Source organism: Scyliorhinus torazame, chromosome 13 (genome assembly GCF_047496885.1).
Source record: "Scyliorhinus torazame isolate Kashiwa2021f chromosome 13, sScyTor2.1, whole genome shotgun sequence".
NCBI lineage: Eukaryota > Metazoa > Chordata > Chondrichthyes > Carcharhiniformes > Scyliorhinidae > Scyliorhinus > Scyliorhinus torazame.
This window is the reverse complement of record NC_092719.1, coordinates 158,868,635-160,022,067: the sequence shown is the minus strand read 5'-3', so window position 1 is coordinate 160,022,067 and position 1,153,433 is coordinate 158,868,635. Positions and strand designations below refer to the sequence as shown.

General features: G+C 47.6%; 3 protein-coding genes and 3 long non-coding RNA genes across 13 annotated transcripts in view; 4 read left to right on the top strand and 2 right to left on the bottom strand.

The window, feature by feature from the left end:
- Positions 1-373,644, bottom strand: part of LOC140387632 (prickle-like protein 2) — a 385,150-nt gene extending 11,506 nt beyond the window's left edge. The window contains exons 1-3 of the mRNA XM_072470826.1: positions 373,485-373,644; positions 357,913-357,998; positions 39,058-39,241 (exon numbers count right to left, since the gene is read on the bottom strand). Coding sequence (XP_072326927.1) covers positions 39,058-39,241; positions 357,913-357,998; positions 373,485-373,526 — 312 coding nt within the window. The 5' untranslated portion in view covers positions 373,527-373,644. The remainder of the gene's footprint in view (positions 1-39,057; positions 39,242-357,912; positions 357,999-373,484) is intronic.
- On the top strand, positions 225,017-225,825 carry LOC140387779 (mitochondrial tRNA-specific 2-thiouridylase 1-like). The gene has a single exon (XM_072470910.1). It carries the CDS (start codon positions 225,088-225,090, stop codon positions 225,823-225,825), a length of 738 nt encoding a protein of 245 aa, XP_072327011.1. The 5' UTR covers positions 225,017-225,087.
- Positions 373,645-458,172: 84,528 nt separating the features above from the next.
- adamts9 (ADAM metallopeptidase with thrombospondin type 1 motif, 9) lies at positions 458,173-947,882 on the bottom strand. 7 transcript variants are annotated; one of them, XR_011934150.1, is made up of 41 exons: positions 947,521-947,882; positions 946,984-947,336; positions 927,963-928,128; positions 883,248-883,519; positions 882,376-882,459; positions 882,157-882,281; positions 880,785-880,825; positions 880,109-880,214; positions 864,944-865,090; positions 864,418-864,559; positions 863,563-863,667; positions 835,790-835,938; positions 835,377-835,558; positions 835,141-835,277; positions 834,936-835,053; positions 832,858-832,953; positions 791,853-792,019; positions 791,620-791,749; positions 791,330-791,456; positions 789,141-789,351; positions 781,019-781,183; positions 765,746-765,910; positions 758,615-758,734; positions 758,234-758,341; positions 757,866-758,033; positions 741,243-741,521; positions 733,349-733,510; positions 726,582-726,758; positions 609,580-609,747; positions 562,273-562,443; positions 541,527-541,697; positions 530,127-530,327; positions 528,509-528,638; positions 528,279-528,373; positions 528,097-528,191; positions 527,860-527,993; positions 519,117-519,208; positions 514,230-514,334; positions 494,500-494,594; positions 483,710-483,777; positions 458,173-460,452 (listed from the first exon to the last, which is right to left on the bottom strand). XR_011934150.1 is itself a non-coding variant. In XM_072472332.1 (40 exons), the coding sequence occupies exons 1-39, from the start codon at positions 947,600-947,602 to the stop codon at positions 494,505-494,507; spliced, it is 5,736 nt and encodes a 1,911-aa protein (XP_072328433.1). In that variant the 5' UTR covers positions 947,603-947,882; the 3' UTR covers positions 458,173-460,449; positions 494,500-494,504. The 7 variants fall into 7 exon arrangements, 4 of the variants coding, with proteins under 4 accessions (XP_072328433.1, XP_072328432.1, XP_072328435.1 ...); XR_011934151.1 differs by having other exon boundaries at positions 458,173-460,449; XM_072472332.1 differs by lacking the exon at positions 483,710-483,777 and having other exon boundaries at positions 458,173-460,449.
- Positions 562,340-639,987, top strand: LOC140388335 (uncharacterized). 2 transcript variants are annotated; one of them, XR_011934155.1, is made up of 3 exons: positions 562,340-562,460; positions 627,217-627,359; positions 638,526-639,987. It is a non-coding gene; the product is annotated as an uncharacterized lncRNA (long non-coding RNA). The 2 variants fall into 2 exon arrangements; XR_011934154.1 differs by lacking the exon at positions 638,526-639,987 and adding an exon at positions 632,133-636,107.
- Positions 925,813-940,496, top strand: LOC140388336 (uncharacterized). Its single transcript, XR_011934156.1, has 3 exons — positions 925,813-925,871; positions 933,935-934,009; positions 940,353-940,496. It is a non-coding gene; the product is annotated as an uncharacterized lncRNA (long non-coding RNA).
- Positions 947,883-1,074,379: 126,497 nt separating the features above from the next.
- On the top strand, positions 1,074,380-1,084,357 carry LOC140388334 (uncharacterized). Its single transcript, XR_011934153.1, has 2 exons — positions 1,074,380-1,074,529; positions 1,083,592-1,084,357. It is a non-coding gene; the product is annotated as an uncharacterized lncRNA (long non-coding RNA).
- The last annotated feature ends 69,076 nt before the right edge of the window (positions 1,084,358-1,153,433 follow it).

Sequence of the window (1,153,433 nt, the reverse complement as noted above, 5' to 3'; positions counted from 1 at the left end):
CTGGCTATAATTAAATCAAGCTGCGCCAAACGAGGTAGCAATGTTTCTTCAACTGACATTTGTATGATTAAAGATGACGCACATTACAAGTCTTTCATTTACCACCCTCTGAAAGTGTTTACATAACCAATGTCAAATCTGAAGTTATACCTCACATGATTTATTGAGATTTTTCCCAACAGGTGGCATAATGGAATTATTATAAAAACTTATGATTACCTAGAAAATGATTTGTATCCCTGATTGACGTATATCCATTTAAGTCCACAGTTCACCTTCTGTATCCCTAGGGTTTTTCACTTGACACTGCTAGATTATGCAACACACATGAGCAATATCATGGCATTGTGAAGAAAATGGGTTGCTAAATGCAGAAGTGCAATAATGCAGTGATAATAGAAAATTCCACAGTTCGGAGAATGGTAACATGATTTTATAGCACACAGAAAAGAATGTTATGTTTTCTTTCAATGTGATAATTGGCATCTTGTAGAGTAGGTGTAAGAGATTCATGAGAGCACAAGAACAACTACATTGTGTAATTCAGATTGGAACCAATGATGGAGGGTGAAAAAAAAATCAGAATTGGAGTCTTCTAAAAGGGACTGAGGAACATTTTAAATTCTTTCATGGGATGTGGGTGTTTCTGGCATGCATGTGTTGCAGCTCCACCAGGTTGACACCTCATTTTAGGTACACCTGGTGCTGCTCTTGGTATGCTCCCTTGCAGTCTTCTTTGAACCAGGGTTAATCCCTTGGTTTATCAGCAATGATAGAACGAAAGGTATGCTGGATCGTGAGGTTACATATTGTGGTTGAATACAATTCCGCTGCTGCTGATGGTCTATGTCTCATTGATGCCCAGTTTTGAGATGCTAGATCTGTTTGAAATCTATCTCATTTCGCAAAATGTTAGTTCCACGACACATGATGGTGGGCATTCCTCAATGTGAAGCCAGGACTTTGTCTCCATTAGGACTATGCTGTGGTCACTCCTACACCTCTTGTGATACCAAGATCTCGACTGATGCCAGCCAGTCCGGCATTGGGGCGGTACTCCTGCAACGGGATGACACTGCATCATGGGCCCAGGTCGCCTATGCCTCGCGGGCCATGACCCCCACAGAACAGCGCTATGCGCAGATCGAGAAGGAATGCCTGGGTTTGTTAACCGGCATAGACAAGTTCCACGACTACGTGTATGGTCTCCCCCAGTTCACCGTGGAAACCGACCATCGCCCTCTGGTCAGCATCATACATAAGGACCTGAACGAGATGACACCTTGCCTCCAGCGCATCCTGCTCAAGCTCCGGAGGTACGACTTCCAACTGGTCTACAGCCCGGGAAAGGACCTCATCATTGCGGATGCCCTATCCAGAGCAGTGAGCACACCGCCCGATTCGGAGGGGTTCGTCTGTCAGGTCGAAGCGCAGGTGGCGTTCACATCGGCAAAGCTGCCAGCTGATGATTCAAGTCTGGCCCGTATTCGCCGGGAGACTGCGGCTGACCGCCTTCTACAACGTGTGATGCGCCACATGACGGTAGGGTGGCTCAAAGGACAGTGCCCACAATTCTACAATGTCCGAGACGACTTGGCCGTCATTGACGGTGTCCTCCTAAAGCTGGACCGGATTGTGATTCCGCACAGCATGCACAAGCTGGTCCTCGACCAACTACACAAAGGCCATCTGGGGGTTGAGAAGTGCAGACGGAGGGCCCGAGAAGCTGTATACTGGCCGGGCATCAGCGATGACATTGCCAAAATGGTGCTCAACTGCCCCACCTGCCAAAGGTTTCAGCCGGCGCAAGCCCCTGAGACGCTTCAGCCCCATGAGTTGGTGACGTCCCCCTGGGCGAAGGTGGGTGTGGACCTTTTTCATGCGCTTGGCAGGGACTACGTCATCATCATAGATTACTTATCGAATTATCCAGAGGTCATACGCCTGCACGATTTGACATCGTCCGCTGTCAGGTCATGCAAAGACACCTTCGATCGCCATGGCATTCCGCTTACTGTCATGTCGGACAATGGGCCCTGTTTTGCAAGCCAAGAATGGTCTTCTTTTGCTGCTTTGTATGGCTTCACACACGTGACATCCAGCCCTCTGCATCCCCAGTCAAATGGCAAGGCGGAAAAGGGCGTTCACATCGTCAAGCTGCTCCTCTGCAAGGCTGCTGATGCCGGATCGGATTTCTGCTTAGCCCTGCTGGCCTATCGCTCGGCCCCACTAGCCACTGGCCTCCCACCAGCCCAGTTGTTGATGAGTCGCGCCCTCATGACCACTGTGCCACCCATTCTACACCCAACTATGCTCCAGTACTGCAAAGGATGCAACAGCAGCGTGCTCAGCAGAAGATGGCACATGACACTCGGGCAACTGACCTTCCTGCCCTGGCGCCTGGAGACAACGTCCGCATCCACCTACCAGAGGGTGGCTGGTCGGCAACTGCCGAAGTTCTCCGACGCGTGGCTCCCCGCTCGTTCCTGGTTCGCATGCCTGATGGCTCCATTCGCAGGCGCAATCGCCGGGCTCTTCGCCTGCTTCCGCGCTCGCTACGTGATCATACACCGGTGCCACGCCCTCCTGTTGTTCCTGATGTCGACTTCGTGGAGCTTCCTGCCACCATGCCCATTCCTCTGTCGCCTGTGGCCAGGCCCATTCCTCAGCCGGTGGATCCTGACCCACCCTTGAGGCGGTCAACCCGAATTCATCGCCCACCTACTAGGCTGGACTTATGAGCCTGTTTGAACATTGAACTCACTGACGTATTATGCCACAATGTTAATATGTTTCTCTTTTTGTCGTTATAGGAGTTCGTTTTGATGCTTGATGTTTACACGTGTTTTGTTTATGGTACAACCTCGTTGCTATGTTGCACCTGACACCTTCCTATGTATATACTTTAGCCTCATGTACATGTTGTAGATATTGCACACCCACATTCAGCTGCACTCAGTACACATCTATATTTATTACCACATAGGCACATATTCTTGTAAAAAAGGGGGGGGATGTCATGATATTCAGATAAACATCATGGTGCAAACATACATACACTGATGGACAGATCAACAGATCAATCAATACACATACAACATCACAGCCAAGAGCATACACACTATAAAACGGGGACACTTCCCGCTCATTCCAGCAGGTGACAGCTCAGGGCACAGAGCTCACAGCAAGCCACTCAGACATTCACCATGTGCTGAGTGCTTCTCCAAGATAGTGTTAGGGCTAGGTCCACAGGTTACAGGGTAATGAACGAACCACAGTAACCAGTTTACAGATGTTGTTATTGTTAGTAATAAAACTGAGTTGTACCATCCGCAACCGTGTTGGTTCGTCTATGTAGCAGAGCACCCAACACGACACTGGCAAGAAGCTTGTTCATAGAGGACAGCTTCAAGAGCAGTCAGAATTTTTAAAGGAAAGATGGCAAAAGCTTTTCTGTGGCAATGAGGTTAGAAATTCTGCAGGACAGTTAAAGCATCATTTTGTTTAGGGCTATTAAGTTGGTCTACTATTGTGGACTAGCCTGAAGCTGTTTTATTTTGTTTTATTACTCAAAGATTTTAAAAAATAAATTTAGAGTATCCAATTATTTTTTTCCAATTGAGGGGCAATATAGCGTGGCCAATCCACCTAACCTGCACATCTTTGGGTTGTGGGGGTGAAACCCACGCAGACATGGGGAGAATGTGCATACTCCACACGGACAGCGACCCAGGGCCGGGATTCAAACCAGGGTCCTCAGCACCGCAGTCCCAGTGCTAACCACTGTGCCACATGCCGCCCTTTATTACTCAAAGATAAATAGTACGGAGTGAATTATGGGAATCTGGTCATCATGATTGTTCTTCATGTTTACTTTACTGTGAAACAAATAGCTTAATGACTTGTATCTGGCCTTGTCTCACCAAACAGTTGATTGGAACCTTGATTGAAGAAATAAAGCTACAAAAGCAATGAATATTGTTCGGCTCACAGAAGGGCACTATTATTAAATTGTAGGTTCTGTTATTGTACATATGGGAGTGTGAGTCAATTCCAACAAAGGCAAGATGTTCAGAAGGCTAAAGAGGGTGAATAATGAAACTGAGAAATTCTCAATGACAAATGCAAATTTGTAATAGGTACAAATGCTAAGGCAGGCACAATATACTGTATTAGAAGGGAAGGGGTTTTCTAGGAGAAGACTAGTAGTGTAATCTAGAGAGGTGGGGCACAATTCAATGGAAAGAAAATGTCCGGTTTTGGGCGTGTTTAGTGGAGTGTTTCTCGACAATGGCACTTGGTCGGTTTTTTGGGCCTCGGGGAGTTTCTCTCCGCCGAGGTCGCATTTGAGTCATTTCCTGCTGGAAAGGCACCTCGCAGATCAGAGTGCTATTCTGTCTGGCTTCTCCGATCCTTTCTCTCCACCCACCCTCTTCCCGCGTTTTCAACCCCCCACCCCCTCTCCCAACCTCGGGGAGACACCCAGGAACACTCCCTCAACCCACCTCCACCTGATAAGGCCCCCGGCCTGATCCCTGGCAGTGCCAACCTGACAATGCCACTCTGACAGTGTCAGGGTGGCACAACCAGGGTGTCCGGGTAGCACTGCCAGGGTGCCAGGCTGACAGTGCGCGGGTGCCACCCAGCCCTTTCCCCTGGCATCTCTAATGGCCTAGTATTCTTGGTTCCTAAAGAAGGGAGAATATGGGAAAAGAAAGCAGACGTGACATTAATCAAAATAAATTAAATAGAATATAAGAATGACATAAAGGGTGTTGCATAAGCTGAGTTTATTTTCTGAGAAATAAATAATAAGGAATTGTAATTGACATCGAGAGGTACAGACCACTGAACAATGGAATTTATACTTTCAAAGTGCTGGTTGTGACAAAATTAATAGAGTGCTTTGAAGAAAGAATGAAGTGCGTTCATTTAAAAAAAAAAATTCCAATTAAAGGGTAATTTAGCATGGCCAAATCACCTACCCTGCACATCTTTTGGTTTCTGGGGTTGAGAATATGCAAACTCCAAATGGACAGTGACCCGGAGCTAGGATCGAACCCGGGTACACTGTGCCGTGAAGCAGCAGTGCTAACCACTGTGCACCGTGCCGCCCACAATGAAGTGCATTCATAAAGGAAATTAAAAGAACTTCCCCCATGTGGATTTCAAAGGGCATTTTATAAAGTGCCACGTATCAGAGTCTTGATAAATTAAGGCATATGACCTTAAAGAGACACTGTACAGCAAGAAATTGGCTAAACAACAGGAAACAACATTTAACCATAAAAAATATATTTAGATATGTTTATGTTTCCCACAGTAGCAGAAAGGAAATTATTGGTAATGATGCAATAAGCCAGATGACAAATCCAAACTAATTAGTCATAAGTACAATTAAATCTCGAAGTTAATTACAAAAGAATATATTTACTCAATCAGAATTATCAAATTAGATGGCACGGTGGCCAGCACTGCTGCCTCACAGCGGCAGCGACTCGGGTTCAATTCCGACCTAGAGTGACCGTCTGTGTGGTGTTTGCACATTCTGCCTGTGTCTGTGTGGGTTTCCTCCAGGTGCTCTGGTTTCCTCCCAGTCCAAAGATGTGCAGGTTAGGTGGATTGGCTATGCTAAATTGTCCCTCGGTAGGTTTATGGGGATAGAGTGGAGGATTGAGCCGAGGAGGGTCGGTGCAGTATTGATGGGCCAAATGGCCTCCTTCTGCACTGTAGGGATTCTATGAAATCTGATAATACAGGACCTGATAAATACATAGTTGAATAATGTGTTATTTTACATCCATATCTGTATCTTTGGTGGTTCGTGAAAAAAAAGAAGAAATATTCATACAATTCTATAATACATGCATTTAGGCAATGCTTAACTGCTTCAAACTTTAGTTAGAAATGCTAGTTAGTTAAATCAAATCTTAGTTCAGTTTGTGGTTGTGACATTTTAGTTCCTTCTATGCCAGATTATTGTATTTTTCTCCTATTTTCATGGATTTCAGCTGTTCTTGGTCTGCAGCCAATATAACCAATTTCTTAAGACTTTCGTTGGCAGCTTATTTCTTTGGAATTGCCAAAATGTCACATCCTTGATCTATATGACATTCAACACCTCCTTTGCAATTCTCTCCTTGTCTCACTGACAAGGCTAACCTTTGTTGCCCATCCCCAATTGTCCATGAGAATGTTGTGGTGAGCGGTCTACTTGAACAACTGCAGTCTGGTGCAGGTACATCTGTGCTATTGGGAATGAAGCTCCAGGATTTTGATCCAGAGACATTGAAGGAATAGCGATATTAATTCTCAATAGATGTACTTTTAGTCACCAAAATCAGTTCACTGGCTAACACACAGTTGGGATTACAGTTCATATATATTCCTCATTACTGATGCATAATAATATCTGTACTTAATCAAATGAGCTGTAATACTGTTAATGATGACAGTAGAAGATGGTCACATTATAGAGAATGGCAAGTTCACTCATTTAAATTTTATCCTAGTTACCTGGTGAAATACAGAACACAAATGAAAAGTGGTGGGTTGGCAAGAGATGTTCAGACAAAGACTCCATGCCCATCATTAACATGACCCTTCATATAACAAGGACATAAGCAGAATCCAGAGGACATTTAATTTTCCAACTCTATCAAGAGGCAAACGATGTATAATATGAGAAGGAGCATAACAATTAGGGAAGCATAACAGGTGAAGATGGATACTGGGTTTATCCGAAGTTTACATTGTTGTGCCTTTTAAGGGTTGATAGTAAGAAAGCATGGGGCCAGATTGTCCTGTCCTGATGTGGGGCAAATTAGAGTTAGGGTTAGGGTTAGGGTGAGCATTAGGCGAGCATGTCCTGCATATGAAAGTTCCACTCTCATTTCCATCACTGGAAATTTTGAAAGGGGTGTTATACTGAGTGGGTTGCAAGCTGTATGCAGCAGTCCTGACATGACCAGGTCCACTGTGGGAGTGGGGATTTTAGAACACCTTAAGTGTAGATTAAGTCAGGCCAGCTTCTGAAGGCAACGTGGTCCATGCCAGCTCAGAGGTGCTGTGAACTGTGGGGAAACCCTAATCTGGAGTCGGAAACCTTTTTGACAGGTAATTTCAAAAGATGTTGGCATCTTTACATAGCGTCGGGCAGGTTCGGCGACAGGACAGGGTAATCTTACGAGAACAGCGAAATCGCGATTCATGTTGACATGAGCGTGTGATGCAATTGTACCCTCCCCCCATCAGCGATGGGGCGCGTTTCCAGATATTGAAAGTCGGCATCTTCATTTGAACTAATTAGCATATCATTATTAGGTCTCTAGGCCCAAATCACCCCCCCCCATGGCCAGAATAGGGCAGACGGTAACAGAATAGTGGCTAGCACTGTGGCTTCCCAGTGCCAGGGTGCCAGGTTCGATTCCCCGCTGGGTCACTGTCTGTGTCCCGGAGTCTGCACATTCTCCCCGTGTCTTCGTGGGTTTCCTCCGGGTGCTCCGGTTTCCTCCCACAGTCCAAAGATGTGCAGGTTATTGGCCATGCTTAATTGCCCTTATGTCCCAAAAAAGGTTAGGAGGGGTTATTGGGTTACGGGGATAGGGTGGAAGTGAGGTGCGAAAGTGAGGGCTTAAGTGGGTCGGGGCAGACTCGAAGGGCTGTACTAAATTGCCCTTAGTTTCCAAAAAGGTTAAGTAGGGTTACTGGGTTACAGGGATAGGGTGGAGGTGTGGGCTTGAGTAGGGTACTCTTTCCAAGGGCCTCCTTCAGCACTGTAAATTCTATGAATTTGAATTAATTGGCATATCATTAGCATATCGATATCTGGCATCTGCGCCCGAATTATCACCCCCACCCCTTCAAGAGAATCATCCACATCAGTGTGAAGGCAGAACGGTGTAAAACCGAGGTGGTTTCCCAAGGTGTAACCTGGTGAGCAGGTGCACATCCAGGGAGTTCAGGTGAGTGCATTGCTCAGGGGGGAAGAGGGTCATGCTCCTTAGTGCTGGGGCAGCTTTTAAAATGACACCCTTTGAGGGACTAAGTTTCTGCCGGGGTGGACAGATTGGAGCCATATGTCCTGGGATCATCCCCTTGCTCTTTTTTTCTAAGTGTGGGACTATACCCTGATTTCCTGGATAATTCAGCCCATAATGTAGCTCCATATGATGAGTTAAATATGTTTTTAATGCAATGATTGATGATAAGGATTTGTTTTTAAAAGGTGTACAACCATTAAATTGACGAGCATTGTGAAAGTAAAACAATCTTCAAATGTATTAGTGAATATTATCAAATGGTTAAAGTGCTCTTCTGGATTGAACAAGTGACATTCAGATTTGACGGTGTCATTTGTCCCCTGTGATTTAATCTTTTCATTGAATGACAGTTCAGATATTTGTTCTACTACATAAATCTTGAACAGATAGCTGAGCTCATTCAATTACTTCAAAAGCATTAATGTATTCAGCTCTGCAGGTTTTGTTTACACAGCCATACAATGGAATACCATATGAACACTTGGCTGCCAAACCTCACAAATGGATTCAGCTCAGCAAGGGTTGCTGATACAGTTGCTGAGTGGACTGAATGTTTGTTTATTTTGACAGCTCTATGATCACTTAAGAGGATAACGGTTTTAGAAGTGGCCTTTGACAGTTTCATGACTAATTAATAAGATAATGTATTTTTAAAGCGGATTTTGAATGACTGTTTATCTTAACCGATTTATGACCATCTCAAGGATGTCCCAGTGTTATTATAGGGCCCAAGAATTAGGGGGCCTCATACGCATCGACAAAACGGGGCTAGTGTCCAAGCCTAAGAGACAGGCTTTCTAACATACCCACCTTGAATCCACCTTCTTGAGTTCTACTTCAGGAGGTGGCGGCCCCAACTCCAGCCACCCCCAACACTGTGGAATGAAAATATGGTGAGCACGCACGGTCACTCAGGAGGCAAAATTGTGATGTCGGGAATTGGGTTGACTTCAGATTCTTACCTCAAAGAGGAAAACCTGACACATGAAGTTCATATTAAGAGGTGAAGAAGGGTAAATTTGATCTTGGTAATTAAAAGCCCATTAACTACACATTCATACCAGATAATATTATAGGAATCAAACTAAGTAACAGATGAAGGAGCAACAGTGCAACAACAAATATGGGCACATTACTAATAAATCAGATGGTGTTTATCACTGTGATATCGTTTATTTAGAATTCAAGAATGTCTTTGAGGAAGTACACCATATTGGGTTGGCACTCAGCGCCCCCTCCTCCCGGTTGGTGCCCATAGGGCCCTGGAGTTCCCCTTGGGACGGAGGGGCAGATGGTTCGGGCCCAGCTGCCCCTGCATCATCTGGCTCGGTCAGCCCTGGTGGTTCTTCATAGTCCGTACCATCGTGTTGATGCCCTCGGCGATGCTCCTCAGTGACTGGGCCACATCCCCCTGTGACCAGGCCATGCTCTGCAGTGCCACAACCATGCCCACCTGCGACTGGGACAAGCTCCGTAGCACCTCGGTCATTCTAATCTGAGAGCGGGACATGACCCGCAGAACCCCATCAAGGTTGGCCTGACACAGGGTGACATCCCCCAGTGAGGCAGACATACCGCCGAGACCCTCAAGCATAGCCGTCACTGATTGCGTGATGCCCTGGACACCTTCACTCATGGTGCCGACATCGTGCACCAAGCTCTCCATTGCGATCGACACCCTAGCAGTGTTGGCCTCGCATTGCCGGCGCCATCTCCTGCGCCTGTAGCCTCTGGGACTCCTCCAATAGGCAATGGATCTGCTGGATGGCCCTGACATCTCCCTCTGAATGTTCAGGTTGGTCCCTATCGTCTCCATCAGCTGGGTAACTCTGTTCCAGAGGCTCAACATTAGGTTGGGACCCAGCTGGATCCAGGGATCCAGCAGACCTCTGACTGCTGTCTTGCCTGGGGGTTCCTGTCTCCACCAGATGTGCATTAGCAGCAATGTGGTGCTCACCAGATTGTGCCCCAGAAGCCTGACCACTAACATTTCCCACCGAGATGTGTGTATCTGCACTGGTGAAGGGTGGCGATGACAGCTGTGCCGCGACTATAGCAGTTGCATCCTCGGAGCTCTCGTCTGAGGTGTTCTCCCCGGAGTCAGGAGAGGGCCTGGGATGGGCCGGCGCCGTCGGCTGCTGGACCTGTGGGAGAATGGACATGTGGTCAGTGGGAGGGATCGGTCAGTCAGTAAGGCAATCACTACTTACGTTTGAGAGGTCCTCCGGGCGGAGCTTGGTGGTCCCTCACCTCTGCGGGGTCCGCCAGTCTCCGCATTGGTGACCGCCCTGTCTTCGGCCGCACCAGTCACCTCATCAAAGGAGGTGAGGATTCTCAAGTCCAGCACCCCACCACTAGTCTGGGCCCTCTCCTCCGATTTTGGGAGAGCTTTTCCTGAGGGGACACAGCGAGGGTATTGCTACCCACATGAGCGGTTCACAGTTGTGGGGGTGGGTGTGAAGGTCCGGTTGGGGTAGATGGAGGGTTGAAGGGGTGGGTGGAGGGAGTGCTGAAGGGGGAGGAGAATGGAGGGAGGATTGGGGGTCACCTGGGTGGGATGCTCCCTTGGGGGGTTGGGGGCTGGGATTTTGGTGTCTACTCCCTCTGGCTGTCCGGTGTAGGTTGTTGACCTTCTTCCGACACTGGGGGCCAGTCCTCTTGGTCCACTGCCCAAGCTGACAGCTGCCGCCACCTCGGTCCCAGGCAAGCACTGGCTGCCTTGTGGCTCAGCCTCCGGGACACTTGGGAGTACAGGGCATTCCTCCTGATCTCCACTGCATCCAGGAGCCTCCCCAGATCAGCATCTCTGAATCTTGGGGCCGGTCTTCTCAGCACCATTGTTTCAAGCTGGATGGGGTTGGCTGAACAAGTGCACCCTAAGTGCTGCTTGACGTTGTTAGCGGGAGGCTGGTGATCGCTGTCCCGGTGAATCAGCTGGCGAGCCGGCATTTGGGGCAGGAAGCCCATGAGGCCTCGTTAAGTGGACCAATTAACATTGAATAGTGTTGCCGGCCTTATCGGTCCGAGCGCCGGGAAACTCACGGCAATTCCCGTTCACTACAGCACTTGGAAATCTTTCCGGAGAATCGCGTCCATAGCTTTGCAGAAAATCCAGATATATTATCATATTGGGATACTACACTATATTTTCTCAGATTCAATACCACTGGCCATTGCTGTAAACTGAGGGTGCTTTTTCATGTCCAATATCAAGTCAGATAATAAGATTGAAAAATCCTACCAGACAACTTCTACTCTGTATACCAGCCGCCTGCGGAATGTATAATGTGCCACTATATTGCAGGGTGAATATTCAACTCTTACCAGATTGGACAGACTTTGAACTAACAAGTGGTTTTATTTGCATGAAACAGATGAATGAACAGTAAACATTGTTAGAGAGTGAAATGTAAATAATAAAGATGTTACTTTCTTCCTAATTGAACAGATCTATTTTATATTGAGTAATGCAAACCCATTTGTTCCCCTCACATGGTAGACGATGGAATGGCCCATGGAAAACGTTTAAAGAAGAGCTATGTGAATGATGTTTTGGTTAACGAACCGTACTCACAAGATAGGCTTAAGAAACATTCAAAATAGCATAGATAGAGTTAACCTGATAGAAGTTTACTAAATGAAACACTGGATTAGGTACCTATTGATAGATTATTCCAGTTTCACAGTTTTGAGAAGGCAAGAGTTCAAATAAGTAAATAATCAAAGAAATAGACTGGTGTCAGGAAGTCCTTCCTTTCCCAGAGAGTAATGAGCTTCTGGCTGGTACAGTGGATGCGGATTCTCTGCATCTCTTCTAAAGGGAGATGGACCAGTTCTTAACTGGGCCTGTGATTGTGTTATATGGAACGTGAGTTAACAGAGAACAACTGGTCTACTTGATCTCCTGATCATCTTAGGAGCTGGAGAGCAATTTTACAGGCTATTTTTTTCTTCATTAGCCTCGGATTTTACTCTTTTGCCTCTCCAAGGAGATTGTATAGCTTGGGGCGCAGGAGTGGAGAGGGGCATGAAGTGTCCAATCATGATACTTCAGCCATCATGAGTGTTGGCAGACTGAGTGGACCAGCTGGTCTTTCCCTGCCTGTCATTTTTGTATGTTTTTACAGTCAGTGCTCTCTACGTTCTGATGGGATTACATGCGCAGGTGCAACTGAGGAAAACATTACACCACCCAACATCATGTGTCCATTAAGTGCTTGTTAGGTGAATTGGACATTCTGAATTCTCCCTCTGTGTACCCGAACTGGTGCCGGAGTTTGGAAACTAGGGGCTTTTCACAGTAACTTCATTGCAATGTTGATGTAAGCTTACTTGTGACACTAATAAGGATTATTATCAATCAATTGAATGGAAGCCCTTCATATCAATTGTAACTTTGCTTTCGCCAGAGTGGTGCTGTACCAGTGCGCTCATTGAAAACTGTGGACATCTTGCTCAATGTTTTTTTAAAATTAATTTAGAGTACCCAATTCATTTTTTTCCAATTATGGGGCAATTTAGTCCACCTACCTTGGCCATCTTTGGGTTGTGGGTGTGGAACCCACACAAACACAGGGAGAATGTGCAAACTCCACACGGACAGTGACACAGAGCCTGGGACCTCGGCGCCGTGAGACTGCAGTGCTACCACTGCGCCACCGTGCTGCCCTCTTCTTGCTAAATGTTGAGCAAAAGCAAGTCTATTATATCCCAAGGGGATCAACAGAAGTCCTTATTTTCATGTCTCCCATCCACCTTCCTTGTTTTTGCTGAGTAGAGTTCCACTCCTATGCCCTGTTCCACTTACAAGCCCTTACATTTTAATAGTAATATTGGCCCTGATAGGCTATTTCTGCTCCCCTGGCAGTTTTTAAATAGTTTCCTTGGTTGCTGGTTGCTTCACTGCCCTCACACAATTGCTCACTGTGAGCCAACGTCATTGGCTTTGGGCATTGCAACTCTGTTGCTTGTCTTCAGTGCTCGCGACAGCCTTTTGGCAACCAGAGGGAGTGCATCTTGACTCCCCAGAGAAGCCTCGATCTTTAATTTGGTTCATTCAGTAAAACCCAGTTCTTTATTTAATTAATATTGGAGGTATCCAAGTGCCTATTCAATTCATTAATCCCACAGCCTTAATTAATTTTGTCAACATTCCCCATAATTTGTTCAAATTATGCCCTCCCTCTCCCCAACATTTCCATTTATTTACAGTAAGCCCCCATTTCAAGTTGCCCCTCTTTAAGTTGTTTCTTTTTAACATCATTTTTGTTTTAGGTCTGCTTCCAGAGTTAAGTTGTGATTTCCGCTTTGGCATCTTTTTGCATCATTACCTTCTGCATCATAGAACATAACAGCGCAGTACAGGCCCTTCGGCCCTCGAAGTTGCGCCGATCTGTGAAACCACTCTAAAGCCCATCTACACTATTCTCTTATCATCCATATGTCTATCCAATGACCATTTGAATGCCCTTAGTGTTGGTGAGTCCACTACTGTTGCAGGCAGGGCATTCCATGCCCTTACGACTCTCTGAGTAAAGAACCTACCTCTGACATCTGTCTTATATCTATCCCTCAATTTAATGCTATGTCCCCTCATGCTAGACATCACCATCTGAGTAAAAAGGCTCTCACTGTCCACCCTATCCAATCCTCTGATCACCTTGTATGCCACAATTAAGTCACCTCTTAATCTTCTTCTCTCTAACAAAAACAGCCTCAAGTCCCTCAGCCTTTCCTCATAAGGTCTTTCCTCCATACCAGGCAACATTCTGGTAAATCACCTCTGCACCCTTTCCAATGCTTCCACATCCTTCCTATAATGCGGCGACCAGAATTGCACGCAATACTCCAAATGCGGCCGCACCAGAGTTTTGTACAGCTGCAACATGACCTCATGGCTCCGAAGCTCAATCCCTCTACCAATAAAAGCTAACACACCGTACACCTTCTTAACAACCCTCTCAACCTGGGTGACAACTTTCAGGGATCTATGTACATGGACACCGAGATCTCTCTGCTCATCCACACTGCCAAGAATCTTACCATTAGCCCAGTACTCTGTCTTCCTGTTATTCCTTCCAAAATGAATCACCTCACTCTTTTCTGCATTAAACTCCATTTGCCACCTCTCAGCCCAGCGCTGCAGCTTATCTATGTCCCTCTGTAACTTGTAACATCTTTCCGCACTGTCCACAACTCCACCGACTTTAGTGTCATCTGCAAACTTACTCACCCATCCTTCTACGCCCTCCTCCAGGTCATTTATAAAAATGACAAACAGCAGTGGCCCCAAAACAGATTCTTGTGGTACACCACTAGTAACTGGACTCCAGTCTGAACATTTCCCATCAACCACCGCCCTTTGTCTTCTTCCAGCGAGCCAATTTCTGATCCAAACTGCTAAATCACCCGGAATCCCATGCCTCCGTATTTTCTGCAGTAGCCTACCGTGGGGGACCTTATCAAATGCTTTACTGAAATCCATATGCACCACATCAACTGCTTTACCCTCATCCACCTGTTTGGTCACCTTCTCAAAGAACTCAATAAGGTTTGTGAGGCACGACCTACCCTTCACAAAACCATGTTGACTATCTCTAATCAAATTATTCCTTTCCAGATGATTATACATCCTATCTCTTATAAACCTTTCCAAGATTTTGCCCACAACAGAAATAAGGCTCATTGGTCTATAGTTACCGGGGTTGTCTCTACTCCCCTTCTTGAACAAGGGGACAACATTTGCTATCCTCCAGTCTTCTGGCACTATTCCTGTAAACAAAGATGACTTAAAGATCAAAGCCAAAGGCTCAGCAATCTCCTCCCTAGCTTCCCAGAGAATCCTACGATAAATCCCATCTGGCCCAGGGGACTTATCTATTTTCACCCTTTCCAGAATTGCTAACACCTCCTCCTTATGAACCTCAAGCCCTTCTAGTCTAGTAGCCTGAATCTCAGTATTCTCCTCGACAACATTGTCTTTTTCCTGTGTGAATACTGATGAAAAATATTCATTTAGTACCTCTCCTACCTCCTCGGACTCCAAGCACAACTTCCCACTATTGTCCTTGACTGGCCCTACTCTTACCCTAGTCATTCTTTTATTCCTGACATATCTATAGAAAGCTTTAGGGTTATCCTTGATCCTACCTGCCAAAGACTTCTCATGTCCCCTCCTGGCTCTTCTTAGCTCTCTCTTTAGGTCCTTCCTAGCTAACTTGTAACTCTCGAGCGCCCTAACTGAACCTTCATGTCTCATCTTTACATAAGCCTCCTTCTTCTTCTTGACAAGTGTTTCAACTGCTTTAGTAAACCACGGTTCCCTTGCTCGACCACTTCCTCCCTGCCTGACGGGTACATACTTATCAAGGGAACGCAGTAGCTGTTCATTGAACAAGCTCCACATTTCCATTGTGCCCATCCCTGCAGTTTTTCTCTCCATCCGATGCATCCTAAGTCTTAACGTAATCGAATTGTGGTCACTATCACCAAAGTGCTCACCTACCTCCAAATCTAACACCTGTCCTGGTTCATTGCCCAGTACCAAATCCAATATGGCCTCGCCTCTCGTTGGCCTATCTACATACTGTGTCAGGAAACCCTCCTGCACACATTGGACAAAAACGGACCCATCTAAAGTACTCGAACTATAGCGTTTCCAGTCAATATTTGGAAAGTTGAAGTCCCCCATAACAACTACCCTGTTGCTTTCGCTCCTATCCAGAATCATCTTTGCAATCCTTTCCTCTACATCTCTGGAACTTTTCAGAGGCCTATAGAAAACCTCTAACAGGGTAACCTCTCCTTTCCTGTTTCTAACCTCAGCCCATACTACCTCAGTAGACGAGTCCTCATCAAACGTCCTTTCTGCCACCGTAATATTGTCCTTGACTAACAATGCCACCCCTCCCCCTCTTTTACCACCTTCCCTGAGCTCACTGAAATATCTGAAGCCCGGAACCTGCAACAACCATTCCTGTCCCTAGTCTATCCCTGTCTCCGAAATGGCCACAACATCGAAGTCCCAGGTACCAACCCATGCAGCAAGTTCACCCACCTTATTCCGGATGCTCCTGGCATTGAAGAAGACACACTTTAAACCACCTTCCTGCCTGCTGGTACACTCCTGCAACTTTGAAACCTTACTCATGACCTCACTACTCTCAACCTCCTGTATACTGGAGCTACAATTCAGGTTCCCAAGCCCCTGCTGAACTAGTTTAAACCCTCCCGAAGAGCATTAGCAAATTTCCCCCCCCGGATATTTGCATCAGTATTCACCAAAGAGAAGGAATTGGTAGATGTTGAGTCTGGAGAAGGGGGTGTAGATAGCCTGGGTCACATTGTGATCCAAAAAGACGAGGTGTTGGATGTCTTAAAAAATATTAAGGTAGATAAGTCCCCAGGGCCTGATGGGATCTACCCCAGAATACTGAAGGAGGCTGGAGAGGAAATTGCTGAGGCCTTGACAGAAATCTTTGGATCCTCGCTGTCTTCAGGGGATGTCCCGGAGGACTGGAGAATAGCCAATGTTGTTCCTCTGTTTAAGAAGGGTAGCAAGGATAATCCCGGGAACTACAGGCCGGTGAGCCTTAGGTCAGTGGTAGGGAAATTACTGGAGAGAATTCTTCGAGACAGGATCTACTCCCATTTGGAAGCAAATGGACGTATTAGTGAGAGGGAGCACGGTTTTGTGAAGGGGAGGTCGTGTCTCACTAACTTGATAGAGTTTTTCGAGGAGGTCACTAAGATGATTGATGCAGGTAGGGCAGTAGATGTTGTCTATATGGACTTCAGTAAGGCCTTTGACAAGGTCCCTCATGGTAGACTAGTACAAAAGGTGAAGTCACACGGGATCAGGGGTGAACTGGCAAGGTGGATACAGAACTGGCTAGGCCATAGAAGGCAGAGGGTAGCAATGGAGGGATGCTTTTTTAATTGGAGGGCTGTGACCAGTGGTGTTCCACAGGGATCAGTGCTGGGACCTTTGCTGTTTGTAGTATATATAAATGATTTGGAGGAAAATGTAACTGGTCTGATTAGTAAGTTTGCAGACGACACAAAGGTTGGTGGAATTGCGGATAGCAATGAGGACTGTCTGAGGATACAGCAGGATTTAGATTGTCTGGAGACTTGGGCGGAGAGATGGCAGATGGAGTTTAATCCGGACAAATGTGAGGTAATGCATTTTGGAAGGGCTAATGCAGGTAGGGAATATACAGTGAATGGTAGAACCCTCAAGAGTATTGAAAGTCAAAGAGATCTAGGAGTACAGGTCCACAGGTCATTGAAATGGGCAACTCAGGTGGAGAAGGTAGTCAAGAAGGCATACGGCATGCTTGCCTTCATTGGCCGGGGCATTGAGTATAAGAATTGGCAAGTCATGTTGCAGCTGTATAGAACCTTAGTTAGGCCACACTTGGAGTATAGTGTTCAATTCTGGTCGCCACACTACCAGAAGGATGTGGAGGCTTTAGAGAGGGTGCAGAAGAGATTTACCAGAATGTTGCCTGGTATGGAGGGCATTAGCTATGAGGAGCGATTGAATAAACTCGGTTTGTTCTCACTGGAACGAAGGAGGTTGAGGGGCGACCTGATAGAGGTATACAAAATTATGAGGGGCATAGACAGAGTGGATAGTCAGAGGCTTTTCCCCAGGGTAGAGGGGTCAATTACTAGGGGGCATAGGTTTAAGGTGAGAGGGGCAAGGTTTAGAGTAGATGTACGAGGCAAGTTTTTTACGCAGAGGGTAGTGGGTGCCTGGAACTCACTACCGGAGGAGGTAGTGGAAGCAGGGACGATAGGGACATTTAAGGGGCATCTTGACAAATATATGAATAGGATGGGAATAGAAGGATACGGACCTAGGAAGTGTAGAAGATTGTAGTTTAGTCGGGCAGTATGGTCGGCACGGGCTTGGAGGGCCGAAGGGCCTGTTCCTGTGCTGTACATTTCTTTGTTCTTTGTTGATATTGGTACCCCTCTGGTCCAGGTGTAGACCATCCCGTTTGTAGAGGTCCCACCGACCCCAGAATGGGCCCAAATTATCCAGAAATCTGAAACCCTCCCTCCTGCACCATTCCTGCAGCCACGTGTTCAACTCCTTTCTCTCCCTATTCCACATCTCGCTATCACGTGGCACGGCTAACAACCCAGAGATAATAACTCTGTTTATCCTAGATCTAAGTTTCCACCCTAGCTCCCTGAATTCCTGCCTTACATCCCTATCCCTTTTTCTATATATGTCGTTGGTACCTATGTGGACCACGACTTGGGGCTGCTCCCCCTCCCCCTTAAGGATCCCGAAAACACGATCCGAGACATTACGCACCCTGGTACCTGTGAGGCAACACACCAACCGTGAGTCTCTCTCGTTCCCACAGAATGTCCTATCTATCCCCCTAACTATGGAGTCTCCAATGACTAATGCTCTACTCCACTCCCCCCTTCCCTTCTGAGCAACAGGGACAGACTCTGTGCCAGAGACTTGTACCCCATGGCTTAGCCCTGGTAAGTCCTCCCCCCCCAACAGTATCCAAAGTGGTATACTTGTTACTAAGGGGAACGACCGCAGGGGATCCCTGTACTGACTGCTTCCTCCCAGCCCCTCTCACCGTCACCCATCTATCTTTATTCTTCGGAGTAACTACATCCCTGAAGCTTCTATCTATGACCACCTCTGCCTCCTGAATGATCCAACATTCATCCAGCTCCAGCGCCCTAACACGGTTTCGGAGGAGCTGGAGATGGGTGCACTTCCCACAGATGAAATCAGCAGGGACACTGACGGCGTCCCTCACCTCAAACATTCCGCATGAGGAACATTGCACTACCTTCCCTGCCAACCCCTCTAGATAAAAAAAGAAAAAGAAAGAGCTTACCTGTTATTCACTACCCTGCTCAGCAAGCACTCACTCAGCAACCTCTGCGCCCTGAACGATAACACCTGAGGGAAAATAAAAGAAAAACTACTTACCAGTCACCAGCCAATCCCTTACCTGCAGGCTGTGACGTCACGGTTCAACTTCTTTTTACTTCTACCTGCCCTCGAGCCTTCCTCTTGATCTGTACAGCGGTTGTTTTTTTTTGGTTAGAGGAGGGGGTAGGGAGGGAAACACTGAAGAAGTGTTTCAGGTTTAAGTGTCACTTGACAACAGCTCCTCCACAAACCACCTTCAAGTTAGGGTGAGCACATGGATATGTGCAAATTTCCCCCGCAACAGCCAATCAGCAGCACCGCTCTACTGCCCTCTGCTGGATGCTTGTCTTCACTTGAACAGCTAGTGTCTCTTGCTCAGGTACTCCTTCAAGTTAGGGTGAGCACACGGACGTATGCAAATTTCCCCCGCAACAGCCAATCAGCAGCTCCGCTCTACTGCCCTCTGCTGGATGCTTGTCGTCTCTTGAACAGCTAGGATCTCTTGCTCAGGTACTCCTTCAAGTTAGGGTGAGCACATGGATGTATGCAAATTTCCCCTGCAACAGCCAATCAGCAGCTCTGCTCTACTGCCCTCTGTTGGATCATCATGAGTGCTGCACGTCATTGCCATTTGTTTTCATTTGTGAGCGTTATTACCAACCATCTTCATTTGCATTGTCATCATCGTTGCCCGTCATCTTTGCGCAGCACACATCATGACACATCATCACACACTGGCTCCTTCCAAGTAAAACTGGTCCTGATTGGTGCCATTGTTAAGGAGGTTGTTTGTACTGTTTGCAAGAATAACTTTGAACAAAACCGACAGGCATCCAAAGTCAAAGTTACTTTTTTCCAAGCAAAATGCTGGATTTAAATTTGGTTTAGCTTTTGGAGTTTCTGGACTGCTTGCAATGGGTGACACATTTAAAATGGGCCAGAAATGCCCAGTAAGTGGTGCCTGCTGCTGCAAAGAATGCAAGAAAAGCCATCAGCCTAATAGTGAAAATTGTTGCTTTAAAATGTCTTGAGGCTGTAGAATGAACAGTAAATATTGCTAAAGTGCTTGGGCTATCCCCTACATCAGTGAGAACAATCCATAGCAGCACTGACAAAATCAAACAAAGTGCGCAATATGTCACATCTTTAAGTGCTAGCAGGATGAGTCGGACTAGTAGCAGCATAGTGAGAACATGGATGGGGTTTCGGCAGTCTGGATTGAAGACCAAAATCAGCACCAGTTGTCTAAGTTTGATGGTCATGCAAGAAAAAGTCAAAAGCACGTATGAAGACTTGCAGAATGAGCAGGGTGAAAGTTCTCAGTCAGAAAGTTTCAATGCTCGTCGTGGATGGTTCAAGTATTTCAAGAAACGTTCCTATCTGAACAACATTAACATTTCCAGCGAAGTAGTTAGTGTTTTTTACAGAGGCAGTTAATGGATACCCTGTCCATTTAAACAGAGTTATTAAAAATGGTGGCTACACACCAAAACAAATTTTTAATGTTGATGAGAGAGGGTCTTTTTGGCAATGCATACCACAGATAATATACATTTAAAAAGAGGAGACGACGATGCCTGAATTTAAAGCTGCCAAAGAACGCCTGACTGTTCTGCTTGGTGGAAACGCTGCAGGAGATTTCAAGCTTAATATACCACGGGCATGGAGGGCATATTCCAAGGAACATCTGCATGTAATTTAATGTTCAAATAAGAAAGTCTAGATAATAGAGCACTCTTTCAAGAATGGTTCTCTGTGTGCCGTTCCTGCCTGGAGCCCTTCAAGATATTGCTCCTCTTGGATAATTGCTCAGGTCATCATGTCAGCCTTGAAGAATTGTCTGAACATGTAAAGGTGATGTCCTGCCACCCACCACAACTTCATTGCTACAGCCCATGAATCAGGGAGCAATTGCAGCATTCAAGTCTTACTGCCTGCACTGTGACCTCTCCCGACTCATCAAGGCAGCAGATGGTGAGAATGTGCTATCAGGCAAGGAATTTTGACATGGCTAAAGCATCAAGGGCAGCGACAATATCGTTGATTCATGAGATGAAGTAAAGCATTGTGTCTGAACGTTATGTAACATAAATTGTGGCCTGAGTGTGCCAGTAGCCAAGGTGAATCTCATGACACCATCCCTGATGGTCAGTGTGAAATTATAACCTTCGCGAGGGAGGCTGGGTTTGATGAAGTGGATGATGCTAACATGGTGGAATTGCTTGTATCCCACGGAGTGGAATTGTCCAATGAAGATTTAATGCAGCTACAGAGTCAAAAGGCTGATGAAGAAGACCATGGTTATACGCCACCACCTTAGGTTTTGTTAGCAAAGCGACTAAGAGCTTTCCAGCTCACAGAAGAAGCAGTAAAAATCATCATGGCAGGGACTGAAACAGAGAATGCAGTGCCAAAGTGAACAGGGGAATCAATGATTTAATTAACTACCACAGAGCAAGCTACCCAGAGAAGCAAAAGAAAACCATCCAACTGTCCTTGATTAAATGTTTTAATGATATTGACGATCCTGGCCCTTCGTCCCATTAAGTCCAGCACGACCTGGCTGTTGCATGCCGCCTTCAATTTAAAACCAAAATAGTTCCATCTTCAGTCATTGAGCTTCTCCGAAGAGGACCAGGATCTCAAAGCTAAAGGTCATGGCAGCAGGCAGACAGATCAAAGCACCAGTAGAAGTGCTTCAAAAAATCTTCCAAATCCAGTGGTAAGAAAGGCCTTCCAGTAAGGTCTTCCCCCAAGCCAACATGTTCAGCATCAAGGTCCTATATCATTCAACGCCATCTCAACTGAAATGCTTTAGGGATGTCCTCAAATCATTCCGGAAGAGATCAAACATTTGCCCAACCCATCGTGCCAGAGTGGAAGCAAGCTATCCCCAAACCGGAGGGACTGCCCGAGAAGAGAAAAAGACTGGTGAGTGCTATGTAATTCGAATTTACACAGGATTTCTCTTAATTTAGTGATTTAGTTTAGTTTGCAAGTTTTTTTCCACTAGAATGCACAGTACTGCACATATATGGTACAGTATTTCAACTTGTGAATTGTTTTTCCCCTGAGTGAAATGTCTGACAGAACCTAACTCCAGCTTTAACATTGACTCCAATGGGAACACATGTTTTGCACAAAGTTGTTAAACTTAAAAGTCATAATTTCCAGGAACGCAACCACAATTTAAAATGAGAACTTGGGCTGTATTTAGTGTTGTTCCTCTCATTCCACATGTTATGGCCCAGGGTTTCGAGAACCCCAAAGTGTATCATGGAGTTCACCTGACCCACAACTTTTACTAGATAGTGGTATGGGGAGCACACGGCCCACTCTACAGGTGTGGTACAGCAGAAATGGAAAAGTATTTTTTAAAGCAAAACAATGTTTATTCTATGAACTCAAGTTAACCTTTTTAAAACATACAGTGAACATCTTAGCAACCATTAATTCAAATACAACCCCCAAAGACTACAACACTAAGTAAACCTTTAAGCTTTCCTTTTAAACATTCATACGACTGAAAAACAAAACCTTTATCAGAAGTACATCAGGTTAAAGTCACTACTAAAAACATTTATAATTCTGAATTCACCAAATGATCAAGAGATAGTCTTTTGAGAGAAGAGAGAACAGCAGTACACCTGCGTGGTCTGGCTTCACTGAAAACAAAACTAAAACACACCCTGCAGCCTGCTCAAAAACGAAAGTAAAAAGCTGACAGACAGCCCAGCTCCACCCACTCTCTGACATCACCGCAGTAGTAAACACCCATTTCTTAAAGGTACTCTCACTAGATATTTATATACACACCCATTTGTAAACACCCATTTCTTAAAGGTACTCTCACATGACACACATAAGACTGTTAAATTCCCAAACAACTCATCTTCATTTAATTCATTTTTCTCACGTTAATTCGAACTATCCACTTATCTCTCTCTGTCCTTGATCCTCCTTCCCTTTGACCTCACCAGCTATACTCTTTTCACTCTTATTTGATCTCTTAAAATCTCCTGATTTCTTCTCTCCCCTATACTCTGCCCAATTCTCCCATCCCCTTCTTCTTTCCCTTGCCTATACTTTTCCCTCATCAGCTTCCCCTACCTAATCAATTATCCTTCTTTACATCTTTCCCCACCCTCCTAACCATTTATCCTTCTTTGCATCTTTCCCCACTCTCCTTTTCCCCAGTTCTGAGCGTATCCAATCCTCTCCGTACTTTGATTCACCTCCCCATTTCCTCTTCCATCCCTTTCCCCTGCTCTTCCCTCCTTAAAGTACTTGCGTCACAAGTTCAGACAATTAGCTACTATTCTTAAATCCAATCCTGATGATATCCATTGCTTGCTTTCAATTCTTTTTCCCAACCTGAATCCCACAGCATAACTTCAATGATCTTAGCCTGGCCCTGAGATATTCGACTCCTAACGTTTCACTTTCCTCACCCTACCAGTCTCCACTCTGCCCTAACCTGCTTTACGTATTCTCTCCTGACCCTGTACTTCCCCCTCTTTGCACAATGCAGTCCAATCGCAGCTCTAATACAACTATTCTCCACCTTTTAATCCTTCTTAACTTGAAAGCTGTATGTAACCTCCACTGCAAGAGTGATTTTTTTCTTTTGGATGGACTGTCAACTGAGTGCACTAGTTGCCCGCTTGTCCTGGTGGTGAGAAATAATAAACGGTTGAATAAAGCATCAGTGCTGAGGGACAGGTTATAGCATAAGAGTTCTATACACAAATGCACGGAGCGAGTGTGACGAATAAATAAGAAGCCTTACTAATTAGAAACATAATCAATTGGTGAGAGAGGATAAAATGGGGTGAAAGCGCCCTGTGGAGATCATGTGAGTAGAACTGAGGAATGGTAAAGGATCTAAAAGTGTAGTAGGTGTTGTGTATTGACCCCCTGGTAGCATCTCGGAAGTGTTAGATTATATAAATTAGGCAAGTGTGTTACAAAGGCACAGGCATGGAGGATTTTAATTTTAACATAAATTGGGAGAGGCAGTCAAGCACCTGTCAGTGAATTTCTGGAGTTTGTCAGCAATATGCCCTGGATGCAACATGGGGGACAAACAATATTGGATTTAACAATGAGAAATGAGCCGGATTTAATTAGCAACTTAATTGTGCGTGAACATTTATCAAATAGTGATCATAACATGATCAGGTTCAATGTAATGCTTGAAGGTGAAAAGCACAAATCAACCACTTGAATTTTAGACTTAGGTAAGGCGGATTTTAATGAGATGAGATAAAGTCTGTCACAGTGAACTGGAAAAATCTGCTGATGGGTAAAACACCTGAAGAACAGTGAAAGATGTTTAAATAAACATTTAACTCAATACAGAACCAGCTTACACCCCGAGAGGGAAAAGCTCCACTTTATAGAAAAAACAGTCATGGACAACTAAAGAGATAAGGGACAGCATAAAACTAAAAAAAAAGGGCTCACAAAAATGCAAACAAAAGCACAGATCATACCGAATGTAAAATATACAAAGACCAGCAGAGGGCCACAAAGCAGATTAGAAGTGCTCCGAAGAGGGATTATGTAAGGAAACTTACAAGGGACATCAAAAAAGATGAAGTTTTATAGTTACATAAAGGAAACACGTGTGGTCAGAAGCAATATAAGCCCACTAAAGACTGAAAGGAGGGATATCGTCAATGACAATGGGGAAATGGCAGACATATTGAATAATTACTTTGCCTCATTAATTACAATAGAAAAGGAGGATAGTTTGCTGGAAGTCCCGAGGGCATTAACAGTGGACCAGGGACAGGGACTAAATAAAATTAATGTAAATAAAACAACGATAATGAAGAAATTAGTGGAACTAAAGAGTGACAAATCCCCAGGACATGACGGTTTCCATCTGAGGGTGTTAAAGGAAGTAGGCGAGCACATTGTAGATGTCCTAACTATAATATTTCAGAGTTCCTTAGATACAGGATTGGAAAATTACTCATGTCATTCTGCTTTTCAAGAAGGGCGAAAGAGGAAAGCCAGGGAATTAGCCTCACATCTGCTGTTGGGGAAATTGTTGGGAGTCTATAATCAAGGATAGTGTAACAGAACATCTCGAAAAGTTTCAGTTAATCAGGAAGAGCCAGCATTGATTTATGATTGGTAAGTCATCCTTGACAAACCTCATTGAATTTGTTTGAAGAGTGACTAAGTTGGTGGACTGGGGAATGTCTATGGGTGTTATTTACATGGACTTCCAGAAGGCTTTTGATAAATTTCCATAAAAGAGACTGTTAACTAAGGTAGAAGCCCACAGAATTGAGGGCAAATTATTGACATAGCTGGGAAAGTGGTAGAGTGGCAAGCGACAGAAAGTAGGGATACTGAAAGGGGCAGGATATAAAAACATAGAAAATAGGAGCAGGAGGAGACCAGTTGGCCTTGGGGCTTTTCACAGTAACTTCATGAAATGAAAATCGCTTATTGTCACAAGTAGGCTTCAAATGAAGTTACTGTGAAAAGGCCCTAGTCGCCACATTTCGGCGCCTGTTCGGGGAGGCTGGTACGGGAATTGTGACAATAAAAGGTTATTATTGTTATTATTTTGAGCCTGCTCTGCCATTCATTATGATCATGGCTGATCATCCAACTCAATAGCCTAATCCTGCTTTCCCCCCATATCCTTCGATTCCCTTCACCCCAACTGCTTTTTGAAAACATACAATGTTTTGGCCTCATCTATTTCCTATCGTAAGGTATTCCACAGGCTCCCCACTCTCTGGGTGAAGAAATTTCTCCTCATCTCTGTGCTAAATGGTGTACCCTGTATCCTCAGACTGCGACCCCTGGTACTGGACACACCCACCATCGGGAACAGCCTTCCTGCATCAACCATGTCTAGTCCAGTTAGAATTTTACAGTTTCTATGAAATACCCGACTAGCGATGTCCCACTGTGTTAGGGCCTCAATTGTTCACATTATTCCTCAACGACTTGGATAATTGCATAGAAAGTCATATATCCAAAGTTGCTGATGACACAAAGTTAGTTGGCTTGTAGAAAGTTTAGATCAGAGTTTTTCAAAGTACGTGACCCGTAGATGGGTCACCGGTGGGTGTTGGGAGGGTCCTGCAGTGGTGCCAATCATGGGAGAAGCACCCAGCAGCCACTACCAGCATTTTTACTGAGAATAGCAGCTGCTACCACCTTTTAAATGAGAAGAAATTAGGCTGTGTAGTCTTCCAGCCAGAAGCGACAGCAGAGAGCAAATCACGTGCCCTGCACGTACACTCAATGCCAAGCCCCCCTATGTATGTGGTTTGGGCACAAAATCATGGGGGAGAGCTTCTTCCATTTTCTAGATGCTGGCAAGCAAGGCAAGAGGACTGTGAAGATGAATCATTTTCTTTCAAGTAAGTGACAGCCAGAGACACAAATAGGCTGTGCATTTACTGGCCAGGATCTCAAAACTGAATCTGCTGGAGAGTGTTGCTCAGGAAAGTCCAGAGCAGAACAGAGCAGTGCTAGTGTTAGGTCTGTACAGAGCTCCAGGGCTCTGGTTAACAGCCTACAAAGAAGAAACTTAAATTGGGAACAAACAATATAAAGGTGATTTCTTCCCATATGGTTTTGTCAACTGTGCCATAGCAAAGAAGAATGTAAAGCCCATGTGTGTTATATGCAGAGAAATATTGGCAAATGAAAGGAGAAGTTTCAGATTTCGAAAGAGAAGTTCTGAGTGAAAAATTCCTTTTGAAGTCGAGACCCCAAAGTCAGTTGTTAACTGTCAGCTGACTCCAATTGAAAAGACTCCGCTGCTATACCTTGCCTGTGACAGCACATTAAAAACACACCAAAAGCCCATGAGGCGGTCAGCATTCTGGAGTAGCATCTCCCAGGAGTATCCAGTGCTGAGTAAAACAAGCATTTTTTTGCTATTGCCCTTCATGACGACCTACATGTGCGAGGTTGGATTTCCCGTTCACACAAAGATGAAGACAGCACAAAGGGACAGGCTGAATTCTGCACCTGATATGCGCATTGCCCTCTTCTTTCTGTGAGTCTGATTGGAGTGAGATTGTGAGGACCAACCAAGCTCCCCTTTCACATTAAAGGTAAGCAAACGTGGCGTGTCATGAAGGTCGGTTGGCGTGGGTCATGAGAGTCAGCAAGTGTGGGGCCCGAAGGTCAGTCAGAGTGGGTTCTGAAGGTCGGACGTTTGGCAAAAATGCATCCCAGGAAAAAAAGTTTGAAAAACACTAATCTAGAGAACTATGCTGCAGCTTTACTAAATTCTGGTGAGAACCCACTGGAAGTACTGTGAGCAGATCTGGGCACTGCACCTTAGGAAGGCTATTTTGTCTTGGAGGGAGTGCAACCTAGGTTTACAAGAATAATACCTGAACTTCAGGGTTTAAGTTATGAAGAGGGATTATATAAATTAGGCCTGTTTTCTCTAGAATTTTAGAAGGTTAAGGGGTGATCTGATTGAAGTCTTCAAGATATTAACAGGAAAAGTCAGGGTAGATACAGATAAACTGTTTCCACTGGTTGGAGATTCTAGAACTAGAAGGTATAGTCTAAACATTAGGGCTAGACCATTCAGGATAAATGTCAGGAAGCACTTTTTAAAAAAAATTTAGAGTAGCCAATTCTTTTTCTTTTCCAATTAAGGGGCAATTTAGCATGGCCAATCCACCTACCCAGCACATCTTTGGGTTGTGGGGGCGAAACCCACCCAGACATGGGGAGAATGTGCAAACTCCACACGGACAGTGAGCCAGGGCCGGGATTCGAACCCAGGTCCTCAGCGCTGCAGTCCCAGTGCTAACCACTGCGCCACAAGCCACCCCGTTAGGAAGCAATTCTATACACGAAGGGTGGTAGAGGTTTGGAACTTACTTCCACAAATGGCAGTTGATGCTAGATCAGTTGTTAATTCTATATCTGAGATAGATAAATTTTTGTTAACCAAAGGTATTAAGGGATATTGGCTAAAGGCAGGTATATGAGTTAGACCACAGATCATCCATGATTTAATTGAATGGCGGTGCAGGCTCGAGAGGCTGAATAGCCTACTTCTGTTCCTATGAAGAGATATTTATAGCCATGAAAGGTCAGAAACCCATTACCATAGATTTACATCTCATTAGCGGGCTTTCCCATTGTTATTACCTCCCCATGTTACGAATCACCCCCTACCAAGCCGGTATGACATCTCCTCGGTGAGGGTTACAACAGGCTTGGGTATTTGGCGAACCATCGTCACCAGGGGCGCACAGGTAACTACAGCCCCTGGGGGAGGTGGCTTTTTTTTGAGGCCTGGGGGGTGGGGGATGTCCCATGTCCATGGGGGAGGTTGGCCATGGGGACTTCCTTTTTATTTATCTTTTGATCGGGGCACATTTAAAAACGGCACCCCGATCTCTCAGCAGCTGAGGTTGTAATCGGGGACACACCCCTTAACTTTTTTCCCTTAAGTGTTTGAAAATATGGCGAGAAGACCCGGCAAGGCAGCTGGCGGCTGCCCTTTACTCTTCCTGACTGAGGCAACACTTTGAAAAAGAATGAGAAAATTCCATCCACAGTGATAAACCACCAGTTGAAAAGCCTTTTCTGATGTTTCACCTTGTACTTTAGAAATGCAGGAACAGGGGGCGGCACGTGGCACAGTGGTTAGCACTGCTGCCTACGGCGTGAGGACCAGGGTTCGAATCCCGGCCCTGGCTCACTGTCCGTGTGGAGTATGCACATTCTCCCCATGTCTGCGTGGGTTTCACCCCCACAACCCAAAGATGTGCAGGTTAGGTGGATTGGCCTCACTAAATTGCCCCTTAATTGGAAAAAAAAATAATTGGGTACTCTAAATTTATAAAAAAAAGAAATGCAGGAACTAATCCAGGATAACCAATTTCTAATTCTTCAAGGAAAGTTGTGATTGACAATTTAAAAAATAAATTTAGAATATCTAATTTTTTTTCCCAATTAAGGAATAATTTAGAGTGACCAATCCACCTACCCTGCACATCTTTGGGTTGTGTGGATGAGAGGCACACAGACATGGGGAGAATGTGCAAACTCCACACAGACAGTGGCCCGAGGCCAGGATCAAACCTGGGTCCTCAGTGCCGTGAAGCAGCAGTGCTAACCATTGTGCCACCGTGTCACCCTCATGTTTGACAAATTTAATAGAATTTTAAAAGTGATAACAAATTGGTCAGGTAAAGGAAATGCACTTGATTTAGTGCATATGGATTTTCAGGAATCATGCACTAAGAGATCTCCCAAGGTAGAAATATTTAGCCATATGGTTGTTATGAGGAAAAAAATAATAGCATGGATAAAAAGTTGATTGATGGACAGAAAACAAATGCAAAAAAAGAACTGAACTTTAAAATATGTTCAGTAAAGGTCAAGTGGGCATTTGTGAAAATCACATTGTTTGGATTAAACAAGGGCAGGAGGGAGAGAGAAATTCTGACCCATGCCTATAGGCATGGATAGATTAGCAGACTAGGCAATTAGGTGTAAGATACCAATAAATCAGAGCAACAGTATTTTGGATTTTACAAAGAAGGATTATGTCAGAGGTAAGAATACACAATTTCACTTTCATGGTCCGACCATACTTATATACAATTCCGATTGCCACATTTCAGAAGCGTAATATTTGCATTTGAGAGTGGAAAAAAAGAGTAACAGAGCTTAATAGTCCGCTCTCTGGAATAGTGAAGTAAGGATCTCACAGGGTGCAAGAAGTACTAAATGTCATAGTATTAACTTAATTATTACTGAATTACACTTTCCATTAGTCAAATGGAAATTTTGCTAGGATGAGTCGGCTATTTGAGGGGGTGGAGGATAAGTGTAAGAGCTGTGGTCGCAGCTTGGCAAGTCATGTGCATATGTTCTGGACATGTCCTGAGCTGGTGAGATTCTGTGTCTACTTCTTCAGAACCATGTCGGTGATTTTGCAAATGGAATTGGAGCCTAGTCCCCTAGGGGCCATATTTGGGTTGTCAAACCTGCCAGAGCTACAGAAAGGTGCAGGGGTGGATGTCTTAACTTTTGCCTCACTGATTGCTCGCAGGCGGGTTCTGTTAAGAGTGGAGGTCAGCTTCTCCACCCAGTGCCTCAATATGCCTGGTGGATCTTTTGGTGTTTCTACACCTTGAGAAAATTAAGTACACCATAAGGGGTACAAACGATGGCAGCCATTCATTCTGTACTTTAAAGAGCTAGTCACCGTCAGATGTTGGGGGAGGGGGTTCTGGGGGCAGAGGGGTATTGTTCTCTCTTCGGGTTTGTTTTCTTGTTTTGTACTTATTGAAAAATGTCTAATAAAAATATATATATTTTTAATTGATCCATTTTCAAATCATGATTTTTATGTTCAAATCTTTCCATGAAAATCCTTCTACCTCACCAGAAGTTTTAAAAACTGCCTCTGATACCGTGCTCCGTTCTCCTTTGTCATGATTCACTTTGGCTCCAGCTTGGTCTGTATTTTTCCTGGAAAGCACTACAAAGAAACATATATTTCCTATGGCTGGGGAAGCAGTTATAGTTTGATATTGAGGTTAACAATCCATTCAACGGCTTCGGTTGATGCAGTGTGAATGGTTGAGATGCCACCAGGATTGGATTTCTCAAGGCAGGAGTTCAGTGTGTTTGCAATGGTCTGACTTTGGATGGCCATAGTCACAATTTGAGTTGTTCCTCACGTTCCACTTGTGGAGTAAGTGGCCATATTTTCTTTGGCCTGTCCTCAAGTGGTTCAGCATGTCCAGATTTTTCATGGACTGCTAAAACCTTGGACTTCACCATTCAGATCACTAAGACCATGTTAGAGTTGGTGATATTTGTGGTCAACCAGGAGGTGCATCATTCAGATGGTGCTGTCAGTTGTCAGTTTGTAGGTTCTGGACTGTTTTCTAGCAGGAGTTATGGGATTTCAGAAGGGTGCTAAAAGGAGTGTTTAATGTTCCGAATAGAAGTTTAGAACATTATTGTAGTTATGATGGCCATGAAAGACGCAGAGGATTATCAACAGATCTCCCCATGGGCTTTGTGGAATATGAATTCCTCTATTGCGTGAGCGGAGGTCGCCAAATAGGAGATGCATGGCAGGAGTATAAATCCCGCGGTTCCGGCCTGGGCCAACATCTCCATAGGTCCCCCGGATGGGACACAAGCATTGTATGCCGTGGCAGCGGCCATTTTTGTTACTTTAATAAAGATAATTATTATTAACAGATTGGCCTTGGTGAAGTTATTACATGCGTGATCCACCGGCCACATCTAGCTAGAACCAGGGCATGACGCGGCCGGGAGAAGCCTCCCCGGGATTCCCAATGGCAGTTACGCCTTGCGAGATCTAACCACTGTGGGTGGGACCTAGTCTACATGGCTAAGTGAGTTTAAGAACTCAGTTATCTCTGCTCGCGCTGAATCTAACGGCCATCTGGCATCTATCGGCCTCTAGCCAGGCGCCACTCAGTACTGGTCCCCACAAACGGGGACAGGCGGAACAGTACCTGGCACTCTCCGAGGTCTTTGGGCAGGGTTGCACCCTTGCACTGCTGTTGCCACCTGGGCACCTTGACACTGCCAGCATGGTACCTTGGTAGTGCCACCCTGGCAGTGTCAAGGTGCCAGACTGGCACTATGCCTGCCCTGGGATAGGAGTCAGTGGAGCCCTAGGGTGGGGTGCGGGAGGCTCGATGATGCCCTTATAGGCGACTTGGGATGTTGGGGGTTGCATTAGGGGGTCGAGAGATGCACTACATTGGCAACAAAGAGTAAGAAGAAGTTTTTCCAAACAGCCTTCAGAGTTGAACGCGAGCAGCTTCTCCGGTAAGAAACAAAATGCCTCTCTTCGGTAAACCCGAACCTTATGGCGTTAATGGAGAAGACTGGGCCCAATACATGGAGCACATGAGTTACTTCTTCCGGGCTAATAACATTGTGGGAGAAAATGATTCTGCTAACAGCATGTGGAGCTCCGATATTCAGCGTTATGAAAAAGCCTTACCTCCCCAGATGCCACGATTCAAAAATCTTTGACGAGCTAAAAGACCTAGTGTGAAATCACTATGACCCAAATTCCTCTATCATCCTCCAGAGATACAGGTTTACTACGGCGTGGAGAACTAGGGGGAACCAGTCACTGAATTTTTAACCAGGGTGCGGAAACTGGCAGAACATTGTGAATTCGGCCCAACCCTAACTGAGATGTTGCAAGACTGGTGTGCGGAATATAATGTTACAACTTAAATTCTTTTTACTGGCAGAGCCCAATCTGGATCTAAATAAAGCCATTTAGATAGCCCTATCCCTGGAGAATGCAGACGGGCCTTGTGTAAAAGTGCCAAATTCTCAGTTGAAGATGCCATGTGAATTGAGCACCACCACATTAGAGCTCAGTTGGTGTCCCCAGCCAGTCTAGCAAATTTCATGACAATCCTAAGGATGCATGGGAACCTGCTCTGGAAGAGTGCAGATGTCAGACGATAAGCACTGTAAAAGGCCACAACCAAGGCAAGACTATAGGAATTGGCAATACGCGTGCACTCAGGGAAGAAGCCAAGGCCAGCACAGGCTCGTACCATGAAGCTATGCCCACTGCCAGACAACGAGACAATGCAATTAAACTGTATCATCATGACAAAGGTCGCCCCAATAATGATAAAGTTGCCAGTAAATGGTCACCTACTGGAGATGGAGGTGGACAAATGTGGAAACATTTGATCGCCTCCAAACTGGTATCCAATCCTTGAGTTTGGAAGACACTAGAGCCAGATTTGCCACCTAATTGGAACCTTTTTGGATTAAGGGTACTGGAATGATCCCAATGACCTACGGACAGCAGTCAGCTGGGCTTCCACTTATCATTGTGCAAGGACAGGGACCATGTCTTATGGGGAGAGATTGGATCAAGCGGGTCAGACTGGAATGGCTAGAGATTTTCAGGCTGGGCGTTGGTGGACTGTGTGAAGTTATCAGCAAATACGCTAAAGTCTTCCAAGAGGGCCTTGGGAAAATAAGAGGAGCCAGAGCCAAATTCTATGTCGACGCGATGCTATGCCTAAGTATCATAGAGCAAGACTGATTCCATAGTCCCTGCTGGAGAAGGTGGAGATCGAGCTCGGGAATCTGGAAAGTCTAGGTATAATAGTACCCTTGCAATTCGTTGAGTGGGCGGTGCCTGCCATCCCCGTCCTTAAACCAGACAAATCGATCCACCTTTGCGGGGATTATAAATTTAAGGTCAACCAGGTTTCCAAATTGGATAGGTACCCCATGCTGTGAATAGAAGACCTATATGCCAAACTAGCAGGTGATGAGACGTTCACTAAGTTAGATATGAGCTGTGCTTATCTTCAACACGAATTTACCAGTCTTCCCACAAATACGTCACAATCAACATGTAGAAAGGCTTGCATGAGTATACTCGCTTGTCCTTTCGAGTCTTGTCAGCGTGCACCATATTCCAGCGGGTCATGGAGAACCTACTCCAAGGGTTAAGCAAATTGGTGGTGTACTTGGATGACGTTCTGATCACAGGGACTTCAGAACAAGAGTACCTGGCAAACCTATATGAGGTTTTGCGGCAATTTTCAAAAGCAGGGGTACACCTCAAAGGGGAGAAGGGTGTTTTTCTAGTGAGTGAAGTAACCTATTTGGGCTATCAGGTAGGTGGACCGAGAAGAACTACACCCAGTGGGGGACAAGGTCAGGTAGGGTCTTTAAGGAAGTGCCAACTCCAAGAAACACCACCGAATTGAAATCGTTCCTGGGATAAGTCAATTATTATGGGAAGTTTATCCCGAATTTGCCTTCCTTGCTGTTTCTGCTACACATACTGTGAAAGTACCAGAAATGGTCATGGGACGCGCCACAGATGGAGGCCTTCGAAGAAAATGACAGCCGTTGTCCGTCAATTTATTGGTTCATTTCAACCCAAAAAGGAACTCAACCTCATGTGCGATGTTTCTCCTTGCGGGGTTGGGGCAGTAGAGTCATACCTTTGGAAAGATGGAACAGAAAGACCCATTGCCTAAGCATCCAAGATCCCCTTGGATGCTGAATGGAGGTACTCACAAATCAAGAAGGAGGGCCTGGCAGTTGTGTTCGGTGTAAAACAAATTCACCAGTGCATCTATGGCAGGCGTTTTGTGATAGTGACTGACCACAAGTCCCAATATTGGGACATTTTCAGGAGGATATTGTCTCCACCCGAATGCAGAGTTGGACCTTGTTACATGCAGCTTATGAACATCAATTAGAGCATCGCCTTGGAACGCAAATAGCTAACATTAATGATAGAGGCACCTCCCACTGTCCACAAGCCTGGCTCCCTTGCCGGCATTGGAGGAGGTCATGATCGCCCCACATTTGTTAGAGACATTAACAGTGTCTGCAAAGCAAATCAAGACAAGGATATTAAAGGATCCAACACTATCAAAATTGAAGCACATGACCCTGAATGACGGAGTCCTCAGACGACATAAAACCTTATCTGACCAACAAGTTGAACTTAGTGTGTAGGACGGTTTCATTCTTTGGGGGTCCCGAATAGTCGTTCCCCGCCCTGATCGGGCCCAATCCTATTGTTGCTACATAATGGCCACACTGGGGTCTCTAAAACGAAACTTCTGGCCAGGAGCTATGTCTGGTGACCCGGGTGCACTTAAGACTTTGCCTGGCCTTTTCTGGGTTTTATGTTTCCGATCCTGGTCAACCTGGTTGTCGGTACACTGCATTATCTCCACGGCCTCCTATGCTATGATCGAGAAACTATGGCAGAGTTTCTGCATGCATGGCATACCAAAAGTCCTGGTTTCTGACAACTGCCTTCAGCAGTGGGGAGTTCCAGGCCTTCATGAAATCAAATGGCATCAGACAGATTAGACAGCCCCATGTCTCCCATCATTCAATGGACTGTCAGAACGGGACATGCAGACCGTTAAAATTAGCACGAAGAAGCAACCAACTGGCAGCATCCATGGAGACCATGTTGGCATGGATTTTATTCGATTATAGGACCACTCCTCATATTTCAACAGTAATCGCCCTGGTGCAACTGTTAACAGGTCAGTGGCTTTACACGAGATTAAGCCTATTCCCGAACCTGGTGGGGAGGGTGGAGTCCCAACAAGAGAATCAGAAAAGAATTATGGTTCTGTGAGATCCAAAAGAATGTTCAAGACAGGCCACCAAGTCTCTGTCAGGAACTTTGGAGATGGCTCCAGTTTGGTCCCTGGTGTCATACTGGAGAAAACAGGACCCGTATCCTACAAAGTGAAGGTCCAGGATAAGGTCTTGGGGAAACATGTGGACCACCTTAGAAATAGGACGTCCGTCCACAAACAAGACTCACTGGCCATAGATGTGGCCACTGCGAGTGCCGGGCTACCGCCCGTGTCAGTCTCTCCTGATAATTTTAGTAAAGCCTTTGACAAGGTCCCTCATGGCAGATTGGTGCAAAAGGTGAAGTCACACGGGATCAGAGGTGAGCTGGAAAGATGGATACAGAACTGGCCCGGTCATAGAAGACAGAGGGTAGCGATGGAAGGGTGCTTTTCTGAATGGAAGGCTGTGACGAGTGATGTTCCGCAGGGATCAGTGCTGGGACCTTTGTTGTTTGTAGTATATATAAATGATTTGGAGGAAAATGTAGCTGGTCTGATTAATAAGTTTGCAGACGACACAAAGATTGGTGGAGTTGCGGATAGTAAAGAGAATTGTCAGAGAATACAGCAGTGTATAGATCGGTTGGCGATTTGGGCGGAGAAATGCCAGATGGAGTTTAATCCGGACAAATGTGAGGTAATGCATTTTGGAAGGTCTAATACAGGTGGGAATTATACAATAAATAGCAAAACCCTTAGGAGTATTAACAAGCAGAGAGATCTGGGCGTACAGGTCCACAGATCACCAAAAGTGGCAATACAGGTGGATGAGGTAGTCAAGAAAGCATATGGCATACTTGCCTCCATCGGTCGGGGGGTTGGGGTATAAAAATTGGTAATTCATGCTGCAGCAGTACATAATCATAGTTAGGCCACATTTGGAATATTGCGAACAATTCTGGTCACCACACGAATAGAAGAATGTGGATGCTTTGGAGAGCGTATTGAAGAGGTTTACCAGGATGTTGCCTGGTCTGGAGAGTATTAGCTATGAGCAGAGGTTGGATAAACTCAGATTGTTTTCACTGGAAGGATGGAGGTTGAGGGGCCGTGCTGATAGAGGTTTACAAAATTATGAGTGGCATGGACAGAGCGGATAGTCGCTCCCCCCCCCAAAAGGTGGGAAGGTCAATAACTAGGGGACGTAGGTTTAAGGTGCGAGGGGGGAAAGTTTAGAGGAGATGTGCCAGGCAGGTTTTTTTTTGTTTTGTTTTTTTACACAGAGGGTGGTGAGTGCCTGGAACACGCTGCTGGGCAGGTGGTGGAAACAGATACGAAAGCAGAGTTTAAGAGGCATCTTGACGAATACATGAATAGAATGGGAGTATAGGACAGCACGTTAGCATGGTGGTTAGCACAATTGCTTCACAGCTCCAGGGTCCCAGGTTCGATTCCGGCTTGGGTCATTGTCTGTGCGGAGTCTGCACATCCTCCCCGTGTGTGCGTGGGTTTCCTACGGGTGCTCCGGTTTCCTCCCACAGTCTAAAGATGTGCAGGTTAGGTGGATTGGCCATGATAAATTGCCCTTAGTGTCCAAAATTGCCCCTAGTGTTGGGTGGGGTTACTGTGTTATGGGGATAGGGTGTAGGTGTTGACCTTGGGTAGGGTGCTCTTTCCAAGAGCCGGTGCAGACTCGATGGGCCGAATGGCCTCCTTCTGCACTGTAAATTCTATGATAATCTATGATATGGACCCCAGAAGTGCAGGAGGTTTTAGTTTAGGCAGATATCATGATTGGCGCAGGTCTTGGCGGGCCGAAGGGCCTGTTCCTGTGCTGTACTGTTCTTTGTTCTTTAATAACGAGGACTCAAGTTCTGAGATGGGAGCAGATGAACCAGGTGTCCTGACTGTAGCAGACACCGATGAGGAATCCGCATTTGTAACTCTTCAGTGCTACCTCCGGAAATGAAGATCACCGATCTAGTTCACACCTCCAGGTTCCGTTCCATCCTCAACGGACCTCAGACCGATTGCGAGGACGTTGCAGGGACCTCCTCACCACGAGAGTCCTGAGGAGGAAATCGGCTCAAGGGAGGAGGTATCTTATGATGACCACAGAGGACATGGGAGATCGTCAATGGATCTCCCCAAGGGCTTCATGGAATACATAGATACATAGAAGACAGGAGCAGGAGGAGGCCTTTTGGTCCTTTGAGCATGCTCCGCCATTCATCACGATCATGGCTGATCATCCAACTCAATAGCCTAATCCTTCTTTCTCCCCATAGCCTTTGATCCCATTCGCCTCAAGCGCTATATCCAGCTGCCTCTTGAATATATTCAAAGTTTTAGCATCATCTACTTCCTGTGGTAATGAATTCCACAGGCTCACCACTCTTTGTGTGAAGAAATGTCTCCTTATCTCTGTCCGAAATGGTTTTCCCTGAATCCTCAGGCTGTGACCCCTGGTTCTGGACACACCCATCATTGGTAACATCTCCCCTGCATCTACCCTGTCTAGTACTGTTAGAATTTTATAAGTCTCTATGAGATCCCCCCTCATTCTTCTGAACTCCAGCGAGAACAATCCTAACCTAGTCAATCTCTCCTCATATGACAGTCCTGCATCCCTGGAATCAGTCTGGTAAACCTCCGCTGCACTCCCTCGAGAGCAAGAACATCCTTCCTCAGAAAAGGAGACCAAAACTGCACACAATACTCCAAGTGTGACCTCACCAAGATTCTGTACAATTGCAGCAACACATCCCTGTTTCTATACTCAAAACCTCTTGCAATGAAGGCCAACATACCATTAGCCTTCTTTTCCGCCTGCTGCACCTGCATGCTTACCTTCAGCGAATAGTGCACAAGGACACCCAGGTCCCGCTGCACACACCCCTCTCCCAATTTACAACCATTCAGATAGTAATCTGTCTTCTTGTTTTTGCCTCCAAAATGAATAACCTCACACTTATCCAAATAATACTGCATCTGCCATTGGTTTGCCCACTCGCCCAACCTGATCATAAAATTTGCATTTATAGCAAAAACAATTCCACTCCATACTATCTATGCTATACCCCAACACAGGTTTTAAAGTCAATTTGCCATTCTGTTGGTTGAATGAGCTCAAAAGCTTTTCTTGTCTTTGATGCATTCTTGTAGCTCATGCTCCCAATTCATTGCTTTTGGCAATCTATTACAGAATAATTTAGTAAGCTTCAACCCATTACTGTAAAGCACCATGCTCAACAGAATGGCAAATACATTTTAAAAGATCTGTGAAACAGGACTTGATGGGCATGAAAGTTTGTGGGATTCTGCTTTAATTTTGGTGGAAGGAAGAACTTTGGAAATCTTGCAGTGTGAATGCTGGTAATTCACTATCATCACACTAATTGCTATGAAGGTTGGAGTTGTGTTAGCCATTAAAATATGAGTATTCAATGTGGATCTCAAAGCTGATATAAGCTTTACCAAAATTATCACTCATTCCTACAAAGTAGACTTCCTCTTTCATAAATCAGCTGCCAAGAGTAGACTATCTAATTACTGCCAAAGAGAAATAACCATCATAAAATAGAAAACAATAACAAGTATGCACAAGTGCCGTATCTGTATTTTAAAAAATGTATACTATATTTCTTAAGCATTTATTTAATTGATCCCCAGAAATTGGTTGGAAGTAATAGACTACTGAAGTGTATAGAATTTGGATGTTGTGCCCCTGTCTTCCCCGTACATTCTGGTGTGGAACTCAAGGCTGTGGTGAATCTTTCTAAATAGGGAGACTGACACCTTATTTCTGGAAAGTGGTATTCCATTAATGTGAATTTACAGAGAAATCAGACTGCCTTATATAAACTAAGCAAAGCAGATAACACTGTACCTGTTAAAAGAAATAGGTTTCCGCCTTATAGCAATTAAGCAAAATGCTGTAGAAAAGATTGAAATGGTAAATTTAGCAGTGAAATAGCAATACCTGTTCAGGCTTCAAACCAGGAGGAACCCAGGCATATTCCTCCAAAGCACAGCCAGAATCATCATCAGATGTGGAGTTCCTCTGAAAATCATACATAAGTTTGTTCACAGTCTTCTCCATTTCTAAAGGCATCACTGTCACTATGTGTTCTTCACGTGGGCACTTGCAGTGAAGACAGATCTTTCTGTGAAAAGTAAAATAGCCATTTGTAAGCTCACCGCAGTAGGGAAACTGCTGAAATGATCACTGTCAAGCTGCAAGCTTGGTTACTTAACTATAAACACATACTTGGCAACCAGCCTCTGGCAGTAGCCGACAGCATTCAAGTCAGTTTTATATTCTTGCGTGTGTGCCTTTTGTGGTTTATAGCCCTATACATGTTGCACAACCTAGGAAGGTCAGGGACTCTAAGGCTATAGTCAGGTTGTTAAAGCTGTCAGAGCTAAGCTGGTTCTGCTGTCAGGGAAACAGGCTGCCAGGAACAATCAATTCAATTAGCAAAACATCGAATAGCTAGTCTAACTACAAATGTGAAGTGACTTGCTATTGCAATGCATGAATCAAGTGAGAAAATCACAAAGGTTCTAATATTTCAAAACTGACACCCTGCTGGAATAGACATATTCAATGCTGCTCAATCTCAAAACTATGCTCTTCATGAATTAATTTAAACATTAAAAATAATCAGTTATTTGGCTTACTAATAAATACTTTATCAACTGATTTTGAATAAATTCAAGTACTTATGGTAGATGTGTCAAAGTTTAGGAAAGCAAACTGCGAGAGAAAAAAGTTTCCTGCTTCAATGCTGCCTTTATTAGATATCTTCATAGAAGGGAATAGTTTATCTTAGCTCATGGACTTTTGCCAGATTTTCCCAATTTCCTGCTATTCATTAGAACAAGAATGCATTTAGACCCAAACAGACAATGGGCATCTGGTTTGCATCCACTCAGCATGGGGACTCATTTTAGCACACAGTTCCTGCCTTTTGAAAAACAGAACCCTGTTAAAAAGTTTAATTATCAAAACTAATTAAAACCCTTAAAGTGCTGGTCACATCATCTGTTAGTGCTAACAGTACAGGGTTCTTATTTTTGGCAGGGTAAGGGTTAAGATGACAGTTGCTAAAGGAACGTTCTACAGCTGTGCAGGCATGAACATTTTAGATTGATTTCAAATTGTAGCAAGAATGTAAAATCAATTGCATATGGCAGTACTTCTTTGCAACAATTTTTTTTTAAGTACTAGATACAATGCTTTGAATGTACAGAGAATGAAATGAAAAACAATTTTGCATAGTTTTGGAAATATTTGTAAACAATGTTTAAAAACTGCATTTCAAAGCTAAAGAAAAATCAACAATGTATTTAACAAGTTATTTTAAAGCCCAGAAAGGCATCAAGTGCTTGAGTTAATTATGGTCTAATTGTGGCTAATAAAATATTAGCATGTGAGTTTGCACGTTCTCCCCGTGACTGCGTGGGTTTCCTCCGGGTGCTCCGGTTTCCTCCCACAGTCCAAAGGCGTGCAGGTTAGGTGGATTGGCCATGATAAATTGCCCTCAGTGACCAAAAAAGGTTAGGAAGGGTTATTGGGTTACGGGGATAGGGTGGAAGTGAAGGCTTAAATGGGTCAGTGCAGACTCGATGGGCTGAATGGCCTCCTTCTGCACTGTATGTTCTATGTTAAAACAATTCAGAATTTAGTGCATTCTATTTTATACAATACATTAAAGCATGCTATGAAATTATATAGTAATTGTTTCAGGTGCAAAATATATATCATGACTTCAAAGTCAAGTAAACCTTGCTATAATACAAAAATATTGGTCAGCAGCTGGAAGCTTCCAATGCAGTAGATATTTTGCAGACTGGGACCCCTGTTTTTCTACAAAAAGAGGAAAACATTTCTATCCCCTGAAAATGACAATACAATAGCACACAGCCATCAAATATACTGTTTATAGGAACATCCATTTTTAAAAGCAATTAAAAATTAACAGTCAGTTCCAATGTAAATAATCAAGCACTAAACCAGTAGATGCCCAAAACTTTGATTAGCTATAGAATGCTCAATTGTTGCTGACGGAAAATGTCAGAACGTAACAGGGAAGAATTCAACTGCACATTCAAGCTTCTCAAGTATGAATGCATACAGTAAATGAGCAAGCAAACGCATTTTGATAGGAAAGGACAGGCTCTGCGATAACAATGGTAGCAGTAAGCTTGGCATTGTTTCGTAGACAACAGGGTAATAATTAGGCATCATCACAACTATTTCTCAGATGGAAAATGGGGTGCTGGATTTTATGATTTGAGTAGAAAGTTGGGGTATGGGGGGGGGCGATCTTGGAGGTAGGATCTCCGATGGGCACAGGAGACTCGCAAAAGAGGCCCGATCCCCTCCATACATGCCCAACACTAACCCATGGAGCTAAAGTTGTTGGGATACCCACATGGCATTGGCCCCCCACTGCCATGAGTAAAATAGTAGTGGGGGTGGGATGAGATCCTTAAGTGGCCACTTATGGGTTGCAAATGGCCCAAGGCTGGACAGGCCACCAGACATCTCCATTGCCTCTGTAAAATCCCATACAAGTTTGGGTGACCAAATAGGTGGTGGGAAGGGTATTTGCTGGATGTTATGAGCCCCTTGCCTTCAAACCTGTCGATCGGGTGCATAAAACCCAGCCAGAGAAAGAAATTACAAATTTTGCAGGAAATGCTTTGCACCCTGAGAGTGCCTAAATATATCCACAGTTTTATTGGCTTGAATGATATTCAGGCATCCAAGGCAGCTATCTAAATTAGTCATCAACCTAATGTTGCTTTATCCATCTTGATGAAAAATTCTAACATATTATGGTCGCTCATCCCCAATGGGTCCCGCACAAATAGATTGTAAATGATTCCGTTCTCATTACACAATACCCAGTTTAGAATGGCTTGTTCTCTAGTTGTCTCCCAGGACTAGTGCAGAGGGGGTGGCGTTCACACACCGCCAATGTTCTTCAGGAGTCAGAGGAGGCTGATACATCAGAGTCTGCACCGTCTTTCTTGCAAACCTTCCATCAGTTGTCATGATACACCGTGTAAGTGCACGGTCAATTCCAGCCTCCCTTGACCCGTATTCGCAGCACAGGTGAAATTAGATTTTATTTAAAATACCGGAGGTCCTTGGTTGATCCCAATAAACTGTTTTCACCAGGTTTGTAACTTTAACACAAGTAACCTTTTATTATTTTTAGTATTATAATTAAACAGACAGAAAATGTAACTGGCAATCTAATTCACCTTTCCCAACCCTCCTTCCTAACTACCCCACTATAGACACATACACACAGACAAGTTCAGCTTTCGTTTTGATACTTCTTCCTTATAGGCTTGAGATGGTTTCCTCTGGCAAGGTTGGCTATCTTCTCTGCAGACTGAGCATCATTCCAAGTTCACAGCAGATGATCTGGCAGGCACCCGCTGTTTTCAGAAGAATAAAGCAGTTCTTTCACTTCAGTAAGCAGGCGAGTGAGAGCATTCCTCTCACTTCCAAGGTCTGAACGCTTCTGTCGCTTCTCTCAGAAAGCATTACGCAGGAACCAAGCACTGACCCTTATCAGGCAGAGCACTGTGCCTAGCCAACTCACCGGTTGCCACTTAACCAATCGAGTCAACTCCCTCCAAATCTAATTCCTATGATCCACTTGGTGCTGAGGAGTTTGACTTCTCCTTTCAAAAAACAAAACCTGGGAACATAGTGTCCTCACAAGCAGGCTGTTTCAATTGTGAGTCTTAGGCTTAAAGGCACATTCTGATTATGGATCCACAGGCCAAAATAGCATAAAAGAAATGGGAACAAAGGAAATAAATAGTAAGGCTTCTTATACAGTGCAGACATTTGCACCTCAATGGGTCCTTCTGTGCATATCAGAAATCATGGAACACAATGAAATGCTCATCATTTCAGAGCAGGATGAGACAGGGGAGGCAGAGTCTGTGGCCAGCCTCCTTGGAGGGCGGAAGACAGGAGGTCAGAGATGTAGAGCCTCGGGATTCATGAAACAGGCTTCTCTACCAGGACAATCAGAGTGAGAGATGTGTGTTCACGTCTTGAGAATTACCTGGCGCACTGCAGAATCACGGGATGAGAATGGATGAGTCAATTCATCTCATGTGCTTCACAATGACTCAGTATATTTCATAACAATATGTCCTTCATTGCTAGAGGGATGGAGTTTAAGACTAGGGAGGTTCTGCTGCAATTGTATAAGGTGTTAGTGAGGCCACACCTGGAGTATTGTGTTCAGTTTTGGTCTCCTTACTTGAGAAAGGACGTACTGGCACTGGAGGGTGTGCAGAGGAGATTCACTAGGTTAATCCCAGAGCTGAAGGGGTTGGATTACGAGGAGAGGTTGAGTAGACTGGGACTGTACTCGTTGGAATTTAGAAGGATGAGGGGGGATCTTATAGAAACATACAAGATTATGAAGGGAATAGATAGGATAGATGCGGGCAGGTTGTTTCCACTGGCGGGTGAAAGCAGAACTAGGGGGCACAGCCTCAAAATAAGGGAAAGTAGATTTAGGACGGAGTGTAGGAGGAACTTCTTCACCCAAAGGGTTGTGAATCTATGGAATTCCTTGCCCAGTGAAGCAGTAGAGGCTCCTTCATTAAATGTTTTTAAGATAAAGATAGATAGTGTTTTGAAGAATAAAGGGATTAAGGGTTATGGTATTCGGGCCGGAAAGTGGAACTGAGTCCACAAAAGATCAGCCATGATCTCATTGAATGGTGGAGCAGGCTCGAGGGGCCAGATGGCCTACTGCTGCTCCTAGTTCTTATGTTCTTATGTATATTGTAAGGAATCCAAAGAGTTAACAATATGATGTTAATACTTCTCACCACCAGATGGAGGTAAGGAGCAGTGATATAAATATCATGTGACTCCTGGGATTCTGGGAGAAAGTGTTTAGGCGTGCGATAGATTAGTTGCATAGTGTAGAGTTCTGTAGTTAGAGATATCGTACAATTTAATTTAATAACTTATACCTGGTTGACTTATTCGAATCTTATTAAAGTAGTTTAAATAAATTAGCTTTGTTCAGTAACATTGCTTAATGTTCTTTTTAAAATCTACATTCTCAAGACATCCTGATAAACACAACAGAGAACATCACATGGTAACAGGAGAGGTCACCAAGGTAGTTTAGTTAAATTTAGAGAGAGAAAAAAAATCTCAAAGAAAATAAAACTTGCAAAATTCAAAAAAAAAATCTCATCAAGACTCCTATCTAAATGATATCATGAAAGTAAGTTGCATCGAAGGAACATGCCCAGTTGAAGCTTCGTGGAAGGTCTGGAGACTCCAAAGCAATTCAGGACATCAGGTAACGTAGATGTGAACAGGAGGAATTTCAAACAACAGTTTGAACTCTACCTCTCAGCCTCAGACCTCGAAGTGGCCAATGATCAGCGAAAGATTGCATTCTTAACCTTGGCTGGTCCGCAAGCATTAGAATTGTATAACTTATTCCACTTTGAGAATGAAGGTGATAAAAAGAAATATATTGTCAAAGTTCGACAGACATTGTGAATCGTAGATTAATGGAACGCTTGAGTGTTATATTTTCCGAAAACGAGTCGAAAAGGCAGGTGAAATGATTGATTGTTTTGTAACAGATCTCAGGCTCAAAGCACAGACCTGTAATTTTTCGCTATTAACAGACTCCCTTCTGGGTGATAGATTGTATTCGGTGCAAAAAATGAAAAGCTGCGTGAAAGATTGTGGGCGGCACGGTAGCACAATGATTAGCACAGTTGTTTTGCAGTTCCAGGATCCCAGGTTCGATTCCCGGGTTGGGCCCTTGACTGTGCGGAGTCTGCACGTTCTTCCCGTGTCTATGTGGAAGCCGGGAGACTACGGCATTAAACTGGTTGTGTATATCTAGATGAGCCTAATGGTATGATCAGGATTGTGACTGATGCAGCGGGTCGGGTGATTCTCATGCTGTTGGGTGCCCAGCGTGAAACTTGTTTTGGGCCTCTCCGGCGATGCTCCCAGAGCAATGGGATCGGCGCCGGGTGGAAAAATCGCACCCTCAGTCTTTTGTTTTATGTCAGGGAACTGGCACATTGACCTGAAGGGTGGAGGTAAACATCGCCCTGCCTTCGTTCAAGCACTCTCATCAGAATAAAAATCCTGGCCTTAACCAATCAGATTGAATGATTGTGAAATTAACAGTGCAAGGACCATGAAGAAAGCTCAAATGGTAAATTCAATGTCAAGATACGAAGAGAGGCAACAAAGGATTGGATTCTGAGAGAGAAAAAAGAGACAATGAATTTTATATTTACAAAAATCTCTTTAAAAACTTAATTTTCTGTGTCAGACAGGCAGAAATGATAATTTTTGACATTGTTAATGGACTAGACTAGAAATGGCCACATTACATTATTTCTACAGTACAAATACAGGAACTTTAAGCCGTTTAATGCATTTGAATGGGAGACACCCTTTCTCATGAAATGAACAGTAGAGGGGTGCATCTTTGACAGCAACGTTTTGATTTTTGGGTTCAATTGTGTATTAATCATCGTCTGAAGTTGCAGTAGAATTTGCACTTAATAGGGAGAGCTATTAGCTTCACCATTATTTTGAAAACAAAATTTGGCTCTTATTTTTATTACAGTTTTCCAGTATTAATGTTTTTTTGTCTTTTTTTTGTATTGTTATTTACCTGTTAGACATTGTATGCAAGAAATGCTGCACCAGGGGCTGTTTAGCACAGAGCTAAATTGCTGGCTTTGAAGACCAAGGCAGGCCAGCAGCACGGTTCAATTCCCGTAACAGCCTCCCCGAACAGGCGCTGGAATGTGGCGACTAGGGGCTTTTCACAGTAACTTCATTGAAGCCTACTTGCGACAATAAGCGATTTTCATTTCATTTCACCAGAAAAATGTCAGCAAAATGTGGTAGGTACTTAAAGTAAAAAGAACCATGCGCAAATGTTATCAGGAAGAAGAATGCATTTCTGTGGGCCAAATAACCATGTTTCAATTAGTCGTTTGACAATTAATTGTCAGGCATTACTAGAAGTTTAAACAAGATACCTTGACTCTGATTGGTTAAGTAAGGCATTGCCCTTTTGAATGAATCAGCAAATGGCTTTATTTATTTTATTTGGCTGAAACAGGCACAATGTGTATACATGTTCTTTGCAGATACAAAACATGCAGTATTTTGGTTCACACGTGATGCTTTATATGGCAATTTGAAAGTGCTAATTAACAACCATGTGACATTATGTAGAATGTCTAGAATATAAAGGGTGAATGTAATATCATAAGTGACCACTAGATGGAGCTAGATGTAGAACTATATAAAGCGACTCTCAGGCCTCTGCAAGAGGGCTGGAGAGAGTGCAGAGGAGATATCTAGAGGGTGCAGAGTACGGCGACTTCCGGGTGCGGCTATGCGGAGCTGAGCCGCACGATTCGGCAGCTCCCGCTACCACGGACTTTCGGGCTCGCTAGAAGAGCCCCAACGGAACTTTTTTCGAGACTAACCCGTGGGGAAGGTAAGAGGGAGGTCCCCCTCCAACATTTATGAAACGGACTCAAAGCGTAACGGCCACAAAAGTGGCATTGGAGCAACGGGAAAAACCGGGGAAAAAAGACAAAATGGCGGCGGCCAGAGACAAAGTGGAGCTGCAGGAGTTGGAACAACGGGAAAAAATGGGGAAAAAAGACAAAATGGCGGCGGCCAGAGACAAAGTGGAGCTGCAGGTGTTTATTAAGCACTGCTTCGAGGAGCAGCGCGAGGAGATGCGTAAGGAAATGCTGGCGCCTATGCTTTCGGCAATCGAAGGACTAGGGATCACCCAGAAGGCCCACGAGGTTCAGATCCAGGAGGTACAAAAAAGAGTTGGTCAGAACGAGGACGAGATCTCGGTCCTGGTGGTGAGAGTGGAGCAGAACGAGGCGCTACACAGGAGGTGGGCGGGAAGACTCGAAGACCTGGAGAACAGGTCGAGGAGAAAGAATCTGCGGATCTTGGGACTCCCTGAAGGAGCGGAGGGGGCCGATGCCGGGGCGTACGCGAGCACGATGCTCGGGGCCATGATGGGCAAGGAGGCCCCTTTGAGGCCGCTGGAGTTGGACGGGGCACACCGGATGCTGGCGAGGAGGCATCGGGCAAATGAGCCGCCAAGGGCGATGGTGGTGAGGTTCCACCGGTTCACAGACAGAGAGTGGGTCCTGAAATGGGCCAAGAAGGAGCGGAGCAGTAAGTGGGACAATGCAGAGATCCGAATATACCCGGACTGGAGTACGGAGGTTGCAAAGCGGAGAGCGGGTTTCAACCAGGCCAAAGCGGTGTTGCACCGGAAAGAAGTGAAATTCGGAATGCTGCAGCCAGCGCGACTGTGGGTCACATACAAGGGCCAACACTACTACTTTGAAACGCCTGAAGAGGCGTGGACATTTATACAAACCGAAAAGTTGGACTCCAACTGAGGGTTTGTGAGGGTGGGGGGGATATTTGACATTTGATATTTGAGGTTTGATGTGTGATGGTTGTTGTATATAGGGGGTCAATCACAATCACGCGCAGGAAATGTTACATGGGCTGGGGGAGAGAGGGGGCGGAGCGGGCTTTGGAAAGCACGGGGTTTTTTGTCTTTCCCGCGTGTGGGAAGAAAGGTGGGAGGGGGATCTCCCACACGGCGGCGGCCAAGGTACTTAGGGGGTTTATGGATCAGATGGGGGGGGGAGTGGACCCATGGCGGTTTGCAAGGTCGCAGGCCAGGGAATTTTCTTTCTTTTCCCATGTACACAAAGCCTACTCCCGGATAGATATTTATGTTCTGGGCAGGGCGCTCATCGCGAGGGTGGAGGGGACGGAGTATTCGGCCATAGCCGTTTCGGACCATGCCCCGCACTGGGTGGAACTGGAGCTGGGAGAGGAGAGGGACCAACGCCCGCTGTGGCGGCTGGATGTGGGACTGCTGGCGGATGAGGTGGTGTGTGGGAAGGTGAGGGGGTGTATCAAAAGGTACTTGGAGGCCAACGACAACGGGGAGGTGCGGGTAGGGGTGGTATGGGAGGCGTTGAAGGCGGTGGTCAGGGGAGAGCTAATCTCCATTAGGGCTCATAGGGAGAGGACAGAGGGCATGGAAAAGGAGAGGTTAGTGGGGGAGATTTTGAGAGTGGACAGGAGATACGCAGAGGCCCCGGAGGAAAGATTACTTGGGGAAAGACGACGGCTCCAAACGGAGTTTGTCCTGTTGACCACAGGGAAGGCGGAGACACAGTGGAGGAAAGCGCAGGGGGCGACCTATGAGTATGGGGAAAAGGCCAGTCGGATGCTGGCACACCAGCTCCGTAAAAGGATGGCAGCGAGGGAAATAGGGGGAGTCAAAGATGGAAGGGGAGCCACGGTTCGGAGTGCGACGAAAATAAACAAGGTATTCAAGGCCTTCTATGAAGAGCTGTACAGATCTCAGCCCCCAGCGGGGGAAGAGGGTATGAGACGATTCCTAGACCAACTGAGATTCCCGAGGGTGGAGGAGCAAGAGGTGGCTGGTCTGGGGGCACCAATTGGGTTGGAGGAGCTGAGCAAGGGTTTGGGGAGCATGCAGGCGGGGAAGGCCCCGGGACCGGACGGGTTCCCAATGGAGTTCTACAGGAAGTACGTAGACCTGTTGGCCCCGTTACTAGTGAGGACCTTTAATGAGGCAAGAGAGGAGGGGACTCTACCTCCGACAGTGTCGGAAGCGACAATTTCTTTGATCCTAAAGCGGGACAAGGACCCACTGCAATGTGGATCGTACAGGCCGATCTCACTCCTTAATGTGGATGCAAAGTTGCTGGCAAAAGTGCTGGCCACGAGGATCGAGGACTGTGTCCCGGGGGTGATTCACGAGGACCAGACAGGATTTGTAAAGGGTAGGCAGCTAAACACCAATGTGCGGCGGCTCTTAAACGTGATAATGATGCCATCGGTGGAGGGAGAAGCGGAGATAGTGGCAGCTATGGACGCGGAGAAGGCCTTTGACCGAGTAGAGTGGGAGTACCTCTGGGAGGTGCTACGTAGGTTTGGGTTCGGGGGAGGGTTTATCAGTTGGGTTAAGCTCCTTTACAGAGCCCCGGTGGCGAGTGTAGTGACGAACCGGCGGAGGTCGGAGTACCTTTGACTGTACCAAGGGACGAGGCAGGGGTGCCCCCTATCCCCCCTGTTGTTCGCATTGGCGATCGAATCATTGGCCATGTCATTGAGGGAGTCTAATAAATGGAGGGGGGTGGTCCGAGGGGGAGAAAAGCATCGGTGTCGCTATATGCAGATGACCTGTTGCTGTATGTGGCGGATCCAATGGAGGGGATGGTGGAGGTCATGCAGACTCTAAGGGAGTTTGGGGAGTTTTCGGGCAATAAGCTCAATGTAGGGAAGAGTGAGCTCTTTGTATTACAGGCGGGGGACCAAGAAAGAGGGATAGGGGACCTACCGCTGAGGAGGGCGGAGGGGAGCCTTCGGTATCTGGGGATCCAGATAGCCAGGAGTTGGGGGGCCCTACATAAACTGAATCTGACGAGGTTGGCGGAGCAAATGGAGGAGGATTTTAAAAGATGGGACATGCTACCGCTCCCGCTGGGGTTTGTGTGGGCGAATAAGACCCCGAGGGTAAGGAGAGGGTTCCTGGAACGCAGTAGGGACCGAGGAGGGTTGGCGCTGCCAAACCTGGGGAGCTACTACTGGGCAGCAAATGTGGCGATGATCCGCAAGTGGGTTATGGAGGGAGAGGGGGCGGCATGGAAGAGGATGGAGATGGCGTCCTGCAAAGGAACGAGCCTTGGGGCGTTGGTGACGGCACCGTTGCCGCTCTCGCCAACAAAGTATACCACGAGCCCGGTGGTGGCGTCAACGCTAAGGATCTGGGGCCAGTGGAGACGGCACAGGGGTGTGGGAGCATCGGTGTGGTCCCCGATCAAGGGTAACCATCGGTTTGTCCCGGGGAAGATGGACGGGGAGTTCCAGAGCTGGCATCAGGCGGGGATCAGAAGAATGGGGGACCTGTTCATTGACAGAACGTTGGCGAGCCTAGGGGCACTGGAGGCGAAGTTTGAGTTACCCCCGGGAAATGCCTTTAGATATATGCAGGTGAGGGCTTTTGTGAGGCGACAGGTGAGGGAATTCCCGTTGCTCCCGGTACAAGAAATTCAAGACAGGGTGATCTCGGGTGCATGGGTCGGGGAGGGCAAGGTGTCGGCAATACACCAGGAGATGAAAGAAGCGCTGGTAGAAAAGTTGAAGGGTAAATGGGAGGATGAGCTGGGGGAGGAGATCGAGGAAGGTCTGTGGGCTGATGCCCTGGGTAGGGTTAATTCCTCCTCCTCGTGTGCCAGGCTCAGCCTAATACAATTTAAGGTGGTTCACAGAGCTCACTTGACGAGGGCGAGGTTGAGCAGGTTCTTTGGGGTAGAGGACAGATGTGGAAGGTGCTCAGGGAGCCCGGCGAACCATGTCCATATGCTTTGGTCATGCCCGGCACTGGAGGGGTTCTGGAGAGGAGTGGCGGGAGCAATATCTCAGGTGGTGAAAGTCCGGGCCAAGCCAAGCCAAGTCCAGGGAGGGGGGGGGGGGGGGGCTGTCTGGGGGGGGGGGGGGGGTGGATGAGCAAGAGATAACATGAAGAGCCGGGGAAATTGGCACGTACGGGAGAGAGCCAGTGTACAAAGCTATGTAAAGATACTATTTTGTCATGTATATATCTTGCTCCGCGCAATTTCTCGTTTCCTTTTTTTTGTTACGGGGGGGGTATTGTTTGTAAGGGAGAAAAATTGTGTTAAAAACTTTAATAAATGTCTTTTTTTTTAAAAAGAGTGCAGAGTACAGTTATGGATAGAATATAGAGACTAGTGTTAGTAGAGTGTAGACTGTAGATTACTCGATTATTGCTTGCTATAGGAGTAAGTGGTCGAGCTTTAATAAGTAGCGTAATAAATGTTAGCTTTGATATTCAACTTAGCTGGAGAGGGAGGGGGAGGATCCAGTTGTTGTGGTCCATGTGGTCAGGACCAGGGGCACAAAATGCACCACGAAATAGAAAGTGCATGTCAGAAAGGCAAGGTCACAGTGATCATGGGGGACTTCAATATGCAGGTGGACTGGGTAAATAATGCTGCCAGTGGACCCAAGGAAAGGGAATTCATTGAATGTTTACAGGAGGGCTTTTTGGAACAGCTTGTGATGGAGCCCACGAGGGAACAGGCCATTCTGGACTTAGTGTTATGTAATGAGCCAGACTTGATTAAAGATCTTAAAGTAAGGGAGCACTTAGGAGGCAGTGATCATAATATGGTAGAATTCAATCTCCAATTTGAAAGAAAGAAGGTAGAATCAGATGTAAAGGTGTTACAGTTAAATAAAGGTAACTACAGGGGCATGAGGGTGGAACGGACGAAAATCGACTGGGAGCAGAGCCTAGTGGGAAAGACAGTAGAACAGCAATGGCAGGAGTTTCTGGGAGTAATTGAGGACACAGTACAGAGGTTCATCCCAAAGAAAAGAAAGGTTATCAGAGGGGGGATTAGGCAGCCATGGCTGACAAAGGAAGTTAGGGAATGCATCAAAGCAAAAAAGAAAGCCTATAATGTGGCAAAGAGTCGTGGGAAGTCAGAAGATTGGGAAGACTACAAAAACAAACAGAGGATAACAAAGAGAGAAATAAGGAAAGAGAGGACCAAATATGAAGGTAGGCTAGCCAGTAACATTAGGAATGATAGTAAAAGTTTCTTTAAATACATTAAAAACAAACGGGAGGCAAAAGTTGACATTGGGACGCTCCAAAATGACGCTGGTAATTTTGTGATGGGAGACAAGGAAATAGCTGAGGAACTAAATAAGTACTTTGCGTCAGTCTTCACAGTAGAAGACATGAGTAATATCCCAACAATTCCGGAGAGTCAGGGGGCAGAGTTGAATATGGTAGCCATCACAAAGGAGAAAGTGCTAGAGAAACTAAGAGGTCTAAAAATTGATAAATCTCCGGGCCCAGATGGGCTACATCCTAGTGTTCTAAAGGAGATAGCTGAAGAAATAGTGGAGGCGTTAGTTATGATCTTTCAAAAGTCAATGGAGTCAGGGAAAGTCCCAGAGGATTGGAAAATCGCTGTTGTAACTCCCCTGTTCAAGAAGGGAACAAGGAAAAAGATGGAAAATTATAGGCCAATTAGCCTAACCTCGGTTGTTGGCAAGGTTCTAGAATCCATTGTTAAGGATGAGATTTCTAAATTCTTGGAAGTGCAGGGTCGGATTAGGACAAGTCAGCATGGATTTAGTAAGGGGAGGTCGTGCCTGACAAACCTGTTAGACTTCTTTGAAGAGATAACAAATAGGTTAGACCAAGGAGAGCCAATGGATGTTATCTATCTTGACTTCCAAAAGGCCTTTGATAAGGTGCCTCACGGGAGACTGCTGAGTAAAATAAGGGCCCATGGTATTCGAGGCAAGGTACTAACATGGATTGACGATTGGCTGTCAGGCAGAAGGCAGAGAGTTGGGATAAAAGGTTCTTTTTCGGAATGGCAACTGGTGACGAGTGGTGTCCCGCAGGGTTCAGTGTTGGGGCCACAGCTGTTCTCTTTATATATTAACGATCTAGATGACGGGACTGGGGCATTCTGGCTAAGTTTGCCGATGATACAAAGATAGGTGGAGGGGCAGGTAGTATGGAGGAGGTGGGGAGGCTGCAGAAAGATTTAGACAGTTTAGGAGAGTGGTCCAAGAAATGGCTGATGAAATTCAACGTGGGCAAGTGCGAGGTCTTGCACTTTGGAAAAAAGAATAGAGGCATGGACTATTTTCTAAACGGTGACAAAAGTCATAATGCTGAAGTGCAAAGGGACTTGGGAGTCCTAGTTCAGGATTCTCTAAAGGTAAACTTGCAGGTTGAGTCCATAATTAAGAAAGCAAATGCAATGTTGTCATTCATGTCAAGAGGCTTGGAATATAAAAGCAGGGATGTACTTCTGAAGCTTTATAAAGCATTAGTTAGGCCCCATTTAGAATACTGTGAGCAATTTTGGGCCCCACACCTCAGGAAGGACATACTGCCACTGGAGCGGGTCCAGCGGAGATTCACACGGATGATCCCAGGAATGGTAGGCCTAACATACGATGAACGTCTGAGGATCCTGGGATTATATTCATTGGAGTTTAGGAGGTTGAGGGGAGATCTAATAGAAACTTACAAGATAATGAATGGCTTAGATAGGGTGGATGTAGGGAAGTTGTTTCCATTAGCAGGGGAGACTAGGACCCGGGGGCACAGCCTTAGAATAAAAGGGAGTCACTTTAGAACAGAGATGAGGAGAAATTTCTTCAGCCAGAGAGTGGTGGGTCTGTGGAATTCATTGCCACAGAGGGCGGTGGAGGCCGGGACGTTGAGTGTCTTTAAGACAGAAGTTGATAAATTCTTGATTTCTCGAGGAATTAAGGGCTATGGAGAGAGAGCGGGTAAATGGAGTTGAAATCAGCCATGATTGAATGGTGGAGTGGACTCGATGGGCCGAATAGCCTTACTTCCGCTCCTATGTCTTATGGTCTTAGCTACTGCGGTCTTTGTGAACACTACGACATCCATTCTGATAATAAGAATCACAAAGAAAACCACAAACCATCTGTAGCATAATTTAAGGTCATGTTTTTAAGATGGCAAACTTATGAGTAGCAAAAAAAAATTATACTGGGTTAGTTATTATCCAACATTTTCAGGGTTAGCTAGCAATTTCATTATTCACTACATTAGCTGCTTTCTTCTACTCCACAACAGTTGAACACTTTTCAATAACCTGAGACCCCAAAATTAATTCATTCTATATAACACTTTTACTCAGTGAAGTAGTTTCAGAAACAGAAAGGTTTTGTTAATGAATGTTGAGATTCATTAATATTCTTCAACAAGCTTCTGCTTGTGCAGAAATTTTATGTGACTAGAAGCGAACAGAATTAAAATTGGGAGTTGTTGAATGAAAAGCATGTGAAGGACAGACCTGTTAACTTCTTGCTTCTAGTCATAATTCTGTCAAGCTATCACAGTGACTCTGATTTGAGTGAGTGGCAAATGGGGGAGTATGAAACTCACTCTGTGCAATAGGTAACAGGCCTGTAGTATGTTACCCCCTGGGCCACATTTACAATTTTGCAGGTAGTTTCACACATGATTCCCTGACACAATGGGAAATCTGCACACTCTAAAATCTTCAATTTCTGTTGCATAAGCCAGAAGCCTATTTAAAGAAGAATGTAGTTCTTAAAGAAAGGTTGCATTTACTTCTGGAAAGAAAATTACCTGTCACACTGGTGCAGGAGGAAACTGTATTCAAACAAGAGGTTCTCTGAAGCTTCCCTGGAGATTCAATAGGAACAGATCAGGATGAAGTACAAAGTCTCCTTCCAGACAGAGGGAGGAGGATTTCAAAACACAAGGTGTACCAGGCTTGAAATTTTCAACTCAAAGAACATGACCACCTGCACCTGGATGCAGTACAGGATGCACTTCAAAGAGCTCACAAGAGAACTAGGGTGAGTGCAGCTCACATCTCCATCTCTTGTAACACCACATGGCAACAGCCCTTTTCTCCTCCTCCAGCACCGAACAATTTCCTCCCCTTCATCACTCAGCAAAAGGGAACAGAAATAAAAAAGCAAAATACAATGAATGATGGAAATCAAAAATAACATTTTCTGTTTTCCTTACAGGGGAAAACTGTGCCACTTATCATTACAATATATACTCACCTTTTGCTTGCAGTATTCCTGTTTCACGTGGTAACCTTTGCATGATCATCAACTTCTCTCATCACTCCACCCTCAAACATTCTTTTCATTCAACCCATTTAATTCTATTTGCTTCTACTCAATATTTAATATTTTCCCAAACAGAAACACAGAAGCCCAAATACGTGGACTGCTTATAGATAGTGCAAAACACAAGGGAAAGGAGAAAGACTGGAGGACCAGCCAATACTACGTATCTCATCGAGCTGGAAAAGCAAATACTGGTGATGAATGACTTGCCAGAGATGTCAGAATAGAATATTTGAGGCCAGGGATTTCTATGAAAATGGTTTCTATAGCATCCACCTGTACTCAAAAAAATGCACAATTATGCATTAATTACATAAATGTGCATTACAATACACCCCATCCGCTCCTGTCCAAGCTATCAGCATCATGTTAATCCTTTTCTAGAGGCCCACTTTGGAAGCTACAGATGACAACACCTCAGGGGTGACTTCTTTTCAGGAGACACCATCATCAGCTGACTCATCCCCAAGCACCAGCAATGAAATTGGCACCCTATCTGTGTTAGAGATTTCCATATGGTAACATACTAAGGAGCAGCAGGAAATTATGGCAGGGCACAGACAGCTCACGAGGAAATAGAAACATTTATTAACTCTGTTGAGGAGGCAGAGATAAAAGTGTAGAGTAGACTGTGGCATGACATCTCATTGCACCAGTAGCCTGAAGTCTGTGCTGAAGAGATTTTTGCAGCTTTTGTGGAATTTGAATGGTTGTTATACAGGCTCTGGACTCAAATTCATTCTCTGCCTTGGGAGGAACAGATCCCATCTTGAAGAGATTGGTGGGACATTCACTTACTTGAACATTTTTTTCCTAGTCTGGGACATATACTATTCATTTGAATCTCACTAGTTGCCTCTGTTGTATGCCTCTGATCCTGCTCCATTGCTCACTGCTTCCATTCACTCAAGAAACAGAGCCAGGAGGCTGCCCATATCCAGAAAGACAGTGACAGAACTTACGCATTTTTATGGCAGTACCTGACATCCACTCTCACAGCTCACCAAACATTGCATGTGCCATTCAATATCTACACCTCTTTATAGGTTGCAGATCATGATAGCAACAATATTACTAAGTTTGTAATCATGCCTGCAAAAACTATGTTCATGATGCCCATTTTGGGTCCATGCCTGCTTTCCTGGCAGCTATCATAATGCCTGTACATACAAATTTGAATTAGCCTGAGTAGGCCACAGCCCCGAGAGCCTAAGATCATGGCTGATCTGATTTTAACCTGACTTCCTCATTCCTGCCTACCCCAGTAACTTTCACCCCTTTGCTTATCAATAATATATCTAGTTCTGCCTTAAATATATTCAACAAATCTGCTTCCACTGGCTTTTGAGAGTGAGAGTTCCAAAGACTCACGACCGTCTAAGAGAAAAGTTTCTCCTCATCTCTGTCTTAAATGATTTTAATCATTTTTAAACAGTGATCTCTAGTTCTAGATTCACCTGCAAGTCAAAACATCTTTTCACACCCACCCTGTCAAGACCCCTCAGGATCCTATATGTTTTGATCAGTCGCCTCTTATTCTTCTAAACTGCAGAGGATACAAATCCAGCTTGTCCAACCTTTCCTCATCAGCCAACCCTCCCATTCTAGGGATTAGTCTAGTAAGCCTTCTCTGAATCGCTTCCAATGCACTTACATCCTTCCTTAATTAGTCTAATAAACCTTCTCTGAACTGCTTCCAATTCATTTACATCCTTCTTTAAATAAGGAGACCAATACTGTACACAGTATGACTGATGTGGTCTCACCAGTGCACTGCAAAACTGAAGCATAACCTCCCTACATTTATATTCAATTCACTTCACAATAAACAATAACATTCTATTTGTTTTCCTCATTATCCGCTGTACCTGCATACTAACCTTTTATGATTCATGCACTAGAACATCCAGATAGCATTGCATCTCAGAGCTCTGAAATCTCTCATCATTTAGATAATACGCTTCCTTTTTATTCTTCCTGCTACAATGGACAATTTTACATTTTCCCACATTATACTCAATTTGCCAGACCTTTGCCCACTCACTTAACCTATCTCTATCCCTTCGTAGTCTCCTATGTCCTCGTTATGACTTACCTTGCTACTTATATTTGGGTCATCTGTAAATTTAGTAGCCATACCTTCAGTCATCCAAGTCATTTATATAAATTGTAAAAGGTTGAGGCTCCAGCACGGATCCCTATGGCACACCACTTATTAGATCTTGCCAACCAGAACATTGCCCATTTATGCCTACTCTCTTTTTCCTGTCGAAGCCAATTTTTTCACCATGCCAATATACTACCCTCTGCATCATGAACTTTTATTTTTCACAATAACCTTTGCTGCAACTATCAAATGCCTTCCGGAAATCTAAGTACAGTATCCACCAGTTCCCTTCTATCCACAGCACATGTTCAATAAGCAGCTAAACTTGATTTCCATCTCATATCATGCTGATTTTGTCTGGTTATCTTTAATTTTTCTAAGTGCCCGACTATAACGTCCTTAATAATAGCCTCCAGCATTTTCCTTTCAGAGATGTTCATTCAGCTAACTGGCCTGTAATTCCCGGCTTTCTGTCTCCCTGTCTTTTTGAACAAAGGAGGTACTTTCACTACTTTTCACTCTAATGGAACTTCCCTGAATCTAGGGAATTTTGGGAAATTAAAATCAATCTGTCAACTCACTCATTAGTCACTTCTTTTAAGACCCAAGGATGAAGTCCATCAGGACTTGCAGTTGCAACAATTTGCTAAGTGACACTTTCCTGGTGATTGTAATTTTCTTGAGTTCCTCCCTTGCATTTCCTTAATTATAGCTATTTCTAGGATGTTACTTACATCCTCCATGCTGATGCAAAATACCTATTAAATTCATTTGCCACGTCCTTATTTTCCAATATTAATTCCCCATATGCACTTATAGGACCAACATTCACTTTATTAATTCTTGTTTTTAAAAAATATCTATAGAAACTGCACCCATCTGTTTTTATATTTCTGCTAGCTTTCTCTCAATTTCTATTTTTTCCCTCACCAATCTTTTGGTCATTATTTGTTGTCTTTTATATTCTGTCCCATATTCTGACCTGCCACCAATCTTTGCACAATTATATGCTTTTTCTTGGATGTTATTAACTATTTTAGTTAACCATGGATGGTTGGTCCACCCTCCAAACATTTTCTTGTTGGAATGTATCTGTTCTGTTTATTCTGAAATATCCATTCAAATGTTTGCCACTGCATCTCTACTGACCTATCACTTAACCTAATTTGCCTGTTTACTTTAGCTAGCTCTGCTTTCATGCCTCACAATTGCCCTTTTTTAAGTTTAAGATATTATTCTTCTCTCCCTCAAACTGAATGTAAAGTCAATCGTATTATGATTGCTACTACCTAGAGGCGCATTCACTATGAGGTCAGCAAATTGTCTGATCTAATTGCACAATACCAGGTCTATTGTAGCCTGCTCTCTGGTTGGCTCCAGAATGTGCTGTTCTAAGAAACGATCTCGAAAACATCCCAGGAACTCCTCATCTAGGTTACCTTTGCCCATCTGATTTTTCCAGTCTATATAACTGAAGGTCAAAAGTCCTCCATGAGTATCATTGTACCTTTCCCACAAGCTCCCATTATCTTTTCCTTTATACTCTGTCTCACCGTGTGATTTCTGTTGACCTATGCACCACTTCCCCAAGTGACTTTCTGCCTTATTCATTTCTCATCTCCACCAAACTGCTTCCACATCTTGATTTCCTGAACTTAGGTCAATCCTCTCTGATGTGGTTACACCATCATCAATTAAAAAGCCGCCCTCCCCCTTTTCCTAGCTTTCTGTCCTTCTTAAATGCCATATATCCTTCAATATACAAGTTCCAATCTATCTCAACATGCAGCCATGTCTCTGTAATGTTTATTAGGTCGTATTTTTTTTTTGTGTTTCAGTTCATCTGTTTTGTTTTTAATACTTTGTGCATTCAGAAGCAGAGTGTTTAATGGTGTTCCTTTATTATTTTTATAACATCTAGCCTTGACTGCTGATTTACCTTTAGGTTTGTACTCTCCCTTCCTGCCACACTCTGTTTATAATTTCCAATATTAATACCTTTCTCTCTTGCCTTGTTTCTTTTCTACCATATCTGCCCAAATTTAATCCCTTGCCATGACTACTTTGTTTAAAACCCTCTCTACCTTCCTAATTATATGGCTCACTAGAACAACAGCCCCAGTGTGATTCAGGTGAAGAGCGTCTCAATGATACATACCCCACTTTTCCCAATTCTGATGCCAGTACCCCATGAACCGGAGCCCATTTCTCCCACACCAGATTTTGAACCACACATTCATTTCTCTCATGTTATTTGCCCTATGTCAATTTGCACATGGCTCAGGTAATAAACCTATACTGCGGAATTCTCTCGCGGCGGGTTTCTCTGCCCCGCTGGCAGTGCACCCATGCCCACTGGTTTCCCGATGGCATGGGGTGGCCACAATGGGAAATCTCATATGCCGGCTGCCGGAATGGAGGATCCCTCTGCTGGTTAGGGCATGCTGCACAGAAAAACACGGCTGGCGGACTGGAGAATCCCGCTCATAAACTTACTGCAGACATGTTCGCCCTGGATCACAATGGAATCCAGGAGCTCCTGTGTGCTACAGCCTTGACACATCACCTGCCCTGCCATCTTTAATGCATTTTAATGATCTACTTAATCTTATGTAATTATTTATTTTTCTTTTATGTACTTTATTAACCTTACCACAAGTTCCTCTACGATGTTAAACCATAGTAATGGAATAGACTGTAACCATTTGCAAGATACACACCAAACAGCTAGCTTCTTCTTTCTCAACCAATTAAATGCTTCTTTGTTGTGATGCCACTATTTGTTATTTGCACTCTTCTTTTGAACTCAGTGCGGGCCTGTTCCGAACAACTGACCGGTGTGCCTCTCCGACTCCCAGGTAAGTGAAGGCCCCGATCCTGGCTCTGATTTATATTCTCTCGCTCCGGGCTGGTTCCTCGCTAGTCCGCCACCTCTCCGTCTGCCAAATACGTCTTGATTCCCAGGTAATGTGCTGCAGTTCAATCTTTTGACCTCTCTCAGTATACCAAAGACTGACTAAGTGGGGACAAGTGCTAACCTATTTATACTTGGTTTTTGACACCTCAACAAAAACGACACTAGCTAATGAAAAGGTGATGCATAACCTGAGGCACTAGAGCAGTCATCGAACAGGGGTCCAATTAATGCTTTCGGCGCCTGGACAGAAATGGGGCTTTTTTTCAAGACAGTCAACAAATAGTCTCTGATGTTGTGGCCATCTGCTGCAATCTGCACAGCTTTGCCATGCAATGGAGACAGCTGATGGAGCCTGTATAACAAGTACACCTTGTGCTCTGATGAAGAATGTCCCAATAATAGGGAGGAAGCGGCAGAAACAAGAGGTTGGCAGCACCAGCTACAGAGTACATTGGAAAAAATACTTCAGCTGAACCACTTCCTCGCTCCCACAATTAATATTCCTTTTCTTCAGCTCTGTCAGTCCTCCACTCTACAGCAAAATACTTCCAACCATTGATCATCGTTGATATGGACCATACCTGCTCATCCAAGCTCAGTGACAATAACAGAATCACAATGCAGACAGTCATAGGGTATAATTGATTGCAATTTTAATGGCTGATATATTTGCCAAAAGCTATTTTCACCTATATTCAACTCATAATTATTTTCGTAAGTGACCTCTTGAATATTCTTGCACTTAGTTGTTTGGTAGTACAAAATTTGAGTACTGCTGAAAATAATTTTTCATCTTTTACTCTTCAGGATGGCTCACAATAATTTTACAACACTAGCTGGGTAACAACAATTATTCTGCATGAGAAGAGAGTGCAGATTGGTTATCAAGTGGATTCTGATTGTTGGAAGTGTCGCCATGGAGAATGCAGTATGGAACAGTTAACTGCCCAGCTTTGTTCCAATTCAAACCTGGAAGGCTGTCTGATTGGTCAAGGTATTGCCCTGGGGAAATGACGCAGGAATGAGTCTTCCCTAAGCTTTTGTTTAGTTGAAAAAAGGTGCAATTTGTGATCATGTTCCTTTTGCTTGCAAAGGACAGGGTACTGTATGTGAACATATGTGGCTTCCAGCACTGCAAGCCTGGCTGACAATCTTAAATTGGTTTTCAGTGTAATTCTTTGCACAAACAAGATTGTTTAGCAGGTGTTGTCCAATTTGTGCACTCCTAGTGGCTTCAGCTTGGGTGCCAGATGGCTGTTGATGCTCAGCCCGTAGTTGTCAATTTCAGAGCCTGGCTGCAGAATGCTGCCAAGGTAGCATGGCCCAGCTGGCTTCCTGGCATCATATAGGCACTGTTTGAAGGGGTGGTGAGAGAGCAGATGTGAGTCAACTACTAGAAAGGGTAAGAGAATGCATGGTGTCCAGGATGATGTTGTCAGGTTTAACAGAGCTTCCTCTCCATTAAGCATCTGGGTGCTGCTCTGTTCTCCCTCCTCAAATAGAAAATCTGGAACTCTTGGGTAAAAACCTTGGGCGGGATTCTCCACTCCCACGCCGAAGTGGCCGCGCCGTCGAGGTTCACGATGGCGCGGAACAGCCCCGGTCCCGACCGATTCAGGCCCTGACAATGGGCCAGGATCGGGGCCGCGTCACCTACACGCGCCAGGCCTTGTCGCCCGCGTAAAAGCGGCACCGCATAGATGACGCGGCCGACGCCACATAACGGGCGTCATCCGCGCATGCGCGGGTTGGCCGGCGCCAACCCACGCATGCGTGGTTGCCGTCTTCTCTAAGTCTGCCCTGCAAGAAGATGGGGGACGGATCTTGCGGGGCCGCGGAAGGAAGGAGGTCCTCCTTCAGAGAGGACGGCCCGACGATCGGTGGGCACCGATCGCGGGCCACCCCACATTCCAGGTAAAGCCCGTGCAGGATCCCCCCCTCGCCCCCCCCACAGGCCACCCCCCCCAGCGTTCACGCACCACCCACGACTGCAGCGACCAGGTGTGGACGGCGCCGGGGGGAACCCGCCGTTTTGGCCTGGCTGCTCGGCCCATCCGGGCCTCAGAATAGCGAGGGTGCCGGAGAATCGCCATTTTCGGTGCCTCCGGCGATTCTCCGGCCTGCGAAACTCGACCGGGCTGTTCCCGCCGCTTGGGAGAATCGCGGGAGGGCGTCGGACCGGCGTCCGGGGAAATATTGGCGTCCCAGGCGATTCTCCCTACCGGCGTGGGAGTGGAGAATCACGCCCCTTGTTTTTCTTTTGCAAACCTGCATTCAAATATTATTTTATCCAAAACGATTGTTGAAAATGAATTAATAAAGTGTACAGGGGTGGAGAAAAGATTAATCATTTGGAGTATTCTCTGAATATTTTTGTAAATGATGGAGAGCTGCAGGTTTTAGGAGCATGAAATTATGCATTTGAAGAAATATTTTTGTGAGAATTAAAAAAAAATTCCTATGCTAAAGAGAAGCATTTAAGCTTGTTCATCATAGTAAAGGTAGCATTAATCCATCTACACTCACCCGCAACTGGAACATGTAAAAATTGTCAATTGTGTCTTCAAACTGACACTTCAAACTAACATGACACATTAGACCAATCCATTTCTTTCTGCTGGTTTTAGTTCTTTCATGGAATGTGAGCATCGCTAACAAGGCTTGCATTTGTTGCCCATCCCTTTTGAGAAGGTGATGGTGGTGTGATTCACCTTCTCGAACTCCTGCAGTCAAAGTGGTGTAGGTACAGCCACAGTGCTGCTGTGTGGGGGGGGGGGGGGGGGGGGGAGAAGAGTTCCAGGTTTTTGACCAGTGTCAGTGAAGTCATGGCAATGTAGTTCCAAGACTAAAGGGTCTGTGGCTTGGAGGGGAACTTATGTCTTTCCATGTGTTTGCAGCCGCTGTCCTTCCATAATCCTTCAGTTGGGTGTCCATCAAGAACATCACAAAAACACCAACTCAAGTTGTTGCTGCGGCATGATCAGCCAAAAATCATCACCTGATTGAATAAAACAGCATCAAATGCCTGTATATTCTAATTTCCTCACTGATGACACAACCTCCTTCTTAATCTGCATGCTAACCAATATTTGTTCCCATTCTTCAGTAACTATCCCCTTTCCTTTCAAAAACTGCTGTTATCAACTTTCTCCTCAAAAATTACTTTGGCTATTCTGTCATTGCAAAACTTCTCTTTCATTTCCAAAGTCATTTTCTATTATTATATGGATGGCTTTAATCTCGATGCCGTTTTTATATTTGAAAGTTTCTGCATTTTTCAACTATTTAATATTTAATTATGTTTATGGAGAGAAAAATAGCTTACATTCGTACCAATTTAAATTCAAATCGGAAGTTATCCCAAAACCAGATGCTATTTGAAGTCAATAGGCTAATAACCATATTCACCATCTGTAATACCACTGTTTCATAAATTAGGAGACAAACTCGTAAAATCAAGATATATGGTATAAAAATCATAAGTTGATAGATTTTCAAACATAAGCCAATATAGATTTACAACTAGTTTACAAACTTCGATAGTAGCTTAATGAATCTCTAACAGATATTTACAAAAGCTATATTAATGCATCAGGAAATACTTCACAAAAGCCTTTTAAATAAAAATCTTGTTTTTCATTTATCATTATGTTCCCACCTTTAATGCCATATTTTCTTTTCAGAGGCAATGGGCCTGCAGCAAAAGGCACTGGGTGCAGAACGTGGCCCTCACAGTTGCTGGATGCCAGACTGGGATAGGAGAGGGTCTATCATATTAATGCATTTATATGTATCATCCTGTGAGGTAAGTTAATATATCTCTTTTATGCTTAAATGAATTGGGATGTAACTATTAGGTTTGAATGTCTTTAGTTAGTTATCAATGTATTTATACGTGTTATTTTTGAATTTACTTGTGTACATCTCTGCCTTGTTTCAAAATGTATTTGCTTGCATCTTTCTTATTTCAAATGACAGCTCAACTTTCACTGGTTTGGGGTCAACAGTGACTTGTACTAATAATACTGCCATCAAGAAGATGCATTCACTGGTGGCATCTTGTTCACTGGCTATCAGCACTGGGAAAGTGCCAGAGGCAGCCAAATTGGAGTCACAATCAGAAAACAAGCATGAAAGCCTGAACTGCTTCCCCCACCAAGGGCGCCCCACACTGAAAGAACCACTCAAACCTTTCCCAGACCCACTCATGCTGTGTTCAGGGAGATGGCATGGAGAGAGGGTTGGGAGTCAGGCACAACTTTGGTTCAGGACCCAGGCAGCTCCAGACATGCCTAGAAAGACCAATAAACTAAAAATCGAAAAATTAGAGCTCTTTTGTGAGATTACAATTCACCTCAATTTTACTTGCAAAATTTGAGACGGACAAAATTCTGTAAAAGGAAAAAGTGAAATAAAAGTCTAACAGTTTCGTAAAAGGAGTGCAAACGTTGGGAATTTGTGAGAGGCGGAATTCAGTGAAGTACAGAAAAGAGATGCTGCACCTCCAACACCTAGAGTGGTTCATGTCAGCTTGAGGCAGTTAAGCATGAAAATGTGTGTCTGGTGATTTAGTGCTTGAAGCAATTTTGTGTAGGAACAAAGACAAAAAAAACTAAGAAACTAAAAGGTAGATGTAAATAATCTAGACTAAGATATGGCAGAAAAGGTTGTGCATCTGGACTGCAATATGTGGGCGCCTGTGAACATCGAGACTGTCCCGAGTAAACAACTCAGCAGTCGATTTCTCCATCTTGAATCTCTTGCTCAAAATAATTGAGCTGGAGTGCAAGAAGGAGGTGATATGACACAAGGACAGAGAAGATGTATTTGGCTTCATACTTTGTTCACATCTCATAGAGAAGATGTGGAGATGCCGGCGTTGGACTGGGGTGGGCACAGTAAGAAGTCTTACAACACCAGGTTAAAGTCCAACAGGTTTTCTTTGAATCACTAGCTTTCGGAACACAGCTCCTTCATCAGGTGAGTTAAGAAGTGGGTCCCACAAACTCAGAGAGGCACAGGTTCAAAATAGCGTTGGTATGGCCAGTAGTGTGCAGACTAAGGGGAACCTTGGTGAGATGCAGAAGAAGAATCTGGGGGTGGGAGATATGTAATTGTGAGTGGGATATTAGAAGGGACGGCGGTAGTGTTGGTGAATGTGTATGCACCGAATTGGGATGATGTTGATTTTATGAGGGGGTTGCTGGCAGCAATCCCGGACTTGGCCACGCACCTTTTGATTATGGTAGGAGATTGTGTCCTAGAGCCGAGGGTAGATAGATGGAGCCCCAGGGAAATGGGTAGGGTGGGTTTATGGAGGAGATGGGTATGGTGGACCCATAGCTCTTCAAGAACCTAGGGGGAAGGGAGTATTCGTTTTTTCCGCATGTGTACAGGGTATATTCCAGAATTGACTTTTGAGCTGGGAGATTTTGGTCGGGGAGGGGGCAGAGTATGCGGGAATAGTAATCTCGGACTATGCGCCCCTCATTGGCTGGAGATTCGGCTTGGAACGGGACGGGAGCAGAGGCCGGGGTGGAGGCGCGGTTAGGGGTTGTTGGCAGATAGAGGGTTTTGGGATAAAGTGCAGGCTGTGATAAAAGATTATGCAGAATTGAATCAAGACAGGGAGGTGTCGGTGGCCACATCTTGGGAAGCGCTAAAAGCAATGGTCCGAGGGGAGATTATCTCGTTCAAGGCTCAAGCAGATAGGAAAAGGAGGGAGGAATATGAACAGCTAATGAGCGAGATAGTGGAGATAGATAGGGAGTACTCAAGGGTGCCCATGATGGAGGGATTGGCGAGGAGGAAAAAATTACAGGGCAATTTGATAGGCTGATAACGGGGAGGACGGTAGGACAGCTGCATAGGGCAAGAGGGGTGCAGTACGAATACGGGGAGAAGGCGAGTCAAATGTTAGTGCATCAGCTGCGGAGGCAGGCCGCTTCCAGGGAAATATGAAGATGCGGACTGCGTCGGAGTCGTGGAAGATAAACGAGGCATTCAGAGATTATTATAAAGGTTCTGTACAGGGCAGACCCGGGGGGGTGAATAGAGGGACATGGTACGGTTCTTAGACAAATTGGAGTTTCTACAATTGGAGGAAGAGATGAGGCAGGCGCTAGAGGAGCCCCAAGGACTGAGGGAAATATTGGACAGTATAAGTGGTGGATGAAGCCGGGGAAGGCCCAGGGGCCCGATGGCTACCCGGCTGAATTTTATAAGGAGTTCGCAACGGACCCAGCACCACATCTCTTGGAGGCGTTTAATGAGGCGTTGGGGAAAGGAGAACTGCCGGAGACGATGATGTAGGTAACGATCACATTAATCCCCAAAAAGGGGAAGGACCCGTTGGAATGTGGGTTGTATCGGCCCACATCACTGTTAAACAGAGGTGAAAGTGCTGGCTACGTTGGTGGTGGGAAGGATGAAAGGTTGTATCCCTGGGGTGGTTGCGGAGGACCAAACAGGCTTCGTAAAGGCAGGCAGCTTTCTCGTAATATAAAGAGGCTGTTAAATATGATTATGACCCCGTCGGGAGCTCAGGTGCTGGAGGTAGTGGTGTTCATGGGTGCGGAGAAGGCATTTGACTGGGTGGAATGGTGGTACCTGTTTGAGGTTCTGGGGAGGTTTGGGTTTGAGCCAAAGTTTGTGGCATGGGTGCGCCTGTTATATGTTGGACCGAGGGCTAGTGTGCGGACCAATAACAGGGGTTTACGGAACTTTGAACTACACAGGGGAACAAAGCAAGTGTGCCCGCCGTCTCCGCTGCTGTTTGCGCTGGTATAGAACCTCTGGCAATGGCTCTTATGGGTCAGCAGCGTGGCAAGGGTTTACAAGGAGATGAAGGGAGCATCGGGTGTCATTCTATGCTGATGACCTGCTGTTGTATGTTTCAGGCCCGCTTGAGAGCATGGAGAGCATCATGGGCTTGTTGGTGAAGTTTGGGGCGTTCTCGGGATATAAGTTAATATAAGTTAACTGTAGGGAAAAGCGAAGTGTTCCCAGTGAATGAGTTGGATCGGTGAGCCAATTTAGGAGGGATGCCATTTAAAGTGGCCAGAGACAGGTTTAGATACCTTGGGATTCAGGTAGCGAGGGAAAGGGCGATGCCTTACAAATGGAATTTCACAAAACTGATAGAGGAGGCTAGGGAGGATCTCAAGATGTGGGACACGCTGCACCTGACTTTGGCAGGGAGGGTCCAAGTGGTGAAGATGAACATTCTGCCAAGGTTTCTGTTCATATTCCAGACACTCCCGATCTTTATACCGAGGGCCTTCTTTCGGAAACTGGACACAGTTATTTCGGACTTTGTATGGGCAGGGAAGGTGCCAAGGATTAACAGGACCCTGTTAGAGAGGCAGAGGCAGCAGGAGGGTTGGCATTGCCGAATCTGCCATATTACTATTGGATGGAGAACATGGAGAAGGTGAGGCAATGTTGGGAAGGAGAGGGGGTAGAATGGGTTAGGATGGAGGAGGAATTCTGTAGGGGGTCCAGCTTAAGGGCTATTGGCAGCGTTGCCAATGGTGCCAAGCAGATACCCAAAGAGCCCGGTGGTGCAGTCCACAGTGGAGATCTGGAACCAGCTAAGGAGGCACTTTAGGATAGAGGGGATGTTGGTGTTAACACCTTTGTGCGAAAACCATGGTTTTGAGCTGGGGGGATAGTTGCCACGTAGAGGAAATTGAGGGAAGTGGGGCTGGTTAAGGTGAGGGATTTGTATCTGGAAGAAGGGTTTGCCAGTACAGATGAAATGAAGGAGAGGGTAGAGGTCCCGAGAGGAAGTGAGTTTCGGTACCTGCAGGGAAGGGAATTCACGCGGAAGGTTTGGAAAGATCATACATCATAGAATTTACAGTGCAGAAGGAGGCCATTCGGCCCATCGAGTCTGCACCGGCTCTTGGAAAGAGCACCCTACCCAAGATCAACACTTCCACCCTATCCCCATAACCCAGTAACCTCACCCAACACTAAGGGCAATTTTGGACACTAAGGGCAATTTATCATGGCCAATCCACCTAACCTGCACATCTTTGGACTATGGGAGGAAACCGGAGCACCCGGAGGAAACCCACGCACACACAGGGAGGATGTGCAGACTCCGCACAGACATTGACCCAAGTCGGAATCGAACCTGGGACCCTGGAGCTGTGAAGCAATTGTGCTATCCACAATGCTACCGTGCTGCCCTAAGAATTCCCAGGTTGCCTACCCTGCCGGAGCGCCTGTTGCTTCCAGATGTGGATGGGGAGGGCAGGATCGGAGACATATACAGGTGGCTGGGAGGGGACATAAACTGGGGAGTATGGTGTGAGGCACTACGAAGGGTAAATGCGATCTCCTCATGCGCAAGCATTTAAAAAAAAAAATGTTTTTTATTGGGTTTTTGAACATGGAGTTATGTACAGAGAATGAAATATAAAAAAACCTGATAGGATATTGTACACCAGCTCAAAAACAGCGCAACTCTGTACAGTTAGCAATATTACATTTAACAAATAAGTAGACACATTTGTGGGGGGGGGGGAAAGAGAGAGAGAGAAACTTGGGAGGTATATATACATTTGGTTGCCGGAGAAACAAATACAGTAGTTATGTCCAATACAGAGATGGCAATACGAGAATGGATCTGGTGTTGGTGTTGTTACTTGCTTCTCCTGGACGGTTTTCGCTGCAGTCGTTGTTGCGCGTCCACCTCCCCTTCAGATGTTCGTCCCATCTTTCTCCCGTATTTTCTTGCCCTCTGTTACTGTATTTGCCGAGTTTGTTATCATTTCCTGTGCTCTCATTCCGGCTTTCATTCCCTCGCCACCCTCCTCTCTCTGGTTCCCCTCTAATGTTCCCTGTCTCCTCCTTCTTCCCTCTTCTCCTGCCCCCCACTTCTCCTGTGGTTCACCTTTCTTTTCTCTTAGGTTTAGCTGCCCCCCCCCCCCCCCCCCCCCGGCACCCCCAACCAGGTCTTTCCCTCCATCTCACGTCTTGGCTACTTTCCCCTGATTCTTGACTACGTGGCTATTTGTTGGCCACAAACAGGTCCCGGAACAGTTGGGTGAATGGCTCCCACGTTCTGTGGAGGCCGTTGTCCGACCCTCGGATGGCGAATTTGATTTTCTCCATTTGGAGAGATTCTGAGAGGTTGGACAACCAGTCTGCAGCTTTGGGTGGTGCTGCTGACCGCCAGCCGAACAGGATTCTATGGCGGGCAATCAGGGAAGCAAAGGCAAGGGAGTCCGCCCTCCTCCCCCATAAATAGATCTGGCTGGTCTGACCCCGAAGACAGTCACTTTCGGGCATGGCTCACCCTCATCCCCACCACTTTGGACATTGCCTCAAAGAAGGCTGTCCAGTGCCCATCAAGTCTGGGGCAGGACCAGAACATGTAGGTGTGGTTGGCTGGGCCTCCTTGGCACCGCTCACATCTGTCCTCCACCTCCGGGAAGAACCTACTCATTCGAGTTCTTGTTAAGTGGGCTCTATTTATCACTTGTAGTTGCATCAGGTTGAGCCTTGCGCACATGGAGGTGGAGGTGACACTATGCAGTGCTTCCCTCCAGAGTCCCCACACTATTTCAATTCCCAGGTCTTCCTCCCATTTCTTTCTTGTTGCGCTTGTACGCAAGGCTGAGCATGATACAGTTCAATGCCATACACAGGGTACATATGATGCTGGCAAGAATGAGTGGGTTCTTTCTGGGGGTGGCAAACGAGTGTGAAAAGCGTGGGCGGGGACCAGCGTATCATATATGTTCTGGGGCTGCGAAAAGTTGGAGAGATCCTGGGCGGGAGTGTTAGTGGCATTAGCAAGGATAGTGGGGGAGGAGGTTGAGCTGGACCTTTTGGTAGCGAAGAAGGAGCTGGAGGGAAGGAAGGCCGATGTTGTGGCCTTTGCTCTCTGATTGCCTGGCAATGAATTTTAATGGAGTGGCGGCCATAACGCCACTGGTGTAGCAGCCTGGCTGAGTGGCTTATATGACTTTGTTTGGCTGGAAAAGATCAAATACGAGTTGAGGGGTTCAGCGGAGAATTTTGAGGCGGGGGGGGGGGGGGGGTTGTTCGTGACCATGTTTGAGGAGTTGTTCGTCGTGCCGGGGGGGGGGGGGGGGAAAGAGGGAGGGCAAAAAAGGGGAAAATTTGTACAAACTGTATAGTTGTGTATTGGGAAGTTTGTTTCCCGAATTGTTTATATTGTAACTTTTCATATACGTTTGGAACAAAATACATTAAAAAAAACAATCACAATGACTTCTCACTGGAAATGTTCCATTTGTTAAAACAATCAGACAATTGATGGTTTGTATCTACCTATTTGAGTTTGGAGATTTCCGTTTTCTCTAACATTTGTTTCAGACTCACAATATCAATTTTTAATCTCTTTTTACTCACACACTTAAGAGTCATACAGCAAAAGACTGGAGAGAAAGTCCTGTAAAGGGACGAGTTTAGAGGCGCTGGTGACGGCGCCGCTACCGATCTCACCTAAAAAGTTTACCACGAACCCGGTGGTGGCGGCAACATTGAATATCTGGGGACAGTGGAGGCGACAGAGAGGGGTGCGGGGAGCCCTGGTGGGGTCCCCAATCAGGAACAACCATAGGTTCGCCCCAGGAAGAATGGATGGAGGATTTCAGAGCTGGTTCCAGTTGGGAATTAGGAGGGTGGGAGATTTATTTATAGATGGGACTTTTGCGAGCTTGGGAGCATTGGAGGAAAAGTATAAGTTGCCCCGGGGAAATTTCTTGAGATATATGCAGGTGAGGGCATTTACTAGACAACAGGTGAGGGAATTTCCATTGCTCCCGACACAGGGGATACAGGACAGGGTGCTTTCAGGGGTGTGGGTCGGAGAGGGCAAGGTGTCAGAGATTTACCGAGAGATGAGGGAAGAAGGGGAGGAGTCAGTGGGCGAACTAAAAGGAAAGTGGGAAGAAGAACTAGGGGAGGAGATAGAGGAGGGTATGTGGGCTGATGCCCTAAGCAGGGTAAATTCCTCTTCCTCATGCGCCAGGCTTAGCCTGATTCAATTTAAGGTGCTACATAGAGCACACATAACGGGAGCAAGATTGAGCAGGTTCTTTGGAGTGGAGGACAAATGTGGGAGGTGTGGCGGGAGCCCGGCAAACCACGCACATATGTTTTGGGCATGCCCGGCACTGGAAGGGTATTGGAAGGGAGTGACGGGAGTGATTTCGCGGGTGGTGAAGGCCCGGGTCAAACCAGGCTGGGGGTTAGCTCTATTTGGAGTTGCGGAAGAGCCGGGAGTGCAGGAGGCGAAAGAGGCCGACGTTGTGGCCTTTGCGTCCCTAGTAGCCCGGCGCAGGATCCTACTCATGTGGAAGGAGGCGAAACCCCCCGGACTGGAGGCCTGGGTAAATGATATGGCGGGGTTCATTAAACTGGAGCAGATAAAGTTTGCCCTGAGAGGATCGGCTCAAGGGTTCACCAGGCGGTGGCAGCCATTTCTCGACTACCTAGGGGAACGTTAGAGGGAAGACAGATGACCAGCAGCAGCAACCCAGGGGGGGGGGGGGGGGTTTAGTTTAGGTCAAAGATAAAGGGGTTTTGTTACTTGTGTATTGTTTAAAATTTCTGTATTGTTATTGTTGCGTTTGCTTTGTAAGAGGGGAAAAATTGTTGTTTGGGAAAAAAATTTCAATAAAACATTTATAAAAAAAAAAAAAAAAAAAAAAAAAAAAAAAAAAAAAAAAGAGTCATACAGCACAAAAAGAAGCCCTGCGGCCCATTGCGCAGGCCATCAAGCACCTATCTATTCTCGTCCCATTTTCCGATACTTCATCCACAGCCTTGTATGCTACCGGTCAGCACAGTAGCACGTGGCTAGCACTGTGGCTTCACAGTGCCAGGGTCCTAGGTTCGATTCCCCGCTGGGTCACTGTCTGTGCGGAGTCTACACGTTCACCCAGTGTCTGGGTGGGTTTCCTCTGGGTGCTCCGGTTTCCTCCCACAGTCCAAAGACGCGCAGGTTAGGTGGATTGGCCATGCTAAATTGCCCTTAGTGTCCAAAAAGGTTAGGAGGGGTTATTGAGTTACGGGGATAGGGTGGAAGTGAGGGCTTAAGTGGGTCGGTGCAGACTCGATGGGCCGAATGGCCTCCTTCTGCACTGTATGTTCTATGGCATATGAAGTGCTCATCTAAGTGTTTCTTAAATGTTGTGAGGGCTCCTGCCACTACCACCCTTTCAGTCAATAAGTTCCAGACTCCTATCACCCTCTGGGTAAAAAAGGTTTTTCCTCAATTCCCCTCTCTACTGCCCCTTCTGTTAATTCTGTGCTCCCTGGTTATTGACCTTCTGCTAAGGGGAAAGGTTTCTTCTTATCTACCCAATCTATGTTCCTCATAATTTTGTACACCTCAATCAAGTCACTTTGTGGACTGCACATCATTCCAAAGGGAACATTTCTCTAAATAACATTCTATTGGTATGGTTTCTTTGGCACCTTCCAAATATAGCATTCCCCTTAATATCTTAGATAAAGAGAATGCCACGTCAAAAGCCTCACCAAGGGCAAGAATTTCAGCAGCTAGGGTACTTTTTATCATTCTCCATGTTTTCTCGGCTTCCCAAGCTAAGGGGCAATATTTCTCACCTTCTACCATAAGAAATATTATCAAACTGGTGTGCTTGAAAATCTATCATAAATGTTTGCATGAGATGTATCACTAAAAACAGTCAATTTTATATTCTTAGGGTGACCTATAGCTGGAAATTTCAGCACACATTTCTCCATCTTTTAATTTTTCAAATGTTTTGTTCGCCCATAAAATATCCTTGACGTTTGGATGTTTCATCACAGTACTCAGTTCTCAGACATCAAAACTTGCATCTGGTCTTGCCTGTGTGCCTAGCCACTGTAATTGTCCAATTAGACTTTGCAGATGCTCCGTCTCAGCTTTGGAAGCATCTGCATCTTTTTATGAGGACCTGACATGATTGACTGTGATAGGGTTAACAATATATTTAAAGGGCCCAGAAGGTGGACTCTCAATCTTATATTCTGTTCTAATACTGTCAATAACATTGGCATGGATTTTCCAGCCCCCCTGCGGCGTGTTTTCCGACAGCGAAGGTGGCTTGCCAATTGGCTGCTGTCAAGAGCTTGAATAAAGTAATCATTTAAGAATGGGATACAATAAAGATTAAAGAAGTTTTGATAAAATAGAGTTTGAAGAATGGGATGAAGAGGAATTGATAAACGTCCAGCATGGTAACAGTGGATAGCACTGTTGCTTCACAGCTCCAGGGTCCAGGTTCGATTCCCGGCTTGGGTCACTGTCTGTGTGGAGTGTGCATGTTCTCCCTGTGTCTGCGTGGATTTCCTCCGGGTACTCCGGTTTCTTCTCACAAGTCTTGAAAGAAGTGCTGTTAGGTAATTTGGACATTCTGAATTCTCTCTCTGTGCACGCAAACAGGCACTGGAATGTGGCGACCAATGGCTTTTCACAGTAACTTCATTGCAGTGTTAATGTAAGCCCATTTGTGACAATACAGATTATCATAAAGAAGTAGCTGGAAAACAGTTACAATCAGAACCACGCCCAGCTGGAAAACAGAATTCCCCCAGAAAACAGAATTCTAGGTCAAAAGAGGCTGATTTGAAAACCTCAGAGACAAACTATGCTGAAATGAAGAAGACTTCCTAAATGCAAAGATAATTCGTAGGTGGCAACTAATTGCTATATTCATCTCATAAAGAGTTATACTGTGTGGGATGATTGCTTTGGGACAAGGGACATTTCCCAGCATTCAGTAACGTAGATATATATGAATGGGGTTAGTTCCAGTATATAGTGTCTGTGAATGTAGCCATTATTGTAGTTAAGTATACCTTTGTTTTGTATTCCTTGTTATGTGTTTTGCTTGTTAATAAACCTTATTTTATTTGAGAGTTTGCAACAAGACTGGATCTTTTCCTCACTGGTTTGCATATCTATCCTCACATTATAGCAAATTGAAAATAACACACTCTTCAGAACTGGCATTCCAATACCCTCGTGTCTACATCAGCAGGGTTCTTCACACTGCTGGCCAGAGAGGGCAGCATGGTGGCACAGTGATTAGCACTGCTGCCTCACGGCGTCGAGGTCCCAGATTCCATTCCTGACTCTGGGTCACTGCCTGTGTGGAGTGCACATTCTCTCCGTGTTTGCGTGAGTTTCGCCCCCACAACCGAAAGATGTGCAGGGTAGGTGGATTAGCCATGCAAAATTGCCCCTTAATTGGAAAAAATTAATTGGCTATTCTAAATTTATTTTTTAAAAATACACTGCTGGCGGCATCTTCCATTTTTTGAAGTCTACGGCGTTTTGTATGTCTTTATCTCATTCTTCAAACGCCGAGCCACTAATCTAGCCTTGGCCACTCTACTATGCCATCCAGTCAGGCTGTGACTTCTGCTCGTCTGTTGAAGTGTTTCTTGTCATGATATACACCAGTATATCATGGTCCAGATACACACACACTGATGGACACACAGCGGGACCAATCAACACACACAACACCGCAGCCAATCACCAGTTAGAGCACACTCACTATATAGACAGAGGGCATCAGAGTTCCCACTCATTCGGGATGCAGCCTCTCAGTAAGACAGAGCTTACAGCGTACAGCTCAGATCTTCACCATGTGCTGAGTGCATAGTGTGGTTAGGACAGGCATAGGTCTTTCGTTTAATCTAACATCGTGTTAACCCACAGTGAAGGTATGTTCAACAGTTTCTAACTTAATAAAATAGTGTTGCACTATTTTAAGTGTTGGTGGCCTGTATGTGTTCCACGGATCCAGAGCACCCAACATATCATGATATCAGGAGTTGAGGGATATTAGAACTTCTTAGACATACCTGCAAGTGATCTGCCTTCCACCAGCATACAGTCATCCTGCAAAATGGACAGCGTCCGCCCGCCGCCGCCGCACCACCGGTAACCTGGGGGCCAACTGGAAGATATTCAAACAACACTTCCAGCTCTACCTGGAAGCCACAGACCGGGAAGATGCCTCGGACACCAAGAAGATCGGTCTCTTCTTATCCACGGCCGGTGAACATGCCATCCACATTTTCAATTCTCTCACCTTTGCTGATGATGAAAATAAATCAAAATTCAAGACGGTCCTCCTCAAGTTTGACACTCACTGCAACATCGCGGTGAATGAAAGTTTTAAGCGCTATATATTCCAACAGCGTTTACAGGGTAAGGATGAACCTTTCCAGTCCTTTCTCACCCACCTCCGCGTCCTTGCGCAGTCCTGTAATTACGGCCCACCTCCGACTCCATGATACGCGACCAGATCGTATTCGGTGTTCAGTCGGACCCCCTACGCCAGCAGCTCCTCAAGGTACAGCAGCTCACCCTAGCGACCGCCATTGAGACCTGCGTGCTACACGAACATGCCACTAGTCGGTATTCCCACATCCAAGCGGCTGAAACGGCGCGGCAAGGTTCCCACGAGGCAGAACTCCAGGGCCTCAGTCTGGATGAGGGTGGCCATTTTGCGCGGTTTTCACGGACCGCCGCGCTTGTGCGCACCAAACGAGGGGACGGCGACGTCGACGAATGTACTGCGCAGGCGCGCACCACGTACGGCCGCACCGCGCATGCGCGGTGGCGCAGCGAACGTACTGACGCTACAACGTGCAGCAACTGTGGCTCCGCCCACTTAAAGCGGCAATGCCCTGCCAAATCCCGACAATGCCTGAGATGTGGCAAACTTGGACACTATGCTGCTTTATGCAGATCAGCTCGGCCGGCCAATTCGCATCGCTCCGGCCAGACTCGCAGGAATGTCCGGGCCATTCAACCCACGTTCATCGAGTCCGATGCGGACCTACTACCCGATATTGACACCGAGGACCCGAAGACACCTTTTCGAATCGGTATCGTTACAAAAAACAGGGTGTCCCCGAAGCAAAGAATCCAGCCTCTATCGGTATACAGCATCGATCCAGACGATGAGTGGTGTGCCACCCTTACGGTCAACCGGTCCCAAATACGATTCCGCCTGGGCACTGGTGCCTCCGCCAATCTCATTGCGCGGTCTGACCTCCAAAGCCTTTGTGTCAAACCAGCCATCCTCCCATCAGCCTGCCAGCTATTAGATTATAATGGCAATGCCATTGCTGCCAGCGGCTCGTGTCAGCTCGAAGTGACGCACAAGTCACGCAAAGCCATCCTTCCCTTTGAAATCGTGGGCTCCTTGAAAGCCTGCCTGCTTGACGCGCAGGCATGCAAGCTGTTGAACCTAGTTCAGAGAGTTCACTCTCTCTCCTGCTGACGTGTCTGCCTTTCAGGACATCGACTTCAGGGCGCAGCTCAACGCCATTATCAACCAGTACCACGAAGTCTTCGAGGGCATGGGCACGCTCCCGTACACCTACAAGATTTTATTAAAACTGAATGCCACACCTGTGGTGCACGTACCTCGCACGTACGTCCCAGCACCCCTTAAGGACCGCCTTAAGCAGCAGCTGCAGGACCTCAAGGACCAAGGAGTGATTTCCAAAGTCACGGAACCGACCGACTGGGTCAGTTCCATGGTATGTGTAAAAAAGCCTTGCGCCGAATTGAGAATTTGCATTGATCCCAAGGATCTAAATTGCAATATCATGAGGAAGCATTATCCAATTCCCAAGCGCGAAGAGCTCACGTGAGATGGCTCGCGCCAAGCTCTTCACCAAACTCGACGCCTCAAAAGGATTCTGGCAAATCCAGCTCGATAAATCCAGCAGAAAACTTTGCACATTTAATACCCCCTTTGACAGATATTGTTACAACAGGATGCCGTTTGGGATCATATCTGCATCAGAAGTGTTCCATAGGATTATGGGACAAATGATGGAAAGCATTGAAGGCGTTCGCGTGTATGTCGATTACATAATCATTTGGTCCGCCACCCCGCAGGAGCATGTTAGTTGCCTCCAGTCCGTATTCAGACGTATACATGAGCATGGCCTCCGCCTCAACAGGGCCAAATGCTCTTTGTTCAGATGGAACTCAAGTTCCTTGGGGACCTCATCTTCCAATTGGGTGTGCAGCTGGATGCGGACAAGGTAGCTGCTATCACAGCTATGAAAACACCAGAGGACAAGAAGGCGGTCCACCGATTTCTCGGCATGGTCAATTTTTGAGGGAAATTTATCCCTAACCTCGCCTCTCATACCACGGCTCTCAGGAACACGACAGACTTCCAATGGCTCCCTGCCCATGAGCGCGAATGGAGAGAACTCAAAGCAAAACTTACCACGGCCCCGGTCTTGGCTTTCTTTGATCCAGCAAAGGAGACCAAAATTTTGACCGATGCCAGTCAATCCGGCATTGGGGCAGTGCTCCTTCAAAGTGATGAGGCCTCATCATGGACCCCCATTGCATATGCGTCACGTGCGATGATCCCCACGGAGCATCGCTACGCGCAGATAGAAAAGGAGTGCCTGGGCCTTCTGACTGGTGTGGTTAAGTTTCACGATTATGTCTACGGACTTCCTCAATTCACCGTCGAGACCGACCATCGCCCGCTGGTCAATATAATACAGAAAGACTTGAACGATATGACGCCTCGCCTGCAGCGTATTCTTCTCAAGCTCCGGCGATATGACTTCCAGCTGGTATACACCCCAGGCAAAGACCTCATCATTGCTGACGCTCTCTCCAGGGCAGTCAACACTCCATGTGACCCAGCGGGATTTGTCTGCCAGCTTGACGCCCATGTGGCATTCGCGGCCTCCAATCTACCTGCATCGGATGAACGCCTCGTCCAAATTCGCCACGAGACGGAGGCTGACCCCTTGCTACAGCGTGTCATGCGCCACCTAACTGACGGGTGGCTCAAGGGCCAATGCCCTCAGTTCTATAATATCAGAGATGATTTGGCAGTAGTAGACGGGGTTCTTCTAAAACTGGACCGCATAGCATGCGCCAACTTGTCCTGGAACGACTACACGAGGGCCACCTTGGCGTGGAAAAGTGCCGCCGACGGGCCCGAGAGACAGTGTACTGGCCCAGCATTAATGAGGATATAATCAACACAGTGCTCAACTGCCCCACTTGTCAGTGCTTCCAGCCGGCCCAACCACGTGAGACCCTGCAGCTCCATGAGTTTGTCACGTCACCATGGACCAAGGTGGGCATCGACCTGTTCCACGCACTGGGTAGAGACTATGTCCTGATCGTGGACTACTTTTCGAATTAGCCGGAGGTGATACGGTTGCACAACATCACCTCGTCTGCAGTCATTCATGCATGTAAAGAAACATTTGCTCGACACGGCATCCCGCTCACGGTTATGTCGGACAATGGCCCCTGCTTCGCCAGCCAGGAATGGTCCAACTTTGCCAGGCGGTACAATTTTGCTCATGTGATTCCAGTCCCCTGTACCCCCAATCCAACGGCAAAGCGGAGAAAGGAGTACATATAGTCAAACGGCTCCTATGCAAGGCTGCCGATGCTGGGTCCGATTTCCACCTTGCCTTGCTTGCCTATCGCTCCGCCCCGCTGTCCACTGGCCTGACGCCAGCCTAGTTACTCATGGGTCGTACCGCGAGGACGACGGTGCCGTCCATCCGTGTCCCAGATCTCAACCACATTCCGGTCCTTCGCCGGGTGCAGCTGTCTCATGCACAGCACAAAGCGGCTCATGACTCCCTTGCAGCTGGTTTCCCTGCTCTGGCTCCAGATGACAACGTCCGCGTCCATCTTCCGGATGGGGGCTGGTCTGCGACCGCTGTTGTCCTTCGGCAGGTGGCCCCCCGCTCGTTCCTGCTTCGTCTACCGGATGGCTCTATTGTGCGCCGCAATCGACGCGCCTTTCGTCTTGTTCCATGCTCCACTGTCGCCTCGCTCTCCTGCTGACCCTGCTACGGACTATGCAGAGCTCCCTGTCACTTTGCCTCTTCCTGACTCTGACGCAGTCCAGCCCGCTCCTGAACTGGCATCTCTCGACCCACCCTTGAGGCGGTCAATCAGAATTTGTCGCCCACCTCAAAGAACAAAGAACAAAGAAAAGTACAGCACAGGAACAGGCCCTTCGGCCCTCCAAGCCCGTGCCGACCATGCTGCCCCACTAAACTACAATCTTCTACACTTCCTGGGTCCGTATCCCTCTTTTCCCATCCTATTTATGTATTTGTCAAGATGCCACTTAAATGTCACTATAGTCTCTGCTTCCACCACCTCCTCCGGTAGCGAGTTCCAGGCACCCACTACCCTCTGTGTAAAAAAAACTTGCCTTGTACATCTACTCTAAACCTTGCCCCTCTCATCTTAAGCCTATGCCCCCTAGTAATTGACCCCTCTACCCTGGGGAAAAGCCTCTGACTATCCACTCTGTCTATGCCCCTCATAATTTTGTAGACCTCTATCAGGTCGCCTCTCAACCTCAGTCGTTCCAGTGAGAACAAACCGAGTTTATTCAACCGCTCCTCATAGCCAATGCCCTCCATACCAGGCAATATTCTGGTAAATCTCTTCTGCACCCTCTCTAAAGCCTCCACATCCTTCTGGTAGTGTGGCGACCAGAATTGAACACTATACTCCAAGTGTGGCCTAACTAAGGTTCTATACAGCTGCAACATGACTTGCCAATTCTTATACTCAATGCCCCGGCCAATGAAGGCAAACATGCCGTCTGCCTTCTTGACTACCTTCTCCACCTGTGTTGCCCCTTTCAGTGACCTGTGGACCTGTACACCTAGATCTCTCTGACTTTCAATACTCTTGAGGGTTCTCCCATTCACTGTATATTCCCTACCTGCATTAGACCTTCAAAAATGCATTACCTCACATTTGTCCAGATTAAACTCCATCTGCCATCTCTCCGCCCAAGTCTCCAAACAATCTAAATCCTGCTGTATCCTCTGACAGTCCTCATCGCTATCCGCAATTCCACCAACCTTTGTGTCGTCCGCAAACTTACTAATCAGACCAGTTACATTTTCCTCCAAATCATTTATATATACTACAAACAGCAAAGGTCCCAGCACTGATCCATGCGAAACACCACTAGTCACAGCCCTCCAATTAGAAAAGCATCCTTCCATTGCTACTCTCTGCCTTCTATGACCTAGACAGTTCTGTATCCACCTTGCCAGCTCACCCCTGATCCTGTGTGACTTCACCTTTTGTACCAGTCTACCATGAGGGACCTTGTCAAAGGCCTTACTGAAGTCCATATAGACAACACCATTTGAGAAATATTCTGTACTTTCTACCAAAGTGGATAACCTCACATTTCTCCACATTGTATTCCGGCTGTCAAATTATTGCCCACTCGCTTTGCCTCTCCAAATCTCCTTGAAGTGGAGCACGGGCAGTACGGTAGCACAAGTGATTAGCACTGTGGCTTCACAGCGCCAGGGTCCCAGGTTCGATTCCCCGCTGGGTCTCTGTCTGTGCGGAGTCTGCACGTTCACCCCATGTCTGTGTGGGTTTCCTCCGGGTGCTCCGGTTTCCTCCCACAGTCCAAAGACGTGCAGGTTAGGTTTATTGGCCATGATCAATTGCCCTTAGTGACCAAAAAAAGTTAGGAGGGGTTACAGGGATAGGGTGGAAGTGAGGGCTTAGGTGGGTCGGTGCAGACTCGATGGGCCGTATGGCCTCCTTCTGCACTGTATGTTCTATATTCTAGAAACCTAAACAAAGTGTTTTTGCATCCTCCTCATAGCTCACACTTCCAACCAGTTTTGTTTCACCGGCAAACTTGGAAATATTACATTTAAGCCCCACACCCAAATCATTGATATAGATTGTAAACAGCTGGGGCCCAAGCATTGATCCTTGCGGTACCCCATTAGTCACAGCCTGCCAACCTGAAAATGAGCCATTTATTCCTCCTGTAATTTTGTTTACCAAGCCTTACCAAAGCTCTCTGAAAATCTAAATACACCACATGAATCCCACTTATCTATTATGCTAGTTACATCATCAAAAACCTCGAACAGGTTTGTTAAACATGATTTCCCGTTCATAAATCCATGTTTTTTAAAATAAATTTAGAGTACCCAATTAATTTTTTTCCAATTAAGGGGCACTTTAGCATGGCCAATCCACCTAACCTGCACATCTTTGGGTTGTGGGGGTGAAACCCACACAGACATGGGGTGAATATGCAAACTCCACACGGACAGTGGCCCAGGGCCGGGATTCGAACATAGGTCCTCAGTACCGCAGTCCCAGTGCTAACCACTGCGCCACACGCTCCCCTTCTCATAAATCCATGTTGTCTCGTTTCAGTCCTACCAATATTTTCTAAGTATCTTGCTATCACCTTCATTATTATACATTCTCGCATTTTCCCTACTACTGATGTCAGGCTAACAGGTCTGTACTCCCCCATTTTCTCTCTCCCTCCTTTCTTAAATAGTGGGGTTACATTTGCCACCTTCCAATCTGCAGGAACCATGGCAGAGTCTACAGAAATTTGAAAGATAACCACAAATGCATCTACTATCACTGCAGCCACCTCTTTCAATACTCTGGAATGTAGATCATCCGGTCAAGGGTATTTCCTCCATGAAGACAGATACAGAGGGCGGGATTCACTGTTTCTGAGACTGTGTGTTGACACCAACGCAGAATCTGTGGACTTTTACGACAGAATAACTGCCGCCACACCTGGGCCGATTCCACCACTATTGAGGGGCTCGCATCAGTGCCGCGTGGAACACAATTGATTCCAATGAAAACCTGTGCGGGAGTCGCCGGGTCCGTGATTGACGCTCGGAAGGCTGACAAGCTGCAGCTGCATATACACATTACACTCCCCACATATACTTATAACAGCCAGTAAGATGGCACTGGTTGTGCTGGAGTGCGCCCATGCAGCTGATTGGTCGGCTGGGGCCAGGAGACACCTAGAGGGGTGGCCTGGGGGACACTTATATGACCTGTGGCACTAAGTTCAAAGTGGGCTGTTAGAGGTGTGTGCAGCTGCATGGCTGCCTTGCCGGCTGCGTCAATAGTGTTCCGTGCCCGTCTACCCCGACCCTACAGCCAGCCTCCTGGCCACACCCCACTACTCCCCACGGCCCTGGCAGAAGCTCCCTGGCCAGCGGCACAACTGTCAGCAAACTATGGCATGGGTGGGACACTTTCTGTACCCCATCTCTCTCCCTCAGCTACGGCCACGCCGGTTACACGATTTTTAAAAGCACAAGTGAAAGGCCCCGTCGGGAATTCGGCACGTCGGAGGCGGAGAATTGCGGAAGCCCTGGTCAGGCCCGCAAATGATATGCAAACGGTGTCTACTGCATTGACGTCATTGTCAAAAGGTGCTGGAGCATTGCAATTTGGCATCAAATCGGCGCCTGGCTCGATTTTGGCGTTGGAACCGATTCTCTGCCCAATCGCCTTTCCCGATTTTGGCGTCGCCAATGAAGAATCCCGCCCAGAGTATTGGTTTTGTTTCTCTGCTATTTCCCAAATCCCCATTATCAATTTTCCTAACACTTGCCATGGACTCTACAATGTGATTAAATTAGCAAAGGTTTTGTTAATCTTTTCCTTTTTACATATCTTTTACAGTCCATTTTTATGTTTCTCGCTAGTTTACTCACATATTCTAATTTGCCTTTCTTAATCTTTTCTTAGTCCTCATTTCCAGAATTCTAAAATGTTCTCAATCCTCATGCTTACTCTAGGAACGATATACTCGCCTTGGAAGGAGTGCAGCCTACGTTTACCAGAATAATACTCAGACTTGAATTTGGAGGAGAGATTGCATTAACTAGAAGTTTAAGGGGGGGATTTGATCGAAGTTTTCAAGATTATGAAGGTTAACAATAAGGTAGATGGAGAGAAATTATTTTGGCTATTTGAAGAATCTAGGACAACGTAGTCTAAAAAATAGAACTAGATCTTTCTGTTAAATTAGGAAATGCCTCCTCATACAAGGGTAGTTTGGAAATCTCTTCCCCAAACAGCAACTGATGCTAGATCAATCATTAATTTTAAATCGCAGATTGATAGATTTTTTTTTAGGAAACATTTTATTGAGGCATTTATAATTATAACATTTTAACATTCTAAATAACAGAACGGTCCAACACACAAAACCCCCACAGTAACATACCCAACTTGCCCCCAACTCATAGCTACTTATATATTAGATTCTCTGCCCGTATTCTCCACTTCCATGCCTCCCCTCACCACCCCCCCCCCCCCCCATTTCTCCCCCTTCTGCTGACGGTCAGTTTTCCTTAAAGAAGTCGATGAACGGCTGCATCTCCGAGCAAACCCCTGGAGTGAACCCCTTAAGGCAAACTTAATCTTCTCTAGCCTGAGAAACTCTGCCATGTCACTGACTCACACCCCTGACTTTGGAGGCTCCGAGTCCCTCCATCCCAGCAAAATCCTTCTCCAGGCCACCAGGGATGCAAAGGCCAAAACGCCGGCCTTTCTCCCCCCCCCCTGGGCTCCCAGATCTTCCGACACTCCAAATATTGCCACCTCTGGACTCGGCGTCACTCTCCCTTCCAGGACCTCTGACATGACATCTGCGAATCCCTGCCAAAATCCCCTCAGCTTCGGACACGCCCAAAACATATGTACATGATTCGCTGGAGTTCCCCCGCAGCTCCCACACCTGTCCTCCACCTGCTCAAAAAACCTACTCATCCAGGCCACAGTCATATGAGCCATGTGGACCACCTTGAACTGGATCAGGCTAAGCCTGGCACACGACAAGGATGCATTGATTCTTTTCAGGGCTTTCTCCCATAGCCCGCTTTCCAACTCCCCCCTCCAACTCGTCTTCCCACTTCCTCTTCACTTCCCCGATTGGGACCCCATCCCACTCCATCAATTCCTCATATATTTCCGAGACCCTCCCCTCCCAACCCGTTTTTGACATCACCTTATCCTGTAGTCCCTTTAGAAGGAGGCGAGGGAAGACAGAAGTTGATAAATTCTTGATTTCTCGAGGAATTAAGGGCTATGGAGAGCGGGTAAATGGAGTTGAAATCAGCCATGATTGAATGGTGGAGTGGACTCGATGGGCCGAATGGCCTTACTTCCGCTCCTATGTCTTATGGTCTTATGGAAGCTTGAAACCTGCCTCCGGACAACATCCCGTACCTGCAGGTACCGAAATCCGATACCACCCGGTAACTCAAACTTCTCCTCTAGCTCCTCTAGGCTCGGGAAAGCCTCCTCAATGAAGAGATTCCCAAATCTCTCAATCCTTGTCCGCTGCCACTTCCTAAAGACCCCATCCAGCCCCCCCGGAGCGAACCGGTGATTGTCACAGATTGGTGACCACACCGATGCCCCCTCCAGTCTCATATGCTACCTCCATTGCCCCCACGCTCTCAGGGCTGCCACTACCACTGGGCTTGTGGAGTACCGAGCCGGCGAGAACGTTAACAGAGCCTCCAGACTCGTGCCCTTACAAGATACCTCTACCCGCTCCCACACTGACCCCTCCCCCACTACCCACTTCCTGACCATCAAAATATTAGTCGCCCAGTAGTAATTAACAAAGTTCGGAAGAGCCAAGCCTCCTTCCCCGCTCAAGAAGGACCTTCTTCACCCTCGGTGCTTTCCCAGTCCATATAAAACCAGAGATCGCCGCGTTCATTTTCCTAAAAAATGTCTTGGAGATAAAGATTGGGAGACACTGAAACACAAATAGCAATCTCGGGAGGACTGTCGTTTTCACAGTCTGTACCCTCCCCGACAATGACAGCGGGAGCACGTCCCCTTTCATTTGCTCAATCACACTGTCCAAATTTAATTTATGAAGCTGCCCCCAGCCCCTTGCCACCTGAATACCCAGATACCTAAAACTCCTTCCCACCACTTTGAACGGCATGTCCCTCAGTCTCCTCTTCTGCCCTCTTTCCCGAATCGCAAAGACCTCGCTCTTGCTCATGTTTAGTTTGTAGCCTGAGAACCGGCCAAATTCCTCCATTATTCCCATAATTCCTGCAATCCCCCCCCCCCCCCCCCCCAACGAGTCCGTTACATACAGGAGAAAATTGTCCGCATAGAGCAAGACCCTATGCTCCATCCCCCTCTCACTGTCCCCCGCCAAATGTTCAATGCCCTCAGTGCCAATGCCAAAAGCTCTATGGCCAGGGCAAACAGTAGTGGGGAAAGTGGAAACCCCTGCCTTGCCCCCTACACAGACTAAAATACTCTGACCGGACCCGGTTGGTCCTTACATTCGCTACTGGTGCCTGATACAGCAACCGGACCCAATCCACGAATCCCTCCCCGAACCTTCCCAGGACAGGTACCTCCACTCCACCCGATCAAAGGCCTTTTCTGCATCCATGGCCACCACCACCTCGACCTTGCACCCCTCAATATCACATTTACGAGCCGTCTAATATTGGACATCAGATGTCGTCCCTTCACAAATCCCGTCAGGTCATCCCCAATTATCTCCGGGACACAATCCTCTATACACATGGCCAAGATCTTTGCCAGCAATTTAGCATCTACATTCAACAGGGAGATCGGTCTATACATCCCAGAACTCTCTGGATCTTTATCCTGCTTCAAAATAAGGGAGGTTGATTCCTGCGATAACATTAGAGGGGGCATTCCCAGCTCCTTGGACTCATTAAAAGCCTTTATCAGGAATGGCCCTAGCAACTGGAAAACTTTTTATAAAACTCAACCGGGTATCCGTCAGGTCCTGGGGCCTTACCCGATTGCATCGCCCCCAACCCGTCTATAACCACCCCAAGCCCAATTGGGGCTCCCAAACCCTCCATCAACTCCTAATCGATCCCCGGGAACTCCAGCCCCCCCCAGGAATCGCTTCAGACCCTCCTCCCCAGCTGGGGGTTCCGATTATACAATGTACTGTAAAACTCCCGAAACACATCATTCATTCCCGCCGGATCCAAAACCAACTTTCTTCCTGTATCTTTTACTTTCCCACTCTCTCTCACCACCTCCTGTTTGCTCAGCTGGTGCGCCAACATCCTGCTGGCTTTTTCCCCATATTCATACACCACCCGCTTCACCTTCCTCAGATGTCCCTCCGCCTTACCTGTGGACAGGAGCCCAAATTCCAGCTGCAGTCTCTGACGCTCCTTCAGAAGCCCGTCAGCCGGAGACTCCGCATACCTCCTGCCCACCTGTAAAATTTCACCGACCAGCCTGTCCAACTCAGCCCGCTCAGTTTTCTCCTTATGTGCCCGAATTGAGATGAGATCCCCCCTAATAACCACCTTCAATGCCTCCCACACCAGCCCTGCCAAAGCCTCACCTGTGTCATTGATCTTTATATATCCCCATATGGCCTCCCTCACCCGCTCGCACACCTCCTCCTCCGCTTACAGCCCCACATCAATCTTCCATTGCGGCCACTGGGCCTTTCCTTTATTGACTTGCAGGTCTACCCAGTGCGGGGTGTGGTCTGACACCACAATTGCTGAATATTCAGCATCCACCAGCTCGGTCAGCAGCGTTTTGTCCAACACAAAGAAGGCTATCCGGGAATTTACCTTGTGTACTTGGGAGTAGAATGAAAACTCCTTACTCTTTGACCTCCCAAATCTCCACGGATCCACCCCCACCATGCGCTCCATAAACCCCCACAGCTCCTTTGCCATAGCTGATACCTTCCCAGTCCTGGAACTCGACCCAGCCTTGGATCCAGGACCGTGTTAAAATACCCCCCATAATCAGTCGATATGAATCCAAATCTGGGATCTTCCCCAGCACCAGTCTGACAAACTCAGCACCGTCCAGTTTGGGGCATATATATTTACCAATACCATGACCATACCTTCCAACTTCCCACTAACCATAACATATCTACACCCCGGGTCCGCCTCTATCTTCCCCACCTTGAACGCCACCCGTTTATTGACCAGGATTGCCACACCCCTCGTTTTAAAATCTAATCCCGAATGAAGCACCTGCAGAACCCATCCCTTCCTCAACCTAATCTGATCCTCCACCTTCAAATGCGTCTCCTTCAACATGGCCACATCTGCCCTCAGTTGTCTCAAGTGCACGAACACACGGGCCCTTTTGACTGTCCCATTCAGTCCCCGAAAGTTCCACGTGACCCCCGCCCCCCCGCCGTTCAACCATAACCTCCCCTAGGCCAGTCTTCGGCCCAGGTCCTGCAGCTCCCCTGGCCCGCCCGTGGGCAACCACCGTCATCAACCCTCCTCCTCCTCCACTTTGAAAGTCCCCTCCCGGTCAGCAGTCTAGTCACCCCCCCACCCCCACACACACACACACATCAGACTTCACCTCACCCCCCACTTTGCTTCCGTGAACTAGCCCTCCCAGCGAGCCTGGCAACTCCCACCCATGGGGCCTAGCATCTCACTCCACACTGATACCCCTCCTCCCCCCCCCCCCCCTCCCGCTCTTAGTGCAAAGTCAAAACAAAGGCAAGAAGCAAAAATAAACAAACAATCCCTCCCAAGGTCCGAGCACAAAGGCCCACCCCCTCCTCCTGTTACAAATTACTATATACCAGCCTAACCCCAAACCAAACCAAAAAAGAGAGACCCCCGCACCCCCCCGGCGAGAAACAAGCAAAACCCCCAAAATAAGTCCAAACAACACAGATCCAAAGTTCAACAAAACATAGGTCAGTTCTCCTCAGTCAAAGTTCAAGATCCTCCTTCTCCTGTCAGTCTATTCTCCTTCATGAAGTCCGCTCCCAGGTCACCCATAGGTGGGCCGGGTACAGTAGTCCGAACTTTATGCGCTTTTTGTACAGGGCCGACTTGACCTTATGGAAGCTCGCCCTCCTCTTTGCGAGCTCTGCTCCCAGGTCTTGATACACTCGGATCTCAACATCCTCCCACGCTCATTGCCTCGTCTGCCTGGCCCACCTCATAATGTGTTCCTTGTCCAGGAACCGATGTAATTGCACAACCATTGCCCTCGGCGGCTCACCCCCCTGGGGCTTGCGCATCAGTGCCCTGTGGGTCTGATGCGCCTCCAGCGGTCGATCAAACGCACCTTCCCCAACAGCTTCTCCTACATCTTCCCCACATACGCACCAGCGTCCGATCCTTCGATTCCCTCCGGCAGGCCCACGACCCGAATGTTTTGCCTCCAAGCACGATTTTCCAGGTCCTCCACTTTCTCCAGCAGCCTCTTCTGCTAGTCACGCAGCATCCCAATCTCCGCTGCCATTGAGGTGGGCTGTCGTCCTGCTTCCCCACCAGCTCCTCCAACCTCTGGATCGCCTGACCCTGGGCCGCCAGTTTAGTCTCCACGCAGTCAACCACCGCCTTGATCGTGTCCACCGCCCAGGCCAGGTCCTCCGCACTCTCCTTCCATTGTTGGGTGAACGTCTCATTTAAGAAGCTCACCAACTGGTCCATTGACCACTAAGCTGACTGGGTCCGACCCTGTTCATCCGCCATCTCCACACGCATTGTCCACTCCTCACTCGCCATCACCGCCTAGTTCGTTCTTTTCCGATGACTTCTGGGCCGCGGCTCCATAAACTGGGGGTCTCTTTCTTCTGCTCTTGCTTCCATACCCTTTGATGGTGTCCTCTGGTTCTAGTTTCTCCTACAAGTGGAAACATCCTCTCCACGTCCACTCTATCCAAGCCTTGCAGTATCCTGTAGGTTTCAATAAGATCCCCCCTCATGCTTCTAAACTCCAACGAGTACAGACCCAGAGTCCTCAACCGTTCCGGTGGCCGCCACCGGAAGTCCAAATAGATTTTTATTAACAAATGGTGTGGAGGGATATTGAGCAAAGCTGGGTAAGTGAAGTTCATAGATCAACCACAACCTCACTGAATGGCAGAATAGACTATAAGGACGCTTCCTGTTCCTATGTCTTCAACACACACAGAATGACCCCTAAAGTGTGATGGTAGGAATTAGGAAATTGTTAAATGGCAGAAGTGTTTTGTGAAGGTGACAAATGGAAACATAACAAATAAAAGATGTAAAATGACAAAGACAATATACTAAGAGCTAAAGAGCTAAGTTAAGTAGAATGGGAAGTATGAAAAATTGGCAAGTGAAAGAGGATCCAGTAGCCCAAATAGCTGGTGGATAGAAAATGATCAGCCATTCCACCAGCAGAGAATTGTGATGAGAGGGTGAGAGTACAGAGGTGACATTGGGTGCAGTTGGTGTAGGGTGTGATGGCAAGGAGAAGGCATTTGCAATTCCTCATCCCAAGCATCAATTTGGTCCCCTCTACCATCCATGGAAACTGATTTCTCTCATTGTGCTTGCTCATTTTGTTGGGCCAATTTGAACAGTATGTGGAGCCAATTCAAACAGTTGTCATCTAATTTCAATACGAGTACATCTTTTAGCTCCTTATTTAATAAAATATCAATTAGTCACTCATAAATACGGCACAAACTTTAAGTCCATTTGTACTAAATAATAGTTTATTAATGTCACATTAATTGTACTAATAAAATGAAACTACAGAAGATACTAATTTTACTATTGTAGCCAGAACAGCAGCCAAATTGGCATACTTTCTATAGTTCGTTAGTTTCACAGTTCACTCCCCCTCACCAGGCATTTTAAACAGCAGGCTGCTTTGTGATAACCATTCAGATCACACCCATCTGTAAGACTATGGCGCACTGTGGTCATAGCTTACAGAGATTAAAGAGTCATCTTTTTTGACATACTTTGAGACAAATAAGCTTATACAATCTGCTTTCTGAAGGAAAATCTGCCCAGTGATGAACCAGCAGGACATATACACTTATGTTTTGTTTAAACAGTACACAGAACATGCCAAATTGTGATGAGTTATAAAGAGTGTGCGCTTTGATTCCTATCTTGCGCTCTTCTGATATCAAATGAAACCATGGGTTCAAACTCTTTGTATCAATTGCATAGCCCCTATTGGACATCAAATTTATTTTACTTTTCATGAGCTCTTAAGCATAACATTATAAGGCTTAAATATGCCATCCTTTACAGCTATGAGCTGAGCAACTGCGACAAAGTGCTTGGCCTTGCACTGTATGCATATTCTGAATGTTAAAAGCAGGTAGTGATGTCAACAAGTCAACGTCATTACATCAGTATAATGAGCAGCCTTTCTGTTTCCTCTACCTGGAAAAAGGCTACAACAAAACTACTCAATGATTCCAAGTGTTTGATAAATGCCCAAATGTTCTGATGGATACTGATTCCAACTTTCAAAAATAAATTCTGAACTGTGATCTGAACATATTGGGGACCAAGTCAACCACTTATGGCATTTTCCTGAAAATATTTTATATTCCTTTCCAAGCCAGAATTGTCCTTGCAAACTCTAAACAATATGCTCAGTGATAACCAAACAGAAATATAATCAGGCAAAATCAGTAATTAGTTTGAAATTCCAGTTCAATTTTTCACAAATGAGAATTTTGTTGCTTACTTCATTTCCATATGAATTTATTATAGTTTGTTTCCGTATGTATTTATTATAGTACGTGATACCAATTCTGCTGTGTTCCTAAATTCTATTCCTACAAACATTGCAGAATTCAAGTTCTCTGGTGAGATTAGAGGCTAATAAGAAAGAAGCTACAACAGGTGCCGGAATGTGGCGACTAGGGGCTTTTCACAGTAACTTCATTTGAAGGCTACTTGTGACAATAAGCGATTTTCATTTTCATTTCACAAATATCTAAAGATCAGAAAAATAGTCCAAATGATTTGGTGGAAGTAGTCCTGAAAAGTTTATATTTGCTTACACTTTCTGTGACAACGATATTTCCCCACCCCCAAAAGATCACTGTACTGAGCCAAAACAAAAATGCAACATGCATAAGATAACTTGCATAAGATAAAGATGCGTGGCATTAAGGGGAAAGTAGTAGCATGGATAGAGGATTGGTTAATTAATAGAAAGCAAAGAGTGGGGATTAATGGGTGTTTCTCTGGTTGGCAATCAGTAGCTAGTGGTGTCCCTCAGGGATCAGTGTTGGGCCCACAACTGTTCACAATTTACATAGATGATTTGGAGTTGGGGACCAAGGGCAATGTGTCCAAGTTTGCAGATGACACGAAGTTAAGTGGTAAAGCAAAAAGTGCAGAGGATACTGGAAGTCTGCAGAGGGATTTGGATAGGCTAAGTGAATGGGCTAGGGTCTGGCAGATGGAATACAATGTTGACAAATGTGAGGTTATCCATTTTGGTAGGAATAACAGCAAAAGGGATTATTATTTAAATGATAAAATATTAAAACATGCTGCTGTGCAGAGAGACCTGGGTGTGCTAGTGCATGAGTCGCAAAAAGCTGGTTTTCAGGTGCAGCAGGTGATTAAGAAGGCAAATGGAATGTTGTCCTTCATTGCTAGAGGGATGGAGTTTAAGACTAGGGAGGTTCTGCTGCAATTGTATAAGGTGTTAGTGAGGCCACACCTGGAGTATTGTGTTCAGTTTTGGTCTCCTTACTTGAGAAAGGACGTACTGGCACTGGAGGGTGTGCAGAGGAGATTCACTAGGTTAATCCCAGAGCTGAAGGGGTTGGATTATGAGGAGAGGTTGAGTAGACTGGGACTGTACTCGTTGGAATTTAGAAGGATGAGGGGGGATCTTATAGAAACATATAAGATTATGAAGGGAATAGATAGGATAGATGCGGGCAGGTTGTTTCCACTGGCGGGTGAAAGCAGAACTAGGGGGTATAGCCTCAAAATAAGGGGAAGTAGATTTAGGACTGAGTTTAGGAGGAACTTCTTCAACCAAAGGGTTGTGAATCTATGGAATTCCTTGCCCAGTGAAGCAGTAGAGGCTCCTTCATTAAATGTTTTTAAGATAAAGATAGATAGTTTTTTGAAGAATAAAGGGATTAAGGGTTATGGTGTTTGGGCCGGAAAGTGGAGCTGAGTCCACAAAAGATCAGCCATGATCTCATTGAATGGTGGAGCAGGCTCGAGGGGCCAGATGGCCTACTCCTGCTCCTAGTTCTTATGTTCTTATGTCTTACGAGCATGACATAAGAAATAGGAATTAGAGTAGGTAATTTGGTCCAATGAGACTGTTATGCTATTCAACAAGATCATGGCTGATATTGAACCTCATCTTCCTGGACTATCGCCATATCCCTTAATGCCCAAAGGTTCTTATACCTGCTTTGGATATACTCAATGATACAGTATCAGTTCTCTCGGGCAAATAATTCCAAAGATTCACAAACGTTTGATGGAAGAAATTTCTCCTCGTCTCAGTTCTAAATGATCCAAGATATTTCTGACCCTGTGTTCCAGATTCCCCAGCACAGGGAAACATTTTGTCAACATCTACTTTGTTAAGCCCTTTTCATTTTTTCCATGTTTCAATCGGATCATCTCTCATTCTTCTAAATTTCAGGGAATATAGGTCTAGTCTATTCAATCTCTCTTCATACAACAATCTCCTCATCCCAGGAACCAGACTAATGAAATAAAAGCAACATATTGCAGATGCTATATGAAATTAAAACAGAAAATGCTTGAAATACACAGCGGGTCTGGTAGAAACTGCAGAGAGAGAAACAGAGTTTAAAAAAATTAAATTAAGAGTACCCAATTCTATTTTTTTCAATTAAGGGGCCAATTAGCGTGGCCAATGGGGCTACCTTGCACATCTTTGGGTTTGTGGGGGTGAGACCCACGCAGACAGGGAGAGAATGTGCAAACTCCACGTGGACGGTGACCCGGGGCCGGGATCGAGCCCGGTCCTCAGTGCAATGAGGCAGCAGTGCTAACCACTGCGCCATCCGAGAGAAACAGAGTAAATGTTCTGAGTCGAATTTGCTTCTTCAGGACTGAAGGAGGGTAGAAATGTGATGAGTCATATGCTGCCAGGAGGCGGGTGGTGGAAAGAAGAACATAAGGGAAGGTCAGTCATAGGGTAGTGTGGGAGAGATCATGGAACAAAAGGTATAGTTGTAGCAAAGAGGCATTTCTCAAGAGTGTAAATGCCAAAGAAACATGAACAGTGATGTCCAAAAGCAAAAATATGAAAATATTTAAACTGGTGCAAAGCAAAATAAAGCAGAATCAAAATGGAGATGTGAGTACACATGGTAGACCTCTCAGGATGTTCTCTTTGACGTGCTGAAACATTGCAAAAGCTGATGACACTAAAAACACCAGTCTCGTGTATTTGTAGAGGCACCTGTAGGTATTAATGGTTATGTAACGCCCGGAATCGGCGTCCAGCTCCAGATGGAGAGAGGCATGGCTCATGTTGAGCTTGGAAAAGGAATGACCCCAAGCTAACTTCTATCCGTGGCATTGGGTACCTGTTCCGAAGGGAGGCCTTGTTGACTGTCAATTTATAATCATTGCTCAGGCTGAAGCTTGAACCCAAACACGGACTCGCACTTGCCATAGGGTTGCACTTAGCAGCAGATTGCTGGTGCAAAGACATAATGTGCAGAAATTGTGACAGAAAGGGTCACATTGCACGCACTTACTGGAAAAGGAAACAAGCATAAGGCAAAAGGTGCAGGAAGCAAGAGCTGAATAAAACAATCGGCAAGCTGAATCGAGTAAAAAGTGACTGTTGCACAAAAAGATGAGAAGGAACTCTATTCACAGTCCGAAGACAAACTATCATTAAATGTACTAGTTATTACTGGTGCAACAAACCAAAATTGGGTCACTCCATACCTGGAAGGTCAACTGGCGGTGGACACTGGGGCAGCTATCTCACTGGTGCTAAAGACTGTTTATCAAGAAAAGCTCCGACATATTGCACTGCAACCCTCTAATATAGTGCTAAAAGTCAACACTGGAGAAGTGGTTCCGTTGCGGGGCTATATTGATGTAACAGTGCAATGAAATGGACAGAGGACAGATTTGTCCTTGCACATTGTCAAAGGAAATTATCCGGCACTAATGGGAAGAACTTGGTTGGAAAGGATCAGATTAAATTGGATCAAGGTAAATCCCATGACAGATTCCGAATCATGCCTACTCAAAATATTTAAGAAACATGTCATTGTCTTCAGTTGTGAGCTGGGAAGCAGGAAGGATACCTCAGCAAAGCTGAAGATGAAGGAAGTCAGTGCCGTATGCAATCAGACCCAAGGTAAAGGCAGAATTAGAATGGCTGGTCAGAATGGGAGTCCTTGAAACCGTTAACATGAGTGATTGGGCTATGCCAATTGTACCAGTGATGAAAAAAGACGGATTTGTACTCATTTGTAGTGATTTTAAAGTCACTATTAATTTTCTCCTGTGTGCCGAGCAGCACCCTCTACCCCTGATTGATCATTTGCCTGCTGGGCTTGCTGGATGCCAACACTTCCGTAAAATCGACCTCAGTCAAACACATCTTCAAATAAATATGAATCACTATTCACAACAATTATTGATGATTGAGGCATACAAAGGGTTATTTCGATACAAAAGATTACCATTTCACATCAGTTCAATGGCAGTGTTGTTCCAACGAGCTATGGACCAAATCCTAGGCGGATTAGACGGATTCTAGTGTTAGCTGGATGACATCTTAGATACTGGGAAGAATGCGAAAGAACATCTCCGCAACATAGATGCCACACTCCAGAGATGAAAGATTGTGGATTAAGAGTTTGAAAAGACAAATGTGAATTTTTCCAATCTTCAATTGAATATCTGGTTCATGTCATCGACACCAAGGGACTGCCATAAGTCGCCTTCAAAAGTCAAAGCCATGACTGAGGCACCTGCATTTCAAAATGTTAATCAACTTCCACCTTTCTTAGGCTTAATAAATTACTGTGGAAGGTTTGTCCCATGTCTGGTAACTATTCTTAAACCCTTGCATAATCTACTGTGTCAAAATAAGAAAGTGGATATGTGGGGATCAATGTGAGAGAGCATTCATGCAAGCCAGAGAGGCACTACTCAAGTCAGAAGTCCTGACACATTTTGATCCAAATTTACCCCTACAACTGGCATGTGACGTATCACCTTGGGTGGTGGTTTCCCAAATAATGCCCACAGGTGAAGAGAAGCCAGTAGCCTTCGCATCGAGGACCATGAATAAAGCCGAAAGCAATTATGCGCAGATAAGGAAAGAAATCCTAGGAATTATTTTTGAATAAATCGGTTCTACCAATTCCTGCATGGGAGGAAATTCACTTTATTGACGGACAATGATTTTTGGACCTTATACTGGGTTTCCATTACTAGCATCGAGCAGAATGCAGAGGTGGGAATTGCACTTGTCAGTACACATATACTTGATCAAGTATCATCTCTCAAACCTTCATGGGAACACAGATGGACTCTTCCGACTACCCTTACCAAATAGTTTGTCAGTAAGTAGTTTGTGTGGAAACGTTTTTTTTACTTTGAGCAAGTAGATAACACTTCCGTAACCGCAGGATATGTGAAGAAGCATATCAGAAGTGATCCAATACTCCGCCCCACAACCCAAAGACGTGCAAGGTAGGTGAATTGGCCATGCTAAATTGCCCCTTAATTGGAAAAAATTAATTGGGTACTCTAAATTTATTTTTAAAAAGAAAAAAAAGTGATCCAATACTGTCAGAGGTTATGCGCATGGTGCTTCGAGGCAAGACTTCAGATGAAAACCCTGAATTAAAGCCCTGAGTTATCCGTACAAGCAAGGTTGTCTCCTCTGGGGAATGAGTGTCATCATTTCACCATTATTAAGAAAATGTGTATTAATTCAACTACACAAAGGCCACTGTGATATTGTAAGGATAATGGAGATAGCCAGGAGCTATTTCTGATGGCCAGGGCTAGATGCCGAAATTGAGGAGGAGGCAGGAATGTGTTTGTCTTCTGCACCTGTGGAAATTACCAGAAGAGACCTGGAAACGAGTACACATTCATTATGCTGGACAGCTGGAAGGCCGCATGTTTCTCATGTTGTCGCTGCTCACTCGAAATGGTCGAAATTGTTTTTTTAAATAAATTTAGAGTACCCAATTCATTTTTTCCAATTAAGGGGTAATTTAGTGTGTCCAATCCACCTACCCTGCACATCTTTGGGTTGTGTGGGGTGAAACCCACGGAAACATGGGAAGAATGTGCAAACTCCACACGGACAGTGACCCAGAGCCGGGAACGAACTTGGGACCTCAACGCCGTGAGACTGCAATGCTAACCACTGCACCACTGTGCTGCCCTCCAGAAATGGTCTAAAGTTACCATCATGAAGTCAACATCATCATAGAAAACAATTGAGAGACTGGATGAAATCTTCAGCAGATTCGATTACGCTGAACAACTGGTGAGCAATAATGGACCGCAGTTCAATCTCAGGTCTTCATAAACTACTTGAAGGAGAATTCAGTTCAACACATCTGATCCATTCCTTTCCACCTTGCCACAAATGAGCTCGCAGAATGTTTTGTACAGACGATGAAAACATTTGTTAAAGGTACCCAGAGAACAAGGTTAATTGTCTAAACGTTTGAGTGAATTCCTGCTCAAGTAGAGGAATACTGCGCATTAAGTAAGTTTCTCCCGTGTTACTAATACTTAAACGTCAATTATGCATCGCATTTTATTTTCTAAAACCACCCATGAGAAAATATGCTTTTGAGGAAAAGCAGCAGGATCAGATCATACAGTGGGAGAACAAGGCAAAATGTATTTTTGCCAGGGTCAAGATGTCCTGGCAAAAATCATACCACAAATGAAAAGTGGATTCCTGCCACCATTTTAGAACAGACAGGGGCTATCTCCAACACCATACAAACCCGAGTCGATGTAAAATGCAGAAGGCATGAGGGTTAACTTTTGGCGACAAGAAACAATTTGCGAAAGGCAGAACCGACAGGAATCCAGCTCTACTACACTAACAGAACCAATTGTGGAAAATTGCACCTTGATTGCCAGTCAAACACCGAGTCAACCTCTGATCACTACCTCAACTTTGGTTAAGGTAACCGCAATCAAGATGCGATTTTCCATAATTGGTTCAGTTGGTGTCAGTTGATACTCACACCAAACCAAAAACACCAGAGGTAGTACTAAAAAGTAGATGACTGAGGTTCGCTGACAACCATACAGAGAACGACGACCTCCAGAACATCTGATGTATTGACTATTAATGTTGATTGATTGTACATGTTGCAAATTGATTGTTAATGTTATGCTATTTATTGTGTCAGGGACCTTTGACTTAAAGGTGGACGAAATGTTGTGTATTCATAGTGTTTTCTCACAAGTAACCTTGTTGCTGAACAAGGGCACGTGAAGAGAATGATTGCGTGAACTCATCGGAGATGATGTCGGCAGGGAGGAGCTTCAGAACACCAAGTATAAAACTTACCTCAGAGATTCGCGGACCTAGTCGGCAGGGAGCACCGTTGCCGTGAACTCGGGGAGGGGGCGGGGGGGGAGCAGCTTGCGAACAGTAAGTAACGATAACTTACCTCAGAGATTCGCGGACCTAGTCGGCAGGGAGTAGCGTTGCCATGAACTTGGAGGGGGGGGGGGGGGGCAGCTTGGGAACAGTAAGTAAAGATAACTTACCTCAGAGATTCGCGTACCTAGTCGGCAGGGAGCAGCGTTGCTGTGAACTCCGGGGGGGGGGGGGGGGGGGGGGGGAGCAGCTTGGGAACAGTGAGTAAAAATAACATACCTGTTGTGTATTGGGGACTGGGGAACAAAAACTGAAACGTGACATCATAGTAAAGCTGTGACCTGATTGGCTGGTTGGGAATCTGTTCTGAGTTTGAAAAACTAGAGTATTAGTTTATTTAGCATTTAATATTTAAATTGGAGAAATCTAGCGCAAGGGGCCATACAGTTAATTTTTAACTTAAATTTAATAAGTATTTATTTTAACGTAATTGATTAATTAATACTAAATTTAATAAGTATTTATTTTGACAGAATTAATTAATTAGTGCTAGAAATGTCAGTCAACGGGGTATAGTGCTCTAACTGTCAGATGTGGGATGCCTGTGACGCTTCCAGCATTACAGATGACTACATTAACTACATCTGCAGAAAGTGCACCCAATGGCAACTCCTCACAGACCATGTGGTTTGGTTGAAGCAGCAGTTGGATGCATTTAGGAACATGCAGATAACGGAAAGCATCATAGACAGGAGATACAGAGATGTGGTCACACCAAAGGTGCAGGCAGACAGATGGGTGAAGGTTAGAAAGGGCAGGCAGACAGTGCAGGAATCCCCGTGGCTGTCCCCCTCTCTAATAAGTATACCATTTTGGATACTATTTGAGGGGGGGCTGGTCTATCGGAGAAAAACAACAGCAGCGGCCAAAGCAGGGCACCGCGGCTGGCTCGGTTGTTCAGCAGGGAGAGTCAAAGCGCAGAAGAGCAATAGTCATAAGGGACTCCATAGTCAGGGGCACAGATGGACGCATCTGTGGTTGTGAAAAAGACTCCAGGAAGGTGTGCTGCCTCCCTGATGCCAGGGTCCGGGATACCACTGAATGGCTGCAGGGCTTTCCAAATATTGACTGGAAACGCTATAGTTCGAGTACTTTAGATGGGTCTGTTTTTGTCCAATGTGTGCAGGAGGGTTTCCTGACACAGTATGTAGATAGGCCAACGAGAGGCGAGGCCATATTGGATTTGGTACTGGGTAATGAACCAGGACAGGTGTTAGATTTGGAGGTAGGTGAGCACTTTGGTGATAGTGACCACAATTCGATTAAGTTTACTTTAGTGATAGAAAGGGATAGGTATATACCGCAGGGCAAGAGTTATATCTGGGGGAAAGGCAATTATGATGCGATGAGGCAAGACTTAGGATGCATCGGATGGAGAGGAAAACTGCAGGGGACGGGCACAATGGAAATGTGGAGCTTGTTCAAGGAACAGCTACTGCATGTCCTTGATAAGCATGTACCTGTCAGGCAGGGAGGAAGTGGTCGAGCAAGAGAACCGTGGTTTACTAAAGCAGTCGAAACACTTGTCAAGAGGAAGAAGGAGGCTTATGTAAAGATGAGACATGAAGGTTCAGTTAGGGCGCTCGAGAGTTACAAGTTAGCTAGGAAGGACCTAAAGAGAGAGCTAAGAAGAGCCAGGAGGGGGACATGAGAAGTCTTTTAAAAAAACTTTTAAAATAATATTTTATTAAGGTATATGAAAATTTTTATAACATTAACAAAAACAATGACATCAACATGGCAAAATAAACATTTCCCCCCCAGCCCAATCTTTACACACCTCAACCATACAACAACAATCCGCCCGCAACCCCCCCCCCCCTTGGAATACTGCATCTGCTGTCATTTTTAATTTTCCCCGAGAAAATCGACGAACGGCTGTCAGCTCCAGGAGAACCCTAAAAGTGACCCTCTTAAGGCAAAATTGATTTTCTCAACACTGAGTAACCCAGCCATGTCACTAACTCGGGTCTCTACACTCAGGGGCTTCGAGTCCCTCTGCATTAATAATATCCGTCTCCGGGCTACCAGGGAGGCAAAGGCCAAGACGTCGGTCTCTTTCGCCCCCTGAACTCCCGGATCTTCCAACACTCCAAAGATTGCCACCTCCGGACTCGGCACTACCCGTGTCTTTAGCACCATGGACATTGCCTTAGCAAAACCCTGCCAAACCCTCAAGCTTCGGGCATGTGCAAAACATGTGGATATGATTTGCTGGGCTTCCCGCAAACCTATCCTCTACCCTGAAAAACTTGCTCATCCTAGCCACCGTCATGTGTGCCCGGTGGACTACCTTAAATTGTATCAGGCTGAGCATGGCACATGATGAGGATGTATTAACCCTGCATAGGGCATCCGCCCATAGACCCATCTCTATCTCTCCTCCTAGCTCATCCTCACACTTGCCCTTAAGCTCCGCCACAGGAGTTTCTTCCGCCTCCGAAACCTGCTGGTAAATATCCGATACCTTCCCCTCTCCCACCCAGGTACTGGAAACTACTCTATCCTGTATCCCCCGTGGCAGCAGCAGCGGAAAGGCCGGCACGTGTTTTCTCAGGAAGTCGCGCACCTGCAAATACCTAAAACCATTCCCTGCTGGCAATTTAAATTTATCCTCCAAGGCTTTCAAGCTGGGAAAGCTCCCATCTATAAATAGATCCCCAATCCTTCTAATTCTTGTCCTCTGCCAACTCCGGAACCCGCCATCTAGCCTACCCCGGTACAAACCTGTGGTTGTTATAAATCGGGGTCCAAATTGATGCTCCCTCCACTCTCTTATATCTCCTCCATTGCCCCCAGATCCTCAGAGTCGCCACTACCACCGGACTTGTGGAGTATCGGGCCGGCGAGAACGGCAGAGATGCTGTTACCAATGCTTCCAGACTGGTGTCTTTACATGACGCCGCTTCCATCCGCACCCATGCCAACCCCTCCCCCACTACCCACTTCCTAATCATAGCTAGCCGGCCAGTAGTAATTGCAGAAGTTCGGCAGCGCCAACCCACCCCCGACTGCGCTCCAGCAACACTTTCTTCACTCGCGGGGTTTTACTCGCCCACACAAAGCCCAAAATAATCTTATTCACCCGCTTGAAAAAGGCCTTAGGGATGAAGATGGGGAGGCACTGAAAGACAAACAGATATCTGGGGAGGACCGTCATTTTCACGGTCTGTACCCTCCCCGCCAGTGATAGCGGGAGCATGTCCTATCTCTTAAAGTCCCCTTCCACTTATTCTACCAGCCGGGATAGGTTTAACTTGTGTAGTACCTCCCATTTCCGGGCCACCTGGATTCCCAGATATCGAAAGCTCTTCCCTACTATTCGAAGTGGAAGCTCTCCCAGTCTCTTCTCCTGCCCTCTTGCCTGGATCGCAAACATCTCGCTTTTCCCCATGTTCAATTTATACCCCGAAAAATTGCCAAATTTCCCCAAGATTCGCATTACTTCCGCCATCCCCTCCAACGGGTCCGAAATGTACAAGAGCAGGTCATCTGCGTAGAGCGAGACCTGGTGCTCCACCGCCCCCACCCCCCGAACCAGCCCTTTCCAGTTTCTAGAGGCTCTTAACGCCATGGCCAATGGCTCTATGGCCAGAGCAAACAGTAAGGGGGAGCGGGGGCACCCTTGCCTCGACCCTCGGTTAACTTCAAAATACCCCGACCTCAGCCGGATCGTACGCACACTCGCTACTGGTGCCTGATAGAGCAACCGCACCCAGTCAATAAAGCCCTCACCAAACCCAAACCTTCCCAGCGCCTCCCAAAGGTAATTCCACTCCACCCGATCAAAAGCCTTCTCCGCATCCATCGCTACCACCATCTCCACCTCCTCTCCTTCTGGGGGCATCATAATAACATTTAGAAGCCTTCAAACATTGGCCTTGAGTTGCCTGCCCTTAACAAATCCCGTCTGGTCTTCCCCTATCACCCCCGGGACACAGTCCTCTATCCTTGTGGCCAGTATCTTAGCCAGCATTTTGGCATCCACATTCAGTAGAGAAATCGGCCTGTTTGACCCACATTGCTCCTGATCCTTCTCCCCTATCAAGATCAATGAAATCGAGACCTGCGACATTGTTGGGGGTGGGGGGGGGGGGGGGGGGTGGGAGGACTCCCTTCTCTCGCTTCATTAAATGTCCTCACCAGCAGTGGGCTCAATATTTCTGAAAACTTCTTATAGAATTCCACCGGGTAGCCGTCAGGCCCCGGGGCCTTGCCCGACTGCATGCCCTCCAGCCCCTTGATTATTTCCTCAATCTCAATTGGGGCTCCCAGCCCCTCCACCAGGTCCTCTTCCACCCTCTGGAACCTCAACTGATCCAGAAATTGCCTCATCCCCTCCACCCCAGCCGGGGGTTCTGACTCATATAATTTACTATAAAAGTCCTTAAACACCTCGTTCTCCCCCCCGCTGGGTCCAGGGCAGTAAAAAAAATATATTTTATTTAAAATTTTTGGCCAACCATAACAGTACATTGTGTATCTTTTACACAGTAATATAACAATATAAATAACAATGGCCAGTTTTTTTTAAACAAGAAATAAATAATATATAAACAACATCAAAATTAAAAAACTAAACTAAATGGCAACTGCCTTGTCCCAAATAAATACCCTCCAAAAATACAATTCAGCAGTCCAGTATACTATTACCTATAACAACAACCTATACATATTATACTTATACACTAATATCCCTGAGAGTCCTTCTGGTTCCTCCCCCCCCCCCCCCCCCCCCCCCCCCCCCCGGGTTGCTGCTGCTGTCTTCTTCTTTTCCATTCCCTCTATCTTTCTGTGAGGTATTCGACGAACGGTTGCCACTGCCTGGTGAACCCTTGAGCCGATCCCCTTAGGACGAACTTAATCCGTTCCAGCTTTATAAACCCTGCCATGTCATTTATCCAGGTCTCCACACCCGGGGGCTTGGCTTCCTTCCACATCAACAGTAGCCTGCGCCGGGCTACTAGGGACGCAAAGGCCAAAACATCAGCCTCTTTCGCCTCCTGCACTCCCGGCTCTTCTGCAACCCCGAATATAGCCAACCCCCAGCTTGGTTCGACCTGGACCCCCACCACCTTCGAAAGCACCTTTGTCACCCCCAGCCAAAACCCCTGTAGTGCCGGACATGACCAGAACATGTGGGTGTGATTCGCTGGGCTTCTCGAGCATCTCGCACACCTATCCTCTACTCCAAAAAATTTACTGAGCCTTGCTCCAGTCATATGCGCCCTGTGTAACACCTTAAATTGTATCAGGCTTAGCCTGGCACACGAGGACGATGAGTTTACCCTACTTAGGGCATCAGCCCACAGCCCCTCCTCAATCTCCTCCCCCAGCTCTTCTTCCCATTTCTCTTTCAGCTCATCTACCATAATCTCCCCCTCGTCCCTCATTTCCCTATATATGTCTGATACCTTACCGTCCCCCACCCATGTCTTTGAGATCACTCTGTCCTGCACCTCCTGCGTCGGGAGCTGCGGGAATTCCCTCACCTGTTGCCTCGCAAAAGCCCTCAGTTGCATATACCGGAATGCATTCCCCTGGGGCAACCCATATTTTTCGGTCAGCGCTCCCAGACTTGCAAACGTCCCATCTACAAACAGATCTCTCAATTGTGTTACTCCTGCTCTTTGCCATGTTCCAAATCCCCCATCCATTCTCCCCGGAGCAAACCTATGGTTATTTCTTATCGGGGACCACACCGAGGCTCCCGTCTTTCCCCTATGCCGTCTCCACTGCCCCCAAATTTTCAGAGTAGCCACCACCACCGGGCTTGTGGTGTATTTCTTTGGTGAGAACGGCAACGGCGCCGTCACCATAGCTTTTAGGCTAGTCCCCCTGCAGGACGCCCTCTCCAATCTCTTCCACGCCGCTCCCTCCTCTTCTCTCATCCACTTACATACCATTGAGATATTGGCGGCCCAGTAGTACTCACTTAGGCTCAGTAGTGCCAGCACCCCCCTATCCCTACTACGCTGCAAAAACCCCTTCCTCACTCTCGGGGTCTTCCCGGCCCACACAAAACTCATGATACTCTTCTCAATCCTTTTGAAAAAAGCCTTCGTGATCACCACCGGGAGGCACTGAAACACAAAGAGGAATCTCGGTAGGACCACCATTTTAACCGCCTGCACCCTCCCTGCCAGTGACAGGGATACCATGTCCCATCTCTTGAAGTCCTCCTCCATCTGTTCCACCAACCGCGTTAAATTTAACCAATGCAATGTACCCCAATTCTTGGCTATCTGGATCCCCAAGTAGCGAAAGTCCCTTGTTACCTTCCACAGCGGTAAGTCCTCTATTTCTCTGCTCTGCTCCCCTGGATGCACCACAAACAACTCACTTTTCCCCATGTTCAGTTTATAGCCTGAAAATTCTCCAAACTCCCCAAGTATCCGCATTATCTCTGGCATCCCCTCCGCCGGGTCCGCCACATACAACAACAAATCGTCCGCATACAGAGATACCCGGTGTTCTTCTCCTCCCCTGAGTACTCCCCTCCACTTCCTGGAACCCCTCAATGCTATTGCCAGGGGCTCTATCGCCAGTGCAAACAATAATGGGGACAGAGGACATCCCTGCCTCGTCCCTCTATGGAGCCGAAAATACGCAGACCCCCGTCCATTCGTGACCACGCTCGCCATCGGGGCCCTATACAGCAGCTGTACCCATCTAATATACTCATCTCCAAAGCCAAATCTCCTCAACACCTCCCACAAATAATCCCACTCCACTCTATCAAATGCTTTCTCGGCATCCATCGCCACCACTATCTCCGCTTCCCCCTCTGGTGGGGTCATCATCATTACCCCTAGCAGCCTCCGTATATTCGTATTCAGCTGTCTCCCCTTCACAAACCCAGTTTGGTCCTCATGGACCACCCCCGGGACACAATCCTCTATCCTCATTGCCATTACCTTGGCCAGAATCTTAGCGTCTACGTTCAGGAGGGAAATAGGCCTATAGGACCCGCATTGCAGCGGGTCTTTTTCCTTCTTTAGGAGAAGCGATATCGTTGCCTCTGACATAGTCGGGGGCAGCTGTCCCCTTTCCCTCGCCTCATTAAAGGTTCTCATCAGTAGCGGGGCGAGCAAGTCCACATATTTCCTGTAAAATTCAACTGGGAATCCATCCGGTCCCGGGGCCTTCCCCGCCTGCATGCTCCTAATTCCTTTCACTACTTCCTCCATTTCGATCTGTGCTCCCAGTCCCACCCTCTCCTGCACCTCCACGTTAGGAAATTCCAGCTGGTCCAGAAAACACATCATTCTCTCCTTCCCATCTAGGGGCTGAGCTTCATATAATCTTTCATAGAATGCCTTGAACACTCCATTCACTCTCTCCGCTCCCCGCTCCATCTCTCCCTCCTCATCCCTCACTCCCCCTATTTTCCTCGCTGCTCCCCTTTTCCTCAATTGGTGGGCCAGCAACCTGCTCGCCTTCTCCCCATATTCGTACTGTACACCCTGTGCCTTCCTCCACTGTGCCTCTGCAGTACCCGTTGTCAGCAAATCAAATTCTACGTGTAGCCTTTGCCTTTCCCTGTACAGTCCCTCCTCCGGTGCCTCCGCATATTGCCTGTCCACCCTCAGAAGTTCTTGCAGCAACCGCTCCCGTTCCCTACTCTCCTGCTTTCCTTTATGTGCCCTGATTGATATCAGCTCCCCTCTAACCACTGCCTTCAGCGCCTCCCAGACCACTCCCACCTGGACCTCCCCATTATCATTGAGTTCCAAGTACATTTCAATACACCCCCTCACCCTTAGACACCCCCCCTCATCCGCCATTAGTCCCATGTCCATTCTCCAGGGTGGACGCCGTTCTTTTTCCTCCCCTATCTCCAAGTCCACCCAGTGTGGAGCGTGATCCGAAATAGCTATCGCCGTATACTCCGTCCCCCTCACCTTCGGGATCAACGCCCTTCCCAAAACAAAAAAGTCTATTCGTGAATAAACTTTGTGGACATAGGAGAAAAACGAAAACTCCTTGCTCCTAGGTCTGCTAAATCTCCATGGGTCTACTCCTCCCATCTGCTCCATAAAGTCTTTAAGCTCCTTGGCTGCTGCCGGCCTCCTTCCAGTCCTGGACCTCGATCTGTCCAGCCCTGGTTCCAGCACCGTGTTAAAATATCCACCCATTACCAACTTCCCCACCTCTAGGTCCGGGATACGTCCTAACATGCGCCTCATAAAGTTGGCATCATCCCAGTTCGGGGCATATACGTTCACCAAGACCACCGCCTCCCCCTGTAATTTGCCACTAAGCATCACGTATCTGCCCCGACTATCCGCCACTATGGTCTTTGCCTCAAACATTACCCGCTTCCCCACTAGTATAGCCACCCCCCTGTTTTTCGCATCTAGCCCCGAATGAAACACCTGCCCCACCCATCCTTTGCGTAGTCTAACCTGGTCTATCAGTTTCAAATGCGTCTCCTGTAACATAAGAAACTTAAGGCAGATGTGGTTAAGGTGTGCGAGTACCCGTGCCCTCTTTATCAGCCCATTCAGCCCTCTCACATTCCACGTGATCAGCCGGGTTGGGGGGCTCTTTACCCCCCCCCCCTTGTTGATTAGCCATCCCCTTTTATCCAGCTCCTCACCCGGTTCCCACGCAGCTGTGTCCCCCCCAGGCGGTGCCCTCCCGCCCCGCCCACCCCACCCCATACCAGCTCCCCCTTCTCCCCAGCAGCAGCAACCCAGTAAATCCCCCCCCCCCCCACTAGATCCCCCACTAGCGTAGTTACACCCCCCATGTTGCTCCCAGAAGTCAGCAAACTCTGGCCGACCTCGGCTTCCCCCCGTGACCTCGGCTCGCACCGTGCGACGCCCCCTCCTTCCTGCTTCCCTATTCCCGCCATAATTATCATAGCGCGGGAACAAAGCCCGTGCTTCCCTTTTGGCCCCGCCCCCAATGGCCAACGCCCCCAGCTCCTCCACCTCCCTTCCTCCCTCCCCCACAACCTGTGGAAGAGAGAAAAGTTACCGGGTCGCAGGATTAACAACATAAAAATCATCTCTCCCCCCTTTTTCCCCCCTCTTCGCTCCCCATATTCGCCCCACCACTTTGTCTCAAACGTTCTTTTTTAATAACCCGCTTATTCCAATTTCTCTTCAACAATAAATGTCCACGCCTCATCCGCCGTTTCAAAGAAGTGGTGCTTCCCTTGATATGTGACCCACAGTCTTGCTGGCTGCAGCATTCTAAATTTAATCTTCTTTTTATGAAGCACCGCCTTGGCCCGATTAAAGCTCGCCCTCCTTCTCGCCACCTCCGCACTCCAGTCTTGATATACGCGGATCACCGCGTTCTCCCACCTACTGCTCCGAGTTTTCTTTGCCCATCTGAGGACCATCTCTCTGTCCTTAAAACGGAGGAATCTCACCACTATGGCTCTGGGAATTTCTCCTGCTCTCGGTCCTCGCGCCATCACTCGGTATGCTCCCTCCACCTCCAATGGACCCGTCGGGGCCTCCGCTCCCATTAACGAGTGCATCATCGTGCTCACATATGCCCCGACGTCCGCCCCTTCTGCACCTTCAGGAAGACCAAAAATCCTTAAATTCTTCCTCCTCGCATTATTCTCCAGCACCTCCAGCCTTTCCACACATAGTTTATGGTGTGCCTCGTGCATCTCCGTCTTCACCACCAGGCCGTATACCGTCCTCGTTCTCGGCAGCCTTTGCCTTCACGACCCGAAGCTCCCGCTCCTGGGTCTTTTGCTCATCTTTTAACCCTTCAATCGCCTGTAATATCGGGGCCAACAGCTCCTCCTTCATCTCCTTTTTAAGCTCTTCCACGCAGCGTTTCAAAAACTCGTGTTGTTCAGGGCCCCATATTAAACTGCCACCTTCCGACGCCATCTTGGTTTTTGCTTGCCTTCCTTGCCGCTGCTCTAAAGGATCCACCGCAATCCGGCCACTTTCCTCTCCTTTTTCCATCCGTATCCAGGGGGGATTCCCTTCTGGTTTACCGCACAGTACTTTTAGCCGTTAAAATTGCCGTTGGGGCTCTTATTAAGAGCCCAAAAGTCCGTTCCACCGGGAGCTGCCGAAACGTGCGACTTAGCTGGTCATCGCCGCACCCGGAAGTCCCACATGAGAAGTCTTTGGCAGGTAGGATCAAGGATAACCCTAAAGCTTTCTATAGATATGTCAGGAATAAAAGAATGACTAGGGTCAGTCAAGGACAGTAGTGGGGAGTTGTGCTTGGAGTCCGAGGAGATAGGAGAGGTATTAAATGAATATTTTTCATCAGTATTCATACAGGAAAAAGACAATGTAGTCGAGGAGAATACAGAGATTCAGGCTACTAGACTAGAAGGGCTTGAGGTTCATAAGGAGGAGGTGTCAGCAATTCTGGAGAGTGTGAAAATAGACAAGTCCCCTGGGCCGGATGGGATTTATCCTAGGATTCTCTGGGAAGCTAGGGAGGAGATTGCTGAGCCTTTGGCTTTGATCTTTAAGTCATCTTTGTCTACAGGAATAGTGCCAGAAGACTGGAGGATAGCAAATGTTGTCCACTTGTTCAAGAAGGGGAGTAGCGACAACCCCGGTAACTATAGACCAGTGAGTCTTACTTCTGTTGTGGGCAAAATCTTGGAAAGGTTTATAAGAGATAGGATGTATAATCATCTGGAAAGGAATAATTTGATTAGAGATAGTCAACACGGTTTTGTGAAGGGTAGGTCATGCCTCACAAACCTTATTGAGTTCTTTGAGAAGGTGACCAAACAGGTGGATGAGGGTAAAGCAGTTGATGTGGTGTATATGGATTTCAGTAAAGCCTTTGATAAGGTTCCCCATGGTAGGCTACTGCAGAAAATACGGAGGCATGGGATTCCGGGTGATTTAGCAGTTTGGATCAGAAATTGGCTAGCTGGAAGAAGACAAAGGGTGGTGGTTGATGGGAAATGTTCAGACTGGAGTCCAGTTACTAGTGGTGTACCACAAGGATCTGTTTTGGGGCCACTGCTGTTTGTCATTTTTATAAATGACCTGGAGGAGGGCGTAGAAGGATGGGTGAGTAAATTTGCAGATGACACTAAAGTCGGTGGAGTTGTGGACAGTGCGGAAGGATGTTACAAGTTACAGAGGGACATAGATAAGCTGCAGCGCTGGGCTGAGAGGTGGCAAATGGAGTTTAATGCAGAAAAGTGTGAGGTGATTCATTTTGGAATGAATAACAGGAAGACAGAGTACTGGGCTAATGGTAAGATTCTTGGCAGTGTGGATGAGCAGAGAGATCTCGCTGTCCATGTACATAGATCCCTGAAAGTTGCCACCCAGGTTGAGAGGGTTGTTAAGAAGGCGTACGGTGTGTTAGCTTTTATTGGTAGAGGGAATGAGTTTCGGAGCCATGAGGTCATGTTGCAGCTGTACAAAACTCTGGTGCGGCCGCATTTGGAGTATTGCATGCAATTCTGGTCGCCGCATTATCGGAAGGATGTGGAAGCATTGGAAAGGGTGCAGAGGACATTTACCAGAATGTTGCCTAGTATGGAGGGAAGATCTTATGAGGAAAGGCTGAGGGACTTGACGCTGTTTTCGTTAGAGAGAACATAAGAACTAGGAACAGGAGTAGGCCATCTGGCCCCTCGAGCCTGCTCCGCCATTTAATGAGATCATGGCTGATCTTTGTGGACTCAGCTCCACTCTCCGGCCCTTACACCATATACCCGAATCCCTTTATTCTTTAGAAAGGCATCTATCTTTTTCTTATAAACGTTTAAAGAAGGAGCCTCAACTGCTTCACTGGGCAAGGAATTCCAGAGATTCACAACCCTTTGGGTGAAGAAGTTCCTCCTACACTCCGTCCTAAATCTACCGCCCCTTATTTTGAGGCTATGCCCCCTAGTTCTGCTTTCCCCGACCAGTGGAAACAACCTGCCCGCATCTATCCTATCTATTCCCTTCATAATTTTATATGTCTCAGTAAGATCCCCCCGCATCCTTCTAAACTCCAATGAGTACAGTCCCAGTCTACTCAACCTCGCGTCATAATCTAATCCCCTCAACTCTGGGATCAACCTAGTGAATCTCCTCTGCACTCCCTCCAGTGCCAATATGTCCTTTCTCAGGTAAGGAGACCAAAACTGAACACAATACTCCAGATGCGGCCTCACCAACACCCTATACAATTGCAGCATAACCTCACTAGTCTTGAACTCCATCCCTCTAGCAATAAAAGAAGAAGGTTAAGAGGTGACTTAATTGAAGCATACAAGATGATCAGAGGATTGGATAGGGTGGACAGTGAGAGCCTTTTTCCTCGGATGGTGATGTCTAGCACGAGGGGACATAGCTTTAAATTGAGGGGAGATAGATATAGGAGAGATGTCAGAGGTAGGTTCTTTACTCGGAGAGTAGTAAGGGCGTGGAATGCCCTGCCTGCAGCAGTAGTGGACTCGCCAACACTATGGGCATTCAAATGGTCATTGGATAGACATATGGACGATAAGGGAATAGTGTAGATTGGCTTTAGAGTGGTTTCACAGGTCGGCGCAACATCGAGGGCCGAAGGGCCTGTACTGCGCTGTAATGTTCTATGTTCTATCCTGAAGAGGGAAGGTGAAAAGGTAGAGGTCATTGTACATGTTGGTACCAATGGCATAGGTAGAAAGAGGGATGCGGTCTTGCTTCAAGAATTCAGGGAGTTTTGCAATAGGCTAAAGAGCAGGACCTCTCGGGTTGTAATCTCTGGATTACTCCCAGTGCCACGTGCTAGTGAGTACAGGAATAGGAGAATAGCACAGATGAATGCATGGCTTAAGAGTTGGTGTAGGAGGGAGGGTTTTAGATTGCTGAACTACTGGGATCATTTTTGGGGAAGGTGGGACCTGTACAAGCGGGACGGTTTACATCTAAACCAGTGCGGGACTAACATCCATGTTGGCGGGTTTGCTGTCGCTGTTGGTAGAGTTTAAACTAATTTGGCAGGAGGAGGGGACGCAGACTGATAGCAGAATAAGCACACAGAAATGCAATCGTCACAGGGAATACAGTGGTAGTAAGTTTCAAGGAGTAAGAGAAGGCTGGATGACCTCTACTTTAATGCCAGGAGTATTAAAGGTAAAACGGATGATTTGAGGATGATGATTGACAGGTGTAATTATGATATAATAGCTGTCACAGAGACATGGTTGTGTGAGGGGCAGGTTTGGCAGCTCAAGATCTCGGGATATAGCATCCTCAGGGAAGACAGAGGAGGGGATAAAAGAGGAGGAGCCATTGCATTATTAGTTAAGGAGGCAGCTACTGCAGTGAGGAGAGATGATATCTTGGAGGGGGCATCAAATGAAGTTTTGTGGATAGAGCTTAGGAATAAAAAAGGGACAGCTACGTTGCTAGGTGTTTATTATAGACCACCAGATAGTCAGTGGGAAATTGAGGAGCAAATATGTGCGTAATTCATGGGGGGGGTAAAAATAATAAGAGGGTAATTAGGTGATTTCAACTTTCCCAAAATTAATTGGGGCAGCCATCATGTTAAGGGCTTAGATGTAGTAGAATTCTTAAAATGTATACAGGTGAACTTTTTAGCTCAATGCGTAGAGAATCCAACAAAATGCTGGACCTAATTCTGGCGAATGAAGCCGGACAGGTGGTTGATGTGATAGTGGGGGAGAGCATTTTAATGATAATGACCACAACATGGACAAAGAAATAGACAAGTTGCAAAAAAAGGTTTTGGATTTGGGAGGGGGGGGGGGGGGGGGGGGGGAAAGAGTAGAATTTAACAAAATAATGCAGGATCTGGCCACGGTAGACTGGAAAGAGTTACTTTTAAGGAAATCTACAGAAGAGCAGTGGAGGGTGTTCAATGATGAAATGGGGAGAGTACAGGTCCAATATGTTCCCTTTAGGGTAATGGGAAGGTGTAATAAATCCAGAGAACCATGGATGACTAGAGACATTCAGGATACGATGAGAAGGAAAACAGAGGCTGAACAAGTATAAGGGGAGAAGTTTGCAGAGGCTTTCGTGGAGTACAGCAATAAACTAGACACTCAATCCTCACTCTCACAAATCAGTTGACACAACATGATGGTTTGTGTGTAGTAGGCAAGGAAATGGCACAGGGTGCATTTAAGTGCTCTTTTGAGGTTAAAATTGAGGCACATTGTAAGGACCAAGCAGAAGGAGCTTTATTCTGTACCCGGTTTTGTTATTTTTGACTGCAGAGTAAATTATGTTGACACTGGGTATCTGGCTTTCACAATCAGGGGAACAAAAATAAAGAAACATCTTGATGCACAGCATCATTACGGCCTGAAATTTTGCCCATAGGGCGTGTGCGCTTGGTGGGCCTGAATGCTTTCCTGGCTGCTGTTGGCCCTGGAGCGCAATTTAACTCTGGCTGCCCAATTAACAGCCACCCAGCATGAAGGGTGCTTGGAATATGGCCGAGAGGGTGGGAGGAGAGCAACCGCGAGAAAAGGGAGGGAGGGGCGCTTCCAATGTGGTTCTTCACGAGGATAGCGCTGCAGAGTTGTCTCAGGGAGCTACTGAGCTCCGAAAAATAAATATCGATGATTCAATGTCACGGGCATCTAGATAGCACAATCATACACAGACCTCAGTCCCCAGACACATTTGTTAATTTTATTTGAGCCCTGACCATTCATCCTGTCCTGGATCGAGGTTGCTGGTGAAACGTTAAGGCAGTCTTGTCGATCGTAAAGGCAGATAGGCAATGTAAAATCCCAGTCAATTGGTGTTTAGTTAACTTAAATTGGCTTCTTGATTGTCAACGAGCGCACTTCCGATTCTCATGTTCACCTGCCAACGGAGATATTGTGCGAGGGCGTGATGACGTTGAGGCACACGCCTGGCACCTTGCACGATTTTGTGTGCTCCCAAGTTGAGCACGCACCTGAACCTCATACATAAAGCTCTGGCCTACTTTTCAAAATTTACCAGCAGCACTAAAAAACACACAATTCCTTCACAATGTTCGTATGTACACTCTACTCCTTTGAAGGGTGTTGTGGAATGCTGGAAGGATTGTGCAGGCTGATTTCAGCCACATGAACATTCCTTCTGTGGCAAAACAAGTCTTAGAGTGGGACTTGAACCTGGACACTTCCAGCTTCGCGGCAGGTATCTAATCAACTGAGCCACCTGGGCTTGATTTTGCAGGAATATTGAAGTGGTTTGATTTTTTATTCATTCATAGATGGGGGCTTTACTGGAAAGGCCAGCATTTATTGCCTATCCCTAATTCTCTTGAGAAGGTGTTGGTGGGCCATCTTGTTGGAACTGCTGCACTCCATGTGGCGTAGGTACATACAACATTCTGTTAGAGATTACCAGGATTTTGACCAAGCGACGATGAAGGAATGGTGATGTATTTCCAAGCCAGGATGATGTTGTGACTCAGAGGGGAGCTTGCAGGTTGTGATTCTTGGTGGTTGAGGTCAGGAATTTGAAAGGTGCTATGAAGGCGATTTGCTGCAATGCATCTTGCAGAGGCTACACCACTGCAGCCACGGTGTGTCTGTGGTGGAAGTGAATGTTTAAGATAGGATGGGGAGCCAATCAAATGGACCACTTTGGTCAGCATTGTATGTCACCTCATCTCTGGGAATTTAGCTCTTTGGATCATGCAGAACCCAAACTGAGCATTGGGAAGGCAACTGGTAAATAACTGCTACTTGATAGCACTGTCGATGACACCTTCCATAACTTTGCTAATGATCGAGCGCAGATTTATGGGGCACTAATTGGCTGGATTGGATTTGTCCTGTTCTTGGTGGATAGGACCTACCTGGATAGCTTTCTACAATGTTGGTTAGATGCCCATGTTGTACCTATATTGGAACAGCTTGGCTAGGCATGTGGCTAGTTCTGGAACACTACTTCAGCACGACAGCCAGTATGTTGTTGTTGGGGCCCATAGTCTTTGCTCTATCCAGTGCATTTAGCCATTTCTTGATGGAGTGAATTGAATTGGCTTAAGATTTTCATCCATGATGATGAAAACTTCAGGAGGAGGCCAAGATGAATCATCCATCATTTAATTAATCCAATTAAAAATGACTGAACCGTTCAAAGTTAAAATTACCTTTATTCTAACATTCTATTCACATCCCCATTACATTCTTTACTGTCACCCTTGTTCAACACACAAGAATCTACACATGCTAACAGGCCCCAGCAAGTTCTTTCTCACCAAATGCAACACTAAAGTTTCCTCAATGGTCAAATACAAATAATAAATAAATATTAAGATAAGTACAAACGGAAGGAGAAAAGATCAGTTGGTCCATCAGTCTACTTTTTTTTCTTCAAACAAAGTATCTATGATTTGTAATGGTACGATTGCTTCCGAAATTATGTATTCTGGAGTTGACATTTCTGGAATCGCAGAAAGACTAACTAGAGCGTGTCAAAGTATTTGGTTTTAAAATTTTTTCCAATTAAGGGGCAATTTAGCATGGCCAATCCACCTATCCTGCACATCTTTGGATCGTGGGGGTGAGACCCACGCAGACACGGGGAGAATGTGGAAACTCGACACGATCAGTGACCCGGGGCCGGGATTGAAACCAGGTCCTCAGCTCTGTGAGGCAGCAGTGCTAACCACTGCGCCACCATGCTGCCCGAGCGTGTCAAAGTATGTGATCAAAATTTGTACTTTTCCTTTACGTTTCAGTCTTGCATTGTCAATATCCACCTACTATCATAATTTCCTTCCACTAATAGTTTCTTGAGAAATGATTTTAGCCACTTTTTTCAAATGCTATATTCCAGTTCAACTAATAAATGCTTGTGCCTGTCAGATTTTCCTCTTATCTGGATGGATATTATGGGTTTGGCCAATATCAACTAGCTTTCCTTCAACAGCTGATCCGGGTCTGAGATGTCAATTATTTTGTGTTGGATCGATGTTCCTGGAAACATCAATTGCTGGTTTAGCACAGTGGGCTAAATAGCTGGCTTGTAAAGCAGACCAAGGCAGGCCAGCAGCGCGGGTTCAATTCCCGTACCAGCCTCCCCGAACAGGCGCCGGAATTTGGCGACTAGGGGCTTTTCACAGTAACTTCATTTGAAGCCTACTTGTGACAATAAGCCATTTTCATTTCATTTTCATTCATTTGCTTTGGTTATTGGATGATCCTGAGTATGATCCTCAATATCCCCAATAGAAAGAGATATCTAGTACTATCCTGAATTCTCTTCCCCTTCCATTACTCCTTAAACCAAATAGACAAAGAACAATACTTGTGCCTAAATAGCTTTTCTGTCAAAATCTAACACATTTGATGCAAACTGTCAAAAATAAAATGACAAGAATGAGCAAGCTTCAGTGCTACATTGTAAAGGTACACGTGTACTTTTTTTTGTGTGACCTATAATATTCTTTTCATTTTTAGATTATGAATGGACTTTATACAGCTCACATAAGATTTCACAGTCAGGATATTCAATCTTTCATAGTGTTGGAGATGTGGGGATCTGAAGGTTGCAAAACATCTTCTTCTGCAGGATTTGTCTAAATGCCCAGAATGTTTGAAAGAAACGATAAATTCCTTTAAAGATCTTAGAAAATTATTATTCCAGATAGGAAAAACAAATTTGTGGAACTAGGCCTTTTAAGGGCATATTAATGTTTCTTATCCTGTTGAAAATATGTGCATCCTGCTGTTATGGGAAGTTATCACATGAAGTGATTCTTATTGTAAATTCCTAATTAGGAGAATCAGTACTGTTGGGAAAATCAATGTTACAAATATGTAGCATCATGGCATTGTAAAGGTTTGACACTTTAAATGACAGTTTGATTCAGTGGTAGGATTCTCAACTCTTGAGTCTGAATGTTATGGGTTCAAGCACCAGCTAGGATTTCAGCACATAACCTAGATGGGCAATTTAAAGCAGCATTGTCAGAAGCACAATCTTTTAGATGAGGCAATAGCACTGGCTGCCTGTACAGGTGAATGTAAAAGATCTCATGGCACATTTTGATGAAGAGCAAGAGTCCTGGGCAAGCATCATCTATCAATCAACACCATTAAAATACTGTTTTTTGACCATTAGCTCATTGTTGTCTGTGGGATTGCCTACTGTGTTTGCCAGCAAAACAACATGACAATACAGTACAAAAGCAAAATATTGTGGATATCAGAAATATGAAATAAAAACACAAAAAGCTGGAAACACTATACTTGGCAGGTCAGACAGCATTTGTGGCAGATGAAACAGAGCTAATGTTTCATGTCAATGACCTTTCATTAGAATTGGGAAAAATTAGGAATGCAATAAGTTTTAAGCAAATTAAAGTGGGCATGTGGGATGAAGTCCGTAAAAGGACAGAAGACAGGGGAGATTGTTACAAAATTGTTGGTGGTGCAAGGCCAAGGGGAGTGGGAATGGGTCAAATAAAGAAGCAAAAGTGTCTAGAGAAGGTGTGAATGGCAGGATGTTGAACCGCTGCCGTCTCAAAGAAATAGCCAAAGAAAAATGATTTAAAGCCAAAACACGCAAAGAAAAATTAAACAGAAGGCAAAGAGATTACAGCCTGAAATTGTTTAACTTATTGTCAAGTCCAGAGGCTGCAAAATGCTTAATCAAAAGATGAGCTGCTGTTCCTCGAGCTGGCACTGGAACACTGCAGGTGGCCAGACATAGAGGGATCAGCATAAGAGCAAGGTGAAGAGTTATAAATGGCAGTTGATAGGAAGCTTGGGGTCACATTTGCGGACTGAACAGAGGTATTTTGCAAAGCACTAATCCAATCTGTGCTTAGTCGCCCTGATGTCAAGATTGCATTGCGAGCAGCAAATGCCTATATTATATGGATAGCACAATTGCTTCACAGCTCCAGGGTCCCAGATTCGATTCCGGCTTGGGTCACTGTCTGTGCGGAGTCTGCACATCCTCCCAGTGTGTGCGTGGGTTTCCTCCGGGTGCTCCGGTTTCCTCCCACAGTGCAAAGATGTGGTTAGGTGGATTGGCCATGATAAATTGCCCTTAGTGTCCAAAATTGCCCTTAGTGTTGGGTGGAGTTACTGGGTTATGGGGATAGGGTGGAGGTGTTGACCTTGGGTAGGGTACTCTTTCCAAGAGCCGGTGCAGACTCGATGGGCCGAATGGCCTCCTTCTGCACTGTAAATTCTATGATAAAAATCCCACCCGGCCCAGGGGACTTATCTATTTTCACACTTTCCAGAATTGCTAACACCTCCTCCTTATGAACCTCAATCCCGTCTAGTCTAGTAGCCTGTATCTCAGTATTCTCCTCGACAACATTGTCTTTTTCTTGTGTGAATACTGACAAAAAAATATTCATTTAGCGCCTCTCCTATCTCCTCGGACTACACGCACAACTTCCCACTACTGTCCTTGACTGGCCCTACTCTTACCAGAGTCATTCTTTTATTCCTGACATACCTATAGAAAGCTTTTGTGTTTTCCTTGATCCTACCTGCCAAAGACTTCTCATGTCCTCTCCTGGCTCTTCTTAGCTCTCTCTTCAGGTCCTTCCTGGCTAACATGTAACTCTCACGCGCACTAACTGAACCTTCACGTCTCATGTTTACATAAGCCGCCTCCTTCCTCTTGACAAGTGATTCAACTACTTTAGTAAACCACGGTTCCCTCGCTCGACCACTTCCTCCCTGCCTCACAGGTACATACATATCAAAGACACGCAGTAGCTCTTCCTTGACCAAGCTCCACATTTCAATTGTGCCCATCCCCTGTAGTTTCCTTCTCCATCCTATGCATCTAGGTCTTGCCTTATCGCATCATAATTGCCTTTCTCCCAGCTATAACTCTTGTCCTGCGGTATATGCCTATCATTTCCATCGCTAAAGTAAACGTAACCGAATTGTGGTCACTATCACCAAAGTGCTCACCTACCTCCAATTCTAATACCTGGCCTGGTTCATTACCCAATACCAAATCCAATGTGGCCTCGCCTACCCAATACCAAATCCAATGTGGCCTCGCCTCTTGTTGGCCTATCTACATACTGTGCCAGGAAACCCTCCTGCACACATTGGACAAAAACTGACCCATCTAAAGTACTCAAACTATAGCATTTCCAGTCAATATTTGGAAAGTTAAAGTCCCCCATAACAACTATCCTGTTACTTTCACTCCTATCCAGAATCATCTTTGCAATCCTTTCCTCTACATCTCTGGAACTTTTCAGAGGCCTATAGAAAACTCCCAACAGGGTGACCTCTCCTTTCCTGTTTCTAATCTCAGCCCATACTATCTCAGTAGATGAGTCCTCATCAAAAGTCCTTTCTGCCACCGTAATACTATCCTTGACTAACAATGTCACACCTCCCCCTCTTTTACCATCTTCCCTGAGCTTACTGAAACAACCATTCCTGTCCCTGCTCTATCCATGTCTCTGAAATGGCCACAACATCGAAGTCCCAGGTACCAACCCATGCTGCAAGTTCACCCACCTTATTCCGGATGCTCCTGGCGTTAAAGTAGACACACTTCAAACCGCCTTCCTGCCTGCCGGTAGGTACACTCCTGCGACCTTGAAACCTTATTCATGACCTCACTACTCTCAAACTCCTGTACATTGGAGCTACAATTCAGGTTCCCATCCCCCTGCTGAATTAGTTTAAACCCTCCCGAAAAGCATTAGCAAATTTCCCCTCCAGGATATTGGTACCCCTCTGGTTCAGGTGTAGACCATCCCGTTTGTCGAGGTCCCATCTACCCAGAATGAGCCCCAATTATCCAGGTATCTGAATCCCTCCCTCTTGCACCATCCCTGTAGCCACGTGTTCAACTGCTCTCTCCCTCCCTATTCCTCGTCTCGCTAGCACGGCACGGGTAACAACCCAGAGATAATAACTACTTCCTCAGAGAACTCCAATAGATTTGTCAGACATGACCTCCCTTGATGAAGCCGTGCTGATTCAGTCCTATTTTATCATGCACTTCCAAGTACTCCGCGATTTCATCTTAATAATGGACTCCAAAATCTTACCAATGAACAAAGCCAGGCTAACCGGCCTATAATTTCCCGTCTTCTGCCTCCTTGCCTTCTTAAACAGCGGGGTTAATAATAACAAAAAAAAGGGGTGGCAGAGAGAACCAACATCCCCTCACACCTCCTCCAAAGGTCAATGTCTTCCTTCTCCTGCCAGTCCATTGTCTCTCACAATCCAATGCCTCCTCCAGTGCTCCAAAATAATACTCGTGACCATTGTGGGTCACCCAGAGGCGGGTTGGGTACAGCATCCTGAACTTCACCCCCTTCTTAAATAGGTCATTCTGGACTTGGTTGAAACCTGCTCTCCTCTTGGTCAGTTCCGCACCCAGATCCTGGCATACCCGGAGCTCATTACCCTCCCAGCTCCATCTCCTCGTCTGCCTGGCCCACCTCAAGATCTTCTCCTTATCCAGGAATCGATGTAACCTCACCACCATCGCCCTCGGCGGCACATTCTCCTGCGGCTTCCTCATCAGCGCCCTTAGCGCCCGATCAACCTCCAGGGGCTGGTAGAAGGCCCCCTCTCCCAACAGCTTCTCCAGCATTTAGCCAGCATAAGAGCCTGCGTCCACACACTCTATGCCCTCTGGCATCCCCATAATTCTCAAATTCTGCCTCAGAGTGAGGTTTTCCAGATCCCCCACTTTCTCCTTGAGCCACATCTGGGTATCCCTGAACCCCAATTTACATGTGACCAGCCTGATCGGAGGCTCCTCTGCCTTCTGGATCACCTGGCTCTGGGTCTCCAGCCTCAGCTCCACACGGTCGATCCCCGCTTTCAGCGGGTCTACCACCTTCGCCAGGTCCTCCAGAGCTTCTCTCCTCTGCTGATTGAACTATTCATTCAAAAAGTCCACCAACTGCTCCGTCGACCATTGGGCTGGCAGGGCTGACCCCTTGCTCTCCGCCATCTTTCCCTGTGTGCACAAAGTGTTTCTTGCTCTTGCAGCTCCTTTCTTCTAAATCCACTTCTGGTCCACGAATCCATTCACGGGTCGAGTATAGTCTTCCTCCACCACTCCTTCACCCTTTTCCTTCAAAACACCCGCCCGGCAATCGGGGAAAAGGACCAAAAAGACAGCCTCGAGCGGGAGCTGTGAAATGTGCAACCACTCATACCATGGCCACCACCAGAAGTCGGTACCTATCACTTTTCTTATTCGTCTTGCTGTCTTTTTCTCTTGTTCTTGATTTCTCCTGTTCTGAATCCTTTCATAGGTTCCTATCCCCCTGCCATATTACTTTAAACACTCACCAACCATTATAGCAATTACTCCCACAGGATATCAGTCCTGGTCCTGGCCAGGTGTAAGCCATCTAGTTTGTACTGGTCCCACTTCCAGCAGAACCGGTCCCAATGGGGCAGCACCGTAGCACAAGTGGATAGCACTGTGGCTTCACAGCGCCAGTGTCCCAGGTTCAATTCCCCATTGGGTCATTGCCTGTGCGGAGTCTGCACGTTCTCCCAGTGTCTGCGTGGGTTTGCTCCGGGTGCTCCGGTGTCCTCCCACAGTCCAAAGACGTGTAGGTTAGGTGGATTGGCCATGATAAATTGCCCTTCGTGACCAAAAAGGTTAGATGGGGTTATTCGGTTACGGGGATAGGGCGGAAGTGAGGGTTTAAGTGGGTCGGCGCAGACTCAATAGGCTGAATGGCCTCCTTCTGCACTGTATGTTCTATGCCCCAGGAATCTGAAACCCTCACCCTCACACAATCCTATCTGCCACATATTCATGCTATGTATCCTGTTGTTTCTACTCTGACTAGCATGTGGCACTGGTAGTAATCCTGAGATAACTACCTTTGAAGTCTTACTTTACAACTTGCTTCCTAGCTCCGTATATTCTGCTTTTAGGACCTCAACCCTTTTTTTTTTAACCTTTGTCGTTTATTCCAATGTGTACCACGACAACTGGTTGATCAGCCTAGCATGTTTTTTTATGGAATCCTATTGAAAGTATGCAATACTGTAATAGAGGCATTGAAGAAGCAGTTTTAGTCCATAGATTCATCTTTTCCCTATCTCTGAAATCTCCTCCAGCCCTATAACCCTCAATGATATCTGCGCTCATTTAATTATGGTTTCCCCCCAATTTTAACTCTTCCATAATCGCTGGTTGGTTTTTCAGCTGTATAGGCCCAAACTCTGCAATTTCCTTCCTAAACCTCGCGACCTCTCTTTTTTCCGTATAAAGTTCTTTGGCCATCTGTCCTAATATTGTCTTATGTGGCGTAGTGTCAAACTTTGCTATGTAATGCTCCTATGAAACACTTTACATTGTCACATTACAGGCACTATGTAAATAAAATTGCTCTTCATAAGGCAGTGATTTATCTTGGTGCTGTAATCAGGTCTAGTGTTTCCCACCTCCCCTGCCCCACACTAATAACTGCCGAAGTCAGGTATATTCACTCTGCCTGCAGATGTGGGTCTGCCAAGTGAACACAGAGAACAGCATTGCACATGTAGTTTAACCTGCATTCGCCCACTGATCCAACTTCTCCCAAACTGCGCAGTTCACAGGATTCTTACTGGTGATGATGCTAGAGATAGAGAGAGTTAAAAGAAAAGGGCATAAAGACTCTGGAGAAACACATGGCTGAATTTTACTTAATGCACTAGGCGCTAGGAGGAATGGGCCTGAAAGTGACCATGGCTGTTGGGAGACTCACAATCTCATGACTATAAGTCAAATGGCAACTTGCCCCCATGGAGTGGGTTGACTGCCTGCCAACTTTCCAGTCTCAGTGAAAATCAGATGTGGGCAATTTGGACAAGTAAACTCATTGTTTTAGACTTTAACATCCCCCTATTCCACCCAAATCCATCCATTTGTCTAGGTAATTTCCTCCCACTTCACCCAAGGGTCAGCAAGAAACTGAAAACAAATAAGCAAAATATGGTTGAAATACTTAGCTTCACATCACTGAGTCTTTGAAGTAGATTTTGTATATTACAAAGAAAACATGGACACGTGGATCAAATGGATGCAACTATGATTGGATATCTTGGATGACAGGTGGCCAGGATATCCACATTACTAACACTTGCAGTGATTACGATCTTTCACGGTCCTCAATCCATTTTCTGTATCTGTCTGTTGTATTAACAATGGCATTTAACTTCTTGCCCGTTCCAATTTCATTGCCCTGGCTCCCCTCCAAAGGCTCAAGACTGGTAGTTTGACCTCCAGGTCAGGCCAAATTTGACCAGGTTTCTGCTATTCTAATGAACTCACGCTTTCTTCTATGTATTGCCAAACATCCCATATGTTCCAAATGTTTAATCTCGTTTTCCTCCTATCTTCCCCCTACATTTTCTTAAAAAAGCTCTCCCTTATGGTTAATACACTGTTTTTATCAAGTTATCTTCATGCCAAATAACAACGAATAGTCAATAAAGTGAAAAACTAACAAACCCCTTGCAATCTTGCATGTCACTTAATTTGAATCTGGAAATTTAAAGTTGTAACTCTCGAAAGGTAAATTTGTCTTGGAGTATTGAATCACACAATAGTTGGAGATAAGGAAGGTCTTTCAGTCTATTATGGATCATCAATCTAAAGAAATCCTAATCCTTCCCTCTCCCTGTAGCACCCAACTGTTTCTGAAATTAGTTCATTGTTTATTCGGAAAATTATTCCACACAAATATCTGTATTTCTTGTGAAGAATTCTCTAATATTAGTCCTAAAATTATATTTTACTGTCTGAATCAGTGCACCTTAGAGGCGCTATTGAACGGCCAAGCTGCGTCCGAAAAGCAGCTCGCCGATGCACAGCATGGCCAAGAAACGCCATGAGACCCTACTCCTGGCTTGCAATGCTTCGCGAGATCTAATGCGATCTCGCGAGACGTTGCAATATGAATCCTGCCCATTGCGATCGGGATCACTTTTTTTTTAAGCAAATCTGTACATTAAAGCAAGACAACCAGGGCTGGATTCTCCATTTTTTGGAGACTAAGTCCCCATGCCGGTGCGAAAATGGTGGAGGAAAACTGGCACAAAACGGCCACCGATTCCTTGTTCGGGGGGGGGGGGTGCTAGCAGCCAGGCACCATAGAGCTCCCAGCTCCAGCTGCTGATACAGTCCGGAGAGGTACTGGGTCCGTGGCCCCGTATGCGCACGGCGGCGGCCTGCAGCGGCCGTGCCGCACTTCATGGCGGGTGCCGCTCTCGGACCCCGCCCGCAAAATAGTCCCCCCTCCTCTCCCTTAGGCCGGCTCACGCCCCCCGGAACACCCCGCCCCACCACAGTGACCCCAGCCCCGAATATTTCCACCCCAATCAGCGGATCGGCTCTTCCCCAACTGTGACAACACTGGACTGAGTCTGCAGCCGCCATGCTGAGTTCCCGACGGGTGAGACCAAACACGACCCACGCCGTCGGGAACTCAGCCAGTCGGGGATGGAGCATCGCGGAGCGGGCCCTCAGTCAACGTACTGAGGCTGTGGATATGCCGCTTTTCAGGGGGCGGAAAAACGCGAAATCGCCAACCCCCCCGGTTTCGGTGTCATTGGGGATTCTCCACCCCGTTGCCGGACGCAATTTCGGAGACCGTGATAGTCTCCCTGTAATGTGCAGATTCCTGAGTTACCCAAGGCGTTGGATCAATGTTCTTCACCTCGGAGACCTCGGCCGAGTGCCATTCAGTGCTGGTCTCCATAAACGGGGACCAGATAGAATGGCACCACCTGGGTAGCACTGCCAAGGTGCCAAGCTGGCATTTTGTGCCTGGGTGCGATCGGCCTGGGTGTAGGCTGCATGGGTGTTAGGGGTCCCGGGACCCTCCCGTAGTGTGTTGGGGCTTGGGGGTCGCTTCGGGGACCCTGGAGATCAGGATGCTAGTGGATCTCTCATTACACTGAGGAGTTCCGACGAACGGAGCTCCTCAATGTACAAAACGGGGCTATGTGCGGCCTTGGCCGTGCATTCCCCATGGAGGCCCTTTATCTACGCGAGTCGCATTTTATAGAGTTTCTCGGTGCTGCGAACGCCAGGAAACTGGTGGCTAAATGCGCTCGTTATGAGACTTTATTCCCATTTAGTTAAATTGCGTCCTAGTTCCATGCCAGCAGTTGAATTTAAAGATGGTTGAGGTTAACTTTTTCTATACCTGTAACAAGCTAAATGAACAATTTCTGATACCTCAGGGGGACCTTTCCCATACCTTTTGGGGGGGGATGAAGGGGGGGGGGGCAGTGGGGTGATGCGGGGGGGGGGGGGGGGGGTGAGAAGGAGGAGGTGGCAGGTATATTCCTACTCCAGTTGCTTTGCCAAGGGCGAATTGGAGGAGCAGTCAGGAAGCTCCGTAGCTGAAGTGGAAAGCAACTGAAATACTTGAGGCGGTTAAGGCGGATTTTCCTGGTGTAATTCCTCTTTCCCAACAGGGAACAGGTCTCAATCTGTATCTCCCATCTAGCCATAAGGTGAGGCTATACTGGGAAGAACTGCCTCAATGAACCAAAGCTATGAAGATATGGCCAGGTTGCTTTGCAAAACACTCTTCTGTCAGAGTTGTCACTGCTTCAAAGTTGATTACCAACTGCCTCAAACGTAATTCACCTAAACAACACTTTATCCAATCACACCTGCACTTCTGTGCCACCAGCCTTCAGAGTGGCGCAGAAACAGATAATGAAGCTATATGGTCCATCTCTGCTGAGGGTCTAGGGCAATGAGCTTTTCATTGCAACATGCTCCAGCTGCACACCAGAAGCAGCATTCAGGGTGGAGGGGACGGTCACTGAGATGTAGGTGCGATGAGTCGAGGCCCCCAACAGACGACCAGCCATCTCAACTTGTGTGAAGAACCTCTCGAGGCTCAGCCTGCCCGTCACAGCAGGTCGTTGCTGATATTTTTATCTTCATGGTGCAAGACCACTACCAGTGGACCAGGCATTGTCGACAAGGTGCCTGTCACTGGAGGCCCATCACATGCATTCCACAATCTCATGATTCTGGCTCTTGCCGAATTGTATGATGTTTTCTCCTGTAAGGAGTGAAAGCAGGGCAGTGGGAATTTTGTTCCTTGTGTTCAGAGGAGTGAAGAACAACATCTATACATAGTGACAGTGAGGTATGGATGTGAGAGAGCAGTATGCTGAGGGTTGCTGTAAGTGTTGGCTGCTCAGATAGCCATGGGAGGTTCCTGCAGAGTGGGGAATTAGTGGAGTGTACGGTATGCTGGCATGAGAGGTGGTGTGCAGGAGAATCCTGTGCAAGTCAGAGTGTGGAGCTTGGTATCGGATCACGTTATGCCACCCACCCGATATCCTGAATCTTCCTGGTGCACTGATTGAATGTTGAGGGGCCACACAGCTTCTGCTCACTTCCTTAACCATTTCCATCCGTGCCTGCTAATGAAAAAAATGCCCTCTGCCTCCATCCCTCTCCCTGGCAACAGTCTGAAACTAAGCCAGTCTGTTCAGAGCCTTAGTGTCGTACTTGATCCCTAGCAGAGCTTCAGGCCTCACATTCATGCCATTCCAATTTATTGCGAAGATGGGATCTTGCCTCGGTGGTCTGCGCCCATGACCTCTTGGCTTGGGAGGATCTCCCTAATTAAAATGAACATATTGCCCAGATTGTCATACACTTTACAGATGCTGCCTATTCTGTTGTTGGCTAGGATCATTAAATAAGTTAATGGAATGATTAGTACATTTATTTGGAATCTCCAGTTATCAAGTTCTCGGCAGGGTGCGTGTCTGTGTGTGTTGGGTATCCCAAATATAAGGCTATACCAGCTAGCTTCTCACCTAAGATTCGATAGAGACTGGATCAAGATGGGATCGCTGTCCATCTCGCTTGACATAGAGGCAGAGCAATCAATTTTTCCTCTACAGGTCTTATTGTTTTATGGTGACATTAAGGTGGGCTCTACTCAGTGTGATAATCCTATTATTAATATTCAGGAAGATGGTTGGACAACTAGATGGGAGATCTAAACAGACTTCCGTTCGCTCTCCTATTCAGGATAGTCCAGACTTCCCAGCTGGTCAAATCGACTATGGATTCAATACCTAGAGGGATAGAAGCATTTGTACATTGGGAGACATGTTCAGAGATGCCTTCTTGTCTTCCTTTGACCACAGCGATCGTATGGTGGCTCTGGAGGCGGAGGTGGGGCTCCTCGGAGACCTTCTAAGACGTTGAGGGCAAAGGTTGAGGAGCAGCAAAATGCCTCGAGAAGACAGAACCTGCGAATAGTGGGCCTGCCTGAAGGCGTGGAAGGTGTGAGTGCCACGAGGTACGTCTTGAGGATGCTGGCGGGGCTGTGGCAGAAGGGGTGCTGGCTAAGGCACCTGGAGTGGACCGAGCGCATAGGTCTCGGAGGCAGAAGCCTAGAGCTGGGAAACCGCCGCGGGCGGTGATCGTGAGGCTCTATAAATTTGTGGAGAAAGAGAAAATTCTACAGTGGGCCAGGGAGAAGCGTAGCTGTGACTGGGAGGGAAGTAACGTCCAGATTTATCAGGACATTGGAGCAGAGTTGGCAAAACGGTGGGCAGGTTTCAATAAGGCCAAGGCAGTGCTGTACCGGCGGCAGATCAGGTTTAGGTTGCTCTACCCGGCCAAATTATGGGTGACATTCGGAGGCCGGGAGTATTATTTTGTGACCCTAGAAGCGGCTGAAGACTTCATTAAGGAGCATAAACTGGGGGAGAACTGACTGGACAATGCTTGGGAACCGGGGTGCTTGCACTATGTAATGGCATGTTTGAAGTGGGTGTAGGGATTGGGGGATTTTCGCCTTTTTTTGTGGGGGGTGGTGGTTTCTGTTCAATGTTGAGATTGTAAGGAGTTGTATGGGTGAAAAGTTTATGTGGGGATGGATGTTCACATCCCCCCTCCTGTTTTATGGGACTGTTTGTGTTTAACATTTGTTTGTTTGCTTTTGGAGAAGGCTGCCTGGAGTTCTGGAGAAGTCCTTGTTTGGGTGGGGGAGGGCAAGGTCAGCAGGGAGCCTTCTTCTTTGAGCTGAGCAGTGGGGGGGGGGGGGGGTCATTAGGATGTGCCTTTGGGCAGGGGCAGCTGCGCTAGCAGGTTATGCTGGTGAGTTGGTGGGGGAGAAGGCCACGAGGGGTGGCTGGGGGGGGGGGGGGGGGGGGGGGGGGGAGGTGAGAGATGACATGGTCAAGGGCGAAGAAAGGGGTAATCTGGGATAGGCTAGGTACAGAGTGGAATTAAAGGGGCAGGAGTTAAGTGGGGAAGATGACGGACGGTAGAGGGGATTGGAGGCGCAAGCCTCCGGTAAGAGTGGTAACATCCGGGGACTGAATGGGCCGGTTAAAAGGTCGCAGGTGTTTGCGCACCTCAGGAGCTTGAAAGTGGGGATGGTCTTTTTGCAGGGGGCACACCTCCGTGTGAAAGACCAGGTTAGGTTAAGGAAGGGGTGGGTTGGGCAGGTTTTTCAGTCGGGGTTTGATTCGAAATCGAGGGGGTGTGGTGATTTTAATGAGCAAAAAAATGGGATTTGTGAGTGCGAAGGAGGTGGGGGATCTGGGTGGGAGATATGTGATTGGGGTATTGGAAGGGGCACCGGTAGTGTTGGTAAATGTATGTGTATGCCCCAAATTGGGATGATGTGGGTTTTATGAGGGGGAATGCTGGCAGCAATCCTGGATTTGGCCACGTACCAGCTGATCATGGGAGGAGATTTTAACTGTGTCCTGGAGCCGAGAGTGGATAGATCGAACCCCAGGTCGATGGGTAGGGTACGAATGGCAAGGGAGCTGGGGGGGTTTATGGAGAGGATGGGTATGGTGGATCCATGGCGCTTTCAGAACCCGGGGGAAGGGAGTATTCCTTCTTTTCACACGTCTATAATGTGTATTCGAGGATTGATTACTTTGTAGTGAGTCGGGAGATTTTGGTTGGGGTGGAGGGGGCAGAGTGTGCGGGGATAGCTATCTCGGACCATGCACCCCACTGGCTGGATATTCGGTTCAGTACGGGACGAGAGCAGAGGCCGGAGGTTTGACTCGGGGTTGTTGGCGGATGGCGCAGTTGGAGATTAGGAATTATGTGGAGTTCAATCAGAATGGAGAGGTGTTGGCGGGCATTTTTTGGGAAGCACTGAAGGCAGTGGTCCGGGGAGAAATTCTCATTTACGGTTTGTGCAAATAAGGAAAGGAGGGCGGAACATGATTGTCTAGTGCGCGAGGTAGTGGAGGTGGAGAGGGAATATTCGAGGGTGTCCACTGTGGAGTGATTGGCGAGGAGGAAAAAGTTGCAGGGGCAATTTGACAGGCTGACAACGGGGAGGGCGTTAGGGCAACTGCGTAGGGCAAGAGGGGTGCAATATGAGTATGGGGAGAAGGCGAGCTGCATGCTGGCGCACCAGCTGCGGAGGCAGGCTGCGTCCAAGGAAATATTGAAGATCCGGACTGGGGCTGGGGATGTGGTGTCAGAGCCAGGGAAGATAAATGAGGCATTTAGAGAGTATTACCAGGGACTTTATGAGGCAGACCCAGGAGGAGAGGAGGGGGACATGGGGTGGTTTCTGGAATTTCCCCAGATCGGGGAAGCAAAGAGGCAGGCATTGGAGGAACCCCTGGGGCTGAAGGAGGTGCTGGATAGTATCAGGGGTATGAAGTCGGGCAAGGCCCCTGGGCCGGATGGGTACACGGCAGAATTTTGTAAGGGATTTGCAGCGGACCTGGCACCACATCTGTTGGGGGCGTTTAATGAAGCACTGGAGAAGGGGGAGTTGCCGGAGACGATGAAGCAGACAGTAATCACACTAATCCCCAAAAAAGGGAAGGATTAGGTGGAATGTGGGTCGTGTAGACCCATATCACTATTGAACACAGATGTGAAAGTATTGGCTAAGTTGTCGGCGGGGAGGATGGAGGATTGTGTCCCGGGGGTGGTTGCAGAAGATCAAACAGGCTTCGTGAAGGGCAGTCAGCTCACGAGGAATATAAGACGGCTGTTGAATGTGTTGATGAATCCGTTGAGAGCTCTGGTACCGGAGGTGGTGGTGTCCGTGGACGCGGAGAAAGCATTTGATCGGGTGGAGTGGCGGTACTTGTTCGAAGTTTTGGGAAGGTTTGGGTTCGGGCCGAGATTTGTGGCATGGGTGCGGTTGCTGTATGTGGCGCCAAGAGCGAGGGTGAGGACTAATGATATGAGCTCACAAAGCGCTGACTTACACAGGGGTACGAGGCAGGGGTGCCCGCTGTCGCCGCTGCTGTTTGTGTTGGCCATAGAGCCGTTGGCATTGGCTCTCAGGGGGTCGGGAGTGGCAGGGGATAATGAGGGGATAGAGGGAGCATCGGGTGTCGCTCTATGCAGATGACCTCGTGCTGTATGTTTCGGATCCATTGGAGAGTATGGGAAGGATTATGGGCCTGTTGGGAAGGTTTGGAGTGTTCTCGGGATACAAGCTGAATGTAGGGAAAAGCGAGGTATTCCCGGTGAATGAGCTGGCACAGCGGGCTAATTTAAGGGGGATGCCATTTAGGTTGGTGAGGGATAGGTTTAGGTACTTGGGGATTCAGGTAGCGAGGGAATGGACGGGGCTCCATAAGTGGAACTTAACGAAGCTGGTGGAGGAGGCCAGGGAGGATCTTAAGAGGTGGGATACACTGCACTTAACGTTGGCAGGGAGGGTCCAAGTGGTGAAAAGGAATATTCTGCCGAGATTCTAGTTTATCTTTCAGGCTCTCCCAATCTTTATACCAAAGGCATTTTTCGGAAAGTGGACACAATCATCTCTGACATTGTATTGGCAGAGAAGGTGCCGAGGGTAGGGAGGACCCTGCTACAGAGGCAGAGGCAGCAGGGGGGGTTGGCATTGCCAAACTTGCTTCATTATTATTGGGTGGTGAATGTGGACAAGGTGCGGCGGTGGTGGGAAGGAGTGGGTTCGGATGGAGGAGGAATCTTGTAAGGGGTCTAGTTTGAGGGCTATGGTGACGGCAGCATTGCCAATGGCTCCGAGTAGGCATTCAGGGAGCCCAGTGGTGCAGTCCATGGTGAAGATATGGAATCAGCTGAGGAGGCATTTTAGGGTGGAAGGGATGTCGGTGCTAACGGCGCTGTGCGAGAATCATGGGTTTGAGCTGGGGGGGATGGGAGTGGGGCTGGTCAAGGTGAGGGATTTGTATTTGGAGGAAGGGTTCGCCAGTCTGGAGGAGCTAAGGGAGAGGGTAGAGCTGCCGAAGGGTAGTGAGTTCAGGTATCTACAGGTTAGGGACTTTGCACGAAAGGTCTGGGTACCCTAGATTGCCGGTTTACACCCTGCTGGAGCGACTGCTGCTTCCGGATGTGGAAGGGGAGGGAAGAATTGGGGATATATACAAGTGGCTGGGGGAGCAGGGGGGCGAGGGGGTGGTGAAGATCAAGGAGAAATGGGAAGCGGAGTTGGGAATGGAGATCAATTGGGGAGTATGGAGGCACTGCAAAGGGTAAACGGGACCTCCTCTTGTGCAAGGATGAGCCTGATACAGTTCAAGGTGGTGCACAGGGTGCATATGACTTGGGCGAGAATTTTTCAGGGGGTAGCAGATGAATGTGAGAGGTGTGGGCGGGGGCCAGCGAATCATGGGCACATGTTTTGGGGTTGTAAACAATTGGGAAGATTCTGGGTGGGAGTGTTCGCGGTCTTAGCCAGGATAGTGGAGGAGGGAGTGGACCACCTGGACCCTTTTGGTGGCGATATTTGGGGTTTCAGAGAAACCGGAGCTCATGGAGAGGAGGAAGGCCGATGTCATGGCCTTCGCCTCTCTGATTGCACGGCGACGAATTTTGCTGGAGTGGCGGTCGCATTGCCACCGGGGGTAGCAGCATGGTTGGGTGACCTGTACGACTTCCTGCGGTTAGAGAAGATAAGATTTGAGTTAAGGGTAGCGAGCTTTGAACTTGGACTTGGTTCTGGTGTTGCTGCAATTGGAGATGGTCGTGACCAGGCACCAGATGCAAGAGAGGACGAACAGATGGCGAACTTTCTTCTTACACTTGGGGGTTTTCGCGCTCTTTTGGGCGGTCCTTCAGTTTGGGCCCCACTAATTGGGTGATCCCTGATCACTCCGTTCGATTCCTGACCAATAATGGGCGGGGATCTGGATGGCTGGACGTGTCCCAAACGTTCACTGACCCCGTTGTTTACGCGTCCCCTGAACAGGGAGTGGCACCAAAATGTCTGGGACTGTACCGGTCTCTCGAGTACCAGTCCTTTGTTCTGGTGGAGATGGGCCATCCAATGCTTATCGGCCCATCAAAATGCTAATTGTTCGGAGTTTCGATACCGTCTGGACTCATTGGTTGTAAATATACATTTTCAGGCTCTGAGCCTGCCTGAGTCTTGGCTTGTCCCTTTTACCCGCTAGGCTTTGCGAGTTTCTGTCCCTAGTTGTAAGTGGCCATCTCAGATGGCTACACAGTGCAGTGTAGTCACTGGGGGGGGGGGGGGGTCACAGTCATTGAGCAGCATCTTCGAGGGCAATGACACGATGGTGCGGACCATGGAATACCACCAAGGCTAGCAGAGGCAGATGATGCAGGGGCAGCTGGGCCTCAAACCAGCTGCCCCTCCATCCCAAGGTGAATCCCAGGGCCCTATGGGTACCAACCAAGTGGAGGGGGCGCTGAGTGCCAACCCAGGTCCGCCTATGGGGCGGCGATGGTGGCCACCAGCACTCCTGAGTTCCACCCTCCTAATGAGCCCTAGTCTTGGGGTCAGCACATGGGACAGGGCGGCATGGCTGTGCAAGTGCCCTCGACGAGTGAGCTGGGGCCCTCAAGTCCAGAGCCCCCAGAGGACGCCTGCCAGGGGTATCAAAGCCCACAGAACGAGGTAAGCAGCTGGCTGCCTCCAGCTCAGATGTGCATCCTGGGGAAACACCTAGACGTAGTGGTAGAGCAAAGAGGACCAGGCATGTTGAGCATCACTGAGGGCACTGGGGTGGGGGGAAGAGTGCAGCACTATTGGGAATGGGGTTTTGTACAGCACGCTAAACAACGTTTTGCACCGACATTATGATGCCTGTCACTTTCTTCCGCAATGCGGACTGACCCACGGTCCCTTTGCCTATCTCTCCAGGCAAACCCCCCTCCCCGTGGCACCCACCCACCCTCCAGCCATGGTCATATCCCAAGAGCTGTGTCCCATCCCCTGCGTGTTCGGATGTTGGCTGCTGCGTGTGTGGTGTTGACTCCCATTCAGTGTCCAGGCATTAAGGTGTGGTAGGAATGCTATGTCATGACTCCCACATGCTACATGGCCCGCCTACCCACAGAACCCACTTGGCATGCGTCAAGTGCTCACTTAACCACAATTGCTGATTGCCTTTAGCCTCGCAGCCAGAGGCCTCAGCAGCCGGTGGGGGTTATGGGTGATCGGTGGGGCAGACGGGCAGGGACAGGGGTTGCCCCCGTAATGGCGTTGGATCTAGGGATTGGCTTGGTGGTGCTACGAGCGATCAACTCCCAGTTGCCCACCAGCAGCCCCCCCCAACCCCTCATGGCGGCCCAACCCTGCGGAGGGTTCCCCACCAAGAGTATTTTGGACAACATAACATTTTGTAAGAAGTCAGAACAGCATCCATTTTGCATGCAATCATATTGAGCACTTTAAAATTATTCATAAGGATGGAATGCTCTCCCCATCTCTTCTACAAAGTATTAAAATTTGAACTATAATTCCCCTCCCAGATTATAACAATGCTTCACAGATAGGGCAGCCAAATTCATCCCAGATTTAGCACAGCTTTATTTTTTATCGATATCTCATGAAATGTGGAAGATTTCAATTTATTTGCTACACTTAAGGACCATCAACTGGAACTTTAGCAAATAGGACCATAGAATTCCTACAGTGTAGAAGGAGGCCATTTGGCCTATCAAGTCTGTACTGATCCTCTGAAAGAGCACCCTACATAGGCCCACTCCCTCACCCACGTAACGTCACCTAACCTACATATCCTTGGACGCTAAGGGGCAATTTAGCATGGCCAATTCACCTAACCTGGCCATCTTTGGACCGTGGGAGCAAACTCGGAGCACCAGGCAGACACGGGGAGAAAGTGCAAACTCCACACAGTCACCCAAAGCAAGAATTGAACCCGGGTCTCTGGAAGTGAGAGGCCACAGTGCTAATCACTCTGCCACCATTTGAATTCTAAGTGTGGTAGTGAGCGGGAATTGCCGAGAGCTTCCCGGCACTCGGCCGGCAACGCAATTCAATGTTAATTGGTCCACTATACGGGCCTCACAGGCTTTACGTCGCAAGTGAAGGTGTTGCTCTTATTAGCCTTAGTTTTATTAGCTCTAATTCTGTCACCTTTGCTCACGAGTCGCCAGGTATCTTTCTGATACCGCCACGTGGTTCAAGCTCCAGTAATGATTAATAATGCAGCACACCGCTTAGTAAAAGTTAAATCAACGATAATTTATTATATACAGCAATAAATACTTATACAATAATCCTACTTCTAGACTACTACCTACCACTAAAGGCCAATACTTAACTTTGGAGATGGCCCACCAGGTCAGGGAAACGAATGGTCTATCGAATTGGGTCTGGGCCTGCGGGATTCAAAGCTGGTACAAGTCGATAGTCAGGAGCGCCTATCTGGTAGCGATCGCTGGAGTAACACTTACAGTTTTCTTTGTCGAAGGGTCTCGAAGGTTCCGAGCAGGAAGAGAAGGGTCGATCTGAACTTGGCCCCTATTCTTATAGTTCCCAGGGGCTTCCCGCCTCTCGGGGCGGACCTCATACCTGGTTCCAAGTGATTGGACTTGGTCCCAATCACTTGGTTCGATATGCTCCAATAATAGGACGATTCCTTGATCGGGGGGTGGTCGTCTACCTTCCTTTGTGTCAGCCCCTGCTGGCGCCGACAGGTCTGGATCGGCTTTATGTTGCTAATGTGTAGCAATTGTTCCCGGGGATGGCTGCTTACTATGCAGATGGCTGGGTTGTTGTGATGTTGATGGCTGCAGGTATCGGTCTGGGCTGACTTCCCCAGAGCCGAATACACTGTTTTGCCAGCAGCTGTCCGTTTAAGTCCTGTTGGCTGATTTTCCCATCAGCCTCTTTCGTTCGCCATTTTAGATCGGGGTTTGACCATTCTAATCGGGAATCCGCCATTTTAGGTGGCTACAAAGGCTCGCCAGCGGATTCGCCGGAACCATGCCAGCCACCCCCCGCTAACAAAGTCGAGCAGCACTTCAGCTGCACTTGCTCAGCCAACCCCAGCCAGCTCACAACCATGGCGAGAAGGAGACTGGCCTCAAGATTTGGGGATGCTGATCTGGGGAGGCTCCAGGACACAATGGAGGCCGGGAGGGATGTCCTGTTCCCCATCCGAGGTTCCGGAGAGTCAGCCACAAGATAGTCAGTGCTGTCTAGGATGAGGTGGCGGCAGCTATCAGCTCGGGGAGTGTGACCAGGAGGATTGGCCTCCAGTGCCGGAAGAAGGTCAACGACCTACACCGGGCAGCACGGGCGAGTACACACCAACGCATCCACCCCCGAACTCCCCATGCGACCCCAGCTCTTCCTCCACCCCCCCTCCCTCCCTTCAACACCCCCCCAAATCCCTCCTCCATCCTCCCCCTCCCCCCCCCCAACGATGGTTAACAATGCCCTCTCTGTCTCTCCTCAGGAAAAGCAACTATTAATCTTCATGGTTCTTTCATGATATGCTTCTATTAATTGGCAAGGCTGCATGTTATAGTTTCCTAGTCCCATGCACAATAGAACCATAGAAAAGTTACAGCACAGAAATAAGTCATCCAGCTCATCGTGTCTGAGCTGGCCAAAACAAGAAACTAGCCGTTCATTTTAATACCTTTTTCCAGCACTTAGTCCGTAGCCTTGCAGGTTACAGTGCTTCAGATGCGGATCCAGGTACTTTTTAAATGAGCTGAACGTTGCAGTCTCAACCATCAACTTAGGCAGTGAGTTCCAAACCCCCACCACCCACTGGATGAGAAATCTTTCCTCATATCTCTTTTTCTTTTAATCCTTTTTCTGTGATGACTGGAAGATTTTAGGAATATTGGATTCTAAGTATTGGGCAATTTAAGGTTAAATTGTTCAAAAATAATTCTGTTTTGCAGGACCTGGGTGCTTTCAGCAGCTAGAAGGTGAAATTGACAAAGGAATGTATTTTTCAATCTGGGATAATGGACCATGGTTTGACTGGGAAAGTCCCTGGGGAGTTGATGTGCTTTGTAGCCTGCAGAAAAAAAAATGTTTTTTCGGCTTGGGGCGAGGAGGTAATTGCTGGGTGAAGCCAAGGAATGTAGAGAGACATTTTGAAATGCTCTAGAGGCAGATTTATTGAGAAATCTTTGGAAAGAGGAGCTGAATTCCGATCTGCCTGACACTGAGTTCACAGTTCTCCCACAGTAAGATAGATTAAGAGCTATATGTTTCTTTTCATGTTGTTTAATGGGAAATTGAGTAGTAGTGTTTAAGGGATCTTTGTCAGCTGCTCTTTTTGGATGTGAAGAAGTTTAAAGTTTAATATTGTACTCATATGCTGTTCCATATCCACAAGTTTGTTGACGATACGGCCATTGTGGGCCGGATCTCGAATAACGATGAGTCAGAATACAGGAGGGACATAGAGAACCTAGTGGAGTGGTGTAGCGACAACAATCTCTCCCTCAATGCCAACAAAACTAAAGAGCTGGTCATTGACTTCAGGAAGCAAAGTACTGTACACACCCCTGTCAGCATCAACGGGGCAGAGGTGGAGATGGTTAGCCGTTTCAAATTCCTAGGGGTGCACATCTCCAAAAATCGGTCCTGGTCCACCCACGTCGACGCTACCACCAAGAAAGCACAACAGCGCCTATACTTCCACAGGAAACCAAGGAAATTTGGCATGTTCACATTAACCCGTACCAACCTTTACAGATGCACCATAGAATGCATCCTACCTGGCTGCATCACAACCTGGTATGGCAACTGCTCGGCCCAGGACCGCAAGAAACTTCAGAGAGTCGTGAACACCACCCAGTCCATCACACAAACCTGCCTCCCATCCATTGACTTCATCTACACCTCCCGCTGCCTGGGGAAAGCGGGCAGCATAGGGGAAAGCGGGCAGCATAATCAAAGACCCCTCCCACCCGGCTTACTCACTCTTCCAACTTCTTCCATCGGGCAGGAGATACAGAAGTCTGAGAACACGCACGAACAGACTCAAAAACAGCTTCTTCCCCGCTGTTACCAGACTCCTAAATGACTCTCTTATGGACTGACCTCATTAACGCTACACCCTGTATGCTTCATCCGATGCCAGTGCTTATGTAGTTACATTGTATGCCTTGTGTTGCCCTATTATGTATTTTCTTTTATTCCCTTTTCTTCCCATGTACTTAATGATCTGTTGAGCTGCTCGCAGAAAAATACTTTTCACTGTACCTTGGTACACGTGACAATAAACAAATCCAATCCAATCCAAAATGCTTCAGTGTGATTTGGACAAGTTAAGTGAGTGGGAAAATGCATGGCAGATGCAGTGTGGATAAATGTGAGGTTATCCACTTTGGTTGCAAAAAATAGGAAGGCAGATTATTCTGTGAATGGCTACAGATTGAGAGAGGTGAATGTGCAACGAGGCCTGGGTGTCCTTGTACACAATTCACTAAAAGTAAGCATGCAGGTGCAGCAGGCTTTAAAGAAAGCAAATGGTATGCTGGCCATCATAGCGCGAGGATTCAAGTACAGGAGCAGGGATGTCTTGCTGCAATTATACAGGGCGTTGGGGAGACCACACCTGGAATATTGTGTACAGTTTTGGCCTCCTTATCTGAGGATGTTCTTGCTATAGAGGGAGTGCAGAGAAAGTTTACCAGATGGTTTCTGGGACGGAGGGACTGATGTATGAAGAGAGATTGAGTCAGTTAGGATTATATTTGGTGGAGTTTAGAAGGAGGAGGGGGGGATCTCATAGAAACGTATAAAATTCAAACAAAACTAGAAAGGGTGGATGGAGGAAGGATGTACCCGATGGTGGGGAGATCTAGAGCCAGGGGTCACAGTCTTATCATATGGGGTAAACCATTTCGGACTGAGATGAGGAGAAATGTCTTCATCCAGAGTGGTGAGCCTGTGGAATTCGCTACCACAGAAAGCAGTTGAGGCCAAAATATTGTATATTTTCAAGAATGAGTTTGATATAGCTATTAGGGCTAAAGGGATCAAAGGATATGGGGGGGGGGGGGAAATGAGAACAGGTTACTGAGTTGGATGATCAGCCATGATCATAATGAATGGCAGAGCAAGCTTGATGGGTTGAATGGCCTACTCCTGCTTCTATTTTCTATGCTTCTATCTAAGTTGGAGGATTCAGAGAATATTGTTAAACCAGGGAGTTGCAGGAATGGTCTCCAGCAGAAGCGGATTAGAGGAGCACAGTTAAGAAATCATTTGGGCAGCACGGTAGCATTGTGGATAGCGCAATAGTTTCACAGCTCCAGGGTCCCAGGTTCGATTCCGGCTTGGGTCACTGTCTGTGCGGAGTCTGCACATCTTCCCCGTGTGTGCGTGGGTTTCCTCTAGGTGCTCCGGTTTCCTCCCAGTCCAAAGATGTGCAGGTTAGGTGGATTGGCCATGATAAATTGCCCTTCGTGTCCAAAACTGCCCTTAGTGTTGGGTGGGGTTACTGGGTTATGGGGGTAGGGTGGTGGTGTTGACCTTGGGTGGGGTGCTCTTTCCACGAGCCGGTGCAGACTCAATGGGCCGAATGGCCTCCTTCTGCACTGTAAATTCTATGATAGTAATTGGGGGGAAATTGGGGAGCGTGGGTGCAGAGAAGCTGCTTTTAGGTTTTAAGAGGGCACTCTTGCTTGCTGGTCCATAATAAAACCCCCAAGATATATTTTTAAAAATCTATCTACAGGGGTCTCTTGCCAGCAAAGCCGATCGTGTCTCTTGAATACCATTTTTACACATTAATTAATTTGTTCTCTCCACTCTCTCCTGCGGCTTCTTTGGCACAAAGTCCCAAGCATCTATCATCTCTATCCTTGCCAAACGCTGATGGATGGCTGTTTCCCAGGATATTGACTTCAAAATTTCTGCTTATAAAGCATTGCCCGTCCTTCAGCACGATCTCCCAAAACCATCCCGCCTTCCCATTTTTCTCCCTTGTTTTAGAAGCCTCATTCAGACTCCTCCTTACAAAGTTCCATGAGCAATGGATGACAGGTACAGATCCTCAATCAAGCTAGTTCCTGGGCAGAGATCCTGCTGGGAAAAAGATGCATGTTGTGGAGATAAAAATGACAGCACGTATATCCAGTCACACTCCAACCCATCACTTGGAAAGCTTGTTTTATTTAGAGCAGAATGTTCAGAGGAGATTTGTTGGAGGTGCTTAAAATCTTGGTGCTCAAACCCATGAATGGTTTTGATGCAGCAAATAAGCAGAAAGAGTTTCCAATTGTTTCCAGGTTGGTAAGCAGAGGTCACAGATTTACAGTGATTGTCAGCAGATATCAGGAAACAATCATTTTATGTAAGAAGTTGTGATCTGGAATGCATTGCCCGAAAGAGAATTGGATGCATACTTCAAGGAAAAATAAATTACATGGCTGTGGAAAAAGAGCAGGGGAATGGGATTAATTGGATAGATGGACCAATAAGTCTGCAGAGGCACAATGGGCCAAATGGCCTAATTATGAGCTGTATCATTCTTCTATCACTACCGAGGCCTTAGGGAAAAATAGCTGTTGCATGCCGATGGCAGATCTATATATTTAAAGGACCGGTCCAGTGGGTGTCCTTGCTTCTGACAATGTAAAATTGTGGTTGCCCAGAGCAGACATGAAGTTGGTATGTCTTCTGCTTCATTTATTTAGTTCAGCAGTTGTTTTCTTATCTTAATATCTAATCTGGACTGATAAGCTACTCAAAAGATCATGCTTGTTCGGTAATTCTCTGCCACCTAACATGGAAGGAAAAAAATTAACATTTCTATTGCGCCTCATGATTTTAGAACACACTTCCGATTGCGGCTATGCGGAGCTAAGTCGCACATACGGCGGCTCCCGCAAAAATGGACTTTTGGGCTCTTTTCAGGGCCCCCAACGGCACTTTTTCGACGTTTCCCGGTGTGGGAAGGAGATTATAACAGCTCCCCAATAGTATATGGCTTCTACTAGGAGCGGGGCGACTAAAAAGGTGGTGGTGGACCCAAAGAAGGTGCGAGGGAAGAAGAACAAAATGGCGGCGGGCGGAGACCAGGCTGCGTGGATGCAGGGGGCGGAAGAGCAGCAGGAGGGTATCCAGCGCTGCTTCAGAGAGATTAAAGCGGATCTGCTGGAGCCGATGAAGGCCTCTATTGTTAAGCTGCTGGAGACACAGACGGCCCAGGGGGTGGCGATCCGCGAGGCTCGACAAAAGATCTCAGACAACGAGGACGAGATCTTAGGCCTGGCGGTAAAGGTGGAGGCGCACGAGGCGCTCCACAAAAAATAGCAGGAGCGGTTCGAGGAGATGGAGAATCGGTCGAGGCGGAAGAATCTGCGGATTCTGGGCCTCCCGGAGGGGGCCTATGTGGAAGGGCCGGACGTGGGGGCCTATGTGGTCACCATGTTGAACTCGCTGATGGGAGCGGGGTCCTTCCTAGGGCCCCTGGAGCTGAAAGGGGCCCATAGAGTGCTGGCGAGGAGGCCCAAGGCTAACGAGCCTCCGCGGGCGGTGCTGGTGAGGTTCCATCGGTTCGTCGATCGGGAGTGTGTGCTCAGGTGGGCCAAGAAGGAGAGGAGCAGCAGGTGGGAGAACGCGGAGGTTTGACTATACCAGGACTGGAGTGCGGAGGTGGCGAAGAGGAGGACCGGGTATAATCGAGCGAAGGCGATGCTGCACAGGAAGGGGGTGAAGTTTGGCATGTTGCAGCCGGCGCGACTGTGGGTCACCTACAAGGATCGGCACCATTATTTTGAGTCTCCGGAGGAGGCATGGGCCTTTGTTCAGGCCGAGAAGTTGGACACAGATTGAGGGTCGGGATGGGCGCATGGGGACTGTGGTTGAAATGTTTTGTTTTTTTGAGGGGGGGGGGGTCCTTTGCTTTGCTCCTGGTTTCTTTTTCTCTGTGTTTTTCTCTTTCGGGTTGGTGAGGGTGGTTGGGGCGGGTTGGGCACTGTTTTGGTTGGGTTGGTCGGGGGGGGCTCTTGGAGGGGGGTAGGTAAACGGAACAGGGGTGGTGGACGGCAGTGAGATGGGGCCCCGCGGGGGAGGCCCGAGTCGGGGGTGAGGGGACTGGACCTGTAAAAAGAGCTGCGTCAGAGGTAGCGGGGCCGGGTAGGTGGAAAGCTCAGGCTTTTTCCCGCGCTGAAGACTGGAGGGGGTGGGGCCGGGACGGGGAAGCGAGGGTTGTTCCCGCGTTTAGAATGGAAGGAGGAGGGGGAGAGCCTATGGATGGGGAACGGGAGAGGAGGGTGTGTCACACAATGGGAGGAGTCGAAGGAGAGGCGGGAGTGGCCGGGCTAAGCAGGAGTCAGCTGACTTGCGGAAGTGCAATGGGGGGAGTAAATCAGCTAGGATGGGAGCTAGCCAGGGGGGGTGGGAATAGAGTTGCTGCTGCAATGGTCAAGGGGGAGCTGGAGCGAGTGGGGGGGGGGGGGACCGTGACGGGGGTATGCTGCTGTGGGGAACGGGCTGGGTGTGGGGTGCGGACGCGTGGCTGGCCGAGGAGGGGCCATGGCTAGTCGGCGGGGGAGGGGCGGGTAAACCCCTGATCCGGCTGATAACCTGGAATGTAAGGGGACTGAATGGGCAGATTAAGCGCGCCCGTGTGTTCGCGCACCTGAAAGGGCTCAAGGCGGATGTGGTTATGCTCCAGGAGACACACCTGACGGTGGCAGACCAGTTAATATTGAGGAAAGGGTGGGTAGGTCAGGTGTTTCACTCGGGGCTGGATGCCAAAAATCGGGGGGTGGCCATCTTGGTGGGAAAGAAGGTGTCATTCGAGGTGTCGAGCATTGTGGCAGATAATGGCGGTAGGTACGTAATGGTAAGTGGTAAGTTGCAGGGAGAGAGGGCGGTACTGGTCAATGTGTATGCCCCGAATTGGGACGATGCGGGTTTTATGTGGCATATGTTCGCCCCAGGGAGAACAGGTGGCGGGTTTTCGGGGTGGCACAGGACAGGGATACGAAAGTTGGGGGACCTGTTTGTGGACGGGAAGTTTGCGAGCCTTGGTGAGCTGGAGGAGAAGTACAGGCTCCCCCCAGGGAACACCTTCAGGTATTTACAGGTAAGGGCGTTTGCCAGACGGCAGGTGGTGGAATTCCCGCGGCTACTGCCACACACAGTACAGGACAGGGTGCTCTCGGGGGGGTGGGTGGGAGTGGGGAAGATCTCGGAAACTTACCACGTGATGCAGGAGGAGGAGGAGGCCTCGGTGGTGGAGGTGAAAGGTAAGTGGGAGGAGGAGTTGGGAGAGGTGATTGAGGAAGGGATGTGGGCAGATGCCCTAGGGAGGGTGAACTCTTCCTCATCGTGCGCGAGGCTTAGCCTCATCCAGTTTAAGGTGCTGCACAGGGCACACATGACCGGGACAAAGATGAGCCGTTTTTTTTTGGGTGAGGACAGGTGTGTGAGGTGCTCAGGGAGCCCAGCAAATCACACCCATATGTTCTGGGCATGCCCAGCGCTGGAGGAATTTTGGAAGGGGGTAGCGAGGACGGTGTCGAGGGTGGTAGGATCCAGGGTCAAACCGGGCTGGGGGCTCGCAATGTTTGGGGTGGCAGAGGAGCCGGGAGTGCAGGAGGCGAAAGAGGCCGGTATTCTGGCCTTTTCGTCCCTGGTAGCCCGGCGAAGGATTCTTCTTCAGTGGAAGGATGCGAGGCCCCAAAGCGTGGAATCCTGGATCAGCGATATGGCGGGGTTCATTAAATTGGAGAGGGTGAAATCCGCCTTGAGAGGGTCGGTACAAGGGTTCTTTAAGCGGTGGCAACCGTTCTTGGACTTCCTGGCAGAACGGTAGACATTGGTCAATGGCAGCAGCAACTCGGGGGGGGGGTTACTTTATTTATTTTTTGTTATTTACACTGAAGGGTCTGAGGGGGTGTATATACCTGTTGTGTTAAGTCGGGGTGTTAATGTTAATTTATTATTTATGTACAGGGGGGAGTTGCTTTTCTAGACTGTGTTTTGTACTTAACCCTGTTGGGTTCTTTTTTCATTTTGTTATTGATATTTTATGAAAACCTTAAAAAAAACGATTTAGAAAAAAAAAAAAAGATTTTAGAACACCCAATTGATTGTGTTTGAAGTGTTGTCACTTGTTGGTCGGCACAGAGATTAAATATAACCTCCAACCTTTTACTAATGACTAAATTGAATAAATTCTCATTGTTGGCATTCTTCATAAATACCAACTTAAACAGGAAATAATTATTTCTTACCTCCCTTTGCATTTAGTGGTAATGTATTGGAACATATAATAGAACAGTTCAGATCCGTCTGGATAATAATGCTGCTCCTTAAATTTGCTCATAATGTTCCTTGTCCTGCTCTACCCGTAGCTATGGTTGGAAGTGGACTAATAACTGATGAATATACTTGAGCAAAAGGATGTAAAATTTTTGATGTCGGAAGGTGCTATATAAATGCACGTTCTTTATTTCTAATGTTCAGATGAAATTAGCCACTTGTTAATTAAATACAGATAACCCATAAACATAAATTAGTCTGTCAGAAGATAAATCTTTATGGGATGTAATGCAGCAAGACATTTGGGCAATCAGAAATGTTAAGTCTTAAATATGGTGACTCAATTCGGAGGACGCACTAGCAAATTACAATGGATCAATTACATTTGTCTCGGGAAATTAGCATTTTAGCAATGGGCCATTTTGTGCAGTAGCAAGGCATCTAATGACGCCATTAAGAGTTCATATTTGAGTTGTCCTTGCATTTAGGTTTTTAAATCCTTCGCATGGCAAGTTGCTAGCTGATATACATCACAATGAGGCCAACAGAGCATCTGGGACCTGGGTGAAAAGGGCAAGCAACTCTGTATCTCCTTAACCAATCAGGTTAAAAAACTGAAATGAGCAGCATAAGGACGGAGGAGGAGGTGTGAATTAGAATAAGTAAATTTAATGCAAATACAGCATCTTCATGAGATTCAAACACAATTCAGTTGTGAGGCTGGCAAGATGCTGTTTTTTTAAAAAAAGGTTATAGTGGATTGACTCAACATTTGACAGCAATGTTTGGGTATTTCAGTTTTACTGCAAATCAGTGACTTGCCTGAATGCTGTACCATTTGCACATAAGCACCATTAGCCTCAAAATCTGACAGCAAATTATGTTTAAAAGATTTCAAAAATAGTTATGAACAATGAATACATTGAATAGACTGATTAAAGCAACCATCAGTGATATCAGTCAATTATCCTTTTAGTAGATGTCAGTCGAGTTTTTTAGTTCTGGAGCCTAAGTGCTCCTGCTAGTGGAGAATAGGGAATGGACTTTCTGCTGGGAATAAGAGGAAGTGAAACTACTTAGCTCCTTTTGATGAGATGAGGAGTGTCAATCATAGCAAGTGTGTTTATAAACATGCGGTTAGCAGAAAAGCAGGGTACTTGAGATGCATTCAAGCGTGAAGGAAAAGGTAGATGAACAATCCACCAAGCACCAGTCTTTGGACTAATAAAATTGTCAATCACTGGCTAGTGAAATTTATTGCTGTGTGAAATTGAATGGGATTTTTCAATTCAAAAGCTGTCAAGGGATTTGTGTACTTGGCATTGGAGGAAGCCTTGTAATAGCTGCTGCTTTAAACACTGACTGAGGCAGTGGATATTCAGGAAGGGCAAGTGAAAATGCAGTGATCTTTCACTGTACTGCCTGGACTGCTTTTCAGCTATCAGGTAGGGGTGATTGATGGGGTCTTTGATGTGGGTCTCTAAAGGGGGGGGGGGAAAAGAGAAAATAATTGAGATTGGGTCACCCTCATGTGTGCGTGCTGGTGGTGGGGGGTGACCCGTTATTCCTTTGGAGGGGTTGGGAGGTTTCTCCTACTTGTCAGTGGGGGGCAGGATTTGCATTGTGGGGGGTGGGGAAGGGGGCCTTCTGATGGACTTGGGGAGGTGGGTGGGGAGCACCTCAGTTATGCACTGATCCCATTGACCCACTTCGGGTCCACCACATCAGGGTCATGCTAGGGCAAACTTGCACCAAAGTGGCTGGTGGATTTCCCACTGTGGGGGTCAGTGCACAACCCGTTTTCTGAGGATGCTCCATTCTCTGCCCGGTCGGGAATTCCGATCGCGGCTTTAGGTAATGGAGAATCCACCCCGTCGTCTCTGAGCATACATATTACATCTTAGGAAATGTCATTGTTGTTTGTCAAAGAAGGTCAGAGATGTAAACCTGATTAGGGATAAAAAAAGCTCAACTCGGATGTTATATGCCTCGTATAAAATTTACACCAATTGCTAAATTTTCATTTGGTTATTCTGCAGAGAAGCTATTTGAAATGTAGGGACTATGAAAATATATGTATTTTGTATTAATGCAAGTGATGTGGGCTTTGCTGGCTAGGCCAGCATTTATTACTCATCCCTAATTGCCCTTGAGAGTGTGGTGGTGAGCTTCCTTCTTGAAATGCTGCTGGCCATATGGTGCAGGTACACCCACAGTGCAGTCAGGGAGGGAGTTTCAGGATTTGACCCAGCGACAGCGAAAGAACAGCAGTATATTTCCATGTCAGGATGGTGAATGGCACGAGGGGAACTTCCAGGTGGTGGTGTTTCTATGTATCTGCTGCCCTGTACTTCCAGATGCTAGTGGTTGTGGGTTTGGAAGTTGCTGTTAAAGGAGCCATAGTGAGTTCTGCGGTGCAGCTTGTAGATGGTACATACTGCTGCAACTGTGCATCGATGGTGGAGGAGGTGAAGTTTTGTGTGCCAGTCAAGAGTGCTGCTTTGTCTTGGACAATGTCAAACTTCTTGTGTGTTGTTGGAGCTTCATTTGTCCAGGCAAGGGGAGAGTATTCCATCAAACTAGTGACTTTTGCTTTGTAGATTGTGGACAGGTTTTGGGGAATCAGGTGGTGAGATACTCGCCGCAGGATTCCTAGCCTTTGACCTGCTCTTGCAACCACAGTATTTATATGGCTAGTCCAGTTCAATTTGGTCATGGGTTACCACCAGGATAATGATAGTGGGGGATTCAGCGATGGTACTGCCACTGAATGTCAAGAAGCGCTGGTTAGATTCCCCTTGTTGAAGACAATCATTGCCTGGCACTTGTGTGGCATGAATGCTACTTGTCACATGTCAGACCAAGCCTGGATATTGTCCAGGTCTTGCTGCATTTGGATATGGACTGCTTCAATATCTGAGAAGTTGTGAATGGTGCTGTAATCGTCAGCAAGCATCTCCATTACTGACCTGATGATGAAAGGAAAGTCACTGATGAAGCACTGAAGATAGTTGGGCCTAGGACTTTACCTTGAGGAACGCCTGCAGGTGATGACCTGGAGCTGAGACGACTGACCTCCAACAACCAGAACCATCTTCGTTTGTGCTACGTAGGACTCCAACCAGTGGCGAGTTTTCCCCCTGATTTCCATTGACTCCAGTTTTGCGAGGGTATCCTTGATGTCACAGCAGCCTTGGGCCGTCATTTTATTATTGCTGGAATATTTTCAGAGCAGAAAGCCTTTGCAGTATCCAGTGCCTTCAACCGCTTCTTAACGACATATGGAGTGAATCGAATTGGCTGAAGACTGGCATGTGATGCTGGAGGTCTCCGGAGACCAAGATGGATCATCCATTCGGCAGTTGAAGATTGTTGCATAGAGGTGTTGGGCTCCTCCTTCATTTGTTGAGTGATTCCTCCAAGTGATGTTCAATATTGAGAAGTACTCTGAGGAGGGGGACAGGGATGGTGGACGGGGTGTTGTAATCAGCAGGAGATTTGCTTGCCAATGTTTGACCTGATGCTGCTATGAGAATTCATGAGGTCCAGAGTCGATGTTGAGGACTCTCAAGGAACTCCAGCAGTATACCACTGTGCCACTAGCTCTGCTGACTTTTTCCTGCTTGTGGGACAGGGCATACCCAGCAATGGTGATGTTAGTGTTTGGGGCATTGTCTGTAAGGTATGATTCTGTGAGTGCAACTATGTCAGGCTGTTGTTTGACCAGGCTGTGTGACAGCTCTCCTAATTTTGACACTTGCCCCAGATGTTAGTAAGGAGGACTTTGAAATGTTCACAGGGTTGAGTTTGCTGTTGTTGTTTTCGGTGCTTTTGTCGAGGTTGAGTGGTTCATCCGGTTTCATTCCTATTTCGCAGTTTGATACAACGGAGTGGCTTGCTAGGCCATTTCCAAGGGCATTTAAGAGTCAACCACATTTCTGTGGTCCGGAGACACAGACCAAGTAAGGACAGCAGATTTCCTTCCCTAAAGGATATTAGTGAACCAGATGGTGCTTTTACAACAATTGATATTGGTTTCATCCTTAAGACTTTCATTTCCAGATTTTTTTATTGAATTCAATTTCCACCGTGGTGGGATATGAACCTGGGTGCCCAGAGCATTACCCTGGGTCACTGGATTACTAGTCCAGTATGAATACACTACGCCTCCATCTCCCACAACACACACAATTAGTATGAAAAAAGTAACTTATGAGATTTAATATTGGTATTAATTTATTTTTCATGGCACTTTTCTTCCTTTCTCTCCTGAACAACAGCCTTGCTTCACAATTGAGCCCAAACCTGTCTTCATTTGATCCACACATGCAATTCCAGCATGGATTACTAGATAGCAACCAATACCCTATAACCCAAAGATGTCAAGGTCAAATCCATAATCACTACTGGACCATGGCTAGTTCAAAGCACATCAAGAATAAAAGCAGATGAGCTTTGAATCTCTGATGATCTAGCTTTGTTTGACTCAGGAACAGTAAAGAGATGGAAATGAAGATCTGATTGTTTTGATATTTCTAGTTCCCGCAAATTGCATTTTGCAATCAGAATATTCAGATTTTTATGAAAATGATCATAGTCATAGAATCCCTACAGTGCAGAAGGCCATTGAGTCTGCACCGATTCTTCGAATGAGCACTCTACCTAGGCCCACTGCCCCATCCATACCGCCCCATTCCCGTAATCTAACCTGCACAACCCTGGACATAAAGGGGAAATTTAGCATGGTCAAGCCACCTAACCTGCACATGTTTGGATTGTGGGAGGAAACTGGAGCACCCGAAGGAAACCCTTGCAGACATGGAGAGAAGATGCAACTCCACACAGACAGTCACCCAAGGCTGGAATAAAACCCGGATCCCTGGCCCTGTGAGGCAGCAGTGCCAACCACTGTGCCACTGTACCACCAGTAACCACTGTGCTGCCAGTAAAGGTACATTGATGGCACACACTATTATTGTAGCACAGATGTTTGAGGAAATTCTTTAGCATAAGTGACAAATGCCATTACGTACGATACTTCATGATCTTCTTGGACTTCTGCGCTGCTCCTCCATGATCTTCAATGAAAACTGCAAAGAGAATTAACCCTGTTCACAATAAAATCAGTGGCAACTGTCAATTACCCAAATTCATGCCACTTTTATCAGTTCGATCACTGTTGTCATTTAGATTTTGAAAGAAGTAATCTGTTAATTCCTGAAAACGTAGGGCTGGATTCTCCGGTCCCCCAGCACACCATTCCCTGGTGACGGGATTCACTATTCCCGCCACCTGTCAATGGGATTTCCCATTGAAGCCACCCCATGCCGCAGGGAAATCCGCGGACGGGGATGCGCTACCAGCAGGACCAGTGAATCGCAACGGCCGGAGAATTCAGACCCTGGTACTGGTGTTTTTTATACCCCATTGTTTCATCGGTATCTGTTTTAAAGAGTCAGTTTTATATAACCCCGGAAGGTGCATGCAAGAAATCTTCATGCTATTTCAAGTGAATACCACAAAGTACATTAAGTTTCTGCCTCCCTTTTAAATGTCAATTTGAACACAATATCAATTACAATTATGACAATTATAAAGGGATAGCTCCACAATATATTGGAGCATGAATGTAGCCTATAGTTTCCTTGCACATTCCCTTCCAGTTTTAGATTAATTTCATCAATTAAACTGGAGCTCTGGAGCTCCAAATTTATCAGTAACTTTATTAGCATGTATTTTTATTGGAAATAAAATGCTGTGAACCAAGCATTAGTTTTAGAAAGATATCATTAAGTAAATGCTAATAACTACACAGCTCTCAGGTTTCTTGTATCTGATTTTACTCCATTTAATTACATTTTCAATACCAACAGTATCACTGGAATTGATTGTTGGTAGGAAGTTCATTATATTTTGTATTGATTTATGAAGGAGTCTGGATGAAAGGTCGGGGAAGGTGTTTCCTTGAAGTCCTTGTGGAAATTGTTGTACAAAGCAATAGCGGACCAATAACCTGATGCCACAAAGTGTTGAAGCTCTTGCAATGAAATGAGAAAATATTGTCAGCGTATCAGAGCAATCATTGCTAAATATGATAAATTTATTGATAATTTCAAATAAAGTATCAATTGGAGTTTAGGAAAATGAACGGTGATCTTACTGAAACATACAAGATCCTGAGGGGACTAGACAGTACAGATGCTGAGAGGCTCTTTCCCCTTAAAGAGAGACACTAGGCCTGGGGACACAGTTTAAAAATAAGAGGTCTCCCATTTAAGATGGAGATGAAGAGTTTTCTTTCCCTCAGAGGGCCATTGGTCTGTGGAATTATTTTCCCCAGAGAGTAGTAGAGGCAGATCATTGAAAATTTTTAAGTTACATAGATTCTCTCTAAGTGCATAAGGAGTAGGCAGGCAAGTCGAGTTGAGGCCTCAATCAGATCAGCCATGATATCAAATGGCAGAGCAGGCTTGAGGGTCTGAATGGCCTATTCTTATTCTTAATTTGTATGTTTATATCGATGTATCTCTTTCATGTATAATGTCTTCTATGGCTTCAATAGCTTTGTTTCTTCAATAACCCGTTAAGAATAAAAATAAATTTGTTCTCTAAGATTACTGCCTTCTTAAACCAGGCCAATTTTATTGCAATGAACAAAAATAAATAAATTGCACAACAATGAAATCAACAACGATCAATCTTTCATCAAAGCAGCTCTAACCATCTATGAACATTATCAGTTAAATTGCCAATGGCTGAACTGTTTCAGATTCCTCACTATTCTCACAGCTGCATAGTCTATTTTGTTTGCAAATTTTGGCATGAACTTCCACTGAAGAAACAACAGTCTAACGTATAGCATTGGGGACTAATTTTGTTGCTCCAGGAAGTTGAGAGTTGTCCATCACTTACTATTCTGAAACAACGTGTATATCTGCTTTCTATTTGCATTCACATTCTCATCATTTTCAGAAAATCTAACAAACATCCACAGCAATTAATCAATTATTGGATGCCATTGTTTACAGAGGTGGAATAAGTTAAATTATGTTTTTATTACATGGCATTCTGAAATATTTGCTGTTGCTTTGGGGATTGCATTCTGTGATATCTTCCATTCATAATTAAGAACAAAGAACAATACAGCACAGGAACTGGTCCTTTGGCCCTCAAAGCCTGCACTCTCAACCATTTCTCTGTGAACACTACAAATTAGTGGTCTTGGTCAATACTAGTGTTATTGACTATTTATAGAAGGTCAAGTCAGTAAGAAAAATCTATATGATTATCCCAAATACTGGATGCATTTTAGAAGATGAAGGGATAACATTTCAACACCAAACAAAGTACAATGCCATTTCAGTAACTGCACCGCAAAATCTTTTCCTTCAAATTGTACGTTCAAAATCATGACTGGGCTGGACAGGGTAGATTGGCAGAAGGGTCAAGGGCAGAGGACTCCGATTTAAGGTGAATAACAAAAGAACCAAAGATGGCACAAGGAAAAACGTTATTACCTGGTTAATGATTAGGATCTCACATGAACTGCCAGAGTGCGTTTATTTTTATCCATTTATAGGATGTGAGCCTCGCTAGAAAGGCCAATATCGGTTTCCCATCCCGGATTGCCCTCAAGAAGATGGTTGTAAACCACCTTATTGAACTGCTGCTGTTCATGTGGTGTAGGTACATTTAAGAGTTCTGTTAGGAAATTAGTTACAGGTTTTTGGCCCAACGACAATAAAGGAATGGCAATATATTCCAAGTCAGGCTGGCATGTTTATGGGGAACTTGCAGACGGTCAGGTTCCCATGAGTCTGCTGCCCTTGTCCTTCAGGTCACAGGTGTGAAAGGTGACATGTTGCTGAACTCAAAGGTGCTGAGAACAAAGCTACTCAGTCGGCACCTTACAGCTAACCTGGCGACAACCAACGAGTCAGAGCCACAGAACGTCTACAGCGCCTGGTCCGCCTTAAAAGTCGTAAGACCATAAGGCATAGGAGCACAATTAGGCCACTCGGCCCATCGAGTCGGCTCTGCCATTCAATCATGGCTGATATTTTTCTCATCCTCATTCTTCTGCCTTCTCCCCATAACCTCTGATCCCCTTATTAATCAAGAATCTATCTATCTCGGTCTTAAAGACTCTGTGATTTGGCCTCCACAGCAAAGAGTCCCACAGATTCACCACCCTCTGGCTGAAGACATTCCTCCTCATCTCTGTTTCAAAGGATCGTCCCCTTAGTCTGAGATCGTGTCCTCTGGTTCTAGTTTTTCATACAAGTGGAAACATCCTCTCCACGTCCACTCTATCCAGGCCTCGAAGTATACTGTACGTTTCAATAGGATCCCCCCTCATCCTCCTAAACTCCAAAGAGTACAAACCCATAGTCCTCAACGTAGGACCACCGTAGCACCTGCGAGGAGACGCTTGGGCTCTCGACCAGGAAACACTAACGCTGGTTTGACAAGAGCGACCACGAGATCCAGGATCTCCTTGACCGCAAGTGCAGGGCATTCCGAACCGGCAGTTTCACCAAAACTCTAGTGAGAGGAAACAAGTCTACAGGCAACTGAAGGCCGGGGTGTAACAAAGAAATCGTGACCTAAAGAACAGATGGTGGGTGGAAAGAGTGCAGGAGACTCAGCAACTCGCCAACAACCATGATGTGCATGGCTTCTTCAGCACAATCAAGACCATCTACGGTCCCAGTACCCAGGGTCCCACCGCACAGAGTCAAAAACGGAGAGGCGGTCATCAAAGACAGAGAGGCAGTCAACGACCGAAGACTTCAAGGACCTCCTCAACCAAGACAGAGCCTTCGACACAAGCATCCTCGACACCCATCTCATAACACGCTACCGGCCACTAACTCAGCACAACCCCAGCTCACCGTGAGGTCAAAAGAGCCATCCGATCGCTGAAGAACAACAAGGCCTCTGGCCCAGATGGAATCCCCGCAGAAGTGGTAAAATGCAGCGGGGATGCACTCTTGACAATAATCCACAACCTCATCATTGGGCAGCATGGTAGCACAGTGGGTAGCTCTGTTGTTTCACAGCTCCAGGGTCCCAGGTTCGATTCCTGGCTTGAGTCCCTGTTTGTGCAGAGTCTGCATGTTCTCCCTGTGTTTGCGTGGGTTTCCTCCGGGTGCTCCGGTTTCCTCCCATAAGTCTCGAAAGATGTGCTGATAGGTAATTTGGACATTCTGAATTCTCTCTGTATATCCGAACAGGCACCGGAATGTGGCGATTCGGGGTTTTTCACAGTAACTTCATTGCAGTGTTAATGTATGCCTACTTGTGACAATAAAGATTATTATTCTTATTAAATCACCCTTTTCTGGAAGGGAGCATGCCGAATGATCTCAGAGACGCCTTAATTGCGACCATTTTTAAGAAAGGAGACAGATCCGACTGCGAAAATTACAGAGAGATATCCCTACTCTCCGCCACAGGAAAGCTCATCATGAGGATACTCCTCCTGGTGGCTGAAGCACTCCTCCCTGAGTCTCAGTGCGGCTTCCGCTCATCGAGGCTCAATGGACATGATCTTCCGCTTCCAATAAAAAAGGAAAAATGCAGGGAGTAGCATCAACCTCTGTATATGGCCATATTCATCTCACAAAGGCCTGCGACTCTTGTCAGCCATGAGGGATTGCGGAGCATCCGCCTCAAATTCGACTGCCTGCAAAAATCCATCGGCACTTTTCACCTATTCCACGATGACATGCAAACCGTGATCCTCACCAATGTAACCACCACAGACCCAATACGTGTGCAAACTGGGGTCAAACAGGGCTGCATCATCGCTCCAACGTTCTTCTCCATCTTCTCTGCAGCAATGTTCCATCCCGTCACCCTGATGCTCTCCACTGGAGTGGAGCTAATCTATCGGACAAGTGGGAAATTGACACCTCCAGGCCAGAACCCAACACCACCCAAATATCTGTCTTCCAGCTGCAGTATGCAGACAATGCTTGTGTGTGCACATTCAGAGGCCGAGCTACAAACCATCGTCGACGCAATCACCGAGGCATACGAGAGAATAAGCCTCAGACTAAACATCCTGAAAACAAAGATTATCTACAAGTCGGCCCCACCACACAAAGCTGCCCCCCAACCATCAAGATCCACTGTGAGCCCTTGGACAATGTGGATAATTTCCCATATCTCGGGAGCCTCCTCTTGTTGTGAGCAGACATTGACAATGGAATCCAGCATCGACTCCAACGCGCCGGTGCAGTCTTCGGACACCTGAGTAACAAGAGTATTCGAAGACCGAGACCTCAAACCCAGCACCACATTAATGGTTTACAGAGCAGCCATGAACCCCACCCTCCTGTATGCATCAGAAACATGGACAATGTACAGCAGACACTTCAAATCCTTGGAGAAATATCACCAACACTGCCTCTGCAAAATCCTGAAAATGCACTGGCGCACCAATGTGAGTGTCCTCTCCCAGGCCAATATCCGCAGCATCGAGGCACCGTTCGCGCTCGACCAGCTGCGATGGGTAGACCATATTGCATGCCTGACACAAGAAACCCAAAACACGTGCTCGTCTCTGAGCTCTGCAATGGCAAGCAATCATTAGGAAGGCAGAGGAATCGTGACAAGGACACTCTCAAAGCCGACCTAAATAAATGCAACATCCCCACTGACACGTGGGAATCGCTTCCCTTAAACACACAAGCTGGAGAAAAAGTATCCACAAAGGTGCCAATCACCTCGAGCGTCGTAGGGTGGAGCACGCCGAGGCCAAGCGTAAACAGCGGAAGGAGAGCATAGAATCCAGAGATTCCCACCCATCCACCTCATCAAGCACCACCTGCCAAACCTATGGCAGTGTCTGTGGATCCAGGATCGGACTTTTCAGCCACTGTAGAACCCATTTCCCCAGAGTGAAAGCAAGTCATCCTCAATACTGAAGGACTGCCTAAGAGTGAATGGTACTGTCTAAGGAGGTTTAGTGAGTTGAAGGAGTGCATCTTGCAGTTGGTGGAGTGAATGAGTGTTCAAAATGGGGGATGATCAATTGAGCTGATTTGGCCTGGATAGTGTCAATTTTGTTAAGTGTTGTTGGAACTGCATTCATCCAGGCAAGTGGCGAGTATTCCATCACACTCCTGACTTCTGCACTGTATATGGTTGACAGGCTTTGGAGAGGCAGGTGGTGAGTCATGTGCCACAGAATTGGCATCTTTGACCTGCCCGTTGCCACAGTAGCTATGTGGCTGGTCCAGTTACATTTCTAGTCAATGGTAACTGCCAGGATATTGATGGTGCGGGAGCCAACAATGTTAATGCCACTGAACATCATGTGGATATTATTAGTTTTTCTCTTGTTGGAGATGGTCATTGCCTGGCATGTGCATGGTATGAATGCTATTTGTCACTTAACATCTCAAGACTGAATGTTGTCCAGATCTTACTACACATGGGCAGGGTCGGTTTTAGTATCTGAAGGAATTGCACATGCAGATCGTTTAGTACTAATCATCATCGAACAACCCCACTTCTGACCTAATGATGAAGGGAAGGTCATCAATGGGCGGCACGGTTTCACAATGGTTAACACTGTTGCTTCACAGCTTCAGGGTCCCAGGTTCAATTCCCAGCTTGGGTCATTGTCTGTGCGGAGTCTGCACATTCTCCCCAGTGTCTGTGTGGGTTTCCTCGGTGTGCTCCGGGAGTTCACTCCCACAGTCCAAAGATGTGCAGGTTAGGTGGATTGGCCATGCTAAATTGCCCTTAGTGTTCAAAAAGGTTTGGTGGGGTTATGGGGATAGAGTGGAGATGTGGGCTTAAGTGAGGTGCTCTTTTCAATGGACGGTGCAGACTCGATGGACTGAATGGCCTCCGTCTGCACTGTAAATTCTATGAATATGGTGGAGGTAGATTCAATTGTGGGTCTCAAAAGGGAAATGAATAATTATCTGAGGAGAAAAAAAAATCACATGGCTACCAGAAAGGGCAGAGAATGGAACGAGCCAAGTTGGTCTTACAGAGAGCTGGCAGGAAAACAGCGAGCCTTGTTCGGTTTTGTAACCATTCTATGATTCGAACAGTCTTCCCCCTGCAAGCTGACAATATAGTGTAGGTTTAATCACCTTTCAGTTAAAAAATGCTGAAAATATTCACATGGCCAATTTTCTACAGCTGGCATGTTAAGCCATTTTGCATACTAATAGTCTGGAAAGTGACATGCTGCAAAAGTATTGGAACAATTTTGTCCAGTTCATTAAACAGCCCAGGTTTCCTCTGTTGAATTATCAATATCTGGATGCTTGGATATATTTCCTGTATACCTGGCAACGTTTCAGGTCAACAATCTTTTGCCCAAGCTGGACAAAGTTACAGATGTGAACACGTTTTAAGCAATTGTACAAACCGTGGAAGCGGCAAAAGAACTAAAGGGCAGGTCCTCTAGAACCATCTTTTGTTTCTTGTTTCATTACTATGTTCTTTTGTCTTAATTGCACCATCATTGCATTTGTAATTTGATCTATCATGCCTTCCACCCAATTAAAACCTTCCCTTTTGTTTACCCCAACCTCCTCACCCCTGTAATTGCTTAAAATCATTTCCATCTCAACATTTTCCAGTTCTGACAAAAGGCCATCAACCTGAAACGTTAACTGCTTTTCTCGCTCAACAGATGGCACATTTCCTGCTGAGAATTTCTGGAATTTTCAGTTTTTAATTTCAATTTTCCAGCATCGGCGGAAAATAGTTTTGAGAACAATATTTGTAGAAACACATCTGGAAACATAGATTTGGGAGCAGGAGTAGACCATTCTGCCCTTCGCGCCTGCTCCATGGCTAATCAGATTGTGGTCTTACTCCACTTTTATATTCCCTTCTGATGCACGATCAATGACCACGAAAGCGAGGTTGTAGTCCAACTGAAGGCTTTAATAAGCTAGATGTTTCCCCCAGCAGCTCAGGTACAGAATGAAGGCTGCTGGGGTGGCACGGGCTCTTATACCCTGCCTAGCAGGGCGGAGCTACCATACAGTTTGACCAATAGGAAGCATACAATTTCTACCAATGGTGTTCCAGCATTACCAGGTACCGTAATACCTCTACTACCACATTTAGCCCCTGTTAAAAAAAGAGTTCGGCGGGGGTGGTGGCCTGATAGTACAAACATGGCAACGTGGTAAATTAGTTATGGAGATACCGTAATACCTCCGTACAGCGTTTTGTAACTATTTACAATTCTAGTAACTATTTACAATTTAAAATGAAGCAATCAGTCGATCGGGGGCCCTGGTCGTCCTCTGTGATCTTCGGAGCTTCGGTGGTGACTCCGGTGGAGGCTCAGGCGTCTGTGACTCCGGGAGCGTGGCCTCGATCTCTGTGGCAGCTTCGACACCCATAGACGGCGCTGGTGGGGAAAGCGGTTGACCTGGGAAGGGAGCGCCTGCGGGGTGCGTCGGTGGGTGGGGGGGCCTAGACGGGGCTGGCGGAAGGACCGATCCTCCTGGGAGGTGCCCTGCTGGAGGGGAGGGTGGGACTGGTAGATAGGGTGTGCGTGGGGCTCTGGCGGGTGCCAGGTCTCGTAGGGAGACCTTATCTTGTCGGCCGTCGGGGTACGTCACGTAGGCATACTGGGGGTTAGCGTGGAGAAGATGGACCCTCTCGACCAACGGGTCCGACTTGCGCGCCCGCACGTGTTTTCGGAGCAGGATGGGTCCGGGAGCTGGCAGCCAGGTCGGGAGCGAGGTCCCAGAGGAGGACTTCCTGGGGAACACAAGGAGACGTTCGTGAGGTGTCTGGTTGGTTGTGGTACAAAGCAGTGACCGGATGGAGTGGAGGGCATCCGGGAGGACTTCCTGCCAGAGGGAGATTGGGAGATTCCTGGACCGTAGGGCCAGTAGGACGGTCTTCCAGACCGTTCCGTTCTCTCTCTCTACCTGTCCGTTACCCCGGGGGTTGTAACTGGTTGTCCTGCTCGAGGCGATGCACTTGCTGAGCAAGAATTGACGCAGTTCGTCGCTCATAAAGGAGGACCCCCTATCACTATGTATGTAGGCGGGGAAGCCGAACAGTGCAAAGATGCTATGGAGGGCCTTGATGCTCGGGGCAGGGGATGGCGAATGGGAACCGGGAGTACTCGTCAATCACGTTCAGGAAGTACGTGTTGCGGTCGGTGGAGGGGAGGGGGCCTTTGAAGTCCATGCTGAGGCGTTCAAAGGGACGGAAAGCCTTTATCAGGTGCGCTTTCTCTGGCCGGTAGAAGTGCGGTTTGCACTCTGCGCAGATTTGGCAGTCCCTGATGGCTGTCCTGACCTCCTCGATGGAGTAGGGCAGGTTGCGGGTCTGGATAAAGTGGAAAAAGTGAGTGACCCCCGGGTGGCAGAGGTCCTCGTGGAGGGCTCGGAGGCGGTCCACTTGTGCGGTGGCACATGTGCCGCGGGACATGGCGCCAGGAGGCTCGTTTAGCTTCCCGGGACGATACAAGATCTTGCAGTTGTAGGTTGAGAGTTCGATACTCCACCGCAAGATCTTATCGTTTTTTATCTTGCCCCGCTGTGCATTATCGAACATGAAAGCAACCGACTGTTGTTCTGTAAGGAGAGTGAATCTCCTGCCGGCCAGGTAATGCCTCCAATGTCACACAGCTTCTACTATGGCCTGGGCCTCCTTTTCGACTGAGGAGTGGCGGATTTCAGAAGCATGGAGGGTACGTGAGAAGACCACGGGCCTGCCCGCTTGCTTGAGGGTGGCCGCCAGAGCTACGTCAGACGTGTCGTCTCGACCTGGAAGGGGAAGGACTCGTCGATGGCGTGCATTGTGGCCTTTGCAATGTCCGTTTTGATGCGGCTGAAGGCCTGGCGGGCCTCTATCGACAGGGGAAAAGCTGTGGATTGGATCAGGGGACAGGCCTCGTCTGCATAGTTGGGGACCCACTGGGCGTAGTAACTGAAAAACCCTAGGCAGCGCTTCAGGGCCTTGGAGCAGTGAGGGAGGGGGAACTCCATAAGGGGGCGCATGCGCTCAGGGCCGGGGCCTATAAACTCCATTTCGCACTACGTAGCCGAGGATGGCAAGGCGGTCGGTCGGTGCTAAACACGCATTTATCCTTGTTGTATGTAAGGTTAAGGATCTTTGCGGTCTGGAGGAATTTTCGGAGGTTGGTGTCGTGATCCTGCTGATCGTGGCCGCAGATGGTGACATTATCGAGATACGAGAATGTTGCCCGTAAACCGTACCGGTCAACCATTCGGTCCATCTCGCGCTGGAAGACCGAGACCCCATTGGTGACACCGACGGGAACGCTTAAGAAGTGATACAGCCGCCCACCTGCCTCAAAGGCAGTGTATTTGCGGTCACTAATGCGGATGGGGAGCTGGTGGTAGGCGGACTTAAGACCCACTGTGGAGAAGACCTTGTAATGCGTGATCCTGTTTACCAGGTCGGATATAATTATAATCATAGAATTTAGTGGGGGAGAGGGTATGCATCCAGCTGCGTAAACCTGTTGATGGTCTGACTGTGTTTGATGACCATCCTATGCTTCGCCCCGGTCTTTAACACCACTCTTGAGCTCTCCAGGGACTGTTGCTGGCTTCAATGATTCATTCCCTCAGTAGCCTTTGGACCTCTGAACTAATAAAGATCCGGTCCTGGGCATTGTACCGTCTGCTCCTGGTGGCGACGGGTTTGCAATCCGGGGTGAGGTTCGCAAACAGAGAAGGCGGGTCGACCTTAAGGGCCGCAAGGCCGCAGACAGTGAGGGGGGGGGGGGGGGTATAGGGCCGCCGAATTTGAAAGTTAGACTTTGGAGATTACACTGGAAGTCTAACCCTAGGAGTGTGGCTGCGCAGAGGTGGGGAAGGACGTAGAGCTGGCAATTTTTAAACTCCCTTCCCTGGACTGTGAGGTTTGCTACACAAAACCCCTTTATCTCTACTGAGTGGGAACCGGAGGCCAGGGAGATTTTTTGATTAACGGGGTGGACGAGGAGAGAACAGCGCCTTACCATGTCGGGGTGTATGAAGCTCTCCGTGCTCCCAGAGTCGATTAGGCAGGACGTCTCGTCCCCGTTGATAAATACAGTTGTTGTAGCAGTTGAGTGTTCGAGGCCGGGACTAATCCAGAGTCACCGAGGCTAATCGCAGCAGTTGAGTGTTTTCTTCGGGCAGTGTGTGGTCAGCCGAGCTGGGGTCCTGGGCGTCCATCCAAGATGGCGGCTCCCATTTGTCGCACATGGCTGGGGGTGCACAAAATGGCGGCACCCATACATCTAACGTGGTGTCCGTGGGGCAAGATGGCGGCACGTGGCCCTGGAGTAGGAAGATGGCGGCGCTCGCTGGCCGCACGGGGACCGTGGAGAGGTTTGTGGTGGCGGTCCACATTCGCCGCTGGAGACCGCGGCAACCGCACAGGCCTGGCATACCACCACAAAATGGCCCTTTTTACCGCATCCCTTGCAGGTGGATGCGTGGGCCGGGCAGCGCTTGCGGGCGTGCTTGGCCTGCCCGCAAAAGTAGCAGCGGGGCCCCCCGGGGTTGCCAGGCCGCCTTGCAGCACAAGCTTGTGGGGGGGGATGTCTCAGGGTCGGCTGCGGAGGGGTTTCACGCTGCCCAGGGGGCTGCCGCGCGGTCGGGAACGTAAGCGCGGGCGTTTCTGGAGGCCACATCCAGGGAGCCTGCAAGGGCCAGTGCCTCCTTGAGACCTAGAGTGTCTTTTTCTAGCAATCGCTGGCGGATTTGGGAGAAAAGCATACCTGCCACGAAAGCGTCCCGGACCAAGAGTTCGGTGTGTTCGCTCGCCGAAACTTGCGGGCAGCTGCAGTTTCTCCCCAACACCAGGAGTGCATGGTAGAATTCTTCAAGCGATTCCCCAGGGATTTGTCGCCTCGTTGCTAGCAGATGTCGGGCGTAGACCTGGTTTACCGGGCGAATATAATGTCCTTTTAGCAGCTCTATTGCTGCATTGAAGTCTTCCGCTTCCTCGATGAGGGTGTAAATCTCCGGGCTCACCCTCGAGTGCAGGACTTGCTTTTTCTGTTCTCCCGTGGGTGTGTTTTCGGCCGTCCCAAGATATCCTTTAAAACACACCAGCCAGTGCTTGAAGATTGCCGTTGAGTTTTCCGCCTGGGGGCTGAGTTGCAGACACTCCGGCTTGATTCGGAGCTCCATCCTTTTAAATCTAGCTTATTAAATTGATGCATGATCAATGCCCACGAAAGCAAGGTTGTAGTGTAACTGAAGGCTTTAACAAGCTAGATGTTTCCCCCAGCAGCTCAGGTACAAAATGAAGGCTGCTGGGGCGGCACGGGCTCTTATACCCCGCCTAGCAGGGCGGAGTTACCATACAGCTTGACCAATATGAAGCATACAATTTCTACCAATGGTGTTCCAGCATTACCAGGTACCGTAATACCTCTACTACCACACCTTCCTCTTGCAATAAACACCAACATTCAATTTGCCTTCCTAGTCACTTGCTGCAGCTGCATACTAACCTTTTGTTATTTATGTACCATGGCACCCAGATCCTTCTGCACCACCAAGTTTTGCTACTCTGCTCCATTTGTTTAGTATATTGTTTTTCTGTTTTTCCTGCTGAAGTGGACAGGTTCACATTATATTCCATCTGCCAAAATCTTGTCCAAGCGTTTAACCTTTCTATATCCTTTGTAGACTCTTTACCTCCTCTTGACAACTTATTTCCCTACCCATGTTGGTGTCATCAGCAAATTTAGTTATGATACATTCAGTTCCTTCATTCAAAATTTGTTCTTCAATGAAGCCATTTAAAATATTTCTGCAAAAGTGGATTGTTTATACCAAATTGCCAGCTGTTCTGAATTATACATCAATATAAAACCATCAGATTGCTTTCTTCAGGACCATGAGGCAACTTAAAATTTGTAGCAAATAGAAAATCAATGGCAAAAACAGAAAATGCTGGACAATCTCAGCAGGTCTGACAGCATCTGTGGAGAGAGAACTGAGCTAACGTTTCTTGTCTGGATGACTCTTTGTCAAAGCTAGAAAATCAGTGAACTGCTTTAAAGTATATTTCTATTACTGTTTGTAACTATTCAAAATTATTAATACATTTCATTGTGGCACTAACTTAATTTATACTTAACATTTTACAAAAGATTTCTCTATAATGATTGTAATTTATATTTTCACTGTTAATTTTTTTAATGAAATAGAACCACTTAAGACTGCAATGCCGTTCCACAGCAAATCACAATTTGAAGTGCTAAGAAAATGTATTCAATTTAAATTGATGCCACGACACCCAATCACCTTAATAGCCAGATTTATCCATGGTCTAAACAACTTTATTTTGCAGGTTAAAATTGAGTCAGAGATATGCGAAGCATTATATACTGGCAGTTAATAAACAGTAATAGTTTGCTTCATATTCATCACAGCAAAACCAAAGCTCACCATAAAGGAGTATACTTAAGTATTCCAGAAATGGAAAGCTTTTTAAATTATACCATTAACATCATGGCACTACCCAACAAAGTCCTGTCAAGGTCATTCCCTTACATTAACACTTCCTGAATACTTGAACATTAATAAAATCCCTTCCTACATTGTGCTGTTAAAGTGATTATTTGCCACTGTAACAAGAAACCACACACTGAAAGATGAACTGGCTACCCAAGATAATATATTACACCATAAATCAAAGGATATATTATACAAACATTAAAGATGTAGCTGTTGGTGCGGCTCATCACAATTCAGGGTTCCACATGGCTACCTTAATAATTGATACAAAATCTAAGAAATAATGCTCATGTGTGGTAATTGTTTATGCAACTAAACTGTGCTGTGAGCAACATGGTTGTCGCTGCTACAGCATGGTGATGATTTCACCATATAATCAGAATATTTCAATGCTTTGGTATGGAATTTTCAAAGCTAATGTTGTTTTATGGTAAATTGTGTCATGCTTAATTTAAAAGAAAGCTGTATAATTTGCGCACACAAGTGACCTACCATGGCAGAATAAGAATACATTATTTAACTCTACAGCACAAATGCAAAACGTTTACAATTCCTATATTTACAAATATCTAAAGAAACTGGGTTAAAAAATGAAATATTAATTTAATTGAAATATTGAAACAATTAAAAGAAAACAAGATAACCTACAATCCGAAGAGTAACACTTACTCTAAATAAGGAAACATTACATCTAACATGAATAGATAGATACCATTGCTTCATTATGAAAAGCAAAAACAATTAAACACTTGGAACCATTATTAATCAAAATGTCAAATTGTACAATGAAAGCATAGCACCAAATAAAAGAGACAAACTAACTAAGGAAGACAAATGCATAACTACGCGAGTCAAAAACAGTGCCGGAATGATTACTGAATCACTTACAGTACTCAAAAGGTCTTTCTATTTTTCTCCATTTCTGTGAGCTGAGATATAGTCATTTGGGAATGGTAATCAGCTACATCTGTAACCATGTAGATTCTTGCAAATTCAGCTTTATCAAAGCTTAAACACAATATGAATGCAGAAGAAGAAATGCATTCCATCACATTAACAATACTCTTATTTTTCTTCTAGCTGTGCTAGCTTTAAATATTTTGGATTTGCATAACGTTTGTTTGGATCTCAGAATGTCTGCATCATCGGTGATGCAGTCCTTTGCACCAAATATATTTAAGAATGATTTGGAACATTCTGCTTTGCATCTGCGCCTTTATTTTCCTTTCAGCATGCTCCCCACAAGGCTATTAACATACCATCATACTTGCCTTATGTGTGAAAGGCAGACTTGCTAATTACTGTGCTGTGATTCTTACAAAACCAGAGAGCAACATTTTTTCTTCCTGCTGTAACCACTTCAGCATGTAAAATGACGGCCTGACAAAATTAGATACTTGAAGGGAATGAAGGGAAGAAAAATATTGCTACAGAAATTTGTATGCATTAACATAATTCACACTTTAGATTAAAATAATTCAAAAACTTGTTAGAATTAAGACAGTTTTATGCACTAACATCTTGAAATGTATAATACAATTGAACCAATGTACTGTTTCTGGGCATTTCTGTCTCCTTCAACCGTGCAAACAATTTTCTCCCCTCCTTTCCATGTGATTCCATGGACAGTGCTCACCCTCCCATCCCTCAGCCAAATTACCATCATGCACCTGTGATGCTTGACAGTAACCACAGGTTATTTGATTCCAAGGAATAGCATAACTAAGCCCAATGCTGTACTAACCTAACACCTAACACACACACACACACACATACACTTCCAGTAGGGTTGCTGGATGGCAATCAAGAGCAGAAACTGTGGCTAATTTTCCCTTCCCAAATCCAACGGTGTTGTGGTGGCCAATTTTAGCAACCCCCTGCTGCCCTAGGTGAGATCACCAACTCAACATTGACCAGAGATGAAGCATGGAACTGCTTGGTCTGCATAACTCGATTGTTTACTGGCTAAACTTGCCAAGGAAGTGACTCGCCAAGGCAGCACGGTAGCATTGTGGATAGCACAATTGCTTCACAGCTCCAGGGTCCCTGGTTCGATTCCGGCTTGGGTCACTGTCTGTGTGGAGTCTGCACATCCTCCCCGTGTGTGCGTGGGTTTCCTCCGGGTGCTCCGGTTTCCTCCCACAGTCCAAAGATGTGCAGGTTAGGTGGATTGGCCATGATAAATTGCCCTTAGTGTCCAAAATTACCCTTAGTGTTGGGTGGGGTTACTGGGTTATGGGGATAGGGTGGAGGTGGTGACCTTGGGTAGGGTGCTCTTTCCAAGAGCCGGTGCAGACTCGATGGGCCGAATGGCCTACTTCTGCACTGTAAATTCTATGATCTAAATTCTATGATCTAGTAAATTCAAATTAATATTTTTTCATTATTAAAGGAAGGAAGTGAACTACTGATAATCTTTATCACATAATGTAACATACATATGGTAAATAAGATTGGACAAACCACCGTTGTCATTCATCTTTCAAAAATCATAAGTACAAGCACTAAAACATGATCAGGTACAAATATATCTGTATATTTAACTGCACTATTTTGCACAGGTATACAGAGCTGTCAACCTTTCACAACAGAAATCATTTTTCCAGATACCAAAAATCAGCACCTTTATTGCACAAATATAAGACACAAATGGAAAATGCAAATCCAATGCTTTTACATACATGTACAGGGGCCTCGATGCAAGACCGCGCAAAGGGTCACATGCCACACATGCGGTGTATAGTGTGCGGGATGGAGATGAGAGGGGGCGGAGCCTCTGCGCGGGGCCCTGTCTTCCAGCAACCATCACCACGGAAATCAATCGAAGGGTTTCGGGAGGAATTCATTCACTGCGGCTTGCCAATCAACCAACTCCTCTTTCTACCTCCCCCACCCTACAAAGCCAGCCAGCCCTTTACAGGGAGCTGCCTCTTAATATTTTTTTTCTTCGCAAAAAAAACTCCTCTCACTTGAATACTCTCCTTCAGTGCGGTGTCAGGTTGAATTTGACCGAGGGCTGCAGTGGACTGCGTATTTCAACGCGAGAAATCATATTGCCGTATTCAAGCAGAGTTTTCGTATGAAATAGGGAAAATCCATGCTAGTTGGCAGTGCTGGATATAGAGAGCTACTTTAAAAAAAAATAAGATTCACTTTTAATGGAGTTTCATCATAACTGCTAACATGAACGAGCAATAATATTTTAAAATGAGTAGTTTTAAATTATATTTACATGGCTACTATTGCTATTTAAATAACGTCTAATGAGTTAAACTTTTGCTTGAATTTGACCGACTTTAACCATCTACGGCCGGAATTTATAGTTTTTATTGGTTGCAGATTCCTACTGAAGCCAGCCAGATCCATGCTGTCTCCTGAATCCAAATCAAAATGGCCACTGTTTCTAAACCTTAGAAATTATGCAAACAAGGGTCACGATTCAGCGGACTTGAATTAAAGTCTGCTGAACGGCACATTTAGCAAGCGCTGAGAAACATCTCGCTATTTAACGGCATTTTGCCTGTTTTTTTGGGCCTCGGGGAGATTCTCTCCGCCGAGGCCACACTTTAGAGGGATTTCTTAGGGAAGGCTCTTTGCAGATCGAGGTGCCATTTTGGCTGGTTGCCTGATCTCCTCCTCCTCCCTCCCCACCAACCTTGGGGAGGCACTGGGTTTTCCCTCCTCAACCTGGTAAACTTCCCCTCCCACTGTGAATACCAACCTGGCACCCAAGCAGTGCCAGGGTGGCAGTGCCAAGGTGCCCCAAGTGCCAGAAGTGGAGCCAGGGTGCCACCCTGCCCCAAAACATTTTTAATCACCTTTATTGTCACAAGTAGGCTTACATAAACACTGCAATGAAGTTACTGTGAAAAGCCTCTAGTCGCCACATTCTGGCGCCTGTTCGGGTACACAGAGGGAGAATTCAGAATGTCTAAATTACCTAATAGCACGTCTTTCGGGACATGTGGGAGGAAACCGGATCAGCCGGAGGAAACCCACGCAGACACGGGGAGAACGTGCAGACTCCGCACAGACAGTGACCCAAGCCAGGAATCGAACCTGGGACCTTGGCGCTGTGAAGCCATATCGTTAACCACTATGCTACCGTGCTGCCCACCATTTGCGTGGACAAGTACTAAACGGCACCCTGGCGCCATTGAGTCCTGCACGCTGGATGAATCCAAACCTGCGTAGCATTCAGATCTGAGTCACGCCCAGTGAGGGCGAGATCCAGATCGCGAGATTCCCTTTATCTCACGAGACATTGCGAGCATCGCAAAACTTGCAAGAAGCCTCTGGCAAGATTCAATAGCTTTGTTCTGACACAAAGTCAGGCGCTTTGAAGCCATTGAATCGCGCCCATATTAAAAAAAACATTTCTTCAAGGTAGTCCATTTTTAAACTGATCCAAATAAAACTTTAGCAGTCACATGAGCATGATGTTTTATAAAATAATTTCATCATTTGATGGAAATATCTGGTTAATAGTGATTAAGATGTGTTTTAAGCTATTTATCTAAACTATAGTAAAGATGATGACTACTGTAAGAAGCTGGTTCTGCTTCATAATTCTTACAAGCTTTTTTTGGCAGAAATGTAGAATATAGATTGCAACAAAATGCCTCCAAGCTGTAGCCACCTGGGTTGGCCAACTCCCGACGTAAAATGGAGAACAGCAAAGGCTGAAGGGAAATTCAGCCAACACAGGCAGAAACTAGCAGGTGCACGTTTACTGTGTATTAAACTCTGCAAAAGCCCAGACAGCATCGATACCAGCAACCATCTGCACAATAATGTAGCGGCCATCTACATACTAATGAGCGATCCCCGGGAACAATCGAAACATTCGAGATAAACAAGGCCAAGCCAGACTCCTCGGCGCCAGCATGAGCCAACACAAAAGAGGTTAACGGACACCTTAAGACCGCCCATCGATCAGGGAACAGCTCCAGTATTGGAGAAATCGAACCAAGCGATTGGAACAAAGTTCAATCACTTGAAACCAGGTACGGGGTCCGCCCCGAAAGGCAGGAAGCCCCTGTGGACTATAAAGTAAGGCCCCTCAAGTCATCCTTCTTGACAGGGTCACTCAGCAACGCGAACCAACCCTTGACAGTGACCTGTTCAGCTGCTGCCAAAAGACCGTAAGTCTTAAGTCAACGCTTGCTACGAGATAGGCGCTCCTAGCTACCAGTCCGTGCCAGCTTTTGAATCCCGCAGACTCAGAACCCGAACAAAAGGCCATTTGTTCCCCTGACCTGTGGGCCAGTCCAAAGCTAAGTATAGGCCTGTTATTTGTAGAAGTAGCTTAGAAAGTAGCGTTTATGCATGAGTAGATTTGACGGTGTGTAAATAAATGTGCTTTGGTTTGAATCTTACTAATTGGTGTATTGAGTTATTGATCATTACTTGAACCTCGTGGCGGTATCGTAAAGATACCTGGCGACTCGAGAGCAAAGGTTATAAAACAAGAGCCAATTGAACCAACCAAAAGTTAGCAACAAAGCTTAGCAAAGTCGATGGGTTGAATTTTATGCCTTAGTCATGGATGGGATATTTCTGGAAAATGCAGCAAGCCATTCAAAAGTCCACTGACTTTGGTGAAAATGGAAAATCCTATGGTCGGAATTCTCCCATCCCACATGTAGCCAGGAGTGGGAGTGAGAGTGGAAGATGGCAGGTGGGAGTGGAAAATCTAGCGTGAGCCAAAAGGTCATAAACCTGCCAGCGTAAAATCATGTTGCAATTCTCCCAATGGCAGGTCAGTCTTCCCGCTGGCTGGTGGCGTGTACACCACTTGCATCTCACGAGTACTTCTTAAAACATCTGGCCACCTCTATTCCACCAGGTCTTCCAATCATATGTGAAATTACGTGGGCCTAAAACCCAAGCTAGAATGGTATGCATAACAGACTTTGAAGTGAGTGTAACAAAGCCTTTCTGCCATAGTACTGTGCTTCTCCTGATGTGCTGTTCACCACTCTGCCAGAGAAGACCAGTTTCTGCCCTTCATCTCCAAGCCGCGCTGGTCTACATGGACAACACTGTGCTGTTGGACCCATCGACTCTCCTCTGTCACCGGCTCGGATCAGTACAGCACTTGGGGTTGGGGAGCGCAGGCATCTCCTTCAATCTTATCCGGACCACGGGACTCATGCAGCCACCGCAAAAGAGGTCGGACGTTCAACTGGGGGCAGCCTGACGAAGACGTGGGAGGGCAATGTAAAGGAGAAGGAGGGAGGCAGAGGGCTCACAATATCCTATGTTCCTATATAAATCAGGGATGCATAAAATCAATGAATTCAGTAGTTTAAATAAAAATATATTTTAAAATATTTCCTCACAAACATTACAATGCTAAATTCAATCATAGATTTCACATCTGCCAGAACAGAATGCTGCAATTTCCTGGAAACAAAATCTATTCACTAAGGAGTCAACTAAAACCTTAGAAGTAACAAGCACATTAATTCATTCCAAAATACAATCTAATTTTTTTTTACTGTAACTGACAGATATCTTCCAGAAAGTTCTAATGGCTACATTTCAAAATGGGTGCTGAAAGGTGTGTAACTCTGTGTGGTCTACCAACTGTGGAAATGAAAATCAGATTTCCACAGTTGCCACGTCATCAGCCAGCATAGCAGCAATTATTTCCCCATGAGATGCACATAAGTACTCTTCTGCCATATTCAGGCACTTTCATAGCACTAGCACTATAATTATGGTTTGTTGTACAGAGCTGAAGTAGCAAGAATGGGTTCTCTTTTATATGACAGCTAAGCTAAATTTGAAAAGATATTAAAGCTTGTTGCTAACGTCATGAAGTTAAAATTTAATACCAGCTTCTCAAATCACTCTTGAAACAAGAGGTATTAGACTTTAAGATGGCTGCTGTTATTTTAGGAGCTTTTTTGAAAATGGTGGTCAGATGCCAGGGAGATCAGGGAAGTGATTGCTTAGAATTCAAAATAGCGAGTATCAAAGCACCCCCCATTGTTTGTAATATGAATTAATCTGTTATTCTACACATGTAACAGATCAGTAGTATTTTAAAATCATATTTGTAACTTCAATTTTATGGCCAGTGCTCCTCCCAAATGACTGAGAAAGGACATCCAGCAGCCAAAAAAATTATTTTGGTCATTTCTGTTGGATTGTGATGCTGTCTTTGGAAAGTCACCTTCTAAAGTGGCTCATGCTTCACTCCAGATACCATCTCATTTGTGTGTATTTCTTTTTTTTTTTAAATTTAGAGTACCCAATTAATTTTTTCCAATTAAGGGTCAATTTAGCGTGGCCAATCCACCTACCCTGCACATCTTTGGGTTGTGAGGGCGAAACCCACGCAAACACGGGGAGAATGTGCAAACTCCACATGGACAGTGACCCAGAGCCGGGATCGAACCTGGGACTTCGGCGCCGTGAGGCAGCAGTGCTAACCACTGCGCCACTATGCTGTCCATTTGTGTGTATTTCTGCGGTGAAAGCTCGGAATGGCATTAACTGGCATCCACGGCAGCAGTATAACAGGTGAAATATCAGAAATGTGAATAAGACTAACAGCAAATGCATGTCTATCAAGGACAATTTAGGATTTTAATCAGAGGAATATTCTGTGTACTTATGATTTAGTGAGGTGTATTGCCTCACTTCCTTGTGGTATCACACATACCTGCCAACTAAACCAAAGAAACATTTACGTTGTAAGTGTAATAATAATAAAAATAATAATAATAATAATCTTTATTAGTGTCACAAGTAGGCTTACATTAACACTGTAATGAAGTTACGGTGAAAATCCCCTCGTCGCCCGTTCGGGTACACTGAGGGAGAATTCAGAATGTCCAATTCACCTAACAAGCACATCTTTCGGGACTTGTGGAAGGAAACTGGAGCACCTGAGGAAGCCCACGCAGACACGGGGATAACAGGCAGACTGTGCACAGTGACCCAAGCCGGGATTCGAACCCGAGTCCCTGGCGTTGTGAAGCAACAATGCTAACCACTGTGCTATCTACACAAATGTAGTTCTCTCTTCAGCAACTATACTCCATCAGGTAAAGAACTCGCCATTCTGGGACCCAAGTCAAAAACCACAAAAGCGAGACCTGAATCACAGTATTATAGGGTGCGATTTACTGGCTGCGTCCAGCCGTAATTGGGACCGGGAAGGCTCTTCTGGTTTCCTGACGGTTGTTTTGCTTTGCGAGATCATAAGAGACGTCTCGATCTAGATCCTGCCCAGAATGCGTGGGACCAGACTTGCAGAGTTAACTCTGCTGTGCCAGATCTACCCGGCCCCACAAGATATTGCCAGAATGCCAATGCTAAGGTGCACAGTTGGCATTTTTCCCATGCCAGGTGTCAGGCCTAGGTGTGCCCTATGAGGTGGAGTGCGGGGTGCTCAAGGACCCCCCAACAGATGAGTTGGGGTGCTAGGGGATGACCGAGGTCGCGTCGGGTGTTCGGAGATCGGGGCGCCATTTCCTGTACTGACAAGTAGGGCTTGTGCTGGGTACGATCCTTCTAATCCTGCCCAGTTTTCTTTTCCCGATAGATGGCACCCATAGAGTGGATTCCAGAACAGATATGACTAATGTCAGTTGTGAAAAACAGAGAAGCGCACAGGGAAGATTTCATCAAAATCAACGGAGGAACCTTACCAAATGTGGAACATTTCCCCTACGTGGGGAGCCAGCTCTCATCTAAGGCTGACATCAATGTGGAATTCCAACATTGTATCCAATCCGCAATCGCCTTTTTCAGATGCCGAAGCATGAGAGTCTTTGATGACCGCAACATCCATGCTGACACCAAGACCCTCGTGTACAAGGCAGTCATCCTCCCAACTCTTCTATACGGCTCAGAAACTTGGACTATATACAGATGCCACCTCAAGGCTCCGGAGAGGTAGCATCAACACTATCTGAGACAGATTCTCTGCATCAGCTAGTAGGATAAGTGTACAAACATCAGCATCGTTAAAGGAGCCAAAAGCACCAGCTTCGAGCCCATGATCATCCAAAATCAGCTCCACTGGGCCAGCAATGTGCTTATGATGACAGAGACCCGACTGCCAAAGCAAATCTTCTTCGTCCAGCTCAAGGAAGGCTCTTGAACAAGAGGAGAATAAAGGAAGCGCTTCAAAGACACCCTGAAGGCTTACCTCAAGAAATGCAATGTAGATGTCAATGCCTGTAAGATCCTTGTTCAGAACAGACCTATTTCAAAGAACCACTTGATTGAAGGGACACAACTCTTCGAGGACACCCAATGGCAAGAGGGGACCCAGAAAAGGAGCCTGCAAAAAGAATACCTGCGATCTGGAGTCTAAGGATTGATCCCATCTTCCGGAAACACCTGCCAAGTGTGTGGTCAAAGATGCGGCTCTAGGATTGGGCTCAGCAGCCATGCAAGGACCCACAGAACTGATCAGTAACACAAGAGTTTCTTAGGTGGACAATCATACTTGTTAGCGAGTGATCGCAAAGAAGGTTCTTTTGGATGACATGGCCTTGGATAAAATAAAACAAACTTTTGTGGTATTTTCCTTTTGTTTTGGTATGTGTTTTTTCTGTAATCATGGGATTTAAGAGTAACAAATACTGTTTTTTTCATTATAGCTAGTTGAAAAGAAGCATAAACAAAACAAAGTACTTTTTGAAACTGCTGTGTTAATAGTTAAATGAAAAACAAAAGAAAAATCACGAAATTATCCAATGTGTATCGCCAATCAACCATTCAGCACAACTGGATAAAGGCAGTGGCTTGCAACACATTGTTTGAGGCACTATAATAATGCTTAGCGACAATTGGCTTTCAGACACTAACGCTTACACTTAATGTGAGCATTGATAAAGACTTCAGATATAGTGAAGCCATTAATTATTCACTAACTAGGAATATACTATGCCAAATATATATTCATTTTTTTTTACAAATTGAAATGCAGATTTTTATCCATAGTGCTTCACAGAAGAGAAATAGAGCTATACAGCAAAAATTACTATTTTAGCAGTTAGAATGTTCCTTTAATTTTAATATCTATATTTATGTGACCCATTCTATATCAAATCAGGTGTTTTACACTGCAGATTGTGCAACTAGAAGACTACAGAAATTTCCAAAAATTTCTACCATCATGCTGTTTATATGATGAAAAATTGATTTAGAAAGGTACAATTTAATTAAAAACACACACAAACATAGACTGTTAGGATGTAATTATAGTTATCTAAATTGAAGTCGATTGTCTCAGGAGTCCTAAAACTTACAGCAGTGCATCTCTCACACTCTGTTCTCCCTTGTATGCTTCAAGGACATGTGCCTTCCAAGCCTACAATCAGAAAAACAGAACCCTGGCCTTAAGGCATCCTAGTTAATTAACTGAATATTATAAAAAGTGTTTTGCATTATTGAAAGGAACACAGCACAAATCAAAATATTTTACCATTCACTAGATGCAAAAGCCTTTCGGACTACTAACCAATTATTTTTGTCATACTGCCTCTTTTCAACCATAGAGAAGTTCAGACCTACATGAGTTAAATTACTGCTGAGACCAGTATCATCATATTTCTGAAGTCAAAACACTTGGTTGAACTCAGATGTCATAGCAGACAATGGCTGAAGGCAAAACAAGTCACGCTGCAGCAATAGTCTGATCACCCAAACCCTGTACAAATATGATTATTAAATATTATTAATGAAACTACTTTATGATGTTTTTGTTAGTTTCCTTATAGGTTGGGTGACATAATCAAGTCTGAATGATGCTGGCTTCTTGAACAACCAAAAATGCATGGCAATAAATGCTCGCCTTGAATAAATAAGACACAAACTATACTGAAAAACTGTCAATTAGCTTTTTTAATGTTACATTTCTAAAAGAAATTATGAACCAAACATTAAAAACAAAAATAATTTGGAAGCAAAATGTCTTGTAGCTTATGAGAAATTCTCAAGCACATATTGACCATTAATCTATTCCATGAATATAAACTACTGCCATTGGGTCGTAGAGGTATAAAGCATTTCTATGAGCAGTACATAACAAATCTACTACAGAAAGCATACTGGCCAGTGGCTATATAAATGGAATAAACAGGCCAATAATATATTTGCTAACTCTACTGGACATTCGGTCAGAACATCTGTTCACAAGCAATCAACTTTGCTTTTTGCAACAAGCTATCCTGGTAAATACTAACAAAAAGATAAAATTAAAACCAATTAAGATAGACCAATGTTAACATTAAAGCACTTTAATTAGTTCAGTTTACAGAACAAATAAAAATGCTGATTTTGTAGTGCTAATGTTCCTGCCCTCTTCAATATTAGCTCTCTAAAGTTTGACCTTGCTGACACCACTCATGCAGCATTTATTGTAAAACATAGAAAATTGCAGAGACTAAACAGTTAAAAAGATCATGAACAACAGAATATACAGGAGATTTTGTGAAACTTAGGAAAGTTTAACCTACTGCAATACCAGGTGTCAGAAGGTTCACCATTTGCATTCTGTCATTTCTCTTAAATCTTAACAACAGCTGAATTGACACACACAGCTCTGCTCAGAAGCTTAAATAAACCTCAGACTCCCACAGATTCAGCTTCCCGTTGGAGAGCCATGTTGACCCAAAAAAGAAAAAGGTTAGTTATGTCTAGAATGCCACACATATGCTTATCAAGCATGCTCATTTTTTGTAACTTAGGGATGAATATAAAAACTAGATGCATGCACCTACTTCTAATGAACATATAATAAGCACAGTAACTCCAAAAATTAATTTAAAAAAACAATCTGCTTCCATGGTGTGATCCAATTAGTTACACTGGCCCACTGCAAATGATGATCTAATTGGCATTATACAACACTGTAGCTGCAGTAATTTAATATATCCAAAGGCAAGCAGAAGCAGTAAAATTAAAAAGCAAGACAGAATACATCTTAATGGAAAGGATTTAAAAAATCAACTCCTACCTTACATTCTGCAGCACCACATTGCTTACGATCAAATAACTTCAGTAAAACTCCCAAGTATTACAGCTGCGAAACTCAGCATTTGAGGCAACAATGTAAATTATTCCCTGAACACAAGACCTAATTTTTTAAAAAAATGAAACACTTACCTTTAACTAGAATTGTTTCTGTGTCTATCTAATAACCACTGTAGCAGAAACAGAGAAGCGCTTTCAATGTCTTTTTAATAAGAAAAGTCTGGCTTCTACATTAAATAGAAACTGCTTGTCGAGGCCCTGTGGGGTACTCAGCAAGAGGTGGAGAAGCATTCTCACACAGACTGTGGAACTGCCATTTGCAGTAGCTTTGCTATTCAAGGACTGTGTAATAAAGAATGCCAGTCAGGTCACTTGGTCGGGGGCTTTCGCAGGCTTCCTTCGTCCGGTTTGACGAAACATCCAAGCTAACCTCAAGCCTATTGGCAAAAGTCAACAGTTAAGCCAAACCCACTGCTCCCAACTAGGACTGGTTTATGAGAGAACTCGATTCCTTCAGCTTAAAGGTCCTGGGCTCTGTATAAATCAACCAGCAATAACACAAATATCACTTATATTTTTTGCTAGAAGGATTAGAAATGTTGCGGTATTTCTTTCACATGTTTTTAATCCCACTAGTACTCTTTATTTTCATTTTTTAAATATTAAAACTGTATAAATTCTCTGCAGTGAGCACCTTTAATCCTGACAGCTGCACATAATTTACCAGTCCTAAATTCAAAGTGATCAGCTCTCCACATATGGTTCTAATTGTTGTAATACATCCTGCATGCAATATTGCTAACAGGCATATTTTTATTTCTACAGCAGATGAATGCAGTTCTTGCATTTTTGCTGATCTACTACAATACTAAACACAATAGCATGAAAAGGAGAGGAACTATCAGTAACTCTCCATATGGTTCAGTTTTAGAGATTTATTTGTTGTTGCTCAACACAAAATAGGTAATTCACTCTCCTTGCAAAGGGCAGAGGCATACTGTACTAAAGCTACTGTAGAAGTATATAATTATTAGATCACTGTGCAAAGAATAATTGACTATTTCCAAATGCAGTGTCCTTATTCTACTTAAAAAAACATAAATAGGTCATACAACCTTCATAATCTGGAAGCCACACAAGTTAGGTGAATTTCTACAAATGTTCAAAATAAAGAGAATAAAATAAGTCAAAAAAATTAAGAAACATAATGCTGTTTCATTATATCTATATCCATTTTGTCAAAGAAAGAACTTCCCTATAGATTCTGGGGGGTAATTTTAAACTAACCTGCCAGGTCATTGGACATGTAAATCAGGCATAATGTAAAACAAACATCAAACTGAAACCCCTCCCAATGTGCTAAGCAGGTTGTTAAAATTTGATCCCCCATGCATGGAAATTAAAATTTTCTACACTGGCTTGGCAAGACTCTATCGGGTAAGTGCATGGGCTGTGAGCAAAATGGCACTTCACGTCTCAAGTATCTACCACCCCACATCATTTGTAACTTCTTATACAGTAGGTGCCCTGCTTATCCATAATATGAAGAATGATATTGTCCCTGTGGAAATCAGATCTGTCATGAGATCACACTACTCACATGGATGGGCATCTAAGTCACCTGTGTATAGCTGGAGAAAATCCTTTGTTTTTAAAATTAGGATCCGGTGGGGTTCTGTTGAATTCTTAAAACAGACTGTAGCAGCTCAGCAAATGTGGATTATCCACCAAACAAAAAAAAAAATACCTGCCAGTAAATGAAGTACCCCAAAGTGGTAAGTTTGCTACTTTGCTTTGTGTTGCTATGATTAGAAATGCTTCTCTGGACTTCACATTACCTTTCCTCTCCTTGAACCTGTTTCACCAAACTTATAAGCAGTCATTGTCCCCCTGCTAGACTCATTTCCAACTCCGATGCATCAATCGGCAGCATGTGAACGAGGTCCAATAGCCTGGGCCTGCAGCAGCAGGAAGCAACTCACCTCACCATTAACTCAATTAAAAGAAGGACCATTCGCACTTGTTTTTAACATTCATAACTGGAGCTTGACAAATCTTCCTAAAGCTGTAACCCCTCTTCCATCTGCAAGTATTTATCAAGGGAACTGCAATTGTATGCAATCCACACAACACGTCTGGCTATCCCACTGGGCACCTCGCTATGTTTAGAGGTGGGGGAGCAGGATCCTGGAAACGTTCAGGGCAGATGATGGACATGGAACAAGGAAAGGACTTAGATTTAATTATGCCTTGCTGGAACTACTGCTGTGTGCAGTCAGGAGGAGGGAACATTCTATTCCCCATGATGCAAAGTAGAAACCTGCTGTGCTCACCAAAAAAGCATGGTTGGAGGGAGCTGAGGAGGAGAGCAGCAGGAATGATGTGCCCAGGTCTTGGATAAACGTAGAAAGCAGTTTAATGAGCTATCCGGGTCAAGAAAAGTGAGTATGTTGGCTGATTCAGATACATCCTATGCTTTAAGCCCCTCGTGCCTTTTATTCAATCCTGCTTGGTGTTCTCTATCACATTACTCTCCACCCAACTTGTAGTACTCAGACTTCAGTTTCGAAGCACTTGGGAGGGGAACTTGCAGGGGGTTTTCCAATGTGCCTGTTGCACTCATACCTCCAGATAGTAAAGGTCATGGCCCCCCTCCCCAAGGGTGTTGATGGTTTGGGATTCGGGAGTGGCAATGGCATTGAATCTCAAGGGAAATGGTTAGACTCTCTTGCTGGAGATGGTCATTGCCTGGCACTTATGTGCACAAATATTACTTGCCACTTGTCAGCCCAAGCCTGGATGTTGTCCCGGTCTTGTTGCAAGTGGGCACAGATTACTTAATTATGAGGATGTTACAAATGAAACTGAACACTGCAATCATCAGTGAACATGCCCACTTATACCCCATTGATGGGCCTATGATACTCTTACTCATGCAGTGATGTCCTGGGACTGAGATGATTGGCCTCCAGCAACCACAATCATCTTCCTTTGTGTTAGATATGATTCCAGACAATGAAGAGTTTTCCTATTTATTTCCACTGAATTCAATTTTACTCAGACTCCTTAATGGAGTCAAATGTAGCCCGAATATCAAGGACAGTTAGTCTCCCCTCACCTCTGAAATTCAGTTCTTTTGTCTATGTTTGGACCAAAGTTGTAAAGAGGTCTGGCAGAACCCAAACTGAGCATCACTGAGCAGATTTTTGATGAGTAAATAACACTTCATAGCACTGTTGCATCCACAATTTCTATCACTTTGCTCACGGTTGAGAGTAATCCACTGGAATGACAATGTTCCAGATTGGATTTGTCTCGTACTTTTGTGGACCAGGCAAACTGGGTAACTTTCTACATTGTTAGGTAGATACCAATGCTGCAGCTGTACTGAAACAGCTTGTCCAGGAGAACGGCTACTTCAGGAGCAAAGGTCTATAGCACCACAGCCACTCAGTCGTTTCTTGCTATCACGTTAAGTGAATTGAATTGGTTGAAGACTGGCATCGGTCATACTGGACCTTAGAAAGCAGCTGAAAATGATTCAAAAAACATAGTCTTGCCTTTTGCAACGGTGTGCTGGGCGCTGCCATCATTCAGGATGGATATATTCATGAACATCCACCTCCAGTTAGGTGTTAAATTGCCCAACACCCGAACACCATTCATGACTAGGCGGTGCTGCTCTGCAGAGCATTTATCTCAATCGTTGGTGTAGGATGGCTTAGCTCTATCTATAGTAATCTGTTTTTGCACATGCAAGTAGTCTTGTGTTGTAGCTTTTCTTAAGGGATGCTCTTCAATACTTCTCATTAAATCAGGGTTAGTCCCTTGGATTTCTGGTAAAGGGGGAATGAGGGTATGTCAGGCCTGGAGGTTACATATTGTGGAAGAGCACAATATTACTGTTGGTGCCCATTGCTCATGGATGCCCAGTTTTGAGCTGCTAGATTTGATCTGAGTCTATCCAATTTTGCACTTTGGTAGTGCCAAACAACACAACAGAGAGTGCCTTCAGTGTAAGGTGGCACAGTGGCACGCACCGCTGCATCAAAGAGCAGCACGGTGGCGCAGTGGGTTAGCCCTGTTGCCTTACGGCACCGAGGTCCCAGGTTCGATCCTGGCTCTAGGTCACTGTCCGTGTGGAGTTTGCACATTCTCCCCGTATTTGCGTGGGTTTCGCCCCCACAACCCAAAGATGTGCAGGCTAGATGGATTGGCCATGCTAAATTGCCCCTTAATTGGAAAGATTTGATTGGGTACTCTAAATTTATTTTTTAAAAAGCACTGCTGCGCCTCAGCTCCAGGGTCCTGGGTCCAATTCCACCTTGGGTGACTGTCTATGTGGAGTTTGCACTTTCTCCCCGTGTCTGCTTGGGTTTCCTCCAGGTGCTCCGGTTTCCTCCCAGAGTCACAAAGAAGTACAGATTAGGTAGACTGACCATGCTAAATTGCCCCTTAGTGTCCAAAAGGTTAGGTGGGGATACTGGGTTATGGGGATAGGGTGGAGGTATGGGTTTAAGTAGGGTACTGAATTGAAGGGCCGTGCAGGCTGGATGGGTCGAATTACCTCTGTAAATTCTATGATTCTATGATCTTAGCACAGACAGGATGGGTCTCCTACATTCTTTCATGGAAAGATTCATCTGTGGCAGACAGTTTGGGGAGGATGAGATCAGGTAGGCTTTTCCCACTTGTTGGTTCTCTTGCCACCTATCACAATACGAATCTGGGAAATACATCCTTAGGGCCCGGCTAGCTCATTCAGTAGTGGTGCTACTGAGCCATTCTTGGTGAGAACCATTCGGAGTACATTTTGTGCCCTTGTTACTCTCAGTGCTTCTTCCAAATGATTTCTACAAGAGTATTGGTTCACTTGTAGATGGAGGGTGGTAAGCGCTAATCAACAGGAAGTTTTCTTCCCCTTGTTTGACCTCATGCCGTGAGCCTTCATGGGGAGCCGGGTAAATGTTGAGAATTCCCAGGTCTCCTCCCTCCTGCCTATAAAACCATAAGACATAGAAGCAGAATTAGGCCACTCGGCCCATCGAATCTGCTCTGCCATTCAATCATGACTGATATTTTCCTCATCCCCATTCTCCTGCCTTCTCCCCATAACCCCTGATCCCCTTATTAATCAAGAACCTATCTATCTCTGTCTGAAAGACACTCAGTGATTTGGCCTCCACAGCCTCCTGCAGCAAGACTTCCACAGATTCACCACACTCTGGCTCAAGAAATTCCTCCTCATCTCGGTTTTAAAAGATCGTCCCTTTAGTCTGAGATTGTGTCCTCTCCTTCTAGGTTTCCTGCAAGTGGAAACATCCTCTCCACATCCATGCTTTCCAGGCCTCACAATATCTTGTAAGTTTCAATAAGATCCCCCCTCATCCTTCGAAACTCCAATGAGTACAGAACCAGAGTCCTCAACCATTACTCATACGACAAACTGTTCATTCCAGGAATCATTCTTGTGAACCTCATCTAGACTCTTTCCAAGGCCAGCACATCTTTCCTTAGATACGGGGCCCAAAACTGCTCACAATACTCCAAATGTGGTCTGACCAGAACCTTATTATGCCTCAGAAGTACATCCCTGGTCTTGTATTCTAGCCCTCTTGACATGAATGCTAACATTGCACATGCCTTCCTAACTGTCAACTGAACCTGCACGTTAACCTTAAGAGAATCGTGAACAAGGACTCCTGAGTTCCTTTGTGCTTCTGATTTCCAAAGCATTTCCCCATTTAGAAAATAGTCTATGCCTAAATCCCTTCTTCCAAGTGCACAACCTCAAACTTTTCACATTGTATATCATCTGCCACTTCATTGCCCACTCTCCTAGCCTATCCAAATCCTTCTGCAGCTCCCTTGCTTCCTCAATACTACATGTCCCTCTACAGATCTTTGTATCATCTGCACACTTAGCAACAGTGCCTTCAGTTCCTTCTTCCAGATCATTGATGTATATACCACTGTCCTGCCGACTCTGACCTGCCAGTGGGACATGACATACCCAGGGATAGAGAACTCTGCAACTCTGGCTATACATAGATACATATAAGATAGGAGTAGGAGGAGGCCTTTTGGCCCTTCGAGCCTGCTCTGCCATTTATCACGATCATGACTGGTCATCCAACTCAATAGCCTAATCCTTCTTTCTCTCCATAGCCTTTGATCCCATTCTCCCCAAGTGCTATATCTAGCTGCCTCTTGAATATATTCAATGTTTTAGCATCAACTACTTCCTGTGATAATGAATACCACAGGCTCACCACTCTTTGGGTGAAGAAATGTCTCCTCTTCTCTGTCCAAAATGGTTTACCCTTAATCCTCAGACTGTGACCCCTGGTTCTGGACACACCCATCATTGGTAACATCTTCCCTGCATCTACCCTGTCTATTCCTGTTAGAATTTTGAGTCTCGATGAGATCCCCCCTCATTCTTCTGAACTCCAGCGAGAACAATCCTAACCTAGTCAATCTCTCCTCGTATGATAGTAACGTCATCCCTGGAATCAATCTGGTAAACCTTTGCTGCACTCACTTGAGAACAAGAACATCCTTCATCAGAAAAGGAGACCAAAACTGCACAGAATATTCTAGGTGTGGCCTCACCAACGCCCTGTATAATTGCAGCAACACATCCCTGCTTCTGTACTCGAAACCTCTCGCAATGAAGGCCAACATACCATACACCTTTAACGCCTGCTGCACCTGCACGATTACCTTCAGTGACTGGTGCACAAGGACACCAAGGTACCGCTGCACACTCCCCTCTCCCAATTTACAACCATTCAGGTAATCTGCCTCCTGTTTTTGCTTCTATGGTTCTATGCATAACTATATCAGACTGTTGCTTGACTAGTCTGTGGGGCAGGTCTCACAAATTGAGAACGGGGAGAAAGTGCAAACTCCATGATGTACCATCAATGACAACAGGTGAGAGTCGGAAGAGTAAACTGTGGCTTTAATCAGCTAAAAGACACCTGCTGGCAGCCGGTCCCAGAATGAGGGCAGGGCTGGAGGTTAGCCACCTTTATACTTGAGCCTGAGGGGCGTAGCCACATGCAGAGCCAGCAGCGACACACCCAGACATGTAACAAACAATAAGAACAGCAAGTACAATAAGAACAGCAGTACAATATAACACAGTGGTTTCCAACATTCACCCCCTATTAAAAAAGAGTCCGGCGGGGGTGAAGTGGACGGGTTGACTTAGAGATCGCGTCTGTGGGGGGCTTTGACCTTCCGCTGTGATCGCCTCAGTCTCAGCTGTGGTGAGGACACTGGTGTCGGATGAAGTGTTGAGGCCTGCGTATCCAGGAGCGTGTCGTCTTCCGGATAAGTAGCAACGGAGGGAGACGGTGTAGCGTCGTGAGCAGCAACGAAGGGAGACAGTGTAGAGTCGGGGGTAGTGGTGATGGTCACTGGGGAACCAGCGGGTGCCAAGTCCCGAAGGGAGACTGTGTCCTCCCGCCCGTCATGGTGTGCCACATAGGCATATTGGGGGTTAGCATGGAGGAGAAGGACCCATGCGACCAGGGGATTTGAATTATGACTCCTCGCATGCTTCCGGAGGAGGACGGGCCCTGGAACTGTCAGCCAGGACGGGAGCGAGACCCCCGAGGTGGACTTCCTGGGGAAGACAAACATTCTCTCGTGAGGTGTCGCATTGGTGGCGGTACACAGGAGCGACCGGATGGAGTGGAGCGCATCGGAAAGGACCTCCTGCCAGCAGGAGACAGGGAAACTTCCAAACCTTAGGGCAAGAAGCACGGCCTTCCAGACTGTTGCGTTCTCCCTCTCCACCTGTCCGTTTCCACGGGGGTTGTAGCTGGTAGTCTTGCTTGAGGCGATGCCCTTGCTAAGCAGGAACTGACGCAGCTCATCACTCATGAAGGAGGAACCCTGATCGCTATGGATGTTAGTGGGGAAACTGAACAAGGTGAAGAGGCCGTGCAGGGCCTTGATGACTGTGGCAGAGGTCGTGTCAGGGCACGGGATGGCGAAAGGAAATCGTGAGTACTCATCAATGATGTTGAGAAAGTACACATTACGGTCAGTGGAGGGGAGGGGCCTTTTGAAATCGATGCTGAGGCGCTCAAAGGGGCGGGAGGCCTTTACCAGGTGTGCTCTGTCCGGCCGATAGAAGTGCGGTTTTCACTCCTCGCAGACCTGGCAGTCCCTGGTCATGGTCCTGACCTCCTCGATGGAGTAAGACAGGTTGCGGGCCTTGACAAAATGAAAAAACCAGGTGACCCCTGGGTGACAGAGGTCATTGTGGAGGGCCCGGAGTCGGTCTACTTGTGCGCTGGCACACGTACCGCGGGATAGGGCATCTGGGGGCTCATTGAGCTTCCCAGGTCGATACAAGATATCATAATTATAGGTGGAGAGTTCGATTTTCCACCTTAGGATCTTGTCATTCTTGATCTTGCCCCGCTGTGTGTTATTGAACATGAAGGCAACCGACCGTTGGTCAGTGAGGAGAGTGAATCGCCTGCCGGTCAGGTAATGCCTCCAAGGTCGCACAGCTTCTACAATGGCCTGGGCTTCCTATTCAACGGAGGAGTGTCGAAGATCGGAGCCCTGGAGGGTACGGGAGAAGAAAGCCACGGGCCTGCCCGCCTGGTTGAGGGTAGCGGCCAGAGCAAAGACAGATGCATCGCTCTCCACCTGGAACGGGATGGACTAGTCTACTGTGTGCATCGTGGCTTTGGCAATATCTGTTTTGATGCGGTTGAAGGCCAGGCGGGCCTCAGCCGTCAGGGGAAAAATGGTGGATTTAATGAGTGGGCGGGCCTTGTCCGCATAATTGGGGACCCACTGAGCATAATAGGAAAAGAAGCCCAGGCATCTCTTCAGGGCCTTGGGGCAGTGGGGGAGTGGAAGTTCCAGGAGGGGCGCATGCGGTCGGGATCGGGCCCAAGGACTCCGTTTTCCACAACGTAGCCAAGAATGGCTAGGCGGGTTGTGCGGAAAACGCATTTCCCCTTATTGTATGTGAGGTTAAGGAGCTTGGTGGTGTGGAGGAAATGTTGGAGGTTAGAGTCATGGTCCTGCTGGTCATGGCCGCAGATGGTAACATTATCCAGATACGGGAACGTGGCCCGCAGCCCGTACTGGTCAACCATTCGGTCCACCTCCCGTTGGAAGACAGAGACCCCATTGGTGACGCCGAAGGGGACCCTGAGGAAGTGGTAGAGGCGGCCATCTGCCTCGAAGGCAGTGTATTGGTGGTCCTCCGGGCGGATAGGGAGCTGGTGGTACGCGGACTTCAAGTTTACCGTGGAGAAGACTTGGTTCTGCGCAATCTCGTTGACCATGTCAGATATGTGGGGGAGAGGGTACGCATCGAGCTATGTGTACCGGTTGATGGTCTGACTGTAGTCGATGACCATCCTGTGCTTCTCCCCAGTTTGGACGACCACCACTTGGACTCGTACTAGCCTCTATGATCCCTTCCCGCAGGAGTCGCTGGAACTCCGACCTGATAAAGGCCTTGTCCCGAGCACTGTATCGTCTGCTCCTAGTGGCGACGGGCTTACAGTAAGTGAGGTTAGCAAAGAGCGGGGGTGGGGCGACCTTAAGGGTCGAGAGGCTACAGACGGTGAGAGGGGTCAGGGGTCCATCGAACTCCAAGGTAAGACTTTTGAGGTGGCACTGGAAATCTAGACCGAGTAGTAGGGCAGCGCAGAGTTGGGGGAGGACGTAGAGCTTGAAATTTTTGTACTCATCGCCCCATACTGTAAGGGGTGCGACACAGTACCCACGGACTTCCACGGGGTCGCGTGTAAAATTGGGAGGGAGCAGCGCCGTACTGTATCTGGGTGAATGAAACTCTGCGTGCTCCCGGAGTCGAAGAGGCAGGTCGTCTCGTGGCCGATGATCCGGACAGCCATCATGGATTTAGTGAGGTGATGTGGTCGAGACTGGTTGAGAGTGATGGAGGCGAGCTTCGGAAGGTGGGTGGGCTGATCAAGGGTAGCAGAGACAAGCGTACGATCTGGTTGGTGAGCAGGGGTTCCGGGAGGCGGCGGGGTGATTCCAAGATGGCGGCCTCAACGGGTCGCAAGTGGTGGGTGGCGTCGAAGATGGCGGCCCCCATGGGTCGCACGTGGCGGGTGGCGAAGATGTCGGCCCCCACAGACCACGCGTGGTGGATGGAGTGGAAGATGGGGGCGGTCCCCACGGGCTACACGTAGCGCTGCTGGGTTTAGAAACAGGTCATGCCTGGCAGACTTTAGAGAAGTGGCCCTTCTTTCCGCATCCGTTGCAGATCGCGCTCCTCGCTGGGCAGCGTTGTCTGGGGTGCTTTCCCTGGTCACAGAAGTAACATTTCGGGCCTCCGGAGTTGGCGGGTCGCTGCGCGGCACAGGCTTGCGGCACCCCTGGGTCGGGAGATGGCGGCGCCCATGACGTCCACGAGGGTGCCGCGTGGTCGGAGGTGTAGGCATTCATGTTATGGAAGGCCACTTCCAACAAGTCCGAGAGTTGTATTGTGTCTTGGAGGTCGAGTGTACCCCCTTCTAGTAGGCGCTGGCAGATGTAATTAGATTTTATGCCTGCGACATAGGCGTCCCCGATCAGCAATTCGGTGTGCTTGACAGCCGATACCGCCTTACAGCTGCAGTTCCGGCCGAGTACCCGCAGAAATTCAGCTTGCGATTCTCCAGGGTGCTGTTGCCTCGTGGCAAGGAGATGCCTAGCGTACACCTCGTTGACTTCCTTAACATACTGCCCCTTCAACAGCGTTATTGCATCCTCGTACGAGGTAGCGTCCCTGATAAGAAGGAAAACTTGCGGGCTCACCTGGGAGTTGAGGACTCGCGGCTTGTGGGTCTCAGCGACTGCGGCAGCGGAGGAATCAATGTAAGATTTGAAGCAACTTAGCCAGTGTTCAAACGTGGCAGTGGCGTCTGCTGCTTGGGGGTCCAGCTCCAGGCGATCAGACTTGAGCGATGGATCCATCTTAAAATTCTAGCTGATTAAATTGATGTACCATCAATGACGACAGAACGAGAGTCGGAATAGTAAACTGTGGCTTTAATCAGCTAAAAGATACCTGCTGGCAGCCGGTCCCAGAATGAGGGCAGGGCTGGAGGTTTGCCACCGTTATACTTGAGCCCGAGGGGCGGAGCCAGCAGGGACAAACCCAGACATGTAACAAACATTAAGAACAATAAGTAAGAACAGCAAGTACAAAATAATAGTGGTTTACCACACTCCACAAATGTTATTGAGGAGATTTGCAGTTTTGACTGAGCAGAGCATGCCTTTGTCATTTCTGGCACCTAATTCAATACTGGTTTATTTGTCCAGTTTTATTCTTATCTTCCATAATGAGTTGCCATGTTTTGCCCATTATTGCAACCATGTAGCCTGATCACCTTTTCAGTGAACTTCAGGATATAATTTTTAAAATTATCACTAACTTAATCACTTCTGGATATCTTCCCTCCACAACCTCCAAACTCATCATCACCCAAGCACAAAAAGCCCACTTCCACTAGGATTGCCTTGGGGGAGCCAGCGTTTCAGCATTGTCCTGCATCACAAAACTGATTTCTTACACTCATGACCCTATTTCGCCCCTTGTCCAGTTTCGAACCATAGAATTTCTACAGTGTAGAAGGAGGCCATTCAGCCCATGGGATCTGCACCGACCCTCTAAAGGAACACCCCACCTAGGCACACTCCACTGCCCTATCCCCGTCACCCCACCTAACCGGCACACTTTGGACACGAAGGAACAATTGAGAATGGCCAATCCATCTACCTGCACATCTTTAGTTTATGGGAGGAAACCGGAGCACCCGGAGAAAATCCACACAGTCACTGGGTGAAAGTTCAAACTCCACTTCAGCAGTGTCCTGGTCCTAAACCTTCTCCTTTTCACCATGGATGCCCAATATCTCTGCACTTCCAACCACCACCAAGATAGTTCTCAATTCTTCCTTCGATGCAGATCCAATCAGTCCCCATCTATCATCACCCTCCTACATCTGGCTGAACGGGTTCTCACATTTAACTGTTTCTCCTTTAACTACACTAATTTCGTCCCCCCCAAAAAAAGGTATTGCGAAGAGAAAGAGAAGGTATGGGTCCTAACTATATCTGCCTTTCTGTGGGATATGTAACATACAAAGAACAGAGAACATTATAGACAGTGTCATGAGAATGTCACTTTAAGAAATGTCTGTTTGCTCATGTTACTGCAGTGATGTCAGAGTGTGGGTGGATCTGAGCTCTGGTTTTCAGTTTCACTTTGTGAAAAGCTTGGGTGTGTCTGTGTTTTTTTTAGTTTCGTTTTCAGTGTTGGAGCTGAAGCCAGACAAAGGTGACTGAACAGGTAGACGAGGGTAGAGCAGTTGATGTGGTGTATATGGATTTCAGCAAAGCGTTTGATAAGGTTCCCCACGGTAGGCTATTGCAGAAAATACGGAGGCTGGGGATTGAGGGTGATTTAGAGATGTGGATCAGAAATTGGCTGGCTGAAAGAAGACTGAGGGTGGTCGTTGATGGGAAATGTTCAGAATGGAGTTCAGTTACAAGTGGAGTACCACCAGGATCTGTTCTGAGGCCGTTGCTGTTTGTCATTTTTATCAATGACCTAGAGGAAGGCGCAGAAGGGTGGGTGAGTAAATTTGCAGACGATACTAAAGTCGGTGGTGTTGTCGATAGTGTGGAAGGATGTAGCAGGTTACAGAGGGATATAGATAAGCTGCAGAGCTGGGCTGAGAGGTGGCAAATGGAGTTTAATGTAGAGAAGTGTGAGGTGATTCACTTTGGAAGGAATAACAGGAATGCGGAATATTTGGCTAATGGTAAAGTTCTTGGAAGTGTGGATGAGCAGAGGGATCTAGGTGTCCATGTACATAGATCCCTGAAAGTTGTCACCCAGGTTGATAGGGTTGTGAAGAAGGCCTATGGAGTGTTGGCCTTTATTGGTAGAGGGATTGAGTTCCGGAGTGAGGAGGTCATGTTGCAGCTGTACAGAACTCTGGTACGGCCGCATTTGGAGTATTGCGTACAGTTCTGGTCACCGCATTATAGGAAGGACGTGGAGGCTTTGGAGCGGGTGCAGAGGAGATTTACCAGGATGTTGCCTGGTATGGAGGGAAGATCTTCTGAGGAAAGGCTGATGGACTCGAGGTTGTTTTCGTTGGAGAGAAGAAGGTTAAGAGGAGGCATACAAAATGATCAGGGGGTTAGATAGGGTGGACAGTGAGAGCCTTCTCCCGCGGATGGAAATGGCTGGCACGAGGGGACATAGCTTTAAACTGAGGGGTAATAGATATAGGACAGAGGTCAGAGGTAGGTTCTTTACGCAAAGAGTAGTGAGGCCATGGAATGCCCTACCTGCTACAGTAGTGAACTCGCCTACATTGAGGGCATTTAAAAGTTTATTGGATAAACATATGGATGATAATGGCATAGTGTAGGTTAGATGGCTTTTGTTTCGGTGCAACATCGTGGGCTGAAGGGCCTGTACTGCGCTGTATCGTTCTATGTTCTATGTTCTAAAGCAGGTGCATTGTTGTTCTCTCTGCCATGAAAAGACTATCTCTTGATCATTTGTGAATTCAGAATTATAAATGTTTTCAGTAGTGAATGTAAACCTGATGTGCTTCTGTTAAAAGGTGTTTATTTTGTCTTCTTGATGTTGTTTGGGAAGTTATTAAGGATTACTTAGTGTTGTATTCTTTGGGGGTTGTATTTGAATTGATGGTTGCCAAAATGTTCACTGTATATTTTAAAAAGGTTAACTTGAGTTCATAGAATAAGCATTGTTTTGCTTTAAAAAATACTTTTCCATTTCTGCTGTACCACACCTGTAGAGTGGGCCGTGTGCTCCCCATACCACAATCTAGTAAAAGTTGTGGGTCAGGTGAACTCCATGATACACTCTGGGGTTCTCTAAACCCTGGCCAATAACAACAGGAACATGCGCTTTGGCCCACCAAGCCTGAGCCGATCCAGATTCCTTATTTAGACCAACTTCTTATTGCTTGAACGATCTGTATCCCTCCATTCCACGTCCAATCATGTGTCTATCAAGATACATCTTAAAGGTTGCTATCATGCCTGCCTCCACCACCTCCACTGGCAACGCGTTCCAGGCACCCCCATCCTCTGCGTGAAAAATATTCCCCGCATATTCCCCAAAACCTTCCCTCTCTCACCTTGAACCTGTGCCCCCTCGTAATTGAGTCTTCCACCCTGGGAAAAAGCTTCTGACTATTGAACCTGTCTATACCTCTAGTAATTTTGTCGACCTCAATCAGGTCTCCACTCAGCCTCCGTCTTTCCAACAAAATCAATCCGAGTTTAGTCAACCTCTCCTCATAGCGAACACCCTCCAAACCAGGCAACATCCTGGTAAACCTTCTTTGCACTCTCTCCAAAGCAGCTACTGCCTTCTGGTACTCTGGCGACCAGAACGGCATGCAATATTCCAAATATGGCCTAATTAAAGTTTTATACAAAAGTAATATGACCTGCCAACTCTTGTACTCAGTGCCCCAGCCGATGTGAAGGCAAGCATGAGGTATGCCCTTTTTAAAAAAAAAAATTAAAGTACCCAATTCTTTTTTTTTTTACAATTAAGGCGTGGTCAATTCACATACCCTGCACAATTTTTTGGGGTGAGACCCATGCAGACACGGGAGAACGTGCAAACTCCACACAGACAGTAAACCGGGGCCGTGATCGAGCCCAGGTCTTCGGCAGCGTGTGCCTTCTGACCACCTTATCCAACTGCATTCCCTCCATTTGTCCTAAGGGCTCTGCCATTTACTGTATAATTCACACCTGAATTTGATCTTCCAAAACATCACCTCACATTTGTCTGAACTCCACCTGGCATTTCTCTGCCCAACTCTCCAATTTATCTATATTCTGCTGTATTCTCTGATAGTCCCCTTCATTATCTGCAACTCCACCTATCTTGATGTCATCTGCAAACTTGCTAATTAGACCATCTACATTTTCCTCCAGATCATTTATTACATTGCAAAAACAGTGGCCCGAGTATTGATACCTGTGGAACACCACTAGTTACACATCTCCATTCTGAAAAACTCACTTTCACTGCTACTCTCTGCCTCCTGTTGCCAAGCCAGTTCTTTATCCATCTAGCTAGTGCACCCCAAATCCCATGTGACTTTACCTTTTGTACCAGTCTGTCATGAGGGACCTTGTCAAACGCCTTACTGAAGTCCATGTTGACGACATCCACTGCCTTTCCCTCATCAATTAATTTTGTCACCTTCTCAAAAAACTCGATCAAGTTGGTACGACTTGCACAAAACCATGGTGCCCATCAAGTCCATTTGTGCCCAAATGTGAATAAATCCTGTCCCTCAGTATTTTCTCCAAAAGCTTGTCCACCACTGATGTCAGGCTAACCGGCCTATAATTACCTGGATTATCCCTGCTTCCCTTCTTAAACAAAGGGACAACATTACCTATTCTCCAGTCCTCTGGAACCTCGCCTGTGCTCAAAGATGTTGCCAAGATATCTGTTAAGGCCCCAGCTATTTCCTCTGTTGCCTCCCAAAGTAACCTGGGATATATCCCATCCGACCCAGGGGACTTATCTACCTTAATACATTTTAAGATATCCAACACTTCCTCCTTTATTATGATGACATGTCCTAGAGTATTCACACACCCATCCCTAACCTCAACGTACATCATGTCCCTCTCCTTGGTGAATACCGATGCAAAGCACTCATTAAGGATCTCACCCGCTTCCTCTGACTCCAGGCATAACTTCCCTCCTTTGTCCTCAAATGGGCCTACTGTTTTGTCTATTTTTGGTTGCCTAGACCTTATGTATGCTTCCTTTTTCTTTTTGATTAGTCTCACAATTTTCCCCGTCATCCATGGTTTCCTAATCCTGCCATTTCTGTCCTTCATTTTTGCAGGAACATTCCTGTCCTACACTCCAATCAACTGGTTTTTAAAAGACTCCCACATTTCAAATGTGGATTTACCCTCAAAAAGCTGCTCCCAATCCACATTTTCTAGCTCTTGCCAAATTCGGTTGTAATTGGCTGTCCCCCAATTTAGCACCCTCACTCAAGGACCACTCTTGTCCTTGTCCATGAGTATTCGAAAATGTACGGAATTATGATCACTATTCCCAAAATGTTCCCCGACTGAAACTTTGTTCACTTGGCCGGGCTCATTCTCTAATACCAGGTCCAGTAAGGTCCCTTTCCTGGTTGGACTATCAGCATACTGTGTCAAAAAACCCTCCTGGACACAACTAACAAATTGCTCTCCATCCGAACCCCTGGCACTAAGGGAGTCCCAGTCAATATGGGGGAAATTAAAATCACCCCGCATAACAACCCTGCTATTTTCACATCTTTCGAGAATCTCACTACATATCTGTTCCTCTGTATCCCGCTGGCTGTTGGGAGGCCTATAGTACAACCCCAACATTGTGATTGCACCCTTCCTATTTGTGAGCTCTGTGGTGTTATGCATCACTGTAACTACACAAGGGGTTAATGCAAATACACTAAGACTAAGTAAACACTAGAGGGAGCACCAGAGACATCATGGCATGCAGACATGCAGCTAATGAACACATAGAATAGGACACGACCAATGGGCAGTCAAGATACCCAGAGGTGACACTACCACAAGGGACAACCCATATAAAAGGACAGGGCACACATGCTCTTTCTCGTTCCACAGGCGACACTCAGAGATGCGCAGGAGCTGATCAGAAGCATCACACCCACCGTATGGCTGAGAGCAGGCTGGTTAGTTCGATTGAGTTACTATAGCAAGATTAGCAGGAGAGTCAAACTCAAGGAGGAGAATTGTTAACTGTTCAGTAAATGTGTTAAACCTATCTCCAAGTCTGAACCTTCCTTTGTCAGAGCATACATGAAGAAGCATAACCCAACATGGTACCAGTAGTGCCATGTTGAGTCTATATAGTTCAACTCCAGATCTGTGACTGCGAGCAACAGCACCCAGGCAAGATGTTTGAGATTCCGGTTCCACAGCAGCTCAGGTACTACGGCAATCTCAGTGCAAACTGGCGTGCATTCAGGCAGAGATTTGAGATTTACCTGGTAGCGTCCAACCTAGATGGCAGGGCGGATGCAGAGAAAATAAAGCTTCTGCTCACCATTGCGGGTGAAAGTGCAGCAGAAATCTCCAAGACCTTCAAGTACTCCAAAGGGCAAGACAAGAGAGACTTCCAGACAGTCCTGGACAAGTTTTAAAAATACTGTGAGGAAAATACAAAAGAGATCGGTAAAAGAGGCGCCAATACTCACAACGAGGTGAAGGTAGGCCTGCAACAGCAGCAAACCCAGATTTTGATTGGCAGCCATCTTGCGAAAGGAGCCGCACATGCGCAGTACCCCAGAAGATGCGAACTGGCAAAACAGTGTTTTGCGCATGCGTGAGAAGCCGTGCAGGCGCAGTTGCGCATAGAACAGGAAGGTCCGTTTGCGCATGCGCGAGAAGCCACGCATGCGCAGTTATGCAAAGAGAGCACAGTAAAGGAAAAGTGATCTGCGCATGCGCAATCCATTCCTGCGCTCTACGTCACAAGCGTCATGACATCAGAGGCCACGGAAATGGGTAAATGCCCGAAAATAAGGATTTTTTTTTTTTTAAAAGCAGTAAAATACAATTCTTTCACCTGGAACGACAGCACAATGTCTGAATTTCGACCAGTAGCTGAAAGTAACCTCTGCAGAACCCTGCAACAAGCAGTTAGCACCGCCCAAAGAAATGATTTGGTCCTTGAAGACTATGACTCAGACGTTGCTTTCTTCTTTGGACATCGCGAGCACAATGACAGCTCCGACACAGAAAGTGATGATATGGTCCTTGAAGACTCCGACTCAGACGATGATTTCATCATTGGACGTGGCGACCTCAGTACCAAATCCAAACCGCAACGAGATGTGCTGTACAGTGAAGAATCCGACACAGACATGTACGAGTTCTTCGGATTTGAGGATCCTCAGCCCAGCACAGACGACATCCTAACCCAGAAGTACAGAATTCTGCTGTGTCCTGACGCCAAGAGACAGAGAGCGGCACAAGCCCACAGGGAGCGGCCTGACGCCAAGAGACAGAGAGAAGTACAAGCCCACAAGAGAGCGGCCTGACGCCAAACCAGTGGTCCACACACCACGAAGAGTGGTCCGCGCACCACAAAGAGTCCCCGACTCCGCACAGAAAACGTTGACAGACTCCACAGCGAGACCACTGCACGTCTCCACACAGAAAGACTCCACTGCACGACTCTGTTGAGAGCGCACAGATCGACTCCACAGCGAGACCACTGCATGACTCCACACAGGGAATGGTGCCAGACTCCACAGAGAGAGTGGCACAAAACTCCACAACGAGCTCGTTGACAGACTCCACGATGGAAGCAACGCAAGACTCCAGAGCGCAGTCCTTGCATGAACAAGACCATGAAGGTCTAGCAACCTTATTTAAGCAACCAGCAGCAGGCGATGCAAGTCTGCCACGCTCAAGTGCACAGCAAGACGACCATGACAGTCTACCACGCTCACGTGAACAACAAAAAGACTATGAGTCTATCCATATTATTTGAGCCACCAGAAGACTCTGACAGTCTACCCAGCTCAACTAACCGACAACAAGACACTTAAGGTCTACCCACTACCCACTGTGCGACAAGTGACAAAGGCTTCACAATTCCCATACAAGATGTGCAACATCTCAGCGAGACTGACAGACCTCAGCTAGTATGTACAGAGGCACTCGACAATCAAAGTGAGGTTACTAGTGACTCCAGTGACACCACGTTAATTCAAACTTCATCCACTCGAGCCTCTCCACAAGAAAATGCATTCCTGAACGTTTTGACTCCGGACGGGGAGCATCAAGACACCTCAGATGATTCAAGTGAACCTGAAATGACTCCGGAGGGGAGTGTCAAGAAACCAAAGCTGATTCAGGTGAACCAGAAAGAACTCCAGACGGGGAGCATCGACAAGTCAAAGATGATTCCAGTGAACTGGACATGACTCCAGATGGGGAGGGCCGAGGAATCAGAGACGGCATACTCAATGAAACAGCAGATGCCACAAAGGACACTGACACAAGTAACTTTGTGAAGGACTTGACTTCTCCACTCGGTGTGGTCATTGAGCGCAACAAACACAACAAATCTACGAAAACAACAACAAAGACAACAACAAGAAGCGTACCAAAGGCACCAGCGTCAACAACAAGCACGACAAAAACAACAACACTGGAACAACGACTGGTACAACTCTGCAAATGCAGGACAGTGTAACAGCACAGCTCCTAACACTGACAAGAGTACAGACATACCATGGCATGATAACGCATCTTACAAATTCACGTTTGCTGCACTACGAACAAGCAGACCAGCTTTCAAGGCAGATGACATACTGCATCACTATCGCATTCACAAGAAACAGTCCAGGTCGGACAACACAGATGACATACTGCATCGCTACCACAAGCATAGAAAAAAAGAGTCCAAATCAGACAGCGAAGTGATTTGACCATTTACACACCTCCTGAGAAAGCCAATCGACCATATAAATTCATGAACTTTGGACTCTTACATATTATTTGGTATTGCATAGTCATCACTGTCATCATGACTTGTACATGTCAGCACTTATCTACCTATTTTGTTCAATTTTCTTTAACACTGTACAGAAAATATGTAACATGAAAAAAGGGGGGATGTGGTGATACACAAGGGGTTAATGCAAATACACTAAGACTAAGTAAACACTCGAGGGAGCACCAGAGACATCATGGCATGCAGACATACAGCTAATGAACAGACAGAATAGGACACTACCAATGGGCAGTCAAGATACCCAGAGGTGACACTACCACAAGGGGGCAACACACATAAAAGGACAGGGCACACATGCTCTTTCTCTTTCCACAGGCGACACTCAGAGAAGCACAGGGGCAGATCAGAAGCATCAGACCCACCGCATGGCTTAGAGCAGGCTGGTTAGTTAGATTGAGTTACAAGAGCAAGAGAGTTGAACTCAAGTAGGAGAATTGCTAACTGTTCAATAAATGTGTTAAGCCTGTCTCCAAGTCTGAACCTTACCTTGTCAGAGCATATATCAAGGAAGCAGCTTATGCTACATGAAGAAGCATAACACAACAAGCTCTACCCACAATGCTTCACTGCAGGATCCCTCCAAGATGCCCCCTTCATCACCAGCTGCGACACACTCCCTAAAGGGTAATGCAGCTCCCCCACCCTTTCTGCTACCCCCTCTGTCTCATCTAAAACATCAATATCCAGGAACTTTAAGCTGCTAGTCCTGTCCCTTCTGTAATCGTGTCTCCGTAATAGCAACAATATCATAATTCCCCACATTAATCCAGGTGCTAAATTCATCCGTCTTACCTGTTACACTTGTTGCATTTAAACAAACTCACTTCAGTTCTCCAGACCCACTGAGTTCAGCGACCTCCCCCTGCTTGCTCTCCCTCTTAGCTACAGTTGCCTTAGTCTTAAGCTCTTCCCCATTCTCAACACTTGCTGCTCCGGTTCCTAACCCCCTGCCATTCTAGTTTAAATCCTCCCAAACCACATTAGGAAACCTCCCAGCCAAGATATTGGTGCCCCTCCAGTTTAGGTGCAACCCGTCGTTCTTGTACAGGTCCCACCTTCCCTGGAAGACATCCCAATGATCCACATATAGAAGCCCCCCCCCCCCCTCTACATCATGTCTTTAGCCACATGTTCAACTGTGGTATCTCTGTTCCCAGCCTCACCAGCACATGCCATGGGGAATAATCCTGAAATTACTACCTGAGAGGTTGCTTTTCAGCTGACTACCTAACTCTCTGTAATGTCTTTGCAGGACCTTGCTGCTCTTCCTACCTATGTCATTTATGGTCAATGACATCTGTCTGCCTCCTGTTTCAGGATGCCCTGTACCCGCTTAGAGACATCTATGACCTGGAACCAGGGTGGCAACACACCACCCTGCACAGGTCTCCCTCCTTCACCTTTTTATCCACTAAATTAATAACTGTATAGTGTATTGGTGCTGTTTTCTGCTCTCATCCAGAATTAGAAAATGTAATTAACTTTACTCCTAATTTACTTACACACTTCCTACGCTTTTCCATGGTCCATCTCGGATTCATCTTCTCTTCCTCGACTTCACTGATTCCATTGAGGCTTTCGGAGTCCACTGAATCCCACAGTTACCCTGACAATGCCTTTCATATGCTCTGCTTCCTATTAGGACTCTATTTCATTCTCCAGTTTCTCCATCTGTCATATTTGTTACGACAATGTTGCTTTCCACATTAGCTTTTCTGATATGTTCCTTTCTCCTCAATAAGGTTGGAGGGGAGGAACCAGACAAATCACAATCCAAAACAAGTTGTCAATGGCAAAAGAGGCGGAAGATACTCATATGGTATCAAAGGCTGCAATGGCAGATGAAGGCTGCAGCAGTAGGGAGACCCCCACTCGCCGAGGTTCCCTTGCACTGGAACTGGACCTACTGTCTGTCAAGGACCGTGTGTCTGCTCATGTGCAAAAGCATGCCCACATTAAAAGATGTCCTGCACCAGGTGTCTACCTAGAGGAAATCAACACACCGCTCACACAGACTAGCCCTGTGATGATCGGCGAGAGGTGACAGGGACAGCAGGGCCTTGAAATCTGGAAGTCCCTAGCTTCAGACCGACATCAAGGCAGGGTAATTTGATTCAGTCGTGGTGCTTTTGGAATAGGAACAGGACTGCGTTTTGGCAGCTTTCTTCACGACTGAGCAGTACTCTTCAGGATTCACTGTGCTAACCCTGCAAGGGGAAAGGGCGAGAAAAGGTGCCCTAAAAATAGCCCGTTCCATCCTTGTAGCTCGATGGCCAACAACAAGAATCCCTCAAAACATGGTGGGAAAAATAACTAACCTCATAAGCATCAAAACTATAAAAAGCTGAGGTTGTGGTTCAGTCTACAGCTGGGAAAAAATAAGAGGTGATTGCAGACTGCCGACTGTCTTACAATAAGGGTCATTTGACCTTTGTGGTCTCAAAGGTTACGATTGATAGAGAACAAAGAAGCAGATGCGTCCTGCTTATGCGACCCTTGGACAGATGATCTCAACATCAGGATCTATGAGCAGACAAGCTCATCAGCATTTTGAAGGACCAGCGGAAACAGTATAAAGGTGGGAGATGCAAAGTTGCTATATCGACAACCTAGGACGAACAGTTGAGGAGGAAGACCCTGAGTTCAGAACTCAGAGAAGACAAACCTAGCGGAGCGAACACTGGCCAGTTCATCACGCACGGTAATATCCAAGTCCAAGTCGCGAATCTTTTGACCTATCATAGATAAATGTTACGTAGAGTCGTATATGGCTAGACGGCAACTGGACGACTCCATCATGGAGGTTGAAAGAAGATACTGCGAGGCCCCGACCATAGGGCTTCTGGTGAAGAGGAAAAAGCTACAAATGGACTTCAATTTGGTATCCACCAGGAAGGCAGTGCACGGGGTACTTTTTATGAACACGGAGAGAAGGATAGCCGCCAGCTGGCACACCAGCTGAGAAAGCGGGCAGCCACAAGGGAAATAGCCCAGGTAAAGGACAGCAGAGGTGGACTGGTAGCCGAACCAAAAAATGTCAACAAAGCATTTGAGGCCTTCGACCGGAGACTGTACACCTGAGCCGCCCAACAGGGACTCGGGGATGAAAGGGTTCCTCGACGGACTGGACATGCCAGTCGTCGGGGATGATAGACGGGAGGGGGGGGGGGGGGGGGGGGGGAGCTGGAAGCCCCGATAGGGCTGGGAGAGAGCATGGAGAGTATCAACTCCTTGCAGGCTGGTAAGACACTGGAACCGGACGGGTTCCCAGCAAACTTCTTCAAATAATTTGCACCAGCTCTTGCCCCGCACCTACGCGAGATGTTCGCAGACTCGCTAGCTAGCAGCACCCTGCTTCCAACGTCAACACAGGCCACCATATCGCTGATATCCAAAAAAGACAAAGACCCGACAAAATGTGGATCAAATAGACCTATTTTGCTGCTTAACATAGATGCAAAGACACTTCCGGGTGCGGCGATGACCAGCTAAGTCGCACGTTTCGGCAGCTCCCGGTGGAACGGACTTTTGGGCTCTTAATAGGAGCCCCAACGGCAATTTTAACGGCTAAAAACACTGTGCGGTAAACCAGAAGGGAATCCCCCTGGACACGGATGGAAAAAGGAGAGGAAAGTGGCCGGATTGCGGTGGATCCTTTAGAGCAGCGGCAAGGAAGGCAAGCACAAACCAAGATGGCGTCGGAAGGTGGCAGTTTCATATGGGGCCCTGAACAACACGAGTTCTTGAAGCGCTGCGTGGAAAAACTTAAAAAGGAGATGAAGAAGGAGCTGTTGGCCCCGATATTACAGGCGATTGAAAGGCGAAAGGATGAGCAAAAGACCCAGGAGCAGGAGCTTCAGGTCGTGAAGGCAAAGGCTGCCGAGAACAATATACAAGGCCTGGTGGTGAAGATGGAGATAAACTAGGCACACCATAAAAGGTGTTTGGAAAGGCTGGAGGTGCTGGAGAATAATGCGAGGAGGAAGAATTTAAGGATTCTTGGTCTTCCCGAGGGTGCAGAGGGGGCGGACGTCGGGGCATATGTGAGCACGATGCTGCACTCGTTAATGGGATCAGAGGCCCCGACGGGTCCGTTGGAGGTGGAGGGAGCCTATCGAGTTATGGCGCGAAGACCGAGGGCTGGAGAAATTCCCCGAGCCATAGTGGTGAGATTTCTCCGATATAAGGACAGAGAGATGGTCCTCAGATGGGCAAAGAAAACTCGGAGCAGTAGGTGGGAGAACGCGATGATCCGCGTATATCAAGATTGGAGTGCGGAGGTGGCGAGAAGGAGGGCGAGCTTTAATCGGGCCAAGGCGGTGCTTCATAAAAGGAAGGTCAAATTTGGAATGCTGCAGCCGGCAAGACTGTGGGTCACACATCAAGGGAAACACCACTACTTTGAAACGGCAGATGAGGCATGGACATTTATTGTCGAAGAGAAATTGGAATAAGTGGGTTATAAAAAAGAGCGTTTGAGACAAAGTGGTGGGGTGAATATGGGGGGGAAGAGGGGGGAAAAGGGGGTAGAGATGATTTTTAAGTTGTTAATCCTGCGACCCTGTAACTTTTCTCTCTTCCCATTGTTATGGGGGAGGGAGGGAGGTGGAGGAGCTGGGGGCGTCGGCCATTGGGGGCGGGGTCAAAAGGGAAGCGCGGGCTGTGTTCCCGCGCTATGATAATTATGGCAGGAACAGGGAAGCAGGAAGGAGGGGGCGCGCACAGTGCGAGCCGAGGTCACGGGGGGGAAGCAGATGTCGGCCAGAGTTTGCTGACTTCTGGGAGCAACATGGGGGGTGCAATTATGCTAGTGAGGGATCGAGCGGGGGGGGGGGGGGTTAACTGGGTTGCTGCTGCTGGGGAGAAGGGGGAGCTGGTATGGGGTGGGGTGGGCGGGGCGGGGGGGGCGCCGCCTGGGGGGGACACAGCTACGTGGGAACCGGGTGAGGAGCTGGATTAAAAAAGGGGATGGCTAGTCGACAAGGGGGGGGGGGGGTAACGAGCCCCCCAACCCGGCTGATCACGTGGAATGTGAGAGGGCTGAACGGGCCGATAAAGAGGGCACGGGTACTCGCACACCTAAAGAAACTTAAGGCAGATGTGGTTATGCTGCAGGAGACGCATTTGAAACTGATAGACCAGGTCAGACTACGCAAAGGATGGGTGGGGCAGGTGTTTCATTCGGGGCTAGATGCAAAAAACAGGGGGGTGGCCATACTAGTGGGGAAGCGGGTAATGTTTGAGGCAAAGACCACAGTGGCGGATAGTGGGGGCAGATACGTGATGGTGAGTGGCAAATTACAAGGGGAGGCGGTGGTCTTAGTGAACGTATATGCCCCGAACTGGGATGATGCCAACTTTATGAGACGCATGCTAGGACGTATCCCGGACATAGAGGCGGGGAAGCTGGTAATGGGTGGAGATTTTAACACGGTGCTGGAACCAGGGCTGGACAGATCGAGGTCCAGGACCGGAAGGAGGCCGGCAGCAGCTAGGGTGCTTAAGGACTTTATGGAGCAGATGGGAGGAGTAGACCCCTGGAGATTTAGTAGACCTAGGAGCAAGGAGTTTTCGTTTTTCTCTTATGTCCACAAAGTTTATTCACGGATAGACTTTTTTGTTTTGGGAAGGGCGCTGATCCCGAAGGTGACGGGGACGGAATATACGGCTATAGCTATTTCGGATCACGCTCCACATTGGGTAGACTTGGAGATAGGGGAGGAAAAAGAACAGCGTCCACCCTGGAGAATGGACATGGGACTATTGGCGGACGAGGGGGTGTGCTGAAGGGTGAGGGGGTGTATTGAAAGGTACTTAGAACTCAATGATAATGGGGAGGTCCAGGTGGGAGTGGTCTGGGAGGCGCTGAAGGCAGTGGTTAGAGGGGAGCTGATATCAATTAGGGCACATAAAGGAAAGCAGGAGGGTAGGGAACGGGAGCGGTTGCTGAAAGAACTTCTGAGGGTGGACAGGCAATATGTGGAGGCACCGGAGGAGGGACTGTACAGGGAAAGGCAAAGGCTACATGTAGAATTTGATTTGCTGACTACGGGTAATGCGGAGGCACAGTGGAGGAAGGCACAGGGTATACAGTACGAATATGGGGAGAAGGCGAGCAGGTTGCTGGCCCACCAACTGAGGAAAAGGGGAGCAGCGAGGGAGATAGGTGGAGTGAGAGATGAGGAGGGAGAGATGGAGCGGGGAGCGGAGAGGGTGAATGGTGTGTTCAAGGCATTCTATGAAAGATTATATGAAGCTCAGCCCCCGGATGGGAAGGAGAGAATGATGTGTTTTCTGGACCAGCTGGAATTTCCTAAGGTGGAGGAGCAGGAGAGGGTGGGACTGGGAGCACAGATTGAAATGGAGGAAGTAGTGAAAGGAATTCGGAGCATGCAGGCGGGGAAGGCCCCGGGACCAGACGGATTCCCAGTTGAATTTTATAGGAAATATGTGGACTTGCTGGCCCCGCTACTGATGAGAACCTTTAATGAGGCGAGGGAAAGGGGGCAGCTGCCCCCGACTATGTCAGAGGCAACGATATCGCTCCTCCTAAAGAAGGAAAAAGACCCGCTGCAATGCGGGTCCTATAGGCCTATTTCCCTCCTGAACGTGGACGCTAAGATTCTGGCCAAAGTAATGGCAATGAGGATAGAGGATTGTGTCCCGGGGGTGGTCCATGAGGACCAAACTGGGTTTGTGAAGGGGAGACAGCTGAATACGAATATACGGAGGCTGCTAGGGGTAATGATGATGCCCCCACCAGAGGGGGAAGCGGAGATAGTGGTGGCGATGGATGCCGAGAAAGCATTTGATAGAGTGGAGTGGGATTATTTGTGGGAGGTGCTGAGGAGATTTGGCTTTGGAGATGGGTATATAAGATGGGTACAGCTGCTGTATAGGGCCCCGATGGCGAGCGTGGTCACGAATGGACGGGGGTCTGAATATTTTCGGCTCCATAGAGGGACGAGGCAGGGATGTCCTCTGTCCCCATTATTGTTTGCACTGGCGATTGAGCCCCTGGCAATAGCATTGAGGGGTTCCAGGAAGTGGAGGGGAGTACTCAGGGGAGGAGATGAACACCGGGTATCTCTGTATGCGGATGATTTGTTGTTATATGTGGCGGACCCGGTGGAGGGGATGCCAGAGATAATGCGGATACTTGGGGAGTTTGGAGATTTCTCAGGGTATAAATTGAACATGGCGAAAAGTGAGTTGTTTGTGGTGCATTCAGGGGAGCAGAGCAGAGAAATAGAGGACTTACTGTTGAGGAAGGAAACAAGGAACGTTCGGTACTTGGGGATCCAGATAGCCAAGAATTGGGGTACATTGCGGAGGCTAAATTTAACGCGGTTAGTGGAACAGATGGAGGAGGACTTTAAAAGATGGGACATGGTGTCCCTGTCACTGGTAGGGAGGGTGCAGGCGGTTAAAATGGTGGTCCTCCCGAGATTCCTTTTTGTGTTTCAGTGCCTCCCGGTGGTGGTCACGGAGGCTTTTTTCAAAAGAATTGAGAAGAGTATTATGAGTTTTGTGTGGGCCGGGAAGACCCCGAGAGTGAGGAGGGGATTTTTGCAGCGTAGTAGGGACAGGGGGAGCTGGCACTACCGAGCCTAAGTGAGTACTACTGGGCCGCCAATATCTCAATGGTGTGTAAGTGGATGGGAAAAGAGGAGGGAGCGGCGTGGAAGAGATTGGAGAGGGCGTCCTGCAGGGGGACTAGCCTACAAGCTATGGTGACGGCGCTGTTGCCGTTCTCACCGAAGAAATACACCACAAGCCCGGTGGTGGTGGCTACACTGAAAATCTGGGGGCAGTGGAGATGGCACAGGGGAAAGACGGGAGCCTCGGTGCGGTCCCCGATAAGAAATAACCATAGGTTTGTTCCGGGGAGAATGGATGGGGGATTTGGAGCAATGCAAAGAGCAGGGGTAACACAATTGAGAGATCTGTTCGTAGATGGGACGTTTGCGAGTCTGGGAGCGCTGACGGAAAAATATGGGTTGCCCCAAGGGAATGCATTTCGGTATATGCAACTGAGGGCTTTTGCGGGGCGGCAGGTGAGGGAATTCCCACAGCTCCCGACGCAGGAGGTGCAGGACAGAGTGATCTCAGAGACATGGGTGGGGGATGGTAAGGTGTCAGACATATATAGGGAAATGAGGGACGAGGGGGAGATCATGGTAGATGAGCTGAAAGGGAAATGGGAAGAAGAGCTGGGGGAGGAGATTGAGGAGGGGCTGTGGGCTGATGCCCTAAGTAGGGTAAACTCATCGTCCTCGTGTGCCAGGCTAAGCCTGATACAATTTAAGGTGTTACACAGGGCGCATATGACTGGAGCACGGCTCAGTAAATTTTTTGGATTTAAGGATAGGTGTGCGAGATGCTCGAGAAGCCCAGCGAATCATACCCACATGTTCTGGTCATGCCCGGCACTACAGGGGTTTTGGGTGGGGATGGCAAAGGTGCTTTCGAAGGTGGTGGGGGTACAGGTCGAACCAAGCTGGGGGTTGGCTGTATTCGGGGTTGCAGAAGAGCCGGGAGTGCAGGAGACGAGAGAGGCTGATGTTTTGGCCTTTGCGTCCCTAGTAGCCCGGTGCAGGATATTGTTAATGTGGAAGGAAGCCAAGCCCCCGCGTGTGGAGATCTGGATAAAGGACATGGCAGGGTTTATAAAATTGGAACGGATTAAGTTCGTTCTAAGGGGGTCGGCTCAAGGGTTCACCAGGCAGTGGCAACCGTTCGTCGAATACCTCACAGAAAGATAGAGGGAATGGAAAAGAAGAAGACAGCAGCAGCAACCCGGGGGCGGGGGGGGGGGGGGGGGGAAAGGGGGGAACTCAGAAGGACTCTCAGGGATGTTATTGTATATGTGTAGGTAGTTGGTATATGTAATTGTATATTGGATTGTTGGATTGTATTTTTGGAGAGTATTTATCTTGGACAAGGCAGTTGCCATTTAGTTTTATTTTTGATTTTGTTCATATATTATTTATTTACTTGTTTAAAACTGGCCATTGTTATTTATATTGTTTTATTGCTGTGTAAAGGAAACGCTATGTGCTGTTATGTTTGGCCAAAAAATCTTGAATAAAATATATTTTTAAAAAAACATAGATGCGAAAATACTTGCGAATGTCCTGGCCAAGAGACTGAAGAACTCCGTACCAGAGGTGGTCGCAGAGGACCAGACGGGCTTTGTCAAGGGTAGACAGCTAACTACGAACATCAGAGGCTGCTGAATGTGACACTGACCCCATCCGGGGAGAGAACACCAGAGGTGATCACCTCCCTGGATGCAGAAAAGGCCTTCGACAGAGTCAAATGTAAGTACCTCATCGAGGCACTGGAGCGGTTTGGGCTAGGGACAGGGTTCACCTCATGGGTGAAACTCCTGTGTAACTCCCCGAAGGCGAGCGTTCGGACCAACACCACCAGCTCGGAATACATCCAGTTCCACAGAGGCACCAGGTAGGAATGCCCACTATCCCCGCTCCTGTTCACCCTGGTAGTTGAATCCCTGGTGATCATCCTGCGAAACGCGAGAGACTGGAAGGGTATCTGAAGAGGAGGCAGACAGCACAGAGTCTCACTACGATCAGGATGAACGTACTGCCAAGGTTACTCTTCCTGTTAAGATCCATACCGACCATCATTCCCAAGGTCTTTTTTCCAAAAATAGATAAAATGATTAAGGTGTTTGTATGGTGGGGGGAGGGGGGGAAATTGCTAAAGGAATCCAGGAATCCCTAAGATAATACTGCAGAGGAGAAGAGGTATGGGAGGCCTTGCCCTCCCGAATTTGCAATACTACCCTTGGGCAGCCACAGCCGAGAGAATGAGGAGATGGGTAAGGGAACCGATCACAGAATGGGTGAGGTTGGAGGAGTCCTCCTGCACGGGAACAACCATCTGAGCCCTCGCCACAACAGCGCTTTCATCCCCGCCGGCAAAACACATCCAGCCCTGTGGTGGTAGCAACACGAAGAACCTGGAACCAGATGAGACAACACTTTGGTTTAACCGAGGTGTCCACCATGGCCCCGATCACAGGTTCCTACCAGCCATGCCAGAGGCCACCTTCAAGAGGTGGAGACAGCACAGGGGGCCGCTAGTGATCAGGGACTTCTACACAGGGGACAGGCTCGCGGCCAAGTCAAAAACTTTCTCTGCAAGGAGACGATGAGGTATCCTCATCGGGTGGAGCCGTACATGAGAGTGGCAGTCTTCCGGGCATCGGACCAGCCAGAATTTAATAAGGGGAAGAGGTCTGAAGCCCTTGCCGTTGCTTCCTTAATTATCCGCCGGAGAACCCTGCTCGGCTGGCGATCAGCAGCACCACCAACAGCTGCAGACTGGTTGGCCGACCTGTACCCCGATAAAACACAATGGTGGAGGAGCTACTGGGCACAGACAGTATGGAAAAAGGGAACTGTGGGGACATATACAGACAACGTTTAGAAAGGGCAAGAGCACCACTAGACGGAGCAAGACAGAAGTGGGAGGATGAACTAGGGTCGGAGGAAGGGTGGGGACTCTGGGGCGAAGCACTAAGTAGGACCAACTTCACCTCCTCCTGCGCATGGCTAAGCCTCATGCAGTTTAAAGTGGTGCACAGGGCACACCTACCAGAACCCGAATGAGCAGGTTCTTCCTGGAGGTGGAGGACAAGTGTGAACGGTGCCGGGGAGGCCCAGCCAACTATGTCCACATAGGCAGCACGGTAGCATTATGGATAGCCCAATTGCTTCACAGCTGCAGGGTCCCAGGTTCGATTCCGGCTTGGGTCTCTGTCTGTGCGGAGTCTGCCCATCCTCCCAGTGTGTGCGCCCGTGTGCTCCGGTTTCCTCCCACAGTCCAAAGATGTGCAGGTTAGGTGGATTGGCCATGATAAATTGCCCTTAGTGTCCAAAATTGCCCTTAGTGTTGGGTGGGGTTACTGGGTTATGGGGATAGGGTGGAGGTGTTGACCTTTGGTAGGGTACTCTTTCCAAGAGCCGGTGCAGACTCGATGGGCCGAATGGCCTCCTTCTGCACTGTAAATTCTATATGTAAACATGTTCTGGGCATTCCCAGGCTTGTCGGTTTTTGGACAGCCTTCTTCGAGGCAATGTCCAAGATTGTGGGGGTGAGGGTGGAGCTTCTTGTGGGGGTGAGGTTGGGCAGTCTTCCGGTATCGGACCAGCCAGAACTTAATAAGAGGAAGAGGTCTGAAGCCCTTGCCGTTGCTTCCTTAATTATCTGCCGGAGAATCCTGCTCGGCTGACGATCAGCAGCACCACCCCCAGCTGCAGACTGGCTGGCAGAACTGTAGGAATTTTTCCACCTGGAGGATTAAATACACAATCCGAGGGTCGGACGAGAGCTTCCACAATGCGTGGGAGCAATTCATCAGCCTATTCCAGGACCTGTTCGAAGCCAATAATGGATAGAAAGGGAGGGGGATGGGTGGATGTATAGGAACCACCAGGGCCACAGAAAGCAGACAGAAACAAGTGGGGAGGGGGGCAACCAGGTGGAGACCCAAGGAAATGCCAGGAGGGTACCCAGGAAGTGACCAACGCGGGGGCCAGAGGAAAGGGCCTGCGACAGGGCCCGAAAATAGTACGAAAGGGGTGGGGTGGGGGGGGAAACAGGGTGCCAAAAAAGAACAGCATGTAAATTGTAAATAATAACTGTTTCAATCATCTCCTGTACACTATACAGTGTATAAATGTAAACTTCAATAAAAATACTTATTAAAAAAGCTTGTTGTTAGCAGGAAACCAACAAACTGTTGTCAACTGCCCCAGCAGCCTCGGACACCCATACCTACAGTCACAGCCTCCGATGTCAGATCGGCCTTCTTGAAAGTGAACCCTCGGAAAGCAATGGGTCCTGACGGAGTCCCTGGTCGAGCACTCAGATCTTGTGCGGACCAACTGGCGGGTGTGTTCGTGGACATCTTCAACCTCTCCCTATTCCATTCCGAGGTCCCCACCTGCTTCAAGAAGGCCACCATCATACCGGTGCCAAAGAGGAACCAGGCAAGGTGCCTCAACTACTACCATCCAGTGGCATTTACATCTATCATTATGAAATGAAATGAAATGAAAATCGCTTATTGTCACAAGTGGGCTTCAAATGAAGTTACTGTGAAAAGCCCCTAGTCACCACATTCCGGCACCTGTTCGGCGAGGTTGGTACGGGAATTGAACCGTGCTGCTGGCCTGCCTTGGTCTGCTTTCAAAGCCAGCAATTTAGCCCTGTGCTAAACAGCCCCTTTATGAAGTGCTTCGAGAGATTGGTCAAATCCATACTCCCAGAACGTCCTGATCCACTTCAATTCGCAAGCCACCACAACCGGTCCACAACATATGCCATCTCGCTGGCCCTACACTCATCCCTGGAGCATCTTGACAACAAGGACTCCAACGTCAGACTCATATTCATTGACTACAGTTTCGCCTTGAACACCATAATCCCAGCCAAGCTCATATCAAAACTCTAAAACCTAGGACTCTGCTCCTCATTCAGCAACTAGATCTTCGACTTCCTGACCCATACGCCACAATCAGTAAGGATAAACAACACCTCCTCCACAATAGTCCTCAATACCGGTGACCCGCAAGGCTGCGTACTTAACCCCCTACTATATTCCCTATACACACACATTTTGTGTGGCAAAATTTGGCTCCAATTCCATCTGCAAGTTTGCTGGTGACACGACCGTAGTGGATCGGATCTCAAACAACAATGAGTCAGAGTACAAGAGGGAGATAGAGAACCTAGTGGCGTGGTGTAATGATAACAATCTCTCCGTCAATGTCAGTAAAACTAAGGAGCTGGTCATTGACTTCAGGAAGCGAAGTATCGTACACACCCCTTTCTGCACCAATAGTGCCGACGTGAAGATGGTTGATAGCTTCAAATTCCTAGCTGTGCACATCACCAACAATTTGTCCTGGTGCACCCATGTCAATGCTACAACTAAGAAAGCACAACAGTGCCTTTACTTCCTCAGGAACTAAGGAAATTTGGTATGCCCACATTGACTCTTACCAACTTTTACAGATGGACCATAGAAAGCATCCTTTCTGGCTGCAACACAGCCTGGTATGGCAACTGCACAGCCCAAGATTGTAAGAAACTACAGAGAGTCGTGAACACAGCCCAGTCCATCATGCAAACCTGCCTCCCATCCATTGACTCCGTGTACACATCCCGCTGCCTTGAGAAAGCGGGCAGCATAATCAAAGACCCCCCCACCCAGGTTACTCTCTCTTTCAATCTCTTCCATCAGACAGGAGATATAAAAGTCTGGGAACACACACTAATCAATTCAAAACCAGCTTCTTCTCCACTGTTACCAGACTCCTGAATGATCCTCTTATGGACTGAACTGATCTCTCCACGCATCTTCTCTACTGAGTAGCACTACACTTCGTATGCTTCACCTGATGTCTATGTCTATGTGTTTACATTGTGTATTTATCGTTTGTCCTACGTTTTTCATGTACGGAACAATCTGCCTGGATTGTACGCAAATCAATACTTTTCACTGTACCTCGGTACATGTGACAATAAAACTAAGGCAAATCAAAGAGCGCTGTAAGAGACAATTGAATACCTGCATGTTCACGTACTATGGTAATGAATAAAGAATCAATTGTATGAGATTTTATTTTGCGAGTCTTTGCCTGTTACGTCAGTTGACACCCTTGGGAGATCCGAAGGGTCAACAATCCCCAATTTGACTGGAAAACCACAAATAGCAGGCTCATCTACCAGTGGTCAGAAAATCAAAATTAAACTCAATTTCAGAACTTGGAATCTACAGAAACTCATGGGTAATGAGCAAAACAATCAACCAGAATTGAGAACTGCCTAGTTGCCCGTGACCTCAGGCACTTCATCATTGACGTCGCTGCCGTGCAAGAGCAGGCAAAGGGCAGCTGAGGGATGATGGCCATGGCTACACCTTCTTCTGGAGAGGAAAACACCTGGATGCATGGAATTGCATTTGCCATTCAGAACAAACTCGTCAACCAACTCTCGGAGCTCCCTGTCTGCATCAACGAGCGCCCCATGACGCTCCACCTACAAATTGCCAAGCACCAGCAGACAACATTCACGAGTGCCTACGCCCCAACCATTGATGCCAATGATGAGTCCAAAGAAGGCTTCAACTCCACTCTGGACATCATACTCTTCAACATTCTTAAGGATCATAAGATCATCTTCTTTGGGGATTTCAGTGCCAGAGTTAGAAAGGACTCCCAACTTTGGAAAGGAACCATCGAAAAGGAAGGAGTTGGGATTTGCAACTCCAACTGGGTTCTCCTGTTCACCAAATGTGTGCAACACCAGCTGGTCATCACTAACACACTGTCCCACCAAAAAGAAAAGTTCAAGACTTCTTGGAGACATCCACAATCAAAGCTTTGGCACATGATCAACTTTGTTATAGTCCGATCCAAAGATCAAAAGGATACTCTCATTACCAAAACGATGACCAGTGCAGGTGACTGCTGGACAGACCACTGGCTCATCTACACCTCTGTGTTGATCAAACTCCACCAGAAGCACCAGAAGATGAAGAAGCAGTTCAGAAAAAAGACCAATGTTGAGCAGCTTAAAGAACCAAGCATCTGAGTGAACATCTAAATGTCTTCTCCAAAATCCATTCTAATGAAGAGAAGAAAAACTGGAAAGAGCTGAAGTCAGCCATCATCACAAGCTATGAAGCTATGAAGAAACCAGCAGCTACAACACCAGGAATCACCAAGACTCATTAGATGGAAATGGCCACACCATCCAAGACCTCATTGACAGGAGGAGGAAAGCTCTCTGCGCCTGGCAAAACAACATAACCAGCAAGGCAAGAGCTCCTCAATCAGCCAAGGCAGAGGTACAAAAAATAACTAGGGAAATCAAGAACCAATGGTGGACCGAGGAGCTGCAACTCCTCACCGACATGCACTATAGCTTCTTCAGCGTCAGCAAGGCAATATATAGACCAACAAGGCTTCAAACCAGTGTAGAGTAAGGACAGAACTCTTGAGAGACAGAGGAAACATCAGTCTTCGATGGAGAGAACACTCCAAATAACCCCTAAACCATGGTACAATCATAGATGAGGACGTGTTTGAGGAAATTCCCCAACTTCCCATCAATGATGATCTTGGACTCCCAACAAGCGTGGACAAAGTCAAAGCTGCCATTATACATGTGAAGGATGGAAAAGCCGCAGGAGTGGACAGATTCCGGTGGAAACTTTCAATCTTAGAGGAGGAGAGATCACCTTTCATCTCCATCAGCTGCTTCTGACAATCTGGGACAGAGAAGAAATTCCTGCCGACCTGAGGGATGATGTGGAGATGCTGTCTCTGGATTGGGGTGGGCACAATAAGAGGTCTCACAACACCAAGTTATGTCCAACAGGTTTATTTGAAATCACAAGCTTTCGGACCTCGGGGATAACATAATTGCCACCATCTTCAAGAAAGGAGACAAAGTGGACTGTGGGAACTACAGAGGAATCTCCCTATTCTCCATCATCAGTTTTGTGTGTAGAGTCAAACAGAAAGTAACTTTATCTGCAACAAAATATGTACACAGCAGCAGTAGTTCACTACTTCCCTAATAGGATCCAAGCAGATTATAACAGCTGAGCAGATCATCACCCAAATCCTCAGTAGCTGTCTTCTACCTGTCTCTGAAGAAATCCTTCCGGAAAGCTAGTATGGCTTCCGACCGAACTGTGAACAATGGACATGATATTCATTGCTTGGCAACTTAAAGAGAAATGCCAGGAGCAACATCAACCACTCGACATGTCGTTCAACGATCTGACCAAGGCTTTTGACTCAATTAATCGGGAAGTACTGTCAAAGGCCGGCAGTCCAGAGAAATCCCTCCGACTCCTTCACAACAAGATGTTGGCGAAAGTCCTCACCAACGGTCGTATGACAGAAACACCATGCTGGCACAGTGGTTAGCACTGCTGCCTCACAGTGCTAGGGACACAGGTTCAATTCTGGCTTTGGGTGACTGTGTGGAGTTTGCAGTTCCTCCACGTATCTGCGTGGGTTTCCTCTGGGTGCTACGTTTTCCCCTCTGGGTGCTATGGTTTCCTCCCACAGTCTAAAGATGTGCAGGTTAGGAGGATTGGTCATGATAAACTGTCCCTTAGTGTCCAAAAAGCTATGTGGGGTTACTCGGTTATCGGAATAGGCGTGAGATTAAGTTAGGGTGCTCTTTCCAAGGGCTGGTGCAGACTTGATGGAACAAATAGCCTGCTTCTGTACTGTAAATTCTATGATTCAAGGTCAAGACTGGAGTCAAGCAGGGATGTGTCATCATCCCCACCCTTTTCTCCATCTTCATCGCCACCGTCCTTCACCTTGCCAAGAACATGCTTCCCTGTGGAGTGGACATTGTCTGCAGGATGGAAGAAAAACATTTTAACCTCAACTGGTTGAAATCCAAGAAAAAAAACACTGAGTTTGAGTATGCGGATGACATCGCCATCTCCACTCTCAGAAGAGAATCTCCAAGCCATGACTGACACATTGACGGAAGCATACTGAAGAATGAGTCTAGCCTCAACCTCAAGGAAATTCAAATCCTTTACCAACCCGCTCCAGGGCAAGAACGGTCTCTCCCTCCAGCCTGATTAATGGAGAAACTCTACAAAATGTGGAACATTTTTCCTACCTGGGTAGCCACCTCTCAATTAAGCCTTGATGCGATACGGAGATCCAACATTGTATCCAATCCACGAGCGCCTCCTTTGGACACCTAAAGTCATGGCTTATCAATCGCACAAGGACCCACAGAACCCATGACCAGTAACACAGAGCTTCTTAGGTGGACAATCATACTCATTAGCAAGTGATCGCTGACAAAGATGATACTTCATACACAAATGAGTCTAATGTTGGCTATTAACTGGGCAAAACCTGTACATCATAGCTCTGTCCTATTATTCTGAGACTTCAGTGATCTAACCAGTTATCCATAAGGTGGCCGTCCAAGGCAAAACCTTTTTACAGTTCCATTAAAAACAATTTTTTTTTAGAATACACAATTTTTTTCCAAGGCGCAATTTAGCGTGGCCAATCCACCTACTCTGCACATCTTTTGGGTTTCCGAGGCGAAACCCCCGCAGACACGGGGAGAATGTGGAAACTCCACAGAGTGCCCTGGGGTTGGGATTGAACCCAGGTCCTCAGTGCTGTAGGTAGCAGTGCTAACCACTGCACCACCATGCAGCCCTACAGTTTCATTTTTGTTGAGCCAGGAGGTTAAAGAGTGTTGTTAGTGTGTGCTCACCTACATTCTGGTTCAACCTGCCCTCTTTATCAATCAGCTAATATGACAAACAAGAGAAGTTAGTGTATGTTAAAATATTATGCAGGAACCTGATTGGAAGTAGATGCATTGCTACTCCTTTTTAGATCTTTCTGATATACAAGGTGTTTATTCTGGCAGGGTAATGTGAGAGCCATTCTCCTAGAACCTCCAACTTATATGGCAGTTTGATGGTTGAAAATGTTTATCTGTATTCCAGTCTTTATTGTACTGGCTAGCTTGTAATTCCAAGATCCGATTTCCAGATTCTTTCCCCCTCAGAACCTGAATTATGCCTCTCACTATCTACCATAATGCGTGACCGAGTTGAGCCACCTCTCTCAAACATCTGCACTATCTGCACTTTCTCTACTATTTCATTCATCCTTTAATTGGAAGGCAACAAATCGTCCTTATATTTAGGTTTGTGGAAGTGACTGACAACATTGCATCTTCCACTGCCACTGCACACCTAAACTTGACTCTTCTCCATTAAGCCAGCTTCTGAAATACAGTGACCTTGAACCGCTAAGTTTCCCATTACTTAATTCTGTTTGTTAATTTAGCCCTCTTACAAGACTGGCTGTACTTTTGTATAGCCAGCCTCAACAATATAATCAATGGACAGTTTTTAAACGAATGACAATACTTTTAATATTAACCATAATTTTGTTAAAACAATATTGATATAGACACTCATAAGCTTTTTGCATTATGAAAGAGGCAAAAACAGCAATATAAAGGCATTGCTATGGTTTTAGCTAGTCTCCTTTTTTTGTTTCCACAGCAACAGTGTTCTCTTGTGTTGTGCAGTTCTGCTTTTGAAAAGATGAGCCTGTTACATATCCTGCAACCGGCTACTGTACTGACCTGCTGCACACGGTTTAAAAACAAATTTGAATGGCTTATTTAAGAGGGTAACCAGAATCCATGAAAAGCTAAATTTTAACAGCCTTCTTCCTTGGCTGAACAGGGTATTTAATTAATCGATACATTCAATCTGGGGGGACGAATGGCTTTATTTTCGGTAGTGGTGAATATTGTAGAGACATGGGGAAATGGGGCTATCAGGCATAAAGCCAACAAAACTTGTTTGCAGATATAATTGCAATATAAATCACAATTTAATAAATTGTCTGAACCACCAGGTAAAGCTAAAACAATCGTGTCATTAAAGGAGTGGTGAAATATTCTTTGAAATTAGGTTGAGCATGTGAATCTTACCACATTCTACTGATTAAAAATGTTGTTTCCTCATATTTTTTTCCAACACATTTTGCAGAAGTATATGATGGAAACCACAATTCAGGCTAAAGCCCTTCAAGGTTTAACTTTTTGAAAAACTATTTCTACAGATATTTTAAAGTAATGGTATCTTGAATTCATCATAACCTCTGTACTGGCCCATCTCCAGTAAATATAACTGCATGAGTTAAAAAAGAGACCTAACAATAGATTGCACTATTTTAATTCTGATGAGTATTCTATCTGAAGAGTACGTATTTTTTTAGCATGTTAGATACAAACTGTTTCCTCTGCCAAATGCACTTCCGTTGAATATCAACAACCAGTAGAACATTTGATCTATTCAGACACCTATAACTTAGCAGAACAAACTTTACTTGAAAAACTGGGACAGTTTACACTCATATTTTTCCCATACAACAAAACATTCCTATAATGTTGCATTACCACAAGAGTTTAAACATTAGTTATTAGAAATAAATAGTTACTTTGCAGCACAGAACTTGCTGAAAAAAGAGGCATGACGTCGATTGAAGCTTTTCACCTCGTCTGCATCAGGACAGATGCAAGAAAACCTAATTTCGAAGGGAACAACAATTAATACTGCATAAGAAAAGGGTGCTGATTGGTTGGCAAGTGTACCATGATTGATTGAGGCACTGTCATGGACCAGGGAGCAGTTATTCCCCCAAGCTTCTATTTAAATACAAAAATAACAGGTCGAATCTGATCGGTAAAGGTACTGTCATGGGGAACTTTCCACTACAACTACAACACTAGCATCAAACTGGCAATGTGGAAAACTGGCCAGGTATATCCCTATCAGGGCAGCATGGTGGTGCAGTGGGTTAGCCCTGCTGCCTCACGGAGCAGAGGTCCCAGGTTCGATCCCGGCTCTGGGTCACTGTCCGTGTGGCGTTTGCACACTCTCCCAGTGTTTGCGTGGGTTTCGCCCCCACAACCCAAAGATGTGAAGGCTAAGTGGATTGGCCACACTAAATTGCCCCTTAATTGGAAAAAATTAATTGGGTATTCTAAATTAAAGAAAAAAGGTATGTCCTATCAACAAAAAACAGGACAAACCCAATGTAGCGATCAGTCTCTTGATCATCAGCAGGGGTCACAGACAGTGCTATCAAGCAGCACTTGCTCAAGAATAACTTGCTCAATGAAATCCAATCTGGGTTCTACCAGGGTCACTTACCACCTGATCTCATTACAGCCTGGTCCAAACATGGACAAAAGAGCTGAACTCCAAGTGAGGTGATAGTGACTGCCCTTAACATCTAGGCAATGTGTGACCATGTGTGACATAAAGGAATTCTAGTGATGATTTCTGGTGGTGGCCATGGAGTAAGCGGTCACACATTAGGTGACTCCCCCTCAAGGCGGATTTTTTCGGTCTTTTCCCCACCCGAAGGGTGAAGCATTTGAGTGAAAAAGGTGCAGGAGTACCTAGGGAAGGCTGGTGTGGCTGGTGGATGGATCCACAGACCAGGAGTGGGACAAGAAGAAAAGAGCTGCTGGAGCAGGAGAGTCTTCATGTTGCGCGACAGGCTAGGATGGCAGAGGGAAGGGGGCTGCTCTGCCCGCCCAGTGGTCAATGGAGCAGTTAATAGAGTTCCTTGATGGAAAGTTCTGCCAGCAGAAGAAAGAGACCCTGGAAGATCTGACCAAGGTGGTGGAACCGATTAAATCGGGGGTCCAGAGAGTGGATCAGAGGCTGGAGTCCCAGGGCCAGGGGATCCAGAAAGTGGAGGAGGTGGTGGGGAAGCACAAGGAGCAGTTGGCCTCATTGGTGGCTGCGGTGGGGGTGACGTGGGAGACCCAAAAGACGCTGAAGGAGAAGGTGAAGGATCTGGAGAATCGCTCCAGAAGACAAAATCTAAGGATCGTGAGGATGCCCAAGGCATCAAAAGCCAATATGCTGGAGAAGCTGAGGGGGGCTTTAACCCCTGGAGGTCGGCCGAGCGCACAGGGCGCTGAGAAGGAGGCGGCAGGCGGATGAACCTCCAAGGGTGATGGTGGCACAGTTACACCGCTTTCTGGACAAAGAGATTTTCCAGTTGGCGAGGCAGACGAGGAAATGCACCTGGGAAGGGAATGAGATGCAGGTGCACGAGGACCTGGGAGGAGAACTGGCGAAGAGGAGGGCAGGGTTTAACCGGGTCAAGGTTGCCGTATTCAAAAAGGGGGGGTGGTGAAGTTCGGAGTACTGTACACGGCCCGACTCTGGGTGATTTTCCAGAAGCGGGAGTACTATTTTGGCACACCAGAAGAGGCGATGGAGTTTATGAGGGACCATGGACTGGGAGGAGAGTGAGGACATTGAACTTTGTAGGAGTTTGTTCGTGTGTTTCTTTTTAAATAATTTATTTTCTTTAAAAAGTCTTTGATGGTGGTTTTTCAGTAGGGCTGGCTTTTCATGGGGGGTGGGGGGAAACAGCGAGAGTGAGTGCACCTTTTGTTGCTCTTTGGGGGGATGGTAAGGGGGAGGGAAGCTGGGGTGGTAGGGACGATGGAAGCCTTGGGCAGGCTAGTTTATGGGAGCAAAGTGTGGGGGGGGGGGGTTTATCAGGAGGTAGTCGCAGGGGAGGGGAGGGGGGAGAATGGGGTTGATGTTTTGTTTAGGGGTGGGGGAGGGAGAGTTGCTGACAAGGGTGAGGTTGATGTGTCACAGTTGGAAAAGGATTGATGACGGTGGACATCCGAAGGTGGCCCGGGAGGCTCGCATGGCATGGGCCGGGAGCTGGCCGAAAAAGTGTCATGGCTAATCCGCAGGGGATGGGGCGGGGAGCCTCCCGAGCAGGCTGGTCACGTGGAATTTAGGGGGCTGAATTGGCCGGTCACAGTCACGTGTGTTCGCACACTTGAGGAGACTGAAGGCAGATGTGGCCTTTTTGCAGGAGACACACTTAAAGATAGAGGACAAGACAAGGTTGAGGAAAGGATGGGGGGGGGGGGGGGGGGGGGGGGGGGCGGGGGCAGGTGTTCCACTCGGGACTGGACATGGAGGGGTGTGGCACTGTTGGTGAATAGGCGGTGGCGCTCGAGGCGGGGAACATTGTGGCAGATTCGGGCGGGGTTGTTCATGATGGTGAGTGGGAAGCTGGAGGGGTTGCCGGTGGTTTTGGTACACGTTTATGCCCCAAATTGGGATGATGTAGGTTTTATGAGGTGGGTGTTAGGGAAGATTCCAGACTTGGACTCGCACCTGCTTTTTATGGGGGAATTTTAATGCGGTTATAGAAGTGAGCTTGGACCGGTCAAGCGTAAGGTCAGTGAAGTGAAGGAGTTGAACGAGTTTATGGGGCACTTGGCGGGGACGTGGGGGGATACTGGACCCGTGGAGGTTTGGGAGGCCGAGGGTGAAAGAATTTTCATACTTCTCCCATGTGTACAGGGTATAATCCCGGATCGACTATTTTGTGCTAGACAAGGCGTTGTTGGCGGGGGAGGTTCACTCGGAGTATTTGGTGATGATGCGCCGCATTGGGTGGATTTGCGAGTGGACCGAGCGGGGGCCCAGCACTCGCAGTGGAGGCTGGTTGTTCGGGTTGTTGCCGGAGGTGGTGTGAGGGCTGCCATTCGGGGTATGTGGAGCTAAATGACACAGAGGAGGTCACAGCCGCGATGCTGTGGAATCTACTCAATGCAGTGGTTAGAAGGGAGTTTATTTCAATTTGGGCTCACAGGGAGAAAACAGAGCAGGAGGAGATGACAAGGCTGGATGATGTGATTCTGAGGATGGACTGGAGATATGCAAGGCCCCGGAGGCAGGGCTGTTCAAGGAGAGGCAGAGGCCTCTCCAGATGGAGTTTGGATAATGTCTATGGGAAAGGCGGTGGGGCAGTTAAGGATGGCCAGAGGGGCAGTGTATGAGTACGGGCAGAAGGCAAGCTGGATGCTGGCCCATCTGTTGAGGAAGCAAGAGGCGGCGAGGGAGATTGGAAAAGTAAAGGATGATAAGGATAGGGTGGTGTTGGACCCGGAGGGGGATGAATGGCGTGTTTGAGGCATTCTATAGAAGGCTATACGAGCTGGAACCCCCGAAGCCAGGGTGGGAGGGGATATGGCGGTTTTTGGACGGGCTGGAGTTCCCCAAAATAGAGGAAGAGCTGGTTCAGCGATTGGAGGCCCCAATTGGGTTGAGGGAGGTGATGGACAGTACAGGGGCGATGCAGGCAGGGAAGGCTCCGGATCCAGACGGGTTCCCAGTGGAATTTTCTAAAAGGTTTTGAGCGGACCTGGGACCACTGCTGGTGAGGGCATATAATGAGGTAAGGGAGAGGGGGGGGATCTTGCCCCGACACTGTCGCAGGCTTCCATCTCCCTGATTTTAAAAAAGGACAAGGATCCGAAGCAGTGCGGGTTGTACAGCCGATATCGTAGACACCAAGCTGTTGGTCAAGGTGTTGGCCTTGCGAATCGAGGACTGCGCCTCAGGGGTGATAGACAATGACCAAATAGGATTTGTGAAGGGGAAGCAGTTGATGGCGAATGTGAGAGGCTGCTGAATGTAATCATGATACCTTCGGAGGGGCAGGAGGTGGAAGAACTGGTGGCGATGGGCGTTGACCGGGTGGAGTGGCAGTATTTGTGGGAAGTGTGCTGTCTCCACAGCCACAAGACTCCTCAACGACTCCCGCTTGGACTGATCTGTTCCCTGTAAGAACATTATTCACGACGCCCCATGCTGCTCTTGCTCATGTATTTGCTTTGTTTGGCCCCTTGTTCCGCACTTTACCCAATCACCGTTTGTCGATGTACCATTTGTCAATGTTCTCTGCTGATTATTCTCTTTGTCTACTATGTATGTACTGCGTATGTTCCTTCGGCCGCAGAAAAAACTTTTCACTGTACTTCGGTACATGTGACAATAAATGAAATCGAATCAAATCAAAATCAAATCAAAGTGTTGGGGTGGTTTGGTTACCGGTTTGTGGACTGGCACCAGTTGTTCTACAAGGCTCCAGTCGCTAGCGCATGGAAAACAGAGTGAGTTTGGTGTATTTTGGGATGCATCGGGGGACGAGGCAGGGGTGTCCGCTTTCCCCGTTGGTCTTCGCTTTGGCAGTAGAACTGTTGGCAATGGCGCTTAGGGCATCAAGGGACTGGAGGGGGGGCGAGCTCAGGGTCTCACAGTATGCCGACGACCTGTTGTTGTATATCTCAGACCCATTGGGCAGTATCGGGGATATTATGAGGATTTTGGAGGAATTTGGCCGGTTCTCCGGGTACAAATTGAATATGGGAAAGAGCAAGGGTCACATTGAAATCCAAAAAGGTGTTGGGCGTCTTGCAAAATATCAAGGTAGGTAAGTCCCCAGGGCCTGATGAGATCTACCCCAGAATACTGAAGGAGCAAGAGAGGAAATTGCTGAGGCCTTGACAGAAATCTTTGGATCTTCACTGTCTTCAGGTGATGTCCCGGAGGACTGGAGAATAGCCAATGCTGTTCCTTTGTTTAAGAAGCGTAGCAAGGATAATCCAGGGAACTACAGGCCGGTGAGCCTTGTGTCAGTGGTAGGGAAATTACTGGAGAGAATTCTTCGAGACAGGATCTACTCCCATTTGGAAGCAAGTGGTCGTATTAGTGAGAGGCAGCACGGTTTTGTGAAGGGGAGGTCGTGTCTCAGTAACTTGATAAGAGTTTTTCGAGAAGGTCACAAAGATGATTGATGCAGGTAGGGCAGTGGATGTTGTCTATATGGACTTTAGTAAGGCCTTTGACAAGGTCCCTCATGGTAGACTAGTACAAAAGGTGAAGTCACACGGGATCAGGGGTGAGCTGGCAAGATGGATACAGAACTGGCTAGGTCATAGAAGGCAGAGAGTAGCAATGGAAGGGTGCTTTTTTGATTGGAGGGCTGTGACCAGTGGTGTTCCGCAGGGATCAGTGCTGGGATCTTTGCTGTTCGTAGTATATATAAATGATTTGGAGAAAAATGTAACTGGTCTGATTAGTAAGTTTGCGGACGACACAAAGGTTGGTGGAATTGCTGATAGCGATGAGGACTGTCAGAGGATACAGCAGGATTTAGATTGTTTGGAGACTTGGACGGTGAGATGGCAGATGGAATTTAATCATGACAAATGTGAGGTAATGCATTTTGGAAGGTCAAATGCAGGTAGGGAATATACAGTGAATGGTAGAACCCTCAAGAGTATCGACAGTCAGAGAGATCTTGGTGTATAGGTCCACAGGTCACTGAAAGGGGCAACACAGGTGGAGAAGGTAGTCAAAGAAGGCATCCGGCATGCTTGCCTTCATTGGCTGGGGCATTGAGTATAAAAATTGGAAAGTCACGTTGCAGCTGTATAGAACCTTAGTTAGGCCACACTTGGAGTATAGTGTTCAATTCTGGTCGCCACACTACCAGAAGGATGTGGAGGCTTTAGAGAGGGTGCAGAAGAGATTTACCAGAATATTGCCTGGTATGGAGGGCATTGGCTATGAGGAGCGGTTGAATAAACTCGGTTTGTTCTCACTGGAACGACAGAGGTTGAGAGGCGACCGGATAGAGGTCTACAAAATTATGAGGGGCATAGACAGAGTGGATAGTCAGAGACTTTTTCCCCAGGGTAGAAGGGTCAATTACTAGGGGGCACAGGTTTAAGGTGCGAGGGGCAAGGTTTAGAGGAGATGAACGAGCTAAGTTTTTTTACACAGAGGGTAATGGGTGCCTGGAACTCGCTGCCGGAGGAGAAAGTGGAAGCAGGGACGATAGTGACGTTTAAGGGGCATCTTGACAAATACGTGAATAGGATGGGAATAGAGGGATATGGATCCCGAAGTGTAGAAGATTTTTGTTTAGACGGGCAGCATGGTTGGCGCAGGCTTGGAGGGCCGAAAGGCCAGTTCCTGTGCTGTACTTTTCTTTGTTCAAGTTGTTCCCGATTGAGACAAGAGGCCAGGAGAGGAGGTTAGGAGGGCTGTCGTTCAAGATGGTGGGGGCGAGATTTAGATACTTGGGGATCCAGGTGACTCCCCGGCGGTGAGCAGCTGCACAAGTTGAACCTGGCTCAGCTGGTGGAACAGATGAAAGCGGATTTTAAGTGGCGGGATGGGTTGCTGTTGTCATTGGCGGGGCCGATGCAGACAGTAAAAATGACGGTGCTGCCAAGATTTATTTATTTAAAAAAAAATATTTTTGTTCTCCTTTTTCACATTTTCTCCCAAATGTACACCCAACCAATAAACAATTACCAGTAACGAATGTAATGTCAATCCCCATATCAATAACAGCGATCCCATCCTCCCACCAAATCCCAAACATTAGCCCGCATGTTAACATAAACAAATAACAAAAGGGAATCAGGAATCATCCATAGTCAACATTAACACATACAGTCCCTCTCCCCTAACCCAACCCTCCCAGCCCCACACCTAACGTTCGATGTAATCCAATTCTCGAAAGTGCATAATGAATAACGCCCAAGAATTGTAGAACCCCTCCATCCTTCCCCTCAGTTCAAATTTGACCTTTTCAAGCGTCAAGAATTCCAGCACATCCCCCCCGCCACGCCAGGGCACAGGGTGGAGGAGTTGATCTCCATCCTAACAGGATCCGCCTTCAGGCGACCAACGAGGCGAAGGCTACAACATCTGCCCCCACGCACGTTTCCAACCCCGGCTGGTCCGACACCCTGAATATGGCCTCCCGAGGGCCTGGGTCCAGTTTCACATTTATCACTTTAGAGATTACCCTAAAAACCTCCTTCCAGTAATCCTCCAGCTTTGGACAGGACCAAAACATATAAACGTGGTTTGCGGGGCCCTCCCCCCACACATGTTCACACACATCTTCTACCTCCTCAAAGAGCCGGCTCATCCTTGTCCTTGTAAGGTGCGCTCTATACACCACCTTGAGCTGTATCAGCCCCAACCTCGCGCACGAGGTGGAGCCGTTCACTCTCCGGAGCACCTCACATCAGAACCCCTCCTCCATACCCTCTCCCAACTCTTCCTCCCACTTTGCCTTAATCCCTTCCAGCGGCGCTTTCTCCTCCTCCAAAATAGCCCCGTAAACCGCCGATACTACCCCCTCCTCCAGTCCCCCGTCGTCAGCACCTCCTCCAGCAATGTGGAAGCCGGCTCTACTGGGAAACACTGTATGTCCTTTCTGGCAAAGTCACGGACCTAAATGTATCTAAATATTTCCCCCTGCTCCAGCCCATACTTTGTTCCCAATTCCTTCAATCCCGCAAACCAACCCCCAAGAAACAAATCTTTTAGTGTCCTAATTCCTTTCTCCTCCCATCTCAATCCCACTTCCCTGGCTCAAATCTATGGTCCCCCGAATCGGCATTTCCTGTGACCCTGCCCCCAATCCAATGTGCTGGCGAAACTGCCTCCAAATTCTCAACAAAGCTATTGCTACCGGACTCCCTGAGTATCTCCCCGGGGCTGTCGGGAGCGGGGCTGTCGGGAGCGGGGCTGTCGGGAGCGACGCTGTTGCTAGCCCCTTCAATCTCGACCCCCTACCCAAACTCTCCTCCATTCTGACCCATTGGGAGTCAACCCCTCTGACCCAGCTCTGTACCTTCTCCATTGGCCGCCCATTAATAATACATCAGGTTTGGAAGACCCAAACCCCTTGCCTGCCTTCCTCTCTGCAGCAGCACCTTTCTAATTCTGGCCACCTTCCCTCCCCATATGAACGAGGTAATCATCCCTTTAATCTCTCTAAAAAATGCCTTTGGCAGGAAAATTGGCAGGCATTGAAAAATAAATTGGAATCACAGCAGCACATTCATTTTAACCGCCTGTATCCGATCCGCCAGTGACAGTAGGAGACCATCCCACCTTGCCAGATCAGCTTTCACCCTCCCCCACCAAACTGGGAATGCTGTACCTACGGAGCCCGCCCCACTCCCGGGCAACCTGCACTCCTAGGTACCTAAAGTGAGCCCCTGCCCTACGGAATGGCAGCCCCCCGCACCCCCAGCCAAGACACCACAAAATACTCACTCTTGTCTAGATTTAGTTTGTACCCCGAGAAAGACCCAAACACTCTAAGCAGCTCCAATATTCCCCCTATCGACCCACTCGGTTCCGACACGTATAACAGCAAGTCATCGGCATATAAGGACACCCTATGCTCTATTCCCCCCCGCATTATCCCTTTCCATAACCCCAAACTTCTTAACATGATGGCCAATGGCTCAATCTCTAGTGCAAACAGCAGGGGGGACGGGGACGGGGACGGGGACGGGGGGGGCATGGTGGAGAGGAAAGTATTCTGAGCTGATGTCATTTGTGCAGACACTGGCCCTCAGCTCTTTATATAAGTCCACAAATCTGCGTCCAATTCCAAACCGCTCTAGAACTGCCATCAAGTACCCACATTCTACCCGGACAAACGCTTTCTTGGCAACCAATGCCACAACCACCTCAGTTTCCTTCCACTCCGCTGGTACCATAACCACGTTCAATACACTCCTATTGTTCCAAAAGAGCTGCCTCCCTCTCACAAACCCCGTCTGATCTTCACCTATTACCAACGGGTGGCACTCCTCTAGCCTACCTGCCAGTACCTTCGCCAATATCTTTGCGTCCACGGTTAAAAGTGATATGGGCCTATACGACCCACACTCCGTTGGATCCTTATCTTTCTTAAGTAACAGGGAAATCGATGCCTGCCGCAAAGTTTGTGGTAACACCCCCTTACCTATCGCCTCCTCAGAGACCCCCACCATCAGCGGCACCAGCTTATTTTTGCATTTTTTATAATATTCCACCGGAAACCCACCCGGCCCTGCCACCTTCCCGACTGCGTCCTCCCAATCGCATCTTTTATCTTCTGCTCCACTATCGCCCCCTCTAATGTAGCCCTGTCCCCATCCCCTAACCTCCGGTACTCCAGCCCATCTAGAAATTCCTGCATCTCCCGGCCTCCCTCAGGTGGCTCTGACCTGTACAACCAGTTTCTTAAAGACCTGGTTAATCTGATCTGGAGCTACCACCAACTTCCCTGCCCCGTACCTGGACAATTTCCCTTGCCGCAGCCTCCTACGGAGCTGACCTGCCAACATTTTCCCCGCCTTCTTTCCATGCTCCTAAACTGCCCCACTTGCTCACCTCAATAGGCGGACCGCCTTCCTGGTAGATAGTCAGTCAAAGCTCGCCTGGAGTTCCTTCCACTTTTCCCCCAATTGCGCTGGGTCCCTATCTTCTGCAACCCTCCTGTCTACCTCCAGCATCTCATCTATTACCCTCTGACGTTCCAAACTCTCCTCTTTGTCTAGCCTAGCCTTGAACGAGATCACCTCACCCCTCACCACTGCCTTTAAAGCCTTCCAGCCAACCGCCTTCGACACCTCACCCGTGCAGTTAAAACCTACATATTCCTTGATTACTTTTTCACTTTTGTCACAGAACCTTCGGTCCCCAACAGTCCCACTTCTAACTTCCACCCTGGTCTCTGTACTATCCCCTTCTCCAGTATCATATCCACCCAATGCGGAGTATGATCTGATATTACAATGCCGAGTACTCCGACCCTTTAACCACAGCCAGCAGCGCCTTCCCCACCATGAAATAGTCAATCCGCGAGTGCACCTTCTGGACCGCTGAGAAAAAAAAAAGAGTACTCCCGCTCCCTCAGGTGCAGAAGCCTCCAAGGGTCCACCCCTCCCATTTCCACCATTAGCCCAGCCAGCACCTTCGCCCCGCCCATGGGACCAGCGAGCGCAGTCGTGACCTGTCCAATCTTGGCTTCAGCACCAAGTTCCAGTGCCCCCCCCCCCCCACTATCAGTTCGTATGTGTCCAAGTCAGGGATGGCCCCACACACCTTCTTTGTGAGTCCACATCGTCTCGATTGGGGCCATATACACTTACCAGCGCCACTAGCCTCCGTCCAGCGCCCCTGTCACAATCACATACCTACCCCCCTGATCTGCAACCACCTTCTCCATCTGGAACCGTACCCTTTTGCTGACCATTACTGCTCCCCCTCGAGCCCTTCCGTCAAATCCAGAGTGAAACACCTGACTAACCCAGCCTTTTTTAGGTCTCACTTGATCCTTCACCCTCATAAATGTTGCAACAAAAAAAAAAAGGAACAAAAATGCCAATCAAACCAGACAAAAACTTAAACTCTATAACAATGTAAAGTCAAGTAAGTTAATACAGGTCAGTGAAAAGAAAGTTAAAACAATTATACATTTTCCAGCTCCCCAATCACAGTCCACGATCTCTCTTCCAGCTCGACTCCTCACTTCTGTCCCAAGCCTTCTGCCTTCATGAACGCTCCAGCTGCCTCCATTTGGCGTTGTACGTCACCCTCAGCTTTGCCGGGTATACCATACCAAATCACAGTCCCTTGTTGTACACTGCCGCCTTCACTCGGCTGAACGCCGCTCGTCTCTTTGCCAACTCCACCGTCAAGTCCTGGTACATCCGAACTCTAGCACTATCCCACTGCACCTCCCGCTTCTGCTTCGCCCAGTTTAACACCTTCTCCTTCATGTGGTATTTATGGAAGCAGGTAATTACTGCTCTTGGCGGCTCATTTATTTTGGGTTTCGGCCTTAACGACCAATGAGCTCGGTCCAGTTCATGCCAGGAGGGGTCTTCACCCTCCCCCATCAACTCCGCCAGCATCTTAGCAAAGTACTCAGTTGGCCTTGAGCCCTCTGCCCCTTCAGGCAAGCCCACAATTCTCAGATTTTGCTGCATCGAGCAGTTCTCCAAGTCCTCGAGCTTTGCTCGGAGTCCTCTGTTGTCCTCCACCACTCTCCGCAGTTCGTCTCCCATCAAGGTGAGCTGGTCGCTGTGCTGCGACACAGCCTCCTCCACTTCCTTCATCTTTTCACCTTGTCCTCTCACCTCGGCTGATGTCTTTCCACACTCACTGGGGCAATTGCCTCCTTCACCAATGATCTCAGTGCGACCGCCATCTCCTTCCTCAATGCCTCCATATGCCTCGCAAACTGCTTCTCCAGCTCCACAGCCATCACCTTGATCATCTTTTCCACTGTAAGTAGTGTGGCCCCACCACGTGATCTGGCATCAGCCATCTTGGCAGCACTTTTACTGGTCCTCTTCTTTGGCGAAGATCCCACGTTTCCTCCCTTCTTCACAGCTGTTTTTGGCATCCCTTAACCACATAGTATTTTTCTCCTTCTTTCTTCAATCTCAAGATAAATAAATAATTTTTTAAAATAATTAAAAAAAATTCAAAAACAAGCATTCATTTTCAGCAGGGGCCACCTGGTGTGCGCTGCTCCCCCTCTACATTTGTGCTGGATTCGGGCCTCGCCTCAGGCCACGCCCTTCCCCCACCGTTCACTTCGGGCTCGACGCCCCAGCTCCTCCGGTCACGGGGCTCCCCACCTTAATCCAAACTGGCCCGACCCGGCGCCTGTCCCTCAGGCCCCAACAGCCGAAGAAATCGCGACCGCGAAACCATAGGGAAACCCCCGGAAAACGCTGAAATGCCGCGGACCAGCGGGAGGCCCTCTCCAGCACAACCGCTCCGCTCGCACGCGTCCTTAACCAGAGTCTTAAGGACTGCCATGGTTTATGTTCATGTTTCAGAACAAGGGGGAAGTTGGATGCGAGGTTTTGCGGGTGGCGGCGAGCCTCCCTCCACCATCAATGCAGAGTCCATCACTGTGTACCATCTGTAAGATGCACTGGAGAAGCATCACCAAGGCTTCTTGGACAGCACCCTACACACCGACAACTGCTACCATCTAGAAGGGCAAAGGCTACAGATGCTTGGGAACACCATCACCTGGAAGTTCTCCTCCAAGCCACACCATTCTGACCTGGAAATATATCGCTGCTCCATCACTGACACTGGGTCAAAATCCTGGAATTCCTTCCCTGACAGCACTGGGTGTACACCACATGGCCTGCAGCGGTTTAAAAGGCAGTTCACCACCACCTTCTGAAAAGCAGTTACGGATGGGCAATAAATGCTGGCCTAGCCATCTCGCGTATAATAATAAAAATCATAGCATTTCACACTTATATATGGTCTAAAATGTGAAAAAACACCCTAAGGGAGTTGGAAGAAATGAATGGTTGCATGGCATGGTTAATGATGCTGTAATCATCCCATGGTGCTTCCTAGATTAAAATGGATGTCAAGCCGTTGTGCATCAAGTTTTGGAGATGTGAAAAAAACTTTAACAGCTTGTATAAAAGTTTTTTTTTTTTTCTTTGAGTGTCATACCCGATTCATGGACTCCACAAGTTTCAGTTTATAATATTAATGGAGAACATGTGGGTTGTCATTTAAATGCACACACCTTCTCACCTCACCTTCGATAAGTTATCCTGCTGTATAAAGTTCTAGAACCAGAAGCACAAAATCGAGTCCTATATCATTTAGACACTAATGTTTTCTGTACGCATATTGGTAGAGGCAGAAGGCATGGCATGGGTAATCAGGCAAACTCAACATGGTTTTGTGAAAGGGAAATTGTGTTTTAACCAATTTATTGAAATTCATTAAAGTAGTAACAGGCATTGTTAAAGAGGAACTGGTGGATGCACTGTACTTAGATTTTCAGAAGGTATTTTACAAGGTGCCAAATCAAAGGTTATTGCAAAAAAATAAAGACATGATGTAGGGAATAACATACTGGCATGGTTACAACATTGACTAACTAACAGGAAACAATTGGCATAAATGGGTAATTTTCTGGTTGGCAGGATATGTTAAGTGGTATGTCTCAGGTATGCCTCAACTCTTTACAATTCATATAAATGATTTGGATGAAGCGACAAATGGTATGGTTGCTAAAAATGCTAATGACACAAAGGTCACTTGGAAAGTAAGGAGGCTACGAAAGGATATAAATAGGTTAGGCAAGTGGGCAAAGATCTGGCAAATGCAGTATATGTGGGAAAATTAGCAGTTGCCCATGCTGGCAGAATGAATAAAAAAGCATATCATCTAAAGGTGGGAGATTGCAAAGCTCTGAGATGCAGAGGGATCTGGGTAACTTGGTACATGAATCGCAAAAGGTTAGTATGCAGGTACAGAAAGTAATCAGCAAATCTAATAGAATGTTATTGTTTATTGCAAGGGGAATTAAATACAAGAATATGGAGATTCAGTTCCAGTTACACAGGGCATAGGTGAGACCACATTTGGAGTACCGTGTACAGTACTGGTTTCCTTATTTAAGGAAATATGTAAACATGTTGGAAATAGTTCAGTGAAGGTTTACCAGATTATCCCCTGGAATAGGCGGGTTGTCTTATGAAGAAAGACTGGTCAGGCAAAGCTTGTATTCGCTGGAGTTTAGAAGAGAAGAGACAACCTGATTGAAAAATGAGATCCTGAAGGGACTTGACAGGGTGAATGTGGATGGGACGTTTCCTCTTTTGGGAGAATTTAGAACTAGGGGCTATGGTTTAAAAATTTAACCGATTTAAGACAGAGAAGAGGAAAACATTTCTCGGAGGATTGAGAGACTTTGCAATTCTCTTCAAGAGGTGGTTGAGGCAGAGTCTTTGAATATATTTAAGGCAGAAGTGGTTAATAAGGGGATCAGTGGTTATGGGGAGAAAGCAGGAAAATGGGGATGAGAAAAATACCAGCCATGATTGAATGGCGGAGCAGACTCGATCGGGCGAATGGCCTAATTATGCTCCTGTGTCTTATGGATAGATTCTTGATAAACAGGGCAGTGAAAGGTTATCAAGAGTAGGAAGGAATCCCTGTCCGGTGGGGTGGACAGCGCCGTGGCTGCGCTACTGCTGAGACGGAAAGGCTACCAAGTGACCGGCGTCTTCATGAAAAACCGGGACTTGTTAGATGAACATGGTGCTTGCATGAGTGATCAGGACTGTGAAGATGCGTATCGAGTCGGTAAGATGCTTGACATCCCTTTTCATCAAATTTCCTTTGTGAAAGAATATTGGCATGAGGTCTTCAGTAATTTGGTAAAGGAGTATGAAATGGGAAGGATTCCAAACCCTGATATCATGTGCAATAAAAATATTAAATTTAAATATCTGTTGCAGTTTGCTGTGGAAATGTTGGGGGCCGATGCAATGGCAACCGGTCATTATGCCAGAACATCACAGCATGAAGAAGAAGTTTTCCAAAATAAACCTACTGGAATAACTGAAGATAGTTATAATAACCACTGCAAAGATGCTGTGAAACTCTTACAGGCAGCTGACACGAAGAAAGACCAAACGTTCTTCCTGAGTCGGATCTCACAGCACGCCTTGCGACACACCATCTTTCCTCTTGGTGCATTGAGGAAAAATGTTGTAAAGGAATTGGCAGCTGAGGCAGGATTTCACCATGTGTTAAAAAGAAAAGAAAGTATGGGAATCTGTTCTATAAGTGAAAGAAATTTTGAAAACGTTATTCTTGTGTACCTAGAAACACGACCTGGAAGCTTTGTTTCTATAGAAGATGGAAAAGTTATGGGGATGCACAAAGATTGGTTCCTATTCACTTTGGGGCAACGAGCCAGGATAAGTGGTCAAAGAGATGCCTGGTTTGTAGTAGATAAATGAATGAAATTAAAATGAAAATCGCTTGTCACAAGTAGGCTTCAAATGAAGTTACTGTGAAAAGCCCCAGTCACCACATTCCGGCGCCTGTTCGGGGAGGCTGATACAGGAATTGAGCCGTGCTGCTGGCCTGCCTTCAAAGCCAGCGATTTAGCCCTGTGCTAAACAGCCCCTGATAAAGAGATAAATACGGGTGATGTGTTTGTGGTGCCAGGAGCTTCTCATCCAGCTTTGTACAGGAATTCACTCCAAATTGATCCAGTCCATTGGATTGCTCAGGATGCACCACTAGAACTGCTCAGAGACAAAGTGATGCAGTGTAGGTTTCGCTTCCAGCACCAGGTGTCACTTGTGCCGTGTCAGTTAATCTTCAATCCAGATGATACAGTTTGGGTGACTCTTGCTAACCCAGTCAGAGCAGCAACACCGGGTCAATTTGCCGTGCTCTATAAGGATCAAGAATGCCTCGGCAGTGGCAAAATTAAGGAGCTTGGCCCTTAGCAGGGGCTGTTTAGCACAGGGCTAAATCGCTGGCTTTGAAAGCAGACCAAGGCAGGCCAGCAGTACGGTTCAATTCCCGTAACAGCCTCCCCGAACAGGTGCTGGAATGTGGCGACTAGGGGCTTTTCACAGTAACTTCATTTGAAGCCTACTTGCGACAATAAGCGATTTTCATTTCATTTCATTCATTCATTCCATATACACCTGCAACAAGGAGAGGGAGCAGAATTGGCAAGACCAGAAGACTGACATAACCCGTTAAAGAACTCACCACAAAACCTTCAATTTGACACGACCAGATTAGGATAACTGATTGCATCTGTAAATATGCTGGAATCCAAATGCATCATAATCCCAGTGACACCATAAGAAAGTGACAGAGGAAGTGAACACTGCCTTCCTACTTCCCTTATATCTTAGTGATTATCCGGTAAGTCAGGGCAGAGGTCAACTGTGCAACCAGTTCATGGCTGTCAAGTTTAGAGCAGAATTTTTCCAGATTCTATCCCAAGATGTATCCCCAGTTACCAAAAGATGTACGGAATTCCAAGAAGATACATATTTTGGAATTTGTTTTCGCAATGCTTACAGTTACTGTAAATGATTTTCCATAGAAAATAAAGATATTTTAATTTAACTTAAAAAAAAAAGGGTAGGAAGGAATGTGAAGTGGAGGTTAAAATTAGGTCAGCCACAATCTTATCAAATGGCAGAGTAGGCCTGAGTGGCCTACTCCTGCTCCTAATTCATATGTTTGTTATGTTCTAAACATGTATTTTGTGCTGGCATTTACCTAGGAAGAGGACTTTGCCAAATCTATGGTAAACAAGAAAGTTGCTCGGATTCTGGACCGGATTTGATAAAATTGATAAAGAGGAGGTACAAGAGAAACTGGCATTACTTAAATTACATAAATCACTTATTCCAAATGAGATGTAACTCAGTTTGTTGAGAGCAGTAAGAGTGGAAATTGTGGCAGGGCTGGCCTTAAATCTTCCAACTTTTCATGAATATGGGATTGTGCCAGGGGACTGGGGAATTGCAATGTTTGTTCTCGATTAAAAACAGGGCAGAATGATGAACCTGGCAATTAGAGTCAGCTAGTTTAAAGTCAGTGATGGGAAAGCTTGGTCAGCCTCGATGACTGCTCAGCTCATGATGGTTCAATTTCCCTTCCTGAGACTGTGTTTCATGGGATTCACAAAGTTACCCCTCACGGGGTCAATTAAAACTCCATGAAGTAACCTAGCCATGCTGAGGTACTGGGCAGAGTTGCCAACCACCATCCCAGCAGGATTTACTTCCGAGCAATCAGCGAGGTGAAGGCAAGAACATCTGCCCGCTCCCGTCCGTAGTTCCGGAAAGTCCTATACCCCAAATATGGCTACTAGGGCACAGGGTTCCATCTCGATGTTCAGAATTGCCGACAGGGTGTGGAAATGGGAAACCCAAACACCCACCAATTTGGGCAGGACCAAAACATGTGTGCATGGTTAGCTGGCCCTCTCGAACAGCGCTCGCACCTGTCTCCAGCCCCCGCAAAGAAGGTTGTAAATGACCTAAACTGAAGATTGAGTGCTGTTCCTTCAGCTTGCGTTGGATTTCACTGGTACATTAGAGAAGGCCAAGGATAGAAATGTGAGCTCAGAGAGCAAGGTGGTGAATTGCAATGGAAAGCCACAGGAAAGTCAGGGTTCTGCTTGCAGACTGAGCAGAGGTGTTCTGCAAAGTGGTCACCCAGTCTGTGTTTGGTCTCTCCAATGTAGAGGAGACTGCACTGTGAGCAGAGAGTACAGTAAGCTAAATTAAAAAGTACAAGTTTCACCTTCTAGCCTTCAGAGCCTTCTAGCTCTGGTCAGGTGCGCCCCAAACACTACCTTAAGCTGTATCAAGCTCAGCCTCGCACACAAGGAGGTAGCATTCACCCTGCGAAAGGTCACTGCACACTTCATCCTCCCAACACCACCCGAGCACATCTTCCCACTTGGCTTTCACCCCCTCCATTAAGACCTCCACCAGAATCTGCCCATATATACCAGACGTACTACCCTCCTCCGACCCCGCACACGAAAGGATCCTTTCAATCAGGGAGGATGGTGGAACCTCTGGGAATGCTGGGAACATTTGTGTGACAAAATTTTGTACCTGAAGGTACCCAAACGAATCCAGGCCCAGGGCCCAAACTTCTCTTTCAATTCCTTCAGGCTGGCAAACCACACCTCCAGAAATAGATCACATACTCTCTCCAACCCCTTCTCCTTCCACACCAAATGTGGCATTCAACCTCGCTGCTCGAATGAGTGGTTAGCACAAATAGGGGTCAGCCTTGATACTGACCCCAGTTTAAAATGTTGACAGAGTTGCCTCCATAGTTTTGAAGTGGAGACAATCAATGGGTTTGATGGGTAACTTGCCGGTGCGTATGGAAGAGAAGTCATCACCAGTTCACTCAAACTGGACCCCTGCATGACCCAGATTCCATCTGCACCCAGGTAGACCACAGGTCCACACACCATCCCAACAACTTCTCTGCATTAGCAGCCCAGTAATAAAATATCAGGTTTGGCAGACACTACTTTGGGACAGGACCAGCCTCCCGACTGTCTAGAGGTGGTGTCAAGGCACCTTCCCATGCAACTGCAGGAGATATCCTTTTACCTCTACCATCCTCACTGTCCAAAGCCCGAAACACACTTTCCAGGTGAAACTTGTACTTTTAATTTAGCCTACTTGAGTCGCTGCTCACAGTGCAGTCTCTTCTACATTGGAGAGACCAAACACAGACTGGGTGACCACTTTGCAGAACACCTCTGCTCAGTCTGCAAGCAGAACCCTGACTTTCCTGTGGCTTTCATTGCAATTCACCACCTTGCTCTCTAAGCTCACATTTCTATCCTTGGCCTTCTCCAATGTTCCAGTGAAATCCAACGCAAACTGGAGGAAAAGCACTCAATCTTCTGTTTAGGTAATTTACAGCCTTCTGGACTCAATATTGAGTTCAACAATCTTGGACCATGAACTCTGTCCTCCATTTTATATTTGTACCCCCTACCGCGTTCTCATTTTTGCTTTTGGGCTGTACTGACCTTTAATCTGCTATTAACACTTACTCTGAACCAATGCTTTGTTCCTTCAGTACTACCATTACCACTCTCTTCGCATTTTATTGCATGTCATCTTTGTTATTTAATCTCTCCTATCCTTTAACCTATTCTTGACCTTTTATTTTGTTCCTCCTCCCCCTTTCCAACAGCATTAAATGCATCACATTTCGAATTCAATTTAAAGCAGTGTCACATTGGACTCAAAACATTAGCTCTATTTCTCTCTCCACAGGTGCTGCCAGAATTGCTCCAGCACTTCCAGTTCTTATAATTAGATATTTGTCACAGAATGCACTGCCTGGTAAAAGTTGAGGATCCATACAATCAAAGGGGAATTGGATAAATGCTTAAGGGAGAAAGAAATTCCAGGGATCGAGGAAAGAACTGGGGAAATATGCCTAACAGGTTGGTGGAATGGGTAGATACAAGGTAGATAAAATTCAACACAGAATTGTTTTGGTCAAAAGAATAAGGAAACACAATGCATATTAAATCATACTAAAAGGAAAGGGGGTTCAAGAAGAGAATGGAGGAAATTGGTTTTAAATCTTTGAAGAGAGAGAACAGGTTAACAAGCAGTTAATAAAGCATATGGAATCTCCAAGGAACTAAAGCCAGGAGGGTATGCTAAACCTTCATAAAACATTAGTTTGAGCCCAAATGGAGTGTCGTGTCCAATGCTGGGTACCACACTAGGATGTGAAGGCTTTGAAGACATTTATTAGAATGATCCCAGGGATGAACATTAATGGGGATAGGCTGGAGTTGTACTCCTTACGCAGTGAAGGCCATGGGGAGAGTCACTAGAGGTGTTTAAAACAATGAGGGGTTTAGATTAAATAAATACAGAAATTGTGTTCTAACAGCTGATCGGTTGACAACAGGGTAGAAATTTAAGGTGATTGGGCAAAGTACCAGAAGTGACATGCAGAAAGGTTTTCATATGACGAGTGTCAATACTTTGGAATATACTGCCTGATAGGGTAGCAGATTCAATAGCAGCCTTGAAAAGTGAAAAATAAAATGCAGGGATATGGGGAAAGTGCAGGAAATGGGACTAACTGGATTGTTTTTAAAAACATATATATAGTGCAGACTAAACTAACTGAATGGCCTGCTTTGGTGCTGTACCATTCTGTGATTCTTCCCGGGTAAGCAAAAATGATTCATATTCATTGATGCAAATTTAAAAAACTTTATAAGGTAACTGTGGTGGTATGTATTAGGGGTAGTACGGTACCCAGTGATGCAGAGACGCTATTGATGGACAGACACTGGGTCCTGATTGGATCTGCCACCTGCTGGCTCCACTCAGTAAGGCGGAGTATGAGAAGCCGGATTCTCCCAGCAGCCGCATTCTGTAACCGAGCTGCTGGAGAACAAGTCTGCGTGATAAAGCCATCGATTGACTTCATCTCTCTCGCCTCGTGAGTGATTGATTGTGCTACAATTTATTATGCACACTTTAAAGGACTATAGAGCTCCGGATCGCCCCGGAGTGTCTGCGAATCAGCCCCCATGCAGCAAACTCAGCGGCCACGTTTAAACACTGGCTAGCGTGCTTTGAGGGATACCTCCGAACGGCCCCCGGCAGACCTACAGAAGACCAGAAAATGCAGGTCCTGCATTCCAAGGTGAGTCCGGAGATCTACACGCTCATCGAAGACGCGGAGGATTTCCCAACGGCGCTCAGCATGCTGAGAGGGTTCTACATTCGGTCCGTAAATCAGGTCTACGCACGCCACCAACTTGCGATGAGACGGCAAATCCCCGGAGAATCGCTGGATGAGTTCTACATCGCGCTGCTAATATTGGGCAGGAGCTGCAACTGACAATCGGTGACAGCTAACGACCATAGGGAACTCCTAATCAGGGATGCTTTCGTAGCAGGTATGAACTCATCCCAAATTCACCAGCGACTGCTGGAGAGAGACTCACTGGGGCTCACGGAAGCACGGGCCCTTGCGGCCTCCCTCGATGCGGCCACGCAGAATGCCCGCGCTTGCGCTCCCGACCGCGCGGCAGCCCCTTGGGCTCCGTGGGCCCCCGCCGCGACCGACTCCCTGGCACCCCCCATCCCCCCCGCAAGCAAGCGCGGCCAGAGAACCAGACCACCCGGGGAGGCCCCGCTGCTATTTTTGCGGCCAGTCGAAACACCCCCGGCAGCGCTGCCCATCTGTAAAAGTTGCGGCAAGAAGGGACACTATTCAGCGGTGTGCCAGTCCCAGGGGATCGCCGCAATCTCCGGGGGAGAACTGGGACCACAGACTCAATCCCCCCAGCAATCCATGTGCGGCCAACGGGCCCCGCCATTTTGGGTCCCGGACTCCATGCGAGTGGGGATGGGCGCCGCCATCTTGTGACCCTCCGGCCACGTGCGATTCATGGGCGTGGCCATTTTGTCCGACCCCGACGTGTGATCCGTGGACGCCGCCATCTTGGCTGACAGCCAAGGACCCCAGCATGGATGGCTCCACGGGGCCTGAAGAAAACGCCCCGATGCAGCAACCGCGACTGGCTTCGGTGACCCTGGACCAGTCGTGGCCCCGGACGCTCCAAACAGCAACGACGACGGTGCTGGTTAGCGGGTACGAAACGCCATGTCTGATCGATTCTGGGAGCACGGAAAGTTTTATCCATCTGGATACAGTAAGACGCTGTTTTCTTTCAATCCACCCGAGTACCCAAAAGATTTTTCTGGCAGCGGGATCCCATTCCGTAGAAATCAAAGGGTTCTGCATCGCGAACCTAACGGTGCAGGGGAGAGACTTTAGGAATTACCGACTTTATGTCCTCCCCCATCTCTGCGCTCACACTCTCCTAGCGTTAGATTTTCAATGTAACCTTCAGAGTTTAACGTTCCAATTCGGCGGCCCTATACCCCCACTTACTATCTGCAGCCTCACGACCCTCAAGTTTGAACCGCCTTCCTTGTTTGCGAACCTCACCCCGGATTGCAAACCCGTCGCAACTAGGAGCAGACGGTATAGCGTCCAGGACCGAACATTTATCCAGTCTGAAGTCCAGCGGCTGCTGAAGGAAGGCATAATCCAGGCCAGCAATAGACCCTGGAGAGCTCAGGTGGTAGTAAAGACCGGGGAGAAGCAGAGGATGGCTGTAGACTATAGACAAACCATCAATAGGTACACGCAACTAGATGCATACCCTCTCCCCCGCATATCCGACATGGTCAATCGGATTGCACAGTACAAGGTCTTTTCCACCGTGGATCTTAAGTCCGCATATCATCAGCTCCCCATCTGCCCGAGCGACCGCAAGTACACTGCCTTTGAAGCAGACGGGCAGCTCTACCACTTTTTAAGGGTTCTATTCGGCGTCACTAACAGAGTCTCGGTCTTCCAACAGGAGATGGACCGAATGGTTGACCAGCACGATTTACGGGCCACGTTCCCGTACCTCGACAACATCACCATCTGCGGCCATGACCAGTAGGACCATTACGCCAAACTCCGCAAATTCCTCCAGACCGCTAACGCCCTGAACCTCACCTACACCAGGGAAAAATGCGTGTTTAGCACCGACCGTCAAGCCATCCTTGGCTACGTAGTGCGTAATGGACTGATAGGCCCCGACCCTGAATGCATGCGCCCCCTTATGGAGTTCCCCCTCCCTCACTGTTCCAAAGCCCTGAAACGCTGCCTGGGCTTCTTCTCTTATTACGCCCAGTGGGTCCCCAACTACGTGGACAAGGCCCGCCCGCTAATTCAGTCCACCGTCTTTCCCCTGTCGACAGAGGCCTGCCAGGCCTTCAGCTGCATCAAAGCGGATATCGCAAAGGCCACGATGCATGCAATCGACGAGTCCCTCCCCTTCCAAGTCGAGAGCGACGCATCCGATATAGCTCTGGCGGCCACTCTAAACCAAGCGGGCAGGCCCGTGGCCTTCTCAAGTACCCTCCATGCTTCCGAAATCCGCCACTCCTCAGTCGAAAAGGAGGCCCAGGCCATAGTAGATGCTGTGCGTCATTGGAGGCATTACCTGACACCAGTAGGAGATTCACTCTCCTCACTGACCAACGGTTGGTAGCCTTCATGTTCGATAATGCGCAGCAGGGCAAGATCAAGAACGACAAGATCTTGCGGTGGAGGATCGAACTCTCCACATATAATTATGAGATCTTGTAGCGTCCCGGAAAGCTGAACGAGCCGTCCAATGCCCTATCCGCACATGTGCCAACGCACAAGTGGACCGTCTCCAAGCCCTCCACGAGGACCTCTGCCACCCGGGGGTCACTCGGTTCCCCCACTTTGTGAAGACCCGCAGCCTCCACTACTCCGTCAAGGAGATCCGAACAGCCACCAGGAACTGCCAAATCTGCGCAGAGTGCAAGCCGCACTTTTTCAGGCCAGATAGAGCGCACCTGATAAAGGCTTACCCTCCCTTTGAGCGCCTCAGTCTGGACTTCAAAGGCCCCCTCCCCTCTACCAATCGCAACACATACTTCCTAAACGTGGTTGATAAATACTCCCTTTTCCCTTTCACCATCCCCTGCCCCAACATGACCGCGGCCACGGTCATTAAAGCCCTCTGCACCATCTTTACACTGTTCGGTTTCCCCGCCTACATCCATAGCGATAGGGGGTCCTCCTTCATGAGCGACGAACTGCGTCAATTCCTGCTCAGCAAGGGCATCGCCTCGAGCAGGACGACCAGTTACAACCCCCGGGGGAACGGTCAGGTAGAGAGGGAGAACGGTACGGTCTGGAAGACCGTCCTACTGGCCCTACGGCCCAGAAGTCTCCCAGTTTCCCGTTGGCAGGAAGTCCTCCCAGATGCCCTCCACTCCATCCAGTCGCTGCTGTGTACCACAACTAATCAAACGCCTCACGAGTGCCTCCTTGTCTTCCCTAGGATGTCCTCCTCCGGAACGTCACTTCCGACCTGGCTGGCAGCCCCAGGACCCACCTTGCTCCGAAAGCATGTGCGGGCGCACAAATCGGACCCGTTGGTCGAGAGGGTTCATCTCCTCCATGCAAACCCTCAATACACCTACGTGGCATACCCCGACGGCCGACAGGACACGGTCTCCCTGCAGGACCTGGCGCCCACCGGAGCTCCCCCACCCCCCCCAACACCAATCACCCCCTCCCTCCCGCCGGCGCACCCCACAGCGGCTCCCTTCCCGGGCGGATCGGTCCTCCTCCCATGCCCGCTCAGGAGTAGTGAAACAGGAACAAACATCGCAACGCTCCCAGAGACGACAGTGCCTGAGCCAGCGCCTGCATCACCACCGGAGCGGAGACGATCGGCAAGGACGACCAGGGCACCCACTCGACTCATTGAATCTGCGTGGCAAAGCAAGATCTGTAAATAATTCAGTAGCCCAGTAAAAGCGGCATTGTAAATAGTTAACCGTTGATATCGATGCGTAGCCACTATGTTAATGGAATCCCAGTACCGACTTTGTAAACCCCTACCACCATGCAACCCACCACCCCGCCGGGTTCTTTTTTAATAAGGGGTGAATGTGGTGGTATGTATTAGGGGTAGTACGGTACCCAGTGATGCCGAGAGGCTATTGATGGACAGACACTGTGTCCTGATTGGATCTGCCGCCTGCTGGCTCCACCCATTAAGGCGGAGTATACGAACCTGGGTTCTCCCAGCAGCCTCATTATGTAACCGAGCTGCTGGGGAACAAGTCTGCGTAATAAAGCCACCAATTGACTTCATCTCTTCTCGCCTCGTGAGTGATTGATTGTGCTACAGTAACATAGTAATAATTTCAGACTAGAGAATACATTTTGTCTCTTTAATCCACCTAACCATAGTGTTCCCACGGTTCATTTCCAAGAACTCTGATTTTCATCTGTTGAAAAGAAGCGGTCTAATTCCTTAATGAAACCTTTTAAGGTTTCTTGATCCACCAACGGTGCCTATATTCTGTTCTACATATTTATTAACTTTTAGTAAAATAATTTTCTTCTGAGTTTCCTATGTTCACCTTTATTTGCAAAAAATAGTCCAGTGGTCAAATTCTGTACGTAGTAGAAAGGTTAACTTGGATCTTTGTCTAAACCTTTCATAATTTTAAACATGTGTATGCATGTGATCCACAAACTCAAAAGTAAAAGTAAAAAGACACAGAGACAGACAGAAAGGAACCACAGAGCAAGGATAGAAACTAACAAATCTGTGATCCAAGTTTAAAACAGCTTTCCAATCCCCTTTCTGTGATGCAAAATGTTATTTTCCAAAGCACAATAGAATCAGATGGGATAGCAAGAGTACCCATGAAAACCAAAAGAAAACCATGCTGCTCTCATCAGATGCTTATTTGATTTAGCATCCACCAAGTAACAAAAGACAACCACACAGACGACAAAAGGAGACCTCCCATTTTCCCCTCTTTTGTATTTAAGGCAGGCCCATCTGGTAACGTGTCAGCTAAATACATACACCTCTCACAATAGGGCACTGCATTTTTGGAATTTGATAGCTTATACTGTTCTTTCATAGCGAGATTTGTACCCCTAGAACTTATGGCCAAACAGTGCCCTGCTGGATAGGTCATCCCTTGTAATCAATCACTTTATATCATCACTACTGACAGTTTACATACTAGTCTGCAACTTTTCACTTACATTAGTCAAAGCTAATCAATAAATGTAAAACGGGCATAGTGCAACAATGACAAGGTCAAAGAACTAAGTATTTCAGATTATTAGAGGAACAAACATTAAAATGGGTTAAAATGTAAATTCTCAAAAGGAACAGCAATGATTCCAGCTGCTAGTAGTCTGAATAATAATCATTTAACCTATGGTAATGAATGCCTACTGAATATGGCATGAATCTTTATCAGTCTTTCAAACTGTACTAGATCACAGAGCATGAACCATCAGATACCCATTCCATGAAAAAGAGCAATAATGGAGCTCATTGCTCCAATGTTTGGTACTGCATAGAATGAAGCTGGGTGACTAAATTATTTAATGCCACAAGAGTTGTCAAACACAAAGTAAATTTAGTTTAGTATGAGATGTCAAAAACCAAAAGTGTTGCCCCCGCCATTATCAAGTTAACCATTTTGGCACCAGTCTGCATTTTCAAAACACATTAATTACACAAAGAAACACTGAACAGAACACAACTGTGATGCACAGCTCATGAAAAAATGTTACTCCAAACCAATATTTTTAGGTTCTGAAACTGCATCACAAATGTAGATTCAGATTTAATTCCTATAATTTTGGATTTGGAATGGATTTGTTTATTGTCACGTTACAGGGGTGCAGTGAAGTTATTGGTTTGCATGCAGTTCAGTCAGATCATTCTGTACATGAAAAGAAAAAACATAATAGGGCAAACATAAAATACACAATGTAAATGCATAGACACAGGCATCGGGTGAAGCATACAGGAGAGTAGTACTACTCGGTAGAGAAGATGTGTGAAGAGATCAGATCAGTTCATCAGAGGGTCGTTTAGGCATCTTCGGGGAAGAAGCTGTTTCTGATGAGCTATTTTGAATTAGGGCATTGAACATGACAAATTCAACACATGCCTCAGTTATAATTTTTTCCTTTTTAGCCATCTTAACAACCCTCTCTTCCATAGTTACATCATCTTTCGCTCTTCCGCTCTCGGGTACTGTGACCTCTTAATTCCTTATCCCATGTTTCAACTTTCCTGCTCTCTTACTGCTGTCTCAGGCATGACAGCCACTTTAAAAAGCCGACAGCCTCCTTCTGTGCTTCACTTGACATCCTGCAAAAGGCCATATTAAACCTCCCAGCAGCAGTTCATAACAAAACATCTTCACTGCTTTCCTCCCTCAGCCTTTGCATCAAAAAATTCTCATCCTTAATTTCAACCCCAATTAATCATGCTCTCTCTTAGGCTCACTGCCCTCTTATCCTTCCTAAATCTCTCCTCTCCATTTAAAATCCCAACCCATAGTCACAATCTATTCCCCGCATGACCTTGCTAGTTCCATCATATCAACCACAGATAGTGGCCATTTCTGATCTCTTCATTGTGCTACTCACCACCTATACCCGCTTCTCTCTCCCCCCAGCCTCAACAAAAGTCTCCTGCAAATCACCTACAACCACACTTGCAAGATCCCGACTATCTAGCCTTTGGTTCTCTTCACATTTTGTAACTACTGATTTACTCTACCTCACCTCTACCTTTGATGCTCTAGTCCTCACCAAGGCTAATATTACTTTGTCTCACCTCAGCTATAGCTCTCACCTCTGCTGCCTTTAATCCAAGGGACATAGACCAGAAATAATATGACATACAACAAATTGGTTTAGCTATCCACAACCAAATTTCGCTGGGACTACTATAGAGTCCTGCGTTCTTCTGCTCACTACGCCTGGTTCATCCTCAAACGTGAAATTTAACCTCCAGCTTCTTTTCTCTACTGTAAATAATCTCAAGCCCCCTTTCTCTGACTCCTCCATCCTCATGGATGCTCATGGATTTCTTTGTCACTGAGATTAGCTGCCAATGCCACATCCCTTTCTTCCACTAGGCAACTGGGTCACGGTTCCTTTGAAGCTTCCCCCACCCTAACCACTAAACTCTCATCTATTTTAGTTTTTCTCCCATCTCTCCTCATGCCCTCTCTAAGCTCACCTTGTCCTTGAGACCCACTTCTTGCTACTTCCCACTGTACTGCTGACCACCCAACTGGTTTTCATATTAGCTGATAGAAAATAGGAGCAGGAGGAGGTCATTCGGACCTTCGGGCCTGCTCTGCCACTCATATGATCATGGCTGATCATCCATAGCCAAATCCCGCTTTCCCCCGCCCCCCCCCCCCCCCCCCCCCCATATCCTTTGATCCCCTTTTCCCCCAAGTGCTCTATCTAACTGCTCCTTGAAAACATACAATGTTTTGGCCTCAACTACTTCCTGTAGTAACAAATTCCACAGACCGGCCACTCTCTGGGTGAAGACATTTCTCCTCATCTTTGTCTAAGACTGTGACCCCTAGTTCTGGACACAACCACCATTGGGAACATCCTTCCTGCATGTACTCTGTCTTGTCTTGTTAGAATTTCATACGTTTCTATGAGATTCCCCCCTCATTCTTCTGAAATCCAGCGAATACAATCCAAACTGATTCATTTTCTCCTCATACATCAGTCCCGCCATCCCAGGAATCAGACTGGTAAACCTTTGCGGCACTCCCTCGAATGCAAGAACATCCCTTCCTATAAGGAGACCAAAACTGCACACAATGTTCCAGGTGTGGCCTCAATTTCAGCAAGACATCCCTGCTCCTGTACTCTAATTTCTTGTTATGAAGGCCAACATACCATTTGCATTCTTTATAGACTGCAGTACCTGCATGCTTACCTTCAATGACTGGTGTACGAGGACACACAGGTCTCGTTGCACATTTCCCTCTCCTAATTTATGGCCATTCAGATAATAGTCTGCCTTCTCGTTTTTGCTACCAAAGTGGGTAACCTTGCACTTCTCCAAATTATACTGCATCTGCGTCATTTGCCCACTCACTCAACTTGCCCAAATCACACTGAAGGATCTCTGCATCTTCCCACGCAACTTGGTGTCATCTGCAAACGTGGAGATATTACATATTCTTCCCTCATCTAAATCATTAATATATATTGTGAATAGCTGAGGTCCTAGCACCGATCCCTGCGGTACCTCACCAGTCCTATCACCGATCCCTGTGGTACCCCACTAATCACTGCTTGCCAATTTGAAAAAGACCTGTTAATTCCTAATCCATTGTACGCGGCTCGCCCCTGGCGTTCTTACGCTGGCCGGGGCGGGAGAATCTAGCCCTTTGTTTTCTGTCTACCAACCAGTTTTCTATCAATACACTAAACCTAATCCCATGCACTTTAATTTTACACACTAATCTCTTATGCAGGACTTTGTCAAAAGCCTTCTGAAAGTCCAAATATACCACATTCACTGCCTCCCCCTCGTCAACTCTACTAGTTACAACTTCGAATAATTCCAGTAGATTTGTCAAGCATGATTTCCCCTTCATAAATCCATGCTGACTCGGTCCAATCCTGCCACTAAGTGCTCTGTTATAAAATCTTTGATAATGGACTATTGATGTCAGGCTGACTGGTCTATAATTTCCTGTTTTCTCTCTACCTCCCTTTTAAAATAATGGAGTTACATTAGCTACCCTGTAATCTGCAGGAACGGTTCCAAAGTCTATAGGATCCTGGAACATGACCACCAAAGCATCCACTATTTCTAGAACCACTTTCTTAAATATTCTGGGATGTAGATCATCAGGCCGTGGGGATTTATCAGCCTTTTTCCCAACACCATTTCTCTACTAATATTTCTCTCCTTCAGTTCCTCCCTCTCACTAAACCCTGGGTTCCCCGACATTTCTGGTATCTGATTTGTGAAGACAGAACAAAGTATGTGTTTAGTTGCTCAGCCATTTCTTTGTCCCCTATTATACATTTCCGTTTCTGATTGTAACGGGACTACATTTGTCTTCACCAATCTTTTTCTCTTCACGTACCTATAGAAACTTTTACAGTCAGATTTTATGTTCCCTAAAGCTTACTCTTGTACTCTATTTTCCCCTTCGTAATAGGAACATAGGAATTAGGAAATAGGAGCTGAAATAGGCAATTCAACCCTTTAAGCCTGCTCCGCCATTTCAATCAGATTATGGCTGACCTCAAATTCACCTCCCGATCTGTTCCCCATATCCCTTTAACCTGTTTTTTGATCAGATGTATCTATCTCCTTCTTGAAACCATTTAATGACTGGGATTCTACCGTGCAATGGGGCAACGAGTTCCACAAATTCACTACCATCTGCGAGAAGTAGTTCCTCCTCATCTAAATCGACTGCTTCTCAACCTATATCCATGACCTTTCGTTCTAGATTGCCCCACAAGAGGGAATATTTGGTCTCTGTTTACTTTATCAATCCATTTTAGTATTTTATATACCTCAATCAGATTTCCCCCTCATCCTTCTAAACTCCAGCGCGAATAAGACCAAACTGTTCACTCTTTCCTCGTATGTCAACCATTTCATCCTCAGAATCAATCTGAACTACCTCCAATGCCACCACATCCTTCCTCAAATAAGGAGGTCAAAACTGGACATAATACTCTAGATGTGGTCTCACCAACACCCTATAGAATTGCGACACTTCTCTACTTTTATACTCCAGTCTTTTTGCAATGAATGCTAACATTCCACTGCCTTTTTAATGACATGCTGTACCTGCATACCGACGTTCTGCGATAATGAGTCCCTTGGTCCTTCTTTGCTGAATTCTAAACTGCTCCCAATCCTCAGAACTGAGTTAGCACGGCTTCATCAAGGGGAGGTCATGTCTGTCAAATCTGTTAGAATTCTTTGAGGAGGTAATAAGGAAGTTAGACAGAGGAGAACAGTGGACGTGATCTATTTAGATTTCCAGAAGGCCTTTGACAAGATGCCGTGTAGGAGGCTGTTAAATAAGTGAAGAGCCCATGGTATTAAGGGCAAGATACTGGTATGGATAGAAGATTGGCTGACTGACAGAAGGCAGACAGTGGAGATAAAAGTGGTCTTTTTCAGGATGGCAGCCAGTGACTAGTGGTGTACTCGGGGGTCGTTGTTGGGACCACAACTTTTCACAATATACATTAACGATCTGGAAGAAGGATCTGAGGTCACTGTTGCTAAATTTGCAGATGATACCAGATATGCCGAGGGACAGGTTGTATTGAGGAAGCAGGAGGGTTGCAGAAGGACTTGGGCAGGTTAGGAGGGTGGGCAAAGAAGTGGCAGTTGGAATACAATGTGGAAACGTGTGAGGTTATGTACTTTGGTCGGAAGAATCGAGCCATAGACTATTTTCTAAAAAGGGAAAAGACTGAGAAAGTCAGAGGCACAAAGGGACTTAACGAGCCCTAGTTCAAGATTCTCTTAAGGTTAACATGGAAGTTCAGTCAGCAGTTAGGAAGGCAAATGCAATGTTAGCATTCATGTTGAAAGGGCTAGAATACAAGAGCAGGGATGTACTCCCGAGGCAGTACAAGGCCGTGTTCAGACCCCATTTGGAGTATTGTGAGCAGTTTTGGGTCCCGTATCTAAGGAAGGATGTGCTGGCCTTGGAAAGGGTCCAGAGGAGGTTCACAAGAATGATCCCTGGAATGAAGAGCTTGTCATAAGGAGCAGTTGAGGACTCTGGGTCTGTACTCGTTGGAATTTAGAAGATGAGGGGGATCTTATTGAAACTTACAGGATAGAGAGGGGTCTGGATAGAGTGGACGTGGAGAGGATGTTTCCACTGTAGGAAAACTAGAACCCGAGGCCACAGCCTCAGACTGAACAGATGATCCATTGAAACTGAGATGAGAAGGAATTTCTTCAGCCAGAGGGTGGTGAATGTGTGGAACTCATTGTTGCAGAAGGCTGTGGAGGACAAATCATTGGGTGTCTTTAAGATAGGTTCTTGATTAATAAGGGGATCAGGGTTATGGGGAGAAGGCAGAAGATTCAGGATGAGAAACATATCAGCCATGATTGAATGGCGGACCAGACTCGATGAGCCAAATGGCCACATTCTGCTCCTATGTCTTATGGACCTGTTGTTTTTCTTGGCCAATTTGTATGCTTCTTTCTTGGATCTAATACCATCTCTAATTTCCTTTGTAAGCCATGGATTGGCCACCTTTCCTGTTTTAACTTTGTGCCAGATAGAAATAAACAATTGTTGCAGTTCTGCCATGCGCTCCTTGAATGTTTGCCATTGCCTATCCTCTATCATCCCTTTAAGTAACTATCCTCTGTTATCCCTTTAAGTAACGTTTCTCAATCTATAATAGCCAACTTTCGCCTCATGCCATCGTAGTTTGCTTTATTAAGATATTAGTGATTCTCTCTGCAGGTGCTGTCCCTCCTTAAAATTTGCTCTCGTCCTCACAAAGAAAACAACTGTTGACTCCCATTGTCCTTGCAAACTACTGAACTATCTCCAACCTCCCTTTTCCTCACCGAAGTCCTTCACCATGTTTCCACCCCCCCCCAAATCTATGTCCATCTTTCATGAAACTCCATGTTTGAATTCCTCCAGTCAGGTTTCCGCGACTGCCTTAGGACTGAAACAGCTCTTATCAAAGTCACAAATTACATCCTATGTGACAGCAATAAAGGCAATATATCTCCTTGTACTTTTGTGTTTGCATGGTTGGCAACACCACTCTCCGCCAATGCCTCTCCATTGTTATCCAACTAGTTGGTTCCATTCTTATCTGATCTTAGAGGGACTGGGAAAAAACAGTCAGTGCAGGGATCCCCTGCGGTCGTTCCCCTGAGAAACAAGTATACCGCTTTGGATACTTGTGGGGGGGACGACTTACCAGGGGTAAGCCATGGGGTACGGGCCTCTGGCACGAAGTCTGTCCCTGTTGCTCAGAAGGGAAGGGGGGAGAGGAGCAGAGCATTAGTAATTGGGGACTCTATAGTCAGGGGCACAGATAGGAGATTTTGTGGGAGCGTGAGAGACTCACGTTTGGTATGTTGCCTCCCAGGTGCAAGGGTACGTGATGTCTCGGATCGTGTTTTCCGGGTCCTTAGGGGGGAGGGGGAGCAGCCCCAAGTCGTGGTCCACATTGGCACCAACGACATAGGTAGGAAAGGGGACAAGGATGTCAGGCAGGCTTTCAGGGAGCTAGGATGGAAGCTCAGAACTAGAACAAACAGAGTTGTTATCTCTGGGTTGTTGCCCGTGCCACGTGATAGTGAGATGAGGAATAGGGAGAGAGAGCATTTAAACACGTGGCTACAGGGATGGTGCAGGCGGGAGGGTTTCAGATTTTTGGATAACTGGGGCTCTTTCTGGGGAAGGTGGGACCTCTACAGACAGGATGGTCTACATCTGAACCTGAGGGGCACAAATATCCTGGGGGGGAGATTTGTTAGTGCTCTTTGGGGGGGTTTAAACTAATGCAGCAGGGGCATGGGAACCTGGATTGTAGTTTTAGGGTAAGGGAGAATGAGAGTATAGAGGTCAGGAGCACAGATTTGACGTCGCAGGAGGGGGCCAGCGTTCAGGTAGGTGGTTTGAAGTGTGTCTACTTCAATGCCAGGAGTATACGAAACAAGGTAGGGGAACTGGCAGCGTGGGTTGGTACCTGGGACTTCGATGTTGTGGCCATTTCGGAGACATGGATAGAGCAGGGACAGGAATGGATGTTGCAGGTTCCGGGGTTTAGGTGTTTTAGTAAGCTCAGAGAAGGAGGCAAAAGAGGGGGAGGTGTGGCGCTGCTAGTCAAGAGCAGTATTACGGTGGCGGAGAGGATGCTAGATGGGGACTCTTCTTCCGAGGTAGTATTGGCTGAAGTTAGAAACAGGAAAGGAGAGGTCACCCTGTTGGGAGTTTTTTATAGGCCTCCTAATAGTTCTAGGGATGTAGAGGAAAGGATGGCGAAGATGATTCTGGATATGAGCGAAAGTAACAGGGTAGTTATTATGGGAGACTTTAACTTTCCAAATATTGACTGGAAAAGATATAGTTCGAGTACAATAGATGGGTCGTTTTTTGTACAGTGTGTGCAGGAGGGTTTCCTGAAACAATATGTTGACAGGCCAACAAGAGGCGAGGCCACGTTGGATTTGGTTTTGGGTAATGAACCAGGCCAGGTGTTGGATTTGGAGGTAGGAGAGCACTTTGGGGACAGTGACCACAATTCGGTGACGTTTACGTTAATGATGGAAAGGGATAAGTATACACCGCAGGGCAAGAGTTATAGCTGGGGGAAGGGCAATTATGATGCCATTAGACGTGACTTGGGGGGCATAAGGTGGAGAAGTAGGCTGCAAGTGTTGGGCACACTGGATAAGTGGGGCTTGTTCAAGGATCAGCTACTGCGTGTTCTTGATAAGTATGTACCGGTCAGACAGGGAGGAAGGCGTCGAGTGAGGGAACCGTGGTTTACCAGGGAAGTGGAATCTCTTGTTAAGAGGAAGAAGGAGGCCTATGTGAAGATGAAGTGTGAAGTTTCGGTTGGGGCGATGGATAGTTACAAGGTAGCGAGGAAGGATCTAAAGAGAGAGCTAAGACGAGCAAGGAGGGGACATGAGAAGTATTTGGCAGGAAGGATCAAGGAAAACCCAAAAGCTTTCTATAGGTATGTCAGGAATAAGCGAATGACTAGGGAAAGAGTAGGACCAGTCAAGGACAGGGATGGGAAATTGTGTGTGGAGTCTGAAGAGATAGGCGAGATACTAAATGAATATTTTTCGTCAGTATTCACTCAGGAAAAAGATAATGTTGTGGAGGAGAATGCTGAGCCCCAGGCTAATAGAATAGATGGCATTGAGGTACGTAGGGAAGAGGTGTTGGCAATTCTGGACAGGCTGAAAATAGATAAGTCCCCGGGACCTGATGGGATTTATCCTAGGATTCTATGGGAGGCCAGGGAAGAGATTGCTGGACCTTTGGCTTTGATTTTTATGTCATCATTGGCTACAGGAATAGTACCAGAGGACTGGAGGACAGCAAATGTGGTCCCTTTGTTCAAAAAGGGGAGCAGAGACAACCCCGGCAACTATAGACCGGTGAGCCTCACGTCTGTAGTGGGTAAAGTCTTGGAGGGGATTATAAGGGACAAGATTTATAATCATCTAGATAGGAATGATATGATCAGGGATAGTCAGCATGGCTTTGTGAAGGGTAGGTCATGCCTCACAAACCTTATTGAGTTCTTTGAGAAGGTGACTGAACAGGTAGACGAGGGTAGAGCAGTTGATGTGGTGTATATGGATTTCAGCAAAGCGTTTGATAAGGTTCCCCACGGTAGGCTATTGCAAAAAATACGGAGGCTGGGGATTAAGGGTGATTTAGAGATGTGGATCAGAAATTGGCTAGCTGAAAGAAGACAGAGGGTGGTGGTTGATGGGAAATGTTCAGAATGGAGTACAGTCACAAGTGGAGTACCACAAGGATCTGTTCTGGGGCCGTTGCTGTTTGTCATTTTTATCAATGACCTAGAGGAAGGCACAGAAGGGTGGGTGAGTAAATTTGCAGATGATACTAAAGTCGGTGGTGTTGTCGATAGTGTGGAAGGATGTAGCAGGTTACAGAGGGATATAGATAAGCTGCAGAGCTGGGCTGAGAGGTGGCAAATGGAGTTTAATGTAGAGAAGTGTGAGGTGATTCACTTTGGAAGGAATAACAGGAATGCGGAATATTTGGCTAATGGTAAAGTTCTTGAAAGTGTGGCTGAGCAGAGGGATCTAGGTGTCCATGTACATAGATCCCTGAAAGTTGCCACCCAGGTTGATAGGGTTGTGAAGAAGGCCTATGGAGTGTTGGCCTTTATTGGTAGAGGGATTGAGTTCCGGAGTCGGGAGGTCATGTTGCAGCTGTACAGAACTCTGGTCCGGCCGCATTTGGAGTATTGCGTACAGTTCTGGTCACCGCATTATAGGAAGGACGTGGAGGCTTTGGAGCGGGTGCAGAGGAGATTTACCAGGATGTTGCCTGGTATGGAGGGAAAATCTTATGAGGAAAGGCTGATGGACTTGAGGTTGTTTTCGTTGGAGAGAAGAAGGTTAAGAGGAGACTTAATAGAGGCATACAAAATGATCAGGGGGTTGGATAGGGTGGACAGTGAGAGCCTTCTCCCGCGGATGGATATGGCTGGCACGAGGGGACATAACTTTAAACTGAGGGGTAATAGATATAGGACAGAGGTCAGAGGTAGGTTCTTTACGCAAAGAGTAGTGAGGCCGTGGAATGCCCTACCTGCTACAGTAGTGAACTCGCCAACATTGAGGGCATTTAAAAGTTTATTGGATAAACATATGGATGATAATGGCATAGTGTAGGTTAGATGGCTTTTGTTTCGGTGCAACATCGTGGGCCGAAGGGCCTGTACTGCGCTGTATTGTTCTATGTTCTATGTTCTATGTTCTATTAGACAGAGCATCACTTGCAATAATTTCTCTTCCCGCTTCTGCACCACAAGCTCTGGTGACCCCAAGGATCTATCCTCAGGCTGGTTCTATTTCTCATCTACGTGCTGCCCTTTGCTGACATCATCCAAAAGCACAGCATCAGTTTGACATGTAAGCGGATGACATCCAGCTCCAACTGACCGTTACCTTTTTCGGACTTCTTCACTGTTGCTAAATGATCAGGCTGCTCATCATACATCTAGTGCCAGACAAGCAGAAAATTGCTCCAATTAAATATTGGGAAGACTGAAGCAGTTGTTTCCGGCCCCTTCCCAAATTCCTCTTCCTCAGCTACAGCTCCATCCCCTACCCTGGCAATTGTCCGAGACTGAACCAGAGACAAATAGGTCTATAAAATTAGCAGACAAATGCAAAAATAGTCAGAATTTTGTTTGCCAGGGAACCATAGCACTCTGTGCTCTATACTGAAATGCAAACGTTTCCAGGCCACTTCAAATAGGTAGAATTATTCGACTTCCGGAGAATAGAAACATTTGTTTATCATCTGCTACCATCAAGATTGTGGACCATGCAGTTTTCTAAAATAATCAAGTGATCTCAATATTCAATGTAGTCAATGCATGTAATACAGGGTGAGGTCCATCCTAAAAACAGAACATGACGTTGCTGGATTATTTACATGCATAGTGAAGCAAAGGACTATGGCAGCTTCCGTCGCAAACTATTTTCCAATGTGGTCCTATTTTAACCCACCACCATATTCAGAAAACCAATTCGGGAAGGGCAACAAAGGCTGGCCTTGCCAGTGACGCCTATATTAAAAAGAATTTAATGGTTAAGGTTTCATCAATTAATCAGTTTACCATTGTTGCGGAGTCCTTTCTCCCTGCAGACAGTCCGTCTCCATTGGCCAAAGCCTGCCTTCGAAATGTAAAGTTACCGCCTGCCCCCCCAAACCCACCCCCTGCACCCTGCCGGGGAGAGAACACCAGAGGTGACTATCTCCTTGGATGCAGAAAAGGCCTTTGACAGAGTCGAACAAAAGTATCTCCTTGAGGTACTGGAACGGTTTGGGCTAGGCGCGGTGCCTGGGTGAGACTCTTGTACAACCAACACCACCAGCTCTGAATACTTCCAGCCACAAAGAGGCACAAGGCAAGGATGCCCATTGTCCCCGCTGTTGCTTGCACTAGCAATCGAACCCCTGGAGGCAGCCCTGCGGGACCCAACAAGCTGGAAGGGCATCCAAAGAGGAGACAGAGAGCACAGAGTCTTCACTCTATGCGGATGACCGGCTCCTGTATGTCTTGAAACCACAGGAAGGACTGAAGGCAATCAAGCAGATCCTTAAAGAGTTCGGAATCTTCTCGGGTTATAAACTCAACCTGGGCAAAAGTGAGACATTCCCAGTGAACCCAAACAGGGGAGGGACAGAGCTGGAGGGCCGCTCAGTTAAAATAGATTCCGATATCTGGGGATCCAAATAGCCAGAGACAGGACACAGATCCAAAAGTGGATCCTGACTAGCCTGGTGGAGGAAGTTAAAAAGGACCTTCAAAGGTGGGGCACACTCCCACTCTCCCTGGCGGGGAAAGTGCAGACTATCAAAATGAACGTGCTGCCAAGGTTCCTCTTCCTGTTTAGATCCATACCGATCTTCATCCCAAGGCCTTCTTCAAAATGTAGACATCATAATCATGGCGTTTGTGTGGGGGTAAGAATCCAAGAGTTCTCAAACCAACACTGCAAAGGAGGAAAATCAAAGTTGGCCTGGCATTACCAAACCTGCAGTACTACAACAGGGTAGCAACAGTAGAAAGAATGAGGGGATGGGTACACAAACCCATTTCAGAGTGGGTGCGAATGGAGGAGGCCTCCTGCAAGGGGACGGTCTTCCGGGCCTTGGCTACAGTAGCACTCCCATCCCCCTTGGCAAAATACACAAAGCCCAATGGTAGCGGGTACACTGAAAACGTGGGCCCAATTAAGACAGCACTTTGGGCTGATGAGGATGTCCCCCATAGCCCCCATCTGCAGCAGCCACAGATTCCTCCCAGCCATGCTAGACACCACCATTAAGGAATGGAGATAGGTGGGGGGCACACTGACAGTTTGGGACTTTTACATAGGGCACAGACTAGCGCCACTGAACGAACTGACGGAGGAATGGGAACTGACGACAGGACAGGAAAGGAGACAGCTGCGAATAAAGCACTTCCTCCGCAAAGAGACAGTAGGGTACCCCCCTGGACCCCGTAAACCACACTACTAGAGGACCTGATGAATACAGACAGTAAAGAAGGGGGACTCTATGGGAAAATGTATGGACAGCTACTGGACAGAACCCGAACACCACTGGACGAGACGGAAATGGGAGGACGAACTGGGGACAGAAGTGGGGTGGGGACTCTGGAGTGAAGCACTGAGCAGGGTGAACTCCAGCTCCTCCTGTGCAAAGCTCAGCTTCATGCAGTTCAAAGTGGTGCATAGAGCACACCGAATGAGCAGGTTCTTCCCGGAGGTGGGGGACAAATGTGAATGGTGCCAGAGGAGCCCAGCCAACCACACCCACATGTTCTGGGCTTGCCCCAAACTTGCTGGGTTTTGGACAGCCTTCTCCGAGGCAATGTCCAAGGTTGTAGGGGTGAGGGTGAAGCCATGCCCAAATGTGGCAATCTTCAGGGTATCAGAGCAGCCAGAACTACACATGGGGAAGAGGGCCAATGCCGTAGTTTTCGTTTCCCTAATCGCACGCCGGAGAATCCTGCTCGGCTGGCGATCAGCAGCACCACCCACAGCTACGGACTGGCTGGCTGACCTTTTGGAATTTCTCCACCTGGAGAAGATTAAGTACACCATCCAAGGGTCGGAGGAAGGCTTCCTAAATGCATTGGGGCAGTTTGTCGGCCTGTTTCAGAACCTGTTCGAGGCCAGCAACAGGGAAGCAGGAAAGTTAGAAAGAAAAGAGCGAGGAAAAAAGAAAGACAAGGGGGGAATCAGAGGAACGCGCAACCTGGGGGAGGGGGGGGGCTGCACAAAAGAGTCAACGAGGGAGGGAGGGGGCAAACCCCCCACGACAGCCACAGAGGAAACACGGCCGAAGCTGGTGGAGGAAGAAAAGAGAGGGGGGGGGGCGGAAGAAGGGGGAAAACACCCCCCCCCCAGACCAACCAGAGAGGATACAAGGGGCGTGGACGGTGGGAAGGACCGCATGCCGAGCCGGATGGTGGCAGACTGTCTAAAGGAAAATTCAAGGGAAGGAAAAGACAACCTTTCTGTATTGTACAGTAAATGAACACCACCAGTAATGTACATTAGTGTTTATAATTCTTGAAAATAAGTTTCTTTGTATAATCGGTTTTGAATTTGATCCCTGCAAGCAAGGAACAAAGAAAAGTACAGCACAGGAACAGGCCTTTCAAGCCTGTGCCGACCATGCTGCCCGTCTAAACTAAAATGTTCTGCACTTCCTGGGTCCATATCCCTCTATTCCCACCCTATTCATGTATTTGTCAAGATGCCCCTTAAATGTCACTATCGTCCCTGCTGCCACCACCTCCTCTGGCAGCGAGTTCCAGGCACCCACTACTCTCTGTGTAATAAACTTGCCTTATACATCGCCTCTAAACCTTGCCCCTCACACCTTAAACCTATGCCCCCGAGTAATTGACCCCTCTACCCTGGGGAAAAGCCTCTGACAATCCACTCTGTCTATGCCCATCATAATTTTGTAGACCTCCATCAGGTCTCCCCTCAACCTCCTTCGTTCCAGTGAGATCAAATCGAGTTTATTCAACCGCTCCTCATAGCTAATGCCCTCCATACCAGGTAACATCCTGGTAAATCTCTTCTGCACCCTCTCTAAAGCCTCCACATCCTTCTGGTAGTGTGGCAACCAGAATTGAACACTATACTCCAAGTGTGGCCTAACTAAGGTTCTATACAGCTGCAACATGACTTGCCAATTCTTATACTCAATGCCCCAACCAATGAAGGCAAGCATTCCGTATGCCTTCTGGACTACCTACTCCACCTGTGTTGCCCCTTTCAGTGACCTGTGACATGTACACCTAGATCTCTCTGACTGTCAATACTCTTGAGGGTTCTCCCATTCACTGTATATTCCCTACCTGCATTAGATCTTCCAAAATGCATAACCTCACATTTACCCGGATTAAACGCCACCTGCCATCTCTCCGCCCAAGTCTTCAAACAATCTAAATCCTGCTGCATCCTCTGACAGTCCTCATCGCTATCCGCAATTCCACCAACCTTTGTGTCGTCTGCAAACTTACTAATCAGACCAGTTACATTTTCCTCCAAATCATTTATATATACTACGAACAGCAAAGGTCCCAGCACTGATCCCTGCGGAACACCACTAGTCACAGCCCTCCAATCAGAAAAGCACCCTTCCATTGCTACTCTCTGCCTTCTATGACCTAGCCAGTTCTGTATCCATCTTGCCAGCTCACCCCTGATCCCGTGTGACTTCACATTTTGTACCAGTCTGCCATGAGGGACCTTGTCAAAGGCCTTACTGAAGTCCATATAGGCAACATCCACTGTCCTACCTGCATCAATCATCTTTGAAACCTCTTCGAAAAAGTCTATCAAGTTAGTGAGACACGACCTCCCCTTCACAAAACCATGCTGCCTCTCACTAATACGTCCATTTGCTTCCAAATGGGAGTAGATCCTGTCTCGAAGAATTCTCTCCAGTAATTTCCCAACCGCTGACGCAAGGCTCACCGGCCTGTAGTTCCCTGGATTATCCTTGCTTTGGAGAGGGTGCTTCTTCAGGGAAAATTAGATTGTAACTGCTCTGAAAGCCAGGGAGCTTGTATGTGTCATGTCAGCAATAGCTTCAGGTATGTTATAGCCTTTAATCAGTATTAACGGTGTTATAAATTAGCCATGCTATATATATATATATATATATATATATATATATATATATTATAAAAATATTAGATAGAGAGGTCTTCGCTCCTCAATACTAGGAACTTCCAAATTGAATTTCAAAACCATTTATTTAGTCCATGACATATTCCTCTATGGAATAACCATGCATTGATGAAGTCTGACCATGCCTCATAGGGATTTAATAGATTATCTTTCTGATAAGTTCTATCCATGAAGCTTGATAGAATATCCAATATCAGTAGCTATCTGATTTGCATCCCGCTCACAAAATGCTTTGTTGTTGGTTTTACTTAGAAAACAACAATATCAAAGCCATACCTTATTCTCTCTTCAGGTCTGCCATATCCACTCTGTTTTTCCAAAGATCATTATGTTTGGATGCAGAATGCCTCAATGAGTAATCACACCATGAGCTTTCAGCTATTCACCACAAATATAATGCAAGTTACAAAGAAGAATACAATACAGGAACAGGCCCTTCGGCCCTCCAAGCCTGTACCGGTCATGATACCAACCTTGACCAAAACCCTCAGCACTTCCTTGTGCCGTATCCCTCGATATTCACGTGTTTGTCAAGATGCCTTTTGAACACCGTTAATGTATCTGCTTCCACAACCTCCCCTGGCAGCGCGTTCCAGGCACACACCACCCTCTTTATAAAAAAACCTGCCTCGCACATCTCCTCTAAACTTTGCCCCATGGACCTTAAACCTATGCCCCCTGGTGACTGACCCCTCCACCCTGGGAAAGAGTGCCTGCCCATCCATTCTATCCATGCCCCTCATAACCTTGTAGACCTCTATCAGGTCACCCATCAACGTCGTTCTAATGAAAACAGTCCGAGTCTATTCAGCCTCTCTGCATAGCTAACACCTACCAGACCAGGCAACACCCTGATAAACCTCCTCTGCACCCTCTCCAAAGCCTCCACATCCTTCTGGTAATGTGGCAACCAGAATTGTGCGCAATATTCCAAGTGCGGCCTTAACAAGGTTCTATACAACTGCAGCGTGACTTGCCAGTTTTTTTACTCGATGCCCCATCCAATGAAGGCAAGCATTCCATCTGCTTTCTTGACTACCTTGTCCACTTTTGTTGCCATTTTCAAAGATCTGTGGACCTGCACACCCAGATCTCCGACTTTCTATATTCTGAAGAGTTTTGCCATTTATGGTATATTTCCCCTTTATGTTTGACCTACCAAAATGCATTACCTCACATTTGTCTGGATTAAACTCCATATGCCATTTCTCTGCCCAAGTCTCCAACGTATCTATGTCCTGCTGTATCCTCTGACAATCCTTAACACTACCTGCCACTCCACCAACCTTGGTGTCATCCGCGAACTTACTAATCAGACCATCTACATTTTCCTCCGAATTGTTTATGTATACTACAGACAACAGAGGCCCTGCACAGATCCCTGTGGTACACCACTAGTCACAACCTTCCATTCAGAAAAACACCCTCCTACAACAACTATTGCCTTCTGTGACCGAGCCAGTTCTGTATCCATCTTACCACCTCAACTCTGATCCCGTGTGACTTCACCTTTTGTACCAGTCTGCCATGAGGCTTTACTGAAGCCCATTTAAACAACATCCACCGCCCTCCCCTCATCAATCATCTTTGTCACCTCCTCAAAAAACTTGATCAAGTTAGTGAGGCACGACCTCCCCTTCACAAAACCATGCTATCTATTGCTAATGAGTCCAAATGGGTATAAATGAGAATTTTTATCTGAATTTGGTTCCCTTAAGTTTCTATCTTTGGACAACCGCCCTCTTCTACAATGTTAATTCATTTTGAAGCCACATTGTGAAATGGGAAACCAGATGCTTGTAATCTTTTAACTTCGTGAAATGAAAATGAAAATCGCTTATTGTCACAAGAGGCTTCAAATGAAGTTACTGTGAAAAGCCCCCAGTCGCCACATTCCAGCACCTGTTCGGGGAGGGTGGTACGGGAATTGAACCGTGCTGCTGGCCTGCTTTAAAAGCCAGCTATTTAGCCCAGTGTGCTAAACCAGCCGCTAGATTCCAAGCTTTCCTCGCCTCCCCCTAAGGGGATAAGGTGATGTAAAAAAGGGGGTTGGGGAAGGGAGGGTTTCGGAGATATACAATGAGTTGATGGAGTGGGAAGAGGTCCCTATCGGGGAGGTGAAGTGGAAGTGAGAGGAGGAGTTGGGAGGGGAGTTGGAAGTCGGACTGTGGGAAAAGGCCTTGAAGAGAGTCAATTCATCCTCGTCTTGTGCCAGGCTTATCCTGATCCAGCTCAAGGTGGTTCATAGGGCTCATATGATTGTGGCAACAAAGAACAAAGAAATGTACAGCACAGGAACAGGCCCTTCGGCCCTCCAAGCCCATGCCGACCATGCTGCCCGACTAAACTACAATCTTCTACACTTCCTGGGTCCGTATCCCTCTATTCCCATCCTATTCATGTATTTGTCAAGATGCCCCTTAAATGTCACTATCGTCCCTGCTTCCACCACCTCCTCCGGTAGCGAGTTCCAGGCACCCACTACCCTCTGCGTAAAAAACTTGCCTCGTACATCTACTCTAAACCCATGCCCCCTAGTAATTGACCCCTCTACCCTGGGGAAAAGCCTCTGACTATCCACTCTGTCTATGCCCCTCATAATCTTGTAGACCTCTATCAGGTCTCCCCTCAACCTCCTTCGTTCCAGTGAGATCAAATCGAGTTTATTCAACAGCTCATGCCCTCCATACCAGGCAACATTCTGGTAAATCTCTTCTGCACCCTCTCTAAAGCCTCCACATCCTTCTGGTAGTGTGGCGACCAGAATTGAACACTATACTCCAAGTGTGGCCTAACTAAGGTTCTATACAGCTGCAACATGACTTGCCAATTCTTATACACAATGCCCCAGCCAATGAAGGCAAGCATGCCGTATGCCTTCTTGACTACCTTCTCCACCTGTGTTGCCCCTTTCAATGACCTGTGGACCTGTACTCCTAGATCTCTTTGACTTTCAATACTCTTGAGGGTTCTACCATTCACTGTATATTCCCTACCTGCATTAGACCTTCCAAAATGCATTACCTCACATTTGTCCGGATTAAACTCCATCTGCCATCTCTCCGCCCAAGTCTCCAAACAATCTAAATCCTGCTGTATCCTCTGACAGTCCTCATCGCTATCCGCAATTCCACCAACCTTTGCGTCGTCTGCAAACTTACTAATCAGACCAGTTACATTTTCCTCCAAATCATTTATACATACTACAAAGAGCAAAGGTCCCAGCACTGATCCCTGTGGAACACCACTGGTCACAGCCCTCCAATTAGAAAAGTATCCTTCCATTGCTACTCTCTGCCTTCTATGACCTAGCCAGTTCTGTATCCACCTTGCCAGCTCCCCCCTGATCCCGTGTGACTTCACCTTTTGTACTAGTCTACCATGAGGGACCTTGTCAAAGGCCTTACTGAAGTCCATATAGACAACATCCACTGCCCTACCTGCATCCATCATCTTAGTGACCTTTTCGAAAAACTCTATCAAGTTAGTGAGACACGACCTCCCCTTCACAAAACCATGCTGCCTCTCACTAATACGTCCATTTGCTTCCAAATGGGAGTAGATCCTGTCTCGAAGAATTCTCTCCAGTAATTTCCCTACCACTGAAGTAAGGCTCACCGGCCTGTAGTTCCCTGGATTATCCTTGCTACCCTTCTTAAACAGAGGAACAACATTGGCTATTCTCCAGTTCTCCGGGACATCCCCTGAAGACAGTGAGGATCCAAAGATTTCTGTCAAGGCCTCAGCAATTTCCTCTCCAGCCTCCTTCAGTATTCTGGGGTAGATCCCATCAGGCCCTGGGGACTTATCTACCTTAATATTTTTTAAGACACCCAATACCTCGTCTTTTTGGATCTCAATGTGACCCAGGCTATCTACACACTCTTCTCCAGACTCAACATCTAGCAATTTCTTCTCTTTGGTGAATACTGATGCAAAGTATTCATTTAGTACCTCGCCCATTTCCTCTGGCTCCACACATAGATTCCCTTGCCTATCCTTCAGTGGGCCAACCCTTTCCCTGGCTACCCTCTTGCTTTTTATGTACGTGTAAAAAGCCTTGGGATTTTCCTTAACCCTATTTGCCAATGACTTTTCGTGACCCCTTCTAGCCCTCCTGACTCCTTGCTTAAGTTCCTTCCTACTTTCCTTATATTCCACGCAGGCTTTGTCTGTTCCCAGTCTTTTAGCCCTGACAAATGCCTCCTTTTTCTTTTTGACGAGGCCTACAATATCTCTCGTTATCCAAGGTTCCCGAAAATTGCCGTATTTATCCTTCTTCCTCACAGGAACATGCCGGTCCTGAATTCCTTTCAACTGACACTTGAAACCCTCCCACATGTCAGATGTTGATTTGCCCTCAAACATCCGCCCCCAATCTATGTTCTTCAGTTCCCGCCTAATATTGTTATAATTAGCCTTCCCCCAATTTAGCACATTCATCCTAGGACCACTCTTATCCTTGTCCACCAGTACTTTAAAACTTACTGAATTGTGGTCACTGTTACCGAAATGCTCCCCTACTGAAACATCTACCACCTGGCCGGGCTCATTCCCCAATACCAGGTCCAGTACCACCCCTTCCCTAGTTGGACTGTCTACATATTGTTTTAAGAAGCCCTCCTGGATGCTCCTTACAAACTCCGCCCCGTCTAAGCCGCTGGCACTAAATGAGTCCCAGTCAATATTGGGGAAGTTGAAGTCTCCCATCACCACAACCCTGTTGTTTTTACTCTTTTCCAAAATCTGTCTACCTATCTGCTCCTCTATCTCCCGCTGGCTGTTGGGAGGCCTGTAGTAAACCCCCAACATTGTGACTGCACCCTTCTTATTCCTGATCTCTACCCATATAGCCTCACTGCCCTCTGAGGTGTCCTCTCGCAGTACAGCTGTGATATTCTCCCGAACCAGTAGCGCAACTCCGCCTCCCGTTTTACATCCCCCTCTATCCCTCCTGAAACATCTAAATCCTGGAACGTTTAGTTGCCAATCCTGCCCTTCCCTCAACCAGGTCTCTGTAATGGCAACAACATCATAGTTCCAAGTACTAATCCAAGCTCTAAGTTCATCTGCCTTACCCGTAATACTTCTTGCATTAAAACATATGCACTTCAGGCCACCAGACCCGCTGTGTTCAGCAACGTCTCCCTGTCTGCTCTGCCTCAGAGCCCCACTGTCCTTATTCCCTAGTTCTCCCTAAATGCTCTCACCTTCTGACCTATTGCTCCCGTGCCCACCCCCTGCCATACTAGTTTAAACCCTCCCGTGTGGCGCGGATGAGTAGGTTTTTTGAGGAACTGGTGGATAGGTGAGGGCAGTGTTGGGGTAACCCGGCAAACCATGTACACATTTTCTGGGCATGTCCGAAGTTGAGGGGATTCTGGCAGGGATTTGCGGTCGTCAGGTCAGAGGTCCTGGAAGGGAGGGTGACTTTGAATCCAGAAATGGCAATATTTGGGATATCGGAGGATCCGGGGGCCCGGGGGGAGGGCAGAAGCCGATGTTTTGACCTTTGCCTCCCTGGTGGCCCGGAGACAGATTTTGCTGGGATGGAGGGACTCGGAGCATCCACAGTCAAAAGTGTGGGTTAGTGACATGGCAGGTTTTCTCAGGCTGGAAAAGATTAAGTTCGCCTTTTGAGGTTTAATTCAGGGGTTTGCTCGGAGGTGGCAGTCGTTCATCGACTTTTTTAAGGAAAACTGAACGTCAGCAGAAAGAGAAAGGTGGGGGGGAAAGTGGGGGGCAGAAAAATGAGAGGCATGGCAGTGTAAAATAAGAGACAAGGAATCTAATATACGGGTAGTTAGGAGCTAGGGCGGGGGGGGGGGTAGTTGGTTATGTTATTGTAATATTGTTGCGAGTGTTGGGCCGCTATGCTGTTTAGAATGTTAATTTGTTAAACTGTGAAAATTACAAATGCTTCAATAAAATGTTTTCTAAAAAAAAAATGCTGCTGCCTCACGGCACCGAAGACCCGGATTTGATCCCGATCCTGGGTCACTGTCCATGTGGTGTTTGCTCATTCTCCCTGTGTTTGCATGGGTCTCGTCCCACATCCCAAAGATGAGCAAGGGTAGGTGGATTGGCCATGCTAAATTGCCCCTTAAGAAAAAAAGCTAGTAAAGACATAATGGGCCAAATGGCTTAGTGACTTTATATGATTCTATAAACCTTTGCTTCCTGAAATGAGCCTTTGTTATAACATTTGATAATTTGTCACATTCATAGCCATGGAGATGACCTTGGCTACAGGTCCACATTAATGCAACACGTGGCAGATCTGCTCTATTGCCTCTTTGGTGAAATGTACTCTTTTATGTTTCGGATCCGTTGCAGAGTATGGGAAGGATTATGGGCCTGTTGGGGAGGTTTGGAGGGTTCTCAGGATACAAGCTGAATGTAGGGAAAAGCGAGGTAGTCCTGGTGAATGAGCTGGCACAGCGGGCTAATTTAGGGGGGGATGCCATTTACGGTAGCAAGGGCTAGGTTTAGGTACTTGGGGATTCAGGTAGCGAAGGAATGGACGGGGCTCCATAAGTGGAACTTAACGAAGCTGGTGGAGGAGGCCAGGGAGGATCAAGAGGTGGGATACACTGCATTTAACGTTGGCGGGGAGGGTCCAAGTGGTGAAAATGAATATTCTGCCGAGGTTCTTGTTTATCTTTCAGGCTCTCCCGATCTTTATACCAAAGGCCTTTTTTCGGAAAGTGGATACAATCATCTCTGACTTTGTATGGGCGGGGAAGGTGCCGAGGGTAGGGAGGACCCTGCTACAGAGGCAGAGTCAGCAGGGGGGATTGGCGTCGCAAAATTGCTTAATTATTATTGGGCGGCGAATGTGGACAAGGTGCAGCGGTGATGGGAAGGAGAAGGGATAGAGTGGGTTAGGATGGAGGAGGAATCTTGTAAGGGGTCTAGTTTGAGGGCTATGGTGATGGCAGCATTGCCAATGGCTCCGAGTAGGTATTCAGGGAGCCCAATGATGCAGTGCACGGTGAAGATATGGAATCAGCTGAGGAGACATTTTAGGGTGGAAGGGATGTCGGTGCTAACGCCATGTGCGAGAATCATGGGGGGGGGGGGGGGGGGGGGGGGGGATGAATGATGGATAGTGTGTACAGGAGGTGGAGGGAAGTGGAGCTGGTCAAGGAGGGATTTGTATTTGGAGGAAGGGTTCGCCAGTCTGGAGGAGCTAAGGGAGAGGGTAGAGCTGCCGAGGGGTAGTGAGTTCAGGTATCTACAGGTTAGGGACTTTGCACAAAGGGTCTGGAAGGGGTTCCCTAGATTGCCGGGATACAACCTGCTGGAACGACTGCTGCTTCCTGATGTGGAAGGGGAGGTACGAATTGGGGATATATACAAGTGGCTGGGGGAGCAGGGAGGCGAGCGGGTGGTGAAGATAAAGGCGAAATGGGAAGTGGAGTTGGGAGTGGGGATCAATTGGAGAGTATGAAGTGAGGCACTGCGAAGGGTAAACGGGACCTCCTCTTGTGCAAGGATGAGCCTGATACAGTTCAAGGTGGTGCACAGGGTGCATATCACTCGGGCGAGAATGAGTGGGTTCTTTCAGGGGGTAGCAGATGAGTGTGAGAGGTGTGGGCGGGGGCCAGCAAATCATGCGCACATGTTTTGGGTTTGTGAAAAACCGGGAAGATTCTGGGCTCGAGTGTTCGCGGTCGCCAGGATAGTGGAGGAGGGTGTGGGCCCGGACCCTTTGGTGGCAATATTTGGGGTTTCAGAGAAGCCAGAGCTCATGGAGAGGAGGAAGGCCGATGTCTTGGCCTTCACCTCTCTGATTTTGCTGGAGTGGCGGTCGGCATCGCCACCGAAGGTAGCAGCATGGTTGGGTGACCTGTATGACTTCCTGCGGTTAGAGAAGATAAAGTATGAGTTAAGGGGCTCAGCAGGGGAGTTTTAGAAAAGGCGGGGGATGTTTGTGACCGTGTCTGAGGAGCTGTTTGTCGCAGGGGGGTGAGGGGGTGAAAAAGGAGAAAAATCTGTACAAACTGTACAGTTGATTGTTGGGAAGAAAGTTTCCCGGGGGGGCGTTTATTTGCTGTAACCTACTTTGATACAAGTTTGAATAAAATGCGTTTATAAAAAAAGAGAAATGTACTCTTTTGATTGTATACTTAATGAAGGCAATGCTGGGGAGGGTAGGGATGTTGGTATGTCTAGCCCTCTTAAATGCTGCATGACTTTCCTATGCACTTTGATAATGGCAAACAAGGAACATCAATCAGAAAAGCCATACTTTCGAGAAGGCCATGTGCGTTGTCTCCGGAATTTGGGAAAAGAGGATTTTGTCAACAATAAGTTACCTCTTTATGTAAACCAATGCTGATCAGGACCAGACTTTTTATTATGCGGTGCAGCTCTCTGCAACAAGTTATCAGTCAACGACTGTTAATGAAGATAGCCATTGGTAAAAACTGACACTTAACCATTCTAACAATAAACCAATATTTGTAGGTATCGGAAGAACTGGAAGAATGTGCTTAAGAAAGCTTGATACTTAATATTCAGAGAGGTTGTACTGAGACACAGGTCTTTAATGCGTTTTCCCAAACCACAGGCACACTCCACCTTGCCTGGAGCTTTCTTATCAGCGATACTCCTCGATATTCAAGTTGAAATCAGGATCTTGAAAGGACTGAAGATTGAATTCTATAGCACATTGTTAGCTTGGCTTCTTGATAATACTCTGCCCTCCAAGTCATCAAGCAATACTGGAGAATTTAAGCCCATAATTTAAGATGGCATTTAAGTGCTGTGCAAGTGCTGTATCAGAAGGTACCCGATTTCAATTTAGCATGATAAACTGAGGCCCTGTGTGCTGATTTTTGTAGATATAAACAATTCCACAGTATTATACAGAGAAGTTCTCCCAATGTTCTGTCCAAAGTTTATTCTTCAACCAACATCACTCAAAACAGATTAACTGATCATTTACTTGATTTGCATTTTGCAGGATAAACAGTAATAATTGAACTTCAAAAGTATATCGCGGATTGTGGAAGATCTAGACCACTTTGATCTGTCCTGTGGTTATAAGAGCAATTATATGAATCCAAATCTTTCTCTTTTGTTCTTCATATTTGGAAGTTTGAACTTTCATATCTTCAGCCTATTGAATCCACCAATCAGTGAGATTCATGGATGAGTTGGAGACTTTACATTAATAATCAGAAAACAGAATTGAGGAATGAAGCATCCAGGAAGGGGATATAGGATTCCATGCAGTTACAGCATGCTATCAGGAAGACAATTGGTCTTTATCTCAAGGAGATTGGAGGACACAAATAAAGAAGTCTTGTTACAATTGTACAAGATTTTGGTGAGACCACATTTGGAATACTGTGTCCAGTCTTGCTCTCCACATTTAGGAATAGATATACTTGCACTGGAGGCAGTACAGTGAAGTTTCACTAAATTGGTCCTTGAGATAAGGTGTTTGTCCTATGATGCGAGGCTGAGTAAATTGGGCTTATACTCTCTGGAGTTTAGAAGAATAAGAGGCAATCTCATTAAAACCTACAAATTTCTGAAGGGGCTGAGAGATTGTTTCCACTGGTCAGGGAATTTAAAACATGGAGAGACTGTCTCAGGAGAAGGGGCGATAGTTTAGGACTGTGATGAGGAGAAATTACTTCCCTCAAAAGGCAGTAAATCTTTGGAATCCTCTACCCCGGTAGGGGAGTGCATGCTCCATCGTTGGATATATACAAGGCTGGATTAGACAGATTTTTGGTCTCAGGGAATCAATGGATATGGGAAGCGGGCAGGAAAGTGAAGTTGATGCCCAAGATGAGTCACTGAATGGCAGAGAAGGCTCGGCAATCCAAATGGTCCATCCCTTCTCTTATTTCGTGGGTTCTTGAAGCTGATCCGAGAAGATATAGGGTTCAGAGACAGGAACAAGGATTTTGAAGTTAATTAAACCAGAGGGGTTCAATGGAGATCAATGACTACATGAGTGACAGATGAGTGGGATTTTATACATGTGCAGGATAGAATAAACGCGAATAGTTCTGGACAAGTTGCAGAATTGAAGACAGACAGCCAGCAAAGAGAATATTAAGAGTAGTTGAGTTTGGAGGTGACAAAGCAATGCACAAAAGATTTTAGCAGTCAATGGATGGAAATGGGGCACAGCAGGCACTGTTGTAGATGTGGGAAGCAAGAAATCCAGATGATGGATCAGATATGGAATTCAAAGCCCAGGTCAGAATTGACAAGGATGCCAAAACTGCTGAAGGTTGAGTGCAGCCCCAATGTGAGGCTGGAAATGGAGGGTATGGATTCAATGTCAAGGGAACAGAGTTTGTGGTGAGGTTGTAAAAATAATGGCACTGTCGGCATTGGGGGAGCTTACAGGTAAGTAAAACTTTTTCAAATCAAGTCCTAAAACTTATTCTAACTTAATTTCAAGCTATGTCCAGACAGGACCTTTCCCTTCTCTGCGGTATCAACTTCCTCAGTTTGCTAGAAATCTATTCAAGCACACTAAGATCATCACAACACACAAGTGCGAAGACAATTACAATGTTAACAACTGTAATAATAATAATCTTTATTGTCACAAGTAGGCTTACATTAATACTGCAATTAAGTTACTGTAAAAAGCCCCCAGTTGCCACATTCCAGCGTCTGTTCAGGTACACAGAGGGAGAATTCAGAATGTCCAAATTACCTAACAGCACGTCTTTTGGGATTTGTGGGAGGAAACCGGAGCACCCACAGCAAACCCACGCAGACACAGGGAGAACGTGCAGACTCCACACAGACAGTGACCCAAGCTGGGAATCGAACCTGGGACCCTGGAGCGGTGAAGCAACAGTGCTACCCACTGTGCTACCGTGGTGATAACTAGACATTGGATGCTCCACAAAGGCCACTAATGCATGGTGGATGAGGCAATAAAAGAATATAAGTACCATTCCTGCTGCTCGTCATACAGATGTTCCCTCAGCATCTCAAGGATAACTAAAATAGTGTAATATATGCATTTTGCAATTGCAAATGTACAATTGTTTAAGACACTGGCAGAATCAAACTTGGGTGACAGGGCAAAATTATTTTATCCTTGCTTTGTTAAGACTGAGATGAGGAGAAATTTTAGTCTTAATGCTCATCATCTACAGTATGGAGTGAAGAATCCTTTTCAACATTTGATATTGAATGGAATCTAATAAGACACAGGATTGCAAAAGCATATTAAAATAATTATCTACACAATTGTTTCTTCACAAGGCTTTCTATATTTAGTCGCATCATTGATTATATGATTCCTAGTTTTCTATATATCTGAACAGATGTCAGTATTGTATTCTAGCTTGACGGAAGTGATTTTTTTGTTACCAGTTACTGAGGCTTAGCACAGAGTATGCGTGTGAGAAATTCAGGTATCAACTTTGGTTGAAGTAACTCAGTGATGATTCCCATGTTAGTACCACTGACCTCTTGGCAATTTACTGATGCAAATAGTAGCATCTTTGCAACAAATTAATGACCCTTTACCCAAGGTCAATGTCTAACATTACACAAAGCCTTTGTTCAATTTACCAAAAATAGGTTAAAAAAAAGTAGGGGCAAGCTGATCAAAATACATAAAAAGCAATACTATGTTAGTTATAAAAATAATTATATTAATTCCATTTTGGAATCTTAAACGTGGAAGTTACCTCAAGGTCGTCTTGGTTTTAACTTAAATTCCATTTAAAAAAAATAAAACTTTAAAAAACTTTCATTCTTCTATCATTAACACACCTCCAATAAACATAATTTCCCAGAGAAAAGATGAGTTTGAGTAAATGAGAACATAAAGGAAGTTCAATGAACAAACAAATATTTTAAAATAGTTGATTCAAATGTAAGCCTCCATGTATTAACTACTTAAAACATTTCCTCTTCTTATACAATATCAAAGTGACAAATTACATAACATGACAAAATATAATTCCACAAGTCCAGTGCTGCTAGTTTCAGATTCATGAATCCAATGGTCTCATGGTTGGCTCCACCCTCCTCTTTATTTCTTCAACCAATTGTTCATTATTCTCCCCAAACTGCTTTCTGCACTGTACTTATTACACCTCATGTTTCCTATCATCTGAAAGACTTCTGCAGCATCTTCCACAATATCACAATGAACACCCAATGCCATGCCATGTCCATTTCCTTAAAGTCTGAAGGGACATCAGTTCATGCATATAAAACCTACACTTATATTTCCTGTCATACTTCAGTTTTCACACATTTTTTGATTCAAATGTTTATTACTGCACTGTGACAAACTGCACAGAAATGCCTCAGAAGCAAAATAAAAAGTGCCAGGACCCACCGGAGTGATAATCTACAATGTAGCTATCATATATAAAAATTAATAAAACGTTTTATCATAGAATTTACATTGCAGAGGGAGGCCATTTGGCCCATAGATTCTGCACCGGCCCTTGGAAAGAGCATCCCATATAAGCCCACACTTCCAACCTATTTTCGTAACCCAGTAACCACACCTAACCTTTTTGGACACGAAGGGCAATTTAACGTGGCCAATCCACCTAACCTGCACATCTTTGGACTGTGGGAGGAAACCGGAGGAAACCCATGCAGACACGGGGAGAATGTGCAGATTCCACGCAGACAGTGACCCAAGCCAGGAAGTGAACCTGGGACCCTAGAGCTGTGAAGCAACTGTGCCAACCACTGTGCTACCCACGGTATCTGAATCATTCATTTCCTATAATTACAGGAAGATCACATAACTCAATTGCCCACTTGCTTGGGTATGAGGTTTAAGATGGAATGGTTAAAATTTATGATGTATATTTCCAAGTTTAGATATTGGTTTGACACTTTGGTCTGAAACACTATCACCTACAAGCTGCTTAAATTATCCTTCTCACAATGTTCCTATCTTCCATTTCCCAAATCCTTAACACATTATATGCTTGTAATATGTTCAGACCCATTTGTAAGCCGACTCAAAACTCATGAAGGTCTGCAGGGTGACAACAAGAACAAGGATATAGAATTCTCCAGATATTGCTTTCCAACTACAAGTTCCTGTAAATATTAGCTTTCCTGCCAGGGATAGGAATACTGGTTTACACAGTTTGGAGAATTTTCACCAAGTCCTAACCTCTCCTTGGTAAACTGCAAACTTTAAACGTTCCACAAAACAGTAAAAACAGCATTATTGTACTTTTCAACTTCTCTGCAAAGGATTTGGCTTGAGCTTTCACAGGTGTTATTTCTTAATTTGAAGCAGCTATGATAAAGTTTCCTCCAAATCAACAAGTTCATTTTCAAAGCCAAAACTGTAACTGCACGAGCAAACTACCTGGTGTCACAAATTCTTTTGTCTGTCAAATGTTTTCCATTTGCCTATTCCAAGCATGATTACAACATATTCCACCGATGTCTGGAAACCGAAAAAAGGCATAACATTTTGAACAAAGTCAAGAAAAATGCACAGCTCCCTCAAAGGATTCAGCTGCAGCATTGCAGATTAAATTCAAAAAGAGACTGGAACATGGGATTAATTGTGTACAGGGATTTGCATTGTTCAGTAGTACTCAGAGACCTGAATATTTTCCTGCCAGATTTGCTGCATTATCGAAGCCCTGTCCATGATAATTTTTGTTGCCCAAACCTGAATTTGCAATGTTTTCTGAAACATTTGTCGACAGACACTCAAGTGTGGGAAGATAGCTGGAAAAAACAAGGACATTGCTCTACAACCTCACCATTGGTGGTCACATATCTTAAAATTAAAATATTACTTGGTCCACATGACTCACTCCTGGTGTTGAATCAACTTCTGTGGAATAGTATTTGGTATCTGACTCAATTCATGAATTGGTTTCCGAGAAGCTCTGCAATTATAGTGATGATGCCATCGTAGGTTGGTGGTTAAAAAGTTGATCTTCCCTGAGCCACAATATTGATAACATTTCAAATGTTCTTTGAGAAGCTCATCAAATTCACGGAGGTGTTCAAAGCAGGCTAAAAAATTACCTCTTCGAGCTGACAATGATGACTTATTATGTTCTGAGAGGTAGCACCAAAGAAGACTGTGTCAACATGATTCAGCACCTTCTACAAGAAGAACACTCCTTTTCAAACAGAGCCGATAATGCAGTCAATTTTCCCAGATATTTTACATCTTTGAACGAATGCACACATAGCTTTAATATGACCTTTGAAAGTTATATGACCAGCAATATCTCTTCCAACATTTCGCTAGCTAGAGTACCCACAGACGATTGCTTGTTTCCCTTTACTAGGGTCAGAGAATAATTTGTTTCTGAAAAGATTAATCAATTTCTTCTTTACATCATGCCATTTCTCTTCACTCTAAGAAATTAAGACTTATGAAAACTTGCAACTTGCTTTCGGCCTCCAACCTTCCTTTTCTCAAATTTTCCATATTGCCTATGGTTTCTATACTTTTTTAAAAATTTAGTGCAAATCATACCCAGTAGAACAGATTTGGGCCATAAGGCAATGCCTTCAGGATAGGTTCTTTCTCTCACTTCAACAAAAGAATCAACAACATCTGGTAGTTCCATTGTCAATTCAGAGTCCACTTCTTGTTCAACTTTTTCAGGCAATTTAGTATCTCCGGTAAGTCTAAGTCATCAGATAAATCACCTACACTTTTGGATGAGGATGAATGTGCAGTTTATGCACTGTTCAACACTTCAAACTTATTAAAGTAAAATGACAAACTGTCTTTTTTCCTAGCTTCGCCCTCTTAACTCACCTTCAATTTTCTGTGTTTTTGACTGCCAGATTGATGGTGCTTGCTTGATTTTAGGCCACTTATAAATTGTCTGAAAGAGCAGGCTCTTTTTGCAGTCAACCCCACGATTTTATCAGGTTAAAAAACTCTTCCCCCCCCACACCCTCCCATTCTCACCATATCATTCGCCTCGCTCACTTGTCGTGGCCGCTGCACCTGTCCCTCACCTTGGGCATAGTTGTGCACCTGTTGCTGGCCTGAGTCCGCTCCTCGTGGCTTGATTCGGGACAGCAGGTGAAAAACTGTTCACCTCGCCTGCTCAGCAGCTGACCTCGTGGCTCGATTTGACGGTCGCGCCTCGCTGTTGTTGGTTGGGTCCACCATTGCTGGTGCCCGTCGCAAACCTGCTCACTTTGCCTGCTCAGCAGCTGACATTGTGGCTTGATTCAACGATCTCGCCCCGCACGTCTGTTGCTAGCCTGCGTCCACCAGTGCCGGCGCATGGCACAAGCATGTTCAGTGCCTCATGAAATGATTTGAAAACCTAAGCAGCCTCTCCCTCGCTTTTCGTCATAGCCTTGCACACACGCAGTTCAAGTTAACCGTTCGTTACCAGGTTTTCCTCTCTTTCAGATTCACCAAAGTCTGTTTTCACTCTGTATTTGCATGTGATAGGAAATTAGTCTGTCAGCCTCCGATTGGATGTCCAGTGCACCAGTCCAGCACGGGGACTCCCTATTGGTCGGGACCCTGTGGCTGGCACAGTGTGTTTCATTGTAAATCTGTCTCGGATTGTAGTGAAAGGGAATGGATATCTTCGCTCAGTTTTTCTTTTTTTCAAAACATGATGCAGACTAGTTCGTGAAAAGTAGCACCCTCTGCTGTACCTCTAGAAAACAGCTTCACCGTTGTAACATACAGTGGCTAAATAGGAACATATTTTATTTACTTCATTTCAGTTTTGTCTTTCAATACAGAAGGGGAAGAAAATATTTGTTGACCATTCGCAATGAAATGGAAAATCATCCAATGTCGGCTTCAGTACAGAATAATTTGTAATAAGTATCTTACTAGTTAGTTACCGCCCAACAAGCACTCAAAAAAAAACACAAAAGGAAAAGTTTATGCAAATAATTACATATCACTAACAAATATCTGTTGAAAAATGTACCCTGAAATTTCATGATGGCATTTTTTTCAAGTGTTAGGCAATAAACATACATAGAAAATAGGAATAGGCCATTCGGCACTTTAAACCTGCTTGCCATTAGTTATGATCATGGCTGCTCATGAAATTCAATACCCTGATCCCGCCTTCCCCCATATCCATTGATCCCTTTAGCTCAAAGAGCTATATCTAATTCTTTCTTGAAATCACACAATGTTTTGGCCTCAACTACTTTCTGTGGTAGCAAATTCCACAGAGGTAAAAGAATTTCTCCTCAACTCAGTCCTAAATTTTCCCTTATTCTCAAAACTATGACCCCTAGTTCTGGACTCTCCTCACCATCAGGGTGGCACGGTAACAGTGGTTAGCACTGTTGCTTCACAGCTCCAGGATCCCAGGTTTGATTGCCAGCTTGGGTCACGGTCTGTGCAGAGTCAGCACGTTCTCCCCATGTCTGTGTGGATTTCCTCCGGGTGTTCCGGTTTCCTCCCACAGTCCAAAGATGTGCAGGTTAGGTGGATTGGCCATGCTAAATTGCCCCTTAGTCTTCGGGGTTACTGGGTTATGGGGATTGGGTAGAGGTGTGGGCTTAAGTAGGATGCTCTTTCCAAGGACCGGTGCAGACTCGATGGGCCGAATGGCCTCCTTCTGCACTGTACATTCTAAGATTCTATGATCAGGAACATGCTTTCTGAATTTACCCTGTCTAATCCTGTCTGAATTTTATAAGTTTTAATGAGATCCCTCTCACTCTTCTAAACAGCAATGAATATAATCCTAAACGACTTAATCTTTCCTAATATTACAGTTCTGTCATCCCAGGAATCAGCCTGGTAACCATTCGCTGCACTCCCTCTTAGCAAGAACATCCTTCCTCAGATAAGGACACCAAAATTGTACACAATACCCCAGGTGTGGCCTTACCAAAGCAGTGTATAATGGGCAACACATAGTGCCAGGGACCCGGATTCAATTCGGACCTCAGGTGACGGCCTGCGTGCAGTTTGCACATTCTCGCTGTGTCTGCCGGAGTTTCGTCCAGGTGCTCCAGTTCCTCCCACAGTCCAAAGATATGCAGGTTAGGTGGATTGGCCATGTTAAATTGCCGCTTAGTGCCCAAAGGTTAGGTGAGGTTACGGGGATACATAGAAAAACAAACGTTAAAAAAAACAGGAGCAGGAGGAAGCCATTCGGCCCTTCAAGCCCCTCCGCCATTCATTATGATCATAGATCATAGAATTTACAGTGCAGAAGGAGGCCATTCGGCCCATCGAGTCTGCACCGGCTCTTGAAAAGAGCACCCTACCAAAGGTCAACACCTCCACCCTATCCCCATAACCCAATAACCCCACCCAACACTAAGGGCAATCTTGGACACTAAGGGCAATTTATCATGGCCAATCCACCTAACCTGCACATCTTTGGACTGAGATCATGGCTGAGATACGGCAGAGAATTGGGCCTAGGTAGGGTGCTCTTTCGGAGGGTCGGTGCAAACCGGATGAGATGAATTGCCTTCTTCTGCACTGTAGGGATTCTATGAATGCAGTAAAACATCCCCATTGCTGTACTTAAATCCGCTCGTTGTGAAGGCCAACATACCATTTGCCTTTACTGCCTGCTGTACCTGCATGCTTACTTTCAGCGACTGATGCACGAGGGCACCAAGGTCTCACTGAGTAACCACCTCTCTCAAATTACACCCATTCAAGTAATAATATGCCTCCCTATTCTTGCTACCTAAATGGATAACCTCACATTTATCCACATTATACTGCATCTGCCATTCATTTGCCCACTGTCCAAATCACACAGAAGCATCTCCTCGCAGCTCACCCTTTCACCCAGCTTTGTATCATATGCAAATTTGGAGAATAATTGTGACGATTGGAGGATTTTGTAAATATTGGGACAAGTTAAGCGTTAAAAGCCTTGGGGTATAGTGTGTTCGGCTGCAATGGTCAAGTTTCTGAAAAGGATTCGGTTTTGTTTCTAGTAAATAGCAGGTAAAATTGACCAGAAGAATGTGGATTGACTGGGGTGTTAATGTGCTTTTGCAGCCTGCAGAGATAATGCGTTTTTCAGCTTGGAGTGATGAGGTTATTGCTGGGTGGAGTTAAGAACGGCAGCGAGGCAGTGAGTTTGGAGAAGCTTTGAGAGAGAGAGAGAGAGAGAGAGAGAGAGAGAGAGAGAGGCACACAGAGAGAGAGAGCAGTCTTGTCTGAAGACAAGGAAGAGGCTGAAACAACTTAGTTGAAGCAGCTCTTTGAAGATATTCAGTCAGAGTCTGAAGGGGATCCAACCAGAACCCAATCTGTTTTATAAAGCCAGTATTACTCTATGCCCTGCTAATTTTAAGATGGATTAAGAACTGTATGCTACTTTTGTGTTGTTTCATGGGAAATTGTATAGTTGTGTTAAGGGGTAATCAGAAGCTGTTCTTTTCTGGTGTGAAATTAAAAGTTTAATATTGTTTTCATGATAGCATTTTGTTTTGGAAACACAAAGCCCTATTTTTTCATGCAATCACTCCTGAAGTGCATCATTCTTTCCGCACAGTCTTAAATTAAACTAAAATATTGGGGTTTCAGTCCGGTATCCTAGCCACTGTTGCGCTCTGGAATGGGATCATAATATACTTTGTGTCCTCGTCCAAACCATTAATATATAATGTGAACAACTGGGGGCCTAGCACTGATCCTGTTGGTACCCCACTAGTCACTGCCTGCCATTTGGAAACTCCAACTCTTGCTTCCTGTATGCTAATCAGCTTTCTATCTATCCCAGGACACCATTCGCAATTCCATATGCTTTAACTTTACATAGCAGATTACTATGTGAAACCTAGGCTAAGGCCTTCTGAAAGTATAAATAAACCACATCCACTGGTTCTGCCTGGTCAACTCTACTGGTTACATTCTCAAAGAATTCCAGTAGATTTGTCAAGCATGATTTGCCTTTCGTAAATCCATGCTGACTTTGTCTTAATATAACACCACTTTCCATATGCTGTGCTATGAATCCTTGATAATGGACTCCAGCGATAACATTCAAGGTCGACTTCCGGTGATGGGGATGTGCTGAGCAGTTGCACACAAGGTGGCTCTCCTCCGAAGGACAAGAAAATAGGTACTTTTAGTCAAAATTAGCCTGGAAAAACTGGACTAAAACATCCCCTCACCCTCAACAACATGAAGACTGACAGAAATGCCAGGAAGTAACAGCTCCAAAGGCCGCAGAGAAACAAAAAAACAGCGGTAAAGGACAGTGAACGGCAACACCCGAGAGAGGGAGATCAGCGACCCTTAAGATGAGATCCCCCCCTCCCCGGAGGATGGTTAGAAGACTTTACTCACAAAGGAACTGAAGGAAGAAATAAAAGTCAAGATCAAGACGGCGGTCAAGGTGGTGGTGACGGAAGTGCTGGCCACCATGCAGGTTGCCCTTAACAAAGCGAAAAAGAGACTAGAGGCACAGGGAGATACAATTGAAGTACTAAAAGCCTCAACGGGCCAGAGCGACAGACTCATCGCCCTGGAGGCCAAAATAAAGAGGTTGGTGGTGACCCAGGGGAACCTGATGGGGAAGGTGGAGAACCAGGAGAACCAATGAAGGGGCCAAAGATGAGAATAGTGTGCCTGCCAGAAGGAACCAAGTGCAAGAACCCAACGGACTATGTGGCCAAGATGCTGGGAAACCTGGTGGGGAGGGACAGCTTCTCCAACCCACCTGAGATTGACAGGGCCCATATGTCGCTTCGGCTAAAACCCAAGATTGGGGGGCAGCTGAGAGTGATCATTGCAAGCTACACCGGTACTAGGACCAGAAAAGAATCCTATGTGGGGCCAGGCAAACAAAGACCTGCAGCTGGGGGGTGGGGGGCACAGGATCAGGGTGTACCAAGACATTGGGGACCTGGCAAAGGGCCAGGCAGAATTTAATCGGGTAAAGTCAACCCTGTACAGGAACATAATTACGTTTGGGATGCTGTACCCAACCAGACCTTGGGTAACATGCCGGTAACATGCCGGGGCAGGGTACATTACTTTATTACTCCTGCAGATGTGGACGAGTTTGTCCAAAAGAAGAGACTAGATAAACAACAGAGAAGGCAGCGATGAAGCAGACACCGGAGACACAGATAACATTAAAGGACAATTTGAGCAGAACTGTACCGCCTCGTTCTGAACCCGGGAACTAGTTCACAGAAAGAAGGGGGCGAGAGCAGCAGAGCGCAGGAGAGGGTGAGGAGGAGACAGAGGGGAAACCAAAACAGTAGGCGTAGGAGGTGGTCGGGCCGACCCCAGGAGGGGGACTACCTCACAAGCAGGAAAGCTAGCGCCAGGAGGTAAGAGTAGGGGGGGGGGGGGGGGGGTGAGGGTGGAGGACGCTGCGCATCTCCCATCAGGGAGAGAGTTCCTTGGGGGGGGGGGGGGGGAGGAACAACAGTAGGGAAGGGATGTAGCAGAAGGGGAGAGAAGCAAAACCACAGTGGGGAACAAAGAGTCAAGGGGTGGGTGGGAAGTGCTCTAGGCTGGCTACAACAGGCCACACGTGGCAACAAGGAACAAGATGGCACCACAAGCAGTCACTTTGCAAGGTCCCTAAAGAAAGTTAAACTCCGGAATGCAGGGGCTCACCCACATGGCATACACATAGTTGGTGGCCACATTGGGTGGCCCCTGGACAAAGGGAAACTCCGGAGCACAGGGGCCCGGCCTCATGGTGAGTAAGGACCACGGCTATTTTGGATGGCCCCGAACAAAGGGAAACCTTTGCAGGGGTGTATCCACAAGCTAAGTATGGTTGATCGCACAGGGCAGAAACCTCCCCATCGGAATAGTCACCGGGAACTTCAGGGCGTTAACGGCCAAGTGAAAAGATCCAAAGTCTTCACCCACGTGAAAAGTATGAAAGCCGCCATAGTCTTCCTCCAAGAGAGGCACCTGAGAGTGAAGGACCGACTGCAGGTAAGAAAGGGGTTGGTGGGACAGATGTACCATTCATACCACAGGACGAGAGCTAGGGGGGTAGCCATACTACTAAGAGGATGACATTTACTGAAATGAGGATGGTTACGGACCCAGGGGAATGGTACATCATGGGCAGCGGTGCCCTGGACGCGGCACCAGTGGTCCTGGTGAACGTGTACGTGGCTAACTGGGATGACATGGAATTTATAAAGAAGACGATACCGGAAATCCCCGACATAGACACCCACAGGCTAATCACAGGGGGAGAGGAGGGACTTTAACTGTGTACAGGACCCATGATCGACAAGACAAACCCCAAAACAACAAAAATAACAAACATGGCTAAAGAACTAGGAGCATTTATGGAGCAGATAGGGGCAGTGGACTCAGGAAGTTTATGCACACCCGGGAGAGGAGTTCTCATTTTTTTTCACAAGTACACAGGGTCAATACCCATATCGACTTCTTTGTGATGGGAAAATGGGTGCTTCCTGGGATAGTAAGAGTGAAATACTCCCCGATCGTAAACTCCAACCATGCTCCACACTACATAGTACTACTGGCGGAGAGGAAGAAGCTATAAATCGACTTCAACCTGGTATCCACCAGGAAAGCAGTGCACCAATTCCACCAGAAACGTGGGACCTTCTACGAACATGGAGAGAAAGCCAGCTGCCTGCTGGCTCACCAGCTGAGAAAGCAGGCAGCCATGAGGGAAATAGCGCAGGTGAAGGATTGTAAAGGCGGACCGGTAGCCGAAACAAAAAGCATTTGAGGCCGTCTACCCAGGGCTGCACACCGACGGGGACTCGGGGATGAAACAGTTCCTTGGTGGACTGGGCATGCCAGTCGTGGGGGAAGATAGGCGGAGGGGGCTGTCAGCACTGCTAGAACTGGGAGAGGTCATGGAGAGCATCAACTCCATGCAGGCGGGGAAGGCACCGGGACCAGATGGGTTCCCGGCAGACTTCTACAAAACATTTGCAGCACCTGCGGGGGATGCTTACAGACACACTAGCAAGAGGCACCTTGCCTCCAATGCTAGCACAAGCCACTATATTGCTGATGCCTAAGGAAGACAAAGACCCAACCAAATGCAGATCCTACAGATCCCCATTTCGCTGCTCAATGAGGATCGGAAAATACTGACAAAAATCCTTTCCAGGCAACTGGATAACTGCTTACCAGAGGTGGTCGCAGAAGATTAGATAGGTTTTGTCAAGAGTAGACAGCTAATAGCGAACATCAGGCGCCTGCTGAATATGATAATGAACCCATCCAGGGAGAGAACACCAGAGATGATATCTCCCTGGACACAGAAAAGGCCTTTGACAGAGTCAAGTGGAAACACCTTAAGAGGTTCTAGAGCGGTTTGAGCTGGGGACAGGGTTCACCTCATGGGTGAAACTCCTGTACAACGCCAAGATGGCGAACGCACAGACTAACATCACCAGCTCTGAATCCTACCAGTTGCACAGAGGCACAAGGTAGGGATGCACGCTCCTATTCGCCCTTGCAAGTGAGCCATTGGCGATTGTCCTCAGAGTGACAAAAAATTGGAAGGGAATCCAAAGAGGATCAGAGAGTACAAAGTTTCACTCTGCGGATGAACTGCTCCTCTACATCTTGGACCCGCAAAGCAGCATGGAAGGGGTCATAAAGCACCTGACAGAGTTTGGAGCCTTCTCTGGCTACAAGCTAAATCTGAGCAAGAGTGAAGTCTTCCTGGTGAACTCGAACGGGGGAGAGGCAGAGCTGGAGGGATTGCCAATCAAGCAAGCCCAACGCAAGATCCAAATTTCCCACGATTGGACATGGATCAACAAAGGGAGCCTGACCATCCTCGCTAGCCAAGCACCCAACAAGCCCAATGGTGGTAGCCACACCCCAAACCTGGAACTAAATGAGACGTCCTAAGTGTGGTGTTGGGTGCTCTGGTGCACAGGTGAGCCAACACAGTTGTATGTGGTACGTGGGATCCCAGCCACGAGGTGAGTACTGCCGCTTTTCTTACCTTTACTTGCCGATTGGATTGCGTTTTCTTCACAGTACTTGGAGAATTTGTCCAGGACTGCCTGGTAATCGTACCTTTGCTGCCTCCTGAAGAACCTGAACCTTGTGAATATTTCTCTTGCCCTTGCACCGGCGATGGTGAGGAGAAATTCAATTTTTTCGCTATCATCCAGGTCTTGGAGTTCAGCTGCCACCAGGAACAATTCGAACACTTGCCAGAATCGCCGCCAGTTTTCGCGGAGATCGCCGTAGCACTGGAGCAGCTGCGGAACCGGGAGCTCTATCATTTTGCCTGGGCACTGCTGGTTGTCTGTGTACACTGAGGTATGCCGGCAGGTATCGATCCACTCCTGTACCATGTGGTGTTGGGTGCTCTGGTGCACAGATGAGCCAACACAGTTGTATGTGGTACAACTCTATTTTATTTTAACTCTTATAATACAGTTCGTTCTGGATACTCTGCACGTGCTGTCTCCCTGAGTGTGTCGTGTAGCAGGTCTGTCCTGGTCCTCCTCTCCAGCTAATACTGACCACCAGGTGTCGTGTTTGTGCTTTTATATCTTTCTGTGATTGGTTGTGGTGGTGTATGTTCTGATTTGTCTGTTGGTGTGTCTATCATGATGTGTGTGTTTGAATATCATGACACTAAGCAAAATGTCCATTATTGCCCTGATCTGCGGCAACCACAGGTTCGCGCCAACCATGATGGATGCCACCTTTAAGAGGTGGTACAGGTGAAGAAATTGAGTTCTTTCTGTCCAGTCTGGTCTCAATCAAAATGCTGAGTTCGGATTTAGAAATTCCTTTCGTTTATTTCAAAGAGCTTACACTCCCTCTGATGAAGGCAGGAGACCCATGTCTCTTGAAACTCCCAGAGCGAGTGAGACAAAGGGAGGCAACACATGTGGTCTCATATACATTCATGCAGTATCAAGTTCCACATACACAAATACAAGATTCCGATAGGCCCTTTCCTTGACCTGGTCATATAATCTAACTGCCACTGATTCTGATAGGCTCATTAGACATTCCTTTCCTTCCTCTGGGCCTCTGCCTCCCAGCATCCTTTGTGGCATCCTTTGTGCAAAGAACCAGTCCCGATAGCCACCCCTCCCCCTCTCGCCATGCTTTGCCCATCTCTTTGTTCACTCCCTGCAACCCGAATTAATGTCCATAATGCACTATTCTAACTAGTCATCCCAGTCTAATGCTCTTTTCTTTAGTTCAATTCCTCACAGGGGTACGGCAACTCTTAGGGCCTTCTATACGGAGGACAGACTAGCGATGCTAGAGGAACTGACAGAAAAACTACAGCTACCCAACGGGAATGAACTGTAATATCATGTTCTACAGACTGGCCGAAGTGAAAGATGTACTACAGAACATGTAGTTTAAAATAATTTATTGTAGAACAAACCGAGTGATAAGATAACTAGGATAAACAAACTAACAACTAACACTAAACAACTCATGGAACTACTGCAAATACGTCTATCTCCCAACTCCCTGATCACAAGGTGACGTGATGAGTTTACAATGCAACCTCATGGTCGGAGGTCGTGCATAACATTATGTACAAACTTACATTATGCATATCATCACATGCGACACCTAGAGACACTCAATGTTAGAGGAACTACTGGACGTGGGCAATTTGGGTGGGGGGGGGGGGGAGAAACTGTGGGGACCTGTCCGGATGACTGCTAGAAGGGGCACGCTCCCCATTGGACAAGACACAGGAAAATGGGAGAAAGAACGAGTGATTGAAATAGGGTGGGGACAGTGAAGCACAGAACAGGGCCAACTCCACCTTCACACCATCACATGTGCAAGGCTAGCCTCATGCAACCGAAAGTGTTGAACAGAGTACACCTAAACAGAACCCGAATGAGCAGGTTCTTCTCAGAGGTGGAGGTCAAGTGTGAACAATGCCAGAGAAGCCCAGCCAACCACACCCACATGTTCTGGGCATGCCCCAGACTGGTTGGGTACTGGACAGCCTTCTTTGAAGCAATGTCCAAGGTTGTGGGGGTAAGGGTGAGCCAAGCCCGAAAGTGGCAATCTTCAGGATATCGGACCAGCCAGAACTATTTATGGTGAGGGGGCCGACGTCCTTGCCTTTGCCTCCCGAATCGCCTGCCAAAGAATCCTGCTTGGCTGCCGAACAGCAGCGACACCCAAAGCTTCAGACTGGCTGGCTGACCTGTCAGAACTTTTCCACATGGAGACAAACAAATTCACCATCGGAGGGTTGGAAGAGGGCTTCCACAAGACCTGGAAGCCATTCGCCAGCTTGTTCCAAGTCTTGTTTGAAGCCAATAGAGCAAACGGGGGAGGGGTGGGGGTCCATTCTAGCTGGCAAAAAAGCAGAACTGTTACACAACATAGGATTCTGCTGGGGCCGACACAATTAAACAAGAAAAACCCTGTGAAAATGCAGAACAAACCAAGACGCCAGGGGAGCACCTAAACAGTGGAGGGGGGAAAAGAGAGGAAAGGCGGGCCATTCCGACAAGGCGGGTGGGGGTGGATCTATTCCCAGTAAATGCATGATGATCTCTTTCTGTAAACTCTGTAAAAACTGCAAAAATCTCAATAAAAATATTTCTGTAAAATAGAGAATGGACTCTGGCAACTCCCCCCTCCTGATGTTAGGTTCACTGATCTGTAGTTCCCCGTTTTCTCTCTACCTCCCTTTTTGAGTAATGGGTTTCTGTTAGCTACCCTCCAATCTGTAGGAACCATTCCAGAGCCCAAAGAATTTTGGGAAATGACCACCAATAGATCTATTATTTCTTGGGTCACTTACTTAAGCACCCTCTGATGAAAATGATCAGACCCTGGAGATTTATCAGATTTTAATCCCATTAATTTCCCCAAACCATTTCTCTACTGGTACTGATTTCCTTCAGCTCACTAAAACTTGTGTTTCTCAGAACTACTAGTAAATTATTCATGGCTTCCTTTGTGAAGACAGGACCAAAGTACGAATTTAGTTCCTCAGTCATTTCTTTGTTCCCTGTTATGAATTCCCCCATTTTTGACTGGAAGCGCCCTACAATCGTTTTTGTCACTCTTTTACTCCTTTACGTACCTATAGAAACTTTTACAGTCAGTTTTTATGTTCCCTGCTAGCTTTCTTTCATATTGTATCTTCCCCTTCTTGATCAATCTCTTGGTCTGCCTTTGCTGAATTTTAAACTGCTCCCAATCCTCAGATTTATTGTTTTTCTTGCCAATATATAGGTTTCTTCTTTGAAGCTAATATTGTCTTATACAAGTGTTGGGTAATAAACTTCACTTATTCCCGGTCGAATTCTATAAAAAAATATATGGACCTGTTGGGCCCGCTGTTAGTTAGGACCTTCAATGAGGCAAGGGAGGGGGGGGGCTTTGCCCCCGACGATGTCCCGGGCACTGATCTCCTTGATCCTAAAGCGGGACAAGGATCCCCTGCAGTGTGGGTCTTAGAGACCGATTTCCTTGCTAAATGTAGATGCCAAGGTGCTGGCGAAGGTCTTAGCCACAAGAATTGAGGATTGTGTGCCGCAGATCATCCATGAAGCCCAGACGGGGTTTGTGAAGGGGAGGCAGTTGAACGCGAATGTGCGGAGGCTTTTGAACATTATCATGATGCCGGCAAGGGAGGGGGAGGCGGAGATAGTGGTGGCGATGGACGCTGAGAAAGCCTTCGATAGGGTAGAGTGGGAGGTGCTGAAGAGGTTCGGGTTTGGGGAGGGGTTTGTCAGGTGGGTTAGGCTGTTGTATGAGGTCCCAATGGCGAGTGTGGCCACAAACAGGAGGAGGTCCGAGTACTTTCGGTTGCACCGAGGGATGAGACAGGGGTGTCCCCTGTCCCCCCTGCTCTTCGCACTGGAGATTGAACCCCTGGCTATGGCACTGAGGGAGTCAAGGAACTGGAGGGGGTTGGTGCGGGGTGGGGAGGAGCATAGGGTGTCGCTTTATGCGGACGACCTGCTGCTGTATGTGGCGGACCCGGTGGGAGGAATGCAGGAGGTAATGAGGATTCTTAGAGAATTCGGGGAATTTTCGGGGTACAAGCTCAACATGGGGACGAGCGAGCTGTTCGTGTTTCATCCAGGGGACCAGGAGAGGGGGATTGGCGAGTTTCCACTAAAAAAGGCGGAGAGGAGCTTCAGGTATCTGGGAGTCCAGGTGGCCAGGAGCTGGTGGGCCCTGCATAGGCTTAATTTTACAAGGCTGGTGGAGCAAATGGAGGAGGAGTTCAAGAGGTGGGACGTGTTGCCGCTGTCCTTGGCGGGTAGGGTGCAGTCAATCAAAATGACGGTGCTCCCAAGGTTTTTGTTCCTGTTCCAGGGCCTCCCCGTGTTTATCCCGAAGGCTTTTTTCAGGCCGCTTAACAGGAGTATAATGGGGTTTGTGTGGGCGCGAGGGACTCCGAGGGTGAGAAGGGTGTTCCTGGAGCGGAGTAGAGATAGGGGGGGGGGGGGGGGGGAGTGGTGCTGCCCAACCTCTGTGGATACTACTGGGCCGCCAATGCGACGATGGTGCGCAAGTGGGTGATGGAGGGGGAGGGGGCCGCATGGAAGAGGCTGGAGACGGCATCTTGTGTGGGTACAAGTCTGGGGGCACTGGCAACGTCGCCGCTGCCGCTCCCTCCAAGGAGGTATACCACGAGCCCGGTGGTGGTGGCTGCCCTCAAAATTTGGGGGCAGTGGAGGCGGCACATGGGGGAAGTGGGGGCCTCGGCGGGGACCCCATTACGGGGGAACCACCGGTTCGCCCCAGGAAGAACAGGTGGAGGGTTTGCGGGGTGGCACAGGGCAGGGATACGAAAGTTGGGAGACCGGTTTGAGAACTGGAAGTTCGCAAACCTGGGTGAGCTGGAGGAGAAGTACGGGCTCCCCCCGGGGAACACCTTCAGGTACTTACAGGTAAGGGCGTTTGCCAGACGGCAGGTGGGGGTGGGTGGGAGTGGGGAAGATCTCGGAAACTTACCAGGTGATGCAGGAGGAGGAGGAGGCCTCGGTAAAAGGTAAGTGGGAGGAGGATTTGGGAGAGGAAATTGAGGAAGGGACATGGGCAGACGCCCTGGGGAGGGTGAACTCTTCCTCATCGTGCGCAAGGCTCAGCCTCATACAGTTTAAGGTGCTGCACAGGGCACACATGACCGGGACAAGGGTGAGTCGGTTTTTTGGGGGTGGGGACAGGTGTGTTAGGTGCTCAGGGCATGCCCAGCAAACCACACCCACATGTTCTGGGCATGCCCAGCGCTGGAGGAATTTTGGAAGGGCGTAGCAAGGACGGTGTCGAGGGTGGTAGGATCCAGGGTCAAGCCGGGCTGGGGGCTCGCAATATTTGGGGTGGCAGAGGAGCCGGGAGTGCAGGAGGCGAAAGAGGCCGGAATTCTGGCCTTTGCGTCCCTGGTAGCCCGCGAAGGATTCTTCTTCAGTGGAAGGATGCAAGGCCCCCAAGTGTGGAATCCTGGATCAACGATATGGTGGGGTTTATTAAGTTGGAGGGGGTGAAATTCGCCTTGAGAGGGTCGGTACAAGGGTTCTTTAGGCGGTGGCAATCGTTCTTAGACTTCCTGGCAGAACGGTAGACATGGGTCAATGGCAGCAGCAACTCGGGGGGGGGGGTCACTTAATTTTTTTTTGTTTTGTTATTTACACTGGAGGGTCTGAGGGGTTGTATATAGTAGTTGTATTAAATCGGGGTGTTAATGTTAATTTATTATTTATGTACGGGGAGGGGGGGGGGGGGAGGGGGGTATGGAGGGTTGTTTTTCGGGACTGGGTTTTGTACTTAACCCTGTTGGGTTCCTTTTTCATTTTGTTATTGATATTTTATGAAAACCTTTAATAAAAATTATTTAAAAAAAAAAATAAACCACTTGAATTTTGTTTAAAAATTGGTGAATCACTGTGCCCTTGCTCAGTGATCAGAGGCTTGCAAGAAGCCACTAAAACGTTTCCCAGCAAAACTAGAGATGCTTCCCTCCACAATATCATGCATTATCCGGTTTCTTCCTCCCCATCTTAAGAACGTCTTCATCACCCCTACTCCACTCCACCTTGCTCCCGCCATCCAAATATATAGCCACACCTGGTCTCTTTCCACTACTACAGTCAATCAGTAACATTGAAGTGAAGTGGTTTGCCTAACGCTTAAAAACAATGCCATCACAGAATTTCAGGGTACATCTTTCAGACAGATAATTGTTAGTGATGTGTAATTATTTTTATTAACTTGTATTTATGTTTTATTGAGAAGGAATATTGGTTATAGGGATGGAGGAGGTGACAGAGGTAGGGAAGTGCAAGTTCATGAAGAAATTTCAACACAAGGATGAATTGGAGGAAACAAAGGGCCGGGTTCACTGTGTATGTTGTAAGAGTCCTTCCTGTTTATTTATTTTGTCCCCGTTTCTTTTATATTATATTATATTATTTTGGCCCGTAGACCAATAATCAGAATGTGCCTTTAAACAGAAGACTTTAGGTTGAAGCAGCTTGCTTGTCAGGACACTGTGCTCCCAGGATTTGTTTTTACCCAGACTCCTCACCATCTAGTGCATTGGAAGTAGTCGGATCGATTGGTTGGCTGGCAACTGGTGAATTGTCCAGGCATAGTGTTCTGCCCGACAACGATCAGCGATTGGTTCCGGATTCTTTCTGAGAGAACTGGGCAGAAGCGCAAACCTTGGAAGTCAAAGGAATGCTCTCTCTCTCTCCTGCTTACTGAAGTGAATGCACTGCTTTATTGTTCTGAAATTAGTTGGTGCCCAGCCCACCCTTTGCTGCGAATTTGGAATGATTTTGAGTCTGCAGAACAGATAAACAACCTTGCCAGAGAAAACCATTTAAAGCCCAAAAGGAAGTAGTGTCAAAATGAAACTGAACTTCAGAAAACCACTAACTAGAAGTCATCCCAGTGCTTTCAAGACCTTCATCCTTTTATTTTTAATTAATATTTTCATTCCCTTTCCACCACTCTTTCCTCTCTGTGTTGTTTGTGTGTGTATAAGTGAGAGTTGTTAGGAAGGGGGGGGGGGGAGGGTGGTTGGAAAGGAGTATTAGAGGCATAGAATCACTACAGTGCAGAAGGAGGCCATTCAGCCCTTCGAATCCCCACCGAACCTTTTGAACACTAATGGGTCATTTATCATGGTCAATCCATCTTTTTTAAAAATAAATTTAAAGTACCCAAATTTTTTTCCCAATTAAGGGGCAATATAGTGTGGCCAATCCACCTACTCTGCACATATTTTGGGTTGTGGGAGTGAGGCCCACGCGGACATGGGGAGAATGTGCAAACTCCATAAGGGCAATAACCTGGGGCCAAGAACGAACCCGGGTCCTCGGCGCCGTGAGGCAGCAGTGCTAACCACTTTGCCACCATGCCGCCTATATGGCTAATCCATCTAACCTGCACATCTTTGGACTGTGGGTGGAAACCGGAGCAACGGTGGGAAACTGAAGTGACATCACAGAAAAGCTGTGGCCTGAGTGGCTGGTTGGGATTCTACTCTAAATTTAAAAAAATTGACCATTGGTAACTAATTAAACATAATTACTTAATTATAATTTAGAGGGATATCTAAGCCAGAGATCGGAGAGTACTATATTTAGCTTTCGCATTTCTATTAGAAATCTAGTGCTAGGAAACAGATAGTTAACAGTAACCTTGAAATTAAAAAAAAAAATATTCAAAAAAAAAATAAATTTTTTTTAATTTTAATTTAAATTAATTGACGCAATGTCAGTTAGAGGGGTGCTGTGCTCTGACTGTGAGATGTGGCAGGTCCGGGAGGCTTCCAGCGTCCCGGATGGCTTCATCTGCAGAAAGTGCACCCAACTGGAGCTCCTCACAGATCGCATGGTTCGGTTGGAGCAGCAATTGGATGCACTTAGGAGCATGCAGGTGGCGGAAAGCGTCATAGATCGCAGTTATGTAAATGTGGTCACACCCAAGGTGCAGACAGAGAAATGGGTGACCACCAGAAAGGGCAGGCAGTCAGTGCAGGAATCCCCTGTGGTTGTCGCCCTCTCGAACATATATACCCCTTTGGATACTGTCGGGGGGGATAGCCTATCAGGGGAAAACAGTAGTAGCCAGAGCAGTGGCACCACGGCTGGCTCTGATGTTCAGAAGGGAGGGTCAAAGCGCAGAAGAGTAATAGTAATAGGGGACTCTATAGTCAGGGGCACAGATAGGCGCTTCTGTGGAAGTGAAAGAGAATCCAGGATGGTATGTTGCCTCCCTGGTGCCAGGGTCCAGGATGTCTCCGAACGGGTAGAGGGCATCCTGAAGGGGGAGGGCAAACAGGCAGAGGTCGTTGTACATATTGGTACTAACGACATAGGCAGGAAGGGGCATGAGGTCCTGCAGCAGGAGTTCAGGGAGCTAGGCAGAAAGTTAAAAGACAGGACCTCGAGGGTTGTAATCTCGGGATTACTCCCTGTGCCACGTACCAGTGAGGCTAGAAATAGGAAGATAGAGCAGCTAAACAAGTGGCTAAACAGCTGGTGTAGGAGGGAGGGTTTCCATTATCTGGACCACTGGGAGCTCTTCCGGGGCAGGTGTGACCTGTATAAGAAGGACGGGTTGCATCTAAACCGGAGAGGCATAAATATCCTGGCCGCGAGGTTTGCTAGTGTCACACGGGAGGGTTTAAACTAGTATGGCAGGGGGGTGGGCACGGGAGCAATAGGTCAGAAGGTGAGAGCATTGAGGGAGAACTAGGGAATAGGGACAGTGTGGCTCTGAGGCAGAGCAGACAGGGAGAAGTTGCTGAACACAGCGGGTCTGGTGGCCTGAAGTGCATATGTTTTAATGCAAGAAGTATTACGGGTAAGGCAGATGAACTTAGAGATTGGATTAGTACTTGGAACTATGATGTTGTTGCCATTACAGAGACCTGGCTGAGGGAAGGGCAGGATTGGCAGCTAAACGTTCCAGGATTTAGATGTTTCAGGCGGGATAGAGGGGGATGTAAAAGGGGAGGCGGAGTTGCGCTACTGGTTCGGGAGACTATCACAGCTGTACTGCGAGAGGACACCTCAGAGGGCAGTGAGGCTATATGGGTAGAGATCAGGAATAAGAAGGGTGCAGTCACAATGTTGGGGGTTTACTACAGGCCTCCCAACAGCCAGCGGGAGATAGAGGAGCAGATAGGTAGACAGATTTTGGAAAAGAGTAAAAACAACAGGGTTGTGGTGACGGGAGACTTCAACTTCCCCAATATTGACTGGGACTCACTTAGTGCCAGCGGCTTAGACGGGGCAGAGTTTGTAAGGAGCATCCAGGAGGGCTTCTTAAAACAATATGTCGACGGGACTTCCGGGTGCGGCGATGACCAGCTGAGTCGCACGTTTCGGCAGCTCCCGGTGAAACGGACTTTTGGGCTCTTGATAGGAGCCCCAACGGCAATTGTGACGGCTAAAAACACTGTGCGGTAAACCAGAAGGGAATCCCCCCTGGATACGGATGAAAAAAGGAGGAGAAAGTGGCCGGATTGCAGTGGATCCTTTAGAACAGCGGCAAGGAAGGCAAGCAAAAACCAAGATGGCGTCGGAAGGTGGCAGTTTAACATGGGGCCCTGAACAACAAGAGTTCTTGAAATGCTGTGTGGAAGACCTCAAAAAGGAAATGAAGAAAGAGCTGTTGGCCCCGATACTACAGGCGATCGAAGGGCTAAAGGAGGAACAAAAGACCCAGGAGCGGGAGCTTCGGGTCGCGAAGGCAAAGGCAGCCGAGAATGAGGATGACATACAGGGCCTGGTGGTGAAGACGGAGACGCATGAGGCACATCAGAAACGATGTGTGGAAAGGTTGGAGGCACTGGAGAACAACGCAAGGAGGAACAACCTGAGGATTCTCGGTCTTGCTGAAGGTGCGGAGGGAGCGGACGTCGGGGCATATGTGAGCACGATGCTGCACTCGTTAATGGGAGCGGAGGCCCCGGCAGGTCCGTTGGAGGTGGACGGAGCATACCGAGTGATGGCGCGAGGACCGAGAGCAGGAGAAATTCCCAGAGCCATAGCGGTGAGGTTCCTCCGTTTTAAGGATAGAGAAATGGTCCTTAGATGGGCAAAGAAAACTCGGAGCAGTAAATGGGAGAACGCGGTGATCCGCGTTTATCAAGACTGGAGTGCGGAGGTGGCGAGAAGGAGGGCTTTAATCGGGCCAAGGCGGTGCTTCATAAAAAGAAGATAAAATTTGGAATGCTGCAACCGGCAAGACTGTGGGTCACATATCGAGGGAGGCACCACTACTTTGAGACGGCGGATGAAGAGTGGACTTTTATTGTGGAAGAAAAATTGGAATGAGCGGGTTATTAAAAAGAACGTTTGAACAAAGTGGTGGGGCGAATGTGGGGGGCGAAGAGGGGGGTTAAAAAGGGGGGAAAGAGGAGTTTTATGTACTAATCCTGCGAGGTGGTAACTTTTCTCTCTTCCACAGGTGGTGATGGGGGGAGGAGGGGAGGTGGAGGAGATGGGGCGGTGGCCATTGGGGGCGGGGCCAAGGGAGAAGCGCGGGCTTGGTTCCCGCGCTATGATAATCATGGCGGGAATAGAGAAGCAGGAAAGAGGGGGCATCGCACGGTGCGAGCCGAGGTCACGGGGGGGAAGCAGAGGTCGGCCAGAGTTTGCTGACTTCTGGGAGCAACATGGGGGGAGTAATTACGCTAGCGGGGGGGGGGGGGGGGGGGGGGGGGGGGGGAGCCGCCTGGGGGAGATACAGCTGCGTGGGAACCGGGTGAGGAGCTGGAAAAAGGGGATGGCTAATCGACAAGGGGGGGGGGGTAGGAAGCCCCCCAACCCGGCTGATCACGTGGAACGTGAGAGGGCTGAACGGGCCAATAAAGAGGGCACGGGTACTCACACACCTTAAGAAACTTAAGGCAGATGTGGTTATGTTACAGGAAACGCACCTGAAACTGATAGACAAGGTTAGGCTACGCAAAGGATGGGTGGGGCAGGTGTTCCATTCGGGGCTAGAAGCGAAAAACAGGGGGGTGGCTATATTAGTGAGGAAGCGGGTAATGTTCGAGGCAAAGACTATAGTGGCGGATAACGGGGGCAGATACGTGATGGTGAGTGGCAAACTACAGGGGGAGACGGTGGTTTTGGTAAACGTATATGCCCCGAACTGGGATGATGCCAATTTTATGAGGCGGATGCTAGGACGCATTCCGGACCTAGAGATGGGAAAGCTGATAATGGGGGGAGATTTTAATACGGTGTTGGAACCAGGGCTGGATAGGTCGAAGTCCAGGACTGGAAGGAGGCCGGCAGCAGCCAAGGTACTTAAAGATTTTATGGAGCAGATGGGAGGTGTAGACCCGTGGAGATTTAGCAGACCTAGGAGACCTATGAGTAAGGAGTTCTCCTATGTCCATAAAGTATACTCGCGAATAGACTTTTTTGTGCTGGGAAGGGCGTTGATCCCGAAGGTGAGGGGAACGGAATATACGGCTATAGCCATTTCGGATCACGCTCCACACTGGGTAGACTTGGAGATAGGGGAGGAAACAGGAGGGCGCCCACCCTGGAGAATGGACATGGGACTAATGGCAGATGAGGGGGTGTGTCTAAGGGTGCATTGAAAAGTACTTGGAACTCAATGATAATGGGGAGGTCCAGATGGGAGTGGTCTGGGAGGCGCTGAAGGCAGTGGTTAGAGGGGAGCTGATATCAATAAGGGCACATAAAGGGAAGCAGGAGAGTAAGGAACGGGAGCGGTTGCTGCAAGAACTTTTGAGGGTGGACAGACAATATGCGGAAGCACCGGAGGAGGGACTGTACAGGGAAAGGCAAAGGCTACATGTAGAATTTGACTTGCTGACTACGGGCACTGCAGAGGCACAATGGAGGAAGGCACAGGTTGTACAGTACGAATATGGGGAGAAGGCGAGCAGGTTGCTGGCACACCAATTGAGGAAAAGGGGAGCAGCGAGGGAAATAGGGGGAGTGAGGGATGAGGAAGGAGAGATGGAGCGGGGAGCGGAGAGAGTGAATGGAGTGTTCAAGACATTTTATAAAAAATTATATGAAGCTCAACCCCCGGATGGGAGGGAGAGAATGATGGGCTTCTTGGATCGGCTGGAATTTCCCAAGGTGGAAGAGCAGGAAAGGGTGGGACTGGGAGCACAGATCGAGGTAGAAGAAGTGGTGAAAGGAATTAGGAGCATGCAGGCGGGAAAGGCCCCGGGACCGGATGGATTCCCAGTCGAATTCTATAGAAAATATGTGGCTCGCCCCGGTATTGACGAGGACCTTTAATGAGGCAAAGGAAATGGGACAACTGCCCCCGACTATGTCTGAAGCAACGATATCGCTTCTCTTAAAGAAGGAAAAGGACCCGCTACAATGCGGGTCCTATAGACCTATTTCCCTCCTAAATGTAGATGCCAAGATCCTGGCCAAGGTAATGGCAATGAGAATAGAGGAATGTGTCCCGGGGGTGGTCCACGAGGACCAAACTGGGTTTGTGAAGGGGAGACAGCTGAACACGAATATACGGAGGCTGTTAGGGGTAATGATGATGGCCCCACCAGAGGGGGAAACGGAGATAGTAGTGGCGATGGATGCCGAGAAAGCATTTGATAGAGTGGAGTGGGATTATTTGTGGGAGGTGTTGAGGAGATTTGGTTTTGGAGAGGGGTATGTTAGATGGGTGCAGCTGTTGTATAGGGCCCCGATGGCGAGCGTGGTCACAAATGGACGGGGATCTGCATATTTTCGGCTCCATAGGAGGGACAAGGCAGGGATGCCCTCTGTCCCCATTATTGTTTGCTCTGGCGATTGAGCCCCTGGCGATAGCGTTGAGGGGTTCCAAGAAGTGGAGGGGAGTACTTAGGGGAGGAGAAGAGCACCGGGTATCTTTGTATGCGGACGATTTGCCACTATACGTGGCAGACCCGGCGGAGGGGATGCCAGAAATAATGCGGATACTTGGGGAGTTTGGGGATTTTTCAGGGTATAAATTGAACATGGGGAAAAGTGAGTTGTTTGTGGTGCATCCAGGGGAGCAGGGTAGAGAAATAGAGGACCTACCGTTGAGGAAGGTAACAAGGGACTTTCGTTACCTGGGGATCCAGATAGCCAAGAATTGGGGCACATTGCATAGGTTAAATTTAACGCGGTTGGTGGAACAAATGGAGGAGGATTTCAAGAGATGGGATATGGTATCCCTGTCACTGGCAGGGAGGGTGCAGGCGGTTAAGATGGTGGTCCTACCGAGATTCCTCTTTGTGTTTCAGTGCCTCCCGGTGGTGATCACGAAGGCTTTTTTTTAAAAAAAGGATTGAAAAGAGCATCATGGGTTTTGTGTGGGCCGGGAAGACCCCGAGAGTGAGGAAGGGATTCTTACAGCGTAGCAGGGATAGGGGGGTCTGGCACTACCGAGCCTAAGTGAGTAGTATTGGGCCGCTAATATTTCAATGGTGAGTAAGTGGATGGGAGAGGAGGAGGGAGCGGCGTGGAAGAGATTAGAGAGGGCGTCCTGTAGGGGGACGAGCCTACAGGCTATGGTGACAGCCCCATTGCCGTTCTCACCGAGGAACTACACCACAAGCCCGGTGGTGGTGGCTACACTGAAGATTTGGGGACAGTGGATACGGCATAGGGGAAAGACTGGAGCCTTGGGGGGGGGTCCCCGATAAGAAACAACCATAGGTTTGCCCCGGGGGGAATGGATGGGGGATATGGAATGTGGTAAAGAGCAGGAATAACGCAACTGAAAGATCTGTTTGTGGATGGGAAGTTCGCGAGTCTGGGAGTGCTGACCGAGAAATATGGGTTGCCCCAAGGGAATGCATTCAGGTATATGCAACTGAGGGTTTTTGCGAGGCAACAGGTGAGGGAATTCCCGCAGCTCCCGACACAAGAGGTGCAGGACAGAGTGATCTCAAAGACATGGGTGGGGGATGGTAAGGTGTCAGATATATATAGGGAAATGAGGGACGAAGGGGAGACTATGGTAGATGAACTAAAAGGGAAATGGGAAGAGCAGCTGGGGGAGGAGATTGAGGAGGGGCTGTGGGCAGATCCCCTAAGCAGGGTAAACTCGTCGTCCTCGTGTGCCAGGCTAAGCCTGATTCAGTTTAAGGTATTACACAGGGCGCATATGACTGGAGCACGGCTCAGTAAATTTTTTGGGGTGGAGGATAGGTGTGCGAGGTGCTCGAGAAGCCCAGCGAATCATACCCATATGTTTTGGTCATGCCCGGCACTACAGGGGTTTTGGTTGGGGGTGACAAAGGTGCTTTCAAAAGTAGTGGGGGTCCGGGTCAAACCAAGCTGGGGGTTGGCTATATTTGGGGTTGCACAAGAGCCGGGAGTGCAGGAGGCGAGAGAGGCCAATGTTTTGGCCTTTGCGTCCCTAGTAGCCCGGCGCAGGATATTATTAATGTGGAAAGAAGCCAAGCCCCCGGGGGTGGAGACCTGGATAAATGACATGGCAGGGTTTATAAAGCTAGAGCGGATTAAGTTCGTTCTAAGGGGGTCGGCTCAAGGGTTCACCAGGCGGTGGCAACCGTTCGTCGAATACCTCGCAGAAAGATAGATGGAATGGAAAAAAGAAGGCAGCAGCAGCAGCCCAGGATCGGGGGGGAGGGGGGGGGGGGGGGAGAAGAGGAGGAACCAGAAGGACTCTCAGGGTTGTTAATGTATACTGTATAATATGTATAGGTCGTTGCGACAGGCAATTATATATTGGACTGTTAAATTATATTTTTGGAGAGTGTTACTTGTGATAAGGCAGTTGCCAATTAGGGTTAGTTTTCATTTTTGTTATTTATTATTTATTCATTTTTGTTTATAAAATAGGTCATTGTTATTTGTGTTGTTATAATATTGTGTAAAGGATGCACAATGTACTGTGTTAGTTGACCAAAAATGTTCAATAAAATATTTATTAAAAAAAAACAATATGTCGACAGTCCAACTCGGGAAGGGGCAGTACAGGACCTGGTATTGGGGAATGAGCCCGGCCAGGTGGTAGATGTTTCAGTAGGGGAGCATTTCGGGAACAGTGACCACAATTCAGTAAGTTTTAAAGTACTGGTGGGCAAGGATAAGAGTGGTCCTAGGATGAATGTGCTAAATTGGGGGAAGGCTAATTATAACAATATTAGGCGGGAACTGAAGAACATAGATTGGGGGCGGATGTTTGAGGGCAAATCAACATCTGACATGTGGGAGGCTTTCAAGTGGCAGTTGAAAGGAATTCAGGACCGGTATGTTCCTGTGAGGAAGAAGGATAAATACGGCAATTTTCGGGAGCCTTGGATGACGAGAGATATTGTAGGCCTCGTCAAAAAGAAAAAGGAGGCATTTGTCAGGGCTAAAAGGCTGGGAACAGACGAAGCCTGCGAGGAATATAAGGAAAGTAGGAAGGAACTTAAGCAAGGAGTCAGGAGGGCTAGAAGGGGTCACGAAAAGTCATTGGCAAATAGGGTTAAGGAAAATCCCAAGGCTTTTTACACGTACATAAAAAGAAAGAGGGTAGCCAGGGAAAGGGTTGGCCCACTGAAGGATAGGCAAGGGAATCTATGTGTGGAGCCAGAGGAAATGGGCGAGGTACTAAATGAATACTTTGCATCAGTATTCACCAAAGAGAAGAAATTGGTAGATGTTGAGTCTGGAGAAGAGTGTGTAGATAGCCTGGGTCACATTGCGATCCAAAAAGACGAGGTGTTGGGTGTCTTAAAAAATATTAAGGTAGATAAGTCCCCAGGGCCTGATGGGATCTACCCCAGAATACTGAAGGAGGCTGGAGAGGAAATTGCTGAGGCCTTGACAGAAATCTTTGGATCCTCGCTGTCTTCAGGGGATGTCCCGGAGGACTGGAGAATAGCCAATGTTGTTCCTCTGTTTAAGAAGGGTAGCAAGGATAATCCCAGGAACTACAGGCCAGTGAGCCTTACTTCAGTGGTAGGGAAATTACTGGAGAGAATTCTTCGAGACAGGATCTACTCCCATTTGGAAGCAAATGGACGTATTAGTGAGAGGCAGCACGGTTTTGTGAAGGGGAGGTCATGTCTCACTAACTTGATAGAGTTTGTCGAGGCGGTCACTAAGATGATTGATGCAGGTAGGGCAGTGGATGTTGTCTATATGGACTTCAGTAAGGCCTTTGACAAGGTCCCTCATGGTAGACTAGTACAAAAGGCGAAGTCACACGGGATCAGGGGTGAGCTGGCAAGGTGGATACAGAACTGGCTAGGCCATAGAAGGCAGAGAGTAGCAATGGAAGGATGCTTTTCTCATTGGAGGGCTGTGACCAGTGGTGTTCCACAGGGATCAGTGCTGGGACCTTTGCTCTTTGTAGTATATATAAATGATTTGGAGGAAAATGTAACTGGTCTGATTAGTAAGTTTGCAGACGACACAAAGGTTGGTGGAATTGCGGATAGCAATGAGGACTGTCGGAGGATACAGCAGGATTTAGATTGTTTGGAGACTTGGGCGGAGAGATGGCAGATGCAATTTAATCCGGACAAATGTGAGGTAATGCATTTTGGAAGGTCTAATGCAGGTAGGGAATATACAGTGAATGGTAGAACCCTCAAGAGTATTGAAAGTGTAAGAGATCTAGGAGTACAGGTCCACAGGTCATTGAAAGGGGCAACACAGGTGGAGAAGGTAGTCAAGAAGGCATACGGCATGCTTGCCTTCATTGGCCGGGGCATTGAGTATAAGAATTGGCAAGTCATGTTGCAGCTGTATAGAACCTTAGTTAGGCCACACTTGGAGTATAGTGTTCAATTCTGGTCGCCACACTACCAGAAGGATGTGGAGGCTTTAGAGAGGGTGCAGAAGAGATTTACCAGAATGTTGCCTGGTATGGAGGGCATTAGATATGAGGAGCGGTTGAATAAACTCGGTTTGTTCTCACTGGAACGAAGGAGGTTGAGGGGAGACCTGATAAAGATATACAAAATTATGAGGGGCATAGACAGAGTGGATAGTCAGAGGCTTTTCCCCAGGGTAGAGGGGTCAATTACTAGGGGGCATAGGTTTAAGGTGAGAGGGGCAAGGTTTAGAGTAGATGTACGAGGCAAGTTTGTTACGCAGAGGGTAGTGGGTGCCTGGAACTCGCTACCGGAGGAGGTGGTGGAAGCAGGGACGATAGTGACATTTAAGGGGCATCTTGACAAATACATGAATAGGATGGGAATAGAGGGATACGGACCCAGGAAGTGTAGAAGATTGTAGTTTAGTCGGGCAGCATGGTCGGCACGGGCTTGGAGGGCCGAAGGGCCTGTTCCTGTGCTGTACATTTCTTTGTTCTTTGTTCTTGTTTGTTTGAAACCCACAAAGACACGGGGAAAACGTACAGACTCCACACAGACAGTGACCCAAAGCGGGAATTGAACTCGGGTCCCTCATACTGTAAGGCAGCAATGATAACCACTGTGCCACCATGCCTATTGGATAGTCAGTTACATTTTCTATCCGTTTAATTATAATACTGTACATAATAAATGGTTACTTGTGTTAAAAGTTACAAACCCAGTGACTGCAGTTTATTGGGCTCAACCAAGGGCTTCAGGCGCTGGATTCGTGACAATGTAATGATGGACAAACAGATGAGAGACTATTATGGAAAGAAGTTTGGATGCTCTGAACTGTGCGGAAGATGAACAAGGAGAAGTTGATCAGAAGATCATTGCATTCAGCAATTCTGGAAATTACAAAGGTGGTTGAGTTTTTGAGTAGTAGATGGGTTAAGATGAGAAACAGTTGGAGGGGTGGTGGCTGGTAATGGAGGGAATGGGTTTGGAAGCGCAGCCTCCTAAGTTTAAGTATGCTGTGAGAGGTGCAAACAGTCAGTTGCAACCTGAGACGGTGGCTGGGAGGGGTTCAGTGGCAAGGTTACATAGCATGTGAGGTGGGCTAAAGATGACAACTTTGATCTTCCTAATGTATAGTTGGATGAAATAGCCGCTCAGCAAAGACTGGTTTGCCGAAGAAGCAGCCTGACAGTAAAAAAAAAAAACATTGCAAGTTTAAAGGTGAAGGAGAGAAAATACTGGGCGTCACCATTTACATGTGGACACTGATCCTATTCCAGTGGATGGTGCTGCCTTGTATTAGCATGTAGACGATTCAGAGGGATTAGTGAAGCATAGATCCACAAGGGATTCAAGACACAATGGTGTACAAGTGAAGAGAGAAACTACTGCTTGGACCGTGGGTGTTGCAAGCAATGTTTTTTAAAAAAGAAATTCCTGCAGAAATGTTCAATTCATAGTTATTATACGACACCTAGATAGAAGCTGCCAAACGCCAGCTTGTCTAATCAGGAAAATTTAAAGATAATTTCACAAAATACCTAGAATAATAAAGGCTATGTTCCGATCTGCCATCATGTAAGTATTGTGCTCCATTCTATCTTTTCCTATCTAAAATCAATCTTCCTACAATTCTAGTTGGAAAAGGAATGCATTTATTTTTGAAAGCTTCAATTAAGTGAGTATATAAAGGATGCATATTGCAGTATCGTCTTTTAAAAACACAATTCAAGTCAGTGTTCAACAGCTGGCTATTAAACTTTATTGACAAGAGTCGAAATGGATCAATTTAGTTTTTTTGAATTAAAATTTGTTCAGTCAGATGCAGTTTGGATAATCAACCCAGTGATTTCAAATCTATTTTTTTTAGTGTACATTATAATACATTTTGCAAACAAATCCCAAATGTACAATATAAAACTGATAAGTTTGCTTCGGGCTATTTGTGAAATATAAACTACACTCTGATAAAGAATAGGTGTGAATTACCACAGAACCTAACTGGGTGCTTTTTGGTATTGAAGATTTACTTGTAAAAGTATTAAGTACAAAATGTATGTATTGAACAATGTGAAGTTCCATCATTTTGTATGACCCATTTCAGGATTCTAAGGCCATGAAATTAAATTGAATATTCACATCTCAGGGGTCATTATAATATGAAACTGTTTTGGCCACTATTTCAAAGTCTCCATTAAAATACCCATGGAAATTCAAATAAAGAAGCATGCTTATATCAATATTCATGTGCATAATGAGGAAACTATTCAGCATGTATTGCATTTCAATGTTATTGAAGCTAAAGCCAATGTCTGTATTAGCATCTTACATGCATTTTATTTTGCATTTGAAAACTACCACAGATGATATTGAGCAGGATTTACTGGCTGTTCACGTCAGCGGGATATGCCGATCCCTTGTCGGTGGGCAGGTTTCCGGGTGACATGGGATGCACTCACCAGGAAATCCCGTTGACAACGCTGGGGTCGGTAAATCCTGCTAGCGGGCCACCTCTGCCGCCAAAATGTACGTGGCGGGTTGGTCGGTAATTGTCTTATTTTAAACTTTAAACTCAAGCACTGGTACTTTCAGCCTATTTATTCCCCGAGTCATTTGACTCCATATTCCCAACGAACATCAATAATGCAAGAAATGACCGTGGGCTTGGTAGAACATCAGAAATTACCACGATAGCTAATAACAAATCTTAAAAGAAAAACTAAAAAGAAAATGTCAGATTGTAAGTATCACATCCTCATTTAGACTGCTTAATTATGAACTCATAAAATACCAAGTTTCATTAATTTTCTATGTCTTCTCCCCATTATCCAGCCAAGTATTGTGGTTCCTGAAACTTAAGATGTAATGTCAAAAAATTTAAATATCTTCAGTCTATAGCTAAGCAAGCACAATAACATACAAACATACAAATTAGGAAGACCACTCAGTCCTTCAGCCTGCTCTACCTTTTGTGCCAAAAGCAGGTTTTTTGATATATTGGAGGGCGGCATGGAGGCACAGTGGCTAGCACTGCTGCCACACAGCTCCAGGGTCCCAGGTTGACTGTCTGTGGGGAGTTTGCACTTTTACTCTTATGTCTGCGTGGGTTTCTTCCGGGTGCTCCGGTTTCCGTCCACAAGTCACAAAAGACGTGCTGTTAGGTGAATTGGACATTCTGCATTCTCCCTCAATGTACCCGATTTTCACAGTAACTTCTTTGCAGTGTTAATGTAAGCCTGCTTGCGACAACAATAAAGATTATTATTTTAATCACCATACCCGTTAAAACTTCATTCTTCCCAAAATGAAAAAAATTGTCATGGGAGTATCCCTTTAAGAAATGTTTTTGTCTCATCACATGGCTTCAGTGATGTCTGTGTGGGTGGAGCTGGGCTGTGGCTCGGAGTTTTACTTTCACTTTGAGTTTGACCTGGTTTTGTATTGCACAGGTTGAAAAGAAGTGTTTCTCTATCTTCAGTTTAAAAGCTGTTTCCAGATTACTTGATAACTTGAAAAGAAATAACTGTTTTCTGGAAGAAATTCAAACCTGCTGTTTTGGAAAGGAAACAAGAGCGTCCATACCAGGTCTTGAGTGCTGGGCCACACATTTGAAAAGGGTTTTCTGGTTTATGGAATCTTGTTATTAAATTTGAACAGCTTAATGGGGGTATTTATTAAGGGTAATACAAAGATTATTGTAGCTGTGTGGGGTATTTATGTTTGTAGTTGATAAAAATGCTGACTGTGTGATGTTTATAAAAATGTTAACTAAATTTGTAGAATAAAGCTCACTTTTGATTAAAAGTGCTCAAGGCCTCTGTTAAATAACACCTGAAAAGCAGGCCCTTGTGCTCCTCGTAACCAAAATCGATAAACAGTTGTAGGTTAGATGAACTCCATGACATACTTTGGAGTTTTCTAAACCCTGGCCCATACACCTCTAAATATTAACATGAACCACAAACTAAATATTAGTCACATAAAAAGGGGAAGTATGAAACAGCTACAAAGGTTCTAAATTTAAGCAAGATTAACTTCATTGGGATCAGACAAAGACTTTCCACACAATGAACTGGGCAAATCTCTTCATGGGTAAAATGACAGAAGATCAGCAGTAGGTGCTCAAAAATGAAATTGTGATAGAAAACAGTTTAAATCCCTGGAGGGCAAGGGCTCTTTCTACTTATCAAGAAAGACAGCCATGGCCAATTAGATGTCAGAGGCAAAACAAAACTAAAGAAAATGATACAAATAATTCCCATTCACCTCAAATAATTCCCATTCACCAGGAACATGCTAAGATAAAAGGAGCAAATGCTGACAGCAGACAGTAAGAGTACCAAAAAAAGGCATTGTGAGACATGTTATGGGCCAGGGTTTAAAGAACCCCAAAGTGTATCATGGAGTTCACCTGACCCACAACGTTTAATAAATTGTGGTATGGGGAGCACGCGGCCCACTCTACAGGTGTGGTACAGCAGAAATGGAAAACATATTTTTAAAGCAAAACAATGTTTATTCTATGAACTCAAGTTAACCTTTTTAAAACAGTGAACATCGTAGCAATCATTAATTCAAATACAACCCCCAAAGACAACACTAAGTAATTCTTTAAGCTTTCCTTTTAACATCCATAAGACTTAAAAACACAAATCTGTGTAGAGTTTGCACATTCTCCCCGTGTTTGCGTAGGTTTCATCCTCACAACCCAAAGATGTGCAGGGTCGGTGGATTGGCCATGCTAAACTGCCCCTTAATTGAAAAAAAAAAAATCAATTGGGCCCTTTACATTTTTTTTAATTTTTTTAATATAAAGTCACAAACTCAGCAGAGGGCAGTAGAGTGGAGCTGCTGATTGGCTGTTGTGGGGAAAATTTGCATCAGTGCATTGCAGTCACTGCATCCAGAAAGTGTACCTGAGCAAGACACCCTGGGTGTTCAAGTCAAGGCAAGCATCCAGCAGAGGCCAGTAGAGCAGAGCTGCTGATTGGCTGTTGCGGGGAACATTTGTATCAGTGCATTGCGGTCACCGTATCTTGAAGGTGGTTTGTGGAGGAGCTGTTGTCAAGTGTCAGTTAAACTCGAAACACTTCTTCAGTGTTTCCCTCCCTACCTCCTCCTCGAACCAAAAAAAAAGACAATCACTGTAAGGATCCCAGCCGAGTAAAGATCAAGAGGGATACTGTTGGGGGAGATGACTCACCAGGAGAAGGCAGTAGTAGCCAGGCTCATGGCACCGTGGCTGGCTCTTCTGCACAGAAGGGCGAGAAAAAGACTGGCAGGACTCTCGTAAGGGGAGAAGACAGGCATTTCTGTGGTCGAAAACGAGACTCCCAAATGGTATGTTGCTCCCAGGTGCACGGGTCAGGGATGTCTCAGATCGGCTGTAGGACATACTGAAGGGGGAGGGTGAATAGCCAGTTGTCGTGGTGCATATAGGCACCAACGATATAGGTAAAAAACGGGATGAGGTCCTACAATCAGAAATTAGGTAGTTAGGAGATAAGTTAAAAAGTAGGACCTCAAAGGTAGTAATCTCAGGATTGCTACCAGTGCCACGAGACAGTCAGAGTAGAAATTCAAGAATAGTCAGAATGAATACGCGGCTTGAGATGGTGCAGGAGGGAGGGGTTCAGATTTTTGGGACATTGGAACCGGTTCTGGGAGCAGTGGGACCATTACAAATCGGGTGGTCTACACCTGGGCAGGACTGGAACCAATGTCCTAGGGGGTGCTTTTGCTAACACTGTTGGGGAGGTTTTAAACTAATGAGGCAGGGGGATGGGAACAAGATTAGGGAGTTAGAGGTCAGTAAAGAGGCAACTAAAGCCAGTAAGGTACTAGATAATAAACTCAATGTGACTAAGGGGAAGAGTAGACAGGGAAGAGATGATGAACGCAAAGGGACAGGTGGTCTGAGGTGCATTTGTTTCAATGCGAGAAGTGTAGCAGGTAAGGCAGATGAATTTAGGGCTTGGATTAGCACCTGGGAATATGGTGTTATTGGTATTACTGAGACTTGCTTGAGGGAAGGGCAAGACTGGCAACTAAATATCCCAGGGTATTGATGCTTCAGGAGAGATAGAGAGGGATGTAAAAGGGGTGGAGGAGTTGCATTACTGGTCAGAGATGATATCACAGCTGTGATTAAGGAGGGCACGATGGAGGATTCGAGCACTGAGGCAATATGGGGAGAGCTAAGAAATAGGAAGGGTGCAGTTACATTGTTGGGACTTTACTACAGGCCTCTCAAAAGCGAGCGTGAAGCAGAGGTACAAATATGTAGACAGATTATAGAAAAATGTAGGAGCAATAGGGCGGTCGTGATGGGAGATTTTAACTTTCCCAACAGTGAATGGGACTCATGTAGTGTTGGAGGCGTAGATGGTGCAGAATTTGTAAGGAGCATTCAGGAGAGTTTTTAAGAGCAGTATGTAAATAGTCCAACTCGGGAAGGGGCCATACTGGACCTGGTATTGGGGAATGTTCTCGGCCAGGTGGTTGAAGTTTCAGTCGGTGATTACTTTGGGACTAGCGATCATAATTCCGTAAGTTTTAGAATACTCATGGACAAAGACGAGAGTGGTCCTAAAGGAAGAGTGCTAAATTGGGGAAAGGCCAAGTATAACAAAATTCGGCAGGAGCTAGGGAATGTGGATTGGGAGCAACTGTTTACGGGTAAATCCACATTTGAAATGTGGGAGTCTTTTAAGGAAAGGTTGATTAGAGTGCAGGACAGATATGTCCCTGTAAAAATGAGGGATAGAAATGGCAAGATTAGGGAACCATGGATGACGGGTGGTATTGTGAGACTAGCCAAGATGAAAAAGGAAGCATACATAAGATGTAGGCGACTTAAAACTGATGAAGCTTTGGAGGAATATCGGGAAAGTAGGACAAATCTCAAACGCGCAATAAAGAGGGCTAAAAGGGGTCATGAAATATCTTTGGCTAACTGGGTTAAGGAAAATCCCGAAGCCTTTTATTCGTATATAAGGAGCAAGAGGGTAACTAGAGAAAGGATTGGCCCACTCAAAGTCAAAAGAGGGAATTTATGCGTGGAGTCAGAGGAAATGGGTGAGATTCTTAATGAGTACTTTGCATCAGTATTCACCAAGGAGAGGGACATGACGGATGTTGAGGCTAGGGATGGATGTTTAAATACTCTAGGTCAAGTCGGCATAAGGAAGGGGGAGGTTTTGGGTATTCTAAAAGGCATTAAGGTGGACAAGTCCCCAGGTCCGGATGGGATCTATCCCAGGTTACTGAGGGAAGCAAGGGACGAAATAGCTGGGGCCTTAACAGATATCTTTTCAGCATCCTTGAGCACGGGTGAGGTCCCGGAGGACTGGAGAATTGCTAATGTTGTCCCTTTGTTTAAGAAGGGTAGCAGGGATAATCCAGGGAATTATAGACCTGTGAGATTGATGTCAGTGGTAGGCAAACTGTTGGCAAAGATACTGAGGGATAGGATCTATTCACATTTGGAAGAAGATAGACGGATCAGTGATAGGCAGCATGATTTTGTGCAGGGAAGGTCATGTCTTACAAACCTAATAGAATTCTTTGAGGAGGTGACAAAGTTAATTGATGAGGGAAGGGCTGTAGATGTCATATACATGGACTTCAGTAAGGTGTTTGATAAAGTTTCCCATAGCAGGTTGATGGAAAAAGTGAAGTTGTATGGGGATCAGGGTGTACTAGCTAGATGGATAAAGAACTGGCTGGGCAACAGGAGACAGAGAGTAGTAGAAGGGAGTGTCTCAAAATGGAGAAAGGTGACTAGTGGTGTTCCACAGGGATCCGTGCTCGGACCACTGTTGTTTGTGATATACATAAATGATCTGGACGAAGGTATAGTTATCATAGACGTTACAGTGCAGAAGGAGGCCATTCGGCCCATCAAGTCTGCACCGGCTCTTGGAAAGAGCATCCTACCCAAGCCCACACCTCCACCCGATCCCCATAACCCCACCCAACACTAAGGGCAATTTTGGACACTAAGGGCAATTTATCATGGCCAATCCACCTAACCTGCACATCTTTGGACTGTGGGAGGAAACCGGAGCACCCGGAGAAAACCCACGCACACGGGGAGAACGTGCAGACTCCGCACAGACAGTGACCCGAGCAGTGAATCGAACCAGAGACCCTGGAGCTGTGAAGCAATCATGCTAACCACTATGCTACCATGCTGCCCACGGTATAGGTGGTCTGATTAGCAAGTTTGCAGATGATACTAAGATTGGTGGAGTTGCAGGAGGACAGTCAGAGAATACAGCAATATATAGATAGATTGGAGAGTTGGGCAGAGAAATGGCAGATGGAGTTCAATCCAGGCAAATGCAAGGTGATGCAGTTTGGAAGATCTAATTCAAGAGCGGACTATATGGTCAATGGAAGAGTCCTGGAGAAAATTGATGTTCAGAGAGATCTGTGAGTTCAGGTCCATTGTACCCTGAACGTGGCAACGCAGGTCGACAGAGTGGTCAAGAAGGTATACTGCATGCTTTCCTTCATCGGACGGGGTATTGAGTACAAGAGTTGACAGGTCATGTTACAGTTGTATAGGACTTTGGGTGGGCCACATTTGGAATACTGCTTGCAGTTCTGGTCACCACATTACCAGAAGGATGTGGATGCTTTAGAGAGGGTGCAGAGGAGGTTCACCAGGATGTTACCTGGTATGGAGGGTGCTAGCTATGAAGAAAGGTCGAGTAGATTAGGATTGTTTTTGTTGGAAAGACGGAGGCTGAGGGGGGACCTGATTGAGGTCTACAAAATTATGAGAGGTACGGACAGAGTGGATAGCAACAAGCTTTTTCCAAGAGTGGGGGTGTCAATTACAAGGGGGTCACGATTTCAAGGTGAGAGGGTTAAAGTTTCAGGGAGATGTGCAGAGGGTGGTGGCTGCCTGGAACACTTTGCCAGCGGAGGTGGTAGAAGTGGGCACGATAGCATCATTTAAGATGCATCCAGACAGATATATGAACGGCAGGGAACAGAGGGAAGTAGATCCTTGGTAAATAGAAGACCGGTTTAGATAAAGGATCTGGATCGGCGCAGGCTGGGAAGGCCGAAAGGCCTGTTCCTGTGCTGTTATTTTCTTTGTTCTTTTTCCACAGGACCAGATGATTCCCAGAGCTTTAAAAGGAATAGGTCAGAAAATTACAAATGTCTTAAATATAATCCTCCAAAGTGCTCTCTATTTGGGAACTGTTTAGATTGGAAAACTGCACATGCCACATCACTATTTAAGAAAGTTAATGAGAGAAACAAGGGCTCACTGACCAGTCAGCCTAATATTGAATTGGATTTGTTTATTGTCACGTGTACCGAGATACCAAGTATTTTTCTGTGTGCAGCTCAAACAGATCACGTCGTAAAAGAAAAGAAACTACGTAAAAGGGCAACACAAGGTCCAAAATGTAAATACATAGACACGGGCATCGGGTGAAGCATACAGGAGTGTAGTATTAATCAGATCAGTCCTTAAGCGGGCAGTTTAGGAGTCTGGTAGCAGAGGGGAAGAAGCTGTTTTTGAATCTGTTTGTGCATGTTCTCAGACTTTTGAATCTCATGCCCGATGGAGGAAGTTGGAAGAGTGAGTAAGTTGGATGGGAAGGGTCTTTGATTATGCTGCCCACTTTTCCAAGTCAGCGAGATAGAGTCAATGGATGAGAGATGGGTTTGTGGGATGGACCGGGCAGTGGTCACGACTCTGTTTCTTGTGGTCTTTGGCCGAGCAGTTGCCATACCAGGCTATGATGCAGCCAGATAGGATGCCTTCTATGGTGCATCTGTAAACGTTGCTGAGAGTCAATCTGCACATTCCGAATTTCCTTAGTTTCCTGAGGAAGTATAGGCGCTGTTGTGTTTTCTTGGTCGTACATCAACATCGATGGAGCAGGACAGATGTTTGGTGATGTGCATACCTAGGAATTTGAAGCTGTCAACCATCTCCACCTCGGCCCCGTTGATGCAGACAGGTGTGTACAGTACTTTGCTTCCTGAAGTCAATGACCAGCTCTTTAGTTTTACTGGCATTGAGGGAGAGATTGCTGTCTTTACGCCACTCCACTAGGTTCTCTATTTCCCTCCTGTATTCTGATTCGTCAAGAAATTGCAAGAATCTATAATTAAGGATTGCTACACACCCTGAACATTTTAAGCTCATCAGAGAGCCAATATGGATTTGCAACGGGTAGGTCATGACTGGCAAACATGATGATGGTTTTAAAGACGCAGCTAAAGTAGTGAATAGAGGGCTGTCTATGGATGTTACTTGTATGGACCTCCAGAGGCATTTGATAAAATCCCTCAAAAGCTGAAGCACACGGTACTGAAGGCAAATTAGTAACCTGGTTAAGAAATTGGTTGAGTGGAAGGAGACGGTGAATAGAGATAATAGACAGGTTGGGTACACCATAGAATCATAGAATCATAGAAGTTTACAGCATGGAAACAGGCCCTTCGGCCCAACCAGTCCATGCCGCCCAGTTTTTACCATTAAGCTAGTCCCAGAATTGGCACCAATTGGCAGAATGCAACTCATTCTCCAACAAGGATTTGGGGCCTCAACTATTCACCGTATTTACTAACAACTTGGGTAATGGAACAGAAAGCCACGTAACCAAATTTGTCAATGACACAGATGGATGTTACTGTAAGCAGTATTGATGCAAGTATGAAATCACAGTGAGGTTAAATGATTGGGAAATAACTGTGACAAAATGGATTTCAATGTAGGAAAATGTGTTTGTTAATTGTGGATTTAAAACAGATAGATTGGAATACTTTCTAAATGACAAAAAGCTAGAAACATTGGAAGTCCTAAGAGATTTGGGGTCCAGGTACACAGATCATAAAAAGTGATGAACTGGTACCGAAAATATTCAAAAAGGTGAATGGAATACTGGCCTTTATATCTAGAGAAATAGAATATAAGGGGATAGAAATCATGCTTCAATTATACAAAACCTCAGTTAGGCCACAGTTCACAGAGCAGTTCTGAATATCACAACTTAGGAAGGATATATTGGCCTTAGGAGGAAGCATCTTGTAGATTTACTAGAATGATACATGGTGTGCGATTCAGCGGGCATGAAACAAAGTCCACTTTCAGGCACGTTTGGTGGGTTGTTTCTTGGCGGCTGCAACGTCGAGATTCATCCCACTATTCACCAGTATTTTGATGGTTTTTTGGGCCTCAGGGAGTTTCGCCTCTACCGAGGCTACACTTTAGGGAAGTCATTGAGACCGGCTGCTCTGATCTCTAAAGCGCCCCCCACCACCCCACCCTTCTCATGCATGGCCACTGAAAACCCCCACACCTCAAGCCCAAACCTTTTTAAAAACATTTTTTTTTGTTAGTTTTGCATTGTAACAACATTGCTAGAAAAAAAATAATAAAACGGAAGAAATAAACAGGCATGAATACATAGGAAACATATATACAGATACGAGGTATATTAACTTGGGCTCCCTATAGTCGGTTAGTACAAGCGTACTGTTTAACTATCCACATGTTGCCCCATGGTATTAAAACATACCAGGGGCATATTTGGGGGCACCAATGCATACCCTGTTGTTGTTTGCATTGGCCATATCCCTGTGTTTTTCTTTCCCTCATATTACGGGCCAGAGTTTAGAGAACCCCAAAGTGTATCATGGAGTTCACCTGACCCACAACTTTTAATAGATTTTGGTTATGGGGAGCACAAGGGCCCACTCTACAGGTATGATGCAACAGAGATCTAAAGTACTTTTAAAACAAAACAATGTTTATCATAGGAATCCAGTTAACATTTTATAAACACACAGTAAACATCTTAGCAACTATCAACTCAAATACTTCCCCCAAAGAATACAGTACTCTATAAGTAACCCTCATCTTTACGAGCAACATCCATAAGACAAATACCCTCTTTAACAAAGACTGCAGATTTAAAATCTCTACTGAGAGCAGTTATCACTTTTAAATTAGCAAGTGATCTGAAGACATTCTTTTCATGCAGAGAGAGATCAAAATTACACCTTGATTGGCTAGATGCAGCTCCAACTCTGAAAACAAAACCAAATACACACTGTAGCTGCCAGCTCAAAAACAAAAGTAAAAGCAGTCAGGCAGCCCAGCTCCACCATACTCTGACATCACTGCAGCTATTTGATAAACACCATGTCTTAAAGGTACTCTCACATTACACTCGTTATCCTTTAGTTCCTCTGCCCTACTTCCCTTGTACTCTGGGTGGTGTCTTCCCCACCTCCCAGCTCTCTCCCCCTTCCCTCCCTCCCCCTTATTGGTTGCTGGTCACACACAGGTCCTTGAACAGCTTGGTAAATTTCTTCCACATGTTGCGGAAGCATCTCTCTGATTGCGAATTTTATCTTTTCCAATTTGAGGAATTCTGCTAGGTTGAACAGCCAGTCTGCAGCATTGGGTGGCGCTCCTGATCTCCATCCCAGCAGGAGGCTGGCAATCATGGAGGCAAAGGCTAGGGCACCTGCCCCATTGCCCATAAAAAGCTCTGGCCCTTCCAATACCCCAACGACCATGGTGACATTGCACCCACATTGTAGTGGTGCCTGGGGTGATGCCACATGCCTCTGTGCAGCCTGAATCATTCAGAGCTGGTGTTTGTCCATATGGTCATGATGGGAGTACTGTACAGTAGCTTCACCCATAAGGTGAATTCTGGCCCAACCCAAACCATACCAGTACCTCCATTCGACTTTGTCAAAGGCTTCTCTGTATCGAGGGAGATGATCACTTCTGGTATCCCCTCCCCGGGTGGGGTCATGATCACATTCAGCAGGCACCTGATGTTCGCTGTTAGCTGTCTGCCCTTGACAAAGCTCGTTTGATCTTCTGCAACTACTTCCGAGACGCAACTCTGCAGTCACCGCACCAGGGCCTTCACCAGGACTTTGGCATCAGCGTTCAGGAGTGAGATTGGTCTGTGTGATCCGCACTCTGTCGGGTCTTTGCCTTTTTTAGAGATTCGCCGTGTGGGCATGTAGCCACTTAAAATGGCCAATTCCCGATTCAAAGTGGCGAACGGCAAAGGCTGATGGGAAAGTCAGCCAACAAGACAAAAACCAGCTGCTGCAGGTTGGCAGGTTTACCTCTGGAAAGGCCAGGCAATATCGATACCAGCAACCATCAGCAGAACAAAACAACAGCCATCTGCATACTAATGGGGCAGCACGGTAGCCTTGTGGATAGCACAATTGCTTCACAGCTCCAGGGTCCCAGGTTCGATTCCGGCTTGGGTCACTGTCTGTGCGGAGTCTGCATATCCTCCCCGTGTCTGCGTGGGTTTCCTCCGGGTGCTCCGGTTTCCTCCCACAGTCCAAAGATGTGCAGGTTAGGTGGATTGGCCATGATAAATTGTCCTTAGTGTCCAAAATTACCCTTAGTGTTGGGTGGGGTTACTGGGTTATGGGGATAGGGTGGAGGTGTTGACTTTGGGTAGGGTGCTCTTTCCAAGAGCTGGTGCAGACTCGATGGGCCGAATGGCCTCCTTCTGCACTGTAAATTCTATGACAATCTATGATAATGAGCAATCCCCGGGAACAGTAAGCAACATTTAGACACACAAAGCAAAACCAGACTCTTCGGCGCCAGCAGGAGCCTACACAAAAGGAGGTGAACGAGCACCTCAAGACCGCCCATCGATCAGGGAACCACTCCAGCATTGGAGAAAATCGAACCAAGCGATTGGGACAAAGTCCAATCACTTGGGACCAGGTATAGGGTCCGCCCCGAAAGGCGGGAAGCCCCTGGGGACTATAAGAATTGAGCCTCAAGTTCAAATCGCTCTCTCTTCACTCTTCAGCAGCTCCTCTTCAGCTCTTCTTCCTGCCCGGGTCACCCAGCAACAACGAACCAACATTGACTGTGACCGGAGCAGTGAAGATCAAACTCGTAAGTTTTAATTCAACGCTCACTACGAGATAGGCGCTCCTAGCTACCAATCTGTACCAACTTCGAATCCCGCAGGCTCAGAATCCGAACGAAAGGCCATTTGTTTCCCTGACCTGGTGGGCCAGTTCCAAGTTAAGTATAGGCCTGTTAGTTGTAGAAGTAGCTTAGATGTAGAATTTATGCATGAGTAGCGATTACTGTGTATAATAAATGTGCTTTAATTTAAACCTTACTAATCGGTGTATTGGATTATTGATCATGACTCGGACTTGAACCACGTGGCGGTATCATAAAGCTACCTGGCGACTCAAGAGCAAAGGTAATAAAACAGAGCAATTGAACCAAGGCAAAGTTAGCAACATTATTTGGCGACATCCTGACAGGACCCGATCTAGAAGTGGAAAACCACTCCGGGAGAACCCAGAATTTGAATTAGAGATCCAATTGGAAACAGAAAACCACAAGTGTTCAAGCAGTTCTGATCAATACTCATAATTCGGAAGTGTGTGTATGCATGCATAACTAACAGGGCGATAAGGTAAAACTGATAGATTTTTTGTTGCGACAAAACTGTCGGAAGTTTGTATATCGGAAAGTAGCGAAAGCTGTACCCGTATTTACAGCACCACCTTAATACCCCTGTCCCAAATTTGAACAGCATTCGGATTAAAAGCCCTGTCCCAAATTTGAAGAGCAGCATTCGGATAGGAAAGATGGAAATGCAGGCAATGCAGCGCCTAATGAACCCAGAGGAATTTGCGGTCGCAGCGACCAGCAGCAGTAGAGTGGGACAATGTCCCATTTGGGAGGAAGAGATCAGGAAATATCTCAAAGGGAAAGGATGGCCACTTTGGAATGAATTCTGTGACGACGAGGAATCAGGTCCCGGGAGTATAGGACATACTTGGTGGGAGAACCTGAGCGAGATCCACAAAAAGAGCTTAGCGAAAGCTCGCAAGCCGATGGCAATCGTGTCCTGTCTGGCACAATTGCGAGGCACAGAGGAGGTCGTTAGGATGCTCCAGAAAGAAGTTGAGGGTATACATCGAATGAGTAAGGTCAATGTAAGCGAGGTAGAAAAGGAGAATTTAGAATTGAGGAGGAAGTTGGCGGCAAAAGATGGAGAGGTGGATGACGCCAAAAGGGCTCACCAGTCTTGAGTGCCGCACTTAAGCAGCTTCCAGTCTCAATACGAAAAGGCCCATCAGGACACGCAACGTGCAGTCCGGGTACGAGAAGAAACAGAAAAACAGGTAGAGGCATTACAGAAACAGTGTAGTGACCTCAAGGCAGCATTAAGAGCACTCCATGCTGCCACCACAGAACAAAGACAAAGCACGCTAGATCACGCAAAGTGCCGGAAGCAGATTGCAGAGTTGCAATCGCTGCTTTCAGTTCAGAAAAGTTTCCAGGAAACCTTTGGAGAAAAATTAGAACAAATGGACCTGCACCCTTATCTCCCATGCCACAGAAACAGGACAGAAAGCCTGCGCGAGTTATGATCCCTCAGAGGAGGACCATAACGAGAAGTGGGTAGTGAAAAGATTGTCCCGCGCTTGCGAGCAATTTATACAGAGAAAACCCACTGTTAAGAATACCGAGGAAAAGCAGGCCGGCGCAGATATGCAGGCAGTAAAAACACACCACAACCCCGCATGGGTGAATGAGGGAAAGAACAGCCCCCCACCCAAGTCACAGGAGTGTTACAACTGCGGACAGTTGCGACACTTCGCAAGAGAATGCAATGCCCCTAAAAAGCCAGAGAGCCCAGCAGACGGTCACTCTGATTAAGAAAAAGACAGAGCCCATTCATAGCGTTAGCGCCCGTTCAGATCAGACGGACTTGACCGGAACGGACTGACTGTGTACGGGCTCCCCCAGTTGGGTCTGCGACACCCTTTGGGATAGGTCCGGACGACCGGTAGTTGCAGCAGAAATTCGGGGACAGCCCATCGAATTTCTCTGGGACAGAGGGTCCCGCACCACAATAAATTCCTCCACCATGTTTCAAAAAGACACGTGGCCCACTACAGCCACTATCACCCTCAGCAGCTTTACAGGCCACTCACAGCAGGGACACATCATAGCCCCTGTACCCATTCAAATTGGTACCATTACCGCCAAGCACCCCGTGGTTTTAGTTGACCTGCCCCACACAGCAGAACACATTCTGGGAATCGATTTCATGAATTCCCATAATCTTTCATTCGATCCAGTCAACCAGTGTGTCTGGAAGATGGCAAAATCTGCAAGAGCCCCCGCAACGCTCAACATAGGAGAATACGCGAACAAAATTAGCGCAGTAGGCACATTTTGGTTCAACCCAACCACGCTTACTACGGACAAGCAGGTTAGGGCAGTTCTGCAAAAGAACAGGGCAGCTTTCGTGACCCACAAGCACGACTGTGGACGGATGACTGGCTCCGTACAAGTAACAGGACCTGACCCTAGACCCCAAAAATAGTACGGATTTCCCCAAGAGGCAGAGGGAGAAATCTCCAAGGTAATAGAAAGCTTATTAGAGCAGGGCGTACTTAGATCAGTAGCCTCCACTAATAATGCCCCGATTTGGCCAGTGAGAAAGCCCGATGGATCATGGCGACTGACCATCGATTACCAGGAACTCAACAAAGTCACCCCCGCAGCAGCCCCCACAGTAGCAACAAGTCCCGAGACCATGCTCAAGCAGGGACTCAATTCCCGATTCTTTACGGTTTTGGACGTCAGTAATGGATTCTGGTCCATTCCATTGGCAAAGGCGTGCCAGTACAAATTTGCCTTCACCTTTAAAGCACAGCAGTACACGTGGACATGCCTGCCACAAGGCTTCCACAACTCCCGCTCCATTTTCCACCGACAGCTGGCAAATGGTTTCGCCAAATTCTCTCGCCCCAAATGTCTGGTTCAGTATGTAGACGACCTACTACTGCAGACAGACACCAAGGAAGAGCAGGCAGCAGGGTCCTTCTCGACAATGAGACATTGAACATCTCCCGCAGGTGCGGGGCCAGTGCTGCCACAAATAGAAGTCCACCGGGAATTCGTCTGGACACGGTGTCTTCCTCGACTGCAGGGAGTTGATGCACTCCATGACTTCCCCCAGTTCTACTGGTGCTTCCAGTCCCTGCCTCTTTTCCTCCCCCAAAGCTGGTATGTGCAGCCCGTCGAGAAACGGTTACATCTTCAAGTCCCCCTCTGGGGGCTCGGAGGTGTACAGCTCCTGGTAGAAGGTCGCAAAGGCCACATTGATCTTGTCTGGCTGCGAGACTAGCTTCCTGTTCTTCACCTGTGTTATCTCCCCCATGGCTGCCTGCTTTCTCAACTGGCGTGCCAGTAAGCAATTGGCCTCGTCTCCATGTTCGCAACAGGTCCCCCCACATTTGTATCTTTTTCCTCTCCGCCAGTAATTAGACTGTTGGGGCTGTGGAGTACTGCTGATCCACATCCAGTATGGAGTCGGTCAGCCGTTGCCTATCTGCCCTCTTCTTCCTGTGCCAGAGTACCCTGTATGCTATTATTTCACCACCTTATCACCACCTTCAGTGCCTCACAGAACATAGAGGGTGAGACCTCCCCATTCTGGTTGCAGGTTACATAGCCGTCAATGGCTTGTGATATTCTTTAGCAGAACGCCTCGTCGCTGAGGAGAGCTGAAGCTCGGCCCTTCCCCATCCTCACATCCACGTTCTATGGTGTGTGGTCGGAGATTACTATTGCAGAGTTATCCACCCCAACATCTGCCAGCACCGATTTACTCACAACAAAGAAATTGATACAGAAGTAGGCTTTGTGAACTCCTTCTCCCTCAGATGGTTGAACCTCCACGGGCCAGATCGAACCATCCACTCCAACCCTCCCTGGGTCTGTCACCACATTTGATGCTGTGAAGGCCATCCTTTTACTAAACAGTATGGCCAACCCCTCACCCTCGTACAATAACACGCTTCGCAAGTCTATCCTATCCAGCTCTTCCTCAGCCGGTCCTTCTCCACCTCTTGGAGGAAGACTATGTCGGTCCTCAAACCTTTTAGATGGGCGAAGACTCTGGATATTTTCACCAGGTCGTTGAGTCCCCCAATGTTCCCGGTGACTATCCTGTTAAGGTTTTCTGTCCCCACGCCCCCATTCCTGCAAGGTCAGCAATACTTACACATGGACACACGGAGAACAACCAGAACGGGAGGTCTCACCCTCCACGTTCTGGGAAGTGCTAAAGGCCGTACTATGAGGGGAAAACATCACTTTCAAAGTGTGAAGAGATGGGGAGGAAAGGATGGCTAGGCAGAAGCTGGTCGACTCCATACTGGAGGTAGACCGTAAATACTCCGAGGCCCCGACCGTAAAGCTCCTGGCGGAGAGGAAAGAGCTACAAAAGGAACTTTGATCTGTTCTCCACCAGGAAAGCAGTGCACCAACTCCGCCAGGCATGTGGGACACTATACGAACACGGAGACAAAGCCAGCCGCCTGTTGGCACACCAGCTGAGAAAGCAGGCAGCCACCAGAGAAATTGCACAAATCATGGATACCAGAGGCACACTAGAAACAGAACCAGAAAAGATCAACAAAACCTTCAAGGCCTTCTACCAAGGGCTGTACACCTCAGAGCCCCCAATGGGGGAGTTTGGGATGAAACGGTTCCTTGATGGACTGGACATACCATTCGTGGGGGAGGGCAAAAAACGTGGCCTGGAAGCACCACTAGTACTGGGAGAGATCATGGACAGCATTAGCTCCATGCAGGCGGGGAAGGCGCTGGGACCAGACGGGTTCCCGGCGGACTTCTACAAAACATTTGCGACAGCACTGACCCCGCACCTGCGGGAGATGTTCACAGACTCGCTAGCTAGGGGCACACTGCCACCCACACTAGCACAGGCCTCAATCTCGCTGATACCTAAGAAAGATAAAGACCCAAAAGAATGTGGGTCATACAGACCCATCTCACTGGTAGAACGCAGATAAGAACATAAGAACTAGGAGCAGGAGTAGGCCATCTGGCCCCTCGGGCCTGCTCCGCCATTCAATGAGATCATGGCTGATCTTTTGGGGACTCAGCTCCACTTTCTGGCCTGAACACCATAACCCTTAATCCCTGTATTGTTCAAAAAACTATCTATCTTTATCTTAAAAACATTGAATGAAGGAGCCTCTACTGCTTCCCTGGGCATGGAATTCCATAGATTCACAGCCCTTTGGGTGAAGAAGTTCCTCCGAAACTCAGTCCTAAATCTACTTCCCCTTATTTTGAGGCTATGCCCCCTAGTTCTGCTTTCACCCGCCAGTGGAAACAACCTGCCCGCATTATTCTATCTATTCCCTTCATAATTTTATATGTTTCTATAAGATCCCCCCTCATCCTTCTAAATTCCAACGAGTACAGTCCCAATCTACTCAACCTCTCCTCGTACGTAATCCAACCCCTTCAGCTCTGGGATTAATCTAGTGAATCTCCTCTGCACACCCTCCAGTGCCAGTACGTCCTTTCTCAAGTAAGGAGACCAAAACTGAACGCAATACTCCAGGTATGGCCTCACTAACACCTTATACAATTGCAGCATAACCTCCCTAGTCGTAAACGCCATCCCTCTAGCAATGAAGAACAAAATTCCATTTGCCTTCTTAATCACCTGTTGCACCTGTAAACCAAATTTTTGCGACTCATGCACTAGCACACCCAGGTCTCTCTGCACAGCAGAATGTTTTAATATTTAATCATTTAAATAATAATCCCTTTTGCTGTTGTTCCTACCAAAATGGATAACCTCACATTTGTCAACATTGTATTCCTTCTGTCAGACCCTAGCCCATTCACTTAGCCTATCCAGTATCCTCTGCACTTTTTGCTTTACCACTCATCTTAGTGGTGTCTGCAAACTTGGGACACATTGCCCTTGGTCCCCAACTCCAAATCATCTATGTAAATTGTGAACAGTTGTGGGCCCAACACTGATCCCTGAGGGACACCACTAGCTACTGATTGCCAACCAGAGAAATCCCCATTAATCCCCACTCTTTGCTTTCTATTAATTAACCAATCCTCTATCCATGATACTACTTTCCCCTTAATGCCATGCATCTTTATCTCATGCAGCAACCTTTTGTGTGGCACCTTGTCAAAGGCTTTCTGGAAATCCAGATATACCACATCCATTGGCTCCCCGTTATCTACCGCACTGGTAATGTCCTCAAAAAATTCCACTAAATTAGTTAGGCACGACCTGTCCTTTATGAACCCATTCTGCATCTGCCCAATAGGACAATTTCCATCCAGATGCCTCACTATTTCTTCCTTGATGATAGATTCCAGCATCTTCCCTACTAACGAAGTTAAGCTCACTGGCCTATAATTACCCGCTTTCTGCCTTCCTCCTTTTTTAAACAGTGGTGTCACGTTTGGTAATTTTCAATCCACCGGGACCACCCCAGAGTCTAGTGAATTTTGGTAAATTATCACTAGTGCATTTGCAATTTCCCTAGCCATCTCTTTTCGCACTCTGGGATGCATTCCATCAGGGCCAGGAGACTTGTCTGCCTTTAGCCCCATTAGCTTGCCCATCACTACCTCCTTAGTGATAACAATCCTCTCAAGGTCCTCACCTTCATAGCCTAATTTCTATCAGTCATTGGCATGTTATTTGTGTCTTCCACTGTGAAGACCGACCCAAAAAACCTGTTCAGTTGCTCAGCCATTTCCTCATCTCCCATTATTAAATCTCCCTTCTCATCCTCTAATGGACCTTAGCCACTCTTTTTTGTTTTATATATATTTGTAGAAACTTTTACTATCTGTTTTTATATTCTGAGCAAGTTTACTCTCATAATCTATCTTATTTATAGCTTTTTTAGTAGCTTTCTGTTGCCCCCTAAAGATTTCCCAGTCCTCTAGTCTCCCACTAATCTTTTCCACTTTGTATGCTTTTTCCTTCAGTTTGATACACACCCTTATTTCCTTAGATATCCATGGTCGATTTTCCCTCTTTCTACCATCCTTCCTTTTTGTTGGTATAAACCTTTGCTGAGCACTGTGAAAAATCGCTTGGAAGGTTCTCCACTGTTCCTCAACTGTTTCACCATAAAGTCTTTGCTCCCAGTCTACCTCAGCTAGTTCTTCTCTCATCCCATTGTAATCTCCTTTGTTTAAGCACAAAACACTAGTGTTTGATTTTACCTTCTCACCCTCCCATCTGTATTTTAAAACACCATATTGTGATCGCTCCTTCCGAGAGGATCCCTAACTATGAGATCATGAATCAATCCTGTTTGGATTGCCAAATGCCAAATATCCAGATGCCAAAATACTCGCCAAAATCCTAGCCAAAAGGCTAGAAGACTGCGTACCAGAGGTGGTTGCAGAAGACCAGGCGGGCTTTGTCAAAGGTAGACATCTTACCTCGAACATCAGGTGCTGGCTGAATGTGATAATGACTCCCTCTGGGGAGAGAATACCAGAGGTGATCGTCTCCAGAGACGCAGAAAAGGCCTTTGACAGGGTCGAATGGAAATACCTCAGAGGTACTGGAGCGGTTTGGGCTTGAAACAGGGTTCGCCTCCTGGATAAAACTCCAATACAACGCTCCCATGGCGAGCGTATGGACCAACCACACCAACTCCCTATTCTTCCAGCTGCACAGGGGCACCAGACAAGGATGCCCACTGTCCCCGCTGCTGTTCGCTCTGGTGATCGAGCCACTAGCCATTGCGCTCAGAGCAGCAAAAAGCTGGAGGGGGATCCGAAGGGGCGGCAGAGAGCACAGACTCTCACTCTATGCAGATGACCTGCTCCTCTTCATTTCGGACCCATAAAGCAGCATGGACAGAATCATCACGCTCCTGAAAGAGTTTGGCGCCGTCTCGGGCTACAAACTCAACACGAGCAAAAGAGACTGCCGTTTAAACAAGCTGACACAAATTCCGCTACCTGGGGATCCAAATAGCCCATGACTGGAAAGGGATCCACAAATGGAACCTCACCAGTCTGACAAAGGAAGTAAAAAAGGACCTGCAAAGATGGAACACGCTCCCACTCTCCCTCACGGGGAGAGTCCAGACGATCAAAATGAACATACTGTCCAGGTAACTCTTCCTATTCAGATCCATCCTGATCTACATTCCCAAGGCCTTTTTCAAAGCACTAGACAAACTAATCATGGCGTTCGTATGGGGGGGGGGGGGGGGAGAAAAGAATGCTAGGATCCCAAAGAAGGTCCTACAAAAAACAAAACCCAAGGGGGGGCTAACCCTCCCAAACTGATAATTCTACCAGTGGGTGGCAACGGCCGAGCGAATAAGGGGATGGATCAAGGAGCCAGAAGCCGAGAGGCCTCCTGCAAGGGGACTTGCCTCCGGGCCCTTGCCATGGCGGCACTCCCATCCATACCCAAAAAACACTCCAGCAGCCCGGTGATGATAGCCACCCTCCAGTCCTGGAACCAACTATGGCAGAAATTTGGCCTGACTAAAATGTCGGACAAAGCTCCCATCTGCAACAACCATAGGTTCACACCAGCGCCGACTGACGCCATCTTCAAAAAGTGGGGACAGGACGGAGCGACACTGACAGTCAGGGACCTATACACTGATGGTAGGTTCGCAACACTGGACTAATGGCAGACAAATTCCAGCTAGCCAGGGGGAACGAGCTAAGGTACCTGCAACTCAAAAATTTCCCACTAAAGGAGACAAGGACGTACCCACAACCGCCATGACAGACATTACTGGAAGAGTTACTGGACGCAAGCATCCTAGATAAAGGGAACTGTAGCGACATGTATGACCCACTGGTAGAAAGGGCTGACGCTGTACTGGATGCAACAAGAAAGAAATGGGAGGAAGACCTGGGGATTGAAATAGGGTGGGGACTCTGGAGCGAAGCACTGCATAGGATCAACTCCACCTCCACGTGCACAAGGCACAGCCTGACACAACTAAAAGTGGTACATAGAGCCCACTTAACAAGAGCCCACTTAACATTAACCCGTATGAGTAGGTTCTTCCCAGAGGTGGAGGATAGATGTGAACGATGCCAAAGAGGCCCAACCAACCACGCCCACATGTTCTGTTCTTGCCCCAGACTTGCGGGGTACTGGACAACCTTCTTCGAGGCAATGTCTAAAGTGGTGGGGTTGAGGGTGGAGCCATGACCGAAAGTCGCGGTCTTCAGGGTATCAGACCAGCCAGATCTATTCCTGGGGAGGAGGGCTGACGCCTTTGCCTCCCTGATCGCCCGCAGTAGAATCCTGTTCGGCTGGCGGTCAGCAGCACCACCCAAAGCTGCAGACTGGCTGTCCAACCTCTCAGAATCTCTCCAAATGGAGAAAATCAAATTCGCCATCAGAGGGTCAGATGATGGCTTCCACAGAACATGGGAGCCATTCACTCAATTGTTCCAGGACCGGTTTGTGGCCAACGAACAAGCAGAAGAATAGCCAGGTAGCAAAGAATCAGGGGAAAGTAGCCAAGGCATGAGAGGGAGAGATAGACCGGGAGAGGGCGGTGGGGGGACAGCTAAACCTAAGACGACAGAAAGGCGAACCACAGGAGGGGCTGGAGAAGGTGCAGCAGTGGGGAAGGGGGGGGGGGGGGAAGAGAAAGAGTGAAGAGACAGGGAGCAATAGGGAGGTGGGGGGGAGGGAAAGAGAGGCAGGGGAATGATAGCAGGAAGGAGGGCACGGGAAACGATAACAAACTTGGCATCTACAGGAACAGAGAGCAAGGAGAATCCAGGCGAAAGACGGGACAAACGGCTGAAGCGGAGGTGAACGCAAGACGACAGCGGCAGCAAACCCGTCCAGGAGAAGCAAGTGACAACACCAACACCAGAGCCATTCAGTATCGCCCTCTGCAATTGTTTCTCCGGCACCCAAATGTATGTCTATCTCCCCAGTCTCCCCACTTTCCCACCCCCCCCAAAAACAGATGCCTACTTATGTGTTGTAAATAATATTGCCAATTGTACAGAATTGCTGTTGAGCTGGTGCATAATACCTTACCAGCTATTTTATTTTATTTTTTATTTATTTTTTATTATTATATTTTCGTTTTGGTAGGTTTGTGTGTGCCCTTCACTTCTTTGTATATATTATTCTGTGTACATAATGGTAAATATATTTTGTTCAAAAACCCAATAAAAAACATTAAAAAAAAAAAAAAAACTTACACATGGACGTGCCCCTGCACGCCGGGGTTCCCGAGTTTCTGTTCCCCTCCCCCAGCCCTTGCAGGGTCAGCCATACTTACACATGGACGTGCCAGGGGGCCACTGGTGTCTACTTCGTTCCAGCTGCCCCCATGTGCAACTTGTAATCAGCGTTCTACTATCCCCCCATCTAATCCCCTCCCCCGTGCTCATCAGTCCTTGCCACTTCTTCCCTGTGCCTCCCCTCCACCTGCCGCCCTTTAACCCTCGTCTCTTCCCCCCCCCCCCCCCCCCCCCCCCCCCCCCCGCCCTAGCGCCAGGTGCTCCCTTCCGTGTACTGGTATACTCCCACTGAGAGCAGCTCTTTTTGTACTCTCCTCGTTTCATCCTCCCAAAGCCCCCCGCAGACACACCACACTGAGGTCATGAGGCAGTGTAGCACACCCTCACAACTCCCCCAACCCCAGCCCACAGCACCATCATAGGAACATGTATATTGAACACAATTAAAATTTGGACACATGTTCAATGTTTAAACTTTTCTTGAAGTATGCTCATCGTGAGCTTAACCAAATGCAAAACCAATTAAATACTCAAAAAAAACAATGAAGTTCTTCTAATTCCTAATAAATACTTCATAAGGCAGCATGCATGACCACATTAATTTTCACGGAAGCAAGACTATGTTTGAAATTTTTTTGTAATCTACAACAGTACACTGATTTAATGCAAAAGCTACAAGAGCCCATTCTGCTCCATTTCTCAAACTGCTGACTGGACCAGTCACTTGCTTTTTAATAAACTTTCGTTCTTTACAAAATAGGTACTGCTAATAAAACTTCTGACATGTCAATGTTACTAAATATGGTCTTAAAAATATTGAAAAATGTACCAGTAAAATACATAAAAGGTTACTGTTTTAAGTTCCGGTGTCATTTAAGTACAACCATGGTGTACCACAAGTAATTTAATCGTACAGCTCCCTAAAGTCCTGAACTTTATCAGCTTGTTACGGGTGGTATTGAAGAACACAAAGATCCCTTGTATTTTACTCTGGCTAATAGTATATACTCAACCCACTCTTTTCAATGAAGTATAAAACATGATCTCGGCTTAATGCCAGATTATTACCCTGATGAAATTCAAAATACCGTACATCTTTACACCTGCAAGGCCATGTAAATTTATATGGTTCTGTTACCCATAAAGGAAAGTGAACTTCAATAGAATCCAGAAACTAAAATGGTAAAATATGTAATGAAGAGAAAATGCTGTTTACTTGGGGAAAATATAGTTTGCAAGTCATTAAAAGGGCTTCCCATGTTCTCTGTATTATTCAATGTTTAAGATCACGTGGGAATTGCACTATATTTAAGATTTAACAAAGTGCAACTGAAATCTGAAAAAATATGGCCCAGATCTTCAGTGGAAACACATTTTGGATGCACTAATGTGCGATACCCTAGGCCTATATTTTCCTGCAATGGCAAGATTGGCAATGTGCACCACACATCTTGTTCTGGAGCACTGGTAGGTTTGATGAAGTCTTTGTAGTCTTTAGCAGGTTAACTGCATGTCTTTATTAATTACTGAACTATTTACGGTACAAGCTAAGAGCTTTCGCCATGCTTCGGAAACTGGCTCTGTTCAACACCACACTGGCCCTGGGTGCAGGCAATCCCAAATTAACCCCATTTTTAACAGACCCTTATACTACAATCTGTCTGGTGTGATGGCTATTGCCAGTATGCTCCAAATTTTGCTGATTTTCTAATTAGAATATGGTACTTTGAGCTGGAGTGACACCATTTACCATCCAGATCCCTGGGGAAGGCTTAAATGAATAGAAGTGTAACTTTTAAAAAAAATAACTGGAATATCTCTTAAGCTGCTGTGTATTGGAAGCTCCAGGTTTGACAGTTTCTCTGATATGTGCAATCGATGAATTCAGGCCACTCCAAGACATATTAGAAATGAGCAACTTAGGGATAAAATCATTATTGATTTTTATTTTCCTGAACTAATGCTACATAAAATGTGCTAAGCAAATTAATATCCATTTCTTTTAAACTTGTTGAAAAGTTGTGTTTGAATGAGCGTTAACTTGTGTTTCCTTCTCCACAGATGGTAATCCATCAGGTAAGAAAATTGCAGTGTAGAATACACATGTTTGTCACCTTTGTCACTTTAGTGAGGTTAAGCACTGTGGGGAAATAGAGGAGATCATATAAAATCTCAAACTACTAAGACTCTAAATATATGGCATGCCAATGTTAAAAATGAAAATCCCTGATGCATGTAGTTGTTTAATACTTGCAACATTTTTAGCAACTGGGTCACTTAGATCATTATCCATAAGTCTTAGTGTCAGAAGTATGAAAACTGGCTTCTGTTTTAATCCAGTTTAGACAAGAAGATGGTTTCCATCTGTTCCTTGTTAAGGGTCACAAAAGAAATGAGCTCTGCCAGCTTCAATTCAAGTAAAAGAGATCGCAAGGTGTAAAATGACTATGAATTCAACATTGATTGGCAGTAAATAACTGCAAGAGGCCAATTGAGACAGAATCCAGGTATATAAATGACTCACTGGTGCAATGGGATTGTGCTCTTCTCAGGGATACAGCTCATCTTCAAGGTAGTCAAGTGCATTCTGGCATTGTCCTCCCACAAGTTCATTTTGCACGCCAGAGGTCTGACTTAATGCCATTGATTTTGGTAAAGTTGGAGCTATGACAATTACTTTCCAACTCTTTCATGAAGGTGTGCAGAAGTTCCACAAAAATATAAAGTGGCATAATCATATGGAACAAATCACTCCATTAATTCTCCATTCATTTACACCTGGGTTCCTATGATGTAGATGTGCCTCCCCACCCTGTTATATCTTTACCACTTGTGCCACCCACACAATCATGTTGGCAGTGTGGTTCTCATCATCAAATCACAACTTTGACCCCTGCTTCTTTGGCAGGCGTCTCTCGTATAAAATCCTTTTGATCACCACCCAAATGCCATAAAAATGTCTCATCAAAGAAACTTCACTGCTTCCCTCGGTTTCTGCACTGAGAGGGTTTTAATCCTCAGTGGTCGCCATCTCTGTACTCCTGATCTCCCTGAATTGCAACCTCCTTATAAACTTTCCACCCATATTCATGGCCACACGTGAGCTTGCCATCTCAACTGGCTTCACTCACTTGTATCGCTCTCCACCCAGAACCCCTGCCAAACTGATTCTTGTACTCATCATGGAAAATAACTGTCTCCCAATTGACATACTGTAACTGCACTTTCAAAATCCTAACTACTTAGCCTTTGGCCCTCTATTCCACATGACACTACCAATCTACTCAACCATATTTTACCATTTATGCCCAAGCTTTTATTAAAACCATTACTTTCTCTTAGCCTAGATGCTGCCCCTGCTTTGGCCTTCATTGCTCCTCATGTTCGAGGGGCACAGAATTGAGGATGCTGTAGACAAATGTTTTAGCCATTTGTCACCCGATCCGACTGGTCTGGAAAGTGCTATTGGATCTTTGCTCTCATCTGCCAAAACTACTCAAATTATCCAGGATCATGTGGAAAGCAAAGCTAATACCCAACAACCTCTTTACCACAAACAATCTTCTAAAACCCATTAAAAGGATTGCATTCATACAAGTGACATTCATGATAAGCATTTTACAATTAAATGAAGCACTTTTGAAGTTAGTCACTGTTCTAATATGGAAGATACAAGAGCCAAACTGCACAGTGAGCTCCCACTAACAGCAAAATGATAATTACAAAATCATCTGTTCTATATTCAGAGATAAATATTGGCCAGCACACCAGAGATAAGATCCTGTTATTTTGTAAAATGGGTAATTATGTCCATCTGAAGGGGCAAGTGGGACCTTGGTTTAACACCTCATCCAAAAGTTGACACCTTCAACTATGTAGTACTCCTTCAATACTGCATTGTAATACCAGCCTTGATTTGTGTGATCAAGTCCTGGAGTAGAACTGGAATCAAAAACATTCTGACCCGAGAGGTGGAAGTGCTACTAACTGAGCCACAATCAACACACAACTGATCTATTGTTTCCTCTACCTTTACCTCCAATAAGTGTGAGGAGCTCATGGATGACACCAAGATAAAGCCCATCCGACCAGCTGCGTGTGCTGCTTCTCTTCCTTCCTCCAAAGCTCCCCTCTTCGGTCCTAACCCTAAACACTCATCTTTCTCTCTAGTTTTTCCTTTAGCGCCTCTCACACCTTTTCCAAACTCACATTGTCCATGACCTCTTGATCCTTTGATCCCCATATTAATAAACTGCTGATTCTCTTCCTCACTCCCATGTTAACAATATCAACTAATCATTCTCTCCCTTCCAAGTAGTGTCCCTTTCCATCCAATCTGTTATCATCACCCACTACTCAAAAAGCAACACATGATCACTGTCTTTGCAGCCCTCATCTCCATCCTACCTATCCTCTTCACAGTCCTCGAATGTGTTGGCACCTACCAAATTTACGTCCATCTTTCCTGAAACTCTATGCTCGAATCAGGCAGCATGGTGGCACAGTCCTCACAGCACCAGGAATCCAGGTTCAATTCCGGTCTTGGGTGACTGGCTGTGTGGAGGTTGCACATTCCCCGGTGTCTGCATGGGTTCCCTCTGGGTGCTGCAGTTTCCTCCCACAGTCCAAAGATATGCAGGTTAGGTGGATTGGCCATGCTAAACTGCCCCTTATGTCCCAAGATGTGCAGGTTAGGTGAGGTTATGGGGATAGGGTGGGGGAAATGAGCCTAAGTAGGGTAGTAGGGTGCTCTTTCGGATGGTTAGTGCAGATGCGATGGCTGAATGCTATGAATCCCTCCAAACCCTTCCACACCGCCTACATGCTCTTAAAGACACAATAACATCTTACGTAACCTTGGCAAAGACTATCCCCCCTTATCCTTCTCAGCCACTTGACAGCCTTTGGAACGGTCAATGACACCATCTCCCTCCAAATCGTCTTTGCTGTAGTCCTGCCAAGTGGGATTGCACCCACCTAGTTGCCATGCTTATATATTCAATTATAGTCAGAGGATCACTTTCAAGTGCTCCTCTTCCTACTTCCGCATCATATCTTTCCATATCTCCGAGGACCAAGGGACCATTGGCCGTCTGCATTTCCATCCCCCTTAGGAACATCTAAAAGCGTTGTCAGTTTCAGAATGTATGCTGGCTTTTTATATTCCTTTAAGCATTATGGGCATCGCTGGTTAGGCCAGCTTTTTTGCCCATCCCTAGTTGTCCTTCAGGTGGTGGTGAGTTGCCTTCTTGAACTGCTGCAGTCCCCAAGGTGTAGCCACTACCACAGTGCTGTTAGGGAGGGAGTTCCAAGATTTTGACCAAGTGACAGTGAAGGAATGGCGATATATTTGCAAGTTAGGGTGGTGGTGGGGTTCCCAAGTATCTGTTGCGCTCATCCTTCTAGATATTCATGGATTTGGAAGGTGCTGCCTAAGGAACCTTGGCGAGTTCATGCAGTGTATCTTGTAGATGGCACACACAGTTGCCACTGTTAGTCAGTGGTGGAGGGATTGAACGTTTATGGAAGGGTAGCAATCAAGTCAGCTGCTTTGTCCTGAATGGCGTTGAGCTTCTTGAATGCTGTTGGAGCTGTACTCAATTCAGATAAGTTGCAAGTGGAGAGTATTCCATTACACTCACTTGTGTCTTGCAGATGGCGGACAGGCTTTGGGGAGGTCAGGAGGAGAGTTACTCGCTGTAGGATTCCTAGCCTTTGACCTGATCTGGTAACCACAGTATTAATATGACTAAGCCAGTTCAGCTTCTGGTCAATGGTAACCCCTAGGATGTTGATTAGGAGAGATTCAGCGATGGTAACGCCATTGAATGTCAAGGGACGATGGTAAGATCCTCTCTTGTAGGAGATGGTCATTGCTGGCACAAATGTTACTTGCCACTTGTTGGCCCAAGCCTAGATATTGTCCAAGTCCTGCTGCATTTGGACATAGACTGCTTCATTATCTGACGAATCACGAACGGTGCTGAATATTGTGCAGTCATCTGTGAACATCCCCACATCTGACCTTATGATGGAAGGGAGGTCATTGTTGAAGTAGCGGAAGATGGTTGCGCCTAGGATACTACCTTGAGGAACTCCTGCAGTGATGTCCTGGAGTGGAGGTGATGGACCTACTACTACCACAACTATCTTCCTTTGTGCCAGGTATGCTTCCAACCAGCGTAGTGTTTTCCCCCCGATTCCCATTGATTCAGTTTTGATGGGGCTCTTTCATGCTATACTCGGTCAAATGCTGCCTTGATGCCAAGGGCAGTCAATCTCACCTCGTCTCTTGACATTCAGCTCTTTTGCCCATGCTTGAACCAAGACTGCAATGAGGTCAGGAGCTGAGTGACCCTGACAGAACCTAAACTGAGCATCCATGAGCAGGTTATTGCTGAGTGAGTGCCGCTTGATAGCAATGTTGATGACTAGCACGGTAGCACAAGTGGATAGCACTGTGGCTTCACAGCGCCAGGGTCCCAGGTTCGATTCCCCGCTGGATCACTGTCTGTGCAGAGTCTGCACATTCTCCCCGTGCCCTTAGTGACCAAAAAAAGGTTAGAAGCGGTTATTGGGTTATGGGGATTGGGTGGAAGAGAGGGCTTAAGTGGGTCGGTGCAGACTCGATGGGCCGAATGGCCTCCTTCTGCACTGTAGACTGATAGGGTGGTAATTGGCTGGATTGGATTTGTCCTGTTTATTCTGTACAGGGCACACCTGAGCAACTTTCCACATTGCCAAGCTGTACTGGAGCACAAGTCTTCAGGTCAATTGCCGGAATAGTGTCAGGGTCCATAGTCTTTGCAGTAGTGGTTAGCACTGCTGCCTCACAGCACCAGGGACTTAGTTCCATTCTGACCCAGGTGCCTGTCTGCGTGGAGTTTACACATTCTCCACGTGTCTGCGTGGGTTTCCCCCGGGTGCTCCGGTTCCCACCCACAGTCCAAAGATATGCAGGTTAGGTGGATTGGCAATGCTACCTTGCCCCTTACCGTCCAAAGGTTGGGTGGGGTTACAGGGAAAGAGTGAGGGAGTGGGGATAGGTAGGGTGCTCTTTGAAGGGTCTGTGTAGATTTGATGGGCCAAATGGCCTCCTTCTGCACTGTAGGGATTCTATCCAGTGCCTTCAGTCATTTCTTGATATTATGTGGAGTGAATCATATTGGCTGAAGACTGACATCTGTGATGCTGGGGACCTCCGGAGGAGACAGAGATGGATTATCCACTTGGCACTTCTGGCTGAAGTTTGTTGCGAATGCTTCAGCCTCGTCTTTTTCACAGATGTGCTGGGCTCCTTCATTGAGGATGCAGTGAGTTGTTTGATTGTTCACCACCATTCATGGCTGGATGTGGAAGGACTATAGAGCTTAGATCTGATGCATTCACTGTGGAATTGCTTAGCTCGATTGTTGCTAATGCGGTTAGGCACATAAGTTGTCCTGTATTGTAGCTTCACCAGGTTGACACCTCATTTTTAGGTATGCCTGGTGTTGCTCCTGGTATGCTCTCCTGCACTCTTCATTGAACAAGGGTTGATCTCCTGGCTTGGTGGTGGGCCATGAGGACAATTCACCTGCTACTGAAGGCTTACAGCATCTCATGGATGCCCAGTCTTGAGTTGCTAGATTAGTTCAAAGTCTATCCCATTTAGCAGGTAGTGCCACACAACACAATGGACGGTATCGTCAATGTTAAAATGGGACTTTTCTCTCCAGAAGGACTGCGGTGGACACTTCCACCGATACTGTCATGGACAGTTGCATCTGCAGCAGGCAGGTTAGAGAGGATGAGGTCAAGTATTTCCCTCTTGTTGTTTCCCTCACCAACTGCTGCAGTCCCAGTCTAGCAACTATGTCCTTTTGGACCTGGCCATCTCGATCTGTGGTGGTACTACCGAGCCACTCTTGGTGATCGACATTGAAGTACCCCACCCAGAGTATCTTCTGTTGACTCCTAGCCCACTCCACTCTCTCTAAATTGTCAGACTGTTTGTCCAACATCCAGGACTGGATGAGCATACATGTCCTGCAAATAAATATTAGGATATCCGAAGGCTTTATCTTCCCTTCTTGCCACAAACCCCATTTCTAGCCACCAGTTGCTTCCCTCTTCTTGCTAACTGATTGAGGCTGAACCAAGGTTTCCAATCCTGGTATCATATTTAATTCTGCAATGAGTTTGTAACATCATCACCAAGACTACTTTCGCCATCTCTGTAACAGTGTCCAACTATGTCCATTCTTGAGCTCTGCTGTTGAAATCTGTTGTAAGATGTTGGTTACAGTGCAGTAGGTCTGAACTATTTACAAATATACAGTAAAGGGCCCAAGGTACATGCTAGGAGTGGTCTCCATTCTTACTGCAACAACTCTTGACTGACCCTGGGTGCGTGTCATATGCTCGCTTGTACCACGTTTGGATAGTACTGTACTTAGTCCCACAGTCACACCATGTGCGCCATGCCCTTTTACTACACCTACAAGTCTTTATCCAATGTATTTTAAGTGATTATAGTTTACCTCATGTCTTACATTGTTATTACTATCATACATTTACATTATTACCTTATTACTCTCCCATTGTCCACTCCCACCTTCAAATTCTTGAAGTCAGAGGTTCAGATGGTCTGGAGGTCTTATAGTCATTCCATAATATTATTTCTACTGTTGGAGAAGGGATAGGCTCTGGTGCTGCTGGTTCTTCCTGCAAGCTTGGAGGTTTTCCTAGCACCTAGGTACGTTTTCATCCTTTCCTCCATTTTTGTGTTGAACCACACTTAAGTCGATTTGGCTGTTGCGGTGGTACGCAGTTGCTCCTCTATAACTCTTTTGTTGCAGGGTGAAGGATCATTGTATTCATCGCTTTGTTGTTTATTTCATTTCTTCAGCCATGGGCATATCCTCTGTGGCAGAAGATGAGCCCTCCTCTAATGAGAAGTGGTATGCTCACCTCTGCATTTCACTGTTGGCAATGGACAGTTGTTACCAGGTTCAGCAACTTTTGTGGCTTTGGCCTGCTGACTCAGAGTTGCAGTTGTTTGGTGGTTGTTGTCCTTCAGTACCGTCGACAGAGCTGGAGGCTCATTGGACTCGTGGTTGCTCTTTTACATCCTCCACTGGAGGCATCGTGGTTGCCTCCTGGGTGATTGGCTGGTCTGACCATTGTAGGCTTTCCAACACCTGTAATGAAAATGGACAAGCCTACTCTGCAAAGAGAGACGATTGTTTCCATCTCTCTCAAATCCCTTGCACCTCCAAAAATCTGTATTCTGTTCCTGTATTCTGTAACATCCAAGATATCTGCACCCCTTCAATTCTGGCATGGCGTAGCCACCCCCCACCCTATAATTTTAAATCACTATTCTTTGACATTTGTGCTTTCAAGTGCCAAAGCACTAAAGCTCTTCAATTCCTTCCACAAACATCACCGCCAATCTTCCTCTTTTTCCTCCTTTAAAGCACTCCCTTAAAACCCCACTTCTTTGACTAAGCTTTTGGTCACATGCCCTAATAGCTCATATGGCCGTGTGTCAAATTTTGATTTGTAACACCTACAAAGCCTATTAGGTCATTTTACCGTGTTAAAAGAGCTAGGGAAATAATAGTTGTTGTTGCATATCCCCAGGAAAATCAGGGCCATAAATGTAGTTTTGTTATGTGCCAGAATCAAATTTTGATGTCTGGTAGCTTACTGCTGCATCATATAACAGGGAACTATAGTATAGTGTATGCACAAAAGAGGGAAAGCTTCATACAACACTCCCTCCCCTTTAAGGGATTTTGAATTAAAACAAGTTGGACAAATTCCTACCTTCTAGGATGTATTGGATGATGATTCCCCTTCCCAAAAACCAATTGATCAGCTGTTATCAGCTGAGCAAATTCAGATTACACGACCTGTAAAGCAAGTTACAATAGTCTTTCTAGATCTTGGTGCATAAATACTTGAGAAAATAAAATGCAGTATCAGCTAATTCCACAGTCCAGAATTAGGAGTCTCTATGGGAAGGCAAATACATTTATGGAAGAGGGCCCTGTTATGAATGCAGTCTGCTGTAAATCCTTTCTCCCATTGTTCCTTAAGTGGTCTGGTTTCCTGAGCAGTTTACAGAATTTGATTCCCATTTCACTGGTTCTGATAGTGTAGTAGCAGTGCAGTAGCAGTCCCCTGGAGGATAATAATGAAACTTTCTAATGATCTACATTGTCTAAAGCACAAACAGTATTTTAAACACTCCAAAGCAGGCGGAGATAATATTATTGGTACTGTTTGATTGGTTTATAAGCTGCTTATTCCACATACAGAGCAGAGTATGATAAATGCACCAGTTCAATTATGTTTCTGTACCATTAACAAAATATCAATTCTTGGGGATTCTTACTTCATGTGATATAGGCCTGTATTTTGTTTTGGTACCGACACAAAAACTGTCAACATTTTCTATCACTATACTACTGAAACTGTCAGCATTTTCTATCATTACTGGCCTGAAGCGACTTCCGGTGGTGGCCATGGAGTAAGCGTTCGCACATTTGATGGCTCCTGCTCAAGGCGGTATTTTTTTTGTCTTTTCCCTGCCCAAAAGGTGAAGTTTTTTTAATGGCAAGAGGTGCAGGAGTGCCAGTAGAAGCAGTGGTTAGCACTGTTGCCTCACGGCACATAGGACCGAGGTTCGATCCCGGCTCTGGGTCACTGTCTGTGTGAAGTCTGTATATTCTCCCCGTATTTTTGTGTGGATTTCGCCCCCAAAACCAAAAAAAATGTGCAGGGTAGGTGGATTGGCCACACTAAATTGCCCCTTAATTGGAAAAGACGAATTGGGTACTCTGATGTGGCTGGTTGGTAGATGCACAAACTAGGAGTGGGCCGAGAAGAAAAGAGCTGCTGGAACAGGAGAGTCTTCGTGGTACGCCATAGGATAAGATGGCGGAGGGCAAGGGGGCTGTTCTGTCCACCCAGTGGTCAACGGAGCAGATAGTGGAGTTTTTGAATGCAAAGTTTAGCCAGCAGAGCAAGGAGGCCTGGGAAGACCTAACCAAAGTGGTGGAACTGATCAAATTGGGGATCAGGAGAGTGGAACAGGGGCTGGAGTCCCATTGCCGGGCAATCCAGAAAGTGGAGGTGGCGGTGGGGGAACACGGGGACCAGTTGGCCTTTTGGTGGCCAAGGTGGGGGTTATGCAGGAGACCCAAAACAGGCTGAAGGAGGATCTGGAGAATTGCTCCAGAAGACAAACTTGAGGATGATGGGATGCTAGAAGGCATAGCAGGTGCAGAGGCCGGCACGTACATGGACAAAAGTGGCCTTTAACTGGCCCCTGGAGGTTGATCGAGGAGGTCACAAGCAGGCGAGTAGCAGAGGATGATCATGATGCTGTTGCACCGCTTTCTGGATAAGGAGAAGATCTTTCGTTGGGTGAGGCAGACGAAGAAGTGCACATGGGAAAGGATCAAGCTGCGGATGTACCAGGAATTGGGTGCAGAACTGGCAAAGAGGGGGACCGGGTTTAATTGGGTCAAGGCTGCCCTCTTTAAGAAGGGGTTGAAGTTCAGTGGGCTGCATCCGACCCACCTCTGGGTGACTTTCCAGAAGCACGAGTACTATTTCGGCACGCCAGAAGAGGTGATGGAATTTATGAGGGACAATGGACTGAGAGGAGAATGAGGATATTGAACTTGGAATTTGTGAGAGTGTTGGTTTGTTTTCTGAAAAATTGTTCCCTTTGATGTATTTCTTTTGTTCTGCTGGTGGGGTTTCTGGAGGACAGGCCTTTCATGGGGGAACATGGAGGGTGAGTGCACCTTTTGCTGCTTTTTGGATGAGTGTGGACGGGGGGGGGGGGGGGGGGATATGGGTGGTAGGGAGGTTGGAGGCCTTGGGCGAGGGCCAGCATGCTAGCTGGGCGGACTAATTAATGGGAGTGCAGGAGGGGGTTGTCAGGAGCTAGGCGCTGGGGAGGGGGATGGGAAAGATATTTTGTTTAAGAGTCGGGTGGAGGGGGGGGGGGGATATGGGTGGTAGGGAGGTTGGAGGCCTTGGGCGAGGGCCAGCATGCTAGCTGGGCGGACTAATTAATGGGAGTGCAGGAGGGGGTTGTCAGGAGCTAGGCGCTGGGGAGGGGGATGGGAAAGATATTTTGTTTAAGAGTCGGGTGGAGGGGGGGGGGGGGAAGAAGGATTTCTGACAAGGGTGTGGTTGGCATAGTGCAGTTGGAAAAGGATTGATGACAGTGGTCATCTGAGGGTGGGCCTGGAGGGTCGTGTGACATGAGCCGGGGGCTGGCCCAAAAAGGGGTATGGCTGATTGGCAGCGGACGGGAGTCCTCAACCAGGTTGGTCACATGGAACATGAGGGGGCTGAATGGGCTGGTCAAACGGTCATATGTTTTCGCGCACCCGATGAGTCTGAAGGCAAATATGGCCTTTTTGCAGGAGACGCACTTAAAGGGAGGGGACCAGTCATGATTGAGGAAAGGATGGGTGAGGCAGTTGTTCCATTTGGGACTGGATATGAAGATGGGGGGGGTTGGTGGCGTTGCTGAATAAACGGGTGATGTTTGATGTGGGGAACATTGTGGCAGATTCCGGGGGGGTGGAGGAGTTCGTAATGGTGAGTTGAAAGTTGGTTGCCGGTGGTCCTGGTAAATGTTTATGTCCCAAATTGGGATGATGTTGACTTCATGAGGCGGGTGTTGGGGGAGATCCCCGACTTGGACTCACACCGGTTGATTTGGGGGGGGGGGGGGGGAAATTTTAATATTGTTGTAGAACTGACCTTACCGAGTCCTGAGTCGGCAAAGGAGTCGGCAGTGGCAAATGAGCTGAAGGGGTTTATGGAGCACATTGGGGCGGGTTAAGAACTGTGGCAGATCGGGCAAGGCCCCGGGGCCGGACTGGTACCCAGTGGAGTTTTATTAAATGTTTTCAGGAGTGCCGGGTCCCTTGCTGGTCGGGGCGTTTAATGAGGCTTGGGAGCGAGGGGTTCGCCCTCCGATGATATCACAGGTCTCGATCTCTCTCTTCCTGAAGCGGGATAAAGACCCAGGACAATGTGGGTCATATAGGCCAATCTCCCTTCTAAATGTAGACGCCATGCTGCTGGCCAAGATCTTGGCCTCGAGGGTAGAGGATTGTGTGCCAGAGGTGATAGGGGTGGACCAGACGGGGTTTGTGAAGGGGAGGCATTTAACGGCAAACATTAGAAGGCTGCTAAATGTGATCATGATGACCTCCGAGGGAAGGGAGTTGGAGGTGGTGGTCGCCATGGATGCGGAGAAGGCCTTTGATCGGGTGGAATGGGAGTATTTGTGGGATGTCCTGGGGCGGTTTGGGTTTGGGCAGGGTTTTGTGGACTGGGTCCGGTTGCTGTACCAGGCACCGGTGGCGAGTGTGCGGATGAACCAAGTGAGCTTGGATTATTTTAGGCTTCACTGGGGGACGAGGCAGGGTTGTCGACTCTCCCCACTGTTTTTTGCCTTGTTCATAGACCCACTGGCAATGGCGCTGAGAGCATCAAAGGACTGGCAGGGAATTGTCTGGGGGAGGGGGGGGGGGGTGAAGCACAGGGTCTCGCTATATGCGGACAACCTATTTTTGTATATTTTTGACCCGCTTTTGGGGGGGGGGGGGGAATTGGCAATATTATAGGGATCCTATGGGGAATTCAGCTGGTTTTCAGGGTATAAATTGAATATGGGTAAAAGTGAGGTTCTTTGCAATTCAGGCAAGGGGGCAAGAGAGGAGACTGGGGGGGGTGGGGTGCCGTTCAAGGTGGTGGGAGGGAACTTTAGGTATTTGGGTGTCCAGGTGGCGCAGGAGTGGGAGCAGCTACACAAGTTGAATTGGCTCGGTTAGTGGAGCAGATGAAAGAGGACTTTAGAAGGCGGGATATGCTCCCACTGTCACTGGTGGGGAGGGTGCAGACGGTAAAATGGCAGTTCTCCTGAGGTTTTTGTTTATTTTTCAGTGCCTGCCTATTTTTATCCCGAAGGCTTTGTGTAGGCGGGTAAATCCCCGCGGGTAAAGAAGGTGCTGCTGGAGCAGGGCCGAGGGGAAGGGGATGCTGGCCCTACCGAATTTCAGGAACTACTACTGGGTGGCGAATATAGCAATGATCAGGAAGTGGGTAGTGGGGATGGGGTTGGTGTGGGAGTGGATGGAGGCGGCCTCATGCAGGGGCACAAGTTTAGGGGCATTGGTAACGGCATCTCTGCTGTTCTTGCCGGCTCGGTACTCCACAAGCCTGGTGGCAGTGGCGGCCTTGAGGGTGTGGGACAGTGGCAGAAGCACACTGGTGTGGAGGGGGTGTCGGTATAGGCACCTATTTGTAGCAACCATCAGTTTGTTCCGAGGGGGCTGGATGTGGGGCTTCGGAGGTGGCAGCGAGCAAGGATCGAGCGGCTTGGGGACCTGTTTATTGATGGCAGCTTGTCGTGCTTGGAGGATCTGGAGGAGGAGTTTGAGCTGCCCGGGGGAATGGGTCCCGGTACCTGCAGGCAAGGGGCTTTGTGCGGTGGCAAGTCTCAACCTTCCCGTACCAACCGCCCCAGGGGGACAGGACAAGGTAGTGTCGAAAACAGGAGTTGGAGAGGGGAAGGTCTCGGAAATTTATAAAGAACTCATGGAATGGGAGGGAACCCCGATAGGGGAGGTGAAGCGAAAATGGGAGGTAGAATTGGGCGAGGAATTAGTGGCGGGATTGTGGGAAGATGCCCAGAGTACGGTTAATGCGTCCTCGTCATGTGCCAGGCTTAGCCTGATACAATTCAAGGTGGCTCACAAGGCGCATATGACTGTGGCCCGTATGAGCAGATAGAGGCGGCGTCTTGTCGGGGAATGAGCTTAAAGGCGTTAACAGCGCCTCGGTCATTCTCGCCGGCCAGACACTCCCATGAGCCTGGTGGTAATGTCGGCTTTAAGGGTGTGGGGGCAGTGGAGGCAGCATTTGGGATTGGAAGGTGCCTTGATCTGTGACAACCAGAGGTTTGCACCAGGGGGACTGTATTCGAGGTTTTGGGGATGGTGGCAGGCAGGGATTGAACGATTCGGTAATATGTTTATAGTGGGCAGATTTGTGAAGTTGGAGGACCTGGCGGAAGAATATGAGCTGCCTAGGGGGAATGGTTTTAGGTTCCTGCAGGTCCGGGATTTTGTGAGCAGTGTAATGCCATCTTTTCCTGGGCTACTGCCCCTGGGGTTGCAAAATAAGCTACTGTCGAAGGAGATACGGGAGGGGAAGGTGAATGAGATCTACAAGAAGCTGATGGATTGGGAGGGGGCCCTGGTGGGGGATATAAAGCACAAGTGGAAGGAGGAGTTAGATGGGGAGGTGGAGGCCGAGACGCGAGCTGAGGCCCTGCAGAGGGTGAATGCGTCTTGTGCTAGGCAAAGCCTCATTTAGTTTAAGGTAATACACAGAGCACATACGACGGTGACATGGATGAGTAGGTTTTTTGAGGGGGTAGAGGATATGTGTGGGCGACGTGCGGGGAGGCCATGAATCCCGTCCACACATTTTGGGCATGTCCAAAGCTGAAGGGGTTTGTGGACGTGATGGCCGGGGTGCTGGGGTTGAAGGTGACACTGAACCCAGAGGTAGCGATATTTGCGGTGTTGGAAGACCCAAGAGTTCAGGGGGTGAGAGGTGCCGATATCTTGGTCTTTGTCTCCCAAATAGCCCGGAGACGGATCTTGCTTGGATGGAAGGACTCAGAGCCGCCGAAAGTGGGGGTGTTGGTGAGCAACCTGGTGGAATTCCTAAGGCTGGAGAAGTTTGTCCTGAGGGGGTCGGTTGATTGGTTAGTTCGCTCAGTGGTGAAAGCCATTCATTGACTTCTTTGAGGAGGATTAAGGGGTCAGCAAAGGGCGGTTGGGGGGTGGATGTGGGTTATTTATAATGTTGCATGATTTTTCTTCTGCTTTTGTTTGTTTCTATGAAAATGCCTGAATGAAATATTTTTTTTTAAATTCCTCGACTGAAGCTTCTGGAGTTTGAACATGTGCAGAAATTCAGAAGTTCCTACCAGTGATTCTACACTCCTCCAAGAGGATTGGCTGTTGATGTCCCCCGAGAGTGTAATTTTGAAATAGAAAATTCACAAACGCTTGCACTTTTACACAAAACCCTTGAAAGAGTTACCCTAAATCATAAAATGCAAGCCCACCGCTTATTTCCGCCCCCCCAAAAAAATCATGTTTTTACAGATACCCCTTTTTCAGCCACCACAAGCATGTTTGATTTGCCAATACCAAAAGTGCTTGCTGCCCTAAAAATTGGGGATGAAAACATAAAAGGGTAAAAGTTTACTTCAATAGAACACAGCAAAAGTGAAAGTAGAAAGAAGCAAACCTTCCCAGTACTAGGTTACATGATCCGGAACCTCTGTAGGTATATTTACAGATGCCAAATGAATAAATTACACTGCATTCAAAACTGGTAAATTATGTGTGCATTTTAAAGCAGCTCTACTGACGTGGTGTCCGGTCACTCAGGGCTGGAAGCTGATTGAGATCCAGACGGCTTGGCGAGTGGCAAGGTTTTTAGAGTGGAGGGGGGAATTACTGTTGGCCAACTATTACATAGTACTCACCTAGAATATATTAAAGTTCCATAGAATCAGTCACAAGGCAGGCTTAAATTAAATGATGTTACTTCAAGATATAGATGGGCTGTTCAACTAAACATGCCCCCAGAACAGCTTTGGACAAAAAAACCTCAAAATGGCAGAGCTTATAATGCCAAAAATGGAAAGCCTAAAATCAAAATTACAACAGAAAAGGGAAGGAAGAAAAGTTCTGGAAAATACTGTCAGCAATCTTGTGATGTAAATGGTATATAAAGTAATTTAAAGATTACCTTAAAATTGGCATATTACTAGTATACCAACACAAGATTAAAATTACCTTGTACTGGCTTGAATACTGCCATTTTACATGTTGGTTACACACCCTCTTGGAGATCCATTTAAAAAGGAACATTCTGCAATACATTTCCTAGAAACCAAAGCACCATCTCCCATGAATTTACCTTTTGTGAATGACTGTATGCTTCAACAGCTCCCATGAATGCTGCAAATGTGAGCACATTCAGAAAAGTTCTTCTTTTGAGAAAGGGAACTAAGAATTCAGGTTTTATCTGTTGTTGAAAATGTAGTGCAAGATAAACTATCTGAAGTGTGTAACTGAGCCCCTTTCATTGACACAGATTACACAAGAAAATTGAAATGCAGGTCAACATAGTTGAAGAACTACAGCTGAATGGTAGGACATCAACATAAAACTGTGAACAAAATCGGAATATAAAATGCAACTTGGACCTGATCGAAATACGGAAAGTAATTGACTATTCAGAAAGATCTAGTTCAATTAAAAAGTATTTGGCAAACCCAGGTTGATTAAATACTAAATACAGACTTCCGGGTGCGGCGATGACCAGCTGAGTCGCACGTTTCGGCAGCTCCCTGTGAAACGGACTTTTGGGCTCTTGATAGGAGCCCCAACGGCAATTTTAACGGCTGAAAACACCGTGCGGTAAACCAGAAGGGTGTTCCCCCTGGACACGGATGGAAAAAGGAGAGGAAAGTGGCCGGATTGCAGCGGATCCTTTGGAACAACGGCAAGGAAGGCAAGCAGAAACCAAGATGGCGTCGGAAGGTGGCAGTTTCATATGGGGCCCCGAACAACAAGAGTTTTTGAAACGCTGCGTGGAGGAGATAAAAAAGGAAATGAAGAAAGAGTTGTTGGCCCCGATATTACAGGCGATTGAAGGGCTGAAAGAGGAACAAAAGACCCAGGAGCAGGAGCTTCGGGTCGTGAAGGCGAAAGCAGCTGAGAATGAAAACGATATACAGGGCCTGGTGGTGAAGTCGGAGATACAGGAGGCACACCAGAAACGATCTGTGGAGAGGTTGGAGGCACTGGAAAATAACGCAAGGAGGAACAACTTGAGGATTCTTGGCCTTCCTGAAGGTGTGGAGGGGGCGGACGTCGGGGCATATGTGAGCACGATGCTGCACTCGTTAATGGGAGTGGAGGCCCCGACGGGTCCGTTGGAGGTGGAGGGAGCATACCGAGTTATGGTGCGAGGACCGAGAGCAGGAGAAGCTCCCAGAGCCATAGTGGTGAGATTTCTCCGTTTTAAGGATAGAGAAATGGTCCTTAGATGGGCGAAGAAAACTCGGTGTAGTAAATGGGAGAACGCGGTGATCCGCGTCTATCAAGATTGGAGTGCGGAGGTGGCGAGAAGGAGGGCGAGCTTTAATCGGGCCAAAGCGGTACTTCACAAAAAAAAGATAAAGTTTGGAATGCTGCAACCGGCAAGACTGTGGGTCACATATCAAGGGAGGCACCACTACTTTGAGACGGCGGATGAAGCGTGGACTTTTATTGTAGAAGAAAAATTGGAATGATTGGACTACGAAAATGAACGTTTGGACAAAGTGGTGGGACGAGTGGGGGGGGGGGGCGAAGAGGGATTGTATTGTATGATTAATCCTGCGGTATGGTAACTTTTCTTTCTCCCACAGGTGGTGATGGGGGGAGGTGGGGAGGGAGAGGAGATGGGGCGTTGGCCATGGGAGGCGGGGCCGAGGGAGAGGCGCGGGCTTGGTTCCCGCGCTATGATAATTATGGCGGGAATAGAGAAGCAGGAAGGAGGGGGCACCGCACGGGGCGAGCCGTGATCACGGGGGGAAGCCGAGGTCAGCCAGAGTTTGCTGACTTCTGGGAGCAACATGGGGGGAGTAATTACGCTAGCGGGGGGTCTAGCGGGGGGGGGGGGAGGGGGGAATTACTGGGTTGCTGCTGCTGGGGAAAGGGGGGAGTGGGTGCGGGAAAGGATGGGCGGGGGGGCACCGTCTGGGAGAAATACAGCCGCGTGGGAACTGGGCGAGAAGCTGGAAAAAGATGATGGCTAACCGGCAAGGGGGGGGGGGGGGAAGCCCCCCAACTCGGCTGATCACGTGGAACGTGAGGGGACTTAACGGGCCGATAAAGAGGGCACGAGTACTCGCACACCTTAAGAAACTTAAAGCAGATGTGGTCATGTTACAGGAAACGCACCTGAAACTGATAGATCAGGTTAGGTTGCGCAAAGGATGGGTAGGGCAGGTGTTCCATTCGGGGCTGGATGCGAAAAACAGGGGGGTGGCTATATTAGTGGGGAAGCGGGTAATGTTCGAGGCAAAGACTATAGTGGCGGATAACGGGGGCAGATACGTGATGGTGAGTGGCAAATTACAGGGAGAGATGGTGGTGTTGGTAAACGTGTATGCCCCGAATTGGGACGATGCCAATTTTATGAGGCGAATGCTAGGACGCATCCCAGACCTAGAGACCGGAAAGCTGATAATGGGGGGAGACTTTAACACGGTGTTGGAACCAAGGCTGGATAGGTCGAAGTCCAGGACTGGTAGGAGGCCGGCAGCAGCCAAGGTGCTTAAGGATTTTATGGAGCAGATGGGAGGGGTGGACCCGTGGAGATTCAGTAGACCTAGGAGTAAGGAGTTCTCGTTTTTCTCCTATGTCCATAAAGTCTATTCACGCATAGACTTTTTTGTGTTGGGTAGGGCATTGATCCCGAGGGTGAGGGGAACGGAATATACGGCTATAGCCATTTCGGATCATGCCCCACACTGGGTAGACTTGGAGATAGGGGAGGAAACAAGAGGGCGTCCACCCTGGAGAATGGATATGGGACTAATGGCGGATGAGGGGGTGTGCTTAAGGGTGAGGGGATGCATTGAAAAGTACTTGGAACTCAATGACAATGGGGAGGTTCAGGTGGGAGTGGTCTGGGAGGCATTGAAGGCGGTGGTTAGGGGGGAGCTGATATCAATAAGGACACATAAAGGGAAGCAGGAGAGTAAGGAACGGGAGCGGTTGTTGCAAGAACTTTTGAGGGTGGACAGACAGTATGCGGAAGCACCGGAGGAGGGACTGTATAGGGAAAGGCAAAGGCTGCATGTGGAATTTGACTTGCTGACCACAGGCACTGCAGAGGCACAATGGAGGAAGGCGCAGGGTGTACAGTATGAATATGGAGAGAAGGCGAGCAGATTGCTGGCACACCAATTGAGGAAAAGGGGAGCAGCGAGGGAAATAGGGGGGGTGAGAGACGAAGATGGAGAGACGGAGCGGGGAGCGGAGAGAGTGAATGAAGTGTTCAAGACATTTTATAAAAAATTGTATGAAGCTCAACCCCCGGATGGGAGGGAGAGAATGATGGAGTTTTTGGATCGGCTGGAAATTCCCAAGGTGGAAGAGCAGGAAAGGATGGGATTGGGAGCACAGATCACGGTAGAAGAAGTGGTGAAAGGAATTAGGAACATGCAGACGGGAAAGGCCCCGGGACCGGACGGATTCCCAGTTGAATTTTACAGAAAATATTTGGACTTGCTCGCCCCGCTACTGACGAGGACCTTCAACGAGGCAAAGGAAAGGGGACAACTGCCCCCGACTATGTCAGAAGCAACGATATCGCTTCTTTTAAAGAAGGAAAAGGATCCGCTACAATGCGGGTCCTACAGACCAATCTCCCTCCTCAATGTAGATGCCAAGGTCTTGGCCAAGGTAATGGCAATGAGAATAGAGGAATGTGTCCCGGGGGTGGTTCATGAAGACCAAACTGGGTTTGTGAAGGGGAGACAGCTGAACACGAACATACGGAGGTTGTTAGGCGTAATGATGATGGCCCCACCAGAGGGTGAAACGGAGATAGTAGTGGCGATGGATGCCGAGAAAGCATTTGATAGAGTGGAGTGGGATTATCTGTGGGAGGTGTTGAGGAGATTTGGGTTCGGAGAGGGGTATGTTAGATGGGTGCAGCTGTTGTATAGGGCCCCAGTGGCGAGTGTGGTCACGAATGGACGGGGATCGGCATATTTTCGGCTCCACAGAGGGACAAGGCAGGGATGTCCTCTGTCCCCATTACTGTTTGCACTGGCGATTGAGCCCCTGGCGATAGCGCTGAGAGGTTCCAAGGGATGGAGGGGAATACTTAGGGGAGGAGAAGAACACCGGGTATCTTTATATGCGGATGATCTGCTACTATATGTGGCGGATCCAGCGGAGGGGATGCCAGAAATAATGCGGATACTTGGGGAGTTTGGGGATTTTTCAGGGTATAAATTGAACATGGGAAAGAGTGAGCTGTTTGTGGTGCATCCAGGGGAGCAGAGTAGAGAAATAGAAGACCTACCGTTGAGGAAGGTAACAAGAGACTTTCGTTACCTGGGGATCCAGATAGCTAAGAATTGGGGCACATTGCACAGGCTAAATTTGACGCGGTTGGTGGAACAGATGGAGGAAGATTTCAAGAGATGGGACATGGTAGCATTGTCAATGGCAGGGAGGGTGCAGGCAGTTAAGATGGTGGTCCTCCCGAGATTCCTTTTTGTGTTTCAGTGTCTCCCGGTGGTGATCACGAAGGCTTTTTTCAAAAGGATAGAAAAGAGTATTATGGGTTTTGTTTGGGCCGGGAAGACTCCGAGAGTGAGGAAGGGATTCTTACAGCGTAGTAGGGATAGGGGGGGGCTGGCACTACCGAGCCTAAGTGAGTATTATTGGGCCGCTAATATTTCAATGGTGAGTAAGTGGATGGGAGAGGAGGAAGGAGCGGCGTGGAAGAGATTAGAGAGGGCGTCCTGTAGGGGGACCAGCCTGCAGGCTATGGTGACAGCCCCATTGCCGTTCTCACCAAGGAACTATACCACGAGTCCGGTGGTGGTAGCTACACTGAAGATTTGGGGACAGTGGAGACGACATAGGGGAAAGACCGGAGCACTGGGGGGGTCCCCGATAAGAAACAACCATAGGTTTGCCCCGGGGGGAATGGATGGGGGATATGGAATGTGGCAAAGAGCAGGTATAACGCAATTGAAAGATCTATTTGTGGATGGGAAGTTTGCGAGTCTGGGAGCGCTGACCGAGAAATATGGGTTGCCCCAAGGGAATGCATTCAGGTACATGCAATTGAGGGCTTTTGCGAGGCAGCAGGTGAGGGAATTCCCGCAGCTCCCGACACAAGAGGTGCAGGACAGAGTCATCTCAAAGAAATGGGTGGGGGACGGTAAGGTGTCGGATATATATAGGGAATTGAGAGACGAAGGGGAGACTATGATGGACGAACTAAAAGGGAAATGGGAAGAAGAGCTAGGGGAGGAGATTGAGGAGGGGATGTGGGCAGATGCCCTAAACAGGGTAAACTCGTCGTCCTCGTGCGCCAGGCTAAGCCTGATTCAGTTTAAGGTATTACACAGGGCACATATGACTGGAACACGGCTCAGTAAATTTTTTGGGGTGGAGGATAGGTGTGCGAGGTGCTCGAGAAGCCCAGCGAATCATACCCATATGTTTTGGTCATGCCCGGCACTACAGGGGTTTTGGATGGGGGTGACAAAGGTGCTTTCGAAAGTAGTAGGAGTCCAGGTCGAACCAAGCTGGGGGTTGGCTATATTTGGGGTTGCACAAGAGCCGGGAGTGCAGGAGGCGAAAGAGGCCGATGTTTTGGCCTTTGCGTCCCTAGTAGCCCGGCGCAGAATATTGCTAATGTGGAAAGAAGCCAAGCCCCCGGGGGTGGAGACCTGGATAAATGATATGGCGGGGTTCATAAAGTTAGAGCGGATTAAGTTCGTCCTAAGGGGGTCGGCTCAAGGGTTTACAAGGCGGTGGCAACCGTTCGTCGAATATCTTGCGGAAAGATAGATAGGGGAGAACAAAGAAGGCAGCAGCAGCAGCCCAGAACTTGGGGGGTGGGGGGTGGGGGGGGGGGGGGGGGGTGGCCTGAGACAAGGCAGTTGCCAATTAGGGCTAGTTTTTATTTTTGTTATTTAATATTTATTTATTTGTTGTTGTTTTCTTTTGTTCTTGTTTAAATAAAAAAGGTCATTATTATCTGTATTGTTATAATGTTGTGTAAAGGATGCACAATGTACTGTGTTGGTTGACCAAAAATTTTCAATAAAATATTATTTAAAAAAAAAAAATACTAAATACACAATATACTTTGTGCTTAAATGCAATATTAAATCAAAAGTTTGATGTGAGGTTGAGGGGGATTGTCATGTCATATTTCCATGCCTTCACTGATGAAATGAAAGAGGGTCTCTTCAATGTAAGCAATGATTTTGAAGAGTTCAGAATTGCCAACAGAAATCTCAATTTACTTTCTCCATTCAAAAAAAATCCCAGGATGTTGTACAGTACACCCTTTTAGAAAATACAGCATTAATACACCAAACCATTATGTTTGGGAAAAACCCAAGCAGTTGTACATTTGAAGTACTGAAGGCAATAAAGATGAAAAAATACTAGCTGAATCATAAAACAAGTTAAAGTTAAAAGGGCTCTATTCCAAAAACAGATCACAGAAATTAATACTTTGTATATTTGCTATTCAGGATCTTTCTCCAACAAATTCAGGCTCTTTGTTAAAGTGAAGTTTTCAGGCACAGGGAGGATTCAAGGTATTGCTAAAGGAGCCTTGAACCCCATTTTGCATGCTGCATGAGAGCTTACCCACATAAAAAAATGTTCTTCACTGGAGAACAGCTTTATTCCATAATTAACATTCTCATTTGTCACCTTTCAGTACCCCAAATTTGCATATTCATACCAATTGTGTTGATGTAAGGGAAAAGCTGTACGTTCTTTCCTGTCAGCTGAAGCCCTTGTCGTTTGTCGATAAGGAATGATCTCTTAAAGACTATCATATTGTTTAAAAAAAGACTACTTTCATTTGATGTTTAGAAAGTGGTCAAGTCCTGAATTTACCAGTTTCACTACAGAAAGCATAATACAGAATTTCACATTCATCTTTCCATATTTCTTTACTGTTGGTGCTAGTAAGAAATATCATTGATGTTTAGCTTCATGGTTTCGTCTCAAATGTGGAAGAAAATACTCTTGCCTTACAAAGATTAACCATTTAAAAGGCATTGTAAAGAATTGTGGCAATTCCTATCAATTTCCTTTTTTTTCTGTAGCAGTGCTGCCTATATTTTTAGCATGTTAAATGTTGCAATGATTTTTGGAAAGACATTATTCATACTAGATTATCTTAAGATAGCCAAGCTTCCATGGATCAATTCCCAACCTTTTTACTTCTGAGGCCCTTCTGTGTTACAAAATTCCATGGTTCCCCCTTAACGCAACAATTTGAAATGTATAAGAATTAGTTATACAATTAAACATATATTATTGGTTTAATTACTTACTGTGATTCTAAATAGGTCTAACATTTTAGTGTTTGAAAATACAACAGTACCGTCCATAGCCAGTTTAAAAATAAATCTTCTGATCGGAGAGCACTCAGGAAATCAAATCATAACAGCAGATTACTGCGGATTCTGGAATCTGAAACCAAAGAGAAAATGCTGGAAAATCTCAGTAGGTCTGGCAGCATTCTGTAGGGAGAGAAAAGAGCTAACATTTTGAGTGCAGATGATCCTTTGTCAAAGTTTTGACAAAGAGTCACCTGGACTCGAAACGTTAGTTCTTTTCTCTCCTTACAGATGCTGCCAGACCTGCTGAGACTTTCCAGCATTTTCTCTTTGGCTGGAAATCAAATCCCTTGCAAGCATAGCTAAGTTTTTTTGGCAATGCTTTTCTGCCCAAGACATTACAGTCTTGCTCTCATGACAGAAAGCGCAGGGATCGTGGGAGCTCCTATGTTGCCAATGTTTCAGAGTTCTTACAGTGCAGAAGAAGGAGGCAATTCGGTCCAATGAGTCTGCACTAACTCTCTGAAAGAGCACCCTACCATCCTCCCTTGCCCACAAGGGGCAATTTAGCATGGCCAATCCACATAATCTCACATTTTTGGACTGTGGGAGGAAGCCGGAGCACCCGGAGGAAACCATACAGGCACCGGAGATTGTGCAAACTCCACACAGTCACCCAAGGTCGGAATCGAACCCGGGTCCCTGGCGATCTGATGCAGCATATCCCAAGCACCAGAATGACTACAGCACCTGTTTGTTCCCAGTATACCTACCTGTCACATCATAAAATGATGCGTTTGATTGTGAAATATTACTTTCTATCAAGGGAAGGTTGGACCTTTCAGAACAACACCCCTCCCAATTTTCTATTTAGGTTCAATTTTCTTTGCACCAGGACCATTTAAACCTAAAACCAGTTATGCTATTTTCATCTTAATTTAATTTCACATAAAACATCTACTTGGTGGGCTATTTTTAATCCTCTCCACTACCAGCCACAGCAGGAGGAAGCTGGCGATGCCGCCGCAGTGCTGCTTCCCCTCCTAATAACTAACAACCAGGAAGACACGAGTTACCAATAGTGAGGGAAGAAGACACAGAGCAGGCTCAACATCAAAAGCACACTGTGAACAGAAATCCAGGCTAAAGCTGTGTCACTGTTGCCGGAAGAGCAGATAGCCTGGATCCATCGAGTGGTGCCTTGACAACTGGTGCAGGTGTTGTCGATTTATCTCTACTACCTGGTCTTTTCTGTGGCTCTGTTCCAATTAGGGCAAACAGTGGATTTGCCTTCTTTCTATATTGTCTATGTCCGATTGCTTAGAGTCGCCAGGTATCGAACGATACCACCACAAGTTTTAACCGGCTATCGATCAAAGAGCCAAACACCAGTTAGTTAGTTCAAGGTCAAGGGTACTTTATTTACAGACAATCAATCATGCAACATAATCACTACTAATTAACTACACCTATTACGAAGACAACCTGTACTTAACTTCGGGCACCCGGTTTAGGTCAGGAAACAGTGGCCGCTGTTCAATTCTGGATCTCTTGGGTTTGAAGGGGTAACTGCTGCTCAACTGGGCTCAAACATCTGGTAGTGGGCGTTGAACTCAAACTTGCTTCTGGTGTTGCTGCAGTTGGTGATGGCCGTGACCGGGGTACCAAGGCCAAAAGAGAGCGAACATATGGCGAACGCTTCCTTTATACTTGGGGGCTTTTGCGCTCTTTTGGGCGGTCCTTCGATTTGGGCCTAAATTGGGTGATCCCGGATCACTCCGTTCGATTCCTTAACGAATAAGTGGGCGGGGATCTGGATGACTGGGCGTGTCTCAAGCGGTCATTGACCCCGTTGTTTGCGTTTCCCTTGGATAGGGAGTGGCGCCGAAATGTCTGGGACTGTCCCGGTTGCTGGAGTACCAGTCCTTTGTGTTGGGGGAGGTGGGCCATCACCTGCTAATCAGCCTGATTAACATGCTAATGGTACGGGGTTTCGATACCGTTTGTACTTTGCTGACAGATATACATTTCAGGCTCTGAGCCTGCCTGACGCTTGGCTTGTCCATTTTACCCATCAGTCTTTGGGAGTTGCTCTGTACTTAGTTGGAAGTGGCCATCCCAGATGGCTACACAGGGATGGTGACAGTTCTCCCTCCCTCCTCCACTGTGAACTCACTGAATCCTCTCATAGACCTCTGGCTGAGAACCACCGGCACAGTTGGTAGCACTCTTGCCTTGGAGTCAGAAGTTTGTTGTTGTGTATTCATGGTATTTCTAGTTTTTCCTCACTAGCAGCCTTGCAATGGAACAGGGGCACGTTAAGAGACATCACTGGCCCTTTGCACAAGCAAACGGGCAGTGTAATATAGCAGCCTATAGTGTAGACATCTTTTAAGAAAGTTCTTTGTTTGAACCTCCGAAGCCTGCAGGCTTGATCTTAGAACCACCACATAAACTGACGAAGTAGGCAAAGTGTTTGCAGGCACCTAAAAATAAAAGAAATAATTAAAATTGTCGCTACATGAAAGCTGGCGACAGGAGAGCCAAACAGCGGTTGCAGCTGCAGCCTTTGGTGGAACTGTAAGATAGGAGGAATCCAAAGCAAACAACCTTGAAAAGTTCGCCATGTGCTCTGCCAGAAACGATCTGCAGCAGCACCGAGAGCACAGTGAAGAGCAAGTACCCTGCAACAACAAATTTAGAGCTGTGGTTTGTAAAACATGAAAACAGGTGGAGGTCAGGTTTGCCATGTTTTGGCGAGAAAGCAAGGTCGTGCTAAAGATTTGTTGCACATCAGTACACAGGTAGGTCCTTCTATAGAGACAAATGGCAGGATTTTTTGTGCCATGGGACCATTTCATGAGAATGCAGAGCAATGGAACTCATACAGAGACATTTGACTATTTTGTTCAAGCGCAGAAGATAGTAGCAGACATAAAAGTCCCAACTTTCCTGAGTATAAGGGGGCGAAGAGAAAACTTTTAACACGAGTCTGGTACAGCCTGAAAAGCCGGGCACGAAAAGCTGCAATGAAATAGTGGAAATATTGCAGGGCCACCATTCAGTGAAATCTTTAGTCATCACAGCAAAGTTTAGGTTTCCAAGAAGAAGATGAATCGATTGCACAGTCTGTAGCTACCCTGAAAAGACTGGCTGAATGCTGTGAATTTGTGGGGGGGGGGGGGGGGTGAATTTATACCAGAGATAATTTGTCCATGGTTTAAGGAGCAAAGCTATTCAAAAGCAGCTGTTAACCAAAAGCAACCCGGCCGTAATGCATTGGAAGTTGCTGTACTGTATCATTGGAATTAGCAGCTAAAGAAAGCTCAACAGTTGAGTTTGAGCACAAGAATTCATAAAATAGGCCAAAACTCGAACAGACACAAACTCTCACTTGCCATAGGTGTGTAAATACCAGGCCTCTGATTGTTGATGCAAAAGCAACAAGTGCAGGAATTGTGACAGAAAGGGCCACATTGAATGTGCTTGTTAGAAAAAGAAACGAACTTCAGGCAAAAGTTGCAAAAAGAGCCGAATAAATCAAATGGGAATAAATAAAGGAAAATGCGCCCACCTGGCACAAAAAGGATGCGAGAGGAAACTCTATTCACAGTCCCAAGATCAACTGTCATTAAATAAAAGGTGCCTGCTATTGCTGGCGAAACAAACTGGCGGGTCCACCAGTCGCGTTTTCCTGCACCGAGCGCCCTGCCGGCAGCGGGATTGTCCGTTCCCACAGCTGGCCAACGGGGTTTCCAATTTTGACCATCCCACGCTGTCAGGAAATCCACAGGTGTGGGTGTGCTGTCGGCGGACCAGAGGATCCCGCCAACGGAGAATTCCGCTGACTGTTATTGGATGCTAGAGAAGAGAAGGGGCATGGGAACCTCGATTGTAGTTTTAGGGTAAGGGAGAATGAGAGTATAGAGGTCAGGAGCACAGATTTGACGTCGCAGGAGGGGGCCAGTGTTCAGGTAGGTGGTTTGAAGTGTGTCTACTTCAATGCCAGGAGTATACGAAACAAGGTAGGGGAACTGGCAGCATGGGTTGGTACCTGGGACTTCGATGTTGTGGCCATTTCAGAGACATGGATAGAGCAGGGACAGGAATGGATGTCGCAGGTTCCGGGGTTTAGGTGTTTTAGTAAGCTCAGAGAAGGAGGCAAAAGAGGGGGAGGTGTGGCGCTGCTAGTCAAGAGCAGTATTACGGTGGCGGAGAGGATGCTAGATGGGGACTCTTCTTCCGAGGTAGTATGGGCTGAAGTTAGAAACAGGAAAGGAGAGGTCACCCTGTTGGGAGTTTTTTTTAATAGGCCTCCTAATAGTTCTAGGGATGTAGAGGAAAGGATGGCGAAGATGATTCTGGATAAGAGCGAAAGTAACAGGGTAGTTATTATGGGAGACTTTAACTTTCCAAATATTGACTGGAAAAGATATAGTTCGAGTACAATAGATGGGTCGTTTTTTGTACAGTGTGTGCAGGAGGGTTTCCTGAAACAATATGTTGACAGGCCAACAAGAGGCGAGGCCACGTTGGATTTGGTTTTGGGTAATGAACCAGGCCAGGTGTTGGATTTGGAGGTAGGAGAGCACTTTGGGGACAGTGACCACAATTCGGTGACGTTTACGTCAATGATGGAAAGGGATAAGTATACACCGCAGGGCAAGAGTTATAGCTGGGGGAAGGGCAATTATGATGCCATTAGACGTGACTTGGGGGGGATAAGGTGGAGAAGTAGGCTGCAAGTGTTGGGCACACTGGATAAGTGGGGCTTGTTCAAGGATCAGCTACTGCGTGTTCTTGATAAGTATGTACCGGTCAGGCAGGCAGGAAGGCGTCGAGCGAGGGAACTGTGGTTTACCAAGGAAGTGGAATCTCTTGTTAAGAGGAAGAAGGAGGCCTATGTGAAGATGAGGTGTGACGTTTCAGTTGGGCCGATGGATAGTTACAAGGTAGCGAGGAAGGATCTAAAGAGAGAGCTAAGACGAGCAAGGAGGGGACATGAGAAGTATTTGGCAGGAAGGATCAAGGAAAACCCAAAAGCTTTCTATAGGTATGTCAGGAATAAGCGAATGACTAGGGAAAGAGTAGGACCAGTCAAGGACAGGGATGGGAAATTGTGTGTGGAGTCTGAAGAGATAGGCGAGATACTAAATGAATATTTTTCGTCAGTATTCACTCAGGAAAAAGATAATGTTGTGGAGGAGAATGCTGAGCCCCAGGCTAATAGAATAGATGGCATTGAGGTACGTAGGGAAGAGGTGTTGGCAATTCTGGACAGGCTGAAAATAGATAAGTCCCCGGGACCTGATGGGATTTATCCTAGGATTCTCTGGGAGGCCAGGGAAGAGATTGCTGGAACTTTGGCTTTGATTTTTATGTCATCATTGGCTACAGGAATAGTGCCAGAGGACTGGAGGACAGCAAATGTGGTCCCTTTGTTCAAAAAGGGGAGCAGAGACAACCCCGGCAACTATAGACCAGTGAGCCTCACGTCTGTAGTGGGTAAAGTCTTGGAGGGGATTATAAGAGACAAGATTTATAATCATCTAGATAGGAATAATATGATCAGGGATAGTCAGCATGGCTTTGTGAAGGGTAGGTCATGCCTCACAAACCTTATTGAGTTCTTTGAGAAGGTGACTGAACAGGTAGATGAGGGTAGAGCAGTTGATGTGGTGTATATGGATTTCAGCAAAGCGTTTGATAAGGTTCCCCACGGTAGGCTGTTGCAGAAAATACGGAGGCTGGGGATTGAGGATGATTTAGAGATGTGGATCAGAAATTGGCTAGCTGAAAGAAGACAGAAGGTGGTGGTTGATGGGAAATGTTCAGAATGGAGTACAGTCACAAGTGGAGTACCACAAGGATCTGTTCTGGGGCCGTTGCTGTTTGTCATTGTTATTAATGACCTAGAGGAAGGCGCAGAAGGGTGGGTGAGTAAATTTGCAGACGAACTAAAGTCGGTGGTGTTGTCGATAGTGTGGAAGGATGTAGCAGGTTACAGAGGGATATAGATAAGCTACAGAGCTGGGCTGAGAGGTGGCAAATGGAGTTTAATGTAGAGAAGTGTGAGGTGATTCACTTTGGAAGGAATAACAGGAATGCGGAATATTTGGCTAATGGTAAAGTTCTTGAAAGTGTGGATGAGCAGAGGGATCTAGGTGTCCATGTACATAGATCCCTGAAAGTTGCCACCCAGGTTGATAGGGTTGTGAAGAAGGCCTATGGAGTGTTGGCCTTTATTGGTAGAGGGATTGAGTTCCGGAGTCGGGAGGTCATGTTGCAGCTGTACAGAACTCTGGTACGGCCGCATTTGGAGTATTGCGTACAGTTCTGGTCACCGCATTATAGGAAGGACGTGGAGGCTTTGGAGCGGGTGCAGAGGAGATTTACCAGGATGTTGCCTGGTATGGAGGGAAGATCTTCTGAGGAAAGGCTGATGGACTTGAGGTTGTTTTCGTTGGAGAGAAGAAGGTTAAGAGGAGACTTAATAGAGGCATACAAAATGATCAGGGGGTTAGATAGGGTGGACAGTGAGAGCCTTCTCCCGCGGATGGAAATGGCTGGCACGAGGGGACATAGCTTTAAACTGAGGGGTAATAGATATAGGACAGAGGTCAGAGGTAGGTTCTTTACGCAAAGAGTAGTGAGGCCGTGGAATGCCCTACCTGCTACAGTAGTGAACTTGCCAACATTGAGGGCATTTAAAAGTTTATTGGATAAACATATGGATGATAATGGCATAGTGTAGGTTAGATGGCTTTTGTTTCGGTGCAACATCGTGGGCCGAAGGGCCTGTACTGCGCTGTATTGTTCTATGTTCTATAAGATGGAGGTGGACACTGGGGCAGCTGTCTTGTTGCTCATCAAGAAAAGCTGTGACATATTGCTCTGAAGAAAGTGTTAAAACTCTATACTGGAAAAGTGGTTCCATTGAGAGACTGTTCTGATGCAACAGTGTAATAAGTTGAACAGACGTTAGTTTTATCCTTGCACATACGCAAAAAGAAATTATCCAGCACTAATGGGAAGAACTTGGCTGGAAAAGGTCAGATTTAATTGGGCAGAAGTAAATCTCATGACAGATTCCGAATCAGGCCTCCCCAAAACCTTTAAGAAACATGTCTTTGACCAGGGTTGGAGGCACCTTCGGGGCTGGAGAAGATGGAGTGCATCAGTTCCATTCAATCGGGGAAGGCACCGGAACTGGGCGGCTTTCCGATGGAATTTTATAAGCAGTTTGCAGCGTCACTGGCACCTCATTTATTGGGAATGTAAAATGACTCTGTCACGGGAGGGGGGGAATTGCCGGCTACGCTGGTGCAAATGTCGATCTCCCTGATCCCGAAGAAAGACAAAGATCCGGTGGAGTGTGGGTCTTATAGGTCCATAGCTTTACTGAACACCAATGTTAAGGTTTTAGCCAAGGTCTTGGCGAAGCAGCTGGAGGATTGTTTGCTGGAGCTGGTACCGAATACCAGACTGGCTTTAAGGGGCGACAGCTGTTGGCCAATATCAGGTGACTCTTGAATGTGGTCATATCCCCATCGAGGGGGAAGGTGCCTGACGTAATCATCACTATGGATGCAGAGAAGGCTTTCGAACGGGTGGAGTGGAGGTACCTCAGAGGTTCTGGGACGATTAGGATTTGGGCCAACATTCACCTCCCGAGTGAGACGGTTATAAACTGCTCCCACGGTAACTGTCAGGACTAATACGGTGAGCTCAAGATATTTCCGGTTGTACAGGGCACAAGACAGGGATGTCCATTGTCCCTGTTGCTGTTTGCGCTAGCAATTAAACCATTGGCCATTGCACTTAGGTCGTCGAAAGAATGGGCAGGTATTGAAAGAGGGGCTAAGGAGGATAGACGACCTGTAGTTGTGCATCTCGGACCTTATGAAATGAAAATGAAAATCGCTTATTGTCACAAGTAGGCTTCAAATGAATTTACTGTGAAAAGCCCCTAGTCGCCACATTCCGGCGCCTGTTCGGGGAGGCTGGTACGGGAATTGAACCGTGCTGCTGGCTGCTTTCAAAGCCAGCTCTTTAGCCCTGTGCTAAACAGCCCTCATGTATGGGGAAGATAATGGGGCTGTTAAGGAAGTTTGGATGCTTCTCAAGGTACAAACTTAACATGACCAAGAAAAAAGTATTTCCAGTAAACCCTTCTCTTAGGAGAGGAGATTTGAGAATGCTGCCGTTCAAGCTGGCCAAGATGAAATTCAGATATCTAGAGATTCAGGTGGCTTATGATTGGGCCTTGCTGCTCAAATTGAACGTGGCCAGTCTGGTGAAGGCGTGAAAGAGGACTTGAAGAGGTGGGTTGCCATCCCGCTTTCTTTGGCAGGAAGAGTACTGACAATCAAAATTAACCTTCTGCCGAGATTACTATTTGTGTTCCAGTCGCTCCCGATCTTCCTCGCCAAATCTTTTTTCTTTAGGGTGGACAAGTTAATCTCGGCTTTTGTGTAGGCAGGTAAGACACTATGTAGAGGAGATGGAGTTCGGGAGGGCTGCCTTTACCAAATTTAATGTTCTACTACTGGGTGGCAAATATTGAGATGGTGCAACAGTGGTAGGGCGGCGGGAGTCAGGTGGAGGCAAATGGAAGAGGTCTCTTGTGTTGAATCATGTTTAAGGGGTCACTGCCCTTATTCAGAACGAACCCGGTAGTGGTGACACATGAAACTCTGGAATCAGTTTAGGTAGCATTTTAGATTGGGAGGTATGTCGTATTGCCGGCAATTTGCAGAAACCATAGATTTGCACCGTCTGGGATAGATGCAACCGACCGGATTTGGAAGAGGGAGGAAGTTCGAGAGGATTAGGGATTTATTTGTAGAGGGTAGGTTCCCCGAAGGAAAGCTAGTTTACATGTATGCAGGTGCAGGACTTTGTTCGCAAAGAACTCTTTTCTTTCCCCCAGTTGCCAAGTCACACATTGATGTATCCATGTTATCTTGTGAGGAGTTGGGGAAAGGGAGGATCGTGGATATATAGGGGTGATTTCTAGAGGTGGGGAAGGCTCCGTTAGAAGAGTTAACGGGGAAGTGGGAAGAATAATTGGGCGTTAAAGATGGAATTTATAGATGTCCATCACAAGAGCGGACATGAGTGGATTCTTCCCCGAGATGGTGGATAGGTATGAGACCTGCTTAAGTGGGCCAGCGAACCATTCGCATATGTTTTGGTCCTGCCCAAAATTGGTTGGGTTCTAGGCCTCGGTCTTTGAGATCATGTCGGTAATAATGGGGATGAGGTTGGAGACATGCTGTGCCCGTTGGTGCCGATTTTTGGGGTGTCAGATTTGCCAGAGCTTTAAGAAGAGAAGGGGGCCGATGCCTTGGTCTTCACCTCTCTGGATGCCCAGCAACGAATCCTGCTTGGGTGGAAGTCGCCAGTGCCACCTAGGGCCTCGGCATGGTTGGGGGAGGCGGCAGGATTTCTGCAGTTGGGAAAAATCAAACATGCCCTTAGGATGTTGGAAGGAGAGTTTTACTCAAGATGTTCATCGCTGTCCTTAAGGATCTGTTTGCTGCCAACAATCATCAAGCTGTGCCAACAGATGACCTAGACCTGAGAGAACTTGATACCCATCAAACCAATTGGGAAAAGCGGTACCTCAGTTGAGAACCAAACACCGAGACAACATTAGAACAATACTCGACTGGTTAAGACGACCACAGACGACATGCAAACCAAGCCAAAAACACCAGAGGCTGCAGCAAACACAAAGTCTGATGCCTGAGGATTGCCAACAACCACACAGAATGATGACCTCTGAAACATCTGATGTATTGACTGGTTTTGGTGATTGATTGTTAATATTATATGTTTATTGTGCCAAGGACCTTTGACTAAGTGGGGGGGGGAAGAGAGAAATGTTGTGTATTCATTGTTTTTCTAATGTTTCCTCACTTGCAGTCTTGCACTGGAACGCGCACATTAAGAGACTGATCACATGACATCAGCAATTTCTGCAGGAAAATGGGCAGTCTAGCACGGCAGCCTGTCGTGTTAACATCTTATAATAATGCTTTCTTTGTTTGTTTGTACCTATGAGACCTGCAAACTTCATCTTACAACCACCATAGCTGTGGGTTTGAGACCCATTCCAGAGATTTGTGGACACAAATCTAGCTGACACACCAGTGTAGTAATGAAGGAATGCTGTATTGGCTTCAGGGCCATCCTTCAGGCGAGATATTAACTGATGCCCCATCTTCTGTCAGATTAATGTAAATGATGCGATGGAACTATATCTGAGAAGAGCAGGGGAGATATCCCTGGTGTCCTCAAATCAACATCATTAAAATAGATAATCTGGTCATTATCATATTATTGTTTGCGGCATTTTGCTGCGTGCCAACTGGCTGCTATTACAATCCCAGACCAGACCCAACAGTGGCTAGGATACTGGATGGAAACCCTAATATGTTAGTTTATTTTGTAAGATTGTGCGAAAGAATACATCACTCCAGGAGCAATTTCACACAATAAAAATAGCGATTTGGTATTTTTAAACAAAACTTTATTTACACAGTATTAAACTATTTAACTTCGCTGCCGAAAATAGCTTACAATTACCCCTTAAACAATACTACTAAATATAGTAAATATAATACCCTTAATTACTATCTCTATTCCCAATTAAACAACAAGAAAGGAACAACATACAGCTCTCAATCCATCCTACATCCAAATGGTACAGAGTAATATTTGCTTCCCAGAACAGATTTGGCTCATGTTAGAACTCCTGCAGACTCTGGCTGGATGTCTTCAAAAAGCCGGATCAGCTTCCCCTTGTCCTCAGCCAAGTCTGAACTGCTTTAAATACTATTAATACTTCTTATTGTCTTTGTGATAGTCAGACCAGAACTCAACACAAAATCTTTCTCAAAATGTCCGAATACCTTCGCTCCACCCAGCAATGACACCATCTCGCCAAGCTGCAAACAAATTAATTCTCCAGGCTGAAAACACATCACCTCCCGAGGAACTCTCCCAAGTGTCACACGGGAGGGTTTAAACTAGTATGGCAGGGGGGTGGGCATGGGAGCAATAGGTCAGAAAGTGAGAGCATTTAGGGAGAACTAGGGAATAAGGACAGTGGGGCTCTGAGGCAGAGCAGACAGGGAGAAGTTGCTGAACACAGCGGGTCTGGTGGCCTGAAGTGCATATGTTTTAATGCAAGAAGTATTACGGGTAAGGCAGATGAACTTAGAGCTTGGATTAGTACTTGGAACTATGATGTTGTTGCCATTAGAGACCTGGTTGAGGGAAGGACAGGATTGGCAGCTAAACGTTCCAGGATTTAGATGTTTCAGGCGGGATAGAGGGGGATGTAAAAGGGGTGGCGGAGTTGCACTACTGGTTAGGGAGAATATCACAGCTGGACTGCGGGAGGACACCTCAGAGGGCAGTGAGGCTATATGGGTAGAGATCAGGAATAAGAAGGGTGCAGTCACAATGTTGGGGGTTTACTACAGGCCTCCCAACAGCCAGCGGGAGATAGAGGAGCAGATAGGTAGACAGATTTTGGAAAAGAGTAAAAACAACAGGGTTGTGGTGATGGGAGACTTCAACTTCCCCAATATTGACTGGGACTCACTTAGTGCCAGGGGCTTAGACGGGGCGGAGTTTGTAAGGAGCATCCAGGAGGGCTTCTTAAAACAATATGTAGACAGTCCAACTAGGGAAGGGGCGGTACTGGACCTGGTATTGGGGAATGAGCCCGGCCAGGTGGTAGATGGTTCAGTAGGGGAGCATTTCGGGAACAGTGACCACAATTCAGTACGTTTTAAAGTGCTGGTGGACAAGGATAAGAGTGGTCCTAGGATGAATGTGCTAAATTGGGGGAAGGCTAATTATAACAATATTAGGCGGGAACTGAAGAACATAGATTGGGGGCGGGTGTTTGAGGGCAAATCAACATCTGACATGTGGGAGGGTTTCAAGTGTCAGTTGAAAGGAATTCAGGACTGGCATGTTCCTGTGAGGAAGAAGGATAAATACGGCAATTTTCGGGAACCTTGGATAACGAGAGATATTGTAGGCCTCATCAAAAAGAAAAAGGAGGCATTTGTCAGGGCTAAAAGGCTGGGAACAGACAAAGCCTGTGTGGAATATAAGGAAAGTAGGAAGGAACTTAAGCAAGGAGTCAGGAGGGCTAGAAGGGGTCACGAAAAGTCATTGGCAATAGGGTTAAGGAAAATCCCAAGGCTTTTGACACGTACATAAAAAGCAAGAGGGTAGCCAGGGAAAGGGTTGGCCCACTGAAGGATAGGCAAGGGAATCTATGTGTGGAGCCAGAGGAAATGGGCGAGGTACTAAATGAATACTTTGCATCAGTATTCACCAAAGAGAAGAAATTGGTAGATTTGGAGTCTGGAGAAGGGTGTGTAGATAGCCTGGGTCACATTGAGATCCAAAAAGACGAGGTGTTGGGTGTCTTAAAAAATATTAAGGTAGATAAGACCCCAGGGCCTGATGGGATCTACCCCAGAATACTGAAGGAGGCTGGAGAGGAAATTGCTGAGGCCTTGACAGAAATCTTTGGATCCTCACTGTCGTCAGGTGATGTCCCGGAGGACTGGAGAATAGCCAATGTTGTTCCTCTGTTTAAGAAGGGTAGCAAGGATAATCCAGGGAACTACAGGCCGGTGAGCCTTACTTCAGTGGTAGGGAAATTACTGGAGAGAATTCTTCGAGACAGGATCTACTCCCATTTGGAAGCAAATGGACGTATTAGTGAGAGGCAGCATGGTTTTGTGAAGGGGAGGTCGTGTCTCACTAACTTGATAGAGTTTTCCGAGGAGGTCACTAAGATGATTGATGCAGGTAAGGCAGTGGATGTTGTCTATATGGACTTTAGTAAGGCCTTTGACAAGGTCCCTCATGGTAGACTAGTACAAAAGGTGAAGTCACACGGGATCAGGGGTGAGCTGGCAAGATGGATACAGAACTGGCTAGGTCATAGAAGGCAGAGAGTAGCAATGAAAGGATGCTTTTCTAATTGGATGGCTGTGACCAGTGGTGTTCCACAGGGATCAGAGCTGGGACCTTTGCTCTTTGTAGTATATATAAATGATTTGGAGGAAAATGTAACTGGTCTGATTAGTAAGTTTGCAGACGACACAAAGGTTGGTGGAATTGCGGATAGCAATGAGGACTGTCAGAGGATACAGCAGGATGTAGATTGTTTGGAGACTTGGGCGGAGAGATGGCAGATGGAGTTTAATCCGGACAAATGTGAGGTAATGCATTTTGGAAGGTCTAATGCAGGTAGGGAATATACAGTGAATGGTAGAACCCTCAAGAGTATTAAAAGTCAAAGAGATCTAGGAGTACAGGTCCACAGGTCACTGAAAGGGGCAACACAGGTGGAGAAGGTAGTCAAGAAGGCATATGGCATGCTTGCCTTCATTGGCCGGGGCATTGAGTATAAGAATTGGCAAGTCATGTTGCAGCTGTATAGAACCTTAGTTAGGCCACACTTGGAGTATAGTGTTCAATTCTGGTCACCACACTACCAGAAGGATGTGGAGGCTTTAGAGAGGGTGCAGAAGAGATTTACCAGAATGTTGCCTGGTATGGAGGGCATTAGCTATGAGGAGCGGTTGAATAAACTCGGTTTGTTCTCACTGGAACGAAGGAGGTTGAGGGGCGATCTGATAGAGGTCTACAAAATTATGAGTGGCATAGACAGAGTGGATAGTCAGAGGCTTTTCCCTGGGGTAGAGGGGTCAATTATTAGTGGGCATAGGTTTAAGGTGAGAGGGGCAAGGTTTAGAGTAGATGTACGAGGCAAGTTTTTTTACGCAGAGGGTAGCGGGTGCCTGGAACTCGCTGCCGGAGGAGGTGGTGGAAGCAGGGACGATAGTGACATTTAAGGGGCATCTTGACAAATACATGAATAGGATGAGAATAGAGGGATACGGACCCAGGAAGTGTAGAAGATTGTAGTTTAGTCGGGCAGCATGGTCGGCACGGGCTTGGAGGGCCGAAGGGCCTGTTCCTGTGCTGTACATTTCTTTGTTCTTTGTTGTCAAACAACAGCGCATTAGCCCAGGCTCTTACTCTGGTCAATTTCACCTCTGACTCCTAAAAGCTTTCTGGTCTTGCAAAACAAGATTATTTTAAAAGCATGACTATCTGCAGTCAAACACACACACTATCCCATGCTTTTAATGCTTAAATTTTTGAATGTTTATAATCCAATATATCTAAAATCCTGAACTTGTCACACTGCTGTGTTTCCTACATTACAACAGTGACTACAGATTGGCTGTAAAGTGCTTTAGGACGTCCTGAGATAATAAAAGATGCTATATAAATGCAATTTTGTTGTAAACAATATACATTTAATGCAGAATTCTAAATTTCTGCTAAGAGAAAAAAAATGTTTTCTTCAAATAAATTAGTACATGCTATTTTTTAAATAAATGACTGGGATGGAGATTAAAACTTACATTCAATCAAATTTGACATTTAAAAAAAATGATAAACCACAGAAACAAAGATAGATTTTTAAATAGACAAGTACCTGATACATCAACCTGCAGATGTAACAGGACATCTACTTATGTGATGCCGTAACCTTCCAATTGAACATGGCTATCAGCAGAAATTACCTAGGTTTGATTTCAATGTGCTGTTATAGTGATTCAACGGCAATGGGAAATATAAAAATAAAATATAAAAACTAGAATAGTTCACACTTGCGAGTAAAGCTGCATTTCCTCATTCAAACAACATCTGAAAAGGCTAAAGTAATATAAAACACAGATACATTGAAATGCTTTGTACTGTGACCATGTTCTGTGTACTCTTGGCGTGGTTCCTGGCTTCTGGTATGCGTGACCAATCCTCCCTCGACAGACTGCAGTATTACTCTGACATTTGCTTTAAATTGGTTTATTAAGACTATATACACAATATATTTCACTCCTGCATTCAGTATGTTCCATCCTCTAGACTCTAGCACAGGGCTGCTTACGTCAATAATGCATTATTGTCTACATCACTCATTAGCATATCTATTCTGTTAACTCATTGCAGTATACCTCCTTCTCCACCTCCACAACCTCCCTTCCAAGTATTCAATCAACTTCAATGTGTTTTAATTAATCACATTGCATTTCTGTAATTCCCTTTTACTACTACAGATTCTACCCCACTTTATTCTTACTCCTCCGCTCCACCAACCTGCCCCCCCCCCCCACCCAAGTCACTGTTGAGGGATTCAGTATCTCACCATATTCTCAGCCCTTAGGGTAGATGACTTATGAGTATTGTTTTTTTCCCTAGAGAATATCACCATCAGCGAAATACGAGACAGCAACTTTGCAGGACTGCTGGTAATTGGAGGGTAGATTTCAAGACTCGTGAACTATAAAAGGATAATAACCCTGTCAACGAAAGATTGATCCAAGAGAACATGGAAAGGACATCAACCCTTGAACTCTTGGGAGAACAAAAATTCAGGACTTCGAAGCATTCAGGAAAGACGAAAGATGAATTATTTTCAACACCATTGAAGACTCTCACAGCTACATCATTTACTGCAGCATCAATGATGAAAAAGGCATTGAAAATATGAGATTTTATTGAATCTAGATGAGAAAAACAAGTTTCTGTCGGAATCACAGGATTTCCTGAAGACTTTTTGGACAGACAGTAGACATTGTGTAGACAGTAGTAACAATTCCAGACATTTATATGTGTGAGGCTGTTCCACCGTGGGCACTGGGAGAACTTGAGGACAATACAAGACAACATCATGTTCTACAATGGGATGTTGGACTGTCCTGGTGACTAGGTTGTTTCTTTGCATCACAATGTAAATATCAAAATGTACGCCCTTTCGCCCATTTTGGCAGGCTTTTATGGGTTTGTGGCACCACTGCCCATGGAACTACCCAGTTAACAAGTCATCTAGAGCCTTGGAGTTGTGACAAATTATAACCCAATTTATGCCAGAGTTCAGCCTGTCTCACATATTGAGCTGCTTGATCTAAAGTGGAGTTCTGTGGCAGACAAAAATGTGCTTCAAAGGCTTTGAGTACAGTGCTGAAGTCAGTAGAGGATTCCTCCACCCCTCCTTAGGAGAATGTTGTCCACTACTGGACCCACAGTATAAAGAAACAAACTGACTTGGTGCTTCTGCACCTAAATGTGAAGGCCCAGTGCTGCTCGATACGGAGGATGTAGGACTGGCACACTGCTGTCTCACAGCTCCAGAGACCCCAGTTCAACTCCGGCCTTGGGTGACTGTGTGGAGTTTGCACATTTCCCCGTGTCTGCGTGGGTTTCCTCTGGGTCCTCAGGTTTCTTCCCACAGTCCCAGGATGTGCAGGTTAGGTGGGGATGTGGGCCTAGGTAGATTACTCTTTCGGAGGGCACTCTAAATTTATTTTTAAAAAGGTACAGTAAATAGATCCACCCAAGATGGCCACCCTGCCAGGTCAAAAGAGTGGACAAGGGAAAATCAACAGATACCATCATAAACAACTCCCACCCCCAGCGCCATTGCCCTTGAATACAATCATGCCCAAGTACAAATACAAATAGGAGCAAGGCAAACAAAAACTAACATCTACATCTAACAAACCCAAACAAAACAAGAACTCCAAGCTCATCATCTAAACAACTACTATAATGAGCTGCAGCAAACGCTTCAAAACCGCTCCTGTTAGCGAACTCTCAGGTTAGCAGGAAGGGTCCCGACTGGAGATAAAGAATAATTGTTATAAACAACAAAATACCAAGGCCCCATATAACTTGCGCTCTAAAAGGAGGCTGTATATTATCAGAACCCCACATAGTTTTTGTTTAAGTTGGAGTTTTGCACCATAAGAATTTAACCCCAATCAGAAGAAAATACAAGAACAAGCAAAAAATGCCAACAATGTAACAATCCAACATGCCGTAGACAGAACCGAAAACTCAAATTACACCATGCCCAACTATTGTTATTTATTGAAAGAATTTGCTTCTCCTGGCACGTTGAAAGATAGTTCCTTCCAAAGTTAATCTGAGCTGGGGAGACCAAACTAACCAGACTCCACTTTTATACAGGGCGACCTGGACTCCATTGAACACAGCCTTGTTCGTTGCCAGCTCCGCACCCATGTCTTGATAAAACGTGATAGAGTCATGGTGTTCACTCACCCATCTCAGAACTCTCTCATTTCCCCTGAAGCTGTGAAACCTAACTTACAGCGCACAGTGGATCTTCAGGACAAAGCCTCAGCCAGAGTGTACGATGGGCTCGATCCAACTCAGGTAGGGATGGCAATCCATCTTCATCCACCATCTTACCAAACATGCCTGAGAAGAACTCCATGGGTGCTGATCTTTCCTTCGGCAGCCCCACAATTCAAATATTTTGCCTCCTATTTCTACGTCATTTGTCTTGGCCTTCAACGATTTATTCACTTCAACCAATGAAGACACCTCCAATTCCAGCGTGGCAATCTGATCACTGTGACAGGGCCACTTCATATCTTTAAACGTGGTCCCTAGGTTTCCATGGTCTGATTGGTCTTCCCCAGAGCCAGTCGAATGGGGGACAAAGTCACTTCAATTGATTTCCCGAGCTCCTCCAGCACAATACATCGGTGCTTTCTGAAGTCCTTCGACAAGGTACTAGAAAGCATCTCGGCCGTTAGCGGAGTGGAGTGACACCAGAAACTGACTCCGCCATTTTACCATTTTGCCAATGAGCTTTGAGAGGCCTCAGACTCCGTCGACAAGCTTCTGCTCTCAACTGTCTTTTCCTTCGGGGTGACATGGTGGTTAGCATTGCTGCCTCACAGTGTTGAGGACCCAGGTTCGAGCAAGGCCCTTGGTCACTGTCCGGATGGAGTATGCACATTCTTCCCGTGTCTGCGTGGGTCTCACTCCCACAAGCCAAAGATGTGCAGGGTAGGTGGATTGGCCACGCTAAATTGCCCCATAACTAGAAAAAATAAAATTGGGTACTCTAAATGTTTTAATTTTGAAAAAATTTATTTTCCTCGACTTCTTTGGGCACTTTAGTCATACAAGATCTTTGTTACACTAATTCTGTGGGTTTGTGACTAAACACTCTGTGGTACTAAGAAAAGGGGTTGTGGGAGCCACCATGTGCACGTCTTCCCTCTACATTCCACCACCGAAGTACGTTTCTAAAGGGTTAAACCCATTCTGCACAATTCCATTTCTCGAGTTCCATGCCTTGTAATCAAAGAGCCAACCACCTATATACACTCCTTTATCTCACGAAACAGAACACCCAAAGGTATTTCCTCACAATAAATTTAGTTCTAGTATAATGAGAAAAGAACAACATTGATGCACCTTAATACATGCATCCAAGGTTGGACAAAAATAGCGGAAAATTAGAAGTATTCAGATTTTTAGACGATTTTAGTTTATATCATCATTTGTTCTAACAAAAAAAAAAATCAGTATTAGAATTGTATTATAAAAGACAGCGGAGATACACAATTATACAAATATAATGAATCTGCTGCTTATTTACAAATAATTGTTCAAAAGGACCAAAAATGTTAATACCTCCAATTATGTAATGTTAACCCAGGACACTGGTCTCCACATACATTACAAGGTTGTCCTTTCTCCGGGTCATCCAGTGCAGAGAGCTGTAAAGTACAATGTATTAATATAGCTTGTGATAAGTTTTTCAACACATTAAAAAAAGTTTAAAAACACAAAACGTTAACAGAAACGTTCAACAGCAAAGAAGTGCCTTTAATTGTGTGGAATACTCTTTGCAGTTAAGTTCCATAATCTTCAGGTGGTCACAACCATCATCTATATCACAAAGTGACTGCACTTCAAAATTACTTGATCAGTTGCCAAGTGCTTTGAACAATCCTGAGGTTGCAATCCTGAAGTGCGACATATATATGTACATAGATGATTTGGAGTTGGGGACCAAGTGCAATGTGTCCACGTTCGCAGACGACACGAAGATGAGTGGTAAAGCAAAAAGTGCAGAGGATACTGGAAGTCTGCAGAAGGATTTGGATAGGTTAAGTGAATGGGCTAGGGTCTGGCAGATGGAATACAATGTTGACAAATGTGAGGTTATCCATTTTGGTAGGAAGAACAGCAAAAGGGATTATTATTTAAATGATAAATTATTAAAACATGCTGCTGTGCAGAGGGACCTGGGTGTGCTAGTGCATGAGTCGCAAAAAAGTTGATTTCCAGGTGCAACAGGTGATTAAGGCAGCTAATGGAGTTTTGTTCTTCATTGCTAGAGGGATGGAATTTAAGACTAGGGAGGTTATGCTGCAACAGTATAAGGTGTAGTGAGGCCACACCTGGAGTATTGTGTTCAGTGTTGGTCGCTTTACCTGAGAAAGGACATACTGGCGCTGGAGGGTATGCAGAGGAGATTCACTAGGTTAATCCCAGAGCTGAGGGGTTTGGATTACAAGGAGAGGTTGAGTAGACTGGGACTGTACTCATTGGAATTTAGAAGGATGCGGGGGGATCTTATAGAAATATATAAAATTATGAAGGGAATAGATAGGATAGATGTGGGCAGGTGGTTTCCACTGGCGAGTGAAAGCAGAACTTGGGGGCATAGCCTCAAAATAAGGGGAAGTAGATTTAGGACTGAGCTTAGAAGGAATTTCTTCACCCAAAGAGTTGTGAATCTGTGGAATTCCCTGCCCAGTGAAGCAGTTGAGGCTCCTTTATTAAATGTTTTCAAGATAAAGATAGATAGTTTTTTGAAGAATAAAGAAATAAAGGGTTATGGTGTTCGGGCTGGAGAGTGAGCTGAGTCCACAAAAGATCAGCCATGATCTCATTGAATGGCGGAGCAGGCTCGAAGGGCCAGATGGCCTACTCCTAGTTCTTTTGTTCGTATAATCTTTTAACCCAATCCTCCTTAGATACAGGGGTGGGGCCAAAGAACTGGAAGATTGTAAGCATTACACTCTTACTAAAAACAAAAGAATTCAAGGATAAATCCAGCAAATATAGACCAGTCAGTTTAACCCTCAATGGTGGGAAAGCTTTAAAAAAAAAAGAAACAAAGAAAAGTACAGCACAGGAACAGGCCCTTCAACCCTCCAAGCCTGCACCGACCATGCTGCCCGTCTAACCTAAAACCTTCTACACTTCTGTGGTCCATATCACTCCATTCCCATTCTATTCAGGTGTATTTGTCAAGAAACCCCATAAACATCACGATCGTACCTGCTTCCACCACCTCCTCCGCCAGCGGGTTCCAGGCACTCACTACCCTCGGTCTAAAAAAACATCCCTCACACACCTCCTCTAAACTTTGCCCCTCACACCGTAAACCTATGTCCCCTAGTAACTGACTCTTCCACCCTGGGAAAAAGCTTCTGACAATCCACTCTGTCCATTCCCCTCATAATTTTGTAGATTTCTATCAGGTTGCCCAAAACCTCCGTCATTCCAGTGAGAACAAACCAAGTTTATCCAATCGCGTTTCATAGCTAATGACCTCTGTAACAGCAGAGCTGCCAACCTTTCACAGCAGAAATCAGTATTCCAGACACCAAAAATCAGTATTTTGGCAGTAAAATCGGTATTTTCACTTCAAAGAAAAAATGCCCACCAATCTGAAGTACAGCTTTACACCTTTATTGCGTAAATCTAAAACACAAATGGAAAATGCAAATCCAATGCTTTACATAAATGTACAGGCACCTCAATGCGAGACCGCGTGAAAGTTCACATGACACGCATGCGCTGGATAGTGTGCGGGGAGGAGATGAGAGGGGCAGGGCCTCTGCGCAGGGCCCTGTCTTCCAGCAGCCGTCGCCAAGGAAACCAATCGAGGCGTTTTGGGAGGAATGCATTCACTGCATCTTGCCAATCAGGTCCTCTTCCCACCTCCCCCCTCCGACCCCACAAAGCCAGCCAGCCCTTTACAGGTAGTTGCCTCTTAATATTTTTTTCTTCCCTCCCAAAAAAAACTCCTCTCACTTAAATACTCTCCTTTAGTGCGGTGTCAAGTTAGATTTGACTTGATGGCTGCAGTGGATTGCATACTTCAATGCGAGAAATCGTATTGTGTATTCAAGCAGATTTTCCGTATGAAATTCGGAAAATCCGTGCTAGTTGGCAGTGCTGTAACAGGCAACATTCCAGTAAACCTCTTCTATACCCTCTCCAAAGCCTCCACATCCTTCTGGCAGTGTGGCGACCAGAATTGAACTATATTCCAAGTCTGGCCTAACTAAGGTGCGAAACAGCTACAGCATGACTTGCCAATTTTTATACTCAATGCCCCGGCCGATGAAGGCAAGCATGCTGTATGCCTTCTTCATAGAATCCTTACAAGACAGTAGGTGGTCATTCCGCCCATTGAGTCTGCACTGGCCCTTGGAAAGAGCACCCCATGCCTCCACCCTACCCCCGTAACCCAGCCTAACCTTTTGGCACTAAGGGACAATTTAGCATGGCCAATCCACCTAACATAGATACATAGAACATACAGTGCAGGAGGCCATTCGGCCCATCGAGTCTGCACCAACCCACTTAAGCTCTCCCTTCCACCCTCTCCCCATTACCCAATAACCCCTCCTAAACTTTTTGGACGCTAAGGGCAATTTAGCATGGCCAATCCACCTACCCTGCACGTCTTTGGGCTGTGGGAGGAAACCGGAGCACCCTGAGGAAACCCACAAAGACACGGGGAGAATGTGCAAACTCCACACAGTGATCCAAGGCTGGAACTGAACCCGAATCCCTGGCACTAAAATCGATCCCTGGTCCCTGGAGTTGTGAGGCAGAACTGGTAACCACTGTGTCACCCTTCTTGACTACCTTCCCCCCTGCATTGCCACTTTCAGTGGCCTGTGAACCTGTACACGCAGATCCCTCTGCCTGTCAACACCCTTAAGGGTCCTGCCATTTACAGTATATATCCTGCTGTATCCTCTAAAAATCCTCATCACCATCCGCAATTCCACCAACTTTTGTGTCGTCCACAAACTCACTAATCAGATCAGTTACATTTTCCTCCAAATCATTTATATATACTACAAACAGCAAAGGTCCCAGCACTGATCCCTGCAGAACACCACAAGACACAGCCTTCCATTCAGAAAAGCACCCTTCCACTGGTACCCTCTGTCTTCTATAACCGAGGCAGTTCTGTATCCATCTTGCCAGCTCACTTCTGATCCAGTGCAACTTCACCTTCAGTGTCAGTCTGCCATGAGGGACCTTGTCAAAGGCCTTACTGAAGCCCATGATGACAACATCTACTGCCCCACCTTCATCAATCATCTTCGTCACTTCCTCAAAAAACTCGATCAAGTTAGTGAGACACAACCTCCCCTTCACAAAATCATGCTGCCTCTCGGAAATACACAAATTTGCTTACAAATGGAGTAAATCCTGTCTCGAAGAATCCTCTCCAATAATTTGCCTACCACTGACGTTAGGCTCATCGGCCTGTAATTTCCTGGATTATCCTTACTACCCTCTTTAAATAAAGAAACAACATTGGCTATTCTCCAGTCCTCTGGGACCTCACCTGTCACCAGTGTGGATACAAACGTTTCTGTCAATGCCTCAGCAATTTCCTCCCTTGCCTCCCTCAGTATTCTGGGGTAGATTCCATCAGGCCCTGGGGTCTTATCTATCTTACTTTTTTCTAGACGCCCAACATGTCCTCCTTTTTGATCTCAATGTGGCCCAGACTCATCATCCACCAAGTCCTTCTTTTTGGTGAATACTGATGCAAATTCAGTACCTCATTCATTTCCTCTTGTTCCACGCATAGATCCCCTCCCCTGTCCTCGAGTTAGCCAACCCTTTCCCTAGCAACCTCTTGCTCTTTATATATGTGAAAAAAGCCTTGGGATTTTCTTTAATTAGGTTTGCCAAGGGTCCTTTCATGGGCCATTTTAGCCCTCCTGCTTCCTTGCTTAAGTTCCTTCCTACTTTCCTTATATTCCTATTGGGTAGCACAAGTGGATAGCATGGTGGCTTCACAGCGCCAGGGTCTCAGGTTCAATTCCCCACTGGGTGACTGTCTGTGTGGAGTCTGCACGTTCTGTCCGGTTAGGTGGATTGGCCATGATAAATTGCCCTTACTGACCAAAAAGGCTTGGAGGGGTTACTGGGATAGGGTGGAAGTGAGGGCTTAAGTGGTTCGGTGCAGACTTGATGGTCCCAATGGCCTCCTTCTGCACTGTATGTTCTATGTTCCTCACGGGCTTAGTCTGTTCCCAGCCTTCTAGCCCTTACAGATGCTTCATTTATCTTTTTTTGGACCAGGCACAAAATATCTCTGGTTATCTAAGGTTCATGAAACTTGTCATACTTATCCTTCTTCCTCACAGGAACATGCCGGTCTTGAATTCCTATCAACTGACATTTGAAAGCCTTCCACATGCCAGATGTTGATTTGCCCTGAAAATATACGCCCCAATCGAGATTCTTCAGTTCATGCTGAATATTATTATAATTAGCCTTTGTCCCTATGGCAGGACGGTGGCACAGTGGTTAGCACTGCTGCCTCACGGCGCCGAGGTCCAGGTTCGATCCCGGCTCTGGGTCACTATCTATGTGGAGTTTGCACATTCTCCCTGGGTTTCGCCCCCACAACCCAAAGATGCACAGGGTAGGTGGATTGGCCACAACAAATTGCCCCTTAATTGGAAAAAATGAATAGGGTACTCTAAATTTAAAAAAAAGCTTTCCCCCAATTTAGTACCTTCGCCCAAGTCTATCTTATTTTTATCCAATGGTACGGTAAACTTACGGAATTATGGTCACAGTTCCCAAAATGCTTCCCTACTGAAACTTCGACCACTTGGCCGGGCTCATTCCCCAAGACCAGATCCCTTACCCAGTTGGACTATCCACATATTGTTTCAAGAAACCCTCCTGAATGCTCCTTACAAGCTCCACCCCATCCAAGTCCCTTGCACAAGCGAGTCCCAGTCAATATGGGGGAAGCTAAAATTATCCTTCACAATAATCCTTTTCCTTTTACACCTTTACAATATTTGCTTCTTTTCTTCCGCTGGCTGTTGCAAGACTTACAGTAAACCCCAACATTGTGACTTGACTTTTCCTATTCCTGAGCTCTACCCATATTGTCTCACTGCATGAGCCCTCTGAGGTGTCCTCCCGCAGTACAGCTGTGATATTCTCCTTAACCAGTAGTGCAACTCTCCTCCCCTTTTACATCCCCCTCTATCCCACCTGAAACATCTAAATCCTGGAACGTTTAGCTGCCAATCCTGTCCCTCCCTAAACCAAGTCTCTGTAATGGCAATGACATAATAGTTCCAATTACTAATCCAAGCTCATCTGCCTTACCTGTTATACTTCTCGCATTGAAACAAATGCACTTCAGACCACCAGTCACGCTATGTTTTGCAACATCCCCGTCTGCTCTTCCTCGGTGTCTTATTGGCCCTATTCTCTAGTTCCCCCATAGTTATTTCACCTTCTTACCTATTGCTCCAGTCCCCTGCCACACGAATTTGAACCCTCCCATGTGACACTAGCAAACCTCATGACCAGGATATTTATGCCCCCCGCAGTTTAGATGCAACCCACCCTTTATGTAGGTCCCACCTGCCCCAGAAGAGGTCTCAATGGTCCAGATATCCGAAATCCTCCCTCCTACACCAGCTGTTTAGCCACGTGTTTAGCTGTACTATCTTCCTATTTCTAGCCTTACTGGCACGTGGCACAATGGGTAATCCCAAGATTACAACCCGAGAGGTTCTATTTTTTTTTAAACGTTCCACCCAACTCCCTGAACTCCTGCTGCAGGGATCTTGTCACCCTCTTGCTTATGTAGTTCAGACCAATATGTACCATGACCTCTGGCTGTTCACCCTCTCCCCTTCAGAATGCCCCCTGCCCATTCAGAGGCATCCTGGAGACTGGCACCAGGGAGGCAACATACCTGGAGTCTCTTTCATGTCCACAGAAGCATCTATTTGTGCCCCTGACTATAAAGCACCCCCTATAACTATTTCCCTTCTGCACTTTGTCCCTCCCTGCTCAACAACAGAGCCACTTTAGAAAGGATGCGGAAAAGACTTAAAGGAATGTTTCCAAGAATTTGGAGTTCAGATACTTGAATGTAGATATATATGGATTGGAGAAGCTGGAGCTGCGTTTCTCAAAATCACGAGGATGCTAAACTGAGTAGATAGAGAGAAGAGAAAGTGTTCCATTGGCAGAAGAGACAAGAACCAGAGAACACCAATTTAAGATGAATGGCAAAAGAGCCAAATAGGAAATGAGAAAAAAAAAATTTCAAACGCAGCAAGTGGTTAGGATAAGGAATGCACTGCCTGACAGTGTGGGAGATGCAGACTCTATTGTGGTTTTCAAAACAAACTGGATAATAACTAAACTAAAGAGATAAAAAAATTTCAGAGCTACTTGCAGCTGAAGAAACTTCTGAATTTCATATTTCAGAGTTCAAGCGGCAGCTGGTGTCACTTAGCACACCCCGGAAGGCTAAGAGCCATGTGGATAGCACGTTCAGTGAGACAGTCACACTGCAGTTTAGGAACATGGAGGCTGAAAGGAAATGGGTGACCACCAGGCGGTACAGCAGAACCAGGAAGGTAACGGAGGAAGAGTAGTAGTGATAGGGGATTTGGTAGTTAGGGGAACAGATGGAATTTCTGTGGCCTTGGATGTGATTCCAGGATGATATGTTGCCTACCTAGTGTCAGAGTTTAGGGTGTCATGGAGCAGGACGTTCTTCTAGGGGTGAACAGAGGTCATGGTCTACATTGACTTTAGTAGAAAAGGGGATGATGCCTGTTAGCAGATTTTGAGGAATTAGGAATGAGTGAAAAGCAGGACCTCTAAAGCAGGAATTGCAGGGTTACTGTGCTTAGAAATAGAAGAACTCAAACTGAAAGATCTGCAGGGTAGGTAGGTTAGCCACATTAAATTGCCCCTTAATTGGGGAAAAGAGAATTGAAGAAGAGGATTCTGGGAAAAGTCAACTCAGTCCCCTCGACTGTACTGTGGGTAGCCGAAGAACCCCTCCAGTGACAAACAAGAGGAAGATCATCGTCCAATAGAGACGGCAGAAGAGAATTCTGGGAGAACTCAACTTAGTGATCTCAACTATAGTGTGGGTAGCTGAAGAACTGGCTCCTTCATGTGCAAGAAGTGTCCATCTGCAGCTCCTTTTAGACTGCTTGATTAACTCACTTTGCAACTGCGGATAAACTCATTTTGGAGCATCCACGATGCTGAGGAAGTCGTAGGTAGCACATTTAGCGAGTTGGTCACACCGCAGATAAAGAGTACGGAGGGAAATAGGAAATGGGTGACCACCAGACAGAGGAAGAGTAGGAAGACAGTGCAGGGGTCCCCAGCGGTTATCTCCCTCCAAAACAGGTATACTGTTTTTGGATATTGTTGGGGGAAATGGCTCACCAGGGGAAGGCAGCAGTAGCCAGGTTCATGGCATTGTGGCTTGCTCTGCTGCGCAGGAGGGCAAGAAAAAGAGTGGTAGGGCTGTAATGATAGGGGATTCGATTGTAAATGGAGTAGACAGGCGTTTCTGTGGACGCAAACGAGACTCCAGCAAGACACGTTGCCTCCCGGGTGCAAGGGTCCTGGATGTCTCAGAGCGGCTGCAGGACATTCTAAGGGGGGAGGGTGAACAGCCAGCTGTCGTGGTGCATATAGGAACCAACGATAAAAGGTACAAAAAAGGGATGAGGTCCTACATGCTGAACGTAGGGAGTTAGGAGATAAATTAAAAAGTAGAACCTCAAAAGGTGGCAATCTCGGGTTTGCTACCAGTGCCACGTGCTGGTCAGAGTAGGAATGACAGGATAGACCGGATGTATGCGTGGCTTGCGAGATGGTGCAGGAGGGAGGGATTCAGATTTTTGGGACATTGGAACCAGTTCTGGGAGAGATGGGACCATTACAAATCGGACGGGCTACACCTGGGCAGGACTGGAACCAATGTCCTCAGGGGGTTGTTTGCTAGCGCTGTTGGGGAGGGTTTAAACTAATGTGGCAGGGGGATGAGAACCTATGCAGGAAGTCAGAGGGTAGTAAAGAGGGGACAGAAACAAAAGCTAGTAAGGAGCAAAGTGCAGGCAGAGAAACATATTGAACTGCCTAGTATGGGGGGGGGGGGGGGGGGGGGGGGGGGGGAAAGAGGGAGGGGAGATGGTGAGGAACCAGAGCAGTAGGTCAGCGGGAGAAGTAACTGAGCGAGGGCTGCAGACTAAGGCCAATAAGATTAAGAGGAAGAGCAGGCAGGGAGTGGTTGTTCAACGCAGCATGGCTGGTGGGCTGAAGTGCATTAGTTTCAAAGCAAGGAGTATTTCAGGTGACACAGATGAACTTAAGAGCTTGGATTAGTACGTGGAATTATGATGTTGTTGCTATTACAGAAACGTGGTTGAAATAGGGACAGGATTGGCAACTACAAATTCCAGGATTTAGATGCTTCAGACAGGATAGAAGGGGATGCAAAAGGGCTGGGGGAGTTGCATTATTGGTTAAGGAGGATATCACAGCTGTGCTGAGGGAGGACACCTTGGAGAGTTCAGGCAGCAAGGCAATATGGGTGGAGCTCAGGAATAGGAAGGGTGCTGTCACAATGTTGGGGGTTTACTACAGTCCTAACAGCCAGCGGGTGATAGAGAAGCAGATATGCAGACAGATCTTTGAAAGATGCATAAACAATAGGGTTGGTGTGGTGGGTGATTTTAACATTCCCTATATTGACTCGGACAACTTACTGCTAGATGCATGGATGGAGCAGAATTTGTAAGGAGCGTCCACGCGGGTTTCTTGAAACAATATGTAAATAGCCCAACTCAAGTAGGGGCCATATTAGGCCTGGTGCTGGGGAATGAATGAGCCCAGCCAGGTGATCGAAGTTTCAGGAGATCATTTTGGGAACAGTGATCATAATTCTAAGTATTAAGCTGCTTATGGATAAGGCCAAGAGTGGTCCCCAGGTGAAGGTGCTAGACTGGGGGAAGGCTAATTACAACAGCATTAGGCAGGATCTGGAGAGTGATGACTGGGCAAGGCTGTTTGAGGGAGACTTTCAAATGTTAGTTCATTAGAATGTACCTGTGAGGACGAAAGATAAGGGTGGCAAGTATAGGGAATCCTGGTAGACGGGTACAAAAGGAGAAGTCACGTGGGATCAGAGGAGAGCTGGCAAGTTGGATACAGAACTGGCTTGGATACAGAAGACAGAGGGTAGCAGTAGAAGGGTGATTTTCTGAATGGAAGGCTGTGACTATTTATTCTATGAACTCAAGTTAACCTTTTTAAAACAAAGTGAACATCTTAGCAACCAGTAAATCAGATACACCCCCAAAGAATACAACACTAAGTAACCTGTATGTTGTCCTTTTACACCCAAAAGACTTACAAACCTTTAAACAGAAGCACATCAGAGTTTAGATTCAATACTGAAAACATTTATAATTCTGAATTCACCAAATGATTAAGAGATGGTCCTTCATGGCAGAGAACAGCAGTAGAGCTGCGTTGTCTGACTTCAGCTGCAACACTGAAAAACCAAACCAAAAAGGCAGACACACCCAAGCTTTTCTCAAAGTGAAACTAAAAAGCAGAACTCAGTTCCACTCACACTCTGACATCACTGCAGTAACATGAGCAGCCAAACATTTCTTAAAGCGACTTTCTCATGACACTCTGCTATTGAACGCTAGCACATCATAGGCCTTCTTCACAGCTCTATCCACTTGAGCGGCAACTTGCAAAGATCTATGAATAGGCCCCAAGATCTCTCTGCTCCTGCACATTGCCAAGAACCCTACCGTTAACCCTGTATTCCGCATTCATATTTGTCCTTCCAAAATGGACCACCTCATACTATTCAGGGTTAAACTCCATCTGCCACTTCTCAGCCCAGCTCTGCATCCTATCTATGTCTCTTTGCAGCTGACAACAGCCCTCCTCACTATCCACAACTCCACCAATCTTCGTATCATCTGAAAATTTACTGACCCACCTTTCAACTCCCTCATCCAAGTCATTAATGACAAACTCACAATGAAAATCACAAACAGCAGAGGACCAGAACTGATCCCTATTCTCATGGGGAGGTTAGTGCTGTTGGGAAGGTTTTAAACCAGTTTGGCAGAGGGATGGGAACCTGTGGGCAGATACAAATAGGGCTAATTTAGAGCAGGGAACGTGAGACAGAAAATTAGCAAGTGACCCTGAAAGACAGAACAAAGGTCAAAAAGTGTACAGCGCAAGAGGTTGGCGGTGTTAAAAGTTATATATGAAAATGCGAGGAAAGCTGATAAGCTGAAAGCACAGACAGACACATGGGGCAACATGATCTCAATGTTATCATGGAAAGTTAGCTAAAGAAGGTCAAAAATGACAGCTCAACATTCCTGGATATGCATTTTTCAGGCAAGATAGAGAGGTGGATAAAAACAGTTGAGGGTGTAAAGTTACGGTATCAATTACAGCTGTGAGGAATCATCAAATTAGGGTTGAGCTTAGAAATAAAACAGGGTAGCCATATTGCTGGGTGTGTACTATAGACCCCAAAACAGTGAGAGGGAAATAGAAAAGCAAATATGTAGGCAAATTTATGAGTGCAAAAACAAGGAGGGCAACAATAGTTCAGGACTTCAACTACTCTAACATGAACTGCAATTCGAACATCAGGCAAGGCACAGAGGGAACAAAATTCTTGAACTGCATCCAAGAGAGCATTTTTAGCCAGCACATAACAAGCCCAATGAGAGGGGATGCAATTTTAGATGTAGTCCTGGAAAATGAAGTGGGCAAGTGGACTGGATACAGCTACTTGAGGGAAAACATATTAGTGGAAGGCATTCAAAAGCAAGATTCTACGGGCACAATGTAGACATGTCCCCACAAAGAAAAAGGGCAGTACTGCCAATACAGAGCCTCTGGTTAGCTAGAAGCATGCAGGATAAGATAAAGCAGAAAAAGAAAGCTTATGACAAGTAACAAAACAAACTTAATACTGTAGAACGCCTCGGAGTACTGAAAGTGCAGGGGTGAAGTAAAATAGGAAATCAGGAAAGCAAAGAGGGAGGATATGAAATAATATTGACAGGTAAAATCAAGGAAAATCCAAATCTGATTTTTTAGTACATTAAGAGCAAGAGGATAACCAAGGGCCTATCAGAGATTCACAAAGTAACTTATGCTTGGATGCAGAAGATGTGGGCGGGGTTGAGTAGAGGGATGATGCAGACATCTTAGTTAAAGAGAAGATTGGGGAAATATTAGATAAAATCATCATAATTAGGGAAGTACTGGAAGAACTGTCATCCTTGAAGGTGGATAAATCACCAGGGTCAAATAAACAATATCTCAGGCTGTTGAAGGAAGCCATGGAGGAAATAGTGGATGCTCTGAGGGTCATTTTCCAATCCTCACTAGATATAAGCGAGGTACCAGAGGATTGGAGGTCTGTGAACTTGTACCATTATTTTTTTTAAAAGGGCGCAAGGGATAGGTCAATTAATTCAAGCTGGTGAGTCTGACTTTGTGGTGGGCAAATTATTAGAACTAATTTTGAGAGAGGATAAACTGCCACTTCGAAAGGTATGGTTTAATCAGGGATAGTCAGCATGGTTTTGCTAGGGGTCGGTTGTGTCTTACTAACTTAATCAATTTTGTTGAGGGTCATGCAGTGGATGTTGTCTATATGGATTTTAGGAAGGCATTTGCTAAGGTCCCACATGGCAGACTGGTCAGAAAAGTAAAAGCCCATGGAATACAGGAAAATGTGGTGAGTTGATCTAAAATTGGTTCAGTGACAGGAAACAAACGATAATGGTATATGGATGTTTTGACAAATGGAAAGTGGTTTCCAGTGGCATTCCACAGGATTGGGTCCCTTGTTACTCGTGTAGTGATTTGGACTTGTATGTGGGAGGCATGATTAGGAAATTTGCAGATGACACAAAAATTGGCTGTGATTGTGAAGAGGACAGCTGTAGACTCCAGAATGACATCAATGATTTGGTTGAGTGGGCGTAAAAGAGGCAATTGGAATTCAACTAGAGAAGTGAGAGGTAATACATTTGGGGAGAGCAAACATAGCTAGGGATTACACAATAAACAGGAGGATATTGAGAGGGGTAGCGGAAGTGAGAGACCTTGGGAGTGAATGTCCACAAGTCCCTGAAGGTGTCAGGACAGGTGGATAAGGTTGTAAAGAAAGCATACGGAATGCTTTCCTTTCTTGGATATAGACTACAAAAGCAGGGATGCAATGATGGAACTGTCTCAAATGCTCGTTAGGCCAAAGCTGGAATTTTGGGCACAGCTCCAGTCGCAGGATGGACGGAATTGCTCCGGAGGACAGAGGAGATTTTGCAAGACTGTTGCCAGGGCTTGAAAATTGCAGCCTTACGGAAAGACTGGATTAATTAGGGATGTTTTGAGATGTACAAAATGTCAAGGCACCTGGATAGGATAGACAGAAAGACCCGTTTCCTCTACATGAGAGGTCATTACCAAATGGCACAGATTTAAGGTGATTGGCAGAAAGTTTGAGGGGAAATAAGGAAGAACTTCTTCACCCAAAAGGGCAATGAGTGTCTGGAATTCACTGCCTGGTTTGCTGGAGAAAGCGAAAACCATTGAGTACTTTAAAAAAGGTACTTGGATCTGCACCGGCAGTGCTGAAATCTGCAAGGCTACGGACCAGATACTGGAAGGGGGGATTTGAATGGGTGGCTATTCTTGGTTGGCTGTCACAGACATGATGGGATGAATGACCTCTTTCTGTGCCATAACATTTCTAGAGAGGAAGGATGAGAGGGTGGAACTAGCATTTGTTATTGCAGATGGGCCAAATGCCTCCTTGTGCTGTCACCATTCTGTTATAAATTCAAGTACTTTCTTAAACTAAAATGGACTGGAGGTGAACGAACAGCCTTACCATGCTGACAGTGTTGCAAATATCTAGTTCATGGTTCATGTGTTTAGTGTAATGTGGTGGTATGTATTAGGGGTTGTACGGTACCTGTGAAGCCGAGAGGCTATTGGCTGACAGGTCCCGGGTCCTGGTTGGATCTGCCGCCTGCTGGCTCCGCCCAGAAGGCGGAGTATAAGAGCTCAAGTTCTCCCAGCAGCCGCATTCTGTAACTGAGCTGCTGGGGAACAAATCTTGCTTAATAAAGCCTCGATTGACTTAATCACTTCTCGACTTGAGTGAGTTATTGTTGCGCTACATGTATAACCGTTAGTTTTTGGAATAATAAAATGGGGATAAATGCAATTAAAGCAAAGCTTGGGTTCTATTACACTTGATTAGGGTCATGTGGTGATGGATTCTGTGCTTTCAAAGTCTGTATTTTCTTTGAGACAGACCCTATCTGAAAACAAAAAACTGAAAAGGGGAAACACAAAATGGAAATTTAGAAAGGAAAATCTGGGTATAAGCTATTGTGTTAACTTCAATCAGATTTGCTTTGTTTAATTTGTTCTATTTATAATAATGTCTGTGCTTCATTTCAAATTTGTGAATGGGGGTTCTACCAGTGAGTGATATTTTCAGATTTATGTTTAAATGTTAACAGTCCCTAACTAAATGATAATAATGTGATCTAGGAATATATCCTTTGCAAAATTACTTAGACCAGCCCTGTCCCCATAAAGGGAACAGTATAAAATGGGAGGAAATTTACTTATTTCATGAGGTGTGGGGATCAAAATCATGGTGTCTTTGAAACGCAGAACTAATTTTAAATGGAAATGATTATTAAAAATCCTGCAATCAATAAAGCAAAATTTATCAAGCATAAAAGTTCAAATGAGTTCAGATAAATTTTAGCTGCTCAAAAAATAACATTTATCTAAGATTTTCACCATATAGCGCAAGTTTATCAAGGACACCTATTTAGACTTCAAAGCAAACAAAAAGGACACCAGCCGGGACAAATTAATTTGAAAAGAATAAATGAAAGAAAAAAATACTTATTTTAGCTCTCAAAGCAATATATTTAGGAAAAATATTAGCTTTTTCCAAAAATGTAACAATTGCTCTTACCATCCGTTTGGATAGGTATATCTGTCCTTTAGAAATGGGATATTTTTAACTGCGTTAGTTATGATATAATTTTAGTTAAGCAAAATTGAAGTACAGGTCCGTTTCACTGTTAAGGTTTCGGTTATTATCGTCTTGAATTTAAATTCCTGTTTTTAAATTAGGATTATTTAAATCTTTTTCCTCACTTTTGATACATGTTGACTAATAATCCTCTTCGAAGTTTCAAAGACTCCATCTTGAAAGGCTAATTAGATTAATGAATGTAAATGACTTGAAGAGAAAATGGATTTTACCACTCAAGGCAAGATCTGATCGGCATATATCGAAACAGGTTTTACTTCTTAGCGAACAGAAACTTTTATTTTATCCGAAAAGAAAATCACCAGTTTTCCAATATGCAAGAGGGCCTTTAATGTTGAAAATTCCGACTTCAATGTCTTATGCCTTAAATGAAGTGACCGCATGTTTTTAAAAATAAACATTTCCCTTTCCCAAGCTCACAGCAAGAGCGCAAACAATTTAACAAAAATAATGTAATCACATCTCAAAAATACAATTTGCACGTACTGTGCACGCAATAGGATCTCTTTCCGCTTCCCAGACATCTTAATGGGATCGTTCCAATCCACAATTGAAGCAGTCTCCGACAGCCGAATCTGATTGACATACTGTACAATCCCTAAAGCAACTGCCAGTTCTTCGAACTGGACTCGCATTTCATGCCTATTAACCCAGTACACAAAACAAAAGCAGACTAGTGAAAGGTGAGTACATGAAAGGTTGATACCAAGGCGTTAAAACTTGTAAGCGCGAGCAGAAGGGAAAGGTAGAGTAGCAGGTTTGAATAGCCTCTCTTTTTGCAGTCTAATATTGTTCCGTACTTTTCAAAAAAGCGAATCTATCACAGCAGCGACGACTTTGTACTAAAACTGGACGATTTCCTAATCCTTGTGGGATATTTCGGTAATGTCCGCTATGGGGGATGGGCAGCTCATCGTATCCCTGGAATACACCAACGCGCAAGGTGGTCACCCGAATACATAACAACGCAGCCTGACCCAACAGGCTCACTACTCACCCATCTGCTCGAGTTTCGCTTTTTCGAGCTACGACCAAACATGTCAAAGTAGGTCAGTGCCGCTTAGTCGGAGAGCAGTTAGAACCGATTCCAAACGGAGAAATGAGCTGACTCCCGAATTACAGCTCCTGAGAGAGGCGCTCGAGCTCCCACCGACTCCCGACAATATTGTGAATGGAAATTCTCCGTCTTCCGGCCACTCACCCCGCCCCTATTCACTAGCTGGAGCACTTTAATTTTAGATTTGGTGTTGCACTTTGCTCTTAAAAAAACACACGCGGGATTCAGCTTTTCTTTTTAATCTCTGCAAATCAATTCGAGGTAACGGGCAACTGATTTTCTCGATACACACACAACAGGAGGTAGACAACTGCTCTTCAAATGAACCAGATAAGGGAGTGAGAGATAACACCCATGTCCAGTCAAGAGCCAAGGCTGAAAAGGCCGGGAAGTATTTTTCGCATAACTCTTGTTTTTAAGGTTGCAAGACGAAATAAACGATCATGGGGTTCAGTTTTGAGGTCCTGAGAAAATGAATTCGAACAGGAGCCCGACAGTGTTTACAATAAGAATATACAACATAGGAAAGTTTTGGGAAACACAAGATTGTTGAAAGGGAATCATCTGCCAAATGACAAAAATTTCTGATTTCCTCCCAGAAACAGAGGCACTACAGCAAATAGTTATAGCAGAAGGAACAGCAGCGGCAATTACAGAACTTGTGGGTAGATTTGAAAGAACACAATCAACAATTGAAACATTCGTGGGAGAATACAGGTGCTCATTTATGGCCCCCATCCCCATTATTCTATCAAAGTCGGGAGGGCGGAGGTGCTTCCTGAGAGCACATGCGTTTCAAGGAATCAGCGTTGTTTGGAGGGTAAATGCCCGGCAGTAAAGGAAACCAAGCCTGTTTGAGGTGTCTTCAGCAATTAAATAAATATATTAAATAAAATGAATTCAATTTCAAGATAGCAAAATTAACAATGTGAAAATGGATTGAAAGTGAAGCCAAACACGTCAGGGTCGACAATGAATAGCAACTTTTTAAACAGACATCTCCTTGGAGAAAATTTCTACTCGGTGATCAGGCATTTGTTGTGTAAACGCTGCTGTAACCGTTTTGATTTCGAAATACAATTCGCTGCACATTGCCTGGTACCCCTATTGGTTGCATATTGCAAGTTGCACAGATCCTTAACACCGCTCCCATTAACCACTTCATTCTTTATAAATGTGATGTCCGCCTGCTGATTTAGAAAATATTTACACGAACAACAGCCGGACCAAAAGTCAATAATCACGTGTTTCGGTCGTCAGACATATTGCACTATAGGACATGACACTGATAAAAGGCAAGATTAAAACAATAGCGATAGTTCGAAACTGTCAGCCCCATCTTTTGATAGCAATTAGTTTGTTTGCAGAAATTATTTACATGTTTATTGGGGCCGAATAAGCTTAATTAGACCATAAGCAGCCAAGGGTAAATTCAGTGGAAATTCTATTGGAAATCTACCTTTTGTTCGATAAATGATAGTTACGCAAGGTGACTTGTTTGTAAACTATTGGGAGTGAACAGACCCCTCTTTCAAATAACGTGTAGTTTCAAATGCCGGCATATGCTTTAAGAAATGCAGAGTTTGCAGTTGTAAACCATTACAATTACTGACACCGGTTCCTTTCTTACTTTCAATTTCATTGTATTAGTTGCTAGGCGACCGAAAAAGATTTATAGACACCTATTGTCAGTTTTACTGGAGGTTTCTCGCCCCAGTGCCAGCAAACTCGATCAAAAACTAAAATGTTTAAAACGACATTTAATTATTCTAAAATATAACTAAGTTGATGAAAATTCACATCGAATCACCCAAGATGAATGTCCGTAATACACACACTGTGTTAATATGTGCACTAAGAGTTCCTTCATTACCTGGTTATTAAACTTTTCCACCCCTCTCTCAGCTGTGCTGTGCGCCATTCCATAGCACAGCAGATGGCTACTTCTAAGAGATGTTTTACAAAAGGTAGCTTCAAATTTCCGAAATGTATTATTCATACACCCCTTTACCGTTCTTCAGTAGTTTATTATAACATTACTGTTGCGATTGTTTTGTTTAGTGAATTGTTCTCCAAATAATGAACTTATCTGCATTGCTTGTTTATGTATGCATCCTCTTGGGTAAATCATACTCTGCAGTAAATTCCTGTGGCTCGAAAATAGTTACCCCCAAATCTAGTTACGTTATACAAAGTTGCATTTATGTAACATTTTAAATGACGAAAATACATTAAATTGTTTGATACTGCGGTCGATCAGATGTTATCAGACTTGGAGGAGGGCCCGACCAAACGTAAGGGTAAAGTAGATTTTGAGGAGGTGAACGGATTGTGAGAGAGAAAACACTTGAACAATTGTCTCTTGAGATCGCTAGAGCATAGCTAACCCGACCAATGGCTGCCTTTTATTTATATGATACACCGCACAAAAACAAGCCATTGGGGTCCAACCTAATATCTGTTCCCTTTCTCCCTCAAATGCATGTCCAGGTTCCCCTTAGCCTTTTTTTGGTCAAATATATCAAACCTGTCAATCCTTTCCTGGTGTGCATGTGCTACTGATATCATCCTCTTAAATCTTCTCTGCATCTTTGTTATACCACAACCAGAATTGTGCGCACAACTCCAAGTGTGGTCGAGCCAAGGTTTGATATAGGTTTAGCATAACCTTCCATTTCCAATTCTGTCCCTGGGTACGAATACAAGGGTTTGTAAATGGTTGTTTCAAACTGTCTCCTTGAATTCAAAATAAAATGGAATAGTGAGATAAGCATCCAATCTTGTACATGTGACTAGGTTGTCATGGGGACAAGGGCCCAGGTCGAGCCTTATTGAAAGCAAGGTGCCATTTCTTTTAACATGGGAGTCAAAGGAAAATGTAGCTGGCCTTACTGCTGCCAGACTGATGTGTCCCAGAGAGTGACACAGGAAGACAGCAGCTATTGTGAATAGCTGAGGAAAAAAGGTTGTTCTTTGACTTAGCCGCTGGGCATGCTGCTGGTGGGAGCACGTTCTCTAATCAAAAAGATGGGACCTTTGGAGGTTTAAAGGCACAAAAATATGCCATGGCACAGCCAGGGTAAAGGGAGTGGACCTTGCTGCTGGAAGTCAGTTCAGGGATTCTCAGAAGAGGGAGGTAATCAACCGTCCACAGACACTGGACAAAATAACTCCGTGTAACAGGTCAAAATGGCCCTGCAGGAAGCTAGGAGTAACCGTAGGCTGGTTTATATAAAGACTAAAATTCAGTGGAGAGTGTGGTGTAATGTATAAAGATGACATTGGGTTTTTAATCATGTTAACGGCACTATAATTCCTGTAGTTTAATGTATTAGTTGCTTATTATGTTTTTGTTTGTTACAGTAAAAGTCTTAATGTGACATCTTCCGTGATCCTTTGAATCTCAATAATGGTTCATGGTGTAGGGGATGCATATTAGTACAAATAAAGGATTGGCTAGCTAACAGGAAGCAGAGTAGGAATAAAAGGGTATTTTTGGGTTGGCAAGCTGTAACTAGTGGAATATCACAGGGATAAATGCTGGGGCGTCAACTAGTTACAATCGATATCAATGAATTGGTTAAAGGGACCGAACATATGGTAGCTAAATTTGCCTGTGACACCAACACAGTTGTTGAGGAGGTAAAGAGTCTACAAAAGGATATAGATCAGTCAAGTAAGTGGGCAAAAATTTGGCAAATGGAATATATGGTGTGAATCCGTACAAGCCGGTTAAATCACAGAAGAGGCCAAAATCGGGAGTCACGCTGAGCGCTGATCAGTTTCCGATCTCACCGGCCTCTTGGCGAGATCCAGAACTCGCCATGGTGTGGCGAGAAACCAATAATCACCAATTAAAACCAATCTCCATTTAATTAATGGGAAGGACCCCCTATTGAACAGCCTCCCGTAATCTAACTGGCCAGCGGTCACCCTTTAGCACACATATTTAAAAATGTGAATCTAGCACAATGGCTGCTGCGGGGATCGGAGTAGCCATCTTCAAAATCCGGCAATCAAAACCCCGGTCATGGGGCTGAGCACTCGCAGGTCCATCTGCTGCCTGTCATCCCACCAAACACAACCAGTAGAGCCCTGACCAGGGTAATATGGTTCAGGCTACTAACTCCCACTGCCCATGGCAGCCTGTGGCTGCACAGCTGAAGGCTATTGCCAATAGGGAATTGGCAATGTTAATTACGTGAGCATTCCACAGCTCCCCCCTGTGTACATGTGCCATGTTGCAGGAGAGTTTTACAGCCTAGCATCACAATCAGACTGTGAGGCCTGAACACTGAAGGCATCAACACCACAGAAGCAGCAGCCAACAATTAAACACCCAGGAGCTGGTCTTCAGCACCAGCGGATAGGTGTGTGAATCGGGAAGGGAACCTGTGCCGGTCTAAGTAATGTTCCCGGCGGAGGTCTGAGGTCCGGTGCCTAGGGGCCCCTACTGTGGCAGGGATGCGTATGCGGGGCGGGATCCACCCAGCACAATCGGCTCGTTGGATGGCACAGAGATTGGCAGGGTGTAAGCAATTGTCCTTCTCTCGTCCTCTCCAATTCTTTACAGGTATTATATTATTGATGAGATTGGGGACCCTGCGGTGCCAGACGCTAGAGAAGACGGCAGCAGCAGTGTTGACAAGAGATTTGAGGCGGCAACCTATGAGCAGAGGCCTGCCACACACCCCGAAAGACCCAACTGCCCAGCAGGCCAGGGAAGGACCCAGAGGGAGAAGCCGGTTACTGCCCAAGGACTGCTGGTCGTTCGAGGCGATGTTGGACAGCATGTGCCACAGGAGACTCCATCTCAACAAGGGGACGGTACGCCCCCTGTGCCATATTCTTGCATACATGGTACCACGTGGAGGAGGATACCAGCTTCTGGTGGCCGTCAAGGGCACCACAGCCCTGAACCTTTATGCCTCAGGTTCATTCCAGAGTTTGAGCAGGGACTTGTGGGACATAGCCCCACCAACAGCCCACAAGTGCATTTGTGAGGTCATAGATTCTGTTTGCCTGGGCATCGGACTTGACATGGACCAGGCACATCAAGATGCCCGGGCAGAAGAATTCTCCGCCATCGCCGGGGTGCCCCAGATCCGGGGTGGTAATAGATGACACACATGTCGCCTTGCAAACACCGGACAATCCAGTAACGCCTTTCATTAACCGGATGGGGTTCCACTCCCTGAACGTTCAACTCCGCCACCTCAAGATCATGCACATGTGTGCACGCTTCCCAGGGAGTATGTACTACAGCTACCCGGTGAAGCCCTGGCTAATGATGTCAGTACGGAGGCTGGAGACCGATTCGGAGATACGATAGAATGAGGCCGATGTGACCACTTGGACTGTCATTGGGCAGTGCATTGGACTGTTGAAAATGCAATTCCAATGCTTCGACCACTCTGATGGTGCTCTGTACAACCCCCAGAGGGCCGCCCGCTTTGTGGTGGTCTGTTGTACCCTCTGAAGACCAGGGATGCCCTCAGCCTCGCCTGCTTCTCATATGACGTAGCTTCATCTATCATCTCCCCCCTCCCTGCACACGTTTCCCCCCAACTCCCCACTCTAAACGCCCTCCCAGGGTCTGTGTAACATCATTCCAGGGTGATGAGCCTGTGTCGGCAGTCAGCGGGTCAATATGCGAGACAGAAGGGTGAACATAATCCGTTGTGAGTCGAGATCTGGCGCTCCACATCTATGCAGTAGTCTTTCTCCGATCTTGTCGACTGACGGGGTGCTCACACCCATCACCTGCAGATGGTATGCCTCGGGGCGAGGGGGGCAGATCCTGGATACCAGGGTACTGGGCCAGAGGAAGGTGGAGGGCAACAGGGGGAGGGAGGCGCAGGTTGGCCTGCAATGCAGAATAACATGACAGAGGTTTTACATGTCTCTGGTGTAACGCGTTTTAATGCTGTGCAATGGTGACCCTAACTACCGATTGTGTCACCACCCCCGTCCCAAGTAACCCTCTATCTGCTTATACCTCCATTCTCTGCAGCTGGTCTATGTGTATCCCCAAGATGCATATCAGAGGCGCCATGTGGCCTTTGATGCCCTAGGCGGGTGTCCTCTGGAGAGCCTGGGGCCAAAGGGCCCCGGCTGACTTGCCACCCTGTTCCACCCGCTGACCTTGAGATGCGCCATTGTCAGGAGGAGGGGGTTTTCGGGAGAGGTGGTAATCGCCGCCGTCTCCCTGAAGGGAGGCTCCGGATTAGCCTCCAGAGCTCCCTCCTCCCAGTCAGGGCCCAATGGGCCCTGGGGGTAACCTTGGGACGGAGAGGCGGCTGTAGTGAAATTCAGAGGCCTATGCTTTATACGGCTCTTCCAACCTTGGCAACTTGCCATTGTCTGCACCATGGTGTCAAAGCCCTCAGTGAGGCCCCTCTCTGACTGGGCCATGCTCTGCAGTGCTTCGTGAATGTCCACCTGCGTCTGGGGCACGTTCCTCAGCTATTGGGACATGTTCTGGAGCACCTCGGCATACTCACCCGAGGCTGGGCCAGCTCTGGAGTGCCTCGGTAAGGTCCACCTGAGACTGGGACACATTCCTCAGTGACTGGGACATCCACCCGGGAGCCTCGGCAATGCCCACCTGAGACTGGGATGTGCTCCACAGTGCCTGGTGTTATGGGCCAAGGAGAACCCCAAAGTGTATCATGGAGTTCACCTGACCCACAACTTTTATTAGATTGTGGTATGGGGAGCACAGTGCCCACTCTACAGGTGTGGTACAGCAGAAATGGAAAAGTATTTTTTAAAGCAAAACAATGTTTATTCTATGAACTCAAGTTAACCTTTTTAAAACATACAGTGAACATCTTAGCAACCATTAATTCAAATACAACCCCCAAAGACTATAACACTAAGTAATCCTTTAAGCTTTCTTTTTAACATCCATACGACTTAAAACACATCAGGTTAAAGTCACTACTGTTATTAGTTTTAAATCACCAGAATCGATTTACAATCTTTAGATTACAGAGAGAGATTCATACACCTTCTGGCTGTGACTGCAGCTATCCAGCTCTGAAAATGAAACTAAAACACACCCTGCAGCAAACAGCCTAAAACGAAAGTAAAAAGCTGACAAGACAGCCCAGCTCGACCCACTCTGACATCACTGCACTAGTAAACACCCATTTCTTAAAGGTATTCTCACTACAGATATTTATATACACACCCATTTATAAACACCCATTTCTTAAAGGTACTCTCACATGACACTTGCAAGGTTCACCTGCGTCAGAGACACATCCACCAGTGACCGGGACATGCTGTCTAGGCCCTGAGCCATGGCCGTCACTGATTGGGCGGCACGGTAGCACTGTGGTTAGCACAGTTGCTTCACAGCTTTGATTCCCGGCTTGGGTCACTGTCTGTGCGGAGTCTGCAGGTTCTCTTCGTGTCTGTATGGGCTTCCTCCGGGTGCTCCGGTTTCCTCCACAGTCCAAAGATGTGCAGGTTAGGGGGATTGGCCATGCTAAATTGCTCCTAGTATCCAAAAAAGGGTAGTTGGGGTTACGGGGATAGGGAGGAGGTGTGGGCTTGGGTAGGGTGCTCTTTCCAAAGGCCGGTGCAGACTCGATGAGCCGCATGGCCTCCTTCTGCACTGTAAATTCTATGATCTATGTCGTGGACACCACCACGCATGCTGCTGAAGTTGTGCTCCAGACTTTCTACTGTGTTCTTGGTGCCCCGCATTGCCAGCGTCATCCCCTGCACCTGTAGCCTTTGGGACTCCTTCAATCAGCTATGGACCTGCTGGAGTGCCACTGACAACCCCTCTGCATCTCACGGCCGAACCCCAGCATCTGCATCAGCTCCAGGGTAACCTGGTCCAGATGCTCGACATCGGACCGGGAACTAGCGGGGTCCTGGGATGAAGCAGACTGCTGTCTCCCCTGGATGCTTCTGTCTTCACCTGTTGTGTATTAGCAACTGTGTGGTGCTCACTAGATTGTGCCCCAGAAGCCTGTCCACTACTACCGTCCACCGGGGGGGGGGGGGGGGGGGGGTTGTCTCTGCACTGATGGAGGGTGGGAATGGCAGCTGTGACGCCTCAATGGTGGCATCCTCGGAGGTGTTCTCTCGGAAGGGGGGGAGTGGGGGCACCCCAGGTGGGCCGGCACCATCAGGGAGAATGGATATGTGGTCAGCGGGAGGGAACGATCATTATGCCTGGCATGAACAACACGTGCGACAGATAATCAGGGTGGGGGCCAGTGGATACTCACCTCTGCGGAATAGGGCAAACTGGACGTTGGTGACTGCTTTGTTAGACACTAGCGGCGGTCTCACTGGGTTGTCAATCGGAAAGCACCTGGCAATTCTCACTCGTTACCACACTTGGAAACATTTCCATTAGATCACGCCATTATGTGGGAAAATGTTAACCTGCTCACTTTGGCAGGAAGAACAGAAAACCTGAATATAATTTAAATGGAAAGATTGCAGAACCCAATAGTACAGAGGGATCTGTGTCCTGGCATGTGAATGACAAGCTGTTGGTATGCTGATAAAGCAAGTGATTAGGAAGGCAAATGGGTGCTGGAATTTAATCCAAGAGGGATGCAATATAAACATAGGGATGTTTTACTGCAGTTTTGTAGGGCCTTGCAAAGAACACACCTGGAGTAGTGTGTACAGTTTTGGTCTCTTTACCCAAGAAGGTCATTGCATTAGAGGCGGTCAGAGAAGGTTCACTCAACTCCTTTTTATGGGATGAAAGGCTGTGAGGAAAGGTTGAACAGATTGGGCCTATATTATTATTATTATTATTATTAGAGTTAAGAATCAGAGGTGATCGGCAGCACAGTGGCGCAGTGGTTAGCACTGCTGCCTCACAGCACTGAGGACCCGGGTTCGATCCCCGTCCCGGGTCACTGTCCGGGTGGAGTTTGCACATTCTCCCGTGTCTGTGTGGGTCTCACCCCCACAACCCAAAGATGTGTAGGGTAGGTGAATTGGCCAAGCTAAATTGCCACTCAACTGGAATAAAAATTGGGTTCTCTAAATTTATTAAAAAATAGAAGAGGTGATCATATTGAAACACAAGATGCTGAGTGGAGTGAAATTGGATGATCCTCGATTGGGGTGGGTATTTTCTCTTCTAGTAATAGAGACTACAACTAGTTTAAAAACAAGAGGTATTATGGTGGAGAAGGATGATTCTTTCCCCCAGAATTTCCAGTCCAACGACCTGCAAGTTAGGTGGATTGGCTATGCTAATTTGCTCCATTGTGTCCAAAAGGCCAGGTTGGGTTACGGGGTTAGGATGGGAGCGTGGGTCTCGGTAGGGTGCTCTATTGCAGTCATTTTCAAAATTGGGGTCGCGGGCGGGCGTCGGAAGGGTCACAGAGCCATCCATCACGGTGTTCCCGTGTTTTAAAAAGGTCAGCTACGACCGACTTTAAAAATGATGGCTGCGACCTGCTTTCAGAATCCTGCGCATACGTGCCCGCTCATCAGTGCACAGGGAGAAACACCTCCTCCTCCTCCTGACATCAGCACGCTGACCCAGGAGAAGATTTTTAAAAATTCAATGCAGTCTTCCTGCCTGAAGCGACGATAGAGAACAGGTCACGTGCCTCGAACACCGACGTCACGTGCTCTGGCCATGATTGTGATTCCTCCATTTTGTCAGCAGCAAACAAGCAACAGGACTGTAAAATTTAAAATGGATCATTTTGTAATAAGGAAGAGAGGGCCAAAGACACAAACAGGCCAGGATCTCACAACTAAACCTGGAGAGTGGCTCAGGAGAATTCACAGCAGGCCAAAGCAGTGCTGGTGAGCTCCAGGACCTCTTTTGAACAACCCATACAGAACTGTAACATTGAATGGCAAAGCAAGTGAGATCGTGAGTACCAAACAGGCTCACCTGTTGCATTAAAGGTAAGCGAAAATGGTGGGTCACGGCGGTTGGCTGGTATGTGCCCCAAGGTTGGCAAAAATGGGTTTCCAGAAAAAACGTTTGAAAAACATTGCTCTTCCGAAGGGTTGGTGCTGATTCAATAGGCTGATTGACCTTCTGCAGCATAGGATTTTATGATTATGAAGTATTTTCTTCCTCAGAAATCATTGGAGGCTAAGTCATTGAATTTATTCAAGGCTGAAGCTATATTTTTGTGAGATAAGAGAGTCGAGGGTTATGAGGGGAGAGGGGGCAGACAGGAAAGTGAAGTTAAGACCACAATCAGATCAGCCATGATCTTATCGAATGGTGGAGTGGACTGGTGACTCCTGCTTCTAAGGCCAATGTTCCTATGAGTCGTTCACTGGGAATTCAATTTAAGTTATCAGTCTCCAGGGAGATCAAAGCATCCTCTAGAAATAAAATCTTGTGCTTTATTTGCTTTTCTAAATAAATGTTGTAGAGAAACTGTAAACGAAAATAATCAAATTTACTGAATGACCTCCATGGGAAAAAAAACAAGGGCATGATCTAACAAAAACGTTTCTAAGTGTCATTTGTGACCGGATTTGCTGGGAGTTTCCTCCCAGCTCCGTCACAAGTTCCCCACCACTGTTGGGCTCTGGGGAGTTTCTCACCAGGCTAGCCCACACTTTGAATTATTTTCACCACTGGGAGCTGAACTCACTGACCAGACCGGCTCCTTTGAAAGGGTGCCCTGATCTCTAAGTGGGTTTGAGGGACCCCACCAACAAGCAATGTCACCCCCCCACACACATACGGTCACTAATCACCCCCCGCCGCCCCCCCCCCCCCCCCCACCCCAGGTGATGACACCCTGCTTTGGGATCGCTGAAGGCCTCCCCTTTTCAGGCCTTCCCACACACCCCTTCGCACCCCCCCCCCCCCAACCAACCTTCAGAGGGCTCTTCAGACCCGCGCTGCATACTCCCTCACCCTCTTTTCATTGGCATAGTCCCCCTCAGGCCCTAACCGTTGGCCGTGCCACCTGGCAGTGTTCCTGCCAGCTTGGTAATGCTAGGGTGGCGGTTCCAAGATGCCAGTCTGGCAGTGCCAAGGTGCCTACGTTCCAGGGAGGGGGCCAGGGGGCAACCCTACCCTGCCCTGGACCACCCAGCGGCCTCCAATGACTTGAGACCCCCCGCCCTTAGATGCTGTTTGGCCTGGTTTGTGTGGACCAGTACTGAATGGAGCATCGCTGGGGTCTCCCTGGGGATGCCGGTAGATGCTGGGAGCTGGATAAATCCAGATTTTAAACCTACTTAGTCGTGCAAGGCTTGCTCCCGCCCATTGTGGGCAGGATCCTGATTGCGACGCCTCGCAAGACCAGGGTAGATTTTACGAGGTGTACTCGTTGTTTGGGAAGTGAGGGGAAGCATCTCCCAGCATCTAAAGGTCACATCGTGCTCCGATTCCAGAACGAGGCCGGTAGATCACGCCCCAAAATTCCAGTGTTTGTAGTTTTTACTTTAACACAAATCAGAACCAACACAAATTAAGTAAAAAGGTAAATTTCACTTTAGTTGATGTATAATATATATCTTAGACAAGCATTCGCATCACACCCGCACTAATGTTGCATCACATTGTTCTACAATATGATGGTCTTTATTCACACAGGGTATGGCAGGAGTCCAATCCGATAACAGCGTTCACCTTTGAGTAAAGGTTATGATTATCTGCAAGGCACATTTTATGAACGTTCTCTTCCCTCAGGTCACAATAGTACTGATGGTGTAGCTTTCCAGAGTTTCTTTACAACTTACATCCCGCTTCATGGCCTGGCCACTTCTGGGAAAACATCCAGCTCTTTAGTGTCTCCAAGCAATTCATAAATGGGTTTTAGACCTTTTTAGCCACCACCAAAAGCTCCCGTCTCTTTTTCTGCCATCAGGAAACAGATCTCTTCTTGCGAGTGATTTGATTATTCTCCACACAGGAATTCAGAGTTCCTCTTTGTCTCGGTTGGCCTTCTCTTTGTGTCTGCATCTGTGTGTTGATCACCTTCACCCTCCAGCTCCTATCCTTCGTATCTGCCAGCCGCATAATTTCTTTCTTAACTTCCTATTGGCACTGCTGCCAGGTCACGGGTGGCCAGGTTACATGGCACAGTATTTATTAGTCAAGAAAATTACAATTGGGACGACTTCCGGTTGCGGTGATGCACTGCTAAGCCGCACATTTCGGCAGCTCCCGTTCTAACGGACTTTTGGGCTCTTATCGGGAGCCCCAACGGAATTTTTTTTCGACCTAACCCAGTGTGGGGTGACGAAGGAATGAGACCCCCGGGTGTGTATGGAAAGGAGCGGCGGTAGTGGCCAGACTGCGAAGGATCCTTTGGAGCAGCGGCAGAGAAGAGAAGGGAGAAGCAAGATGGCGGCGGATGGAGCCCAGATGGTATGGGGCCCGGACCAGCAGGTGTTTCTCCAACGTTGTGTGGAGCAGCTTAAGAAAGAGGTGCTGGCGCCGATGCTACTGGCAATCGAGGGACTGAAGGAAACACAAACGGTCCAGGCGATGGAGCTTCGTGGAGTGAAGGCAAAGGCAGCCGAGAATGAAGATGAGATACAGGGCCTGGTGGTAAAAACGGAGACACACGAGGCACTACACAAGAGGTGCATAGAAAGGCTGGAAGCCCTGGAGAACAGCTCGAGGAGGAAAAACCTACGGATTCTAGGTCTCCCCGAAGGAGCAGAGGGAGCTGATGTTGGGGCTTATGTGAGCACGATGCTCCACACACTAATGGGAGCTGAGGCCCCCTGGAAGTGGAGGGAGCGTACCGGGTCCTCGTGAGAAGACCAAAGGCAGGTGAAACACCAAGAGCAAGAGTGGTGAAGTTCCATCGCTACATGGACAGAGAGATGGTCCTGAGCTGGGCCAAGAAGGCACGGAGTAGCAAATGGGAGAATGCGGTGATACGGGTGTATCAGGACTGGAGTGCGGAGGTGGCGAGAAGGAGGGCGAGCTTTAACTGGGCCAAGGCGGTGCTCCATAGGAAGAAAATAAAATTTGGGATGCTGCAGCCGGCACGATTGTGGGTCACGCATCAGGGCAAGCACCACTACTTCGAGACGGCGGATGAGGCATGGACATTCATCCAAGAAGAGAAACTGGACTAGATTTGAGAGTTTGATGTTTGGAGAGAAGCAGCGAGGTGGTGGTACAGGAATGTAAAGTGGGGAAAGGGGAGGGCTATTGTACAGCAATGTTGGACGGGGAATTGCTCTCCCCCCGATGGGGGGACACAAAGAAAAGTGGGCGCCGGTGGAAAAAGGGACAAGGAAGGGGAATGAGGGAACTGCGCCATAGGGGGCGGGGCCGAGAGGAAAGCACGGGTATTTTCCCGCGCTATGGAAATTATAGCGGGAAAACGGGCGCAGGAAGGAAGGGAGCCCCACATGCAGGGAGGTCAAAGAGTGAACGGGGGAAGCCGAGGTCAGCCAGAGTTAGCTGACTTCCGGAAGCAATATGGGGGGAGTAACCAAGCTAGAGGGGGATCTAGCGGGGGGGGGGGGATTAACTGGGTTGCTGCTGCTGAGTGCAAGGGGGAGCTGGTAAGAGATGAGGTGACCGGGGCGGGAAGGCGCTGCCTGGGGGACAGACGGGTGCGCGGGACCTGGATGGGGAGTTGGCCTAAAAAAGGGAATGGCCCCCCAATCCGGCTGATCACCTGGAATGTGAGAGGCTTAAATGGGCCGATTAAGAGGGCACGGGTGTTTGCGCACTTAAAGAGACTGAAGGCGGACGTAGTCATGCTCCAGGAGACGCACCTGAAGGTGGCGGATCAGGTTAGATGAAGAAAAGGATGGGTGGGACAGGTATTCCACTCAGGGTTGGACGCGAAAAACAGAGGGGTGGCAATATTGGTGGGGAAACGTGTATCATTCGAGGCTAAGAACATAGTGTGGACAGTGGGGGCAGATATGTGATGGCGAGTGGCAGACTGCAGGGAGAGGCGGTTGTGCTGGTGAATGTATATGCCCCGAACTGGGATGACGCGGGATTCATGAAGCGAATGCTGGGACGTATCCCGGACCTGGAGGTGGGAAGCTTGGTAATGGGGGGGATTTTAACACGGTGCTGGATCCAGGGCTAGACCGGTCCAGATCCAGGACCGGGAGAAGACCGGCAGCGGCCAAGGTGCTTAAGGGATTTATGGAACAAATGGGGGGAGTGGATCCATGGAGATTCGCCAGGCCGATGGCTAAAGAGTTCACTTTCTTCTCCCACGTCCATAAGGTATACTCCCGGATAGACTTTTTCGTTTTGGGAAGGGCACTGATCCCGAAAGTGGCAGGAACGGAGTACTCGGCCATAGCCATTTCAGACCACGCCCCGCATTGGGTGGATTTGGAACTAGGAGAGGAAAGGGAGCAGTGCCCACTCTGGCGACTAGATATGGGACTACTGGCGGACGAGGGGGTCTGCGGAAGGGTGAGGGGGTGTATTGAGTGATACCTGGAGGTCAACGACGATGGGGAGGTTGGGGGTAGTATGGGAAGCGCTGAAGGCGGTGGTTAGAGGAGAGCTGATCTCCATCAGAGCCCACAAGGGGAAACAAGAGGGCAAAGAAAGAGAGAGATTAGTGGGGGAAATTTTGAGGGTGGATAAAAAAATATGCGGAGGCCCCAGACGAAGGGCTATACAGAGAAAGACGAAGACTACAGATGGAGTTTGACCTGCTGACCACGGGAAAGGCAGAGGCACAGTGGAGGAAGGCACAGGGGATGCAATATGAGTATGGGGAAAAGGCGAGCCGGCAGTTGGCCCACCAACTTAGGAAGAGGATGGCGGCGAGAGAGATCAGGGGAGTTAGGGACGAAACGGGAAATATGGAGCAGAGAGCAGGGAAAGTGAACGAGGTGTTCCAAGACCTTTTATGAGAGGCTATATAAGTCCCAACCCCCGGGGGGAAAAGAAGGAATGTTACACTTTCTGGACCAGCTAAGGTTCCCGAAGGTGAAGGGGCAGGAGGTGGCAGGTCTGGGGGCGCCAATCGAGGTGGATGAGGTGATTAAAGGACTGGGGAACATGCAGACAGGGAAGGCCCCGGGACCAGACGGGTTTCCGGTGGAATTCTACAGGAAGTATATGGATCTGTTGGCCCCGCTCTTGGTGAGAACCTTTAATGAGGCTAAGGAAAGGGGGATGCTACCCCCGACAATGTCGGAGGCGACGATATCGCTAATCCTGAAACGAGATAAAGACCCGCTGCAATGCGGGTCATACAGGCCTATCTCACTCCTAAATGTAGATGCCAAACTGCTGGCAAAAGTGATGGCAACAAGGATAGAGGATTGCGTCCCAGGGGTGGTGCATGACGACCAGACAGGGTTTGTAATGGGGAGACAACTGAATGTTAATGTACGAAGATTGCTGGGGGTGATGATGATGCCCCCAACGGAGGGGGAGGCAGAGGTAGTGGCGGTGATGGATGCAGAGAAGGCATTCGATAGGGTGGAGTGGGACTATCTGTGGGAGGTGCTGAAGAGGTTTGGGTTCGGTGAGGGGTTTATTAGATGGGTCAGACTCTTATATGGGGCCCCGGTGGCAAGCGTAGTCACGAACCGGCAAAGATCGGGGTATTTTCGGCTACATAGGGGTACAAGACAAGGGTGTCCCCTGTCCCCGTTGGCAATTGAACCACTGGCCATAGCACTGAGGGATTCTAAGAAGTGGAGGGGGGTGCTTAGAGGGGGAGAGGAGCACCGAGTGTCCCTCTACGCAGATGATCTACTGCTATACGTTGTGGACCCGGTAGAGGGGATGCCAGAAGTAATGCAGATACTTAGGGAGTTTGGATAGTTCTCGGGATACAAACTAAATATGGGGAAGAGCGAGCTTTTTGTAATGCACCCCGGGGAACAGGGAAGGGGGATAGATGCTCTGCCGCTGAGGAGAGTGGAAAGGAACTTCCGATATCTGGGGATCCAGCTGGCCAGGAACTGGGGAACCCTGCATAGACTTAACCTGACGCGACTGGTGGAGCAGATGGAGGAGGACTTTGAGAGGTGGGATATGGTGCCGCTATCGCTGGCGGGCAGAGTGCAGGCAGTTAAAATAATGGTCCTCCCGAGGTTTCGTTTTGTGTTTCAGTTCCTCCCCATTCTGATCACAAAGGCCTTTTTTTAAAAAATAGACAGGAGCATTACGAGCTTTGTGTGGGCAGGAAAGACCCCGAGAGTAAAGAGGGGGTTCCTGCAGCGCAGTAGGGACAGAGGGGGACTGGCGCTGCCGAGTTTGAGCGACTACTACTGGGCCGCCAATGTGTCGATGGTCTGTAGGTGGATGAGGGAGGAAGAGGGAGCAGCGTGGAAGAAGCTGGAGATGGCGTCCTGTAAGGGAACGAGCCTAAAAGCACTGGTGACGGCGCCGCTGCCGTTCTCCCCGAAAAGGTACACCACAAACCCAGTGGTGGTGGCAACCTTGAGGATCTGGGGGCAGTGGAGGCGACACAGGGGAGTGACGGGTGCCTCTGTGTGGTCCCCGATAAGGACTAACCACAGGTTTGTCCCAGGGAGGATGGATGGGGGGTTCCAGTGTTGGCAACGAGCAGGGATTAGGAAGCTGAGGGACCTGTTTATAGACGCGACGTTTGGAAGTCTGGGAGCGCTAGAAGAAAAACATAAGTTGCCCCCGGGGAACGCCTTCCGGTATATGCAAGTGAGGACATTTGCGAGGCAACAGGTGAGGGAATTTCCGCAGCTCTCGACACAGGGGGATCCAAGATAGAGTGATTTCTGGGGTATGGGTCAGAGAGGGCAAAGTGTCCGAAATATACCGGGAGATGGGGACGAGGGGGAGGCGATGATAGAGGAGCTGAAGGGAAACTGGGAAGAAGAGCTGGGGGAAGAGATTGAGAAGGGGCTGTGGGCTGATGCCCTAAGTAGGGTAAATTCCTCGTCCTCGTGTGCCAGGCTTAGCCTGATTCAATTAAAGGTTCTACATAGAGCACATATGACGGGAGCAAGACTGAGCAGGTTTTTCGGGGTGGAGGACAGGTGTGGGAGGTACTCGGGAAGCTCGGCGAACCACACACACATGTTCTGGTCGTGTCCGGCACTGCATGAGTTCTGGGGGGGCGTGGCAAGGGTAATTTCAAAGGTGGTGAAGGTCCGGGTCAAGCCAGGCTGGGGGTTAGCTATATTTGGGGTTGCGGAAGAACCGGGAGTGCAGGAGGCGAAAGAGGCCGATATTTTGGCCTTTGCGTCTCCAGTAGCCCGGCGTAGGATTCTACTCATGTGGAAGGAAGCGAAAGCCCCAGGCGTGGTGGCCTGGATAAACGACATGGCAGGGTTCATAAGATTGGAACGAATAAAATTTGCGTTGAGAGGATCGGCTCAGGGGTTCTCCAGGCGGTGGCAACCGTTCCTTGACTATCTCGCGGAACGATAATGTAAAGATAGAAATGACAGCAGCAGCAACCCAGGGGGGAGGGGGGGAGCACTATTTTGTGTTTTTGCTATTTGTTTTTAAAAAAAATTTTTAGTTGTTGTTGTTAGTTCACTATATTATTTAAATAATGTTATTTACCAGTTAATGTATAATCCCTTGTTGAGTTGTAAAAACGGAAAAAGTTTTGTTTGAAAAATTTTAATAAAATATATTTTTTTTAAAAAGAAAATTACAATTGATGCAAACTCTTTAAAGTCCTTTTCAAACATTTAAAAATAATTAGATTCCACAGACCTTTTAAAGAAATTATGAATTTTCCTTGTGCTGCTTCTGGGAAAATGGTACATATGGCCACATTAAGCTGTGGCACTTTTAATGATTGATCTATTTATACTCCAAGATCCATTTCGTTCCTCTGCTCCACGATTTCCCTATTTTTATTCTCAAAATGTTCTACCTCACATTTATCAGTGTTGAGCTTCATTTGTCTTCCAGTAATTTGTTGGAATCCTCAGTACTGAACATCTCCCCTGCCTCCACCCCAAATTTGGTATTATCTTCAAATTTAGAAATTGTGCTTTTGATTCCGAAGTCCAAATCATTAATGTAAATTCTAATCAGCAGTGGGCCCAGCTCTGATCTTTGTGGAACACCACCCTCACCTGCCACTCTGAATAACTCGCCTTTATTCCCACACTGATCTGGCCTGAAGCCAGCTAGCAATCCATTCGGCCATTTGAAACTTGACGCCACATTCTCTGACCTCATTCTTTTTTTGGTCTTTTGAAAATCTAGATAAAAGACACCTTCCACATCATCTTTCTTCAATTCTTCATCACCCCATCAAAAATTTCAAAAAGGCTGGTCAAGTAAGATTTTCCCTTTTGAAATCCATGTTGACTATTAATTTTCATTTCTATATGTTCTTCGGTTTTCTCATCTGAAGATTCCATTCTTTTCCTCCACTGTTGTTTAGATGATTCTTTTATAATTCCATCGACATGTTCTGTGCCCCTTCTTAAATATAGAAATTACATACCCACCAGTCTTGTCTAATGAATTGTTTTTTTTTGTAGAAAACATTTTATTGAGGCATTTATACTTTTAACATTTTTGCATTTTAAAGAGATCCATGACACGCAAAACCCCTACAATAACATACCCAACTTCCCCCAGCCCTAAATCCTAACTACCCATACATTAGATTCCCTGCCCTTATTCTTCACTTCCATGCCCCCCCCCCCCCCCCCGCCACCGCCCACCGCTGACGGTCAATTTTCCTTGAAGAAGTCGATGAATGTCTGCCACCTCCGAGCGAACCCCCGTAATGAACCCTTCGGGCGAACTTAATCTTCTCTAGCCGAAGAAACCCTGCCATGTCACTGACTCAAATGCCCAACTGTGAGGTAGTACATTTTGAGAATAAAAATAGGGAAATCGTGGAGCAGAGGAACAAAATGGATCTTGGCGTATAAATAGATCAATCATTAAAAGTGCCACAGCTTAATGTGGCCATATGTACCATTTTCCCAGAAGCAGCACAAGGAAAAAGGTCTGTGGAATCTAATTATTTTTAAATGTTTGAAAAGGACTTTCAAGAGTTTGCATCAATTGTAATTTTCTTGACTAATAAATACTGTGCCATGTACCCTGGCCACCCTTGACCTGGCAGCAGTGCCAATAGGGAGTTAAGAAAGAAACTATGCGGATGGCAGACATGAAGGATAGGAGCTGGAGGGTGAAGGTGATCAGCACACAGATGCAGACACAAAGAGAAAGCCAACCAAGCCAAAGAGGAACTCTGAATTCCTGTGAGGAGAATAATCAAATCACTCGCAAGAAGAGGTCTGTTTTCTGATGGCAGAAAAAGAGACGGGAGCTTTTGGTGGTGGCTAAAAAGGTCTAAAACCCATTTATGAATTGCTTGGGGACACTAAAGAGCTGGGTGTTTTCCCAGAAGTGGCCAGGCCATGAAGCGGGGTGTAAGCTGTAAAGAAACTCTGGAAAGCTACACCATCAGTACTATTGTGACCTGAGGGAAGAGAAATTTCATGCATTGACTCTCCTCAGGGCCGCCTTCTCCCATAAGCCGACTACCAACTCTCCTCCCAGCTCTTACTCCCACTTCATCTTCACCTCCCCAATTGGGACCCCTTCCCACTCCAACAGTTCCTTATATATTTCCGAGACCCTCCCCTCTCCAACCCCTGTTTTAGACATCACCTTGTCCTATAGTCCCCTTAGTGGGAGGCAAGGGAAGCTCGGGACCAGCCTCCAGACAAAATCCCATACCTGCAGGTACTGGAACCCGCTCCCACCCAGGAACTCAAACTCCTCCTCTAGCTCCTCTGGGCTCGGGAAACCCTTCCCAATGAAGAGATCCCCAAAACTCTCAATCCCTGCCCGCAGCCAGCTCCTGAAGCCCCCATCCAGCCCCCCTGGAGCGAACCGGTGATTATCACAGATCAGTGACCACACCGACACCCCCTTCAGTCTTAAGTGCTGCCTCCATTGCCCCCACACTCTCAGGCCTGCCATTACCACTTGGTCTGAGGAGTACCGAGCTGGCAAGAATGGCAGAGGTGTAATTAACAAAGCCTTCAGGCTCGTGCCCCTGCACGATGCCGCCTCCAATCACTCCCACACCGACCCCTCCCCCACTACCCATTGATATATTGGCCGCCCAGTAGTAATTAATAAAGTTCGGAAGGGCCAAGCCCCCCTCCCCATTCAAGAAAGACCTTCTTCACCCTTGGGGCTTTCCCAGCCCATATAAAACCCAAGATCGCCACATTAATCTTCCTAAAAAAGGCCTTGGGGATGAAGATTGGAAGACACTGAAACACGAACAGCAATCTCGGGAGGACTGTCATTTTCCCAGTCTGTACCCTCCCCGCCAATGACAGTCTAATGAATTATTAATAATTTTTGTATTCATTCATTCGAGGGTTGTAGGCTTCACTAGCTAGACCAGGATTTATTGCCCATCCCTAAAAATACTGATAAGGCTGACACGTTCGCACAATCTTCAGCGAGATATGTTGAGTGGATAATCTATCGTGGATCAGCTTTTCCATTACAGCTACAACACTGGCAATGTGGAAAATTGCCCATTTATGTCCTCTACACAAAAAGGACAAATCCAAACCAGCCAGTCAATTACCGCCTCTTCAGCCTACTGTTGATCATCAGTAAAGCGACAGAAGGGGTTTTCAACAGGTGGTGATGTTGTCATGTATCTGCTGCCCTTATCTTTCGAGATGGTACCATCCCTGGGTTTTAAGGAGCCTTAGTGAATTCCTGCAGTGCATCTTGTAGATGGTACACAGGGTTGCTGTACATCGGTGGTGGAGTGTGTGAAATTTTGTGGGTGGAGTGTGTGAAATTTTGTGGGTGGGGTGCCATTCAAGTGGGCTGCTTTATCCTCGATGGTGTCAAGCTAGAGTGCTGTTGGAGCTGCACTCATCCAGACAAAAGGAGTGTATTCCATCACACACCTGACCTTTGCCTTGTGGATGGTGGACAGGCTTTGGGGAGTCAGGAGTCGAGTTGCTCATTGCAGGATTCCTGGCTCCGACCTGCTCTTGTAATCACAATATTTATATAGCTAGTCCAGTTCAGTTTCTGGTCAATGGTACCTTCAGAATGTTGATAATTTCAGCAATGGTAATGCCATTGAATATCAAGGGAGATAATTCTCTCTTGTTGGAGATGGTCATTGCCTGGCACAAATATTACTTGCCACTTGTCAGCACAAGCCTTAATATTGACCAGGTCTTGCTGCATTTGGACATGGACTGCTTCAGTCTAAACAAGTAAGGCCTCTACTATCAAGTTCCGAAGAAGTCATATTGGATTTGGAACATAACTCTTTCTTTCTTCACAAATGCTGCCAGATCTGCTGGGTTTTTCCAGCACGTTTTCATTTCAGATTCCAGCATCTGCAGTGTTTTGTTCTTATTTTAATGTTTAACCCCCTAGTACATAGCTTGTTCTTTCCTTTTAGCTGATTTTTTTCTACACTCTGTTGAACATCATTTTTAATGTTTCCCACTGTTGTTCTAACTCGTTTGCCAAAATAGTTGCTTATTTTATTTGCTACAAGTTCTATTCGCATCCTTCCAAAATTAGATTTTCTCAAATTTATTAGCTTGGTCTCATCATACTTATTTTCTCCCTTCATTATCGCAAGAGAAAAACTTCCCCTGGAGTTAAAAAGGAATCCTGTATGTACTCTAGGAATTTCATTCCAATGCCCATTTACCTACCTCTTCTGTCCAATTAATATCAGGGTAGCTGAAATCCGATTACTATTTTCACTTAATTTGCATATTTTTCCCACCTCTCTTCGCTATTAGGCAGTTTGCAAACTATACCTATTAACGTGATGCACTTCGTATGTTGGAAACCTCGAGTGGTGTATGAAGTTACTATGTGTTTGGGAAGAGAAGATATGGGGCGGGATTCTCCACTCCCGCGCCAAAGTGGCCGCACCGTCGAGGTTCACGACGGCGCGAACCGACCCCGATCCCGACCAATTCAGGCCCTGACAATGGGCTAGGATCGGGGCCGCGTCATCTACAGGCGCCAGGCCTCGTCACCCGCGTAAAGACGGCGCCGCATAACTGGCGTCATCCGCGCATGCGCGGGTTGGCCGGTGCCAACCCGCGCGTGCGTGGTTGCCGTCCTCTCTAAGTCCGCCCCGCAAGAAGATGGCGGATGGATCTTGCGGGGCCGCGGAAGGAGGTCTATCAACTCCATGCCACATTTAAGGTAACCCCCGGTGCAGGATCCCCCCCCCCCACCCGCAGGCCGCCCCCCCAGCGTCACGCACCGTTCACGACGGCAGCGACCAGGTGTGGACGGCGCCGGGGGGAACCCGCCGTTTTGGCCTGGCCGCTCGGCCCACCCGGGCCTGAGAATAGCGGGGGTGCCGGAGAATCGCCATTTTGGGTGTCTCCGGCGATTCTGCGGCCCGCGGAACTCGATGGGGGCCATTCCCGCCGCTTGGGAGAATCGCGGGAGGGCGTCGGACCGGCGTCCCGGGAAATTTTGGCGGCCCAGGCGATTCTCCCAACCAGCGCGGGAGTGGAGAATCTCGCCCATTGAGTGGGATTATATGGACAATATGTTCATAATTTGGCCAACTATACAATAAGACAGTGGAAGGTACAGAAATAGTGGAAGCTACAGAAATAGAATTCCAGAGTGTAGCAGGCAAAATGATGCAAGACATAAGGTGCAGGAACAGAAGTAGGTCACTCAGACCATAGAGTGCTCCACCATTCAACGAGATCACGACTGATCGGATATAATCCTCAACTCCTTTCCCGCTTTATCCCCAGACCTTGGTTTCCCTTATGGACTAAAAATCTATCTATCTCAGCCTTGAACATACTTAACAACCCAACCTCTACTGCCCTCAGTGGTAAAGAATTCCACAGATTCACTCCCCTCAGAGAACAAATTCCTCCTCATCTCGGTCTTAAATGGATGACCCCTTACTCTATGAAGTATAGTACGAAGTCTTACAACACCAGGTTAAAGTCCAACAGGTTTGTTTCGATGTCACTAGCTTTCAGAGCGCTGCTCCTTCCTCAGATTCACCTGAGGAAGGAGCAGCGCTCCGAAAGCTAGTGACATCGAAACAAACCTGTTGGACTTTAACCTGGTGTTGTAAGACTTCGTACTGTGCTCACCCCAGTCTAACGCCGGCATCTCCACATCTATGATGTATGCCCTCTGGTCCTAGACTCTCCCATGAGGTAACATTCTCTCAGCATCTAACCAAGCTGCCGAGAATCCTATAAATCTCTAAGGTCACCTCAGTCTTCTAAAGGCTCAATCTATTCAATCTCTCATAAGAAAACCCCTCCATACCCAGAATCAATCTAGTGAACCATCTCTGGACTGCATCCAATGCCAGTAAATCTTTCCTTAGATAAGAGGACCAAAACCAGGTGTGGTCTAACTAGTGTCTTGTATAGTTTTAGCACGACTTCCCTATTTTTATACTCAATTTCCTTTGAAATAAAGGCCAACATTCCATTTGCCTTCTCAATTACCTACTGAACTTGCATGGTAGCCTTTTGTGATTTATACACGAGGACCCCAAAATCCCTCGGTGTTCCAGTTCCCAACAGCTTATCTCATTAATTGGCCTTTTGTGTGGTATCTTATTGCATGCTTTTTGGAAATCCAAGTATATTACTTGGTTCCCTTTCATCTACCCTACCCTTTGCCACCTAAAAGAGTTCTAATAAATTTGTTGGGCATGATTTCCTCTTCATGATGCCATGCTGACTCTGCTAGATTCTATTATGCATTTCTAAATGCTCTGCTATTACATCCTTTATAATGGACTGTTAACTTCTTGTTAAGCTAACTGGCCAATAGGTATTTGTCCACCTCATTTTTTGAATAAGGATGTTACATTGGCAGTTTCTTAATTCTCTGGGATTTTTCCAGAACATAAGGATTCTTAGAAGATTACCACAGTGCATCCACGATTTCTGTAGCTACTTCTTTTAATATCCTGGGATGCAACCCATCAGGTCCAGGGGACATATCAGCCTTCAGTCCCATTAGTTTCCCTCGTACTTTTTCCCTAGCTATTGTATTTATTTCCTCCCCACTTTTACCCCCTGATTATTTATTTTTGGAATGTTTTTAGTGTCTTCCACCGTGAAGACTCACCCAAAGTGTTTGTTTAGCTCCTCTGCCATTTTCTGTTTCTCCATTTTCATTCCTCAGTCTCATTCTGCTTCTTAGTGAAGGAGGGAGAAAATATTGCAGATTGGAGTCACAGAAATTATTGTGTGAGCAAAATGTAAGCCAACAAAAATTTGTTGAAGCAAGATGGAGCAAGGCCATAGAAGCATTTACAAGGACAAGTGAAGAAAATGATTTTTAAACCAATACATATTCACAACAGTATTTAAAGTAAACTAGGGGGGTGGGTGCAGGCAACTTGACCCTCAAAGTTCACAAAACACAGTGGAAAATAGAACTATAGTGTGAGAAATCAGAGAAAAGTAATCTCCACAAGTGGGAGATGGAATTTGTGAGGAACTGCTCCTTCTCAATGATGAGAGCCCAGCATATCAGTGCAAAAGATAAGGCAGGCGCATTTGCAACAGTCTTCAGCCAGAAGTGACAAATGGATGATCCATTGCGATCTCCTCCAGAGGTCCCCAGCATCACAGATGTCAGTCTTCAGCCAATTTGATTTACTCCATGTGATATCAAGAAACCGCTGAAGGCACTGTACACTGCAAAGGCTATGGACCCTGACAATATTACTGAAGACTTGTGCTCCAGAACTTACCATATCCCTAAGCCAAGCTGTTTCAGTACACTCACAACACTGACATCTACCTGGCAACGTGGGAAATTGCCCAGGTACATTCTGTACACAAGCTCACTCATCCAGAAATTCCCTCCTTAACTGTCACTACATCCAATTGCCTCTTAAATTATTCTCAGATTGTTGAATTACTGTCCGACCTGCCAATCCATTTCATATGTCAATCATTCTTTACTCAAAAACTTCTTGGTATCTATCAGAGCTACATTTGCTTTTTATTTATTTCTCATTTCAGGTTCAGTTTGAAGTAGTTTATTGTCTTACGACTCTCCAAGTTCGCATTTCAGTCACTTCCCTTCAATGTTAAAATGCCCAAGGTTTTTCTAGTTATTCAGCCCTGTGACAAGGGACCCGTCCCTGAATTAAAAGTTTAACGATGACCATGAAACCATTGTTGATTGTGGTAAAAACGCATCTAAATCACTAATGTTCTTTGGGAAGGGATTTTCTGTCCTCACCTGGTCGAGCCGACAAATCTAGCCCACAGCAATGTGGTTCACTCTTAAATGGCCTTTGAAATGGCCTATCAAGGCACTCAGTTTTAATAACTGCTGCAAAGTCAGTAAAAAGGAATGAAACCAAAGGACCACCTGGTCTTAACCTAAGCACCGGAAACACCACAAACTCAGCCCTGTCAACATTTCAAAGTCCTCCTTACTAATATAGAACATAGAACATAGAAAATACAGCACAGAACAGGCCCTTCGGCCCACGATGTTGTGCCGAACCTTTGTCCTAGATTAATCATAGATTATCATTGAAATGTCTGGGGGCTTGTGCCAGAATTGGGAGATCTAATAGACTAGTCAAACTGCAGCCTGACATTGTCTGTAAGGTATGATTCTGTGAGAATGGCAATGTCTCAGACACCACCATCATTGGTTATGCTCTGACCCACCAGCAGGAAAGACCCAGCATAGGTGGCAGTACAATGGGATACAGTCAGGAGGAAGCTGCCCTGGGAGTCTTCAATATCGACTCGGGAACCGGTGAAGTCGCATGGCATCAGGTCAAACATGGGCCTGGTAATCGTCAGCTGCTTACCATGTAACCATTTCTCTCCCTCCCCCCCCCACCAACCCGCAATAGCTGATGAATCAGTGCGCCTCCATTTTGAACACAAGTTGGAGGAAGCACTGAGTTTGGCAAGGATAAAGAATGTACTCTGAGTGGGGAACTTAAATGTCCATCACCAAGTGCGATTCGGTAGCACCATCACTGAATGAGCTGGTCAAGTACTAAAGAACAGACTGGGTCTAAGGCAGGTGATAAGGGAACCAAGAGGAAAAACATACTTGACCTCATCATCTGCCTGTTGTTGGTGCATCTGTCCATGACTGTGTCAGTACAAGTGACCACCGCACAGTCCTGTGGAGACAAAGTCTCCCATCTCACATTGAGGAAATCATCCATTGTTGTGTGGTACTATCACCATGCTAAATTAGATAGATTTTGAACAGATGTAGCAACTCAAAACTGTGCATCCATGAGGTGCTGTATCAGCAGGCGCAGAAACGGACTCAACCACAATCTGTAACCTCATGGACCATCATATCCCTCACTTTACCATTACCACCAAGCCAGGGGATCACCTTTGGTTCAAAGAAGAGTGCAGGAGAGCATATCAGGAGTAACACCAGCAAACCTAAAAATGAGGTGTCAACCTGGTGAAGCTACACCACAGGACTGAACAGTGTTGGACAATTAACAACTGACAGGAGGAGATTCAACAAATATCCCCAACCTCAATGATGAAGGAGCCCAGCTCATCAGTGCAAAAGAGAAGGCTGACGTATTTGAATCAATCTTCAGCCAGAAGTACCAAGTGGATGATCCATCTTGGCATCTTCCGGAGGAAGAAGTTGAAGAAAGTCATATTCAAACTGCAGAGTGCTCTGTCAAAATAACAAAACTTCTTTTAAATCTCTGGATGAGGACATTGCTGGCAAGGCCAGCATTTATTGCGCATTACAGATGCCAGTCTTCAGCCAATTTGATTCACTCCACGTGATATCAAGAAACAACTGAAGGCACTGGATACTGCAAAAGCTATGGGCCTTGACAATATTCCAGCAATAATGTTGAAGACCTGTGCTCCAAAACATGTCACGCCCATCACGGCACAAGTCAGGAGAGCGATGGAATACTCTCCACTTCCCTGGAAGAATGCAGCACCAACAGCACTCAAGTTGTTCAATATCATCCAGGACAAAGAAGCCCACTTGACTGGCACTCCTTCCACAAATATATACTCCCTCCATCACCAAACAGTGGCAGCAGTGTTTGCCATCTACAAGATGCAACACACAAGCTCTCCTAGGTTCCCTGTGCAGTACCTTCCAAACCCACGACTGCCACCATCTAGGACAAGGGCAGCAGAAACATAGGAACACCACCACTTGGAAGCTCCTCTCCAACACACACACTATCTCGACTTGGGAATATATGGCCATTCCTTTACTGTCGCTGGGTCAAAATCCTTGAACTCCCTCCCCAACAGCTCTCTGGATGTAACTACAGTACATCCTGCTGTTCAGTGGATTGCAGCGGTTCAAGAAGGCAGCTCACCACCACCTTCTCAAGATTAAATAGGGATGGGCAATAAATGATGCCCTAGCTGGTCATGGGAGGGGACTTTAATACAGTTATTGATCCCGGCCTGGATCGGTCACGCTCGAAAACGGGCAGGGTTCCAGCAATGGCAAAGGAATTGAAAGGGTTCATGGAGCAGATGGGGGGAGGGAGTGGATCCATGGAGATTTAGGCAGCAGAGTGTGAAGGAGTTCTCCTTCTACCCCCACGTGCATAAGGTATACTCTCAGATCGATTTCTTTATTTTGGGTCGGGCCTTGCTGGCAGGGGTGGTGGACGAGGGGTACTCGGTGATCACAATCTTAGACCATGCTCCACACTGGGTTGGCCTGCAGGTTAGTAAAGACAGCAATCAGCACCTGCAATGGAGGTTAGATGTAGGGCTGTTGGCGGACGAAGCGGTGTGCGAGAGGCTGAGGAAATGCATACAAAATTAGTTGCAGGTAAATGATAAGTCTCAGCAGTGGTGGTCTGGGAAGCGCTGAAGGCAGTGGTGAGAGGAGAGCTGATCTTGATCCAGGCTCACAGGGACAGGACAGACAGGGCAGAGACGGACCGACTGGTAAAAGAGATTCCACAAGTCGACTGGAGGTGCGGAGACTCCAGAGATAGGGCTTTTTATTTTAAAAATAAATTATTTTTATTCAGATTTTTATCAAAACATAATTTTTGCATAACCATTAACAACATTTAACACAAGGTAAACCTTAACATTATATACAGAGTCCGGTTGCGGCTATGCGGAGCTAAGCCGCACGATTCGGCAGCTCCCGCTAATTCGGACTTTCGGGCTCATTGGAGGAGCCCCAACGGAATTTTTTTTGACGACAACCCGTGGGGAAGTGAAGAGAGAGGTCCCCTTCCAACTTTTATGGACCGGACCAGAAGTGTAACGGCCAAAAAAGCGGCATTGGAGCAGCGGGAGAAGCAACGGAAAAAAATCAAAATGGCGGTGGCCGGGGACAAAGCGGAGTGCGGGCCGGAGCTGCAGGAATTCATCAAGCGCTGCTTCGAGGGTATCCGAAGGCCCATGAGGTGAAGATCCAGGGGGTACAGAAAAGAGTCAGTGAGAATGAGGACGAGCTCTTGGGCCTGGCGGTGAGAGTGGAGCGGCACGAGGCGCTACACAAGAGGTGGGCGGGAAGACTCGAAGACCTGGAGAACAGGTCGAGGAGAAAGAATCTGCAGATCCTGCGTCTCCCAGAAGGAGTGGAGGGGGCTGATGCCATGGCATACGCGGGCACGATGATCGGGGCGATGATGGGTGCGGAGGCCCCTTAGAGGTTGCTGGAGCTGGACGGGGCACACCGGCTGCTGGCGAGGAAGCCCAAGCCAAATGAGCCGCCAAGGGCGATGGTGATGAGATTTCACCGGTTCACAGACAGAGAGAGGGTCCTGAAACGGGCCAAGAAGGAGCGGAGCAGCAAGTGGGACAACGCAGAGATCCGAATATACCCGGACTGGAGCACGGAGGTTGCAAAGCGGAGAGCGGGTTTCAACCGGGCCAAAGCGGTGCTGCACCGGAAAGGAGTGAAATTTGGAATGCTGCAGCCAGCGCGATTGTGGGTCACATACAAGGACCAACATTACTACTTCGAAACGCCTGAAGAGACGTGGACCTTCATACAAACTGAAAAGTTGGACTCTAACTGAGAGTTTGTGAGGGTTGATGTGTGATGGTTGTTGTATATACGGGGTCAATCACACGCAGGAAATGCTACATGGGCTGGGGGAGAGAGACAAGGCCGCGACAGGAGCTGCACCAGAGGGGGCGGGGCAGGCTTTGGAAAGCGCGGGGTTTTTTCCCACGCGCGGGAAGAAAGACGGGAAGGGGAACGTAGGAATGCATATTGATTGGGAGACTCCCACGGGGGGGGGGGGGGGGGGTCAAAGGGACGGCGGGGGAAGCCGGGGTCAGCAGGCGTCAGCTGACTTACGGGAGTGATGTGGGGGAGCAAAAAAGCTAGACAGGGGTCTAGCGGGGGGGTGGGTGGGGGGGGTGGGGGGTTGCTGCAGCATTGGCCGAAAGAGATGGGGACACAGAAGAGGTGGTCGGGACTGAGGTCCCCCGGCTGGGGGACTGGAGGGCGAGGGAGACGCGGACACGGGACTGGCCCAGAAAAGGAGATGGCTAGTCGGCCGGGGACGGGGGGGGGGACGGGGGGGGGGTGAGAGCCCCTCCAATCCGGCTGATAACGTGGAACGTGAGGGGCCTGAATGGGCTGGTGAAGAGGGCTCGAGAGTTCGCGCACTTGAAGGGACTGAAGGCAGACGTGGCTATGCTCCAAGAGACACACCTGAAGGTGGCGGACCAGGTCAGGTTAAGAAGGGGATGGGTAGGACAGGTATTTCACTTGGGACTGGACGTGAATAGAGGGGTGGCAATATTGGTGGGAAAGCATGTGTCATTTGAGGCCAAGACTATCGTAGTGGATAATGGAGGGAGATATGTGATGGTGAGCGGTAGGTTGCAAGGGACGTGGGTGGTGTTGGTAAATGTATACGCCCCGAACTGAGATGATGCTGGGTTCATGAAGCGCATGTTGGGGCGCATTCCGGACCTGGAGGTAGGAGGCCTGATAATGGGAGGGGACTTCAATACAGTGCTGGACCCAGCACTGGACCGCTCCAGATCAAGGACTGGAAAGAGGCTGGCGGCGGCCAAGGTGCTTAGGGGGTTTATGGATCAGATGGGGGGAGTGGACCCATGGAGGTTTGCAAGACTGCAGGCCAGGGAATTTTCTTTCTTCTCCCACGTGCACAAAGCCTACTCCCGGATTGATTTTTTTGTTCTGGGCAGGGCGTTCATCCCGAGGGTGGAGGGGACGGAGTATTCGGCCATAGCCGTTTCGGACCACGCCCCGCTCTGGGTGGAACTGGGGTTGGGAGAGGAGAGGGACCAACGCCCGCTGTGGCGGCTGGATGTGGGACTGCTGGCAGATGAGGTGGTGTGTGGGAAGATGAGGGGGTGTATCGAAAGGTACTTGGAGGCCAACGACAACGGGGAGGTGCGAGTGGGGGTGGTATGGGAGGCGTTGAAGGCGGTGAACAGGGGAGAGCTAATCTCCATCGGGGCTCTTAGGGAGAAGACAGAGGGCATGGAAAGGGAGAGGTTAGTGGGGGAGATTTTGAGAGTGGACAGGAGATACACAGAGGCCCCGGAGGAAAGATTACTTGGGGAAAGACGACGGCTCCAGACGGAGTTTGACCTGTTGACCACAGGGAAGGCGGAGGCACAGTGGAGGAAGGCGCAGGGGGCGACCTAGGAGTATGGGGAGAAGGCTAGTCGAATGCTGGCACACCAGCTCCGTAAGAGGACGGCAGCGAGGGAAATAGGGGGAATCAAAGATGGAAAGGGAGCCACGGTTCGGAGTGCGACGAAAATAAACGAGGTATTCAAGGCCTTCTATGAAGAGCTGTACAGATCCCAGCCCCCAGCGGGGGAAGAGGGGATGGGGCAATTTCTAGACCAACTGAGATTCCCGAGGGTGGAGGAGCAAGAGGTGGCTGGTTTGGGGGCACCAATTGGGTTGGAGGAGTATGCAGGCGGGGAAGGCCCCGGGGCCGGACGGGTTCCCGGTGGAGTTCTACAGAAAGTACGTAGACCTGTTGGCCCCGCTACTAGTGCGAACCTTTAACGAGGCAAGAGAGGAGGGGATCCTGCCCCCGAAAATGTCGGAAGCAACAATTTCTTTGATCCTAAAGCAGGACAAGGATCCACTGCAATGTGGATCGTACAGGCCGATATCGCTCCTCAATGTGGACGCTAAGTTGTTGGCAAAAGTGCTGGCCACGAGGATTGAGGACTGTGTCCCTGAGGTGATCCATGAGGACCAGGGATTCGTAAAGGGCAGGCAAATAAACACTAACGTGCGGCGGCTCTTAAACGTGATAATGATGCCATCGGTGGAGGGAGAAGCGGAGATAGTGGCAGCTATGGACGCGGAAAAGGCCTTTGACCGAGTGGAGTGGGAGTACCTCTGGGAGGTGCTGCGTAGGTTTGGGTTCGGGGGAGGGTTTATCAGCTGGGTTAAGCTCCTTTACAGAGCCCCGGTGGCAAGTGTAGTGACGAACCGGCGGAGGTCGGAGTACTTTCGGCTGTACCGAGGAACGAGGCAGGGGTGCCCCCTGTCCCCCCTGTTGTTTGCATTGGCGATCGAACCCTTGGCCATGCCATTGAGGGAGTCTAATAAATGGAGGGGGGTGGTTCGAGGTGGAGAAGAGCATCGGGTGTCACTCTATGCGGATGACCTGTTGATGTACGTGGCGGATCCAATGGAGGGGATGGTGGAGGTCATGCAGACTCTAAGGGAGTTTGGGGAGTTTTCGGGCTATAAGCTCAATGTAGGGAAGAGTGAGCTCTTTGTATTGCAGGCAGGGGACCAAGAAAGAGGGATAGGGGACCTACCGCTGAGGAGGGCAGCGGGGAGTTTTTGGTATCTGGGGATCCAGATAGCCAGGAGTTGGGGGGCCCTACATAAACTGAATCTGACGAGGTTGGTGGACCAAATGGAGGAGGACTTCAAAAGATGGGACATGTTACCGCTCTCGCTGGCGGGTAAAGTGCAGTCGGTCAAAATGGTGGTCCTTCCGAGGTTTCTGTTTGTGTTTCAGTGCCTTCCCATCGTGATCACCAAGGGCTTTTTTAAGAGAGCAGGCAGGAGCATTATGGGGTTTGTGTGGGCGAATAAGACCCCGAGGGTAAGGAGGGGGTTCCTGGAACGCAGTAGGGACCGAGGAGGGTTGGCGCTACCAAACCTAGGGAGCTACTACTGGGCAACAAATGTGGCGATGATCCGCAAGTGGGTTTTGGAGGGAGAGGGGGCGGCATGGAAGAGGATGGAGCTGGCGCCCTGTAAAGGAACGAGCCTGGGGGCGTTGGTGATGGCACCGCTGCCGTTCTCGCCGTCAAAGTATACCATGAGCGCGGTGGTGGCGGCAACGTTAAGGATCTGGGGCCAGTGGAGACGGCACAGGGGTGCAGTGGGAGGCTCGGTGTAGTCCCCGATCAGGGGTAGCCACCGGTTTGTCCCGGGGAAGATGGACGGGGGGTTCCAGAGCTGGCATCGGGCGGGGATTAGAAGAATGGGGGGACCTGTTCATTGACGGGACATTTGCGAGCCTAGGGGCACTGGAGGCGAAGTTTGAGTTACCCCCGGGAAATGCCTTTAGATATATGCAGGTGAGGGCTTTTGTGAGGCGACAGGTCAGGGAATTCCTGTTGCTCCCGGCACAAGAAATTCAAAACAGGGTGATCGCGGGTGTATGGGTCGGAGAGGGCAAGGTGTCGGCAATACACCAGGAGAAGAAAGAAGAGGGGGAAGCGCTAGTAGAAGAGTTGAAGGGTAAATGGGAGGAGGAGCTGGGGGAGGAGATCGAGGAAGGTCTGTGGGCTGATGCCTTAGGTAGGGTTAATTCCTCCTCCTCGTGTGCCAGGCTCAGCCTGATACAATTTAAGGTGGCTCACAGAGCTCACTTGACGGGGGCGAGGTTGAGCAGGTTCTTTGGGGTAGAGGACAGATGTGGAAGGTGCTCAGGGAGCCCTGCGAACCATGTCCATATGTTTTGGTCATGCCCGGCATTGGAGGGGTTCTGGAGAGGAGTGGCGGGAGCAATATCTCAGGTGGTGAAAGTCCGGGTCAAGCCAAGCTGGGGGCTAGCAATATTTGGAGTAGTGGACGAGCCGGGAGTGCAGGAGGCGAAAGAGGCCGGCATTCTGGCCTTTGCGTCCCTAGTAGCCCGGCGAAGGATCTTGCTAACGTGGAAGGAGGCGAAGCCCGCTAGCGTGGAGGCCTGGATAAACGACATGGCTGGGTTCATAAAGCTGGAGAGGATTAAGTTTGCCTTGAAAGGGTCTGCGCAGGGGTTCTACAGGCGGTGGCAACCGTTCCTAGACTACCTCGCGGAGCGTTAGAGGAAGGTCGGTCAGCAGCAGCAGCAGCAACCCGGGTGGGGGGGGGGGGGGGGGCGGCATCCTGGGAAGGGGGGGTGGATGAGCAGGAGATAACATGAAGGGCTGGGGAAACTGGCACGTGCGGGAGAGAGCCAGTGTATAAAGCTATGTAAATATACCATTTTGTCATGTATATATCTTGCTCAGTGCGATCTCGTTATTTTGTTACGGGGGGGGGGGGGGGGGGGGTTATTGTTTGTAAGGGAGAAAAATTGTGTTGTTAAAAAACTTTAATAAATATATATTTTAAAAAAAAACATGATATACAGAAAAAACAACAAGAATATGCAACATTCCCCCCCCTCCCCCCAGAGTTGCTGCTGCTGCTGACATTTAGTGCTCTCCTAGAAAGTCGAAGAACGGCTGCCACCTCCGAGAGAACCTCGTCATAGACCCTCTCAAGGCAAACTTTATTTTCTCGAGACTGAGAAACCCAGCCATGTCACCAATCCAGGTCTCCACACTCGGGGGCTTCGAGTCCCTCCACATTAAAAGGATCCGTCTCCGGGCTACCAGGGAGGCAAAGGCCAATATGTCGGCCTCTTTCGCTTCCTGAACTCCCGGATCGTCTGACACACCAAAGATCGCTATCTCTGGACTCGGCACCACCCGCGTGTCTAAGATCTTGGACATTCGCTGCCAGAATCCCTTAAGAGCCAGACATGCCCAGGACATATGGACATGGTCTGCTGGGCTTCCCGCACATCTATCCTCAACCCCAAAGAACTTGCTCATTCTGGTTGCCGTCATGTGTGCCCGGTGGACCACCTTAAACTGGATTAAGCTAAGCCTGGCACATGATGAGGAGGAATTAACCCTGTTTAGGGCATCCAGCTCCTCGCCTAGCTCCTCCTCCCATTTGCCCTTAAGTTCCCCCACTGGGGCTTCCTCAGCCTCCTGTAGTTCCTGATAGATGTCCGACACCTCCCCTACCCAGGTACCGGAGACCACCCTATCTTGTATCCTGCGTGGGGGTAGCAACGGAAATGTCACCACCTGTTTCTTAAGAAAGGCGCGTACCTGAAGGTATCCGAAGGCATTTCCAGGGGGCAAATTGAATTTCTCCTCCAGCGCTTTCAAGCTGGGAAAGGTCCCATCTATGAACAGGTCCCCCATCCTTTTAATACCTGCCCTATGCCAGCTTTGAAACCCTCAGTCTACTTGCCCGGGACAAATCTGTGATTGTTGCGTATCGGGGTCCAAACTGAGGCTCCCTCCACCCCCCCCCGGTGTCTTCTCCACTGACCCCAGATCCTTAATGCCGCCGCCACCACCGGACCTGAGGAGTAGAGCACCGGCGAAAACGCCAGAGGTGCCGTTACAAGTGCCTCTAAGCTGGTGCCTTTGCATGAGGACTTCTCTAGCCGCTCCCACGTCGACCCCTCCCCCAGTACCCATTTCCTAATCATGGCTATATTAGCCGCTCAATAGTAGCTGCAAAAATTCGGCAGCGCCAGCTCCCCCCCCCCCCCCCCCCCCGTAGTCGCTGTTACCTCTCCCGTAACATTAGTTTCCAAGTGGTTTTGAATGTTCCTCTTTATCCGCCCACAACCCTCGTCATCCACCAGCAGTCCCACATCTAGCCTCCATAATGGCGATGTCCCCTCTCTTCACCAAGTCGCAAATCCACCCAATGCGGAGCATGATAGACTGCAATGGCCGAGTATTCCATCCCCTCCACCCTTGGGATTAACGCCCTGCTCACAACAAAGAAATCTATACAGGAATACACTTTGTAGACGTGGGAGAAAAAAGGAGAACTCCTTCGCCCTCGGCCGAGCGAACGTCCATGGGTCTAGCCCCCCACCTGTTCCAAGAAACCCCTCAGTTCCTTAGCCGCCACTGGTCGTTTTCCCGACCTGGGCTTTGACCGGTCCAATACAGGGTCAATGACTGTATTGAAATCACCCCCTTGATCAAATTGTGTGAGCCTAAGTCCGGAATTTTACCCAGCATGCATCTCATGAATTCCACGTCATCCCAGTTCGGGGCGTAGACGTTCACTAGCACCACCCAGGTCTCCTGCAGCTTCCCACTAACCATTAAGTATCTGCCCCCTTTATCAGCCACAATACTCCCTGCCGCGAATGCCATCCGTTTACTGCCCAGAATTGCTACCCCTCTGGTCTTTGAATCCAGCCCCGAATGGAACACCTGGCCCACCCACCCCTTTCTCAATCTTGTTTGATCTGCGAGTTTTAGGTGCGTCTCCTGTAGCATGGCTACGTCTGCCTTTAACCCCTTGAAGTGAGAGAACACTCGAGCCCTCTTGACCGGTCCATTCAGACCCCTCACATTCCACGTGATCAGCCTGGATGGGGGTTAACCACCCCCCTCCCCCCCCGCTGCTGACTAGCCATCCCTCTTCTTCGGCCAGCCACGAGCCCGCGTCCCCCGCTTACTCGAGCCCTCCCATTGGAGCCCCCCCCCCGACTCTCCATCTGTTCCCCCAAGTTGGCTCCTTTTCTGTCAACAAAGTGGCATCCCGCCTCCCCACCCCCCCTCCAACAGCCCCACGATCCCAATCCCCCAAGTCAAGCATCAGCTTAACACCAACTCTCCCACCATTACGCTTCCGTGAGTCAGCTGACCCATGCTCATCCCGGATGCTCCCGCCTCGGTCTCCAATCATCCTGTTGCCTCGTTATTCGGGCCCCTCCCTTCCTCTGAAAAGCCCACCTTTAGAACATAGAACATAGAACAATACAGCGCAGTACAGGCCCTTCGGCCCACGATGTTGCACCGAAACAAAAGCCATCTAACCTACACTATGCCATTATCATCCATATGTTTATCCAATAAACTTTTAAATGCCCTTTACTGCCTTAACAGCTCCCAAAGAACATTTCCCCCACCCCCCTCCCAGCGAAACAAACAACAAACCCTGGGCGCTAACCCAGCCCCACAAAAGAAACGGCTCCAGATGCCTGAAGAGAAGAGCTAAATATAGGGCCCCTCTCCTCCCTCTGTGGCCGAACTCCACAAAAGCAGAGAGCATGGCCAGAGAAACAGGGATCAACATAACATAGCTCCCTCCAGCTATCAAACAGTTAACATCCCCACCAGAGCATTTCGGCCCAGTGTGGCTGTCCTTTAGCTCGAGTCCAACTGTTCCTGCTTGATAAATGTCCACGCTGTGATGGTATGTATTAGGGGTAGTACGGTACCTGTGAAGCCGAGAGGCTATTGGCTGACAGGTCCCGGGTCCTGGTTGGATCTGCTGCCTGCTGGCTCCGCCCAGAAGGCGGAATACAAGAGCTCGAGTTCTCCCAGCAGCCGCATTCTGTAACTGAGCTGCTGGGGAACAAGTCTTGCTCAATAAAGCCCCGATTGACTTCATCACTTCGCGACTTGAGTGAGTAATTGTTGCGCTACAATTTATTAAGCAAGCTTAAAAAGACTATGGAGCTCCGGATCGCCCCGGAGTGTCTGCGAATCAGCCTCCATGCAGCAAACTCGGCGGCCGTGTTTAAACACTGGCTAGCATGCTTCGAAGGTTACCTTTGAATGGCCACCGGCCGGACCACGGAAGATCAGAAAATGCAGGTCCTGCATACCAGGGTGAGCCCGGAGATCTACACGCTCCTCGAAGACGCGGAGGATTTCGCGACGGCGCTGGTCATGCTGAAAGGAGTCTACATTCGGCCCATAAACCAGGTCTACGCACGCCACCAACTCGCGACAAGACGGCAAATCACCGGAGAATCGCTCGAGTTCTACAGCGCGCTGTTGATTTTGGGAAGGAACTGCAACTGCCCGTCGGTGAGCGCAAACGAGCACACGGAGCTCCTGATCAGGGATGCTTTTGTGGCAGGTATGACTTCTTCTCAAATTCGCCAAAGACTGTTAGAAAGAGACTCATTAGGACTCAGAGGCACGGGCCCTTGCGGCCTGACAAAATGCCTGCGCCTACGGCCCTGACCGCGCGGCAGCCCCTTGGGCTCCGTGGACCCCCGTTGCGACCGACTCCCCGGCACCCCGGCACCCCCCCGGAAGCCTGCGCGGCTAGAGCACCAGACCATCCCGGTGGGCCCCGCTGCTATTTTTGCGGGCAGGCAAAACACCCCCGGCAGCGCTGCCCGGCCCGCTCAGCTATTTGTAAAAGCTGCGGCAAAAAGGGGCATTACGCAGCGGTGTGCCAGTCCCGGGGGGTCGCCGCAATCTCCGGGGGAGAACGGGGACAGCAGACTCAATCCCCCCAGCGCTCCATGTGCGGCCCGCAGGCGCCGTCATTTTGGGCCCCGGACACCACGCGGGGAGGTCTTGTGACCCCCCCGACCGGGTGCGATCCATGGAGGCCGCCATCTTGGCTGATAGCCAAGGACCCCAGTATAGATGGCTCCACGGGGTCGTACGAAAGCGCCACGGTGCAGCAACCAAGACTGGCATGGGTAACCCTGGACCAATCGCGGCCCCGGACGCTCCAAACGACAACGGTGCTGGTCAACGGGTGCGAGACGCCATGCCTAATCGACTCTGGGAGCTCGGAAAGTTTTATCCACCCGGATACGGTAAGACTCTGTTTTCTCTCTATTCGTCCGAGCACCCAAAAAGGTTTTCTGGCAGCGGGATCCCATTCCGTAGAGATCAAAGGGTTCTGCATCGCGAAACTAACGGTGCAAGGGAGGGAGTTTAAGAATTATAGGCTTTATGTCCTTCTCCAACTCTGCGCTCCCACTCTCTTGGGGTTAGATTTCCAGTATAGCCCCCAGAGCCTAACGTTCCAATTCGGCGGCCCAATACCCCCACTCACTATCTGTAGCCTCGCGACCCTCAAGGTTGAACCGCACTTCCTTGTTTGCAAACCTCATCCCGGATTGCAAACCCGTCGCCACTAGGAGCACACGATAGAGCGCCCAGTATCGGATGTTTATCCGGTCTGAAGTCCAGCGGCTGCTGATGGAAGGCATAATCCAGGCCAGCAATAGTTCCTGGAGAGCCCAGGTGGTAGTTGTGAAGACCAGGGAAAAGCAGAGGATGGTCGTAGACTATAGTCAGACCATCAATAGGTACACGCAGCTCGATGCATACCCTCTCCCCCGCATATCGAACATGGTCAATCGGATTGCACAGTACAAGGTCTTTTCCACAGTGGACCTCAAGTCCGCATACCACCAGCTCCCCATCCGCCCGAATGACTGCAAGTACACGGCCTTAGAGGCAGACGGGCGGCTCTACCACTTCTTAAGGGTCCCATTCGGCGTCACGAACGGAGTCTCGGTCTTCCAACGGGAGATGGACCGAATGGTTGACCAGCACGGGTTGCGGGCCACGTTCCCATACCTCGACAATGTAACCATCTGCGGCCATGACCAGCAGGACCACGACGCCAACCTCTGCAAAGTCCTCCAGACCGCTAAAGCCCTGAACCTCACCTATAACGAGGAAAAATGCGTTTTTAGCACCAACCGTCTGGCCATCCTGGAATACGTAGTGCGCAATGGCGTGATAGGCCCCGACCCCGAACGCATGCGCCCCTTTATGGAATTTCCCCTCCCCCACTGCTCCAAAGCCCTGAAACGCTGCCTGGGCTTCTTTTCGTATTATGCCCAGTGGGTTCCCCAGTACGCAGACAAGGCCCGCCCATTAATCCAGTCCACAACCTTCCCCCTGTCGACAGAGGCCCGCCAGGCCTTCAGCCGCATCAAAGCGGATATCGCAAAGGCCACGATGCACGCAATCGACGAGTCCTTCCCCTTCCAGGTCGAGAGCGACGCATCCGATGGAGCTCTGGCGGCCACTCTCAACCAAGCGGGCAGACCAGTGGCCTTTTTCTCCCGGACCCTCCACGCCTCAGAAATCCGCCACTCCTCAGTGGAAAAGGAAGCCCAAGCCATAGTGGAAGCTGTGCGACTTTGGAGGGATTACCTGGCCGGCAGGAGATTCACTCTCCTCACTGACCAACGGTTGGTAGCCTTTATGTTCGATAATGCACAGCGGGGCAAAATCAAGAATGACAAGATCTTGAGGTGGAGGATTGAGCTCTCCACCTATAACGATGAGATCTTGTATCGTCCCGGAAAGCTGAACGAGCCGTCCGATGCCCTATCCCATGGCACATGTGCCAACGCACAAGTAGACCGCCTCCAAGCCCTCCACGAGGACCTCTGCCACCCGGGGGTCACTCATTTCTACCATTTTGTGAAGTCCCGCAACTTCCCCTACTCTGTTGAGGAGGTCCGTACAGCCACCAGGAACTGCCAAATCTGCGTAGAGTGCAAACTGCACTTTTTCAGGCCAGATAGAGCGCACCTGATAAAGGCTTCCCGTCCCTTTGAACGCCTCAGTTTGGATTTCAAAGGTCCCCTCCCCTTCACCGGCCACAACGCATACTTCCTGAATGTGGTGAACGAGTACTCCAGTTTCCCCTTCGCCATCCCCTGCCCCGCCATGACAGCGGCCACAGTCATTAAAGCCCTCGGCACCATCTTTACACTATTCGGTTTCCCCGCGTACATCCATAGCGACAGGGTGTCCTCCTTCATGAGCGACGAGCTGCATCAGTTCCTGCTTAGCAAGGGCCTTGCCTCGAGCAGGACGACCAGCTACAACCCCCGGGGGAACGGTCAGGTAGAGAGGGCGAACGGTACGGTCTGGAAGACCGTCCAACTGGCCCTACGGTCCAGAAATCTCCCAGTTTCCCGGTGGCAGGAAGTCCTCCCGGATGCCCTGCACTCCATCCGGTCGCTGCTGTGTACCACCACTAACCAAACGCCTCACGAGCGCCTCCTTGTCTTCCCTCGGAAGTCCTCCTCCGGAGCGTCGCTGCCGACCTGGCTGGCAGCCCCAGGACCCATCTTGCTCCGAAAACATGTGCGGGCGCACAAATCGGACCCGTTGGTCGAGAGGGTTCACCTTCTCCACGCAAACCCCGACGGCCGATAGGACACGGTCTCCCTACGGGACCTGGTGCCTGCCAGAAACACACACACACACTCACAACACCGATCACTCCCTCCCTGCCACCGGCGCACCCCACAACCGCTCCCTTCCCGGGTGGATCGGTCCTCCTCCCGTGCCCGCCCAGGAGTAAAGAAACATGGACCAACAGCGCAACGCTCCCAGAGACAACAGTGCCTGAGCCAGCACCTGCACCACCACCGGGGCTGAGGCGATCGACAAGGACGACCAGGGCACCCGCTCGACTCGTGGAATCCGCGTGACACACAAAAAAAAACAACTTGTAAATAATTCTGACAACCTGTACATAGTTAACTGTTGGGCTAAATGCATAGCCACTGTATGAAATTAGTTCCAGGACCAGCCTTGTAAACCCCTACCACCATGCGAACCACCACCCCGCTGGGTTCTTTTTTTAACAAGGGGTGAATGTGGTGGTATGTATTAGGGGTAGTACGGTACCTGTGAAGCCGAGAGGCTATTGGCTGACAGGTCCCGGGTCCTGGTTGGATCTTCCGCCTGCTGGCTCCGCCCAGAAGGTGGAGTACAAGAGCTCGAGTTCTCCCAGCAGCCGCATTCTGTAACTGAGCTGCTGGGGAACAAGTCTTGCTTAATAAAGCCTCGATTGACTTCATCACTTCTTGACTTGAATGAGTAATTGTTGCGCTACACATGCCTCGTCCGGTGTATCAAAGCAGTGGTGACGATCTTGATACGTGACCCAAAGCCTCGCCGGATGCAGCAGTCCGAACTTCACCCCTTTTGTTGTGGAGGGCCGCCTTAGCACAGTTGAATCCAGCGTGCCTCTTGGCCAGTTCTGCTCCCAGGTTCTGGTAAATGCGAATTACGCTGTTCTCCCACCTGCTGCTCCGCTCCTTTTTAGCCCATCACAGGACACGTTCCTTGTCTAAGAAGCGGTGAAACCGTACCACCATAGCCCTCGGCGGTTCGTTTGTTTTGGGCTTTCTTGCAAGGACTCTGTGCGCCCCATCCAGTTCCAGAGGCCGAGGAAATGCTCCTGTACCCATCAGGGTCCCCAGCAACGTGGTCACAAATACACTCGCATCCGACCCCTCCGCACGGCCCAGAATTCGCAGGTTTTGCCTCCTGGACCGGTTTTCAAGGTCTTCCAACCTCTCCTGCCATCTCTTATGCAAGGCGCCATGTGCCTCCACCCTGACGGCCACACCAAGTATCTCGTCTTCATTATCAGAGACCTTTTTCTCGATCTCCTTCTCCTGCATCTTCTGAGTCTCAACCATCTTCTCCATTGAGGCCTTCGTCAGGGCCAGCATCTCCGTTTTCTGGTCAGCAAAACAACTTCTAAGGAATTCCTGCTGTTCCCGCGAACACTGGGCCCACTCTGCCTGATCCGAGCCGGCTGCCATTTTATCTTCCCGCGCCCGTTCCAACTGCTTCTCGGTGCTCGTTTGTTTCGCCGTCCTGCTCCTGGTCCCCTCCATACACTGATGCAGGGAGCCTTCTATCGTTGTTTGCCTGCCGAGTTTCGTCGAGGAGGAGCCGCTAAAGCTCCTTAAAAGGGCCCGTTAGTGGCGGGAGCTGACGATTACGCGAACTACCCGCGCATGGCCGCCACCGGAAGTCCAGGGATAGGGCTTTTAAGGGAATGGCGGAGGCTACAGGCGGAGTTCGGCTTGTTAACCACAGGGAGGGCAGTGGAACAGCTCAGTAAGCCGAGGGGGGTGATCTACGAGCATGGTGAGAAGGTGAGAAGGCTAGCAGGATGCTTGCACAGCAGCTCAGAAAGGGGGAGGCAGCTAGAGAAATGGGGAAAGTTATTGGCGGGGATGGGAACTTGGTTGGGAATTCGGCAGGGGTGAGTAAGGCGTTTAGGGATTTCTACAGCAGGCTGTATAGGACAGAACCCCTTACGGGGCCGGAGGGGATGAGGCACGTCCTGGAGGGGCTGACTTTCCTGAAGGTGGATGGGGAGCTGGTAGAAGGACTGGGGAAGAGATAGTGGAGGGCTTGAAGGCCATGCAGTCGGGTAAGGCCCCGGGACCAGACGGGTACCCAGCGGAGTTCTATAAAAAGTTCTCCGGGATTTTGGGACGGGTGCTGATGAAAGTGTTTAATGAGGCAAGGGAAAGAGGGGTTCGGCCCCAGACGATGTCACAGGCCACGATTTTGCTTATCCTGAAACGGGACAAGAACCCGGAGCTATGTGGGTCCTACAGGCCGATATCCCTGTTGAATGGTTGAATGTAGGCGCCAAACTGTTGGCCAAAATTTTCATCCTCCAGGATTGAGGATTGTGTACCGAATTGTGGAGGATCAGACGGGGTTCGTTAAGGGCAGGCAGCTGGTGGCCAATGTAAGAAAGCTGTAAAATGTGATCATGATGCCCCCGGAAAGTGGGGAGGTGGAGGGAGTGGTCACAATGGATGCGGAAAAAGCTTTTGACCGGGTTGAATGGGATTATTTATGGGAGGCTCTGGGGCGGTTCGGATTTGGGAGGGGCTTTATTGACTGGGTCAGGTTGCTATCCCAGGCTCCTGTGGCGAGTGTACGGGCGAACAGGGCGACTTCGGACTATTTTAGACTGCACCGGGGGACAAGACAGGGATGCCCCCTCTCTCCACTGATGTTTGCGCTGGCTATAGAGCCGCTGGCGATTGCTCGGAGAGCCTAGGGGCTGGAGCGCAGAGTCTCGCTTTATGCGGATGACCTGCTCCTGTATGTTTCAGATCCAATTGAGGGGATGGAAGAAATCGTGGGTATTTTAGGGGAATTTGGCCGGTTCTCGGGGTACAAGCTTAATATGGGGAAGAGCGAGATGTTTGCGGTCCAGGCGATGGGCCTGGGGAAGCGACTGGGGGAACTGCCGTTTAGATTGGTAGGGGACAGTTACAGGTACCTAGGTATTCAAGTAGCGCGGGATTGGGACTTGCTACATAAATTGAACTTGGCCGGTTGGTGGATCAGATGAAAGATGAACTTGGCCCGGTTGGTGGATCAGATGAAAGATGATTTCCTGAGATGGGATGCACTCCCGTTGTCTCTAGCTGGGAGAGTCCAAACGGTGAAAAGGACAGTCCTCCCGAGATTCCGGTTTGTATTTCAATGTCTCCCCATCTTTATTCCACGGTCCTTTTTTAAGCGGGTCAATAAAGTTATTGCGGGCTTAGTGTGTGGGGGGGCGGGGGGGGGGGAGTGAAGAGGGTAATGCTTGAGCGGAGTCGGGGAGAGGGTGGGCTGGCGCTGCTGAACTTTAGCAATTATTACTGGACGGCTAACATAGCCATGATTAAGAAGTGGCTGGGGGGGGGGTCGGCATGGGTGCATAGGGAGGTGGCTTCATGCAAGGGCACAAGTCTGGGGGCGCTGGTAACTGCGCCTCTGCCGTTCCCGCCGGCGCAGTACTCCACCAGCCCCGTGGTGGTGGCGGCCCTGAGAGTCTGGGGGCAATGGAGGAGATATGTGGGAGCAATGGCAGCATCGGTCTGGTCCCCAATCTGCGATAATCGCCGGGTTTGCCCCGGAGAGTATGGATGGGGGTTCCGAATATGGCGGAGAGCGGGGATTGAGAGGATGGGGGACTTGTTTATAGAGGGGACCTTTCCGAGTCTGAGGGCACTGGAGGAGAAATTTGCATTGGTGAGGGGAAACAAATTTAGATATCTACAGGTGCGGGACTTTCTGCGTAGACAGGTATCAACCTTCCCGCTCCTACCGCTAAGAGGGATTCAGGACAGGGTAGTTTCCAGAGGGTGGGTAGGAGAAGGGAGCGTCTCGGACATTTACAAGGAACTTATGGGATCAGAGGAGACGCAGACCGAGGAGCTGAAGCGAAAGTGGGAGGAGCTGGGGGGAGAGATAGAGGAGGGCCTTTGGGCGGACGCATTGAGTAGAATCAATGCGACTGCAACTTATGCTAGGCTCAGCCTGATTCAATTCAAGGTCGTTCACCGGGTCCACATGACAGTGGCCCGGATGAGCAGATTCTTTGGGGTGGAAGACAGGTGTGCAAAATGTGTGGGAGGACCAGCGAACAATGTCCACATGTTCTGGGCATGTCCAAAGCTTAGGGGATTTTCATAGAATTTACAGCGCAGAAGGCGCCATTCGGCCCATTGAGTCTGCACCGGCTCTTGGAAAGAGCACCCTACCCAAGCCCACACCTTCAGCCTACCCCCATAACCCAGTAACCCCACCCAACACTAAGGGCAATTTTGGACACTAAGGGCAATTTAGCATGGCCAATCGACCTAACCTGCACATCTTTGGACTGTGGGAGGAAACCGGAGCACCCGGAGGAAACCCATGCACACACAGGGAGAATGTGCAGACTCCACACAGACAGTGACCCAAGCCGGGAATCGAACTTGGGACCCTGGAGCTGTGAAGCAATTGTGCTAACCACAATGCTACTGTGCTGCCCATTTTGGCAGGGGTTTGCTGATGTCATGTCCAAGGTATTAAAAATAAGGGTGGCATTGAGTTCAGAGATAGTGATTTTCGGGGTGTCACAGGATCCGAGAATCCAGGAGGAGAAAGAGGCATATGTTCTTGCCTTTGCTTCCCTGGTAGCCCGGAGACGGATACTTAGCTTGGAGGGACTCAGGGCCCCCGAAGTCGGAGACCTGGCTATCGAACATGGCTAGCTTTCTCTGTTTGGAGAAAATCAAGTTTGCCTTGAGAGGGTCACTGTTAGGGTTCACCCGGAGGTAGCAACCATTCATTGACTTCTTCGCGGAAAATTAATCATCAGCGGGGGGGGGGGGGGGGGGGGGAAGAGGAGAGAGAGGAGGCTGGGTTAGTGTAGATTAGGGGGTTAATTAATGGTGGGACCTGTGGGGGAGGGAGGTGGTATTTGCACTATGTTTCTCTTCTCATGTACATTGTTTATACTGCTGCTGTTACAATGCCAAATAAATACCTCAATAAAATGTTTATTAAAAAAAAAATTTACGCAGCAACAACGTGCTCAGATCTCAGCTTGGGGCCACTTTACAGCCTTGTCCAAACATGGGCAAAAGAGCAAGAGCTGAATACAGAGGCAGCGTGAGAGTAATTGTTGTTGCTGTTAACATCGTAACTCATTAGATCCTGAACTACTCCACATCTGCAAGCAGCAAGACAGAGACAACATGCAGCCTTGGACTGCTAACTGGCAAATAACATTTGCACCACACAAGTGCCAGGCAATGACAATTCTAATGTGAGAGAGAATCTAACGGTCTGCCTTTGACATTCAATAACATTACCATTGCTGAATCCTCCACCTTCAACATCCTGAGGGTTACCATCGGACAGACACAGAACTGGACCAGTTATTTAAATACAGTGGCTACAAAAGTAGGTCAGAGGCTGGGAATTAGGCAGCAAGTAACTCGACTCCCCACTCCCAAAGGTCTGTCCACCATCTACCAGGTGCAAATCAGGAATGTGATAGAATACTCACCATTTGCCAGGTTGGGTGCAGCTCAAGGAACTCAATCCAAGCTGTCCAGAAGATATCATCCAAGACAAACCAGTTCATTTGACCAGCATCCATCCAGCACCAGCTCACAGTGGCAGCAGTGTGTACCATCCACAAGATTCAACAACTCACCAAGGCTTCTATGATAGCACCTTCCAAACCCATGTCCTCCACCATCTAAAAGGATGAGGCGAGCAGATGCAAGGGAACACCATCACCTGGAAGTTCCCCTCCAAGTCACTCACCATACGAACTTGGAACTACAAGGGAACACCATCGCCTGGAAGTTCCCCTCCAAGTCACTCACCATACGAACTTGGAACTATATCGTACATAATCACCACCTTTTCAAGGACAGTTAAGAGATGTGTAATAAATGCTGGCCTTGCCAGCAATGTTCTCATCCAGAAATCACATTTTTTTTTGATAGAGCACTGTGCTATTTGAATATGACCGTCTCTAACTTCTTGTTTCGACTGTGAAACTCAACATTCCAATGCTTTGCTTATTAGAGTCATAGATGTTTACAGCATGGAAACAGGCCCTTCGGCCCAGCTTGTCCATGCCGCCCAGTTTCTATCACTAAGCTGGTCCCACTTGCCCGCATTTGGCCCATATCCCCCTATACCCAACATGCCCATGTAACTGTAACTGTTTTTTAAAGGAAAAAATTGTACCCGCCTCTACCACTGCCTCCGGCAGCTCGTTCCAGATGCTCACCAACCTCTGTGATAAAACTTCCCCTCGGTTTTCTTTTGTATCGCTCCCCTCTCACCTTAAACCTACGCCCTCTAGTTCTAGACTTCTCTGTCTTTGGGAAAATATGTTGACTTATCTATGCTCCTCGTTATTTTATAGACCTCGAAAAGTTCACTCCTAAGCCTTCTAAGCTACAGGGAAAAAAGTCCCAGCCTATCCAGCCTCTCCTTATTACTCAGATCATCAAGTCCTGATAGCATCCTCGTAAATCTTTTCTGCACTCTTTCTATAACAATATCCTTCCTATAATAGGGTGACCAGAACTGAACACAGTATTCCATGTGTGGTCTTACCAATGTCTTGTACAACTTCAACAAGACGTCCCAACTCCTGTATTCAATATTCTGACCAATAGAACCTAGCATGACAAATGCCTTCTTCACCACCCTGACCACTTGCAACTCCACCTTCGAGGAGCTATGAACATGTATCCCATGATCTCTTTTTCTGTAACTCTCTCAACTCCCTACCATTAACCGAGTAGGTCCTGTCCTGATTTGATCTACCAAAATGCATCACCTCACATTTATCCAAATTAAACTCCATCTGCCATTCATCGGCCCACTGGCCTAATTGGTCAACATAAATTTACCAAAACCCTTAATTTACTAAAATCACTTAATATTTAGCTTTTCATCTTAATTCATGGTTATCCTTTTTCATGTACTATAATGCCCAAGTTTCATCCGCAGTTAATTTATCCAACAACATATTTAATCCATTTAAGGAGGGAGATAGATAAGCATACAAAGGGTGAAGGGATGTTATGCTGATAGATGTGGAAGGGCCTGTAAATTCCTCAGAATTCTCTAGAGTGCTCTGAAAGATGGAAGACCACGTCTAGCAAAGAGAAGGGCAAATTTGAAGAACTGGCTAAAGTAGATGAGACACGTTATGACCGAGAATAGACTCGACTGTTTTCATTAGAACGTAGGTTGAGGGGCAACCTGATAGAGGTCTACAATATCATGAGGGGCATGGATAGAGTGGATGGGCAGGCATTCCTTCCCAGGATGGAGGGGTCAGTCATTAGGGGACATAAAATAATATTTAAGGTCCGTGGGGCAAAATTTAGAGGAGAGGTGCAAGGCAGGTTTTGAATTTTTAAAAAAATATACACAGAGGGTGGTGAGTGCCTGGAACACACTGCCAGGAGAGGGTGTGGAAGCAGATACATTAACAGCGTTCAAAAGGCATCTCATGGATGGGTATAGAGGAATACAGCTCTAGGAAGTGCTGAGGGTTTTGGCCAAGGATGGTATCATGCCCGGTACAGGCTTGGAGGTTCCGAAGGGCACGTTCCTGTGCTGTATTCTTCTTTGTACTTTGATGGCATCAGGCTCTTGGTGAGCATAAAAAGATTACCAGGAACTAGCTAGTCTGAATGCTAGGTTTCTGTGCATTATATTCAATGTAATATTTTGGTCATCTCAGATTCAAATGCGGCTCCGAGTTAGGACATTACTTTGAATTTTACCAGTTTTCTTTACTGCAAATTGCAAATAGTATGGGTTAGAAATTTGAACTCTGGGTTTTGGAACATAATCACCATACCTATACTTCATTACAAGCAAATAGGTTGCAATCAATTGGAAAAAGGTGAATTTAAGTTCTATTTGCCACAATAAAATGTGAAACAATGAAAATGAAAACTACATTTGAACTTTGCAGCATCTGCATTTGAAAGTACAATAATGTCTTTACATTCATTCTTGGGTGACTGTCTGGAGTTTGCACGTTCTCAGTGTCTGCGTGGGATTCCTCCAGGTGCTCCAGTTTCCTCTCGTAATCCAAAAATGTGCAGATTACTGGCCAGGCTAAATTGCCCCAGAGTGTCCTAAAGGTTAGGTGGGGTTCCGGGGATAGGGTGGGATATTGGGAATAGGCAGGATGCTCTTTCAGAGGGTGGCCAAATGGCCTCATTTTGCACTAGAGATTCTTCTAGGATTACAAACTCGGAGTCAAAATAGCGGCATACGAAAACGCATAGATGCCACTGGTATGATTGCTATGTGCCATCATTGTAAGAGCTCCTCGGGGTAGTGTCCTAGGGCCAATCATCTTCAGCTGCTTCATAAATGACCTTCCCTCCATCATAAGATGGAGATATTGGCAGAGGATGCACATGTTCAGCACCATTCACAACTCCTCAGATAATGAAGTAGGCTGTGTCCATATGCAGCATTCAGGCTTGGGGTAATATGTGGCAATTAACATTCACGCCGCACAAGTGGCAGGCAATGACCATCTCCAACAAAAGAACCATCTCCCCTAGTCAACTGCATTACAATCTCCGAATCCCTCACTATCAACATATTGGGGCTACCACTGACTAGCAACTGAACTAAACCAGTCATATTAATACAGTGGCTACAATAGCAGGTCAGAGGGGAGGAATTCTGTGGAATGTAACTCACTTCCCGACTCCCCAAACCAGTGCAGCTCCAAAAACACTCAAGAAGCTTGACACCATCCACGACAAAGCAGCCCACTTGCTAGGCACCCCATTCACCACCAAAAACATTCATTCTCTCCACCATCGAGACACAGTAGCAGCAGTGAACACCTGCTACGAGATGCACTGCAGCAACAGAAACTCACCAAGGCCACTTCTATAGCACCTCCCAAACCCACAATCTCTACCACATAAGGGTAGCAGATGCATCGGAACACTACGACCTGCAAGAACCTCTTCAAGAGGACTTCCAATGGAGACATGTAGGTGGAGGTCGCACGTTGACTTTGGATTTCGGCGGGAGCGGTGCGCAAGGGCCTTCTGGGAGGTAAGTTTTTACTTTAAAAACCCTTACCTTTGCAGGAGCAGCACTTTGGATTTCGGCGGGAGCAGTGTGCAAGGGCCTTCTGGGAGTTAAGTTTTTACTTTAAAAACCCTTACCTTTGCAGGAGCAGCACTTTGGATTTCAGCGGGAGCGGTGCGCAAGGGCCTTTTGGGCGGTAAGTTTTTACTTTAAAAACCCTTACCTTTGCAGGAGTAACACGTTGGATTTCGGCGGGAGTGGAGCGCAAGTGCCTTCTGGGAGGTACGTTTTTACTTTAAAAACCCTTACCTCTGCAGGAGCAGCACTTTGGATTTCGGCGGGAGCGGTGCGCAAGGGCCTTCTGGGAGGTAAGTTTTTACTTTAAAAACCCTTACCTTTGCAGAAGCAGCACTTTGGATTTCAGCGGGAGCGGTGCGCAAGGGCCTTTTGGGCGGTAAGTTTTTACTTTAAAAACCCTTACCTTTGCAGGAGTAACACGTTGGATTTCGGCGGGAGCGGAGCGCAAGTGCCTTCTGGGAGGTACGTTTTTACTTTAAAAACCCTTACCTTTGCAGAAGCAGCACTTTGGATTTCAGCGGGAGCGGTGCGCAAGGGCCTTTTGGGCGGTAAGTTTTTACTTTAAAAACCCTTACCTTTGCAGGAGTAACACGTTGGATTTCGGCGGGAGCGGAGCGCAAGTGCCTTCTGGGAGGTACGTTTTTACTTTAAAAACCCTTACCTCTGCAGGAGCAGCACTTTGGATTTCGGCGGGAGCGGTGCGCAAGGGCCTTCTGGGAGGTAAGTTTTTACTTTAAAAACCCTTACCTTTGCAGAAGCAGCACTTTGGATTTCGGCGGGAGCGGTGCGCAAGGGCCTTTTGGGAGGTAAGTTTTTACTTTAAAAACACTTACCTGGTCCCGTTTCTGTTCTTCTTTTTGGTTTTATTTATTTTTTAATATAAGGCGGGAACCGGAAGTTCAACCCGCGGACTTCTGGGAAGGCCCCCCCCCCCCCCCAACCAATAAATTCTGGTGGAGGAAACCCGAGACATTACATGTGTAGTGTCTCCCACCCACCCTCCTCCTCTAACCTAATAATAAGACACATTGGTGTGAGGTAAGTGCCATATTATTATAATATTTTTTAATATATTTTTAAAATTTATTTATTAACCAGATCTTGGTTGGAGGTTAGAGGGATGGCAGGGAAGGTAGTGCAATGTTCCTCCTGCAGGATGTTTTAGGTGAGGGATGCCGTTAGTGACCCTGCTGATTTTACCTGCAGGAAGTGCAGCCATCTCCAGCTCCTCCAAGACCGAGTTAGGGAACTGGAGCTGGATGAACTTTGGATCATTCGGTAGGCAGAGGGGGTCATAGATAGCAGCTTCAGGGAATTAGTTACACCAAAGATTGGAGATAGATGGGTAACTGTAAGACGGACTGGGAAGAAGCAGTCAGTGCAGGGATCCCGTGCGGTCGTTCCCCTGAGGAACAAGTATACCGCTTTGGATACTTGTGGAGGGGGGTACTTACCAGGGGTAAGCCATGGGGTACAGGCCTCTGGCACGGAGATTGTCCCTGTTGCTCAGAAGGGAAGGGGGGAGAGGAGCAGAGCATTAGTAATTGGGGACTCGATAGTCAGGGGCACAGATAGGAGATTTTGTGGGAGCGAGAGAGACTCACGTTTGGTATGTTGTCTCCCAGGTGCAAGGGTACGTGATGTCTCGGATCGTGTTTTCCGGGTCCTTAAGGGGGAGGGGGAGCAGCCCCAAGTCGTTGTCCACATTGGCACTAACGACATAGGTAGGAAAGGGGACAAGGATGTCAGGCAGGCTTTCAGGGAGCTAGGATGGAAGCTCAGAACGAGAACAAACAGAGTTGTTATCTCTGGGTTGTTGCCCGTGCCACGTGATAATGAGATGCGGAATAGGGAGAGGGAGAGAGCAATTAAACACGTGGCTACAGGGATGGTGCAGGCGGGAGGGATTCAGATTTCTGGATAACTGGGGCTCTTTCTGGGGAAGGTGGGACCTCTACAGACAGGATGATCTACATCTGAACCTGGGGGGCACCAATATCCTGGGGGGGAGATTTGTTAGTGCTCTTTGGGGGGGTTTAAACTAATACAGCAGGGGCATGGGAACCTGGATTGTAGTTTTAGGGTAAGAGAGATTGAGAGTATAGAGGTCAGGAGCACAGAATTGATGTCGCAGGAGGGGGCCAGTGTTCAGGTAGGTGGTTTGAAGTGTGTCTACTTCAATGCCAGGAGTATACGAAATAAGGTAGGGGAACTGGCAGCATGGGTTGGTACTTGGGACTTCGATGTTGTGGCCATTTTGGAGACATGGATAGAGCAGGGACAGGAATGATTGTTGCAGGTTCCGGGGTTTAGGTGTTTTAGTAAGCTCAGAGAAGGAGGCAAAAGAGGGGGAGGTGTGGCGCTGCTAGTCAAAAACAGTATTACGGTGGCGGAGAGGATGCTAGATGGGGACTCTTCTTCCGAGGTAGTATGGGCTGAGGTTAGAAACAGGAAAGGAGAGGTCACCCTGTTGGGAGTTTTCTATCGGCCTCCAAATAGTTCTAGGGATGTAGAGGAAAGGATGGCGAAGATGATTCTGGATAAGAGCGAAAGTAACAGGGTAGTTATTATGGGAGACTTTAACTTTCCAAATATTGACTGGAAATGATATAGTTCGAGTACATTAGACGGGTCGTTTTTTGTACAATGTGTGCAGGAGGGTTTCCTGATACAATATGTTGACAGGCCAACAAGAGGAGAGGCCACATTGGATTTGATTTTGGGTAATGAACCAGGCCAGGTGTTAGATTTGGAGGTAGGTGAGCACTTTGGGGACAGTGACCACAATTCGGTGACGTTTACGTTAGTGATGGAAAGGGATAAGTATACCCCGCAGGGCAAGAGTTATAGCTGGGGGAAGGGCAATTATGATGCCATTAGACATGACTTGGGGGGGATAGGTTGGAGAAGTAGGCTGCAAGTGTTGGGCACACTGGACAAGTGGGGCTTGTTCAAGGAACAGCTACTGCGGGTTCTTGATAAGTACGTACCGGTCAGGCAGGGAGGAAGGCGTCGAGCGAGGGAACCGTGGTTTACCAAAGAAGTGGAATCTCTTGTTAAGAGGAAGAAGGAGGCCTATGTGAAGATGAGGAGTGAAGTTTCAGTTGGGGCGCTTGATAGTTACAAGGTAGCGAGGAAGGATCTAAAGAGAGAGCTAAGACGAGCAAGGAGGGGACATGAGAAGTATTTGGCAGGTAGGATCAAGGAAAACCCAAAAGCTTTCTATAGGTATGTCAGGAATAAAAGAATGACTAGGGTAAGATTAGGGCCAGTCAAGGACAGGGATGGGAAGTTGTGTGTGGAGTCTGAAGAGATAGGCGAGATACTAAATGAATATTTTTCATCAGTATTCACTCAGGAAAAAGATAATGTTGTGGAGGAGAATGCTGAGACCCAGGCTATTAGAATAGATGGCATTGAGGTACGTAGGGAAGAGGCGTTGGCAATTCTGGACAGGCTGAAAATAGATAAGTCCCTGGGGCCTGATGGGATTTATCCTAGGATTCTCTGGGAAGCCAGGGAAGAGATTGCTGGGCCTTTGGCTTTGATTTTTATGTCATCATTGGCTACAGGAATAGTGCCAGAGGACTGGAGGATAGCAAATGTGGTCCCTTTGTTCAAGAAGGGGAGTAGAGACAACCCGGGCAACTATAGACCGGTGAGCCTCACGTCTGTTGTGGGTAAGGTCTTGGAGGGGATGATGAGACAAGATTTATAATCATCTAGATAGGAATAATATTAGGGATGGTCAGCATGGCTTCGTGAAGGGTAGGTCATGCCTCACAAACCTTATCAAGTTCTTTGAGAAGGTGACTGAACAGGTAGACGAGGGTAGAGCAGTTGATGTGGTGTATATGGATTTCAGTAAAGCATTTGATAAGGTTCCCCACGGTAGGCTATTGCAGAAAATACAGAGGCTGGGGATTGAGGGTGATTTAGAGATGTCGATCAGAAATTGGCTAGCTGAAAGACAGAGGGTGGTGGTTGATGGGAAATGTTCAGAATGGAGTTCAGTTACAAGTGGCGTACCACAAGGATCTGTTCTGGGGCCGTTGCTGTTTGTCATTTTTATCAATGACCTAGAGGAGGGCGCAGAAGGGTGGGTGAGTAAATTTGCCGATGACACTAAAGTCGGTGGTGTTGTCGACAGTGCGGAAGGATGTAGCAAGTTACAGAGGGACATAGATAAGCTGCAGAGCTGGGCTGAGAGGTGGCAAATGGAGTTTAATGTAGAGAAGTGTGAGGTGATTCACTTTGGAAGGAATAACAGGAATGCGGAATATTTGGCTAATGGTAAAGTTCTTGGAAGTGTGGATGAGCAGAGGGATCTAGGTGTCCATGTACATAGATCCCTGAAAGTTGCCACCCAGGTTGATAGGGTTGTGAAGAAGGCCTATGGAGTGTTGGCCTTTATTGGTAGAGGGATTGAGTTCCGGAGCCAGGAGGTCATGTTGCAGCTGTACAAAACTCTGGTACGGCCGCATTTGGAGTATTGCGTACAGTTCTGGTCACCGCATTATAGGAAGGACGTGGAGGCTTTGGAGCGGGTGCAGAGGAGATTTACCAGGATGTTGCCTGGTATGGAGGGAAAATCTTATGAGGAAAGGCTGATGGACTTGAGGTTGTTTGCATTGGAGAGAAGGTTAAGAGGAGACTTAATAGAGGCATACAAAATAATCAGGGGGTTAGATAGGGTGGACAGGGAGAGCCTTCTCCCGCGGATGGAAATGGCTAGCACGAGGGGGACATAGCCTTAAACTGAGGGGTAATAGATATAGGACAGAGGTCAGAGGTAGGTTCTTTACGCAAAGCGTGGTGAGGCCGTGGAATGCCCTACCTGCAACAGTAGTGAACTCGCCAACATTGTGGGCATTTAAAAGTTTATTGGATAGGCATATGGATGATAATGGCATCGTGTAGGTTAGATGGCTTTTGTTCTTTGACTTCCCATGTCGGTGCAACATTGTGGGCCGAAGGGCCTGTACTGCGCTGTATTGTTCTATGTTCTATGTTGGGTAGCTCCTGCTAGAACTTTCATTTTTTGGCCCAGGTTTTGGGAAGAATTTTATATGATTGATTATTAGAAAAGTTGCAGCAACCAAAGGATGCGGAAATCCCAGAAAAATAATCCGGGAAGTGTGCAAGCGATAGCCCGCCGGTGAGTTCAGTTGGAGGAAAGATGGCGGGAGCAAGCTCGCTGGGTGAGACAACACCCATAACAGTGGCTAAACTGGCTGAAGTGATGGAAGGGGAGTGTGAGTGGCTATTTTCCAAGTACTTCAACAGGCATCGAAAGGAGATGATGGCCTCGCTCAAGTAGTGGTGGATGAGATTCTTGTCCCGATAAAGGAGGCTGTGGCAAAGACATTGATGGAGGTGCAGTAGCAAGGAGAGGTGTTGAAGAGGGTGGAGGTGACAGTCAGAGCACAGAGACCAGTTCACCTCATTGGGTGAGGAGCTGCAGAGGGTGGTGGAGGGGGGAGAACAGGTCTCAAGGGCAAAATCTAAGGATTGTTGGACTGCCTGAAGGGATGGAGGGCCAGAGGCCAATGGAGTATTTTGCAGAGATCTTCGCCAAGTTGTTGGGAGGAGGAGGAGGACCCCTCCTTCTAGGCCCACCAGTCACTCCGGCGGGAACTAAAAGCGAAAGAACCACCACGAGTTCTGATAGTCTGCTTTCACAGTTATCAGGTGAAGGAAAAGGTGTTAAGATAGGCAAAGCTGAATGGAGAGGCCAGGTGGGAAGGCAGTGGTATTTGTATATTCCAGGATCTCACGGGGAAGTTGGCGGCGAAGGCGGTGTTGTATAAAATCAACTTGAGGTTTGGGGTGGTCAACCCGGCAAAGCAGAGGGTCACACAACTCCAGGGTCTACTACTTTAAGATGGTGGAGGAGGCATTCGTGAAGGTTGAAGGGCTGGATTGGGTTTGGACTTTTGTTTGTTGTTATCTTTTTATCAGGTTGTGTTCAGGAGGGGATGGTTTGGGGAACTTTGGGGTAATTTGTTGGGATGTGTTTCTTCTTGGTTTGAGGGGTTATTGTATTGGGGGTTTGGAAGATAATAATAATAATCTTTGTCACAAGTAAGCTTGCATTAACACTGCATTGAAGTTACTGTGAAAAGTCCCGAGTCACCACATTCCAATGCCTGTTCGGATGCACAGAGGGAGAATTCAGAACGTCCAAATTATGTAACAGCACATCTTTCGGGACTTGTGGGAGGAAATCGATGCAGACACAGGGAGAACGTGCAGACTCCGCACAGACAATAACCCAAGCCGGGAATCAAAACTGGGACCCTGGTGCTGTGAAGCAACAGTGCTAACCACTGTGCTACAGTCCGTCCATGGGTTTGGGGGGCCTTTGTGTTGGTTTTCTTATTGATATTGAGGGTTCTGGAGGGGCCATCTCACTAGCAAACGTGTTGGGTAGTGAACGGGAGTGAGGTAGGGGGAGGGGTCATGGTCTTTGAAATCTGTATGGGCTGTTTTAGACGGGCCTGGCGGTTCGAATGGGGAGATAATACTGGGAGAAGTGGCTTCGAGAGGAAACGGCTGGGGGAGGGGGCACTTCTGGGAAGGGAGGGCAAGGGGGCTAACTGTGACTAGGGGTCGGGCAGGGCCAAGAGTAGCGATTATGACTGTTAAGAGGGGTGGAGGGGTTGAGTGGCTCCTGGTCTGTCTGGTAACGTGGAACGTGCTAGGGCTGGGGGAACCAATGAAGCAGGCTAGAGTTTTCTCGCATTTGAAGAGCTTGAAAGCCAACGTGGTGCTGTTGGAAGAGATCCATCTGAGGGTGAAGGCCAGGGTAGGTAGGAGAGCGAGGTTTCAGATGGAGAAGGTGGGAAGATGGTGGCTGACCAGGGATAGAGGGGAAATGCTCCACACTTGGTGGATGTAATCCTTCATAGAGACCGGCACGGAGGTTGGATGTGGGGCTGTTGGGAGATCCAAACCTTTGTGCAAAGATGATTGAGGGTTATATGGGGTTGAATTGGAATGGGGAAAAATGTTGTACAAAAGTTGATTTGGAGCCGCTGGAGGATGAGTCAGATGAGGGTAGGGGCATGTTGGAGTGTCCTAGAGGAGAGGGCAGGGCTGAAAGAGCCAGTGGGGATGGAAGAAGTGCGGGTGTTGATAGGGAGGAAGCAGATGAGTAAGGCATCGTGGCCGGATGGTTTCCAGTGGGGTTTTATAAAACCTTTTGGAGAAGCTGGCGCCGCTGTTGGTGGAAATGTTTGACGATTTAGTGACTGAGGAGGGGGGGGGGGGGGGGGGGGGGGAGGGGGGAATGCTGCCAGAGACGATGGGTCAGGCATCCATTTAGTTGCTGCTAAAGAAGGACAAAAGGATGAGGACCCATTGAAGTGTGGTTGTATTGGCTAATATCTCTGCTGAATGTCGATGCCAAGACTTTTGATAAGGTGCTGCCGCTTAGGTCGGAGGAGTGCCTCCCGAAGATGATTGGGGAGGATCAGATGGGGTTCCTAAAGGACAGGCCGATGTTGTCGAACGTGCACCATCTGTTGAATGTGGTGCCTTCTCCGGCAGAATGGAGGGAATCGGAGGCGGTGGCGGAATGCGGAGAAGGAGTTTGATTGCATGGAGTGGAGCTATTTATTTGCAGTGTTGGAGAGATTTGGGATTGGGTCCAAGTTTGTGGTATGGGTTAAATTGCTGTGTAGAGAACTGAAGGAGTGTGCGCACGAATAAGGTGAATTCGGGGTACTTTCTGTTACATTGGGGAACGGGATAAGGGTGCCCCATGTTCCACCTTACGTTTGCACTGGTAATAAAGCCCTTGGCCATAGTGCTGATGTGCTCGGATCAAGGAAGAGGATAGTAAAGGGGGGGGGGGGGGGGGAAAGAGAGAGAGTCTGGAGTATAGGTTGTTTCTGTATGCTGATGGTCTTTGTTGTATATCTCCAACCTGGGCTCTTTGGTTGGGGGATATAATGGGACTGCTTAGGAGATAGATTTGTGGCTTTTTCAGGCTGTACGTTAAATATGGGAAAGTGAGTGTTTTGTCACACCTTCTCCAGGGGCGGGGGTAGGTTTATGGGGGTTGCCATTCGGGTGTCAACTACCTACTTTAGGTACTTGAGAGGGCAGATGGCTTGGGATTGGGCCCGACTCAGTAAGTTGAATTTTGCCAGCCTGGTGAACAGGGTGAAGGCAGATTTATTGAGATAGGACAGTCTTCCACTATGGTTGGTAGGCAGGATGCAGGTAATTAAGATGAACATTCTGCCGCGGTTTTTATTTTTATTTCAGTGCCTACCGGTCTTTTTTCCGAAAACGTTTTTTATGTGCGTGGAATGGTTGATTTTGTCATTTGTGTGGGCATGTAAGGTGATAAAGGATTAGGAGAACGGTGCTTCAGGGAGAGCGCGACAGTTAGGGGGCCTGGCCATTCTGAACCTATTGGGCAGCGAACACTGAGAAGGTGCGGGGCTGGAGCAGGGAGCCGGAGGCTTTGTGGGTGAGGATGGAGGCAAGGTCTTGTAAGGGGTCGGGGTTGCTGGCAATGGCACCAGTCCACTTTGCCCCAGGAAAATATTCAGGGATTCTAGTGGTGGTGGCCACGTTGAAACTACGGAGGCAATTTCGGCAGCACTTTAGGTTAGGGGCAGGGTCGAAGGTGATGCAAATCCGGGTTTGAGCCAGCGAGGTTGGATGCTAGGTTTCAGGGACGGGAGGAGCGAGGGGTGATGGAAATGAAGGGCCTATTTCTAGAAGGGCGGTTTGCAAATTTGGAGGAGTTTGGGGAGAAGTTTGGGATCCCGGGGAGAGGGTCCCAGGTTATTTGCAGATGTGGGATTTTGCAAAAAAGGTTCACACGACTTTTCCTGTGGCACCAACCTCCTCGTTGGAGAGTAGCTGTCGGTGATAGGCTGGAGGGGAGGGTCATCTCAGCGATCTGTGGGAGGATTTATGAGGATATGGTGTCTCTGGAGAGGGTTATGGCCAAATGGGAGGAGGAGCTGGGGATGGCGCTGGAGGAGGGTTTCTGGTGTGAGGTGCTCCAGAGGGTGAATGCCTCAGCCTCACGTGCAAGGCTGAGGTTGATACAGCTGGTACATAGAGCGCACCTGAAGAAGTCGAGGATGAGTCAGTTGTGGGAAGGCATGGAGGATACTTGAGTGGTGTGGGAGGGGCCCTGCCTTGTTGGTTCTGATCCTTCACCAAGTTGGAGAAGTTTTGGAAGTCGTTCTTCACCATGACGACGGTCTTTCATGTGGATTTGCAGCCCAGTCCCCTGGGGGCTATACTTGGGGTGTCGGACTTGCCGGAGCTGCAGACAGGAGCGGCAATTTTAGCCTTCACCTCACTGATTGTTCAGACGGGTCCTGTTGGGGTGGCGGTCAGTTGCTCCACCCTGTGCCTCGGTGTGGCAAGGGGATCTAATGGAGTTTTTGTATCTGAAAAAGGTGAAATTTGTTTTGGGGGTGGGGTTGAGTCAGGGGTTCATTTGTACTACAATTCAAGGAGCTGGTTACCATCAGCTGTTAAGGGGGAGGGGGAGTTTGCTTGCAGTTACTGGGGATTGATGCTGTTTTTTCTTTGCTATGATGCATGTTTTAAAATGTTAAAATATCAAAAACGAAATATTTTTCAAAAAAGAGATCCTCTTCAAGCCACACACCATCCTGAAGGAACTACGTCGCCATTCCTTCAACGTCACTGGGTCAAGGACCTGGACCTTCTTTCCTGGCAACACTGGGGTGTTCTGGCAATACATGGACTGCAGTGGTTCAAGGTGTTGTATACCACCACCTTCTCGGGGGCAATACAGAGACAATCTTTATTGACACAAGTAGGGTTACATTAACACTGCAATGAAGTTACCGTGAAAAGCCCCTAGTCGCCACATTCCGCCACCTGTTTGGGTACACGGAGGGAGAATTCAGAATGTCCAAATTACCTTACAGCATACCTTTTGTGACTTGTGAGAGGAAACCTGAGGAAACTCACGCAAACACGGGTGAATGTGCAGACTCCGCACAAACAGTGACACAAGCCAAGAATTGAACCTGGGACCCTGGCACTGTGAAGCAACAGTGCTAACCACTGTTGTACCGTGCGCCCACATAGTTGAACTTGATCCTCTTCATTCAAAATTTACACCCATGTCAAAACTGTGTAGAACATTATAAATTCCCAATCTCTCGTACCCTCTCCAACCTCCATTTCCATTCTATTTTTGCTGAAGATATACACTTATGTTGCCCAAATACCATTTTTCATATATCAGTGCTGTATTTTCATTTTGTTCTCATGCCATATTCAATTTGGAGTAGTTGTCTGGATTTATCTTTACTACAACGTTTACAATCTTATAACCTTTTGAGCTCAAATTTCAGTGATCCTTCCTTCAAGGATGATGGGTCCAAATTCATTTGCATTATAACTGACTTATACTATGGTTGGCCAAATCATTAATGGATTGTACAATCAATTTTTTAAAATATATTTAATTCAGGGGTACGTACAAGAACTGCAAGGGTCATGAAAAACCACTAGAACATTATCCAGGCACATGCAGGATGATTCAAAATGGCTTGAAGGCAACTGGGCTGGCAGCAACAACACTTCATTGTCTATTAATCTTTAACCAAAGTGAAAAAACAGCTGCCCCACAATACAATTGTGTTGATCTAACAATCAAATGTCTGCAACTCAAATCTTCAAACCTACTTTGAAAATTGCACAATACATTTTTGCCAAGTACAGTGCAAAATTAGCGAAGTTGGTGCATCTTACAACCAAGCCCAAAATAAACTAGGAATAATTGAGATTGTCTGAGTCAAATTTCCCCCATAAATCAGTCATGTAGAAAGAACAAGGTCAGGAATTAACAGGTTAATTACGGGGTACTAGAAAAATTAAACTAGATTTTTATTCATAGAAAATCAGAACTATTGCAAATTTCCTCATTTCCAAAAGTATCAGTGTGAACCATCAAGAACAGAAAAAATATTCAACGAGTAAGAGGGGTTGCTGAAAAGTATGCAGTGAGTGAAACCCTGCTTGACAGTTTCTGAAGCTTCTGAAATCTGAACCAGAAAACAAAGGCAAATAAATCATTTAAGGCATGAAAGTCGATGATTAGTGAGCATGGTTACAACTGCACTAAAAAGTGCCGGTTCCAAGAGTGTCAATAAAGGACAGCTGATACAAAAAAGGCCATATATATATTTATTTATATATTAAGTGGATAAGTGTGAGGTCATGCATTTTGGTCAGAAAAATGGGAAGGCAACCTATTACCTAAATAGGGACTTTGGGGTCCCAGTTGCAGAGGAGTCTGGGGGTCCCCAGTTCATGAGTCACAGAAAACTAGCATGTAGGTACAGCAGATAATAACCGCACCTGGAGTATTGTGCACAGGTTTGGCCTCCTTATTTGAGGAAAGATGTAGTGGCATTGGTGGCAGTTCAGAGACGGTTCACTAGGTTGATTCTAGAGAGGGGGTTTTCGTATGAAGAGAGATTGAATAGTTTAGGCCTATACTCCCTAGAGTTTAGAAGAATGAGGGGAGGTCAAATTGAGGTGTACAAGATGCTAAAAGGTATGGATAAAGTAAGCGTGCAGCAGATGCTTCCTCTTGTTGGACATTCTAGAACAAAAGGTCATAGTATTAGGATAAGCGGGAGCAAATTTAAAACAGAGTTGAGGGGAAACTCTTCTTCCAAATTGTTGTGAATCTGTGGAATTTGCTACCCCAGATTACTGTGGATGCTGGGACAGAGGGTAAATTTTAGGAGGAGTAAGAAAGATTTCTAATTGGTAATGGGTCGAAGGGTTATGGAGAACGGGCAGGATGGTGGAGTTAAGGTCAGGATGAGATCAGCCATGATCGAGTGACGGAGTAGACTCGATGGGCCAAATGACCTAATTCTGCTCCTATATTTATGAACTTTCTGAACCCATGAGCAAAGTGCCAGGAAAAGAGCAGCAGGTACCTGGGAACACCACCACTTGGAGGTTCCCCTCCTAGTAACTCACCATCCTGACTTAAAAATGTATCGTCCTTCCTTCACCGTCACTGGGTCACAATCCTAGAATTCCTGCCCCATTAGCATTGTGAGTGTACTTAGACCTCAGGGACTGCAGCGGTTCAAGAAGGATGCTGACCACAACATTCTGAAGGGCAATTAGCGATGGGCAATAAATGATGGCCTAGCCAACAATGCCCACATTTCATAAATGAATAATGTAAACAGAGTTAACATTCAAGTCCATATGACTCTTCTTCAGAACTGAAGTGAGAAATGTGTTGCGTTATATGTTATATATTAGATGGGATGGATCAGCTGGAACAGAGTAATAAAGGACTGTAGATTTTATCAATTTAGGAGCTAGCAAAATGTCAGAACAAGTGACAAATGGCCCAATGGGGGAGGGTTAATAATAATAATAATCATCACTTGTCACAAGTAGGCTTCAATGAAGTTACTGTGAAAAGCCCCGAGTCAACACATTCTGGCGCGTGTTCAGGAAGGCCGGTACGGGAATTGAACCTGCGCTGCTGCCTTATTCTGCATTATAAACCAGCTGTTTAGCCCACTGTGCTAAACCAGCCCCTGATGAGAGGGAGAGGGGGCCGTTGTATTGGAACAAAAAACGTTTTGGGTCTATAAATGGAGTTTAATAACTTCAGACTGAACCTTCTCCATTTTAAACTTAAAACATATATATCCCAAATATATTTTGTCCTAATGAAAAAACCTCCCTCACCCATATGCCAGTTGTCACTTGTTCTGATGTTTTCCTACATCTTTGTTGCAATCTCTCTTAGCTCCCATTAATTACTGACATTCTATTCTGTTCCACCCCCTCTTGTACAGTAATTAATCCAACACATTTCTCCCTCTCTTCAGCTCTGAAGAGGAACCATATGGACTCAAAACATTAACTCGGTTTTCTCTGCTCTCCCTACAGGTACTGCCAGACCTGCTCAGTTTTTCCAGCATTCTCTGTTCCCTTCAGTATCTTGTGTGTTTCTGTTATATATCAGATAATGCATTCCTGCTGGTGAAGCACCACAATATGTAGTGATCGTCAGCAATGTGTTTGCACAGACTTTAGGCATTTCACCATCGTGATTGTATGAACAACACCCTCAATAAACTTCTCACCGTGTGGGGACTTTGGGTGTGACGGCATAGAACATAGAGAACATAGAACATTACAGCGCAGTACAGGCCCTTCGGCCCTCAATGTTGCGCCGAACTGTGAAACCACTCTAAAGCCCATCTACACTATTCCCTTATCGTCCATATGTCTATCCAATGACCATTTGAATGCCCTTAGTGTTGGCGAGTCCACTACTGTTGCAGGCAGGGCATTCCACACCCTTACTACTCTCTGAGTAAAGAACCTACCTCTGACATCTGTCTTATATCTATCTCCCCTCAATTTAAAGTTATGTCCCCTCGTGCTAGACATCACCATCCGAGGAAAAAGGCTCTCACTGTCCACCCTATCCAATCCTCTGATCATCTTGTATGCCTCAATTAAGTCACCTCTTAACCTTCTTCTCTCTAACGAAAACAGCCTGAAGTCCCTCAGCCTTTCCTCATAAGATCTTCCCTCCATACCAGGCAACATTCTGGTAAATCTCCTCTGCACCCTTTCCAATGCTTCCACATCCTTCCTATAATGCGGCGACCAGAATTGCAAGCAATACTCCAAATGCTGCCGCACCAGAGTTTTGTACAGCTGCAACATGACCTCATGGCTCCGAAACTCAATCCCTCGACCAATAAAAGCTAACACACTGTACGCCTTCTTAAAAACCCTCTCAATCTGGGTGGCAACTTTCAGGGATCTATGTACATGGACACCGAGATCTCTCTGCTCATCCACACTGCCAAGAATCTTACCATTAGCCCAGTACTCTGTCTTCCTGTTATTCCTTCCAAAATGAATCACCTCACACTTTTCTGCATTAAACTCCATTTGCCACCTCTCAGCCCAGCGCCGCAGCTTATCTATGTCCCTCTGTAACTTGTAACATCCTTCCGCACTGTCCACAACTCCACCGACTTTAGTGTAATCTGCAAATGTACTCGCCCATCCTTCTACGCCCTCCTCCAGGTCATTTATAAAAATGACAAACAGCAGTGGCCCAAAAACTGATCCTTGTGGTACACCACTAGTAACTGGACTCCAGTCTGAACATTTCCCATCAACCACCACCCTTTGTCTTCTTCCAGCTCGCCAATTTCTGATGCAAACTGCTAAATCACCCTGAATCCCATGCCTCCGTATTTTCTGCAGTAGCCTACCGTGGGGAACCTTATCAAACGGTTTACTGAAATCCATATACACCACATCAACTGCTTTACCCTCATCCACCTGTTTGGTCACCTTCTCAAAGAACTCAATAAGGTTTGTGAGGCACGACCAACCCTTCACAAAACCATGTTGACTATCTCTAATCAAATTATTTCTTTCCAGATGATTATACATCCTATCTCTTGAAAACCTTTCCAAGATTTTGCCCACAACAGAAGTAAGGCTCACTGGTCTATAGTTACCAGGGTTGTCTCTACTCCCCTTCTTGAACAAGGGGACAACATTTGCTATCCTCCAGTCTTCTGGCACTATTCCTGTAGACAAAGATGACTGAAAGATCAAAACCAAAGGCTCAGCAACCTCCTCCCCAGCTTCCCAGAGAATCCTAGGATAAATCCCATCCGGCCCAGGGGACTTATCTATTTGCACACTTTCCAGAATTGCTAACACCTCCTCCTTATGAACCTCAAGCCCTCTAGTCTAGTAGCCTGAATCTCAGTATTCTCCTCGACAACATTGTCTTTTTCCTGAGTGAATACTGACAAAAAATATTCATTTAGCACCTCTCCTATCTCCTCAGACTCCAAGCACAACTTCCCACTACTGTCCTTGACTGGCCCTACTCTTACCCTAGTCATTCTTTTATTCCTGACATATCTATAGAAAGCTTTAGGGTTATCCTTGATCCTACCTGCCAAAGACTTCTCATGTCCCCTACTGGCTCTTCTTAGTTCTCCCTTTAGGTCCTTCCTAGCTAACTTGTAACTCTCGAGCGCCCTTCATGTCTCATCTTTATATAAGCCTCCTTCTTCCTCTTGACAAGTGTTTTGACTGCTTTAGTAAACCACGGTTCCCTTGCTCGACCACTTCCTCCCTGCCTGACAGGTACATACTTATCAAGGACACGCAGTAGCTGTTCCTTGAACAAGCTCCACATTTCCATTGTGCCCATCCCCTGTAGTTTTCCTCTCCATCCGATGCATCCCAAGTCTTGCCTCATCGCATCATAATTGCCTTTCCCCCAGATATAAATCTTGCCGTACGGTATATACCTATCCCTTGCCATCACTAAAGTAAATGTAATGGAATTGTGGTCACTATCACCAAAGTGCTCACCTACCTCCAAATTTAACACCTGTCCTGGTTCATTACCCAGTACCAAATCCAATATGGCCTCGCCTCTCGTTGGCCTATCTACATACTGTGTCAGGAAACCCTCCTGCACACTTTGGACAAAAACAGACCCATCTAAAGTACTCGAACTATAGCGTTTCCAGTCAATATTTGGAAAGTTAAAGTCCCCCATAACAACTACGCTGTTGCTTTCGCTCCTATCCAGAATCATCTTTGCAATCCTTTCCTCTACATCTCTGGAACTTTTCGGAGGCCTATAGAAAACCCCCAACAGGGTGACCTCTCCTTTCCGGTTTCTAACCTCAGCCCATACTACTTCAGTAGACGAGTCCTCATCAAACGTCCTTTCTGCCACCGTAATACTGTCCTTGACTAACAATGCCACCCCTCCCCCTCTTTTACCACCTTCCCTGAGCTTACTGAAATATCTAAACCCCGGCACCTGCAACAACCATTCCTGTCCCTGCTCTATCCATGTCTCCGAAATGGCCACAACATCGAAGTCCCAGGTACCAAACAATGCCGCAAGTTCACCCCCTTATTCCACATGCTCCTAGCATTGAAGAAGACACACTTTAAACCACCTGCCGGTACACTCCTGCAACTTTGAAATCTTACTCATGACCTCATGACTCTCAACCTCCTGTATACTGGAGCTACAATTCAGGTTCCCAATCCCCTGAACTAGTTTAAACCCTCCTGAAGAGCATTAGCAAATTTCCCCCCCAGGATATTGGTACCCCTCTGGTCCAGGTGTAGACCATCCCATTTGTAGAGGTCCCACCGACCCCAGAATGAGCCCCAATTATCCAAAAATCTGAAACCCTCCCTCCTGTACCATCCCTGTAGCCACGTGTTCAACTCCTCTCTCTCGTCTCGCTATCACGTGGCACGGGTAACAACCCAGAGATAATAACTCTGTTTATCCTAGATCTAAGTTTCCACCCTAGCTCCCCGAATTCCTGCCTTACATCCCTATCCCTTTTCCTACCTATGTCTTTGGTACCTATGTGGACCACGACTTGGGGCTGCTCCCCGTGATATGGTACGAATTAAGTAATGGCATGATGGGAAAACTGGTCAAAAGGTTTGATGCAATACCAGAAAGACTGAAACTACTCATTCCAGCTCCCCAGGCAAAGAATGCTGCCCTAACCATTTCAGACTGTAAGACTGATAAGGCCAACTTTGCATAACTTGAAGTCTGAAAACACCATTCCAAAACACCGGACCTTGGCAACTCCTGATTAAACTAACTCGTCATAACCCAGGGCCGTAGGAATTTAAAACAAAGATAGATTCAGGAAGAAACAAGTCTATTCTGACCTTTCAATATTCCCTCCGAGGACTAAATAATGGTATGAGTGATATGACCAAACATGGTCTGGTCATTGCTTCCGTTTGTATTTCCGATCAAACTTCTGACCATACTGTTATCACATAATCTTGATAAAGATAATGTATAAATATTGACAATTCTCCGCGAAAGCGCGGAACTTGTGACAGACTGAGCAGTTTTGTTGACTGCCCTCTGACTTCAAGTTTCAGTCATTACTGCAAGCAGTTGTTTTTGAAAATAAAGCTTGTTATTCGGTCTTAACGAGTGTGTTGAATTTTTCTACCACAGAAGCAAGAAAATATTGACTATGACACCCTCCCCCTTAAGGATCCCGAAAACACGATCCGAGACATCACGCACCCTGGCACCTGGGAGGCAACACACCAACCGCGAGTCTTTCTCGTTCCCACAGAATCTCCTATCTATCCCCCCTAACTATGGAGTCTCCAATGACTAATGCTCTACTCCTCTCCCCCTTTCACTTCTGAGCAACAGGGACAGACTCTGTGCCAGAGACCTGTACCCAATGGCTTACCCCTGCTAAGTTTCCCCCCCCCCCCCCCCCCCAACAGTATCCAAAGCGGTATGCTTGTTACTAAGGGGAACAACCACAGGGGATCCCTGTACTGACTGCTTCCTCCCAGCCCCTCTCACCGTCACCCATCTACCTTTCTTCTTTGGAGTAACTACATCCCTGAAGCTTCTATCTATGACCACCTCTGCCTCCCGAATGATCCGAAGTTCATCCAGTTCCAGCTCCAGTTCCCCAACGCGGTTTCTGAGGAGCTGGAGATGGGTGCACTTCCCTCAGATGAAATCAGCAGGGACACTGACGGCGTCCCTCACCTCAAACATTCTGCAGGAGGAACATTGCACTACCTTCCCTGCCATCCCCTATCGATAAAAAAAGAAAAAGAGCTTACCTGTTATTCACTCCCCTTCTCAACAAGCACTCACTCAGCAATCTCTGCGCCCCGCACGATAACACCAGAGGGAAAATAAAATAAAAACTACTTACCAGTCACCAGCCAGTCCCTTACCTGCAGGCTGTGATGTCACGGTTCAACTTCTTTCGACTTCTACCTGCCCTCAAGCCTTCCTCTTGATCTTTACAGTGGTTGGTTTTTTTGTTGGTTAGAGGAGGGGTAAGGGAGGGAAACACTGAAGACGTGTTTCGGGTTCAAGTGTCACTTGACAACAGCTCCTCCACAAACCACCGTCAAGTTAGGGTGAGCACATGGACGTATGCAAATTTCCCTTGCAACAGCCAATCAGCAGCTCTGCTCTACTGCCCTCTGCTGGATGCTTGTCTTCACTTGAACAGCTGGGGTCTCTTGCTCAGGTACACCTTAAGTTAGGGTGAGCACACGGACATATGCAAATTTCCCCCGCAACAGCCAATCAGCAGCTCCGCTCTACTGCCCTCTGCTGTATCAAGTAGTAGCAGCTGCATCTCAGATGGCTTCCACTCTGGCTCCGCCACTTTGAGCTTATCTGCCCAATCAGAGGAATTTTAAAAAACGGACTTTCCCAGCAGTGAAACTGACCACAAAGAGTGCAATGTTAAAATTGACATCGAAGGGGGGGGGGGGGGGTGAAATTGCAGATGTTGCACCTGAGCAATGAGGCAAAGATGGCAGAGAAAGCGGCCATGCCCATCACCCTCGACAAGATGGCGGGGTGGTATCCAGGGAATTAGAGAAATTTGGTTAAGAAATTAATGAGCGTTTCAAGAAACACTGTCAGGAATTGAAGGCTTCATTTAAAGCCACGGTGGAGGAAGCTTTGGCCCCAGTAAGGGAGCAGCTGAGCAAAACAATTAAAGTAGTAGGCGCGCAGGCAGAGAAATTGAAAAATATGGAGGAGGCCTTATCCCAGCAGAAAAACCATCTTGCATCCTTGGACACGGAAATGGCAATCATTGAGATAGAAACAAGGGCTTTAAGGCTTTGCTGGATGATTTAGAAAATAGGTTGAGGCAAATGAACCCGAGGCTGGTAGGTCTACCTGAGGGAGTTGAGGGCACATGGCCGATCAAATACTTTGCTGCAGTTTTCCCAATTGGTGAGCAGCTGCGCCGGAGTTAGACTGGGCACACAGGGTCGCCTTAAGGCAGAAACTACGACCAAATGAGCTACTTCAAGCAGTGATCACTCAGTTTCATAGTTTTCAGAGAAAGGAGTGGGTCCTGGAATGGGCCAAGAAAGCCCGGAACATCAACTGGGATGGAACATGATAAAGATTTACCAGGACATTGGCATGGATCTGGCGAAACGGAGGGCAGCCTTAAATAAGGTGAGGAGGGTCCTGTATAATTGAAGAAAATTATTTGGTGTTTTGCACCCAGCGAAATAAAGGGTCACGTTTGATTCAAAAGGTTTCTATTTTGAAACTCCCGAACAGGTAGAGGACTTTATCAAAGACCATGGTCTAGATACGCCTCGAGGGATTCAGGTGGGCGGTTGGGATGTTAATATTTACTGTTTTTATTGTTCATGTTGTTAAGGTGCTGAGTTGGGTTCATGGTGGAGGTATTTGGATGGGGTCGTTTCCTCTGTTTTGGGCGGTTTTCTTAAAGGTTTTCCTTCTTTGTGGACTTAATAGTTGCTGGGATACTGGGCGGATGGGTGTATCCTTCCTCAATTCAAGGCCTTGTTTATTATGGGTTGGAAAGAGGATCGGGAGGAGAAACATGCTTGGGGCAGATATGAAGACGATGGTTAAGGAATAGGTAGGACCTGGGGTGGGGTGGTCACCTTACTAGCACTAGAAAGTTAGCTAGTTCACGGAAATCAAGTGGGAGATGGGGCTACAACTTTGGTTAAGCTCGATGGGTCTAGAACATGGGGGGGGGGGTTGGAAGAGATGATACGCATTCTGTTGACTCGGGGAGATGATGGAGGTGGGAGAAACTGAGTGACCGGTTATATTTTTCTGCTCCACAATTTAGGTGGGATAGGTCGTCATCTTCGATGGGCCTGCGAATCATCAGTGAAGCAATGACATTTTGCGATGGTAATGACTGACTTGAGTCTGGAGGTAGGGGTGTTATGCGATCCTCTACAAGGGTGGTCGCTTTGAATGTGCGGGGTCTGGGGGCCCAATCAAAAGCCAAGCGCTAGTGACAGAGATGAAGAAATCGGAGTGCTCATTTAAAGAACTTGGGAGCCAATGTGACATTCCTCCAGGAGACCCACATGCGCAAGCGAGATCAGGCACGGCTTTGGAAGACATGGGTGAGCCAAGTTTTCTATTTGGGATTTGACAGCATGGCTCGGGGTTGGCAATCCTTCTTAATTAAAGGGTCCGGTTTCATTCGGAGAAGGTACTATCAGATGCGGGAGAGATGTAGGTGATTGTAAAAGGGGTGTTGGTGAATGTTTACACCCAGAGTTGGGATGGTACAATGTTCATGATACGGCTGCTGGCAAGGATACTGGATCGATACACTCATAAACTTATTATGGGAGGAGACATGAATTATGTGCTAGACCCAAGGGTCGATTGTTCTAGGCCAAGTTGCTGGCCCCAAAGGGTATGGCAAAGACATTAATTGCTACATTAATTGCTTTTATGGAAGCAAAGGGAGAGACAGACCCTTCCCATCAGTGTCGTATGAACCCAATTGACCTCCAGGGGCCTGTCGAAGGCCCCCTCCCTCATTAGCTGCTCCAACATATTGGCTACATCAGGGCCTCTGTCCGCTCCCTCAGTGCCCTCTGGCACCCCACTATTCTCAAATTTTGCCTCTGGGAGCGGTTCCCCAAATCCTCCATTTCCTCCTTGAGCCACTTCTGGGTCTCCCTCAACATCTCAATTTGGGCCGGCAATGGGATCAGCTGCTCCTCGAGCTCCCTCACCACCTCCTCCACCTTCTGGATCGCCTGGCTCCAGGTCTCCAGCCTCAGCTCCAGACGGTCGATCCCCACTCTCAGCAGGTATACCACTTTCACCAGGTCCTCCGGAGCTTCCCTCCTCTGCTGACTGATCTTTTCATTCAGAAAGTCCACCAACTTCTCTGTCGACCATTGGGCTAGTGGGCCGACCCCTTGCTCTCTGCCATCTTTCCCTGTGTCATACAAAGGGTTTCTTGCTCTTGCAGCTCCTTTCTTCTAAACCCACTTAAGGTCCACGAATCCACCCACCAACCTCACCAGTGGAGTATAACTTTCTTCCACCACCTAAACACCTTTTTCCTCCAAAACATTCACCCGGCAACCAGGGAAAAGGACCAAAACAACCGCGTCGAGCGAGAGCTGCCAAATGTGGAAACCACTCACTCCATGGCTGCCACCGGAAGTCAGCAGTTAACCATCTTGACTGTAACAGCACCTCTTAATAAACCTCTCGTGTTTCACAAGAATCCAGTATGTGGACACCTGCATACCTTTTCTCTTTGCGGCAACAAAGAAATATAACAGTTTCAGAGGCACGCTGTGAGCTTGCGATCAGCAAGAGACCAACAGATCTCCCACGTCTGCAATACAAGGATGGAGTCAATGAGTGGGAAAGGGAAGTCCTGGCCACAGACAAGCATGGAAAAAGCACAGCATAAAAGAAATGACCAGATGGTGAAAAAGAAAGCAAGCTGAAAGGGGGAAAAATAATCAGTAAACCTCAGACTAATGCTATTCATGTGTGCCAGCTGCAGAAGGAGCTGCCACGCATGAATTGACCTCTACAGCCAAAACAGAATGCCCAGTCCAGAAGTAACATACATCCTGGGCACAGTCCATTGTCTCCCAAGATGGATAGATGCCAGGCATCATGGAGATTATCTCATTCTTCTAAACTCCAAGGAGTTAGGTGAATTTCCTCAGCCTCATCTTAGAAAAAAAATTGAACTTTGCAGCAGGAGTAGGCCATTGAGCCCTCACACCTACTCTGTCATTCAATAAGATCATGGCTGATCTGGTTGTGGTCTCAACTCCACTTTGCAGTCTGATCGCCGTAACCCTCGACTCCCTTGCCTATCAAAAATCAATCTAACTCTGCCTTGAGTAAATTCCATGACCCAGCCTTCACTGCTTTCTGGGGAAGAATTCCACATACTATCAACCCTTGAGGAGAAAAACAATTCTCCTCACCTCTGCCTTAAACGGTAAACCTCTTTTTCTTAAACTATGTTCTCCGGCTCTAGTCTGTCGTTACCCTATCAAATTCCTTCAGGATCTTCTATGCTTCAATAAAATCACCTCTCATTCATCTAAACTCCAACGGGTATCAGCATAACCTTTCCAACATTTCTTAAGAGAACCCCTCATCCCAAGGACAAATCGAGTGAACCTTTTCTGAATTGTTTCTAATGAAATGATATCTTTTTTCAAATGACACCAAAACAGTCCACAGTATTCCAGATGTGATCCCACCAAGACTGCACAATTCCAGTAAAACTTCCCTCTTTGCGGGAGGGTCATTGTGGTTTAAAGATGACAAATCTGGCCTTAGAAACTGGAACTAAGTCAACTCTCTAAGCCAGGTGGATCTGCAGTACTCCAGATCGCTGCTGATAACTGAAAGCTATCCTGGTTCATTAACGCAGCCCATCACCTACAGATGGGATTCTTATCATTTGGCTCCAGTTAACTCCACCACCAAATGCCACCATTATTACGGAGGATGATCCTCGCTCAAAAGGGGGGGGGGGGGGGGGGGTAGAATATTGGTAACCATTTCCTAAGAGAATATGCACTTCACTATAAGAAAGCATAAATACTAATCTGAATTTCTGGTTAGATGAGCTTGGAGACTTTTACACATACGGTTACGTTTCTGTGTGTCAGTCACCCAAGTAAACAACCCTGGCCTCTACATGCCCCTCACAAGGGGGGGGGGGGGGAAGAGAGAGAATGTGTTAATTCCTACTCTTCATAAATCACTTCAAATTCATACCTGGCACCAAAGTGAGATCTTCTACACCGGCACAACCGGGACATCTCGTTTAAAATCAATATAGTACATTTCAAAGCATTCTGTCTTTAAAGCGGGCAGCGATAGGGTTCTGGTTGGCGAAGCAGGCAGTCCACCCACTCCCACCTACTTGCAAACCTGCTGAATCCTTAAATATGATGTCTGTGGAAATAGCTCCCATTTCATTTTAAAAACGTAAAAGTAAAAATCGTGTTTTACTCCATGAAAAAACGAAACATTTGATTCGGACATGCAGCGTGGGTGTTTTAAATGGATTTGGTGGGTTGGGGGGGGGGGGGGGTCAGACCCTTGCGGGCAGGTTTTCTTACACCAGGCGGGTGATGTTTCAGCAGCTGCACCGTCTCTCCCCCCATCCCGGGGGCCGGTGTCAGTGAGCGGGCGATGTGACACCGCGGGGGAGGAGGAGGAGGGGTGGGTTTGCAGGTACACACACACATCCCTCCGAGGCTGCACCAGCAATGTGACCGTCACCCGAACCAGACATCGAGCACAAACCTGAAAACTGTCCAGTTTGGCAACAGTCGGTCAGCGAAAAATCAAACCTTGTTTGTTGCTGTTGTCCTCCAAAGGGGAAACGGGGGAGCTTCTGTCTGGATGGACCGGCCTCTCTCCGCGAGGGACACCACACCAACCTTCCCCCCACCCCCCCAAAAAAACTGTGGGCCACCGGCGAAAGGAAGGGAAGAGACAGCGAGAGGCAGACACGAATATAACACACAAGGAGCGAATGCCGTTAGCCGACGAGCCGCGACCTACCTGCGGGCGCGGCGCGAGCTGAAGGACAGCGCGCGGCCGGGAGCGAGGGCAGGGGGCGCGGGAGAGGGAGGCACGCGCTCGCGCCACGTGCCGTCCCCGCGCGTCACACGGAGCGGCACCTGGGGCAGCGCTGCACTCCCCCGTTACATAACCTGCGGCATCCCGCACAACAGCTGCATCCGTCAGTCAGCCCGCCCATGCATCCACTCCCACAGAGACGGCACTGCCATGCAGACTCCATCATGGCAAAGATGGATCCCCCCCTCTTACTCCATTTACCTGCGCACACCCGTTCAGCACATTTTGCGCTGCAGGCGGGTGGCGTGTCGGCACTGCGGAGCATCTTCAAGAAGCCACGCCATCGTCAGCGCATTGCTTTCGGCGTCCCTGGAAGCCCGGCGCTATGGAAACCGGCTTCGTCCGTGACGGCAGCAACACTCCTCCCTTGCTCGCACATCCGATTTGAGGCAAATTGTTTCGAACGGTCTCACCTTCCCGAGTGATTGAGCAACAATTGGTGCTGCGCTGCTCTCCCCACGGCCATGTGCGATAAGGCAATGAATGGCTTTGTGGAACAGGTGCCTGGCCAGCAAGATGGAAACTGACTCCTTAAAAAAAATTGAACTGTGAGGATGTGCACTTTTTTTTATTTTCCAACTGAAAATAATGGAAATTTGAATGTGCCCATAAAATTGACCCTCACTCGGGTATTATGTATTGGTCCAGTGTTGGCGCCCCTTGTTTATTTTGCAATTGGTGACAGAAGTCATAAGAATGTCGTTGTTTAACGAGGCAGCTGTCACCGTTGCCTTTTTGAAGCAACATGGCAAAGTACAGCATAAATTAACAGACTGAAATGTGTGCATTGAACAGATCATAAAACGGGTTAAGGTTATTTCACGCAAGATGCAGATAGATGCAAGCAAAGTATTTGACTGTTTGACTAAGACAGTTCCTTCCCATTAGGTACCTGGAACCGGTGCCTGAAGAAAGGTGGACCGAACCCTGTGCTTGGAGTGACTTCCAAAAACAGAACAGACGATGTTTACTTCAGTACTTATTTCAGCAATTGAAACTAACGAGACTGAGTGGGCATATGAAATTAACCCTGCCTCGATTACTAATCGCTGGAAGTAACGTGGTACGAAAAGCGAAATAGCTATTTTTGAAATTACATATGAAAGTGAATCTAATCATTTACAAGAACAGTACACCATAAGTGTGTTAGTTTATGAATTACTGAATTAATAAGCAAACAATCTTAAAAGCAAATTACTGCGGATGCTGGAATCTGAAACAAAAGTTGAAAATACTGGACAACCTCAGCAGGTCTGACAGCATCTGTAGAGAGAGAAGGGAGCTAACGTTTCGAGTCTGGATGATTTTGTCAAATTTAAAATATATTTGTGTACTGTACCAGAGAGAAAAGCCTCTTTGTATGTTTAATATACTGTTTTCATAGCTATAACCAAGATACTACAGTGAAGAAAAAAACCCAGTCTCCATATCAAATCAGTAATATAAATTAGACAACTCCATGATAAAATTTAAGTGGGCTGCCTACGGCGCTGTCCATGTGGAGTTTGCACATTCTCCTCGTGTCTGCGTGGGTTTTACCCCCACAACCCAAGGATGTGCATGGAAGGTGGATTGGACATGCTAAATTGCCCCTTTTAGGAAAAAATAATAATTGGGTACTCTAAATTTATTTTTAAAATTGATAAAACTTAAGCTAAAAGCAAATTACCGTGGATGCTGAAATCTGAGGCAAAAACAGAAAATGCTGGACAATCTCAGCAGGTCTGACAGCATCTGTGGAGAGTGTATGGCTAACGTTTCAAGTCTGGATGACTCTTTGTCAAAACTTATGTTTAGATATACCTTAATGCAATATGGACTTATGGAGTATAAGTTCGAAATTGGCCTCAAATGAAATGGAGAATCGACGATTTAGTACAAAATTGAAGTCACATGAACTTTTCTTTCCCGTCAATACATATAGAACTACATAAGATCCCTTGCTAACCTTCATGTCTGGACAAGTCATTAACACATTTGAAAGTATCAGGACCTATCTTTGAGAAGTCATTAAATGCAACAGACCTTTCCTCTGGTTAATGGCTGACCGTCTTCAAATAATGAAATAAATTATTTTCACAATACTACCTACAGGTTTTTCAGCTTTGGCATTGAAATCCAGAGAATGGGTTTGAAAAAACCCTATGATGGCATGTGAATAGGTGAAACATGGATCCCATTGTTTGATAAAGGCTTAGCTGTCAGGTCAGAAACTATTTCTGAGGGCAATGAACAGAAACACTTTGGTCACATGACTAAAACTAGGTTTGTGGCAAGGGTATTTAATATTTGGAGCAGCAAAAGGAGAAATATCTGGACCAGTGAAGGAACACCACCTGGTGTATAATTCATCAATAGACACTGAGATTGGCCTTGACTCCTCCATTTGAGGAACTGAATCAGAGCGTTGCTACAGGGCTTTTATTGGAATTCAGAGTGAAATTAGGGAGAACTGCTACTGTAGGCAATAAACTACAATGCACATGTCTTCCTAAACCTCCAGAATCTATTCTTCAGTGGACCAAAACAGAATTACTAGTCTGCAATGTTTCAAGACATCATCTTGGAGAAAAAGAAAATGTGACAGAAACCACAATAGCACAGTGGTTAGCACCGTTGCTTCACAGTGCCCGGGTTCGATTCCCGGCTTGAGTCACTATCTGTGCGGAGTCTGCAGCTTCTCCTCGTGTCTGCGTGGGTTTCCTCCGGGCTTTCAAGTTTCCTCCCACAAGTTCCAAAGGACGTGCTTGTTAGGTGAATTGGAAATTCTGAAGTCTCCTTCAGTGTACCCGAACAGGCGACGGAGTGTGGCGACTAGGGGATTTTCACAGTAACCTCATTGCAGTGCTAACGTAAGTCTACTTGTGAAACTAATAAAGATTATCATTAGGATTATTATGTGAACTTTTAAAACCCGAGCGCATGCAACCTTTTGTAATCACCATCTTTTCCTGAATGTGTATGTGTCTGAGGGAGTGGGTGTGGTTGCAAATACATTCGTGTGTTGAATAAGAAACATTCAGAATTTTAAAAACATATTAGATATTATAATGGAACACTCAATTGACAGACCTTTTAAGAAACTATATTATCATTGGCTAAGAGAAAGATAAATTGCCATAGAATGCATAGCTAAAGTGCTAGTGACTATAGTAGTTAACACATTCTATTATGATGTGTAAAATTCAGTTTGAAGGACTAGACTACAAAATATATCCTTGACTATGTTTGTTCTTCATGATACGAACTGGCCGAGATAGTACACATATCTCTGCCAATTTCAATATAATAAACTACATGATCCTTCCTACTATAGGGTCCATTCCAAGTACATTTATTGTGTTTTAAGAAATACAGTCTCAAACTGCTTCTCTCTGTGAGTTCATGCATTACGACATAGAAGGTCTGGGGCAATCATGAATGATCTGCTTTTATGCTTGAGTATGTGAAATTATTAAAGCCTATTGCATGGAAAAATCAAATGGCATAACTAATTTGTATACTTTTGGACATAACTCAAGGCAGCCAAATATAAGATTTGGACTTATCAGATAGTCCAACACACCTTTTGAGAGATAGGAAGTAAGGTTTCACATTCGTTTAATACTACCAGATGGTAGATCTTCCTTCAGAAATAAATTCATGGTTACATAATCCTGATTTATGTATCCAACATTAAACGTTCCAACAATCATTAACAGTTAATTAAAACATATTTCCCTAACAAGTTCAATCACGGATTTAGCAGACATTATCCACAGACAGATTTCTCTGGCATATCCATTGTTTTTGGGCAGATACTCTCTTACGCTTCAAAGATGTTCAGAAATGAAACTTTGTGACTACTAAGTTTAGTGTATATACTTGTGATTATAGATTTGCAAATGGTGATGACAAATGTAGAAATAGAGTCAGCTTCCATATGTATGAGAGTGACATTCAGCTCTACTCCTTAATCTCCTCTCTAAATCCTGCACTGCCAGATTGTTTGTTTGATATCTGTCATGGGAGTGTCCCTTTAAGAAATGTTTTTGTCTTATCACATGGCTTCAGTGATGTCATTGTGTGGGTGGAGCTGAGCTGTGGCTCTGGGAGTTGGTTTTACTTTTGCTTTGGGTTTGGAGCTGGTTTGTGGCTCTGAGTTTTTACTTTCTTTTTTTTTGGCTGCTGTAGACTCAGACAGAGAAGTCTTTTGGCCTGTCTCTCTATTTTCAATTTCAAAGAGTTATTCCAAGGAAGAAACCCAATTATTATAGTTACCTACTGTTTTGGTAAAAAGGTTTTTTTGGTTTATGGGGTCTTGTTATTGAATTGGAACAGTTAAGGGGGATTTCATTAAGGGTTATATGTAGATTACTGTAGCTGTGTGGGGTTTTTATGTTTGTAGTTGATAATAGTTCTTACTGTGTGTGTTTATACAAATGTTAACTGGTTTTTTGCTTGATTTTTGGATAAAAAGTGTCTAAGAACTCTGTTGAATAACACCTGAAAGGCAGGCTCTTGTGCTCATCATAACCAAAACCAATAAACAGTTATAGATCAGATGAACTCCATAATATACTTGGTGTTTTTTAAACCCTGGCCCGTAACACATCCAGTCATGCATGAGCCACAATTTTCTCCAACTAACTATTGGAAATACCAAAGACATTGGGTGCAGTTTTCCCACCGCTTTGCACTCAGTGGCTGTCCCATTGCACTCGGAGCCTTGCAGGATAGGCCCAAAACAGTGTGTAAAACTGCGTGCGAGTCACCCGACCTGCGGCGCCCTGCGCCAACTGGATCCAGGTTATTATATTTAAATGAGCCATTATACTAATTTAAATATGCACATCTGGGTTCTCCGTCTCCTGGGAGTCACTGGTTGCACTCACCCGGGCACCAATTAATATTGCTCTCCACAAGCGGAGACCAGGTGTGATGGCCATTTGAGGCAATTGGAGCCCCCCGGGTGGTCAGGGACAGGGAAGCAAAATGCCCTGGCGCTCCCTCTGGCATATGGGCAGGGGCAGTGTCTGGGTGCCAGATTGGCACTGCCAAGGGTTGGGGCAATGACCATGAAAGGAGGGTATGAACGGTGTAGTTGTGAAGAGGGGGTATGAAGGGGTGTCATGAACGTTTGGGGGTGAAAGGGGGGTCCCGATAGGGTATGGCCCATGCCAAGGTTCACATTGTCAATGGTGTGGGATGTGAGGGGACCCTCAAGCTCACTTATAGATCGGGGCCCCAAGGTTAAAATGGTGCCCTGATCTCTGGAGAGCTAGCTTAGCCAACAAATTTAGTTCCCCCCTGCAGAAAATTTGTTCCAAGTGTGGGCTTGACCGGTGAGAGACTCCCCAAGCTTGGGTGAATACAGGCCTGGATCTCACCCAGAAAGCTGCCAGGAAACACCCCACCAAACCCATCCAAAATGACACTTAGAGCGGGATTTTCCGGCCACTCCCACCCAGGGACCAGAGAATTCCGCCTGAGGTCAATAGACTTCTCCATTGCCTGCGTCACGCCCGTGGTGATCTTGTGGTGGGCGAGGTGGAATAATCCAGCCCACAGTCACTTTAGGGGAGAATTGCGCCCATTGCCTTTAACACCCACCACAAACTCAGTCTCGTCACTGATTCCACCTATCATTCTGCCCACTATTTCAGGCTTAAACACACTGTTTAAAATCTCAAGATCCTATTTGATCTCAAGATAGGTGGAAGCACATCTCCTGCAGTGGCATGCTCTATCCATTGGTACTTAAGAATTGCATTGTCATATGTTTGGGCTATTGAGATGACTGCCTGTTTCCAGTGGATTCTCCCAAAAAATTTCTAAGTTCATTTGTGAGGTTTTCAGGGAGTTTCCCGTTGGCTCTGCCGGCTAGTTCCCCACTTCAATGACACTTAGGGCGCAATCTTCCTAAAAGGGAACAAAGTCTCCGAGCGAGTACATTTAGCCGTGAGTTTCCCGGCACTCACAGTGCCGCGAAATACATGGCTATTTGACGTGACTCGCTTTGAATGAGGATCCTGAATGGGAAACGTGCGGCCGAGGCCACACATAACCCCGTTTTTTACAATGAGGAGCTCCACTCGCCGGAATTCCCCGTTGTAGTGAGAGATCAGGACGCCATTTCTAAATGACATCCCGATCTCCGAGACCCCGAAAAGAATCCCCTACCTCCCCCCCCCCCCCTCCCCCCCAGCCCAAACACAATATGGGAGGGTCCGTCGGTCCCAACCTACACCCACAGCAGGCAACCCCAGCCCGATCATGCAGCCGCAAAAATGCCAGCTTGGCAGTGCCAATCTGGTACCCTGACAATGCCACTCAGGTGCATCGGCAGTGCCAAGCTGGCACCCAGGTGGAACTGCCAGGGTACCCAGGTGGCTCCAGCAGTGTCAGGGCACCACCCTGCCCAAAGGACATGCAGCTAGGGGCCTCCAATCCCCTTGGAGACCCCCACGAGTGCCGTTCCGTCTGGTCCCCGTTTGTGGGGACCAGTACCAAACGGTGCACGCCCAAGGTTCCCGAGGGGAAGGGATTCAATCCCAAAGCCTCAGTTACCTCAGGAATCTGCACATTAGAGTATGGCTTACTGGCTTAATAAAACGTACTCCCACCCATTGTGGGCGGGAACCCTCTTGCAACGTCTTGTGAGATTGCATTGAATACCGTGAGGCGTTACGAGCCATGTAGATCCCGGGAGCGGGGTCTCCCGGCTTTCAACGGCCATGCTGCGTCGCGGCGAGATGCTTTTCCAGTGCAGCATGGCCGAAAGATCACACCGTTAGTCATTTTTTGGGCCCTGGGGAGTTTCTCACCGGTTTAGCCCACACTAGGGTGTGGTGTTGTAGCGAGCGGGAATTGCCGTGAGCTTCCAGCCACTCGGCCCAGTGAGGCTGGCAACACCATTCAATTGGTCCACTTAAAAAGGCCTCACGGGCTTCTTGCCACAAATGAAGGCTCGCCAGCTGATTCACCAGCACCGCTCTTGCACCCCACACTAACAAGGTCGCGTGGCACTTAAGTAGCACTTGCTCAGCCAACCCCATCCAGCTTGCAACAATGGCACCGCAGAAACCAGTCCCAAGAATCGGGGTCGCTAAACTGGGGAGGCTGCTAGATGCAGCGGAGGCCAGGAGGTATGTCCTTTTCCCCCGAGGGTCCAGGAGGGTTAGCCAAACGAGGTGGTAGTGACTGTGAGCACTGGGAGTGTCACCCAGAGGACTGGCCTCCGGTGCAGGAAGAAGGTCAATGACCTAAACCGGGCAGCACGAGGGAGTCGACACCATAGGCCCCCACCTTCACCTACCCCCCCCCCCCCCCCGGATATTTCTGCCCCACGGAGCATCTGCCCCCCCTCCCACTTCAACCCCCCCCACCCCATCCTTTACCCTCACCAATCCCAAAACCCCTTCTTCAACCCCCCCCCCCCCCGGACTATAAACTACGTGTGTGGCTAATCATGCCCTCAGTGTCTCCTCAGGAAAAGCTCTTCCACAGTTGCCGGGAGAGGACACAGACTGGCGGTGGCTTGCTGAACTTAAGAACCCCCACCACCTTCAAGGAGCGTGTCCTGGAGGTGACTGCTGTGGCCGAGACAGAGAGGTTACCAACGCGGAGGCTGGCGGATGCCGCAGAGGTGAGGAACCACCAGGCTCCACCCAGAGGACATGTCAAACGTGAGTTGTTATTGCCTTACTGACTGACCCATTCCTCCCACTGACTACATGTCCATTCTCCCACAGGTCCTCCAGCCGACGGCACAGGCCCATTCCAGGCGGCACCCTCTCCAGGAGACCACTTCGGAGGAGAGCTCCGAGGAAGACCATCACAATAGTTGCGGCACAGCTGTCATCCGTATCCTCCACCAGTGCAGATACATGCACCTCGGTGGGAAATGTTAGTGGACAGGCTTCTGAGGCACAATCTGGTGAGCACCACACTGCTGCGGATGTACATCAGGTGGAGGCAGGAACCCCAGGCGAGACAGCAGTCGGGTGGCTGTTGGATCCCAGGACCAAGCTGGGTCCCAGCTTGATGCTGAACCTGTGGAACAGAGTTACTCGGAGCTGATGGAGATGTTAGGGAATGCCCAGGACATTCAGAGGGAGATGTCAGCGATACTCCAGCAGGTCCATAGCCGATTGGAGGAGTCCCAGAGACTACGGTGCAGGACATGACAGCGGCAATGCGTGGCACCGAGACCAACACTGCTGGGGTGGCGACCGCAGTGGAGAGCCTGGTGCACAATGTCGGCACCATTAGTGAAGGTGTCAAAAGTGTAGCGCAGTCGAAGACGGCCATGGCTGAGGGTCTTGACAGAATGTCCGCCACGTTGGGGGATGTGACCCAGTACCAGGCTGATCTTGATGAGGTTCTGTGGGACATGTCCCACTCTCAGATGGGCATAGCCGAGGCGCTGCAGAGCTTGTCCCAGTCGCAGGTGGGCATTGCCATGGCGCTGCAGTGCATGTCCCAGTCACCAAAGAACATCACCGAGGGCATTGACATGATGGTACAGACCATGGGGAACCAACAAGGTTTCAAACCAGCTGCCCCTCCATCCCAAGGTGAACCCTAGGGCCCTGTGGGTACCAACCAGGAGGAGGCGGCGCTGAGTGCCAACCCAGATCCTTCCCATGGAGTGGGGATGGTGGTCATCAGCTCCCCACATTCCACCCCTCTGAAGAGGCCACATCTCGCAGCCAGCACAAGGGACAGGGCGGCACGGATGTGCATGTGCCACCGACAAGTGAGCCTGGGCCCTCTGGCCTCAGAGCCCCCAGAGGACATCGCCAGGGGCATCGAACGCCACAGGATGAGGTAAGCAGCTGGCTGCCTTCACCTCTGATGTGCACCCTGGAGATACACCTAGACATAGTGGTAGAGCTAGGAGGGCAAAGCACATAGAGGATCACTGAGGGCACCGGGAGAGAAGCGGGGAGAGGGTAGCTAGGGGGTGGGGGAGGGGGCAGCATCATCGGGAAGGTAGGGAATTGACAAACACAATAAACACCTTAGTGCACAACCAGTATGATGCCACTGTCACTTTCGTTCACAATGCTAGGCTGACCTCTGAACCCTTGGCCCATCTCTCCAGGAACCTCCCCCTCCCCGTGGCTCCCACCCATCCTCCTGTTAAGGAATGGGTTAAGAAACATTCCAATTAGATGTCTCATTGATCCAATAATTGACACTGATATGTAAAGAGGTTACAGGTAGCCTTTGGGGCATGTGATATGATGATAGAGTTTGGTGCAGATTGTGTTCAAGGAAAAATAAAGGTGTTTGGGAAAAGGAGCAGAGCTCTTGACTCTTTACTCAACAGCAGCCAGAGGCTAACACCTCCGGCCATGAACATGTCCCCGGAGCCGTATCCCATCCCTTGGGTTTTCAGATGTTGGCTGTTGCGTGAGTGGTGTTTGCCTCCTGCAATGTTCAAGCACAGTGTCCTGGCATCAAGGTGTGATTGCGATGCTGGTCGATGATTCCCACATGCTACATGGCCTGCCCACCTACAGGAATCCACCAATCCATCTGGGTTGTGTGAAGTGCTCACTTAACTACGATTGCCAATTCCCTATTAGTGATAGCCTTCAGCCACGTGGCCAGAGGTTTCTGCAATCAGTGGGGTTTATGGGTCGTTGGTAGGGCAGACGAGCAGATACAAGGGTTTCCCCAGGAACAGATCCACATGATCCAGGGGTTGGCATGGTGGTGCCGCGAGCGGTTGCCCCCCCAGCACCCCCCCACCCTCCCATGGCGGCCCACCTCTGTGGGGTGTCCCCCACCCCCACCGAGCACTGGGATGGCAAGCCTAGCACTCCTGGGCTCTTTGCCTGTGAGCAAAGATGGCTACTCGGCTCCCCCACAGAAGCTGTTCCGCCAGGTTTACGTTTTTCAAAAGGCATATTAATCGGCGCCACCGTGAGTACTTGCTAGGGAGGGCTGCTGAATCACAGGAGGATATTGGTTATGGGGTCGCTCTCATTAATTGCATGGAAGCGGGGCTTAAGTGGTGATAATTGGTTTCTCGGCACACTATAGCGAGAGCCCGGTTTTGCATACGCGAGCAGGCCGGTTGCGTCGCAAGCTGTTTGGCCCCTGGTGCGGTTTTCATTTTTGGCCTCCCGCTACTCACCAGCCTCGTTTTGCTTGAGTGAGAGTGTAGCGAGGCCGTAGAAGCGCGTCCTTAGAATTAATTTTAGCACTGGGGAGCTGAATTCAGAAATCGGGCCGTCGCTTTGAAAGGGTGCCACAATCTCTAAGTGATCTTGTGGGTCCTGCACACCCCCACCCATGGGCAATGCCACCGCCACACACATGGGCATTACCCCCCCCCAAGTGAGGGGACCCCGCTATCAGGCACCCCTTCGCCCACTTACAGGCCCCTCCCCTTCCAGGACCCCCACACGTCTCCTCCCAACCTCCCAGAGGCCCCTACTTAACTGCTCTGCACACCCCCACCCTTTAAACCTCCCCCACCCTCCTTTCATGGGCATGGCCCTCCTTGGGCCCTGACCATTGGCAGTGGCACCTGGGCATCCTTGTACTGCCACCCTGGCATCACTCCTGCCAACTTAGCAGTGCCACCTGGGCATCTTGGCAGTGCCAGGGTGGCAGTGCCAAGATACCAGCTGGGCGGTGCCAAGGTGCCCGCATTCCAGGGGGAAGGCCAGGGGACCACCATACACTGACCCTGACCATCCAGGGGTCTCTTATGGCCTGGGGAACCCCCCTGGGTGCCGTTCCACCTGGTCCACGTTTGTGTGGATGTAGCCCGGCTGCGGCCTCACTGGGGAGGCCGGTGGATCCCTGGTGAGCTCGCCAAAATTGGTTTAAGACCAGCTTTGGCGAGTGCCATTTGGTCACGCTCCTTGTTGGCGTGTTTCTGACTCAGATGCCTCGCGGAATTTGGGTGGATCCCGCGAGACATGAGGAGCTGGTTTAGCACAGTAAGCTAAACAGCCGGCTTGTAATGCAGAACAAGGCTAGCAGCGCGGGTTCAATTCCCGTACCGGTATCCCTGAACAGGCGCCGGAATGTGGCGACTCGGGGCTTTTCACAGTAACTTCATTGAAGCCTACTTGTGACAATAAACGATTATTATTATTACGTGAAGACTGCAGGGCAACCTGCGAGAAGCCTCTCCCGGCATGCACCGGCCACATGGCGCTCGAGAGAGTGCGCAACGTGGCTGGTAGATCGCGCTCAATGGCTCGGGTGCCCTAGAATCATAGAATTCTACAGTGCAGAAGGAGGCCATTCAGCGCACTGAGTATGCACCGATTCTCTGAAAGAGCTACCTAGGTCCACTCACCAGTAACCCCACCTAACCTTTGAACAATAAAGGACAATTTACCATAGCCAATCCACCCAACCTGCACATCATTGGACTGTGGGAGGAAACGATAGCACCCAGAGGAAACCCACGCAGACACGGGAAGAAAGTGCAAAGGCCACACTGACAGTTACCTGAAACCGGAATTGAACCCATGTCCATGGCGCTGTGAGGCAGCAGTGCTAACCACTGTGCCACCGTGCCGTGTGTCATCAGAAATGGAGTACTAAATGCTCTCTATTTCAATGTGCTGGTGCCCAATTTCATCCAAAAGCAGGGAAGCGAATCGTCACTTCTTGATTCTTGAGATTTGTGAATGAAACATTATTGCATGGGTTGCTTTGTAATTTCCTTCAAAGAGCATGCAAGCCATAGGTCTCCACAGTTGTTTGTGTATTGTGACCTAAATACTAGGCTGTATGTTTTCATTACTGAAATGCATCACCTTTTTGGTACCTTTTGAACAAAATTATTTTTGGGTAAAGCTAATTAACATTGCTTTTACAAAAATGTGAAACTTCATAACATATAGCAAAATAATTTATTTGTTATAGAGTGAACAATTTTTAAGTTACCAGTGCATATTTTAATACTTGTCATAAATACATTTAAACTATGAATAACATCTTTAATAATGTAACATTGGTCTACTATACTGTAGTGCACGGTGTAACACTACTAAATAGTGACATCAATTTTTTCTTTGTAGTAACAATGAGTACAACTGGTGGAATTTCTAAATGAATTTAAAACACCTATGATTAATATTAACTTAGCAGATATTCTGTACTAAATGGCTGAACTGCATAGATCTTGAATATTGTTATAGGTGCTATACATCCAAGACTTATTGCATACCACAAAGTTAAGATATGCCTGTGCATTGAAGTTTAGGCACATAGTGCAAGATTTGCCCTGGATTTCATGCAAAAACTTCAGAATTTCCCTTTCACATAAAGTAATACTTGTAAGCAGAGTTTTGGCTTTAAGGAATACGTTAACAAAACACTTTGCAAATATGGTAGCTAGAAAAACTAAACAAATCTGTGGTATTGCAAGTTAACAATTATGTGTAGTTTACAATAATAGTTTTCTGTACTTAATTTAAATTTTGGTAAGAAAAATAAATCAAACCTACTCAGATTTTGAAACTACTATACTCAGACCATGAAACAAGTACAATTAGATGAAGTTAGTGTAGCGATTAAAAAGGTCATTTACCCAGCTAATAAACCCAGATATGTATTCATGTAATACATTTATAAATTCATTTTGATGTTCTGTTCTTTAATGGTATTTATTTGTCATTGCACAGCATTGCCTTAATGCTGACTGACTGTTTTACACTCATGTTAGTATAATGCTTTGCTGGTGCATTTTTAACAAATCAAATCCTTAAAAAATACACAGCTGCAATTTGTCAATTAATTTGATATACAGTATTACTAAGCATAACATGCCTTAACAACCTGCATTTTGCAATAGATTTTTTGGGAGTATTTTCAGAGTTCAGTTTCACAGAATCTTAAACTGCATAATTTTTATTGCTACAACATAAAATGTATAATCACAATTTTAAAGTTACCTGCATCTGATTTACTTCAGCTCAATCCTTATGCAATGTTGCTTTGAATGATGTAACAGTGTACAGGTTGTACCTATTAATCATTTAATATGTATGCTTACATAACAGAGTAGAACACACTGGCAAACTAAGTAAATTTAGCAGCATGTTTACAGAATTAATGTGTTGACCATACTCCCAGTATATCTTAAACCTATACTTGCTTGCACCATGAATAGCACCATAAACACTTTTATGCCCTTAAAACATCAATGCGGTTTCCAACATTCCCTTTTTTCTCCAACAACTTAGAAAGATGCTGTATCTCTTATAAAAACAATTCACCATCAGCAATTTCACAAAAAAAATCTTATTACATACTGTGTTGGGTGTTTTGTAGCTCTATATTTAGCAATTGTATTTGCTATTTTAATTAACAAGTGGTTTTTTATTTTAACTTTTAACATATCCTAATATAAGTGAATCAGCCTGTTTACCATTACATCTCATGTAAATTAAGGTGCATCATGATGGTCAGAGTATGCAATAATATTTGGCATACCATTACCAGCAGCAGCACTTTAATGTACAAAATGGGTCACTATTACTGTGGAATAAGTTTTTTTATTATACTCCCAATTTTTGTCCCCCTTATGTCACACTGACCTTATAGAATCTAGTTCTTTCTATTTACCACTTTGCTCCCAGTGTACTCATTTTGGTTAATAAGGCCTAATGAAGGTTAACCAGTGCAATAACATACAACTGCAAATACCCATATATTTACATAACCCTTACCAAAATTACTTATAATGTGATAACAGTACATTTTCATCTGTTTCCTGATTAAAAGTGCAGAGGTAAATTCCAAGATAAAAACACTCATAATATAGTACATAGCACCACCATTTAAAAATGGCTTTTCAGCTGGTTTTTGGTTTTTCAGATGTGTAATGATAAGTAAACAATTCAAAAACACAGTGTCAATAAAATGTCCTTATCTTACAAAACTACATATTGTGTACTATATGTGCAAACAGTGCTTTACACTGTTGGGAGTCTTACGTTTGTAGATAAAACATAGAAGCATCCTTTCACAAAACATTTTAAGAGAAATAAATATAAACATGGAACATAAATACAATTTATACATCAAAATGTCCAGATTTATCTACAGACATATATCACAGAGGTATGTATGAATTTGCCCTTCATCTTGTTCCAGCTTGTCTCATGTAACGTTTCACCTCTTCAATAATCCACGCACCATGAACACCTACTAAAAACGATAAATGATCTCTCAGTCAAAGCATTAAGTTAACAAAACTTCAAAACCAACATTTGCTAAAATACTGTAATGAAAAGAAAATTAACAGTCTGCACTTTAAAAATAATTAAAATGTGTTAACAGAAAATCTGCACTGATATTACAAATACAGATTTTTCCGGGACATTAAGGTTTTCAAAATTATCGACAAAATAGACTATTTAATAGACAAATTTGTTTAGAAAAAAATAATGCTCATCAAAGTGATACACCTCAAACTGTTAGAAAAAAGATGGAAAATATATGGTGCACACAATAGCAAAATTGAACAAAGGGTGGGATTTTCCAGCCCTTACCACCGGTGGGATCTTCTGGTCCTGCCCAAAATTCCGGCCAAAATTGTTTTGGGTCACTGAAGTGGGAATTGTATTTCTGCATTAGTGTTCTTGCAGTAATTCTCACATTTCTAATGAAGATGTTTTCACAAACATTCATTTTAAAGGGCAAGTTCTCAGGATGCATAAAGCTTTCAGAACTTGTGCTGAAATATTTCACTTCTCTATTTCAATCCCTTCATCACATTTTGTGATCTTAGCGCATTTGTCCTAGACAGCCTATTTTCTCGATATTTTCTAATCAAGAGAAAGAAAAATACTAACTGTTCATTGAAGTCTAATCCATTTACAAAATTTCAGTGACTCATAATTTAGAATTACATGGTTTATCGAATATCATTTTATTACAGGGGCTGAGGAAACAGTCCATTACATTGTAAATGCAATGATGATCCTGTAATATTCAAGATGGGCCTGGTTAACTCAATTGTCTAAATCATATTGGTGCCAATATAATCCACAGATAGAATCCATAGAATCACTACAGTGCAGAAAGAGGGCATTTGGCCCATCGAGTCTGCACTGACCCTCCAAAAGAACACACTACCTCGGCCGACGTCCCCTCCCTATCCATGTAAGCCCGCATTGATCATGGCCAATGCATCAAACCTGCACATTTTGTGACTTTGGGTGGAAACGAAGCCCCCGGAGGAAACCCACGCAGACACAGGAAGGACATGCAAACACCACACAAACAATCACCCAAGGCCAGAATTGAACCCGGGTCCCCAGCGCTGTGAGACAACAGTGCTAACCACTGTGCCATGGTGTCACTGGGGTTCGATCCCTGTTTCATCTGAGGGAATAATAATAATCGTTATTGTCACAAGTAGGCATATACAGGGCCTGCCTCCTTATCCTACCTGTACTAAAAAATGCAGCACTTTGCTGAACAATTGCCAAGGAGCTGCCTTTGGGCAGAGAACTCAAGATGAAGAATACCTCTTAAAGAACTAACAAGCTACTCTTCACCAGTATAAATGCAAATTAATAAACAAATTGATCAAATGATTTGCACGTGTAATATAAAATGTGTCCTTCTACAGTAAATGACAGTGCAATAAATAAGTGGACAAGTGAACTTATTTACTCATGAGAAATATTGTGTAAACTGACTAGCGATAAAGCTATCTTAGGTCTAGTATTGTGTATGAAGAAGGGTTAATTAGTAATGTCATAGTGGAAATAGTGATCGTAATATCAATGAATTCCACGTTAAGTTTGAAAGTGAGATACTCCAATTGCAAACAAGAATCTTAAACTTTATTCAAAATCTTTCAATAATTTTTACAAACCACCACAAAAGAAAATATAATGCAAAGGGAACAAAACAATAGGCCAACGAAAACAACTTAACCCTCTAACAAATTAACAATTTAACAAACAAAACAAAACAAGGTGGGGCATTTGCCCCTTACAAATAAAATGAAATCAACCCCCCCTCCCCCCCCCTCTGGATTGCTGCTGCTGCTGACCTCCATCTAATGTTCCGCGAGAAAGTCAAGGAACGGTTGCCACCACCCGGAGAGCCCCTGCAAGGACCCTCGCAAGGCAAACTTCAACTTCGCCAACCTGAGAAACCCCGCCATGTCACTGACCCAAGCCTCTACGCTTGGGGCTTCGCGTCCCTCCACATTAACAAGAGCCTTCTCCGGGCTACCAAGGAGGCAAAGGCCAGAACTCTGGCCTCTTTCGACTCCTGCACTCCCGGATCATCCGATACCCCAAATATCGCTATCCCCCAGCCCGGTTTTACCTGAGTGTCCAAGACCTTGGACATAGCCTTTGCAAAGCCTTTCCAAAATTCCGTAAGTGCCGAACATATGGGCATGGTTCGCTGGGCTCCCTGAACATCTCACACACCTGTCCTCTACCCCAAAGAACTTACTCATTCTCGCCCATGTCATATGCGCCCGGTGCACCACTTTAAACTGAATCAGGCTCAGCCTGGCGCAAGATGAGGAGGAACTGTCAGCCCACAGCCCCTCATCCAGCTCCTCACCCAGCTCCTCCTCCCACTTGCCCTTCAGCTCCGCCACTGAGGCCTCCTCCGCCTCCTGCAGCTCCTGGTATATGTCCGATACTTTGCCATCCCCCACTCACACGCCCGAGACAATCCTGTCCTGTATCCTCCGGGCAGGTAGCAGCGGGAATGCCCCCACCTGCTTTTTCTCGCCCGAACCTGCATGTACCTAAAAGTGTTCCTCGGGGGCAACCCAAATTTCTCCCCTAGCGCCCTCAGACTGGCAAAAGTCCCATCGATAAACAAGTCCCCCATCCTTTTGATTCCCACCTGTGCCAGCTTAGGAACCTACCGTCTATCCTACCTGGAACGAACCTGTGGTTGTTCCGTATCGGGGTCCAGACTGAGGCCCTACCTTCCCCCCATGCCGTCTCCACTGTCCCCAAATCCCTAGTGTTGCCACCATCACTGGGCTCGAGGTATACCGTTTCGGCGGAAGCGGCAACGGTGCCGTCACCAGTGCCCCCAGGCTAGTATCTGTACAGGACGCCACTTCCAACCGTTTCCACGCCGCCCCCTCTCCCTCCATTACCCATTTCTGAATCATAGACACATTCGCTGCCCAATAATAGCTGCACAGGTTCGGCAGCGCCAACCCCCCCCCCCCCCCTTCCGACTGCGCTCCAAAAACAGTCTCTTAACCCGCGGGGTCTTATTTGCCCACACAAATCCTGTAATACTCCTATTTACCCACTTGAAAAAGGACTTGGGGATGAGAATGGGCAGGCCCTGGAAGACAAACAAGAACCTAGGGAGGACCATCATCTTTACAGACTGCACCCTGCCCGCCAGGGAGAGTGGCAGCATGTCCCACTTCCTAAAATCCTCCTTCATCTGATCCACCGGCCGCGCTAAATTGAGCTTGTGCAAGACCCCCCAGCTCTTGGCCACCTGGATGCCCAAGTACCAAAAGCTCCTCGCCACCATCTTGAGCGGCAGCTCTCCCAACCTCTTTTCCTGGCCCCTCGCATGCACCACAAAAGGCTCGCTTTTCCCCACATTTAGCTTGTATCCCGAGAAGTCTCCAAAATCCCTAAGTATCCGCATGACCTCCCCCATCCCCTCCACCGGATCTGCAATGTACAGAAGCAGGTCATCCGCATACAGTGAAACATGGTGCTCCCCCCCCCCCCCCCCCCCCCGAACCAACCCCCTCCAGTTTCTGGACTCCCTCAACGCCATGGCCAGCGTCTCAATCGCCAGGGCAAACAGCAGGGGGGACAAGGGACACCCCTGCTTCATTCCACAATATTGTCTAAAGTACCCCGACTGCCGCCGGTTCGTCGAAACACTCGCTACCAGGACCTGATACAACAATTTGACCCACCCTACGAATTCCTCCCCAAGCCCAAATCTGCCTAACACCTCCCACAGGTACTCCCACTCCACCCGGTCAAAGGCTTTCTCTGCGTCCATTGCTACCACTTCTGCGTCCCCACCCTCCGAGGGCATCATGATCACATTCAGAAGCCTCCGCACATTCGTATTCAGCAGCCTGCCCTTCACAAACCCCGTCTGATCCTCATGAATCACTCCCAGGACACAGTCCTCAATTCTAGTGGCCAAGATCTTGGCCACCAGCTTGGCATCCACATTAAGGAGCGAAATCGGCCTATAGGAGCCGCATTGCAGTGGGTCCTTATCACACTTGAGGATAAGCAAGATCAGAGCCTGCGACATCGTTGGGGGAAGGATTCCCTTTTCCTTAGCCTTGTTAAAAGTTCTCAACAGCAACAGGCCCAACAGCTCCGAGTATTTCCTGTAGAACTCTACGGGAAACCCATCCGGCCCCGGAGCCTTGCCCGCCTGCATACTCCCCAACCCCTTAATTAGTTCCTCCATCTCAATCGGGGCCCCCAATCCCTCTACCCGCCCTTCCTCCACCTTTGGAAACCTCAGCTGGTCCAGGAACTGCCTCATCCCCTCCCCTCACTCCGGGGGTTCCGACTCGTATAATTTACCATAAATGTCCTTAAAGACCTTGTTTATCTTAGCTGAGCTCAGCATCATGTTCCCCCCCCGCCATCTCTAATTCCCCCAATCTCCCTAGCCGCCTCCCTCTTCTGCAGTTGATGCGCCAGCATCCGACTTGCCTTCTCCCATACTCATACACTGCTCCCTGTACCTTCCTCAACTGGGCCTCAGCCTTCCCCATGGTTAGCAAGTCAAACTCCGTTTGAAGACTCCGGCGCTCCTTCAACAAACCCTCAAAGAACAAAGAAATGTACAGCACAGGAATAGGCCCTTCGGCCCTCCTAGCCCGTGCCGACCATGCTGCCCGACTAAACTACAATCTTCTACACTTCCTGGGTCCGTATCCCTCTATTCCCATCCTATTCATGTATTTGTCAAGATGCCCCTTAATTGTCACTATCGTCCCTGCTTCCACCACCTCCTCCGGTAGCGTGTTCCAGGCACACACTACCCTCTGCGTAAAAAACTTGCCTCGTACATCGACTCTAAACCTTGCCCCTGTCACCTTAAACCTATGCCCCCTAGTAATTGACCCCTCTACCCTGGGGAAAAGCCTCTGACTATCCACTCTGTCTATGCCCCTCATAATTTTGTAGACCTCTATCAGGTCTCCCCTCAACCTCCTTCGTTCCAGTGAGAACAAACCGAGTTTATTCAACCGCTCCTCATAGCTAATGCCCTCCATACCAGGCAACATTCTGGTAAATCTCTTCTGCACCCTCTCTAAAGCCTCCACATCCTTCTGGTAGTGTGGCGACCAGAATTGAACACTATACTCCAAGTGTGGCCTAACTAAGATTCTATACAGCTGCAACATGACTTGCCAATTCTTATACTCAATGCCACGGCCAATGAAGGCAAGCATGCCTTCTTGACTACCTTCTCCACTTGTGTTGCCCCTTTCAATGACCTGTGGACCTGTACTCCTAGATCTCTTTGACTTTCAATACTCTTGAGGGTTCTACCATTCACTGTATATTCCCTACCTGCATTAGACCTTCCAAAATGCATTACCTCACATTTGTCCGGAATAAACTCCATCTGCCATCTCTCCGCCCAAGTCTCCAAACAATCTAAATCCTGCTGTATCCTCTGACAGTCCTCATCGCTATCCGCAATTCCACCAATCTTTGTGTCGTCTGCAAACTTACTAATCAGACCAGTTACATTTTCCTCCAAATCATTTATATATACTACAAAGAGCAAAGGTCCCAGCACTGATCCCTGTGGAACACCACTGGTCACAGCCCTCCAATTAGAAAAGCATCCTTCCATTGCTACTCTCTGCCTTCTATGACCTAGCCAGTTCTGTATCCACCTTGCCAGCTCACCCCTGATCCCGTGTGACTTCACCTTTTGTACTAGTCTACCATGAGGGACCTTGTCAAAGGCCTTACTGAAGTCCATATAGACAACATCCACTGCCCTACCTGCATCAATCATCTTAGTGACCTCCTCGAAAAACTCTATCAAGTTAGTGAGACACGACCTTCCCTTCACAAAACCGTGCTGCCTCTCACTAATACGTCCATTTGCTTCCAAATGGGAGTAGATCCTGTCTCGAAGAATTCTCTCCAGTAATTTCCCTACCACTGAAGTAAGGCTCACCAGCCTGTAGTTCCCGGGATTATCCTTGCAACCCTTCTTAAACAGAGGAACAACATTGGCTATTCTCCAGTCCTCCGGGACATCCCCTGAAGACAGTGAGGATCCAAAGATTTCTGTCAAAGCCTCAGCAATTTCCTCTCCAGCCTCCTTCAGTATTCTGGGGTAGATCCCATCAGGCCCTGGGGACTTATCTACCGTAATATTTTTTAAGACACCCAACACCTCGTCTTTTTGGATCTCAATGTGACCCAGGCTATCTACACACCCTTCTCCAGACTCAACATCTACCAATTTCTTCTCTTTGGTGAATACTGATGCAAAGTATTCATTTAGTACCTCGCCCATTTCCTCTGGCTCCACACATAGATTCCCTTGCCTATCCTTCAGTGGGCCAACCCTTTCCCTGGCTACCCTCTTGCTTTTTATGTACGTGTAAAAAGCCTTGGGATTTTCCTTAACCCTATTTGCCAATGACGTTTCATGACCCCTTCTAGCCCTCCTGACTCCTTGCTTAAGTTCCTTCCTACTTTCCTTATATTCCACGCAGGCTTCGTCTGTTCCCAGCCTTTTAGCCCTGACAAATGCCTCCTTTTTCTTTTTGACGAGGCCTACAATATCTCTCGTTATCCAAGGTTCCCGAAAATTGCCGTATTTATCCTTCTTCCTCACAGGAACATGCCGGTCCTGAATTCCTTTCAACTGCCACTTGAAAGCCTCCCACATGTCAGATGTTGATTTGCCCTCAAACATCCGCCCCCAATCTATGTTCTTCAGTTCCTGCCTAATATTGTTATAATTAGCCTTCCCCCAATTTAGCACATTCATCCTAGGACCACTCTTATCCTTGTCCACCAGTACTTTAAAACTTACTGAATTGTGGTCACTGTTCCCGAAATGCTCCCCTACTGAAACATCTACCACCTGGCCGGGCTCATTCCCCAATACCAGGTCCAGTACCGCCCCTTCCCTAGTTGGACTGTCTACATATTGTTTTAAGAAGCCCTCCTGGATGCTCCTTACAAACTCCACCCCGTCTAAGCCCCTGGCACTAAGTGAGTCCCAGTCAATATTGGGGAAGTTGAAATCTCCCATCACCACAACCCTGTTGATTTTACTCTTTTCCAAAATCTGTCTACCTATCTGCTCCTCTATCTCCCGCTGGCTGTTGGGAGGCCTGTAGTAAACCCCCAACATTGTGACTGCACCCTTCTTATTCCTGATCTCTACCCATATAGCCTCACTGCCCTCTGAGGTGTCCTCCCGCAGTACAGCTGTGATATTCTCCCGAACCAGTAGCGCAACTCCGCCTCCGCTTTTACATCCCCCTCTATCCCGCCTGAAACATCTAAATCCTGGAACGTTTAGCTGCCAATCATGCCCTTCCCTCAACCAGGTCTCTGTAATGGCAACAACATCATAGTTCCAAGTACTAATCCAAGCTCTAAGTTCATCTGCCTTACCCATAATACTTTTTTTTTTTAATAAATATTTTATTGAAAATTTTTGGTCAACCAACACAGTACATTGTGCATCCTTTACACAACATTATAACAATACAGATAATAATGACCTTTTTTATATAAACAAAAAACAACAAATAAATAAATATTAAATAACAAAAATGAAAACTAGCCCTAATTGGCAACTGCCTTGTCACAGGCTATACCCCCCCCACCCCCCCCCCCCCCCCCATCCCTCCCCCCCCCCCCCAAGTCCTGGGCTGCTGCTGCTGCCTTCTTTTTTCCCCCATCTATCTTTCCGCAAGATATTCGACGAACGGTTGCCACCGCCTGGTGAACCCTTGAGCCGACCCCCTTAGGACGAACTTAATCCGCTCTAGCTTTATGAACCCCGCCATATCATTTATCCAGGTCTCCACCCCCGGGGGCTTGGCTTCTTTCCACATTAGCAATATCCTGCGCCGGGCTACTAGGGACGCAAAGGCCAAAACATCGGCCTCTCTCGCCTCCTGCACTCCCGGCTCTTGTGCAACCCCAAATATAGCCAACCCCCAGCTTGGTTCAACCCGGACTCCTACTACTTTTGAAAGCGCCTTTGTCACCCCCACCCAAAACCCCTGTAGTGCCGGGCATGACCAAAACATATGGGTATGATTCGCTGGGCTTCTCGAGCACCTCGCACACCTATCCTCCACCCCAAAAAATTTACTGAGCCGTGTTCCAGTCATATGTGCCCTGTGTAATACCTTAAACTGAATCAGGCTTAGCCTGGCGCACGAGGACGACGAGTTTACCCTGTTTAGGGCATCTGCCCACAGCCCCTCCTCGATCTCCTCCCCTAGCTCTTCTTCCCATTTCCCTTTTAGTTCGTCCACCATAGTCTCCCCTTCGTCCCTCATTTCCCTATATATATCCGACACCTTACCATCCCCCACCCATTTCTTTGAGATGACTCTGTCCTGCACCTCTTGTGTCGGGAGCTGCGGGAATTCCCTCACCTGTTGCCTCGCAAAAGCCCTCAATTGCATGTACCTGAATGCATTCCCTTGGGGCAACCCATATTTCTCGGTCAGCGCTCCCAGACTTGCGAACTTCCCGTCCACAAATAGATCTTTCAGTTGCGTTATTCCTGCTCTTTGCCACATTCCATATCCCCCATCCATTCCCCCCGGGGCAAACCTATGGTTGTTTCTTATCGGGGACCCCCCCAATGCTCCGGTCTTTCCCCTATGTCGTCTCCACTGTCCCCAAATCTTCAGTGTAGCTACCACCACCGGGCTCGTGGTGTAGTTCCTCGGTGAGAACGACAATGGGGCTGTCACCATAGCCTGCAGGCTGGTCCCCCTACAGGACGCCCTCTCTAATCTCTTCCACGCCGCTCCCTCCTCCTCTCCCATCCACTTACTCACCATTGAAATATTAGCGGCCCAATAATACTCACTTAGGCTCGGTAATGCCAGCCCCCCCCTATCCCTACTACGCTGTAAGAATCCCTTCCTCACTCTCGGAGTCTTCCCGGCCCAAACAAAACCCATGATGCTCTTTTCTATCCTTTTAAAAAAAGCCTTCGTGATCACCACCGGGAGGCACTGAAACACAAAGAGGAATCTCGGGAGGACCACCATCTTAACCGCCTGCACCCTCCCTGCCATTGACAGTGCTACCATATCCCATCTCTTGAAATCTTCCTCCATCTGTTCCACCAACCGCGTTAAATTTAGCCTGTGCAATGTGCCCCAATTCTTAGCTATATGGATCCCCAGGTAACGAAAGTCTCTTGTTACCTTCCTCAACGGTAGGTCTTCTATTTCTCTACTCTGCTCCCCTGGATGCACCACAAACAGCTCACTCTTCCCCATGTTCAATTTATACCCTGAAAAATCCCCAAACTCCCCAAGTATCCGCATTATTTCTGGCATCCCCTCCGCCGGATCCGCCACATATAGTAGGAGATCATCCGCATATAAAGATACCCGGTGTTCTTCTCCTCCCCTAAGTATTCCCCTCCATCTCTTGGAACCTCTCAGCGCTATCGCCAGGGGCTCAATCGCCAGTGCAAACAGTAATGGGGACAGAGGACATCCCTGCCTTGTCCCTCTATGGAGCCGAAAATATGCCGATCCCCGTCCATTCGTGACCACACTCGCCACTGGGGCCCTATACAACAGCTGCACCCATCTAACATACCCCTCTCCAAAACCAAATCTCCTCAACACCTCCCACAGATAATCCCATTCCACTCTATCAAATGCTTTCTCGGCATCTATCGCCACTACTATCTCCGTTTCACCCTCTGGTGGGGCCATCATCATTACCCCTAACAGCCTCCGTATATTCGTGTTCAGCTGTCTCCCCTTCACAAACCCAGTTTGGTCCTCGTGAACCACCCCCGGGACACATTCCTCTATTCTCATTGCCATTACCTTGGCCAGGACCTTGGCATCCACATTTAGGAGGGAAATTGGTCTGTAGGACCCGCATTGTAGCGGATCCTTTTCCTTCTTTAAGAGAAGCGATATCGTTGCTTCAGACATAGTCGGGGGCAGCTGTCCCCTTTCCCTCGCCTCATTAAAGGTCCTCGTCAGTACCGGGGCGAGCAAGTCCAAATACTTTCTGTAAAATTCAACTGGGAATCCGTCCGGTCCCGGGGCCTTTCCCGTCTGCATGTTCCTAATTCCTTTCACCACTTCTTCTACCGTAATCTGTGCTCCCAGTCCCACCCTTTCCTGCTCTTCCACCTTGGGAATTTCCAGCCGATCCAAAAAATCCATCATTCTCTCCCTCCCATCCGGGGGTTGAGCTTCATACAATTTTTTATAAAATGTCTTGAACACTTCATTCACTCTCTCCGCCCCCCGCTCCATCTCTCCTTCCTCATCCCTCACTCCCCCTATTTCCCTCGCTGCTCCCCTTTTCCTCAATTGGTGTGCCAGCAATCTGCTCGCCTTCTCCCCATATTCATACTGTACACCCTGCGCCTTCCTCCATTGTGCCTCTGCAGTGCCTGTAGTCAGCAAGTCAAATTCCACATGCAGCCTTTGCCTTTCCCTGTACAGTCCCTCCTCCGGTGCTTCCGCATATTGTCTGTCCACCCTCAAAAGTTCTTGCAGCAACCGCTCCCGTTCCTTACTCTCCTGCTTCCCTTTATTTGCCCTTATTGATATCAGCTCCCCCCTAACCACCGCCTTCAACGCCTCCCAGACCACTCCCACCTGAACCTCCCCATTGTCATTGAGTTCCAAGTACTTTTCAATACATCCCCTCACCCTTAGGCACATCCCCTCATCCGCCATTAGTCCCATGTCCATTCTCCAGGGTGGGCGCCCTCCTGTTTCCTCCCCTATCTCCAAGTCTACCCAGTGTGGGGCATGATCCGAAATGGCTATAGCCGTATATTCCGTTCCCCTCACCTTCGGGATCAATGCCCTACCCAACACAAAAAAGTCTATGCGCGAATAGACTTTATGGACATAGGAGAAAAACGAGAACTCCTTACTCCTAGGTCTACTGAATCTCCACGGGTCCACACCTCCCATCTGCTCCATAAAATCCTTAAGCACCTTGGCTGCTGCCGGCCTCCTACCAGTCCTGGACTTCGACCTATCCAGCCTTGGTTCCAACACCGTGTTAAAGTCTCCCCCCATTATCAGCTTTCCCGTCTCTAGGTCCGGGATGCGTCCTAGCATCCGCCTCATAAAGTTGGCATCATCCCAGTTCGGGGCATACACGTTTACCAAAACCACCATCTCTCCCTGTAATTTGCCACTCACCATCACGTATCTGCCCCCGTTATCCACCACTATAGTCTTTGCCTCGAACATTACCCGCTTCCCCACTAATATAGCCACCCCCCTGTTTTTCGCATCCAGCCCCGAATGGAACACCTGCCCCACCCATCCTTTACGCAGCCTAACCTGGTCTATCAGTTTCAGGTGCGTTTCCTGTAACATAACCACATCTGCTTTAAGTTTCTTAAGGTGTGCGAGTACTCGTGCCCTCTTTATCGGCCCGTTGAGCCCTCTCACGTTCCACGTGATCAGCCGAGTTGGGGGGCTTCCCACCCCCCCCCCCCCCCCCCTTGCCGGTTAGCCATCATCTTTTTCCAGCTTCTCACCCAGTTCCCACGCAGCTGTATCACCCCCAGGCGGTGACCCCCCGCCCATCCTCTCCCGTACCCACTCCCCCCTTTCCCCAGCAGCAGCAACCCAGTAATTCTCCCTCCCACCCCCCCCGCTAGACCCCCCGCTAGCGTAATTACTCCCCCCATGTTGCTCCCAGAAGTCAGCAAACTCTGGCTGACCTCGGCTTCCCCCCGTGACCACGGCTCGCACCGTGCGACGCCCCCTCCTTCCTGCTTCTCTATTCCCGCCATAATTATCATAGCGCGGGAACCAAGCCCGCGCCTCTCCCTCGGCCCCGCCTCCCATGGCCAACGCCCCATCTCCTCTCCCTCCCCACCTCCCCCCATCACCACCTGTGGGAGAAAGAAAAGTTACCATACCGCAGGATTAGAACATAAAACCCCTCTTCGCCCCCCCCATTCGCCCCACCACTTTGTCCAAATGTTCTTTTTCATACTCCACTCATTCCAGTTTTTCTTCTACAATAAAAGTCCACGCTTCATCCGCCGTCTCAAAGTAGTGGTGCCTCCCTTGATATGTGACCCACAGTCTTGCCGGTTGCAGCATTCCAAATTTCATCTTCCTTTTGTGAAGTACCGCCTTGGCCCGATTAAAGCTCGCCCTCCTTCTCGCCACCTCCGCACTCCAGTCTTGATAAACGCGGATCACCGCGTTCTCCCATTTACTGCACCGAGTTTTCTTCGCCCATCTAAGGACCATTTCTCTATCCTTAAAACGGAGGAATCTCACCACTATGGCTCTGGGAGTTTCTCCTGCTCTCGATCCTCGCACCATAACTCGGTACGCTCCCTCCACCTCCAACGGACCCGTCGGGGCCTCCGCTCCCATTAACGAATGCAGCATCGTGCTCACATATGCCCCGACGTCCGCCCCCTCCACACCTTCAGGAAGGCCAAGAATCCTCAGGTTGTTCCTCCTTGCGTTGTTTTCCAGTGCCTCCAACCTCTCCACACATCGTTTCTGGTGTGCCTCCTGTATCTCCGACTTCACCACCAGGCCCTGTATATCATTCTCATTCTCGGCTGCTTTCGCCTTCACGACCCGAAGCTCCTGCTCCTGGGTCTTTTGTTCCTCCTTTAGCCCTTCGATCGCCTGTAGTATCGGGGCCAACAACTCTTTCTTCATTTCCTTTTTTATCTCCTCCACGCAGCATTTCAAGAACTCTTGTTGTTCAGGGCCCCATATGAAACTGCCACCTTCCGACGCCATCTTGGTTTTTGCTTGCCTTCCTTGCCGTTGTTCCAAAGGATCCGCTGCAATCCGGCCACTTTCCTCTCCTTTTTCCATCCGTGTCCAGGGGGAACACCCTCCTGGTTTACCGCACGGTGTTTTTAGCCGTTAAAATTGCCGTTGGGGCTCCTATCAAGAGCCCAAAAGTCCGTTTCACAGGGAGCTGCCGAAACGTGCGACTCAGCTGGTCATCGCCGCACCCGGAAGTCACCCATAATACTTCTTGCATTAAAACATATGCACTTCAGGCCACCAGACCCGCTGTGTTCAGCAACTTCTCCCTGTCTGCTCTGCCTCAGAGCCCCACTGTCCCTATTCCCTAGTTCCTCCTCAATGCTCTCACCTTCTGACCTATTGCTCCCGTGCCCACCCCCCTGCCATACTCGTTTAAACCCTCCCGTGTGACACTAGCAAACCTCGCGGCCAGGATATTTATGCCTCTCCGGTTTAGATGCAACCCGTCCTTATATAGGTCATACCTGCCCTGGAAGAGCTCCCAGTGGTCCAGATAACGGAAACCCTCCCTCCTACACCAGCTGTTTAGCCACGTGTTTAGCTGCTCTATCTTCCTATTTCTAGCCTCACTGGCACAGGGAGTAATCCCGAGATTACAACCCTCGAGGTCCTGTCTTTTAACTTTCTGCCTATCTCCCTGAACTCCTGCTGCAGGACCTCATGCCCCTTCCTGCCTATGTCGTTAGTACTAATATGTACAACGACCTCTGCCTGTTTGCCCTCCCCCTTCAGGATGCCCTCTACCCGTTCGGAGACATCCTGGACCCTGGCACCAGGGAGGCAACATACCATCCTGGAGTCTCTTTCACGTCCACAGAAGCACCTATCTGTGCCCCTGACTATAGAGTCCCCTATTACTATTACTCTTCTGCGCTTTGACCCTCCCTTCTGAACATCAGAGCCAGCCGTGGTGCCACTGCTCTGGCTGCTGCTGTTTTCCCCTGATAGGCTATCCCCCCGACAGTATCCAAAGGGGTATACCTGTTCGAGAGGGGGACAACCACAGGGGATTCCTGCACTGACTGCCTGCCCTTTCTGGTGATCACCCATTTCTCTGCCTGCACCTTGGGTGTGACCACATTTACATAACTGCGATCTATGACGCTTTCCGCCACCTGCATGCTCCTAAGTGCATCCAGTTGCTGCTCCAACCGAACCATGCGGTCTGTGAGGAGCTCCAGTTGGGTGCACTTTCTGCAGATGAAGCCATCCGGGACGCTGGAAGCCTCCCGGACCTGCCACATCTCACAGTCAGAGCACTTCACCCCTCTAACTGACATTGCGTCAATTAATTAAAATTAAAATTTAATATATTTTTTTTAAATTTCAAAGTTACTGTTAACTATCTGTTTCCTAGCACTAGATTTCTAATAGAAATGCGAAAGCTAAATATAGTACTCTCCGATCTCTGGCTTAGATATCCCTCTAAATTATAATTAAGTAATTATGTTTAATTAGTTACCAATGCTTAATTTTTTTAATTTAGTGTAGATTCCCAACCAACCACTCAGGCCACAGCTTTTCTGTGATGTCACTTCAGTTTCCCCCCGACACACACAATTTGAAAAAGGTATAAAAGTAAAAATGAGTAAAAATCACTTACTTACCTTCTTACCCTCTGAGTGTCTTAGATGTTCTCAGGTTCTCTCCCTGACAGAGACTGCTCCTCCTCCTCCGAACGGCTCCCGCCTCGGGGGATTCTGCATACCTCCTATCCACCCTCAGTATCTCCCCCACCAACCTCTCCCTCTCCATCCTCTCCCTCTTCTCCCTGTGGGCCCTGATTGAGATTAGCTCCCCCCTGACCACTACCTCCAGCGCCTCCCAGACCACACTCACCGAAACCTCCCCATTATCATTGGCCTCCACATATCTTTGGATGCACCTCCGGACCCGCCCACAGACCTCCTCGTCCGCCAGTAGTCCCACGTCCATTCGCCACAGCGGGCGTTGGCCTCTCTCCTCCCCATCCTCATCTCCACCCAGTACGGGGCATGGTCCAAGATCGCAATGGCCGAATACTCCGCTCCCTCCACTCTCGGAATTAGCGCCCATCTTACCACGAAAAAATCTATCCGCGAGTAAGCCTTGTGTACATGGGAGAAGAAGGAAAACTCCTTCGCCCTTGGCCTGGCAAATCTCCATGGATCTACTCCCCCCATCTGGTCCATGAACCCTCTCAGGACCTTGGCCGCTGCCGGCCTCTTACCCGACCGAGACCGAGACTGATCCAATGTCGGGTCCAGGACCGTATTAAGTCTCCTCCCATTACCAAACTACATGACTCCAGATCCGGAATCCGGCTCAGCATCCGCTTCATGAACCCTGCATCGTCCCAGTTTGGAGCATACGCATTCACTAGCACCACCCGGGCCCCCTGCAGCCTGCCACCCACCATAACATAACAACCCCCCTTATCTGCCACAATACCCATCGCCTCAAATGCCACCCGCTTACTCACCAAGATTGCGACCCCCCCTGTTCTTCGCATCCAGCCCTGAGTGAAAAACCTGTCCCACCCATCCCTTCCTCAGCCTGGTTTGATCCTCAATCTTCAGGTGTGTTTACTGCAGCATGCCTACGTCTGCCTTTAGCCCCTTTAAGTGCGAAAACAACCGGACCCTCTTGACCGGCCCATTCAGACCTCTCACGTTCCACGTGATCAGCCGGATCGGGGGGCTACCCCCCCCCCCCCACCACCACCACCACCCTGCCAACTAGCCATCTCCTTTTTTAAGCCAGCCACGTGCCCGCGCCACCCGCACCCTCCAGCCCCCAAGCGGAGGCTCCCCGCCCCAACTCTCCCTCTTACCATCAATTCCACCTCAGTCAGCACAGCAGCAACCCAGTCCTCCCCCCAACCCCCCCTCCCCCGGCCAAGCAACTGCTTAACCCCCCCTGCACCCCCCATTGCACTCCCGTAAGTCAGCTGACTCATGGTGACCCCGGCCGCTCCCGCCTCTACCTCCATTCCCCATCCAAATCCCCATTCCCCCCCAACCTAAGTGGGGTAGAGAAAGTCCCCCCCCCCCACACCCCGTATGAACCGATGCGGACATCGAACACAGTACCGTCCCCTGCTTCAGGTACCGCCCCCACCATTTCGCGGGAAAAACCGCGCTCCCTGCCTGGGCTGACCCCACCCCCTATGACGCAGCTCCTCTCAACTGCGACCTCACACAAATCCCCGAGGGCCCCGGGCCACGGGGCCACACATACACAAGAAAACGTGGGGAAATCCTCACCCAAACACCGCCCATCCCCCTCACCAACAACCCCCATAACATATTGCAATCCATTAACTCGAGTCCAACTTCTCATTCTTGATGAAAGTCCACGCCTCATCCGGCATATCAAAATAATGGTGTCGGTCCTGGTATGTGACCCACAGCCTTGCCGGCTGTAGCAACCTGAACTTCAACCCCTTCCCGTGGAGGACCGCCTTGGCCCGATTGAATCCTGCACAGTTCTTGGCCAGCTCTGCACTCCAGTCCTGATAAATCCGGAATTCGGTGTTCTCCCACCTGCTGCTCCGCTCCTTCTTCACCCATCGCAGGACACCCTCCCTGTCGGTGAAGCAGTGGAACCTTACCACCATAGCCCTCGGCGGCTCATTCGCCCTCGGGCTCCTTGCCAAGACTCTGTGCGCCCCATCCAGCTCCAGGGGCCTCGGGAAGGTCCCCGCTGCCATCAGCGTACTCAGCATCCTGGTCACATACGCCCCAGCATCCGACCCCTCCACGCCTTCAGGGAGACCCAGAATCCGCAGGTTCTGCCTCCTCGACCTATTCTCCAGGTCCTCTAGCTTCTCCTGCCATTTTTTGTCCAGCGCCTCGTGCGCTTCCACTCTGACCGCCAGGCCCAGAATCTCGTCCTCATTATCAGAGGCCTTCTGCTGCACCTCCTTGATCGCCGTCCCCTGCATCTTGGGTCTCCACCAGCCTTTCAATCGACGCCTTCATAGGGGCCAACATCTCCGCCTTTAAATCAGCAAAGCAGCTTCTTAAAAACCCCTGCTGCTCCCGGGCCCACTGGGCCCACGCTGCCTGATCCCCGCCCGCTGCCATCTTGTTTTTTCGTGCCCGTTCTCCTCTCTTCTCTAAAGCCACTTTTTTCACCGCTCCACTCCTGGTCCAATCCATACAGTGCTGGGGGACCCTCACTGTTTCCTTCCCACACCGGGAATCATCATCCAAATGCCGCTGGAGCTCCTTAAAAGGGCCCAAAAGTCCATTATCAGCGGGAGCTGCCGACCGTGCAACCTACCTAGGCATAGCCGCAACCGGAAGCCCAAGAATCTTAAACTTAAAGAAAGCCGATTACATATGTATGAGGGGAAAACTGGCTACGATTACTTGTGTAATAGACTAAAAGTACGGAGGTAAATGAACAGAGGAAGACATTGAAAGAAAGAATTCAAAATCTGCAACAAAAATATATTCCATTGTGAAACAAAAACTCAGTGAGAAAATCCCAGCTGTGGCTTACTCAGGAAGTTAGGGGTAGTATTAGATTAAAAGAAGAGGATTACAATGTTGAAAAAGACAGTAACAACTCTGAGGATTGGGAGTGTTTTAGAAACCAGAAAGGGCCACCAAAAAGTTAATAAAAAATGAAAAAATAGAATGAGAGTAAACTAACCAGAAATATAAAAAACAATGGTAAGGTTGTAAGTATATAAACAGAAAGAGAGTACCAAAATAAACGGTGGCTCATGAGACACAGAGACAGGAGATACTATCATGAGGAACAGAGGAAATGGTAGAGGCATTGAACAAATATTTTGTGTGTGCCTTCATAGTAGAACAAACAAGTTTCATACCAGAAGTCGATGGTAACCTAGGGGCTGAAGAAAGTGAGGCAATCAATGACATTAATATCAGCAGAGAAAAAAATTTGGTGAAACTTAAGCGACTCTGCATCCTCGAGTTCTGAAAGAGATAGTTACAGAGATAGTGGATGTTCAGGAGGTTGATTTTCCAAAATTTCTTAGATTCGGGAATGATCCATTTAGATTGGAAGTTGGCAAATGTTACACCACAATAGGAAACAGTGACCCATAGGCCAGTCAGCCTGGCATTAATTGTTGGGAAAATGCTGGAATTTATTATTAAGGAAGCCTTAACAATTCACTCAAAAACATAGTCTGATTCGAATAAGCCCGCATGGTTTTACTTAAGGACAATTCTATTTGACAAGTTTATCAGAGTTTTTTGAAGATGCAACTAGTAGGGTAGGTAAAGGGGAACCAGCAGATGTAGTACACCTGGATTTCCAAAATGCATTTGATAATGGGCAACACAAAATATTAATAGGCAAAACAAGGGCTCATGAAGTTGGGGGTAATATTTTAGCATGGATAGAGGATTGGTTAATGGGTCGAAAGCAGAAAGTGGGCATAAATGGGACAGCAACTGTATAGTGGAGTGCCACAAGAATCAGTGCTGGGGCCTCAGCTATTTACAATCTATATTAATGACTTAGATGAAAATACAGAGCGTAATGTATGAAAGTCTGACAATGTTACCAAGGTAGGTGGGATGGTAAGCTGTGGGATGGACACAGAGACGCTACAATGAAATATAGAAAGTTAAGTGAGGGAGCAACAAGATGGCAGATGGAATATAATGCAGGGACAAGTGAAGTTATTCATCTTGGGCTGAGAATGGGAAAAGCAGAATTGTTTTTAAAAGTGTGAAACTTGTAAGTGGTGATGTTCAAAGAAACTTGGCTATGCTTGTACTTGGGGTTTAGAAGAATGCGAGGTGACCTCATTGAAACCTACAAAATTCTGAAGGGGCTTGGTAGGCTAGACACTGAGGGATTGTTTCCGCTGGTCGGGAGTTTAAAACATGGGGGCATAGTCTCAGGATCAGTGGCTGATCATTTAGGATTGAGATCAGGAGAAATTGCTTCCCTCAAAGGGAGCTGAATCTCTGGAATTCTCTGCACTAGTAGACTATGGATGTTCCATTGTTGACTACATTTAAGGCTGGGATAGGCAGACATTTGTTTTGTCAGGGAAATAAGGGATATGGGGAGCAGGCAGGAAAATTTAATTCAAGCCCAAGATCAGCCATGATTGTAATGAATGGCGGAGCAGGCTGGATGAGCCATATCATCTACTCCTATGCCTATTTTTTATGTTCATGATAAGAACCTGCTGCTTTCATGAAGCAAGAAGAATCCAGTTGCAGGTGAGATGAAGCGGAAGAGTACCACTTGGCAGACTTTCAAGTGTGAACATCTATACTCAAGAAAGTTCAACACAAACACAAACATTGCACAAGAATTTGACACTGACATTGCTGAGGAAGAACAAGGTGAATCAAAGCATGTGTACAACCCTGCAATTGATTCCATCCCGTCTCTTACCACTGTCTCAGGCTGAAGTAAACTGAGCATAAACTTGTTGTACTATTCAACTTCAAAGTGGAGTTCCAACCTACTAATATCTCCAACTCAAAGTCCGCCTATTTCTAATGTTGCAATTCTGCCTGTCTCTCTCAGCCCATCTGCTGCTGGAATTTAGGTCCATGCCTTTGTCATCTCTTGACTTTCCATTGATTTCCTGGTTAGGCTTTTATTCTCCACCTTCTGCAAACCTCTTGGAATACTGGGCTGAATTTTCCTACCTTTACAATGGCGGAACCATTTTCAAGTCAAGAATCCAATCACCGCAGCAATGGGAATGCCAGTACGATCTTCCAGGAGGCATCCAATTAAAAGCATGCTTCAGGATGACTTCTTGCCCAAGGGGTGGAAATCCTGACTCCAACCTATTAATGGCCAATTGACCATCAAGTGACAATGGGAAACCATTCTTCCCCGGCTGAGCAGACTGACTTATTAGTTTGCGGTGGTGACACCATCCCATAAAATATAGTCCATACTAGCTCCCAGTTTGCCAAAGTCTCCAATTGAAAATTGTCATCCATGTGTCTAAATCCTTCCATGGCTTTGCTTGTCTCTATTTTTAAAATCTCCTCCATCCCGACAACCCTTCCTCCAAACTCACTGTTCCTCTGACAGTGATCCGTTGTGGATTTGCATTGCATTCCACTCTGCCATTTTCCCCACCATCAAACTTATGTTATATTCCGTCTTTAAGTCCTTCCTTGCACACAAAAATTAAAGTTTGAAGCCATGAAACAAGTACAACTTATTTACGAAAATGAAGTTGCAGGATATTTTCAACTTTTGAATATGAATCATTCTATTGCCATACATTTGCACTAAAATGTACAGAAACCACACTTCATGTCTCCGTGAGGAGAAATGTAAAAAAATACTCAAAGGAATTATATTAAGACAGCAGGAAAATGACTTTGGATACTGTTGCACCCCAACATTTGGTACAAACTATCAGCTTGTTCAAGCTGCTGTATAACCTGGAACTTTGGCCTGGATTTTAACCTGAAGACGAGCTCTGTATGGAGTACCTGTGGTGTGGGTGTGGACGTAAGAACTAGGAGAAGGAGTAGGCCATCTGGCCCCTTGGGCCTGCTCCGCCATTCAATGAGATCATGGCTGATCTTTTGTGGACTCAGCTCCATTTTCCAGCCCGAACACCATAACCCTTAATACCTTTATTCTTCAAAAAACTATCTATCTTTATCTTAAAAACATTTAATGAAGGAGCCTCAACTGCTTCCTTGGGCAAGGAATTCCATAGATTCACAACCCTTTGGGTGAAGAAGTTCCTCCTAAACTCAGTCCTAAATCTACTTCCCCTTATTTTGAGGCTATGCCCCCTAGTTCTGCTTTCACCCGCCAGTGGAAACAACCTGCCCGCATCTATCCTATCTATTCCCTTCATAATTTTATATGTTTCTATAAGATCCCCCCTCATCCTTCTAAATTCCATCGAGTACAGTCCCAGTTTACACAACCTCTCCTCGTAATCCAAACCCTTCAGCTCTGGGATTAACCTAGTGAATCTCCTCTGCACACCCTCCAGCGCCAGTACGTCCTTTCTCAGGTAAGGAGACCAAAACTGAACACAATACTCCAGGTGTGGCCTCACTAACACCTTGTACAATTGCAGCATAACCTCCCTAGTCTTAAATTCCATCCTTCTAGCAATGAAGGACAAAATTCCATTTGCCTTCTTAATCACCTGTTGCACCTGTAAACCAACTTTTTGAAACTCATGCACTAGCACACCCAGGTCTCTCTGCACAGCAGCATGTTTTAATATTTTATCATTTAAAAAAGAATCCCTTTTGCTGTTGTTCCTACCAAAATGGATAACCTCACATTTGTCAACATTGTATTCCATCTGCCAGACCCTAGCCCATTCACTTAATCTATCCAAATCCCTCTGCAGACTTCCAGTATGCTCTGCACTTTTTGCTTTACTACTCATCTTAGTGTCGTCTGCAAACTTGGACACATTGCCCTTGGTCCCCAACTCCAAATCATCTATGTAAATTGTGAACAATTGTGGGCCCAACACTGATCCCTGAGGGACACCGCCAGCTACTGTTTGCCAACCAGAGAAACACCCATTAATCCCCACTCTTTGCTTTCTATTAATTAACCAATCCTCTATCCATGCTACTACTTTACCCTTAATGCCACGCATCTTTATCTTATGGTGTGGTTGTTGCAAGGTTGGAAAACCCAGAAGAATTAGTTTCCCAAATGTTATGCCCAATTAAAATGCAGGGTACCTTTAAGTGGGATTCCTGCCCACAGGCTGGAAGTATTTGATGCTGCATATCTACTTCACAGGGCCGAAACCCACAAGACCGAGCATATGTTTGTGGAAGCGAGGGTGATTCTCATCGCTAGTGGTGGGTGAAGAGTGGGTCGTGTAGAATACTGATTGCAGGGGTGGGGGTTGAGGGCGGGGTGGGGGTTCTGGATTGGGAGGGAAGTAGGACGGTGGGAGCCTGAGAAATTGCGATTGGTGGTTCGACAATAGGGTGAAGAGTAGTTGGTGGTTGGTGGAAGTCAGGTACAGGTCGGGAGATGATTGGGGATTGGGGGTAGAGTACTAGATTGGATTGAGGATTGGCTGACTGACAGAAAGCAGAGGGTCGGGATAAATGGGTCCTTCTCTGGCTGGCGAACTGTAACTAGTGGGGTGCCGCAAGGATCAGTCCTCGGACCTTTACTGTTTATAATCTATATAAATGATCTGCAAGCAGGGACAGAGTGTAACATAGCAAAATTTGCAGATGATACTAAAATAGATGGGAAAACAGGCAGTGAAGAGGAGATACAGGCAGATATAGATAGGCTAGCAGAATGGGACAAAATTTGGCAGTTGGAGTTTAATGTGGATAAGTGTGAAATTATCCATTTTGACCGAAAAAATAGAAAGGCAAATTATTATCTAAACGGAAAGCAGATTCAAAATGCGTCTGGGTAGAGGGATCTGGGTGTCTTTGTTCATGAATCGCAGAAAGTCAGTATGCAGGTACAGCATGTAATAAAAAAGGCAAATGGAATGTTAGCATTTATTGCAAAAGGACTGGAGTAAAAAAGTGGAGAAGTGTTGTTGCAATTGTATAGGGTGTTGGTGAGACCACATCTGGAGTATTGTGTCCAGTTTTGGTCTCCTTATTTGAGGTAATGTGGTGGCTTGGAGGCAGCTCAGAGGCGGTTCTTCAGATTGATTCCGGGAATTAAAGCATTGACGTTTAAGGAGAGATTCAATAGTTTGGGCTTGTACTCGCTGGAGCTTAGAAGAATGAGGGGGGATCTGATGGAGGTATATAAAACACTAAGAAGGATTAATAAAGTAAACGTAGACCAAATGTTCCCCCTTGTGGGGCAATATAGAATGAGAGGTCACAGACATAGATTGAGAGGTGCTAGATACAAAACTGAAATGAGGAGGAAATATTTATAACAATAATAATAATAATCGCTTATTGTCACAAGTAGGCTTCAATGAAGTTACTGTGAAAAGCCCCTCGTCGCCACATTCCGGCGCCTGTTCGGGAAGGCTGGAATGGGAATTGAACCCGCACTGCTGGTCTTGTTCTGCATTACAAGCCAGCTGTCTTAGCCCACTGTGCTACTTCTCGCAGAAGGTTGTGAATTTGTGGAACTCGCTGCCCCACTCGGTGGAGTCTGAATCATAAAATGATTTCAAGAAGGAGGTAGATATATTTCTGATCTTAAAAACGGGTTAAAGGGATATGGGGAACAGGCAGGGAGGTGGATTTGAGACCAGGAATAGATCAGTCATGATCTGATTGAATGGCGGAGCAGGCTTGAAGGGGTGAATTGCTTACTTCTTTTCCTAATTCGTATGTTCCTATGATAGTCGGGGTCGGAAGCAGACAGATTGAGGGGTTTTGTTTGGGAGTGGCGGGGGGGGGGGGGGTAAACTGGGTAGTGTGTTGACCCAGAGGAAACACTTCTACTCCTCCTGGTGCTGCACAGTGGTACTGTCAAGCTGCTTACCTCGTGGATTCAGCCCCTTCGCCGCCTTTAAGCTGCCAAATTTCCCGAGGCCTGGGAAACCTGGCTGCCTGTGGTTAAAAATGGAATGATTGTTAAAATGAAGACTGCAGCCTTGCTATAATATTTAAACGACCAACCCTCTTCCCGTGAGTGGATTGGCCATCTGTCCCTCATCCCACCTCTGTTAAAATTGGAAGAGGGTGCATTGGGTTCCTATTTCAGATTTTCTGTGATGTATTTTTATCTCTGACACAACCTCAATTCACCCATTTTTGGGAGTTAAAATTAAACCCTCATGTCAGTTGCTTTTTTGCATGGGATGCTGTCATAAATGTAATGACTCCCCTTAGCACTGGTATTAGCAGCAGTAAGACATCTGCCCAGATGATGATAGAATTTATAGAATCCCTACAGAGCAGAAGGAGGCCATTTGGTCCATCGAGTTTGTACCAATCCTCTGAATGAGCACTCTACCTATGCCCATTCCCCTGGCCTATCCCTGTCACCCTGCAGATTGATCATGGCCAATCCACTTAATCTGCACATCTATGGACAGTGGGAGAAAACAGGAGAACCGAGGTGAAACCCAGGCAGACATGGGGAGAACGTGCAAACTCCACACAGTCACCCAAGGCCAGAATCAAACCCGGGTCCCTGGCACAGTAAGGCAGCAGTGCCTTCCACTGTGCCACAGTGCTATCCTAAATGTAAATGTCATCACAGTCCCAGAGGAAGATTCAGAAGGCTGAGCCTTCAGGAATGATCTCAGCTGATACCGGACTTGAACCTGCGCTGTTGGCAACGCTCTGCATCACCAACCAGCCATCTAGCCAATTGAGTTAATCGACCCCTGGCGGAGCAATATTAAGAATAGCATAGGGTTTTGGTGGAAGTTTGTACATTTAGCATACAAGATTAGGGAAATTCAGGCACAGTGATCTTTTATGCTGAAAATTGACATTACAGCGTGTTTACAATATTATGTTGATATAAGGTTTTGCAATTCCAGGTTGTATCGTCTTGTCTGTCCAACTCCCTTTTCGAGACCCTAAAACCAAAACATTCAACCAGACCTTTGGTCACCTTTCTAATATTTCCTTTTTTAGCCTTAGCATCCATATTTTGATCACTCCTTTGTAGAGCACTGTGACATGTTATTCAATGTCTACGGTACTATATAAATGCAACAGGAGGCACTGTTTTCCCAGGAAGGCAACAGAAGGCCCTTATATTGGATCACAGCAGCTTGGGTGGAGGACGCAGCGTAAGTTATCAACTGTGGGGGCCTGCCAAAGAAAGACCCAGCAGTGGAGGAAGAGTGTGAATGATCTGTTGTACTCCAGCAGAGTAAATGGAACTACCTACTCATTGCAAAGCGACACTCATTAGAGCATCAGGCAGTCTAAGTGTACGAGTGCATAGGGATGTCACACAAGAATTTGGGTTGAGTACAAAACAGCAGATGGGACATCTGTGCTGAATGTGTACCAGCTGCTCCTTGCTCTCAATCTTATATCAGTTGCAGGACATCCTTCTTCTTCATCACTTATAGGGGAGGAATCAGCAGCTGCCAAAAGCATGCATGCTTCTGAATGTCTCATGCAACCATTGGGAAGACAATAAATCCTTCTGTCTTTCTGCAAGATAAAAGTGCTCACAATGAGCTAGAGAAGGCCAAGACCTGAGGTGGCATTCTGGATATTAGTGTCCTCTTATGAGGCGCGGGTTGCCAAGATAGCCCGGCAGGAGCACGACTGTGCCTGTGTTGAAGGTGAGATAAGATCCCTCAGGAAGCCAGTGAAGATATCAACAGTCTGCAATTGTCACCTGTGCCTACAGGGGAACACATTACTTTAATAGAGGAGGTTCTTAGGTATTCACTAAATCTTTCTTTTCTCCATTCAAGGTACCAGCAAAAAAAGAGGGAGGCTAATAATGGAGACCAGCCACAGCTCCCTCTCCAACCATGTCTGAGAATAATGCCTCAAAAGATGCAGTATCACAGCATTCACCTGCATCCTCCACCAGCACCGATACAGTCACATGGATGAGTGCACGGTCTAGAGTAGGTTCCTGGCCACTATCTGGTGGGCACATCACTCACATGTGTCATGCGAGAGTGCCTTTAAAAACTGGATGTTTAAGCAATGTACCTTGAAGAAAACAGTGATGTCATAGAGTGGGTGGAGCTCAGCTCAGGTCAGCCATTTTGCAGGTTTTTAGTTTCAGTTTAAAAGCAGTGTCTGTGTGTTTCCAGAGAGCTGCAAGTTTTGCAGTTTGGTTTTGCTGAGAGCAGCTAAAAGTGTCTGGCTGGTTTTGCTGAGAGCAGTTTAAAAGTAGAAAGCCAGTTTGCGACAGTCTCTGCCATTCTACAGAAAAAATATATATCCTTTAACCTGATGTGATTCTGTTTAAAGGTGTTAAGTCTCTTGGAAGTTTGAAGGAACATTTTCAGGAATTATTTACTGTTGCAATACTTTCGGAGTTATCTTTGAAGTAAGGGGTGTTAAGAGATCCAATGTTTATTTAAGATGTTAAGTTGAGTTCATGGAACAAACAGTGTTTTGTGTTTAAAAACCCACATGTCCATAATTGTAATCCCACACCTAGGGAAAAAGCCGTGTGCTCGGAAAGGCAACAAATCCATTAAAGGGAGAGGTTGGTTGAACTCCATGATACATTTTGGGGTTCTGAAAAGCTTCGCCCATAACACATGGGTCCACAGCTCACGGAGAAAGCGACAGCAAAGGTCTTGGATGATGGACTTCCGGTGGCGGCCATGGTGCAAATAGTCGCAGACAGGGCAGCTCCTGCTTGAAGGCATAGAAAAGAGCCCTTCTTACCCAAAATCGGGTGTAACTTCGATGGAAAAGTATAACTGAAGGTCGGAGGAGAAGTTTCCCCCCAGGAGTGGTATGTCTGCTGGTTATCAAACCTGGCAGAAAAAGGTGAAAGACCTGGCCAAGGAGTTGGAAGGGACCTGTGGCACAGCAGCCAGTGGAAGGATGGCTGAGGGGGAAAGGCTTGTGCAAGTAGCAAAGCCCCAAATTGGACAGTTGATGGCCTTCATCAAGGAAGAGTTCCACCAGCAGAGGAAGGAGATGCAGCAGGATTGCTGGAAGGCCATCGAAGGGGCTGTGGCACCCCTGAAGGGATCGATGGAGAGGGTGAAGAAATGTTTGGATGCACAGGGATTGCAGATCCGAGAGATTGAGAGGGTGATGTCAGACCACAGTGACCGGGTAGTGGCATTGGAGGCAGAGGGGGGGCTCTTAGGAGACCTTTGCAAGACGTTGAGAGCAAAGGTGGAGGAGCAGGAAAATAGGTCGAAGGCAGAATCTGCGGATAGTGGGCTTGCCTGAAGGAGTGGAAGGTCCGAGTGCCACGAGATACGCTTCGAGGATGCTGGTGGGCTGGTGACGGAGGGGGTGCTGGACAAGACCCCTGAGGTGGACAGCCTAGAGCAGGGGAGCCGTCGCTGATGGTCATCATGACGTTCCACAGGTTTGTGGAGAAAGAGACGATTCTGCAGTGGGCCGGGGAGAAACGCAACTGCGAATGGGAGGGGAACAATGTCAGCGACATTGGAGCTGAGCTGGCAAAACAGCATGCGAGGTTCAACATGGCCAAGGCGGTGCTGTATCGACAGCGGGGCGAGGGAGGTTGATGCGATGAGGCAAGTTTGTAGAAGAAACAGGGTCAGGAGTGGAGAAAGGGTGCCATCTTGGATGGGCCAGATACAGGCTGAAATTAATGGGGGTAGAGCTGAAAGGTGAGGATAATGGACGGTAGAGGGGAATGAAGGTATACGGATGTTCACGAGGGCTCAATGCACCAGTGAAGAGATCGCGGGTCTTTGCGCACCTAAGGAGTTTAAAAGCGGATGTGGTCTTTCTGCAGGAGACGCACCTCCGAGTGAAGGACCAGGTTAGGCTGAGGAAGGGATGGGTGGGTCAGGTTTTCCACTTGGAGTTTGATTCAAAGTCGCAGGGGGTGGCAATTTTGATGAGTAAGAAAACGGGGTGTGTGAGCGCAAAGGAAGTGAGGGACCCAGGTGGGTGATATGTGATGGTGAGTGGAGTATTAGAAGGGACGCCGGTGGTATTGGTAAATGTGTATACGCTGAATTGGGACAACATAGGTTTTATGAGGGGATTGCTGGCAGCGATCCTGGACTTGGCCACGCACCAGTTGATTATGGGAGGAGATTTTAGTTGTGTCTTAGAGCTGAGAGTAGACAGGTCGAGCCCCAGGTCAATGGGTAGAATACGAATAGCAAAGGAGCTGGGCGGGTTTATGGAAAAGATGGGTATGGCGGACCTGTGCCGCTTCAAGAACGCAGGGGTCCTTTTTCTCACGTGTATATGGTGTATTCAAAAATTGACTTTTTTGTGGTGAGCCGGGAGTTTTTGGTTGGGGTGGAGGGGTAGAATACGCGGAGATAGTAATCTCGGACAATGCGCCCATGGGCTGGAGATTCGGCTTAGATCAGGACAGGAGTAGGGGCCAGGGTGGAGGCTCGATTTGGGGTTGTTGGCAGATAGAGGGTTTTGTGATGAAATGCGGGCTGTGATTAAAAATTATGTAGAATTGAACCAAAACAGGGAGGTGTCAGTGGCCACAATTTGGGAAGCACTAAAAGCGGTGGTCCAAGGGGAGATTATCTCATTCAAGGCACATGCGGATAGGGAAAGGAGGGAAGAATATGAATAGTTAATGAATGAAATAGTGGAGGTATATAGGGAGTACTCGAGGGTGCCCACCAGGGAGGGATGGGCGAGGAGGAAAAAATTATAGGGGCAATTTGATAGGTTGACAACGTAGAGGTCGGTAGGACAGCTGCGAGGGGCAAAAGGGGTGCAGTACGAATACGGGGAGAAGGCGAGTCGAATGTTAGCACGTCAGCAACAGAGGCAGGCTGTGTCCAGGGAAAAATTGAAGATACAGACTGGGCCAGGGGATGTGGTGTCGAAGCCAGGGAAGATAAACGAGGTGTTTAGGGTTTACTATAAGGAGCTGTACAGGGTGGACCCAGGGGGTGAAGAGGGGGACAGGGGACGGTTCTTAGACGAACTGGAGTTTCCACAGTTGGAAGAAAAGAAGCAGGCACTAGAGGAGCCCCTGGGCTGAGGGAGGTATTGGATTGTTTAAGAGGTATGAAGTTGGGGCCCAATGGTTACCCGGCGGAAATCTATAAGGAGTTCGCGATAGACCTGACACCACATGTCTTGGGGAGTTTAATGAGGCTTTGGAGAAGGGGGAGCTACCAGAGATGATGATGCAAGCAACGATCATATTAATACTGAAAAAGGGGAAGGACCCATTGGAATGTGGGTCGTATAGGTCCATATCGCTGTTAAATACAGATGTGAAAGTACTGGCTAAGTTGGTGGTGGGAAGGATGGAAGGTTGTGTCCCAGGGGTGGTTGTGAAGGACCAAACAGGCTTCGTAAAGGGCAGGCAGCTTTCTAGTAATATAAGGAGGCTATTAAAGGTGATTATGACACTGTCGAGAGCCCAGGTGCCGGAGGTAGTGGCGTCCATAGACGCGGAGAAGGCATTCGACTGGGTGGAGTGGCGGTACTTATTTGAGGTCCTGGAAAGGTTCGGGTTTGGGACGATGTTTGTGGTATGGGTGCGCCTGTTAGGTGTGGCACCGATGGCGAGTGTGCAGTTCATGGAACTTTAAACTGCACAGTGGAACAAGGCAGGGGTGCCCCCTGTCGCCGCTGCTATTTGCACGGGTATACAGCCTCTGGCAATGGCTCGTAGAGGGTCAGCAGAGTGGCGATGGATTACAAGGGGACGGAGGGAGCATCAGGTGTAGCTGTATGCAGACAACCTACTATTGTATGTTTCAGACCTGCTGGAGAGCATGAAGAGGTCCATGGGCCTGTTGGTGAAGTTTGGGGCGTTCTCAGGATATAAGTTAAATGTAGGGAAAAGCAAAGTGTTCCCGGTGAAAGTGTATGGTGGGAGACCTAGAACTGACACTGAGTCACTGCAGGTGAGTCCACTACACAGGGCAGTGGGTGGACTCCAAAGTAACTTAGAAACCTTTCAACATGGTAAAGATGTAAAGATACGTGGGTTTCCTATGGATCAGTGGCGACTGGGGAGCAAAACATGAACCTTGCTGGTCAATCTGCACGAAGTAGTTATGTCGAGGCATTAAATGATGTATCTGGTTCTGTCTGAAAGAGCTCTCTGCCAGATAGGACCCTCTTTGGGAGCCGGTGTGAGGGTGACATGAACACATCCCTGCCTGAGGTTAGATCTGATATTGCTTCCAACTTGCCATGCACATGGACTTTGTGAGGGCATGGATAACATTACAATTCACAGGAGAACAGAGTGCTGTTCAGGGTCTGATGTATGCATTTAGCGCCAGGGCTCTATATTAGCACAGTTTGGCATGTGCAAAGGATCAAACCACCAGCAGGGAAGATGTTAAACACTGTAATTTAATATAGCTCTCAAAAATCAAGTTATATTAGAGCTAAGTATATTGTCTGTAACGAAAAAGGAGCTGGGGTCTGCCAGCCTGCAGAAGATAGAAAACCAAATAGTAACGGAAATATCTTGGTAGCTTACTCTGCCTGGAATCTGTTGGCTATCAGATTGTCACAGGCCTGTCTACAGCGCCATACCCCTCAAATGGCCTCTGTATGTGATTTGGCGACATGTTGGCCGGCATCAGCTCCATCCCCTTCCCCATCCTCATAGTCAGCAGAGACATCGCTGTCCTCCATGTCAACTTCAGCAACAAGGTTGAGCACAAGGTTGTGCAGCTTGTAGCACACAATGATCTATGGCTAGTATTGGAGAGCCCCACTTGAGTGGTCTAAACATCTGAACCTCATCTTTAGAAAGCCTATTTTGTTCCCAAGGAGCCAGCTCCGCAATCAAAGACCGCAAGGTCTTTCAAAAACATGTGGCAACTGGGAATGGGTCAGAATGTCTGCATCGTGAGAGCTCCCTGGCCACTGAGCACAAATGTGCAGAATTTGCCTTCTGTGATCAGATAACAGCTTCATTTTCAAAGAGTGGAAATATTTCCTATTGAGGAATGTGGTTGGCTGTTGCGAGGGATCCCGCGAGGCTACATATATGCAGTCAATAGCCACTTGCACTTGTGGGAAACCTGGGATTACTGTAAACCCCAATGCTTTTGCAGCCTGACTTTCAGAATTCAAGTGGAATTAGACAGATTGATGCATTCTTCTCAAAAGGGCATCTGTCACCCATTAGATGCACTTGTGTCGCTGACTGGATAGTGCCACATCGGTCCCCAGTGGAGCTCTGGAAGGAACCACTGGCGAAGAAATTAAAAGCAGCAGTGACCTTTAATGCCACATCATGGGATTGCCTCCAAGTCCTTGTGGCCGCAGGTCACTGTGGAGAAGTTGCCAGATGTGTGCAACCGCATTCTGGGACATTCTAAGGCTCCTCTGGCTTTGCCTATCACTCATCTTTAGATAGCTGCCTGTGATGTACCCATGGTTGGGTCAATGCTTGCTGTTACAGTGGACCCTGGTCATCAGCAACTTGATTATCCTGAGGCCTCTTGATGCTCAGGACTTTGCTCCTTATGGCCCTGTGCCAGAAGGGTCCTCTGGATGAGAGCCCAGAACCTGCATTACTAAGGCCTCAGTGGGTCTGTGAACAAATTGAAGTAATAAACCTAGTGAACATGATCTTTACAAGTTTACCTCCATCTCAGAACCACCAAGCCAGTGCTAAAGCCTGTTCCTGGTTCCCATCTTGATGTGGCCTCATTCCTGGGATGAGGGACTTATAAAGAAAGGTTGAACAGGTTGAACCTACATCCATTGGAGTTTAGAAGAATAAGAGGTGATCTTACTGAAATATAAGATCCTGGTGGATTTGATAGGGTAAATACTGGGAAGATGTTTGCACTTGTTGTAGAGATTAAAAGCAAGGTCACAATTTAAGAATAAGGTGTCTATTGTTTAAGACGGAGGAGAGGAGAATCTTTTTCTTTCAAAGGATCATTACTATGCAGAATTATCTTCCTCAGAAGGCAGTGGAGCCTGGGCCTTTGAATTTATTCAAGGCAGAGTTAGATAGATTCCTGATAGACAAGGGAGTCAAGGGTTATGGGAGAAGATGGCAAAGAAGAGTTGAGAATACAACCAGATCAGCCATAATCTTTTTGAAGGGCTGAATGGCTTTCTCCTGCTCCTATGTTCCTATTCCCATCCCACCTCTTCCAGTTAAAGGACATCCTGGAGGACTAGAGAACACTGTTCCTCTCATTCACACATGACTGAGCAAATTACGTCCCCCTGTCCGCTGAGCTTCGCACTGCTGGCAGAACCGCAAGGTCCCGCCCAACATGCTATACATCTCTCCTAAATTGTAGATACGGACACTAATGAGACTAACGTTTCACAAAAGGATTTAAAAGGTGTTTGGATTATTCAGAGGACGAAAGACCTCGCTCATATTTTTCCCAGGGAATTGATTCTATTGTGATAGACCAATTGCATATTGTAGCTTATTTTCCAAATGATTAACATCTTATCTGTCCTCCGGGTCCTTGGTTAGCTCTCACATTGCGAGGGAAGTGGAAAAGGTCGCAGCTTTCGTGACATGAAAGCCACTTGACTGTTATTCACTTCCATCATCACTTAGTGATATTTTAAAACCATTACATTGATCAAACTTATCAACTCTAGATTTAGCTTACAATTAAATACTCGCCTTTCAATCACATCCCTCAGCTACTTCAGCATGATTTTCTTATGATTGGTCTTTAATGACCCCCAATTTGACTTTTATTTTGTTTTAATAGTGTTTGTTATTTGCGTTTGGTGGATAGGAATGCTAAATAAGTTTTCCAACTGAGTACTCACAGCAAAGAGTTTCATGTTTTGGGATACAAAACAGGATTTAGAGCTTGTAGGTTTGGACACCCAATGGACATGATAGATGACCACTTTCCATTAGGATTAGCCATTAGAAAACTATGGGATGGGATTTCATTTCTGGGGTCAGGAGCCCAAAGTCACGTTCATTTCTAGGTTGCAAACCTGATCTGCTTTGCAACGCAGATGTGTTGCTATTTTAATTAGAAATCCACTTAATTAGCAGTGTCGCATGCACATTCCAAATGACAGCAGCGGGTGTGGGAAGAAGGTGAGGCGCAAGAAGCAATGGGCCCGACATAAATGGAGAGCAGTAGCTATTGTTATGGTCGCCATTCACCTGGAAGGAATGAAGGAAAGAGCTGAGCAGATGGCAGTTGGGTCGCGAGGGCTGCCTCTGTTTTTCTGACACCTGACTAGATGTGCTTCTAGAAGGGGTGATTTTATGGAGAAACATCCTTTTCCTTGCCAGAAGCACGAGAATACCTGTGACGGAGACCAAAAAGGTATAGCTGGAGGTGGCCCATGAAGTCACCAGCAGAGGAGTGGTGAGGAGGAAATGATTCCAGTGCAGAAAATGTTTCAATGACTTGCTCACGTTTGACAAGGCAAGTTCAAAGATAGACCCTGATGGCATTCCTCCTGGTCAGCAGTGACTAGAATGCAAAGAAGAAGGGCATGTTGAGGCAACAAAGCACTCTACTGACCACAGCAGCATTGATGACCCATAAGCATAGTTTGTTATGGTTATATTAATGGACTATAGGCTGTGGCAAAGATTGCGAATGAAAAGCTACATGCGGTAAGACAGGGAAGCATTTTCCTTCAGCTTACTGGCCAAATGGAAGAATAATGCTCGGCACACAGAGAGAGAGGGAAGTTTGGGTGGTGTGGTCTCACAGCTCATGGCACTAACACATTGAAGATGCAAGTCATGTGGGAAATGGAAACGTTTGGAGTGGATCTTAACGCGAACGGGTCTTCACACTGAAAATTTGACAGAAGGAGGCACACAGATCCATTCCCCTCCTTCCAGCTGCAGTTATTCAAAGAAATGGGATTGGCATGTTGACGCCACTCCCTGCCCGAAATGTCATCAGCTATGCAGTTAGTTACAGTATACCTGCAGGAAACAGACACGTTAACTACTTCCCTTAGATATAAATTATTAGCTCCATTTTTTAAAAAACAATTTACCTTTCAGTTGCTTTTTTTTCTGCTGATGATACGGTTCCTGGGATTTAGGACATAGATAATGGAAAGCTACACTGGTAGCTGGAATTCCTGCCCTGCCGGACATTTGGTAGTGGAGCTGAGTGCGAAGAATTTCAGTTTCCAAAAGAAAAGGACTTTGGCCAATATTTTGCCTTATTTACTAGCTCTTCTATTGGTGGCACAATGGTATTGTCACTGGACTCGTAATCCAGCAACCCAGGGAATGCGGGTTCAAATCCCACCATGGTTCATTGTGAAATTTGAATTCAATGCAAATCTGGAATTAAAACTCTAATGGTGACCATGAATCATTGTTGAATGTCGAAAAGTCCCAGTTGGTTCACTAATGTCCTTTAGGGAAGGAGATCTGCCGTCCTTACCTGGTTTGGCCTACATGTAACTCCAGATCCATTGCAGGGTGGTTGACTTTCAAAAGTTCTCTAAAATGTCGGGTAGTTAGGATGGGCAACAAATGCTGGCCCAGCCAGTGATGCCCACATCCCGTGAATGAATTTAAAACAAAATTTGAGAAGAAAACATTATGAGACATTAACATTAATGGAATAAAGTATTGGTGTTTGAGGTTGTGATTATATAACATTACTGGCCGGGGACTCGCAGTTGTGGGATACGCGTCAACAATAATCACATTAAATTTGAGAAATTACTTAAAAAAATAAATACCTGAGCTAAAGCAATTGTACATGTAGTCCTGTTCCTGAATATGGGATGCATTTGCCACAATAACCTCCACATTTCCCAGTCACTTTGGCGCCATTCTGTGGATGGAATGGAATTTACATCATTGTGACTGATGAATAATAAATTAATCCACTGATGTCTAAAGAAGTTAATACATTTCTTTAAATCTACAGTATGAAACAGCTTGCCAATATAACTGCTTTCTCCAATATATACAGATGATATTGATTTTAATAATGCTTGGGAGATTACTTCATATGTAATCGACCTAAAATATAACATACAGAGGTACCTGTCAGTTTCAATGAAAATGATCATGTGACATTCTTCGACCACCCATTTGATGAATGCCACATTTGGTTTGTGCATACTGATAAGAAAATACATAATAATTTAGGAATGTGAACAAAGATACCAATGAAGTATCCACTTAAAAAATATCATCATCTGATCTTAAGAACATACGAATGAGTCAAAACCAGGGAGCTGGATTCTCCGTGACTCCACGCTGAAACTGCGAAACGCGATTGGCCGGAGAATCGGCTCCGACACAGAAATCGAGCTTGATGCCGGTTTTGCTCCGATTCGGAATTCTCCAACCACCCAACTCAACGAAATCGTGGTACCCGCAGCGCGGCCCGGAAGTACAGTACGCATCTCATTATCTGCCCTGACGACCGATTCTCTGGGGCCTCAGCGATTCTGTGCCTCAGATGGGTGGATTTCCCGACGGCATGTTTCCAACCACCTTTCAAAAATCGTGAGGCCGGCATGCTGGCTGAGGCAGCTGCGAGAGGATGTAGGAGGTGGCATGGGGGGGGACGGCGAGCTCCCGTATCGGTCGCCAGCCATGCTTTCGGTGGGGGGAGGGGGCCCTGCCAGGGCTGGGGATGGGGAAGGGGGTGGGGGGAAAGAGGCCGAGCAGCCAGGGAGCTCCCGACAGGACAGGGCTGTGCCCACGCACCGAGCGCCAATCCGGTGGCCATCTTGTTGGCCACCCACCCCGTCCCTGGGTGGACGCCAAGAAAACGTCCGTAAGGCCAGCTCCCTCCCCACTCCCCGGCCACCCCACTCAACCAGCGACACCCACCGGGGGACCACCCAGGGCCACACCAACGGCAGCACCCAGGGCCACACTGATGGCAGCCCCCAGTGAGGGCAGTGCCATCAAACGGTGGCCCTGGCTGTTGGGATGGGCGCCAGGACCATGAGCAGTGATGAGGCCGGGGTGCGGGGTTGGGGGACATGTGTGGTTGCGGCGCGCGGTGACAACCGGGTCCACCATGTAGCCCATGGTACCTGGTTGTGCACAGGGGTATGCGCCATGATAACATGTTTTCACTCACCCCCTGCAGATAATCATGTTTGGTCAGCAACCAATGATGTTGGCTGTCATGGCGGCGGCCCCTGCACTGCATGCAGCCCTGTGGCAGCGTGAGCGGTCCAGAGAGGAGGCGCAGGCTGCAGCAGAGGAGCGGGCTGCAGAGGGGCAGGTGCCAGCCAATCAGGCTGGAGGGCCGGCCTCCCAACAGGATGAGGAGGAGGTGGTGCCAAGGAGGTGCCGGATGAGGGCACACCTATACCACAACCACATGTCTTTTGAGGAACTCCTGGATCGGGCATGCAGGAGGAGACTGCGGATGAGCCAGGAGACAGTTAGACACATCTGCCACATGGTGGCACACCTGACACAGCGTGGGAATGGGGGAGGACACTCACTACAGGTGGCCCTCAACTTCTATGCGACAGGGTCTTTCCAGTCGGTGAGTGGGGACCTGCCCGGGATTTCACAGTCATCAGCATGTGACCACCAGATGAGGATCCTGCACGTCTGCGCCCGGTACCTGGGCAGTGTACATGATTCGTTCATTTTGGTACAATCTGTGATCCCTGACATATTTGAGGGACCCCCCCCCACCCGACTGCGGGGCTGGTTGCTGGTTGACAGGGGTTACCCGTTGTGGTCGTGGCTGATGACGCCTATACGGAGGCCACAGACCGATGCGGAGACCAGCTACAATGATGCCCATTGTGTGACCAGGGGTGTGGTTGAGAGGTGTTTCGGGGTGCTGAAGATGCGCTTCAGGTGCCTGGACTGCTCTGGAGTGGCCCTCAGTACGTGGCAAGGAGGGTTGGACGCATCGTTGTGGTCTGCTGCATCCTCCACAATATAGCCCAGCAGAGGTGGATGAGGAGCAAGGGCATGCTTCGTCAGACGAGGGAGAGGGGGACAATGAGTGGGACATGGGGACTGGCCAGGCATGGGAGGCCGCACAACAGTACTGCCAGGGCCAACGAGCACGGGACACATTAATCGACAAATCTTTCACCAACTAGGGGGGAGGGCGGTTGCTGGGCAGGGGCACCGACACCACAATACCACACCCCCTCATCACCGAACACTCTCACCTCCCACCACCGAACACCCTCACCACCCACAACCAACCACCTTCAACCCCCACACCACCAAACCACCCACATGCGCACTCCCCTCCGTTATATATACTTGCGGCACAACGAGCTGCGGGCACTGGCTTGGCAGTGACAGCGGGTCTGGTCCATGGGACGGAGGATGATGACAGCCCACTCTGCGATGAGCTCCATGATCCACATCATTAGACAATGTCTGACTCATGCCCACAGTATCACCTTCCACCTGGGTGATCACTGCATGTGAGCTGGCCCGTTCATCACAGGGTCCTATTGAATCCCTGGGGACGGAGTGATGGGGACTCGGAGGTGGGGGGGGGGGGAAGAGAGGGGCTGCACGGCCCACCCACTGGGCCTCACTCGTCCACCACCCCACACTCCCAGCGGCCATTATTGACCGCCCTACCCCCACACCCATCAGACAGAGCACAGAGGCAGGTATCAACGGTGTGAACATGAGTTTATTGTGAACAATAATATACAGTCTGTGCCCTAGCCCCTATATCTAAGCTGTGACCTGCCACCGTGCCAACTTAATTGGTGTCTAACTTTCTGGCCTTACGGGCCCTAACACTACACCTAAGTGGTTCCCCAGACAGTAGAGCAGGAGTGGAGGCAGACTGCAGTGACTCCTGCCCTGTGATGAGGGTCCCCGTTGGCGCATGGCTCCTGGGGTGGCTCGACCTGGATTTGTTGCTGCCCTGTTCTGCCTGATGCCCACCAGATGCACCAGGGACAAGAGGTGCTCGGAGTCCGAGGTGCTGTGATGTTCTGGGTCCTCCCATGCAGGAGTCACCAGCACGCGCCCCAGCACCCCGTCCTCCCTTGGGGTGCACAATGGCCCCCGGGCTTCTCCATGGGATGGGAGTGCGAGTGGAGCCATCCCACCCAGGTCCCCCCGACACCTGGCCCTACCAGTCCTGGATGCCCGCTCTGGTATTGACAAGGACTGAACGTTAGCGACAATAGGGCACTGGGAGTGGGCCACCTCCCTCAGGGACTGGACCACCTCCCTCTGTGTCTGTGCGACACCGGCCAGCACCTGGGCAATGCCGCCGATGCTCTCACCAATGGCCTGCTGTGACTGGGCCATCACCTGGGCAATGCCGCCGATGCTCTCACCAATGGCCTGCTGTGACTGGGCCATCACCTGGGCAATGCCACCAATGCTCTCAGACATGGCCTGCTGTGACTGGGCCATACTGAGGATCGCTGCTGCAACCTCCAGGTGGCTCCGACAGATGGTTGCCTGTGAGTGGGCAGCTCTGTCCTGGGCGCCGGCTCCCACCTGCACAGAATGCCCCACGCCTTGCACACGTTGACCCATGTCCGACACCATCACCCTCATCGCGGACGCCACCCATGCGGTTTCGGCCTGGGTGGCATGCATGACCGGCACAACTCCCTGCTCCTGTATTCAAATGGACTCCACACCTGAGTCTGCAGGTGCTGGAGGCCGGCTGTCATCTCGTCCTCTAGTACCTTGGTCTTTGACTGCATTTCCATTGTGGGTGGGACTGGATCTTCCAGAAGCCCGGGACTCGTCTGGGCGTCAGCTGGTTGCTGGGTCCGCCCTGCCCTCCTACCGTCCGGCCCCTCAGCTGCTCCTCCACCTCCACCTGCAGTACCGGAACAGCTGTGTGGTGCGCACCAGTGCTGTGATATTCCGGGACCTCCCATGCAGGAGTCACCAGCATGCGCCCCAGCACCCCGTCCTCCCTCGGGGTGCACAATGGCCCCCGGGCTTCTCCATGGGATGGGAGTGCGAGTGGAGCCATCCCACCCAGGTCCCCCTGACACCTGGTGCTGCCAGTCCTGGATGCCCGCTCTGGTATTGACAAGGATTGAACGTTAGTGACAATAGGGCACTGGGAGTGGCTCCTTCAGGGACTGGACCACCTCCCTCTGTCATGATATACAGACACACACATAATGATATACAGACAAGCAGCTAATGGACACAGAGAACAGGACATGACCAATAAGCAGGCAGGACACTCAGGGGTGGGATCTGACTATAAAAGACACGAGGCACTCATACTCCACTTCTTTCCACTGATGAACATCTAAAGAGTCAGTCAAGGGTGTTGTTACAATCTCACACCTCCACCACGTGGCTAAGAGCTAGTCTGGTTCAGTCAGACAGAGTAACCGCACTTAAGTTAGCAGAGAGTCGAACTCACAGAGAACTGTGGAAAATGTGCTATTAGTTCAATAAACCTGATTGAACTAACTTCAAGGTCTGGAGTATCTTTCTGATCTAAGCTGCATTCAGTTGCAGCCAGTGTTAGACCAGTGTACCTAACACGACATGTCCCAGAAGCCTCTTCACTAATTTGCCCAACCGAGGTGGCAGTTTCTGAGATGGTGGACAGTGTAGGAGATAACTATGATGGAAAGTCAGTGTCCTCCTTCGACCCGAACTCCGGGCCCATCTGGGTCGTGGTGTCCTGGATTGTCTCAGGCAGAGGGCTGGTGTTCCAGCTGTTCAACCTGTTGGTGCTCGGATGTGTGGGGGGCACTGGCCCTGGCACTCGCTGGGGGCAGGGGGCCCCGGATTGCCGGGCCCATCCCCGGCTGGTCCTGTAAGACAGCCGGAAGGGAGTGAGGCGTGAGGTGGTGAGGGCTGGGGTAAGGGTGTGAGGAGTGTGGGCTGAGGGGTGTGGGGTGAGGGTATGGGGTATGGGGTGAGGGGTGGCTGGGGTGTGGGGTGAGGGGGAGGTTGGGGTGTGTGGTGAGGGAGGTTAGGGTGAGGGGGGGTGAGGGCTGAGGGTGAGGGCGGCGTGGGGGGGGGCACACATTTGTCGTGAGGACCCCCAACCAGTCAGGGGGGGTCTTACTTTGTGGCGCATCGCCAACCTCCCTCTCCTCTGGTACACCGACAATGTTTAGTGCCCTCTGCTCGGGCATGGTGAGGGAACGCACGGCTGGTGGTCCCCCTCCGGTCTTATCCCACTCCCGGTGGTTGTGTGCAGCCTTGTTCTGGGAGGGCAAACACAAACAGCAAGTGTTACACGGCCCGACGCATGCAGCCCAGGGGTTGGGTATCTGATGACATCAGTGGCCAGGGCACCCTAGTGTGTGTGGGGGGTAGGGGGGGTTAGTGCCAGGGGCACAGCGCTGAGTATACACCCTGGCTGCCCTGAGGAGGTCGCGCAGTTTTTTTCTGCACTGGTCTCCTTTCTGGGCCACCACCCCGACGGCGCTGACGCCGGATCCCACCTCCGTCCAGGCATGGCGAACTATGGTGCCTGCTGACCTCTGTCCCGGCCCGGGGTACAGTATCAGCCTCCTCTCCTCCTCCGAGTCAAGGAGGGTCTCCAGTTTGGCTTCCCGGAACGTGGCGCTGCTCTCCTTGTGGCCATGTTGGCTGCGACGCTTGTGCGTGTGAGGAGGAGAATGGTTTATGTGCAGCTGTGGCGGGGCGTCAATCACGGACCTGGTGAATCGGCCGCCAGTCCGTTAACAGCGTGTTGTGTTTCCTGATACGCCCGTGCTAGCCCCTTTGCAGTCTGTGAATAGCTTCACCTGTGGACCCGATCATGCTGTCGTGAAACTCCACCGTTTTCACGATAGCGTCAACACTTAGGGTGGGATTCTCCGACCCCCCGTCGGGTCGGAGAATCGTCGGGGGGCGGCGTGAATCATGCCCCGCCGCTTCAATGCTGCCCGAGATATTCTCCGGCAGCCAAAACTTCACGCTGATGGGAATCACGCCGCGCGCCTCACAGAATAGCGAGGGCCGGCGCGATGCTATGGGCCCCGGGGCTGTGCCAATTCTCCGAGCCGGATGGGCTGAAGACCCGCCGGCGTGACCACAGGTCACACTGGCGTAAATCAAACAACCTTTTTTATGGTGGTTGACGCCGGTCAACGCGGAGGTAGCGGTCGGGGTAGGGCGGCCGCCGGAGAAGTGATAGCACGGCCGTAGGTCGGGGAGGGGGGGGTCACGGGTGCCAGTGGAGGGTGCGTGCCGGTGATCGTGCTTGGTGCCGGGAGTGGGGGGGTGAGTGCCGGGGGGGGAGGGTGAGTGCCGGGGGGAGGAGGGGGAGTGCCGGGGAGGGGGAGTGTCGGGGAGAGGGGCCTGGGGAGGGTGAGTGCCGGGAGGGTGAGTGCCGGGGAGGGTGAGTGCCGGGGAGCGGGGGGCTGGGGAGGGGGAGGGTTGGGGAGAGGGAGTGCCGGGGGGGGGGGGGGTGGGGGGTGGGCTGCCTGGCCAGGTGGCAACAGTCACGACCATGCAGCCCATGGCACCTGGCTGCGGAGGGGGGTATGTACAATGATGATATGTCGTCTAACCCCCATCCCCTGCAAACCGTAATGTTTGGGCATCACCCAGCGATGTTGGCCGCCGTGGAGGGGGCCGCAATTCTACATGTTGCCCTGGGGGACCTGGAGCAGGAGCGTGCCAGGGAGGTGGCGGAGGCTGCCGCAGAGGAGAATGCCGCAGAGAGGCAGGTGGCAGCCGCCCAGACTGGAGGGCCCCCCACCCGACAGGACGAAGAGGAGGAGGAGGAGGTGCCACGGCGCCGGAGACGCCCGATGAGGCCCCTTGTGTACTGGCGCCGCACGTCGTACCAGGACCTCACGGACCGGGCATGCAGGAGGCGACTCAGGATGAGCAGGGAAACCGTCGTTCATATCTGCCACCTGATGACACACCTGGCACCGCGTGGCACTGGGGGAGGACACCCTCTCCCGGTGGCCGTCACTTACCTTCCGGGAGCTGAGAGGAGCGGACCTGCGCGGGACACTGCTGCAGGGGAGAGGATAAAGGATGTGCCAGGCTCGAGGCCTTCACTTACCTTCCGGGAGCAGAGAGGAGTGGACCTTCGCGGGACACTGCTGCGGGGGAGAGGATAAAGGCAGTGCCAGGCTCAGGGCTGAGCAGAGAGGAGCGGACCTGCACGGGACACCGCTGCAGGGGAGAGGATAAAGGCAGTGCCAGGCTCAGGGCTGAGCAGAGAGGAGTGGAGTCTATTTCAAATTGAAAAAAAAACGGTAAAGTGACGTCACAGGAGACTGTAACCTGATTGCCTGAACGGCAGACTGGGCTAAATTTGAATATTTGTGGAGCTACTAGTTTTAATTTGATTTAAATTGCTATTTTTAAGTTGATTTGAATTACTATTTTTAAAAATTTGACTTAGATTACTATTTTTAGGTTGATTTGAATTACTATTTTTTAATTTTTAAATCTCACTTAATTAACTATTTTGGGTTGTTTTAAATTACTATTTTTAAGTTGAGTTAAATAAGTTTTAAAATTTTAATTAAAATTTAAATAACTATTGAATTTGTTGTCAGATCAAGCAAGATAAATACTCAAGGATAAAGCTAATTAAGTAGTATACAGGAGATTGGATATAATCTGACACAAAAACATCTTTCTGAAGTTTAATTTCAAAAATTTAATTTAAAGGAATAAATCACGGCAGGACAGCTCCAAGGCGTGGTCTGCTCCTCTTGCTCCATGTTGCAGACAGGAAGGGAATGGGTGACCACTAGACAGAGCAAGAGGTAGTGCAGGAGTCTCCTGTGGCCATTCCCCTGCAGAACAGATATACCGCGTTGGATACTGTTGAGGGGAATGGCCTCTCAGGGGAAAACAGCAACAACCAAACTTGTGGCACCGCGGTTGGTTTTGCTGCAGAGGGCAGGGGTGATAAGTGTGACAGTGCAATAGTTATAGGGGATTTAATTGTAAGGGGGAATAGACAGGCTTTTCTGTGGCCGCAAACAAGACTCCAGGATGGTATGTTGCCTCCCTGGTGCTAGGGTCAAGGATGTCGCGGAGCGGATACAGGACATTCTGGAGGGGGAGGGTGAACAGCCAGTGGTCATGGTACACATCGATACAAACGACATAGGTAAAAAAAAGTGATGAAGTCCTAAAAGCAGAATACAGGAAGCTAGGAAGGAAGTTAAGAAATCGGACCTCAAAGGTAGTGATCTCAGGATTACTACCGGTGCCACGTGCTAGTCAGAGTAGAAATGACAGGATATATAGGATGAATATGTGGCTGAATGGATGGTGTCAGGGGGAGGGTTTCAGATTCTTGGGGCATTGGGACCGGTTCTGGGGGAGGTGGGACCTGTACAAACTGGATGGGTTACACCTGGGCAGGACTGGAACTGATGTCCTAGGGGGGCTATTTGCTAGAGCGGTTAGGGAGTGTTTAAACTAATGAGGCAGGGGGATGGGAAACAATGCAGGAAGTCGGAAGGTTGTAAAACAAGGGCAGAAACAAAAGGCAGTAAGGGGGCAAGTGTAAGGCAGAGAAGCCATTGTCAAAAATCAAAAATAGCGACAGTACAAGGTATAGTGACTGAGGGGAGCTCAGTGAATAGGCCCAGTAATGCTAAAAGGAATAAAACGGGAAGTAAAAACATAAATGTAAAGCGACACGGCAGGTTGTTACATGAAGATATGGGTTCAACAACAAGGAAAATTAGGAGAAAGGTTAAGAGGAAAAATAACTTAGGAGAGGTTACTGACCAAGGTGTTAAGATTCAAAACAGAGGTATAAAAGCCAACATAAGTGTACTTTACCTGAATGCTCGTAGTATTCGGAATAAGGTAAATGAGTTGATGGCGCAAATCATCGTGAATGACTATGATTTAGTGGCCATTACTGAAACATGGTTAAAGGATGGTCACGACTGGGAGTTAAATATCCAAGGGTATCAAACTATTCGGAAGGACAGTGTGGATGGTAAAGGAGGTGGTGTAGCTCTGTTATTGAAGGATGACATCCGGGCAATAGTAAGGGATGACGTCGGTGCTATGGAGGATAAGGTTGAATCCATTTGGGTGGAAATCAGGAATAGTAAGGCGAAAAAGTCACTGATAGGAGTAGTCTATAGGCCACCAAATAGTAACATTATGGTGAGGCAGGCAATAAACAAAGAAATAACTGATGCATGTAGAAATGGTACAGCAGTTGTCATGGAGGATTTTAATCTACATGTCGATTGGTTTAACTAGGTCGGTCAAGACAGCCTTGAGTAGGAGTTTATAGAATGTATCCGCAATAGTTTCCTAGAACAGTATGTAATGGAACATACGAGGGAACAAGCGGTCCTAGATCTGGTCCTGTGTAATGAGACAGGATTGATTAACGATCTCATAGTTAGGGATCCTCTCGGAAGGAGCAATCATAATATGGTGGAATTTAAAGTACAGATGGAGGGTGAGAAGTTAAAATCAAACACTAGTGTTTTGTGCTTAAACAAAGGAGATTACAATGGGATGAGAGAAGAGCTAGCTAAGGTAGACTGGAAGCAAAGACTTTATGGTGAAACAGTTGAGGAACAGTGGAGAACCTTCCAAGCGATTTTTCACAGTGCTCAGCAAAGGTTTATACCAACAAAAAGGAAGGACGGTAGAAAGAGGAAAAATCGACCGTGGATATCTAAGGAAATAAGGGAGAGTATCAAATTGAAGGAAAAAGCATACAAAGTGGCAAAGATTAGTGGGAGACTAGAGGACTGGGAAATCTTTAGGGGGCAACAGAAAGCTACTAAAAAAGCTATAAAGAAGAGTAAGATAGATTATGAGAGTAAACTTGCTCAGAATATAAAAACAGACAGTAAAAGTTTCTATAAATATATAAAACAAACAAACAGTTGCTAAGGTAAATATTGGTCCTTTAGAGGATGAGAAGGGAGATTTAATAATGGGAGATGAGGAAATGGCTGAGGAACTGAACAGGTTTTTTGGGTCGGTCTTCACAGTGGAAGACACAAATAACATGCCAGTGACTGATGGAAATGAGGCTATGACAGCTGAGGACCTTGAGATGATTGTTATCATTAAGGAAGTAGTGATGGGCAAGCTAATGGGGCTAAAGGTAGACAAGTCTCCTGGCCCTGATGGAATGCATCCCAGAGTGCTAAAAGAGATGGCTCGAGAAATTGCAAATGCACTAGTGATAATTGACCAAAATTCACTAGACTCTGGGGTGGTCCCGGCAGATTGGAAATTAGCAAACGTGACACCACTGTTTAAAAAAGGAGGTAGGTAGAAAGTGGGTAATTATAGGCCAGTTAGCTTGATTTCGGTAGTAGGGAAGATGCTGGAATCTATCATCAAGGAAGAAATAGCGAGGCATCTGGATGGAAATTGTCCCATTGGGCAGACGCAGCATGGGTTCATAAAGGGCAGGTCGTGCCTAACTAATTTAGTAGAATTTTTTGAGGACATTACCGGTGCGGTAGATAACGGGGAGCCAACGGATGTGGTATATCTGGATTTCCAGAAAGCTTTTGACAAGGTGCCACACAAATGATTGCTGCATAAGATAAAGATGCATGGCATTAAGCGTAAAGTAGTAGCATGGATAGAGGATTGGTTAATTAATAGAAAGCAAAGAGTGGGGATTAATGGGTGTTTCTCTGGTTGGCAATCAGTAGCTAGTGGTGTCCCTCAGGGATCAGTGTTGGGCCCACAATTGTTCGCAATTTACATAGCTGATTTGGAGTTGGGGACCAAGTGCAATGTGACCAAGTTTGCAGACGACACTAAGATGAGTGGTAAAGCAAAAAGTGCAGACGATACCGGAAGTCTGCAGAGGGATTTGGATAGGTTAGGTGAATGGGCTAGGGTCTGGCCAATGGAATACAATGTTGACAAATGTGAGGTTATCCATTTTGTTAGGAATAATAGCAAAAGGGATTATTATTTAAATGATAAAATCTTAAAATATGCTGCTGTGCAGAGAGACCTGGGTGTGCTAGTGCATGAGTCGCAAAAGGTTGGTTTACAGGTGTAACAGGTGATTAAGAAGGCAAATGGAGTTTTGTCCTTCATTGCTAGAGGGATGGAGTTTAAGACTAGGGAGGTTATGCTACAATTGTATAAGGTGTTAGTGAGGCCACACCTGGAGTATTGTGTTCAGTATTGGTCTCCTTACCTGAGAAAGGACGTACTGGCGCTGGAGGGTGTGCAGAGGAGATTCACTGGGTTGATCCCAGAGCGTAAGGGGTTGGATTACGAGGAGAGGTTGAGTAGACTGGGACCGTACTCGTTGGAATTTAGAAGGATGCGAGGGGATCTTATAGAAACATATAAAATTATGAAGGGAATAGATAGAATAGATGCGAGCAGGTTGTTTCCACTGGCGGGTGAAAACAGAACTAGGGGGCATAGCCTCAAAATAAGGGGAAGTAGATTTAGGACTGAGCTTAGGAGGAATTTCTTCACCCAAAGGGTTGTGAATCTATGGAATTCCTTGCCCATGAAGCAGTTGAGGCTCCTTCAGTAAATGTTTTTAAGATAAAGATAGATAGTTTTTTGAAGAATAAAGGGATAAAGGGTTATGGTGTTCGGGCCGGAAAGTGGAGCTGAGTCCAAAAAAGATCAGCCATGATCTCATTGAATGGCGGAGTAGGCTCGAGGGGCCACATGGCCTACTCCTGCTCCTAGTTCTTATGTTCTTAAGGTTACGGTGGCCCTGAACTTCTATGCGATGGGGTCATTCCAGTCGCCGAGTGGGGACCTGTCCGGCATCTCGCAGGAATCGGTGCACCTGTGCATCCGTGCAGTGACGGATGCCCTGCATGCCATCGCGGACTGCTACATCCAGTTCCCTGTGGACCGAGCCAGCCAGGATGCCCGGGCAGCAGGCTTCGCTGCCATGGCCAGGATGCCCATGGTCCAGGGGGCGATCGATGGGATGCATGTCGCCATGCGGCCACCAGCTGATAACATGGCTGTGTTTAGGAATAGGAAGGGGACCTACTCCATGAACATTCAGGTGGTCTGCGACCACCGCATGAGAATCCTGCACGTCTGCGCCCGGTACCCGGGCAGTGTACATGACTCGTTTGTATTAGCGCAATCGTTCATCCCCACAATGTTCGAGGGACGCCACTCCTGGCTGAGGGGCTGGTTGCTGGGCGACAGGGGTTACCCGTTGCGGTCGTGGCTGATGACGCCTCTACGGAGGCCACAGACTGACACGGAGAACTGCTACAACCAATGCCCATGCAGCGACCAGGGGTGTGGTCGAGAGGTGCTTTGGGCTGCTGAAGATGTGCTTCAGGTGCCTGGACTGCTCTGGAGGGGCCCTCCAATATCCTTCAGATAGAACTGGCCGCATTGTTGTGGTCTGCTGCGTCCTGCACAACATAGCCCAGCAGAGGGGCGATGTGCTGGAGGCAGAGGAGGGGGATGAGGAGGGGGAGGGGGAGGAGCAACACGACGAAGGGCAGGCCTCCCCAGATGAGGAGGATGGGGGCAATGGACAGGATAGACGGACTGGACATGGACGGGAGGCTGCCCATCGTTACCGGCTGGGCCAGCGGGCACGGGACGGGTTGATAGCCGCCTGGTTCACAGACTAGGGGGGGGGGTGGGAATCGCCGGGTATGGGCAGACAGCACAGTATGGCACCAGCCTACCACCCTCACCCGACCCACCCACCACCAACCATCCTCACATCACCCGCATGCACACCACCCCTCCATTGCACATCCACCTGCGGCACACTGGGCAGGGCTCACACGGTCTCCAGTGGAAGCGTGTCTATTGCAGGCCATGGAGGATGATGACAACCCGCTCTGCGATGAGCTCCGGGCTCTACATCATTAGACAATGTCTGACTCATGGCCACAGTACCACCCTCCACCCGCACCATCCCTGCTTGCAGCCATGACACTGCAACGCACGGTCCCGTCGTCTGCCTGGGAGGATGGCGAGGGCGACCTGGGGGGGGAGGGCGGCACACTCATCTGAGGCCGACGTCCTATCACCCCTCACACACACACTGGCACTCACCTCACACCACACCCCCGCACACATCGGACAGAGCACAGACGTAGGGTCCCCTTTGGCGGCCGTTTCCTGGGGCTGCCCGGCCTGGATATGCTAGGCCGCGGCTCGGGCGACTGGGATGGCGAGCTGCCAGCCTGTCCAGCCCCTTGCCCACCAGCTGCACCTGGGACGGAAGGGGGGGGGTCTGAGGTGTCGCGGTGTTCCGGGTCTCCCCTGCAGGAGGACCCGGAACGGGCCCCAGCACCTCCTCCTCCCTCGGTGTGCCCGATGGCGCTGCCAGTCCTGGAGGCCCGTCCTGGTATCAACAAGGGTCTGCAAGTTGACAGCCATGGTGCTCAGGGAGTTGGTCATCCCTGTCTGTGTCTGGGCGACGCCGGCCAGCACCTGGGCAATGGCACCGATGCCCTCAGTGATGGCATGCTGAGACTGGCCCATGGCCTGCTGAGACTGGGCCACGGCATTGAGCGACTCTGCGATCTGCTGCTGGCTCTGACTCATGGCTTCCTGCGAGAGGCCAGCCATGTCCTGGGCCACAGACGCCACCTGCACGGAAAGCCCCAGGTCTTGCATACTGCTCCCCATGTCTGACACCATCGCCCCCATTGCCTCCACCGCGGACGCCACCCGTGTGGTGTCGGGCTGGATGGCACGCATGACCGGCACCACTCCCAGTTCCTGGACGCGGTGGACTCCTCCACCTGCGTCTGCAGCTGACGCAAGACGGCCGTCACCCCCTTCGGTCGTCCCAGGGTCCGAGACTGCATCAGGTCTATGGGTGGGTGTGGTAACTCCAGGAACCCGGGACCCATCTGGGCGGCAGATGGTTGCTTGCGCTGGGCTGCCCTCCGACCGTCCAGCCCCTCGGCTGCTCCTACCTCCACCTGCTATACCGGGACGGCTGTGTTGTGCGCACCAGTTAATGTACCAGAGGCCTCATCGCTCAAGTGCCCAACCGAGGTGAGAGTCTCTGCGATGCTGGAGGGTGTAGGCGATAGCAGTGGCGTAATGTCGAGGTCCTCATCGGACCCGAAGTCCGGGGTCCCTTGGAGTGGTGTTTCCTGTCCATCCATCCCCTGTGGGTGGGTGTCCTGGGGGTTGTGCCCTGTGTGTGGGTGTCCTGTGTGTGGGTGTCCTGTGTGTCAGTGTCCTGTGTGTCAGTGTCCTGTGTGTCAGTGTCCTGTGTGTGGGTGTCCTGTGTGTCAGTGTCCTGTGTGTCAGTGTCCTGTGTGTGGGTGTCCTGTGTGTCAGTGTCCTGTGTGTCAGTGTCCTGTGTGTCAGTGTCCTGTGTGTGGGTGTCCTGTGTGTCAGTGTCCTGTGTGTCAGTGTCCTGTGTGTCAGTGTCCTGGGTGGGTGTGTCCTGGGTGGGTGTGTCCTGGGTGGGTATGTCCTGGGTGGGTGTGTCCTGTATGTGGGTCTCCTGTGTACTTGTGTCGTGTGTGTCAGTGTCCTGGGTCGACGGGACGGGGGCCTGTTGCTGTGGCTGCCCTCCTCGTCGCTCGGTGTGGCCCACCGACGTCGCCGCACTGGCACTAGATGGGGGCGGCGTACCCTGACGCTCCGGGTCTATCCCTGGCTCGTGGGCGCCCTGGTACTGGGTGGGGGCGTCGTATGTCTGAAGCTCTGGGTCTATCCCTGCCTCGTGGGCGCCCTGGCACTGGGTGGGGGCGTTGTATGCCCGACGGCCGGGTCTATCCCTGCCTCGTGGGTGCCCTGGCACGTCCTGGGGACGGTCAGCATCCGCAGGGAATGGTGGGTCGACGTTTGGTCCTGCAATACACAATACAGCATGCATGGTTAGACACGCAGACGAGGATGGGGGAAGGGGGAAAGGGGGGATGGGGGATGGGGGGATGGGGGAAGGGGTGATGGGGAAGGGGGATGGGGAAAGGGGGGATGGGAAAAGGGGTGACGGGGGGATGGGGAAGGGGGAATGGGGGATGGGGGAAGGGAGGCTGGGGAAAGGGGGGATGGGGAAAGGGGGATGGGGAAAGGGGGGATGGGGAAGGGGGGGTGGGGGAAGGGGGGGTGGGGAATGGGGGGATGGGTGAAGAGGGAAAGGGGTGAAGGCGGGATTTGGGAAGGGGGGATTTGGGAAGGGGGTTGAGGGAAGGGTGTAAGGGGAATGGGAAAGTGGAATGGGGGAAGGGAGGAAAGGGGGGCAGGCAGTGGGGGGTCTCACTTGGTGGTGGGCCCCCGACCTCTGCATCCGCAACCTCCCGGTCCTCGGGTCCGCCTGCAAGGTCCAGGGACCTCTCTTCATGAACGGTGAGGGGGGTGCACTTCAGGTGGACCCCCTCCGGTCCTCTCACGCTCCCGGTCCGGGGTACAGGGACTCCCTCCTCTGCTCCACTGCGTCTAGGAGCGCCTCGATGTCACGCTCCTGGAACCTCGGCGCTGCGTGGTGGGCGGCCATTTTGCCGGGTCTCCGGTCTCTTGTGCTGCGATGTCGCGTGGCGTCAATGACGGCGCACGCGTCAGTGACGGGTGACGCCATTGCGAATGGCGTCACGCCGCTGCTAGCCCTTCCGGGTCAGAGGTTTTCTGGGGCGACATTCTCCGACCCCCCCGCCAGGTCAGAGAATCGCCGGGGGCTGGCGTGAATCTCGCCCCCGCCGGTTGCCGAAGTCTCCGGGACCGGATATTCGGCGGGGGGCGGGAATGGCGCCGCGCCGGTTGCCGGGCCCCCCCGCTCGATTCTCTGGCCCGGATGGGCCGAAGTCCCGCCGATAAATTGCCTGTCCCGCCGGCGTAAATTAAATCACCTACCTTACCGGCGGGACAAGGCGATGTGGGTGGACTCCGGGGTCCTGGGGGGGGGGCGCGGGGCGATCTGGCCCCGGGGGGTGCCCCCACGGTGGCCTGGCCCACGATCGGGGCCCACCAATCCGCGGGCGGGCCTGTGCCGTGGGGGCACTCTTTCCCTTCCGCCTCCGCCACGGTCTCCACCATGGCGGAGGCGGAAGAGACTCCATCCACTGCGCATGCGTGGGAAACTGTCAGCGGCCGCTGACGCTCCCGCGCATGCGCCGCCCCGAGATGTCATTTCCGCGCCAGCTGGCGGGGCAACAAAGGCAGTTTCAGCCAGCTGGCGGGGCGGAAATTCCTCCGGCGTCGGCCTAGCCCCTCAATGTTGGGGCTCGGCCCCCAAAGATGCGGAGCATTCCGCACCTTTGGGGCGGCGCGATGCCCGTCTGATTGACGCCGTTGTGGGCGCCAGTCGGCGGACATCGCGCCGTTTTGGGAGAATTTTGCCCCTGATGTTCCGGTTGGCTCGACGCCGGAGTGGTTCGCGGCGTTTTTGACTCCAGCGTCGGGCCATCTCGCCGATCCTGGAGAATCCCGCCCTTAGTCTCAAGAATGGAGAATTCAGCCCTGGATCTTTCAAACCGTACAGCCCACTTTGCTATTTTTTTTTTCTTCTTCTCACTTCCATCACATCAAACAGTTCTATTTCTCACAGAATTATGAATTCCACTCTTTCTATTTTGAAAGCTTCTCTTCCCATGGGCAAGGGTGCTCCTGCAGTTCCATTTTTTATATTCTTTTGAAATTATAATGGCTTTCCTATTACAGAGCTGCCTACATTGAAATCAATTTGCCACAGATTTTCACATTCACCTAATCTATCGACTTCCCTTTGCAATTACACACTTTCATTTATGCTGCTCATAATACCAAATTTTGTGTGATAGGCAAATTTGGAAATGTGGCTTTCTATCCCATTATCTAAGTCATTAATGAATACAGTGAATAACTGAGGCTGCAACACAGATCCTTGTGGGACAGGATTGATCACATTCGAAGAATTAGATTGTTGCCCATTATCCCTACTTTCCGTCTCCCTCCACGCAGTCAATTTCTAAACATGGTCAATAATTTGTTTTCAATTCCATGTAATTGAACCTGAGCTAACAGTCTTTTATGAGGAACTTTACCACAAACCTTCTGGATGATTATATAAATGATATCCATGAACATCCCACCTTTCGAAAATGTCAACTGGGTTTGTCAGGTTGGACAAAACCTTCACAAATTTGTGATGGTTATTTCTGATCAGCTGAAAATGTTCAAGGTGTTCCATCATCATGACCTTATTAAAGATTCTTGCAATTTCTGTTAATATGCGAGACTGACTGGTCTATAATTCACTGGTTTCCTCTGTCATTTTCGTAAATAGTCGAGTGATAAGGTACAATCTTTTGTATGTACATTTTGTTGAGTTCCTGGGCTGAATTTTCATCTGTGTAGGAAGGTGCATTTCAGTGTACGAATGGCGACACTTTGGTTTATTTTGAAGAAATGTGATTTTCCACCGCAAAATGGTGTCCCGATCTCTTGCTACACTGAGACGTTCCGGCGAGGGGATTCCCCACTGAGGCTCCCAATCTACCCAGATTAGCAGCTGGAAACACCCGGCTAATCTCGCGCACTACGGGACTCTGTCCCCATTCGAGCAGATCACACCCATGGCTTATTGTTTGGTTACAAACTTAAAAGGCACTAAAGCATTACAATCTCTTCTCCTTGAGTTTTTTGGTCCAGTGTCAATGATACTGAGCTGGAAATCACAGTTTTCTTAGTTTGCTAGAGGTTTAATGATTCTTTGATGATTTCAAAATATTTATTTTTCCAATTGCTATTACATAGCTCCTGAGAACTGTACAAAATGCATACTGGGTGAGTGGCTACAGAGGATATATGAGGGACGTGAAGTGGCATAGGGTGGGAGCGGGATAGATGAGGGGAGGAGTGTGAAATTATAAAGGGAAGTCGATAGATGTGAGAACTGAGATGGACTTTCTCATTGGTCCTCCTCTGCACCCTACACCTTATTACAGTTCACAAAATGCAAGTGCACTGCAAATCCCACTGGTATGAAACATCAAAAATCCCTCTTACAATCAAATATAATATGGGTGTGCATTTTGTGAGCTGCAGAAGTTCAGGTCATGTTTTTCCAAGCCCAGGTGAAAATATGGCACCCTATCCCTGATTCATTAATAGTTACCTTGGGATGTTCACCCCTTCCTCTATTTTAAATATTGATGCAAAGTAATTATTTGGCATGTTATCATTTCCTTATTTTTGACAACATTACTGTTATCCATTTTCAAGTGGCCCACCTTGCTTCTGACCACCAGCTTCTTCCTAATTTAGTTGTTAAAAGAAATTGCTGATTTTATATCACATGTTAGATTCTTTTCATACCCTTTTTCCACTTTGCTACACACGATCCAGGGGTTGGCATGGTGGTGCCGCCCCCCACCTGCACCTACTCCCCCACCCTCCCATGGCGGCCCACCCATGTGCGGAAGGTCCACACCCCCAGCCGAGGGTCCCCCACCCCCCGCCGAGCACTGGGGTGGCCAAGCCCAGTTCTCCCAGGCTCTTTGAGCAAAGATGGCTACTCACGTCCTCGGCTCCCCACAGATGCTCTTCTGTCAAGTTTATGGTTTTAAAAAAGAGTATTAATCGGCACCAGCGTGATCACTCACTGGGGGGGCTGATAAATGATGGGAGTCCGTTGGGGTGGCTCCCATTGTATGGAAATAGGGCTTAAGTGATGATAATTGGTTTCTCGCCACGCTACAGCGAGATCTCGATTTCGCATACAGGAGCAGGGCAGTTGCATCAAAAACTGGCCCCTGGCATGGTCCTCGTTTTCTGCCTCTCCCGCTATTCATCAGCCTCATTTTGCTCGAGCGAAACCAAAAGTGTCAGAAGATCTGGAGAGCAACGTGCCAGCTTTCACTCAGAACCTCACACTTGGCCATTTTTAGGGAAAATTCCATCCATATTTTCCATCTCTCACATCATGTGGTGCATCTGTATTGTATGATCGCCATGGATCTACTATTCATCTGTATTAGAACATCTAAAGCTTTATGTAGTACTTAACCTATGGCCTGATGATTGCCTATCTGCATTTGAGTTTTCAAGGAATTATCTACCTGAACTCCTGAATCTCTCTGCTCATCGATATCCCTCAGAGTGGTCCCATTCAGCGTGCCCTCTCACTCAATGTACCTCTTAATTTTTGTTTTCAGAGTGCGGGAGTGATTTATTTAAGTATGCTGCCCTTTTAAATGTTTTTGAATGGCCGAGTTTGCCTGCTGTCCAATGAGGCATTAGCATATAAAAAATAGCATTACGGGTGTGATGGAGCTGAGGCATGGGCTCGGGACATAGAATTCATCCGGATGTTGGATTGTTGACCCTACTTTGAAATCTTGACCACACTCTTTGGATAAAATGGAAGAGCTTATAAAATGAGTTTACTAATTTATACGAGAAGATTACTAGCCATGTTTATTATCACAACCAACATTACTGGAACATATATCATACAGAAAAGTAGTTGTACGCAGGTTAAATGTCATCTGGTATAAACTATGTACCGGTTAACATCTCACTTAGGTACAACTAGCTTTTCATCAAATAGCATTAACCTAAGTAAAATTACTTCTTGACAAATAATATTTAACCACATTTTCCATTACATTCTTACCAGCAACCACTGTATTTCTACAACTGCATAATTTCCCTGTGAAATCCACCTTGTTGATTCAGACACTCGGAGTCCTGTTCCAGAGAGATTAATGCTAAATTGACCCTGAAAGATAATGCCACATTGATTGGAGTTTAATAAATTCACATTAGACCATTCGATTTTGCAAAAGCATAAAATAAAGTTAGTCTATTCTAAGCCAATGGACGTTTGATTTCAACAAGTCCCCAGTGTCAACATACAAAATATTATTTCAGCCCACCTGAAAATAGAAATAAGACATTGTCGATAAAAATGAACAAAAAATCTTCAGATTAATATAGTCTTTCTCATTTTATTATTTTGCCATGAATGTATTAGTGGATAATGGTAATAAATTGTGTTGCGTTTATGAGTAAAAATTTAATATTTTGTGTTTGTATCGTTAGCTATTGGCTGGAATTCTCCAGCCATTTGCTGGCAGCGACTTCCCTGGTCACACCAGCAGCACACTCCTGCCTGCCACTTTCACAGCAGCATGGGGTGGCTTATTCCCATTGACAGTGAAGGAGCAGAGAGTCCTGCCACCAGCCGGATGGCGCGCCGCCTCCCGCAACCGAGAAACACGAGGCTGGGAAGCCAGAGAATCCTGCTCATTATTTTATCTAGATACAGCACATCTAATTTTACATAGCCCAGTGAGTATGTATTTAAATACTATGCAGCAATTTTGGATCTGTGTCTCAATATAGTTATCATTAATTAAGGAATCCAAGATAATAAAGTGTGAGTTTCATAATTTGCATTGATTATATTTGTAATTTTGGACACATGGGAGGTACTCAACTGCACTGTTTCAGAACTATCTGCAGAGGGCACTGCTGTTGTGCCTGCAAATAGTAAAATATGGTTTAGATAAATATTGTCAACTAATACCTGCAAGTTAAGATTTATGTACCTGCAGCACGACACAATCTCTTACTTTAAAGTAACATAATAAACCGACCACCTTTCATAAATCAAATAAATATTGGCCCTGAAATGATCACGATGGGAAATTTAAAAAATAAACAAATTTAGAGTACTCAATTCTTTTTTTCCAATTAAGGGGCAATTTATTGTGGCCAATTCATCTACCGTGCACATAGTTTTCATAGAATTTACAGTGCAGAAGGAGGCCATTCGGCCCATCGAGTCTGCACCGGCTCTTGGAAAGAGCGCCCTACCCAAGGTCAACACCTCCACCCTAATCCCCATAACCCAGTAACCCCACCCAACACGACATCAGGATTTCTGGCTGCCATTTGAGGGTTAGAGGCCCTGATTGAATTTTCACATCATGAGGTTGGGACACATCTTTGAGTTGTGGGGGTGAGACCCACGCAGACACAGGGAAAATGTACAAAGTCCACCTGGACAGTGACCTGGGGCCGGGATCGAATCGGGTCCTCGGTGGTGTGAGACAGCAGTACTAACCACTGCACCAACGTGCCGCTCCTACATGCAGTCATTTTAATCGATTAAGTTATTTTAATTTAATCTTGTACTGTGCAATTGGAATTTACAGATAATTTCGCTCATTCTGATTATGTTAAAAGTATTACCCAGTGAATGTACTAGTCTGGCTAAATCATGCAAATTTATCATTTATATATTGTTAAAGCTTCCTGTTATTACTGACCAATTTCTTCAAAATAGGAATCCAAGGTATGGCAGGCAAAACCATAATACTGCAATATAACGTTCACAAATGATACTGCCTAAACTGGTGGGTTGAGAGAAAATGTTTGAAAATAAATTTATGATATAAAATTTGTGAGGTGATGTAATTTACATTTTGATAAGCCAAAACAAATTTCCAAAAATGAATGACAGCTATTGGGATATATTCAGCATCTGGCAGTGAAAGGTTTTACTTACATATTTATGAGAACAGTTATGTTTTAATAATACTAATACTATTATTAATAATTTTTATGTAGTGGTTTGAAAATGCAACATTATTGGAATTATTCATAAATACATCACCGGCTAGTGTAGTGGTTATTTTGCTGGGGTCTTGAACCAATAAACCAGAGTGGCTAATGGCAAATCCTCACAGAGCAATTTGAAAATTACACTTCAATTTATAAAATCCGTGAGCGGTAAATATCAGTGCAAGTCACCACGAGGCTCTTGAATGGTCACAAAAATGCAAGTGCTTCAATAATATCCTTTAGAATAGGATGCCAGGTGATGAAACAAGCTACTGAGTTTTATGAACCAACTACAAGTTGTAGGTAGCCCACTGCCACCTTCCCCCCAACAAAGCTAATTCTGCCCCCCCCCCCCCCCGCACAGGAATATCGGGTCACCCCCCCACCCCCACAGCATGCACGCATGAGGATGGCCCACTGAATTCCCCCAGCCCCTCCATCAGACCCCCATCAAAGCAGCTGAGTGGTTTCTGCTGTGAAAAAAGGGAGCAAAACCACATTGTTCCTGTGATGTGGTTTGGAGCTGTCAATCATAGCAAGAGTGTTTATAAACATTGTGATTAGCATCAAAGCAGCATTATGGAGATCCATTCAAGCATGACTGGAAAGATGTATAAACAATTAATAAAACTGTCAATCACTGGCTAGTGAAATGTATTGCTGTGTGAAATTGAATGGAAGATTTGCATTTCTGAAGCTGTCAGGGTTCAAGTGTTCTAGGCTTGCCTCTAGCACTTGTAACAGCTGCTGCTTTCCAGACGTGTGTCTGAGGCAGTAGATGTTAGGAAAGGGTAAATGAAAAGGCAGTGAATTTTTACTGGACTGCTTTCAGATTTCTGGTAGGGGAGACTGATGGAAGGGTCTGATTGGGTTCTCTGATAGGGGTGACTGATGGGGGGACTGTTGGGGGTGACTGATGGGACTGCTGGCAGGAGATCAGAGCATAGCACCAGGTTTGGTGCCCGGTGCCAATCCTGTTTTTCAGGCAGCCCATCATTCTCCGCCCGATCAGGAATCACGATACCGGCATCGGGGATTGGGGTATCCATCCCCAAATTTCTTATGTAGAACATGAAGAAAATTATTTCATCTGTTGTCGGTCATTTTACACTTCAATATGTGTTTTAGTGTGGGTAGGTTTATATATTTAATATATATATATCGGGTCAATACAAGTTCAACAATGCAGCAGTATTCTTTAGAAAGTATTTTGCTCGATTTACAGTTCTCTTTTTGATTTGTTTCCAAGTTGTCACTATAAATTATTAATGCTTATTCTCTCTGCATATTACAGTTTCATACACTGACATCTTGTTTATAATGGATAAGCAGCACTTCATCTCCCAAAATTATAGCCCTGTAATTGATACCCTTATGACATAACATGCAGATTAATTTTCTATAATTTAGGAAATTCCACTTCAATCACAGCAACACTTTAAATATGTAGTCAAATCACTCACAAAAATATGCAAGTAGTAGATGGAAAATAAAGACACCTCGGCAAAATTCTCCTCCTCGCGACCCTGCACACCCAAACAATGATCGGACAGAGAATTGGGTGTCCAGCGAAAATCGAAGTCCGCACCCTGCGTTGATGTCGATAATGACGTTTGCAGCTCACGCCACCGGTGGTATGTACAACCGGCATTTGCATACATTTAAGTGTGATTAGTGAGTTGGACACAATATGCTCCGCCCTTCCGCGATGCTCCGCCCAGGTGAATATGTCACAGGCGTGAACTACTACAAGCATTTATAAACGTGGATTGGGCGCCATGGCTGTGGAGCGGGGGGGGGGGAAACTACAAAAACACTGAAAAACGATTAAAAACTGCCAGGCTTGCCTGTCAGGGGGATGGCTGACTGGGCTGGGGGCAGTAGTAGGTAGTGACTTGACGCTATGTCCGTGGACTTGGGGGTTCCCCCTCAGGATCAGGGTGGCTTGGCTCAGACCGCCATTGCTGCGATCTGTCTTTTAAACGCGCCCCTTTGGTGCTACTTACAGGCTCCTGGCTGCTCACACTGCTGAGTGCTGCCTGTGTCCTTTAAATGCCTAGAAGGCCTCTGGTCATCTGGGAGCCCACCCAAGCTGCCCCTCTGGACACCCTCATACCCCAGTTGTATCATCAAGGCTCAAGCTCAGTGCGGAGCCCACCAGGTGTTGGCCCTCCTCAGAAGCGCTGCCCCACTGCAGAGGGAACAGGAGATCAGCAGGGGTCATCCCACCCAAAGGTCACTTGCACCACAGCCTATGGAACACTCCCTGGCTCTCTGCCCCTCTTAGGGAATAGGACACTCCAGTGACCCCCAGACCCCCCCCCCCCCCCCTTCACTAGCTGTGTCCTCCTTGTCAGACTGGCAGTGTTGACTGCCTTTGCCATCACCTCCCAGGCAGCTTTCGGAAGGCTTGAATCTGTCCATGCTGGGAAAGAGGGTGCCCCTCCACTTAAAAACAGCTCCAGCTGCCAGGCCCTTTGGCACTAACTCTGGTCCCAGCGGTTAGAATGCCCGCAGGACCGGGAATTGCTCTGTAAGGGGCACTGCCAGGGTGCCAGGTTGGCACTGCCAGGATGCCAAGCTGGCATTTTGCGCGCAGTGGCAAACAGCCCAAGGCCACACATTTCCCGCTGAGACCCCCCTATCTAACCCGGGTGCTGTTTTATAGCGTTGTATTTCTCCACGCTGTGACACCAGGAAACACGTGGCTAAACAGGCTCGCTATGGGACTTTGTTTCCATTTAGTTAAATCCCGCCCATAATGTCCCAAATGGAGAATTTCACCCCTCATTAATCCTAGATTGTATGTCTGGATAGTACAAGATTTTTGCGTTCATACTATAATGCACGTTAAATACCAGCAATTAGCTTTTTCAATGTACACATTTTGACCTTTTATAATATCACCATATTGAGTAACTAGGTAAGTCACCTGTGGACATCTGGCAGCACTATAACAGTCTCCAGCTGTGGCAAATGGAACTGATCGGCCTTCAAGTGTCTGTGCAAAGTACAAGTCTGTTGCTATAAAGATGAAAATGGGTGAGTTGTTGAAAAAATGCATAATAGTCAAGGTGAAGAGACATCATACAATAATAACATAGATTATTATAATTTTGAATAACATGTACAATATCTATACAAGCTTAAATTACATTTTTCAAGTTACCAAATGCTATTTATCTTTTCTGTCTTAGATGAATGATAGATGATTAATCTGCCAGTGATAGGAGCTGGATGCAACACAAGCAGTGGGATTATTTAAAGTGAGCAAAAGTTAGTTAAAAAGCTGTTTTTGTGCTTTCCAGCAGTTTCAAAAGATGTCACCCACAGAATTACTTTTACCACCACATGATAGCACCGAACCAGACAGACCAGAAAATTCCCAGGAATTAATACCCGAGTCTCTAATGACTTGTGTTGGTCTCAGTTGGTGGAACATGGCATAATTGACTTCAGAATCTTTGAGCTGCATTGAATCATACGCCTGATCATGTTGCAAATCCATTTGTATTTAAATGGTGGGCGAGCAATAAATGGGCTCAGAAAAATGACTCCCCATGGCTGAGTAACCTGTCAACACTACATGCTCAGGGCGGCATGGCGGCGCAGTGGTTAGCACTGCTGCCTTCAGCTGCTGAGATCCCGGGTTCGATCTTGGCCCTGGGTCACTGCCCGTGTGGAGTTTGCTTATTCTCCCTGTGTCTGCGTGGGCCTCATCCCCACAAACCCAAAGATGTGCAGGGTAGGTGGATTGACCACACTAAATTGCCCCTCAATTGGGAAAAAAAATTGGATACTCTAAATTCTTTTTAAAAATTAAAAACACTGTACGTGCTCTTCCACAAAGATCTTGCAGTTTATGGAATTTCACTGTAGGTTGCATCAGTACTTTCAGGAGAGATATATTAACCATCCCTTAAAGCCTAAATGACCCTGATTCAGGCAAATGGGCTGGGGTTATGGCAGGGTGAGTGTATCAAACTCACTTTCAATTTAAGAAGGTCATGTTTATAATAATCTTTATTATTGTCACAAACAATAACACTGCAATGATGTTACTGTGAAAATCCCCTCGTTGCCACACTCCGTCGCCTGTTCGGGTACACTGAGGGAGAATTCAGAATGTCCAAATTACCGAACAACACGCCTTTCAGGACTTGTGGTAGGAAACCGGAGCACCCGGACGAAATCCATGCAGACACAGAGAGAACGTGCAGAGTCCGCACAGACAGTGACCCAAGCCGGGAATTGAACCTGAGCCCCTGGTGCTCTGAAGCAGTAGTGTTAACCACTGCGCTACCAAGGCACTTTTCCTCCAAGGCTGTCAGTTGGGAGTGGGGGGGAATGAGGGATCACAAGTAAACTCAATCCTATGCTTCCATTCATATCCATATTTGCAGGCCTTGAATATTGAATAGAAGCAATATTGACTGATATTTTGTCCTCCATAGCTCAGAGTCACACTGGCAATTGCCACGGACATCAGCTTACTCAGCAAAAAGCAGCATTAAAACATATGTCTTTTGCACTCTCTGGGTTAGTACTAAACCAGATGCCAAATGCATTTGTCCAGGAATTGGGATAGGTTGGATGAAGAGCTTACATTTTTGGTGTAAACATTTTTGAAGATACTTGTCTCATCACTAGGTGACATATAAAATGAACCGTGTGCAAGACTGTGCTGAATGTGCAATCACTAAATTGGAGTGCTGGTAGGAGAATCTTCTAAAGAGTCAGCACACCTATGCTTTCAACATGCTGATGTCCAAACCCTCTCTAAAGCATAATCCTTTCAAACAAGATTCTGAACTGGAACCTCAGCTGTCACAAGGCTGTGTTCAGTTTTCAAACTTTCAACTGACTGAAAATTTTGCAACTTGAAATGAGCCAGGACAAATTACTTAAAAATGCCAGGCAACCTTGCAAGATGAGGGTGAAAAAAACAAACAAGACATCCTTGGGGAAGGGAGGGACATTTCCGATACTTCAAAGGTCCATCAAAACTCGCCACTGTCTAAGGAAGAGACATTAAAATGCAAAGTGCTGATTTATGAATCAATGGTTGCCACAAATGGACCCACCCCAAACCTCTTAGAAATACACAATGGATGAAGTATAACAAGCCAGACTCCATTTACTAGAGAGAGATTGCAATAAAGACTTCAGCAGAAGAGCAGGTTGAAAGCTCTGTTTCTCTCTTTTGAAACAAGTATATTACTCAAGTTCAGAAGGCAATTTTGCTAGAAATAAAGCAGAGAATCAAGATTTTGTAATAATTTTGTAATAATTAGGGCAGGACGGTAGCTCAAGTGATTAGCACTGTGGCTTCACAGCGCCAGGGTCCCAAGTTCGATTCCCTGCTGGGTCACTGTCTGTGCGGAGTCTGCACGTTCTCCCTGTGTCTGCGTGGATTTCCTCCGGGTGCTCCAGTTTCCTCCCACAGTCCAAAGACGTGCAGGTTAGGTGGATTGGCCATGCTAAATTGCCCTTAGTGTCCAAAAAGGTTAGGTAGGGTTACTAGGTTACAAGGTTAGGGTGGAGGTATGGGCTTAAGTAGGGTGCTCTTTCCAGGGCCGGTGCAGACTCGATGGGCTCAATGGCCTCCTTCTGCACTGTCAATTCCAAGATATCCTTAATTTATGCATGAAATTCTCACCCGAGTCTTGCAGAACACATCAACCTGCATAAAAAGCAATAGCTTTAAAATCGCAGCTTGGCATGAATGGAATGGGAAATAGGAATTTTCCATTTTAACCGCTCATCCACAAAGCTCTTGCCCAGCGGGAGGAATTCAAATTCCCACCACTTATGCAAACTGTTAATGGATTATGGTAATTATTTTCCTTTTAGAGCTACAGTTATTATTCCATGAACAGGATACCTTCTGTGGACAGTGGAGTTTAAATCTCTGCAACCAATGCGATTGAGCCTTAAATCAGTGCACCAGCCAGCCAGCCATACTCCCTCAATACTTACTTGGGTTATGGTTCCATTTAGGTAATGAACCTCAGATCACATCTGAGCAGTGGTAACTCTCTGGAGCATGAGAAACTTGATGAGCTCATTTAACTGTCTGCAAGAGACAAGTGGGCCATCATCCAACAAGTTCTGGCATAATGGGCCAGCTCCAAGCTAGGCTAAGGCAATGCTGGGTGTTATGCTAAAAATGCCGCATGAGAGAAAGAGACAGAGAACAGGGTAATCAAAGCAGTTAGAACTGTCAACAGTGAATAAATGTATTCCTGGAGGTTTTATCTACGCTCCAGCCCTGCATTAGCTAGCATATTCATCCTTCTGAAGTCCTGCCTTCCTGTGCCAATGGAAAGCAAAAAGACTCATCACCCAACTGGATGGTTCCTGACTGTCAGCCCAACAACCTTTCTCCCCATCATTTTCAATATGTTCACATCTTGTAAAGAGATGGGGGAAAAAAAATCTTCAGGGTTGCACACATACAGCAGTGTCCAGGAGATTGATCTTCAATTCCTGGAGACTCCAGGCAATTCCTGGAGGTTTTTGCAGCCTTAAGAGCAAGAGAAAGCAGGTAGGCAAGGAAAGGTTGGGGGAATGTGGAGCAGGCAGGTGGGCAGAGATATTGATTGCCTCAATATCTCGGGAATTGCATGGTCAGGTGAGAAGAGACAAATGTGTAGTATCTCAGTTTTTCTACCCTGTAGAGACTAAACCGGGAATTCAGTTTCAGCCTCAGCTGCCCCAGCAGAGGGCAGTAGAGCAGAGCTGCTGATTGGCTGTTGCAAGGGAAATTTGCATACCTCCGTTGTGGTCACCCTAACTTGAAGGTGTACCTGAGCTAGAGACCCTAGCTGTTCGAGTGAAGACAAGCATCCAGCAGAAGGCAGTAGAGCAGAGCTGCTGATTGGCTGTTGCAAGGGAAATTTGCATACCTCCATTGTGGTCACCCTAACATGAAGTTGGTTTGTGGAGGAGCTGTTGTCAAGTGACACTTAAACCCGAAACACTTCTTCAGTGTTTCCCTCCCCACCTACTCCTCTAACCAAAAAATAAATAAACGCTGTAAAGATCAAGAGGAAGGCTCGAGGTCAGGTAGAAGTAGAAAGAAGTTGAACCGTGACGCCACAGCCTGCAGGTAAGGGATTGGCTGGTGACTGGTAAGTAGTTTTTCTTTTATATTCCCTCAGGTGTTATCGTGCAGGGCGCAAAGGTTGCTGAGTGAGTGCTTGCTGAGAAGGGGAGTGAATAACAGGTAAGCTCTTTCTTTCTTTTTCTTTTTTTTATCTAGAGGGGATGGCAGGGAAGGTAGTGCAATGGTCCTCCTGCAGAATGTTTGAGGTGAGGGACGCCGACAGTGTCCCTGCTGATTTCATCTGTGGGAAGTGCACCCATCTCCAGCTCTTCAGAAACCGCGCTAGGGAACTGGAGCTGGATGAACTTCGGATTATTCGGGAGGCAGAGGTGGTCATAGATAGAAGCTTCAGGGATGTAGTTACTCCGAAGAATAAAGATAGATGGGTGACGGTGCGAGGGGCTGGGAGGAAGCAGTCAGTACAGGGATCCCCTGTGGTCGTTCCCCTTAGTAACAAGTATACCGCTTTGGATATTGTTGGGAGGGGGGACTTACCAGGGGTAAGCCATGGGGTGCAGGTCTCTGGCACAGAGTCTGTCCCTGTTGCTCAGAAGGGAAGAGGGGAGAGGAGTAGAGCATTAGTCATTGGAGACTACATAGTTAGGGGGATAGATAAGAGATTCTGTGGGAACGAGAGAAACTCGCGGTTGGTGTGTTGCCTCCCAGGTACCAGGGTGCGTGATGTCTCGGATCGTGTTTTCGGGATCCTTAAGGGGGAGGGGGAGCAGCCCCAAGTCGTGGTCCACATAGGTACCAATGACATAGGTAGGAAAAGGGATAGGGATGTAAGGCAGGAATTCAGGGAGCTAGGGTGGAAACTTAGATCTAGGACAAACAGAGTTATTATCTCTGGGTTGTTACCCGTGCCACGTGATAGCAAGACGAGGAATAGGGAAAGAGAGGTGTTGAACGCATGGCTACAGGGATGGTGCAGGAGGGAGGGTTTCAGATTTCTGGATAACTGGGGCTCATTCTGGGGCCGGTGGGACCTCTACAGACGGGATGGTCTACACCTGGACCAGAGGGGTCCAATATCCTGGGGGGAAATTTGCTAATGCTCTTCGGGAGGGTTTAAACTAGTTCAGCTTCGGAACCTGAATTGTAGCTCCAGTATACAGGAGGTTGAGAGTAGTGAGGTCATGAGTAAGGTTTTAAAGTTGCAGGAGTGTACCGGCAGGCAGGAAGGTGGTTTAAAGTGCGTCTTCTTCAATGCCAGGAGCATCCGGAATAAGGTGGGTGAACTTGCGGCATGGGTTGGGACCTGGGACATTGATGTTGTGGCCATTTCGGAGACATGGATAGAGCAGGGACAGGAATGGTTGTTGCAGGTGCCGGGATTTAGATATTTCAGTAAGCTCAGGGAAAGTGGTAAAAGAGGGGGAGGGGTGGCATTGTTAGTCAAGGACAGTATTACGGTGGCAGAAAGAACGTTTGATGAGGACTTGTCGATTGAGGTAGTATGGGCTGAGGTTAGAAACAGGAAAGGAGAGATCACCCTGTTAGGGGTTTTCTATAGGTCTCCGAAAATTTCCAGAGATGTAGAGGAAAGGATTGGAAAGATGATTCTGATAGGAGCGAAAGCAACAGGGTAGTTGTTATGGGAGACTTTAACGTTCCAAATATTGACTGGAAACGCTATAGTTCGAGTACTTTAGATGGGCCCGTTTTTGTCCAATGTGTGCAGGAGGGTTTCCTGACACAGTATGTAGATAGGCCAACGAGAGGCGAGGCCATATTGGATTTGGTACTGGGTAATGAACCAGGACAGGTGTTAGATTTGGAGGTAGGTGAGCACTTTGGTGATAATGACCACAATTCGATTACGTTTACTTTAGTGATGGAAAGGGGTAGGTATACAACGCAGGGCAAGAGTTATATCTGGGGGAAAGGCAATTATGATGCGGTGAGGCAAGACTTAGGATGCATCAGATGGAGAGGAAAACTGCAGGGGATGGGCACAATGGAAATGTGGAACTTGTTCAAGGAACAGCTACTGCATGTCCTTGATAAGTATGTACCTGTCAGGCAGGGAGGAAGTGGTCGAGCAAGGGAACCGTGGTTTACGGAGTCGAAACAATTGTCAATAGGAAGAAGGAGGCTTATGTAAAGATGAGACATGAAGGTTCAGTAAGGGTGCTCGAGAGTTACAAGTTAGCTAGGAAGGACCTAAAGAGAGAGCTACGAAGAGCCAGGAGGGGACATGGGAAGTCTTTGGCAGGTTGGATCAAGGATAACCCTAAAGCTTTCTATAGATATGTCAGGAATAAAAGAATGACGAGGGTAAGAGTAGGGCCAGTCAAGGACAGTAGTGGGAAGTTGTGCTTGGAGTCCGAGGAGATAGGAGAGGTGCTAAATGAATATTTTTCATCAGTATTCACACAGGAAAAAGACAATGTTGTCGAGGAGAATACTGAGATTCAGGCTACTAGACTAGAAGGGCTTGTGGTTCATAAGGAGGAGGTGTTATCAATTCTGGAAAGGGTGAAAATAGATAAGTCCCCTGGGCCGGATAGGATTTATCCTAGGATTCTTTGGGAAGCTAGGAAGGAGATTGCTGAGCCTATAAGGTTTATAAGAGATAGGGTGTATAATCATCTGGAAAGAAATAATTTGATTAGACATAGTCAACACGGTTTCGTGAAGGGTAGGTCGTGCCTCACAAACCTTATTGAGTTCTTTGAGAAGGTGACCAAACAGGTGGATGAGGGTAAAGCAATTGATGTGGTGTATATGGATTTCAGTAAAGCGTTTGATATGGTTCCCCACGGTAGGCTACTGCAGAAAATACGGAAGCATGGGATTCAGGGAGATTTAGCAGTTTGGATCAGAAATTGGCTAGCTGGAAGAAGACAAAGGGTGCTGGTTGATGAGAAGTGTTCAGACTGGAGTCCAGTTACTAGTGGTGTACCACAAGGATCTGTTTTGGGGCCACTGCTGTTTGTCATTTTTATAAATGACCTGGAGGAGGACGTAGAAGGATGGGTGAGTAAATTTGCAGATTATACTAAAGTCGGTGGAGTTGTGGACAGTGCGGAAGGATGTTACAAGTTACAGAGGGGACATAGATAAGCTGCAGAGCTGGGCTGAGAGGTGGCAAATGGAGTTTAATGCAGAAAAGTGTGAGGTGATTCATTTTGGAAGGAATAACAGGAAGACAGAGTACTGGGCTAATGGTAAGATTCTTGGCAGTGTGGATGAGCAGAGAGATCTCGGTGTCCATGTACATAGATCCCTGAAAGTTGCCACTCAGGTTGCCAGGGTTGTTAAGAAGGCGTACGGTGTGTTAGCTTTTATTGGTAGAGGGATTGAGTTTCGGAGCCATGAGGTCATGTTGCAACTGTACAAAACTCTGGTGCGGCCGCATTTGGAGCATTGCGTGCAATTCTGGTCGCCGCATTATAGGAAGGATGTGGAAGCATTGGAAAGGGTGCAGAGGAGATTTACCAGAATGTTGCCTGGTATGGAGGGAAGATCTTATGAGGAAAGGCTGAGGGACTTGAGGCTGTTTTCGTTAGAGAGAAGAAGGTTAAGAGATGACTTAATTGAGGCATACAAGATGATCAGAGGATTGTATAGGGTGGACAGTGAGAGCCCTTTTCCTCGGATGGTGATGTCTAGCATGAGGGGACATAGCTTTAAATTGAGGGGAGATAGATATAAGACAGATGTCAGAGGTAGGTTCTTTACTCAGAGAGTAGTAAGGGTGTGGAATGCCCTGCCTGCAACAGTAGTGGACTCGCCAACACTAAGGGTATTCAAATGGTCATTGGATAGACATATGGACGTTAAGGGAATAGTGTAGATGGGCTTTAGAGTGGTTTCACAGGTCGGCACAACATCGAGGGCCGAAGGGCCTGTACTGCACTGTAATGTACTGTTTTCTATGTTCAGCTCAATTCGTGTTCCTACCGCAAAGTTAGACTCAAACTTGGTTCTACTCCAGATATCAATAATGCTGCAGTTTTGAGAAATGTCCTTGCTGGGGGCAGCCTGAGATTGCTGCAGTACATTTTACGCTATCTGCATACATTACAAAGCCATCATCCATTATATTTCCTCGTTATGTTACAACATCAAACAAATTATTTGAAAATATTGTTCCTGGCTCTACTCCTCCTAGCATGACAAGGATAGAACAACTGAGTTCCCTGGGCCTCTCTTGGCCCTGGTTTCCAGCCCTTAGCTTTGCCTGTTCAGCCCATTGGTAAAAATAACAATTTGCTCCTGATTATGTTATTGGAGCCCATACAACATTTAAGGAAGGAACTGGCTAAGGAACTGAGGGGCAATCCTGCTTACTCAGAAGAACAGGTTAAAATTGAAAACAGTGAGAAGGGAACAGGATGTTGGCCTTTAAGTTTCCGGATTAATTTTAACTTCCAGCCCAGTATCTGTTGGGCACGCAGGATTAACATTTCCCATAAAGTAAAACAAAGTGTAACTGAATATATTCTTTTTCAATTATCCATTTAGTTCCTTGTTTGCTTTCTATGTTTAGTTTGTGAGAGCGATGAAAATTTATCAATGTGGTTAAATAAAACGCAACAGTAAGGAAGATGTTACTCACTTATTACTTGCAAACTGTTGATGTCCAGTCTCACTTTGCTGAATGTAGAAAACCCTGCAGCAAGATAATCTCTTCTGCACTGACAGTCATCTCTTCTACTTCCATTATATGGACATTCAGCAGGATTATGCAGCCTAAATCAAATAAAATGTTGAATGCATATTTCAAAGATGTTCCAAAATTATTATTTGTATAGTGAACACAATGTTAACACAATCATATTTTGCCTTTCTATACCTGTAACCATAAACCTCTGAGAAATTTTCTGCATCACCACTTGCCAGTGTAATATACTCTCTTGGGCTATCTGACAGCATACCAGCACAATATATCTGCAATGAGAAATATGCATTGATGCAAGAATGGAATAAATTAAATAGAAAATCTGCTTTTCTTGTTAAAATAATTAAACAATGTACCTTCACTTGCTTCCCTTGAATGTTAAGAACGTGATCACCATCTTCCATGAACCCTTTCAATCTCTGCACATCTCTACAGCTTTCTGGAAATTTACCTACATGAAAATATGTTGTTCATTAGAATTTAGTAAATGTACTTTTCAACAATCAGAAACAGACTCGGTTAACAGAAAACAGATGCCGATATTTTATAGTGATGTGAAAATGGACTGAATAATCAAAACGCTTACATTTTCCGCTCTGGCACGCTCTCCTTTCTTCTGGCTTAATGTCCAAACTACACAAGTTGCTTAACTGCCCATCATTTGTTAAACAGTGTACTGAGCGTTGCATGACTCCTATTCCACAAGTCACTGAACACTTGCAAGAAAATTAAAAGAAAGGAAATTAAATAGCACTAAATGTAAATCACTGTCAATCGTACTGTCAAACCAGTACTTTCATGTTGCAGAACATGCACGGACATATCGATCTGATTATTACTTTGAATTTAAAGTAACATCTAATACTGTCACCATAAATTATACTTTAAGTCAAATGGCATTTTATCATTGTCATATCAAGATATGGGAAAGGAAACCATTTGACAAGAAATGTAACTGCAAAGTAGCTTACCTTCACAAAACTTCTTTGACAAAATTCATGTTGATAATGAAAGCAATGTTTTAAAACTAAATTTAGAGTACCCAACTCTTTCTTTTCCAATTAAGGGGCAATTCAGTATGGCCAATCCACCTACCCTGCACATCCTTTTGGGTTGTGGGGGTGAGACCCACGCAGACACTGGGAGAATGCTCCACACGGCCAGTGACCCGGGGCCAAGATTGAACCCGGATCCTCGGCGCTGTGAGGCAGCAGTACTAACCACTGCGCCACCTTGCTGCCCTGGATAATGAAAGCAATCGAGAGAGATTTTCTGTATAAAACATTGGTTCAGCCACAGCTAGAGTATTGTGTGCAGTTTTGGAATCCACATTACAGGAGGGACATGATAGTATTGGAAAGAGTGCAAAGGAGATTTACTAGGGTGTTGCCTGGGCTGGAGAGTTTTAGTTATGAAGAGAGATTGGATAGACTTGGGTTGTTTCACCTGGAGCAGAGGAGACTGAGGGGGGGGGGGGCATGATTGAGATGTATAAAATTATGCGGGGCAGAGATAGAGTAGACAGGAAGAAACTTTTCCCCTTGTGGAGGGATCAATGAACAAGGGGCATACATTTAAGGTAAGGGGTTGGAAGCTGAGAGGGGATGTGAGGAAAAACATTTTCACTCAGAGGGTGGTGGGAGTTGGAACTCTCTGCATGAAAGCAGAGGCCCTCAAAACATTTAAGCAGCATTTAGATGTGCACTTGCGATCCCAGTACATAAAAGGCTATGGGCCTTGTGCTGGAAAATAGGTTCAGAATACTGATGTGGTTGTTTTTGACTGGTGCAGACACGGTGTCCCGAAGGGCCTTTTCTGTGCTTTGGGACTCTGTGACTAAATTTGATTGAGAAAATGTATTGGAGACATGGAAATGTTACTCTAAATGGAAACTCTTCATCTATAGATTATGATTGTTCTTCCGTGTTAGTATCTAACAACAGTTATGGTGGGAGAAATTCTCTTATTGGGCTGCAGAAAAATGTAACTAGGTTATATAGTATCAGTAGAATTTACTGCCTTGCTAGATACATTCTGAGTAAACCCCACATGCCCTCATTGTGATTCAAAGAACTTATGTAAAATTCTGACACAAAGCATGAAGGCAACAAGGTTATAAGACTGTTAAATATGCATCAAATTAAATACAATGCAATTTCTCAGGTTTACAGCGTGTGTCCTGAAAAGTTTTGAAATGAACTTACACTTCCCCAATTTCCAACCCTCCATGAGGCAGTAATATGACATTCGCCAAGAGAGCAGGCACGGATGTTTGGCGGTTGCGTCCCAGGGCAGTTAGTTGTTATCTGATGATAGTAGCCGTATTCATAGAGGTCCTTACCATTATAAACCTCACTGCAGGAAACAAGTCTTTGTTGGTATCCATTTCCACAAGTAACTGAGCACTGGAAATAAAGCCAAATTGTTAATCTGACTTTCTTTTCGTACATAATGATCTCAAAAATGCTAGAAATGACTGGTTAATTCTGTTACAATCTCATACCACAAAGCTTTTGTATGGCACTGTAAGTCTGGTTTGGAAATAATAGTTAAAGAATATAGCATAGTGTCAGAACACCTTGGTTTTTCAATGCATTACTTTATCATGTGGCAGGATATGATTTCATGTTTGCTGATTTGTTCATGTTAAGTCCCTAATCGGGATCTTATTGTTGAGGTGATTCTCTCCAATACTCCAATATATAGCAAGACTTATTAGAAGGCTGGTTCACTCACAAGAATTTTACAGAAAGAGTATTAATTAAAATAAGCACTATGTGCAAACCATGTTGTGGAGTGGAAACATGTAAGTCCATAACTCATGTCTGTTATATTTGAAATGTACTTTTATATTACTGTTTACTGAGCTCCAATGTGAGAATGTTGTGAATTGCTGATATATTTAAGTCTTTGCTATAATGGACTGTTAAACATCAAAGCAATGTGAGAAAATGTGTTTAAATAAACTAGGCAAGAACTTCCAGTGGCAGCATGTAGGTGGAAGTCGCACGTTGGGTGGCTCCTGCTCGAGGCTCTGGTTTTTGGAGTTTAATGCCCGGTTCCGGTGGCAGTTTTTAGATAAGCTGGTGCAGGAAGACATAAGGAAGGAGGGGAATGTCGAAGACCCAGAAGAAAGCTGCTGGGAAGAAGGGGCCGAGTGAAAGTTTGCCCTTAAGTGAACAGGCCAGCCCGGCAGCAGGAAAGATGGCTGAGGTCGGGTCGCTGCGTGGGGCTGCGCCTTCACAGTAGAGACTTTGACCGAGGTGATGGCTGGAGAGTTTGGGCGGCAGTTCGCCAAGCACATGGACGTGCTGCGTAAGGAGATGCTGGCAGCGATGAAGGAGCAGGTGGAGGAGGCGATGGCCCTGGTGAAGGTGACGGTGTTGAAGACATCAGTCGAGGTACGCGAGCAAGGAGAGAAGTTGAAGGGGGTGGAGGAAGCTCTGTCACAACATAGTGACCAGTTCACCCCGATGGGTGGAGCTGCGGAGGGTGGTGGAAGCCACCAAAGGACTCAGCCAAGGTGGAGTACCTGGAGAACAGGTTGGGGCGGCAGGATTTAAGAATTGTGGGTTTGCCCAAGGGGGTGGAGGGCCCATGGCCGACTGAGTACTTCGCAAAGATGTGACCGGGAGTTGTTGGGGGAGGGGAAAGAACCCTCCTGGTACGAACTGGACACAGCTCATCGGTCACTCAGGCCCAAGAAAAAGATAAATGAGCTGCCAAGGGCAGTCATAATTTGTTTCCACAAACTCCATGTCAAAGAGAAGGTCTTGAATTGGGCAAAGAAAAGGTATGAGGTGCAGTGAGGTGCAGTGGGAAGGAGCTGGTATTCATATCTCCCAGGACGTAACTGTTGGGCAGGTGGGGGGATGGAATCGATACTGGGAGAGGTGTTTTCAAGAGGAAGTGGACGGGGGGATTCTGGGAAGGGGGAGGGGTTCAACAGCAACAAAGGGATGGGGCAGGTCAGGTCCAGTGGGCAGGACCTGGGGTGATGATGATGGTGGATAAGAGGGGCAGGTGAGAGACCCCCAGTCAGATTAGTAACGTGGAATGTGAGGGGGTTGGGGGGACCAGTGAAGAGGTTGAGGTGTTTACACATTAAAGAGTCTAAAGCTGACGTGGTGATGCTGCAGGAGACCCATCTAAGGGTGAAGGTTCAGGTGAGGCTGCGGATGGGCTGGGTAAGTCAGGTTTTCCATTTGGGGTTCGATAGCGTGGCTCGGAGGGTAGCGGTCCTGGTGGGCAAGAGGGTGTGGTTTCAGATGGAGAAGGTGGTGGCGGACCAGGGGGTAAGTACGTTAATGGGAAGGGGGCGTTCGAGGGGAGCTTGGTGGCGCTGGTGAGTGTATATGGCCCCAACTGGGATGATGCAGGGTTTGCGCAGAGGGTGCTGGGTGCCATCCCAGATTTGGGCACCTACGAGTTGATAGTGGGGGGGGGGGGATGGGGAAATTGGAATATGGTGCATGAGTCGAGGATGGACAGTTCTCAGCCGCGCTCGCTGGCCCAGTTGTTGGGCTGGAGGTGGGGGGGGGGGGGGGGGGGGGGGGGGGGCGAAGACGTTGACTGGGCTCATAAGGGTCATGGGAGAAGTGGACCCGTGGAGATTCCTGCACTCGAGGGAGCGGGAGTGTGCGTTTTTCTCCCCGGTACATAAAGTTTAGTCGAGAATAGTCTTTTTTATGGTGGGAAAGGCGTTATTGGCCATGGTCAAAAGGTCGGAGTCTTCAGCGATATTGATTTTGGACCATGCGCTGCATTGGGTCGATATGGTTCTGGAGAACGGTGTGGCCGGGGTGCAGAATGAATGTGGGGTTGTTACGGGACGGGAGTTTTTGCGATAAGATTGGGAAGCTGATCGAGGAATATGTGGGATTTAATTGCACGGGGGAAGTTTTGCAGTTGGTGGTCTGGGCGGCTCTGAAGGCAGTAGTAAGGGGGGGAGGTGATCGATCTCACTTAAGGCTAAGGTGGACAAGGAAGAGAGAGGCACACCAACAATTGATAAAGGAGATGTTGGAGGTGGCTAGGAGGTATGGGGGGGACCTGGGTCCGGCACCTTTGGCTAAGAGGAAGGAGCTTCAGGCAACGCTTGACCAGTTGTCCACAGGGAAGATGGTGTGCCAGTTGAGAAGGGTGAGGGGGGCAGAATATGCACATGAGAGGAAGGCTGTTGGCTGGTCAGCACCGAGGGAGGTGGCAGCAAGGGAGATAGTTCAGGTGCGGGTTACGATGGGGAAGCTATGGTGGCCTCAATAGGTCAGAGCCACTGGGAGAGGAGCAAGAGATGAGGGAGTTCCTGGATGGGTTGGAGTACCCGAGGTTTGGGGGAGGGGGGGGGAGACAGGGCAGAGCTGAAGGGGTGGTGGGGGAACAGGAGGCAAAGGAGGCAATTGGGAGGATGCAGTCAGGGAAGGCGGCAGGACCGGATAGGTTCTAAGACGTTTAAGGACAGGTTGGCACCACTGATGGTTGAGGATACGATAGGTAGGGGGGGTCTTGCCACAGACGTCGGGGCAGGCTTCAATTTCTCTGTTGTTAAAGAAGGACAAGGACCCGGTGGAGTGTGGGTCGAATAGGCAAATATCCCTGATGAATGTAGATACCAAGATATTGGCAAAGGTGCTGGCGGCAAGGTTGGAGAGGTGTCTTCCGAAGGTGATAGGAGAAGATCAGACAGGGTTCGTGAAGGGAAGGCAGCTGTTTTCGAATGTGAGAAGGCTGTTAAATGTGATCATTTTGCCGGCGGAGGATCAGGAGATGGAGTTGGCGATGGCATTGGATGCAGAAAAGACATTTGATCGGGTAGAGTGGGGTTATTTGAGGGCGGTCATAGAACAAATCGGGCCGAGATTCATGGTGTGGGTACGGCTGCTGTATAGAGAGCCGGTGGCGAGTTTTCAAACTATTGATATGAATTCAGGGTACTTTGCTCTGCACCGGGCTACAAGGCAGGGGTGTCCTATGTCCCCCCTGTTGTCTGCGAATTGCTGGGTCTGTGGTCGTGCACGCGCACTGCGGCGGCCTGCAACGGCCGTGCGGACCCGGACAACAAAATAGTGCCCCCCTTTGGCTGGCTTGCGTGCCCCGGACCACACCCCCACAGTGCCCCCAGCCCTAATAAAGTCCCCCATGCCCGAGGATCGACCCTCCCCCAACTGTGGCGGCGATGGACTGAGTCCGCAGCCGCCACGCCGATTTCCCGACGGGTGAGACCATGAGTGACCCACGCCATCGGGAACTCGGCCAATCAAGGGCGGAGCATCAAGGGGACGGGTCTCAGGCAATGTCTGGAGGCCATCGATACGTGGTGCTTTGGAGTGGGCGGAGCATCATGAAAGCGGCACCGCCCCTAACTTGGTCAGGAACTCTGATTCCCTGGCCAATCGCCGATCGCAGTTTCGGCGTCAGCGACCAGAGAATCCAGTCCCAGACTTTCCCTTTCCCGACATTATTTTGAACCTGGCTCCAAGCAAAGGGGGCGGGATTCTCCACTCCCGCGCCGAAATGCCCACGCCGTCGTGAACGCCGTCGAGGTTCACGACGGCGCGAAACGGCTCCGATCCCGAACGATTCAGGCCCCGTCAATGGGCTAGGATCGGGGCCGCGTCATCTCCATGCGCCAGGCCTCGTCGCCGCGTAAAGGTGGCGCCGCATAGATGACGCGGCCGGCGCCGCATAACTGGCGTCACCCGCGCATGTGTGGTTGCCGTCCTCTCTGAGTCCGCCCCGCAAGAAGATGGCGGACGGATCTTGCGGGGCCGCGGAAGGAAGGAGGTCCTCCTTCAGAGAGGACGGGCCGACGATTGGTGGGCACCGATCGCGGGCCATCCCACATTTGAGGTATCCCCCGATGCAGGATCCCCCCTCGCCCCCCCCGCAGGCCGCCCCCCCCAGCATTCGGGCGCTGTTCCCGACGGCAGCGACCAGGTGTGGATGGCGCCAGGGGGAACCCGTCGTTTTGGCCTGGCCGCTCGGCCCATCCGGGCCTGAGAATAGCGGGGGTGCCGGAGAATCGCCATTTTGGGTGTCTCCGGCGATTCTCCGGCCTGCGGCCCGCGGTATTCGACCGGGCCATTCCCGCCGCTTGGGAGAATCGAGGGAGGTCGTCGGACCAGCGTCCCGGGAAATTTTGGCGGCCCAGGCGATTCTCCCAACCGGCGCGGGAGTGGAGAATCTCGCCCAGGGTATCTCCAGGTTCAGTAACAATTATGTCAATCAGTAAGGTAAGCAGCCAATCAGATTGACGTATTCCTACAAACAGCAAACTAGGAAGTATATATCACTGAATTCCTTCACTTTTAATTTTTAAACTTTACAGATAAATGATTGGGCACACATATGGCTTTAAAGTAGAAGCTAAATATATCCAACCAAACATGAAAACACTATTTAACAAATGTGGAATTTACCATAATGAAGACATTTGACATCCAATAAATATAAAATTATTCCTTCAGTACTAAAGAGGGTATTTAGTAGTAATTTGAGCATCTGTTACACCCAGTTACACCCAATTCAACAAGTATTATTTTTTCAAGTGTTTTCACAGTGGTGAAGAACATAAAAATGAGGGACTTCTGGTGGTGACCATGGAGTGAGTGGTCGCACATTTGGTGGCTCCCGCTCAAGGCAGATTTTCTTTTGTCTTTTCCCGCCCAAAGGGCAAAGTATTTGAGGGCAAAAGGTATAGGAGTGCCTGGGGAAGCTTTTACTCCTCTGGTGAGTCTGGTGCATGGATCAGCGGACGAGGAGCGCCACGAGAAAGAAAGTGCTGTTAGAGCAGGAGAGTTTTCGTGGTGTGCCACTCGGAAAGATGGCAGAGGGCAAGAGGGCTGCGCTGCCCGGCCCTTGGTCAATGGAGCATTTAGTGGAGTTCCTGAATGATAAGTTTTGGCAGCAGAGGAAATAGAGACCTGGAAGACCTGGCCAAGGTGGTGGAACCACTGGAATCGAGTGAGTTGAGCAGAGACTGGAGTCCCAGGGCCCGGCGATCCAGAAAGTGGAGGCGGCGGTAGGGGAGCACGAGGAGCAGTGGCCTCATTGGTGGCTGAGATGGGAGTGATGCGGGAGAGCTAGGAAAAGCTGAGGGAGAAGGTGGAGGATTTGGATAATCACTCCTGAGGGCAAAACCTGAACATTGTCGGGTTGTTTGAAGGCATTGAAAGTGCAGAGGCTGAGGTATATGTGGCAAAGATATTGGAGATGTTGATGGGGAAGGGGGCCTTTGATCGGCCCCTAGAGGTGAACCGGGTGCACAGGGCGCTGAGGAGGAGGCTGCAGGCAGCTGAGTAACCAAGGGCGATGGTGGTGCGGTTGCACTGCTTTCTGGACAAACAGAAAATCCTTCGATGGGCGAGGCCGACCAGGAAGGGAATGAGCTGTGGATGTACCAGGACTTGGATGCGGAGCTGGCGAAGAGGAGGGCCGGGTTTAACCGGATTAAGGCTGTCCTCTTCAAAAAGGGGGTGAAGTTTGGGGTACTGTACCCGGCCTGCTTGTGGGTGACTTTCCAGAAGCGAGAGTTTTATTTTGACACGCCAGAGAAGGCGATGGAATTTTTGAGGGACAATTAACTGGGATGAGTATGAGGACATTGAACTTTGGAGAATTTAGTGTGCTCTTGGAAGTGTTTGGTGGTAGATTTTCGGGAGCAGGTTTTGATGGGGGAGCAACGATGGTGAATGTGCCTTTTGTTACTCTTGAGGGATAGATGGTTGGGTCGGTTAGGGGTGCGGAGGGGAATTGGAAGAAGTTAGATGGTTAAAGGCATTGGGCAGGGGCCACCATGGGTGGGCTAGTTAACAAGAGTGAAGTGGGGTGTTGCCAGGAGAAAGGCGTGGAGGAAGGGCAGGGATTTGTTTTTTTGTTTTGTGTGTGTGTGTGGGGGGTGGGGGGGGGGGGGGGGGGGGGAGGGTTGTGGTTGGTGTGGCGCAGTTTGGAAGAGATCGAAGATGGTGGACATCTGATGCGGGTCAGGGCCTGTCTCCAAAAGGGGTATGGCTAATCGGCAGGGGAAGGGGGAAGGGAGCCCCGTGACCAGACTGGTCACGTGGAACTTGAGAGGGTTGAATGGGCTGGTTAAACGGTCGCGTGTGTTCATGCATCTGAGGGGTTTGAAGGCAGAGATGTCTATTTGGTAGGAGATGCAACTGAAGATAGGGGACCAGACAAGGCTGAGAAAGAGATTTGTGGGGCAGGTATTCCACTCGAGGCTGGATATGAAGACAAGGGGGTGACGGTGCTGGTTAATAAGCGGGTTGTGTTTGAGGTGGGGAGCATTGTGGCCAATACGGGGGCGGGAGATATTTCATGGTTAGTGGAAAGTTGGAGGGGATGATGGTGGTTATGGTAAACCCTTACGCCCCAAATTGGGTTGGCGCGGATTTTAGGAGGTGGGTGTTAGGGAGGATTCCTGACTTGGACTCACATCGGTTGATTATGGGGGAGGATTTTAATATGGTCATAGTTGCGAGCTTGGACTGGTCGAGTCCCAAGTCGTCAAGGGTGTCGGCAGTGGCGAAGGAGCTGTGGGAGTTTATGGAACGCATGGGGTGGGGCTGGACCCATGGAAGTTTGGGAGGCCGAGGGGGAAGAGTTTTCATACCTCTCCCATGTGCACCGGGGGTACTCCTGGATTAATTTTTCGTAATGGACACGACACGGTTGGCGGGTGTGGTTGGCTCGGAGTATTCGGGGATTGTGATTTCCGACCACACACCGCACTGGGTGGATTTGCGCGTGGCCGGGGGGGGGGGGGGGGAGGGGGGGAGGGGGAAAGGAGGAGCCCAGTGCCCGGGGGGGGGAGCCCAGTGCCCGCAGTAGAGGCTGGTGTGGGGTTGTTGGCGGATGAGGAGGTATACGAGCGGGTTCAGGCTGCCATTCAGGTATACGTGGAGCTAAATGATATGGGAGAGGTCACGGCCACCATGCGGTGGGGGTACTCATGGCGGTAGTCATGTGGGAGTTCATATCAATTCGGGAGCATAGGGAGAAAATGGTGCAGGAGGAGAGGGCAAGACTGGTGAATGAGGTTTTGAGGTTGGACAGGGGATACTTGGGAGGTCCCGGAGGCAGGACTGTTAAAGGGGAGGCAGAGGCTTCAGATGGAATTTGGGCTAGTTTCTATGGGTTTTGTGAGGGCCACGAAGAATCCAGCACGAGTTTTAAGGATACAAAGTAATAACATTTATTTACAATAACCTATATATATAACAGTAGCAGTAATTTCCCTTGCTACATACTCCTTCCTGCCGGTTCCTGAACTGGCCAGCTTTATTTATACTAGGAGTTTACTAATGGTTTCTCCGCCCCCCTCATTGGGGAAGCCTATACTCCCACAGGATTGTGGGATTGTCATTAGTCCCCAGCCAATGGTAAGTAGGCAGGTTATAACATCGGGGAAGGCATTGGGACAGTCACAGAGGGCCAGAGGGACAGTGTATGAATACGGGGAGAAGGCGAGCCGGGTGTGTGCCCATCGGTTGAGGAAGCAGGAGGCGGCGAGAGAGATTGGAAGACTTAGGAATGTTAAGGGCAAGGTGATGATGGACCCAGAGCGGGTGAATGGGGTGTTTGAGGTGTTCTATAGAAGGTTATACATGTCGGAGTTCCCAGCTGGGGAGGATGAAATGTGGCGGTTCTTGGATGGGTTAGAGTTTGCCAAAGTAGAGGAGGGGCTGGTTCAGGGACTATGGGCCCCAATTGAGCTGTGGGAGGTGATGGAGAGTATGGGGTCGCTGCAGGCAGGGAAGGCCCCAGAGCGGGACGGGTTCCTGGTAAAGTTCTATAAAAGGTTTGGGGCGGACCTGGGGCCACTGCTGGTGAGGGCGTATAATGAAGCAAGGGAGAGGGGGGAACCGTGTACCCCCCTACATTACCACATGCTTCTGTCCCCCTGATTTTAAACAAGTATAAGGATCCGGACCAGTGCAGGTTGTATCACCCAATCTCATTACGTGGACGCCAAGCTGTTGGTGAAGATGTTGGCTTGGCGAATCGAGGACTGTATGCCAGGGGTGATAGGCAAAGATCAAACTGGGTTTGTGAAAGGGAGGTAGTTGTCAGCGAATGTGAGGTAGTTGTCGGTAATTGTGAGGAGGCTACTCAATGTAATCATGAAGCCACTGGAGTTTTAGAAGGTAGAGGTAGTAGGGGTGACGGACACAGAGGAAAAGTGGTTGATCGGGTGGAGTGGGTGTATTTGCTGGAGGTGCTGGGGCAGTTCGGGTTTGTGGACTGGATCGGCTACTATATAAGGCACTGGTCGCAAGCATGCGGATGAACTGAGTGAGTTTGGGTACTTCGGGCTGCATTGTAGGATGAGGCAGGGGTGCCCGCTCTCCCCGTCGCTTTTCGTCTTGCCGATAGAGCCGCAGGCAATCGCTTAGGGCATCGAGCGACTGGAGAGGGAGCGTCGCACACAGGCTCTCATTCTATGCTGTCGACCTGATATATTCTGGACCCAGTGGACAATATCGTCGGCATCATGGGGATCTTGGGGGAGTTTGGCAGGTTCTCGGGTTACAAATTGAATATGGGGAAAAGTGAGGTGTTCCCGAGTGAGACTAGAGGGTAGGAAAGGAGGCTAGAGGAATTGCCGTTTAGGGTGGTGGGGGCGAGTTTTAGATATTTGGGTATCCAGGTGGCACGGAGCTGGGCACAGTTGCACAAGCTGAGGCTGGCTTGGTTGGTGGAGCAGATGAAGGTGGATTTTAAGAGGTGGGATGTGCTGCCGCTGTCGCTGGCAGGGTCGGGTGTAGACAGTAAAATGACGGTGTCACCAAGTGTTAAAGGTTTCTGTTTGTGTTTCAGAATCTCCCAATCTTCATCCCAAGTCATTCTTTAAGAAGGCCAATCCGCTGATCTCTGGATTTGTGTGGGCAGGGAAGACTCCGCATGTTAGGAGGGCTTTCTTGGAAAGGGGGCGAGGTGGGGCTGCTGGTGTTGCTGAATATGCTGAGTTACTACTGGGTGGCGAATATTGCTATGGTTAGGAAATGGGCTGTGGGGGAGTGTTGGCATGGAGGCGGTATCGTGTAGGGGTATGTGTTTAAGGGCTTTGTTGTTGGCGCCTCAACCGTTCTCGACGGCTAGGTACTCCGTGAGCCCAGTGGTGATGTCGGCCCCAAGGGTGGCAGCAGCATCTTGAGCTGGAGGGTGGCTTAGTGTGGGCACCGATCTGTGATAACCCCCAACTCCCCCTCCCCCAACACCCCTCATGCCCTGTTGCAGTGTCGGATTCTGTCTGGGTCGCTGCCCTGACTAAGCCCCCAAATACCACTCTCCTGGATAATGGGGGAGGGCAGTGAAGCGTGAAAGCCTATATGCCCACCAGTCTGCCATCCCAATGGCTTTGTTGAGAAATCTGGAGTGGCGCTACTGCAGATGGGCTTTCACAGTAGCACTCACCTCAAAGTTTAAAGTGAAGTGAGGGCCACCAGCTGTGTGCCACTTATATCCAAACATGTTTCAGACTACTCTACTTTTCCACCGACTTGGGAGGTGCTACGTTATTCTGGCAAGTCATGTTTTTAAAGAGCATTCATGAGATGGTAATGCATGCAAATGGGGTTGCCGCAATGGATCAGTGGGAAACTCAACCTGCTATCAGCTCACCATGATAGTGGTGGGGGTAAAATTCCAAATTCTATTCCCGACTTTTGGCCTCTCTCCAAATTTACCGTCTCCACCTGCCAAAAAACACGCTTGAGGGGAAAATTCCGCCCAATGCCTTTCATGATTTGATGGTAATTTTAACTCTCAGTGATCGTATAACCAAAGAAATATAAAATTGGCTTCTCATCAACTTCATTGAAAGGTGATTTTGGCAGGACTTACAAGGGGAGTGGGATCTGGTATTCCCCATTTTACATTGTCACTGAAAAAAAATTCCTGTTTTTCTATAATGTGATGCCCAAAACTACATAAAGTAAGAAAGGAATATTTAAAAATATATATTTTAAGTACCCAATTCATTTTTTCCAATTAAGGGGCAATTTAGAGTGGCCAATCCACCTAGCCTGCACATCTTTGGGTTGTGGGGGCAAAACCCACGCAAACACGGGGAGAATGTGCAAACTCCACACGGACAATGACCCAGAGCCGGGATCGAACCTGAAACCTCGGCGCCATGAGGCAGCAATGCTAACCACTGCGCCACCATGCTGCACAAGAAAGGAATATTTCCTGACCCAAAAATCAACCAGGCCCAAGGCAGCAGAAGAGCTAAACCACAGCAATGTAAATAAGAGCAGACTGAAAGAGGCTGGGAAAATGGAGCAAGAATTCTCCGAATCGAAACTTCAGTAAAAACGGAGGATCTGTTAAAATGCTACCTATACAGGTTGAAAAATAAATACAGATACATTGATTTGACATCGGATTCCAGTAGCAAATGTAATACTTTATCAACATTCTAGTGGTAACATTAATTTTAACACTAACCCTTGAAACTTAGTGTATTTTTCATAAAACTTTAAAAGCAGTTGATTTTTTAGATATCTGATGTATCAGTAAATACTGCATTTAAGCCCAACTAGGATCAGATGTTTCTTGCTAGTTTTGCAAGTGATGAATTAATTAAAATGTTCTTCTACCTCAGACCACTCTCCTGTAATCCATATGTATTCACACGGTTGAGTATTGCACTGCTCCATATTTAATGGCTTTTTCCTCGCATCACATTCGATACTATATACTTCTTCAGAATTCTGATTGATACAAGTTACTTTACGATTCCTCGTTCCAGTACCACAGGTCTTACTGCACTGTAAAGGCGACAAATGAATAAAAATATTATTCTGTCATATCAGCAGATTTTCAAATCTAACTAGAAACAAGAACACTGAGGAGTCACCTGATGGCGTTCTTTAAGCTTATTGCTAGGGGACAAACAGAGAACATGTTCCTATTTGTAAGCAGGAGCAGAACTAGCGGCCATGAATATAAGATGGTCATAATAAATCCGATAGAAAATTCAAGAAAATCTTCCTAACCCAGAGAGTGGTAAGAATATGGAACTTGCTACCGCAAGGAATATTTGCGGTGATTAACACATATGCATTTAAGGAAGAAGCTGGTTGAAGCATATGAAAGAAAAAGGATCCAAAGGATTTGTTGATGGCGCTGGATAAAGAAGGGTGGGAGGACCTTTGTGTGGCGTATAACCGCTTGCATGGTTGGATCAAAGGGCCTGTTTCTATGCGGTAAATACTATATAATAATTTTTTTGACTTGATGTGATACTAAAATTAACAGGACCGGTCCTCCTAGTTCTATTGTATATTTGAGGAATACCGCCAACCCCTGCAATAATTACCTGAGGGCCACTGCAGGCGAAGTAGACCACGTTAAATTGATCCCTTAGCATTGGCAAGCTGCTGGAGGTGCATTTACTAACATAAGGCCCGTGCACCAATTTCAGGAATCATTGAGTAGACTTCCATTGGCATATGCACAGCACATTTTTCCCTGTTTGTGCCCAGGAAAGGCAGGAACCAATTTAACGACCAATTAGTGTATTTTGGATATTTACCTCAAATGTTATGAAAGCAAAAAATAGTTAGCTTAATGTTTTCAGAACCAAGTAGCAGATACTGGGTTAAAATTGTTATCCACTTGAATATAAAATGAGTTCAAAGCAGTTGGAACATCTGTATCTAGTCTGTGCAAGCTTTGGTCCCACTGCCAAATGAATGGGGCCCATTTTTTTAAAGTAGCCTACCCATTTTGACTGTTTTTTAAAAAGCCTTTCCACACCTGCTAATGTTACTATAGGATCAACGAGGCCATTACAAATCCTGAGAGGCCTCTTGCAAGATTTGTGATGCTTGGAACACCTCGCGAGATCTAACAAGATATCTCAAGATGTCGTGATCTGGATCTCACCCTCGCTGAACTAGAACTAGATTTACATATATAAGTGAGCCATTCGGCTCATTTAAATATGTTGGCGCCCAGTTTTCCCGGGGCCCAGGAATGAACGCCCGTGCCTGGGAGACCTCATCATGACACCATTTAGCACTGGTCCACACAAACGTAGACCAGGCATAACGGTACCTGGGGTGGTCTCCTAGGCCATTGGAGGCCCCCTTGTGGTCGGGTTCTGAACAGTGTGGTACCCTGGCGCTTGCGCTGCCAACCGGGCATCTTGGCACTGCTAGTCCAAGCTGACCGGGGCACTGCCAGGGTGCAAAGCTGGCAGTGCCAAGGTGCCCTGGTGCCAGGTTGCCCATGCTAGGGATAGGCCCCGGGGGTGCCCTGACCTTAAGATGTGGGGTATGGGGGGGCTCAAGGACCCCCTCAGAGGTCAGTTGGGGCAGTGGTGGGGGATCCAGAGGCTACGATGGGGTGTCAGAGGGGGTGGGAAATCACTTCCTGCACCGACAAGCTGAGCTTGCGAGGTAAATGCAGCCTCGGCAGGCGTTCCTGACCGAGGCCAAAAAAAACAACAGTGTCCTTTTGAAAGCAGGGTCGTTCTATACACGCCCAAAACGGGACAATGTTTCTTGTACGTTAAATTGCACCCGAGGTCAGGTGGCAGGTGTTAAATTTGGCTTGATTCCTGCAGGGCGGCGGGATACGCGAACGTGCATGACCTTCCACTTTTCAGCTCACGAATTGTGCATCCATTCAGAAACTCAATGAATCTCATGGCAGGGCAGTCAGGAAGGGGTTGCGTGGAGCAGGAAGCCTCCCCATAGTTACTTTATGGGGTCAAATGTCCTGGCACCATATTTAAAGGGCACCTGGAAACACATACACTCTGCAGGCAAGGAGCCCCACACTATTACAGAGTCCTTGCGATTGCAGCTCATACTGGAGAAGTTGGCAGGTGAGTAACAACTTCCTGGAACATGATAGGGCACCTCCAGTATTGCGTTTTGCTCATCTCTAGTTAAGAGCACCACCGGTGATATGCCCATGGTCCAGCCAATGCTTCCATTACAGTGGTCTACGGTCACTAGTATTTTGACTTTCGAGAGGCCCTACTGCTTCTTGCTGCTCAAGCCCTTCTTCCCCCTGGCTCTGAGCCAACCGGCGATGGGCCCTTCATCTCCTCATCTGGATGAGAGCCATTACCGAGGCAGAGTTGCCTGCAGCCTGCATCATCGATGCCTCAGTGGGTGTTTGAAGGAATTGAAGTGATACATTTAATCAGCAGATTGTTTACAGGTTTCCATCCATCTCAAAGCCATCAGGCCAGTGCTAAGCCCTTCACCTGGCCTTGGGTATAGACATGGCATCCTCACATCACCTCTTCCAGGTATAGGACATCCTGGAGGCCAGAGATGGTTGTTCCTCCCTTTCATACATTAATACAAATGAAGGCACTGCTCTTTGACCGGGGTGATGAGAGCCATGTGCAAAAAGTCTCACGCAGACACTTTTCTGTTTGTCTCAACTACCCTTGAGGCTCTCTAGAAAGACCATTGGCTTGGCAGCAGAGAAATTGGCATGGCCATTCACCCAGGCGCATGGAGGTTTGGAGTCACAAGTTCGCTGCCGTCCACCAGCCATGCCCCCTGCAAGCATTTCACCTCCTTCCCTCCCTGCCTCTGACTGCAAATGGCACAGAATGAGCAGCAGTCCCAAACCTTGTTGTGATCTTGCTGTTATGAGATCCATTAGTTAGGAACAAACCTATTGCAAAATATGTTTCACCATAGAGAGGAGAACATAACTGAGCATTTTTGACATCCAACTGCCTCATAATTATTAGGGTGGCCCTATAGTCTACAACTTGTGCTGACCTTGAACTCCAGTTGCCCCAAAAAGATTTTCCTCCCACCTCGAGGGATCTCACTGACTAACTACGTGGTCAAGGACAGCTTGGAAAAATGATGCACCTCACTTTTGGAACTTGTTGCACCAACCCTCCAGCTCCCACCGATTAGCAAAGACCCAACCAATATCGCCATTCCTCTTTCATCTGTCACCCTTGAACCTCCACCTGTAACCCTGGATGCTATCACAATCCACCCCCACATGCCTTGCCTCCCGTCAGAGCCTATACCCATTACTCTCCCCATTCACACACTGACCCTGCCCTGTCTTGTTATCCAGGCCACCTGAATTGTCTCCATGCGTGACCCACCCGATGAGACCTTCACCCACCAGACTCTCACCCTGGACCTGCCACCCCACTGCATCCGACACCCCCTCTCTGACTGTAACTGTTCCCGCCCATAAACAGTACCCTGAATTCAGAGGACCTCACCGTTAACACTACTGATCTCACCATCTAAGTCTCTTCCCCACCCCAGCCCTTCCCTGGATAGTCCCCTTTCACCTTCCTTTGACACACTTCGCACACTTCCCAGACATTACCCCCACCCTTCTCTGGACATTCCCCACTCCCCTATAAACCTACCTTCCATATCCAGCCTTTTCTTCATCCTTCGACCCTACCATCTCACCCCCTCATCCCAATCATGTGTTTGCTAATGGCATTTGGGTGAGGATATATGAGGTCCCCAAGAAGGAGACAAAGACATCAACATTGACGGACCTCAAAGTCATTGATGAAGTGAAGCTCGCCAGGGGCACGCTACTTACATATAGTCGGTAAATAGACTGGTCTATATTCTCGCTAGTGGAGTATTTAATTTGGGGAGGAGCATAATTTTGGCAAGTTGGTCTTTAAATTAGTATTAATGATATGCAAATTGATGCAAATATGGTTCCCGACATACATCAGCAGGACACTAGACCCACCATTAACTCGTCATCATAGTTCGGACAACAAAATTCCAAACTAATTTCCCACCGGCAGGGAACTGACTTTTTCAGTCATGCCAAATTTAGTGCCCTTGTTCACCATGATTCCCGCTGCTAGGGGAGTGGACTATTCCACCCACAGAGACTTAATGGTTTAACTCACAGCCCAAGATGGCTATCCCCAAGTTTATTACTATATATTCCGTATTCCAATTCATTTGAGTGGAATCTCTTTGAAAAGCACTTCAATGGCAATGACTTCAGGGGAGTGCAAAGATCACATATTCTCATTAGTAAGGCACCTATGGCAATCACCAGAGGTATTCAACATTTAGATTGTGATTAAGATAATCACTTTGACAATGGAACCTGGCTAAATTAGCTTCCTGAAATGAACTAATCAAGTCACCTTGGAATACACAGACAAAAAATGGTATTTTCCAGCCCATCCTGCTGCCAGGATCTTCTGGTCCTGACAAAGTCAAACCCCACTGCAGTTCCCTGGTGCCGGGACAGATGAGCTAAGCAATGGCCATTGACTTCGGCAGGGCCGGAAGATCCCACTGGTTACCAATGGTGAGCCTTCTCTGCCATTGGAAAACCTGCAGTGAGACCATCAAATGCAGCTTGAGGTCATCTGAGTTATCAAACTACAGACTGTATACACTTTTAATGGACTCTCATTTGACCAACCTATCCCTCCCCACTTTGTGTATTTGTGTTTGCATGAACTTTGTGTGTCTCTGTGTTCATGTGTATGTGTGTGTGTGAGGGCAGCACAGTGGCGCAGTGGGTTGGCCCTGCTGCTTCACAGTGTCAAGGCCCCAGGTTCGATCCCGGCTCTGGGTCACTGTCCGTGTGGAGTTTGCACATTCTCCCAGTGTTTGCGTGGGTTTCGACCCCACAACCCAAAGATGTGCAGGGTAGGTGGATTGGCCAGGCTAAATTGCCCCTTAATTGGAAAAAATTAATTGGGTACTCTCAATTTACTTTTTAAAAATGTATGTGTGTGTGCATTTGTATGCATGTGTGCGTGAAGTATTTTATTCTTTTTACTTAGATCGGTTTGTCAAGCTCAAGAAAACCTGTCCTATTGGTTCCCTTATGATTCAGCTAAGAGTGTGGGGCCCGAGACTTGCACCAGCCCACATCCTTAATCTGCGCTGAATTGGGTGCATTGGCAATCTTGGAATTATGTCCTGCTCATCATTTTTAAAGGTCCGTGGAGACTCACTGACTCCGTGAAAATCCAGCACATTGAGATCCTTGAATGATTACCAATCAAACATAGGTGTTTGAAACTATTGGAGCTACGAAGAGCAGGATTACACTTCTGTCCCCATGCGAGTCACAACCGATCCGCCCATTGTCTGTGCCAACCAATACCACCCTTCCTCCAGAATATTATCTGAGGACTGCTTCCCACAAAGCAGGTGGCTCAAGGGCCAAGTTGTCTATGGTGATAAAAACATTGCCAACATCTCACCCAGAGTATGTACAAGAGGCCCAAGGAACCAATTTCTCTTAATCAGTAGGCCTCTTGCTACCCCCACTGTGTTTGAGCTCTGAGTTCAAATATTTTAAATGGTGTCATCGGCAATAAGCTCTTCATTAAACAAGCAATTACATCCCCCTTAACTTACAGCACCTGTAACAAATTAATCAGAACTCTTGCAGACAGATTGAAATAGAATCCACAATTTTTAACTCTTTATTTATCTGGATTAAAATGTATTTTCATCCATCTGTCACAATAATGTATAGTGAAAACTGCTTTCTCTTTTGCTTTTATTTTCAGGATTGTAAAATTTTTAGACATTGGGCCTTGCAAAAGTTCTAGAGTAATATTTTATTTTACTTACACAGCACTATCTTGGCTCAAATGTTAATAATAAAGAAATGTGATACAAAAGATGTATACTGAATGTATTATTAGGTTTCTTTTTAAATGTAATAGGACCTTTTCTTACTTTGTTCAATGTAGTGTTGTCCCGGGCTTATGAGGTACAAAATGTACTTATTTTCAATGTACCATGACATAATTTATCAAATTCTTGTGTATTTAAATAGATCTGTGTTCTTCAAAGTGCTAACAAATGTCTGCATAGTATGTAAAGTAAATCACCAATGAGTAACTCTCATTAATGAGCACGCCGTGCCGCTGAACTCTATTTTGTGCAACTCTGAATGATGAAAGAAATTCAGTTTAGATAAAAGCTGTGTAGAACTAATCTAGAGTAATTGATGTGCAGTCAGTGGGGTGCAAAAGGGGCCTACAGCAATCCAAATGAGTAAGCAGAAGAAAATTGAGTACAATCTATAAGCACAAGGCACATTTCTTTGTGATTGCAAATAACTAATTTTTACAGAAACTAATTTAGTGGTAAAATATTGCTAGTTAGCTGATTCATTCATGTTCATGCTCCTCCAAGCATTGTAGCTGTTAAAATTGGCTCATGAAAATGAGCAAGAATCACAGATATTTGCATTTAAAGGCCAGTGATGAAATACTTGTGTAAAACTACCCAGAGGTATTTACAGGAAAGTGAGTAGTGAACTCTAGGTCATGCCTGGCATTAGTCAGGCATGGAAGAGTTCGCTGATGCACAGAATAAATGGATTAGGCATTTTCAGGTACCAACTAGTGCGGCAGAAGATGAGGATGTTCCAGGAGTTCAGACGTTAAGGAGGTACACTTGAAGAACAAACCATACTGTTAGAAGAACCAATCTGTCTATCATTGATACACTGTGGCTACAGTATGTATGGCCTACAATGTGTACTGCACAACTCACCAAGGTTATTTATCAACAGTTCCCTCTCCAGCATCAAGACCAGCAAGAGATGTAATGGCATTGGGACACCAACACCTCCACGTTCCCTTCCAAGTTACACACAATTCCGACTTGAAACATTTTTTCATCATTGGACTGATATTCTGGAACTCCCTACCTAACAGCATTGTGAAAGTAATATCCTCACAAGGGTGGTTCAAAAAAGTCCAACAGTGACTTCTCAACGAAACAAGTGATGGATAATAAATTTGCTCATGCTGGTGTCACTCACATCCAGAGAATAAATAAAGTAATTTAAATAGGATGAACTTTAATAAAATTGGAATGGATAGGAAAAACAAACCAGCCAAACTAAAAGAGGAATAATCCCCAGGTCCATAGATTATTCTCCCACACATACACAAGGAAAATAGGCAGGAGAAGGCAGAGGCACTTGTTTTATTTAAACGTTTCATAGTCAGAGGATTGAGCGACTGTTAATGTTTTAATATACAAAAAGGGAGACAGAACTAAACCTGGGAACCAAGGACAAGTCAGTTTAAAAGCAATGGGAGGAAAGTAGAATCTATACAAAAGAAATGATAGAACAGCATCTAGAGACTAGAAGTATAGGGCACGATCCAATGGCCTTGTTGCGCCCGACTTGGTGTCAGGAGAAAGCCATTGAGTCTCGTGAGAAGCCTCTCCCGAGATTCGCAACACTCAAAATCTCTCGCGAGATTTTAGGGAGTCGTGTGAGATGTCGCAATTTTGCCTAAGGAACCTTGGTGTGTTTCTTGCTCCAATGTGTTTTGGGAAATGCTGTTACTGGAAAGTTCCTCAAGGGGAGAGGCTGAGAGCATGTAACCTGGTGATGCTCGACACCTGGGGCTGGGTGGGAGTGCGAAAGGTGGCGGTTGGGCAGTGGAGGGTGGCCATTTTGAACTGCGATGCAAAATCTCTCTCTTCAGCCGTAGGATTGTGAATCTTTGAGATTCCCAAGGCTGGGGAGCCGTGGATGTTCCTTAACCGACCGTGTTCAAGATGGAGATTTATAAATCACCGAGGGACCCTGGGGGGAGGAGCAAAGAGTGTGGAAGGTGCATTTGAGTGCAAGATCGGCCACCAATGTTCTGATCGTTGGGGGGCACGGTAGTACAGTGGTTAGCACAGTTGCTTCACAGCTCAAGGGTCCCAGGTTCGATTCCCGGCTTGGGTCACTGTCTGTGCGGAGTCTACACGCTCTCCCCGTGTCTGCGTGGCTTTCCTCCGGGTGCTCCGGTTTCCTCCCACAGTCTGAAGACGTGCACGGTTAGGTGAATTGGTCATGCTAAATAGCCCTTAGTGACCAAAAAGGTTAGGTGGGGTTAAAGGGTTACGGGGATAGGGTGGAGGTGTGGGCTTAGGTAGCGTGCTGTTTTCAAGAGCTGGTGCAGACTTGATGGGCCGAATGACCTCCTTCTGTACTGTAAATTCTATGATTCTATGCTCTCGCTGGGCGAGATCCAGATATGCACATTTAAATGAGCCAATATTCTCATTTACATATTAATTCACCGGATTCTCCCAGGGTCCGAGATTCACTGACTGCGCCTGGGAGACCTCACCAGGGAACCTTTTGGCGGGGGGTCCTACACATTCCTACTGAATGTGCCAGTAGTGTTTATGCATAAAATGACATAAGTGCGGCCTCGATGGGGCACTCCTGGCCGTGGCCAAAATAGACAGCAAAGTGTTGTTGGATAGCAGGGCGTTTATTGGCACTAATGTGCCGGAACGAGAAATGTTTTGGTTGAATCGCACCCATATTTTAAAAAGAAAATAGCAAATATGGAGTCCAAAATTCACCCTTAATTAACCTGATAGAAATCTAGTAACAAGTAATGGATAGAACAGCAAGAGTAATGCAATAGATGTCATGTATTTGTGCCTTCAAAAAGTCTCCGGTAGGTTCATGACCTGTCAGCTGAATGGCTGAGTGAATAGGAAATTGGCTCGAAAATGGAAAGAAGAGAGTACAAATAATGTATAGTAATTCAGATCAGAGGACAGTAGAAAGTCATGTTCCACAGAATCAGTGCTGTGACTATTATTACTCATAATTTATGTAATTGATTTGGACCTTGAAACCCAGTAATAGAATTTGCAGATGATACCAAACTATAGCTACGAAAAATGCAACATGATTCATGGCAACATTAGAAAAATTGTAGACTAGACAATTGAGCGGCAAGTTAACTTTAACACATCTAAATGGCACATTATGCACTTTGGTAAGAAAAATATTACATATGCTTCAGAATATAAGAAACTGAATTGGGTAGACGTTTGACTGATGAACAAATAATTAAAAACAGCTACGCAGGTCTGAAAAGCAATTTAAAATGCTAAGAAACTAATGAAATTAATTTCCAGGGGTGTAGAATTCACATAGATTGGGTGCAATTTTCCCCTCTATGGAGGTCATCCCCCCCCTCCTCCCCCTCGAAGATCGGGATCCTGTCTGGCAACCTCTTATCTCCATAAGCAGAAGGGGAACACCCCCTCCACCCCAACCTTGCAAATATCAGGGTGACTTGAACCCTCATCGGGATATTCCATAGTCTCCTCACAGGCATCAACCCCCTCCACCCCTTCACAGGCATTGGGGTGCCCCAGGTCACTGGCATTGCTCTTCCTCCCCTAACTAGCACATGCTCCCCAAACCCACACATAAGGGGAGCCCCCTAAAATGGGACTCCCTAGTGGGCCCATCCTTGGCATTGCCACCCTGGCACTGCCAGGGTATCAGGTGGAAGTGCCAGGGAACTTCCTGGATATGTCCCACACCACCCAGGGGCTATACTTCACTGTGCACCCCCAGCATAATCACCCTGACTGGTTTTCGGCTTTGAAAACCAGTAGTGATTCGCACTGGTGTGATGTGACACCACCGGGAGAGGGATGATACATCGTTGGCGGACACTACGATGTCAAGCTCGGTAAGTATATTATAATATATTAACATTGATGGAAATCAGATTATGTCACCATCAGAGGATGGGGAAGACCTCAAACTGAGATCTCACCAGCACAAATTCCATTTTTGTCCGCTTGTGCGATTTCGTGGCCATTAGAGGATTTGTGCCCGGAACTAACGGGGCCTCTAGTTCGTGGCCATTGACGTTATGCTAAACCCTGGTCGGACTATGCTTGGGAATACTGTTTTATTATACAAAACATGTAAAAATACTGGAACAAGTACAAAAACGATTATATGAATGGAGCCAGAATTGAAAGGTATCGGGAAGGATTGAACAGATTCTGACTGTTGACCTGAGAAAAGAGAATACCTAGAGGTGAGCTGATGGAGGTCTTTAAAATTTCAAATGGGTTGGACAGGGTATCTGGGACAATTCAAAATTAGTGGGAATAAATACACCATAGTTATTAATAAATCTTAACTGTTAATGCCAGGTCACTGTCTTATCTTTCGTCAAAGAAGAATATTTCCCAGATAAATTATTATAAGATTGTCAGCAAATATTATAGAATTATTATTCTACTCATGCATAGCTTTACTGTACATTATTAATACCTTACCTTCTGATCGTTATTACATACTTCAATAAAGAACTATATTGAAAAATCACCTACCTTTTCTTAAATAAAATACAGAAAAGTCAAATAAATGTACAATTGCAACATAAGATGGTACATTTGTACCAAGAAAAATAAAATTAAGCAGAAATTTAAAAATCCCTTTCAGTATTGTGAGTTTATAGAATTAAAAGCAATTTGAAAAGAAAAACAAAACTTGCAATTTTTACAGCTTTTACATTGTAAAATGTTCCAATGCATTATTGGAGTTTTAGCAATTTGATGCCAAGTCACAAGAGGTGATATTTGGGTTGATGGCCAAATGCTTTTTTAAAGAGATAGGTTTTACAGAATGCCTTAAAAGAGGAAAGATGTGTGGAAGGGAGAAAATTCCAGAACTTAGGGGCTAGGGCAGCTGAAGGTATGGCCGCTGTTAAAGTGATGATGCTCAAAAATACGAGAATTGGAGAAGCACTATTATTGCAGAGGTTTGTATGATTGAAGGAGTTTGCAGAGTGATATGCCATCAATGAACACAAGAAGAGTGGTGAATGTAACTGAGGCTTTAATACACTAAACAGAAAGCCTCCTGGCCTCTGATCCCGAACTGGATCAGAGACGGAGACCACCTTTATACATGAGCCCGAGGGGAGGAGCCACATGCGGAGTCAGCAGGGCCAAGCCCAGGCATGTAACAATACAATACAATATAATACAGTGGTTTACCACATTCACCCCCTGTTAAAAAAGAGTCCGGCGGGGGTGAAGTGGGCTTAAGGATCAAGTCTGTCGGGGGCCTTGACCTTCTCGCATGATCGCCTCAGTCCCGGCTGTGGTGTTGGCACCGGTGTTAAGACCTGCGCGTCAGGGAGTGTGTTGTCCTCTTCTTCACCCAGTTGTTGAGTCGGTGGGGTGGGAGGGGGGGGGGGTGGGGGTGGCGGGCGGTGTATGGGCAGGGGTGGTGGTGATGGTCGCCGGTGGGCCTGCGGGTGCTAGTTCTTGAGGTAGGTGGGTAGAGGTGTGGGAAGACAGTGTAGGGTCGGGGTGGTGGTGACGGTCGCTGGGGAATCTGCAGGTGCCAAATCCTGAATGGAGACTGTGTCCTGTCGCCCGTCCTGATGTGCCACATAGGCATATTGTGGATTGGCATGGAGGAGCAGGATCTTCTTGACGAGGGGATCTGATTTATGGCTCCTCGCATGCTTCCGGAGGAGGATGGGCCCTGGGACTGTCAGCCAGGACGGGAGCGAGACCCCGGAGGTGGACTTCCTGGGGAAGGCAAACATACGCTCGTGAGGAGTCTCGTTGGTGGCAGTGCACAGGAGCGACCGGATGGAGTGGAGCGCATCGGGAAGGACCTCCTGCCAGCAGGAGACAGGGAGACATCTAGACCGTAGGGCCAGGAGGACGGCCTTCCAGACCGTCTTGTTATCCCTCTCCACCTGTCCATTGCCCCGGGGGTTGTAGCTGGTCGTCCTGATGGAGACGATGCCCTTGTTGAGCAGGAACTGACGCAACCCGTCAGGAGGAACCCATATCACTATGGATGTAGGTGGGGAAGCCGAACAAGGCAAAAAGACTGCAGGGACTTGATGATGGTGGCAGAGGTCATGTCAGGGCATGGGATGGCAAAGGGGGCTCTTGAGTACTCGTCAACAATGTTGAGGAAGTACACGTTATGATTAGTGGAGGGGAGGGGCCCTTTCAAATCAATGCTGAGGCGCTCAAAGGGGCGAGAGGCCTTTACCAGGTGCGCTCTGTCTGGCCGATAGAAGTGCAGTTTGCACTCTGCGCAGAACTGGCAGTCCCTGGTCACGGTCCTGACCTCCTCGATGGAGTAAGGCAGGCTGTGAGCCTTGATAAAGTGAAAAAAACAGGTGACCCCCGAGTGACAGAGGTCATTGTGGCGGGCCCGGAGTCGGTCAACTTGTGCGCTGGCACATGTACCGCGGGATAGGGCACCTGGGGGCTCATTGAGCTTCCCAGGTCGATACAAGATATCATAGTTGTAGGTGGTGAGCTCGATCCTCCACCTCAGACTCTTGTCATTCTTGATCTTGCCCCGCTGTGTGTTATTGACCATGAAGGCAACCGACCATTGGTCAGTGAGGAGAGTGAATCGCCTGCTCGCCAGGTAATTCCTCCAATGTCGCACAGCTTCTACAATGGCTTGGGCTTTCTTTTCAACAGAGGAGGGTCGAATTTCGTAGGCGTGGAGGGTACGGGAGAAGAAAGCCACGGGCCTGCTCGCCTGGTTGAGGGTAGCGGCCACCGCAAAATCCGACGCATCGCTTTCCACCTGGAACGGGATGGACTCGTCCACAGCGTGCATCGTGGCTTTGGCAATATCTGCCTTGATGCGGCTGAAGGCCAGGCGGGCCTCAGCCGTCAGGGGAAAAACGGTGGATTTAATAAGCGGACGGGCCTCGGCCGCATAATTGGGGACCCCATGGGTATAATAAGAGAAGAACCCCAGGCATCTCTTCAGGGCCTTGGGGCAGTGGGGGAGGGGTAGTTCCAGGAGGGGGCGCATGCGGTCGGGGTCGGGCCCTAGGACTCCGTTTTCCACAATGTAGCCAACGTTGGCTAGGCGGGTTGTGCGGAAAACGCATTTTTCCTTATTGTAAGTGAGGTTCAGGAGTTTGGAGGTGTGGAGGGAGTGCCAGAGGTTTTCGTCATGGTCCTGCTAGTCATGGCCGCAGATGGTGACATTATCTAAGTACGGGAACGTAGCCTGCAGCCCGTACTGGTCAACCATTCGGTCCATTTTCCGTTGGAAGATCAAGACCCCATTGGTGACACCGAAGGGAACCCCGAGGAAGTGGTAGAGGCAGCCATCTGCTTCAAAGGCAGTGTATTGGCAGTCCTCCGGGCTGATAGGGAGCTGGTGGTGTGCGGACTTCAAGTCAACTGTGGAGAAGACTCGATACTGCGCAATCTGATGGACCATGTCGGATATGCGGGGGAGGGGGTAGGCATCGAACTGCGTGTACCGATTGATGGTCTGACTGTAGTCGATGACCATCTGGTGCTTCTTCCCAGTCCTGACGACCACTGCTTGGGCTCTCCAGGGGCTGTTACTAGCCTCAATGATCTCCTCTCGTAGGAGTTGCTGGACCTCCGACCTGATAAATGCCCTATCCTGGGCACTGTATCGCCTGCACCTAGTAGCGACGGGCTTACAGTCCGGGGTGGGGTTAGCGAAGAGCGAGGGTGGGGCGACCTTAAGGGTCGCGAGGCTCCAGACAGTGAGGGAGGGGGCAGGGGTCCGCCGAACGTTAAAGTAAGGCTTTGGAGGTGGCACTGGAAGTCGAGCCCCAGTAATAGGGCAGCGCAGAGATGGGGAAGGACGTAGAGTTTGAAGTTAGTGTACTCTACGCCTTGTACAGTAAGGGTCGCAACACAGTACCCCCTGATTTCTACTGCATGTGATCTGAAAGCCAGGGAGATTTTCTGGGTCGCGGGTAAGATTGGGAGGGAGCAGCGCCTTACCGTATCTGGGTGTATGAAGCTGTCTGTGCTCCCGGAGTCGAAAAGGCAGGCCGTCCCGTGCCCGTTGATCCGGACGGTCATCGTCGATTTTGTGAGGTGATGAGGCCGGGACTGGTCGAGCGTGATGGAGGCGAGCTTCGGAAGGTGATGGGTAGGCCGGTCAGAGGTAGCGGTGGCCAGCGTACGATCGGGTGAGCAGGGCTCCCGGGAGGCTGCGTAGTTGTCCCAAGATGCAGCCCTCATGGATCACGGGTGGCATCCGAGGTGGCGTCAAAGATGGCGGCTCCCGTGGGTCGCGCGTGACGGGTGAAGTACAAAATGGCGTTAAAGATGGCGGCCCCCATGGGTCGCACGTGGCAGCCGAAATCGAAGATGGCAGCCCCCATGGGTCGCACGTGGCGGCCGAAATCGAAGATGGCGGCGCCCACGGGTCGCACATGGCGGATGGCGCAGCAGCTGGGGGCAGCCCCAACAGGCAGCAGGCAACGCCCCTGGGCCTAGAAGCTTTAGGGAGAGATCGGGCCTGGCAGCCTTTCGCAAAGTGGCCCTTTCTCCCACACCCGTTGCAAGTTACGTTTCGTGCAGGGCAGCGTTGTCGGGGATGGTTACTCTGGCCGCAAAAGTAGCACTTGGGGCTTCCGGCATTGGCGGGCTGCTGTGCGGCACAAGCGGTCAGAGGTGTAGGCCGCGCGGTCAGAGGTGTAGGCCTCCATGTTCTGGTAGGCCACCTCCAACGTGTTTGAGAGCTGCACTGTCTCTGGGAGGCCGAGTGTACCCCCTTCTAGCAATCGCTGGTGGATGTAGCTCGATTTCATGCCTGCGACAAAGGCATCCCTGATCAACAGCTCCGCGTGTTGCGTAGCTGATACCGCCTGGCAATCACAGCTCCGGCAGAGTACCCACACGGCACGCAGGAATTCTGTTAGTGAGTCCCCAGGGCGCTGTCGTCTCGTGGCAAGAAGGTGCCTAGCGTACACCTCGTTCACAGGCTTAATATAGTGTCCCTTCAGCAGCATTATCGCCTCCGTATACGAGGGGGCGTCCCTGATGAGAAGAAAGACTTGCGGGCTCACCCGTGCGTGGAGGATCTGCTTCTTTTGGAGGTTGGTGAAGTCTTCGGTGAAGGATCCGAGGTACGCTTCGAAGCAGCTTAGCCAGTGCTCGAAAGTTGAAGTGGCGTCGGCTGCCTGTGGGTCCAGCTCCAGGCGATCAGGCTTGAGTGATGAATTCATATTAGATGTTTAGTGTATTAAATTGATACGCCATCAATGAACACACGACGAATGGTGAACATAACTGAGGCTTTAATACCCTAAACAGAAAGCCTCCTGGCCTCTGATCCCGAACTGGATCAGAGGCGGAGGCCAGCCAGCTTGATACATGAGCCCGAGGGGAGGAGCCACAGGCGGAGCCAGCAGGGACAAGCCCAGGCATGTAACAATACAATACAATACAGTGGTTTACCACACAGAGATAAGGGGCGCAATTCTCCCATCGGGAGACTAAGTGCCGACGCCGGAGTGAAAACCGGAGTGTTTCACTCCGGCGTCGGATGCCGTTGCCAGCCCCTTATTCTCCCGCCCCCGGGGGGCTAGGAGCAGCGCCACGTCATTTACGCATGATGGAGCTTGGCACTGCGTAAAAGTGGCACCGCGTAAATGACATGGCCAGCACCGCATAAATGACGTAATCCATGCATGCGCAGGTTGACCGGCGCCAACCCGCGCATGCATGGTTGCTGTCCTCCCCACGGCTGCCCCGCAACAAGATGTCGGATGGATCTTGCGGGGCAGCGGAGGAAAGGAGGTCCTCCTTCAGAGAGGCCGGCCCGCCGATCGGTGGGCACCGATCACGGGCCAGACCCCTTTTGAGTACCCCCCCCCGGTGCAGGAACCCCCGTCCCCTCCCACAGACCGCCCCCCCAGCGTTCCCGCCCTGTTCCCGCTGGCAGCGACCAGGTGTGGACGGCGCCGGTGGGAACCCGTCGTATTGGGCAGGTCGCTCTGCCCATCCGGGCCGGAGAATCGCCGCTCACCCGTTACAAACAGCGAACGGCGATTCTCCGAACGGCCAGCTGTGATTCTCGCGCAGTGATTCTCCCACCCGGCGTGGGGCGGGGGGGGGGGAGAATTCCGCCCAAGGAGGGCCAAGCAACCGAGGGATTGGAAAACAGGGATGAGAACTTTAAAACTGAAACGTTGCTCAATCAAAAGTAATGTAAGTCAGGGAGCACAGAGAATATGAGTGAACAAGGCTTGGTGCGAGTTATGGATGAACTCAAGTTTATGGGGGATGCAAGATAACCAATAATACATAACAAAGGCACTGATGGGAGTTTCAGCAGGAGATGAGCTGGAGCATGAGCAGAGCTGAGCAATGTTAAGGGTTGGCAGTAGGTGATCCGAGTGATTGCGGGAATAGTTGGTCGGAAGCTCATCTCGGGGCCAAATATGATATGAAAGTTGCGAACAATCTAGTTCATTATCAGACAGTTTCCAGGGAGTGGAATGGAGTCAGTGGCCGGGGAACAGAATTTACAATGGGCAACGGAAGACAATGGCTTCAGTTTTCGCAAAAGTGATTGAGAGGAAATTTCTGCCATCCTGTATTGATAGAGACAGTACAGGGGTTGGGAGAAGTTATGCCGAGATAGACGGGGTTACCTCAGTCCACAGAGAGGGTGGATTTAATTCCCCTCCCCCTTGTGAATGAGCTGGGAATGAAATGAAAATCGCTTATTGTCACAAGTAGGCTTCAAATGAAGTTACTATGAAAAGCCCCTAGTCGCCACATTCCGGTGCCTGTTCGGGGAGGCTGGTACGGGAATTGAACCATGCTGCTGGCCTGCCTCGGTCTGCTTTCAAAGGCAACGATTTAGGCCTGTGCTAAACCAGCCCCTCGGGTTGGGGAGGGCAGCAGATTCGAAGCAGAATGGCAGAGGGGGTGGAGTACCCGTCACCGCCCTGACTTTCCCCTGATTAAGTCATGGCTGGGGAAAGATGAGATGGCCTTCCAGTCTGATGGCTAATTGAGGTCCATAGTGGCCATTAATTGGGTTTACGCTACGTGGGAACGTAACCCAGTAAATGCCGGTAGCCTCACTCCGGGCTCTGGTGGGGCCCTCCTGATCAGGCACCCTGTGGCCCATGGAGTAATCCCCAGTGGCAAGGGCACATACCAGCATGAGGGTCCCTCTGCTGAAACCCTTCCTCACATTCCGTCCTTGGCTAGCCCCAGCGAGCCCTACCAACCTACTCTCACTCCGGGAAAGCTGACTGCTTTGGGACCTGCTGTATTTTCAGCAGTGGCCTCTACTCTTGACAAGGACTGAAGAGACTCATACAATCATAGAAGTCCTACAATGCAGAAGGAGGACATTCATCCCATCGGGTCTGCACCGACCCTCTGAAGAGCACCTTACCTAGACCCAATCCCATGCCCCACCTAATACTTGAACACTGAGGAGCAATTTAGCTTGGCCAATCCAACTAACTTGCACATGGAAGGAAACTGGAGCACCTGGAGGAATCCCACGCAGACACAAGATTGAACCTGAGTCCGTGATGCTGTGAGGCAGTAGTGCTAACTACTGTGCCACCGTGCCGCCCTAAAGAGTCCTGAAGAGCTGCTGGCCCTTCATTTGTTTGGAAGATTTGGAGACAGAACCTCTGCCCTTGGTACAGACCTACAATAAGCGGCAGTTAACTACCTGACCACCATTAAGTTTCATTAGAGCACGGAAAACGGTTGCTTTGATATTTCCCCCCGCTTACCGGCCAGTGGACAGGGTGACCACCGCCATTAAATTCACTACATGGAACCCAACATGTTTTCACACTCTTTCATCTTTTGCTTTCCATCTGGATATGCTTTTCTTCTATAAAGAGCAGTAATTTTAATGCAGAATTAACATAAAAATTGAATCTTGTTTTCATAAATTTCATTAGTTTGTATCGATTTGTTCCTTTTATGCAAATATTTGTTTGTCTGCTGGCACTTAGATAAAAATCTGAACCATTAAAATGGTATTTAATATTAGGATTTTGTTCAAAATATAAGAGATGAGACACATTTCGATACCATCTTTCTAGATTTTTAAAAAGGTTTCCTGCAATCTTTTTGCTTTTAAAGGTTTTTATTTTTCCTTAAAAACCTGAGGCTCATCAGTTGCTGGTGTTCTTTAAGAAACTGTAAGTATGGTCAAATTAAAAACAGACTGAGGATCACATTGCATGTCAGGCTACTCTGACCTTGGTGCCATTTTGTAAAATTTTTAAAGTACAGCCCTATACATCATTTCCTTACAGATTCAGCATGAACCTGCAGGAAAATTGTTATGCCATGGTTTAAGCCCCGCTTGGCGCCCTTTTTATTCTCCAAAAATATTGGTTGTATGCAAAATGGGCTTTTAACTTTTTTTACTTATTCACTTTATAGTTAATAACCTTTAGACAGGAATGCAATTTATTCAAACAAATAGGGCATAAATACAACAATTCATTAAAAAATTTTGCTATACGCATATTTCACATCTGCAGTAGATTAATACAAATTTCTCGCAAAAAAAAGATTAAATTGTGGCCATGGCTGTTTTAAGACTTTCCTTGGAAATATGCCTGTGAAATGTTACAAATGTAGAGAGCATGGACGAATTTGCTTGCAGCCTGGAATTCTTAAATAAAGCAATGTGACATCCAACATAACCTACCACAATTGATTCCAGGTGCTGGAAGCGAAAATAGAATGAGGGAGAGAATTGGGGGAGATAAAAGCTCATTTAAAAAATAAAGACAAAGGGCACGACTTAGCTAAAGGGGAACAAAGTCCCATAGCGAACTTATTCAGCCACGTGTTTTCTGACGCTCGCAGTTAAATCGGGGGCCTCAGCGGGGAACACGTGACCGAGGCTGCACATAGCCCCATTTTCTGCACTGAAGAGCTCCGTTCACCGGAACTTATTGGTGTCCCAGTCTCTGGAGTTCCCGACACAACCCCTGACACCCCCCCAAATACCTGCGCAGGGCAGCCCAGGCCTGATCGCTGCCACATGAAAAATGTCATCTTGACACCTTAGCGGTGCCAACCTGGTACCCTGTCAGTGGCACCTGGGCACCCTGGTAGTGCCAGGCTGGCACCCAAGTGGCACTGTCAGGGTACCAGTGCCAGGTGGCACGAGCAGTGCCACAGTGCCATCCTGCCCAGAGGACAAGCACCTGGGGGCCTCCGATCTCCTGGGAGACCCCCACGAGTGCCATTCCATCTGTTCTTCATTTGTGGAGCCACATTGCTTTTCAGGCGCAACGTGGCCATTCGATCACGCCAAAAATGAGCTTTTATCAAACAATGGACTTTAGATTTCTTTGTGACCTATTTTGAGATGAATTGCAATTTTTTATATGGTGTTAATAATTATGGAGGCGATTTAATGGAAATGAAACAGAGTCCCTTGTTGCGTGCATTTCGCAGGATGTTTCCCTGAGCTGGTGGCGCCATGAACGGCCCTGCTATAAATGGGACCCTGCTTCATTTCCAGATATCAGCAGAGACTGGTCCGCCGATGCTGTACTTAGTCCCATTTCCTGCACTAACAAGCTCCACTCACCAATGCAGGAAGAGATTGGGGCTCCATTTACAAATAGCACCCTGATTGCTAGACCGCCCCCCCCCCCCCCCCCCCCCACCACCGCGGCCTCCGGACTGCCCCAATGCCCCAACTCACTAACAAGGGGTTCATCAAGCTGCCCATACCTCACCGCATAAGGGCAGGGCACCTCCGGGCCCGATCCCTGGCACGGATATGATGTCACCTGAGCACTGACACCTGGGCACCCATAGCACTGCCAGGATGGCACCCAGGTGGCACTGTCAGGGTACCCGGGTACCACCCTGCCCAAAGCCCAACCATCCAGGAGCCCCCAATCGCCAGGGAGTAACTCCCCACCCCTCCAAGTACCAGTACAGCTGGTCCATATTTGTGGAAACCAGTGCTAAACAGGGCCTGCTCAGGGTCTCCGAGGCAAGGCTGTTAGGTCCTGGGTGCTGGATAGATCCGGCGTAGATATATTAAACTGAAACTAACTGCTCACCTGAATATGCAAATCTGGGTCCTGACCTCAATGGGATCCAGATCAAGTCGTCTTGTGAGATCTCGCGAGGCATGATGAGGCAAGTAAATCTCCCGAGAGGCCTCTCACGAGATTTATTGACCTCGTCATGACCTGAGTCGCGCGTGGTGTGGCTGATAGATCTCGTCCGATAAATGTAAATGAGATTCTCAAATCACCTTCACAGTGTAACACACTTTTCTGGAAAACAGTTCTTATTGAAGTTTTTTCCTCACTGTCATTCATGTTAGTCAGTTGTACAGTTTGAAATCTTAAAGTAAATTGGTTTTAAATAGGTAAGTATAGGTAATCTGGTATTTTATATTTAGAATCTACCAAGATAGTATGGAACTGTAATACTGAGAAATGTTAGGTTGAATTAGTGTTTCAAGCTGAAAGATATGTGAATCTTTGTTCCTTCACTTAAATAAATGAACTTCAAAGTGAAATAGAATTGGATTTATCCTAATTTCTATGTGGCAGGGATTTTCTTTCCCCTAACTTTTCAGCTCCTTGGCCATATGTCAAACATTCTCCGAACCACATGAAGCCAGCCATCTGATTCTAGTTTACAAATCACACCTCAAGTAAGAGTGGTGCATGCCAGGAAGAGTGCCTTTCTCTTGTGTATTCTGAACAGTGCTTTTGCTGTCTGCTGCAGCTGTTGTACTTACTTTTTGCCATTCTTCGACATGCCAGCTATAATGCAAACATTCTCCAGTTTGACAGTGCTGAACTGAAGCAGGTTTCGTAGATTGACTGCAGTGAGAATCTTCAATGCTCTGGTTTGCGATCTGGCAGAAAACGTTGCGTTGCTGAATTCCACTTCCACATAAGGCTGAGCACTGCAGGATTTGTAATGGTAAGTGTTGGTATGAAACCTATTGTACCTTAATGCAAACTTAATTGAAGCTTTCCTTAATAAATAGTCTATATAATGCACCTTCATAAACTAAAAATTGCTGATTCTTCACTATTAATATGGTACATTTGGTCTACTGAAGCATACTATATTACTATTCTCACTGTAACATTTGAATGCGACAATAGTCTCTGGAAGACAGAACAAGTCTGAGAAAATTCAGCACTAATGACAAATATAAATAATATTATGGAAAGTCTGTCATTGATAACGTAATCATACTTTATCTTGTTCTGGTACGAATGTCTAAGTAACTATATAATCTCAAATTACATACTAATATTTAATGCAGCATTATTCATTTGTCTTTATGAAGTCTATTTTTAAAAGCAGTGCTCTAAGTATGGTTCGACCAGGTCCTACACAGCCTTTTTGCCCTTTTTCGGAACTCTTGGCTCTTGGGCAGAGTAAAACTCAATTTGTTAAAATCAGCAAAGCAAACTTCTGTGACGTTAACCATGAACCGCAAAATGAATTAAATTAATAAACACTCGAATAACTTACATCAATAGTTTAAGAGCACTTACTTAAATTACTTCAGCAACTTGCAATCACTGCTGTAATTTATATCAGTTAGGAATCTGGGAACTCTGCCCGGTACATGGGGGGAGGGTAAAAGTGCTTTTTGGTCTTTTTCCCAGGGCAGCGAAAACATTTCTGAAGTAAGAGTCTGATAAGTCACATAAAACTTATCTGGCCTACAACTTAGTTTGAACAATTAAAATTCAAGTTATTCTGAAATGTTGAAAGTGGAACACGTTAGGTTTTCTGATTTGCTTTAAAATTATGTCATGCGCTGTGGACTTTACCTATCAAAGTACCAATGAAATTTTGAATTTAATGATAGATTAGCTTTACCAGTAATTTTTCTCGAATCTGGAGGAACACATTTGTCGATGTCAAAAGTGCAAGTAGCATGAATTTCTTTGGAAAGGTTAAAACAGGATGTTTAAAAAGTGTAACTAGTATATGATACTGATGTGCTCCAAACTGTAATTTAAAAGAGAAAGGCCATTTAATTTCAAACTCTTATCCAGCTATGCACATGTCAAGTTGTATTTTCCTCTTTCTCAAATAATGGGTGAAATACTAATGCTCCATTGTAATTTGCAACCTGCTATAAAAAAATCCTGGGAATTTTGCAACATGCATTTCCTGAGAATACATTTTCATTAGGCATTCAAGAAACAACAAAAATCACTTTGAATCTCCAATAGCATCTGGGACTGGATTTTATGGCCCCTGCACGGTATATTTTTGGGAAGGGAGCACATAAAATATGACGAGTGGATAGCCCACCCCCTTCCTGCCAACCTACTTCCCACCCACTTCCAAGGTGGTTCCTAGAATATGGAGGATGTGTATTAATGGTCACTTTAGGACTTTAATCTGCCTCCACTGCTATAATAAGTTAGGCGGTTGGAGACAGGTGAGTGTTTGCATGGGAAGGAAAAGGGTGGCACATCCTTTGGGGGTATCTTGTGTGCATAAGGAGCATCCCCTAAGATTTTACCCCCTCCCCCACTCACTCTGTGCCTCCTCACCTGGGGTCTAAAGCTCTCCAACCTCCTGCCCACCAGAATGCCAATCCCTTTCCACCCGAAAAGCCTGGGACTTACCTGGGTCCAGGTGCCATCGGTCTTCTTTGTTGGACTGTTTACAGTCCCAGTAACACCCGCTGCTGAGTTCCGGTACTGCTGGGACTACAAAAGCTGCTGCGCAATCAAACCAAGTGTGAGACTTGTTTCCACTGAGGAACAGAAGTCCCACTCTCAGGTAGTTAAGGCCACCCGAAGCATGTTACTGTTGCGGTGCAGCCTTATTTAAAGTTGGTCAGTGTGACTGATTTTTCTAAGAGAAATAGCCACCCCTCCCTTATAATTCAGAATCTTGGGCGAAATTCTCCGTCATTGGCGCAAAAAACGGCGCAAATCCGACTTGCGTCACGCCGCAAAAATCGTCACGAAGTCTCCGGCCCGAAATGGGCTAGCAGCAACGTGACGGGATCCGCGCTTGCTCACGTGGTTCACGCCGTGCAGCGTCATACACGCCTCACGGCGTGACGGCTCATAAGGACGCGCTGCTCCCCCCCACCCGACCGGAACACCCGACCGGAACACCCAACCGGATGGCCGGCCGCCGCTCAGCCCCGAGGTTCCAGTCACGGGATGTGGAGGTGCTCCTGGACGCAGTGGAGCAAAGGAGGGAGGCCCTGTATCCCGGGCACGGCCGCAGAGTTGCCCCACGCCACAGTCGGCGTCTGTGGAGGGAGGTGGCAGAGGCCGTCACCGCTGCAGCCCTGACACCACGGACAGGCACCCAGTGCCACAAGAAGGTGAACGACCTCGTCAGAGCAGGCAGGGTGAGCCTCCCCCCACTGCCCGATATCCATATCCCCCATATCCCCCCTCCCCCATATCCCCCTCCCCCATATCCCCCATATCCCCCTCCCCCATTTCCCCCCTCCCCCATATCCCCCCTCCCCATATCCCCCCTCCCCCATATCCCCCCTCCCCATATCCCCCCTCCCCCATATCCCCCGTATCCCCCCACCCCACATCCCCCCCATATCCCCCCTCCCCCATATCTCCCCTCCCCCATATCCCCCCTCCCCATATCCCCCCTCCCCATATCCCCCATCCCCCATATCCACCCTCCCCATATCCCCCCTCCCCCATATCCCCACTCCCCAAAATCCCCCCTCCCCCATATCCCCCCTCCCCATATCCTCCATATCCTCCCTCCCCCATGTCCCCCCTTTCCATATCCCCCTCCCCATATCCCCCCTCCCCCATATCCCCCATATCCCCCCTCCCCCATATCCCCCCCTCCCCCATATCCCCCCTCCCCATATCCCCAAGTGAATCCAGCCCTAACCTTAACCTCTGCAATACACGCGCAACCAATTGTGTGCATTCATATACCTGATTAACACTGGTGCCTCTTACCCCTGCCCCCCCCCACCCCCCCCCCCCCGCCACAGGAGAAGCGCGCACACAACAATAGGGAGCATGTGAGGACTGAAGGAGGCCCCGCTGATGAGAGGCCACTGACCGAACACGAGGAAAGGGCCCTGGAACTGGCTGGCGGACCTGAGGACCGGGAGGTTGCTGATGCAGAGGTCGGGGGCGTACTAGCAAGTGAGCCACCGACAGCCCGTCCCCATAACCCCCGTCCCCTATATCCCCCTCCCCCATATCACCTGATCACTGTCTGCGTGTCTAACCATGCATGCTTCATTGTGTATCGCAGGAGCAAACATCGAGGCACCCATCCCCGCAGATGCAGACCGCCCGCAGGATGCCCCTCGGAGGCCACGGGAGACGGAGAGACCCGGACCCTCCGGCATGCGACGCCCGCAGGATGCCCCTCGCACACCACGGGAGACGGAGAGACCCGGACCCTCCGGCATGCGACGCCCGCAGCATGCCCCTCGCACACCACGGGAGACGGAGAGACCCGGACCCTCCGGCATGCGACGCCCGCAGCATGCCCCTCGCACACCACGGGAGACGGAGAGACCCGGAACCTCCGGCATGCGACGCCCGCAGGATGCCCCTCGCACACCACAGGAGACGGAGAGACCCAGACCCTCCGGCATGCGACGCCCGCAGGATGCCCCTCGCACACCACGGGAGACGGAGAGACCCGGACCCTCCGGCATGCGACGCCCGCAGGATGTCCCTCGGAGACCACGGGAGACAGAGAGACCTGGAGACAGGGAGACGACGCCCCCGTCACGTGCGGGTGCGACGACGCAGGCGTGTGCCACCCAGCGACGAGAGGGGCAGCCACAGGCCCCCGTCACAGCCGAGCCAGGACACCCCTACCCAGGACACCTCTACCCAGGACACCCCTACCCGGGACACCCCTACCCGGGACAGCACTACCCAGGAAGACAAAATACCGGACAGTGACACAGAGTGGATGGGTGTAGACGAACCCCCACCCCAAAGTGCCATGGACTCAGAGTGGGACGAAGAGCACGACACAATGCCACTGCTGTCACCAACACCCTCCACCATCGCAGAAACACTCACCTCGGTTGGGCACTTTAGTGATGAGGCGTCTGGTACACTCACTGGTGCGCACAACACAGCCGTCCCGGTACAGCAGGTGGAGGTAGGAGCAGCAGAGGGGCCAGGCGGTCGGAGGGCAGCCCAGCCCAAGCGAACATCTGCCGCCCAGATGGATCCCGGGTTCCTGGAGTTACCACACCCACCCATAGATCCGATGCAACCACCGACCCGGAGACGAGCGAAGAGGGTGACGGCCGGCTTGCGGCGGCTGCAGTCGCAGGTGGAGGAGTCCACCCGCGTCCAGGAGCTGGGAGTGGTGCCGGTCATACGTGCCACCCAGGCCGACACTGCACGGGTGGCGTCCGCGGTGGAGGCAATGGGTGCGACGGTGTCAGACATGGGGAACGGTTTGCGAGGCCTGGGGCTTTCCATGCAGGCGGCGTCTGTGGCCCAGGACATGGCTGCCCTCTCACAGGAGGCCATGAGCCAGTGCCAGCGCCAGATGGCAGAGGCGCTCAATGCCATGGCCCAGTCTCTGCAGGCCATGGCCCAGTCTCAGCAGGCCATAGCCCAGTCTCAGCAGGCCATAGCCCAGTCTCAGCAGGCCATAGCCCAGTCTCTGCAGGCCATCGCTGAGGGCATTGGTGCCATTGGCCATGTGCGAGCCGGCGTCGCACAGTCACAGACAGGGTTTGCCAATCCCCTGGGCTCCATGGCTGCAAACCTGCAGACCCCTGTCAATACCAGCACGGGCCTCCAGGACTGGCAGCGCCAGATGTCGGGGGGGCGTCGGATGGCCAGTCCGTTCGCATCCCCCACCCATGTAGAGGCCTGGGGGCCATCGGGCACCCCGAGGGAGGAGGAGGTGGTGTGGTCCGTCCCGGGTCCCCCTGTAGGGGAGGTCCTGGAACACCGCGACACCTCGGACTCCCCCCCTTCCGCCCCAGGTGCATCGGGTGGGCAACGGGCAGGACAGGCTGGCAGCTCGCCATCCCAGTCGCCCGGGCCGCAGCCTGACCCATCTAGGCCAGGACGCCCCAGGAAACGGCCACCAAAGGGATCCCGTGTCAGAGGGCAGGAATCACAGGAGTCCACCTCCAGTTCTGCTGTACCGTCTGGGGAACCACGTAGACGTAGTCAAAGGGCCCGTAAGGCCAAACAATTAGACACTGAGTAAGTTGGCACGGGTGCAGGGCACAGGTGAGTTTTAGGGGCGAAGGCACGTGCATGAACTCCTTTGGTTATTAAAGTCAATGTTACACCTACAGAAGCTGCCTTTGTGCTCTGTCCAAAGCGTGCGGGGGTGTCATGTACGTTGAGCGCAAGTGTGTGTGTGTGAGGGGTGGTCTTACCTCAGCCCCAGGTGAGTCTGCCCCTTCCCCCTGGGCCGCCATCAACATCCCCCCGGGCAGAGGACGGGACTGTGCGCTGCAGTGTCACAGCCGCATGCAGGGATGGTCCGGGTGGATGGTGGTACTGTGGCCATGGGTCAGACATAGTCCAACGATGTGGAGCCAGGAGCTCATCGCAGGGTGGGTTGTCATCATCCTCCATGGCCTGCAATAGACACGCGTCCACCCGCAACTGTGTGAGCCCGGCCGTTGTGCCGCAGGTGGATCGGCAATGGGGGGGGTGGTGTGCATGCGGGTGGGGTGGGTGGGGTTGGGGAGGGGGGTGAGGGTGCTGGGTGGGTGGATGGGTGGGGGGTGTGGGTGGTCGGCTGTTGCCATGGTGTGCGGTCTGTGGCCGTACTACCCGATTCCACGCCCATCTAGTCAGTGAAGCGGGCGGCTATCAGCCTGTCACGTGCCCGCTGGGCCAGCCGGTAACGGTGGACAGCCACCCGCCTGTGTCTACCCCGTCTGCCCTGACCATTGCCCCCATCCCTCTCATCTGGGGAGGACTGCACCTCTTCCTGCTGCTCCTCCACTCCGCCCTCCTCTGCCTGCGGCACATTGCCCCTCTGCTGGGCTATGTTGTGCAGGACGCAGCACACCACAATGATGCGGCCGACCCTATCTGACCGATACTGGAGGGCGCCCCCAGAGAGGTCCAGGCACCTGAAACTCATCTTCAGCACGCCAAAGCACCTCTCTATCACTCCCCTTGTCGCTACATGGGCATCATTGTAGCGGTTCTCCACCTCATTGCATGGCCTCCGTATAGGCGTCATCAGCCACGATCGCAATGGGTAGCCCCTGTTGCCCAGCAACCAGCCCCTCAGCCGGGGATGGCGTCCCTCGTACATGCCGGTGATGGATGACCGCAACAACACGTATGAGTCGTGTACACTGCCCGAGTAACGGGTGCAGACGTGCAGGATCATCATGCGGTGGTCGCAGACCACCTGTATGTTCATCGAATAGGTCCCCTTCCTATTGGTGAACACGGCCCTGTTATCTGTAGGTGGCCGCAAGACGACGTGCATCCCATCAATCGCGCCCTGGACCATGGGGAACCCGGCCATGGCAGAGAAGCCCACGGCCCGGGCATCTTGGCTGGCCCGGTCCACAGGGAAGCGGATGTAGCGGTGCGCCATGGCATATAGGGCGTCTGTCACTGCCCGGATGCACCGGTGCACCGATGTCTGCGATATGCCGGACAGGTCCCCACTCGGTGCCTGGAATGACCCCGTTGCATAAAAGTTCAGGGCCACCGTAACCTTGACGGACATGGGGAGAGGGTGTCCCCCGCCAGTGCCACGCGGTGACAGGTGTGCCAGCAGGTGGCAGATGTGTGCCACGGTTTCCCGCCTCATCCGGAGTCTCCTCCTGCATTCCCGGTCCGTGAGGTCCTGGTATGACTGCCGGGGCCGGTACACACGGGGCGCCCTCGGGTGCCTCCATTGCCGTGGGGCCGCGACGTCCTCCTCCCCCTCCTCGTCCTGTCGGTCAGGTGTCCCTCCAGCCTGGGCGGCTGCCGCCTGCCCCTCTGCGGCAGCCTGCGCCGCCTCTCTGGCATGCTCCTCCTCCTCCTCATCCAGGGCAACATAGACATTAGCGGCTGCCGCCACGGCGGCCTACATCGCTGGATGATCGGAAAACATGACGGCCTGGTTGCGGGGGGGGGGGAGAACGACGACATGTCATCATTGCCCATACCCCCTCCTCCCCCAGCCAGGTGGCATGGACCGCATGGGTCCTACTGTTGGAGGCTGGCACCTGGCCAGGTGGACGAACTCACTTGCCCTCGCACCCCCCCCTCCCCGGCACGGACCCCATCCTCCTCCCAGCATGGGCCCCCCATCCTCCCCCCCGACACGGACCCCATCCTCCTCCCCGGCATGGACCCCCCCATCCTCCTCCCCGGCACGGACCCCCCCAACCTGCTCCCCGGCACAGGCCCCCCCCATCCTCCTCCCCGGCACGGGCCCCCCCCCATCCCCCTCCCCGGCCCTCCCCGGCACGGACCCCCCCATCCTCCTCCCCGGCACGGACCCCCCCTCCCGGCACTCCCCACGGAGCCCAGCCCACTCTAACCACTCCCCAGGCCGTCACCCACCTCCACGCTGGTCGGCGTAAACCTGGAGCACAGGTTGACGCCGATTAAAAGGAGGTTTGATTTACGTCGACGTGATGACTTCGGCCCATCCGGACGGGAGAATATCGGCAGGCCCAAAATCGGCTGCCTTGCGCCCACCCGTGCCATTCTCCGACGTCAGCGGCGCCATTATCGCCCCGCCGACTTTTCTCCCTTCGGAGAATTCGGCAACCGGCGGGGGCGGGATTCACGGCGGCCAACGGCCATTCTCCGACCCACTGGGGGGTCGGAGAATGACGCCCCTTGTTTCCACGTTGGAATGTTCATTTATCCAACTGTAGAACTATTTGGTGCGAGGGGAGAATGGTTTTGGTGACATTTGGGAAAATCTCAGTTTACCAGTATGACCTTAGATGGCCTCATTCATCCCTTTACAATTCATTTTTTAGAAGCAAGGTTATCAAGGTATTATGGAACACAGGCATACAATTGGAGTTAAAGTACCTATTTGCCATGACCTAAGGAATTGCAGAACAACCTTGACATGCTGAATGGCTTATAGTCGTTTCTGGGCTCCCCGTACCTGTATACTTGTATCAAGGGTTCTGCTGTGCCATGATAAGGCTAGTGTATATTCAGGCATTACACGGAATGCAGATACATTCAGAACATATGTTAATATTTAATGCTAAATGTTCTGAGTGAAAATTGCCTGTGCAAAGGTATCTCAGCCATCAGCAACACATAGCTGAAAAACGTGGTCACTGTGATTTTCTGATACATGCACTTTGATCCATGTCAATTTATGTACTTAGGCAGGATGAGGAAAGTGAAATATCTCAGTGTGTTGGTTGTCATAGAAACTGTCATGGAAAGTGAAAAATTGCAAGTAATTTGATTTCAAGAAATGTGAAAAAGGAAATAAAAGGCAAATAAACAATCCTAGGTTAGCACCCTACATAAAACGCTCAACTGTGTATTAACAAGAAAATGATGACTTCCGGGTGTGGCGATGACCAGCTAAGTCGCACGTTTCGGCTGCTCCCGGTGGAACGGACTTTTGGGCTCTTAATAAGAGCCCCAACGGCAATTTTAACGGCTAAAAGCACTGTGCGGTAAACCAGAAGGGAATCCCCCCTGGATACGGATGGAAAAAGGAGAGGAAAGTGGCCGGATTGCGGTGGATCCTTTAGAGCAGCGGCAAGGAAGGCAAGCAAAAACCAAGATGGCGTTGGAAGGTGGCAGTTTAATATGGGGCCCTGAACAACACGAGTTTTTGAAACGCTGCGTGGAAGAGCTTAGAAAGGAGATGAAGAAGGAGCTGTTGGCCCCGATATTACAGGCGATCGAAGGGCTAAAGGATGAGCAAAAGACCCAGGAGCGGGAGCTTCGTGTCGTGAAGGCAAAGGCTGCCGGGAACGAGGACGATATACAGGGCCTGGTGGTGAAGACGGAGATGCACGAGGCACACCATAAACGATGTGTGGAAAGATTGGAGATGCTGGAGAATAACGCGAGGAGGAATAATTGAAGGATTCTTGGTCTTCCTGAAGGTGTAGAAGGAGCAGACGTCGGGGCATATGTGAGCACGATGCTGCACTCGTTAATGGGAGCGGAGGCCCCGGCGGGTCCGCTGGAGGTGGAGGGAGCATACCGAGTGATGGCGCGAGGACCGAGAGCAGGAGAAATTCATAGAGCCATAGTGGTGAGATTCCTCCGTTTTAAGGACAAAGAGATGGTCCTTAGATGGGCAAAGAAAACTCGGAGCAGTAGGTGGGAGAACGCGGTGATCCGCGTATATCAAGACTGGAGTGCGGAGGTGGCGAGAAGGAGGGCGCGCTTTAATCGGGCCAAGGCGGTGCTCCACAAAAAGAAGATAAAATTTGGAATGCTACAACCGGCAAGACTGTGGGTCACATATCGAGGGAGGCACCACTACTTTGAGACGGCGGATGAGGCGTGGACTTTTTTGTGGAAGAAAAACTGGAATAAGCGGGTTACTAAAAAAGAACGTTTGAAACAAAGTGGTGGGACGAGTATGGGGGGCGAAGAGGGGGGAAAAAGGGGGGGAAAGATGAGTCTTATGTTATTAATCCTGCGATGTGGTAACTTTTCTCTCTTCCACAGGTGGTGGTGGAGGGAGGAAGGGAGGTGGAGGAGATGGGGCGTTGGCCATGGGGGGCGGGGCCAAAAGGGAAGCGCGGGCTTTGTTCCCGCGCTATGATAATCATGGCGGGAATAGGGAAGCAGGAAGGAGGGGACGTCGCACGGTGCGAGCCGAGGTCACGGGGGGAAGCCGAGGTCGGCCAGAGTTTGCTGACTTCTGGGAGCAACAAGTTACTGGGTTGCTGCTGCTGGGGAGAGGGGGGAGCCGGAATGGGTTGGGGTGGGCGGGGGGGCGCCGCCTGGGGGGGCACAGCTGCGTGGGAACCGGGTGAGGAGCTGGAAAAAGGGGATGGCTAATAGACAAGGGGGGGGGGGGGTAAAAAGCCCCCCAACCCGGTTGATCACGTGAAATGTGAGAGGGCTGAACGGGCCGATAAAGAGGGCACGAGTACTCGCACACCTTAAGAAACTTAAGGCAGACGTGGTTATGTTACAAGAGACGCACTTGAAACTTATAGACCAGGTTAGACTACGCAAAGGATGGGTGGGGCAGGTGTTTCATTCGGGGCTAGATGCGAAAAACAGGGGGGTGGCAATACTAGTGGGGAAGCGGGTTATGTTTGAGGCAAAAACCATAGTGGCGGATAGCGGGGGCAGATACGTGATGGTGAGTGGCAAATTACAGGGGGAGGCGGTGGTCTTGGTAAACGTATATGCCCCGAACTGGGATGATGCCAATTTTATGAGGCGCATGCTAGGACGCATCCCGGACCTAGAGGTGGGAAAGTTGGTAATGGGGGGAGATTTTAATACGGTGCTGGAGCCAGGGCTGGATAGGTCGTAGTCCAGGACTGGAAGGAGGCCGGCTGTAGCCAAGGTGCTTAAAGATTTTATGGAGCAGATGGGAGGAGTAGACTCGTGGAGATTTAGCAGACATAGGAGTAAGGAGTTTTCGTTTTTCTCCCATGTCCACAAAGTTTATTCGCGAATAGACTTTTTTGTCTTGGGAAGGGCGTTGATCCCGAAGGTGAGGGGGACGGAGTATACGGCTATAGCCATTTCGGATCACGCTCCACATTGGGTAGACTTGGAGATAGGGGAGGAAACAGAAGGGCGTCCACCCTGGAGAATGGACATGGGACTAATGGCAGATGAAGGGGTGTGTCTAAGGGTGAGGCGGTGCATTGAAAAATACTTGGAACTCAATGATAACGGGGAGGTCAAGGTGGGAGTGGTCTGGGAGGCACTGAAGGCAGTGGTTAGAGGGGAGCTGATATCAATAAGGGCACATAAAGGAAAGCAGGAGAGTAGGGAACGGGAGCGGTTGCTGCAAGAACTTCTGAGGGTGGACAGGCAATATGCGGAGGCACCGGAGGAGGGACTGTACAGGGAAAGGCAAAGGTTACACGTAGAATTTGACTTGCTGACAACGGGTACTGCAGAAGCACAGTGGAGGAAGGCACAGGGTGTACAGTATGAGTATGGGGAGAAGGCGAGCAGGTTGCTGGCCCATCAATTGAGGAAAAGGGGAGCAGCGAGGGAAATAGAGGGAGTGAGGGATGAGGAAGGAGAGATGGAGCGGGGAGCGGAGAGAGTGAATGGAGTGTTCAAGGCATTCTATAAAAGATTATACGAAGCTCGGCCCCCGGATGGGAAGGAGAGAATGATGAGCTTCCTGGACCGGCTGGAATTTCCTAAGGTGGAGGAGCAGGAGAGGGTGGGACTGGGAGCACAGATCGAGATAGAGGAAGTAGTGAAAGGAATTAGGAGTATGCAGGCGGGGAAGGCTCCGGGACCGGATGGATTTCCAGTCGAATTTTATAGGAAATATGTGGACTTGCTTGCCCCGATACTGATGAGAACCTTTAATGAGGCGAAGGAAAGGGGACAGCTGCCCCCGACTATGTCGGAGGCAACGATATCGCTTCTCCTAAAGAAGGAAAAAGACCCGCTGCAATGCGGGTCCTATAGACCTATTTCCCTCCTAAATGTAGACGCCAAGATTCTGGCCAAGGTAATGGCAATGAGGATAGAGGATTGTGTCCCGGGAGTAGTCCATGAGGACCAAACTGGGTTTGTGAAGGGGAGACAGCTGAATACGAATATACGGAGGCTGCTAGGGGTAATGATGATGCCCCCACCAGAGGGGGAAGCGGAGATAGTGGTGGCGATGGATGCCGAGAAAGCATTTGATAGAATGGAGTGGGATTATTTGTGGGAGGTGTTGAGGAGATTTGGCTTTGGAGATGAGTATATTAGATGGGTACAGCTGCTGTATAGGGCCCCGATGGCGAGCGTGGTCACGAATGGACGGGGGTCTGCGTATTTTCGGCTCCATAGAGGGACGAGGCAGGGATGTCCTCTGTCCCCATTATTGTTTGCACTTGGGATTGAGCCCCTGGCAATAGCATTGAGGGGTTCCAGGAAGTGGAGGGGAGTACTCAGGGGAGGAGAGGAACACCGGGTATCTCTTTCCACGGACGATTTATTGGTGTATGTGGCGGACCCGGCGGAGGGGATGCCAGAGATAATGCGGATACTTGGGGAGTTTGGAGAATTTTCAGGATATAAGCTGAACATGGGGAAAAGTGAGTTGTTTGTGGTGCATCCAGGGGAGCAGAGCAGAGAAATAGAGGACTTACCGCTGAGGAAGGTAACAAGGGACTTTCGCTACTTGGGGATCCAGATAGCCAAGAATTGGGGTACATTGCATAGGTTAAACTTAACGCGGTTGGTGGAACAGATGGAGGACTTCAAGAGATGGGACATGGTATCCCTGTCACTGGCAGGGAGGGTACAAGCGGTTAAAATGGTGGTCCTCCCGAGATTCCTCTTTGTGTTTCAGTGCCTCCCGGTGGTGATCACGAAGGATTTTTTCAAAAGGATTGAGAAGAGTATCATGAGTTTTGTGTGGGCCGGGAAGACCCCGAGAGTGAGGAAGGGATTTTTGCAGCGTAGTAGGGATAGGGGGGGGCTGGCGCTACCGAGCCTGAGTGAGTACTACTGGGCCGCCAACATCTCAATGGTATGTAAGTGGATGGGAGAAGAGGAGGGAGCGGCGTGGAAGAGATTGGAGAGGGCGTCCTGCAGGGGGACTAGCCTACAAGCTATGGTGACGGCGTCGTTGCCGTTCTCACCGAAGAAATACACCATAAGCCCGGTGGTGGTGGCTACTCTGAAAATCCGGGGGCAGTGGAGACGGCATAGGGGTAAGACGGGAGCCTCGGTGTGGTCCCCGATAAGAAATAACCATAGGTTTGCTCCGGGGAGAATGGATGGGGGATTTGGAACATGGCAAAGAGCAGGAGTAACACAATTGAGAGATCTGTTTGTAGATGGGACGTTTGCAAGTCTGGGAGCGCTGACCGAAAAATACGGGTTGCCCCAAGGGAATGCATTCCGGTATATGCAACTGAGGGCTTTTGCGAGGCAACAGGTGAGGGAATTCCCGCAGCTCCCGACGCAGGAGGTGCAGGACAGAGTGATGTCAAAGACATGGGTGGGGGACGGTAAGGTATCAGACATATATAGGGAAATGAGGGACGAGGGGGAGATTATGGTCGATGAGCTGAAAGGGAAATGGGAAGAGGAGCTGGGGGAGGAGATTGAGGAGGGGCTGTGGGCTGATGCCCTAAGTAGGGTAACCTCATCGTCCTCGTGTGCCAGGCTAAGCCTGATACAATTTAAGGTGTTACACATGGCGCATATGACTGGAGCACGGCTCAGTAAATCTTTTGGAGTAGAGGATAGGTGTGCGAGATGCTCGAGAAGCCCAGCGAATCACACCCACATGTTCTGGTCATGTCCGGCACTACAGGGGTTTTGGGTGGGGGTGACAAAGGTGCTTTCGAAGGTGGTGGGGGTCCAGGTCGAACCAAGCTGGGGGTTGGCTATATTCGGGGTTACAGAAGAGCCGGGAGTGCAGGATGCGAAAGAGGCTGATGTTTTGGCCTTTGCGTCCCTAGTAGCCCGGCGCAGGATACTGTTGATGTGGAATGAAGCCAAGCCTCCGGGTGTGGAGACCTGGATAAATGACACGGCAGGGTTTATAAAGCTGGAACGGATTAAGTTCGTCCTAAGGGGATCGGCTCAAGGGTTCACCAGGCGGTGGCAACCGTTCGTCGAATACCTCACAGAAAGAGAGAGGGAATGGAAAAGAAGAAGACAGCAGCAGCAACCCAGGGGGGGGGGGGGGGGGGGGGGGGGGGGAGGAACCAGAGGGATTCTCAGGGATGTTAATATATAAGTATATAAGTATAATATGTATAGGTTGTTGTTATAGATAATTGTATATTGGACGGTTAAAACATATTTTTGGAGAATATTTATCTGGGACAAGGCAGTTGCCATTTAGTTTTGTTTTTGTTTTTGTTTATATATTATTTATTTCTTGTTTATAAAACTGGCCATTGTTATTTATATTGTGATATTACTGTGTAAAGGATACATAAAGAAAATGACAAAATAGATTTTGAAAACCTATTAAGTCCATAATATATTGTAAAGCTAATGTTGCAAGGCTCCATTAACAGACATAATGCCCATAATTTCCTGAATCTCGTGCAGGACTTACACCAAGGGAGTAAAACTTACACCTTTTGCTGTTCCTTCAAATTCATTGTCCCGACAATTCTCGCGGCGGGTGAGATCAAGAGATTTAGGCCCACATTTTACACTGGTTTCTGCACCACTCTTGATACAACCGTGCGACAAAATTTCCTGCAGTGCTCATTTGCTTGTGGTGGAACATAGAAACCAGTGTTAAAGGTGTGCAAATGCTGTGCCATTTATCGGATAATGACAAGTGGCGGATATGTTCTGCTATGGTGCCTCACCCTCAGGGCACTTTGCTCGGCTATTAACTCTTCCTCTTCATCATTATAATAAAAGCAGCATTCCAGGTCAACAAAGTAACTAAAATTGCTAAAAGAACACTGGGATTTGTTTCAAGCAGTTTAGAATTCAAAAATAGTGAAATGTTGTTAAGCTTGTGTGGAGCTACACATAAGAATACTGCATATAGTTCTGGTTTCCATACAATAGAAAGGACATGGAAGCACTGAGAAAACGTGAAAAAACTTAACACGGATCATCCCAGAAATATTACAGCTATTGGGAAAGATTGACCATGTTGTGGCTTTGTACTTCAGAAAAGAGAAAACCTGCAGAGGTGATGGACCTGATAAAGGTCTTTAAAATTATGAATAGATTGTACAGGGTAGATGTGGAAAGATTGCTGGGATTGGGATTTCATGGGGTCCCAGCGAGTAGGCTGGGAGGCAGAGGAAATGGGGACAAGAAGTAAAGTTGTGGGGTAGCGGGTGTGGTGTGCCCATTACAGTCCCACCACAGCTGACATTTTTACAGTGACAGGGAAGATGGCGCATAGCCTGGCTGATTTTCGGCTAAAGGCCCTTAAGCGACTATTTCAGGATCACATGGGCTTCTTCCCACTGACACTGGTGGGTCGATATTTTGCCATGTGGAGAGACCTCCAGGCAAACCCTGGTGGCATCCTTGTGGATTTGGGAGAGGCAGCACCTGATCAGGCAACTTGTAGCTCACAGAAGGGCCCTTGAGCGGTAAGAGCCACCTTCCAGAATAGATCTTCCTACAACGATCCTCCTCATTGCAATGAAAATGGCTAATCTCCTTCATGTCCTTAAATTTCAGCTACATGGTTATCAGGTGACTTCAGATCATACTCCACTTAAATCTTGGGCAGAATATATACACCAGCATGTCACTTATGTAAATCAAGGAAACCCACATGATCTCTTACATGAGGGATAGAACTATGTAAATAAGAAAGAGAGAAAGTTCAGTGGGTGTATCTTTGGAGTGGTGCAAACAGTCAAGGAAATTTGTGCATCATGATGTTTTGGCAGAAAACTTGAGACAATCAGTTACACGCAAATGTTCAGGGAAGAAAATGGATTAACACTGCTTCTAAGCTGTAGTTAAGGTGTTACTGTCCAGGAAATCCATGGCCAATGAAATACGTATGGTGTGGAGTGAACAATAACCAGTGATATTCTTAACACTGTCTTAATAATGCCTAAAATGTTGTTACATTTAGACTGTAATGCTTGTTGTGATTGCAAAGAAAATACTAGAAAAACAGGTTCACTATATCAGGGTTGATATTAAGCACCCCACAAAGGAGGGAATCGATACGGGTGTTGCTGCGTAAAAATTAATAATCAGGAAACATGTTCTCAACCCACCGTCTTTACATGGCAAGTTGCGTGGCATGAATGTGCCCCCTCTTGGATAGGCAGAAAGCCTCACGCAATATTTAAATAGGATTGCCACAGTGCACTTGGAAGCCCAATTTCAATTTTACAACTACTGGTCGGCTTTCTGAGGGCTCGAGAAATCTGCCACTCAATTGGAGACGGATGCAGCTGGCTCCAGCAGATTCTTGCATCCTAGAGAACCCTGTGTGGGCCAGGATAAGCAGCAGTGTTTTCCCTGGTCCACCCTTTGTGGAAGTGTTTCCTAATTTCACTGCACGTTTTTAATTTTTTTTAAATTTCAGAGGCCTTGATACCTGTGGGAAGTGAATGGGGGTGACTGTTATGGATGCAAAACCTGAAAATATGGAAATGGCAGAGATCCACAGCAACTGAAAAAAAGGCACACCTCTATTTGCATAGACATAGAACATACAGTACAGGAGGCCATTCGGCCCATCGAGTCTGCCCCGACCCACTTAAGCCCTCACTTCCACCCTATCCCTGTAACCCAATAACCCCTCCTAACCTTTTTGGTCACGAAGAGCAATTGATCATGGCCAATCCACCTAACCTGCACGTTTTGGACTGTGGGAGGAAACCGGAGCACCCGGAGGAAACCCACGCAGACACGGGGAGAACGTGCAGACTCCGCACAGTGACCCAGTGTGGAATCGAACCTGGGACCCTGGGTCTGTGACGCCACAGTGCTATACACTTGTGCTACCGTGCTGCTGCGAATTAGACCATGGCGACTGCTGAAGAATCAACAGTAGATCAAGCTTGACTCCTGATTTACCATGACTAGTTTCCAAGGGGAAACTAAAACAGATATTCGGCCCAATGTTTACATATGTAAGGGACCTAATGCACACATGAATCCTGTGCATATTCTTTACCATGTACCAAACATGCTTATTTCATAAATGATTTGTAATCAGAGGGTATGATTTATTATATCATAGCCTTTTCTCACAAGGCAATCAGTTTTTCAAAATGAAACACCAGGGGCGGGATTCTCACGGCGGGACCTGAATTGTCGGCTGTCTAGCGGGGTCCTCGGGGGGGTGCAGGGGGATCCGGCCCCAGTGGGGCCCCATGGTGGCCTGGCCCGCGATCAGGGCCCACCGATCTGCAGGCGGGCCTGTGCCGTGGGGGCACTCCTTCTGTCCGCGCCGGCCTCTGTAGGGCTCCGACATGGTCGGCGCAGAGAAGAACCCCCCTCTGCAGGAACCGCCAGAACACGCCGGCGGTTGGTGCGGCGCCAACCTCTCCGGCGCTGGCCTAGGCCCCGGAAGTGCGGAGGATTCCGCAACTTCCTGGTGGCCCAACGCCGGAGTGGTTCGCGCCATTCTTGGCGCCGGGGTCGGGCCATCGCGCCAAGTGCGGGAGAATTCCGCCCCAGTTTCTAATGCAAGGTTTGCACTAATATATGGAAAGAGCATGGGCGGATTCTCCCAGCCCTGGGCCGGGCCGGAGGATCCCCGCGACCGGGCTACGCCGCCCCGATGCCAGCAAGCGATTCTCCGCAGAGCGGTGGTTGGCGCGGTGCTGGTCACAGGCTGGCTTCTCTGGCAGGGGGCCTCCTTTCCTACGTGCTGGCCCCTGTAGCCCTGTGTCATGTTGTGTCGGGGTCGGTGCGTTGAAGGAGGCCACTGCGCATACGTGCGTTGGCGCCGGCGCCACTGCGCATGCGCGGATCCTGCGGCGCACAGTTCGCGCCGGGATCAGCAGCTGGAGCTGCGTGAACCACTCCAGCGCCATGCTGGCTCCTATAGTCCTGGCAGCGGCCCATTCACGACGGCGTTTACGCCGGCGTGGACACTCTGCTAGCGGGATTAGAGAATCCTGCCCCATGTTCTTATGTCAGAACAAGATGTTCTAACTTAGTTCCAATTTAAACTGGTACTTGCAATTTCTGTTTCTTTAGAAGGCAAACTGTTTCCAATTTAGTGGGGTCACTTGAACCACCCTATACTCCGTAGTCATGTAGTGTACACATCTCACGTCTGTCACTGTAGTCTTTTCTGTGCTTTATACTTGGGATACACATTTCCTGAGAGCTAACCACAAAAAAGCGTCCCAGAATATACGATGCTGATTTCACAATTGATTTAATGTTAGTATTATGTGCATTCATACAGAATATTTTTAGAAAATTAGGCCCCATATCTGTGGTAGCATAGCCTCTTTAAGGCATGATCCTTTCACGGGCCACTTGACCGGCCCAGAGCCTATGGGGACGGAGCACATGAACTTTAACTTGTCAGGTGTTTAGGCGCTGACCTGGCTTTTGGGAGTTTGGTCAGAGTTAGCCTGGGAGTCAAGGGGACTAGATCTTTGTAGTCGTTGTTCTGATCTAAATATAATGTTCTTAGTTAAATAAATCACCGTTGTGATTTGGCACTGCCTTGTCACTTGCCTAGCAACACAACACTATCTCATGGTCGTTTTTTTGTCAAACCAGTTACAATGTTGCCTGGTAGAGAGAGCAAGGGCCTCGTCATAAGTTCTTGTTATGGTGGGTTCCAGGTTTGACCAGGTGCTATGGGCACAATGTAGTTCTGGGTGGCTGGATTTGGAGAGGTTGGCAGTGAGGCAGTGCCTGTGAAGAACCACCTCAGTGGAATCTTTGAGGCCTTGAGTGTTCATTTTATTGCAGGATTGCTTTTGTCTCCCTCGCTGTTTACGGGCCAGGCTGGAGATCATAGATCAGATAAGGGAGTGATTGGTCGAGCCAATCACTGTCAGTACTTGTCATGACACACGTGATGTGGACATCTCTGTGACATAATGAAGCATTTGCCAGTGCTTGGACTGGGGTGTTGCCATGAGGTCTGTGCTTGTCTAGCTGTTGAAAAAGAGTGTTCGGTCATGCCCTATACATTTAATCAGGAGGGATACTTAGAGGCTGTTTTGCCTATTCCTTCCTTGTCTATCGCATCTATCCAGAGATTCGCGCCTTCCTGACTCTGGCATTGAAGTCTTCAGAGGATCTGTTTGTCCCCTGCTGGAACCTTGGGCTAGGGGCTGCTCTAAGTCAGTGTAGAACCCTTCTTTGGTCTTGTCTGTTGTATCAAGTGTAGAAGCTGTGCGCTGATGACAGTAGCATGCTTATTCCTTGTTAGGGTGAGCTGTTCAGTCAAGATGCCCTCATTTATCCAAGAGGGGAGTCGCTGAGGCAAGCTCTTGTTGGCAAAGCTCACTCCACAGAGGTGTCATTCCTCTTCTGGAAGGCCCTTACAAGAAAATGTGTACCTGCTGTCCTTTTCCTCTCTTACATACCATGCCCCACTTAGGGTGGAATTGATAATTTCCAGGTCCCCAAACTCCCATGTTCCTATGATGGCAGTGCGGTGGACAGGTCTGCCACTGTTGGGGTTACCCTGAACGTCCTGATGTTCCAGGTCCCAAACTTCATTTTGACAAGTGGAGAATGGCTGTGTGTGATTTTTTTAAAGTGGGGGGTGATTATTGCACCCCAAATACCACATGGTCTTGGCAGAACGTGGCCCACCCAGAAGGAAAAAACAGTAAATCAGCAGAATAAGAGTCCTAGTTCAAGCTGTTTTTTCCTTCTGGGTCCTATGGCAAGAGGTTTGCAAGATGATTGGTGGCTGGGCTCGGCCATGATGCATTAGCATGTTCTGTGCATGATCATGTGCAGCTGCATATGTTCCTGTGGCCAAGAACACACTGAAGGTGAAAACCAGTTGAACCAGTAACCTGATGCAGGCTCCAGTAGAAGATAGTAGTCTCTCACTCAATGCAGTGGTGGGGGAAGGGCAGTAGACTGACCGGAGATACTTTGTAGGAGACATATTTTAGATCTTATGGTATAGCCAGTATGGTCCACAGCATTAAGTGCCTTCTTGAGGAGTGTAAGTGCAAAGCTATCGTTGACTAGAAAATTCACCATGGCTCAAGTGAAAAGTAATGGTTTTGTCGAAGCCAGAGTAGAGCATAAAAACTGACACAAAGAACAAATGGTGGGTAGAAAGAGTGCAGGAAATCCAACAACAACACAGCCATCAATGTACTGAACCGTTTCTTCAGTGCTGTCAAGGTGATCTGTGGCCTCAGCACTCAAGGGCCCGCCCCTCTTAGAGCCAAGCATGGGGCGAATATCACAGAGAGCCAGAGAGTGCTCACTGGAGAGAACATTTTGACAAACTCCTCAATCAGGACTCTGTCTTCAGTTTGAATGTTGTCAATATTCAGTCTGACTCAGTTCTGACACTTTTCCGATCCAGAGAGAGGTCAAAAAATTTAAGCTATTTGACAGTTAAAAACAATGCCTCTGGAGCAGATAGAATCATTGCTGAAATTGTGAAACAGTATACACTCCTAATATGGATGCTCAACCACATATCCCATACCTGCGAAACAGAGGACATGGCAGAGAATCTCAGTAAGGTTGTGATCATGACCATATTCAAGAATGGAGACATCCAACTGTAATAACTACATAGGAGTATCCCTGCCGTCCACCACAGGAAAGGTCATAGCAAGGATCCTCCTCTCAGTGGCTGAGGAATTCCCCCCAGAGTCACCATGTAGTTTTTAAACTCAGCAGAGGCACCTCAGACATGGACCTAGAATCTCTGCCACCCGCTGTTGGTAGCGGGGTCCCCGACACAGTGGAAAATTGAAAAATTGGGATCGGGGTAGGTGCCGGGCGCCACTCCAATCACGATGCTCTACCCGCCCCACCCCCCACTCCACCCCCACCTGCTGCCGACATTCAATCACATGTTTGAGTGATTGGAATGCACTTAGTGATTGGAATGCACTTACCACTCTTTGATGTGGTTGCTGTTTGGAAACATTGGGGTTTCAGTCACTCACCCATGAAGGGAGATGCAGCTGTTTTGTGGAAGTTGGCAATCACAGCCCACTACTAAAAATGAATGAATGTCTTGTATCTAATGGATCTGAGAAGTTGAAACACGGGTCACAGCTGTTCTCTTTCTAGGAGTGGACACATGGGGCCTCCAGGTAACTGTTACAATTGTAATATCTGTCACTGTCTCTGTCTGGACAGCTCTCTAGCTTTCTGGGAGCGTCCCTCTAGTTAGGGGGTCTCGGTGGGAGAGAGTTTTTTCTTTATTGGTCTTCATGATAATGATGAAGAAGAAAATACAGACCAGCACACTCTCATTTCCAGTTGCTTCCTGTGAAACTGTTTTCCTCTGTCCTGACAAACTCCAACTCACTATCTATGGCACTTTTTTTTCACTCCAACAGACTAGCCTAACAATTTCACCGTGAAGAATTAAATAGTGAGGAATTGGTACAATTCATTGAGCAAGAGGGATATGGAAGAGTGGAAAGTAGGAACATATGTATCCTTCATAGCTGAGGTTGAAGAGATGGTTACCAATTACTTTGAAGTTGTGAGGTCCAGAGCCCATGGGCATTCATCTGAAAAGGCGAGCTGGAGCAATGTGATGCCTATTTACAGACTCTGAACAATCTCCCAAGGAAGTGAAGCAAATGTCAGGTGTAACTGTTGCTTAAAATGTTAGTTGTGGCTCAGTGGTTGCACTCACACCATCAAGTTAGAAGGTCATGAGTTCAAGTCACACTCCAGAGACTTGAGCATAAAATCCAGGATGGTATCTCAATGCAGTACCAAAGATATGCATTACTGTTGGTAGCGCCATCTTTCAGATGAGATATTAAATCAAGCCCTCTCAATTGGATGGGAAAGCTTATTTTACAGAATAGCACTGGAGTTCTCTCTGGTATCCATCTCAATATTTAGCCCTTAACCAGTGCCACTACAAACAGATGATCTGGCCATCAACACACTGCATTTTGTGGGGCCTTGTTATATACAAATGGTTGCCATGATTCGCTACAGTGAAACCATTTTAAAAATAATTAAAAGCCATAAGATGCTTTGGATGTCTGGATGTGTGAAAGACTCAACTTCTTTGTTTTGTTGTTGTGCCTAATTTGCAGCAACATCAAAGAACCTTTGTCATCCTTTTAAGGCACCAATAACACGGTGGCAATTGGAATGAAATCCACATCAGATCGCCAACAGAGATGCAACCAGGGATCAGTCAAGGAAATACAGATTTCAGCTTTGGAGGAAACAAAGGACAGTTAAGCAGGGTAGCATAGATCACAGCTTCTAGAGCAATACAACTGCCGTGTCTCAGTGTTATCATGGTTTGAAAGCAGCCCTCAAATCACATATCCCAGTGGGGTAATAGATCAAGGCTTAATGAAAAGGCAAAGCTCGGCTCCAACTGCCTGCCATTTCTCAAGACAGCAGCACATGCCTCTCCCTACCAATCAACGTTGCTTCATAACAGCTGTGTGAAAGAGACCCAGGCAACAGAGTCAATCCTCTTTTCCCTTCCTTCACTCATGTTTCTAACTCCCCACAATGGCATTTAAAGAAATAATAATTTACGGGAGGTGGGCATCACTGGTTAGACCAACATTTACTGCCCATTCCTAATTGCCCTTGGGAAGGTTGTGCTGGTTGAATGCTTGAAAGCTGACACCGTGGGATCTGATCTGTGGTCACCAATCTGATTCCATAATTTTAAAATGGGAAAGGGACTTGGGAGTCCTAGTCCAGGATTCTCTCAAGGTAAACTTGCAGGTTGAGTCCGTAATTAAGAAAGCAAATGCAATGTTGTCATTTATCCCAAGAGGCTTGGAATATAAAAGCAGGGATGTACTTCTGAAGCTTTATAAAGCATTAGTTAGGCCCCATTTAGAATACTGTGAGCAATTTTGGGCCCCACACCTCAGGAAGGACATACTGGCACTGGAGCGGGTCCAGCGGAGATTCACACGGATGATCCCAGGAATGGTAGGCGTAACATACGATGAACATCTGAGGATCCTGGGATTATATTCATTGGAGTTTAGGAGGTTGAGGGGAGATCTAATAGAAACTTACAAGATAATGAATGGCTTAGATAGGGTGGACGTAGGGAAGTTGTTTCCATTAGCAGGGGAGACTAGGACCCGTGGGCACAGCCTTAGAATAAAAGGGAGTCACTTTAGAACAGAGATGAGGAGAAATTTCTTCAGCCAGAGAGTGGTGGGTCTGTGAAATTCATTGCCACAGAGGGCGGTGGAGGCCGGGACGTTGAGTGTCTTTAAGACAGAAGTTGATAAATTCTTGATTTCTCGAGGAATTAAGGGCTATGGAGAGAGAGCGGGTAAATGGAGTTGAAATCAGCCATGATTGAATGGTGGAGTGGACTCGATGGGCCGAATGGCCTTACTTCCGCTCCTATGTCTTATGGTCTTATAGTCTTCCCCAGTAGCATTGTGTCCATTCTTATGAATGCTCTAATAAATTAGAGCTGCCAGCTCTCTGTTATTTTTGCCAGCACTGTTGTTGTTTAAAAAAGGTTGGAAAATAAGTGTTTTCATTGCAGTGAATGTGCCCATATTCTGTCACACAAATTATATTAGCAGATTTCCTGAGTGTTTCCAGCTTTAAGTTTTTATTTCAGATTTCCAGCAACTGCAGTATTTTATTTCTCTTTTTTGAGCTGATTGATAAAATAGCTCGAGGCAACATGAGGGAAAACTTCTTCTGGCAATGAGTGTTTGGAATTGGAATACTACCCCATATGGTTGTGGATAAAGATTCATTCATCATAATCATGTGTCCTCTTTAGATCCTTGGCGAATACATGAGAGTCATCTAACCTGGACTTTTTGCTGTGGTTTTTACTATGGGCAGGGCAAGGAGGCAGGCCTCAAGTCTACACAGGTCAAGGCCCATGCTGTTGGCATCATTCTGAATCACATCCTAGCTGTCTAGACAACTGAACTAACTGGCTCCCAGAGAGAGATTCAATAGGAGCTTTCACAAGAGAATTGAATAAGTAGTTGATTGAGCAAGAATAGTCATGACTGAGGGAATCGCAGAGGAAATAACAGACTGGATTGCTTTTTGAAAGAGATGACACCAGCACTTATCGGCTAAATAGCCTTCTGTGCTGTATTATTCTATGATTCGATGATATTACGAACAATTGTCTGCACCCCGTGGAAGCTTCAACTGTAGCAGCTGGAATGCAGCACAGTCCCTTAAGTACAGTTTTTCACATTCCAGTGAATGAATCACCGATTTCAGGATGAAATCTGAATGGACAATTTTGTGCATTCTTTAGCAGTTATAGGCGACCTGCGGTGCAGTGGTTAGTGCTGCTGCCTCACGGCGCCGAAGACCTGGGTTCGATCTCAGCCCCGGGTCACTGTCCGTGTGGTGTTTGCCCTTTCTCCCCGCGTCTGGGTGGGTCTCAACCCAAAGATGCGCAGGGTAGGCGGATTGGCCACATTAAATCGGTCCTTATTTGAAAAAAAATTGGGCACTTTAAATTTAAAAAATCTTCAGCTGTTATATCGGTAAGTTAATTAGCCACAATTCATGAGAGACCATAGGCATCTCTCTGTTAGAGAGAGACAAGTAGTTAAATAGTTTGAGGGACACCATTCATATCAAGCACAGGGCAAGATAAGAAAGCAGGCATTCACAAAGTACAACAACTGATACGAGGATTGAACCTGTGCCATTGGTATCCTACTGCAATACACTGCAGCCACATAGCCAATTGAGCAAACCAGACTTCAACCTCAAAATAGATGGGGTGGGATTCTCCACCCCGCCACACCAGTTTTCTGGCGCGGCGTGCTCCCGCCGGCAGTGGGATTCTCTGTCCTGCCAGCCAGCCAGTGGAGTTTCCCATTGTGGGCAGCCCTCACCGTCAGGAAATCGGCAGGCGTGGGTGTGCTGCCGGCGCAATGGAGAATCCCACCAGCGGAGAATCCAGCCCATGGACTTGGGATTACTTGAAATTTATATCATACCCAATAATTAATTGTCAACAGCACCAATTTAGATTTCTATCCTCATCTTTCTGCAACATTCTCCTGCCCCATAAAGTGGTCCACACCCCTGCCCCAGTGCTCCTCTGACTCTGGCTGTTTGTTAAACCCCCACACCCAATATTCCCCTTGCTGGTCATGTTTCCATAGCTTCAAAAATGCGTACATCTGTAACTGCAAAAATTGCACTTCTGTATCAAGATAGTAAATTTATAATAATATCGGGTTCATTTAGTATGTTTCTCTTTAATATAACTGATGAAGTATTGGGTATAGCTGCAGTTTAAGTCATAAACACTTCATGTTCCACTGCACTCCCATTGGAATACATTTTTTACATATCACACACAAAATTATTGGGCTTCAGTTTTCATAGAAAAACAAACTAAATTACAAAATGTTATAATTATCCCAAAGTACTAATAACAATCTTAAAATCCAACATAATAAATAAATAATATAATATTGAATAATACATTCAAGTCACCTTGAAGCAATAGCCTGCATTCAGGACTGTGTTTTCTGTTGTACTATGTTTATTTCATTATCAGTTTTAAGGAGGTGTTTCCACTTTAGTACAATAGTTATCAATTTAGTACAATACTTACCAAAATGAAACTTTAATATTTAAATATTAATAGCTGAATTTGAAATTCAAAATGTATCAGATTCTAAATTCACACACAATCAGATTGTTATTAGAAGCTTCAGTACGCTTTATAGGAACAGCTAAATGCCAAAGATTTTCAAGAAATGTCAACAATGGGCTGGATTCTCTGGTCTCCCAGCCCCGTGTTTCTCGACAGCGTGCCGTTCACTGGCGGCAGAATTCTCTATTCCCGCCGCTTGTCAATTGGATTTCCGATTGAAGCCACCCCATGCCGCCGGGAAACCCATGGGCGGAAGTGCGATACCGGTGGGAACAGATAATCCCAAAGGCCAGAGAAATCCGGCCATTATCTAATTAGTATTTTTCTTAATGTTCTGTCTTTGGCTTCTGCTCTCCTGATGGTCGTGAGCCTTGCTGCATATGGTTTCAAAGGTACTGGTGCCACTTTGTTATCTTGTTCAATTACTCACAGTTGAGGCATGAGCCCAGACAATGAATGTTGGTCAGCAGTATAACCATGGAAGGCATCATAATTAAGCTCATCTTTATATACAAACAAATACACTCCCAGCAAAGTCACTTGGCAATGATCAGGAGAAAGAATCCTTATTTTCTGTTTCCTTGATCAGAGGCTCCAAGGTCAAATGTTTCTTTCACATGGTATGAGGTCACTCACGTAGGCGGTTATTGTATTTACGATTTTGGCAGGTTTCTATTGTCAATGAGTTCCACTGAATTTTATAGCTTTCAATACCAGTGAATCTTCAAAGAAGGTATTAGGAGGAAGGCAGAGAGAAGAAATAATGAAAGCTGCTTGTGCACATTGCACTTCCAGAAATCTGGAATCAAATAACTATTTGTTTGTGAGAGATTAGGAAAGGAAGTTGCCTGTTGCTTTCTTCTAATGAAATCCTACACGGACATAGATAAGGGAATAGTCATAACATCCCAACCAGAGGCACTTTTGGTAATTCAACCAAAGTGATAATGATATATAGTTTAAATTAAAACCATTGGTTATTGATGAAGTTAATGCTCCTCTAATGAACAACACTTCTGAGAAACATGAGCATATTGTGAATTTAATTAGAGTTTAAGAAACAGTAGCGTACCAAATTCTTACAATCTTAATTACAGCAGCAAAGCAATTCTTATCAGAAGTCCATGTCAAAAAATTTGAGCTGCTTTACACATGTAATGACACATCCACTGGGATCAAGAAAAACATTTGCTCTGTTTATAAAGAGGTGGCATTAAAAAATTCTACTTCCTGGCCCTGAAAAAAAATCAATGGGCTGCATTCCAGATAGTTAACCGGATATGTGCTTGCAGTTTTGGGCCTGATAAAGTTTGTGGGTATGTACAGTGGCCAAGAGCCCTATGAACACATGTTGCACCCAGGCTTAACCCTGAAGACTTCTTGCAGTCATTCCTTTGACCTCCCATGTAAAGAAACAGCTCCAAATGTGTTTTATTGTTACCTAACCTTTGGGATTCAGGCTGCTCCTTTGCTTGGTTGGCATAATTGGGCCCACTTTTGTTTTCTGGAAGTAGATATACCTAATCTCAGGTGACATATTGCCCCTAAACCACCACCAATACTAATATTATGCTGATCTTTTATGGGCAGAATGGTGGCAACTTGCAATACAATAAACCCTAACTTGGCAGTGTTGAGAGGTTGGAAAAAAGCTTTATCACAGTTTTGCCTTTTACAAGAGCTGCCACTTTCCCAACAAGCTCAGGACTCAGCGTTTTATGGTACTTGGCAATTTGTAAATGATTCCGCTGGACTCATGCAGCAGGCTGTGGAAATGGAGAGGAAATTTGAAAAACTTAAGTATTTTTAACAAAATACCAGTTGATTTCATGTAGCATTGGGCGGGATTCTCCGCTCCCGCGTCGGTTGAGAGAATCGCCTGGGTCGCCAAAATTTCCCGCAACGCCGGTCCGACGCCCTCCTGCGATTCTCCCAAGCGGCGAGAACGGCCCCGTCGAGTTCCGCACTGCGCAGGCCGGAGAACCGCCCAAGACACACAAAATGGCGATTCTCCGGCACCCCTGCTATTCTCAGGCCCGGATGGGCCGAGTGGCCAGTCCAAAACGGTGAGTTCCCCCCGGCGCCGTCCACACCTGGTTGCTGCCGGCGGGAACAGCACGGGAATGCTGGAGGGGCGGCCTGCGGGAGGGGGAGGGGGGGGGCCTCAAATGGGGTCTGACCCGCGATCGGTGCCCACCGATCGTCGGGCCGTCCTCTCAGAAGGAGGACCTCCTTTCTTCCGCAGCCCCGCAAGATCCGTCTGACATCTACTTGCGGGGCAGACTCGGAGAGGACGGCAACCACGCATGCGCGGGTTGGCGCCGGCCAACCCGCGCGTGCGCGGGTGACGGCAGTTATGCGGCGCCGGCCGCGTCATGTATGCGGTGCATTTACGTGGCAACAAGGCCTGGCGCGTGTAAATGACGCGGCCCCGCTCCTAGCCGATTATCGGGCCCTGAATCGGTCGGGATAGGGGCCGTTTCGCGCCGTCGTGAACCTCGACGGCGTTCACGACGGCATGGGCACTTCGGCACGGGAGCGGAGAATCGCGCCCATTGCATATGGTCCATAGAAACGGCTGGATTTTAAGTTCCTAAAATGCTGGGAGCTTGGGCTGGGGAACAAGAGGGAGATGCCCGGTGGTGAAACAAAGAAACTAGAGATGGAAGTTATCAATGAGGTCAGATGCAGCAGCTTGGTGCCATGCACATGGAATTATTGCCGAACCTATGCAAAGCAGGACAGGTGAGTCCCTTTGTGCATCATCACAACCTATCAGGCCTTCTTCAGCAAAGTAGTCTACATGCTAACCTATCTTACAGGTACATTCATCCCTCTGTGCACTTCTTCATATCCCCATCTTTTCATCCACCAGATGGGAATAGCACACAAGCTCATCTTTATGTAGTTCCATGCCTAAGTTTCAAAGTCACCCTCATTAGATGCTTTTGATATATTCAGAACCAGGGAGCAAAAGAAAACCAGAGTTGGCCCTCCAGTCATTTCTCAACTGACAACTGCAGAGGAGGAGATACTAGACATCACTGGAGGCTTGGCATGCTTGGATGGCAGTGATGGGGATATGGGAGCTGCCCAGCGAACTGGAGACAGAATTAAATATCAGACAACGACATGGAATTCAACACTGACTCATATGGACTTGATGTCAGCAAGTGGGTGGAATATGATCATGTGCATGATTATCAGTTAAAACATTCTTATCTAGTCAGTGTGAATTCATGTCTTTAATCTCCCACAGTCATCAAGCATCCTGCAACAGGCAATCTAAGAGGTTGGGGATGATTTTGCAGATGAAGTCACTCACTCCAAGGGCCATACAGACCATGCACCAGTTCAGATATTCACAATTTGGTGGAACCAGCAAGGAAGATAGTTGGGTTTTCACCTGTGGCTTACAAATCACAGTTGAGCAAAAAGAGATGGTGGAGGAGGACCAGCAGTGGAGAATCAGTGTTAGAGTCTGTATTGGCAATCATAGGTCACTCTAATCTCTGCCTAGCTGGTTGCAGATGCAATATCTTGGGGCCATCAATGAACAGAATACTTTGGACTAGTATCTAAGAATGTGGGTGTACCAGCAGAAATTCCAGCAGCACTTTCATGCTTGTAAAAAGATTGGAGAATTTTATCTCAAGTATGTGGCGGCATGATGGCCTTTGCTTTGATGTCTTCATTCATGGAAAGAGTGGCAAGCTGCATTGAGCATCAAAACGTGGCAATCAAACAAGTGCTTGCAAGCCTTTACCTGTGCACGCTATGACTGCCACCTTAAATAGCTACCCTAGCTTTGGCCGTTCATTATCTGAAGCAAAGTGTCCTCCAGCTCACTGCTACCATTGAAGTGCAGGTGGGTCATCAGAGGGATGATGGTGAAAGGAGACATGGAAGTGGTGACTTGGCTCAAAGTGCTTCCACTTCTCATTCATTGCATGCCCCCCCTCCCATAGTCACATTTTGTCTCATGTCCCAATGGTGGAGTCTTCCCTTGCACAGATGCAGGTGGACAGTCTTCAGTGGGACACTCAAGGGCTCCAACTTCAGAGTGTATTGGCCAAGAGTACCTCAGCAGCCAGAGAAGGGATCTGATGAATCTGCTTCTATCTCTGCTGAAGCCACCGGGTTACATAGGGAAGTGTTCGGAAAAGGAAAATGTAAATGTTAGATTGGTAAGTCTCTGGCTTAGTTTTGACCTTTATAGATATTGGATGAAATCTAACGGCCATGCCCAAACCGGGGTGCGACGCGGCTGGTAAATCTCAGAAAAGGTCTTTCAGGAGATTTACCTGGCTTGCCACGCCTTGCGAGATCTAATGGGATCTTGCGAGATGTCATGATCTGTGGACGGGATCCAGATCTGGCTAATCTGCATATTAAAGCATTCCAGTAAGCAGTACTTTGATATGCACTCGCTGGAGTTTCCCAAGATGTGGGATCTAATACTCGCGCCTCGGAGGCCCTGAGTGAGCATTGGTTTGCAGAGGGCAGTAGAGCGGAGCTGCTGATTGGCTGTTGCAAGGGAAATTTGCATACCTGCGTTGCGGTCACCCTAACCTGAAGGTGGTTTGTGGCGGAGCTGTTGTCAAGTGACACTTAAACCCGAAACACTTCTTCAGTGTTTCCCTCCCTACCCCCTTCTCTAACCAAAAAAAACAACCGCTGTAAAGATCAAGAGGAAGGCTCGAGGGCAGGTAGACGTTGAACCGTGATGTCACAGCCTGCAGGTAAGGGATTGGCTGGTGACTGGTAAGTAGTTTTTCTTCAGGTGTTATCGTGTAGGGCGCAGAGGTTGCTGAGTGAGTGCTTGCTGAGAAGGGGAATGAATAACAGGTAAGCTCTGTCTTTCTTCTTTTTTTTATCTAGAGGGGATGCAGGGAAGGTAGTGCAATGTTCCTCCTGCAGCATGTTTGAGGTGAGGGACGCCGACAGTGTCCCTGCTGATTTCATCTGTGGGAAGTGCACCCATCTCCAGCTCCTTAGCAACCGCGTTAGGGAACTGGAGCTGGAGCTGGATGAACTTTGGATCATTCGGGAGGCAGAGGTGGTCATAGATAGAAGCTTCATTGTACTCGGAAGAATAAAGATAGATGGGTGACGGTGAGAGGGGCTGGGATGAAGCAGTCAGTACAGGGATCCCCTGTGGTCGTTCCCCTTAGTAACAAGTATACCGCTTTGTATACTGTTGGGGGGACAACTTACCAGGGGTAAGCCATGGGGTGCAGGTCTCTGGCACAGAGTCTGTCCCTGTTGCTCAGAAGGGAAGGGGGAGAGGAGTAGAGCATTAGTCATTGGAGACTCCATAGTTAGGGGGATAGATAGGAGATTCTGTGGGAATGAGAGAGACTCGCGGTTGGTGTGTTGCCTCCCAGGTGCCAGGGTGCGTGATGTCTCGGATCGTGTTTTCGGGATCCTTAAGGGGGAGGGGGAGCAGCCCCAAGTCGTGGTCCACATAGGTACCAACGACATAGGTAGGAAAAGGGATAGGGATGTAAGGCAGGAATTCAGGGAGCTAGGGTGGAAACTTAGATCTAGGACAAACAGAGTTATTATCTCTGGGTTGTTACCTGTGCCACGTGATAGCGAGATGAGGAATAGGGAAAGAGAGGAGTTGAACACGTGGCTACAGGGATGGTGCAGGAGGGAAGGTTTCCGATTTCTGGATAATTGGGGCTCATTCTGGGGTCGGTGGGACCTCTACAAATGGGATGGTCTACACCTGGACCAGAGGGGTACCAATATCCTGGGGGGGAAATTTGCTCATGCTCTTTGGGAGGGTTTAAACTAGTTCAGCAGGGGCTTGGGAACCTGAATTGTAGCTCCAGTATACAGGAGGTTGAGAGTAGTGAGGTCATGAGTAAGGTTTCAAAGTTGCAGGAGTGTACCGGCTGGCAGGAAGGTGGTTTAAAGTGTGTCTTCTTCAATGCCAGGAGCATCCAGAATAAGGTGGGTGAACTTGCAGCATGGGTTGGTACCTGGGACTTCGATGTTGTGGCCATTTCGGAGACATGGATAGAGCAGGGACAGGAATGGTTGTTGCAGGTGCCGGGGTTTAGATATTTCAGTAAGCTCAGGGAAGGTGGTAAAAGAGGGGGAGCGGTGGCATTGTTAGTCAAGGACAGTATTACAGTGGCAGAAAGGACGTTTGATGAGGACTCGTCTACTGAGGTAGTATGGGCTGAGGTTAGAAACAGGAAAGGAGAGGTCACCCTGTTTTTCTATATGCCTCTGAAAAGTTCCAGAGATGTAGCGGAAAGGATTGCAAAGATGATTCTGGATAGGAGCGAAAGCAACAGGGTAGTTGTTATGGGGGACTTTAACTTTCCAAATATTGACTGGAAACGCTATAGTTCGAGTACTTTAGATGGGTCCGTTTTTGTCCAATGTGTGCAGGAGGGTTTCCTGACACAGTATGTAGATAGGCCAATGAGAGGCGAGGCTGTATTGGATTTGGTACTGGGTAATGAACCAGGACAGGTGTTAGATTTGGAGGTAGATGAGCACTTTGGTGATAGTGACCACAATTCGATTACGTTTACTTTAGTGATGGAAAGGGATAGGTATATACCGCAGGGCAAGACTTATATCTGGGGGAAAGGCAATTATGATGCAATGAGGCAAGACTTAGGATGCATCGGATGGAGAGGAAAACTGCAGGGGATGGGCACAATGGAAATGTGGAGCTTGTTAAGGAGCAGCTACTGCGTGTCCTTGACAAGTATGTACCTGTCAGGCAGGGAGGAAGTGGTCGAGCAAGGGAGCCGTGGTTTACTAAAGCAGTCGAAACACTTGTCAAGAGGAAGAAGGAAGCTTACCTAAAGATGAGACATGAAGGTTCAGTTAGGGCGCTTGAGAGTTACAAGTTAGCTAGGAAGGACATAAAGAGAGAGCTAAGAAGAGCCAGGAGGGGACATGAGAAGTCTTTGGCAGGTAGGATCAAGGATAACCCTAAAGCTTTCTATAGATATGTCAGGAATAAAAGAATGACTAGGGTAAGAGTAGGGCCAGTCAAGGACAGTAGTGGGAAGTTGTGCTTGGAGTCCGAGGAGATAGGAGAGGTGCTAAACGAATATTTTTCATCAGTATTCACACAGGAAAAAGACAATGTTGTCGACGTGAATACTGAGATTCAGGCTACTAGACTAGAGGGGCTTGAGGTTCATAAGGAGGAGGTGTTAACAATTCTGGAAAGTGTGAAAATAGATAAATCCCCTGGGCAGGATGGGATTTATTCTAGGATTCTCTGGGAAGCTAGGGAGGAGATTGCTGAGCCTTTGGCTTTGATCTTTAAGTCATCTTTGTCTACAGGAATAGTGCCAGAAGACTGGAGGATAGCAAATGTTGTCCCCTTGTTCAAGAAGGGGAGTAGAGACAACCCCGGTAACTATAGACCAGTGAGCCTTACTTCTGTTGTGGGCAAAATCTTGGAAAGGTTTATCAGAGATAGGGTGCATAATCATCTGGAAAGGAATAATTTGATTAGAGATAGTTTTGTGAAGGGTAGGTCGTGCCTCACAAACCTTATTGAGTTCTTTGAGAAGGTGACCAAATAGGTGGATGAGGGTAAAGCAGTCGGTGTGGTGTATATGGATTTCAGTAAAGCATTTGATAAGGTTCCCCACGGTAGGCTACTGCAGAAAATACGGAAGCATGGGATTCAGGGAGATTTAGCAGTTTGGATCAGAAATTGGCTAGCTGGAAGAAGACAAAGGGTGGTGGTTGATGGGAAGTGTTCAGACTGGAGTCCAGTTACTAGTGGTGTACCACAAGGATCTGTTTTGAGTCCACTGCTGTTTGTCATTTTTATAAATGACCTGGAGGAGGGCGTAGAAGGATGGGTGAGTAAATTTGCAGATGACACTAAAGTCGGTGGCGTTGTGGACAGTGCGGAAGGATGTTACAAGTTACAGAGGGACATAGATAAGCTGCAGCGCTGGGCTGAGAGGTGGCAAATGGAGTTTAATGCAGAAAAGTGTGAGGTGATTCATTTTGGAAGGAATAACAGGAAGACAGAGTACTGGGCTAATGGTAAGATTCTTGGCAGTGTGGATGAGCAGAGAGATCTCGGTGTCCATGTACATAGATCCCTGAAAGTTGCCACTCAGGTTGAGAGGGTTGTTAAGAAGGCGTACAGTGTATTAGCTTTTATTGGTAGAGGGATTGAGTTTCGGAGCTATGAGGTCATGTTGCAGCTGTACAAAACTCTGGTGCGGCCGCATTTGGAGTATTGCATGCAATTCCTGTCGCCGCATTATAGGAAGGATGTGGAAGCATTGGAAAGGGTGCAGAGGAGATTTACCAGAATGTTGCCTGGTATGGAGGGAAGATCTTATGAGGAAAGGCTGAGGGACTTGAGGCTGTTTTCGTTAGAGAGAAGATGGTTAAGAGGTGATTTAATTGAAGCATACAAGATGATCAGAGGATTGGATAGGGTGGACAGTGAGAGCCTTTTTCCTCGGATGGTGATGTCTAGCACGAGGGGACATAGCTTTAAATTGAGGGGTGATAGATATAAGACAGATGTCAGAGGTAGGTTCTTTACTCAGAGAGTAGTAAGGGCGTGGAATGCCCTGCCTGCAACAGTAGTGGACTCGCCAACACTAAGGGCATTCAAATGGTCATTGGATAGACATATGGACGATAAGGGAATAGTGTAGATGGGCTTTAGAGTGGTTTCACAGGTCGGCGCAACATCGAGGGCCGAAGGGCCTGTACTGCGCTGTAATGTTCTTTGTTCTATGGTCTCCACAAATGGGAACCAGGTGTATGGGCACTTTGCGGGCCCCCCCCAGGGTTCGAAGGCCTCTGGGTTGTTGGGCTCTGGGCAGGATTGCACCCTGGCACCCCTGATGCCAACCTGGTGCCCTGGCACTGCCAACCTGGTTCTCCAACATTGCCACCTGGGTGCCATCTTGTTATTTCCAGAATGCCCAGGTGGCACTGCTAGGCTGGCAGGGGTGGGGCCATGTTGGTAATGCCAAGGTGCCTGGGTGGCATTTTGCCCACACCGGGGATTGGTCCCAGGGGTGCCCTGCCCTATTTGTGTGCTGTGGGGAGCTCGATGACCCCTCTATGGACGAGTTGAGGCGTTGGAAGGGGGTTCTCATTGGGGGGTCTCAAGACCCGATCTCTTCCTGCACCGGTGACTGAAATGAAACAGAATCTCATTAGACTTGGTTTTAGTCGCTACAAGTGCCTGGAAACACCAGCTAAACATGCTCAACACGGGACTCTGTGTCATTTCTGTTAAATCGCGCCCATCATCTCTTTCCATCACCTTCCTGTCTTACATATTTTTATTCACTGATTGGGAGGGGACATTTTCACTTGTGATGAACGGAATGACATGTTGCATCATGTTCCGCCTCCTCCTTCTCAGACTTTTCTGGAGAAGCTAAGTACCCTGAACCTTGTTCTGCCCACAGATCCAAATCTTGTTGCTGAGCAACATTAGGCAGGGCATAGGACACCACCACCAGTGTAGAGACCATGGCTGGCAGAGGCGAGCTTACACTTTTGGAGGGCCCCATGCTCTCCCTCCTTGCGTGGGTCCCACATCATGCCCTGCCCGCTGGTGACATGGCAACCTGCCCCAATGTTGAGCCCCTTCCCCAATAATGTTAAGTCCCGCCCCAATGACATTGAGACCTGCCACAATGATGGCGAGCCCCATCCAGAAAACATCAATTTTCTCCTGACCCCACCCACCCTCAGTTCTCATAATGCAAGGCACATAAACACGTCCGGTGTCTGCCCAGCCAAGCCCAGCCCTCTCAGCTCTGGTCGAGTCGCCACGCTCCCGCTGGCCGCTGCTCCCCAATTTCCAGAGACATGACCCTGGCCTATTATTCTTTGCACATCCCAACTGCTGCTCTGCTCACCTCTCAGCTCTTGCTTGGGTGACCAGACCTCGAGCCTCGACACACGTGTTCTGCTGGATATCTGGCCTCTGCTCTCTCTCTCCCTTGCTGCCCAGTCCGGTTGTTGCCAGCCCTCTCACTCTCAGCTCTGCCTAACTGGCTTCTGGTGTAGTTGCAATGCTCCCACTGCTCCCCGATTCCCTGAGATACACCGCCGGCGCTTGCCTGGCCTTCTTTGCACCTCCCGACTGCTGATCTGCTTACCTCTCATCTCTTGCTCGGGTGGCTGTGCCGAGAGCCTCGATGACCATGTGTGCTCCTTGCAGGCTGCTGCTGATTATGTAGCCTGGTGGCCTCTGTTCTTTATGGTTGGTTGCCCGCTCGCTCTGGCTTGGAGGTACAGAATTGCCCCACTTCTCCCCTTAGCCAGCACTCATTGGCGACCTGGGGTCCTTTACCTGCCACATGCATGTAGCCAATGACACCCTGCACCACTGGAAAGCCAGCCATAGCTACAAACCCAGTGCCTGCTTATTCTGACTGGCATCATCTCAAAGAGATAACTACCTGCCCTTGTAAATCACTGATTGCAAAATCTTGTAACTGTCTCTGGTGCAGTCCAGGAAGGACCTGGAGGCAAAGAATTTGAAGATTGTTGGAGGTAAATTGTGGCCATCAGGTCCACTTTGCAGCAAGTCTTGTTTCAGAAGGCAGCAAATGTCTGACACTACCTGACCTGAGCCCCTGACCCTTCTGAGATGGTTGTGCTCTGACATATCAAGGGAGCTTATTCCCTGCCTGTAGAACCTGTGTGCTGGGTATTGCCTTGTCTTAACAATAGAACCTGCAACTCTTTACCCAATCCCTTAAGAGTAATTGGTGCCTTCATATCATTGTAGAAACTCTTTTGTTGCAGCAAACGATATTTTGCTTTGTCTGGCAGTTAAGATCAAGTACAGCGACTACATAATGACAGTCCCCCATTAGTGCCACACCAGAATGGATTACTTTTTTGTGCCAAAGTCGATCCTGCACTTGGTATCCTCCTGTTCTATGGGTATTATTATAATCTCAGACCGTGCTCCAGCCTCCCTGGAATTCTTGCTCGAGTGGTCACCCCTACTGCCCCCCACCGGTCTAGATCATGGCACTACTTATTTCATGAAAGAGCATGAGTTCTTCCTCTCACTTAACCCGACTCCTGATGTCTCCCCTTCCATTTTATGGGAAGCATGTAAGGCCGAGCTAGACGTCTGAATATCTCTTATATGACCAAGAAAAGAGAATGACCAGCACCAGCTGAGAGCCTGTTTGGTGGAAAAAGAGGGCAGGTATTAGACGGTTCCTAACAGGCAATTATTGAAGGAGATTAATGCAGCAAGGGCAGCTCTTAATTACTTATTGACTCAACAAGCTGAGAGAAGCTTAAAGTTTGCAGGTCGAAGTTGTGAGAGTTTTGAAATAAACCGAGTAAGTATTAGGCCTGCTTTACTAAGAAGTAGATTATTTTTCTATCCCACTGTGCTTTGCCGGGAGAAGAGAGGGTGATGAGGGGAGAAGAGATTAATGGGACATTTAAGGATTTTTATGTGGTGTTATATAAACTGGACCAGGCTATGGATGCGAGAGCAGGTATGGATTATTTTCTCTTTCCTTGGGCTTCCGTAGGCTTCAGTGGGCCAACTGGTTGGCATGGTAGCACAGTGGTTAGCACTGTTGCTTCACAGCAGCAGAGATCCGGGTTCGATTCCAGGCTTGGGTCACTGTCTGTGCGGAGACTGCACATTCCCCCCGTGTCTGTGTGAGTTTCCTCCGGGTGCTACAGTTTCCTCCCACAAGTCCCGAAAGGCGTGCTTGTTAGGTGAATTGGACATTCTGAATTCTCCCTCAGTGTATCCGAACAGGTGCCGGAATATGGCGACTAGGGGCTTTTCACAGTAACTTCACTGCAGTATTAATGTAAGCCTACTTGTGACAATAATAAAGATTATACGTCTCATTCTCAATGCCCATGATCAATGGAAATGAAATGGCTGCAGGTATTAAGAAACATTAGCTGGGTAAGGATCCAGAACCGGATGGTTTTGGGTGCGAGTTCTATAGGGAGTGTAAAAATCTGTTGTTGGAACAGTTGGTGGGTATGTTTCGCCATTCCTTTGACTGGGATGAATGGAATTATTTGGTGTAAACATTACGGAGATTCAGGTTGGGAGAGAATTACGATGAGTGAATTCAAGGCCTGCTTTACTAAGAAGAAAGTTGCTGTTGTTCGCGTTGGCTATTGAGCCACTGGCAGAGGCTTTTGGAAAAGATCCCTAATATCAGGACTAGAATGTGGGGGGTGGCAGCACAAGATCAGGCTTTATGTGGATGATGTGGTGCTGTTTGTGTTGAACCCAGTATCCTCAGTTCCCGCTATTATCGATGTGCTGATAGATTTAGTGCCTCCTCCAGTTATAAGACCAACTTTACTAAATCTGAGACAAAGCCAGTGGGTGAGTTGAGAGGTAAACCTCCTCCTCTTGCCAATTTCCCTTTTAGATGGTCCTTCTTGGGATTTAAGTTTCTGGGGCTTCAATTGCTTTATATGGCAGATATGCGTGGCCAATTTCCTTCAGCTGATTGTGCCCATTAGATGGATTTAGCTTGTTGGTCAGCCCTGCCGGTTTCTTGGCTGGGAAGGATCACCCTGATAAAAATGAATGTGTTGACTAAATCATTGAATCCCCTGCAGATGCTGTCTATACTACTGTCAGCTAGAGTTATTAAGGAAATCAATGGAATGATTGCTTCATTCATCAAGTTTGTTAAGTTCACCTGGCCTCTCACCTAAGGTTGAAGGAATTGGGTTAGGAAGGACCCTTCATCTATTTGGCTCAATATTGAAGCTGTTTACCCTCTACAGGTCTCGTTTTTCAATGACGACTTTAAGGCAGGTTCAGTTAAGTGTGATAATCCTATTATTATTAACACTCTTAAAGCATGGTGATTAGTCCATCGATTAGAAGGGAGACCCAAACTGATTTCCATTCTCTCTCCTATTCAGGGCAGTCCAGACTTTCCACCTGATCATGTGTTCATCACTTGAAAGAATAGAGACATTTATAGGTTGGGGAAACCTGTTCAGAGCTGTTTCCTTGACATCCTTTGAGCAATAATTTGACATCCTGAGAACTCCTTTATCCTTAATAAGACAACTTTGTGTCTTGACTCCTCAATTTCTCAGGTGGAAAGAATTCTAAATTCTATGGAGCCTAAACAATTAATTAGGAAGTCCAATGACACTTTATGTTCTAAATCCTGCATTAGCAGATTGGATGCTTTGTAGCCTTGGGGAAAAGGATTTGGCAAACAATATTGACAAGAAATATATGGGACTATGCAGGTAAAATTTCAGTTTGTAATAAAATGAAGGAGACCTAGTTTAAGACACTACATTGTCTCTTATTCTTAGACACAGGTTTGATCCTGCTATATCCACGATGTGCCTAAAGTGCCTGGTGGTCGAGGGTGCTTATATGCGCTGCTTATGGACTTGTGTTAAGATTTAATCCTATTGGGCTGGAGAGGATTTTTGATAGAGCCTTAGAATCTAATCCTGTGTTCCTGATTCTGGGTCTTCCTCTGGATCTTCCAGATGGGAGAATTACTGATTCCAACAAAAAAAGGCTATACAATATCCTGACTTTCGCAGCTTGTAGGAATATTCTATGCTCCTCGATTAGTAACAATTTTCCCTCAATTCAAAACTGGCATGAGCTAATTATGGAATGTATCCCGATGGAATTTTAACTTCTGTGACCTGCTCTAAGTCTGCTGCATTCCATAAAGTTTGGGACCCGTATCTTAAATTCATAGGCTCCACTTTGACTGACTTATTTCTGTTGGGATTTCCATGAGCTAATTCAATTCAATTCATTTCACTTCACTTTGCTAGTCTTGATATTGCACCACAAAAAGGCATGTGTCCTGAATGGAAGTGTTCTTCCTTTTCCCCATTCTATTTGTTAAGCCATTGTTGAATGAATCCATTACATAACTGAGAGACGCTGGCTCCTTAAGCATACTATCCTGAATTTATTCCGTCATATTTGTTCCTTTGTTTGAGACAACATTGTTCTGCACCTTTTTGCACTGATATTTTTTGTTACATTGTTATGTTTATTGGTAAATATATGAAAAGACCTAATAAAAAAAATAAGGGCCTCCGGTCGCTAAACAATGCCTGCATGTTAGAATCATAGAATCCCTACAGTGCAGAAGGAGGCCATTCAGCCCATCGAGCCTGCACCAACTTCCTGAAAGAGCACCCCAACCACTCCCCATAACCCCATCTAACCTTTGGATATCTTTGGACTGTGAGAGGAAAACGTGAACAGGCAGAGGAAACCCACATAGACACGGAGAATGTGTAAACTCCACACAGGTGGTCACCCAAGGTAGGAATCAAACCAGGGTCCATAGCGCTGTGAGGCCGCAGTGCTAACCACTATGCCACCACACTTTTGCTAGCCTATTTATTGTTCACGCCGAAGACCTCTCTAAGCACAATAGAATCACAGTTGAAATTGAAACCGAACTTCCGGTGACGGCGGGCGGGAGGCAGCCGCACATTGGAGGGCTCCCGTTCGGGAACGGCATTTTCGGGGAGTAACGCCCGGTCCTAGGGCCAGCGATGGCAGTAAAAGTCAGGAGATAGTGCAAGGCGAAGAAGGATGTCGAAAAACACCAAAAAACGGCCGGGAAAAAAGCGGCTGAAAGTCCGTTGGAGAGGGGAAAGGTCACCGCAGGGTCAACAAAGAAAATGGAGGCTGGAGCACCAGGGGAGGCCGCAGTGCATACGGCTGAAGAACTAACTAAGGTGATGGCTGCGGAATTCCAAAAGCAGTTGGCGCAGATTGAGAAATGTATAGAGATGGTGAGGAAGGAGATGAGGGAGGTTTTGAATGTGCTGGTGGAGGAGGCGGTTTCCCCGGTGAAGACGGCGGTGGCGAGCGCAGTGGCGGAGGTGCGAGAGCAAGGGGAGGTGCTGAAGGAAGTGGAGGAGATGGTATTGCAGCACGGTGATCAACTTGCCTCGATGGGGAAGGAGATGTGGAAGGTGATGGACACGAACAAGAATCTGCGAGGAAAAATGGAAGATCTGGAAAACAGATCCAGGCGACAGAATTTGAGGGTCGTGGGCTGCCCGAAGGAGTTGAAGGACCGAAGCCAACTGAGTATTTTGCCGCGATGCTGGCAAAACTACTGGGGGAGGGGGAGGACCCCTCCCGATATGAACTGGATCGGGCTCCTCGGTCGTGGAGGCCTGTACCAAAGGCGAGTGAGCCGCCAAGGGCAGTGACTCTGTGCTTCCGTAGGTACAGTGTGAAGGAGAAGGTCCTGAGCTGGGCCAAGCAGAAGCGGGTGGTGCACTGGGCTGGAGCTGGTATACGTGTATACCAGGACTTTACGGTGGAGCTGGCGAGGAGGCGTGTTGCCTTCAACCGGGTGAAGAGGGCACTGTACATTGGCAAGGTGCAGTGCGGCATTGTATATCCAGCGAAGCTGAGGGTGACTTACAAGCTCAGGGACTTTTATTTTGGAACGACGGAAGCAGCGGAGGAGTTTGCGAAGGCAGAAGGACTGTGGCAGAACTGACAAATTGAGGAATGGTCATGTGCCGATGTAACCTCATGACTGTATTTTCTTCTTTTTTTTTGTATCACTGCGCGTGGGTGTAGAGGCTAAAGGAGCCAATGTTGCATATATTTGGACAAGGGAAGGGATGGGACTTTCACTCGAAATGAGAGTTCTTTGGGGTGTAGGTGGATATGCGGGGTTTGTGTGCTAAAGGGGGATCTTAGGGCTTTCCTAGGGCCGGGCATGGGGGAAAGGGACCCGGGCGGGGGCCTCCACGCTGGCTGGTTTAAGCCGGCCAGTGAACGGGAGTGAAGTGGGGGGAGGGGCTGCGGCCATCGGAGCCTGACAGAACAGGGTCCGAGTGGTCTAGCCGGGGTGGAAAGTTGGGGGGAGGGAACCGAGGCTGGGGGAGGGAACCGAGGTTGGGAGGAGGAATTTTACAAGAGGCAGTGGACGGGAGGAGCTGGAGACTTTGGGGGGGTGGGTGGGGGTGGTGGAGAGCCGTGTAGATTAAGGGTGACTACGGGTAATCCCTGATTCCTTTTTGTCATTTGTTTATGTAAACATGCGGGTTGAGGTTTGGGGGTTGGTGGGCGGATGGGATCGTTGTTATTATGGGGATTGACATATCTTGTTGATTATTGTTTATTGTTGATGGGTGTAAATGTGGGAGAAAACGTGAAAAAGGAGAATTTAAAAAAATAAAAAAATAATAATAATAATAATTTAAACCAATCCCCACACATACAAACACCTTTGTACAGCATGAATCAAACTATAGGTTTTACCCTTCCAGGTACAGAAACATTAAATTAAACCCACTTAAAACTATACCTTGTTTCTAATGTTTACCAATACAAATATAAATCCCTTAAAACTACTTTTGTTTTCCTAAAAATTGATAAACCAGAAAATGATGATTATGTGCACAACGGGACAAAGAGCAGTAAATATGGATCTCACACTGTCAATCACTTGGAAAACACTGATGCATCACACCATCTGACGTGTTTGCCAAGATTCAAATTATCTGCACTAAGAAAGATGGCAACTGCTTGTTATCAGCCAGCATTGACACGGGGGCAAGTGCCAAAATACTACCCCTGCAAATTTTGAAAGACATGTATCCACAGACATGGAAGGCCATAGCGAGACCTACTACTTTCAGTTTACGACAATTCCTGGACTGCCAGTACAAATAATGATCCTGGGTGCCACGTAGTGGAGACTGAAGGCCCGGTGATTGTCGGTCTATCGGCATACCATGACCTCACACCAGTGACAATTAATGGAATCAGTCAGACCTCACACGGCAGATCAGCCTCAGAAATGATGCCAATCGCCTCTGTTCATGACCTAACATCAAAATATCTTGAATTTTTCAAAACAATTGACAGTTTCAACGGAGCTATAATATTACACTTGTAGGAGAATGCAAGCCCGCCAATTGATTTTACACACTGCAAATGCCACCAGCTACAAGAAGAAATGGTGAAAGATTCTCCAAGACAAAAGCTGTGGAAATCCATAATTGAAGGATGGCCTGATTCAATTCAGCAAGTCCACACACATGGAAGAGCATTTTGGCCTTATCAGGACAAGCTAGGCATTTCCTGCGGAGTCATTTTTAAAGGCAGACAGGCCACCGTACCGGAAGTTTTGCAACCTGATATTCTTCTACAACTTCATCATTCACACATGAGCACAAATCGGATGTGAACATTTGCAAGGGAGACAGCCTATTGGCTGGCTATGAACAATGACATTGAAGTCATCATCCAGTAATGTGATGCATGTCAAGGAATCAATACAAAGAACCACTGATTCCACATGAAGTTCCGACCCATTGTTGGTCCAAAATCACATCAGAACTATGTTCATGATCGAGATTTCACCGTCATCGCTGACTAGTTACCAAGTACCCCATTATTCGACAATTGCACGATATGTCAAGCACAACTGTCACACACACTCAATGCAATTTTCAGTTTATTTGGTGTACCTAGAGACATCATAGGGGGCGGATAAGGGTTAGCAATTTATTGGCAAGCCATTTCATGATGTGTGTAAGAAGTGGAATGTAGATATCGATCCCACTACTTCTCCTCGTTATCTTAGATCTAACGGTCGAGCTGAACAAATGATTCGTATAGTAAATCCCTAATTCTCAAATGTAGACAGACCAAGCAAGATGTACACATTGCAAAGTTACACCTGAGAGCGACATCTTTAAGTACATCTATTCCTTCACCCACAGAGGTCATATTTGGCAGACCAGTGCTTACCAATGTATCTACTCTTACCCATTCTACACTCTCAGAAACTGGAGAGCAACTTTTAAAACTGCAAGAGAAGATGACCAACGTGCACAATAAAAAGATAGGTGCAGAATTGCAAAGTTTACAGTTGGGTCAACAAGATCACATTCAGGATCCTACAGACGAAAAGTGGCAACCAGCTGAGGTGACAAAGATTTTTTTATTTTTTTCATAGAATTTACAGTGCAGAAGGAGGCCATTCGGCCCATCGAGTCTGCACTGGCTCTTGGAAAGACGCCCTACCCAAGGTCAACACCTCCACCCTATCCCCATAACCCAGTAAACCCCACCCAATACTAAGGGCAATTTTGGACACTAAGGCAATTTACCATGGCCAATCCATCTAACCTGCACATCTTTGGACTGTGGGAGGAAACCAGAGCACCCGGAGGAAACCCACGCACACACTGGGAGGATGTGCAGACTCCGCACAGACAGAGACCCAAGCCGGAATCGAACCTGGGACCCTGGCGCTGTGAAGCAATTGTGCTATCCACAATGCTACCGTGCTGCCCTTCGGAACCAAGTTCCTATGAAATCATGACACACAAAAGGTGCAAGGATGAGGCATTAACGAGGGCAAATCTGATCCAATCAAGCTCCTCAACTACCATTTAGTCCTATTGCACTGAGGATAGGGTCCCAAATGCAATATCCAAGAATGACAACCCCACAGAGCATTGTGAGCAATTAAAGAAACCTCCAGACAAGGTTATCATTACAAGATCTGGGCATACCTGCAGATTACCTCTAAGCTTTAGAGACTCGTAGGTTTGTCAGTCCTACACACTTATGTTTTGGTAACTAAATATGAACATGTATTGCAAATAGTTATACTTCTTTGGAAGGGGGGGGTGGAGAAATTTTTTGAAAATGAAAGGGTGCTGTGCTATTATGCCTTTAAAGAACTGCAGCATGATATCACTTGAAGTATGTCATCCAACCCAGTTTTAGTTTCACTTTTGCTTTTAAGCAGAGCATACACCAAGACATCTCGGCTTTTTAAAAATTCATTTACGGGATGTGGGTATCACTGGTTAGACCAGCATTTATTGTCCATCCATAGTTGTCCATAAGAAGGTGGTGGTGAGTTGCCTTCTTGAATCGCTGCAGTCCTGAGGTGTAGGTGCACCCACTGTGCTGTTCAGGAGGGAGTTCTAGGATGTTGCCCCGGCGACAGTGAAGGAATGGTGATATATTTCCAAGTCAGGATGGTGAGTGACTTGGAGGGGAACCTCCAGGTGGTGGGGGTCCAAGGTATCTGCTGCTCTTGTCCTTCTAGATGGTAGTGGCCATGGGTTTGGAAAGTGCTGTCTAAGATACCTTGGTGAGATCTTGCAGACGGTACACATGGCTGCCATTGTTCATCGGTGGTGGAGGGTTTGAATGTTTGTGGAAGGGGGAGTAATCAAGCAGGCTCCTTTGTCCTGGATGGTGTTGAGCTTCTTGAGTGTTGTTGGATCTGCACTCATCCAGGCACTTGACTTGTGCCTTATAGATGGTGGACAGGCTTTGGGGGGTCAGGAGGTGAGTTACTCGCCATAGGATTCCTAGCCTTCGACCTTCCCCTGGTAGCCACACTATTAATATGGCTAGTCCAGTTTGATTTCTGATCAATGGTAATCATGTTGATTGTGGGGGAATTCAGCAATGGTAATGCCATTGAATGTCAAGGGGCAGTGGTTAGATCCTATCTTGTAGGAGATGGTCATTGTCAGGCACTTGTGTGGTGTGAATGTAACTTGCCACTTGTCAGCCCAAGCCTGGATATTGTCCAGTTCTTGCTGCATTTGGACATGGACTGCTTCATTATCTGAGGAGTCGCGAGTGGTGCTGAACATTGTGTAGGCATCTGCAAACATCCCCACTTCTGACCTTATGATGGAAGGGGGGTCATTGATGAAGCAGCTGAAGATGGTTGGGCCTAGGACACTACTCATTGGAACTCCTGCAGTGATATCCTGGAGTTGAGATGATTGACCACCAACCACCACAACCATCTTCCTTTGTGCCAGGTATGACTCTAATCAATGGAGAGTTTCCCCCCAATTCCCATTGACTCCAGTTGAGCTCGGGCTCCTTGATGCCATACTCGGTCAAATGCTGCCTTGATGTCAAGGGCAGTCGCTCTCACCTTACCTCTGGCATTCCGCTCTTTTGCCCACATTTGAGCCAAGGCTGTAATGAGGTCAGGAGCTGAGTGACTCTGGCGGAACCCAAACTGAGCATCCGTGAGCAGGTTATTGCTGAGCAAGTGCTACTTGATAGCACTGTTGATGACTCCTTCCATCACTTTACTGATGATGGAGAGTAGACTGAAAGGGCGGTTGGATTTGTCCTGTTGCTTGTGTACAGTACAGGGCACACCTGGGCAATTTTCCACATAGCTGGGTAGATGCCAGTGTTCTAGCTATACTGGAACAGCTTGGCTAGGGGTGCGGCCGGTTCTGGAGCATAAGCCTTCAGTACTATTGCCAGGATATTGTCAGGGCCCATTGTACAGAAGACTGACATCTGTGCTGCTGGGAACCTCTGGAGGAGACCGAGATGGATCGGTCCTCCGACTCAGCACTTCTGGCTGAAGATTGTTGCCAATGCCTCAGCCTTGTCTTTTGCACATATGTGCTGGGCTCCTCCATCATTGAGGATGCAGATATCTGTGGAGCCTCCTCCTCCAGTGCTGCTGGTGCCTTCAAGTTTCATATACATGTACATCTGTTCTCATATGCTTAGTTCTAATAAGTGAATCCACATTGTGTTTACCCAATCTTTTTGAGTGGTTGGTGCCTTTATATCATTATAAATGCACAATAAGTGGCACCAATACTAATCTGTTAGATCAGAGCTGCAAAGTACAGACAGATGAACAAACCTCCAAAGTTGCCAGTGGTGCCTCTGCTAGCAAAGTCTTTCACACAAGAAGGCACACATGTAAGCTGTCAGTACTTGTTGGCATACTTTGCTATTATGTCTTCAGTTTCTTTCTTTTTCATCTTGCTTTCATTGGTGAGTTCCAGGAAGCCCAGAAAACCCATGGACCCAGTTAAGTGGCAAAATCTGTATTAATATTGCCGTGTTTGACTGATTAACATATTGAAATTGATGACCCATCTTTTGCGCAGGGCTTGCTCAAATGCAGCCCAATGCACTGCAGTTAAATGGGGAAGTTGATGGTTTGGAGCCAAATTTTCTGCATGCCTTTCCCCATTTTAACCCCACATTCCCAAATTCACATGCTCTAGCATATTACATTTTGACTCCGAGTTTAATCTTTAGGCCATAATTAGACCAGGGTGCAGAAATGGAATTCAGTACCGATTGTAAAGTTATACATTCTGTCTTTATTTCTTTGATTTTACTTCATGATCTATAGTTAAACACCATAACTTATGGGAATTTAAGAAGAAACAGTGTTGGTTGTAGCACAAGAGTTTCTGCAGTTCAGCTTGAGGGTTTAGAAAGAAAACTAAGGCAATACAGCACTATTAGTGCCAGGAGAGTGTCAATACAGTGTGAACAATTTGCATTGGCAATTTGACGCCACCTTTGGTCTACCTCGCCCAGCAAGAGAGTCTGTGAGGCCTGGGAGAAAGTTGAAGAATTTTAGGTACGGATTGTGCTGACAATTTTTAAATTTGCGTTTCCCCAACCTCATGATGTGAAACTTCAATCAGGGCCTCTAACCCTCAAATGGCAGCCAGAAATCCTGATGTCTCACTATCCTGTCTAGCGTTGGAACAGTCGGGCGGTGATGAGCAAAATCATCTTATTTTCTCAAAAAGACAGACTGCAGCTTGGTGTATACTTTTGTTATAAGTAAGGAAAGAAACCCAACTGCTAAAACAATAAATTCTGTAATTTTCAGTAAGTTTTATACTTCACCTGTGCCCAGTCTCCCGTTTTCCATTTAGGACATCTACCTCCTCGGCATCGTTTATGTGTTTTAGGCCTTTCCAGATGTTTACAATTCTCTTCCTCCACTTCCTTTCCATCTTTAGTCATGCAGTAAACAGTGCGATACTTACTTCCTTTCCCACAGGAAATGGAGCACTGAAAATAAAGTAATTAAAGAAGTTATTTTTTTTTGTTCTTGTTCACTTATCTTTACAGTTTTAAGAGGAGATTTTCTTGGGCCTGCTCTTGGCACCATAGATTATTTAGGTGCAGTGAACATCAGGTGGGTCAGAGAGTGCACTGTAAAGGAACAAACTCAATTTTCCTCCCTGAATGGATGAAAATGAGTCACGTACATGTCTTTCGAACTACCTCTAACCTGTTCAATATTTCAATATTCAATGCATACAGGGAATCAAGTGTAGCAGATGCAGACCCAGCTTTGAGGTCATGAAAGGTATAATGCTCTTTCTCTTCCCTCTATACCTCCCCTCCCTTTCTTCCTTCCAGTTTTCTTTATTCCTCCTACAACTGTGCAAAATTACTGTGCCCTAATGCATAATTAATGTCTACACTAAGATACAAGATGATTCATTTTCTTAATGCAGCTAAGTATGAAATGAGGATAGACTTTCAAATCTCTCAAAGAAAACAAATGCATTTTACAGCAATCTTTCAGGAAAATAAGAGGGAAGGTTATGTATTCCATCCATTTGGATCAGTATAGGGGAAAAGATGACATTAAGTATCTACATAAAAGAAAATAACACTTATTTAGCCCTCACTTTTTGAAGCTACCAACGTTAACCTTTTACAGTAGGTTCACTGAACTACCAAGTGTCTGAGTACTTCTGAAGTACAGACATCTGACAACCCCACTTTGAGTTCAGATTAGGCATTACTGAAAGATCAAAGGAGGAGTGAAATGATGACAAATATTTAACATGGCAAGTATTCAGAGTACAACACATTGCATAGTAGGATGATTAAACTGTTCCATTTTAGCATTTTCAATACACAGAATTGCATTGAATAAGCAGACAGAAACATGCCGTTCAGCGTAACTAATATGTTTGTATTTATACCCCACACAAACCTTACATTCTACCTATGTCATCTCAGCCTTTTAGCATATTTTTCTATTCCTGTTTCTCTCATGTGCCATCCTGTTTCCTTCTGAAAGTGTCTAAACCAAATGCCTCAACCACGTCTTCCAATAGTAAGTTCATGTTCTAATGAGCTTGCAACAGACTGTTGGAAATTCGGGATTAAAATGTTTCCAGTCTTGCAGAAATCATGGTTTCACACATTTCAAAACTGCATGAGCTGAAAACCTGAAGAGTTACAAATTGATGTAGTGCTTTAATTGGAGGGCATGGTGTGCTTTGGCATGGTCAGACATGAGTTCCAGAGATTTTACACACTTGAGTTCCTCATTTGAGCAATAAAGTAATTGTCTGAGAACAAGGATGAAGACGCTTTCCCCAAAGGATGGAGAATTGAAGGACTATAGAATGTATCCTACTGACATATTCAGACTGTCAAAGGTTAGGTAAGTTGTTTGATCTCAGTGGGGTAGCATGAAGTTTAAGTAGGTTATACGAAAAAGCTACTGACTGAAAAACAATCAGAATAGGAGAAACTATACCAAGTGATGTCCTCCCATTCCTCAGCAAAAAAACTATATGAGATCTAGAATATTTAATTAATTCCCTTGGTTACGCTGAGTTAGCAGCTCTCTGTTCTTAAGGTAGGAAGAGATTTTTACTATTTCTTTATCCCAGGTGAAAATCAAGTTTGTACATCAAAAACTGGTTAAGAAGAAAATATTTTTACTAAAGAGCAGAAAAAAATAAACCAACATCCCTTTCAAAACATTGTAAACATTCTGAGACCGAGTATGGCATCAAGGAGCCCTAGCTAAACTGGAGTCAATGGGAATCAGGGAGAAAACCTCCATTTGTTGGAGTCGCAGCTGGCACAAAGGAAGACGGTTGTGGTGGTTGGCGGTCAATCATCTCAGTTGCAGAACATCACTGCAGGAGCATCTCAGGGTAGTGTCCTAGGGCCTAGACTCAACTATCTTCAGCTGCTTCATCAATGACCTTCCTTCCAACAAATGGTCAGAATTGGGATGTTTGATGATGACTGCACAATGTTCAGCAGCATTCATGACTCCTCACATACTGAAGCAGTCCATGCCCAAATGCAGCAGAACCCGGACAATATCCGGGCCTGGCAAGTAGCATTCGTGTCACACATGTGCCGGGCAATGACCATGTCCAACAAGAGAGAATCTACCCATCATCCCTTGACATTTAATGGCATTACCATTGCTGAATTCCACACTAACACCCCAGGGTTACCATTGACCAGACACTGACCTCGACTAGCCACATAAATACTGCGGCTACAAGATCAGGTCAGAAGATAGAAATCTTTCAGCGAGTAACTCACCTCCTGATTCCTCAAAGACCCCCCCACCCCTCCATCATCTACAAGACCCAAGTCAGGAGTGTAATAGAATACTCTCCACCTGCCTGGATGAGTGCAGCTCCAACAACACTCAAGAAGCTAGACACCATCCAGGACACAACAGCCCACTGGATTGGTATCACTTCCGTGAACATTCATTCCCTCCACCACTAATGAACAGTGACAGCAGTGTGTACCATCTAGAATATGCACTGCAAGAATTCATCAAGGCTCCTTAGGCAGCACCTTCCAAACCCACTACCGCTACCATCTAGAAGGACAAGAGCAGCAGATACCTGGGAACACCACCACCTGAATTTCCCCTCCAAGTCATTCACATCCTGACTTGGAAATATATCGCTGTTCCTTCACTGTTGCTTGGTCAAATTCCTGGATCTTCCTCCCAAACAACACAACGGGTGTACCGGCACCACATGGACTGCAGCGGTTCAAGGAGGCAGCTCACCATCATCTTATCAACCGTAAGGGATGGACAATAAATACTGGCTGAGCTAGCGATGCCCACAATCCTGTAAATGAATTAAAGAAAAGACTCTACAAGTGGAAAATATCAACCAACATCAACAGGTGTACCATTTGGCTTGCTGGAGGACCAAGTAAAATCCAATTATAGTTGACATTGGCGTGCTAATGTCAAAATGCATTGCTGGAGACATTCATGTATCTGCATTTAAAGCGACAAGATCCTTCACAGGTTTGCAAGTCTGACCTCCCTGATTTGCTGATGCGACCTCAGTGATCTACTGCATGCATGTGCAGATCCGGGAAAATTATTGCATTAATGAGCAGAGCCACTGTATTGGTGAGCCACACCTATAAATGTGAGTATAACTAGTAAGAAACAAATCCTGTACATATTAATTTTCCAAGCACAATGAAACAATGCAGAGGAGCTGGGCAGGAGGGGTGTCCAACGTCTTGCTTCATTCTCTGGGTTGTTTGTTGGCTGTGAGCCAGGGCAGGGTGTCCAAAGGATATGGGGCTGGATTCTCTGCACCCTGACGCCGAAATTGCTTCGGTGCCGGGGCGGAGAATCCAGTTTCGTGCATGGAATTCGGACTGGCGGCGGTTCCTCAATTCCCCGGCCCCCGAAAAGCGCCGGGTATCCAACACTTTCGGCCATTGCTTGAGGCTCGCCCTGCTATTCTCCGACCGTCTGAAGTCCCAACGGCGTATTTCTAAACTGGTCCTGCCGCTCGGGATACTCGTGAGGCAGCTGCGGACTCAGTCCACAGCCGCCATGGGCATGCGTGGCCTCTGACCCGGAAGTGTGGGGGGCCATATCTGCAGCTGGAACTGCGAGCTCCACGCCAGCTGCCTGCTAGCCCCCTGCAGGGCTGTGAATCTGTGGCCTTTTGATGCCAGATTTTCTGATGTAGAAGACCATAGCTTTCATGATGGCATGGGGACATAGTCCCCGAAACGGAGAATCCAACCCATGGAGTTTAGCCCCAATCTGGCTCTGGAGAGATGACTTCATACAAATAAGTTCTAGTAAGTTGAAATCCAACTCTCTGAGTAGCTCAATGAAGATAATTTTTAAATAAATGTCACATTATGATTTCTCTTCACTTTGAGTTGCGGCCTGTGCGGCCTATCCAGCTTTGGACCAGAGCTCAATTATTGACAAGGCTGCTGAAAGTATCTGTGAGCTGAATGTCTGGTGCAGTTTTTCCACTTGCCATCCATATTTTATGATGTGAAGCTCTTATTTATTAATGCCAAGGTTTTTGATCAATTTTCACCAGCTACAATGTGAACAGTAATAATAATAATGTTTATTTATTATTGTCACAAGTAGGCTCACATTAACGCTGCAATGAAATTACTGTGAAAGTCCCTCAGTTGCCACACTCCAGCATCTGTTCGGGTACACTGAGGGAGAATTCAGAATGTCCAAATTACCTAACAGCACGTCTCTGGGGACTTGTGGGAGGAAACAGGAGCACCCAGAGGAAACCCACGCAGACACTGGGAGAATGTGCAGACTCCGCACATACAGTGTCCCAAGCCGGGAATCTAATCTGGGACCGGGCGCTGTGAAGCAACCGTGCCAACCACTGTGCTACTGTGCCACGGGATGACTCATGTCATGAGCCTTCTGCCATTACTTCATTATACGCCATGGGATGGATTATCTGTTTCTGAGACTAAGTGCTGACGCTGGTGTGGGAACAATGGTGTTTTACGACAGCACAAACGGCGCAACAGCTGCACCGATCCAGCAAATCTAAATAAGCTAGCACCATCGCAACGTGGAACGCAACTGGTTCCATGCAAAATGGTGCCAGATTCGTCGGATCCGTGATTGCCGCACGTGAGGTTCACGCGCCGCAGCCGCACTTAAACGATCCATTCCCCCACACACCGTTCCAGTCAACAGGATGGCTGGAAGGAGAGCAGTGCCACGGTTTAGGGACGCTGAACTGGACACCCTCCTGGACACCGTGGAGGGGAGGCGGATGACCCTGTACCCTGGCCCGGGAGGAAGGCCGCCAGGTGCTGCTGTTTTCCGTGCCTGGGTGCAGGTGGCAGACACGGTTAGCGGCATGGGCAATGCCGCTTGGACTGGCATACAGTGCCGGAAGAAACTGCACGACCTCCTCAGGGCGGCCAGGGTGAGTTGGCAGCGCTGTGCCCCTGGCACTAACACCGCCGCCTCCCACACACCCATAACCCAGCCCCTCCCCCCCCCCCCCCGGGGCACGACTGAACCCCCACGCTGCCCCACATGCCAGTCGCAATGACCAGGTGCCCTGACCACTGATGCCATCATCTACCCAATCCCTGGGCTGCATGTGTCAGAACGTCTAACACTGTCGCTGTTTGTGTGCCCCACCCCCCATCTCTCCCCCAGGCCATGGCCGTGCACAACCGCCGGGAGCGGGAGAATAACGGAGGGGGACCACCAGACCTGCAGCCCCTCACCATGCCTGAGCAGAGGGCACTGGATGTGGTCGGAGGCCCGGAGGAAAGGGAGGGCGCCGAAGTGGAGGTCGGCGGCAGGCGAGCAAGTGAGACCCTGCTTAGTAGCGAATCCCCATGACACATGTGCCGCCCCCCCCTCCCCCTCACCCTTACTCCCCCATGCTTCCCCAGGCCCGCTCTCTAACCATACACGTCGTCTTGTGTCTTACAGGACCTGCCGGAGATGGGGCCGGTCCATCCGGAGACCCCCAGCCAGTGCCAGAGCCAGTGCCTCCCAGACCGTAAACACTAATGGGGAGAGCAGCCCAAACACCAGCCCTCTGCCCGAGACTGGACACCCCAGAGCCCGGGTCGGAGGATGACACTGACTTTCCGTCACGGCTGTCTCCAACACCCTCCACCACCTCAGAGACTATCACCTCGGTTGAGCACATTAGTGAAGAGGCTCCTGGGATACTATCTGGTGTGGACCACACATCGTATCTGGTACAGCAGGTGGAGGTAGGAGCAGCTGAGGGGACGGACGGTCAGAGGGCAGGGCAGCCCCAGATACTAGTGCCATCCAGGTGGGTCCCGGGTTGCTGGAATATTCAGTCCCAGCCATAGTGCTGGTGCAGTCAGAGGCCCAGGGACTACAGGAGGGGATGACGGCAGGCATCCAGCACCTGCAGGCGCAGGTAGAGGAGTACATCCATGTGCAGGAGGAGGGGTGGTGCTGGTCATGTGCCACCCGGGCTGAAACCGCACGGGTGCCATCCGCGGTGGAGGCAATGGGGGCAACGGTGTCGGATGTGCGTCAGTGTGCGCAAGGCTTGGGGCACTCGGCGCAGGCGCGGGCCGAGGCCCAGGACAGGGCTGCCCTCTCACAGGCAGCCATGTGCCAGAGCCACCTGGACATTGCAGTGCCGCACCTCAGCGAGGCCCAGTTACAGCAGGCCATGGCTGAGAACATCGGCGGCATTGCCCAGGCGCTGGCCGGCATGGTGCAGACTCTGGGCGGGGTAGCCCAGTCCCAGAAGGACGTGGCCCAGTCCCAGAAGGACGTGGCCCAGTCCCAGAAGGACGTGGCCCAGTCCCAGAAGGATGTGGCCCAGTCCCGGAGGCAGGTGGCCCAGTCCCGGAGGCAGGTGGCCCAGTCCCGGAGGCAGGTGGCCCAGTCCCGGAGGCAGGTGGCCCAGTCCCGGAGGGAGGTGGCCCAGTCCCGGAGGGAGGTGGCCCAGTCCCGGAGGGAGGTGGCCCAGTCCCGGAGGGAGGTGGCCCAGTCCCGGAGGGAGGTGGCCCAGTCCCGGAGGGAGGTGGCCCAGTCCCAGAGGGAGGTGGCACACACCCAGAGGGAGGTGGCACACACCCAGAGGGAGGTGGCCCAGTCACTAGGGCACAGACTGTATATATTTCCGCACAATAAACAGCTGTTAACACCGTTATAACCTGCCTCGGTGCTCTGTCCGATGGCTGTGGGTGTTGGCCGGTTGGTTCTGGCAGGGGGGTGGTGGACGAGTGCAGGCCCATGGGTGGACCGTGTCATGAAGGGGGTGTGCATGCGGGTGGTTTGGTGGTGTGGGAGGTGAGGGGTTGTGGGTCTGGGATGGTGATATCAGAGTCCCTGGCCAGCAAACCCCTTCCCACTCTAGTCAGTGAACTGTGTCGTGATGAGGGCGCCCCGTGCGCGCTGGCCCTGGCAATGCTGTCGTGCGGCCTCCCGTGCCTGCCTGGGCCCCATGTCCCACTCATCGTCCACCTCACCTTCATCCTCCTCGTTGGACGAGGCCTGCCCTTGCTCCTCATCAACCTCATCCAGCACATCGCCCCTCTGGTGGGCTATATTGTGGAGGGCGCAGTAGGCCACCACGATGTGGGCGACTCTCCTAGCCTAGTATTAGAGAACCCCTCCAGAATGGTCCAGGCACCTGAAGCACATCTTTAGGATGCCGAAGCACCGCTTGACAACACCCCTGGTTGCTGTAAGGGCGTTGTTGTATCGAATCGCCGCGTCGGTCTGTGGCATCCGGATAGGCGTCATCAGCCACAACCGCAACGGGTAACCGCAGCCAACCCAGCAGCCGGGGAGGGTGCCCCTCAAACATGTCGGGGATCACCAAATGTGCCAATATGAATGAGTCGTGCACGCTGCCTGGATATCGTGTGCAGACGTGCCTGATGCGCATCTGTTGATCGTAGACCAGCTGGATGTTCATGGAGTGGAACCCCTTTCTGTTGGTGTGTAGCAGCCTGTTATCCGCAGGTGCCCGTCGGGCAACATGCATCCCATCGATCACCCTTTGGACCCGAGACATCCCGGCGACAACAGCAGACCCCGCTGCCCAGGCATCCTGGTGGGCGCGGTCCACATGGAACAGGTGTACCTCTCCGCATGTGCAAATAGAGCGTCCGTGATGGCACGGGTACACCTGTGCACCGAGGCCTACGAGATCCCGGACAGGTCACCACTCAGCGACTGGATCGACCCCTTTGCATAAGTGTTCAGGGCAACCGTCACCTTGACAAACACTGGGAGCGGGTGTCCTCCTCTATCCCTGCAGTGCCAGGTGTGCCATCATCTGGCAGATGTGTCTCACAGACCCTCTGCTCATTCACAGTCTCCGGCTGCATGCTCAGACCGGCGGGTCCTCAAATGACATGTGGGCCCCTCGGCAGCCCGCTGCTCTGCTGCAGCTTTCCCCTCCTCCCTGAGCCAGCCCCGCTCGCGTGGCCACAGGGTATCTCGCAGGGTATCAGCCATCACCACGACGGCCAGCATCGCGGGTTGATGTCCGAATGCCATTCCCTGCAGGTGGTGAAAGGCCAACATGTTAGCATGGTGCATACTCCCGTGCCCATCCAGGTTCCATGGGCCGCATGGCAGCGGTTGGCACTGCGGGCCCCGCCCATGCATGCCTCCCCCCCCCCCCCCCCCCCCGGAACCCTGCCCCGTCGGTATCCTGCCCCATCAGTGCACCCAGGCCTGGCGTCAATCCCTGCTGCCAGGGGCACTGTTGGCTGACACTGCACTCACTGAGGGCTGGGTGTGGCGCTGAGTGGTCTCCCAGTGGGTGGCTGCCGGTTAGGTGGGGTGCTCGGGGGTGCGGGGCGGGGTAACGCGGTTTGACAGGGGGTGGGAGGCGCGCACCCATATGGCCGGTGTCACTGTGTAGAACCAGGAGCCAGGGTGTGTGGCCAGTGGGTGTTCAGCAAGACGGCGGTTGCTGCCTGGGCACCGCCCCAGTCCCGTGGAGGGGGCACCGCCCCAGTCCCGTGGGGGTGGGCACCCCGGCTGCTTGGCCTGCTCTCCCCCTCACCTCCCCGTACCTCCACCGGTGTCCGGCCCAGCTGCCCACACCATTTCCTACCACCTCTCACTCGCTCAGCAGCCAGGCGCCAGATTCCCGATTTTTATACACACAAGTGAACCACGCCATCGGGAACTCGGCCCATCTGAGGCGGTGAATCGCGGACGCCCCCGGAACATCGGGTGCCAGGCCCGTTAATGATATGCCTACTGTACTTTTAGTCCGCGTGGCGAGTGGTGCATTTATGCCATTTTCGTGTTGCTGGAGCATACCGATTTGGCGTCAAGCCGGCGCCTACCGCGATTTCGGCGCCAGAAGCTGTTCTCCGCCCAATCGCGTTTCATGATTTCGGCGTCGGCAAACGGAGAATCCCGCCCCCTGTTTGGCTTTGGAACAGCAGCAGGAACTGTAAGTATCCTTGAACAGTCTCCTCCATTTACAATGTTACAATTCGAATTGCCAATATAATACCCTAATTCCTAATGTTTGCCTTTATTTGTAATCAAAAGACTACATATACAACACAGAATATAAACTTTAAATGTGCAGATTTCCTGACAATTAAAATAAATGATGCATTCATAAACTACATTTTTAAATTGTCAGTGTAATATCCTCTTTCTCCATCAAGGGAAACTCTTAAGGATAGGTTTCATTCAGAAATGTCTTTTCTCTAAAGACCTCACATTCCAAATGCTAATTAATCAAGGCCATTGCCATTACTCCAGGGAGGATACATAAAAGGCAAGACAAGTGAACAAAGAAACAAAGACATACTCGAGCTGCATGCTGAGAATTTTTTTTACAGGATTGAGATTTGCAACGAGTCTTGCTTGAGTAAAGTGGATAAAAGGTAGGCAAATGTATTTTCTACTTCAGCACAGTGATGGATGATCCGTAGCACTTTAAGTCAGAGGAAGTTATAAGCTGAGCCACAAGGTCATTACAAGTCGGCCAAGCATGATTCTTGGGTAAAGTGTAAATAAAAAGAATAATTTCAAGCAGCACGCAGATTACATATTGTAACCAAATGATACTCCTGCAGTCCTGAATTTCACTGGATATATATGTTCAATTGCATTCTGAAACGGCTAAGACCGTATTAATGAAAATTGAATTCATGCTTTAGGTAATGTTAATGAAATGTTAATGTCTCCAAGTCTACACTTTATTGATATTTGTTAGCAGAGTAAACTAGGACCAAGTGTAGAGATTATAAAAGATATGAAAATCCATGTGGTAGATTATGGTGTATAAATATTATTTCCGATTACTTTAGTTACTTAACCAATGGGCAGCACGATAGCACAGTGGTTAGCACTGTTGCTTCACAGCACCAGGGTCCCAGGTTCGATTCCCTGCTTGGGTCACTGTCTGTGCAGAGTCTGCACATCCTCCCCAAGTCTGCATGGGTTCCTCCGGGTGCTCTGGTTTTCTCCCACAAGTCCCGAAAGACGTGCTTGTTAGGTGAATTGGACATTCTGAATTCTCCCTCTGTGTACCCGAACAGGCACCGTAGTGTGACAAGGGGCTTTTCACAGCAACGTCATTGCAGTGTTAAAGTAAGTCTACTTGTGACAATAATAAAGATTATTATTAATTGTTTATGTTCAAAAGATACTATTATAAAATATAATAAAAGTCACTGACATAACTTGTATATACCATGGTATACTGATTTAAAACAGCATATGATTCCAAAATTTAATTGAGACATTACCAACTCTATTCATTTTTTGTTTTCCATAAATTAAACTAGTTATCATGGCACAAGTTACATTAGGCGTATTCATGATGAATATTTTACTTTATGCATGATGACTACTGTTGGTAAAGAAACAAATTCTGAAAACATCTGCTGTCAATGACAAGTGAAGACCCATATTAGCAATAAGATAGAACTGAACCAGAAAAGATAAAATACAAAGCATTATTTTCATGTTTGACACTATGAACAACACGGAGCTCTCTACTTTAGTTTGAAAATGATTAGATGATCAAATTATCTTCAATGAATAAGCATCATAAGGAAACAACAGGACAAAAATCAATAATATATATTTGAAATACTGTAAGAATAATATGACTCCGAGAACTCTGCACACAGTTCTTCCTCTCTATGAAGCCAATATAAATCTTGCTTTTTGGTAAAATGTATTCTTGCTGATGTTAACCCTGTGATAGGAACTACATTAATATATCCATAGGGTGATTTTTACTTTGACAATGATAGTTCAAAAAGGTGACATGTTATTGTATGAAAAAGTTGGAAGAAAAAAAAGGTGACATGTTATTGTATGAAAAAGTTGGAAGAAAAGATTGAAGGAAATGCACAGTAGCATTGTGGATAGCACAATTGCTTCACAGCTCCAGGGTCCCAGGTTCGATTCCGGCTTGGGTCACTGTCTGTGCGGAGTCTGCACATCCTCCCCGTGTGTGCGTGGGTTTCCTCCGGGTGCTCCGGTTTCCTCCCACAGTCCAAAGATGTGCAGTTAGGTGGATTGGCCATGATAAATTGCCCTTAGTGTCCAAAATTACCCTTAGTGTGGGTGGGGTTACTGAGTTATGGGGATAGGGTGGAGGTGTTGACCTTGGGTAGGGTGCTCTTTCCAAGAGCTGGTGCAGACTCGATGGGCCGAATGGCCTCCTTCTGCACTGTAAATTCTATGAAAAAACAATATGATTATCAGATAATAAGCTGTACCCTGGACTACCAGCAAAAGAAAAACAGAGAGAATTGAACATTACTCTGTCTTTGCTTCAGATATTGTACAAGAGATAACTAATCAAAATATGTGATAAAATAAGTACCCCTCCAAAACACATCAGGCAGGCCTGTAAATTGCCCAGCAGGTCACCTGACCTTTTCCGCTGGAGGCTACTCAAACATAGACATCAAGGTACATCACTGGTTGTCAAAGCCTGACTGTAATTTTCAAATACTAATGGCTGGCGCATGTCCTGTGCACACTCCAGGTGACGAGTGGCTCAACCAGGGGTCTTTAAGGAACCTCTAGATAGCCTTTAAAAATGAAGACCTTTTATATTTTTGGGGGGCCAGAAGGAGCAGGACTCTCCTCTGTGCACTCATGACCAGGTCATACAAAGCTTCCCACCCCATACCCCTCTGCCCCCACCCATCCCCACACACCCCTAACCCCTCACACTTCATGTCTGAACTGCCAACAATCTCCGCATGGAAGCTGCCTAATTTCCCTGCCCTTCCACAACTGGATAAGTTGTACCAGAGCACCCCGTTTAGAAACAGCAGTTTCATTTAAATGGGGTTTGAATTTAAAAATGGTTCAGATCATTCAACGGTGGTTTTTAAGAGGGCAACACGGACATGCCAGTAACTTTGCGCTGATTTTATGAGGAAGTTGAAGATAACCCTTGAACGAGCCAGTGAAGAAATCTTGGGTCTTTGCGCACCTAGGAAGTTTGAAGGCGGGGGTGGTATTTTTGCAGACAACGCACCTCCGGGTGAGGGATCAGATTAGGCTGAGAAAGGGATGGGTAGGTCAGGTATTTCATTTGGGGTTTGACTCAAAGTCGCAGGGGGTGGCCATTCTGTTGAGTAAAAAGAGGGGGTTTGTAAATTCCAAGGAAGTTCAGGACCCAGGTGGGAGATACATGATGGTGAGCGACGCCCCTAAATTAGCTCCCCGACCCACCTCCTTCACCGGGAACACCTCGCTTTTGCCCATGTTCAATTTATAACCCGAGAAAGCCCGGAAACCTCTATAATAAGCTCATAATCCTCCCGATACTCTCCAGCGGGCCTGACACATATAACAGCAGGTCATCTGCATACAGAGACACCCGGCACTCCCTATTCCAAATCCTAATCCCCTGCCACTCTGCTGACCCCCTAAGGGCCATCGCCAAGGGCTCTATCACTAGCACAAACAGCAGCGGAGACAGCAGACACCCCTGCCTCGTTCCCCAATGCAACTTGAAACTCCGTGAACTCATCTCATTGGTCCATACAGTCGCTACCAGAGCCAGGTACAGCAGACGCACCCATGCCACCAGTTTTGGCACAAACCCGAACCTTCACAGGACCTCGAACAGCTACCGCCACTCCACCCAATCAAATGCCTTCTCCGTGTCCATTAACACCACTACCTCCGGTGCCCGTCCTCTCAACGGGGTCACAATCACATTCAATAGTTGGCTTATATTACTCGAGAGTTGCCTGTCCTTCAAAAGCCCATTTGGGCCTGTATGATCCACATTCTAGCGGGTCCTTCCCTTTCTTTGGAATTAGCGTAATCATTGCCTATGTCATTGCCTCCGGCAGCTCCCCCTTCTCCAGCACCTCGCTAAACACCCCCAGTAGGTGTGATGCCAGCTCTGCCATAAAATCCTTAGAAAGTTCTGCCAGGTAACCGTCCGGCCCCAGGGCCTTTCCTGACTTCATCCCTCTTATGCTTTCCCTTAACTTCTCTCAGCCTTAAAGGCTCCTCTAGAGCCTGTTTCCTCTCCTCAACCAACCATGGGAATTCCAGCTGATAGAAAAACTGCCCCATATCACTTTCCTCACTCCACGGATTGGCCCTGTACAATTCCTCATGGTCCATGAACGCTCATTTATCTTTTCCGGCTCCAATACTACCTCCCCCTTCCCTGTTCGTCCCCTCAAGATTTCTCTGGACACGGCCTGTCTCCATCGCTGGTGGGCTAGCATGTGGCTCTCCTTCTCTCCATAGCCATACTGCACCCCCCTCGCCCTCCGTAGCTGTCCAACAGCCCTTTCCATAATCAACCTATCGAACTGCCCCTGTAACTTCTTTTTGAAGGTTGGGGGCCTTCGAATACTCCCTGTCCACCTCAACGATCTCGCCCAATAATCATTCCTCTCTCCTTTTCCTATCTATGTGTGCCTTGAGCGAGATAATCTCCTCTGAACCACCACCTTCAATACCTCCCAGAATGTGGCCGCCGATACCTTCCCATTTTGGTTCAACTTCACCTTAATCACTGATCGCACCTTATCGCAGAACCCCTGTCCGCTAATGGCCCCGGGTCTAACCTCCATCCCGGCCTCTGCTCCCGCCCCGAGCTAAGTCGAACCTCCAGCCTGTGTGGCGCATGGTCCGAGATTACAATCCCCGCGTACTCGACCCCCACCAAAACCCCACGGCTCACCACAAAAAAATTGATTCTGTAGTATATCTTGTGCGCTTTGGCGGGGAGGGTCCAAGTGGTGAAAATGAATGTCCTGCCAAGGTTCCTGTTTGTATTCCAGATGCTCCCAATTTTTATTCCGAAGACCTTTTTCCGGGAGCTGGACGCAGTTATTTCGAAGTTTATATGGGTGGGGAAGGTGCCAAGGGTAAAGAGGGCCTATTATAGAGGCAGAGGCAGAGAGGGGGTTGGCGTTATCGAACCTGCTGCACTATAACTGGGCAGTGAATGTGAAGAAAGTGAGGCGATGGTGGGGAGGAGAGGGGTTGGAATGGGTTAGGACGGAGGAAGAGTCTTGCAGGGGGTCCAGCCTGAGAGCCATGTTGATGGCGCCGCTACTGTTGGCACCGAGGAGATATACGGAGAGTCTGGTTGTGCAGTCCACGATTAGAGTGTGGAACAAGCTGAGGAGACACTTTAGGATGGAGGGGATGTCGGTGCTAATACCACTGTGTAAGAACCATGGGTTTAAACCAGGGGAGACGGATGGTATGTACAGGAGGTGGAGAGAGGTGGGGTTGGTGAGGGCAAGGGATTCATATTTGGAGGAGAGATTTTGCAACTCTAGAAGAGCTGCAGGTGAAAGTAGAGCTCCCGAAGGGAAGCAAATTTAAGTATTTACAAGTGAGGGACTCTGTACGGAAGGCGTGGGAAGGGTTTTTGCTTCCGGATGTGGAAGGGGAGGTTAGGATTGCGGACATATACAGCTGGCTGGGAAGAAGGGCGGATCACAAGTGATGAGGATCAAGGATAAATGGGAGGAGGGGTTGGGGAGTGTGGAGTGAGGCGATGCGCAGGGTGAATTCAGCCTCTTCTTGTGCGAGCATGAGTTTGATTCAGTTTAAGGTGGGTGGATGAGTGAGTTCTTTCAAGGGGTGGCAGACGAGTGTGACAAGTTTGGGCAAGGACCAGCAAATTATGTGTATATGTTCTGGAAGTTTGAGACGTTAGAGAGATACTGGGTGGGTGTGCTCGGGATGCTAGCAAAGATTGTGGGGGCAGAGGTCGGGTCCTATGGTGGCAAGTTTTAGGATCTCAGAAATGCCGGCGCTGATGGAGGGAGGAAGACCGATGTCGTGGCCTCCGCCTCTCTGGTTGCCGAGCGAAGAATTTTGCTGGAATGGTGGCCGACAATGTCACCGGGGTGGCGGCCTGGCTAGGGGACCTCCTCTGGTTGGAGAAGATAAAGTTTGAATTGAGGGGTTCAGCAGAGGGCTTTGAGACATGGTGGAAATGTTTGTGACCACATTTGAGGAATTGTTTGTCGCGGGGGGAGGGGGTGAAAAAGGGTAAAATTTGTATAGACTGTAAAATTATGAGTTGGGGAGAATGTTCCCCAGATTGTTTATGTTTTTGTATTTTTGAATATGTTTGGAATAAAATACATTTTGTTTAAAGTGTCATAATGTATATTAATATTTTGCCATGTGTTTTTCCTTTTCGTTTACTTTAATAGATATTTTTTATTCATTGTTTACACAATGACTGGATTGGTTCTTCACTAGGATGTACATAGTTTCTCACATCATTCCAAACAAAAATACATCACTGAGACCCAGTGCTTCGAGTTCTCCTTTGGGGCTTTGAGCCATTCACGTAGGTAACATCAATAGGGTTCTTAACACTCACCTACAGTAATTCCCAAGGAGACAAATCCCAGGGATCTGTCCACAGATTTGTTTTAAGCGGAGCTTCATGATAGCTGAGAAGGCCCCATTCCCACATTAACGCAGCTCCAGGCGAACAGATACATCTACAAACACAGTCATGTCAAAAGCAACAGATTCAACAGATTTCATGCTAAATGAAAACACAGTAAAGCAGTAAATGTGTGAAAAAGTCTTTATTCAATTTATTCACACCATATAATGACCCGAATTTGTAAAAGGCTGAGGTTTGCATTGAAAAACATTAGGCGTTAGCTCCAAGAAACTCGGTAGTGCCTCGTCTTGAATCAGTCCAGCCATCCATTGCTGCAGGTCAGCTCCATGTGGCCCAGCTTCTTTGCCAGGGTGACTTCCCTTTCTTGTAAGATTGGACTAGTATAGGAATGCTCTCTGCTAGGGCTGTCTTGAACCATGGCAGCAGAGTTTCTTCAACATCGGGATAGACAGCCGTTCTCATCCTCTTCCTTGCTGCAGAGAACTGCCTTGCTGCTTGTTGAACTGCTCTAAGATGTTCGACATGTGTCTCATTATGGTGGATAAACTCGTTTATGGAATCTCCCACTCCTTCATAAGGTTTACTTTCTGCTTCACACATGGTATTCTCCTTGCTGCATCAACTTCACCTTCTCGGCGATCAACAACACTGTAATCTGTTCACAAGTTTAGTCATACTCGTAGATTTTGCATTCACAGGGAGATCCTGATGTCAGATGGTGGCTTTCCCAGCACTCCATGACATTGCAATCTTAGAATCATCAAAGAATTCATAGAATCATAGAATCTACAGTGCAGAAGGAGGCTCATCGAGTCTGCACTGGCCCTTGGAAAGAGCACCCTGCTTAAGCTCACAGCTCCACCCTATTCCCGTAACCCATAAAGGGCAGCAAGGTAGCATAGTGGTTAGCACAGTTGCTTCACAGCTTCATGGTCCCAGATTCGATTCCCGGCTGGGTCACCGTCTGTGTGGAGTCTGCACATTCTCCCAGTGTCTGCGTGGGTTTCCCCCGGGTGCTCCGGTTTCCTCTCGCAGCCCAAAGATGTGCGTGTTATGTAGATTGGCCATGCTAAATTACCCTTTGTGTCCAAAAAATGTTAAGTGGGGGGACTGGGTTACGGGGATAGGGTAGACATGTGGGCATCAGTAGAGTGCTCTTTGTAAGGGCCGGTGCAGACTCGATGGGCCAAATGGCCTCCTTCTGCACTGTAAATTCTATGATTCTATAACCCCACCTAACCTTTTAGACACTAAGGGGCAATTTATCATGACCAATCCAGCTAACCTGCACATCTTTGGACTGTGGGAGGAAACCGGAGCACCCGGAGGAAACCCACGCAGACACTGGGAGGAAGTGCAAACTCCAGACAGTCACCCAAGGTCGGAATTGAACCTGGGTCCCTGGAGCAATGAGGCAGCAGTGCTAACTACTCTGCCACCGTGCCCCTTTTTCCAGAAGCTGGGCGCAGTTATTTCGCAGTTTCTTGTGTCATCTAACTCTGCTCTGATTGGTCAGCACAGTCATAAAAACAAGATTAGACCAGTTTGGCTACTTCAGAGTTCCAATCTAGAAATTCGACTTATCACCGGCACTGTTCTATAGGATTGGATATTCTGCTGGCGGGGATGGTTGACAACTTTGACACAACCCAAGAATTTTGTGCCGTGCGAGTTTGAGTCATTGCGATTTCACTGTAATTGTGAAGAATCCCATTACTCCACTGTGGAACATTTTCCCCAGCTTTTTCACGGTGTTAACATCCAGCACCTCAATACTCAGTGCTCTTTAAAGCACAACTTACATGTAACAAAAAGAAAACATGTATAATGGATCTGACTATATTGACACAATTTGACACAGTGCTAGATCCGATGGGAAGAAATCTTTGAATGCTTTGAGTCTGTGAAGATACAGGACCAGCCATAACTTGTGTTTGATCATTTGCAGGGTAAATATTATTTGGAATAGTTTAACTGTGCATAAGTGCAAAATGATGCACTACACAAGCGGAATAAGCATTGTTGTACACTCAACATAAGACGCCACCTTCTCTTTTCATAGAGCAAAGAGCTCCGTGGACCATCGGCTACAACGCAAAAGCACCATGCTATCGTCACCATCCTTGCTAGGAGCAGGCACTTCTATCATCAAAAGTGTAGACATTGATAGAAATGAGTGGACACAAGGTGATGCATCAACCACAGGTAAGGAAGTAGTCGTGATAATCAATTAGATTCTGTTATTCACATTTACATCTCTTTAATATCTTTTGCTCCTTTATCTATTCCCTTATCATTTAATTTTCCTTGTAGCATCATCCCTTTTGTCATTTAATGTCTCTTACTTTCCACTCTATTGTAAATCTTCCCTTTTGTTTTTCCCCCTCAATCTCTAGTCCTGCCCCTTGTCATGTCTCTCTACTTGCTTAAAAACTACCATATCCCTAAATTTCCTCAGAAGTGATTACTTGGGGCTGGTTTAGCACAGTGGGCTAAACAGCTGGCTTGTAATGCAGATCAATGCCAGCAGGGCGAGTTCAATTCCCGTTCCGGCCTCCCCGAACAGGCACCAGAATGTGGCGACTGGGGACTTTTCACAGTAACTTCATTGAACCCTACTTGTGACAATAATTTATTATTATTATTACTTGCAAGGCAAATCAGTCATCCTCTGCATTTGTGCACCCTTATGAGGCTAAGCCCAAAGATGTCCCACCCCATCCACTGGAGCCTTGCATACACCCCTCATTTGCACCTGCATGTGCCTTCTAATTCATTCTGAAACCAGATGGTAGGAAACCAGAATTATAACTAGATTTATTTATAAGTTGCAACATTACAAATGCACAAATGTCAGTCTCCTCCCTCACCAACACCAGTGTCCCAGAGGTTTCTCTTTATATGTGCTCAAAATATGTACTCATTTAATGCCTTCGAACTTAATAATAAAATAAGCATAATATGAACAGATTCCCCTTTAGCTTTAAATCAAAACGTCATCACAATCAATTTCAAAACAAACTGAAGAAAAGTGTAAAAGAAAAAATAAATTCCCATATTCTGTCCATCACTTCATAATATACAACACCCCGCTTCTAGGTCCACCAAAAGCCTCTTTTTAAAGCATTCCATTTTGTAAAGCAATCTGACAATTGATGACTTGAGTCACCCCAGTTTTTCTTGGGGATTTATTTTCCTTCCAGCATCTCTAGGCAAGGCCAACTTCATTCAGTCATGCCACATTCTTTTGTTAAATGAAAGTCATCATAGTTCCAGAGGACCGATCTTAAGCAAGAGCTGGTTGGTGGTGATGTAACCTGAGGGTCACCACACTTTAGGCAAGGGGCAGGGTTGAGAAGGCAGGGCCTTCATGGTAACCTCAGCCAGTATGAGAATTGAGCCCACACTGTTTGCATTGCTCCATACACAAACCAGCCAACTGAGCTAACCGACTCCTATTGATCAAATGTATATTATCGCACGGGGATTGATTATCTATATAAAATTAAATGGACAAACTATTTTCAAAATACCCCTTGTATAGAATTTTTACCAGAGACCCCATCAGGCTCCCCTTCAGAGAACTCCCATATCAGAGACCGTCCCTATCATCAGAGGTTGCCTGGTGCCTGGGTCTTTTATTTTAATTTCCCTTCATGCCTGAATGCATCTCAAGTAACCTGCTGTGAACCTAACCACTATAAAGATCTAGCCAAGCTTTACAGCTCCTGACCACATCAAAAGAAGTTAAGCATTGTCTGCTGAAAAAAGGAGATGAAGCCACTAGATGCTTATAAACATTGTGGTTAGGTTCTCCAGTTGCAGGGGTCGGGGGGGGGGGGTCTGATGGGAGTCTCTGGTGTGGGTGGGTCTCTGGTGTGGTAGGGCCTCCGGGGGCGTCTCTGGTGGGGGAGTCTCTGGTGGGGGATCTCTAGTGTGTGGGGGGTCTCTGATGTGGGGGGGTCTCTGATGTGGGGGGGTCTCTGATGTGGGGGTCTGATGGGTGGGTCTGATGGGGAGGTCTGATGGGGGGTGCTGGGGATGACTTGCATTGTGGAGGAGAGTGGGGGGGGGGCTCCAATGGACAGATACCCAAGAAATATATATCCTAGCATGCTTAAAACACAAAGGCATGAGGCACAGCGGGACTTTCATTATTACCATTCCTAGATATTAACAGTTTAGGAATTCAGTTTGCTACTATTGCATCCCAACAGTGCAGAAGGTCATTCAGCCCATTGGGCCTGCACCGACCCTCTGAAAGAGCACTCCACCTCGGACCATTCCCTGTAACTCCACCTAACCTGCACATCTTTGAACTGTGGGAGGAAACTGGTGCGCCGGGAGGAAACCCATACAGGCACGAGGAGAAAATGCAAACTCCACACAGACAGTCACCCAAGGCTGGAATTGAACGTAGGTCCCTGGCGCTGTGAGGCAGCAGTGCTAACCACTGTGCCGGCACCATGCTGCCCCATGTTTACTGACTGCTACTTAGCCAACTGGATCACTTAATTCACAAATTTATCGACTAATACCTGTTTAGTGCATGCCTCTGTAAATGTTATTTACATCAACTGTTTTTTTAAATCCTCGTCTATATGTGCCAACTTGTTTTGATATGGATCTAAAACTGTTTGTGCACTGGATTAAATTGACCCTCTTCAAATGACGTTATTTGGAATATTATGTTGCAAAAATGTTTTGGGGGCAAAATTTAATAACCCCTGGAAACGAGTCCAGTTTTGTTATGTGTGATTAAACTGTTTCTGATGAGGAGGTGTGCCAACTTTGCACTGCCGGCAAATTTATCGGATTGTTGTGTGCAGCAGACCTTTATTGAATGGCTGTCTCGCTCAGCAGGACACCAAAGGCCGACAACACGTAAAAGCTAGCCGGCACTATCTAAAGCTGGCCTGCACTGCTGAAAAGCATGGTGCATTCTGGCTGGAGCAGGTACTGAAACTGTTATGGAGCAGTGCCTAAGAAGGAAGAAGAATTAATTAAGGTGAAATATGGAAGACAACATGCTCTGAAATGTTCTAATGTTCTACACCTTGGTGCAGAAAGTGGAGAGATGCGATCCATAGGAGACATGGAGGCTCTCCAGTCAAACTTTACAAAGACAGCCAGGTTAAATGCTCTGCTGGCCAATGCTGGGGGCCCAGCGGATGTGGATGCAGTGCTGCAAAATGTTAATTGACCTTATGTGAGTAATCAAGATCACTTCTGTATCTTCAAATGCCAGATCTCACCACTAGCCTCACACTCAACACAATGCACCACTGAAGAGTGTTTACATCTATTAGTTACACTTCAGATACTGAAGCAGTAACTTACTTGCATACAGCCAGACCTGGACAACATTCAGGCTTAGGCTGATAAATGACAAGTAACATTTGCACCGCAAAGTGCCAGGCAATGACCACCTCCAATGACCATCTCTCTTTGCCATTTAATGGCATAGCCATCACTGAATCCACCACTATCAACATCCTGGGGGTTACCATTGATCAAGATGGTTAGAAGAGAAGGTCAGAGGCTGGAAATCCTGCAGCAGATACCTCCTGACTCACCAGAGCTAGCTCAATCTACCAGCCTGGATTATAATGGAATACTCCTCATTTGCTTTCATGAGGGCATCTCTAACAGGACCCAAGAAACTTGACACTGGGAGTTTCTCAGGACAAAGCAGCTGGGGACTCAGCTATTTACAATCGACATTAATGACTTAACCAAAGAGACCGCAAACAATGTATCTCGGTTTTCTGACGATACAAAATAAAATGGGAATGTAAGCTATGAGAAGGACACAGAGGGTGAAAAAGTATATGGGACTGGATTTTCCATGCAACTGACCCAGTGTTTTGCGGTGACATGGCCACCTGCCATTGGCCGGCGGCAGCACCTTCTCGTCCCGCCTTTATCAACGGGATTTCCCGTTGAATGCACCCGTCGCTACATGGAAACTGGTGGCAGGTGTGCGTTGTCAGCGTGACCAGAAGATCCTGCCTGTGTGAACGGCCGGAAGGTTGGGCAAGTTAAATGAGTAGGCAACCAGGTGGCAGATGGAGTACAATGGGGGAAGCAGTGAGTCATTTTGGTCATAAGAATAGAAAAGCAGGATATTATTTTAAGTTCTGAAACTCGTAAACACGGATGTTCAAAGATTCAAAGTGCATAAAGTTAGCATGCAGATACAGCAAGCAATTAAGAAGACAATTGTCATGTTGCAGTAAGTAATTAGGAAGACAATTGACATGTTGGTCTTTACTGCAAGCGGATTGGAGTGCAGGAATAAAGAAGTCTTGCTGCAATTGTACAGGACTTTGGTGAGACCCTACCTGAAATGCTGTGTGCAGCTTTGGTCTTCATATTTAAGGATATACTTGCTTTCGAACCAGTACAACAAAGATTCACTAGATTGGTCCTGGAATGAGAGGGTTGTCCTATGATGAGAGGCTGTTTAATTGGAGTTTAGAAGAATGAGTGGTGATCTCATTGAAACATACAAGATTCTGAAGGGGGTTGATAGGGCAGAACATCTCGAGGTTGCACCCCCGGCTGGGGAATCTAGAATGGAGGCACAGTCTGAGGATAAGGATAAGATCATTTAGGAGTGAGATAAGGAGAGATTTCTTCACTCAAAGGGTTGTGAATTTTTGGAATTCTTTATCCCAGCGGGTTGTTGCAGCTCTATTGTGGAATATATTTTAAGCGGGAGTAGACAGATTTTTGGGCTCTCAGGGAATCAGGAGATACGGAGAACGGGTGAAAAGTGGAGTTGAAGCCGAGAATCAGCCATGATCATATTAAATGGCGGAACAGGTCTGGCAGGCTCCTATTTAGCTTGTTCTTCTTGCATTGCTCCAGGCCTTACAGCCACATCTTTCAGATTGCACTCACTACCAGGTATCCAACCATGACAGCCAAACAGCTTGTACAATTCTCCCTGACACAAATCATTATATTTTGCAGGACAAGGTGGCACACAGCAGGAGGCGCCAGTTACTAACCAGAGGAGAACAGGCACGGTTACATTTCCTGATACTAATGGAGAGGACGATGCTACCCATTATTTGGACAGTGATTGCAGAGGCTGTGTCCAGTTGCGGGACTGACACGATCAAAACGATGGCAATTACGTTCTAACAGATAGCATGTGTACATTTTACTGGGATCAATTGTGATACCAATTTGCACAGTGGTTGAGTGAGTTTGAGTTTTTAAAATTTGTTTCGAATTTTTAAGTTATTGGGAAAAATGAGAGGAAAGAAGGTAATTTTACACTTAAAATGAGGCTGACTCTATGCAGCAGGCATGAGTAAGATTTCAACTTTAATTGCAGCCACACAAACCCATATCTATGCTTTAATTAAGTTTTATTTTTCTTCAGCAGCTAGATATAAAAATGCTGCCACACACACAATCCCTCTAATCAGCGTTCTGCTTCTCACACCGTACTGAAACAACCCTAAGCAAAGTCAAGTACAATAATCTCTTACGACTATGATGTATTCTCTCCGCACTTCGCCTCAGCCTCTTTTCAGCCCTCAACACAGTTGACCATGTCATCCTCTTCAGAAATTCCTCTACTGTTACCCAGCTTGGTGCGATGGTCTAGGATTTAAATTCTAGGTACTGCATCGCTACCAGTGGCTTCCCTTTTCACCCCTAACTGTTACTTTGTAGTCTCCGGAACATAATAATAATAATAGCTTATTGGCACAAGTAGACTTCAATGAAGTTACTGTGAAAAGCCACTAGTCGCCACATTCCGGTGCCTGTTCGGGGAGGCCGGTATGGGAATTGAACCCGCGTTGCTGCCTTGTTCTGCATTACAAGACAGCTATTTAGCCCACTGTGCATAACCAGCCATTCATTGGACCCCTTCTCTTCCTTATCTGCATGTATCCCTTTAGTGACGTCACTCAAAACATGAGGCTGGATTTTACCAGCCTCTGGACACAGGTTGGGGGCCTGAGGCCTCCTAAAATGGTGATGGAAGGCACCAAGAAGGCAGCACAATGTCTGTCCGCTGATACAGGATAAAATTACAGGCAGAAACCTCAGTGGCATAGCTGCCCACCAGACACCCAATAAAGCCACTTAAGTGCTCACTTAAGGGCCACTTCCCATCTTGCCACTTGCAGGCTTCCAGCGAGTTGTCAATAAGGGGAACATGGCTGATGCATGGCCCAAAAAGGGGCTCCCGAGTGTCAATGGCTGCTGCCATGGCCTCGTCACTATGGCTGGAGGGGCATAACCACAATCACATGACACATAAATAAACAACTTGTATCAAAGGCATCACGGCATGGAGGTGTCCTCTTCTGCTTCCTTCAACATCACCAGTGGTCTCAATTGGGCCCTGGTGTCAGAAGTGGCCTCTCACATGGCCACTTCTGGTAAAATACTGCCCCGTGTCCTTTTGTCCACCTAGACGGCTTTAATAATAATAATATTATAATTTTTATTATTGTCACAAGTAGGCTTACATTAACACTGCAATGAAGTTACTGTGAAAATCCCCTATGCATGCTGATGACACCCAGATCTATCTGTCTGTCAATTCTCGTGAGCCATCCATTTCCTTTGTGCTATTGGGCTGATTGTTCAACATTCAGTCTTGGATGAATTTCATTCTGCTCCACCTAAACATTCACGGAGCTGAAACTAGTACCTTCACAAAATTTGCACCTTTGCCAATATCTCAGATAAATTCAGATTGTTTATAATTTCACTTTTCTTATCCTATCCATTTGTGTTTCTGGCACTGTACCCTCTCCGCCTTACAACTGTCTCCTACCAGCCTCACAACGTTGCCTACATCTACCCCATCTCAGTGTGAAACTCTTATCTATACCTTTATCATAATTAGATAACAAATCCATAATTTGTTGCTGGAAAAAGATGTGTCAGCAAAATCTTTCATCTAGTACTCGAGGACAAACGCTAGAAAACCAAATTTCACAGGCTATAAGTTAAATATGGGAAAGAGTGAGATGTTCGTGATCCAGGCACGTGGGCAGGAAAGGAGACTGAAGGAGCTACTTTTTTTGAAGTGGTTGGGAGGAATTTTAGGTATCTGGGAATTCAAGTGGCCAAGGATTGGGGGCAGATTCACAAGCTAAATTTGGGCAAAGCAGTGGATCAAATGAAAAGGGATTTTCGTAGATGGGACATGCTCCCACTGACACTGGCGGGGAGGGCTGATGGTGAAGGTGACGGTCCTTCCGAGACTGCTTTTCTTTTTTCAATGTCTCCCGATTTTTGTCCCAAAGGCTTTTTTCAGAAATATGAATGTGGCGATATCGAGGTTTATATGGTCGAGTAAAACCCCGAGAGTAAAGAAGACACTCCTGGAACGGACCCGTGGGAAATGGGGCTTGGCTCTCCCGAACTTTATTAACTATTACTGGGCTGCCACCATATCGATGGTCAGGAAGTGGGTAGTGGGGGAGGGGTCGGTCTGGGAGCGGATGGAGGCAGCATCCTGCAAAGGTACAAGTCTGTAGGCTTGACTGACGGCACCCCTGCCGTTCTCGCCGGCTCGGTACTCCACAAGTCCTGTGTTGGTGGCAGTCCTGAGGGTGTGGGGACAATGGAGGCAGCATATGAGACTGGAGGGGGCGTCAGTGTGGTCACCGATCTGTGACAATCACCGGTTTGTCCCAGGGGGGCTGGATGGGGGCTTTAATATATGGCAGGGATTCAGAGGTTTGGGGATCTATTTATCCAGGAGAGCTTTCCGACCTTGGAGACATTAGTGGAGGAGTTTGATTTGCCGGGTGGGAGCGGGTTTCGGTACCTTCAAGTGCGGGGCTTTGTACGGAGACAGGTCCCAAGCTTTCCTCGCCTCCCCCTGAGGGGACTACAGGTTAAAGTGCTGTCAAAAGCAGGGGTTGGAGTTGGGAAGGTTTCGGACATATACAGTGAATTGTTAGAGTGGGAAGGGGCCCCTATCAGAGAGATGAAGAGGAAGTGGGAAGAGGAGCTAGGAGCAGAGCTGGAAACTGAACTGTGGGGAAAAAGCCTTGAAAGGGTAAATGCAGCCTCGCCCTGTGCTAGACTCAGCTTGATTCAGTTCAAGGTAGTCTACAGAGCCCACATAACGGTAGCCCGGATGAGTAGGTTCTTCGAGGAGGTGGAGGTCAGATGTGGGCGGTGTGGGGGTAGCCCGGCCAACCATGTTCATATGTTTTGGGCATGTCCGAAACTGAGGGAATTCTGGCAGGGATTTTCAGCTGTTATGTCGGAAGTCCTGCAAGGTAGGGTAACTCCGAGTCCAGAATTAGCAATATTTGGGGTGTCGGAGTATCCGGGGGCAAAGGGGGAGAGGGAGGCCAATATCCTGGCCTTCTCCTCCCTGGTAGCCTGGAGACGGATCGTGCTGAGATGGAGGGACTCGGAGCCCCCGAAATCAGGAGTGTGGGTCAGCGATATGGTTGGGTTTCTCAGTCTGGACAAAATCAAGTTCGCTCTGAGTGGATCAATACAGGGATTCGCCTGGAGTTGGCAGCCGTTCATCGATTTCTTTAACAAAAATTGAACGTCAGCAGTAAGGGGGGAAAGGGAAAAAGGGGAGGGGGGGGAGGAAAACAGGAGGCATGGTAATGTTAAATAAGGACAGGGTACTCAGTATGTTAAGTAATTGGTTAAGAGACATTGCAATTAGTTGTCTCATTTATGTTAAGTATCCATTAATTGACACTGATATGTAAAGGGGCTTCAGGTGGCCTCTGTCAGGTGGTGTGTTGTCAAGGGTTTTGTGCAGAGACTGTGGAAGTGAATTAAATGGTGTTTGGTGAAAAGGAACAAGAACTTTAGACTTCATTTCTCAGCAACTAAAACGTATAACACAGTATACGGTAATTGGGGATAGGCCGTGGTTTTTTGTTTGTTGTCATTTTAGGGGGTATTTTGTGCGTCGACCCGCGCAGTTGTTTTAGAAATGTCAACATGTTAAATTGTGAAATTACAAATGCTTCAATAAAATATTTTCTAAAAAATAGAAAATCAAATTTAAAATGATTACAACAATTTATGCGACAGGAGAAAAAGGTGCTGATTGGTTGGCAAGTTAACTCTGATTGGCCGAGATGTTGTCATGGGGCAAGTAACAGGGAACAATGTGTGTGCAGAAGATATATTTATGTACTTGTGATTTTCCATCAGTAAAAAAGGTAATATGTAGTGAAATATAGTGGCAGAGTGGTTAGCACTGCTGACTTACAATGCCAGTGATACGAGCTCAATTTCAGCCTTGGGTGACCGTAAGTGTGGAGTTTGCATGTTCTCCCTCTGTCTGAGTAGGTTTCCTCTGGATGCTCTGGTTTCCCCCCACAGCCCAAAGATGTGCAGGTTAGGTTGATTGGCCATGCTAAAATTGCCCCGTAGTGTTCAATGATATGCAGGTTTGATGGATTGGCCATGATCAATGCGAGGGTTATGGGAATTGAGCGGGGGAGTGGGCCTGGATAGGGTGCTCTTTTGGAGGGTCGCTGCAGACTCAATGGGCCAAATGGCCTCCTTCTGCACTGTAGGGATTCTATGGACATTTTGGAGCAGCTTGTAAAACATCCTCAAGTTAGAAAAATGCTGATATTTTAGGTTTGCTGTTAGCATTTATAGAGTCATACGGTTAAAACAGCACAGAAACAGAATCTTCAGCCCATGTTCTTGCCAGCCATCAAGCAACTATTTACTCTAATCCCATTTTCCAGCACTTGGTCCATAGGCTTGTATGCTGTGGCATTTCAAGTGCTCATCCAAATACTTCTTCAATGTTGTGAGGGTTCCCGCCTCTACCACAATTTCAGGCAGCGAGTTCCAGATTCCGGCCATCATCTTGGTGAAAAAGTTTTTCCTCACATCCCCTCTAAATCTTGTGCTCCTTACCTTAAATCTATGCTCCTCTGGTTATTGACCCCCTCAGCTAAGGGGAAAATTGAATTCCTATCTATGCCCCTCATAATTTTGTACACCTCAATCAGGTCTCTCGTTTGCCTTCACTGCTCCAAGGACAACAACCCCAGCCTATCCAGTCTCTCTTGATAGCTGAAACACTCCAGCCTAGGCACCATCCTGGTGAATATCCTTTGCACCCTCTCTAGTGCAATCGTTTCCTTCCTAGTATGTGACAACCAGAACTTCACACAGTACTCTAGCTGTGGCCTAACCAATGTTTTATACAGCTCTTTCATAACCTCCCTACTCTTATATTCTATGCCTTGGCTAATAAAGGCATGTATTCCATAAGCTTTCTTTACCACATTATCTACTTGTCCTGCTGTCTTCGGAGACCTAGGGACATGCATACCAAAGTCACTCTGATCCTCTGTATTTCCTCGGGTTCAATCATTCATTGTGTATTCCCTTGCCTTGTTCGTCCTCACAAAATGTATTACCTCACAATTTTAAATTTTAAATTCCTTTTGCTACTCTTCTTCCCATCTCGCTAGCCAATCTATATTGTCCTGTAATCCAGGCCTTTCCTCCCCACTATTTACCACACCACCAATTTTTGTATCATCTGCGAATTTACTGATCACACCTCCTAGATTCAATGTACACTACAAACAGCAATGGACCCAGCACCGATCCCTACGGAACACCACCGGACAGGCTTCCAGTCACAAAAACAACCTTCGACCATCACCCTCTGTTTCCTGCCACTAAGCCAATTTTGGATCGAATTTGCCAATTGCCCTGGATCACATGGGTTCTTACTTTCTTGATCAGTCTCCCATGCAAGACCGTGACAAAAGCCTTCCTGACGACTATGTAGACCACATCAACTGAACTACCCTCATCTACACACCTAGTCACCTCCTCGAAAAATGTAATCAAATTTGTTTCAGTATTTTCTGTATAATTCAGTATTTACTATCTTAAAAGTTCTATTAAATCCCCTTACTTTTTCTGTGCAAATAAAAGATGTTCCTTCTTTAAGCCTTTCTCACAACTTTAATCTATCAGTTCTGGTATTATTCTTGTCATTTTCACTATACTCTAGTATCTTTTAATGGAATGAGCAGAACTGTCTGTAATGCTTCAAGAGTCACCTAATCAATGTCTTGTATAATTACAACAACATTTTCTGGTTTTTGTATTCAATAATTCATTAAGAAAGAACAAGTGGAAGAAACTGTTAAAACTTCCCGTTAAAGCATAAATACAGTGAAGCAATGCATGAACTGACCAACTGAAGTACACAGTTAGATCAGCAGAGGGCTCTACATTCTGCAATGGTCTGCACATTTATTGTGCTAATTCAACTGAACTGCTTTTATTCTGACTCCTGCTAAAATTTATGTGCTTTTTTTGTTCTTTATAATGCATGTTTTGTGTTTTATTTTCAATATAAAGGCTCAGATTTCACAGTCAGTGGTGAAGTGACAGAATGATCTCTGATGGTGAAGAAAGCTGCCCCCAAAGATCTAGTGAGCTCCGTGACATGGAATTCCCCTTTCCGAACAATAGATTAAATCTGGATCCAAGTCAAGGCGATCTCCATGCATCCAACAATAACAATGGCAAGAAGCAGGGTAAGCAGCCAATCAGAGTGATGTATTCTGACACTCAAGAAGCTCGACACCATCCAGGACAAAACAGCCTACTTAATTATTCCCCCTTCCACAAACATTCAAACCCTCCACCACCGACGAACAGTGGCAAACATGCCATCTACAAGATGCACTGCAGGAACTAGCCAAGGTTCCTTAGGCAGCACCTCCCATACCCAGGCCGGACCACTGCCAAACAGAAGGAGAAGAGCAGCAGATGCCTGGGAAACCCGCCACCTGGAGGTTGCCCTCCAAGTCAGTCACCACCCTGACTTGGAAACATATCGCCAATCCTTCATTGTCGCTGGGTCAAAATCCGGGAACTGCCTTACTAACAGCACAGTGGGTGTACCTCCACCTCAAGGACTGCAGCAGCTCAAGAAGGCAACTCACCACCACCTTCTAAAGGACAACTAGGGATGGGCAATAAATGCTGGCCTAACCAGCGGCACCCAAATTGGCCACCAGCGGGATGGCATGGCTCACTCATCCCGCTGTCAGGGAACCTGCAGCAGGGGTCAGCTTCAGCAGGATTGGAAGATCCCACGGGGCGGGAAGGGCTGTAAAGTCATGTCCAAGGGGTTAAAATTCACTTTTCCATTTTCAAATGAAAATGTCCATAGAGTGAAATAAACGATTGGGATTAAGGTAACAGATGAAGTATAATAAAGATAAAAAAATAACTACTATTTTTTTAAAATTGAATTGTTTCATTAATGGGAAAAAAATAATTCCACAAATTTAAATGATTTTTTTCAGGCCTACCAAGGCTGTTCAGCACTAATTATCAACCTAATGCATTGTTATTATTATAAAAACCCAATTTTAGCTCATTCAACAAGGTGCAACTTTTTCAAGGAGTTTACAGGAAGACTAAGTGTAAAAGGGCAATTGTTATCAGTTCAGTGATCTCTATTTGACTGCAGTCTGTGGGCGATTTCAGCATTACACCCTCTGGAGACGCAGAATCACTGACAGTAACCTTGGATCTCCACAATTAACTCTGCATGTGTTGACTCCAGAAGCTGTTGCCAGTTTCACAGGAGTAACAATGTTAATTCTGAAGCTTCACTGTTCAAATGATCACACAATCCAGGCCATCATTTGTGACATTCAGAAATGCATGATCAGCTAACATATTGTCACTAGGAGAAGAGGTAAGTCTATCTCTTTCTTGCCCCCTGATGCTGGATAATTTCCAGGGACAAGGTTGAATAATGCATTTTTGATGGACTGCTGGCTGGAGTATTGGAGAATGGATGTGCTAGACCTACTGCAGTGTATTTTGGTTGACAGTTTTTGGGTCTGCTTGAAAATTTGGTTTTTCAAATTTGTGATCAGATGCAGCTTGCAAAAACAAAGGAGACCCTCTAAATTTAAAATAAATTGCAGCAACCCTGCATGCTAAAATATGTACATTCTGAATATGTTAATGTGTATTCTAACAGCCCCATCAATTCCAACAGGAAATCACATTCATAACAGGGACTCCAGTTGATTTTCAATATTTGAGGAATTGTGAATGGTAGTGAACACAATGCAATCATCAGGGAACATTCCCACTTCTAACCTTATGTTGGTGGGAAGAACACTGATGAAGCAGCCAAAGATGGTTGGGCCTAGGGCACAACCATGAGGACCCATGCAATGATATCCTGGGATTAAGATGACTGGCCCCCAAAATCACAACCCTCTTCCTCAGTGCTAGGTATGATTTTGACCAATGGGAAGTTTTCCCCCTGATTCATTTGACTTCAGTTTTCCGAGGGCTCCTTGATGCTGCACTTGGTGAACTGCTGTCTTGACGTCACGGGAAATCACTCTCCCTTCACATCTGAATTTCAGCACTTTTATCCATGTTTGACCAAGGCTGTAATGAGGCATGGAGTCAAGTGGCCCTACCAGAACCAAAAGTGAGTATTGATGAGCAGATTAATGCTGAGTAAGTGCCACTTGTTAGCACTGTCAATGATTTAGAGACTGATGAGATAGTAACTGGCACTTGTCCTGTTTTTTGTGGATAGGACATACCAGGGCAGTGGGTTCCATCGTGTTGGGTAAATGCCACTGTTGAATCTGTTGGCTGGGGGGGGGGGGGGGGGGGGGGTGCAGCATCACAATTCAGTCTCTAGTTTCAATCAAACTTATTTGGAAAAGCAAAGCTCGTAGAATGGGGAGAATCTAGCTACTCTTAAGCACCTGTTGGACAGATTGCATGTTGGGAATTTCTTCAAACTGCAGATATTGAATGCAAAGATGTAGCTACAAGCTCTTCAACGACTGGAGGCAAAAATATGCCGATGAAGCCAAGGGTTTTGAAACAGACTGAGGGCTTGAAGTACAAGGAGAAGCAAACACAATTCAATGGAGAAATTTCATTACATCAACGTGAAATCTGTCATTTGATTTTTCTTTGTTTGTTTAAACCCTTATTTTAGATGTCAAAATGTCAGCTACTGAGGGGAAAAGAGGCCAATTTGTTTTTCATAAAATCATTTTGAATTATTTGATTCCTTTCATCAACAACATGATAAACAACTATTCACACAAAGTAGTACAATTAAAAGTGATTCATAGAGAATTTCAACAGTAAATATTTACATAAAAGTGGGACAAATATCATGGTGAAAGGAAATAGCATTTTTGGACAAGTTCCTTCATACACAAGATGATTAATATTTATAAATTATTTTATGCCTATGAGGACAAGAAATATTTCAACAGACACTAGCTACATTAATAGCCTGAGAAATGCCCCCTACCCTCCAAGATGCAGTTGCAGGTGCAGATTCACAAAGTTTAAAAAGCAGGAAGTAGAAAGAAAGAAGGGTGCCAGGAGCAAATGGAATCCTAGGTTTATGAAAGACAAGGCTGCAATTATGAATCTCTACAAGATCTTGATTTGGCTGCAGTTGGTAGTATTGTGTGCAATTTTGAGTACGCTATTATAAACAGGATGCAGAGGCGTGGAAAAGTTGCAATGTAGATTCACTGGGACAGTTTACGAGATAGGAAACATAGTTATCGTGAGAGACTTGAACTCACCAGACGAGGCGGTAAATGTGACTTAAAATATGAAAGGGTTTGGTGCTAACTTTTGGTTGGCTCTTAAATGTTGCTCGATGTGTCTTTACTTAATTTGCTCTGTTTCTGTAACCTTTGCTTTAGAGTCATCTGGTATCTTTATACCACCACGAGGTTCAAGTTCAAGTGCTGATCAATAACTCAATACACCAGTTAGTAAGATTCAAATCAAAACACATTTATTACACACAGTCAATCGCTACTCATGCATAAAACTCTACTTACTAGACTATCTCTAACACTAAAAGGCCTACACTTAGCTTTGGAACTGGCCCACCAGGTCAGGGGAACAAATGGCCTTTCATTCGATTCTGAGTCTGCAGGATTCAAAGCTGGTATAGACTGGTAGCTAGGAGCGCCTATCTCGTAGCGTGCGTTGACTGGAGACTTACTTGGTTGGTGCAGCGGCTAGGCAGGTCACTGTCAAGGGTTGTTTCGAGCTGCTGAGTGACCCTGCCAAGAAGGACGAATTGAACTTGGGAACTCTACTTTATAGTCCCCAGGGGCTTCGCGCCCTTTGGGGCGGACCCCGTATCTGATTCCAAGTGATTGGACTACGTTCTGATCACTTGGATCGATTTCTCCAATACTGGAGCTGTTCCCTGATTGATGGGTGGTTTCTAAGTGTCCGTTGGCCTTCCTTTGTCTTGGCTCCCGCTGGCGCCGAGGCGTCCGGCTTGGCCTTATTTACCTTAAATGTTTCCAATTGTTCCCGGGGATCGCTCATTAATATGCAGATGGCTGTTAGTTTCAGTGCTGTCTGGGTTTCTGCAAGTTCTAATACACAGGAAACTTTGCACCTGCTTGTTTTTCCTGGCTTGACTGAATTTCCCTGTATTCTATGCGGATCTCCATTTTAAGTCGGGAAGTGGCCAACCCAGGTGGCTACACATCCTCCTTGTGATCCTTCACTCGAAGCATGAAGGATCACATAACTGCGTTGTCTTCACTCCCTGGCCCAGCGAGCACTCTTCCATTGCCTCTACACTGACCATAACTATGTAAGAAATTTTTAACTGACAATTCTAAGTGGCACTATGTCACAACAGGGACATGCAGTACAACATATAAAAAAACGATACCTCTAACTATCTTCCATAAACTACACTCACTTAAACATCCAATCATACTAACTTCCCAACAATACAAAAATAATAGCAGCAGTCACATTTCCCTCTGGCTTGGCGGTGAAGCTCAGAGTTGTACAATTTCTCAGTTGTCTTTATTCACAAATGACGCCGAACGAATGTCCTTTATTGTAGATCAAGGGGTTCGGGGGCCTGGTGAAAACCGAAGATAGGGGATCTTATCCTGTATACCGGGGTGCGAGAGGGGCAGGCACTCCTTCGCCATTTTCTCATGCGGATAGTCTGCACGATGCTGCAGAATATCGCCAATGCTAAAAGGGATTCAATTACATATGAAAGGGAGTACCACGTTATAAACATATCACACCATGATGGTGTGGTGTTACTTGTCACTGGGCTCTGGGTGCTATGGGGAAGTGAATCATTGACGGCCGGGGGGGGGGGGTTGGGGTCAGGGGGTTCGCGTTCCCGCGTAACCGAATACAAATTATAATGGTAACGAAAAACATGTATGATGTCTTCATTGTTCTCTTCTCTCGTCTCTTCTCTTCCTTTTCGTCTCTTCTCTCTTCCTGGAGTTTCTGGAATTCTGTGGATCAAGCATAGTTTCTGTTACTATCTTGTTTAATATCGTGTACGTTAGCATGTCTGTCGTTTAGTGCCAATTTCCCTTTATAATTGGTCACCATGTGTCACTCCCTCATTTTTATTATTTTTTTAAAACCGAAAATTTGGACTATACTGCGGTACTGCGAGCCGTCTCGCAGCCTGTGTGATTTACCATCCCAGTGTTTGAGGATGTAAATAACATAGGGAAGCAACCTTAAGGGTTGCCAAAACCAAACAAAAGAATTTTGAATGTAACGAGCCAAAATGGGGTGCGTATGGGCCGCGGCGGGTAAGATTTGGATGGAATCCCCGGGTAGGATGGTGATCAATGCCGTATGTGCTCTACCCGAGCGTAGCTGACCAGAGGGGGGGGTCCTCAGGCAGGGCGGGGACCTTTGCCGTTTCTCCACTGCCTGAGCAACCGGCAAGAAAGGGTAAGAATGTGGTCGTCGTGGGTGGCTGCCTCTCGAATTAGGAGAGCAACTATGAGTCGCGTTCTGTCAACAGACTAGTTCCTCTGAACTATTGTCTGGGACAAACTTGTGCCTTTACAATTTTCTGTCGACAGACTAGTTCCTCTGAACTATTGTCTGGAACAACTTGTCCGGGGGGGGCGTTAAAGGAGTGGCGATGTGGGGCCGTGAAAACATTCGAGTTTACACACAACACTTAACGATAACATTAACGAACAAACATTCAACAAACATGCTGCAGGTTCCATCAGAAAGGACATTGTTTCTCCCAAGCGGTTCCTTTAAAACATCAGCTGGACACCTCAGTTATCAGTTGCGAACAGGGTCGCAAAGGGGTTCTCGTCTTGGGAGTCAGACTCAATGTCGTCATCTTCTCTCGGATGCCATACTCTTGAAGCTGCATGGTGTGGCTTAGGGTCCATCTCGTCGTTTTGGACGAGCCTGTACGAATTTTTACGGTGCCAAATAGTTGTGTCTAATTCTGTGGAGATGGAGTCGGGGTCGTCATCGTAGGGCGGTGGTCTTTAGTGAGGTTTGTTAAGGAATGTGATCAGGAAGGGATCACTCGAATCGTGTTCAGATTCGCTGGGTGTGGGGCCTGTTGCATGGGGATAGTAGGGAGGCGTGCTGTGGCTATTGTCTGTGTCACAGTCGCTGCTGCTGCTGTCTGTGGGTGTTCCGGGGCGGAGTCTAGAGGTCGGGGGTGGAGTCGAGGTCGAGTCCGTGGGTGGGGTGGGCGTGTTGGGGGAGGGTAGGGATACGTTGGCTGTGGGCGGGGCGTGGTCTGCTGCATTGAGCATGACGTGGTGTGCGTGGTTAGACTGCGAGCCATATGCCTTGAGCTGGCTAATATGAAACCATGCGGTCTTCCCGTTGGGGTATTTAACCTTATAAATGGAGGGGCTTACTTTGTCCGCAACGGAGTACGGACCCGAATACTTCGGTGACAGGAATGTGCTGGGGTTGTAAATGGAGAGCATGACCTGCTGTCCTACATCAAACTCAGTCGCATGCACTGTCTTGTCGAAACAGGCCTTGCTCTGTTTCTTCCTGGTGCCTAATTTTACTGCGGCTGCTAGCTGAGCCGATTTTACATTCTGTACTAATTGTTTCACTGCGTTCTCGTGTGTGAGGGCCGTCACTTTGGGGCTGGTCAAGTCAAGTCCTAATAAAAATTCTGTGCTTTTCATGGGGCGTCCGGTCATGAGAGTGTGTGGGGTGTATCCTGTGGATGTTGAAACAGTGTTACGCAAAAGCATTAGTGCAAAAGGGAGGACTGAATCCCAAGTGGTGCTGTTTTGTTGGACCATTTTCCTGAGGGTTGCTTTTAGGGTCCGATTCATTCGCTGCACGCTACCACTTGACTGGGGGTGGTATGCTTTATGGAATTTTTGGGTAATGCCAAATATCGTGAGGACGTTCTTCATGACACGTCCCATAGAATGGGAACCTTGGTCGGATTCAATGCTGCTGGGGAGTCCCCATCTCGTAAAGATGTTGGTGGGTTAAAATCTTAGCGGTAGTCTTTGCCGTGTTAGTTCTAGATGGGAATGCTTCTACCCATTTCGTAAACGTGTCTATCACAACTAACACATACTTGTGACCATTCCTGCTAGGGGGCAATGGTCCTATAAAATCAATCTGGAGGTTAGTCCAGGGGCCATTAATGGGACGGGTGTGGCTAAGCTGAGCTTTCCTCGCATATCTGTCCGGATTGTTTTGGGCACAGATAAGGCAATTTTCAACATAGTGCGTGACGTCTTCCTTTAAATTCTGCCACCAACAGAGCTGCCTGAGGTGGGCTGTAGTGGGGTCAATTCCCTGATGCCCATGACTATCATGGAACAAACAAATAAGCTGATTCCTGTCCTGTTCAGGAACCACATAAAGGGTGTCTTTTAGGACCACCCCGCCATGTGTGGTCAGTGCATTTTTAAACCTATCGTATGGGGCTGGAAATTTTCCTTTTAAAATCTCCCTGAGATTACTATCTTGCTTCTGGGCCTGCACTAAATCTTCGATATTTGTCTGTGAGACCTGAACTGCATTCACTGGAGAGCTTTCGGGGGGGTTCCAAAAATATCCATGTCTGGAACCTGCTTTAGCCAGTGCGTCGGCTTTTACATTTCCAGGTGGGGAGGAACGGTGGTGACTTCGTACTTTAATAATGCCAAATATCCTGTCCTGTGCTTTGTCCAAAATGTGACGGAGCGATGGGGCTGAAGGGAGGGGTTTTCCATCCGCGGAAACAAATCCTATTGCTTTCCACAGGGGTAGGAATTCTGTGAGGCTGTAACAGACACAGAGGCTGTCCGCGTATATGTCTGCTGGGCTGGGGAAGGAATCTGGGTGATCTATAATTTATGGACTGGCTGCTAGTTCTGCCGTCTGCGCGCCTAAGTGTCCTGGCAGTTTTAACGAGATTTCTTCTAGGGCGCGACCCTGCGCGTCCTCAACATAGATGCCGCATCCTGTAATGTGCTTCCCGTTTAATATAGTGGAAGAACCATCCACATATATTCTCAAGGGTGCGCACGTGTCTGTGTGCTGGGGGCTCTGGGGTGAACTACCTATCTTTTTGGGTGGTGTTTTCGCGATAAAGGGGCCTGTGTTGTGGTGCGGTGAGATGATTTCACATTCGTGAGGGGTGCCTGGGTACTGAAGGTTGTCGGCTAGGAATGTGTGGGTCTTGGTCCTTTTAGCAGTGATGTCCCGTCCCTGCAAAAGAAGGGTCCATCTGGCTGCTCTGATCTGGCTTACTGTACCGTCCTTAAGTCGTCCGTCTAGTAAAAGTTGGGTGGGGTGTGTTCCGTGAGGATTGTGATAGGGTTTAGTCCGGTGATATATGAAAAGTATTGAACTGTCCAGAAAACTGCGAGCAGGCGCTTTTCACAGGCCGAAAATCCCTGCTCCACAGGATCTAAAGCTCTGGAGGCGTAAGCCATGGGCCTTAACTGTTTGTGCCGTTCCTGGAGGAGCACGGCCGAAAGGGTACGATCTGTGCTAGCTATCTCTATAGCATAGGGGGAAAGCGGGTCTGAAACCTGTAATGCGGGGGCTGCAATGAGTGCGTGTTTTAGAACATCTACAGCATCCGTGTATTGCGGAAGCCATTCCCAAGGGGCTCCTTTCTTTAGGAGTTCCGAGAGGGGTGCTGCTTTGGTGACGAAACCGTCAATATGGTTTCGGCAGTAGCTAACCAGTCCTAAAAACGACCGGAGGGCGGAAACATTCTGGGGAAGGGGTAATTTGACAATAGAGTCAATTCTTTTATGCTCGATCTCGCGTTTACCGTGCGTGATAATCGTTCCCAAATATACCACCTTGTTATCCAAAATTTGGGCCTCCTTGGGGTTCACTTTACATCCAATTTGCTGAAGGAGTTCGGACAGAAGCGTGATGTGCTCTGCCTTGGTGTCTGTCTGCAGTAATAGGTCGTCTACATAGTGGACCAGACATTCGGGGCGAGAAAATTTTGATAAACCATTGGCCAACTGTCGGTAAAAAATGGAGGGGGAGTTGTGGAATCCTTGTGGAAGGCATGTCCATGTGTACTGCCGACCTTTAAAAGTGAAGGCAAATTTGTACTGGCACGCTTTTGCCAATGGAATGGACCAGAATCTGTTACTAATGTCCGAAACCGTAAAATATCATGAGTTGAGTCCCTGTTTGAGCATGGTCTCGGGACTTGTGGCTACCGTGGGGGCTGCTGCGGGGGTGACTTTGTTGAGTTCCCGGTAATCGATGGTCAGTGGCCATGATCCATCAGGTTTTCTCATTGCCCAAATCGGGGCATTATTAGTAGAGGCTACTGATCTAAGTACGCCTTGTTCTAATAAGCTATCGATAACTTTTGAGATTTCTCCCTCTGCCTCTTGGGGAAATCCAAATTGCTTCTGGCGTCTAGGGTCAGGTCCTGTTATTTGAACCAAACCAACCATCCTGCCGCAGTCATGTTTATGACTTGCAAATGCGGTCCTCTTCTTCTGGAGAACTGCCCTAATCTGTTTGTCTGCGCCAATCGTGGTCAGGTCAAACCAAAAATCGCCGACTGCACTAATCTTATTAGCATACTCACCTACTGTGAGCGTTGCGGGGGCTCTTGCTGACTTTGTCATTTTCCAGACACATTGATTTACTGGATCAAATGAAAGGTTGTGAGAGTTCATGAAATCAATGCCCAAAATGTCTTCTGCTGTGTGGTCCAGATCGACCAAAACTATGGGGTGTTTTGTCGTAATGTTGCCAATTTGAATGGATACAGGGGATGTGATGTGTCCCTGCTGTGAGTGGCCTGTGAAGCCGCTGAGGGTGATTGTGGCTGTAGTGGGCCACGTGTCTTTTTGGAACATGGTGGAGGAATTAATTGTGGTGCGGGATCCTCCTGTGTCCCAGAGAAATTCGATGGGCTGTCCCCGTATTTTCGCTGCAACGACTGGTCGGCCGGACCTATCCCAAAGGGTGTCGCAGACCCAGCTGGAGGAGCCTGAACACCGTCAGTCAGTTCCGTTCATGTCTGTCTGGTCAGAACGGGTGCCTACATTATGTATGGGCTTTGTCCTGTTCTTATTCAGAGTGCCTGCCTGCTGGGCTCTCTGTGGCTTTTGTGGGGCATTGCACTCTCGTGCAAAGTGACCTAATTGTCCACAGTTGTAACAGTTCTGTGGCGGGTTGTTCCTGCCTTCGTTCACCCATGCGGGTTTCTGGTGCGCTTTAACTGCTTGGATATCTGCCTCTGCCTGCTATTCTTCGGGTTTTCTAATCGTGGGTTTGTTGTGGACAACCTTTTTAAAACCCACTTTTCGTTGTGCGCTTCTTCCGAGGGGTCATAATTAGTACAAGCTTTTTGTTCTGCCTCTGTGGCATGGGAGATAAGGATGCGGGTCCATTTGGCCATGTTGTCTGGGGACAAATGGGCGCAGTCTAAGTTTCCGAAAACGGCTGTAAAATGGATCCACAGGTGTCCAGCAAACGCTGTGGGGTGCTCTGTTTTCTTCTGCCTGCACTTATTCAGGCCTTCTACTGGGTCACCTCTGTTATAACCGATCGCATCAAGGATCGCCGTGTGCATCTCTGCAAGGGTGCCTCCTCCTACATTCTGTGGGTCGGGAAGGGCTGCTGCAACAGAAGGGTCTAAGCTTAAAACTGTAAGCTTCACTTGCTCACGCTCATCCAGGCCGTACATGGTTGCCTGCTGTTTCACTCTAGCAAAGAAGTGGTGGGGGTCTGAAGTGGGGAGGAACGGTGTGATCTTTTTGCACGCGTCCTGTAATTGGGTCATGGTTAAGGGGGTGGTGTAAAGGAATTCCGCGTCTCCGTCCGATGTGACTGTGCAGTGGGTAGTTACTGGATTCATGGGTGCCTGATCTATCTGCTCTGTGGGGGGTTGGGGTGCTTTTCTCCTTTGGGGAATTCCTTGCGCACATGTTCCCTGTACATATCTATGTGCGGTTTTGTTTAGTTCTTGCCAATCAGGGCCGTCTTCTTCATCTAATTGGGATCCAAAGGTGCTTTGAAACCCATTTTGCACTGAAAGCAAAGACTGCAGTTCCGCAATCTGCTTCCGGCATTTTGCATGATCCACTGAGCTATGTCTGTGCTCCGTGGTGGCAGCATGGAGTGCTCTTAACGCTGCTTTTGGATCACTGCACTGCCTTTGCAATGCCTCTACCTGTTTCTCTGTCTCTTCTCTTACCAGGACTGCACGTTGCGTGTCCTGATAGGCCTTATCGTATTGGGTTTGGAAGCTGCTCAGATGTGCTAGACAAGACTGGTGTGCCCTCTTGTCATCACCCACCTCTCCGTCCTTTCCTGCCAACTTCCTTCTCAAGTCGATCTCACTAACATCGACCTTGCTCATTCAATGTCTCTCTTCTATCTCTTTGCGGAGCGTCCGAACGACCTCCTCTGTGCCTCACAATTGTGCCAGACAGGACACGATTGCCATCGGCTTGCGAGCTTTCCCTAAGCTCTTCTTGTGGATCTCTGACAGGTTCTCCCACCAAGTATGTCCTATACTCCCGGGTCCTGTTTCCTCATTATCACAGAATTCACTCCAAAGGGGCCATTCTTTCCCTTTGAGATATTTTCTGTCCTAAACTGCTGCTGGTCGCTGCGACCACAAATTCTTGAGGGTTCATGAGGCGTTCCATTGCTTTCATTGCCAGTTTTCCTTTCTGAATGCTCTCTTTTAAAATTTGGAACGAGGGGTACTAAGGCGGTGCTGTTAACACGGGTATGGCGTTCGCTATTTTCCGGAATACAAATACACGACAGTTTTTCGCAACAAAAATCTATCAGTTTTACCTTGTAGCCCTGTTAGTTACGCATGCATTAACACACTTCCAAATTATGAGGATTGATCAGAACTGCTTGAACACTTGTGAATGTTTCTGTTCCCAATTGGATTCTAATTCAAATTTTGGGTTCTCCCAGAGTGTTTAGGCCACTTCTAAGTCGGGTCCCGTCAGAGTTCGCCAGTAATTGTTGCTAACTTTTGGTTGGCTCTTAAATGTTGCTCGTTGTGTCTTTACTTAATTTGCTCTGTTTCTGTAACCTTTGCTCTAGAGTCGCCAGGTATCTTTATGATACCACCACGAGGTTCAAGTTCAAGTGCTGATCAATATACCAGTTAGTAAGATTCAAATCAAAACACATTTATTATACACAGTCAATCACTACTCATGCATAAAACTCTACTTACTAGACTATCTCTAACACTAAAAGGGCTATACTTAGCTTTGGAACTGGCCCACCAGGTCAGGGGAACAAATGGCCTTTCATTCGATTCTGAGTCTGCAGGATTCAAAGCTGGTATAGACTGGTAGCTAGGAGCGCCTATCTCGTAGCGTGCGTTGACTGGAGACTTACTTGGTTGGTGCAGCGGCTAGGCAGATCACTGTCAAGGGTTGTTTCGAGCTGCTGAGTGACCCTGCCAAGAAGGACAAATTGAACTTGGGGACTCTACTTTATAGTCCCCAGGGGCTTTGCGCCGGTCGGGGTGGACCCCGTATCTGGTTCCAAGTGATTGGACTGCGTTCTGATCACTTGGATCGATTTCTCCAATGCTGGAGCTGTTCCCTGATCGCTGGGCGGTCCCTGTGTGTCCGTTGGCCTTCCTTTGACTTGGCTCCTGCTGGCGCCGAGGCGTCCGGCTTGGCCTTATTTACCTTAAATGTTTCCAATTGTTCCCGGGGATCGCTCATTAATATGCAGATGGCTGTTGGTTTCAGTGCTGTCTGGGTTTCTGCAAGTTCTAATACACAGGAAACTTTGCACCTGCTAGTTTTTCCTGGCTTGACTGAATTTCCCTGCATTCTTTGCGGATCTCCATTTTAAGTCGGGAAGTGGCCAACCCAGGTGGCTACAGGTTTGAGAGGTAACTAACGAAAGGTAATTTCTATTCATCAGTGAATTGGTAAACAGGGGGCATACATTAAGAATCAGCACTGGCAAAATACAATGGGAAGGTCAGAAGATCTTTTTCAAGCAAAAGATAATTAGAATATAGAATATTTCATCTTAAATGGCTATTATGTCAAGTTAATCACAAGATTTCAGAGGCAATTGAATAAAAGCTTGAATAAAATAAAGTTCGGGGAAATTGGATTAAAATAGATTCAATAACGTGGAACTGGCATTTGTACTAAAAATTTCCATGATTCTATCTTAACACCTCACTTTGTATCTTTTAACCATAGGGTATACAGACTTCAGCAATCATTAAAGCTTTGTTTCCTTTACACATAGACCAAATAATAATTGTCATGAATTTTGAACCCAACAATATTTTATTTTTAGACACCATTGAATTTGATCCATTATATTTACTATAAAAAGGAAAAGGTTGCCAACGAAGTGTAATATCTTTTGGAGAAATTGAATTTTAGGCAAGGAGACTATGATATTTAGGCTGGCCCAAATACAAGAAACACTTTTTCCACAAAGCATGACGAAATCTTAATGTGGAAAACTGGCCTGAACATCAAAAACTAATCTGAAGAGATAAACATTAGAATTTGAGACAAAATGCAGACACTGTACGTAGAACATAGGACATACAGTGCAGAAGGAGGCCATTCAGCCCATCGAGTCTGCACCGACCCACTTAAGCCCTCACTTCCACCCTATCCCCGTAACCCAATAATCCCTCCTAACCTTTTTGGTCACTAAGGGCAATTTAGCATGGCCAATACACCTAAACTGCACGTCTTTGGACTGTGGGAGGAAACCGGAGCTCCCGGAGGAAATCCATGCAGACATGGGGAGAACGTGCAGACTTCGCACATTCAGTAACCCAGCGGGGAATCGAACCTGGGACCCTGGCGCTGTGAAACCACAGTGCTATCCACTTGTGCTACTGTGCTGCCCTGTGTAAATGAAACAGGAGTGGAAAGCTTCCACATATTTTGACAGTGGGTTCAACTTGATCTTTACTATTTTTAATCTGTCTCCATAGAATCATTAACCAATTCCAAACTTCTTGTCCAAGTGTTCAGCGAATAAATCATGTTCGGATGGTTCATGTATCTAAAAGTATATCTAATTAGAGATGACTCCTGGAAGTCACTGGGAGAGGGAATTTTTCATTTTTATCTGCACATTTGTAAATGTCCTCACAGTGTCGTGTCTGATAGAAGAATCAGCAATCTTAACAGTGACAGCAGAATAGGTTTAAGATGCAGAAATAAAGGCATTGTTTTCAAAATCTGTGCTATTCTCCCATTCATTATGTGAAATTAGTTCCAATAGAGAAATTTCCTATAAGGAAATGTTTGATATAAAGGGGTGCTTCATGGGAACTTGTACCTCAATAATATCAAAGGAGATTGGTTATTTGCTTACCGCTAGTCTTTTCGGCAGATGTCTGACAAGTAATTTTATAGGATTTTATAAAACAAGTAAGGAAATGGAGAAAAGTAACTCAAGAACAGTAGAGGAGACAACAATAGAGGGGTCATGGGTTCAAATTTGATATCTAAATTGTTTTAACAGAATAACCCAGCATCTTATTCATTTTGTTTGCTACCTCTTCATATTTAGAATCACAGAATTATAGAATGGTTACAGAACAGAAGGCAGACTCTCCGCAAGAATAACTCAACTCATCTTACTCCCCTACCTTTTTCCTCTAGCCCTGCAAATCTTTTCTATTCAGATAATAATTCACTTTCTTTCTGACAGCCATGATTGAATCTACCTCCACCACAGTCTCAGGCTGTACCCTCCAGACCACTCACTGCATATAAATATTTTTCATGTCACCTCTGATTCATTTGCAATTCACCTTAAATCAGTGTCACTTGCTCTCGACCCTTCCACTAATGCGAACAATTTCTCCTGATCTACTCTGTCCAGATCCTTCATGATTTTGAACACCTCAATCTACTCTCAAATTTCTCTTTGTTAAGGAGAACAGCCCCAGTTACTTCAATTGATACATGTAACTGAACCGTCTTCTCCTGGAAGCAATCTGGTAGATCTTTTCTGCACTCTCTATTACCTTCACAACTTTACTAATGTGCGGTGCCCAGAATTGGACACTATATTCTAGTCGAGGCTGAACCATTGTTTTACAAACATTCACTCTAACTTGCTTGCTTTTGTACCCTATGCCTCTAAATATAAAGCCCAGAATCCTGTATTCATTATTAATCACTTTCCCAATCTGCCCTGCCACCTTAAACAATTTGTGCACATATACCCGCAGGTTCCTCTGCTATTGTGTACCTTTCAGACCATAAGATACAGGAGCAGAATTAGGCCATTCAGCCCATTGTGTCTGCTCCACCATTCGATCATGGTTGACATGATCCTCATCCCATTCTCCTGCCTTCTCGCCACAACCCCTGATCTCCTTATTAACCAAGAACACCAGATTTGTGCTTGAAGTGCTGTTACCTACAGGGCTACAGACCAAGAGCTGGAAGGTGGAGTTAGACAGAATAGTTCGTTCTTTGAACATAAGAAAATTAGAACTAGGAGCAGGAGTAGGCAATTTAGCATCTCAAGCCTGCTCCGCCATTCAATACGATCATGGCTTTAGAATTGTACTCTTTATTTTATTTTGTCTCTCCCAAGTATATTGCGGAATAGGTTACCAGGCAAAATTATTGAAAAGCATGATAATAATGAGTTGAACAAACTTTGTTCCTGGTGAGAAAAGTGGATTGAGTTTTACTAAATAGGTGGGTGATTAAGTGTTGGGCCTAATGCTTTCTCTCTATTCTGTAAAATGCTATTTTGTGATATAATGCAATATATGCTTGGCAGTATACTCTATTTAGTTAGGAACATCCTGGAAAAAAATTGCAGTCTGTTGTGGCATTAAAACAATGAACAACTCATAAGGTGCTTAGCTTAAAAAAAGTCACTTACCCATTTTCTCAATTTTGTCCGGAATTCTCTGGCCGTCGTGATTTTCTTTTCCTACTGGCAGCGCACCCCTGCCTGCAGGTTTCCAGGCGGCGTGGGATGGCCTCAATGGGAAATCCCACTGACAAGCAACGGGAAAAGAGAATCCTGCACCAGCGGATGGCATGCCACCATTGAGAACATGCAGCTGAGTGTTCAGAGAATCCCGCACTTTATTTCCTCTGCCCTTTGGTCATTTTTGCATCATGCGGCATTGCCCTGACAAGATCGAAAAGCAGCCTACTCTCAGGCAGTTGACGCTATATTAAGTACTTATATAGGTCAAAGATAATCTACAGTATTCTGGATAATAAATTATTTCTTTAATATTCTTATCGCAGTGATGTATCTTTGCATGGTTGAAGCCTAAAATATAAAGGTCTGCATTTTCTTATTTTTGAGCAAAGTTCATAACAAGACCAACATTTACTGTCATCACTAATTGCCCTTGAGAAGGTGCTGGTTAGTTGCCTTCTTGAATACAACTGAATGATTTGCTAGGCCATAATAGAGGGCAGTTAAGAGTCAACCAAATTCATGTTGGTCTGGAGTCACGTATTTGCTCGACTCCGTAAAGACATCAGGTTGTTATGGCCATTAGAGATTTTAAGATAGCTATGTTTCAAACTGTCTCTTTAATCAAGATAAAACAGAGTAATGAAATTGGACATGTGACCTGTTACCAATTCTGCCTGATAAACTTGTGTGGCCTAGTTTACATGAGAGGGAGAGGAAGAAAAGAGCAAGAGAAAGACATAGGAAAACAATAGCTGTTGTGGAAAGCAGGGGAAAAGATTGCCAGGCAAAATGCTGGTGGTAGCTTATCCTTTGGTTGAAGAGACGGAATCTGCAGAGATTTAGAAACATTGGAAGATTCAGCCCAATATGACTGAAAAATGGAATCACCTGAGTGGGCCTTGCTGCTGGAATTTGGTCCAGGGATTCCCAGGAGACTGAGGAAAATTATTTTTGACTTTCAACTCAGTGAAACAGGGAGAAGTCTTTGGAAGCTGGGAGCAACTTTGGTCTGGTTCCTGTAAAGGCAACAATTCTGCTGAGGATGTGGCGTCCCATATAAAAGTGAAATGGAGCTATCGGCCATGTTATGAAATTAATAACGGATATCTTTTTTGAAGTTTTGAGTATTAGTAGCCGAGTAAGTAACTGAAATTGTGTTGTGCGATCCCTTTAAATCGGTCACTGGGAATCCAGATCTCCTTTTAAAAGTTAATTGGTTTCCACAGGGATTGGAACAATGTTTCCTTGCCTAAAGGACATGAGTGAACAAGATGGGATTTTACATCAATCCGCTAGTTTCATTGTCAACATTATTGATGCAAGATTTTTAATTCCAGATTTATTTAACTAACTACATTTTAACTTCCAGCTGCAATGGTGGGATTTGAATCTTGTTTTCAGATTATTAATCTCTGGGCTGGATTCACCTACCCTGCCCGCTGCAAGAATGCCACGGGCGAGCAGCGTAGAATGGAAAAACCCATTGACCTCGGGCGGGATTCTCCGGTCACCGGGCGAACGCGGCTGGAGAATCCCGCCCACTGTCTCCAAATTATTACTCCAGTAACATAAACACTTTGGATTGTTCTCTTAATTTTAACGACTTAAATTGCATCTGTAAATAATTTTGGTGTGAATTACTTCGTTAAAAGTACTTTGTTGTAAGCCAAATTCGTAAGGTGTGCAGAAAACAATGTTGCAGAAGTTGATACATATAAAATCAAACAGTTTCAGCTAGATCAGTTTTCTAAGATGCATATTTACTTTCATTGCCCAGACATAGGCGACATTGCTATCTCACAGCGTCAGGGACCCAGGTTCGATTCTGGCCATGGGTGACTGTCTGTGTGGAGTTTGCACACTCTTCCCATGTCTGCGTAGGTTTCCTCCGGGTGCTCTGGTTTCCTCCCACAATCCAAAGTTGTGCAGGTTAGGTGGACAGACTATGTTAAATTACCCTTATGTTCAAAGATGTATAGGTTAGGTTGATTGGCAATGCTAAATTATCCTTAGTGTCCAAAGATGTGTAGGTTAGGTGGGGTTATGGGAATAGGGGGCAGGATTCTACGATATTGAGGCCAAGTGTTTGCGCCGTTGTCACGACGGCACGAACAGGGCCCGGGCACGACCTATTCTGGCCCCCATAGGGGGCCAGCACGGCGCTGGAGCGGTTCACGCCGCTCCAGCCTCCTTATGCGGCACCAAATGGGCGCCGCGCCAAGCCGCGCATGCGCAGTTGGGCCAGCTCAATCCTGCACACGCGCAGTTGGGCCAGCTCAATCCTGCCCATGCGCAGTTGGGCCAGCTCAATCCTGCGCATGCGCGGGGAACTTCTTGCGCGCGCTGGCCCCGACCCAACATGGAGTCGGTGTTCAGGGGCTGGCTGTGCCGGAAAGTCGGCCCCATCGGAGGGCCCCCCCCGGTGAAGGAGCCCCCCCACCGGACGCCCCCCCCCCCGAGCATTCCCGCAGAGTTCCCGCCGGCAGCGACCAGGGGTGAACGGCGCTGGTGGGACTCTGTTGCATCGGGGCGGGCGCTCGGCCCATCCGGGCTGGAGAATCGGCGGCCCCGCCAATTCCAGCGGCCCGCGGCCGGCGCCGCGCCAAACGCGCCGGCGCATGTGGCGCTGATTCTCCGCACCTCGGAGAGTCGCGCGCCGGCGTCGTGGCACGGTTGCACCGATTCTCCGGCCCGGCGCAGGGCTCGGAGAATCACCCCCAGGGTGTGGGAGAGGGCCTCGGTTGGGTGCTCTTTTATAGGGTCGGTGCGGACTCAATGGGCCGATTGGCCTCCTTCTTCACTGTAGGAATTTTATGAACTAGTCTATTTAAATGTTGTAAATCACAAAACAAATATAGATTCTGATTACATATTTGCAATTACCCTGTACAATGCCTTCTTCAGAACTCATGTCCCCAATACAATACTGCTTAACCTGTGTTTCAAAGATTACTATAAAAGGTAATGCCAAATGATCACATCTATTCAACCTCAAGTGAAGTTAATTTAAAAATAAAATGGTGGAATCTTTCACATAGGTTCCAGCCCTCCCACAAAATTGGGATGTAGCAATCATTCATGTCAAAACATATTTTAAAAATTTAAGTGACAGATATCCGGTATATTTTTCTTCTACCAATATTGGACATGTCATGGAAATTATTTTAGCAAGAAACCAAATAAAAAATTATGCATTTCCCATTTGGAATATCGCGATCTTTTGTTTTCCTCACACAGCAGCAAGTTGGGAGTGTCTAGAACTTGCTGACTCTGAAGTTTCTTCCTCCCCACGCACATGGAAGGCAGCATTATTAATAGGAAGGCTGCCCTCTTGTGAACTTTCACATCATTATTTTATTATTTCAGTTGTGAATTTCAAGCTATCGGTGCAAATGTAGGAATAAACTCAATATTACTCATTTTGCAAGTCTATTCATCATAAATAAAAAGTGCATGTGATGTGACATTCTTGATGAGAGGCAGGTTGAAAATGGCCTCTCGATCGGATAAATACAGTTAATCGCTTGCAAAATCTATTTTAAAATTGATTTGTAAATTACTGAAGTGTTTTTTAAAATTCGCTCATGGGATGTGGCCATCACTGGCTTGGCCAACATTTGTTACCCAGCCCTAATTGCCCTTGAGAAGGTGATGGTGAGCAACATTCTTGAACTGCTGTTGTCCATGTAGTGTAGGTATACCAACAGTGCTGTTATGAAGGGAGTTCCAGGACTTTGATCCAGCAACAGTGAGGGAACGGCGATACAGTTCCAAGCCCGAATGTTGTGTGACATGGAGGGGAACCTGTAGTGCTTATATTTAAGCTAATTTCATAGCACAAATTCTGCCTATTCCCACATGTTAATTAAATTCCAATGAAAAGTTCACAATTATACGTATAAACTAAAATCACATTTTTTCCAAGCAAGTATGCATGAATGATACCAAAAGCAGTAACGGCATATTCTATATTAATGAAAAAGTTTAAGAAATCTTATGTGACCAATCAAATGGATAAAGCATAGCGATTAGTCCCATTTCTCCAAATGTAGGAATTTAGTAATTTGCAATTCCAGAAATGTTTATTGTGCCATATTTTTGCTTAATTACATCAAAAAATACTTTTATCCTCCAATTGCTGGCAGACTTGTCACCACACTGTTAAGATTTCAGCAGATTTGAACACAAACAATAAACATGTATTTGACATGTTAATCACACGTGTGTATACAAGATAAATCTGAAGATTCCTGATTTAAAATTTTAAATTTAAAATCAGAAATATCAAGTTAGCATTATTTGTTTCTTTAATCTTTAAAATGAAGAAGATATTTCAATACATTTTATTTATCGGGGTTGTTAGGGGTAAAGAGTATTTCTCCGGGGTACTTGCATTTTTATGGATTTTTAATTTACAAGGGACGGGATTTACCTACCCGCACTGTCGCGTGTCTTTCGGTGGCAGAGATCTACCGCCAGCAGGATCTACCTACCCCGCCATTGTCAATGGGACTTCCCAGTGACAGCACCCTTCATTGCCGGGACACTCATGCGCCGGTGTGGGACCGGAATTTCCCGCCAGCGCAAACAGCCGGTAAATCCGCCCAAGGGAGTCGAGGTTAATGGAATGCAGGCAGAAAAGTGGAGTTAAGGCCATGATCAGGTCAATCATGATCTTATTGAGCAGGCTCGAGGGGCCAAATGGCCTACTCCTGCTCCTATTTCTTTTGCTTTTAAGTTTTATGTTCAATATATTTAGAAGAAATCCTTAAGAAGCAGAGCAAATAGCTATGGTAAATTATAAATACCGTTTCTCCTGGCATTCCACAGATTCTCTGCTGAATTTGCAATGGGAAATTAGGAGGATAATGCAGAAATTCTCTGTCTATGTGTCCAATTAAAACTGTACAAATTTACAAGATATTTAACCATGAAAACAATTAGCATAGAGTAATTCATCCATCCAGAAAGACATTACTGTGGCCTCATCACACATTCAATTATTTCTCAAATGATCCCAGATGTTTTGGTTCCACTACTCTTACCTAGAAGTCTATTCCAAATGTTAAATTCTAACTTCCTAACATCAGTCTTAACTTTATATTTTGTACTTTGAACAGCTTTTATCTCATCTTAACCCAAATCTAATTTGTAGCGGTAAATGAGATTGCTTTTTCTGTTCCCTTAACAGTAAGATTATGGGCGCGATTCTCCGGCCTCGTTGCGCTCTTGCTCAAGTGAAACGAGGCCAGTGAATAGTGAGAGAGGCCGAAAACGAGAACTGTGCCGGGCACCAAACCGTTTACGATGCAACCGGCCCGCTCAAGTAGGCAAAATCGGGATCCCGCTGTAGCGTGGTGAGAAACCAAACTTAAGCCCTATTTCCATACAATTAACAGGTACCACCCAATATCCAACGGCCTCCCATCATTTATTGGCCTCCCCAGCAAGTGGTCATGCCCATTAATACTCCTTTTTAAAAATATGAACCTGGGGGAAGGACTTCTGCGGGGAGCCGAAAAGGTGAGTAGCCATCTTTGCTTATGAGCAAAGAGACCTGGGGCACTGGGCTTGTCGCCCCAGTGTTCAGCAGGGGTTGGAGGGCCCCCACGGTTGAGAGTGGAGGCACCCTCCGCAGGGGTGGGCCGCCTTGGGAAGGGGGGTGGGCTGACATATGTGCGAAGTTCCACCATGCCAACATCTGGATCGTGTATACCCATTCCGGAGGCAAACCTAGCCCTGCCTGTCTGCCCCACCGACCATCCATAAACCCCCCCCCCCCCCCCCACCCCCCGGTCTGGAGGCCTATGTAGCATGTGGGAGTCATTGCCTAGCATCCCAATATGACCGTGATGCCTGGACACTGCTTGAACACTGCGGGAGGTAACACCACGAACAGCAGCAGCCAACATCCGAACACCCAGGGGATGGAACACAGTTCCGGGGACCTGTCCATGGCAGGAATGTGGGTGAGTGCAACTGGGAGGGGTCCAGTGCCCGGTTCAGATGAAGTTATGTGCGGGTGTCTGGGGTCCGTTGATGGGGGCCCGCTGCGGTCGGGACTCCGTGGGCAGGACGTTCCGGGTTGGGGGGGGAGGAATCAATGGGGGAATGGAGGGTCCCGGGGTGGGACCCACCGCTATTTGACAGTCTAACGCCCTCTCCCAATTCCTTACAGATATTGAACACTATGAACGGTATTTTGGACCACGCAGAACAGGCCGTAGTAGACTTCTGGGCTTCCCGTCTTAAACTATACCACTCCACCCAGCCCCACATTCCTCCCTTAGATACCCGGTTACATGATTTGGTGGTATTATGCCTTCCTTACAATTAGAAATATTAGTCATTTCAGAATTTTATTTAGCGCAAACTGGAGACACTGGTTAAAGGGAGACCAGGTCAATCGAACTGACAGGTTATATTATTTTTTTTAAAAAACAGATTATTTTTTGGTGAGTGTCTGCTTGAACAAATACAATTTTTAATACCTTTATACATAGACGATAAATGATGTGTGAAATATGACATCTACCCCAAAGGATTAACTGAATTATGTCCAATACCACAAGTAGAATATAGTCAATGTCATAAAAATTCTCATGACGCACTTTGCTTTTACTGTACATTTAAAACTAACTGGGAAAATTGGATTTGGTGAAGTGGTAACATTTGAGTTTATTAGTGCACTATGCTCATTTCTGGTTTGGTCCCAAAGCAGCTTTAGGCAATGGGAATGCTGATGACGCAATTCTTTTGCAAGCTTTATGTGAACTAGCTGTGTGGTGATACATGAAACATAAACATTGTTCTTTTGGTCAATTATATGAAACCTAACTTCAATTAAGCAAAGAACATATCCATTGACCATTTTATCCATTCACACTTTTTAAAAAAAAATATATACTTTTATTAAGAATTTTTAAACAATATTTTCAACCATATAAACAACCCCCCGCCGTGTGGCAAGACATTAACATGGCCAGTCAATACGATACATAACTTTGTACATAGGATTCTTCCCGTACATGTCAGTTTCCGGATCATTCATGTATTTTCTTGCTCAAATGCCCCTCAGAGGAACCCCCCCTTCCCCCTCCCTCCCTCCTCCTCCTCCCCCCCACCCCCCACCCCCCCACGAACGATGTCCCCCCCTCCCCCTCTCCTGCTGCTGCTGCTGTCCGACCCTCATCTAACGCTCCGCGAGATGGTCTAGGAACGGTTGCCACCGCCTGTAGAACCCCTGCACAGACCCTCTCAAGGCAAACTTTATCCTCTCCAACTTGATAAACCCAGCCATATAGTTTATCCAGGCCTCCACGCTGGGGGGCTTCGCCTCCTTCCACATTAGCAAGATCCTTTGCCGGGCTTCTGGGGATGCAAAGGCCAGTATGCCGGCCTCTTTCGCCTCCTGCACTCCCGGCTCGTCCACTACTCCAAATAGTGCTAGCCCCCAGCTTGGCTTGACCCGGACTTTCACCACCTTAGATACGATTCCCGCAACTCCCCTCCAGAACCCCTCCAGTGCCGGGCATGACCAAAACATATGGACATGGTTCGCCGGACTTCCTGAGCACCTCCCGCATCTGTCCTCCACGCCAAAGAACCTACTCAGCCTCGCCCCCGTCATATGCGCTCTATGAACCACCTTAAATTGTATCAGGCTAAGCCTGGCACACGAGGAAGAGGAATTAACCCTACTTAGGGCATCAGCCCACAGCCCCTCCTCAATCTCCTCCCCCAACTCCTCTCCCCATTTACCCTTCAGCTCCTCTACCAAAGCCTCCCCCTCTTCTTTCATCTCCTGGTATATCGCCGACACCTTGCCCTCCCCGACTCATACGCCCGAAATCACCCTCTCTTGAATACCCTGTGCCGGGAGTAGCGGAAATTCCCTCACCAGTCGCCTCACAAACGCCCTCACTTGCATGTATCTGAAAGCGTTTCCCGGGGTAGCCCAAATTTCTCCTCCAGCGCCCTTAAGCTCGCAAACGTCCCGTCAATGAACAGGTCCTCCATTCTTCTGATCCCTGCCCGATGCCAGCTCTGGAACCCCCCGTCCATCTTTCCTGGGACAAACTGATGGTTGTCTCTAATCGGGGACCATACCGAGGCTCCCGTCGCACCCCTGTGCCGTCTCCACTGCCCCCAGATCTTTAGCGTTGCCACCACCACCGGGCTCGTGGTGTACCTTGTCGGCGAGAGCGGTAGCGGTGCCGTCACCAGCGCCCCCAGGCTCATTCCTTTGCAGGACGCCATCTCCAGCCTCTTCCACGCTGCCCCCTCTCCCTCCATCACCCATTTACGGATCATTGCCACGTTGGCTGCCCAATAGTAACCACCCAAATTCGGCTGCGCCAGCCCTCCTCTATCCCTGCTATGCTCCAGGAACCCCCTCCTTACCCTCGGGGTCTTACTCGCCCACACAAATCCCATAATGCTCCTACTTACCCTCTTAAAGAAGGCCTTAGTAATCACAATTGGGAGGCATTTGAATACAAAAAGAAACCTCGGGAGGGCCACCATTTTAACCAACTGTACCCTACCCTCCAGCGAGAGTGGCAGCATGTCCTACCTTTTAAAGTCCTCCTCCATCTGTTCCACCAGCCGCGTCAAATTAAGCTTGTGCAGTGCCCCCCAGCTCCTAGCTACCTGAATCCCCAAGTATCGAAAGCTCCCTTCCGCCCTCCTCAATGGTAGGTCGTCTATCCCTCTTCCCTGGTCCCCCGGGTGGATCACAAAGAGCTCGCTCTTTCCGATATTGAGCTTATAGCCCGAAAAGTCTCCAAAGTCCCGTAGGATCTGCATTACCTCAACCATCCCCTCCACTGGATCCGCCACGTACAGCAACAGGTCGTCTGCGTACAGCGACATTCAATGTTCCTCTCCCCCTTGAACCACCCCCTTCCATTTCCCCGACTCCCTTAACGCCATGGCCAAAGGTTCAATTGCTAATGCAAACAGCAGAGGGGACAGGGGGCACCCCTGCCTCGTCCCTCGATACAACCGGAGATACTCTGACCTCAGCCGGTTCGTGACCACACTCGCCACCGGGGCTTTATACAGGAGCTTAACCCAACTGATAAACCCTCCCCCGAACCCTAACCTCCTCAACACTTCCCAGAGATACTCCCACTCTACACGATCAAAGGCCTTCTCCGCATCCATAGCTGTCACTATCTCCGCTTCTCCCTCCACCGATGGCATCATTATCACATTTAGGAGCCTTCGCACATTAGTATTTAACTGTCTACCCTTTACGAATCCTGTCTGGTCCTCGTGAATCACCCCCGGGACACAGTCCTCAATCCTCGTGGCCAACATTTTTGCCAGCAACTTAGCATCCACGTTAATCCATTCACACTTTAACCAGCAATTCATCACCTTAAGGCAAAAACGTGTTGAGAAAATATCCTCTTGAAGAATTTAATAATTGTTCACAGCTGCTTAAAAAAAATACAACCTGAAATTATTTCTAATTCCAAAACTGAACTACAAATTTGAATTGTATTTTCAAATAAATTCTGTATACCCATTTATTCTACTGAAAGCATAAGAAAGCAAACATACATATGGAGAAATGTATGTTAGAAATTGACTGATGTTGCATAACATAGGCCACAACAATAGCCTAAAGGACATCTGACCCAATGCTGGGTCAAATCATTTTTTTAGACATCCATGGTAGTTATTTAAAACGAGTGTGAGACTTCTTATATGGTTAAACGAGAAGGCTAATGGGCCTACAATGGAAAACTGGATACTGTTGTGCCAATGAACTCCAGATTCTTAGTAGCTTAAGCAGTAGACACCACCAAAACATTATTATTGTTGGAGGCAAAGACCTCACTCTATTTTTCAAAGTATATTGTCAAAGCTAATTTCGACATATTTTTAAAGACTGGATAATGGCTTTAAAATGACTGAAGTCATGGCCGGCTTTGACTCAAACAAAATGAATTTTCTGGCATTCAAAGCAGTTGCCACCTCGTTATCTCTGAAGAGATGAAACTGACCTGATGACTGTAGAGACCAAAGGGAACTGCCATTTACCTTTCTAAGGCCAGTCCTGGTCAATGGAGACCACATGCCTGATAGGAAAAAGGACCACGAAATCTCTTTTGAAATTATTAATGATTGAAACACTATCTCAATAATCAAGACGCAGTGTTAGGAAACCGGACCAGATACCAATTTTTGTTAGGCTACCAGCCGAGAAACCCCCCAAAATTTGCAATTTGTAAAACAGTGAGACAAGGATACTTCACCCCAGGAGTGATGACTCTGACCAACGTTTTAGGTTAAAACAAACTTTAATTTAAACACAGAATTAACCACATTAATATAAAAGAAATATCTTGGCAATTAACAGTTAAACAGCTCTTAAATAAAAGGAAAAACTTATACGCTACACCTGCCATTATATATATTCTAACACTGCAACCCAATACAGTTCAAAATCCACTTGTAAATAAAGTTAACAACCAGGGTTACTTGCTATTCCCTGTTCAGAACTTTGTAAAGAGACCCTTTAAGGCACAACCTGGAAATCCTTCTGTTTTCATAGATTTCATAGAACTTACAGTGCAGAAGGAGGTCATTCGGCCATCTTGGAAAGAGCACCCCATTTAACATGACTCCACCCTATCCTTGTAACCCAGTAACCTCAACTAAGCTTTTTGGACACAAAGGGCAATTTATCATGGCCAATCCACCTAACCTGCACATCTTTGGATTGTGGGAGGAAACGGGAGCACCCGGCGGAAACCCATGCAGACACGGGGAGAACGTGCAGACTCCACACAGACAGTGATCCAAGCCAGGAATTGAACCTGGAATCCTGGAGCTGTGACAAAATCCTATGGCAAAACTGCTAAAACCACAGACATACCTGGATCCTTCCATTAATTACATAATCTGTATCTCACTAAGATGGTCCATGACCTGTTTAGCTAGGACTAAACACCATTCCTCATTAATTATCTACACACCAGTAACCTTTTTTCTATAAACAATATTCCACTGGCCATCTCTCTGTAAACAAGTAAATAGTTAAAATCAATGGTCGCCTCACCTTTACAACTCCTACATCACAGCTTTAAAAGACATATCAGCTGCATGTATTTGAATCCAGGGTTTTTAAAAACATTACTGCAACAAAATATTATATAACAATTTCCTACATTCATCACAACAGGAATATACATCCTTTGTCCAAACCAAAGTGAAGTTGTGGGAGTCATATCACATGACTGTTACAATCCTAGCTGATATTACTGCTGGACAAGTCAGATTCCAGGACTGAACCTGGCTTGATAGATCCTAATGTTTTTTTTGTTTGGAAATGGTGAGGGTGACTACTGTACAGAGTCACAGGAGTCTGCTGATGCACTTTTAACAAAATAACAAAACATTTATTAAACAGAAGAAAAGTGTATTACATTCCTTCACCCATAACTATACCTTTACAGATGCATCAGGATAATACAAGTTACACAATCCAGCTCATACAAAATGTTCACATTAAGTACAGTCCATGTACTAATAGGTGACCTGTGGTCAGACACGCAATACTGTGAAACCAAGTGACAGCTGCCACCCAAACAGATGCTATGGATCTCTAATCAACTGCCCCCCCCCAGACCCTTATTGCACTGTGGGCCAACAGGTATCATTGAACTTTGCCTTTCCCCAGAGGATTTCCAATCTCAACACTCAAGTACTCACTTTGTAATCTTCTTCCAAATTACACTTTCTCTCCCATGTCTTCAACAAGGATCCACCTCCAGAATTTCAATCTGTCCTTCCGGTGTTCTCTCCCCCAGATTGACATATGAATTCAAGCTTCGCTTTCCACATGCTCTCTGAGATTTTCAGCCAAACCAACGGAACACCACTGCTTCATAGGCCCAAGGAGTAATCAACCTTTGGTTATCTCTTCAGATCTTTTGGCTTCTTGCAAGCCCACTTTGTTCCAGGTCTGCTCCCTGTAGCTCTGTCTTTTAACTTGGGGCCTTTTCCTCTGCTCCTTAATCTTAACTTCTCTGAACAGGGCCATTTGCAGATTCATGTGTTTTGCCTTAAATTAGAGGTCTTTTTGGGTCCCCCTATCTTCTGTTATTTTGGGAAATCTGGGCTGGGATTCTCCGAGCCTCCATGCCGAATTTGCGCTCGGCGTGGGGGCGGAGAATGGAGTATCAGACCCGCGATCAGGTCCGACGCCGGGACACGAACCGCCGCCGACCGGAGAATCGGCGACAGATGCGCACAGTTGACGCGGCGCCGGTCGGGGGCCGTTGAAAGAGGCCCCCGTGGCGATTCTCCGCGGTGGACCGGCCGCATTCCCACCGGCGTGGTTCACGTATGGTTCCACCCAGTGGGGGCTTGGCGTCGCGGCTGCGATGGTCGTCCTGGTGGGGGGATCAGTCTCCGGGAGGGGCCACTACGACGGCCAGGCTCGCGATCGGGGGCCAACGATCGGCGGGCGCGTATGATCTGGGGGGGGGGGGTCTACCTTCTTCCATGCCAGCCTGCTGTGTGGGTCCGCCATGTTGCACGGGGCCAGAGTTGAAGCGGCCGCTGCGCGTATGCGCGAACCAGCGGCCAGCAGTGCAGGGCCGCGTATCGGCAGCCGGAGCTGCGTGGAGCACTCCGGTGCCGTACTGGCCCCTGTGGGGCACGGAATCGCTGGGCTAAAAGGCCCGTTGACGTCGGCGTGAAACACTCCTGTGTTTACGCCGGTGTCAACACTTAGCTGCCGTTTTGAAGAATCCCGGCCCTGATTTCTGAAGTTCCCATCCTGTCTGTTCCAGCTGTTTGTGAAAAATGTTTTTTTCTTTTGGGTCACCTTGGGCTGGTTTCTCTGGTCGCCTACAGCAATATCGCGGTTGGCGACGGGCCGGAGAATCCGAGCTCCCGACCAAAACGGGGGCCGCGCCGCTTCTGCGATGCTCTGCCCCCTCCAAAGCGGCACACTCAGAGAGTAAGCCGTGCCACGTATCGACGGCCTCAGGACATCGCCTGAGGCCCGCCCCCTGATGCTCCGCCCCCGACTGGGAACCAGGGTGTTGGCTGCGGATTCGGTCCAGCGCCGCCACAGTCGGGGGAAGGCTGATCTGCAGGCAGTGGCGGATATTATTCGGAGCCGGGGCTCGCGAGCCGGCCGAAGGGGGCACTATTTTGTGGGCCGGGTCCACGAGCGGCTGCTGCTGTGCACATGTGTGGCCACCAATTCTCTGGGGGGGAATCGACAGTTTTCATGGCATAAAATGTCACCGTTCCCACACCAGCGTGGGGGCATAGCCCCAGAATCGGAGAATACAGCCCCTTGTATCTGTCGGTCTTTCTCTCTCTGATTCCCTATCGCTAGGCAACAGCATAGTTTTTTTCTACCGTAAGAATTGTAAAACCTCATAGGAAATGCTACATAAACAAACCCACAGATGTGCAGACATCACTTTAAAATGAAACAGAAACTCAGCCTCCCTCTTTCTTGATGCACAAATATAGAAATATAAATTAAATTTAATCTTAAGGCTAAAACTTACGATTAAAACTATAGCAGATTCCTAACACCCACAAATACAACTTCTGAGTTTTGTTCCAGATTTGAATGGCTGTACAGCACCCCCACCCCCAATCTGCATTGTTTCTACCGAAACGTCTGTACCATCACCTACATGGCTAACCTGCCTCTGCGTGTCTATCTCATTGTAGAAGTCACCTCTACGGGTCAGCCTCAGCGGAGACTTTTGATCAGGACTCATGTGAAACAATCATTCATTTCGCTGTGGTCTTTTCCCTGCAACTCTTTCTTTTATTTATCCCTTGGTTACTGTGTGAATGAAAAGAAAGCCACATTGCTGTCATTGTCTCGCTTTTGAGTGTCTGCAAATAAACTAACCCTCTGATTTTACCCTATCTCGAATTTACTTTGGGGTTATTAATAGAGAATTGATCATGCCAAAATGGAGGCATTGGGATCAATATGCTAGCACTTATATAGGGGGACACCAGAAACAAAATTCCTTTCTACTTATGGACAGGTGGCGAGAGGAGAAATCAGGGCTGTTTAAATTGACCCCCCTCCTGTCCATAACATTGGGCATGATCTAATGTCTGCGTTGCTTCTGAAAGTCAGCACGGCATGGCTGTTAGACGGCAGGAGATCCCTCTTCCGGGATCCAGCCGGCTTGCCATGCCTCACAAGATCTAATGCAATCTCGCGAGACGTCGCAATCTGAATCTCGCCCATTGCAAATCTGCATCATGGAATTAGACAGCTAGTCTCACTCTAATATGCTCTCCCATGATCTACCCAAGGCGTTGGATCTACCTCCTATGCCTTGGAGACCTCAGGTGAGTGCCGTTCAATGTTGGTCTCCACAAATGAGGGCCAGATGGAATGGCACTTGTGGTGGTCATCCAGGAGATTGGTGCCCCCTCAGTGCTTGCACTCTGGACAGGGGTGGCACCCTTGTACTGCTGGTGTCATCTAGGCACTCTGGCACTGCCCAGCCTGCCAGTGTGGCAGTGCCAAGTTTCCCAGGTGACACTAGCAGCACTGTCAGGCTGCCAGTGCCAAGATGCCAAACTAGCAGTTTTCCCATGTTGGGGTTCGGGCCCTGTGTGGTGGGGTGCGTGCCCTCGAGGACTCTCTTATCGGTGAGTTGGGGCTTTGGGGGTTCGGTGGTGGTGTCAGCGGGTCGAGAGATCGGGACACCACCTTCTCCTGCACTGAGGAGTTCTGACAAGGGGAGCTCCTCAGTTGAGGTAACAGAGCTAAGTACGGCCTCGGCGGGACATTCCCCACTGAGGCCCCGAATAGAACCAGAGTCCTGGTAGATAGCGTGATGTTTCTCGGCGCTCCGAGCTCTGGGAAACACCTGGCTAAACACGTTTGTTACAGGACTCTGTTCCCATTTGGTTAGATTGCGCCCATTATTTTAAAACAAATTTTTAAAAATCATTGCTTCGTGAACCACACCTGCTCCCACAGCTTCACATTACGATGATCACTATTGTTCGCTGTCCCAAGGATTTACTTTCTTGCCATCACCAGAGGGGCAATTGGCCTGAATTCATCTTTTTTTAAATTAGTGACTTTCCTGTAGAGATGCAACATGTGCTGGCAGCTCACCCAGATGATCTTGGGGCAGCACGATAGCATTGTGGATAGCGCAATTGCTTCACAGCTCCAGGGTCCCAGGTTCGATTCCGGCTTGGGTCACTGTCTGTGCGGAGTCTGCACATCCTCCCCGTGTGTGCGTGGATTTCCTCCGGGTGCTCCGGTTTCCTCCCACAATCCAAAGATGTGCAGGTTAGGTGGATTGGCCATGATAAATTGCCCTTTGTGTCCAAACTTGCCCGTAGTGTTGGGTGGGGTTACTGGGTTATGGGGATTGGGTGGAGGTGTTGACTTGGGTAGGATGCTCTTTCCAAGAACCGGTGCAGACTCGATGGGCCGAATGGCCTCCTTCTGCACTGTAAATTCTATGATAATCTTAATGAGGCCTGAGGCCCAACTTCACGGTGGGCTCTTGGTTCATGGTTTGGGAATGTGTTGTAAGTGTGACACTGGTTATACATCCCAAAATGGGTCACAACCAATCTCTAGAACCTTAATTATAGAGAACCTAAATGGTTGTTTTTAACTTCTGCTAACCATATGGAATTATTCCATGGTCAAAAGGTAACCAACCAAAAATCAAATTCTTTGTTTAAACCAACCACTTAAAACTCTTTTAAACATGTTTCAGGAAATCAATCAATCATATGAGTTCTCATATTGAATGACAAATTTATTTTTATTTCTATATATTCATTTTGACAAAATCCAGCAATAAGATTACTGAAAAAGCCCAATCGATTTTCAGCTACCAAAACAGTACATCAATCTTACTAAATCTGACAGTATGTGTCCTCCAGTTCCCCCAGGCTTGTTACTGGGCCCTTGCTCCTCAATTGAACTCATCATTGTTTGCCTTTTTTCCTTAAGATCAGGCTAAAACATGGAATAAAGAATACCACACTTTTCTTTCAACTTTTAATTCAATATTTTTTACCTGGTTGGAATAATTGTCATTCATTTCTGCTCTTTAGAAACTGATATGTCTCTTTTTTATACCTGTGCATTTTACACGACTTTTAAAATTTTGTAAATGGGCTGCCTGTAGGTGCACAATGCAAACCTACTTACCTCTAATTTTTTTTAATGCTTTTGTTTTGTTGCAATATTCAATGACACATCAGAAGGGATTCCTTTCTTACAAGGATGACTTTACAGTTCCCTCAGAACCTGGCAACCAATTGACGAGTCTGCCAGGTGAGTGCCAAGAAGATTATAAGCTGAATTTTAATGTTCCAATCCACTCACAGCAGAGGAGAATGGAAGGGTGCCGGATGATTTAAGAATGGGTTTTTCTGTGGCTTTCATATTGAACCATGATATTCGTATCCCACTTCTGGCTTTCCTGTCCAGTTGGAGAGAGTGGGCAGGATGAGGACTTGTACCTTTCTGTTGAAGCTTCAGTATTGAAAGAGAACGGAACCATTGCCCATTTGGAAGTGAAAGACAGAAACTGAAGTAATGGGAATCTCAATGAGGAAGGCCTCCCAATGAATCTCTGAGGCAGCCCTGGACATCATTCTGCAGATGCAAGGACACAATAGACATTTTGTTCCAGTGTGGAGGAGGAAGAAGCTTGCTTTAAAAAGCAAGCAGGTGTGGCTGAAGTGAGTAAGGTGAGCAGCATGAGTGTGATCCCACATTCAGATATAAAGGGTGAGTGGCATGTCACATTTAGAGCAAACCCACCCACCCTCACAAATTTTACCAGCATTCTCCTGCATAGCAGTCATCAAACCAACACATCTTGAAGGTCTATCCATTGCCTGCTCTCAAGGTATGTCCACACATACCCATTTGACCAGCCACCACTGACACTCACCCTCAGTTTATCACCATCATGTCGTTCAGTACCCTCCACAAATGTTGTCATTCCATCCTCATGACTCATTCCATTTCTCACTTTTATGACTCTTCTTTCTCTCCTTACAGGAGAAGAAACTGCGGAACATCAGGGAGAGCAGAGACCCGGGGCTGATCAGTCCAGTAATAACCATCCTGACCATTATGAAGGATGAGGCACTCGAGTTAAGCAGTCTCTGCTAACAATGGAGAGATGGGAGTTGTCGAGCTATCTGGTGACAGAATTACATATCATACAACCACATGGTGCACAACTCCTTCCCATAATGACTTGATGTCAGCAGCATCTGAAATACGATGATCTACGAATGATGACTATGTACCCATCCACTTTGTAATTTCTAATTCATGTCTTCCATCCATCCTTTAAGTGTCATTCAAGAGACAATGGCAGTGGCAGAGGAGGATGAAGACTCCTCAGGATAGGTTTCACACTCGGAGAAAGCACCATCTCTTGACATAAACTTCACCGGCTCAGATGCATACACCTTGGGAGGATCTCCAAGTTAGTTAGTGGTGTTGTCACATGATGAACCATACACCACAAGTAAGCAGGATAGGTGTTGAAGACAGGGACAGCTGTGGGCAGTCCCTGTTGGAGGGTGAAGATGCTGGGCCTTGTGGGTTGTGGAAGTGGTGGATTATTCTGGAGCAGCAGCAGAAAATATGCGATATTCTGTCAACATTTCCAGAAACACTGCGCACCCTTGGAGATACATTAGAGGAGTTCATCTCTAGCACGAGTGACATGATGTCTGAGGCCTTTGTGTTGAGGCCCTGCCACATAGAGAGAGTAGTTATCTAAATGAGCAATGGACTCAACAAGAAAATGATGGCATATTGGACCTGACCAAGACAGCCTTTCCCAGAGACCTCGGGCGGGATTCTTCCACAACTGGCTGGATGGCCCGATGCCGGCGCCAAGAGCAGCGCAAACCACTCCGGCGCTGGGCCGACCGGAAGGTGTGAAATTCTCTGCACTTCCGGGGCTAGGCCGGCGCCGGAGGGATTGGCGCCACGCCAACCGGTGGCGAAGGGCCGGCGTGAGTTGGCTCATGCGCAGAACCGCCGGCGTGGTTTCGCGCATGTGCAGACTAGCCGGTGTATTCCTGCGCATGCGCAGGGGAGTTCTTCTCCACACCGGCCATGGTGGAGCCCTACATAGGCCTTCGTGCAAGGAAAGAGTGCCCCCACGGCACAGGCCCGCCTGCAGATCGGTGGGCCCCGATCGCGGGCCAGGCCACCGTGGGGGTCCCCCCTGGGGCCGGATCCCCCCCACCTCCTTGTGGGGGTGAGACCCACTCAGACATGTGAGAATATGCAAACACCACATGGACAGTTACCTGGGGCCGGGATCGAACCTGGATCCTCGACGCCATGAGGCAGCAGTGCTAACCACTGTGTCACCATGCTGCGCCTTTTATTCTGTATTCTGCACTACAAATACTATTGGGGACTATAAAAAGTAAACTCCCATTAATGTTTTCTGTTCTTTTTGTTTCTTAGCTCCTCCCAATCTGATTGAATTTACTGATTTTTCTGAGCTCAGATCCGTATTCTCTACTATCTTTATCCCATTCTTTGTTATCAATGCTACCCTGCTTCTTTTCCATTTTGTCTATCTGTCCTAAAAGTCAAGTATCCTGGAATATTTAGTTTAAAACCCAGGTCACTTCGCAACAACATCCGCAGCATAACGTCTATTAGATCCAACCCATGGAAAGGTGCTATTAATTAATCGAATTTGTTACAAATGCTTCATCTATTCAGATATATTGCCTTTAACTTTAATTTTTATCTAATTTTCCCTGACATCACGGGCATGATTCTCCGAAATGGAGACCTGGGGCGTCATTCTCCGACCCCCCGCCGGGTCGGAGAATGGCCGTTGGCCGCCGTGAATCCCGCCCCCGCCCCCGCTGAAGTCTCCGCTCCCGGAGATTGGGCGGGGGCGGGAATCCGGCCGCGCCGGTTGGCGGGACCCCCCGCTGGATTCTCCGGCCCGGATGGGCCGAAGACCCGCCCAGGAATTGCCTGTCCCGCCGGCGTAAATCAAACCTGGTATTTACCGTCGGGACCAGGCGGCGTGTGCGGGCTCCGGGGTCCTGGGGGGCGCGGGGCGATCTGACCTCGGGGGGTGCCCCCACGGTGGCCTGGCCCGCGATCGGGGCCCACCGATCCGCGGGCGGGCCTGTGCCGTGGGGGCACTCTTTCCCTTCCGCCTCCGCCACGGCCTCCACCATGGCGGAGGCGGAAGAGACTCTCCCCACTGCGCATGCGCGGGAAACTGACAGCGGCCGCTGACGCTCCCGCGCATGCGCTGGGAAACTGACAGCGGCCGCTGACGCTCCCGCGCATGCGCCGCATTTCCGCGCCAGCTGGCGGGGCAACAAACGCCATTTCTGCCAGCTGGCGGGGTGGAAATCCCTCCGGCGTCGGCCTAGCCCCTCAATGTTGGGGCTAGGCCGCCAAAGATGCGGAGACTTCCGCACCTTTTTGCCGGCGCAATGCCCGTCTGATTGGCGCCGGCTTTGGCGCCAGTCGGCGGGTATCCCGCCGTTGGGGGAGAATTTCGCCCTAGGTGTTCACGCCGTCGTGAACGTTGTCGCGTTTCACGATGGTGCGAAACGGGGACAACCGATTCTGGCCCCCACAGCGGGCCAGCACGGCACTGGAGCGGTTCACGCCGTTCCAGCCTCCCTTCCCGGCGCCAAATGGCGGCGCACCAACCTGCACATGCGTGGGGGACTTCTTCAGCGCGCCGGCCCCAACGCAACATGGCGTGGGGAATCAGGGGCCGGCCGCGCAACAAAGTAGGCCCGGGGGGGGAGAGGCCGGCCCGCCGATTGGTGGGCCCCGATCACGGGCCAGACCCCATCGGAGGCCCCCTCCCCTCCCACAGGCTGCACCCTGGCCCTTCGTGCAGAGTTTGCACCGGCAGCGACCAAGAGTGAATGGGGCCGGCGGGACTCTGCCGTTTCCGCGCGGCCGCTCGGCCCATCGGGGCCGGAGAGTCGACGGCTGCGGACAGCGGCTCGCGCCCGGCGCCATACCTAACATGCCGGCGCAAATGGCGCCGATTCTCCGCACCTTGGAGAATCGCGCACCGGCGTCGGGGCGGCGTGGCGCAGATGCGCCGATTCTCCGGCGCGGGGCTGGGAGAATCACGCCCACATTTCTCTCTGATGTCACATTAACTTTGTTACTTTTTCTGTCCCTTCTTGGGCAAATCTGCTTATTTTTTTACCCAAAATACTGCTCTGCTCCAGATCCTTGACCGTTCCTTGCTGCTTTGTACCCTTTCCTGAATCTTCCAAACCCCACCTCCTATCCTGAATCTTCCGAACCCCACCTCCTTTACTGAATCTTCCGAACCCCACCTCCTTTCCTGAATCTTCCGAACCCCACCTCCTTTCCTGAATCTACCGAACCCCACCTCCTTTCCTGAATCTTCCGAACCCCACCTCCTTTTCTGAATCTTCCGAACCCCACCTCCTTTCCTGAATCTTCCGAACCCCACCTCCTTTCCTGAATCTTCCGAACCCCACCTCCTTTCCTGAATCTTCCGAACCCCACCTCCTTTCCTGAATCTTCCGAACCCCACCTCCTTTCCTGAATCTTCCGAACCCCACCTCCTTTCCTGAATCTTCAGAACCCCACCTCCTTTCCTGAATCTTCCGAACCCCACCTCCTTTCCGGAATCTTCCGAACCCCACCTCCTTTCCTGAATCTTCCGAACCCCACCTCCTTTTCTGAATCTTCCGAACCCCACCTCCTTTCCTGAATCTTCCGAACCCCACCTCCTTTTCTGAATCTTCCGAACCCCACCTCCTTTTCTGAATCTTCCAAACCCCACCTCTAATAGTTTAAGTCCTGATCAAGGTCCCCGGTTATGTCACGAGGAATGGTTGCAGCTCAGGCCAGTTTAATTGGAGCCCATCCAAATGTAACAACTCCGTCCTTCTCTTGTACTGGAACCAATAGCCCATGAAGCAAACCCCCGCTTTCCATACCACAGTTTCAGGCATGCACAGAACAAAGGCAAAGAAATTCACGTCTGCAATGACCCAACTGATTGGCACTACATAGCGTCCACCTGGAAAAAGGGCCTCTTCCACGAAGCTGTTCATGGCAGCAATGCCCTGACAAGAAAGTCTGAGAGTCCTGTTTAGTCCTTTCCAGAAAATTGATCCTCTGTCAGTAAACCCTGTGTTGGCCGTACCTCAAGCTGGAGCTGTGAGTTTACCCTGTTTCCTGTGGAGTGGTCGAGAAGGCAGCTACTGCTGCTGGTGTTGGTGCTACTCCTCTTGTCCTTCACTGGGGGTCCAAGGCAGAGCGCCATTAGCTGCTCCCATGGTGCTGAGAAGGCTGGCAACTGAGAAGTGTAGGTGAGAGATAGACAAAAAAATCCAAGATAGCAGGGATGACCTCCAAAAACTTGCAAATCACCTCTGAAGAAGTGAAAGCAGTCTCCAAAACAAATCCTGTGAGCAAAAGCCTTTCGCTTTTATAAAGAAGCAGCTGTCAGGTCTTAGTATTTTAAAGGTTTCCCAGCCTGCTGGTTGCCGAGACCCATAAATCCCCCTTGTCCACTCACCTTGTTCAACATTTTTTTTTCAAAAAATACTTTATTCATAACATTTGTAAAAAAAATACAGCACAAAATATTTCAAATTGAGTATTACAGCAAAGTCAATTTCTCCACACAGCAGGTTCCATTCTGAGGTACCTCAATACAATTGCAATGCTCTTGATATTCGCAATGTACATTCCATGTCAGGCATACAGCCAAAGGTGCTCTGCACAGTTGGCGTATTTCAGGCAGCTCAGGAAGCCGATGTGCTGGCCAGAAAAAGGTTAAAGATGCAGTTAACGTTTAGCATATGCTAATCGCAGACCCACCTGCCTGACAGGGTTTCCCGGGAGCTAAAAGACACACAAGCATTAAATGCAGAGGTTGGTGGGTTCCTGTCATCTTCCCGGTGCCAGCAAATGTTTGCTTCTTTAAGTTCGGCACACACATCGAAACTCAGCCACCCCGGCTGGTTGTGATTCCCTCCTATAAGTTAGGAGTACAGTACAGCCAAGGGGGAGAGAAGGTGGATAATTGACATCAATTATATAACCCTGCAAACATAGTAAGGTTTTCAAAGGTGCTTTGGCTAAAACACTGGCTTCAGATTGACTGAAAAAGGAAAATCTCAAATGCTGTGGCTGAGATTTAAGCACAAGAAAAAGGACAACATTTTCTTTAAAGAATGAAGCACATTTCACTTGTACACCTGATATCTTACCACCTTTGATCCTGACTTAATCAAAGGAATACACAGGTGGATTATGCTCAATCACAGAAATATCAAGTTCCTCCAATGCTTTAGCTGAGACAACGTAAGGGATGGAACGAGTGATATTCAAACAAATGTTGGATAAGGTTAAAATAGTCTTTTTTAAACAACCCCTCTTCCTGCTATCATATTATACAGTGGAGAATTTAAGAATTCCAACTTAGTGAGCTGCTGTCTTCATACTAGAAAGATCTTGGATTTATATAGCAACTTTCGTGACCTCAAGATAATCCAAAGCATTTTACAGCCAATGAAGTACTTTTGAAGTGCAGTCACTGTTGTAGTGTAGAGTAATGGGCAGTCTACTTGTGCAAAGCAAACCTGCACAAACAGAAATCTATCAATGATCAGTTTTAGTGAAGTTGACTGGGGATAAACATTGGCCGGCACACTGGGCGAACTCCCCTGTTCTTCTTCAAATACTACCATGTGACCTTTACAATCGCCTGTGATGGCAGATGGAAACTTTGTTTAATATTTTTTTGAGCACTAATTTTCCTACCTTTTGTCTCATTGAAAGGCAGTGTCGCTGATAACGTGGCACTTGAAATTAGATCCACAGCCTTCTGACTCAGCGGAATCTAGAGTCCTACTGTTGAGTCAAGGGCCGAGATTTGTGTGGAATCTGACCGTCAGAAATGGTGGTTGGGATTCAGATACATAGTCCTGCCCTCATTTCCAACAGATTCCATTTTCGCTGGCAGGGGAAAGGAGGTGGGGTGGGCATGACTCACATATGAGGAAAATCCAAAGTCAGCAGGCCCTTTCGATCTCAGTGATCAGTTCAAACCCACTCTATTGTTTTGTGCAGCAAGAGCCTTAACCTGCAATGTGGCTGTTACAAATTGTTGATGTAAATGTTCTTGAAGGGCTGATAGGGTCTATAGAATTGTGATGCTGTGCAGTTCTTTAAATCTCCAGCCCTTTAAAAATTAAAAAAAGAACCTGTCTGTGCCAGAGAGAGGTAAAACACTGCTGATCTAGCAGTAGCAAGAGTTGCTTGTTCATATTACCCTGAGGACTCTTCATGGGAGGTTTGGCTATTTTCCATAAGCTATAATTATCTCAGCAGGGGGTGGGAGTGTTAGGCTTTAAATTCAGAGTTTGGGTAACAGCTCAGAAGTTATGAAAGGATAAACTGTCTTTGATGTGGGGTTATAAATAGAACATTGTTTGTTTTTCTAAGGGATTAACACTTAAGGAGATTATAATGATTTGAATGGACTTTTATGAATGGAAGTGTTTTTTTCTATTATAATGAAGGCTTTAACAGATGTTTATAACTTTGTTTTATTTAATCTTAATGTGGCTGTGAGGTCTGCGCATGGTGGAGACTGGATGAGTTGGCATGGAGGGCGTAAGGGCCAATGGTGGTGGATGGGTTGGCATGGCTTAGCATTAAGTTAACATGGAGGGTATGAGGGACCATTAGGGGAAGACAGGAGCATGGGAAGGCATGAAGGTTATGATGGGCCTTGGGGGTGGATTGGTGTATAATTTGGCAATGATTGAGCATGGGTGGGTAAGGGGTATGATGGTTGAAGAAGAGAATATCTAAATACAGAAGCAAACAACTGGGACAAATTCTCAGAAAACCGAGGTGGGGCTTTTAAACAATTCACTTTGGTAGTCCCACTCCAATCTGCTTCCAGTGCTTGATCCAATTCCATCCCGCTACCACCACTGCCCCGCACCCCAGAGTGAATATCATGCTATTCAGGGGAGCTTCTCCCAATTTGGGTGCTACAAACCTGGAAATTTCCCAACTCGAGTGTCCCACCTGAGGAATGAAACTGAACTGAATGACTGCTGTGTGCTGCCAGTGCTAATTATGCTCTTCATTGGCTGCACACAAGAGCTAAAGATAGATGTTCATAACTTGCCAGCACCAGTTCAAGTTAACCTGCTTTGCTGAAAGTAGCTCACACCCGAGATGCACTGAAACAATTATAGAAAGCACCAAACACTTGTAGGATTATACAATGCAAATCAACCAGCAATTAACATACAAGTAGTTGATAATTTCTTTAAACAATGTTGGTGGGGGGGGGGGTGCCTTCCTGCTGCTGAGCCTGTGTTCAGCTGTGTGAGGCTAAGAGTGGGCATTAGCATAGCTTTGAGCTAAAATAACGTAAATTTAAATAAGTGCTCTTTGAACTCAAGGAGAGCTGTCCATTACTTCCTGTCCTTAAACTGAATGCTTGGTCCTTGCCTGAAATATTCGGCTAGACATAAAAGTCAATTCTGTGGTTATTGCATTCCAAATCTGGCTGATTATTTTCCATGTGCGATCTGGCTTTTAACTCCACGTGTATCACAACAAAAAGAGAAGCCACGGCACATGATCAATCACAATTCTTCAGATGTTGGTATTACAGATTGGTAAAATGGAGGTGAAATTCAGCTTCAGCAGCATGTAACTCAGAAGGTAGTGAATACCCGCTTATTATACAATCCATCCCAATTCTCTTGACTTATGGTCAAAGATAAATTCTACCCCCACACTGTCAAACAGAAGTTTCAAAGATCAAATTGGTCATTTATAATTTGCATGACAGCTGGAGCAAAGGTCTTGGTGCTTGTGGTATAAGTCCAGCAACCAGGAATATGCTGTTGACACAAAGAATCAGGACTGATCCCCACTGGGGCTCGGGAGTGCCCCCAATATGCCAATCCATGGCATCTGCAAAATCTTTTCCCCCAAATTAGGGTTTCCATGCCATTCCATGGACTGTCGGGATATGCGCTGCAACTGAGTGGCTGGTGGACTTAATCTCTCAGACAGGTCCCACATCTCTGAGATTGGAGCGCCATATTTAATGGGCGCTCCGATCTCCATTAGCTGCTGCAATCCCCATCTTGTTTTGCAGGCAGGACACCACTCCTCCCTAATCGCTGGCAAGGCCCCCCACCCCCCACACCACCACTCAAAACCCCCCACACCCCCCCATTCAACTCTCCCTCACTCTCCCAGACTCCACCTTCAGCACCCCCTCATTCTCCTACCTCGTCCCCCAGACCACCCCTTCAGCCCCCCTCAGTCCTCCACCTCACCTCCCCTCCCCCACCCCCTCCCCCCCCGCCCAGATGCCCCTTCAGTCCCCCATTCTTCCATCTTCAGGTTGGCATTGCCTCACCCCTTGGCAATGCCAACCTGACACCTTGCAGTGAATAGTGTGGTGAGGTGGTGTACCTTCCCAACTATTGCTGCCAGAGTGCCAAGGGGGTCCTTCATAGGGAGTGGCGGTCAAGGTGGCTAGTCCTGAGCTGGAGGGACTCAAGCTGGGGGGGGGGTGGGTTCCATGGGATGGGGCTCCTTTGGCCACCCTCCACATCTGCAGACTTTAAAACCCATTAAACAGTCACTCAGTATTTGAAAGTTACCGTTTTCCCATAATGACGTGCAAATGTGCTCATCTGTACCCCTAGAATATTTAGACAGTCACTCATTAATTCATAAATACACATCCCTAATAATAAAGTGAAAATGTTCTCATCTGCACATCCAAACCGTTTAAAAACTCTTGTCAGTATGTCAAGCTTAAAGCAAAAACAGAAAATACTGGACAATCTCATGAGGTCTGGCAGCATCTGTTGAGAGAAAAGGGCGCTAACGTTTTAGGTCTGGATGACTCTTTGTCAAAGCTTTGACAAAGATATCCAGCTGATACAAAATCTTATCCTTTTACTTTCATCCTTATTTTACACCCTTCTTTTCCCTCTGTGTTTGTCTGTCTTGTATGTGTGTATGAAGGGTGGGGAGAGTTAAAGGGGGGCATTGGGAATTAGATAATAGTTAACCAGTTGTGTTTGCTACATAGTTAATTATAGTTTGTATTCATAAAAATTATTTTGTGTTTAAATTTACAAACATGGTGACTGTAGTTATTGGCAACCATAGGCCAAAAACTTTGGATATTTTCAAAGAATTAATTTGTTAATTTCAATTGTGTTGCGACTCCAGGTCAAGTGACGCGAGAATTGACCGCACACTCGCCCAGGGTGTCTTAACATAATTTGGGGGCTGGATCTTTGAAACGGTTGACAGCGATGTTTGGATTAAAGTATAAATTAAATAAAGGCACCAAGTTTGTAGTAATATAACAGGATGGCTCTGGAGGCTGCTAAGGTTTTTCTTCAGGTGGACAACTTACCTTTGGTGTATTTAAAAGGGCTTTGAAAAGACAAACTAATTGAATTAGCAAGTGAATTCAAATTAGAAATGCTGGCTAAAGCTAGGAAGGTAGAGCTAATTGAAGCTATTGCTCAGCATTTAGATTTGAAAGAAATGCCAGAAACACAGCCTGGGTCATGACAAGAATCAGCACAATTAGCTAAATTACAATTACAAATGAAACAATTAGAGATACAGCAAAAAGAACAAGTTTTTCAAATGGAAATTAAAATGAGAAGGTTTGAATTAAGAGAGAAAGGACAAAGCAAATGAGAGAAAGGACAAAGCAGTATAGAGGGAGGAAAAGCAAAAGAGAGAGAGTTCCAGCTTGAGGCACTGGAAATTATAAAGGAGTTGCCAGGAGGTGGAAGGGAGTTTAACCCCAGAATGGAACCTAGTTTAAGCTTACACAGATCCTGCCAAAGTTTGAAAAAAAGGAAGTCGAAATGCTTTTTAGAGCAATTGAGAAAATAGCAACCTAAATGGAATGACCAAAAAAGTGGATATTACCCATGCAAAGTACATCGATGGGGTCGGCACAGGAAGTTTAGGCTTCCCTGTCAGAGGGGGTGTCTAAGGAATATGACAAGGTAAAAAGGCTATTCTGGATGCGTATGAATTAGTTTTTGAGGCATTTGGGCAAAAGTTTCAGAATTAAAGGAGACGACCGGGACAGACGGATGCTGAATTTGAAAGTTAAACAGAACAATTTTGATAGATGGGTAGTAGCATTGGGAGTTGAAACGGTCTATGTGGTTCTGAGAGAGGTCTCTCTCTTAAGAAGAATTTAAGAATTCACTACCTTCTGTAATAAGAACCCATGTTGAAGACCAAACAGTGATGACCGCTAGACAAGCAGCAATAATAGCTGACGATTATGAGCTGATCCATAAATTTAAACCTTCGTTTAAACCACTCGGAGAATCCGAGCAAGATATTAGTGATTGGGATAAGTGAAGATTATAACCCAGTTCCGTAGTATAAAGTACAATTGGAGTGTGATTTAGTCTCAGGTCCAGTAGTTGAAAGAGTGGTTAAGAAGTTACCTGTGGACGAAGTAGACTATTGGGGAATGTTTAACCAGGAGTGAACATTATAGCTTCACCCATGATTACAGAGAATCCGAGGGAAAATAAGGAGAAAAATTACAGGAACAATTTACAGATATTTTTCCATCATGTGTGGTTACCAGGGCAACGGCTAAACAAAGTTCACCACCAGAGATTAAATTCACACTATAATCAGATGGTGGAGTAGCTGAAACTATCCTTGAGAATGTGGATGATTCCGAGGAAGTGTTTGGAATGATTTCATTAATTGAGGCTCAGGAAGCAGATCCATAGATTAACACAGTCAGCTCTCAAATAAGTTGAGGTGGAGAGGGTTCCAGAATGCTATTACATTAAAAATGGAGTACTGATGATGAAGTGGAAACATCCTTATAGACCTGCGGATAAGGAATGGACGGTTCTTCACCAGATACTGGTACCACCTAAATAGCATAGGGAAGTGTCATGGATAGCATATGAGATACCAATGGCAGGACAGGTGGGAATTCAGAAAACCCAAGCATCAGTCAACAGGCATTTTCCCTGGCCAGGATTGCATAAGAATGTAGTGCAATTCTGAAGAAGCTGTCATACCTGTCATAGATACATAGAAGATAGGAGCAGGAGGTTTTCCTTTTGGCTCTTCAAGCCTGCTCAGCCACTCATCACAATTATGACTGATCATCCAACTCAATAGCCTAATCCGGCTTTATACCCATAGCCATTGATCCCATTTTCCCCAAGCGCTATGTCCAGCCACCTCTTGAATATATTCAAAGCTTTAGCATCAACTACTTCCTGTGGTAATGAATTCCACAGGCTCACCACTCTTTGTGTGAAGAAATGTCTCCTTATCTCTGTCTGAAATGGTTTACCCTGAATCCTCAGGCTGTGACCCCTGGTTCTGGACTCGCCCACTATCGGGAACATCTTCACTGCATCTACCCTGTTTAGTCCTGTTAGAATTGTGTAAGTCTCTATGAGATCCCCCCTCATTCTTCTGAACTCCAGCGAGAACAATCCTCAATCCGAGAATTTCTCCTCATATGACAGTCCCACCATCCCTGGAATCGGTCTGGTAAACCTTTGCTGCACTCCTTCGAGAGCAAGAACATCCTTCCTCAGAGAAGGAGACCAAAACTGCACACAATACTCCAAGTGTGGCCTCACCAAGGCACTGTACAATTGCAGCAACACATCCCTGCTTCTATACTCGAAACCTCTTGCAATAAAGGCCAACATACCATAAGCCTTATTTACTGCCTGCTGCACCTGCATGCTTACCTTCAGCGAATGGTGCACAAAGACACCCAGGTCCCACTGCACACTCCCCTCTCCCAATTTACAACCATTCAGGTAGTAATCTGCCTTCCTGTTTTTGCTTCCAAAACAAATAACCTCACACTTATCCAAATTATACTGCATCTGCCAGTGGTTTGCCCACTCACCCAACCTGTCCAGATCTTGTTGTAGGATCCCTGCATCCTCGTCACAATTCACCCTCCCACCTAATTTGGTATCATCTGCAAACTTTGATATGTTACAGTTTGTCCCCTCATCAAATCATTAATATATATTGTGAATAGCTGGGGTCCCAGCACCGATCCCTGTGGTACCCCACTGGTCACTGCCTGCCAATTTGAAAAGGACCCATTAATCCCTACTCTTTGTTTCCTCTCTGCCAACCAGTTTTCTATCCACCTCAATACATTTCCCCAATCCCATACGCTTTAATTTTGCACAATAATCTCTTAAGCGGGACTTTGTCAAACGCCTTCTGAAAGTCCAAATATACCACATCGACTGGCTCCCCCTTGTCGACTGTACTGGTTACCTCTTCAAAGAATTCCAACAGATTTATCAAGCATGATTTTCCCTTCATAAATCCATGCTGACTCTGACTGATCCTGCCACTGCTTACTAAATGTGCCGCTATAAAGTCCTTGATAATGGATCCAAGCATTTTCCCCACTACCGATGTTAGGCTTACTGGTCTATAATTCTCTGCTTTGGCTCTACCTCCCTTTTTGAATATCGGAGTGACGTGAGCTATCCTCCAATCTGCAGGGACAGTTCCAGAGTCTGTAGAATCCCGAAAGATGACCACCAATGCATCCACTATTTCCAGAGCCACCTCCTTAAGCACTCTGGGATGCAGATTGTCAGGCCCTGGGGATTTATCTGCCTTCAATCCCATCAGTTTTCCCAGCACCATTTCTCTATTAATGTTGATCTCCCTCAGTTCTTCCCTCTCACGAAACCTTTCATTCTCCAACATTTCTGGGATCTGATTTGTGTCCTCATTTGTGAAGATAGAACCAAAGTATGTATTCAATTGCTCAGCCATTTCTTTGTCCCTTATTATGCATTCCCCTGTTTCTGTCTGTAGTGGGCCTACATTTCTCTTTACCAATCTCTTTCTCTTCACATATCTGTAGAAACTCTTAGTGTCAGTCTTTATGTTCCCTGCAAGCTTCCTTTCGTACTGTACTTTCCCTTTCTTAATCAATCCCTTCGTCCTTCTTTGCTGAATTCTAAACTGCTCCCCATCCTCAGACCTGTTATTTTTCTTGGCCAATCTGTATGCTTCTTCCTTGTATTGGATACTATTTCTAATTTTCTTCCCTCTTACCCCCTTTGCTTTTGTGCCAGACTGGAATGAACAGTTGCTGGAGTTCCTTCATGCGTTCCTTGAATGTTTGCCATTGTCTATCCACTGTCATCCCTTTAAGTAACTCTCCCCAATCTATCAAGGCCAACTCAGGCCTCATATCTTCATAATTCCCTTTATTAAGATTCACCACCCTGGTCTTCAAATCAACGACTTCACTCTCCATCTTGATAAAAAATTCTATCATATTATGGTCGCTCATCCCCAAGGGGTCTCGTACAGCCAGACTGGCAATGATTCCCTTCTCATTACACAGTACCCAGTCTAAGATGGCCTGCTCTCTAGTTGGTTCCTCCACATATTGGTCAAGAAAACCATCCCATACACACTCCAGGAATTCTTCCTCTACGGCATTGTGGCTAATTTGATTTGCCCAATCTATGTGAAGATTAAAATCACCCATGATCGCCGATATTTCCTTATTACATGCATCTCTAATTTCTTGTCTAATGCCATTCCCAACCCCACCAGTGCAGTTTGGGGGTCTACATATGACACCCACTAATGTTTTTTGTCCCTTGGTATTTCTCAACTCTACTAATACAGATTCCACATTGTCAGAGCTAATATCCTTTCTCACTATTGTGTTAGTTTCCTATTTAACCAGCAGTGCCACGCCACCACCTTTTCTTTTATGCCTTTTCTTTTCAGGTCATGGGTAAACCACAACATGTGATTAGACCAGGATTTCAAACCCATAGCAGTGTTTGAAGAACCATTAATTCAGGTATTCGTAGATTGCATAGGATTATTGCCTAAAACAAAGGCAGAGCATCAGTACATTCGTACAATCATGGATATGACCACCTGATTTCTGGAAGCTATACCTTTGAGAACATTTACAGTTAAGGCAGTGGTCGAAACATTGATGCAGTTTTTCACACGTTATGGCCTACCCTTAGAAGTACTATCTGACCAGGGTTCTAACTTCATGTCTAAAATGTTCCAGGACATAATTTGTAATTTAGGTATCAAACAATTAAAATCAACTGCTTATCATCCACAAACTCAGGGAGCTAGGAGAGATATCATCAGTCTCTCAAAACCATGATGAGGGCCTATCGCCATTAATATCCAAGGGATTGGGACAAGGGATTGGATTTTTCACTGTTTGCCAATTGAGATTCTCCAAACGAATTTACTGGGTTTAGCCCATTTGAATTGGTTTATGTCCATGAAATACGTGGTCCATTAAAATTGATGAAAGAGAAGTTTCTAAAACAACAAGACAAATGCTCAATGTTGGATTACGAGTCCATGTTCCTGGAAAGACTCACAGGAGTTTGTCAGGTAGCCTGAGTGCAATTAGAGGCAAAGTTTACCTATTTAGAAGAAAAGAGAAAATATCTAATAAAGATAATGAAAAAATATAGGCAGATTTGTCGGGATACACAAGGGTGCACTACATAAACTAGTCATGATGTAGATATAGGAAACTCTCGAACCAATAAAGGAACATCTGTCTCAACTGAACCCATGGAGACTGGCTCAGTTCGAGACTGGAATATAGTGCATGTTGGATATGTTACGGAAACAAGCAAAATCGCTATGTTCCTCAGAACCGTAGAGTTGGGAGATTGAGGGCCACATTAGTGGGCGAACCGGTGCTGGTCGCCCCATATTTTTCCAGACATTTCAAAATGGCCACGGATGCCAGCGACCTGGTGGTGGGGGCAGTGCTACTTCAAGACGCAGGAATAGAGAGGCCAGTGGGATATTTTTTTTTAAAAGCTAAGTCCGTGCCAAAGAAAGCATTCTATCTTTGAAAGGGTAGCCTTAGCATTGCTACTAGCCCGTCAGCACTTTGAAGTATATGTCCGGCGTGACAATAAGCAAAGCTTTGTTTATACAGGCCATAATCCGCTTGCATTTATAGAAAAGCTTAAGACCTGGAATGCAAGATTGTTCCATTGGAGTTTATTATTACCACAGTTTAATGTTAAAACTCTACACACCCCGGAAGTGATAATATGTTAGCGGATGCTTTGTCGCTGACAAGGGCTGACAAGTTACTGGGAAGGGAATTTATATAATAAAAATGGATGAATGGATATATATTTGTAATTTATGTCTTGCTTATCTCATAATAATGAAACGTCCATGCCCTGTCATTTCATTCCTTTTAAGGAGGGAGGTATTCAAGGGCCCTTCTTGTTGATCCCCTGATTTCCCATTTCTTTTACTTTGCTGTCATCATTTTGATCCATGGATATTTAATGGACATATACTTTTACGTCGAGCAGAGGAAGTGAAGAACTGAAAAATTACAAAATAGTACACTGTGCTATTGGAAATATAGCTTTTGAACAGCAGAACTCAGACTTTTTGACATAGCAAGTGACAATCAGACCCTGGATGCTGAGTGGAGCAGCTGTGGGTGTCTGTCTCGACCTGTCTCTCCAGAAATGCTGCATATCTGCTGTTTCTGAACATGCACAGAACCTGGATGAATCTGCAATGAAAACCATTACAGACTGAAAACAAAAACCTCCAGTAAAGGTCTATATTGAAGAAAGGTGTTCGGGAAGATGTCCATCTGGAACAAATACTCTTATCCTTTTACTTTCATCATTATTTTACACCCCTCGTTCCCCTCTGTGTTTGTCTGTCTTATGTGTATGTAGGGGGGGTGGGGCAAGTTAAAGAAGAGATTGGGGTTAGGAATTAGATAATAGTTAATCAGTTGTATTTGCTGCATATTTATAGTTATTGTTATAAATAAAAATTCATTGTTTAAATTTGCAAATCTGGTGACTGTAGTTATTGGGCAGCCATAGTCCAAAGACTTTGGATATTTTCCAAGAGTTATTTGTTAATTTCAATTGTGTTTCGACTCCAAGTCAAGTTGGGCTGGAATTAACCTCGCACCAGCCCAGGGTGTCGTAACATCAGTAAGTTGGCGGGGTCCCATCCGCCACATTCTCATCTATTTCAATGCCCCTGGCACCAAATTTGCCTCAGGAGATGGCACTGACTCCTGCCATTATCTCTTTATCTATCTCTCTACAGATGCTGCCTGACCTTCTACATATTTCCAGCATTTTCTGTTTTTATTTTATATTGCACATCTGACCATACTCTATTTCCACAAGATGATCAGAAACACCTAGCAATAACAATTAGGAATTTAGCACCTCTATTTTGACATTGCAAACTGGTCAATTTTGAACAGTTATTTTGCTTCTTCAAAGAGCAAGGAGTAGCTTTTCGTTTTGTGTGGATATTTTCTTAAATCCAGTAAGGTCAAACCTAACAGCAACTTATATGGTGTGATTTGATAATGGGAAATATCTGTCATAACACACAAACCATTAATGTTGGATTTCAACAACTGTCCGCCAACAAGTATTTAACTTACATTTTTTAGATGCACCATTTGGACTATAGAATCAAATCTCTTATTGCAAAGGAACACGTATTGTGGTTGTTGGAGGCCTATCAACTTAGCTCCAGGATATCACTGTAGGAGTTACTCAATAATAATAATAATCGCTTATTGTCACAAGTAGGCTTAATGAAGTTACTGTGAAAAGCCCCTTTCAAAGTAGTGTCCTCAGTCCAATCATCTTCAGCAGCTTCATCAATAACCATCCAACATAAGATCTTAAGTGGGGATGTTCGGTGATGATTACACAGTGTTTGCACTATTTGCAACTCTTTAGATACTGAAGTAGTCCCTGCCTGCATGCAGCAAGACCTGGACAATATTCATATTTGGGCTGGTAAGGTGGCAAGTAAAATTCACACTCCACAAGTGGCAATCAATGATCATCTCCAAGAAAAGAGAATCTAACCATCACCCCTTGCTATTCAATAGCATCACACCCTGAGGCTTACCACTGATCAGAAACGTAAATGAACCAGCCATATAAATACTTAAAGCTTTGACAAAGGGTCATCAGGACTCAAAACATTAGCTCTTTTCTCTCCCTACAGATGTTGCCAGACCTGAGATTTTCCAGCCTTTTCTCTTTGGTTTCAGATTACAGCATCCGCAGTAATTGGCTTTTATATAAATACTGTGGTTACACTGTAGGTAAAATGCTGTAAAGGAGCCTTGGCGAGTTGCTGTAGTCCATCTTGTAGATGGTAGGCCCTGCTGCCACTGTGTGCGGGTGGTAAAGAGACTGAATATTTTAAGGTATTGGGAAGGGGTGTCAATCAACCAGGCAGTGGTTCAAGAAGGCACTCACCACCACCTTCTCCAGCGTAATTAGGGATGTTTAATAAATGCTGGCCTCGCCAGCATGCTTTCATCCAATGAGCAAATAAAATAAGTTCCTAGAACATCCTAGAATGATCATATGCAGAAAATACCAAGGCTCAGAAAAACACCCAGAATATTTGTGTGTATTAATTTTATACAATAGAATGCCACACATTTAGGGAATTATTTTAAAATCAGAAGTACACAGCAAATATTGGAAAAGACAGCACTGCGAAGAACAAATAATGTATAGAGGGAAAAACCATAACAATATTGTACCCCATCACTCCCCAAAACCCTTTACCAAGGTGTATAATATGGAATGGATGCTGCATTAAACCTCCCTGCATAATTCCGACAATCATGCCTAAGTGCCATGTTGGAAAAGATCTTGCCAAATCATCAATTTAGCACTTTTAAAAAAATCACTCTCAAGCATTGGAAATACGATAATGTGGATAGAAGAAACATGTCCAAACCAAACAGTGTAATGAATGGCTTTTGATTATCCATGTAGACAAACAAATTCACAGGCTAAACATTTGAGGAAAATCCAGAGGCAAGGACCCTAAATGTCCAGACAAACAAAACATTGACAATATTGGTAATAAAAGATCAATCTGAACTGTGTCTTTTACATTTAAATATGAGTGGTCTTATTTTTTGTAATTTTTGACATATTATAGTTAAATCTCTTTTCCAATATTAAACACACAATACAAAAAGGGTCCAATAAAAGACCCAAATAATATTTGAGCACTATTCATCCATATTGTATCATTCCCACAGAAGCCATATTTAAAGATACATGCTAAGAGAATGTGGGTTATTTCCAAATTGTTCTCTGGCATTGCCAGTTAAATCCAGCTCAGTCTTGTTACAACATTTTTGGAAAGTAGTCTCTTGAGAGATATCCTGTATTGTGACATAGGAAGCAATCAATCAGCCAAATGGGACAAATCTTGATGCAAAAGGACATCTCAGAACTTTAGCTTAGGTTTCAACTTTTGTTTTGAGTAGTAGATTGGTGAACGTGGGACGGCTGATAATGGCACAATAAGGGAAGCAGGATTGAGATCTGAGTGAAGAGAGCAAAGCTATTGGTTCTTAACCATTTAGATCAAAGGGTTGTGAAAATAACAGCAGAGGGACTGAGAAGGAAGTGTAAATTGAAATGGGTGAATTCAATATCAAACCAGGTACAGAAGGCTAGAGATGGAGAGAAAGATTGGGTTAAGATAGAAACAGAAAAAAAAGAGACAGAAAAGTAAAAAAATAAATCTGACATTTTAAAATCCCTCGGCAGCTACTAAAACCTGAAGGAATAACACTTGAATTAGCTAATGACCAGTATCAAAAAGATTGACTGGCAATAGTTAACAGCTATCATGTTGTTAAAAGGGCACTTACACTGTAATTGACAGGTTTGTTTCGATGTCACTAGCTTTCGGAGCGCTGCTCCTTCCTCAGGTGAATGAAGAGGTCTGTTCCAGAAACACATATATAGACAAATTCAAAGATGCCAAACAATGCTAGGAATGCGAGCATTAGCAGGTGATTAAATCTTTACAGATCCAGAGATGGGGTAACCCCAGGTTAGAGAGGTGTGAATTGTCTCAAGCCAGGACAGTTGGTAGGATTTCGCAGGCCAGATGGTGGGGGATGAATGTAATGTGACATGAATCCCAGGTCCCGGTTGAGGCCGCACTCATGTGTGCGGAACTTGGCTATAAGTTTCTGCTCGGCGATTCTGCGTTGTCGCGGGTCCTGGAGGCCGCCTTGGAGAACGCTTACCCGGAGATCAGAGGCTGAATGCCCTTGACTGCTGAAGTGTTCCCCGACTGGAAGGGAACATTCCTGCCTGGTGATTGTTGCGCGATGTCCGTTCATTCGTTGTCGCAGCGTCTGCATGGTCTCGCCAATGTACCACGCTTCGGGACATCCTTTCCTGCAGCGTATGAGGTAGACAACGTTGGCCGAGTCGCACAAGTATGTACCGCGTACCTGGTGGGTGGTGTTCTCACGTGTAATAGTGGTATCCGTGTCGATGATCTGGCACGTCTTGCAGAGATTACCATGACAGGGTTGTGTGGTGTCGTGGTCACTGTTCTGAAGACTGGGTAGTTTGCTGCAAACAATGGTTCGTTTGAGGTTGCGCGGTTGTTTGAAGGCAAGTAGTGGGGGTGTGGGGATGACCTTGGCAAGATGTTCATCGTCATCAATGACGTGTTGAAGGCTGTGAAGAAGATGACGTAGATTCTCCGCTCCGGGGAAGTACTGGACGACGAAGGGTATTCTGTCGGTAGTGTCCCATGTTTGTCTTCTGAGGAGGTCGGTCCGGTTTTTCGCTGTGGCACGTTGGAACTGTCGATCGATGAGTCGAGTGCCATATCCCGTTCGTACGAGGGCATCTTTCAACGTCTGTAGATGTCTGTTACGCTCCTCCTCGTCTGAGCAGATCCTGTGTATACGGAGCGCTTGTCCATAGGGGATGGCTTCTTTAATGTGTTTAGGGTGGAAGCTGGAGAAGTGGAGCATCATGAGGTTATCCGTGGGTTTGCGGTAAAGCGAAGTGCTGAGGTGACCGTCCTTGATGGAGACGAGTGTGTCCAAGAATGCAACTGATTTTGGAGAGTAGTCGATGGTGAGTCTGATGGTTGGATGGAACTTATTAATGTCATTGTGTAGTCGTTTCAGTGATTCTTCGCCGTGGGTCCAAAGGATAAAAATATCATCGATGTATCTGGTGTATAACATCGGTTGAAGGTCCTGTGCGGTGAGTAGGTCCTGTTCAAACTTGTGCATGAAGATGTTGGCGTATTGGGGTGCGAATTTGGTCCCCATGGCTGTTCCGTGTGTCTGAATGAAGAACTTGTTGTCGAAGGTGAAGACGTTGTGATCCAGAATGAAGCGGATGAGTTGCAGAATGAGTAGAGAACAGACATCTACAGACATTGAAAGTTGCCCTCATACGAACGGGATATGGCACTCGACTCATCGATCGACAGTTCCAACGTGCCACAGCGAAAAACCGGACCGACCTCCCCAGAAGACAAACATGGGACACTACCGACAGAATACCCTTCGTCGTCCAGTACTTCCCCGGAGCGGAGAATCTACGTCATCTTCTTCACAGCCGTCAACACGTCATTGATGACGATGAACATCTTGCCAAGGTCATCCCCACACCCCCACTACTTGCCTTCAAACAACCGCGCAACCTCAAACGAACCATTGTTTGCAGCAAACTACCCAGTCTTCAGAACAGTGACCACGACACCACACAACCCTGTCATGGTAATCTCTGCAAGACGTGCCAGATCATCGACACGGATACCACTATTACACGTGAGAACACCACCCACCAGGTACGCGGTACATACTTGTGCGACTCGGCCAACGTTGTCTACCTCATACGCTGCAGGAAAGGATGTCCCGAAGCGTGGTACATTGGCGAGACCATGCAGACGCTGCGACAACGAATGAACGGACATCGCGCAACAATCACCAGGCAGGAATGTTCCCTTCCAGTCGGGGAACACTTCAGCAGTCAAGGGCATTCAGCCTCTGATCTCCGGGTAAGCGTTCTCCAAGGCGGCCTCCAGGACCCGCGACAACGCAGAATCGCCGAGCAGAAACTTATAGCCAAGTTCCGCACACATGAGTGCGGCCTCAACCGGGACCTGGGATTCATGTCACATTACATTCATCCCCCACCATCTGGCCTGCGAAATCCTACCAACTGTCCTGGCTTGAGACAATTCACACCTCTTTAACCAAGGGTTACCCCATCTCTGGATCTGTAAAGATTTAATCACCTGCTAATGCTCGCATTCCTAGCATTGTTTGGCATCTTTGAATTTGTCTATATATGTGTTTCTGGAACAGACCTCTTCATTCACCTGAGGAAGGAGCAGCGCTCCGAAAGCTAGTGACATCGAAACAAACCTGTTGGACTGTAACCTGGTGTTGTAAGACTTCGTACTGTGCTCACCCCAGTCCAACGCCGGCATCTCCACATCACTGGAATTGACAAGAGTTAACTTTCACTACGGTGTAAATAAGCAACTACATGCTATTTAATGCAACCTAATGGCGAGACAGGCAATGAGACACTGTTCTCGCAAGGCTGAAGGCTGAGTGGCAAAATTCTGACAGTAATTTCAGAATTTTTGAGTTTAACCATGCACCACCCTTCTGTTGTTGCTGCACCATCTATGTATAAATAATTACATCCTCAGTTTCAATCTGGGCTGGTAGTTTCGATACAAGAATACTCAAAGGGAAAATTTCTAAGAGTCTTAATTATCTTGGCACACAAATATATTAAGTGAAACAAGCTCACTCACTTTACAAAGCATTAGCCTCGGCTCAGTGACAGTACTTGTCTCAGAGTCAGATGGTTATGAGTTCAAGTCCCACTCCAGAGACTTGAGTACATTAATCCAGGCTAATACTTCAGTCCAGCACTGAGAAAGTGCTGCACTACTAGAGGTTCCGCTTTTGTATGAGACACAAGACTGTTTTATACAAGACTGTTTGAAGGCCACTTCTGCCCTCTCAGGTTTATGTGGAAGATCACTTTGAAGGAAGGCAAAAGAGTTTTCCATGTCTAGTCAACATCTATTCCTCAATCAACATCACAAAAAGAATTGGTTGTTTTTTTGCTGGGATCTTGCGGTGTGCAAATGACTAATGCGTTTCACGAATTACAACAGCCATTGCACTTCAAAAAGTACCTAAGTTGATTTAAAACACTTTGGAACATCGTGAGGTTGTGAAAGGTGCTAAAAATAATGTTATTTCCTCTTTCCTTTATTGGCTACTGCTACAGATTAATGATAGTTAGGAACTCAAAAGTCTATGCAGCACATTTCAAAACCCAACAGGAGTCATGAAAGGAGATCTGGGGCGAAATTCTCCGGAAACGGCGCGATGTCCGCCGACTGTCGCCCAAAACGGCGCAAATCAGTCGGGCATCGCGCCGCCCCAAAGGTGCGGAATGCTCCGCATCTTTGGGGGCTGAGCCCCAACCTTAAGGGGCTAGGCCCGCGCCGGACGAATTTCCGCCCCGCCAGCTGGCGGAAAAGGCCTTTGGTGCCCCGCCAGCTGGCGCGGAAATTACATCTCCGGGCGGCGCATGCGCGGGAGCGTCAGCGGCCGCTGACGGCATTCCCGCGCATGCGCAGTGGAGGGAGCGCAAGGGAAAGAGTGCCCCCACGGCACAGGCCCGCCCACGGATCGGTGGGCCCCGATCGCGGGACAGGCCACCGTGGGGGCACCCCCAGGGCCAGATCGCCCCGCGCCCCCCCCCAGGACCCTGGAGCCCGCCCGCGCCGCCTTGTCCTGCCGGTAAGGTAGGTGGTTTAATCTACACCGGCGGGACAGGCATTTTAGCGGCGGGACTTCGGCCTATCCGGGCCGGAGAATCGCGCGGGGGGGGGGGCCGCCAACCGGTGCGGCGTGATTCCCGCCCCCGCCGAATATCCGGTGGTGGAGAATTCGGCAACCAGCGGGGGCGGGATTCACGCCAGCCCCCGGCGATTCTCTGACCCGGCGGGGGGGTCGGAGAATCTCGCCCCTGATTTTCCAGATCCATTTCATAAATGGGAAAATCTGGAGACGTTGCACCAAAGATTCTCCATCCAAAGGAAGATAAAAAATAAATTAAACAACTGCATACAAGCAGCATAATTTTGAAGATGAGAATGGATAAAGTGTTCATTGTTGGGAGTGCCTACCCTGATTGAATATCAGGTTATGACTTAATGATATTTGACTGTTTATTTGATTGAATTGTGCTCATATTTTGAAGTCAATGATCTGAGCACATAGCTTAAATTAAATCATCCTTTTTGGTAGATCCATACCACTGGAGGAATAAGCGGCTCAGGAAGAAGAACATAGAACATAGAACATTACAGCGCAGTACAGGCCCTTCGGCCCTCAATGTTGCGCCGACCTGTGAAACCACTCTAAAGCCCATCTACACTATTCCCTTATCGTCCATATGTCTATCCAATGACCATTTGAATGCCCTTAGTGTTGACGAGTCCACTACTGTTGCAGGCAGGGCATTCCATGCCCTTACTACTCTCTGAGTAAAGAACCTGGGTGAAATTCTCCCCCAACGGCGCGATGTCCGCCGACTGGCGCCAAAACCAGCGCCAATCAGACGGGCATCGTGCCGGCCCAAAGGTGCGGAATGCTCCGCATCTTTGGGGGCCGAGCCCCAACATTGAGGGGCTAGGCCGGCGCCGGAGGGATTTCCGCCCCGCCAGCTGGCAGAAATGGCGTTTGTTGCCCCGCCAGCTGGCGGAAATGGCGTTTGTTGCCCCGCCAGCTGGCGCGGAAATGCGGCGCATGCGCGGGAGCGTCAGCGGCCGCCGACAGTTTCCCGCGCATGCGCAGTGGGGAGAGTCTCTTCCGCCTCCGCCATGGTGGAGGCCGTGGCGGAGGCGGAAGGGAAAGAGTGCCCCCATGGCACAGGCCCGCCCGCGGATCGGTGGGCCCCGATCGTGGGCCAGGCCACCGTGGGGGCACCCCCCGGGGTCAGATCGCCCCGCGCCCCACCGGGACCCCGGAGCCCGCCCACGCCGCCTGGTCCCGCCGGTAAATACCAGCTTTGATTTACGCCGGCGGGGCAGGCAATTTCTGGGCGGGACTTCGGCCCATCCGGGCCGGAGAATTGAGTGGGGGGTCCCGCCAACCGGCACGGCCCGATTTCCGCCCCCGCCCAATCTCCGGTACCGGAGACTTCGGCGGGGGCGGGATTCACGGTGGCAAACGGCCATTCTCCGACCCGGCGTGGGGTCGGAGAATGACGCCCCCTACCTCTGACATCTGTCTTATATCTATCTCCCCTCAATTTAAAGCTATGTCCCCTCGTGCTAGACATCACCATCCGAGGAAAAAGGCTCTCACCGTCCACCCTATCCAATCCTCTGATCATCTTGTATGCCTCAATTAAGTCACCTCTTAACCTTCTTCTCTCTAACGAAAACAGCCTCAAGTCCCTCAGCCTTTCCTCATAAGATCTTCCCTCCATACCAGGCAACATTCTGGTAAATCTCCTCTGCACCCTTTCCAATGCTTCCACATCCGTCCTATAATGCGGCGACCAGAATTGCACGCAATACTCCAAATGCGGCCGCACCAGAGTTTTGTACAGCTGCAACATGACCTCATGGCTCCGAAACTCAATCCCTCTACCAATAAAAGCTAACACACCGTACGCCTTCTTAACAACCCTGGCAACCTGAGTGGCAACTTTCAGGGATCTATGTACATGGACACCGAGATCTCTCTGCTCATCCACACTGCCAAGAATCTTACCATTAGCCCAGTACTCTGTCTTCCTGTTATTTCTTCCAAAATGTATTAACTCACACTTTTCTGCATTAAACTCCATTTGCCACCTCTCAGCCCAGCATTGCAGTTTATCTATGTCCCTCTGTAACTTGTAACATCCTTCCGCACTGTCCACAACTCCACCGACTTTAGTGTCATCTGCAAATTTACTCACCCATCCTTCTGCGCCCTCCTCCAGGTCATTTATAAAAATGACAGACAGCTGTGGCCCCAAAACCGATCCTTGTGGTACACCACTAGTAACTGGACTCCAGTCTGAACATTTCCCATCAACCATCACCCTTTGTCTTCTTCCAGCTAATCAATTTCTGATCCAAACTGCTAAATCTCCCTGAATCCTATGCTTCTGTATTTTCTGCAGTAGCCTACCGTGGGGAACCTTATCAAACGCTTTACTGAAATCCATATACACCACATCAACTGCTTTACCCTCATCCACCTGTTTGGTCACCTTCTCAAAGAACTCAATAAGGTTTGTGAGGCACGACCTACCCTTCACAAAAGGAGTGACTCTTTTATTATTCTTTTTATTCAACTCTCCTCAGTGTGTCTCCTTATGTTTAATCATTTTATTTGATCTTTTGAAATTTCCCTTTAAACAAAAGGGAAAAAGTTACAACCTCGTGGTTTAATGGTAGCCAATAAAGATTTGGTAGAATGTTCAGTGGGAGGGTATTACTACAGAAAACAGAATCATAGAAAGCCTGAGGGAAACAAAGGGGTGAAATTTACTGTGTCATAGTAACGGTGTATCTATAAAAATGAAAATCACTTACTGTCACAAGTAGGCTTCAAATGAAGTTACTGTGAAAAGCCCCTAGTCACCACATTCCGGCGCCTGTTCGGGGAGGCTGGTACGGGAATTGAACTGTGCTGCTGGCCTGCCATGGTCTGCTTTAAAAGCCAGCTCTTTAGCCCTGTGCTAAACCAGCCCCATATTTATGACCGTTATAATGCTGCGGGAATTCCAGGGAATTATGGATCGTGCAGATCCAGGGGATTGGAATAGGTGTAAAGAACACCATAGGAGATCAGAAAAGATAGTAAGAGTTTCACAAAGGGAGTACAAAATAAAACTTGTGAAGGATATCTAGATTAACAAAAAAAGGTTGTTACAATAGAACAAAAACAGTAGACGGGGTAATCGGGCTCTTTAAAAAAAGAGATGCAGGTAACACTATAAATCAAAAGAAAATTGTAGACATGATGAAAAATTGCTTTATGATAGTCTTCACAGTAGAGAAAGAACAATATTCCTTATATTTCATAGACATTAGTAATGAATTAAGGACTGGATCTCAATAAGTTACTGTGTGCAAGGGAAGAGTATTGTACAGAATAATCCCATTAAAGACTGATAAGTGCCGAACAACTGAAATGGCAATGCTTTAGCTATGATCTTCTAAAGTTTCCTCAATTCAGGAATTCAGTTGTGGGGAAGTTATTGGAATCTATAATTAAAGAAATACTATTTTTAAAATCTGTGGAGTCTTTGTGTCAGAATGGAGAAATTTGGCATCCCACATGTTTAAAATTAACATGTCTGCTGAAGGTCTGGTGGTGCAATGGGTTGTGTCCCTGCCTCCGAGTCAGAATTACTGGGATCGAACTCCAGCCCCAGGACTTGATAGCCAAGGTACGAGTGTGTTCATAAAATAGCCAAACAAATTGATTGTCAATCTGTAAATCCATCCAATATATGCCTATGTTAGATGGTAAGGAAGGGAGTTTCCTGGTCAGCAATGCTTCTTGTGGAGTAACACCCCTTAAGCAATAGCCTCTGGTGACAGGTTAGTGACCTGTTCCAGTAAAAATTAGCTACAGAAACAATGTAAGCATGTGCCGCGTGAGAATTAACAAGAACAACATGTTTAGCAGCAATTATGAAGTTAGTACGCAGTTAAAAATACACTTACAACTCATTCGGTAAGGTGCAACTTTTTCAGAAGCTTTAACAGCAAGAATAACAATGTAAAAGTGAACTTTTCATCAAATCCTTGGGATAGATATGAAGAACAGCACAGGAGAGCAGAAAAGATAGTGAGAATTTGATAAAAGGAATAAAGAAATAAACTTTTGAGGATATAATAGTTAACATTAAAGATTTTTACAATTATGTTAGAGTAGACAAGGGTAATTTGGGCTCAGATTGCACTCTGGGTAAATCTCAATAATGCACCCCTGGAGAAGTGTAGAACCACTGACAGAAACCTGAAGAATTCTTCGTTATTCTGCACATCTTTTTTTGATAGACCTTAAATAAATTAACTTCTAAAAAAGTTACATACTGGGTGTGATTCAGTGGCTGTGTCTTTCTCGCCGCTACAGTGACCGAGAAGCACCCCACTAAACGCTCCTTTCAACAGACTTTTAACTTGAGTCCACTGAATCGCAGAAACAGTGTAGAACCCCTGACAGAAACCTAAAGAATTCTGCGTTATTCTGCACAGTTTGTTTTTGACAGACCTTCAAAAAATCTGGGAATGATTCAGCAGCTGTGTCTCGCCAGACTGGGTGTTGGGTCAAGGCTGCTGAATCTCGTGAGAGGCCTTGATCGAGATTTGTGACACTCAAAATATCTCAAGATATTCAATGGAATCTCGCGACGCGTCGCGATCTGGATCCCGCTCCCGCTGGGCGAGATCCAGGAGCACATATTTAAATGAACCATTAGGAAATTACTTAAAGAGTGGCCTCAATGGGGAGTTCCACGTTGTGGCAAAAACAAAACGGCAAATAAACTGGCAAAGTGCCATTGAATAGCGAATTGTTCTCGCCATTATGGTGGTCGAGAAACACCTGCCAAACGTGCCTTTCAGCAGACTTTAACTTGAGTCCACTGAATTGCATCAGCATGAAAGGAGAAACTATTGAATCTAATCCTGATTTTTTTTTAGAAGGTGGTAGTGATTGTGGTAGCGTCACTAGATTAGTAATCCGGAGATCCAGGGTAATGCTCTGGGGACCTGGGTTCAAATCCCGCCATGGCAGATAGGATTTGAATTCAATGAAAATTTGAAATTTATTATACGATTGTCATAAAAACCCATCTGCTTCACTAATAGCCTTCAGGGATGGAAATCTGCTGTCCTTACCTGGTCTGGCCTACATGTGACTCCACATCCACAGCAACATGGTTGACTCTTAAATGCATCTGAAATGGCCTAGCAAGCCACTCAGTTATATCAAACAGTTAGAAAGCCTATAATGAATGAAGATAAGACAGACCACTTGGCATTGAATTCGGAAATGAAAAGGGCCAACTGAGCCCTGTCGACCCTGCAAAGTCCTCCTTTTGGGCTTGTACCAAAATTGGCGAAGTTATCCCCAAACTAGTCAAGCAGTCATACTCACAGAATCATACATTACAGATAATTTCCCAGACACGACGATCGCCAATCCTAGGTATGTCCTGCCCCACTGGCAGAGATGGTGGCACAATGGCTTATAGTCGGGAGGCAGTTGCCCAGGAGTCCTTAACATCAACTCCAGAACAAAGGACAAAGAAAAGTACAGCACAGGAACAGGCCCTTCAGCCCTCCAAGCCTGCGCCGACCGTGCTGCCCGTCTAAACTAAAATCTTCCACACTTCTGGGTTCCGTATCCCTCTATTCTCATCCTATTCATGTATTTGTCAAGACGCCCCTTAAATGTCGCTATCGTCCCTGCTTCCACCACCTCCTCCGGTAGTGAGTTGCAGGCACCCACTACCCTCTGTGTAAAAAACATGCCTCGTACATCTCCTCTAAACCTTGCCCCTCGCACCTTAAACCTATGCCCCCTGGTAATTGACCCCTCTACCCTGGGAAAAAGCCTCTGACTATCTACTCTGTCTATGCCCCTCATAATTTTGTAGACCTCTATCAGGTCGCCTCTCAACCTCTGTCATTCCAGTGAGAACAAACCAAATTTATTCAACCTCTCCTCTTAGCTAATGCCCTCCATACCAGGCAACATCCTGGTAAATCTCTTCTGCACCCTCGCCAAAGCCTCCACATCCTTCTGGTAGTGTGGTGACCAGAATTGAACACTCCAAGTGTGGCCTAACTGAGATTCTATACAGCTGCAACATGACTTGCCAATTTTCATACTCAATGTCTCGACCAATGAAGGCAAGCATGCTGTATATGCCTTCTTGACTACCTTCTCCACCTGTGTTGCCACTTTCAGTGACCTGTGGACCTGTGCACCTAGATCTCTGTGACTGTCAATACTCTTGAGGGTTCTACCATTCACTGTATAGAACCCAGCAAATCTCATGGCATTAAGTAACACATCGGCAAGGAAACACCTGTTGATTACAATAATATAATAATAATAGCTTATTGTCACAAGTAGGTTTCAATGAAGTTACTGTGAAAAGCCCCTAGTCGCCACATTCCGGCACCTGTTCGGGGAGGCCGGTACAGGAATGGAACCCGCGCTGCTGGCATTGTTCTGCATTACAAACCACCTGTTTAGCCCACTGTGCTAAACCAGCCCATACATGCCGTACACCATCCCCGCCCCCCTCAGCTGATGAGTTAATACTCCTCTACGTTGAACACCACTTGGAGAAAGCATTGAGGGTGGCAAGGGCAGGGAATGTTGCACCACTACTGGCTGAGCTGGCCGAGTCCTAAAGGACATTGCTGCTAGGCTGAGTCTATGGCAGGTGGTGAGGGAATCAACAAGAGGGAAAAACAAACTTGACCTTATCCTCACGATGTATCTGTCCATTTCAGTATTGATAGGAGTGACCACCGCACAGTCCTTGTGGAGAGAAAGTCCCGTCTTCACATTGAGGATACTGTCCATCATGTCGTGTGGCACTACCACCGTGCTAAATGGGATAGATTTTGAACAGATTTAGCAACTCAAGACTGGGCATCCATGAAGCGTGGTGGGTCATCAGCAGCAGCAAAATTGTTCTCAGCCACAATCTGCAACCTCATGGCCCAGCATATCCCCCGCTCTGCCGTAACCACCAAGCCAGGGGATCAACACTGGTTCAATGAAGAGTGCAGGAGAGCATGTCAGGGGCAGCACCAGGCATACCAAAAAATTAGGGTGGCGATCCTCCAAGCCCCGCGCCGGGCCGGAGAATACGCCGCAACCGCACCACGGCGCCGGCGCGCGATTCTCCGAGGTACGGAGAATCGGCGCAATTTGCGGCGGCGCGTTTGGCGCGGCGTCGGCCGCGGGCTGCTGGGATCGGCGGGGCCGCCGATTCTCCGCCCCGGATGGGCCGAGTAGCCACGCCGATACAACAGAGTCCCGCCGGCGCCGTTCACCCCTGGTCGCTGCCAGCGGGAACTCTGCGTGAATGGTCGGGGGGGGGGGGGGGGGGGGCCTGTGGGGGGGGGGGGGGGTGCTCCTTCACCGGGGGGGGGCCTCCAATGGGGTCTGGCCCACGATCAGAGCCCACCGATTGGCGGGTAGCTTCTCCCCCCGGGCCTACTTTCTGGCATGGCCGGCCCCTGAACACCGACGCCATGTTGAGTAGGGGCCAGCGTGCTAAAGAAGTCCTCCACGCATGCGCAGGTTGGCGTGGCGCCAGGCCGCTGGAGCGGCGTGAACTGCTCCAGCGCCGTGCTGGACCCCTGTGGGGGCCAGAATTGGTCGTACCCGGGCCCGGTTCGCGCCATCGTGAAACGCGACAGCGTTCACAACGGCGCGAACACTTGGGCTCCATATTGGAGAATCTATCCCCAAGATGTCAACATGGTGACGCTACAGTACATGCATGCTTTTTCCATGCCAAAAAGCATAAGCAGCAACTGATAGACAGAGCTCAGTCATCTCATGACCAGCGGTTCAGATCTAAGCTCTGCAGTCCTGCCACATCCAGTAATGAATGGTGGTGGACAATTACGGAACTCACTGGAGGAAGAGGCTCCACAAATATCCCCAAAATCAATGATGGGGGAGCCCCAGCCCATCAGTGCAAAGAAAAATGCTGAAGCAGTCATAATAATCTTCAGCCAGAAGGGGTGGCACGGTGGCACAGTGGTTAGCACTGCTGCCTCACAGATTCTGGCCTCAGGTGACTGTGTGGAGTTTGCACTTTCTCCCCATGGCTGCGTGGGTTTCCTCCGGGTGCTCCAGTTTCCTCCTGCAGTCCAAAGATGTGAAGGTTAGGTGGATTGGCCATGCTAAATTGCCGCTTAGTGTCCAAAAGGTTAGATGGGACAACAGTGTTAGGGTGGAGGCGTGGGCTTAAGTGGGGTGCTCTTTCCAAGGCCAGTGCAGACGCGATGGGCCGAATGCCCTCCTTCTTCACTGTAAATTCTCAAAAAAAAAGAAGTGTCAAGTGGATGATCCATCTTGGCCTCCTCAGGAAGTCCCAACATGCCAGTCTTCAGCTAATTTGGTTCACTCCACGTGATATCAAGAAACAGCTAAAGGCACTGGATACAGCAGAGGCTATGGGCTCGGACAATATTCTGGCAATAGAACTGAAGATTTCTGCTCCAGAACTTGGCTTGACCCTCACCAAGCTGTTCCAATATAGCTGCAACACTGGCATCTACCTGGCAATGTGGAAAATTGCCCAGATATGCCCTGTAGACAAGAAACAGGACCAATACAATCCAAGCAATTACTGCCCCATAGTCTACTCTCAATCATCAGTAAAATGATGGAAGAGGTCATCAACAGTGCAATCAAGTTTAGCAATTGTTTAGCAATAACCTGTTCACTAACACTCAGTTTAACGTCCACCAGGTTCACTCAGCACCTGACCTCATTACGGCCTTGATTAAAACATGGATTTAAAGCCGAACTCCAGAGCTGAGGCGAGAGTGACTACCCTTGACAGCAAGGCAGCATTTGACCAAGGATGACGTCAAGGACCCCAGAAAAACTGCAGTCAATGGGAATTTAGTCATACACTAGCACAAAACCAGGTGATTCTAATTGATAGAGATGAATGATCTCAGTCCCAGGATATCACTGCAGGAATTCCTCAGGGTAGTGTCTTAGGCCCAGCCATCTTCAACATCAATGGCCTTCCTTCCATCATGCTGCCGACGTCCCCCGCGGTCCCCACCCTAGCTGTGTTGGCCTCGGTGCCACGCACTGCCGGTGCCATCTCCTGCACCATAGCCTCTGGTACCCCGTTAATTGGCTATGGGCCTGCTAGAGGGTGGCTGATATCCCTTGCTGAACCTCTCCGCCGCACCCTAAACCTGATCCAGTGGCTCAACATTTAAGTGGGACACAGCTAGGTCCAGGGATCCAGCAGACCTCTGACTGCTGGTTCGCCTGGGCATCCCTACCTCCACAAATGTGTGGTGCTCAGCAGAATGTGCTCCAGGAGCCTGTCCACTACTTTCACCCACCGAGGTGTGTGTGACTCTGCACTGAGGGTGGGGATGACAGCTGTGCCACGAATACATTTGTGGTGTCCTCACAGCTCCCTTCTGAGGTGTTCTGATGGAAGGTGGGGTGGTGGTGGGGACGGGTGGGGGGGGGGAGAGAGAACCATCCCAGATGGCCCAGCACCGTGAATGGACATGTGGGCAGTGGGAGGGATGAATCATTTTCTGTGGTATTAACAACTCACATGTGACGGGTCATCTGGGTGGGGGCCGGTGGATCTTCATCTGTGCGCCGACCTCCAACCTCTACATCATTGACAGATCTGTCCACAGCCATGCCGCAATCTCTAGGGCCCGTTCCCCCGTAGGGGGTGAGGATTTTGATGCCCAGCACCCCGGCGCCCGTCTGGGCCCTCTACCCTCTGTGAGGGTCAACCTCTCCTGCAGGTATACAGAGTGGGCATTGTGAGCTGCAGGCGTCGTTCATTGTGGTTGTGACTGGGGTGGTGGGGAGTATGGGGAGACGGGGGTATGGGGGAGTCAGGGGGGTATGTGGGGTTGGGTGGTATGAGGATGGGCGGTGTGGGCTGCACTGCTGGACATGGGTGGGCTGAGGCATGGAACGGTGTTAGGCGGGGGCGGTGCCAGCCACATTCTGGGGGGAGGGGGGGGTCAGGGATCCGGAGCCAACCCACCCATGTTGCCCCATTGAGGTTGATGATCTTCTTATGGCACGGGTGCCGGCCCTCCTGGTGACGATCCCCGAGCTGACGGCTGCTGCCACTGTCTCCCAGGTGGCACTGCCCTGTGGCTGACCCTCTGAGACCCTCGGGGGAACAGGGCATCCCATCTGGTCTCTACCACGTCCAACAATCTGCCCAGGTCGGCATCCCTGAATCATGGGGCTCGTCTCCTCGGTGGCATAGCTGCGAGCTGAGTGTGGTTGGCTGTACAGGATCGGTTTAAGTGCTGCTATCCCTTGTTACTATGAGGCTGGTGAGTGTGGTCCCGGTGAATCAGTCGGCGGGACTATCATATGCGGCGTCAAGCCCATGGGGCCTCGATAAGTGGACCAATTAATGGTTTGTAGCGGTGACGGACTCGGCGGTCTGTGTGTCGAGAAGCTCGCGGCAATTTCTGCTTGCGACCACACTTTTGGTTAAATCACATCCATAGGATGGGATTTTCTGCCCATTCGCGCTGTTGGGATCTTATGGTGCCACTGACAGCACCTGCCATGGGAGCATTCAATGGAATACCCAGTTGATAGCAGAAGATCCCACTGCTGGAAAGCTGCCCTCCGCAGCTGTAGAACACACCCCGGAGAGGGAGGAATATTCCGCCCTTGGGAAGAAAACCATTGTGCAGTTTCAGGAAAAAGGTCCCTTAAAGGAACTTTACCAAATGAAGTAAAACACAAAATTAATGAAAATGTCCTATATTTTACTTGTGCTCCAATCCTGTTCAATTGTTGTTTACACATTATCACAGATCTAAATACCTACCTGGAATATATGGTACAGGAATGGGCCATTTGACCCAAACAGTCCATCTTGGTGTTTATGGTCCACTAGAGCCTCCACCCCTCTTTACTCATCACAATAAATTAGACACTCAGCATAACTTTAAATGATCATTTTGATATTATTTAAATCATAGAATTAGAATTTACAGTGCAGAAGAAGGCCATTCGGCCCATCATGTCTGCACCGGCCCTTAGAAAGAGCACCCCAATTAAGCCCTCCACCCTATCCCAGTAACCCAGTAACCCCACCCAACCTTTTTGGACACTAAGGGCAATTTATCATGGCCAATCCACCTAACCTGTGCATCTTTGGACTGTGGGAGGAAACCGGAGCACCCGAAGGAAACCCACACAGATACGGGGAGAACGTGCAGACTCCGCATAGACAGTGACCCAAGCCGGAATTGAACCTGGGACCCTGGAGCTATGAAGCAGCTGTGCTAACCACTGTGCTACCGTGCTGCCCATAAGTCAGACATTCTACACTGTCAAAATGGGAACAATGATTTGTTGCTAATTACAAATTACTTTCAGTGTAAAATTATTTTTTTAAATATTATTATTGAATATCTTTTAATGAATACAGTACAATAAAATAAAACAACCCCCCCCCCCCCCCCAACAGCTGTCATTGACTAGCTCTTTAAAGAACAGAATGAAAGGCCACCATCTTTTATAAAACCCCTCAATTTGGGCCCCTGAATGTGTACTAATTTTCTCACGATGCAAAAACTCCATAAGATTTCCCAGCCATACCGAGGCATTGGGTGAAGAAGCTGACCTCCACTCCAACAGCACCCGCTTGCGAGCAATCAGCGAGGCGAAGGCTAAGACATCCGCCCCCGCACCCGTCTGCAGCTCCAGCAGGTCTGACATGCCAAATATGGCCACCAGGGGACCGGGCTTCAATTCCATCTGTAGAATGGCCGACATGGTGCTGGAGAAGGAAACCCAAAATCTCCAGCTCAGGACATGGCCAGAACATATGCACATTATTCGCTAGGCCCCTCCCACAATGCTCATACTTATCTTCCACCCCCTCAAACAACCGACTCATCCTAGTCATAGTTAAGTGCGCCCGATGCACCACCTTCAACTGTATCAGCCCCAACCTCACAACACGATGAAGATGCGTTCACCCTACGCAAGGCCTCACACCACACACCCCATATCTAATTCCACTCAACTCCTCCTCCCACTTGGCCTTAGTCCCCACAAGGGATGCAGTATCCTCCGCCATTATCCTCCCGTAAATTTCCAAGGTGCTCCCCTCTTCCATATACAATTATAATGTAAAAGGACCTTAGCATGAATTAAGCATCTGCAATATATGACACAGTAATGTAGTGAGGTTTTTTGATATGGGCTAAAGTTGCGAGAAATGTGCTATTGTTAAATTGTGGAGTTCCGCGTGAATACACAAGCATTGTAAGGTTCTTCTTTAGCTCTCACATTTAACAAGACAAAATGTATTCTTGTGTTTCCATTCCATTTAGGTTTCCTGCTCTGTTAATTGGTTTCATGTACTGTTTAGCAATGTATATGAGCACTAAATAAGAGCACTGAAAAAAACATGTTGTGTTCTGCTCCTGCAGCACAGAGAAGGTTCACAGAGAAGCCTTCACCATGCTTATGTCTTCCATTGAGATTTACTGAAGGGGACCTCTGCATGAACAATGAAATTGTGATCTGGAAGCCGCTGCTCAAAATTAATGGAAAGCTTTGTATTCTTCTTTTTTGTTCACTGAAAATCCCATTTCAGTAGTAGGCAGCAAAACTGTGGCGGTTACACAATGCAATATACTTCTGTCATCGATATCCCACTGCGCATGAAACGACCAATGATTTTTGTGAGGTACTGCCTGCCACGAACACTTTTGATAGATAAGCGAGATGACTAAGCAACAGCAATAAGTGGGATGACTCATAAGATTGGAGAAAGCAAACATTTAGTTTGTTCGTCAACACCAGGCCAAACCGTTTGTCTCAGGAAACTCGAAGATGACCAGAGCAAACTGCTGTCATTGGTATAACTACAAGTGCACACAAATTTATACTTCTCAAACTTAAATAATGAACTTAACAGTATTTGAATTCCAAAAAAGGGCTAATAAGATGACTTTGAATATTTATTTGCTCCTTGCCTATAGATTTAATAATCATCAACATTAGGAAATCATAATAAAGCCAGGTTGATAATTGCTTCTAACAAATCAGTGATTGGGACTGGGAAATTTTCATAAATTTAATCCAAAGTAATTCATACACAACAAAAAATTCTGTTCATTTAGTAGAGAAATATACAATGTTTTGGATGATTACATTTTCTTTTTCAACCCTAATGTTTTAATTGGTTTGTTTATTCAATTCTTGTGATATATTGAAGATAACATGTTTAATTATGAAAGTTTTAAGGAATTGGAAAATGCAAGTTTATTTTCATTAAACCTCCAGTGTAGATCTGACTTCACTTAATTTTTTTCTTGGGGTCATACTATAATCAGGACTACTCATTTGGACAAAAGGATCAGATGTCCTCATACATTCAGATGGATGGTAATTAAATCAAGTGCAGTAAACTACAAGTAATTATAAGTTGATGGGAATTGAGAGAAAATAGCCATTCTTGTTTTTGATGTCTCAGTGCTGTTTTCTCTCTGTCTCTCCTCTTGTGCTTCAGTCTATCTTTCTTCTGCATCTTAACTTGTCTTATTTCTCTTCAGACTCTTTTATTGCCACAATACAGGTTCAAATTTAAAGGTGCACCATTCTGTGCCCCATGTCTCCTGAAAAGTGTCCAGCCGGAAATTAAGTTCAGCCATCTTTCAATCATCTGGAATGGCTGCCAAAAACTGGAAACATCCTTGTACATACTAATGAGGGATATTAGACCAATATAAGGATCCTTATCAGAGACTGTGCTGTCTTGAATGAAGCAGACATCAGGCTGTGTTTTTGGAACATAGATGTGATTGTTGCTGAAATGGTAAGCGAGGGTGGCATGGTGGCACAGTGGTTAGCACTGCTGCCTCACGGCACCAGGGACCCGGGTTTGAACCCAGATCCTTGTCTGTGTGAAGTTTGCACATTCTCCCTCTGCATGTATGGGTCTCACCCCCACAACCTAAATATGTGCAGGGTAGGTGAATTGGCCATATCTTTTTATTAAAACAGCAAAAAAATATATACAAGGCCAAATGGTACAAACACCAATTTTGTGTTGGAGAAACAGGATACCCTCCCCTCAGTACCAATGTACGGGGAGGCGGGTAGGATACTCTGATTATTAAAACAGCTCATAACACAGTTGTACTAAAAACACAAACGGTACACGCACTAAACCGTGCGCTGGAGAGACCAAGGGCGAGATTCTCCGACCCCCCGCCGGCTCGGAGAATCGCCGGGTGCTGGCGTGAATCCCGCCCCCGCCGGGTGTGAATTCTCCGGCACCGGATATTCGGCGGGGCGGGAATCGTGCTGCGCCGGTTGGCAGGGACCCCCGCGATTCTCTGGCCCGGATGGGCCGAAGTCCCGCCGCTAAAAATGCCTGTCTCGCCGGCGTAGATTAAACCACCTACCTTACCGGCGGGACAAGGCAGTGCGGGCGGACTCCGGGGTCCTGGGGGGGGGGGGGGGGGGCGCGGGGCGATCTGGCCCCGGGGGGTGCCGCCACGGTGGCCTGGCCCGCGATCAGGGCCCACCGATCCACGGGCGGGCCTGTGCCGTGGGGGCACTCTTTCCCTTCCGCCTCCGCCACGGTTTCCACCATGGCGGAGGCGGAAGAGACTCCCTCCACTGCGCATGCGCGGGAATGCCGTCAGCGGCCACTAACGCTCCCGCGCATGCGCCGCCCGGAGATGCCATTTCCGCGCCAGCTGGCGGGGCACCAAAGGCCTTTTCCGCCAGCTGGCGGGGCGGAAATTCGTCCGGCGCGGGCCTAGCCCCTTAAGGTTGGGGCTCGCCCCCCCAAAGATGCGGAGCATTCCGCACCTTTGGGGCGGCGCGATACCCGACTGATTTGCACCGTTTTGGACGCCAGTCGGCGGACATCGCGCTGATACCGGAGAATTTCGCCCCAGATACCCTCACCTCTGTACCAACAGAACGGAAAGGAAGGGGTGGTGGTGGGGAGAGAGGGAAAACTAGAGTGGTGGGGTGGGAGGGAGTCGGGTGTTGGTGGAGGGGGGGGGCAATAGAACACTGCCTGAAACATCTACGGAGGAAGAAAAACAAAAGAATCTTTTATTACGATGTGCCAGATTCCGGGAATCTCCCAGAGCGGGTGAGGGGGCCATGCCACATTTCTCCTTAATTGGAAAAAAAAAATGAAATGGTAAGCAATTCTGTGGGAATGAGGGGAAGCAGGAGCGCCCCTCCTTGCTCACAGTCCTTCCATGGCTTTCATTCCATTGCCCTCCTTCCTCCTGTGATGTATCCGAGGACTGATGCCAATGAGGCAGGCCGTCTGGAATTGCTAGGTAGGTGGAGTTGCAGATAGTGAAGGGGACTGCCAAAGAATAAAGCAAAATATAGCTAGATTGGAGAATTGAGTAGAAAAATGGCAGATGGAGTTCAATCCGGATAAATGCGAGGTGATGCATTTTGGAAGATCAAATTCAGGTGCGAATTATACAGTAAATGGTAGAACCCTTAGAAGCAATGACATAGAACATAGAACATACAAAAATACAGCACAGAACAGGCCCTTCGGCACACGATGTTGTGCCGAACCTTTGTCCTAGGTTAATCATAGATTATCATTGAATTTACAGTGCAGAAGGAGGCCATTCGGCCCATTGAGTCTGCACCGGCTCTTGGAAAGAGCACCCGACCCAAAGTCAACACCTCCACCCAACACTAAGGGCAATTTTGGACACTAAGGACAATTTATCATGGCCAATCCACCTAACCTGCACATCTTTGGACTGTGGGAGGAAACCGGAGCACCCGGAGGAAACCCACGCAGACACGGGGAGGATGTGCAGACTCCGCACAGACAGTGACCCAAGACGGATTCGAACCTGGGACCCTGGAGCTGTGAAGCAATTGTGCTATCCACAATGCTACCGTGCTGCCCTTAAGAACAAATAAATCTACACTATATCATTTTACCGTGATCCATGTACCTATTCAATAGCTGCTTGAAGGTCCCTAATGTTTCCAACTCAACTACTTCCACAGGCAGTGCATTCCATGCCCCCACTACTCTCTGGGTAAAGAACCTACCTCTGACATCCCCCCTATATCTTCCACCATTCTCCTTAAATTTATGTCCCCTTGTAATGGTTTATTCCACCCGGGGAAAAAGTCTATGACTGTCTACTCTATCTATTCCCCTGATCATCTTATAAACCTCTATCAAGTCGCCCCTCATCCTTCTCTGTTCTAATGAGAAAAGGCCTAGCACCCTCAACCTTTTCTCGTAAGACCTACTCTCCATTCCAGGCAACATCCTGGTAAATCTCCTTTCCAGCTTTTCCAAAGCTTCCACATCCTTCCTAAAATGAGGCGACCAGAACTGTACACAGTACTCCAAATGTGGCCTTACCAAAGTTTTGTACAGCTGCATCATCACCTCACGGCTCTTAAATTCAATCCCTCTGTTAATGAACGCTAGCACACCATAGGCCTTCTTCACAGCTCTATCCACAAACAGCGGGATCTGGGCCTTCAGGTCCATAGATACATGAAAGTGGTAATGCAGGTGGATAAGGTGGTCAAGAGAGAATACAGTATGCTTGCCTTCATCGGACAGGGCATTGAGTACAAGAGTTGAAAGTCATGTTGCAGTTGCATAAAACCTTAGTTAGGCCACATTTGGAATATTGCGTGCAGTTCTGGTCGCCACAGTACCAGAAGGCAGTGGTGCTTTGGAGAGAGCGCAAAGAAGGTTTGCCAGGATGTTGCCTGGTCTGGAGGGTGTTAGCTATGAGGAGAGACTGAATAAACTTGGATTGTTTTTGTTGGAAAGACGGAGGCCGAGGGGAGACCCGATGCCTACAAAATTACGAGAGGTATAGACAGGGTGAATAGTCAGAAGCTTTTTCCCAGGGTGGAAGACTCAATTACGAGGGGGCACAGGTTCAAGGTGAGAGGGGTAAAGGTTAGTGGAGATGTGTGGGGAACGTTTTTCACGCAGAGGGTGGTGGGTGTCTGGAACGCGTTGCCAGTGGAGGTGGTGGAGGCACGATAGCAATGTTGATAGACACATGAACGGGTGGGGAATGGAGGGATACAGATCATTTGGGTAATAAGTAGTAGGTCTAAATAAGGAATCTGGATCAGCGCAGACTTGGTGGGCTGACGGGCGTGTTCCTGTGCTGTAATGTGCTTTGTATGTTACAAATATCCCACAGAAAGACAGGCATAGCTCGGACCCATACCTTCACTTTCTCTTAGCAATACGCTTATTTGAACGAAATGAGTGTAGTTAAAGGAGAAATAGTAAAATATGAGAACAAGTTCAGCCAAGTGTAGGAGGGTGGGGGATAGGGACTGATTGGATCTGCATTGAAAGAAGAATTGAGAACTATCTTGATGAGGGTTGGAAGTGCAAAGATATTGGACATCCATGGTGAAAAGGAGAAGATTAGGACCAGGACACTGCTGAAGTGAAGGAGGGTATTACGGATATAGGTGGACGGCAGGGACTTTCTCCCAATGTCTGCGTGGGTTTCCTCCGGGTGCTCCGGTTTCCTCCCACAGTCGAAACATGTGCAGGATAGGTGGATTGGCCATGCTAAATTGTTCCTTAGTATCCAAAGTGTGCCGGTTAGGTGGAGTGAAGGGGATAGGGCAGAGGATTGGGCCTAGGTGGGGTATTCTTTCAGAGGGTCGGTGCAGACTCCATGGGCCGAATGGCCTACCTCTGCACTGTGGGAATACTATGGTTCTATGAGCGAGGAGGCGTTATCACCGGGAACATCGGAAAGATCTTCCTCACAAAATCCCGCACCTGCATATGCCGAAAAGTATAGGACCATGAGATCCCAAACTTCTCAGTCAACTCCAAATTCGCAAATCGCCCCTCCAAAAACAAATCCCTCATTCCTCCCATCCTCGTCCTTCCAGTCCCGGAACCTAACATCTAATCTAGCCGGTTCAAACAGGTGATTTGCACAGATCGGCCCCACCCAACTGCCGACCGCTCTGAAGCACCATTTTCTGAATTTAGGGTATCTTGCCCGCCCAAATAAACAATGTATCAACCACTCCACTCCCAGAAAAATGCTTTCGGCAAAAACACTGTCAGGCATTGGATAAAAGTAGAAACCATGATAAAATATTAATCATTACCGATTGAATCCAGCCTGCCAATGATAGAGGGAGGCTATCCCTCGTCCGCCATGATCATACCCACCAGGCTCATGGAAGTTCAACTTACGGAGCCGGACCCAATCTCCGGCCACCTGCACTCACAGATACCTAAAATGGGAGGTCGCCATACAAAATAGCAACCCCAAAATCCGCACCTTTTCTAGGAGGAGAAACGGAAAAGCACTCTCTCTTCTCCAAGTTCAGTTTATATCCCGAGAATGCCCCAAATTGAGTGAACAGCCCCATTATATCCCCCACCGTGAGGGCCGGGTCTGAGAAATATGAACGGTCATCGGCATATGGAGAAACCCTATGCTCCCCCTCCCCCTCATTAGCCCCCTCCACTTATCCAACTGTGTCAGTGCGATGGCCAAAGGCTCTATCATTCGCGCAAACAGGAGGGGGAACATAGGACACCCCTGCCTCGTTCTCCTATTCAACTGGAAGTATCCTGAATGCAGATCGTTTGTACAGACACTCACCTTGGGCTCCCTATAAAACAACTTAATCCACGACACAAAACTTGGACCCTATCCCAAATTGTTCCAACACCGCAAACAAGTAACTACACCCCATCCTATCAAAGGCCCTTCTCCGCATCCAGCGCCACAATAACCTCCTGGTTCCTCCTTCCCGACGGGGGAAGCACCATGTTCAACAAACACTGCACAGTCGAGGACGACCGCCTACCCATTACAAACCCTGTCTGGTCCTCCCCAACCACCTGCGGAAGACACTCCTCCAACCTGAGCTCAAGAATCTTGACATCCACATTTAGCAGAGATATCGTCTGATTCGACGCGCATTCTACCAGGTCCTTATCTTTCTTCAATAGAAGTGAAATGTATGCCTGCCTCATGGTCTCCGGGAGAGCTCCCCCACTTGCCACCACATCCTCAAACATCTCCAGCAATAGCGGTACTAGCCGGTCTGCAAACTTCTTAAAAGTTCCACTGGAAACCCATCTGGCCCCGATGCCTTGCCTGTCTACATTTTCCTTATGGCCATCCAAATCTCTTCAATCCCCAATGGCTCCTCCAACCCCTCCCTATCCTCCACCGTAGGGCAGTCCAATCCATCCAAACACTTCACCATCTCGGACTCATCCCCCAGCGGTTCCGACCAGTATAGCTTTTGATAAAATTCCTCAAATGCCTTATTCACCTTCTCCCAAGCAGACACTAAACCCCCTAAGCTGGCCAGCCAACAAGCGCCTGGCCTTCTCCCCATATTTGTAAATTGCTCCTTTTGCCCACCTCAATTGGCGCACCGCTTTACCCGTGGACAACAGATCGAACTGTGTCTCCAATACCGTCCTACTGGTCAGAAGCTCTGGGCTGGTATCTTCCAAATACTTGCAATAAACCTCCAAAATTTTATTGATCAGTCTCTGGTGCTCATCCCTTGCCTCCTTCTCAACCTGCACTTTATGTGAGATTATCTCACCTCTCTTAACCACTTTCAAAGTCTCTCACATCACTGACAGGGAGACTTCCCCATTTTAGTAAACTTCACATACTCATTAATCACCCTCGACATCTTCACGCAGAACCACAAGTCCGCTAGCAACCCCACATCCAAACTCCATGCCGGCTGCTAGATCAGCCCTCTCTCCAATACTACATTCACTGGGGGCATGATCAGAAATGACGATCACCGAGTACGCCATCCTCCTTACCCCTACCAACAAGGACCTCCCCATAATGAAAAAACTAAATCCAAGAATATACGTTATGCACCAGAGAGAAGAAAGAATATTCTCTTCCCCTCGGATTTAGAAACCTCCACGGGTCTAGTCCTCCCATCTCCATCATAAACGCCAACAACACGTTCGCATCTCCTCAAGGGGCCAAAGACCTTGGCTTAGAACGATCCACCTCGGGTTCAAGACCGTATTCAAGTCCCCTCCGTCCAGAATCAACTGGTGTGTGTCCATATTGGGGATGGCCGCTAACATCTTCTTCATGAACCCTACATAATCCTAATTAGGGCCACACATGCTAACCAATACCACCGATCTTCCCTCCAATGTACCTGTAACTATCATGGCAGCACGGTAGCATTGTGGTTAGCACAATTGCTTCACAGATCCAGGGTCCCAGGTTCGATTCTCGGCTTGGGTCACTGTCTGTGCGGAGTCTGCATGTTCTCCCCGTGTGTGCATGGGTTTCCTCCAGGTGCTCCGGTTTCCTCCCACAGTCCAAAGATTGCGGGTTAGGTGGATTGGCCATGCTAAATTGTCCTTAGTGTCCAAAATTGCCCTTAGTGTTGGGTGGGGTTACTGGGTAATGGGGATAGGGTGGAGGTGTGGACTTGGGAAGGGTGCTCTTTCCAAGAGCCGGTGCAGACTCGATGGGCCAAAGGGCCTCCTTCTGCACTGTAAATTCTATAATTCTATGGATCTGCCTCCTTGATCTGCCACCGACCATCTTCTCCACCCGAAAGTGCACTCTCTTGTTAATCAGCTACACCCCAGGCCTTACTAACAAAGCCCGAGTGAAACATTTGACTAGCCTAGCCCTTGCAAAGCCTTACCTGGTCTTTCACATCAACCCTCAAGCCCTTCACGTGAGTGAAAACTCTCGCCCGCTTTACCGACCCTCTCAATCCCCGCACATTCCACATTACTATCCGAACTGGGGGCATCTCACCCCGTCCTTGCATAATGTGCCATGTCCATTGCGAAGGATAAAATATCTCCTCAGTTTATATACTGTGCCGTCTGTGGTGCTCACCAGAAGAAAGTTACATCCTTTATGAAGAAAGCTTTGTAATGCCGTATCACTGATTCGACAGCAATATGTCGGAGAAGAAGTATTATGTCTTGATTTCCAAGAAAAAGTTTTGCCGTTACTAAACAGAAGATTAGATCTCTTTGATTTGGTGGATGGTTTGTCCCGGAAGTGTCATATGGATCAAGTACAAGAACTGTATTGATGTACTGCTTTTGGATGTGCTATTACCAAATTATAACATTAAGAACATGAGAACTAGGAGCAGGAGTAGGCCATCTGGCCCCTCGAGCCTGCTCCACCATTCAATGAGATCATGGCTGATCTTTTGTGGACTCGGCTCCACTTTCCGGCCCGAACACCATAACCCTTAATCCCTTTCTTCTTCAAAAAACTATCTATCTTTATCTTAAAAACATTTAATGAAGGAGCCTCTACTGCTTCACTGGGCAAGGAATTCCATAGATTCACAACCCTTTGGGTGAAGAAGTTCCTCCTAAACTCAGTCCTAAGTCCACTTCCCCTTATTTTTAGGCTATGCCCCCTAGTTCTGCTTTCACCCGCCAGTGGAAACAACCTGCCCGCATCTATCCTATCTATTCCCTTCATAATCTTATATGTTTCTATAAGATCCCCCCTCATCCTTCTAAATTCCAACGAGTACAGTCCCAGTCTACTCAACCTCTCCTCGTAATCCAACCCCTTCAGCTCTGGGATTAACCGAGTGAATCTCCTCTGTACACCCTCCAGTGCCAGTACGTCCTTTCTCAAGTAAGGAGACCAAAACTGAACACAATACTCCAGGTGTGGCCTCACTAACACCTTATACAATTGCAGCAGAACCTCCCTAGTCTTAAACTTCATCCCTCTAGCAATGAAGGACAAAATTCCATTTGCCTTCTTAATCACCTGTTGCACCTGAAAACCAACTTTCTGCGACTCATGCACTAGCACACCCAGGTCTCTCTGCACAACAGCATGTTTTAATATTTTATCATTTAAATAATAATCCCTTTTGCTGTTATTCCTACCAAAATGGATAACCTCACATTTGTCAACATTGTATTCCATCTGCCAGACCCTAGCCCATTCACTTAGTTTATCCAAATCCCTCTGCAGACTTCCAGTATCCTCTGCACTTTTTGCTTTACCACTTATCTTAGTGTCGTCTTCAAACTTGGACACATTGCCCTTGGTCCCCAACTCCAAATCATCTATGTAAATTGTGAACAGTTGTGGGCCCAACACTGATCCCTGAGGGACACCACTAGCTACTGATTGCCAACCAGAGAAACACCCATTAATCTCCACTCTTTGCTTTCTATTAATTAACCAATCCTCTATCCATGCTACTACTTTCCCCTTAATGCCATGCATCTTTATCTTATGCAACAACCTTTTGTGTGGCACCTTGTCAAAGGCTTTCTGGAAATCCAGATATACCACATCCATTGGCTCCCCGTTATCTACCGCACTGTTAATGTCCTCAAAAAATTCCACTAAATTAGTTAGGCACGACCTGCCCTTTATGAACCCATGCTGCGTCTGTCCAATGGGACAATTTCCATCCAGATGCCTCGCTATTTCTTCCTTGATGATAGTTTCCAGCATCTTCCCTACTACCGAAGTTAAGCTCACTGGCCTATAATTACCCGCTTTCTGCCTACCTCCTTTTTTAAACAGTGGTGTCACGTTTGCTAATTTCCAATCCGCCAGGGCCACCCCAGAGTCTAATGAATTTTGGTAAATTATCACTAGTGCATTTGCAATTTCCCTAGCCATCTCTTTTAGCACTCTGGGATGCATTCCATCAGGTCCAGGAGACTTGTCTACCTTTAGCCCCATTAGCTTGCCCATCACTACCTCCTTGGTGATATCCATCCTCTCAAGGTCCTCACCTGTCATAGCCTCATTTCCATCAGTCACTGGCATGTTATTTGTGTATTCCACTGTGAAGACCGACCCAAAAAACCTGTTCAGTTCCTCAGCCATTTCCTCATCTCCCATTATTAAATCTCCCTTCTCATCCTCTAAAGGACCAATATTTACCTTAGCCACTCTTTTTTGTTTTATGTATTTGTAGAAACTTTTACTATCTGTTTTTATATTCTGAGCAAGTTTACTCTCATAATCTATCTTACTCTTCTTTATAGCTTTTTTAGTAGCTTTCTGTTGCCCCCTAAAGATTTCCCAGTCCTCTAGTCTCCCACTGATCTTTGCTACTTTGTATGTTTTTTCCTTCAATTTGATACTCTCCCTTATTTCCTTCGATATCCACGGTCGATTTTCCCTCTTTTTACCGTCCTTCCTTTTTGTTGGTATAAACCTTTGCTGGGCACTGTGAAAAATCACTTGGAAGGTTCTCCACTGTTTCACCATAAAGTATTTGCTCCCAGTCTACCTTAGCTAGTTCTTCTCTCATCCCATTGTAATCTCCTTTGTTTAAGCACAAAACACTAGTGCTTGATTTTACCTTCTCACCCTCCATCTGTATTTTAAATTCCACCATATTGTGATCGCTCCTTCCGAGAGGATCCCTAACTATGAGATCCTGAATCAATCCTGTCTCATTACACAGGACCAGATCTAGGACCGCTTGTTCCCTCGTAGGTTCCATTACATGCTGTTCGAGGAAACTATCGCGGATACATTCTATAAACTCCTCCTCAAGGCTGCCTTGACCGACCTGGTTAAACCAATCAACATGTAGATTAAAATCACCCATGATAACTGCTGTACCATTTCTACATGCATCTGTTATTTCTTTGTTTATTGCCTGCCCCACCATAATGTTACTATTCGGTGACCTATAGATTACTCCTATCAGTGACTTTTTCGCCTTACTATTCCTGATTTCCAGCCAAATGGATTCAACCTTATCCTCTATAGCACCGATGTCATCCCTTACTGTTGCCCGGATGTCAGCCTTAAATAACAGAGCTACACCACCTCCCTTACCATCCACTCTGTCCTTCCGAAAAGTTTGATACCCTCGGATATTTAACTCCCAGTCGTGACCATCCTTTAACCATGTTTCAGTAATGGCCACTAAGTCATAGTCATTCACAATGATTTGCGCCATCAACTCATTTACCTTATTCCGAATACTACGAGCATTCAGATAAAGTACACTTATGTTGGCTTTTTTACCTCTGTTCTTAATCTTAACACCTCGATCAGTAACCTCTCCCAAGTTATATTTCCTCTTAACCTTTCTCCTAATTTTCCTTGTCGTCGAGCCCATATCTTCCTGTAACAACCTGCCGCGTCGCTTACCATTAATGTTTTCACTTCCCGTTTTATTTCTTTTAGTATTCCTGGTCCTATTCACTGAGCTCCCCTCAGTCACTGTACCTTGTACTGTCGCCCTTTTTGATTTTTGACTATGGCTTCTCTGCCTTACACTTTCCCCCTTACTGCCTTTTATTTCTGTCCCTGTTTTACTACCTTCCAACTTCCTGCATCGGTTCCCATCCCCCTGCCACATTAGTTTAAACTCTCCCCAACAGCTCTAGCAAACACCCCCCCCTAGGACATCGGTTCCAGTCCTGCCCAGGTGCAGACCGTCCGGTTTGTACTGGTCCCACCTCCCCCAGAACCGGTTCCAATGTCCCACAAATTTGAATCCCTCCCTCTTGCACCATCTCTCGAGCCACGTATTCAGCCTCTCTATCCTGACATTCCTACTCTGACTAGCTCGTGGCACTGGTAGCAATCCTGAGATTACTACCTTTGAGGTCCTACTTTTTAGTTTAACTCCTCGCTCCCTAAATTCAGCTTGTAGGACCTCGTCCCGTTTTTTTTACCTATATCGTTGGTGCCTATGTGCACCACGACAGCTGGCTGTTCACCCTCCCCCCCCCAGAATGTCCTGCAGCCGCTCCGAGACATCCTTGACCCTTGCACCAGGGAGGCAACATACCATCCTGGAGTCTCGATTGCGTCCGCAGAACCGCCTGTCTATTCCCCTTACAATTGAGTCCCCTATCACTATAGCCCTGCCATTCTTCTTCCTGCCCAGCTGCGCAGCATAGCCAGCCACGGTGCCATGACCCTGGCTGCTGCTGCCTTCCCCTGGTGAGCCATCTCCCTCAACAGTATCCAAAGCGGTATATCTGTTTTGCAGGGAGATGACCGCAGAGGACACCTGCACTGCCTTCCTACTCTTGCTCTGTCTTTTGGTCACCCATTTACTATCTCCCTCAGTACCTTTCACCTGCGGTGTGACCAACTCGCTAAACGTGCTATCCACGACGTCCTCAGCATCGCGGACGCTCCAAAGTGAGTCCATCCGCAGCTCCAGAGCTGTCAAGCGGTCTAACAGGAGCTGCAACTGGACACACTTCTTGCACGTGAAGGAGCCAGGGACAGTGGACGTGTCCCTGAGCTCCCACATCGCACACGAGGAGCATGACACGGGTCTGAGATCTCCTGCCATGTCTTAAACCTTCGGTTAACTTCAACAATTTCAATTTCCCCCCAAAAAGATTTAAATAAATAAATAAACAATGAAGAAAAAAATAAATAAATATACCAATGAAAAGAAACAAAAAAACAGAAACACTACTTACCAGTCACAAAAAGCACTTCCTCCCCACCCAGTTTTGAATTCCCACCTCGATTCAAATTCCCAAACTCACTCTTAGCTGTGTCTCACTCCTGGCTCTGTCTTCTCTCTGGCTCACTGGGAGAACTCCCTGGGAGTGAGTTTACAAGTGGCTCTTTTTAAACTGTCCTGAATTGACTCCCCTCCCCCACCTGCTTTTAGATCAAAGTAGATTAAAGTGACTGACACTTAACTGCCAACCAGTTATGTGAGTGGGTGGGGCAGCCCTTGTTAACCTACACTGCACAATACTAGCTTAATATAAATTAATTTAAACTCCTGAAATTTAAAAGGAGCTGCCTTCCTGATTCAATTCAATTCAATTCCCACCTCGATTCAAATTCCCAAACTCACTCTTAGCTGTGTCTCACTCCTGGCTCTGTCTTCTCTCTGGCTCACTGGGAGAACTCACTGAGATGTGATTTACATCGAATGGGCTAGATTCTCCATTGTCGGAATGCTCCATTTTGCCGGCAGCCCGAGGATTTCCTGACGGCGTGGGACTGTCCCACAATGGGAAACCCCATTGACCAGCCAGCGAAACGGAGCATCCCGCCGGCGTACTGAAACAGAAATCTGGTGCGGCGGGACGGAAAATCCAATCCAATGGCTTTTCATAAGGAAGCAGCTGTTACATTTCCTCTAAAACTGCAGATGTTCCATCTATTCCATGCACCCCAAACCAGAATATTAGTACTCCATACGCCGATGTGAAATCTCCAAGATGGTCTATGAAGAAAGGTGTGAAACCTGATGATGTTAAAGTCTGAGAAGTTATTTCTATTATTCCATTTACTGTCCTCAGCTCACCCACTGGAAAACCTACAAGAAAATATCTCCAAAGTTGAAGAAAACCTTCCAATGCTTGGATTTAAAAATAGTTGTGTGAAGTGGTTTTCATTATGTTCTTGGCTTGGCAAATCCATCTTTCCTGCATATTACAGGGAGCGTGTCATGCTTTATTGTGTTTCTTATTTTACTGTCTGCCTTAATTGCTGAATTTCCTTTTTTGTTACTGTTTGTAGATTCACTCTTGAAAATGGTTATTATCACATTGAAATCCCAAAGGGTGAAGGTAATTTGTTATTTACCTCTCATGCTGAATGTTATATCCAGAGGAAATTGGCAGAGTTTGAAATAAGAGTAGCTAGAAGAGTAGCCATTTAACTAAATGTTTATTGGACAAACCATCACAAACAGCAAGAAATTAAACGACCAATTAATGTTTTTGCTTAAAGCAAGAATCTTGACCAGTGCAAGATCTCCCTGCTCTTCATTAAATGTGTCTTGGGATAGTCAATGCCCATCTGACTCATAAGACTAGGCAAACAGGCCCTCAGTTTAATTTCTCAAACAAAGCAACTGCAATAATGCTGCACTAGTTCAAAATCGCACTACATTGTTATATTAAGATCATGTGCTCAAAAGCAGGAATGCAAACTAATGTATAAATAATACAGAATATGATGCATTGGAGAGGAATTATTTGTTCAAAATAATTTGCAATTCCTGTTGACTACCGTATAACTGCCAGAGGTAACTGAAACCTCTTTTTTTTTTAAATTTAGAGTAACCCCAATTCATTTTTTCCAATTAAGGGGCAATTTAGCGTGGCCAATCCACCTACCGTGCCCAGCTTTGGGATGTGGGGGTGAAACCCACGCAAACACGGGAGAATGTGCAAACTCCACATGGACAGTGACCCAGAGCTGGGATCGAACCTGGGACCTTGGTGGCATGAGGCAGCAGTGCTAATCACTTCGCCACCGTGTTGCCCAACTGAAACCTGTTAGCGTGAGTATTGATCCCACACAGGTTTCTAAGATATCACATGGGGGGGTGATCACACAAGAGCTTATTCATATTACATGAGAACAGGCAGTTTGACTTGTTGTTACAGAATTGGGATCCCACTGCTCTGATACCGAACAAACTCTCCAACATGGGAATTTCACACATAATTTAATGGCTTTGATGTTGATTTATAAAATGTAAGCGAGTGTCCGAAGGATCTTAAATTCTAGTTCCTTTGTTACAAATACAACAACTTGTATTTTTACAGAAGTTTCTAAGCATAAAAATATTAGGGGGTGCACCAGGAAGAGGGGCAGTCAGATAAAAATCAATCCCTAATTTCTGAAAAGAGCAGTGCAGAATGGCAATAGAACTTTGCTCCAAATTCAAGACTACATTTACGTTGGGACCGCTGAAGAGAGATTCCCTATGGCAACTTTAGTAAGCATTATTCTGTAGAAATGGTATTTATGAAGTTTTGTATCTCTGCCAAAATTGAATCTTAATCCCAATAACTACTGTACCTATTAATAAGTAATGCTCTAGGCAGCACAGTGGTTAGCACTGTTGCCTCATGGCACCGAGGACCCGGGTTCGATCCCGGCCCCAGATCACTGTCCGTGTGGAGTTTGCACATTCTCCCAGTTTCTGTGTGGGTCTCACCCCCACAACCCAAAAATGTGCAGGGTAGGTGGATTGGCCACATTAAATTGTCCCTTAATTGAAAAACAAAATTATTTGGGCACTTTAAATTTATATTAAAAAATGAACAAGTAATGCTTTTTATGTTTATTCTTCATCATTATTTAGAATAACTTTTAAAGTAATGATATTTTGTGGGTTTAGCTCTCAATACTCAGGACTAAATGCATGTTTAGTGAATTCTTAATTTTATTTAATAGAAAATAGATAGCTAAAGGACTCAGAATGGGTTCATTTAAATGGATAGACATTCAGACAGGCCCAAATGCAGGTGTGTGAACCTCTCTAGGTGCTTCCCTTCTACTTGCTGAGCAAGAGCAGGAAATACACTGAGATATGTCTGCCTCCATATTTCTCAAATGTTCCTCTTTCTCATTAATTCTAAGATAAACAGAAAATTGCTTTTTTTAAAAATTGATTGATTTCTTGGATATATTTTGCAAAGAATAGTTAAAATATTAAAGCCACATCATGGCTTCCACTTTTAGCATATGGATTCTACAACAAACGGCCCAAGAATTACTTGTATTAAGTCTACGACATGAACAACAAACATCAGGGTACATTTTTATCTTTGTTGTATAGGGGAAATCCAATATGGTCCACCAGATTGTCACTCGGATGGTGAAGATGAAAATGTACCTCATTGGGTCTACAATAGGTTTCATACAAATAGGACCACTCCAAAGCACAGCAGAAAACAAACTCACAGCACAATTTCCTCAGCAATTTTGACAGAATATTACGGCTTCACATTTAAGTGTGCTCATATTAGCCAAAGATTTGGAAAACATTTTTAAGGGTGTTAATAATGATCTGCAAGGGCTCAAAAACAAATGGACTATTTACTATGTGCTGTAATTAGCAATTTGGATCATAGTAAATACTAAATATGGAAAGTTGCTTGAATTTGTAATTAAAACACCACTTTGATTTATTGAAAGCACCCATTTATTTTGTGGTTCACATAAAACCCTTCCACAGTAAGTCAATCCCCAAATAAAAAACAAAAACAGATTGCTGTGGCACTAAGAACACAATTATGCAATGCTTGCAATGTCTTACTAACAATGATACTGCACCCTTTAAAGAGCCATAAAACTATCAATATATGACAGTGCATTGTTCCTGTTTCAGTGTTTGGCATCAAATTTTAAATGAAGTATTGTACAAATAAATAATAATATCTCAAATGTATATCAAAATAGTCCAATTGTAATACGATGAAGAGCCACCAAAACGTCATCCACAGACAGTACGGGAAACTGCCATCGTGTTTCATGGAAATTGGATAATATTTTAAAATTTTCTAAAGCTACGATGAAATGGATAATGCCACATTTGACAGAACTTGGAACATTGAGATACAAAATACTCTCCATAATTCATTGTTTGAATATGTACATATGCTTTGAAAACTATTCATGATAACTTGTAACAATGTATTATGTGAAATCAATGTCCATCAAAAGTCCAACCAAAGTCTTCAGCCACATCACTGATGTGTTCATTCGCATTCAACTCACTACTTAAATATATTTCTCCCAAAAAGGTGGCACAGTATTGCACCAAATGTATTTTAAGAAGGGGTTGGGCAACAATAATTGAGCCAAGCAAGTATCACTAGATAGCTGTAAAAGAGTAAATATGTCTGTAGCGTAATTGCAACCCTTTATTTATATCCGCAATGTCAGCTGTTTCACTTTCAATTTGATTAAAATTTATATCCTAAATGACAAATAAAATCTATTTGTGTGGCAATTGTATTATACAAAGTAAAAGTTATTTAAGAAAATCCATTAAGGAAATTAACATTTTCACACTCATCTTGCATCGGCCAAAAGTTTTCAAAACTAGATTTGGATTTTCAGTGATATTTCTTCAGGAGTGGATGAACAAATAGATTTTTTTTTGCACTTAGGATTAAATTTACACTGTAAAACATAGTTTAATATTTAGGTTTAATATAAACCTGTTAACTGTACACAACTCTTTTGTACATATTATTAAAGCAAATATATAGAAGATACATTTCTGTGGATGTTGGCAATTTAGCACCAGAATTCTCTCAAAAGAAAAAAACATAATAAAACATTTCATCTGCTTCGAATTTGTCACAATAATAATATTTACTGTGCACCATAAAATATTTTCACATTTTAAATGTGAGCAAATACTTCATTAATAAATTAAGCTCTTTAGCAATATGTACATTATTCTTTAGTATTGTAAATGCTTTAATTGCCAGGGTATCTAATGTATAAAAGCAGTTAACCAAGACAAATAATGTTGATAATACTTTTAACCCAAATTTATAAACTATGAAGACAGTAAAACACTAGAATATGATTAATAATGTCTCTGACCCATATATTTATTGAGGGAGAATCTTACGGAAGAGAGCCAAAATGATGCAATAAAATGTAAATATCGCTGCAAACTAACACTATCCAGCATGTAAATAGTTAGCACAATCATTTTACGACAGAAGGAGTTTCTCCTTTTTAGCACCTGTATGTTATTCGTTAACGTGCATTTTACAGTAAAGGAGTTGTTTAATATGTGTGCATTGCTAACAGGGGTCATGGCTCACCAGCAGCAGAAACTCAAAATTACCCCCCACCCCACCCATCAAGTGTTTTGTCACTTTTGTAATTCCACAAATTTAATTTCTTACATTAACAAGGGTTTCTATTCCACTAAAGATAGAGGTGTCTGATCATAGCAAGGCAATTTATGGGTTTGGCTAGAATTAAACAGAATCCAATCTACTGAGGCCATAAATCAGCATTGGTGAGTTTGTGCTTCGATATGCAAGTTAAAAAAAATATCCACCTTACCCACAAACAAAAGGCTCATATTTTCCACTATGCATGGTAAGGTGCATGGGCATATTTACAGTTTATCTATGTTTACCTGTATTTTGAATGCAACGTCCCTATGATTTTTCAGATGTATATGTGCAAATTGCCATTATGTTCTGATTTATTATTTGCTGGTATGTGCAGGCAATTTAAATAGTTTATGCAAAATACCAAGGAAACCACATAAGCTCTGTGTCCATAATTTTTCCCCAAACTCAACAAATGTCACATTGTTCAGACCTGAGGGTAACCTAGAAACTATGAAGACAGGATATGGGATCAAGAAAAAAATAAGTCTACACTCAAATGAGTACATGTATTTGCAACTTTGGATTACAAAACAAAAATGTAATTGCCTAAGCACAGTCACTTACCTGCTGTGGACATTCTTACCTGTGCACACATCATATTAACCAGTTACAAATTTTAATGACAGCATTAATAGTGCTGTACAACAGATCACAATTTTAGATGTAAACATATTGAGGAGCACTGCACATATTTATGTTCTCAAATAAGCACCTGAAAATATTAAGGCGAAGCTATGCCCAAGAATTGTATCAGAAAATTCCCTTATTAAAATGCTGTTTTTATGATATTGAGGTGATAAGTTGGTGTTCAAGTACAGAATGAGTAGTGACATATGATCAAATCTAATGGTCCTTCCTAACCTGACTGTTTCTTTGCAAAGAAACTGGAGGGTGATAAAAGGAAAATCACCTGAATGGTCTAGTGGCAATTCCAAATTACCTTCTTAATTATTGAATTGATGGATTATTTTTTATAGATACAAAGATAGTACTAACTGACCAATCTGGCAACAAGACGCCTATTCAATAGCTTGGTCAGAGTTCGAGGAAAGATTTGCAAGTTACTGTAGGGCAATATACCTTTGGAGGGATATGTAGAGTTCAAAATATATGGCATACATTGAATATTATTCTAGTCTTTGGTAAAAAGCTTTGGATCCAGGTTAAAGTGTAGGGATGCACTTAAGTAACTGGGGGTAAAATTCAATTTTGCCAGAGTGGATCAGCTGTCTGTTCTCCCCCCTGCAAATTTGCATTTCCATTTAAATCAATCTACCTCCACCATTTTGCTCCTCTCCTAAAATTGATTTTCACCCCACAGATTGGTGACAGGGTTATAGACAAACAAGCCTGACATACCCCAACATAAACCTAATACTCCCTGTTCAACAACAGGACATGAGTAAAATGCCTGCATACTAATGAGAGCCTTAAGACTAAATATAGTAACATAAAAGCTCCCAGATTGTTCTTCTCTTTATAAAAAAGATATTTTTGCACCAACTATCTGTGATTTGAGGTACATAACTGTGTACTGTATATTACTGGCCTTCATGGTATTAACAGCAGCATGGATTCAATTAGGAAATAATAAATGTAAACTCACAAAAAGGTGAACATTTACAAAACTATACCCTGGCATTAAGCAGAACTGTTATAAACTGACATATCCACAGAATGATGAACTATGTTATATAAATAGAATGATTATCGTACCGAGCTCCAACGGCCTCTGTGCCAGGCATCATCAGTAGGGCAAGCTCGAGTATTGCATTGTTCACGATCAGGAGGTTTGTCAAGAATTTCACAGTTCTGATCACTTAGTCTTTGACCATTCGGAAGCTGACAAATAACTAGTCTTGTTCTTGCTCCGCCACCACACAGCTGGGTGCACTATAAATTTAACACCAACACCACATCCATTAAATAGTGATAATTTTGCATGAAAAAAGGACAGAAAAAGTGAGCTGAAAGAGTTGTGTTCAGAAACTGAAGGAAGCATTTTGGAAATATCAAGAATTGGAAGTAAAGTAAGAGATTAAAGGATCAGGTATGCTTTTCTATTATAAAGATTGTCATTTTAATGTATATGGAACATCATCTAACTTTTAATTTCTGGCCAATTTATTAATAGAAATATTCCCAAGTCCATTAATAAACCATTCTCTGCAGAGCTACCTCATGGCGCCGAGGTCCCAGGTTCGATCCCGGCTCTGGGTCACTGTCCGTGTGGAGTTTGCACATTCTCCCCGTGTTTGCGTGGGTTTCGCCCCCACAACCCAAAGATGTGCAGGCTAGGCGGATTGGCCACGCTAAATTTCCCCATATTAGGAAAAAATGAATTGGGTACTCTAAATTAAAAAAAATAAATAAACCATTCTCTCTCAGACCCGGTAGGTGCCTGATGTGTGATGAGAAAACAGAGAACAGCTTTTTCAGAGTTGGTCAAAGTCGTTTTAAGATACTGAATGGGCATATCACTTCATTTCGCTGAATGTAGTATTCATAATACGGCATATAGAATATCAATCTAGTGCTTGATAAGTGCCTTTCTATTTTATGACCTTTCCTTTGCTACTAAGATTGAGTAATTAATGAACTCATAGAACAATCATTTATGTGACAATTCATGCAAGAATGATCGATGGAAAAACAGCTATTATCAGCTGTTAAATCTTCTCATTATCACACATGCAGATATACAGTAGGGAGCTAAAATATTGTTTATATCTTACTTCCAAGAATGACCAATGCAAATAGCAATTTAGTAACAGGAGCATGCTATTCAGTGCCTCAAGTCTGATCTGCCATTCAGTTATATCATGGCAGATCAACTCAATTTGCCAACCTTTCATTCAAATCCTTTGTTCAATAAGGACACGGGGAGTCCACAACGAGTAAGAATAAGGAACTTTGCTTTATTTACAGTTACGTTATATACAACTCCTGGTAGATCCCTACCAGGTCTCTCACATTCAGTTAAGTAGCTGAATGGAGTTGCCCCACTCCTCAGAGGGAGAGCCTGTACTCCGTGAGAACCATGGGGACGATAATCATTCCCACCCCATACGTCCCGTGCGGGATATAACACTTCAATAACATCCACCCCAACAATAAAAAAAAATCGACTGATCTCAACCGTAAAAATTTTAAATCGACCCACAGATTTCTAAGAGGGAGAATGCTTTAGGTTTCCTCTGCTCCTCACACAAAAACACTTTTAATTTTAAGGACTGTGCCCTCTTCTCTTTGATTCCTCACTGAGGAAATTGTTTCTTTGCATTCACCCAATTAAATCACTCCTTTAAATCACTGCTCAACCGTCTAACTCAAGGCAAATACAAAACAAGTTTATGCGCATGATATCATTCTGGTGAATCTATACTGTAGCCACTCAAGGGCAAATAGACATTTCCTGAGGTCTGGTGTCTAAAACTGAACTCAGTACTCTGGATTGGATCTCACTAAGGTTCTGTACAATTGAAGCATAACTTCCTCATAATTGAATCCCTTGAGACAAAGGTGAGTACTCGATTAGTCATTTTTGATTATGTTCTGTACCTGTGTTCCAGATTTTACTGATTTGTGTACATGGAATCCTTTGCGGTCAATTAGTATTCTCAAGACGGAGATCGACAAGTTTTTATTAGTAAGGGTAACAGGGTATCAAAGATAGGTAAATTGAATTGAAGTACAGATTAATTATGGTCGGACTGAATGGTGGAAAAGACTAGAGGTGATGAATAGACTTCTGTTATTCCCCTCTTTTTGTTCCCACCTTGACGAGCCAATACCGTCCTGAAGCTGGCGGCAGGCAGTATTTTAATGTACGTAGATTGTGTTCCAATGATACTAGAGCTCAATTATAGTATTAACATGAGGCCTCAGCAGAGGAGCAGCGATGACATTTTTGTTGTACCAAGGCTGCTGGAGCTGCATTGAGAGCCAATAGTGATCCAAAAGTTAAGTGTTCAACTTCCAATTAAAATTTATTTGTGGGCCAGGAGAAGCAGGAGTGTCCCCAGGATCAGTGTTGGGACCCTTGCTCTTCTTGATGTATATTAGTAACCTAGACTGTGATTTCCAAATTTGCGACTGATACGAAGATTAGAAGCAGTTTCAACTGTGAGGAAGATAATCTTAACTTCCAGACAGACATGTTGGTGGATTGGGCAAACAAGTGGCAGATAAAGTTCAATGCAGAGAATTGGCGAGGTGATTCATTTTGGCAGGAAGAATGTGGAGGAACAGCATAAATAAAGGTAGAAATGTTTAAGGAAGTGCAGGAACAAAGGGTATTTGGTGTATATTGTCATTGAAGGTGGCAGGGCATGTTGAGGAGTTAATAAAGCATATGTTATCCTCGGGTTTATTAATAGGGGCTTTGAGTACAAGAGTAACGAGGTCATGTTGAACTTGTATAGGACATTAGTTAGGCCTCAACTGTAGTTAGGTCTCATCTGGAGTACTGCGTCCCATTATGGGTGCTATACTTGAGGAAGGATGTGAAGAAATCAAAAGATTTACAAGAATGATTCCAGGGATAAACAAGTGTGGCTATGAGGATATATTAGAGAGGTTGGGTTTGTTTACCTTGAGATGGAAAAGCCTGAGAGGAGACTTCAAGATCCTGAGGGGTATGGACTGGGTAAATAGTGAGAAACCATTCCATCTCAAGAGAGCATCAAGAACTAAAGGGCATAGATTCAAAATAATGGGCAAAAAAAGTAGAAGTGATGTGATGGAAAACTTTTCACTCAGAGGGTGGTTGGAGCTTGGAATTAACTTGTGTGGTGGAGGAAGTTTCAATTGAGATATTAAAATGGGAATATGGATTGCTATCATATACAAAGAATATGCAAGGTGATGGGAATAAGGCTGGGAATTGGGATGAGGTGGAGTATTCTTTCAGGGAGCCAGTGCAGAGTTGATGGGCCAAATGGCTTCCTCCTGCACTGTGAAGATCCTGAGATTCTGTTCTTATACATCTCAAGAAAGAACCAATGGGCTTCCCCTGCCCTACGCCTCAGCCCTTCTTTCCCATCTGCAATGCCTAGCAAACCTTCGTCTTGAACAGGGCTTAGGAGAGCTAGGAGGGGGCATGAGAAGTCCTTGGTGGGTAGGATCAAGGAAAACCCCAAGGCTTTTTACACTTTTGTGAGGAATAAAAGAATGACCAAGGTGAAGTTAGGGCCGGTCAAGGACAGCAGTGGGAACGTGTGCATGAACTCTGAAGATATAGGAGAGGTCCTAAATGAATACTTTTCTTCAGTGTTCACAAAGGAGAGGGGCCATGTTGTTGAGGAGGATAGTGCGATACAGGATGGTAGGCTGGAGGAGGTAGATATTCGGAAGGAAGATGTGTTAGAAATTTTGAGAAGCCTGAGGATAGATAAGTCCCCTGGGCCTGAAAGGATATATCCTAGGAAACTTTGGGAGGCAAGGGATGAGATTGCAGAGCCTTTGGCTTTGATCTTTATGTCCTCACTGTCTACAGGAATAGTGCCAGAAGACTGAAGAGAGGCGAATGTTGTCCCCTTGTTCAAGAAAGGGAATAGGTATAACCCTGGGAATTATAGGCTGGTTAGTCTCACTTCGGTCATAGGTAAATTATTGGAAAGTGTCCTGAGGAATAGGATTTATGATCATTTGGAAAGATACAGCTTAATCCAGGATAGTCAGCACAGATTTGTGAGGGGTAAGTCTTGCCTCACAAGTTTGATTGTATTCTTTGAGGAGGTAACTAAGTACACAGATGAAGGTAGAGCAGTTGATGTCGTATACATGGATTTTAGTAAGGTGTTTGATAAGGTGCCCCACGGTCGGCTCATGTAGTAAGTAAGGAGGCATGGCATAGAGGGAAATTTGGCCGATTGGATCAGTAACTGGCTATTACATAGAAGACAGAGCGTGGTGGTAGATAGTATATTTCCATCCTGGAACCCAGTCACCAGCGGTGTACCACAGGGATCAGTGCTGGGTCCTCTGCTATTTGTGATTTTTATCAATGACTTGGATGATGGAGTTGAAGGTTGGGTTAGTAAATTTGCTGATGACACCAAGATTGGTGGAGTAGTGGATAATGTGGAGGGCTGTTGTAGGCTGCAAAGAGACATTGATAGGATGCAGAGCTGGGCTGAAAAGTGGCAGATGGAGTTTAACCCTGATAAGTGTGAGGTGATTCATTTTGGAAGGACAAATTTGAATGCAGATTACAGGGTTAACGGCAGGTTTTTGAAGAATGTGGAGGAGCAGAAAGATCTCGGAGTTCATGTCCATAGATCTCTGAAAGTTGCCACCCAAGTGGATAGAGCCATGAAGAAAGCCTATAGTGTGTTACCATTTAGTAACAGGGGGATTGAGTTTAAGAGCCGTGAGGTTATGCTGCAACAGTACAAGACCTTGGTTAGACCACATTTGGAGTATTGTGTGCAGTTCTGGTCACCTCATTATAGGAAGGATGTGGAAGCATTGGAAAGGGTGCAAAGGAGATTTACCAGGATGCTGCCTGGATTGGAGGGTAGGTCTTATGAGGAAAGGTTGAGGGAGCTAGGGCTTTTCTCATTGGAGCGAAGGAGGATGAGAGGTGACTTAATTAAGGTGTATAAGATGATGAGAGGGATAGATAGAGTGGACGTTCAGCGACTTTTTCTTTGGGTGGATGTAGCTGTTACAAGGGGGCATAACTGTAAAGTAATGGTGGAAGATATAGGAGGGATGTTAGAGGTAGGTTCTTTTACTCAGAGAGTGGTTGGGTTGTGGAACGCACTCCCAGCTATTGTAGTGGAGTCGGACACTTTAGGAACTTTCAAGCGGTTATTGGAGAGGCATATGGAGTGCACTAGAATGATTGGGAGTAGGTTGATTTGATCTTAGTTTCAGACTAGTTCGGCACAACATCGTGGGCCGAAGGGCCTGAACTATGCTGTACAGTTCTATGTTTTATGTTCTAGTTACCTTTGTCCTGATGACCATTCCCTCTGGTTCCTAGGCTACTCGCTTGCCTGTGTTCCAAGACAGGACTTAAAATCATTTCCAATGCACAGTAATACCAACATACTGGGCGGGATTTTCCCCTACCCAGCGGGGCGGGGGGTCCCGGCGTGATGGAGTGGCAGGAACCACTCCGGCGTCGGGCCGCCCCAAAAGGTGCGGATCCGCACCTTTAGGGGCCAAAACCTCACCTTGAGGGGCCAAACCCTCACCTTGAGGGGCTAGGCCCGTGCCGGAACGGTTTCTGCTCCACCGGCTGTCGGGAAAGGCCTTTGGCGCCATGCCAGCCTGGGCCGAAAGGTCTTCATCGGGTGACGCGGGTCTGCGCATGCACGGGAGCATCAGCGGTTGCTGACGTCATCCCCGCGCATGCGCAGGGGAGGGGGTCTCTTCCGCCTCTGCCATATTGAAGACAATGGCGAAGGCGGAAAAAAAAGAGTGCCCCCATGGCACAGACCCGCCCGCGGATCGGTGGGCCCCGATCGCGGGCCAGGCCACCTAGGGGGCACCCACCGGGATCAGATCGCCCCGCGCCCCCGCAGGACCCCGGATCCCGCCCATGCCGCCTTGTCCCACCGTTCAAAAGGTGGTTTCATCCACGCTGGCGGGACAGGCATTCCAGCAGCGGGACTTTGGCCCATCGCGGGCCGGAGAATCGGCGGGGGTGGGCCCGCTGACCAGCGCCACGCGATTCCCGCCCCCGCCGAATCTCTGGTGGCGGAGACTTCGGGACACGGTGGGGGCGGGTTTCATGCCAGCCCCCAGCGATTCTACGACCCGTCGGGGGGGTCGGAGAATCCCGCCCACTGTTTCTCGTTCATGTTGGACTGGGAAAGTACTTCATTGTCAAAATGTGCTGAAAGGGGATGGAAAATCCTATTGGCCTCAATAATCTTGTGGAAATAATGTTTCCTGATTTTTTTCTGGTTTGTTCAATTTGCAAATATAATTGAATGCACTGCCCTCTCTTGAACATAGCCCATTTAAAAGGTAGGACAGCATATAATAGCTTTTAATTCCTTACTTTAATACTGGGATTAAACTGCAATTATGCAATGGCAATTTCATTTGCAGTACTTACTCTGCAACTCTATAGCAGGATATAATAGGCAAGTTGCACCTCCACTTCTTACAAAATCTGCGTTTTCTTAATAAGCCAAATATCATGGGCGGAATTCTCTGATAATGGGACTTTCCTGGAGAAAGTCCAGAGTGATTCTCCATTTTGCAGGGGGGCTAGCAGGGCCCCGGATTGCTCCTCACAGCACCGGTTGCCGATACGGGGCCCTGCACCGCGGACCAGCTCCGACAATATAGGCCCGCCCCCCAGATCCCGGGAACGGCGTCGGACCCGATTGCGGGTCTGATGCCCATTCGCCGCCACCGCGCTGAGCGCAATTGCGATGCGGAGGCTCGGAGAATCCCGGCCCATGATTCTAAAAACGCCAATGAGTAAAGGACAAGAAAACTAATAGAAGAAGAAATATTACCTCTCCCCAGTTGCCATAAATCCACTGAGGACAAGGACCAGATTCACAGGACCTCATTTCAAGAGGCTTAGCCTGTTCAGCACAGTTATAGGTTTCATATCCATCTTCATCTTGGCAAACCACAACACGCCGTTGGAACCCTCCAGCACATGTACTAGAACACTACAAAAGGAACAAAACAGGAATTGAAACAATGTTGAACCAATCAAATAACAGCAGGTTTATTCTATGTCTCCATAACAGTGGTGGCTCAGTTGTTAACACAATGGCCTTTGTGGCATAAGGTTCTGATTCAGCACTCCAGGACTGAGTACAAAAATCAAGGCTGATATTCCAGAGCAGCACTGAAAGAGTGCTGTACTGTCAGAGATGTCGTCTTTCGGTTGGGATGTTAAACTGAGGTTTATCGTGTCATCCGAATCACAGGCCAATCTGTCTGCTCAAGTGCACATAAAAGATCCCATGGCACAATTTTGAAGAAGAATAGAGGAATTACCTCTGTCCTGGCCAATATATATCCCTCAATTAACATCACAAAAATAAATTATCTGGTCATTATCATAACGGTGTCACATTTCCTACTTTCCAACAGAGACTGCACTTGAAAAAGAAATTAATTGGCTATAAAGCACTTTGAGACATCTGTGTATAGTGCTGCATACATATAAATCTTCCTTTAAGTATAATAATAATCGCTTAGTGTCACAAGTAGGCTTCAATGAAGTTACTGTGAAAAGCCCCTAGTCGCCACATTCCGGCGCCTGTTCGTGGAGGCTGTTACGGGAATTGAACCCGCGCTGCTGCCTTGTTCTGAATTACAAGCCATCTGTTTAGCCCACTGTGCTAAACCAGCCCCGAAGTAGCTCAATGACACATTTTGTTTGAGAATGCTCTTAAGTGTCTTGGGAGATTTTTGCTGTCCCAATGAGGTGATATAAATCCAAATTTTGAATGCTGTTCATAAAACTGAGCCTAACAATCAGCCTTATTTCTGGATAGGAAGCCTGTCATTGACAAAAACTGCACTGTGGAAATCAAAAACCTCAACATGCAGTGAGACCCAGATGTTTGTCCAAAACTCTACCCCTGGCTCCTTGACCTCTCTTAATAGAACAACAAAGAACAAAGAAAAGTACAGCACAGGAACAGGCCCTTCAGCCCTCCAAGCCTGTGCCGGCCATGCTGCCCGTCTAAACTAAAATCTTCTACACTTCCTGGGTCCGTATCCCTCTATTCCCATCCTATTCATGTATTTGTCAAGCTGCCCCTTGAATGTCACTATCGTCCCTGCTTCGACCACCTCCTCCGGCAGCGAGTTCTTTGCATATCTTTGTTGGTTGCATGACAGGTGTTGAAATGAGAGGTTTATTATAGATTAAATATGGTTTAAATATCAAATAAAGAGTCATGAATAATGCAATTCAGACTGAGACCCGATAACTGAAAACAATGCAGCAGTTATCCTGCAATAAAGCAAATAATACCAGAAAATATTTGGAACAGTGACAAGGGGCGGGATTCTCCAATAATGGGGCTATGCCCCCACGTGTATTCCCGCGCATGCGTGGGGTTTCCCTTCTCCGCGCCAGCCACCGGGCAATATGACGGAGCCCTACAGGTGCCCGGCCAGAAGTAAAATTGGCTCCCACGGAACCAGCCCGCCCGCCGATCGGTAGGCTCTGATCGCGGGCCAGGCCACCGTGAGGGCCTCCCCTCGGGGTTGGATCCCGCCCCCCCTCCTGCACGGCCGCAGCAGAGTCACCTTCCAGGTCCCGCCGTGTGGGACCTGAGTAACCCACGCCGGCGGGACTCGGCCAAAATCGGCGGCCACTCGGCCCATCAGGGCCTGGAGAATCGCCGGGGGGGGGGGGCACTGTCAACGGCCCCCGACCGGTGCCACGCCGGGTTGGAGAATCCCGACCATGAAGCTTGTTCAAAAGAATGGGACTTGAAGAGGTTTCTAAAGGGCAGAGAGAGAGATGTATGTGGGGATTCTCCATCCTCGGACACCTGGAGTGCTTCCCCGCTGGGATGAAAAAAATCGAGTGTTGGGGGAAAATCGGGATCAAAAGCCAAGAATGGATGGCAGCTAATGGATCTGTGGGAACCAGAGGCAGGCACAGCTGCTCTTCTTCCAGGAATGGACACGCGGAGCTGCAAACTAAATATTACAGCTATCATGCTTCTCACTGCCCCTGTCTGGACTGCTCTTTAGTTCCCATACGGGGGGGAGCTGTGGAGAGTCCCCTATTTCAGGGGCCCCTGTGAGGGGTCCCCTAAAACAGGTATCCGGACTTGAGGATGGGGAGGGGAGCTGCTGTGCGGAGAGGGCTGATTTGCAGTGTGGGGGATGCGGGTTTGCAGTGTGGGGGATGAGGGGGTGGCCGGCCATGGGACCTCTCTATTGGGCTGCCCACTCAAGATGCAAGCCTGATTGCAGAATTCCCAGGGAGTCCCTCGTGTTCTTCCCCATGTATAAATTTGGGTGGTGTGGAACACTGAATTGCATCCTGCTTTATGACCGCAAGGTGATTGAAAAACTGGTGAAATTTAGCTCCAGCGGGAGAACGTAGGGCGGGACTCTCCGATCTTGAGGCTAAGTCTGGATGAAGTGTCTTTTGTAAGGATATTCTGTGGACCGAGGGGACTGAAGCTCAGGTTGGGTGTGTAAAATCAGCAGACTAGAAGATGCTGACCCTGAGACAAAGTCTGCAAGACATCTTGGTGACAGCACTAAATATCTTGCATCCATTACTGGTAAAAAGAGGCCAAAAAAGAAATCATCCTTAGAGTAAGGCAGATTGTGAGGTTAAAGCCTACAGAATTAGGGGACGTCTAGAATCTTTAGAGGCCAATAACCAATCGACCTTTAACTAAAACGGGAAGATAGTGCCTTAGTTAGCCTTGGCTAGGGCCCAGAAAGGGTACTTATCCTTAATTTCAGATTGCAACTGAAAGGGAAAACCAGGAACAGAACTTAGAATTCCGAAAAATGGCAATTAGAATAATCCTCTTGTTCTGAAACACGGTCAAGAGAGTTGAAACAATGAAACAAGAGTGGAAAAGAAATTAACAGAGGCAAAAAAACTCCTGCATAAGTGAAACTTTATCAGCATGGAGGGGTCTCAATTTTTGTTAAGAGTAACTAAAACCCCACTGAATAGAGGTCCAAGATCTCAGTGGATAAGTGTGTGTGTGTTTAATAAGGATTTGTGAAACCCTACAAAGTAGAGATCCAAGATCTGAGTGGATGAATGAATGTGTGTATGTCTAATAAGGAATTGTGAATTTCCTTTGGTGTTTGTATTTTTAAAAATTTGTTGTATTTTGCAAAACCGAGTTTCACATCAATTAGAAGTTAGAAATGGCAGGTAGAAATGTGATTAGTATTATGAGGTAAATCAGTATGTTCAGAGCTAAATTAGTCTTAGAATAAACAGATAAAGAGTTTGTACTGGCCAGCAGTCAGCTGCTTGCAGGCTTTGAAACTGAGTGTTGAAATTGACACTGCATAGCTCCGTAGGGTCCTAGTGCCCGATGATCACAAGATTCACCATCAAAAATAATGATGTTTAGAATGTTAAATACACTGAAGAAGGAGCTTTAGAGAATGAAGATATTGGACCAAAAGTTAGATAAGAGAATTACTAGCAGTATAAGGAAATGAGAATCTGATGGCAGGGAAAGATTTAATAAAAATAGATGCAGGGAAGATTAAGATATTAAAACAATTGATAATACAAAGGAAGTTTGGGTGAAGCTACCAACTAAAACTGCAGGAAAAATAATCAGTGAAGCTGTAAAAAGTAAAGATAAGATTGTTCAGAATCTGGGTAAACATACAGTTGAATTAGAGAAGAATGGTGTCTGGAGCAAAATAAATTATATCACGATTAAAACACATGACCCAATTGGTGGGAAGACAGTGAATTAAAACCTGTTAGCAGCATTGATTGGACAGGTGATAAAGTTAAAATGTCATGTTTGGAACTTACCTTCATAAAAATCCATCCGTAATTAAAATAAAGTAATTAAAATAAATGCAGTAGCAATATCAGGAATGTATCAGAGTAAGGTTTCGACAGATTGGATCAGAGTGAGCAAAAGAGGAGGAGTTTGAGATTCTTCGAATCTCACTCAGGGGTGCAATGACAGAAGGTGGAGGCTTTAATTGTATGAAGGACATAAAAGATAAGGAAAATAAACCAGTTCAAAAAAAAAAGGAAACAAATGGTAGCAAAAGAAATCTGGAAGTCCTGGAGAGGGCACTTCTGGAATCCAAACGAAGATAGAAAGTACAAATTAAAGAATAAGGCCCTCTCCACCCTTGACCTGTTCATTTGATTTTTCAGATGGAAAAAATAAATAACAGACAAAGCAGTTCACAAGAAGGAAGAGAACTACACCCAGAGAAGAATGTTTTAGACAGGATTGGGGGGGAAACAATGATACAATTGGCTACATATTTGAGGGAATTAAATGACAAGAGCCCGGAGGAAAACTTTACGGGTTAGAAACAAATCAAAATATCAATTTATTACTGAGCAGTGAAACATCCGGTCAGATATCTCTAATTGGACATCAGCTGATGGATGATCTGAGGTCTCCATGGGGTAGGTACTACGCGATGGAGTTATTAAGGGTCCCGGCAGACAGCAGCGGCTGACGAGGAACCCCAATATGATAAAAGACAATAGTTTAAGAATTTTTGTAGCTTGATGCCACGGTGGGAAAATTATTAACAATGCAGCAAACAATATTGCATTGAAGAGCTGTAATAGTTATTAAAGAAGAAATGTCATGTAAATTGGTATGGACTGTTATGTATAGTAATGGGGGTATGTGTGCCGTTCGAGAATTTGATCAGCATTTCTAAACTGTGTGAATGTTTTAATAGAGGGGGTATAGTGGTAGTTTAGAGTGTTGTCTTGATTTAACTGCATAGAACATCACAAATAATATTGATGTTGTTAACACGCTATACTTAGTATGTAATGACCATTGGTTCCAAAGCCACGAAGGGATGTGTCGATATTGTACTTTATTTTTAGTATTGAAATTGTGAAAACAGTTGCAAATGTGTAAAGTTGTAACACACGGTCTATTTGTGTGGTTAGGTAACAAGTAATGTGTTAAGATAAGACTTAATTTTTTTTTTTTTACCATTCCAATGAGAAACGGAAAGCAATTTGGATGACAGAAAAATGAGACACTAAACAGCCAGTGATGGACAAAAGACCTTTTTGGTTACTGATGGACTGAGTTGTGTGCTGTTTCTAAGGGACATGAGGAAGCTTCTACGGTGCTGCTACCCCAAGGAAGTAAAATGCTTTGGAGGTAGTGGAACACGGATATAGCTATTGTGTTACCTTCCTGAGCAACTGCAGCTATGGTTCACGGTAATTGGACTTGAGGAACGAACGGTAAAAAAACACTGGTCTGTGATATGGATACATTTACGAATTGATTTCGGTGCACAATTTAAAATCACAAAACATGTACATACAAATGAGAAAGATCGGGGATAAATGTTAGTCAGTACAATTAGATGGGGGGATAATTGACCAAATGATATAGTTATGTTTCAAATGTCAAGACGGGGTGTTATTGAAAATATGGAAAGATGTGTCATTTGAAACATGGAAGTCTGGCAATATCTGGTCTGAGAGAAACATAAGAGGATACAGGGAAATATCCCACAAAGGGCTAACAGCAGCTGCCAGGGAAGGATTGTAAAATGCAGATAGAAGACAAACAGGATTTTGAATGAAGCCAAAAACAATGGCTCACACCTTCATTGAAAGTAACTATCTTAGTAAGGATCTGGAAAAGAATGGATGAGGTTCAGTTGAATTTGGTGATAATTCTAGGTGTCAAAATTTGCTCATACCAGGTAAATTAAAGAAAACTGGAGACTATCAGTCTACGAGAAACATAATTCAAAGCCAAAATCAAAATTATGAGCTGAGGACACAATTGGAAAATAAAACTATAGAAATGGCAGGAATTAAAAGTAACACCTCTTGAAACCAAAGCATTGTGAATATCACAAAGGAAACAATGTAATCAGATCTATGAGATGAAGTCATGTCAAAATGAATACTTAGTTGGATTAGAAGGTTTAGATCAAAGATACTTTTTACAATCAAAGAAAATAAGAGTTACTTTACAATAATGTCATAAAAACTTAACTGTTAGAAAGCGAATATAAACCTCGAGACCAGGGCAACGAGAACCAGAACTCAGAGGGAGAGAGAGAGAAGCAGAGAAGGAACAAGCAGATAGAGTCAGATTACAGTCAGCTCAGTCATGGGAAAGAGACAGGGCAAAGCAGCCGAGCTAAAATAGCTAAATTCATCTAAGGAAGACTAGAATTTAAAGAGTAGGCAGAGTCAGCTCAGAGACAGCTCTCATAGTTTGGTACATGGGAAAGATAGGACACAGCAACCGAGCTCATCAGTGAATACATCTAAAGAAGACCAGATTTGAAAAAGAAGATTGATTGTCAAGTTGGGCCTGAAGGTCCCTTCAACCAACCAGAAGGATCCAGAAGCAAGATCTTTTTACTTTTCTGTAAAGACAGTGATTGCATCTTTTAAAAAGAGGAAAATATATATAATAAAATAACTTAAAAGGTTTAACCTGAAACAGTGGCTATTAGTCTACTTTACTTACTTAGCAATGTGGGACCCAGGATCGATGCTACTAAGTGGTAAGTTCGGTGAAGGTATGGGTTATACCGGGGAATAACTTGAAAATATAGTTTGACCTGAATAGCACCACTGAAGCCTGTATCGGAGTCGGGGAGTGAGAATCCCTGATCACCATTTAGAATGTCGGCCCTTTTTGGTACAGGGGGACTTCTAGGAATAGTGGTGAGTTTTCAAAAACAATGTGCATGGCGACGACCTGCAGCGGTCGCACCGTAAAACATGGCGTCGGTCATTCGCGGACCCGGCCGGCCAAATAGTGTCCCCCTGGACACCCCCTCGCCAGCCCCTGGCCACCCTCCACCAGTCTCCCCAGTACTCGCCGAAGCCACTCCCTGCCAGCAGCACGGCTCTCCCCCCCGCCCCCCCCCCCGCGAGTGTGGCGGTGCTGAACACTGTCCGTACCCGCCACGCCGCGTTTATGAAAACCAAGACGCGAGCCACGCGGACGGGAACTCAGCCCATCGGGGGAGGGCCACAAAGCGACACGCTGATGTCGTTGCAATGGCATGCGCCTTGATGATTGATGCTGATTTGGAGGGAGCGGAGCATTCAGAAAACGCTCCGACCCCGATTCGGTCATAAACGGGGATTTTCCGCCCGATCGCCGAATACAATTTCGGCGTCGGGCAACGAAGAATCCCGCCCATAGTCTCCCAAACGGAGAATTCTGCCCATAGAGGAGGAGCGGTTAATGGAGGGAGGTTCAAAGAGTGGAACTGCAATGATTCAACTGTCAGTCACCAGTAGGATGGTGAAGGAAGGGGAAACACAGAATTGAGCAGAAAGCTGGAGATAATTGAAAATATACTGCGACGTAAGGCTGTTATAGATGCGAACAAGGGTTTAGAATTGAATGCAGTGGCATTAGGTAACCAGTGTATGCCTGTTAAGGACCAGGAATGGGGCTAGTTTGGAGGATAATACAGAAGACCTTTGAACAAATTGTAGTTAATGAAATGTGGAGAATCGGAGGCTTAAGAGTATGGGTTCCGCTGGCACCTAAGAATATGGGTGTGGAAGTTGATAAAGGTTGACATTAAGGGAAGAAGTGAAAAGCTGAAAAATCAGTGAAAAGGTAACATGTGCATTCTGGTAAGAATATAATTGCGAACTGTGTATGTGATTATATTACAATTAGTGCAAAAAATTCAAACAATCAATGTTAGCCAACAGTCTCTTACCGCTCCCCAAGGTCCAGTTCTCCACTGACTGCCTCCAGGGAGTTGGGTGCGATCTGAGTCACCATGTGTTGGCGGGATCTTAATCCGAGGAAATTGGTGATCATTCTGTCCCGATCGATCATATCCATGATGTCGCGGAGTGCAAGATGGCATTGCACACTCTTGTTCAGTTAGAGGCTGATCATCAAGGTCACACTCACTCTCACTCACAATCTGGTTCTTGTAGTTAATGCAACTCACATGCCGCGTTGCTTTACCTTGTCCGCAGGTCACAGAGCACTGCAGTGGAAAATTAGAAAGAGAAAAGCTTATCTCTTTACAGAAACTGTAAAATCAATAGGCAACATCTTATATTAGGCATTGTGGGGGTGAATGAGCCTAAATCTACCAACTGAGTGCAGGAAAAGCTTCCAAGTCTGAAGTCACAAGAAATTCAAACAGATTGAATAAGTTCAGCTGTAGGTCAGCCAGAAGACAGGAGAATAGAAAAGGAGCACAAATTGGTATTTTTCATTCATAAATGTATAATTACATACAAATCTGTTCAGAATTCTCAACGTGACATATCGCCCCGGACTTCCCCAGTCTGGCAGTCAGACTTATCGGCGCTTAAAGTGTAAAGCACCTGTCTCGCTTGATCTTCCCGAATCAGGTCAGGTGAGACTAAAGAAGCAAAGCGCGTCACAGTTCTAGCAATTAAGTGCAAAAGGACAAAAGGATGACATGCCCCCCTTTCACAGAACTAGCTGCCGTAAAGCAGGTGAGTTCAAAGGTGCCATTGAAAGGGGGAAGGTAAGTGTCTAAGGTAAGTAAATGGGATGTGGGTTTGGGGGTTCAGATATTGGGTGGGGCGAAGGGATTCAGACATAGGGGGTGGAATTCTCCCATACCGTGCCATATGGGAGAATCGCCGTTTGCGCCATTTTTTCCTGCGGTGCCAGTCCGACGCCGTTCCGCCATTCTCCCAAACGGCGAGAACGGCTTCATCGAAGTCGGCGCCGCGCCTGCCGGAGAATCGCCCGAGGTACTAAGTATGGCGATTCTCCGGGCCCCCCACTATTCAGCGGCCCGGATGGGCCGAAGTCCCGACGGCGTGAACCCAGATCACGCCATCGCCGTTCACCCCTGGTAAATAAATTTGTCAGCCAGTCGTGCCGGCTGACAATGTGGAGGAAGGAGGTGAGTGCCCGGCCTCACCGTAGGCAACAGGGAGTGGCCGGTGCTGGGGGGCGGTGGGAGGGTTCTTGGAGAAGGATGCCGGTGCAGAAAGGAGGAGAGGGTGGAGGAATGAGGAGGGGTGGAGGAATGAGTAGGGGTGGAGGAAGGAGGACGGGGTGGAGGAATGAGGAGGGGGTGGAGGAATGAGGAGGGGGTGGGGGAAATTATGCCGCAGTGTTGTTGGGGGGGGCGGGCAAGGTTACCCGTGGACGCGACATGCCAGCTGGCCTGCCATGGCAGGACGGGAATTGCCCTTGGTGTTGGGTGGAGGTGTTGAGTTTGGGTAGGGTGCTCTTTCCAAGAGCCGATGCAGACTCAAAGGGCCGAATGGCCTCCTTCTGCACTGTAAATTCAATGATAATCTATGGTTAATCTAGGACAAAGGTTCGGCACAACATCGTGGGCCGAAGGGCCTGTTCTGTGCTGTATTTTCTATGTTCTATGTTCTATGTTCCAAGTGCAGTTCATGGTGATGGGCCGAGGCAAGTGGCGCCGCAATGAGGAGGGACGGGGGTAAGTGGGCGGTGGACGGATACTGTGGGCAGGGCGAAGTTTGCATGTGAGTCTGCAGCGGAACCAGGCAGCCGGGGGAACCCATGTATCCCATGCGCCCTGGCTGTCGAGGTGTCAAAGCGCCATCGTTAAACATGTTGTTGTCTCTCCTTCCCAACCCCCCCCCCCTTCGTCATGTTTGCTCACCAGCCAGCTGTTTGCTGCCGTGGTGGGTGCGGCTGCCCTGCAGGTAGCCATATGGCGCCGCCGCCGAAGGCGGCTCAGAGCAGCTGCTGGAGCGGCGGCTGCAGCTGAGGGACTGGCTGCAGAGGGCCCAGTGCGAGCTGCTCATGCTGCAGGCCGTCCCGCCCGACAGGTGCATGAGGAGGCAGAGGGTGACAATGACACCCACATCGTCGGGCATGCGGAGGACGAAGATTCAGATCCTGATGGGGCACAGGGGGAGGAGCAGGTGGTGGTACCAAGGTGCCGGAGGCACCCCATGCGGTCTCGAGTGTACCGGGACCACATGTCGTTCCAGGAGCTTCCGGATACGGCATGCAGGAGGAGACTCCGATTGAGTCGGGAGGCTGTGGCACATATATGCCATCTCATGACGCACCTGGCACCACGTGGAACAGGGGGGAGGACATGCTATCCCGGTGACCTTCACGGTCATGGTTGCCCTCAATTTCTTCGCCACGGGGTCCTTCCAGGCGCGTTCGGGGACCTGTCTGGAATCTCGCAGGTATCCATCTCTTTTATTCAGTGTTATATCCTTCTGCAGGTACATCCGGGCCGTCACTGACGCCCTGTTTGACATCGCCGACAGATACATAAATTTTCCAGAGGACCGCGCACACCAGGCTGAACGGGCAACGGGATTCGCCTCAGTGGCCGGGATGCCGATGGTCTAGGAGGTGATTGATGGGGTACACGTCGGCATGCGTCCATCCTCGGATAACAGGGTCGTTCTCCTGAACAGGAAGGGGAACTACTCGATGAACATTCAGGTGGTCTGCGACCATCGCATGAAGATAATGCACGTGTGCACCCAGTACCCTGGCAGCGTGCATGATGCTTTTCATACTGGCTCATTCTTTCATCCCTGCTATTTTCGAGGGACACCCGCCCCCCGGCTGAGGGGCTGGTTGCTGGGCGACAGGGGTTACCCATTGCGGTCGTGGCTGATGATGCCTACACGGAGGCCACAGCCCAACGCGTAGACCCGCTATAATGAGGCCCATGCAGCGATCAGGGGTGTTGTGGAGAGGTGCTTTGGCCTCCTGAAGATAAAATTCCGGTGCCTGGACCGCTCTGGAGGGGCCCCGCAGTACCACCCCAACAGGGTCGGGCGCATAGTTGTGGTCTGCTGTGTGTTGCACAACATTGCCCAACAGAGGGGCGATGTCCTGGAGGAGGATGCACAAGGTGAGCCCGATGAGGGTGTCACCTCTGCACGAGGAGGAGGAGTGCACAGACACAACCTGGGGGCGGGATACGGCCGGGAGACTGCACGACGACACCGGCTAGGAGAGCAAGCACGCGAGACGTTGATCGCCGCACGTTTCACTAACTAGGGGGAGGGCATCGCTGAGCAAGGCACTTGCACCACGGATCGCACACAACCGCACCACCCAGCAACCCCCACTTCCCACTCCATTCAACAACCCTACCGCCCACACCACCACTTTCACACCACCTTACACCTGTGGCACATTGTGAATGTTTTAACACAGTTGCTTGTGTCAGCAGGTGTGATCAGTGCCATGTTGAATGATGACAACCTGCTCTGCGATGAGCTGTGAGCTCCGGATCGCTAGACAATGTCTGATTCATGGCCATATCTGAACCTTCCACCTCGGTGGTACCTGTATACGGACAATCCACCACATGGCCATGTGGGGCAGCTGGGCGTTGGTGTGCTGAGGGCGACGGGGAGTTTGGGGGCGGGGGGGGGGGGGGGGGGGGGGGGGGGGGAAGAAACACACACCCGGCCTCACCGTTGTACAGAGCTTTGACCCCTAGTGTCACTCGGTCCCCCTCACGACCCCTCAGGCACTGGACATAGCACAGAGGCATCTAGGTTTGGTGTAACAGTGACTTTAATCGTGACATTCACATACAAGTGCCCTAGCCCCTACAACTAAGCTGTGCACTGCACCCGTGCCAACTTACTACGTGTCTAACTTCTTGGCCTTACGGGCCCTACCACTACGTCTTGGTGTTTCCCCAGATGGTACAGCAGGAGCGGAGGCGGACTGCTCAGACTCCTGCCCTGCGGCATTGGTCCCCTTCGGCGCGCGTTTCCTGGGGCGACCCGGCTTGCATGGGCCAGGCTGCTCGGCGGGCGTGCTGGATGGCGTGGTGCCACCCTGCTCTGTCCGCTGCCCACCAGATGCACCAGGGACGGAAAGGGGGGAGTCCGAGTGTTCCGGGACCTCCCTTGCTGGAGTAACCGGGACGGGCACCAGAACCTCTTCCTCCCTCGGGGAGCCCGGTGGCCCCCGGGCCTCACAATGGGACGGTGGTGCCCGTGGAGACATGCGCCATGGCACCACCGACACTGGGTGCTGCCAGTCCTGGAGGCCCCCTGTGGAATCGACCAGGGTCTGAACGTTCCCAGCAATGGAGCTCAGGGAGTGCGACATCCCCGTCAGGGACAGCGCTACCTCCCGCTGGGATTCTGCGACACCATCCAGCACGTGGGCAAGGCCACCAATGCTCTTAGCGATGGCCTGCTGGGACCGGGCATGGCCTGCTGAGACTGGGCCAGACCCCGGAGCGCGGCGGAAATGTCCAGCAGGGCTGATTTGGGGAAGTGGTGTGGATGGGCCGGGGGGAGGGGTGTCAGGGAACAATAGGTGAGAGACTGGAGAACAGGTCTCGCCGGCAGAATTTAAGAATCGTTGGCCTCCCGGAGGGGGCCGAGGGGCTGGATGCTGCCGTGTAAGTTGCAGATGTTTTCCAGAAGCTGCTGGGGAACGAGGTGCCCCTCGCCCGCCGGAGGTGGACAGGACACATAGAGCGCAGGTGAGGCAGCCGCGGCGAGGGGGTCCCTCACGAGGGATGGTGGTCCGGTTCCACAGGTTCCGGGATAAGGAGCGGGTTCTGCAATGGGCCAAGAGCACGCGGAGCTGCAACTGGGACAACAGCACCCTGCGCGTTTACCAAGACCTGAGCGCAGAGGTGACCAGAAGGAAGGCAGGCGACAGGCAAGTTAAAGAGATTTTATATAAGAAGCAGGTGAAATTTGGGCTGCTCTATCCGGTGCGACTGTGGGTTACGCACGAGGGCCAGCACCATTATTTTGAGGAACCCGAGGAGGCGATGGACTTTGCAAAGAGGCAAGGGCTGGACCCGAGCTGAGGACTCTTGGACTCGTGTTGGAACTTTTAATTCTTTCTCTCTTGTTTCTGAGAGCTGCCTGCATGTTTTTCATGCTTTTGTATCTTGGTTTTTATGTGTTTTTTGTCTTTTTTTCTCTTCATGTCTCTTTTTTGCTTTTGTGTTTGAGTTTTGTTAGTAAAAGAGAATAGCTAGAATGGTTTGGATATGGGGGGTGTTTTTTGGGGAACTTTTGCGATCTCTTTCAACGGAAGCCAGGTGGGGGTGTCCATTTAGTTAGTTTATGGCAGGGGTTAGGTTATAGGGTGGTGTTTGGGGGTGGGGTGGGGGGGGTGGGGGGGGGGGGGGGGGTGGGAGTAGGTCTGCTGGCGATGTTGGAAATTGGGCATGGTAACAGTGAGGAGGTCAGGGGTGGAGGCAGCCAGGAGGCGGGCCAGAGGAAACGCGACACATGGCTTGGGGGCTGGCCAAAGAAAGGAGATGGCTGATCGGCAAAGGGAGGTTGCGAGGTGCCCCCCCGACCAGGCTGATCACCTGGAATGTTAGAGGGCTAAACGGGCCAGTCATGAGAGCGCATGTGTTCACGCATTTACGTGTTTTGAAGGCGGACGTAGTCATGTTACAGGAGGCTCATCTGCAAGTGGCTGACCAGGTCAGATTAAGGAAGGGCTGGATTAGTCAGGTCTTCCATTCGGAGATCGACACTAAGACCAGGGGGGTTGCGATCTTGATCTACAAGCGGGTCCAATTTGAGGTTGAGGGCACAGTTGTGGGCGGGGGTGGCAGATTTGTTAAGGTTAGGGGTAAGCTCGAGGGGGTGAGAGTAGTCCTGATCAACGTATATGCCCCTAATTGGGATGACGTAGATTTTGTTAAGTGGTTGCTGGGGAAGATCCCTGACTTGGACTCACGCAAACTGATCATGGGTGGGGACTTTAACGCAGTTCTTGATCCTGGCCTGGATCGGTCGTGTTCAAAAACGGGTAGGGTGCCAGCGATGGCAAAGGAACTGAGAGGATTCATGAAGCAAATGGGTGGAGCTGACCCATGGAGATCTAGTTGGCCGTCGGCGAAGGAGTTTTTGTTCTATTCCCACGTCCACAAGGTGTATTCCCGAATCGATTTCTCTATCATGAGCAGGGACTTGCTGACAGGGATGACGGGTGCAGAATATTCGGCAATTACCAACTCGGACCATGCTCCGCACTGTGTTGATCTGCAGATTTGCAAAGATAGCTTTCAGCGCCCACAATGGAGGCTGGAAGTTGGGCTGCTGGTGGACGAGGCGGTGTGTGAGAGGCTGAGGAAATGCAGAATTATCTGCAGGTAAATGATACCGGAGAAGTCTCAGCAGCGGTGCTCTGGGAGGCGCTGAAGGCAGTGGTGAGAGGGAGCTGATCTCAATCCGGGCTCATAGGGGCAGAACAGGGCAGAAACGGACCGACTGGTTAAGGAAATTTTACGGACGGACAGGAGCTATGCGGAGTCCCCCGAGGCCCGAGCTACTTAGGAAACAACAGAGGCTGCAGACTGAGTTTGGGGTGTTGTCTACTGGGAAGGCCATAAAGCAGCTTAGAAGGGCAAAGGACGCAATATACGAGCATGGGGAGAAGGCCAGCAGAATGCTTGCACAACAACTAAAGAGAGAAGCGGCTAGGGAAATGGGAAAGGTAGTCGACGGGGAGGGAAACCTGGTGGGGGACCCGATAGGACTGAACAAGGTGTTTAGGGACTTCTATAGCAAGCTGTACACCTCGGAACTCCCCACGGGACCAGAGGGGATGAGGCGCTTTTTGGACGGACTGACCTTCCCAAGAGTAGGTAGGGGGTTAGTAGATGGGTTGAGGACCGAAGAATTACTGGGGGGCCTGAAGGTCATGCAGTCGGGTAAAGCCCCGGGGCCGGACGGATACCTGGTGGAGTTTTATAAAAGGTTCTCCGAGATAGTGGGGCCGGTGCTGGTCAGGGTGTTCAACGAGGCAAGAGACAGAGGGGTCTTACCCCCGACGATGTCGCAGGCCACTATCTCGCTTATACTGAAACGGGATAAAGACCCGGAGGCCTGTGGGTCCTATAGGCCAATCTCTTTGATTAACGCAGACGCTAAGTTACTGGCCAAGATCTTGGCGTCTAGAATTGAGGACTGTGTACCGGACGTGATTGCGGAGGACCAAACCGGGTTCGTAAAGGGCAGGCAACTGGTGGCCAATCTAAGGAGGTTGCTCAATGTGATTATGATGCCCCCCGGAGAGCAGGGAAGCAGAGGTAGTGGTAGCAATGGATGCCGAAAAGGCTTTCGACGGGGTTGAGTGGGACTATTTATGGGAGGTGCAGGGACGTTTTGGGTTCGGGGTGGGATTCATTGACTGGGTTAAGCTGCTATATCAGGCCCCAGAGGCTAGTGTGAGGACGAACAGGACGACATTGGACTACTTCAGACTGCACCAGAGGACTAGACAGGGTTGCCCTCTCTCCCCACTGCTGTTTGCACTGGCTATAGAGCCGCTGGCAATTGCTCTGAGAGCTTCAAGGGACTGGAAAGGGCTGGTCCGGGGGGGATTGGAACATAAAGTCTCGTTATACGCGGACGACCTGCTGTTGAGGGCAGCACGGTAGCATTGTGGATAGCACAATTGCTTCACAGCGCCAGGGTCCCAGGTTCGATTCCCGGCTTGGGTCACTGTCTGTGCGGAGTCTGCACATTCTCCCCGTGTGTGCGTGGGTTTCCTCCGGGTGCTCCGGATTCCTCCCACAGTCCAAAGATGTGCGGGTTAGGTGGATTGGCCATGCTAAATTGCCCATAGTGTCCAAAATTGCCCTTAGTGTTGGGTGGGGTTATTGGGTTATGGGGATTAGGTGGGGTTATTGGGTTATGGGGATAGGGTGGAGGTGTGGACCTTGGGTAGGGTGCTCTTTCCAAGAGCCGGTGCAGACTCGATGGGCCGAATGGGCTCCTTCTGCACTGTAAATTCTATGTATACGTGTCAGACTCAATGGCGGGGATGGACGGAATCATGGAAACCCTGAGGGAATTTGGTCGGTTCTCAGGATATAAATTGAACATGGCAAAGAGCGAGATATGGGTAGTGCAGGCGAGAGGTCAGGAGAGTAGGCTGAGGGGGCTGCCGTTCAGGCTGGTAGGGGAAAGCTTCAGATATTTACGGATACAAGTAGCGCGAGACTGGGGTAAGTTGCATAAGCTAAACTTGTCCCGGTTGGTGGAACAAGTGAGGGACGAGTGCCGGAGATGGGATGCGCTCCCGCTGTCATTGGCGGGGAGAGTGCAGACGGTGAAGATGTCGATTCTCCCGAGATTCTTGTTCATATTTCAGTGTCTCCCCATTTTCATTCCGCGGTCCTTCTTTAAGAGGCTAGATAAAATTATCCTGGGGTTTGTTTGGCTGGGAAAGTCCCCACGGGTGAGGAAGGCGATGCTCGAGAGGAACCGAGGGAATGGGGGTGCTGGCTTTGCCGAACTTTAGCAATTACTACTGGACAGATAACATAGCGATGATAAGGAAATGGATGGTGGGTACGGGGTCGGTTTGGGAGCGGATGGAGGCTGCTTCGTGCAGGGGCACCAGTTTGGCAGCCTTGGTTACGGTGACTCTGCCGCTCCCGCCGGCACAATACTCAACCAGCCCGATAGTGGTTGTGGCTCTACGGACCTGGGGCCAGTGGAGGAGGAATATAGGGGAAGTGAGAGCATCGATTTGGTCCCCAATCTGTGGTAACCACCAATTTGCCCCAGGGAATATGGACGGTAGGCTCCAATTATGGCGGAGGGCGGGGATTGCGAGGTGTGGTGGTATGTATTAGGGGTAATACGGTACACCATGAATGCCGAGGAGCTATTGGAGGCCAAATTCTGGGTCCCGATTGGATCTGCCGCCTACTGGGCTCCACCCAGATAGGCGGGGTATAAGAACCCGTTTTACACCCCGCAGCTACATTCTGTGACTGAGCTGCTGGGGAACAAGTCTGAACATGTCTGCTCAATAAAGCCTCGATTGAAGTTCTCTCCGTCTCGCCTCGTGTGTGATCGATGGTGCTACATTTTATTGAGCAGACTTAAAAAGGAATATGGAGCTCCGGATCGCACCGGAGTGCCTGCGAATCGGCCCCCAAGCAGCTAACGCAACATCGGCGTTTAAGCACTGGCTGGCGTGCTTTGAGGGGTACCTCCGAACGGCCCCGGCAGACCAACAGAAGACCAGAAGATGCAGGTCCTGCATTCCAGGGTGAATCCCGAAATCTACTCACTCATCGAGGGCGCGGAAGAATTCCCAGCGGCGATCAACTTGCTGAAGGAGATCTACATTAGGCCCGTCAACCAGGTCTACGCACGCTACCAGCTCGCGACGAGACGACAAATCCCCGGGGAATCGCTAGACGAATTCTTCAATGCTCTAACGAACCTGGGACGAAACTGCAACTGCCCAGCGGTCACGGCGAACGAACATACGGACCTCCTGATCAGAGACGCTTACGTAGCAGGTTTGGCATTGTCGCAAATTCGCCAGAGACTTTTAGAGAAAGACCCTCTTGGACTCTCAGAGGTACGGGCCCTTGCAGCCTCCCTCGACGTGGCCTCCCAAAACGCCCGCGCCTATGCCCCCGACCGCGCTGCAGCCCCTTGGGCTCCATGGACCCCCGCCGCGACCGATCCCCCGGCACCCCCCACGCCTCCGCAAGCGTGCGCAGCCAGAATCCCAGACCACCTGGGGGGACCCCGCTGTTATTTTTGCGGGCAGCCAAAACACCCCCGCCTGCGCTGCCCGGCCCGCTCGGCCACCTGCAAAAGCTGCGGTAAAAAGGGGCACTACGCAGCGGTGTGCCAGTTCCGCTGGGTCGCCGCTATCTCTGGGGAACAAACGGGACCACGGACTCAACCCCCCCAGCGACCCACGGGCGGCCAATGGGCGCCGCCATTTTGGGCACCGGACACCACGAGGGAGGGACGGGCGCCGCCATCTTACTACCCACGGGCCGCTTGTGATCCACGGGAGTGGCGATTTTGTCCACCCCCGGCCACGTGCGACCCATGGGAGCGGCCATTTTGTCCACCCCCGACCGCGTGCGATCCATGGACGCTGCCATCTTGGCTGACAGGCAAGGACCCCAGCGTGGACGCTGCACACTGCCTGAAGACAACGATCTGATGCACCAACCACGTTTGGCATCGGTGACCCTCGACCAGTCGCGGCCCCGGACGCTCCAGATGACAACGACAAAGGTGCTGGTGAATGGGCACGAGACACCGTGTTTGATCGACTCGGGGAGCACGGAGAGTTTTATTCACCCGGACACGGTAAGACGCTGTTCCCTTGTAATTCGGCCAAGCACCCAAAAAGTTTTCCTGGCGGCGGGGTCCCACTCCGTTGCAATCAAAGGGTTCTGCATCGCTTTTAGAGTTCAAAAATTACCGGCTTATGTCCCTCCCCACCTCTGCGCTCCCACCCTCCTGGGGTTGGACTTCCAATGCAACCTCCAGAGCTTAACATTCAAATTTGGCGGCCCTATACCCCCACTGACAATCTGCAGCCTCGCGACACTCAAGGTCGAACCGCCCTCCTTGTTTGCGAACCTCACCCCGGATTGCAAACCCATCGCCACTAGGAGCAGACGGTACAGCACCCAGGACCGGACGTTTATCAGGTCCGAATTCCAGCGGCTGCTGAAGGAAGGCATAATCCAGGCCAGCAATAGCCCCTGGAGAGCCCAGGTAGTAGTAGTGAAGACAGGGGAGAAGCAAAGGATGGTCGTAGACTACAGTCAGACCATCAACAGGTACACGCAGCTAGATGCATACCCTCTTCCCCGCATATCCGACATGGTCAATCGGATTGCACAGTACAAGGTCTTCTCCACCGTGGACCTTAAGTCCGCCTACCACCAGCTCCCCATTGGCCCCGGTGACCGCAAGTACACTGCCTTCAAAGCAGACGGGCGGCTATACCACTTCTTAAGGGTTCCATTCGGCGTCACGAACGGAGTCTCGGTCTTCCAACGGGAGATGGACCGAATGGTCGACCAGCACGGTTTACGGGCCACGTTCCCGTACCTCGACAACGTCACCATCTGCAGCCACGACCAGCAGGACCACAACGCCAACCTCCGCAAATTCCTCCAGACCGCTAACGCCCTCAACCTCACCTACAACGAGGAAAAATGCGTGTTTAGCACCGACCGTCTAGCCATCCTTGGCTTCGTAGTGGGTAATGGAGTGATAGGCCGCGACCCCGAACACATGCGCCCCCTCATGGAGTTCCCTCTCCCCCACTGTGCCAAAGCCCTGAAACGCTGCCTGGGCTTCTTTTCTTATTACGCCCAGTGGGTTCCTCAATACGCAGACAAGGCCCGCCCACTAATCCAGTCCACTACTTTTCCCCTGTCGACAGAGGCCCGCCAGGCCTTCAGCCGCATCAAAGCGGATATCGCAAAGGCCACGATGCGCGCCATCGACGAGTCCCTCCCCTTCCAAGTCGAGAGCGACGCGTCCGACGTAGCTCTGGCGGCAACGCTCAACCAAGCGGGCAGACCCGTGGCTTTTTTCTCCTGGACCCTCCACGCTCCAGAAATTCGCCACTCCTCAGTAGAAAAGGAGGCCCAAGCCATAGTGGAAGCTGTGCGACATTGGAGGCATTACCTGGCCGGTAGGAGATTCACTCTCCTCACTGACCAACGGTCGGTAGCCTTCATGTTCGATAATGCACAACGGGGCAAGATAAAAAACGACAAGATCCTGCGGTGGAGGATCGAACTCTCCACCTACAACTATGAGATCTTGTACCGTCCCGGAAAGCTGAACGAGCCGTCTGATGCCCTATCTCGCGGCACTTGTGCCAACGCACAAGTAGACCGTCTCCAAGCCCTCCACGAGGACCTCTGCCACCCGGGGTTCACTCGTTTCTACCATTTCATAAAGGCCCGCAACCTCCCGTACTCCGTCGAGGAGGTCCGTACAGTCACCAGGAACTGCCAAATCTGCGCAGAATGCAAACCGCATTTTTTCAGGTCAGATAGAGCGCACCTGATAAAGGCTTCCCGTCCCTTTGAACGCCTCAGTTTGGACTTCAAAGGCCCCCTCCCCTCCACCGATCGCAACACGTACTTTCTTAACGTCGTTGACGAATACTCCCGTTTCCCCTTTGCCACCCCCTGCCCCGACATGACCGCGGCCACGGTCATTAAAGCCCTATGCACCATCTTTACACTGTTCGGTTTACCCGCCTACATCCATAGCGATAGGGGGTCCTCCTTCATGAGTGACTGCGTCAATTCCTGCTCAGTAAGGGCATAGCCTCGAGCAGGACGACCAGCTACAACCCCCGGGGGAACGGGCAGGTAGAGAGGGAGAATGGAATGGTCTGGAAGACCGTCCTACTGGCCCTACGGTCTAGGAGTCTCCCAACTTCCCACTGGCAGGAAGTACTCCTGGATGCCCTTCATTCTATCCGGTCCCTGCTGTGCACCACCACGAACCAAACACCGCACGAGCGCCTCCTTGTCTTCCCTAGGAGGTCCGCTTCTGGAACGTCACTTCCGACCTGGCTGGCAGCCCCGGGACCCATTCTGCTCCGGAAACATGTGCGGGCGCACAAATCAGACCCACTGGTGGAGAAGGTACATCTACTCCACGCAAACCCGCAGTACGCCTACATGGCGTACCCAGACGGCCGACAGGACACGGTCTCTCTGCGGGACCTGCACCCGCCGGAGCTCCCCACACCCCCCCAACACCAATCACCACCCCCTCACTCCCGCCGGTGCACCCCACAGCCACCCCCTTCCCGGGGGGATCGGTTCTCCTCCCAGACCCGTCCAGGAGTAAGGAAACAGAAGGGGACAGCGCGATGCTCCCAGAGTCGACCGGACCCAAGCCAGCACCACCACCACCACCCGGGCTGAGACGATCGGAAAGGGCGACCAGAGCACCATCTCGACTCATCGAATCGACTTAAGATGTATATAATTCAGTGGCCCAGTAAAGCGGCATTGTTGTAAATAGTTAACACTGCTAATCGGGTAAAATAAGAATAATTCAGTGGCCCAGTAAAAGCGGCATGATTGTATATAGTTCAATGGTTAAGGTACCGACCCTGTAAACCCCTACCACCATAGCACCCACCACCCCGCCGGGTTCTTTTTTAACAAGGGGAGAATGTGGTGGTATGTATTAGGGGTAATACGGTACACCATGAATGCCGAGGCGCTATTGGTGGACAGATGCTGAGTCCTGATTGGATCTGCCGCCTACTGGGCTCCACCCAGATAGGCGGGGTATAAGAACCTGTTTAACTCCCCGCAGCTGCATTCTGTGACTGAGCTGCTGGGGAACAAGTCTGAACAAGTCTGCTCAATAAAGCCTCGATTGAAGTTCTCTCCGTCTCGCCTCGTGTGTGATCGATGGTGCTACACGAGGATGGGCGATCTCTTCCTGGAAGGGAGCTTCCCGAGCATGAGGGTGTTGGAGGAGAAGTTCGGGCTGGCGAGAGGGAATGATTTCAGGTACTTGCAGGTGTGGGATTTTGTTCGCAGATTGGTACCATCCTTCCCACGCCTCCCACCAAGGGGGATCCAGGACAGGGTTGTTTTCAGAGGAGAGGTGGGAGAGGGGAGCGTCTCCGACATTTATAAAGAAGTAATGGGAACAGAGGAGGCACAGACCGAAGAACTGAAGCTTAAGTGGGAGGAGGAGCTCGGGGGGTGGGGGGTGGAGATAGAGGATGGCATATGGGCAGACGCTTTGAGTAGAGTAAACATAACCGCAACATGTGCCAGGCTCAGTCTGATCCAGTTCAAGGTCGTACATCGGGCCCACATGACGGTGGCCCGGATGAGCAAATTCTTTGGGCTGGAGGACAAATGTGCTGGATGTGCCGGACGACCAGCGAACCATGTACACATGTTCTGGGCGTGTCCTAAACTAAGGGGGTACTGGCAGGGATTCGTGGACGTCATGTCCCGGGTATTGAAAGCTCGGGTAGCAATGAATCCTGAGGTGGCAATTTGGGGGTTTCGGAGGACCCGGGAGTCCAGGAGTAGAAAGCGGCCGACGTCTTGGCCTTTGCTTCCCTGGTAGCACGGCGACGAATACTATTGGCATGGAGGGACTCAAAGCCCCCGAAGTCTGAAGTATGGCTTTTGGACATGGCGAGCTTTCTCAGGCTGGAGAAAATTAAGTTTGCCTTGAGAGGATCGCTGTCAGGGTTCGCCCGGAGGTGGCAGCCATGCGTTGACTTCTCGCAGAGAATGAATCGTCAGCAGGGGAGGGGGAGGGGGGTTAGGGTAGCGTAGAGTAGGGGGTTGCGTAGGCAGGTTCTTGCGAGAGGAGAGCCGATGCTTGCATTATGTCTTATTTGCTTTTTGTACACTACGGTATAATGTTGCTGTTTTATATGCCAAAAATACCTCAATAAAATTGTTTATTAAAAAAACATTATGACTGGGTGGGGGAGACTGGGCACCACGCCATGGCAGCTCTCAGGGAGTGTGTTGCCCATGTGGTTTGGGTACAACGTGGTGTCCCCAACCCCCCCACCCACCCCTGCGTGGTCAGGGGGAGGGGGCCCGCGAGTCGTGGTGGGGGAGGGGGGGGGAGGGAGGGGGGGGTGTGGCCCAGGGGAACCCTCGGGGTACTTACCCTGGCAGCCCTCGTGAGGTCGTGGAGCTTCTTTCGGCACTGGTCTCCAGACCGGGGGGTGTGCCCCACAGCGCTAACCGCGGTGCCCACCTCGCGCTAGCCACGCCTCACAGTGCTGGATGGTTGCCGGTGCCCATGTCTTGGTCACATGATGGCCCTGCGCTCGTCTACAGCGTCTCGAGATCACTGTCCCGGAACCTGGGAGCGGCACGGCGGGGCTCAGCCACCTCGATCGTTCGGGTCCTGTGCGCGGATCGCGCACTTCAAATGACGCGGCGGGGCGTCAGCCGGGCGTCACGCGATGATGCCGCCGCTCTGGCGCCACGCCCACCGCGTTTCTCGCGGCCTCGCTGCTGGCCCCCTTTCGGGGCCTGAATCGATCGAGCCCGCGGCCGTTTCGATTCACGACCGCGCGGACACTCTGCCTCATTATCGGAGAATCCCGCCCACGGTGGGGGAATCTGGATTTTGGGGGGTGTTGGGTATCGTTTGGTTTGGGGGGGGGTGGGTGCAGTGGTCGGGCCGGTGTGGGGCAGGGAATCCCACGGAGGTGGGGAATACCATGGGGATGTGGGGGGGTCCCCTGTGGGTTAGGGGTGTACAGTGCATGGCACGGTCTGGGTGTTTAAAATAGTTACTCTGAAGCTAGAAGTTCTTTTTCCCTCCTAACACTTTCAGAGTAACTATTAGGATACCACTGGTAGGGCCATCAAAAATTAGCAATTTAAATCGCTTTGTCGGATGGTTCCCAGCCCAGCACAATTGTCCGGGGAAGTGAGCCCCTTCTGGACAATTGCCAGGTAAACCCTACCAAACAAGTTTTCCCAGGGTACCTTTGGAGTACCCTTTCAAATCTAACACTGGGGAGTCAGGAAGTTATCGCCTGATTTTTAAAGTAGAGTCCATGAATTCTTTTAAGAGGGAATTTACAGCTTCTTGAGAAAAGAGGAATTATATTCTCATGTCTCAGAGAACAAACATCAGCACAGGCTCGAGACGTCAAACAGCTTGATTCTGTGCCGTCTATTCTTCTTTGATTTCATATTTGTTTTCATGTGTTCAAAAGAGCTATTGACTGGGCATCTGTGCTGGTATTTTTGCCAATCTGATATCTTCATTGCTGAACTTCCAGGTTACATTTGCAAAGTGTAAATAAGTATGTGTGTTGCTTGTGGGCAATTGGAATGAACTCAGTGTGTGATGGAGATTTAAATTTGTATGAATTTGCCAAGAAATAGTGAGACACTTCTGCTCTGCACCGCATTGCCAAATTGTAACAATAAAAATAAAATAATTGAAGTTCAAGTTTCAGAAATTCAAATTAGAAAAATAGAACAGTGAAACTAAGGGAACAAATGACCACTCAGCGCACACAAAGCATTCTTGAAACAAGCACAGTTATTGCATTGTTTTCCAACAGCAGGCAAGTCGGCCGGAATTCTCCAGCCGTTCGCTGCCGGCGTACCCCTGCCTGCGGGTTTCTTGATTCGTGGGCGGCATCAATGTGAACTTCCGTCGACTGCGGCAGGAAAAGAGAATCCCGCAGCCGGTGAACAATGCACCGTCTCCTTTCGCCGAGAAACACGTGGCTGGGAGGCCGGAGAACACAGTCCATCGTTTCATTATTGGTGTGCGGAGGCTCGGAGCAACACATTTAAAGTTGTCAGTACCGAAGTTAATGCATTCTCAATGTCAGTTGAAAGTGTACAGGGATAAGTGAAAATATTCAATTGTGCAGTGTTCCTTTTTGCCACTTATTTGCTGTAGCACGAATTGAAATATGTGGTTCGAAATTGAAATCTAAATTAAACATAGTTCATTTTAACAAGGCCACACACGCACTGAATATGTTGCTTCATGTACTGTAACTGAAACGTTAATGTGGATTTACAGCTTTGATATAATTCAGTATTTCAAACCTGTGTCCACTCATGGGTCTTCCAACGTCCACATGGGATGACAACACACTCATTTCTCGATGGTGGCTTTGAAAGATGTGAGCACGCTGATTCATCAGCCACACCACCTTGGAGATCTCGACAGCTAACATAACGTTCCTTCGTACCTTTTCCACAGGTGGCAGAACACTGTTGAGTAGGAATGGTTATGAGTTACTGAAAAGTGCAGGTTACATTGATTTTGTAATTTTATACTGATGCAAAATAAGGAGTAATTATTAATTCACCATCTGCATCATAAATTACTCAATGCTGTCCGATTAATAATTATTTCTTATGTCATTTGATGACTATTATTTAATATCAATATTAAAATTATATCTGTGTACAGGAGTCCAGGATCCAAATCTCCATTCCGTTCCATAGGTCATGTGATTGGGTATTCGTTCATCCCGTCTGCCCGGGTGGGTATCAGAACAAGAAGCTAATTCGCAATCCTACAATATAAAACATATGGTTGAAAACAAATCAATATTTTCAGGTCCTAAAAACATTTTAAGAAACTGCAAGAACTTGACCAATAATGAAAAGAAGCTCGAATTCGGAGAACCTGATCACATGCTTCAGGAACACACTTCAAATACAGCATATGTCTTTGGGCCTTATGGGACGAAGTGCAGAGGCCAGTTTATCCATCACAAGATATCAAAAACATCAATGGAAGTGAAAGACCAGTTAATTGCTGGTTTGAAGATGTTCATGATAATTACCTGAGTGTCTGTAGGTCTGGTAGCAGCATTACATTCATTATCATTGACAATAGTGCCATATGAGCCTGCAATACATCTTACTGCCCGCATTTGATAGCCTGTCCCACACGTAGCTGTGCACTGTAAAATGGAAATGTTGTTAATTCTTCAAGTCACAATAAAAAGATAACTACCATTTAATGTTATTATTTAAAAATAAAATACTATCTATGTTAGAGAATAAAAGGTATGGGCTGGATTTTTATTCCCGGGTTCCAAGTCTTCCCCCAGGACGAAGGGGATGTCAGGAAATGGATGTTGCTGCAATGGAACTCCGAGGGAGATTTTGGAGAAGACGGCCTCTTGCCAGGAGCCCAGACCAATTAAGGAGGCTGGGTGGGTTCCCCAGCTGGGAGAGCCAGAATGGCGAGGCTCTGGGAAGCAGTTAGCCCCACTGGAAGAGGCGAGGGCTGTGATGTTGGAGAAAAGAGAGGGTGCTTTAAGATGGAGGTGCCCTGTGAAAACAGTAGAAAGCTCAAAAATAAAATGTGATTAGAACAGCTACATCAGCATTGTGGAGGGGCAAGCTGCTTCCAGGAGGCCACCTCTGTCCACCTGACAGACTTTGGCCTCAGCACATACGCTGACTGGACAATTCCAGACAGTGTATGAAAAGTGCCTTCAATAGGCTCTTTAATTGGTCTAATCAGCTACCTGTCACTGGCAGTGTAGATGTCACCATGCCCCAGAAGCAGCATCCCTCAAAATAGGCCAGACATGGGGAACATGCTAACAGGCCAGCACACCGGCTGGTAATGTAAAATTGCCGACCTGCCTGCTTCCAAACCTACCAGCTTCATTGAATGAACATTCAGTTCTATGTGTTTATCTATCTCAATTTGCAATCTTCCATTCCTTTTCCTACTGCACTAGCAAAGACAGAGCAGCAGAATCTCCCAGAATAGTGATCTAGCCTGGTACATAGAGAAAGGAAGAGAGACAAAAGGGCAATTATCACCTTCATTGTCTGGTCGACTGGAATGAAAACTAGGTGCATTCTACAAAGGACGGGCTCTGCCAACTCATTGTCTAGTTGGTGGAGGCAAACGTTCATCACAATAAATCGAAAAAATAAAATGGGTGCGACTCAGCGGACTTAAAACGAAGTCCGCTGTCGGGCACGTTGCAACAGTACTTTGCCATTTCTTTTGGCCTCGGGCATATGTCTTCTCAGAGGCCACATTTAAGAGTTTTCCTGCTGGCGAGAGTGATCTTGCCAGCAGGAACAGTTGTTTGAATATTGGGATGCCATTTTTTTTCTTATGAATTTAGAGTACCCAATTATTATTTTTTTCCAATTAAGGAGCAATTTAGTGTGGCCAATCCACCTAATATTTGGGTTGTGGGGGTGAAACCCATGCAGACATGGGGAGAATGTGCAAACTCCACATGGACGGGATGCCATTTTGATCAGCAGCCCCAATCCTCTCCCCCACCCCCAGCTTCTGTCCCCCTCCCAATCTTGTTGAGGCCCTGGTAACCCTTCTCACTACCCCCCTAATTGGCAAGGTTCCCCTGGGCCCAATCCTAGCAATGCCAACCTAGCACTTGGGCATCTTGGCACTGCAAGACTGGCACCTTTCAGTGCCAGGGTGGCACTGCCAGGGTGTCTGGGTGGCATGCCAAGTGTCAGGCTGGAAGTGCCAAGGTGCCCAGGTGCCAGGGGAATTCCAGGGTACCACCCTGGTCTGTCCTCAACCATCCGGGGGTCTCCATGGCCTGACAGACCCCCAGCGTGCCACGACACCAGGTCCACGTTTGTGTGGACCAGTATTAAACTACGCCCCGGCGAGGTCTCCCAGAAGCAGCTGTTGAGTCCTGGGGTGCCGGGTGAATCTGGCATTCGGGTATTTAAATGAGAAATTAGACTCATTTAAAAATTCAGGGGCATCATTCTCCGACCCCCCGCCGGGTCGGAGAATGGCCGTTGGCCGCCGTGAATCCCGCCCTCGCCCCCGCCGAAGTCTCCGCTCCCGGAGATTGGGCGGGGGCGGGAATCGGGCCGCGCCGGTTGGCGGGACCCCCCGCTGGATTCTCCGGCCCGGATGGGCCGAAGTCCCGCCCAGGAATTGCCTGTCCCGCCGACGTAAATCAAACCTGGTATTTACCGGCGGGACCAGGCGGCGTGGGCGGGCTCCGGGGTCCTGGGGGGGGGGCGCGGGGTGATCTGACCCCGGGGGGTGCCCCCACGGTGGCCTGACACGCGATTGGGGCCTACCGATCCGCGGGCGGGCCTGTGCCGTGGGGGCACTCTTTCCCTTCCGCCTCCGCTACGGCCTCCACCATGGCGGAGGCGGAAGAGACTCTCCCCACTGCGCATGCGCGGGAAACTGACAGCGGCCGCTGACGCTCCCGCGCATGCGCTGGGAAACTGACAGCGGCCGCTGACGCTCCCGCGCATGTGCTGCATTTCCGCGCCAGCTGGCGGGGAAACAAACGCCATTTCCGCCAGCTGGCGGGGCAGAAATCCCTCCGGCGTCGGCCTAGCCCCTCAATGTTGGGGCTATGCCGCCAAAGATGCGGAGCCTTCCGCACCTTTGGGCCGGCGCGATGCCCGTCTGATTGGCGCCGGCTTTGGCGCCAGTCGGCGGACATCCCGCCGTTGGGGGAGAATTTCGCCCCAGATCTGGGTCTCGCCCAGCGAGGGCGTGATCCAGATTGCGCAGTGCGGAGCGAGTCGAGTGATTCGCAATCAGCCTGGCACGGAGCCTGATTTGGGGCATTCCTGTGATTCACCCATTGTGCCTGGATCCGCGCCGGGCGCAACGGGGTAGCTAAATCGCGCCCAATATCTGAACATAAATAACCGAAAAAGGGGGAAGGCTGAATACATCAGATTTAATTTATCTAAAGATTAAGAGAGATAATTAAGAAAGATGAAAGTGAAAAGTTTAGAAGGAAAACATACGAGCTTGCGGAATAACCCTTTAGTTCTGTGATTTCGAAGCACATCTTATTTCAGAAGGTTTTGGATTAATCAACGCACTAAAACATTAAACAGCTTACTTACCAAAAAAAACCCTATATTTCCACAGTACCTCCAATGTAATGAATATTTTCAGAACATTGTCAGAATATTGTGTCCAATGTTAGTCTTAAATTACAATCTACCTTTGAAAAACTGCTAAATATATTAATTTCTTTCTACCTGATCACTTCTGACTGACTTCAAGGGCATGTTGATAAAGGGCCAGTTCAATGGTTCGTATATATGGTTCATTTATTGCCTTCAAACAATTACATTTTCGTTGGTTGGAAATCATGACATGTGACTTCAAAATAAATCTATGTCACAAGTCTAGTTATAGAACTTTTGAACTTTTGCACGTAACCTCACAGGACTTGCAAACAAAAAGGCCATTTCACATTTCATGATTTACTGTTGATCTAAAATATGAAGTAGTGTGGAAATAAGTACTTAATATAGTTCATGGTCAGAACAAATTATCCTTTTTTTTACTTTGTAATGCTTCTCAGTTTAGTTATCCTACATGATCCATATAACGTACAAAATAATTGTGATATTACTGGAAGAGGATACAAAGATCTCGACTTCAAGATTACAAATTTCTGTTTTTATGTCATTTTAGGCGTCTTTCAATTACCTCATCTTGCCCGAATTGGAGTCAGACACGATGGTTGAATCCCAGGAGAGGCCAAAATCGGCCTTTGCGCTGGGCGAAAAACCTGGGCAAGATCCAGAAATGCACATTTAAGTAAGCCATTAGGCTCATTTAAATATGCGTCCGGTGGATTTACTGGAACCCGGGATTTAACCGGGCGCCGTTCATTACTGGTTCTCATAAAATGGCACCTTCGGGGGTCTCATAGGTGATCTGAGGCCCTGGGTAGTTGGGGACAGGGCAGAGTAGCACTCTGGCACTCCTAGCAGTGCACCTTGATATTGCCAGAATCGTAGGGCAACTGCCAGGGTGCCAGGTGGGAACTGCCAGGGTGCCTCGGTGCCAGGTTGGCAATGCCAGGGGGCACCTTGCCCATAAGAGCAGGGTGAGGGAGGGTTCTAGGGCCCCAGGAAAGGTTGGGGGGGGGGGGGTGGGGGTCCTAAACGCCGAGTGGGTGGGTGTCGCTGAGAGGTGGAGTGGATCTGGAGACTGGGGTAGCCTTCCAAAATGGCGCCCCGATCTACGAGGAGCCAGTCCTGCTTGCGAGCTCAGCTCTCCAGCACAGGACGGCTGCCTGAGTGGGGCCTCGATGGGGAGAAACTCTCTAGGGCCAAAATACATAGCAAAGTCCAGTTGAATAGCAGGTTTAATCTCGGTGCTGCAGCTGCCGAGAAACACCTCGCCAAACGAGCCTGAAACAGCATTTCAACTTGTTTTTGTTGAATCGTGTCGACTGTTTTTTTTGTGTCCACTGTTTTTTTAAAACAATGTAATTTGGCATAATGTCATATAAACATGAATATGCATATAGTTGGTCCTCAGTTTAAAAAAAACAATTTACAGGATGTGGGCGTCGTTGGATGGGCAGTATTTATTGCCCATCCCTCGTTGTCCTTCAGGTGGTGGTAAGTTGCTTTCTTGAACCACTGCATTCCGAGGTGTAGGCACGCTGATAATACTGTTAGGGAGGGAGTTCCAGGATTTTAACCCAGCGACAGTGAATGCCAAAGGTGAGGTGAGAATGACTGCCCTTGACAGCAACGCAACATTTGATTGGGTATGGCATCAAGGAGCCCCAGCAAAATTCTCCTCTGGTTGGAGTCATACCTCGGTCAAAGGAGGATGGTTGTGGCGGTTGGAGGTCAATCATCTCAGCTCCAGGGCAACACTGCAAGTTTCCAAGTCAGGGTGGTGAGTGACTTGGAGGGGAACCTCCAGGTGCTGGGGTTCCCAGGTGTCTGCTGCTCTTGTCCTTCTAGATGGTAGTGTTCGTGGGTTTGGAAGGTGCTGTCTAAGGAACCTTGGTGAGTTACTGCAGTGCATCTTGTAGATGATACACACGGCTGCCACCGTTCGTCGGTAGTGGAGGGAGTGAATGTTTATGGAAGGGGTCCCAAACAAGCAGGCCGTTTTGTCCTGGAAGGTGTCGAGCTTCTTGAGTGTTGCTGGAGCTGCACACATCCAGGCAAGTGGAGAGTATGCCATTACACTCCTGACTTGTGCCTTTTAGATGGTGGACAGGCTTTGGAGGGGTCAGGAGGTGAGTTACTCGCCGTAGGATTCCTAGTCATTGACCTGTTCTGGTAGTCACAGTATTAATATGGCTTGTCCAGTTCAGTTTCTGATCAATGGTAAGCCACAAATGTTGACTGTGGGAGATTCAGCAATGGTAATGCCATTGAATGTTAAGGCACACTGGTTAAATCCTCTCTTGGAAGAAATGGTCATTGCCTGGCACTTGAATGGTGCAAATGTAACCTGCCACTTGTCAGCGTAAGCCTGGATATTGTACAGGTCTTGCTGCATTTGGACATGGACTGCTTCATTATCTGAGGGGTCCAGAATGGTGCTGAACATTGTGCAGTATCCCCACTTCTGACCTTATGAAGGAGCAGCTGAAGATGGTGGGGCCTACGATACTAACCTGCAGTGTTGCCCTGGAGCTGAGATGATTGACCTCTAATCGCCACAACCATCCTCCTTTGGGCGAGGAATGACTTCAACCAGAGGAGAATTTTGCTGGGGCTCCTTGATGCCATACCCAGTCAAATGCTGTGTTGCTGTCAAGAGCAGTCATTCTCACCTCACCTTTGACATTCAGCTCTTTTGTCCAATTAAAGGCCTGCAGCATGATTCAGGGCTCTTAAGTTAAAGACCTTACTATTCAACGGCACTCTGCCTTATTTTGGCCGCGGCGAGTAACTCCCCATCGAGGTCATTCTAAGTCATTTCCTGCACGACTCGCCGATCGGGGTGCCATTTCGAAAGCAGCCTCAGCCTCCCCACGCACCCGCCACGGCCTCAGGACCCCTCCACTTCACCAAACATACCTCTACCAGGGTCCTGGAGAGAGATGACGGACATGATTTAGCAGAAACATTTCTGAGTGCCATTTTGGGCACAATTGGAGGGGTATTTCTCAATGGCTGGGTTGGCGAGATCATGGCCCATATTTAACGGCACATACTGCTGAAAATGAGCCCCCACGAACCTCTCGCCATTACTGGCTGTATTGCAATCTGATCCACCAGACTCGCGCCGCAGTTTCTCGCCGCTAACAAGGGAGAGCGGCTTTCAAACGCTCCCTCACCACTCACCCTCAGTAAACACACAAGCATGGCAGCATGCAGGCCTGCTTCTCGCTTTGGTGATGCTGGCCTGGCCAGGCTTCTTAACGCTGATGTGAGACGGGGTGTCCTGTTCTCCCAAGGGGTCGGAGGACCAACAGCAGGGGCAGCAATACCACCTGGGAGGCAGTTGCAGCGGCTGTCAGTTCAGGTAGCACGACAAGTTGGACTGCCGTCCCATGTCGGAAGATGACCAACGACCATAGTATAAACCAAGAAATAATGAGGGCTGGTGAGAAGGGCACAACAGTAATCATGGCTGATTTTAATATGCATGTTGACTGGGTTAATCAAATTGGCAAGGGTAGCCTCAAGGGAGATTTCAAAGAGTGCATGAGAGCAATATGTTATGGTGCCAACCAGGGAGCAGACTATTTTAGATTTAGCATTATGTAGTGATGAAGGGTTGATAAATAGGGCCTCACCGGGTCGGCCGTCGGGAAGCACCCGGCACTTCTCGTTCGCTACCGCGCTTAGTGCTTCTCCCATTAGATCATGCCATAGGTGGCTCAAGTGGAGAACATTGGTGCAAAATTGATGGTACATTTCTGGACTATGATTCTTTTATAAACATGCTTATGCAAATATGCTTTTGTTAAAAGTGCATTGAGTTGGCATTTTGAGCTTGTAAGAGTCACCCTCAAGCAAGGCATTGTGACACTCAACCATAAATTAATCAATTATCCTGTTTTTTGAATCATTTTTTCCAGTCATTTAATTCTCCATCTGCTGTATATTCTGCAGATGCCTTACCCTTCCACATTCAACAAAAATAGATGGTGAATGAATACATTTCAGGCCATGAATACTAACAAAATAAAATAACAACATTTAAGTTTTACCTGTCCCCATGGCCCAACTTGCCATGCTGCGCATTCCTGCTGTTGACATGCATGGGCTGATGCTGGCTTTGTTGCAGAGTTACAAAATCCATTATCTAATTGCTCTTCCCCAACTTGGCACCATGTTTGACGATGTTTGTATCCCTTCCCACAAGTCACTAAGCACTGTAATTGACATCAAGTTAAAGAAATATATATTTTCTCACTTAAATACATTTTAACATTGGAATATACAAGTAAATGAACATGCTTTACATGAATTTTCTGTAGTTGAATGATTTTCTATCACAAGCAATGCACTTAACAAATGATATAAACTCTGTTGCATAGTTCCAAGACAATGCTAAAAACTGCTCAATAATTTGCTGAAATTCTTTTGTACTTTAAATGCACTGCCATACAATAAAGATTACATATCAATCTTCAAGCAACAGATGATAACAAACATGAAGAAATCTGTATTCCTGTTGGCTTTTTTAATGGATTAATTATAGATCAATAAAAATGGCTTCATTTCATATAGTAACTACAACACATAATCTACAGCATTAGAAAATAGATAAACTACAAAACTGGTGTTATATCGAAGGAAACCTTCCTCCAAATGTAAATAAAGGCAAACATTTTGATAGACAAGGAAAATGTACTAAAACAATCAAAGCTTATTAGTTTGTCTGAGTCAGACAATCCACTATCTAAAATATTTTTTGAATTAAGGTTACTAATATACTAAAATATTTTTCAGTTATGGCTCAGTGGACAATATATTCTTGCCTCTTGAGTCAGAAGGTTTTGGGTTCAAGTCCAACTCTAGGACTTGAGCATAACAATCTTAGGCTGAAATTCCAATGCTGTACTGCGGAAGTGCTGCATTGTCGGAGGTATCATTTCTTTGGGCTGAGATGTTCAACCAGAATCTTGGGCGGTATTCACCCTCCCCCCGCCGGGTGCGAGAATCGCCGGGGCGCCGCGCGAATCGCACCGTGCCGCCCCGACCCCCGCACGCGATTCTACCCCCCTCCCGAAACCAGCGGCGCAAGAATCGCGCCGGGCCGCTCGGAGAATCGTCGCAAGCGGCAATTCTTCGGCCCGGATGGGCCGAGCGGCCGGCAAGAAAAATGACAGTCCCGCCGGCGCCGTTCTAACCTGTTGGGCGGCAGGACCTGGGGCTCCAAGGGCCGGGAGCGGCCTGGGGGGGGGGGGGGGGGGGTCCCAACCCGAGGGAGGCACTCCAGAGTGGCCTGGTACGCAATCGGGACCAACCGATCGGCGGGCCTCCTTTCTTCCGCCGGCGAGCCTGGATCCACCCGCCATGTTTGTGCAGGGCGGCCTGGGAGAGGACGGCCCAACTGCGCATGCGCGGGACCCAAGGCGCCGTGTCTTTTGTGCGGTGCTGGGTCTCTGATGCCGCGCCGAGGCCCCGCCCCCGTAAACCGCGCGACTCTCCTGCTAGCCCCACAGAGGGGGGAGAATAGGGGTCTGGAACAGGCGGCGATGCCGGAGTAAAATACTCCAGTTTTTACTCCGGCGTCAGCACTTAAGACTCCCGTTGGGAGAATCCCGCTCCTTATCTGCCCCCTCCGATGAAGAGCAGTTAGGTTATATCTGGTGTCCTGGCCGATATTCATCCCTCAATTAAAAACACAAAACCAGGGGCGAAATTCTCCGTTATCGGCGGAAAGTCCGCCGATCGGCGCAAAAAACGGCGCAAATCCGACTTGCGTCACGTCGGAAAAATGGGTCGATAGTCTCCGGCCCGAAATGGGCTAGCAGCGACGTAACGGGATCCGCGCTTGCGGAGTGGTTCACGCCGTGCAGCGTCATACGCGCCGCACGGCGTGACGGCTCATAAGGCCGCGCTGCTCCCCCCCACCCGACCAGAACATCCGACCGCAACACCCGACTGGATGGCTGGCCGTCGCTCAGCCCCGAGGTTCGAGTCACGGGATGTGGAGGCGCTCCTGGACGCGGTGGAGCAGAGGAGGGATGCCCTGTATCCTGGGCACGGCCGCAGAGTTGCCCCACGCCACAGCCGGTGCCGGTCTGTGGAGGGAAGTGGCAGAGGCCGTCACCGCTGTGGCCCTGACACCACGGACAGGCACCCAGTGCCACAAGAAGGTGAACGACCTCATCAGAGCAGGCAGGGTGAGCCTCCCCATATCCCCCCTCCCCCATATCCCCCCCTCCCCCATATCCCCCCTCCCCCATATCCCCCCTCCCCCATATCCCCCATATCCCCCCTCCCCCATATCCCCCCTCCCCCATATCCCCCCCTCTCCCATATCCCCCATATCCCCCCATATTCCCCCTCCCCCATATCCCCCCATATCCCCCCTCCCCCATATCCCCCCTCCCCATATCCCCCCTCCCCCAAATCCCCCCTCCCCCATATCCCCCTCCCCCATATCCCCCCTCCCCCATATCACCCCTCCCCCATATCCCCCATATCCCCAAGTGAATCCAGCCCTAACCTTAACCTCTGCAATGCACGCGCAACCGATGGCGTGCATTCATATACCTGCCTAACAGTGTTGCCTTTTACCCCTGCCACCCCGCCCCCCCCACAGGAGAAGCGCGCACACAACAATAGGGAGCATGTGAGGACTGGAGGAGGCCCCGCTGATGAGAGGCCACTGACCGAACACGAGGAAAGGGCCCTGGAACTGGCTGGCGGACCTGACGACCGGGAGGTTGCTGATGCAGAGGTCGGGGGCGTAGTAGCAAGTGAGCCACCGACAGCCCGTCCCCATATCCCCCCTCCCCTATATCCCCCTCCCCGTATCACTTGATCACTGCCTGATGTCTAACCATGCATGCTTCATTGTGTATCGCAGGACCAAACGTCCAGGCACCCATCCCCGCAGATGCAGACGGCCCGCAGGATGCCCCTCGGAGGCCACGGGAGCCGGAGAGACCCGCACCCTCCAGCATGCGACGCCCGCAGGATGCCCCTCGGAGGCCACGGGAGACCGAGAGACCCGCACCCTCCAGCATGCGACGCCCGCAGGATGCCCCTCGGAGGCCACGGGAGACGGAGAGACCCGCACCCTCCAGCATGCGACGCCCGCAGGATGCCCCTCGGAGGCCACGGGAGACGGAGAGACCCGCACCCTCCAGCATGCGACGCCCGCAGGATGCCCCTCGGAGACCACGGGAGACGGAGAGACCTGGAGCAACAGGGAGACGACACCCCCGTCACGTGCGGGAGCGACCACCCAGCGACGAGGGGGGCAGCCACAGGCCCCCGTCACATCCGAGCCAGAACACCACTACCCAGGACACCACTACCCGGGACACCACTCCCCGGGATAGCACTACCCGGGACAGCACTGCCCGGGACAGCACTGCCCAGGACACCCCTACCCGGGACACCACGACCCAGGAAGACGAAATACCGGACAGTGACTCAGAGTGGATGGGTGGAGACGAACCCCCACCCCAAAGTGCCATGGACTCAGAGTGGGGCGAAGAGCACGACACAACGCCACTGCTGTCACCAACACCCTCCACCATCGCAGAAACACTCACCACGGTTGGGCACAACACAGCCGTCCCGGTACAGCAGGTGGAGGTAGGAGCAGCAGAGGGGCCGGGCGGTCGGAGGGCAGCCCAGCCCAAGCGAACATCTGCCGCCCAGATGGATCCCGGGTTCCTGCAGTTACCACACCCACCCATAGATCCGATGCAACCACCGACCCGGAGACGAGCGAAGAGGGTGACGGGCGGCTTGCGGCGGCTGCAGTCGCAGGTGGAGGAGTCCACCCGCGTCCAGGAGCTGGGAGTGGTGCCGGTCATGCGTGCCACCCAGGCCGACACCGCACGGGTGGCGTCCGCGGTGGAGGCAATGGGTGCGACGGTGTCAGACATGGGGAACGGTTTGCGAGGCCTGGGGCTTTCCGTGCAGGTGGCATCTGTGGCCCAGGACATGGCTGCCCTCTCACAGGAGGCCATGAGCCAGTGCCAGCGCCAGATGGCAGAGGCGCTCAACGCCATAGCCCAGTCTCAGCAGGCCATGGCCCAGTCTCTGCAGGCCATAGCCCAGACTCAGCAGGCCATGGCCCAGTCTCAGCAGGCCATGGCCCAGTCTCAGCAGGACATGGCCCAGTCTCTGCAGGCCATCGCTGAGGGCATCGGCGCCAGTGGCCATGTGCGAGCCGGCGTCGCACTGTCACAGACAGGGTTTGCCAACCCCCTGGGCTCCATGGCTGCAAACCTGCAGACCCCTGTCGATACCAGCACGGGCCTCCAGGACTGGCAGCGCCAGATTTCGGGGGGGCGTCGGATGGCCAGTCCGTTCGCATCCCCCACCCATGTAGAGGACTGGGGGCCATCGGGCACCCCGAGGGAGGAGGAGGTGGTGTGGTCCGTCCCGGCTCCCCCTGTAGGGGAGGTTCCGGTACACCGCGACACCTCGGACTCCCCCCCTTCCGTCCCAGGTGCATCGGGTGGGCAACGGGCAGGACAGGCTGGCAGCTCGCCATCCCAGTCGCCCGGGCCGCAGCCTGGCCCATCTAGGCCAGGACGCCCCAGGAAATGGCCGCCAAAGGGATCCAGTGTCAGAGGGCAGGAATCACAGGAGTCCACCTCCAGTTCTGCTGTACCGTCTGGGGAACCACGTAGACGTAGTCAAAGGGCCCGTAAGGCCAAACAATTAGACACTGAGTAAGTTGGCACGGTTGCAGGGCACAGATGAGTTTTAGGGGCTAGGGCACGTGCATGAACACCTTTGGTTATTAAAGTCAATGTTACAACTACAGAAGCTGCCTTTGTGCTCTGTCCAAAGTGTGCGGGGGTGTCATGTACGTTGAGCGCAAGTGTGTGTGTGAGGGGTGGTCTTACCTCAGCCCCAGGTGAGTCTGCCCCCTTCCCCCTGGGCCGCCATCAACATCCCCCGGGCAGAGGACGGGACCGTGCGCTGCAGTGTCACCGCCGCATGCAGGGATGGTCCGGGTGGATGATGGTACTGTGGCCATGGGTCAGACATAGTCCAACGATGTAGAGCCAGAAGCTCACCGCAGGGCGGGTTGTCATCATCCTCCATGGCCTGCGATAGACACGCGTCCACCCGCAACTGTGTGAGCCCGGCCCGTTGTGCCGCAGGTGGATCGGCAATGGGGGGGGGTGGTGTGCATGCGGGTGGGGTGGGTGATGTTGGGGAGGGGGGTGAGGGTGCTGGGTGGGTGGGGGGTGTGGGTGGTCGGCTGTTGCCATGGTGTGCGGTCTGTGGCCATACTACCCGATTCCCACGCCCATCTAGTCAGTGAAGCGGGTGTCTATCAGTCTGTCCCGTGCCCGCTGGGCCAGCCGGTAACGGTGGACAGCCACCCGCCTGTGTCTACCCCGTCTGCCCTGACCATTACCCCCATCCCCCTCATCTGGGGAGGACTGCGCCTCTTCCTGCTGCTCCTCCACTCCGCCCTCCTCTGCCTGCGGCACATCGCCCCTCTGCTGGGCTATGTTGTGCAGGACGCAGCACACCACAATGATGCAGCCGACCCTATCTGACCGATACTGGAGGGCGCCCCCAGCGAGGTCCAGGCACCTGAAACGCATCTTCAGCACGCCAAAGCACCTCTCTATCACTCCCCTTGTCGCTACATGGGCATCATTGTAGCGGTTCTCCGCCTCATTGCGTGGCCTCCGTATAGGCGTCATCAGCCACGATCGCAATGGGTAGCCCCTGTCGCCCAGCAACCAGCCCCTCAGCCGGGGATGGCGTCCCTCGTACATGCCGGAGATGGATGACCGCGACAACACGTAGGAGTCGTGTACACTGCCTGGGTGACGGGCGCAGACGTGCAGGATCATCATGCGGTGGTCGCAGACCACCTGTACGTTCATCGAATAGGTCCCCTTCCTATTGGTGAACACGGCTCTGTTATCTGCAGGTGGCCGCACGGCGACGTGCCCTGGACCATGGGGAACCCAGCCACGGCAGAGAAGCCCACGGCCCGGGCATCTTGGCTGGCCCGGTCCACGGGGAAGCGGATGTAGCGGTGCACCATGGCATATAGGGCATCTGTCACTGCCCAGATGCACCGGTACACCGATGTCTGCGATATGCCGGACAGGTCCCCACTCGGTGCCTGGAATGACCCCGTTGAATAAAAGTTCAGGGCCACCGTAACCTTGACGGACACGGGGAGAGGGTGTCTCCCGCCAGTGCCACGCGGTGACAGGTGTGCCAGCAGGTGGCAGATGTGTGCCACGGTTTCCCGGCTCATCCGGAGTCTCCTCCTGCATTCCCGGTCCGTGAGGGCCTGGTATGACTGCCGGGGCCGGTACACACGGGACGCCCTCGGGTGCCTCCGTTGCCGTGGGGCTGCGACGTCCTCCTCCCCCTCCTCGTCCTGTCGGTCAGGTGTCCCTCCAGCCTGGGCGGCTGCCGCCTGTCCCTCTGCGGCAGCCTGCGGCAGCCTGCGCCGCCTCTCTGGCACGCTCCTCCTCCTCCTCCTCCTCCTCATCCAGGGCAACATAGACATGAGCGGCTGCCGCCACGGCGGCCAACATCGCTGGATGATCTGAAAACATGACGGCCTGGTGGGGGGAGGGGAACGGCGACATGTCATCATTGCCCATATCCTCTCCTCCCCCCAGCCAGGTGGCATGGACCGCATGGGTCCAACTGTTGGAGGCTGGCACCTGGCCAGGTGGACCAACTCACTTGCCCTCGCATCCCCCCTCCCCGGAACGCACCTCCCTGCCCCCCTCCCCGGCACGGACCCCACCCCCAACCTCCACCCCGGCACGGACCCCCCCCCAACCTCCACCCCGGCACGGACCCCCCCCCCCCCCAACCTCCACCCCGGCATGGACCCCCCCCCCCAACCTCCACCCCGGCACGGACCCCCCCCCAACCTCCACCCCGGCACGGACCCCACCTCCACCAACCTCCACCCCGGCACGGACCCCCCCCCCCCCAACCTCCACCCCGGCACAGACCCCCCCCCCCCAACCTCCACCCCAGCACGGACCCCCCCACCCCCAACCTCCACCCCGGCACGGACACCCCCCAACCTCCACCCCGGCACGGACAACCCCCAACCTCCACCCCGGCACGGACCCCCCACCCCCCTCCCCAGCACGGACCCCCCCCCAACCTCCACCCCGGCATGGACCCCCCCCCAACCTCCACCCCGGCACGGACCCCCCCCACCCAACCTCCACCCCGGCACGAACCCCCCCCCAACCTCCACCCCGGCACGGACCCCCCCCAACCTCCACCCCGGCACGGACCCCCCCCCCAACCTCCACCTCGGCACGGACCCCCCCCCCAACCTCCACCCCGGCACGGACCCCCCCCATCCCCCTCCCCGGCACGGACCCCCCTCCATCCCCCTCCCCGGCACGGACCCCCTCCCGGCACTCCCCCGGAGCCCAGCCTACTCTAACCGCCCCCCCCCCCCCACCGCACACACACACACACAACCCGAGACACACCTCTCCTCACGCATTCAGACTGCGGCCACGCCATCGCCTGCCCCGAGCCAACCCCCCAGGCCGTCACTCACCTCCACGCTGGTCGGCATGAGCCTGGAGCACAGGGTCACGCCGATGAAAAGGAGGTTTAATTTACGTCGACGTGAACGGTCATCACGTCGACGGGACTTCGGCCCATCCGGAGGGGAGAATATCGGCAGGCCGAAAATCGGCTGCCTTGCGCAGACCCGTGACATTCTTCGACGGCAGCGGCGACATTAACGCCCCGCCGACTTTTCTCCCTTCGGAGACGTCGGCAACCGGCGGGGGCGGGATTCACGGTGGCCAACGGCCATTCTCCGACCCTCTGGGGGGGTTGGAGAATGACGCCCCAGTTATCTGGGGCGAGATTCTCCGACCCCCCCGCCGGGTCGGAGAATCACCGGGGGCTGGCGTGAATCCCGCCCCTGCCAGTTGGCGAAGTCTCCGGCACCGGATATTCGGCGGGGGCGGGAATCGCGCCGCGCCGGTTGGCGGGCCCCCCCGCGCGATTCTCCGGCCCGGATCGGCTGAAGTCCTGCCGCTAAAATGCCTGTCCCGCCGGTGTAAATTAAACCGCCTACCTTACCGACGGGACAAGGCGGCACGGGCGGGCTCCCGGGGTCCTGGAGGGGGCGCGGGGCGATCTGGCCCCGGGGGGTGCCCCCACGGTGGCCTGGCCCGCGATCGGGGCCCACCGATCCGCGGGCGGGCCTGTGCCGTGGGGGCACTGTTTCCCTTCCGCCTCCGCCACGGTCTCCACCATGGCGGAGGCAGAAGAGACTCCCTCCACTGTGCATGCGTGGGAAGCTGTCAGCGGCGGCTAACGCTCCCGTGCATGTGCCGCCCGGAGATGTCATTTCCGCGCCAGCTGGCGGGGCACCAAAGGCCTTTTCCGCCAGCTGGCGGGGCAGAAATTCGTCCAGCGCCGACCTAGCCCCTTAAGGTTGGGGCTCGGCCCCCAAAGATGCGGAGCATTCTGCACCTTTGGGGCGGCGCGATGCCCGTCTGATTTGCGCCGTTTTGGGCGCCAGTCGGCGGACATCGCACCGTTTCCGGAGAATTTCGCCCCTGGTCTTTATCGTCTTGCTGTTTGGAGGAGTTTGCTGTGCACAAACTGGCGGTCACATTTCCTACAACAGAGGCTATACTTCAAAACGACTTTATTAGCTGAAAAGTGGAAAATCCAGGGGGCTTGAAAGACATTTTTCACGCCTGTTCAGCGCAGGTGCAAATCCCCTTCTGACCGGAAACTCTCGTGAGATGTCTATAATGTGATTTGCGATTTGAGATCTCAGAATGAGATTTTCCCTGCCCCCTACCGGCAACATAATCAGGTTCACACCCATTGAGGGCGTGCACATGATTACTATTAATTTAAATATATTTTAATATTAAAAATTGGCTTAACGTGGATTGTTCTCGGAATGTCAGACGTGTGCACCCGTCGGCATGACAACGCCGGCGGGAATCATTAATGGTCTCCAAAAACAGAGACGAGACATGATGACCACACCGAGGGCTCAGAGGCTGTTGGAGCCCCCGGCTGGTCAGGAACATGGCAGGGCAGTGCCAAGGTATGGGCCTGAAGGTCACCCCCTCACATAGGCGGAGGGAGCACCAATGCCCCGAAGACTGGGGATTTGGGGAGGGGAAGGGGGGAAGAGTGTGACCTCCCCTTGTCGCCCGTCGAATCTCTGTGGAGCCTGGCTTGCCGGCATCTTTTGGCCCTGTCCCTCACAATTAAAGTGATAGGCAGAGAAATCAAGGGCCAGAATCAAACAGGACCACAGTGAGAAAAGCCTTCAGGCTTTGTACCTTAAGCACGGAACATTCGCAATGAAGTGGATGAATTAATCGCGCAAATAGATGTAAACGGGTATGATATGGTCAACATTACGGAGACATGGCTGCAGGGTGACCAGGGATGGGAATTGAATATCGAGGGGTATTCAGTATTTAGGAAGGACAGGCAATAAGGAATAGACGGTGGAGTTGCATTGCTGGTTAAAGGGGAAATGAAGGCAATAGTGAGGAGGGATATTGGCTCCGATGATGTGGAGGGATGGGTAGGGATGACAAACACTAAGAAGCAAAAATGTTAGTGGGTTGTATATAGACCCTCAAACTGCAGCGGTGATTTTGGAAATGGCATTAAACAAGAAATTAGAGATGTATGTGAAAAAGGAACATCTGTAATTATGGTTGAATTTAATCTGCATATAGATTGGGCAAATAAAAGTAGTCACAATACCGTAGAGGAAGAATTCCTCGAGTGTATACTTGTAGTGTATACGGGATGGTGTGAGGTGGAGTGCAGCCCCCCCCCCCCCCCCCCCCCTCCCGCCTTGAGGACCCCCTTATAGGTGAGTTGGAGTTTGGGGGGGTCCGGGGGTTGCGTCGGGGCTTCTAGAGATCGGGGTGCCATTTAAAAATGCCATTCCGATCTCCTCCTGCACTGAGGAGTTATGGCGAGCGGAGCTCCTCAGTGTAGGGAACGGTACTATGTGCGGCCTCAGTGGGGCATTCCCCACTGAGGCCCTAGATTGCAACAGAGTCTCTTCCAATAGCATGGTCTTTCTCGGCACTGTGAGCACCGGGAAACACCCGGCTAAACGCACTCGACAGGGGACTCTGTTGCAATTTAGAGACAAATGGGTATGATTAGGTGGGGATCACTGAAACATAGTTGCAGGAGGACTGGGACTGGGAGCTCAATATCCAAGGGTACTCAATATCCCAAAAGGATAGGCAGGATGGAACAGGAGGTGGAGTTGCTTTATTGGTTATAGATGACATCAAGGCTGTATTAAGAAATGATATTGGCACTAAAGGCCAAGATGTTGAATCAAATTAGGTGTAAATAAAAAACAAGGGAGAAACTCCTTAGTAGGAGTAATTTACAGTCCCCCAAGCAATACTTCCAAAGTGGTGCATAATATAAATCAAGAAATAATGAGGGCTTGTGACAAGGGTACAACGGTAATCCTGGGTGATTTTAACATGCATATTGACTGGATTAATCAAATTGGCAAGGCAGCTTCGAGGGAGATTTCATAGAGTGCATGAGGGATTGTTTCTTAGAACAATATGTTATGGAGCCAACAGGGAGCAGGCTATTTTAGATTTAGTATTATGTAACGAAGAAGGGTTGATAAATGGACTTGTCATTAAGGAGCCTTTTGGAAGGAGTGATCATAGCATGTTAGAATTTCAATTTGAGCGAAAGAGATCAGAGTGCCATTGTAGAGTTTTAGCTTTGGGCAGAGGTAATTCACAGGCCTGGGGAAAGAGTTTTGGCCTAAGCAGACTGGGTACAGATAATTGAGGGTTGGACAGTTGAGGAACAATGGTGGATTTTCAGGGAGATATTAAACACCTCTCAAGTATGTTCCTGAGATGAAGAGGAATTGTAAAAGGGAGAAATACGTTCCATGGCTAAACAAGGAAGTCAAGGAGGACATAAAGGCAAAAGCTAGGGCATACCATAATGCAAACACCAGTGGTAAGTTGGAGGATTGGGAGAACTTTAGGGGTCAGCAAAAAGCTACTAGTAATAGAATCAAAAACGTTATTAATAATAATAATAATAATAATCGCAAGATGACCTATGAAAGGAAATTAGCAGAAAACATGAACACTGATACCAAGAGCTTCTATAAGTATACAAAGAGGAAGAGAATAGCTAAAGTAAATGTTGGCCTTTTAGAGGACGATACTGGTGAGGTAATAATGGGGAACACAGAGATGGCGAAAGCACTGAACCAATATTTTGCCTCTGTCTTCCCTGTGGAGGATAATAAAAAAATTCCAAGAACTGCAGTTAATGCAGAGGAGCTTAGTGCAATAACCACCACCAGGGAGAAGGTATTGAATAAACTAATTGGACTAAAGGCAGATTTGTCTCCGGGACTTGATGGCTTGCATCCTAGGGTATTGAAGGAGGTGATGCATTGGTTATGATATTTCAAAGTTCCCTGGATTCTGGAAAGGTCCCGGTGGATTGGGAACACACTAAGGTAACTCTCCTATTCAACAAGGGAGAGGGGCAAAAAGTAGGAAACTATAGATCGGTTAGCTTGAACTCAGTGGTGGGGAAGTTGCTGGAATCAATCATTAAGGAAGAGATGACTATATATTTGCAAAGACAAAGCTCAGTCCACCATTGTCAGCATGGTTTTATGAAGGGTAAGTCATGCTTGAAAAACTTGCTTGAGTTCTTTGAGGATGTAACCAGCAAAGTGGATAATGGGGAACCTGTGGATGTGCTATATCAACACTTCCAGAAGGCGTTTGACAAGGTGCTGCATAAAAGCTTGATCCAGAAGGTGAGATTGCAGGGGTTGGGGGTAGAGTATTAGATTTGATTGAGGATTGGCTGACTGACTGAAAGCAGAGGGTTGGGTTAAATGGGTCCTTCTCTGGCTGGCGAACTGTAACTAGTGGGGTGCCGCAAGGATCAGTCCCCGGACCTTTACTGTTTATAATCTATATAAATGATCTGCAAGCAGGGACAGAGTGTAACATAGCAAAATTTGCAAATGATACTATCATAAGTGAGAAAGCAGGCAGCAAAGACGGATAGAGATAGGCTTGGAGATTGGGCCAAAATTTGGCAGATGGAGTTAAATGTGGTTAAGTGTGAGGTTATATTGATATGTTTATGTCTTGCTATGCGACTTTTCTTTTCTCTTTTTTGTTACGGGAGGGGGGGGGGTTTGAATGGTTGAAAATTTTTGTTGAAAAATTCTGAATAAACATATTTAAAATTTTTAAAAAGTGTGAGGTTATCCATTTTAGCCGGAAAAATAGGCAAGCAAATTATTATGTAAATGGTAAGCAGATTCAAAATGCGTCTGGGCAGAGGGATCTGCGTGTCTTTGTTCATGAATCGTAGAAAGTCAGTGTGCAGGTATAAAATGCAACAAGAAAGGCAAGTGGAATGTTAGTGTTTATTGCAAAAGGACTGGAGTATAAAAGTAGAGAAGTATTGTTGAAATTGGTGCAACACCAAAGGTGTTGGTGAGACCACATCTGGAGTAGAGTGTCCAGTTTCTGTCTCCAAATTTGAGGAAGGATACAGTGACATTGGAAGCAGTTCAAATTGATTCTGGGGATGAAGGGGTTGACATATGAATAGAGATTTCACAGTTTGGGCTTGTACTCGCTGGAGTTTAGAAAAATGAGAGGGGATCTGATCGAGGTATATAGAATTTAGTGTGAAGGAGGCCATTCGGCCCATCGAGTCTTCACCGGCCCTTGGAAAGAGCACCCCACTTAAGCCCACACCTCCATCCTATCCCCCGAACCCCATAACCTAGTAGCCCCACCCAACCCTTTTTTTTGGACACTAAGGGCAATTTATCATGGCCAATCCACCTAACCTGCACATCTTTGGTCTGTGGGAGGAAACCGGAGCACCCGGAGGAAACCCACGCAGATACAGGGAGAACGTGCAGACTCTGCACAGACAGTGACCCAAGCCGGGAATCGATCCTGGGACCATGGAGGTGTGAAGCAACAATGCTAACCACTGTGCTGCCCTCGGTGTATAGAATATTAAAAGGGATTGATAAAGTAAATGTAGACCAAATGTTCCCCCTTGAGTGGAAATCTAGAACAAGGGGTCACAGGTATAGGTTGATAGGCGGCAGATTTAAACATGAGATGAGGAGGCATGGCTTCTCGCAGAGGGTGGTGAATTTGTGGAATTCACTGTCTCATAGTGCAGTGGGGTCCGAATCATTAAATGGGTTCAAGAGGGAGATAGATATATTTCTGATTTTTAAAAAAGGGTTAAAGGGATATGGGGAACAGGCAGGGAGGTGGTTTTGAGACCAGGAAGAGATCAGCCATGATCTGATTGAATGGCAGGGCAGGCTCAAAGGGCTGAATTGTCTACTTTTGCTCCTAATTCCTATGTTCCTAATTCGGTTGGGTCGGGCCCTTTGCCTTTTTTGGGAAAATACCACGCAAAGTATTTCTTTTCATTTAAATTAACATTGCATTATTTTCCTACTTCTTCAATAACATGACAATTATCTCCTGCAACCTTAGAAAAATTGGTGCTATAATTTTTGAATTGTAGTGTCTGTTGATTGTTATTTTTAATCAGATAATGTGCTATCAGCAGTAGATGGCAGCACTTCATACCAAAGCATACCACCAATATAAAAGAGCTGACTCTGTCTCTTGTCTTTATAGGAGGATGCATGCTGCGACTGGCGCGATCTCGCTCATGTGCACTAGCTTCTTTCTCCGCGCCGGCCACGACGCAACAAGGTGGACAGCTACAGGGGCCGGCGCAAGGTAAAAGAGGCCCCCACCAGGAGAAGCCGGCCCGATCGCGGGCCAGGCCACGGTGGAGGCCCCCCCCCCGGGTCGGATCCCCCCTCCTCCCAACAGGCCGCCCCCCCGCAGGATTGATGCCGAGGTCCTGCCAGGTAAGACCACATGTGAACGGTGCCGGCAGGACTCGGGCCATCTCGGCGGCCACTCGGCCCATCCCGCGCGGAGAATCGCCGGGGGGGGAGGGGGGGCGCGTAGAGCGCGGTCACCGGAGAATCGGCGGACTGGCGTTGAAGCGGCGTCACGTGAATTGCGCCCGGCCCGGTGATTCTCCGACCCGGCCCCGGGGTCAGCGAATCCCGCCCATGGTTTTGCAAAATGCATCAAAAAGAATCTTGTCACTTGCATGCCACTTGATCTTAAGATCTTAAATAAAATATTGGCAGTCGAGTCAAAGATGGAACTGGAGACCAGGATATTGTTGTTCTGATACTCACAATTGTTCCCACCCACTGATTAGGACAACCTAAGATGAGACTTTCTGGCTGGAGGTCTTGCAGCAATTATTGTTCCTTGTCCTGCTTTCCAGCACAACAAAGACCTCTGCTGGCAATTCACATGGATCAAATAAAATGGGACGGTCATGATATTCACAGATACTGCGGTCAGGGGCAGGTGTGGGCATTTTCCTCATGCCCTTTGAAGGAGGTTTACAAACAGTGGAGGGGTTGAGGGGGAGGGGTATGGGGTTGTAAATCAGGAAAAGCGCCTCCTCTTGCTTTTCCCCCAAAGTGACTTTATTGGCACCGTGCCTGGTAGTGATGGGAAGCAACTCTGTTTGAGTCCCAATAACTCCCAGGAGGCGAATGCACAGCGGGAGGTAAGACATGCAAAGTGACATGCAATCTGAACTTTAAATGGAGAAAATGGCATGCCAGAGGTCATCCATGGAAGAGGCTTGCCATTGCAGTAGTATCTCATTCCGGTGGCTGCTATGGCTAGTGATTGGCCTGCTGACTCTTTCAGGCTCATCTCTTATCCAATTCACTCTGCACCACTTTTGTGCCATTCACCTTAACAGTACTCTTATTGCAGCCAAAAAGGTAGCTGTTGGAGTCCCTTTAAACCATGTGTACTAATTCAGCCTCTCGCCTCCTCAATCTGCCCACCATCCCCAATTGCCAGTGATTCCAGAGGAAGGTTCTTAATTGGACGTCTTCTGGAAATTTGAACTGAGAGGCAGCCACTCTCCGGGTTATGGACCCAGCAAATAGCTGCCTCCCTCTTAAAAGCTAAGGTGGCAAAATTCAACCCACCATTTTCTTAGCAGGTGCAGCACACTTCAAGTATGCTGTGTACCAGCAGGGGGCCCCAAAGGAAAATAAATCCTTCATAATGTGACTGGCTAAGTGCGCACATTGTGACTCTAATTAATAAATCAGGTTGGACCAAAATGTTAAAAAGATGTACAATATGTGACCATCTTTAATTTTTCAAATGAAAAGATTAAGAGTAAAATTAACTAACCTCTGACCATTCACCTGTTTTCCACACAGGACATGTATATTCATTGCATCGCTGGGCAATCATCTTTTCTTGCTGACTGCATTTACTATCTCCAAGGACAGTCCCCACAGAATTGACGCAAACAGCATTCCGTCTTCTTGAACCACCACCACAGCTCTTTGAACACTGTAAACGAAGAAATAGATATTGGATTACATTCAAACAATGTGCATTAAAATAAACCGATTCCATACGATCATAATACAATTTATGCAGTTCGTATAAATGACAAAACTACTGCCTGGTGCTCATATAGTCCCGGTATAATTGGGTATTTTACAATCCCACGCAAAGGATGCACTGGTCATGAAATTGGACTCCATCCCTGCCTACAATTTCCACCAGAGAAGGTTACAGGTGGTTTTGCTGGACGACCTCAAGAGGCTCTTGGGCCTTGTGGGCTTCACTTTAGCTGGTCAGCAGCAGTGTAAACTGGCTAACTGGTTCTTCAGGCAAGGATCTTGGCAGAGTGGCAGTAATGGGAGCATGAATGCAGTTCCTTGCACAATGGATCCACTGACCAGGGTGACATCTCAGCAATCCTAGTTATTTGCGGACTGCTCTGAAAGTCCTAATGCCCCTTTGAGTACTCGTATCAATAGCCTTGATGGCAGCAGGTTGCGCCTGCTTGGCAGCAAGTTAGGCTTATACAGCAACCCAACATCACGCTCATGATTTCAGTTTGAGCTTCCACTGAGGGCTGAAGGATAGGCTGGCTTCTCCCTGCGCTGCGACTTCGGCTACCGCAGCACCACTGAGTCCACAATTGCTGTCATGGAGTTGGCCACCACTCCCATGCTGGAAAGTATAAGCGCCAAGCTCTGCATAAAACTCTCTGCCAAATTGGAAACTACTCCTCCAAGCTCCTTGATAGTGACTAGAAGCTCTGTGGCAGGCCTCCCAAAGTACTAAGTATCACTGTGTACATGTTCATCAGCATTTTACTGTGCACTGTGCCAACAAAGTCCTCACCTGATCCCTCTGTGGCAGAACCTACGTGACCTGGCCCTCCAGTAAGCTGGCATACAAACTACCCTTTCCTCCTGGGTCTGGCTCGGCCCATTTATGCCCAGTGACTCATCACACCTGGATCCCAACTCTATACTAGCCTCTAAACATTGTGCATTGCTAGACTTTGCACTGGTGGTTGCAAGTGTCAGATCAGGTGATGGTATTTCTTCAACAGAGGTCTGGTGTAGCTCTCACCCTTCATGACGAGCCCGCACTGGTGGCTCAGATGGGAGTTCTTGAGTATCTGAAAACAATCATGTGGATGGGTAGGGTTAGGGTTGCGGTAAGGGAAGATGGGCGGAAGGGAAAGGAAGAGGTTTATGGTTAGACCATCTGAAGTTTGCAGTTCACATCAGATAAAAGGTTAAGTGTGAAGAGAGATTTCAGAAGATGTATAAGGCAGGGTAGAAATGTACCATTGTCTTGGAGGTTCTCAGTGAAATTAGGTGCACTGGACTCTGTCACAGCTGGTCCTATGATGCGAAGCCCCACCTCCTTCAGAGAGCCTGTTTGACGCAGATTTGCCTGCCCCCACTCGTTTTCTGTTACTCTTTGTGATTTAAGGCCATCTTATTCAGCAACAGAAGGAAGAATGTCAATGAATGTGCTGCTTTGGCAAGAGTCTGAGGGCAATATTGAATCTCTGAATGTTAACCGAGAGTCCTGATTGCTGATGCCATTGATGGGACAATGATGCATTGAGCAGTGTGAAAGGGTGGTTGTGTGGTGGATGTGATATAGCATTTGAAGATGCATTTGCTGACATTGTGTGAGTTCATTTAACTTCTTCCAGCGCTGCAGCTAGGTCATCATGGTCAGATTCCAGAATTGACCTCCCTGGCCGCCAGTTTCCATTCCCATGTGGGTATGCCTGGAGAACATCCTGCCCCATCCATCCCTCCCCACTCTCCTTTCCAGCTGCCCAAGTAAAGCCTTTGGTGCCAAAACCTAAGAGTCCTCTCTCGGTTCTGTTGTTCCATTTGCTGTCCTTTACCTTCCAGCCATGTCTTCCTGAAACTGTTGCAGCAACTTCCGTTTCATGAATGCATGTCCCATTTAAGAGGGGTGGGCTAACTTTAAGAGGTTCGGTCGAGGTGTACCTCCCCCCAGCCACTCACATTGTTCAGTCCCCTGTTGAGCGAGCAGTCAATCAGCAGTGCAGTTTGCACTGGGCTGTATGCTCCAATCATTGAAATAAGTAGGCAGCGTGAAATTTGTCTCTGGTAATCACGATCCCCATGTGCCAAAATGGGCCTTATCCAATCTCCCCCATAATGTGTGTGAGGGAAATGCAAAGGGAGAACAAAAAGCATACATTAACAATATGCATGATTTTTAGACAAATAATTATTTTGACAAAAAGCCAACCGTATCTTCTACAACACCTGCGTGAAAAGACGGGCAGTTGTACATAGAAACCTGTACCTTATGCCCAAATTCCTGCAACTTTACTTTTGAATTAATACTCGTTCCATTTAAATTTCACAGGAAAACTGCTGCAAAAGATATTTTAAGATCTGAGCTCTGAGTGTAAGGTGTGCGGAGAAAGTCAGCTCGGGGTAATTTCTACTTATGATATATTTTCTGATTGGGTAGTTTTGGGCCGGAATTCTCTGTTCATTGGCATTCGCTGATCCCGCTGGCAGCACACACCCGCCCATTGGCTTCCCAACAGCGTGGGGCAGCCTCAGTGCGAAAACCCATTGACAAGCGGTGGAAAGAGAGAATCTCACCGCCAGCGAACGGCACACTGCCGCGAAACATGCGGCTGGGGGAACCGGAGAACCCCACCCCTGGCGTGGGATATCCTATACTCAGATCAGAAAATTGAGGCTTTGCAATCCATGATTTTCCGTGCATAATTTTTCAGTGAGTTGGCATGTCAGGAGCTCATCACTTGCTCTACAGTATCAGTTACTTGGATGTCGGGTAAAATACACAGCATCAAGTCCCAACAAACTGTTTAACAGATAAACAACCTGTTTTCAAAACAAAGCCAGGCTAAAGAAGCCGCTTCAAAAATAGATTGAAACTTACTCAGGGTCTTAGTTTATCAAAATAACCAAGGGTGCGATCTATCGGCTTCGCCGCGCCCGACTCGGGACACGACAAGGCCGGTAAATCTCACGAAAGGCCTCTTGTGAGATTTACCAGCTATGTCACAACAATTTGTCATGATCTGAATCCCGTCCATTGTGGTCAGGATCCATATTTGCATATTCAAGTGAGCAGTTAGTTTCACTTGACTATGTCTACGCCGGATCTACCCAGGACCGAATGGCCTCCCCTTGGACACCCCGACTGGGCGCTGTTTGGCACTGTTTTCCACACATGTGGACCAGCTATACTGGCACTTGAGGAAGTCTCCTAGGCGATGGGGGGCCCCTGATGGTGGTCAGGCTCTGGGCAGGGTTGGACCCTAGAACCCCAATGCTGCTGGGCATCTTGGCACTGCCACCCAGGCAACCTGGCAGTGTTGCCCAGTTGCACTACCAGGCTGGCAGCGCCAAGGTGTTCTTGTGGCATCTCGCCCGCGCCGTGGATCAGGCCCAGGGAATGCCCTGTCCTTGAGATGGGATGCGGGAAGGGCTGTAGGACCCCTAATCCATAAGTGAGGCATTGGGGAAGGGTCCAGAAGCTGAGGTGGGTGGTCTAGAGATTGGGGCTCCATTTTAAAATGGTGTCTGATCTCTTCCTGCACTGATGAGCAGAGCTCGTTAGTGTAGGAAATGCTACTAAATGGGGTCTCAGCAAGGCATTCCTCGCCGAGGTGCGAAAATTAAACAGAGTCCCATTTAATAGCGGGGTCATTCTCAGTGCTGCCAGGAAACACCCGGCTAAACGCATCTGACATGGGACTCTGTATTATTTCCATTAAATCACGCCCTACGACTATAGATTAACAGCATAGCATCATAAATATATTACACATCTGTGTGTAGAAGTACAGTTATCTCAACACAAGCACAGATTAAAATTCACACTTGGCTTGAACAAATTAATTTTTTTGATGGAGCCATAACTTCATTAAAAAATATTCAATAAGTTTTCCTTCAAGTAATTGATGTGTTATGTACTGTTATCTGGGATAACAGGCTGCAACTCGATGCAGCTTTGACCAAAAGATACTCCACACTTTGAAGTAACTTCAATGTGGTTTATTGAACCATTAGCACAGTTCTCTATGAGTTCGACTCTCCTGCTAAACTTGCTATAGTAACTCAGTCTAACTAACCAGTCTGCTCTAAGCCACGTGGTGGGTGTGATGCTTCTGATCTGCCCCTGTTCTTCTCTCTCAGTGTCGCCTGTATAAAGAGACAGAGCATGTGTTCCCTGTCCTTGTATATGGGTTGTGTAATGCCCCCTTGTGGTAGTGTCACCTCTGGGTGTTTTGGCTGCCCATTGGTCGTGTCCTATTCTATGTGTTCATTAGCTGTATGTCTGCATGTCATGATATCTCCGGTGCTCCCTGTAGTGTTTACTTAGTTGTAGTGTATTTATATTAACCCCTTGTGTATTTACAGTGCTGCATATCACCACATCCTCCCTTTATCATGTTACATATGTTCTGTACTTTGTTGAAGAAAATTGAACAAAATAGGTAGATAAGTGATGACATGTACAAGTCATGATGACAGTGATGATTATACAAAACCAAATAATATTTATGAGTCCAAAGTTCATGAATTTATATGGTCGAGTGGCCTTCTTGTGCTGTTATGGAAGTGTTGATCTTGATGTTGTCATTCCCTTGTGAACGCCATCAGTGTCCCTGTGCTTAAGGAACCAAGAAGTCATCAGGAGGTGTGCAAATGGGCAAATCACTTCGTTGTCTGATTTGGACTCTTTTTTTTTATGTTTGTGGTAGCGATGCAGTATGTCATCTGCCTTGAAAGCAGGTTTGCGTGTTCGTAGTGGAGCAAACGTGAATTGGCGAGATTCGTTGTCATGCCATGGTATGTTTGCACTCCCGCCATTGTTCTGAGCTGGGCTGTTACAGTGTCCTGCATTTGCAGAGTTGTACCATGTCGTACCAGTCGTTGTTCCAGTGTTGTTGGTTTTGTCGTGCTAGTTGCGCTCAATGACCATCCCGAGTGGAGAATTCGAGTCCTTCACAAAGTTACTTGTTTCAGTGTCCTTTGTGGCATCTGCTGTTGCATTGAGCGTTTCGTCTTTGATTCCTCGGCGCTCCCCATCTGGAATCATGTCCGGTTCACTGGAATCATCTCTGGCTTGTCGATGCTCCCCATCTGGAGCCCTTTCTGGTTCACCTGAATCACCTTTGGTTTCTTGATGCTCCCCGTCTAGAGTCATTTCAGGTTCTTGTGGAGAGGTTTGAGTAGATTATCATAGAATTTACAGTGCAGAAGGAGGCCATTCGGCCCATCGATTCTGCACCGGCTCTTGGAAAGAGCACCCTACCCAAGGTCAACACCACCACCCTATCCCCATAACCCAGTAACCCCACCCAACACTAAGGGCAATTTTGGACACTAAGGGCAATTTATCATGGCCAATCCACCTAACCTGCACATCTTTGGACTGTGGAAGGAAACCAGAGCACCCGAAGAAAACCCACGCACACACGGGGAGGATGTGCAGACTCCGCACAGACAGTGACCCAAGCCGGAATCGAACCTGGGACCCTGGAGCTGTGAAGCAATTGTGCTATCCACAATGCTACCGTGCTGCCCAGTAGATGAGGTTTGAATTAACGTGGTGTCACTGGAGTCACTAGTAGCCTCACTTGGATTGTCAAGTGCCTCTGTACATACTAGCTGAGATCTGCCAGTCTCGCTGAGATGTCGCACATCTTGTATGGGAATTGTGAAGCCTATGTCACTTGTCACACATACAGTAGGTAGACCTTCAGTGTCTTCTTGTCAGTTAGATGAGCTGGGTAGGCTGTCAGAGACTTCTTCTGGTGGCTCAAATAATCTGGGTAGACTGTCATAGTCTTTGTTGTTCACGTGAGCGTGGTAGACTGTCATAGTCATCTTGCTGTGCACTGGAGCATGGCAGACGTGCATTGTCTGCTGCTGGTTGCTCAGATAAGATTGCTAGACCTTCATGGTCTTGTTCATGCAAGGACTGCTCTCTGGAGTCTTGCGTTGCTTCCATCGTGGAGTCTGTCAACGAGCTCGCTTTGGAGGCTTGTATGGAGTCTGGCATCGTTCCCTGTGTGGAGTCATGCAGTAGTCTCGCTGTGGAGTCGATCTGTGCGCTCTCAATGGAGTTGTGCAGTGGTCTCGCTGTGGAGTCTGTCTTCGCTTTCTGGTCGGGGATCCTTTGTGGTGCGTGGACCACTCTCTCACTCTCTGTGAGGAGTCGGGGACTCTGTGGTGCGTGGACCACTCCCTTGGTGTCAGGCCGCTCTCTGTGGGCTTGTACCACTCTCTGTCTTTTCGCGTCAGGCCTCAGCAGAATCCTGTACTCATGGGTCGGGATGTCGTCTATGCTGGGCTGAGGATCCTCAAATCCGAAGAGCTTGTCCATGACTGTGTCGGATTTGATACTGAGGTCACCATGTCCAATGATGGAATCATCATCTGAGTTGTAGTCTTCAAGGACTAAATCATCTCTTAGGGCGGTGCTGTTTGTTGCAGGGTTCTGCGGAGATTACTTTCAGCTACTGGTCGAAGTTCAGGCATTGTGCTGTCGTTCCAGGTGAAAGAATCGTGTTCTGTGGCTTTCAATTATTTTTCACTATTTTCGGACATTTCCCCTTTAAGTGGGCGTTGTCTGGGGCCTCTGACGTCATGACGCTTGTGACGTAGAGCGTAGGAATGGATTGCGCATGCGCAGGTCACTTTTCCTTTACTGTGCACGCTTTGCGCAACTGTGCATGCGCGGTTTCTCACGCATGCGCAAAACACTGTTTTGCCGGTTAGTGTCTTCTGGGGAACTGCGCATGTGCGGCTCCTTGCGAAAGATGGCTGCCAATCAAAACTGCCATTTGCCTCTGCTGCAACCCTACCTTTGCCTCGTGGTGAGTATAGTCTCCAGTTTTACCTATTTTGTTTTGTGTTTAACTCGCAACAGTATTCAAACTTGTCCAGGACTGTCTGGAAGTCTCTCTTGTCCTGCTCTTTGGAATACTTGAAGGAGTTGAAGATTTCTGTTTCACTTTCACCCGCAATGGTGAGTAGAAGATCTATCTTCTAAGCATCGGCCACACCATCTAGGTCGGATGCTACCATGTAAATCTCAAATCTCTGCTTGAATGCACGCCAGTTGGCACTGAGATTGCTGTGGTACCTGAGCTGCTGAGGAACCGGAATCTTGATCATCTTGCCTGGGTGCTGTTGCTGGTAGTCACGGATCTTGCTGAGATTATATAGATTCAACAGGCACTACTGGTACTATGTGTTATGTATTCTGGGATAACAAAGGCTGCAACTCGATGCAGCTTTGACCTAAAGATACTCCACACTTTGAAGTAAGTTCAATGTGACTTATTGAACCATTAATACAGTTCTCTATGAGTACGACTCTCCTGCTAATCTTGCAATAGTAACTCAGTCGAACTAACCAGTCTGCGCTAAGCCACGTGGTGGGTGTGATGCTTCTGATCTGCCCCTGTCCTTCTCCCTCAGTGTCGCCTGTGGAGACAGAGCATGTGTGCCCTGTCCTTTTATATGGGTTGCCCCCTTGTGGTAGTGTCACCTCTGGGTGTTTTGACTGCCCATTGGTCGTGTCCTGTTCATTAGCTGTATGTCTACATGTCATGATATCTCTGGTGCTCCCTCTAGTGTTTACTTAGTTGTAGTGTATTTACATTGATGCATATCACCACAGTAATAAGAACTGCGTGTTATATTTTAATTATGACAATACCAAACATGAGTGTTGTGATATGACTTAATCTGCTCATGAGTGCTTTGCAAACTAAGTCAAAGAAGATTGCTGAACATATTACCATGAAAATCGTGGTCCTTTGAATTGCAGTTTACAGTAACTATTATATCGAAAGATGAAATGCAATTGACTTTTTTCATCGAATTATTATCTGATTTTATTATAGAATCATTATGGTCAATCGTCATAAAGTGCATTTTAGGAAATAGCTTACCTCTGACCAAGATGAGTATTGCCACCCCCCTACATTGCAATCTCCATGACACACTTCTTTATTGTCTGGCTTTGGCTGATAGCTGCAGTACCTCTCATCTATTTTTTCTGTCTTTCCTTCTGACCGACTATATTTTGCACAGTAGATGTCCAAAGTTCGATAGCCAGGCCCACACTGAGCTGTGCATTCACTTTTCCTGGCAATATGCCATCTGTTTGAGAGTAAGCAGCATAATTAGTTTGAAACTACACCATTATTTAATTAAGGCTAAAACAGTGCGTTGGAACACTCTGTATGGTTCTCTCTATTATTTTTGTACCTTTACATCGGATAGAAATAGTAATCTACAATATTTATCTGCCAGTGCATGTTTTTAAAAAATTCAGCTGATTTTCAGCTGCAGCACACATTGAAACACTTTTCAATATGCACTGAAATGCAGCTCCCCTCTAAATTAGAAGGCTCTTGGCTCAAATCTCACTCCAGAGGCTTGAGAATAAAATTGAGGCCTAACACGTCAGTGCAGTACTGAGGTACTGCAGTACTGCACTATTGGAGGCATCATTTTCCAGATTAACCATTTAAACCTCCCCTGATTTCTGGCCAATGTACATCCCTCAACCAATGCTGTCATTTGTTTTGGCAGGAGTGCAAATTGGCTGCTGCATTTCTTACACTACAGCATTAACTGTGAAGCATTTTGGGAAGTCCTAAAGTTGTGAAAGACGTTACCTAAAAAGCAAGTCTTTCTTTCCTTAAGGACTGCTGGTTAGGTCGCTCCCCAATTGCCAATTGAAAAATTAGCTATTGAAAATCGAATTTTAATCCCTGATTTGAGTGTTTTAAAACGGCTCTCTCACCCGTTTCAGGCAGGTTTGCTGACCATCCATTTCAGAAGAGGAAAGGGTTGGATGGTCCTCAGACGGCTTATGGCGAGGAAATTAAGTTTGTGGCGGGTGGAAATTACAGCCCACTAGATGTCAAACAAGCAATCTGACAACACAGTTCAGTGGAGGAGTCAAGAGACGTGGTGGCCAGATACAGCTGGGTGTCATCGGTGTACAGGGAAAGCTGACTCAAATGTCCTTGGAGGATGTCGCCAGAGGTAGTATGGCAATAAGCAATTGGAGAGGATAAAGAACAGATTGGGAAATGGAAATGGCTAGGTGTGCAAATAGAAACCATTGCTCTAGCTGGTCTGGCAACAATCAGAAAGATAGGAAGGAAATCAAGTGAGTTATAAAACCACACGGGCTATAGCAATAAGCCTGTTCTATTGTAGTAGAAGTGTGGCACTGGTCCACAGATTAGGTAAACTAATAATCATGTTAATGTGGAACATCGGGGGCGGGATTCTCTGATCCTGAGGCTAAGTGTTGACACTGTCGGAAATGCCGTCGCGTTTCTCGACGGTGTCAACACGCCCTCAGGATCAGCAATTCCGGCCCCTGTAGGGGGCCAGCACAGCACTGGAGCGGTTCACGCCGCTCCAGCTGCTGATCCCGGCGTGAACTGGGCACAGCGGGATCCACGCATGCGCAGTGACACCAGCGCCAATGCGCGCATGCACAGTGGTACCGGCGCCAACGCATGCATGTGCAGTGGCTTCCTTCAATGTGCTAGCCCCAATGCAACATGGCAGGACTACAGGGGCCGGCACAGAAGAAAGGAGGCCGCCAGCCAGGGAGTCCGGCCCACCGATTGGTGGGCCCCGATCGCGGGCCAGGACACATCGGAAGCCCCCCCCCCGGGGTCGGACCCCCACTCCCTCCCACAGGCCGCCCCCTGACCCTTCCACGCCGAGTTTACGCCGACTGAGAGCAGGTGTGGATGGCGCCAGCGGGACTCGGCGTTTTTACGACGGCCGCTCGCCCATCCCGGGCTGAGAAACGGCTGACCGGCCGTGGTAGAGTGCCCCCCCAACCGCGGCTCGCCAACCACACCGGCGCCAATGGTGCCGATTCTCTGCTCTGCGGAGAATCGCGTGCCGGCTTCAGGGCGGCGTGGCGTGATTCGCACCGGTCATGGGGATTCTCCGGCCCGGCCCCGGGCTGAGAGAATCCCGCCCCAGTTTCAGGCCAACCGAAAGTGTTGGTATGATTTCAATGAGGAAATTAAGAAACATTAAGAGTCACCTTCTGATCAAATTAAAATAATTGAGAGGAAAATAATTCTTGAAAGGCTCGCACCGTATTTCACATTCTGTATTGCAGGATTCAGTTAATGGAGCAGGGCGTGGAGTTTGATCACATCTTTGATCAGAGACAACCAGCCGATCACTTTCTCTGGTACAAATAGGTCTTCGTTTCCTTTCACCTGTTCAAATACAGTGTCACATTAAAGAACTACGATGACAGCAAGTGTAGTAAAATTATCTTTTGGGCACAGGATTCAAAACTATCCACTAGTATCAAACTATACGTAAAGACACAAATGCTGGTGTTCTCTTTGCTTGTTTGGCACAAACACTACTCGTTACCTTGGCAAAGCTTGTTGCAATCCTGCCAAGGACCAAACTGATCCCAAAAAAAACGTTGCACTTTATCTTCAATGGGAATGTTGAATGAGTAACGCACATCAGGATTGTATAGATTTCCCACAGACAAAACCTTGAATGAAAAATGTAACGTAAATAAACTAATCAACTATTAGTGAAAATGTATGACAAAAGACAATATAATGCACAAAATGTAATCATGTATGTTAATTTACCTGAACTATTAGTTCTTCCTCAATCCTATCAGTACAGTTGATTCTTTCCACTCCATTATCAGACCCACTATACTCAATTACAGCTCCTTGAATTTTAATTTCCCTTTTAAACATGCTGACCACAAAATCTCCATTTAAAAGGAATTCTCCTCGACTGTTAGCCAAAGCTGCAAAAAGAAATGAAACAAGAATGTACAAAATATAAATACAAAATATCCAGAAGTTCCATAATTACAATACCGATAATGCATTTTATGCATATCTTTCCCAATCTGCTCAGAAAAGTCCTGTTAATAGATTCACAGCTTCTGGTGTATAATATGATAATGTTAGATACAATTAAACAATTTCCTGTCTGCTGTTCCCCAGTTGCACATTCTACCTTAATTAAAGGGGGCAAATAATTAACAAGTCTGGTGGGAACTGAAAGCTTTGGTGTGAATGCCTGGAAAGCAGTTTCCTGTGAATCAGTAATACACCACGCAATTTCACACTCATGTGATTGTTCAGCTAATTTCCTGAGTTTGTACCCTATCATTTCATTAATTACCGCATAATTCCATCTCTTTCACTGAGCCAATAAAAGAGAAATATAAATGGGACTGCTGACACTTTTATAAATGGAACTATTGACGTGTCGGGGGAAGGTATGGTATTTGTTCCAATAATGAAAATTAGAGTCTGAAAGCAGGAAACAACTTCGTTTGAACACAGTGATTTTAACAGTGGTCAGAACTATGCTTGTTACACAACAAAACAACTTCTGAAAGGGAAGAAGCAAATGTTCCAAGTTCTCATAACTTAAAATACCATTGTGCAAGTCAAACTAATATTAGTCAAACCAATACTCTAGAAAAAAACAGTGCTTTACAGCTCTGGAATTGAAGACGTCACATTCCCTTCAAAACTGTTAAATAACTGCTACTATGCTCACCATAACAACTAGACCACAAAATGGATAAACAGTGTTGTATATTTTATCCTAACTTTTTTTGTTGTTGTTTGTTTTGTTTTTTGTGCGTGTTCCCTTCTCGTCTATGTATATATATATATATATATTCTATTTTGTGTACATAACGGTAAATATACTCTGTTCAAAAACCCAATAAAAAACATTTATTTTAAAAAGAGTGTTGTACCCTGCTCCATAAAGATTGTGCATGTACTAAAGATCACCTGCTTTGTTTAGATGATTATTTTCGTGCAAGTAGTTATACCTTGTTTACTTGTTTAGTTTTAAGAATTATCAGAATAACAAGGCTGTTTGATTAACTGGAGACAACTTATTTTGGTTGACTGATATAGTTTTTTGTTTTCTAGTTGTATGTGGACTGAACAACACCATTGATTTTATTGCTTTATGTGATTCTTTAACACCAAAAGAAACTGCAGAGTGTGACTAGATTTCTATGATATGATTCATAGAATTTACAGTGCAGAATGCAGAATTCGGCCCATCAAGTCTGCACCAGCCCTTGGAAAGACCACACTTCCAACCTATCCCCGTAACCCCACCCACCCACCTAGACACCAAGGGCAATTTAGCATGGCCAATCCACCTAACCTGCACACCTTTGGACTGTGGGCGGAGAAAGTGCAGACTCCGCACAGACAGTGACCCAAGCCGGGAATTGAACCTGTGACCCTGGAGCGGTGAAGCAACAGTGCTAACCACTGTGCTACCATGCTGCCCAAAATGCTCAATTGTAATTCATAGACTTTTCCACCCAAACCAAGAATTGACTTATGTCGATTACAACATCTGCCAAAGGTTTCTCCAATTTGAACAACCCATAAGAAATGAAGGTTTAACTAGATTTTTATTGATAATATTCAGTTTGCAGGACTGAACATATTGTGGTGTTTTTCCAAAGTATCTTCTTGGCTTTGAGAGCTTTGTAAGTTTAAATGCAGTAAGTTCAAACTTTCTGGGTGGGATTCTCCAATTATGAGACTAAGTGTTGACACCAACGCAGAATTTGTGTTCTTTCACGACAGCAGAACTGGCACCACACCTGGAACTGTTAAGGGGCTAGCACCTCGTTGTGTGGAACACAATCGATTCTAATGTGAAATGGTGCGGGATTCGCTGGGTCCGTGATTGACACTCGGGAGGCTTAGAAGCTGCAGCCGCCTTTATACGTTGCACTCACTACGTACACTCAGCCCAGCCAACAAGATGACACTGGTTGTGCTGGAGCACGCCCATATAACTGATGGGTCGGCTGGAGCCAGAGGGCATCTGGAAGGACACCGAAATGTCCCGTGGTCCTAAGTTCACAGTGGCTGTCAGCGGTGTGCGAAGCTGCATGGCTGCCTTGCCAGCTGCAGCAATGGTGTTCCATGCCCATCCATCCCGACCCCACAGCCCACTTCTTGGCCATCCCCTGATACTCTCCCCAGCCCTGGAGAAGCCCCTGGGCCAGCGGTACAACTGTCAGTAAGCTATGGCGATGTTGGACACTTTCCGTGTCCCCTCTCTCTCCCTCAACAGCCACAACACCAGTTTCACGATTTTTAAAAGCACAAGTGAATCGCGCTGTCGGGAACTCAGCCCATCTGAGGAGGAGAATCGCGGAGGCCCCGGAGAATACAGGGTCGGGCCCACTAATGATATGCAAACAGTGTTTACTGTATGAACGTTCCGGTGTGCATAGCTGCCGTTGTTGAGTTGACGGAGAATCGCGATTTCCCACCGTGATTTTGACGTCGGGATGTAGTCTCTGCCCAATCGGAGAAACCCGCTCCCCTTCTGTCCACGGTCTGTAGTCTTTTCACAAGCCTGCTTTTTTTTTCTGTCGTGAAGGGTGTTGTCATAAGTTTCATCAAAATTATTCCCATTGTAGCTTTTGATTTAGGATAAAATAATCGATAATCGACCAGGGAAGAGAATTTTTCAGAAGTACCATGAATAGGAAGCCATAACAGAAGAGCAACTTTCTTTCCATTTCTGTCACTGCAGCAAACTGAAGGCACATAAGTGCACCGCTGTGGACATGAACAGTTCATTCCACGGACTGAATAACAAAGAACAGAAAGTGCCTGGTTGATGGACTCAATCAGCTACTCTTTCATTTCACCCTCAATAGATTTATCCTTAATAAAATGGGTAATGGCATAGTTGGATGAAACGCAAGTTTTTTATTTTGCGGACGTGTGCCGATTCATTTAAACGTGGGCACTTTAAAAATGTTGTGCGGTGGCATAATTTACACACAGGTATATATGATGGTGCACAGACAGGCAGTGATTGACACACAGGATGACCAGTGAACACACAGAACACAGCAGCCATTCACCAGACAGGACACGACCACTATAAAGCCAGAGGGCACTAGTTTTCCCGCTCTCTTGGGATCCAGCCTCTGAGTCCGTGAGCAGCAACTAGAACATACACTATGTTGTAGTAAGATAGTCTGGTCAGGTTAGCCTCAGGTCTCCAGTTAAGTCAGCATAGTGTCAACCCACAGTTAAAGTATGTATGATAGTTCAGAGTTCAATAAAATCGAGTTGCATTTCTTCAAGTGTTGGAAGCCTGTCTCTCTCACTGCTGCAGCAAACGCAGTCCTCGCAGACCCGGCATACCCAACACATCATGGTACCAGTGAGTTATGCTTGAGTTTGACGGACCTATCTTGAGATAGTCTGCCTTTGACCAGCGATCAGCCATCCGGTAACATGGACAGCGTCCGCCCTCCCCCGCCGCTCCGCATCGCCGGCAACCTCGGTGCCAACTGGAAGATTTTCAAGCAGAAGTTCCAGCTGTATCTTGGCGCCACCGACCTCGAAACCGCATCGGATGCCAGGAAGATCGCACTCTTCCTCTCTACAGCCGGGGACTACGCTATCCACATCTTCAACTCCCTCACCTTTGCTGAAGGCGAGGACAAGACAAAGCTTAAAACAGTCCAGCCACTGTGACATTGAAGTCAACGAGAGCTTTGAACGCTATGTGTTCCAGCAGAGGCTGCAGGGTAAGGATGAACCTTTCCAGTCCTTCTTAACCCACCTCCGTATCCTCGCGCAATCCTGCAACTACGGCTCCACTTCCGACCCCACGGTCCGCGACCAGATCGTTTTCGGGGTCCACGCCGATCCCTTTCGCCAGCACCTCCTTAAAGATAAGCAGCTCACCCTTACCATCGCCATCGAAACCTGCGTCCTCCACGAGCACGCTAACAACCGGTGCTCCCATATCAAGGCGGCAGAGATGGCACGGCAAGGCCCCCACGATGCGGAGCGGGTGCAGGCCGTAAAACAGCTCCAGGGCCTGAGTCTGGATGAGGGTGGCCATTTTGCGTGCTTGTCCCGTGCTCCTGCGCATGCGCGCCAAGACCAAGCGGACGGCGAGGCCATGACTGAACTGCGCAGGTGCGCACATCGTTCGACCGCACTGCGCATGCGCGGTGGCGCACGGAGCGTTCTGACGTCGGCGCCATGACGTGCAACAAATGTGGCTCCGCCCATTTAAAGTGGCAATGTCCTGCAAAATCTCGACACTGTCTCCAGTGTGGCAAGCTTGGCCACTACGCAGCCCTGTGCAGATCTGCTCAACTGCCCAATACACAGCAATCCCCATCGCAGCGCAGGAACGTCCGGTCAGTACAGCAGACTCTGACATGGTTCCAGATTCCGACACCGAGGGCCTCACATCCCCATTCCGGGTAGACATCATCACCAAGCATACGATGCCTTCAGCGAAGAAGGTGAAACAACTCCCAGTGATGTGCATTGATCCGGACGACGAGTGGTGTGCCACCCTCATGGTCAACAAGGCTCGCATACGCTCAGGCTGGACACCGGCGCTTCAGCAAACCTCATTTCAAAGTCTGACCTTGACACCATCCGCCTCAAGCCAAGCATTCTTCAACCGGCCTGCCAGCTCCTCGACTACAATGGCAATGCCATTGCTGCCAGTGGCTCATGCCAGCTTGAGGTATCACATCGTTCTTCAAAAGCAACCCTGCGTTTTGAAATTGTAGAAACCAACAGAGCTTCCCTGCTCGGTGCTCAGGCCTGCAAAATCCTGAATCTTGTGCAGCGGGTTCACACAATGTCGTCTGCAGAGGCAACGGCCTCACCAGATGTCAACTTCCAAGCCCAATTAGATGACATTATAGCACAATACCACAGCGTCTTCGAAGGGATGGGTACACTACCTTACCGATACAGGATACTGCTGAAGCCGAATGCCACACCTGTGGTTCACGCGTCGGGTGCCGGCATCCCTCAAGGACCGCCTCAAGCAGCAGCTGCAAGACCTCCAGGACCAGGGCGCCATTTCTAAGGTCACTGAACCTAAGGACTGGGTTAGTTCCATGGTCTGTGTCAAAAAACCATCAGGGGAACTTCGCATTTGCATCGACCCCAAAGATTTGAACAGTAACATCATGAGGGAACACTACCCTATACCTAAACGAGAAGAGCTCACCAGCTAAATGGCTCATGTGAAGCTTTTCACGAAGCTGGATACCTCCAAGGGGTTTTGGCAAATACAGCTGGACGCGCCCAGTCGAAAGCTGTGTACATTTAACACCCCGTTCGGTCGCTACTGTCACAACCGGATGCCCGTTGGCATCATCTCTGCCTCGGAAGTGTTCCACCGCATAATGGAGCAAATGATGGAGGGCATCGAGGGGGTGCGAGGGTACGTCGATGATATTATTACCTGGTCCACAACTCCTCAGGAGCACATCGATCGCCTCAATCGAGTGTTCCACCGGATCTACGAACATGGCCTCCGACTCAATAGAGCCAAATGCTCGTTCGGTCAAGCAGAAATAAAGTTCCTTGGCGACCATATTTCGCAGTTCGGTGTGCGGCCAGATGCAGACAAGGTGGCGGCGATCAACGTCATGAAGACCCCGGAGGACAAGAAGGCGGTCCTCCGCTTCCTAGGGATGGTCAATTTCCTTGGGAAGTTTATCCCCAACCTCGCATCACACACCACAGCTCTCCGCAATCTTGTAAAAAAATTACGGACTTCCAGTGGCTCCCCGCTCATGAGCAAGAGGTGGCATGAGCTCAGGGCGAAACTCACCAAGGCCCCGGTACTGGCGTTTTCGACTCCGCCAAGGAGACGAAGATCTTCACCGACGCGCGCCAGGCTGCCAACAGGGCGGTACTCCTCCTGCGGACGAATCCTCCTCCTGGGCCCCAGTCGCATATGCCTCTAGAGCTATGACACCTACTGAGCAACGATACGCTCAGATTGAAAATGAATGCCTGGGTGTCCTCACAGAGATTGACAAACTCCATGATTACGTGTATGGATTCCCCAAATTCACGGTTGAGACAGACCACAGGCCATTGGTTCACATCATCCAAAAAGACCTCAATGATATGACGCCACGGCTACAACGTATCCTCCTCAAACTCCGCTGCTACGATTTCGACCTGGTCTACACCCCGGGCAAAGAGCTCATTGTGGCCGACGCACTCTCTAGATCCATCACCACGCCGTGTGAGCAGTCGGACTTTGTCTGTCAGATAGACGCTCAGGTGAAGTTTTGTGAATCCAAATTTCCGGCTACTGATGAAAGGTCGTCCAAATTTGTCAGGAGATGGCCAGGGATCATTTACTCCAGCGGGTGATGCGACATCTCACGGATGGTTGGCAAAAGGGGCGGTGCCCCCAGTTTTATAATGTAAAGGACGATCTAGCGGTAGGGGATGGCATATTAATGAGGCTGGACATGATAGTAATCCCACAGAGCATGCGAAAGCTGGTCCTCGGCCAAATCCACGAGAGTCACGTGGGGGTCGAAAAGAGTCGCCATCGAGCCTGAGAGGCAGTATTTTGGCCAGGCATCAGTCAGGATATCGCCAACACGGTCCTCAATTGCCCAACGTGTCAAAGGTTCCAGCCGGCTCAGCCCAAAGAGACTCTACAGCCGCATGAACTGGTGTCCTCCCCATGGTCCAAAGTTGGTATTGACCTCTTTCATGCAAAGGGCTGAGACTATGTCCTCCTCATGGATGACTTTTCCAACTACCCCGAGGTGGTCAGACTGACTGACCTCACATCAGCAACGGTCATCAAGGCATGCAAAGAGACTTTTGCCCGTCATGGCATTCCACTTACAGTTATGACTGATAATGGCCCTTGTTTCTTCAGCCAAGAGTGGACGGATTTTGCCCGGCGGTACAATTTTACACGTTACTTCAAGCCCCCACTACCCCCAGCCGAATGGGAATGCTGAAAAGGGGGTCCACATTGTTAAAACACAGTTGTGCAAAGCTGCTGACTCGGGTTCGGATTTTAACCTGGTGCTGTTAGCCTACAGGGCGACTCCTCTGTCCGCTGGCCTGTCCCCAGCACAGCTGCTAATGAACCGCACACTACGGACGACGGTGCCGGCTATCCACATCCCGGACCTTGACAATTTTCCGGTCCTGGAGAGGATGCAACAGTCTCGGCATCAATGCAAGTCGGTGTACGATGCCTACGGCACAGACCTCCCTACTCTGGCTCCTGCTGACCGAGTTTGTGTTCAGCTACCTGACGGTGGCTGGTCTGCCACGGCTGTGGTGGTTAAGCAAGTGGCCCCAAGATCGTTCCTCGTTCGCATGCATGATGGCTCCTTTCTTCAGCGTAATAGGCGGGTACTGTGGCTACGTCCATGCCCGCCACCTGAACGTGGTGTCCCGCCTCGCATGCTGGTTCCTCAGGACGCGCCCTTCCATAAGGCCACCGGTCTGCCAGTTCTTTTACCAACCTCTACATTGGAGGCAGTTCTGCCCGTTCAAGTGCAGGCGGCCCCTGACCCACCCTTGAGGTGGTCAACCAGAACTCGCTGCCCACCACAGAGGTTGAATTTATCGACTGAATGTTGCATTACCTTGTGATCCGTTTACACATCTGTACATATTATTTTTTCCTAATTTGTTATCTGCCCTCTATCTGCACTAGACACCTTCCCATGTGAATATGTTAACATACTTTGTATATAGTCAGGCTCCTGTACACACACACACACTATTTATTGACCTACACACATTTTTTAATAAGTAAAAAAAAAGGGGGGATGTCATAATATACACACAGGTATATGATGGCGCACAGACAGGCAGTGATTGACACACAGGATGACCAGTGAACACACAGAACACAGCACCCAATCACCAGACAGGACACGACCACTATAAAGTGAGAGGGCACTAGTTTTCCCGCTCTCTGGGGATCCAGCCTCTGAGACAGTCAGAGCCCATGAGCAGCAATTAGAACATACACCATGTGGTAGTAAGATAGTCTGGTCAGGTTAGCCTCAGGTCTCCAGTCAAGTCAGCATAGTGTCAACCCACAGATAAAGTATGTATGATAGTTAAGAGTTCCATAAAATCAAGTTGCATTCTTCAAGTGTTGGAAGCCTGTCTCTCTCACTGCTGCAGTAAACGCAGTCCTCGCAGACCCGGCATACCCAACACATCATGCGGCAATTTAATGGAGCTGACTTCTGTGCAGCCTGCACTGGAACGTTTGAGTTTCTGTGTGACTGCGCAACTTAAAGGGAATCCTGATTAGAAGTTGGGATCAACTTTAACTGCATTCCCAAAGGTTTACCAGGCTGATTCCTGGGGTGGTAGGACTATCATATGAGGAGAGACTAAGTCGGTTAGGATTATATTCACTGGATTTAGAAGAGTGAGAGGGATCTCAGATTAGACAGGGCAGATTCAGAAAGAATGTTCCCGATGGTGGGGGAGTCCAGAATTAGGGGTCATAGTTTGATGATAAGGGGTAAATCTTTTAGGACTGAGGTGATGAGAAATTTCTTCACCCAGAGTGACAAATCTGTGGAATTCACTACCACAGAAAGTTGAGGCCAAAACGTTGTGTCATTTCAAGAAGGAATTTGATGTAGTTCTTGGGGCTAAAGGGAAGGAGTGCTTAGGGAGAAGGCAGGATCAGGTTATTGAACTTGATGATCAGCTGTGATTATAATGAATGGCGAAGCAGGCTCAAAGGGCCGAATGGCTCCTTCTATTTTCTGCGTATGTTTCTATGTTAACTGCATCACAGCTTTCTACACCAGTGTCACCTGGTAGATTTTGTTTACAGCAGGATGGCTGAGCACCTGCACAATTTTGCATAGCCATGATGACTGCATTCTATCGTTTACCAGCAGCTCATTATGTAGGCCATATGTCGTCAGTGGGTCCAATCCAAATGAATACAAACTCCAAAAAAGTGGTGTCATATTTCCTGTTCTCCATCCCCTGCTGATAGCCTGACCACTTTGTCATCACCGTGCATTGTTCCTCTTACCTCAAAATGACCCATTGCTGTTTGTGAAATAGCCCCTAAAGGAGCACTGCAACTGCGTAAAACCTCTTTGTCAATATGTGCACAAAGCATGGCTAGTGTTCTGAAGGAAGTTCTTGTCAGCACTCCAGATGTTGTATATAATGATGGCAAATTAGTACATATAGTTTAACATTAAATAGCACACACTCCTCCTGAGACAGGCAGACATCTCAGCAGAAAGGAGCACCTCAGTTTGAGAATATTTTGGAAAGTCTCAAATCAAATGACACATTTGCATCCAAAAACAGAAATAGCAGTTTCAAAGAGCTTGAAAAGTAAAGTCTGTAGATTAGTAACCATTCTTTATCATGCTTTTTCATTCAGCTTTACACAAATCATAGGTAATAATAATAATAATGACAATCGCTTATTGTCACAAGTAGGCTTCAATTAAGTTTCTGTGAAAAGCCCCTAGTCACCACATTCCGGCGCCTGTTCGGAGAGGCCGGTACAGAAATTGAACCCGCGCTGCTGCCTTGTTCTGCATCACAAGCCAGCTGTTTAGCCCACTGTGCTAAACCAGCCCCTGGCATTTCCTGAACAGTATTACTCAAACATTGGCCTGGATTTTGCAGTAAAAGATAACGGGAGGTTATCAGCAATGACTGTTATTAAAGAGCAAACTAGGCATTGAATTCTGGTGGGCGCAAGCACAGAAATTGCAAAGTTACTGTTTGAATTGCACTATACCAGGACCTCGCTGAGAGAGTCAGCATTGCTTCACATGGGAGAGCGTGAAGTTGCTATATTTGTGACAGATACCCATTAAACTTGCCAGAAAAAGTTAGGGTTTGTCCATTCAGCGTAAGGGATTTTTAAGTATGTGTTAAGTCATAATTACTGGCACCGAAAATTTACTTTTATACCTGTCGAGTCTCATACTTTCGCTTTCTCTCCCATAATTCTTCTATCTCTTTATTTTACTTTCTGTACATGATTTGACATTGAATAAACTATCCTAACCAACATGTCCTTGTTCATCCTCTACGCGCTCCATAAAGATTTTTCAATCTGACTGGTTAAGGAGATACAGTTCCTTGTCCTGTTCACGCAGGTCCCAAATCCACTGTGGAGGGCTTTGCATCAAACTGATTTCAAAATCTCTGCAAGTTTCAGTGCAAAATCTCATGAAAAGTCCATGAGCAAGTGTTAATATGTAATGCATGGATAGCACCACTGGTTCTCTGCTGATGGTAAAATTTGAACCATTGCAAAGATTTAGGGCAGGATTCACCGCGATTGGCGAATTGGCCCGACACCGGCACCAAGAACGCGCGAACCACTCCGGCGTTGGGCCAACCAGAAGTTGCGGAACTCTCTGCACTTCCGGGGGCTAGGCTGGTGCGTGATAGGTTAGCGCCGCGCCAGCTGGCGCCGAAGGGACTGCGCGAGTTAGCGCATGCGCAGACCGGCCGGCGTATTCTGGTGGATGCGCAGGGGGGGTGTCTTCTCCGTGCCGGCCATGGCGGAGCCCTACAGGGGCCAGCGGGGAAGGAAGGAGTGCCCCACGGCACAGGCCCGCCTGCAGATCAGTGGGCCCTGATCGCGGGCCACCGTGGGAGCCCCCCCTGGGCTGGATCCCCCCCCCCCCCCCCGGGGGCCGCACCGGCCGGCCTACCAGCCAGGTCCCGCCGTGTGGGACCATGTCCAATCCACGTCGGCGGGACTGCCAGAAACCGACCGCCACTCAGCCATCGGGGCCCGGAGAATTGCCGGGGGTGCCTCTGCCAAGGGCCCTCGATCAGCGTGGTGTGATCCCCGCCCCCACCCGAAAACCGGCGCTGGAGAATACAGCAGCCGGCGTCGGAGCGGCGGGGCGGGATTCGCGCTGCCCCCCGAGGATTCTCTGACCCGGCGGGGGATCGGAGAATCCCGCCCTTATTTGTTCAACCAAATTGTTTTTAACAGCAAATATTCTATACACTCAGGTCACACAATCAAAATTTTGTGTCTCTTTTTGGGACCTGGCAGATTTAGCAGGCAATGCAAATGTGTTTTTACCTGTTTTCGAAACCACTCCCACAAGTGGAACAATTCATCTAAAGACTCATGAACAGCAACACATTAGCACATTTCTGTCAGCTCCTCTGCTCCATAACCACCATACTTATATGGCAACTTCTGTCCAGGCTTTCACTACTGGTTTAAGATTAGAGACCGCCCAGTAGGAAAGATACAGGGAGAAACGATCAAAAATGGTAACGAGATTTAAATTGATACTGGACTGAGGTCAGGAGGGCAGTCTGATTTAAATATCTAGGAATAGGAAGATTTATGAATAGGAAGAATAGAACAGTACCTTATAGGAATGCACTTCTGAAACCAGAAACAATAGAAAGAAAATATATTTATTGATGCCAGTCAATATGAAGGATCAAAATAAACCACAAATTAAATAAAATGAATTATTCATGAATGGAATTGTTTTTCATCTTATGTAAATATCTATTTTCAGTCTTTTAACGATTATGTTGTAAATAATATTCATTACTAACTAATTTACAGATAATCAGAAGAACCTAGGGGATTACCACAGTTTAAACAGCCTGGATTTTGCAGTCAAGAGCGAAGTGCCAACCCTTGAATTCTGCCTATACAGTGATCTCTATAGCATCGATCTGACATTTCTGCTGCGACATCTAGGAGATCTCCATTCATCCATGCTGCAGTGATGTCATCATGCAGCAGAAAACAGCTAATTACACTGAGCAACTCTCACAGGCAGCTAACCAAGAAATAAAATGCACTCATTAATTCACAGAAAGCAAAATTAAGTGCATGATATGAATTGAAATGTTGTAAGCAAAAATGTGAAAGATTAATTATATTAGAAACCAATGGAAATTATACAATGTAGAAACTTTCCAAAAATATAAAATGAAAGTTTTTCAGAGCCAGAAAGATTGTTCTGCAAGTTAAAACCCAGTTACACCTCATTCACCAAGGTACAACTTCCTCAGGGATTTACAAAAGCAAGGTTATTGTTTAAAGGGGATAGATTTCACATTTCAATGATTTCTAAAGATTATCAACTGCAGAGACTTCAACAGCTTTGCCCTGAGGAGGACAAGGAATCACTTTCAGCAAACCTCTTGACTTCTGAGTTTAATGATGCATTGCGGACAGCAGAGGATTCTGTCAGATTTGTGGTTGCAATGAAAGTGAACGCTGACAGTTCCACCATAACAGCCACAAAATCGGGCCATCACCACAAATTAACGGGCGGCACGGTGGTGCAGTGGTTAGCACAGCTGCCTCACAGCGTTGAGGACCCGGGTTCGAACCCGGCCCCGGGTCACTGTCACTGTCCGTGTGGAGGTTGCACATTTTCCCCATGTCTGTGTGGGTCTCACCCCCACAACCCAAAGATGTGCGGGGTAGGTGGATTGGCCACGCTAAATTACCCTTAATTGGAAAACTGTTTTTACAAATCACTGCAAATTTACAAGTTGTATGTACTGTCTTTTAACTGGCAATTACAACTACCTCAGCAAAAGTACTTTGCAACATATAGCTAATGATTTACATTGACTTGCACAAATTGCAGTTTCATTCCTTAAATTCACATGGATGCATGCCTTCGCTTAATCCCTTTATATTTAATTGGGTTACCTGCAAAGAAGCAATAAAAATTCAACCAGCTATATTGTAAGAATTAAAATATTCCCGCACATGGTTGGCAATAGCAATGGTTAACATGGCTGCCTTACAGCGGTAGGGACCTGGGTTCAATTCCGGCCTAGGGTGACTGTCCCCCTGTGTCTGCATGGGTTTCCTCCAGGTGATCTGGTTTCCTGCCACAGTCCAAAGATGTGTAGATTAGGTGGATTAGCCATGCTAAATTGCCCCTTAGTGTGCAGGTTAGGTAGGGTTATGGGGATAGGGCAGGGGATTGGGCCTAGGTAGGATACTCTTTCAGAGGATTGGTGCAGACTCGATGGGCTGAATTGGCTCCTTCTGCACTGTAGGAAGTCTATGATTCAATTATAAGAATATATATGCTTACTGCTCCTCCTTTAAAACATTAGACACAGACGCCAACATCGGTTCATTTCCAAATCTTGGCAAAATATTAGTCATGATTAAAGAGTTTCTGAGCAGAGCATCAGTCGATGAACAGTCCAATTTTTTTTAAAATTTAGAGTACCCAATTATGCTTTTCCAATTAAGGGGCAATTTAGTGTGGCCAATCCACCTAACCTGCACATCTTTGGGTTGTGGGGGCGAAACCCACGCAAACACGGGGAGAATGTGCAAACTCCACACGGACAGTGACCCAGAGCCGGGATCGAACCTGGGACCTTGGCGCTGTGAGGCAGCAGTGCTAGATCAACAGTCCATTTTTGCTCTCTTTTCCAAATGTTGGCAGATTCCGTGCCCCTTTTCTACCCGGATGTATTCCAAGTCACGGCCAAGTCAAAGGGCAGCACGGTAGCATTGTGGATAGCACAATTGCTTCACAGCTCCAGGGTCCCATGTTCGATTCCGGCTTGGGTCACTGTCTGTGCGGAGTCTGCACATCCTCCCCGTGTGTGCGTGGGTTTCCTCCGGGTGCTCCGGTTTCCTCCCACAGTCCAAAGATGTGCAGTTAGGTGGATTGGCCATGATAAATTGCCCTAAATGTCCAAAATTGCCCTTAGTGTTGGGTGGGGTTACTGGATTATGGGGATAGGGTAGTGGTGTTGAACTTGGGTAGGGTGCTCTTTCCAAGAGCCGGTGCAGACTCAATGGGCCAAATGGCCTCCTTCTGCACTGTAAATTCTATGATCTAAGTCCTTCCAGGCGAGTTTTCCTCCCACATTTCACACCAGCTGCTCTCATCTTCAAATTTGTATTTGTGAAATGGGCCAAGTAGAGTCCCTCTTCACCAAATAGCATTGTCTTCTCTAGCTTTATTCCAGACTCCTTTTGTCCACATCTCAATGTTATCCCCCAATCCGGTTTTTCGTCTTCCTCTACAGCTTTTGCCCTCAATTTCTCCTTCAGTTGTTGCCAGGACAAGGCTATATTGGGTCTTTGTTTCCAATGTTCGTACTTGGCGATCGTTCTCTCTCTCTAACTATACTTAACAACCCTTTTGGTTCCTCACCTTCTTCTCTTGATCTAGCCCTTCATTTGTCTTTTTATCCATCCGGAACTTTATAGAATTCAATGATTGATGTAGGATCGCAGTTTGATTATGTACATGAGCTGCATCCCATGGAATAAATCTCGCCCACTACTAAAATAGGCAGAGGAGTTGATATTTCTGCAATGAGAACTGTACCTATCCCTCCCTAATCGTCAAACACTTTGAGTTACATTATTTTGCCTTTTCAGCAAAACAGCATTTACATCATTCTCCCCTTCCTTTTTATTTAGCTGTAGCACATTATCATAAAATCCCTACAGTGCAGAAGGAGACCATTCAGCCCATCGTGTCCGCACCGATCCTCTGAAAGCGCACCTTATTTAGGCCTACTCCCCCTCCCGATCCCCATAGCGCCACCTAACCTACACATCTTTGGACACTAGGGAACAATTTAGCATGGCCAATCGGCCTAACCTGCACATCTTTGGACTGTGGAAAGAAACCTAAGCACCCAGAGGAAACACACGCAGACACGGGGAGAAAGTGCAAACTCCTCGCAGTCACCCAAGGCTGCAATTGAACTCGGGTCCCTGGCGCTGTGAGGCAGCAGTGCTAACCGCTGTGCCCTCATGCTGCATTGTTGTTGCTATGGAGAATCTAGCCACAGCATCAACCTGGTTCTTCAGGTTTCAGCTGTATTATTTTCACATTTTGAATGCAAGCAAGCTCCAGTCCTTTCCCCGTTCAACACCTGCTTTGCTTCGATATCATTTCAAAAAAAATTGTTTTATTTGTGTATCTCACTGCGTGTTGTTTCCTGGGGCTTGAATGTTTTGTTAATCAGATATAATTCCATCATACTTGCAAAACATAATGTGGAAAATGCATACAAATTACATCGTAGCTGCAACTTCATTAGATTCATATTAAAACTTTCAGCATTTCGTGAAGTGATGTTAAAGTTGGCACGAAGCAACCTTGTGCTACGAAACTAGCCGCAGCCATGTCCATGCAGTTACAAAACTCTTCAACCGGCCAAGATGAAAAACTGCCCATGTGTGTCCTGTCTACAAAAAGCTGGAGAAGGCCAATCCAGCCAATTCCCGCCTCCAATCCAGCCAATTACCGCCTCCAAACCAGTCAATTACCACCTCCAATCCAGCCAATTACCGCCTCCAATCCAGCCAATTACCGCCTCCAATCCAGCCAATTACCGCCTCCAATCCAGCCAATTACCGCCTTCAATCCAGCCAATTACCGCCTCCAATCCAGCCAATTACCGCCTCCAATCCAGCCAATTACCGCCTCCAATCCAGCCAATTACCGCCTCCAATCCAGCCAATTACCGCCTCCAATCCAGTCAATTACCGCCTCCAAACCAGTCAATTACCGCCCCCAATCCAGTCAATTACCACCTCCAATCCAGCCAATTACCGCCTCCAATCCAGCCAATTACCGCCTCCAATCCAGCCAATTCCCGCCTCCAATCCAGCCAATCACCGCCTCCAATCCAGCCAATTACCGCCTCCAATCCAGCCAATTCCCGCCACCAATCCAGCCAATTACCACCTCCAATCCAGCCAATTACCACCTCCAATCCAGCCAATTCCCGCCTCCAATCCAGCCAATTCCCGCCACCAATCCAGCCAATTACCACCTCCAATCCAGCCAATTACCACCTCCAATCCAGCCAATTACCGCCTCCAATCCAGCCAATTCCCGCCACCAATCCAGCCAATTACCGCCTCCAATCCAGCCAATTACCGCCTCCAATCCAGCCAATTACCACCTCCAATCCAGCCAATTCCCGCCTCCAATCCAGCCAATCACCGCCTCCAATCCAGCCAATTACCGCCTCCAATCCAGCCAATTCCCGCCACCAATCCAGCCAATTACCGCCCCCAATCCAGTCAATTACCGCCTCCAATCCAGCCAATTCCCGCCTCCAATCCAGTCAATTACCGCCTCCAATCCAGCCAATTACCGCCTCCAATCCAGTCAATTACCGCCTCCAATCCAGCCAATTACCGCCTCCAATCCAGCCAATTACCACCTCCAATCCAGCCAATTACCGCCTCCAATCCAGTCAATTACCGCCTCCAATCCAGCCAATTACCGCCTCCAATCCAGCCAATTACCGCCTCCAATCCAGCCAATTACCGCCTCCAATCCAGCCAATTACCGCCTCCAATCCAGCCAATTACCGCCTCCAATCCAGCCAATTACCACCTCCAATCCAGCCAATTACCGCCTCCAATCCAGCCAATTACCGCCCCCAATCCAGCCAATTACCGCCTCCAATCCAGCCAATTACCGCCTCCAATCCAGCCAATTACCGCCTCCAATCCAGCCAATTACCGCCTCCAATCCAACCAATTACCGCCTCCAATCCAGCCAATTACTGCCTCCAATCCAGTCAATTACCGCCCCCAATCCAGTCAATTACCGCCTCCAATCCAGTCAATTACCGCCTCCAATCCAGCCAATTACCGCCTCCAATCCAGCCAATTACCGCCTCCAATCCAGCCAATTACCGCCTCCAATCCAGCCAATTACCGCCTCCAATCCAGTCAATTACCACCTCCAATCCAGTCAATTCCCGCCTCCAATCCAGTCAATTCCCGCCTCCAATCCAGCCAATTACCGCCTCCAATCCAGCCAATTACCGCCTCCAATCCAGCCAATTACCGCCTCCAATCCAGCCAATTACCGCCTCCAATCCAGCCAATTACCGCCTCCAATCCAGCCAATTACCGCCTCCAATCCAGCCAATTACCGCCTCCAATCCAGTCAATTACCGCCTCCAATCCAGCCAATTCCCGCCTCCAATCCAGCCAATTACCGCCTCCAATCCAGCCAATTACCGCCTCCAATCCAACCAATTACCGCCTCCAATCCAGCCAATTACCGCCTCCAATCCAGCCAATTACCGCCTCCAATCCAGCCAATTATCGCCTCCAATCCAGCCAATTACCGCCTCCAATCCAGCCAATTACCACCTCCAATCCAGCCAATTATCGCCTCCAATCCAGACAATTACCGCCTCCAATCCAGCCAATTACCGCCTCCAATCCAGCCAATTACCGCCTCCAATCCAGCCAATTACCGCCTCCAATCCAGCCAATTACCGCCTCCAATCCAGCCAATTACCGCCTCCAATCCAGCCAATTACCGCCTCCAATCCAGCCAATTACCGCCTCCAATCCAGTCAATTACCGCCTCCAATCCAGCCAATTCCCGCCTCCAATCCAGCCAATTACCGCCTCCAATCCAGCCAATTACCGCCTCCAATCCAACCAATTACCGCCTCCAATCCAGCCAATTACCGCCTCCAATCCAGCCAATTACCGCCTCCAATCCAGCCAATTACCGCCTCCAATCCAGCCAATTACCGCCTCCAATCCAGACAATTACCGCCTCCAATCCAGCCAATTCCCGCCTCCAATCCAGCCAATTACCGCCTCCAATCCAGCCAATTACCGCCTCCAATCCAGCCAATTATCGCCTCCAATCCAGCCAATTACCGCCTCCAATCCAGCCAATTACCACCTCCAATCCAGCCAATTATCGCCTCCAATCCAGACAATTACCGCCTCCAATCCAGCCAATTACCGCCTCCAATCCAGCCAATTACCGCCTCCAATCCAGCCAATTACCGCCTCCAATCCAGCCAATTACCGCCTCCAATCCAACCAATTACCGCCTCCAATCCAGCCAATTACCGCCTCCAATCCAGTCAATTACCGCCCCCAATCCAGCCAATTATCGCCTCCAATCCAGCCAATTACCGCCTCCAATCCAGCCAATTACCACCTCCAATCCAGCCAATTACCGCCTCCAATCCAGCCAATTACCGCCTCCAATCCAGCCAATTACCGCCTCCAATCCAACCAATTACCGCCTCCAATCCAGCCAATTACCGCCTCCAATCCAGTCAATTACCGCCCCCAATCCAGCCAATTATCGCCTCCAATCCAGCCAATTACCGCCTCCAATCCAGCCAATTACCGCCTCCAATCCAGCCAATTACCGCCTCCAATCCAGCCAATTATCGCCTCCAATCCAGCCAATTACCGCCTCCAATCCAGCCAATTACCACCTCCAATCCAGCCAATTATCGCCTCCAATCCAGACAATTACCGCCTCCAATCCAGCCAATTACCGCCTCCAATCCAGCCAATTACCGCCTCCAATCCAGCCAATTACCGCCTCCAATCCAGCCAATTACCGCCACCAATCCAGCCAATCACCGCCTCCAATCCAGCCAATCACCGCCTCCAATCCAGCCAATTACCACCTCCAATCCAACCAATTACCGCCTCCAATCCAGCCAATTACCGCCTCCAATCCAGCCAATTACCGCCTCCAATCCAGCCAATTACCGCCACCAATCCAGCCAATCACCGCCTCCAATCCAGCCAATCACCGCCTCCAATCCAGCCAATCACCGCCTCCAATCCAGCCAATTACCGCCTCCAATCCAGCCAATTACCGCCTCCAATCCAGCCAATTACCGCCTCCAATCCAGCCAATTACCGCCTCCAATCCAGCCAATTACCACCTCCAATCCAGCCAATTATCGCCTCCAATCCAGCCAATTACCGCCTCCAATCCAGCCAATTACCGCCTCCAATCCAGCCAATTACCACCTCCAATCCAGCCAATTATCGCCTCCAATCCAGCCAATTACCGCCTCCAATCCAGCCAATTACCACCTCCAATCCAGCCAATTATCGCCTCCAATCCAGCCAATTACCGCCTCCAATCCAGCCAATTACCACCTCCAATCCAGCCAATTATCGCCTCCAATCCAGCCAATTATCGCCTCCAATCCAGCCAATTATCGCCTCCAATCCAGCCAATTACCGCCTCCAATCCAGCCAATTACCGCCTCCAATCCAGCCAATTACCGCCTCCAATCCAGCCAATTATCGCCTCCAATCCAGACAATTACCGCCTCCAATCCAGCCAATTACCGCCTCCAATCCAGCCAATTACCGCCTCCAATCCAGCCAATTACCGCCTCCAATCCAGCCAATTACCGCCACCAATCCAGCCAATCACCGCCTCCAATCCAGCCAATTACCGCCTCCAATCCAGCCAATTACCGCCTCCAATCCAGCCAATTACCGCCTCCAATCCAGTCAATTACCGCCTCCAATCCAGCCAATTACCGCCTCCAATCCAGTCAATTACCGCCTCCAATCCAGCCAATTACCGCCTCCAATCCAGCCAATTACCGCCTCCAATCCAGCCAATTACCACCTCCAATCCAACCAATTACCGCCTCCAATCCAGCCAATTACCGCCTCCAATCCAGCCAATTACCGCCTCCAATCCAGCCAATTACCACCTCCAATCCAACCAATTACCGCCTCCAATCCAGCCAATTCCCGCCTCCAATCCAGCCAATTACCGCCTCCAATCCAGCCAATTACCGCCTCCAATCCAGCCAATTACCGCCTCCAATCCAGCCAATTACCGCCTCCAATCCAGCCAATTACCGCCTCCAATCCAGCCAATTACCGCCTCCAATCCAGCCAATTACCACCTCCAATCCAGCCAATTACCGCCTCCAATCCAGCCAATTACCGCCTCCAATCCAGCCAATTACCGCCTCCAATCCAGCCAATTACCGCCTCCAATCCAGCCAATTATCGCCTCCAATCCAGCCAATTACCGCCTCCAATCCAGCCAATTACCGCCTCCAATCCAGCCAATTACCGCCTCCAATCCAGCCAATTACCGCCTCCAATCCAACCAATTACCGCCTCCAATCCAGCCAATTACCGCCTCCAATCCAGTCAATTCCCGCCTCCAATCCAGCCAATTACCGCCTCCAATCCAGCCAATTACCGCCTCCAATCCAGCCAATTACCGCCTCCAATCCAGCCAATTACCGCCTCCAATCCAGTCAATTACCGCCCCCAATCCAGCCAATTACCGCCTCCAATCCAGCCAATTACCGCCTCCAATCCAGCCAATTACCGCCTCCAATCCAGCCAATTACCGCCTCCAATCCAACCAATTCCCGCCTCCAATCCAGCCAATTACCGCCTCCAATCCAGTCAATTCCCGCCTCCAATCCAGCCAATTACCGCCTCCAATCCAGCCAATTACCGCCTCCAATCCAGCCAATTACCGCCTCCAATCCAGCCAATTACCGCCTCCAATCCAGCCAATTCCCGCCTCCAATCCAGCCAATTCCCGCCTCCAATCCAGCCAATTCCCACCTCCAATCCAGCCAATTACCGCCTCCAATCCAGCCAATTACCGCCTCCAATCCAGACAATTACCGCCTCCAATCCAGCCAATTCCCGCCTCCAATCCAGCCAATTACCGCCTCCAATCCAGACAATTACCGCCTCCAATCCAGCCAATTACCACCTCCAATCCAGCCAATTACCGCCTCCAATCCAGCCAATTACCACCTCCAATCCAGCCAATTACCACCTCCAATCCAGCCAATTACCACCTCCAATCCAGCCAATTACCGCCTCCAATCCAGCCAATTACCGCCTCCAATCCAGTCAATTCCCGCCTCCAATCCAGCCAATTACCGCCTCCAATCCAGCCAATTACCGCCTCCAATCCAGCCAATTACCGCCTCCAATCCAGCCAATTCCCACCTCCAATCCAGCCAATTACCGCCTCCAATCCAGCCAATTCCCGCCTCCAATCCAGCCAATTACCGCCCCCAATCCAGCCAATTACCGCCTCCAATCCAGCCAATTACCGCCCCCAATCCAGTCAATTACCGCCACCAATCCAGCCAATTACCGCCCCCAATCCAGCCAATTACCGCCTCCAATCCAGCCAATTACCGCCCCCAATCCAGTCAATTACCGCCACCAATCCAGCCAATTACCGCCCCCAATCCAGCCAATTACCGCCTCCAATCCAGCCAATTCCCGCCTCCAATCCAGCCAATTACCGCCTCCAATCCAGCCAATTCCCGCCTCCAATCCAGCCAATTACCGCCTCCAATCCAGCCAATTACCGCCCCCAATCCAGTCAATTACCGCCTCCAATCCAGTCAATTACCGCCACCAATCCAGCCAATTACCGCCCCCAATCCAGCCAATTACCGCCTCCAATCCAGCCAATTACCGCCCCCAATCCAGTCAATTACCGCCACCAATCCAGCCAATTACCGCCCCCAATCCAGCCAATTACCGCCTCCAATCCAGCCAATTCCCGCCTCCAATCCAGCCAATTACCGCCTCCAATCCAGCCAATTACCGCCTCCAATCCAGCCAATTACCGCCTCCAATCCAGCCAATTACCGCCTCCAATCCAGCCAATTACCGCCTCCAATCCAGCCAATTCCCGCCTCCAATCCAGCCAATTACCGCCTCCAATCCAGCCAATTACCGCCTCCAATCCAGCCAATTCCCACCTCCAATCCAGCCAATTACCGCCTCCAATCCAGCCAATTACCGCCTCCAATCCAGCCAATTCCCGCCTCCAATCCAGCCAATTACCGCCTCCAATCCAGCCAATTCCCACCTCCAATCCAGCCAATTACTGCCTCCAATCCAGCCAATTACCGCCTCCAATCCAGCCAATTACCGCCTCCAATCCAGCCAATTCCCGCCTCCAATCCAGCCAATTACCGCCTCCAATCCAGCCAATTACTGCCTCCAATCCAGCCAATTACCGCCTCCAATCCAGCCAATTACCGACTCCAATCCAGCCAATTACCGCCTCCAATCCAGTCAATTACTGCCTCCAATCCAGCCAATTACCGCCTCCAATCCAGCCAATTACCGCCTCCAATCCAACCAATTACCGCCTCCAATCCAGCCAATTCCCGCCTCCAATCCAGCCAATTACCGCCTCCAATCCAGCCAATTACCGCCTCCAATCCAGCCAATTACCGCCTCCAATCCAGCCAATTCCCGCCTCCAATCCAGCCAATTACCGCCTCCAATCCAGCCAATTACCGCCTCCAATCCAGCCAATTACCGCCTCCAATCCAACCAATTACCGCCTCCAATCCAGCCAATTCCCGCCTCCAATCCAGCCAATTACCGCCTCCAATCCAGCCAATTACCGCCTCCAATCCAGCCAATTACCGCCTCCAATCCAGCCAATTCCCGCCTCCAATCCAGCCAATTACCGCCTCCAATCCAGCCAATTACCGCCTCCAATCCAGCCAATTACCGCCTCCAATCCAACCAATTACCGCCTCCAATCCAGCCAATTACCTCCTCCAATCCAGCCAATTACCGCCTCCAATCCAGCCAATTCCCGCCTCCAATCCAGCCAATTACCGCCTCCAATCCAGCCAATTACCGCCTCCAATCCAGCCAATTACCGCCTCCAATCCAGCCAATTACCACCTCCAATCCAGCCAATTACCGCCTCCAATCCAGCCAATTACTGCCTCCAATCCAGCCAATTACCGCCTCCAATACAGCCAATTACCGCCTCCAATCCAGCCAATTACCGCCTCCAATCCAGCCAATTACTGCCTCCAATCCAGCCAATTACCGCCTCCAATCCAGCCAATTACAGCCTCCAATCCAGCCAATTACTGCTTCATCAGGTCACATTAATTTATCAACAAGATGATGGAAGGTGTAGTCTGCAGTTCTATCAAGTAGCATTTACAAAGCAATAACCTGCTCCCTGTGTTCAGTTTCAGCTCTGCCAGGGCCATTTGTCTTCTAACCTCATTAATTGTTCCAATCGTGGACAAAAGAGCTAAATTTCAGAGGTGCGGTGAGAGTGACAGCTCTTGACATCAAGGCAGCATTTGATGGAGTGTGGCATCAGGAGTGTTGACACGAGCAGATCCGCAAGTAACTCACCTCCTGACTCCCCAAAGCCTGTCCACCATCAGCAAAGCACAAATCAGGAGTGTAATAGAATACTCTGCACTTGCCTGGGTGGGTGCAGTTGCAACACTGCTCTGAATTGGCAGCATTTAAGTCAACAGGAATCAGGGGGAAACTCTCCACTGGTTGGAGTCATACTTAACATAAAGGTAGATGGTTGTCGTTATTGGAGGTCTATCATCTTATCTCCATGATTTCTTCAGGGTAGTGTCCTAGGCCCAGTAACTTCAGCTGCTTCATCAATGACCTTCCCTCCATCATAAGGTCAGAAGGGGTGTTCGCTGATGATTTCCCATTGTTCAGTACCATCTGTTATTCCTCAGATAGCAAATCAGTCTGTGCCTACATGCAGTTAGCAGGTTTGAGCTGTTAAGTGGCAAGTACCATTTGCGTCACGCAAGTGCAGGCTAATATCCATCACCAACAATAGAGAATATAACCAGTTATCTTTGACATTCAATGGCATTACCACCACTGAATCCTACCCCATCAATATTCTTGGAGTCATCATCAACCAAAAAGCGTACCCGGGCCAGCCATATAAATACAATGGTTGCAAGAGCAGATCAGTGAGTAACTCACCTCCTGATTCCCCCAAGCCTGTCCACCATCTGAAAGGCATAAGTCAGGAGTGTGATGGCACACTCTCCACTTGCCTGGGTGAGCGCAGTTCCAGCACCACACAAAAAGCTAAATACAACCCAGGACAAAGCAGCCCACTTGATTAGCATCACATTCAGTCTCTTCACCACTGACACAGTCGCACCAGCGTATTCAAGATGCACTGCAGGAACTTGTCAAAATTTGTCCGACAGAACCTTCCAAACCCACAAACCCTAGCTCCTAGAAGAACAAGAAATATGGGAATACCACCACCTGCATGTTCCCATCCAAGCCGCACACTATCCTGAATTTAGATCTATGGGCTAGGTTCTACCGCTCCACCCGCCGCAGGAATGCCATGGGCAAGCTGCGTATAATGGAGAACTCCATTGACCTCGGGTGGGATTCTCCGGTCCTTCATTGTTGCTGGGTCAAACCCTAACACTCCCTTCCTCCCGGCCCTGTGGGCACACCTCCACCACATGGACTGCTGTTGTTCAAGATTGCAGCTCACTGTCAACTTCTCAAAGGCAGTTAGGGATGGGCCACAAATGTTGGCCTTGTCAGCAAAGCTCATCTGAAAGAATTTTAAAAATGACTCCATTATCTTAATTGTATATGAACAATTTTAATGTGCTATGAATATTGCAACTGCACTGCACCCTCCATATTTATAAATTATAAAAATTCCATTCTGTCAGGTAGTTTCAGTGGGCCCATTTAAATACATTTCACTGGGAAACAAATGCACAGATTTTAAACTCAGTCAATCTCATCCATTAAATGTATGGATATTTAATTTTGCATTTAAAGTTCTTTTGCATTTGTCATTTTCACTTCATATCTTTCTGAGTTAGATTAAGCAATGAAAATAAGTTGATCCGTATAAAGATTGGTCTGAATTCAGTTCTATAATAAATCTTTATTTTAAAAAGAGCTACTAATTTGGAGAAAAACAATTTGGAGAAAAACAATCAGATACATTCAGTCACTACATTTACATTGCTGAGTCAGATTTCCCCATGACACAAGTATACATTGAGAACATCATGACATTGCGTCCAAACTCAACAATCAATAAATCTAATTGCAGAATACCACAAGTCTGACTTAATTGGAAATATCCTGATTTGAAAAGGAAACAAGCTATCCAAGAGAGAGACCACAAGTTGGCAAGTTAAAACATTTTTCTGTACAATGTACTACATAAAGTCATTTAAATAGGGTCAACTTAATCCAGGGTACAAACAATTTTGGATCAACATCAAAGAAGCTGGTGCACGCAGACAAGGAAAATAAAAAGCAGTTGATCTAACAGCTAACTGTAAAGCAGCAGGAGTCCATTATGCATACCTCTGCATTAACAGGCATTAATAGATAAAGTCATGAAACAAGTGATCCAAGTGAATGAGTAGCAGGCAGTAAAGCAGGGTAACAAACTGAGTTCCTAAACTACTGAGACCTAGGAATGGTAATAATGAAACTTTCCACCGTGACTCATGGCTTTGTATTTCAAGCCTTTATCCCAGCATTAAGTCTGCTTATGCATATCTCCACATATTTAATGTTTCTCTTTAATTATAAGATGTCAGAGTAATTTGATATAATTTGAGACGTTTAAAGTTAGATACCTAAGGGGCACAATTGACTAGAACAACGATTCTCGACATCATGTTTTACAAGCTCCATGTTTGAATCTCTGCAATCAGGTCTCCAGCTCCTGCCACAGTTCCAAATTAGCTCTTGAAGATATCACCTGTGACTTTGATACAACTGTAATGAAGACATTGGGGTGATTCTCCGATATGGAGGCCAAGTGTTCACGCCGTCGTGAACGCTGTCGCGTTTACGGTGCGGACAGGACCCGGGCACGACCTATTCTGGCCCCCACAGGGGGCCAGTACGGCGCTGGAGCTGTTCACGCCGCTCCAGCCGCGCCAACCCGCGCATGCGCAGTTGGGGCAGCTCAATCCTGCGCATGCGCAGTTGGCCCGCGCCACCCTGCGCATGCGCGGGGAACTTCTTACGCGCGCCTACCCTGCCCCAACATGGGGTCGGTGTTCAGGGGCCGGCTGCGCCGGAAAGTAGGCCCGGGGGGGGGGGGGGGGCTGGCCTGCCGATCGGTGGGCCCCGATCGTGGGACAGACCCCATCGGAGGCCCCCCCCCCCCCCCGGTGAAGTAGCCCCCCTCACCTCCCCCCACAGGCCTTCCCGCAGAGTTCCCGCCGGCAGCGACCAGGGGTGAACGGCGCCGGTGGGACTCTGCCGTATTGGGGCGGCCGCTCGGCCCATCTGGGCTGGAGAATCGCCAGCCCCGCAGATTCCAGCAGCCCGCGGCCGGTGTCGCGCCGAACGTGCCGGCGCAAATGGTGCCGATTCTCCGCACCTTGGCGAATCATGCGCCGGCGGCGGGGCGTCATGGCACGGTTGCGGCGATTCTCCGGCCCAGCGCGGGGCTCGGAGAATCACCCCCATAATATGCATCTGTCCTTTTGATCTGCCTGCAGCCTGAGGCATGATTGATCACACCACACTCCTCCAATGTCTCTTCATTGTTGGGCAGCTGGTTTCATTCCTATCTATCAAATCCTGGCCAGAGAATCACTTGCAATGGGTTCTCTTCCCACTCCCACATCATTACTCTGTTGTCCCCCAAGGAATTCTTGCCTCCTGCCTTTTCCTCGTATACATGTTCCCCTTGGCAACAATTATCCAAAAACATGTAAGTTTCTACATTCACACAGACAAGACACAGCTCTATCTCACTACCATCTCTTTTGATTCCTCCTGTCTCTAAATAGTCAGACTGTTTACCTGGCATCGAGGAGAAGAAATTTTCTACAATTAACTATTGGGAAAAGCAAAGCCATTGGGCTGGATTCTCCACAGCCCCGCGCCAAAACCGTGGCCGGCGCGGGGTGGGGAGTCCACTTTCACGCCGTAAATGGGCCCGGTGACGGTCCGGCGATTCTCCGGGCCCCGAAAATCATCATGACCATGGAGTATGCCGTGCGGCTGGGGGTCCATTGCCAGAGGCCCGCCCAGCAAAGCTCCACTCCTGACCGGCCGAGTTCCTGGAGGCGTGGAAGAACCACCTATTGCCGGTCAAGATGCCGGCGTGGTGGCTGCGGACGCAGTCCTGGTCAGGGGCGGGGGGGGGGATCGGAGGCCAGGGAGGGGCCTTATAGGCGGCCGGGGAGTTGATCTGCGAGGTTAGATGCTCGGGCGCGTGGCCGATCGGGGCGGGGGGGGGGGGGGGTCTCATTTTTCGGTGTGGCTCCGGGATCGGAGTCCACCATGGAGCTCAGCGCGACCGCTGGAGGCTGCCGCTATGCGCATGCACGGACAATTAAGGTACTTACTGGAGGTGGAGTCTGCACAAATATCCCCATCCTCATTGATGAAGGAGTACAGCACATCAGTGCAAAAGACAAGGATGAAGCATTCACAATAATGATCAGCCAGAAGTGCAGAGTGGATGATTCAGCCAATCTCCACCAGAGGTCCCCAGCATCACAGATGCCAGTTTTCAACCAATTTGATTCACCCACGTGATATCAAGAAACGGATGAAGATATTGGATACTGCAAAGGCTGTGGGCCCTGACAAGATTCCGGCAACAGTACTGAAGATGTTTGGTCCAGAACTTGTCATGCCCCTAGCCAAGCTGTTCCAGTTCAGCTACAACACTGGCATCTACCTGGCAATGTGGAAAATTGCCCAGGTATGTCCTACACACAAAAAGCAGGACAAATCCACCCAGCTAATTACTGCCCTATCAGTCTACCCTCAATCATCAGAAACATGATGGAAGGGATCATCAACAGTGCTATCAAGTGGCACTTCTTAACAATAACCCGCTCACTGACACTCAGCTTGGGTTCTGCCATGGTCACTCAGCTCCTGACCTCATTGCAGCATTAGTTAAAGCATGGACAAAACAGCTGAACTTTAGAGGTGAGGCAAGAGTGATTGCCCTTGACATCAAGGCAACATTTTATCGAGTATGGCATCAAGGAGTCCTCGCAAAACTGGAGTCAATGGGAATCATGGGGGGAACTCTCCAATGGTTGGAGGCATACCTGGCACAAAGGAAGATGGTTGTGGTGGTTGGAGGTCAGTCATCTCAATTCCAAGACATCACTGCAGGAGTTCCTCAGGGTAGCGTCCTGGGCCCAACCATCTTCAGTTGCTTCATCAATGATCTCCCTTCCAACATAAAGTCAGATGTGGGGATGTTCGCTGATGATTGCAGAATGTTCAGCACCATTGGCAACTCCTCAGACACCCACGTCCAAATGCAGCAAGACCTGAACAATATCCAGGCTTGGGTTGACAATTGGTAAGTAATATTCACACCACAAAAGTTTCAGGCAATGAAGATCTCCAATAAGAAAGAATCAAACTATAGCTCCTTGACATTCAATGGCATTACCATCATAGAAATCCCCCATTATCAACATGGGGGTTACCATTGACAACAAACTGAACTGGACTAGCCATATAAGTGCTGTGGTTGTATGAACAGGTCAGAGGCTAGGAATCCCGTGGCACATAACGAGCCTCTCGACACCCCAAAGCCTGTGCAGCTCCTAAAGACACATGTCAGGTGTGTGACGGAATACTCACCATTTGCCTGGATGAATGCAGCTCCAACACTCAAGAAGCTTTGCACCATCCAAGACAAAGCAATCAGCTTGATTGGCACCCATCCACAACATTCAATCCCTCTACCACCATGCACAGTAGCAGCAGTGTGTACCATCTACAGGATGCCATGCATGAACTCACCAAGGCTCTTTAGGCAGCGTGTTCCAAACCCATCACTACCATCTAGAAGGGCAGGGTGGCAGATACATGGGAATGCCCAACTTGGAAGTTCCCCTCCAAGTTACCATCGCTAGGTCAAAATGCTGGAACTTCCTCGCTAAAGCACCGTGGGTGTACCGACACCACATGGACGGCAGTGGCTCAAGAAGGAAGCTCATCAAGCCCTTCTCAAGGGCAATTAGGCATGGACAACAAATGTTGGCTCAGCCAACAAGGCCCACATCCCATAAAAGAAATACAAAAAAATAGAGAAGGCAGCTCTGAAATTTCTGCTGGAAGCAGTTGGTTTAGAGGGCTAGAGAGGGAACATCAGTCTCAGCTTTACTAAGAAGAAAGGCCATAAAGTAAACAAGTGCAGAGATCTGAAGAACAGCTTGTAAAGGAAACTAGAAGAATGAAGAAAAGTTTCCAAGAAGTCAGAAATGAAAGGTACTATAAGAGAGAACTGTTCAGTGAAGACAGACCAAGCTGAGAAGAAGCCTGAGACTCCAGAAAAGATATCTTAAGTGATTTTCAGGTTTGTGAGATTTTACTACAGCCTGCGGAACGTGAGCTGAAATAACTATGGCAATCAGTGGCTGGATCTTGGAGTTTATGTAAGAGCAGTTAAGACAAAGGAAGCCTAAATCGGCGAGGGGGTAGGGTTGGGGGGATGGGGGGGTGGGGTGATAAAAACTTGCACTGGATCCACTGTTAAAAGTGGGACAGAAACTTTGTTTAAAAGTGTCATTTGGAAAACGTAGTCTCGATTTCGGAATGCAAACTGATGCAGGAAAGCATAGTTCTGAGAGAAGATTTAAAGCGTGTTATTGGGTGTGGAGTTTCGAAATTCTCAAGTGAAAATCTTCGGGGGGGGGGGGGAGAATTCTGAGGAGAAATCCGCAGACATTAACTTGCATTCAAAGCGGAGTGTGTATTTGACCACAGTCATCTTGTGAGTTTAAAAGAGACTTGTGAGACCATTGGAGTTTAAGATGTACTTTGTAATCCGTGTTGATCCTAAAACCTGTGTGTAATTGTTAAGCTAATCGGGGAAGTTACAAAATACTGTATGATAATCCAATTTCTTTCCATGTGTAATAAATATTTATTTCTTGTTGTTAAATCTAATTAGCGGTCCTGTGACTCTGTTCTCCATATTTTATTTGAAAAAAGAAAACATTACTGCCTTTTGAGCCGGGATTCCATCCTACGATCTTCTAGTCCAGTTATAACATCCCCTGAGACCGTAACAATACCAATAAATCTGACACACAGTCGTTGTCTGAGAGAGTACTGAATTAATCTAACAATTATTTGCAACAGACTTAAATAAAAATCAACTACAGGGGCATGAGGGAGGAACTGACGAAAATCAACTGGGAAAGACAGTAGAACAGCAATGGCAGGAGTTTCTGGGAGTAATTGAGGACACAGTACAGAGGTTCTTCCCAAAGAAAAGAAAGGTTATCAGAGGGGGGATTAGGCAGCCATGGCTGACAAAGGAAGTTACGGAATGCATCAAAGCAAAAGAGAAAGCGTATAATGTGGCAAATAGTGGGAAGTCAGAAGATTGGGAAGACTACAAAAACAGAGGATAACAAAGAGAGAAATAAGGAAAGAGAGGATCAAATTTGAAGGTAGGCTAGCCAGTAACATTAGGAATGATAGTAAAAGTTTCTTTAAATACATTAAAAACAAACGGGAGGCAAATGTTGACATTGGGCCGCTCCAAAATGACGCTGGTATTTTGTGATGGGAGACAAGGAAATAGCTGAGGAACTGAATAAGTACTTTGCGTCAGTCTTCACAGTAGAAGACATGAGTAATATCCCAACAATTCCGGAGAGTCAGGGGGCAGAGTTGAATATGGTAGCCATCACAAAGGAGAAAGTGCTAGAGAAACTAAGAGGTCTAAAAATTGATAAATCCCCGGGCCCAGATGGGCTACATCCTAGAGTTCTAAAGGAGATAGCTGAAGAAATAGTGGAGGCGTTAGTTATGATCTTTCAAAAGTCACTGGAGTCAGGGAAAGTCCCAGAGGATTGGAAAATCGCTGTTGTAACCCCCCTGTTCAAGAAGGGAACAAGGAAAAAGATGGAAAATTATAGGCCAATTAGCCTAACCTCGGTTGTTGGCAAGATTCTAGAATCCATTGTTAAGGATGAGATTTCTAAATTCTTGGAAGTGCAGGGTCGGATTAGGACAAGTCAGCATGGATTTAGTAAGGGGAGGTCGTGCCTGACAAACCTGTTAGAGTTCTTTGAAGAGATAACAAATAGGTTAGACCAAGGAGAGCCAATGGATGTTATCTATCTTGACTTCCAAAAGGCCTTTGATAAGGTGCCTCACGGGACACTGCTGAGTAAAATAAGGGCCCATGGTATTCGAGGCAAGGTATTAACATGGATTGACGATTGGCTGTCAGGCAGAAGGCAGAGAGTTGGGATAAAAGGTTCTTTTTCGGAATGACAACCGGTGACGAGTGGTGTCCCGCAGGGTTCAGTGTTGGGGCCACAGCTGTTCTCTTTATATATTAACAATCTAGATGACGGGACTGGGGGCATTCTGGCTAAGTTTGCCGATGATACAAAGATAGGTGGAGGGGCAGGTAGTATGGAGGAGGTGGGGAGGCTGCAGAAAGATTTAGACAGTTTAGGAGAGTGATCCAAGAAATGGCTGATGAAATTCAACGTGGGCAAGTGCGAGGTCTTGCACTTTGGAAAAAAGAATAGAGGCATGGACTATTTTCTAAACGGTGACAAAATTCATAATGCTGAAGTGCAAAGGGACTTGGGAGTCCTAGTCCAGGATTCTCTAAAGGTAAACTTGCAGGTTGAGTCCGTAATTAAGAAAGCAAATGCAATGTTGTCATTCATCTCAAGAGGCTTGGAATATAAAAGCAGGGATGTACTTCTGAAGCTTTATAAAGCATTAGTTAGGCCCCATTTAGAATACTGTGAGCAATTTTGGGCCCCACACCTCAGGAAGGACATACTGGCGCTGGAGCGGGTCCAGCGGAGATTCACACGGATGATCCCAGGAATGGTAGGCCTAACATACGATGAATGTCTGAGGATCCTGGGATTATATTCATTGGAGATTAGGAGGTTGAGGGGAGATCTAATAGAAACTTACAAGATAATGAATGGCTTAGATAGGGTGGATGTAGGGAAGTTGTTTCCATTAGCAGGGGAGACTAGGACCCGGGGGCACAGCCTTAGAATAAAAGGGAGTCACTTTAGAACAGAGATGAGGAGAAATGTCTTCAGCCAGAGAGTGGTGGGTCTGTGGAATTCATTGCCACAGAGGGCGGTGGAGGCCGGGACGTTGAGTGTCTTTAAGACAGAAGTTGATAAATTCTTGATTTCTCGAGGAATGAAGGGCTATGGAGAGAGAACGGGTAAATGGAGTTGAAATCAGCCATGATTGAATGCTGGAGTGGACTCGATGGGCCGAATGGCCTTACTTCCGCTCCTATGTCTTATGGTCTTATTTTTCTACCACACTAAATAATCTGTATGCTGTCCTTTTAACATCCAAAAGACTTAATCAACATATTATTTAGTTAATTCATGATGAAGTTGACATTTCTGTTTTATGATAGTAAAATAATTTTCTGTATTACACAGAAATTTAACACTATAAAGAGTCTATGACCGAAATCATTTTCACAATGTTACATCTTAATAATATTTACTACCTCTATTCTCAACAAATTTCCACAGTTTATAATTATGTCATGGTATTTTTTGGTTTTAAACTATTCTCAGCATGAAGCAACCTCATACCCTCTCACGGGTCATGTGAGAGTACCGTTAAGAAATGGGTGTTTATCAAATAGCTGTAGTGGATTTACCTTTAAGAAATGGGTGTTTATCAAATAGCTACAGTGATGTCAGAGTGTGGGTGGAGCTGGGCTAGCTGTCTGCTTTTACTTTCATTTTTGAGCTAGCAACTACAGTGTGTGTTTAGTTTCGTTTTCAGAGTTGGCGCTGCATCCAGCCTAACAAGGTGTCATTTTGATCTCTCTCTGCATGAAAAGAAAGTCTTCAGATCACTTGCTAATTTAAAAGTGATAACTGCTCTCAGTAGTGTTATGGGCCAGGGTTTAGAGAATCCCAAAGTGTATCATGGAGTTCACCTGACCCACAACTTTTTATAGATTGTGGTATGGGGAGCACACGGTCCACTCTACAGGTGTGGTACAGCAAAAAATGGACCAGTGGTTTTTAAAACAAAACAATGTTTATTCTAAGAACTCAAGTTAACCTTTTTAAAGCAAACACTGAATATCTTAGCAACCATTAATTCAAATACACCCCCCAAAGACTACCATGCTAAATAACCTGTATGCTGTCCTTTTACCATCCAAAAGACTTAACAAACCTCCAAACAGGAGCACATCAGGGTTTACATTCAAGACTGAAAACATTTATACTTCTTCTGAATTCATCAAATGATTAAGAGATAGTCCTTCATGGAAGAGATCAACAGCAGTGCAGCTCATGGACACACCCAAGCTTTCTCAAACTGAAACTAAAAAAGCAGAAGTGGAGCTCAGCTCCACCCACACTCTGACATCACTCCAATAACATGAGCAGCTCCATTTCTTAAAGGCACATTTCTTAAACACCCATCTCTTAAAGGGTACTCTCACATGACAGTAGAGAATTTAAACCTGCTGCCTTTGTTAAAGAGGGTATTTGTCTTATGGATGTTGCTAGGAAAGATTAAGGATCACTTATAGAGTACTGTATACGTTGGGGGGGGGGGGGCGGGGGGGGAGTATTTTAGTTGATAGTTGCTAAGATGTTTACTGTGTGTTTATAAAATGTTAACTGGATTCATAGAATAAACATTATTTTGTTTTAAAAGTACTTTAGATCTCTGTTGCACCATACCTGTAGAGTGGTCCCTTGTGCTCCCCATAACCAAAATCTATTAAAAGTTTTGGCTCAGATGAACTCCATGTTACACTTTGGGGTTCTCTAAACCTTGGCCCGTAATAAATTGGGGACTCGTCCGGGATAAAAGTCTATCTTTCATGATTGGATTGGCTTAGTGAACTTAAAGACAGTAAGGGGTGTGCATATTTGTGGTTGCTTTTCAGGTGTGGTGTATCAGTTTAAGTAGAGAGTGTGTTGTGGACAATGGCTCTTTCAGAGGCTCGGAGGTTTTTGGGGGTGGAGAAGTCACACGCAGCACCTTACGAACAGAGACTAAGAAAAGGCTTTTAGGTTTGGCAAAAACATTGCAGTTAGCATTATCTGACAACACACGAAAAGAAGAGGTACTTACGGCGCTAGCAGAGCATTTAAAATTGCTGAAAATTTCAACTAAAATTTCTCCTGGTGCACATGAAATATGGTGGGTGAAAAACCTAATTTATTTTTTTGAAATGTATTCTTTCATGGGCTATGGCATCGCGGGCACGGTCAGTATTTTCTGCCCATCCTTAATTACCCTTGAATGGAGTGGCTTGCTGGCCATTTTATTTGAGTCAAGAGTTAACCACATTGCTGTGGGCCAGACCAAGTAAGGACAACAGGCAGCATTGGTGAACCTGATGGGTTTTAACAATAATCAATTATAGTTTCTTGATCCCTATTACTGAGACTAGTCCAGATTCTGTTCCACCGGCTGCCAAGGTGGGATTTCTACCTTGGGCCCCTGGATTACCAAATCTAGTGACATTACCACACCAACCCTGTCTCCCACCTAAATATAATATAGATTGCAGAAACAAACCATTTGTCCCAAGTGGACTATGCCATGGGAGTGATTCAGCGTTAAAGTCTGCTGAACAGTGCGTTTAGCAGTGTGCTTCTCGACGCTGACCCTGCTATTCAACGGCACTTTGCCGTTTGTTTTGCTATAGACGAGGAACTTCCTGTCAAGGCCACTCTTTAAGTCATTTCCTGCAGATGGGGGTGTAATTTTTATTCTTTTTAATTAATATTTTATTGACGTATTTGAAAATCTTTATAACAGTAACATAAACAGTGACATCAACATGGTAAAATAAACATTTCCCCCCCCAGCCCAATCTTCATGCTCCTCAACCATACAACAACAATCCGCCCCCCCCCCCCCTCCATTGGAATACTGCATCCGCTGACATCTTAATTTTCCCCGAGAAAGTCGACGAATGGCTGCCACCTCCGGGAGAACCCTAACATTGACCCTCTTAAGGCAAACTTTATTTTCTCGAGACTGAGAAACCCAGCCATGTCACTAACCCAGGTCTCTACACTCGGGGGCTTTGAGTCCCTCCACATTAATAAGATCCGTCTCCGGCCTACCAGGGAGGCAAAGGCCAAGACGTCGGCCTCTTTCGCCCCCTGAACTCACGGATCTTCCGACACTCCAAAAGATTGCTACCTCCGGACTCGGCACCACCCATGTTTTTAGTACCGTGGGCATTGCCTAAGCAAAACCCTGCCAAAACCCTCTAAGCTTCGGGCATGCCCAAAACATGTGGACATGATTTGCTGGGCTTCCCGCGCACCTCGCACACCTATCCTCAACCCTGAAGAACTTACTCATCCTAGTCGCTGTCATGTGTGCCCGATGGACTACCTTCAATTGTAATAGGCTAAGCCTGGCGCATGATGAGGAGGTATTAACCTTGCTTAGGGCAAACGCCCACAGCCCCGCCTCTATCTCTCCTCCTAGCTCGTCCTCCCACTTTCCCTTAAGCTCCTCCACTGGAGTTTCCTCTGCTTCCGAAAGCTCCTGGTAAATATCCGATACCTTCCCCTCTCCCACCCAGGCACTGGAAACTACTCTATCCTGTATCCCCTGTGGCAGCAGCAGCGGAAAGGCCGGCACCTGTTTTTTCAGGAAGTCTTACCCTTAAATACCTAATACCTATCCCTGCTGGCAATTTAAATTTATCCTCCAAAGCTTTCAAGCTGGAAAGTTCCCGTGTATAAATAGATCCCCCATCCTTCCAATTCCTGCCTTTGCCAATTCCGGAACCCGCCATCTAGCCTACCCAGTACAAACCTGTGATTATTATAAATCGGGGTCCAAATCGATGCTCCCTCCATTCTCTTATATCTCTTCCATTGCCCCCAGATCCTCAGAGCCGCCACTATCGCCGGACTTGTGGAGTATCGGGCCGGCGAGAACAGCAGAGGTGCCATTACAAATGCACCCAGACTGGTGTCTTTACATGACGCCGCCTCCATCCGCTCCCATGCCTCCCCCTGCCCCACTATCCACTTCCTAATCATGGCTATATTAGCCGCCCAGTAGTAATCACAGAAGTTCGGCAGCGCCAACCCACCCCCACCCCGACTGCGCTCCAGCAATACTTTCTTCACTCGCGGGGTTTTCCCCGCCCACACAAAGCCCAAAATAATCTTATTCACCCGCTTGAAAAAGGCCTTAGGGATGAAGATGGGGAGGCACTGAAAGACAAACAGAAATCTGGGGAGGATTGTCATTTTCACGGTCTGTACCCTCCCTGCCAGCGATAGCAGGAGCATGTCCCACCTCTTAAAGTCCCCTTCCATTTGTTCTACCAACCGGGATAGGTTTAACTTGTGCAGGACCTCCCATTTCCGGGCCACCTGGATTCCCAGATATCGAAAGCTCTTCCCTACCATTCTAAGCAGTAGCTCTCCCAGTCTCTTCTCCTGTCCTCTTGCCTGGATCGCAAAAATCTCGCTTTTCCCCATGTTCATTTTATACCCTGAAAAATCGCCAAATTCCCCCAAGATTCCCCCATCCCCTCCAACGGGTCCGAAATGTACAAGAGCAGGTCATCTGCGTGGAGTGAAAGCCGGTGCTCCACCCCTCCCCGAACCAACCCTTTCCAGTTCCTAGAGGCTCTTAACGCCAAGGCCAATGACTCTATGGCCAGATCAAACAGTAACAGGGAGAGGGGGCACCCTTGCCTCGTCCCTCGATGTAGTTTAAAATACCCCGACCTCAGCCGGTTCGTACGCACACTCGCAACTGGTGCCTGATAGAGCAATCGCACCCAGTCAACAAAGCCCTCACCAAACCTAAACCTTCCAGCGCCTCCCACAGGTAATTCCACTCCACCCGATTAAAAGCCTTCTCCGTATTCATCGCTACCATCACCTCTGCCTCCTCTCCTGAGTGCATCATAATAACATTTAGAAGCCTTCGAACATTGGTCTTGAGTGGCCTGCCCTTAACAAATCCCGTCTGGTCTTCCTTATCACCCCCGGGACACAGTCCTCTATCCTTGTGGCCAGTATCTTAGCCAGCAGTTTTGCATCCACATTCAGTAGAGAAACCGGCCTGTATGACCCTCATTGCTCTGGATCCTTCTCCCATTTCAGGATCAATGAAATCGAGGCCTGCGACATTGTTGGGGGGAGGACTCCCTTCTCTCTTGCTTTGTTAAATGTCCTCACTAGCAGTGGGCTCAATATCTCTGAAAACGTCTTATAGAATTCCACCGGGTAGCCGTCAGGCCCCGGGGCCTTGCCCGACTGTATGCCCTCCAGCCCCTTGATTATTTCCTCAATCTCAATTGGGGCACCCAGCCCCTCCACCAGGTCCTCCTCCACCCTCGGGAACCTTAACTGATCCAGAAATTGCCTCATCCCCTCCACCCCAGCCGGGGGTTCCGACTAATATAATTTATTGTAAAAGTCCTTAAACACATTGATCACCCCCACTGGGTCCAGGACAGTATTCCAGTCTCTACTCTTTACTTTACCTATCTCCCTGGCCGCCTCTCTTTTCCTGAGCTGGTGCACCAACATTCTGCTTGCCTTTTCCCTGTACTCATAGATCGCCCTCCTTGCCTTCCTCAACTGTTCCACCGCTTTCCCTGTGGTCAACAGCCCAAACTCCACCTGTAACCTCCGCCGCTCCCTCAGTAGCCCCGCCTCCGGGGCCTCCGAGTATCCCCTGTCCACCTGGAGTATCTCCTCCACTAATCTATCCCTCTCAGCCCGATCCGCCTTTTCTCTGTGGGCCTGTATCGAGATTAATTCCCCTCTGACTACTGCCTTCAAAGCTTCCCAAACCGTCGCTGCAGAGACCTCCCCCGTATCATTTGTTTCCAGGTCGTTCTGGATGGACTTGTTAACCCACCCACAGATTGTTTCGTCCGTTAGCAACCCCACATCCAGTCTCCACAGCGGGCATTGCCCTTTCTCCACACTAACCCATAGATCCACCCAGTGCGGGGCATGATCCGACTCTGCAATTGCCGAATACTCAGTATCCACCGCCTTCGATATTAGCGCCCTGCTCAGAATTAAAAAGTCGATGCGAGAGTATATCTTGTGGACATGTGAAAAAAAGGAAAGCTCCTTCGTCCTCGGCCGTGCAAACCTCCATGGGTCTATTCCCCCCATCTGTTCTATAAAACCCTTCAATTCCTTTGCCGCAGCTGGCCTCCTCCCTTTCCTGGATTTTGACCGATCCAATTCCGGATCAATGATTGTGTTGAAGTCCCCTCCCATGATCAGGTTATGTGACTCTAAGTCTGGGATCTTACCTAACACCCGCCTCATAAATTACACGTCATCCCAATTCAGTGCATATATGTTCACAAGTACCACTCGCACCCCCTCCAGCTTCCCACTCACCATTATGGACCTAACCCCCTTGTCTGACACGATTCTCCCCGCCTCGAATGCCACTCGTTTGCTGATCAAGATCGCTACCCCCCTCGTCTTTGAGTCCAGTCCTGAGTGGAATACTTGGCTAACCTACCCCATCCTCAATCTCGTCTGGTCTGTAACCTTTAGGTGTGTCTCTTGTAGCATTGCCACGTCCGCCTTCAGTTCCCTCAAATGCGCTATCACGCGAGCCCATTTGACCGGATCATTCAGCCCTCTAACATTCCATGTGATCAGCCTGGTCGGGCGGCTTCCAGCAGTCCCCCTCCCCTCCGGCGACTAGCCATCACCCTTTTTAGGCCAGTCGCAAGCTCGCGCCCTCCACTTCCTTCGGTCCCCACTTGGGCTATCGCCGTTCCCGACCTCCCATTTGTCCCCTCTTAACAGTTCCTCCCCTGTCAGCAATGCAGCTCCCCCCAACCCCCCCCCCCCAAAGCAACAGCACTAGAAACCCAACTCCCCAAGTCAATTGCTGAATTGCGCCTCATATGTTTAAATTGCACACAAGCCTTCCCCCAAATGTATGCTGGAATTCTCCAACCACACACTGGCAGCGGGATTGTCTGGTCCCACCGGCAGCGCACCACCACTCACGGGTTTCCCGGTGGCATGGGGTGGCTTCAGCGGCAGGAGCAGAGAACCCTGGCACCAGCAAACGATGTGCAACCTCCCACTGCCAAGAAACACGCAGCTGGGAGATCGGAGAATCCCGTCCTTAATGTGGATTTCAGAAACAAACCATTTGGCCCAAGTGGTCTGTGCCCTATGTTTAAACTGCACATAAGTTTCCTCTCACTCCAGTTCTCTTCTCACTGAGCCCCTTTATTCCCATCTCCCTCTGTGTGTATCAAGTCACCCTTAAATGCCTCAGTGCTATCTCCACATAATAGCGACTTCCAAATGATCAGCACTTCATGTTTATAAATTCCTGCTAAATTCTTTATTTGCTCAGTTAGCGGCAATCATTCAGTAAGGATAGTTCCTCCATATGAGGCCTCCTCTTAGTCTTCTCTTTTCTAGAAACTGGAGACCCAGCTGCTCAAACTTTTCTGATAGACATAGAATTTACAGTGCAGAAGGAGGCCTTTCGGCCCATCGAGTCTGCACAGGCCCTTGGAAAGAGCACCCCACTTAAGTTGCATCTTTTCAATTCTGCCAACATCCTTGTAAATTTCTTCTGCATTTTCCCCAGTTTCAATGTTCTTTCTGTTACATGGAGATCTGTACAGTGTGCCAAGCGTGGTCTATCGAACATTACTCTCTTGCCTTTGTATTAGAATCACTATAAATTAACACCAGTATATCAGCCCCAGCATTTTGTTCGCACACTTTATAGTATTATCAAGTTGTGATGCTGCTTCTATTAGCTTATGTATTGAATATCATTTAATTAGGAGAAACCACTGCAATATTACTCATATAATATCATCCAGTTAACATACAGCCCTGATTACAGCTGTATAGAACCTTAGTTAGGCCACACTTGGAGTATAGTGTTCAATTCTGGTCGCCACACTACCAGAAGGATGTGGAGGCTTTAGAGAGGGTGCAGAAGAGATTTACCAGAATGTTGCCTGGTATGGAGGGCATTAGCTATGAGAAGCGGTTGAATAAACTCGGTTTGTTCTCACTGGAACGACGGAGGTTGAGGGGAGACCTGATAGAGGTATACAAAATTATGAGGGGCATAGACAGAGTGGATAGTCAGAGGCTTTTCCCCAGGGTAGAGGGGTCAATTACTAGGGGGCATAGGTTTAAGGTGAGAGGGGCAAGGTTTAGAGTAGATGTACAAGGCAAGGTTTTTACACAGAGGGTAGTGGGTGCCTGGAACACGCTACCGGAGGAGGTGGTGGAAGCAGGGACGATAGTGACATTTAAGGGGCATCTTGACAAATACATGAATAGGATGGGAATAGAGGGATAGGGACCCAGGAAGTGTAGAAGATTGTAGTTTAGTCGGGCAGCATGGTCGGCACGGGCTTGGAGGGCCGAAGGGCCTGTTCATGTGCTGTACATTTCTTTGTTCTTTGTTCTTTGCAGTCCTCCCCTGTGCCCATCTGACATTTGAGATCTGGGCCAGGATTCAAATTGATTTCAGAATGATGCGAATAAAGTTTTATCTCTTTGTCGGCTGTAAGGATCTTAAGTGAAACAAACTTGATGAGTCCTAAGTGGCAACACATACTGCAGCGCTTTGCTGAGATTGGAATCAGGCACACTAGCTGAAATGGAACTTCAAGTTTTGCTCATCCGAGAAGTATGTCAGGTTGGTACTGCACCTCAGAATTGGAAAATGATGCATTCACCAATGCATATCTCTCTTACCAAATTAAGCATAAAAATTGTGAGATGAAATGTACGGAAAGAAAAATGATACTCGTCGACAATAAAACCTCTTGCTTGCTGCCAGAATGGAAGGATCACTATTGTGTACACGGAAATCAACAGAAAACTGAGAGTCCCTAAGTTTTGCTTCTTATGAGTAACAATGCCCTTGGCACAGAATCAAGACAAATACAATAAAAATATAAACAGAGGTTAATTTATGTCATACAGGAAAAGATAAGTGTCAGCAGACTGTGCAATGCCGAGAAAACGTTGATGGATAATCAGGAAGGTAAATAGTTGGAGCACTAATTAAGTCCACTGCATATAACACGGAGCATGAACTAGAATGTTTTGAGAAATAATTAGTATGAGATGTTATTCTATGTATCAAAATAAATTATTTTACACAACTTCAAAATGAACTTACCAAGATAGTTGTCATCCTCTGGTTTCCCTGAATAGCTGTGCTGTCGCACATCAATATTTGTAGCACCAATTGGTATTCGTACGACTACATTATATCCTGAGAAATGTCAAACACAATTTTAAATATATGCTTAAGCATAGTGCAAAGAAATAAAATGCAATGCAATATCCATTTGAAAATCACTGTCTTGATGTATAAATCTTATTACAGCTGAGTCACAATCATTGGAGTTATTTATATGACTGGAATTGATTTTCAATCCATGATAAAGCACTGTTTCAAGCCACAAGATAATAGTAATTAATTGCTCAATTTACATATACCTTCAGCCCTTCTTCAAAATAACCAATTCAACTGTGGCATGGGCAATAAATGGCCTTGCATGACGCAATGCAAATAAAAAGGCCATTTATTTCTTCTGATCAAAATTAAAATAATAATAGACTTTATGGACACCGCCCATCATTGAAAAGCACCATAAAATGGTGACCTATATTGACGCAGTGTTGAGGTAAAATTGAAGCATGTTTGTGTTGGAATGTGCGAATGGTGCACAATCTTGCACAATGCTTGGGATTACCACCAGTTACGTAGTAACATGTTTCATTTGCAATCTGTTGAAATATGCTTCGAAAGTTATATTTTAAGACTACTGATGAAATTATTTATGTTTTGAAATTCAAAACATGTAACAGTACTCTAGTAGCGCTCAGTTCTGGAAGCTGAAGGTCCAGAGTTAATTGCCTATCAGAAGTCCTGGTTATTTTTACCTGAAAGCTTAAAAGTTCCCATCAATAAGTTATTTAAATGGAAAATTAGGAGCCAGCTTTATAATTTTGCTAACTATACATTATTTTTTCTCCTTGTTCTCTTCTTCACCAGGTAGCTGCTTGTGCCAAATTATTGGGCAGTTGTTATTAGCATTAGACAAATATCAATCAAAATACTGAGTAATACATTCACTACCAGCAAGAACATCCAGGTAATGGTTCCTTCTGCAATTTGAAATATAACAATTTAAAAATGATAACCATTTGTCATTTTTTATTCCACTCAAGTAGAATTTATAAAGGCACATATTTAATGGTCAAGATTTTGCCTGTTTTAGACAGGTGACAGTCAATGTTTTTTTGTCGTATTATTTCTCACAAATGTAAAACAATTTTCAAGTCTTTTCAAACAAATAGTAGTGAAGTTCAGTTGACCCGCATTTATCCATATGCATTCAAATATATTGTATTATATATAACTTCCATTAGTATTAAACAATTCTTGCTTGTGTCCTTTATGTTAACCATACTTAAACTTACTGGGCGAAATTCTCCCCCAACGGCGCGATGTCCGCCGACTGGCGCCAAAAACGGCGCCAATCAGACGGGCATCGTTCCGGCCCAAAGGTGCGGAATGCTCCGCATCTTTGGGGGCCGAGCCCCAACATTGAGGGGCTAGGCTGGCGCTGGAGGGATTTCCGCCCCGCCAGCTGGCGGAAATGGCGTTTGTTGCCCCGCCAGCTGGCGGAAATGGCGTTTGTTGCCCCGCCAGCTGGCGCGGAAGTGCGGCGCATGCGTGGGAGCGTCAGCGGCCGCCGACAGTTTCCCGCGCATGCGCAGTGGGGAGAGTCTCTTCCGCCTCCACCATGGTGGAGGCCGTGGCGGAGGCGGAAGGGAAAGAGTGCCCTCACGGCACAGGCCCGCCCGCGGATCGGTGGGCCCCGATCGTGGGCCAGGCCACCGTGGGGGCACCCCCCGGGGTCAGATCACCCCGCGCCCCCCCCAGGACCCCGGAGCCCGCCCACGCCGCCTGGTCCCGCCGGTAAATACCAGCTTTGATTTACGCCGGCGGGACAGGCAATTTCTGGGCGGGACTTCGGCCCATCCGGGCCGGAGAATCCAGCGGGGGGTCCCGCCAACCGGCGCGGCCCGATTCCCGCCACCCCCTAATCTCCGGTACCGGAGACTTCGGCGGGGGCGGGGGCGGGATTCACGGCGGCCAACGGCCATTCTCCGACCTGGCGGGGGGTCGGAGAATGACGCCCACTGTCCTCACAACAATAGTGATAAGGTGAATACCATTCTTACCATAGTGAACAATATTAAAGGTGCCTGCTAAGGTTTTGCATGAAGAGTTATCACCACCACAAACACCGCATTTATCTCTCCGCGCTTTTGAATTCAATACATGATCACATCCGGCTTGCTGCGGGGAAAATAAACAATATTTTTACTCAGCTTTGCAAGGCTCCAAAGAAAAGTTTACACAAAATCCTTAAAGTTAGTTTTTTACCCGGCAAAGTCCTTGTACACAGACATCATTGGTTTCTGGCCCACAAAGTGTGCCATCAATAACTCTGTCCCTGAGCTGATAGTAGACTGTAGTTCCAGCTACTCTGCAGAACAACTTACAACGGTCTTTCATCAAAACTGAAAAGAAAGATAGATTCTTGGTTTAATGAATTTTAATGTTTTTATTGGTTAAAATGCAAAATATAATAATTTTCCCTCTCCAATGGAAATACTTACTTCCACTGTACTTAGGAACCCAGCGCACATTTGGAGGTAGGCCATTAATGTTGAAGTGTCTTCCGTCAAACTGTGCACATTGTTCTCCTCTGAAGTCTTTCTCTTGTTTTGGACAAGGTTCCGTGTTGCATGATCGAAATTTCATTCTTCGACCAACACAGTACTTTCCTCCATTCCTGGGTCTAAAATTAAAAATAATAATATTTCCATTTCCACAATGTAATAAGTAAATTTGAATATGCAATTTCTGAACTGCGAACAGTTGCCATTAAAAAAAACATACCACATATGGCGATACAAACTAAATCCATTCAAATTTTGACACAATGACAAACAGATAAAAATAACCTATTTACCTTTCAAAATTTGATAAAGTATTTATTGCACTCTATATGTTGGAGCAGTTTGCTTACTCTGGTTTGTTGCATTCTCTAACTGCATTTTTAATGCCACCTCCACAGGTTCTGGAGCAGGAACCAAATGGACTCCAAGGTCCCCATGTTCCATCTACCACAGAGTTCTCAGCAGGATCCTTTACAATGCAAACACCATGCTTACAGTGCTGTGGGGATAATCATTGGAGAAAAATTAACTTCTTTCTTTTGAAAACAAACCATAAATTTGTTTCAGAAAAGTAACCTCAATGGTTTAATATTAATGACTAGGAATTGAAAAGAAAATATTATTGTATGTATTTACAGATTGATATGCTTTGCGGCACACAACAACCATTCACTCAGTTCCTTCAGAGAGCTGACTGAGTAATGTATTTGCTTCTGAAAAGGCAGCCATTCAATATTATCTGTCGAGCTTTAAGACAAATAACCTGTCATTGAACCGAGATGGGGTAGAAAAACGATGAATAATATTCAAATGTGAAAAGGGCACATTTAGCATCTAAACAATTATCAATGTCATGTGGGATTGATTAATGGTTGCAGGCTCACTAGCAGAAGTAAACTGTAATTGTTCTTTATAGACAAAATGTACCTTCTAAATCTCTGAAGAATTTTACTTTTACTAGGCTAGAAGTGCTGATTCATCTTTTTAAACAAAATAATGGGCTTGATTCTCTGGCTCCCCTGCGGTGCGCTTCTCGGTGGCGGGAGGCTGGTCCCACTGCTGTCAATGAGATTTCCCACTGAATCCACCCCACGCTGCCTGGAAACCTGCGGTGGGGGGGTGCCATCGGAGGGAGCGGAAAATCCCGACGACCTGAACCGCCGGAAGATCTTGCCCACTTTTTGTTTTTAAATCCTGAAAGTACAGCCAATAGGCATAGAAAACAGACTGGTCTGGATGAGTAGGTAGTCTGACCATCCTGTTTCTTGTCCACTCCATTTTCCTAACCTTAGATACCATGACTCACGAATGAACATGTATTTTGGAAAAAGAGGCATGAAACATTTATTTTTGAACTTGCTTAAATTCCAAAGCGTCTTTCTGCTGTTAACTTCCCACGTACTCACTTCTCCCAGATCAATCAGTCCCAATATAAAGCTTGGTATCTTTGAATTGCGAGAGAACAATCAAGATCAACACGACATAAATTAAAAATGATTGATTATTTTTAATATCAACATCCAAACAAAAAGTAAATGGCTGAGAACATCTGATCAGCAGTGCCCACTAAGTTTTTTCAAACCCATCTATGGGTGCCCATTTTCAGCCAGGGTCTCAATTTTGGCTGTAGCAGAAATGGGCAGCGCAGAGACTCAAGGGCATTTCCAAACATTGTGGGAGAGTCGAAGGAAGGAGAGGACAGGCCCCATTCTTCTGACAGGAGCTGCCGTGTTTAAAAGTTTAAGTCATTTGATTAATGGGCGGGGCTGAGTGAGTGAGTAGATGGATGAATGAGTGAGTGAACGGAGGAATGAAAGGAGGAGTGAACGCAGGATTGAATGAATGAATAGGCGAATGGATGAGTGCTGACTGGATGGGTGAAAGGAAGAATGAAGGAGTGAACACAGGAGTTAATGGATGAATGAGTGAGTGAACAAACGGGTGAATGGATGAGTGACTGAGAGAGTGGATGAGTGAATGGATGATTGGTTGAAAGAGTGGATGAGCAAATGGATGAGTTGGTGAATGAGCGTTCTGTACAGTGCTATACAATAGAATTATGAGCAAAGTTATAACTCAGAGATTAAAAGGGACAGCAGCAAAACGGATACAAAATTGGCTGAGTGACAGAAAACAGATTAGTGGTTAATGCATGTGTTTTGGGTTGGAGGAAGGTGTGTAGTGGAGTTCCCCAGGGGTCAACGTTGGAGTCCTTGTTTCTCCTGATAAATAACAATGGCCTAGACCTTGGTGTACAGGGCACAATTTCAAAATTTGCAGATGATACAAAACTTGGAAGCATTATGAACTGTAGGAGGATAGTGTAGAACTTCAATTGGATATAGACAATTGGTGGAATAGACAGGTAGCTGGCAGATGAAGTTCAATGTGGAGAAATGTGAAGTGACTCATTTTGATAGGACAAACATAGAGAAACCAATAAAATAAAGGGCACAATTCTAAAGGGGGAGCAGAGGGACCTGGGTGTTTATCTGCATTAGTCACTGAAGGCGGCACGACAGGTTAAGAGCATGGTTCATGAAGCCTACAGAATCCTAGGCTTTATTAATAGCAGCATAGAGTATAAGTGCAATGAGGCCATGTTGCACTTGTATATGGCATTAGCTGAAGCTCAGCTGGAGTGCACTTCAGGAAGGATGTTAAAACATTGGAGTGTGTAGAAATGATACACACGAATGGTCCCAGGGATGAGAATGATTCCAGGGATGAAGCTCATCACTAATAAACATAGATTGGAGGTGCAGGGGCTGTTTTTCTTGGAGAAAAGAAGGCTGGGAGGAGATTCGATTGAGGTGTTCAAGATCATGAGTGGTCTGGACAGGATACGATAGGGAGAAACTCGTGGAGGTGGTAGGTTCAATCAATGAATTCAAAAGGGAATGACACTGTGTTCTGAAAAGAAGGAATGCAGGGTTACGGGGGGGGAGGCAGGAAAATGGTACTGGGTGAATTGCTCATTTGGAGATTTGTTGCAGCCATATTGGGCCAAATGCCCTCCTTCTACACTGTGACAATTCTGTGATTCTGGGTGAATGAGTGAGTTGGGTAGGGTGGTCGGGAGATGGAGGTGGGCGATTGGGGAGATGGTTGATTCTAGTCGGGGGATGAGTTGGGTTTATTTAGCTTGGTAGTCGGGTCTGTTTGGGGGAGGATAGGCAGTCGACTTTGATCAGAGTGGGGAGTGGGAGTGGTCAGGAGGTAGTCGGGTGGTCAGGGATAGCCAAGTCTGGTTGTCGGGGGTTAATTAAGTAGTCGGGGTAATCAGGCGGTGGGGGTACACAACTGTTAGACCAGCCATTCGAGCATCTAACATTCATAGAATCATAAAATTCCCAGTGTGAGCATGCAAGTAAGTCCTGTGTATGTGGCCAATGTCTCCACATTAAGCTCAAGGTCAGAAACATTCATGGAGTGGAAATAAACCCATTAAAAATTTAAACTTGCTAGACAATTCCTAGGTATGTCTGTGCATCAGGACTTCTGTGGGTCCTGATTTGCGTCACCCAATGTACATCTCATCTCAGATGATCCAGAGATGGACGAGTATAACAAATAAAAACAAACCTAATTTAGTTATATTGGTTTCAGTTCATTGAATCAGTTCAGGTGTCAGGTGTTACAAAGAGTCATAGTTCGTTGCCATAATAGCTGCCATTCTATATTCTTTAAAAATAATTATTTCCATATTAATGCTTTTAAAACAAATTCAAGATTTTTGTTCCTTTAACTTAAATATATTTTTCAAATAACTACTATTGGTGAAGAGTGCAGTTCTTTAACAAGTGCAATGGACTTTTCATCGCTATCTCCCATATAAATGTATAGGGTAAAGATCAATGGAAAAATTTACAGGTGTATTGTTCCTGAATTTTCTCAGCATATCAATCTCTTTCTTTGGCATTAACCTGAGTTTGAAGGGGCTGAGACCTAAGAGGAAGGGTCTTCATCCATTATTAATACTCAAAGCACACTTTCAACAACGTTGTTGTCCATAAGACATGAAGGTTATCATAGACTGTGCAAATAAGACTATACTTTCTGCTTATTTTAAAAAATGGGACTTTACTGGACAAAAAAAAACATGGCTTCTACAGGCCACATATTTTGCAAGTTGGCTACAGCTCTGGAAACCTCCAACAGCAATTACAGGACAAAGATCCTTGTGGGAACTCATTGTGTGAGCCTAATTTAAGGGAGTACAAACAATCTGTGTCCCTAATGTGGTCTTATAACAAAGTGAGCCATCAAAATTCATTACACCTGCGGAGTTGCAGACAGGAGCCATCAATCTCCTAAAGTGAACAATGTATTTTGACCAGAAACATAGAAACTAATTGATGAATCAGTTTCAGGTAAACAATGGGCACCACCACACAATCTAAGTTCCTGTGACATTTGGAATTTAATGTTAAATTTTTGGACTCCCAGGGCAGTCTGCTGTTCAGCATCCAGCCTGTCAGCACCAAAGCCAGACTCCAGCTGACACAAAGCCTGCCTCAAGTCAAAACCTTGAAGCCTGATTCTCTGGAATGTTCCAGCAATCGTCTGTAAACTGGACCAAATCTCTGGATGTCAAGCTTATCTTGCTACGCCATCACCAACCTTGAAGGAATTTTACAACTCCTGCTTTAACAACTGAGCCAAACTGAACTTCTACATGAAGGAACCCTCACTGGACTTTGATGTTAACATGAATTAATATCCATATATTTGGTTATTTTCTTTTTTAAGCTATTCCGAGCTGTAAAACCCTTTTCTTTCCCATTTTCTTTGCGCGTGTACGCGCTCGCGCTTGTGTACGTGGTTGCAATGACTATCCTCCAGTTTTGAGTGGATAAATTAACACAACTTCTGATTCAGCACGAAAGACAGTTTGATCCGAGTCACTTCAAATTTGACTTCACAAACGGAGGCCTTGTGGGAACAGGCCACAGTTTACTAAAAAATAACCTCTGCTTACAGACAGAGGACAAGAAAAATAAAGGAGTTCAGTTTGCCTCTCTCCCCTGTCTGCAACATCGTGGATATGGATAGAAGCTTAACGCTGAATTCCAACAAAGGCCAAGAGATCACAGTAATAATGCACAATTATCATTCTGAGACCTTCCAAACCATTGTTTCAAAGTCAATATTGTGTCATCTATGTCCAATATGATTGGATGACTAGAACTGCTGGGTAATGAACGGTCCAGGCAAGAATATCTAAAGGGACCAAAAAACCACCTAATTTTGCAATTTGAGGCCATTTATGTCCCAGGCCTTGATTTCCCATGCACACAGATTGTCATGAGCCTATCTACGAACAGTTTTAATTTTCCCCTGAAATACAATTACAATCATTAATAGACTTGACAAAGGGAATCCTTGATGTGAGCTTTTGGGAAGATAATGAGAGTCCATTAAGACTCAGTGTGATGCATGAAGGGCTCTCTATGCCCACCTGCTGGTAACCACAGACACTCTTCTGTCTACACTGTTGACTGGGCTTTGCTTTGGCATATAAATGGTACACTGGAAGACCTAAACTCTCAAGGTATGAACAGCAGATAGGATGAAACTTAAAGCTGATTAGCTCCTGAAACCATGGCACTAATGAAATGAAGTATGCCAGATCGATTTGCAATCAACAAATCTTGTTTGGTCGCTGCTGTGAAGATAACACCAACCATAGTTTCAGTCACTGTGGGCACGATTCTCCGGAACAAATTCTAAATGTGGTAATGAGTGGGAATTGCCGTGAGTTTCCCGGCGCTCAGCCCAGCGAGGCCGGCAACGCAATTCCAAGTAAATTGGTCCACTTAATGAGGTCTCACGTGCTTCTCACCACAAATGAAGGCTCGCCAGCTGATTCGCCAGGACTGCGCTTGCCAGCCCCCCCCCCCCCCCCCCCCCCCCCCCCCCCCCCCCCGCTAACAAAGTCGAGCAGCACTTAGGCTGCACTTGCTCAGCCAACCCCAGCCAGCTAACAATAATGGAGCCCAGGAGACCGGCCCCAGGATTCAAGGATGCTGACCTGTGGAGGCTCCTAAATGCAGTGGAGGGATGTCCCGTTCACCCGTGGGTCCCGGAGGGTGAGCCATAGGGCAGCCAGTGCTGCCTGGGATGAGGTGGCAGCAGTTGTGAGCTCGGGGAGTGTGACCAGGAGGACTGGCCTCCAGTGCCGAAAAAAAGGTCAACGACCTACACGGGCAGCACAAGTAAGTAGACACCAACGCTCCCCCCCCCCCCCCAAGGGAGCATCCACCTCCCCAAGTCCCATACAACCCCCAACCCTCCCTCCACCCCCCTCTCCTTTCAATCCCCCCAACCCTCCCTCCCAGAACTGTGAACCATGCCTGTGGCTAACGATGCCCCCTCTGTGCCTCCTCAGGAAAAGCTTTCCCATAACCATTGGGAGAGGGCATAGACTGGCGGAGGTGTGCCGGACTTAAGTAACCTCACCTCCTTCGAGGAGCGTGCCCTGGAAGTGACTGGTGTGGCCGAGGACAGGATGTTCACCCATACGGAGGCTGGCGGATGCTGCAGAGGTAAGGAACCACCAAGTTCCACTGGGGGGATCTGTCAAACATGCGTTGTTATTGCCTTACTGACTGACCCATCCCTCCCACTGACCGCATGTCCATTCTCCCGCAGGTCCTCCAGCCGACGGTACCGGCCCATCCCGGGCGGAACCCCCTTCTGCCTCCCATGACACCACCTCGGAGGAGAGCTCGAAAGAGGCTACCGTTATAGTCCCGGCACAAATGTTATCCCCCACCCTCCACCAGCGCAGATACACACATCTCGGTGGGAAACGTTAATGGTCAGGCTTCTGAGGCACAGCCTGGTGAGCACCACACTGCTGCTGATGTACATCAGGTGGAGGCAGGAACCCCCAGGCGAGACAGCAGTCGGAGGTCTGCTGGATCCCAGGACCCAGCTGGGTCCCAGCCTGATGCTGAGCCTATGCAACAGAGGTACCCAGAGCTGATGGAGACGAGAGGGAGCAGCTGGGACATTCAGAGGGATATGTCGGTGTCACTCCAGCAGATCCATAGCCGCTTTGATGAGTCCCAGAGGCTATGAGCACAGTAGTTGCCGACGGCAATGCGTGCCACTGAGGCCAACAGTGCTAGGGTGGCAATCGCAGTGGAGAGCCTGATGTATGACGTCGGCACCAAGGCGTCGCGCAGTCGGTGACGTCCATGGCTGAAGGTCTCGGCAGAATGTCTGACTTGCTGTGGGATGTCATCCCCAGGCTGACCTAGGTGAGGTTCTGCGGGACATGTCCCGCTCTCAGATGGGGATGGGCGAGGCGCTGCGGAGCTTGTCCCAGTCACAGGTGGGCATTGCTGAGGCACTGCAGAGCATGGCCCAATCACGGAGGAGCATCGCCGAGGGCGTCGACACGATGGTGCAGACCATGGGGAACTGAACCGCCAGGGCTGGCAGAGCCAGATGATGCAGGGGTCCTCTGTCTCTAGGTGAAACCCAGGGCCCTAAGGGCACTGTCCAGGAGGAAGGGGCGATGGGTGCCAACAGGGACCGTCCTATGGAGTGGCAATGATGGCCACCAGCTCTCCCGGGTTTCACCTCTCTGATGAGGCTGCATCTTGAAGTCAGCACACGGGCCAGGGCAGATGGTTGTGCATATGCCTCCAACAAGTGCGCCGGGCCCTCTGGCCTCAGAGCCCCCAGAGGACACCCGCCAGGCCATTAAAAACCATGGGCCGAGGTGAGCAGCTGGCCGCCTCCACCTTTGATGTGCATCCTGAGGAGATGCCTAGACATAGTGGTACAGCTAGGAAGGCAAAGAACGTTGAGGATCACTGAGGGAACCGGGGGAAGAACAATTGTTACACATTAAACACACTTGTGCACAATCATTATGCCTCTGTCACTTTCTTCCGCAATGCAGGCAGACCTCTGATCCCCTGGCACATCTCTCCAGGCATACGCCCATCGCCGTGGCATCCACCCTCTCTCCAGCCGTGGACATGTCCCCGGAGCTGTGTCCCATCCCCTGGGTGTTCGGATGTTGGCTGTTCCATGTGTGGTGCTGCCTTCCGCAGTGTTCAAGCACAGTGTCCAGGCGCCAAGGTGTGATTGGGATACAAGGCAATGACTCCCACATGCTACATGGCCTGCCTACCCAGGGGAATCCACTTGGGATGTGTGAAGTGCTTAACCACGACTGTCAATTCCCTATTAGCAATAGCCTTCAGCCGCACGGCCAAAGGCCTCAGCAGTAAGCGGGGTTATGGGCGGTCGTAATGTAGACGGGCAGAGACAAGGGTTTCCCCTGGAACGGGTAAATATGATCGAGGGGTTGGCATGATGGTGCTGCGAGAGGTTCCCCCCCCCCCCCCTCTCCGGTTGCCCTCCCAGTGCCTCTCCCCCACCCTCCTGTGGCGGCCCAACTCTGCGGACAGTCCCCACCCCAGCCAAGGGTCATCCACCCCTATCGAGCACTGGGGTGGCAAGTCCAGCACCCCTGGGCTCTTTGCCTGTGAACAAAGATGGCTAGTCACATCCTCGGCTCCCCACAGAAGCCCTTCCGTTAGGTTCATGTTTCTGAAAAGGAGTACAAATCGTGCCAGCGTGAGCACTTGCCGGGGAGGCCGCTAAATGACAAGAGGCCGTTGGATAAGGGGTGGCTCTCGTCAATTGTATGGAAATTGGATTGGATTTGTTGAAGTATTTTTCTGCGAGCATCTCTACAGATCATTAGGTACATGGGAAGAAAACAAAATACATAATAGGGTAACACAAGGTATACAATGTAACTACATAAGCACCGGCATTGGATGAAGCATACAGGGTGTAGTGTTAATGAGGTCAGTCCATAAGAGGGTCATTTAGGAGTCTGGTAACAGCGGGGAAGAAGCTGTTTTTGGGTCTGTTCGTGCGTGTTCTCAGACTTCTGTATCTCCTGCCCGATAGAAGAAGTTGGAAGAGTGAGTAAGCCGGGTGGGAGGGGTCTTTGATTATGCTGCCCGCTTTCCCCAGGCAGCGGGAGGTGTAGATGGAGTCAATGGATGGGAGACTGGTTTGTGTGATGGACTGGGCGGTGTTCACGACTCTCTGACGTTTCTTGTGGTCCTGGGCCGAGCAGTTGCCATACCAGGCTGTGATGCAGCCAGACAGGATGCTTTCTGTGGTGCATCTGTAAAAGTTGGTGAGGTTTAATATGGACATGCCAAATTTCCTTAGTTTCCTGAGGAAGTATAGGCGCTGTTGTGCTTTCTTGGTGGTAGCGTCGATGTGGGTGGACCAGGACAGATTTTTGGAGATGTGCGCCCCTAGGAATTTGAAACTGCTAACCATCTCCACCTCGGCCCCGTTGATGCTGACAGGGGTGTGTACAGTACTTTGCTTCCTGAAGTCAATGACCAGCTCTTTAGTTTTGCTGGCATTGAAGGAGAGATTGATGTCGCTGCACCACTCCACTAGGTTCTCAATCTCCCTCCTGTATTCTGATTCGTCGTTATTCGAGGTCCGTCCCACTATGGCCGTATCGTCAGCAATCTTGTAGATGGAGTTGGAACCAAATTTTGCCACGCAGTCCTGTGTGTACAGGGAGTAGAGTAGGGGGCTACGTTTGCAGCTTTGTGGGGCCCCGATATTGAGGACTATTGTGGAGGAGGTGTTGTTGTTTATTCTTACTGATTGTGGTCTGTTGGTCAGAAAATCGAGGATCCAGTTGCAGAGTGGGGAGCCACGTCCTAGGTTTTGGAGCTTTGATATGAGCTTGGCTGGGATTATGGTGTTGAAGGCGGAGCTGTAGTCAATAAATAGGAGTCTGATGTAGGAGTCCTTGTTATCGAGATGCTCTAGGGATGAGCGTAGGGCCAGGGAAATGGCGTCTGCTGTGGACCGGTTACGATGGTATGCGAATTACATAGAACATAGAACATTACAGCGCAGTACAGGCCCTTCGGCCCTCGATGTTGCGCCGACCTGTGAAACCAATCTAAAGCCCATCTACACTATTCCATTCTCATCCATATGTTTTTCCAATGGCCATTTAAATGCCCTTAGTGTTGGCGAGTCCACTCCTGTTGCAGGCAGGGCATTCCACGCCCTTACTACTCGGAGTAAAGAACCTACCTCTGACATCTGTCCTATATCTATCTCCCCTCAACTTAAAGCTATGTCCCCTCGTGCTAGCCATCACCACCCGAGAAAAAAGGCTCTCACTATCCACCCTATCTAATCCTCTGATCATCTTGTATGCCTCAATTAAGTCACCTCTTAACCTTCTTCTCTCTAACGAAAACAGCCTCAAGTCCCTCAGCCTTTCCTCATAAGATCTTCCCTCCATACCAGGCAACATTCTGGTAAATCTCCTCTGCATCCTTTCCAATGCTTCCACATCCTTCCTTAAGTGGGGGTTACTGAATTGCAGTGGATAAAGGTGTTCTGGGAATAAGGAGGTGATGCTTCATGATCAACCTCTCAAAGCACTTCATTACGACTGAAGTCAGGGCCACCGGACAGTAGTCATTGAGGCACGTTGCCTGGTCCTTCTTTGGCACCGGGTGTAAGATGGTGGCCTCCTTGAAGCAGGTGGTGACCTCAGAGTGGAGTAGGGACAGGTTAAAGATGTCCGCGAACACCTCTGCCAGCTGCTCTGCGCAGGCTCTGAGTGCACGACCAGGGATCCCGTCCGGGCTCGTCGGCTTCTGAGAGTTCACTTTCAGGAAGGCCGATCTGACTTTGGAAGCTGTGCCGGTGGCTATGGGTGAGTTATGGGCTGCTGGGGCACTCGACAGTGAATTGTTGGTTACCTGCTCGAACCGAGCATAGAATGCATTGAGTTCATCGGGGAGGGGTGCGCTGCTGCCAGAGATACTGCTCGGCTTCGCTTTATAGCCCGTTATGTTGTTTAGTCCTTGCCACAATTGCCGAGAGTCTGTCTGTGACTCTAGCTTGCTTTGATATTCTCTCTTGGCATCTCTTATGGCTTTGTGGAGGTCGTATCTGGATTTCTTGTATAGGTCAGGGTCGTCTGATTGAACACCTCAGATCTGTCCTTCAGTAGGGAGTCAATCTCACGATTGAGCCATGGTTTCCAGTTGGGGAACGCACGTACTGCTTCCTTTGGCACGCAGTCGTCCACACATTTGCTGATGAAGTTTGTGACGGTGGTGGCATACTCATTTAAGTTGGTCGCTGAGTTCTTAAATATGGACCAGTCCACTGTCTCTAAGCAGTCACGTAAGTGCCCTTCTGTTTCCTCGGACACAGCACTGCACAACCTTCTTAGCTGGATTCTCCCGCTTGAGTTTCTGCTTGTATGCCGGGAGAAGGCGCACCGTCTTATGGTCTGATTTCCCAAAGTGCGGTCAGGAGATGGAAGGGTAGGCGCCCTTGATTTTTGAGTAGCAGTGGTCAAGAGTGTTGTCGCCCCTGATGGGGCAGGAGATGTGCTGGTGGAATTTTGGCAGTACACTCTTGAGGTTGGCCTTGTTGAAGTCTCCGGCCACAATGAACAAGGCCTCTGGGTGTTCTGTTTCATAGTTGTTTATAACTGTGTACAGTTCGTCCAGCGCCTTCTTCACTTCTGCCTGGGGTGGGATGTAGACCGCTGTGATAATGGCTGAAGTGAACTCACTTGGAAGGTAGTATGGGTGGTACTTCACGGTCAGGTATTCCATGTCCGGGAAGCAGTAGGTCGCCAGGGTCGCCACATCCGAGCACCAGGAGGGGTTGATGAGGAGGCACACCACTCCACCCTTCGCTTTGCCTGATGACGTGGTGCGGTCTGCCCGGTGAATTGAGAAGCCTTCAGGTTGTATGGCACAGTCCGGTGAGGCGGGGGTGAGCCATGTCTCTGTGAAACAGAGCACACAGCAGTCTCTTACTTCCCTTTGAGAGGTAAGTCTGGCGATAAGTTCATCCAGCTTGTTTTCGATCGCTTGGACATTTGCCAGGAGTATGCTGGGGAGAGGGGTCTTGAAACCGTGTTGCTTCAGTCTAACCTGCAGACCACCACACTTCCCTCGCTTCCTCGGTCGGCGGCTGTGGCTGGGTGATCCTGGGATCCGATGGGAGATGTCTGACCTTGTGGAAGGTAGGTGGTTGCATCTGGCGGGGTCCAGGGTGCCGGCGGGAACCAGGGCATTGGTTACGTTTCTGGGGTCGCGTCTGGCAGGGTCCCGGGCGCTGGTTGAGGTAGAGGGGTTGCTCGGTGGGCATGTATGCTTAATTGGGCTTAAGTGGTAACAATTGGTTTTTCGCCATGCTACGGCGAGATCCCGATTTTGCCTACTGGATCGGGCCGGTTGCATCGCAAACTGTTTGGCGCCTAGCGCGGTTCTCCTTTTTGGCCTCTTCCTCTATTTACCGGCCTCGTTTCGCGTAACGAGGTTGGATAATCGTGCCCTGTAGCGCCACTTGTTAAATCTCTGTGGAGAGGCATCTCAAGATGGTCAGGTACAGTGCATCTAGATGCAAAGTTGTATCATCTGCCGTAAGGACACCTACTTTTGACATGTGGTATAAGGGTAGCACAGCAAGTAGTCAGATGCTGTCCCCAGCTTGCACAAGAGGCTTCCTTCACCTTTGTTATGCCTATTATTCCTTAATCCCCTGATCCTTCAGCTTTGCTAAAAAGTAGCAAATGAGCTGTCATGCTTTTTGGGCCGAAGGTCTTTAGGAATATTGCCTGCCATCCCCAGTCCCACATGACACTCACCTTTACTTGTTCCCATCCTTTCAACTTTCACTTACACACAAAACGGTTTTATTCAACCAGTATTACCCTTCCTACAAGTTACCTAATATCAATAAATAAACTTTAACAATTAACCTGGTAAAATGAGTTAAGTATATTATTATATCCTGAAGGTATAATAAATCTGCATAACACAATTTGATTATTTTTCTAAAGCCAAGGAACCCAAAAACGGACAAAGATTAAAGTCAAGAGTTAGAAATTTGACAAGTGTACAATATCCAATGCTACACAAGGTTTGGTAACATACCATTCATTATCCAGCAAATAGCATGCATAATCCTTGCAAAGCACCTACTTTTCAAAGAACAGAGGACCCACTTATTTGGAAACAAGGCAGTGGGGAGGATGGAGACTGGAAAACGTAGACTACTGCTTACCTTTGTGGTTTTGGTCCAAACTGATTGGATCATAGAACAATGCAGAAGGGGGCCATTCGGCCCATCGAGTCTGCACTGGCCCTTGGAAAGGGCACCCCACGCCCCACCTAACCTTTTTGGACACTAAAGGCAATTTATCATGGCCAATCCACCTAACTTGCACATCTTTGGACTGTGGGAGGAAACCGGAGCACCCGGAGGAAACCCACGCACACACGGGGAGAACATGCAGACGGTCCACACAGATAGTGACCCAAGTCGCTCTCTCACAGTTTAGTCTTCAAGTGCAATGAGAGGAATTTTCTAACCCCCTCCTTCCCCCCACTAACAATTGACCAGATTTTATCTGATTTTTCACACCTTTTGGGAGATTACATGGCTCCAGGTGAGTAGGGAGTGTCTGTATGGTGATACCTGGGGAAACACATTTATATGGGATATGATAGATGGACAAGCTGGTCTTTTCCTGTTTGACATTTGCATGTTTGTATGAGCTCTAGGAAGTCCTAAGCCAATTATTTCTCAGCTCGTGCCCACATAAAGCAATGGAAAGTTGACAAAGTCGTGGAAAATTCATAAGAGTGGTGAGTGCAGGAAACAGAAATGTCACATAAGTACACTAGAGGGTGCTCTTCTCTTGTGGGAGTTATGAAACTGTAGAATATGCTTTGATTCTCGTAACAAGTCATTCTATATCTGGCTTGGGAATACTCACTGCTGCTGGGGTTCAAAGGAGAAATACTCAATTTTCCACTGGAAACATCTTTCACATGTACATGCAGAGAATATATGACTATTAAAAACTAAGATCAAGGCAGGCACTAACATGGCTGCCAGATTGTATTTTTCATCCGGATAGCAATGTCTGGTACAAGGGATACTTCTGGTAATGAGCATACAGCTTTCCTCTAAAGCAATGTGGATAAGTTTTATTTACATTTCTTACTCACACAAAGCTCTGTGGTGGGATTCCCTGGTCCCCCATCAGCATGTATCTCGATGGTGCGCCGTTCACTGGCAGCGGGATTCTCTCTTGTCGCCGCATGTCAATAGGATTTCCCACTGAAGCCACCCCACGCAGCCGGGAAACCCGGGGCGGGGGGTGCGCTGCCAGCGGGAAAAGGGAATCCTTATGGCTGGAGGAGGGTTGAAAAGAGTGTTCGTCCAAAGGTCAGTGCAAAGTCGACTTTCCTCAGTGTATATAGACAAATTGAATTGCTATAAGGAATGCGACAGCAAAATTCGATGAGAAAAAATGTAAGCTTGGCAAACAGCATAGAGGGCTGTAAAAGACTGGGGGCGAAATTCTCCTACCCGCCGCGCCACATTTCTGCGCCGACCGGCCGGCGGGAGTCTCCGTAACACCGGCCGGTCAATGGGGTTTCCCATTGTGGGGCAGCCCCTCGCCGTCGGGAAACCCCCGGGCGCCGGCAAAACGGAGACTCCCGCCGGCGGAGAATGACGCCCTGGGCATGCACAGGTTGGTGGCAGATACTATTTAATATGCATGAACCAAGGTTAAAATTGTTAAGGATGAGGAGAGATGTGCGATACTTCTTCCCCTTTTCTCACCTCTCGGCTGACCACAACAAGTTGTATTTTTGAGAAGGAGTGTTTTAACACTTTTCAGTGCTGTGACTTTAAAAAACAGACACAGACGGGATTTCGTACAAGTCTAAATCAAAGAAAAGAATAAGGCGTGACTCAGCGACCCAGTGCCACCTGGCTGCAACGGGTGAATCGCGCGGGGGCTGCAAATTGGGCCTGCTCCTGTTATTATTTTGCTCCATCATTAGCAATGCCAAGGCGAGTTGCTTGCCAAAAGTAAAATTTTACTTTCAAATGTTTTGGCTTTCATTTTCAGGGGTAGATTATCATCACCAAGAAAAGGGGAAAGAGAAAAACATTTCATGCTGCTGTTCTCAACTCGGTTATTAAATTAGTTATTATTCAAGTTGGTCCTAACCTACTCTAAAAATATCAACTCAAGTTTCTCGGAGTTGTTACAAATACAGAGTTTATAAAATTACTTTGATTTGGGACAGTCTCTTTAATTTAGCATCACTACCCGAGTTCAAGGCCCAGGTGTTTCACATTGCCATGGGGATGGGCTTTTGGAAGGAAAAGTCAATAGAAAGTCATTGTGATACTGGGCTGCAGTTTTTTTTAAAATATCACTGAAATTGGTAGAAACGGGTCAGTCTTCAAGAATCTGAAAGAGGAGAGAACAGAAAGTGAGAGGCAAGCAGCCCTGCACCTGAAGCAAAGGAAATACTGTCTTTTATAATTCACCACATGGAGAATGCATTGCAGCTTGCACTCAGATTGAAGGGACCAAGTTTGTGAGAATTTAAAGGAGGCTAGAGGGAGGAACCTCCAGGGTAACCTAACTGTGGAAGTCAGTCAGTTTTGGGATGAAAAGTTACCCAGCTGGGAAAGGAGAAAGGAAACACGCCATCGGAAGTGGAGAACAGCTTTGGGCTGGTTCCAGGAGGATGAAGTGTCAACTTAAGGGACAGAGTAAAATATAACCATGGTGAGGGATTTTTGGTCATTTTAAAAGTTGAATGGGGAAACTTTATTAGTTTGGAATATAAAGTTGCCTCATGAATAGTGTTTAGACCATGGTGCTTTGTTTGTTACATTAAAAGTCTTACAACTTGAGATGTTGGGCACAATTCAGTGATCACGTTGCACCGGACATGGAGCTGTGTGAATTCCGAGAAAGCCCCAAACGGGCTCAATGGCCGTGTATGCGAGACGTCGCCAGGGTGCCATTTAGCACTGGTTCACACAAACATGAACCAGGTGTAACGGCACCTTGGGGGTCTCACAGGGGATTAGAGACTCCCAAGGTACTCTGGCACTCCTCCTGGGCACCCTGGCAGTGTCAGAAAGCCAAGGTGCCATGGGCACTGCCAGGTCGCCAGGCTGGCAGTCATGGTGTCCAGGTGCCAGGTTGGCACTGCCAGGGATCAGGCCTAGGGGCCTTGCCAATTACAGGAAGCGTTCCCAGGGATTTTGACAATGTTGGGAAGGGGTGGGGGAGAAGAAAATCGGGGCTGCGGCTCAAAATGGTGCCCAATCTGTGATAAATCTCTCTAAATGAGGCCTCAGCGAGGAGAAACTCCCCGAGGGTAAACAAAACGGCAAAGTGCCATTGGATAGCGTCGGCAGTGCAGCCTCCAAGAAACACCCTGTCAAGCACGTCTAACAGTGGACTTAAAACCTCTGTCCGCTGAATCGCACCCTTGTCTTGTGATCCTTCCAGTCAATCACTAGAAATTCAAATATCATTTTACAAGTTATCGGTCTCTATGGGGGTTGCAACAGAGTTGTAATTCTCCCACTCCTGTACGAAATGCGGTTTCAGATTGAGAATTTAATTTTCTTCTCTGCAATACATTTCTGAGTAAATGATATACAACTTTTCTAATCATCAATAATGTGATTATATAGCGTCAACTTTGAGAGGACCTGAATGTTTCTTGAAATGGTTATTGAATGAAACTTTTATTCTCAGTGCCTTGTATTGACAACACTGATTCTAAGCTATTGTTATTATTTGTGTTTCACAAGCTTGCAGAGAACTACATTGTTCTGTGCCAAACATTCCTATGGTTTAGTACGAAAAGTCAGATGTGACAATTTGGCCTTAAAGTAGCGAATTGAAGGTAATTAGTGTACAGGATTTGAGAAACTCAGCAGAAATCCTGCATACCAGTTGACATGGTCCTGTGATCCCAAAGGATACATTTTCCTACAAATTGTGGCTGCTTGGGAGTTTCTAAAAGATGTATTTCAGCTTCAATCATGCCACAAATTATTATTAGTAAGCTGCTTTATTTTCCTTGAACACTTTGAATTTAAAGTAATCTGAAAATTACAATTTTATGAATTAAATTTCAACAGACATCACAGTTGATTTAGATTCATGCACAGAAAACTTACAGTCAACAATGGTCAAAATTAACATGCTGTTATTTCAGTAGAATGGAAGACTTTGCAGTAACTCTTCAAAGGCCACACGTTTGATTACTGATTTTGTATCATAAATAGGAAGTATTCCTCTAGGGGATAATAGCTGCCATCTCCATATGTGTACATATTTCACAACTGTGGTCTTGAGCCACATGACTAATTTGTCTTGGATTTGATGTGGCACTTCATTAATATCACCAATCTCTGCAAATTTGAGTTGTCTTCAACCCCTCGTATTGAAGCTTGTAATTCAAAAGACGCCTTGCCTAACCATTCAATGTTACATTCAGCACATTGTAGCTCAGAGTTAGGCAATGCGGTTTTGTATCCACGGATTTGTACATGTTAATCTCACCTGACCATACATCAGCGAAATGAATCAAGTAGAAATCATTGCTATTTCAATCAGATGTGATCATTCTGCTGATCAAGCAAGGGCAGTATGGTAGCACAGTGGTTAGCATTGCTTCCTCACAACGCCAGAGACCCGGGTTCAATTCCGGCCTCAGGTAACTTTCTGTGTGGAGTCTGCACTTTCTCCCCGTGTGTACATGCTTTTAAGGGTGAAAATATTATATTCACCTTTCATTAATTTGAAAGTCCACGGGCTGGATTCTCCGATTCTGAGGTTATGTCCCCATGCCAGAGTGGGAACGATGGCGTTTTACACCAGACAAACTGGTGCAAAACGGCCACCGATTCCCCGTTTTGCTGGGGGCTACCAGGACAGCAGCGAAGAGCACCCAGCTCTAGCTGCCGATACACCCTGGAGAATTCCGGTCGGCGGCGGTACATTGGGAGGCAGGCCTCGGGCGATGTCCTGAGGCTGTTGATACAAGGCGCGGCGTACTCCTAGAGTATGCTGCTTCGGACGGAGTGCAGCATCGCGAAAACGATTATGTCATAAACTTGGATTCTCCGGCAGTTCGCCAAATGCGATTTTGCCGTGGGGAGGCTTCAATGGGAAATCTCACTGACAAGCAGCAGGATTGGTGAATCTCGCCACCAGGGAACAGCACGGCATGCTGCCAAGAAGCACGTGGCTTGGGAACTGGAGAATTCAGCCCTATATTGTCTTTCTATTCTGTTTTTGCCATTTTCTGTGCTCATCACCAGGCTAAATTATAGTAGGTGATATTTCAATCGCTGAAGTACGAGGGTACTTAAAGCAGCGTAATATGTTATTGCTAAAAGGGGGAAAACATCTAACCAGTCGTGCCTTTTGAAGTGGCATCATGCAGAGTAGTAACGATTAGCAGGGCTCGGCAATGCCACAGGCAACTAACTTGTATAGGTTTCTTCATTCGATCAATGAAACGGCTTTATGCAAACAAATTTATCCCCACAGCTGCTTCTCAGATTCCGTGAATAAATTCAATAGATAAATACTCAATCAAATAGAGTAGGAAAATTACAGGCTCAACCCGTGGTCTGTTCTGTGCTTCTTAATCTCTTCAAAATGTTCAGCCAATCCATTTGTTGCTGGATGATACGGAGCTGACTCGATATGGAGTATAGCGTTCCCCTTAAAGTAGTCCTCAAACACCTTCGAAATAAACTGCACACCATTATCACTGACAATCTGCTCCAGTGTTCCAAATCTTGCAAATATTTCATCCAATTTCACAATGGTCTTCTCAATTGTCGTTGATTTCATTACTGCGACGTCCCGCCATTTTGAGTGTGCCTCCACAATCACGAAGAACACGTGAACCTCTGATGGACCAGCATAACCAACATGTATTCTCTGCCTTGACTGTGGCGACCATTCCCACGGATGTAATGGTGAAGTGTTCCTCAGTTTTGCACAAGATTGGCATTGCACAACTTTCTCTTCAATTTGAGCATCTACTCCTGGCCACCAAAAATAACTACATGCTAATTCCTTCATCCTTTGCGCACAGGGACATCCCTCATGCAGTTGGTCAAGGACTCTACTACACAAAGCAGGAAGGAATAATCACACAGATTCCCCATAATAGAACTCCATTCTGTACTGTCAACTCAAGTCTTCGGGTGACATAAGACTTGAAGTCTAGATTTTGTTCTATGAACACCTGATATTGTTCCTTTTTGGACCAAGTTCACCACCTTCACCATCACTGGATCGGTTCTTGTATATCTTTGAACACTAGATGAAGTCACAGGTACACCATCCATGAGTGAGAAATACAAAATATTAGCAAAATCTCCTTCTGAGTCATAATTGACTTGTAAAGGCAATCGTGATAAAGCATCAGCATTTGTAAGCTGCTCAGACTACATGCGATATTGAATCTCATAAGTGCGCGCCAGCAATATCAATGACCATCTTTGCAATCTACCAGCTACCGAAAAAGATATATCTCTATCGGGCCAATGACTGCAGTCAAGGGTCGATGGTCCACCAAAAGAGTAAAATAAAGCCCCAAAAGGGTAGAACCTTCTGACACCAAAAACTATGCTTAAAGCTTCTTTTTATAGCTGAGCATAATTCATTTCTGCGCTCGTAAGAGTTTGTGAAGCAAATGCAATGTGTCGTTCCATTCCTGAAGGCACAATGTGCAAGACGACTGCACCAATCCCATAGGCTGAGGCATTGCAGGAAAGTTGCAACTTCATCTTGGGGTTATAATGAACCAACAGCTGTGAAGCTTCTTTCACTTTATTGTATGCATTTTCCCATTCTTCTGACCAGTGCCCTGCCTGTTTAACAAATAGACTTCAATCGTGTTGCTATGAAGTTACCATAATAATTGATCAATCTTCAAAACAACCTTAATTGTGTCACATTTTGAGGACACGGTACTTCTAAGATTGCTGACATTTTCTTTGACTCCTTGTGACGATTTTTATCGATAATATGACCTAGGTAATTTATGGATGCCTTAAAAAAGCTGTACTTTTCCTTTTTAAGTCAGATTGTGGTTCTATAACCTCTTCAGGGTGGCTTCCAAATTCTCCAAGTGTTCCTATGCACTCGATGAGTGTCATCTAAATAACATTACACTCCAGTCAACTCACTTAGAATTTGATCCATGCATCTTTGAAAAAGAGCAGATGCAAATATTATCCCAAAGGAAGCCTTCTGTAATGAAACAGACATTTGTGCATTACAACAGTGTGTGGTGGCTGTGATTTGGCAGCCACATTCATCTGCAGATATGCCTGTGAAAGATCAATTTTACTGAATTACTGTTCTCCAGAAAGTCCAACAAATAAGTCTTCAATCAGTAACAGTGGATAATGATCTGCACACAAAATGCAGTTTTAAACAGGTGACTTCCGGTGGAGGCCATGGAGGAGTCAGTCGCACATTTGATAGCTCCCGCCGTTGAAGGACCTTTGGACCTTTTTCCCCTGTTTTTTTCCGGATTTTATGGGATAAATCGGTGAACAGTGAGTCAGTAACGAGAAAGCCCCCTCCGGTGTATGGAGAATTGAACCAGAAGTGGCCGTGTGAGAAGACAAAGCCCTATAAGGGAGACGCAAGCAGAGCTGGTAACACGGGACAGCATGGCGGAGTAGCAGGGCCTCGGGGAGTTGGCACAGTGGTCTACAGAGCATCTGGTGAACTTTTTCGAGGACTGCTTCGCCAAGCTGAAGAAGGATATGCTGGACCCGATTAAGGCTTCGATTGATCAAGTGGTGCAGAATCAAGAAACCCACGGGAGAAGGATCCAGGAGGTGGAGCAAAAGGTGTCCGAGCACGAGGAGTACATAATCGTGCTGGAAAACCAGGTGGGGATGATGAATGACCGCCAGAAAAGAATGCAGGAGAAGCTGGAGGACCTGGAGAACAGGTCCAGGAGGCAGAATCTCAGAATTATCGGCCTCCCTGAAGGCAGTGAGGGATCGGATGCGAGGGCTTATGTGACGGCTGAAGAAGTTAATGGGGATGGGGCGTTCCCTCGGCCCCTGGAATTGAACAGAGCACACAGAGCCCTCGCGAGGAAGCCCCGAGCGAACGAGCCGCTGAGGGCCAGGGTGGTACGTTTTACAAGGAACATATTTTGCAGTGGGCCAAGAAAGAACGGAGCAGCAAGTGGGAGAACTGTGAATTGCACATTTATCAGGACCAGGGAGCGGATTTGGCCAATCTGGGTTCAATCGGGCAAAAACGACCCTCTTTAAGAAGAGGGTGAAGTTTGGGATGCTGTAACCAGCCCGTCTGTGGGTCACACATGAGGAACGGGACTTCTACTTTGAAACACCAGACGAAGAATGGACGTTTATTAAAGAAATGGTGATTATTTTTCTAAAGTGACTGTTTCTTCACTGTTTTTTCTGATGTTTGTTTACTGGGGAATGTGATGCTTTCAAAATGTTTATCCATGTGGGGGGGGGGGGGGGGAGGGTAGAGAACAATAGGGAGACAGACTGCTTGGTGCCAGGGGCGGGCGCTATCATGTCAGCATGGGTCAGCTGACTCTCGGAAGCGCAATGGGGGTTGAGCAGGTGTTAAGCTGGAGCTTGACTTGGGGGGGTTGGGTTTTTAGTGTTGTTGCATAGGGGGGGGAGGGGGGGGGGGGCTGCTTTGCTGACAGGGAAGGAACTGTTACAGGTGGACAGGAGATACTCAGAGGCCCCGGCTGCGGGGCTACTGAGGGAGCGGCGGAGGTTACAGGCGGAGTTTGGGCTGTTGACCACAGGGAAAGCGGTGGAAAGTTGAGGAAGGCAACGGGGGCGATCAATGAGTACGGGGAAAAGGTAAGCAGAATGTAGGCACACCAGCTCAGCAAAAGGGAGGCAGAAAGGGAGATAGGGAAAGTAAAGAGTAGAGGCGGGAACACTGTCCTGGACCCAGCGGGAGTAAACGAGGTGTTGAAGGACTTCCATATTAAATTATATGAGTCGAAACCACCGGCTGGGATGGAGGGGATGAGGCAGTTTTTGGATCACTTGAGGTTCCCGAGTGTAGAGGAGGATCTGGTGGAAAGGCTGGGATCCCCAATTGAGATTGAGGAAACAATCAAGGGGCTGGAGAGTATGCAGTCGGGCAAGGCACCGGGACCTGACGGCTACCCGGTGGAATTCTATACAAAATTTTCAGAGATATTGAGCCCACTGCTGGTGAGGACATTTAACAAAGCAAGAGAGAAGGGAGTCCTCCCTCCGGTAATGTTGCAGGCCTCAATTTTATTGATCCTTAAACGGGAGAAGGATCCGGAGCAATGCGAGTCATACAGGCCAATTTCTCTACTGAATGTGGACGCCAAACTGCTGGCTAAGATACTGGCCAAAGGATAGAGGACTGTGTCCCGGGGGTGATAGGGAAAGACCAGACGGGATTTGTAAAGGGAAGGCAACTCAAGGCCAATGTTTGAAGGCATTTAAATATTATTATGATGTCCTCAGGAGGAGAGGAGGTGGAGGTTGTGGTAGCGATGGATACGGAGAAGGCTTTTGATCGGGTGGAGTGGAATTACCTGTGGGAGGCGCTGGAAGGTTTGGGTTTGGTGAGGGCTTTATTGACTGGGTGCGGTTACTCTATCAGGCACCAGTAGTGAGTGTGTGTACGAACCGGCTGAGGTCGGGGTACTTTAAACTACACCGGGGGATGAGGCAAGGGTGCCCCCTCTCGCTGTTACTGTTTGCTCTGGTCATAGAGCAATTGGCCATGGCGTTAAGAGCCTCTCGGAACTGGAAAGGGCTGGTTCGGGGAGGGGTGGAGCACCGGGTCTTGCTCTACGCAAATTACCTGCTCTTGTATATTTCGGACCCATTGGAGGGGATGAGGGAAGTACTGCGAATCTTGAGGGAATTTGGCAATTTTTCAGGGTATAAATTGAACATTGGGAAAAGCGAGATGTTTGCGATCCAGGCAAGAGGACAGGTGAAGAGACTGGGAGAGCTGCCACTTAGAATGGTAGGGAAGAGCTTTCGATATCTGGGAATCCAGGTGGCCCGGAAATGGGAGGTCCTGCACAAGTCAAACCTATCCCGGTTGGTAGAAGAAATGGAAGGGGACTTTAAGAGATGGGACATGCTCCCGCTATCACTAGCAGGGAGGGTATAGACCGTGAAAATGACGGTCCTCCCCAGATTCTTGTTTGTCGTTCAGTGCCTCCCCATCTTCATCCCTAAGGCCTTTTTCAAGCAGATGAATAAGATATTTCGGACTTTGTGTGGGCGAGTAAAACCCCGCGAGTGAAGAAAGTATTGCTGGAGCGCAGTCGGGGGGAGGGTGGGTTGGCGCTGCCGAACTTCTGTGATTATGACTGGGCGGCTAATATAGCCATGATTAAGAAGTGGGTAGTGGGGGAGGGGTCGGCATGGGAGCAGATGGAGGCGGCGTCATGTAAAGACACTAGTCTGGGAGCATTGGTAACGCCACCTCTGCCGTTTTCGCCGGCCCGATACTCCACAAATCCGGTGATGGTGGCGGCTCTGCGAATCTGGGGGCAATGGAGGAGATATAAGAGAGTGGAGGGAGCATCAATTTGGACCCCGATTTATAATAACCATAGGTTTGTACCGGGTAGGCTAGATGGCGGGTTCCGGAGTTGGCAAAGGGCAGGAATTAGAAGGATTGGGGATCTATTTATAGATGGGAGCTTTCCCAGCTTGAAAGCCATGGAAGATAAATATAAATTGCCAGCAGGGAATGGTTTTAGTTATTTGCAGGTGCGAGACTTCGTGAGAAAACAGGTGCCGACCTTTCCGCTGCTGCCGCCACGGGGGATGCAGGATAGAGTAGTTTCCAGTACCTGGGTGGGAGGGGGAAGGTATCGGATATTTACCAGGAGCTCTCGGAGGTGGAGGAAACCCCAGTGGAGGAGCTTAAGGGCAACTGGGAGAACGAGCTAAGAGGAGAGATAGAGGCGGGTCTGTGGGCGGATGCCCTAAGCAGGGTTAATACATCCTCATCATGTGCCAGGCTTAGCCTGATACAATTTAAGGTAGTCCACCTGGCACAGATGACAGCGGCTAGGATGAGTAAGTTCTTCGGGGTAGTGGATAGGTGTGTGAGGTGCGTGGGAAGCCCAGCAAATCATGTCCACATCTTTTGGGCATGCCCGAAGCTTAGAGGGTTTTGGCAGGGTTTTGCTTTGGCAATGCCCACGGTACTAAAAACACGGGTGGTGCCGAGTCCGGAGGTAGCGATCTTTGGAGTGTCGGAAGATCCGGGAGTTCAGGGGGTGAAAGAGGCCGATGTCTTGGCCTTTGCCTCCCTGGTAGCCCGGAGACGGATCTTATTAATGTGGAAGGGCTCAAAGACCCCAAGTGTAGAGACCTGGGTTAGTGAGATGGTTGGGTTTCTCAGACTCGAGAAAATAAAGTTTGCCTTAAGAGGGTCAATGTTAGGGTTCTCCCGGAGGTGGCAGCCGTTCGTCGCCTTTCTCGGGGAAAATTAAAATGTCAGCAGATGCAGTATTCCAAGGGAGTGGGGGAGGGCTGGATTGTTGTTGTATGGTTGAGGTGCGTGAAGATTGGGATGGGGGAGGAAATGTTTATTTTACCATGTTGATGTCATTGTTTATGTTATGTAATAAAACATTTCAAATACCTCAATAAAATATTATTTTTTAAAAAATAGTAGTTTTAAACTCTCTACAAATTTTCACTAAGCCATCCCATTTTAACACAGGAATGATTGGTCTTGCCCAATCATTTGTTGCACCAGGTTCAATGAGTTCTGATCATACTAATCTTTCTCGTTCTTAGTCAACTCCTTGCTTGATGGCGTATGGTATGGCTCGAGCTTTGAAACATTTGGGTGTCCTGTCTTCCTTGAGGTTTTTTAGGTGTATCTCAACTCCACTTAGAGCTTAGCGAATCTTCAAACACCTTCTCATACTTCTTTGAATCCACTAATTGATTGACTATTTCCCAGTTAAGTCTAATCTTAACCAACCATGCTTCGCCATATAGTGCAGGAACGTTTCCACGGACATTAAGCAGCAGCAACTTTACCGTTTGTCCATTATCTTCCACTTTTACTATAATGCATCATTTTTGTGGCACAATCTCTTCAATGCACGTCCTTAAAATCACATTTGAGAGTTATAAAGCTACACCCATATCCACATCCAGTTTAATATCATGACCTTCAAGTTTTGAGTATGCTCAGAAGCATTGTTGATCATCCTGCATTGACAAAGCAGCTAGCTTTAGCTCTTGCTGTAGCACAGATGTGGTGACTTTTGAATGATCATAGAATCACGGAATCCCTGCAGTGCAGAAGGAGGCCATTAGACCCATTGAGTTTGCGCCAATCGTCTGAAAGAGCACCGCACCCAGGCCCACTCCCTCGCCCCCATCCCTCTGACCCCACCCAACCTTCCGACACTAAGGGGCAATTTAGCATGGCCAATCCACCCAACCTGCACATCTTTGGACTGTGGGAGGGAACTGGAGCACCCCGAGGAAACCCACACACACACGGGACGCAGGTACAGGGAGAATGTCCACACAGTCACCCAAGGCTGGAATTGAACCCTGACGTGGTGAGGCAGCAGTGCTAACCACTGTGCCATCGTGCCACGATTGATCTGGAATTTAATTCACTAATTTTTAGACACCACTAGATTGGTTGACTCCGTAGTTCTTCTTGCACCTTCTTAGTGTAGAGGTTTTCTGAGCACAACATGCCTTGGCAATGTGGCCCTTCTTGCCACAGTTCTTGGGTATATTCATTTTACTCCAGCATTCCCCCGCTGAATGTCCAACCTGAGTACAACAGTGACATGGTTTTCAGCCTTGCTCCTTGATGTGTCTATTTTGTGGATCTTTACTCCAGCCCCCCTCTGTGAAGCCTCTTTCTTTGCTAATTCCATAGATGAAGAAAGTTCCACAGTAGCTTTTAGAGTTAAATCATTTACAATAAGCAGCTTTCTCTGAATTGCTTCAGTGCAGAATCCACAAACTAGCCTGTCCCAAAGAGTATCAAGTGCTGCATCAAATTTGCAATACTTCAAGTATTGTCCCAAATTCGCAATATTCAGCTATCATTCTTAAAGTGGCTACGAATTGTAAAAGGCTTTCACCTTCTTCCTGACCATGGTGGTGAAGCCAAAACCTTTCTGCAATCAATAATGGTTTCGGAGAGAAATGCCCCTCTAAGATTTTCATTAATTCAATGTAGGTCTTATCTCCTGGTTTTGCTGGGTGAACCAGATTCAGTTGCAGCATAAATGCTTTATGCCCTACTGAGCTGGGAAACATTGCGACATTCAGGTTGTCCCGTGTCTGATTTGTGATCAGAAATAATTGTAATTTTTTCTCATATAGGGACAGGAGTAGGTCATTTAGGCCCTTGGGCCTTAATATTTTTGCTTAACAAAAATCTATCCATCTCAGATTTGAAATTAATAACTGGTTTAGCTTCAACTGCTGTTTGTGGGAGAGAGTTCCAAACCTCTACCACCCTTTGCGTGAAGTTCTTCCTAACATCTCTCCTGAATGGTCTGGTCCTAATTTTTGGACTATGCCCTCTAGTTTTAGAATCTCCAACCAGTGGATATAATTTATCTTTATCTACCCTGTCTTTTCCTGTTATGAATTTCAGTCTCATAATCCTCATCAGAAAAGTAACCATGGTGCCCATTTTATCCGCCGTTTTATGGATCCTGGCTCTTAGGGAGCTACACTAACTCCCTTCTCATTTTTAAATGGAAAGTATGACACAGACGATCCCTTTTCCAGCAACTAGGAATTCATTTCCATCTTGCCTGAATGTAGTTCAACTTTTGTCTCAAGTAGTGGCCCATGCAGAGTTGGACAGACTTCAAAATTTGTATTTTCTACCTGACATACGTTGTACGCAAATTTCTTCCTTTTTCTTCCTCATGTGATGTCTGTCTTAATTATCTCATGATCTTCATTTAGTTTGAACTAATTTTTTTCTCCATCCTTTTTCTACAAACATTAATCAGCACATGAAATAATGTTCCTGGGAGCCTGCTGCAGCTCTCAGAGTAGGGCTGGCTGGTCTTCACAATTTTAGTTCTGCTTGGGGCTTATTAATGTACTTTTATCTTCTTGTGAAAGGAAAACATCTCACTTGTGTCTTCCATTATTTCTACTCCCCAATATTTTTTAAATGCTGGATTACTGTCCCATTCAATTTGTTACATTCAGCTTTGTATGGAATCTAGCTTTTTAACATAAAACCTCATGTCACTGTTCTTCTTTGAACCTTTTCCAATATCCCCTTGAAGTTCTTGACAACCATGTCTTTGGATTCTTTTTAGCCAGCTAGTCACAACATTTCCTCTCTTCCCCCACCTCCCCAGGGTTTACTCTCTCACTTATGGCAGCAAACCAAATGTAATTGATGTTAACAATACAGTAGAAGGAGCGGAAGTGAACATGGTCAAATGAGAACACCATATGTGGGATGCAGGACATGGGCAGTTACTTTGATTAGGCTGAAAATCTTAAAAGCGCAATGCAGCCATCACATTTTTCCCCATCTGTAACCTTACCCGCCATGCAAGGCAGATAATGAACATAAAAAATGTAAAACAAAAAATGATGCTTTGTGGAAGAGAAATTACTTTATATTTCAATTTCGCGTTCAAAGGGCACCGTGGTATTTTAAAAACTGCTGAAGAATTTAACACAAAACAAAACTAAAATGTAACAGGACGTTTAGGTTAGGAAAGCAATAATTATACACCAACCTAGATAATGAATGGGAAAATGTACCTGAAGCATGTCATTAAAACTGCTTTAAGCTTGTTGCTACTTTACACTTCTATCAGCGGTTGGAGGAGGGACATGCATTTCGAAGGCTGAACAGTGCCAATTCAAATCTCCTATGATGAGCCACTCCCAAAGGAAGTTAGACAATGCTCATTGCTTCAACATTCTTTGTGTGCCCCCTTAAAACTGGCTTAGATTCAGACATGCTAACGACTAAAGAAGTAAACAATTTAACAGCAGAAACTTGTGAACATAATGATTTGCCACACATTACACTGGTAAATTAGTAATTATTTAAATCATGAATACAAGTCTATGTTGCATGAAACTGGTTTTGCTGATAGATATTTCTACTTGGCTCACACTTTAAAAAAAAAGATTTAGAAGCACTTACCTTTCCTGGTTCACACTCTGTCCCATCTGCCCATGGCATATGCTGAGTTCTACAACCTCTCTGAACTCCTTCAGTGCTTGTACACCAAAGACGTCTGCATTGAGTCTACATAGCAAAAACAAAGCGCCTTAGAAAATGTGATATTGTCAAAGCCTTAAATATCCTTCAACAATCTGATATGGTGGAAGTCTTTATCTTCACAGTAATAAAATGTACTTTCACATCTATTTATGATGTGCATGTTATTTTGTACATAATGGTACTGTTCTCTCAGTAATGTAGTGGAACGTTTTTTCAATTATCTTATCTTTACGAAGAAGATTTCATCAATTAGAAACATTTTAACTTTGTTACCTGAGTGTAAAATAAGTATTGTGAATCCAGTTTTACATAGCACTTTTACACCCACTCAGCAGGTTGAAAATCTACCCGATTGTTTTCATGCCTGCTTGACAAAGTGTGGCAAACAGTCGAATGAACCAAAATTAAAATAACAATTTCAATTAAACATTTATTTCAATTTAAAATTATATTTTAAATCTATTTATTCGATTACGGTCTGATCTGAAGTAGCTTGCATACTTCATAAAAAAAACAATCACAAACTTACTGGTGGATTTGATACTGTTGATTTGATTAATAAAGTTCCAAAAATTTAGGTGGAAAATAAAAATGACTCAATTCTATCGACAGCACATTAAATGTTTACCTCAGTTGTCAGAGATTATTATTATACTTACCGTTATTATCCCACCGTTACGAGCTGCTTAAATTAAGTCCAACGTCAACATATGAATTACAAAGGAAATATATACAAATAGTATTTTTTTAAGAAAATCTTATTATTATACTTACCATATAGGGGCACACCTGAGAACCAGATCCAAAAATCAGTTCACATTGTTTGTCAACATTATAAATCTGACCAGGGAGCTGATGAGGGAGTGTATATGTTCTTGTCACAGGTTCATCAAGTAAACATTCACCATATCCTGTACTAAAAATAAATAAAGTATAAGAGAAAAAAAATCCCAGCATTTATATTTCCCATTGTTCTGATATATAATACAAAATTATAACGCAAAAATAGATATTTTGGTGTTACTGGTCTATTAAAATGACATTTTTACAAATCTAATCATGCCTGTTAAATTGAAATATGTCAAAAAAGATCAGGTAAACACTTGGCTGACAACACTATTTTGTGTGGAACATGAATTTTGCTAGTTCGGAGCCTTGCTACAGCTTTTTCCTAAGTTGCTATCTAATACCAATTAAAATAGTTGAAAAGTATTATACTTTACAATCACCAAATTCAAATCTACAAAGAAGTCAAGAGCACAATTCAACATAGACTTATGAAATCAAAAGTCGAACATACTCTAAAAAATTAGTAACATATCTTCTGCTACATTTTGACCACATCCAGGGATTGGTATAATAGTTCAGTGTAGGGGCCATAACATGTTGTTGATTTTTGCCACCATCCTCTTTGCACTTATTGCTGTCATCATGAGGCATGTTGAACCTAGTTTAAAATAAAAACAAAGTATTGTTATTCAAGCAAACCAGTTTGGTTCCATTAAAAAAATGATAAAGCAATATTCTTGTGGCTTAATGTTTAATGCACATCACAATATATTTCTTCTGAAATTTGAGATCTGCTTTTACTATAGATAAACACATACGACACTGACAGTTTTCATTCATGGAATATAGCAATATTTCTTGAATTAGTAGTTCCTAAATCAGATTGTCGTATAAATACCATCGATGAACAGTATTATTTATCTTAATACTAAACTCTCTGCAAAGTTTGCTACGTTATTTTGAACAAGAACAGCAAGGGAATTTAGAAGGAGAATTTCTGATCATTAATGCCAACAGTTTAATCCCTATATGTGGCCATTTACCTATCATCACTGGCTGCTTACACACAATTTCCTGTCACTACCTGATCCAAAATGGGCCAGGAGCTAGACCAAATCATGTAATTATACTGATACAGAGTCAACAGACTATGTGTTGGTAAGTACAAGACCGACCATCTAACAAATACCTAATCAGGAAAACTATTTCCGAGAGTAAATACAACTTGGAATAAGGGCGGGATTCTCTGGTTCCCCAGCCGCGTGTTTCTTTGTAGCACGCCATTCGCTGGCAGTGGAATTCTCTTATCCCACCGTTACGAGCTGCTTAAATTAAGTCCAACGTCAACTTTTTAACGTCAAGTTTATTTATGCCAGAAAAATAATGGGGTAGAAGTGAGATAGAAATCGGCCCCAACGTATGTAAAAATAATTAGATCAATGAAATCTGAAAATGTGCTATTATGTTACCAGCAAAATATCTTCAGAATATAGTTCAAAATGATATGAATTACAAAGGAAATATATACAAATAGTATTTTTTTAAGAAAATCTTTCCCAATGTCCCCACACCAATACACCCCATGGAATTTTGGAAGATTTTGTAGCCAATTGGTGCTTGCTTATATATACGTAAGAAAACAGTTCCATAAAACAATCTCCTCCTAACTTCCTCCGAGTGGAGACACAAAAGCTTTTGCAGGGGCTTGAAATTTTGGCAGTAAAAGAAAACAAGATAAATTTGACAAACGAGTGCAAATTAAAGCCAGATGACAGTTTTGCAGTTCCTCCTTTGATTTTCCCACTAGAGACACTGATAAACAAAGCAGTTAGGATGGAAGTGTGAAAAGTTGCTTTGGCCTTCGAAAAGAGAACAGAGCAGGTGCTGCTAATCTGAAAATTAGAGAAGTTGGAAATGCTTAGCAGGCTCGAGTGTAACTGTGGGAAAACAGGAGTCAATCCAGGTTGGAGGATTTGAGATACTTTCTCAGGAATAAACTCGAAGGTGAGGAGGATTTGAAAAGGAATACAACAAAGGAAAGTGGAAAAGAACAAGAAAATTCACAAATACACCATAAAAAAAATAGAATACCTGTAAAGTGCTTTGGCGGAGAACAGGAAATAATTAAGTGGCAGATGTGGTATTATCAGGAGAGAACAGGAGGAACAAGAGAATAAAAGACAGAGGCTGTAAAATTAGGCTCCATAGAGCTGCTGGTGTTTGTGCCAAAGGGACCACAAGGTCAATATTTGTTGGCAGGAATGCTTTCGGGCCACTTGTGTCACTATTTCCCCTGACTGCAAGAGTGCTAGTGCTATACGTGTGCCAGAAGCATGCAGAATGGGAAAACCATGGCATCGAGCAGCTTGTAACACTGGAAATATAACACTGTCATTTCAGACTTGAGGATCAGTTAATGCGCTCTCAATCTTTCTCAACATGCTCAGCTGCATGATGGACATTCTACTCATGCTGCATTTAAAAGTCTAACTCTCCAGCTTCCAGTGACAATGTTTTTTTTTGCTGGTGCAGTTTATGAAAGTACGGAGTTAAACAGTTTGCATTTACAAAGGAGTCATGCTAGATCTTGACAAAGAGGGCATCTTGACAAAGGCCAATCAGGAGAAAGTCAGGGATGTGGGTTACAGTACTTCCTCGTCTGTCACATGACTTTGCAAGAGAACACAGGTAGCAAAGACGGGGATGTATGCACAGAGGGAGGAGGAGGAAGCCTCTCAACATAATGTCCTTTTCAACAAGGATCTCTAGAAAGCACATTTCCTACCTCCACCTCAGCCAAAAGTAGTGTCTCAGTTCCCAGCATTTCACCAAGGAGGTGGTGACTGTACTGTTTCACCTCCTGCACCTGACCTGCCTAGCAGGACAAGGATGATACTGTCAAGGGCCATGAATTGAACTGTGGCCCTATATTTTCACACCAGCGGATCCATCCAGGCAGCAACAAGTGACAGGTAATAACAATCGCCAATTAGAGAGAATCGGACCATCACACCTTGATGTTCAATGGCATTGCCCCCGCTGAATCCTATTAATATCCTGCAGGTTAACATTGATCAGAAACTTAACCGGACAATCAGTTTAATACCAAAGAGAAAATGCTGGAAAATCGCGGCAAGTCTGGCAGCATCCGCAGTAATTTGCTTTTATCCCATCATTTTAATACTGTGGCTGCAAGAGCATGTATGAGGCTAGAAATTTTGAGCCAAATAAATCTCCTAACTCCCCAATGCCAGTCCACCATCCTACAAGGTGGAAAGTCAGGCGTATGATGGAATACTATCCCGAGTGCGGCACCAACAACACTCAAGAAGTCTAATGCTATCCAAGAAAAAGCAGCCCACTTAATCGGCATCTCATCCACAACTTTACCCATTTCTGACTCAGAGTGATATTGCCGTTCCTCCACTGTTGTTTGGCAAAAAGCTGGAATACCCTCCCAAACTGCACTGATGTCGTACCCACCCTGGATGGCTACAGCAGTTCAACAAGGCAACTCCCCGCCACCTTCTCAAGGACAGCAAGGGATGGGCAACATATACTGGTTTTGCCAGTGATGACCACATCCCATGAATGTATGTTTTTAAAAAATGACATTGGCAAAATTTCAATTTGCCATTTATCACTCTATCAGGGAGACAACAGAGGAGTCACCCTCTGAAGGAGAGGGGACTTCATTTCTTGACTAGAGAGAAGCAGAAGGGGAAAACACGTGGGTTTGCCAAGCTAGTGAAATGCCCAATAGTGTAAGGTAGAATCAACTGAACACAGGTGGTTCTGCAGTCCACATATCAATAGGAACATGGCTTCACACTCCATTAATACCCAGTCGATGTGTGACCATGCCCAGAAAATCCTGCCAGTAAAAGCCCACTATCCAGGCAGCAGGTTCAATGTGTTCATCCTGCATGAGTCAGATGCATCTCTTGGACCACGATGAAAAACCAGAAAGTGACAAGAGATACCATTTCTGCACCTAGCTCATGACTCCCCTCCACCACCCGACCACGCGAGGGCATTTAGCTTAAAATGAGAACTGTGCAGCAAAGGATCAGAGGGTTAGATAGGGTGGACAGTGAGAGCCTTCTCCCGCGGATGGAAATGGCTAGCACGAGGGGACATAGCCTTAAACTGAGGGGTAATAGATATAGGACAGAGGTCAGGGGTAGGTTCTTTACGCAAAGAGTAGTGAGGCCGTGGAATGCCCTACCTGCTACAGTAGTGAACTCGCCAACATTGAGGGCATTTAAAAGTTTATTGGATAAACATATGGATGATAATGGTATAGTGTAGGTTAGATGGCTTTTGTTTCGGTGCAACATCGTGGGCCGAAGGGCCTGTACTGCGCTGTATTGTTCTATGTTCTATGTTCTAAATGGAAACAACATGGAAGCAAGTCATCAGCATGCTGAAACAATGGTTCTGCTGACAAGCAGAAATTAGGAGGTGCCCTCCAGTACTGACCAAGTGCATTGTCTTCTGCAACATGCTCCACAACCTTTTTATCAGGAGGCGCAACCACAAAAAACTATTCCCTAACAACTCAATGAAACAACACTTCCAATAGTCCATATAAAATGGAACTATTCACCTCACAGCTTGACTTTCAGGATTCTTTGACAGGTTCTCGTGCTCCGATACAGTGTTACCCCAATGGCTGCTGGAAAGCTGCTGACTTTCAGTGGTGGGAATTGCGGCATGCACTTAAACAACTCTGGACTTTCTGGGCTTGGCTTCGACTGCACCATAGCGGCAAGGGTAGCAAGCTGGGATGACTGGCTGAAAGGCAAAGGCAGGGGCACTGGCAGAATGACAGTGGTGGGAGCACAAATATTGTCATCATGAGAGGGGACAGCAGGTTTGTGCACCATAGAGCCAGTGACACTCATCAGGGGGGGGCTTTCGCACTCCTAATAATCCATTGGGGCACAGATTGCCGGACTGCTGAAAGAGCCAGTAGACAACTTTGAATACGGAAATCCACAGCCAGTGTGGCAGCAGCCTGAGCCACGACAACACCAAAAGATAGATCTCATGACTTCAGTCTGAGCTTCCACTGCAACACTGAGAGTTTAGGTGGTTTCTCCCTGTGATGCAATGGAAGTTGAAACACCAGCCACCAGGCATGGCATCACCACTGTGTCCACAGGGCTGTAATGGCTATAACCACCTCATCCACTCTGTGTGAAAACCTCTGTCAAATTGGAGCTAGACACTGCCATGCTCCTTGACAATGGCAACAAGTTCTGTGGCATGCCTGTCAAAGCAGTAACCATTTTGGTGTGCACGTCCATTAATGCTCTCCTGTATGCCGCCCCTTACCAGTCCTCACCCGAGTCCCTTAAAGCAGAGCCTCAAATATGACTTTGCTATCTGGTGTACTGGCACACAAATTTGCCCTTTTCTATGGTCTAGCTGCAATCCAATTGTATCTGTTGATTCACTGCCTGCTGATCTTAACTCTACACAATCCTCTATAATTTGCACAGTGCCACTAAGTGTGGCAGAACAGTAGCACAGTGGGTAGCACTGTTGCTTCACAGCTCCAGGGCCCAGGTTCGAATCCCGGCTTGGGTCACTGTCCGTGTGGAGTCTGCACTGATTGTGTGCAGTTCTCCCTGTATCTGTGTGGGTTTCCTCAGGATGCTCCGGTTTCTTCCCACAAGTCCCAAAAGACGTGCTGTTAGGTCATTTGGACAGTCTGAATTCTCCCTCTGTGTACCCGAACAGGCGCCGGAATGTGGCGACTAGGGGGATTTTCACAGTCACTTCATTGCAATGTTAATATAAGCCTACTTGTGACAATAAAGATTATTATTATTAACATGAGCTAATAGCTGCGACTGTCAGATCATGAAATGATGCTTCTCCGCCACAGGTCAGGTATAGCTCTTGCCCTTCATGATGATGGTGCACTGGTCGGCTAGGTGCAAGCTCTTGGGGAACTGACGCCAGAAATGCAGGAGGGGAGGTTTATGTAGATAGAAAACAAGAGATCCATAGTCACATCAACTGCAGCTTGAAACATGCCTCAGAGTACGATGAGGGTGAGATGGTATTTGAGAAGGAGCATATGACAGGAACATACCGCCGCCTACATGAGTGTTATCAAATGTGTGAGACAGAATAAAACAGCTGATATAGTGAGTCAGTAGCGTGTTTCACACTATTATATAAAATCAGTGGGTGCAATCCTCTGGCCATTCTGCACCAGAAAAGGAACCCCCCCCCCGGCGCAGTGTGGCTGTTGAAAGCAGGGAGACCCTGCTCCCAGGATCTACCCAGCTCACAACGCCTCGCAAGATTCAATTCAATTTCGTGAGACGTTGTGAGGTGATCACATTTTGGCAAATCTGCATATTAGAGTGAGACAGCTAGCCTCACTATAATGTGCAGATTCCTGAGGTACCTGAGGCTTTGGAATTCAATCCCTTTGCCTTGGAGACCTCGGACGAGTGCTATTTGGTACTGGTCCCCACAAACGGGGACCAAATGGAACAGCACTTGTGGAGGTCTTGGATTGGAGGCCCCCAGCTGCATGCCCAATGGGCAGGATGGTGCCACCTGGATACCCTGCCAGTCAGCCTGGTACCTTGGCAATGCCACCTGGGTGCCAGACTGGCGCTGCCAAGGTACCAGACGGGGGTTATTTTGGGGGCCTTGGAGATCGGGTTGCCATTTTAAAATGGTGTCGCGACCTCTCGCTACAATGGGGAATTCTGGTGAGCGGAGCTCCTAATTGTAAACAATGGGGCTGTGTGGCCTAAGCCGCACGTTCCCCATTCAGGTCCCATATTTAACACTGGTTGAGTTGAATAGCAATGTGACAGTGCCGGGAATCACGCGGCTAAACGCACTCGCTCGGGGACTTTGTTCCCTTTTGGGAAGATCTACCCAGTGTCTACCTCAATCACTTTTCTCCGACAGATAAATTTGCCAACTCAATCACAAATTTCACACAAAATCTTTCTTTCCAATTCTTAAAAAATGAGTAGTGATGATTTCCTTTAATCTTTTGGGCAGTAAAGGACATACTTCCTTATTAAAATATCAGAGTATCTGACATGTCCTATAAAACACTGGGCGAGATGCTCCAGTCCCCCAGCGTGTTTCTCGGCACGCACCGTTTGCTGGCTGTGGCGCTCTATCTTCCCGCCGCTTGTCAATGGGATTTTCCATTGCAACCACCACACGCTGCCGAGAAACCCGCTGCCAGCGGGAAAAGCGAATCACCAGAGAATTCCAGCCACTTTCCGAGGGCTGCATTTTACCGACATCCCCCCTTCCCCCCTCACTAACCCCCGAAGAAAGGTCAACTGGAAGCCAGTTTGGCTCAAAGTGGGACTTCTGTCTTTCACTGGACAGGAACTCCTGTACTTAGGAGCTGGCGGCCAATTGGACCCAGCAGAACCAAGAACTCAGTAGTGGGCACGGCCAGGGGTGGGAGCGGTCCCAAGGAAAAGGCTCAGTGGATGGCGGAGTGAGGTAAGTCCGCGGTATTGGGCGAAGAGGGATTGGCGAACTTAGAGAGGGGAGCAGGAAAAGGAAGGAAGGAAAAGGAGGGGGGGGGGGTATGGTGGCTGCATATCAGCAGCAGCTCCACCAAGATATTATCGCCTCTTCCTTCCTCCTTTATAAAAACGTTTTTTTAAATTAAATCGGGCTGCCCATGCCCACCAGCCTGCCCATGCCAATCATATTATGGCATGGGCACTGTATTATTGGGGTCAATTGGCTTGTTAACAAGCTGAATTGACATACAATTATTTATTGATAGACAACCTGCCAATTTCAGCACCCACCTACCCATCGTGTTATGGGGGTGAGCTCGGGAGTGGGTGGAAAGGTGGTGGGCTGGGCGCATCCAACCCCCCCCACCCCCCACCAGAAATACGCCCAGCAGAGCTACCTAAAATCCAGCTTTGAGTAGCTGAATTTGTAGTTGCCTTGAAGACAATGAGCAGGATTCTCCATTTCAGAGACTAAGGGCCAGATTTTCCGATTTTGAGGCTGCTGTGTCCAGAGGATCCGTGGCGTTTAACGTGGGAAAAATCGGAGGCGCCCCCTCGCCGATCCTCTGACCGGTCAGGGGCTATGTAAAACTCCCAGCCTCCACAAAATAATCAGCTGGAGAATTGCTGGGTCTGTGGCCCTGCATGCGCACGGTGATGACCTGCAGCGGTCGCGCCGTACAACTTGGCGCCGGCTGTGTGCGGATCCGACCTGCCAGATAGTGCCTCCCTGGACACCATCACCAGTCCCCAACCACCCTTCACTAGCACCCCCGGCCTGTAGCACAGCTCCCGCCCGACTGTGGCGCCGCTGGACACAGTCTGCAGCCGCCACGCCAGGTTCCTGCACAGCTAGGACCACACGTCCCCTGCCCCGTCGTGAACTCGGGCCATCCGGGGTGGAGCATCGAGGCAGGGCCTTCAGGTGACGTCCAGAGGCCGTCCCAACGGCGTGCGGTGCTCAGCGTGATGATGCCGTATCGGAGGGGAAGGAGAATGCGAAAACAGGTGCTGCCCCTGATTCCATCGTAAAAAGGGATTCTCCACCAGATCGCTAGTTACAAAGTTGGCGTCGGGAAACGGAGAAACACGCCCTAAGTGTTGACACCGGGACAGAATCGGTGGACCTCTACGACAGCAAAATCAGCACTGGTCCTGGAGTTATTCCAGAACCGTTAATGAGCTAGCACTGGCGTCACGTGGATCACGAGCGATCCTAATGAAACACGGTGTTGGATTCGCCAGAGTCAGGAACATTCGAGTGGCTGACAAGCTGCAGCCGCATATTCTCACTATACTCCCCACATGCACTCATCCCAGCAAACAATAGTTGTGCTGGAGTGCGCTCATCCATTGATAGGTCAGCTGGGGCCAGAGGATAGCTAGGGGGGTGGCCTGGGGGACACACCCATACAACCCGTGGCTCTAAGTTCACAGCGGGCAATCAGTGGCATGTGCAGCTGCATGGCTGCCTTGTAGGCTGCAGCAATGGTGTTCCGTGCCCATTCACCCTCCTGGCTGCCCCCGCTACTTCCCCAGGCCCTGGCAGAAAAACACCCGGCCAACGGCTCAACTGTCAGCAAACTATGGCGATATCGGGCACTTTTCGTACCTTCCCTCTCACCCTCACCAGCCACAGCGTCTGTTTCCCGATGTTTGAAACCGCAAGTGAAACTCGCCGTTGGAATTCTTCCTGGCGGAGGCAGAGCATCGCGGAGACCTCGAAGAATACCGGGTCAGGCCCGCTAATGGCATGCCATCGGCGTTTACTGTACATGGGGAATAGAATCCACAGACACCGCTGTCAAGGCACTCAGAGCATGGCCACGATTTTCGCCTCACGCCATTCTCTGCCAAATTGTGTTTCCCGATTCCACTGTCGGCCGACAGAGAATTCTGTCCAATGTTTATGCAAAAATTCTTTTTAAACTTATTTTGTTTTAAAGAAATAGTTAGGTCAACTTAAAAAGCAAATACATAAACTATAACTTCAAAAAATTAATCCCAATCAAAAATGTAATTGATTGCAATTCTGCGCGAAACAGATTTTTTATTCCATTCTTCCTTATTCCAAAAGGAAATATCCCAGCTTGCATTTAACTTATTTTTCAATTTTCTCTCCCAGCAAGTTGACCCTCCCCCAGTCCTTGGTTGCAAGAGTAAGATGATCTTATCCAAGGACGCACAACAAGCTACTGCTCGATTGATCCACCAAGCAGTGTTTCTCTGCCCGATGCAGATAGGTCAGCCAAGACTTGCATAAACAAAGAGGAGGAATGATGCCATGCGGAATTTTCTTTCACTCTCATGTTAAGTGGATTCTTGACCATCTAGGGGGAGTGTTGGTGGGGGGTGGGAAGCAAGGGGAAGGGGCAGCAGAAAGAAAGCAAAACAAACAAACAATTTGATGAAGTAATGTGATAAGTGACAAACTGGCCTGCAGAGCAATGCAAAATCTAGCAGGCAGTGCCAAAGTGATTATTTTGGCTAGTGATGTGCGGAATAGGAGTGGTGAAGAAGAAGCTAATGAACATGAAAGCATCACTGAATGGAGTGAAATTTCAGTGTATTACTGGAAATGGCTGCCTGTAGAGAAACTTAAAGCCTGGCAGGGATAGCAAATAGTGGGACCAGTGACCCTGACAGCAAAAGGATTAGGGTATGTACCCAGAGACTTAATTTTCAGGGAGCGGGAGCAAGCATCTTTTTAAATAGTGGATATCTTAAAAAAACACATATTAGAGTTACTGTCGTGAAAGTTGACTGCGATTTTAAAAAAATAGTTTGAGCATGTATGTTAATAGGCCATAATCTCTTCCAAATAAGTTTCCTTCATTTTAATAGATAATTGAACTTACAAAATGTGCAAAAAAATTTTTAACTGCAAGGATGTTAATGCAGGAATTTGGAAATAAAATTGGATGTGGAAATTTAAGGCACATTAAAATAAAGCAGAGTGGATGCCTCCAAATGATTTAAGCAACAGCCTTGAATTCAAATGTTTTAACAGAATTGGGACACGTACTGTTGGGCTGGAAGGAAGAATGGTAGCAAAGATTTGGGAGTCCATTGTTTATACTCCAGATGTAGCCAAATAGCATGTTATTCATGTAAGTTGGGTGCACATGGGAAAGACATAGTGCATTTTTTATTTAGTGCAGATTGACTTATGATTATTAGTTCATTTATGCAAGTTAAAAGGTGGATGTGTTGGCATGTTGTTACACAGGGACAGGATCGAGGGAATGTTCCTCTATTTGAAAGTGTTGAAAAGAAGTGTTCTGGTGTCAAAGATAGACTGTTACGTAGAAGAGATGATATCACTGACGAGTAATGTTCTGATGCTCCTTAAAACAGTCATTGAGGAGTCCACTGGGTGAAGATCATCAGATGGTGTCCTTCATCTTTCTCTGCTTCCAATTGTTATGGGCCAGGGTTTAAAAAACTCCAAAGTATATTATGGAGTTCACCTGACCTGTAACCTTTGCTGAATTTGGCTAGTATGAGCGGAAGAGCTTGCCTTTCAGGTGTTATTCAACGGACGTCTTAGGCGTTTTTAATCAAAAAAACAAGCTTTATTCTAAGAACTTAGTTAACATTTGTATAAACACACACAGCAAGAATTTTTATCAATTACGAACATAAAAACCCCACACAGCTACAGTAATCTAAGTATAACCATTAATGAATTCCACCTTAACTGTTCCAATTCAGTAACAAAATCCAAGTAAAACCGGAAACCCCTTTTCAAGACGTGGCTCAGCACACGTCATTCTTACTGGTATAAGACTTGTTGTTGATACTCTGTTCCCCTTTTCAAACAGCAGATTTGAATTCCTTCCAGAAAGCAATTATCTCTTTTAAGTTACCATGTAGTCTGGAACAGCTTTTAAAATGAAGATAGAGAAAAACACTTCTTTCAACCAGTCCAAACTCAAAGCGAAAGTAAAACTCACAGAGCCACAGCCCAGCTCCACTCACGCAATGATATCACTGAAGCCATGTGATAAGACAAAATCATTTCTTAAAGAGACACTCCCATGACACAATGTAGGTAAGGCAATGAGTTTGTCATCTTCAATGAGTCATCTTCATCGATGACGTGTTCGATCGACAGTTCCAACGCACCACAGCAAAAAAACGCATTGATCGACAGTTCCAATGCGCCACAGCAAAAAACCGCACCGACCTCCTCAGAAGACAAACAAGGGACACAACCGACAGAGTACCCTTCGTCGGCCAGTATTTCCCTGGAGCGGAGTAACTACGACATCTTCTTCGCAGCCTTCAACACGTCATCGATGAAGATGAACATCTTGCCAAGGTCATCCCCACACCCCCACTACTTGCCTTCAAACAACTGCGCAACCTCAAACAAACCATTGTTTGCAGCAAACTACCCAGCCTTCAGAACAGTGACCACGACACCACACAACCCTGTCATGGCAATCTTTGCAAGACATGCCAGATCATCGACATGGGTACCATCATTACACGTGAGAACACCACCCACCAGGCACGCGGTACATACTCGTGCGACTCGGCCAACGTTGTCTACCTCATACGCTGCAGGAAAGGATGTTCCGAAGCGTGGTACATTGGCGAGACCATGCAGACGCTGCGACAATGGATGAACGGACATCGCGCGACAATCGGCAGGCAGAAATGTTCCCTTCCAGTTGGGGAACACTTCAGCTGTCAAGGGCATTCAGCCTCTGATCTCCAGGTTAGCATTCTCCAAGGTGACCTTCAGGGTGCGCAACAACGCAAAATCGCCGAGCAGAAACGTATAGCCAAGTTCTGCACACATGAGTACGGCTTCAACCAGGACCTTGGATTCATGTCGCATGACATTCATCCCCACCATCTGGCCTGGGCTTGCGAAATTCTACCAACTGTCCTGGCTTGAGACAATTCACACCTCTTTAACCTGGGGTTACCCCTTTCTTGGATCTGTAAAGACTTAATTACCTGCAAATGCTCACATTCTAAGCATTGTCTGGCATCTTTGACTTTGTCTATATATATGTTTCTAGAACATACCTCTTCATTCACCTGAGGAAGGGGCAGTGCTCCGAAAGCTAGTGATTTGAAATGAACCTGTTGGACTTTAACCTGGTGCTGTAAGACTTCTTACTATGAAGGTGATGAAGGAGCTGTGCTCCGAAAGCTAGTGATTCGAAACAAACCTGTTGGACTTTAACCTGGTGTTGTAAGACTTCTCCCTTTTTGTAAAGGGAAGTTGTTTGATGCCATTTCTTGGTGCGATCTACACCTTTTTGTGGTGCTACTTGCTTGTTCACTTTTAGTGAGGCCATTGTTCATGGGAGTAGAGCGCAGGCTTTGCTACCCAGAATTCATTACTGATTTTCCTTCCTGAAGGGATAAAGAGCAGCCAAATTTCAAAAGATTAATATATCACAACAGTGTCCAGTTGATGTCGCACTGACAGCTAGGTTCATTTGAATGTTGTCACCTCCAACCTTTTATTCTCAGAATGGAATCTCTTCCCGTTGAGGTATCTGTAGTGATTTTGCAAAACAATGCCGATGTCATTGATGATGAATTTTACCAACGTGCTGAACCCTGATTGATATTTGACCTTTCTCCATGGCTGCTTGAAATAAGTGGTGCCATAAACGTTGAATAACTATGGAAGTAGCAGTACACACAGAGGAATGTGGTTGAAAGCCATCATGGAGTAGGTGGTGGAATTGTCTTTTTGATAAAGTGCTCTCATACATATATATATCCGCATTAAGATGACCTATGTTGCATGTACATATTGGTGGGTAAGTATCAGTGGCTCCATTTCTTGAAATACATGACTGTTTTGCTCCATCCCGTGCTGCTCTTCCTTCTCTCTGATAATGCCAAACAAGGGTGCGCCGATAACATATACCAACGCCTGGGCAGCTCTCACTCGGAATAGGAGATGGTTGGTGGAGGTGGCGGTGATGAAAGCCTCCCAGTGATTGCACGCTGCTAGAAGCAAATTCTGGGCCATGCCGGAAGAATGATAAAGAAGACACTAAAAATCTTATTCCCAGTGGAGGAGTCACAATCCACACTCTTCAGGTTCAGGAATTCTCCAGTTTCACTTGTTTTAGATGCATTTTCTTTTTTTTCTTTAATTTAGAGTACCCAATTCATTTTTTCCAATTAAGGGGCAATTTTGCATGACCAATTCACCTACCCTGCACATCTTTTGGGTTGTGGGGGCGAAACCCACGCAAACAGGGGGAGAATGTGCAAACTCCACGCGGACAGTGACGCAGAGCCGGAATCGAACCTGGGACCTCGGCGCCATGAGGCTGCAGGGCTAACCACTGCGCCACCGTACTGCCCTCTGGTGCATTTTCAACACCAGCACCTTACAGTTCTTATTCTAACTTATCCACGTGCTTTTTAAGCGAAAAGCATGAATTCCAGAGTTGAAATGCCACTGGCCTAATTACAATATATGTAAATGAGACTGCCCGAGCCACAGCGGGTAAGTCATGGGAAGGTCAAAACGCACAGAGAAGTCACGTGATTGGCTTTGAAGTGGGCTGCGAAAATAGCTACTTGCTGAAATTATGCTGTGAAAACTCTAGCCAATGTAATCATACTTCCATTATGAGTAAAATATGTTGTGCGAAATTATAATTAACCAATTTTGGTTTCTTGTATTAATATTCTCAATGCACACACTTACACGATAATGGTGTGAACTGAGTGAACTGAAATTAACTCGGAGGTTATTTAATTCAATATATCCATTATACCCTTAGAAATGAGGAGGCAAGAGAAAGGATAGCATTTTCAGAAGTGTGCGAGGGACCAGGAACATGTGTAAGAAAGTGAGAAGGAAAATTCAAGTTGGATAGAGGTTGATGGATAAAAGTGAGCAAATAACGTATCCGCCTGAAGTATTCACAGAAACTCTGCAGTGCAGAAGGAGGCCATTCAACCCACTGAGTCTGTACCAACCCTTCGAAAGAGCACCCTACCTAGGCCCATGCCCCTGCCCTATCCCCATAACCCCACCTAACCGTTTAGACACAAAGGGGCAATTAAATTATTGAGAGTGGAACTGCACCTAGAAAGAGAAAGCAGAAAATAAGCTGATATTGTAAGGAGTGTTATTAGTGCGGGGCTTATATAGAGAATGGGGCCTTCACATACAATACAATAAGGGGAAGGGCCTGGAAGGAGCCAAGGTGAGAATGATGTCAGAAGCAAGCAGTAAAGTGGAGGAAGGAGTTGTTGAAGCAACTGAAGACACGGGACAGCAAAATGAAGGGACATTCCGCACATGGTTAATTTTGTTAAATTTTAAAAGAGCTCTAGGTTTCATTTTTACACCTGTATTGTGCACCACATAGGGAACTGTCATGGCAGCTATATCACAAAAAATAATTTCACTGGCATATACTTGGTGAAATGTGTTTGGAGAGAGAATTGAAAGTGGATAGAAAGTTATTGTGCAATATTACTTCCTTCCTTTACATTGGCTTCCAGTCTTCCCAGACACCAAAAGCCTCAGATTTGAAATCTTCATCCTCATGTTTATGTCTCTTTATGGCCTTGCTTTTCCTTATCTCTGTGACTTTCACTAATGAAAATACCAGCTTCCCCGAACACAAATTCAATATTCTCTTCACCCCATCATAGTTGACTCTGCCTTCATCTCTGCCTCGTTCCAAACTCCATTCGTAAACTGCTCTACCTTTACACCAGCCTTACTTTATTCCATAAAGCCACCATACTGACCAAGCTTTTGGTCATACCTCCTAAATAACGGCAAATAATGCCATTCAATTCTTTCAAATTTTGTCTCGAGGACATGCATTGGGGTGTATTTTATAATAAAGATCCCATTTAAAAGCACTTTATTATTGAAACTGAAAATAAGCGATATATAATTCACACATAAACCAAAGGGAAAAAATTGCTATAAAGTTGTGATATTAATATTGAATGAAATTATCCAAATTAATTCAAATAGCAAAATGCGTTGCTCTGCATGCAAGTTATTACACAAAAATAATCAACACATTAACACAAAATATAGAACTTCTGCATTTACGGTATATTTAACAATGAGGCTTTCAGTTTCTAGATCACAACATCAATGGTGTTTAATATGACTGTGTAAGACTTACACATGCCCAAGCTCATGGGCTATTGTGAAAGCAGTACTTAATCCATTATCTTCACTAATGGAGCAACTTCGATAAGGATCGCATACAGTACCTAGTTCAGCCAAACCTATACAAAATCCAGAGAGAAAAAAATATTTGCCAATCTTTCCACATATTGAAGCATCAGTGACTGCACCAAACTTAAACTTAAGGAATGTGAGGATAAAATGCACTTGTCAGAGATAATTAAAAAATCAAATTCATGGGTGATTGATTGTGTGTTGTGATTTGCAATGATTACATAGAAATTGTGTATTAACTGATTAAAATTACTTCCAAAATTAACGCCATAACCTTGCACTTCTCTTATGTAGAAAATCAACCCAAAAATCCTTCCTTCCTTGAGTTTTGTAACCTCTTCCTGGGGTATGCCTCACCAGAAGCAGGTGCCCATCAGCATCTTGCCCAAGAGGACATTGATTATCTAAGAGTCTTTATATTAAATGTCAGCAGACTTTTTCCCTCCGTAATTCAAGAGAATTTCTACTCTTTCACCTGCTGAAATCCTCTAATTCAGTATAGACTTGAAACCTTCCCTGTTCACACAAATCAGCAATTAGAGAGGTCAGCTCACTAAGTCATTAAAGAAGAGCAATACAGCGTTTCTATCAAAAGTCAGGATAAAGCTATAACTTACCCAAAGTGTCACATTTATCACGAGCTCTGCAAATGTCTTGCCTAAAGGAAAACACACATTTCATTGAAAACTGTTCATTCAAAGTTAGGAAAAAACAATTTTATTCTTGCTGCGCCAAATGCACTTACTAATTTTATGCAAAGTTATGGCATGTCCTAGATGGTTTTTGAGTCACTTGCAAAATACGGGAAAGAAAATTGACCTTTATTATCATAGGTTGTTTGAATAGCCTGCACAAAATTTAAACCATCTATTTTCTCCATGGTTAGAAGAACGACTCTCACAAAATGTAAGTTTTTTTCCCCCCCCAAGAGCCTTCAATTCTAATCTCAATTTACAAATTTGGGAAATAACAGAGTTTATTTAATGCTAACAACAGTACTGTTTCTTGTTTATCAATTCTAAAGGTAAGTAATTTCAAATGAAGGAATCACATTTTGGAGAAAAAAGATAACAAAATTATGAAGTTGTTTTCTATTCCCCCAAACCAAGTTAGGAAGTGCTGTGATAAATTTTTACTTCAGTGGATTAATAGTGCTTGAAACCATTTAAAATGGTTTAAGAATCATTTTGTTTGTGTTAAGATCGAGAAAGACAACGTCACATTACGGATTTTTAAAAATGCTGTAATTTATTTTTTAAATCGATACTTACAATATACACCATCAAAAATTCAATTTGTTTTTTTAAAAAGGGACAGAAAAAGGAAGCAAAACCTTCAATGACTGTCCTGGTGTAATTTGAATATTACTACCATTTGCAAGTCAATTTTCTCCAAGGAATATTTCATTTATCAATCATTATTCCATCAAAGGCCATGGAGGAAATCAAGATGCAGTTATTCAACCACCTCATTGTGTGTGTGGGCTGGAGATCATGTTTACTCAAAGTATGCCATCTGATGTTGATGAACATAAAATAGAATGATCAGCAGCTAAGGGGACAGACATGGAGGTTAAATACATACAGATCACTGGCATGAAGAAAAAAACAAAAGAAGCAAACTGGAAAGAACCTTAGTGAATCCAAAATCAATGTAAAGGGAGTTGGAAGATAAATCATCAATACGATTAAAACAATTTTGAACAACCGCAAACATAGCTTTGTGCTTGAGGTGTGGCCAAATTAATTTCAAGGAGTTTTCTCTAGATAGCTCCCAAATTTGCCCTCTTGTCCAATCACAGCTGAAATATAGTGGGAACATTTCACTATTCATTCATACCATTTATGGTCTGAGATAATGATCAACTAGGGGCATTATTGCGGAATCTGTTGACTAATTTCCATAGTGGACCCATGCTTCCTGCAACTGCTTGAATCATTTCACAAAAGAACCCATTACTTTAAATACTGCAAAACTATTTTGAAATACCTTGTGATAAGTACAGCTGTATCATGGTGAGAATGATGGTTTTCATCTGGATTATTCTGTTTTTGTTGCCATATACAGAAGTTCTTCAATGTTGTTTGAGCATTGAATGATATAGATGGACCATCCTAAAGATGATAAAGAAACAGTATCAAGTAATTCACTGTTATTTTAGCACTTTAGTTAAATTTTGAATGTATAAGTATCTAATTAAAACGTTACCTGCTCAGTATTTATAATAATTAGTTTCACAACTACGATATTTATAAGATTTCCAATACTTGGATCTTTATAGATAGTAGCCACCTGAAAAAATTGAAACTAAAATGTTAATAATAATAACAATAATTTTTATTGTCACAAGTAGGCTTACATTAACACTGCAATATTTGCATGTTACTGTGAAAAGCTCCTAGTCGCCACATTCCGCCGCCTGTTCAGGTACACAGAGGGAGAATTCAGAATAAGCATATCTTTCGGGACATGTGGGAGGAAATTGGAGCACCCGGAAAAACCCACGCAGACACGAGGAGAGCATGCAGACTCCACACAGACAGTGACCCAAGCAGGGAATCGAACCTGGGACCCTGGCGCTGTGAAGCAACAGTACTAACCACTGTGCTACCGTGCAGGTAAAACTAAACGAAAATAAAAAGGGTGTACAGTTGAAGAGTTAAACTCTTCTGGTTTCTCTTTCCGGCTGCTTACAGACCTGCTGTGTTTTGCAGCATTTTCCAGTTTTATAAAATTTATTTTTAGAATGCTTGAATACAAGTTATACCTTAGAGTTTTTCAACTGGTCCTAATTACGTTTAAAATAGTAATTCCTACAGGGCAACTTGAAGATGGTTGATCTTTTAAACAGTCTCAAACTCAATCAGAGTTTGACATATTAAACAGGAGCTGCAAAACAGACAATAAAATATACTATTCTATGACTTAGTACATCAGAGATCAATATGCTTAGCTAGTATCAAGGGCATCAACTTTTCTTTCAAAATGTGTACCTGTAAAATGCAGAACATAAATAAAGCATTTAAGCAAATATCATTACCAAATAATATTTTTAAGAAAGTGCTGACAGCAATACTTACAATGGACATTAACGTGAGAACGTAATGTTGTAGATTTGTTCCATGATGTTCAACCATTCTGCTGTCTACAACAACCATAACCTCAACATACCGAGGGTATGACAGAAAACGTTTCGTTCGTTTGTGACTTGCTGTTCCAGTGGTATTGTTATCCATGCCAGCTAAATTGGGCATTGTAATACTATTTTTGAGGTTGCCCAGGTCAGACAAAATATTGCTGGATAATCCTTTGTTCCATTTCCTGTTGTTTTTATTTTGGCTATGTTCATGACCTATGATCCAAAGAGTGGGAGAAAACAAAATCCTTAAAAAACCTTTCAAACTGATTTCATGTCATGTAGAACAATACAAAATATTAAACTTCTCGTTATACTGATGTTAAATATGAGTGACCAACACCTTCAACACGGGGGAAACAAAAATATATTGGGTGCGATTTAACAAAATGGGAACAAAGGCCCATTGCGAGCCCATTTAGCCTTGTTCCTACAGGCGCTCACAGCTTCAAGAAACACAATGCTATCGAACAGCACCCGAGTTAGATAGGGGACTTCAGCAGGGAAATCACGGTCAAAGTTGCACAGAGCCCCGATTTCTGCACTGAGGAGCTCCGCTCACCGGAACCCCTCAGCGCAGTGATAGATCGCCATTTTAAAATTATATCCCAATCTCATAGTGCCCCTGATGTGGCCCTTGACCCCTCCCACCCCAACTCACTGTGAGGCGGTCCCTGGGCCTCCCCCGCACCCTCCCAACACCCGCACAGGGCACTCCCGGCCCGTCACAAATGACAGCTTAGCACCTAGCCAGAGCCAACCTGGTACCCTGGCAGTGCCACCTGAGCACCTTGGCAGTGCCAGGCTGACACACAGGTAGCACTGCCAGGGTGCCCAGCTGGCCCTGTCAGGGTGCCATCCTGCCCAAAGGGCATGCACCTGGGGGCCACTGATCCCCTGGGAGTCCCTGAGTGCCGTTCAGTCTGGTCCATATTTGTGGAGACTAATACAGAACGGTGTCCACCTGAGCCCTCCTAGGAGATAGATCCCAATGCCTCGGGTGCCTCAGGAATCTGCATATTGCAGTGAGCCTAGCTATCCTGCTCTATAATGCAAATCTGCCAAAATGTGATGCCGCCCACAAAGGGCAGGATTTCCATCACAACGCCTTGTGAGATCGCGTTGGATCACATGAGGCATTGCATGCCGGGTAGATCCCGCGAGTGGGGTCCCCCGGCTTCTATCGGCCACATTGCGCCGCGGCGCGCTGTTTTTTGGGCGCCGTGACATCCACCACATTCTTTGATAAAAATATATTCAAGTATGTTTTAATAATCATGAGCCTAATTGTCAGGTAGAAATTCAATAAATTATGTCCATATCTTTTTTCATATAATTTAGACTTACCATAATTTTTGTGCTTCAGTACTCAAGAACAAAACATTTTTTAATGCCTAATCAGTAGTGTCTTGGGTCCAACCATCTTCAGCTACTTCACCAAGGACCTTCCTTTTATCATAAGGTCAGAGGTGGGGATATTCGCTGATGACTGTACAATGTTTAGCACCATTCGCAATTCCTCAGATATTGAAGCAGTCCAAATGCAGCAAGACCTGGACAATATCCAGGATTGGGTTGACAAATGGCAAGTAACATTTGTGCCACACAAGTGCCAGGTACTCTCCAATGGAAGAGAATCTAACCATCGCCCCATGACATTCAATGGCATTACCTTTGCTGAATTAGGCCTATGTAGGGTGCTCTTTCAGAGGTTTGTTGCAGGCTCGATGGACCGAATGCACTGTAGGGATTCTATGGATTGATATGTGTCTCTTACATCCCTTCCTTATCCAGGCCCGCTCTGCTTTGCATAACTATGATGATGCACGACATCCTCTGAGGAGTGAACTCGAGTGCTCCACCAGATCTGACGAGGTACATTATTTTCAGGATCCAAATAATGTGCTCAACTAAAGTCGGGAATGTAGCATGAGCATCATTGTACCTTCTGACGCATAAGTGTCAGCAGCCACGTGGCCAACCCTCCAGCTTGTATGGACCCTCAAGATGTCATGGATCTGAGACCTACTGAGGATATAGGAGTTGTGGATGTTTCTGGGGTATCTGCCGCAAACCTGCATGGTCACAGAGCAGCTGAACATTGAGCGAATGGAAGCCTTTGCAGTTGACACATTGGACTGCTATTGCCAGGGAGATATTAGAGCCACATGATTGCAGCTGATGGCACCCTGCGCGTATGGATACTGGAAATCTCAGCAAGTCCCAGCGCTCTTGCTTCCTCGTTCGCCTGATCTCTGTCAAAGTTGCCAAATTTGTGTGCCTTGGCAAAAATGATGTCTGTGAACCCCCTGGATGCATATATGGGTGGAGGCTTGTTTGGCCCCCAGTGGAGCTCTGGAAGAAGCCACCATTGTGGCATTACAGTTACTTTCACTGTCACTGGCAATGGATGTCCTCCCAAGTTCCCATGGCGCCAAATCCTGCTGAATGTGGCATATGAAAGTGACCAGTTGCCTTGACATATGAGAGACACTGGTTCTTGTTCATTTACAGATAGCAAAAGTGTCATCTATAGACCTTGGTTCTAGTGACATGCTCTCTGAGGATCATCCTCTGTATGTGGAGGAGGTCCTGTTACCCCCTTGATCTTGAGGTTCCTGATCCTGCCTTTGCAGACCCAGCTGCCTCCATTGCATTCTTCTCCTTCTTCCCTCCTGCTCCTCTCCCCAGCATGCTCCTGGCAAACACACAAGCGATCGAAAACAAGCTGGATGAACTTAACACTAGACTTACCTTTCAAAGGGAAGTAAGAGACTGCTGTGTGCTCTGTTTCACAGAGACATGGCTCACTCCCGCCTCACCGGACTGTGCCATACAACCTGAAGGCTTCTCAATTCATCAGGCGGACCGCATCGCGTCATCAGGCAAAGCGAAAAAAGGGGTTTGCCTCCTCAACTCCTCCTGGTGCTTGGATATGGCGACCCAGGCGACCTACTGCTCTCTGGACCTGGAATACCTGACCGTGAAGTGCCGCCCATACTATCTTCCACGTGAGTTCACTTCAGCCATTATCACAGTGGTCTACATCCCAACCCAGGCAGAAGTGAAGAAGGCGCTGGACGAACTGTACACAGTTATAAACAACTATGAAACAGAACACCCAGAGGCCTTGTTCATCGTGGCCGGGGACTTCTACAAGGCCAACCTCAAGAGTGTACTGCCAAAATTCCACCAGCACATCTCCTGTCCCACTAGGGGCGACAATACTCTTGACCACTGCTACTCAAAAATCAAGGGTGCCTACCATTCCATCCCCCGACCGCACTTTGGGAAATCAGACCATAAGACGGTGCGCCTTCTCCCGGCATACAAGCAGAAACTCAAGCGGGAGAATCCAGCTAAGAAGGTCGTGCAGTGCCGGTCCGAGGAAACAGAAGAGCTCCTCCATGACTGCTTGGAGACGGTGGACTGGTCCATATTTAAGAACTCAGCGACCAACTTAAATGAGTTTGCCACCACCGTCACACTTCATCAGCAAATGTGTGGACGACTGCGTGCCAAAGAAAGCAGTACCTACGTTCCCCAACAGGAAACCATGGCTCAATCGCAAGATTGACTCCCTACTGAAGGACAGGTCTGAGGCGTTCAAGTCAGGCGACCCTGACCTGTTCAAGAAATCAAGGTACGACCTCCGCAAAGCCATCCAAGATGCCAAGAGAAAATATCAGACCAAGCTAGAGTCTCAGATTTGCATGACAGACTCCCGGCGATTGGGGCAAGGCCTAAATAACATAACGGGCTACAAAGCGAAGCCAAGCAGTATCTGTGGTGTTGGGTGTTCTGACACACAGATGAGCCAACACGGTTGTATATGGTACAACGCTATTTTATTTAAACTTACTATTTACAGTTTGGTCTGTGCACTCTGCACGTGGGGGTCTCCTGCTTGTGATGTTTTAACAGCTCTTTCTTGTTCCCTTCTCCCCAGACCTACTGACCACCAGGTGTCGTGCTCGTGCTTTTTATGTGGTTGGTGTTCTTGTCTGTGATTGGTTGTGGTGTTGTGTACTCTGATTTGCCTGTTAGTGTGTCCATCATGATGTGTGTGTTTGAATATCATGACATCCCCCCTTTTTACAAAGATATGTGCCTACGTGGTAATAAATATGATCGTGTCGTGAGTGCATCTAAGAGTGTGTGTGTGTCGTGTGCAGCATGTGCATATGACGGAACTATGTACATGGGGCGATGTCGGGTGCGTCACATGAACCAAGTTGTACCATAACATAACATAAATGCGAACGAGAGAAGAAGAAAAAAAAAACTTGAACAGTTGTCCAGTCAGACGACATCTGGAACGATAAACAACAACAGGTTATCATGTAAAATTGTGCAACTTGTTAAACATATGAACGGTATTATAAGTCCAGTCTAATGGGCTTGCGACGAGTTCGGGTTGACCGCCTCAAGGGTGGATCAAGAACCACCGGCTGCCGTGCAGGCATGGCCATGGGTGGCGATGGAAAAGTCATCCTCGGAAGCCTGTTGAGGATCTGGCGTGTGCGTACTGTGTGGCTGTGAGCGCGGAAGTCGGCGAAGGGCGCGCCGATTGCGGCGACGCACTGAACCATCCGGCATGCGAACCAGGAACGAGCGGGGAGCCACTTGTCGGAGGACTTCGGCCGGTGCTGACCAGCCACCATACGGTTGATGGACGCGTACTTTGTCTCCGGAGGACAGGGGGGGCAGGTCCGTCGCTCGTGTGTCGTACCGACTTTTCTGGCGATCACGCTGCATTTGCATGTTCTGAAGAACCGTCTCATGGTCTGTTGTTGGTGCCAGGATGGAAGGTACCGTCGTCCTGAGGGAGCGACCCATTAGTAGCTGCGCTGGCGAGAGACCCGTGGATAGCGGGGCCGATCGATAGGCCAGCAAGGCAAGGTTAAAGTCCGATCCGGCAGCAGCCGCCTTGCACAGGAGCCGCTTGGCGATGTGGACACCCTTTTCAGCCTTCCCGTTCGATTGTGGATGTAGAGGGCTGGATGTCACATGAGTGAATCCATATGCTTCGGCAAAGGACGACCATTCACGGCTGGCGAAGCAGGGTCCATTGTCTGACATGACAGTCCTTGGAATGCCATAGCGAGCAAATGTTTCCTTGCAGGCCCCAATGACTGCGGACGACGTCAGATCATGGAGAGGCATGACTTCCGGGTAGTTTGAGAAGTAGTCTATAATAACGATGTAATCTCTGCCGAGCGCGTGAAATAGGTCAACACCCACCTTCGCCCAGGGGGACGTCACCATCTCGTGTGGTAGAAGTGTTTCCAGAGGTTGCGCCGGCTGAAACCTCTGACAGGTTGTGCAGTTGAGCACCATGTTGGCTATGTCTTCATTAATACCCGGCCAATATACCGCCTCCCGGGCCCTTCGTCTGCATTTTTCGACGCCCAAGTGGCCTTCGTGTAGTTGATGAAGAATCATCTGGCGCACGCTGTGCGGAATAACGATCCTGTGTGGCTTCATAAGGACCCCGTCTATGTTGGTAAGATCATCTCGCACATTATAAAACTGGGGGCACTGCCCTTTGAGCCAACCTTCCGTCATGTGGCGCATCACTCGCTGCAGAAGGGGGTCAGTCGCCGTCTCTGCGCGTATGTGGGCCAGACTAGGATCATCAGCTGGCAGATTTGCTGCTGTCAGAGTTACGTGTGCCTCAATTTGACGCACGAACCCCTCCGCATCTGGTGGTGTGCTCACTGCTCGGGAAAGAGTGTCCGCCACGATGAGCTCCTTCCCCGGAGTGTAGATCAGTTCAAAATCGTACCTCCTGAGTTTAAGTAAGATGCGCTGGAGGCGAGGAGTCATGTCGTTCAGGTCTTTGTTAATGATGTTGACCAGGGGGCGGTGGTCAGTTTCGACCGTAAATCGTGGCAGGCCATATACATAGTCGTGGAACTTGTCCAGTCCAGTTAACAAGCCCAAATTTTTCGATTTGCGCGTAGCGCTGTTCGGTAGGGGTCATGGCTCGTGAGGCATATGCAACCGGGGCCCATGACGACGTGCTGTCTTTTTGCAGGAGTACCGCTCCAATACCAGATTGGCTGGCGTCTGTTGAGATCTTTGTAGGGCGAGTCGTGTCAAAGAAGGCCAGCACTGGTGCCGTGACCAGTTTGTGCTTGAGCTCCTCCCATTCCCGCTGATGCGATTGGTGCCAGTTGAATTCTGTCGATTTTTTTACGAGATGGCGCATATTTGTTGTATGAGAAGCCAGGTTGGGAATGAACTTCCCAAGGAAGTTGACCATGCCCAGGAATCTTAAGACAGCCTTTTTGTCAGCCGGTCGTGGCATGGCTGTGATGGCGCTAACCTTGTCTGCATCGGGACGGACCCCTGACCTCGAGATGTGGTCCCCGAGGAATTTCAGCTCCGTCTGGCCGAAGGCACACTTCGCACGGTTGAGACGCAGGCCATTTTGTCGTATGCGGGTGAAGACACGTCGTAGACGATGCATGTGTTCCTGCGGAGTGGTGGACCAAATGATGATATCGTCCACATATACACGTACCCCTTCGATGCCTTCCATCATCTGCTCCATAATGCGGTGGAAAACTTCAGATGCTGAAATGATGCCGAATGGCATCCGGTTGTAGCAGAATCTGCCAAAAGGGGTGTTGAATGTGCATAGTCTTCGGCTGGCCGGGTCCAGTTGGATCTGCCAGAATCCTTTGGACGCATCCAATTTGGTGAATATTTTGGCTCGCGCCATCTCGCTGGTGAGGTCTTCTCGTTTCGGGATGGGATAGTGTTCCCGCATGATGTTGTTATTCAGATCTTTAGGATCTATACATATACGGAGCTCGCCAGAGGGCTTCTTTACACAGACCATGGAGCTGACCCATGGCGTGGGCTCCGTGACCCTGGATAGGACCCCTTGGTCCTGAAGAATCTGCAGTTGTGCCTTGAGGCGGTCTTTGAGTGGCGCAGGAACCCTGCGAGGTGCGTGAACGACAGGGATGGCGTCCGGTCTGAGTCGAATCTTGTACGTGTATGGCAATGTCCCCATGCCTTCAAAAACCTCCTGGTTGTGAGCAAGGAGGGAATGGAGATTTGCGTGGAACTCAGCATCCGGGAAGTCGGATATCTCATCTGGAGAGAGAGACATAATGCGCTGTACCAGGTGAAGGACCTTACACGCCTGTGCGCCCAGTAACGAGTCCTTTGATGAGCCGACAACTTTGAAGGGGAGTGTGGCAGTGTACATCTTGTGAGTCACCTGTAGCTGGCAAGATCCTATGGACGGGATGACGTTCCCGTTATAGTCAACCATCTTGAGCCGGGATGGCGTGATGGGTGGTTTGACCTTCATGGCCTGGACTGCAGAGTATGCAATCAGGTTGGCGGATGCGCCGGTGTCCAGACGGAAGGCGACGCGCGATCGGTTGACCGTCAGGGTGGCACACCACTCATCGGCTGGATTGATGGCATTGACCTTGTTGACATCAATGACGGAAACGCGGAAGGCATCCTGGTCATCTGCATCACTTAACTGGAAGTCTTGATGCGTGGGCTGGACGGTCCTGACTTGTCTGCGAGATTGTCGAGGATGCGCCGGATCCATGGGTTGAGCCGAACGACAGTGGGCTGCGTAGTGGCCCATCTTGCCACATCTGAGGCACTGTCGGTTTTTTGCAGGACATTGCCCTTTTAAATGTAGAGCTCCACAATTGCCGCACGTCACGGCGTTCGTTGCGCCACTGCGCATGCGCAGTGCGATCTTGCGGTGGGCGCGCCTGCGCAGTGCGTCCCTCGTTGTGGCCGTTATTTTTGGCGCGCACCTGCGCGGGAGACCGCGAAAAGCTCGGGAAGCGGCCGCTGTCGTCCGGGCCGTGGGTCGGGAAGTAATCGACGGCCTGGATGCGTTCGACGTCGTGGGCGGCCTGGCTTGCCGATTCGACGGCTGGGGACCCCCTCCGTGCCAACTCGGACGCCTGAAATCGGGCAAAACGGCAGGTAGCATTTTCGTGGAGGACACAGGCTTCCACAGCAGACGCTAAGGTGAGGCTTTTCATTTTAAGAAGCTGCTGGCGTAGGCCACTAGAGGCAACGCCAAAAACAATCTGGTCCCTGATCATGGACTCTGTGGTGGTGCCGTAACCGCAGGACTGCGCTAGAATCCGGAGGTGCGTCAAGAAGGGTTGAAAAAGCTCCTCCTTACCTTGCAGGCGTTGCTGAAAGAGGTATCTTTCAAAACTTTCATTTACTTCAACTTGAAAGTGCTGGTCCAGTTTGAGGATGACCGTGTCATATTTAGATTGGTTTTCGCCTTCTTCGAACACCAGTGAGTTGAAGACGTTGGTGGCGTGCTGACCTGCGTAGAAGAGGAGCATTGCAATCTTCGTGTCATCCGAGGCATTCTGTTTTTCGGTGGCACGGATGTACAGGTCAAATCGCTGCCTGTCGAGCTTCCAATTGGTACCTAGGTTCCCCGCGACTTGCATCGGCTGCGGTTTGTCGGTGTGGTCCATGTCCAGAATGGCAGGTTAGTAGGCAGGTATCGATCCACTCCTGTACCATGTGGTGTTGGGTGTTCTGACACACAGATGAGCCAACACGGTTGTATATGGTACAACGCTATTTTATTTAAACTTACTATTTACAGTTTGGTCTGTGCACTCTGCACGTGGGGGTCTCCTGCTTGTAATGTTTTAACAGCTCTTTCTTGTTCCCTTCTCCCCAGACCTACTGACCACCAGGTGTCGTCCTCGTGCTTTTTATGTGGTTGGTGTTCTTGTCTGTGATTGGTTGTGGTGTTGTGTACTCTGATTTGCCTGTTAGTGTGTCCATCATGATGTGTGTGTTTGAATATCATGACAGTATCTCTAACAGAAGCGCACCCCTCCCCGATGAACTCAATGCATTCTATGCTCGGTTCAAGCAGGAAACCAACGATCCGCTGTCGACTGCCCCAGCAGCCCTAACACACCCATACCCACCGTCAAAGCTCCCAAAGTCAGATCGGCTTTCCTGAAAGTGAACCCTTGGAAGGCGACGGGTCAGGACGGGATCCCTGGTTGTGCACTAAGAGCCTGCATGGGCCAGCTGGCAGATGTGTTCACGGACATCTGTGACCTGTCCCTACTGCGCTCCGAAGTCCCCACCTGCTTCGAGAAGACCACCATCTTACCAGTGCCAAAGAAAATCCAGGCACCATGCCTCAATGACTACCGTCCAGTGGCCCTGACTTCAGTCATAATGAAGTGCTTCGAGAGGATGGTCATGAAGCGCATCACCTCCATACTCCCTGAACGCCTTGATCCACTGCAATTCGCATACCACCGCAACCGGTCCACAGCAGATGTCATCTCCCTGGCCCTACACCCATCGCTAGAGCATCTCGACAACAAGGACTCCTACATCAGACTCCTATTTACTGACTACAGCTCCGCCTTCAGCACCATAATCCCAGCCAAGCTCATATCAAAGCTCCAAAAACTAGGACTTGGCTCCTCACTCTGCAACTGGATCCTCGACTTTTTAACCCACAGACCACAATCAATAAGAATAAACAACAACACCTCCTCCACATTAGTCCTCAATACCGGGGCCCCGCAAGGCTGTGTACTTAGCCCCCTCCTATGCTTTCTGTACACACATGACTGCGTGGCAAAATTTGGTTCCAACACCATCTACAAGTTTGCTGGCGATATGCCCATAGTGGTCCGGATCTCGAATAACGACGAGTCAGAATACAGGAGGGAGATTGAGAACCTAGTGGAGTGGTGCAGCGACATCAATCTATCCCTCAATGACAGCAAAACTAGAGCTGGTCATTGACTTTAGAAAGCAAAATACTGTACACACCCCTGTCAGCATCAATGGGACCGAGGTGGAGATGTTTAGTAGCTTCAAATTCCTAGGGGTACACATCTCCAAAAATCTGTCCTGGTCCACCCACATCAACGCTACCACCAAGAAAGCACAACAAGAAAGCACAACAGCTCCTATACTTTCTCAGAAAACTAAGGAAATCTGGCATGTCCACATTAACTCTTACCAACTTTTACAGATGCACCATAGAAAGCATCCTATCTGGCTGCATCACAGCCTGGTATGGCAACTGCTCTGCCCAAGACCACAAGAAACTTCAGAGAGTCATGAACACAGCCCAATCCATCACACGAACCTGCCTCCCATCCATTAACTCCATCTACACCTCCCGCTGCCTGGGGAAAGTGGGCAGCATAATCAAAGACCCCTCCCACCCGGCTTACTCACTCTTCCAACTTCTTCCATCGGGCAGGAGATACAGAAGTCTGAGAACATACACGAACAGACTCAAAAACATCTTCTTCCCCGCTGATACCAGATTCCTAAATGACCCTCTTATGGACTGACCTCTTAACACTACACCCTGTATGCTTCAGCCGATGCTGGTGTTACCTAGTTACATCGTGTACCCTGTGTTGCCCTATTATGTATTTTCTTTTATGGATTCCAGTGAGTCTTGGTCACCAAATGGGTACCATGGGCGGGACTCTCCGCCGGCGGGATGCTCCATTTTGCCAGCGCCCGGTGGTTTCCCGATGGCGTGGGGCTGCCCTACAATGGGAAACCCCATTGACCGGCTGGCGTAATGGAGAATCCCGCCGGCGGGTCAGGGCAGAAATGTGGCATGGCGGGGCGGAGAATCCAGCCCCTAGTGTCTAGTGAACATGGAGGTTCACCACAATTCCATCCAACGTCTGCTCACACTAAATGGCCAAGCGATGACAGCTTCAGCCACTCCACTACATCCTGAGCTCTCTTCTCAGAGAGAAGATGACTTGCTAGGTCATTTCAGAGGGCATTTAAGAGTACCACATTGCTGTGGGTCACGTAGGCCAACCGGGTAAGGATTGCAAATATTATTCTGACATTAAATGAACCAGATTGGATTTTACAACAATCAAAACGTTTCATTGGTTTTAATTCCAGATTTTTATAAAAATTAAATTTCACCATCTGCCGTGGTGGGATTGGAACCCCTGTCCCAAGACATTTCCCTGGGTCTCTGGATTACTAGTCCAACGACAATACCACTACACTACCTGTTACAATCTCCATGGAGGTCAAAGGGTGCGGTCCATCCTGTTCCCCGTGACCTCCACCGAATAGGAATGGAGGGTGTGTGTGGGGGGGGGGCATAACCCTTAACGAGTGGAGCCCATTGTGTATAAAACCCTGACCTGAGTGTAGGTCGGGGCGGGAGACCCTTCATGGAGTGGAGTAGTCATATGTACGTATTTTAAAAAACTTTATTTATGCATCTTACACTTCGTTCCTTGTGATCAATCTGTGCGGATTCTACAGTGGAGATGAGGATGGGACTTTTGGAGACGCAGTTAGTCAGGTTCCTTTTCTGTTATCAAACCACGCCGCATGCGACGATGGGGGTCGCACCATCCGAGTTACTAATGGGCTGCCGTCTCCGCACTCGGCTGAGTTTGGTGTTCCTGGACATTTGCAGGAAGGCCCGTCGCAGGCAAGATAGGTCCAAGGCGGACGTGATCAGGCATACGCCCCTAAAACATTCCTCACCGGGTGTCTCAGTGTATGTCCAGAACTTTGGCAACGGCACCACATGGATCCCAGGTGTGGTACAGACACAGACCGGGCTGGTCTCATACAAAGTACGAGTACAAGGCCACGAGTTGAAGAAGCACACGGGCCACCTGCGCAGCAGTGTCCCTGGTCTGCCGGATTGTTCCTGGATATCCAGGTTCCACTCATCCCCCCTCCTCCGCTGCCGCCGATGCCCCCGGCCCCATCGGTCATGGCTCCAGGACGCCGAGATGGTGGACGCATACCCATCTGACTCTGACATGGAGATTCATCCATCGGCAGAGGCCACCGACTGGGTTCCCGACGCCAAACCAGCTGCACAGCTCCACCCTATTGCTCCACATTGATCCCTTGTCCAGTATACGCCTCCGGACCCCCCCCCCCCCCCCACAGACAACACCTGAGCACCAATCCCAGGCAAAGAGAGCAAAGGGGTCCTCGTGCCAGTCCACAAATGCAGATGTCACTCAGGACTTAGGGTGGGGGAGTGTTACAACTTCCAAGAGGTCACGGGGTGCTAACCATCTGGTTCCCCGTAATCTCTACCGAGTACTAACTTCCTTGGTAATGTGTCAGGCTTCAACCTCAACTAGGGGAGCCCACGGAGCATAAAAACCCTGACCTGAGTGTACATCGGGGCGAGAGACCCTTTGGGGAGTAGACTAGTTATATGTACGTATTCATAAAGCATTATTTTTGCATTCGACACTTCATTCCTTGTGATCATTGTGTGCGGATTCTACACCACTTTTTCCCCCACTATCAATATATCCCATACAGGAAAGCTACTCTTTGATTTCTTACATTCAACACATCCAGGCATACATTATTTATCTCTCGAACCAGATTCTTTTATTTAAATGCCAGTTTTCCAGTAACAACTTGAGTGGTAGGCAGACACCATTTCTTAAACATGGATAGGAATCCGGTGTACAGGTCACCATGTACAATATGTAAATTAGGCACATGTTTGAAGAAAATTAAATGTATGTCCATTGGATAATTCTAGGTTTTGAATCTTGAAAAAATAGCAGGACAACACTGACACCCTGAGAAAAATAAGCCATGTACTGCAGCATACAAGTTGACCCAATGTATAAGGCAACCCCATTCTTCGGCACAAAAAACATGTTTTTGTTTTACGTATACGTGGCAAGTAACTTGACCCCTTTTCCAGCTACAAAATGCCATCTTCACATTCGTAATCAGTAATTAGTTTTCACCGTAGAAATGCATATTTTATATACCTGATACGGTGAGCCTGGCAAGTGATAAACAGAAACGGGTCCACCAACCAAATGACTGAAGTGCAAAGCTTTTTTCAAGCTAAAAGTTGTAACATTTGCCAACTCATCGAATAATAGTGATTTAACGAAAAAATTCTGTGTGAAAGAAAAGCTGCCGCAGAAACAAATATGCCCTAATGAAAGTGCCCAACACCAAGCGCCCCATCAGAATTGGAATCAGCCTCTGGCCTAATCTTGAAAAGCATGTATCAGGATGGGTCAGTGAAAATCATTGGAATGGTTACATCTTCAACAGAAATGCAATTTGTATGTACGCACTTAAGTAGGCCAAACAGAACTCTTGAGTTCCAAAGATTTCAGAGCAACAGCTTGTTGGTGTAGCCACTTTCCAATCAGTTTAGTGTTGCGGCAGAAGACCAAGATTGATCAGAGATTACCAAAAGCCTTGTGGCCAAATTGACCAGTTTCCAGCATTTCATCATCAAATAGCGGCAAAAATACAAGGATCCATTAAGTCACATGGATATTATAAATCCATGGGCGTTTCATCTATGTTGTCGATGGGATTTAATGGGTGCTCATGTTTTTACTGCTATCTGATGCCGAGCAGCCAAACTATGCAATGAAAATGACAGGACATGTGAAGACAAGGTTCACGATGGGACTATCTTGCATGGCCGAGGGAACAAAGGTCTTTTCAGATGTAAAACCATGCCAAGAATTAAGTTTCCCGCAGGAACATTTGTGCATGTTCATGACAACAGTTAGATGGATGTGGATGGAGAGAACTATGGATAGCAAAAGGTGTGGAAGAGATACTGGTGAAGGCCGTGTCATTGTTCGAGACTAAGACTTCCAGAATGCTGTGTACAAAACCTGTCAAAGTTTCTCAATCGTGGCATGGGAGGTCTTAGAGGCAATGCGATGTACCTCCATCCACTTAGAATGTGTATCCACCAAGATCACAAATTTAGAACACAAGAAAGACCTCGTGAAGTTTACATGCACCCTCACCCATCACCTGCCTGGCCACTCCCATGGGAGTAAGGAGGCTGAAGCGGGGGGGGGTTCTGGTTTTCTTGGCATAAGTTACATTGTTTTATCAAGTTTCCAATGTCCATGTTGAGCCTGGGCCACCAAACATAACTCCTGGCAAGTATCTACATTTTAGAAACCCCATGGTGACCATTATGTAGTTCCATTAAAATTGGGTGCTGCCCTGGGTGGCAAACAAGCACCCAGAATCCCCACAGGATTACACCACCATCGACAGCAAGTTCTTCTCGCTTAGTGAGATATGGCTTCATGTCATCAGGAGTTGTCCTCCTGCCCAGGACCATGTGTTTTAGTTCTGATAACGTCGGTCCTTTTGTGTCCAAGCCTTAATTTGCTTTGCTGATACCAGTAGGGTTTCCAAGTGTAAGGGCCCTTCCTGTTTTCCCTTTTTCCCTTGCTTTATTTTTACTGTTATCATTTTGATCCATGGATGCTTAATGGACCTGTATCTTTAAGTCGAGCAGGGGAAATGAGAAATTCAAAAATTACAATGTAGTACACCCTTCTTTGGACGGGAGAACTCAGATTCTGTGGCACCCATGAGATGTGGAGGGACTCTGTTCGATTGGTTGGCTAGTGGCCAATTAATTGACCAAAAGGCTGTATTCAGCCAGGTGACAGGTGGTGATTGGATCCTGCCTGAGTGGGATGATTTCCAGAGGCCTAAGGAAATTGAATCCTGGACGCCTGGAGGAAATGACTCTCTGTCTTTCTCGCTCATATTTTCTCCAGAAAAGCTGCTGTATTTCTGAAACTGTCGAGGCCTGAATGAATCTACAGTGAAAACCTGCACTGAAAGCAAAGTTTGAAGAGAGGACAGGTTCTAGAAACAATCATCTGAAATCAAAGACACTTATCTTCCGTACTTTACTTAATATCTCTCACCTCCCCTGTATTTGTCTGTCTTGTGTGTGTGTGTAGAGGGTGGGGAGAATTTAAGTCGGGGGGGGGGGGAATGGTTAGGCATTAGATAATCGTTAACCGATTGTATATATTGCATATTTCATTATAATTCTTGTTATGAATAAAAGGTAAATGTGTTTAAATTTGAGGAAATGAAATGAAAGGAGCACCTTGCTCCCTCCTCACCTAACTCCCTCAGTCACCAAACTCTCCAGTTGGTCCACAGGGCAGCTACATTATATAAGATCAGAAGGGATGGAGGCTAGGGCAGTTGCATGCTCCTCCTGTAGGATGTGGGTGGTGAGGGATACCACCGTGTCCCCGCTGACTACACCTGCGGGAAGTGCACCAAACTCCAGCTCCTCAGAGACCGTGTTAGGGAACTGGAGCTGGATGAACTTCGGATCATCCGGGAGGCAGAGGGGGTGATAGAGAAGAGTACAGGGAGGTAGCCACACCCAAGGCACAGGACAAGAGTAGCTGGTTTACAGTCAGGGGAAGGAAAACAAACGGGCAGACAGTGCAGGGATCCCTCATGGCCGTTCCCCTTCAAAACAAGTATAATGTTTTCATTCATAGAATTTACAGTGCAGAAGGCCATTCGGCCCATCAAGTCTGCACCGGCTCTTGGAAAGAGCACCCTACCCAAGGTCAACACCTCCACCCTATCCCCATAACCCACTAACCCCACCCAACACTAAGGGCAATTTTGGACACTAAGGGCAACTTATCATGGCCAATCCACCTAACCTGCACATCTTTGGACTATGGGAGGAAACCGGAGCACCTGGAGGAAACCCACGCACACACGGGGAGGATGTGCAGACTCCGCACAGAGAGTGACCCAAGCTGGTATCGAATCTGGGACCCTGGAGCTGTGAAGCAATTGTGCTATCCACAATGCTACCGTACTGCCCTTTTGGATGCTGTTGGGAGGGGGGTGACCTATCGGGGGAAGGTCTTAGCAACCAGGTCTCTGGCACTGAGTCTGGCTCTGTGGCTCAGAAGGGAAGGGGGGAAGAATAGAAAAGCAATAGTGATAGGAGACTCAATGGTTAGGGGAATGTATAGGAGATTCTGTGGTCGCAAGCGAGACTCCCGGAAGGTATGTTGCCTCCCGGGTGCCAGTGCCAGGGATGTCTCGGATCGAGTCTACAGGATTCTTAAGGGAAGGGTGAGCAGCCAGATGTTGTGGTGCACATTGGCACCAATGACATAGCTAAGAAAAGGGATGAGGATCTAAAAAGTGATTTTAGGGAGTACGGTTGGAAGTTAAAGAGCAGGACAAGCAGAGTAGTGATCTCAGGCTTGCAAGTGAGGCAAGGAACAGAGGGCGAGTGCAGCTGAACACGTGGCTACAGGGCTGGTGCAGGAGGGAAGGCTTCAGATATGTGGATCATTGGGCTATCTTCTGGGGAAGGTGGGACCTGTACATGAAGGATGGATTGCACCTAAACTGGAGGGGCACCAATATCTTGGGTGGGAGGTTTGCTAGAGCTCTTCGGGAGGGTTTAAACTAGTTTGGCAGGGGTATGGGAACCAGAGCTATGGATCAGAGGATAGAGTAGCTGTTGAACAGGCAGAAATAGTAGGCAGCAAGTCTGTGAGGAAGGACAGACAATTGATAAGGCAAAGTTGCACTCAGTGGAATGGGTTAAAGTGTGTCTGTTTGTATGCAAGGAGTGTCAGGAATAAGGGAGATTAACTTAGAGCATGGATCAGTACTTGGAACTACGATGTTGTGGCCATTACAGATACATGGATTTCACAGGGGCAGGAATGGTTGTTAGATGTTCCGGGGTTTAGATGTTTTCAGAAGAATAGGGAGGGAGGTAAAATAGGAGGGGGAGTGGCACTGTTAATTAGGGAGTGCACCACAGCTGCAGAAAATGAGGTAGTTGAGGAGGGTTTGTCTACTGAGTCAGTATGGGTGGAAGTCAGAAACAAGAAAGGAGCAGTCACTTTATTGGGAGTTTTCTATAGGCCCCCAATAGCAGCAGAGAGATAGAGGAACAGATTGGGCGGCAGATCTTGGAAAAGTGCAGAAGTAACAGAGTTGTTGTCATGGGTGGCTTCAACTTCCCTAATATTGACTGGAACCTCCTTAGTGCAAATGGTTTGGATGGAGCAGATTGCCAGGTGTGCACAGGAAGGATTCCTGACTCAATATGTAGATAGGCCGACTAGGGGGGAGGCCATATTGGACATGGTGCTCGGCAACGAACCAGGCCAGGTGTCAGATGTCTTGGTGGGAGAGCATTTCGGTGATAGTGACCACAACTCCTTGACCTTTACCATAGTCATGGAGAGGGATAGGAACACACAGTATGGGAAGGTATTTAATTGGGGGAGGGCAAATTATACTGTTATTAACAGGAGCTGAGGAGCATAAAGTGGGAACAATTGTTCTTGGGGAAATGCACAACAGTAATGTGGGGATTGTTTAAGGAGCACTTGCTGCGAGTGCTGAATAATTTTGTCCCACTGAGACGAGGAAGGAATGGTAAGGTGAAGGAGCCTTGGATGACAAGAGAAGTGGAGCTTCTAGTCAAGAGGAAGAAGGAAGCTTACATAAGGTGGAGGAAGCAAGGATCTGACTCGGCTCTAGAGGGTTACAAGGTAGCCAGGAAGGAACTCAAAAATGGACTGAGGAGAGCTAGAAAGGGGCATGAAAAAGCCCTGACGAGAAGGATTAGGGAAAACCCCAAGGCGTTCTACACTTGTGTGAGAAATAAGAGGATGATCAGAGTGAGAGTAGGGCCGATCAGGGATGGTGGTGGGAACATGTGCCTAGAGTCTGAGGAGATGGGGCAGGCCCTCAATGAATATTTTGCTTCAATATTCACTGGTGAGACGGACCTTGTTGCCCATGAGAACAGTGTGAACCAGGTTGATAGACTCAAACAGGTTGATATTAAGAAGGAGGATGTGCTGGAAAATTTGAAAAGCATCAGGATAGATAAGTCCCCATGGCCTGACAGGATATACCCAAGATTACTACGGGAAGCAAGGGAGGAGATTGCTGCACCTTTGGTGATGATCTTTGCGTCCTCACTCTCCACTGGAGTAGTACCGGATGATTGGAGGGAGGCAAATGTTGTTCCCCTGTTCAAGAAAGGGAACAGGGAAATCCCTGGGAATTACAGACCCCATTAGTCTTATGTCTGTGGTGAGCAAAATATTGGAAAGGATTCTGAGAGATTGGATTTATGATTATTTAGAAAAACATAGTTTGATTAAAGATAGTCAGCATGGTTTTGTGAGGGGCAGGTCATGCCTCACAAGCCTCATTGAATTCTTTGAGGATGTGACGAGACATATTGATGAAGGTCGGGCAGTGGATGTGGTATATATGGATTTCAGTAAGGCATTTGATAAGGTTCCCCATGGTAGGCTCATTCAGAAAGTTAGGGGGCATGGGATACAGGGAGATTTGGCTGTCTCGATACAGAATTGGCTGGCAAAAGAAGACAGCGAGTGATAATGGATGGAAAGTATTCCGCCTGGAGGTCAGTGACCAGTGGTGTCCCGCAAGGATCTGTTCTGGGACCTCTGCTCTTTGTGGTTTTTATAAATGACTTGCATGAGGAAGTGGAAGGCTGGGTTAGTACGTTTGACGAGAACATGAAGGTTGGGGGAGTTGTAGTTAGTGTTGGGGGTTGTTGCAGGTTACAACAGGACATTGACAGGATGCAGAGCTGGGCTGAGAAGTGGTAGATGAAGTTAAACCTTGATAAATGTGAAGTGATTCATTTTGGAAGGTCAAATTTGAATGCTGAATACAGGGTTAAAGGCAGGATTCTTGGAAGTGTGGAGGAACGGACGGTTCTTGGGGTCCACGTACATCGATCCCTCAAAGTTGCCACCCAGGTTGATAGGGTTGTTAAGAAGGCGTATGGTGTGTTGGCTTTCATTAACAGGGGGATTGAGTTTAAGAGCCGCGAGGTTTTGCTGCAGCTTTATAAAACTCTAGTTAGACCACACTTGGAATATTGTGTTCAGTTCTGGTTGCCTCATTATAGGAAGGATGTGGATGCTTTGGAGAGGGCACAGAGGAGATTTACCAGGATGCTGCCTGGACTGGAGGGCATGTCTTATAAAGAAAGGTTGAGAGAGCTAGGGCTTTTCTCATTGGAGCGAAGAAGGCAGAAAGGTGACTAGATAGAAGTGTACAAGGTGATGAGAGGCATGGATAGCCAGAGACTTTTCCCCAAGGAAATGGCTGTCACGAGGATTGAAATTGATTGAAATTTTAAGGTGATTAGAGGAAGGTATAGGGGAGATGTCAGAGGTAGGTTCTTTACACAGAGAGTGGTGGGTGTGTGGAATGCACTACCAGCAGAGATGGTGGAGTCAGAGTCATTAGGGACATTTAAGCGACTCTTAGATAATTAGCAATAAATTGAAGGGGTGTAAAGGACTCAGGGACACAGACTTAGGATTTTGGTCAAGAGATGCAGGGAGGATCTTAGTGGTAATGGCCTGCAACTCATTGCCAATAAGGTTGGTGGAAGATTTTGGTCAAGAGATGCAGGGAGGACCTTAGTGGTAATGGCCTGCAACTCATTGCCAATAAGCTTTGTGGAAGTGGCGATGCTGAATGATTTTAAAAGAAAATTGGATGTGCACTGGAGGGAAATAGACTTACAGGGATAGAGTGGGGAAACAAAATTGATTGAAATTGCTCTAGGGAGAAATGGCATTGATTTGATGCGATGAATTACCTCATTCTGTGCGGTTGTAGATCTATGATTTTATGACTCGATGTTCAGATCCCATATAACTGATGAGCTCAATAGATGAAATGATGCCTGCGAAGAAATAACACCCACTTTGCAGTTGTACTGATATCCATAGTTCAACCTATGGATGTGTGCCTCAACAAGCAATTCAAGGATCATACTCCCACTGAATGGAATAGATGGACGGCTGTTTGGAAAAAACCGTCATCAAGAGTGGAAGTATGTATACTGCCCACTTGTTGTTCATTATCAAATCGTGGCATACTATCAGTGCACCAAAATCATCTTGTTCAAAAAAATGCAGAATATCCAATTCAATCGATGGAGCGGAATATGATCTGTTGTGAAGAACAAAGAACAAAGAACAAAGAAATGTACAGCACAGGAACAGGCCCTTCGGCCCTCCAAGCCCGTGCCGACCATGCTGCCCGACTAAACTACAATCTTCTACACTTCCTGGGTCCGTATCCTTCTATTCCCATCCTATTCATATATTTGTCAAGATGCCCCTTAAATGTCCCTATCGTCCCTGCTTCCACTACCTCCTCCGGTAGCGAGTTATTATAAGAAATTATTATAAAACTGAAAGCACCAAATTTGAGCAAGAGTGGGATCCTTACAAAGATGATAATGCCAGAATGAACCCAATAAACATAAACTCTTTGCATTGGATGACAAAGACAATTAAATTGACGGTTCTAAAACACTGACTGTGGTGAAAGGTATCTTTGCTCAATTAATTCCTGCAGAAAAAGATGTCACGCTAATTTTACATGAATTAACAGTGGGTTTTCTTTTCACTTTTGGAAATGACAACCACCTACACCGATAGTTCACATTCTATATTTGACATACAAGTAAATGTCAGTTTTTGGAAGGATTTTTGGAGGCTAAGGTCAACCTATACGCCACAACATACAGTGTATGTTGTAATATCTTTGAATTACACAAATGCACGCATAAACATGGCACATAAGTTTGCCATAAACTATTCCTACTACGCCTAAATTGGTCATATATATGTAGTCCAGACTATTTTAAGATACATGATCACATCAGAAGGAGTAATCTGTGACTGATATTATAAAATCGATATTGATGAAAATAAATTCAGAATTCCTTAGGATACAAATTAAGACGCAGAATTTGCAATCAGTGGTGGAGCAAAGATGTTGGCTGCTGACGATAGTGTAAGTCTCGCTGAGGGATCAGGTGATCTCTCTGGTGAGAACTTCACTTCGATTAGAACATAGAACATAGAACATAGAACAATACAGCGCAGTACAGGCCCTTCGGCCCACGATGTTGCACCGAAACAAAAGCCATCTAACCTACACTATGCCATTATCATCCATATGTTTATCCAATAAACTTTTAAATGCCCTCAATGTTGGCGAGTTCACTACTGTAGCAGGTAGGGCATTCCACGGCCTCACTACTCTTTGCGTAAAGAACCTACCTCTGACCTCTGTCCTATATCTATTACCCCTCAGTTTAAAGTTATGTCCCCTCGTGCCAGCCATTTCCATCCGCGGGAGAAGGCTCTCACTGTCCACCCTATCCAACCCCCTGATCATTTTGTATGCCTCTATTAAGTCTCCTCTTAACCTTCTTCTCTCCAACGAAAACAACCTCAAGTCCATCAGCCTTTCCTCATAAGATTTTCCCTCCATACCAGGCAACATCCTGGTAAATCTCCTCTGCACCCGCTCCAAAGCCTCCACGTCCTTCCTATAATGCGGTGACCAGAGCTGTACGCAATACTCCAAATGCGGCCGTACCAGAGTTCTGTACAGCTGCAACATGACCTGCCGACTCCGGAACTCAATCCCTCTACCAATAAAGGCCAACACTCCATAGGCCTTCTTCACAACCCTATCAACCTGGGTGGCAACTTTCAGGGATCTATGTACATGGACACCTAGATCCCTCTGCTCATCCACACTTTCAAGAACTTTACCATTAGCCAAATATTCCGCATTCCTGTTATTCCTTCCAAAGTGAATCACCTCACACTTCTCTACATTAAACTCCATTTGCCACCTCTCAGCCCAGCTCTGCAGCTTATCTATATCCCTCTGTAACCTGCTACATCCTTCCACACTATCGACAACACCACCGACTTTAGTGTCGTCTGCAAATTTACTCACCCACCCTTCTGCACCTTCCTCTATGTCATTTATAAAAATGACAAACAGCAACGGCCCCAGAACAGATCCTTGTGGTACTCCACTTGTGACTGTACTCCATTCTGAACATTTCCCATTAACCACCACCCATGTCTTCTTTCAGCTAGCCAATTTCTGATCCACATCTCTAAATCACCCTCAATCCCCAGCCTCCGTATTTTCTGCAATAGCCTACCGTGGGGAACCTTCTCAAACGCTTTGCTGAAATCCATATGCACCACATCAACTGCTCTACCCTCATCTACCTGTTCAGTCACCTTCTCAAAGAACTCAATAAGGTTTGTGAGGCATGACCTACCCTTCACAAAGCCATGCTGACTATCCCTGAACATATTATTCCTATCCAGATGATTATAAATCTTGTCTCTTATAATCCCCTCCAAGACTTTACCCACTATAGACGTGAGGCTCACCGGTCTATAGTTGCCGGGGTTGTCTCTGCTCCCCTTTTTGAACAAAGGGACCACATTTGCTGTCCTCCAGTCCTCTGGCACTATTCCTGTAGCCAATGATGACATAAAAATCAAAGCCAAAGGTCCAGCAATCTCTTCCCTGGCCTCCCAGAGAATCCTAGGATAAATCCCATCAGGTCCCGGGGACTTATCTATTTTAAGCCTGTCCAGAATTGCCAACACCTCTTCCCTACGTACCTCAATGCCATCTATTCTATTAGCCTGGGGCTCAGCATTCTCCTCCACAACATTATCTTTTTCCTGAGTGAATACTGACGAAAAATATTCATTTAGTATCTCGCCTATCTCTTCAGACTCCACACACAATTTCCCATCCCTGTCCTTGACTGGTCCTACTCTTACCCTTGTCATTCGCTTATTCCTGACATACCTATAGAAAGCTTTAGGGTTTTCCTTGATCCTTCCTGCCAAATACTTCTCATGTCCCCTCCTTGCTCGTCTTAGCTCTCTCTTTAGATCCTTCCTCGCTACCTTGTAACTATCCATCGCCCCAACTGAAACTTCACACCTCATCTTCACATAGGCCTCCTTCTTCCTCTTAACAAGAGATTCCACTTCCTTGGTAAACCACGGTTCCCTCGCTCGACGCCTTCCTCCCAGCCTGACCGCTACATACTTATCAAGAACACGCAGTAGCTGATCCTTGAACAAGCCCCACTTATCCAGTGTGCCCAACACTTGCAGCCTACTTCTCCACCTTATCTCCCCCAAGTCTCGTCTAATGGCATCATAATTGCCCTTCCCCCAGCTATAACTCTTGCCCTGCAGTGTATACTTATCCCTTTCCATCATTAACGTGGAATTTAATAACGATTGTTATGCATTGACACTTTACTGGGCATTCACAGCATGAAGCTAGATTGATTTTAACAGACTGTCCAAACGATCACATTAAAGTATTTTCACAGACACATAAATAATAAAAAAGCACCTAAATAAAATCATTTTTTTTTTACACAGAGCAAATAGTGTGAAGGGAGAAAGTAAAATTGAGAAAAAAATCTTAATTTTGCTTTAAAAAATCTAACTATTTAAAAGCATGCCCTGATAATAAAATTATATTTTCAGAACCAGTTCCATTGTTCAAATTTTATTAATCACACTGTCATTAAAAACCCAGTTCATAGAATTTACAGTGCAAATATGACGCCGAATTCGTAATCGGCGATCGGGCGCAGAATCGACTCCAACGCCCAAATCGTGGCCAGCGACGATTGTCGCCAGGCAGGAACGTTTCCTTCCAGTCGGGGAACACTTCAGCAGTCAAGGGCATTCAGCCTCTGATCTTCGGGTAAGCATTCTCCAAGACGGCCTTCAGGACACGGGACAACGCAGAATCGCCAAGCAGAAACTTATAGCCAAGTTCCACACACGTGAGTAAGGCCTCAACCGGGACCTTGGATTCATGTCGCATTACATTCACCCCCCCACCATCTGGCTTGGGCTTGCAAAATCCTACCAACTGTCCTGGCTTGAGACAATTCACATCTCTTTAACCTGTGATAATCTTTCTCTCCAGTTGCTCCATCTGGACCTGTAAAGACTTAATTACCTGCAAAGACTCGCATTCAAAGTATCGTCTTGAATCTTTGAATTTGTCTATATATATGTTTCTGGAACCCACCTCTTCAGTCACCTGAGGAAGGAGCTGTGCTCCGAAAGCTCGTGATTCGAAACAAACCTGTTGGACTTTAACCTGGTGTTGTAAGACCTTTTACTGTGCAAAAAGAGTGATGAATAGTACAATAGTGGGGAAAGGATGCTGCCAGGTTCTCTGATGCAGCACTGGAACTTTGATACATATGACGAACAGGAGAAAAGAGGTCCTCTATCAACATGGGGCCAAGAATTCCTCCAGACAACTGTGTGAAGGTAGTGTGACCAGAGAGCCACTGCTGTCAATATAAGTAGTGTAGCCCTGAGGACCTCACGAGTGGTCACGGAAAATGAATTCATCCTCAAATGCTAACCTTACAACTGAACCCAAACTTCACACACAGATGAATTCAGTGCACTGCATTCACTCACCTTCTAATAATCTCTAAAGCACTATTCATACCTCACATTTGTACACCCTCATTTAGTACAGCTTCAGCCGCAGATGCATCTCACATCTTGCACATGCACAACCAGGACAGCCACATCACACAAACAAATTGCATGCCATTCAATTACACAAGTGCCTCTCTCTTGCAGGACAAAGTGGCCCACATTCGGAGGCAGCAGGAGCTAACTGATGGAAGGTGTGGCTGCATCTTCTCACCCAGGTCAGTGGCTGTGGCTCTGGAGCGCAGCCCTGACCATGTTCTCTAAGGATAACAGCATCCAACATCCTGCTTCTGCCACTCACCCGGTGCACTGGCTATGCACATGCACGTGGTACAGCCCAAGGTCAGCCAGAACAGAGTTAAAGAAACTCAAGGTTATCATGAAAAGCCATCTGCAGTCTCCCCCACCGAACATCAGCAGCCTCCTGCAGCCACTGGGATAGCACTATATAGGAGCACTTAGGACAGACACAGGCACATAGTAGACAGGCACTAAAGGTGTCACGTGAGGGTGACGAGTTAACTTTTGTACAGAATATTGGATGGTTTGTATGATAAAGTTAGTTTGGAATGTCTGCTTTGTGGTGGCTTTTATTTCAGTATTGTGGCCAAGAGGGCAGTGTAATGGGCGCTACAGCGGGGTGGTAAGGTGCAAGACTTTTGAATGGGGAATTGGGGTTATATTTACTGGCACTGCAATTGCTCGAGCCAATGACAGATAGGGGAAGTGTTGGTTTCCTCCTCCTCGGTCTTCCTACCTCTTCATTTTCTACCTCAACTGGTTGTCATATACCTGATGATGAGGGCTCTGCTCTCATGATGGTGATCTTGTGAAGGACGCAGTAGACCAGAATGAATTGTAACACACATTCTGGTAAGTACCGTAGGCTACTCTAGAACAACTCAGACAGTGTAAACATTGCTTAAGGGCCCCAATGCTTTGCTCATTTACATTTTCCGTGTGGCAGCAGAGCTCTCATTACATGTACACTGCTTGGATCTATATGGACTGCGCACCTGAGCCATGTTCCAGGTGGTCAGCGAATAGACTTCATTAGCAAGCATCCATCCTCTGGTCTCTCATGGTGGCTCAAATAATGATGGTACAGAGGCCTGGCAGAGGATATAAGCACCATAATTGTTATCGGGATACTGGGTATTGACAAACATTATGTGCTGAACATGGTTGCAAGCCAGCTGCATATTGAGTGAGTGGAATCCTTTGCTGTTGAGGTACATCTCTGAACATGCAGTGCCACCAAAGCATGCATGTGGTCAATGACAGTTGGCAATTTGGAAAGCCCACTCTCCTGGCCAAGACACATGAATGCTCCTCCGTCTGTCTATCTCTGGAAGAGAGAAGACAATCCTGTTTCTCCTTCTTTACATATGGTTGCGTCACCTCTCATATGACAACAGTGGATGGCGAACTGAGATATTGGCCATGTCCCCAGAACTATCTGGAAGGAACCCAAAACAAAGAAGTCCAATACATGCAGTCACCTTTACAGCCACTGGAAATGTCATTCTCACCGTGCTTGGAGGCTGCAGATCTGTCTGCAAGAGGTGGTAAACTTCAGCGAGCAGCTCCTTTGTAAAATGGAGACATCTAACACGCCTCGCTGAGGTTTAGGTAAGAGAGTTACTCCATATCAACCCTGGTTGAATATGACCCCCTGCTACAGGCCGTTCTTCCCCTCCTCCTCTCCCTCTTCAAGTTGGTTGTCTATGTGTCACGTCTGCTGATTCTCCGAGTCATACTGTGGACCAAAAGGGATTCAAATACAGAACCATGAGCAGGAGTAAGTGTTGGGAGTCCAAATCCTGAGGTGAAAACTAAAGCCTTCATCACATGCAATCCCACTCCTTCTAGATTTCACCAACTTCATATGAAAATAGGAACCATCAAACACTTGCTGCTAATGCACCAAGAGCCAGTCAAAAATCAATCAAAGCTGCTGATCTGTTTGAGCAGCAATGGTGAAGGTTCCTTCCTGGCGCTGAATAAGGATTCAGCTGTGCAAGATTAACGGTGTTAGTTGGAGCATCGAAGACAAAAATCATATCGCTAGCACCAAATCAGTGTTACACACTGACTGATGTCACAATCTGCCTAATCTGCATACTTCCGATGCATAATCTCAGTGCCCATGCTGTCTACCTGCCCAAAATGGCATCCGGTGCTAACATTACAGCCTCTACACAGCCAAAACTTTGACGGCAGGAAATTATTATACCGTGAAGTGTAGACATACGTCCGTTTCAATGGAACTGCTGCTTGGAGTCCACCTTCCTCACCACTGGTGTTGTGCCTCTGTAACCCTGTAGATGCACTCCATTGCAATTGCCCCCAAGCTGCCACCTGAAACACACTGTGAGTTCTGCTTACACAATGACTGCTGTGTGTCAATGCACAAGCTCCTTTCTGATTATTCCATCATTTATGTAGCATCAGGAATAGCTCCTAGTTCTCTGAATGGTTCCTTGCTCTGCAGCCATCTCATCTCCATGCTGACCCAGCCTGTTTGCCATGCATCCCCTTGACGAGCTAAAGCAGCCCAGCGATGAACTCTCAAATATTCCATTAACTGCCTCAGTTGAACGCCTGCTATTTTCAGATGGGTTGCCACTACCCTCGAGAAGATGCCACCACCAAAACCACTGGGAGTTGGGAACATGCCTTGAAACCAGCTCAGTGCTCTGATTTTCCTGGCACAACAACCTCCAAACTCACTGCCATCTTGGGATGAAAATCCATCCCAAAAAAATAATTACGGTTGGCATAATCTTGGATAAATCAATATTCCTAAATCTGTATTGATTTGTAAAGCTATTAAACTTCCAAGGGATGTGGCAATAGTTCAATCAAATCGACTCGGGGGGTAAGAGAATAAGAAAACCTTAATTGCGGATCAACACAAGGGCATAGCTTCCCACAGGGATACTTCCAATCTACCACCATAACGTTAACGGAAACACTTAAGAAAGGTCATAAACAGCTGTTTACATTATTTCTCCAGAATTTCCTGTCTATTTCCCACTGAAGTTATAGCAGGAGATTGGGAGAAACTTCCCAACCCCAGAAATCTTATCCCAATGTCCTTACGGATATTGTTTTCAGTCTGCAGGATACAAATAGATGTACATTTTTATATAACCAAGAACTTGTATGCACAGACTAAACAGACGAGACTCTGAAGCCAACGCAACATAAAATATCAAACACAAACTCTGGAAACAAAACCACTAACAAGGAAACAAGATGCCTTAAAGAAATTAAATAAGTGATCAAAACAGCAAAGAAAAAAGAATCCAAAATGAATGGAGCTGTAGAAATAAACACAACAGAAAGAAAATATTTCAGTATTATAATGGGAAGATTATCAAAGAAATGCTTCAGGATACAAATGGGTTGAGACTGAGGATGAACTAAAAATGGTAAGTGATTACTTCCTGAGAGTATTCCCTCTCAGGGAAGGAACAGCAGTTTGTCACTCATCAGAAGAGATTCTACAACCAAACTTAATAACTAACATCACTCGTAATGATGTCCTTACAGACTCAATAAATCCAATGGGGATAGATAATATATACATAAATGTATTCAGTGACATTAGGTATTAAATGTATAAATTGCCATGGCCATCTTGAATCAATTAATGCAAGGACAAATGCACCACACTGGGGAGATTTTTTGAAAACAAAATGACAAACTTAGCTAACTACTGCATCAATAACTGTTTTCATTATTTCGCCACTCCTTAGGGACACACTCAAGGATTAACCTTATGGAAATATTCTAGTAAATAGCATTCACATTCTCAGTAAGAGAGAATTTTGGCTGATCAACTTCACGCTTTTGGTCAGGAAGTGTAGCCCAAGTTGATGCTGAATAGCCCTATGATTAGTATACCCACCCTTCCAGAGAAATTGATGTTGTCATGAATGATTGCTATGTGGACTTGGTGGTGATTATCCTGGACAAAACCTGAATGAAAATAAAGAAATTCCTGAAAGTAGCTATTAGCAAATACTAGTGAGAAGATTGATATTAACAGGGAAGCCATAATAAACTACCAACAAACTTCGGCAAATGCTGAACTAGGTTCCCAAATCAGTTAAGTCAGAGGTAGTTCTACTGAAATTGTATCTCATTCAGGCCAGGTCACAGTTCATGTATTATATTCAGTTCTAGCCACTGGGGCCCATGGAAGAGTCCAAACTCTGGATTTGAGATTAATAGTGATGTCGAAAAAGAGAAGACATCAAACCCTTCAGCACTGCAGGGAGATGAAGAGAAGCAGAATAGAAAGGTTAATTCCAAACTCAATTAGAAGTTGCATCATGACTGTAGAGCAAGGTAGTGTTATGACCAGGTAAGAAGGGAGTGAATTGCTGCTCTTTTATTCAACCTCCTCGGTTGGTCACACCAACAGGTTCAAGTTTGCTTTTCATAAGGAAATGCCTTTTCCGAATCCAAATGTTTCAAAACCATTTAAGATATGAGCAATAAAGAGCCAATCAAACAAGGATTTCTTGAGTCAAAAAAGAGCAGATTTATTAATCACTATACCCAAGGAAAATAATAAAAATGTGATGTCAGGTATTCGGCCCTCATGTATTCATTCTAACGTCCCACAACTCCCCCCCCCCTCCCCTCCCCCCCCCCCCCCGCAGCAAACACACACACAAACACATAGGTATCAGAGATAAAGAGATAAAAGAACTGAAGAGTCCAATAAAAAAACTAAAATAATCTAAGGTTAAGTGCTATTCGTTGAGGCCGATTTTGATTAGCTGGCTTTGTGAATGCGGTCAGATGTAGATGATGTTGCAATTGTTACGATACCTTGGGAAAGTGCATAGTCAGTTCTAGCCCCACAGGCCATGGAGTCCCAACATAAGTGAGCTAACCAATAAATTGTGTATTTTCCTGAGATCTTTAACCCTTGACTGCTCCAAGGAGTTGTAGGGACCAGATTTATAAGTAAAGCATTAATCTTATTTATAACAAGAATAAAAGGTGAACATATAATGAAAATAATGGAACAATGGTCTACTAGTCTAACTATTCTCAAAACCCCATCCTATCCTCCACCCAGGCACACACAAGACAAACATATGGTAGGGGATAGGGAAAGGATTAAAAATAACAGGGATTAAGAGGAAAGAGAGATTTGAGGATCTTCGCTGCTGAGATGGAGGTCCTTGCAGATGGGGATCTCTTCAGAATGTGAGGTGTTGGAAAGCAACGGTGAGTTCGGACCTTTTAAGGACTACCATCCATTAGAACTCTTTAAGTCTTCCTCTGAGGAAATCGCCTTCACACAGGAGATTCAGGTCTCTGCAATTCTATATTGTGTGACCACCAGGTGGACTCTCAGTCTCCCTGCGATATTACAGAAGTTTTCTACCTATGTACAGCAGATTTTACATTCACTCAGTCTTTCAGCTGCTGGTCTGATCACGTGCAGAGATTCTGGCTGTGTCATGCAGAGAATTCTCAGACTGAGCTTTTCCCAGCCATTCAGACAGAGAATTAAACGGTTATACAGACCTTACTGGAGAACCTTTTTTTAAAAAAATATGTTTTATTGAAAATTTTTTCCCAAACAACAATTTTTCCCCTCTTACAAAGCAAACGCAACAATAACAATACAGAAATTTTTAACAATACACAAGTAACAAAACCCCTTTATCTTTGACCTAAACTAAACTAACCCCCCCCTCCCCCCTCCCCCCCCCTTCCCCCTGGGTTGCTGCTGCTGGTCATCTGTCTTCCCTCTAACGTTCCCCTAGGTAGTCGAGAAATGGCTGCCACCGCCTGGTGAACCCTTGAGCCGATCCTCTCAGGGCAAACTTTATCTGCTCCAGTTTAATGAACCCCGCCATATCATTTACCCAGGCCTCCAGTCCGGGGGGTTTCACCTCCTTCCACATGAGTAGGATCCTGCGCCGGGCTACTAGGGACGCAAAGGCCACAACGTCGGCCTCTTTCACCTCCTGCACTCCCGGCTCTTCCGCAACTCCAAATAGAGCTAACCCCCAGCCTGGTTTGACCCGGGCCTTCACCACCCGCGAACTCACTCCCGTCACTCCCTTCCAATACCCTTCCAGTGCCGGGCACGCCCAAAACATATGTGCGTGGTTTGCCGGGATCCCGCCACACCTCCCACATTTGTCCTCCACTCCAAAGAACCTGCTCAATCTTGCTCCCGTTATGTGTGCTCTATGTAGCACCTTAAATTGAATCAGGCTAAGCCTGGCGCATGAGGAAGAGGAATTTACCCTGCTTAGGGCATCAGCCCACATACCCTCCTCTATCTCCTCCCCTAGTTCTTCTTCCCACTTTCCTTTTAGTTCGCCCACCGACTCCTCCCCCTCTTCCTTCATCTCTCGGTAAATCTCTGACACCTTGCCCTCTCCGACCCACACCCCTGAAAGCACCCTGTCCTATATCCCCTGTGTCGGGAGCAACGGAAATTCCCTCACCTGTTGTCTAGTAAACGCCCTCACCTGCATATATCTCAAGAAATTTCCCCGGGGCAACTTATACTTTTCCTCCAATGCTCCCAAGCTCGCAAAAGTCCCATCTATAAATAAATCTCCCACCCTCCTAATTCCCAACTGGTACCAGCTTACTGGAGAACCTGTTTGAAGCCTTTCAAACTAATAGCTCTCTTCACATGTCTGGCTACTGCCTGCAGTCTATTAAACAGGAATGCCTTCCACGGGTCTGGCTGGAAGCCTCCTAAATCAAATGGCTGAGAGAGTGCCTTAAAGCTGCTTCAGGTCTGGATTTTTCACAGAACTGACAAATGGGGCTTGTTTCTGCTGTTCCAGAAGTTTCTGAAAAGCTCCACCAATCGTAAAACGAGAATTTGTCCAAGACCCTGATTTCAAACTTGCCAATTGGCTGCTTGCCAAGTCTATCAGCATGACATCACGGCTATGCCACGAAGAGGGGATTTGCTGGATCAGTCCACACAGCAGCTTGCAGAGGGGGAGTGGGGGTTCAGTTCAAAACCAAAAGTCGGTGATGTTAAATCCAGCCAGCAGGACAGGCATTAAACGAGAAACACGAAACAGACCAGAGTTTTAACAAGTTCCTAAGACAATTATTATGAGATCTCAGTTTTCTGGTAAATTTCTAGTAAAGTTGGTTTCCAAACAGGGTAATACACTTGTACCGAAAGAATGAGCCCAGCTTTCAACCTGTTTCCTGCAATCTCTCTACAGCGATTTGCGATCTTGCCCTTAAATACTTCCCCAATTTCATATTTTCAAGGGGTTTTGGGTGGATCTGTCTGTGGCAACCAATGTTTCAACATTCAACACTTTGCATTTTAAAGTCTCTTCCTTAGATAGTGACGAGTTTCGATAAGTGTCTAGATTATAGGAATTTTCTCTCTCTTCACACTCCCGAGGGTTCGCTTTGGAACACGGCCTTAAACCAGTTTTCTGTCAGTTTAAATTGCAAAATTTCCAGTCAGTTGAAAATTAAAAAATCATGGGCTGGATTCTCCGCCGGCGGGATGCTCCGTTCTGCCGGCAGCCCGGGGGTTTCCTGACGGCGTGGGACTGCCCCACAATGGGAAACCCCATTGACCAGCCGGCAAAACAGAGAATCCCGCCGGCGTGCTGAAACAGAAATGTGGCAGGGCGGGACGGAGAATCCAGCCCCATATTTTCCAAAATAAAAGGGCATTACCTTGTGACAGGGAGATGCAAGTGGAAACTAGCAAAGGGTAGGTTTTGGGCTGTAACAGTCATGTTCCTTCTGCAATATTCCCAACTTTCAAGATGCAGACTTCAATCAGTGCAGACCTTTGAAAATTGACTTGATAAAGTAGTCAACATGCTGCCTCCAATGGCCACTGAGGGTCAGGTGACCTTGAGATTTCTGCACACTCATGTCAGCACATGCTTTTGGAAAGTTCTTGAAAATATAAATGAGTGTGGATGGAGTGCCTTCCCATGAATAGACATTCATTACCTGAAACCATTTGTGAATTGACACCACCTATTGAATGGATAGTTTAAATCAAAAACCTTCTCCGATGCAGTATCTGTGAACTAGACCTTTAACAAAGAACGATGCAGGGAAACCAATTCATCTCACGCAAGTGTAAACAGCCACCATTAAAACACCATTGTGTAGCACTGGCTTCGAACCTCAAATCAGTTAGGTGTGCAATGGAGGTACTGATTATATGGGTCACATGACCAAGACCAACTTCAGATCATACATTCCTTTACTTCCTGAACCAGCGAGGGACAAAGCAGTCGGCAAACTAACAAGACAAGAAGGACCATCCTGCAGGAAGAACATAATCCTGCCTCTCAACCAGTCGGCCCAGAAGGCCTTTTGGCCTGCCAAGCCCATGCTGGTCCTCTACATGTGTATATTAGCTAATCCCATTCCCTAGTCCTTTCCACATAGTCCTTTTTCTCATTCAAATCGTTTAAGAAAAATGCTGATTTATTTTTGAGACTATATTAATAACTTAAATGACACTCAAATGTTGGTTTTATATGGCTGATGCCATTCAAGGAGGGACGCAGATTTACCAAGAACCACTCTCTTCCCCTCAACACCCCATGTGCCTGAGAGAAAGTCTTGACAGAGGGAAAGGTAGCAAGACAGGTATCAACAAACGGACAGTTCCTTAATCTTTATATCATCAAGATTTATTTATTTTGAGCAGCATACTTTCTATAATTTGAAGTGTTTAAAAGGCTCAAATTATAAACTATATGGACACCACTTGACTAGCTGAATCCATGTCACATGGTGCCATTTAAGGAATCAGCATGTTCTACCAGAAATCAAAATTCTTTATTTGGCCAGGATTGTAAAGGAATTCTGGATGAGAAAGCCATTCAGCTCACTTTAGTTTATCCCTTCAGATAAACATAGAGGGGGGAAAAGATTTGACTAGGACTGTATTGAGCGTGGGAAAGTGGTGCATGGTTACTCCTCGCCTGGTCCCAGTGAAGCAGGAAGCACACAAACGTTGTGCTGCCTGCTCATCGGCTTGATGGCAGTGCGCTGCCAAGCATGAAATGCACTGTCAACTGACTGACAGCACGGGCCCAGGTACAGGTGTGGCTAGCTCTATGCAGGCACTTCTTAAAGACAACCTGACTTCTGAAAGTCGAGCTGCTTTCAAGGCTACAACAGCAGATGGGAAAGTTTGTGGAAGAAAAACAGAACATGTTGGATATGCTCAGTAGGTCAAGCAGCATCTGTGGAAAGGAACAGAATGAACGGGCGCAATCCAACTGAATGGGAACGGAGTCCCATAACAAGTGCGTTTAGCCAGGTGTTTCCTGGCACTCGCAGCTCCGAGAAACACCACTCTATCTATCAGGGCTCTGGTTCTATTCGGGGCTGCAGTGGGGAACACCCCAACAAGACCATGCCTAGTACCATTTCCTGCTTCCTGCACTGAAAAACTCCACTCGCCAGAACTCCTCAGTGCAGCAGAAAGGGATGCCATTTTAAAATGGCGCCACGATCTCTCAAGACCACCAATCCCCCCCCCCTCCCAAAGCCCATCAAGTCAGCTATAAGCAGGTTCTCGGACCCCCCTACACATCCCCGAACCCACACAGGCTACCCCCAAATCTGATCCCTGTATCAAGAAAAATGCCAGCTTGGCACCTTGGCACTGCCAGCTTGGCAGTGGCCCTGCTGGCTTGCAGTGCCACCTGGGCACTTTGGCAGTGCCAGTTTGCCAGGTCGTCAGTGCCAAGGTGCCATGCTGACAGTACCAAGGCACCCAAGTGGTGTAGTGTCAAGGTAGCCACCCTGCCCAGGGGATAAGCACCTGGGGGCCTCCAATCCATACAAGACCCCCACAAGTACCATTCCATCTGATGCCAGTTTGTGAAGACCAGGACATCAATGGTGCTTGCCCGAGGTCTCACAGGTGAAGGCGTTAGATCCCAATGCCTCAGGTGGATCATTGGAGAACATATTAGAGTGAGACCAGCTTTCCCATTCTCAGTGACGTGTTGGGCGTCAAAGTGCTGTCCTCTCGCAGGATGATAGAATTCATGCACCCACCACTGGTGGCAGATAGTATAAAAAGTAAATTTATAAGCATAGTAGAAAGTTAAATATAGGATGGAACCACGCAAAGAAGAAGGGAAATTCTAGCTGTGGAGGATAAACTGTTGTATTTGGAGCTCACATTATCGCTTAAATCGTCTTCAGACGAGTATTTGCTCACAAGCTCCAAAATATTGGACATCCTTAAATCATTTAATACCATCCATTAAACATTTTTAAAAAATTATTCATGTGTACATCCCTATCCAGGACAACATTTATTGTCTATTGATGTGGACTCACTGCAGTACTGACTGCATTTAATGTCAAGTAATTATTGCAGTCATGATTTTATGCAAGTATAACCTAAAAAGTGTATAATAAGTTTTAACACATACCCATTATTAACAAGTAATCCCGTCCCTGACCATTGATCAACCTTCACACGTGTTCTGGAAATTGAAGGGGCACCAAGCACTTAAATCCATGATTTGTTAAAAATAAAACTCCAGTTTTTTAGAAATCAAAAGAAATCAATTTCTTACAAATCCATATAAAATAATAAACTAAATATTTTATCTCTTTTACCAATAATTGGCAGTAGCATATTCACTTGTGCATAATTACAATGATGCTTGGTGACCCTGGGCATCAAACATGGCAAGAGGTTTGTATGGACACTTCCGAGGGCCACAAAGTGAAGTTCACATTTTAGTTTGTATATGTTTAGTAAAAATAATAAACAAACTGTCATTCTTTCCTGTCAATACAATAAACTGATCACCATTTTACTGATAACAGCCAACTGATTTTAGCAACTGCTACTATGGGGGGATAGTAATAATGATAATAATGATATTTATAAATCATTCATCACATAAGAAAATATTTTGAGGTACAGTACTGCAGTTGGGGAAGAGGTGGCCATTGGATCGGAAGTGAAAAATCTGGGACTATGATTTTAGGAAGCTTTTAAGAGGTGGGAAGGATTTACAACAATGGTGAAATAACTTTGGAAGAGAATACCAAAGGGCAAAATATATTTTCTGGAAGATGAGCCTCTGATGATGCTGGAGCAATGTCAACAAGGAAGGCCCAGTAATCCACAGATAGAGAAACAGGGAATATGGCCCAGGACACAGGGCCGGACAAATATTTCCTAGAGAAGGAAAAACAAGCGTTTAGCGGGATCTGAAGATTAGGACTTTGAAATTAAAAATTTGAGTATAGATCACAGAAGCTTAGTGAGGACTGCCAGATGGCTTGCACCACAGAGTTCAGAATGAGAGGAGATTTGTGAAGAATGGAAGTGGGGAATTTGGCAAATAGAACTGTACAATGTTGACGCTCGAGATGACGAATACATGGATAAGAGTTTTCAGTAACACTGGCTGACAGAGTAAACAGGCAATGATCCAGAGTTTAAAAACACATGAAAATGATTAATACTATCCTTTAAAATCTCACTAAATCTCTTCAATCTGCACACGGATGCCACATTTTGTCCTGATTCTTGCCAACAGTTTTTGTGTGATGAAGAGCTCAAAAAGAACAGATAATTCTGAAAAACATAATATTGCCAAAGCCTTCTAATTTAGATCTAATTAAAAGATCCAAAAGAAAATAACAACCAGGGGTTCTTCGCCTGCTGATAAAACATCTACTTATAACTATCCTTTCTTCCCCCGGCATCCTCATTTACAATGACAAGCATGAGGGGCTGGGACTTGTTAGCACTAAAATTGAAGCCATCCAACCAGATAAAAAACTTAGTGAATACAAATCTAATTTCTCACAATGTGTAGCCACCCCCCCATAAACCATCTCCAATTCACTTGCCAGACAGCCTCCATTTGACCTGCTTGGTTAACCCCAGAACTAGCTGTATGCTAACAGTCTTGTCATACTTTGAAAAGACCTGTATTTTTAGAAATATTCTTTGGACAAAAGCTAAGATACCATATTCATATAGATAGTTGCTGCTCATAGTGTTAACATCCTTGGCAGCTCTGTTATGTAACCGTGTAACTAATCAGGTTGCCTAATTTTTGAGGCTCTGCTCATCTATTTCTTTGCTGGCACTCTGCTCTGACAGCTACAGTACTCATCCCAGGACTGTGACTACACCTCAACAAATGCTGGTCATGATCCAAAAGTTGCCGATATTCCAAGAATGGCCAAGTCATTTCCCAGGGCCAAGATTGACTTGGCAGTATCATAGTTTACTGTGACTTAATGCAATTGTTGATGTTAACTTTGTGAGCACTGACGTTAAGATAATGACATTTACGCCACAGTTGAGTATTATAATTATTGCAAAATAGGTGCATATGTCACAACTCAATAGACCTTTAAAGGTCTACATCTCTGCACTGCAATGTGCACATCAATTCAAGTATCCTACCACACACGCTACAAGGCATAAAAATACACTTGGAACTTTTACAATACATTTCCAACGCTTCATCACAATTTCTCTACTAGTTATAAAAATAAGTTCAATAAAAAAAAAACCTTTTAAAATAGTTGCCCTGTATTCCATGCGAATTTGTAGTTTTGCTGCCACTTAGATTTCAATTAAGTTGTCAGTTTTCGTAAGCAAAATTCTTATCAGATTCTTGCACAATTACAACTTTTCTCTAAAGATTCATTTAGACGAAAATATTATACACTTTTAAAAACTGGGCACAGTCCAGAATGTTGCAGAGAAAGGAAAATAACACACAATGACAATAAAGAGCACCAATAATTATGTACATTTTCAGAATTAAAATAGTAATTTCAAGAATTATAATTTGAAGATCATTAATCTGTAATTTTAACCAAATTGAACTCATAACAAAACTTACAAATGTAAAACAAAATGCCTTGTTCATTGAAGAAATAGAGCAGTGTACTCAATTGAACATTCCAGTCATGGGGGAATCACGTGTTGCGTTGGGGGAATAGCTGCTTCTGGCGCTACTCATTCTTTAATCCTCTCATTTATCGCGATCACATAGCCTATACTTACCTAATCTGGCAGTGAGAATTCTATTGCACTTAAATTGCACGTCCGCTGCACATGCGTGGCATTGCCACCCGGAAGTGCAGGCACATGGACATGCGTGCTGAAGCGCGTGCCGTTCAAACTCTCGGCCGTTGATTTTTCCCTGCTTGAAGCTATGGGTTGCGCTGGAGCTGCTCAATGAAAAATACAGGGACAGCGCCAACTTGGACGACTTGCCCAGATGTTAGGTGAGTTTTTACTTACACTTTTATCTTTCGGTCAAGGATAATAGAGCAGAGGCTCCCTAGACCATGGAGTACAAAAATAGAATTCCTACAGGGTAGAAAGAAGCCATTCGCCCATCAAATCTGCACCGACTCTCTTAAAGAGGACCCTATCCAGGCCCACTCCTCATCCCCGTAACCACCTAAGCTACACATCCTTGGACAATAAAGGGCAATTTAGCATGGCCAATCCACTTAACATGCACATCTTTGGACCATGGGAGGAAACCGGTGCACCCGGGGGAAACCCTTGCAGGCATGGGGAGAATGTGCAAACTCCACACAGATACCAGAGGCCAGAATTAAACCCAGGTCCCTGGCACTGTGTGGCTGCTAACCTTGTGCCACCATGTGCTTCAGTTTCCTCCCACAGTCCAAAGATGTGCAAGTTAGGTGGACTGCCCATGCTACCTTTAAAACACTTGTTAAATATGTTGCTTGTTGTGTTCAATCTAAATCTGTTGTTTAAATGCCTGCCCTCAATGGGCATTCCCGTAGCTGCTATGTCACAAGGGGGCGGGGCTGCACTCCTCCTGCACCATGCTGGACCTGCGCAGACTGTCCCATTGGAGGCCCCAGGCTGCAGCACTGAGAGGAAGGTTCATCACAATATCCGAGCGCAAGTAAGTGAACATCTTTCCCGTTTAGAATCGGCAGCCCGTGGCTCCCCACCGCTAGCCGGAAGTTACAGGCCATTATGTCCCTGAAAGAAATCTGACTAAACATTTCTGACAAAATGCTGAGAAATCCTAAGAAAATCGTCGCAGACAGAGAGCTGACAGAAGCAACTGGGGTGGAGCGGACTCCTCAACATGGCGACTTAATCCTCGAAAAGGCTCTCGATCCGGCACGATCAGAGGCTTTACAGCTGCGACTGCTGATATTATTAAGATCATTAAAGAGGAACTTGGATTTCCGCTGCAGATTATCAGTGCTCAAGCTACATAATTACAGAATACTGGCAAAAGGCTCGATGAAGCAGAGGAGAGAATCCTTACTGTCGAAATTGCAACTTCCTCGGCTGAAGCCCGCTTGCAATCCTTGAGAGCTGGCCATCACATTCTCTTAATCTGGATATGAAAGCTGGGCATATTAAGTTGAAAGGGCACATTGTATACTGTCTTTGAGTTTGGGTGGGGTGCTCTTTCCGAGGGCCGGTGCAGACTCGAAGGGCCGAAGGCCTCCTTCTGCACTGTAAATTCAATGATAATCTATGATTAATCTAGGACAAAGGTTCGGCACAACATCGTGGGCCGAAGGGCCTGTTCTGTGCTGTATTTTCTATGTTCTATGTTCTTTGAGGCCTTGGGACAATCAGCGTACCCGGCCTGTAGTTAAGTGTTTTCTTAACTTTGGAGGCAGCTGGACGTAATGGGGCCTTGCTCGATGATGGAGAAAAAGTCTCTTTCTTCCACGATTTCTCAGCGGCGATACAACAGAGGCACAAGGGTTTCAATAAAGTTAGAAAATAGCTGAAGCTATCGGATTGCAATATACCCTGCCAGATCCTGTTACACTGAGGGTGATATCCGACCGCTCTGTAAGGCCATTCTGACAATCCTGCTAAGGTCATGGCCTTTGTGAACTCCGTGGAAGAAAATCATTTCGAGTAACAATCTGGAGTTCACTGTAAATTCTGGACTCTTTCCGTTGACATTATAATTCCTTCCTGATTCTGTGTTGTTATTTATCATGTTGATGGGGGCGAGCTAATAATTGAGCACCACAATGAGTGTTCTATCCTTTAGAATATCAAGGACTTCCATTTGCATTGAGTGGAAAACACCCCTCAGCATGCTCCTTCTCATTAAGGAGTGTGCTGTGCAGGTTGTACAGTACTAGGGCTGCGTGATAGATATCTGTATTTTTGTCTTCCTACCCATATGTTTATAATGGTAGCATATGCTGTGTGGCCCCCTTTGCTTTAATAATGATAAGTGTGAGTAGCGCCACAGCTGGGAGGTGGGCAAGTGGATTAAATCTTAATGGGAGGGGATCAGAATGCAGAAAGGGCATTCGGCACTCATCCTTATTGTGGTATATCTTACCTCCTCTTTTTTGAGGGGAAGACTCCTTGTTGTAATGATGGAAAGTCTGTAGGGATAGCCTTATGGGTCCTCACATTTGGTGAAGAATAGCCTCTTAGAACTCATGACTTTGCGTATTTTTTGTATTCTTTTTATTTTGGGGTTGAAGAATCGTTAACATGGTTCCTGCAAAGGTATAGGCAAGTCTCCTATCTTACGAAAGATTTTATAATGTGTCAATGGTGCCGCTGGTATAATTGGTGAAGGGGGAGGTATGTTTTGGTGATTGGCCGAATGGGGTGCAAATATCTCTGGCTTGTAAGCCATTTTTCTCTGTGTCAACATCCTACATTCCCTTTGGTTGAATAAGCGATGGAAGTAACTACTTTGAAACTTTGCTCTGGAATGTGCGGAGAGTAAATCATCTTATTAAAAAACACCTAAAATTGTAGAGTGACCGGGCGGAAAAGGTACTTTTTGCCCCATTCTCAACGAGTAGCCGAGGTATTGCAGTGTTAGTCGATACAAATGTGACTTTTAAACTGGAGGCCTGTGTGAAGGATAGTGGGTGGGGATGTGATTGTCGTAGTGCCATTGAATGGAGAAAATGTCTCAATAATGAATGTCCATGGTCCCCAAAATTATTCCCCTGATTTTGTAACTAAAAGTCTTCATGGACTTTGTTGAATTATCATCAACTAATTCCTTTATAGGTGCGAACGTCAACTGTCATCTTAACCCTTTGATGGAGAAAATCCCCATAACCAGGAATCCCCCCCCCATCCAATAGGCAAAGGCTTTAGCATTAGTTAGTGAGGAGGTGGGGTGTTTCCATGTGCGAAGAACTCTGCATCCTAAAGTTTAAGAGTTCACTTTCTTCTCTGCTCCCCACCAAAGTCAGACAAGAATTGACTCATTTTTCATGCCAAAAACAATCCTACACTCAGTAACTTCCTGCTCTATCAGTAATATTGTGATTTCTGATCAAATGCCTGCTATCCTGGATTTCTTCATCAAGGGGACCCACTCCTAGCCTAGATCTTGGAAATTTGATGCGTCTTGTGTCAGAGATCATGGCCGGGATTCTCCGAAATCCCAGCCAAGTGTTGAACACCAGCGTCAAAATTGGCGCGAGCGATGCCGGCATCAACGGGCCTCCAGGCCCAGTTATTCTCCTCGTCATTCTCCCCGTCCTCGGGGGTTAGGACGGCGCCGAAAGCCGACCCGCCACGGCTGGCGCGGGTCTGCGCATGTGCACCACGGCCGGTGCGGGTCCGCGCATGTGCACCACGGCCATCTCCACACCGGCCCGCGGGCAACATGGCAGAGCCCTACAGGGGCCTGGTGCGAAGGAACATCCCCCCCCCCCCCCTGGAATTAGCCCACCCGCCGATCGGTTGCCCCCGATCGCAGACCTGGCCACCGTGGAGGAGTCGGCTCCCCCATCCCCCCCACCAAGGCGGCTCCCACAGCCAGAACACCGAGGTCCCGCCAGATAGGGCCATACGCAAACGACGCCGGCGGGACTCAGCGGAACTCGGAGGGCACTCAGCCCATCGAGCGCGGAGAATCGCCGCGGGGGGCGCTTTCAACGGCCCCTGCCCGGCGCCGCAGCGACCGCCCCGACGCGATTGGCGGCAATTCTCCGGTGACCGGAGAACTGGCGGCCCAGCGTTAGAGCGGGGTGGCGGCATTCGCGTGCCACCCCCCCCCCCCCCCCCCCCCCCCCGGCGATTCTCCGACCCGGAGGGGACTCGGAGAATCCCGGCCCATAACTTTATCTTCTACTTTAAGGCTGAATTTGATCTCTTCTACTTAGTCAATTCTCTTTCTGATGTAGGCCTGTGGGGAATCTCAAGGCTTATGCTGCGATTTGGTCATTGCATATACGGCCAACAAAAGTTGTAAAATGTTGCAGTGACAGCACCAGTTCGAAGTAAAATTGACTGAAGCAGAGAGTGAGTATGGCAGGTATCCTCGCCATATTCTGCTGAAAGTAATTAATGTAATTCTAACAGCACTGGACTCCTTGTTGACTCAATGGGCTGAGAGGAATTTAAAGTTTGCCAAACAAAAGCTGTAGGAGTTGGGAAACAAATCAATTATTATAGAATCCCAACAGTGCAGAAGGAAGCCATTTGGCTCATTGAGTCTGCACCAACCCTTCAAAAGAGCACCCTACCTAAGCATAGATGTAGTGTTTCTTCTCTTCCCTTAAACTCCCAACAATTTCTGATGACGACAGGTTAGAGAAATTTTCACCATTCAATAGCCCCATGACAATCACATACCTACTCCCCCACCCTTTATTCTTCACACAGTCCTCCAGTTTAAAAGGCTCATTTGTATTGACTAAATTCTCCCATTTCTAATGGGACAGAGCCTCAATCTGGTAAGGCCCCAGGGCCCGATAGTTTTGGATGTGAATTCTCTGAGCAATAAGACTTGCTGATTGTTGATTGGTATGTATCACTACTTATTTGAAGTAGGGCCGCTGCCACAGTTGCTTCATAAAGTGAATATTCCCTTCATTCTGAAGCCAGAAAAGAATCCTTTCAGCCAATCTTGCTCCTGAGTGTAGGTTTCAAATTGTTGTCTAAGGTGTTGCGCAGTGCCTCGAAAGAATCCTCCTGATGACCACCCAGAGCAATCAGATTGGGTTCACAAAGGGCAGGAATTCATGTGACAATGTCAGGAGGTTATTGTTATAACCCTGCCTGAGACTCATCCAGCTGGGGATGATTGTTCTCTGCTGCTGACTGAGCAATATTAATATAACACATCAGCTGACTGAAAGGAGTGAGGACCCTGAGATGTGTAAGCGGGTCCTGTGTAAATACTGCTATTACGCTGAATAAATGTCTTTCTTATGAACTCTTTCAGACCTCCCCTTTGCCTTTTACTTCATTGGCGGCGATGATGAATGGGCGTTGCCGGCTGCCTTCTCCGGAATCTTTTTTTGAGGTACGGATCGGAACCAAATGGAAGGTGAGCACCGGGCCGAGGATTGATGATGGCCTGTGGAGCACGTGTCCTCGGAGAGTTCTGGGGTCTGATATATCCGGCAGTACCAGATGTGATGTCATCAGGGTGACTAATGGTGATGGTCGCGCAATGTTTTTGTCCGTTTCCATTTGCAGCCCTTTCTCGATGCCGGCTTGTTGTGGCAGAATAGTTTACTGGGGAGCACTTATCGGAGTTGGGTGCCGCATTTGGAATGTTGTTTGGGAGTGCGGCGTTGATTTTGAAAGACTGTTCTGTGATGGTTGGGATTGCGAAATAGACGACAGTGTTATTTTACATGTGTACTAATGTTTGCCTGCATAGCTACAAGTTAGATCTCGCGAGGTGCAACGGCTGTCGGGAAACCAGGCCTTTCCCGGCATCCAGCTGCAACGCGCCCTTGTTCGAGCGCAACGTGGTCGCTAGATCACGCCCATTGTATTTGGTCCTTTGTCAAAATTAAATCCAACTGCTTTGGTGTACTTGAAGAGCTTGAGAAGATATTCAATACGGCCTTAGAATTTGGTCCTTTGTTCTCAATTCTGGAGGCCCCAGATGGAAAGATGATTGATGCTAATGAAAAAAGGCAGCATAATATCTGAACATTTGCAGCATGGAATAATATCCTTCGCTTCTGAATTAGTGACAAACATCCTTCAGTTCAGAATTGGCATAAAAGTATCAAGGAATGCATCCCAATGGAATTCCTAACCTGTATATTCCGATCCAAATCAGATGCATTCTGAAAAGTATGGGGGGTCTTATCTCAAATATATAGGTTCCATGATGCCTGACTTGCTCCTACAAGGTTTTCCATAAGCTATGTAACATTGCCTTTAACATGTTGTACGTGAGGGGATGTACTATTTTGCCATGGTTTCATGGCTTTATTCTGTTTTCCCCCATTCTCTTGCTTATTCTTTCAATGTTTTTTTTTATAAATGGAGGTGCTGAGCATAATGAGAAAGCTGAAATAGCTATGTTGGTGTCCTCTTGTATTTTTTTGTATTCATATATGGAGAAATATCATGCTGTAGTTTTGAGGGTTTGTTGTGTTATTGTAAACATTCTACTAAAATATTCCAATCACGAACACAAACAAAATATATATATTTATTACAATTATATCACCTACTTATTCTTAAGCACCAATTGTGGTTTCCTCTGCTGCAAATCCTATTAAAGTAAATTGTTGTTACACAAATTTAATTTTCATTCCAGGGAGAGATCAGGGGCGGGATTCTCCGCAAACGGCGCGATGTCCGCTGCCCGGCGCCAAAAACGGCGCGGATCAGTCCGGCGTCGGGCCGCCTCAAAGGTGCGGAATTCTCTGCACCTTTAGGGCCCAAGCCCTCACCTTGAGGGGCTAGGCCCGCGCCGGAGCGGTTTCCGCTCCGCCGGCTGGCGGGAAATGTCTTTGGCGCCACGCCAGCCGGTGCCGAAAGGACTTTGCCGGGCGACGCATGCGCGGGATCATCAGCGGCCGCTCACGGCATCCCCGCGCATGCGCAGTGGAGGGGGTCTCTTCCACCTCCGCCATAGTGAAGACCATGGTGAAGGCGGAAGAAAAAGAGTGCTCCCACGGCACAGGCTACAGTGAGGGCACCCCCCGGGGACAGATCGCCCCGCCCCCCCCCCCCCCCAGGACCCCGGAGCCTGCCCGCGCCGCCTTGTCGCGCCGTTCAAAAGGAGGTCTAATCCACGCCGGCTGGCGAGGGTTGACAGCGGCGGGACTTCGGTCCATCGCGGGCCGGAGAATCACCGGGGGTGGGCCCGCCGACTGGCGCGATTCCCGCCCCACTGAATCTCTGGTGGCGGAGAATTCGGGTCACGGCGGGGGCGGGATTCACGCCAGCCGCCAACGATTCTCCGACCCAGTGGGGGGTCGGAGAATTGTGCCCCCGATCCTTAAAATATTTTACTTAAAACTTCAAAACTTCTCATTTTCACAGCAATGATTACTTTTCCACCAGCAACATATGGGGACAAATCATTCGTCTTCTCATTTCCATCTCCTGTTCTTTGTTACAATGCATATGCTGACTTCATTGTTCAGCTTAAAGGTTATAAACATACCTGAGTTGCCACAAATATTAGTGACTTCCCTTGTCGTTTGAATCTTCAGTGCATCTTGCTTATACACAAGATGTGGTTTATTGTGCTCTTCATCATATTCTTCCCCATCAGACAGAACAAGAGGTTCAACAAAATACTCCCCATCGTTAGACCTGAAGGTACCAAGCTGTAGAAAAAATTTAAAACGTTAATTAAACTTCATACAGCCTTTTCTCATCTTGCACCCGTGTTACTAGAAAAACAGTATGCTAAACTAAAACACACTAAATGAAAATCACTTCCCACAAGAAAGCATGCAATACGTGCCTGACTGATAATTTTTCCATTAAAAAAAAATCAATTGGCTACCTTGAATCTAACTGGCCCAAAACTTCCCTTTCTACTTATCTCCTGCTCGCCGCTTCTCACCATCCACATGCCAGCCTCCTCACTGCTTCACTCCAAACCCACTCACTACTTCCCTCATCAGACCACCATTGCTCCCTCCCACTCCCACCCTCGCCAGACCCCCTCGCTCTCTCCCGCTCAAGACCCTTCTTCTGACCTCCTTACTACCTCCCGCTCCTGACTCCCTCACTTCCTCTTGCTGCTGCGCCTCCCCGATTCTCTCGTGTTACTCCTCTCCCGACCCTCTAGCTGCCCCTTTCACTGCTTCCCTCTCTCCTTCTCCCACTGTTTCCCTCTTGACGCCCTGCACCCCACTCCCTCCCACACACTGCCTTCCTTGCTGGTTCCCACGGGCTGCTCATCTCTCCGTTCCCTAGCTCCCTCCTGCCACCCCCCCTCACCCCCTGCCATCACATTGTTTCCCTCTTAATTTTTTTATAAATTTAGAGTACCCAATTATTTTTTTTTCCGATTAAAGGGCAATTTAGCATGGCCAATCCACCTAACCTGCACAGCTTTGGGTTGTGGGGGTGAAACCCACGCAGACATGGGGAGAATGTGCAAACTCCACACGGACAGTGACCCAGGGCCGGGATTCGAACCCGGTCCTCAGCACCGCTGTCCCAGTGCTAACCACTGTGCCACATGCCGTCCCTCACTCCTCATTGCTTCCCTCTTGCTGCCCTCCTCCACTGCATCCCTTTTGTTGCCCTTCTCTCCCGCTCACAGAGAGGGCTTGGGAGAGGGGCAGTGATGGACACAGTGAGGGAAAAGCAGCTGGGGGAAGCACGGAGGAGGGCAGTGAGCAGGATGGTGCGAAGGAGTTGGGAGTGGGGTGACGAAAAGGAACCAGCAAAGCAGTCAGGATGGCAGCAAGCAGGTGCAAGCAAGGTGGTTAGGAGTGAGGAAGGGTGAATGAGGCAGAAGAGGAAGGCAGGGAATAGGAAAAAGTGAGAGGGTCAGGAGGGGAAAGTTGAAGTGTGGGAAAAAGCGAGGGGATTGGGATGCGGTGAGAACTAAACTAATTTTTAAAAAAAGACTGAGCATGTGCAGTTAAAACTCAGCTCTTGGCGCAGGTGCCGTAACCAAGCTAAAAATGAAAATGGAGGTCAAGGCTGACACTATTATTCATGTAAGCTCCATGTTGTGTTATGCTTCTTCATGTAGCATAAGCTGTTTCCTTGATGTATGTTCTGACAAAGGAAGGTTCAGACTTGGAGATAGGTTTAACACATTTATTGAACAGTTAACAATTCTCCTACTTGAGTTTGACTTTCCTGCTAATCTTGCTACAGTAACTCAACCTAACTAACCAGTCTGCTCTAATCCATGTGGTGGGTGTGATGCTTCCAATCTGGCTGTGTGTCTCTTGAGTGTTGCCTGTGGAAAGAGAAAGAGCATGTGTACCCTGTCCTTTTATATGGGTTGCCCCCTTGTGGTAGTGTCACCTCTGGGTGTCTTGACTGCCCATTGGTCATGTCCTATCTTACTGACCTATTGGTTGGATATCTGTGTGTCATGATGTCTCTGGTGCTCCCTCTAGTGTTTACTTAGTCTTAGTGTATTTGCATTAACCCCTTGTGGATTTACAGTGATGCATATCACCACACTCCCTAAATTTATAAACAGTAGCAAAACGGATTAGAGCACACTTTAAACAGATGATATCAGCAAATGTCCTGTGCCATTGCTCATTAAGTATGTCAGATGATAGTCTGTTTAACAAGGACAGAAATGTTATGTCTTGTAATACCCAAGTATTATTCTGTTGGAAAAATGAGGTGGTATTCCTTTAAGACAGCAAAGTCCAATTTCCAGTAAACACTGGGTGAGATCAAGAGTTTAATTGCTCGTCAGAATTCTGACTTCCAATATTAATAAAAGTGGTCGGGAAGGTCATTTGGAGATTAGGTCGGGAAGGTCATTTGGAGATTAGAAGTGTTATACCTTCCAAAGTGTCTTTATAAAATACCGGGCTGAGTTCTCCACTTCCCGCCGCCGGCGCAACTGAAAAATTGCGATTTGCGCCCCGTGCCGATTCAGACACCATGCTCGGGTCCCCCGCTGGTGCCGCTAGCAAAGTTTGTACTGACAGGCTGATGCAAAACATAATTTGCATGAATTTAAATCTCATTTACAGGTTGGACACTTGTTGCTCCACCCTTCCGTGATATTCCACCTCTCTCATGCGGGAGTCATGTAGGTGTGAATTGGTGCAGGTACTTACAAGTAGGGACAGGGCTGTTGATGGGGAGGGAGAGGATAAAAAATCTCAAACTCTCAAAAATTGTTGGGCTTGCCAGGGGAGTGGTTGCCTCGGTGGTGGTGGGGTGGGGGGGGGGTGGGGGCTAGTGGGGAACTACTTGCTGCCAAGTCAGTGGAGTCCGAGTATCCCCCTCGGGCTCGGGGTGGCCTGGCTCAGACCGTCATTGCTGCAGTCTGTATTTTACACGCACCCCTCTTGTGCTATTTGCAGGCTCCTTGCTGCTCAGACTGCTCACTGCGCCCTACAAATGTTCAGGAGCCTCTGGTGGTGTGGCAGCCCAACCAGGCCACCCCTCTGGCAACCCTCATACCCCAGCGGTATCATCAATGGGATGGGCATGGCCATGCTCAATCACCGGCCCACCAGGTGTTGACACTCCTCAGACGTGCAGGTCCACTGCAGAGGAAGCAGGGGTTTAGCAGAGCTCACCCCAACTAAAGAACACCTGCACTGTGGTCTTTGGAACCCTCCCCTAGCACACTGCCCCTCTCAGGGCAGAGACCTCGCTGATGACCGACGCCCCTTAGGATCACGAGCTGTCTCCTCCTGGTGAGGCTGGCAGCGCTGACTGCCTCTGCCACCTCCACTCAGATGCTGTTCAGGAGGGCAGGCTTGAGACTGCGGTCCACCCTGGGGAAGAGGGTGTCCTCCTCTCTTCATTGGCATCGAGCAGTGGGTCCACTTCAGACTCCTGAAATTAGGGGGCAGGTCTTCTCTGAGCCATTTTTATGACTGCAATGAGTGTGTGATGAGTGGAGCACTTAAAGGCAGCTCCAGCTTGTTCGGCTCTTTCACGCTAATTCTAGCTCCGGCAGTTACACCATCCACTGGGCTGGGAATTGCTTCCAATTCTCACTGGCAGAGTGCTGACCTATTTGCATGTCCTGAATCGTGGTATGAATAGCGCCCCCAACGGAAATGTGAATCGCTTGCTATTCAGTGCCAGCAGGAACCAGTCTTCCAAATGGAGAATTCAGCCCCATATTTGACAGAAATCTCAATTTATGATGAAAAAAAGTTATTGACAGGAAATGTGCACCACAAATACAGTTTTGTTACATACAAGTGATGACTGAGTTGTAGGATGTTTGAGTTAATGACAAGGAGACCCATTGAGGGCTATGATGGTCACCCAGTGAGAATGCGGGAGAGCTGGGCAGGACAGGAGGAGTGGCAGCCTGTTCCATTTTCACCAAAGCAGAGAATGATACAACACAGAATGAGGCCATTCAGTCTTTTGTATCTATGCCAGCTCTTTGGTCGATCCATCCAGTTAGTGTAAAAGTCAAGTTTTTTTTCCAGCAAAAGTTTTCGGCAAAAGATCTAGGGTTATACACAAGTAATATTTTTGAGGGGCTGAATTTGTTTCTCACTGCAGTGTGTGACCTGATGGGCACTCTTTTGGAGTAGCCTTTCTTGCACCCAAGAATCTCTCTCACTTCCCTGCCTGGCTCCCTCACTCGTTTCCTCCCTCTCACCAACACTCTCCTGAGTCAAGTGAGTGGGGGAAGGGGGTGGGGGAAGAGAGGGCATGCACGTCAGAGAGGGGGTCAGAGTGTGTGTGAGCAAGAGAGGGAGAAGAAAACAGTCAGGCTCTGAGTCACGAGAGAGAGAGACAGATCAGTACGGGAGAGTGGGAGGGGAGAGGGAGAGAGAGTCAGCATGACAGAGGAGGAGGGGAGAAGGAGAGAGAGAATGTCAAGTGCACACATGGGAGAGGGAGAGAGGGGGAAAGTGCAAGTGTGTGCTTGGGAGAAAGAGAGAAGGGGGAAAATAAGTGCATGTGTGAAACAATATGTGGCTATGCGGCAAAGGGCAGCACATGGGCACTCGAGCAAGACACAGCCATAGGCAGCATCTGGCTGGCCTCTAGTTGTTGAGTTTATCCCTCCATATTCTCCCCATCCAAATCATTGATATAGATTGTACACAGCTGTGTACCCTGCACTGATCCGTACACCACTAGTCAGAACCTGCCATCCTGAGAATCCTACTCTCTGTTTTCTCTCTGTCCACTTCCTTCTTAGTGTTTGTCTACAGTGAGCAGAGCACTCCTGGCTCCCCGAGGGAAGAAGATCTTTCTCCTGTTCAGCTTCTGGAACAAGGCTTCCATCACTGCACAAATCCGAGGGACATATTGTTGTACCATTTCCATCCCTTTTTTCTGCTCAGAGACTCTTCCTGAATCAGCAGCAGCAGCTACTCCAGACAAAATGCACTTCACGTTGAAGAGGTGCGGGCTGGCTTGAGGTGGCGATGGGCTGCTTTGTGCCTTGCATGAACTTGAATCCTATATTGAGGTGTGCAACCCTTAATAAATGGCACTTAGTAATTGGTTGCGCACCACTATGGCCTGGAATTTTAGAATGGTGGGTATTGACTCTGCCATTTGAAGTGTAGGCATCTCCTACTGACACCAGCAGTGCCGATGCCATACTACGTTCTAATGAGCATTGATTGGCATAAGGCAGGTTTCCACCCTCACTCGGGAGGAAATCCTGCCTTGGGAGAGTTGTCAGCCAATCCGATTGGCCATAGCTCTCCAGTCCCTCCAAGCACAGCACTACAGTTGTCAAAAGAGGCACGACAGGGAACTACCTGGAACCAAGTCTAATGTAAGTGGTCAGGGGTCCCAGGGCAGGGAATGCATGGCCGGGGGGTTGCCTCCAATCAGAAGGGGTTTCCTGATTGAGGTGGCTGTCATATCCCACACTGGATCTACGGGGTGTGAACGATTATCTTCCTTGTGGTTCTCGCGGAGCACGAGCTCCTCCACTGAGGGGCGGGGGAATCCATTAAGCCATGTATAAAAGGTCAGCCAATAAGGCACCAACCGTGGAGAGACCCAGTAGAGATCTACCAGGAGTTGTATATAATGTAACTGTGAATAAACCAAAGTTCTTTATCCTTGCTCAGTGTGGATTCCCCGTGTCCTTATTAAAGTGCCCTCCAGCCTTCCCCCACCACCCCTCCCAAAATATCATCCACCCGCCAGCCTACAAATTGAGGCTGTGTGGGAAAAGGCCTGCAAGTTCAATTGGGACAAGGATGAGCTTAGCATTTGAGGGTCTGCCTGCCCCAGCATGAAATCGCAACCAGGTCGGCGGAAACTTGGAGAGAATCCCATCCAGCAATTTCACACTCCCCCCACCACCGGGTACAGTAGCCGGGGGGGGGGGGGAGGGGGGGGGGGCGGGGGGGGGGGGGGGGGGGGGGGGGATATGCCGCATGCTGCCTATGCCACTATGAACAGGAGCTGGTAAAGTCCGCAATGCAATCCTTACATTCGATTACTAACCTCAAAAACTTTTTTCTCAAGGTACTTTTTTGAGCAACAGAGGGGAACACTATTGACTTGCAAGAAGATGTCGGAATGGAAGATAAGATCCAGCAGGTGATTGATATATGTGGATAACATGGAGATGCTAGCGGAATAGTGGAGCAAGTAAACAAGAGGAATGAGTTCCTCTTTGAAATAGATGATAAATGAATACCTAGGAAAATTGGTGAAAAAGCTCAGTGAGAGGCACAACACATGAATGCCACCAGGAGTTTCATCAGGACCTGACTGCAATGCAAGCAAATTGACTTAGCACACCAGAATTATGAAGGTAAAACGCCCCTCACAATGTTTATACATTTTCCAGAGCTCTTTAAGCACCCTACCTCTGCCTCAGAATTATCAATCCTTTCCTCCCCTGCTTCCCATGGTAAATTGGAAGTCAGCAAGAAAAGACATGCTTTCACTTAGTCTCACAATCGCACGCGCGATTTAAGCACCGCATTGCATCACACCGGTTAAATAGCAGGTAAGGCCAAAATAGAGATTCGTGCCAGGTGCGAATCAGTTTGTTATCTAATCGGCCCGCTCCCGGAGTGTTCCGGATCACACTCATATATGGCGAGCATATCATCAACCCCTATTTACATTACTTTCATCTCATTAGCTCGATTGAAATCGAATGTAACGGCCTGCCTAGAATTAATCAGCTCCCCAGCGAGAAATCACACGGGCGTCGTTTAGTACTCCTTTTGAAAAAACCAAAGTTGGCCTGAGGTGGTGAGTAGATATTTTCATTTTCCGGCATGCAGCTCGGGAGTGGGGGAGGGGGGTTTCTTCTGTGAGGCCTTCAAGCCATCTTTAAATATTGTGGATATCCAAAAAGTTGATGATTGTCTGTCCTACAAAATATTTCCAGGACAGAGCCTTGCTCTTGATTCTATGCTGAAGGTCACTTTAACTCCCTTTGACTGTGAGCAGCCTCTCGCTTCATAGCTGAAGAATAGTGCTAATGAGGAATTGGCCTGGTTAGTTGTGAGAGTACTTTACACCTGCAGGTCGTTTTTGTTGCTGCTGGTGGCTGCACATGCCTGGAGGCTGCTGTTTCCTTCATTTTCTGCAGCCAGAGAGAAGGACAATTTTTGTCTAAGATGCCTGGAATACCAGGCTCCGGGGGACGTTGGAGTCCAGAAAGCAATCTGGTTTGAAGCAAGAAGCTGCTGCGGGACCTGATGGGCGATACTGATCCAAATGAACAACCTACTGCAGACGTTGAAGAAATGCTTTTGCAGAGTGCTGATGCTTTTGTTGCTGATGCAGTGAGTGCGACATGTAACTAGCTTGTGTCCAACACGCTGGAAGTCAAGGATGTTCAACTACACCTTGAGCGCCAGTGGAATATGTGGATGCCAGGATTTGGTTCCGATGAGATTGGGCCGTGTGGGAAGGCTTGCACAGCTGCAGCTCATGGACAGAGAATGACACTGCTCCATTGGCTAACCAACAAGTGACACATTGATGGGCAGATCATTTCTATGACAAGTTCTGGACATAATAACAGATTCTCAGGCTTGTCCTCTTTTTCTGTTGAGCAACATGCACGTGTTTGGTTCTTTTGTGGAGATGAGCTGATATAGCTTTGTACTGGTACCAATATGGAATGGTGACGTCTCTTTGTTGTTACTGGTTAGCATGCTATAAGATAAGGTAAAGTTGCCATAGTCCCAGATGACCATTGGCTGCTTTCCCCTTTGAGGGGGAGAGCTGATTGGTGGTGATTTAACTGAGGATCACCACACCTCCAAGGGGCAAGGCTGAGAAGCCAGGCTTTCATGAATAATTTCTGCTGGTACGGGAATTAAAAACGTGCCGCTGGCCTCGCTCTGCATCACAAACCAGCTGTTTAACGATTCTGTTTAGCTAGACAGCTGATTTGGCTAGCAGCGCGGTTTCAATTCCCGTACCAGCTGAGGTTATTCATGAGGGCCCCACCTTCTCAACCTTGCCTCTCAACCTTGAGGTGTGGTGATCCTCAGGTTAAATCACCACCAGTCAGCTCCACCCCTTAAAGGGGAAAGCAGCCTTCGTTCATCTGGGATTATGATGACTTTACCTTACCTTACCTACTGTGATATGTGGAATGTTACGTAATTGATTTTCGAATCTTTGTTAATGTTGACCGTTTTTACCAATTAAATATTCTCAGCTGGATTCTCATGGGCACACGTGCCATGTCTAAGACAATGATTGTTGCTTCACATTTCAATCAAACTTTGAAGCCTGAACAGTTTGTCTGACCTCTAGAAGCAACAACACCATAGAGGTGGCAGCCAACAATCAAACAAACACTCAAGAGTTGGGCTTCAGCACTGGGGATATCTTCGCGACCATACAGTAAGTGTGTGGATCAGGGGAGGGCACCTGAGCACGGTCTCCCTAATGTTCCTGGCAGAGGTCTGGGATTTAGGGGTTCCTGCTGTGACCGGGTTGAATGTGCAGAGTAGTTTTCCAGCACAACCCGGCTTGATGGATAGCATTACGAGAAGGCGGGACACGCAAGGGTAGGCGAGGCGGACGCCCTAACTGATTGTTGATCTTTCTCCTTCTCCAATTCTTTAGAGACGCAAAATAAGGCTGGTGATGGTCACGCAGAGGCTGCCCTCGCGATGCTAGTAGCAGCCCAAGCAGCCATTTTCCAGAGAAGGTGGCAGCAGCATCAACGCAGGCAGGACATGGCACACCTTGTGCAGGGGGCTACCGCAGACCCGGCCGTCCATCAGATAGAGGAGGAACCAAGAGGGAGATGCCAGCGACGGCCCAAGGTATACAGGTGTTGTTGGTCTTTTGAGGAGATGACGGATAGTATGTGCCACAGGAGACTCCATCTCAACAAAGAGACAATGTGGCACCTGTGCCTCATCCTCGCGGACTTGGCACCCCGAGGAAGTGGACGACACCCGTTCCCAGTGTCCTGAACCTCTGTGCAACTGGTTCATTCCAGGGCTCGAGCAGCGAGTGGAGTGCGGCATTTCCCAATCTACAGCCCACAAGTGCATCCATGAGGTCACGGATGCCCTAGTATCAGACTCTATCAAATTTGAGCTGGACCAGGTCCACCAGGAGGCCCAGGCTGCAGGATTCACCGCCATCACTGGGATGCCCAAGGTCCAGGGATCAATAGATGGCACACATGTCACCTTATGCACATCGGGGCATCAGGGAGTGCCCCCCATTAAAGGGAAGGGATTTCACTCCCTGACTGTTCAACCCATGTGCGACCATTGCCTCAGATCATGCACGCGTGTGCCCGATTCCCAGGGAGCGTGCATGACAGCTACATCCAAGGACACTAAGAGATCCCCGGCATCTTCGAGGACCATCCCAAGATGACGGGTTGGATTACGACGTCCATGCAGAGGCCAGAGACAGAGGCGGAGACCTGATATAAAACAAGGCCCATGTTGCCACCCGTGCTGTCATTGATTGCTGCATCGGACTGCTCAAAATGCAGTTCTGATGCCTGGACGGCTCTGGTGGTGCACTGCAGTACACCTCCCCCAGTGGGTCTCCTGCTTTGTGGTGGTCTGCTGTGCCCTCCTTAACCTGGCGACATGCTGGAGGAGGAGGAGGAGGGACATGTGACCTGAGGAGGAGGTGCGAGACCAGGAGGGGCTAGAGGACGAGCCTGGGGAGGAGCTGCAGGAGGTGCCGTAGGATGGAGGACAGGCGGAAGCAAGGGTCTGGAATGCCTGGAGGACCAGTGAGGCCCTTATTCTCGCCCGATTCTCATAGGTCGATGCTTTGTCCGACAGCTCACCTTCTTTCTTCCCCCCCCCCCCCATCCCTTCAGTCCTCCCCCCCCATTTCCCGATCCTCCCACAATACCCCGCAACCCCCGCCGACTACCCTGTTCCACCCTCCAAGGGTCTGTGTAACATCACCCCAGGGTGAAAGGCTTGTGTCAGCACTGTCAGTGGGTCAACGTAGAGGTAGGAGAGCAATGATAACTCACAGTGAGGTTAGCTCTGGTGCTCCTCAGGTTTATGGCAAAGCCTGACTCCTGTCTTTCTGCTGACAGCACTCACACCAATTCTCTGCATTGGGGGTATTTGATCTTGGGATTATTGTACCCAGGTAGCTGGGGGGGGTGCAGGCAGGCCGCCGTGAATATTAACATGACAGAGGCTCCACATACATCAAATATAACATGTTTTAATTGTGAACATTTGACATTTCCATTCCCCCTGGCTACACATAGTGCCAAAACACGCACCCCACCACCCCCACTCAGTGAACTCTCTTCTTGGATCTTTCGTGGTCTGGTGGTTTGTTTAGGTGTGTCCCCAGGATTCACATCAGAGGTGGAGGCAGCCTGTGGCCTTTGATGCCCTTGGTGGAAATCCTCTGGAGGGCCTCGAGCCGGAGGGCCCCAACCCACTTACCGGTGTCACTGGAGTCGCCATGCCAAATTGTCCTGCCTGCAGCCCTTGATGCGCTAATGTCAGTACAGGGGGAATTTGGAGGAACTGGAGACTGCCGACATCTCCTTAGTGAGGCCTCGGGTTGGCCTCCAGCACTTCCTCCTCCACGACGGTGCCTTAGGAACCTGGAGGTCTCCATGGGACGGAAGGGCAACTGGAGTGAGCTCCAGAGGCCTCTGCATCATTTGGCTCTGCCAGACCTGGCTGCTCCCCATTGTCTGCACCATGGTGTCAATGCCCTCAGCAATTTCCATTTGTGACTGGGCTATGCTTTGGGGTACATGGGCAATGTCCATCTGCACCTGGGACATGTCCCTCATTGATTCGGACATGGTTGTTGAGGCCAGCAGTCATGGTCGTCACAGACTGAGCCAAGACGCTGACGTGCTTTCCACTGCGGTCGCCACCCTAGCAGGGTTGGCCTCATTGCCACGCATTATCGGCATCATCAGTACGTTCGTAGCTTTTAGGACTCCTTCAATCGGCTATGCATTCGCTGGAACGTTGCTGACACCCCCTCCTGAATCTCAAGGCTGTGTCCTGTCTGCATCAGCTCTGGGATAACCTTGTTCAGAGGCGCCGCATCTGACTGGGATTCAGCTGGGTCCTGGGATCGAGCAGACCTCCAACTACTGACTCCCTTGGATGTTCCTGCCTTTACCTGATATGCGTCAGCAATTGTGTGGTGCTAACCAGATTAGTGGACAAGCCCCTGGGGCACAATGTCCCCCACCAAGGTGTGCGTCTTGCACTGGTGCAAGGTGGGGCGATAGCCGTGATGCCTCGATGGTGGTCTCGTATCCTCTTTGGTCTCTTTGGTGGCAGGAAGAGGGAAAGACTCCGGATGACCCGGCCCTATCAGATGTGGTCAGTGAGAGACAAGAATCATTTTGTCTGACAAGAACAATTCACTTGAGACAGGTCATCTGGGTGAAGGGGCAGTGGATCCTCACCTCTGTGGCACAGGCCAACCTCACTGATGGTGATTGCTCTCTCCTCGGTCTACTCCAGGGCCTGTTCCTCATAGGGGGTGAGGACTTGAATCTCTCGTACTCCACCCCTTGTCTTGGCCCTTTCCTGCTTGCTATAGGCTATCTTGTCCTGCCAGAAAAAATAGAGGGCATTGTGATCCGTATGCTTGGTAGGTCCGGGGGCGTCTGTAGCAGGTGGCATGAGTGGGCACCCAAATGACATGAAGGGGTTGTGTTGCTGGGTGCCAGTGGATTCTGAGGAGTAAGCACAAAGATCAGATGTGGGGTGAGTGTGAGGTGTCAGCTAGTGATTTGGGGTGGGGAGGGGTAGAAAAAAATAAATTGAGAGGTGGCAGGCAGAACTGATGCCAGGAAGAGAGGTGGTAACTTACCCTTGCAGTTCAGTGGATGTTGTTGGTCTTCTACCTACATTGGACGGCGGTCCTCCTTGTCATGCTGCTGATACTGACAACTACTGCCACTGCCTCCCCAGGCCATATTGAAAGCCCTATTGCTGGTCCTCCAACCCCTGAGGGGAACAGGATGTCCCCTCTCGCATCCAGAGCATCGAGAAGCCTGACTTCGTCGGCATCTCCAAAGCGCGGAGTAGGCCAGTGGTCATGCTTATGTGTTGAGTGGGAGTGAGCGGTAAGGGAACTTTTAAGAGCAGCCTCCATTTGTTAGCAGCGAGACGCTGAGGCACGATTCGGGTGAATCTGATGGTGAGACAGCCAGTCATGGCGAAAAGCACATGGGGGCTCGTATCCGGCACTAATTGCCGTTAAATACAGCCTGCAATGTCGCCAACACAGTTGTCGATAAACACCCAGCCAATCGTGTTAAAATGACACCAGAAGTCTTTGCGTTAAATAACGCCCTACACCTCCCTTTTGGCTACACATGTTGTTTCTACCTCTCATCATGAACACCATGATAAAAGGGCTCATTTAAGTTGCAAATGATTACCCAGAAAGAAATTAATAAGCTTGCACTTTCTTCTTGCAGATGTGGCAAGAAACAGGAGACAACCAACACTACAGGAGGTCCTACTAAACAGCAAAGATTACATCACCAGAATGATTGGAAGACACTTCAGCAGTCGGCATCAGCAAACAGCAAGTCTCTGGGCCTTGAAATGAAAGCAAAATAGTCTGGATACAGAAGATTTGAAATAAAAACAGAAAGGCAACTTTCTGTTCCGAAGGAGAGTCAGTCCAGTTTCTCGCTCCACAGATGCTGCCACACCTGCACTTCCTGGGGGGCCACACCTGCACTCTCCCGCGCCGGTTGGGAGAGTCGGCTGGGCCGCCAATATTTCCAGGGACGCCGGTCCGACACCCTCCCGCGATTCTCCCAAGCGGCGGGAACGGCCCCGTCGAGTTCCACGGGCCGGAGACACCCAAAATGGCGATTCTCCGGCACCCCCGCTATTCTCAGGCCCGGATGGGCCGAACGGCCAGGCCAAAACGGCGGGTTCCCCCGGCGCCGTCCACACCTGGTCGCTGCCGTTGGGAACAGCGCACGAACGCTGGGGGGGTGGGGGGGGGCGGCCTGCGGGGGGGGCGAGGGGGGTTCCTGCACCGGGGTGTACCTCAAATGTGGGGTGGCCCGCGATCGGTGCCCACCGATCGTCGGGCCATCCTCTCTGAAGGAGGACCTCCTTCCTTCCACGGCCCCGCAAGATCCGTCCGCCACCTTCTTGCGGGGCGGACCTAGAGAGGACGGCAACGACGCATGCACGGGTTGGCGCCGGGCAACCCGCGCATGCGCAGATGACGCCAGTTTATGCGGCGCCGGCCACATCATCTACACGCGCCAGGCCTTTACGTGGGCGACAAGGCCTGGCGCGTGTAGATGACGCGGCCCGGTCCTAGCCCATTGTCAGGGCCTGAGTCGGTCAGGATCGGGGCCGTTTCGCGCCGTCGTTCACCTCAACGGCGTTCACGACGGCGCGGCCACTTCGGCGCGGGAGTGGAGAAACCCGCCCCTGTTTTTAGTTAAAGTCTCCAGGCCTTGTTCAGCAAAGTGTGCTCGCACCTTCCCTACTTACATTGCAGATAATAGATAACAATTCTGTAAGCACAATTATGAAGATTCATTCATTTGGAATAAAAATCACTCAACAACAACTTGCACTTAGAAAGAACGATATCAATACAAACACAGCCACAGAAGGGAAGATCAAGACAGATGACAAGAAGTATGATCAGAAAGAGGTCAGCCTGAAGGAGCATCATAAAAGAAGGCAGAGAGGTTCAAGGGGGAAATTTCAGAGCTTGTCATCAATGCAGCTGAAAGGACATCTACTAATGAGGGTGCTGTTAAAATCGGGGATGTACAAGAGGCCAGCACTAGAAGAGAACAGGGACCTCGAGAGCTTGTAGGACTGATGCAGGCTACAAAGATTAAAGGGACGAGACCCTAAATTAAATTTACAAGGATGAGGATTTTAAAATTAAGTTATTGTTAGATCAGGAACCAGTGCAAGGCCAGCAAGCACAGGCATGATGGGTGAACCACAGAGACATGGGTCTCAGAGTTTTGACTGAGCACAAGATTACATCGGGTTAAAGATGGAAGGCTAGACCTGAAAGTGAAATCTAGATGTAACAAAGACATGGATGAGGAATTCAGCAGCAGATGAGCTTAAGTAAGGTCAAAGTGAAGCAATGTTAGGGAGGTAGAAGTCAGTCGTCTTGGTGATGGTATGGATATATGGTTACAAATCTTACCTCTGGGCCAAACACAATACCAAGGATGGAAATGCTGGTCAGGGAATGGTGTTTGTGGGAGGGACCAAAGACAATGGCTTCAATCCTCCCAATATTAATATGGAGGAAATTTCTGTTAATCCAATATTGGATGTTAGACGAGCAGTGTGACAAATCAGACAGAGTGGAGTCAAAAGAGGTGAGATGGAGCTGCGTGGCATAAGCATACATGTGGAACCTGATGTTCTCACAAAGTATATATAGATGGAAAATAGAAAGGGGCCAAGGATAAATCCTTGGGGAATTCAAGAGGCAACACAGGACTAGAAGGAGAAGTAATTGCAGATTATTCTCTGAATGCAATTACATTGATAATAATTGAACCCAGTGAAGGCAGTTCCACCCATCCGGATGATAAAGGTGAGGAATGGAAATAGGTTAGTGCTGTTAACTATATAGAACATAGAACATTACAGCACAGTACAGGCCCTTCAGCCCTCGATGTTGCGCCGACCTGTGAAACCACTCTAAAGCCCTTCTACACTATTCCCTTATCATACATATGTTTATCCAATGACCATTTAAATGCCCTTAATGTTGGCAAGTCCACTACTGTTGCAGGCAGGGCATTCCACGCCCTTACTACTCTCTGAGGAAAGCACCTACCTCTGACATCTTCACAGTTTTGTGAAGTGATAACATGTTCAAGGAATTTGAAGAGAATATAGTGGTTGGAGATGGGATGATAGTTTGCAAAGACAGAAGGATCAAGGTTTCTTGAATTTAAAGTTCTGATTAAGGACTAATCTATTACAACACATCTCATTTGCAAAAAGTAAACATCACTAATTGCCACATTTATTCTGGGTGTAAATGTAAAGATTCCAATGAGCAAATGAGACTCCTTTTATGCTTAGCAATCTCCTCTTGTACTGTTCATCGTTAATCAAAAGCTTTATCCTTCCAACAGTGTGACAGCTTAAGAGATGATGAAGACACACAGATCACAACTGATAGGAAATAGAGAAAGGTTTGTGTGAGACTGCATCAGAAAGTGAAAGAATGATTGGAATCACTCTTGGAAATTCATTTTGCTTTCTTTAGCCATTGTACGAAAGTAAAAATTTTCCCCCTCACACAACAATTACAAAAACTCATCTCTACTCACCTGTTTTGGGTATGGGACAGAAAGAAAGAAAAGGAAATAAATTGTGACTTAAACTGCCACTGGAATGGAATCTGTCCAATAATAATAATAAATCTTTATTAGTGCCACAAGTAGGCTTACATTAACACTGCAATGAAGTTACTGTGAAAATCCCCTGGTTGCCACACTCTGGCACCTGTTTGGGTACACTGAGGGAGGATTCAGAATGTCAGCGTGTGAAGCAACAGTGCTAACCACTGTGTTACCATGCCGTCCATTGCAGGGAGGATACGATTTGCATGTATTAGCAAAGCTTGCCTCAACAAAAAGTTATGCAGAGGAACTTGTAGACATTTCAAAAGGTGCAGCAAGTAAGAGCAGTATCGTCATTCACAGCAACGAAAGGCAAATGGGACCAGAGTACCCACAGGAGGTACAGCACCTACGAACCCAAGCAGTTACAGAACTGCAGGTCAAAGAACCAGCTTGTCAAAAATGTTGGGCGGGATTCTCCAGTCGGCAATGCCGAAACCGCATTCCCCAATCGGCCGGAGAATCCCCGTTTCCGACTAAATCGGGGGCGGTGCCGCTTTCACGATGCTCCGCCCACACCAAAGCGGCATGCTCTAGGATTACGCCACACGCCGTGTCGACGGCCTCAGGACGTTGCCAGAGGCCCTCCCCCTGATGCTCCGTTCCCGACAGCGTCGGTCACGTGTGCTGTCATTTGTCAGGAACCTGGCTTGGCGGTTGCGGACTCAGTCCAGCGCCAGTCAGGGGAGAACCGATCCATAGGCAGGGGGGACTTTGGCAGGGGCTGTGGCCATTATTGGGGGGGGGGGGGTGGTCTGGTGCTTGCGAACCGGCCAAAAGGGGGGCACTATTTTGCAGGCCGGGTCTGCGCGCGGCCAGTGCCATGTTGCACGGCGTGGCCGTCGCAGGCCGCCGTGTGCATTCGTGGCCATGGACCTGGCAATTCTCCTGGCCGTATCGGCAGCTAGAGATGGGTGTTCTATGCTGCCTTCCAACTAGCCCCCAGCCAAACGGAGGATCGGTGGCTGTTTTGGGCCGAATGTTTGGTCGCAAAACGCCACCATTCCCACACTGGCATCAGGACATAATCTGAAAATCCAGTCCCTTGTGCATGAGATGTGCAATCCAGGAACAGTTGAACAAACACCCATTCTTCACTGACTCAGATTATCAACGTAGCGTTTAACCTTCAGACCAGAGAAGCCCTCCAGACACCCAAATTGGTCACTGCAGGAGTCACTAAACTGCAGACTATTCAGAAAACAGCACGTTTTTTAAAAAATTCGTGACTCCCCACTCTACATCATTAACTAAATACAGTGAGAATGCACTTCATTCAGCACTATTAACAAAACCATTACTGTCAATGTGAAAATGGTATGATTTAGTATGCACCATTCATCAAAAATAGTGGAGCACATGTACATTTTCCAAGAAGTATGCATGATGCTGTTCTTCTGAGGCAAATATGCAGATGGTTGGAGGAGCAAGAAAAGGGGCTCTCCTTGGCGATGCTGGTTCCTTGGCTGACAATCATTACAAAATCCTTGCCTGGCTGATCAACCGTTTGGGGTGCCAAAACAATACGTTAGTGCTGTTAACTGCTTGTGATTGAAGAAAAGGGCTTTTGTTATATACCCTCAAGCAGGTTGCAAAATCTGCTAACGGTTGTCACAGACTAAGGCTTTAACATAGCAGGGAAACAATAACAAGCCATGGAAGAACAGGAGTACAATGGGACGGCGGCAGCCACCGGCAGCAGAACAGGTACTGCAGCTTGGGGGGGGGGGGGGGTGCTGGAAAGAGACGTTCATGAGAATCTCACTGCCTCCTCGAGTTCTCCCAGCCCCCAGGGAATTCCCAATTAGGCAGCGTTCACTTGCAGTGACAGAATTGCTCATTACTTTGCTCGCTTGCTTTGAGATGAGAAGGACGGGGGTCAGTTTGCAACACTCTTGGGTAACTTTTCTGGACAACTGAAGAATGGCAGACGAACTCTTACAGATAAGATTGGGGGGGGGGGGGGGTCATCACATTTTTATTCCCCTCATTTTTTTTTAAAGTGATGTTGCCAAGCGATCACCCCCACGTTCAGATGCCCCCCCCCCCCCTCCTCCTCTTCCCCCCCCCCCCCAGCCTGAGGGGGCTCGGCCTGAACACCCTGCTGGAGCTCCCCAGCCTTCATGGCAAATGCTCTTCGCTGCGTGAAGGCAGCAGGGCTCCGTGGGCCCGCGCACCACACTTTAAGGTGGATCTCAAAGTCGGTGCTTTTCTCCAAACTTATTTTTTTTAAAAGCACAACTCAAAACAGGAACGGTGCATCGCTCTCGAAGCAGCATTTTCAAAGTGTTGGTCCCCCCCACCCACCGCACGATGCGTACATTTTTTCTGCTCAGCCGAAAAATGCGAACGAATTAACCAGCCGCGTTCTTGGACGCCTTAAGAAAGTGACCGTATTCCCCCTCTCTGAGCGAACCCAGCTCCGCCCAGTGCCCAGCAAAACAACTGTCACGCTGATAAATGAAGGGGTTTATTCGCCTTTCACGACTGGTTATATACTTTGCCGAGCGAGCGCGAGAGAGGGTATTTGCATTAGTGAGGTGAAAATGGAGACGGCTCCAATAATTTATTTCCACCAACCCCCCCAAAAAAAATCCAAAGAGCTTGTCGCTGTTTCCAACGCTGGAGATTTTTTTTTTAAAGTGCCAAAAAGACTTTTGGTCGCTGCGTCACATTCAAAGGACATCCTGCTTAAATAATTCAGGGGAGAGAACTTTGAAACAGTGAACATGAGGTAAGCAAATGGAGATGGAGATGGGGGGGGGGGGGGGGGGGTGGTTGTAGTTTGTCAACCCAACTGCTGCGCTGGACGTGCAGGCAAGGCACTAACCCACCCTGTTGTGTGTAAACCTCTCCAGAGGTTACAGCAACAGGCATCTCCATTCGCATGCATTCTGATCACCAGCTTTGAAGTTTCGTAACATGCAATTGAGGTGGAGAATGCTGCCTTTTATGTCAAAGATGAGCAAGTGCCTGTGCATATATATTTGTTAAAGATTTACAAATCAAAGGTTCACCAGCAGTTCCTTGCTGTTTAAAACTCCCTGCTTAAACCGGGAGTCACCGTCTCAGCGAATAATTAAACCGGGAAATCAGTCTGTCTGGCAAGATTGGACACTGGAAAAGGGCCGACTCCGCCTTCGTTGTGTAAGTTTTTTTAGTTGTTTGGGGAGGGAAAACGTTGTGCACGTAAAAAAAATGCGTCTGTCAATTGGAGTTATTACCATCTTGACGTCGGCCTCGACACACACACACACACACACACATAACCTATTCCCAGGATCTCCAGAGCCCATGTTCCACCGTGCAAGCTGCAACCTAGCACTAGTCCAGCCTTATTTAGAGATAGTTATCTGAAGGTGTTTTAGATTGTGGGGGGGGGGGGGATGACGAGTTACGCACATTACCCGGAGGAGTACGTTGTGTTTCCCAGTGTGGTCTGGCTGGATGGTTAGCACGTTCTAGCGCCGATTATCTTTAATTCAAACTTTATCCCCATTGGCAATCGGTCCCGTTGTGTCCCACTATGTGAATATCGTTCTTTCCAGATTCCAGACTTCAAATTAGAAAAAAAAAATCAGGCCCCCTACTTTTTTTTTAAATCAGCAGTATTTACACAGAATCACCAAATGGTGATTTGGAAACGCCATAAATTCAGCATCGCGAGGGTTAAAATCTTACTTACGAGTCCTGAACAGAGGCTGATCACAGCTGTGTGCTCTGGCTTAGCATTGACCTGTCCTGTGTAGTAGCAGTGCTTCGTGTCAGTGTCGTCTTCGTGAAAGTCTGTGAGATTAGCTTGTATTCCAAGGTGTGTAACGGTAAATATCGGTGCAATAAATCCAGAGTCGGCAGTTAGATTGAGGTGAAAAAATTGCCCAAATACACTAATTCTGTAGTGAGTTACGAAGGCCCAGTGATCGGTACCTACACTCCGTTTTCTCCTAAAATGCATCGTGTCTGGGAAAGGCTCCCCAAACTCAGTCACTCGAGTGGGAGTCACGATTTCATAAACCGTCAGCTGCTCTCGAAGTTTTGCTGAAACAAGATAAAATCCTGATTTAACACATGGGGACGATTCCACAAAAAGTTATGCCTAGATGTGTATAATATTAACGATCCACTTTTGTTAAATGCTGTTCCCTTTTATTTTTTTTAACACTCGACAGGTTTGCAACACTGAGGCAAATAATGCACAGTACACAATATAATCAAGTATTACCTTGTCTTTGGTACATTTCTGGTGTTCCTTCTATTCTGCAGGCGAAAAGTAACGTTACCCCTACCCAAAACACAAGCTGCATGATTACCGACTGTGCACAGAAAGCCCTCACCACAGGTCAACCACAGTAACTTAGCACTCCAATCTTTCATTCAATGTATCCTTGATTGAACAGTGCTATGAGAGTTGGTGCTTGGCGTACGTAGCATCCGAAATCGTTCGCGTAATATTGGGTAAGAGAACATATTGGTCCAGGGGGAAGTCAGTGCGGGTTAGTTTTTTTTTACATTACTCCCAGTGCCTGTGAACTCGAGGATTTGATCTTTTTTAGGGGGGGTTGGGGGCGGTGACGGCTCGGCGGACTCAAGCGTTTCAACCCTGCTAATCTGAAAGGCATTGACGTCTCCCAGGGACCTCCCCCCTCTGCCTTATCGAGGCCAATAGTATGTCAGGCTGGCCTGCTCGGGCGGATACTAATCAAACGCTACTTTTTTTTCTCTCTTCACCACCCCCCCCCCCCCCCCTTTCGAACCTTCTCCAGCCCCAAAGAGCAGAAATATGCAAGAATAGTATTCCCTGGAGCAGGAAAACTATCTCAGCTGTGGGTACTTTGGCAATCGTTGTTAATTGTCTGTTTTGATTTACTAAGTAAAATATTTAAAGTGAGCCTTTCTGTGTTTCCCCCCTCTGAACTAAGTCTCGTCATTATCTCCCACTGTCAAACAAGAATACGGATGGTTTTTTTTTAATATATGAAGAACTTCGTATCCTTTTTGGCATCGTTCTTTTTCCACAAAACTTAAATTTCACGTACGTCAAAAAAAAATCTGTAATAATGCCATTTTCTTTACAGTGCTGTCTATAGTTCTGAGGAATGTATTGCACTTGGCTTAACAAAGCGAGAGTTTTAACAATCATAAATGCACAAATAACCAAACTGCAAGAAACAAAATTAAAGTTGCAAAGGGATCGGGAGTGTTTACTTGTTCGTTATCTGTTGGCTTTCTCTGAATAGGTCTTGCATCGCAGGAAATGCTCATACATTACGCGAACGAGCGTTTGGACACAAGGGCACCTTATAATTTACCAGTTCCCAGCCCAATAATCATTTCCTCTTTGTACGCCTGAGATCTCTAGTGCATTGCCTCTTACAACCGCAGCCGGCAGGATACACCACGACCTTGATGCGATTAGAGTGGGTGGTGGTCACAGGAACTACTATTCATTGTCTTCCTCGATCATACAAAGAGCCAGTTATCTATTTTATCGATGGACCTAAAGTGGATTTTTTTAATGGGCTCTGTTATTTTCAAAAAATATTAGATGTATTTTTGTTAAATTTCAGTTAACGGTGAGGTTTTTTTTTTGAAAACTGAAGTTATTTAACTTACGCGATTCCATGCCTGAATTTGAGGTTCATCAAATAATCTGTGTTATGTTGCAGGCCAGAAAAAGTGTTCCTATTCTATGTCTTCTTACAACTGAAATGCCAGTGCATTTAAAGAGATTATGATTCCATCAATTCCATAACTTGTTGGCAGCTCTATTACTATTTGTGCTGACCAATTGATACATCATGGGACAATTGGAAAACTGGATGAAGAAAACAGATCATGCAGTTTGTAAACAGAGCTCTGTCACAAATTGACTAGTAGCACAAGTTCAATAAGCCAACTTTGTGTTCACATAACAACTGCAATAAAACTCATTAACGAACACCATTTTCAAACAGATCCCACATTGCCGTGAATATTAACACTTTTCATTTATCCCTATGTTTTCTGCTTTTTAAAATGTAAGTATTCTGCCATGATACTACAATGGAGTCACTGCCTTGGAGTTATTGTCAAACTAGGAGAGTGCTGACAGAATTGAATGAATATCAGCAGTTGCACACATCATTAATTCAGAACATTTCAGCTTCCATTGCGAATATTTATCTTTGCACTTGTCAGACTCTACCGCCTTCAAGTTAAATGGCCTGATAATGCCACCAGTCTTCACCCTTTTCAGACCTCAAAGGATAATTGTTTGTAGTTTTAAAATTAAAATGAAATTGGTAAGTTTTGTAATGTTTCAAGGTTGGCTTACTAAAAGTATTCAAGGATGATGTAAGAATGTAATTAATAGTTCACCAATGTTCAATATACACTTGATGACAAAAACAACAACTAAATGGTTCTAACTTAACAGTAGTACCATTGAACTATTTAAACAATGATGAACACACAAATTAATGTGTCATCATATTTCACTAAGTAAGGAACAAATAAATTGATCTGTCATTTCTTTTCTTGACTAATTAACTGAACGGGATGTTTTCCCAGGCCAGTTCTTGATTGTAAAAAATTGCGTCAGTGATATTTTCATGTAGGTACTTAATTCCCTTTTAAGAAAATGCCATGTAAATTTTGAGCTCATTTAACAGTTGTTAGGGAATGATTTTTCTATAAACAATGGCACCAACTTGCAATTAATGGGTGGCATGGTAGCACAGTGGTTAGCACTGTTGCTTCATAGCTCCAGGGTCCCAGGTTCGATTCCGGCTTGGGTCACTGTCTGTTGGTGTCTGCACGTTCGCCCTCTGTCTGCGTGGGTTTCCTTCAGGTGCTCCGGTTTCCTCCCACAAGTCCTGAAAGATGTGTTGTTAGGTAATTTGGACATTCTGAATTCTCCCTCTGTGTACCTTAATAGGCGCCGGAATGTGGCGAGTAGGGGCTTTTCACAGTAACTTCATTGCAGTGTTAATGTAAGCCTACGTCTGACAATAAAGATTATTAGTATTATAATCAAACCTTTAACAGTGAGGGGTGGGGGTGAAAAGAACAATATAGATTGAAGGAATAGAGACTAAGCTATGTATAAGAGTTTGATGGAGGTGTAGAAAGCTTTGTCGAAAAAGGTTTGGGATGGTTTTTGGGAGGTGAAGGGGTTAAGGTAGGTATTCCAGATCATTGCTACCAATGGTGAAGCAATGAATATGGGGGAATGCATAAATGCCCATAGTAGGAGAGCCAAAGGGTATTGGAGGGGCACCAGGCTGAAGGAGGCTGCAGAAATAGTGTGGGCAACATGTAAACAAAGAAGATGAAGGTTAGATATTTTAGAAGAGTCCAAGAGTGGGAACAGAAGCTTTTGGTGGAGAAGCATGAATTGTATTCAAATGCATAGGGAGCTGGACATCAAAGACATTGGCTTTATTAACCACATCACATGCAGTGAAAAGGTTGAGGATTAGCCCAAAACCATCTCAGGCCGATTTCAGGTGTGACTTTGATTATAGTGCCATTGGTATTGTAAATAGAGTAAATTGGACCAAATTAATTTTGGAGAGATAGGTATGGAGCTGGAAGGTGACAATGCATTAGAACACCTTTTGAGAGGAAACCGTTAGTGATGAGATAGTGGCCAGAGGGGATGGATATATTTTTCTGCAGAGGAGAATGATGTTGTTTTTGAAAGGGGAAAGAATGGTACTTGGAAAAAAACAGTAATTTATAAGCAGCAAGTATGAAGGCAAGGAAGAGTTCTTGATTGGGGTAAAATTGAAGGGAGCTTGGGTCTCATGGAAGAAATGAGCTTGAGAGGACAAGCTCAGTAGTGGGAGAAATTGTGAAGTGGTGTACACTGAAGCATAGAATGGACAGATAACTGGTGGGAGATCAGGAGCAGGAGGAAGAGAAGCTTTGACACTCTTTGACATAGATGGTCTCAATCTTAGAGAGGACATTTTGAAGCTCATTGCATTTAGTATTGGGGTGAAGAGAAGAATAAAGGGAGCTGGGAAAGGGTTTTGAGGAGGCATTGTGGTAAGGCACGAGACCATACATGAATTGTCGGACCCTAGAAAATACAGAGGATCAAAGGGAGATTAGTTTTCAGGTTCACAGATCTTTGAACACAGCAGGACAAGTGGTTAAGAAGGCCTATGGGATTCTTGCCTTTATTAACCGAGGAACTGAACATAAGAGCAGGGAGGTTATGCTAGAGCTGTATAAAACGCTGGTTAGGCCCCAGCTGAAGTACTGTGTAAAATTCTGGTCACCATACTAGAAAGGAAGTGATTGCACTGGAGAGGGTGCAGGGGAGATTCACCAGAAAGCTGCCTGGGCTGGATCGTTTCAGCTATCAAGAGAGACTGGATAGGCTGGGGTTGTTTTCTCTGGAGCAGAGAAGGCTGAGGGGGGACCTGATTGAGGTGTGTAAAATTATGAGGGACATAGGGTGGATAGGAAGGTACTTTTCCACTTAGTGGAGGGGTCAATAACTAGAGGGCATAGATTTGAGGTAATAGGCACAAGGTTTAGAGGAGATATGAGGAAAAGCTTTTTCATCCAGAGGGCGGTTAGAATCTGGAACTCACTGCCTGAAAGAGTGGTAGAGGCAGGAACCCTTACAACTTTTAAGAAGTATTTTGATGAGCACTTGAAATGCCGCCGCATACAAGGCTACAGACCAAGTGCTGGAAAATGGGATTAGAATAGTTAGTGCTTGATGGTTAGCGTGGATATGATGGGCCAAAAGGCCTCTTTCCATGCTGTAAAACCCTGAGAGGACAGGTACCATTCGGTAGGTCAGGAATAGTAGGTGGATAAAAGCAAATTACTGTGGATGCTGAAATCTGAAACCAAAAAGAAAATGCTGGAAAATCTCATCAGCTCTGGCAGCATCTGTCGGGAGAGAAAAGAGCTAACGTTTCGAGTCCAGATGACCCTTTGTCAAAGCGGGGAATAGTAGGTGGATTTGGTTGAGGATAATCAGACATCTGTGCTGAGCAAGGTCTTGTCAGATCTGGAAATTAATGACCGGACCAGATCTGCACCAGAGGTGGTGAGCAGGAGTATTTTGGGAGGGAGAGGTGCTACACTGTTTAAAAAGGGAGGGAGGCAGAAGACGGGAAATTATAGGCCGGTTAGCCTGACTTCGGTCATTGGTAAGATTTTAGAGTCTGTTATTAAAGATGAGATCGCGAAGCACTTGGAAGTGCATGGTAAAATAGGACTGAGTCAGCACGGCTTTGTCAAAGGGAGGTCGTGTCTGACAAATCTGTTAGAGTTCTTTGAGGAGGTAACAAGGAAGTTAGACAAAGGAGAACAAGTGGACATGATTTATTTGGATTTCCAGAAGGCCTTTGACAAGGTGCCGCACAGGAGACTGTTAAATACGTTAAGAGCTCATGGTGTTCAGGGTAAGATTCTGGCATGGATAGAGGATTGGCTGACTGGCAGAAGGAAGCCAGTGGGGAGAAAGGGTTTTTTTTCAGGATGGCAGCCGGTGACTAGTGGTGTGCCTCAGGGGTCTGTGCTGGGACCACAACTTTTTAGAATATACATTAATGATCTGGAAGAAGGTACTGAAGGCACTGTTGCTAAGTTTGCAGATGGTACAAAGATCTGTAGAGGGACAAGTAGTATTGAGGAAGCAAGGGGGCTGCAGAAGGACTTGAACAAACTAGGAGAGTGGGCAATGAAGTGGCAAATGAAATACAGTGTGGAAAAGTGTGAGGTTATGCACTTTGGAAGGAGGAATTTAGGCATCGACTATTTTCTAAATGGGGAACTGCTTCGGAAAGCAGAAGCACAAAGGGACTTGGGAGTCCTTGTTCATGATTCTCTTAAGGTTAATGTGCAGGTTCAGTCAGCAGTTAAGAAGGCAAATGCAATGTTAGCATTCATGTCAAGAGGGCTAGAATACAAGACCAGGGATGTACTTCTGAGGCTGTATAAGGCTCTGGTCAGACCCCATTTGGAGTATTGTGAGCAGTTTTAGACTCCGTATCTAAGGAAGGATGTGCTGGCCTTGGAACGGGTCCAGAGGAGTTTCACAAGAATGATCCCTGGAATAAAGAACTTGTTATAAGAGGAACGTTTGAGGACTCTGGGTCTGTACTCATTGGAGTTTAGAATTATGAGAGGGGATCTTACTGAAACTTGCAAGATACTGCGAGGCCTGGATAGGGTGGACATGGAGAGGATGTTCCACTTGTAGAAAAAACTACAACCAGAGGACACCATCTCAGACTAAAGGGATAATCCTTTAAAACCGTGATGAGGAGGAATTTCTTCAGCCAGAGGGTAGTGAATCAGTGGAACTCTTTGCCCCAGAAGGCTGTGGAGGCCAATTCACTGAGTATCTTTAAGACAGAGATAGATAGATTAATAAGGGGATCAGGGGTTATGGGGAGAAGGCAGATGAGAAAATATCAGCCATGATTGAATGGCGGAGCAGACTCGATGGGCCGAGTGGCCTAATTCTGCTCCTTTGTCTTATAAAGGCTTGTTATATAACGGCTGAGAGAATGGATGGCAATGATGAAACAGAGGAATTGGGCAAAGAGAAATAGACAGTGTCATAAGAGTTGAGGGCAAAGCTATTGCAAAAATGTACAAATGAAAGAGAGCACACGTAAAGGCCAAAAAGAAACTTGAACAGGTGTTGAGTGCACAATAGAATATGAAGCAGATTCTAGAATAATTGTAGACTGTGCTGGATGGATGTTGGTAAGTCCATCCTCAAGGTGATGAGGCTTGGACCTCCGCAGTAATGATATACCCCCTAAATAAGCCCATCATCCGATACACAATGAAGGGCAACCAACAGATATAGAACCATATCTTTATATGAGTCACCGCATTCAGGTGAAGTGGCGTACGGGCCAAAAATGTGAATAATCTTGCACTATGGTCTTTGCCTGAGTTTAGTTCAAATTTCAATCATTGTTGCCACAGGGTACGCTATTGGAACTACATCCCTGATTCCCAGAAAAGCAAACCCATTCATTTTGTAGGGATGCATTCCAAAATTAGCTGCTATGGCACTATCTGTTACAACTTAAGCACTGAACAAACTATGCTATGTACTGTTCAGTCATTTTGCAAAATGTTGTGGTTTGCTTCCTGCTGACAGAACATTTGTCTACAAAGTCATTGCCGCAAAGAAAGGTTTTATTTGGAGATGTGATTTGGTTCCCAACCACTTCCTCAGCAATCTCTCAGATTGGAAACCATTGCCATGGTGGGGGCTGGTTTCTTTCCCTCCTTGCTTTGGGCCTCTTCCTCACTCCCTCCCACTTGCAGCAGAATAATCCTACACAGCAGCAGTAGCAATTTCCATGTTGGTTAGCAATCTGCACATTAGAACTTCCTTCACCACACCAATAGCAGATTCAAGCCTCATGTTTGCTGGTGGTTGGAAGAAAGAACTGATTTGTTGCATCAGAATTAGCCCTTGGCGCCTGTTTGGGATCCTCACTGTCAGATGCAGCTGCTTCCTTTGCTAATGAGGTGATTTTAAAAGGCTGAAAGCCATTGTCGATGAATTCTCCATTTAGATGGAGACATTTCACATGTGGAACACAGTTATCAACTATTTTTTATCTTGCAAAGCTACAATTTGGTCAAAATGATGCAGCTGCTCCTCAGAAAGCGCACAAGTCATCTGGATGTTCTTATTTCTATTCATTCATGTATGCAGTTATGCATGTATATATAGCATTGCTGGAAATCTATGATGCCAGTACGCAGCCATTATGATTCTACATTCCATGGTCCATAGAATCCCGACAATGTAGAAGGAGGCCATTCGGCGCATTGACTCTGCACCAACTCTCCGAAAGAGCACCCCACCTAGGCCCACTGCCCGTAATTCCACCTAATCTGCACATCTCTTTGGACTCTAACAGACGATTTAGTATGGCCAATCCGCCTAATCTGCACAATTTTGGACACCTTATTGCAGAAGATCACATTTGTCATTTGAAAGCACAAGCTATTAAGACTGCAATTGTGTACCAAAATGAGCTAGAAATAAAGATATCATTCAGCATAGACATCAAATACAAAGGAATGAAAATATCTAAAACTGTCAAAAATATTAGTTTGGCTACTGTAGTTCAGATACTAAAGTGTGGATTGACTATTCACTATATATATAATATTTATATGTGTGTGTATATATATATGCAAAGATTCTCCATTTGGTGATAAGTGCCTGCTGTAATCAGCATCTGTCTAAATTGCATTATCTATTGTACAATGGCCGGAAAACTATCACGAATTTTGGCTACCTGGAGAGAGGAGTTCACCCCTGGCTGCAGCCAGGCCCAGCGATGCAGTCTTATGCAAAAGAAAATGAAAGACAGTTGTGGGCATGGCCTAACAGTCACCGTGCTGCAAAAAGCGGGGGGTGGGGGGGGGTGGAGAGGCTGTTGCTTCAAAAGGGGTTGCAGAATCATGTTTAAAAAACGGTTATACTAAATTGCATTGAATAGGCATTGAAAAATCACATTTTTAGTAGATATTTAACCAAATTAAAATTTTAAATATTAAAATATGCAGTAATCTTGATCATATGAATCACTTTTAAAAAGTTTTTTCAAAAATCAAAAATAAAGTCGCTAAATTTAAACGTGATGAATTCGAATGGGCACAGATGTGCTTGGGGATAGCAGTGGTTGCCCACCGCAACATTCGGATTAGCACACAATGTGCATAGACCCACAAATGCAGGACCTTTCTGATGTGCGGGAACGCTGATTCCGTCACCCCTACTGGCACCGCAAAATCCAGCCCAATATTACATTTGCGACGTGGTTGCTAATGTCATTGAAACATAATAAATACCCGAAGTACCTGTTACTCCTGTAGGTGGCACTGTAATAAGTGTTTGTCAAAGGTGTCCCACTGGCTTGCACAATTTAACAATTTAAAACTGTCTCACTGGGACACACAATGGCCTTTATTTTGCTGTAGTAATAACAGCGAGGCTATCAGCGTTCGCCATTGTTGCAGGATAACCATGATGTGGAGATGCCAGCGTTGGACTGGGGTGAGCACAGTAAGAAGTCTTACAACAGGTTAAAGTCCAATAGGTTTGTTTCAAACACTAGCTTTCAGAGCACTGCTCCTTCCTCGGGTGAATGAAGAGGTATGTTCCAGAAACATACATATAGACAAATTCAAAGATGCCAGACAATGCTTAGAATGTGAGCATTTGCCGGTAAATTAAGTCTTTACAGATCCAGAGATAGGGGTAATCCCAGGTTAAAGAGGTGTGAATTGTCTCAAGCCAGGACAGTTGGTAGGATTTCGCAAGCCCAGGCCAGATGGTGGGGGATGAATGTAATGCAACATGAATCCCAGGTCCCGGTTGAGGCCGTACTCATGTGTGCGGAACTTGGCTATAAGTTTCTGCTTGTCGATTCTGCGCTGTCATTGTCCTGAAGGCCTCCTTGGAGAACGTTTACCTGGAGATCAGAGGCTGAATGCTCTTGACTGCTGAAGTGTTCCCCAACTGGAAGGGAACATTCCTGCCTGGTGATTGTCGCACGATGTTCGTTCATTCGTTGTCGCAGCGTCTGCATGGTCTCGCCAATGTACCACGCTTCGGGACATCCTTTCCTGTAGAATATGAGGTAGACAATGTTGGCCGAGTCGCACGAGTATGTATCACGCACCTGGTCGGTGGTGTTCTCAACCGACAGAGTACCCTTCGTCGTCCAGTACTTTCCCGGAGCGGAGAAACTACGACATCTTCTTCGCAGCCTTCAACACGTCATCGATGAAGACGAACATCTTGCCAAGGTCATCCCCACACCCCCACTACTTGCCTTCAAACAACTGCGCAACCTCAAACAAACCATTGTTTGCTGCAGTAAACTACCCAGCCTTCAGAACAGCGAACACGACACCTCACAACCCTGCCATGGCAATCTCTGCAAGACCATGCCAGATCATCGACATGGATACCACCATCACACGTGAGAACACCACCCACCAGGTACGCGGTACATACTCGTGCGACTCGGCCAACATTGTCTACCTCATACGCTGCAGGAAAGGATGTCCCGAAGCGTGGTACATTGGCGAGACCATGCAGACGCTGCGACAACGAATGAACGAACATCGCGCAACAATCACCAGGCAGGAATGTTCCCTTCCAGTCGGAGAACACTTCAGTAGTCAAGGGCAATCAGCCTCTGATCTCCGGGTAAACGTTCTCCAAGGCGGCCTTCAGGACAACGACAACGCAGAATCGCCGAGCAGAAATTTATAGCCAAGTTCCGCACACATGAGTGCGGCCTCAACTGGGACCTGGGATTCATGTTGCATTACATTCATCTCCCACCATCTGGCCTGGGCTTGCGAAATCCTACCAACTGTCCTGACTTGAGATAATTCACACCTGTTTAACCTGGGTTTACCCCTATCCCTGGATCTGTAAAGACTTAATTACCGGCAAATGCTCACATTCTAAGCATTGTCTGGCACCTTTGAATTTATCTATATATATGTTTCTGGAACATACCTCTTCTTTCACCTGAAGAAGGAGCTGTGCTCCGAAAGCTAGTGTTTGAAACAAACCTGTTGGACTTTAACCTGGTGTTGTAAGACTTCTTACTGTTGCAGGGTAAATCCGATATAGCTTCTGGCACAGTTCAATGTGTAATAAGGAGGCTGCTGTCAGTGATACCCGACTCTGCTGTTGCAGTCTTTGGCCATGGGATATGTATACACCTGTGTGATGTTACAAATCAACATTTATAACTTAATGAAACCTTCAAGCGGCTTATACTTGAATTGGTACCAAAGATGGCAATTTGAGCACAAGTGCGAGTTCATCAAGGCTTGCTAGGCAATTCTAAAAAAAAATCATCGTTGATAAATTAGCTCGTTGCTATTATGTACAAAAAAGGCAAACAAGTTAATCTTCGAAGTGCCACCAGTAAAACTATGATCTGGAGCTGTTAATGAAATATCAGTTAGCAACAATGGTGCTGCATTCACTAATAAAAACATTTTGACCTGTCATGTTTATGACATGAATGATTACACATTTGCAGTGCAGCCAGCAATTAAATCAGTTTTCAGCAAATCTGCCATCCTGTGAACTACTTCCAGACCACAAATAGCTAAATAATAAATTTGCTATCTCTGGAGCGTAACTAATCTCCGATTAAATATCCTTTGATTATGTTGTGACCTGTATTTATCTGCAGGAGTCACTATGTAAATTTCCAGGTTGGCTTCTATTTAAATATAAGTTATGAAATTATGCTATCAAGACATCTAATTGTTATGTTTGAATCAGTGATGGATTCAGCACAAATATAAAAACATAGAAACTATGATAACTGGGTCATCAATATTTAAATACAGATGGAATCCATTGTGGCCCATCCTGTAGGCTGCATGTTATAATCCAAATAGAAGCCACAGGGTCTGCAACCTCAGAGCCCTGGTGGCCTCATCTGAGTATGATCTCCCTGGATGAGGGAGCGCAGTCAAGGGCCTCAGGGGACATAAATACCCAGCCCAAGTGTGGGCCGGGCGTGGGGGACCCTTCGGTGAGTAAGCGTTTAATAGAGTAGGTGAGTTCTTCTTACAATCATCGCTTCCAAGTGGTTGCTCAACTGGAAGTTTACACTATACATTGGAGCTGTTTTACTGGATGGAAACATAGAATGATTCCACGCAAAAGAAAGTCATTTGGCCCATTGTATCTGTAGCAGCTCTCTGCAAAGGCAATTCATCTAGTCTCACCTCCCCACCTTTTATTCATAGCCTTGCAAATGTTTCCCCTTCAGATAATTAACAAATTATATTTTGAATGCCTCGATTGAATGTGCCCCCATCACATGCTCACACAGAAAGTTCCAGATCCTAATACCACACTTTGTTTAAAACATCCTCATGTCAGCATTGTTTCTTTTGTCAATCAACTTAAATCAGCATCCTTCCACCAATGGGAACAGTTTCTCGATATCAACTCTGTGTAGTCCCCTCATGATTTTGAACATTTTTATAAAATCTCCTCTTAATCTTCCTTCGCTAAGGTAATCAACCCCATATTCTCCAACCTATCCTCGTAAATGAAGTCCTTCATCCGTGGACCTAATCTAGTAAATCTTTTCTCTACCCTCTCAAATGCCTGCCAGTCATTCCTAAAGTGTTGCACCAGAATTGGCTTGATTTTCGTTGATTCCGAGAGATTCAGCATCTGATGCACATGATGCTGCGACCCTGGATCCGGAGGTCTCACCCCTAGATGTGACAGATCCCACTTTTGCTGCTAGGAGAATCATGGAGGAATACTCAAACCCAGCAGGGCCATTTGAACTCAATGCTGAGTTCAAACATATCTAATTTTTGCTGGAGGGAGGGCCTTATCCCTCAGTGTGTGTGTTACGATTTTTAAGAGTACATATAAATGCTTGCAACCGGGCAGCACGGTGGCGCAGTGGATTAGCCCTGCTGCCTCGCGGCGCCGAGGTCCCGGCTCTGGATCACTGTCCATGTGGAGTTTGCACATTCTCCCCGTGTTTGCGTGGGTTTCGTCCCCACAACCCAAAGGTGTGCAAGGTAGGTGGATTGAACACACTAAATTGCCCCTTAATTGGAAAACAAATTAATTGGGTACACTAAATTTTTTTTAAAATGCTTGCAAAATGTAGATAAGGGGCGAGATTCTCCAACTCCCTGCCGGGTCGGAGAATCGCCGGGGGCTGGCGTGAATCCCGCCCCCACCAGTTGCCAAAGTCAACCGGGGGGGGGGGGGGGGGGGGTGAGGGGGGGGAGAGTGGCATGAAATGAAGGATGTGGACCAGAGGGCCTAATATTCAAGCACACAACTGGAGCAAAGTCCCAGAGCACTGAGATGGTAGGCAGGCCTTTTAACTAGGGAAATGTCCTGAGCCTGCGCACCTGCCTAGGGAATAAAAATCCAGGCCAGTATTCCAGCTGAGATTGAACCTATCTTTGATAAAGGTCAATCATAATTTTCTTGCTTTTATACGATGCCCCTATTTATAAATCTCAGGATTCAGTTTACTTTATTAACCACTTTTTCAACCTACCCTTCCACCTCCAATGATTTGTGAACATATAATCACAGTTCTCTCTGCTCCTATGCCCACGCTAGATTTGTAGCCTTAATTTTAAATTGCTCTCTTCTTTCTTGCTACTAAAATTAATTACTTCACACTTCTTGGCATTAAATTTTATCTGCCACAAACCTACCTATTCCACTAGCCTATGTCCTCTTAAAACATTCTAACTATCCCCCATAGAGTTCACAATACCTCCAAGTTTTGTGTCATCTACAAAAAAAAACTTTAGACCCATTTTCTTGAACATTTCCCCTATATAATTCAAGTGTTTAACCACTTACTTAAATGTTCTGATTGAATTAGATCTACCTGGTAGTTACATTTTCTCAGTATTCTGTATCTTAATGTACCTTGGCGCGAAAAAAATTCCTACCTCTCCATTATTCATATTAATTATAAACCCACACTATGTTCTCCAATAAGTGAAAATAATCTTTTAACCGTTGTTTAGTTCCCAATATTCCAACTGCATTAAACACATTCTCATAGACATAAATGTGATATCCTCATAGACATAAATAGACAAATGTGAAAATATATTTTTGTTTGGGTGTGAAATTGTGTAACCTGACAAGGCTGCATTCAACACTCCCTAGCCTATTAAAGAAGAAAAAATTGCACTTATATAGTGCCTTTCATGACCTCAGGATGACCCACAGAGCATTATAACCAATCAAGTCTTTTCAAAATGCAATCACTGCTGTAATCTTAGAAATTTGGCAGCCAAATAACGTGGGCTGTTTTTTAGTTGGATGAAGGGCAAATACTGTACAGGGTGCTGGGGAAAATCCTCTGCTTCTCTTCAAATATTGTCCATCTGTTAGGGCATGTACGGCGTTAGGTTTACAGTTTCATCTGAAAGACAGCACCTCTGGAGTGCAACTTTCCCTCAGTACTCCACTGGGAGAGTCAGCCTAGATTTATGAACAAGTCTCTGGAGTGGGACATTAACCCACAACCTTCTGACTCAGAGTTGAACTAGTGAGACACAGTTGTCACATTACATGCTGTGCACATTGTAAGAACAGTGAAATTGCTGCATATATTTTTCTAACCCAGGGAAATACAGACTCAGAATGAAATCAGAAATGCAAGGATGCATAAAACATGTTGGCAAGAACGCAGAGATTTCAAAAATCCAACGCACATATTTCAAGGCAGAATTTGCAAATGCGCACATATAGATTTTTAAAGTTCCTTTGATAACTGTCTTGAGTTGAAGCAGTAAGATTTCTTGCAATTTTTGATATACTTTATAGTTTTCAAGTGTAAATGTTGAATTAGAACTGCTACCTCTTCAAGGGGATTGCATGGTTAGGATTACATCAGCGGTGTATTTAATGCACTATCCAGATCTAGTATCTAGGTTGGGTTTGATGGGTCTGATTGTTTTTCACTATCCTTTATGCATGAAATGCATTTGGCTTTACAAAATGTCTAGGTCATTGCATAAATGCTCTTGTATGTAACTTGAAATGCAAATTTAGGTAGATGTAAATGGATAAAAAGCAGTGTTAAATTGTAATGATAAATAAACATGAAAGTAATAGGATACAGATGCTACTACACAAAATAATATGATTTGAAATCCTATGATTCTATATTTCAAATAGCAGTACTATTCTTGGCAGGTATTGGCATTTAATTTACCTTTCTTTGTAACCATAAAATAACAAAAAACTGTATCTGATATGCAATAAAGATGGGAAGATGTACATATTAGTGGAATTAAAAGTTGCACATATGGCCTGTGTCACACTTTGTGTATCTATAATAATAATAATAATAATCACTTATTGTCACAAGTAGGCTTCAATGAAGTTGCTGTGAAAAGCCCCTAGTCGCCACATTCCAGCAGCTGTTCGGGAAGTCCGGTACGGGAATTGAACCCGCGCTGCTGGCATTGTTCTGCATTGCAGCCAGCTATTTAGCCCACTGTGCTAAACTAGCCCCTGTAGGAAAATCCAACAATCATACTTCTCTGATTGGCTCCACTAACATAGTATGAAAACTACTGTTTGGGAGTGAGCAGTCCAGGCAAAAGCAACCAATTCGCTTACTCCATTTTTTCTGAAAAGTTATCATTCGGAATGAAGTACAATGCAGGCAATCATGATGCAGTTTATTTTTTCCAAAGTTGTTTCAACCATCATCTTGGCTTCTGACCCAGCTGAAAATTTACATATGAATACCATTTATATAACATACAATTTTAGCAGTCCCCCATGAAACCTACCCATAAAATTAGTAATTACAAGTTAGAATTGTGTTCAAGAAGCTTCCATCTCTCACATCTACCACTTTATCTGTAATCCATTGTTACGAACAACACTGATGTTAAATGCAAGGATATCCCAAAACCCAGAAGGATAACTTGGAAGACCGGTTCGTAGTGGTGTATGTGTTTTTTCTGGTGTAATGTGAGGAATTGGGTATACAACCCAGTGAGGAACAGTCCAGCTGTTGTGTGAACAATTAATAAAGAATATTTATGACCTTAAAAGAAAGACCAAACACATACAAGGACTATAATACGCCATGACACTTAAGTATACAGATGACATGGCACACACAATTTTACATGAAACCATCCCTTGGTCCCCAACTACCAACATTTACCTGAACTCTTGAGACACCTCGTTTCCTAAACAACATCCAATTTTTAATAACTTTATGGGCTAAATCCAGCAAGTAATTACCACAACCAGGTTAAGGTGACCACGTCTGAGAAATAGTCTTAAGGTTCAGCAAAGGTGGAAATGGCTGCTTCTTTCAGGAGACCTTATGAGCAACGTGATGCAGTTCTGATGTTCGCTGTCTCTCTCTCTTTCTTTAGTTAGTTCTATAGTTATACTATTTCTTTCCCTTTGATGTTATTCGCCCTGTGGAGTTGGCTTTTGGCAGGTATGTGTCCATTTCCTTATCTCTCCATTTTGAAGCTACCACCTCTATCGCCCCATTGTTTTCACATGTAAACACATGTAAAATGCTTGTTTTCCACAGAAAGGCAAATACACATCTCATCATTTCTCCAGACTCCTGCCTCTAATCAACTCCCTATTTGACTTTGCTTTTTAATCTTAATTTTCCCCAATTCTTAACATACGTGCATTTCTTTTTGCTGCATTCTCCGCTATCTTTGTGCATCTGGGACTTGCTTAATTTAACCAAGCAGCAGAGATTCAGAATGCAGCAGTGCCATTCAGTAATGTCTCAGACTCCTGCAGAATCATTCCTGATTAGGTCCTGTTCTACCAGCAGGAAAGACGTATCAGAGGTGTGGCACATTGATTATGGTTGAGAGGATTGGGCTTGACAGTCCTCAACAATAACTCCAGATCTCGTGAACTTTCATGGCATCAGGTCAAACATGACTAAAGAAAGAATCCCCTGATTAGCACTTACTGCCTTCTCTCAGTTGATGGATTAGTACTCATCCATGTTAAGCACCACTTGGAAGAAGTACTGAGGGTAGCAAAGGCACAGCATGCTCTCAAATTAGGAACATTAATATCCATCACTAAGAGTGGCTCAATAGCACCACTACTGACTGTGCTGGCCAAGTCTGAAGTCGACCGTTGGTTGACTAAGTCTGGGTTTTGTGGTGAGAGCACCAATACCGGCCAACGAAGCCCACATCCCTAGAATGAATTTTTAAAAAAGAAAAACCTACTTCTCGTTGTCCTCACCAAGCTATCTGTAATAGATGCATTTGTCCATGCCAGTATTCATAGGAGTGACCACATCTTGTCTGAAATCCCATCTTCACCCTGAAGACACCAAACATTGTGGCCCAACCACAGTGTTAAATGGATTCCAGCAGCTCAAAGCTGGGTGTCCATGAGGCATTGCAGGCCATCAGTAGTAGAATTGTATTTCATTATAATCTCTAACCTCAGTCATGACTTATCCCTCACTTTATTATTACCATCAAGCCAGGAGACCAAACCTAGTTCAGGAAGGAGTGTAGGAGATTAAGCCAGCAACAACAACAGGCATAGCTTAAAACAAGTGCCAGCCTGGTGAGCCGACACAGAGCATCATGCACGCTAAATTGTGGAAACATCATGCGATAGAGACAAACGATCCTGCAAGCAACAAAACAGATCAAATATGTGCTGTCCTGTCTAAACGGTGACAAAATTCATAATGCTGAAGTGCAAAGGGATTCTCTGAAGGTAAACTTGCAGGTTGAGTCCGTAATTAAGAAAGCAAATGCAATGTTGTCATTCATCTCAAGAGGCTTGGAATATAAAAGCAGGGATGTACTTCTGAAGCTTTATAAAGCATTAGTTAGGCCCCATTTAGAATACTGTGAGCAATTTTGGGCCCCACACCTCAGGAAGGACATACTGGCACTGGAGCGGGTCCAGCGGAGATTCACACGGATGATCCCAGGAATGGTAGGCCTAACATACGATGAATGTCTGAGGATCCTGGGATTATATTCATTGGAGTTTAGGAAGTTGAGGGGAGATCAAATAGAAACTTACAAGATAATGAATGGCTTAGATAGGGTAGACGTAGGGAAGTTGTTTCCATTAGCAGGGGAAACTAGGACCCGGGGGCACAGCCTTAGAATAAAAGGGAGTCACTTTAAAACAGAGATGAGGAGAAATTTCTTCAGCCAGAGAGTGGTGGGTCTGTGGAATTCATTGCCACAGAGGGCGGTGGAGGCCGGGACGTTGAGTGTCTTTAAGACAGAAGTTGATAGATTCTTGATTTCTCGAGGAATTAAGGGCTATGGAGAGAGAGCGGGTAAATGGAGTTGAAATCAGCCATGATTGAATGGTGGAGTGGACTCGATGGGCCGAATGGCCTTACTTCCACTCCTATGTCTTATGGTCTTATGGATCCATCATGAAATGGTGGTGCACAATTAAACAACTGAAGGGAGGAGCAGGATCCATGAACATCCCCATTCTCATTGAAGGTTGAGCCCAAGTGAGTGCAAAAGACAAAGCTGAAGCATTAGCTACCATCTTCACCCATAAGTCTGAGTGGATTAATCATCTCCACCTCCTCCTGAGGTCCCCAACATCACACACACCAGTCTTCACCAAATTTGATGCACTTTGCCTGAAATGACTGCATTGGACACAGCAAAGGCTATGTGACCCAACGTCATGCCGGCTGTAATGCTAAAGACATGTGCTTCTGAATTAGCTGCATCTATCTGACCATGTAGAAAATTGCCCAAGTATTCCCTGTTCATAAAAAAGAGGGACAAGTCCAGTTTGACCAATTGCCATTCCATCGGTCTCCTTTAAATTCTCAGCAACGTGATGGAACGTGTTGCAGCACTGTTAAACAACAACACTCTGCTCAGGTTGGATTCTGCCAGGACCATTTGACTTCAGAAAAGATTACTGCCAGGGGCACCTTACTCCAGACCTCATTGCAACTTTGGCTTAAACTTGGACAACAGAACTGAATTAAGGGGCGAGAGTCGCTTCTCTTGATATCGGCATAACATTTGATGGAGTGAAGTATCAAGAAGCCTTAGCAAAATTGAAGTCAATGGAAATCGGCAGGGGGTGGGGGACAACTCTTCACCGGCTGGAGTCAGACTCAGCACAAAGGAAGATGGAAGAGATTGTTGGAGGTCAATCATCTTAGCCCTAGAATATTGCTGCAGAAATTCCTCCGGGAAATAGCTTAGATTCAATCATCTTCAACTACTTCATGAATGATATTTCCTCCATCAGTAGGTCGGAAGTGAGGATATTAGCCAATGATTGCACAACGTTCATAGCATTGCAACTCCCTCAGACACTGGAGCTGTCCATGTCTGCTTGCAAACATACCGGGACAATATTATTTTAAAAAAATATTATTATTCTACTCCTTTTTCACATTTTCTCCCAAATTTACACCCAAAAATAAACAATATTCAGTAATGAATGCAATGCCAATCCCCATATCAATAACAACAATCCCACCAAACCCCCAAACATTAGCCCGCTTGTTAACATAAACAAATAACAAAAAGGAATCAGAATCACCCTTAGTCACCATTAACACATTCACTCCCCCCCCCCTCCCCCAAATCTCCCAACCCTCCCAATGTTCGATGTAATCCACTTCTCGAAAGTGCATAATGAATAACGCCCATGAATTGTAGAACCCCTCCATCCTTCCCCTCAGTTCAAATTTGACCTTCTCAAGAGTCAGAAATTCCAGCAGGTCTCTCCGCCATGTCAGGGCACAGGGTGGAGAGGTTGATCTCCATCCCAACTGGATGCGTCTTCGGGCGATCAACGAGGCGAAGGCTACAACATCTGCCTCCTCACCTGTTTCCAACCTCGGCTGGTCCGACACCCGAATATGGCCTCCCGAGTGCCCGGGTCCAGTTTTATGTGCACCACTTTAGAGATTATCCTAAAAACCTCCTTCCAGTAATCCTCCAGCTTTGGACAGGACCAAAAGATATGAACATGGTTTGCGGGGGCCCCCCTGCAACGTTCACACACATCTTCTACCCCCTCAAAGAACCGGCTCATCCTCGCCCTTGTAAGGTGTGCTCTATATACCACCTTCAGCTGTATCAGCCCCAACCTCGCCCACAAGGTGGAGGCGTTCACCCTCCAGAGCACCTCACACCAGAACCCCTCCTCCATACCCTCTCCCAACTCTTCCTCCCACTTTGCTTTGATCCCTTTCAGCGGTGCCTTCTCCGCCTCCAAAATCGCCCTGCAAACCACCGATACTACCCCCTTCTCCAGTTCTCCCGTCGTCAGCACCTCCTCCAGCAATGTGGAAGCCGGTTCTACTGGGAAGCTTTGTATCTCCTTTCTGGCAAAGTCTCGAACCTACATGTATCTAAATATTTCTCCCTGCTCCAGCCCATACTTTGCTTCCAGCTCCTTCAATCCTGCAAACCGACCCCCAAGAAACAAATCTTTTAGTGCCCTAATTCCTTTCATACTGAGACAATATTAAGGCTTGAGTTCTAAGTGCATGTAACAGTCACACCACACAAGTGCTAGGCAATTGCCAACTTCCTTTGAAATTCAACAGTATTAATATTGTTGAATCTTACGCCATCAATATCCTGGAAGTCGCCATTGATCAAAAAGTTCTTTGGACCAGCCAGGTAAGTACTGTGGCGAGACGAGCAGGTCAGATGTTGGGAATTCTGTGGGAAATATCTAATTTCCCGGCTCCCCAAAGCCTGTCCACCATCTGCGAGGTACACGTAGGAGTGTGATGGAATACTCTCCACTTGCCTGGATGAATGGAGCTCTAACAGCACTTATGGATCCCAGCAACATTTCAAACAAAGAAGCCCATTAACCACTGTAAATATACACCCCCTCTACCACAGACGTACCATCTCTGCAGTGTGTACCATTTGTGGCAAGATTCCACCTCTTAGACCATGTATTCTGTTGGTTATGACTGGCTATGGGCTGATTGCAGAAACATACATGTGTTTGAACCACAGGTTTATTGGATTAACATAAATATGTAGAGAGAAACAAAACCACAGGTGTTCCCCAGTCTAAGTCATGAGCTTTCACATTCTCTCAACTCTTGGTTATGTGTCTCTTTCTTCATCATGTGGGCAATAATTTTTCTCCACACATCAACCCTGAACACCTTAATATTGCACCCATCTGCAAGTTGCACTACAGTAACTCAGCAAGGCTCTCATGACAGCATCCCCAAACCAGTGCCCTGTACTACCCTGAGGATAAAGGACAGCAGGTGCACAAAACACCATCACCTGAATGTTCTCCATCAAGGCACACATGACTGTGACTTGGAAAATATCGTCATGGGGCCAAAATCATGGAACTATCTACCGAACAGCTCTACAGGTGTACCTTCTTTACATGGGCTACAGCAATTCAAGAAGGCATTCCATGACCACTTTCTCAAGGATAATTGGAGATGGGCAATACACACAAACTTGCCAGTGACCCCACATCCTGTGAGTGAATAATAAAGAATGGTGGACTATATCTTCCAGAATTTAGCTTCAGATTGTCGCACATTTTTCCAGTGTAATATACTACTAGATAGCAGAAAAATCTGTGCTTGCAAACGAGAAGTTATGTCACACCATGTTAGCTGTCAATCTTGCTGCCAATCATTAAAAAAAATGCTTTAAAGACATATCCAAGTTTTGATTCAATCGTTTTCTTCCAGTTACAGTGTAATGAGTGTAAGTCAAACCCAGGAATTTTTTTCTTCTAGCTGAATAGCTGTTGAAAGTTTGCCATATCGGGTGCTGTTAATTAGAAAGAAAAACTCCTGTCAAGATCCAGCGGGTTCTGTTTTAGAATTCCGTACCCTGTTTCTTGACCCTCAGTGTTTTACTCTTGGCTCCATGCTGTCCTTAGCCCCATTCTTCTTTACTCGCCAAACATATACTGTGCTTTGCTTCTGAGCCTGAAAGTAAGCAGACCCCAGACCACCCATGAACAATGTCTTGAGAAAATAAATGTTAGAATACTTTAACACCAAATAATGTACAGATTATAGGAGCAATTAGGAGGGAACAAGACTTAGTGGGCAGGCATAGTAAAAATACAATAAACTGCAGTGGTCTGCTGCTGTTCTTACACATTAAACTATTCTGCTTGGAGTTTAATATGTTTTTACATCCCCATATTGCAATTAATGATTACTAGAATACATTATACGAAGTCCTGTTGCTAGCATGGGAAAGGCCCACGTTGTATCATGTGTGAGATGCCTAATCAAAACTGAATAATACCGGTTGCAAGGCTAGATCAATATCTGAATGCTTCTTTGGAGTGAAGGTGAAATATCAAATAACTTTACTTCTTTTGGAAATGTCATCAAATTGGACAGATTAAAGGTAGTGGATGATGCACAATGAGAACAAGCGATGCTAAATACTCGCAGCAGCTCACTCAACACCTTTAGAAGGAACGTTACCTTTTTAAGTGCAATTCCTCATTACAGCTCAGTTGTGGTGAGAAGGTAAAATAATTGGGGCTTGATCTTTAGTCGGGGTAGACTGGATAGGCCGGATGGCATTATCACATTTCAGATATTAATGAGAATAAGCGGTGCACTATCTACAATCACTGCTTTATGAAATGCGTTATGAGTAAGCCTCAGAGCAGGCACTACAAAAGATATCAAATTACTAGGTATTGCGATAAATGGCATACTGTTGAGATATTAATGGAGCCGAAGAGAAAAAGAATCCAACATCAAATATCCTGCGAAAAAGGTAAAACACATTGTGAATAAGTAGTCATGTTATCACTAGATGTGACACAATGGAAAAAAAGAAGACAGCGGTATCAACACCGAGCTACTTTGCTGCAGCAAAATGGTAAATTAGGTACAATAAGCAATGAAATACAAAACCAATTGAAACAATACTGGGCAGGATCCAGTACAGAATAACATCATATGGCAAGAGGTAAGATTCACCAGAACAAGAATGATTGGTATGACTCTGTGATATGGTTATCAGCTGTGCAGATACAATTATATTAAACAAATAATGTTGATTTGCTAACTAATGATTACGAACATCTTAATTATTTCAGGAACAACGTTTGCTCACAGACAAAGTCATGTTAAAACACTTTAGGAGGCATTTCTCACATGGTAGCGTCTTTCAGTAAAGTAAAAGGATAAGTTGGCAATCTGATTACATTCTTAATTTAAAAACTGAGCTGATCCAGCCAAATGCATGAGTTTATATTGTAGCAGATAAAAATCACTGCCACAGTGCAGACTTGGCCCACAGCCACTGCGGTAACTATTTTCTGAGTGGTTCATTCCAGGAATTGAGCTGCCCCAAAATCTCTTTAATTTGCCAATTGTTTCTCCATAAACTTTATTGAAACTAAGCAGAAGGGTATGACGCAACATAAACGCAGAGGTTTTCTGGAAGGAAAATATACAATACTCAGAACATACACAGAAAACTAAAAGAAACTTTGACAATGAGAAAACAAACTCAAGTGATGTTTGCAACATAAGAGCCTATCCTTTGCAGTGATTAAGTGGATTTAAAGTTGCAAATCCAGGCTTTCTTTAATGCAAGTTTAGAATTTCCACTATGTTCGAGCCGCTATGATGTTTACTTCCAGAATTATTAAACGCCTAATGCATGGGCAAAGCAGTAGGAAAATGTTTACTTGCAATTTTGTGACAACTTTGCAGCAATAACAACTTTCTATAGTGTAAAAGTCATTTCAGATTGCTCATGTATAGATACTACATACAAACACGGTGACAATAAACCATAAAATAATGACCTACATTTATAAAGTGGTTTTTGCTACTTTACAATGAAGTGCTTTTGAAATGTCAGCAATGTCGTGAAATTGCTATTTTAAAAAAGATTCTTGTAAATTACAAGCTCACTTGGAAAGCAATAACTTAGTCTTGGTAAATCATTGAGATTATATTTAAAAATTGAACAATGCATTAACTACCAATATCATTTCCAGTTACCTTCAGTGCAACATCAGGCAATAATTTAAGTGTTACAAAGTCATTAGTCAATCCATGGTCACTTGAATAAATGAGAGAACGAGAGGGAGGCTAATGAACTGACATATTGAATCCAGTGCTATGGTTAAAGTATTTTCACCATAGTTTTAGACCATGGATTCTAGATCTCTTGCCCAGAAGATACTTTATTTACAATTGAAATAACGCAAGTGTGGAGAACACAACGAGGAAGTGGTGTTTTGAAAATATTTTAGTTGCCAAATGATAAGGGTAATAATGACGAATTATATCTAATTATTAATGTGTCATGATGCATTATTTCATTGTCTTTTCTACTTGTACAGTGGAAGGCAGAAGTATCAAAGTTGAAAACCAATATTAAGAGTGACCTTCAGCCAAAGTCATACTTGAATCCACTTTAATATTTCCGCCTGGAAGGTCATTTGATGACTTATGAATACAATTATTGCCAACACAGTTTAGATGAATGAGATGAGATGTGGCGTAGGTTTCCAATTGAGTCAGCATGCTAACCAATAATTTGACATGTTTTCCCCAGTTTGCAGGAATAAATGAATCTCATCCAAGGAGTTGACCAACCGTATATAAGCTGTTTCTACTTTTCTGAATTTGGTGTTGTTTTGTATCAGACAATACGGGCACGATTCTCCACTCCCACGCCGGTTGGGAGAATCGCCTGGGCCGCCAAAATTTCCGGGGACGCCGGTCCGACGCCCTCCCAAGGGCCGGGAATGGCCCGGTCGAGTTTCGCGGGCCGCAGGCCGGAGAATCGCCGGGGACACCCAAAATGGCGATTCACCGGCACCCCCGCTATTCTGAGGCCCGGATGGGCCGAGCGGCCAGGCCAAAACAGCGGGTTCCCCCCGGCGCCGTCCACACCTGGTCGCTGCAGTCGTGGGCGGTGCGTGAACGCTGGGGGGGGGCGGCGAGGGGGGATCCTGCACCGGGCTTCACCTGGAATGTGGGGTGGCCCGCGATCGGTGCCCACCGATCATCGGGCCATCCTCTCTGAAGGAGGACCTCCTTCCTTCCGCGGCCCCGCAAGATCCGTCCCCCATCTTCTTGCGGGGCGGATTTAGAGATGACGACAACCATGCGCGGATGACGCCCGTTATGCGGCGCCGGCCTAGTCATCTATGTGGCACCGCTTTTACGCGGGCGACAAGGCCTGGCGCGTGTAGATGATGTGGCCCCGATCCTGGCCCTTTGTCAGGGCCTGAATCGGTCGGGACCGGGGCCATTCCGCGACGTCGTGAACCTCGCCGGCGTGGCCACTTCGGCGTGGGAGTGAAGAATCCCGTCCTACATTCCTGCTGGTTATGCATCAAGTGATGTGTAGCAATGTCAGCAGAGTGTTTGCATGGGCTTTAGGCAGATCACCATCTTGAATGTATGAGTTAATAAACCTGTCATCGTGGTTTACAAGAATCCAGATTGTGGGCAGCTCCATACTGTTTCTCTTTGTGGCAACAAAGAAATATAACAGGTGTTCAGGAAGTCTATACTTTCTCCATGGCACAAAACTCAGAAAAGGAGCAAGCAGTGCAGAAGAAAGTAGCAGATTCCAGTGGGACATCATCATGCTTTGAAATGAGGAGACACATGGCGCATGGTGAAGTGATGCATTTTGGAAGTATGAGGAGAGGCAATGGGCGGGATTCTCCACTCCCGCGCCGAAGTGGCCGCGCCATTGTGAACGCCGTCGAGGTTCACGACGGCGCGAAACGGCCCTGATCCCGAACGATTCAGGCCCTGACAATGGGCTAGGATCGGGGCCGCGTCATCTACACGCACCAGGCCTTGTCGCCTGCGTTAAGGAGGCGCCGGATAGATGACGCGGCCGGCGCCGCATACTGCCGTCATCCGCGCATGGCCAACCCGCGCATACGTGGTTGCCGTCTTCTCTAAGTCCGCCCCACAAGAAGATGGCGGACGGATCTTACGGGACTGCGGAAGGAAGGAGGTCCTCCTTCAGAGAGGACGGCCCAATGATCTATGGGCACCGATCGCGGGCCACCCCACATTTGAGGTACCTCCGGTGCAGGATCCCCCCCTGCAGGCCGCCCCCCCCCCAGCATTCACGCACTGTTCACGACGGCAGCGACCAGGTGTGGACGGCGCCGGGGGGAACCCGCCGTTTTGGCCTGGCCGCTCGGCCCATCCGGGCCTGAGAATCGCGGGGGTGCCGGAGAATCGCCATTTTGGGTGTCTCCGGCGATTCTCCGGCCTGCGGCCCGCAGAACCTGACCGGGCCATTCCCGCCACCTGGGAGAATCGCGGGAGGGCGCCGGACCGGCGTCCCGGGTAATTTTGGCAGCCCAGGCGATTCTCCCAACCGGCGCGGGAGTGGAGAATCTCGCCCAATATCACATAAATTAACTGATATTAAAGGGGAGTGGAAGAGAACAGGGATGAATCAAGAGGCCCAGTGGTTTATGTGCAGAAATCTTTGAAGATGACAGGACAAATAAATATGGCTTTATCAGTAGAGGCATCAAGTTCAAAAGCAAGGGCGCAATGCTAAACCTTTAGACACTACCTGCTCGGCCTCAGTTGGACTATTTTGCTCAGTTCGGACTGCAGGAAAGATGCCAAAGTCTTGGCTGGATAGGAGATTTACTTGAACATATCTTCTGTTACATGAAGGTATCAGAAAAGCTAGAATTGTTCTCAGTAGAGTTAAAAAGCTTGAGGGAAAATGAAATAGAGGGATTCCAATTCATAAAGAGCAGCAGGTACACAGATTTAAGGTAATTAATAAAATACTGTAGTTAGAGGAGAAGAAGAATAAAAACACACTTAGTTAATATAATCTGGAATGCAGTGCCTGAAACTGTGGTGGAAGAAAATTCCATATAACTTGCTAAAAATAATTGGATCACAGTAACTTCATTGCAGTGTTAATGTAAGCCTACTTGTGACAACATAGGTGTGATGTTTCAGGTTGTCCTTTGCGTTGAATCAGACTATAATTCTGTGAATAACACTGTGGTTAAAATCTTTTGCCTACAGTAATAGATTTGTATTCCTACAAAAGCCATAGTCCAAGTAACTAAATTGCCCTGATTTTTAAAAGTAGCTTCACAATACAATTTGTTATATGCATTCAGGTTTCTATCTGGAGATTTCTTGTACTGATTCACCCCATCAGACTTGTACCATCTTCATAGCACTCTCATGTTCAGCAACTTTCCTGATGTTCTTCCAGAACCTTACTCTCCTTCACAATAGTCCCACACCCCATGATCCCTATTCCCAATCCATGAATCATCATAGAATCATAGAATCCTTACAGTGCAGAAGGAGGTCATTGAGTCTGCACCAACCCTTCGAAAGAGCTTTCTACCTAGGACCAATTCCACACCCTATTCCTGCAACCCCACCCTAAGGGGAAATTTAGCATGGCCAATCCACCTAACCTGCACATCTTTGGACTGTGGGAGGAAACTGCAGCACCTGGAGGAGACCCACGCAGACACAGGCAGAATGTGCAAACTCCACACAGACAGTCACCAAAGATTGAACCCGGGTCCCTGGCGCTGTGAGTCAGCAGTGCTAACCACCGTGCCATCATCTCAACACTACCAATCCACAACCATCATTCTCCCATCTCCCTGCCCTTGAATCACTATTATTGCTGTACATAGTGCATAGCTTAAGAGATGTCATAAAAGCATCCCTGAAGGGGTTAAATATCCCTACTGACCCATGGAAGTTCCTGATCAAAATAGAGAAGATTCATCCAGTGAGGCACTGTTCACATGCAGATATTTCATTGGGAATGTGAGGAAACTAAGTTGAGTGGCCAGAGGGAACGCAAAAACCTCCAAAATAACCCATTACTCAAGCACTACCTGAGGTAAAGTTATCCATTGGACTTATCGGCTATCCCAGAACTCATCAAACCGGAGTGGAAGCAAGTAATTCTCAATCCTGATGGGCTGCCTTGAAGAAGAGAAGATAAATATTGTGTCGATAAGATACCTACCTGAATTTGGCATATTTTTCCTATAATTCTATGTATCTTGCAGATTCATATATATAATATATATTATATATTATATACACTTCCCGATAGACCCCTACCGGGTTCCTGCTTGGTCGGTGCCTTACTGGCCGACCTTATATACTCTGGGAAATTGGGATACCCCGCCTCTAGCGGGTGAGCTCTAACTCCGCAAGGAGCAAAGGGAAGACGAACACTCCAACCCCATAGGTCCCTTGTGGGATATTACATAGATTACATAGAACATACAGTGCAGAAGGAGGCCATTCGGCCCATCGAGTCTGCACCGACCCACATTAATCCCTCACTTCCACCTTATCCCCGCAACCCAATAACCCCTCCCAACCCTTATGGACACTACGGGTAATTTAGCATGGCCAATCCACCTAACCTGCACGTCTTTGGACTGTGGGAGGAAACCGGAGCACCCGGAGGAAACCCACGCACACACGGGGAGAACGTGCAAACTCCGCACAGACAGTGACCCAGCGGGGAATCGAACCTGGGGCCCTGGCGCTGTGAAGCCACAGTGCTAATCACTTGTGCTACCGTGCTGCCCACGGAAAGTACAGTACTTTCCAATCTGCAAAGTTCTCTGCCCAAACTACTGTTAAATTCAGGTTGTGAAATTGACGGCCTTAAATTTTAACATTTCTCTTTTGTTGCAGCTGGACACTTTGTTCAGCACCAGCAATAGGTTTCACGTTAAGTAAAACAATAATAATTGTTCAATTGTATGATTAATTTTGTACAGAAGAAATACTTGTGCTATGTCAAAGGAAATGTTTTTAACATGGGAGAGAGAGAAGCCAGAAACATAAAGGTTGTGAATCTGTACTTTAGGGATACTATTTTAATGTCCTCCCCATTTGTGGTTTGTTTGAATTATCATGATTAACCTGGCTTAAGAGAATCCTATCAATCCGGAAGCTGGTCCTCGGGGGAAAGTTATCCTTAGCTAGGGCCTCGTGGCCAAGGTTCCCTTTCTTGTTCCTGGCTTTGCTATTCCTCTCTATTCGGTATATGCTGGGCCCCTTTTGATTCACTAGAGTGCCTCTGAGTACAAGCAAGTGTTTGTTAATCTCAAGAAAGCATGTGGGAGTTGATTCCCATTCCTTCTCTTCTTATCTGCACTTCTCCATGCTAGATATCTGGGGTTGAGACACTTTCCGAAATGCTGCCATTGGCATCTTACCCTTGTTTGTTCAGCTCTTTCTCATTTGTCATTCTGAGGCAGTGTGCCAATGAATACATGAGGGCTTTGAAGTGGCAAATAGGACACAGTACGTTGACTAATGTTATTATTTTCTGTTACCACATAAGAGTTTATACAAAGCTGTGGTATAATCTTACCTGGGCTGAGGACACTCCCAAATATTTTCCCTTTAATGCAACGAGCTGTCAAATCGGTACAAAAATGCAGCATTGTATGCTGGCAGTCAGTTTTATCTATACGTTGGCTGGGATATTCAGCCTTCAACCAATTTCTGGATGAAACTTGGCTGGAAAATAGAGCAATGCAAATTTTCATGCCTTTGTTGCTATCAGACGTGATGAGTGATGGGCAGCATGTTTACCCACACTGGGTTGAGTGAATTGAAAGTACATTCAAATGGCAGAAATACACTACTACCAGGGTAATTGGTCATACAGACCATATTATCAAAATTAAAAGAAAACTTCCCAGCCAATCAACAAAAAAATACTTGGGATAATAAAAACCAAAAATGATGTAATACTCAGCACGTCCAGCAGCATCTGTGGAGAGGGAAACAGAGTTAATGTTTCGAGTCCATTAAAACGTCAGGGCAGCACAGTGGCGCAGTGGTTAGCACTGCTATCTCACGGCGCCGAGGTCCCAGGTTCGATCCCAGCTCTGGGTCACTGTCCGTGTGGAGTTTACACATTCTCCCCGTGTTTGCGTGGGTTTTGCCCCCACAACCTAAAGATGTGCAGGGTAGGTGGATTGGCCACACTAAGTTGCCCCTTAATTGGAAAAAATGAATTGGGTACTCTAAAATTTGAAAAAAAATACTCCTACAGAACTGAAAAAGGATAGAAATGTGATAAATTATATACTGGGAGGGGGGAGTGGGGCGGAATGAAAAGTCAGTGATAGATTAGAGCAACGGACAGATTGACAAAGATGTCATGGACATGAGTCAAAGGAGCTGTTAATGATGCTATTAGGGACTAAAGAGTGTTAATAGTGGCAAAGGTAGCCTAGCGGAATGTATTAATAGGGAAACAGAGGTCAGTGCTCAGTGGAAGCAAAGCTGAACAAAGGACAATGCCATGTCGGTGAGGGGTGATGTTGTGTTGGAACAAGCCAGATAAACTAAATACAGAAAACAAAAGCAGGGAGTGAAGATGGGGGGGGAAGTTCATAGCATAAAGTTGTTGTATCCAACGTTGAGTCCAGAAGGCTGTAATATGCCAAATCGGAAGATGAGGGGCGGGATCCTCCCTTTGCCGATGCCGAAATCGCAAAACGCAATTGGGCAGAGAATAGGTTCCGAAGTCAAAATCGCGGTTGGCGCCGATTTGACGCCAAATCGCGATTCTCCGTCACCTCGACAGCGGCATCAATGCATAACGGAACCTACGTACAGTGGACACCGTTTACATATCATAAACGTGTCTGACCTAGTATTCTCCAGGGCCTCCACGATGCTCCGCCTCCGATGGCCCGAGTTCCCAATGGCGCGATTTACTTCTGCTTTAAAAATCGTGAAACCGGCGTAGCGTCTGCTGAGGGAGAGAGAGGGGGTACAGAAAGTGTCCAACATCACCAAAGTTTGCTGACTGTTGTGCCGCTGGCCGGGGGACTTCTGCCAGGGAGTGGGGGGGGGGGGGGGGGGGGGTGGGGGGAGGGGGGAGGTGGCCAGGAGGTGGGCTGTGGGGTAGGGGTGGATGGGCATGGAACACTATTGCGACAGCCAGCAAGGCGGCCATGCAGCTGCGCACGCCACTGATAACCCACTGTGAACTTAGGGCCATGGATCATAGAGGTGTTTCCCCCCCCAACCTCAGGCCACCCCGCTAGCTCCAGCCGACCCATCAGGGTGTGCTCCAGCACAACCAATGCCATCTTGTTGGCTGGGATGAGTGAGTGGGGATTGTAATGTGTATATGTGGCTGCAGCTTGTCAGCCTCCCAAGTGACAATCACGGACCCGGCGAATCCTGCGCTGTTTTCCATTGGAATCTATTGTGTTCCACGTGGTGCCAGTGCTAGCCTCTAAACAGTAGCGGAATCGATCCAGGTGTGGCACCAGTTTTGCTGTCATGAAAGTCCATGAATTCTGCGTTGGCGTCAATACTTAGGGCAGGATTCTCCGACCCTCCGCCGGGCCGGTGAATCACTGGGGGGCGGCGTGAATCCTGCCCCGCCACCCCCCGACGCCAGCGGCCAGATTCTCCGGCGCCGTTTTTTTGGCGGGTCGGGAATCGCGTTACGCCGGTCGGGGGCCATTGGCAGTGGGCCCCCCGGCGATTCTCCGCTCCCCGATGGGCCGAGTGGGCGCCCGTTTTCATCCAGTCCCACTGGCGTAAATCAAACAAGGTCCTTACCGGCGGGACCTGGCTCTGCGGGCAGCCTGCGGAGTCCTAGGGGGGCGCGGGGAGATCTGGCCCTGGGGTGGCCTGGCCCGTGATCGGAGACCACCGATCTGCGAGCGGGCCTGTGCCTTGGGGGCACTCTTTCCCTCCGCGCCGGCCACTGGAACGGTCCGCCATGGCCAGCGCGGAGAAGAACCCCCCTGCGCATGTGCTGGGATCACACCAAAGCACGCTGGCGCTCCCGCGCATGCGCCAACTCGCGCTGGAGGATTCCACACCTTCCGGGCGGCCCGACGCCGGAGTGGTTCACGCCACTCCTTGGCGCCGGTACAGCCCACGCCGCCGGATAGCGGAGAATCCCGGCCTTAGTCTCAGAAACTGAGAATCCCCCCCCGGAGGTGTTGTTCCTCCAGTTTGCGTTGGGTTTCACAGGATCATTGCAGCAGGCTAAGAACAGACACCTAGTCAGAGTAAGATACTGAGTTGAAATAGCAAGCAACTGGAAGGTTGGGGTTGTGCTTGCGGATGGAGCAAAGGTATTCCACAAAGTAGTCTGCACTTAGTCTCCCAAATGTAGAGAAGACCGCATTGGGAGCACCGAATACGATAGACTGTATTGAAGGAGGTGCCAGTGAAATGCTGCTTAACCTACTCATGCATAAATTCTACTTTCTAGGCTATTCCTATCACTAAAAGGCCTATACTTAGCTTCGGACTGGCCCACCAGGTCAGAGGAACAAATGGCCTTTCGTTCAGGTCCTGAGTCTGCAGGATTCAAAAGCTGGTATGGATTGGTAGCTAGGAGTGCCTATCTCATAGCGAGCATTGACTTGAGACTTACTTGGTTGGCGGCAGCGAGGCAGGTCACTCTCACGGGTTAATTCAAGTTGCTGAGTGACCCTGCCAAAGAAAGACGATTTGAACTTGGGGGCTTTACTTTATAGTCCCCAGGAGCTTCCCGCCCTTTGGGGCGGACCCCGTACCTGGTTCCAAGTGATTGGACTACTTTCCGATCACTTGGATCGATTTCTCCAATACTGGAGTTGTTCCCTGATCGTTGGGCGGTCCCTAAATGTCCGTTGGCCTTCCTTTGTCTTGGCTCCTGCTGGCGCCGGGGAGTCTGGCTTGGCTTTATTTACCTTAACTGTTGCCATTGTGCCTTGGAATCGCACATTACTATGCAGATGGCTGCTGCATTACTATGTAGATGGCTGCTGGTTTCACTGCTGTCTGGTTCCTTACAGGTCTCAATACACATGATTTCTGCACTTGCTAGTCTTTTCCTGTGTTGGCTGAATTTCCCTTCAGCCTTTGCGGTTCTCCATTTTAAATCGGGAAATGGCCAACTCAGGTGGCTACAGTAGATCATTTTCATTGCAGACTATCTATTAACAATTGATCCTTTTTTATAACTATTGAGATTTTACATTTTATAACAAAATAACTCAACAAAGTTACAAAATAATACAGCACCCAAAGCAAGGAAGGGAACCCCCACCCCCCAAGTAACCTACATGTACACAGAATGGAACAGGAGCACAACATCACAATTGGCTGAATACCATAATGAAACAAAACTGGACATCCACATTGTCCCACCAGAGATCAAGGGAGAAGGTGTATAAGATCATGAGAACATGGCAGCGATCCAAAATGGCGCACACTCCTTCACACCGCAAAGCCCCACAACCGCTACAGAAGGTCAGGGTAAACTTCCAACGTATGACTGGGTGCGGACTAACATCCCCCCCACCCCTCCACTCCAGCACGTCAAAGGCATCAGTGACACAACACAGCCTTTTATTTCCAGATTCCAGATCACCTGCACCTGTGTAGGAACAAGGAACGGATTTGTCATACCCACCCTTGCAAAACCAAAAGAAAATGCATGGAAACCCCAGAACTATGGGGAGTTGCAGACATATTACAGAATGCAACATAATCCCAGGCCCAAGACAGAGCCACAATTATAACAAGAGGAGTGGAAGAGAGGAGCGGCAGCAATAACATATCTTCAGACTATGATCAGGCCCACAGGGCCTCCGAAGGTAGAAAAAAAAGAAAGAAGAGCAAAGAAAACAAACCCATCCAGGCTATCCCCCAGGTGACAACACTCAGCAGTTAAAAGGAGAACAGGCCACTCAATCAACAAAAGGGGCACACAACATCGGAAGTGAGAATTGAAAATGGGCGGAGAAACATGCAAAATGTCAAAACTCCATTTTCTGCTTGGCGCTGATTCCGACGCCATGTCATGTGCTTTGCTGGCAGCGATATCGAAGTTTGCACCCACGCCAGTGGGTCCATGCAGAACCGTCATTTACATGGATTTTAGTATTGTTAGCGGCTTGGACACTTCATGCTCCAACCCCTCGTGATGCTCCACCCCTCTTAGCCAGATGTCTCGCAGGTGCGAATTAGTGTGATTATTTACAAGCAGGGACTGGATGCCATGATGGCGGAGAGGGAACGGGAGGCTAAAAAAACTCAACATGCCTCAAACATTGTTGGGCATTCTGGGGCCAAGCTCAATCAGGGGCCTACCAGGAGCTGGAACTCCTCAGAAGCGCTGCCCTACTGCAGAGGAAGCAGGGGATCAGCTGAGCTCACACTAACCTAAGGACACCGACACTGTGGCTTTGGAACTCGCCCTCGTTCTCTGTCCCTCTCAGGGCAGGGGCCTCACCAGTGACCCCCACCCCTCGGGTCACGAGCAGTCTCTTGCTGATTAGGCTGGCAGCGCTGACTGCCACTGCCATCACCTCCCAGGTGCTGTTCAGGAGAGTGGGCTTGAGTCTACAGCCCACCCTGGGGATGATAGCGTCCTTCCTGTCCTCACTGGCATGGAGCTGTGGGTCAACCTCGGATTCCCGACCTCTGTGGGGGGGCAGGCCTTCTGCCAGCCATCTTCGTGGCTGCAGTTAGTATGTGGTAAGTGGAGCGCTTAAAAACAGCTTCAGCTGCCAGGCTCTTTAGCACTAATTCCAGCCCCAGTGGTTACAGCACCCGCTAGGCCAGTAGTTTCTCTCAACCCGCGCCATTGAGTCCTGTCGAGAACACTTAGGGTTGGATTCCCCATCAGCGGGATCCTCCACTTCGCCGGCAACACACTCACACCCGCAGATTTCCCGACAGCTTGGGGGTGGCCACAATGGGAAACCCCATTGGCCGGCTACCAGGACGGAGGATCCCCCTGCCAGTAGGGGAGGGGGCGCTGAGCCACAAAACGGGTCTGGCGGGACGGAGAAGCCCACCCTTAGTCTCCCAAATGGAAAATTACAGCCAATATTTTGTAAAAGTCTGGGTTGCGAGTTCTGCATATTTGTAGGAATACTGTGTTTCTAGAAAATTAATGAATTACTGAACTATCAACCAATTCTTGTTTTCTACTTCATTAGCTGCTTATACATTTTATTAATCTTGTCATAAATATATATGTATGACCCACGTGGGTAAATAGAAACTGAATTGCAATCTTAGATATTCACATTTTTGACCTGTAATGTGGACTGATTCTCTGTGGGGAAAGGAATTTTCTGCAGCAAGCTAATGGATGGAATAGTTTAGAACACACTGCAGTCCATTATTTCTCTCCATGGTGAATCAGTGCACATAATTAAACCAATATAGTGTTACAGGCTAAATGTAGCATTCATAACTTTACTCTAGATGGCAAGGACAATGAAATAGTGTGTGGATCCTCTTTTCCCATACTGAGTTCCAGCTGACCATTGGCAATTATATTACTGATTCCTGAGCAATTTTCCTTATTCAATGAATTTAAACTTCCACTAGCATAAAATTCTGACCTCTTTTGATACAGTAATTGGCCCTTTCAATGTTTAGTTTTATATCCATCCTAGTTTGTCCAGATAGGTTAGCACCTAATGAAAGTAACTTTGAAACCTGGGCTCACTATAAGAAAATGTTTAAATTTACTTTATAAAAGTAATGTATTTACTTTGAAAGAAAATCATTATATGATCCCTGCAATTAAAGCAGTATTATTGCTATTCGAAGAATCACGCTGTCTAAGTAACATTGCGATATGTGCAGAATGTTTCAAGCGAGTTTACTATGTTGAACTCCCAATGAAGATCTTCAAAGCAGAAACATCCAGTATTTGATTCAACTTGGAAGAAATCAGCTTTTCTGTCAGTCGGAAGGAAAAGAGCTGCTGAATTTGAAGAGAGTGCATCTCCTATGTCTGCCCTGTGCAAGCCTTTAAAATCCCTTTGTCTTTGCAAAAATCTACTTTATTCCTTAAATATCTGAAATAAACATCGCAAAATATTTCAAATTGTTATAACAGGAAAGTGCAATGATATTCACATTGTCTCCAGAGTTCAAGGTGCACTCTGAGTTGCTTCAATACAGTTACATACAGTCAGGATTAAGCAACATTCCGAGAAGGTTTACCCGGTTACCTGTCCCTCGGTGTACATTGTGTGAAAGGCCTTACACTGTTGCCTTTCCGTTTTGTGCTTTGGTGGGGGTTGCCCCAAGCTTGAGTGCGACCCTCAGCACGTGGTCCCAAGCCTTGGAATGTGCTAGTCTACAACACTCGGTTGATGATGAGTCTTTCTACTGGAGGATCAACATGTTTCGGGCAGACCAAGAGCGCCTTTCACCAAGTTGATGATCCTCCAGCAGCAGTTGATTTTTGTCTCAATGTGCGTCCCTAGGAACAGCCCGTAGAGCACAGAGTCCTGTGTCACAGAACTGCTCGGGATGAACTCGGCAAATACCCCTGCATCTCCCTCCAGACCATCTCCAGAACAAGCATTTAGAAGCCTGCCACAACTGAAGAAAACAGACCATGTGGATTTGACAAGGTCAATGATGTGAACCAGTGAGGATGCACTTTTATGTTAAATGGGTTCAAATTGTACAAATTGAAACATTTCGACCACAACCTTCAAACATGACACTACTGAGAGAGTAGGGGTAATAATCTTCATACGCTACTTCAGTAGTGTGCTCCTGAACATTGAATCCTTGTATGTAAATATCCAATACGATGCTGCTGCAAACTAATGGTTCCAGTCACCTAATAGTTATCAAAATACAATTAAACCTACAACTTAGTGCTGTTGAAGCTGTACCTTGTGCAGAAACTAACCTTCTGTAGTTGTGAGCTTTATTTCATTCATCCGAGGGATATGGGCTTCGCTGGCAAGGCCAGCATTTGGTGCCCATCCCTAATTGCCCTTGATAAGATGGTGGTGAGCTGCCTTCTTGAACCGTTGTGTCCATGTGGTGTAGGTACACCCATGGTGCTGTTAGAGCGAGTTCCAGGATTTTGACCCAGCTCAATGAAAACCTCTGGACCAGAGACATGTAAATTGAAATTTGTAATAATGCAAACACATGGGTGAAGCCTCACCTACTTAACTGAAGAGCAACATGAAAACAACAAACAATAACAAATAAGATCCAGCAGCCTATCTCTGACTGAAATCGAAAGGCATCCATGAGACTACAGCTGCAATGTAACATTCTCTTTGATTAAAATTCCCCCAAACCATGAAAAAGGCCGGAAAACACCTCAAAAAACATTGTTTTGTGGCTGCAATCCTCAGCAGTGAGCCCAACTATGAGCAAGGCTAGCACCATGGAAGCCGAGTTAACACTGTTTAAAACATATCTGCATCTTCTAAAAGCAGGTGCTTTCTGGCTGGGGCAAGTGCATAATCTATTTACAGAAGAGAGTCTGAGCAGGAAGCGTGAATTGCGTGACAAGGTGCTCAGTCACTGCACTGGACACCTTGTTGGAGGAGGTGGAGCAGAAGAGAGATGTGGGGCTGGATTCTCTGCTGGCGGAATTCTCCATTGCACTGGCAGCGCACCCATGCCTGGAGATTTCATGATGGCGCACGGCTGCCCACATTGGAAACCCCATTGGCCGGCTGGCAGGACGGAGAATCCCACTGCCGGTGGGAGCACGCAGCACCAGAAAACCGGGCCACCGGGACGGAGAATCCTGCCCGTAGTTTATCCACAGTGAATCAGGAGGTCCGGCAGACAATAGGGTGAGATTTTCTACCCTCAACGTCCACTTGGTATTTGAACATTGGCAGTGAGTCAGGTAGGCCAAAATCTGGTATTCTGGCAGCAGTCATGATGCCATCATTCTGGAATAGTCTACCTTGTCAGCTGTATGTCAGTCACAACAGCAAACAAAAGAGTGTGAAGTAAAGAGCAGGAGATTTAGAGGGGATGTGCTACGTGGATGGATATAATGGCCAGAAGTTCCAGGGTTTTAAGAGAGGACTGGATGCCAGGCACAGGTGATGGGTGGTGAGGTGGAGTGGGGGGAGGGGAGATGCATAAGGAAGCAAAATATTAGGGAGGAGCAGAGCACATACAGGGAGGACCAGGAACCAATGGGTTGGCAGAAGCAATAGCAGGAGCATCAAGAGGACCAGACTCTGGGTGATGTATGCATTAAATGTAAACAATCATCCTTAACATTCTCATTGTGCCTGTCTTCTGTGTCCCTTTGTCTGACCTTGTGCTCTTGCACAGTGCTACTCCAGTGAGTGCAGCATCCGGGCATGGGCAGCAACAGTTTGGGCTGACTGCTGGCTGGCATGGGTGGGAGGCTGAATGCTGGCACCCTGAGAAAGTAGGCCCATGCTCCATGGAGTCACAATAATCTCCCCCCCCCCCTCCCCCCCTTGCACCTTGAGCAGCACCTCCGCAATCCTTAGAGAGGCTGGATTGTAGTTCTGCTGTGATATCCTGCAAACCCCTTTTGAACACTGATGCCTGCAGCCACGGCGACAGCAATCTGATTTTGCATGACCTCGGTCTGAGCTTTCACATCAGCACTCCTGTTTTCTGTGGAAGTTGCTGCAATGAAAACAGAGACACTGACCATCGGATTCTGTATCATAGTTAGGTTCACAAGTGTGTTGATAGAATTGGCAACCCCGTCAATGCTGGATAGGATGGGCTTTAAGTTTTGCCTAAAGCCGTGTGCCAAGTCGATGCCGGAGTCATTCAAGCCCCTTAGCATTGGCAGGCCTGCCTGAAAGCCTGTGCACAATGCACCAAGCATTTTGATGTGTACATACATCAAGCTTTCTTTTGGAGCATAGCCAATCTCATGTGCGACCTCCCCCTCCAGCGAGCTGGCACCTGCGCTATTCCCACCCCCTGCCTAAGCTGCAGTGCTCTTGTGCTCAGTGTGTCACAGAAAAACCTGGGCTGGGATTCTCCCCTACCTGGCGGGGCGGGGGAATCCGGCGTAATGGAGTGGCGGGAACCACTCCAGCGTTGCGCCGCCCCAAAGGTGCGGAATTCTCCACGCCACGCCAGCCGGGGCCGAAAGGACTTCGCCGGACGACGCATGCGCGGGGGCATCAGCGACTGCTGACGTCATCCCCGCGCATGCGCAGTGAAGGGGGTCTCTTCCGCCTCCGCCATAGTGGAGACCATAGCGAAGGCGGAAGGAAAAAAATGCCCCCACGGCACAGGCCCGCCCGCCGATCGGTGGGCTCCAACATGAGGGCACCCCCCGGGACCAGATCGCCCCGCGCCCCTCCCCCCTCCCCCCCCCCCCCAGGACCCCGGAGCCCTCCCGCACTGTCTGCCCCCGGCGGTAAGGTAGGTGGTTCAATCCACACCGGCTGGCGAGGGTTGACAGCGGCGGGACTTCGGCCCATTGCGGGCCGGAGAATCGCCGGGGGTAGCCCGCGACCGGCGCGGCGCAATTCCTGCCCCCGGCGATTCTCTGGTGGCGGAGAATTCGGGACACGGCGGAGGCGAGATTCACACCAGCCCCCGGCGATTCTCCGACCCGGCGGGGGGGTCGGAGAATCACGCCCCTGGTGTCAGTATCTGAGCTGATGGCTGTAAGTGTGAAATAAAGTCATGTGTGGCTTCATCATCATTGTCTTCCTGCTGTTCTACTTCCCCAGGTTCTCCGCTTCCTCGCCAGGTCACAGTTCTAGGGTATCCGAGAGGAGAGAGACACATGTGTTTGGTTGTACTGATGGGAAAGGTGGAAAATGAGAGGTGTCTGTTGACACTATCTGTGGCTTGTAAGAAAAGAAACTGTGGAGGAAGTGGCATGTGAGGAAGAGGAGGAGGAGGATTAGGTGTGAGTACACCGTAATCTTCAATGGATGCAGTTATGCTGCTGGTCACAGGCTCTGAAATGGCCTTTCCAGTAATGACCAACACCATCGTCACCATGGAGATAAGAATACTCAATGAGTCACTTTTCCTCTGGTTAGCTTCTGCTGCCTTCAGTTGCAAGTCAGTGAGTATAATGCAATATGCTTGGCTATGTCGATGCCATGGATTTTCTTTTAGAAAATATTTTATGGAGGCATTTATAATCCCCCCCCCCGCCGACAGCTTAATTTTTCTCAAAGAAGTTAGCCCTTCCTCCGGGGCCTCTGCATATCTCCTGTCCACCTGCAGGATTTCTTCCACTAGCCTTTCTACCTCCACCCGCTCCGCCTTCTCCCTGTGTGCCCGAAACAAAATAAACTCCCCCCTGTCCACTGCCTTCAGTCACCTGCCGACACCTCCCCTGTATCATTAATCGCAACATAGCCCTGGATGGCCTTCCTCACCCGCTCACACACCACTTCCTCCGCTAACAGTCCCACATCCAGCATTCACTGCGGGCGCTGGGGCCCCCCTTTGCTCACTTGTAAATCCACACAGTGTGGGGCAAGGTCCGACACCACTATTGCCGAATACTTGGCATCTAACACCCCTGCCAATAATGTCTCATCCAGCACAAAGAAATCTATTCGGGAGTACACCTTCTGCACATGGGAGTAAAATGAGAATTCTTTCACCCTCGGCTTCCAAAATCTCCACGGATCCACCCCGTGCCCCCACAGGTTCTCCATGAACCCCTGAAGCTCGTTAGCTGTAGCCGACATCATACCAACCTCGAGCTCGACCGGTCCAGTCTCGGATCCAGGACCGTATTAAAGTCTCCCCCCATAATGAGCCGATGAGAGTCCAGGAATCCCCCCAGCACCCGCCTCAGAAATTCCACATCGTCCCAGTTCGAGGCATAGATGTTTACCAACACCACCAGAATCCTCTCCAGTTTCCCGCTGTTACGGGCCAGGGTTTAGAGAACCCCAAATTGTATCATGGAGTTGACCTGACCCACGACTTTTAATAGATTGTGGTATGGGGAGCACACGGCCCACTCTACAGGTGTGGTACAGCAGAAATCGAAAAGTATTTTTTTAAGCAGAACAATGTTTATTCTATGAACTCAAGTTCACCTTTTTAAAACATACAGTGAACATCTTAGCAACCATCAATTCAAATAGAACCCCCAACGAATACAACACTAAGTAATCCGTACTTTCCTTTTAACATCCATAAGACATAAATAAAAACCTTTTAACAGAAGCACATCAGGTTTAAATTCATGACTGAGAAAAGTTATCACTGAATTCACCAAATGATCAAGAGATTGTTTTTACATGGCAGAGGGAACAACATTACACATTCTTTGGCTGGCTGCAGCTCCAACACTAAAATGATACCCAATAAACAGACACACCCAAGCTTTTCTCAAAATGAAACTAAAAAGCAGAGCCAGAGCTCAGCTCCCCCCACAGTCTGACATCACTGCAGTAACTTGAGCAAACATTTCTTAAACTGACATTCTCATGACACCCGCTTACCATTGCATACCTTCCCCCAGAGTCAGCCACTATATTCCCCACCTCGAACGCCACCTGCTTATTGACCAAAATCGTCACCCCCTTCGTTTTAAAGTCTAATCCTGAATGAAATACTTGCCCAACCCATCCCTTCCTCAGCCTAATCTGGTCCCCCACCTTCAGGTGCGTCTCTTGTAGCATAGCCACATCCGCCTTCAATCGCGTTAAGTGTGCAAATACATGGGCCCTCTTGACTGGTCCAGTCAATCCTCGCATGTTCCTCGCAGCCTGGTCGGGGGGCACCCTGCCCCTTCCCCCCCGCCAATCAACCATAGCCCCTCTTGGGCCAGCCTCCGGCCTGTGTCCCGCACCTCCCCAGGCCCGCTCTCGGGCATCCACCGTCATCGATCCTCCTTCCCTTCCACTTTAAAAGCCCTACCCCTGTCAGCAGTATTTCCGCCCCATCCCCCCACTGACCTCCCACTCACCCCCCCCCCCCATTACGCTTCCATGAACTAGCCCGCCCATGGTGCCTAGCATCCTACCCCCCACTGATTCCCTTCCCCCCGCTCAAACATTAGTGCAAACAAGCAAAAACAACCCCTCCCCAAGCCCACACAAAGAGACCAAACCCCCATCCCTTAACAAAAACAAAGAGCAAAAGGGCAAACCTGAAGCCGAAAAAGAAAGAAATGGCCCCAAACACAAGTTAACAGCAGCATCACAGCATCTCCACCAAAGTTCAAAGTCCACCTTCTCCTGCCAGTCCATTGTCTTTAACAAATTCTACCGCCTCCTCCGCCGAACAAAAGTACCATTCCCGGCCTTCGTAGGTCATCCACTGACTTGCCGGGTACAGTATCCCAAACGTCACCCCCTTCTTGTTGAGGGCCGCCTTGACCTTGTTATAACTCGCCTTCGTCTTGACCAGCTCTCCACCCAGGTCCTGGTACACTCGGATTTCACTGCCCTCCCAGGTGCAGCGCCTCGTCTGCCTGGCCCACCTCATAATTTGCTCCTTGTCTCGGAACCGGTGCAACCACTCCACCATCGCCCTCAGCGGCACCTTCCCCTGGTGCTTCCTCATTAGCGCCCTGTGCGCTCGATCGATCTCCAAAGGTTGTGCAAACGCATCCTCTCCTAGCAGCTTCTCCAGCATCCTCCCCACCTACGCACCAGCATCGGCTCCTTCACTCCCCTCCTGCAGACCCACAATCCTTATATTTTGCCTGCGTGACAGGTTCTCCAGGTCTTCAACCTTCTCCTGGAGCCGTCCCTGCTGGTCCCACATCAACCCCATCTCCGCTGCCATCGAGGCGAACTGCTCCTCATGCTCCATGGCCACCTCCTCCATCTTCTGGATCACCTGACCCTGGGCCGCCAACTTCGTTTCCACGCTGTCGACCACCATCTTGATCGAATCCACCGACCGGGCCAGGTCCTCCACACTCTCCTTCCATTGCTGGGTGAACTTCTCGTTCAAGAAGATCACCAGCTGGGCCGCTCCCTGCCCCTCCACCATCTCCACGTGCGTTGCAGGCGCTGCACCAGCACCAACCGACTGACTCCTTTTCCGACCGCTTCTGGACCTCAGCTCCATACACCAGAGAATCAATCCCTTCCACTCGCTGTCCTGCACCTTTTTTCCGCCTCATATCTACCTGATAACCGAGGAAAAGGTCCAAAAATAACGCCATGAGCGGGAGCCACTAAATGTGCGACCACTCACTCCATGGCCACCACTGGAAGTCTCTGGATGCCATGGTTGAATAGCTGGCAGTATGTGAAACCTGTAATATGTGGGTCTCAGGCTTGTAACGTTGTTAAGTGAGGATGAAGTGAAGCATATTTATTAGATGAGTTTGGATTGATAAAGACTGATGATAGTTGAGTGATGGGGTGTGAGGCATTGAGCAGAGGGTTGAGGCTAATGGTGAAATTGGGAGTGTATGGAATTTACTGAGCTTGGCCACTCATGTAAGTTCCTTAAACCTCTCACGGCCTGGCATCCTGGGTCTTCGAGCTAAACCTCTGGCATTGACTGGCAATGTTATCTATTCCTCCCACTGCCATTTCACTGTGGATCTGGGAGGCCTCTTGACCCCCTATGGTTATAGGACATGACCCTTCTTTCCACCTCCTCCACTAGGACCTTCATTGTGGTATTGGGAAACCTAAGTGTTTCTGGGAGACAGCTGGGGGGTCAGATTCAGCTCACAAAGGACTCTCAGCACCATTGCCAGCAGCAGTGTAGGCCCGCTTTCAGAGTGCAGGCTAGCTTTAAGCAATGCTGGCAAGTGTTGGTTTTGGCCGCCTGCCGATGCAAGCAGTCAAAGCATGGCTGGAGCAGGCTGCAGGCTGCAATCATGGTAATGAGCCGGCACCACGTTGATGCCTTCATTACATCAAACGGTTGAGGGATAATTGCAGATCACAATCCTTGTGCCTATTTTCATAGGTTATTTAATTTAGCATTCTATGTAAAAGCATGCACAGAAAGGGTGGGAAGGAAAGATGTGATGAAGTTCCAGAAGTAGAAGAGTCTAAGGATGCAATTTAACCACCTCGTTGTGCCCGGCGTAGATCTGGATGAGGTGGTTAAGTAGTGAGAAAGGCCAAAATCGAGATCTACGCTGGGCTCAAACCGATGTGCTATCTAACCGGCCGGCTCCCAATGGCAGATTCTGGATCTTGCCCAAATATGGCGAGCATATCATTAATCCCAATTAGCACCAGTTTCCATCTCATTCGTGAGATTTAAGTCAAATGTAACGGCCTCCCAGTAATTAACTGGCTCCCAGCGAGCATTTAGCCGGTGGCCCTGCTTCATTTCTAGGCCTCAGTGAGGGATGCACCAGCGAGGCCTCACTTTGGTTCATTTCCTGCACTAACAAACTCAGCTCAACAGTGCAGGGAGAGATTGGATATCATCGCGACCAGAGGGTGAGTGTGTGGATTGGGGAGGGCACCTGAGCTCGGAACAATGTTCCCGGCAGGGGTCTGGGGTCTCGGGGCTCCTGCAGTGGCCGGGGGCGAATGTGCAGAGTGAGGTTTTTCAGCTCAACTGGCTCGGTGGATGGCACTCTGAGGGAAGGCGGGACTCATAAGGGTGGGGTAGGCTTGGGGGATTTGAGGATCTCTGGGTGGAAGGCCTAACTGGATGTCAGCATCTCTCCTTCACCAATTCTTTGCAGGGACCAGAAGGGCTGATGATGTTGATCCTGCAGGGTGCTCTCAAGGTGTTGGTGGCAGCTCAGGCAGCCAGATGGCGGCCATGTGCAGGGGGCCACCACACACCCTGAAGACCCGGCCGCCCATCAGGCTGAGGAGGGACCCAGGGAGCGATGCCAGTGACGGTCCAAAGTGTACAGGCATCGTTGGTCTTTCGATGTGCTGCCGGGCAACATGTGCCAGAGGAAACTCTGTCTCAACAAACAGACACCTTTGCCATGTCCTCGCAGACCTGAACCCAGTGGAGGAGGAGCACGCCCCTACCCGGTGACCATGAAAGTCACCTTGAACCATTATGCAACCGGTTTATTCCAGTGCTCGAGCGGGGCTATCAAATTTGAGGTGTACCAAGCCCATCAAAATGCCCGGGCTGCAGGATTTTCTCACCATCACTGTGATGTCTCAGGTCCAGGGGGTAATTGATGCCACACGTCACCTGCTTGCACCGGGGCATCAGGGAGTGCCCTTCAGTAACAGGAAGAGATTCCACTCTCTGAACGTTAAACTCGTGTGCGACCACCACCTCTGGATCATGTATGTATGTGCCTGCTTCCAGGGAGCGTGCACGACAGCCACACCATGGGACAGTCTGATCCCCGACAGCTTCGAGAACCATGGGTTGGCTCTTCGGGGAGAATGGGTACCCACTGATGTCCTGGCTAATGCCATTACAGATGCCGGAGACCGAGGCAGAGACCCAATATAACAAGGCCCACTTTGCCAACCATACTGTCATCAGATGCTGAAAATGTGCCTCTGTTGCCTGGACCGCTCTGGTGGTGCACTGCAGTAAATCCCCCAGAGGGTCCCCTGCTTTGTTGCGGTCTGTTGTGCCCTCTACAACATGGTACAGTGGCGAGGCGGCATGCTAGAGGAGGAGGATGATGAGGAAGAGGAGCAGGAAGGACTGGTGGAAGAGCTCGGGAACATAAGAACTAGGAGCAAGAGTAGGCCATCTGGCCCCTCGAGCCTGCTCCGCCATTCAATGAGATCATGGCTGATCTTTTGTGGACTCAGCTCCACTTTCCGGCCTGAACACCACAACCCTTAATGCCTTTATTCTTCAAAAAATTATCTATCTTTATCTTAAAAATATTTAATGAAGGAGCCTCTATTGCTTCACTGGGCAAGGAATTCCGTAGATTCACAACCCTTTGGGTGAAGAAGTTCCTCCTAAACTCAGTCCTGAATCTACTTCCCCTTATTTTGAGGCTATGCCCCCTAGTTCTGCTTTCACCCGCCAGTGGAAACAACCTGCCCGCATCTATCCTATCTACTCCCTTCATAATTTTATATGTTTCTATAAGATCCGCCCTCATCCTTCTAAATTCCAAAGAGCACAGTCCCAGCCTACTCAACCTCTCCTCGTAATCCAACCCCTTCAGCTCTGGGATTAACCTAGTGAATCTCCTCTGCACACCCTCCAGCACCAGTACGTCCTTTCTCAGGTAAGGAGACCAATACTGAACACAATACTCCAGGTGTGGCCTCACTAACACCGTATACAATTGCAGCATAACCTCCCTAGTCTTAAACTCCATCCCTTTAGCAATGAAGGACAAAATTCCATTTGCCTTCTTAATCACCTGTTGCACCTGTAAACCAACTTTTTGCGACTCATGCACTAGCACACCCAGGTCTCTCTACACAGCAGCATGTTTTAATATTTTATCATTTAAATAATAATCCCTTTTGCTGTTATTCCCATAGGAGTAGCTGGAGGATGAAGGACAGGCAACGGTCCGGCATGTCCAAAGTACCAGGGAGGCCCTCATTCTCGTCCCCTTCTCATAGGTCAAGGCTTTTGTCAGTCAGCTAACCATCTCATCCCTCCTTCACCCCCATTCCCTTCCCTCCACCCCGACTACCTCCCAGGGTCTGTGTAACGTCACTCCAGGGTGATAGGCCTGTGTCAGCACTGTCAGTGTGACAATATACAAGGCAGGAGAGTGGTGATAACTCGCTGTGAAGTTAACTCTGGTGCTCCTCAGTTTATGCTAAAGTCTGACTCCTGTCTTTCTGCTGACAGTGCGCTCACACCCATCCTCTGAACTGCATCTGCATCGGGTGCATTTGATCTTGGACCACTGTGCCCAGAGAGTGGGAGGTGGGGGGAGTGGATGGCAAGAGGGTGGGGAGCTGGCAGGCCTTCTATGAAGATTAACATGACAGAGGCTTCACATGTATCAAATGTAACATGATTTAATAGTGCAAATTTGTCATTTCCATTGCCCCATTACAGACCTCCAATTGCTGACTCCCTTGGATAATAATAATAATAATAATAATCGCTTATTGTCACAAGTAGGCTTCACTGAAGTTACTGTGAAAAGCCCCTCGTCACCACATTCCGGCGCCTGTTCGGGGAGGCTGGAACAGGAATTGAACCCACGCTGCTGGCATTGTTCTGCATTGCAAATCAGCTATTTAGCCCACTGTGCTGTTCCTGTCTCCACCTTCTATTCATCAGCAACTATGTAGTGCTCACCAGATTGTGCCCCAAAAGCTTGTCTACTAATCTCTCCCACCGAGGTGTGTGTCTCTGTGCTGATGGAAGGTGATGGTAGCTGTGACACGCCGATAGTGGTCTTCTTGGAGCTCCCGTCCAAGGTGTTCTCTTGGGTGGCAGTGTGGGGCGGCTATGCATGGCTCGGCCCCATCAGATGGACATCCTGCGAGAGAACGGACATGTGGTCAGTGAGCGGGATGGATCAATTTGTCTGACAAGAACAACTCACTTGAGACAGGTCATCTGGGTGAAGGGGCAGTGGGTCCTCACCTCTGCCGCGCAGGCTGACCTCACTGTCGGTGACTGCTCTCCCATCAGTCAGCTCCTCGAGGGCCCATTCCTCACATTGAGTGTGGACTCTGATCTCTGGCAGTCTGCTGCCCATCTATTATGGGCCAATTTATCCCATGAGGGCAAAGAAGGGGCATTGTGAGCCGCACGCTTGATGGATTGGCAGGTGGCATATGTGGGCACTGAAATTGACATGAAGTGGTTGTGCTGGTGGGTGCCATGAAGTGCTAAGGAACACGCATGGTATGGGTGGCAAGGTAGCACAGTGGGTAGCACTGTTTCTTCACTGCTCCACGGTCCCAGGTTAGATTCCTAACTTGGGTGACTGTCTGTGCGGAGTCTGCACATTCTTCCCGTGTCTGCCTGGGTTTCCTCCGGGTGCTCCAGTTTCCTCCGACAGTCCAAAGATGTGCAGGTTAGATGGATTGGCCATGCTAAATTGCCCTTAGTGTCCAAAAAGGTTAGGTGGGGTTACTGGGTTAAGGGGATAGGGTGGAGATGTGAGCTTAGGTAGGGTGCTCTTTCCAAGTGCTGGTGCAGACTCGATGGGCCGAAGGGCCTCCTTCTGCTCTGTAAATTTTATGAAGCACGAAGACGGGTTGCGGAGACAGTGATTTGTGTGTGTGTGTGTGTGTGGTGTGGCAGTGGGGGGGGGGGGGGGGGGGGGGGGGGGGGGGGAATTGGGGAATTTGAAGCGTGGCAGGCGGAACTGATGCCAGGAGAGAGATTGTAACTTTCCATTGCAGCTTGCTGGACGTCATTGGTCTTTTCTCACATTAGACGGCAGTCCCCCTGGTCATGCTGCCCGCACTGACAGCCGCTGCCCATGACCCCCTCGGGGGAACAGAATGTCCCATCTCGCATCCATTGCGTCCAGAAGCCAAGCTAGCTCGGCGAACCCAAAGCGAGGAGCAGGTGTGCGCACTGCCATGCTTATGTGTTGAATGAGACTTCTGTGGCGGCCATGGTGTGAGTGGTCCACACAGGGCAGCTCCTGCTTGAAGGTGTAGAAAAGAGCTACTTCAAAAACGTTTAACTGACCATCGGAGGAGATGTTCCCACTGGCGGTGGCATGGCTGGTGGTTACCAAACTCAGCAGAAGAAGGTGAAGGGTCTGGTAAAGGAGTTGGAAGAGATCTGTGGTGCAGCAACTAATGGAAAAATGACAGAGTGGGAAGGGTCAGTGCAAGTTGGAAAACCCCAGATGGAATAGTTGATGGCCTTCAACAAGGAAGAGTTCCACCAGCAGAGGAGTGAGATGCAGGAGGATCAATCGAAGGCCACTGAAGGGGCTGGGGCACCCTGAAGGGCTCGATGGAGAGAGTGGAAAAATGTTTGGAGGTGCAGGAGTCACAGATCCGAGAGACTGTGGGCGATCTCTGAACACAGCGATAGAGTGGTGGCGCTGGAGGCAGAGGTGAGAGCAAAGGTGGAGGAGCAGGAAAACGGGACGAGGAGGCAGAATCTGCGAATAGTTGGCCTGCCCGAAGGAGTGGAAGGCGTGAGTGCCACGAGGCACGTTCCGAGGATGCTGGCGGGGCTGATGGTGGAGGGGGTGCCGGACAAGGCCCCTGAGGTGGACAGAGAGCACAGGTCTCTGAGGCAGAATGAGACTCCAAAGGTTTGTGGAGAAAGAGAAGATCTTGGAGTGGGCCAGGGAGAAGCGGAACTGCAATTGGGAGAGGAACAACGTCTGAATATACCAGGATATTGGAGCTAAACTGGCAAAAGGGCGTGTGGGGTTCAATAGGGCCAAGGCGATGTTATATCAACGGCAGATCAGGTTTGGGGTGCTCGACTCGGCGAAACTATGGGTGACTTATGAAGGCCGGGAATATTATTTTGAAACTCCAGAAGTGGCCAATGACTTCATCAAGGAGCACAAAATGGGGGCGAACTGGATAATTTTGGGAGACCGAGGTGCTGGCTCTGGAGTAATGGAGAATATGGGTAAGTGGAGGTTGGAGGGAGGTTTTTTAAAATGTTATTTTCCTCCAATGTGGAGGGGTTTTCTTCATTTTTTCTGTTGGGTTGACAAAGGGTAGCAAGGGTGAAACGTTTGTAAGGGGACAGCTGTCCCCCGCCCCCCTCCTGCTGCCTGTGGCTGTGTTTTTCTTTTTTGTCTGTCTTTGGGGGAGGTGATCTGTGGTTCGAGGTGAGTCTTTGTTTAGGGGGGTGGCTCTGTGAGGAGCCGTCTTCACAGATCAGAGGTGAGGGTGGGGGAGGGGTGTTTTGTTTTAGGAGGAGCCTTTGTCACGCTGGCAGTTGATGCTGGTGAAAGGAAGTGAGGTGGGGAGAAGTCCGAGAGAAGAGGCCGTGGGGGGGTGGTGGCAGGGAGATGCTACACAACGAGGTTGGAGAAGAGACATGGACAGGGGTGAAGAAGGGGCCATCTTGGATGGGCCAGGTACAGGGTGAGATTAACAGGGTAGAGCCGAAATGGGAGGATGGTGGATGGTAGAGGGGAATGGAGGCGTAAGCCCCTGGTAAGGCTGATAACATGCAACGTGCGAGGGCTCAATGGACTGGTGAAAAGATATTGAGTCTTTGCGCATCTAAGGGGTTTAAAAGCAGAGGTGGTCTTTCTGCAGGAGACGCACCTCCGCGTGAAGAACCAGGTTAGGCTAAGAAAGGAATGGGTGGGTCAGATTTTCCACATTGCCCGTGACGCGTATGCTACTGGTACCCAGGATGACGTGTCATCTCTTTGAAGCAACACTGCCCCAATGCCATCCTGACTCGCATTTGTGGATATCTTGGTCTCTCAGTCTGGGTCAAAGAATGCAAGGACGGGTGCAGTGGTGAGCTTGGCTTTCAGCTCCAGCCACTCTGTTTGGTGCTCTGCCTTCCACTCAAAGGCGGTTGATTTTTTCACCAGGTTGCGTAGGGCTGTGGTGTGTGTGGCCAAATTTGGGATGAACTTGCCAAGGAAATTGACCATTCCCAGGAAGCGCAGTACTGCCTTCTTGCCCTCGGGGACTTTCATTGCCTCGATGGCTTTAATTTTGTCTGTGTCTGGGCACACAGCGTGTTTCGAAATCTGATCACCCAGGAACTTCAGCATGGATGTCCCAAAACAGCACTTGGACCTGTTTAGCTTCAGGCCATGCTCATGTATACGTCGGAATACTTTCTTGAGTTGCAACACATGTTCCTCTGGGGTTGTGGACCAGATTATGATATTGTCAAAGTAGACACAAACCCCTTCTATTCCCTCCATCATTTGTTCCATGATGCGGTGGAAAATCTCTGATGCCGAGATGATGCCAAATGGCATTCGGTTGTAGCAGAATCTGCCAAAAAGCGTATTGAAGGTGCAGAGCCTTCTGCTGGATTCTTCAAGTTGGATTTGCCAAAATCCTTGGGATGCGCCCAATTTTGTGAAGAAGCGCGCGTGTGCCATCTCACTCGTGATTTCTTCCCTCTTCGGGATGGGGTAATGTTCCCACATAATGTTCTTGTTTAGATCCTTGGGGCCTATGCAGATGCGTAGGTCCTCCGTAGGCTTCTTTACGTACACCATCGAGCTGACCCAGTCGGTTGGTTCAGTGACCTTGGAGATGATGCCTTTTTGTTGTAGACTCGTGAGCTCTGCCTTCAGGCGCTCTCTCAGTGGAGCAGGGACACGTCGTGGTGCGTGGACCACTGGCTTGGCGTCAGGCCGCAGTAGAATCTTGTACTTGTACGGCAGCATGTCCATCCCGCTAAATACATCTGGGTACTGGGTTAGTATGTCGTCAATACTGGCCTGAAGATTTGAATGGGATGGCATTGTGGTGTAGAACCTTTGAATGAGGTTCAGTTGCTTGCAGGCTTGCGCACCTAGCAGGGACGCCCTGTCTGGTTTAACAATCTCGAAGCGTAAGCTTGCTTGTGTGTGTCGGTTGGACACCTGTAGATGGCAGGACCCCAGTGCCTTGATTGCGTTTCCATTGTAGTCCAGGAGTTTGCAGGCAGCTGGAAGGATTGTGGGGGGCTTCTTGATTCTCTTGAAGTCCACCTGCGAAATCAGGTTGGCGGAGGCACCTGTGTCCAGTTTGAACTGGATGGGGCAGTGGTTGACCTTCATCACTGCTCGCCATTCGTCCTCTGAATCCACGGCCAGGATTGATTGGACTCGCGATGTGTCTGGTGTGGCGGATTCATACTTTGTAATAATGCCCACTCGGTCAGTGTTGTCCAGGTATTCATCATCTGGATCCATGGCACTGCCTGGATCAGAGTCATGCATTCGGTGTTGCACACTTCTGATGCGCCGCTGTCGGAACTGGAGTGCTGGCTCCTGACTGGTGGTGCAGATGTGCACAGGGCTCCATAGTGGTTTGGTTTCCCACAGTTTAAACAACGTTTGCCTCTTGCAGGGCAGTTTTTTTAAAAATGGGTGGTGCCGCAGTTCGCACAGTCATGACGCTCAGTGCATCGTTATGCATGCACGGTGCGGTTCTCGGACGTCTGCACCTGCGCAGTGCGTTTTTTGGCCGCTTTGTGTTCCCAATTGCATTGCACATGCATCGGGCCCCGGGAAGAGCGCGCAAAATGGCCGCTTTTGTCAATGTGGAGGTGCTGCATCCGGGAGATGGCCTGAACATTCTCCACCTCGTGGGAGGCTTGTTTTTCACTTTCTGCCGTTTTGTACTGTGAATAGCGATTTTTAGAGTGCTCATGCACAGTACACGTTTCAATCGCGACTGGCAGGGTCATGTGCTTGATTTTCAACAATTGCTCTCGCAGAGGATCAGAGTGGACTCCAAAAACAATTTGGTCTCTGATCATGGAGTCAGTGATATCACCGAAGTTGCAAGATTGCGCTAGCAGTCTCAGGTTAGTTAGATAGGAGGTGAAGGATTCGTCTTTACCTTGCATCCTCTGCTTGAAGGTGCAACGCTCGAAGATTTCTTTGGTGTCCACCTCGCAGTCGCTGTCGAATTTGACCAGGTTGGTTTGGTACTTCGTTTTGTCCTGCCCTTCGGAAAAGTGAAAGGAGTTGAAGATCTCTATCGCATGGTCACCCATAATGGTGAGTACAAGAGCAATCTTCCGAGCATCGGTCGCGCCATTGAGGTTGGATGCTTCCACATATAGTTGAAATTTCTGCTTGAATGATTGCCAGTTGGCACTAAGATTGCCGGTGGTCCTGAGCTGATGAGGAGCCTGAATCTTGTCCATTGTGCCTGTATTCAGTAGCTGGTTGTCACGGATCTTGCTGAGTTGAACTATATAGATTGAACAGTCACTCCTGGTATCATGTTGTGTTATGCTGCTTCGGATAACACAGACTGCTATTTGATGCAGTCTTAACTAAAGGATGCTCCAGACTCTGAAATGAGTTCAACGTGTTTATTGAACTATTATCACAGTTCTCAAATGAGTTCGACTCTCTGCTAATGTAACTGTAGTAACTCAGTCTAACTGTACCAGCTTGCTCTAATCCACGTGCTGGGGTGTGATGCTGCTGATCAACCCTGTCAAACTCTCTAGCTGTCTGTCTGTGGAAAGAGGCAGGGTGTGAGTGCCTCATCCCTTTTATAGTGTTTATGTCATGCCCCCTTGTGGTGATGCCACCTCTTGAGTGTCCTGACTGCCTATTGTTTGTGTCCTATTCAGAGTGTTCATTGGTTGCATGTTTGCATATCATGACATGGTGGACCGGTGGCACTTCAAGAACCCAGGGGGAAGAGAGTATTCCTTTTTCTCACAAGTTTATAGGGTGTATTCAAGAATCGACTTTTTGTGGTGAACCGGGAAGTTTTAGTTGGGGTGGAGTACGCAGGGATGGTAATCTCAGACTATGCGCCCCACTGACTGGAGATTCGGCTTAGATCGGGATGGGAGGACAGTGGGGGTGGGGGGGCGGGGGCAGGTTGTGTCGGGCCCTTTGGTGGCGATATTTGGGATATCGGAGAGGCCTGAGCTGATGGAGCGGAGGAGGCTGACATTGTGGCCTTCGCTCTCTCGCCGGCGAGGAATTCTGTTGGAGTGGCAGTCAGTAGCATCCCCGGGGGTGGTGACCTGGCTGGGAGACTTACATGACGTTCTTCGGCTGGAAAAGATCAAGTACGAATTAAGGGGTACAGCGGAGGGTTTCGAGGCGAGGTGGGGGATGTTCGTGGCTATGTTTGAGAAGCTGGGGGAAGGGAGGAGGGGGTTAAAAAAAAAGGGAAAATTTGTATAAACTGTATAGTTGTGTGTTGGGATGTTTGCTCCCCAAATTGTTTATCTTTTGTAACCTTTGGTGAAGGAGTGTTTAAAAGCAGCTCCTCTTGTTAGCAGTGCAACGCTGAGGCACGAGTCCAGCAAATCAGCCAGCCAGTAATGGCCTGAAGCTTGTGGGGGCTCACTTCTGGCACTAAGTGCCATTAGATACGGGCTGCGATCTCGCCAGCGTGTCCGTCGTGAAACACTCCATCAATTGTGTCTGAAATGACACTTGGAACCTTTCCCATTAAATCACGGGCAACATAAAATAAATCATTTTTTTGCTTATAAAAATTTTCCACAGTCGTTAAATCTGAAGGAATGAGACTCCACCCTTATAGATTTGCAGTGCCATATTGGTAGTTTGTTTGTAGTTTTTTTCGATATTCATTCATGGGATCTGGACATCGCTGGCCGCATTTATTGCCCATCCCTGATTGCCGTTGAACTCCATTTCAGAGGTCCCCGGAACATTACCCTGACTCTCTGGATTACTAGTCCAGTGACAAAATGCCACCCCCTCCCCAAATTAAGACTTATCACATGGATAAAAATCTATTCACAGAAGAATGAACAAACTTTTTTGTGTGTGATTTTTATTTCTGTACCCTAACTCTACTAATGCATGTAAGCACGGAGTTTCTGGATAGGTTATAATGTAGCGAAGCTTGTGGAGGAGCAGGGCACCTTGGACCATAGCTCCCTTATTTTTGAGTTTAACTGCACACATACTGACTCTGGAAGTTACTATCTGATTTCTCCTGAATAAGGAGATTGCCGATAGCCTCACTGTTATTTTTACCACAAAACCCAAGCTAGTGAGTTCTTGAACTGACATGGGAACAGACCAAATTGTTTTGAATCATGAGCAATACATCAAAATAAGTTGACAACCTCACGTTAAAACAGCATCTGGCAAATAATGCCCTTAATATGATTGAATTTGACATTAGGTCATAAATCAAAATTAAACTTAAGTGAGTCAAACTTTGAAGGGTTGAGAAATAAATTAACTATCATACACATTAGCACAGGGCTAAATCGCTGGCTTTGAAAGCAGACCAAGGCAGGCCAGCAGCACGGTTCAATTCCCATACCAGCCTCCCCGAACAGGTGCCGGAATGTGGCGACTAGGGGCTTTTCACAGTAACTTCATTTGAAGCCTACTTGTGACAATAAGCGATTTTCATTTGATTGTTCATTTCAATGGGTAAACCTATTGATAAATACTGGGAAATTCAGTACAATACAAAACCAGTTTAAAAAAAAACCTCCAAAGGCAAAGGCTCCACTTGTGAGTAACAAGTATGTTAAGAGACAGTATCAAGCTAAAAGGAAACGCACACAAACTCTGTGAGAAGTTGTAATCCAGCAGACTGGGAGAGCTATAAAAAACAAAGCAAGACAAAGAAATATTGAGAGGTACGAAAAAGAGCGTGAACAGAAACATACATTGGATATCAAACATAACAGTGACATGTTTTTTTAAATAAAAGCACTGTGAAAAAGAGTGGTAAAGGAGAATGTGGGCCTTTAAAGACGGATGCAAGCGAAACTATAATTGACATTAAGGAAATGGCAGACTTGTTAAGTGAGTACTTCATATCCGTTTTCACTTCCTCCTCCTATACATATGATGTACTGTGCCTCCTAACAATGTCAACTAGAAACCTGGATGTTTAGCTCACTATTCCTTCATCCATTTTAAACACTGCAATTGACTCACCCCACACTTTTTAAACTTAAGGGAGGACAATCCAAATTTATGCAGCATGGCCTCATAATTTAAAGGATTGAGGATATGGTGCCGGTAGGTAGATCAATCACAATAGTTTCCATTCCTAAGATGTTGTGTTTGTGGTGACACAGTTCATTATACAGGTGACACTGAGAACTTCAACTTATACAAGGAAAATGCTCTAGGTGGTAGGTTAAAAATGCCTGATCTATTTTTAATAAACAGATAACCTTGTAACACTTACTATCTTGTGTAGTATTAGTGTAAGGAGTGTTCAGTCATGAAGATTAGAGTGTCAATGCCCTAGCAATTTTATAATTAAATTAAAATTTATAATTTTAGCTGTTTCACCTACAATATATTTCCTGCATCACAGATTGCTTAAACTTCATGCATACTAATTAGTTTCAGGCCATTAATGATACTATGTGGGACAAACAAAAAGACATTTTGACATAATAAATCTGCTGCTTTTTAAAAAAAAAATTAGATATATGCTGATAAAAATCAACCCTTTTATATCATTACAACCACCAGTGGGACCCCAATTGACCTAAATCTTTGAGGTACCTTCCCGCTTCTGAAGAGTGCTCAGTCACCAAAGTGCAGCCAGCAGTTAAAATGGTGACAAGTGGATTCCAGCAAGGATAGGACGACATAGTTGGCTATTAGCCCTTCAGTTGAGGCAGCGGGCGGCTACACAGGAGATTGCACAGGTGAGGGAGGAGGGTTGGTGATGACGCCGGAGTAAGTCAATGAGGCATTCGAGGCCTTCTATTGGGGGGTGTTTAGATATGAACCCAGGATGAGGATGCGGCGATAGGGCATTTCTTGGATGCATTGGTGTTTTTGGAGGTGGAGAGAGGGAAGAGACAGGGATTGGAGGCGCCATTGGGGTTGCAGGAGATAATGGAGTGTATTGGGTATTGGGTTGATCCAATCAGGGAAGACATCGGGATTGGATTGAATTTTATAAACGGTTTCGGCAGAGTTGGTGCCATTTCCTGAGGATGTATACTCCAAATGGGGTCTGACAAGACCCTTATACAGTTTCAGAATTGAGCCTTTGGCTATTGCGCGTCGGGTGTCAAGAGAGTAGAAGGGCATTGTAAGGGGAAGTATGGAACATAGGGTGTCAATGTACACTGATGATTTGTTGCTATATGTTTCAAACCCACTGGACTGCATGGGGAAAATAATGGGCCTACTAGGGAAGTCCGGCACCTTTTACAGGTACAAACTGAATGCGGCACTAAAATGAAGTATTCCTGTGAATGCCATGGGCCATTTGAGCTGGGCAAAATAAGGTTTTGGGACCTGGGTATTCAGGTGGCCCATGACTAGGCCACGATGTGTAAGTGGGACTTGGCCAGTTTGGTACAGGGGATAAAAGGGAATTTAAAGAGGTGGAATGTCCTGCCACTGTCCTTGACGGGGAGGGTATAGAATGTAAAACTGAACACTTTGCCAAGGGTTTATTTGTTTTGCAGCCCTTTCCGATATTTCTTCCAAAGACGTTCTTTCGGAGGGTGGATAAATTAATTTCAGAATTTGTGAGGGCTTTTTTGCTGAGAATGATGGGTGGGGGTGGCTGGCGCTCCCAAAGCTGTTGTATTACTATTGGGCAGCAGGTAAGACGCTAGTGGGAGGAGGGTGGATTGGAGTGGGTATCGGTGGAGGAGGCCTCCTTTGTGGGGCATATAACAGCCCCCTTCTCGTTCTCCCCGAGTCGGTATACTAATCGTCCCCGTTGTGGTGTCGTCCCTCAAGATATGGAACCAGCTGAGGCGACACTTTGGAGTGGGAGGTATCTCAGTATGGCCCCAGTATGTGGGAATCATAGGTTCATTCCAGCAGGGATAAATGCAATGTACAAAAGCTGACATCGGGAAGGGATAGAGCAGGTAGGGGACCTGTTCATAGTGGGGAGGTTCACAAGGCTAGAGGAATTGCAGGGGAAGTTCCAGCTGCTGAAAAGGAGTGAATTCAGGTACATGCAGGGGCAGGATTTCGTACGGAAGGAGCTTTCCTCATTTCCTCAGCTGCCAAACTATATTCTATTGGATAAATTGCTCACTCAAGGTGAGCTGGGGGAAGGGAGGACTGTGGATATCTATGGGAGGTTGTTGGAAATGGAGAAGGCTCCAGGGGAGGAGATAAGACAAAAATGGGAGAAGGAATTGGGGATAGAGCTTTGGGCGGGGGTCGGGGCATGGAGTGAAATATTACACCGGGTAAATTCAACATAATCCTGTGCCAGGCTGAACCTTATACAGTTCAAGAGCCCGCATAATTCAGGCTTGTATGAGTGTATTGTTCCCTGAGGTTGACGACAAATGCGAGAGGTGCATAAGGGGGCCTGCGAATCATGTTCATATGTTTCAGCTGTGCCCGAAATTTGGGGGATTATGGGCATCAATTTTCGAGGTCCTGTCAGAGATTGTGGGCGTGAGGATGACGCCACGTCCTTTGGTGGTGATTTTTGGTGTTTCAGAGCCACCGGAGCTGCTGGAGGGGATGGGGGCCAATGTCGTGGCCTTATCCACTCCGATTGGCCGGCCAGGGAATCATACTGGGTTAAAGATCGGGCATGCCAACGAAGGTATTGGCATGTTTAGGCGATATGGCGGAATTTCTATAACTGAAGAAGTTCTCTCTGAGGATCTGAAGAGGGGTTCTATGCAAGGTGGAGGTTCTTTCTGTCTCTATTTCAAGATCCGGGGCAGGATTCGCCCCTACCCGGCGGGGCGGGTCCTACCGGCGCCGAGGAGTGGCGTGAACCACTCCTGCCTCGGGCCGTTCGGGAGGTGTGGAATCCTCCGCACCTTCAGGGGCTACGCCGGCACCAACGGGGTTGGTGTCATCCCAGCTCATGCGCAGGGGGGGGTTTTCTCCGCGCCGGCCATGGCGGAGGTTGACAGCACGGCACAGGCCTGCCCGCAGATCAGTGGGCGTCGATCGCGGGCCAGGCCACCGTGGGGGCACCCCCCGGGGCCAGATCCTCCCGCGCCCGTCCGAAGGCTCTGCAGGCCGCCTGTAGAGCCAGGGTTTTGGCGGGGGGAGGGGAAATTGCACCACGCCAGTACGGACCTGGTTTGATTTACGCCGGCGGGACCGGCTGAAAACGGGCGGCCACTCGGCCCATTGTGGGCTGGAGAATCGCCGGGGGGGGGCTGCTGCCAGCAGCCGCCGACCGGCGTGGTTCGATCCCCCAAAACCCTGGCGCCGGAAAATTCGGCCGCCAGCGTCGGGGCGGCAGGGCGTGAATCACCCCCCCCCCCCCCCGGCGATTCTCCGACCCGGCGAGGGGTCGGAGCATCCCACCCCTGTTGTTCGCCAGCGGGTGGGGGGGTGGGGGGGGGAGCACGGGGGCCTGTTGGGGGGATGTTGAGGTAGTTTAGGCGAGAAAAAGGGGAAAATGACAAAATGTTTGAAACTTGGTGAGGGTGAAATTTGTTTGTATTATTGATTGTGTTTGTAATAAAATATATTTAAAAAACCAGGATGACAAGGTTGTTACCTCCATTTTAAATGCCCCTGACCACACCCCTACCCTGTCCCCATATTCCTGGTGGGTCGATTGGATAAAAATTCCCTCCAGGATGTTATTTTGCAAAATTATGTTTTATGCTCAAAATTACAAGGGAAACATGGTGTAAATAAAATTGGAACAGCCATGTGTAGCCTAGATCCAAATTACATTATCGGTTAAAGCATGAAACATTAATTCAGGGCAGCACGGTGGCGCAGTGGGTTAGCCCTGCTGCCTCACGGCGCCGAGATCCCAGGTTTGATCCCGGCTCTGGGTCACTGTCCGTGTGGTGTTTGCACATTCTCCCCGTGTTTGCGTGGGTTTCGCCCTCACAACCCAAAGATATGCAGGGTAGGTGGATTGGCCATGCTAAATTGCCCCTTAATTGGAAAAAATTAATTGGGTACACTAAAAATTTATTTAAAAAAACATTAATTCAACAAATTTTTGTTTAGTTCTCAGTTAAGTAGCGATTGCAATTTTATGAAAACCCCTGATCATCTCACGTAACTGAGAGGTGAACATGAGAAAAGATAATTTACATCCGGTATTTACACACTCCTAAATCATGCAGTCTCCATGGGAGAGGCAACAAACAGAAAAGTGGTGCCATAAGATGAATTCTGGGAATTCTCTATCCAATCCTTTGATGCAATCAAGCAAGGCGAACACAGTGGCCCATTAAACATCATCGTTCTGGTTAATTAATAACTGGAGACAACCTCTTCAATCAGGAACTTGTCAACTTCTCTTTCCAAAGGACAGCAGCAAATTTATAGCTACCGCGTATTTTGGTAGCTTGTTCCTGAGAGTGGTAACCCTCTGGTGAAAAAATAAATATTTCCTGCTATCCAACTGTAATAAGTCCACAGAGGCAGAACTCCCTTCACCAGAATCCCTTTTATTAACAAAACCAACAGCAGTACGACCATGTGCATTCAGCTTGCTGTCTACACTGAGAGGGTCTGACACTCCCTGTTATGCACAAAGAAGAAGTTCCCTGATTGGCCCACTCGTATTCCAATTGGTCAATCTCAAAGGCCTGGTCTAAGTCATTACACCAACTTAGCTCTTGCCTAAAACTTTAATATTTATATTATCGTGCCCTACCATCACTGTTCATAAAATAAACTAGCCAACCAGTCTGGAACAATCTTTAAAGATCTCTACTGTGTCCACTCTAAAACTTTCTTTCTCCAACATAAGTGTCCATCTCTTCTAATTGATCCAGGTAATTAAGGTCTAGAATTGTACTGATCGGCTACCCAAGGTTCAGTGCAAAGCTTATTTGCTGCATAATTAGGATTCCCGCCCATGCTTCAGGCTGATCGGAAAAATGTGAGAGAAAATTCTCAGAGTAAAACCTTTAATGCTTTGTATTATTCTAATCCTGACTTTTACCAAGACTCCAAATCCTTTGCCATTGTGGGGACCAAAACAGGACAGTGTATTAAAAAATACATTCCGAAGACTTGTGTAATATAAAGATAATGAGGAGGCTATAAATTCATGGCAGCCAGCCTTGCGCGATATTCTTCAATGAGATCAATGAAGGGCGTCTGCGGCACAGTCGAAGCAAACTTACGAGAATGAATTTCTGCCTGAATGCTATTGTATAGACTTGCAAAGATAGTCACAAAGGATATTGTTTATTAAACTATGGGTTACAAGGCAAAGGGTTTAGAGGACTAAAAAGCAAATAGTCGTTTGGGAGTACGGAACCTGAGTATTGTTGATAAAAGACATTTTATCAAAGTTTTGTGTTTTGCACTCATCAGGGCAATCACAAGGATATTAATGGCTGTTTAGCACAGGGCTAAATCACTGGCTTTTAAAGCAGACCAAGGCAGGCTAGCAGCACGGTTCAATTCCCTTACCAGCCTCCCTGAACAGGCGCTGGAATGTGGCGACTAGGGGCTTTTCACAGTAACTTCATTTGAAGCTTACTTGTGACAATAAACAATTTTAATTTCATTCATGTCAAGGGAAACAACAACTTTATACTGTAGAAGCAAATGCAGATTGGTTAGCAAGTTGACTTTGATTTGTAGAGGTGTTGCCATGGAGAATGCACTGGTTGATGGTTAACTGCCATGAATTGTTCGAAATTTAAAGCAGGCAGTTTGACACTCATTGGTCAAGGCACTGCCCTGTGGAATGAACCAGCGAACGGCTATCACTTATTTTGTTTAGCTAATCAGGCGCAATGTGTGTGAACATTCTTTCTGTCTGCAAAGTGCGGGGCCCTGTGTATTAATATATGTAGCTTCCAGTACACACAAATGTGCCACATTGCAAGCCCAACTGACAATCTTAAATCGGTTGTCAATGTAATTTTTAGCACACTGAGGATTATTTCGCAAAAGTTGCTCAATTGTGGAATCACATCGAATGTTGAAGATGCGTTTTGAGTTTTGCAAGCACGAGTTGTTTGGGTAAGGTCTATACTTTGCTCATTGTGAACAGTGAAATGGCTATGCTGTTTGATACAATTAGCCAGCCTTTGGGACATACGGCATCACACTGGCACTGAAATTCACACATTACTCATTTGTGTGAAAGGCAGAACGCCTTTCTGGCTTGATGGCAGTATTCTGTTAATTCTCTTCTCTCTCCACAGACCCTGTCAGACCTGCTGAATATTTCCACTACTTTCTGTTTTGAATTTAAACTAGTTGGGATTCCCCATTATGTAATGCCATAATCTATTATTTTTTTGGGGGGGGAAGCCTCAAACAACTCAAAATCAGTGTCTGACATATTTTCAAATTGTTGTGTTTGAACATATTCTTCATTTTTAAGCTGCTGGTGCGGGATCATTATTTCCATCATAAAGGAACAGATTCTAATAACACGGTGCAGGTTATGAATGTAGCAGAGTGAACGCAAAATTCCGTTTGTTCTTTATCTCCACAGGCATGATATTTTATTTGGAAAAAGAAATGGCTTGTACTTTTCGTTCCAATGTCACATGTAGGTTGTGCACATTGTCTGATCATGTACACATAATGGGCTGGATTTTCTGCTTCGCAACACTGGAGGCGAGAATCACGATCAGGCGGAGAATTGCGCAAAATGGAAAAAAAAAATGTTTTGCGCTCGGCACCTATTCCGACACCATGCTTCGGTCCCTCGCTGGCGGCGATATCAATGTTTGCGCTTGTGCATGCAAAACCGTCATTTGCGTGGATTTTAATATCATTACCTGCTCGGACACTTCAAGCGATGCTCTGCTCCTCTTAGGCAGATGTCTCGCGAGCACGAATTCGTGCACTTTTTTACAAGCGGGTACTGGGCACCATGGCTGCAGAAAGGGAGCAGGATATTAAATAAACTCTGAAAAAGCCTCAAAAATTGTTGGGGGTGGCTGCTCAACCGGGGGGGAAATAGCTGGGAACAGCTTGGCGCCAAGTTCAGGGACTCAGGGGGCGGGATTCTCCACTCCCGCGCCGAAGTGGCCGCGCCGTTGTGAACGCCGTCGAGGTTCACGACGGCGCGAAACAGCCCCGATCCCGACCGATTCAGGCCCTGACAATGGGCTAGGATCGGGGCCGCGTCATCTACACGCGCCAGGCCTTGTCGCCCGCGTAAAGGCAGCGCCGCATAGATGACGCGGCCGGCGCCGCATAACTGGCGTCATCTGCGCATGCGCGGGTTGGCCGGTCCCAACCCGCGCATGCGTGGTTGCCGTCCTCTCTAAGTCCGCTCCGCAAGAAGATGGCGGACGGATCTTGCGGGGCCGTGGAAGGAAGGAGGTCCTCCTTCAGAGAGGACGGCCCGATGATCGGTGGGCACTGATCGCGGGCCATGCCACATTTAAGGTACCCCCCGGTGCAGGATCCCCCCTCCCCCCCCCCCCCACCCCCGCAGGCCGAGCCCCCAGTGTTCACGCACCGTTCACGACGGCAGCGACCAGGTGTGGGCAGCGCCGGGGGGGAACCCGCCGTTTTGGCCTGGCCGCTCGGCCCATCCGGGCCTGAGAATAGCGGGGGTGGCGGAGAATCACCATTTTGGGTGTCTCCGGCGATTCTCCGGCCTACGGCCCACGGAACTCGACGGGGCCGTTCCCGCCGCTTGGGAGATTCGCGGGAGGGCGTCGGACCGGCGTCCCGGGAAGTTTTGGCGGCCCAGGCGATTCTCCCAACCGGCACGGGAGTGGAGAATCTCGCCCAGGGTGTGCCCCTCAGGATTAGGGTGGCCTAGCTCAGACTGCTATTGCTGCAGTATGTATTTTAAATGCACCCCTTAAATTTCAGCCTCCTGGCTGCTCACTCTGTTGAGTGCTCCCTTTGTCCTTTGAATGCTCAGAAGGCCTCTGGTCCTCTGGGAGCCCATCCAGGCCGATCATCTTCTCGCCCTCTTTCCCCAGCTGTTTCATCAAGGGGATGGGCATAGCCAAGCTCAATCAGGGGCCCAGTGGTGGCACTCCTCAGAATCGCTGCCCACTGCAGAGGAAGCAGGGGATTAGCAGAGCACACCCCGACCAAAGAACACCTGCACCATGGTCTTTGGAACTCTCCTTGGTTCTCTTCTCCTCTCAGGACAGAGGCCCTACCTGTGACCCCCACCCCTCAGGATCACCAGCTGTCTCCTCCTGGTGAGGCTGGCAGTGCTGACTGCCTCTGCCACCACCTCCCAGGCAGTGTTCAGGAGGGCAGGCTTGAGACTTCGCCCAACCTCGGGAAGAGGGTGTCCCTCCTGTCCTCCCTGGCATGGAGCTGTGAGTCCACCTCGGACTCCTGATCTCGGAGGGGCAGATCTTCTGTGAGCCATCTTCGTGGCTGCAGTGAGTGTCTGGTAAGTGGAGCGCTTAAAACAGCTCCAGCTGCCAGGCTCTTTGGCGTTAATTCCGGCCCCAGAAGTTACAACACCCGCTGGGCTGGGAATTTCTCTCGATTTACACTGGCAGAATGTTGGCCCATTTGCATGTCCTGACCTGCTTACCGCCCCCAAAGGGAATGTGAATTGCATGCTATTCAGTCCCGGTAGGGGGGGGGGGGGGAACATTAGTCTCCCAAATGGGAAATTTCAGCCAATATCTTTATGGTTAAAATTGACCGACTGTTCATCTACCTCCTAAATAAAAAAGTGGTTTGAATGTTTTCCTGAAGACGGGGTCCCCTTACTTACCTACATATATTGCGATAGATCTGAATCCAGCTTAAAATTCTAGTTTTTAAAAAATGTTTTTGTTACAAAATGACATATATAGAAATCGTACTGAATAAAAAAAATGAAAATTTTATAAATAAATCTGATAAATCAGCAAACCTGGTAAAGTGATTTCCTATTCTTGATTTATTTTGAAATGTTATATTCCTCTATTTACTTCTCTATGTGTGCCGTTCCTCCTTTTCCCAGTCTTCAATCCCAAAAAGGGTACACATAACCAGATCATGAACTCCACAGCGGTGGGAGAACATTGCATGTGTGTAGAGTTAAGGTAAGTTAGTCACAATTATCTTCTTATCCATATTCCACCAAAAAAACATATTTCATTTAGATTAAACACTTCATGAAAGTGTTCCTTCAGGAACAGGTATAAAGACAAATATAAACAAGTTTCCAAATAATGCATTTTTGCAATAGTATAATGTAATTTCACATTGGGTTTCAGAAATAGAAAAATATAAGCAGTGAAGCATTATTAAGAATTTAGACTCAGGTAATTTGCAAAAAAGTTAATACATTTTAATTTGGATTGTTCTCTATTTAACAATCTTAATATTTGTTTCTTCTACAAAAATGTGGAAAAATATTAGCAATGAATAGGGTCAAACAGAATTTGTTTTATGCCTTCTGGATTCCAGGTCAAGGAAACAGCCTGAAATATTTGCCACTACTAAAAACGGATTCCTGGTTAAATATGGAAATTATTTTCCTTGCCAATCCTCCATTGAACTCAGCATTCCCGGTCAATTTCATTTACCATATTTTCCATTGCTATAGTGTGGAAGAAATATTGTCCACTGTTTCTTTTATTCTAAGGATTAAATTTTGCCTTCTCATTGTTATGTTTGAGATCCTATTCCACCCAAATGAAGGAACTGTAGAATCGGTAAACTAACCCACAAAAAAATGGGTGCAGTAAATATGGAAGAGACAAGAAAATTCCCAGTGATTTCTTTGTCGCTCTTGTCACCATGGTAATGTTATAAAATGGTATTGAACACCAAATCATATATATTTTTTATGCTGCTTGTATTGATCTTATGGATAGTTAAACTTGCAATACTTCTGCACACATTTTAAATGCATCTGACTTGAAAATATGACAGCTATGCTGCAAAATATGACAGCTATGCTGCAAAATATGACAGCTATGCTGCAATACAATAATAGTTAATGGGCAGGATTCTCTGTCCTGCCAGCCTCGTTTTCCGGCGCACCCCACCCCCCCGGTGGGGTTTTCCATTGTGGCCACCCCACACCGTCGGAAAACTCACGGGCGTGGATGTGCTGCCGGCGAAGCGGAGAATCCTGCTGACGGAGAATCCTGCAGCATGTATGATGGAGAGGGGGCCGGTTTAGCTCAGTTGGCTGGACAGCTGGTTTGTGATGTAAAGTGAGGCCAAAAGTGTGGGTTCAATCCCCATACTGGCTGAGGTTTCATGAAGACCCCGTCTTCTCAACCTTGCCCCTCTCCTGAGATGTGGTGATCATCAGCTCACCAGTCCACTCTATCCCTCAAAGGGAAGCAGCCTATGGACATCTGGGAGTATGACAAATTTTTTACAATGGAGACAATCTTAGAAAATTCTGAAAATCAAGGTTTATCAGTCAAAAAACATCTATATACAGTATTCTCCTGTTTCATCAAAAGACATACCTCAAATTTAATAAACATGTCTAATTATGACCAAAATGGTGAGAAAATAACTTTACATCCGGTGTAATTGTGAACTACTAGTGGTTTTCTGCTTATACAGGTCCTATAAACACTTCAGTCATTTGAATAAGTCAGCTTTATTGGTAGTTTTAGCAAAGGACTTGCAATTCTGAACATGTGATTTTTTTTTCAAGCAGCACTTAATACAGGCAGATGAAAATTCTCGAGAGTTAAATTTTCTAACATAAGCAGAACCAACTCCTATGCAAACTCTTAATAGAACAATGACTCTTGCAACAAGTATCCTTCTTATTCCATGGCTATACAATAGCAAGATGCCTTCTGACTTGCTTTATAAGCCTGATGGTCTCAGATCATTGGCTGAATTAAATGTAGGCAGTTATTGCGATCCAGGTCTTGTTTGGAGCTCCAGTTTGTGGCAGAGCTCATTGATAGCCTCTTTGGTGAAGCCCTGGCATATCAGAACATGAGAACAGAAGAAATAGAAGCAACAGTAGACCATACAGCTCCTCAAACTGGATTTTCCATTCAGTAAGATCATGGCTGACTTACAGCCTCAACTCCACTTCCCTGCCCACTCCCCATATCACTAGATTCCCTGAGAGACCAAGGGTGGAATTCTCCGTTTCTGAGACAAAGTTTTGACGCCAATGCAGAATCCGTAGACTTTCACAACAGCAAAACTGGCGCCACACCTGACCGTTTATGCTACTGTTAAGGGGCTAGCACCGGCCATCACGTGGAACAGAATCAATTGTAATGAGAAATGGTGCTGTTCCTGGCTGAGGCGCAGGACAGGAGAGCCCAGCCACAAGCGGACATGTCCCAGGTGCTGATGGACATTTCTACGGTGCACCAGAGCTTGGCCCACACAAAGGATCATGGCTGAGGGCATCGAAAGCATTGTCCAGGCACCAACTGATCTTAGCAAGTCATAGAGGGACATGACGCAGTCGCAGAAGGACTTGATCAAGGCTATGAGGGACATAGCCCACTCGCTGAGGGACATGTCCCAGTCACAGAGCACTATGGCTGAGGGCATCAACACCATGATTCAGATGATGGTGTGCCTTCAGGACTGCAGTACCAGATGACGGTGAGGCTTCGGAGCTCCCTCCAACCCATGGAGTAGCCCGGGTTCAGCGAGCACCCAGAGGAGAAAGGGTTGGCGCCCATCCTGGGGCCTCCCGCAAGAGAGACGCTGGAATCGCTAGCCCTCCTGACGCTGGTGCATCTGCTGGGCAGCAGATAAATCAGTGTGATATGTCATCACTTGCAATGCCCAAAGGTTGATCAGGCCCATCCAGGTCAGGTCCTCTAGAGGACGGCTGCCAAGGGCATGACAGGGCAGAGGGTGAGACAAGCAGTAGGCCGCCTCTATTCCTGATGTGCAATCTGGGGGGGGACACACTTAGAAAGGGCGGGAGGCCAAGGAAGATCAGAAAGATAGAGGACACATAAGTTGGCACCGTGTAATAGAACATGGCGAGTCAGGGGTAAGGGGACATAAAAGTGCACCATTAAACACTTTTCCACCACCATTCTGATTTGCCTCTCACTGTTGTCCCATGGGTGGGAAGGTTGGGCTGGAAATGTGTGTTGGGCTGTGGCGTGGGGAATCTCCCCTCAGGGCTGATTGGCCCCACTGACATCCCACAGGCATCCACCCTCACTGAGAAGTGACAGACCATGGGAGCCGCAGTGTGAGGCTCCCTAGTTCGACAGAATCTCCAGCCTATGAGCCCAATGCATGTTCCATCTCATCCTACACCCGGTGCCCTAAAATAAGGTGGCTCATGAGAAGGCGTCCCCATTGGACAACCAAGGATCATCTGGGCGGACAGTGGGGTCTGTTATCTAAAAGACAAAAGTCAGACTTTTTCACACACTGAAGAGCACCAGAGCTCATCTCACAGCAAGTTATCATCATCTCCCAGCCCACAGACAAGACACACTGACACTGCCAACCCAAGTCCAACACCCTGTTGTGATGCTGAGATGATCCTCGAGGGGGAGGAGGAGCTTTGGTCATGGAAAGGGATGAAAGGCGAAGGGGAAGGTGGGGTCAAAGGTTAAGGGAAAGTTGGGGTGACAGGCTAAGGGGACTGATGGCAGGGTGCATGCGATGGAACTGCTGGTATTTAGGCTTCCCAGTCGGCAAATCGGCAGGATTCTCTGTTTCCTGCCGCTAAGACCGGGAATCCTGATCAGGCGGAGAGTTCCGACCTGTTCGATAAGCTCACCTCCCATTTTTCCAAACTCCAGAGAACATTCTCTTATCATTGGACAACCTTCTCATCCCATGGAACCAACCTATAAACATTCACTGTATCATCTCTAAAGCAAATACATCCTTCCTGAGATATGGAGACCAAAGCTGAACACAGTACTCTTGGTATGGTTAGAGTGGCCACTGCTTGAAGTCAAGAATACCAGACACCAGAGCCAGCAGACTAGCAGCACCAACAGCACAGACAGAAAGAGCTGCACAGAAATGATTTAATCACAGGCTTCCCATCCGCAAGCCCCCAACTAGAAAATGCACCAGAACCACCCAAGTCTCTGGATATAATGGATTAATTTCAAGTGAGAAAAATTGATGAGAGCAGCGAACTGAATCGCAGTGCCTTATCTCTTAGGCATCTGATTTAGCAAAATTCCTTGAGGTGTATGAATGATTATCCTACCTTAATGGGAGTGTACAGTGGACCCGGTGCAGAAAACTAGACAGTCTGGTATAAAACCAAATGAATAGTCGCCCGAGGTATGGTATCACCAAATCCTTATGCAATTGAAGCAAAATTTATTTATTCTTGTACAGAAATCCCCTGCAATGAAAGCCAACATTTGCCTTCCTAATTGCTTACTGTACCTACATGCTGTGAGGGCCTTTCCTGTTGATTCACTTCTTTACTCTTTTAAAAAAATTTTGCTGTAATCATTTTGATCCATGGATGATTAATGGAGATGTATCTTTAAGTCGAGCAGGGGAAAATTGGAGTTTCAAAGTTACAAAAGTCGGTGGGCCTTGGATTGATTGGTTGGCTGGTGGCCAATTGGCCAAAAGGCCATATTCTGTACGGTAACGGGCGGTGATTGGAGCTTACCCGGGTATGACGATTTTTCAGAGAATCAAGGAAAGACAGTTGGGTGCTGGACACTCAGAGGAAAGAAGCTGCTCTCTCACTCTTTCTCTCTTGTTTTCTCCAGAAAATCTGTATCGATGCTATAATTCTGAAAGTTCAGAGATCTGAATGAATCTAGAGTGTAAACCATTAAATTGGAAACAGAAAGCTCGATCTGAATGCCTGGACTGAAGAAAGATGTGCTAGAAAACAACAAAGCTTCTTATCCTTTAAATTATTATTTTACACCCCTCTTTTCAACCTGCGTTTGTCTGTCTTGGGGAGGAGGGTATTAGGAATTAAATAATAGTTAGCCTGTTGTATTTTTGGCAAATTTGATCATAGTTATTGATATTAATAACATTGATTGTGTTTAAATTTACAAACCTGGTGACTGTAGTTATTGGACAGCCAAGGGCCCAAGACTTTGGGTGTTTTTCTAAGAATTATTTATTAATTTCAATTGTGTTGTGACCCCAAATCAAGTGGTGCTGGAATTGACTGCGCACTAGCCCAGGGGGTTGTAAGAATGGTAATTTTTAGTGTTCTTTGTACAAGTACACCCAAGTCCCTTTGAATATCAACATTTGCAAGTTTTACACGTTTTTAAAAAAAATTGGCTTTTCTATTCCCTTTAACAAAGTGAATAATCTCACACTTGCCCACATTATACTCCATCTGCCATCTTGTTGTCCACTCACTTCACCTATCTATATCCTTGTGTGCTCTTCAGAGTTTACAGTCCCATCTTGCTTTGTATTGTCACCAAACCTAGACACATTACTTTCTGTCTCTTCATCAAAGTCAATCTGACCTTACATGAATTCACTACAGCTCTCACACTTCTGATGGAAGTTGCATGGCCTAAAATGGAAGCTGAAATTGGCCATCAAATGCTGTATCATGGCAGAATCCACAATTCTGCTTTCCTGCCTGAATGATTACGCTCCAAGTTTGGCACAGGGCGTTGTACCAAGTTGGTGCTGGTCTCCTCCATACTCCTTGACACTGACCACAACCTTTCTGGCAGACATCCTAATCACCCAAGGGATTCAGCCTTTTTCTCTACACTGCCCCGTTGAAGCACTCAGTGGATTCTTCTGCCGCAAAACTAATGTGACGTCTGGTGATCTGGTGCCTGTGCTAGCCCTGCTCCCTGACTGGCTGCACTGTCCTTGGGGCCAGACTACCTGGATTCTGCAGGTAAGTGCTCCTCCTGCTTTTTGAGAGCACATCTAGAGGACATTCATAGATTTCATAGAATTTACAGTGCAGAAGGAGGCCATTCGGCCCATCGGGTCTGCACCGGCTCTTGGAAAGAGCACCCCACCCAAACCCACACCTCCACTCAATCCCCATAACTCAGTAACCCCACCCAACACTAAGGGCAATTTTGGACGCTAAGGGCAATTTAGCATGGCCAATCCACCTAACCTGCACATCTTTGGACTGTGGGAGGAAACCGGAGCACCCGGAGGAAACCCACGCACACACGGGGAGAAGGTGCAGACTCCACACAGATCCCTCTTCTCGTCCCCATTTCCTCCACAAAGACCTCCACTGCAGCGTCTGAAAACCTTAAGAGCCCACTCTTTCTGATGCTGTGCAATTTTTAACTGCTTCCCAGATTAATTTAATTTCCTGCATGACTCCCAGTGCTTGCTCCAGCCACAACATACGTCTTTCAGGATATGAAATCGAGCTTTAAGTATTGCTCGGAAGTTCCAATTTTGCCCCACGCCCCGCTCTGCTGTCGAGGTGCATGGCCAATGTGGTTAGTGCTGGTCATTTACAGCAATCATGCTCATCAGCAGACAGCACAAAAAGGTGTGAAACATCACCATCCCCAAATCTGTATTTGGGACTAACCAACCCACAGCATGTCCCACCAGCTCAGAGTAGCAATGAACCAATGAGATTAATTTTGAACCACATGGCCAAAACTGTAGAATGAAAGTTGGAGGAATCAAACTCTCCTATGCCTCGTCAGACAATCATGTCCTGCTCTGGTTTGGATAACAACTGGAGACATTTAAGTACCGAAGACAGTGATGAGAAGAACCACGACACTAATTACTAATGTCAATGGCCTAAACTGGAGGAAAGATACTTTTTGGGCTATTCATCCTTGGAAAGGCAGCATTTACGATGTGATCTTACAAAGGCATAGGTACAACATGGGAAATGGTACGGAAACAATTAATCCAGAATGCTACTTTAAATTAAAGAAAGGGACACAGGCTCAAACTGTTAAAAGATTATTTTAGGACTGATATCAGGTAGTTCTTCATGCAGAGAATGATCAGCACTTGGAATGGTCTTCCAGGAATTGTCGGGGGTGAGAACCTTGAAAATATTTCAGAAACAATTAGGTGCAAAATGAGAGGACATTAGTCTCTTTCTGGACTGGGGGAATAATTAAAATGGCCTTTCCTATCTTAATATATCTTTTGATGACATGATAGAAATTAAATCTTATATTAAATCTTCATATTCCAAGTGGTTGTTAGAGGCCCTGCGATCTTGACCAATATTATTCCTGCAACCACTGAAAGAAAAGATTAATTGGTCATCACACTCCTGGGCAATTTGGAAACACTATTGAAGCAAAGTGACTGTTGCTTCCACTGTACGCGAAGGGTAGATCATTGCATGGTGCTTTCATACATTTTTAACATGACAAGGCATGAGTAAATGGAATTTATTTGTTATGAAATATATTAATAACAAATGTCCATGATATTTTTGCCTTGGATTTTGATAATGTGCTTTCACAGGCAGCCTGCACAGGAAACGTTTGGTTGCTCAAAGAGGTTCTGTGACGGAGCGAGCAGAGCTTGATGAATCTTGATGCCAGGGTGGGGCTGTGGATGGGATATGTGGACCTTGTGCTCTCTCTTGGTGGGGGAGGGTATTTGGGAAGCTGAAGATTGGTTGAATGTGTGAGTTGGGTGGATGCAGTTACGTTTGAATTTCTAACTGAATTGTGGAATTTCTAAACGTGTTCATGTTATAACTGTTCCTTCTGCCCTGCTTGTAGCTCTGACTACCAGGAGATGTGTTGTCATGGTATGTCATACATTCTTTGACTAGGATGGAACTTGTACTGTTGAGGTCCCTGGTTCTCCACAGGTGATTAACACTTGTCTACTCAGCATCAGACGTGTCATACACCTTGCTGGTTTCTGCCTTCCTAACCACTGTTCTCCTAACAAGTTAGGATCTTTGGCTTTATCCACCTTTCCCTATCCTTACGCACATTTAGAAGGGTTGACATCCCCACAGCACACCAGCCAAACCATCAGCACCTCATTTTTCACAAATGCCAAGGCAAAATTCGGGGGTATGTGGCGCGATTCTCCAGACTCTCAGCGCAATGAGACCAGTGAATAGCAGAGAGGCTGGAACCGAGAACTGCGCCAGGCGCCAAACAATTTGCGATGCAACCGGCCTGATCTCGTAGGCGAAATCGGGATCCCGTCGTAGCGTGGTAAGAAACCAATTATCACCACACAATTCCTATTTCCATACAATTATCAGGAGCAACCCCACATCCAGTGGCCCCCCCCATGATTCAACGGCCTCCCCAGCAAGTGGTCACATTGGCCCCAATTAATACTCCTTTTGAAAAACGTGAACCTGGTGGATGGGCTGCTGCGGGGAGCCGAAGAGGTGAGCAGCCATCTTCACTCACAGGTAGTGAGCCTGGGGGCACTGGGCATGCAGCCCCTGTGCTCAGGGGGAAGGGGTTAACCGAGGAATGCAGCCTCAGTTGGGGATGGGCAAATGGAGGGTTGGAAGTGGCTGATTGCGTGGGGGGGGTATTGTCAACTCACCCATGCTACCCGGTGCAGTTCATTGACCTTCTTGCGACACTGGAGGCCAGTCCTCCTGGTCAGACTTCCTGAGCTGCCGGCAACTGCCACTTCGTCCCAGGTGGCACGGCTGCCCTGCGACTCACCCTCCAAGGGGGGAACAGGACATCTCTCCTGGCCTCGATTTCATCTAGTAACCTCCCCAGGTCCGTGTCTCCAAACTTTGGGGCTGGGCATCCCGGCACCAAAGCTGCAAGCTGAGTGGGATTGGCTGTGCAAGTGCTGTTTAAGTGTTTCTTGACCTTGTTAGCTGGGGCTGGCGAGCGCGATCCCAGCGAATCAGCTGGCAAGTCTTCGATTGCAGTGTCAAGCCCATGGGGCCTCGTTGAGTGGACCAATTAACATTGAATTGCATTGCCGGCCTCAGCGGGCAGAGCACCGGGAAGGTCATGGCAATTCCTGCTCACAACCACACTTAGAAATCTTCCCAGGGAATCGTGCCCATGGGGTATATTTTTGGTGATCATAATGAAGCATGTGAGAAATTGCAGCTATCTCTCTGGAATACTGGCCCAGCTAGCAGCTGGCCACATCCCACGAATGAATTAAAAAAACACTTTTGCTGAAAGCGATTGAGGAATATTTGAGACTTAAAAGGTTTTGTGCAACATTATTAGCAAACCAATTTGGGCGGCACGATGGCACAGTTAGCATGACTGCCTCACAGCTCCAGGGACCTGGGTTCAATTCCGGCCTCATGTAATTGTCTGTGCGGATATTGCACTTTCTCACCGTGTCTGTTTGGGTTTCCTCCGGGTGCTCCCGTTTCCTCCCATAGTCCAAAGATGTGCAGGTTAGGTGGATTGGTTATGCTAAATTGCCCCTAGTGGCCAAAAAGGTTAGGTCGGGTTACTGGGTTTATGGGGATAGGGTGGAGGCGAGGTCTTAAGTAGTGTGCTTTTTCCAAGGGTCAGTGTAGACTTGATGCGCCGAATGGCCTCCTTCTGCACTGTAAATTCTATGATTGAATTAGAAAACAGAGAAGTGCCGGTACGAATCCTTAACCATAAAAATATCTGTAGATAAATCAACAAGAAAATTAGAAGTCTTTCTTCCAAGAAATTATTCTCACTCCACTTCCGAAGAAATAAACTTCTGTGGCTAACTCTTTCATCAGGAGTTTACAAAAATTGATTTCGGCGATATTTTCATCAGATTTTTTACAATATAAACCTTTTCCAACAATACAGAGGAAACATGCTCACCTTCCGATTCCAAGGACTAACACACAATATCGCGTAAACAGGAAAGGAAGCAAGTATCAAAACCAATATGTAGATTATAGATCTGAAATAAGATTGAGACTTTAGAGACATCTCCTAAATTACTTCCGACAGTTAAATAGACTATATAATAATGTTAATTAAAAACAAGAGTATATTATAATTACTGGTTCAAAATTTACTAAGTTCCAATTTTTAACATGTGGCTGAATTTTTGCTGGATCAATCAGAAGCCAGAAGGAATTACTTTGGGTTAAAATGTAAGCCAACTTTCTGAAACATACTTGTATTTATAATTTCTTTCCAGTAAATATTTAGTGAGCGAATGCTTTATTTTGGCTCTACACACTGCATATGTGCATTGGACTGGAACTATGTTTCCTCGAGCACTTTGTACATCTAGAGGGCAGAATGAATTCTGGCTGCTTAACAAAATTACATCAGACTATTAACAAGGGAGTTATAGTATAGTATCGGATGTAATCCAGAATAGGATGTTATCAGAAATCGATGAGCATAATTATCACTTTGCAACACTGCAGAGTGCATGTGCGTTGCAAAAAAAAACCTTCAATAATATTTTTAAATTTCTTTGTCTATGTTTTGCTCGGGATGGTGAATGCTGCTTACTCGTCGGTGTTTTTTAGATGGTGATAACAACCAAGTGGCTTTTCTCCTCTCTGATGGTGATCTGAAGGGGTGGGATATGGTTATTGGGAGGGAGGTGGTTAAATTGTTGGCTCCTTTCCCACTTTAAAATCATCGATAGAGATAAGTGTGATTGGTGGCTCAACTCCACCCATTTAAAAAAGAAATGCTCCCCTCCTTTTCCAAATGGCTGTCGTCCATATTGGAGCCAAGCTGTGAGCTCAAATGCATTTTGGAGACGGGACATTTTATAATCGTACAATTCAAAATCCTGCTACCATTTCGGAGTCTCACTGCCTGAACACTGATGGCTAAATAGTCAATACATTTAAGATGGTTGGCTGTGATAGATGGAAGAAATCTAGATGAAATTACTGGCATTGATGACCAATCACTGCCATGAAAGCAAAATATTTTGTGAACTCTCTCAATGACTTGATATGTGGGTCAGTGAATAAGTGCATTATCCTGAGTGGCACTGAGCCACTATAGAACAGAAGGATCTCAGTGTTGATTTCTGGTCTGTACTGAATTAACTTGTCTCAGCCCAGGTAGTGGTAGGACAGACATTTGACCTCATCATCATGAGGCTAGGAAGGGAGAGGAAAATAAATCATCCAGAGTTCCGTCTTGCGATTGCTATCCAGTGATCCCTCTCGCATTGTGGGTGTGGATGGAATGGATCGGATTTGATTGTAATGACTTTCCACATGAACGATCTGTTGCAAGTCAAAGACTTGGCTAATACACAAAGAACAGCTATCTGGAGGAGGTCTTAAGACTGATCGGTATGCGAAGGAATAAAAAATTGTGATGGTGGAAGTACGAAGATATTAGGGAGTGGGCAGGTGGGGTTGCACCTATCTGAAAAAGGAGAATGTTGGGATATCAAATTGTTGACATAGCTGTTCAAAAGATGACAAGGAAGCACCACTAAACATGTCGCTCAACCTACAAATACCTCTATCCATCCAGATATCAAATCCATGCTCCGTAAGACCTGGTGGGAAAGCCCTGAATGGGAGAGAGAGCGGAAGTTAATTTTGATCTCACTTCCAGCTGACGGACCATCCTTCATTTTCTTAGAGTGTTGATAATTACAGGATTTTCACACTTGACAGGCCCAGCCTTGAAATCCCTCTAAAACACCAGGGCCTGTAAGGAATACACAGACTGACCTGTTTCAATGTCGAGTCAAATAGAGGAGGGGTCTTCTCTGATCAATTCGCATATGAAGCTGAGTTGAGAAGCTAACTGCTGCATTTTAATATTCAGCACCCCTAACCCCCACCTTTGAGACAGGGAGCTGCAGTTTGGTCAGCTTCAAGCGCGGTTTCTTTTTGGGAGGTGAGATAGAGGATGGTCCATGGGCAGATGCGTTGAGTAGAGTCAACGCGTCCGCAACATGTGCCAGGCTCAGCCTGATACAATTTAAGGTTGTTCACCGGGCTCACATGACAGTGGCCCAGATGAGCAGGTTCTTTGGTGTAGAAGATAGGTGTGCAAGGTGTGAGGGCAGTGAACCATGTCCACATGTTTTGGACATGCCCAAAGCTCGGGGGATTCTGGCAGGGGTTTACAGACGTCATGTCCACGGTGTTAAAAACAAGGGTGGTACTGAGTCCAGAGGTGGCGATTTTCAGGGTGTTGGAAAGCCTTCGATTCCCTGGTAGCCCGGAGACGGATATTATTAGTTTGGAGGGACTCAAAGCCCCCAAAGTCGCAGACCTGGTTATCGAATTAATTGTGCAGATAGGTGTAAAGGGATTTGATATAGTTGCGATGACAGAGACATGGCTCCAAGGTGATCAAGGATGGGAACTAAACATTGAGGGCTATTCAGTTTTTTGGAAGGACAGACAGAAAGGAAAATCTGGTGGAGTTGCATTGCTGATTAAAGAAGATATTGATACAATATTGAGGAAAGATATTAGTACACATGATTTGGAATCTGTCAGAGTGGAGTTAAGAAACAGCAAGGGGCAAAAAACATTTGTGGGGTGGTATACAGACCCCCAAACTGCAGTGGTAATGTTGGGAATAGCATCAGACAGGAAATCAGAGATGCATGTGATAAAGGAACATCTGCGATTATGGGTGACTTTAATCTGCACATAGATGGGGAGACTCAAATTAGTCACAGTACAATAGAGGAGAAATTTCTGGAGTGCATACGGAATGGATTTTTGGACCAGTATGTTGAGGAACCAACAAGGGAACAGGCCATATTGGACTGGGTGTTGTGCAATGAGAAAGGATTAGTATGCAATCTAGTTGTGAGAGAAACCTTGGGGATGAGTGGCCAGAATATGGTAGAATTCTTTAAAAAGGCGAATAGTGAGGTAGTCGATTCTGAGAACAAGGTCCTGAACCTTAATAAAGGTAACTATGATGGTATGAGACGTGAGCTGGTAATGACGGACTGGGAAACATTACTGAATTGACAGACAATGCCATGCATTAAAGGAACGAATAGGTGAACTTCAAAAGTTGTTTATTCCTATTTGGCGCAAGAGCAGAAAGGTAATTGTGGCCAAACCATGGCTGACCAGGGAAATTAGAGATAGTATTAGATTCAAAGAAGAGGTATACAAATGCGCAAGAAAAAACAGTATACCTGAGGATTGGGAACAGTTTAAAATTCAGTAAAAAGGCGGAACAAGGGATTGATTAAGAAGGAGAAAATACAATTTGAAAGTAAACTAGCAAGGAACATAGAAACTCATTGTAAAGGTTTCCACAGTTATGTAAAGAGAAAAAGATTAATAAAAACTAATGTAGGCCCCTTACAGTCAGAAACGGGGGAATTCATAACAGGAAACAAAGAAATGGCTGAGGAACTAAATTTGTACTTTTCTTCTGTCTTCACAAAAGAAGACATGGGCCGGGATTCTCTGAGGATCGGAGAATCAGCGTTCACGCCGAGTCGGCCCGCGAGGCCAGTCTGATGCCGGGACGCGATACTCCCAGGAGGCCAAAGATGTGCGAGCGCGGCTGGGTCCACGACGCCCGAAGAATCGGCAGAGGTTGCCCGAGCTGCGATTCTTGGCACCCTCAGCGATACTGCGGCCCGGAGGGGCCGAAGTCCCGCCAGCGTGACCTCGCGTTGTTCTAACGTGGTTTTAAAAAGCGTCAACCAGACGTGCTAGTTGACGCTGCGGCGAGACGAAGTAGGGGTCGGCGTGGGGGGACCCCGGGATAGCGAGACGGCAGGCACAGGCTGCGGCCGGAGGAGGTGGGGGTCAGCATGGGGGGGACCCCGGGACAGCGAGATGGCACGGCCGTGGCTACGGGGGGGGGGGGGGGGTGTTGGGGTGAGGCACCCCAGGGTCGGGGGGGGCGCAGACAGACACTGCGGCCAGGCAGGGCCCACCATGGCAGGGCGGAGCCAACGCCACGGACACCATGACGACGGCCATGCAGATGGGCACCCACCCCATTCGCTGGCTCAGCCCAGGCGTCCCAGCCATCCGCATGTGTGCCAGATCCCCCACGGGGCCCCACCCGCCGGTGGGCGCCGCCGGCTGGTACATTCAGGGCCGGACACACGGCAGCCCCCAGTGAGGGCAGTGCCACCAGACGGTGGGCCTGACAGGAGGAGCGGGTAACAGGTGTCCGGGCGCCAAGGGGGTGGGCGGGGGTGGGGCGTGTGCTAGCCACCGGGCCGACCATGTAGCCCATGGCACCTGGTTGTGGAGGGGGGTATCCCCACTGATGAAACTTTGTCAATCTCCACCCCCTGCAGATCATAATGTTTTGGCATCTGCCAGCATTGTTGGCCGCAGTGGCGGGGGCCGCTGCCCTGCATGAAGCCCTGTGGGAGCAGGAGCAGGGGCGTCACAGGAAGGAGGCGGGGCCTGCAGCAGGGGAGCGGGCCGCAGAGGGGTAGGTGCCAGCAGCTCAGGCGCAGGAGGAGGACCACGACGAGGGGGAGCCACAGGACGAGGATACTGAGGAGGAGGGGGAGGAGGAGGCGGTACCACGGCCATGGAGGCGCCTGATGAGGCCTCGTGTGTACCGGCGCCGCATGTCCTTCCAGGACCTCACGGAGAGAGCGTGCAAGAGGAGACTCCGGATGAGCCGGGAAACCGTTGCCCATATATGCCACCAGATGGCACACCTGGCACCGCGTGGGACTGGGGAGGGACTCCCCCTCTCGGTGGCCATCAAGGTGACGGTGGCCCTGAACGTCTATGCCACGGGGTCGTTCCAGTCGCCGAGCGGAGACCTGTCCGGCATCTCCCAGCCATCGGTGCACAGGTGCATTCGTGCAGTGACCGAAGCCCTGTATGATATCGCGGACCGGAACATCCAGTTACCTGTAGACCCCGCCCACCAGGATGCCCGAGAAGCGGTGTTCGTCGCGGTTGCCCGGATACCCAAGGTCAGGGGGCGATCGATGGGGTGCACATCGCTATGCAGCCAGCATTGGATAACATGGGGATGTTCATGAACAGGAAGGGAAGCCACCATTAACGTACAGGTGGTCTGTGACCACTGGATGAAGATCCTGCACGTCTGCACCCAGTACCGGGCAGTGTACATGACGCAAACTTATTGGCCCAATCGTTCATCCCCGCCATGTTCGAGGGACACCCCCCCACCGGCTGCGGGGCTGGTTGGTGGGCGACAGGGTTTACCCATTGCAGTCGTGGCTGATGACGCCTATATGGAGGCCACAGACAGAAGCGGAGACCCGATAAAATGAGGCCCATTGTGCGACCAGGGGTGGTCCATGGCATGGAGGATGATGACAGCCCGCTCTGGGATGAGCTCCGAGCTCTACATCGTTAGACAATGTCTGACTCATGGCCACAACATGACCCTCCACCTGGGTGGTCCCTGCAGGCGGGCTATACACTGCATCACATTGCCCTGTTGTCTTGCTGGGGACGGGTTGGCATGGACGTCGGGGGGGAAACATCACACCCACTGGGGCTCAACGTTCCATCACCCCTCACGCACAGTGGCAGTCAGTTCCCGCCCCACCCCCGCACACATCGGACAGAGCACAGAAGCAGCTTTCATCGGTGTTACAGTGTTTAATTATAAAAGTTCTATACATGTGCCCTAGCCCCTATAACTAGTCTGTGTCCTGCACCTGTGCCAACTTACTCAGTGACTAGCTTTCTGGCCTTCTGGGCGCTACGACTACGTCTAGGTGTTTCCCCAGACGGTACAGCAGAATTGGAGCCGGACTCCTGTGACTCCTGCCCTGTGACTAGGGTCCCCTTTGGCGGTCATTTCCTGGGGCCGATCCTGGGGCACCTCGGGCGCCCGGGATGGCATGCTGCCACCCTGTTCTGCCCGCTGCCCACCAGATGCACTGGGGACGGTAGGGGGGAGTCCGAGGTGCCGCGGTGCTCCGGGACCTCCCCTGCAGGGGGACCCGGTACCGGCTGCATCACCTCCTCCTCCCTCGGGGTGCCTGATGTCCCCCGGGCTTCTCCATGGGACGGGGGTGCGAGCTGATCCAACACCCGAGGCACCCCCGTCACCTGGCGCTGCCAGTCCTGGAGGCCCGCTCTGGTATCGACAAGAATGTGCATGTATGCAGCCATGGAGCTCAGGGAGTTGGCCATCCCTGGTCTGGGTCTGTGTGACGCTGGCCAGCACCCTGGCAATGGCGCCGATGCTCTCAGTGATGACCTGCTGAGACTGGGCCATGGCCTGCTGAGACCGGGCCACGGTGTTGAGAGCCTCTGCGATGTGCAGTTGGTTCTGGCTCATGGCTGCCTGTGAGAGGGCAGCTCTGTCCTGGGCCGTGGAGGCCGCCTGCACAGAATTCCCCAGGCCTTGCATACTTCGACCCATGTCCAACACCGTCGCCCCAATGCCTCCAGCGCGGTCGCCACCCATGCGGTTTTGGCCTGGGTTGCACGCATGACCGGCACCATTCCCTGCTCCTGCACGCGGATGCACTCCTCCACCTGCGTCTGCAGGTGCTGTAAATCGGCCGTCATCCCCTTCTCACTCTCTGTGACCCTGACTGCATCAGGTCACTGGATGGGTGTGGGAATTCCAGGAAACCGGGACCTGTCTGGGTGGCAATTGATTGCCGGGGCCGGTCTGCCCTACTTCCGTCCGGCCCCTCGGCTGCTCCTTCCTCCACCTGCTGTACCAGAGTGGCTGTGTGGTGCTCACCGGTGAGTGTCCCAGAAGCCTCATCGTTAAAGAGCTCAACCGAGGTGAGAGTCTGTGCGATGGCGGAGGGTGTAGGACACAGCTGTGATGGAAAGTCGGTGTCGTCATCGGACCCGTATTTGGGGATCCCCTGGGGTGAGGTGTCATCTGCGTCCGTCTCCTGTGTGCTGGTGTCCTCTGTTATGGCTTCATGTCTGTCTGTGTCCTGGGTGTTGGTCCCCTGGGTCGTGGTGTCACATCTATCTGTGTCCTCGATGTTGGTCCCCTGGGTCGTGGTTTGGGGGCTCAACTGGGACGGAGGGCTGTTGTTGGGGCTACCCTCCCCGTCGCTGCGGGACTCCCTATGGGCTGGCCGCCCTGGCGCTGGCCGGGGGCGGTTTTCACCTGACGGGTCCGGTTGATCCCTGTGGGGTGGCCACCCTGGTGCTGGACGGGGGCGGGGTCCGCCAGGTGGGCCGGGTCGATCATCGGGTGGTCCTGCAAGGCACAATACACCATGCATGTTTAGGCAGTCGGACCGGGGTGGGGGTGAGATGAGGGGTGTGGTGAGCGGTGAGTGAGGTGAGGGGTGGGGTCAGGTATGAGTGAAGTGAGGGGTGCGATGAGGGGTGGGTGAGGTGAGGTGTGTGGTGAGGGGTGAGTGAGGTGAGGGGTGTGGTCAGGTATGAGTGAAGTGAGGGGTGCGATGAGGGGTGGGTGAGGTGAGGTGTGTGGTGAGGGGTGAGTGAGGTGAGGGGTGTGGTCAGGTGAGGGGAGGGGGGGGGGGCACCGGCACCACCGGCACCTGATTTGCAGTGTTAGGCGGTCCGACGCAAGTGGCCTGGCAGTTGGGTCTATGTTGGCACAGGTGCACAGGGCACCCGGCAAATGCGACAGGCATGGGTGGGTGCAGTCATGTGGGTCACGGCTGGGGTTGTACAGTAATACAGTTAACAGTCAGTGGCTTACAAATTAATGCACAATGTCCTTGGGAGAGAAGCTTTCAGACGTCAGTATGAGAACATATAAACATTATGGTGAGTGTACTTCAGAGTTACTCAACAGTGAAGGAAGGTGAATGGAGCAAAGCTGACAGCTGTGTGTGTGTGTGTGTGTGTGTGTGTGTGAGTGGAAGCTGTCAATCACAGCCTAGGAAGGGAAATGAATGAGCTTGCAGCTCAAGGAGCTGAGGGGGTTTAAACACAGCTGACTAGTTTTCTCTTTCCAGGAATTGACAAGTGGTCCTTCCTGTGTCTGAGTCAGCAGGTATAGTGTCCAGGTGGGTGGCACACAGCAATTTCTTTCACTGCCTCTGTCTGGACTGCTCGCTAACTGCCAAACAGGGATTTCTTTTCTGGGGGGTTTCCTGACAGGGGTCTATTTTCTGGGGGTCTGTGGGGTCAGTGGGGAGTCTCTTTATTTCAGGAGTCACTGCTGGTCTCCTTATTTGGGTCTCTGGATGGTCTCTTTATTTAGGGGGTCTCTTTATTTCGGGGGTCTCGGGGGGTCTTTATTCAGAGAGTCTCTACGGAGAGCAGTAGGGGGGTCTGGTGGGCTGGGGAAGAAAAGTCCTGCATTGTGAGGGGGGAGCCCTCGGATAGACTTTGGGAGCAACTTCCTTAAAGATTACCTCCTTGGCCCACTGCGAGGTCCACCGGGTCAGGCCCACGATTGTCCATACCAGTAGTAATTCCCGCCCACATGATGCCAGCCCAGAGGCCCGGATAATCAGGCAGGCTCAGAGAATATGGTGCCCGGCCCACTAAGTAGATGCACATGGATCCTAATGACCCATTTGCACCCTCCGGCTGGCATGCAGGCACGAACCTCCATCGCGATGCAAGTGGGGACCAGAGCATCGGAAACGGATCAGATCTTGGCGCCGATACCTTTTACTCCCCAACACTGGACTCTCTGCCTCACCGGGAACCCTGCTACTGGCGGCGAGAGGTGGAGAATTTCATCCAAAATCAAAGTGTGACCATTTGTGCAATGAAACATGCTTCCACACTCACATGACATTCAGCCCAAAATCACTCACAGAATTAACACAATGCAAACAACAGAAAATGAAAAGGAGTTTGAAAAAATGAAAACGGACTTAAGCGAAGCAGGTTTATCTGAATAAATCACAACTAATAACTGTCAACAACTATGATAAAATTGTTTTTCAATATGCCACAAGTATAGTCATTATGGTAATTTCTACAAAATTAGTTCTCATGAATAAAACGGTCTTTTAATTTGGTGCAGTTGAAAAATAGGAAAACAATTTGATCCATAAGCTTAACTGTTGTAGAATGATAGGTGCTTCTTGGGAACACAATGTCAGGGTTTTCTGGCATCATTTGTTTCTAAGATATATTTCTTTATCTGCACTTGTGTAATAAAGCACTATTCTCTGACAGACCATCACAAGCCAGGGGCGTTGGATTTGAGGCTTCAGGGGTGGCGGCAGGCAGGGATTGAGCGATTTGGTGATCTGTTCATAGGGGCCAAATTTTCTAATTTGAGGACCTGGAGGAAAAGTACAAGTTGCTCAGGGAGAATGGTTTTCGGTACCTAAAGGTCCGGGACTTCAAGGAGAGAGGTGCTGTCCTTTTCTGGGCTGCTGCCCCTGGGCTGGCAAGGGAAGAGATGGGGAGGGGGAGGTGTCCGACGTCTATAAAGAGTTGATGGATTAGGAGGGGCGCCTGATGAGGGACATAAAGCGCAAGCAGGAGAAGGAGCTGGGAAGGGAGGTGGGGGCCGAGACATGGGCAGACGCCTTGCGGAGGGTGAGTGTGTCCTCGCCGGGTGCAAGGCTAAGCCTCATCCAGTTTAAATTGATGCACAGGGCGCATGACCACATTGACTCTTACTCTTACCAACTTTTACAGATGCAGCATAGAAAGCATCCTATCTGGCTGCATCTCAGCCTGGTATGGCAACTGCTCGGCCCAATACCGTAAGAAACTACAGAGAGTCGTTAACATCACCCACTCCATCACACAAACCCGCCTCCCATCCATTAACTCTGTCTACACCTCCCGCTGCCTGGGGAAAGCGGGCAGCAAAATCATACACCCCTCCAACCCGGCTCACTCACTCTTCCAACTATGTCTGAGTGTTCCTACACTCAGAGCTTCCTGAATGAAGGGACAGTCAGTAATTGAAATGCTAATTGAATAACAGTCTAATATTATGGTAACATTAACCCTAATGATTGCAGTTTGAGTGCCCTGGCCTCAGAAGGAAATAATATAGGGTATGCTGAAGGTAACCAAAGACATTGGGCAGTCTGTTCTAGTTTCATGTAACAGGCTGTATTAGAGCAGCTGTGGTATGCTCAGCATTTGGCAAGTTTCACACTGCAAGCTATTATTTAAGGACATCTAAATATTTATGTAAAACTAAAATACATCTGTTGCTAATAGTTAGAAAAACTTATAATGCTGGTGGAACAAATGTGTTGTTGATTTCTTCACCTGTCTTTTAATCCATGAACTTGCCATTTGTTAGCTCAATAACTTGACTCTTTACAGTTTTAAACTAAAACTTCCAAAGTATCTGCTCTAATTGCACAGGGATTCTTCTGAAAACAGCCACCTAGCTGCCAATATGTTTACAAACACAGCAGCATTAGCTCCAGAGCCTGGCAGCATGTGTGATAAAGTGAGACTCCACTCTATACCTCTCCAATTTTCTGCTCAACTTTGCAGGTTGCTACATTTCAAGAGCAAACATCAAGCCTACCCAGGGTGAGCAGGTTTTCAAAAGTCAAAGCCTTGGGAAGGTGGGTTGGCACCAGCTATTGAAGACAACAGCTACAAACCACAGACTTCTGTTTCAATGATATGTCTGCCTCATTTTCTTCAAAAAAAAGACTGAACCAAGGCTTCACTTGACACAAGGGGCGCGATTCTCCACTCCCACGCCGGTTGGGAGAATCGCCTGGGCCACCAAAATTTCCGGGGATGCCGGTCCAACGCCCTCCCGCGATTCTCCGAAGCGGCGGGAACGGCCCGGTCGCGTTTCGTGGGCCGCAGGCCGGAGAATCGCCGGAGACACCGAAAATGGCGATTCTCCGGCACCCCCGCTATTCTGAGGCCCGGATGGGCCGAGCGGCCAGGCCAAAACGGCGGGTTCCCCCCGGCGCCGTCCACACCTGGTCGCTGCAGTCGTGGGCGGTGCGTGAACGCTGGGGGAGTGGCCTGTGGGGGGGTGAGGGGGGATCCTGCACCGGGCTTTACCTGGAATGTGGGGTGGCCTGCGATCGGTGCCCACCGATCGTCGGGCCATCCTCTCTGAAGGAGGACCTCCTTCCTCCCGCGGCCCCGCAAGATCCGTCCCCCATCTTCTTGCGGAGCGGACTTAGAGAGGACGGCAACCACGCATGCGCGGATGACGCCCGTTATGCGGCACCAGCCGCGTCATCTATGCGGCGCCGCTTTTACAGGCCTGGCGTGTGTAGATGACGCGGCCCCGATCCTGGCCCATTGTCAGGGCCTGAATCGGTCGGGACCAGGGCCTTTCCGCGCCATCGTGAACCTCGACAGCTTTCACGACGGCGCGGCCACTTCGGCGTGGGAGTGGAGAATCCCGCCCCTGATCCCTGAATCCTCTATTCCAGTCTAAATTAATGGTAAGACCCATCCTCATTCAAAAACATTGGGCAGGATTTTCCGTTTCAGAAACTAAGGCGGGATTCTCAGAATGCTGACACCAAAGCTGCGTCCGGTGATCGGCCGGAGATTCCATTTTTACGCCGAAATTGGGGGGCGGCGCTGTTTTCCGATGCTCCGCCCCCTCAAAAATGGCATACTCAAGGAGTACGCTGCACATTGTTGGGACGACATCAGGACGTCACCTGAGGTTCTTCCCCGATGTTCCGCCCCGACGGCTAAATTCCCAAAGGTGATGGTCGTGTTCCCTCTTAATTTTTGTAAACCTGGTATGGTAGCTTCGGACTGTGTCCAGCACCACCACAATCGGGGTGGGGGGGGGGGGTGGGTAGCGAGGGGGCAGGTTTTGGCAGGCTGTGTCCATGCGCCCGGCGCTATGTTGTATGGCGCGGCTGCCGCAGGCCACTGCCGTGTGCATGCGTGGCCACGGACCGGCCATTCTGCATCTGTATCAGCAGATAAAGCTGGGGTCTTTACGTGGCACGGTTGCTGGCCCGCCACAGATGGAGCATCGGTGCGGAGGCGACCCCGACTTCTTGGTGGTAAGACCAAGCGCATCCTCCGGACATAGCCGCAGAATCGGAGAATCTAACCCATAGTATTGACGCCGGGACTGAATTGATGAGCTTCCATGACAACTAAATTGGCGCAGGTCCCAGTGCAATTCATGACCTGTTAATGGGCTACCACAGGCGCCATGTGCAACGTGATCGATTCCAATGGAAATGGTGACCGATTTGCCGGGGCCAGGGTTGCCATTTGAGTGGCTGACAAGCTGCAGCCCCATATTAGCACACCACTCCCCACACACACTCATCTCAGCCAACAAGATGGCAGTATAGAGAACGGCACCTCTGTTTGATGACACAGAGCTTGAGACACTGCTGGACGCCATGGAGTAGAAGCGGGCCACCTTGTTCTCCGGGATGAGAAGGAGGCTATCAGCCACCTCCATACACCAGGCCTGGGCGCAGGTCACAGAGACCATGAGCGCCATGGGCCCCACCGCTAGGACCAAAGAAGTGCAGGAAGAAGCTGCACAACCTCCTCAGGGTGGGCAGGGTGAGTAACCAACACTGTGCTCCTGCCAACAACCCCCATCCCACACACCAGTAACACTACCCCCCCCACGGAGGACGACCGAATCCCACCCGCCATAGCCGGATGTCCTGGCCAGAGAGGCCACCTACTGCCCACCCCCTGTGCTCCACGCGTCCGACTGCCTAACACTGTGTGCTTTTTGTCCATCCCCCTGTAAGGGATGGGTTAATTCTGTCCATTGGTACTTGGCAACCTTCCAGGGCCAGGATGTTGACTGGGATATAAAGCGCCAGGTGTTTAAACTCAGGCATTCTCATGCCAAGCTATGCTTGTTTTCAACTATTTGCTACATCTTGCTGACATTCCCAGCCACTTACCTCTCCTAGTCTTGTTTATTCCATTATATAACTGAAAGGTTCTTCTCTCGTTCGCTGGACTTCACCTCCGACCTGAGTCACGACAGGTGCCAGGAGCCGAATCTCGAAGCCGCCGTCGACACTGGTGTCCCCGACGATCTGATGGGAAAGAGATTCTTGTGTTGTATTCTTGTCTTATGTTATTCTTTTTATATTCTATTCTTATATCATATTGTTCTTATCAATAAAATAGACTTGACAAACTTCTGTCGTTGTTCAATATGCAGGTAGACTGGGAAAATCAGGTTGGTAGTGGATCCCAAGAAAGGGAATTTGTGGAATGTCTCAGAGATGGTTTTTAGGAGCAGCTTGTGACAGAGCCTACTAGGGAACAGGCAATTCTGGATTTGGTGATGTGTAATGAGGCAGACTTGATTAGGGATCTTAAGGTGAAGGAATCCTGAGGGAGCAGTGACCACAATATGATAAAATTTATCCTGCAGTTTGAGAGGGAGAAGCTGCAATCAGATGTAACGGTATTACAATTAAATAAGGGTAACTACAAAGACATGAGGGAGGAGCTGGCTAGATTTGATTGGAAAAGGAGCCTAGCAGGGAAGACAGTGGAACAGCAATGGCAGGAGTTTTTGGGGGTTATTAGGGAGGCACAACAGAAATTCATCCCAAGGAGGAGGAAACATGCTAAGGGGAGGACAAGGCATCCATGACTGACGAGGGATGTCAAGGACTGCATAAAGGCTAAAGAAAAAGCATACAAAGTGGTGAGGATTAGTGGGAAACCAGAGGATTGGGAAGCCTTTAAAAGCGAGCAGAGGACAACTAAAAAAGCAATAAGGGGGGAGAAGATGAAGTCTGAGTGCAAGCTAGCTAGTAATATAAAGGAAGATAGGAAGAGATGTTTTCAATATATAAAAGGTAAGAGAGAGGCAAAAATAGACATTGGACCACTAGAAAATGTGGCTGGAGAAGTAATAATAGGAAACAAAGAATTGGCAGACAAACTGAATAGTTACTTTGCATCAGTCTTCATGGTGGAAGACACCAGTAGGATGGCAGAGCTCCAGGAGAACCAGGGGCAGAGGTGAGTAGAGTGACCATTACTAAGGAGAAGGTTCTGGGTAAACTGAAAGGTCTGAAGATGATAAGTCACCTGGACCGGATGGACTACACCCCAGGGTCCTAAAAGAGATAGCTGAGGAAATTATGGAGGCATTGGTGATGATCTTTCAAGAATCACTGGAGGCAGGAAGTGTCCCAGAGGACTGGAAGGTGGCTAATGTAACACCACTATTTAAGAAGGGAGGGAGGCAGAAGATGGGAAATTATAGGCCTGTTAGGCTGACTTCGGTTATTGGTAAGATTTTAGAGTCTGTTATTAAAGATGAGATCGCGAAGCACTTGGAAGTGCATGGTATAATGCTCTGGTCAGACCCCATTTGCAGTATTGTGAGCAGTTTTGGGCTCCATATCTAAGGAAGGATGTGCTGGCCTTGGAAAGGGTCCGGAGGAGGTTCACAAGAATGATCCCTGGAATGAAGAACTTGTCGTATGGGGAACTTTTGAGGACTCTGCGTCTGTACTCATTAGAGTTTAGAAGGATGAGAGGGGATCTTATTGAAACTTACAAGATACTGCGAGGCCTGGATAGAGTGGACATGGAGAGGATGTTACCACTTGTAGGAAAAACTAGGACCAGAGGACACCATCTCAGACTAAAGGGATGATCCTTTAAAACAGAGATGAGGAGGAATTTCTTCAGCCAGAGGGTGGTGAATCTGTGGAACTCTTTGCCGCAGAAGGCTGTGGAGGCCAATTCACTGAGTGTCTTTAAGATTGAGATAGATAGGTTCTTGATTAATATGGGGATCAGGGGTTAGGAGAATGGGAATGAGAAATTATCAGCCATGATTGAATGGCGGAGCAGACTCGATGGACCAAGTGGCCTAATTCTGCTCCTCTGTCTTATGGTCTTATGGTTCTCTTAATCACATTATGTCTGAATCACAAAGAACCCTTGAAGTAATGCAAGACACCCCCTCCGCATAACTGGAGAGAGAGAGAGAGAAGACTGGAGGGGGACCGCCGGAGTTGTGTCCCCTCACCATCGCGGGGCAGCTTACACTGGACCCGGAGAAAGGGCAGTCACCGAGGCGGAGGTCGGCATCGGGCAACTAAGTGAGTCCCTGCTGAGTTGCAATGTCCCTATGACATGCCTGGCACGACCCCCACACCAGTCCCTCACCACCTCACCTCTCCCTCACCACACCTGCACCACTCCACTTCCTCCACACTATCCCCACACCACTCCAACTCCCCTATACCAAACCAACATCTTCCCCTCATCACCACCCCCTCACAACCCTACTTCCCTCAGACCACCCACCATCCCAATCCGCGATCCAGTCATACGTCATGTCTTGTGCCTTGCAGGATCACCTGGCAATGAGGCGGATTCTAGCAAGGATTTGGCAACAGACTGCGACACGATCCCCCAGATGCCAGCACGAAACACACAGGAGCACCAGTCTGGGGACGACACTAACTTTCCGTCACAGCTGTCACCGACACCCTTCACCATCCCAAAGACACTAACATTGGTTGGGCATAATAGTGAAGATTCGCCTGGTGCACTATCTGGTGCGCACCACACATGTGCAGCAGTACATCAGGTGGAGGTGGGAAACCCCAAGGGGGCGGATGGTGGGAGGGCGGCCCGACTCCAGGGACTAGCTGCCATCCAGATGGGTCTCAGGTTTCTGGAAATGGCGGTTCCATCGATAATGGAGATGCGGACACATAGCTGGGGACAACATGATAATAATAATCTTTAATAATCTCACAAATAGGCTTACATTAAAAGTGCAATGACGTTACTGTGAAAAGCCCCTAGTCGCCACACTCCGGCATCTGTTCGGGTACACAGAGGGAGAATTCAGAATGTCCAATTCAACTAACAGCACGTCTTTCGGCAGCTGTGGGACGAAACTGGAGAATCCGGAAGAAACCCACGCAGACACGGAGAGAACGTGTAGACTCTGCACAGCCAGTGACCCAAGGTGGGAATCGAACCCGGGTCCCTGGCGCTGTGAAACAACAATGCTACCCACTGTGCTACCGTGCTGCCTTTGTCAGCAACCATCCAGTGCCTGCAGGTGCAGTTGGAGGAGTCTGGAGTGTGATGAAATACTCTCCAATTGCCTTGATGGGTGCAGCTCCAACAACACTTACCATCCAAACAAAGCAGCCTGCTTAATTGGCACACCATTTACTACTGTACACAGTCACTCCCTCCACCGCAGGTGCACTGTGGCAGCAGTGTGCGCAATCTATAAGCAGCAGAGCAGCAGCTTGCCAAGCCTTCTGCGACAATCTTTGCAAAACTCATGACCTCTACAACTTAGGACAAGGGCAGCAGGGACATGGGAACACCACCACCTGCAAGTGCCCCTCGAAGTCACTCACCATCATGACTTGAAAATATATCACAGTTCCTTCAGTCGCTGGGTCAAAATTCCCTCCCTAACAGCACAGTGGGTGTGCCTACGCTATACGGTCCGCAGCGGTTCAAGAAGACAGCTCACTACCACCTCCCCGAGGGCAAATAGAGATGGACAATAAATGTCAGCCTTGTCAATGATATCCTCATTTCAAGAATGAATTAAAAAAAGCATAGAATGAGATGTTGAAGAGATACTTGGGCAAGTCAGAAACACTGAGGGTATATCTTGTAGATTTTAAAATTTGTGAGGAGTTATACTCTTAATATATAGAGATGTGATAAGTAGCAGTGACGATCCCCTGACTGCTACTTCTGGGCAGCAGCATAACCTACAGGGAGTATGGGCTGGGAACTTGAAGACCCACAGTGCCTGATTTTCATTCATTCATTTCAATGAATTGAAAATTCAAATCTTTGGGTTGTCAATTTCCGTATCAGCGAATTTCTGCTCGTAAAGAAACTTGCTTGAAATGTCCAACTGGGGGAGTCAACCGTGAACCGTTCAAATGATTATTTCTACCAAGTGTTTCTATTGCCATTTTCCTCTTGAGGTATTGGCACTTTGCTGTGTGCAGTTTCATAGCTGGGGGACACCCCTTAATAGATTAGGTAAGTGACCCTTCCTCACAAGTGAGCAGAGAAGGTGAGCGTCAGCAAGGTGTTAGACTCCTCCCAATCTTGACATTCACATTTGTACACTTTCACTCGGGGTCACTTGACTGCAGACAGGAGCAGGAATCCTGGGCTTTTCCCCTCTCTATGTCAATCTGCCAAAGCCAATTGTCAGGCTGAATTTTCCAGCCCTTCCCGCTGGAATATCCAGCCCGGAGTGTCACTTTGTCAAAGATCTACTAACTCAGCATAAACTATGTATCAAACATGAGCTGATGCTGGTTTATATGGTTCAGTGACTCACTAGTTTAATGAGCTCAGTTATCATCAGGTGTAACACATTGGTGTAAAAGTGTAAACATATTAATTGTAACATATAAATAGCACAGCAAATACAGTAAAGTGAAATGGTTGCGTTTATGCAGCAACCGAAAGTACAGTGCTGCAATTAAGGGTTAAACCACTTTTACATTTTGGGGGCAAACCTACTCATAGATTATCATAGAAATTACAGTGCAGAAGTAGGCCATTCGGCCCATCGAGTCTGCACCGGCTCTTGGAAAGAGCACCCTACCCAAGGTCAACACCTCCACCCTATCCCCATAACCCAGTAACCCCACCCAACACTATGGGCAATTTTGGACACTAAGGGCAATTTATCATGGCCAATCCACCTAACCTGCGCATCTTTGGACTGTGGGAGGAAACCGGAGCACCCGGAGAAAACCCACGCACAGACGGGGAGGATGTGCAGACTCCGCACAGACAGTCATCCAAGCCGGAATCGAACCTGGGACCCTGGAGCTGTGAAGCAATTGTGCTATCCACAATGCTACCATGCTGCCCCAATGTAGGAACCAACCTTGATCTTTAGTTAATGTACAATAATTCAAAATGTTATTTTGGAGAAATATTGATGGGAGGTGATGTATTATTTCTGGTGCTGGAGCAGTTCTTAAATATCACTTATAGATTAATGGAGCAGCCACGTGCGATTTTGTATTTTTCAAAACTTTTATTACTGCTGCTGAAATATTGTTATCATTTGTTTTATTCCATTAACAGTCAGCTGTTACTAATGTACATATTGTTGTCGTATCTTGACAATCTCATTCTAGGATAGACCTAATGGTGACTCACTTCCATCAGTCAAGCTTATTCTTGGAATTAGCCTTTATCTCTGGTACATAAATAAACACAATCATTCATACATTCACTGAAATCTAGTATTAGCCAATTTAAAGGTCATGCAGAATAGCAGTTGGATGTCAAGGAATTAACAACTGGCCAACATACTATTGCGTTTAATATGGAACTGAAGATTAGATTCCGTGTATTTTTCACAGAAATATATTATCCACTTTCTTTCCAGTTTCAGAAGATGTTTCCATTTAAATTAAAAACAGTTTTCTAGGCTGATAAAACTGATTACAGAGCAAAGTGAGCAGACAGTATAATTCAGCACCGCCTGCTGACTCCACTTCATAAATGGCATAGGCAAAAAAAAACTTGCACCAGTGATAAAACTGATCCATTAAACCGAAAACTACACGGACAATCTTTTTTCATAGAATGATTAAAGGAGCTAAAATACGTGGAAGCCTTCTCATTTTGAGCTTTATCAATTTGTGTTGTTTTCTGCCTATGCGTGTGCAATAATAATAATAATCTTTAGTGTTACAAGTAGGCTTACATTAACACTGCAATGAAGTTACTGTGAAAATCTCCTTGTCGCTACACTATGGCGCCTGTTCGGGCACACTGAGGGAGAATTCAGAAATTTAAACGTGCTATGATATAGCAATACCATGTCTAACAGTGTTAAATGGGATGAGTTTATCGGATGTCCATGAATGCAAAAACAACAATACCGCGATACTGCAAACAGAAAGTAAAATCTTATAATATTGGAAACCTCAAACAAAAAACAGAGAATGTAGGAAAACGTTCAACAGGTTAGGTATTATTTGTGGAAAATGGAACAACAGTTAATATTTCAGAACTTATGACCTGAAAAGTTAACTTTGCTTCCTTCCACAGATGCTGCCTGGCTTGCTGAGTGTTTCCAGGATTTATTTTGTTGTTGTACCCTGATACTGGCTATCTGCTTTGGGATTCTGAGATAAACTGTGTCAGTGCTCTGGTTCTCTGTGGTTGTACACATACCATTTGTGTTAACATTTTAGACTCCAGACTTTAAAAAAAGAAATAGTTGCATAACCTTAATGGACTCTGTGGTTGTGAGAATATTTCTTTAAAGAGATTTTAATAAGAGTTGAATTAGATGCAGGCTATTCAATCAAAACAAGATGGGAACCAACACCTCCTACATCATAAACAGGAAATAAGCACTTTAATACCTTGAGAAATATTTGTTTTGTGCTACAAGTGTAACTTCATATGTTTATGAAAATCAAAACTATGTACAATCAGATGAGTGAAATCAGAAGCATTATATAGTGTTGTAGTGTACATTTAAAATTTCTACCGTATACCTTTGAAACGTATCTGACAGCGAGTTCCCACCATTCTTTCTATTCTTTCATTTGTGATGCAAATTGTAAAAATTAATTGAGAAATATTGGTAAAATAGAGCAAGGCTAAATATATCAACCCTTTGTTGATGTGGCTCTTGTGACAAAATTGGCCGAGTTGTACACCTCGTTTCTTGTGCGGGTGATTTATGCCGATTATTTAAGAATAAATAACTTGCAGGATTATTTATTATTTAGAATTATTTATGCGGCAATTAGATAAGAAGAAATTATTACATCCTCCTTCGACAGTACCTTATCCTGCTACCACATAGAAAGAACGGCACCTCTCTCTTTAATAATTCCCGGATCTGCAGATGCCTAAAACTGTTCCCCCTGGGCAACTTGTACTCTTCCTCCGGGTCCTCCAACCTCTCAAATTTGCCCTCTATAAACAGGTCAACAAATCGCTTGATCCCCTCTCACCGCCATCCCCGAAACCATGCATCCAACCCCACCCCCACCCCCGGGCGTAAACTTATGGTTGTCGCAGAACGGTGCCCACACTGAGGCACCCTCCAGTCCCAAATGTTGCCTCCACTGCCCCCACACCCTTCAGGACGACACCACCACTGGGCTCACAGAGTACCTGGTCAGCGAGACCAGCAGAAGCGTTGACAACAAAGCCCTCAAATTCATTCTCCTACATGACGCCGCCTCCATCGAACCCCATGCCGACCCGTCCCTCACAACCCATTTCCCAACCATAGCAATGTTCTCCGCCCAGTAGTTGTTCATCATGTTCAGCAGCGCCAGCTCCACCCCCCCCCTCCTCCCCCCCGCCCCTCTCGCCCCCGTTCCGGGAAAACCCAAACCCGGGGGATCTTCCCCGCCCACGCAAACCCAGAGATCAGTGCATTAACCTTCTTGAAAAACGACTTCGGGGCGAAGATTAGGAGGTTCTGAAAGATGAACAGAAACATTGGCAGCACCATCATTTTTACTGTCTGTACCTGCCCTGTGAGCGACAGCAGCAGCACATCCCACCTCTTAAAGTCCCCCTTCATCTGCTCCACCATCCGAGCCAGGTTCAACTTGTGCAGCTGTGCCCAGCCCCGAGTCACCTGTATTATCGCCCAAGTATTTATAACCCGCCGCCACCACTTGGAACGGCATCTTCCTTCGCCTCCTCTCGTGCCCTCTAGTCTCAATCAGGAACACCTCACTCTTTCCCATATTCAACTTGTATCTAGAGAACCGGCAAAATTCCTCCAAAATCCCCGATACTGCCCAATGGGTCTGAGAGATATAACAACAGGTCATCTGCATAGAGTGAGACCCTGTGCTCGACGCTCCCCTCACCCTCCCCCCTGCACAATCTCTCTCCAGTTCCTCAACGCCCTAAGTGCCATTGCCAGCTGCTCTATCGTCAAAGAGAAGAGCGATGGGAAGAGCAGACACCCCTGCCTCGTCACCCGATGTCGCCCAATATATCCTGAACTAACCCGGTTCGTCCGCACACTTGCGACCGGCACCTTGTATAGCAACCGGACCCAGTTCACAAAACCCTGCCTGAACCCAAACGGCCCCAAACCTCCCACAAATACCCCCACTCCACCTGATCAAACGCCTTCTTCTTGTCCACCGCCCCTACTATCTTCACCTCCTGCCCCTCCGAAGGATTCATAATTACATTGAGCAGCCTCCTCACATTTGCTGTCAACTGCCTTCCCTTCACAAACCCCGTTTGGTCCTCGCCTATCACCCCTAGGATGCAGTCCTCGATTCGCGAGGCCAACACCTTTGCCAAACAGCACCTACGTTCAGTAACGATATCGGGCAGTACCACCCACACTGCTCTGGATCCTAGTCCTTTTTCAATATCCGGGAGCTGGAAGCCTAGGGCGGTGTAGGGGAGAGTACTCCCCTCTCCCTTGCCTTAATATACGCCCTCACCAGCAGTGGCCCCAGGTCCGCCCCAAACTAGTTATAAAACCCCACTGGGAACCTGTTTGGAGCCGGGGCCTTCTCTGCCTGCATCACCCTCATACTGTCCACCACCTCCACCCGACTGGGCCCCACAGTCCTTGAACCAGCTCCTCCTCTACCTTGGGAAATTCCAGCTCAACCAAAAATCACCGCATCCCCTTGGCCAGGCGCTCCGACTCGTGAAATGAAATGAATTGAAAATCATTGTCACAAGTAGGCTTCAAATGAAGTTACTGTGAAAAGCCCCTAGTTGCCACATTCCGGCGCCTGTTAAGGGAGACTGGTACGGGAATTGAACCGTGTTGCTGGCCTGCCTTGGTCTGCTTTCAAAACCAGCGATTTAGCCCTGTGCTAAACCAGCCCCTGCTCGTGTAGCCTTCTGTAAAATGCCTCAAACACACCATTCACCCACTCCATGCAAACACCACTCTCCAGCAGCTCCTTGCCACCTCAACTGAAGGGCAAAAAAGTGGCTAGCCTTCTCCCCGTACTCGTACACCACTCCCTTTACCCGACACAGCTGGTGCAGACCTGATGGGCCGAATGGCCTCTTTCTGCACTGTAAATTCTATTTCCATCTTGTGTGGACTGCACAGAATGAAGTATGAAGGTCAGGGCCTGGTATCCTGAGAACAGTCATGATTCTTCATTCTGCAAGTTCACTGCATTTGAGCCATCACGATAAATGATAAGAGTGGCGACTGGGTGGCCAGGGCTATCTTTTAATAGCAATGTTTGTGACTTCAGTGGGCATTCTATATGGACTTGGGCAGCATATATACAATGAAAGTAATGTTACTGCACAAAATGTGATGGAGCAGACCATTGTGTGCTGAGACAAAGCTACCATTGCCTGGACCATTCTGGAGGAACCCACTCGGCTGAGTTCATGCAACGCTTTGTGGTGGTCTGCTGCATAATGTACAACTGCACACCACCAGTTCTATGGCAACCAACTCAGGAGGAGGAAAAGGAGGAGGAGAAAGAGGCTTAATCTAGTGGTTAATTTGTAAAGATAAGATGGCATTTGTAAAGATAAGATCCATTCACTGACCGCTTAGGTGAGGTGATTAAATTATTTTACCAGGTCCTCGGGGCTACACTGCTTACAATGACAGAACTGACTATCTGCTTCCATTGCCTGCTGAGTATCTGCCTGCAGGTCATTCTGGTTCCCTGTAGGTGGAGTCCCCCTCTCCTCCTGTCCACCTCCTGTATCAAGGCCTCCAGTGCTGCACCAGAGAACCTTAGAACATACTCTTGTGTGTAGACATTCCTTGTGTCTCCATTTTCAGTTTCCTGCAATTCAGACATCATATTTTTTCCCCCAAAATTTACTTTATTCATAAAAATTGGTACAACTACATCTATAACAGTTCCAATTGGACACTACTGAATATGTAATCCAGGTTTGGTGACATTCTGAGGTACCTCAATTCAATTGTAATTACATGTGATATTTACAACATACATTCCATGACAAAGACACCACCTGAGAGATTTTACACAATTTTCAGCCACTCGGACAGTGGATCTCAGACGGTGCCTACTGAGGCACCCAGTGGGCACTTGGCTATTGTGCTGCCTGCTGCTATCATTTAAATCAGCAGGCAGCATGAAGATTGCAGATTGTCTGCATTGCAAGAATAGCTTGGTTGATCGCACATCATAATTCTCATGCCTATAATTGGGACTCTTCCAGTTTTCTCTCTCTTATAATTGGGAAAGAGGTCTGCGGATCAGCAACTCAGTTACTCCTTGATACCATGAGAGGAGCCAGAGCCCAGGAGGTGAGATCTCAAAATTGGAACTGAAGCTGGAAGCCATTGTACTCTTGTGAAGACTGATGGATGTTGGCGAATGGCTATTGAATAGTCCCTGAAGTGGAAGATGAACTTAATGAGTAGCTTGTGTGTATATGAGCAAGCCTGACATGGAGATTAAAGAGGTCAAATATACTGAAATTGAGCTAAACCTTTTCCAGTCAACAGAATTAAAAGTTTTTTTATTTGTTATTTGATTGGTTAACTGGATTTCTTTAATATTGCTTAAAAGCTGGGAGGAAGGATTTTTAAATAGGTCAATTAAATTGTTGTCAGTTTTGTTTCCACAACAAGATGGTCTATTCTCTGAGCTTTTAGTGTATATGAAGTGTATGTACAGTGTTCTGACAAAGGGTTAATTTGCTTTTAAAAAAGACATATGAATGTGGAAAGAAGCTAAACCCCCGGGCGTGGAGACCTGGATAAACGACATGGCAGGGTTTATAAAATTGGAACGGATAAAGTACGCACTAAGAGGTTCGGCTCAAGGGTTCACCGGGCGGTGGCAACCGTTCCTCGACTATCTCGCAGAGCGATAAGGGAAAATAGGAAAGGTAGCAGCAGCAACCCAGGGGGGGGGGGGGGGGGGGGAGGGCTCATATGGGTCCTCAGGGGTTTTATGTGTGTGTTTATATATTAGTTAATTTATATTTGATTTCACAAAGTTACTATTTTAGTAACTATTTCTGTTGTTTCTTATTTTGTTGTTGGCAGTTGCCGTTAGTTAGCATATTATTTATTTTAAAAATGATCAATGTACATATTATTACAAAGTTGTAAAATGGGAAATTTTTGTTTGATCGAAAAACTTTAATAAAATATATTTTTTTTAAAAGACATATGAGAATTGTATTCACCTAAAGTGACAATGAACAAATCTTTAAAATCATTTTTTTGATAGATATAAAAAACTCTTCTTGAAATTAAGGAACAAATTCACTTAATTGGAAATACAGTCTAAGTGTTATAAATTCAGCTTGTAATAGCAAATTAAAGTCTGTAATATTTGACTGTCTGTTTCTGACTTTTTAAACCAAATAATTTAAAGGGGTACTATCTTTCTCCAGAATTATTTAATAAGATGTTTCTGTTTGGTGTAAATTTCCTTCTGTTGATTCCCTTTTTTCCCCTTGCTTTATTTTTGCTATTATTTGGATCCATGGATGCTTAATGGACCTGGATCTTTAAGTTGAGATGGGGACATGAGAAATTCAAAAGTTACAAAAGACAACACTGTGCTAGCTTTAAACAGCAGAACTCAGACTTTTCGCCACCCAAGAGATTGGTGGAACTTGGTTTGATCGGTTGGCTGTTGGCCAACGAATTTACCAAAAGGCCATATTCTGCCCAGTAATAGGTGGTGATTGGGGTCCTTCCTGAGTGAGCTGATTTTCAGAGAACCTGGGAAGCAGTTGCAGACCGAGACAGAGAGAAAAGGACCTGCTCTCTGTCTCTCTTTCAACTATGCCACTCCCCAGCCTTTTCCCCATAGCCCTGCACATTAGGGCTAGCTCAGTGGGCTAGACAGCTGGTTTGTGCTGTAGAACAAGGCCAGCAGCGCAGGTTCAATTCCCGTACCAGCTGAGAATTCTGAATTCTCCCCCTGTGTACCCGAACAGGCGCTGGAATGTGGCGACTAGGGAGTTTTCACAGTAACTTCATTGCAGTGTTAATGTAAGCCTACTTGTGACATTAAAGGTTATATTTTCATTTTTCCTTCCCAGTGGTCTAATTCCAATTTAAAGCCACTATTGACGCAAGCTCCAATATACTATCCATCAGTGAATCCCAGTTCCAAGTTGGAAAGCAATTGTAAGTTATTTTTGGATTGGATTGGTTTACTACATTTTTGTTAAATTCACTTCTATTCTGGGATTTAAATATCCGGTTTGCTGATTAAGCACAACACAGTTGAGTATAATGTATGCAGCTGAATGCAATGTCAGGATAAGCAATTTAATGTCTATCTCTAAAAGGCAAAGAGCAAAGATTGGTGTTTGTCATTATTGCACAAGATTAAAGCTTGTTGAGAAGTAATGATAATTTAAAGCAATATGGGGGGGGGGGCAGTGAATGATCTACTTCAAGGGTATCTGTGGATTATATATATTTTCTATAAATAGACTGCTTAAAAAGTAACATTGCAATTGTCCTGATTGTTTGAACACAAGGGTATCCTGCCCTATAAAAAAAAACAGACGTCTGCTCTTGAGTGGGAGTAACAAGATTGTTAGATACATTCATAGAATAACAGAGCACTTGTTTTGGGTCAGTAAGTCACCATAGGTCATCCATAGATTTATGAAATCCCTGAACAGTTCTGAGAAATATTGAACTTCCGAACGCATGGAACAAGGTCTGATGGATGGTCCCAGTTTTCAGATCGGCGGCTGAGAACACTGGAGAACAATGGATCCAAAACCCTTGGATTGCCAATGAACCGATGAGCAAAGACGTTATCAATCCTTGAAATATGGTGAAATTATTATTTTTAAAAATCTTTTTATTGGCATTTGTCATATTTATAAACAGTTGTATATATACACATCACATTTTTCTCGCCTGCGCTAGTTTCCTTTATTATACAGAGGTTTACCGCCCCCCCCCACCCCCCCCCCCATCCCCCCCGGCTTCGGCTGACCTCGAACAGGTTTTGGAACAGACCGACAAACTGCCCCCAAGTATCCAGGAAGCCTTCCTTTGACCCTCGGCTGGCGTACTTAATCTTCTCCAGGCGGAGAAATTCCAAGAGGTCAGCGAGCCAGTGTGGTAGTATGTATTGGGGGTCATGTGGGACTGGAAGCCCTAATGTCATTGGCTGACAGATCAGTGGAAAAGGAAGCCCAACCCATAGTGGAAGCTGTGCGGCATTGGAGGCATTACCTGGCCGGCAGGAGATTCACTCTCCTCACTGACCAATGGTCGGTAGCCTTCATGTTCGATAATGCACAGCGGGGCAAGATTAAAAATGACAAGATCTTAAGGTGGAGGATCGAGCTCTCCACCTTCAACTATGAGATCTTGTACCGGCCCGGAAAGCTGAACGAGCCGTCCGATGCCCTATCCCGCGGCACATGTGCCAACGCACAAATTGACCGCCTCCAAGCCCTCCACGAGGACCTCTGCCACCTGGGGGTCACTCGGTTTTACCACTTCATCAAGTCCCGCAATCTCCCATACTCTTTAGAGGAGGTCCGTACCGTCACAAGGGACTGCCACATCTGCGCAGAATGCAAACTGCATTTTTTCAGGCCAGATGGAGCGCACCTGATTAAGGCTTCCCGCCCCTTTGAACGCCTCAGTCTCGATTTCAAAGGGCCCCTCCCCTCCACCGACCGCAACGCGTATTTCCTTAATGTAGTGGACGAATACTCCCACTTCCCTTTTGCCATTCCCTGCTCCGACATGACCACGGCCACAGTCATTAAAGCCCTGAACAGCATCTTCACGCTGTTCGGTTACCCCGCATACGTCCACAGCGACAGGGGGTCCTCTTTCATGAGTGACGAGCTGCGCCAGTTCCTGCTCAGCAAGGGCATAGCTTCAAGCAGGACGACCAGCTACAACCCCCGGGGAACGGGCAAGTAGAAAGGGAGAACGGCACGGTCTGGAAGGGCCGTCCTACTGGCCCTACGGTCCAGGGATCTCCCAGTTTCACGGTGGCAGGAGGTCCTCCCGGACGCTCTCCATTCCATCCGGTCGTTATTATGTACAAGCACTAATCAAACGCCTCACGAGCGTCTCCTGGTCTTCCCTAGGAGGTCCTCCTCTGGAACGTCGCTGCCGACCTGGCTGGCGGCCCGAGGACCCATCCTGCTCCGAAAGCACGTGCGGGCACATAAGACGGACCCGTTGGTCGAAAGGGTTCACCTCCTCCACGCAAACCCCCAGTACGCCTACGTGGAGTACCCCGACGGCGACAGGACACGGTCTCCCTGCGGGATCTCGCGCACGCCGGCACCACGCACACCCCCCCGACACCATCAACCCAACCGCCCCCCTTCCTGCCACCGCCGCACCCCGCGACCGCCCCCTTCCCAGGAGGATCAGTCCCCTCCCCTTTGCACCGACAGCTGAAACCGTGCGGCTCCCGGAGGCGACAACACTGGTACAAGCACCACCATCACCGCCGGGGCCGAGGCGATCGACACGGACGACCAGACCGCCCGACCGACTCGTGGCGTCGATGTAAAACAAAGATGGACTGTCCAATGAACATTTTGTTTTTCCTATACCCTCTGTAAATAGTTGTAACAGGACGATACTGTCCAATACTGTACTACCATGTAACTGTTCTATCCTCCCAGGACCAGCCCTGTAAACCCTTACCACCATACGAAGCATCACCCCGCCGGGTTCATTTTTGACAAGGGGTGAATGTGGTAGTATGTATGGGGGGTCATGTGGGACTGGAAGCCCTAATGTCATTGGCTGACAGATCCCGGGTCCTGGTTGGCCGTTGACCTCATGCTCCGCCCTGAAGGCGAAGTATAATAAGCCGGTGCCTTCCCCCGCAGGCCAGTTTACTATCGGGCTGCTGGGGAACAGACACGCTTAATAAAGCCTCATCGACTTCACTCTATTCGTCTCACGAGTCTTTGTGCGCTACAGCCAGTCTGCAGCTGTGGGTGGTGCTGCCGATCGCCAGCCGATCAGGATTCTCCGGCGTACGATTAGGGAAGCGAAAGCAAGGGCATTGGCCCCCTTCCCCATGTGTAACTCTGGCTGCTCCGATACCCCAAAGATTGCCACTATTGGGCATGGCTTCACCCTCACCCCCACAACCTTGGACATTGCCTCAGAGAAGGCTGTCCAGATCCCAGCAAGCTTGGGGAAAGCCCAAAACATATGGGTGTGGTTGGCCGAGCCCCTCTGGCACCGCTCACATGTGTCCTCCACCTCCGGGAAGAACCTGCTCATTCGGGATCTGGTCAGGTGTGCTCTGTGCACCACTTTGAGCTGCATTAGGCTTAGCCTTGCGCAGGAGGAGGTGGAGTTCACCCTGCTCAGTGCTTCGCTCCAGAGTCCCCCATCCTACCTCTGTCCCCAGTTCGGCTTTCCATTTTTGGCTTGTCCCGTCCAGTGGAGTCCGGGCTCTGTCCAGTAGCTGTCTGTATATTTTCCCACATAGCCCCCCTTTCTCGTTGCTTGTGCCTATCAGGTCCTCTAGTAGTGTGGTTTCTGGGGCCCCGGGGGTACTCTACCGTCTCTTTGCGGAGGAAGTGTTTTATTTGGAGGTGTCTCATTTCCTGTCCTTTTGCTAGCCTCTACTTCTTTGTCAGTTCATCTGGTGTCGCCAGTCTGTGCCCTACGTAGAAGTCCCCGACCGTCAATGTGACCCCGTCCCGCCTCCATCTTTTGAAGGTGGTATCCAGCATGGCTGGGGGGGGGGAATCTGTGATTGCCGCAGATGGGGACCATGGGGGACATTTTGGTTATCCCCAAGTGTTGTCTCAGCTGTGTCCATGTTCTCAGCGTGACCACTGGGCTTGTTGTGTATCTTGTTGAGGGGGATGGGAGTGCTGCTGTGGCCAGGGCTCAGAGGGTCGTTCCTTTACAGGATGCCTCCTCCATTTGTACCCAATCTGTGTCAGGTTCTTGTACCCATCCCCTCACTCTTTCTGCGTTGCTGCCCAGTGGTAGTATTGTAGGTTTGGTAAGGCCAAGCCCCCTTTGATTTTCCTTCTTTGCAGTGTCTGTTTGGGAATTCTCGGGTTCTTACCCCCCCCCACACAAACGCCATGATTAGACTGTCTACGTTTTGGAAAAAGGCCTTGGGGATGAAGATCAGGATGGATCTAAACAGGAAGAGGAACCTTGGCAGTACGTTCACCTTGATCGTCTGCACTCTCCCCGCCAGGGAGAGTGGGAGTGAGCCCCACCTTTGAAGGTCTCTTCTTACTTCCTCCAACAGGCTGGTCAGGTTCGACTTGTGGATCTGTGTCCAGTCTCTGGCTATCTGGATCCCCAGGTAGCGGAGTCTGTTTTGGGCTGTTTTGAACGGGAGCCCCTCCAGCTCTCTCCGTCCCCCATTTGGGTTCACTGGGAATGCCTTGCTTTTGCCCAGGTTAAGTTTGTAGCCCAAGAAGGTTCCAAACTCTTTTAGCATTTGTAGCATTGCCTTCAGTCCCTCCTGTGGCTTCGAGACACAGAGGAGCAGGTCATCTGCATAGAGTGAGACTCTGTGCTCTCTGTCTCCTCTCCGGATTCCCTTCCAGCTTTTCGCATCCCGCAGGGCTATCATAGAACATAGACCATAGAAAAATACAGCACAGAACAGGCTCTTCGGCCCACGATGTTGTGCCGAACCTTTGTCCTAGATTAGTCATAGATTATCATTGAATTGACAGTGCAGAAGGAGGCCATTCGGCCCATTGAGTCTGCACCGGCTCTTGGAATGAGCACCCTACCCATAGTCAACACCTCCACCCAACAATTTTAGGACAATTTTAGACACTAAGGGCAATCTATCATGGCCAATCCACCTAACCTGCACATCTTTGGACTGTGGGAGGAAACCGGAGCACCCGGAGGAAACCCACGCAGACACGGGGAGGATGTGCAGACTCCACACAGACAGTGACCCAAGCCGGAATCGAACCTGGGACACTGGAGCTGTGAAGCAATTCTATCGCCAAGGGATGTTTTTGCAGTTGACATGATAGTATTGTTGTAGTACCAGGTAATGCAGTACCTAAGAGGCTGATGACCATTGGTCAGACCCAGGAGTCTACCATTGGCTGTTTGTACGTAGCTCCGCCCTGACAGGTGGAGTATGAGAAACGGTGTCGCCTCAGCAGCCTTCACTTTCTGTATCGAAGCTGCAGTGGGAAAGAGTTCTTGTAGATTAAAGCCTTCAGTTCTGAATCACTTTGTCTTGAGTGTAATTGATTGCGCATCAATTTAATCTACTACAACTTAAGCTGCAAGGATGGATCTCCGAATCAAACCGGAGTGCCTTCAGCTCAGCCCCCACGCGGAAAACTCTGCTGCAATTTTTAAGCACTGACTGGCGTGCTTTAAGGGCTACCTTGAGACAGCCGTAGTCACCCCCACGGAAGGACAGAAAATGCATCTCCTGCGCTCACGGGTCAGCCCTGGGATCTACCCTCTTATCGAGGAGGCGGAGAACTATGCTGCCGCGATCGAACTGCTAGAAGGACATTATATCCGCCCTGTAAACCAGGTCTATGCTCGTCACCTGCTTGCGACTAGGCAGCAAAGCCCCGAGGAAACGTTGGAAGATTTCTAACGGGCGCTACTGGTGCTGGGCCGAAACTGTGGCTGCCCGCAAGTTTCGGGGAGCAAACACACGGAACTTTTAATCAGGGATGCTTTCGTATCAGGTATGAGCTCCCCAGATATCCGCCGGAGACTCCTTGAAAGGGACACTCTGGGACTTAGCGAGACACGGGCCCTGGCAGGGTCCATGGACGTTTCCTACAAAAACGCACAGTCCTTTGCGCCCGACCGCGCGGCAGCCCCACAGACCTTCCCCCTGACCCCGCAAGCCTGCGCTACGAGACGGACCGCTAACGCCGCCGGGCCCCGCTGTTTCTTCTGCGGGCAGGCGAATCATCCCCGCCCACGCTGCCCGGCCCGCACCGCCACCTGCAACGGGTGCAGCAAGAAGGGTCACTTTGTGGGGGTCTGCCAGGCCCGCGCCGTGGCCGTGGTCTCCAGCGACTATCGGCAACCCCCCCCTTCAGGCCCCGACCGGCCAGCGCTCACCGCCACCCCCCTATCCTAGGGCCACGTGCGACCCTCAGGCACGGCCATCTTGCCCCCCGGACACCACGCTGGACGGGTGGGCGCCGCCATTTTGCCCATCACCGCCGCCATCTTGTTCATCCCCGGACACCATGTGCGACCCATGGGTGACGCCATCTTGGATGGGGCCCCAGGCCCCCAGCACGGCCGACTACACGCTGCCCGATCAGAACTCGCAATTGCTTCATCTGGCCTCGGTGACACTGGACCAAAGTCGACCCCGGACACTCGTAACAGCTACAACGACGGTCTTCATCAACGGCCACGAGACGTCTTGCCTGTTTGACTCTGGGAGCACGGAAAGCTTTGTTCACCCCGACACGGTAAGGCGTGTTCACTTGTAACCCACCCTGTAAATCAAAGGATCTCCCTGGCCTCCGGGTCACACTCGTGGAGATAAAGGGGTTCTGCCTAGCGAACCTCACTGCCCAAGGCAGGAAATTCAACAATTTCCGCCTGTACGTCCTGCCGCATCTCTGCGCGGCTACCCTCCTGGGGCTGGACTTCCAATGCCATTTTCAAAGCCTGACTTTTAAATTCGGCGGCCCCATACCTCCCCTTACTGTCTGCGTCCTCACGACCCTTAAGGTCGACCCGCCTTCCCTGTTTGCGAACCTCACCCCGGATTGCAAATCCGTCGCCACCAGGAGCAGGTGGTACAGTGCCCAGGACCGGACCTTCATCAGGTCAGAGGTCCAAAGGCTGCTGGGGGAAGGGGTCATCGAAGCGAGCAACAGTCCCTGGAGAGCTCAAGTAGTGATGGTAAAGACCGGAGAGAAGCATAGGATGGTCATTGACTACAGCCAGACCATCAACAGGTTTACGCAGCTGGATGCGTACCCTCTCCCCCGTATAGCCGACCTGGTAAACAGGATCGCGCAATACAAAGGTCTTCTCCACAGTGGATCTCAAGTCTGCCTACCACCAGCTACCCCTCCGCACTAGTGACCGCAAGTACACTGCCTTCGAAGCAGATGGGCGGCTCTATCAATTTTTAAGCGTTCCCTTTGGTGTCACTAATGGGGTCTCGGTCTTCCAGCGAGAGATGGACCGAATGGTTGACCGGTACGGCTTACGCGCAACGTTCCCGTATCTGGATAACATCACCATCTGCGGCCATGACCAGCAGGACCACGCCACCCACCTCTGCAAATTCCTCCAGACCGTGAAAATCCTTAATCTGACATACAATAAGGATAAATGCGTGTTTAGCACTGACCGCCTAGGCATTCTAGGCTACGTAGTGAGAAGTGGAGTCATAGGCCCCGACCCTGAGCGCATGCGCCCCCTTATGGAGTTCCCCCTCCCTCACTGCCCCAAGGCCCTGAAGCGCTGCCTCGGGTTCTTCAGCTATTATGCACCGTGGGTCCCCAATTATGCAGACAAAGCCTGACCCCTGATCCAGTCCATAACCTTCCACCTGTCGACGGAGGCCTGCCAGGCCTTCAGCCGCATCAAAGCAGACATTGCAAAGGCCACGATGCGCGCCATCGACGAGTCCTTCCCCTTCCAGGTCGAGAGCGACGCGTCCGACGCCGCTCTGGCGGCCACCCTCAACCAGGCGGGCAGGCCCGTGGCTTTCTTCTCCCGTACCCTCCATGCTTCCGAAATTCGCCATTCCTCAGTCAAAAAAGAGGCACAAGCCATAGTAGAAGCTGTGCGACATTGGAGGCATTACCTGGCCGGCAGGAGATTCACTCTCCTCAGGGACCAACGGTCGGTTGCCTTCATGTTCGATAATGCACAGCGGGGCAAGATTAAAAACGACAAGATCTTGTGGTGGAGGATAGAACTCTCCACCTTCAACTACGAAATCTTGTACCTTCCGGGGAAGCTAAACGAGCCTCCTGATGCCCTGTCCCACGGCACTTGTGCCACTGCACAAGTGTACCGCCTCTGATCCCTCCACTCGCTTTTTCCATTTTGTCAAGACCCGCAACCTGCCCTACTCCATCGAGGAGGTCAGGACAGTCACCATGGACTGCCAAATCTGCGCAGAGTGCAAACCGCACTTCTACCGGCCATAGAGGTGTGAAATAAAAATGATAGGACAAAGGATTTAATTACGATTAGTAACAATGTGTTTCTCAAAAGACACCAGAACAGATTTTTTTTGATCAATGTGATAACCTAGCAAACTAAACTGATGCATTGAAAATGAGTGCAATTGAATGCTATGGTGGGCTTTATTGTAAATAATTTACAGACAAAAAGAGTCATTTGTTATTGCCCAGATGTGCTCAGATCCACTGAAACTGATATCTAACTACCTCTCGTATTATTCAAGCTGAATTCTGTAATTAATGCAGAAAAATCACACTAAAGGCTGTAAGCAGGATGTCACCCAGTCAAATCACTTGTTCTATAATGTCTCAATTTATTTGAAACCTGGTTGAATTGGGTGGTTTGTTAACTAAATGCATGTCAGCGGCAGTACATCTAATCTAACTTTGGCTGGTCTTAGCAGAAATAAAGGTTTATGGTCCTTAGATTCGGACTCTCCAAAAGTAGCAACACATCTCCTCTATCAAACTCCTTCACAATTTTAAAGACCTCTAACTAGCACCTCTCAATCTCTTATTTTCTAGATGAAAAGAACCAGAGCCCTTATTCAAATTTTCTCAGTAGCTGTGCAATCTTAGTTCTGGCATATTTTGTTTGATTTCAATATTTTCTTTCCACTATTAAAACATGCCCTATTCTTGAATTCCAGAGGTTGCACGCTACTTTTATTCTGCTTGAAGCACTGTTAAGGGAAGGGTGAAAGAACGTGCCTGGCATTCTTTATGATATTTCTTCTAAATCCTGCATTTAGGAGGAAATTAGATAGATACATGAAGGTCCAGAAAGGCTAAATGAAGCTTATGTAGAGTATAAATGAAATGAAATGAAAATCGCTTATTGTCACAAGTAGGCTTCAATGAAGTTACTGTGAAAAGCCCCTAGTCACCACATTCCGGCGCCTGTTCGGGGAGGCTAGTACGGGAATTGAACCGTGCTGCTGGCCTGCTTTAAAAGCCAGCGATTTAGCCCAGTATAAACACCTGGACCGACCTGTCAGATTGTATGGCCTGCTTCTGTGTTAAAGTGAGGAATGTGATTTTGTTTCCCTTTGGAGAAGGTTCTGAAGTCCAGTAGATGTGGTATGGAATATGACAGCCATAAATCTTCATAGCTACATACTGGTAAACTAAATTATATACAAACTCCTTGTAGAAATTGGTTTCAATTAGATGTGCAGCAGACATGAAAGCATCAATAATGCTACTCCTGTGTTGCTGAAAAAAGTGTTGAAGCTTTTTGTCCTTTTCTCATCAGAACAGTTTGCATGAATACCAATGTCAGGCGAAACAATAAATTTATACTGTATCAGATGAGAGTGCTTTGTGGTTGGCAAATGGTCCTCTCTATTAGTATATGGTGGGGGACTTGAATGCTTTTGTGTGAAACATAGAAATATTTTTGGGGGATTATTGGAGGACCATTATACACTGCCAGACAGCAAGTCTTAGGGTTCCAAAATAGATAAGGCAGATTTGTGGATTGGAAAAAAGTATTTTATTGGACCAAAAAGCAAACAGAATTTACTATGTATGGTAAGTAATCAGCATTTAACATATATATTTTGTGGTGGGGAACAAGTCTAAATTACATCTTGCAGATGAAGAATTAAAAGCCACATGAACAAAAATTGCTCCACCAAAATCCTGTTACTGTAACAGTTGAGGAAATAGTAAATGTTGATGACTGCAATGCATTAGGTGAACAGAAGTTAAAACTGATATTACAAGTAGGCTGAATTTCCAGCAGAAACAAGAAGAAAGTGAAACCATATTTTGACACATTGAGGGCTAAATTTGATAGCCCCAAAAATGGATGCAGTGTTCGTGGTGCTCGATTAACCCACAGACCTTTCTTCTGAGGGATGCAGCACACCATTTCATCCTGCCTGCTAATGTGTATGATTGTAGTGTGTGGCAGTGTTAAATGCACTGTTGAGTGATTGCACGCATCTGCAGGGGGTCCAACCTTGTACCAGGTTAGCTCCACTTAAAGCTGGTGTGCTCTTCTTAAAGCCAAGTTCATCCTGACTGGAGCAGGTGCAGGAACTGTTTGTGGAAGGGGGTTGGAGCAGCTGGATGAGTGAATTCTAGTGTAACAGGGAGAGTGTTGTCCAAGGTTCTCTGCCTCTGTACAGGGAAGGAGGAGGAGGTGGGATCTAACTGCAGGGGGCTTGAAGGTTCTCTAAACAATGTGGGATCAAATAGTTGTGGCAGTTAATCCAGGAGTGAAACTGCAGGGACCTGGATACAGTGCAAAAAAAAAACCATGACCTCCTACTGTGAGAACACTGATCTGCCATTATGCAGCATCTGATTACCGATGTCTCAACTTCCATTGTGTAGCGCACAAAGACTCCGAGAGACGAATAGAGTGAAGTCGATGAGGCTTTATTAAGCGTGACTGTTCCCCCGCAGTTCAGTAGTAGACTGCCTGCGGGGGAGGACTCCTGGTACTTATACTCCGCCTTCAGGGCGGAGCTAGAGGTCAACGTCCAACCAGGACCCGGGATCTGTCAGCCAATGACATCACGGCTTCACAGTCCCACATGACCCCTAATGCATACTACCACATTCACCCCTTGTTAAAAATGAACCCGGCGGGGTGATGCTTCGCATGGTGGTAAGGGTTTACAAGGCTGGTCCTGGGAGGAAAACTTTTGCATGTTATTACAGTATGTATAAGGTTTTTTTTTGTTTCGAACTATTTACAGTAATCGTCAGGAAAAAAAGACAAAATGTTCGAGTTAAAAGTCCACATATTGTAGTGTTAGATCGACGCCACGAGTCGGTCGGGCGGTCTGGTCGTCCGTGTCGATCGCCTCGGCCCCGGTGGTGGTGGTGGTGCTTGTTCCGGTGTTGTCGTCTCCGGGAGCCTTACGGTTTCAGCTTGGGCTTCACTCCTGGTCGGGCCTGGGAGGAGGACCGATCCTCCTGGGAAGGGGGCGGTCGCGGGGTGCGGCGGTGGCAGGAAGGGGGTGATTGGTGTCGGGGGGGGTGTGTGTGTTTCCGGCGGGCGCCAGATCTCGCAGGGAGACCGTGTCCTGTCGGCCGCCAGGGTACTCCACGTAAGCGTACTGCGGGTTCGCGTGAAGGAGGTGAACCCTTTCGACCAACGGGTCCGACTTGTGCGCCCGCACATGTTTTCGGAGCAAGATGGGTCCTGGGGCCGCCAGCCAGGTCGGCAGCGACGTTCCAGAGGAGGACTTCCTGGGGAAGACAAGGAGGCGCTCATGAGGCGTTTGGTTAGTGCTAGTACACAGTAGTGACCGGATGGAGTGGAGGGCGTCCGGGAGGACCTCCTGCCACCGTGAAACTGGGAGGTCCCTGGACAGTAGGGCCAGTAGGACGGTCTTCCAGACCGTGCCGTTCTCCCTCTCTACTTGCCCGTTCCCCCGGGGGTTGTAGCTGGTCGTCCTGCTCGAGGCTATACCGTTGCTGAGCAGGAACTGGCGCAGCTCGTCACTCATGAAGGAGGACCCCCTGTCGCTGTGGACGTATGCGGGGCAACCGAACAGTGTGAATATGGTGTTCAGGGCTTTAATGACTGTGGCCGCGGTCATGTCAGGGCAGGGGATGGCGAATGGGAAACGGGAGTACTCGTCCACCACATTAAGGAAGTATATGTTGCGGTCGGTGGAGGGGAGGGGTCCTTTGAAATCCAGACTAAGGCGTTCAAAGGGGCGGGAAGCCTTAATCAGGTGCGCACCATCCGGCCTGAAAAAATGCGGTTTGCACTCTGCGCAGATGTGGCAGTTCCTTGTGACTGTACGGACCTCCTCTAAAGAGTATGGGAGGTTGCGGGACTTAATAAAGTGGTAGAACCGAGTGACACCCGGGTGGCAGAGGTCCTCGTGGAGGGTTTGGAGGCGGTTAATTTGTGCGTTGGCACATGTGCCGCGGGATAGGGCATCGGACGACTCGTTCAGCTTTCCGGGACGATACAAGATCTCGTAGTTGAAGGTGGAGAGCTCGATCCTCCACCTTAAGATCTTGTCGTTTTTGATTTTGCCCCGCTGTGCATTATCGAACATGAAGGCTACCGACCGTTGGTCCGTGAGGAGAGTGAATCTCCTGCAGGCCAGGTAATGCCTCCAATGTCGCACCGCTTCCACTATGGCTTGGGCTTCCTTTTCCACTGAGGAGTAGCGGATTTCTGAAGCGTGGAGGGTTCGGGAGAAAAAGGCCACGGGTCTGCCCGCTTGGTTAAGGGTGGCCGCTAGAGCTACGTCGGAGGCGTCGCTCTCGACCTGGAAGGGGAGGGACTCATCGATGGCGCGCATCGTGGCCTTTGCAATATCCGCTTTGATGCGGCTGAAGGCCTGGCAAGCCTCTGTCGACAGAGGGAAGGTCGTGGTCTGTATTAGGGGGCAGGCCTTGTCTGCGTACTGGGGGACCCACTGGGCGTAGTATGAAAAGAACCCCAGGCAGCGTTTTAGGGCTTTTGAGCAGTGCGGGAGGGGAAATTCCATGAGGGCGCGCATACGTTCGGGGTCGGGGCCTATTATCCCATTGCGCACAACGTAGCCCAGGATGGCTAGCCGGTTTGTGCTAAAAACGCACTTGTCCTCGTTGTACGTGAGGTTCAAGGCTTTAGCGGTCTGGAGGAATTTTTGGAGGTTGGCGCGTGGTCCTGCTGATCGTGGCCGCAGATGGTTACATTGTCGAGATACGGGAACGTGGCCCGTAACCCGTGTTGATCAACCATTCAGTCCATCTCTCGTTGGAAGACCGAGACCCCGTTTGTGACGCCAAATGGGACCCTTAGGAAATGGTATAATCGCCCGTCTGCCTCGAAGGCTGTGTACTTGCGGTCACTTGGGCGGATGGGGAGCTGATGGTAGGCGGACATGAGGTCCACGGTGGAGAAGACCTTATATTGGGCAATCCGATTGACCATGTCGGATATGCGGGGGAGAGGGTACGCGTCTAGTTGTGTGTACCTGTTGATGGTCTGGCTATAGTCTATGACCATCCTTTGCTTCTCCCCTGTCTTTACTACTACCACCTGTGCTCTCCAGGGACTATTGCTGGCCTGGATTATGCCTTCCTTTAGTAGCCGCTGGACTTCGGACCGAATGAAGGTCCGGTCCTGGGCACTGTACCGTCTGCTCCTAGTAGCGACGGGGTGAGGTTTGCAAACAAGGATGGGGGTTGCACCTTGAGGGTTGCGAGGCCGCAGATAGTGAGTGGGGGTATTGGGCCGCCGAATTTGAAGGTTAGGCTCTGTAGATTGCACTGGAAGTCTAATCCCAATAATGTGGGGGCGCAGAGTTGGGGAAGGACGTAGAGCCTGTAGTTTTTGAACTCCCTCCCTTGCACCGTTAGGGTAACTATGCAGAAGCCTTTGATCTGTACGGAGTGGGATCCTGCAGCTAGGGAAATCTTTTGTGCGCTGGGACGGATGGTCAAAGAACAGCGTCTTACCGTGTCGGGGTGGATAAAGCTCTCCGTGCTCCCGGAGTCGACCAGGCATGGTGTCTCGTGCCCGTTTATCAGCACCGTTGTCGTCGTCGTCTGGAGCGTCCGGTGCCGTGCTTGGTCCAGCGTCATTGAAGCCAGACGTGGTTGTAATGGTTGAGCGTCTTCTTCGAACCCCGTGGAGCCGTCGACACTGGGGTCCGTTGTTGCCGTCCAAGATGGCATCGGGGGTGAACAAGATGGCTGCCCCCATGCATCGCACATGGCTGGGGGGTCGCAAGATGGCAGCGGGGGTGGACAAAATGGCCGCCCCCATGCGTCGCACAGGTCTGGGGTGGTCCAAGGTGGCGGCGCCCTTCCTCCCCTCGTGGTGGCCGGGACCCAAAATGGCGGCGCCTGCGGGTCGCACATGGGGCGCTGGGGGGGTTGGGGAGCGTTAGGAACACGCAGGACTCCCTCTTCTCTGGGGACAGCGGTGGCCGGGACCCAAAGTGGTAGCGCCGGCGGGTCATACATGGGGCGCCGGGGGGGTTGGGGAGCGTAAACGGCGTGCAGGGCTCCCTGTTCTCCGGGGAGAGCGGTGGTCAGGACCCAGAGTGGTTGCGTCTGCGGGTCATACATGGGGCGCTGGGGGTTTGGGGAGCGTAAACGGCGTGCAGGGCTCCCTGTTCTCCCGGGACAGCGGCGACCTCGCGGGACCGGCACACAGCCGCGAAATGGCCCTTTTCCCCGCAGCTCTTACAGATCGCTGCGCGGGCCGGGCAGCGCTGCCGGGGGTGTTTCGCCTGGCCGCAGAAATAGCAGTGGGCTCCCCCGGTGTGACTTGGCGTTTGAACCGCGCAAGCCTGTGGGGTGCCCGGGGGGGGGGGGGGGGGTTTGTCGCGACGGGTGCGTACGGAGCCCAATGGGCTGCCGCGCGGTCGGGGCCGTGGGCGCGGATATTTCACGCGGCCACGTCTAGGGAGGCTGCTAGGGCCCGTGCCTCTGAGAGTCCTAGCGACTCTTTTTCTAGAAGTCTTTGGCGGATTTGGGAGGAGTTCATACCTGCCACAAAAGCATCGCGCATTAACATGTCCGTGTGTTCATTTGCGTTCACCGGCGGGCAGCTGCAGGCCCGTCCCAAAATTAGTAGCGCGGCGTAGAATTCATCTATCGATTCTCCGGGACTTTGCCGTCTCATTGCGAGTTGATAGCGAGCGTAGATCTGGTTTACTGGGCGAACATAGAGACTTTATAGTGCTGCGAACGCCAACTGGAAATCCTCTGCGTCTTCGATGAGGGATAAAATCTCCGTGCTTAACCTCGAGTGCAGGACCTGTCGTTTTTGGTCTTCTGTGACCCGGCCGGGGGCCGTTCTGAGGTAGGCCTCGAAACAAGTCTGCCAGTGCTTGAAAGCTGCTGCTGCGTTCACTGCGTGGGGGCTGATCCTCAGGCATTCCGGGATGATCCTGAGCTCCATAGTCCTTTAGTCACGCTTAATAAATTGTAGCGCACAAAGACTCCGAGAGACGAATAGAGTGAAGTCGATGAGGCTTTATTGAGCGTGACTGTTCCCCCGCAGTTCAGTAGTAGACTGCCTGCGGGGGAGGACTCCTGGTACTTATACTCCGCCTTCAGGGCGGAGCTAGAGGTCAACGTCCAACCAGGACCCGGGATCTGTCAGCCAATGACATCACGGCTTAACAGTCCCACATGACCCCTAATGCATACTACCACACATTGCAGCAGAAGCAATTAAAATCTGAGTGCTGAGGTGGAAGCTCAGTCTTAAAATCTTTCAAGTACAGTTTGTTTCCAGGCAAGCTCAGACTGTTGCCATTATGGCTGCAGACATCAGTGCTCAATGAGGCTTGCAAAGTCTCACAGCAGTCCAACAAACGATCCTCCATTTGATTACTCACATTATTGTGGGGACACTGTCCTGGGGAAGTGACATTGGCTTAGTGGAACACAAACTTGCTATCCTCATGCTCCGACCAATGCCATTCCACCGTGTCCTTGCTGTTGCCTGTCATCCAGCCGACCCAAACTTCTGTCGCCCATGTCGACCGGTGCAGACAAAGGGCAGGTCTTCTAGGCCCAGAACTACTCACCATATCTTGAAAAGCCATCTGCAGACTTGCTCTTTGCAGCCATGCAGTAGCCATTGGGGTAACTGTGTGCAGTACCACAAGACCAGCCACAGGTACCTACAAGTCTGGCTCTAAAGGACCGCAGAGGTTGAATATTGGATGGTTTGCTGGGTAAAGTTTGTTTAAAATATTTATTTCTCGATAGTTTTTATTTCTACATTGTGGCCACAAAATGGTTGGTAACAGAAGAAGGTGAGATCACAGAATCATAGCATTGGTGCAGTGCAGAAACAGGCCATTTAGCCCATTGTGTTTGCACCAACTCTCTGAATGAGCTCTTTCCATTATGCCATTCCCCCACCTTCTGCCCTGCAAATCTTTCCTTTTCAGATAAGTCTAATTCTATTTTAATGCTTCAATTGAACCGTCTCCACCACACTCAGGCAGTGCATACCAGAGCTTTGCCATGTGAAGAAGTTTATTTTCCCAATTACTTTTTGTGTTTCATTAACTAATAACTTTAAATCTGTATCCTCTCATTTTTGATCCTTTCATAAATGGGGAATTGTTTATCCCTACGTACGCAGTCCAGCCTGCTCATGATTTTGAATACCTCTATCAAATCTCCTCTCAGCCTCCTTTTCTCTGAGGAAAACAGTCCCAACTTCTCCAATGTATCTTAACTGAAGATCGTCATCCCTGGAATCATTCTCATGAATTTTTTCTGCACTCTCCAATTCCTTCATATCCTTCCAAAAATTTGGCAACTAGAACTGGACGCAATACTCCAACTGAGGCCAAACTTCTTATACAAGTTCAACATAGACCTGGAACTTCCTGCTAGTGGCAGGAAGTCACGGCTGCAAAGTGGAATGTGCACACTTACCTGCACTCCGATGAAGCAACAAACTATTGTTTCTGTTCAGCAGATTGGGGTCTCCAGTGCCGACCACCAATAAGGGACAACCTCAGCCCCAGTCCTAGTGAAGACCAATCGGGCCTGGCAGTGCAATTTAAATGCACCAATGGGAGTTAAGACCAGTGGCTCACAGGTATATGAAAAAACCGTGCAAATAGCTCTCTCTCTCTCTCTCTCTCTTGCCTTGGGAACAGCTAAAGAAGTGTAACTGTGCCACATCTTTGTGTGCTGAATAAACCCATTGAAATTTAACAACCGGATTCACTCTGTGGAAACGAAGAGATCTAACATTCGGGCGTAGTCGGCAGGATTGTAAAGGACCACACTGGCTCAGACAAAGGAGCCCATCTTGGCTCATGAGATAAGGACTCTTTTGTACCTAAAAGTCCTAGAAATAGTATGTGTAATCCTCTCGCAATCCAAAGAACTGTCCAGTTGTTAAATGGTCGTGACCCCATTTATTGAACTTGCCTGCAATTCAGTGTAATTGACCCGGCAATAGTGCCTACAGCGACCCCAATGAGAAATGGCAGAGGACAGAAGAAAAACACTTCCAATGACAGTAAGGGCGGGCTGTCCTACACCCCCCCCCCCCAACCTCCTCCACACACACCCACCTAATGTTGACTCAATTAAAAGCATTTATAGAACAAAGTCAAGAATTGGCTAAAACAGTTTCAATAATTAGACAAAAATATGGGACCTCAGTGGTCATCGACACTGAACGATATTAAGAGAGTCTGGGGGAAATCAACACGCTTAAAGGCTTCGGCCCGATTTAAAATGGTCTTTGATAGTGACAGGACAAATCTGACAACAGATCCGTAACCAAATTCATGATGATAATGAAAATGCGAAAACAAAGGAACAATTAAGTGCGATTGCTGAACAATTGAATAAGAAAAAGAATGTGATAGAAAAGATGCAGAAATCGCTAAAGTTTAAAAAAGGATCAACAAATTCGAAGAAACGGTCTCAAATACTGCTCCAACGCTAGTGAGGCCAACTGAACCGCCTAATAACCTCTATCCGCCGCTCCCAACATATCCGCTCCCTCCCCTGTACCCGGGTGTGTGCACAATTAAGACATCGCAACATACAAGGGCCGCAATGGGTAATGACGATGATTCCTCCACTGAAACATCGAACCAGGAAGACAAAAAGGGAACCGACTGTTGGCCCCCGTTGGCCCCATTAAAAAGGAAAAGAGTTAAGGTCAAAACGGAAGAAAGAACAGATGCAGCCAGTGGGGTAACAACTAGGAGACTCGTGCATGCTGCTCACGAGGCTTACATCCCCACAGATCCTGAAAAAAATCGATAAGTGGCCCAAAATCCTACCACATCCCAAGAAGAGGAATCTCAAAACCTGGGAAGAATTGAGTCGACTCTGTCATATCTTTAGCCTGCACCCCCAAGACGGCGTCCAAATTCTGACCGTGATGGTAGCAGGCAGTACGTCCCGTAAACTACAGCGTGTCGTGAACAGAATATTTGCAGCGCATGAGGTCCCAATAACTCCAACCCTCCTGATGGGGGCCAAATGCTGCACTATAATGGCCACCGCAGGCCTGGTCCTTGATCAAAAACTGATCACCAAGTACCCTCATGTGTTGCACACATAGTTGTCCATGAACAGGGTGTCTCAGGTAACAGCAGCTAGCTGGACCCGATAGACAGTGGTCCTGGAGGCACCTAACCTCCACATTGTCAGCGCTAGCCCAGTTAACCCTGCTACCATGCTCCAGCCTTCAAAGGAGCAAAGAGGGGAGGAAGATGAAGATCACGACTGTGCGGAAATCGTGAAGGAAATTGAACCTGGCCGCCGAAGAACCACTACCCAACCCTGACCTTATATTTAATACCAATGTTTCCTCCTTTAACGACAATGGAACCAGGAAGTCTGGGTGAGCAGTAACAACTCTGCACAAAACCGTGGCGAAGGGATGCTTGCATGTGTGAAGGTCTGCCCAGCAAGCAGAACTAAGAGCCCTATCAGAGGCATGCAAGGTAGCGGAGAGCAAGACGGCAAACATCTACACAGACTCTTCGTATGCATTTGGGGTTGCCCATGACTTCGTCCAGTTATGGAAAAGAAAGGATTCTTCACTGCCTCCGGAACGCCTATCCAAAACGTGAAGGAGGTCCAAGATCTGTTGGAAGCCCTACAGCTATCCCAAGAAGTATCAATTTTTAACATAAGGCCGACACAAGGGAGAACACCAAGGAGTCAAGGGAAAACTAGATGGCTGACCAGGTGGCCATGAAGCCGCCTCAAGCATCGACCAATCGGTGGAAGAATAACAGACACGTAAACTGGAGGTACTAAAGCTGACTAAAGATCTACAAGTTATGCAGGCAGAGTCCTCGAGGGAGGAAAAATGGACTTGGATGGAAGAAGATATGAGGATGTGGGATGTGTGAAGATGGTATGTGGAGACAGAGGAACTGATAAACCGGTGGCCCCTCAAGCACTATCGCCTCTCCTGGCTCAGCAGATCCACTCATGGGGACAACTGGCTCCACAACGAATGGACGCTTGAGTTGCCAGAAGAATAATGACGGACCCATAACCACCATGCCCCAGTTGAGACCACCAGCCCCGGCGGGATCATTCCTAGAGTTACAAGTGGATTATATATCGTTATCTAAGAGCTAGGGATATTCAAACGTTTTGGCCATTGTTGATCGATTCTGTCGGTGGATAAAGGTGATGCCCGTGTGAAGGGCCACAGCCACACTCACTGCGAAAGTGCTGTGCAAGGACTATATTCCACGGTGGAACCTCCCCGGTGCACAGATTCGGACCAGGGAAGCCATTTTACGGGGGCAGTCTGCCAGGTGGTCGGCACACTACTGAATATTAAATGGAGCCTGCATTGCCCCTCACCATCCGCAATTATCTGGTCAAGTGGAACGAACCAATCAATCCCTGAAACAACGACGGGCCAAATATCACCAGGAAGATATCCCGTAGCCCCAGGCCCTGCTCACGGTACTGTGCAGTATTCAAGCCACCCCTAACAGGATTACAGGCCTGAGCCCTTTTGAGATTATTACGGGGAGGCTGATGTCCCTGCCGGGAACTATCAATTTACGGAAAGCCAATTGCCACCTAATGGATGATGCGTTGCTAGAATATTGTCAGAAAGTGACAAATGCTGTCAGTTTTGCCCGTGTGGGGTGACCCACCAGAGGGGGACATGACCTGTCCTGGGAGAACGAGTGTACGTCAAGAAGCCCCACTAAGAACCTTTAGGCGCCAAGTGGGAAGGTCACCACACGATGCTGCTTACCACGCTGACGGCAGTTAAAGTTCAGGGAAAAAGACCTGCGTCCATGCGTCATACGTCAAGAGGGTGTCCAACGACTGCATCGGCAAAAAAATAGAACTTTGAATCAGCAAAAAAACAGAACTTTGCAAAATGAAAATTGTGGGCGGGGTGGGCACGGGAGCAATAGGTCAGAAGGTGAGAGCATTGAGGGAGAACTAGGGAATAGGGACAGTGTGGCTCTGAGGCAGAGCAGACAGGGAGAAGTTGCTGAACACAGCGGGTCTGGTGGCCTGAAGTGCATATGTTTTAATGCAAGAAGTATTACGGGTAAGGAAGATGAACCTAGAGCTTGGATTAGTACTTGGAACTATGATGTTGTTGCCATTACAGAGACCTGGTTGAGGGAAGGGCAGGATTGGCAGCTAAACGTTCCAGGATTTAGATGTTTCAGGCGGGATAGAGGGGGGTTTAAAAGGGGTGGCGGAGTTGCGCTACTGGTTAGGGAGAATATCACAGCTGTACTACGGGAGGGCACCTCAGAGGGCAGTGAGGCTATATGGGTAGAGATCAGGAATAAGAAGGGTGCAGTCACAATGTTGGGGGTTTACTACAGGCCTCCCAACAGCCAGCGGGAGATAGAGGAGCAGATAGGTAGACAGATTTTGGAAAAGAGTAAAAACAAGGGTTGTGGTGATGGGAGACTTCAACTTCCCCAATATTGACTGGGACTCACTTAGTGCCAGGGGCTTGGACGGGGCAGAGTTTGTAAGGAGCATCCAGGAGGGCTTCGTAAAACAATATGTAGACAGCCCAACTAGGGAAGGGGCTGTACTGGACCTGGTATTGGGGAATGAGCCCGGCCAGGTGGGAGAAGTTTTAGTAGGGGAGAATTTCGGGAACAGTGACCACAATTCAGTAAGTTTTAAAGTGCTGGTGGACAAGGATAAGAGTGGTCCTAGGATGAATTTGCTAAATTGAGTGAAGGCTAATTATAACAATATTAGGCAGGAACTGAAGAACCTAGATTGGGGGCGGATGTTTGAGGGCAAATCAACATCTGACATGTGGGAGGCTTTCAAGCGTCAGTTGAAAGGAATTCAGGACCGGAATGTTCCTGTGAGGAAGAAGGATAAATACGGCAATTTTCGGGAACCTTGGATAACGAGAGATATTGTAGGCCTCGTCAAAAAGAAAAAGGAGGCATTTGTCAGGGCTAAAAGGCTGGGAACAGACGAAGCCTGTGTGGAATATAAGGAAAGTAGGAAGGAACTTAAGCAAGGAGTCAGGCGGAATGGAGAATCCTGCTGCTGACGGGGGCCGGCCATGCCGGAAATGGGGCTGGCGGAACGGAGAATCCCGCTGCCGGCGGGGGCCGACCATGCCGGAAATGGGGCTGGCGGAACGGAGAATCCCGCTGCCGGCGGGGGCCGACCATGCCGGAAATGGGGCTGGCGGAACGGAGAATCCCGCTGCCGGCGGGGGCCGACCATGCTGGAAAACGGGGCTGGCGGAACGGAGAATCCCGCTGCCGGCGGGGGCCGACCATGCTGGAAAATGGGGCTGGCGGAACGGAGAATCCTGCTGCTGACCGGGGGCCGGCCATGCCGGAAATGGGGCTGGCGGGACGGAGAATCCTGCTGCCGGCGGGAGCGGGACATGCCGGAAAACGGGGCTGGCGGAACGGAGAATCCTGCTGCTGACCGGGGCGGGCCATGCCGGAAATGGGGCTGGCGGGACGGAGAATCCTGCTGCCGGCGGGGGCGGGACATGCCGGAAAACGGGGCTGGCGGAACGGAGAATCCTGCTGCCAGCGGGGGCGGGACATGCCGGAAAACGGGGCTGGCGGAACGGAGAATCCTGCTGCTGACCAGGGCGGGCCATGCCGGAAATGGGGCTGGCGGGACGGAGAATCCTGCTGCCGGCGGGGGCGGGACATGCCAGAAAGGGGCTGCGGGAACGGAAACTCCCGCTGCCGGCGGGGGCACACCATGCTGGAAAAAGGGACTGCGGGAACGGAGAATCCCGCCCGTAAAAACTCCGTAAAAATCTGGGTAAGCGCCCCAAGCTAGCACTGTAGCTGCATTTTTCATTTAGCTACTCTAGCGCAGGGCTCCAAGCTGTCGAAAAAGTGGCTGGGAGTTTAAACGCCATGTGCTTCCAGCGCGCAAGTTTGAACGCCCGCACTTCCGAGTCATCGCACCGCATGTACGGTGCACTAGCAACTTTAGCCGCAAATCATGCAGGAAATTAGGGGCCATTATCTTCTTGCTCTTGTACTCTACGTGAGTAGAGCATTAGTCATTGGAGACTCCATAGTTAGGGGGATAGATAGGAGATTCTGTGGGAATGAGAGAGACTCGCAGTTGGTGTGTTGCCTCCCAGGTGCCAGGGTGCGTGATGTCTCGGATCATGTTTTCGGGATCCTTAAAGGGGAGGGGGAGCAGCCCCAAGTCGTGGTCCACATAGGTACCAATGACATAGGTAGGAAAAGGGATAGGGATGTAAGGCAGGAATTCAGGGAGCTAGGGTGGAAACTTAGATCTAGGACAAACAGAGTTATTATCTCTGGGTTGTTACCCGTGCCACGTGATAGCGAGACGAGGAATAGGGAAAGAGAGGAGTTGAACGCGTGGCTACAGGGATGGTGCAGGAGGGAGGGTTTCAGATTTCTGGATAATTGGGGCTCATTCTGGGGTCGGTGGGACTTCTGCAAACGGGATGGTCTACACCTGGACCAGAGGGGTACCAATATCCTGGGGGGGAAATTTGCTAATGCTCTTCGGGAGGGTTTAAACTAGTTCAGCAGGGGCTTGGGAACCTGAATTGTAGCTCCAGTATACAGGAGGTTGAGAGTAGTGAGGTCATGAGTAAGGTTTTAAAGTTGCAGGAGTGCACCGGCAGGCAGGAAGGTGGTTCAAAGTGTGTCTTCTTCAATGCCAGGAGCATCCGGAATAAGGTGGGTGAACTTGCGGCATGGGTTGGTACCTGGGACTTCGATGTTGTGGCCATTTCGGAGACATGGATAGAGCAGGGATAGGAATGGTTGTTGCAGGTGTTGGGGTTTAGATATTTCAGTAAGCTGAGGGAAGGTGGTAAAAGAGGGGGAGGGGTGGCATTGTTAGTCAAGGACAGTATTACGGTGGCAGAAAGGAGGTTTGATGAGGACTCGTCGATTGAGGTAGTATGGGCTGAGGTTAGAAACAGGAAAGGAGAGGTCACCCTGTTAGGAGTTTTCTATAGGCCTCCAAAAAGTTCCAGAGATGTAGGGGAAAGGATTGCAAAGATGATTCTGGATAGGAGCGAAAGCAACAGGGTAGTTGTTATGGGGGACTTTAACTTTCCAAATATTGACTGGAAACGCTATAGTTCGAGTACTTTAGATGGGTCCGTTTTTGTCCAATGTGTGCAGGAGGGTTTCCTGACACAGTATGTAGATAGGCCAACGAGAGGCGAGGCCGTATTGGATTTGGTACTGGGTAATGAACCAGGACATGTGTTAGATTTGGAGATAGGTGAGCACTTTGGTGATAGTGACCACAATTTGATTACATTTACTTTAGTGATGGAAAGGGATAGGTATATACCGTAGGGCAAGAGTTATATCTGGGGGAAAGGCAATTATGATGCGAAGAGGCAAGACTTAGGATGCATCAGATGGAGAGGAAAACTGCAGGGGATGGGCACAATGGAAATGTGGAGCTTGTTCAAGGAACAGCTACTGCGTGTCCTTGATAAGTATGTACCTGTCAGGCAGGGAGGAAGTGGTCGAGCAAGGGAACCGTGGTTTACTAAGGCAGTCGAAACACTTGTCACGAGAAAGAAGGAGGCTTATGTAAAGATGAGACACGAAGGTTCAGTAAGGGCGCTCGAGAGTTACAAGTTAGCTAGGAAGGACCTAAAGAGAGAGCTAAGAAGAGCCAGGAGGAGACATGAGAAGTCTTTGGCAGGTAGGATCAAGGATAACCCTAAAGCTTTCTATAGATATGTCAGGAATAAAAGAATGACTAGGGTAAGAGTAGGGCCAGTCAAGGACAGTAGTGGGAAGTTGTGCTTAGAGTCCGAGGAGATAGGAGAGGTGCTAAATGAATATTTTTCGTCCGTATTCACACAGGAAAAAGACAATGTTGTCGAGGAGAATACTGAGATTCAGGCTACTAGACTAGAAGAGCTTGATGTTCATAAGGAGGAGGTGTTAACAATTCTGGAAAGGGTGAAAATAGATAAGTCCCCTGGGCCGGATGGGATTTATCCTAGGATTCTCTGGGAAGCTAGGGAGGAGATTGCTGAGCCTTTGGCTTTGGTCTTTAAGTCATCTTTGTCAACAGGAATAGTGCCAGAAGACTGGAGGATAGCAAATGTTGTCCCCTTGTTCAAGAAGGGGAGTAGAGACAACCCCGGCAACTATAGATCAGTGAGCCTTACTTCTGTTGTGGGCAAAATCTTGGAAAGGTTTCTAAGAGATAGGGTGTATAATCATCTGGAAAGGAATAATTTGATTAGACATAGTCAACACGGTTTCGTGAAGGGTAGGTCGTGCCTCACAAACGTTATTGAGTTCTTTGAGAAGGTGGCCAAACAGGTGGATGAGGGTAAAGCAGTTGGTGTGGTGTATATGGATTTCAGTAAAGATTTTGATAAGGTTCCCCACGGTAGGCTACTGCAGAAAATACGGAAGCATGGGATTCAGGGAGATTTAGAAGTTTGGATCAGAAGTTGGCTAGCTGGAAGAAGACAAAGGGTGGTGGTTGATGGGAAATGTTCAGACTGGAGTCCAGTTACTAGTGGTGTACCACAATAATCTGTTTTGAGGCCACTGCTGTTTCTCATTTTTATAAATGACCTGGAGGAGGGCGCAGAAGGATGGGTGAGTAAATTTGCAGATGACACTAAAGTCGGTGGAGTTGTGGACAGTGCGGAAGGATGTTACAAGTTACAGAGGGACATAGATAAGCTGCAGTGCTGGGCTGAGAGGTGGCAAATGGAGTTTAATGCAGAAAAGTGTGAGGTGATTCATTTTGGAAGGAATAACAGGAAGACAGAGTACTGGGCTAATGGTAAGATTCTTGGCAGTGCGGATGAGCAGAGAGATCTCGGTGTCCATGTACAAAGATCCCTGAAAGTTGCCACTCAGGTTGATGGTTGTTAAGAAGGTGTATGGTGTGTTAGCTTTTATTGGTAGAGGGATTGAGTTTCGGAGCCATGAGGTCATGTTGCAGTTGTACAAAACTCTGGTGCGACGTATTTGGAGTATTGCGTGCAATTCTGGTCGCCGCATTATAGGAAGGATGTGGAAGCATTGGAAAGGGTGCAGAGGAGATTTACCAGAATGTTGCCTGGTATGGAGGGAAGATCTTATGAGGAAAGGCTGATGGACTTGAGGCTGTTTTCATTAGAGAGGAGAAGGTTAAGAGGTGACTTAATTGAGGCATACAAGATGATCAGAGGATTGGATAGGGTGGACAGTGAGAGCCTTTTTCCTCGGATGGTGATGTCTAGCACGAGGGGACATAGCTTTAAATTGAGGGGTGATATATATAAGACAGATGACAGAGGTAGGTTCTTTACTTAGAGAGTAGTAAGGGTGTGGAATGCCCTGCCTGCAACAGTAGTGGACTCGCCAACACTAAGGGTATTCAAATGGTCATTGGATAGACATATGGACGATAAGGGAATAGTGTAGATGGGCTTTAGAGTGGTTTCACAGGTCGGCGCAACATCGAGGGCCGAAGGGCCTGTACTGCGCTGTAATGTTCTATGTTCTATGTTCTATTAACAAAGCCGAGGATACTTCATTAACTGTGCTCTCAGCCTGTCCTGCTACCTGGAATGACTTACGCGAATGAAATTGGATCAATATTTCTAGTTTCTTCAAAATATGCATCCTTGTAATCTTTATTGCACACAATCCACTCGAAAATAACTAATTGTAATGCTAACAAATGGATCTTAACTGTGGGCTTGCAATTTACTCAATTGAAGGGACCCATTTATCAGCCTGAATGCACTTTGTTCCCCCAAGGTTGTTTCTCAATTAAATTTATAATCTGTCAGAATTAAATAATTTTTCACATCTCTAAGTCTGTAACTGTGCAATATCTGAGCCACCATTTCATGCAAGTGTTCTTTAGAGTTACTTGATTCAGGTCACATTGATTTAAAAAAGCACAAAAATATTTTGAGTTCAGTTTGATTTCAGCTCAAAGCATTTATCAGATTTCTCCAGAAATCGCTTACCACTTTTCCAGACTGTTACTTAAAACAATTGGCCCTCTCGGGAGTTGTGGAGTAATTATTGGATAACGCACTCTGTTTTTGGAGCTGAAAGCAATATCTGAGAAAAGCACACAAGGCCTCTTAAATGGGGCCTTTACTGAGTTGAAAAGTTTTCTGTCCTAATGTTCTTTTGTTCAGTCCATGTGTAATTCAAAAAAACGAATGACAAATAGAACCGGAAACAGATCCAATATCAGATTGCATCAATTAAGCATAGCATTGTTGCAACCAATTTGGTTTATAGCTTTGGTGAAAAGTATTAATTTTTACAAGATAAGTTAAAAGAAATTACATTTAACAGCATTTACTGAGTAAGGGGGTCACAACTTGAGACTTCGAGTGCAAAGCTCTGAAATGGGTGGCTTTTGCAAATTGTTCTGATGTACTGAAATGGTAATGATGATGGGCTGGATTCCCTGCTGCCCTTCGCTGGTAGTGGAGTTCCCGATGTGGCGGACAATCCAGCATCAGGTATCTGTAGGTGGGCGGGGCGGGTCACCCCCTTACTTGGGGAAAGGCGGGGACCTGGAAAGTCCAGGTGTTGAATTGCAATGTGGGTGTGTGGGTGTGGGGGGTGTGGGGGTAAGTGGGAGGGTGCTGAATTGTGATGCGGGGGGGGGGGGGGGGTCGGTGGGAGAGTGCTGAATTGTGATGGGCGGGGGGGGGGGGGTGGGGGTGGGGGGGGGTAGCTGGGATGGTGCTCAACTGCAGTGCAGGGGGTGGGGGTGGGTAGGTGGGACGGTGCTGAATTGTGATGCGGGGGGGTGGGGGTAGGTGGAGGGTGCTGAATTGTGATGCGGGGGGGTGGGGGTGGGGGGTAGGTGGGAGGGGCTGAATAGTGATCCGGGGGGTGGGGGGGTAGGTAGGACGGTGCTGAATTGTGATGCGGGGGGGTGGGGTAGGTGGGAGGGTGCTGAATTGTGATGCGGGGGGGGGGTGGGGGTGGTGGGGGGTAGGTGGGAGGGGCTGAATAATGATCCGGGGGGTGGGGGGGGTAGGTGGAAGGGTGCTGAATTGTGATGCGGGGGGGTGGGGGGTAGGTGGGAGGGTGGTGAATTGTGATGCGGGGGGGGTGGGGGTGGGGGGTAGGTAGGAGGGGCTGAATAGTGATCCGGGGGGTGGGGGGGGGTAGGTGGGAGGGTGCTGAATTGTGATCCGGGAGGGGTGCGGGTGGGGGGGCGGGGAGGGGCTAGGTGGGAGGGTGCTGAATTGTGATGCGAGGGGGTGGGGGGGTAGGTGGGAGTGTGCTGAATTGTGATCCGGGGGGGGTGGGGGTCGGGGGTAGGTGGGAGGGTGCTGAATTGTGATGCGGGGGGTGGGTGGGGGTAGGTGGGAGGGGGCTGAATTGTGATGCGGGGGGGGTGGGGTGGGGGTGGGTAGGTGGGAGGGTGCTGAATTGTGATGCGGGGGCGTAGGTGGGAGGGGGCTGAATTGTGATGCTGGGGGGTGTGCGGGGGCGTAGGTGGGAGGGGGCTGAATTGTGATGTGGGGGGGTGGGGGTAGGGGGTAGGTGGGAGGGGGGCTGAATTGTGATGCGGGGGGTGGGTGGGGGGTAGGTGGGAGGGTGCTGAATTGTGATGCGGAGGGGTGGGTGGGGGGTAGGTGGGAGGGTGCTGATTGTGATGCGGGGGGGTGGGGGGTGGGGGGGTGGGAGGGTGCAGAATTGTGATGCGGGGGTGGGGGTGGGGTGGGTAGGTGGGACGGTGCTGAATTGTGATGCGGGGGTTGGGGGTAGGTGGGAGGGTGCTGATTGTGATGCGGGGGGTGGGGGTGGGGGGTAGGTGGGAGGGGCTGAATAGTGATCCGGGGATGGGGGGGTAGGTGGGAGGGTGGTGAATTGTGATGCGGGGGGGTGGGGGTGGGGGGGAGGTGGGAGGGGTGCTGAATTGTGATGCGGAGGGTGGGTGGGGGGTAGGTGGAGGGTGCTGAATTGTGATGCGGGGGGTGTGGGGGGTGGGGGGGTGGGAGGGTGCAGAATTGTGATGCGGGGGTGGGGGTGGGGGTGGGTAGGTGGGACGGTGCTGAATTGTGATGCGGGGGTTGGGGGTAGGTGGAGGGTGCTGAATTGTGATGCGGGGGGGTGGGGGTGGGGGGTAGGTGGGAGGGGCTGAATAGTGATCCGGGGGGTGGGGGGGGGTAGGTGGGAGGGTGGTGAATTGTGATGCGGGGGGTGGGGGTGGTAGGTGGGAGGGTGCTGAATTGCAATGTGGGGGGTGGGGGTGGGGGGGTAGGTGGGAGGGTGCTGAATTGTGATGCGGGGGGGGTGGGGGGTGTCGGTGGGAGGGTGCTGAATTGCAATGCGGGGGGTGGGGGTGGGGGGGTAGGTGCGAGGGTGCTGAATTGTGATGCGGGGGGTAGGTGGGAGGGTGCTGAATTGTGATGCGGGGGGGTGTGCGGGGGCGTAGGTGGGAGGGGGCTGAATTGTGATGTGGGGGGGTGGGGGTGGGGGGTAGGTGGGAGGGGGCTGAATTGTGATGCGGGGGGTGGGTGGGGGGTAGGTGGGAGGGGGCTGAATTGTGATGTGGGGGGTGGGGGTGGGGGTGGGGGGTAGGTGGGAGGGGGCTGAATTGTGATGCGGGGGGTGGGTGGGGGGTAGGTGGGAGGGGGCTGAATTGTGATGTGGGGGGGTAGCTAGCCGCGGGACCTCGCAATTGGGCCATCTGCTGAAAATACATAAATTTCCATGGCGAAGGATAGTGACCTGCTTCCTGATGGGAGCGCAAATTAGTTGCAATTCACCTCCAGCAGAAGAACATAGGACAGGACTCTCCGTTTGCCGATGCTGAAATCGCGAAACGGAGAATAGATTCCGACGCCAGAATCGCGGTGAGCACCGATTTAACACAAAATCACGATTTTCCGTCACCTCGACAGCGGCGTAAATGTGTACCGGAACGCACATTCAGTGGACGCTGTTTGCATATTATTAACAGGCCTGGCCCAGTATTCTCCGGAGCCTCCGCGATGCTCCGACTCCAATGGGCCGAGTTCCCAACGGCGAGGTTCACTTGTGCTTTTAAAAATCGTGAAACCGGTGTGGTGGCTGCTGAGGGAGAGAGAGGGGGTATTGCAAGTGTCCAACATCGCCATAGTTGTGCCGTTGGCCAGAGGCTTCTGCCAGGGGTGTGAAACATGGCAGTCCATTTGCATGTCTTACATGGAGGAGATCTGGCTGGAGCCAAAGATCTTTCCTTGAGAGTAATCTTATGATCATAACTAACTAAATACAAGATTACAGAACATCTGGACAGGGCTACTGCTCCTCTCTTAGGTTCTTTCCACTCACCTCTCTGAGTTGCATCATTATGACATAGCTCCTGAGGTATGTGCTGAATAGCTATTATAGTAATGTTAGAGTTAATCCATAATGTCCCCCAAGTCTTTATGCCTCTGTTAATATTATACATATCCTCCTACAAAATGTCTATGAGGGAAAGGAAATAGAGGGACTGCACATTTGGAGTACCAGTGCAATGCTGTAAAGACCTCACAGCGACTGGCTGAGGGCTGGCATCTTTGTGTCTTCTCAGCCTCCGTTGATGTACATGTCCCAGTAAAGCTGAGCTAAATAGTTCAGAAATAGATGAGTGTAATCTACCTACACACCACACCCACAAAAAATAAAGAAAAACAGCAAATAATAAAAATAACGTGAACTTTTTAAACTCATTGTAATTAAGCTATCAGAGAAGGAATGGAATTGATTGTATATGAATGAGAAATCCCAAAGATCACCTTCTGCTCTAATTATCTTCTTTCTAGTTAATCTGAGTAGAGGCAAATAGAAATGCAGAAAACATACCAGAGAGGGGAATTATATAGTTGCAATGCCACTAAGGTAACAGGATGAGTCATGAATCAGGAAAGTAGTGCTTGAATGGTTTAGAAAACCACAAGTACTTTTTTGGGGGGGAAATATTTTATTGAGGCATTTATAATTTTAACAATTTTAAACATCAAATTTCAATAAAAACAAAACCATAATAATATAACCAACAGCCCCCCCCAGCCCCCCGGGCACAAAACACAGCCAACATGGCTTACACAAACAGTGCCACCTTCCCCAACCACCTCCCATGCTTCCCCTCCCCCACCACCACCACTCCCTGCTGACAGCTTAATTTGTCTCAAAGAAATTGATGAACGCCTGCCAGCTCCAAGAAAACCCTTGCAACGAACCCCTCAAGGCGAATTAATTTTTTTGAATCTTGGAAACCCTGCCATGTCGCTAACCCATACCCCCAATTCCGGGGGCTCCGAGTTCCTCCAACCTAGTAAGATCTGTCTCCGGGCCACCAGGGAGGCAAAGGCCAGGACGTGGGCCTCTCTCGCCCCCTGGCTCCCAGGTCTTCCGACACACCGAAGATCGCCATCTCTGGACTCGGCACCATCCTCATTTGTAATACAACCCCTGCCAGAAACCCCTCAGCCTTGGACATGCCCAAACATATGGCTATGGTTCGCAGGATCCCCCGCACAGTGCCCACACCTATCCTCCACCTCCTCAAAGAACCTGCTCATCCAGGCCACAGTCATGTGTGTCCTGTGGACCAACTTAAACTGTATCAGGCTGAGCCTGGCGCACGACGAGGACGGATTAACTCTCCTCAGGGCCTCCTCCCATAGCCCGGTCTCCAACTCCCCACCCAACCTTTCTTCCCACTTTCTATTCACCTCCCCTATCGGGGTTACCTCCCACTCTATCAGCTCCTTATAGATCTCTTAGACCTTCCCCTCTCCTACTCCTGTTCTCGAAACCACCTTGTCCTGTAGCCCCTGGGGCGGCAGGTACGGGAAGGTCGAAACCTGTCTCCACACAAAATCCCTCACCTGCAGGTAACAAAGCCCATTCCCACCTGGCAATTCAAACTCCACCTCAACTCTTCCAGGCTCGGGAAACCCTCATCAATAAAGAGATCCCCAAATCTCTCGCGCCCTGCCCGCATCCACCCCCGGAAACCCCCTGCCAGCACCCTGGAGCGAACCGGTGATTATCACATATTGGCGCGCACATCGATGCCCCTCTAATCCCATATGCTGCCTACGCTGTCCCCATACCCTCAGGGCTGCCACTGTTACCGGGCTTGTGGAGTACCGAGCCAGCGAGAACAGCAGAGGTGTCGTCAATAATGCCGCAAAACTCCTTACATGAGGCCGCCTCCACCTGTTCCCATACCGACCCCTCCCCCACTACCTACTTCCTGACCATCACAATATTTGCCGTTCAGTAATAGTTGATGAAATTCGGGAGGCCAACCCCGTTCCCCCCCCCCATGCCCCCGTTCCAGCAGCATCTTTTCCAACACCAGGGTTTTACCCGCCCAAACAAATGCCGAGATCTCTGCATTCACCATTTTGAAGAACACCTTGGGAATAAAGATTGGGAGACTCTGGAAAACAAACAAAAACTTCGGGAGGACCGTCATTTTAACTGTCTGTACCTGTCCCGCCAATGACAACGGGAGCGTATCCCACCTCTGAATATCTCTCATCTGTTCTACCAACCGCCCCAAATTCAGTTAATTAAATTAAATTAATTAAAATTGCTTATTGTCACAAGTAGGCTTCAAATGAAGTTACTGTGAAAAGCCCCTAGTCGCCACATTCCGGCACCTGTTCGGGAGGCTGGTTTATGCAGCTCCTCCCACTCCTGCACCACCTGAATATACAAAAATCGAATGCTCCCTCCCACCACCTTGAACGCATCTCACCCAGTCTCTTCTCCTGCTCCCTCTCCTGCTCCCTCGCCTGGATCGCGAAGACCTCACTCTTGCCCATATTCAATTTGTATCCCGAAAACCGGCCAAATTCCTCTAATATCCCCATGATCCCTCCAATACCCCACAGCGGGTACGATATATACAGCAGCAGGTTGTCCGAGTATTCCACCCCCCCCCTTACTATCCCCTGCCAGACCCTCGACGCTCTCAATGCCAACGGCTCTATAGCCAAGGCAAACAACAGTGGCGAAAGTGGACATCCCTGCCTCCTCCCCCGATGTAACCTGAAGTAGTCTGACCTCGCCAGATTTGTCCGCACACTCGCCACCGGTGCCTGGTATAGCAACCGGATCCAATCCACAAATCCAAACCGCCCAGGACCTCCCACTGCACCCAATCAAAAGCCTTCTCTGCGTCCATGGCCACCACCACCTCAACCTCGCAACCCCTCTGGAGGTATCGTGATTACATTAAGCAACCTCCTAAAGTTGGTTGCCAAATGCCGCCCCTTAACGGACCCCGTCAGGTCCTCCCCAATTACCCCTGGGACGCAACCCTCAATCCTTTGGCCAGGATCTTCGCCAACAGTTTGGCATCCACATTTAATAGGGAGATCGGCCTATATGACCCACAGTTTTCCGGGTCCTTATCCCGTTTTAAAATGAGGGAGATCGACGCCTGTGACAATGTCGGGGGGAGCACTCCCAGCTCCTATGCTTCATTGAAGGCCCTTACCAACAGTGGTCCCAACACCCCTGAGGACTTCTTGTAAAATTCCATCGGGCATCCGTCCGGTCCTGGGGCCTTACCCGATTGCATCGCTTCCAACTCTCCACTACTTCTACAAGTTCGATTGGGGCCCCAAGCCCTCCACCAACTCCTCATCCACCTTCGGGAACTCAAACCCTCCCAGAAACCTCTTCATCCACTCCTCCCCGGCCAGGGGTTCCAACTTATACAGTTTACTATATAACTCCCTAAACATCCCATTCACCTCCGCCGGGTCTAAGACCGTGGTCCCTCCCATGTCCTTCACTTTCCCAATTTCTCTTGCTGCCTCCTGCTTCCTCAACTGGTGTGCTAACATCCTGCTTGCTTTCTCCCCATATTCATATACCACCCATCTCACCCTTCGCAGCTGCCCTACTGCCTTACCAACCAAATTCCATTTGCAGCCTCTGGCGTTCCTTTAGCAGTCCTTCCTCTGGGTCTCTGTATATCTCCGGTCCACCTGCAGGATTTCTTCCACTAGCCTTTCTATTTCCACCCACTCTGCCTTTTCCCTATGCACCCAAATCGAAATAAACTCCCCCCTGACCACTGCTTTCAGTGCCTCCCAGACCGTACCTGTCGAAACCTCCTCCATGTCATTAATCTCAACATACCCTTGGATGGCCTGCCTCACACACCTCCTTCTCTGCTAACAGTCCCACACCAACCTACATTGCGGGCACTGGCCCCCCCCTTACTCACTCGTAAATCTACCCAGTGCAGGGCATGGTCCGATACCACTATTGCCGAATACTCGACATCCACCACCCCTGCCAACAACGTCTTATCTCCCACGAAAAAAATCTATTCGGGAGTGCAGCATGCGCACATGGGAGTAAAACGAAAATTCTTTTGCCCTCTGCCTCCCAAATCTCCTTGGGTCCCCCACCATGTGCTCCATGAACCCCTGGAGCTTCTTATCTGTAGACGACACCCTCCCCAATCTCGAGCTCGACTGGTCCAGTCTCGGATCCAGGACCGTATTAAAGTCTCCCCCCCATAATCAGTCGATGAGAATTTTGGTCCAGAATCTTCCCCAGCACTCGCCTCATAAATTCCACATCGTCCCAGTTCAGGGCATAGATGTTGACCAACACCACTGGCATCCCCTCCAGTTTCCCACTTACCATAACGTATCTCCTCCCAGAGTCCGCCACTATACTTCCCACCTTGAACGCCAGCCACTTATTGACCAAAATTGCCACCCCCCTCGTTTTAGAATCCAACCCTGAATGAAACACTTGTCCCACCCATCCTTTCCTCAGCCTAATCTGGTCCCCAACCTTCAGGTGAGTTTCTTGTAGCATGGCCACATCGACCTTTAATCACTTTAAATATGCGAACACACGGGCCCTCTTGACCGGCCCATTCAATCCCCGCATGTTTCACGTGACCAGCCTGATCGGACGGGTCACACTGCCGCCCCCACCCCCCACACCAATTAACCATACCCCCTATTGTGCCAGTATCCGATCCATGCCCCGCACCTTTTATGGCCCGCCTCTGGTGCCCACCGCCATCGATCCTCCTCCCCTTACATTTTACAAGCCCTATCCCTGTCACCAGTACCCCCCCACAACCCCCAGAACTCCCAGCAACAACCCGTTCCCATCCCCCCACTGACCTTCTCACCCCACATGGCGTTTCCGTGAACTAGCCTGCCCAGCTAGCTTGGTGGCATCTACCCATGGTGGTTAGCATCCTACCCCCCACTGATTATCCCCCCCCCCCCCGCTCGTGCATTAGTTTACAAGTACTTTATCAGAGCTTAACACAGAAAGGTGAAGTATTTCAATTTCGTAAGTAATGAATGAATCATTAATTATTAAACCTGGTTGCGTTCTCCATCATTTACAAAGTACTCCTGATTGTAACTGGGCTAAAAATGTTCCAGGCAATGATTTAGCCATTCCTAAAGGGACTCTTGGGCAAAAATACCAGATTTGGCCTGGCCACAGTAAGTCCTATTGTATCTTACACTCCTTTGCAAAATCCACCCACTAACGTTGGATCATCCTGGAGGTAAGGATAACTTTAGGTTCCTTTTTCTGTGATGCAACTGATTTCTTGAACCATACTCTGCTGCTCTTTACCCTCTTACAGAAATAAGGAGCTTTTTGCATTTTCGTTTCCAATGTGTTTTTTTCTCCTCATCCATGTTAGTCTTGAACTCCATCTCCGCAGTCTCTCCTCACCTCTCCCCTGTCCACTCCAGGCACACCTAACCCATGAGACCATACATCTATTAATGGATATTTTTTCCAATCACCTCCAGACCACCAAACTTCCCTCTTGTCCCCCTTGCCAGCTGACATTTTCACTGATTCCCTATCAATCAATCTACAAATTCTCTTTCCTATTTAAAATACTTGAATTTGTTCTCATCTCCCAAATCTTTACCAATCTTACACATATCTCCCTGTTTGAATCTCTCCATTCTGGCTGTCACTTATCTCAAAATGGCCCTAACTAAAGTCACAGATGGCATTCTCTGTGATTTTGACTGTGGTTCATAGATCATAGAATTTACAGTGAGGAAGGAGGCCATTCGGCATATTGAGCCTGCACTGGCCCTTGGAAAGAGTCCCTTACTTAAGCCCATGCCTCCACCCTCTCTCTGTAACCCAGTAACCTACGTAACATTTTGGACAAGGGGCAATTTAGCATGGCCTATCCACCTAACCTGCACATCTTTGGACTGTGGGAGGAAACAGGAGCAACTGGACGAAACGGGGAGAAAGTGCAAAATATCCACTATGAGGCAATAGCACAAACCACTGTGCCGCCGCCCCCCCCTTCCTCATCCTTCTCAATATTTCTGCAATGCTCAATGAAGTCTATCATGCTATCCTCCTCCAAAACTTTTCCTCTGTTGTCTAACTTGGTAGAATTAAAATCATAGAATCAAAGAAGTCCTACAGTGCAGATGGAGTCCATTCGGCCCATCCAGTTTGGACCGACCCTCCAAACATTCCACTCACCCACCCACCCGCCCATCCCCGTAACCTAAGCTGCACATCCCTGGACACTAAGTGACAATTTATCATGGCCAATCCACCTAACCCACACATCTTTGGACTGTGGGAGGAAACCGCCACACCCGGAGGAAACGCATGCAGACACGGGGAGAAAGTGCAAACTCCACACGGACAGTCACCCAAGGCTGGAATCGAGCCAGGGTCCCTGGCACTATGAGGCAGCAGTGCTAACCACTGTGCCACAGAGCTGCCCTGATTGCCATCACATGGTTCCATTCTTGCGTTTTTGAACATGGTCAGAATATCTCCAGCAAATAACTTTCTTCCCATCATATACTATCATCTCCAGGGTTCCCAAAGAATATTATTTGGTTGCCTCTCTTGCCTTAACTACATGCCACACCTCAAAACTTTCCACTACAATGCTGGCAGTCGGCCCCACATATGTGCCATTGACAGCCAGCTGTACTTTATCATCACATTTATTGACCTGTCAGCTGCCTGTGTGCTTGGCTTCTTATTCAGTCATAACTTCCAGAATTTCAACTTTGGAAAGACTAATTTCATTGTCTATGGTGTCTGCCGCAAACCGAATTCCTTTCCATTGATTTGATCCCTTATAATTTCTAGATCCTGTGCAACCTATTCACAATCTCAGTGTCTGGTTGGACACATTACTGACTATTTCCTATCTCGGTGTTTCCCTCAGCCTTACTCCCACTGACACATTGATTCATGTCTTTGTCATTTCCAAAGCAAATTATTCTAGTGTTCTCTTTAGTAGCCTATTCTCCTTTCAATGACCTTCTCGAAACTTTAATTTTGATCACCGCACTTAAACTCACAGCATTCTTTTTGGAACACTTTTAAAAAAATGTTAAATGGAATTTATTAAAATTGATTTAACACAAATTGATACAACTGTAGAATAATCAGCTTTTTGTTTTCAGGTTACAGGAAAATAGTTAGTGGCGCATTTATTATAAGAGACTATTTTATTTGATAATTAGATCTGCTAGTTATGGCAGCATGGGACCAATTATCATGAAGTCGTAGAAACTTTGCAGACTTAAAAAAATCGTGGAAGGGACCCAGACCCGGAAGTCCTGCCTCCATTTCCACCAAATTCCATTTTCAACAGAGGGGGAAAGGCATGAAGCATACAGACTTGAATTGTGAATTGGCTGGATCATTTAAACACATAGGACAAGGGCAAGAAGATCCAATTTTGGCTCCAGGATCAGCCTTCAACCTGCAGTGTGTTTTCCACAACATCATGGTGGAGAAGTAAATGTATTTGAAGGACAGATTACGTATGTAGAACTGTCAAACTGTCCAATTACTTAAAATTGAAAATGATCTAACTGTGTGAGAGTAAAGTAAGAATTTGTTCTAATAGTTGCAACAGCTGTTTGTTGACATTCAGTGCTATCATGATAGCATTATTACTGCTTGACTGCTTTCCACAGCTATCATTTTCACAGTTAGGAGCTGTGAGTTCATAGTTTGATTGACAGCTCAAAGAATTTATTAAAGGATCAGCTGCTTTTGATGTGGAGTTATGAATACAAATATTTGTTTTTACAAGGGAGTAACTGCTTTAAATTAATTGAATGGGTTTTCATGAATGGACTTCTTAATATAGTGAAGTCTGCAATAGATATGTAGAATATTATTTTATTTCCTCTCAGCATGGCTCCTGAGGTCTGCCTATTCTGGATAATGGGCGACTTAGCACGGTGAGTGTAAGGACAAAGGTAGTAGCTGGGGGTTATGGGTTGGAATGAGTTGGCATTAATTTGGAATGGGGCCAAAGGGGCTATGTGGATGGTTGGGAGATTCATGAGTTGGCAACAAGTTGGCATAGGAGCTACATGGGGGCATGCAGAGGATGGGAGCATCAGTTGGCATGGAGGGTGTGCATGGGGGCATGGGTTGACATAAATTGGCATGGATAGGTGATGCGGAATGGGTAAGGGTTAAGGGATGTAACCAGTGAGGATTAGAAGTCCTAACAGTTCACAAAATGACTGGAACAAAGCCCCAGAGAACTGAGGTGGGCCTTTTAAGCAGTGCTTCTCGGTATTTAGCAGCCACTTTGGCTGCCTATGATCTTTTCCTGCGGATGGCAGGCCGGACTTTGTCCCGCAACATCCTTCTCACTGCCCCACCATCCTGGAATGAAGATCCCGCTATTTGGGGCACATTCTCCAGAGGGTGCACTGAGCCAGAAAATTTCCCGACTCAAGTTGGGAAATAAAAAGACCTTGGGATTAAAAATACATCTGATAAGTTAGAACTGCAGAGAATTTCAACTCAATGAATTAAACCCAATTCCGAATTTTAAAAAAGAACTTGTAGCAATGAAGTTGGTGAATTGTGGCAAAAATCAATCTTGTATTGCTTATATTCTTTCCAGAAGAAAATCTGCCTCGCTTATCTGGTCTCTCTGGCCTATGTATAACTCCAGAACCACTGCAGTGTGGCTGACTCTGAACTGTCCACTGAAACAACCGAGCAAGCCGCTCAGTTATATTCAAGAAGGTATTTCACCACCATCTCCAGAAGGGCAGTTGTCAATGAACGCTAAACGTACCAGTGATGCCCACATCCTGTGAATGAGTAAAACAAGTAACGGAAACTTTCTGTTCTCAAATAAGTGCCCCGAATTTCCTTGAAGCTTGGGATGACATCATTAAATCCCTGTCTTTGTATTTAAAGAAAGACCTGCAGTTTCTAGGTCATCCCAGCTCCTCAAAATGGTCAGAAACAACGTACTCAAAATATTCCAGTGATGGGCAATGTTAGCCACGAAGCAGGTGAATGCTGTAGCAGATGTATGGCCCTCTTTTGAATGCTTAATCATTGGCATGAAGAAGAGACCTTTGACCTCTACCCTAAATATGGGTTTTAATCAAGATTCTAAAACTACAAAGGACTTTCCAAATAGTTGGCCCCTACACTATTATCCATTATACTCTACTATTGAAAAGCGATGTCTATATCACATCTGATAACATTTTAATAATTGTAATTAATCTTCAAATGTAAAAAAGAGCATCTCTTGTTTCAAGATTTAGTTTTCAAGATTTAGTACAAGTTAAAGATAATGCTGTTTCTAATTGCTCAAACATGTATAACATATCTTAGGCCTCATTAAATAAATGGGCACGGTTTGAAATGAATTTGAGTTATCGGTCTTCTCTTCAAATGCTAACCTTATACCTCATTCATAATATATTGCTAAATTGTTCATTTTTATTATTTTAGTGTAGCATAATGTGTTTCTAGTTTTAACAGAGTCATGAAGTGATCTATTCAGTATTGCCTTTATTTATCTGGGCTAATATTGGACGCCTACCTGTTGCAGTTTTCACACTGTGGACAATTAACAGTGACCAGTTCGAAAGGATTATCATTCCTTGTGGGATTAATTGCTGTTCCTTATGACAATTACAATAATAATGGTCAACAGATACGACTGAATTGTTTAAAAATACCTCAATAGGTTTGCAGTCAAACTACTCAATACACCATGCATCATCACATTTAAATAGCTATTATCCTACCATAGAATAGTGCGGAAATGTCATGGTGACACAAATGTCTTTTGAAGGCTTACGCAAGGAACAAATCAGATTTATAATAAAGTTTAGGGATGTATTTAATTTCTAGGCCTGTTGTCAAAAGGCAAGCAAGTTTAATACCATCAGCAGGAAACATACATGTGTTCAAAGCCTAATTTTTTTTTTGCAGTTGTAGAGTCTGATTTGTCATTCTGTCAATTGTGCAAAACCTTTGCTTGTTCTGTGACATTCTGTTTACTTTGGTGTTCTGGGTCACAATTGCTATTCATTTGCTGTCAGAGGTTCCTCGCAAGAATAGTACTGGAATCAATCCTGCTGGCATTGCATAGGATGTACTTGGCAGGACATAACTTCCTTAGCTGTGTGCAGATGACATTTTCACAGCAGTAACTAAGCCATGCCAATAACCTATTAGAGGACTCAAACTTTTTTTTTGGAAGCAAGAGCTCTTAAGGGGCAGGAATCCTGCCAGTAGGTCACTAGTAATGCACTGAACCAGTGTTGTAAATAAAGAGCGTTCACCCTCACTGCCTCACCAAAAGGTATTGGCAACATAATATATGCTGAGAAAAATATTGGAACATAAGGTATCTGAATTGAATATTATCAGTTTGTTAATGGCTGCACCGATTGTAATTCACTGAAATACACAAGCAGAATTAATTTTTTAATCCTTTCACATCTCCACAGTCCCATATTACTGTGCCTTATCAGCAGTTTTCCAGTTAGATTATTTATGTCATGCAGCTCAAATGTCTCATTTTTTACAATTTGAAAATTAAAACCTTATTTGGACAAATGGATGTAAGAATTTTAAGTAAGTTTTGCATTTGTTGACAATTTAGTAGATAATCTGTTGAATCTATTGAAGTTGACATCAAAGCAAATGTGACATAATGGTAAACTGTAGCTGCAAATATGAACGGAAATAAATACAATTTGTTGCTGGCTACAGGAAAACCAGGGTCAAGTTGATCTCAATGCAATATTGTGCTTTTGTGCTGTCCGGTAAATTGAAGTGCAGTGTATCACATGCCAGTGTGACAATTTCCTGTTTCATCCTTTTTATTTTAAACATGTGGGTTCCAAGATTCCAGTTTGCTTTGGTGAAGAATTGGATGTTGCTCTTGTGTTGGGCATTGCAACTTGTACTGCAAGTCAAAAATGGTGGAGTTACACAATTTAAAAAAATAATCCTTATTAGTGTCACAAGTAGGCTTACATTAACACTGCAATGAAGTTACTGTGAAAATCCCCTAGTCGCCACATTCCAGCACCTGTTCGGGTACACTTGGGCGGGGGAGGGGGGGGGGGTGCGGGGGGGATTCAGAATGTCAAATCACCTAACTGCACGTCTCTCAGGACTTATGGGCGGAAACTGGAGCACCTGGAAGAAACCTATGCAGACAGGGATAACGTGCAGACTCCGCACAGACAGTGACGCAAGCCGGGAATCGAACCTGGGACCCTGGCACTGTGAAGCAACAGTGCTAACCACTGTGCTATCGGAATTCCATATTATGTCGTACATTCGAATAAAATAAGGTACTAGTTGCATGGGCTGGCTCTCAAAGTGGTGCATGTTTGTAAATGACAAGGTAAAAGGGGAAAAAACTGCAACACCAGAAATGTCATTATTTACCCACCAGAGATCTGAGACCACAGGCTGAGCAGCCAAAGACCGACTTTTGAAGAGTATCTCCTCTCCACTCAGTGAACCCAGTGTGACCCTTCTGGCGCCTTAATGTAATGAATGAAGGAAGCCCCCTATAAAAGAAACTCTGAGCAATGGTCAGGTGTAGGTAGCTCAGTACTGCTGTACAGTAAAGGAATCCTGGAGTTAAAAGGACTGGGAATTTACGCATACAAAGTGAAGTCATTAAGTGGTGAAAAAAAATGCATTTTCTCTAACTTTCCAATGACAGCATTAAATCCACCCAGGTTATACGTCTAAAATGAACTTGTTTTACATGGTGTCAGCTGTGCTTCAGTTGATAGCTCACTCATCCCTGAGTTGGAAGGTTATAGGCTCAAGCCCTGTGATACCATGAGAAATGATACCATGAGAAATCATGGGGCCCAGAGTTGATATTAATGACTCCTAGCTCGCAACTACTCCCAAATATATAAATCAGTGTGCCACTACTTCTGGCGAATCAGTTCTCCCGATGCATCAGGGCTCCCCAGCTAAGAAATTTACTTTAAGGTATGGTTCAATGAGTGTGACTATGTCAGGCATTGCTTGACTAATCTGTGGATTTGCTCTCTCACTTTTGGCATGTCTCCACATGTTTGGCGGGGCTGATTGGACAGGGTGTTCCTTTCCTGTGCTGTTTCTAATGCCTAGGTCGATGCCAGATAGTTTATCCATTTTTATTCTTCCTAAATTTTCCTGTGATGGTTTGATACAACCGAGTGGCTTGCTAGGCCATTTCAGAAGGTAGTAAGAGTTAAACACATTGTGGTGGGTCTGAAGTCACATGTTTTGACCAGACCTAGTTCTCCCCATGGCTGCGTGGGCCTCACCCCCACAATCCAAAAATGTGCAGTGTAGGTGAATTGGCCGTGCTAAATTGCCCCTTACTTGAAAAAAATATGAATTGCGTACTTTCAAATTATTTTAATAAGAGTAGCTAACGTAATGGCTACTGAGGGGGAAGCTCGGAGGTGAGCACCCATTTCCATTTTCCGGCAGCATAGAGAAAATGCTGGAAAATCTCAGCAGGTCAGGCAGCATCTGTAGGGAGAGAAAAGAGCTAACGTTTCGAGCCCAGATGACCCTTTGTCAAAGCTGCCAGACCTGCTGAGATTTTCCAGCATTTTCTCTTTGGTTTCAGATTCCAGCATCCGCAGTAATTTTTATCCATTTTCCGGTTGCAGCTCAAGGGCCCTGGACTGCTGCTCCAGTACTCGGGGACAGGGAGGTTGGGCTTGGTCAGGGGACTGGAGGTCACACCTGGACCAACAGAGTGAGGGGCTTTGCGTCTGTCAGGCCTTCAAGCCATCTTTAAATATTGTGGAGACCCATAACATGGCAACCACAAGCTGCAGCCTATCTGTTCTGCTAAACTCTTTCCAGGACAGGGCCCTGCTGCAGCTTCTATCCTGGAATTCAATTTCACTCCTTTTGACTGTAAGTAGCCTTTAGCTTCACAGATGAAGGCTATTTCAAATGAGGACTTAACCTTGGTAGTTGTGAGAGCACTTCCCACTCCTCGACTCTCAAGTGCTTCCTTGTTGGGCACATGTGCCCTGCCTCAGAGGGTGAATAGTCTAGCAAACTTTGAAGCCCGAACTCGAGGAGCATCAGCACCACTGAGGTAGTTGTGAACAATCAAACAGTAAAGAGCAGGGCTTCAGCACTATGGATCTTTTCACGACCAAAGGGCAGCTGAGCACGTCCTCTCTAATGTTCCCGGCAGAGATCTGGAGGCTGTGTTTTATGGGCTCCTGATGTGGTTGGGGGTGAGTGTGCAGAGCAAGGTTTGCCAGCACAACTGCTCGCTGGATGGCACTCTGAGAGAAGGTGGGACACGTAAGGGTGGGGAGGCTTACGGGTTTTGAGGGTCCCCGGGGTAGAAGCACAAACTGATTGTTCAACTCTCTCCGTCTCCAGTTCCTTCCAGATATAATGAGGTCTGCTGGAGTCGACCCCATGGAGCTTGCTCCACTGTTGCTTTTGGCAGACGAGGCGGGCAGACACAGGCTGGAAGTGACACCACATGTACAGGGGCCGCCAGTCATCCTGAAGACCCGGTCGCCCATCAGGTTGAGAAAGGACCCAGAATGGGAGGCCAGTTACGGCCCAAGGTGTACAGGCATCATTGGTCATTTAATAAGCTGATGGACACCATGTGCCGCAGAAGACGGCGTATCAGCAGAGAGACAGTGCAGCACCTGTGCCTCGTCCTTGTGGACTTGGCACCCCGTGGAGAAGGACAACATCCTCTCCCAGTGGCCATGAAGGTCACTGCTGCCCTGAATATTTACACCACCGGGTCATTCCAGGGCTCAAGCGGGGTCCTGTGTGGCATTTCACAATCTACATTCTACAGGTGAACCTGGGAGGTTACAGATGCTCTGTATGTCCAGGCATCCAATTATATCAACTTAAGCTGGACCAGGCCCACCAAGATGCCCAGGCTGCAGGATTTCTAGCCATCGCCGGGACTCCCCAGGTCCTGGTGGACGATTGATGGCATTCATGTGGCCCTGTGAGCTCTAGGGCATCTGGGAGTGCCTTTTACTAACAGGAAGGAGTTCCACTCCCTGAATGGTCAGATTGTGTGCAACCACCACCTCCGAATCATGCATGTGTGTGCCCGCTACCCAGGGAGCGTGCATAACAGCGACATCCTGGGGCATGTGGAGATCCCCAGTGTCTTCGATGTCCACTCCAGGATGGTGGGTTGACTCATTGGGGACAGGGGTTACCCGCTGAGGTCATGGCTGATGAAGCCGTTGCAGAGGCCTGTGATCGAGGTGACGACCCGTTATAATGATGGCCACGCTGCTACCCATGCTGTCATTGAGCGGTGCATCAGGTTGCTGAAAATGCAGTTCTGATGCATGGCCTGCACTAGTGATGCCTTGCAGTACACCTCACAGTGGGTCTCCCGCTTTTTGTGGTGGTCTGCTGGAGGAGGAGGAGGGACATGTGGCTTTGTTTGAGGAGGAGGAGGGATTGGAGGACGAGCCCGACGAGGAGCCGGAGGATGGAGGACAGGCCAAAGTGAGGGTCCAACATGCGAGGAGGACCAGGAAAGCCCTCATCATCTCTTGATTCTACGAGCACAATCCCTCCCTTTCCTCCCCCCTCCTTGACCACCCTGTCCCTGCTCCAAGGATCCGTGTCACATCACTGAAGGGTGATGGGCCCTGTGTCGGCACTGTCAGTGGGTCACCAGACAAGGCAGGAGAGTGGTGATAACTCGCTGTGAGGAGAGCTCTGGTGCTCCACAGTTTCTGCTGAAGTCTGACTCCTGTCTTTCTGCTGACAGTGCGCTCACACCCATCCTCTGAGTCTGCATCAGGGGTGTTTGATCTTGGACCGCTGTGCCCGGTGAGGGTAAGGGTGGGGGCGGGGAGGGGGTGGAAGAGGAATAGAGGTCGGGGGTGCAAGCAGGGTGATGCACAATCAATACTCTCGAGACAAAGAGGAATCATATCTAATCGGCTTTAATCAGCTAGAACTGTACCCAGCAGCAATGATACAGAAAGTGAAGGCTGCTGGGACGGCATCGGTTCTTATACCCCGCCTCTCAGGGCGGGGCTATGTACATTAGCCAATGGTAGACCCCTAGGTCTAGCCAATGGTCATTCACCTCTCAGGTACCGCAAAATCTGGTATTACCACATTCACCCCGTTAAAAAGGAACCCAGTGGGGTGATGGCCAGCTATTACTGTCGCCTTTTTGCATGGTAGGACCAGGTATGGAGGTACCGTGATGTTGAGGGTAACGGAAGAAGAGTCTATGGTGCAGCAATCAGACGATCGGGTGGCCTGGTCGTCCTTCTGGAGCGTCTGAGTTTCGGCGACGATCCTGGCGGTGGCCCCGGTGGTTGTGGCTCCGGGAACGTGGTGTCTTCCTCATAGGCAGCTTTGTCACCCCTAGGCGGCGCTGTTGGGGCTAAAAGTGGGCAGGGGGAGGGGCGCCTGTAGGGGGCGTCGGTGCCTGTTCGGTGCTGGGTAGGGGCTCCGGCGGCAATACTGACCCTCCGGTCAGGTGCTGCGGGGGGGGGGGGGGGCAATGGTGCGGGTGCGCGTGGGGCTCCGGCGGGCGCCAGGTCCTGAAGGGAGACAGTGTGTTGGCGGCCATCGGGGAACGCTACGTAGGCGTACTGGGGGTTGGCATGTGCAGGACGGGTCCGGGTGTCGCTAGCCAGGTGGGGAGCGAGGTCCCGGAGGAGGACCTCCTGGGGAAAACAAGGAGAGGTTCGTGAGGTGTCTGGTTTGTGGTAGTACATAGCAGTGACCGAATGGAGTGCAGGGCCACTGGGAGGACTTCTTGCCAGCGGGAGACTGGGAGATTCCTGGACCGAAGGGCAAGCAGGACGGTCTTCCAGACCGTTCCGTTCTCCCTTTCTAGCTGCCCGTTTCCTCAGGGGTTGTAACTGGTCGTCCTGCTCGAGGCGATGCCTTTGCTGAGCAGGAACTGACGCAGTTCGTCACTCATAAAGGAGGACCCCCTATCACTGTGGATGTATGCGGGGAAACCGAACAATGTAAAAATACTTTGGAGGGCCTTGATGACGGTGGTTGTGGTCATGTCCGGGCAGGGGATGGCGAAAGGGAACCGGGAGTACACGTCAATCACGTTCAGGAAGTACGTGTTGCGGTCGGTGGAGGGGAGAGGGCCTTTGAATTCCATGCTGAGGCGTTCAAAGGGACGGGAAGCCTTTATCAGGTGCACTCTCTCTGGTCGGTAGAAGTGCGGTTTGTACTCCGCACAGATTTGGCAGTCCCTGGTGACTGTCCTGACCTCCTCGATGGAGTAGGGCAGGTTTCAGGTCTTAACGAAATGAAAGAACCAAGTGACCCCCGGGTGGCAGAGATCCTCGTGGAGGGCTCAGAGGCGGTCTACTTGTGCGGTGGCACAAGTGCCGCAGGACAGGGCATCAGCAGGCTCGTTCTGTTTCCCGGGACGGTACAAGATCTCGTAATAGTAGGTGGAGAGTTCGATCCTCCACCGCAAGATCTTGTCGTTCTTAATCTTGCCCCGCTGCGCATTATCGAACATGAAGTCCACCGACCGTTGGTCTGTGAGGAGAGTGAATCTCCTGCCGGCCAGGTAATGCCTCCAGTGTCGCACAGCCTCTACTATGGCCTGGGCCTCCTTTTCGACCGAGGAGTGGCGAATTTCGGAAGCATGGAGAGTGCGGGAGAAGAAAGCCACGGGCCTGCCCGCTTGGTTGAGGGTGGCGGCCAGAGCTACGTCGGACGCATCGCTCTCGACCTGGAAGGCGAGGGACTCGTCAATGGCGTGCATCGTGGCATTTGCGATGTCCTCTTTGATGCGGCAGAAAGCCTGGCGGGCCTCCGTCGACAGGGGGAAAGTTGTGGACTGGATCAGGGGTCGAGCCTTGTCGGCGTAATTAGGGACCCATTGTGCATAATCGCTAAAAAAGCCGAGGCAGCGCTTTAGGGCCTTGGGGCAGTGAGGGAGGGGGAACTCCATGAGGGGGCGCATGCATTCAGGATCGGGGCCTATGACTCCATTTCGCACTACGTAGCCTAGGATGGCTAGACAGTCGGTGCTAAACACGCATTTCTCCTTATTGTAGGTCAGATTAAGGAGGTGCGCGGTCTGGAGACATTTTCGGAGGTTGATCTCGTGGTCCTGCTGGTCATGGCCGCAGATGGTGACGTTATCAAGATACGGGAACGTTGCGCGTAAGCTGTACCGGTCAACCATTCGGTCCATCTCACGCTGGAAGACCGAGATCCTGTTCGTGACACCAAAGGGAACCCTTAAAAAGTGGTAGAGCTGCCCATCTTCTTCGAAGGCAGTGTACTGGCGGTCACTATTACGGAGGGGTAGCTGGTGGTAGGCGGATTTAAGATCCACCGTGGAGAAGACCTTGTATTGCGCAATCCTGTTTACCAGGTCGGCAATACGGGGAAGAGGGTACGCGTCCTGCTGCGTAAACCGGTTGATGGTCTGGCTATAGTCGATGACCATTCTATGTTTATCCCCGGTCTTTACCACCACTACTTGAGCCCTCCAGGGGCTGTTGCTCGCTTCGATGACCTCTTCCTTCAACAGCAGGTCCGTTGGACCTCGGACCTGATGAAGGTCCGGTCCTGGGCACTGTACCGTCTGCTCCTGGTTGCGATGGGTTTGTAATCCGGGGTGAGGTTCGCAAACAGGGAAGGCGGGTCGACCTTAAGGGTCGCGAGGCCGCAGACAGTAAGGGGGGGGTATAGGGCCTCCAAATTTAAAAGTCAGGCTTTGTAGATGGCCCTGGAAATCCAGCCCAAGAAGGGTGGCTGCGCAGAGGTGCGGCAGCACATACAGGCGGAAATTGCGGAATTCCCTGCCTTGGATGGTGAGGTTCGCGAGGCAGAACCCCTTTATCTGCACTGCGTGTGACCCGGAGGCCAGGGAGATCCTTTGTTTGACGGGATGGGTGACAAGAGAACAGCGCCTTACCGTGTCGGGGTGGACAAAGCTTTCTGTGCTCCCGGAGTCGATCAGGCACGACGTCACGTGGCCGTTGATCGTTGTGGTGGCCTTCGCTAGCGTCCGGGGCCGACTCTGATCCAGGGTAACGGAGGTCAGCTGCAGCAAGGGGGAGTTCTGGTCGGGCAGCGCGTAGTCAGCCGTGCTGGGGGCTTGAGGCCCCATCCAAGATGGCGCCGGCCATGGGTCGCACATGGAGACCGGGGACGGGGATTCCGAAGATGGCGGCGGCGAGGGCCAAAATGGCGGCGCCCACCCATCCAGCGTGGTTGCCGGGGGGCAAAATGGCTGCGGCCGCGGGTCGCACGCTGCCTGGAGGGAAAAAGGCGGCGGTGGGCGTTGGACGGCCGGGACCTGCAAGAAAGACTGAGGTGTGCCTTGGGCTGGCGGGACCTGAAAGAACGGCTGCGGTGGGCGTTGGACGGCCGGGACCTGCAAGAAAGACTGAGGTGGGCCTTGGGCTGCCGGGACCTGAAAAAAGGACTGCGGTGGGCCTTGGACGGCCGGGACCTGGAAGAAAGGCTGTTGGTAGTCGCTGGAGACCGCGGCCACAGCACGGGCCAGGCAGACCGCGGCATAGTGGCCTTTCTTGCCGCACCCTTTGCAGGCACCGGTGGGCAGCGCGCGCGCGGATGATTCACCTGGCCGCAGAAGAAGCAGCGTTGGCCAGCGGAGGTAGCGGGCCGTCTTGCCGCGCAGGCCTGCGGGGTTAGCGGGTGAGTCTGGGGGGCTGCCGCGGCACGGTGCCACGCAGCCCAGGGGGCGCCGTGCGAGCGGGGGCATAAGCAAGTGCGTTCTTGTACACAACGTCCATGGACCCTGCCAGGGCCCGGGCCTCAGTAAGGCCCAGTGTGTCCATTTCAAGGAGCCTTCGGCAGATGTCGGGGGAAGCCAGACCTGCCACGAAAGTGTCCCGAATTAAAAGTTCCGTGTGCTCATTCCCCATCACTGCTGGGCAGCCGCAGTTTTGGCCCAGCACTATCAGTGCCCAGTAGAAGTCTTCCAGTGTCTCATCTGGGCTCTGCCGTCTCGTTGCCAGCAGGTGACGGGCGTAGACCTGGTTCAGTGGACGAATGTAATGTCCTTCTAGCAGCTCCATGGCTGCAGCATAGTTCGCCGCCCCTTCGATCAGGGGGTAGATCGCCGGGCTGACCCGCGAGCGTAGGAGGTGTATCTTCTGCCTTTCCGTGGGAGTGTCGGCAGCCGTGTCGAGATAGCTCTCAAAACACGCCAGCCAATGCTTAAAAATAGCAGCGGAGTTGTCTGCGTGGGGGCTGAGCTGAAGGCATGCCGGCTTGATGCGGAGGTCCATCTTTCAAAAGTACTAGCTGATTAAATTGATGCACAATCAATAACTCTCGAGACGAAGAGGAGTCATATCTAATCGGCTTTAATCAGCTAGAACTGTACCCAGCAGCGACAATACAGAACATGAAGGCTGCTGGGACGGCATCGGTTGTTATACTCCGCCTCTCAAGGCGGGGCTATGTACATTAGCTAATGGTAGACCCCTAGGTCTAGCCAATGGTCATTCACCTCTCAGGTACCGCAATACCTGGTATTACCACACAGGGCCACGGTGAAAATTAATGTGACAGAGGCGTCACATGTATAAGATGAGACATATTTCAATTGTGGACATTTTACTGTGACAGACTTCCATTCCTCGTAGCTACGGATGGTAACCTTACCACGGATAGTGACCTCCCCACGTCCACTCAATGCTCCTCACTTGTCTTGATCTTCCGTGAACTAGTGCTACATCTAGCTGTGTCCCGAGGATGTACATCAGAGATGAAGGCAGCCTGCTGCTTTCAATGCCCTGTGGCGTTTGATGCACTTGACGGACGTCCTCGGGAGGGCCCGGAGCCAGTTTGGCCCGTCCAACGTACAGGTGTCACTGAAGTCACCGTGTTATCCCGTTCTTCCCATTGCCCATGAGATGCGCCAGTGTCAGGAGAGGGGATTAGGAAAATAATGGAGACTGCCATCGTCTCCTTGGTGGTAGGCCCCTGGTTGGCTTCCAGCACTTCTTCCTCCCTGATGGTGCCCGTAGGGCCCTGGAGGACTCCATGGGATGAGGGGCAGCGAGAGTAAGCTCCAGAGGCCTCTAAGCCATCTCGCGCTGCCAGACCTGGAGGCTCCCCATTGTCTGTATCATAGTGTTGACGTCCTCGGCGATGCTCCTCAGCGACTGGGCCATGCACTGCCGTGCCTCGGCAATGCCCACTTGCTTCCCGGTCATGTCCCTCAGCGACTGAGACATGATGTCGAGGTCCTCAGCCATGGACATCGTGCTTCAGGTTTTCTACTGGGGTCACCACCCTAACAGTGTTGCTTTGTTGCAACACACATTGTCGGCACCATCTCTTGCAGCTGAAGGTTTTGGGACTCCTCCAATAGGCCTCACAGTCGCTGGAGCATCACTGACACTCTTCCTGAATGTCATTGCTGTGTCCTACTGTTGAATCCCAAGTTTCTTTACCCGTCAGTCTGGCCTCAATAAAAGTCGAGATGGATTTGCAGGTACAGCATTAGTTATTTTATTTAGCTTGCAAGCTTGATTCCTCTCACAGAAACATAGGACATGTCCAGTCTCCTATATCCAGGAAAGCGAATGAACAAAAAGACAAAGGGATCTCTGCAAATCAATTCAAATGGTATCAGGTTTCACATACTCGACGCCCATAGGTCAGCCTATATCCCTCCTGACCTGTTTGATCTATTCTGATTGGCTCACTTCCAATCCCTTCCTCTGGCCCCTATTACTCAGCATCCTTTTCTCCTGCTTTGGTGGACACATCTCTTCCTGCTTTTCCATGCGGTCTGAAATCCTTTGTCTGTGAATTCACCAGAATTAGACTGGCCTACCTCTACATTACATTAACTAATATCTCTAAAGTAACTATTTTATATCACATTCGTCACTACCATCTGCATCAGCTCTGGGAAAACCTTGTCCAGAGGTTCGGTATCTGACTGGGACCCAGCTGTGCCCTGGGATCCAGCGGACCACCAACTGCTGTCTCTCTTGGATGTTCCTTCCTCTCCACCTGATGTGCATTTGCAACTGTGTAGTGCTCACCAGGTTGTGCCCCAGAAGCATGTCCACTAATGGCGCCCACTGAGATATGTGTCTCTGTGCTGTTTGAAGGCGGGGGTGAAAGCTGTGACTCCTTGATGGCGCACACCGTGGAGCTCCCCTCCAAGGTGGTCTCTTGGGGGGTACTCTGGATTGCCCATCCTCATCAGATGGAGATCCTGCTAGACAGTGGATATGTGGTCAGTGAGAGGGAAGGATCATTTTGTCTGACATGAACTATTCACTTGAGACAGGTCATCTATTAGCACTGCTGACTCACGCCTCCGAAGACCCAATTCGATCCCGGCCCCGGGTCACTGCCCATGTGGAGTTTGCACAGATGATATGCTCCCTGGCCTCCTACAAGCAAAGGTAAATCTAACCTTGAAAAAGGCAATCAAGATAGTTTGACAGCAGCACAAGAGAGTCTTAAGGGAAGAATAAAACATGGTGCATAATCCGGCCCTCCGTCCAGCTTGTCAGACCACACAGATGGAGGGAATCTCTGAATCAGGGAAAGCAAATCCCAAACCAGCCAGCAGAGTGATCATGGCAGTGCTTTGGAGCAAAGTGCCTTCACAGGTGAGATCAATGTCCTCCACGTGCACCCCAACACTTCCAATGCAACAGGGTGGGAACCTCGGCAAACTGTGCAAGGCAAGGATTCTGAAACTTACAGAAGCCCGAAGATGATCCACACGGTTGAGACTGCAAACCCAGAAGACACATAGCCATACTTCTTGCCTGAGGTCAAAGATCTTGCTTTTTCATGCCGGAATGTGGTCACTGCTGTAAATGGCCATCGAAAAAAATGTTTAATTAGATACAGGAGCCAGCATGACAGTCTTGTCGGACAAAGAACCATGGTTGAAAGATTTCTGGTTTCGAACAACGGACTCATTACGTGTCCAGAGGATTCTGATTTCCAATCATTAGTATGATTCTGGGGCCGCTGAGCCATGGCGGTAAACAGATTTTCGAGCTGATGTATGCCATCCATGACCAGCCTTCTCCTCTTCGCAGCAGTGATGCCTGCGTAGCCTTGGATCTCCTCACGGCAGCTGATGCTAGGATAACCACAGTCGTCAATCATACAGAACTGCATTTTCCCCAAGTACTCAAACAAAAAAAGAATATCCTGACTGGGACTTCAGCTGTAAATTGCCTTCTGTCTTTGTGCAGCAGGTTTGTCCATTCTCATTACAGGTCTCAGAAAACCCTCAATAGGCAGACCAGCCAACCAAAGGAGGTAACCACGGTACCCCTAGTGGAAGAAGTGGAAGAGTAATCAGCGGTCTGAGGAGTCGTTACTTCCGGCCCTGACTGTATGTGTGTTGCAACTCGCAGCCAGTATGCCAAAGCCATCAAGACATGTTAAGACCTGACAACAGCCGTCTATGGTGGACAACAAGAAGCAGAGGTAAGCATACCACTAAACCTTCTTCTCAGCACAGGAATGATCTTCCTCCTCAGAGAACATCGAGACGACGCACATGATGATGGAAGCAGTGAAAGAAGCAGCAAGGAGGTGAGCACAATGTCTATCCACCCACAAAAGACTAGTTAGAGTAGCAGTAACCATCGATCAACGCAACAGCCAAAACAATCAAGTGCAGTTAAACATGAAGGAATTGAAGAAAAGAATGAAAACATACCCAGATGCCAGATCAACCTTCAGAACCAACAGGAAGAACTAGCAGCAACAAAGCCTACCACTCCTCTGACAGAACTACAAATGAAATATGGAAGGGTCATAAAGCCTCCAGACAGCCTGAACTTTTAAATTCGAGCAGGGTCGTGATAATGTAATAATAATGATAATGTCATAGTAGTGCTAAGGTAGTAACCATAGAATTTACAGTGCAGAAGGAGGCCATTCGGCCCATCAAGTCTGCACCAGCCCTCAGAAAGAGCACCCGACCTAAGCCCACACCTCCACCCTATTCCCACATCTCCACCCCATCCCCGTAACCCCACCTAACCTTTTTTGGACACTACGGGAAATTTAGCATAGCCAATCCACCTAACCTGCACATCGTTGGACAGTGGGAAGAAATCGGAGCACCCGGAGGAAACCCACGCATACACGGGGAGAATGTGCAGACTCTGCACCGACAGTGACCCAAACCGGGAATCGAATCTGAGACCCTGGAGCTGTGAAGCAACTGGAGAGAACTGTGAGCCCTGGTGCTTCTCTTATTTCCACGCCCCTATTCCCCATCCCCACTTTATCCTTCCTTTCAATCATGCATGATATTTTTTCCCTTTTAAGATTCACCAATCAATTCATCAGACAAACACGGAACGGTCCTAGTGAAATTATGATGCCCATTGTTGGTTGCTTGTTACAAATATTGTCCAAAACATATGCAGCATGGATCATTAACTATTAAGAGAAGCAACAACATAATGCAGTGTTAGATTGTGTGCATCCAATAGGACTATTACACAAAGCAGAGAATACATTTTTTACCTCAACAGCATTATGCAGTATTGTTAATCTGATAGGAACATTATTTATTAATTATTAATTATTTATTACACCATGCAAACGACAACACTGATTTTGGTGACTGCTTCAGTCCTCATTCAGGTGTTCTGCACATTGCACCATATGGAAACAGTGACAATTAATTTACATCAGGGGAAAGATTCAGTACTTGCAATCCAGGTAAACTTCACAAGATCATTTCCATTCTGTTGAAGTAGAAGACTTTCTTCTGTCTGGGTGCATGATATTATTTAATATAATTAATTCATACAATTAATTATACTATTATATCTGTAATCTCAGCGTAGAAAGATTAAGCGATTCCTGAGCAATAAAGTGGAATGATTGAACATCATCGGTCTTCAGCTGTCGGCAACATCTGTGAGTGACGAGTGTTGGAGCCCTTAGGTATCGCTGTGCAACCCTGGTTTCGGGGCTGGTTTAGCACAGGGCTGAATCACTGGCTTTGAAAGCAAACCAAGGCAGGCCAGCAGCACGGTTCAATTCCCGTACCAGCCTCCCCGAACAGATGCTGGAATGTGGCTTTTCACAGTAACTGGGCAAAAAGCCTGGAACTCACTCTATAACAGCACTGTGCATGTTCCTACACCACATGGACTGCAGTAGTTCAAGAGGGCAGTTCACCACCACCTTCTCAACAACAGTTAGGGATGGGGCCTAGTCAGCGATGCTGACATCCTGTGAAAGAATAAATACATTTTTAAAAGTTGACTGTGATTGGCTGAGGCTTTGCTATTAATGGAGAATTATTGACTCTCTGAGCCTCTGGGTAATTCAAAAATTATACAAGGCTTGGACATATTCCTTTTGTTTGTCGAGAGTGAGTCCCAGTATATAAACGTATGTTGCTTCGAGTGAACATAAATAACCCACGTACGAGTTCAACTGATTATCTAAAATTGGCTTTTAGTGTAGTTCCTAGACAACTCAAAATTGTTCAGTAAGTGCTGTCCAATTATAGAATTACATCTTACATTTTGATTTTGATTTGCAAACGCAGACTGGCTGAATATGGTCCGTGCTTTGCCCATGAAAAACAACTGAAGGAACATCGAGCACGATTCAGCGACCCCGTTGCATCTGCCATGGCTCTGGGTGCATGGGATAAATCGCACGTGAGCCCCAAATTGAGCTCCTCGCCAGGCGCAAAACAGTGTGCGAGACATCTGACTCGCATGGCCCATCATGATCTGGATCTCTCCCTTGCTTTGCGCGAACCAGATTAGCATATTTAAATGAGCCCTATGGCTCATGTGTGAGAGGGAGAGTGTGTATGTGTGTGCAGGAGGCAGAGTGTGGGATAAAATAAATGCAAAGTGCTGGTGGATAGCAGGATATTTCTCAGTGCTGCCACCACTGAGAAATACACCACTAAATGCACCGTTCAGTGGACTTTCACTTGAGTCCGCTGAATTGCACCCCATGTGTTTGATTCGCTCAGCCAATTGCTGATCAGAATTGACGTGTCAAGCACCCTTTCCTCCTGTAGTAGAAAGTCTGCAATGCCAACTGGGATGGGAGAGTTGATGAGGGAAGGAATAGGGGAAACTGATTGGCTCACAGTATTTCTTAACTTGCCAATAATTTTTTTTACATTTAAAAAAATAAATTTTGAGTACCCAATTCATTTTTTCCAATTAAGGGGCAATTTAGAATGGCCAATCCACCTAGCCTGCACATCTTTGGGTTGTGGGGACAAAACCCACACAAACACAGGGAGAATGTGCAAACTCCACACAGACAGTGACCCAGAGCCAGGATCGAACCTGGGACCTCGGCACCGTGAGGCTGCAGGGCTAACCCACTGCGCCACCATGCTGCCCTATCTTGCCAATAATGATGATTGTGTACAAATTATTTCTGTTATCCCAGCACCTTTTGATATATTCTTGGCTTCCATTGAACACACACAAGGCTAGAAAGGGAGTTTTTTCCTGCAGGTTTCTTACATTATTTTCTTATTCCTACCAAAATATTCCAATCAAAAATTCTTCTTGTTTGGTAAATAGTTTTGTAGCTGTGTTTTCTGTGCTTATCAATAGTGTACCTTAATATTCACAGTTCTTTAAGTTAAAGCTACTGTAAAGAATTTCAGTTGACATTAACTTGTCTTACAGCATAGTACATGAAAAGTTCAAGAAGGTAATATGTTATGGTTTTGCATTGCTTGGCATGTATGTACCAAAGATAAATCCAAACGTTTATATTTCAACTCCTAAAGGGGGGGTGACAAAAGACGGAATTTTCCCAAGCACCAGCCGACAGATTCAATGGTGGATGGGGGATGGAATTTGGTGGGAGACCCAAAAATCCATTTTAAGCCGCCGTGAATTTACAGCAGGATCTTCCACTGGTGGTCCACCACAGCAGATCGAGAAATCTACTGGAGGCCATTGTGAAATTCATTTGCTTCCCATGTAGACTCGGGCCCAACCCCCATGCCCGATTCTCAGCGGCACTAGTGGGAAAACACGCCGGAGTGAAACGCGTTTGGAAGAATGTGGCATGCATTCTGGACTCACCTGAACAAAGCCTGGAGCTGCCTCAAGAGTTCAGGATAGAGGCTGCCAGGAACTCCTGACCCTGGATCACACAGCAGTGGGTGGGGTGGTGGGGGATGGGGGGAGAATCTGCACGGTGGACCTTCCAGATTTGATGTCCTGGAAAGGGTCCAACTTCCATCCTCAGAATCCTGGACACCCATCTTCTTCCTTAGGAGGTCCACCTTCTGGCCTAAGTACTTCTGGAGATCCACCTTCATTTTCAGGAGGCCCACCTTCTGTCATGTGAGAGTACCTTTAAGAAATGGGTGTGTATATAATTATCTGCAGTGAGATAACTTTATGAAATGGGTGTTTATTACTGCAGTGATGTCAGAGAGTGGGTGGAGCTGGGCTGTTGTCAGCTTTTTACTTTCGCTTTAGGCTTTTTGCTGCAGGGTGGGTTTGGTTTCATTTTAGTTTTGGAGAAGCTGAAATCACAGCAGGATGTGTATGAATCTCTGCAAGCTTATGAATGCTCATTTGGGATTTTCAAAGTGGTAACTGCTCTCAATAGTGAATGTAAACCTGATCTTTGTGTTAAAAGGGTGTTTTGTCTTCTGAATGTTGTTTGGGAATTTATTAAGGATTACTTAGTGTTGTATTCTTTGGGGTTGTATTTGAATTGATGGTTGCAAAGATGTTCACTGTATGTTTTAAAAAGGTTAACTTGAGTTCATAGAATAAACATTGTTTTGCTTTAAAAAATACTTTTCCATTTCTGCTGTACCACACCTGTAGAATGGCCCGTGTGTTCCCCATACCACAATCTATTAAAAGTTGTGGGTCAGGTGAATTCCATGATACACTTTGGGATTCTCTAAACCTTGGCCCATAACAAATTGGGGGCTCGTCCGGGATAAAAGTTAAGCCAATGTATTGGCTTAGTGAACTTAAAGACAGTGAGGGGTGAGCATATTGTGGTTGCTTTTCAGGTGTGATATTCCAGTTTAAGTAGGGAGTGTGTTGTGGACAATGGCTCTTTCAGAGCTCAGAAGTTTTTGCGGGTGGAGACGGTCACACGCAGTACCTTACGGACAGAGACTAAGAGCAGACTGTTAGATTTGGCAAAAACATTGCAATAAACATTACCTGACAAAATGCGAAAAGATGAGGTAATTATGGCGGTGGCTACGGATTTAAAGTTGCCTGAGATACAGTCTGACTCATGGGAAATGGCAAAAATTCAGTTACATATTAGACAAATGGAACATGAGAAAGAATTAAAGCAGCTTGAATACAAAAGAGATAGAGAGGAAAAAGAGAGGGAAGAAAGGAAAACAGAAAGAATAGTTGCCTGAGATACAGTCTGACTCATGGGAAATGGCAAAAATTCAGTTACAAATTAGACAAATGGAACATGAGAAAGAATTAAAGCAGCTTGAATACGAAAGAGATAGAGAGGAAAAAGAGAGGGAAGAAAGGAAAACAGAAAGAATAGCCCTAGCAGAACAAAAGAAAGAGAAAGGGAGATACAGATCAGGGAAAAAGATAAAGAGAGAGAGTTTGACCTTCAGAAAATGGCCATGAAACATGACAGTCAGTGAAAGTTGGCAGACGTAAAGGGAAACGTACAGTTAGTTGATAGTGATGAGATAGTGAGAAAGAGCGTCATAGTCGAAGGCTTGATGGGGATCTATTTAAATATGTCCAAGCATTGCCAAGGTTTGATTAGAAGGAGGTAGAAGCCTTTTTCATTTCATTTGAGAAGGTAGCTGAACAAATGAAATGGCCACAAGACATGTGGGTATTACTCATTCAAACAATGCTGGTGGGTAGGGCTAGTGAAGTGTTTGCATCACTACCGGAGGAGGTATCTGGGACGTATGAGAAGGTTAAAAAATCCATCTAGTGCCTGAAGCCTACAGACAAAGGTTTCGAAATTTAAGGAAATAATTTGGTCAAACATACATGGAGTTTGAAAGGATCAAACAGAGTAATTTTGATAGGTGGAGACCAAACGTATGAAGCTCTCAGAGAAATTATACTTTTGGAGGAGTTTAAAAATTCAAATCCTGATGTAGTGAGAACTCATATTAAAGAGCAGAGGGTTAAGACTGCGAGGTTAGCAGCAGAAATGGCAGATGATTATGAATTAGCTCATAAATCAAAGCTTGGTTTCCGACATCAGTTTCAGCCTGTGAAGGATAGAAACTGGGGACATGAGAAACACTCAAGTGGTAAAGGTAAAGGAGATCTGATGGGAGATAATAAGGCGAGTGTACCTCAGATTAAAAAAGAAACCCAGGAGGGTGGAAAAGAAATGAAAAGTTTCAAACGTTTTCACTGAAATAAACTCGGCCATGTAAAGTCGCAGTGTTGGTGGTTGAAGAAAAGCACGAGGAAGACTGATGTGGTAGAACAGGATAAGACAGTAGGGTTTCTTGAAGTGGTAAAGGAAAGCCCAAGTGAAGCGAAGGAGGTGCAAAACATTGTGCAGCCTGATCAAGAAGTGATTGATAAGAAGGTGCCAGATCTCTTTAAAGAATTTACTTGTGTGGGTAAAGTTTATTCATGTGTATCAGGAGGAGCAGGTAAAGAAGTCACAATTTTAAGAGCTATGGGAGCTAGTCAATCTTTAATGGTAAGAGATGAGGAGTTATGTAGTCTGGGAAGAATATTGCCAGAAAATGTGGTAATATGTGGAATTCAGGGTGAGAGGAGTAGTGTTCCATTATATAAGGTAAAGTTGGAAAGTCTAGTGAAGAGTGGTGAAGTGGCAGCAGGAGTAATAGAGAAACTATCTTGTCCAGGAATAGTTTATCTTTGGTAATGAAATAACTGGATCACAGGTGGGAGGGATGCCTACTGTGGTTGATAAGCCAGTGGAAAATCAGACAACTGAAGTGTTGAAGGACAAATATCCTGGGATTTTTCGGGATTGTGTAGTAACAAGGTCGCAAAGTCACGGTTAAGACAAGAGGAGAAATCATAGTGAAGATGAAGTGGAAGTACAATTATCAAAAACGATTTTTGATCAGATGGTTGAAAAAGAACAAGAACAGGTGGAGGATGAGGCGGATATTTTTAGTTCAGGAAAATTGGCGGAGTTACAACAGAAAGATGTAGAAATAAAACGGATGTATCAGAAAACATACACGAAAGAGGAATCTGAGTGTATACCAGAGTGTTATTACCGTAAAAGTGATGTCTTGATGAGAAAATGGAGACCTTTACATATGCAGGCGGGTGAGAAGTGGGCAGAAGTTCATCAAGTAGTATTGCCGGTAGGGTATAGAAAGGAGGTGTTACGAGTTGCACATGAGGTACCAGTGGAAGGTCATTTGGGAATAAGGAAAACTCAAGCTAAAATACAAAAACATTTTTATTGGCCTGGACTGCATAAAGACGTAGTTAAATTTTGTCAATCATGTCACACATGTCAAGTGATCAGGAAACCTCAAGCAGTGATAAAACCAGTACCCTTAATACCCATTCCAGCATTTGAGGAACCTTTTACAAGAGTCCTAATTGTGTAGAACCGCTTCCTAAAATGAAAAATGAGAACCAATATCTTTTGACGATAATGGATGTGTCTACTAGGTTTCCAGAGGCCATTCCAGTACATAATACTACAGCTAAAAAATTGGGGAGGAGTTTCTTAAATTCTTTACTCGATATGGATTATCCACAGAAATACAATCGGATCAAGGATCAAATTTTACCTCAAGGTTATTCAAAGAAGTTATGAATAGCTTAGGAATAAAACAATTTAAATCAACTGCATACCATCCAGAATCGCAGGGAGTGTTAGAAAGGTGGCATCAGACATTAAAGACAATGTTGAGGGCTTATTTTCACGATTATTCAGAGGATTGGGATAAAGGAATTCCATTCGTACTGTTTGCAATTAGGGATGCCCCTAATGAGTCAACCAAATTCAGTCCTTTTGAACTAATTTTTGATCATGAGGTAAGAGGACCATTTAAATTGATAAAGGAAAAATTGGTGAGTGAGAAATCGGAAATTACATTATTGGATTATGTATCAAATTTTAGGGAACGATTAAATAGAGCAGGTGAATTGGCTAGACAATATTTAAAAGTTGCACAAAATGTGATGAAACTGGTAGCGGACAAGAAATCCAAAGTTCGTAGTTTTGCCAGTGGAGATAAAGGTTTAGTGTTGTTACCAGTGGTAGGTGAACCTTTAAAATCAAGGTTTTGTGGACCTTATCAGATTGAAAGGAAATTAAGTGAGGTGAATTCTGTGGTAAAAACACCAGATAGAAGGAAGACTCACCGAGTGTGTCATGTGAATATGCTTAATAGGTACTTTGAAAGGGAAAGAGAAAAAGGAGGAGGTTTTAATGGTTCAAACTCAAAGTGACGAACCAAATCCAGATGACTTGGAATTTGACATTCCTCAAATTAAATTGGAAAACGAGGATGTTCTTAAAAATTGGGATGAATTGTTAAGTTACCTTCCAGAGGAAAAACGAACTGACCTGAAAGAGTTATTGATATTACATGGGCAAGTTTGTAGAGATAAATTGGGAAGTACTAAAATGGCTATACATGAGGTAGATGTGGGAAATGCTGTTCCAGTCAAACAACATCCATATAGACTTAACCCTTTAAATTTGGCACAGGTTAACAAAGAGATTGAGAGTGTGCTTAAAAATGGCATAATTGAAGTGGGTTGCAGCCAATGGAGCTCACCCATAGTGATGGTACCAAACCCAGACGGTACCCAACAGTTGTGTGTGGACTATAGAAAGGTTAACGCAGTTACAAGAACGGACTCTTATCCTATCCCACGTTTGGAGGATTGCATTGAGAAAGTAGGACAATCAGCTTTTATTTCCAAACTGGATTTACTTAAAGATTACTGGCAGGTACCTTTATCCGAAAGTGCAAAGGAGATTTCAGCTTTTGTGACTCCAGATGGTACATACCAATTCAAAGTTATGCCATTTGACATCAAAAACTCCCCAGCCACATTTCAACGGTTAACTAACAAAGTCGTTTCAGGATTATCCAATTGTGCGGTATACATCGACGATCTGGTAATTTTCAGCCAGACATGGAAAGAACATTTAAAACATCTGATGGAGTTATTTGATCGACTTCAGGAGGCGGGTTTGGTGGTAAACCTAGCCAAAAGTGAATTTGGAAAAGCTCAAGTCACTTTCCTTGGCCATACAATCGGACAGGGTCGAATGGTCACACGGGATGGGAAAACAAAATTTATTGAGGAGTTTCCAATACCCAAGATGAAGGGAAATGATGCAATTTCTAAGTATGAGTGGATTTGATCGAACATTTGGGCAAAGGTTTTGTAGCGTGATTGCTGGACTTGCTGAAGAAACGTCGAAAAGTTCAGTGGACAGTGCACTTTCAACAGGCATTTGACTGCCTGAAAGCTGTGATAACCAATGCTCCTGTGTTGGAAAATTACAAGGGACTCTGTGATCAGATTGAACTAAAGTATCTGACTTTAAAGAGAAATGCCGAGGCGTAGAGAAATAGATGGATGGTGCAGAGACCTTCTTGTCCAAAGAGACTGTCAATCGAGAAGGATTCCAGTTGGAGAAAGAAGAACAAAAATCAACTATATTATTGTACCTGTTTGCGTGTGTTGTTTTTTTTGAGACGAAAAAGTATATTTGCTGTGTGCATTTCTTATAGGATAGTGATGGTGAAAAATGAAACCTTCTTGAAGTTGATGGTTTATTTTTTTTCTTGGAGGGAGGTGTCATGTGAGAGTATCTTTAAGAAATGGGTGTTTATAAATGGGTGTGTATGTAAATATCTGTAGTGAGAATACCTTTAAGAAATGGGTGTTTATTACTCCAGTGATGTCAGAGAGTGGGTGGAGCTGGGTTGTCTGTCAGCTTTTTAGTTTCGCTTTAGGCTTTGTGCTGCAGGGTGGGTTTGGTTTCATTTTAGTTTTGGAGAAGCTGAAATCACAGCAGGATGTGTAAGAATCTCTGCAAGCTTATGAATGTTCATTTGGGATTTTCAAAGTGGTAATTGCTCTCAATAGTGAATTTAAACCTGGGGCGAAATTCTCTGGAAACGGCGCAATGTCCACCGACTGGCGCCCAAAACGGCGTAAATCAGTTGGGCATCGCGCCGCCCCAAAGGTGCGGAATGCTCCGCATCTTTGGGGGCCGAGCCCCAACCTTAAGGGGCTAGGCCCGCTCCGGACGAATTTCCACCCCGCCAGCTGGCGGAAAAGGCCTTTGGTGCCCCGCCAGCTGACACGGAAATGACATTTCCGGGTGGCGCATGCGCGGGAGCGTCAGCAGCTGCTGACGGCATTCCCGCGCATGCGCAGTGGAGGGAGTCTCTTCCGCCTCCGCCATGGTGGAGACCGGAAGGCGGAAGGGAAAGAGTGCCCCCACGGCACAGGCCTGCCCGCGGATCGGTGGGCCCCGATTGCGGGCCAGGCCACCGTGGGGGCACCCCCCGAGGCCAGATCGCCCCGCGCGCCACCCAGGACCCCAGAGCCCGCCCGCGCAGCCTTGTCCCGCCGGTAAGGTAGGTGGCTTAATCTACGCCGGCGGGACAGGCATTTTAGCGGCGGGACTTCGGCCCATCCGGGCCGGAGAATCGCGGGGGGGGGGGGCCCGACAACCAGCGTGGCGCGATTCCCGCCCCTGCCAAATATCCGGTGGTGGCGAATTTGGCAACCGGCGGGGGTGGGATTCACGCCAGCCCCTGGCGATTCTCCGACCCGGCGGGGGGGTCGGAGAATCTCGCCCCTGATCTTTGTGTTAAAAGGGTCTTTTGTCTTCTGAATATTGTTTGGCAATTTATTAAGGATTACATAGTGTTGTAGTCTTCGGGGGTTGTATTTGAATTGATGCTTGCTAAGATGTTCACTGTATGTTTTAAAAAGGTTGACTTGAGTTCATAGAATAAACATTGTTTTGCTTTTAAAAATACTTTTCCATTTCTGCTGTACCACACCTGTAGAGTGGGCCGTGTGCTCCTCATACCACAATCTAGTAAAAGCTATGGGTCAGGTGAACTCCATGATACACTTTGGGGTTCTCTAAACCCTGGCCCAAAACACTTCCTTCTTGAATATTGCGTCTGTGACGTTGAGCGCCTTTTCAATATAGATAGGACAGCGAACTACATGCTGTCAGGCCTTCCTCTCCACAGAATACAATGCAAAACACCTGGCTACATAATTAATGAAGTAGGGGCCGGAAGATTTCACCTCCGCAGCAGGAAAGACTCCACGGCCGGGATTCTGCAATACAGCGGCTAAGTGTTGACGCCGGCGTAAACACCAGAGTGTTTCACGCTGGGGTCAATAGGCCTCCTGGCCTAGCGATTCTGTGGCCCACAGGGGGGCAGCACGGCACTGGAATGCTCCATGCAGCTCCGGCGCCGATATGCAGCCCTGCACTGCCAGCCGTGGGCCTGCGCATATGCGTGGCGGCTGGCTGCAGATCTGCGCGTGTGCGCAGTGGCCATTTCCGCGTGTTTTGTGTTTTATCTTGAAATATCAGGAATACATATTTACGTTTCAATGCATCAAAAATGTCAAGTGTCTTTCCTTTTAAAAATCATTGATGTAGGACCCTAAATCACTGGTAAATGGACATTAAAATTAAGGAACCATTGGATATGAGAAAAATATTCTGGCTGGAATACCGTTACATTCTGCAAAGGTAGCATATTTTAATACATTCAATACTCAGTCTTTTAACTTTAATTTCACAACACTGTTATATTTAAACAAAGCAAATTTTAAAAATGCTCTCTGATAACACGGCACATAGTTTTGAACTTATAGCCTTGTGTACACTTCTATTGTGTGGGAATGTACCCTACTCCATAACTTCTACCCCTGATGTATTGCGCGTTAGACCTCTAATTCATCTTCCCACAAGAATTTTAAATGGATCCAAAATAAATAATACACTTGAAAACTGGAAGGTTAAATATTCCAGTGCAAGTTTCTTAGATGTATGCGCTCCTGACAGAAATACTATATCGCTGCAAGTTGTGACTTGCAAATGCGCCATAGGTTAGATTGATAAAGTGAATAGAAAGGGCATAAAGATTTTGTTGCTTTTCCATGAATGTGCAAGGAATCATCCAATGCTGCTTTCTGAGACCTTGCGCTAACCTTTCTGAGGCAATAATTGTGACGAATTATTTCGAACAGTTGAAGCATGTTCTAAGGGGTGTTATTAGACAATAGGTGGCCTTGTAATGCACAGATCTTATTTCATCAAAAAGCTGCCCCCAATTTGTTATTATGTTGTTGTGTAAGTGAGTGGTATTAAAGTTGTTTTATTTACAGTTGCCAAGATGTGATTTTCTTATTTTACTGACCTTGTGCAGTAATAGCTCTCGTACCACCTATAGTCAGCAGTGATAGTGTTCTGTACACAACATTATCATGTAATTTGTGTGGGAATGAATATATTCATCATTCATTTCACATAAAAAGGGTGTTTTCACTGGGGCTTACTGGAGAGGAAACAGGAATTGGAAAACAGCCCAAAATAGCCATGAGACAAGCATTATTGTGGGTGAAAAGAAAGAATATGACAGGAAACATTTTTGTTATAAGTGTGCAGTCAGAACATAATGCATTCAAAGCAATGTAGTTCCTGCCTGTTTTTCTTTTCTTCTACTTTCTGTCCTCTTGTTTTCTGTATCTTATCTGATTCTGCCTTTTCTATTTGTTTCTGGCTTTTGTGGAGCAGCTGGAGAGAAAAACATTCTGGCAGAGAAGTTTCAGAGCTGTTGGTGGTCAGGGAGAGATAAATGGTCACAACAAAGACTCTTGCTGCTAGGGGGAGGGGGCAAAAAGACCACATAGAGAGCAGAGCTGCTTGGGAAGATGGGAAGGCAAAATAAAAGACTGCCAAACTATCGGTAACAGCAGGGATCAGAATGGAAGGCTGCTTAAAGTTAGAAACAAAACCCCCCTATTCCTGCAACAAATTATGTGCATAATAAATATGAAATGAATTATTTCCAGTGAGTGGATTGTCAATTCAGACTGCAGATCGGAAGTTTTATAGCACTGATGCTCGGAACTCTGGAAATCACAGTTTTACATGACAGCAAAATGATAAAGGGGCAGTGATCATTTTAGTTTCAAATGACCATTTGTGTAAGTATGCTTTGTAAATTAGTTTATGGTATTAAATGTATCCTATTTGAGCCATGTTCAATCAAAGGCATCGAAGACTTCTGAAAAATTGTTTGCATACTTTTGCAAATGCTGCAAATTATTGTATTTGAAAACAAAGCTGTTTGACAATACACATCATGCTATAAAAAAACATGCAGCATATGTTAAACTCACTACGCATATTTATTGTTTGGACTGAAAAGTCAGTAAAACTAATTCTCAAGTCTACAAATAGGACTGACAGCTGACAGTTTAACCATAAGTATTCAGCTTTACTTGGTTGTGCAGTCTGAGTGACATAGCCGGTCAATGCACCAAGCATTTTACTCTGATGGTCTCCACTGATAAAGCTTGCATCATATTTCCTTATCTTGGGCTGTTCCTTCTCAAAGTAGGCAAGCCAGCAGTCAAAATGTAGAATAATATATCATTTTAGTCTGATATTGTACTGTACGGTCAACCTCAAGAACTGTCTGGTTCAACTGTTGGTTGAAAAAGTGATTGACAGTGAAATGGATCAATCAAACAGCTTAAGCTTTACATCAATGCTTGTTTCCCCCCCCTCCAAGCTTCCCTCCCCTCTAGCCAAATTTGCTACATGAGTATGTCTGAGGAAATCTTCCAGCAAAAAATAAACTTTTTTACGCAAAGGAAGTTCAGAAGAATGCTGAATGTGTTTTTTTAAACCTATAATGCAGCCAGTGTAAATCTGAAATCACATGAGATTGTACCTGCAGATATGGGCGGAGAATGGCTGGGCCAGTGGGTGCGCATGCACACAGCGGCGGCCTACAGAAACCGTGCCGTGCAACATGGCGTCGGCCGTGCGCGGACCCGGCCTGTCATAAACTGCCTCCCTGTACCCAGCCTCGCCACCCCCCACCAATCCCCCCAGCCCCCACCGAAGCCCCCCTGCCAGCGGAACGGCACCCCCCCCGACTGTGGTGGTGCTGGACTCAGGCCGCAGCCGCCATGTGAGTACCCCGAACGATGTGAGCACACGCGAGCGACGCCGTCGGGGACTCGGCCCATCAGGGGCGGAGCATCGGGGGAGGGCCTCAGCTGACATCCTGAGGCTGTCCATACGGCATGCAGAGTACTCGAGTACGGCGTTTTTGAGGGGGCGGAACATCGCAAAAACGGCACCGCCCCTCATCCGGTGTAAACAGGGATTCTCCAGCTGATTGCCAAATGCAATTTCGGCGATTGGAGAATCCAGACCCTCATCTTTGTTTTCAAATCTCCCCATTACCTCATCTGTCCCTGTCTCTGTAATCTCCAGTCCCAGATATCTCTGAGATATCTGTGTGCTTCTAATTCTCTGGACTCTTTCAACATCCCTGATTTTAATTGCTGTGCCATTGGTGGCAGTGCCTTCAGCTGGCTATGTGCGATGCTCTGGAATTTCCTTCTAAAACATCTCCAAAGCGCTAACTCTCTCTCCTCCTTTAAGACACTCCTTAACACACACATCTTTAAGTAAGCCATGGGTCATCTGCTCTAATATCTCGTTATGTGGTTCAATGTCATATTTTGCTTTGTATTGCCTCTCAGAAGTTCCTTTGCATATTAATCGCATTAAAGATGCTATATATAAACAAGTTGTTGTTGTTCCTGATTTCTCCTTGTGAAAGAAAGGTGCTTGATCTCTGCTGGACCCTGCCCCACAATCATGCAGTTCTGGTTCTGAACACGGCACAATGGAAGGTCCAGCTTGAATCCTCCATTTTTGTTCCCTAATGCACCAGATCAACATCCGCCAGCACAATGACATGTTTACTTACATTGATAAATTAAAGTTATTTTTGTTCTCATAAGAATAATATGGCATCCACATTCCTGTTTCCAGATGACTGAAAGCTGTTTGTCTAAATTTGGTGTCCCAGTTATAGGAGTCCTTCCTATTTATTTCCTTTGATCCAATTTCTTTTCTTTTTATTATTTTGGTCCATGGACCCATGTAGCCCCCTGAGTTGGCCACTTCCCGACTTAAAATGGAGAACCGCAAAGGCTGAAGGGAAATTCAGCCAACACAGGCAAAGACTATCAAAAATCATGTATATTGGAACCTGCAAAACAACCCAGACAGCACTGAAACCAGCAGCCATCTACATAGTAATGTGCGATTCCCAGACACAATGGCAACAGTTAAGGTAAACAAAGCCAAGCCAGATTCCTCGGCGCCAGCAGGAGCCAAGACAAAGGAAGGCCAATGGACACTTAGGACCGCCCAGCGATCATGGAACCGCTCCAGCATTGGAGAAATCGATCCAAGTGATCGGAAGGTAGTCCAATCACTTGGAACCAGGTACGGGGTCCGCCCCAAAGGACGGGTAGCCCCTGGGGACTATAAAGTAAAGCCCCCAAGTTCAAATTGTCCTTCTTTGGCAGGGTCACTCAGCAACTTGAACCATCCCTTGACAGTGACCTGTCTTGTTGCCTCCAAGCAAGTAAGTCTCAAGTCAACGCTCGCTACGAGATAGGCGCTCCTAGCTACCAATCCATACCAGCTTTTGAATCCCACAGACTCAGGACCTGAACGAAAGGCCATTTTTTCCCCCTGACCTGGTGGGCCAGTCCGAAGCTAAGTAGAGGCCTGTTAGTTATAAAAATAGCCTAGAAAGTAGAGTTTATGCATGAGTAGTGATTTACTGTGTATAATAAATGTGTTTTGATTTGAATCTTACTAATTGGTGTGTTGAGTTATTGATCATTACTTGAACTTGAACCTCGTGGCGGTATCATAAAGATACCTGGTGACTCTAGAGCAAAGGTTATAAAACAGAGCCAATTGAACCAACCAAAAGTTAGCAACACCCACAATCGGAATGTGCCTTTAAACAAAAGAATCAAAGTTGTAACAACCTGATTGCCAAGACATTGTGTTCAGAGGCTTTGTATTTTGGAAAGGAGAAGCCAGACTCTTTGGCACCGAGTGGATCTTAAGAACCAGCTTTGGAGGCAGTTTGTTCGATTGGTTAACTGGCAGTTGGTGGGTTGGCCAGGTAGTGTCTTGCCTGACAATAGTGAATGGTTCCTGCGTGATGCTTGCTGTGAGAACTGAGCAGAGGTGATTAGACCTTGGAAGTGAAAGGAACACTCTTCTCTCTCTCTCCTTCTTGCTACCGTGAAAGCACTGCTTTATTATTCTGAAAGCAGTGAGTGCCTTTGCTGTAAATCTGAAATGACGCTAAGTCTGCAGAGAAAGAAGACAACCTATCCAGAAATCAAATCTCAAGCCCGGAAACAAGAAGTACCAAAACGCATGCCTAAACTTCAGAAAAACATTGACTGGACGTCATCCCACTGCATCAAAAAGATTCTTATCCGTTTAATTTTATTAACATTTTCTTTCTCTTTCCACGACTCTTTTCCTTCTGTGTCATTTGTCTGTGTGTGTAGAGAGTGAGGTGACTTAGGAAGGGGGGGGGGGCTGTTGGGAAGGGGTATTAGGTAACCAGTTACATTTTCTGCCCATTTAATTATAATACTGTACAGAATAAAATGTTACTTATGTTGAAGTTACAATCCTGGTGACTGTAGTTTATTGGGCTCAACCAGGGACTTCACAGATATTTTAAATAAAATCTAATGTCACCTCTGTTGTGATTCTGGGTCAAATGGACTGGAATTAACTGCGCACTAGCCCAGGGGGCCGTGACGCTGTCATGAGCCAACTGAATTTGGAGAATTTGTCATAGAGCAATGTTACCTCTCTCTTGAATGGCCTTGATGAGAGCATTGATGCACAATATAAATTTTCCAACCTTTTATTTTAATAAAGTTTGAAGTTAATTTTACCATTGGGGTGACAGATTTGTTTGTTGCCATTTTCTAAATGTCAAGTACAAAAACATTCTACTTATTTGCATTTATTCAGTGGTTCATTATTCACCAGTGAAAACTAACCATTTTTAGTCGTCATGGAGGAATCCAGAAAGGAGAGTCAAAGAATGGTTCATTTCCAAAAGGAAATCATTTATAAGTGACAGTCCTAGTCCCAGTCAGGACTACCCTGCTCCTAGCTGGGCCAGCTTTTATACTGATGAGTTAACTAGCCTGTTAATGGGCCTCTGTCCCCCAATGAGGGAGTTCATACTCCACGAAGTACATGGGGAGATCAACCGGGTTGTCCCCATGGGTCTTGTGGTCATTATAACATCCCTTGACTCTCCCCTGAAATCCGTAAGTCCCTCTGAAGAAGGTAGAGCAGGAAGGTGTCTGCTGGTCTTTTCCCGCGGCTGCACTTCCAGTGGCTGCGGGGTTGGGTTGGGGGGTGTATTGTGTGTCGAGGAATGTCGTTTCCTCAGTGACCGTCTGGAGGGTACCGCTGGCGACTGATCCCTGGCCAGGTCACCGTCGGAAGCCTCGGATGCCTGGGAGTCCATCTCAGGGAATTGAAGTCTACCACCTCGCGCATCTCGGTATCGGGGCCCCCCTCCCCCCAGGTATCGGGTTGACGTGGCTGGAAGACAGTTCCTCTGGTGGGACATGGCCTAACCCGGGTCTCCTGCTCCTGAGGTGGTCAAGGTGCTTTCTCACCGTCCATTGACCTGGGATGAAACCGATCCGGTCTGCTTACCACTGTCCTGGAATCCATCGGGCACCATCCCCGAAGTTTCGGACGTACACCGCCTCCCCCGGTTTGAAACTGCTGGTCTGAGTCCGCCTGCCTTGGCTTCATCTCTGCAGATCCTGCCCACGTTATACTTTCCTGCCAGTACTGGGAAATGTGAGACTGAGACGAGTCCTGAGCCTCTGGCCTATCAACAGTTCCACCAGTGCTAAGCCGTTCGTGGCATGCGACGTGGTTCGTTAGCTAAACAAAGATCTTGCTAGTCGCATCTCCGTGGATCCCGTGGACATGTCTTCATTACTCTCTTGAAGGTCTGCACTACTCGTTGTGCAAGCCTGTTTAAAGAAGGGTGCTGTACCCAGTTAGCCTTCCAGCTCGAACTCGTCGCTGGTGAATGGGTTGCGGTTGTCTGCGACTCGCACCTCCGGGATGCCGCAGTTGATCTAAGAGAGCTGTAGTTTCTCAACAGTGGCCTTCAACATGGTCAACGACACGCAATGGACTTCCAGCCACTTGGAGTGGGCATCCACCATGAGTAAAAACATTGACTCTTGGAAAGGGCTGGCAAAATCGGCATGTAGCTATACCCACGGCTATCCTGGCCATTCCCATAATTGCAGTGGGTGGCTGGCGGGAGCTTATGCTGCTCCTGGCAAAAGGTGCATTGTTGGGCCAGTCGTTCGATCGAGCCGTCCAGGTCTGGTCACCACACATAGCTTCTGCCCAGCATCCTCATTTTCAACACCCCTGGGTGTCCATTGTGCAGATCCTGGAGAATTGCCTGTCTGTCCTGGCTTGGGACCAGCGAGCCCCCACAGGAGGACGCTGTCTTCCACACTGAACTTGTGCATCTTGGTGTGTAAAGCCTGTAGATCCTCTGGCAGATTCCCTCGCTGGCCCCCATGTAAGACGATGTGGTATACTTTCACCAATACTGGGACATTTTGCACCCAGTCGCATATCTGGGTGGCGGTGACCGGCAATGCATCCATGAAGTTGAGTGCCAAAATGACTTCATCGGCCCTCGGTGGGGGTGGCGGGTGTGTCATTAGCAGGAGCCTGCTCAGCCCGTTCGCACTCGCAATCTGCGAACCCAGACGATGCTCAAGGGCATTCTCATATTCTGCTAGCAACAGGACCAATCACTGAATCCAGGCAAACGCTATTGGCAGGATCGCCTTAGCCTCTTTAAAAAGCCCTCGCAATGGCTTGTGTTCCATCACAATAATGAATCAATGCCCATACATGGTTTGATGAAATATCTTCCCCGCATCTCCAACTGCGGCTGGTTTAGCACAGGGCTAAAGAGCTGGCTTTTAAAGCAGACCAAGGCGGGCCAGCAGCGTGGGTTCAATTCCCTTACCAGCCTCCCTGAACAGGCGCTGGAATGTGGTGACTAGGGGCTTTTCACAGTAACTTCATTTGAAGCCTACTTGTGACAATAAGCGATTTTCATTTCATTTCATTTTCAACGGCCAACTTTCTTCTTCAATGTTGGTGTAATTTCGCTCCGCAGCGGCCAAAGTCCTTTGTCAGTATGCTATTGGCCTTTCCCTGCCCGTCAGCCAAGCGCTGGGACAACAGAGGAATACATTTCCCTCAGTAGTTTCCGAGACACAAGAACAATCGTGTGGGGGTTCGGAGTGGGGGTTCGCTTTACTGCCTGCACTTTCCCCTCAACCAATGTAGACCATCCTGATCCACCCGATACCCCAAGTAATTTCCTTGGCATAGTACACGTATTTCGCCTCTTGCGGCGGATGCCCGTGTCGGAAAACCAACAGAGGACTTCCTCCAGGTTGCTCAGGTGCTCTCTTTCCGTGGCTCCGGTGACCAGGACATTATCCAGTTAGACCGCTACACGCGGTAGCCCTCTCAGGATGTTCTCCATAACGCGCTGAAAAATTGTGCAAGCTGACGACACTCCAAACAACATCCTCGTGTACTATAGGGGCCCCTGTGGGTATTAATGGTTACATAACCATGAATCGGCATTCAGCTCCAGCTGGAGATGGGCATGGCTCATGTTGAGTTTGGAAAAGGAATGATCCCCAGCTAACTTCCTGTATAGGTCTTCTCTCTGCAGCTTTGGGTATCTGTCCAGGCGGGAGGCCTTCATACAATTTACAGTGCAGAAGGAGACCATTCAACCCACCGAGTCTGCATCAGCCCTTGGAAAGAGCCACCCTACTTAAGCTCACACCTCCATCCTACCGTAAGCCTGTAACCCCACCTAACGTTTTGGACACTAAGGGTAATTTAGCATGGCCAATCCACCTAACCTGCTCATCTTTGGACTGTGGGAGGAAACTGGAGCACCCGGAGGAAACCCACGCAGACACGGGAAGGAAGTGCAAACTCCACACAGACAGTCACCCATGGCCGGAATTGAACCCAGGTCCCTGGAGCTGTGAGGCAGCAGTGCTAACCACTGTGCCACCGTGCCAGCGTGACAATTTATAATCCCTGCACAGGTTGTACAATATTGCCAGGTTTTAGTACCGGGACTACTGGCTCTGCCAAATCAGCAAACCACACCGGTCGGATGATGCCAAGGCGAGTGCGAGTGTGTCCTTGACTTTCGCCAACGATGCATTGGGGACCGAGATCGCCCGGAAGTACTTTGGCTGGGCCTCAGGGACCACATATATCTTGGCCATGGCACTCTTATTCTTGCCCAGGCCCTCCTGGAAGACTTCTGACTACATTCCCAAGACTTCGTAAAGCCCTCCGGTACCCATCCGAAAGATCTGCTGCCAGTCATAGAATTCATAGAATTGACAGTGCAGAAGGAGGCCATTCAGCCCATCGAGTCTGCACCGGCTCTTTAAAAGAGCACCCTACCCAATCCCACACCTCCATCCTATCCCCATAACCCAGTAACCCAACCCAACACTAAGGGCAATTTTGGACACTAAGGGCAATTTAGCATGACCAATCCACCTAACCTGCACATCTTTGGACTGTGGGAGGAAACCGGAGCACCCGGAGGTAACACACGCACACACGGGGAGAATGTGCAGACTCCGCACAGACAGTGACCCAAGCCGGGAATCGAACCTGGGACCCTGGAGCTGTGAAGCAATTGTGCTAACCACCATGCTACCATGCTGCCCACAAGTCCAGCCGGAGGTGTTGTAGCCAGTCAAGGCCCAGCAGACTCAGTCACGCTATTATTAATGGACTGTTGCCCATAAGTAACTGGGGTCATCATCATGCTTGCTATGGCTAGGGGTTTCCCCATATCAGCCGCTAGCCTTGCCTCGGTGTTCCGCAACCCCAACTGTTGAACTCCAGTCCTGATTATCTCGAAGGTCTGCCTCCCAGCTACTGAAACTGTGTCTAATTCCGTCTCTAACAGGTCACCGTTCACCTGGACAGTAATCCTGATTGGGGCAACTTGTGGCACGGCAATACAATTCAATTGCATACATTCTTCATCATCAGGTTGTTCTAAGTGGAGGGTCCTAGCTCTGGGCTGGCATCTCCTTTGATAGGGTGGCGAGTTTGCTAGCTGACTTGTGGTTTCCTGTGCCTTTTGTTTCATTGGCCGCACATGCCCCCCGCCTGGGATCATCCTCCATCAATTCCGGGGAGGTGTTCAGCCTGGCTGTAGTGGTCCTTGGCCAACGGGCCTGGTCTCAACAGTGTTTAGGCCAGGATGGGGTCTTAGTCCAAGGGGGCACTGTTCGCCGGATTGGGGGGTGTCCTACATTGTTCACCACCATCCCTGACAACCCCTGGACTTCCTCGACTCCATTCTCTGCGCTCTCCTGTGAGAGGGGGATCTCGACTGCCTTTTTCAGGTCCAGCAACGGCTCGACCAGTAATTTCCGCAGGATCGCCATATTATTTACTCCACAAACAAAACGGTCCCATAGAATCACGGGTATGGATAGCCCATAGTCGCAAAGCTATCCTCTTGGCCGTATTAAATTGGTACCTGTATACGATAACAGATGACCAGGGTCGGAGTGGTTCTGCATGAGTACCACTAACTCTTTGAACATCTGGAGTCTGAGGCTGCGGGGTATGTTAGGCTCTTTATGACACTAAAAGTGGCGGTCCCACTGGTGATCAGAAGAATTACCATCTGGAAATTACCCCCATCGAAATCGTTCACCTTTTAAAAAATGCACATATGCTCCACGTACTGAGTCCAGTCGTCTACACCAGCATCAAATGCATTGAGTCTGCTGAAGAGAACATTTGCAAAACAGTGCAAACCTTATTCCTTCGTGAAAAGTGGGGGTTGTGCTCTGAATGTTTAGAAGCTCCGACTGATTTCCGCGTTATCCTAGTTGCCAATTTAGTGTCATGGAGGAGTCTGGAAAGGAAAGTGAAAAAATTGTTTATTCCCAAAGTATTTACAAGTAACAATCCCAGTCCCAGTCTGGACTACTCTGCAGCATGGCGTCTACATAGGCTGGCTTTTATGGGACTGATTGAACTAGTCCGCTGTTAGGCCTCCGCCCCTCAGCGGGGGAACTTCTACTCTACGAGGCTCACAGGGAGATTAGTCGGGTCGCCCCCGGGGGTCTCGTGGGGGTTATAACACTTCTCATGATTTTTCTTATAATTTACAAGTCTCAACTGCTCTGTGCAAGTCATTTTCTTAAGAATACATTTGCCATATTTATTTAGATCAAGTTTAGAAATGTTAATCAATATGCACTTTCATGAAACCACGGCTTTCATTTCTCAAAGCATCTCACATTTGAAAATGAATTGTTCCATTGATCTGGATAGTTCCACCCCGCTGCCTTTAGATCAGATGTAGTGATTCATGAGAGTGAACATGTAGCATCGGCAACAGTAACACATGTGGCCTTGGGAATGGGATCAGAGTGCAGGCGGGTGGGAGCTTGTAGCTGCAATCGTTCCAATGCACCCACATGCAAAGAGGCAGCCTTAAGGGGTAACTGAATCCTGTGAAACTACTACTTGTTTCAATACAGTTCAATTTTGTATTCAGCAAATTTTGGGTAGTGGAATTATAATTTTACCAATTCTACCAGTGAAAATAGGCAAATGAAAACATTACACCTTTCAGCTTACTTTTTCTATTTCATACACATAGGTCCACCTAAATGAGAAGATTTTATCCTCAAATATTAGTCTCAGTGATTAGCTCGGGAATTTCTTTCAGCACCTCATTATTTAATGGCTTTGGGTTATATTCCTTACATACGTTTAGGTGTTATTTTCTGCATTGGTAATCAATCTTACTGCTTGTTTGATGCTGTAGGGACTTACTGGAGGCATGTTTTGCCCTGTTCTTGAAACACAATTAAACCTTCCCAGTAAAGGATATGTAACATAGTTCCAAAGTTCTTTAAGTTTACAAATACTTTTTGGCAACGAGGACTTTGGACCTCCATCAGTCATGGAGTTTTTCCTTTTAAGTGGTACCAGCTACACATTTTTACTTCAATTATCATTATGTTTCTGCTTTATCATTATGTTTCTGTATTTTTTATGAGAGGCCCCATATTTTTTTTCACATTTCAGGCTGGATTCTCCGTTCCTGTGTCTAAGTGCTGACGCCAATGGAGGATCCATGGTGTTTCATGACGGAAAATCGGCACCATACCTTCATTGATTCCACTACCGGTGAGGGGCTAGCAACGGTGCGGTGTGAAACACCCGAGGAACACACAAAAATCGGTGGGAGGGTTGCCGGTCCATGCTGGGCATACGCAGGGCTGACACGCTCCAATTGTGCGTACGCCTACACCCCCCACACATGCACCAATTGCACCGGAAAAGGTGGCGCCGGTTGTGCTAGACCGAGTTCCCATCCACCCCGACCCCACAGCCACCTCCCGGCCACCCCCCACTATTCCCCCCAGCCTTGCAGAAGCCCCCCCGGCCAGCGGCACGGCTCTCGGTGGAGTACAGTGGTGTGGAAACTGTCCGCACGCATTGTCTCTCTCTCAGCAGCCACCACACGTGGGTCTGCGCCGTCGGGAACTCGGCCCATCGGAGCATCATGGGTGGGCCCCATAATGATATTCAAAGAGGATTGCGACTGCGCAAGGCACGCGTCTCGATGATGCTAGCTTGGAGGGGGCGGAGCATCACGACCCAGCGTCAAACCGGCGCCTGCCGCAATTTCAGCGTCGGGAGCCATTCTCCGCCTGATCGCCATTCCCGATTATGACGTCGGGCAACGGAGAATCCCACCCCTCATCTTTTCTGGCCAATTCTAGCTCACCCGTTTCTGTCTTCTTCTCCAGGAAGGATTAACTCTGAGCTGCAGTGTGAATCTACGAGCTGGGAAATCCTTTGGTACCTTGTTAAGCAGCAATTATTCATGTGTGAACCTCAATGGTGAATGCCAGCAGGCCATTTGAGGAAGGGCATTTGAGCCATGGCTATTCATGCTGCACTCTTTTTAAAAAAATATATTTTATTCAAATTTTTTGGCCAAACAAAACAATACAAAGGTTTTCCTTTTTACAACAGTAAAACAGTATAAATAACAGTGGCCGTTTTAACAAATAAATAAATAATATATAAACTAAATGGCAACTGCCGTATCAAAAATAATAACTCTCCAAAAATAAAATCCAACAATCCAATATGCATAGCCTAATGCAAATATCTATACAAAAACACCCCTGAGGACCCGCCCGACCCTCCCCCCCCCTCCCCCCTGGGTTGCTGCTGTTACCTTCCCATTTCCTTTATCGTTCTGCAAGGTAGTCAATGAACGGTTGCCACCGCCTGGTGAACCCTTGAGCCGAACCCCTTAGTGCGAACTTTATCCGTTCTAGTTTTATAAACCCTGCCATGTCATTTATCCAGGTCTCCACGCCCGGGGGTTTGGCTTCCTTCCACATAAGCAATATCCTTCACCGGGCTACTAGGGACGCAAAGGCCAAGACATCAGCCTCTTTCGCCTCCTGCACTCCCGGCTCTTCTGCAACCCCGAATATAGCCAACCCCCAGCCTGGCTCGACCCGGACCCCCACCACCTTTGAAAGCACCTTTGCCACCCCCACCCAGAACCCCTGTAGTGCCGGACATGACCAAAACATGTGGGTGTGGTTTGCTGGGCTTCGCGAGCATCTCCCACACCTATCCTCTACCCCAAAAAATTTACTGAACCGTGCTCCGGTCATATGCGCCCTGTGTAAAACCTTGAATTGTATCAGGCTTAGCCTGGCGCACGAGGACGACGAGTTTACCCTACGTAGGGCATCAGCCCACAGCCCCTCCTCAATCCTCTTCCCCCAGCTCTTCTTCCCATTTCCCCTTCAGCTCATCCACCATGATCTCCCCCTCGTCCCTCATTTCCCTGTATACATCCGACACCCTACCATCCCCCACCCATGTCCCTGAGATCACTCTATCCTGAACCTCCTGCGTCGGGAGCTGCGGAAATTCCCTCACCTGTTGCCTCGCAAAAGCCCTCAGTTGCATGTACCGAAATGCATTCCCTTGGGGCAACCCATATTTTTCCGTCAGCGCTCCCAGACTCGCGAACGTCCCGTCTACGAACAGATCTCTCAGTTGCACATCCCCAGCTTTTTGCCATGCTCCAAATCCCCCATCCATTCTCCCCGGGACAAACCTCTGGTTATTTCTTATCGGGGACCGCACCAAGGCTCCCGTCCTTCCCCTATGTCGTCTCCACTGCCCCCAAATTTTTAGTGTTGCCACCACCACTGGACTTGTGGTGTATTTCTTCGGGGAGAACGGCAACGGCGCCGTCACCATTGCTTGTAGGCTGGTTCCCTTGCAGGACGCCCTCTCCAATCTCTTCCACGCCGCTCCCTCCCCTTCTCCCATCCACTTACACACCATTGAGATATTGGCGGCCCAGTAGCATTCACTTAGGCTCGGTAGTGCCAGCCCCCCCCCTATCCCTGCTACGCTGCAAGAACCCCCTCCTCACTCTCGGGGTCTTCCCGGCCCACACAAAACTCATGACACTTTTCTCAATTCTCTTGAAAAAAGCCTTCGTGACCATCGCCGGAAGGCACTGAAACACAAAGAGGAATCTCGGGAGGACTACCATTTTGACCGCTCCCCTCCACTTCCTGGAGCCCCTCAGTGCTATGGCCAGGGGCTCAATCGCCAATGCAAACAGTAACGGAGACAGGGGACACCCCTGCCTCGTCCCTCTATGAAGACGGAAGTAATCAGACCTCTGTCTGTTCGTGACCACGCTCGCCACCAGGGCCCTATACAGCAGCTGTACCCATCCGATATACCCTTCTCCAAAACCAAATCTCCTCAGCACCTCCCACAGATAATCCCACTCCACTCTGTCGAATGCTTTCTCGGCGTCCATCGCCACCACTATCTCCACCTCCCCCTCTGTTGGGGGCATCATCATTACCCCTAGCAACCTCCGTATTTTCGTGTTCAGCTGTCTCCCCTTAACGAACCCAGTTTGATCCTCGTGGACCACCCCCGGGACACAGTCCTCTATCCTCGTCGCCATCACCTTGGCCAGGAGCTTAGCATCTACATTTAAAAGGGAAATGGGCCTGTAGGACCCACACTGCAGCGGGTCTTTTTCCTCCTTCAAAAGGAGCGATATCGTTGCCTCCGACATAGTCGGGGGCAGCTGCCCCCTTTCCCTAGCCTCATTAAAAGTTCTCGTCAAAAGCGGGGCCAGTAAGTCCATATACTTCCTATAAAATTCCACCGGGAATCCGTCCGGTCCCGGGGCCTTCCCCGCCTGCATGCTCCCAATCCCTTTTACCACCTCCTCCATCTCAATCTGTGCTCCCAGCCCCGCCCTCTCCTGCTCCTCCACCTTAGGGAATTCCAGCTGATCCAAGAAACACATCATTCCCTCCTTCCCTTCCGGGAGCTGAGCCTTATATAACCTCTCATAAAATGCCTTGAACACCCCGTTCACTCTCTCCGCTCCCCGTTCCATCTCTCCCTCCTCATCTCTCACCCCATCTATCTCCCTCGCTGCTCCCCTCTTCCTCAATTGGTGGGCCAGTAGCCGACTTGCCTTCTCTCCATACTCATACTGTACACCCTGTGCCCTCCTCCACTGTGCCTCTGCCTTACCCATGGTCAGCAGGTCAAATTCTACATGTAGCCTTTGTCTTTCCCTGTACAGTCTCTCCTCCGGTGCCTCCGCATATTGCCTGTCCACCCTCAAAAGTTCTTTCAGCAATTGCTCCCTTTCTTTACCCTCTTGCTTCCCTTTATGTGCCCTTATGGATATCAGTTCCCCTCTAACCACTGCCTTCAACGCCTCCCAGACCACTCCCACCTGAACCTCTCCATTGTCATTAAGCTCCAAGTACCTTTCAATGCACCCCCTCACCCTTAAACATACCCCCTCATCTGCCAATAAGCCCATACCCATTCTCCAGAGAGGGTGCTGTTCTTTTTCCTCTCCTGCCTCCAGGTCTACACAATGTGGAGCGTGGTCCGAAATAGCTATGACCGTCTATTCCGTCCCTGTCACCTTCGGAATCAGTGCACTTCCCAAGACAAAAAAGTCTATCCGTGAGTATACTTTGTGGACATGGGAGAAAAATGAGAACTCCTTACTCCTAGGCCTACTAAATCTCCAGGGGTCTACCCCTCCCATCTGCTCCATGAAGTCCTTGAGCACCCTAGCCGCTGCCGGCCTCCTCCCGGTCCTGGACCTCGATCGGTCCAGCCCTGGATCAAGCACCGTATTGAAGTCTCCCCCCATTACCAACTTTCCCACCTCCAGGTCCGGGATACGTCCCAACATACGCCTCATAAAATTTGCATCATCCCAGTTCGGGGCATATACGTTCACCAGAACCACCGCCTCCCCTTGCAATCTGCCACTCACCATCACATATCTACCCCCACTATCCGCCACTATGGTCTTTGCCTCAAATTCATGCTGCACTCTGATAATCACACACAGGCACTGAGAGAAGAGTTTGGTCGTTAGGAATCGACAACGGGATTCTCCCTTCTGGGGAACTAAGTCCCCACGCCGGAAGGAGAACTGGCGTCAACCACTCAGGCGTCAACAGCCCCCAAAAGTGCGGAGAATCCGCACTTTTGGGGGCTAGATGGACGGCGGAGGAGTTGGTGCCGCTCCAGCCGGCGGCGAAGGGACTGAGTGAGTTTGCGCATGCGTCGAAGAGCCGGCGTGATTTCGCGCATGCGTGGAACCGCGGCTTGGTTCCGCGCATCCGCAGACCGTCCGGCGTATTTGGCACATGCGCGGAGAGTTCTCTTCTCCGCGCCAGCTCTGTAGGGCTCTGCCATGGCCGGCGCGGAAAGGAGAACCCTCCGTGTTCACTATTCACTACAAAGGTCAGATAATGTCACTGCAAATGCAAGTCTTTAAATATGGAGCTAACTCGATGTTTTGGTGAGTTTATATTGTATGAGTAGATGGGTCATAATTTCCAGGTCCACGGTTTTGTGCTAATCTAATTGATGTCATTTGCAATGCCTATAGAGTATATACAATTAGCCTCAGTACCTCTCAGTTCAGTAAGGGGCCTAATAGATCAGCTGGTACACACTTCTGATTCTCCGAAACCCCGCCGGGTCGGAGAATCCCCGGGGGGGCGGCGCGAATCCCGCCCCGACGCCGGCTGCTGTATTCTCCGGCGCCATTTTACGGACGGGGGCGTGAGTCACGCCCCGCCGGTCGGTGGCCGTTGGCAGCCCGCGATCAGGGTGCACCGATCTGCGGGGGCCTGTTCTGTGGGGGCACCTCTTCCTTCCGCGCTGGCTGCTTGAGGTCCACCTCCAAGAGCAGCTGGAATCTCCCCCATCGACAGTCAGCAATCTTCCACCAGCCATGCTGCAGCCACTGGGGTAACAATGATTAGGAGCACTAGGACAGGCAAAGGCACATAGAAAAGAGGCACGAGGTAAATGCATGTGGTGAATGTATTCACCTGAATATGAGCTGTCTGTATAGTACTGTGACCTATGGCCAGGAAATGGTAATACGATTTACTTTCAGGTATTGTACTAGAACCCTGGTGGGCTCCGCCTCTGGCTCTGACCCCCCCCCCCCCCCCCCCCCCCCAGGGTGCTATATAGACCTGCCACCTGTGGGCGGCACTCATTTGTACAGCAGACACTGGCAGGCAAGTTCCTGGATAATAAAGCCTTATGTTCACTTGTTCTCATAGTCTCGCAGTGAGTTGATGGCGTATCAATTTATTTTCCAGCGACATCACTATGGAAGCTGCTCAAACGCCAAATAAACACGAACTTGACGCACAAGCAACAGAAGCTAAGGAGATCTTCTCCCACTGTCTTCACTATTTTTAGCCCTACCTCGACTCCTCCGCAAGGCCTCCCCCGAACCCCTCAAACTGCGCCTCCTCCACACATGGGTGAGCCATTGAATCTCCGTAATCATAGAGAAAGCTGCCACGTACGAGGCGGCGGTCGCGACTCTGAAGGCGCATTTCGTGAAGCCCGTAAATGAGGTGTTCGCGTGGCACCTCCTCACGCCATCAACGCGCCGGAGAATCGCTGGACGAGTACCTAGAGAACCTGATCCTACTCGCCAGGAACTGCAACTATCAGGATGGGAAGGCCGAGGAGCACATGAAGCTGCAGATCCGGGACACCGACGTCGCTGGGGTCCGGTCTAACTACGTCAGGCAGCGTCTGCTGGAAAATGGGGCCACTGACCTGCAAGACACGGTAAAGCTAGCCTCCTCGTTAGAGGTGGCCTACCAGATTCTCAGCGCGTTCCCCGCAGACCCAGCGAACCAGTCATGGGCACCACCGACGCGGCCTCCACCAGACCCGACTACGTCACAGGCCTATGCTGCGTGGCTGCCCGTCCAGACCGGGGAACCGCCGTGCTAATTCTGCGGCCAGGGTCAACAACCCCGGCAGCGTTGCCCAGCCCGCACCGCGACGTGCAGCGACTGTGGCAAAAAGGGACACTTCACCAGAGTCTGTCTGGGCCGATCTAAAGCCCAGAAGTCAAAAGCTTACCAGGCCCGACCCACGGACTCACAGGCCCACAGAACCCGCAATATGGTTGCGTGCCTGCCGGGACGCCCCCTTCAGATGCATCATCATCCTCGTGCGACTCGTGGGGGCGGCCACCTTGGCCGCCAGCTTCAACACCGACCGACACGTGCGACCGATGGGGGCGGCCATCTTGGTCGCCATCTTCGACTCAGCCCGACACGTGCGACTCATGGGGGCCGCCATTTTGTGACCTCGATACCTCCGACCACGCAGGCTACCCGCAGTTTGGCGCAGTCACCCTCGACCAGTTGCGGCCAAAGCCCCTGAAACGTTCTATGATGGTCGCCCGGGTCAACGGGCACTAGACCCCCTGTCTTTTCGACTCCGGGAACACGGAGAGCTTCGTTCACCCCGACACGGTAAAGTGCTGCTCCTTTCACATCTACCCCGCATCCCAAACAATCTCCCTTGCCTCCGGATCCCATTCGGTCAGATCCGGGGGTACTGTATCGCGAACCTCGCTATACAGGGCGCTGAGTACGCCCATTTTAAACTGTACGTCCTCCCTCACCTCTGTGCCCCCCTACTGCTTGGACTAGACTTCCAATGCAGTCACCGAAGCCTGACCCGAACGTTCGGCGGACCCTTACCCCCCTCACGGTATGTAGCCTCGCGACCTTTAAGGTCGACCCCCCCCCCTCGCTCTTCGCGAACCTCACCCCCGACTGTAAACCTGTCGCCACCAGGAGCAGGCAGTACAGCGCACAAGACATGATTTTTATCAAGTCAGAGGTCCAGCAACTCTTGAGGGAGGGGGTCATCGAGGCCAGCAACAGCCCCTGGAGAGCGCAAGTGGTAGTTGTCAGAACCGGGGAAAAGAACCGGATGGTGGTGGACTACAGCCAAACCATAAACCGGTTCACGCAACTGGATGCGTACCCCTTTCCCCGGATAGCGGAAATGGTCAACTAGATCGCACAGTACCGGGTGTTCTCCACGGTGGGACTGAAGTCTGCCTACCACCAGCTCCCGATCCGTCCGGAAGATCGCCACTACACTGCTTTTGAAACTTCCACTTCCTCAGGGTCCCTTTCGGCGTCACTAATGGAGTCTCGGTCGTCCAGAGAGCGATGGACCAAATGGTGGACCAGTACGGGCTGCGGGCTACTTACCCATACTTGGACAATGTTACCATCTACGGCCATGATCAGCAGGACCAAATCGCCCAATCCCTCAACCTCACATATGACAAGGAGAAGTGTGTTTTCCGCACAACCCGGCTAGCCATCCTCGTAAAATGGAGTCCTTGGGCCCGACCCCGACCGTATGCGCCCCCTTATGGAACTTCCCCTTCCCCACAGCCTCAAGGCCCTCAAATGCTGCCTGGGGCTGTTCTCCTACTTTGCCCAATGGGTCCCCAACTATGCAGACAAAGCCCGCCCACTTATTAAAACCACTACATTTCCCCTGACGGCTGAGGCCCGCTCGGCCTTCAGCCGCATCAAGGCCGATATCACTAAGGCCGCAATGCACGCGGTGGACGAGTCCGTCCCCTTCCAGGTAGAGAGCGATGCGTCAGGTGTCGCACTGGCCGCCACACTCAACCAGGTGGGCAGCGCAGTAGCCTTCTTCTCTAGAACCCTCCACGCTTCCGAAATCTGATACTCCTCGGTCGAGATGGAAGCACAAGCCATAGTGGAAGCTGTGCGGCACTGGAGGCACTACCTAGCCCGTAGGAGGTTCACCCTCGTCACCGACCGCTAGCCTTTATTTTTGACAACGCACAACGGGGCAAAATTAAAAAGGACAAAATCTTGAGGTGGAGGATCAAACTCTCCACCTACAATTACGATATCAAGTATCGTCCTGGGGAGCTCAACGAGTCCTCATGCCCTGTCCCACGGCACATGCGCTAGCGCGCAAGTTGACCGACTTCGGGCTATCCACGATGACCTCTGTCACCAGGGGGCACCCGGCTTGTCCGCTTTATTAAGGCCCGCAATCTGCCCGACTCCACCGAGGATGTCAGGGCCATGACCAGGGACTGCCAAGTCTGCGCGGAGTGCAAACCGCACTTCTATCGGCCAGACGAGGCTCACCTGGTAAAGGTCTCCTGGCCCTTTGAGCGCCTCAGTTTGACTTCAAAGGGCCCCTCCCCTCCACCAGCCGTAATATATACTTCCTGACCATCATTGGCGAGTACTCCTGCTTCCCCTTCGCTGTCCCCTTCCCCGACATGACCTCGGCCACTGTTATAAAGGCAGTGCAGAGCATCTTCACGCTGTTTGGTTTCCCTGCGTACTAAGGCACGATCAATTGCACAAATACGAGAGTTGAATACAACTGAGGCTTTATTGCTCTAAGATGTGTGGCCTCCCACAGCAGCTGGCGAAATGGCTGCAGCATGGAGGACACACATATTTATACTCCGCCTACTGGACGGAGCCAGCAGGCAGGGACTACCAATGTACCTGTAGTACAGGTCCGACCATACATCACCTAATAGAGGTGCAACAATGGTTTACCACACGTACGTCCACAGTGACCGGGGCACATCGTTTATGAGTGATGAGCTGCGTCAGTACCTGCTCAGTAAAGGCATCGCCTCGAGCAAGACTACGAGCTATATCCCGCAGGTAAACGGGCAGGTGGAGAGGGAGAACGCAATGGTATGGAAGGCCGTCCTTCTTGCCCTCCGGTCTAGAAGTCTCCCGATCCCCCTCTGGCAGGAGGTCCTCCCCGACGCCCTCCACTCCATTAGATCACTCCTCTGCACAGCCATGAACGAGACCCCTCATGACCGTTTGTTTGTCTTCCCTAGGAAGTCCATCTCCCGGGTCTCGCTTCCATCCTGGCTGACAACTCCGGGACCTGTCCTTCTCCGGAAGCATACGAGGAGCCATAAGACCGTCCCCCTGGATAAGAGGGTCCAACTGCTGCACGCCAACCCCCAGTACGCCTACATCGCGCACCAGGACGGACGGCAAGATACGGTCTCCCTACGGGATCTGGCGCCTGCTGGTTCCCCTGCCAATGCGCCCCCCCCATAGCCTCCTGCCATTCCCCGCACCCCTTACGCCCCCCTGGGCCTCCTATACTGTCCCGCGCCTGCACTGATGCCACCCACCACTCTCCTGCCTATCCCCACCCTTCAACCGTCTCCGACACGCCGGACTGAAGCTCCAGACAACACGCCCCCGGAGTCACCAACTCAACTACAACAACAATGCCCGCCGCACCGCCAGAGCTGAGGAGGTTTAAGAGAACGAGGAAATGGTAATACGATCTACTTCCAGGTATTGTACTAGAACTCCGGTGGGCTCCGCCTCTGGCTCCACCCCCCAGGGGCAATATATAGACCTGTGGGCGGCACTCATTTGTACAGCAGACACTGGCAGGCAAGTTCCTGGATAATGAAGCCTTATGTTCACTCGCTCTCATAGTCTCGCAGTGAATTGATGGTATATCAACGCATAAGCGTGATTAGCAGATGTCTGTATGCAACATGGTGTGATTTGATTTATAAATTTGTTTGTCTTGTGTTGCCTTTTATTTTGTGTGCCTGTGCGTGTGTGTTACATGTGTCACCCCCCTAGGTCTGCACATCCTCACATTATGTTCAAATCCTCTTGTAATAAAAGATAGCATTCTATGAGCCTTCTTAATTATATGCTGTCCTTGCCTACTAACCTATTGTGGCTCAAGCACTGGAACAGATAAATCCTTCTGCATCTCTGAATTCTGCAAGTCGGTCTCCATTTATGTAATACTCTGTTTTTTTTATTCTTCCTGCCAAGGTGAACAACTTCACATTTTCCCACGTTATACTCCATCGTCCAGATTTTTGTCCTCTCAGTCAACCCATCTATATTCATCTGCAAACTCCTTATATCATCATCACAACATACTTTCCAACTTAACTTTGTGTCATCTGCAAATTTAGTTACCGTGCCTTAGAACATAGAACATAGAACATAGAACAGTACAGCACAGAACAGGCCCTTCGGCCCTCGATGTTGTGCCGAGCTTTGTCCCAAACCAAGATCAAGCTATCCCACTCCCTGTAATTCTGGTGTGCTCCATGTGCCTATCCAATAACCGCTTGAAAGTTCCTAAGTGTCCAACTCCACTATCACAGCAGGCAGTTCATTCCACACCCTAACCACTCTCTTGAGTAAGCTCCCTTCATCTGTCATTATGAGGCCCCAGCACAGACCCCTGTGGGATTCCATTCGTCACATCCTGCCCTACAGAAAAAGACCCATTTCTGCATAGTCTCTGGGTGCAATCTAACCAAATTGGAATGGTGTCCCGTGATGAGTGTGTTTAGCCAGGTGTTTCCCAGCAGCCACAGCACCGAGAAATACCATACTATCTATTGGGACTCTGTTTCAATTTGGGGTCTCAGCAGAGAATGCCCCTATGAGGCTGTACTTAGTCCCACTTCCTGCACTGAGGAGCTCCACTCACCGACCTTATCCCCGACCCTCCCAAAACCCCAACTCACCTATAAGGGGGTCCATAGGCCACTGCACCACACCTCACACATGCAAAGCAGCCCGGACCTGATCCCCACCGCAGGGAAAATGCCAGGTAGCACTGCCAAGGTGTCGAGATGGCACCAGCAGTGGCAGGGTGCCACCCTGCCTAGATGGCACCTGGGGGCCACCAATTCCTTAGAAGACCCCCACAAGTGCCGTTCAGTCTGGTCCCTGTTTGTGGAGACCAGCACTGAATTGTGCTCTCTGAGGGGTTAGATCCCAGGGCCTAGGTAGATCCGGCGAGCGGATAATAGAGTGAGACTAGCTGTCTTGCTGAAATGTGTAGATTTTCCAGATAGTGATCCTACTCACAATGGGCAGGATTCAGATCGCGACGGCTTGCGAGATTGCATTAGATCTCACGAGGCATGGAGAACCACATAGATCACGAAAGAAGGATTGCCCGGCATCTACCGGCCGCATCGCCTTTTGGACGCAATGCAGCTGGTAAATCGCGGCATCTGTTATCTGCCAACCCGTCAATCTTGTATCCATACTAATATGTACACCATGAGCTTTTACCTTCTGTAATAACCTTCCATGTGGTACCTTATTAAATGCCTTCTGGAAATGTTCCCCGAATACTCTGGATGGATATGATCTCCTACTGTGAGCTCTTTACCCTCGGGTGTCTAGATTTTCAAAAATCAAAACCAAAAGATTGCGGGAGCCCATGATAATACACATGTTGGGTGACCAAAATCAGGAGTCTAGGGAGTGGTGGTTGAAGGTAGAAGGCCATAAGACCATAAGACATAGGAGCCACTTGGCCCATCGAATCTGCTCCACCATTCAATCATGGCTGATATTTTCTCATCCCCATTTTCCTCTAAGACCATAAGGCCATGTGACAATATCTGCCGAAAAGTGTCTCGGCGGAGTTGACAACCCAAAAGAAACCTAATTATTGAAGACAGCAGTTGTGAAACCATGCTTTCTATCAAAAACTGATTTTTATGTTTCCTGGCTGGAAATTCCTAATAAAGTTTAAAAAGAAGACTAAAACCACATTCTGGTGACTTGGGATCAGAGTCAAAGTTGGCTGTACATTTGTATCACTGTATCTTCTGTATTCCAAAACCATTAAAACGGAGGCAACTTATCGGCAAATCTACACCAGGAGCAGTTGCCTTGCAAGCGCAGAAGGAGGGGCAGCACAGTGGCACAGTGGCTAGCACTGCTTCCTCATGGCACCGGGGACCCAGGTTCGTTCCCGGCCCCGGGTCACTGTCCGTGTGGAGTTTGCACATTCTCCCGTTGTTTGCGTGGTCTCACCCCCACAACCCAAAGATGTGCAGGGTAGGTAGATTGGCCACGCTAAATTGCCCCTTAATTGAAAAAAAAAAGAAAGAGCAGAAGAAGTCCATTCGGCCCATCAATTCTATATGGATCCTCTGAAGAACACTCTACCCATGTTCCAACCCTATCCCCTGCAACCCTCCTAACCCACACATCCCTGGACACTAAGGGGCAATTTAGCATGGCCAATCCACCGAACCTGCACATTTTTGGACTGTGGGAGCAAACTCCGGAGCACACAGGAAACCCATGCAGATGTGGAGACAACGTGCAAACTCCAGTCACCCAAGATTGAAATTGAACACGGGTCCATGCTGCTGTGATGCAGTAGTTCTAACCACTGTGCCACCGTGACACATGAGGGCCATCTCCTGTCCCTGAACCAGGGCTTTATTTGGTACAAAATCCCCACAATCCTCTACTCCTTTCTAACTTTACCATGCAATGCAAATGATAAGTCCAATTTCCATTTATAGGCGCATTTATTTGTATTGCCCATTGGATTCCGACAGTAGATGTGTTCAGCCTGAAGCTGGATTTTAAACTAGTGTATGTACCTCAGGTGGAAGCAGACTTTGTTTATACCCAGAGCCACAAGCAGGAAAGCACAACATCTTTCAATGAGAAGCTTGTTTTAATGTGACAGGGCTCAACCAAACCTGCGTGCCAGCATCCCCAGCATTGATTGGTGGATTATTGATAGGTGCTGTCTGACAACCCCGTCAAGTGAAGCTTGCTGTTGGCGGACGCTGCAGTAAATCTTCTCTTGTGCACCCAGAGGCTGATTTCTTCCTGCTTCTCAGGTGGTCATGGGTTAATTTATAGGAGGCGATGTGGGTAAATTGCCCCCAGTTACTCCTTTAAATCATCCACAGTAACTCCGATAATTTAACCCCAGGACTACATGTAAATTACCACAGCAGGTCCTATAAAGTATCCTATCGCCTCCGAGAAATCAGCCCTCTAGTGATATGCATATGTGCTGGTATATAAAGAGTTAAAAACTACATCATAGTGTAAGACAACCACTAGATGGCAGCACTAGATTTATTTATAAATACGTGAACCTGGAAGATCATCCCCCTCTTCAAACCAGGAGTGACTAGGCAGCAGTTAGAGAGCGATATAGCTTAGTTAATTCTTATTGTTAAATACAGCTACTCCTTATTCTGATTTACTTTATTATCAGTGATTGTTCTGAAGAGTGAACAAACTCTTTATTATTTTACTCTTTATTCATTAAACCTATTTTGCTTTGAATTGAAGATTGGTAGTTTTTGTGAAATCTAACCATCAGATCATTCTGGAAGTAAAGCAAAGAGTAACGACATATTACAAACAAGTAATATAACAAGCCCCTCCCCTTCTGGTCTCCTGCTCTTCCCCAATAGCTTTTGGCTCTCTCACGTTTTCCCCCTCTGGCCTTTGGCTGTTCCTCAATTTCTCCCACTAGCCTCACGCTCGCCTCCCTGGTCTCTGGCTCTTGCCCATATTGGCATCCGGTTCTCTCTCGCTCTCCCCCGCCTGCCAACTGCTCTCCCCCAACTGGACTCCTTCCTGGAATACCAATTGGGCATTCTGATGGAATGGCACTGATAGGTGCAGCAACCAGGGAAGCGAAAAGGTGTTCCATTGCAAAGCAGTCCATTTTGGGGGCATATAGTTTGTCTCTGGCTCTGTCTCTGGATGACAGTGAGAACTATGTCTGCACATGTGGGAGTGTTCCAGTGCAATTGCTTAATGGTTTGTCAGTGGGTGACGTTCTGATTCATAGGGTGTAGCGAGAGTGCTTTCCGATATTAAATGGAGCGTGAGGTAAAGGGGAAGGGAGGGAAATTAAAAAGAAGAGACGCTGGTGGTGTGTGAGAAGGTGAAGTGTTGATGGAAAACTCTGATATGTTTCATGTAAAGGGGGAAAAGCTGCAAGCTGTTTTGAGTAAATTATTCCCAGATTAGATGGATTGGCCATGCTAAATTGCCCCTTATTGTGTCCAATAAGTGCAGGTTAGGTGGGGTTACGGGGATAGAGTGGGAGAGTGGGCCGAGGTAAGAGGATTGGTGCAGTCATGATGGGCCGCTTGGCTTCCTTCTGCACTGTAGCGGTTCTTTGGATTAACCGGGTCTAAAATCGGAATGTCTGGCCACTATAAACTTATCCCCCAGTCCCATCCCCCCGATCCCTCCACCATCCCATTGATGCACTATCAATTACGACGAGACGAGACTAGAGAGTAATGGAGGCTTTATTACACAGAGATGTGTGGCCTCCTACAGCTGCCGCCGAAATGTCTGCAGCTCGGAGAGCCCACCCATTTATACTCCGCCTACTGGGCGGAACCAGCAGACAGGGATCTACCCCCGTACCTGTAGTACAGGGGCTTTACCGTAATACCCTCGTATGCAGTATATACAATACAACAGTGGTGACTACCACATTCACCCCCTGTTAAAAAAGAGTCCAGCGTGGGTGGCGGAAAACTATTTACATCCAGGTTGTTTAAAATTTAAGAAAGAGGTTACAAATTAAGATGATCGGGCGCCTTGATCCGTCGTTGCGAGCGCCGCAGTTCTGGTGGAGATTCAGGCGTTGGTTCGGTCGTCGGTGACTCCGGGAGAGTGTCGACCTCATCTTCATCCCTGGGTGGGACTAAGGGGAGGACGGATCATCCTGGAGTGGGGGCTGTGCTGGGGTGCGCTAGAGGGAGGGAGGGTGGCGCCGGGCAGCGGGAGGGGTGTGTGGGGACCCAGCTGGCGCCAGGGCCCTGAGGGAGACTGTGTCTTGGTGGTCGTCGGGGTACACTATGTAGGCATACTGCGGGTTCGCGTGGAGTAGCTGGACCCTCTCAACCAACGGGTCCGCCTTGTGGAGCCGCACCGGCTTGCGGAGGAGAACGGGTTCTGGAGCTGCCAGCCATGTTGGGAGCGAAACCCCAAAGGTGGACTTCCTGGGGAACGCAAAGAGACGTTCATGGGGAGCTTCGTTAGTCGCAGTGCAAATGAGCGACCGAATGGAGTGAAGGGCGTCGGGGAGGACCTCCTGCCAGCGGGAGGCCGGGAAATTTCTGGACCGTAGGGCCAGCAGGACGGCCTTCTAGACTGTCCCATTCTCCCGCTCCACCTGCCCGTTTCCCCGGGGGTTGTAGCTGGTCATCCTGCTCGAGGTAATGCCCCTGTTGAGCAGGTACTGGCGCAGCTCATCGCTCATAAATGAGGATCCCCGGTCGCTGTGGATGTAGGCGGGGAAACCGAACAGAGCGAAGATGGTGTTGAGGGCTTTGATGATGGTGACAGACGTCATATCGGGGCATGGGATAGCGAAGGGGAATCTTGAATATTCGTCGACCACATTAAGAAAGTATGTGTTGCGGTCGGTGGAGGCGGGGGGTCCTTTGACGTCCACGCCGAGGTGTTCAAAGGGGTGGGAGGCCTTCACCAGGCGTGCACGGTCTGGCTGGTAGAAGTGCGCTTTTCACTCCGCGCAGACCTGGCAGTCTCTGGTGATCGCCCTGACTTCCTCGAAAGAGTAGGGCAGATTGCGGGCCTTTATGAAGTGATAAAAGCGGGTGACCCCTGGGTGACAGAGATCGTCGTGCAGGGTCCGGAGTCAGTCCACTTGTGTGCTGGCACATGTACCTCGGGATAGGGCATCGGGGGGCTCGGTGAGCTCGCCGGGGCAATACAAAATCTCGTAATTGTAGGTGGAGAGTTTGATCCTCCACCTCAAGATCTTATAATTTTTGATCTTACCCCGCTGTGTGTTGTTAAACATGAAGGCAGCCGACCGTTGGTCAGTGAGGAGAGTGAATCTCCTGCCGGCCAGGTAATGCCTCCAATGCCGCACATCTTCAACAACAGCTTGGGCCTCCTTTTCGGCAGAGGAGTGCCGAATTTCGGAGGCATGGAGGGTGCAGTAAAAGAATGCCACGGGCCTGCCTGCCTGATTGAGGGTGGCGGCCAGAGCGACATCTGATGCATCGCTTTCGACTTGGAAGGGGAGCATCTCGTCGACCGCGTGCATCACGGCCTTGGCGATGTGGGCCTTGATACGGTTGAAGGCCTGGTGAGCCTCGGCCGTCAGTGGAAAAATTGTGGAGTGGATGAGTGGGCGGGCCTTCTCCGTATATTTAGGGATCCACTGGGCATAGTACGAGAAGAACCCCAGGCATCGTTTGAGGGCCTTGGGGCAGTGGAGGAGGGGGAGTTCCATGAGGGGGCGCATGCGATTGGGGTCGGGCCCTCGAACTCCGTTCTGAACCACATAGCCGAGGATGGCTAATCGGGTTGTGCTGAACACGCACTTCTCCTTGTTATAGGTTAGGTTGAGGAGTTTGGCGGTGTGGAGGAATTTGGAAAGGTTAGCGTCGTGGTCCTGCTAGTCGTGGCCGCATGTGGTAGTCACCACTGATGTATATATTCTAGATATAGGATGTTGATACAGGTGCTTTACGGTAAGGACCCTGTACTACAGGTACGGGGGTAGATCCCTGCCTGCTGGTTCCGCCCAGTAGGCGGAGTATAAATATGTGTGCTCCCAGTACAGCAGCCATTTCGTCAGCTGCTGTAGGAGGCCACACATCTCAGTGGAATAAAGCCTCGATTACATCCTACTCTCGTCTTTGTGTAATTGATCATGCATCAATTTATTGCACTGGTTTTTTCAGAAGATGGACCTCCACATCAAGCCAGATCGCCTGCATCCGCAAACAGACAATGCCAAAAAGGACTTTGAACATTGGCCAGCCTGTTTTGAAGCGTACATCGGGTCTGCGCCAGACCAAATTCCAGAAGCACAGAAGCTCCAGATCCTTTACACGCGGCTGAGCTCTGATGTCTTTCCACTTGTCCAGGACGCGCCGACCTACACAGAGGCCATGGCGCTACTGAAGGAAATCTATGCTCAGCGGACTAACACACTCTACGCCAGGCACCTCCTCTCCACACGGCGTCAACTTCCCGGTGAGTCGGTGGAAGATTTCTGGTGCGTCCTGCTCCCCCTAGTTAGAGACTGTTACTGTCAGGCCGTATCGGCCACAGAACACTCAAATTTGCTAATGAGAGACGCATTTGTTACAGGCATGGGGTCCGACTACATCCGTCAACGCCTCTTAGAGGGGGCCACAGTCGACCTCGCAGCGACCAAATGACTAGCGCTTTGACTTACGGTCGCATCACGCAACATTCAGGCCTATGCCCCCGACCGCGCGGCCCACCCGCCCTGTGCATCGTGGACTCCACAGACGGCCGCCCCATCGTGGACCTCATCAGCGACCGCCCTCGGCCAATCCCACGCCTGTGCCGCGCAGCAGCCAACCAACCCCTGTGGGCAGTCAAAACACCCCCGACAGCGCTGCCCGGCGCAGAGCGCCTTCTGCAAGGCCTGTGGCAAGAAGGGACATTTCGCTGCAGTGTGCCAGGCCCGCTCAATCGCCGCTATTGTCCCGGCCCCCCCCACATGCAGCCAGTGGGCGCTGCCATCTTCCCCTCCTAGGACCATGTGTGGCCAGTGGATGCTGCCATATTGCCCGACTCGCAACACATGCGGCCCGTGGGCGCCGCCATCTTGTTCCTCCCAGTACCAAGGGGCGCTGCCATCTTACCCAACTCAGGACCCATGCCCGTCGGGCACCTCATCCGGCCGCTCATCGCCTGCAAACGCCAACGACCAGCCGCGTCTCGCCTCGGTCACGATTGACCAGCCTCGACCACACAACATCGCGACTGCTTCAACTAAAGTGAAGGTCTACGGGCACGAGATCTCCTGCCTGCTGCACTCCGAGAGCTTCATTCACCCCGATACGGTAAGGCGCTGCTCCCTCGCGGTACACCCCGCTAACTAGAGAATCTCCCTGGCCTCCGGGCCCCACTCCGTGGCGATCCGGGGGTACTGCATCGCCACTCACACTGTCCAGGGCGTGGAGTTCAGCGACTTCCGCCTCTATGTCCTCCCCAACCTCTGCGCTGCCTTACTACTTGACCTGGACTTCCAGTGCAACCTCCAGAGCCTAGCCCTGAAATTCGGTGGGCCCCTACCACCTCTTACTGTGTGCGGCCTCGCGACCCTTAAGGTCGACCCACCTTCCCTTTTTGCAAACCTAACCCCGGATTGCAAACCCGTCGCCACCAGGAGCAGACGGTACAGCGCCCTGGACAGGACCTTCATCAGGTCTGAAGTCCAGCGGCTGCTTCGGGAAGGCATCATCGAGGCCAGCAACAGTCCCTGGAGAGCCCAAGTGGTAGTGGTCAAAACTGGGGAGAAAAACAGAATGGTCGTTGACTACAGTCAGACCATCAATCGGTACACGCAGCTCGACGCGTACCCCCTCCCAAGCATATCTGATATGGTCAATCCGATTGCACAGTACTGGGTCTTCTCAACAGTAGACCTGAAATCTGCCTACCACCAGCTCCCCATCCGCAAGGCGGACCGCCCATACACTGCGTTCGAGGCAGACGGCTGCCTTTACCACTTTCTTAGGGTTCCCTTCGGCGTCACCAACGGGGTCTCGGTCTTCCAACGGGAGATGGACCGAATGATTGACCGGTATGGGCTGTGGGCCACTTTCCTGTACCTGGACAATGTCACCAACTGCGGCCATGATCAGCAGGGCCATGACGCCAACCTTGCCAAATTTCTCCACACCGCCACTCTTCTCAACCTCACGCATAACAAGGAAAAGTGCGTGTTCAGCACGAACCGCTTCGCCATCATTGGCTATGTAGTCCAGAACGGAGTTCTGGGGCCCGACCCCGATCGCATGCGCCTCCTCATGGAACTCCCCCTCCCTCACTGCTCCAAGGCCCTCAAACCTGGGGTTCTTTTCGTATTACGTCCAGTGGGCCCCAAACTATGCGGGCAAGGCCCACCCACTCATTCAATCCACTGTTTTTCCTCTGATGGCCGAGGCTCACCAGGCCTTTCACCGTATCAAGGCCGACATCGCCAAGTCGACAAGACGCTCCCCTTCCAAGTAGAGAGCGATGCATCAGACATCGCTCTGGCCACCACCCTCAACCAGGCAGGCAGGCCCTTGGCATTCTTTTCCCGCACCCTCCATGCCTCCGAAATTCGGCACTCCTCCGTCGAAAAAGAGGACCAGGCCATCGTTGAAGTTGTGCGGCATTGGAGGCCTTACCTGGCCGGCAGGAGATTCACTCTCCTCACTGACCAACAGTCAGTTGCCTTCATGTTTAATAACACACAGCGGGGCAAGATCAAAAACGATAAAATCTTGAGGTGGAGGATCGAGTTCTCCACCTACAATTACGAGATTTTGTATTGCCCCGGTAAGCTCAACGAGCCCCCGATGCCCTATCCCGAGGTACATGTGCCAGCGCACAAGTGGACCGACTCCGGACCCTGCACGACAACCTCTGTCACCCAGGGGTCACACGTTTTTACCATTTCATCAAGGCCCGCAACCTGCCCTACTCCATCGAGGAAGTCAGGGCGATCACCAGAGACTGCCAGGTCTGCGCGGAGTGTAAACCGCACTTCTACCGGCCAGACCGTGCGCGCCTGGTGAAGGCCTCCTGCCGCTTTGAACACCTCAGCGTGGACTTCAAAGAGCCCCTCCCCTCCACCGACCGCAACCCGTACTTTCTCAGTGTGGTCGATGAATATTCCCGATTCCCCTTTGCAGTCCCATGTCCCGACATGACGTCTGCCACCGTCATCAAAGCCCTCATGTTGCTCTTTTTAGCCTTAGTTTATTAGCTCTGATTATGTCACCTTTGCTCACGAGTCGCCAGGTATCTTTCTGATACCGCCACGTGGTTCAAGTTCAAGTTACGATTAATAAGTCAGCACACCGCTTAGTAAGATTGAAATCAACGGTCATTTATTATATACAACAATTAATGCTTACACAATAATCCTACGATCTATATCGAAACCTACCACTACTGGCCAATACTTAACTTTAGGAAGGGCCCACCAGGCAGGGAAATGATTGGCTTATCGAATTGGATCTGGCCTGCGGGATTCAAAAGGTTGATATGGGTCGATGGCTAGAGATCTCTATCTGGTCAAACTTACGGTTCTTTGCTGAAGGTTCTTGCGAAGGCTGCGAGCAGGTGAAGAAGGGAGAGAGAGAGATCTGAACTTGGCCCCTCACTTTATAGGGCCTAGGGGCTTCCCGCCTCTCGGGGCGGCCCTTGACCCTGAGTCCCAAGTGATTGGACTTGTTCCCAATCACTGGGTTCGATATGTCCAATAACGGGGCGATTCCTCGATCGGGGGGTGGTCGTTCACCTGTCTTTGTTTCGGCTACTGCAGGTGCCGACAGGTCTGGCCCGGCATTCAATTGCTAATATGTTGCAATTGTTCCCGGGGATAGCCGATTAAACTGCAGATGTCTGGGTTGATGTGCTGCTAATAGTCTTAAGTATCGATCTGGGCCGACTTCCCCAGAGCCGAATACGCTATTCTGTCTGCAGCTGTCCGTTTGTGTCCTGTTGGCTGCTTTTCCCATCAGCCTTTTCGGTTAGCCATTTTAAATCGGGTTTTGGCCAAATTAATAGGGAATCAGCCATTTTAGGTGGCTACAGAACCTCCTTGTGATCCTAACGCGAAGCGTGAAGGATCACATAAATTTTGTCCTTTCCGTTCCCTGACCGGGGCGGGGGGACACCTCCTCCATGGCCACCACTCTGACCCTAGCTATGCACAAAAATTTACCAAAACAATTCTTGAGGGTGCTATGTCAGGCAGGGGCATGTATCTACAAAATAAAAACTTGGAACCTCTAATTTTACCTAAATACACTCATCAAGCATTGCATCATCCTATCTCTCTAAAACATAAAACAACAATCATAACATTCCATATATTCTTTCCTGGCTTGGTAGTCAAGCTCAGGATCATACATTTTGTTTTCATGAAAGTTTTGTACATCTTTTTATTTACAGAAAAACGCAAGTGCATGTTTTATTATTATGGTTTCTTGGTCACGGGGGTCTGGGGTCTGATCATACCCGAATATAGGGGATCGGATCCGATATACCGGGGTTCGAACGCGGTACGCTCTCCTTCTCCATTTGTGGAGGCGCATAGTCTGTACTGCACAGCAGAGTATGGCCAACGCTAATAGTGCTTCAATAACGTACGACAGGGAGTACCAAGTTATGAACTTGGCACACCAGGATAATGCAGCGTGGTTGGTGACTGGGCCCTCGGTACTGCGGGGCAGTGAAACATTAACGGCAGGGGGGTTTGAAGTAATGGGGTCCGCGTTCCCGCGCAACCAAATGTGCAGTATAAAAATCTTGATCACGATGAAAGAAGTCCTCATGGCTGTCCTCTTTCTTTTTCTTTCTTTGTGTTCACTGTTTTCTCCGGTCCTGGAGCTTCTGGAGTTCTGTAAAACAAGCATAGTATCTGTAACTACCTTGGTATAATATCTGGTATGTTAATGTGTCTGTCCTGCGGGGCCAATTATTCCCTTATAATTGGTCACTATATGTGACTCCCTCATTTTTTTTTCTCAAAACAAATGTTAGGACACGGCACACTTCCCAATGGTGGACCAGTGCTGATTTATCATCCAAATGTTCTAGGATGTAAATAGCATTTGGCAGCAACCCAAAGGTTGCCTAAATAAATAAAACTGTTTTTGAAAGGAAAAGGTCGAATGAAGTGCGTATGGGCCGCGACGGGTGAGATTTGGATGGAGTCCCCGGGTAGGACGGCTACCAATACCGTATCTGCCCTACCCAAGAGTTTTTGACCAACGGGGGGGTCCCCAGGCAGGGCGGGTCTCACGCTGTTTCTCCACTGCCTGAGCAACCGACAAGAACGGGCAAAAATGTAGTCATCATGGTGGGGTTGCTGCTTTGATTCTCCCGTCAAATCAGAAGAGCAGTTACGATCGGGCGTCTGATACCCGAACAAGTATCAGCTGAAAAGCTAGTTCCTCTGCGCGGTGGGTCTCTGAGGCAAGTCCTCAGAGGTTTCGGCAGAACGGGCATGTGAGAAAAATTCTCCTGTCGGACGGACAACACTTAAACAAACATACAAACAACGTAAAACATCCTGCAGGTTCCATCAGGAAGTACAACAATTTTCACCAAGTGTCTCCTTTAAATCATCATGTGGACACCTCAGTTCTCTGTTGCGAACAGGGTCGCAAAGGGGTTGGCGGATTGGGGGTCTGACTCGGGGTCGTCCCCTTCTCCCGGGTGCCAAATTCTGGAGTGAATTAATGTTGAGAGGGCTGCGTGGTGTGAGTTGGGGTTGCTCTCGTCGTTGCGGACGAGTCTGTAGGAGTTGTCGAGGTGCCAATGGCGTTCGTCAAGTTGAGTGGGGATAAAGTCGGGGTCGTCCGTGTGGTTCGGTGGTCGGTGGTGTGGTTTGTTTAAGAAAGTGATGAGGAAGGGGTCACTGGAGTCGAACTCGGAGTCGCTGGGTGTGGGACCAGGATAGTAGGGAGGCGTGCTGTGGCTGCCGTCAGAGTCACAGTCTCTGTCTCTGCTGCTGCAGTCTGTGGGCGTTCCGGGGCGGGGTGTAAAGTTTGTGGGTGGAGTCGGGGGCGAGTCCGTGTCTGGGCTGGACGTGCAGGGGGTTGGTGTGGTCACGTTGGCTGTGGGCGGGTTTGGTCTGCTGTGTCGAGCATGACGTGGTGGGCGTGGTTTGACTGTGCTCCATAAGCCTTTAGCTGGTTTATCTGAAACCACGCAGTCTTACCATTTTGGTATTTGATTTTATATACCGATGGGCTTACTTTATCCGTAATGGAGTACGGACCCGAGTATTTCGGAGACAGAAATGTGCTGGGGTTATATACAGACAACATCACTTGTTGTCCTATATTATACTCCGTTGCATGTACTGCCTTATCAAAACAGGCCATGCTCTGTTTTCTTTTAGTGCAAAATTTAACAGCGGCTGCTAACTGAGCCGTTTTAACATTTATAAGTAATTGTTCAACGGCTTTCTCATGGGTGAGGGCGGTAACTTCAGGGCTGGTCAGGTCTAAACCCAACAAGTACTCTGTCCCTTTCATGGGGCGTCCGGTCATGAGGGTGTGTGGGGTGAAACCTGTGGAGGTGGAAACAGTGTTACGCAAAAACATCAGCGCAAAGGGGAGGACCGAATCCCAAGTGGTGTTGTTCTGCTGGACCATTTTTCTAAGGGTGGTTTTTAGGGTCCGATTCATGCGCTCCACTATACCACTCGACTGTGGGTGGTACGCAGTGTGAAATTTTTGGGTTATGCCAAATATCGTGAGGACGTTCTGCATGACCCGTCCCGTAAAGTGAGAACCTTGGTCCGATTCAATACTGCGGGGGAGTCCCCATCTTGTAAAAATGTGGTGGGTTAGGATTTTGGCTGTGGTTTTCGCGGTGTTGGTGCGGGCTGGAAATGCTTCCACTCACTTTGTGAAAGTGTCTATGACCACCAGAACATATTTATAGCCATTCCTGCAAGGGGGCAATGGACCTATAAAATTAATCTGGAGGTTAGTACAGAGGCAGTTAACGGGTCGGGTGTGGCTGAGATGTGCCTTTTTGGCATATCTATCTGGGTTGTTCTGAGTGCAGATGAGGCAATTCTCAATGTAATGGGATACATCCTCTTTGAGATTAGGCCACCAACAAAGCTGTTTGAGGTGGGCTGCGGTGGGTTCGATTCCCTGGTGTCCATGGCCATCATGGAATAAACAGATTATTTGGTTCCTATCCTGCTCAGGAACTACATAAAGGGTGTCCTTTAGCACCACACCGTCATGTGTGGTTTTTGTATTTCTGTACCTCTCGTATGAGGCTGGAAACCTCCCTTTCATGATTTCAGTGAGAGCGCTATCCTGCTTCTGGGCCTCTACTAGATCTTCGATCCTAGTCTGCGCGACCTGAACTGCACTCACTGGTGCACTCACTGGGGCGCACTCGGGGGGGCTTCCAAAAATACCCATGCCTGGATCCTGCCTTAGCCAGTGCGTCGGCTTTTACGTTTCCAGGGCGGGGAGGAACGATGGTGGCTGTAGACTTTTATAATGCCAAAGGTCCGGTTCTTGGCTTTTTTCAAAATATGGCAGAGTAATGGGGCTGAGGGGAGGGGTTTCCCATCCGCGGAAACAAATCCTCTCGTTTCCCAGAGGGGCAGAAATTCAGTGAGGCTGTTGCACATGTACAGACTGTCTGAATATATGTCTGCTGGGCTGGGGAAGGAATCTGGGTGCTCTACAATGTAAGCGATGGCCGCAAGCTCTGCTGCCTGCGCGCCTAAGTGCCCGGGTAATTTTAATGCGATTTCCTCGAGGGCGCGTCCCTGCGCGTCCTCCACATAAATCCCACAACCTGTTATGCGTTGCCCATCCAGGACTGTGGAAGATCCATCCACATAGATCCTAATGGGGTCACACATGTCCGGGTGAGGGGGGTTCTGAGATGGAGTGGCTAGTTTTCTGGGGGGTGTTTTAGCTATAAAGGGGCCTGTATTATGGTGGGGCGAGATGATTTCACACTCATGGGGGGTTCCGGGGTACTGTAGATTGTCCGCTAAGTATGTGTGTGTTTTGGTCCGTTTGACTGTGATGTCCCGTCCTTGTAAGAGAAGGGTCCACCTAGCAGCGCGTGTTTGGCTGACGGTACCGTCTTTAAGTCGTCCGTCTAGTAAAAGTTGGGTGGGGGTATGCTCGGTCAAAATGGTGATGGGGTTCAGTCCGGTAATGTATGAAAAGTACTGGACTGCCCAGAAAACTGCGAGCAGGTGCCTCTCACAGGCTGAGAATCCCTGCTCCACAGCATCTAAAATTCGGGAGGCATAAGCCACGGGTCTTAGCTGGTCGTGCCGTTCCTGCAGGAGCACGGCTGAAAGGGTACGGTCTGTGGTCGCTACCTCTATTGCGTAAGGGGAAAACAGGTCGGGAACTTGTAGTGCGGGGGCAGCTATGAGTGCCTGTTTTAATGATTCCACAGCATCCGTATGCTGTGGAAGCCATTCCCAGGGGGCTCCTTTCTTTAGGAGGTCTGAGAGGGGCGCTGCCTTGCTGGCGAAACCGTCAATGTGGTTTCAGCAGTAGCCAACCAGTCCTAAAAACGACCGGAGGGCTGAAACGTGTTGGGGAAGGGGCAATTTAGCGATTGAGTCAATTCTTTTGTGCTCGATCTCGCGTTTGCCGTGTGTGATAATAGTATCCAAATATACCACTTTCTCTTCCAATATCTGGGCCTTTTTGGGGTTTACTTTACAGCCAATGGAATGTAGTAATTCCAGGAGTTCGGACAGAATCTCAATGTGCTCTTCCTTCGTGTCTGTCTGCAGTAGTAGATCGTCTACATACTGTACCAGACATTCGGGGCGAGAAAATGTTGCTAGTCCATTTGCCAGCTGTCGGTGGAAAATGGAGGGGGAGTTGTGGAAGCCTTGTGGCAGGCATGTCCACGTGTACTGCTGCACTTTGAAAGTGAAGGCAAATTTATACTGGCACGCCTTTGCCAATGGAATGGACCAGAACCCATTACTGACGTCCAAAACCGTGAAATATCGGGCATGGAGTCCCTGTTTGAGCATGGTCTCGGGACTTGTTGCAATGGTGGGGGCTGCTATGGGGGTGACTTTATTGTGTTCCCGATAATCAATGGTCAAGCGCCATGATCCGTCGGGCTTCCTCACTGGCCACATCGGGGCATTATTAGTTGAGGCTACCGATCTTAGGACGCCCTGCTCTAATAAACTTTCGAGAACCTTGAGGATTTCTCCCTCTGCTTCTAGGGGGAATCTGTACTGCTTTTGGGGTCTAGGGTCCGGTCCTGTTATTTGTACGGAACCGGTCATCCGTCCACAGTCGTGTTTGTGGGTTGCGAATGCTGCCCTTTTCTTTTGCAGGACTGCCCTAACCTGTCGGTCCGTGCTGAGTGTGGTGGGGTTGAACCAAAACTCGCCTACTGCGCTAATTCTGTTCATATAATCCCCTATATTGAGCATTGCGGGGGCTCTAGAGGATTTCGCCATCTTCCAGACACACTGGTTGACTGGATCGAAAGAGAGGTGATGAGAATTCATGAAGTCGATCCCCAAAATGTGCTCTGCTGTTGGGGGCAGGTCGACTAACACTACGGGGTATTTTGTATTAATGGTGCCGATTTGGATGGGTACAGGGGTTGTGATATGTTGCTGTTGTGAGTGGCTTGTGAAGCCGCTGAGGGTGATAGTGGGCTGTGGTGGGCCACGTGTCCTTACCAAGGGTGGAGGAATTTAAGGTTGTGCGGGACCCTCCTGTGGCCCAGAGAAGCTCGATCGGCTGTCCCCTAACCTTTGCTGCGACTACGGGTCGTCCTGACCTATCCCACAGGGTATCGCAGACCCAGCTGGGGGAGCCTGTACACCATCAGTCCGTTCCGGTCAAGTCTGTCTGATCGGACTGGGCGCTAACGCTATGTATGGGCTCTGCCTTTTTCTTATTGAGAGTGCCTGTCTGTTGGGCTCTCTGTGGCCTTTTAGGGCCATTGCGTTCTTTGGCATAATGTCCCAAATGTCCGCAATTGTAGCATTCTTGCGGTTTTGCTGGCGGGCTGCTCTTTCCCTCGTTTACCCAGGCGGGGTTGTGAAGAGTGGTTCTTACTGCCTGCACGTCTGCGGCGGCTTGTTTTTCCTCAGGGGTTCTAGCTGCGGGTTTACTGTGAGCCGCTTGTTCCCAAACGCGGGACAATCTTTTGACCACCCACTTCTCATTATGAGCCTCCTCCGAGGGGTCATAATTACTAAAGGCATTCTGTCCTGCTTCCATGGCATGGGAGGTAAGGGTGCGGGTCCATTTGGCCATATTGTCTGCGGACAAATGGGCACGGTCTACGTTTCCGAAAAAGGCTTCAAAGTGAATCCACAAGCGTCCTGCGAACGCTGTGGGGTGTTCAGACTTTATCTATCTGCACTTATTTAGACCGTCTACGGGGTCGCCCCGGTTATACCCGATCGCATCCAGGATCGCAGTATGCATTTCTGCATGGGTGCCTCCTCCTACATTCTGTGGGTCGGGAAGGGCTGCTGCGACCGATGGGTCTAAGCTGAGGACCGTGAGCTTTACCTGCTCTTTCTCATCCAGGCCGTACATGGTAGCCTGGTGTTTGACGGTGGCAAAGAAATGGTGTGGGTCTGAAGCGGGGAGGAATGGTGTGATTTTAGCACACGCGTCCTGTAATTGGGTCACTGTGAGGGGGGTGGAATATAAGACTTCTGCCTCGTCTGCTGTGGCGGTGCGGTGGGTTGTTACAGGGTTCATGGGAGCCTGTATTACCTGCTGTGTGGGGCGTGGGGGTGCTTTCCTCCTTTGGGGTTTTCCCTGCGCACATGTTCCCTGAACATATCTCTGCGCTGTCTCTTGCAGTTCTTCCCAATCAGGGCCGTCTTCCTGTTCTAAACTTTCCCCAAATGTGTCTTGGAATCCCTTTTGGACAGAAAGCATTGATTGCAGGTCTGCAATTTGCTTTCGGCACTTCGCATGGTCTAAGGTACTCTGCCTTTGTTCCATGGTTGCAGCGTGGAGCGCTCTCAAGGCTGCCTTGAGATCACTACATTGCTTCTGAAGCGCCTCCACCTGCTTCTCTGTCTCTTTCTTAACCAGGACAGCACGCTGCGTGTCCTGATAAGCCTTTTCATACTGGGATTGAAAACTGCTTAAATGCGCCAGACAAGACTGGTGACCCCGTTTGGCGTCAGCCACCTCTTCGTCCTTGGCTTCTAACTGCCTTTTCAATTCCAGGTTCTCTTTTTCCATCTCGCATACATCGATTTTACTCATACGATGTATGCCTTCTATTTCTTTTCGGAGCGTCCTGACGACCTCCTCTGTGCCTCGCAATTGTGCCATGCAGGACACGATTGCCATCGGCTTGCGCGCTTTCGCTAAGCTTTTCTTATGGATTTCACTCATGTCCTCCCACCAAGTATGCCCTATACTTCCGGGACCTGAGTCGTCATTATTACAGAAACCGCTCCACACGGGCCATCCTTTGCCCTGCAGAAATTTGCGAATTTCCACTTCCCAAATGGGACACTGTACCACTTTAATGCTGCTGATCGGTGCGACCGCAAATTCTTCGGGGTTCATGAGGCGTTGCATTGCCTGCATTGCCTGCATGGCCATCTCTCTTATCTGCTCGCTACGTTAAAATTTGGAACAGGGGGCTAAGGTGGTGTCGTAGATGCGGGTACGGCTTGCGCTAATTTCCGAAAATACAGACTTCCGACAGTTTTGACGCAACAAAAATCTGTCAGTTTTATCTTATAACCCTGTTAGTTACGCATGCATACACACACTTCCGAATTGTGAATTATTAACCAGAACCGCTTGAACACTTGTGGGTTTTTTTTGTTGTTTATGCTTCCGATTGGATTCTATTCAAATTTCTGGGGTTCTCCCGGAGTGGTTTTCCACTTCTATGTCGGGTCCCGGCGGAGTCGCCAATTATGTTGTTCTTTTTAGCCTTAGTTTATTAGCTCTGATTATGTCACCTTTGCTCACGAGTCGCCAGGTATCTTTCTGATACCGCCACGTGGTTCAAGCTCGAGTTATGATTAATAAGTCGGCACACCGCTTAGTAAGATTGCAATCAACGGTCATTTATTATATACAACAATTAATGCTTACACAATAATCCTACTATCTATATCGAAACCTACCACTACTGTCCAATACTTAACTTTAGGAAGGGCCCACCAGGTCAGGGAAACAAATGGCTTATCGAATTGGATCTGGCCTGCGGGATTCAAAAGGCTGATACGGGTCGATGGCTAGGGATCTCTATCTGGTAGCGATTGCTGGAGTCAAACTTACGGTTCTTTGCTGAACGTTCTTGCGAAGGCTGCGAGCAGGTGAAGAAGGGAGAGAGAGAGAGAGATCTGAACTTGGCCCCTCACTTTACAGGGCCCAGGGGCTTCCCGCCTCTCGGGGCGGCCCTTGACCCTGAGTCCCAAGTGATTGGACTTGTTCCCAATCACTGGGTTCGATATGTCCAATAACGGGGCGATTCCTCAATCGGGGGGTGGTCGTTCACCTGTCTTTGTTTCGGCCACTGCAGGCGCCGACAGGTCTGGTCCGGCATTCAATTGCTAATATGTTGCAATTGTTCCCGGGGATAGCCGATTAAACTGCAGATGTCTGGGTTGATGTGCTGCTAATAGTCTTGAGTATCAATCTGGGCTGACTTCCCCAGAGCCGAATACGCTATTCTGTCTGCAGCTGTCCGTTTGTGTCCTGTTGGCTGCTTTTCCCATCAGCCTTTTCGGTTAGCCATTTTAATTCGGGTTTTGGCCAAATTAATAGGGAATCAGCCATTTTAGGTGGCTACACTCAACATCATCTTCGCTCTGTTCGGCATCCCCGCCTATGTCCACAGCGACCAGGGATCCTCATTCATGAGCGATGAGCTGCGCCAGTACCTGCTCAACAGGGGCACTGCCTCGAGCAGGACGACCAGCTACAACCCCGAGGGAAATGGGCAGGTGAAGAGGGAGAATGGGACGGTCTGGAGGGCTGTCCAGCTGGCCCTACGGTCCAGAAATCTCCCGGCCTCCCGCTCGCAGGAGGTCCTCCCCGACCCACTTCACTCCATTCGGTCGCTCCTGTGTACCGCGACTAATGAAACCCCCCATGAACGTCTCTTTGCCTTCCCTAGGAAGTCCACCTCCGGGGTTTCGCTCCCGACATGGCTGGCAGCTCCAGGACCCGTTCTCCTCCGTAGACACGTCCGACTCCACAAGGCAGACCCGTTGGTTGAGAGGGTACAGCTACTTCATGCCAACCCGCAGTACTCCTTCATAGCGTACCCCGACGGCTGCCAAGACACAGTCTCCCTCAGGGACCTGGCACCAGCTGGTTCCACCCCCCCCCCCCCCCACCCCCCCCCCGCCACCCCACCGCAGTCCTGCTCCGGGACAATCTGTCCTCCCCTTGCTCACGCCCGGGGATCAAGCGGATTTTGACACGCTCCCCAAGTCACGAAGACCAAGCTGCCGCTGGAGTCACCGAAGACCAAGCCGCCGCCGGAGTCGCCACCAGCACTGCGGCGCTCTCAACGACAGATCAAGGCATCGGACCGCCTGAATTTGTAATATTGTCTGTACTTTTAAAACACAACTTTCTGTATATAGTTCTCCACCACCCCCGCCGGACTCATTTTTTAACTGGGGGTGAATGTGGTCGTCACCGGTGATGTATATACTGTATATATAGGATGTTGATTTGGGTGCTTTACGGTAAGGCCCCTGTACTACAGGTACGGGGGTAGACTCCTGCCTGCTGGTTCCGCACAGTAGACGGAGTATAAATATGTGTGCTCCCAGTACAGCAGCCGTTTCATCAGCTGCTGTAGGAGGCCACACATCTCACTGTGATAAAGCCTCGATTACATCCTACTCTCGTCTTTGTGTAATTGATCATGCATCATCGCAGGTGTGACGTTATCCAGGTACAGGAAAGTGGCCCGCAGTCCGTACCAGTCAACCATTCGGTCCATCTCCCATTCGAAGACCGAGACCGCGTTAGTGACGCCAAAGGGAACCCTAAGGAAGTGGTAAAGGCGGCCGTCCGCTTCAAACGCAGTGTACTGGCAGTCCGCCTTGCGAATGGGTAGCTGGTGGGAGGCAGATTTCAGGTTTTCAGGTCCACTGTTGAGAAGATCCGGTACTGTGCAATCGGATTGACCATATCAGATATGCGTAGGAGGGGGTACGTGTCGAGCTGCGTGTACCAATTGATATTCTGACAGTAGTCAACAACCATCCTGTTTTTCTCCCCAATTTACACCACTACCACTTGGGCTCTCCAGGGACTGTTGCTGGCCTGGATTATACCTTCCCGCAGCAGCCGCTGGACCTCAGACCTGGTGAAGGTCTTGTCTTGGGCACTGTACCGTCTGCTCCTGGTGGCGACGGGTTTGCAATCCGGGGTGAGGTTCGCAAACAGGGAAGGTGGGTCGTCCTTAAGGGTCGTGAGGCTGCATACAGTAAGGGGTGGTAGGGGCCTGCCAAATTGCAGGGGTAGGCTCTGGAGGTTGCACTGGAAGTCCAGGCCGAGTAGCAAGACAGTGCAGAGGTTGGGGAGGACGTAGAGCCGGAAGCCACTGAACTCTACGCCCTGGATGATGAGTGTGGCGGTGCAATACCCCCAGATCGCCACGGAGTGGGATCCGGAGGCCAGGGAGATTCTCTGATGGGGTGTACCGTGAGGGAGCAGCGCCTTACCGTATTGGGGTGGATGAAGCTCTCAGTGATCCCTGAGTCCAGAAGGCAGGATATCTTATGCCTGTCGACCTTCACTGTCGCGACGCGGTCGCGAGGTTGTGCGGTCGGGACTGGTCGATCGTGACGGAGGCCAGATGTGGCTGGTCGGCTGCGGTTGGCAGGTGATGAGCGGCCCGATGAGGTGCCCGACGAGCAGGGGTCCTGAGGCGGGGAAGATGACGGCGCCCACGGGCCGCACATGTCCTGAGGCAGGCAAGATTGCGGCACCCACGGGCCGCACGTGTTGTGAGGCAAGCAAGATGGCGGCACCCACAGGCCGCACGTGTTGTGAGGGGAGCAAGATGGCGGCGCCCATGGGCCGCATGTGGTCTGAGGCGAGGAAGGTGGCGGCGTCCGCGTGTCGCACATGGGGGGTGCCGGCACAATAGCGGCGACTGAGCAGGCCTGGCACACAGCTGCAAAATGTCCTTTCTTCGCGCAGGCCTTGCAGAACGCGCTCCGTGCCGGGCAGCGCTGTCGGGGGTGTTTTGAGTGTCCGCAGAAGTAGCACTTGGTTCTCCCGAGGTTGATTGGCTGCCGCGCGGCGCAGGCCTGGGGTTGGCTGGGGGAGGTCGCTGATGCGGTCCACGGTGGGGTGTTCGCTGGCGGGGTCCACGATGCCCAGGAGAGGTGGGCCGTGCGGTCTGGGGCATACGCCTGTATATTGCGTGAGGCGACTGTGAGCGAGAGCGCTAGTTTCTTGGTCGCCGCGAGGTCGAGGGTAGCCCTTCTAAGAGGCGCTGGCGGATGTAGGCCAATCCTATGCCCGTAACGAACGCGTCTCTAAGTAGCAGGTCAGAATGTTCAGCGGCTGAAACGGCCTGGCAATCACAGTCTCTCACCAGGGCGTGCAGGGCATACCAGAAATCTTCCACAGGCTCACCAGGGAGTTGATGCCGCATGGACAGGAGGTGCCTGGAATAGATTTTGTTAGTTTGCTGAGTGTAGTTATCCTTCAGTAGCGCCATGGCCTCAGCGTAGGTCAGTGCGTCCCGGATGAGGGGAAAGATATCGGAGCTCAGCCGCGTGTAAAGGATCTGGAGCTTCTGTGACTCTGAGGGTGGGTCTGTCGCAGATCCAATGTAGGCTTCAAAGCAAGCTAGCCAATGTGCGAAGGCCAACTTGGCGTTGTCTGCTTGAGGGTGCAGCCGCAGGCGATCAGGCTTGATGCGGAGATCCATCGTTGTAAAATCTCTGCGTAATAAATTGATGCACTATCAATTACGACGAGATGAGAGTAGAGAGTAATCGAGGCTTTATTACGCAGAGATGTGGAGCCTCCCGCAGCTGCTGCCGAAATGGCTGCAGCTCGGAGAGCCCACACATTTATACTCCGCCTACTGGGCGGAGCCAGCAAGCAGGGATCTACCCCCGTACCTGTAGTATAGGGGCCTTACCGTAATACCTTTGTATGCAGTATATACAATACAACAGTGGTGACTACCACACCCACTTTATTATGGCAACTTGTCTTGCTCTGTGTTGCCTCTGCTCATTCATTCTGTCATCTTGTAGCGTAAGCAAAATGTTTATTACAGCACCCGTGTCTGAGAGCAAGTGATTTGTGCAGAATCCTTGGAGTCAGGCCCAAGTGCTTCAGTACCTGCCACTTCCCTACCTGTGAACTTTAATGATTTTAAACAATCTGGAAACAATTTTTCTCTTCTATAATCACAGCAAAGACGGGTAGAG

What these genes read in the sequence shown, in the direction of transcription:
- LOC140387779 (XM_072470910.1), top strand. Translation starts at nt 225,088, where the DNA reads ATGAAAAACCGGGACTTGTTAGATGAACATGGTGCTTGCATGAGTGAT.
- adamts9 (XM_072472332.1), bottom strand. Translation starts at nt 947,602, where the DNA reads ATGCAGCTTGTGTTTTGGGTAGGGGTAACGTTACTTTTCGCCTGCAGA. An exon ending in AATACAGAATGTGAAATACG is followed by an intron (nt 789,352 to 791,329) that starts GTGCGAGCCTTT and finishes ACTCTCAAACAG; the next exon opens with ATGGCATATTGCCAGGAAAA. An exon ending in GGGTTGGAAATTGGGGAAGT is followed by an intron (nt 528,639 to 530,126) that starts GTAAGTTCATTT and finishes TTTTCTTGCAAG; the next exon opens with TGTTCAGTGACTTGTGGAAT.